Source organism: Zonotrichia leucophrys, chromosome 12, assembly GCF_028769735.1.
Source record: "Zonotrichia leucophrys gambelii isolate GWCS_2022_RI chromosome 12, RI_Zleu_2.0, whole genome shotgun sequence".
Taxonomy (NCBI): domain Eukaryota; kingdom Metazoa; phylum Chordata; class Aves; order Passeriformes; family Passerellidae; genus Zonotrichia; species Zonotrichia leucophrys.
In genome coordinates this window covers 16,448,277-17,586,119 of record NC_088182.1, presented here as the reverse complement: position 1 = coordinate 17,586,119, position 1,137,843 = coordinate 16,448,277, and the positions used below count along the sequence as shown (strand labels likewise).

Below are 1,137,843 nucleotides of genomic sequence, written 5' to 3'. Positions count from 1 at the left end.
GAGTGACATTCCCATGGCATTGGAGGTGGTTAATTTTCAAAAAGTGGTTGTAATCACCTGGACAGGGACTGGTTTGGAAAACACCATTTCTGTTCCTGAAAAGACCAATTTTGTGGCATTTTGTTTGTTCCTCAACTTCTTCAGGGAATCCCTCCCTGGTGAAAACAGCTGAATTTCAAATCTTGACATCCACTGTCCTCTGGTTCATCCACTGTCCTCTGGTCCAGGTGAGCATTCCAATGGCACTGGAGATGGTTAATCCTTAAAAAGTGGTTCTAATTACCTGAGTTTGAGCAAGCCCTGTGAGCCAGGCAAGAAAGGGGGCTCCAAAATTAAAAAAAAGCCCTAAAAGGCAGGAGACACAGAGTTCCTGTTGGCTCAGCGTGAGGGGATGCCATGGGAACACTTGAGCAGGGTTGGTGGAACACAGCTGGAGCATTTCCCTGCCTGAGAGCCCTGGGAGGGTGTGGGAGGCAGAACAAGGACACCCCCCAGGCCTGCAGGGAAAGGGAAATGTCCCTGCACCCAAAACTGGGGGGCTCCATGACAGGAGGCTCATTGCTGGCTCCCAGCTCAGTAACTGACAGCAAACTCCATTTCCTGCAGGAATAAAGGGTTTTTCCAACTGGCACCATGGAGGAACCACCCAGACACTCAGTATTTCCTCAAATGTCTCGCTGTTTGTAGTGGCACCTTCTGGGAGATGAATGAGGCACCTTTGCTCATTTCAGCCCAACCATTTCCATGTCAGAAATCAGAGCTGGCAGCACAAACACCCTCAGGGATGCCCAGCTCGGGCAGTGCCCTCTCCTGAGTGTGCTCTGGGTGCATTTCAGGCTGGAGTGGGTGTGAAAATCCCCTGTGCAGGCAAATGCATCCAGGGCTGCTGTGCCCTGCAGTGGTGGCACAGGTGCCAGCCCTGTGTGGCTGCCTGGGCCCCACAGCTGTGCCCAGTGACACTGAGTGCCCACAGTGAGCCCTGGGCTGCCAGCTGGGCTGAGGGCACCTCGGGAGCCTGGCAGTGGCACTGGGGTGGCACTCAGGAAACTGGCAGTGGCACTGGGGTGGCACTCAGTGGCCTGGCAGTGGCACTGGGGTGGCACTCAGTGGCACTGGGGTGGCACTCACTGGCCTGGCAGTGGCACTGGGGTGGCACTCAGTGGCCTGGCAGTGGCACTGGGGTGGCACTCACTGGCCTGGCAGTGGCACTGAGGTGGCACTCAGGGGCCTGGCAGTGGCACTGGGGTGGCACTCAGTGGCACTGGGGTGGCACTCAGTGGCCTGGCAGTGGCACTGCTCAGGCTCCCCGTCAATGGAGACTCCTCCAGTGTCCCAGCAGTGCCACCAGCTCCTGTTCTCAGTGTGCCACCCCCAGCAGCATTTCCAGTGCCACTCCCAGTGCCATTTGTGCTCTCCCCAGGGTGGCACCCTCAGCCTGGGCCCAGGGCTGCTCACACATCTTTAGATCCTTCCTGAAATTCAAATGCTCCTGATCCCTGTCCTCTGGCACAGCCCCGGCCCCAGGTGTGTTCCCTGGGCACACGGGGATTCCACAGCTGGAGTACAAGGTAGGATAAAGCACATTTATCCCTGAGCAGCTCTTGATAGAAGCTATATCCATTTAATAATTATATCCATTTAATTATATCCATTAATAATTGTTTTCACCTCTTTTGAAATGGGAGCATTCTGCCCCTCTCTGCAGCAGCTGCCTCAAGTGATTGCTTGGGTGTGAGACAGCCAAGATCATGTCAATGTGGATTTTTAGGCTGCAGTGGGACCAGTGGCCAGCAGGAGCCCATTCCCAGCACATTCCCAGCTCCTGAGCTGCCCCTTCCCGTGGTGGGCACTGTGCCCATCCCGGGAGCAGCACCAGAGAGGGAATTCTGCTTTGGGAAGGGTCAGGAGCCCAGTTCAGCCAGCAAGGGCAGGGTCAGGGGTCACAGCTGCTGATTGCTGTGGCACTGGGGCACCCCCAGCCAGGGCTGTCCCTCTGTGCTGGGAATGCTGGCATGGGATCACCTACACCTGGGTATTCCCCCTGGAATGCATTTGGAAAATGCAGAATTTCTGTTTCCACAGGCTCATTTCCCACCATGACAGAGCAGTTGCTGCCTCCCCTCACTGCAGGCACACGAGACCCTGTCAGTCTTTCCTGGCTCAGGTTTCACTGCTCGCTGCTGCGCTGCCCAGCCAAATTTCACATTTCATCTTGCTGAGCAGCAGCTTGCTGAAATGCCAGGGAGAGCATCTGGCTTCTCTCCATCACAGGGAGACACAGAGGCATCTGTCAACACCAAAGCCAAAATCTGCTTTTCTCCCAATGTTCACTCCCTTTGGGGGAATTCTCTGCACACAGAGCCCCTCCGAGAGCCTCTGCTCGCTGGGGAACCAAGGTTACCTTTTATAATGCAGGAAAACACAAAACTCATCTCCAGCTTCCTGAAAACAGCAAAATACTCTGGGCTGTGTTAATGACATCTGGCTTGTGTGTTAAAATATAAACAATGTGTTTCTATTTTATTATATATAATATATATTATATATATATATAAATTTTATATATTTTATATTTATATATATTATATATATAATATATATCTTATATATTTATATATTATATAATATATATAAATATATATTATATATATTTATTTAATATATATAATTATATATATTTATATTTTATAATTTATATAATTATTTAATATTTATAGTTAATAATATTATAGATTATTATATATATATATTTATATATATTATAATATATATTTCTTAAAATATAAATGTGCCACTGGGGTTAGAGTAGTTCTAGGGAGTTAAAAATACAGGATTTTTTTTCTTGCTTTCAGAGGAAAAAATTTTCTATTCTGTTCTATTCTATTCTATTATAATTTCCCTGCTCTCACTGCCACACTGCAATATTCATTTACCTGGTTTTTTAGGGGGGGAAATGGAGATGAAAATAGTGGGAAGAACTAACAATACTCACAGATCAAAGCAAGGGCTTTTCCTTTTCTTTTTCCTTTTCCCTTCCAAGGGATGAATTCTTGGGCTCCTGCTAAGAAAACCCTACAGAAAATCTCAGTTTATCAATTTCCCCAGAGGAAAATGTGGGTGACTTCAAACAGCCCCCCAGGGAACAAAGGCTTTTCTTTTTATTTCCCTGACATACCTGGGGTGAAGTTGATGCAATTTTTCAATTTTTACTGGCCCTGTCCTGTGTTCCATGCACAAACACACCTCAAATCAGAGCTGCTAAAAACAAACTCACCTTCTGCTGTGAAGCTTTTCACCTTAATTCCAGCGTTTTGGCACTTCTCTCTCCTTCCCTGTGGCTCTCATACCTCCCTCAGGAATTGGAAAATCAAGATTAAAAGAGGTCATTTATTAACCTGCAGGTCCCATGAACAAAGTAACAGCAATGACCAGCAGACCTGGTTGTTAAATGTGAGCAATATTCTCATTTTTTCCCCTAGAACTCAGCACATTAATACCCAGGTACATAAAAAAGAGAAAGCCCCAAGGATACATGAGGGAAGTGCCCAGAGGAAAACAATATCTGATATTTTCTGTGTTCTGATCAGGATGTGACAGGCTGAGAACAGGGCTCAGAATCAACCACAGGAAGGTAAAATGTGTGAAGGTGCTTTTAAAGCACTTCAGCTTTTAAAGGTGTTGCATAAATCGCTCTATTTCAGAGCACTTTGTTGTGTTCCCCTCGTCTGACAGCTAATTCAGCCTCCAGTCCCTGGTCTGGGCAAAGTAATGAATGGAATTAACTCAAACATGGAGTTTTCAGGTGGGAAAATGAAGGAAAAACTCAAAAACTGCAAAGCCACCATTGAAAACAATCCCAGGGTTTGTTTGAGAAGATTTCCACCAGATTTCCTCACAGCAGAAAATAATGCTTTGGTTGCTGCCAGGCTGACAAATGCAGGCTGTGAGTCAAGCTCTGACCTTTGAGGATGATGCAAAATCAGCAGTGGTAAATCAGATCCTGCCTTTGCTGACACGTCTGTACCTCTGAGTGGTGATTAATCCAGCAAATCAACAATTTCTGCCTGGAAAGGCAGGAAGGGGAGTGTGGGATTCTCCTCCTGCTCTGCCCTGTGGCAGCTGATGCAGCTCTGGTCCCAGCAATTCTCACAGGAAATGTGAATTACACTGGGGCAGGGGCTGAGGATCAAACCCAACGCAGATCCACCCGTCAGAGATCAGTACAGACAACGTGGAGGCAGCAAATATTCCCTTTTTAGAGGAAAATGTGGCTGCTTTTAGCACTGCCCCATGGCAGATCCATCTCCTCTCCATCCTGGGACACATCCCCAAACAAATCCCATGGATTTCCCGAAGTTAAATGCCCATTTTACCATTTTACCATTTTACCAGCACAGCTAAATCAGCTCACACATCACTCTGCACTTTGGAGACTTCTTTACACAATTCCCCAGCCATCCAAAAATTGGGGTTTTTGCCTTTTTAATGCCAAAGAACAGATCCAGAGCATTGCTTTTATATTATATTATATTACTTGCACAAATCTCCACTGATCCGTGGCTGCTTGTCCTGCACAGAACCAAGGACAACAAAGAGAAAAACATCAAAGTGCTGCAGAGCCTGAAAAGCTTTTTTACCATCAGATATTTGGGATATAACTCATGTGATCAATTCTAGAGGATATCTCACAACTGTTTTGTGCACTCCCAACACTCAGAAAATATTTCACTCCAATATTTCACTCCAATTTTTCACTCCAGTTTTTCACTCCTATTTCATTCCAATTTTTCAGGAGCAAAATGGAAATCAGGTTATTCTGAATGCTGACATTTGGAGTTAATTCTGTTCTTGAGGCATTTAGCTTCACATTTTCAAGCCTTTTTTGACACGGCCGCAAAACAGATGGGTTGTTTTGAAATGGAAGGAAAAAAAAAATAAAGAAAACAGATCCTTGGGAATTGGAGGAGCACAAAACAACAAAACCCCAGCTCTGGGAGAGCAGCGGCATTCTGAGAGTTGGGAAAGCTGCAATTTCCCCAGGCTGGGGCAAGGGGATGAACTGGAGCTCCCCAAACCAGGGACAATTCCCTCCAGAACTGCATTTATTGATTCAGCTCAAGCAAATCTGGCTGGAATTGCTCTGTAGGCACAAATTCAGAATATTCCTGTCCTTCCTGAGAGCACCAGAGGAGCTGGGTGACAAGAGAGAAATTAATTTCATTTTTGCTCAGAGGAGCTGAGAGCTACCTGGGACCCTCCAAAGCCTCAGCCACAGCTCCCATAGCTCTATAAAAGTCTGGAAACCCCAAAAGAAAAATAAAATTGATGCTGAGGCTCAGGAGAGCTGCCCAGAGACAAACCCTGGGCAGGCAAAGGGATGTGCCAGGGATGAACTGGAGCTCCCCAAACCAGGAACAACTCCCTCCAGAACTGCATTTATTGAGTCAGCTCAGGGCTGGGGACTCTGCTCGAGCAAATCTGGCTGGAATTGCTCTGTAGGCACAAATTCAGAATATTCCTGTCCTTTTAGAGAGCACGAGAGCTGGGTAACAAGAAAGAAATTTAATTTCAATTCTGCATAGAGGGGCTGAGAGCTGCCTGGGACCCTCCAAAGCCTCACAGCCACAGCTCCCATAGCTCTATAAAAGTCTGGAAACCCCAAAATAAAACAAAATAAAATGATGGTGAGGCTCAGGAGAGCTGCCCAGAGACAAACCCTGGGCAGGCAAAGGGATGTGCCAGGGATGAACTGGAGCTCCCCAAACCAGGGACAATTCCTGTGCTGGGAAAGCTCCAAACTGGGCTCCTTCCAGCTGCTCCTCCTGCCTCTCCTCCAGGTTCCTCCTCTCCTTCTGCCCCTCCACATCTCCCATGCAGAGCTGGAGCAAGGGAAGGAAGGAAATCATGGATGTGGAAGGACAAAGGAATTGCTGGAGCTTCACTGCAGCCGGGATTTGGGGCAGCGGGTGAGGCTTTCCCAGGATTTCTCAGCTCGTTTGCTCTTCTCTCACAATGGAAGTTTTGTACTTTTTAGTGAAAAGTTTAACTGGTGAAAAGCCAATGACAACATTGGGAAGGTTTGTAAAACACAAAAATATCAGTAACACCCCTGTAGGGCCCAACAAATTACAGGTCATGGCAACTTATTTACACTCTGTGCTGAGTTCACTCAGGAAGGGAACAAACCCCCTTTTTTCCTCTCCTCTGGTGTATATTTATAATATATGATCAGGACTAAGAAATGCTTGTTAATTAAGAATTATTATTTTTAAAAATTCAAACCCAATTCTTATTTGTTTCTGAATTCTGTTCCATGACCAAAGCCAAGGCACCAAATGGATCCAAAGCTTTGGTTCCTGGGGACAGGAATGGCAATGCCAGCCAGGCCTGGGGGGGCTCAGCCTCCATTCCTGCCCCCTTCACCCCAATTCCAGCTGAGTGTGGATCCCAATGCCCTGGGATCACCGGGACAGAGCCAAACTCCTGCACTGAGATGGGGAACAAACACCACGGGCCTCAAAACCAGAAACTCCCTTTAAAAAGAGCATGAAATGACATTTCCCTTTAAACAAGAGCATTAAATGACATTTCCCTTCCTGATGTTTGTGTTCCACGAGAACAGCAAAGCTCTTTGGGGGCTCCATTTCTGCTGATTTGTCCCACAGAGCCCAGAACACACCTGCAGGGAAAAACCAAACCCAAACAGAGAGCAGTGACAAGGTAAGAGCAGCTTTATTTATTGATTCCTCTTTCACGCACAGAACTTCTGAAAATACATGCTTGGGGTAAGATTGTCCTTACATTTGACATCAGACTTCTCTCAGAACTCTGAAACCCAGTTTAAAACATGATCAAAGAGCATCCAAAAATGAGGCCAATGAATTCCAGTAACTGCTGGAGCAGCTGTCCCAGTGCAGCTGCAGGGCAGTGACAGAGTGGGGGGGAGGCAGAGCTGCATCACCCCCACAATCTGCATTATTTATCCTTTCACCAAATGCCCCCATTATTTATCCTTTCACCAAATGCCTCCATTATTTATCCTTTCACCAAATGCCTCCATGGGCTTGGGCTTGCTGTGCCCAGCCCTCTGAAGCTGCTCAGACTCTCAGGATTTTCCTGCCTCTCACAGCCCAGGCAGCTCCGGACAGACAAAGAATCTCCTGTGGCAGAGGACAGAGGTGCTTTAAATAGCAGTGTTTTCACAAAACCCCAATAATTCATGACATTGCACTCCAAACTGTGACACCTTGGCTTAGAAAATGCCTGAATTCACCCACAACTAAAGGAAGAGAATAACTGAGAGCAGAGCTTTGGTCATGCTCTGAATCGTGCTGTGCTGCACGTCCCCATGTCCTGAGTGTCACCCCCTGTGACATTTCAGTCCCATTCTTCTCCAGCATCTGACATCAACAGGTATTTTGTTATTCTCTGCTCCCACAGGACTTTTAGGAATTGCTATCTTGACTCGTTATCTCACTGAATCTCTTAATGACATTTCCAAATACCATCCACAGGAAAAGGAATGAGCAGATCCCATCCTGGCTGGGAGTGAAACCAGGATCCTGGTTTTTCCCAGTTTTTCCCAGGGCAAAGCTGGGGCTGCTCCATCCCTGCCTTGAAAATCAGGGCTGAAAAACCCTGGCTTAAGTTTGTGTGTTGCTAAAGCCTGAGTTCATAGGGCAGAACTGACAGCTCAGCCCTCCCAGCTACTGCCCCAGGAAACATCACAAACAGGCCCTGAATGCATGCAAGAGACTTCCAACAGCAAATGTTGTAATTAGAGGAAAATTGCCTTTTTGTAGGCAGAGAGTGGCGATGGTATCACATTCACACCACCTGCATCTCAGTGTCCCCAGCTTGTGCCAAAAATGAGAAATCCCTGGGATGCAGCAATAGGATCAATCCTCTGGGTGGGACTTCAGTGAGAGCTTTATGTTAAAAGGAATTTATAAGGTAATTTTGAAAATAAAGGGAACTCAACAGCAACTTTAGGAAGGTAAGATGAATTTTAAAAAAATCTTAAAAAAGTAGAAAGAGATGCAGAAGAGATCCTTTTTAAAAAGAAATCTGGCCTAATGTGTCATCTGAAAAATAACTTTAATTCATAACAGTGCCAGTGGAAGAAAGCCCATGACCCGGAGCAGCCCCGACCCCACTTCCCTTTGAGTTTTGCTTTCAATGCCAGCACTGAGGCTCTGCTCTATAAGAAAATTCTTATATCATTTGCTACTCTGTTGTTCACAAGCAGAATGCATTGTGCATGAAGGGAATTAATAATTAATTTCTGCTGTGGGTGTTGTGGTTCATTGGGCAATTGAACCCATCTAAGCCAAGGTGTCACTTCCCAAGAATATTCCTGGGATTCACATTCTCTGAACGTGAGAGAAAGGAAAAACAATTCTTATCTCATTTGCTGCTCCTGTGCTGCTCACAAGAGGAATGCATTGTGCAATGTTGTTTACCTGAAGGGAATTAGACAGTAATAATTAGATTATTAGATTAGATTCTAATAATTGGATTCTGGTGTGAGTGTTTTGATTCAGTGGACAATTAAATCCGTGTGTGTGTGTCAGGACTGTCAGCTGGCTGTCACACAGTGCTGTGCAGTGCTTGGCAGATTCAGTGCAGGTGTAACTTAATGCAATATAGCATAGAATAATACAGAATAATGAAGTAATTAATTACCCTTCTGATAGGATGGAGTCAGATGGATCATTCCTCCCTGATATAGGGCAAAAATATCACCAATGCTCCTGCTGCAGTGACACTGACCGTGGCAGGGACACAGTGACAGTGACAGTGGCAGTGACACAGTGACACAGTGACACAGTGACAGTGACACAATGACAGTGACACAGTGACAGCGACAGTGACACAGTGACACAGTGACACAGTGACACAGTGACAGTGACAGTGACACAGTGGCACGGTGACAGTGACACAGTGACAGTGGCACAGTGACACAGTGACACAGTGGCAGTGACACAGTGACAGAGTGACAGTGACACAGTGACAGTGACACAGGCACAGTGACACAGTGACAGTGACAGTGACACAGTGGTACAGTGACACAGTGACAGTGACAGTGACAGTGACAGTGACACAATGGTGACACAGTGGCAGTGACACAATAACAGTGACACAGTGACACAGTGGCAGTGACAGTGACACAGTGACAATGACAGCGACACATTGACAGTGACAGTGGCAGTGACACAGTGACACAATGGTAGTGACGGTGGCACAGTGACACAGACACAGTGACATAGTGGCAGTGACACAGTGGCACAGTGGCACAGTGACAGTGGCACAGTGACACAGTGACAGTGGCACAGTGACACAGACACAGTGGCAGTGACACAGTGACACAGTGACACAGTGGCAGTGACAGTGACACAGTGACAGTGACAGTGACACAGTGACAGTGACACAGTGGCACAGTGACAGTGACACAGACACAGTGACACAGTGACAGTGACACAGTGACAGTGACACAGTGACAATGACAGCGACACATTGACAGTGACAGTGGCAGTGACACATGACATGACAGTGACACAGTGGACAGTGACACAGTGACAAAAGTGAGTGACGTGACAGGACACAGTGACAGTGACACAGTGACACAGCGACAGTGACACAGACACAGTGACAGTGACAGTGACAGTGACACAGTAACACAGACCCGGGGACAGTGCCAGGGACAGGGACAGTGACACAATGACAGTGACAGTGAAAAGTGACACAGTGGCAGTGACAGTGACATGACAGTGACAGTGGCCAGTGGACAGTGACATGACAGTGACACAGTGACACAGTGACAGAGGCAGTGACAGTGGCACAGTGACAGTGACAGTGACAACACGTGACACAGTGACTGACAGTGACAACAAGTGACACAGTGACAATGACAGAGTGACAGTGACAGTGACACAGTGACAGTGACACAGTGACAGTGACAGTGGCAGTGGCACAGAGCAGAGCTGGGCTGTTCCAGCGCAGGCAGGCAGGATCCCTGTGCAGGCAGCAGCAGCTCCGGGCGATGCTGGGCTGTCAGGGCATTCAAACGCGGCCTCAGTCACGGGCTCCTGAGGAAGGGGCAACACCTACGGAACTGCTGGAGAAAGGCAGCCCTGGGAGCACAACATGAAAATAAAAACACTCCCAGACAAAGGAAAAACCTCAAGGGAAATGGTGCCTGCTTCGGAGAATCCCTCCCTGCTAATGTGGGGGAAGTCTGGCACTGGGAATGGAGATGGATGGGAATGGAGGTGAACTGGGAATGGAGATGGACTGGGAATGGAGATGAACTGTACATTGCAGTACTTTATTCACTGAAAGAATAATAAAGTGCTGGAATGCTCTTCCCATGTAAGTGGTGGAATCACCATCTCTGGATGTGTTTAATAAAAGCCTGGACAGGGCATTTGGTGCTAGAGTTGATGTGTCAGGGCATAGGTCGGACTCAATGATCTTACAGGTCTCTTCCAACCTCACTGTTCTGTGATTCTGTGAACTGGGAATGAGATGGACTGGGAATGGAGATGGACTGGGAATGGAGATGGACTGGGAATGAGATGGACTGGGAATGAGATAGACTGGGAATGAGATGAACTGAGAATGGAGATGGACTGGGAATGGAGATGGCTGGAATGGAGATGGATCGAAATGGATAGATGGACTGGATGAATGGATGGGATGAGATGGACTGGGAATGAGATGGACTGGGAATGGAGATGAACTGGGAATGGAGATGGACTGGGAATGGAGATGGACTGGGAATGAGATGGACTGGGAATGGAGATGAAGGTGGGAGTCACTGAGAGCCCTCCTGCAGGCAGCCTGCAGCACTGGGATGTGGAAAGAGAAGGAAAAGGGAAAAAACAGAAAGAGGAAAGTTCAGAACCCATCAAAGCCCAGAGTTCAAATGGGGTTCCTTCCCTTCTTTTCCTCCTCCTCTCCTTCCCTGTGAGGAAGCAATCCCAGCAGCTCTGCTCCAGGCAGCTTTAGCCTGCACTGGATTCCTCTGGGAAGCAAAACCATTCCAGCAAGGAGCCTCCAGCCTGCATTCCACACGCCTTGAGCCTGCAGGATGCACCAGTGCAGCTCCTGAGGGATGAGTCCAGACCATCAGAGGACCATGAGGACCTTTAGACCAAAGAGAAATGAAGGCAGAACCCTCCAGCTGCCCAGTTTAATGTCTGTCCTGTCCTGGTTCCCCGGTGCAGAGCAGGATTTCACTGACAAACCCAGCAGTGAATCATCCTGCTGGGACCTTGCACACGTCCAGCTCCCCGTGCCAAGGCTGGAGTTCCACACGAGCCTGAGTTTCTGCATGCTCAGACTACTGAGGCAGCCAGCCACAGCCAAGGAATGCAGGAACAGAAAGGAACTGGAGGGAAATGACAAGGAATCATTTTTGAAAACTCTTTTTTGATTTGGAGCAGCACAGCTGCTCCTGTGCTTTCCTGTTAGCTCACTACAATATTTTGTTAAGAAGCAATTTGATTTTTTTTTACATTGAAAATGAAAGGCACGTGTGCATGTGACCTTCACTGCAGAGACAAAGCCCATTGTGCTCTCTATCAGTGTCCCACACAAACTTCCAGCAGGAGCAGGAGGAAACAGGCATTTAGGGAGAGGGATGGGAGGATTGGTGCTCCCTGCCAGCCAGGAAACACAGCCCAGGCTGGTTTTAGGAAAAAAAAAAAAAATTGTTCTTTTCTCCCAAAGCCCAAGGAGCAAGAGAGTCTGGCTTGATTCAGCAAAAAGAACCTGTGCTGGTTAAATTCTGACAAATATAACTGGTGGGTTCTGAAAATCTCTCCTAAATAATCCCAGTGCATTTGGGAAAGTGCTAAATTAAGTCACAACAGGCTGATAACGTAATTAGTGAGGCTGCAATTAGAGCTTTAACTTAAATACAGTTGGAGCATCCTGCAGCCTCATCCTGGGCTGGGAAACGAGGTGAGCCATGGAATAGCTGAAGGTGCCTAAAGCACTGCCACTGCAGCTTGGAGCTGCTCATTCCCCTGGGAGGAGCTGGAATAATCCCCAGGTGACTCATCCAGGGATTCCCTTCCAGCTGGACTGGTGCAAGGATGGGCATTGCTGGGTGGCAATGGAGGAAAAGGGGAGCAGGAGCCACAGCCTGGTTGTTGAGCCTTCAGCATGGCCACAAAACAGCAGTTCTGAGCCAGGGAAACTGAGAACAAAGCTCAGAGAGATTATTGACAAATTAGCAATAAAAGTAAAATGAGGGGGGAAAAAAAAGTCAATAAACTGTTAGTGTATTTTTACTTCCAAACCTGCCAAGTGCTGCGCAGGTAAGAAAATGAACTTTCCACAAATGATTGTGCTGGAAGCTGAAGAGGCAGCAGAGAGGGCAGCTCAGATGAATTTCAAACCTAAAGCATGGCCTGAATGAATTTCAAACCTAAAGCACATTTCTGGGCTCTGGAGAAGGCCAGGAGAGCTGGAAATGGGGCAGGGTTTCCATGGGTTGGGGATTTACACCCTGGCACGGTCCAAAGTCCTCCCAGTGTAGTGTTTGTGCCTTTCCAAACAGTTAATCCAGGTGCTCTGCCAGGGCAAAGGTGCACAACGGCCTCTGGAAAAGGAAAGTTTCATCCTGGCAGGATGTGCACGAGCACATCAGCTGCACTGAAAGTGAAATAAAAGAAAAAGCAGAAAAGGAATTGATGAAGCCAAATGGCAACAGGCTGGAGACATCTTCCAGACTCTGCTTCTGATGAAGCCAGCTAAAATTTCCCATGTTGCAAATTCTCCTTTAATGGCTCTCTTTGGAGTATAAGTGCTCACTTGTTTCTAAGGAAAGCCTTGCGTTGTTTTTTCAAGAAGAAATCCAAAATCTGGCAGTGAAGGCCCAGCGCTGAGCTGCTCCTGCTCTCTCCCTGTGTGTCGGGTTATCTCGGCTGTTTGAGGGGCCTGGAAAGGCCCGGGGTGGCCTTGGGGCAGCCGCGTATCGAAGAACGAGAAGAGGCTTCAGTTCTTCTTTCGGTTTTTATGTTTATTAATTGTTTATCTAAAAGATTTTCTTTCAGCCGAACAGAGCTCTGCTCAGCAGCCAGCCATGAGCACACTGTGCTGCCCTCCGGACAGTCACCTATCTTTATACCCAAAGTTACGTGTACAATATTTATCATTTTTCCCCAATACCATTTATTCTTATTGTCCGGTGCACTCTCAGTAATGACCAATCCAAAAGTGCCACCATCACCAAAGAAGATGGAGGAGAAGAAGAAGAAGAAGAAGGACAGGACACGCCCCAATTCCTCCATCTTACTTCTCTAAACCCCCCTGTACAGAAATCCTAAACCCTGTGTCTCACCCTCTAATTAACCAATCCCTTCACCATTCACCCCGGTGAAACCCTCCTGTCCTCATACAGGTGTCGTCTCCTGTGTAGGATCAAAGTCCAGCCACCAGGCACTTCTGGAACATTCCAGGACTCCCGAGCCCCCCAAGGGTGGTCTCGGTGGCTCGGCACCTCAGGACTCAGATCCTGAGATCCCACACCTGTGTGCACCCTGAATGCAGAGTCCCAGAGCAGCAATCGCGGCCCGGAGCACGTGGAGGGAGCAGACGGGCTGGGGCTGTGCCAGCCTGACATGGATTTCCTTCTGCAGGAATGTGACAATCCTTCCCATTCCCACCAGAACTGAGAGCTGGGACTCACTTGGAACTCGTCAAATTTGGTTCTTCTTTGAAGAGGAGTTGTATAAAAATAAACTCATGGGTTGTGTGAGTGTCCTTGGGCAGTGACCTCAGCCATCCCTGGCCTCGGTGAGAATCCTGCACAGCAAAGTCTGCTCCCAAAATCCATCTCAGGATCTCACTGCTCTTATGGTGGGGCTGGAAAAAAGGGAATAAACTCAAAGGGAAACTGGGAGCTGGGTGAGCTCTTTGTGGCCCAGCACAGCCCCAGAGCATGGAGAGCTGGAAGGGCTGCAGGACCCTTGGCCTTGGTGATCAAAGGGTCTTTTCCAACCTAATTCTTCTCTGGCTCCAGCACCCACCCCAGCCAGGCAAGGTAACAGAGATTTAGGAGGAACTGCTTCACTAAGAGGCAGAAACAAGTGTTAGCAAATGGTTCCACTGAAATAAACCCCATCTCAGTGAGTTTTCTAAATAAGAGCACAAGTGAAAAACTAAAATAAAGGGATTGTAGATGGCAGAGTCACTCCATTTTGCAAATACTTCTGTTGCATCCATTTAAGGTGAGCAGCCAGAATTCATACAAAGAAACAAGATTAGAGTCACATATTCTTAAAGGATTGGAAAGGGCCTTGAAGATGATCCAGTGCCATGGGCAGGGACATGCAGAAAGTGGGATGAGAGTATCCAAGATGACAAAATGGGAATTTCAGTTTAGCTCAGTGGGTTTCTCTGAGGACACAGGGAAGGGAAAACATTTTTCCAAGCTCAAACTCCATGGTTTTAAGGCCTGGAACAGCCACTGCAGTTTGTGCCAAACACCTTCTGCTGAGGCAGAATGTCCTTGGTTCTTGGGAATGGAGCTCCTGTGGGTCCTTCTCAACCACCCTGTCTGGGCCCCATGGATCTCAGTGGGATTTGCAAATATTTGGGCAAATATCCCAGAGCTGAAGGCTCCAGCCTCAGAGTGGCCACGGCTGTGGTGGCACCAGGACAGCCCCAGGGGTCCCTGAGGGAAATCCATCCCCCAGAATCTCACACTCCTCCCTCTGGTGGATGTGGCTCCCAAATCCTGCGCCCCAGGCAGCAGAACACACTGCAGGGGTGATGGAGAAGCAAAACCCCCCTGGCACAAGTGGGAAATCACAACAGGAGCTGCCATTCATTCCATCAGTCCCTTTAATGCTCAAGTACAAAAGTGCTGTCAGAGCTCTCCACTGACACCTAATTTAACACAATTAATGTCCCCAGACGAGGCACGGGGCTGTCACAGCTGCAGGCTGCCATAAAATGCCAGTAAATTCCTATTAGATAATGAAGGATGTGAGCAGGATCCTCTGAGGGCTCTCATTCCCTCTTCCCAACGGGTTTGGTCCACACCTGGGAAGCCCTGGCTGGGCTCTCCAGTGGAAGTTCAGGTTCTTCACTGTTTATTGTTTATATTTACTGTTTAAAGGAATCATAAACAACATTTTATTGACTGGCACCAATGGAGAGAATTCAGTATTTTTCTCCTCGCTGGTGCCATGGTGGAGCACAAACAACATCAAAATCCAGCTCTTCCAAGAGGAAAGGGAAAGTTTAGCTTGTCCCAGCAAACACCAAGCACTGGAGTGGGCTCTGTGCAGAAATCCTGCAGTCAGTGATCACGAGGCAGCAAATAAACGTGTTTATCTGCTGTTAGTATTTGAGTGTACATTCATTCATGCACTGGAATGGAGTCTCACTCAGTAAGTGCCCAGAAATTCAGTAAAAGCAGCGATTTACAACAGCCTGCTTTGGAGAATCCATCCCTGCTAATGTGGGGGAAGTCTGGCACTGGGAATGGAGAGAAAAGGAAAGGAAATTTCAGGAAATTTCAGGAAATTTCAGGAAAGGAAATTTCAGGAAAGGAAAGGAATTCAGGAAGAATTCAGGAAAGGGAAGGAAAGGGAAGGAAGGAAGTGGAAAGGAGGGAAAGGAAGGGAAGGAAGGAAGGAAAGGAAAGGGAAAGGAAGATTAGGAAGAATGGAAAGGGATTAGGAGAATTCAGGAAAGAAATTCAGGAAGGAAGGAAATTTCAGGAAGGAAAGGGAAAGGAAAGGAAATCAGGAAGGAATGGGAAGAAGGAAAGGGAAGGAGAAGGAAAGGAAAGGAAAGGAAAGGAAAGGAAAGGAAAGGAAAGGAAAGAAGGAAAGGAAAGGAAAGGAAAGGAAAGGAAAGGAAAGGAAAGGAAAGGAAAGGAAAGGAAAGGAAAGGAAAGGAAAGGAAAGGAAAGGAAAGGAAAGGAAAGGAAAGGAAAAAAAAAAAAGAAAAAAAAAGGAGAAAAAGAGAAAAGGAGAAAAGGAAAGAGAGAAGAAATGACACCAAAACCCACCAAACCCCAGAATTCGAATGTTACAAGACCACAGACACAGACACTTTTCTGCTTCTTTTCCAGTGAGGAAACAATCCCAGCAGCTCTGCTGGAACAAGAACAATTCTGGGCCACGAGGAGAACAAACCCAACATTTCAGTGAGCCACGGGCAGGTATTCCAAGGCAGAGTGAGGAGTTTCTGCCATCAGGACAGAGCCCAGGCAGTGGCAGAGGGAGGGAGGGAAGGACACCTGGCACTGCCCCTGAACCCTCCCTGAGTTCCAGCTCCCCAAACCATCATTAATGTTCACCAGGCCCAGAAAGATCTGCAGCTTTCAAGTCTCAGATAACCCCAAAGTGCAGAGCCATTCACACGCCACGCTCAGCAGCTCCCAAAGATAAAAAAAGCAGATTATTCCCTTTAAACTCTCCTGGCACCAGCCCGTGGCTCCAGCTGGTCTATGGCAGGCTAAAAACATGGCTGAAAAGCCATGCTTAAAAAAAAATGCTTTAAAATTGCACATTTCAGGGTTTCATCTCAGTATTCAGTGCCTGACCACCAAGAGATGATTTGCTCTGATTACCAGCTCAGATTTACCAAATATCTTGCATTCATATATATTTTTATATTTTTACTATTATATTTCACTTACCTAAAACAGACATTCCCCTAGGTGAGAAATCATGTAAATATAATGATTATGATAATAAATAAATAGAAATAATAGCTATTTTAGATAATAATGGCTATTTTAGACAATAATAACTATTTTAGACAATAATGGCTATTTTAGACACTTGGTGCAAACCTCAGCAGGTTTCAATAAATAATTTCTGATCAGAGGATGGGAGTTGCATGTTCTTGACCTGACTGATCTTGTTCTGACTGGGAAATTCTGGGAAATTCTCTACAAAATAAAAATCTTCACAGCTTATGTTAAGGAAGGAACTAAAATAATTGGATTGACCAACTAATTTTTATAATATATCTGGGAAATAGAGGCTGCTTGGCAGATAAAGTGATTTGTATTTTTTTCTAAGTGAGTTAACTCATAAACCCCACAATATAAAGCTACGAAAGGGATTTCAAATTTCCTTCTAAAACTTATTCCAAGTGCAGAACAATAGATTCACTTTCAATTTTGCAGTAAAATGTGCTTTGAGATTTCAACACTCCATTTTTCTCAGGCTGTTTTTTTAAACTCCAGGATTCTCAAACTCCTGGTTTTGCTTATGAAGCCACTTGAAAAAACTCAACCAACCAAAAAGGAGAAGAGAATTTCTGGTTTTGAACACCTGCAGGGCTCTGCATGAGCACACCCAAGAACAGCAAAGTCAGGGAACAAATTTCTCATTTCGCTGAAGCATTTGGCTGAATCAGTGACCCACCACCTCCTAAAGTGAATTTTTACCATAGAACAGAGATTTCTCTGAGCTTCAGGGGAGCCTAAGCATTATACAAATGCATTTTGGTCTTTCCTGGGCAAAAATCAGCCAAACCACTTTGTTCCCACAGCATGACAAGATGGGATCTTCACAGGGAATAGTAAAAACTCCATGGACACATCCAGAACAACTGCACCTGAAATTCGTGTTTGCAAATAATTCCTGTGGTGGAGGCAGCAGGTTCAGCTCCTTCCCCACTCCTCCCCACCTTTAAACATTGAATTTAACTCCCAAGAGCAGAAATCTTCACAAATTCCAACTGAAGTGGCCCAAATCTGAGAGAGATGAAACAAACCATTCAGAAATGCTGCTTGGACACGGCCGCTGAGAAGCAAAATAAAACCTGGCCCAAACAAACCACCCAAAGTTACTTAAGCAGCATTTTTTTTTTTAGATGTAAGCCATATTTAGAAGCTTTAAAAAAAAGCAAAAAAAAAAAAACCACAAAAAAAAAAAAGAGAGAGAGAGAGCAGGTTTAAACACACATTGCTGCAGTTATTTACACAATAAAAATGAAAATATGGTGAGCTCTGTCCACAAGAGAAGAGCTGCTGTTGCAGAGGAGTTATTCGTGGCAGGACGTGGGCTCTGTTTGTTTGCCTTGCCAGCAGCCAGGAGGGGTGAGCAATCATTAACTCCTCCGAGCACAGATAAAAGGCAGGGCTGCGCCCCCGAGCATCCTCCTCCTCCTCGGCGCCTGATCTCAAACTGTTTCATCATCGCTCATGTCCCAGATCTGCAACAACAACAAAATAAAAAAAAAGAATTTTAGCTTGTGCACTTGAAATGTGCTCTTAAAACACTCTGGAAAATTCACATTGCTGTTTAAAAGTAATAATAAATAGCATTTATGAACTGCTGCCTAGCACCAATGGAGCCTTACAGAAAATTCAGTATTTTTCTCTTAACAACCATACACCAACAAGTATTTGTCATCTTGGGGGTATTTTTAACACCTACTTTTCAGCATTTGTCACTTTGGTTATTTGGTATTTATTATCATTTACAGACAAGAAATCAATTTGGTTATTTTCTATTTATTGTCATTTACAGATAATAAATAAATGTGGCTATTTGCAAGTTTATTATCATTTATAGTGAGTTTTCTTTTTTTGGTAATCTTGGGTATTTTTAACTTCTACTTTTCAGCATTTGTCACTTTGGCTATTTGGTATTTATTACCATTTACAGGTAATAAATCAATGTGGCTATTTGTGATTTATTATCATTTACAGATAAATCAATGTGGCTGTTGCTATCTATTATCATTCAAAGTAAGGGTTTTTTTATAATCTTGGGGGCATTTTTAACATCTATTTCTCAGCATTTGTCACATTGGCTATTTGGTATTTATCATCATTTACAGATAATAAATCAATGTGGCTATTTGCTATTCATTGTCATTTATAGATAATAAATAAATAAATAAATTTGATATTTATTATCATTTATAGTAAGGTTTTTTTGTAACCTTGGGGGTATTTTTAACACCTACTTTTCAGCATTTGCCACTTTGGTTACTTGGTATTTATTATCATTTACAAAAAATAAATCAATTTGGTTATTTGCTATTTATTATTGCCATTTGCAGATAACAAATAAATTGGCTATTTGCTCTTTATTACCATTTAAAGATTATAAATCAATGTGGCTCTTTGCTGTTTATTATCATTTAAAGTAAGTTTTTTTTGTAATCTTTGGGGGTATTTTTAACACTTCCTTTTCAATGTTTGTCACTTTGGCTATTTGGTATTTATTATGACTTAGAGTTAATAAATCAATGTGGCTATTTGCTATTTATTATCATTTACAGATAATAAATCAATGTGGCTATTTGCAATTTATTATCATTTACAGAAAAGAAATCAATTTGGTTATTTGCTATTTATTGTCATTTACAGATAATAAATAAATCAATGTGGCTATTTGGCATTTATTATCATTTACAGTTTGGCATTGGCACACACTTCATGTGAATAATCACTTCTAATAAACAGCTTATTTTACTAAACACTGCAGAGAAATTCTAGACAGTGATGAAGAATTACTTGGTCATTTTCCACATAGATATTAGATCTCATAAACAGCATCTGAAAAACAAGAAGTTATGTGGAAATTTGTACCTTTTTACTGCTTAAAAAAGAATTAAACTACACCTTTTTTTCCCTGCTCTATAATATCATTGTACTTTTATTTTCTGACTTGCCCTTGGCCACTAAATGGTTCTAGAGTGGGGAAAAATGAACATTTCCCCAGAATATCCAGGTGCCCTGTGAACACACTGAGGTGCAGCGGTGGAAATTCCCAGCGGGGATTTGCAGAGCTCTCTGGGGGGAGAAAATATTCTCATTAAATCTTTCCTTGCTGCTCAACAGGGATGCTGCAAAAACACATTTTCTGATATTTATTCTGATATTTATTCTGATATTTATTCTGATATTTATTCTGATATTTCTCAGAGGTTCAGCTCATGGCAAAGCCCCTCTTTGCACCTGGCAGGGTTTAAGCTCAGGATTAACTTGGGCACTGAGCCTTGTGCTGGATTTAATCCCACCAACAGCGAGTTTATAAAGCTGCATCTGTGGCTGGGAGCATTTCAAACTTGCCCAAATGATCTGCAACACTTGTGGGGTGCTGCAGATGACACAGGACAAGTGGTTTGGAGCAGCAGCACAAAAATGCCATTTTTGCAGAGCCCCCAGAAATGCCCGAGCAAAGGAGCAGCAGCATTTCTGTGTCCCAGGGGAAATCAAACACGGCTCGTGTGCTGGCACGCCATGGCCAGCTGAGTTCATCTCTCATTTCACATCCTGGCCACTGAAATCCACCCAGCCCCTCTGGCAGCAGCGCTTTGGGCTGTAAATTCTTCAGGGCACAAAGCAGGGTTTGACACGCACCCAGTGCCGGGACAATGGGGCCCTGTTCTCACTGCAGTGGGCAGACAAATAAAAAATACAAATAACTCCTTTTCTGCACAGGCAACAATTGACCTATAGCTTTAATAAACCCTCAGAGGAAAAAAAAAAAAAATGGACTACTTCTGGAATTTAAAAATGTTCAGAAAAATCGCTTCCAATCCAGCTGGGGAAAGAAATAAAATCAAAGGAAAACTCTCATGGCAAGGTTTTGTCTGTTCCTAGAAGAGGCACAAAATGGTGGTGTAAATCCTTATGGAAAATGCTGAGGAACAGTTTGTTTACAAAAGGAAAAAAAAAGAGTTTTCATCCTGCCCTAGATGAGCAGCTCGGAGCCTGCCAAGGCAAACACAAATGTCCAGCTCGCCAGTCAGGGTCAAGGATGTGGAAAATAAATACAAAAAACCAAATCTTTAAATAGAGTTTAGGGTATGATTCAAGCAGAGAAAAGCAGAAATCCCAAGCTCAGACAGTCCCCTTAGCCCAGAGCCTGACAACAAAGCAGGACTGACAAGGAAACTCTCTCCTACACAAAGCTCAGCTCTCTGAACAAAAAGGAGGCTTTGAACAAAAAATATTCACAAAAACACTGAAAATGAGGTTCACAAACACTCAACCATCCTGGGTTGAGAAGGATGATTTTTAAATGCTTGAAAGTGATTTCCTTCCAGGAGAACAGAGAATTATATCCAGTTTACACTGCATGCAATCCCAGAACCATCAAACCATAGAATGCCTTGGGTTGAAAGGGATTTAAAACTGATTTTATTCCATGGGCAGGGACAACTTCCACTATCCCAAACTGCTCCCACCCAAATCCAACCTGGCCTTGGACACTTCCAAAATTCCAGCACAGCATTTTCTATGATTTAGAAACAAGCAGGGTTTTTAATGAAAAGAGAATGCGTTCAATTAAATTCATTTATATGTAACTGAATATTAATATATTTAATTAAGTAAATAGAAATAATATAAATAATATATGATATATGATGCAATATATAGTATATGTGACATAATATATATTATATATCATATATTATATATTATATATTATATATTATATATTATATATCATATATTATATATTATTTATATTATTTCTATTTTTATGAAAATTATTTATTCTTTAATGAAAAGAGAATGCATTCAATTAAATTCATTGATATTTAACTGAATATGAATACATTCAATTAAATAAATAGAAATAATATAAATAATATATGATATATGATATATGATATATGATGTAATATATAGTATATGTGACATAATATATATTATATATCATATATTATATATCATATATTATATACTATATATATTTATAATATATATTAATATATACAATAATATACTATATAAATAATGTTATATTATATTATATTATATTTAAAATATAATATAAAATATAAATATATAATATATTTAAATGTAAGTATAAATATATTTAATTAATTAAATAATATCAATTTAATTTATATTTAATATAAATTAAATATATCTAACAAATAGATACAGCGATATCTTTAAAAAGTACATGCAGAGGGAAGAGGAAAACCCAAAACAAAAGCGGAAAATTCAATGCAGAATTTAACAATTGCAAATTGACTTCAAGAAAACAAACTCCATAGGATTGTGCAAAGGAAATTGTGTGAAACACTGACAGCTGAATCATCACAGGCTCCTGACTAAGAGCAATAAATGTTCTCAAAAATGATGTGTAAACTTTAATAGGTGATGACTGTGCAAACTCTGGGGATGACTTCAAAAGAGTGAACCTTTTAAGAGAGGAAATAAAACACAGAAAGCCAAGAATGACTGTGTGAAATGACTGACAAAAGAGTCTGGTTTGGATTCGAATGATGTGAATTTGGATTTTTTCACATCTCCTCTGTCCTGCAGCACACCTGCTCTTATGTGTACTATCAAAAAATGGATAGTGCAGATATAAAGGCAAACATAATTCCAGCTCCAGAGCCACAATTCCCACTGATTTTCCACAGCTCCAAACTGCACTTTCAATAAATCCAATGGGATTGGGAGTCTTGCATGTCCTCCCTAGCACAGCAACACCTGCAAATTGAATTTCCACAGCAACAGCTCCAAAACTGGTGCTCACCCAGGCAGGCTTTGCATCTCCCAATTAAGTTCCTTTTAAGAGAGGAATAAAATACAGAAAGCCAAGAAAGACACTGTGTGAAATGACTGTCAAAAGAGTCTGGTTTCCAAACCAAGCTGTAAATTTGGATTTTTTCACGTCTCCTCTGTCCTGCAGCCCACCTGCTCTTCTGTGTACTATCAAAAAATGGATAGCACAGATATAAAGGCAAATCCAAACGCAGCTCCAGGCAAAGAGAGAAGTCAGGGGATCATGGAGGAGATCATGGAGGAGCTGCCAGCCCCACCCAGCCTGCACAAACTTGGGCACATGAGCTGAATTCACCTCCTCATTCCAACACCTGCTCTTCCATTCCAGCTTCTGAAATTTCATGTGCAAATTCTGGATGTTCAGGAGAAGGGAAGAATTCCCACACTTGTTTCCTTGCAAGACCAATGATTATTTTTGTCAATAATAGGAAGAATGAGGAAGGGGAAAGCCACAATTCCCACTGATTTTCCACAGCTCCAAGCTGCACTTTCAATAAATCCAATGGAATTGGAAGTCTTGCATGTCCTCCCTAGCACAGCAACACCTGCAAACTGAATTTCCTCAACAACATCTCCAGAACTGGTGCTCAACCACCCAGGCTTTGCATCTCCCAGTTAAGTTCCTTTTAAGAGAGGACTAAAATACAGAAAGCCGAGAAAGACATTGTGTGAAATGACTGTCAAAAGAGTCTGGTTTGGATTCGAATGATGTGAATTTGGATTTTTTCATGTCTCCTCTGTCCTGCAGCACACCTGCTCTTCTGTGTACTATCAAAGAATGGATAGTGCAGATATAAAGGCAAACATAATTCCAGCTCCAGAGCCACAATTCCCACTGATTTTCCACAGCTCCAGACTGCACTTTCCATAAATCCAATGGAATTGAGTCTTGCCTTTCCTCCCTAGCACGCAGCACCTGCAAACTGAATTTCCACAAGAACAGCTCCGAAACTGGTGCTCACCCAGGCAGGCTCTGCATCTCCCAATTAAGTTCCTTCTAAGAGAGAATAAAATACAGGAAGCCAAGAAAGACATGGTGATGAATACGAGTGTCAAAACTGTCTTGTTTCCAACCAAGCATGTAAATTTGGATTTTTTCACGTCTCCTCTGTCCTGCAGCCACTTGCTCTTTGTTACTATCAAAAAACGGATAGCACAGATAAAAGGCAAATCCAACGTCAAGCTCCAGGCAAAGAGAAGTCAGGAATCATGAGGAGATCATGAGGAGCTGCCAGCCACCCACCTGCACAAACTTGGGCACATGAGCTGATTCACCTCATTCCAACCTGCTCTTCCATCCAGTTCTGAAAATTTTGTGCAAAATTCTGGATGTTCAGGAGAAGGGAAGAATTTTTCCCACACTTGTTTCCTTGCAAGTCAACTATTATTTTTGTCATAATAGGAAGAATGAGGAAAGGGAAAAGCCACAATTCCCCACTGATTTTCCACAGCTCCAAACTGCACTTTCCATAAATCAATGGAATTGAGTCTTGCCTTTCCTCCCTAGCACAGCAACACCTGCAAACTGAATTTCCACAACAACAGCTCCGAAACTGGTGCTCAACCAGCCAGGCTTTGCATCTCCCATTAAAGTTCCTTCTAAGAGAGGAATAAAATACAGAAAGCCGAGAAAGACACTGTGTGAAATGGTGTCAAAAGAGTCTGGTTTGGATTTGAATGATGTGAATTTGGATTTTTTCATGTCTCCTCTGTCCTGCAGCCCACCTGCTCTTCTGTGTACTATCAAAAAATGGATAGTACAGATATAAAGGCAAATCCAAACGCAGCTCCAGGCAAAGAGAGAGGTCAGGGAATCATGGAGGAGATCATGGAGGAGCTGCCAGCCCCACCCAGCCTGCACAAACTTGGGCACATGAGCTGAGTTCACCTCATTCCAACACCTGCTCTTCCATTCCAGCTTCTGAAACTTCATGTGCAAATTCTGGATGCTCAGGAGAAGGGAAGAATTCCCACACTTGTTTCCTTGCAAGTCCAACTATTATTTTTGTCAATAATAGGAAGAATGAGGAAGGGGAAAGCCACAATTCCCACTGATTTTCCACAGCTCCAAGCTGCACTTTCCATAAATTCAATGGAATTGAGTCTTGCATGTCCTCCCTAGCACAGCAACACCTGCAAACTGAATTTCCACAACAACAGCTCCAGAACTGGTGCTCAACCACCCAGGCTTTGCATCTCCCAATTAAGTTCCTTTTAAGAGAGGAATAAAATACAGAAAGCCAAGAAAGACACTGTGTGAAATGACTGACAAAAGAGTCTGGTTTGGATTCGAATGATGTGAATTTGGATTTTTTCACGTCTCCTCTGTCCTGCAGCACACCTGCTCTTATGTGTACTATCAAAGAATGGATAGTGCAGATATAAAGGCAAACATAATTCCAGCTCCAGAGCCACAATTCCCACTGATTTTCCACAGCTCCAAACTGCACTTTCAATAAATCCAATGGAATTGGGAGTCATGCATGTCCTCCCTAGCACAGCAACACCTGCAAACTGAATTTCCACAGCAACAGCTCCAGAACTGGTGCTCAACCACCCAGGCTTTGCATCTCCCAATTAAGTTCCTTTTAAGAGAGGAATAAAATACAGAAAGCCAAGAAAGACATTGTGTGAAATGACTGACAAAAGAGTCTGGTTTGGATTCGAATGATGTGAATTTGGATTTTTTCATGTCTCCTCTGTCCTTCAGCACACCTGGGTGAGGCAAACCCAACGCAGCTCCACAGCCACAATTCCCACTGATTTTCCACAGCTCCAAACTGCACTTTCAATAAATCCAATGGAATTTGAAGCCTTGCATGTCCTCCCTAGCACAGCAACACCTGCAAACTGAATTTCCACAACAACAGCTCCAGAACTGGTGCTCAACCACCCAGGCTTTGCATCTCCCAATTAACATCTGTGATTCAACCAGATAATGATTGTTTATCTTCTGAATAAACTTGCAAGAATAGAAATGGACCTGGAGGGGATTCTGAGGAGTTTCTTGCCTCCAAAGTGCCAACCAAGCAAGCAAGCCCCACATGTGTTGTTTTCTACACACAAATGAGGTTAATTTACAGACACATGGAGCCAAACCTGCTGCTCAGGAGGACCTGGAGGAGATTTTTTTATGCAAAGCACAGGGTTTGCTGTGCTGTGAATGCTTCACATACGGTGGGGAGTAAGGAGTAAAATTCTAAAGGCTGAGAATGAAATGTGCCATCAATCAAAGAGCACAGCTGAGGCTTCACTGAGCAATCATCAAATCTCACTCTGTCATTTAGAAACAATCAGGGTTTTTAATGAATAGACAACACATTCAAGAAACGTTTTGCTACTTTATAGCAATAAAATGTGAGGTTTTTTATAACTATGAGGTAAATAATGTTCTAGCTCTGTGTTTTACCACACAGAGGACACATCAGGATCCTGGCAGCCTAAATCCCTTTGCAGTGAGGATCTGGCACGAGAGGGTCCTTGCTGGATGCATTCTGCAGCTGCAGGCAGCCAGAGAAACCATAAAATGGGAAAACAGCAAAGCCTGCCTGGGTGAGCAGCAGTTCTGGAGCTGTGGGTGTGCAAGTTCAGTTTGCAGGTACCAGGTGTTCTGTGCTGGGGAGGAAATGCACGACTCAGCTCCACTGGATTTATTGGAAGTGCAGTCTGGAAAATCAATCAATCCATCTGTGGGAATTGGGAGCTTTCCCCTCCTCATTCTTCCTATTATTTATTATTCCATATATTCCTGTTATTATTTATTTATTTATTTGTGTGCACATGTGGCTGAATGTGCTGAGGTGCCCTGGCCAGGCTGCACCTACCCCTGTACAGCTCCACTGCATTTATTGAAAGTGCAGTCTGGAAAATCAATCAATCAATCAATCTGTGGCAATTGGGGGCTTTCCCCTCCTCATTCTTCCTATTATTTATTATTCTAGATATTCCTGTCATTATTTATTTATTTATTTATTTATTTATTTATTTATTTATTTATTTCTGTGGACATGTGACTGGACTATTTTTTTATTTATTTATTTACTTATTTGTGTGGACATGTGGCTGAATCAATTAATTAATTAATGTGGACATGTGGTTGGATTGTTTATTTATTTATTTATTTATTTATTTATGTGGACATGTGGCTGATTTATTTATTTATTTATTTATTTATTTATTTATTTAATTTGTGTGCACATGTGGCTGGATGTGCTGAGGTGCCCTGGCCAGGCTGCACCACCCCCTGTGGGACTCAGTTCCACTGGAATTATTGAAAGTGCAGTCTGGAAAATCAATCAACCAATCAATCTGTGGCAATTGGGGGTTTTCCCCTCCTCATTCTTCCTATTATTTATTATTCTAGATATTCCTGTCATTATTTATTTATTTATTTATTTATTTCTGTGGACATGTGACTGGACTATTTTTTTATTTATTTATTTACTTATTTGTGTGGACATGTGGCTGAATCAATGAATTAATTAATGTCGACATGTGGTTGGATTGTTTATTCATTTATTTATTTATTTATGTGGACATGTGGCTGATTTATTTATTTATTTATTTATTTATTTATTTATTTAATTTGTGTGCACATGTGGCTGGATGTGCTGAGGTGCCCTGGCCAGGCTGCACCACCCCCTGTGGAACTCAGTTCCACTGGAATTATTGAAAGTGCAGTCTGGAAAATCAATCAATCAATCTGTGGCAATTGGGGGCTTTCCCCTCCTTATTCTTCCTATTATTTGTTATTCTAGATATTCCTGTTATTTATTATTTATTTATTTATCTATTTATTTGTGTGGACATGTGACTGGACTATTTATTTATTTATTTATTTACTTATTTGTGCGGACATGTGGCTGAATCAATTAATTAATTAATGTGGACGGATTATTTATTTATTTATTTGTTTATTTATGTGGACACGTGGCTGATTTATTTATTTATTTACTTATTTATTTTATTTGTGTGGACATGTGACTGGACTCTTTATTTATTTATTTATTTATTTATTTATTTACTTATTTGTGCAGACATGTGGCTGAATCAATTAATTAATTAATGTGGACGGATTATTTATTTATTTATTTGTTTATTTATGTGGACACGTGGCTGATTTATTTATTTATTTATTTATTTATTTTATTTGTGTGGACATGTGACTGGACTATTTATTTATTTATTTATTTACTTACTTATTTGTGTGGACATGTGGCTGAATCAATTAATTAATTAATGTGGACATGTGGCTGGATTATTTATTTATTTATTTATTTATTTATTTATTTGTTTATCTATGTGGACATGTGGCCGAATAGTTTATTTATTTATTTATTTATTTATTTATTTATTTATTTATTTGCTTATTTATTCATTTATTTATTTGTGTGGACACGTGGCTGATTTATTTATTTATTTATTTATTTGCTTATTTATTTATTTGTTTGTGTGGACATGTGGCCGAATTATTTATTTATTTTTTGTTTATGTGGACATGTGGCTGATTTATTTATTTATTTATTTATTTATTGATTTATTTATTCATTTATTTGATTTGTGTGGCTGGATGTGCTGACATGCCCTGGCCAGGCTGCACCACCCTCTGTGGGACCTCAGGAACAGCACCAAAACCCAAACTGCACCCTGAAATTTATTAAATCCCTGCAAGTCCCAGGCTGCAGCCCGTGCAGACACACTGAGGGGGTGATCACAAAGCTCAGCACCCTCCTCTCATCCCCCCTCTGCACAGGGACCCCTTCCCTCATCCTCCTCAAGCCCAGCACATTTTGAGTTTTCCACACTCAACAATTCCCTCCCACACCCCTTTTTCCCACAGGAAAGAAGCCCCAGGTGAAATCCCCAAAATCTCCCACTAAGGGGGGATTTTGCTTTGCTCAGCCTGCTCAGGGCACTCCTCGCTGCCCAAGGTCCAAGAAGAAACAATAACAATAAATAAATAATAAATTTAAAATAAAGAAATAAATCAATAAGAAATATCAGGAATATATAGAATAATAAATTATAGGAAGTGTTCAGGGCACTCCTAGCTGTCCAAGAATTATCAATAATAATAAAAATAATAATAATAATAATAATAATGGAAGGAAGTGAAGGAAGTGAAGGGAAGAAAGGAAGGAAGGAAGGAAGGAAGGAAGGAAGGAAGGAAGGAAGGAAGGAAGGAAGGAAGGAAGGAAGGAGAAGGAAGAAAAAGAAAGAAAAAGAAAGAAAGAAGAAAGAAAGAGAGAAAGAGAGAAAGAAAGAAGAGAAAGAAAGAAGAAGAAAAAAAGAAAGAAAGAAAGAAAGAAAGAAAGAAAGAAAGAAAGAAAGAAAGAGAAAAAAAAAAAGAAAGGAAGGAAGAAAGGAAGAAAGAAAGAAAGAAAGGAAAGAAAGGAAGGAAGAAAGGAAGGAAGAAAGAAAAAGAAAGGAAAGAAAGAAAGAAAGAAAGAAAGAAAGAAAGAGAGAAAGAAAGAAAGAGAGAAAGAGAGAAAGAGAGAAAGAAAGAAAGAAAGAAAGAAAGAAAGAAAGAAAGAAAGAAAGAAAGAAAGAAAGAAAGAAATAACAGGAAAATACTGAATAATGAGTAATAGGAAGAATGAGGAGGGGAAAGCCCCCAATTCCCACAGACTGATTGATTTTCCAGACTGCTCTTCCAATAAATCCAGTGGAGCTGAGTCGTGCATTTCCTCCCCAGCACAGAACACCTGGTACCTGCAAACTGAACTTGCACACCCACAGCTCCAGAACTGCTGCTCACCCAGGCAGGCTTTGCTGTTTTCCCATTTTATGGTTTCTCTGGCTGCCTGCAGCTGCAGAATGCATCCAGCAAGGATGCACTTCTGCTCCCACTGCAAGATCTCATCCTACCTCATACCCCCAAGTTTTTTGCCATAAAGACCTTCTAAGTTCCTCTAATTCAGCCATACCCAGAATCAGGCCACAATCTGGATATTTACCTACCACATATTTCATCCTGACACATCGATTCCAAACCTAAACACACAGAAATTAACCTAAAAATAAAAGGCTTATAAAACTGCATTTCTTTCTTCAAGCTCTTTATTTAAGCAGCAGGTGCAGAAAAGGGTGGATAATTTCTCCCTGCACACAGTGGCCCTATCCTGGTTGACAAACCCCTGGCCTCCCTTGTACCTCCACAAATTCTATTTTTCTGTCTCTGCTCCCCAGCCTTCCCTTCACTGTCTTGCAATAAAATCAAGTCCATCAACCTTGCACCTTTTTTTGGTGTTTTTCAGTGCTTGTTTTGCCCTTCCAGCCTTTCCTAAATTCTGTATTTTCAGCCCACAGCCCCAGCCTGCAAGGTGAGCGTGATGGGGATTCTCATTTCAATCTCAGCAAACAGAAACTCTTCTACAGGTTCCTCTTGTATAATTTTTTTAAATACATGTACAACACTTAAAAGCACAGAATTTAGGTTGGAAGGGACCTTAAAGCCTGAATATCTTGTAGAACTGGTACCTGAAGGGCTTTGAAAGCTGTTTTTAAGAGCAAAACAGAAAAAAGGCAATTAAACAGTACAGAAAAGATTTATTTACAAATAAACCTTTAGCTAGAAAGTATTTTTAATATCGCCAGTTCCAAGCAGTAGCACCAAGCACTGATTTATCCCTCCTGGGTTCAGAGCAGTTTTCCCAGGTATTCACAGAAAATGACATGAGAACATTCACAAAAAGGATTTTTTTGGTCACCACTAACAACTAACAAAACAATACAAAAAAAAAAAAAAAAGAAACAAACAAAAATGCACACGGGGGTTTTTCTGGTATAAAAGTGCCCCAGACAGATTTCCTTCCATTGTTCCTTTTTTATGAGGGAAGAAAAGTCCCAAAGCACAGCAGCAGCAAACACAAACCACATTTTCTCCTGTTTTTGGGCTGAAAATTGCATTTTTCAGGGCACAGCACTGCTGCAAAACCTCTAAGAGGAGACTTTTAAATTACTTTCTTTGATAAGAATATAAAATCTTATTTAATTTCTATTACCAAGCCTTTTCTTCAGGCTCTTAAAAACTGCAAACAAGAGGGAAAATAAATAAAAAAATAAATGAACACACCCCCCCAAACACGTTTGATGATGCCATTTTTCTGTTTTGGGTGGGATTTTTAATTTCATTTTGCTACCACCAACAGGCAGCTGTCCAAGGAGAAGGTGTGCTTGAAGGAAGCCACAATTAATGGAAATTTTGTCAAAAGGATGATTAAATCTGATAGAAAGCCTTTGACAGAAATGAAAATAAAATTGTAATGTTGAATAGTGTAGGTTTGAATTCTTCTATCACCTTCCCCCTTTGATGTGCCCAGGTTTGATATTAAAAATACAACTCTAAGCTTATATTTATCATATTTATAAGACCTGCACAAAAATTGATAGTACAGATATAAAGGCAAATTTCCTTTCAGGGCTTGTACAGGAAATGTGGATTGGATGCATAAATGGATCTCAGAATAATCTCAGAATCCATTTCTACACCTGAATTTCCATGCCTACATATGAATTTTCTGTATTTGTTTTGCTGTAAATCCAGAATTCGCCATGTCCCACTGCATCATTTTAACCCCCAGGTGATGCAGAACTGCTGTCAGAGGCCTCTAAATGAGCTTTCAGGCGATAAAAACCAAACATTTGGTAATTACTGATTAAAAACGAGCAGCAGATTAACTCCACAACTGACCTGCAGGAATGAAGGGTTCAGAAATAATGAGGAGATTATAAAAGCTGGGACTCAAGGGACACTCAGTGCTTTAAGAGGAACAGAATCCCTGAGCCCCAGCACTCCTCTGGAAATCATTTTTGCCCACCCTTCACCCAAAGCAGGGCCCAGAGCCTCAGGGCTCAGCTCCTGTCACAGAACCACCCCAAATTCCAGAATGTTCTGTCCAATTTGGAGTTTTAACCATTCTGAGATTTCCCAGACCCTCCAAGAACCCTGCTCCAGTGTTTTTATGTGGGATCTCAGCACCTCAGGACTGAGGTGTCACCGAGAGCACCCTTGGGGGGCTCGGGAGTCCTGGAATGTTCCAGAAGTGTCTGGTGGCTGGACTTTGATCCTACACAGGAGACGACACCTGTATGAGGACAGGAGGGTTTCACCGGGGTGAATGGTGAAGGGATTGGTTAATTAGAGGGTGAGACACAGGGTTTAGGATTTCTGTACAGGGGGGTTTAGAGAAGTAAGATGGAGGAATTGGGGCGTGTCCTGTCCTTCTTCTTCTTCTTCTTCTCCTCCATCTTCTGTGGTGATGGTGGCACTTTGGGATTGGTCATTACTAAAAGTGCACTGGGCAATAAGGGTGAAAGGTATTGGGGAAAAATGATAAATATTGTACACGTAACTTTGGGTATAAAGATAGGTGACCGCCCGGAGGGCAGCACAGTGTGCTCATGGCTGGCTGCTGAGCAGAGCTCTGTCGGGCCGAGAGAAAATCTTTTAGATAAACAATTAATAAACACCGAGACCGAGAAAAGAACTGAAGCCTCTTCTCGTCCTTTGATACGCGGCTGCCCCAAGGCCACCCCGGGCCTTTCCAGGCCATCCAAACAGCCAAAAACCGAACATTTTTACCTCCAAACATGAGATTAAACCATCTCTTGAAACAAGGATCATCCTGGTTAAATTAGCCCACAGCTACCAGAAATCCATAAATATTTATTTTATCATTATCATCCTCACCATCATCATCCTCACAATGCTTCCTCACAGCCCCTGACAGAGCAACACCCTCCTGGCCAGACCAATCTTCCCAACAGCTTAAAGATGCTGAAATCTGGAATTCTGTTCATCTCAGAGCAGCTAATTCTCATTTATTCCAGGAGTTTCATTGAATTGAGATTTTGGGTGGGAGAAGGAACTTGGATTGACATTTTCAAATCAGATCATGAGGTGACACTGCCCCTGAGAACTAAGCAAGAAACTCCAACTCCTTGGATTTTATTTTTTTTTTTTATTTTTAGGTTAATTTCTGTATGTTTGAGTTTGGAATTGATGCGTCAGGATGAAATATGTGATAGGTGAATATTCAGATTGTGGCCTGATTCTGGAATTCTGTTCACCTCAGAGCAGCCAATTCTCATTTATCTCAGGAATTGCCACTGGCTGGCCAGGCAGGGCACACTGGGGAGGAACCATCCTTCCACCTTCATGGAATTGGGATTTTGTGGGAGAAGGAATTTGGATTGACTTTTTAAATCAGATCATGAGGGGACACTGCCCCTAAAGACTGGGCAAAAAACTCCAACTCCTTGGATTTGATTTTTTTTTTATTTTTAGGTTAATTTCTGTATGTTCAAGTTGGGAATTGATGTGTCAGGATGAAATATGTGACAGGTAAATATTCAGATTATGCCCTGATTCTGGTTATAGCTGAATTAGAGGAAGTTAGAAGGTCTTTTTTAAAAAATTCTACAAGGGGAAAAAAAAATCACAGAAATGCTGGAGGGTTTAGTGACCAATTGGAGAGCACAGATCATTTTCAGATGAGCAGAGATTCTCATACCAATAAAAAAAGAATTATTGGAATTATTAAGGACACCTCACCCAGACTGAGACAAATTTCAGCGTTTCAAGTTTGATCAATCCCACTCTACCCCCTCAGCGAACACAAACAAAATATACATTATTCTAAATAATTCCAAACCCAACAACAAAATTGAAAGCTGAAAATTGAATTTTCAGCTCCATTCCCACTATCAGAAAAAAACATTTGGCAGGAAAAACGAGCACATGTCCCACATGCAGTTATGTCATCTTACATGAGAATTTTGTGCTCAGCTTTGGCATCACCCAACTCCCCCTCATGCACTGAGGAGCAGAAAACTTGAAATGCAATCAAAATATGAATCCATGAAAAGTTGGATTTACCCAGTGACCTCACTGATCTCATCATTGCCTCCATGGAGATCCATGTGTGTGTACACAACATTTCTATCTGGGGGAGGCAGAAGGAGGTAGGGAAAGCTCCCTCCTCTCTCCTCTTTTACAGCAGGAATGCTCTTCATACAGTTAGAAATAAAATAATTTCTGAAAATATGAATTGAGGGAATTAAATAACATAGGTTGCAGTGTTAAATGCTCAGAGGATACTGCATTATCAGATTTATTTCATGTTGTGTACTTCAGAAATTAGGGGAGATAAATCCATTTGTTTTAAAATCTGATGTGCCAGTTTCCCTCCTGATTATTCCTGTCACTATTCCCGTCAGCTTTATCAAAATAAATACTACCCAGAAAATTGCAAATTGCTGGGATAAAAGCTCAAAGAGGAAAAAACCCCAGTAATTAAAGGTAAGGTAATGATGTTCTAGAAATAGAACAGGCAGATCAGGTTTCTGGGTTGGTTTGGTGACAAAAGGACAGAAAAACCTGAAAAACAGAAGGTGCCTCAGCAGTGAGAGACTTCTGTAAGCACCTGCCCTGCTCTGGAAACATTTGCTAGGCCCTTGCAATAAATTATCAATAAATTATCAATAAAATAACAATAAATTAACAATAAAATAACAATGAATGAACTATAACAATAAATTATCAATAATTGATAATTTATTGTTCGTTTATTGTTAATTTATTTATAACAATAAATTATTTATTGTTCATTTATTGTTATTTATTGATAACAATCAATTATCAATAAATTATCAATAAAATAACAATAAATTAACAATAAAATAACAATGAATGAACTATAACAATAAATTATCAATAATTGATAATTTATTGCTCATTTATTGTTCGTTTATTGTTAATTTATTTATAACAATAAATTATTTATTGTTATTTATTGATAACAATAAATTATCAATAAATTATCAATAAATTAACAGTAAACAACAGAGGAAGCCTCAACTTCACTCAAAGCCTTATATACTGATTAAAAACCATATTTCCAACCCAGATTCTGCTGCAAACCTGGGTCCAAGTGTCAGATTTATTCCTGTGGCACTTCAATCCACACAGAAATGGAACAAACCAGAACTTTGGTGAGGCTGTCAGAGACTTTGGGCCTGGACGCTCTTGCAGGGATCTGGATTCTGCAAACCCTTTCAGAATTGCTTTTGATTTTCTGACCACAGAATTTCCACATCTGCTGCACTGACACATTGTGATCCCAGCTATCAAATCTTGCTTAATTTGAATTTTTCTCTGGAGCTGCTGTAACCAAGTGGGTGCCCACTTTCCCTGCTGCTGGTTTTCCATTCCCAGGAGCAGAGCGATGTTCTCCCAAGCTCCTGAAGGAGGGAGGCGGTCCCTCAGATGATGGGGACATGGCGGAACTCATGGGCACCAAAGGATGGACATTGGATGACCATGGGTGGTCATTGGTGGCTGTGGTCACCAAGGATGGACACAGATGACCACAGATGACCATGGATGACGAGATGACCATGAATGACCATGGAAGGATGAAGGATGGACATTGGATGACCACGGGTGGTCACTGGTGGCTGTGGTCACCAAGGATGGACACTGATGACCATGGATGACCATAGATGACCACAGATGACCACATCAGGATGAAGGATGGACATTGGATGACCATGGGTGGTCATTGGTGGCTGTGGTCACCAAGGATGGACACAGATGACCACAGATGACCATGAATGATGAGATGACCATGAATGACCATGGAAGGATGAAGGATGGACATTGGATGACCATGGGTGGTCACTGGTGGCCATGGACACCAAGGATAGACACAGATGACCACAGATGACCATGGATAACCAGAGATGACCATGGATGACCACATCAGGACAAAGGATGGACACTGGATGACCATGGGTGGTCACTGGTGGCTGTGGTCACCAAGGATGGACACTGATGACCATGGATGACCATAGATGACCACAGTTGGCCATGGATGACCACAGATGACCACGGAAGGATGATGGATGGGCATTGGATGACCATGGGTGGTCACTGGTGGCCATGGACACCAAGGATGGACACAGATGACCACAGATGACCATGGATGATGAGATGACCATGGATGACCATGGAAGGATGAAGGATGGACATTAGATGACCATGGGTGGTCACTGGTGGCCATGGACACCAAGGATAGACACTGATGACCACAGATGACCATGGATGACCACAGATGGCCATGGATGACCACAGATGACCATGGAAGGATGAAGGATGGACATTGGATGACCATGGGTGGTCACTGGTGGCTGTGGTCACCAAGGATGGACACAGATGACCATGGATGACGAGATGACCATGAATGACCATGGAAGGATGAAGGATGGACATTAGATGACCATGGGTGGTCATTGGTAGCTGCTGTCACCAAGGATGGACACTGATGACCACAGATGGCCATAGATGACCACAGATCACCACAGAAGGATGAAGGATGGACACTGGATGACCATGGGTGGTCACTGGTGGCCATGGACACCAAGGATAGACACTGATGACCACAGTTGGCCATGGATGACCACAGATGGTCATGGAAGGATGAAGGATGGGCATTGGATGACCATGGATGGTCACTGGTGGCTGTGGTCACCAAGGATGAATACAGATGACCATGGATGATCATAGATGACCATGGATGATCACAGATGACCATGGAAGGATGAAGGATGGACATTGGATGACCCTGGGTGGTCACTGGTGGCTGTGGTCACCAAGGATGGACACAGATGACCATGGATAACCAGAGATGACCATGGATGACCACATCAGGACAAAGGATGGACACTGGATGACCATGGGTGGTCATTGGTGGCTGTCGTCACCAAGGATGGACACTGATGACCACAGATGACCATAGATGACCACAGTTGGCCATGGATGACCACAGATGACCATGGAATGATAAAGGATGGACATTGGATGACCATGGGTGGTCACCCGGTGGCTGTGGACACCAAGGATGGACACAGATGACTATAGATGACCATAGATGACCATGGATGACCACAGATGACCACAGGATGACCACAGATGACCATGAATGACCATGGAAGGATGAAGGATGGGCATTGGATGACCATGGATGGTCACTGGTGGCTGTGGACACCAAGGATGGACACAGATGACTACAGATGACCATAGATGACCATGGATGACCACAGATGACCATGGATGACGAGATGACCATGAATGACCATGGAAGGATGAAGGATGGACATTGGATGACCATGGGTGGTCACTGGTGGCTGTGGTCACCAAGGATGGACACAGATGACCACAGATGACCATGGAGACTAGATGACCATGGATGACCATGGTGGTCACCCAGTGCCATGGTGACCATGAGGATGGAACATCAGATGACCAGTGGAGTGACCCAGGATGGCCATGATGACCACAGATGACCATGGAAGGATGAAGGATGGACATTGGATGACCATGGGTGGTCACCCGGTGGCTGTGGACACCAAGGATGGACACAGATGACTATCAGATGCCACGATGACCACAGATGACCACTGCAGCGAAAGAGCTTGGTGGAGTGTCCATGGCCCACCCAACCAGGTGTACTCTGAGCACTAGAACGTTCAGAGGACTGCCCTGGAGGTGCCCAGCTTGAACCACCCTGTATCCAGGTTTACCTGCCCAGCCAGGCTCAGCAGAATCCAGCTGCAGTTCTCCATGGATATCCCAGACCAGGAGCTCTGGGGCTGTCCCAACCTGTGATCCAGGTTACTGCCCAGCCAGGCTCAGCAAGCCCAGCTGCACCAGGAGCTCTGGGCTTCCCAGATGTGCCAGCCGTTTTCCAGTTTATCTGCCCAGCCAGGCTCAGCAGAGCCCAGCTGCAGCGCAGGAGCTCTGGGGCTGTCCCAGATGTGCTCCAGCCCTGTTATTCCAGGTTTATCTGCCCAGCCAGGCTCAGCAGAGCCCAGCTGCAGCGCAGGAGCTCTGGGTGGGGCTGTCCCAGATGTGTCCCAGCAGAGCTCCCAGCTGCTTGCAGGGCAAACAGGCTCAGAATTCCCTGCTCCCCCATCTGGGGTGGCTTTGATCTTCTGGCCTGCTCTGATTGCAGCTCCAGGAGTTTCTGGGATCACAGAGACCTCCTGAGTCCAGCTGGGAGGGACAGAGTGAAAAGCCACTGTAAAATCTGATTGCAGGCAGCAAACACAGTGAGAGTGGATTCACAATGGGAATACAGAACTGGGATGTTCAATGGATTGGCCATAAATTCATCCTAAAACAAACAACAGACCTCCTGTACTATGAGGACAAACTTCACTTCTTCATGGCACTAAAACTACATTACCCTAAATATCTCATTTTTGTCACTTCACCTCTCCTTCCCCTGCAAAGAAAGAGCTGGAATACTCTTATGAGGTTGTTCTGAATAATTTTGAACAATTCAGAGCTTGAATTCAAACAAAAAATAGTCCAACACTGCAGGGCCCTCATGGTTATCCCTCTGTAGCTGGGATTCCCAGCAGGATGCACAAGCCAGGGAATCCAGGATCCATCAGCACTCAGCAGGGACATAGCCCAGAGCACCCAGCCAGAACTGCCAATCCTGCTCCATTTGGTGCCAGGAGGAGCAGGCTCCAGCAGCTCTTGGAGCACAGAATATGCCAGCAGTGACACCTTCACAGGTGCCCAAAAAAATCATATACATATAAATAAAAAGTTAAATATTATAAAATAGCTATTATAGAAATGATATATTTTATAGTATTATCATTATGATATATTTATATTTTATAGTATAGAAATTATATATTTATACATCTATCTATCTGTATCTATCTATATACCTATACATATATTTATATATATATATATATCATTATAGATATACATATATATCTATAATGTATATAGATATATGTCTCCCTATCTCTGTATCTATATCTATATCTATATCTATATCTATATCTATATCTATCTATATCTATATCTATATCTATATCTATATCTATATCTATATCTATATCTATATATCTATATCTATATATCTATATATCTATATATCTATATATCTATATCTATATATCTATATCTATATATCTATATATCTATATCTATATCTATATCTATATCTATATCTATATCTATATCTATATCTATCTATCTATCTATCTATCTATCTATCTATCTATCTACTATCTAGCTATCTAGTCTATATAAAATTTACACCTATATATACTTCCCCCACCCTAAAACCAGGTTTATACTCTTTTATAAACATTTAAAACCCCATTATACTTCTGGAATCACAGAATCCCAGACTGGTTTGGGTTCAGAGGGACGTCAAAGCCCACCCGGTGCCACCCCTGCCATGGACAGGGACACTCCCGCTGTCCCAGGCTGCTCCAAGCCCTGTCCAGCCTGGCCTTGGGCGCTGCCAGGGATCCCAAGTTCAGCTCCAGAACCTCCTCATTCCCACCCTGATTCCACACCAAATCCCCACATCCCTTTTCCTGGCTCAGTGGAAGTTCCTTGCAAAATGCCAGTGCTGCATTCAGCCAAACCCCAACCCAAACAGCCCCATAAAGGACACGGAACACAGAGCAGAGATTTCCCACGAGCAGGATTCCACCCAAACCTCCTCACTGGGAGCTCAGAAAAGTCAATTTTGTATTTTCAGACCCCCTTCTGCATTAACCTATCAAGTGCTGCTACTTTAGCACAAAATTTATTTAAGAGCTGTTATGTGCCTCTGATATTTCTCTTCTGGTGTGATAAATAAAAGCACCATTTTTCCACTGAAGTTCTTTGTTCTCAGAATTGTATAAAATTTTTATATTGCAACTACAACCTGAGGTTTTGATTTCCTCCACACCTGGAATGGCTGCTTTTCCCCATTTCATTTTTTATTAAGGGTAGCAGGAGATATTTTCTAATGAGCTAAACCTGAATTAAAGACATTTTTCTCTGCCCCTCCGCACAACATTTAATACAGTTTAGTTGCATTGTGAAGATGAAGCAAAATTTGCCTTCATCTTTAAAGTTATGATCTGTTTCTTCCACAGATAAAAGTTTGTAGTGGCCAACATCTAGCACAGACAACCTTGATAAATCATTCCAGACACACACACAGAGAATAAACTTGTTTACTGGGGTGATTTTTACAAATCACAGCTCTATCAGTGCACTCTTTAAGATAAAGCAAGCTTTAAAAATCTTCCTGCTCACACATAATTCACCTAAAGGAATAACTTCCTTTTAAAAAGCAATTTCTTCCTTCTCTAAGACCAACTATCAATGCAACATTTATATATATATATATATATATATATATATGCATATATATATAAAAGAGTCTGCAGTGTTGGACCATTTTCTGTTTGAATTGAAAACTAATATATATATATATAAAGTTATTAAACAAGTTAAGCTGTGCTGCCATTATGATGTTAAAAAATTTCATCTTCCAGTGAGTTCAGCATCTTAACTGAATCTTTTTTTATTTTAAAGCTTGTTTCTTGTTGGCAGAGGGGGATTGCTATAGGAAAGAAGGGTGGCATTTGTTTTCCATGTGCTGCTCCAGCTGAAAAACCTACACAGCAAATTTAAATATTTACCAAATACTGTCTAATTATTTCAATAAATAAATAATCTAAATTTATTAGTGCAAACCCATGCTTTGTAATTCTTGTTTTGAAAGTCAAGGAGATGTTTTTTAGTTCATAAGGTTTCTGAAGGATGAAATGAAGCTGTCCTGGTGTGGTGCACTCATTTCCCACTGATCTGATCCTTAAACATTGCTCAGAGCGAGGTTGGTGATGTAAGGCTGGAGCTGCTCATGGAAATTTCTGTATCCCTTTGTGCAGCCCCAATAAAATTCCAAAACAACAACAAAAGTTCCACAACATTAACCAGCAACACAAAACCCACCCAGCCTTTAACAATCCTATCTCAGGTTTGCATCTGCACGCTCCATTTTCTGGGATGAAGAGCAGCCAGGATTTCAGACTGGCTCAGAAATCTCCTCCAATTACCAGAGACAAGGAGGGATGTGAGGGCACAAAGCCCTTCTCAAAATCCCTTTTATCATCATCATCATCACCACCCGTGTGTGTGTTCAGCTCTGGGTCCTCCAAACCCCATCCTCAGTGCCAGGCCAGCAGGTGATCCCCCCATCCAGCACGGAAAACCTCATTTTTGAGGATTTTCACTTCATTAACAACACCCATTTCACAATGAAACTATATCCCTGAGATACTCAATTATAAAATTATGTATTCTCATTTCTTTCCTACTCTCTTCCTATTAAAAACAACCTCAAAATTTTAGGCTGGAGAAAATGAGAACTTCACTGAAATTAAAGCAGAAATAACCAAGGCAAATAATAAAAACATCATAATTGCAAGGTATAATAATCCCTAAAACTAATACTAGATAAACCTTATTTCTGTCTGAGCTTTAATTAGTGATTTCCCTGCTCCTTCTCTTATTCATTGTGCAAAAGCTGCCCCTGGGGATGTCCCTGCAGAGCTCCAGGCTCACACTCAGGAGTCTCCACAATAAATAAAAACCTGAGCAGAGCTTCTCAGCGTTTTCCTGTGAGTCATGGTGACAGAAAGCTGCTGTGCCCACAAATCAACAGCACTGCATTTTCTGAATTTGTTCTCACAACAAGCAAGACCCGCTTCCAGGGAACCCAAAAATCCAGAGGCTGGCAGTGCAGAATGAGGTGTTGCTTGAAAAACTAAAAGTTCTGTGCACAAAGTGAAAAACTCCTCTCCCAGCTGGGAGCAAGCTGGAACCTGCGTGGGGCCCTGCAAACTCCTTAATTGTCGGGAGCAGACAAAGTCTGTTTAGTCATGTCTGCTCAGGGGGAAGGATCTGCACTGCCTCTCTCCACACAGGTCAAAGCTGCTTTTCCACCTGTGGGATCTCAGCACCTCAGGACTGAGGTGTCACCGAGAGCACCCTTGGGGGGCTCGGGAGTCCTGGAATGTTCCAGAAGTGTCTGGTGGCTGGACTTTGATCCTACACAGGAGACGACACCTGTATGAGGACAGGAGGGTTTCACCGGGGTGAATGGTGAAGGGATTGGTTAATTAGAGGGTGAGACACAGGGTTTAGGATTTCTGTACAGGGGGGTTTAGAGAAGTAAGATGGAGGAATTGGGGCGTGTCCTGTCCTTCTTCTTCTTCTTCTTCTCCTCCATCTTCTGTGGTGATGGTGGCACTTTGGGATTGGTCATTACTGAAAGTGCACTGGGCAATAAGGGTGAAAGGTATTGGGGAAAAATGATAAATATTGTACACGTAACTTTGGGTATAAAGATAGGTGACCGCCCGGAGGGCAGGAGTGTGCTCATGGCTGGCTGCTGAGCAGAGCTCTGTCGGGCCGAGAGAAAATCTTTTAGATAAACAATTAATAAACACCGAGACCGAGAAAAGAACTGAAGCCTCTTCTCGTCCTTTGATACGCGGCTGCCCCAAGGCCACCCCGGGCCTTTCCAGGCCCTTCAAACAGCCGAAAACCGGACATCCACCCTTTTATTTCCATCTCAGAGCCCCCTCAGCCAGGCTGTGCCCAGGAGCTGCCAACTGAGCAGGGAAAGGACAATCCCCACATGGCTGCAGGCATTTTGTGGAAGGAACAGCTCATGGCTTTGAAGATGAAGGCAAACTTTGCTTCATCTTCACAATTCTATGTTAAATGTTGTGCAGAGGGGCAGAGAAGGTTGTCTCTAATTCAGATTTAACTCATTAGAAAATATCTTCTGCTACCCATAATAAAAAATGAAATGGGGAAAAGCAGCCATGCCTGATGTGGAGGAAATCAAAACCTCAGGTTGTAGTTGCAATATGAAAATTCTATATAATTCTCAGAACAAAGAACTTCAGTGCAATAATGTTGCTTTTATTTATCACACCAGAAGAGAAATATCAGAGGTACATATGACCTTAAAGATGAAGGCAAAGTTTGCTTCATCTTCACAATTCTATGTTAAATGTTGTTCAGAAGGGCAGAGAAGGTTGTCTCTAATTCAGATTTAACTCATTAGAAAATATCTTCTGCTACCCATAATAAAAAATGAAATGGGGAAAAGCAGCCATGCCTGATGTGGAGGAAATCAAAACCTCAGGTTTTAGATGCACGATAAAAATCTTTACAATGCAACTAAATTATATTTATTCGCCTATGCCAGGTGGTGGTCACTACAAACTTTTATCTGTGGAAGAAACAGCTCATGACTTTAAAGATGAAGGCAAAGTTTGCTTCATCTTTAAACTGTATTAAATGTTGTGCAGAGGGGCAGAGAAGAATGTCCCTAATTCAGATTTAGCTCATTAGAAAATATCTTCTGCTACCCATAATAAAAAATGAAATGGGGGAAAGCAGCCATGCCTGATGTGGAGGAAATCAAAACCTCAGGTTTTAGTTGAAATATAAAAATATTTACAATGCAACCAAACTATATTTATTTGCCTGTGCCAGGTGTTGGTCACTACAAACTTTTATCTGTGGAAGAAATAGCTCATGACTTTAAAGATGAAGGCAAATTTCGCTTCATCTTTAAACTGTATTAAATGTTGTGCAGAGGGGCAGAGAAGAATGTCCCTAATTCAGATTTAGCTCATTTTAAGCTTTGCATGTGATAAAGACACAATTTATTTTACCAAATTCTTAATTAATATATAAAAATACATTTAATAAATGGTTTAAACTTCATCCCTTCTGAACAAAAGCTTTGCCTAGGCTTCATGTCTCATTAAAGAACTGAGCAGGATTTATTTTTCACATACAGAAAACCCTAAAAGATCAGGTTCAATAACAGAAATTATTTATCTCCATCAATGCCTCCAAGTTCTAATCTGGGCCAGTGATAACATCAGTGCCATTGCTTTGGAGACAATTGCTGTTTGCTTTATTTAGAGCAGCCAATCCAAAAGGGATTTATCTCCAGCCTAGAACTTTTCCCACACCAAGGAGAAAGGAAATTCCTGTGGAGCCCAAGTTCAGAGCTGGGCAGGCACATCCCAATATTTCAATATTTGGGGAAATCTGGTTTTTCAGTTCTGGCTCTGCTGCTAACAAAAGGAAGGAGTCAAACCCCAACAAATCACTCAAAAGGCAGCACAAATAACAAGTTATTAGAATTATAAAAGTTCATGCAAAGATGAAAAGTGCCATAAAAACTAATGGAAAATTGTGCAGTGAGTCAAGGGTTACTAAAAACAATGGGATAAGTGTTGCATTTCGATTTCTTCATGTTTGTAACAGAGCTCAAAGGACATCAGACCAGCAGGACAATGGGATAGAATTGTGCTCCTTGACTTATTCACAATTACACTAATAAAGGGAATTTTTGTTACTCTGAAAATATGGTGGTGTCACTTTGATTTACAATCCATAAAAAAGGGAAATCAGAAGCATCTCCAGAAAGGGCAGCACCTAAAGAGATGAAATCATGCAGCAGTGAGACTGAAGGATAAACATGTTTAGGCTGTCTGATTATTGCTGACAACTCTCTGAGAAAAATGAGTTCAAGGAGATTTATTGGAAGTGTTTCATAGAAACTGAGATGAAAGATTTATTGGCTGGGCCCTAAAATCACTGCAGAGTGGAAGCATCCTGCAGGGGAAGGAAGGTGTCAGGACACTGCCAGCACTGGGGAACAGAGCTCAAGAGGAGACTAAAATAAAATAAAATAAAATAAAGTAAAATAAAATAAAATAAAATAATTTTTGAGACAAGCTGAGAGTTTGGTCACAAGATGCACAGATCAAAACATGGAGGAGCCTGTGGTGACTGACAGCATAAAGGACAAAGGTGCTGGAATGAAAAAAATCCCTTGTGCAAAATCTGGACCAGCATCTTTGAGAAATACTGGGATATGTGGGAATATTAGGATTTTTGAAGTTTAAGAAGCAGATTAAACAAAATAAGTGAGTTTTAAATATTGGGATGTGTGGCGATATAATGACTTTTGAAGTTTAAGAATCAGATTGAACAAAATAAGTCAATCTTAAATATTGTGATATGTGGAAACATTATGATTTTTGAAGTATAAGAACTGGATTGAGCAAAATAACTGAGTTTTAAATATTGTGATATATGGGAATACTATAATTTTTGAAGTTTAAGAACTGGATTGAACAAAATAACCGAGTTTTAAATATCGGGATGTATGGGAATATAATGATTTTTGAAGTTTAAGAAACTAGATTAGACAAAATAAGTCAATCTGAAATATTGTGATATATGGGGAATATTATGATTTTTGAAGTTTAAGAACCAGATTGAACAAAATAAGTGAATCTCATTTGTTGTGATATGTGGGAATATTATGACTACTGAAGTTTAAGAATTGAAGTTTAAGATTAAGCAAGATGGATTAATTCTGCCAGCTCTAAAAAAGCAGATCACAATTGTTGTGTTCAAGGACTGGTGGCCACGAGCCTGCCCCACCCCGAGTGAGTTTTAAATACTGGGATATATGGGAGTATTATGATTTTTGAAGTTTAAAAGTCATACTGAACAAACTAAATGAATCTCAGATATTGTGATATGTGGGAATATTTTGATTACTGAAGTTTAAGAATTGAAGTTTAAGATTAAGCAAGATGGATTGATTCTGCCAGCTCCAACAAAGCAGATGGCAATTGTTGTGTTCAAGGACTGGTGGCCACGAGCCTGCCCCACCCCAATGCAGTAAGTGAGTTTTAAATACTGGGATATATGGGAGTATTATGATTTTTGAAGTTTAAGAACAAGATTGAACAAAATAAGTGAATCTCATTTGTTGTGATATGTGGGAATATTATGATTACTGAAGTTTAAGAACCAGACTGAATAAAATGAAGGAATCTTAAATACTGTGATATATGGGAATATAATGATTATTGAAGTTTAAGAACCAGACTAAGCAGGATGGGTTAATTCTGCCAGCTCTAACAAAGCAGATCACAACTGCTGTGTTCAAGGACTGGTGGCCACGAGCTCATCCCCACCCCAATGCAATAAGTGAGTTTTAAATATTGTGATATGTGGGAATATAATGATTTTTGAAGTTTAAGAACAAGATTGAACAAAATAAATGAATCTCATTTGTTGTGATATGTGGGAATATTATGATTACTGAAGTTTAAGAATTGAAGTTTAAGATTAAGCCAGATGGATTGATTCTGCCAGCTCCAGCAAAGCAGATGGCAATTGTTGTGTTCAAGGACTGGTGGCCACGAGCCTGCCCCACCCCGAGTGAGTTTTAAATACTGGGATATATGGGAATATAATGATTTTTGAAGTTAAAAATCAGATTGAACAAAATAAGTGAATCTCAAATATTGTGATATGTGGGAATATTATGATTACTGAAGTTTAAGAATTGAAGTTTAAGCCAGATGGATTGATTCTGCCAGCTCCAGCAAAGCAGATCACAATTGTTGTGTTCAAGGACTGGTGGCCACGAGCCTGCCCCACCCCGAGTGAGTTTTAAATACTGGGATATATGGGAATATAATGATTTTTGAAGTTTAAAAGTCATACTGAACAAACTAAATGAATCTCATTTGTTGTGATATGTGGGAATATTATGACTACTGAAGTTTAAGAATTGAAGTTTAAGCAAGATGGATTGATTCTGCCAGCTCCAACAAAGCAGATGGCAATTGTTGTGTTCAAGGACTGGTGGCCACGAGCCTGCCCCACCCCAGCGCGCTCAGCTGGGCAGCTTTTATCACTTGTGACTGATCAAACCCTGCTCCAGACTGCTGCTCCCAAAGGGCTGCACCATGGGAATTCCAGCCTCCTGCTGAACCTCGTCCTCCCAAACTGCTTTGTCTGTTTTGGCCCCGGGCTGTGTATCAGAAATGATAAAAGTGCTTCTCTCCAAAAGCTCCGGTGCCAGTGTCAACATGACAGAGCGCTCGTGGCGACGAGGGGAGAAGGAGGAGAGGGGCAGCAGGGAGCTCTGCGCTCATGCTGGGCAAGTAGCAACAGAATTTTCCCTCCCTCCCACCGTATTTTTAACCTTCTCCAAGTCGGCTCGACTGGAAGAGCTGTCCTGGCAGCAGCTGCAAATCAAACTCGTTGTAATTATTCTTACAACACAAAAAAAATGAAGGAACGTCCCTGGAAACGGTTCTGTGCCTTTGATATGTGCTCAGTGCTCCTTTAATCAGGGTTTGCCTCCTTCAGAGACGCTGGAAAGAAACAGCCGACCAAGAAATAAAGAGCATTTCTTGAAAGGAAGCCAAAATGCAATGGTTTATGCTGACCTACACACTGGGAGGTTTTTTTCCCCCTCAATGAGTGAACAGAAGTTCAGTTTCAGGAGGAGAATACCTTTTTGACAGCACATAAATTAGAATTTGGGACAGACAGACACACAACCCCAGCACGCTGTAGTGGCTTGTCACAGTGCTCAAAAATCACAGAATATTCTGAGTTGGAAGGGACCCACAGGAACGCCCAAATTATACCCAAATAAGACTTTTCAAATATAATAATAATTAAAATCATGACCAAGATAATAAATTTTCAAATATAATAATTAAAATTATGACCAAGATCATCAATTTTCAACTATAATAATTAAAATCATGACCAAGATCACAGAATCATAAAATGGCCTGGGTTGGATGCACACAAATGTTTCACCAAGAGCCAGAATAAAGAGTCTGAACAGTCACTTATTTAATGCTGAAGAAATATTCCTCTACCTAAGGAGAAATATTTATAATTGCAGACATTATAAGGACATAGAGGATGTGTTTGAGGAATTTGCAAAATTCAAAGGGAGCTCACAGCACTGCAAGGCCAATTTGAATTTTTAACTGTTTTGACTCACACTATTATTAATTTTTATGAGCAGAAAACACTCTAATAACAAACACAGTCAAAACATCCTGCAGACAAATGCAGGTAAGATTCAATTTAAAATAATACACTTTTAATTTACATGATGTGCACATCCCTGTGGAACATGGCAAAACTTTCCACAGAGCACAAAGCCCAAAACCAGACTGTGAATGCAAACCCAGCAAGTTACCCGGGTTATTCCCTTTAAAATTCAAACAGAATGCAGGATTCTTACCTTGGATTTTTTGTTTATGTACAGTAAGCTCCCACAGATTTTATTTATAAACTCTTGCTTGGAATTTTCAATTATTTTATTCTCTACTGCTTCTCCTTTTATGGCCATCTGTTTCTTCCCATATTCTGCCCCAAGGCACATCAGCTGTCTCCACAGCTGAATGAAATTCCCATCTCCGGCTCAAAGGAAAACTTTTTATTTTTTGTTTATTTGTTGAACTAGAAAGAAGCCACCCATCAAAAGGAGAAACCTTTACCCATGAGTTGGGTCTTGGGAAGCTGCACACATGCTCCCCACAAAAATCTGTATATTCTGACTTGGAAATGCAAGAAAATAAGCAGGTTATTCATTGTGGGAGACATAATTATTGTTACTAATGTTACAACTGCTCCTAAATGTTTTATAATAGAGTTAATTAGTGAAAATTTTCTCTTCAACCCATGATTCTCAAATGGATCATTTCTTCCATGTATTAACTGAGTAGTGAACAGCAATGTGCAGAAGGGAAAATAATGATCTCAATCAGTGCAACTTCAAAAAAGCAACCTGGTGCCTGGCTTGGCACAATGCAAGAAAATTCTGTTTAAATCAGAAAATTATAAATGGGCATAGCTGCCATCATTGACTCAGAAGAGAAAGTGAGACACAGGAGAGGAGATGTGGAGAATTTGGAAGGAGGATGTTAACAAAGAGCTATATTTAGGCTTTTTATCTAAAATTTTCCAGAAAATGTTTTACAGCCAAGAGTTTTACAGCCAAGATGAAAGAAAAGCTGCCTGGAATAGGAGAAGCATCCAGCTATGAACAGCAAAAGAGTTTCCATCAAACCATCCACAAATCCCCCCAGATTAACCTAAATCCACCAATTCCCACCAAAACAGTCCAAAGTCACCAATCCCCACCAGATCAGCCCAAATCCACCAACTCCCACCAGATCAACCCAAAGCCACCAATTCCTACCAAACCAGCCCAAAGTCACCAATCCCCACCAGATGAACCCAAAGCCACCAATTCCCACCAGAACAACCCAAATCCCAGATCAGCCCAAATCCATCAATCCCCACCAAATCAGCCCAAATCCACCAATCCCCACCAAATCAGCCCAAATCCACCAATCCCCACCAAACCAACTCAAAGCCACCAATCCCCACCAAACCAGCCCAAAATCCACCAACTCCCACCAGAGTTGAACCCAAAGCCACCAATTCCTACCAAACCAGCCCAAAGTCACCAATCCCCACCAGATGAACCCAAAGCCACCAATTCCCACCAGAACAACCCAAATCCCAGATCAGCCCAAATGCATCAATCCCCACCAAATCAGCCCAAATCCCCACCAAATCAGCCCAAAGCCACCAATCCCCACCAGAACAACCCAAATCCCAGATCAGCCCAAATCCATCAATCCCCACCAAATCAGCCCAAATCCACCAATCCCCACCAAATCAGCCCAAATCCCCACCAAAACAGCCCAAAGTCACCAATCCCCACCAAACCAGCCCAAAATCCACCAACTCCCACCAGATGAACCCAAAGCCACCAATTCCTACCAAACCAGCCCAAAGTCACCAATCCCCACCAGATGAACCCAAAGCCACCAATTCACACCAGAACAACCCAAATCCCCACCAGATCAGCCCAAATCCATCAATCCCCACCAAATAGCCCAAATCCACCAATCCCCACCAAATCAGCCCAAATCCCCACCAGATCAGCCCAAATCCACCAATCCCCACCAAACCAGCCCAAAGTCACCAATCCCCACCAAATCAGCCCAAATCCCCACCAGATCAGCCCAAAGTCACCAATCTCCACCAAACCAGCCCAAATCCACCAATCCCCACCAAATCAGCCCAAATCCCCACCAAACCAGCCCAAAGTCACCAATCCCCACCAGATCAACCCAAAGTCACCAATCCCCACCAAACCAGCCCAAATCCATCAATCCCCACCAGATCTCTGAGCTCACACTGCTCATTTTGCCCTGACCACTCCATCCCCTCCAGTCCCTGCTGATTCTGAGACCCCAAACCCTCCCTGGAGGGCCTGGAAAATGGGAGATGGAGTGGGAAGGTGACCTGGGAAGGAATAAACCCCAAAGAGAATCCAACAGCAGTCCCAAAAGGGAACGGGGATGGCTGAGGATGGAGCTGTGTGCTCAAACAGAACAAACGAGTGAGCTCAGCCACCCCAGGTTTTGCAGCTCTTTCTTGGCACGTAAATATTCTACACCAAGAGGTTGTTCTGTGTCGGATCTCAAGATCTCAGTCCTGAGGTGCTGAGCCACCGAGACCACCTTGGGGGGCTCGGGAGTCCTGGAATGTTGCCAGAAGTGTCTGGTGGCTGGACTTTGATCCTACACGGGAGACGACAAGGATGAGGGCTTCACCGGGGTGAATGGTGAAGGGATTGGTTAATTAGAGGGTGAGACACAGGGTTTAGGATTTCTGTACAGGGGGGTTTAGAGAAGTAAGATGGAGGAATTGGGGCGTGTCCTGTCCTTCTTCTTCTTCCTCTTCTCCTCCATCTTCTTTGGCCATGGTGGCACTTTTGGATTGGTTATTACTGAGAGTGCACCGAGTTATAAGAATAAATGGTATTGGGGAAAAATGATAAATATTGTACACGTAACAATGGGTATAAAGATAGGTGACCGCCCGGAGGGCAGCACAGTGTGCTCATGGCTGACTGCTGAGCAGAGCTCTGTTCAGCTGAAAGAAAATCTTTTAGATAAACAATTAAAAAACATAAAAACCGAAAGAAGAACTGAAACCTCTTCTCGTCCTTCGATACGCGGCTGCCCCAAGGCCACCCCGGGCCTTTCCAGGCCCCTCAAACAGCCGAGATAACCGGACAGTTCTGCTTTTCCAGCTACTCAGTGCCCCTGCTACAAGGCACTTCCTTCCCTACTACAAGGTGTTTCCTTCTCTAATACAAGATTATTTCCTTCCCTACTACAAGCTATTTCCCTCCGTAGTACATGGCGCTTCCTTCTCTACTACAAGGTTATTTCCCTCCCTACTACAAGGGATCTCCCTCCCTACTATAAGGTTATTTCCTTCCCTTCTAATAGAAGATATTTCCTTCCCTAATACAAGATTATTTCCTTCTCTACTAAAAGGTATTTTTCCTCTCTACTCCAAGGTTATTTCCTTCTCTAATACAAGGGATTACCCTCCGTACTACTTCCTTCTCTAATACAAGGTTATTCCCATCCTTACTACAAGGTTATTTCCCTCACTACTACAAGGCATTTCCTCCTCTAATACAAGGTATTTCCCTCTCTACTACAAGGGATTTCCCTCCTTACTCCAAAGCATTTCCCTCTCTACTACAAGGTTATTTCCTTCTCTAATACAAAGGTATTCCTTCCCTATTACAAGGCATTTCCTTCCTACTACAAGGTTATTTCCCTCCCTACAACAAAGTGATTTCCTTCCCTTACTACAAGGGATTTCCCTCCCTACTACAAGATTATTTCTCTCCCCACTACAAGGTATTTCCTTCTTGAATACAAGGCTATTTCCTTCCCTACTACAAGGGATTTCTCTCCCTACTACAATGCATTTTCTTCCCTACTACAAGGTTATTTCCCTCCTTACTTCAAGGCATTTCCTTCCCTACTACAAAGTTATTTCCTTCCCTACTTCAAGGCATTTCCTTCACTACTACAAAGTTATTTCCTTCCCTACTAAAAGGTATTTTCCCCTCCCTACTACAAGGCACTTCCCTCCCTACTACAAGGTTATTTCCTTCCCTACTACAAGTTTATTTCTCTCCCTATTACAAGCTATTTCCCTCCCTAGTACAAGGCATTTCCTTCTCTACTACAAGGTTATTTCCTTCCCTTCTAATAGAAGGTATTTCCTTCCCTACTACAAGGCATTTCCTCCCCTACTAAAAGGGATTTTTCCTCCCTACTACAAGGTTATTTCCTTCCCTAATACAAGGTATCCCCTTCCCTACTACAAGGTTATTTTCTTCTCTAATGGAAGGTATTTCCCTCCCTACTCCATGGTTATTTCCTCCCTACTCCAAGGTATTTCCTTCCCTGCCAGCCCTGCTGTGCTTACTCCTTGCCTGCAGCACATCCATTGTTCCCCGTCACCAACTCCAGCTGAAAAATCAGATTAACATGGATTGGAGCAAGCAGTCATGTGGACAATGGGATCACTGGAGGAGTTTCCTTGCTCAGTGCAAGCTGTTACATCCTGACTGCTCAACAACACATCTAGAGAGAGAAAACATCTCTAAAACCAGGCTCAAACCAGGCTAGGCCAGGCTGCACGTGCCTTCAGTGACTGGAACACTGAGGAATCACTCAGATCCTGATTCCTGCCTGTCAAACAAACCCTGCCCACAACTCCAACAATCACAATATTCCCACATATCACAATGTTTGAGATTCACTTCTTTTGTTTAATCTGGTTCTTAAACTTCAAAAATCCTAATATTCCCACATATCACACAGCTCCTCCTGCTCAGGAGATAAAAATCACTCTGTGTCTTTGGGGACTGAGATCTTCATTCTGCTCCCTTTGAAGTCAGCCAGAGTTTTGGCATTTATCTCCCTGATGAAGGATGGGATCCCAAAGTGTTTGTTCAGCCCTTCTGGAAGGATGCCAGCCTTATTAAATCCATTGAAATGCATTTTAAAGACATGGCCAATCCAAACATTTATTTGCAGCCTCCCAGACACATCCCAGTATCTGGCGTTTCTCTTGCAGCTGAAATGCAGGCTGCTGCTGCTTGGCAGAGGCACTGACATGCTCCCCCCGTTTCACGAGCCAAAATTCCTGTTCCTGCAAGCATTCAAAGCAGGAGCTTGCAAAGACTCAGCAGCACTGAAACGCTGCTCGTGTGTCCCATCTTCACTCACGGAATAGTGCCTTTGATAAATCTGGCCCAGCAAGATTTTAATCCTACTGCTGGAAGGAGTTCATGAACTCAGCAAGGTTTTCCCCTGGAGGAAGAATCCTCCTCAAGATAAGCTATGATATTTATTTTTCCAAAAATTGCTTCTGTTGCTCCAATGAAAAACAAGAAGGCATTAAAAAAAAATCTGAGGGTGTTCTTAGCAATACTTTCTAAGAGTCCTGAGAACTAATTAGGGTGGAAAATAATTTTTTCCATGGTGTGCTGGTTACCACCATCTTCATATTTTCACCACATATTAGAACAATTTGTTGTTTCCCAGGTTATTTTCGAATCACAGATGGAATTAAAAGCTCGTTCCAGGGGAAAGAGAAAAGGCAGCAATCATTTTCCACACCTGCACAATCTGATGCATTTGCAGAGTGCACAGGTGAAAAGATCAAATAAAAGCAAATCCTCAGCAGGTTTCTGAGGGGTCCTGCATGAACACATTTTGAAAAGACTGACCTCCAGCATTCCTTTTGTAATTTTGCTTTTTTCTCTCTGGATTATTAAGATGCATTGATTCTCCAGGATTGCTATTTCTGCAGTCTTTTGAAAGCTCCACGATTTCTATAAATATAATTTCCTCACCTTGCTGTCTCCATTACAGGCACAAAGTTCAGCACATTTATACTTAATTCATCTTTAAATCTTCCATTATGTCAAGAATTATTTGAGTTTTGCATAGAATTATAGAAAGAAATTAAGTTAGGGACACCTGGAGGTGATTTATTGTATGGGAAACTCATCCCATGGAAAAATCTCCCCTGGGATAATGTCACTGTCTTCACCTTTTTGCTTCCCCACCTCTTTTTCTGCTTAGAAAGACAGAAATGTTGGGTTCCAGGTGCAGTGCCTTAATTACAGGATTATTTAAAATTAATTTAAATTAGATAAAGGTGTGAAAGTGTGGAATGAAATCACTTTTAACCCAAACCCATTCCTCAGAATCCTGTACATTACCCTCAGAATGAAGACTCCTCTGCTTGCACTGGAAATTTAAAATCAAAACCTCACCACGCTCCTGGGGACAAAACTCAAAAGTTCTGCATTGTAAAATCCCAAATATTTATGACTAAAGACTAAAGAATAAATATTTATCACTCTGACAGCAGAGTGATTTTTGTTCAGCCTCACACAAATAAGCCAGTCCTGTAAATTTCCCTTTTTCTTTAAGTTTCACCTCAATCAGAAACCAGGTTTCAACACCAATTCAAGGACATGACTTCCCTCTGAACAATATCATACAAACCCTAGAGTAAAGGGAACAATGCACAGGTGCAAGCTTGCTTTTTTAACTATGAGAAAAAATTCAGTCAAACCAAACACTTTGGAGGTTGTTTTATTTAGTGAAGACTAACAAGTCCAAACAAGCTAAAGACACCTCTCAATTTAGGATTATTTTCCTCCTGGCAAAAAAAGGAAAAAAGATTATTTTTACAGTCAAATGCCATTTGACTTTTTTTCCTTTAAATATTAAAATATCCACCTCAATTATTGAAATCCCTCAAAAGACAGCTTGGACACAATAAAGAACCATTCCCTGACTGCTATATATTTTCTATTTAAGACAACTAAAACAAAGATAGCATGACAGCAGAAATACTTCCAAAATCCAGCAATTTTCAGAGAAACTTTTCCCTGTTAAATTTCAAACCACCACACACAACAGAAGCTTGAATTTCCATGTGCAAATATATTCTAATAGAATCAATTTTGGTCAGCATCTTACACAACCCAGAGCCACAGATGGATCTCGAGAAAATAAAGCCAAGAATTCCATCTCTATCCCACATCCCAAGGCCCACATGCCACAACTCCAGTTCTGAGTCACAGGTAGCTGGAAAATTGACTAAAAAGTCAAAATAGAGTAGAATAAGCCTGGGTCAGGTCCTGGCAGCTTAGAATTGCACCAGGACCCTCCAGCTATGTGGAGGAGGAGAGGAAGAGGAGAAGGGGGAGAAAAAGAAGGAAGAGGAGGAAGAGAAGGAAGAAAAACAAGAGAAGGAAGGAAGAAGAGAAGAAAGGAAAAAGAGAAGGAAGAAGAGGAAGGAGGAGGAGGAGAAGGAAGAGAAGAATGAGGAGAAGGAAGGAGGAGGAGAAGGGAGAAGAAGAGGGAAGAGAAGGAAGAGGAGGAGGAAGAGAAGGAAGAGACTGAAGAGAAGGAAGAGAAGGAAGGAAGAAGAGGAGGAGGAAGAAGAGAAGGAGAAGGAAGAGAAGGAGAAGGAAGAGAAGGAAGAGAAAGGAGGAGGAGGAGGAAGAAGAAGAGGGAAGAGGAGGAAGAGAAGGAGGGAGAGGAGGAGGAAGAAGAGGGAAGCATTTACTCCTTATCTGTTCCTCAGGGAACACAGGCAGATGGATCTGCAGGAAGTTTCCATCACTGGACTGAATTTGCTGTTCAGCCATGCACTGAGTTTATTTCACAGCCTGTGCCCTTGCTGGGTTGGTGTTGCCATTTTTTTTTTCCTGTGACTCTCCCTGGAAATGAGAGAGGGCTGCTGTGCCATTCACATTCTCTGAAAAATCCTTCCGCCCAGGATTTTCCCCTGGGAAGCTGAGAAGCCTCAGAAAAAGGAAAACAATTCTTCTCTCATTTGCTTCTCCTGTGCTGTGCTCTGTGGAATGTGTTTGGAGATTGTTTACCCACAGGTGATTGTTCCATTGGACTTTTGGTGTCAGTTATTTTGACTTATTGGCCAATCAAGGTCAAGCTGTGTCTAGACTCTGGGAAGAGTCATGAGTTTTATAATTGGTATGTTTTTAGCATTTTGTAAGTATTCTTTCTGTATTCTTTAGTATAGTTTAGTATAGTATTCTTTAATGTAATAGAGTATATAATATATAATATATCATAATATATAATATATATAAAATATATAATATGTATGATATATAATATATTATAATATATATTATATATTACATATAATAGACTATTATACATTGCATAAATTATAAAAATTATATATTATATAACATTATATATTATATAATTATATTATATATAACATTATATATAATATATAATTATGTATTATATATAATATATAATTATGTATTATATATAATATGTAATATATAAAATACATAATTATATAGTAGAATATAATATATTTAATATAATATAATATATTTAATATAATATAATATAATATAATATAATATAATATATTTAATATAATATAATATATTTAATATAATATATAATGTAATAAATTAATAAATTAACCTTCCAAGAACATGGAGTCAGATTCATCATTCCTCCCTTTACCAACAGGCTGCTGCAGTGTGAGGAGCTGGAAATGATCACCCAGACCCCTCCTCTGCTGCTCTCACCCAAATATTTGCTGAGTACCCCAAAAGCTGAACCCCCATGCAGAGGGTGAGCCAAGCTCCAGCTCTCTCAGCTTTGGGATATTTGCCTGACATTTCTACATTCACAGTTTTAGTCACTATTGAAATTGTGATATGAGGCTCCACAGACATGAAACTCCAGCAGTTTGGCTGCAGAATTAATAACAAAATCTCCTCTGGAATAACAGCAGCAGGAATGTCACTGGGAGCACAGCTCAGGAGCTGAGTGCACACAAAGGGCTCAGTCCAAATCTCCAATTACAGTTATTTTTATCCCATAAAAACCCCAAAATATCTGAAGATGAGTATTTTAATGCATGGGAATTTTAATACATTTGACTGTTGAATGGATAAAAATCTATTGCAGCCACTTCCAACAGAGTTTTTATACTTTGATTTTTCAATTCCTTTCCGTAGCAACCAAGCACAACCAAGATAAATAGCAAAGTGAATTTGTCACCTCCATTTTCACTGCTAGAGCGGCTTCTTTTCTCTCCTGTGCCAGATTTCCCTAAAGAAAAGCATTTATCAGTGAATTGAAGGAGAAGTTTGGAATATTGGGGTCCCAGTTGCTGAAAATACAATATTTTCTTTAATTTCTTCCTCCTTGGAGAGGGGAATGTGAGAAACCATGGGCACTCCAGGCAGGAGAACTGAGCTGCAGTGTGAGACAATGCAATTGGGAATCACATTTTGTCATACCTGCACTCTGGCTAAACCTGAATTTATTTCCCTGATTTTCCCTAGAGAAGTTCTGCAGAACAGCTGGGAAAAGTCTGCTAACACAGGCAAGAGCTCTCAAGACTTCATTAATTTCTGTCAAAACTCCATCATGCTAATTAGGAGCTAATTTATAACCTGAAGATATTGACTGGAATGGAGTTGACTTCAAGGAGTTCAAGATGCCTGTGTGTGAAAATCCTGATAGATATTGAGAAATCCCCCAGAGGCTTCAGTTCTAAATTAATCCTTCAAAAGGACACAACTGTACTGCAAGCACCACATCAAGAGTGCAGATGTTATCTCCCCTAATTCCCTTCCACAGAACAAATCAAACAGAGCTGCGTGTTGTAAAGTTCTCTGGAAATATGGAAATTGCTTGAAATTGTTCAAAGCACAGCCCTTGCAATGGGACAGGGCCTGCAAAGTGAGGAGATTAGAGAGAAATACCACTAAATATATTGAAATTATAATTTTCAGCATTTCATTGTTACTACAAATACCTATCTTAAATACAAACAGGATCTGCCTGTTATTATTTATATTATTTACATTATTTATTGCCCTTGCAATGGGACAGTGGCTGCAAAGTTAGAAAATTAGAGAGAAATACCATTGAAATATATTGAAATTATAAATTTTCAGCATTTCATTGCTACTACAAATACCTATCTTAAATACAAACAGGATCTGCCTGTTATTATTTATATTATTTACATTATTTATTGCCCTTGCAATGGGACAATGGCTGCAAAGTTACTGCACCTCATGACACTAGAGAGAAATACCATTAAATATATTGAAATTATAAATTTTCAGCATTTCATTGTTACTACAGATACCTGCCTTAAATACAAACAGGATCTGCCTGTTATTATTTATATTATTTACATTATTTATTGCCCTTGCAATGGGACAATGGCTGCAAAGTTACTGCACCTTATGACATTTAAGAGAAATATCACTAAATATATTAATATTATAATTTTTCAGCATTTCATCGTTACTACAGATACCTGCCTTAAATACAAACAGGATCTGCCTGTTATTATTTATATTATTTATATTATATTATTTATTGCTCTTGCAGTGGGACAGTGGCTGCAAAATCACTGCACCTCATGACATTTAAGAGAAATACCACTAAATATATTGAAATTATAATTTTTCAGCATTAGATTGTTACTATAGATACCTATACAATTACAAATAACAGGATCTGCCTGCACTTTGGAAAGAACTGCAGGAATTAATTAATTTAAGAGTTGGATTAATATCATTACAACTAAAAATTTAGATTTATATTATCACAAAAATTGCCTTTGCAATGGGATAATGGCTGCAAAGTTACTGCACCTCATGACACTAGAGAGAAATACCATTAAATATATTGAAATTATAATTTTTCAGCATTTTATTGTTACTACAGATACCTGCCTTAAATACAAACAGGATCTGCCTGTTATTATTTATATTATTTATATTATTTATATTATTTATATTATATTATTTATTGCTCTTGCAGTGGGACAGTGGCTGCAAAATCACTGCACCTCATGACATTTAAGAGAAATACCACTAAATATATTGAAATTATAATTTTTCAGCATTTCATTGTTATTATAAATATCTATCTTAAATACAAACAGGACCTGCCCATTATTTATATTATTTATGTTATTTTTTGCCCTTGCAATGGGACAGTGGCTGCAAAGTTAGGAAATTAGAGAGAAGTACCATTAAATATATTGAAATTATAATTTTTCAGCATTAGATTGTTACTATAGATACCTATACAATTACAAATAACAGGATCTGCCTGCACTTTGGAAAAAACTGCGGGAATAAATTAACTTTAGAGTTGGATTTATAGTATAACAACTAAAAATTCAGATTTGTATTATTACAACAATTGCCCTTGCAATGGGATAGTGGCTGCAAAGTTACTGCACCTTATGACATTAGAGAAATATCACTAAATATATTGATATTATAATTTTTCAGCATTTCATCGTTACTACAGATACCTACCTTAAATACAAACAGGATCTGCCTGTTATTATTTATATTATTTATATTATATTATTTATTGCTCTTGCAGTGGGACAGTGGCTGCAGATTACTGCACCTTAAGACATCAGAGAAATACCATTAAATATATTGAAATGATAATTTTTCAGCAGTTGATTGTTACTACAGATATCTATATAAATACAAATAACAGGATCTGCCTGCACTTTGGAAAGAATAAATTAATTTAAGAGTTGGATTTATATCATTACAACTAAAAACACTCTTAAGATACTTTAATCACATATATCTACTTGTCTGTTTTCACAAAAAGATTTAGGAAGTTGATTTAAATACCTAATCCTGCCAGATAACATGATAATTTCAGAGAAGGGAAAACCTAGAAAGCAAGCAAAACCTAGTTTCAAATTTAAAATAATATGTTTAAAAACATACTGAGAGTTATGATCACGGAAAGACCTTGCCCTAAACCCTGACTTTATTCTCAATAACCACAACAGGAAAGCCTGAATGAGCATTTCTGAGCGCCACAGCCCTCAGCAGCTCTTTGATTCTGATTTTTGAAATAAAACCCTTTCATAACAGAGCTCATGGTACAAATTTTGTGCAAAGAGCCTCCAAAATCTCCCAGTATTTGCTTAGGAGCGCCCTTAACGTTGCAGAGGAGGGCATATGTGGCCCGAAGTTTAGAGTCCGGCTCGCTGAGGGCGAAAGGCCGACGCCCCTCTGCAATTCCTGGCCAGCGCCCTTCGGCGTCTGAGGGCCTCGGGCTGTGCTGGCTGCGGGCTGGCTCACACTGCTGGTATAGGGGAGGAACGGAGCTGACCATTTCCCGGGGGTTAAACATCGGTTTATTGAAGGTGATGCCGCATCCAAACACCGGGAACCCGTCCGGGCAAAAGTTTTTACATAGGGGGTGAAACAGGATTATAAAGGAGGGGGGGTGGGTACAGGCGGAACCAATCGGGAAAGGTGAGGGGATGAACTTCACAGAACTGACACTCCATGGAGACCAATAATCAAAAGGTAAAGGAGGTGTCCTGGGACCCCAGCCAGCCACCATCTCCAGAGAGGAGAAGGTTCTCGAAACCTGGGAGGAGAAAGGGAGTGATTGACTGGACAGGGAGGAAACAACTTTCACTTATAAGGGAAACCAGGGGAGGAGCAATTACATATCGGCAACTATGAATAGCGGTTACTATGGCAACTTAGCTGACAGGCTAGCAGTGGCGGGAAAAACTGGGGGGACGAAACCATTTTACACATAATAGGGGAGAACAATACATAAATTGGGGGAATAACACAAGAAACTTAACAACACACTACCACATAACGTATTTGATCAACAGCAGGTTCCTATAAAAGCTACAAAAGCTATAAAACATTCTTTTATTTGCTCCAACTGCAGATTGCCATATCCATTTCAGAGCTTTAATTCACGGTGAGTTTTTGTTGTGCTGCTGTCAGAGTGGAACTGCCCATGTCCAATCGGGCCCAGCTGCATTTCCAGCCAAGCACAGAGAGCACAGCAATGCTGAAATAAAAACTGGAAAAAATGCCTTTCTTTGGCTGGATGATGGAAATAAATGGTAAAAGAATGCATCCCCCACTCACAATATGCACTTTCAATGGCATTGGTTTTCTGCTTGGAACTAGAACTATCACACAGCAAATAAAGATCAACATTTGGTTTTGTTTTGATTTTTTTTTTTTAAATTTTAAATTAGGTTTTGCTTGCTTTCTAGGTTTTCCCTCCTCCTTTGAAATGATCATGTTATCTGGAAGGATTAGGTATTTAAATCAACTTCATTAATCATAGTTATTCTGCGAAAGCAGACAGGTAGATATGTGATAAAAGTATCTAATATTTAAATATTTTAAATAATAAATATTTTTAGTTATTTAATTATTTAATTACTTTAAATTATTTTTCATTACTTATTTAATTATTTAATTATTTTAAAATATTTAAATATCGAATACTTAAATCAACTTCATTAATCATGGTTATTCTGTGAAAGCAGACAGGTAGATATGTGATTAAAATATCTAATATTTAAATATTTTCAATAATAAATATTTTTATTTATTAATTACTTAAAATTATTTTTATTACTTATTTAATTATTTAATTATTTAATTATTTCCAGATATTTAAATATCTAATATTTAAATCAACTTCATTAATCATAGTTATTCTGCGAAAGCATACAGGTAGATATGTGATTAAAATATCTAATATCCAAATATTTTAAAAATATTTTAAATATTAAATATTTTTAATTATTTAATTATCTAATTACTTTAAAATTATTTTCATTAATTACTTATTTAATTATTTAATTTTTTAAATATTGAAATATCTAATATTTAAATCAACATCATTCATCTTAGTTAGTCTGTGAAAGCAGACAGGTAGATATGTGATTAAAATATCTTCAGTGTATTTTTAGTTGTAATATAATAATAATATAAATCCAACTCTTAAGTGAAGGCCCACACAGGGATTAAATCCAGAAATCTGGTGGTTTTAGTACCAGGCTCTGATAAACTGAGCCGACAATAAAAAAATCACCTCAGAATATCTCTGGGGATCAGGGGACATTCCTGAATTGATTCAATATCACAGGAAAATATGTTATTAGCAGAAGAAAGAAATTGTTGCCTTTCAACTCTGTTTTCTCCTCATCCTCAGCAGCTCTCAGGAGATGCTAGCAGGTATAATATGCTATATTTAATATATATTTATTTTATACATTTTATATATTTTCATTTATTATATATTTATTATATATTTATTATATATATAATATATTTATTTATTTTATATTTTACATATATATATATGTGTTTGTGTGTGTATGCATATGTATATGTATATGTATATGTATATGTATATGTATATGTATATGTATATGTATATGTGTGTGTGTGTATATGTATATATATATGTGTGTGTATATATATATATATAAATTTTTTTTTCCTGATCGCTTGGGATAATTTTTCTCACCATTCTCAGGGAGAAGGGAGAATTTCTCTGGCAGGAATCATTTTTTCTCCTCAGCCATAAATTCTCTGTGGGCCAAGCACAAGTGCCCATTTCCCCTGGAGAATCCTGGAATAAAACCCTTCCTGCTCCCTTCCAGAAGAGAGACCTGACAAACATCTGGGCTCTGCAAATCACTTTGGGATGTTTGGATTTACAGCAAACTGCTCTCACACGCTGTGCTCCACCATCACATGATCCTGCCCTTTTCCAAGAAAAACCCAGGCAAACCCAAGCAAAAAGCTTCATTACCATCAAACTCTTTTTGCTTAAAACTTACATAATTACCCTGCAATCTCTTCTAAGATCTGATTTATTCTAGCTTTAATCACTCACTTCAATGAAAGGATTATTTCATAAAAATCTATCTTTTCACTTCAATGAAAAACACAGGTCTCTTTCTCTCTGCTGCGTGTATTTTGTTTACCCCTTGCCAAGATGTTATTTCACATATGTGAAAAGAAAGCTGGCCTGAGCACGTGTGAAATAAACTCTTGGCAAAGGCACTTTGCTGAGAAGATGAGACTCGCAAGAAAAGCCTTCTACTTTTTCCAAAATCAACAAAGGTATTAAATAAATAATAAAAAAAAAATCATAAAAAGGAAAAGAAAGGATTTTCCAGGTAACTCTGGATTTGCAAGCTATGAAGATTTCCCTCAGAAGACCTGAACATCCCAATTGTGTGCCCACCATTCTGAGGGAAATCTTCATAACTTGGAAATCCAGAGTTCCCATGCTGAGGAGAGGCAGAATTATAAACTCCTGGTTTTATTCCAGTCTGTGTTCCTCACTTGTTAACAAGACTGAAAACTCCTGATTAAATCATCAACAACTCTGATTAAAACTGGTTTTATTGATTAGAATTGTTGCTGTAAGAATTCTGATTAAAATTGTGGGACAAAGCACTTAAATTCTGCAGCTTCCCTTGGTTTTTGCTTAGTCCGCAACCCACATTATCACCTATTTTAGTCCATTAGAAATGTTTTAATTACTAATTTGAGAGCTCCAATTTGAGATGTTAAAAAGCAAATTTCTGCCCTCCTGAATGCAGAGTTCCAGCAGACCAACACTGAATTGCAGGACAGGAATTTGTTGCACACACAACGTTTGCATCTCTCGAGTTCTCAGCTGGAAAGGCAGAATTATAAACTCCTGGTTTTATTCCAGTCTGTGTTCCTCACTTGTTAACAAGATTTAAAACTCCTGATTAAATCACCAACAACTCTGATTAGAACTGGTTTTATTGATTAGAATTGTTGCTGTAGGAATTCTGATTAAAATTGTGGGACAAAGCACTTAAATTCTGCAGCTTTCCTTGACTTTTGCACCATCTTGCAAACCCACATTATCATCCATTTTAGTCCATTAGAAATGTTTTAATTACTAATTTGAGAGCTCCAATTTGAGATGTTAAAAACCAAATTTCTGCCCTCCTGAATGCAGAGTTCCTGCAGACCAACACTGAATTGCAGGACAGGAATTTGTTGCAGACACAACGTTTGCATCCCTCGAGTTCTCAGCTGGGACAGAAAATTGTTTCCAGCCAAACAGATGCTTGTACAATTGAAAATGAAATTATTTCATTGAGCAGCTTCATCTCACCACATGTGCACAAATTCAGCTCCCAGGAAAGTTTTGCAGGTGCAGATTTACCAGAAGGGATCTCAAAGATGGAATTTTAGGAGACACAAGTTCAGGAAAGAAATTATTTCAAAGCTGCTACGTAACTTCAATGTTATAAAGAAATATTTTCTAATATTTATTAAATGGTCATTTAATATGTATGGATATGGATACATAATATTAATATGGATAATCTAAGTATCTAATTAGTTTATCCCTAAAATACTGCTAAAATCAGATTAAATTACACCAGCTATGGCACACTTGCCCATAAGAGTTCAACTCTGCAGCTTGGACAAACTTACATTTATTTCTTTCAACTTCCCAACAGCCAAAATATAAAAGTAAATGGCACAAACACCCATGAAAAACTCCCTTTTAAAATAATATGAAGGCAAGCAATTTTCTCACAATTCTTAAAACTTTACAGGTGAAAAAACAGAGTGAGATTGAGCTCCCTGATAAAAAACCCACAAGAGGAGAACAAAACTCTGAAAGGATTTGAGGATCCCCAATTACTCTTTTTCTGCAAGAAATTCACGTTTCTTTCTAACCTCAAACAAAAAAAAAATATCAAAGATCTGAGGAGATTTATGACAAATCAAACTGCCCTTTTATCCCTGTCACAAACCACAGATTTTGGTTCAAACCCAGTTATTATGGAAAAAAAATATCGCACTTCCACAGCCCAGCACAAAACGCTGGCGGATTTAGAGCCCTTCAACGTCTTATTAGCAGAAATTGGTGCCTTTCAAGTCTGTGTTCTCCTCACTCTCAGGAGATGCTAGCAGGTACAAACATGTTTTTATTTTAATTACAGAACTGCATTAGTGCTGTAACTGATTCCCAGCCCCAGCAAATTCTAACCAAGTGCCCATTGTGCATAACAATCGTTTAATGGCCAACAAACCATCATAAAGAAAGCTTTAATGAAGAAAGCTGGAAAGCTGCCCGAATTTTATGGCAGCACACTCCAAAAGAAAGAGTTACAATCTGTATTTAAGATTAAGAGAGCCTTTTAATCCAGATGGCCAGAATTAAATAAGGCAGCGCAGGGAAATTTTCATCAAAAGCTAGAGCAACATGAAAGTCCCAAAATTCCCCCAGTAAACCACAACTAATTATTTCAAACAGAGGCTGCACGTTCGTTTTGTGTTGGGAAGAACTCAGAGGGAAATCCAATGTGAATGTGTTGCTTTCTCTGTGATAATTCACTTTGCTTTTCTATCAAAAAAGAAAGCAGCAAGAAATCTCTGCAGGCAGGACTGTTTGGACGGCTAAATATTAAAATTAAGAAAAATATTTAAAGTTAAAAGATTAATCAGATTTAATTAATGAAATTAAAATTAAAGTTCAATGTAATAAAAATTAGAGTTAAAAATTAAAAAATAAAATTCAAGGAGTTTGCAAAATAAATGACAAATTCTTTCAGATTTTCAGCTTTAAGATACAGCTGAGTACAACTGAAGCTGTTACAACTGAAATTTTAAAAGGTCCTTAATTTCAGCATTGTGTTGCTAATTAATAAATGACACCCAAGTTTGCTCCCCTCTGCTTTAATTCTCTTGGAAGTGATCAGCACTGCTCAGATGTTGCTTTTTCTGTGATAATTCACTTTACCCACTAGCTTTTCTACCATTAAATAAAGCAGCAAGAAATCTGTGCAGGCAGAACTGTTTGGACAGCTAAATAATAAAATTAAAAAAAAAATCTATTTAAAGTTAAAAGTTTAATTAAGTTATCCACTAGCTTTTCTACCATAAAAGAAAAAGCAAGAAATCTGTGCAGGCAATACTGCTGGGACAGTTAAATAATAAAATTTTCAAGGAATTCACAAAATAAATGACAAATTATTTCAGATTTCCAGCTTTAAGATACAGCTGAGTAAAACTGAAGCTGTTGGAACTGAAAATTGAAAAGGTCCTTAATTTCAGCATTGTGTTGTTAATTAATAAATGACACCAAAGTTTCACCCAAGTTTGCTCCCCTCTGCTTTAATTCTCTTGGAAGTGATCAGCACTGCTCAGATGTTGCTTTTTCTGTGATAATTCACTTTACCCACTAGCTTTTCTACCATTAAATAAAGCAGCAAGAAATCTGTGCAGGCAGAACTGTTTGGACAGCTAAATAATAAAATTAAAAAAAAATCTATTTAAAGTTAAAAGTTTAATTAAATTATCCACTAGCTTTTCTACCATAAAAGAAAAAGCAAGAAATCTGAGCAGGCAAAACTGCTGGGACAGTTAAATAATAAAATTTTCAAGGAATTCACAAAATAAATGACAAATTATTTCAGATTTCCAGCTTTAAGATACAGCTGAGTAAAATTGAAGCTGTTGGAACTGAAAATTGAAAAGGTCTTTAATTTCAGCATTGTGTTGTTAATTAATAAATGACACCAAAGTTTCACCCAAGTTTGCTCCCCTCTGCTTTAATTCTCTTGGAAGTGATCAGCACTGCTCAGAAGATGTTGCTGTCTCTGTGATAATTCACTTTCTCTGTGATAATTTACTTTACTAGCTTTTCTATCAAAAAAAAAAAGAAAGCAGCAAGAAATCTCTGTAGGCAGATTTTATTATTTTTTTATTTATCTAACTGTCGGGACAGTTAAATATTAAAATTTTCATGGAATTCACAAAATAAACGACGAATTATTTCCGATTTGCAGCTTTAGAACACAGCTGACTAAAACTGACTCTCTCCAGTTGCTATTAAAAAGTACAAATCCCAATTTTTAGTAGGGCAATAAAGCAGCAAGAGGCGCTGCTTTTCAATAACTCTCTTTTTGCTGCTGGGGGTTTTGCAGAACACACAGAACTTGATTGCTCAGCTCCTCTACAAGAAAAAACATTTGTCTTTTGCAAAGAGCTTTTTATTTATGTTGATGAAATAAAACCTCTGTGAAATTCATCAATTAATTAGAAATCACGCAGTCCTGCCAAGTTTGAACTTGCACAGACCCAGCTTGGTTTCACCTCCCAAAAGCACCCAGGACCAGCCCATTTTGGACACCTTGCTCTGATGCTCACATCCATTCCTTTCATCTGTTTGCTGAGCTCATAAATCACTTTATTTCAGTCAGAAATACTGATTCAGACAGGAAAATAAAGGGTTCTGCTGGGACTGGGTAAATCCAAGGGAATATTGTTATTCCACAGCATCCTGCTCCCTGCCTCAGCCCTGGAACACCAGAGCAGCCCTGGAAAATGGAGAAATAATCTGCTTTTTGCCACACTGACTTTCTGCTCTTGCAGAGTTGGAAGGAGACCAGGGCATCTTTGATTTGTGGGGTTTTTTTTCTGTTTCATGATTTTCTGACAGCAGCAAGCTTTGAAAGGCTGCCAGGCTGCCTCCAACGAGGAGGAGTGACAATCTGAGCACTGATGGCACTGCTGTCCACATTTATATTTTGTGCTATTGATGGAGCTTCAGTTCCCTCTGCTCCCAGACACACACAAAAGTACAAAAGCTGCCAGTTAATCTGCTTTTTTCTCTAAAACCAGCAACATTTCTACCTCGTGGATTACAGAAGTTGAGGAACACAAGTGACACACACAGAGGTTTGACAAAAAGGAAAATAAGACCCAAACATCTGAAACCCCTGGTTCATCCTGGCTGCACAACATCTTTAATTTTCTGAATGCTATCATTTTCCCTCTGAGCTCTCTCAGGGTGAACAAAATGTTATTGACATGACTCAAAATCAGAAAAAAATACTGCAGCAACTGAGTGGGAGCTGAATCCCAAACTGTGCAGCTCCTGCATTATCTGCAGACGGAGCAGTGAAAAGGAAATCCTGTCCAAAAGAAACAGTGATGGAATTGCTGCTCCCTGTGGGACAAGGAGGATTGTTCATCCCCCTTATCCCAATTTTTCCAACCAGGCTCTTGTGCAATGTCAGGGTTTGTGCTGCTGTGGACACAAACTGGGCGCTGGAAAATCAGAAGTGCCAAGGGTTCAGAAAATCAGAACTCACAAGGGTTTACACACAGGAAAAGGCAAATCCAGGGGAGCTGTGGATGTGGGCAGCGATTCAGCAAAAAGAGCCCTGAAAGGAGAAAAACCAAACAAAAGGAAATTCACACGTGACATTTATTAATGAGAGACACGGGAGGAAAATCTAATTGAGGAAAAAGAGATCAAAATTGCCAAAACAAGATGCAGAAAGAAGTTGAAAGCAGCTGGCTTGAACTATTCCAGCTCTTCCTGCAGGACTCCAATAAATCAGTGAAATATCAGAGTCAGGCCTGGGTCTGCACTTGGGAATTGGCTCCTGCTCCAAAGCTCTGCTCTCTGCTGTACAAGGGAATTCTTAGGATAACTCAGTTAAAAATTACAACATACCATACTGAAATAAACACTGCAGAACAAATAATTATAAAATAGCCATTAAAATGCCCCCCCAAATCAATGTATTGTTTATTTGTGGAATGCCTGCAATTGTTTTTTTAAGGGGGTCATAAAAATTCCTCGCTCGCCAGGAGTCCATTCATGAGGGCAATGAATTTCCAGAAAATCCAATTTTTTATATAGCTCAAGAGAAATATTTTTGGATACAAACTTTTTAAAAAATACTGCTTTTAAACGAACGGCTTTATTCCTTAAAATGAACAAAGACTCGTCTGCAACGTAAGCAATGAAAATAAAATGAAAAGAAAGGAAGACCACAAGTCTTGTAACCTAAACACAATACCCATTGTCTGGACTTCCCTATTTCCATGAAGAACATCTGATTTTCATTTGGGATTAGAACATTCTGCTAAAAATTACCAATGCACTGGGATAAAACTTAATTTAAAATTTCCAGATGAACAGCTTTTCAGCTAGGATCTGATGGCTGCTCCAGAAGTGAGAATTCCCATTGAAACTCTGGAACAATGATTAAAATCCAGTATTGAATCCTTGCTGCAATAAGTTTTGATGATCTCAGAGAGAACAGCAGAAAATAAAAACCCCACATAAAAACTCAGATCCACTGGCCAGGGAAAGCTTGGCTGGTGGCCTGATATGTTTGTAATTCCAAGAACTTCCAGTATTTTTCTGTGAAGAGTTACTCAATTGCCAGGGATAAAAATTCAGCTTTCAGCGTGCTGGAAGTTGATGGTGAGAACAAGGATGAGAAACTTCTCCCTGATTTTTACTTCTTTGCATTTTCTGCTCAATAAAAAGCTATGGAGAGACCTGAGCTGGACAAAAAATGGGAATAGAAGGGGCTCCTTCTCCTTTTGGTTTGTGTGAGGAGGTGAAAACGAATTTGGGAACTGTTGGTGATGTCAGCATGCTCTGACATGTTTTTATTTTTGCAATAAAAACACACAAAACCCACAGGGCCCACAGCAGCTTTGCTACAAAAGCTGGAACACAAGAGGTTCAGCCCAGCTTTCCCTTGTGCTCCACTCTTGCCATGGAATTGGGGTGAAATAACAGCAAAAATCCAGAAAAAATGAAAAATCCTGACAGGAAAAAGAGGGGCAGAAACAGATGGACTCGGTCTTGTCCGAATGAGGGCACACATCTCATTCTGACAGTGGAAATATAATTTTTTTTTTTTAAAAAAAGGTATCTGAGGCCATCAGTATCCTGTGGACAGCCTTAAATTTCCAAGAAATTACATAAATTTCAGGCATGAAGAAGATAGAGGGGAAAAAAGATTTTAAAAAGCTTTTTATTATATATAAACGTTAGAGTTTAAAGTGTAACTTTTGATATTTAATTGTCAAATGTGGAGGTAGCAGGCCTTGGCAAGAGCTGTGGATTGCAATAATTCCCCAGGCACTCGGGGGGCAATGGGCTGAAGGAATATTTCCCAAAAATGCCTCCTAAATGACACCTGATCCTCAACAGGCAGGAAAAACAGGTACTGGCAATTTCTCATTGCTCAACGGGGATGCAAATATGGGAAGGTGCGTGTTTGTACAAGAAGAATGGAAAATGAAGCAGAATATTAAACTGACTTTATGGGGAGCACAGAATAAATGCTGGGCAAGGCACTCACCTCTCACTATAAAAACAAAATAAAACGCAGAACTTGATCCTAACCCTAAATCCAGTCTTTGTACAGAAGAAATTTAAATATTTAAATGCAAACAAACAAAAAAAAAGTATAAAAATTAAGTATAAATCAGTTAACAGCACCACAGTATTACTGATGTGATTCATTTGTCCAGTAGCTGTTTAAAATGGAAGCATAAATTGAATAAATGCTGCATTACTCAACCAGAGTATTGTGAAAGAGCAGAAAGACTGAAGAAAAATTATGGCTTTTTTTTTTTAACATGACAAGGCTCAGGAGAAGTGCAAGAAAGGGCCAGTAATGACCAGCATTTTTTATAACATTCTGCTAAAAAAAACCAAGTCCATTATTGAAAACTGAATTGTTTAGAAGCATTCCCGTATCAGCTTACAAACAGCATTAGGACAAAAAGAAATAAAAAATAACCGGAAGCTGCAAGTGTTGATTCTGAGAGTTTAACCTTAAAATAAATCTGCAAATCTGGAAGATGAGAAGATTTTTTTAAATTTAAAATCCAACATGCAGAGGATGCAAAGGAGACACTCAAGGCCAATGCAAGCAGTGTGAACCAAACAGAAATGATGGAGCACAGAGGACATGGAGCAGAAGTGCTGGCATGTGGGAAATCCAAAAGAAGCAAAAGATGGGATTGCAGTGAGTGAATGAGACAGGAGAATTTCATCACTGAATTCACAGCAATGATACATTTGGGTGACTAAAGCAAAACTGAGAAAATGTTAAAAATAACAGGAAAAGAAGAAGGATTAAACCAAACTCTGTTGGACGGGGCTGGAGCTCTCCATAGTAAACTGGAGGAGCACAATAGGAGGATGGGAGGCTTTCAGTGCTTAACAGAAAACATTTGTGGCCCATGAATGAAATAGCTCCAGCTCCCAGCAACAATGACAAAACTGTCACAGCAAAAGGGAAACCAGGAAAGTACTTAAGAGCAAAAATAACACCAGTGGCTTGCACAGCAGTGACATCTGTGACCATGGCAATGTAAGCACAATAAAGAATGAGAGCTGTCTTCATTCAGCTTTAAAAATACCTTTGGTGGCAGACAGAGAGAAAAGTGAGCTGAGGGCTTGCAGGGCTGGAGAAATCCCGGCTGATCAACAGATTTTTTTCTAATTGCCATGAATTTATAATCTGGGCAAGAGATTATTTCCACTCTTCCCTTCTGCCCTCTAACTCTGTGACATCCAGAACGAACAGATTTTTGCATTTGAAGGTTTTGATTCTGTGATGCCCTTCATGGCATGGAGTGAGAAGTCCTAAATGAAAACATTCCAGTGCCACTTGGCGCAGGCAAGGCAGCATTTCAGAGCAGGGCAGCCTTTGACACAGCTGCCTCTGCAGGCTCTGAGGTACCTGCAAAGGGCAGAAACACAGCCCAACACAGCTGGGCTGGGCTCCTGCAGGACCAGCAGTGATCCCCTCAAGGACCAGAAATAATGATCCTGCAGAGCAGGAATGATGTGTGCAGGACCAGGGATGATCCCTGCAGAACAAGGAGTGATGTGTGCAGGACCAGGAATGATCCCTGCAGAGCAGGAATGATGTGTGCAGGACCAGGGATGATCCCTGCAGGACCAGGAACGATCTCTGCCGATTTATACTTAATTTTTATACCATTTTTTGTATGTATGTTAAAAAAAATGATCCCTGCAGGAGCAGGAATGATCTGTGCAGGATGAGAAATGATCCCTGCAGGACCAGGAATGGTGTGTGCAGGATCAGGAATGATCTCTGCAGGACCAGGAATGATCCCTCAGCACCAGGAATGATCATGCAGGACCAGGAATGATGTGTGAGGGACCAGCAATGATCCCTGCAGGACCAGGAATGATCTCAGGACCAGGAATGATCCCCTGAAGGACCAGGAATGATCCCTGCAGGACCAGGAATGATCCCTGCAGGACCAGGAATGATGTGTGCAGGGTTAGGAATGATCACTGCAGGATGAGGAATGATGTGTCCAGGATCAGGAATGATCCATGCAGGACCAGGAATGGTGTGTGCAGGATCAGAAATGATCTCTGCAGATCAGGAATGATCCCCTGAAAGACCAGGGATGATGTGTGAGGGACCAGGAATGATCCCTGCAGGACCAGGAATGATCCCTGCAGGATGAGAAATGATCCCTGCAGGACCAGAAATGATGTGTGGAGGATCAGGAAAGATCTCTGCAGATCAGGAACGATTCTCTGAAAGATGAGGAATGATCTCCTCAGGACCAGCAATGATCTCTGCAGGATGAGAAATGATCTCTGCAGGACCAGGGATGATCCCTGCAGGACCAGGAATGATGTGTGAGGGACCAGCAATGATCCCTGCAGGAGCAGGAATGATCTGTGCAGGATGAGAAATGATCCCTGCAGGACCACGAATGATGTGTGAAGGACCAGGAATGATCCCTGCAGGATGAGGAATGATCCCTCCAGGACCAGGAATGATCCCCTGGAAGACCAAGAATGATCTCTGCAGGACCAGGAATGATCTCTGCAGGACCAGGAATGATCCCTGCAGGATCAGGAATGATCTCGGCAGGATGAGGAATGATGTGTGAAGGACCAGGAATGATCTTTGCGGGGTTAGGAATGATCACTGCAGGATCAGGAATGATGTGTCCAGGATCAGGAATGATCCATGCAGGACCAGGAATGATCTCTGCAGGATCAGAAATGATCTCTGCAGATCAGGAATGATCCCCTGAAAGACCAGGGATGATGTGTGAGAGACCAGGAATGATCCCTGCAGGACCAGGAATGATCCCTGCAGACCAGGAATGATCTCTGCAGGATGAGAAATGATCCCTGCAGGACCAGGAATGATGTGTCCACGATCAGGAATGATCCCTGCAGACCAAGAATGATCCCTGCAGGACCAGGAATGATGTGTGAAGGACCAGGAATGATCTGTGCAGGATGAGAAATGATCCCTGCAGGACAGGAATGATGTGTGGAGGATCAGGAAAGATCCCTGCAGATCAGGAATAATCCTCTGAAAGATCAGGAATGATCTCCTCAGGACCAGCAATGATCTCTGCAGGATGAGAAATGATCTCTGCAGGACCAGGAATGATCCCTGCAGGACCAGGAATGATGTGTGAGGGACCAGCAATGATCCCCTGAAGGACCAGGGATGATCCCTGCAGAACCAGGAATGATCCCCTGAAGGACCAGGGATGATCCCTGCAGAACCAGGAATGATGTGTGCAGGACCAGGGATGATCCCTGCAGGATGAGAAATGGTCCTACAGGACCAGGAATGATCTCTGCAGGATGAGAAATGATCCCTGCAGGACCAGGAATGATGTGTGAAGGACCAGGAATGATCTGTGCAGGATGAGAAATGATCCCTGCAGGACCAGGAATGGTGTGTGGAGGATCAGAAATGATCTCTGCAGATCAGGAATGATCCCCTGAAAGACCAGGGATGATCTCCTCAGGACCAGCAATGATCTCTGCAGGATGAGAAATGATCTCTGCAGGACCAGGGATGATGTGTGAGGGACCAGCAATGATCCCTGCAGGAGCAGGAATGATCTGTGAAGGATGAGAAATGATCCCTTCAGGACCACGAATGATGTGTGAAGGACCAGGAATGATCTCTGCAGGATGAGGAATGATCTCCTCAGCACCAGGAATGATCATGCAGGACCAGGGATGATGTGTGAGGGACCAGCAATGATCCCTGCAGGACCAGGAATGATCCCCTGAAGGACCAGGAATGATCCCTGCAGAGCAGGAATGATGTGTACAGGACCAGGAATGATCCCTGCAGAGCAGGAATGATCTCAGGACCAGGAATGATCCCTGCAGGACCAGGAATGATCCCCTGAAGGACCAGGAATGATCCCTGCAGGACCAGGAACGATCTCTGCACGACCAGCAATGATCTCTGCAGGATGAGGAATGATGTGTGAAGGACCAGGAATGATCTCTGCGGGGTTAGGAATGATCGCTGCAGAATCAGGAATGATCCATGCAGGACCAGGAATGATCTCTGCAGGATCAGAAATGATCTCTGCAGATCAGGAATGATCCCTGAAAGACCAGGGATGATGTGTGAGGGACCAGGGATGATCCCTGCAGGATCAGCAATGATCCCTGCAGGACCAGGGATGATCCCTGTGCTTCCCCAGCTGTTTCCTGGGAATAGCAGTGCCCTGTGAGTCCCACATAGGTCACACCACACCACTCCTGCAAATCCCTCATTTGTTTTTTCCCTGGGCTCCTCTCTGTGCAAACCCCATAACCCCAAAGTGCTCCCAGAGCTCACCTAGATCCTCCAATTCCTCTGGAATGTGTCCAGCCTGTCACCCCAGCCAAGCACAAGGTGCACCTGGGCTCCTTTGTGCTCTCTGCCTGCTGGGCCTGCCCTGGGAGCTGCTCCACAGCCCCCAGAGACATTTCAAAAGGTACAAAAGACAACAGCTATGAAAAATTACAGGTTTTACTCTGCTGGGAAGTGATTTATTGATGCTGAGAGCTTAATTTAGTAATCAGACACTATCTGAAGAGAAAAAAAAACCACTCAGCCATGGAACAGTTAGATGAGAAAGCTATTCCAGCTTTTGATGTAGTTTTGTCCCAAATTCAAAGTTAAAAAGAGTGGGGAAGAAGTTATCCAATTTACTGAAATCCAATCTCACCCTGCATTTCACCCAGGGCTGTCCCTCAGTCAGATTTTTACATAACCAAATTCCCGAGTCACACTGCAGAGGGGAAGAGTCAAAGGCAGCTCCAGAACAATTCTGCCATTACATATTTGCTCTTTATAGTATTGCTTGTAAGGGATTAATGTTGTAAGACTTATTTCAAAACTGGAAAACCTTTCATCATTGATTATGGCTCATTCCTCATTAAGACTCACATTAAATTCCCACAGCACTAATTCTGCATCGTGCTATCAAGGGCAAATGATGACTGCTGAGCTCATTTGAAGAAAGCAATAAATAATTTGCAATTAATCATCTGTTAAAGCAATAATCCTTTTGAAACATCTCTGCACAGAAAGGAAAGGAATGGAATGCAGCTGTCTAGAAAGCATTTCTGGATCTCCCAGCACTGGGTTAGGGAAGCAATGTCAGAATGCTGCCAGTTTTATCCAGCTGAGATTAATGAAATGATGCAGTGGCTGTGAGATGCACTGAACTCCAAGCTCACACAGAAAAGAGCCCTTACAGCAGCCCTTGGAGCTGTTCTAATCTGCATTTCTCCTCTATTTACACCACCCATGACCAAATTTTGCAGGAAAAAAAGCCAATTCCTGTGACCGTGTTCACAGGGGTTTTCAGATGAGGATCTGACTCCATGTTTCAGGAGGCTGATTTATTATTTTATGATATATATTACATTAAAGCTATACTAAAAGAACAGAGGAAAGGATTTCATCAGAAGGCTGGCTAAGAATGGAATAGTAAAGAATGATAACAAAGGTTTGTGGCTCAGAGAGTCTGAGCCAGCTGACTGTGATTGGCCATTAATTAGAAACAACCCCATGAGCCCAATCCCAGATGCACCTGTTGCATTCCACAGCAGCAGGTAATCAATGTTTGCATTTTGTTCTTGAGGCCTCCCAGCTTCTCAAGAGGAAAAATCCTAAGGAAAGGATTTTTCATGAAAGTTGTCTGTGACAAATTCCCGTCCTTGGTTTCTAAAGGCACGATTCCCCACTCCCCCTTGCCTTGGCCACTGCTGTCACCCAGCCTTGCTCCCAGCCTGCAGCTCCCACTGCTCCCAGAATGTCTGATCCCACAGATCCAGCCCATGCCAGCAGCTCAGGCCATCTCCTCCCCCACAAACTCAGCAATTACAACTCATTTCAGAAATATGAACCTGATCACATCAACTCTGCTGCAGCTCACTGCACTCATTAAGCTTCATTTCTCCGGGTTTATTCCTTTCTGTACATTATCCAGTGATCTGGAGGCCTAAAGAATGCTCCCATAAAATTCATCAGAGGCTCAGTGTCAGTTCAAAGCTGTCAGACCTGCTGATTCATTTCAGCAGCATTTGCTGTGCTTCATTAATTCTAGATCTCAATGTTTTCAACCAAATAATGAAGTTATATATAACTCCAAGCAGCAGCAGCAGCACCAATAAATCCTTCAAGCCTTTGGCAACTCCTTTAATCCAAGGTAATCATGTTTCCTTGTATAACAAGTCTTGTGATGTCTGTAATAGCAGCTCACTATAGTAACAACAGCCTTCACGTTATAGCTCTCTGCATGCCTCCAGTATTAATCAGTTCCCAGATTTAAATATGAAATTAGAGAACTCTTGATACTCTTCCTGAAACAGATATGCTAATCAGAGCCCCCCCTTCCTCCCAAATTAAAAAAAAAAATTCCAATAAAGATCAGGCCTGTGGAGCTGTTGATGGTGGAGTCGAAGATCGCAGCTTGCTGGTTATTGCTGGGCTCTATTACCTCATCCCTCCCCATTGAAATAACAATCCCAAACAGCCAGGCTGCTCTATAGGCACTTTGCTCTGCCACAAGCTCTTTTTCTTGGCTTTTAAACAGAGGAATGAAAAAAAGATCTCACCAGAAGTGAAGACTGCAGACTTTCTGCTAAAACTGGGAATATCATTGGTCTTCGAACGCAGAGGACACAATGACCAGAACATTTATTTTTCAATTTAGAAATTTCTTAATGAAAACAATATTCTTCCATTTCATAAGTGAGCTTAAATCCTCACAATTTTCCAAATACACTGACTTTTTTCCTAGAATTGTCTTGAAAACTCCTGCAGCATCCTCCAGCAGCTATTACCTAAAGGGATGTTACCACTGACCAACCTGGCTGGAATTTAACCTCATTTAACAGAAACTTTGTGACCTTCATGCCTCAACCTTAATAAAATTATATTTGAATAAAATGATATTTAACTAAAATGATATTTAAAAGAAAACTTTGTGACCTTCATGCCTCAACTTAAATAAAATGATATTCAACTAAAATTATATTTAAAAGAAAACTTTGTGACCTTCATGCCTCAACCTAACTAAAATGATATTTAACTAAAATGATACTAAACAGAAAACTTTGTGACCTTCATGCCCCAGCTTAACTAAAATGCTATTTAACAGCATTACTTCCTTTTCCCCAATCTCCCACAACCATCTCTCATTTCTACCATATAAAAAGAAAAGTCACATTCAGCTCCTTGAACCTTATCAACATGTTTGGCTTTAATCAAGATTTTACTTTGTTGAGCAATTCAAACATAATCTGCAGGCATAGATCTACAAATTAAACCATATTAAATTGCATGCTAAATGCATTCAACAATTTGATCAGAATACTAAAATATAGATTAAATCCAGAAAGCAGAAATACCAAATGCAAAGAAGTTTCATTTAGAGGCTGGAAATAACATCTTATTTTGCATGTGCATCTTCTCTGCCTGTCACCCTTTTGAGATCTAGTAAAAATGAAAATCCTTAAATTCTAGTAAGAATTAAAACCCTCAGTTTTATGAGTGGAGGAGGAGTGTCCGGTTTTCGGCTGTTTGGAGGGCCTGGAAGGGCCCGGGGTGGCCTTGGGGCAGCCGCGTATCGAAGGACGAGAAGAGGCTTCAGTTCTTCTTTCTGTCTCGGTGTTTATTAATTGTTTATCTAAAAGATTTTCTTTCGGCCCGACAGAGCTCTGCTCAGCAGCCAGCCATGAGCACACTGTGCTGCCCTCCGGGCGGTCACCTATCTTTATACCCATTGTTACGTGTACAATATTTATCATTTTTCCCCAATACCTTTCACCCTTATTGCCCGGTGCACTTTCAGTAATGACCAATCCCAAAGTGCCACCATCACCACAGAAGATGGAGGAGAAGAAGAAGAAGAAGAAGGACAGGACACGCCCCAATTCCTCCATCTTACTTCTCTAAACCCCCCTGTACAGAAATCCTAAACCCTGTGTCTCACCCTCTAATTAACCAATCCCTTCACCATTCACCCCGGTGAAATCCTCCTGTCCTCATACAGGTGTCGTCTCCTGTGTAGGATCAAAGTGCAGCCACCAGACACTTCTGGAACATTCCAGGACTCCCGAGCCCCCCAAGGGTGGTCTCGGTGACACCTCAGTCCTGAAGTGCTGAGATCCCACAGAGGAGCTGCAATGAGTGTTTCCAGTACCTGAGTGCCTCCTGCGGAAAGGTGAGCACAGCAACGCCAGGCACAGCCCCAGCAGCGTTTCCACAGGCACCATGTGTGGCAAAGGCAGATGCAGAGATTAGCACACACAAATCACTCACCCAGGCAGGAAAAAACCCTCCTCCACTGTGGGATTTCAGCACCTCAGGACTGAGGTGTCACCGAGAGCACCCCTGGGGGGCTCGGGAGTCCTGGAATGTTCCAGAAGTGTCTGGTGGCTGGACTTTGATCCTACACAGGAGACGACACCTGTATGAGGACAGGAGGGTTTCACCGGGGTGAATGGTGAAGGGATTGGTTAATTAGAGGGTGAGACACAGGGTTTAGGATTTCTGTACAGGGGGGTTTAGAGAAGTAAGATGGAGGAATTGGGGCGTGTCCTGTCCTTCTTCTTCTTCTTCTTCTCCTCCATCTTCTGTGGTGATGGTGGCACTTTGGGATTGGTCATTACTGAAAGTGCACCGGACAATAAGAATAAAAAGGATTGGGGAAAAATGATAAATATTGTACACGTAACAATGGGTATAAAGATAGGTGACTGCCCGGAGGGCAGCACAGTGTGCTCATGGCTGGCTGCTGAGCAGAGCTCTGTCGGGCCGAGAGAAAATCTTTTAGATAAACAATTAATAAACACCGAGACCGAAAGAAGAACTGAAGCCTCTTCTCGTCCTTTGATACGCGGCTGCCCCAAGGCCACCCCGGGCCTTTCCAGGCCCTCCAAACAGCCGAAAACCGGACACTCCACTGCCAGCTAAGACAACTCGCACAAAATGCATGTTTTTACAAGGGCTATCCAAAGAAATAGCAGGAGTGGGGAGAATGACTCATGGGCCAGCAAGCTTCACTCGCTGCAGCTACTCACAAAGGGAATCAGGACTTAGATGATGATTTTTTAAAAAAAATAACCAAGGAGCATTAGCAAAAGCAGCTGCTGCACTGTAATATTTCTAAGCAGCTTTGTTATGCCTTCATGTTCTCTTCCAGTAGGAGTTTTCTCTCTCTGACTTGCATTGGTTGCTGGCAGTAAATATTAGACAAATAAACTTTTCAACAACATGAAGAGTTTTAAAACTGTATTTCTTAACATCTATCTATCCCCTTGACAGGGGGTAACTCCTGAAACTCATTGCATCCATTCCTCCACAGGCAATAAAATGATCCCTGCAGGGATTTTCTCATATCTAAGAAATTCTGATACCTTGGGCCAGGCACTCATGAAACCGAGGCTGGATTTTCATTCCAAAAGGGTAACGGGCAGAGAAGATGCAAATGCAAAATGAGATGTTATTTCCAAGCCCTAAAAGAAACTTCTTTGCATTTGGTATTTCTGCTTTCTGGACTTAATCTGTGTTTTAGTATTCTGATCAATTTTTTTTTAATAACCAAGGAGCATTAGCAAAAGCAGCTGCTGCACTGTAATATTTGTAAGCAGCTTTGTTATGCCTTCATGTTCTCTTGCAGTAGGAGTTTTCTGACTTGCATTGGCTTTGCTGTTGTTGGCTGTGGACATCAGACAAATAAACTTTTCAACAACATAAAGACTTTTAAAAGTGCATCTCTTAACCCCTTGAGAGGGGGTAACACCTGAAACTCATTGCATCTCTTCCTCCACAGGCAATGGGCTCATATCTAAGAAATTCTGATACCTTGGGCCAGGCACTCATGAAACCGAGGCTGGATTTTCATTCTCACCAGATCTGAAAAGGGTAATGTGCAGAGAAGATGCAAATGCAAAATAGGATGTTATTTCCAGCCCATAAAAGAAACTTCTTTGCATTTGGTATTTCTGCTTTCTGGATTTAATCTGTGTTTTAGTATTCAGATCAAATTGGTTATTTTTTTTAATAACCAAGGAGCATTAGCAAAAGCAGCTGCTGCACTGTAATATTTCTAAGCAGCTTTGTTATGCCTTCTTGTTCTCTTGCAGTCGGAGTTTTCTCTTTCTGACTTGCATTGGCTTTGCTGTTGTTGGCAGGCTGTCTCAGTAGACATCAGACAAATAAACTTTTCAACAACATAAAGACTTTTAAAACTGCATCTCTTAACCCCTATCCCCCTGAGAGGCTGGGAAGTGGTTGCTTAATTCTTTACAGGTTTGGTTGTGCCTCCCTTCTCTATTTCTGTGACTGACTTCCTTTAGTTCCCAAAAAATAAACAAGCTCTGAGCAGTTATCTCCACCTAAATCACACTTTGTACCTATTTCCTAACCATGGATTTTTTGGATTTGTTGACAAACCTATTGGATTTCACACTTGACTTGCAGGGGATTAAATTCATTGCCTGGTGGGCTTGAGTCACTACTTTACAATTACAGGAGTTTATTTTGTATAGAACAAACACTTCAACAGAACTCTCATTTTCAGATGACAAAGTATTGATGTGCTTGTACGCTTAGAGTTTTTAACCAAATTTTTATTATCTTATTATTAAAATATCTTATTATTAAATAGAATATTATTAAAATTATTTTATTATTTTTATCATCAAAATTTTATTTTATTATGATGTATTATTTATTTTTTTATTATTCTTATTATTATATATTTATATTATTTATACATAATTCTCTTATTAATTATCATTAATTATGTTATTTATTATGTATTTATTATTATTATTATTATTATTATTATTATTATTATTATTATTATTATTATTATTATTATTATTATTTCCATTTTCTCACAGCTTTCCTGTATATGAAAATAACAAAGTCAGTAACTCACAAGCAGCTTCTGCTTTGTGAAATATCACATGGAGGAAAAGCTTTGGTGTCCCAAACTCAACACTACAAAATGTAATAACTCAGCGCTAATTTAAAGCACATTATTTAATACCTAGAGTGGGGTTTTTAAAGGTTGAGAGACCAAGAAAACAGAAACTCATCCTAAAACTGTTTTTTTTAAATGTTATGATCTCCAAGCTTAAAAGTGAGACACTTTTCTCTTGGCTAATTTTTATTACATGTACAACTTTTCTGATGTCTCTTCATGAGGTCAGGCACAACTTTAATTTACAATTTACAAGATTTTACTTTCCAACTAATTTGACTTTAAATCAACTGAGAGAAGTCACTGCTAAGGAGGAATTATCACTGAAGAGATAAGAGAGAACCAATCCTTATCTTCTCAAACACAAAGTGGTTCATCTTGGAACCAAAGCTGGGTTTTAACTACAGAATTGGTCATTAATTTTTATCACTCTGAAGATATCAGGTGGATTCTCCAGGACTCCAGCCAATTCCATAAAAATAACTATTCTGCATGGCAGATTTCAGCTGGGAGCCAGGTTTTAATGTGTTCCAAAAAAGTGCTGGAAAAAGGAAACTTCAGGAGAACCTGAACTACAGTGAGGGAAAGGAAACACCAGGAAAATATTCAAATAGAAAGAGAGCTCAGGCCAGTAAGAGCCAGGTTAATATTCATTTTAAAGGCTCTCAAATCTGCCTGTTTTATAAATTAGTGTCAACCAAAACTCAGTAGCAACATGGATGCAAATCTTTAAACACTCACTCTGGTAAAATTATTTCATGGTTCACAAAGGAAGAAAACCTGAGCCAGGGTCAAAATTGAAGCTGAAAAGTTGCTCCCAAACAGTTTTCCATATGAGATTTCCACCTAGGAGCATGTCTTAAAATTGATGTTCTGTTCTTAAAATTTGTGGTGCTTAATTTCCTCTGTGACTTAACAGCTGCTGGCATTGAGGAGAGGCTGTGCTGAACCCACAGGATTTTCCAGCAGCTCTTCACATTTCAGTCAAATTCATTTATTACCATTTCCTATATTCCTATATATTTCCTATATTCCACCTATATTTACAGGAAAATTGGCCCCAAAGTTGAAAAGAAGCTGCTGCTGCTTGTGCAGAGGGGTTTTGGGGTGACAATCAGAGAAGTCCAGGAAGTGTTTCCAGAGGAATTCTGGATTTTTAGGAGCAGGCAAACACAATAAACAATGAAAATAATCTGCTGGACATTTCACAGGATGATCAGAGGACACTGATCCCTATATATATTGTTTCTTATATCCCACCTATATTTACAGGAAAATTGGCCCCAAAGCTGAAAAGAAGCTGCTGCTGCTTGTGCAGTTTTGGGGTGAGAATAGGATGACCAGATGATCCCTAATGAAGTGACTTAATTAACACTTGAGGGGGTGCTGAGGCAGCCCTGCCCCAAGACATCCACAGCAATTGGTGTTTATTGAGATCTGGCGCTGATTTGGCCAGCAGCAAAATTTCCTCTTCTTTAAAATTTGATTTGATTTGAACAAGCACTCATATACTCTTGGACTGAGATGCACATTGTAGAATTTACGGTCTAAATTAGAATTAAGTTCATCAGCGTGTTTGTGTTGTGTAATTTCTCATTCTTCACGTGAGAATAACAGAAAGCATCTTGAACAGCCTATTCATTCTTCTTTGTGACAAAGTAAATTGGAATGGAAGGGATTTAATCCCTGAATTTCATTACTTCTCCTTTACTGGAGATTTTTTTCTTCAAAGGAAGAAGAGTCAACAGAATTTGAAACTCTTTCTAGAAGAGAACTGCTCCCCCAAATATAGATTTTACAGCTTCAGTCAACAAAATTTTGGGGTGCTGTGCTCATCATTAGCTAAAATTTCTCTCAAATCTTCAATAAAGTACAATTTAACATCATTTACCATCAAAGCACAAATCAAAACATTATTTTGTACTCCTTGTTTAGGTGCTGATCTAACCAAGGCAGTGAAAATGAGGCATGAAAAAGAGCAGGGCACCTCAGAACTGGAATCTTATTAAAAAAGAAAAGCCCAAAAAGTCCAGAAATCCCCTCTGGGAGAGAAGAGCTGACATTGATCACATCACTGATCAATACTGATCACAAAGAGGAAAACCAGCCAGCAATTATTGTCTGCAATATTATTCCTGAAGAACAGAGTGCACATTAAAGCTGCTCTAGGTTTGTTCAGGTTCTTCATGTAAAGCAGAGAACTGGGATCCCATCACTTTTTATCACATAAAAAGTGATGAAATAGTAGATTTATTCCTATTATAGATTATTATAGATAATAGATTCATTCCTATTATAGATTATTATAGCCACAGATTATTATAGATAACAGATTTATTCCCAGCACTTTCCATTTTATAGTTACAGGAGATTGACTGTGACATTTTACATAGAGATTTAAGCTCTATCAATGTTTTGACACTAAGACAGCAATTCAGTTAAAAAATAATCCTTAATTGTAAATTAATTTGTGCCTGACCTCATGAAGAGGCATCAAAAAATAACCCCATGAAAAAAATATATAAACCAACAAAACCTGTTGCTAACCCAAATGCCATTATTCCATTTCTTTCTGTGGTTTTTTCCCCATATATTTGACATTTCCAACAAAAATGATAACTGGATACCAACCAACTGTCCTTCCCTCCAAAGAAATAAATGTCTGCACAAACCCTGCCTGCCCTGAAGGGACAAACTCACATTTATTCAGATATCCCCTGAAATTTGTGTATTTGTGCACATCACCCTCTGATGTCAGTCCCAGGAGGATAATTTGAATATAATTAACGATAATAATTGAAATTATCATTGAAGGTATCAGGGAAAGGAGCTCATGTTTGGGTAGCACACAGAGGCACCACTTTACAGGGACTTCTAAACCTTCCAAAAGCAGCAAAAGGCATCAGCAGGAAAAAAAATAAAATAATTAGCATTGTTCAAACAGCCAGGAAACATTACTTGATAAAAGAAGAAAAATGATGACACTAATTGACATCATGAGAAAACTCAAAAAGAAAAAAAAAAGAAAGAAAACAAATTAAACTCTTAATCTCTTAAGAAAGAAATTCCAGGGCAGGCCTGAATCTGTCAAAATTAATTTCTCCAGAAATGCACCAGATTAAAAACATGAAGGAAAATAAAAAAGCTCCCAGTCACAGAAAAGTCCCAAATATTAATTTTGGGCTACCCATCAGTAATGATTTCTTTAGGAAGTTTTCATAACACCAAATAAAATGACATTCTGAACAATTCTTGGCTAACAGAGCAAAACTGCCAAGTTACAGAATTTGCTGTTACAATATTGTTGTAGCTGGGTTTTTCTGTTTTGCTTGGGTTTTTTTTTTTTTGGCTTTTCACATGTTATTGTTTCAGCATCAAATACATTGCATAATATAATGCAGAATCAGAAACAAGCAGGATATTTTTAATAGAAAAGCACACTGGAAATTCAGAATTTTCTTCCAAATTAGGAAAAGCACAAAGTTCCCTTTTCACACCAGCTGCTTATTCTGCAGCTAAGCCTTGTTCCTCAAGAAATGACTGAAAAATGCTCAGGCACAAACCTCAGATAAGTCCAGAAATTATAAAATTGAGTTGTCTGTATTTTCTCTCAGTGTTTTATTAGCATTAATCCTTTTTTTTTTTCATTCATTAGGATTGTTTGGGATGCAGAAAAGGGATTTTGGAAATGCCAAAAAAGCCTCACTCACTGACTGCAAGAACTTGTCACAGAAACTACAGATCCCACACTTTTTGTGAGAGACAGAAACTTGAAATACAACATTACTGAAGTAAAATAACACAGACATGGAAATTCAACATTACTGCAGTAAAATAACACAGACATGGAAATTCAACATTACTGAAGTAAAATAACACAGACATAGTGACCTGCTGCCACCACACCTGACCTTTAAATTCACATTCTAATTTAGGAACTCTGCTACAAATTTGATTTTTTTTTTCCAAAGTTCTTTATGATCCTATTGGATTGCAGCTTCTACCTCTTCTTGTTTTTTATAATCAGAAAACCCGAGTGAAAATTTTATTTCTGGTGTGTGTTTTATAATCTTCTTTCATCCTGATGAAAGCAGGAAGTGCAGTAAAGCATCCAAGTCATTCAGGAATTGAGATGCAAAATAAGAAAAGTGTATTTATTTACACTTGTGTCTTATTGTAATGAGAATTACAGAGAATTGCAGAGAGCAGTGAGTTGAGCATATCAGCAAAGCTGGGAATTAGGAGGAGAAAACTTGGAATTCGAAATTTTATGAGAATGAGGAGGAGAAAACTTGGAATTCGAAATTTTATGTGAATTAGGATGAGAAAATCTTGAATTAGAAATTTTATGTGAATGAGGAGGAGAAAATCTTGAATTAGGAATTTTATGTGAATTAGGATGAGAAAACTTGAGATTGAATTAGAAATTTCAGAGGAAAAGCATATTTACATCTATACATTATCTACATCTATATTATATTAATTATATTATATTATCACATCATATCATATATTATACACAATTTGTATCAACTTTAAACCTATTTCAATGTATTAAAATTTCAAACATTTTTTAGAAATGTATTAAATGTTTAAGTTAATTAAGTTTTAAATGTATTAAAACTTCGAACATACTTAAATATGTTAAAATTATTTAAAAATATGTTAAGTATGTTCAATATGTTAAAATATTATGGTCAACAGCACAGCCCTGGAATAGGAATTAAGCAGTGCAAGTAAAAAAAGATTTTCACTAAATGAAAGGTCTCTCATATCTTACTGCAAATTGTGTTCCTTAAATGTCACAGAGAACATTTATGATTTAAGAAACAGGTGTTCTGTTGACTGAAAAAATCCTGAAATTTGTATCAACTTTAAACCTATTTCAATGTATTAAAATTTTAAACATATTTTTTAGAAATGTATTAAATGTTTAAGTTAATTAAGTTTTCAATGTATTAAAACTTTGAACATATTTAAATGTATTAAAATATTATGGTCAACAGCACAGCCCTGGAATAGGAATTAAACAGTGCAAGTAAAAAAAGATTTTCACTAAATGAAAGGTCTTTCATATCTTACTGCAAATTGAGTTCCTTTAATCTGGGTAAACACACTTGGTGCTAATAATGTGGGGAAATTCAGGCTATATATCCAAAAATGTTGTTGCATTTAACATTCATTCCTACAGAACACGCACAACTTATTCAGATTCTCTTTTAGGCAAACTCAAAATTAAAAAAAAAAATCCTCATTAAAGCACTTTTACACACGCATCATGAAAGCAGCAAAGCATTTAGGTGAACTAAAAATAAAAAATATTTTTAAAAAATTTGAAACATAAGAGCGGCACAACACTTTATCTGACCACACCAAAACGCTCTTGGCAAAATGTTCAATGAAATGCTCTGAGTAAATTCACATTTTAACAGAGAACCTTTTAAAAACGAGCACAAGATTGAGTGGTTCCCCTATCAGATGCAGTTTATTAGGGAAATATCAGGGATTTATACATGGAATTACAACCCAACTATGATGTTACTGGGTAAATAAGAGGTTGGATGACATCTAAATTTACAAGTCTATTTTCTTTATAGCTCTGGATAGGTTTTACCAGACAGGAGGAAAGGAAAATCTGCAGTTACCAGAAGCCATTTTATGGCCTCTAAACGCATCAATAACCCACAAAATCTCTCTGAGTGATGAAAAAAAGATAATTTCCCACCAGAAAAATGAAACATTCCCATCCCCAACCAGGCCATCCACACCTGGTGAAACCTCTCAGTGCTTTAGAATGTAATGAGAATATTTCAAATCAAAGGAGCACCAAACCTAAAATCCAGTGGCTCCATTTTAGGGAATAATCTGCCAAGAACAGCTCCAAAGCAGCCAGAAACAAAAAAAAAAATATCATTTTACAGACTCACAATCCCCAGCTGCAGCGTGAGAAAAAGGAGCTCAAAATACAAGAGAAAAGGAGCTCGAGGCAGGAGAGTAATTCTGCAGAAAAGATATTAAAGGACAGTAATTCTGCAGAAAAGATATTAAAGGAGAGTAATTCTGCAGAAAAGATATTAAAGGACAGTAATTCTGCAGAAAAGATATTAAAAGCACTCTCTTGTGCACTTAAAAAATTTAAGAATTGCCCCAGATGATGAACTGGGAGACTCGTGAAGGAGCACAAAACAACCAGAGCCAAAATGTAATATTTTTCAGTGGCAAAATGCAACAAAGAGCTGGTTTTTAACCCAAAGCAAGCAGGGGTGCTCCAGAATGCCCATAAATAATCTGCCTGCCAGCCCTTGCCATTCAGAAACGCAGATTCACCAAGAATATTCAACTGCTGAAAGAGATGGATTTCCCCAAAAATGCAGCAATCCTAGAGGGAAGAATCAAGCAAGCTCCCTGGTTTGATGGCAATTATATTAATTTGAAAGTATGAGCTATGCAAATACATTTTATGTCAGATTTTCCACCTCTGAGCAGTGATTTCACTGCATAAACTTCACTAAAATACCCCAGGATTTTTGAAAGGACACAAATTCTGGGTTTTGAGCAAAACTTTGAAATACAATAAGTTGCAGTAAGTCCCACCAGACTCTATATTTTGTAGAGAATATCTAAAACCTCATTAACAAACACCTAGTGTGAAGCTGCAAAAGGGATTTATGGATTAATACCTGCTAAATAATACATGACTAATTTTAATTGCTTTTACATTTAACATTAGCAACACTGAAATTCAGGCCTGGCAATCAGACTTTAATTATTCCTGCTGTTAATGAGTGGCATGTGTCAAAGGGTGCTTGTTTTCCCTTCTTGGATCCCTCTCATATATATATATATATAAAAAATATATATAGATAAAATATCTATATTTTATATAGATATAAAAATTATATAATATAGAACATATAGAACATATATAAAATCTATAAAAAATATATATTATATGTAATAAAATGTATATATATTATAATAATATAATACTATAAATATATATCATATTTATAGTATATAAAATATATATATGGGGGATATATATACATATATACACACATATATATATTATATATATAAAATATATAGTATAGAATATATATTTATATATAAAATATATATAAATATATAACACTCAGATAAAGTTATAGTTAATTTAAGAGAATGTCTAAATCATTGTGTCAATCATTCTGTAAATGAAATACCACTGCTGAATTCTATCATATGATCACATGATTAATTAACATCCAAATTTCATTTGCTTACCTCAGCAGCCTGTGTCTCCTGGTGTAATAAAGTCAGACCTGTCAAGTCTTCCAAGAAGGAATGTGAAGAATTAAAAACTTTGGCGAGGAAATTAAACCCTTCTCGTTCATACTGCTCCAGGACCTGCAAAGAAACAAACAGAGAACAATTTCAAATGCAATACCCATAATCTGATTCATCCTCATATTTGGCTCACAAAGAAAAAGCAGAATCTTTCTGAGCACTCAGAAAATGCCTGGATACTGCAAACAGGTAAAAATAACAGAGAATAAAACAATAATTTTTGCCAACTCAGTCTCTACAGTGAGGAAAGGTACCAAGAAGGAAGAGAAATGGTTTAGGTATTAATTATATTAAGTATTAATTAAATAAGGTTTAAGATTTCCTGCTTTAAATGCATTTTTTATGACATGATAGGGCAAGAAGGAAAACATAATATATAAAATATAAAACATAATTATATATAAAATATAATATATATACAAAATAAAATATAATATAATAAAATAAAATATAATATAATATAATATAATATAATATAATATAATATAATATAATATAATATAATATAATATTTCTAAGTATTATATTATTTATCTAAAATATTATTTTATACATTGTATTATTATCTATATATAATATATACTATATAGTTATATTATATTTATATTATTATATAATATATAGTATAGCATTTATATGTTATATAATATATTGTATAATAAGGTTTAAGATTTCCTGCTTTAAATACATTGTTTATGACAGATGATAGGGCAAGAAGAAGACATAAGATACATATATAATACAAAATATAAATATATATAAAAATAATATATATTCAAAATAAAACATAATTATATCTAATGTAATCTATATAATTATATTATCTAAATTATACTATATATAATATAATTTATATAATACACTATATAATTTATATATAGTGTATTTATATATTATATAATTTATATAATACACTATAACTATTATAATAAATGTAATATATAATATATATAGCATAATATATAGTATAATATATATAGTATAATATATATAGTATAATATAATATAGTATAGTTATATACTATATTATATTATACTATACTATACTAATATTATATATATATAGTATAGAATAATATAATATAGTACATAACTATACTATATACTATAACCTACTATACTATAAATAGTATATACTATATACTATAATATAGTATAGTATAACATAGTATAGTATAACATAGTATAACATAACACTAAATATTATATTCTTTATCTAAAATATTATTTTTATATATTGTATTATTATCTACATATATTTTTAGAATATATTTATAGTATTACATAACATATAATACAGCATTTATATGTTATATTGCATATATATTATATAATCAGGTTTAAAATTTCCTGCTTCAAACCCATTTTTTATGCCAGATGACAGGGCCAGAAGGAAAGCTTGGCTGCACAGCCATGAAAGGAGCATTTGAGCGCCACAAAACACAGCAAAAGCCTGTTTGAATATCAGGGCAAGGCAAGAACCATGCTGGGCCAGCCTGAAAAATTCCCTGAGAATTCCCCAAGCCCAACATCCCCCAGCCTCCAGAGATCCATGATTCTGAGGCTCTTTTATCTTTCTCTATTTCTCTGCTTTAATTTCCCCAGTTCAGTTTTTATTTGGGCAGTTTTACAAGCTCCTACCAGAACTGTGAGGTTTTAGTTGATATTCCTCTCAAGCCCTGAGCATCATAATTTATTTCAGCTCTAGGGAAGGAGTTGCCAGGCTGATTTCAAGGCAGGGAGATGCAGATTGAGGGAAGAGAAGATAAATATCAAACATGACCCCAATCCCACCCCTTTTGGGTCAGCAGGCAGGCAGAAAATGGAAGGAACTTATGCCTGAGCAACCTCAGGATCCATTGTTTCCTTATTTTTGTTCCAAGTTCTCATCACTTCATCCAAACAGAACTTTTCCTGCAGAACCTCAAGGAGCAGAGCAGGATTTATGTAGGGACCCCAAAACCACACATTTAAATAGAAATGAGCAGAATGTGTGACAGGGAAAGGATCCTCAGGATCAGCCTGGATCCATGTTCTCATAATTTTATCCAAACAGAACTTTTCCTGCAGAACCTCAAGGAGCAGAGCAGGATTGATGCAGGGACCCCAAAACTACATTTAAACAGAAATGAGCAGAATGTGTGATAGGGAAAGGACCACCAGGATCAGCCTGGATCCATGTTCTCATCATTTCATCCAAAATCGGACTTTTCCTGCAGAACCTCAAGGAGCAGAGCAGGATTGATGCAGGGACCCCAAAACCACACATTTCAATAGAAAGGAGCAGAATGTGTGAGGGAAATGATCCCCAGGATCACCAGGATCCAGAAAAGTCAGGATTTTCACAAAAATGGAAATACTCCCATCAGAATTCATCAAATCACAATTACTCTCACAAAAAATCACTCCTTCCTAGTTTAACAATTCCTAATGGTCTCAAACACCCAATTAATTGATAAAACTGTGGGAACTTGCCCAGCCCAACAACATTGTTCAGCAAAACACATCCCATGAGCTCTTACACTGGAATTCAGGCTCGTTAAAAACCATATTTATACTCAGCTGACAGGATTCTAAGCTTAATGATGAAAATAGACGGGGATCCTCACTCAGCTCTTCATGCAAAGCTATCAAATGCATAATTAGGTTTAAGAAAACACAAACAAACAACTGAAACACAACAATGAAGAGAAAGAGATATAAAAGGTGATTATCAAACATTTGGCACCTTCCTGACCACACTTATTCTTCTAAAATAAACAAAATTAGCAGTTCATGCTCTCTTCCTGAATCTACAGGAATTGTTCTTCATACTTTAAAGATTTCTTTTGCCATAGGTGTTTGGTGTGTGTATGCAATGACTGATTATTAAAATAATGAATTAAAAAAAAAAAAAGGATTTAAAAAAACAATATTGGGAGGATTTCTTTGTATTTTTCTTGGGTTTTTTATTCCTGAGATAAATGAAATAACACAAACATTCACAATGCAACACAGAGAACTGAACAGCAATTTTCTGGAGATGTGCCCTCTCAGCATTATCCACTAAATATGGTTGGGATTGCACTGTGGATTTACACATTCCATGAGAATTCTGGGGCTCAAAATCCCACTAAAATAACCCAAGTGCAGCAGTCTAGAGAATCTAGAGAAATTGTTCTTCATACTTGAAAGATTTCTTTTGCCAAAAGCGTTTGGTGTATGTATGCAATGACTCATAAATATAATACTGAATTAAAAAATTAAAAAAAATATTTAAAAAAACAATACTGGGAGGATTTCTTTGTATTTTTCTTGTTTTTTTTTTTTTATTCCTGAGATAAATGAAATAACACAAACATTCACAATGCAACACAGAGAACTGAACAGCAATTTTCTGGAGATGTGCCCTCTCAGCATTATCCACTAAATATGGTTGGGATTCCGCGGTGGATTTACACATTCCATGAGAATTCTGGGGCTCAAAATCCCACTAAAACAACCCAAGTGCAGCAGCCTCTTGCACAGATACCAATTTTTGAGCCTGGAGTGTGCTCACAGCCCTGCCTGTGGGAATGTTAACAAAATTTTTAAAAATTGATAAATCATTAAAGAAAAAGAAATTAAATTAAAATGTATATATAGTTACACAAATTAAAATTTACATTATATATGTAATATAGATAATATATATAATATAATCTATATTACATTTATAAATATTATATTATATTATATTATATTATATTATATTATATTATATTATATTATATTATATTATTTATATATTCTATTATTTTATGTAATATTATTTTTATATATAGTATTATTTATATATATTATATATAATGTATTGTTATATTATATTTCTATCATTATGGAAACTAATATATAATATATAATATATAATATATAATATATAATATATAATATATAATATATATAATATAATATAATATAACATATATAATATATACTATATTACCTAATACATAATATATTATATAATAATATAAAATAAATATAATATAATATAATATAATATAATATAATATAATATAATATAATATAATATAATATATAGTTTTATACTATATTTATATCATTACATTATACAATATTATATATTTATTTATTATTTACATATTAGATTTTAATATAATATTTAAAGATATTATAAGTTATATAGATATAAATGATTATATAAAACACTATAAAATATATTAAAATTAATACATATATTAATAAAATTAACAAAATATTAATAAGGCCACAGCTGCAGGAGTTGCAGGCACAACTAAAAAATTTTTTAGATTTTTTTGTAGTGCTACACATTAACATGACCAAATCTATTGCTATGGAAAGATTTAAACATTTCTCTCCCCTCTGTGTGGCAGAGACCTTCCATGGTGCCACCATGGCAATTTCAGGTTTGGGTAACAAATCTGACCATGCACACAGGATCTTAAAAACCTAAAGCACAACAATAAAGATCATTTTTTATTTCTAGCATTAACCACAGAAGTAAATACAAGAAAAGCTGTATTAAATAGTGTACTTGCTATTCTAATGACTTGCTTTTTACAAAGAGGCCAGCCTGCTGAATGGAAGTGTTTGTGAAGTAGTTTTAAATCCAGAATTCCAGGCACATGAGCCAACAAATGGCACATCAGGGAGGCAAAAAAGCACCTGTAGCAGCACATGGCAGCACCTGAGCAGGTACCACTGCAGAAAATATCCACTGTAATGAAATCCTTTTGATATAGGCAGTGAGATTTTCTGAAAAATCCCTTTGCCAGGATTTTTTCTGCTGAGAGGCCTCAGGAACAAAATGTAAACATTGATTATCTGCTGCTGTGGAATGCAACAGGTGCATCTGGGATTGGGCTCATGTGGTTGTTTTTAATTAATGGCCAATCACAGTCAGCTGGCTCGGACTCTCTGGGCAGTCACAAGATTTTATTATCATTTCTTTCCTTTCAAGCCTTCTGATGAAATCCTTTCTTCTATTCTTTTAGTATAGTTTTAATATAATATATATCATAAAATAATAAATCAGTCTTCTGAAACATGGAGTCAGATCCTCATCTCTTCCCTCATCATGTGAACACCACCACAACTGGGAGAACATTGTTACCCTCAGGAACTTTATTTCCCAAGTGAAATGATGGAAACTTTCCAGTGCCACAAAAGGAGCTCCACTGCCCATATTTAACCTTTCCTCCCCAAATTCAGGAGCAGCTTTTCTCTGATAAATGTTACAGGGCATAGATTCGTTCAGCAGCCACTGACCAGCCCTCAGGAAGGAAAAAGAATGAGGCAAAATAATCTCAGATTCTTATGCCAGCAGACCACACAGGGAGTAATCACACAGGAATAAAACCAGTCTGGACAACAAACAGAGACAAAATAATTCTAAAAAATCTTTCCAGATTCAATAAGTGACCAATTTATTGTTGCATGGAAAGGAAATTTTCTCCTATTTCATCATGCCCAGCAGAGCCCAAAGGCCCAAGGCTGGCATGAATTTGCTTTTACACTTCTGAACAATTCCCCATCTTGGTCCAGTGAGATCGTCCCAAGGAACAGCTCTGCAGGAGCAGAATACTTGAGAGATGCTATAATTTGTATTGTTGTTAAAATTTGTACTGTTCTTGATCTCAAACCAGTCACTGTCTGCCACAGCAGGTCACTTCTCAGAGCTTAGGAGAGCTGGAAATCACCAATACACTAAAGATTTCTGGGTAATTTACCCCCAAAACAAATTCCTGGATTATATACACTAAGTAAAATTACCCAGAAATCAGCCTTAGTGTAAAAAATCCAGGAACTTGTTTTGGGGGTAAGTTACCCAGAAATTTACCCCCAGAACAAGTCCCTGGATTTTTTACATTAAATAAAATTTCTGGGTAATTTATCCCCAGAACATGTCCCTGGATTATTTACATTAAATAAGATTTCTGGGTGATTTACCCCCAAAATCCCACCTGAACTTTTTCAGGAATAAACCCAGCCTTTCAGTGAGGTGTAATTATGCAGCAATTCATTTTTCCAGGCAGGAAAATAAAATATAGAAGCATAACAAAGAACCAGAAATTCATAATTCTTGCACCCAGCCTGGCAGGCTGGAGCAGGAAAGGATTTATTAAGGAACTCTTATTTTCTCCTCACCTGCAGAGGTCACTTCTCAGAGCTTAGGAGAGCTGGAAATCACCAATTATTTCTGGATTTCCTGCCTGCTGCAGACACTGCCAGGAGAAGCCACATTTCCACACCACCTCTCCTGACATGAAATCTCTCAGGCTGATGCCACAACCTTGATTTCAGCCTCCACTTCACAGAGCTCCAGAACTGCTTTTTTTTTTACACAATGGCATTTTAATAGAACAAATCAAGATATGTGGATGAACACCATCCCATCAGGACCAAATCCAAAGCTTTCTGAGTAAATGATACCCAGTAACTCATTTCATGAGCAATCTTTTCATTCTGGCCTGTTTACTGAAGTTAAAAAACCCCCAAATCTCATGGCAGAAGGAAAAAAAAATACAGGCTTGGAGTAAAAGGACTTTGCAATGAGAAACAGATGTGCAGCCTTGGTGTTATATTCTTTTTTACCAGCATTCTGCACAAAGTCCTCTCAATTGCTGGGTACATTCAGAGAGAGAATCTGGCTCCAGGATTGCTTTACAGCAGAAAAGTTAATATCTGCTGAGGCAAAAACACAAAACCCAAGCTCCAAACCCAAAGAAACTGGCTACTGATGCAAAACTGGCTCTTGTTTTATTTCTGTCACATCAATTTCAAACTTTTTTTTTCACCAGTGTTTACATTTGGTTTGGCTTTTCATTTTTTTTTTTTTTCCTTTTCAAAGTAGGTTGCATCTGCAGAGCTTGGAGCAGTGCTGTTTACTTTCCAGGAAAAATAAAACAAGGAATGAATGCTACCAGCTGGATTATTTACACTAAAGATTTCTGGGTAATTTACCCCCAAAACAAATTCCTGGATTATAGACACTAAGTAAAATTACCCAGAAATCTGCCTTAGTGTAAAAAATCCAGGAACTTGTTTTGGGGGTAAATTACTCAGAAACCTCCCAAAAACAATTTCTGGATTATTTACACTAAGGCAGATTTCTGGGTAATTTACCCCCAAAAACAAGTTCCTGGATTATTTACATTAAATAAGATTTCTGGGTAATTTATCCCCAAAACATGTCCCTGGATTATTTACATTAAATAAGATTTCTGGGTGATTTACCCCCAAAACAAGATCCTGGATTACTTACACTAAAAATTCCTGAGTAATTTACCCCCCAAATAAATTCCTGGATTATTTACACTAAAGTAATTTTTTGGGTAATTTAGCCCCCAAGATTTTTGGGTAATTTAGCCCCCAAAACCAAGTTCCTGGATTATTTATACTAAATAAGATTTCTGGGTAATTTCCCTCCAAAACCAAGTTCCTGGATTATTTAAACAAAATCAGATTTCTGGGTAATTGATTCCCCAAAACAAGTTCCTGGATTACTTGCACTAAAAATTCCTGGGTAATTTACCCCCCAAATAAGTTCCTGGATCATTTATACTAAATAAGATTTCTGGGTAATTTCCCTCCAAAACCCAGTTCCTGGATTATTTATACTAAGTCAGATTTCTGGGTAATTTACCCCCAAAACCAAGTTCCTGGATTATTTATACTAAATAAGATTTCTGGGTAATTTACCCCCCAAACCAGTTCCTGGATTATTTACATTAAATCAGATTTCTGGGTAATTTATCCCCAAAACAAGTCACTGGATTTTTTACACTAAATCAGATTTCTGGGTAATTTAGCCCCAAAACAAGTCCCTGGATTATTTACATTAAATAAGATTTCTGGGTGATTTACCCCCAAAACAAGATCCTGGATTACTTACACTAAAAATTCCTGAGTAATTTACCCCCCAAACAAATTCCTGGATTATTTACACTAAAGTAATTTTTTGGGTAATTTAGCCCCCAAGATTTTTGGGTAATTTAGCCCCCAAAACCAAGTTCCTGGATTATTTATTCTAAATAAGATTTCTGGGTAATTTATCCCCAAAAACAAGTTCCTGAATTATTTACACGAAATCAGATTTCTGGGTAATTGATTCCCCAAAACAAGATCCTGGATTACTTGCACTAAAAATTCCTGAGTAATTTACCCCCCAAATAAATTCCTGGATCATTTATACTAAATAAGATTTCTGGGTAATTTCCCTCCAAAACACATTCCTGGATTTTTTACACTAAGTCAGATTTCTGGGTAATTTACCTCCAAAACGCAGTTCCTGGATTATTTATACTAAATAAGATTTCTGGGTAATTTATCCCCAAAACATGTCCCTGGATTATTTACATTAAATAAGATTTCTGGGTAATTTCCCTCCAAAACACATTCCTGGATTATTTACAATAAATAAGATTTCTGGGTAATTTACCCCCAAAACAAGCTCCTGGATTTTTTACACTAAAGATTTCTGGGTGATTTACCCCCAAAACAAGATCCTGGATTACTTACACTAAAAATTCCTGAGTAATTTACCCCCCAAATAAATTCCTGGATCATTTATACTAAATAAGATTTCTGGGTAATTTCCCTCCAAAACACATTCCTGGATTATTTACAATAAATAAGATTTCTGGGTAATTTACCCCCAAAACCCAGTTCCTGGATTATTTATACTAAATAAGATTTCTGGGTAATTTATCCCCAAAACACGTTCCTGGATTTTTTTACACTGAGTCAGATTTCTGGGTAATTTCCCTCCAAAACCAAGTTTCTGGATTATTTATTCTAAACAAGATTTCTTGGTAATTTAGCCCCAAAACAAGTTCCTGGATTATTTACACGAAATCAGATTTCTGGGTAATTGATTCCCCAAAACAAGATCCTGGATTACTTGCACTAAAAATTCCTGGGTAATTTACCCCCCAAATAAATTCCTGGATCATTTATACTAAATAAGATTTCTGGGTAATTTCCCTCCAAAACACATTCCTGGATTTTTTATACTAAGTCAGATTTCTGGGTAATTTACCCCCAAAACCAAGTTCCTGGATTATTTATATTAAATAAGATTTCTGGGTAATTTATCCCCAAAACAAGTCACTGGATTTTTTACACTAAATCAGATTTTTGGGTGATTTATCCCCAAAACAAGATCCTGGATTACTTACACTAAAAATTCCTGAGTAATTTAGCCCCCAAGATTTTTGGGTAATTTAGCCCCCAAAACCAAGTTCCTGGATTATTTATACTAAATAAGATTTCTGGGTAATTTATCCCCAAAACAAGTCACTGGATTATTTACATTAAATAAGATTTCTCGCTAATTTACCTCCAAAACACGTTCCTGGATTTTTTACACTAAGTCAGATTTCTGGGTAATTTCCCTCCAAAACCAAGTTCCTGGATTATTTAAACTAAATAAGATTTCTGGGTCATTTACCCCCAAAACAAGTTCCTGGATTATTTACACCAAATCAGATTTCTGGGTAATTTATCCCCAAAACAAGTTCCTGGATTTAAACCCTTCCCTCCCTCAAAGGGGGCAGGTACTTCACTAAACATTTCAGAGTCCCAAAAAATCTCAATATTCAAGGCTCTGTTTAGAAATTGGATAGGTGTGGATGTATTTTTAAACACTGTTAACTCCCTGCTTATCACAGGCTATGCAGCAAGGATAGAAAATTACTGTTCACCTGCTGAAAACACATTTGGAAAAGAAGACAGATGTGAAAGTCTTGCCAGCTCCATTCTTCCAAATTCTATGTATCTGCTGTTAAAATAACAATTTAATGAAAGTTTTATGCTGTGAAGAATCCTCCTGAATAAGAAGAGAACAAGCTGAGCCACTGAGTTAATATTCAGAATTTTATCACACAACCCATAATTCTGGTTTCCTTAAAAAAAAAAAATCCTCATTCCCAGACTCTTGCCTTTTCACAAAGTTCTCATTTTTTATTTTATTGCCATCTGATCCTGAAAAGTCATCAAGGAAAGTCTAACAAGGTGATGCTGTAAGACAGCTATGAAAAAGAAAGCAATAAAACTGCACTTTTGTGAGGATCATGGAATGACTTTTCAGGCCCTTTCAGTTCATGGGTTTGGAACAGGAAACTTTGAGAGTTTTACATGAGAAAAAAGAGAATACTCCAAAAATTACCTCAAATGGAATTACCTAAAACTTGTGCATTCACTTATGATTAAGTCTGGGAACAAAGTTCTGCAGGAAGCTGTGCTCCAGGTGTGCACTGAACAAGGCCATGCTGGAAACACTGGAAATTCAGAAACCATGAGACAAAAATGGCATAATTTTATAATTTTGGGCTCAGGTCCAAATCGTGAAATCACCCTCTGCACACACACAGTTCTCTCCTTTCCTTCCCATCATCAGCATTAAAAATGAAAGCAAATCAGTATAAAAGCTTAACTAATCCAAGTACAACGTGCTGAGAAATCATTTAAGGAGGAGATTGTTGTTTTAATTCAGAGCATGAGAGGGGTGATACAAATGAGCTTTGCCTGTTGCTATTTCCTACCCTGATTTTGAACTGCAAAGGGCAGAAAATGGAGAATTAACTCACTGAAGAATCAGCTCTGAAAGGTCTCAACAGGGCTTTTTTTAGCTTGGGGTTTTTCAGTTTCTTCTGAATCATGAAAAGGAGGACAGCAGAGTTCTCAGAAATTTAGGAAATACCAGTTTAAGCATCTTGGCAACATTTAGTGCTTGGGAGACGCATGCCTTATTTTCTGGAATAATCTTGATGTCCTTCATCAAGCAGCCATTTTCTCTGATAAGAATATCTGACAGATAAAACTGCAGGATTTTGATTTAAGATTTTAAATCTTAAGATGTTAAGATTTAAGGTTTTTGATTTAAGAAAGTTGCTCTTTCCTTTCTTAAGTATTTCTCACAACTTATTTCAAATGCAGATTCCAGTCAGTCTAAGGAAGTTTCACTGCACACAAGCTGAAAGCATTCCCTGCCTGAAAACAGGAGTGTAGAGATGTGAAAAGAAGCAAAAGGACCTAGAGAAAAATGAACATATCTAATTTGGAGAGTGAGCAAGAGGCACAAAAGGGGTTTTTGGCAGCCAGCACCATCAGATCCTGGTCCTGAGCTCGTGGGTACATCCCTCAGTCCCCTCCCTGCTCACTCCATGTTTTCCACAGGATGGATGTTTCCAGCTTGGATATTTACAACTTCATTTATGCCCACTCTGCTGCCTGTGCAGCCTTTCAGCTCTGAGCTCATCAGCAGCTCCCTGTGGCACCGCTCACCCTCTGCAGAAACCCCCGATCCCTCCCTGCCCCATCCCAGGGAAGGACAGCTTGGGGATTTTGGGTCAGCCATGCACAGCAACAGGTGTTGTGGTGTGTTTTTAGCTTCCGGGTCCCTTCCTCAGGTCCCTTGAGACCCTGCCCCTTCCCCTGTCCCCGAGCTTAAAAGGTTAATCAGACCATGCGGCCTCCATTCTGTTGGCAGCAGTTGCCCCGGTTCAGACCTCTGTACCATGGAATAAACATCTGGATATAACCCTCCAGCAGAATCCTCTCCTTTAAATGAGCCTTGCTTGGTCGTATCCTATGCAAGCTGTTACAGCTCCAGAGCTCAGTCCCCAAGGGGACTGGGTGCCAGAAGCCAGCTCGCTCTCAGACCAAGGCCGCAGGTCAGCCCCTAGCAAGCAGGGAGATATTCAGCTCTTAGTGATCAGGCAGCTCTTGTGATTTCAGCTTTGCTTGCTAGGTAGCTTTTCCCTTGGCCTAAGGCTCCAGCAGACGGTAGAGAGAGGAGAAGCAGAAGACGCTGGCTGTTCCACGAGTATGGCCTTATTGGGGGGTCCGTGAAGGGTCTCAGCTCTTCTTCTTCCGAGTTAGTAGGGGTACAGTGTGCTACTTTTATACCCTTGGCCCGGATCCAATCCTGACCAATGGCAAAGGTGTTAGAGTGACCATAAGTGACCAATGGTAGGGTTTAACACAATATTGCCTTACATGGCTATAGGGATAAGGTACAAGGCGGATGTCCCTGGAGACAGGAAACTTCTTTGTCGCTGTGTCAGCATTCTATTCTCCAAGGGGCCCTGGCTAAACCTGAGGGGTTTACTACACTCCTTCTTCTCTTCACCATCGCCACAAGCTCTCTCTCCTGAGGTAAACGGAGTCCCTGACAAGCCTGGACTTGCTCAGTGCCCCGCTGCAATCTCCAGCAGCCAAGGTATCTCTGGGGTAAAGCGCCACAGTGCTGCCTTTGGCCCAGCAGCGAGGGTCACACTGACCCAGGCACCATCTAACTGATAATATTGGGATTTCTATTCCAATAAACAGGCACCTCACCCCCGGTTAGTGAAGGAGCCCAGAAGCTCTCTCTCCTGAGGTAAACGGAGTCCTGACAAGCCTGGACTTGCACCAGTGCCCTGCTGCACTCTCCAGCAGCCAAGGTATCTCTGGGGTAAAGCACCACAGTGCCGCCTTGGGCCCAGCAGCGAGGGTCACACTGACCCAGGCACCATCTAACTGGTTATACTGGGATACCTATTCCAATAAACAGGCACCTCACCCCCGGTTAGTGAAGGAGCAGCATCCACTGTCTGCAGAGAGCCCCTAACGCTGGCAGAGAAGCAAGGGCACTTCCCAACAAGTAAAGTAATGCAAAGAAATGATTGTTTCCTCATCAGAGTGGTGCTTTGGCTGCCTGCACAAAGTGTGCGAGGAGAGGCCCAGCTCTGCAGAAATGAGCGGGTGCTGCCCAGGAAAAGTCATTTATTGCACCCAGCAGCACCTGAAGGAGGCAGAGCTGTGCCAGGCACCCAGCCCTGGCACAACCTGCAGCTGCTCAGGGCTCCCCAAAGCCACAGCTCCAGCTGGAAAATCCACATTTTATGGATTACCTCAGAGCAGAGGGGTTTAGACTCTGGATGTGCTGCAATACCTGTGAAAACAGCACTGGAGTGTTGGAGATTTTTTCAGGGATGGCCTAGAAGGCAGCTGTGAGGAGCAGGTTCTCACAGCCTGTTTCTGTGAACAGCAGAGGTTCTCAGGTTATTTTTAACTACAGGTAAAAGTGACAAACATGAAGGCCTTGAGAGCCTTGCACATCAGAGTTCTCAGGCAGCTTTCTCATAACAAGTGGATGTTCTATCTTTGGCTGTTTTGGGAAAGCAAGAATAATTTTGAGAACCCAAATCTTGGTATTGGAAACATAAGGAGGGGTTGGTGTGTAATCTCTGGCCTATTGTGAGCTCAGATTTTGCAATATGCATGAACTTAATTAACACGGTTATAAAAAGTGACTGATTGATGAATAAACCGGAGTCGATGCTGACCAATGCAAGGTGGGTCGTCTCCCTCCAACTTCAATACTGGAGGAGCAGCACTTTCCTCAAAACCATATTTAATGCATTTCATACATTTCTATTTTACCATCTCTTAAAACTGAATTCCCTCCACTCTTCCAATTTCAAACAAAACAAAGAATTCTGCAAGGACAGATATATCAGCACTGTAAAAATGTGGAAAAATTAAAAAGAAATCAAACCTAGCTTAAGGTTTGATGTTAAACACTTGCAAACAAAGATCAGCTTTCCATAAAGCAAAGCTGATAGCTAAGCTGAAGAAAACAGACAGCAGGGTAGACAGACACCTGTCAAAGACTGCAGAAAAACATCTGAAAAACAAGTACAATAATTAAAATAGAAAAGATCACTAAAATGAGAAACAACTTACATAATTAAAAATATTGTGTCTCCATGAATATGCACTGAATCCTTGGAATAAGTGAATAACTTAGGAACAATAATAACAGAATAACTTTCTAAATAAACCAGGGAATAGAAAGCACTAGGCTATAAAAAAGCAAAAATCTTATGGAAGGAAAAAACAACCAGAAATTGCTCCTATTCAGCAAAATAAACAACAGATCATTTGATTCCAGGTGGAATCCTAGAGAATGAGGGTTGGAATTGATGGTGGGGTGAACACCATCATCATCAGCAGCATCATCCCAGCACCACACATTGAATATTCCTGATTTTTAATCCAGTTTTCAGTGTTATGCAAGTTGGCTTTTGCCGTTATTCAAGCCAAAGTATTTTGAGTTTTAACTGTCAGAAAAGGAATTGTGTAACAGCTTCACAGAGAGATGACAGCACAGATTATCTTTAATATAAATAATTTAAAATTATATTCTAGGCGCAGGTAGATATTGAATATGTCAATATTAAAAACTGGAGTGATGCTGTCTTTTTCCTCACTGATAGTCCTTTACTTTGTCCTAATTGTAGTAAGAATTTCATTGAATTGGAAGAAGAAATTCTGGGAAAAATCCCAAACGAGACAAATACAATTTCATTTAAATGTAACAGAAATACAGTCTGTCAGAAATTATTCTATTGCCTGAAACAATGGCAGGTTTCCTCTTTCCTTTAAACCCTACTATTCTGAAATGTAAATATAACAATGAGAAAATTAATTTTTATTCATTTCTAAGAGGAGTCCTACATGGAACTCCAGATGCTGAAAATGTGCCTGGCTGTATTAACAATTCATTCTTCAAATCTCAATAAAATCTATCCAATATTAATTTGTACAGAGACTTGTGAAATGCTCACACATATAAATTCAGGAAATAAGGAAAGTTACACGTGGACTCTGTTTCACTGACTTCACAGCACAGCTACAGATAAAACATTCTTTTCATTTTTGAAATGTTCCTTCCTGAAGGACAAACATTTCTCCCCATTTCCTTCATCAATTCTGTAAGCTCTGCAAGTGTTTTTTTCTTTTATTTTAGCACAGGAACCACCACGGCTTTTTCCCCTCATGACTTTTACATCCACACAATACTTGACTTGAGAACTGTCAAATGTAATGTAAAAATGTATAATATGGAAATGTGTGTAATATGGAAATGTGTGTAATATGGAAATGTGTGTAATACGGAAATGTAGAATATAAAAAAATATTTGAAGGAGTTTCATTGACAGATCATCCATTGCTATGGGAGAAAGCAAAGAGGAATGTCTTAGTGCAGTCAGGGTAAATCTGAAGGGCCTGGAATCGAAAAATCAAAATTATCTCAACTGAAAAGCATCAGTGAGTGAGGGAATCTTGCAGGTTGCTGTCATAAGTGATCACAACAATTTCAACTAAAAATGCAGGCCCAGCAGTGAGCAGAGGAGAACAATGAGAGCATTGTTGAGGCTCCACGATGACAGATTTCCAAACTGAAACACTCAAAAATAACTTACACAACCCCAACGCTCAGTAAATGTCACAGCAAAAGGGTCTCATGTATTCCTGAGTTGGTAAAAAGGGAAAACATCTGCAAGGGCAGGGGAATATCCTGAAAGCAGAAATTCTAAAAATGCCAACAAGGCCATCCCTGATCCCTTTGTGACATGCGGTGAAACTGAGAAACATCCAACAGGAACTCGGAGGGTAAAAAGGGGTAAAAAGGAAAAGCTCCAGCTTCCATAAAATGGAGGAGAAAGTTGGGAAAGAACTGGAAAATCAGCAGAGAACATTGAGCTGATTTTGGTACATTTCATAGTGGGGTTAGTTCCACGTGAGCATGACTGTAGTAGGGGAAGGAGAAATCTCTTTAAGGAGAACAAGGCAGATTTCCAGCACGTGGGTGTTAAATTTTAACTCTGGAAGAAATGTGAGCTAGGGGTAAAACCAGAGGGTTTCTACATCTTTATATCCAGGTTGCTTGGTGGCAATTATCTTTTGTGACATTAAACTCTCTGGGGTCTCCTCATTCATTCCATGATGCACAAGAAGGGGAGCAATAAAGGAAAATGTTCATTGCCCTCATTAAAATAGAAACACTTGCAGTTCTGCAATAAAATACTTTAAAATGCTTTTTTAAATTTTAAAATACATATTTCAACGTTCATGATTTAAGGCTTTAACCAGTTTTCTAACCAGATCTGTTTTCTAAGGAATTGCAACACTTCTCACCACAACATAATGAGCAAACAGCCTCATTTTACTCCCAACAGGGTAAACAGGTTAATTAGCCCAGTCAGTAATTAGCTAAATGTTCTCTCCTGTAAGTAAAGCAGTTGTTACAAATAAATATCTGTGGGAAATGGATTTGTAGAGTTTCAGGGCTTGATAGAAGGTGTACACAATATATGTTTGTATGTAAACTTTGAGATAAGAAATGCTGATTTAGAAATAAATAGGACAGATATTGGTGAGAGATAAATGGAGTTAGAAAAAAGTTTCAAAGGATGGCTTTGTAAATAAGATTAGATACTTTAGAGAAATGGAACCATGAAATATGCATTGTAGTAAGACTGATGAATAGTTTTAGATTATTAGTTTTAAGGCATCTATAATATGGTGTGGTAAAAAGCAGATAGCCAAGAAATGCTTGTAGTGTTTTGTAATTAAGAAATAGTTAACTTCTGATTGTGATGGTGTGAATTATAACATCTGTATTGTCTCACCCTTCTCATGAGACTGAAAATGGAATAAAGGATTTTAAAATGCCTCTCAGTTGCCCCATCTCTGGGTCAGAAAAAAGGATTGCCTGACAAAGATCCATCCAAAACACTGTCTGAAAAGTATCCATCCCAAATATTGCCTGACAAATATCCATTCTAAATATTGCCTGACAAATATCCATCCCAAATATTGCCTGACAAATATCCATCCTAAATATTGCCTGACAAATATCCATCCTAAATATTGCCTGACAAATATCCATCCCAAATATTGCCTGACAAATATCCATCCAAAAAATATCCATCCCAAATATTGCCTGACAAATATCCATCCTAAATATTGCCTGACAAATATCCATTCTAAATATTGCCTGAAAAATATCTATTCAAATGACAAATATCCATCCTAAATATTGCCTGACAAATATCCGTTCAAATATTATCTGAGAAACATCCATCCTAAATATTGCCTGACAAATATCCATCCAAATATTGCCTGACAAATATTAATTCAAAATATTGTCTGATAAATATCCATGTAAATACTGTGTGAAAAATATCCGTGCAAATATTACCTGAAAAATATCTATCCAAAATATTATCTGTCAAATATCCATCCTAAATATTGTCTGACAAATATCCATTCTAAATATTGCCTAAAAAATATGCACCCAAATATTATCTGAGAAATATCCATCCTATATATTGCCTGACAAATATCCATCCAAATATTGCCTGACAAATATCCATCCTAAATATTGCCTGACAAATATCCATCCAAATATTGCCTGACAAATATCCATCCTAAATATTGCCTGACAAATATCCATTCAAATGACAAATATCCATCCTAAATATTGCCTGACAAATATCCATCCTAAATATTGCCTGACAAATATCCATCCAAATGACAAATATCCATCCCAAATATTGCCTGACAAATATCCATCCCAAATATTGCCTGACAAATATTACCTGAAAAATATCTATCCAAAATATTGTCTGACAAATATCCATTCTAAATATTGCCTGACAAATATACATCCTGAATATTGCTTGACAAATATCCATCCAAAAAAATCCATCCTAAATATTGTCGGACAAATATCCATCCTAAATATTGCCTGACAAATATCCATTCTAAATATTGCCTGACAAATATCCATCAAAATACTATCTGAGAAATATCCATCCCAAATATTATCTGAGAAATATCCATCCTAAATATTCCCTGACAAATATACATCCTAAATATTGCCTGACAAATATCCATCCCAAATATTGCCTGACAAATATCCATTCTAAATATTGCCTGACAAATATCCATCCTAAATATTGCCTGACAAATATCCATCCTAAATATTGTCTGACAAATATCCATCCAAATATTGCCTGAAAAATATCCAAATTTTGCCTGAAAAATATCCATCCTAAACATTGCCTGAAAAATATCCATCCCAAAGAGCTCTGGAGTGTCCCTTGCTGGTGCCAGAACAAGTTTGGCTCCAGCAGAGCTCTCAGTGCCCTGAGCCCTGACAGGGATATTTGACATTCCAGCACAGCTCCTGCAGGACCAGAATAAGACAGAGGGGGAATCATACAAGGAAAAATTGGCCCAGAATAAAAATAGATTGGTTTCCTGCTGTGAGCATCCCAAAATTCCTGAAGAATTGCCTGCAGGAAGCTTCTCTGGCACGTGGCCTGGGCAGGACAGCTCTGAGGGAAAGTTGGCTGCTTGCATGTCTGGTCTCTGCAGCTTCTACAGCAGAGAAATGAAGGAATGAGTGAGTCCAAACGAAAATCACCCCAATCTCCAAACATGCAGATCAGCAGCGTCTCCTGAGTCCTCCTGGATGGCTTCAGGCTGTACTGGAATTCTTCTAAAATTCCTAATTCATTCATTTTGTGCTTTAAGAGTTACAGAGAGCTCAAGGAGGAGAATGCTGAGCAAAGAAAATGCAACGCCAGCAAATTCAATTCTATCTGTGCTGAAAGTCTGAACCTCCAGTCATTCTGACACGGAGCAGGATGAAATCCTAAATTACCTTATTACAAAACAAACCAACACAGAGACTACAATGAAATCATAATTGGATTTGTCATTTCAAAGCATCAGCATCAGATTTCCACATAATGCAGGGTGACATGTTCTTATGCTAATAAATAAAGTTAGCAAAGTAAACAAAGGCTGTGTTTCTACTGTAAGGAAATCTGTGAGCCAATGGAGCAACCTTTTCAGCACACAAGAAATTCAATCCCCAAACCACATGAAAAGTGATCTCTCTGGGAATAGCACAGCTGCTAAAATCCAAGGCACTTTTTATTAAATCATCAAGTCTGTTTATGTAAAACGAGGCTCTCTTAAAATGACCTCCAAGAGGAAATGATTTGCTAAGGAAAAATTGATCCCTGCATTGAATTTATCTGTGTGGATGTACACTTTTATTGTTTTTACATGGCAGTGTTTCCTGAATTGGAGATAAGGAGAAAATGAGAGGAAAAGTGAAACAAAAAAAGCTGCATTTAACAGTTTAAACTCTCCACCATCAAGGTTTCAGCTGCTGCTCTTCAACAGGGGAGATCCAACTGCTGTTATTTTTAGAAACACCCAACTTTAGTGCTTCAACTTTGGAAGAGAAAATGCACATTGAGAGTCCTTCAAAACTTGTCAGATGTACCCAGAGAGCCCAGAGGGGAAAAAAAAGGATCACTGGAGAAGAATTATTGTGCAAGTTCTCCAGAAATTGCCCCATTATTGTATGATTGTTCTTTGGAAGCAGGATGAGGACAGTGAAAGGAACAAAAAGAACTTTCTGCAAGCACTTCCTCAAGGTACAGGAGGGTGAAATAAACTCATGGCACTCCAAGCCCTTCAGACCATGAGGCAAAAACCCTCTGAGAATCTCCCTGCTGAGAGATCCCAGGGAAAACTTCTGGAAGTTGCACTCCACAGCCAGAAAAAGCTCGCCAGAGGGAAATTTGGAAAGCCACAGGAGAGGGAAACAATGCAAGAGCTGCCCCAGAGAGCCAAGAAACAGCTGGGAACTCTGAGGTGACTCAGGACTGGCAGCACCAGCAGCAAAATGAACAATCTGTTCAAGAAAGAAATGGTAAGAAGCAATTTTTTCCCCTCAATTGTTCATTATTTGTCTGTTTTGTATCACAAACTTGAAATTTCGACAGTTTTGCCTGTTTGGAAAGACAAGAAGATGCAGAAAGCTAAAGGGATATTTATTGAATTTCAGACATCAGAAAGCATTTCTTAAATAATACCAACCTCATTTCTTCCTACAAAGCTGAAAGATAATGACAGTATTTTTGTGATAAGGATTTTTGTGATTTTTTTTTCCCAGCAATGTCTTGGTCAGTCCCTGCTTGGATTCTTCAGCTGATGGCAGCATTTATGTGGGGATAAAAAGAGCAGCATGCTAAGAGGTGATGCCAAAGAAATTTAGAAAATAGCTAAAAAAAAAAAGACTATGAGGGAAAAAGAACTTTTACCTGAAGTGGGAACAGATTCCAAGAATCAAAGAAAATGTTAAAAAGTTCCCCAGAATTGACCTAGAAATATAAAAATAATAGAAAGCACAAACTCAGCCTTACCTTGGCTGAACAGGCTGTGCACTTATCAAATGCCAGGCTGACTGGAAGAACATTATCAAATCTGGATAAAAATCCTCGGATCTAGAAGATGAAAAAAAAAAAAATTACATTACTATTTTAAACATTTCCAAAATTCAGCATGAACTGGACATGTACATTGCAGAAAAATAACATCCACCATGTTCTAACAGTCCTTCCCAGTAAAACTTGTAGGGAATTTTCTTTTCTGTACAAATAATAGCACAATAAATGCAGCATCACTTCACCAGAAATAGAGGCACAGCACCATCTGCAGTTGGACTTTTCTGACTGCAAAGTTCCATGAAAAATAAAAAATCATGGTGTCACAGCTCAAACACATTTTTTCCCCATCTCTATAACCTAGAGTCTGAACATTCAACTGCTGTGCATTCCTCAGTTATGATGTTAATATGATATTGATAGGCAATTTTAAAATTCCAGATCACTATTTCTGCTAACAGAGGGAGCTCTGACAACACTTTGCAGCAGGCTTTGATCACTTCAGTTGTGAACTCTTTGGAGTATTAATCATACTTTTTATTCTGTTTATTTTAAACACTTTGCAGCAGTGTTTGATCACAACAGTTGGCAACTCTTTGGAGTATTGATCATCCTTTTTATTCTGTTTATTACAATGAAGAGATGTCACCAGGAACAGAACTTCAGTAACTCTGCAATATTAATAATAATACCTCAAATGTGAAATTTTGAAACAGAATTTTTGAAAAACTGTTAAGACATTTGAAAGTGGAGTTTGGGTTGAGTTGAAGAAAAAAGTTCTGTATGGTACCAAAACAGTGTGAAGACTTTGTGATAACAATAATAAATAAATAAAATCAGCCAATTCACGTAATTGGGAGTTGCCTGATTTGTTTTAAAACTCTGAAGAGATTCAAAAAGTGGACTTCAAGATGCTCATATTGGCAGCTGTGATGGAGAAAAGAAAATTCAGAAATTGCTTTATTCACTTAATTTCTGCTCCAAATTCTTGCTCCCAGCAAACTCCTGCTCAGTAGGTAGCAGGAATTTTGTGTCCATGAGCAGCACAAACCCAGTGCCAGGAACACCCTGCCTGGCCTGTGTGATGGGTTAATATTATTGATATTTATTTTTTAATAAACATGAAGAGTCAGTCCTTTGGGAAACAGAATCAGCATTTTTTTAAGGAGACAACACCAGTGATGATCAGCTCCCAGCCCTTCAACAAAAGGTTTTATCAGCAATGATTTACCTGGTGAGGAACAAGCCCAAGAGAAGTGGGTGGCTCATTCATTCTGTCATCACTGCTGCTGGCCACAGCATAACCACTGCCAAAAACACAACAGGGCAAATTAGAGCAAGACAGCACACTCAGAATTTCCAGGCAGCTTCCAGACATTTTGCTACAGCTTAGAATGAGTCAAGGAATCTGTGTGGAAAGTCTGTTTCACAGGAACCAAGACTCAGCGTGATAAATATATATAAAAATCAGTCTGAGACTCATCTGCAGCTCCTAAGTCACTTTTTCTCTCCCAGGTTTTAAAGAGAGGAAACAAGCCTCATGTTAAGGGTGCAGAATTTCAGAGTAATTTCTGTGTCCCACTCACTGAGTTTTAAATAATATTTACAACACAGGGCTTATCTTGAAACCCTTTGTGTGCCTGCCATAACTTACAACAGCTCCTCATCGCAGGGAAAGGGAAAAAAAAGGAAAAGGAAAAAAAAAAAAGGGGAAAAAAGGGGGAAAGAGGGAAAAAAGGGGATAAAAAGGGGGGAAAAAAGGGGGAAAAAAGGAGAGGAAAGGAAAGGGGAGAAAAGAAAGGGGGGGACAAGAAAGGAAAGGGGGGGAAAGGAAGGAAAGGGGGGGAAAAGAAGGAAAGGGGGGAAAAAGAAGGAAAGGGGGGAAAAAGAAGGAAAGGGGGGAAAAGAAAGGAAAGGGGGAAAAAGAAGGAAAGGGGGGAAAAAGAAGGAAAGGGGGGAAAAAGAAGGAAAGGGGGGAAAAAGAAGGAAAGGGGGAAAAAGAAGGAAAGGGGGAAAAAGAAGGAAAGGGGAAAAAGAAGGAAAGGGGAAAAAGAAGGAAAGGGGGGGAAAAAGAAAGGAAAGGGGGGGAAAAAAGAAGGAAACGGGGGGAAAAAAGAAGGAAAAGGGGGAAAAAAAGAAGGAAAGGGGGGAAAAAAAGAAGGAAAGGGGGGGAAAAGAAGGAAAGGGGGGGGAAAAGAAGGAAAGGGGGGGAAAAAGAAGGAAAGGGGGGGAAAAGAAGGAAAGGGGGGAAAAGAAGGAAAGGGGGGAAAAGGAAGGAAAGGGGAAAAAGAAGGAAAGGGGGAAAAGGGAAAGGCAAAGCAAATCCAAGATTTCTAATAGCAACATTTTCTTCTTTAGAAAGATTCCTAATACTTTTCTGAGGTTAAATTCAGAGAGAGAAGAAAAACTTAAGACTTGATGAAGCCGTTCCCTCCAACACTGCACACTGCATTCATTTACAGACACCACCCCTGCCAGAATTGTCCTTTTTGAGGTGCAACTCCCCCTCCTCACTACAGATTCTGTTGGATTGGTGTGATTTCCCAGAGAACAGCAAGGGCTCACCCTTCTGGATGCTGCAGCACCGACACCATGAGCTCCACTGCCAGGGCTCCAGCCACCATGGCCAGCCCAGGCCTGCTGACCGTGCACTGCTGGTCCAGAGTGCGATCCCTGGTGGACTAAAACACACACAGATCTCAAGGCAGGGCAGAATAACTCCAGAGGAACCAGCTGCCCTGGTTCCAAATAAAAATCTGCTATTTCTTTACCTCAGGTGCATCAACACGGCGCCGATCCCTTCAGGAAACACCATTAAAAATTCAAATAACAATTCAAATTGCAACAAAAGAGAGATATAATCACTGTCTGCATAAGGTTCTACTTACATAAACTGGTGCCACAACACCATTGCAAAAGTAGCAGATCCCTTTAGGAAATGCCATTAAAACCAAATACTAATTTGAGTTGCAACAAAAGAGAGATATACAATATATAGAGATATAACATATAATATATAGAGATATAACATATAATATATAGAGATATATTATATATTATATACTAATCGTTTGCATGAAGTTCTACTCGCAACCCCTGGTGCCATAACACCATTGCAGAAGTAGCAGATCCCTTATGGAAACGCCATTAAAAATTCAAATAAAAATTCAAGTTGCAAGAAAGGAGAGATATATAACATATAATACAGATATAAATACAGATAGATATATATATATATATAAAATGCATAACATACATAATATATCATATATAATATATTCTATATATTGTATAATATACCCTATATATGTGTTCTACTCACATCCCCTGGTGCCACAACACCATTGCAGAAGTAGCAGTTCCCTTTAGGAAATGCCATTAAAACCAGATAAAAATTCAAATTGCAACAATAGAGAGATATATAATAGAGAGATACAATATATAATAGAGAGATATATATAATATATAATATATAATATATAATATATAATATATAATATATAATATATAATATATAATATATAATATATAATATATAATATATAATATATAATATATAATATATAATCACCATTTGCATGAAGTTCTACTCGCAACCCCTGGTGCCACAACACCATTGCAGAAGTAGCAGTTCCCTTTAGGAAATGCCATTAAAACCAGATAAAAATTCAAATTGCAACAATAGAGAGATATATAATAGAGAGATATATAGTATATAATATATAATTAATATATGATACATATCATATATTATATATAATATATAATCACTGTTTGCATAAAGTTCTACTCACATCCCCTGGTGCCATAACACCATTGCAGAAGTAGCAGTTCCCTTTAGGAAATGCCATTAAAACCAAATATAAATTCAAATTGCAACAATAGAGAGATATATAATATCTCTATATAATATATATATATATACAATATATAATATATAACATATAATATAGAGATATAGAAAGTATAAAATATGAAAAAAATAAAATATAAAATGTAATATATAATCACCATTTGCATTAAGTTCTACTGACATCCCATGGTGCCATAACACCATTGCAGAAGTAGCAGATCCCTAAAGGAAATGCCATTAAAAATTCAAATAAAAATTCAAATTGCAACAAAAGAGAGATATATAATATATAATAGAGAGATAGATATATAATATATAATATATAATATATAATTATATAAAATATAAAATATAAAAAATAAAATATAAAATGTAATATATAATCACCATTTGCATAAAGTTCTATTGACATCCCATGGTGCCATAACACCATTGCAGAAGTAGCAGTTCCCTTTAGGAAATGCCATTAAAACCAAATATAAATTCAAATTGCAACAATAGAGAGATATATAATATATAATAGATATATATCTCTACTATATAATATATAGTATACATATTATATATTATATACTCTATATATTGTACAATATACCCTATATATAACATATATTATATATATTATAAAATATACTCTACATATATGTTCTACTCACATCCCCTGGTGCCACCACATCGTTGCAGAAGTAGCAGCCCAGTTTGTAGCCAGGGATATTTGAGAACAGCGAGGATCCCAGCAGGTCAGAAGGAGCAGAGGTGCTGCTGAAATGTGAATCACCAGCACATTCTTGCTGCTTTGGTTTCTTCAGGCCGTGTCTCATAACAACAAAAGTGTCAAATCCCAAGGCAGCATTGATGACCAACTGTGAACAATAAAGAGAGAACAACAGATTTTAAGCGAGCCAAAAAGGGAGGGGAAGAAAAAAGCAGCCTTGAGGTTTTTATTCACTATAAATGCCAAAAAACCCACAGGCTGGAGATGGATGAGCAACCCATTAACTGCATATTTACCACCTTAGCCATAAACAACAGAGCTTCTGAAAGGTGCAGAATTCCAGCTGTCAAGCCCTTGGAAAAAAACCAAAACCAAATTAAAAGTCTGTTTCAGAAAGTCACAAGGCCTTGTCCTTTTCTGTGCCTTTCAGGGCAATCTGATCTGAATGAATAACTCCCTCTAGCTGCTACACAAACTTGTGACAAAAAAGAAAAAAAGCAACAGCAGCTTCAAGCAATGAAATCCCATCTGTTATCCAAAGCAATTTCTGCTCAGTAAGGAAAGCAATTAATGATTACTTATGGGCTTCATCTGCATCTGCTCAGTCCCATGGGGAGCAGGAGCAGCTGGGCTGCACAATTCCTGTGTCCTCGTCTCCACTTTGTGGCAAGTGCACAGAGGAATCTGGAGCACAAATATCAACACAACAATGACTGCAGCCAGTCAAATATAAAGGAAGATGCACTGCTTCATCTGCACCTCCTGTTGGTGGAAATTCTGCTGCAGCTCCTCCTTGTTCTCCTTTCTTCCACCCAGGAATTGTTTAAAAGAACTCTGAGGGAAGCTCTCTCAAGGATTAGCCATTTTAATTAGCAAGCTTTGAGTCTCATCATCCTTCTCAGTATTTCCAATTAGTTCTGCATATTGTTTCAGCCTTGGAGTAGTTTGTTTTTCCTCAGTCCTGAAGTGGAACCCTGCTGCTGAATCTGTGCAATTAAAAGATTGCATCTTCTCACTGCATCTCTCTCCACTTTGTGCCAAGTGCACAGAGGAATCTGGAGCACAAATATCAACACAACAATGACTGCAGCCAGTGAAATATAAAGGAAGATGCACTGCTTCATCTGCACCTCCTGTTGGTAGAAATTCTGCTGCACCACTTCCTTGTCTTCTATTCTTCCAGCCAGGAATTATTTAATTTTAAAAGAAGAACTTTTAAGTTTAAAAGAAGAACTCTGAGGGAAGCTCTCTCAAGGATTAGCCATTTTAATTAGCAAGCTTTGAGTCTCATCATCATTCTCAGTATTTCTAATTATTTCTGCATATTGTTTCAGCCTTGGAGTAGTTTGTTTTTCTCAGTTCCTGAAGTGGAACCCTGCTGCTGAATCTGTGCAATTAAAAGATTGCATCTTCTCACTGCATCTACCTGTAAAACCTGAATATGGTGTTCCACTTCCAAAATATGAGTAAGAGCTGCTATTAGCAGAAATTACTAATATTGTTAAACAATTCCCACTGCAATCAACTGTTTCTTCTCAGTTTACAGGTAACTATTCCATTCTAACTGATTGAGCCTTAATTTAAAAAAAAAATCTGGTTTTGATAAAGAGACAATGGAAAAGTACAAGAGACAAATGGAAAAGTATCTTTTGGCATGGATTAACAAAAAGAAAAACGAAGCAAATTTTAACAAGTTCCAGTGCTCAGCAGGAGCAGAGATTTAATATCTGACATGAGGATTTAGCATTTGAGGGGTTGGTTGCTCTGAGGTGTTTGTTTTGGGCAAGGACTGCAGGAATGGCAAAGATCCCCAAGGCATTTGAATGATGGAGTGGGGAAAAAACCTCTTACTGCTCCCCATGGACCTGTGTGTGCATTTCACACAAATCATCTCTCACTACGCTCTTTATTTTGTTTTGGAGACCTTTGGGACAAAACTGTGCAGTTCTTGAGCTCTGCAGGTGCCACACAAAATCACATTTGGAGCAGAGCTCTCATTGGGTGTTTACAACATAAAATATTGAGCATTTGTTTGGACACCTGGAGATTTCCCTGCTGTGTTTTTTCAGTGACAGAGAATTTCATCTCCTCACATCTAAGTGATGTTATCAAATCAACCAACTGTGATGGAGACACACTGCACCACAGAGTAACAGAGAAATGTCACCAAAAGTTTCAAAATTTATCCTCAAAATTATACAACTGCTGCAAGAAAAATGTAGAAGGGCACTGCTGGCTAAGAAAACATGGGAGGGAAGTTTTGGAGATGATAAAACCATTCTATCCTGATTGAACCAGACAGGATTCATATAAAATATGCACACAAAACTCCACATATTGCTGGAAATTCCCAGCCATGCCATGGGGAAGAGTAGGCTGGCCCTGGCACTTCCCAGCTTCAAACTTTGAAATTTTGAAACTGAATTTTTGAAAACTGTTAACATAGTTGAAAGTAGAGTTTGGGTTGAGTTGAAGAAAAAAGTTTTGTATGGCACCAAAACAACACAAAGATTTTGTGGTAATAATAATAAAAAGTGATAATTAAAATCAGCCAGCTCCTATAATAATTGGGAATTGGCTGATTTGAAATGTTTTAAAACTCTCAAAGAGATTTAAAAAGTGGACTTCAAGATGCTCATACTGGCAGCTGTGATGGAGAACAGAAAGGTCAGAAATTGCTTTATTCACGTAATTTCTGCTCCAGATTCCTGCTCCTGCTCAGTATGCAGCAGGAATTTTGTGTCCATGAGCAGCACAAACCCAGTGCCAGGAACACCCTGCCTGGGCTGTGTGATGGGTTAATATTATTGATATTTATTTTTAAACACACATGGAGAGTCAGTCCTATGGGGAATGGAATCAGATTTTTGTTAAGGAGACAACAAGCTTTGCAAACTTGCTTTTTTTGTCATTTCTGTGCTGTTTTCAAACAACTAAAACAGAAAGAAAGACCACAGGTGCAAGAAAGGCCAGGAGCATTAAGGAGGAGCTGATGAATTATCAATTTACACACACTGACACCTGAGGCTGTGACTCAGTGAAGCCCTCACTGAATCTCTCCACTGGCAAAGGGAAGCTCATTTAAGCTATAAAGAAAGAAATCTATTGCTCAGGGCCAGAAATTTAAAATAAAGGAATTAAAATAAAATAAAAAATAATAATAATAAAATAAAACAATGAAACTATAAAATAAAATAAAATTGGATTTAAAATAAAGGGAGAATGAAAAGGAAGGAAATTAGTGGCTTGGTGGCACACTGTCCTCTTGCTGGCTGCAATGAGAACAGGAAAGGGGAAAGGGGACAAGGAGAAGGAAATTTCAAGGAGAGGAAACTTCAAGGAAAGGAAAGAAAAATTCAAGGAAAGGAAATGAAAGGAGATTTCAAGGAAAGAAAATTACCAGGAAAGGAAATGAAAGGAAGTGAATGGATTGGCAGCACACCTTCGTCTTGCTGGCTGCAATGAGAGCAGGAAAGGGAAAAGGGAAGGGAAAAAGGGAAAGGGGAAAGTAAGGGGAAAAAGGAAAGGGGGGGAAAGGAAATGAATGGATTGGCAGCACACCTGCAGTGGGAGCAGGCAGCCAGCAGCTCTCCCTGGTGTCCATCAGCAGGAACACCACATCTGGCCATTGATGGGGAAGGAAAGGGAAAAAAAAAGGAAAGAAAATGAAAGGAAAGGGAGAAAGGCAATGAATGGCTTGTGTCCCACCTTTCTCTTGCTGGCCGCGATGAGAGCCGGCAGCCAGCGGCTCTCCCTGGTGTCCATCAGCAGGAACACCACGTCGTGGCTCTCGATGAGCTCCTCCAGCTGGGCCACGTCCCTCTGAGCCTGGGCCATGGTCACCTCTGAGAAGTTCACGGGGTGGCCTGGCATGGGGATGCTCATGTTGTAACCCTCAGAGCTCTGGAGAGAGGCAGAGAGAAAACCAGCCGGTCAGAAGGTGACCTTGTGATTAAAGAGGTGCAAAATGCAGCAGGGTCAGAGGACAAGTCCAATCTCCATTGTCAGAATGAAGAACCTCTGGTACAGTGCTGGTGTTTCTCACTCTGGGTTTAGGCAGAACACCCTCAAAGTCTTAGCAAGCTTAGCAAATGACTACAACAACAGAGTGGAGCTGCTCCTGATCCCAGGGGTTCCAAACAGCACCCCAAAGCCAAGCAGCCACATTCACACATTATTGTGATCTGAGATTAAAACTTGTGTCCTGATTCTCTTCCCACACGATTTTAACAGGCTGCAGTTTGTATTTCTGCTGCCAAATCCTGCCTCAGTCACAGCCATGTGCAGCATCACACACACTGCTCCTCATTTTCAGCTCCTCAGGAGGAGAACAGCCTTGGATGATTTCCCTGTAATTCCCCAGCCATGCGGGAATCCGAGACACCAAAAAGCAATTCTGAGACTTGTCACTGCAGAGCTGCAGGATTTGTTCCTGTGGCAGAAACATTTCCCTCTTCCAGCCATTGGGCAGGACACACTGAGAGCAAACACTGAGCCAAAGAAGCATCTACACAATGCATGGACAATGCAAACCATTCATTCACTCCTTTGGAAATGTGGCAGCACAAGCTGCGGGAAGGGAAGGGAAGGGAAGGGAAGGGAAGGGAAGGGAAGGGAAGGGAAGGGAAGGGAAGGGAAGGGAAGGGAAGGGAAGGGAAGGGAAGGGAAGGGAAGGGAAGGGAAGGGAAGGGAAGGGAAGGGAAGGGAAGGGAAGGGAAGGGAAGGGAAGGGAAGGGAAGGGAAGGGAAGGGAAGGGAAGGGAAGGGAAGGGAAGGGAAGGGAAGGGAAGGGAAGGGAAGGGAAGGGAAGGGAAGGGAAGGGAAGGGAAGGGAAGGGAAGGGAAGGGAAGGGAAGGGAAGGGAAGGGAAGGGAAGGGAAGGGAAGGGGCCCTCATTTATGTCACAGAAGGACAAACCTTGCCAAAGCCTCCCTGCTTCACACTGCAGGAAAAATTAAGAACCAAAATGTAAAAACTGGAGGAACCAAGCATAAAATTCCATGGGAAGAGAGGAGAGGAAGGTTGGTGGGATGTGCTTTGGCACAGACCAATTAATGACCAGCACAACTCAGAAATCCAGGTGAGTCAAATGACCAGAAGGATGAAGACACATAAATAACATACAGAAATAACAGACAGAAAAAACAGACAGAAATCTCCCTGAGGATAAAAAGAACCAGGCCCACCTAGCAGCTTGGAGAAATGCCTGTGGGTAACAGCTGCATTAACCATACCAAAGGATCCAACTCTTTTTTCCCTCTGTAACCATCACCACAGACATCAGGAAATTTTTGGGCAGGCTTTAATTTCAGTGTCATTATCTCCTCCAAAATTCCTGGTAGGAATACAGAACTTAATCCATGTTGTGTATGAATAAAGTGTTCATGGATAACCCATCAAGCCTGTGCTGCTGAAATGCTGATTGATTAGATCAGCTCAATTCACACTGCTGGTGACTTAGGAAGGCAATTATTTGTTTAATAAATTAAATAAATAAGCAGGAATTGACTGCACCACAAAATGGTCAATGTGGTTTGTAAATACTAAAATCCTACCAGAATTCCAAAAAAAAAAGCTCAATCCAGGCATTGCAGCTGAAGGAATACAGACAAGCCTGGCAGCTCCAACAATTTTATTTGAATAACTGTCCCTCAGAACAAAGACAGCAGTCACCAGCCAAAGAGGCTGAGGTGCATTTGGCAGCCAAACAATGGCAAAAAGAGCTCAAAGAGCACATTGGCATTATTTTAAAGAGGAGTAAGTGTCTATACATATCCCCAAAGAAAGATCTTGCTCATTCCACAGAGTCCCAAAATCTCAGGAATCTAAGAAAAGTTTTAAAATGCCCCCAAATTATCCAAAATATTTAGTTAGCATCTCATAAAATATTAGAATGACATCTAGAAAAGGGGACTGTATGTTGTTCTCTTCGCTGGCAGTTAAAAACCAAGCTATAGCTTCTAATATAGAAAATCAATTTAGAGAAGATTGCAAATTTGGGGTTTGAAAAATAATAGGAAATCTCAAAAATACATTTATTTCTTCCCTCAGGACCTGCTCCCAGAGCAGACATTTAATATGTCTGACCTGGCATTACTCAAAGCTCCTTAGGACACCCTAGACAGGAAAAAATTTCACTTTAATATCAACAAGCTAAAAAATTACTTAATGATCCTTAATTATATTTCATTACTACAAATATTTACTGTCTCCCCTTTCTTCTAAAGTTCTTCTGAGCCTTCTGATGTTCACATTTTTGTAATGGACTTTCCATGTAAATAATGATTGGTTTGCACTCCTTTCTGGAGGAGGAGAGAATTGATGGACTGTTGGTTTGACCAGTGTGATTGGAGAGGTGGCAATTTCATCCTCCAATCCATAATCCCTTTTGGAATTCTATAAATATTGAAGTCCAGAAATAAACTAGTTTTATTTATTTATTATTATTTTATTTATTTCATTTATTTATTATTCATATTTATTATATTTATTATTTATTTATATATTTTATATTATATTTATTATTATATTTATTATTTATATTTATTTATTATAATTTTATTTATTTATTATTATTTGCCTTGGACATCTCAGCGTGTGAGTGCCCTTCATTTTGTGTCATATTGTGACAATTTACCTCAACAAAGTTACCAGGAACAGAAATTTGAAGTAAAATATTTTAGTAACCAACTGAAATATTTCAGTAATCAACTATAATATTTCAGTAACCAACTAAGATATTTCAGTAACCACCTATAATATTTCATAACACCTGCAAAGTGTTTTTAACGTTTAACTACTACAACTTGGAATAGCAATTTAAAGTCACTTTTTTTTTTTTTCATTTTTTTCCTTTCCCCCAGTGCTAGAACATGGAAATAATGATTTTACCACTCCTGGGAAGATTTTCTGCAGCCTTTCTGCTGCTGCCAGAGCCTTGGGCTTGCCCCCACTGAGGCAATCCTCGAACTCGTAGAGCGGCTGCCGCACGGGGTTGGAGTAGGAGATCTTTGCATTGTCCACAAACGTGATTTTCCTCACCCCCCAGCCCTGAAGGAGAACAAAAGTTGATAAAGATAATTACAACAGCCTTGGGAAATGTTTTTGTGTAATGTCATACACACAACGTTGAGTTTTGTTCACTTTTTTTAAGCTACAAAATTTTTTGTAGTTTTTTGAAGTGACTGAAATAAGGGAACAGAAAATTTGGTTGCTAAATATCTATATATAATAAATATATAAATTTTATATAAATATATATATAAATAATTTGGTTTTTAAATGCTAAATATAGCATTTAACAGACACCCCTCATACCCTACTGAATTAAGTGGAAAGGGTTGAACACCCCTGAAAGGAATCACCAGCACAGTTATTTCAAGTGCTTCACTGTGAATTTGCTCTTTGTATCTTGTTAATTTGTTCCAGAATTTCTTTTTTTAACATAAATTCAAAATATTCTGCCAAGGTTCCCTTACTTTCTCATGTCAGCAGCTATTGAGAGGCGCCCTTACTATTATAATTATATATATACATATATATTATAATAATATAATTAATATAATATAATACATATATATTATGTCAGCAGCAATTGAATTATTTATTTCCATTAGGTACAGATCTCTTCCCTGCAATTTATAATATTACTGATGTGCATTCTGTATATTCTGATGGAGACAATGCAATTTGGCTCTGATGCGTCATGGCCGCTGGACAAAAAAAAATAAATTAATTTAGATTTTATGAGAAGCAGGAGATTATTTGTGAGAGGAAGGATTCACCATCAAGGTCCTTGCCACGCTGCAGCCCAGGGTGCCAGCTCCCAGCAGCAGACACTTGGCAGCCACAATCTTCTCCAGATCCAGAGTAGGCACCAGCCTCCAGCACATCAACTTCAAATTCAGATCCACGGATGACTCTGCCAACCTGTGCCAGGGAATAAATAACAACTGCTGAACCCTCCTGTGCTTCTCCAGCAAAGGAATCACTGATATTTCAGCTGAATGAGGTAATTTTAACAACTTTTTTTAACAACAGAAAAAATTCAGCAGTATAACACATAGGTAATATGAAAAACAAACAAGAGCTTCTGAAAAAGTAACAATCTACAACTAAAATTTTAGTAATAAAATTCATGCAAATATGAAAATAAAAATGGTGTCTCAGCCAAGATTCTTGTTAAGCTAAGACAGATAATTTGTCCATAAATTTTTGGTTTTTTTTTAAAACTACCTGGTTTCCTGTATCCAGTTACACCGGCCCTTAACTTGAAATACTCCACTTGTGCCCTAAAGCACGTGGGCCCTTTGTGGAAGTTTGAGAAGGAAAAATGAAGCAGTATAACACATAGGTAATATGAAAAACAAACAGATAAGGGCTTCTGAAAAAGTAACAATCTAAAACTAAAATTTTAGTAGTAAAATTAATGCAAATATGAAAATAAAAATGGTGTCTCAGCCAAGATTCTTGTTAAGCTGAGTGCTAAGACAGATAATTTGTCCATAAATTTTTGGGTTTTTTTTTTAAACTACCTGGTTTCCTGTATCCAGTTACACCGGCCCTTAACTTGAAATACTCCATTTGTGCCCTGAAGCACGTGGGCCCTTTGTGGAACTTTGAGAAAGAAAATTCAGGAGTGTAACACATAGGTAATATGAAAAACAAACAGACAAGGGCTTCTGAAAAAGTAACAATCTACAACTAAAATTTTAGTAATAAAATGAATGCAAATATGAAATAAAAATGGTGTCTCAGCCAAGATTCTTGTTAAGCTGAGTGCTAAGACAGATAATTTGTCCATAAATTTTTGGGTTATTTTTAAAACTACCTGGTTTCCTGTATCCAGTTACACCTGCCCTTAACTTGAAATATTCCACTTGTGCCCTAAAGCACGTGGGCCCTTTGTGGAAGTTTGAGAAAGAAAAATGAAGCAGTATAACACATAGGTAATATGAAAAACAAACAGATAAGGGCTTCTGAAAAAGTAACAACCTACAACTAAAATTTTAGTAATAAAATTCATGCAAATATGAAATAAAAATGGTGTCTCAGCCAAGATTCTTGTTAAGCTGAGTGCTAAGACAGATAATTTGTCCATAAATTTTTGGGTTTTTTTTAAAACTACCTGGTTTCCTGTATCCAGTTACACTGGCCCTTAACTTGAAATACTCCACTTGGGCCCTTTGTGGAAGTTTGAGAAAGAAAATTCAGGAGTGTAACACATAGGTAATATGAAAAACAAACAGATAAGGGCTTCTGAAAAAGTAACAACCTACAACTAAAATTTTAGTAATAAAATGAATGCAAATATGAAATAAAAATGGTGTCTCAGCCAAGATTCCTGTTAAAGCCCTCACCAAGCCAGACCAGCACAGGTCTCAGATTCCTGCAAGTTTCATTCCCTCACACATCATAAATAAAATCATTTCAGCATCCAGAAAATGATTTGTCCAACAAGGATTTTAATGGCAATTGTCAAGGCTGGCATTTTACCAACACCTCTTTGGGAAGCACTTAGATAATTTAATCAAGTAAAGAAGGTCAAGAAACCTAAAGAATGAAGAACTCTGAGATGGATTTTATTGAATATCTGTGAAGTCTGAGAATTTCCACAAATACTTGACAAAAATGGCTTTGCTTGTTGGGCTGAACCTGAACCATCAGACCATCAGCCATTTTCCATGCAGACACTCTGGAACCTCATTCTTTTCAATCCATTGCCCAAACAGAATGATAAAAATTATTAAAATCACATTTCCTGACCTCCTTCCTGTCTCACTCTTACAAACCCCAAAGGATGAACTTTCCCCCATGCTCATTTTCATGAGCACCCTGCAGGTTATGGAATTCAATGAAATTCCACAGGCCTATAACAATCTGACCTACATTTCACTCAGTTTTAAATAAATGCCTTCAGAACTCTCAACTGGACCCCAAAATTGCCAAGATTTGTGCTGCAGGCAGTGCACTGCACACCCAGTTTTTGGGTATGAAGAGAAATTTTAAATATGTGCTCTGTGAAGGTCCTTACCTCCAAAAGAAAATCCAAACAATATCCAGTGGATGTTTTACTGCATATTCTTCCCTATTTCACATTTCAACTTGCTATGGATGAAAGTAAAGAAAAGGGTGGGAATTTAAAAGATAAAAACCAAACCTTTTTGGATCCATGCATTCACTGAGATTCACCATCCTTGGCCCCATGCTTCCCTTTTGGTTCTTCTCCCATCCAACAGCTTTTGGACAATCTGTTTGAAATATTCAAAACACAAAAAAAAGAAAATTAAAAACCCAAACAAAACAAAACAAAAAAAAAAGCAAGAATAAAGGAAAGAAAGAATAAAAACCTTAATATCCTAGGACAGAAAAAAAGAAATTTTTTTGGACTTAACCCTGTCGGAAAAACCCTTATTTTAAAGCTGCCAGTAAATTTCCTGTAGTTTAATTTGCTCTCAGGTGTCCCCTGTGCTGCTTTTGCCTGTTCAGCTTCAAACCCAGCACAGAGCTGGCATCATTCCCCCTCAGATCTTTATTGCCAAGCTCAGTAAATTCATAATTCAGTCAATTTTACTAATTTCAGTCATCATTTCATGGTCCCTAGACCCCATCTGTAAATTCAGTGGAGAATTATGTATCTTAATTATATAGAATGAAATAATTTGCAACAATGACATCTGAAGGATTCAGAACTTTTTGCCTGAGATAGAGAAATTTGGTGATGCTGTCCTGTACCTAGAAATTGAATATGAGATTATTTTTTAATATTTTAAGTTTACTACTTTAAAATACACCTGGATGTGTCACTATGGGATTAAAGGAACAGTTCCATTCTGGGGCAGATTTTTATAATTTTAGAAATTCTCCAGAAATTTTGATCCCATAAATTCACTATCATGTTTTTCCTACCTGAGGGACTGTGCACAAATTCAACAAGAAAAAATGAGACAAACTGGTGTTTTATTGCATTTTCTATGCCACCAGCAGGACTTTCCTTAGTTTTCAATTAAAAACACAATTACAGGAGGAACAAATTAAAGAGAGAGTATTCTCTCTTCTTTCTTTGTTGAAAAAGGAACTGTGGGATCTCAGCACCTCAGGACTGAGGTGTCACCGAGACCACCCTTGGGGGGCTCGGGAGTCCTGGAATGTTCCAGAAGTGTCTGGTGGCTGGACTTTGATCCTACACAGGAGACGACACCTGTATGAGGACAGGAGGGTTTCACCGGGGTGAATGGTGAAGGGATTGGTTAATTAGAGGGTGAGACACAGGGTTTAGGATTTCTGTACAGGGGGGTTTAGAGAAGTAAGATGGAGGAATTGGGGCGTGTCCTGTCCTTCTTCTTCTTCTCCTCCATCTTCTGTGGTGATGGTGGCACTTTGGGATTGGTCATTACTAAAAGTGCACCGGGCAATAAGGGTGAAAGGTATTGGGGAAAAATGATAAATATTGTACACGTAACTTTGGGTATAAAGATAGGTGACCGCCCGGAGGGAGTGACAGTGTGCTCATGGCTGGCTGCTGAGCAGAGCTCTGTCGGGCTGAAAGAAAATCTTTTAGATAAACAATTAATAAACACAGAGACCGAAAGAAGAACTGAAGCCTCTTCTCGTCCTTTGATACGCGGCTGCCCCAAGGCCACCCCGGGCCTTTCCAGGCCCTCCAAACAGCCGAAAACCGGACAAGGAACTACTTTAGAGACATTTAACAGAAATTCAAACAATTCAAAATCCATTTGAAACAACTTAGCATAAGTAACAATTTTTATCAGTAATTAATTTTGCTATGTCAGCAGTGATTAAGAAGGCAAAAAAAAAGGGGGGAAAAGTATTTTTAATGGCTTACCTGGGCCCAGGGGTGCCTGTGGCAGCTTGATTTCAAAGATGATGCTGTGGGTGATGTCTCTCACCCCTTGCATGGTTCTGTCTCTGAAGCACAGCACTTCCAGCCTCTGCAGAGCACTGCCCCTGCCAGCCAGAGAAAAGAGAAATAGAGACAGACATGCAACTTCTTGCATAGAAAAGAGAATTTTTTTAACAGCATTTCGCACAGGTTTAGTCCTTTGCAGGTTCTGAACGAGCCTTTTTGTCTTGGTGCTGACAGTGTTGTCGTTATTATGTACAGAAAGAGAAATAATTCCTGAAGTGTCAGAAAGTGACTGGTTTGGTGTGGCACAGCTCCAGAGCAATGCCACAGCAGCCTGTCCTTGCTTTCATCCAGCACTGACAAACTGCAGATTTAGAGGAATAAAAAGCAGAAAAGCACCAGAGCACACATCAGGGACTTTGCTGCAGCACCATGATCCTCTGAGTTCTCAATATATATAATTTTTCCTCCTCATGATTCAAACCCCCAAACAAAAACCAAGAATTTTAGTGCCTAAACCCTTCTCAACCCCAAGGCTGTGTAAATGTAACTCTCAAAACTATGGAAGTGCAAATTAATTACAGTTTTGTTACAGCAACCAGAATTCATTTGATAATTTGAATCCTTTTTTTCAAAACCCAGAGTGTAACTGTGTATTCTCTCCCCAACAAAAAAAATAAAAATCAAGGGGTACAAGGAGAAAACCTACTAATATTTGATTTTTAAAGTGTAATTCTGCTATTACTTGACACTAATTAATTATTTAAATTCACAGGGTATTTCAAATAAGATTTGACACAGCTGGAGGGTACTGGCAGGGTGTGAGGCTGGCATTTCCAGGTAAATGCTTCCATATTAGAATTACAGGAATTTGTGACTGACAGAAGGAAAAACCAGAATAATGCACAAAATCAGAATCACTCCAAGTGAATATCAAGGGAAAAAAAGAAAATCTCAGGTGGGTGATATGAGTGAAACACCATGGAGAAAATGATCTCATTTCATATCAAGCAATATTGATATTAGTGAAACACCATGGAGAAAATGATCTCATTTAATATCAACCAATAAATAATCTTGGTGGGAAAGAATAGAACAGGTACCATTTGTGGGCTGCCAGGATCAGGAAGTTTCTCAGTGGCCATCCTGGATACTGGGATAAATTACAAGGATCATAAACTCCAACTGTCACCTGCAAATGAAATTATTCAATTGAGAACTCCTCCATCCACAGTCAGGCAAAGGGTATTTGGCATTTTTATTTAAAACTTCTGGCCTACAGACACATTTTGCATATTTATAAATATTTAATCCATGGTCACACCAGGTTTTCCTCAAGTTTTTGCCACAGCTTTGAGATTTCTCCAGTTTGGCCTCTTCAGGGACACTGGATGTTCCCTGCAGTAAATGCATTTTTATTACTTTAAAAACACATTTAGGAGGGAAGGCCAGAACTGAGCCTTGCTCCCAACCCAAAATTCTGCTTATTTTGGGAGGATTAGAAAGTGAAAGGGCATAAACCAGCAAGAGAACAAATCAAAGGGAAAACAGCACAAAAATCACTTTACAGCCACCATCAGGACACAACCACCATGCCCAGCTCAGTGTTGAAGCCTCAAACCCTTCACAGATTAAACATTTAATTATATAAAATTATATAAAATTCTCATTACCTTTTCTCCTTGCTCTTGAAAGAAGCCATCCCACTTTTTCAGCAGGGATATCATGACAGAATTATCATGATATTTGATTAAAAAATAAGGCAGGGCTGTCACCCCCTCCTCCTGGCAGAGGTCATCGTAGGCTTTCTGCAGGGCTTGGATCTGAAAGTGCAAACACAACTGAACCAACACTTTTATCAATTCTGCACTCTAATATGAAAGAAACTAAAATTTGTTTAATTTTTTTCATAAAAAAATTTAAAAATTAACTTATTTTCTTATCTAAACATGCACTTTATTAACAATTTTGTAATTTTATTGAGTTGCCTTACTCAGGAGATCCCCCTTTATTTTTTTAAAATTTAAAATTCCAAACCTTTTACTATTCTTTTGAATAAGCATCACATTTACAGTATTCATACAAATTATATATATTTTTATAAAATATAAATCATTTCAATACTATTTTAGTATATAAATATACAAACACAATGAACAAATTTAAAATATATAATACGAAAGATAATTAAAATTTGTTAATTTTTTATAATAAAAATTTAAACATTAATATTTTATCTAAACTATATTTATATTTTTATTTTATTATTCATTCTTTATAATTTAATACTTTCAAACCATTGTTAATATTCATTTTTATATACAGCTTAACATATATATCTCAAACATTTTTATTTTTTATAAACATTATAAATATTTAAATATTTAATATATAAATATATAAAATATATATTAAAATATATAAAAATATATATAATATATATAAAATTATATAAAATATTTAAATATTTAAATATATAAATATATTTTCATATATTTTTATTCATTTTTATAATATTCATTTTCACATGTTAATATTCATTTTTATATACAGCTTAACATATATATCTCAAAAATAAATATAAAATAGATAGCTTAGCATAATCACCTCTTCAAGAACTGTTTGCCATGTCTGCACCTAAACTGAGATAATTTAAACAAACCATGGAACAAAAGGTAAATACAAAAACAAACATAGAAATAAAAAAGTGAAGTTTTTAAAATAAATTAGTCTCCAATTAATTCAGGATGTGGTGACAAAAATATTGAGTTTTAAAGCTCACAGGAGTTCTCAGTGAGCTTGAATTTTGCAGAATTCACAATCTTTAGGATTTTGAATACCTGATTTAGTGAGAACCTGTCCCCAAGACAGACAGGCTTCTGAGTGATCTCAATTCCATCAGGGAAGCACAGAGCAGGGTAGCAAAACCAGTAATAGAAATGATACTTCTTTAAATCCTAGGCGAAAAAAGAAAAAAGCAAAATTAGATAATAAAGAGACATATCAAAATAAATTATATAATACTAATTAAAATTAATGGTTTATTATTTTAACCATGGGAACCACAGGGATCTTTCTCTCACAATGATTTTAGAAAATCATAAAAATTCTACAAGACTTCCATTGTCTTTTTTAAGAGAATGGAAGTCTTGTAGAATTTAATTTAAGATTTAAACAATGTTTTAATTTAAGATTTAAACAATGTGTGTACAATCCTTCAGGCTTTGTTAGCTGGAGCATTTAGCAAAGTTTTCAATTAATTAAACATGAAACAGCTGCTCTACTTCTGCTGATATCTGTAAGGCCATCAGGTGATCTTATATATGTGTAGAAAATAATATAAAAATAAATTAATGCAGCATTATTATGAATAGAAAATATATTAATATTCCTAAAAAGAAACTACTTCACTACTTCCACTACAAGTAGGAGACACAAATTACAATAATAATTATTATTATTATTATTGTACTCACTGCAAATGTCAGCAGCAGGAACCTGTTCAGGAGCATTGGGTTCTCCAGGGCAGCCCCAGATTTGATGGATTCCCAGATCTGCCATGGATTGTGGGGACAAGGAGGAAGAAAAAGGGCAGAGAAACGCCAAGAGAAAATGAGAACAGCTGCAAAAATCTTTAATTCTTAAAGTTTGGAGATAAACATTCACTGACATTTTAAAACTGAATTTATTCATACAATTATCTGTGTTAAAAGGATTTTAAAGGTCAGACAACAGGGAATTACAAGGCCAGAGGAATGCAAAAAATTCCTAGTTTAGAGTGAAAATATGCACGAAAACTTTGTTACTCAAGGCAATTAATTAAAGGAATCAAGGCCAGGTCAAAGTAAAGCATCTTAAATTTGACTTTCACCTCTCCCCAGGCAGAGCAGAGAGACCAGCCCCTCTCACCCATCTTTTTCTTGCTTTTTCTCAGGTTTCTTGCTGCTGTGGAGCTTCCCCATCCCTCTGTCACACAGATAAATTGCAGTAATCTGAGGTTTAAACCAGGCACTGCTGGTTTTTGGGTATGAAGACAAATTTTAAATATGTGCTCTACAGAATTCAAGTCCCTGGCAGCTCCAAGAGCATTGCAGAGCTTAAAATGTGTGGAGTTCTCCATGTAGAATTAGTTATCATTAATTAAATTAAATCTTTTGTAGAGAACAGTAAAAAGCAAACACCAAACTTTTCCTTCCAGAATAAGCTAAATCCTGAGGCTACTCAGGACTGGAGTATCCCCAAATTTGGGGCAGAGTGTGAAGCACTTCAAGGGGTAGAATGGATTTGAAAACACTCTGTAATTTGATTTTACATCTCACCTCATTTGCTTCCTTGTCCAGAAGTGCTTTCTTATCACAGGATTTGAAAGTCTCAAAAGTGTTGGTGTTATACAACGTTCCAAAAGCAGGACAGCAACGTGCTGGTATTGAAGCATTCCTGAGGAAAAGAAGGAATATTTTAAATTCAGCCAGAAGGAGTTAATTTTTTGTGACTCAAAGCAGTCCCTCCACTGCTATAAAGTTCATTATTTATTTATTTATTCAGGAAAATTACCTTTTCTGACCTTAAAATGTACTAATACACAACAAAGATCATTGAAAATTGCTATAAAAAGGATGGTGACTGTGAGAACAAAAATCTTTGGTAAGAAGATTTTTTTACCAAAGAGAAATAAACTCCATTCATGTAGAGTTTATTCTCATGTAGAGTTATCTATTCTCATGTAGAATAATTGATTCTCATGTAGAGTTATTGATTCCCATGCAGAGTTACTTATTCTCATGTAGAATTATTTATTCTCATGCAGAATTATTGATTCTCATGTAGAATTATTTATTCTCACATAGAATTAACAATTCTCATGTAGAGTTATTTACTCTCATGTAGAATTATTTATTCTCATGCAGAATTATTTATTCTCATGCAGAATTATTGATTCTCATGTAGAATTATTTATTCTCATGCAGAATTATTGATTCTCATGTAGTTATTGGTTCTCATGCAGAATTACTTATTCTCATGCAGAATTATTGATTCTCATGTAGAATTATTTATTCTCATGCAGAATTATTGATTCTCATGTAGAATTATTGATCCTCATGTAGAGTTATTTATTCTCACATAGAGTTACCTATTCTCACATAGAGTTTCTCTAACTAATATATCAATTTTATGTCAGGAAAGTGTCTCCACACACAAACGAAGGCAAACCCCAGCCTGTACTTACATATCAAAGGCACTGAACTCCAGTGTCAAGCGAGCTGGCAAACCCAAAGGATCACCTGGACAAAAAAGCAGCAACAAAGCTCCTTTTAAACCAAAACATTGGGGTTACTTCTGTTTTTTCTTGATGTAAATTACAGTGAAACATACAATACTCCCAGCCACTCTTGGTAGTGTCTCAGAAACATCTGAAATGTGCCAGAGGAGCAGAATAGGCTGAGAGGAGAGGCAGGAATTGGCAGAGCTGGGTGGAATTGGCAGGGCCGGTGGGATTGGCAGAGCCAGTAGAACTGGCAGAGCCAGTGGAATTGGTAGGCTGGTGGATTGACAGAGTGGTGGAATTGGCAGAGCCCAGTAGAACTGGCAGAGCTGGGTGGAATTGGCAGGGCCTGGTGGAATTGGTAGGGCCTGGTGGAATTGGCAGGGACCAGTGGAATTGGCAGGGCCTGGTGGAATTGGCAGGGCTGGTGGAATTGGCAGAGCCGGGTGGAATTGGCAGGGCCTGGTGGAATTGGCAGGGCCTGGTGGAATTGGCAGGGCCTGGTGGAACTGGCAGGGCCTGGTGGAACTGGCAGAGCTCGGCAGTCGGTGGGTGCTCACCGTTGTAGTAGTAGCCCTTGATGAGCTTGGGGGTCTCGTCCAGCCGGTACTGGTTGAGTTTCCTCTGGGTCAGCTCGTGCCAGAAGCCCGCGTCCAGCGCGCTGCTGAACGGAGCGAACTGCAGCGGCACCGAACCGGCACGGCCCGGCCCGGCACGGCACGGGGCTGCTGCGGCCATGGCCCGGCGGGAACGCGGCCCTGTGAACAGAGACACAGCCTGGATGGGCACCGGGACACCGGCACCGGGACACCGGTACCGGGACACGGACACAGCGGGCACGGCCCAGCACGGCACGGGGCTGCTGCGGCCATGGCCCGGCGGGAACGCGGCCCTGAGGACAGAGACACTGAGGGGTGGGCACCGGGACACCGGCACCGGGACAGCCACATAGGAACGGGACCGAGCACGGACACGGCACAGCCACACGGGAACGGGACTGAACAGGGGCACGGACACGGCCGAGGGACACCGGCACCGGACACGGCACAGCCACACGGTACCCGGACCAGCACCGGCCCTGCACAGCGACATGGACGGACAGAGGTCCAACACGGGAACGGGACCGGACAGGGACACGGGAACGGGACTGGCACCGGCCCCGCACAGCGACACGGACTGACAGAGGACCTACACAGCACCGGCACCGGCACCGAACACGGACATGGCACCGAGACCGAACACGGACATGGCACCATCCCCGCACACTGACACGGCCCCGGCCCGGCACGGGGCAGCCCCCGCCCCGTGTACGCGTGACTGCAGCCCGGGGAGCCGGTGAGGCCCGGGCACACCGACCGCGGGCTGCAAGGGGCAGAGCGGGTACGGCGCCGGGGCTGTGACCCGGCAGTGGCAGTGCCGGGGGCTGTGGTGGTGCCGGTGCCGTGTGTGTTCTCTGGACCCGTGACAGTCCATCCCCGTTCCCCCTTACCGGCTGCGCCGCTCGCTCCGCACTTCCGGCATGCCCGGCCGGCGCACGGCGGTGATGTTACCGCGGCGGAGCGTGTGACGGGCGGGCGGCGCGGGGTGATGGCGTGAGAGACACGCTGGGCGGGCCGGTCCCGGTCCCCATCCTCATCCCCATCCTGATCCCGGTCCGATCCCCATCACCGTCCCCATCTCGATCCCGATCTCCATCCCCATCCCGATACCGGGAGGCTGCGGTGGTGCCCGCCCGCCCTCGGTAGCGTCCCCCGCCTCGGGGCAGTCCGGCTGCCCCGCGTCCCGCAGCGCTCGGAGCCGTCCGTGTGTCCGCTGCCGTCCGTGTGTCCGCTACCGTATGCTGCTCCTGCTTCCCCGGCACGCAGCAGAGCCCTCAGAAAATTTAATACTTTACTATAATTCCATTTTAGACGGTGGGAAAATGCCCAAAGGTGCTCCTGCACTGCTGTTTCCCCTCCTGTCCGCGGCATTTGCTGCCGGTGTGGAAGAGCTCGGTGGAATTCCCGGTTGGCCGCGGCATCCCGGGCTCGCTGCTGCCCCGCCAGGTGTCCCTGCCGTCCCACGGAGCGCTCCGGGAGCTGAAAACCAGCACATCTCAATCCCTGCACACTTTTGTCAGAGATACATAGTATAATACTGGCTTTTCGCAAGTGTTAAAATGGATTTTGTATGTGCGGTGTTAAAGTAACGTTGTTATAAAGATACAGTTTTTATTTCTGTTGTTAAATAAGCTCAGTGAAATAGCTGATGTAAGTGTGCTTAAAAAACCTGCTTGGATGGGATAACATCCAATGAACACCTGCACAGATCTGCCAACTGTCAGCACTCACCTTCTGAAGAAAATATGAACCATATTTTGGATCAAAATATGGACAGTTACGGACCAAAGCCCATAACTGGAGTGAAATAGGGGTCTCCTCCAGCCAGGTCTCACAAGCTCTTGGAGATCTGTTTCACACCCAAGATAGCTCAGCTGCCTCAGAAGGCATAAAATCAGCAGGATGGCTCCTGTGGTAGTGCTGGAAACAAAAAGTTTTGATAAAAGGCAAAATAACAAAACTCTTTACAGAGAAAAATCAGGTGCAAGAGGTTCTTGCCCCCGGTAAAACACCTCACAAAAGCCATTAGTTTCTTTGTTCTCTTCTTTTTCTAGTAAATTGCTCTTGGGACTTTTTGGCTCCAGTCCAATTGGCCATCCTTAAGTTGAGGGGAAGCCCCTCAGGTCCTATGCGATGCCTTTTTCACTAATTGAGGAAAGAAACTCCTGAGCATTTTTTCTTTTTGAGGAGACAAACGATAGTTTTGTCACTCCATCAAAGGGCACATTCCTATACTGGGTGTGATAAGAACGGACCTAAACCACAACCGAGGAGTGTGCATGCTCTAAAAAGGTGGAACCGAGGAGGAGCCATGCTAAACAGTTCTTGGAACATGTAAATTAGTTTGGTGGAAAGTTTATAAATAATTTTTTGTGAATATGTAACAGGCTGATGGAATGGAAATAGTAAATAAAGGGTGTTTCCGAAATAGCAGGTGTGCTCCTGACTGAGTGCCACGATGCACCCAGCCATAATAACCTTTGCTCCACGCTCCTATTGTCCTTTATTAAACTTTTTAAATTTTCACATGTGAAAAATGCGTATTTTATGATCGGCTTTTTGCAAATATTAAAATGAATATTATATGTGTTATGTTGGAGAGTTATGCTGTATTAATTTTCTTAAGTAGTGTGTTAAATACAGTTTCGGGTTATAACATAAGGTTAAAATAGAAACTATGCTATGTAGGATACTTTTTTTAAAGAGAGGAATGAGGTACTCCCACTGAGACAGCAGCCACAGAACACCTAAATCTTTCAGAGAAAGAGAATTTATTGCTCTCCTATCAGAAGAAACGAACTTCTTCCTGCCTCACTCAGTCCTGAAAATGCCATCCGGATTCAGAGGGAGAAGTTGGCACTGACCAGACAGAATCCTGTGTTGGAATGGAATTTATGCATCATGTATGAGATGTATGAATATGCAACAGGTTATTGTTTTTAAGGGTTAATCCTCTGTTAACATGTGTCCTTTTTCAGGCTTATTTTGCCCAGAAAAAGGTACCCGGATGTCTGTAACTCTTTGTTTCTATTGTCTCATATTGTCCTAATCCAAATTGTCCAAAATTTTTATTACTCTAATTATATTGCTATTTTTATAACCATTTAAAATTTTGGAAACAAATGATTGGCGTTTTTCACGCACAGGAGAGTGAACATGTTTTTCACAAGAAATCCCCAGACTCTCGTTGCGCTCTCTGAAGCTCTGTGTCCTCTGACCTTGGCTGTCAAATGGAAAACACTGAAAGCATTTTACGGGAAACCACTCCTGAAATATTCTCTTGAGCCTTGCCCCACCTTGGTGGGAGGTTTCTCCATTTCTTACCATAATTTGCTTTCCTCTGCTTCCCTCACATCCAGAGCCACTGGAACTGCCTGCTCAGTGAAACTCAAAAGTTTTCTTAGGTAATTGCTATTTAAAATATGCACTGTCCCATTTCCCTGTTTATTGTTATCTAATAGCTATAAAATTGGTTATCACAAATCCCCTGTCTTTGCTGTTAACACAGCTACACAAAGATCATGGGTAAAATGGCTTGAAATTAAAAAAAAAAAAAAAGTTCAGTTTTATTTTCCTGGGTTTAGCTGTTTGAATGTTCTTTATTTTTACCAAACATTTTTGTTGTTACAGTCACCACCATTTTTAGACCAATTTTTAATGATCTTGCTGAGGTTTTGTCATGTATTAGTACATTTTAAGGTCAGAAAAGGCAATTTTCATGAGCAACAGGACAGATTTCTTGATAACTCTCAGCAGCCCTTAGGTAAATGTGGTTTTCAGCACTAATAACTGTGGCTAACTTTTATTTCCTCAGGGATCATCTAAATTACCATCCATTCTGGCCAGAATTGCTGTTGCAAATCAGAATAGGAAAAAAAACAATTTAATGGCTGTGAACCTCAGTAATTGTTTGTGGAAGGCCAGGGATTAGAGAATGTGTTTCAAAAGGTTCTGTTCTCTGCTCCAAAAAGGTGCATTTCACTCCTTGTGCAGGTGTTCCTCCTGCAGTGAAAAAGTTGTCTGAATTCTGCAATGAATTTTGTTGGTTTTATGTTTTCTCTCTGCATTTTGCCTTATTTCTCCTAGATTTAAGATTCCTAATTGCAATTTTTCCTGTGTGCAACTTGAAACCAAAGTCAATTAATCTCTGAACCTTGCATGATGCACTGATACAGCCTGAATTTAGGTTTATTCCTTTAGCACATTTCCCCAATGTATTAAAATGCAGACATATTAGGGCTTCATTTAATATTGAATCCTTTAAATGCAATTAAGAAACTGTTCAGAATGTGGGAAATTCAGCAGCATAACAAAATGAATGAGAGGAATTTCTTTTTTCTTTGAAACATCAAAGCCAGCCCAGCTTTCAGTTGTGCTTCAACATCTTCTTGGTCTCTTTTCCAATACTGAGTTTTAATTATTGTGTTTTTCTCCTGAAATATTTGACAGCAAGATTTATGAAATACAATTAAATACAAAGGGTAGAAAAGGGAAACATATTTCATGTATAATCAGCTATATTCTGCAAGTCTAGGAACAGCAGCACACCCTTCTGGAACAGATGATGATACTATATTGAGCATGGAAACTCTTTTGGGACATAAAAAATCTACTTTTTTTTCCAGCAAAGGTAATGTACAGTTAATATAAGCATTATACCAAAGAGATACAGTAGGATACACACGAAAACTTGACATTTGATGAAAAGTTTGTGCTTTGGGGGAAGCTGTAAATAAATAGGGGAGTTTTTTTAAACAGATGCAAGTTCTTTCTTTGACTGTGCAAAGTACCTCCACTTGCAAATCTCACTTCACAAGCAATGTATTTCATGGAGTAAGTTGAAAGAAAAAAATGTTTTTGGCCAATGACAGAAATGTGATTTCTTCCTTTTCTGTAGCTGAATAATTTATAATCACTGAAGAGGTTTCTGTGAAGGAAGTGGTGGTATCAAGTGGTGAAAGGTTGACAACAGTGTAACAGTTCATGTACTGACCTTGAGGTTTTCAGATTCTTGACCTGAAGTTGCTCTTTAAATGTGTTAAAACTATTAAATGCACATTTCCCACTTTTAGAGATTACAGTTTGCCAAAGTCTTTCACTGTTAACGGGGAACCCATGCTTTGGAACCAGAACATTTTGTTTGGTCGAAATCCTGAGCTGCACTTGAGCTCCAAAACCCCAGACCAGCATCAATGAATGTGAAGGATCTTTTTAAAAGTCTTTTTGAAATTCTGGTTGCAGAGAGGGTAGAGGAACGGGTTCAAGGTGGAGTTGATGTAGCCCAGCCATATGGTGGCCCTGTGCAGCTCTGAGAGCTGCTTGTGGTCGTGGAAGGTTATCACCATGAAGAGCACGAAGTAGGGGATCCAGCAGAGCATGAAGGCTGCCATGATCACCCCCAGCTGCCTGGCTGCCTTCCTCTCCCTGTTCCCGTGCCACTGGATGCTCCTGGAGTGCCCATGCAGGGTGTGCCAGGTTTTCCTCAGGAATGCCATTCCCCTCGAGTCCCTGCGCTCCGTCCTCCCCTGAGGACAGCAGGCTCCTCTGGGGCTGGGCTCTGCCACCTCAGTGAAGGTGTGGTGGTCTGAGGCCCCGCTGGAGTCACTGTCCTGGCAGCCAGGCTGCTCCTCATTCCCAGGGTTTTCCGTGGCACACACCCTCCTCTTCCCCGCTTTATCCACGCCAGGCTCAGCCTTGGCTGTGCTGAGAGAGAAGCAGCTCCAGTTCAGGACTTTCCCATTACTCAGGGCCTTTGAAGCTCCGTCAGGATGGCTGAAACAAAGCTCTGCCTCCACTTTATGGGGCTCTGGAGAGTTTTTCTTTTCTGCACCAGGGGTGTTCCCACCTACGACTTGCTCCTGGAGGCAGATATTTTTCTCATCCTTCGTCTTGGTCTGAGGAGTGGTGGTTTTTTCCACAGAGGACCAGTAGGAGCCATTGCTGAGCTCTCTGTGCTGGCAGTGCTTTCGAACAGTGCTGAAGATTCTGCAGTAGAACCACAGCATCAGCAGTGAGGGCAGGTAGAAGTTAAAGATGGCCGCCAGCACTTTGAACCAGGTCACCTCGAAGAACTCCGTCTCACACTTGTTCCCCTGCACCTTCCTGCGCCCGTTGTTGGCAAAGACGTGCCAGCCCAGGATGGGGATGAGCCAGGTGAAGGAGAGCAGCCAGACGCCCAGGATGAGCAGCGAGGCCCTCATCTTGGTGCGGTACTTGAGGTACCGGAGCGGCTGCTGCACCGAGCGGTACCGGTCCATGCACAGGATGAAGAGGTTGAAAATGGAGGCCGTGCTGGCCACGTAATCCATGGAGAGCCAGAACAAGCAGGCTGCCAGCCCCAGGGGCCACCGGGAGCTCAGCAGGTCCACGATGTTGAGGGGCATGACGGCCGCCCCCACGATCAGGTCGGCGATGGAGAGGCTCACGATGTATAAATTGCCCACGGTCTGCAGCTTCTTCTCCGTCCTCACGGCACACAGCACCAGGATGTTCATGACAATGGTGATCAGGGAGATGCTGCCCAGGAACAGGCCTAGGAGGGCTCGGGGAGCGCTGCTGGAGGCCTCTGTTGTGTTGTTGGACATCTTTTTGGTGAGGGAGAAGCGGAGTGGGTGTCCAGGCCTTGGGCGTTCAGTCATGGTTTGCACTCCTGGCTGAAAACGTGTTGGGCTGCTTGGGGATTTTTATTTCCACAACTAGAGGAAAGGAAAAAAAACCAACTCAGTCACTGCAGTAATAAGATAATAAAGCTAATTTGTGCCTCAGCTTAGCACTGTCCCTTTTAGGGCTTTCCTAAAAAACAAATTTTTAAGACATTTTACATATTGAGTTTGCTGTGTCCCTAGGATGAGGTGAAAGATGAGGAATCTGACTCCATGTTCTCAGAAGGCCAATTTATTATTATATGTTATTTCTAATATATTAAAGAAATGCTATACTAAAACAATACTAAAGAATACAGAAAGGATACAGACAGAAGGCTACAAAGAATGATGATGAAAACTCATGACTCTTTCCAGAGTCTGACACAGCCAGACAGTGATTGGTCATTAAGTCAAAACAATTCACATTAAACCAATCTAACAATCACTTGTTTGATAAACAATCTCCAACCGCATTCCAAAGCAGCAAAATACAGGAGAAGCAATTGAGATAATAATTGTTTTTTTTTTCTCTGAAGATTCTCAGCTTCCCAGGAGAAGAAATCCTGGCAAAGGGATTTTTCAGAAAATATGACAGTGACATTTACATACAAGTGATTTGTGTTCTAGGAAACCCCACTAACCAATCCCAAACAGTTTTCATAGAGTTTCATCTCTTCTGATCCCTCAATCTGAAGAAGAAATTTAATTCCTCACAGTTTTAATTCATCATATCTCATTAAACAGCTGATTGTGAACTGTAACATAAGCTCCATACTGGCAAACCAATTAAAAATATGCTAGTAAAAAGCAATATTTACATATTCTGTACTAAATAATTTAAACAAGCCAGTGCTTATTTACAGCCTCCAACAATTTGGGAATCCAGCAGTTGGCAGTCAGTAGGCAGTCGTTCAAATTATAGGTAATGAGTAATCTCTTCCTACACAATTTAGGCTCGCACAGATTTCAAACATTTAAAGATGCCAGGCCTATTTGAGATCAAATGCAAAATATTAGGATTTTTCAGGATTAATAAGCATCTTCTGCTTACCAACTGCTAACTTCATGTATTGATCCACAGTGCAGGATTGATTAATGATATTTTACCTCTTGGAGCAAATGATAACTGACCAAATTCTGCCTCCTGTCCATTGATGAAAAATGTCTGTGAGGGTGACACACATTCTGTGCCATTTCATAGCTTCTCTGAGTTTATGTTCTGGTAAATCTCTCAAAGCAATAAGGAAGGAAATTGAGACTGTGCATATATTTGCTCAAGGCATTTACACAACTAGCACTGAGGTATGCATGGGATTTCTCACCCTCATAACTCCAAACATGTCCAGAGCAACACAATGCAACAGATTGTTCAATAATCAGCATTTCCTATTGAAACTCAGTGATGCAATACTTCATTTAACTTTATCCCTTTTATTCCAGTAATCAGTGTTTGAGCTCAAATGATTTGTGCTGCCTTATGAGAGGTCAAATTCCTTCTTGCCTGGGTTTTACTCACAGGTGGGTGCTGGGAGAGGAGATGTGTCCTGTGTGCCAGCAGCATCCATAGGCAGAGGAGACAGGAGTACCTGGGGAGTGCTGTGATCCTGGATCCTTCAGGCTCTGCCTGGACAATTCCTCTGAGGCAGCCGCTCACAGCTCACAGAGCATCTCCTGAGAATGAGGACAGAAATTATTCCATGGGTGTTGAGGACAGAAATTATTCCATGGATGCTGAGGAGAGAAATGACTCCTGGATGATGAGGGCAGAAATTATTCCATGGGTGTTGAGGGCAGAAACTGCTCCATGGATGCTGAGGAGAGAAATTATTCCATGGATCCTGAGGACAGAAATTATTCCATGGATGCTGAGGACAGAAATTATTCCATGGATGTTGAGGGCAGAAATTATTCCATGGATGCTGAGAACAGAAATTATTCCATGGATGCTGAGGACAGAAATTATTCCATGGATGTTTAGGGCAGAAACTGCTCCATGGATGCTGAGGAGAGAAATTATTCCATGGATGCTGAGGGCAGGAATAAGGATGTTGAGGATAGGAATGACTCCATGGATGCTGAGGACAGAAATTATTCCATGGATGTTGAGGGCAGAAATGATTCCATGGATGCTGAGGACAGAAATTATTCCATGGATGCTAAGGACCGAAATTATTCCATGGATGTTGAGGGCAGAAACTGCTCCATGGATGCTGAGGAGAGAAATGACTCCATGGATGCTGAGGACAGAAATTATTCCATGGATATTGAGGACAGAAATTATTCCATGGATGTTGAGGGCAGAAATGATTCCATGGATGCTGAGGAGAGAAATGACTCCATGGATGCTGAGGACAGAAATTATTCCATGGATATTGAGGACAGAAATTATTCCATGGATGTTGAGGACAGAAACTTCTCCATGGATATTGAGGACAGAAATTATTCCATGGATGTTGAGGGCAGAAATTATTCCATGGATGCTGAGGACAGGAATAAGGATGTTGAGGATAGGAATGACTCCATGGAAGCTGAGGACAGGAATGATTCCATGGAAATTAAACCAGCATGTCTGGAAAGTGGTTACATCCCAGTCTGTGTCTTTGTCTCCAGCTCTTCAGGTGTGTTTAAGTGCAGGGCACGGCCAAGGCAAGGAGCTGATGAAAGAAGCTGGAATGACTGATCTTCACCCCTATGTACTTCCATTTAAATTCATGGCAAAATAAAGGGAGAAAAGGCAACTTTAACTCAGTCTTCAGCTGGAAAAAATACCAGCAAAGAAATCTGCCTGGTTAGCCAGCTCTCCTTGGCTGTGTATGGAATAGCTGAACTGCCTTTGGGCCTGGGCTGGATGATCTCCGGAGATCCTTCCAGCCCTGACTGTGGGATCTCAGCACCTCAGGACTGAGGTGTCACCGAGAGCACCCTTGGGGGGCTCGGGAGTCCTGGAATGTTCCAGAAGTGTCTGGTGGCTGCACTTTGATCCTACACAGGAGACGACACCTGTATGAGGACAGGAGGGTTTCACCGGGGTGAATGGTGAAGGGATTGGTTAATTAGAGGGTGAGACACAGGGTTTAGGATTTCTGTACAGGGGGGTTTAGAGAAGTAAGATGGAGGAATTGGGGCGTGTCCTGTCCTTCTTCTTCTTCTTCTCCTCCATCTTCTGTGGTGATGGTGACACTTTGGGATTGGTCATTACTGAAAGTGCACCGGACAATAAGAATAAAAGGTATTGGGGAAAAATGATAAATATTGTACACGTAACCATGGGTATAAAGATAGGTGACTGTCCGGAGGGAGTGACAGTGTGCTCATGGCTGGCTGCTGAGCAGAGCTCTGTCGGGCCGAAAGAAAATCTTTTAGATAAACAATTAATAAACATAAAGACCGAAAGAAGAACTGAAGCCTCTTCTCGTCCTTCGATACGCGGCTGCCCCAAGGCCACCCCGGGCCTTTCCAGGCCCTTCAAACAGCCGAAAACCGGACACCTGACAATTCTGGGATTCTGTGAATAAACCAGCAGAATACAGTAAATGGTGTTCACTGCTTCCCAAACCTTCTCCTGGCACTGCTGAGGGCAGGATTGAGGAAGCAACGTGCAGAATTGATCAGGGGAGCTCCTGATCCAAAGCAGGTTAAGGTGCCCTTTCTTCAGGAGCTACTGATGTCATTCCTTATCTCTAACCCAGCAGAAGAAAGCAATAATAATGAATAAATGGGCTTTAATGTTTGCACAGTTTAATGACACTGAAACAAAGTTCACTCAGAACAGATTTAAAAACAAAAAAGCAGCCCTAAACCTTGGATTGCTTTGTGGAAACTCCAAACCCTGACCTCACCATGAAATGCCTCCTTAATTTTTGCTGTCTGCGAAGAGCTTTTCCTACAGGGAGGCTCAGCAATCATGATTTGTTATTGTATTGCATTTCCAAGGAGCAGGAATCTACTGGGAAATGCTAAGTGGATGCCTGGTGCCTCTTTGGGGCAGGTGCAATCTATTAAGCCCTGACTGAGTGGGAGAAAGTTTCTAGAAACTGGCAAGTCTCTTGCTGATAGATTTTTGAGAAATTAGAGCTGCAAAGAGCAAAATTCTTGTTCATCAGACTAAATTCAAGCAGAAATGAGATTTTGATTCAGACTAATTCAAGCAGAAGGTGAGATTTTGATTCAGATGGCCTTTACTCACTCTGTTGTACTTAAGAAACTTATTTTTATAGTGATTTTTTTCCCTCTAAATTATCCTTGAGCTGTTGAAAGTACAAACATGCTAGGAGTTTGATTAATTTCCCTCTCAAAAACTCATTTATTTCTCTGTAAGGGAACAGTCCCTATTCAATGCCTGCCAATATTCAAGGAATATTTTTTGATAAAAAGTAAGTGAAAAAACTTGGTAAAGCTGCCTGTTGTTCCCACTCAAATGACAATGTCTCAGTCCAGCCAGGACAGTTTGGAAGTGCAGCTTCAGTATCCTTCCAGCAGCATAAACAGCTACTTAATTAAACAATTTTCTACACACCACTGTGTTTACTTCATTTTTTCCCCTAAGTAAATTTATAGTGTTTAAGTTTCAGCCTTAACCTGAAGTTATCAGGAGATAAATACAGACTTTTTTTGACACTGGCTGGCATTTTTTAAACAACTCTCTTTAACACTTGGCTTATAGTCCATGAATATTAAAAAGAGTTAACAGAAGATGGCCACAATCCAAAGAATGTTTTGGCCTTCTAAATGTAAGCTCAGACTTCCATGAAAATCCTCTTTTAGCAGCTGAATTTTCTAGTAAAAATTATACTAAATGTCAGTTTTTCCATGACAAAACCCAGTCTTGTTCTTGTGATAGCATCTCCCAAATATGGGTTATTTTTACCGAGAGATTGGAGGAAAATGTCATCTTGACAAGAATCCCAAAGCTTCCAGATATGGCATTAATTTCTCTGCTAGTCTAAATATTACCAATATAAAAAAAATGGTCATCAATGTGATCTCTTAGCAAAACAGTATTTAAATATAATTTTCTTCAAGTACTGCTATGCTTATATTCTCTGCCCCATTGCTTGTGTGCAAAAAGGGAATTTGCTGTAGGTGCCAGACCTGTGAAATCACTGCTGTGATGGATGAAAACTCCTCTGTGCTGTGATGCAGGAAATAAACCCTTGAGCTGTAAAATCCCTTATAAACAAAGGGAATTTCCCAGCAATGTGGCTCCTTTAGGGCTGAGCAGCTGCAGCGGTGCCTTTCTGTTCTGGGTTCTCAATCTGTTATCCCAACGCAGTCTAACAGGACATTTTTCCTATAAAGATAGCAAAAAAAACTTGATTTTTTTTTGGACTCCAACCCCTGACAACTGTAAACCTTGGTGGGTTTAATCCCTGTGCATCAGAAATATAATTAACTTTTAGAAATGTAACTCACCCTGCCATTCAAACATTAAGGTCTGGTTCTTTCCAAGTGGCTTGGGAATCGCTACTCACAAAAGTAAAAAACAATATATGAGAGTAAGAGCTGGGAGTTTTTTCAGTGGTGAGATTGATCACTATGAAAACTCTTTGGGGATTTACTTAAATTCAGCTCAAGTGAGCTTTTTATGCTTTGGAACTGTATGAAAACCATCACAAGAATGCACAGATTTAGAAGTCCTAGTGGGTGTGAGGAGTCACTGTCTCCTTGTACTGGGAATAAAAGTAAAGCCTGTTACTGAAAGGTTTATTTTTATTTTAGGTCACTTTTTTTTCATCTTTAATTTAGAAGTTGTATTTTCACTCTCTCCCAAAACCTGGCGAATTTACTGTAGTAATTTGATGAGCTCCTTCATATTTTAGCAATAAATAATTGAAAATACAAAGTTTTTCCTTCATAGAAATACTCATCTGACTTTATATATATAATATATAAAAAGTAAAAAACATCCCTGATTTAGAGTGACCTACCTGAAACCTGTTTACACCTGTTTGGTTTTTTTAAATCTTTAATTTGAAATCTGTATTTTCAGTCTCTTCCAACATGTGGTGAACTTACTGTTCACCAGATCTGACTTAAACAAGCTTATTTTTTTCTTTTTTTTTTTTTTTTTTTTTTTTTTTTTTTCCCCTCAGCAGTTTTAATGTTTTTTGTTGGATTAAGCAGATGTCAAAGGGGAACAGAGTCTGAGAGAGCCTGGTGCCTTGCAAGTAAAAACTTTAAAAACATCTTTTCCAAGAATTCCCATTCCTCTCCATCATTCCTGTCCATAAAGGAAGGCTCTATCAAGAATGGGGTAAGGTTTAGGGCAGGCCATGTCCCTGCTGCAGGGTCACCCCTCTCAGGATGTGCTGCACTTGTGTTTGAGGAGAGATCTCGATGAAAATAATGCATTTAGGATTTCTCCTCTCAAGAGCACAATTGTTTTCAGAAGGGGCTGAGGGTTTCGGTTCTTTCTCATCCTCTTTCTTCAGCCAAGCCCCTGTTCTCCTTAAACCAGGAACCAACCCCTCCCTGCCTGTTTTTCCCTTCCCTCACCAGAAAGATGCTTGAAACAAGAGCAGAAATATTTTCTGTGCTGAAAGGAGCTCCCCTGAACCATATTAATTCAAGTGTGGCTGCTGAGTGCAATGGGGAATCTGGGCTTCATCTGCTTCCCTTCTGACAGGAGCACTGGATTTGTCTTTCCAAACAAGCTGTGGGTCTGCAGGTGGATAAAACCAGCACTGGGAGAGAAAAGAAACAATGGGAAGATTCCCTGATTGATGAATGGAAAAAAATATTTGCTTTTACAAACAAACTTTTAGGTTTGATGATAAATGAAATTAGACATTGAAAGATGAAAGAAACAACGAGGAAGAAAAACCCCTAAATGCCATAAGAATTAAAAATTGAAAGGGAAGGTTGTGCATTAGAGGGAAATATCTGGTGTTTTGGGAAGCCTGAACCACTCAGGTACCTCAGAAATGGGGAAAGAGAGAAGGGAAATGTGGCTGGGAAATTGGGATAAAAAGGAGGCTGCGTCCTTCAAAAATGTGAGAGACCCCAGGGGACGCTCCATGGCCTCTCCCTTTATTCAAATAACCCAAAAAGGGTATTCTGTCTCCTTTTTAGACACAAACCTCTGGTGTTTGTGGGTTAATTTTCCTAACGCTTCCCTTCCTTCCCATTTCCACCTGAGCATCCCCTCCGTGCCTGACCCGCAGCGACTCCTCTGTGCCCCGGGGCCCTTTGGGGCTGCTGGATCTTCAGCTGGGACAAATGTCCTCCGGGGGAAGCTGGCTGAGCTTCCTGCAGCCTATTGCTGCCCTTTTGGGGTTTTCCTCCGGCTTGGTTTGCCCTTAGGGAGCCCCTGTGCTCCACGCTCCCCTCCGCTGCTCGGGGCTGGGATGCGCAGGGTGAGGAGCAGCCAAAATCTGCGAGAGCTGATTTGTGCTGAGAGAGAGCTCTCAAAAGCGGGGAGAGTTTGCTGCTCCTGATTTGTGCTGAGGGAGGGTTCTTAAAAGGGGGAGAGTTCTCAAAAGTGGGGTGCAGACCTGGGATTTCACAGATCTGGCACCTATAGCAAATTTGCTTTCCTCCCCCGCTCCTCTCACTGTGCTCAGGGGGGACAAGCGAGCTCCGAGGAGCCTCCTGTGCTCCCCCAGCCTCCAATTCCTCCAGTTCCTCCAAGCTCTCCAATTCCTCCAGTTCCTCCAAGCTCTCCAATTCCTCCAGTCCCTCCAGTTGCTCCAATCCCTGCAATTCCTCCAGCTCCTGCAATTCCTCCAGCTCCTGCAATTCCTCCAGTCCCTCCAGTCCCTCCAATCTCTCCAATTCCCCCAATTCCCCCTGCTCCTGCAATTCCTCCAGCTCCTGCAATTCCTCCAGTCCCTCCAGTCCCTCCAATCTCTCCAGTCCCTCCAGTTCCTCCAATCCCTCCAGTTCCTCCAATCCCTCCAGTTCCCCCAATTCCCCCAGTTCCTCCAGCTCCTGCAATTCCTCCAGTCCCTCCAGTCCTTCCAATCCCTCCAGTTACTCAAATCCCTCCAGTTACTCCAATCCCTCCAGTTCCCCCCAATTCCCCCAGTTCCTCCAGCTCCTGCAATTCCTCCAGCTCCTGCAATCCCCCCAGTCCCTCCCGCTGCCCCTGTCCCGTCGCGGGTCACTCACCGAGGGCACAGGAGCCGGCAGCGGCTGTGGCAGCTCGGGCAGCGCGGCCGGGAGGAGCCGCCGCTCCCGCTGGGGCTGGGCTGGGCTGGGACGCGGGGGAGGCGGAGGATGCGATGGGAGGCGAGGCGATGGATGAGATGAGAAGCGATGGGATGTGGTGGGAGGCGGTGGAATACGGTGGGAGGCTATGGGATAAGGTGGGAGGCGATGGGATGCGGTGGGAAGTGGTAGGATGGGATGGGACGGGGTGCGAGGAGATGGGAAGGGGTGGGATGAAGTGGGAAGCGGTGGCAGGCAGTGAATGCGATGGGAAGCGGTGGGATCTGATAGGAAGCGATGAGAAGCGATAGGAAGCGGTGGGATCTGATGGGAAGTGATGGGAAGCGGCGGATGCGGTGGGATGCCCGGCTCCGTCCCGCCGCTGTGTCCCGGGACGCTGCCGAGGGATGCTCCGCGCTCCCGGGGGAAGATCCCGGCTCTGCCCGCGGCTCCGCTCTCCCTGCCCGCCGGAGAGCCCCGGCTGTGTCCGCAGAGCTGTCGGAATGAGAGCTGGCTGAGCTGTGAGCGCTCACCTGAGGTAACCCGAGAGTCTGCGGAGCATCCGGGAGCAGCCCAGCCCATCAGTCACGGCGCTGTCACCCCGCTCTGTCACCAGCACCACAGAATCACCTGGAGTTTCTTTTAGTGGAGCTGTCTTACACAACTACTTCAAGACCTAGAAAAATCCCAGATGTGTAACACGTTGTTGCATATTTAGCTAAATTGATGTTTTTGTGATTCACGCAGGTCCAGCGCATCTGCTCTGTGTTAAACGTGCACGCAGGGCTTGGGAGATTTTATTGCAATATTCATTCCTTTCTTTAAGATCATGCTTATTTCTCCCTCATTTTAAACAATGTTTAGAAATGTGTTGCACAAAACTCTCCGTGGGTTCAAAGGGGGAATTTTGTGCTGCAGGTCACGAAGAACTTGTGCAATGATGTTTTTGCAAACAGCTTTGTCGGGCACTTGGTAACTTCATTGTTTGAGGAGCTGGTGAAGAGGAATTGTAAACTTTGCACAATTGCTCTCCACCATGAGCAAACAGGAAAATGCAGGAAATCCCCATGCTCCTGCCCTCTGTCTAAGAGGATAATACCCATTGCCAAAAAGTGCAACTCTCAGCAAAGTGTTACATCCATTAACTCTTTTTTGGTGCTACTAAAGCAATCTTTTTGCTCTTGAGTTGTTCCCTGTCCCATTGCCGTTATGATAAACCCAATTTGGGTTTTGGGAGCCAGCTTGGGTGCTGTCTCCGGGTGCCAGAGCAGGGACCCGGCTCTGCTCAGAGAAACACAAGAGGCAGCAGGCAGGGACTGGTGCCCAGGAAGTTCCACCTGCACAGGAGGCGGCACCATGATATTTTCTGAAAAATCCCTTCACCAGGATTTCTTCTCCTGGGAAGCTGAGAGACCTCAGAAAAGAATGAAAACAATAATTATGTGATTGTTTGGGAATGTGGTCTGGAGATCCTTTACCAACAGGTGCAGCTTTGATTGGTTCCATGGGAATTGTTTTTAATTAATGACCAATCACAGCCAGCTGTGTTGGACTCTGAGGAGTCAGTCACAAGATTTCGTTATTCATTCTTGTTAAGCCTTCTGATGTATCCTTTCTATTTCTTTAGTTTTAGTATATACTAAAATATATATTATATTATATTATATTATATTATATTATATTATATTATATTATATTATATTATATTATATTATATTATATTATATTATATTATATTATATTATATTATATTATATTATATTATATTAATGTATATACACATTATACATTATATATTATATATTATATATTATATATTATATGTTATATATTATACACTATATATTATATATTATATGTATAATATAGATGATATGTGCAATAATATATATTATTATAATTATAATAACAATAATATAATATTATAATATACAAATTAATAATATTATAATATTAATAAAATGATATATAATATGATATTATTGTATTATAATATTATATTATATTATAGATATTATAATTACATATTAATATGTATAATTATATATAATTTTATACACGCATAATTATATATAAATATTATTATATTATATTATATTATATTATATTATATTATATTATATTATATTATATTATATTATATTAATTTTTATATAAAACTGATTTGCAGCTGCTCTGTGTGTTTTTATTCTCCTTTTGACCTCTCCCATGCAGACAATGCTTCCTGCAAGGCCCCCCAGAGATGTTGGGCTTCGCCCCCTGCTGAAGGGTTTTTGTGAGATGTTCCTGTCTCCCAGCAAATCTTTGTTCCAAACTAGATTTACCCTCCTTCGGAGTGCCGGGGGCTTTGTGCTGCTGAAGGTAGAACAGAAATTTGCATTTATATAGGAAAGACCAAAGTAAATCACAGAATGCCAGCATGGCTCAGGCTGGCAGTGACCACAGGGCTCGGGGGATGTGCCTCCGTTGTCTCCTGCCCAGAGCTCTGCATTTATTTTCAAATTGTGATTTATTACTGCCAGGCAAAGCTAAAAATTCGCCATAACATGAACAAGCTCGCAGAGGCTTGCAGATAGAAGTTTCACAAAACACTCTGACAAATTTAGCAGGCTGTTAAAAATTTATCACTTCTCAAGCTTCCTCTTCAAAACTTCCAACCCCGAATCCTGTGGCTGGAGGATTCCGAAGAAATCCTGTTTCAAACAAGCCCTGATGGAATTTCAAACAAAGCAAATGGATTATGGTCCGGGACACGGAGCCCTCTTGATTTACACTGCCATTAGTTTTTATTTGGGAAAACTGAGCAACAGGCTAATAATAGTGCAAGTGTTTGAGTGTTTGTCAGGGTTTTTTAGACTTTGTTTAAATGTTCATTGTGTCTGCATGCTCACTACTCTTGGTTTTAATTCTCCCTATTAAACTTCAGGGCACTGCAAGCAATTATTAGATTTTTGATTGAAGTTGCAGATTTGTCTTTATAATAAAAATAAAAAATTAAAAAAATACATAACAAATAACAAATAATACATAACAAATTCATCTGCCCTTGCAGATGAGTAAATCTTTGTGAATTCTTTTTGGTGCCCGTTATGCCAAAAGCAGTAATTAGTGATAGCTGAAATATGTGCTGGGGTTGTTTTTCTGTATTTTTTTCTATTGATTCTTTTGGATACAAGCAATCTTCTCTTGCCAGCCTGTATTTGAAATATCTGTAAGCTTTATGTCTTTAATGATCTCCATGATTTGCTGCTTCCAGGGCACATAAACCATTGAGGTATTGTGGATAATTTGCCAATTTGGGAGACTATTAATATCATTAAACTCATTTAACAGGTTTTTTTTTCTCATTGAAAAACTGCCTGTTGCATTGGCTTGATCCCCCTCTTTCTCTTTTTAAAATGACTTAAACATTTAGTTCACATATATACTATTTATATTACTATTATTTATGTTATATCTATTATTGATATTATTTATATTTTTATTTGTATTCCTATGTATATCAAGTTTTTTCCTCATTGAAAAACTGCGTATTGGATTGGCTTTATCCCCCTCTCTCTTTTTTGGTTGTCTCTCTTTTTAAAATAACTAAAACATTTAGTTCACATATGTACTATTTATATTCCTATAATTTCTATTTTTATATTTTTATATTTTTATATGTTTATATTTTTATTTTTTATTTTTATTTGTATTAATATTCATATTTGTGTGGTTATTCCTGACTGAGCCAAATAAATGTGAAGCTGTGCACCAATAGATTCTGGGAGTGGAAAATGAAGCCCATGTGTCTTAGTCTTAAATTGTATACATATATGTATATATGTATATATGTATATATGTATATATGTATATATGTATATATGTATATATACACATACATACATATATATATGTAATGTCTATATATGCATATGTGTATATATGTATATATGTGTGTATATATATATATGTGTGTGTGTATATTAATATAAGTCAATGAATAAAGGTATAATTGATATTATGGTGTCTTTGCTAATCTGTCTCCAATGATATTTTTTTGTTTGGTTTTTTTCCGACAGTCTGGTGAGTGTTTTGTTTGGATAGTGCTGAGTTTTGAGAAATGGAGCTCTGGGATGTATAAATAGTGCCAAACTATAAATTATAATTATAGTTTTATAAAATTAATATATATAATATATAATATATAATATATAATATATATATATATAATAATATATAAAACATTATATATAAATATATATATATATATAATTATAATGTATATTAATATTAATATATTATAATATTAAATTATAATTATAAAATAAAATTTTATCCCATATAAAATTGCCATTATAGTTTCAACATGCCAGGTAATCCTGTTTAAGTGTAAGTGAATGCCCTGCTGTCCATTTGGGCCATCAATTTTCCAGCCATAGGTCAAACACATTCCCATGGAAAAGGTGAATCAAAGTTCCTGAGAATATTACCAGTAATTACACCCTCAGAGATTTATGGTGTGGTAAAATTTCCTTAGAAATCTCAAAATAGTGTTCAGAAAGCACTTAAGAACTTGGCTTTTGGGACTGAAATTGCCTGGTTGCTGTCTTGCAGGATTTGTGAGAGGCCCTGCCCCAGACAAATGGAGATTTATTCTATTTTATAAACATGCTCAGTTTTTCTTTGCACTTACAGTGAGGGATTTATTCTGGCACGGGATAAAACGCTGCTGTCATTAAACTGCCCAGCAAAGATAAACCAGGGGAGATAAGAAACAGATTTCTACCCTTCAAAGGGCTCTGTTGTGCCACAGGGCCTGAATATACATTAACCATAAGCAGGGAAATAAAAACCAGAAAAACAAAAAAGGAGTTTTGCTGTTTGTGGTGGTGTTTGCAGGGGTCCCAGGATGAGGGAAGAGATGAGAATCTTGACTCCATGTTTCAGAAGGCTGGTTTGTTATTTTGTGATATATATTATATTAAAAGAAAATGATAGAATTAAAACTATACTAAAAGAGTAGAAGAAAGGATTTCATCAGAAGGCTTGCAAGGAATAGAAAGGAATGATAATAAAATCTTGTGACTGACCAGAGAGTCCGAGCCAGCTGACTGTGATTGGCCATTAATTAGAAACATCCACACGATTATGGTAGTGTATATATTTAATAAATCTCCCACATTTTAACCAAGGGAATAAGGCTAAAAAAGTATAATTACAAATGCCTTTAAAAATGCTATTCTAGGCATTCAGTTTAAGTATGAAGACTTTTTGGTGTGGGAAATCAATGCTTTCATCCTGAACTCGCTGTTTACATCTGTGGTTTAAACGCCCTTGCGTGGTTTGGGGGTGGCTGTGAGCCAGGGAACGCTGTCAGCCTAAAAATGATGATGATGGTCAGGATGGACAACATTTCATTGTCATTCACTTCTTTGGGGTCTTTCAACTCAGTCTGAGCTTTTCCACAGAGGGGTACAAAGGGTAGGGGGTGAATCTCTGGTGAAAATAAATTATCCTCCTTCCAGACCCTCCAACTTTCCTGTTGTGAACAGAACGTAATTCAAAAACTGAAAGGTCACATCCGTGATTAATCACAAATAAAGACATCAGATTCAATTTTCTAATGCAATCAAAGTCAATATTTCCTAGTGAAAATACTTCCATTTCTCCATGCATGGATGTTGATATGCAGAGTTTTCTCCAAAGGAGATGAGTTTCATTTTTTTTCAGACTGTGATGAGAGACAAGAAAAATCAGTTTCCAAAACATGGGAGCATTGTGGAAGCTCCTGAAAGGAAGAACTAAAAGAACCTTGATTTATTTCAGATCTGTGACTGTGCAATGGTTTTCTTTTTATAGTTTTTGTAAAGAATGGAAACACCTTGTGGGGGGAATTTTTTTGGGATTTCCTTGGTTTGTTTGTGCTTTCTAGTGTTAAATAGAAATAGATAGATAGATAGATGAGTGGGAGAAGTCTGTAGAGGCAAATTATTAAATATTATATATATTACCCATCATCACTTACTTGCAATCATAAATTCACACACATAATATTTGCTTCTTATCCCGTGAGCTGAGCTTAGGAAGAAACTTAAGTATGAAAAATAGGATGCCCTGAGGGAAAAAATAATGGGAGAATGACTACATTTATTTATGTAATGGGAATAAAACCATGCTCATATCCTCCTGACATCCATAAAGCCATGCAGAGGAATAGACACACAGCTCCACACAAAATATTTAAATATAACATTTATATAACATTTAAGTAAAATTTAAGAACATTTATATAAAGTTCAAATTTATATAACAGATTTCCCTGAAGCTGAGCTCAGGATTTGTGTGGAATCTTGCTTAGGATAGATAGATAGATAGATAGATAGATAGATAGATAGATAGATAGATAGATAGATAGATAGATTATTCTTATTAGAGCTTCTGCTAAGGACTGTTCCAGCATCTCAGCTTTTGAGCTTCTAAGGGTTAGCTCTGCTGGAGATTTCCAGAAAATCTGGACTTTGATTGGTGTTTTCCACTGTCTTTCTTTATTCTGATCCTGTTATTGCGGTAATTTCCAACATAAATGTTATTTACATTCCTGCCTCCACGCTGGAGCTGTTAAGGTGGGTAATGGCCCATGGATTCCAGACAATGCTGGCTGATTGTCTCTGTGGATGAGCACAAACTGGCCAGGGAGAGGATTCTGTTCCTTTCTAATTCCACTGTCTGCAGGAGAGGATCTGTTTTTAGCTGGAGCTGAAAGGTGAGCCTCCTTCCACACCAGGCACTGACGCAGAAATGCCTTTTAAAAACACAAACGTGCTTTTTTAGTGAACCACAGAGCTCTTTTTAGCCATTAAACAACCATAAACCACATGAAAGTGCCCATAACTCTGGTGCTTACACCTCTAAAACGTTAATTTAAATCTGTGTTTTATTGATACTAGAAAACATGAGGAGTTTTGTGTCCTGAAAAGCAGTTTGGGGGAATGTGCAATCTTGAGAAACTTTACTGTTCCTGGTCAAAAGTCCTAAATTTTAGATACTTGGAAAGTTATTCATTGTGTTTTGTGAAGGAAGAAGAAAGGTTTTCATGTTCAAGATAAGGAAAGCAAAATTATATTCAGCCCCTCTGTATTGAAGGAAGGTGGTGGAAATGAGAACATTCAATTGGTTTTTAGTGGCAGGGGGCCAGGGGCAAAAGGAAAGGAAATTATTTTAGATCCTGAAGAGGCTTGGAGGAGCTGAAACTTGAATTTGGCCTCAGCTGAATTCAGCAAAGAGAAACTGAGTTGTTTTCACAAATACTTTTGAGTTTTATGGATGAAAAGTTGCATCTTCTCCCTCCCTGCTTTTCTTTATTGAGAAGTTTTTGAAAAACTTTTCATCCTGAAAATTGCCTCGGGAAGTCCAACACATCCTGGAGGCGTGTGTGCATGTGGAGAATATATATGCTAGATATTTACGAGCTTAAATATTACTTCTGGGTGATATAGTCACAATTAATCATGTAGGGAATGACACAGACCTGCCAGGAGAGCTCTCTGATATATTTATTTTATTTATTTATTTGTTTATTTATTTCTATTTTAGTGCTTCAGACTCTTGTGGCATGGTTTCAGTAGGAAGGAACAGCGGCTGATTGCATTTCCTATGCAAGATTCCACACAAATCCTGAGCTCAGCTTCAGGGAAATCTGTTATATAAATTTGAACTTTATATAAATGTTCTTAATTTTTACTTAAATGTTATATAAATGTTATATTTAAATGTTTGTGTGGAGCTGTGTGTCTATTCCTCTGCATGGCTTTATGGATGTCAGGAGGATATGAGCATGGTTTTATTCCCATTACATAAATAAATGTAGTCATTCTCCCATTATTTTTTCCCTCAGGGCATCCTATTTTTCATACTTAAGTTTCTTCCTAAGCTCAGCTCACGGGATAAGAAGCAAATATTATGTGTGTGAATTTATGATTGCAAGTAAGTGATGATGGGTAATATATATAATATTTAATAATTTGCCTCTGCAGACTTCTCCCACTCATTTTTCACACACTCCATCATGACTCCTAATTGAATTTTCCCTTCTGCCCCATTTCCACATGAAAATATGGCAATATTTTGCAGATCTTAGGTTGAATCAAGTCTCATTTTACAAATACTAAAATACCCATCAATTTGCAAACAAATCCAATATTTGCTGTGTTACAAGGACAGGGATCTCCTGCTCTCTGCTCTGTCAGATAAAAGAACTGGCAGCACATAGAATTATTTATCAGAAAGGCAGATTTGAGCTGGATATCCTGGATTCTCTCAGGTTAGCAGACATGGCAGCAAGAAACTGCTGTGGGAATGTGGCACAAATCAGGTCCCTTAATGAACTTTGAGGCACTAATTGCTCTACATTTGTTGTCTGAGGGGTGAATCAGTTTCAAACTAGAAAATGTACTGAAATTGCCTCACTTCCAAGAATTGAAACCTTAGCTGGTTTTAATTTCTCTGAAAAGCAGAGAAATTAAATTTCTCTGAAAATATTGTTGTGAGTCTGAGTGCAGTTTTCTGTGGATGAGTGTTGTTGTGACAGGTTCTTAGTGCTGGGAATATATTTTTTTTTCTCATTAGGCATTTATTTTCCATAAACCAGGTCTTTAAGATGTGATCAGCTCAAATCAGGCTGTCTTTCTAATAAATGGTTCTATGTGCTGCCAGTTCTTTTATCTGACAGAGCAGAGAGCAGGAGATCCTTGTCCTTGTAACAGAGAAAATATTGGATTTGTTTGCAAATTAATGGGCATTTTAGTATTTGCAAAATAAGATTTGATTCAACATAAGATCTGCAAAAGTACCCAAATTTAACTGGGCTTAGCAAAACAACTTTAAATTAATTTTTATACTGGATATGATTCCAAAACTGTGCAAATATTTTGAGTGAGAAAGTGAAATCTGCCCACACTAAGAATTATGGTTAAGGCTAAGATGCCTTCCTAACCAAACCAACGACATTTCTGAGGAAAAATATTTTATACAACCTCTGACCAGGATGACTTGTGGGAAAGGTGCTGTAGCTGCAAAAGGAGTGATTAAAAGGGAGCACTGTGGATTATGTCAGATCTCTGGAGTTTCCTATGTGCGGGGTCTAAACTCTGAACCACTTAAACTCCGATTTCCCCCCTTTAAAATTCTTCTTTTCCCCTAATTATTACTTGGCTCTGAAGGAGCAATAGCAGGAAACCTGGCAGCCGGGATTAAATTAAAATATTTCTATTTTAATTTTCCATTAGGCTGTTTGTGACTGAGGAATAAATGTGTTTGTGCCATTTAATAGGGGGCTGCAGGTGGCACTCAGGGACGTGATTTAGTGCTGCACTTGGCATTTCTGGGTGTAATTGATGCTCTTAGAGGTCTTTTCCAACCTAAATTATTCTCTGAACACACATTTGCGCCTTAGAAATGCTTTAAGGGGAGAGGAAAATGACCCAAGGTGTCTGAAATGTTTCATTAATGCTTCTTGAGGGTGGTGATGGCACAAAAAGCATCTCAAGAACCTCGGTGCAGGTTGGCATCAGCTCCAGCAGCACTTTGGGGCACACAGAGCTGGCAAATACCTTTATTTTCAGCTTCCATTTCCTTCACAGAAAATGTATGAAGGAATACTGAGGGCAAAGCTGATAAAAATTCCAAAATCCCTTTTCAACAGGATTAAACTTCCAGTGAAAACCTGAGTCTCCGCTGTTCCAAGGGTTAAGATTATTGTGGAATTTTTGGAGGCAGAGATTGTTTTCCTCCTTGTTTTTGCAGCTCTTAGAAGGAATCTGAGTCACTTTAAGGCTTGGTTTTGGCAGCATTTTGCATTTTTCTGTTGCAAGTATTGTCTTTGGGGACAATCTCTTCCCATCAATGAAATTCTCCTTGTGGCTGCTCCTCATAAGCTTTTGTAAATGCTTATGAGGATAAATGCTAAAATATTTCCAGGTGATTTGTATCCAAACAATCTGAGCTCAGTTTTGGTGAATTTGACCAAAAGGACACCAAAAATCTGGTGCCAGCTTTCATTTAACATCCTTGCTGATTCTTAGAGAGTTCTTGAAATGGAGAAATGTAGAAAATGGATAGAAATTTTTTCACAGATCCTTGTGCTGCAGCCACAGAAATTCACTTTTCTACATGATGTAGGGTTCTTTCCAGTAAAATACATAAATTTAGTTCAGGATAATATGAGAATATAAGATAATAAGAATAATATAAGAATATAGGATGGCTATTCTTAATATATAAGAATATGGTAAATATATAGAATATGGTAATATAACAGAATATGGTAATATAATATAATATAATATAATATAATATAATATAATATAATATACACAATATTACATATAATATATAATATTAAATGCATATTATATATAATGTATAGTATATATTATGTCATATAATAATATTATACATAATATATCATATATATAATATATAATATATAATATATAATATAATATGATATAATATATATAATTTATTTTCTATTCTATTCTATTCTATTCTATTCTATTCTATTCTATTCTATTCTATTCACCATCTTCTTCCATATAATATATAAGAAGATGGTTAATATATAAGAATAATATAAGAATAGGATGGTTAATATAAGATAATAAGAATAATATAAGAATATAGAACATATATTTATTATATAATATAAGGTGGCATCCACGTGGCTTGACCACATGTGGGAATTGTTCTGCTCATGAATCAGGCTGATTTTCTCTGCTATGAGGAAGAGCAGCCAGGCCACCCAGGAGAATCTGTGATAAACACCTCAGATTGTAATTGTGAGGGGAAAAAATTACACTGAGAAATGTCTTACACTCTTGAAAAATGGAAAAAAAGCACCAGAAACTGTTGCAGTGTTTTGCTACTGTTTTGTGGAATTTATTGCCCTGCCCTGGATTTAAAAGCCTCCTTAAAAACCATGTTGCCCTGGGTATAAAACCTATGTAAAACTAAATATTTCTGAGTGATAAAAAGGGTCCTTAATGATTGCAGGATGGATGCAGGGAGACAGAAGGGCTTTCACTGGCGTATTAAGTGCTTTTCCAATCACTTTATCCATTTGTTTTCACATTCTACTGCATGTGCTGTTTATTATTTTGCTTCTACTAAAAAGTTGGTCTCATCCGTGCACTTATTCTTGCAGCCCTGGAGCTGGGAGGGGAGTTCAAGTGAAAACTCCTCTAGAGCAGCTTGGGCTGAGCTCAGAAAGGGATTGCTGGAACTCAGAATTCCTTCACTCCCCTTCCTTTGCCCCGGTCTGTGCATTTATCTGAGGTTATTTTGTTATTTCCCTGTTCGTACTACTTACATGTTGTCCTCACAGAAATTGGTTTTGAGGCAAAGTTCAGCAGACTTTTAATAGAGAAAAGCATTGTGAAAACAGAGTGCTCTGAAGTGGAAGAAATTAGGTTCAACCTAAGATTGGCCTAGAAACAAGTTTATTTTATATATATACACAAATATATATATAACATATTAATATATATAACATAAATATAAATAAGATATATAATATCAATACACAACATATAATAATAAATATAATATTCTTTTATATATGCACATATAAATATATATGAATAAATAGAAATAGAAACATAATAGACAAATATCTATGTATATCTATATATATTTAGATATATATATACTGAAACAAAGTAGAAAATGATCACAGGAGGAGAAAAACCCACTAAATAAACTTTGTCCACTACAAGTATGCACTTGAACTTTATCACATTTAATGTACACCACGGGGTATGGGGAGTTAAAGAAATTAAGATATATTAAGCCAATAGATATGAAATAGAAGTATAAGTTTAAATTTTAAATAAGTGCCAATGTAAGTTATATTTTTAAGTAAGCAGAAATCCATTTTAAGTGCCTTAAGAAGCTGTGTTAGCTATAAAGGCCCTAAGGCAGTCTAAAGTTCAGTAACTTAGCTCCAGACTTAACAAAAACATAATAACACAAGAAATAATAATAAATAATAAAACATAATAGCATAATAAAAACTTTGCTTACGTCTCTAGAACAGATAGCACTGTATGTGTAAATAAATAGAATTATTCATGTAAATAGATAAATTTATATATGTAAATTCTAGGTAAGAAAACAGCACATTTGTGTGAATAGATAATTATATGATCTGTAAGAATTAGATTATTTAAATATATAAATTTATAGAAATAATAAATATATAAAGAAATCTATATAGAAATATTAATTTTATTTATATTCCTTTCTACATATAGAAATAAACATATGTAGAAATAATAAATATATACATTTATAGAAATAATTGATTATTTATATAAATAATTAAATTTAATTTATTTATGTAATTAATTATATAATTTATATGATAAATTCAATCTATAAAAATCTAGATTAACTATTGAATCTATATTAATTTAATAATAATCTATTATACTTACATATATTAATTTAATTTATGTAATTAAATATATATTATTAGGTAAGAACTGTCCCTATTTTTATACTACTTTCACACATCAGAATTTAATTCAGATTGGTTTAGAAAATGTTTTAGAATGGTGCTTTTAGCTGATTGCTTGTTTTGTGCATAAAAATCACCCTGTACTAGAAGGATCTTTAGCTTTTAGCTAAAACAAAGCTTTTAGGTTTAGCTTTTAGCATGGATTTTAATACTTTTGCACAGATTTTAACACCTTGAACTCTTTTCCTTTGAGACTGATGTATTCATGCAATAAACAACCTTATAGCAACCAACAACTGCTTGTTTCTCCTTGGGGACCCCAGACCCAATTCCAGCCTGGACAGGGAGCAAAATCCAAAATTCCTCAGCTCTTCTGCCTCCATGTGAAGGCTGATCCCACGGATTGCTGCCTGCAGCTTTGTGTAAATATTTGTGTAAATGTTTTGCGTAAACGTTTGGTGTAAATATTTTGTGTTGTAAGGGGCTGTTTGGATTGAGGGGTTATATAAAGTTAGCAGCCCTGTGGCAGGGAGGAGCTGAAAATTTGTATTGCATTCCATTCCATGTATTCCATTGGAGATTTGCATTCTATTCCATGTTTTCCATTGGAGATTTCCATTCCATTCCACTCCATTCCATTCCATATATTCCATTGGAAATTTGCATTTCATTCCATGTATTCCATTGGATTTTTGCATTTCATTCCATGTATTCCATTGGAATTATGTATTCCATTCTATTCCATGTATTCCATTGGAAATTTGCATTCCGTTCCATGTATTCCATTGGAGATTTGCATTCTATTCCATGTTTTCCATGGGGGATTTGCATTCCATTCCATTCCATTCCATTCCATTCCATTCCATTCCATTCCATTCCATTCCACTCCACTCCATTCCATTCCATTCCATTCCATTCCATTCCATTCCATTCCATTCCATATATTCTATGGAAATTTGCATTTCATTCCATGTATTCCCTTGGATTTTTGCATTTCATTCCATGTATTCCATTGGAATTATGTATTCCATTCTATTCCATGTATTCCATTGGAAATTTGTATTCTTTTCAATTCCATGTATTCCATTAGAGATTTCTATTCCATTCCATGGATTCCATTGGAAATTTGTATTCCATTCCACGGATTCCATTGGAGATTTGCATTCCTTTCCATGTACTCCATTGAAAATTTATACCATTGAAAATTGTATTGCATTCCATTCCATGTATCCCATTGGAAATTTGCATTCCATTCCATGTATTCCATTGGAGATTTGCATTCCATTCCATGTTTTCCATTGGGGATTTCCATTCCATTCCATTCCATTCCATTCCATTCCATTCCATTCCATTCCATTCCATTCCACTCCACTCCATTCCATTCCATTCCATATATTCTATGGAAATTTGCATTTCATTCCATGTATTCCCTTGGATTTTTGCATTTCATTCCATGTATTCCATTGGAGATTTGCATTTCATTTCATATATTCCATTTGGAAATTTGTATTCCATTCCATTCCATTCCATTCCATTCCATTCCATTCCATTCCATTCCATTCCATTCCATTCCATTCCATTCCATGTATTCAATTGGAGATTTGCATTGCATTCCATGTATTATGTTGGAAATTTGCATTTCATTCCATTCCATTCCATGTATTCCATTGGAAATTTGTGTTTGATTGGAAATTTGTATTCCATTCCATTCCATTCCATTCCATTCCATTCCATTCCATTCCATTCCATTCCATTCCATTCCATTCCATTCCATTCCATTCCATTCCATGTATTCCATTGGAAATTTGTGTTTCACTGTAAACAACGGAATTCAAAGTAGAAGTCGTGCTCAGTAATGAAGGATGATCATAAAATCATAAAAATTGGAAAAGATCTCCAAGGCCACCAAGGCCCAGCTGTGCCCACCTTGTCCCCAGCCCAGAGCTCTGAGTGCCACATCCAGGAATTCCTTGGACACTCCAGGTTTGGGCGCTCCAAACTTCCCTGGGCACTTCCAGTTCCTGAGCTCCCTTTCCATGGGGAAACTCCTGCCTGAGGCTGTTCCCTCTCCCCCTGTCCCTGTCCCTGGCACTGGATCCCAAATCCCCCTGGCTGTCCCCTCCTGGCAGAGCCAGAAATTCCCCCTGACCCCCCTTTGCTCCATTCTGAGCCCCTTTTTCACCTCAAAATGTGAAAACTCAAGACCCATTGTCCATTTTGAATGTATCCCCTGGGGGGCTTTGTCTGCCCTAAATGTACCTGCAGGCCCTTCAATAAATAGAACTGTTTTTTATTCCCTTAATTCTGTCTGGCCTCTGGTTTTAGGCACCCCAAAAGGCATCACCTCAGCCTCTCATGGGTCTTAAATCATCATTTCATCATTCCCCTTTGCAGCTCTTGCTCTAAATCCAGAATATTTACAAACTAGGAGAGTTTTCCCTGAGTGTTGTCCTTGCTCTCCCCCAGTAAATTAGCAGGGATAAATCACCTCACTTTTCCAGCCACGGAGCTTTGGGCTCCCGCATTAATTAATAAATGACATTAATTTCCTTCCTGAGAGCCGTCCAGTCTCGTTTTCTTCCTGGGCACTGTGAATCAGAAAACAAAGGAGCTCTGGGTTTGCCCCAGGGAAATCATTGTGATCCTTTAACATGAGTGATCTAATTCTGCTGGGTCACAGCAAAGGTGGAAATGTGTTTCTGTGCATATATTTATGTAGCTAATTATGGAGTGCTCTCATTTATCCAGGAGTGCACTGGAAGAGGTTTGAGTGGTCACTAATTCCGTCAGGTGTTCATGAAGCACCATTATGGTTCAGCATTAAACTGCCCCACAGGGTGCTGCTGTCACTTCTTCTTTATAAACACATTATTTCCCAGGCAATACAAGAAATTATCATTATCATTATAATTGCAATTGTCAGATGTCATCACCAGCAAATACAGAGAATTTTTAATTATAATCCCTCAGGTGAACCTGCTACAATAGAAATAAATCAGGTATATAATTCTCTTTTAGCTGCTTTCTTGGAACTGAGGCAACATCTTTACAGGAACAGGAGGATTTTATAGGATTTTTTTCATCTTTATAGGATGATTTTTCCCTTTTTTCCATGAGAAGGAATTCTTCGGTAATGCTTTGCCCAAACTGAGATGATATAAAAATTTACAAGAGCAAATGACTTGTCTCAAAGGTTTACACAACAAATAAATAAAATATATCTGTGTGAGAGGATTTACGTCATGGAAATAAACAGGAAAAACAGAAATAAAGTTATAATCCTGTTCAGGACTGCATGGGAGCAGTTTTTGCTGCTGTTCCCACTTTTAATGGGAACCACACTCAGTGCAACACAAATCCTGTCCCAGGGTTACCTCAGGATCTCTAAAAATCCACAACTTCTCCAGAGATGGTGACCAGGGTTCACCTGAGTCCTTAAAATTGGTCATTTTTGGCTACTTTTGGATGCAAAGAAGGAGAATTCTGCTTTTTCAAAACTTAAAATGAACCTAATTTCTTTCTTTCTCCATTTGCCTTGTCATAATGATGATGATGAAGACATGAGAGGAAGAACAAATTCTGGGAAAACAAAACAGAGGGAGTGGAAAGAAAGCTACAGGAAGCATCAAGAAAAAGAAACAGAATAATGTATTATTATTGTTATTGTTATTATTATTAGTTTCTGTAACTACCAGCTTCAATGAGGCGACAAATCCAAAACAAAGAGTGGCTGAAGGGTTTGCTTTGAGTTCAGAAGAAGAAACAGCCCGGCTCTGTTTGGTTTTTAGAGCAAACAAACCAAAGTGTTGGTAGTGAAAGGAAATAATGGGCTGTCAGCAATATCAACAAACCCAGCAATGTGGTTTGCCCCTGCTGCTTGAGTCAAACAAAGGATATCTCTAAAAGCTGCAGAACTGGAAGGTGTTTAATGCTGTAACCTTGGAGCCTTGCAGTTGGAAATCTGTGTGTGGATGCCTTTATGCCTTTGCCTGGTTTTGTGGGGTCTGTTTGGGGCAGGCACTGATGCCTTGGGAAGGCTGAGCTAGAACAGAGGCTGGGCAGAGTTAGAGAATAAAGCAGGGATTTATTCAAAGGATCTCCTCCATGGATCCACCTTGGGCTGCACAAGAGCCCAGCCAGGGCTGCACCCAAATTGAACCAAAATGGGCACAAAATGAACCCAAGATGACCCAAAATGGCCCCAAAATGCACGACCAGTCATGGGGTCTCTCAGTTTGATCAGTTCTGCTCCATTTGCACCTTGCAGTTCATTGTCCCATCCCAGCTTTAGCCCCTGCAGTCCCACCCTGCTTGTTTTTCTCTCTCCAGCCCACGGGGTTTGTGCTCCTGGGCTGAGATTGGGATCATTTGTCCTTGGTGCCCAGCTGGAGCAGGAATTGTTTTGTCTCCCTGCTCTGTGCACAGAGCTCACCATGCCCTCATATGAACCCAGACCCACACACTAAAGCAGCACAGAATGTGGAAAATATAAAAGCCAAAACCTGAGACATCAGCCCATGTGGCTGCCCCGAATTATTTTTTCTCCCAAAATTTGTTCCTGTAATAAGCTGGTGATGAAAAACTCAGCATAGGAAGCGTCTGGGTTGAAGCAGCAAGCAGGTGAAAGAAAATCTAGCGTGGTGTTCAGGGACAGCAGGGATTTCATCCTGGAAGTGACAGACATTCACAGATTTTAGCCCATTTTCTCTAAGTTTGCACAGAAATTAAATGCTGGAGGAAATGGTCATCTTTGAGTGCTTTTGTCACCTCCAGCTCTAATCACTGTCGCAGACATCTTTTATGGAAAATCCTTTCTTTAGGATTTTTCCTCCTGAGAAGCCGAGAAGCTTCAAGAACAAGATGCAAACATTAATTATCTGCTGCTGTGGAATGCAACAAGTAGATCTTTGATTAACTTTTATTTGTTGTTTTTAATCAATAGCTAATCACAGCCCAGCTGGCTCAGACAGAGAGCCCAAGCCACAAGCCTTTGTTATAATTCTTTCTTATTCTATTCTTAGCCGGCCTTCTGATGAAATCCTTTCTTTTATTCTGTTAGTATAGTTTTAATATAATATATATCATAAAATAATAAATCAAGCCTTCTGAAACATGGAGTCAGATGTTCATCTCTTATGTAAACAATATATGTAAACAATATTCTCATCAATTTTTACAGGCTTCCAGAAAAACTGTGTGGCAGAAAATGCTTTGCTGACAGATCCACATCAGCCAGGCACAGGTTTTGTAGATAAAAAATGAAATGTTTGATGCTTGTGCAGAACAGAATGCTGAATTTATGGGGGGAAGGTGCAAAGGATGGGTTTGATTAAATACCTTACAAGTTAGAGCCTCATAATGAGGTTGTTAGAGGAAATCATAACTTCTAAATCCAGGCAGAAGCACTGCAGGTAGGGAGAGAAATTCTGGTTTTCACCATGTCCTGTCTTTTTCAAAGCAAAACCATGCTTTAAATACATCTGTACAAACACAAGTATTTACAGCATGGTTCTGAAGTGTTAAAAATACGTGTTAAAAATAAGTGTGTGAGGAAAAAGAGGGAGCTTTAAAAATCCTCCAGGATGAGGAATTCCGTCTTTGTTTGATGTTGTGGGGAAGTTAAGGGGGATAAAAGCCATAAATACATGGATATATTTTCTCCTTGCTGTGTTTGCTTCCCTAAGCTGCTGCACAAGGGGCGTTTTCCTGGTGTCCCCCACAGGAAGGGATAAATCATCACCTCCAAAACCCCTTCAGTACATGGAATAATGAGTGCAGGTTCTGCTGCTGTGGGTTTCTGCAAGGATGCTTCATCTGGAAGTGTTTACAGTTAAAAGAAATATTTTCATGGTGATACTCAGCAGGAATAATAAAGGAAAGCATGGATGATTATGTGGAAAATCACTCAGAACTAGAGTTAATTGCTAAAAGTGAAGGATTCTAGTTTCCTTCTGTTTTTTCCTAGGAAACATTCCCGGGAAAAATAGAATTGAGATCATAACCTTTGGTTAATGTTGCTGTCTTTTTCTTGTTGGATTGTGTTTTCCTGTGTTCCTGGGCACTGATAGTGAACATCTGCTGTTCTGAGGAAGCATCAGCACACTTCTGAAGGATTTCTTGAAGTGCTGAATAAAAAATTATTCTTCAGATGCTTTCAATATTGTGTATTATTTCAAATGACAGCAAGAGATTGTGAGATGAAAATTTCAGAATTCAGTTCTGTGAGGAAAGCTTTTCCAGGCTTCGAAAGACAATTCAGAAATTGATAAGAAATTCTGAAAGTTTGGAAAGCTCTGCAGGTTTCAGAAGTGTTCTGTGCAATTTTTCAGTGGTGAATTAACGTGGATGGGCAGAGGGTGAGGGAGATGAGGGATGGAGGATTTGATGTGTGCACACAGCAGGGCTGGGAATTCTGATTTGCTTCACATCCTGACACATAAATCCCTGCTGTGAACCCCTCCCAGACCCTGAAAAGGACAGGTAAATAACCCCAGAGCCTGCCAGTCCCTGCACCAAGGTGAAAGTTTGGCAAAAATCTAAAGTTCCTGTCACTTCAGCATTTCCTGAGAGCTGCAGGCTTTCCCTTCCTTTTTTGTCAGCTCTGCTCTTTGGCCTGGCTGCTGGGAGGAATTTCTGCCCCTCTGCAGTCACATTCTGCTGCGGCTTCCTCACCCCAAAACTCACTTTTCTCAGGGATTTTGTAATTGTTTCTCAAACAATGAGAGGAGCTGCTGCAATAGAAGTGATGTTCCTTAAAAATCAATGATGAACTCTTCAGATCCTCAAACCTAAAATGAAGTGATATTCCTTAAAAATCAATGATGAATTCTTCAGATCCTCAAACCTAAAATGAAGTGATATTCCTTAAAAATCAATGATGAATTCTTCAGATCCTCAAACCTAAAATGAAGGGCAAGCAGTGAGTGGGGGTGTATTTGGCCCTCATGAAAATGGAATCACGGTTTAAATCAGTGCCTTTATTTCTTCATTTCCTCTCTGTGCCTTTTCTATTTTGGATTTATTACCTTGCCATTTTCCTGGGTAATGCAGCCCTGGGATCAGGGTAAATTCCTGGGCTGTTCAGTGATTTTATAATTCCTTCTAAAACAATGAAACTGCTGCAATAGAAGTGATATTCCTTAGAAAACAATGATGAATTCTTCAGATCCTCAAACCTAAATTAAAAGACAAGCAGTAAGTGAGATTTGGGCACCTGGATTTTTCCAGACTTTGCAAAGATGGATGAAGAATTTTCTTCATGCTGCAGAGCTGAGAAAATAAATATCTCTTTCTCCTGAGGTGCATGAATATCTCAGCAATAAATATTGTAGAAAAGCTGATAAATATTGTTGAAATTAATAAATTTGGTTAATGAAGTTGCAGCTTTTAAATTCTTTGACCTGAGTGAAATAAACAGAAATTATGAAACTTTTGCTGAGGAGCATTGGAGGATAAACGAGGGGGGTAAGATTTAGAGTAAACCACGTGTTTGTTTGCTTAATTTCAAGTGTTCCTGATTTCATTAGAAGGAGCAATTTCCACAGGATGTCATTCCCTGGATTGTTGTGTTTATGGGGCTGGTGTGTGATTTCTGAGCTAAACCAAAGAGCAGCCTCTGCTGGCAAAAACCCCAGGTGAAAACAGCAACAAAAACTAATAAAAACCTACCCACCTTTCCAGAAAAAGGCACTTTTAAGCTGCATATACCAACTTGTGGGGCTGAAAGTGTGAATAAAACAAATAAAACGTGCAATTCTCTGTGAGATTTGATATTTCTTACACCACCACGGGGTCTGGGTTAAAGCTGCCCTGCAAATTCCCAAATTTCTGAGCAGCTTTTCCCCAGCTGCCCCATCCCAGGCACGTCCTGCACATCCTTTGGGAAACCCATGGATATCTCAAGATTTTGAGGCTGCAGCGAAAGAAATTCAGCGGCACCACTAAAGTGCAGTTTGAATATTTATTCCTTCCTCCTTCATTCCTTCCCTCCCTCCCTTTGCCCTCTCCCAAAGGAAAGTTATATTCTGAAATTTTTGGTGTATCTGTGTGAAATCTTTTGTTCCCTCGAGGTTCTGCACCCTGTGAGAGGTTTAGCAGCACAGCATCCACCTCTGCCAGCACTGGGCTGAGGAAAAACTTTCCATTTTGTGTAAATGTGTAAATTCACTTTCCACTCTGTTTGGCCCTTTAATGTCTATTTTTAATCTTGTTATTTGGAGGAAATCTTTGTGTATTTTGATAAATTGCTGTCAAGTAAGAGTTTCAAATGCTGATAATTCAGAATTTGTGCTGCAGGTGGAATTCCAGTTCAATTTCAACTCTTTTTTTCCCCTTGTATGTGTGTGTGAATTAAATAACCAGGCAAAATCCCACTGTGCTAAGATGTACAATGCATATTTTTTTCCTAAAATATTTTTCTTAATATAATAGTTTTTGTCCAAAAATAATAAATTCTTTTCCTAAAATAAATTTTCCCAAAATTATTTTTTTTCTTAAAAAATAAAAACAAACTGCCAAAATCCTTCTGCTTCAACTGACCACTTCCTCTCCTTTCTCTTGGCTGAAATGTTCCTTCTCAGGAAAACCAAGCACCACTTTCAGCAACAAAATGCCCCAGGAAATTTATTGGGATGTGGAAGGAATTGAATTCTTATCCCACTCAGAAAAATCAACACCTGCATCTGCTCAGATGGGAATAATGAATGGGAATTTGGAATATGGGAATAACGAATTATATGGGAGCAGTGGAGAACTTTGAGGAATGTGTAGTGAACAATTTCAAGGATTCTAAGGATTCCAAGCCACATTCAGATTGTTAAACGAGGAAAGAGGAGTGAAGCTTAAATTATTGGGCTGAAACAGTGAATTTTGCTGCTCCAGAAGCTTGTTCTGTAAAAACACAAGGCAAAATGAGGGATTTGATGCCTTTCCAGCCATGCTGGGAGCCCAGAACGTGTGTGATGTTCCTGAGAACCTCTGAGCACCTCTGAGGGTTCCTGAGCATCTCTGAGGGTGTTCCTGTTCCTGAGCACCTCTGAGGGTGTTCCTGAGCATTCGTGAGGGTGTTCCTGTTCCTGAGCAACCCTGAGGGTGTTCCTGAGCACCTCTGAGGGTGTTCCTGTTCCTGAGCAACCCTGAGGGTGTTCCTGAGCATTTGTGAGGGTGTTCCTGTTCCTGAGCAACCCTGAGGGTGTTCCTGTTCCTGAGCAACCCTGAGGATGTTCCTGAGAACCTCTGAGCACCTCTGAGGGTGTGGGCACCTCTGGGAGTGTTCCTGTTCTTGAGCACCCCTGAGGATGTTCCTGAGCACCCCTGAGAATGTTCCTGTTCCTGAGCACCTCTGACAATGATCCTGTTCCTGAGCACCTCTGAAGGTTCCTTGAGCCCTTCTGAGGGTGTTCCTGAGCATCTCTGAGGGCTCCTGAGCACCTCTGAGGGTGTTCCTGTTCTTGAGCACCCCTGAGGATGCTCCTGTTCCTGAGCACCTCTGAACACCTCTGAGGGTGTTCCTGAGCACCTCTGAAGATGCTCCTGTTCCTGAGCACCTGAGGGTGTTCCTGTTCCTAAGCACCTGTGTGGGTGTTCCTGAGGACTTCTGAGGGTTTCTGATCCCCTCTGAGGGTGTTCCTGTTCCTGAACACCTTTGAGGATCTTCCTGAGAACTTCTGAGGGTTCCTGAGCACCTCTCGGGGTGTTCCTGAGCACCTCCTGTGCTCCTGAGCGCTTCTGAGGGCACCTGAGCACCTCTGAGGGTGTTCCTGTTCCTGAGCACCTCTGAGGGTGTTCCTGTTCCTGAGCATTTCTGAGGGTGTTCCTGAGCATTCGTGAGGGTGTTCCTGTTCCTGAGCAACCCTGAGGGTGTTCCTGAGCATTTGTGAGGGTGTTCCTGTTCCTGAGCAACCCTGAGGATGTTCCTGAGCATTTGTGAGGGTGTTCCTGTTCCTGAGCACCTCTGAAGGTTCCTTGAGCCCTTCTGAGGGTGTTCCTGAGCACCTCTGAGGGTTCCTGAGCACCTGAGGGTGTTCCTGAGCATCTCTGAGGGCTCCTGAGCACCTCTGAGGGTATCCTGGGCACCTCTGGGAGTGCTCCTGTTCTTGAGCACCCCTGAGGGTGTTCCTGAGCACCCCTGACAATGTTCCTGTTCCTGAGCACCCCTGAAGGTTCCTTGAGCCCTTCTGAGGGTGTTCCTGAGCATCTCTGAGGGCTCCTGAGCACCTGAGGGTGTTCCTGAGCACCACTGAGGGTGTTCCTGTTCTTGAGCACCTCTGAACACCTCTGAGGGTGTTCCTGAGCAACTCTGAGCACCTCTGAGGACGTTCCTGAGCCAAAAAAGAGCAATTCACTCATCTTCCCTCGTTTAACAACACCTCTGAGGGTGTTCCTGAGCACCTGAGAATGCTCCTGATCACCTCCTGAGGGTGTCCCTGAGCACCCCTGAGGGTGTTCCTGTTCCTGAGCACCTCTGAGGGTTCCTGAGCACCTCTGAGAGTGTCCCTGAGCTCTTCTGAGGGTGTTCCTGTTCCTGAGCACCCCTGATCCCCTCTGAGGGTGTTCCTGAGCACCCCACACTGATCAGGGCCCTGGATGCACCTTCACTCCCTGTGATCTCTCCTTAACAACAGTAATGAGCATAATTAGAGCATTCTGCTGAAAGGTTAACGACTTGCAGGACTTGTGGGAATTTTAAAGCATGTGGATTTTTCATTTTTCCCCCCCAAGTTTCTAATTAGAAATCTCATCTCCTGAATTTTTTTTCCCTAGGATTATCCCACCAGGACATGACTTTGTATGTTAAGCAGAATGTATATCCTTGCTTAGCTTTTTTCCCCCTGTATTTTTTTTTAATTGTTTAATTTACAGCAGCCCTTTAATTATTGGCTGGTTAAATGCTCTGAGGGAAAAAGATGAGCTGGGCTTGTTTATGATTTGAGTAAATTGCAGAGTGGGCTGGGGAATAGTTGGATCCTGGAATCTGATGGAATCTGATGCAGGAGAAAGAAATGAAGGGCTCAGTTCATATTTCCAGCCCAGAGTGGAAGTTGGGACAGAATCTGAGCTGCCTCAAGTGCCAGGGTAGGATCAGAAAAGTCCCAGCTGAGCTTAAACGTCGAGGAAAATAAAAAAAAAATGCTTTTCAGATCTCAGCATTTGCTCTGATGAGCTTGTAGAGAGGAGCTTTTTTACCTACATAATCCTTCTGCTGTCTAATGTGAAATTAGAACTGAATGTGGCAGCAGGAAATAAAATTACCAACTTAATTTGCCTGTGTCGTTCTGAGGCCAGGTGGCACTGGAAAAAGAGATTTGTTAGTTGGCAGTGCCAGCACTGCTCCTCCTGCCACTGGATGGCAATGTTTGACTAAAAAATTAAATATTTGTGAGGAAATAAAACTGATTCCTTCTCTTCATGACACGTCTTCCTTTGGGACTGTGGCTTTCTGAAATCTGAAGAGGAGGAAAATATAATATTGCATTAAACTGCAGCTAAATTTCTTTGCTCTGTTTGTCATTATTAACAGGGCTTAGAAACCTCTTGGCTCTGAACTTCAGCGGGTTGGATGTTGAAGGAAACGTTGGATGCTGTACAAAATTCCCATTTTACGTAAGTGCAGCTGTCTGTGAACTCAGCACTGTGGAAAACACAAACCTCAGTGCCCCCTTTGCCATCCTGCCTCTTGCTAGAAAAGCAGGTTGATAATTAATTTCGCACATTAATTTTGCCACAATGAATATTTATGCTTCGAATGGCACAGGTGCTTTAAACACTGAAACACTCTCGTGTGTCAGGCCAGGTTCCAAGTGGTGTTTGTCAGACAGGATTAATTTGAGGGAAACAAATAAGGGTTAATAGAGCTGTTTATTCCTGCTTAAATGGGGAATGTTTAATTGATGGCAGAACTCAGAACAAGTTTAATTGGGTAGGTCAAAAGAAGTATTTAATTTAACACTGCATCTTCAGCAGGGAATAAAGAAAGAGCTTGGTAAAAAAGATTTAGGGGTCTCCTCTTTGGAAAGGCTTCTCCCACAAATTTGTTGGAGGCGTTTTTTGTTGTTTTTGCTTTTTAAAACTCTTCAGAGGAGTTCCACAGCTCTATTACATTTTGAGCAAACACCTAATTTCTTGGAGGTTTTGGACTTATTTAGTTGTATAAAAAGCATGTCAGAATTGTAAAAAAACCTCATTTTTTGTAGCTCTTCTCTGCCATCAGCCAGAGTTTATGTGGATTTCTGGGCTTTGGGCCAAGTCAGCAGTTGCTTGGGGACTCATTTTGTTTGATTTATTTGCAAATGGCCAGTGAGGAAGGAAAAAGCGGCTTGCAGTGGAGACAGAGTGAATTTCTGTGATTGTGTCTGGAGCAGGGCTTGTTTGCAGGATAAACTTGAGGAGTCTGGACATGAAGGAAGAGAGGAGTGTGGGGAGGCCGGGCACCCACCTGGCTGAGCAGATTGAGAGGAAATTCACAGTTACTTTAACAGGCCATTTTTCTCCTGAGAAGCCTCAGAGAGGAATGAAAACAATAATTATTGATTATTGCTGATTGCTGCTCCTGTGTTTGCTGCTTTGCAATGTGCCTTGGACATTGTTTGCCAACAGGTGAATGTTTGATTGGTTCCATGTGAATTGTTTTTAATTAATGACCAATCACAGCCAGCTGTGTTGGACTGTCTGAGTGAGTCATGAGTTTTTATTATTCATTCTTGTTAAGCCTTCTGATGTATCCTTTCTCTTTCTTTAGCATAGTTTTAGTATAGCATTAATATAATATAATATAATATAATATAATATAATATAATATAATATAATATAATATAATATAATATAATATAATATAATATAATATAATATAATATCAGCCTTCTGAGAAAATGGAGTCAGATTCTTATCTCTCACCTCGTCCTGGGGGACCTCACAAAAACCACATACAAGGTCTGTAAAACTGCATAAAAAGGAGTTATGTGAATAAAGAATGGGTTTTTCCACCATGAAGAAAATGGAGTCTGATTTGTTCCTATAAATTTCCTAAATTCCTAAATTTATTCCTATTCCTGATTTATTCCTGCCTGTGTGATTTGAGGTGCAACTTCCTGTGGAATATCCAGCAAAATCAGCCAGTTTGCCAGTCTGACTCCCTTTGAGGGACATGCATTATTTTGCCTACATATAAAAATTTACACTCTTCCCACAGAGAATCATATTTGATGAACTCACAGCTCCTTCAGAACTCTCCCTTTATACCAGGGGGCTTTCCCTTCCTTGCAATATTCTGCTCAAATGTAGAAGTGTCAGGGAGGTTTTGGACAGATAAATTATCTTTAAACTCCATTGGGGCTGCACATGATCCACTGTAAATGTGTCTGCTTCCATTGCCTCTCCTGCTGTTGAGACACGGAGCAGGGAACTGGAAAAAAAGCAAGGGCAAGTGTTAAAATTTTTATTTGCTATCAGCTATGACACCATGGAAACATTTGTGTTTGAAATCAGAGGTGTTGGGAGCACCAAAAGGACAGAAAAAGCTGGTGTAGCATGAAGGATAATGACACTGAATTTGTGGTTTGTGTTCTATTTAAGGAATATTTAAATGATTGACAGATATTATTCTTAGAAACTTTCTGGTATTCATCCACATACACCTGGATCCCTTGCAGCTCAAAGGCACTTGGTAAAACAGCACAGATTTATGGGGGTGTCCTGGTTTATTTGGTTTTATTGAATTTCCCTTTGCATTTCCATTTAAAGTTCCCTTGTATTCACACTGCAGAGAGAACCCTCTGAAGGGGTTTCAACAGGATGCTCCAAATCCCTGTAATTATGGAGCAAGGAAGAGAAGATTCTTCTAGAAGGTGTCTAATGGAGATAAGAGCAATGTTATCCTTTGCTTTCACTCTGATGTGCTGTTTTTTGTCCAGATCAAAGCATTCACAGGATTTTATTCTGTTTAGGTGCTGCTCCAGTGCTGTGAAGTGACATTTTTAAGGTCAGGTTGCCACAGCCTGCTTGGGTCCCCTCCTTGTGGTACAGGTGGCACAAAGATGATTTTTTCCCTTTTCTTTTTGTCTCTGTATCTAAGCTCTAACCACAATTTGGATTTGGGAAGCATGAGGTGTGGGAAGAGAGCATTAACAAATATATTTGTGGAGAAATAGAAGGATCAGACAGCTTTCCCCGTGCTGAACTGCTAATTCTATTTTCCCATTAATATCTATTTATTCTGTGATGATTTTGACAGGCTTTTCTGCCAGCTGCACGTTTTCCCAGAGGATTTAGGAACATCTGCCTTCCTGGCTTGAGCTTTCCAGTGCCCTGGCCTGGGGAGATGCAGTTTTTGGTAGCATTTGCTGTTTTTGGGGGTGCTGAAGGCACCAGGCTTCACTCTGAGCCAGAAAGGGACGCTCTGACCAGTCCATCCCATGCTCCAGGCTAATAGCACAGGTGTACGTCACTTTCCTAAAACATTTTAAGGCCATTTATCATTTAAAAAAATTATTTTGGTCAACTTCCACTTCCCAGCTTGGATTAATTAAAAAGAATTGGTGTTTAAGGGGAAAATGGATGCTTCTCTTTGGTTATGAAGTTTGGTGGCCTTTTTCAGGTTTTAATTTGTTGGTGGATATGTTCTGATAAGGGGCAGAATTTCCTCATTTGAATGCCGTTTCCAAAGAGAGAAAAAATCTGAAATATTTTGAAAGAAGCTTTCCTAAGAAAAAGCTCAATTTGCTTATTTTTTTTTGTCAAGAAAAGCAGACTGAAAAAATCCCCAAGCAGCAGCCTGAGCCCTTGGAATGGCATCACTGACCTGGGACATTTCTGTGGGTGGTGTCACTCGCCAGGATTTCCATCCCAGCTGCATCCTGAGCATTTTCTGACGTTAAAAATCATCTGAAACCGGTGATGTGTAAATACCAAAGGCAGGCTCTGTGACTGTGCACATGGAAAAACCTGAAGGGAGCATTCTGAGAGGATCTGAACCTTCCATGACCTGATACCTGTTGATTGCCAGCTTGGCTGAACTCTGAGTCTGCTCCCGAGCTTGATCGGTGGTGTAGGAACAAAATTTTAATTATTTATGTGTAAAATAAGAAATTTTAACTAATATTTTTAGTCCTGGTGTGAATGTAAGAATCTGTTACAAAAATACCCAGTGTTAAGTGTAATATGAACTTAATAAAAGTCTTTATAAAGTGAAACTGCAGCAATGTAAGAAAAGTTTTGCCACCCTCAAAATAAATTCTTTACCTCTAAAAGTGGTTGCAACTTATCCCAGTTTGGTTGTTCTTGATCAAACACTTTTGGCTGTGTTGTTCAGACCACACCAAGCAGTTTGATAGAAATAGATATATATATAAAAGATATAAATTATATTAATATATATTATATCATTATATTATTATATCATTATATTATTATAGGGCATTATTATAAGAATGCATTATTCATAATATAGTATATTAATTATATATAATAATGGTTATATGAATTACAATTAATTTTCCATTTTAATTATGTTAGGAATACATTAATAATATATAGTAATCATATATATAATTACATTATATATTACATGTTACATGTTACATATTACATATTACATATTACATATTACATATTATATATTATATATTATATATTATATATTATATATTATATATTATATATTATATATTATATATTATATATTGTATATTGTATATAGTATATTATATAATGTATATTGTATGTCGTATATTATATATGGTATATTGTATGTCGTATATTATATATGGTATATTATATATAGTATATTATATGTTATAATATATATTATAACATACCTATCATATTATATATATTGTAGATGGCATATAATATATATAATATAATACTAAATATACTACTAAAGATAATACTAAATATAAGCATTAAGCATTAAATATTAAATATTACAAGATAGAAATATAACAATATAGTAAATACAGATATATATGTAGAATAAATTATAAATAGTGATATAAATATATAAAATATTCAATTATTGTTATATATTCTGGGGAGGTGGGAAAGCTCCTGTTGGGAAGAGCTGCATGGAGCTCCCCAGAGCAGCAGGCACTGTGTGTGCCAGTGGGGCAGCCACAGGGGAGTGCAGCAGGGTAATTTTTGTATCCATCACTGTGTGTGCCAGTGGGGCAGCCACAGAGGAGTGCAGCAGGGTAATTTTTCTATCCATCACTGTGTGTGCCAGTGGGGCAGCCACAGGGGAGTGCAGCAGGGTAATTTTTGTATCCATCACTGTGTGTGCCAGTGGGGCAGCCACAGAGGAGTGCAGCAGGGTAATTTTTCTATCCATCACTGTCAGCTCGGAGTGTGTGGGGCTCTGGCAGCTGCAGGAACAGCTGTAGCCCAGGTCCATTGTCCCCGTGACCACCCCATGCATTTGCACAGCCTATTCATGGCACTCTCAGGGCTTGAAAGCTGGATGTAGGAATGAAAAATCTGAATATTCTAAATGCCACTGGCTCATTAGGCAGCGCTTCCCACAATAATATCTAATTTTTGAGAGTTCACTTGGCAAAAGAAAAGGCGTTTGCAATGGGACAAGTGTTTCACAGCTTTATAAATGCGAGCTGCGTTTTCCCAGTGATCACAAAGGGGGAGGAAAACTCTCCCCAGATGGATTTAATTGCTCCTTCTGCTCCCTGGGCTTGGTTTCTTCCCAGCTCCTGAGGGAAGACTCTGCCTTTATGGCAAAGACAATAATTCCTGGCGTGGAGATCCAGGTGCAGGTGGAGCAGGAGATTCCAGAGGAAGATGGGGAAGGTGGAGAATTTTCTGTTGTGTATTCACAGAATTCAAAGAATCACTGGGTTGGAAAAGACCTTCAAGATCATCGAGTCCAACCCAGCCCCAACAGCTCTGGCACCCAGTGCCACATCCAGGCTTTGTTAAACACACCCAGGGATGGGGACTCCATCCATTCCAAGCCATTCCAGAACTTTATCGCCTTTCTGTAAAAATCTTTTTTCCTGATATCCAACCTGTATTTCCCTTGGTGCAGCTCGAGGCTGTGTGCTCTGGTTGTGTCAGTGCTGCTGCAGAAAGAGCCCAGCCCCAGCTGAGCACAGGCTCCTTTCAGGAGCTGTGCAGCGTGACGAGGGCAGCCCTGAGCCTCCTTTTCTCCAGGCTCAGCACCCCCAGCTCCCTCAGGGCTTCCTCACAGGGTTTGTGTTCCCAGCCCCTCTCCAGCCTCGTTGTCCCCTCTGGATGTGCTCAGTGTCCCAAGGTCCTTCCCAAGCTGAGGGGCCAGGGCTGGGCACAGCACTCAGGGTGTGCCCTCAGCAGTGCCCAGTGCAGGGGCAGAACGACCTCCCTGCTCCTGCTGGGCCTCACCATTCCTGATCCAGGCCCGGAGCCATTGGCCTCCTTGGCCACCAGGGCACTCTGCTGGCTCATGGGCATTTCAACCAGCACCCCCAGGGCCCTTTGTGCCGCTGTCCAGCCACGCTGTCCCCACCTTGCAGCGTTGCTGGGGTTATTGCGGCCAAAACGCAGCACTCAGCACTTGGACTCATTAAACTTCATCCTGACCCCACAGACAGCAGGAAACGAGACCTCTGTTGTATTTGTCTTTCTGCGCTTCAGAGTTTAGGCTTCACTTTCCTCCTGAATGAATTTTTCTGTTTGCTACCTTGCAGATTTGAAAGTTTTCAGGCAAAGAGCTGGACTTGTCCAAGGTGGACAGTACACAGAATCCAGGCTGGTGGCTGTGTTGCAAATAGGATTTTTACTTAATTAAAAGAGAAAAAGAAGGTGTTGGAGACCTTTGAAAATCATGAACTTTTGAAGGAGAAGAAAGGATGATTTGAGTTCCTGGGTTAGGAGCTGTTCCAATCTAAATTTCATAATCTCAGGAGGCTGAGCCTTGCTTTGCCTCCTTGCTCTTGCTTCAGTCAAGATATTTAATATCTTTCAGCATTTTTTTTCTTCAGGTTAAGCACCTGCTAAACTTTCTGTAGGGTTTTATTTTGGTCCTGCATATCAAACAAAACTCTGTAGGCACTCCTCCCTTTCCAAAAGTCATCATTTTGATGCAGTATTTTGGCTGCAGAGTTCTCGTGGGTTTGATGAGTGTATTTTGCTTGGCAGTTGTAGGAGCCATATGGAGCCCTGCTGAAAGCTGAGACAAGCTCGAGACTTGGAGAGATATTGAAAAAAATAATTCAAAATTTGACACAGCTGCTATTTCTACTTGGAAATTGGAGGGAGTTTCTTACATGGCTCTGAACCTCAAATCTACATGGCAGTAGTGAAGAATTCATTGAAATTTTAATTTCAATATATGAGGAGCACTACATTTCCAGTTTCCCTGGTCAAAGGTTGTTTCAGTTCTTTCTGTGGCTCTCACTTCATTTATTATAACTTCATTTATTATAACTTCATGGCAATATTCAGTATTTTACTTCAAGCAATGACAGAATTAGTAATTGCTTTATATAATTATACAATGTGGAGAGTGTTGGTTAACAGTGCTTTCTACTTATTTATAGTAAATTTATTTCCTCTTCCTCTTCATTTTTTTTTCATTTTTTTAAAGTGTTTCTGGTTCAGAAAATAATGAGAAGCTGCTGAATCTCAAAGACTCTTTACTAACACGCAGCTCCTTTTGTGTTTATCTGTTCTACCCCTCCCTTCTCTGGAAATAAAATTCTCTGTTTCACAATAAAGTCCAGTCTGAGCTGAGAGCAAAACTCTGATGATGTTATAAGCATTAAAGAAATTTAAAAAGGAGGTGTTTGGATTTCAGAGACACAGAAAGAAAGTGGTGATGCTTTGGGATTTCCTGTCATTGATTGTTGGTTTCTCCTGCCCTCTCATTTTCTTTGGATCTTCCTGAAAATTGGGCAGACAGGAATGGTGTATCTGAATAATGTATGTAATCAAAATAAATGGAGAGAATTATGTGTTTGCAGCTACTGAAAGACACTAAAAATCCATTTTTATTTGGGTAAACTCACCCACATTTGTAGGATTTCACACCTCCCACCAGCAAGATTGCTTCTTTTGCATGTTGGTGCTGTTATTTTACACATATAAGAAAACAACAATTGCCATGTGTCCTCTAATGCTATGGATATTAAAATGCAGCAGAATATTTTTGGTCTTCTGTAGTGATCCAGTGTGTGGAATAATTACAGAGCATTCAGAGTTATGGGTTAGGACTTAATCTTCCAAATTTAGTCCTTCCTTTTGAGGAGATAAATGAAATATTGGACTTGTGACAGCAAGGAAGCAACTCTAGTAAAGCTCTGATAACTTCTGAAAATAAATAGATGTGTGTGTTATATGGAATAGAAGTGGAGTGTCTGTGATCCAGCTCAGCTGAGAGCCAAGGTGACCACAAGGATGGTGGATTCTGCCACTTCAGAGCGTGATTAATCCTCTGAAGGAAGGGGATATGGATATATCAGATATTAGAAAAAATTCTTGGAGGAACTCATAAAGAGGAGCTGCTTTTAACAGATGTTTGTGTTTTTCATGTTGGGACATATTGGGGTTTAAGAAGGAGGGAACTGTAACTGTTACCTGTGAAACACCTGTGAAAAGGAGGGAATAAATGGGAATATTCATGTGCACATGCCAGGGAATAATCCTGCTGATGGAGCAATGTCTCTGATGTGAGAATTCATGTATAAAAATGAGTTTTATTTTAAATAACACTCAAAATGGCTGGGCTGTAGGGAGCTGGTTCCTGATTTTCTCTCTGTTGGAACGCTTGTTTTCCCATTTATAAACAAAAGCAATGATGGTTGGCTCTCTTGTGGACAGCTTGAACATGACACCTGGAGAATTTAAGAGATAAACTCTTCCCCTTTACTTATTTTGTGTCATAAATTTATTTATTCTGCTCCCTGGAGTTCTTTTTCTCCCTTCTTCTTCATCACTAAATTCACACTATATATATGTATAAAATATATATAATATACATATATAAATATATATAATTTTTTTAATGGAAATTATGGAGCAAATTCCCAATGGTCTGCATTGTCTAACAACATAAACTTTTCTCCTCTTTTCCTATTTCACTGTAAGTTGTGGAACTGTTTTCATTCACATTCAGTATTTCAAAAGTGAGCATTTTGAGGGGCACCCTGATGAACCTGCATGTATTGACCAGGACATTTCAGTGATGTATTTTGGCACATTCCAAAGAATCTCTACACCCTTGAGCTGGAAATTTTGTGTTTCCTGAAAGCAGGATGGCCAAGGAAAGTGTCATCCTTCAGCTCCAGAGTAAGAATGAAAAGTTCATCTTGTCTTGCTCTGAATCCTTCCTGCTAAAGCCTCTGCTCTGAGTCTGAGTGTGCAGTAGAAAATTATCTTTATAAACAAAAGTACAATGCCAAATGTATGGTTTTTTCCCATTAAAACAGACGTTTCCCATCCCAAGGAGCTGAACCATCCCATAGTGGTGTGTCCTTGGTGTCTTCTAAAAGTGGTTTTTAGTCCAATATATTCTCTCTGCTCCTTTCAGTTTAATTTGACCCTGATCTTGAGGATAATAAAGATGATACATGTTAATTATGCACATCAAAAAGTAACGTGTCTTCCTTTAATTAGTCAAGTGATCAGAAGCAGAAATATAAAAATATTCAGTCTATGTTTACCAAGATGCTTTACTTAGAAAAAAGCCTAAAAAGCCCCCACAAGCTGATGGCTGAAAGACACCCAACACAAATTAATTTATTTTCATGAAATAATTTTACTTGTAAATCTGCTGCTATTGCTTCATTTTCAGATTTATTTCCTGGCTACTTATTTCTCCTTGATTAAAATATATCCTGATTAATGCTGAGCTGAAAGGCTTTGACTGTTCAAGAACTGACATTGCAATGAGTTTTTCAACTTGCAAAATCGCCTGGAGGAGATCTGCTCCTTCAGATTTGTGGTTTTTCCCCCCCATGGTAGCCTGATTAGAATATCCAGCACATCTTTCCTCATGCACAACCTCTCCTGCTCACTTAAAAAAATAAAATTAAAAAAAATTAGAATAATTATTCATCAAGGTGCACAAAATAGAAATATTTATGTGTCATGCAAGAGCATGGGAAATGCGAGTTCTGCTTTTCCCACTGCAGAATTCCGTGGCTCTGGCCCTGCCAAAATCCATGTCCCTCATTTTCCAAGCTGAGCTTTGCCTGGTGAAGCAGACAGCATCACCTGGAGTGCATCAGCTTGGAGCATGCCAGGGGATTAAAAACCCCAAAGCCTCTGGGTTTCAGAATTTACTGGCATATAAAATGCAAATCAGCAGGGAATTAATTTACAGAGGTGCCAAGGAGACAATACTAAGAAGAAGTGTGTGAGTAAATAAATAGAAAATCAATCTAGAGTTTCTTAAGGATCAATTGCACAATTTATTGGCCGCTGCATGGATTTAACTTGATGGATTTAATCTTTGCTACACTGGATGTCAGGCAGCTCCCAAACAGTGTGTGTGTTTCAAAGAATAAATGAGCAAATGATTTGTTTACCAGAAGATGTTTGGGAATGTTTCTCTTGGCAATCCTGCTGTGTTTTAAACCAATATATTCAAATATCTGCAGCCCCTTCCTGTTCTGGGGAAAGGTTTTTAATTGCCCTTGCTTGGTTTTCTCTTTAAGAAGAGTCATTATGGCCCTATCACTATCAGAGTATTAAAATAAAGGAGATTTACAACATTTCTAATTATTGAACTTTACTAGAGAATAAAGCAGCAGGAAATAATTTCCTAATAACTGGCTTTCCACAGTTCTTCATTAAGGCTTAATGAGGTGATCCTTTACCTGAAACCACTCAGTTTTGCTGTAGCTCAGAATAATCCTGAGTTTAAACTGAATTCCACCAGCAGTTCCTGCCTCCCCTGATCTTTTTAGGAGGCATTGGTTTGGGGATTATTTGGGGAAAGTTGTTATTTTGGGTAAAAAGACACAAATTTATGGAATTAATGGAGTCTGATAGAAAACAGATCAAAAAACTATCAGTGATGTTTAAAACTTGTTTGTCTGAACCAGGCTCTTGCCTTTCTTAAGGAAAATTCACTTTGCTCTGTTTTTGCTGTCACTGGCAGTGAATGCAGTCAAATTTCCACCATGGAAGGGAATTTTGGGCAGCTGGGTAAAGGTGAGGGGCTGGGAATGACTTTGGGCATCAAAAATTGACCCCTTAATTGCAAGAGCTGGAGTGAGCTCAATGCCTTCATTTGTCTTGTGCAAACTTCTGAGTTATACCTGGGATTGGGTTTTGGATTTTTTTTTTTTAATATTGGGGGTTTTTTGCATTTTGTGTGGTGTTTTTTTGCTTGTTTAGTTTTTAAAGGTGACTTCACTAACCTGGCTCATGAGTTCCCCAAGGAAATGTAAATTTGAGCAGCAGTCAAAACATATTCTGGGTGTCTCAGCCTGGAGAAGCAAATCTCTTCTCATTCCTTCCAGAAATGGGGGAAAGTTTGTTTGGCTGCAGAGTGCATGAGGGGAAGGTGAGAAAATAAAGAAAAAACAGGATTTTAATTACTATAAATGATATGATCTTGAGTTTTTTTACTCAGATGCTTCTTTTGCAAGTTAATCCCGAGAGTTGAGAACAAAAAGTGACCTCCTGCAGCCAAGAGTTGAAGGGATGTTTTCCCAGAGAGTGTCAGCAGTGAAATTTGCCTGTGATGTGGTCATTCGAGCTGTTTGGGAAACTTTTCACTAATTTATTCACAAAATTATCCATTTATAACCAAACTAAAAAATGCCTCATAGCAGGTGCAGAATTACCTGTAAAAATTGGAATCAAGCAAGAAGAGGCAGGAAATGGCTGGGATTATTTCACAAACTGGAATAAAATCCACTGTGTTGAGGCAGTCCTGTCTAGGGTGACATGCTGGGAGATTGGTGCCTAAGAATAATTAAGTGCCTGGTTTTAAAGAAAAATATTCTTACTGAAAGAAATAAGAAATATTTTTAAATACTTTTAAGAAAGGTAAGGGTTGTAAAATAAGGCCCTAATATTTTTATTTGTTGGATAGCAAAAGGTTAGGGACATGAGTAATGGATTAGGGTGACATTTCCATCTGCAGGGCATGCTGGTGCTGTGACTGTGCACTCAGAAGGGCTGGAAATGCTGATATTTTGGTTAAACCCATCCCCAGCAGGGTCACACTTTGTGAGGGAGCTCTGACTGATACCCCAATGTCAGCAAAGTTAACTTGCTTCGTTCCAGACATAAATAAAGCAGAACTCAGCGTTCCAACCAAGCTGTTTTCCTGGAAAATGAGCAAGTGCCTCTGGAGCCCTGGCACTGGAGTTGCTCTTTGCTGCTGCTTTTTGTGCCCCAATCCATGGGAGGGTTTGGACCTCAACCTTTCAGTGCTTTTCCTCTCCTCATCAGCACAGGAGCATCAGCCTTGAGGTTAATGCTGTTACTGCTCCTTCTTGCAGGAAAACATCTCTGAAAAAGCAGTTCATTCCCTCTTACTCCTTATTTTATTGAGGAATTATGGGGGACACCTTGCTTTGAGGCAGGTAGGGACAGACTGGACCTTGAGGGCTTCTCCTTCTCTCCTAGAAGGGGGCTCAGTGTCTGTTAAATTCATCCCCCTCAAATGAAATTCTCAAATGAACATTTCCATTTAGATCCGAGGAGGAACACAGAAAGATATGAACAAGGTAGATTTCAGTATAATTTACAAAACTGAGTAGTAGCTCTCTATTTCTATTTTTTTTTTTTTTTCTTTTTTTTTTTTTTTAATTTTAGGAGTAATCTATCTCTTGGCTCATCCATAATGTGAGAGACCAGGACTGAGCTCCTCCCTCTGTCTCAGGGTGTGCCAACCAGCATCTCCTCACCTTCCAAAGAGGCTTTTTGGCTCTTCTCTTTTGTGAAAACTCTTCCACTTGGCATGAACCACGCAGCTCCTGATCACAGAGAGCCTCAGGGACAGGACACTCTTTTGACAAGCTCTGGCTTCATTAGGGATTGAATTTTTTATCCTCTGGGTGCTGCAAAGTCCCTTTGCAGGGCTGTGGGTAGAAAGGTACTGATATTTCATTTTCCTCTCCCTTCCTTAAGCTTGGCTTTATGGATCTGTGTCAGTGAAGTGTCACTGGAGTCCTTTCCTCAAAGGCAAAGGTGACCCAGCAGCAGCCAAAGTGAATTGAGTGAATTTTGCCTCCATTTCAGCTGTTTTTTGGGGATGAATGCTTCACAAAGAGCATCTGATGATCTCTTGATAATCAAGTCTATTGGTGAATGGTGCTTGGCTGGAGAAATTGCTGCTGCCTGGTTGGAAAAGCATTGCCTTCAGTCTGGAGGGGACTAGAGCTAAAAGTGGCAGTTAAATAATAATTATGAAATGTTACCTTTCTGCATGATATCTGCCTGGCTTGCTTCCAGAAAAATGCAGTTCCTGTAGGTGCACTCACTGTGTACAGAGCCACCCTTTGGGGACCACTCATACAAAAAATGGGGCATGCAGACAGGAGAAGAGGCAGAAGGGTGAATGTTGGCCCAATAATAATTTTGAAGCATGTTCTGAGTTATTCTAGAACAGTTTATTAGTATTTAGTGTTGTCAGTAGTACCTGTAATTCATAGATATTTTGTATTTGTAGCTGCCAGCAGATTGAGAGGTCCCTGCTCCATAAGAGCTGGACAGCAAAAAAGCCTTTTTTAAAACAAAAAAGGATCTGATTTTCCACAGGTCTCAGCTCCCACATGTGCTGAGGGAGCAGAGATGCTGGAGTGCTGGGTACCAGTGTGTCCCAGTTTGCTTTTGTTTTTGGTTTGGCACACAAGGAGCCCCTGCTCTGACCTGCTCCCCAGCCCTCCACATCACCACCTCCAGCCCCATTCACTATTGCTTCCATCCCAAAATGCCTCAAAATAAACAGCAGCAACATCCTCCGTGCACTTTCTTTCACTGGCCTGTTAGGGTGGCTCAGAAAACCCCAAAAAACAGGCAAACTACCTTTAAAAATCCATACCAAACAGCTGGCACTGAACAAATCATGCGGGGATCTCTGCAGTGGTTTCCACTTTGCTCTTTTCCTTTGGGAAGACTTGCTGGGAAATTGCTGCACAGCTTCCATCCACAAAAACTTGGTTATTTTCCCAAATGTGGTATTTTCTCAGCCCATTTGTTTCCCTGAGTGCACACATCACTCCTGGCAGGGAAATGCTCTGAGGGATGGAGCAGCGCTGCCAGCCTGGCCCTGCCAAGGTGGGAAATGATTCCCCCCACGGAGCAATTTTCTCCAACAAATCTGAGCTTCTCACCAGGAACAAGCTTTTTCTGGAGACTGATTTTTACAGGGCATGTTTTCAAATGGGTTGGAATCACGATTTATTTACACAAAATTCACCCCTTGGCCTTCTCCAGATGAGGCCTTCAGGGCTGAGGCAGAAATTGCTGGTGGTCACAGGCCCTGATGCTGCTGTTTTGATTTAAATATGAAAAAAACCTCTGTATCCAAATGTGTCACACTTTTGAAGCTGCCTAACTAGTTTGGATCTTTATAAAGTCAAATATAAGTTTAAAACCTCAGATCCTCCCAAAATCCTTGGCCTTTTCCAGGTTAGGCCCTCAGAGCTGAGGCAGAGATTACTTTTGGTCACAGGGCCCTGATGCTGCTGTTGTTGTGATTTAAATATTAAATAAAACCCTCTGTATCCACATGTGTCACACTTTTGAAGATGCCTAACTATTTTTGATATTTTTAAAGCCAAATACAACTTTTAAAACCTCAGATCCTCCCAAAAAACCTTGGCCTTTTCCAGGTGAGGCCATCAGGTTGCTGTTGGCCACAGGGCCCTGATGCTGCTGTTGTGATTTAAATATGAAAAAAAACCAAACCGATATCCAAACGTGTCACATTTTTGAAGCTACCTAACTACTTTGGATCTTTTTAAAGTCAAATACAACTTTTAAACCGTCAGATCCTCCCAAAAAACAGTAGTTTTGGGGAAGAGTTGGTGTAGAGGAAAGCAATATACAAGCCAGAGAATGAACAGGAAAAAGACCTTCAGGAAGGATTAGCCTTGAAACTAATTTTTTCCTTCAGATACTTTCTTCTTAATTTTCATTTCCAATCAATAGTTATGAATAAAGTGTTCTTCCTCTTGCATGCTGCACTAAACCATCCACTGGATAATATATTTGTAGCCTGCTGCTTTGTCTCCTTTTTTGTTGATGGAGATCTATGTTTCTGTTGCTTGGATGAATCTTGCTCTCCTGTATACGTTCATTCTACATGTTTTATAGCCTGGGTGGGAAGTGTCCTTTGATCATCACAAACCTGTTTAACCCTATCTGGGCAGTGAACATTTGGCTCAGAGCTGCTCCTGTTCTAGAAGATTCTGCACTGGCCCCACAGTGTCACCCAGCACTCACTGTTTATTCTTTATTTCAGTTCTCAGACTCTACACAAGCAGACATTCAGCACATCTGTGCCATATATTAAAGCTGTTTAAATGTCTTGTGGTATCTTGAATAAAGCAATTACAAATCAGTCTGGGATTTACCTTTCTCAAATTTATTTTAGAACAAGCTTCTCCTAAAATGTGTTATCACATTGGCAGAGCACTGAGAGGCTCCTGCCCTTTGAAGGGTTAATGGGCTCTGCTTGGACATGGATAAAGTGAATAATTAGCAAGGCTATTTACACAGATCTAAGCACTGCACAAAAGATGACTTGAATTTTTAAATACTCAAATGTGGAGTGAGGGAGAAAAGACAAGAAAATGACAAATATTTCTGTCTTTATACTCGCTGGAACAACATGATCATAGAGCAAGAAAGAAGTTCTTTCTTATAAGAAAGAAGACTTTCTTATTTTTCCTTCTTATTAGTTATTATTTCTTTCTATTATAGATATAAGACTATATATAAAAGATGATATATATCTATATATCTATATATCTTATATTCTAAATATCTATATAGATATAAGATATATAGATATGATATATATTTATATATTGATATAATATATATTTATATAGATATAGATATATGTTTTTTCTATCTATCTGTCTATCTATCTATCTATCTGTCTATAAATACTATTTCATATTCTTATTTCTTTATTATAAGAAATAAGACTATTCCTGTCTTGCTTATGGGGCAGAGCTAATGAAAGCTGCATCTCCTCACCAGCAGCCCCAAAAGGAGAGTTCCTGAAGATGTAATTTCTAGGAGTTCATGTCAGAGTCTGAAGTTCTTGGAAGATTGTTTTCCCTTGCAGCAAAGCTTTTGGGAGTGATTCATTAGATCAAGGTATTTTTTGAGTCCATGGAGGCAGGTGCAGCTGAAGGCAAAGTCACTCTGGTGTGTATTTACAGGTGTCCTGTTCCAAATGTGCTCTGGGTTTGTGTTCATCCACGCTCACCTCTGGCACAGAAAAACCCCAGCCCTGACACTTTCCTGTGTGCAATTACACGTTGGAGATGCCAACAACTCAGAGGGCTCAGAATGCCGAGAGGATCAGCTCTGATTTAGCCCTGACACAACAGCCCCGTGATGGATGGCTCAAGGAGCAGCCAGAAAATGGCTTGTCCAGTGCTGTTAACGTGAGCCATCTCCTTGGTGCTCCTGCAGCCCCTGACAGCATGGAGGGTCTGAAACCCATCCTGGCTGGCCCTGCAGCAGTGTCCTGATTCAGGGCCTCTCTTTAGGTTTATTTGTGCACATTCTGAGCACACAGCAGCACTGCTGTGCAATGTGACACATCCCATTAGCCTGAGCCCTGCACGCAACGGGCAGGGCAGAGCTGCTGCAGTGATGGTAATAAACTGGGAAGGTGTAGGGCACGGATGGGAATTACACTCCAGGGAAATGTTCTCAGCTGAATCTTGCAACAGATAGGCTGTGCTGGGCTTCAGACAAAATTCAGAGCTGATGGTTTTGCTGCTGCCTTGGCTGGGAGGTGTAGAAGTGGTGCAGAATTGCCCAAGTCGGGAAAAGCATTTATCTTAAAGGCTTGACTTCAAGGTCTGGGGAAAAGGGCTGCAGGGGCTTAAATCAGCTTCATTTTAGCTGTGATTTGTGATTTCTGAATAAGACAGGATCCCTAATGATCTAAATATTGGCATGAGAAGCTAGTGCAAGGAAGGACGAAGGTGGTTTTGTTTGCATGAGTTTCAACTCTAATTTCTGTCATGCTCCCCCAATAAAATGTGCCAACATGGTGCCAAGAGGCACAACTGAAACCTCAGCAAGTTTTTTTTTTTGGTATTTGGTAGTACAGAGGAAAAATAATCCCAAATTAGGAGCTGTGCTGTAGACAACAAGGGGAACAAGATGCCTTATCAGCAGCTGTCCAGAGATAAGAGAGATGTGCATTTCTCCAGCTGAATCCCTGATGAGGCTGTGGCTGCCAGCCCTGTGCAAGGGCAGGGCACTGGCAGGAGCAGGTTCTGCTCCGTGACAGACAATGGGCAGGGGAACATCACTGCCACAATCAGCAAAGGGAGCAGAAAACCAGACCCTTGTCCCAAAGAAAAGAAAAAGCAGCACCTGTGATGATGCCTTGGGAAGGCTGAGCTAGAAAAGAGGCTGGGCAGAGTTAAAGCAGGGATTTATTCAAAGGATCTCCTCCATGGATCCACCTTGGGCTACACAAGAGCCCAGCCAGGGCTGCACCCAAGATGAACCAAAATGGCCCCAAAATGCACAACCAGTCATAGGGTCTGTCCCTGGGATCAGTTCTGCTCCATTTGCACCTTGCAGTTCATTGTCCCATTCCAGCTTTAGCCCCTGCAGTCCCACCCTGCTTGTTTTTCTCTCTCCAGCCCACGGGGTTTGTGCTCCTGGGCTGAGATTGGGATCATTTGTCCTTGGTGCCCAGCTGGAGCAGGAATTGTTTTGTCTCCCTGCTCTGAGGGAAACAAAGCTCACCATCCCCTCATATGGAGCCAGACCCACACACTAAAGCAGCACAGAACCTGAAAATATAAAAGCCAAAACCTGAGCCATCAGGAGGATGTGTTGTTTGCCATGTAGAGCATCCAAAACCTCTGGAATCACATTCCACCTGTTGCACTCAAATTCTTTCTTGGCATCCTGTGGGGTCTGTGTGGCATCTCCTTTCCTCTAATGAACTCTGTGGGTCTGGGTGAGGTGAAAAAAACACCTTGCTGGACCTGCAGATTTTCCAAACCTGCTGTTTGGATTTTCTTCCTCTCTAAAAAAACAATATAGAGGACAAAGTGATTTAGAAATTGGGGACCTTCTGTAGAACTGGTGAGATTTTGTTTTTTTCAATGGAATTAGTGGAGGTGGTTTAGTGTCTGAGGGACACAGGTCATGAACTGATGATATTAATTTTATTCATGTTCATGTTCAAGGTTTATTCACTGCTAACTACATTCTTTCTATGGTTTGGCAATGCAGAGGTGTTGTAGGACTCAGAAGAGCCCCATGGGACAGGAGCCTGGGTGCTCTGAGTTGTAGGGAAATATTTTGGCCACATCTCCCCTCTCAAGTGCTGGGGCTGCTGAAGCAGAACTCAGACCCCTGCAATCCTCACGTTTCAAGCCCAGCACTTCCCCCTGCAAAGCTGGGCTATTGCACTATGGCAGAAAAAACCCAGTTAACAGCAAATCTCTGTAAAAATCCCTCTACCCTGCCTCATTTCCCAAAATCTCCAACTGCTACAACAGAACAAGCCAGGGCTTTTGTAGGTTTAAACACCAGAGGCTCTCCTTTTACTGCTCCTTTAAGTAAAGGAGAGATGGGCAGGGCTCCTTTCTTCTGCTATAAAATGTCACAAGAGCTACAACAGTGTGAAGAGCAGGAAATCAAACATGCAACCTGGAAATAATTGGACCCCTCAATTATTTCAGCTATAAATTGAAATGGAGTGGCTGCAAGCTGCAGTTGGTTATTTTTAGATTGCTTTGATGGTTTGATGATTTAAAGTCCCATCACTGCCTCCAGTATTTATCCCAGCAATCTATTTTAAATTTGATCAGAGACTGTACAATCCTCCAGAGTTTGTTCTTGTGTTATTTAGGAGTTGGCTGGCGAGGCAGAGGCTGCCCACATTTCAGTGCTCAGCAGCAGTGTGTGCAGTGCATAGAGGAATTTTGGATAAATCCCTCCCTGATTCCTCACTTTCACCTGTTGCAGTATTGAGGGGACACCTGTGAGAGCAGGAAACCTTCAGGGATGGGAGAGTAAAAGCAGCAGGGCTGCTTTGGCTACAGGCAGAGTCTAAGGCTGGAAGAAGATGGAATGAATGGGGAAAGGTAGGGAAGGAAATTCCAGCTGAGCTTTGAACTCCTGAAGTCATAAAAAGGTGTGCCAGACCTCCATGGCAGGGTCAGGGTTCCTCTCTGTGATGTCCTGAGGAGGATAGCAGTGATGTATAAACCTTTATATTTAGATGAACACTACATAAAAAACACCTTAGCAGTTTCCAGCTCTCATTGTTAATGATTTGAGAATCAACCCTTAGATTCTTCTTTAAATTATAAAATTATAAAATTGTAACTTAGCAAGTTAAAGCAGAGGCCTTTTGCATGGTCCTTGCTTTTCTCTCCTGGGGGTAAGAGGCACACGGGGTTCTTTGTCCTGAGTGGATTATTAATTACAGATCCAGGCATTCACTGAAGCTCACTGTAAATAAATTCAGAATCACTTGGTTGGCTTTTCTCAAGTTCTCAGATTCTTAATTCATGCAGTATAACCTAAACACATTGTGGGGAGCTGAGTTTCAAGGCGATTTTATTTAATAAAAAATTATTATTATATTTTCATTAATAATTATTTTATTTATTTATTTAATAATAAGTTTATTATTTTATTTAAACTTAATTTTATAAAGGAGAAAACAGGGAAGCCTTGCTGCTGGTGGGAGCTCTGGGCTCCTGTTTGACCAAAGGACCAGGCTGTTGTGAATGGTGTTGATTATTGATGGGGAATCAGTGCACAAAACTTGCTTTTACACAAGCCAATGTGAAATAATTCTTCAATTCATTATTAATTTCATTATTATTCATTAGAGGAGTGATTATTAAATTTTCCTGTATGTGTATGAAACTCAGCAGGGCTGTAATAATGGTGAATTCCACCAACTGATTTCCTTTGGTTTGTTTTGTTGTTGGTTTTTTGTTGGGAGTTTGGAACTCCATGATCTTTGAGGTTCCTTCCAAACCATTCTGTGACTCCATGAAAATCCCATAAAATAATTTACTCCCACAGCTATTCTCCTAGAAATAACTATCAAGTTTATGACATTTTTCCTGTTGCAAGGCCATCACAGACAGCTTCCTTTTTTCCCAAAGCTGCCATCCTGAGGTCAGCCTTTCCAATCTGGCAGAGTCAAGCTAGCACTACCCCAAAATTGCCATTTTTGTCATTAATACCTGCTGAAGCTGTGTTCCAGCTGGGGCACAGCTGCTCCAGTATTTCCTTTATATCTTTCATGGCCACTAAACAGTTGACTTCTGCCACGTGCTTGTTTAGGGACAGATTTGTATTTGACAGCTTTGGAATAGCTGAAAAATACACAAGGGAAGATTTGTGCTGGGCCAGTGAGAAAATCCAGGAAATAAATATTTAAGGAAGCATTTATCAGATGAGTTTAATGCTGGATTTTTCATAGGCTGGAAAACTAGGAGAACATCCAAGACCAGAAGGGATTGTTTATGTTCCAAGTGTAAGTTCAGGTATGCTAATGTCTGTATGAGCAGCAGGATTTGTTAAAAAATTGTAGAAGAGCTTTTTTTTTTTTTTTTTTTTTTTTTGCTTTAAGCCTTTTGGCTGCAGAAGTTTAGGATTAGAGAGGGACAATGGTTCTGGCCTATTTTATAGTGTTCAGGGAGCCAAGAGTTGTCTTTTTGTTTAATTATGAGTGGAAGAATGTTGATGTGAAAAGGACAGATTTTCAGGTTTTAACACAATGAAAGATATTCAGAATCAAGTTGGGGATTGATTGGGAAAACCCAGAGGTGGAGAACATTTTCTCTTCATTTCCTCTTCTGTTCCTTGTTGTGTTCAATCTGTTCAGCAGCACCCAGGAATTTCTTTAGCCTAATGACAAGAACACTCTTCTTGGGTGGATGCCTCAAGCAGAATTTGTTTCCAGCCTCATCAAGTATTTTCCACACTCAAAGGTCTGCAATACAGGATGAAATGTGGCCTTCTGTTTCCTTTTTCACACTACATAAGAAGTTGATGTTGAATGAAATAAGTTCTTTCCAGTTAAAAGACAAAATTTAATGTAATTTATTTGTTTAATTGGAACATATATTTGATATGAAATATTCAAGCTTTTTTGTCTCATTAAGCAACTTAGTTTGGATTTTATATCTAAAAGGTTTTTCAGTTTTGCTGTTTAATGAAGAAAACAGACTATGACATCCTCGGGGAAGAAAAGAAAAACTGTTGGCACTCTGCAACTTAATATATTCATACAGAGAAAGGGTAAAAATATATAGAATTGAAAAGGGTAAAAATATATAGAATATGAAAAGGGTAAAAATACAGAATATGAAAAGGGTAAAAATATAGAATATGAGAGCTAAGTGTTGCATGAGAAAAGCAAAGAATGGCTAAGGGAAAGAATGTCTAAGGGAAAGAACAGCTCCTTGCCCACCCTGTCCCATCCCCTCCCAACGGGGCTCTGATATCTGCCCTGCAAACCCCATTGGGTTGTGGCCACCTCCCTTTCCATCTGTGAGGTCAGAATTTGACAATTTCAGCAGATTATTGCTCTAATTCCCAGGTACATTCTCAGGACACAAACGAGCTCCTTGCCCGCGGCGCTGTCAGAGCCAGCATGGAATGGAGCTGTGGGGTTTTGTTGGCAGCCAGATCAGATGGTCCCCGTGCAGATCTCTGGTGCTGGAATCACCATTTGGGTGACACCAGGGCAGTGCTGCTAAGCAGCAGGCAGATCTTGGATCCCACATTTGGTTCCTGTGGTTCCGAGTTTGGGATCTGTCCTGATGCGTTTGTGTTCCAGACCTGGGCACGGGGCTTTGTGCTGGTCTGGGTATTTCACATGCAGGAATTGTCCAGCTCATCAAGTCCAGCCCTTTGGACTTGAGCAAAGCTTTGTGGGCTGAGAGACCAGCACAGACTGTGGGGAAAAGAAACAAAACAAAACATTATTGAAAAAGAAAATGAAGAAATAAAGTGATATGAAAGAATAAAGAAACCCACTCTATCCTCCTTGGATAACATCCCAGCTGGTCCCACAGACACCTCTTTTAAAAACACATATTTATTTAAAGCTGCATAGTATTTGTCCTCCTCCACACAGAGCAGGCTAAAAATGTCCTTTAAATTGTGCCAGGCATAAGCGGAAAATGAGATTCATGACTGCATGCCCTACATTTTGCATTCAGCTTTGTTTGGAATTGTATATTCTCTCCATTATTAGTCCTTTCTGTTTAATTCCACATGAACATTAGGCAGTAGTTCATAAATGTTAATTAAACTTTACTATTCACCAGTGGGGAATTATTCTTGTTTGATAGGCAAGGAGCACAGAGTGGAAGGGGATGAGTATAACCTGTGTAGGTGGGGGACCAATAAACAGAATGCACTATTCCTGGTGATTTTTGGGGTTTGAATTAGCACTGCCAAGCCCAGGAGAAATCCAGGGATCTCTTCCCACAGTGTCTGAGGTCTGTGTGACCACGGTCACATAGAACTGACCTCTTCAGAACAGCCAGCTGAGGTCAAGCTGCCTTTCCCAGCTGAAGCCCCAAATTGCTAATTAATTTTGCCTGCCTTGATGTGCTAATTTCAAGCATGTAGAGCGAGGGTTGTCTAGCCCTGAAAAACACACAGGCAGCAAGTTTTTCTCCCCAGATATCAATCTAATAAGGCAGGAGGGGACCGTTAGCTCAGGGACAGGAATCAGCAGTGTGATCAGGGGTTTGTCATGTCCTCATCTCATCCAGGATTGGTGAGCAGCCATCCCTTACCCTCCAAAGCCCACCTGCCTCCTCCAGCTCAGCTCCTGCAGCCCCTCTTTTTACACCCTCAGGAGCAGTGCCAGTTGCATTTTTCATGTGTAAACACCTCCAAGTGCAGTTGTTTGGGAGAAGTGTCCATGTTGAATGCTGCAGGTTTGGATTTGCTCTTGCTCTGCCTTGAGGCAGATGTTCCCTGTTATAAAGGAGAATCTTTGCACAGCTGCACTCTGCAGGCATTTCTGGTGACAAGAAAGATTCCTCTCCAAGGGTAATTTGCTTTTTGATCCAACTTGGTGATGCCTCAGGTTTGGCTTTTATATTTTCAGGTTCTGTGCTGCTTTAGTGTGTGGGTCTGGGTTCCTATGAGGGCATGGAGAGCTCTGTGCTCAGAGCAGGGAGACAAAACAATTCCTGCTCCAGCTGGGCACCAAGGACAAATGATCCCAATCTCAGCCCAGGAGCACAAACCCCGTGGGCTGGAGAGAGAAAAACAAGCAGGGTGGGACTGCAGGGGCTAAAGCTGGGATGGGACAATGAACTGCAAGGTGCAAATGGAGCAGAACTGATCCCAGGGACAGACCCCGTGCCCGGCCGTGCATTTTGGGGCCATTTTGGGTCATCTTGGGTTCATTTTGTGCCCATTTTGGTTCATCTTGGGTGCAGCCCAAGAGTGGATCCATGGAGGAGATCCTTTTAATAAATCCTTGCTTTATTCTTGACCTCTGCCCAGCCTCTGTTCTAGCTCAGCCTTCCCAAGGCATCATTGGAGTTAAGAAAACTCATCCATGTGCTTTTTGCTCACAGTGGTTTCCTTCTCTTGACCCCACTGAGGCACTGAAGCAGTGCTGCTGCCTCACTCCACAGCTCATTCAGCTACAGATTATTAAAATTGGCTCTTTGGGTAACTCAGTTTCCCATTCTTTCCCAAGAAACTGCAGTCACACTTCTTCCTTATCAAAGCCAAGCAGGGTTCATCAGTCAGACAGAATGTAATGTTTGGTTCCCAGGTTACAACAACCCCTTCTGGGGTGGTGGTAAAATCTAATAGGGCAATATAACCCTCTTTTTTAGCCTTCTGAATATCCCTCTTTCTCAGAAGGTTTCTCATTGTTCCATTCCATCTTTGTTCCAAGCAGATGGTTCACTCCTTTCACATATTCTGCATTCTTATATTAATTCTAATTATTGTCTCTCTCCCTAAATGCCTCATGCTTTGTGTGCTGACAAGCACTCATTTGTGTTATCCCAGGAGTGATTTTAATTGTGTTTCTTCACAGCCAGTGTTAAGTTCTGTCTGTACAATTAATGGTATAAAAAATGTTGTACAGAGAATAAAGCTGTGTCTAGACTTGAAATCTTTGTGTGTAATTGCAAAAATACCTGAAAAATCACAGTACCTCTGCTGCCCAACTGTATCAGGATTTTGCTACAAAAATAAGAGCTAGATTAAAAAAAAATTATAAACCCTAAAGCCTTGGAGCTGATGGGTAGAGTTTCAGAAGGTCAGTGCTCAAGTGTTGATGGATTTTGTGAAATTCCGGCTTCTCACATCGTGTGCCTAATTAGGAGATTGGAGGCTTTTGGAAAATGAAGGCCACGGAGTTCAGTCTCCTCCAGAAGCAGCCAAAAGAGCTGAATGAGGATGCTGAGAAGGGACCTGCAGGCTTCAATTAACCAGCTCTGAGCAGCCACGTGTGTCTCGGAGGGCTGCACGAGGCACCGAGGTCAGGCTGGAGCACCAAGGGAGAAAAACTCTGCACCTCTGAAAGGGAGACTGCAGGAAATGCTCTCCAAGGGCTGGAAAATAATACAGGACTAAGAGAACGTGGCCAGAGAAAATGAGGGAATGATCTGCAGCAAGTGGAGGAGGAACAGGCTGACCCTGTGCTGGTATCTGGGTAATTGTTCACAATGCTGCCCTCAAATACATCTGGCTTTATTTCCCAACAGCAAAGGCAGCAAAGGGGTTAAAAAGAAAAGCTAATTTTCACAGGTTAAATAAAATCTTAATTTTCATAAGTATGCTCCACCATTTTCCAAGAAAGAGGTGAAACAGTGAATAAAAAAGTGATTTTCCACTCCTGCTGGAGTGCTGGACATGCAATCCTCAGTGGAACTGAAAGGAAAATTCAAGGCACCCAAAAGCCCTGGGAGCCTAAAGCTGTGGGTGCTGGTAATTTGTCCATGCAAAGCATTTGGACATCACCTTACTGGAGACATGAAAATATTGAAATGTGTGCTTTGATTTCGGAGCAAGAGCACAGAGAAATGTCAATGTCCAGTCAGCACTGGCATGGCTTGGTGGCACTGATCCTCAAACTCACTTTGTGTCCTTGCAGAGCAGCCAAATCCCAAATCCTTCTCCTGAGATTCCCTTGGAGGGTGAGAACCTCGAGGGTTTGTCTGCATATTCTGCTTTTTTTTGCTTATTTATGTGTTTTTATTTTATCTGAAGCTTAAAAGGTCTTCTTGAATTAATTCTGTGTTAAATTGAAAATAGTGTACTTAAAACAGGTTATGAGCAAGGCTTCCTCTAAAATATATATCCAACTAAGAATGGAAGGTGATTCATTTCCAGGTGAAAATAAATGATGACTTAATAATTTAATTGATTAAATTAAATTAAAATAAACAATAATTTAATTGTTAAATTCCTTCTATTGGGGAAGGGGAATTTAATCCAGTGAGGTAGCTGTAAAATAATCATTGCATGCTGCTCATTTGGTCTCACAAATCATTGGATAGCATTTAATTCTTTGGACACTTTTGGAAAGAAATCTAAAAATATCTGCTATAATATATAATATAAAAAATTGACTGGTGTTTTTTTTTTTTTTTTTGCTTAATGGGTAATTATGACCAGATGAAACTTTGTGGTCTCTTGCCATCTTAATTTGTGAAGAACAGGAATGTATGCCATGAAAAATGGCAAAATCAAAAATGGCAAAATCTGGGAGCTGGTGGCAGATAAAATTTTCTTCCCTTTGCTTGGGAAGAAAAGGGGCAGTGAGGTGAAACTGAGGGACCCAAACACCTTGGGGGTCAGTCCAGATTGTTTGTGGAGCATTTCCCCCCCTTTTTTTCCCTTTTATATCTATTTGAGAAGCAGAGGCAGAGCAGGAATGGCAGGAGGAGCCCTGCCTCGAGCTCAGCAGACATTCAGGAGCTCTGCCAATGCCTGCTGCTGTAAATCCCGGGATATTTTGAGGGGTGTGGAGCTTGTTTTCCATCAGGGATGGTGAGAAGCTGTCGCAGGTAACTCAGGTTTCAGGCTGGGAGGAACCACCAGGTGCGCTCCCTCACCTTTGGCACTATGGAGGTAAATAAATTCCACATTTTCGCGACTCACTCACCTGAGGAATTGATGGAAAGCAGATTTTTAACACAAGCTAAAACAATATCCAGTGACCAGCAATTCTATTTAATGCTGAAAAATCATAATTATAACTCACCTGTAACAGCACTTTACAAGGTAAAGCAGTACAGGAGGACAGTCAATTACCAGGACCAATTAAATCAGGAATAAAGCATGGAATTAGCTGAGTGTGGTCATTGAAATTCTGCACTGTAAGGGCAGGCTGAACTCTGCTGTTCCCTGACAGCAGCTCACTTGGATTTCCACCTTAATAAACCCAGAACTCACCAGAGATCCAGGCAGACACTGAAATGCCTTTGAAAGTAATTGCTGCAGGAAAATGTCCGATATTACAGGAAATAAATGTATTGTATATGCCAGGACTTGACAGAGTCCAAAGCTATCCAGGAAAGAGATGGAAATAGCCTGAGACACGTCGGGGATGATGTGGGATTTGGGAGAACATGTCTAAGGAGCTGATTGAAGGATTCTGTCTATTGAATAACCCCGATAGAAGAAAAACCCTTTGGGTTTGGAGGGCATGGCTGGGACTGGACAGCGGAAACTTCAGCCCTGGAGGAATTCCCAAAGGAATTAGCTTAAATGAGGAGATTTTAAAAAAAAATCTTTTTTCTGTCTTTCTAAGCATTTTTTAGAGGAGAAATTGTCTTTGCTGGTTCTTGAGGAACCATCTGGGGTTTAATTTTTGTTTGGAGATCTAAGAGAGGCCAGTGAATAACCCCAACGCTCATGGAGTAGCTGCACCACAAGCACTTCCACTTCTGCATTTTGGTAAAAAAATAAGGTGATTTTTTTTTTTTTTAAATTAGGAGTTAATTTTTTTGGCTGTTATGAGGTTCACCCTCAACTTTAAAATCTTATTTTGTTGCAGTCTTAAAGAGGGCTTTACATAAAATGAGCGTTTTTCTTTATCGTAGCTCCTGGGCTAAACCTGCACAAAAATGTGTTTTCTTCTCCCTAAAATCCTTGCTTCCCTTAAATCAACATTGATTAAACCACTTTATTGTGTCAGCTTTATGAGCTTTCTACAGAAGGAAATCACATATTACCAGTGTGATTTTGAGGAGTTGCTGTGTATAAACCAAACCCAATCATTATTTATTTAACTACTGGTGAGATTTGCACTTTGGTTTCCCAGCATCAAGGAAAACCTATTGACTGAGAACGACTTTGAGTTCTTTAAATTTACCTAAACTGCCAATTCTGGCAGCAGCTAATAATTCAAAGCTGCTGTAAATCAGTTATTTTAGGCTTTATTGATTTGTACCTGTAAGCAAGCACTCAGTTATTCGAGTTATTTCCTCAAACTGATTTCCAAGCTTTTCAATATATTCTGCTGGTTTGTTTTGTCAATTCAACCCCTTAAAAACTTGGAATGAATGTATCTATACCTACCTGGGAGCACACTTTAGTTTTATTAGTGTGCCTCTTTATTTGTGGAAAGGAAAAGAGAGATAAACTAATTCAAATATAATTTGGGAAATTTGTTTGACTGGTGACCAGAACAAAATGGGTCCAATTTTGTTTTCAACCACTTCATTAGAATTTCATCAGTGGTTTCCCACTTTCTCTTCTCAGTGTTCACACCACGAGGTGAGAACAGGATGACAAGCAAGAAGCTGTGTGCCAGAAAGGGAGGTCACTTGGGCAGGAGAATCAAACACGGGCTGCAAAACCCTAATCTGGGCATTAAGGGAATATTGGGTTAATGAGGTCATTAATGGCTTCGTTGTTCAGAGGAAATCTGGAGGAACAACAGTGCTGATGCTGCAATTCCCTTCCGAGGTTTCAATTCCCTTGCACAGTTTTAATTCCCTTGCACAGTTTTAATTCCCTTCCACAGTTGCAATTCCTTTGCAGAGTTGCAATTCCCTTGCACAGCTGCAATTCCCTTGTACACTTTCAATTCCTTTGCACAATTTCAATTCCTTTGCACAGTTTCAATTCCCTTGCACAGTTGCAATTCCCTTCCATGAATTAAATTCCCTTTCACAGTTTCATTTACTTGCACAGTTGCAATTCCTTTGCACAGTTTCAATTCCCTTGCACAGCTGCAATTCCCTTGCACACTTTCAATTCCTTCCAAGGTTTCAATTCCCTTGCACAGTTTCATTCCCTTGCACAATTTCAATTCCTTTGCACACTTTCAATTTCCTTGCACAGTTGCAGTTCCCTTCCATGATTTCAATTCCCTTTCACAGTTTCATTCCCTTGCACAGTTGCAATTCCGTTTGCATAGTTTCAGTTCCCTTGCACAGCTGCAATTCCCTTTGCACAGTTTCAATTCCCTTGCACAGTTTCAATTCCTTTGCATAGTTTCATTCCCTTGCACAGTTTCAATTCCCTTGCACAATTTCAATTTTCTTCCAAGGTTTCAATTCCTTTGCACAATTTCAATTCCTTTGCACAGTTTCAATTCCCTTGCACAGTTTCAATTCCCTTGCACAGTTTCAGTAACTTTGCAGTTTCAATTCCCTTGCACACTTTCAATTCCCTTGCACAGTTGCAATTCCCTTCCATGAATTCAATTCCTTTTCACAGTTTCATTCCCTTGCACAGTTGCAATTCCTTTGCATAGTTTCAGTTCCCTTGCACAGCTGCAATTCCCTTTGCACATTTTCAATTCCCTTGCACAGTTTCATTTCCCTTGCACAATTTCAATTTTCTTTCAAGGTTTCAATTCCTTTGCACAATTTCAATTCCTTTGCACAGTTTCAATTCCCTTGCACAGTTGCAATTCCCTTCCATGATTTCAATTCCCTTGCACAGTTTCACTAACTTTGCAGTTTCAATTCCCTTGCACAGCTGCAATTCCCTTGCACAGTTTCAGTTCCCTTGCACAATTTCAATTCCCTTTGCACAGTTTCAATTCCCTTGCACAGTTTCATTCCCTTGCACAATTTCAATTCCTTTGCACAGTTGCAATTCCCTTGCACAATTTCAATTCCCTTGCACAGTTGCAATTCCCTTCCATGATTTCAATTCCCTTGCACAGTTTCAATTCCCTTGCACAGTTGCAATTCCCTTGCACAGTTTCAATTCCCTTGCACAGTTTCAGTTCCCTTGCACAATTTCAATTCCCTTTGCACAGTTTCAGTTCCCTTGCACAGTTTCAATTCCCTTGCGCAGTTTCATTTCCCTTGCACAGTTTCAGTTCCCTTGCCCAGTTTCAGCCAGTGCTGCATGGTGTAAATAAGGATTCTCAGGGTTTAGGGGCTGCAGACACCCCGTGTTTAGGGCTGAGGGTGGCTCCAACAGGAATAGATGTCACTGGGGAAAGGCTGAGTGACCTCTCCAGGAGGATGAGAAGCAGTGCAAAGTGAGGTGCTGGCCCTGGGTACAAACTGTGACTATTCCAGTGGCTCTAAAAGGACCCAGCCTGCTTCCCCATAGCCCTGCTGCCAGGAAAAGGCAGCTGCTTGTGCCAGATCCCAAACATTTATATATTGATATAATGAAATGGATCAACCAAAGCTGTTCAGAGCAGTCTGGCCTGTGAGAGCACAATTCTCTGTGGCATCATCAGAGGAAAACTGCAGGACCCTGGTCAGTGTGTGCAGGGAGAAACCAGGGGTAGTAATGCCTGAACTCATATAGACATGTGGAGTGGATTTAATTATTAAAGTTATTACAGTTGTGGAAACCTCTCTGTGCTGAGAGGAAGGAGATGCAGTGCTGGATGTGCTACAGAGCTGATCCTTGCACTGGAGCTTTCCCAGCTGGGAAATCCTGCTGGGAGCTGCTCTGATCCGTGAGGAGATTCAAAATCCATCCCTGCAAGGGGAACTGAGCAGAGAGCCCTCTGGGGAAAGAAACTTTCTGGAAATTCCTGTCTGATGCTCCCTTTGCACCACGTCTCCAATGGCTTTTTCAGGATCTGACCTGAAGGATGAAAACCCTCTAAAAGTCTGAATTGTCTGCAGGGAGTTGTTTGGTAAGTTGCTTGGTACCCTCTGTAAAACAGTGACATAAATGCTGCCCTCCCTTCCCTAAACTGGGAAAAGCATAAAAGATGGAGCCCAATTTATTATTTCCACGTCATTAGTGCAGCCTGTGCTCTCTCAGCACCCACCTGTGGGCTTGCTTGGTGTAAATCTGTCAGCAGGACCTTCCCCTGCTCCCACAGCTTTAGGATCAGTGCAGGAAGGAGCTGGATGTCCTCTCTGGACACTGCCACTGCCCTCTCTCCTACCCCATCAGCTTTGGGAAGCAACTTAAAGAATGAAATAAAGCCCAAACATCTGACCTGGCACAACCCTGCAATGGAAATTTATCACCAGGGTGGCTTTTATTCAATAGCTCAGAAAGAAATCCACTGGTAAAATCAACTAAATTTTTTTATATTCTTCTTTTTTCCTTTGAGAGGAAGTGCCCAGCTAGCAGCCTGCCCCAGCCCTGCTGCCTTTGCAAGGCACACACAGCAGTGCCATGTAGCTCCAGGTGCTTTGCTGGGGTCACAGAAGAAGGACATGGATCTATTTGAAGATGAGAACTTAACACTTTCCCAGCTCCTCTGGAAGGATTAAACCAGCCCTTCACAGGGGCAGGCTGCAATTATATTTAATATGTGTTAATCATCAGTGAATATTATGCTCTGAGAGGTGAAGGCTACTCTCACACAGAGGAAATTTAGGAAAGTGAAGTGATTTATGAAGAAGAACGTTTGCATTAGCAGTTTGATGTTATAACTCAAGCAATCCATCAGATTTCACTTTGGTCCATTTATTTTGTACTTGCCTTGCCCAAGGCCTTGTTTCTCATTGCAATAAAAGGTCAACTCCCAGCACTGAGCTAAGCAAGAGCAGTGCAGAAGAGAGTTCAAAGACAAGGTAACATACAAACCAGAAGAATCCAGACAAGAGCTGATATTTAAAATGCATTTATTTGAAATAGAAATACATTTAAAAAATCAATACGTAGCAATAAATCTGCCTAAAGATTGCACTTGGTGCGTCATTCTGGGGACAGCAGCTGGTTTGGTGCACATCAGTGTCAGGCTCTGCCGGGTGCCACAGATTCTCCTGAAGTCTGAGAGGCTGCAAGAATCCTCTGTGAGCTCAAAAATCCTTCCTGAAATCTGAGAGGCTGCAGGAATCCTTTGGGAGCCCAAAAGTCCTTCCTTAAACCTGAGAGGCTGCAAGAATCCTCTGGGAGCCCAAAAATCCTTCCTGAAATTACAGAGGCTGCAGGAATCCTCTGTGAGCCCAAAAATCCTTCCTGAAATCTGAGAGGCTGCAGGAATCCTCTGTGTGCCCAAAAATCCTTCCTGAAGCCTGAGAGGCTGCAAGAATCTTCTGTGAGCCCAAAAAATCCTTCCTGAAACTACAGAGGCTGCAGGAATCCTCTCTGAACCCCAAAAGTCCTTTCTGAAACCTGAGAGGCTGCAAGAATCCTCTGGGAGCCCAAAAATCCTTCCTGAAATCTGAGAGGCTGCAAGAATCCTCTGTTAGCCCAAAAATCCATCCTTAAACCCAAGCTGGGGATTTCAGAGCCTTCCACCATGTCCTGTAGCCACAATCATGGCAATTTTCGGCACAGGAGCGCTGCCTGAAATGAAAGCAGTGACACTGGAAAAAGCAGAGTTTGTGTGCCTGGAGCATCATGCAGCAATCCCAGTTTCTGTAGTGAAGATGATGATCAGGGTTATTGTTGCTGCCAGGTAAGACTGAGCCTGGATGGAGGAAAAATTCAAATAAGGCAGAAGAGGAAGAGAATGTGGAGGAAGAGGAGGATGGGCAGAGGATGGAGCAGCTCTGCTGGGAGGAGAGGCTGGCACAGCTGGCATTGTTCACCTGCACAGGAGAAGCTTTGGGCTGACTCAGTTGTGGCTGTGTTTTATTTTTCCCTGCTGGTGCACTGTGAGGCCACCAGAACAGCTGTGGCTGAGTTTGTGGACACAGCCAAACATGAGCTGTGCCACATTTGCTTGATTTGCAAGGGATTTTGTGCCAAATTAAAGCAGAGCCTCAGTGCAGCAGCACGAGCTCATTTCCACCTGTTGGTGCAGCTGCCATCCAGCCAATAAATGTCCTTGCAGAGCAGCAGAGGCAGCTTTTGTTTGCTTTGTGGTTTTCTTTTTCCCTTGCAGAGGCTGGATGAGTGTCAGTGGCAGAACAAAGAGGTCAGGAGGAATGAATTTTGTCAGGTCTGGCTCTGCTGGAGCTGCCAGGCTGCTCCTCCTGCTTGCCGTGCCCAGCCCTTGCTGTCCCAGAGTGTCCCCTCAAAGTGGCACATGCCACTTCCTTCACGTCTGCTCGGGCTGGTGTGAAACTGCACAGCCCTTCTTGGCAGCCTTGAAGGGTTCAAACCAGGCCATATTTAAACACCAAAAATAAAAAAAACCACCCTAGCTCTGGATTTTATCTCCCTGGAGAATGGCTCTCCTCACTTCCATGGTGCCACTGTGGCTTTAGATTTGCTTTTTTAACTCTAAATGCATCTACTACTTGAACCTGACAGTGTGTGGTGCACATTTAACAACAGAAATCTTTGAATTAAGCTGCAAATTAATGCATAATGACACAGGAGTCCTTTATTTTGTGTTAGCCAATTCTTGGTTTCCAGTTGCTAAATATGAAATATCTATTTATCTAAATGTAAACCCCACAACTTCTTGGCTTTACTATTTAATCCATTATATATATTATATATAATCCATTATATATAATATATATATTATATATACACATAAAATCCTCATCTGAGAGAATTTTCTGCTGATCCATGAATGGGGATAAACTGAGGAAAAACTGGTGAGGAGCTCACAGGAGAACATGGAAAGTGTCAAAAGAAGCATTCATGGTATTTACTGACAAATGAAATAATTAACAATAAAAAGATTCTCGGTGGATATTTCTGTGCATAAAAGGGCGGGGTTGGATTTCTGTTCCACAGCTCTCTGATTTGCATATTAAGGCATAATTGCTGCTCATGATCAGTTGTGTTTTGTTAAATTTGGATGAATAACAGTACTAAAAAACTCCTGATTTCACCCACTTTTGAGCATTTCAAGTTGTTCAAGTTTGGAAAGCAGCATCCCACCAAGAGAACCCGACCTGTACAGAGAGGGTTTTAATTGACCAGCTGAACAACCCAGTAAATGAAAACACACAATATTTAGGCTGGGAATTCATTATCTCAATATTTTTCAGGTCAATACCAAACAAAACCATGCAGTATTTGAGACAAGAAGAGACTTTTATAAGTGGCAGTTATAGAAAACAGTTGGGCTCACCTTGGAAAATGCTCTGGGAATAGGGGATATTCTGTAATTTCAAATATTTATAGCAAAAGGCATTAAAGAAGGAAGAAAATACTGGAATAATCTCCTCTGGGTCCAATTCCTGGTGCCTGGGAGCTCCTGGTGTCCAGAACTCCCAATGGAGCTGAATTTGGATTAAATAGTGGAATATCCATGTTTTTAAAGACTGAACACATCCTGAGATAAATTTAATTAATGGGACGTGACCTTTTTATGGCCCCTTTGATATTACATTAATAACTGAAAAGAAATATTTAAAAAACCCCAATATTTTGAGTAAAACTGAACAGCACTGTCCCTCTGCCAGCTGGTGAGAGATCTGTGTGGGGAACAGATTTCTCAATCAAATTTGATTTGAGAGCACAGCTCAGACAGATAATAATTTCTTGTTCTGATAATATGGGTGCCAGTTTGGAGAAAACACTTTCACTCCCCCCAAATCTGCTTTTTTTGTGTGTGTATTTCTCAGTTCTCCCCACCTAACCCCACTCATCCTCTAATCTCCTTAAATTAGGTCTGAAGGTCTCATTTCTTCATCATTTGGAGGCTTTTAAAGAGCATTTTAACCAGGCTGCACAATGCACTGCACCCCTGTGGGGCTGGGAAAACAGATATTTTCCCCTGCAAACATCAATTTTAACCACAAGGTCCTCAGAACTCAATGCCCATTCCTCTTCTGGAGTGAGATTTATGTTCCCCTCTCACTGAGCGAGCAGGTGTGTTGCAGCAAGATAGAAAAATCATAAAGATAAAGAAAAAAAATAAAGACAAAAAAAAAAGAGAAAAATCACAAAGAAAGGCTTCAAAAAATCAAGCCTGCTGTCCTGGAATCGGTGGCTGGCCTTGTCAAAGCCAGAATTTTGCAATGTGAAAGCAATCCTGGTGGGAGCAGTTTGGCAAAATAACAATCTATTCCTGAGCGAAAAAAAAGTAATATATAAAAAATATTGCACCTGTATAAATTGTTTTCACACCATCAGATAGAAAAATGAAAATTATCTCTCGCAAACAATTGCCCCTGCATGTACACACTGTGATTTTGAGTGACCAATCAAAACAGAATAAAAACTTGTTAATAACCAATAAAATAATTGGCAAGAAAGCTCCTGTGGCACTTTCAGTTTGAAACCAGGTGGAAACACTAATTTTGCGTAGTGGTTTTGGTTTGTTAATCTGAGATTTTATTAATTTTGAGATTTTTTTAGTTAATGTATTAAAGAGTGTGGTGGGTTTGGTTTTTTGTTTATTACTTATGTGCTTAATTCTTGCTGTGAGATAGGATTAGGAGAAAGGTAAAGTAGGCTTAAAACTTTAAAAGGTATAAAGAAAAATTTATTAACAGTAACTAAAAGAAAGGGTAATAAGAATTAGAGTAAATTTTTGAGGTGTGTTAATTCTTTACTATTCAGAAGAGAAAAAAGTAGTTCTTAAGTTTCTTTCTTCTTTACCATGTGTTTTTCACAAGAACATGTTTGGTTTTCTAGTAGCTGGAAGCTTTACCACACTTTCTTAAATGTCTCTCATGTAAAACCACCACAACTACTAATAAATTGGAGTTCCACACAAGGTCTGTAAAACTGCATAAAAAGGAGTTATGTGAATAAAAAATGAGGTTTTCCACCATGAAGGAAATGGAGCCTGTGTGATTTATCCCCATCCAGGTGAGGCACAGCACAGTGCTGTGGTGAAGAAGAATAACCACCACAGAATGAAATGTTTCTCTGGGCCTGCAGGATGAGCCCACTGGGCACAGCTGAGAACAGAATATCTTCATTTTATATGGGCAGAATATCTTCATTTTATAGGGGCACAATATCTTCATTTTCTATGGGCAGAATATCTTCATTTTATATGGGCAGAATATCTTCATTTTATAGGGGCACAATATCTTCATTTTCTATGGGCAGAATATCTTCATTTTATATGGGAAGAATATCTTCATTTTATATGGCTGTGGGCAGAACACCCTTGTGATGATGTTCACAGGAGTCTCAGGACGAGGGAAGAGATGAGAATCTTGACTTCGTGTTTCAGAAGGCTGATTTATTATTTTATCATATATATTATATTAAAAGAAAATGATATATTAAAAGTATACTAAAAGAATAGAAGAAAGGATTTCATCAGAAGGCTAGCAAGGAATAGAATGGGATGGAATGATAACAAAGGCTTGTGACTTACCAGAGAGTCTGAGACAGCTGGAATGTGATTGGCCATTAATTAAAAACAACCACATGAGACCAATCACAGATGCACCTGCTGCATTCCACAGCAGCAGATAATCAATGTTTTTCTTTTCCTCTGAGGCCTCTCAGCTTCTCAGGAGAAAAAATCCTAACAAAAGGACTTTTCAGAAAATACATCTGTGACAACCTTCAGTCCCAAAGCAGCTCCCAGGTCCCTGCTGGTGCCTTTACAGAGGAGAGGGTTTGAACTGGGAGCCACTGCAAGGACACCCTGTCCTTCACAGCCTTTGGAGGCTCTTCCTTTAGAATTGGAGAGATTTGGCAATTGTAGGAAGGGTCAGAGTGTGGGTCAGGGTTTTGTCCTAAATCCACATCAGGGATTTTGTCTGTTCCTTGTGGTGTCACAGACACCCAGGCTGAAACCACATCCACTGCTCTGCCCTCTCCTGCTTTTTTCAGAGAGCCAAAAACCAATATTTCATTCAGCCATGACTGCCTCACTTTGAAATTCCAGAAGATTTAAAAATCTCGCCACTCCCTTAGAAAACTGAGCCTTGAATTAGATAAATTTATCTCAGGGTCTTTTTTCTGAAGATGCTTTGTTGGCTTCACTGAAATGAAATATTTGGTTATTTTGCATCCTTTTCTCTCTTTTTTTTTTTTTTTTGTTTTGGCAAAAACCTGCCATGGAGTTTGACTGTTTCGCAGATAGTCTGGATGGCAAACATGTATTATCTGATGGAAATAGCAGCCAAAGTCCATCTCCCAGCTGAACAACTGGAATAAAGGAGGTAAGCAAAGGACTCCATGTGTTTTACAGATGGTAAACTGAGGCTCAAATGCTCCAACTTGTTTCCAAACTGGGGTCTGAGAGCAGGAAAGGAAAAATGTTCTGCTGAAGGGATCAGCACTGGTGCGAAGCAAGGCACAGAAATGTTTTGCATTTTGTGGTACTTTTAAAGGAAGCTTGGCACTGTGGTGGTTTCCAGGAAATCCTGAGGGTGGGAGATAGATCTGGACCTAAAAATCTGGAACAAGTATTGCTAAAGGAAAGCAGAGCAGTGCAGCTGGTCTTTTTCTAAGCAAACATATCTCTACATAGGAAGTTGTAAACTTATTTTTTTTCCAAGTCTAGTCCTGTGAGATTCCCCTCGAATAATTGGATTACACAGGAATAGAGGAGCACATAAAGAGGTTAACTTTGAATTTGCTGAATAGCTTAAGTGAATTGTATTTTTTATTATTTCTCTAAGATGTTCATAGTCTGTGTGGGTGGATAACAGGAGAGAGAGAGGGAGAGTTCAGGCAGCACTACGGCCTTGCATTAGGAATAAATTGCAGCCTGGAGGAGTTCTGCTTTATGGTCAAATTTTAAAGCCTTTGATAATAAGGAGAGTAAAGAAAATGGATTTGCCACTGCTGCAGAACACACAAAGCTGTGTGTGTGTAACCCGGCCTAGACCAGCGCAGCACGTGCAGGGTTTGCTGCAGCAGCAGCAGGGAGGGATCTGCTCTGGGACCTCTCTCCTGGCTGGGGGTTCTTCTGAGCCCACCCTGGGTGTGCTCTGGTTAAAGGACACAGCTCCAACAGAACTAAAAATCCGCATGGTTGCTGTTCTGTTGTGGTGTGTTGCAATATCCTGTTTTACCTTCTCCTTTCCCCCTCGCCCCTCGCTGAGTGTGCCCTGTCAATCAGGCTAACATACCAGCAAGGCGTCGTGTGATAGGTGTCCCCAGTCCCTTGAGACCCTGCCCCTTCACCTGGTTGGTGACTCACCTGTCCCCTCCCCTTCCCCTGCCCTGAGCTTAAAATGTTAATGAGACCATGCGGCCTCATTCTGTTAGCAGCAGTGGCCCGGTGCAGACATCTCTGTACCCATGGAATAAACATCTGGATATAACCCTCTGGCAGAATCCACTCCTTCCTTCTCTCCACCATCGCCAGAAGCTCTCTCCTGAGGAGAACGGAGTCCTGTCTTGTGCCCCGCTGCACGCTGCCGCCAGCCAAGGTATCTCTGGGGTAAAACACCACAGTGCTGCCTTTGGCCCAGCAGCGAAGGTCAGAACTCGCCTAGGCACCATCTAACTGGTTATATTGAGATACATATTCCAATATATATATATATTTTTTTTTTTTTTTTTTTTTTTCTGCCAGAAGGTTGCCAGATGTTTATTCCATTGGTACAGAGATGTCTGCACCGGGCCACTGCTGCTAACAGAATGGAGGCCGCATGGTCTCATTAACATTTTAAGCTCAGGACAGGGGAAGGGGAGGGGACAGGTGAGCCACCAACCAGGTGAAGCGGCAGGGTCTCAAGGGACTAGGGACACCTATCACACGACGCCTTGCTGGTATGTTAGCCTGATTGACAGGGCACACTCAGCGAGGGGCGAGGGGGAAAGGAGAAGGTAAAACAGGATATTGCAACACACCACAACACTGTTCCTTTTAACCCAGGGGACAGGAGAGGGGTTGGGATCCCACCCACCAGGGAAGAGGGTGAAGTGTTAGGGGACAAATGACACCTGGATGGCCCAATGTCCCCGGGCTGAGAGGCATCTTTTCTGATGCCTCTTTTGAATCTGCCAATCTTTTGAATGTTGTGAACTCTGCCAATGACTCGATGCCCTTCTGGAATGCTGGATTGACAGCACTCAGCAGGGGCCAGGGAGGGGAAAGGAGAGGGGATTGGCACACCCGGGGAAAGAACCAGGATGGACAGGCTGTTACATCACACTGCAACAGAGCAGTTCTGCTCTATGGTCAAATTTTAAAGCCTTTGGTAAATAAGAAGAGTAAAGAAAATGGATTTGCCACTGCTGCAGAACACACAAAGCTGTGTGTGTGTAACCCGGCCTAGACCAGCGCAGCACGTGCAGGGTTTGCTGCAGCAGCAGCAGGGAGGGATCTGCTCTGGGACCTCTCTCCTGGCTGGGGGTTCTTCTGAGCCCACCCTGGGTGTGCTCTGGTTAAAGGACACAGCTCCAACAGAACTAACAATCCGCGTGGTTGCTGTTCCTTTTAACCCAGGGGAGAGGAGAGGGGTTGGGATCCCACCAACCAGGGAAGAGGGTGAAGTGCTAGGGGACAAAGGACACCTGGATGGCCCAATGTCCCCAGGGCTGAGAGGCATCTTTTGTGATGCCTCTTTTGAATCTGCCAATCTTTTGAATCTTGTGAACTCTGCCAATCACTCGATGCCCTTTCTGGAATGCTGGATTGACAGACAGCACTCAGCAGGGGCCAGGGAGGGGAAAGCAGAGGGGATTGGCACACCCGGGGAAAGAACCAGGATGGACAGGCTGTTACATCACACTGCAACAGAGCAGTTCTGCTCTATGGTCAAATTTTAAAGCCTTTGGTAAATAAGAAGAGTAAAGAAAATGGATTTGCCACTGCTGCAGAACACACAAAGCTGTGTGTGTGTAACCCGGCCTAGATCAGCGCGGCACGTGCAGGGTTTGCTGCAGCAGCAGCAGGGAGGGATCTGCTCTGGGACCTCTCTCTGGTTTGGAGGTTCTTCTGAGCCCACCCTGGGTGTGCTCTGCTTTCCTGAGGTCTGGGCTGCTCTGGAGAGGGCAGGGATGAGATTTAATGTGCTGTGAAAGGCACTGAGCACGCCAGAGAGGGGAGGCAGCGCAGCTAAAAGTTTACGCTCCCGACTTGTCAGTATAATTTTGCCCCTGCAGGATCTTCTTTTTTTTTTCCCTTTTTTTTGGGGGGATGCAGAGCATGTGAGGCCGGGATGTTGCTTGGCAACTGGAGGGGAGCAACCTGTGCAGGGGGAAGGGAAGGGAGAGGGAATAAATTATTGCCCTTACTGCTCCTTTTAGGACTGAGCCAGGAAATCTTTTGCTGAAGCTCTTCTGCATTTCTTTCCCCAAACAAATCGCTTCTTTCTCTCTAAGCAGGATGCACCCAGCTGATGAATTGTTGTGATAAAGAAGGTTGGGAATGTGGAAATCATAAAAATTTAGGGTTCCCAGAGTGAATAATAAAAAATGTGAATAAAAAAGAATGAATAAAATTATTCTACTCAGGTATTAGAGGAGATGGACCTGGTTAACAAATCCCATGTTAAGGGTCAGGGCTGGGGGTCTGGATTTCATGGAATTCTCTCCAGCAATCTCCTGGTTTGTGTCAGGTGCCATGAGGAGATGACACTTTAGAGTCACCCTGCCAGCCTCTGTGGGCACAGAGAAATTCTGGCTCACCCCTTTGGAATTTTAGGAGGAAAGCCAGGCAAAGTATCTGTTCCAGGCTCTTCATTAGCAGATAACTTCAACTGTGGAATCACGGCTGAGACCATCCAAACCACACTCGAAGCATAAAATTCCCTTACTGCAACTTTTCTTCTACAAGTGTCAGCAGAAATAGTAGATTTAAGTTGGCCTCTGATTGCACAGAACATCACTGGTCGCCTGCAAAACTCTGCAGAAACAGCTATAAAATGGATTTTAACCAGCAGTGAGCCCATGAAGCACAGCTGTTTGAAATTCAGGTCTTTTTTGGAATGCAGGAGCTGAAATTCAGGTGCTCTCCTGCAAGAGCTGAAACAGGAGGTGTGAGAGGAGGTGCCCAGAATGTTTATTTGCATGCAGGACACTTGGTGCTGGCAGCCTGGGAGGGAGCACTGAGCAGATTAACAATCAGCTCTGGCTGGGCAGGGAGCAGTGACCCAATGCTGAGCTCAAACCCTTCCCCAGCCCCTGGCACTTCTTCTTCCTCTGCCACTTCTTCTTTGCTTGCTAAGAAATGTCAGAATAAATATTTCCTTTTCTTTTCTAGTGAGTCTGGAATAGTCCTGCAATTGCAACGATGAGCTGCATGTAATTTTCATGGAGTCACAGGATGGTTTGGGTTGGAAAGGACCTCAAATTTCATCCAGTGCCACCCCTGCCATGGCAGGGACACCTTCCACTGTCCCAGGTGCTCCCAGCCCTGTCCAGCCTGGCCTTGGGCACTGCCAGGGATGCAGGGGCAGCCCCAGCTGCTCTGGGCACCTGTGCCAGGGCCTCAACACCCTCACAGGGAACAATTCCTGCCCATATCCCATCTAACCCCAATCTCTGTCAGTCTGGAGCTATTCCCAATTTCCTGGCACTCCATGCCCTTGTCCAAAGTCTCTCTTGTTTCTAGTTCAATTCTCTCTCAACAATATCTCTCCTATTCTATAACATTTCTAAACCAACATTTCTTTTCTCAAAGTTTACATACAAACACACACTATGTAAACCTTCTGTCAAATTTAATAAAATTTTCTACAACTCCATTTCCCACATCTCTCCATCTTCCCTGCAGCCCTTTCAGGCGATGGAAAGCCACAGTTCAGTGACCCCAAAGCTTCTCCTGTGCAGGTGAACAATGCCAGCTGTGCCAGCCTCTCCTCCCAGCAGAGCTGCTCCATCCTCTGCCCATCCTGGGGCCTCCTCTGGGCTCTCTCCAGCAGCTCCAGCTCCTTCCATGGCTGGAATTTGTCCTCACATGTGGAAAACCCTGTGCTGCCTTTTGTGAGAAGCTTGGAAGGGCTCTCAACAGAGAGGCCAGCACCTGTGTTTGGGTGGATCACCCCAAAAAAAGGGTAAAATCCACTCCAAAATGTGTCAAATGATATAATTTTGTACAGAGCTCCACATCCTGAGAAGATAACAGCTGGAGCTGCATGCATTGGATGTTTATTGTGGAGGAGGGAGGGATCTGGAATTCCAGCTCTGTAGACAATGTCTACAGAAGGGGAAGGAGGATCAGGATGATGTTGTGCTGCACTCTAAATTCAGGTTGTTCTGAGGCAGCCTGAGCTCTGCTTTGGTGCTGGAGGACTGGGCAGGAGAAGGGTGGGAGAAGAGGAGCTCCTTCCTCTCCAAAGCCTTCCCTCTCCAGGGAGAGCACCAGGCCAGCACCTCAGCAGCAGCCAATGCCAAAACGTTCCCCTCTCCTCACACAGCTTTTCCCTACAGACTCATTTTGGAACCAGGGAATTCTCACTGGTGGGAACCATTTGATTTGGGAATTGCCAAGGGGAAAACACAATGTTGAGTTCTCACCTGGAATTTTGGTGCAATTTAAGGATTTAGGAGGAGACCAAAGAGACGTTCAGGAAGTACCCAGACTTTGGGTAGGCCCTTTGGGTTCACAGCCTGCCTTGGAGCCCTGAGCTCAGGCAGGGTTGGAGTTTTGGGAAGCAAGGATTTGTGTGCAGAGTGGGATGCCTTGGAGTGACCCTCTGGAGCAGAGGCCAGGCAGGGTTCAGAGAATAAAGAGGGGATTTATGAAAGCCTGCAGCAGGCCCAGCTTGGGCAGCCACAGCCTCCAGAGGCTGCACCCAAGGTGGGCCATGGGCACGAGTTTGTCACACAATTATCAGTTTGGGCATTCACACATCAGGGGTTAATGCTCCAATTAGAGCTGCAGGTAATGAAGTCATTCACCCCCAGTTTGCTCCCCCCAAAACTCATTTTTGGTTGTACTTTTTGGGGCCTGAAGCACTGAGGTGTCCTTGAGTCCCAGGCCTAGCGAGGAATTGCTGTATATCTTATAATGTACACAGTTTATTAGTATGGCAGCACCTGTGTGTAATCAATAATTTTATCTGACCAAAATGTGAAGACACTTAACTAGCACTCTATGTGGAGTTTAGAGTTACAGTACAGGAATTGAAAAACACAAAAGCTAAAATCCTAACACATCAAACAGCACAAAGGCTGATTGTCCCCAGCTGCCACTCCTGGAGGGCTCTACCTGAGTGCTCCTCTTTGCCATGGGGGAGATTCCTGTTCCAACCCTGTCATCCCCGGCAGCAGCACCTGCAGAAGGGCACAGAGCCATTAACTCGGGGCCACCTAAAACCTGGGACTGACACCCAATTTCATTCACCTCTCATGTTGCAAACCTCGCTTGTTAAGATGTTTTTTTCTGCCAGATTTACATATAAACAATTCCAATTTAAACTCAACCAGTGTATTTTCAGAAATAACTCCAGTAAATCACTTTAATCTCCAGTGTGCTCTGTTAAATATAGTTGTTGTTAAAGTGTAAGCTGATATCATTAAGAGATTTAGCTGAGTGATGTCATACTCTGCTTTATCTAAACTGCCTTCTGCAGATGAAATAATTAAGCACCAAAATTTTTTCTCAGAGGGCATCCTGAATCCGAGACTATCCAGATATATCTCATTTTTCTGCAGGTTTTAGGATTCTTTGTCTGCAGTTAAATACTTTAACAGAGCGAGCCTCTCTGGTATTATTTTATTTGGTTTTTTTTTTCCTTTTCTTTTGACCTTGGTGTGTCCTCAATCTTTGCTGGATTGCTTGGAGGCTTGTCTCAGCCATGAACCTCGTGTGTGTGATGTCAGCTCCATGCCACAAGGCTTGGAAGGTGAAGAACACTTCGATTTTCCTCTGCAAGGCTTTCTGAAAAATATTCTTTCGTGAATAAAAACAAAAATGTTCTTTTAGTTGAATATTCTACTCAACAAAAATTTCTGTCGCCGGGTTTTGGATTTTGCTGAGATGTGAAAGGGGAAATCAGCAGCAAAATGGGAATGGGGGGAGAAAAGATTATAAGGAAATATTTGAAATTACTCTTCAAAGTATTTATGATTTACTTAGCAGAAGAGGTTATAAAACACAAAAGGCTTGAGATTAAAAATAACAAAAAAAAGAAAGATGAAAGGAGATGCAGTAAGAAGCTGCAAGTGTTCTTTGAGATTAAGTTGGCTGATCAAATAATAAGAGCTAAAAAAGTGTGATCTGCTCCATTCATAAACCTATCCTGGATTAATTAAATCTGCCATTTATTTATTTTAAATACATGTCACATTGCCATGTTAAAGTTTCTAACTAAAACAAAGGGGTTGCCAGGAAAAACAGAACAATTTGATTTAAAATCAAAGATATGAGCACAAGCTGAAGATCAGAAGGTTTTATAAACCCCACGTGTGGCTGCCTGATCCCAGCATCCTGGAATTTATCATCCCCCAGAGTTGGATGGGCAGGATCCAGCTTCTCCTGGAGCTCTCTGGGAACATTTTAGGAAATTTCACTTTAGTTTAGAAGGTTGTGCTATTCAGTGTTGGTCTCCATGGTCTCAACTATGCTGAACTTCTATGAAACAACCAAATTATTTTGTTTTCATCATCCAGACAAATTCTGGTGAGGAGGAAACCTGAATTTGTGCTGAACTCTGTGGAGTTGCCTCGTCATGAGCAAGCCCACAGATTGAGAGTGAGGCAGAATTCTGCTGTGGGGGCTTTGCAGAGCAGCAACCTGAGCAGAAATTAATTATTTTCCTCACTTTTGCTGCTCTGGATAAACCAGCACATCTTGCCTGATGTGGGGAAAGGGAAGAGTCCTTTCAAACAGGCCCTGGGACCTGAGCTGCAGGTGCCAGATGAAGCTTCGTGAAATTATTTCCCATGAATTTTATTTCACTGCCTGCACTTTGTCATGGGCAGATATTTCCAATCATAGGGAAATATTTGTGAAATAAATGGAAGTTAAGTGTAAAAACAATGGGATTTGGACAAAGTCTGAAGAGTCCCTTTCTGTGCCCTTGCATCAGGTCACCAGAAAATGAGATTTTCCACAGGAAATTTCTGCAAGTTACAGAGAATAATAGCACGAGTGAACCAGAGGAGTCTTAGACTTCCCTTGCTTGCTCTGTGTTTTATTAGGAATTTAAATTCTTCAGATTTTCACAGAGTTCATGAACATTTCAAAGCCATCTGTGCCTTGCTGTGTATGAATGTGAATTTCAAGCCAAGATTTATTACAGATAGAGAGAAACTAATGGGATTTATCACTTCAGCAGTTTCAGGGAGGTAGTGAAGCCATCGCCACTGCAAAAATGCTGTGGAACAGAGAAAATGGTGTTTTCTGTTTCCCTCTCTGCTCTCCACACAGATTGTGACTTTCATTTCATTCATCTGAGAAAAGCTGAAGCAAAAATCTGGTGGGAAATGCCTTTAAATCTCTCAGATCCCAAAGTCCAGAGATGATTCCAGGACCTACCTGAGCAGGTCCCTCAACTCCTGCTCTCAGCAATGCAGAAAGGGCTGGGGGAGCTGACTCAGAACTGACAGAGAAAATATAAAAATAAAATATCTGAATATCCCAGAAAATGTCTGATGGTCAAAGCACAATTCCCTGCTCCCCTGAAGAGCCTGGGGTGAGTGCAACTGCTTATAGCAAGGAGAAATCAGGAGAAAATGGAAATTCTTCACCTTTTGGACTTGTTTTCGGCTCCAGGACAGAACGGATGGAGGCTCGCACTCCAAGGAAGCTTTTGTGGGGTTTGGTTTGCATCCCCAGCTGCTTCCCAAGACCTCCAATTTGTCCCAGCTGCAAAGCTCATATGACAGGGTGATTATCTTGATTGGTAGGCAAAACAAGAAGGCTCTGAGACAGACTAATGAAGTCAATTGTGCTGCTGCAGGGGCCAGTCGAACACACTTTGTGGGAAACAGATTCACTCAGCTTCTGCAGAATATGTGAAAAAAAAAAATCTATATTTTCCTAAATTCTTACCCTCCAGATTAATTCTGAACTTTAATCCTGTTTAGAGCCATGATATTGAGAAGTATCAGGCACCTTTCATTTTTCATTAGGGAGGAATATTCTGGTCCTTTGCTCGCTGCATTTTGAGGAAAGGGATTTTCCAGGCAGTGGCGTGTTGGGGTGACCAAGCTTTGGTGTGAGCTGGGGAGGGGGTCCCAAACAGAATTCCCCAGAGTCTTAGGCTGCAGTGCTGGGGGTGTGGATTATATATAATTCTACTGCCGTTTATTATATATAATTCTATTGCCACCTGTTAAAACCAGGTGGGGCAGGTATCTTCTGTTCATTGGGCAGTTTTCCTTATCTCTCCCACAACCAATCCTCCCTCCAGGAGACCTCTTCTGTTAATGGGCCATTAATTATTAATTATCTTCTGTCCATGGCCAGTGAGTGTCCCTGCATGGCCAATAAAATTCCATCATGCCATGGGGAGATGCTCCACCCAGGGGGAGGAGCCAAGCATTCCTACCTGGATATAATCTGAGGTTTGGGACACCACAGCAGCCTTTTTCCAACTCCATTCCCAGAGGAGCAGCTTTCTTCTCCACTGCATTCCCAGAGGGAGCCCAATGATCTCATTCAGGGGTCATCAGCAGCCTAGATGGAGGTGATGATTTCTTCTGTTTTACTCTAGGATTAGTTTGTGGTCATTTTTCATATCTGCTAACATGCTTTTACATTTTAGTTTTCCTTCTTCCCTGATCTGCAGCTCCACAATTGATCTGAATTTACTATACCTGATACCTTTCACATATTTTAAATTTTTTGTTTTGTTTTGTCCCTCTCTAGGTCTGCATTTCTCACTATTGATGAGCTGTTTATTACCTTGGAGGTCTCTAGTATCCCAAATTTTACCATCCCACCTGTGTTCTCCTCCTCCTGTGGCTCCAGCTCTCACTGCTGCACCGGGCCTGTGTTTCTCTGCATTTTATTTTTGCACTATAGTAATTAAAAAACCCTTTTCACATAGAATTACTGCTGTGGCTATAAAACTGTGTTTGTAGCACAGCAAGATAACAAAACCAAACCAGATTATCCATAGATATCTGGTCATTCAGAGAAATTGCTGTCACAGCTGAACCAAATAGAACAAAGCTGTGGGCAGGTCAGGAGAAGTTCAGACTGAGCAGCCCCGAGGTTCTGCAAAGCCTGCATGAAACTGATGGCTTGTTACTAACACAGAAAATGCCAAAAAAATCCACTTCCTAAGGCCTCTTCTGCTGGTGAAGATCATGTTTTGCACAGAAAAACTTCCAGTGTGTTTTCCCAATTTCCTCTTGAATCAGGGTTTTTTGGACACACAGATTTGCCTGCACACATTCCTGATTTGTACAGATGTTTTTAGGGGTTTTTACCACTTGGCCAACATCCATCGGTGTAGGTTCTCCCACAAGGAATTCCAAACTCCTAAAAATGCCCAAACTGAAATCATTAGAGGCAAACCCTGCAAAAAATCTGCACAAGGGAAGAAAAATCTGCAGGTGGGAAGGTGGATGGAGAAAACATCCAAAGGAATCTTTAATTATTCACAAATCAACCCAAAGAACCCCAAACCGCAGTGCCTGGTCTCAAGGATAAGAGAATGAGTATATGTGTATATATATATATATATATTTATATATATATATAAATATATATATAATATATATTATATATATAAAAGACATATTTCAGTTTCATATTCCATCAGTTTCATATATATAATATATGAAAAATATACATATATACATATTTATAAGAACTTGTATATGTATATAGAAATTATATATTTTTTATGTACAAATATAATTTCTTATGTTCATAGTTTGTATATATAGGAATTTGTATCTATATGTACCCAAATCATATATATGAAATAAATATATAAATCATATATGTAAAATATATATAATATATATTTTTATTTATATATTTATATATACATATTTATAGGTATTTTTGTATATATATACAAATTATATATTTTGTATATATAAAATATAATTTGTTATAAATATAATTTGTATATATATAATTTGTATATATATACACAAATTAGATATATATGAAATAGATATATAAATTATATATGTAAAAAAATATATTTATTATATATATTTATATATATATCTATTTATAGGAATTTTCTCAGTGTTGTCACCAGCCAGGAGGATCCCAGAGCAGATTTTCCTCCTCCTCTCCTGATTTTCTTCTTCTCAAGAGGCTTTGGAAGAGCTGGTGCTCCCCTGTGTTTGGATTTTGCTGTCATCACCTGCCCACACAGCAGCTCCTCTGCATTTAGCACAGAAAACACCCTTTCCCTGAGAGGGGGAATTTCCCACTGGAATTCCTGCTCCCTGTTTAGCACAGGTCAAATTTTCCTGGATTTTTTTTTCCTAAATCCAGCCCTGCCTCCGTCTCTGCACTCTGTAGCTGCATTTTTCCTGTGGCCCCTTTCCTCTGATGTTTTCTATCACAGAAGGATGTGGTGCTCTGTTAGAAAGTTCTTGGAATTAAAAATACCCTTTTTTAATTAACTGTCTGCTAATTCTCCTCATTAGTAAGCAGAGAGGAAAATCAAAATCATTAAGGTTGCAAAAGAGCTCCAAGTACCTTCAAACCAACACTACCATGATGTAAAGTGCCACATATGCTTAATTTCTTTACATTTTCAGGAATGGTGACTCCACCACCTCCCAGGGCAGCCCATCCTAATAAATACCTGAAAAATTTCATTTTTTGGAAGTAATTTTTAACTTTGAAATGAGGATATGTGTGTCAAAAGCATGTTTATCTGTGATTCTTCAAGGGAAAATAAAGGTTCTTTTTAGCAGTGAATAAATCTTTAAAAAAGTATGTCATCTGCAATAATTTATTCAAAATATTTTTGTTGCAATTAATTTCTAAAGTGCTAGGAAATATTTGCATAAGGAAATCTTTGTAGTTTTGACTCCTTTAAAAACTAAAACCAGCCATTCATGATGTAATAATTAGTGAGAAGTACAAAGTGGTCTAATACCCATTCTTGTGCATCAAACTGGCTTTCATTTTTAATCAGAAACGCTGCCATTCTCAGCTCTGCAATAATTACAATTTCCATCGAGCTGCCCTGGGGGATGTGCTCAGCCCTGGGAGAAGGAAAACAGGTCACTCCTTTGTTCTTTATTTTAAAGGCCAGACCCAAACTTTTCCACCCGTGGTGGGAAAGGTGTTGAGAACCTCATCCCAAAAACACATCCGCGCTTCTCCCTGAGCTTTTGGCATTGCTGCTTTGCCTTCTGGGGCAAATGTGGGTCTGGAGAGCCTTAGGAAATAGAATCACTAAGATCTGTCTCATTAGGAAATGCTTGTTACTCTTAAATCAGCTCATTGCAACCCCTTAAGTCCAGCAGGTGCCTCCAGGTTAAAAATCAGCCCGGCAGATCCTAAAGCAGTTTTGTTTTGCATGTTGTGTGTAAAATGTTCTGGTTGCAGAGTCACGATTATTACTGAAATTAGGGGCCTGATGTTGGTGCTGATGCCTTTTCTGGGGCAATTTTCAGGCATTTTCCCAACAGCACAGGGGCAAAATGAAAAGAAAATCCTCCAGTTTTGATTAGAAATCTAGAAACCTAAAACCAGAGGCCAGCCAGAATTAAGGGAATAAAAAGCAGCTCTATTTATTGAAGGGCCTGCAGGTACATTTAGGGCAGGGGCTACACCCAAAAATGGACCATGGGTTTTTGTACTTTTAAAAGTTTGGTCCATTTGCACATTGGGGGTAAATCTGCCAATCCCAGATCCAGGTAATGAAGTCATTCACCCCAAGTTTGCTCCCCCCAAGTCCCTTTTGTTCCCATCTCTGGCCCTGAGGCAGTGAGGTGTCCTTGATTGCCAGGCCTGGAGAGGAATTGCTGTGTGTGCCCAAAATGGGAAAGCTGCAGCTGACACTGGGTGTGGGGTTTGGAGTTACACACTGAAGAACTGCAGGATTGCAAATAGATGGAAAATAGACAAGCTAAAATCCTAAAGCATCAGTGCCTTTTTGCTAAAGTCTGCTAGGCAGTTTGAGTGGGTAAATAGCTGCTTTTGCAGAAAAACCTGATGCTCCTTTAGAGTGATGGAAGGAAAAAAGAGCTAATTTGAGTCGTCATATCCACCAGTGGTGTCTCTGGAAAGGACATTCCCTTGAGTGTGGGCGGTGAGCAGTAATACTGAGCATTTGCCACATCCAGGGGGCATAAATCCTGTGGATTTCACAAGATTTCATGGAGGGTTCTGTGTGAAAATGTCTTCTTGTTTGAAACAGCAAGATTCAGAGTTCTGGGGAAGGTCCCTGTGAAAAGAAGAATGGGAAGCTGGATCTGATGGGGTTTATTTTTAAAAGATGCTGAGCAGTTTGTGTGCTGAGGCTTCTCTTTCTTTGTCCATTAGGATGAAGTTGGTGGGCCTGTCCTCGCTCAGCCTGGGATGTCCCCCTGCCATGGGAGTGTGTGCTCACTCAGAATTTGGATTTGTTATTCACAGATGGACAGAGCCTGGTGAAGGAACCTTTAGTCCTTCCTCCAAAGCCCAGGTAAAACCAAGCCCTGGTAAAACCAAGCCCTGGAAAGCCAAGCCCTGCTCGTGGTTTGTGCAGGGTTGAAGGAGGGAGAGCTTGGCTTAGCCAAGACCCCTGGGCTGCCCCAGTGTCAGTGGGAAATAAGGAAATAAAGAAATAAGGAAAGTAAATAATCCTTGAGCAGATAAAGCCAACGACAAGTTGTCAAAGTGGTGGTGAGGTTAAAACACAACTGGTTGAGCTCAGATTTTGGGTTAGGAACTGGATGGCACGGCCCAGAGAGTGGTGCTGTCCCTCAGGGCTCTGTGCTGGGGCCAGCTCTGCTCAATGGCTTTATTGATGACATGGATGAGGGGACTGAGTCCTTCATTGGTAAATCTGTAGAGGACACTGAGCTGGGAGCTTGTGTTGATCTATTGGAAGGAAGGAGGGCTCTGCAGAGAGACTGGTTGGATGGATGGGAAGAGTCCAGCGGCATGGAGTTTAATAAGTCCAAGTGCTGAGTTCTACATTTTGGCCACAAAAATCCCCTGCAACGCTGCAAGGTGGGGACAGCGTGGCTGGACAGTGCCCAGACACAAAGGGACCTGGGGGTGCTGGTTGAAATGCCCATGAGCCAGCAGAGTGCCCTGGTGGCCAAGGAGGCCAATGGCTCCTGGCCTGGATCAGGAATGGTGAGGCCAGCAGGAGCAGGGAGGTCGTTCTGCCCCTGCACTGGGCACTGCTGAGGGCACACCCTGAGTGCTGTGCCCAGCCCTGGCCCCTCAGCTTGGGAAGGACCTTGGCACACTGAGCACATCCAGAGGGGACAACGAGGCTGGAGAGGGGCTGGGAACACAAACCCTGTGAGGAAGCCCTGAGGGAGCTGGGGGTGCTGAGCCTGGAGAAAAGGAGGCTCAGAGGTGACCTTATTGCTCTCTACACCTTCCTGAAGGGAGGTTGCAGACAGGTGGGGTCGGTCTCTGACAGAACCAGAGGACACAGCCTCAAGCTACATCAGGGAAGGTATAGGTTGGATATTAGGAAAAAGGTCTTCACCTAAAGAATAATAAAGTACTGGAATGCTCTTCCCAGGGAGGTGGTAGAATCTCTGGATGTATTTAAAAAGACTGGAACATGGCACTTGGTGCTGCAGTATAGTTGAGGTGTTAGGGCATGGGTTGGACTCGATGACCTCAGAGGTCTCTTCCAACCTCATCATTCTGTGATTCTGTGAATTTGCCACCCTTTAAAACCCATCAGGACATTCCCAGGGCACTGTGAGGGCAGTGTCTGTCCAGGAGGTGTGAATTTGGTGAGTTTAATGGGGAATGTTGTCCACTCTGTCCGAGCTGCCCATCCCTGGGGTGCAGGAGAGGAACCACAGGCTGCTGGCCCCCCCAGCATATGGACCCACCAGGGACTGCAAGGGAGGTGAATTTCCCTCCTCTTTTCCCCCCCTGGCCTCCATCAGTCCCTAAAAGGATGTCCCTGGCTGGTTTGAAGGCTCAGGCAGTTGTGGCAGTTGTTCCTGCCCTGACAGAAAGCCGGGCTGCGCGAGCGCCGCGGGAACATCGTTCTGACAGCCCACTGAGCTTCACACTGCCAACCCTCCTGCTTAATGTACCATGGGCCCTGGCCTGCTCCCTGCCTCCCTGAGCTGCCTGCAGGCCCCGGGAGAGGCTGGCACACGTGCCCTGGCATGGATCCTGGCAGCTGGGATCACCCAGTGGGATGGGAACGGGAATGGGAATGGGAATGGGAATGGGAATGGGAACGGGATATTCCTGACCCCCCTCTTTTACCTGGTGAAATCTCTGCAGGAGTGAAGAAGGAAAAGTGGCCTTTGCAGGACTGGTAAAATGCTCAAAAAAGACACAATGAAAAGGTTGGAGTAGGGAGTGCTCCTTGGGAAAAATGGGGATTTCTGACTTGGACAGCGGTGCGGTGCCACGGACATCTTTTATGAAAAATCCTTTCCTTAGGATTTTTCCTCCTGAGAAGCTGGGAGGCCTCAGGAACAAAATGTAAACAATGATTATCTGCTGCTGTGGAATGCAACAGGTGCATCTGGGATTGGGCTCATGTGGTTGTTTCTAATTAATGGCCAATCACAGTCAGCTGTCTTGGACAGAGAGAGCCACAAACCTTTGTTATAATTTTTTATTATTCTGTTCTTAGCCAGCCTTCTGATGAAATCCTTTCTTCTATTCTTTTAGTATAGTTTCAATGTAATATATATAATAAAATAATAAATCAAGCCTTCTGAAACATGGAGTCAGATCCTCGTCTCTTCCCTTATCCTAAGACCCCTGTGAACAACATCATGGTGTGGTGGTGTTGTTCTCTTATTTGCATTTTTGGGCTGATGAAAGCTGCTAATGAAGCTGCTCCTACAGCAGTGACTGATCTTGGAGAATTTGGAACGAAACATTTCCTGAAAAGCCAGCAGTAAATAAAAATAACCTCTCATCCACGAGTCCCAGTTGCATAATCGTGGAGAATCAAGGTTCATGAGATAAAGAAAAATCAGAGCAGAATGTGGAAGTACAAAACAAGCCAGAAATCCCTGGAGAGGAGTGCGGCTTACAAAGGAAAAAGATGAGCCAAACCCACAACAGATCATTAAATATTGAACGGTAAGTAACACAGAGCATGTAAAGAACAAAGAAAAAAAACTTCTCTGAGCATTTTTGAGCAAGTTTTCTGTGAAAGTGAGATGCTTAAAAGTGACACGCACAATGTTCCTTGCTGATACTTGAATGGCTTTGGGTGATGGAGCTGAGCAAAATTCCCCTTCTCCACCAGCAAAAGGCAATGGGTTGGTTCCTTGATGTTCTCCAGACTTGTGTTATTGTGCCATTTGCTTTTAAGCTGGCATTTTATTATTTATTTGCAGACATCCAAATCTATGTATTTTTTCTCCTCAAAACCCCACAGCAGCCCCATAAAATAGTGTGTAAAGGGCACAAGTAATGAGAGCAAGTCCTGTGAGTGGCTGCAGGGGGACGGGTGCTGGAACTCATTTCCCTCAGCACCACGGCAGGAGAGAGGCACAAAGGTTTTTATCACTGTCCAGGGGCTATGTAAAATCATGAACAGGACAGGGCTGCTAGGAATGTGCCTTGAGCTGTTTTATTTTCCAGCATCAGCCTCATTCCATGGTGATGACAATGGGAAGATGCCACCAGCTCACATCCCAGGCAGCAGAACAAGAATTTAATGTTACAACTCACTTTAAAAGCTTTTTGACCAATCCCACAAAGCAAAAGCACACTGACAGTAGCTCTATCCAATCACCATAAGCACAGGTACCTTTGGTTAAACAATGCTTGCTTATTTCAAATACAATACCCACTTGTAAGCCTTAAAACACAACACACAGAGCTCCATTATTAAGCTTCAAACTTCCTAATATTTCACTAGATAAACTTTTCAGCATCTTAGAGAGTTATTCTAGACAAGCATTAATGCACAAACCATTGTTCTGTTTGTCTTTGCTTTTCTACTTTTTAAATAATTTTTCTGCTGACCAATCTCATGGCTGCTGCTTAGCTCTAATCACAGTTCTGCTGTCTCTGGGGCCTGCCTTTTGCAGCTTTCCCAAACCCTCTGATTTTGTGGATTCCCACAGTTTTTAATCCACACCCAAGTCTAAATTGGTAGGTTTGAAGCAGATCCTGACAGGCAAGTTCTGCCACGACACAGGGTTCTCAAAACAGGAGGAACCAGGCTGGGAAAGGTCACCCTGAGCCCCTCAGAGTGAGGCTGGATCTGGGGAAAATCAGCAGGAAAGGTCACGAGCTGCTGCTGTGTGACAGCTGGGAGGGAGCAGGTTAAAAAGCGCTGAGCTCTGTCACTTTTAGGCAGAGTTTGTTGCCTGCAGTGTGACTTGGTGTTTCTCCCCGGTGTTTTGATTAATTATTTTGGTCATTCATTCAGCGCAGAGTTTGCAGTGCAGCGCAGTGAACTGAAATGACCTAGAAATAATTCCCTAACACAACCTGACGCTCTGGCTCACATTCACAGGGAGATTTTTTATTTTACCTCTCACCAAAGCACTCCTCAGCCATCCCAGGGGAGCTGGTGCCATTCCTGCAGGACCAAACAGCTTTCCATCCACCAGGTGATGTTCAGTGGATGGAGAGTGTGCTGGGACAGAGATTTTGCCCGTGTAGCTTTGGAGGAGCCCTCTGGGACCTGCCCAGGGCAGCAGGAACTAAAGCTGGATTTTGGGAATCAGCCCTGGGTTTTGGGAATCAGCTCCTCAGGCACAGCCAGGGCTGGGGCAGTGTGTTTGTGGGGTCTGGTTGGGGTTTTAGCAGGGTCACTGCCCTGCAGGAGCTGTGGTTCCTTTTAGGAGCCTTTGCACCCACTGGGATGCGACGGCAGCTCTGTGTCTGCACAAGGTGTGGCCAGTGAATGACAGTGCCAGCGGGGCCTGGAAAACCTTTTCCTAGACTGAACCAGGCCTCCAAGGCTTCTTTTTGTATGTTAAACATTTTCAGACATTCCCAGGTTGCTTTAGAATAATTACAAGGAACAGGAAGTGCACAATGTAAGGGAATAAGGCAGTGACTGGTTCTGTTCCATTTATTCCCCTTCCAGCACTAAGTGGGTTTCCAGTTTGGTGAAATGCAGGGGAAACTCCAGACTCCCTCCAATTGAAAATGAACATTTTGGCTGTTTTCAACTCTCTGATACTTCGTTTGTAGCCACCTCTCAGCTGCTGATCCCCAAAGGCACAGCACAGGGAGCACAGGGATGCAACGGCAGCTCTGTGTCTGCACAAGGTGTGGCCAGTGAATGACAGTGCCAGCGGGGCATGGAAAACCTTTTCCTAGACTGAACCAGGCCTCCAAGGCTTCTTTTTGTATGTTAAACATTTTCAGACATTCCCAGGTTGCTTTAGAATAATTATAAGGAAAAGAAGTGTACAATGTAAGGGAATTAGGCAGTGACTCGTTCTTTTCCATCTATTCCCCTTCCAGCACTAAGTGGGTGAAATGCAGGGGAAGCTCCAGACTCCCTCCAATTGAACATGAACATTTTGGCTATTTTCTACCCTCTGATACTTTGTTTGCAGCCACCTCTCAGCTGCTGATCCCCAAAGGCACATCAAGCGACTCTTGCAGCCTGACTAAAGCACCACTGCTGGCAAAACACATTAATTTTTGTCCTGGTGACAATGCCTGATCCATCCTGTCCTTCTCTTAGGCACTGTTGGACACATTTAGCACCAGCATGTACTTATGACTCACAAATAACTCACAGGATTACTTCAGCCTGCTTGAGAGTCCAAAATAATCACTCCGGATTTGCCACTGAGCTGAATGTGAGACCGCTCGCAAACCTGGGGGGAAAAGTGATCAGATGTGAAGCTGCAAATTCATGGAGCTGTGGAATCACAGGATGGTTTGGGTTGGAAAGGACCTTAAAGATCATCCCATGGGCAGGGACACCTTCCACTGTCCAAGCCCCAGCCTGGCCTTGGACACTCCCAGGCATCCAAGGGCAGCCACAGCTTCCATGGGCACCTGTGCCAGGGCTGGAATTCCTTCCCAAAATCCCACCTAACCCTACCCTTTGCCAGTGTGAAGCCATTCCCTGTGTCCTGGCACTCCAGGCTCTTCTAAATAGGCGAAAAATTCTCTCTCACCAATCCATGCATTTAAAAATTAATGACAAATCCTGAATGACAGTGCCGGTGTAGTGTGTGGTCAGAAGGAGGAACAAACCACAATGATGCAACGCTGAAAGTTAATGGGATTTCTGTGAAAACAGAGGAAATTTGCCCATTCTCCATCAAGTGTGAGCAGGAAAGAGTGATGTGATTATTGACTGGCCCCAAACTGTAAAGGCAGGAATAAGAAGTGGAAATACTTGGACAAGATTCTTGAGATACCAAGCTCTGTGGAGGGATGAATATTTTGTTTCACTTTACCCCATTTGTTCTTTAATATTTTTTAAAATTTGTTTTATTTTTTGACTTCAGAGGAAGAAGAGAGGTAGTAATTTAAATTGCAGAAGAAAAATTGTATATGGGTAAATTCCGTCCTCCCTTCTTATTTTAATTTGGTTTATTTAAACACCCCCAGCAGGGGCAAGAAACTGGGAAAGGAGAGTGAGGGGGGGGTGGAAAGAGCCTTTGGGATGTAAAGGCTGGTGCCTTCCTTCCTGAGCAGTGAAAGTGGTAATTGTGGTGCTTTGGCAGAGGCAAACAGAGGCTGGCAGCTGCTGCAGCTCTGAGCTGATCCCTTCATGCGCTGGCAGGGAGGATTTGGTGTTGCTGTGTGTCTGTCCGTGGGTGTCTGTCCGTGCTGTGCAACATCCCCCTGGCTCCTCTTCCTGGGAGTGGAGCCAATCCATCCTGGGGGGAAAGGGATCAGGAAGTGGATGTCCAAGTGCTTTAGTGCAGCCCCTTTTTGCCGCTGCCTGCTGGGCAGTGCCCGCAGAGGGGTGCCGGCAGCAGGAGCTGCTGCCCTGTGCCATGGCATCACCCTGCCCTTGGCTTCCAGCCCCCGAGAACCAGCCAGCACTGGGGGCTGAGCAGTTCTAACAGTTAATTGCAATGCTGTCGTGGCCTGAGCAGGACAAAACAGAAATAATCAGGCTTAAAACAAACAAAAAACCCCCAAAAGCAACACAGTGTTATTTTAGAATAAAAGCACATGTAGCTGAACTAGTACTCCTGACGAGCAAGGACATGGATTTCTCCCAGGGCATCCTGCAGTCCTGGAGGGGAGAAGTGACCTTATTTGCATTTTTTCTTGTTGAATTGCTGTTGGGATTTCTGCAGCACGGCGAGAGCAAATTCCTCCAGGAGAGCATGGAAATATCACAGCGCTAACGCAATATCCTCCAAGTAGCTTCCTGCTCCTCAGCCCCTGCTGCCCCCCTGCCCTCCCACCACCCCCAGCCAGCAATGACAGCCCTCGGCCTCTTCCTTTCCCATTTCCTTCCCATTCCCCTCTGTATTCCCAAAATTGCTGCCTCCCCTTTTCCAGAACAGTCTGGGACCTCCCCTCCCCTCCCGGCCGCGCCCTCGCCGTGCGCTCCTCGCGAAGGCCAGCGCTCGGTGCTCGGAGGCTGTGGTTCCAGACGCCTCTCTGGGGAGCCTTTTCCACTCTAATCAGGCCCTCTAATTGCTCAGGCTCTTCCCCAGCATGGAGCCCTGCTCCAGTTTTGCAGGCAGATAATTAAATCCCGAGCCCAGGAGCGGCGGTGCGGCCGCGACGCAATTTCTTCTCCTCCGCGTCTTCTCCTCGTCTTCCCACCCCGCCAGGGCAGCTGGGGCAGGAGCTCGGAGCTTTTGGGGGCCATGGATCATCTGCCTGGGGAGTATCCAGCATTGGGATGGCTCCAAAACCAGGGAGGTGCTGCAGCTCCACAGCAGTGCACCCGAGGAACCGTCCGAAACATTCCAAAATCCGTTTTTTTTTCCTTTTCTTGGAGCTCGCTCTGCCATCTTCCCGCAGGAGAATGAAAGCAGCAGGATGCCAGGAAGGGCTATTAACTGTCACCTCTTAAGCTCCCTGTATAATGTATGCACATACTAATTACATTGTAGGAATAGCATGGATTAATTATACACACCACAAGTGGGATACAGCGTTTTGGTATTTAAAGGATATTTTTATATAAATGACACATTTGGAACTGGAAAATAGCACAGATTGGGTTTGTCCAATGAAAGACTGCAAAATTCTGGATTTAATGTATAATATAACCTTTATTCTTTTTCCTCTAAACTCTTGGAAACTTACATAACAATCGTGCTTTAATTATGACACCGTTTATAGACATTTAAAATGCATCTTAATTTATAAATATTTTACATTTGGTCCATAGAACAGGTTGCAATTTACTAAATAATACTGTACTCTTTTAAACAGGCTCTGTATATATTTTTGAATATGTATATATTACATATATATTTTTATATAGAGATAGATTTGCTTGGTGTTGGATATTTCCTTATTGCAAAAAGCATATATGATCATACAATAATCTTTCTTTTTCAGGGCAAGTACTACAAAAAAGATACAGCTATTCACAGTTTACACACAGTAGTTCTACAACACTAGTTTGTGCTATGTGATAACGTTTGTACAGCTTTTTGCTAAAGAGCAGGTCTGTCAAACATCTGTCATAATTGTTTACAATCAAACATTAAATACTGCATTTTTCTTAGAACAACATGGGACTCGGTTACATTAAACAATAAAGAGAAAGTCGGAGTTTTTACCCTTAGTCTAATGAAATTCACAAGTATGATGTATCACGTGTGATGTCTGTGTAGGATGTAGGGGTTCCTCTAAATCCCAAAGACTTACAGGACGTTTGCATCTCAGCTATGGCCGTTTAGGATGGAGCTTAGATCTCGTAGTATTTTACATTTGACCTAGGTATGAAACAGTTTAGAACCTACCCAACATACTCTGAGAGTTTAGGATGTAGTTTGAAATACGTGTGTATTATATATATATATTATTTCTACATAATGTGCTTGACATTCTGAGAATAATACCTTATTGCAAGAACATGTTTGTCACCTTCAGACGAGAACAACGAAAAACCCAACATTCACAGGTAACATGTTTTTTTTTGTTTTTTTGTTTTCCACGTAGTAGTTCTACATAAATTGTGCTATCTAACATCGTACGGTGCACAAAAAGAGTTTGCTGAAAAGCATGTTTTTCATTGCACAGTTCTGTCACAGTCATTTACAATCAAACATCACCCTCCCAAAAGAAAAAAAAAAAAAAACAAAATAAAAAGCCTCCGTGCCTGTCTTATCTTATAGCTGCCAAACGAGAAATGCCGAGCGGGGCTCCCGCTGCATTCCCCTCACAGGGAGAACTTCCAGGGGCTGGCCGGAGCCCAGAGTGGGATTGCAGGGGATCAAAGAGCTCTCCCTCGTGCCCTCAGCACCACCCAGCCCCTGGAGATGGAAATCCCACTGCTCTCAAGGTGCTGGCGTTTGGGGTGGGAGCTGGGGGAGTTCTCGGGCAGGTTCAATCAAGCCCTACGTTGGAACTCACTTTGATCTTGGTTTGGTTTCTATTTCGGTGGCAATGCAATAGTAGAGTGATAACAGCATGATAAAAGCTCAGGGAGTCTGAGCTTGAATGGCAAATACTTTGTATTTTACTCCTGGGAATCTCTAAGAGCTCTCGGCTATTGCTTTGCTAAAAAAGTTAAAAGTCGTATTTATGCCTCTAACATTGATTCTAACGCAGATACCTTCTTTTTATAAGAAGCAAGATATGTGCTTTTAAGGAAATTTATGACCTTGCTTGAAAGTCACCCTGAAAGGCTGAGCACAGCCAGCGTGTTTGGCCTGGGCTGCTCTGCCACAAACAACTCAATTTTTGCACTAGGAATGTTTATGAAGGCTGTGCCTGCTGTTAATTGAAGGAAGAGTCTCTTCCCCCCTCAAATGGCCTCAGCTGGAACAAATTTTAAGGGCAGACTTTTGCACTGGAAATCACTTGTTTACAAAATACTCCGTTCTCTTTTTGTACAAAACAACTCCAAACTTAATTTTACCCCTGCGAAGTCAGAAATAACAGTCTTGGGATTCAGCGGTAAGAAATAGTGATCAACTACTAAAAATCAGCAGCACAAAACTTCAAATAGTCGTGCTAAAAGGTAGATTAAAAAGGTCTTGGCACATCAATTTACAAATTCCAAGGTATGCAACTATCATTGTGAAAGGATAAAAACATTAACAGTCTGTGGATTGCTGGAGAACACAAAAACACTGTCAAACATCTGAGCTCGCGACGGCTGGATCGAACCCATGGCGATTCCCTCGGAGTGGAGATGACCTTGTTGCTTTTTTTTTTCCTCTTTTTTTTTTTTTAATATGTATTTTTTATTTATTTTTTTTTTTTGCCACTAGAGGTAGGTAATTATATTCTCAGATGTGAATTTGTGGTCATATTCAACCATATTTTTTGTTTTTCTGGAGGAGGAGCGGTACTCGGACGAGAGAGGAGTTTAGATGTAGGCTTCTTTGTTGGCAGAGTTGCTCTGTTGGGCCTGGTCTGGCCCGTTCTCAGGGTGGGTGATGTCTTCACTTGGCTGAATCATCACTTGGATGCGCTGTTCAAAGGACAACAGTAAATGTGAGGCGGCCAAAAAACTCTTTCTAACCTTACTCTTTTTTTTTTTATTTTTTTCCTAAATATTTACAGACAATTCTTTACAGCCACCTATCTTGCCAGGGACCAGCAGTGAGCCACTTCTACTAAACGGAATCCCAGCTCTGTCCTGAAGGTGACAGGAGGAGCTGGAAAACCCTGGGTGCCTACAAGGAGCTTTCCTGGGGAAAATAAATGAGGAGAGGCTCTGCTGTGATCCCAGGGTCCAGCACTGCAGTGGGCACCACAGTGATGGGCATCTCCCCAGGAGAACTGAGAGTTCCTCCAGGGATAAACCAGTGTTTTAGAGTGTTTTATTCCTATTCTGCCTTTCCTCGTCCTTTTGTCCTCTCTGTTCCTTCAGCTTCTCTGCCCAGCTCATGGCAGAGAATGTATCTCAAAGAAATCTCTCTTCTATCTCAAAAGAAATCCCAGTTTGGCTCCTCAGAGCCTCTCACTGGTGCAGGCTCTCCCCTCACTTAATAATAATAATAATTTATCAATGCTTTCAAAAATACGACCTCAATCCACAACAAGGCTGAGATGAGGAACTTTTACCATGGTCTCACACAACCCTCCACAAAGAGCAGCTGTATTTTAGGGCAACAGTTCTCCTTTTGCACCTAAAAGTTCCCATAAGACCAAGGGAGATCTATTCAAAATGTAGGAGCTAAGAACAGGCAGGGGGGGGAAACACAAAAAAAATCAAAACCCAGATTATTTTGTGCAGACTCCTTTAAAGCCTCACTGAGTCCTTCAATATTTGCTGAAGACAAATATTTGGATCAAGATCTGAGCATTTCATGAGGCATCACTCGTCAATTCTGCTTAAGATCATCCAGCCCTTTGCAAAGATGTCCCTGTCAGCTGATTTTAGAATATTCCAGAAGTTCTGACAAATTCCTTTTGGCAGTCTTTGGTTGCCACAATCACAGAGTGTTTCAGTTCTTGGGCTGGAGATCTGGCTGTGTGTACAGGAGGAGCTGGAGAGGGAAAACTGAGACTGAAAAAATGAGGTGTGGTGATTGTGGGGGGTTCCTGAATGGTGTGTGGGGCAATATTGGGGTCAATATTTCCCAGCCCTTTAGCAGCACATCTCTGAGGACCTCAGAACTGAGTGAAATAAAAACTGAGTGAAATAAAAACTGAGTGAAAAAAAGACTGTCTTCCATGAGAAGTGTTACGTTCTTTTCAAAAGGAGCAGTCAGGGAGGCTGAGAGCAACGAGGAAAAGCCCCTAATGTCCATTACAAAGTGACTGCTCACAGAAATCCCCTAAATAAAGGCTCAAGGGAGGTTTTCCCAAGGTGTTCCATGTCCTCCCTCCCGGCTGCAGCAGAGCAGGGCAGGTGGAACGCAGGAGCTGCAGCCTTGGGGGCCATCAGGGACATGCGGAGCAGGGTCACTGAGCAGACTCTGCAATCCCACAGTTTTGGAGCTCAGCCCCTGATTCTGATTCCAGCTCCCCAGAGCATCCCCTGCCACGATCCACGGCCGCGTGTCTGGCATTAATCAGGACAAATTTCCATAATTTGCCAACCTCTCCTCTGGTTTCTAGGTGTGAGGAGCGGGAATGCCAAGTGTCTGCAGCTGCCAGAGCAGAGATAAGGAGCCTGTGGAACGTGGGGAATTGTGCTCAGCAACAGATGGCTCAGACAGTCTCTTCTATTTGGCTGGCACTTTTATGTTTTGGGTTTTTTTTTTTTTTAGCTCAAAGCAAAATAACTGAGGGGGAAATAGATGACAGGAAAGAAGTGCCCAGCAATCTTTGATTGCACAGGTGCCAAGGTGTGGCAGTCATATTTTCTGAAAAATCCCTGAGAAGCTGAGAAGCCTCAGAGAAAAAAAAAAAATACAATTCTTATCTCATTTGCTTCTCCTGTGTTGTGCTCATATGTGGAATATGTGGCAGTCACCTTTTCTGAAAAATCCCTTGGCCCAGGATTTTTCTCCTGGGAAGCTGAGAAGCCTCAGAGTAGAAAGGGAAACAATTCCGATCTCATTTGCTTCTCCTGTGCTGTGCTCATGTGGAATGTGTTTGGAGATTGTTTACCCACAGGTGATTGTTCCATTGGTTTCATGTGAATTGTTTTGACTTAATGGCCAATCAGGGCCAAGCTGTGTCGAGGCACTGGAAGGAGTCAGGAGTTTTCATTATTATGTTTTTAGCATTCTGTAAGTGTCCTTTCTGTATTTTTAGTATATAATATAATATAATATAATATAATATAATATAATATAATATAATATAACATAATATAATATAATATAATATAATATAATATAATAATCTTTAAATAGTATCTTAATACATAAGATAGAATCTTATAAAGCATTATTAAAATTAATATAATACATTATAATTTAATATAAATATAATATCTTAAATTAGTATCTTAATATATAATATAGTATTTTAATAAAATATTAATAAAATCTTAATAAAATAATAAATTAGCCTTCTAAGAACATGGAGTCAGATTCGTGATTCCTCCCTTCACCTGGGCACCCCACAAACACCACACCAAGGGGGTTGGGACAGGCAGACGTACCTGTTTTAGGGATCCTTTCAGGGTGAGGAACATGTATGCCATGTAGCCAGGAATCAGCACCATAGAGGACAGGGCCATGAACCAGCCCACCCCCTGGCCCCATTTTGGGAACACGTAGCTGCCCATGGTCAGCGGGGTCATCTGCACAGCACTGAAGATGAACACTCCCTGCAAAAGCAGAAGGGAGGGTTTGGGGTCAGGTTCCCACAGTGTTCCGGCTTCAAGGGTTTTCCTGCAGCTTCCCAAGATGCTTTTTGCCAAAATGAATGTTTCACCTCAAAGCTGTGTTTTCACATATCAACCTGCCCCTCGGACAATCCAGGTGTGCTGCTGGGAGCAGTAAATTCCTGGGATAACCTGCACAGAGCCAGAGGGAAAGGGGCTGCTGGGGAAAATAGGGATCCTGGGAATAGCTGGAACCCAAAAGCAACCCAATAGGGATCCTGGGAATAGCTGGAACCCAAAAGCAACCCAGTAGGGATCCTGAGAATACCTGGAACCCAAAAGCAACTCAGCAAGGATCCTGGGAATAGCTGGAACCCAAAAGCAACCCAATAGGGATCCTGGGAATACCTGGAACACAAAAGCAACCCAGTAGGGATCCTGGGAATAGCTGGAACCCAGAAAACAACCCAGTAGGGATCCTGGGAATGCCTGGAACCCCAAAAGCAACGTGGGTGCTGCTGCTCAATGGCACCACGCACATGTCCCCATTGTGCCATTGAGCAGCAGCACCCATGCTGATTTTGGGCTGTTCTCCAACGATGCCCTGCAGACATAGAATTCCATGGGCTATTCCCAGGAAAATCTCCTGTGCTGACCTGTCTCAAATGGCTAAAGCAGCCAGGAAAACCTGCTGAAGTGAACCAGGAGACAGGGGGCTCGTTCTGATTTGCTCTGCAAATTCCCTGCAGATTCCCAGAGGCAGATTCTCATCCCTGCTCTGAGCTGGGCTGGGCAGCATATTCTGCTGAGGACTTGACAAATCTGGCCAGTCTGACAATCTTGGGCACCTTCCTCCTGTGCCACTAAAATAAAATGCATCTCTTACGCCTTCCTGAATGCTTGTTTTTCACAAAAATGAAATCTGCCTTGATCTGGGAAGGGAGGACTCGAGGAACCCTCAACATGAGCACATTTCTGTGTCTTTTTAGTGCTCCTCATTTGCTTTTCTCTGGTTAAATGCTGGTTTATACGTAATAGTTTGTTAGATTGCATCTGGGTTCAGTGTATGTGCAGTACATTTACATTTCTTTGCTTACTACTTCACAAAGTACTGAATGGGATTAGCTGGGTAAAGTTTAGGATCAGGAAAAAGCTGTTCTGTGGTTTCCAGTACAGAATCTTTGCAGAGATTGCCAGAAAACCCACAGCAATGTAGTATAAAATGATGAATATATTCCAGAGAATGCTATGAGGGAAGAACAAGAGTTTAGAACCTGCTCTGTCACCAGAAGGGCTCGTGGAGGAATTCAGTTTACAGAATGTTGGCATTTTTGTGTATGTGGAAAATTTAGGTTTTAGATTTCTAAATTCTATTTTAGAGCACCCACACACAAAAAAAAAAAAAAAGGTCAAAATTTGTTCCTTACAATTTTCTAAGTCTGCCATTTAACCTCTTGAGCATTTCCAGAGATCCAATAAAAATCTCAGCTTCTCTTTTTGGGGCAAAATCTTCCTGGAATGTTTTTTGGCTATTGCCTTCAATGACATTGCTCAAATCCTTAAAAAAGGAGTGAGGGCAGAACTGATATGAACCTCATTTACATCCTTTCAACCAGAAAATGAAAGTTTGTTCCTTACTGCCACAATGATAGGAGTGAAAAAGGACCAGCAGAGTTTCCACCAGATGCAGGGTCTGTATCCCACCATCTCTTGGATGTTGTCATAAAATCTATTAACACCTGGGTGAAGAAATAAGAAACAGCACAGAAACATGTCAGGTAATGGAGTTGATGGGAAGGTCAGTGGTTCTGAGAGATATAGCCATAAATTATGATTATATTTGGAAGCTCTACAAAGATCTCAACTTTTCCTCAAGGCAAAAAGTGTGCCAGCTCAAAAGCACCAAAAATCACCTGTTCTCACTCTTCCACATCATAATTTATTAAATAGTGACTAGCAAACTTATACCCATGCCAGATGAAGAAGTTTTACATGGGATGGTCAGATGCAAGAAACAGCCTTGATTGATTCCAACTCTAGATTAAATTAGGATGAGAAATTTAGGGTGTATTTTACAATTCTAACCACCCCAAACCCATCCCAGCATTGACCAGCTCTGTTGCAGTGCCCACCATGGATGGGCAGAGGTGGAGCTGAAATCAGAGGGCCCCTGATTAATTTCACATTTACTTTGAATTAATGTGAGCAACATCCTGCTGCTGCTGCTCTCCCAAAGCTGTGTCTGTCACCAATTCATGGCTCTGATTTCTTCATGGCCAGAGCCTGGAGCTGACAATTCCAAGCCCTGTGTGGACCATCCACTTAAGCCCCTTGTGGGGTCCCTTCCAGCTCAGGATATTCTGTGATTTCTGGGAGAGTTTTGATGTATTTTTTCCATTTGCTGGGTTCAGGTTGTGGATATTTAAGGTGATTATTCCCTAACTGACCAGGGAGCCTGGCTCACTGCAGGAACCTGGAGTGAGAGAATTTCTGGAAAAACGAAATATTACAAATCCCAAGAGTCCTGAGACAATATGTATCCAAAACCTCTGAAGATCCAGGCTTCCCAAGGGAGTTGGACAGGAACAGAGATGGAATATCACCCTTTTAATATTCCTGAAACTCTTCATGGCTCCCAGGCTGCTAGGCTGGGTGTTTAAAAGGCAGCAGCACCTTCCACAAGCCAACTTTGAATTATATCCACAGAAACCAAAGCCAGTTTCAGTTCCACCCCCAGCACGTGCACATCAACCACAGATCAGAGGATGAATTATCCTCAGGGTGTGTAAAGCCCAGGGAAAAACACAAACAGGCTGTTTACCATAGCACCAGGATATCGAGATGCACTCAAAGAATACAAGGAACAAGAGACTCATTCCACTGGCAGAGTAGTAGTCAAAAAGCTTAAACACATAGATTCCACCCTGAAATGGAAAAAAAAAGTATGAAAGATAGAGCAAGGCCTCCAGCTTCAAAATGTAACATACAAACTAGCAGCAGCGGGTAGGTTAGGGACCTATTAGTGTGAATTAAACAGGGTAAGTTTTTTTTACGGCTTGAGGTCCATCCTAAAAAAATTAAGATTGCTGCTGTCTAAACTGAAAAGTTTAATTTTGCTCTTTGCTCTTTATTTGGTAATTTAATTATAATTTAATAATTAATAATTTCCCTCAAAGAGTTTGCAAAGTCAACATCTCCAGCTGCCACTTTTTGGACTGTAGGAATGTGGGGATGTGCATTTTGCTGTCCCCTGAGCCCTGCAGGGAACACCCAGGTAAGGCCTTTTTGGGACTACCTAAAACCAGAGGCCAGCCAGAATTAAGGTAATAAAAGCAGTTCTGTTTATTGAAGGGCCTGCAGGTACATTTAGGGCAGATGAAACCCTCAGGGGCTACACCCAAAATAGACCACAGGTCAGGGGTTTTTATACTTTTATCAGTTTGGTCCATTTGCACATTGGGGGTTAATCTGCCAATTCCAGCTGCAGGTAATGAAGTCATTGAGCCCCAGTTTGCTCCCCCCAAGTCCCTTTTGTTCCCATCTCTGGCCCTGAGGCAGTGAGGTGTCCTTGATTGCCAGGCCTGGAGAGGAATTGCTGTGTGTGCCCCAAATGGGAAAGCTGCAGCTGCCACTGGGTGTGGGGTTTGGAGTTACACACTAAAGAAATGCAGGAGTACCAATAAATTAAATATATACAAGCTAAAATGCTAAGGCATCATTCCCACTGACACTCAGGAAGTTGCTGCTTGATTTGCAGTAAATATCAGCTACAAGGGGGATTTGTGCTGTGTTTTCTCCCCTCCCACACGTGTGATTTCTGTGTGAGGCAGTCCCAGCCAGCAGGAGCACACAGAGCTGGATAAAATCAGGCACTGCCCCTTCATGCAGCTCCTGAGAGGGGCTGCTCAGCCAACACCACTCTGAGTTTATGTGCGCAACACCGACAGGCAAGCTGCAGCTGACACTGGGTGTGGAGTTTGGAGTTTACATTAAAGAACAGCAGGAGTACAAGTATATAAAATATACAATAGCTAAATATATAAAAGCAAAACAACCCTAATATAAAAGAATTATATTAATATAAATCATAAATACAAATCAAAATATCAAAGCTAAAATCTGAAGTGCGTTCTACGCTTTAACTGCCCAAACCTTGCCGAGCAGCAATCCCTGACAATCCAGGGGCTGGCAGAGATTCCTGGCTGGGCTGGGGAAGGAGAATGGTGGAGCAGGGAGCAGTACCTGAGGGATGCATGACTTTATGTGAGCAACATCGACAGGCAAGCTGCAGCTGACACTGGGTGTGGAGTTTGGAGTTTACATTAAAGAGCGGCAGGAGTACAAGTATATAAAATATACAATAGCTAAATATATAAAAGCAAAACAATGCTAATAATCCTAATATAAAAGAAATGATATTAATATAAATCATAAATACAAATCAAAATATCAAAGCTAAAATCTGAAGTGCGTTCTATGCTTAAACTGCCCAACCCCATTGAGCGCCAATCCCTGACAATCCAGGGGAGCTGGCAGAGATTCCTGGCTGGGCTGGGGAAGGAGCAGGGTGGAGCAGGGAGCAGTACCTGAGGGATGCATGACTTTATGTGCGCAACACCGACAGGCAAGCTGCAGCTGACACTGGGTGTGGAGTTTGGAGTTTACACTAAGAACAGCAGGAGCATAAATAGATGGAAAATAGGAAAGCTAAATATATAAAAGCAAAACAACCCTAATATAAAAGAAATGATATTAATATAAATCATAAATACAAATAAAAATATCAGAGCTAAAATCTGAAGTGCGTTCTACGCTTCAACTGCCCAAACCTTGCCGAGCAGCAATCCCTGACAATCCAGGGGCTGGCAGAGATTCCTGGCTGGGCTGGGGAAGGAGAATGGTGGAGCAGGGAGCAGTACCTGAGGGATGCATGACTTTGAGTTTATGTGAGCAACACCGACAGGCAAGCTGCAGCTGACACTGGGTGTGGGGTTTGGAGTTTACATTAAAGAACAGCAGGAGTACAAGTATATAAAATATACAATAGCTAAATATATAAAAGCAAAACAATCCTAATATAAAAGAAATGATATTAATATAAATCATTAATACAAATAAAAATATCAAAGCTAAAATCTTAATGGCGTTCTACGCTTTAACTGCCCAACCCCATTGAGCGCCAATCCCTGACAATCCAAGGGGGGGTGGCAGAGATTCCTGGCTGGGCTGGGGAAGGAGAAGGGTGGAGCAGGGCAGAGGCAGCCCCGGGGAGCAGTACCTGAGTGATGTTGGACAGCCCTATCACGTAGGACACGATGGGAGCAGGGCAGAGGCAGCCCCAGGGAGCAGTACCTGAGTGATGTTGGACAGCCCTATCACGTAGGACACGATGCACACCACGGCGATGAAGAGCTCGCGGCGGTTGCGCAGCAGCTTGGGGAACTCGTCCACCAGGGCAGTGATGAACCCTTCCACGGTGCAGAACTGCAGGGAAAGGGACACAGAACACACTGCAGAGCCCGGCTGGACACAAAAATCACTGCAGAGCCCAGCGTGGAGTTTTGGGGAGCAGTTTGTGATTGGACCCTTGGCTGGCCTGAGGCTGCAGCCGTCCAGCGAGAAGGGAGAATTCGCTTGACTGCAGCGGAAGCTCTGCTGCTGAATATCCTTGGTTCTGTCCAAAGAGATCTGTGCAAAAAGATTTCCAGCTCGAAGAGCACTCAAAATTCTGAGCTATGAACTGTTGCTTTCGCTCTGTGAACAGAAACTGCTCTTTTTTTGTAATAAAGTTGATAAACCTTAAGTTGAGGGCTTTCGTCCCTCAATCCCACAAAATAAACTTGTTTATTTTGTAAATCACATAAAAAAGTTCTTTTTTATGTCATACAAGACAGCCAACACACAGAGATTATCTAACCAGATTGGTGCTTCACACAGAAGGTTAAAGATTCTCATATGGTTCTTATGTGTAATAAATCAAATATTCTCTGTATCCTCAGAAAACATTTTTTGTTGAGGCTGTGTCCTCCAAATGGCCACACTCCAGAATCCCTCTGTGTGTATATATTCAGATAAATGTTATCATTATGGTGGCTGAAATATGATCTGTGCAAGAAGATTTCCAGCTTGAGGAACACAAAATCCCAAGCTATGAACTGTTGCTTTTGCTCTGTGAACAGGAACTACTCTTTTTTTGTAATAAAGATGATGAACCTACAGTTGAGGGCTTTGGTGCCTCAATCCCACAAAATAAACTTCTTTTTTATGTGATTTACAAAATAAACTTCTTTTTTATGTCATACAAGACAGCCAACACACAGAGAATGTCAGATTGGTGCTTCACACAGAAGGTTAAAGATTCTCATATGATTCTCATATGTAATAAATCAAATATTCTCTGTATCCTCAGAAAACATTTTTTGTTGAGGCTGTGTCCTCCAAATGGCCACACTCCAGAATCCCTCTGTGTGTATATATTCAGATAAATGTTATCATTATGGTGGCTGAAATATGATCTGTGCAAAAAGATTTCCAGCTCGAAGAACACTCAAAATTCTGAGCTGTGAACTGTTGCTTTCACTCTGTGAACAGAAACTGCTCTTATTTGTAATAAAGATGATGAACATACAGTTGAGGGCTTTGGTGCCTCAATCCCACAAAATAAACTTCTTTTTTATGTGATTTACAAAATAAACTTCTTTTTTCTGTAATACAAGAAAGCCAACATACAGAGAATGTCTAGCCAGAGTAATGCTTCACACAGAAGGTTAAAGATTCTCATATGATTCTCATATGTAATAAATCAAATATTCTCTGTATTCCCAGAAAACATTTTTTGTTGAGGCTGTGTCCTCCAAATGACCACACTCCAGAATCTTTTTTGTGTATATATTCAGATAAATGTTATCATTATGGTGGCTGGAATATGAAAAGCAGAAGATGAGTAAAGTTTTATTAATTTTCAGCAGAGCAAGTAGAATTCAACCAATGGTTACAGCTCCTGTAAATTAGAGTGGATGAAATGTTTCAGTGACAGACAGAAAATGCAGAGAGCATGACAGCCTGTAGATACATATTCCTTTTAATAATATTAGACCACCTTCCTCAGCTGTTAGTTGCCTAGAGACAAATGCTTTCAAGAATATTTCTGACCCAATTTTTCACAGCAGTTTCCCCCCCAGAATGAGCAGTGGGTTTTAATGTCAAGCCTGAAGCTCACTGAAAAACAAAGGAATAAAAAGTGTAAATTTTCAACTTCCTTTCATCTCCTAGGATAAAATACCCTCCTTGGTCTTTTTGTGTTCACAGGCTGAAGGCAGCTTGGATTTGTGGAAAATGATGGATTTTCACTCCTGGGAGACTGGTCCAGTGCTAAGGCAGTAAATCCACATTCCTTTACGTGCTGGGAGGGCTGTGCTAGGCACTGGGAGCTGCTGCTTTTACAACTGGAGCTGATTGCAAATAAATTAACACATCTACCCAGACTGGGCTCCTGAAAATGATCCAAGAGTTCAGCAGCCAGGGGGGACTTCCCAAATCCTCCAAATATTCCTTGTGAAATAAGGCAGGGTGAAATAAGGCAGGGTGAAATAAGGCAGGGTGAAATAAGGCAGGGTGCTCTCCTGAGTGCTGCCACTGGGGCTCTTCTCTGTATTAAAATTAGCACTGATTAACAAAAGGTTTTGTTGGACAGAGTTATTTCTAAAGAGTTTTCTCTCATGCTCTGTGCTTTTTTATTTGTGTCACAGTCAACATTTCTAATGATTCCATGTGTTAATTATTTAATAGTTTGGTCTAGACAGAGAATATCTTGGGTTTGCAAACCCCAGGGTTTGAGCCTCCTCCTTCATTTCCAGTTTTTAGATCCCACCCTGAGCTTTGGTACAGCCTGAACCAATAAATTGGTGATCCTTTCCTTTGGGAAGTGATTTCAGAGCACATCAAAACTCAGAATATCCTCAGTAACCATCCCACTGCCCTCTGAATTAACTCCAGATCTTGAAATGAAATGTGTGCTGTGTCTTTTTGCTCCAGTGGTGAGTTCTGGATCTTTCAGAAATTCCTGTGGCATCCACATCTTGTAAAACATATCCCAGTGTCTCCTACACAGCTGAACATGCACAGGTACTCTTAACATTGTGATTTAACAGGGAATATTTCAGAGGTAAGCTCCTTTTTGCCTGCAGAATAAATTTTCTGCCCATTTTTCACGTGCTTCCAACAGTTCATGAAAGAGCAGAGGTGTTCAAGCATCATTTTTTTTACTCAGAGTTTCCTGAGTGCCTCCTATTCTTTATTTGATTATTCCAGGGACCATCCTGCCCCACTTCCAGCTGACACTCTGAGTTTAGAGTTATACGCTGAAAAACTGCAGGATTACAAATATGTGAAAAAATACAAAAGCTATAAGAATATATTAAAAAAATCCTGCTATAAAATAATCCTAATATAAAAGAAATAATCCTAATTTATTAAATAAATCCTAAATTATAAAAGAAATAATCTTTATATACACTGAAGAGCTGCAGGATTACAAATATATGCAAAACACAAAAGCTAAATATATGAAAAAATCATAATATAAAGCAATCCTAATATAAAAGAAATAATCCTAATTTATTAAATAGATTCCAAATCATAAAATAATGAATTCTAAACTATAAAATAAATAATCCTAAATTATTAAATAAATCCAAATTTATTAAATAAATCCTAAATTATAAAATAAATAATCTTTATATACACTGAAGAACTGCAGGATTACAAATGTATGAAAAATACAAAAGCTAAATATATAAAAATCCTAATATAAAATAATGCTAATATAAAAGAAATAATCCTAATTTATTAAATACATTCTAAATGATAAAATGATGATTTTGAAATTATAAAAGAAACAATCCTAAATTATTAAATAAATAATCCTAACTTATTAAAAGAATCCTAAATTATAAAATAAATAATCTTTATATACGCCGAAGAACTGCAGGATTACAAATTTATGAAAAAAACTCTAAATATATAAAAAAAACTACTATAAAATGATCCTAATATAAAAGAAATAATCCTAAATTATTAAATAAATAATCCTAACTTATTAAATAAATCCTAAATTATAAAATAAATAATCTTTATATACACTGAAGAACTGCAGGATTACAAATATATGAAAAAACCTCTAAATATATTAAAAAAACTACTATAAAATGATCCTAATATAAAAGAAATAATCCGAATTTATTAAATAAATTCTAAATTATAAAATAATGAATTCTAAATTATAAAAGAAATAATTCTAAATTATTAAACCAATCCTAATTTATAAAATAAATACTCCTAATAGAAATAAATAAAATACAAATAAAACATCAAACCCGGTTCCAGCCAGTGGCAGAAAATCTGTATTTTTATTGATTTGCACCCCAGTTTTACCTGACTGTCGATGCCCAGCATGAGCAGCATGGAGAAGAAGAGGATTGCCCAGAGAGGGGAGATGGGCAGCTGTGTCACTGCCTCTGGGTAAGCCAGAAACGCCAGTCCAGGGCCTGGGGACACACAGGAGACACAACAGCATCATCAGTGTCAGGGCTTGGGGTCCTCTCTCCTGCTGGGCTCTGGATGCAGCCCCTGAGCAGGGATTTCAGCAAGCACCGGGCTTTGAAAGTGAACCAGCCAAAACAAAAGAAAAAATAAAAATAAATACACCCCAAAGCCCCTCAAAGCCAACCAGCTGAACACTGGATGGGTTCAGCAGCTGCTCCTGCTTTGCACCATTCAGAAAAGAAACAGAGCTCAGCAGTGGAGAAGTCACTTCCCAGCATTCCCTTTTGCTGTTCCACTCCACTCCCTCCCTCTAAATACATATTTGAATAAACTCTGTCATTGCGGAAAACCAAACTTTTTAATTCTTCTTCTTGCTAATTGCAGATGGGGGGCAGAGTGTTAAACTCCTATTAAAAACCCCCTATTTTAAAACTCTATTTAAAAGGGTTTTTTTTGTTCTCATGGCATAGCTGGAGGTCAGGGTCAGAGAGAAAACCAGCAAGTTTAATAAATAAATGTATTAATACACAGAATATATTATAAATATAATAAGTTACAATAAATATATATTTATTATATAATATGTATTAATATGTAACAATTAATATAGTATTTAATACATTTATTATATAATAAGTATATATTTATGATATATTATCTATTTATATTTAACTATTAATCAATATGATATTTAATATATTTATTATATAATAAAATATATACATATAATAAATTATAAATTTATAAAAAACACAGAAATAAAGCTCATGTGTTTCACCTAAGGAGTGCCTCTGATTTTTCAGTTTCCATTAAAAGCCTGTCAGTGACAAGTGCTTGGTCCCAGCCCCCAAACCAGTGGAGCAAGGGTGCCATCAACACCTGGATTGTCAAAGTCTAATGAGGATTTGGAAGCAATTAATTGCTAACAAGAGCAGATATGACTGGAAAGCAGTTCAGAAAGCATTCCAAATAGCAGTGCTAAAAGCAAAATAAACTTCAGATAAATATGGTAATTTTACTCTGCTTGGAGTTCCATAGAAATGCAGCTATGCCTTTTAATAATATCATTTGTTTTATAAGGCTGTATAAAAGATGGCAAAACAACCTCTCATGGTGGTAAAATCTGGCACCAGCCTCTGAGCTTACTAGGAGAAATAAAAGCCTTAATTAAAGGTCAAATTTTTAAATATCCTTTGCAATTAGTGGCCATGGGCATCTTTCAGAGGTCTGTTATCAAATGTGCTTAATATGATGTAAAAACATTGTGCTGTTTGCAGGTGTAGGCTTTATATAACTCCTTCAGTATCAAAGAAATAAATCCAAAAAGCTTATTTCACACACCACTGCCTTTCCAGAGCAGCTTCTAATAACAGTGCCTGCCATCATCACTTTGCACCTAATCTCTTTGTATGTGTAATTTATTGAAGATTATTTTCAGCGCTTAAATTCTCTCCTCTTCTCACCAAGGAGAATATTCCAGCGGGTTGTGTTTGCTAATACAGTCATCCAGATTTTGTCCACCAGCGAGTTGCAGCCAAGCTTTGAGTTATGAGATCCCTCCCTGTGGCCAGAACTGCTAAGTGAGTATCTGGTGCACCAGCTGGGGCAGGGCAGCCATCTGCTCTGCTGCTTTTTGAGCTTTTTCAGCTGGAAGACACACAAGGAAAAACAGAATCCTCCCATGGACAGCTCCACAGCTCCCTGCCCCAAATAAAATGCCTTTCATGATACAGAGCCACAGGAAACAGGTGTAGGTGTGAACAGGGGAGAAATGGATCTGCCTCCAAGGGCTTAACCTCAAGAAATGGGAAAAGAAATGAAAACCCAGCTGGATTGGGAAATATTGGTTTAAAAACCACCCCATAATGACCAGAATCCCTCCTGCTCTGCCTGGAGTGGGTTGGGACAACACTTTTCCTTCTGGGAGACTGAGGGGACAGGGAGCTGAGGAGCTGCGGGCAGGGATTTTGAGCAGCTGCAGGAACAACCTACAAGCAAAAAAAAACCAAAAAACCCAAACCTTGATGCACAGCTTAGAGGAAAAGATTTCGGGTACCTGATGCTGCCACATCTGCAATTGGCCTCTTTGTGACATTGGCCATGAATCCCACAATGGAGAAGATGACAAAGCCAGCAAACATGCTCGTGCATGAGTTTATGCAGCACACTATGATGGAGTCCCTGAAACAAAGGGAAGGGGCTTAATTTAAGCAGCAGGGAAAGCAAATGTTCATCCCTTTTGGGTTGTTTATTTATCTATTTATTTTTGTCCTGTGGAAAGATCTCAATGATTTAGGATTTCACAGTTTAGGATTTCCCAGTCTGGGCTCCATTCCATGCTGGGGAAGTCTCTCCCCTTGGTGTAAAGGCAGTTACACATCTCACCCCCAGCCAGACAGAACAGTTAATATCCAACACTAAACTCTATTTCAATTATCTGTGCGCAGAGACAGAAGCCAGCTCCAGCTGAGACAGGCAAGTGGCACTGCAATATGTGCAGTCATCTGCTTACCTGTAAACATTATTGTGGAAAGGGTTGTAACTTCCAAGGGCAATCAGTGAACCAAGGCCCAAACCGTAGGAGAAGAAAATCTGTGTGGCAGCATCCAGCCAAACCTGGCAGGAAACAATTTTTTTAAAAAATCTGTTTCTGCTCTTGAGGAGCATCTCATATGGCAGAAAGGGGAGCAGTGAGGAGTGAAACTTTGGTTTACCAGCACAGAATATTTACCTCAGAGTCTGAAAGCTTGCTGAAGTTGGGAGTGATATAGAATAAAATGCCTTCCTTTGCTCCGGGCAGTGTTACACCGCGGAAGAACAAGATAAGCAGCATAACATAGGGATAAGTAGCAGAGAAATACACCACCTGATGTGAAGGAACAAGACAGGGTAAGTGTGCCAGGAAGAATGATCCAAGGTATTTGCTCCCTGAAAACACTCTAGCAGCCACTGAGGATGGCTCTTAAAATTGAGGCATTTTTCAGTGAAAAGGCCTGGGAAGTGCCTACAGCAAAATCCCCTAAACTCCAGCTCTAAAGGCAGGTGGCTGCTGCCTATTTTTCTGAAAAGAGAACAGTGTGGAACTAGGATGTTTTCACACTTTTTTTTGGGTATTTAACACAAGGAAGTCCCAAAAGCACAAGGATCATGGCACCAGGATCTTGCTTGTAACACATCTGGCAGCTCATTTTTCCCACTCTCCCCTCCTCTATATTACAGGCTCCTACTTTCTTGTCTTTTCAGAGGTCTTATAAGAAACCCTTTCTGAAGTCAGACTCAGCCCTCTTTTTGCCCTCTTTTTGTCCTCTTTTTGCCTGCTTTTTGGCCTCTTTGTGCTTTAGAGACAGGAGAAAGGAGATGATTTGCTCTGAGCTCAGCTCAGCCCTGTCCAACACACAGTTCAAGGTGGGTCACAGTTATAACCTCTTGTCAAAAACCAACAATCTGTTCCCTCAGTGTGAAGAAATCCCAGACCTCAGTTCTTCTAACCCAACACCAAACCCCATTGCTGGCTTTTCATTTCCCTGGGATTTTTTCCGACAGGGAAAGGCATCAACCATCAGCAGATGTTGCTGCCCTTTCATTCAGAAGGGTCTCTCAAGAATATAATTTCCTTTAATTGATTTGTAAATCCTAATTTCCACTCACAGCCAGGCAGACCCCAAGAAGCACAGGGTGAAATCCTGTGAGAGGACCTCAAATGTTTCTCACTCACATGAGGGAAGGTGGGAGCAGCTCTTCCCAGCACTTAATTACATATCCAGGTCCAGCAAGAATTTTGCATTTATTGCAACTGTTCTTCTGAATATTCCAGCTGGTTTGGATAGCAATAGAGTGGGGATGAAGTGGTTTGGTTCCAGCAAGAATTTTGCATTTATTGCACAGTTCTTGCTGGAACCAAACCACTTCATCCCGACTCTGGTGCTATCCAAACCAGCTGGAATATTCATCCCAGGAATGAGCAGGAATATTTTTGGGTGATTTTATACCTGGCCAAGGCAAGAGGTATAAGTGAAGCATCTAAGGCTGTGGTCTGACCTAGCTAGAGAGGAGCCAGCTCTTCCTAAAGCATGGGGCTGTATTAATCCAAGAAAACACAAATTAAATCCTTCACAGAGCTCTGACAGCCAAACTGCCCCCGGCGCCTCTTACCTCAAGAATTTTCAGAATATTTGAGCAAAATGGGCATTTTAAATTGAAAGCTATTAACAATACTTTTTAATCTTACCTTTCCAGTCCAGCCTACCCCCTTCCAGATACAAAAATACACCAGGATCCAGGCAATTGCCAGGGTGATTGCCAGGGGCCATCGGATTTGCCCGGGCTTTTCCAAGCCGTCGGTCATTTGGTGCATGTTGCGTCTGCAAGGAGCCAACACAACATTTGGCAAAGGGTTCGGGAGGTGAGACGGGAAGGACAGCAAGGTGCTCCTTGGGCATGCACGGGGAGGAGGGAGGGAAAGGCTGAGCTTACTCCCAGAACTCCACCACGGCACTTGTCATGTTGGTGGTGTTCGCTAGGGTGTAGTTGGAGAAGCAGCGGTCGGTGTTCCAGGGGTTCTCACAGTGTTTCCAAGGAAGGGTCTGCAGAGGGGAGAGCGCCAAAAACCTGGGGTCAAACACTTCCTAAGCCAGGATTACCTCAGGTGTCTCTTTCTTTGCTAGAACTGACAGCTGAGTGCAGAACTAAAGCAGCTGGAGCTCTGCAGACATTGATCTCCCCGGGGTGAAAGTTATTTCAATTCCTATCAGTTGTGGGAGGCAGGTGTGGAAATATTCCCTCTTTTCCTTAAAATTGCAGCCCAAATGCTCTGGATTCAATGCACTCACCATGACGGTATGTTGAAACAGCACAAAGGACCTCCTGGAGGTCCTGGTACCTCTTGTTGCACAAGAGATAAGAAAATCAGGATGGTTATTGATCAGAGAGTTTCATTTTCCCCTCAGGTCAGAGGATAATTGGAGAAAGATTAAATATCTATCTGTTATGTGCATGTTCTGCATGTGTCCATCCCATCTTTCAGAAGCTGTGAGGAGCAGAACCTGTTTCTCATGGTATCCATTAGAATGAGCCTCATTTAAATACCATTTATAATCTTTTTGATGGCAATTGTTGGGAAATCCTCTCACTGAACTGCTGTATCAGGGCACCGCATGTTTTATACACAAGGAGAAGAGGCTTCAAGGGAATTAGAAGTCAATATTCATTTAACACGGGCCACAAGAAACACTTCCAGACTCTGCCTGACCTTTCACATCAATACCAATTCTGAGGACAACAAAGCAGAAATGGTCATGTCACTCCCAGACAGTAATTAATGCAAATTTGGTCAAGGCAAAATCCTTTAAAGCCAAGAACAAGCAAGCATGAGCAAAATTTATAGAAGAGACAATTGAACAATGATGCATTAATTATATACAACTTATGTAAGAATGATTCCTCAGATGGCCAAACCCCACAAATCAGACAGGACTTACTCAGCTGATGAATCACCCTTGAGGGGGAAAAAAAGGCAGCTAAAAATAAAGTAAACAGGAAAGAAAACAAAGCAAAAATAACAACAATGAATGGAAGTTCAGAGCTAATCAAATCAGGGACCTTCCATTCCATGGGGGTTTCTTTAATAAACCCCTCCATCATGAAGCCACATTGCAATGATACCATTTCCCAAAGAACTCATGGTTGTGTGGCTGCTACTGAAGAAACAAAATAATTAGTTGTACACTAGAATTGTTCCTGGGGGAGTGACTGACCTGTAAGTTCATTTTTCTGCTCTAAATTTCTTGTGGAGAAAAAAAAATTAATAGGGATTTTTACAAAATAAGGTTTTATTTTTCAGTAAGAATGGATCATCCTACAGATTTCTGTGCGTGCTGTGTTAACCTCACACATCTACACTGAGGCAGATTAGTGGTGTATCCATATTTTACTTGGCTTTACATCCAAGAAACAATTCCCCATCCCCTCTGACACACACTTACAGTGGTAAAGGAATTATACAGGTAGTATATGGCCCAGGAAATAATCACAATGTAGTAAATATTTAGCCAAAAGGACAGGACTGCAGCAGCCAGCCCCACACCTGCAAGGAAAACAAAGAGAAATAAAACCAAGGGAACTTCCAAGTGAAGGGCAAACACATCACATGGGGCAGGCACCACTGGGAAATGTTGTAGGAGTGAGAATTTCAGCAGTGCCACTACACAGAGGTGATTATTTGGGTGATGGCTCAGCCATCCATGAGCTCACTGCCAGGATTCAGTGGTGCAGTCCCACCTGCTGAGAGTTCCTGGCATGTTTTACTCCCAGGAAAAGGAGCTAAACCAGCTCATTCTCAGGCAGAGCAGCCCCCAGGAGCTGGTGGCAGATGCACACACAGTGAGAATGTGCTCCAAGGCACTCAGGACACCATCACAGCGCCTGCTGGCAGCCAGACCAAAGACAGGCCAGGCTTCCACCACGAGGGTGTCTTCTGCTCCACGTGGACACCCCAGGGGTGTTCTCAACTATTCCATGACCCTGAGCTGGAGGAAGTGCTCACAATAATCAGGATAATTCAAAGCAAGGCTGTACCAACAGCAGCGACTCGAGCAAAGCCACTTCTCTGTGAGAGACAATTCCATCTCCCTGCGTTTTCCCAGCGCTAGATCTCCCAGAGCGAAATCCAATCTCAACAAACTCGCAGCTCCCCCTGTGCTAATTGTCAGTCCTACTGGGTGAGGCAATTTGTAACACCACGTGCAGCTCTGCTGGGCCAGAACTCAGCTCAGGAGCTCGGCAGTGTCAAAGGATTTGGGATTAGAAGGGTGAAAATCATCATTTGGGAGGTCTGTGGGTCTGTGCAGAATCGAGATTAAAACCCCTGGGGTTCTGCCAATCAAACCTCAAACTTAAAGCATGGAGTGAGTTTTTCTTAAGGAATTCAGTATGAAATTGCCAAAAGTGTCCGGCTTTTGAATTTCAGTTTAAAAACCAATTGATGCCAATCTCTGTGAGCTCAGAAAAATTTACCAAAGTTTACCAAATTGCTGTGAACACATCCAAACCTGCTCAGACAACTACTGCTGGATATGCTATTTTTTGCCAGTCTTCATGCATTTCTACAGAAAACCACAAGAGTTTTTGAAGCTCAAAAATAAGTTTGTTACAATTCTAATGCCTAAATCTTGCTATTTTTAATGGAGAATAAAAAATATAGCCCAGCATGTTTCAAAATCATCAGAAAATCAGTGTGTCCTCTCCAGAAAAATCATGGTTTAAATATAAATGAAAGGCACCAAGAAACATCCTTGCCCTGGCACTTTGGGAAACTTCTGCAATTTGGAACCAAATGAGAGAGAATTGGAATCCATACTGTACCTTTGAACATTGGAGCAAGCTTCCACACCCCAAGGCCTCCTATAGATGTGTACTGACCAAGGGAGCACTCCAAAAGGAACAGTGGCACTCCAGCAAAAATTAAAGTAAGGAAATAGGGAATCAGGAATGCACCTAAAAGGAAATTTTTAACAAGCCTGTTACAGTGGGGAAAAACACAAGTGAATTTCCAGTTTCCATCCCTGTTATATATGAAGAGAAACCCACAGGGTTTTTTTCCTCTCAGATATAACTTTTCAAAAATGTTAGTGGAAATCACACGTGCACTTCTGAACCAGCACCTCCAGAGGTGAAAATAAAGGGAAAACCAGGACTCCCTGTAGTTTAAATGTTTTCTGTGGAAGTAAAAAGCTGAAATCCAGAAGCCTGTGGGCTTTGCTGCCTTCACCTCTCATGGAGAGCACAAAGGCTTCAACCAGCCCTGGCTGCTTTCCAGCCTTTTATGGAGAGCTCAGAGTCAGCTACAAACCCCATGAAATCCTCTCAAAACTCAGCCCAAAAGAGAGGGATCTGCAGGGTGGGATGGAGGGCAACCCGCTTTAGTTCTGCTCTGATACTGTATGGTCTTTTAAGTGTCATTGACAGCTCGGAGTTAGGATAAACTTCAGGGCAGAGCTCAAAGCAGAGCTCCACACTCCAAAATGGCTCTGAACCTCCTGGAAAAGTGGAAAGCACTAAAACCCAAAAAATCAAACCAAAACAAAAAAAAAAAAACCAAGCCAAAACAACAACAATAAAATTCCCAAAACAAAACAAAAAGCAAACAATAAAAACAACAACAAAACAACAAAAAATCCTAGCTCCAAAACACCACGGCAAACAACCAAAACACCAAAAACCAAACCAAAACAACAAAAAAAAAAAACCCAAAACAAAACAAAAAACCCGAAAAAACTAAACCAAAGCAGCAACAAAACCCCAAAAAAACAAAATCCCCCAAAAAACCCCCAAACCCCCCACAACAAAGAAACAACCAAAAAACAAAAAAAATCTAACCAAACCAATGACAAAACCAAAAAATACAAAACAAAGTAAAAACAAAAAACCTCAAAAGACAGCACAGCAAGAAATCAAACAAAAAACCAAAACCCTAAACCAAAACACCACCAACAAAACCCAAAAGACCCAAACAAAATAAAAAACTCAAAAAACCCACCGAAAACACCCCAGCAAACAAACAAAAAGCCAAAACAACCAACCTCAACCTCACCAATAAACCAAACCAGCCAACCAAAAAAAAAAAAAACCAACCCAAAAAAATTCTCAAAAAAATCCTGCAACCCCACAGAAACCAATAAAAAAATCCCCAAACTAAACCAACTAAATGTATGAAAAATCTGTCCAAACCAGGTTTTGATTTGCTGCTGATTTGCTGGTGACTCCTACCCCACAAACCCGCCCAACGTACCTCCACCATTCTTGCCGCACAGGTAGGGAAATCTCCACACATTCCCTAAGCCAATGGCATAACCTACACAGGACATAAGAAAGTCAAATTTCCCTTTCCAAGTGTCTCGGTCTGGAAGGTCCGTCTTCTTCTTCTGCACTTTTACTACCAAGGTTTTGGGCTTGTCGTTGGTGATGGAGGCGTCGACCTCGGTGGAGATCTGTCCATCCGCCACTTTGGTGCCGTTGGTGGCCATGTCTCTGGGCTTGGCAGGCGAGGCTCTGGCGGCGGCGGGGCGGGAGATGTCAGCACCAGTCCACGTGGACAGCAGCTTTGCGGCTCGTGGCGATCCACCCGATGCACCAGGGAGCGACGGCGAGCGCAGGGCCGGCCCGCGGAGCCGCCGCGCGGAGCCTCAGCGCGCCCCGGAGCCACCTGCGCGACACCACGGGCACACTCAGACACACGGACACGGGGTGGTGGCGGGGCTGCCTCTGCTCTAGGGGATGGGGCTGCACCCAGCAATCCCTACAAAACAAGCCCTAGGATCCACTGGTTGGAGCTTTTTGTTGGGAATTTAGCTGCTAGAGAATGGAAAATTACAAAGCTGTGGCTAATTCCAAGTCCGGCACCTGCACAGATAGCAGTGTCCTTGGGGCCTAGCTGTGGTAGGATAACAAACAGTGAAAGAGACACGAGAAAAGAGAGATGGAACCCCTAAGGAATGAGGAAGAGTTCATGGCATAGTTTAACCAATAGATTGCTTGGCTTACAGAATATTCATAAGCTTATTATTTGCTGTATAAGTGTCTGATGCTCTCTTCAATAAACGGAATTTGCTTATCCCTCATATGGAGTGTCTGAGTCTCCCCTCACCCACAAATGGCTCATCCCCGCAAAGGCCCTTTTCTGCGACAGCTTTTCCCCATGGATCGCCCATGAGTTTACAGAAGAAAGAATTTAAAAGAAAACTAAGCCAAGTAATAGCAGTTGCCACCTTTAGTAATGGGAATACTGAATTTAGAATGTTCACAGCCAATCCAGAACAATCTCCAAGACCCATTTGTTATCTTTTTTGATAGATCTGTTTTATGATAGATCTTCTGTGAGTCTACAGAAAAAAGAATTTAGAAACAAACAAACCAAGGAATAGCGGCTGCCACCTTTAATAGAGGGAATACTGAATTTGGAATGTTCACTGTGGTGTTGCCAAAACTATCTCCAAGACCCGTTTACATATTCTTTCCCATTGATTGCTTATGAGTTTACAGAAAAAAAAAAATAACAAAAAAACAAACCAAGGAATAGCAGTTGCCACCTTTAATAGTGGGGTAATGCTGAACTTGGAATGTTCGTGGCTAATCCAAAACAATCTCCAAGACACATTTATTATATTTTTTTCCTATGGGTCACCGATGAGTCTACAGAGAAAAGGATTAAGAAAAAAAAAACCAAACCAAGGAATAGCAGTTGCCACCTTTAATAGTGGGAATACTGAATTTAGAACATTCATGGTTAATCCAAAATAATCTCCAAGACCCATTTATTATCTTTTTTCCTATGGATCACCTATGAATCTACAAAGAAAGGAATTTAAAAAAAGAACCAACCAAGGAATAGCAGTTGCCACCTTTAATAGTGGGTTAATAATGAATTTAGAACGTTCACTGTGGTGTTGCCATAACAATCTCCAAGACCCATTTGTTATATTTTTTCCTATGGATCATCCATGAGTGATCTACAGAAAAAAGAATTTACAATCTACAGAAAAAAGAATTTTAAAAAAAAATCCCAAGGAATAGCAGTTGCCATCTTTAATAGTAGGAATACTGAATTCAGAATGTTTACAACTAATCCAAAATAATCTCCAAGACCCATTTATTATATTCTTTCCTATGGATTGCCCATGAGTGATCTACAGAAAAAAAAATAAATTACAATCTACAGAAAAAACAATTAAAAATAAAAAACAACCAAAGGAATAGCAATTGCCACATTTAATAGTAGTTTAATACTGAATTTGGAATGTTCATGACTAATCCAAAATAACCTCCAAGACCCACAGATTGTATTTTGTCCCTATAGATCTTCTATGAGTCTCCAGAAAAAAGAATTTAAAAACAAACAAACCAAGGAATAGCAGTTGCTACCTTTAATGGTAGGTTAATACTGAATTTGGAATGCTCATGACTAAGCCAAAACAATCTCCAAGACCCATTTATTATATTTTTTCCTATAGATCGCCTATGAGTCTACAGGAAATAGAATTAAAAGAAAAACAAAAAACACCAAGGAATAGCAGTCACTGCCTTTAATAGTAGGTCAACAGTAAATTTTAAAAGTTCACTGTTAATCCAAAACAATCTCCAAGACCCACAGATTGTATTTTGTCCCTATAGATCTTCTGTGAGTCTACAGAAAAAAGAATTTAAAAAACCCAAACCCCAAGGAATAACAGTGGCCACCTCTAATAGTGGATTAATAGTGAATTTAGAACATTCACAATTAATCCAAAGTGATCTCTGAGACCCATTTATTATATTTTGTCCCTGTAGATCACTTACAAGTCTATAGAAAAAAGAATTAAAAAAAAATTAGGGAATAGCAGTTGCCATCTTTAATAGTGGATTAATAGTGAATTTAGAACGTTCACAATTAATCCAAAACAATCACTGAGACCCACTGATTATATTTCATCCCTATATATCTCTTGCAAGTCTACAGAAATAATTAAGAAAAGAAAAAAACAGATCAAGCATAGCTGCTGCCACCATTAATGGTGGATTTAGAGAGTTCACTATCAATACAAAACAATCTCCAACATCCACTTATTATACTTTGTCCCTATAAATCTCTTATGAGTTTACAGAAAAAATAAAAAAAAATAAATCAAGAAACAGCAGTTGCCACCCTTAATAGTGGATTAATAGTGTGTTTAGAACATTCAATATTAATCCAAAACAATCTCCAAAACCTACTGATTATAATTTTTCCTATAGATCTCCTAGCAGTCTACAGAAAGAATTAAAAAAAGTAATCAAGGAATAGCAGTTCCACCATTAATAGTGGATTTAGAGTGTTCACTATTAACCAAAACAATCTTCAAGACACACTTATTATATTTTTTTCTATAGATTTTTTATGAGTCTACAGAGAAAAGAATTTAAAAAAACCCAAACAAACAAGAAATAGCAGTTGCCACCTTTTATTTTGGATTAATAATGATTTTAGAACATTTACTATTAATCCAAAACAATCTCCAACACCTACTTCTTATACTTGTCCCTATTAATTTCTTATAGGTCTACAGAAAGAATTAAAAAAAAAAATTAAGAAGTATCACTTGCCACCTTTAATGGTAAATTAAACAGTAAATTTTAAAAGTTCACTATTAATCCAAAACAACCTCCAATGTGCACTGATTACATTTTGTCCCTATAGATCACTTACAGATCTACAGAAAAAATGTAATAATTTCAACTAATAGCTGTTGCCATCTTTAATAGTGGCTTAAAACTGAATTTAGAATGTTCACTATTAACCAAAGCAACAGCAAATAAGACCCACTTATTATAATTTTTCCTATAGATCTCTTACAAGTCTGCAAAATTAATTTAAAAACAATTTCAACTAATAGCAGTTGCCATCTTTAATAATGGGTTATTAGTGAATTTAGAAAGTTCAGTATTAATCCAAAACAATCTCCAAGACCACTTATAATCCTTTTTCCCTATAGATCTCTTATAAGTCTACACTAAAAAGAATTCAAGAAATACCAACCAAGTGATAGAAGTTGCCATGTTTAATAGTGAATTAATGCTAAATTTAGAATGTTGGCCATTAACCAAAATAATCTCTCTGAGTATATTTTGTCCCTAGAGATCTCTTAAGAATCTGCAGAAAGAATTATAAAAAGGTAAATCAAGAAACAGCAGTTGCCACCATTAACGGTGGATTTGTAGTGAAATTAGAAAGTTCTCTTATCTAAAACACCTTTCCCTGAAATGCTCCCAAAGGAATTAACCAACAAATCAGATAAAGCAATGGTACTTAATCCTGGGTAATGATGTCAGGTTTTACACGTGGTTATAATTAGCTGTTAATGTAAGACAAATGTTTGACAAAGCTGAAATTGTCAGCACAGTGAGATGGCAGCCTGCAATGGCCACTCCTCATTTCTGTTCCCAACCATTTTAACCTTTTAAAACACCATTGCTGTTGCTAGGTACACTTCCAAAATCTAAATAAAACAATAATCAAGGAAGCAAATATGGATTATGAAAAATTATCTGGGGTATTTTAATCAACTTTGAAGTGCTTGTGGCTCCTGCACGCTTCCACAGCTGGAAAAAACCAACTGAAATAAAGCTTTTCATGTCTTCTGTGACCCATCCACAACCAATTTATTGTCTGTTTTCTCTTGATAACTCCTTTTTGCCAGCCCAGTGCTCAAACCAGAGGTGCAGCACATGAAACACTGGCCAGCGTGAAGAAAATTGTGTTGGCAACACTGGGCACGAGCTCAGGCAGAGATCAACAACAATTTTATTTACACATTTTTGGAAGGGAGGATTGAGGTTCCAACTGAAAGTTATGGTAAAAGAAACATTAAAAAAAAAATGTAAAGGCTGTGTTTTTCTTTGAATTGTCATTTCTGATCACTGCATGACTATAAAGCCATGTGCAACCATTAAAAGAAGTTTTTGGTTGGAAGCTGTAGAAAATCAGCTGTAGGTGTGGTTGGGGTGAGGAGAGAAAAAGGACAGTGTTTGTGACCTTCCTTCCTGCCTGTTCCACTTCAGGGTGGGCCTCAGAGAGGGAAAATCCATCTCTGCCTGCATCCTCACAAGCCCTGTGTGCAGATATTTCCTTTTTAAACCCATTTTTCCACATCCCATACCTGTCCAGTGTCCTGGACCCAACCCCACCACTCCCAGCTGTGGTCAGCATTCCAGGAAAGGCATTTCTCGATGCAGGAGGAAATTGGGATCAGGGTGGGCCGCAGAGAGGGAAGATCCATCTCTGCCTGCATCCTCACAAGTCCTGTGTGCAGATATCTCCTTTTTAAACCAAATTTTCCACATCCCACACCTGTCCAGTGTCCTGGATCCAACCCCACCACTCTCAGCATTCCAGGAAAGGCATTTTCCGATGCAGGAGGAAATTGGGATCAGGATGGGATTCAGAGAGGGAAAATTCATCTCTGCCTGCATCCTCACAAGCCCTGTGTGCAGATATTTCCTTTTTAAACCCATTTTTCTACATCCCATACCTGTCCAGTGTCCTGGACCCAACCCTACCACTCCCAGCTGTGGTCAGCATTCCAGGAAAGGCATTTTCCGATGCAGGAGGAAATTGGGATCATGGTGGGATTCAGAGAGGGAAAATCCATCTCTGCCTGCATCCTCACAAACCCTGTGTGCAGATATCTCCCAGTTTTCCACATCCCACGCCTGTCCAGTGTCCTGGACCCAACCCCACCACTCCCAGCTGTGGTCAGCATTCCAGCAAAGGCATTTGCTGACACAGGAGGAAATTGGGATGATGGTGGTGGCAAAAGGGGGCTCCTCCTGGGAGAGCACCCCGAAACCGGGAGCTGCCCTGTCTCTGCAGGGCCATGCGTGGGTGGCTGCACAGCTGCAGGTGCAGCCCCAGATGTGCAGTTTGGCAGCTCCATCTGCTGCTCAACAGCCAGAACGGATCGTGGCTCCTTTCAGCCAACACAGCCTGGATGGAAAAAACCCCACCAGGGTGTCCTGGGACTTTACAAACAGCCCTGCACTAGATTAGATTTGTTTTGTTGCTGCAGTTTGTGTTTGGGTTGGGCTTTGCCATCAGCAGAGTTTCCAAGCACTGGGAGAGGCTGAATGTGTTGAGGATGAGTGGAAAAAACCCAAACCAACATAAAATCTCCCTCCAACATCTACAGCACATCTCTGGTTTGGTTCATCATGAGGAAGAAATTCCTGCTCCCAGGAATCTGGCCTGAGTCAGAATGGAGCAACAAAGACAGGAGGGACAGGGATTGGAGGGACAGGGATTGAGAGGGAAAGGGATTGCAGAAACAGGGATTGAGAGGGACAAGGATTGGAGGAACAGGGATTGAGGGGACAGGGATTGCAGAAACAGGGATTGAGAGGGACAGGGATTGATGGAACAGGGATTGAGAGGGACAGGGTGAGAGGAACAGGGATTGAGAGGACAGGGATTGGAGGGACAGGGATTGGAGGGACAGGGATTGAGAGGGACAGGGATTGAGAGGGACAGGGATTGCAGGAATAGGGATTGAGAGGGACAAGGATTGGAGGAACAGGGATTGAGAGGACAGGGATTGAGAGGGACAGGGATTGCAGGAACAGGGATTGCACAAGCAGGGATTGAAAAGAACAGGGATTGAGAGGAACAGGGTGAGAGGAACAGGGATTGAGAGGGACAGGGATTGCAGGAACAGGGATTGCACAAGCAGGGATTGAAAAGAACAGGGATTGAGAGGAACAGGGTGAGAGGAACAGGGATTGAGCCCCTCAGATCTCAGAACAGGTCCCACAGGTGAGTGCTGGGCATGGAGCCTGTCCTGCTGCCCCAGCCCTCCCAGGCTCTGCTGGGCTTTACAGCCTCTGCTGAGTGCACAGAGAAACTCATTCCAGTGCAGGACTCTGTGACAAAGACAAACCAGAGGGTTAGTTAGGAAATCTTCATGAATAAAGAAGGAACCTCCTGGAGGAAGGAGCCCAGACCTGTTTCAGCACTTCCCAAGGCAGCCCAGCACATTTGTGTCAAGGGTGATGTATGCCTGGCAGGCAGCCTGGGGCTTTTTATGTTAAAATACATTGAAAACAGTGCTTCAAAAAATCACCTGGGGATGTGCTGCACTTTATGCCACAACACAACCACTGCACACACCACAGGTATCCCAAACCTTGGCAACAGCAAACCCAGAGCTTCAGAAGAGGTTCCTTTTAGAGGATGCAGGTGGGGGTTGAGCAGTTTGCTGCCCCACCACAGCTGGTGCCATCCTTCCAGCTGTTACTGGCACTGGCTCATGCATGGACATTTGTGCATTTATGGGCACACAGCACGTCAGCTTCAAACAATGAACAAATACTCCAATTCCAGTTTGGAAATTAGAGGTTTTTCCAAACTATGAAAAGTAACTTTTCCCAAGCCTAAGAATTAATGGTAATAAATTACAACAGCAGAAGTGGAGTCTAACCTGCAATCCACGCTCTCCATACACTGCAGTGCTTTATGACTTACAGAAACCTGGAAGAACTGGCAGTGCAGCACAAAGACCCTGGGTACACGCTCTCTAATCACATTAGGCACTATCCCACAGCACTGGGATTTAAATTTCAAATTGCTCTGACATGGAATGGGACAGAAAGACACTTATGTAAGCTCCATGGGCGGGCTTGGGCAGAACTGCAGCTGTCAGGCAGCAGAGCAGGTACAGCACCCACTGCCTTTGTGGGGAAGAGATGGAGAAATCCCTTAAACAACTCTGCCTTTGCTGCCCCATCCCTTCGGGCCAGCCCTGAGTGTTGAAGATTCAATGCAAGATGTTTTCAATTCCCATCTGTATGGCAGATTACCTTTGTCAAGTGGGCAGTTTGCCTTATCTCTCTCTCTGAGTGACCACAATCACTCCTCCCTGGGCAGGGGACATTGCTGATAACAGCTATTGAATGTCACTGTGTGGCTGATAAGAACTACAGCATCCCACTGGGAGATGGGAGCCCAGAGGGAGGAGCCAAGCATTGCTGTCCAGATATAATCCAGGGGGAGGAGCCAAGCATTGCTGCCCAGATATAATCCAGAGGGAGGAGCCAAGCATTGCTGCCCAGATATAATCCAGAGGGAGGAGCCAAGCATTGCTGCCCAGATATAATCCAGAGGGAGGAGCCAAGCATTGCTGCCCAGATATAATCCAGGGGGAGGAGCCAAGCATTGCTACCCAGATATAACCCAGAGGGAGGAGCCAAGCATTGCTGCCCAGATATAACCCAGAGGGAGGAGCCAAGCATTGCTGCCCGGATATAACCCAGAGGGAGGAGCCAAGCATTGCTGCCCAGATATAATCCAGGGGAGGAGCCAAGCATTGCTGTCCGGATATAATCCAGGGGGAGGAGCCAAGCATTGCTGCCCGGATATAACCCAGAGGGAGGAGCCAGCATTGCTGCCCAGATATAACCCAGAGGGAGGAGCCAGCATTGCTGCCCAGATATAACCCAGAGGTTTGGAGACACCAGCACGGCTTCTCCACTGGATTCCCCAGAGGAACAGCAGCTGTCTCTCCTTCCACTGGATCTTCAGAGGAAGAATACATCCTTCTCTACAGATCCCCCTGCTCCAACAGAACCACCCCTGACACTGCAGGAGGGCTGAGCCACAATTCCAATGGGGCTGCTGCCAACACCCTGACCCACAGGGTGTCAGGTTGGGTTCTGACTCTGTCAGTGCTGTTCTAGTGCACTGCATTGTTCATTTTATCCTTTTATTTTTTTCCTTTCCCTATTAAAGAACTGTTATTTCCTGCTCCCGTATTTTTGCCTCAGAACCCCTTAATTTAAAATTTACAGCATTTTGGAGGGGTGGGGAGGGTTTACATTTTCCATTTCAGGGGAGGCTCCTGCCTTCCTTAGCAGACTCCTGGCTTTCCAAACCAAGACAGCTAGGAAGGGCACAGCAGCTTCCCACCACATTCCTCAGGGCACAAAGGAGCCTCCTTGACTTCAGTTACTAGGGCTGCTGAGCCAAGGGCTGCAAGGATCTGCAGCAGGATCCCAGCTGGGCAGGAATGGCCTGGGGCAGAGCCAAGCTCACATAGCAGCCCAGGGCATGGGCACTGCCAGGGAAACTGCCACAAAGGCAGGGCCACTGCACAAAGGCAGTTTTCTCTCTCCTGGGCTGCACAGAAGTGGATTGGAGGAGTTGAGCTCATGAAAGTGAACAGCAATATTGCTGTCATCTCTCACAGGTTCTCTTGCTTGTGGCAGCAAAAGGCAGGGAAATCTCTGTTTGTGCATGACCAAAACCAACAAAATCCCTACTTGTGCATGACCAAAACCAACAAAATCTCTATTTGAGCACAACCAAAACCAACAAAATCTCTATCTATTTTTGCATGACCAAAACCAACAAATTCTCTATTTGAGCACAACCAAAACCAACAAAATCTCTATCTATTTGTGCATGGCCAGCTGTGCAAACATTTCTGCTCAGGATGGGGCCAGGAAGGTAGGCAGTGGAAGGAAATGCATCAGATGCACTCTGCAGACTGTGGTGCCTAAAGTAGGATGTGAAAACTGATTTTTCACATGTCTATATGAATGTTAGCATTGAGAAAAGCAGAATTGTCCATTTTGGGTGCCTGAGACTTCTGAAGAGCACTGCTGGAAATCCCAGCTCACTGGTTTCAAACTCACCTGCAAAACATCACCTCACCAAACCCCAAAGAGTACAAATTTGTGAAATAACGAGAACTGCAGAGTTAAACCTGGGAAAACCGTCTCTCTTCTGGCACAGCTGTCTAATCCAGCTGTGCTGACAGAAAAGGCACCAGAACCTCAAAATCAGACCCCTGTGCACATCTGGGCCCCAAGCCCTGCAGAAAGGAGCCCAACAGGGCAGCTCAGGGCTTGGCTTGAGGGAGGGCTCAGTGCCACAGGCAAAAATGCTGCAGACTGGTGGCCAAATATTCATCAGGAGAAGGCACCACCATGGTTAAACAGCAGAGAAAGCTCTTCTCAATTAATTCTCCACTGATCCAAACCCCAACAGTTCCAAGGCATCTTTGCCCTTCTCCACCCAGGACACACTAAAGCAGGAAAGGCTCCAATCTGAGGCAGGTGTCACAGCCCAGAAAGGAGGTATTGGAACAACTTGGACAAGTTCTGCCATTCCAATATCTGCCATTCCAATTCTAACCTGTTCTACTGCCTGCTGCTCCTGCAAGCTCAGGTTCCAGGTTAATTCACTGTCTCATTTATTGTATGTGATCATGCAAGTCTACACCTAGTCCAAGCTGGATGGCAGAGAAAATATCCAGAAAATGTTTTCATTTAAATTTTGCATGGATGTGGAAAATCCACTCCCATCTGAGTCCAGTTTATTGCTGCAATCTGATTCTCCAAAAGCAGCACAGGAAGGACAAAGGGGAGGATGTGGCTGAGTTAAAGCCTGGCAGAGGGGAGCCCAGGTTCAGGTTTCAGACATTGCCACCTCCTCTGATCTTTGCAGCTGAGGAGGAGCTCAATGAGATCCCATCTCCCCAGGCTGATGGGCTGTGCTCCCTGCCCAGCCTGGTCCTGAATCCCCCAAAGAGCATCTTCACCTGGTCCCTAAATCCCCCAAAGAGCATCTTCACCTGGTCCCTAAATCCCCCAAAGAGCATCTTCACCTGGTCCCTGAATCCCCCAAAGAGCATCTTCACCTGGTCCTGAATCCCCCAAAGAGCATCTTCACCTGGTCCTGAATCCCCCAAAGAGCATCTCCAGCAGCAGCCAGAGGAGCCAAAGGGAGCCCCAGATGGGAGGAAGGGGCCACTTTGGGGGTCAGGGTGGAAGGCAGATCCAGCTGTGGGGCAGATCCAGCTGTGGGGCTGCCAGAGCCAGCTCTGAGGGGACAATTCCTGAGGCAATTCCTGCTGTGGCAGCCTCAGGCCAGAGGAGCCAGGCAGGAGGGAAGTTGAGACTTTGAGCTTTTCCAAAGAAGGAGCCACTGGAGTGGAGAACCACGGCTGGGGTCAAACAATGGGTGAGACAAAGCTGGGAAGGAGCAGCAGAAGATGCCAATGGATTTCCCTCTGTCCCTCTGTCCAAGACAGGAAGGTGTTGGGAGTTGACAGAACTGTCATGGAATCAGTGAGGCTGGAAAAGCCCTGGGAGATCCTCACACCCACCCCTGACCAACCCAGCCCTGCCAAGCCCACCGTGCACCTCTGTCCCCACATCTGCACATCCCTTAAATCCCTTCAGGGATGGTGGCTCAGACACTTTCCTGGGCAGCCTCTTCCAGTGCAGGACAACTTTTTAATTATGAAATTTTCCCAAATCTCCAATCTAAATCTGCCCTGGAGCAACTTGAGGCCATTTTCCTTCTCCTGTCCCTGTTCCTGGGTATGCAGAGCAGACCCCCCCCAGCTGTCCCCTCCTGTCAGGAGCTGTGCAGAGCCACCAGGTCCCCCTGAGCCTCCTTTTCTCCAGGCTCAGCCCCTTCCCAGCTCCCTCAGCCCCTTCCCAGCTCCATTCCCTGCTCTGGGCCCCCTCCAGCCCCTCCAGGTCCCTCTTGTGAGGGGCCCCAAAGTGACCCCAGGGTTTGGGGTGGTGTCCCCCCATTGCCCAGCTCAGGGGACAATCCCTGCCCTGCTCCTGTGGCCTCACCATTGCTGACCCAGCCCAGGTGCCCTTGGCCTCCTGCACATCTGGGCACAGCTGGGTTCATGTCCAGCCACTGTCCCCATCACCTCCAGGTCCCTCCCTGCCAGACAATTTCCCTTCAGGCTCTAAGACAGTCCATGAAAGCTCCTCTGCTTTCGCCCCTAAGGAAACAAATTTCCTCTCTAGCCACACAGCAGAGGCTGCATGTGAGGCAAAGAAAGAAAATAGTTTCCTAAAAATAGCCCCTCTTTGCCTCTCCTTAAATTTAGGGTAGCAGTCTTCCTACAGCACTTGTCTGGCTCTCATGGGATGCACAAATTGCCACAGGAATCCAAAGAAATCACAAGGATATTATATTTAACTGTGCCTTGGAAACAGGCCCACCACCCCCAGGAAGGAAAAGCTTTGTCTTCCAATCTTCAAATGCAAGGAGAAAATAAAGATAAAACCCAAAAGCCAGAAAACATCACCAGAACTGTCCAAATTTCTGTGGCGTGCAGAGATTCCTGAGGAGGCATCTGTGGAACTGAGAGCCCAAAGAACAGGTATTTACTTCCCAAGTCCAGTTCAGTGATGAGATTTATCATTTTCTGTAGCTCTCCTGGTACAAAATTCCCTCTTAATGTAAAGATACAAAGGTCTAACCTGCAGAGAGAGCTTGTCTCTTACACAGTGCTGCTAGCAAGGACACATCCTGGTTACATCCTTAAATAAATATTAATCACTTAATCCTCAAAAAAACCCAAAGTTTCATATTTCTAAAGAATTTACTAGCAAATGTGTAGTTGTGCAATTATAAACGATTCTGTAATCAGTCTGGGAAAAAACCCCACTGTAAAATTAAAGAAAAAAAAACACACTAAAATTAAAGAAAAAAGAAACAAAGGAGAAGTGCAAGATGCAAAATCATGGGAAGTGCTGGCCACATAGCCCATAGCAAGGTTATTTCTGAATGACAATGGATTTTGTCCTTTTGGTTAACATCAGGGTCAGGATGCAGCAAAACACACTTAAAGCACAAGTGCAAAATTATCTTGACAATCCTGGGAGTCTGCACGAGGCCAATTGCAAAATCTACAATATTTTCCAGCAAGCATGGAGTGATACGTAAGATTTGTTGCAAGATTTTTGTTTAAAATAGATGATAGATGCTGGAAGGAGAAGCTTTTTCCACTCCTCGTGGAATTAAATCAAAACTAACTGATAACCAGTCCCTCACAAAGATTTTACAGTGATCAACACCAATTCCTAATCCATGCCAGAAGTTCTAACAAGGCTGGGGGTGCTCACAAACTATTTTGAGAGTATTTCTCCTCAGCCCACATTAGCACCATCTGCTCCTACTACTTCATATTTACACACCACAACATTTTGGGCCCAACTTCAGAGAGATTTCGAGCAATTTACAACAGAACCAAATGGCTCTGGGGTACCTGCCTGCTTTGGTGATTCCCACCTTCTGGAATGGTGTTTCCTTTGCTGTTTGCACTGTTGTCTTTGTCACAATTTCTATTTTTAGCTTCTAGACTGATTAAATGTAATAAATAAATAGAAATAAATGTAATGAAAGTTAGTAAGTATAATGAAATAGAATAATCACCATCTACTGCAACCACAGATTCACTTCTAGCTCCCACACAGTACATAGGATGTGCTTTAGGAAAGCAGGGACAACATTCCCATATTTATCTGGACTCCTGGTTGTACTCCCATCCTTCTGGAGTTTAATGGAGCAGGGTGATAACACAAGTTACTACCGCATAAAATGGGTTTGCTTATTGTTCTTTACGTAGATTGGGTCATCCTTTAGCCCTAGCTGGTGTTAATTGTTGTTGTGCAGACCCCAAGGCCTTCCCTGAGAGCCCACAGGTAGAAAATGCAACACAGAGAGGCTCAAAAAGGGACAAAATGGGTGCCCAGAAAATGCAATATCTGGGGATCAGGGAGAGGCTCAAAAAGAGACAAAACTGGTGCCTAGAAAATGCAACACCTGGGGATGGAGAGCCTCAAAAAAAGGACACAAGTGGCGCCAGTCATCATTGGGGTCGATGCTCCAACAGGTTCCATTATCCCTCTGCTGACACCCAGGAAATCACCCAACATTGCTTGTCTATCCTGGCCACAGAAACAAAGCCGAATTTAGTGGGAAAATGGATTTACTGCCCTGTGCTGAACTGCAGAAATTAAAGATTCTCACCCATTAAAGATTCTCACCCACACCACAAGTACCACCAGTCACAAGATTTGCTTCCCTTCTCCCATCCCCTTGCCCGGGAGGAGATGAGGAGCCCACCCAGCCCTTTCTCCTGCTGCTCTGCCCCTCTTTTTTTGTCCTTTTTGGAGTTTGTGCTGGGGGGAGCTGCAGTGGGCAGGAGCTGGGCAGTGCTGACTTCCTGCCTTGGGGGCCTTGAGCTCCTGGGCCCAGGGAGCTGCACAAAGCCCGTCCTTGGAGACACACCAATGCAGGAAGCCAGCCCAGAAAAAGGGAGCAGCAAGTGCTCAGAAAGGCAAAGCAATTTGCCCAAGCAGGAGGCTGGAGCAGAATTTAGAGCAGAGTTTCTTTGCGTGCCAGTGCAATCCCTTAACCTTCAATAATAACGCGGCTACGCTCTCCTCACGGCCTCTTTTCATCTCCAGCATGTACAAATGGCTAAATATGAAAGACTTTTTGCCTCCTGGAAGCAAATAAAGGTAAATAAAAGCACATAAAAGCTCCAGCAAGGATCACAGTCTCTGGGGAAAAAAAATAAAAATCTCACTGTAACTAATTGGGGGTTGTGGTGTTTGTGAGGTCCCCAGGATGAAGTGAGAGATGAGAATCTGACTCCAAGTTCTCAGAAAGCTGATTTATTATAATACGATATTATATTATATTATATTATATTATATTATATTATATTATATTATATTATATAATATTATATCATATCATATCATATCATATTATATAATATTATATCATATTATATTATGTCATGTCATATCATATCATATTATTTATGTTATATTATTTATATGATACTAAAACCATACTAAAGAAAAAGGATACAGACAGAAGGCTTAACAACAATGATAATGAAAAACTCCTGACTGACTCAGAGAGTCCCACACAACTGATGGTGATTGGTTATTAACTAAAAACAGTTCACATATTTGGATAAACTATCTCCAGACCACATTCTAGAGCAACAAAACATGGAGAAGCTGAGGCTTCTCACCTTCCCAGGAGAAGAAATCCTGGCCGAGGGATTTTTCAGAAAATGTGACAGTGACAGGGGTGGTGTTTGTTATTTAATTTTTACCAGTCTCTAAGCTCTGTGCCATTTCTCCTCCCAAAGAAGAGAATGCCCTGGTGTGCCAGAGCCAAATTTGCTGGCAGGAGGGAAAAGTGTTGGAGAAGGTGGTGCTGCTGCCCTGCATCTGCTCTGCCAGTGCCTAAACCTGCCAGAGCCAGCCCTGGGCACTTTGCAGTGATGTTGGAACCCAGGACATTCCTCTGGCTGCCCTGGGTGATTCCAGACCCTGGCAGGGGGCTCAGAGACCTTGGCACGGAGTTAAAATCACCTGTGCCTTTGATTTTAGCCCATGGAAACAATTACCAACTTTCTGTGAGGATTTACAAGCCACAAGAGTTTGAGTAGAATGATAGCGAATTTGTCACAGGGTGAAAAAGTAGAATTTTGGGGATTTAGAATGGGGGTTCAAGAGGCAAGATGGAGGAATCTGGGCATGTCCTGTGCTCGTTCTTCTTCTTCTTCTTCTTCTTCTTCTTCTTGTTCTTCTTCTTCTTCTTCTTCTTCTTCTTCTTCTTCTTCTTCTTCTTCTTCTTCTTCTTCTTCTTCTTCTTCTCCTTTTCCTCCATCTTCTGGATTGGTTTAGAGCAGAGACAGACTGTCTGACATAGGTGATAGGTATTGGAAAATTATTGTAAATAAAGTACAATTAGTTCTTAGCATTAAATGTTAACACCACCCCAAGGGTGGTCAGTGTGCCACAGACTGAGCTGCTGGACAGATCTCAGCAGGTCAGAGAAAGAAAGGAATGGATAAGAGAAAATAAACCTTGAAAAGCAGAACTGACGAATCTTGACTTCTTCTTTGGTTGTGGGGCTGGGAAAAAAGAGATTTTCTGACACCTCAGGAGTCCACACAGGCACAGAACCCCAACAGCACCAGGGCTCAGCAGTGGCTTTGGAAGCCTGTGAGAACCAACACACTGCCCAAATTATCTGGAGGTGCCACATCCCCAAAGTAAAACATTTCCTTTGGTGAAAACATGATGTGAAAACAGGACATCCAACACTCCGCCTGCCTTCTGTATGAGCTGCTCGGGCCCCCAGGGTTTTGGCTGCCTGAATTTCTAATATTTAAAGGAAACACTGACTATTGATCAGCAGCCTGTGAATGGCTCCTGCTTTGTGTCAGTCCCACACCACACAGAGCCCAATGTTGATGGGGGGCAGCAGCCAAGGCAACACTGAATTGTTTCACCAAGATTCCAAGGCCAAAATCCACAGAATCTGACCCAAATCTGACTCAGATTTTCACCAAATGCTTGGTGTTCCTCAGCCTCTGATTTCTCACGTGGCTCCCAGTTTCCAACGAGGCCAAATTTAGACCAGATACTATCTTAAAATGGATCTCTAAATTGAAAAGGCTCATGATGCTTGAAAAGGGGCACCTTCACCATCGTGGGGGTGAGGTGGAGAGAGAGAAATAAAGTTTTAACAATGTTTAAAATTCTCCTCATTAGATTTAAAAATATTACCCAAGTTTCCCTTTCATGCTTAAGAATGAAGCCACAAGGAGAAGAAAAATAATTTCTGTAGAGCGATGCTGAAGAAAAATTAGAGCTTTGAAGATCACTTCAAACTCAAGTAGAGCTTCAAAATCATTGATAAAACCAACAGAATTTGGGCCACAAAAATACAACATTTTTGTTCTGGCTGTTATCCCTTGTGATTCTCCTGCCACCTCCAGTGAGCGCTTCGGATTTTGGGGATATTTGAGTTTCTCTTAAACTTGAAAACACTGCCTAAAAGTGCCAGGGCCGAGTTATTGTTCAGGGGATGACATCTTGGCACATCTGAGATCAGATTTTGTCTGTGTGACTGGGCAAGTCACTTTGGGTGACATCCAGAGGGGAAAGCTGTCTGCAGCTCCCAGAGCCACCCACCAGGCAGGATCCACAGAGCTCCAGCATCACAGTGAGGGCTGGGAATACATTCTGACAAACAGAGCTAAATTATTCCTCTTTTTTAGAGGCTGTGCTGTGCCACCTTTGTGCAAGTCGAGCTTCTTTCAGTGTCTATCATTTTGTTGGAATTTTTTTTTATTTTATTGGAATTTATTTTTATTTTATTTTTCCCCCCAACTCCCACAAAACTCCTTGTCCAATTTTAGCCCAGCTCAAGGCCTGCACTTCCCCAAGCCTGGAAGAAAAGAGGCAGCTCTGGCAGATGCTGTTTCCTGGTTTACAAAGCCTCTCAACTGGCAACAGCAGCTGCCAGCACTGCTCATCCAAAGGATTCTAATTTTGGGGCTTCCTCTACGTGTTTTAGCTCGTGGCTTCTTTGAAACAGCCCCTGTTTTCTGAATAAGAAAAGCCTTCACATTTGTGATTCTTACATGCAGTTATCATACAGAGCAAAGCAAACAAAAAAAGGCTGCAGGCACATGCACATGTTAATGCAGTTAAGACTCTTGGCAGGAGAAATTGCAAAAATCAGAGCATTTTGGAGGGGGTGCAGTGGAGAGAAGAAAAGCCCTGAATCTGAGGTTACCCTTTTCAGATATAGCTCCAAGCTAAAGCCACATTTTCTATCTGTTCTGTTTTCTTTGATCCTCAAACTTCAATCCAAACCTTCAGGTTTAAATGGGATTTCAGTCTGAACTAAAAGCAGTTTAAATGGAAACAAGAAATTCTTTTCCCCCTCCTCACCCCTCCTGTCAAATCAGGAATTCGAAGCTGCAATATTGAGGTGCTTTGCAAATCTATAAAACTTTCTGCCTTGAAGTGATAAGGACAAACAATCAGGGCGCTCACTCCGAGGGTAGGAGATAAATAGAATAATTTGGGTTTTTTTCAGTTGAAAAAAAAAATATAAAGGCAATAAAAGTAAAAGGCTGAATAGAAATTTGAGCATTTTGCAAGGGGTCAGGGGATGATGGAAAGCAGCCCTTGCTGGTGTGGGCTGATGGCTCAATGGCAGGACAATGCCAGCAGGGCAGGCTTCACGCCTGTCCAGGAGCATTTCCAGCCTCCCTGCAGACAAGCACTGGGCTCAGGGTCCGTTCCAAGCCCTTGGCATGGCTCTCAAGGGAGCACAAACGCCTTCGGGGGCATTCTGGAGCCCTGAATCCCGGCCCTAATGCCCGGAACAGCAACTCAGCAGCACCTCACATCAACTTCCTGGAACTAATTGGCCTTTGGGAGATGCAAACCTGAATTCTCACGTGGCAGGAAGGCTCTGCTGGGCTTTGGGGCTCCGCTTTGGCTCGGTCAGGTGGCGCTGAGGTCTGGCTGCAGCCCCTGCCCTCATTTCCCTGCAGCTCTCTGCAATGGCAAACCCTGGGTGAGGGGACTTGGGATCCCTTCCTGGAGGGCTCCTTTGCTCCAGAGCACTCAGGTATTTAATTTATTTATTTATTCATATTTTATTTATTTATTTATTTATTTTTACATAAATTTTATTTATTCTATATAATTTATTTATATTTCATATAAATCTTATTTATTTTTATTATATTTATATATTTTTATTTATTTTATATATTTATTTCTATTTTATTTCTAAGGTCAAAAGTGCACGGAAGTGGTTTTTACCTGACTGCACTGATAGTTTAAATAGGTTTATTTTGAATATATTGAAGTATCCTACTAAGATTTTCAGTGTGGAGGACATGCATTGAAGACCATCAGCAGAATTTTGGTTTGGTTTTACCTGTCTGGAGCTTTCTAACTGCAAAGAAGATTTGAAGCTTTGCTGCTTTGCTCAAAATAAATCTATTGAACAATCTCCTCAGGCATGCCTTGAGTATCCACTAACAACTCATTGCTTGGGAGATATATATTACAAATACCTGCTTCTCACAGCACGTCAGTAATTTCAAATTTAAGACCAAACATCCACTTTGCTGGCTGCAGTGTAAACACAGAGTAACAATTTCCTGCCTTGTGAAGGAATTGATTTGTGGGGTTGGTGGTTTTTATTTTTGTTTTTTGGGTTTTTTTGGGGGTATTTTTTGTGGGTTATTTATTTTATTTTATTTTATTTTATTTTATTTTATTTTATTTTATTTTATTTTATTTTATTTTATTTTATTTTAATTTCAGCAAGCTCACCAGCAGCCATCCACGCAGCAGCAGTGACATTGCTCAGAGCTGCCAACCATCTGAAGGGTCAGGGAAGCCACACAGCACCAAGTGCTGGCTCCTGCCAATAAACCCTGCTGCTCTTATCACACACACAGAGATAAGGCACCAGCAGGGCTTCCAGGAGAACTCCAGGCAGCAAAGGTTAATTCTGCAGCCTGAGAGCCACTGGCAGCATCTGGGATAATTTCCCCCTTGGTCTGTGCTGCAGAGGAAGGGCTTGGAGCTCTGGAGCTCCTCTGGATGCTGAGACCACACTGAATGAATTCCCTGGGATTTCAGGAGCCCAGAGCAGCAGGAGGAGGATGAGGAGAGAAGCAGATCCCAGCCAGAACAGGGCACCTGGGTGAGTTCAGGGCCAGGTGATCTCCTGAGCAGAGCAGAGCTTCCTGGGAGCCCTGCTGGTGTCATGGCAGGTCTTGTCCAAAGTGGTAAATCCTCATTTTTTAACCCACTGATCATCTCTGTTCTAAGGGGACAGCTGCTCATTCAAAGGTAGAAATTGAATTATTTACTCCCAGCCACTACCAAACATATTTTCCTTGATCTCTAGGGCATATTTTTCACTATGAAGCCTTAGGAGGCAAACACCTTCCTCAAGGAGGGAGTTATTTTCTCCCACACCATTTGTTTGAATAATAAACCACTTGAGCAAAAATATGACACATGGGAGTTATGATTTTTTTTTCCCCTGGAGGAGATTAGGTTAAACTTGCCTTTTTTCCAGAGGTACACAGTTCATCAGCAAGAAGTTCAAGGAGGAAAAATGTGTTTTCATATTGGGTAAGAGTGCACACAGTGCTTGCCTTGCTCTCAAAATGGATGAGTCTGCAGCAAGCTGCAGGACTGACAGCTTTATTTTCATCTGCCTGCCCTAATAGAACATAGCAGGAAACATTTTTCCAGATCCACACTTGAGGATTTGAACATTCCTGCTGAGACCACTTAAATCTCATTTGACTCTATAGGGAAAAAAAAAACCAAAACACTCATATATGCATTTAGTTACATCAGATAAAACCTTATTTGCTGCAGTTTGGTGCTTTTTTCCCTCCCCCATTTTTTGGGAACTGATTTTTTCTCCCCCTCAGACTTTCACAGCCTTCCAATTGCAAGGTTTGTGGCACTTGCCAAGGGTGAAGGAATCTAATTTGCTAATTCAATCATCATTTGCAAACTAATGGCTGTGTGAGCGTGGATAAAACCAACATTAAAATATCTGAAAGAGCAGCCATGGTGGGGAATGCATTCTCAGAGTAAACAAAACCACCTTGCAACTGAAGCATTTACAGCCTGAGCACATTTCTGCTTCAGGAGTTCAGTCTCTTCCTGGACAGCAGCTCCATTATTAATGAAATTAGCAGCAATAAAACCAGAAATCAAGCTTTTCCCACAGCTGGGCTTCACCAAGAACTCCAGCTGGACTGACTTTTGGGTTAAGGCAGCACAACAGGAACAGTAATAAACCCCCTACTTCTCAATCAGTGCTTCAGATTCACCCAAGAAATGACATTTCTCAGTGCTTCTCTTTAAAATTCCTCAAGCTCTCTAAATTCCAGCTCACAGTAAAGGACGTATGTATGAAAATAAACAAAAAACCCAGTGTGAGCCATCAGCAACATTCAGTTCTCCCTGTTGACATTGCTTTGGGCCAGATCTCTAGTGGATAATCAGCAAAAATTCAGTTTCCTGAAGCACACCTGGAAATTCTACCTTTACCCACCTGTAAAATCTGAGGTGGCAGAGAGGATCCTCACTGGGAAAAAGGAATGTACAAATCCCCCAGGGAGCACACCCCTGCCATTCAGGTGTTACAAATGACCCTTAATCTCCAAATTAGATTATTGTGCCAGAGTTTCTCCAGTGGAGAAGAGAGCCCTCAGGCCATCACAGATGCAATAATAAATTAATTTATTTGAGAAAACAGCCTGAAAACGGGGATTTTTTTTGGACAATCAGGAAAATGTGTCTTCTCAGCTGCCTTTGGATAATAGATGAGGCATGTTATTTATCAGCAGGCATCCAGTGATATTTAGGATGGATTAGCAGCTATTCCTTTGCTGCCATGCTGTAATACATGTTCTACTCCATGCTTTTCACTACATGGATTTCACTTTATCCCAGCCCAGGGGCTCCTTGGGATCATCCATGCATTCCACTTCCATCAGCACCTCAGGACTGCCCAATGTTTTCCAGGCAGGAGTGGATTTCCAGGTAAATCCTGTAGGAGATCTTAGAAAAACATGTATTTTCACCCTGGAACAAATTAGGGAGGCATTGATCTTGCATGACACCTGTGAGTTCTCTCAGCAGCAGCAATTCCTTCCTGCCAGGGTGTTAGAGCAGCTTTCAGAGGGCAAAAAATCAATGGAGGAACATTTGTCTGTTTTACAGCAAAGGCAGAAAAAAAGAAAGGTGAAATGGCCACTACCATCTAACAGGAGCTGATTGAGCTGGAATGGGAGCCTGGTCCAACATTCAAATATCTGAAACAGCAGCTCTGGTGGGGAATACATTCTCAGAGTAAACAAAACCACCTTGCAAGTGAAGCTTTTAGACCCGGAGCATATTTCTGCTTCAGGAATTCAGTCTCAGACTCCAGAGCACAAAGTTTTCCACATTTCCACAAATTTTACCCCACCCAAGAGGCTCTGGAGGTTCAGGTGGCTGCAATCACCTCCAAGGGCAGCCTCTTCCCACCCAGAGCTCCTGTGGAGGAGAACATCCAAGTTTCCAAAGGTCACCATGAACTTTGGTGTAGCTGACACAATTCCTGTCCTCCCCTCCCAAAATCAGAGTGCAATTTGCAGTATCCAAAGGATTCATCTCACCAGTCCCCACAATTTGGAATGAGCATCTCAGCAGCAATTGGGTATCCAGATCTCTGGGGAGATTTTAGCATGTGAACTCTGATTATCTGTGCCATAAACAACTTCCCTCTTTACCTGTGGGGTTGAGCAAAAGAGGGGCAGGCTGGAAATAAGCTAAAAATCAAAGCAGTGCATGGAAAAGCCTTGCAGAGAATAAAGCTGGAAGGACCTTGCTAATCCCCGCTCCAATACAGGTTTCAAATGTAAAGCAAAAAGAGCCTCCATTAATTGTCAACCACCATTTCTGCTTTTCTACATTTCCAATACAGGTTTCAAATGCAAAGCAAACAGAGCTTCCATTTATTACCAACCACAATTTCTGCTTTTCTACATTTTATTTTACATTTTTGATTGAAAATACTTCAGAGCAGACTGAAGGCAGGATGGTACCACTTGAAATTCTTTACAAAGAAAGCCCAGAGTGCTGGTGGGCAGAACCCAGATCTCACAGAATCAGCACCAAGCAGAGCATTCCAGCAGCCAGGCAGTTAAAAGGGCTCAGAAAATGCCAGCTCAGCTGCCACACACAGCCCTGTTGAACAAGCTCATCAAATTACCCACTGGAGCATTTCCAGGGACTTGCTGAGCTGGGGGATTTGCTTGGCTACACTGCCACAGGGAATTTCAGCCCCATTTGTGCACCCACAGCCTGTGGGATCTGTTGGCAGAGGGAATTTCAGCCCCATTTGTGCACCCACAGCCTGTGGGATCTGTTGGCCCAGGGAATTTCAGCCCCATTTTATTTCCACAGCCTCTGGGATCTGTGGGCCCAACGAATTTCAGCCCCATTTGTGGATCTGTTGCCACAGGGGATTTCAGCCCCATTTGTATTTCCACAGCCTGTGGGATCTGTGGGCCCAGAGAATTTCAGCCCCATTTGTATTTCCACAGCCTGTGGGATCTGTTGGTTCAGGAAATTTCAGCCCTACTCTTGGATCTGTGGGCCCAGGGAATTTCCCAACCCCATTTGGCCAGATTTTCACAGTTCCAGTCTAGAGATCTTTTTGCTCAGGGAATTTCAGCCCCATTTATGTGTCCACAGCGTGATCCTATCAGCCCTTTATTCACAGTGGGATTGTGTTGGCACCCGGGGATTTCAGCCCCATTTGTATTTCCAATCAGCCCATTTTTGGGAGATTGTGGGCCCAGGGCAATTTGGAGCTCAATTTGTATTTCACAGCCTGTGGGATTGTTGGCACAGCAGAATTTCCCACGTTACGGGCCAAATCGTATTTCCACAGCCTGTGGGATCTGTGGGCACAGGGAATTTGAGCTCAATTTGTATTTTCACAGCCTGTGGGATCTCTTGGCCCAGAGAATTTCAGCCCCATTTGTATTTCCACAGCCTGTGGGATCGGTGGGCCCAGGGAATTTCAGCCCCATTTGTATTTATACAACCTGTGGGATCTGCTCCCTCCATGGATATTTGCCAGTTCATCATCACAAGGCTGTGGTGTGAAATAATTCAGTGCTGGGATGGGGACACCTGGACAGCTGGAAAATGCCAGAGCAGTGCAGGGACATGCAAGGGAAGGGAACCTGCCCAACCTGCAGGGAGCAGGAGACACCAAGCTTTGCTCAGGGAGATGCTGCTGAGGACATCACTGCTCCTTCCTCACCTTTCCATTTCCAGCTGCCCTGCTGAGAAGTGGCTGCCACAGCAGAAAGGGCGAAGGAGAGGGGACTCTCTAAAATAACCACCCCTCTAATCTCAGGAGTGTGATTATGGACCACACTTCAGTCTAAAAAGTCCATCTTGTGCTCTCTTTCTCAGGCCTCAAGTATCTGAAATGTCTCTGAATTACCCTTCTTCTAAGGGCAGGCTGCTTTTCCAAGAAGCATTCCAATCAAGAAAGAGAGATATTAATATTTTTCTTTATTTTATATTAATATTTTTTCTTCATTTTTCTTCTCCCTTCTGGCCCTTTTGCCATGCAGAAATGGCACATTTTTGCATGCCAGGCTCTGACATGCTTACTGAACCAGCTCCCAGAGCACTGAAAATTAAGATGACCACCACACTGTATCACTGATCTCAGCTACAAAAATACAATGTTTGGGGGACTAAAGCTCCTCAAATCCTAAAAATTCCAGCCAGTTCTTACTCACAAACAGACCTGCTTGCTCTCTGTTGAAAATGTAGCTCCTGGGTTGGTTTGACTGTGCTTCACAAGCCTGACAAGCGTTCCACACATTTTGTCCCACTTCTTAAATGTCTCCATCCACTTGCTGGTGGGACCAACTTGTTTGGAAAGAATTGCCCAGACCCAGAATTGGGAATTCTTCTCTGCCACCTGATAAGGCAGCAGACTGGCAGCTCAAAACTGTTTTTGATTTCAGGATGAAACTAAACAAGTGAAAAAACAAGCGAAATTTCTTTTTCCAAATGGGCTTTATATTTAACCTTCAATTATATTAACTGTGCCATAAAAGTGGATGTACTACTGTAATTATACACTCAAAAATGCTGCTTAAAAGCTGAAATGATTGCACTGTTTCATTGCCTGGCTGCTTTAGAATATTTCCTTTTCCAAACATCTCCTACCCTCAGTCCCAGAGAAATGTTAAAGGTGACAGGATCTCTCTGAGCCCTGAATTTTCCTCAGAAATTTGCACTTTCAGGTTCTACAAAGCTAAGAGGAGCTTAATTGCCTGAAACTGCAATTCCAGCCACTGCAAATCATATACAGCTCTCCCATGAAAGCATTAAAGAGCTAAGACTTAATTAGCATCCCTGATTAAATAGCAATTCATACAGCCATTATATCTTCCAGTTATGCAGCGCAGAGCTCTGGAAAAGCAGAGAAGGGGAAAAAAAACAACAACCACACACACTCCTCATCTCAATGAAAAAATTCACCTCCACCCACTTTCTCCAAACTTCATCCTGGGGAATGTTCATTATTTACCATGCAAAGGGCACTGCCAGGCACAATTTGAATGCTCCCAGTTTCCATCAGCAAACTCCACCTGTGTGAGAGATCAGAGAGCCCCTGTGCCAGCCTGGCAAAGGCAGGGGCAAACATGAGAGCAGCTGAGGGAGAGCAGCATGAGGAGCCTCCCACAGGCTCTCACATTCCTTGGGAGGAAAGGGGCTCTCAGCACAGAAAACCCCACAGTGCTGATGGAAGTCTCCAGAACAGGCTTTGCTCAAACTCTGCTCTGTCACCACATTTCTCTTCACAGAGAAAAGCAAGGCACAACTTCCCAAGAAATTCCTGCGATTCACATCCTCTGAAAGCTCAGAGAAAGGAAAAACAATTCTTATCTCATTTACTGCTCCTGTATTGTTCACAAGTGGAATGAGTTGTGGAAGATTGTTTACCTGAAGAGAATTAATAATTCTGGTGTGAGTGTTGTGATTCATTGACCAATTGAATCCATCTAAGCCAAGGTGTCACTTCCCAAGAATATTCCTGGGATTCACATTCTCTGAACCTCAGAGAAAGGCAAAATGATTCTTATCTCATTTACTGCTTCTGTGTTGCTCACAAGTGGAATGCATGGTGGAAGATTGTTTACCTGAAGAGAATTGATAATTGAATTCTGGTGTGTTTTGATTCATGGACCAGTTTGATCCAGGTATGTGTGTAAGGACTGTGGGCTGACTGTCATGAGATTCTGTGCAGTGTGTGCAGAGTTGAGTACTTGTACAGATTCAGCTTAGATGTAATGTAATATAGTGTAAAATAATATAGTATAATAAAGTAATTAATTAGCCTTCTGATAAGATGGAGTCCTCCTCATCATTCCTCCTGGATGTTGGGAAAAAATATTTACTATACTGCCCCTCTTCTGCCCTGTTTGCACATCAGCATTTCAAACAGTGCAGGGAGAGAGGATCAGCTCCTTCCTGGGACAGCAGGGATGGCAATTCTTCACCCCCTTTGCTGTGATGGAAAAAGGGGAGCAGGAGCAGTACTGGGAGGCAGAGGCACATCCAGGGACACCCCCTCTGTGCTGGGATAGCACAGCCAGGGGTGGCTCTATGCTGGACTAAGAGCTCGTGTTTTGAGGTGGAGGAAGTCCCTTGGATTGGGAATTTCCAGGCCTGAATATATTTATTTCCCACTTAGTTCTGCCCAAAAGGTGCTGCCTTGTTCCTTGCTGGATTTGGGAAGATCTGCAGACAAAGAGGAGCAGCATCTCTTGCAGTTTTTACCAAGTGGATCATGCAGCACCAGCAATTCCTTCTCCCCTGGCTGTGCTCTCCAGGCTGGAAGGATCATTCCATTCTAGCCCCTTGTGAATCTCATTTTATGAAGCCAAGCAGGAAAAATGTACAAGAAGCAGTGATGGGACAACAGCAACAAAGAAGTAATGAAAGGCAGCAAAAGTAAATTTGCACCACATGTGCAATTGCCATCATAGAACAATATTTTACCAGGACAGGATTAACAACACTGCTCCTCTACTACTGCAGCCTCTCAGTTTTCACATCAGGAAATGATCACAAATCATGGATGATTTGTGGCTTTTAATGACAAGTCATAGGGTCAAGAACTGATTTGGGCTCCTACCACACTGCTCCAGGGGAGCACATTGAGATTTTGGTAGCTTATCTCTCAGACAAATGGAGAATTGCACTGCAGCAATATTCTTTCCCTCAGCCAAACTGGAAATCTTGGCTACAGGAAAGAAGTCTGTGATGAGGATAAATAAACTGTCACAAGACAAGACTCCAATAAATTAGCCAGACAGACAGAACAAAGACAGATGGGATATAAGAGGAGAGGGAGTTGCTGTATTTAGTGTCTGAAATGTCATTTGGATGCTGCTCACTGCTAATGTGCCTCCTGGGCCTTGCAGAGTCCTGCTCCATTGGCCTTCAGAGAGCCAGAGGTCAAATTTACATAGAATAATCTGAATACTTGCTCAGATTTGAACATTCCCTGCTTCCTGCTGCAAACATTCTCCAGCAACTTTCTGGAACAAATGTGCTCTCACAGAGCTGAGCAGTCCCTCAATGCACCCCACACTCCTTCTGGCATTCCCCATTTCTCCCTCTAGTCCCATCCCACCCTATTCCCTTTCCAGAGCTCTTGGAGCAGTGTATTTTTCCCCTCCTTTTTCCATCATTCCCAGATCTCACCCAGCTGTCTGATGCCAATCCCCAAGGCTCTGTTGGCCCCTGATGCTCCACAGCCCAGTTCACCCCTGGCTCTCGTCTCTGCAGCTCAGCCACTGGCTCCTGCTGAGGGAACAGCCAGGATTTCTGGATTTGCACAGCCCCAAAGAACTCAAGGCCATCACTGAACACACAAAACATCTCAGAGATGAGTGCGGAGCAGTTTCAGCTGTTTGCACTGTAATACATGACTGCTCAGTTGAGGAAAAGCTTGGAACAACATATGGTCCCAATTACCTCTGTCCTCCTGCAACCAATACTTCTCTTTTCCAGATACAATTTATCTGTGCTGCTTGGCAGCTCAGCTGGCTCCCCTTCTTCTCCTGAGGAACACAACCACATGCAGATGCTATTTATACACCCGGCAAATTATTTCTGCAGCCATATTTTCCCAATAAAACCAGCCTCGTGTCCCATCCAAAAGGTGAGAGTCACGATCTGTGACTGTGAAAGATGCCCTGGCACTTTCTGGAAAGTAAATCCACAGTCCTGGCACAGTGTCAGCTTTGTAATTGCATTCTGTGGACCTGTGGTAGCTCTTTCCTAACAAATAGCTGATGAATTCCACCCCAGAAGTGACTGGAAGTCAGCCCCAGGTTCCAGGAATCTGTTAAATCAAAGAAAAAACTTCATAATGAGCACCACAATTATAAGCCTCATTTATTTTCCTCATGGATCTGTCCTTACAGGTATTTTTTATGCTCTTTTTCAGCTCCCACAATCCCTTCACAATAGCTGGGCTCAATAGGACTCACAGGAGGAAATCTCTTCCTCACTTTGTGTTTGAAATGCTGGTCAGAACCCCAGGGGAATACAAATGGCACACAAAACCTCATTTCCCTCACTCCCCACAGCAGCAGCTTGGGAGGGTTCAGTTTCTTCCCATTTAAAACTTTCCAAGCCTTGGCTGAAGGGAGAGTCCCACATGGTGACAGTGCCAAATGCTGACAAACAGATCTGAACGGGAGCAAAATGTGTTTTGGAATAATGAATTCAGGTTTATTTCCCTTTGCACTGGTTTTATAAGGTGCATTGTTGTATTTAGGAGCAAAGGTAAAGCAAAAAAAATTGATTTGCAAAAAGCCAATTGGAAAACAGATTTTTTTAGGTAAGAAAAAGATCCCTCCACACATGAAAACTGCTACAGAAATCCCTACAAATGCCATATGTGTTTTTATCCAGTGTCTTAGGGTTCACTTAATTCATGCAATTTGAAAATGAGAACAACATGCTATCACTTAGAAAAACCAGAAACCCAAGCCCAGCACTATTATGAGGCACCATATTTATTGTACACCAATGGAACATCCTTGCTCAGCTTATCCACAAAAAGTCCCAAAAATGGGAATTTTGCAGCCCAGCTCTGCAAGCTCATGCAGAATTGAAAGAGGTGTTTGGAGCATCTCCCATTCTGCGTTTTGGAATAATGAATTCAGGTTTATTTCCCCTTGCACTGCTTTTATAAGGTGCATTGTTGTATTTAGGAGCAAAAGTAAAACAGAAAAAATTGATTTGCAAAAAGCCAATTGCAAAGCAGGTTTTTCTAGGTAAGAAAAAGATCCCTCCACACATGAAAACTGCTACAGAAATCCCCACAAATGCCAAATGTCTTCCTATCCAATGCCTTAAGGTTCACTTAATTCATACAATTTGAAAATGAGCACAACATGCTATCACTTAAAAAACCGCAGAAACCCAAGCCCAGCATTATTATGAGGCCCCACATTTATTGCACACCAAGGGAATGTCCTTGCTCAGCTTATCAGCATCCACAAAACTTCCCAAAGATGGGGATTTTGCAGCCCAGCTCTGCAAGCTCAGCCAGAATGTGCAAGAGAAGAGGAGTTTGGAGCATCTCCCGTTCTGTCACACCCCCCAGGCTGCACACTTGTCACAGTGCCATGTGCTGCCAGGTACCCAGCAGTTTGTTGCAAAGCAGAGAGCTGGATGCTCAGTAACCCTCCTGAACTAATTTTTCTCACTCTCTGGAAACAATTTTCTAGGCCATCTATCTGGGAATGTCACCTTCCTAATGGGAAGCAAAAACTGCTGCCTCCTCGAGCTCCTGGAGAACACAGCTGAGCTTTACTTTTCTTTTTATTAACAATCTACAGCAGTGATGGCACAGGAAAAAATGTATTTTATTCAAGACTTTAATCAACACTTGATGAGAATTACGTGCTTTCCCTCTTTAAATGTAGCTCTGTGGCTTTTGTTTTTTTCTTTCTTTATACTAAAATGGATAAGTTTTGCTTTAAACTGGTGAGATTGATGCATGAAATTAAGAAGTTTAACACAGCTGAATAGCAGGAGGAAAACTTTGAGCCATGCTTCCATGAGAAACCTGCCAGGGAGGAGATGGTTCCATTATTAGAAATGTCTTTTAATTTGCTTCACTACAAATGCTTCCATTAAAAAAAGGCAAAACATAAAAAAAGGTGTCCCCCAAAACATAAAAAGAGATGTTCCCAACTGGTTGAAGGTTTCACAGGAACTGGGTGAACCTCAGTGAGCACTGAACTTTTATGGGGCCAGTGACTGGGACCATTGAGAGAAATACTCAAAACACCATCTCACTTCAATGAATTTTTAAAATAAAACCGAAAAGATCATATTCAGCACCATCATTTCTGAAGAAAAATGCTGAGCCTAATGCAAGACCACCGAGCAGCACTGCCCTGCTTGTGCAGAGCTCCTGGAGGAGAAACACAGGAATGGGGAGCAGAGGAGAAAATTCCCTTCCACTCCCTCCACTGTCCCTGGCGCTTGGTTGGGAAGAGAAGGAAGAAGTAGGGAGCAGGCAGAATATTAGATATATTAGATATATTAGATATATTAGATATATTAGATATATTCCTTACCTGCCACAGAGAATCCCAAGGCAGCTCCTCATTCACAACCACCTCTCTGCCCCATCAACAGTGAGTCCCCAGAACTCTGCACTGACTCCTTTTCCAAATTATTTTTCTATACAGTTCCCCAGGGGCTCGTCCACCTCCCAAGCAGAGGCAGAGCTGTTTCCCCACAGCAGCACCGGGCTCTGGAAGGTTCCCTGCCCCTTTTGTCCAGGATTTCAAGCTGGGAACACTGTGCTCTCACAGAGCTGCCTCCTTTCCAAAGGAGCTGGAAGTGTTCCTCAGGCTCTGGTCCCAGGAGTGCATTCACCCCTCTGGGCTGGGAGCCTTCCCTCTCCCCTTGGGAGGTGTGAAAAATGTGTATTTTATGATTGGCTTTCTGCAAATATTCAAATGAATGCGATATGTGTTGTGTTAGAAAGTTATGCTGGTATTAATTTTCTTAAGTAGTGTGGTAAAAATAGTTTTAGGTTACAACATAATGTTAAAATAGGAACTATGCTATGTAAGATACTTTTATTCTAAAGAAAGGACTTGCAGTGAGATAGCAGCCACAGGACACTGAAATCTTTCAGAGAAAGAGAATTTATTGGTCCATTATCAGAAGAAACTCACTTCTTTCCTCCTCGCTCAGCTCTGAAGACGCCAGTTAGGATTAAGGGGAAGAAGCTGACACTGACCAGACAGAATCCTGTGTTTGAATGGAATTTATGCATCATGTATGAGATGTATGAATATGCAACAGGTTATTGTTTTTAAGGGTTAATCCTCTGTTAAGGTGGGTCATTTTGGGCTTATTTTGCCCAGAAAAAGGTACCGGGATGTCTGTAACTCTTTGTTTCTATTGTCTTCTATTGTCCTAATCCAAATTGTCCAAATGTTAATTTCTCTAATTATATTGCTATTTTTATAACCATTTTATTACTATTAAACATTTAAAATTTTAAAACCAAGTGATTTCACAGGAGGGAAGTTCCCAAATCCTGCTGCCATTGTTGGGGCCCTCAAAGGTCCGAGCCGAGGGGAAGCCCTGCAGCTCCTGCAGCCCAGGAGTGGGAGCTGGGGGAACAAAGGCTCCTTTTGGGAATGCAGCATTCACCTGGGCAAGGGAAGTGTTCAAAAGGCTGAGGACTGTCCCAAAATGTGAAAAACGCCAATCACTTGTTTTTGAAATTTAAAAAGTTTAAGAGTAATAAAATGGTTATAAAATTAGTAATATAATTAGAGTAATAATAATTTGGACAATTGGGATTTAGGACAATAAAAGACAATAAAAGCAAGGAATTATGGACAGTCCAGGTACCTTTTTCTGAGCAAAATAGCACGATAAAGGACACACGTTAACGGAGGATTAACCCTTAAAAACAATAACCTGTTGCATATTCATACACCTCATACATGATGCATAAATTCCATTCAAACACAGGATTCTGCCTGGGCAGCATCAGCGTCTTCCTCTGAATCCTGACACTGTCTTTAGGGCTGAGTGAGGCGGGAAGAAGTTAATTTCTTCTGATAATGGGGCAATAAATTCTCTTTCTCTGAAAGATTTAGGTGTCCTGTGGCTGCTATCTCACTGCAAGTCCTTTCTTTATAAAAAAAGTATCCCACATAGCATAGTTTCTATTCTAACATTATGTTATAACCTAAAACTATATTTAACACACTACTTAAGAGAATTAATACAGCATACCTTTCTAACATAACACATATTTATATTAATATTTGCAAAAAGCTAATCATAAAATATGCATTTTTCACACAAAACAAGTCCTGACCTAAATAATGGATGGGTTTTGTTTGCTGAGGCGTGAGCAAATACTACTCCTCTGCTTTAAGTGAGCAGGCCCAGCGCCAAAGCTATCAATGGAATTATATCTGCTTATGCTGCTGGGAAGTTCTGCTCTTTGCACAGCACTCACTGAGGTGTAAAATGAGGACTTAATGTTACTTGCTTGGACTCATTTCAAAAGCAATTGCTGCACCTGTTCATACCAAGGCACAAAGTTCTTTTATTTTTTTGCCAGAGCCCAACACTGCAAAACCTGGATTGAAATAATAACACTATCTTTTATATTAATCTGCGTTTCTTTATTCTTTACTAATAACCTCCTTTCCAAACTGCATTTTGCCCAAAGAAATCAAAATAAAAATCTGTTTCTGCCTATTAGACAATAAGCAATTCCTTGGCTCTGCAGAAGAACAGAAATCTTTCTGTATTGCACAATATTGAGTTGGAACAACACACCCCAGCTCCTCTGGAGCTCCATCTTCCAGGTATTAACCAGGCAAATGGGACTCCTCAAGAATAATGCACATTACAGTTAATTCCATACCCTCTGAGTGCAATAAAATAACAGAACAAGTCAGATTTCTCCACAGAAAAATCTCAGTTCTTATCTGCACGGCACAGACTGAGTGAAGAGTTCTCCCCTGTGAGTGAGTCTAAAGCAGCAATGGAGCTGCTCCAAATATCCTGCCAGACTGCAGGGATTGTGCACACGGGGGCCTTGGCTCTGCAAAGCTGTGAAGATCCTCAGCCTCCACTGGGAGCCCGTGTTGCTTTGAAGGAAAATGGAATTTCACCAAAGGGAGAGGATTTTAACCTAAACAAACAAACAGCACACCACGGTATAAAGTTATTACAGTGAGGAGAGAAGTCTTCATTGCCCTGTAGCTACAAACATTTGTGTGCCTGGAGGGGACAGAGAAAGCGAGGGATGTGCAGAATTTATTGATTTATTGCCATTTGTCTATGAGCCAGTGAGATAGCAGCCAAACAGCCAAACCCACAGGCTCCTGTGTGAGCCTGGTGACCTCCAGAGGCTCTTCCCAAATTTTCTGTGAGGTGCAACCTGCATTTGGGAGATGTTCATCACCTCTAAAGGTGGCCTAGAGATCCTGGGGTCATCCAGGCCCATGAAGGCAGCAGCTGTGGATGGAGATTTCCATCAGGGAAGGCAGAATAAATCCTCCTACCTTTTAAAATATATTTATTTATAGACCAAATAGGCTCCAAATACTGTTTCTTCCTGGTGTAAACATTGGCTGAAGTGCCTCCCACCAGCAGAGGCTGCACTCAGATATCTCCAATTTTGCAGTCCCATCATTTCCATCTTCAAACCACAGGGCCTTTATGTTTGGTTACCAAATCAAGTATCAAAGTCTCTCAATAATCCTGAAGGGATAACAACACTCAGGGCAGAGCTGGTACGTTGCTTAAGAGGGCAAAACCTTGTCACCCCTCAGCAGGGCCAATGGTATTTGAACATTTTTATAGTGTTCTGTTTCTTAAGGTTTGTTCAAGATAAGAGAACTCATGCAAAATTCACAGCAATTCACTGCCTGCCTCAATGAGGAATCTGAGGAAAGTTGGGTTCTCTTGAGCTGTGGAAGCACTGGTGGGTATCAAGTGGTAAAATTTAAATAGAGAGGAAAAAAACAACAGTGGGAGCTTTATTTTTTTAAAACACTATAAGGGCAATGGGAATATCACATAGCCAACATTTATATGTAATTCAGAATGTGTTGATCAAAGATCACCATTGGATTATATTAAAGAGCGGGGCTGAATGTTTCAGAAATACACACACGTGCATTTCAGTTGGATTGAGATGTGTGTCTTCCTTAGACTCCTCAGAAAAATTAAAAAACCCCATGCTGAGTGATTAATGCCTAGTTTGGGTCGGAAATACCAGATTTAATTATGTTTTGGTGTGATGGCTGGCTCAGACTAGGGAGGGAAAGATGCAGATGGGGGCAGGAGAGGGGTTACCGCTGCCAAACACATCCACAAATGGCAACACCATTTATAAGACCCATGGGACCAGAGCTGCAAGCCTTTTATTAGCCAAGAAATTCCCATTTCTGGGAGTGCCCCCCACACGACAGCACTGCACCTTGTGTAACCCAGCTCCTGTGCACAACCCCTGTGTGTGACTCTCCCAGCATCCCGTTTGTGTTATGCTGCACATCCCCCAGTGCTTTCAGCAGCTCTCTGCAGGGCTCATCACGGGAGATGGATGACAAGGTGTCAGCTCCCAGCTCCCCCTGAAGATCTCCCCTCCCTGGGAAGGTGCCAATCTGAGCTGCCACAAGCCAAGGCACGCTCGTGTTCTATCACATGTCAGGAGCCAGCAACAACAGCCTGGAGGGTGCCTTCCCCCCCTCCTCTCCTGTAAACAAAGGAACTCTTTATTGCTGGAGTATCAGAGCTGCAGGAAAGCTGTGAATCCTGACTGCTACACGGCACACAGAGCTCCTGCTCCTACAAACAAACCCTGCTGCTGCTGCTGCTGCTGGAGGCTTTTATCTGCAAGGCACCTCAGGCACCCTCACACACAATTCATTCTGGGTATTCCAGAGTGATTCCAGTGATGGGATTTCACTCTGCTTTTAAGGAAGATGCCACCATTACACAAACAAAATACAGAGCCTTGGTTTAAATTGGGTGGAGGCTATTTTAATTTCAGATGTATAATTTATTTAATTAAATTAATTAAATAAATTAAATTAAATTTAATAAATCTAATAAATTTAATTAAATTAATAAATAATATATTGATATATTAATATATAATATAATATAATATAATAATTATAATATAATATAATATAATATGATATATAATATAATATAATATAATATAATATAAAATGTAATATAATATAATATGATATATAATATAATATAATATAATATAATATAATATAATATAATATATAATATTATAATGTTATTATATATATATATATATAATGTTTATTATAATTTATTTATTACAAATTATTTAACAATAATTTAATTTCATAGCATTTAATTTAAATGCCCCAGAACTGGAAGCATTTTGTGGAAGCAGTGGTGACATTAAGTAGCTGGGACTGAATTAAAACTGCAAGGAGAATAAATGGAAGCAGCATTCTTTTGTGATTCCCATCCTCCAGAGAGAACAATGACCAATTCATCCTTCCTGGGGAAAAATAAGGACCCTCCCACACAAAAAGTCGCAGCAGCCCAGCTGCCACCCAGTCCACATTTTATGCTCCCCATCACCATCTAAAAGCACAGAACTGCATTGTCCACTGCTGGAAGGGTACCCAGGCCAGTGGAGCTGTGGCTTTCTGCAAAGACCTCATTTCTCTCTCTTCCAGCTGCCCAAATTCCACTCCAAGAGCTTCCTCTCATTTCCAGCGGTGTGCAAAGCCTCCATCTTGCAGGCTTTGTGTGCCACAAACATCCCAGCTCAGAACAGAGCTTAGAACAACCCCTGGCCATCAATTCATACACAAACACAGCAAATGCCTTTACAAAAATAATACACAGACAAAGCAGTGTGATCTTAACCAGGAAAGCCAAGGGGATGTGGCAGATCCACAGGCTGGCTTCCCACAGAAACCACCCCAGAAAATCATGGGTAACACAAGCCCAGCAGAATGGATGGCACCCATAGAAATGTCCTTCCAGCAGCCCTTCTCTGCAGGAGTGCATGAGTCCAGCCCTGATAACAGAAGGAGCTGCAGACAGACATTTCTTTTGCTTCCACACACAAGGCAGGCGGCCACACGAGCACAGTAATCTCTCCTGTCCCAGAGCTGCTTCTTAAACAACAATTCTCAGGGGTTTTTTCTCCTTGGCTGGTTTGTTTGGGGTTTTTCAGATGGCCAAAGCATTCTGCACAGTTTTTTTGGTTTTTTTTTGCTTGTTTATGCTCCTAATCCAGAAGCAAGCATTGAGCAGACTGAGGTGTCACAAGCTGAGGTTGATCTGTGCTGCTGTTCCAACTCTTGAGCTGCAAACTCTTCTCTTGGACCCAGCTCCCAAACCCTTCACATGCTGGGGAGGGATGGATTAAGTGCAGCAGAGCCTCCTGTTACCAAAAATTAGCAAATCAAGTGGAATAAAATGGTGCACGAGGGCCAAAAATGCCCAGGCTTTGGCTCCTTGGCCACTCTTCATCCCAAAGGATGCAGGAGGGAACTTCAAGAGCAAGCAGCAAATATTTCTGCACTGCTGCTGCCAAGAGCCTCCTGTGAGCAGCCAGAGCAGGCAGGGAGGGTGGCCTTGATGGTTCCCATCTGCTTCCCACAGAGGATAATCCTGAGCTCCCTCTTTGGGGCCATTCCTGGGCAGAGTTAATGATTTCTGTGTGTTCCTGTCCCCAAGGGAAGTGCCACTGACACATCTCTGGGCACTTACAGCAATTTTCCCCTCAGTCTGTACATCTTGGTCACCCTCAGGGAGAAACCTATCCAGAAATCTGCCCAGAAACCTGCCCACTTTTATTCTGCTTGCTTTACTACCTGTTTGTCCACACCAATGTGATTTTCAGATGGAGGAAGCAGCTAATTTTGACATGAACTCAATTAATCCTCACAGTCGGTTGTGGGGATTAAAATTAAGCTACACAAGCTTTGGAGGGAGTCAGAATACAAAGAATTTCAGTAAAAAAGCAGATTATTGCCCTGCCCCTCCATCTCACCTCTAACATCAGCACATCCATAAATGAAAATAATTCACCTGTGCCCACAGCACACCTGGATTTTAGCCACCAGGTACTCACATATTTACCTGCCATGCCTCAGGCACCTCTCAGCAATCCTTTTTTTAAGCTCTTGAAGCAAATCCCAACACAAGCAGCTCTGTTCTTGCAATGCAATTCTGTTGAGGTTTTTCTACAACTTCAAAAATAGTGGCCAAATGAAAATGTAGTGGTGTCATGACAGGCAAAACAATCTCTTGAGGGGTTTGCTCAGCAAGTGTGTGTTCCTTGAAATAAAACAGCTTTTGTGTTGCTCAGAAGACAAGGCAGCAAGTTCTTACATAAAGAACAAAAGGAACTAAATGGGGTTGCCTTTCTACCACTGTCAGTGCTGGCACAGATGTGAGCTGAACATAATAGTGTGCGTGGTTTTATTTAAAATAGACTTTAAAAAATTACCCAGAAAAATTTGGGACATATTTAAAGGCCCGTTTAAGCATTTTCCAGGTGCATATTTGTCTATTACTAAACCACTTTGTTAAGATGTACAGGCTCCTGTAAAATAAAAGACATTCTTGGAGCATTTTCATTTGAACCTTCCCCGAGATATTACCACCATCAGTTAGCCATTTATTTTTATGTAATCTGCATAAAGACAGGAGCAGGCTCTCGTGCTGCAGCTCAATTTTCCATATGAAAAGGTATAAAGCTGTAATAAATCCCAGCAGTCACAGCTCAGCTCCCTTCTGTGGGAGGAATCACACTGAGACAAATCCAAATGTTCCACGGCCTCTCCAAATTGCTTTCTGTGGATGTCCTTGAGCACCTCCACTTCTTTATTATTTCCATCAAGCCCAATTTCCACTGGGACTACCCCAGCAGTTGATCATCACTCTATAAACCTGTCAAGTGCCTTGGAGACCCCTGGCAACAGCTTTTGTCACTCCAGTGCCTCCTTGGAAACTCTTGTTGTGCAAAAGCAGAGCCATCCTCGTGCTCAGGGGAAATTGATATCCTCAGAGTGGCTGGATGCAAATGTGGGGAGGATCTTCCCCACAGCCCTGCCTGGGTTTGGGAAACACAGCCATCCATGAAGATGGAATCTTACCACGTCTCCATGCAAAGCTGCCTCCTCTGGAAGGCTGCTGGGAGCACTTCAAAGGGAATTCTGAGTGATCAACCACAGCCAGCCCCCTTTGGTGGAGTTTGGCATCCAGCAAAACCCTCCCTGTGCTCCTCAGGGGAGGGACCAGGATGCCAGGGCCAGATTCGCAAGCAGGGCAAACTCCTGTTGGTTTATTCAAGCCCTTTCCTGTTGTCTCCTTATCACAAAAGTTTCACACGTCCTTGGTGTTTCTCGTGGGCAGTTCCTCAGATCACTGACTCTTTCTCCCTCACAAAGCAGCCGCTGACCCCAATTCCCCTCTCACCCAGCCACCCCACTCTGTTATAGCATCTTCTTCTCATTGCTTACAGCTGTGGCCTGTTAAAGTCAGGTCTGTTCCTGATCTTTGATAATTGGCCCAGCTGTAGCTCCTTAGGGGTGAGATTACTTTCCACACTATCTTTATTTTCTTATATTCTATACCCCTACGCTTTCCAAGGTACACACTTGCCTCCCTTCCCTGCTGTTTTCCCCAGAAATATTCCTTCTTATTCCCCTCTCAACACCACAGCTGGTCATTGGGACAATTTTGTGCTCCAGCCAGCAAACAGAGCTTTTGTGGGTTTGGGGAAGAGGCAGAAGCCACATTTTTTCTCACATCTGCTCTCCTAAAACTTGGCCAACCACAAAGGAGTAATTTACTTTATAATCCCAATTTTAGTTCAGTGAACAGGGGGGGAATTACAGAATGCTGTGCACCACACCCCAGTGAGAGGAATAACAGATTTGTCTTTCCAAACCAGCTGTGGGTCTGCTGGTAGCTAAACAACACTGGGAGATAAAAGAAACAATGGGGAGGATTCCACTGATTGATGAATGGAAAAAGATATTTGCTTTTACAAATAAACTTTAGATTGCTGATAAATGGAATTAGACATTAAAAGGTGAAAGAAACAATGTGGAAGAAAACCACCTAAATTCTGTAAGAATTAACAATTAAAAGGGAGGGTTATACATTAGAGGGGAATCTCTATCAGGTGTTTTGGGAAGTCTGTGCCTCTCAAGTACCTCAGAAATGGGGAAAGAGGGAAGGGAAATGCAGCCAGGAAATTGGGATAAAAAGGAGGCTGCGTCCTCCAAAATTTGGAGAGACCCCAGGGGATGCCCCATGGCCTCTCCCTTTATTGGGATAAAGTCAAAGGACTCCTCTGTTTCTTTTTGGACATAAACCACTGGTGTTTGTGGGTTAATTTTCCTGACAGCAGCAATCAGCAGTGCCTCCCAGGGCAGAGGAGTTCAGCCAAGAGAGGTCACTGAGAGCTCAGGTGGGGTCAGGGGAGCATTGGGGTGGTTTTCCATGGAACAGCAGCACCAGATTCCCTGCCTTTCACGTGGCTTTGGGATTTATCCCCTCAAAGTCTACTTTTTCAGAAAAATGGCAGGTGAGGAGACATCATAGTATAAACACTGGTTTTATCAAATGTTGCACCATTTTGGTATGGGAAATTCCTGGGTGCAGAGCAGAGGCTGACAGACATCAACAACACAAGACCTCATAAAACCCCTTAAAACCTCATAAAACCCCACAAAACCCCACAGGCACAGTGCCAGGATGCTGCGTGTGGTTGTAGACATTTCTGCTTGCCCCCATAGTTAAAGCTGAGCTTTCTTTAAGGTGCTGCTTGCCCAGGACTAGCCCAAAAACAAACGAGTGACACTCAATGGCTGTGCCACTGCTGCAGGTTGGCTCAGAACGACATTGTCACCTCGTTATGGTGACAAACCACTCCCAGCTGGGTGCACAGCACGGGCCAGAGCAAAAGCTCCAGCTGACATTCAGTCTGTTCACTTGGAGATGAGCTGGAGAGCTCCATAACCTCAGAAATCATCTTAACCACTGCCAGGGGAGGGCAGGAGAGGGGGACAACGTGGGGTACACACATTTTCACACACACACAAAGGGTGCTGGGGTGTAGATTTGCGCATTTACAGGCAAAGGTGGCCAGAAATCCCAATCCTGCTGTGCACAGCAGCTGCACCTGGAGGGATGGGTCACAGGGCATGGGAGGTTTCACTCAGGCAGAAATCTTAAATATCTAAATATCTAATATCTAAAATCTTAAATATCTATGATATCTAAAGCCATGCCTAATGTCCAAGTTCATTAATTAGTTCACGTCCTAAATACAATCTAGATTTTGTTTCTAAAAAAGACTAAGATTCTCACCTTCAAAATCATTACATAAATTCAGAAAACATTAAAACATTACCAAAAAAAACCCCAAAAATTCCAACTAACAAAAAAAAAAAACCCAATGGCTTTAATTAAACATACCAAATTCCTCTAGTGTGTTTAGGTGCTCTAATATATAACTTTTGGTACATTACAGAGCAGATGTCCTGCTTATCAAAAGATGTGTTAAATAATATCTCAGTTTGTCCTGGCTGTACAAAAACCCCAGAAATCCAGAGGAGCTGATCCTCTACAATCAGGTTTTGGAATTTTTGGCAATAAAACTGGGAGCTCAGCTGGGATGTGGTGTCAGGATTTAAAGGCAAAACCAGCAGGAAAGGATAAACTGAATGGCTCTCTGAGCACCACATTGGACATGACCTGTGCTGAAGAACAAAGTCACACAAACCTGCAAATCGTGCCCACAGGGCACAACAGCCTAGAATTTCTAAATCTGTCCTCCCAGACACATTTCTGACAAATAACACCTCAGATATTTTTAAAGTTCACCATCTCTGCCTCAAGATAAGCATCTTATTAGAGCTGCCACAGAAATTCACATTTCCTAAAGGTCCAGTACTTTTAAGGCTGATCCAGACAACACCAGGAGGTCCAAAGAGCACAAGGCAGATATGAAAAAATTCAGATAATTTCCCAAAATCTGCTAAAGTCCATAATTACACAACATTTCCTCTAACAGGTGGCCAAGTGCCAGCAATCCTGCTGAAGGTAAGCAAGAGTTTGTGGCATCACCCTTCCTGGAGGGGAAAACATGAGAAGGACAGGAATTTAATTTGCATTACCTCATCTGCACAGTCCTCCCGAGCAACAGTGGCCCCAGCTGCCTCTTGCCAAGCAGAGAAAGCACTGGGGAAGTTTTGCTGGTTTTTGTTACTGAGGCGCTGGGCTAGAGGAGCAATAATTCAAGTTTCTTTGTCATTCCAGAAGCCAGAATCTCAGGCTGCAAAATTACAGCAGAACCAATCCTGCTTTGTTCTTTTTTATGCAAGAATCCCAAACTCACCTAAAAAACAGGACCAGGTGTGATCCTGCTCACAGAGAATTCCTCCAAGTTAAAAACTTCATGTTTTACCTTCCCCCAAGTTAAAACTTCCAAGTTTTACCTACCCCCAGATGAAAGCCTTCATGGTTTACTTTCTCCCAAGTTAAAACTTACATGTTTTACTTTCCCCCAAATGAAAATCTTCATGTCTTAGTTTGCCCCAAATGAAAACCTTCAAGTTTCACTTTCCCCCAAGTTAAAACTTTCATGTTTTACCTTGCCCCAAATGAAAAACTTTCATGTTTTCCCTTCCCCCAGATGAAAACCTTCATGTTTTACCTTGCCCCAAATGGAAACCTTCATGTTTTACTTTCCCCTAAGTTAAAACTTCCATGATTTACCTTCCCCCAAATGAAACCCTTCATTTTTTACCTTGCCCCAGCTTGGGGAAATGGCCAATACTGCCATAATAATAATAATAATAATAATAATAATAATTATAGTGATGATGTTTGGCTGCCAGTGAGTTGATGTTTCTTAATCCCCCAATTTTGCACAGCTCTGCCACTAAATTAGACTCCTCCTTGACAAGCTGGGACAAAAATGAACTTTTCAATGCCACCATGAATGGATACAGAGGGGAACTGTGACACTGTGCAGTGTCCAGGTGACCATCATCACAAGAAACATTACACAGGTGAAAGTTCAGCTTCAGGGGTGTTTTATTGTCACTTTAATTCAGTGCATTCCCCTGGAGCACCCCAGATCCAACTCTTCATTAACTCCAGCTCAACGCCCAGGAGCTCCACAAGGAAAGGCTGTGACCCTGATCATTCTCTCCAGGAATTCCTGCTCTTCCTTCCCCCATGCCTTGGAAAAAACAGCTCTGCCCAGAGGAGGAAGCTCTGCCTGGCCCCAGCCCAGCGGATGAGCTGCTCTGCCTCGCCAGGTGGAACACCCAGCAAAGCCCAGCGCTCCCAAGGAACGCAGGGGAGCTCAAATCAATATTCAGCACAGATCCCCGCACCACAGCACTGCCATTATCTTGTGTGGCACATGCACTGTTCCCATGGCAACCAGCATCCTTCATCCTGCTCCATTATTTGGGCGGTTTGAGGCTCTCACAATCTCTGGTGCCCAAGCCACGGCTCAGAGCTGCTTTGTGCTAATCAGCCTCAAGAAGAAAAGAAGAAAATGCAGCAAAGTCTGGTTTTTCTAATCTATCAGCAGCATGGAAAGCAAGAAGTGGCATGGGAAACAGAGCTCCAGCAGCTGAGGGGAAGGGACTCTTATGTAACCTCCTTCATTAGGCGAGACTAACGTGCTGCAAATCCACCCCAGCCTTTCATTGCCACACACTGAACAGCCTGCCCGGGCAGGATCTTCACCAGGAGCAGCTTTGTAATAGGTGTTAGGAAATCAAATCTCCCTGCACATCTATTGTAACATTAGCGCCTCTCTAATTGATATCACACAGGTCTTTATTTTGAAAAAGGGCTCAGCTTGTAAGCACCAGCAGCATGGTCCAGGAAAATAATTTGATTTTGACCTTTTTATGATGTCTGCTATTAGAGTTTTAAAGGGCTATTATCAAAATCTATAATCTTTATAGTATAATCTATATTTGCTTGATATAAACTGTCCCTAGATACCTTAAGCAAGCTCCATCAATAACACCATTTCAATTCATTTCTTTTTTATTTTTTTTGGGCATTTAAGCATTTCCACATCAAAGCATTACAGCAGCCTCATTATGCTCTGCACTGCTTAATACAAAGTTCCTCTTAGTCACCAACCAGGGAATTTCAGGCAGAAAATAAATAACCTCATTTATTAAAGAGACCCTTGAAAAATCATCCCTAAGTTGCCAGCCTGGGGTTTATCCCTGGGAAATACACATGGGTCAGTAGGAACACACACAAATGCTTTGAAGTTGGAGGATTTGAAGGCTCCTAAAAAGAGATGTTGAAATAAATAAATAAATGAGGCACTATGCCAGAAAATGTCCTTACAAGTGACAAAGGACCCTGACAGGCTGCTGAATTAAGCTGAGCTTAAATGTGCTCAGCACCTGTTGGGAGGAGCAGGGATTCTCTGAGTGTCCTGAGCAGCATCTCTGACAGCCACATTCCCTGTCAGGGCAGCTCTGGGGTCCTCTGGAGGTGAGCAGGGTCAAAGCCAAGGTCAGCCATGCCCACTGGGGATGGAGGGAAGCAGCTGGGCCCCTCTCAGCACCCCATCCCTCCCCAGAGCATCCAGGCAGCACCAAAGCCCCATTTCCTGGTGTCTCATGGGTTCAAACAGTGCAGGAACAAGGCTGGCTGAGGTGGGAGCCACCCTCCTTTCCTGCCCAGCCCCACAACAAGCATTCCAGCCCAGCAGAGGGCAGGAGGGCCCACGCAGGCCCTGCTGCCCCAGGCTGGAGAGCTGACATTGTGCTCCACACACAATTTCAAACACAAACAACAAACACTGAAAGGTTCTGCAGGAAAGAAGCCCCAAAAAACCCCTTTTACCACTGGCTTGAGAATGTGTCAAGCACTGAGGGGAAGAAAGAGCAACATGAAAGCTCTGAGCTGTTGCCAGGGGTTGTGTCATGTGGGAACCCAGAACATCCCTCTGGCTGTCCAGGACACCAGGACCCTGCCAGGGGGCTCAGAGACCCTGGCACAGAGCCCAAAACACCTGTGGGTTTGATTATGACCCATGGAGCAAATACCAACCTTATATGAAGATCAGCAAGTTTAGGTAGAATAATAGTGAAGTTATCATGGGGTGGAAAAGTAGATTTTTGGGGTTTTTGGTATGGGGGTTCAGGGGGCAAGATGGAGGAATCTGGGCATGTCCAGCCTTTCTCCTTCTTCTCCTTGGCCTCCATCTTCTGCTGTGATGGTGGCACTCACAGATTGGTTTAGAGTAGAAGCTCACTGTCTAACATAGGTGACGGGTATTGGGAAGTAATTGTAAACATTGTACACGTAGTTTTTAGTATAAAGACATAACCCTGCCCTGGGGCAGGCAGAGTGTCCTGCTGGATGGACCTCAGCAGGGCAGGAGAAAGAATTTTATAGATAAGAAACAATAAACAACCTTGAGACCGAGAAATGAAGAGCTCCGACTCATTCTTCAAGAGCTCGGGCTGGGAAAAGAGACTTTCTAACTTTTCTTGGGGTCACTCTGACAAGTCAAAGATCCCGACAGCGTCTGGGTGAAGGGCACAACCCCAGAGCCCGGTGCCCTGCTGGTGCCCCCAGCCCAGGCTCAGCCACTGCTCCCAGCCCTGTGCAGCTGGCTGACCCAGCTCAGGGCAGCAGAGGAAGCCCTGATCCCCATGCAGGGATGAGATTTCAGCGGTTTCACACTCCTGCTCCTCAGCCCCGGCACAGATTTGGAATTCTGCTCGTGTTCGACAGCCAGAGGAATCAATGGAATTTAATCCAGCCCATTTGTACCATTTAAGCCCACAGAGAAGCTTAACATATTTAATCATATAGCTTCCTTCCATTCAATAATTTGCCAGAGGAAAAGGCATGGAATTTTCCATCCACACTTTCCCTTTGGAACGTGCATCACAAGCATGTACAGCTCCATTTTTCCTGCTCGTGTGATGGAGAAACCCAGGAATGCTCAAACTTCTCTCCCTTTTTGTGTGCTCCAACCCAGGGGTGCCTGTTTCCTTCCAGGCTCTGTGTCACCCTCCTTTAAGTGGCCAGCAAGGGATGCTAAAACGGGAATAAAATAGGATTGGGAGGTGAAGGAAGCAGCACATGCAGCTGAGGAAGATGACATTGTGTTACCCTGAAGCCCATCTGCCAATTCAGAGAGGATCCAGCAGACAAGAGCAGCAGGATCCTTGAGGAATGATCTCTTTTTTCAGAGATGTTCAAACCCCTTTCAAATAATCCCAGTTAATTTTAATTTCGGAAGGTTAGATAGTCCTCAGAATTTTCTCTAATTGCATATTCCTCAGAATAGACTCCTCTGCTTGCTCTGTAATCAAATCATAATTAAAGCATCTGTGTCGTTTTATCCATCCCTTCCTGCTATTTGTAACATTTACAGAAGGCAACAAAGACGCAGAATGCAAAATTTCCAGCGCCGAGGCTGGGCAGCAGCAGTGCCATGGTGGGGATTTGTGCTGCTGTGAGTGCCTGAGCATCTCCTCAGGCTTTCCTTGGCCTTTCCAAACAGCCCAGGAGGAGAAGAGCACCAAACAGTGCCCCCCTTGTTGTGGCCACCACTGGAGGCCGTGTTTCATTCCTGGGATTTTTGTTTTTATCCAGCTGCCTCCTTCCATCTGGGCACACTGGCCTGGGGCAGGCAGAGGGGCTGGAATCAAGGGAGGTGTTACACAGCAATATCACCTTGGCAGAAATGAGGATTTTCTCTTTGGGCAGCTGTTAGATGAGTCTCCACTCACCCAGGAAGAAAATGAGTCTCCAGATGAGTCTCCACTGCTTTCCAGACAGGAAAAAATCCCAGACCAAAGCAGCCAACAGTAAAGTGGCTCCCTGGGCTTTATCAGAAAACTCACAGTAACTCATTTGTCATTGTCATATTTTCTGAAAAATCCCTTCACCGGGGTTTCTTCTCCTGAGAAGCTGAGAAGGCTCAGAGAAGAATGAAAACAAGAATTATCTCATTTGCTTCTCCTGTTTTGTTGCTTTGGAATGTGGTCTGGAGATTGTTTACCAACAGGTGAATGTTTGATTGGTTTCATTTGAATTGCTTTTACTTAATGACCAATCACCATCAGCTGTGTTGGACTCTCTGAGTCAGTCACGAGTTTTATTATCATTCTTGTTAAACCTTCTGTCTGTATCCTTCTCTTTCTTTAGTATAGTTTTAGCATGGCATAATATAATATAATATAATATAATATAATATAATATAATATAATATAATATAATATAATATAATATAATAATCAATAAATCAGCCTTCTGAGAACATGGAGTCAGATTCCTCATCTCTCACCTCATCCTGGGCACCTCAGAAACTCAGCACTAATTGGATTATTGGTGGCACCCTTTGCCTTCCAGAGCATCATAGAAGTCATATTTCACATTAGAAGTGTTTCCATAAGCTTTTCACCCACTGCTGTGGAGTGATGAACAAACCTCTCTGGGGAAAGAGTTTGCAGTTTGGGTTTTGTCTGCTTTATTTCAGAAAGACAGAAGGGAAAGAATCAGAATTCTTTGCACAAGCAGAGTTCAGGCTCAGACAGGGATAATTTCCTTAGGAATTTGTAGTTTGAATTAAAAGGAATGCATTGATTGGTAAATGAAAGCATCTATTTTTCAAAAGAAACTTTTTTCATGTATTTATGCACCACTAACATGGCTTTTTCTTCCATCCTAGATTTCAGTCTTGTTACACAATTTTGTAACGCTACAGAATGAACCTCAGCTGTGTAGGCATCACTTGATAAACTCCTGATTACAACTGGTATAAAAAGTACTGATTTCTCACTGAATGTTTTTCATTGCAGCATCATTCTAGTGAAACATTCAAATAATTGTCATTTTGCACAGAAAAGATTCAGTTTACACAAAGGTTACTCTAAGCACTTCAGACTGAAATCAGCACTGAGTTTGCTCTCAACATCACTTTCCTTCTGAAATATAACTTATAGATAAAGATCAAAACTGGAAAAAAATAAAAATTTTCCATCTTAACAATTCACTGCAGGAATAATTTTAAAATAACTTCTATTTTTGGACAACAAATCCTTTCAGAACCCACTTCGAATAGAAAAGAAATTTTGGAAAAATCGATACCTCAGTTTCCTTAACTTAAATCTTAAATAGAATTTTCATAGCTACTGGGTAATGTTAGATACAATATCTGGGGTGATTTTGTTCATTTCAGGGGGTGTTTTATGTCATTGGGATTGGTGCAGATTATTGGGATTGCTGCAGATCATTGGAATGGGATTGGTGCAGATCATTGGAATGGGATTAGTGCAGATAATTGGGATTGCTGCAGATCACTGGGATTAATAATTATTTTACTTCCTAGTTTATAAGGGACCAATCCTGTCCATGTTCTGTCACTTTTCTCCATCAATATCCAGCTGCAGATGAATTCACTTATCACACTGCACATCTCAAATATCCAGCTGCCAGCCTTGCCCTTATAAAAGGCCCACACAGGTGAAGCTGTTATTGATATTATTTTCCCCTTAAAGATCTACATTTGAAAAGCAGAAAGGTAAATCCAATAATCCAGCTGGTGCCTGGTTCCATCCTCATTCAGAGCTGAGGACGGGAGCAGAAGTTGGGGCTGAAACGCTGCCTCTCCTCGCCCTGACAGCCACAGGGCTGGAACCAGGGGGACAAAGCATCTCAGCCGGGTTCTGAAGCACATTGATCGTGGTTTAAAAACCTAAAGGCTGAATTTCTCATTGCTATTGGCACGAGCAGAGACTCAGCTGCCTGGTCTGAGCTCTGCAGGAGCTGAGCCCGTGTGTGAGAGTTCTGTCCCCCTCTGTCCCCGGCTCAGAGAGCTCAGGGACGCTGCAGCATCACCCCTGCCCTGCCAGCTCAGGGCAGGCTCTGCTTTACGTAACCAAATGTGGCAGCACATCCAAAGCACAACCATGCAAATGTCACAGCTGACCCTCCAACGTGCACTTGCAAGGCACAGATTTATCCCCAAGTCCAAACTCATTTCTCGTCTCCAACGTTCAAGGCAGGCATGAGTTAGAAGAGATCATGGTAAGTAGAAAATCCTAAGATAACTTGAAAAGAAATTGTCACCAAGGATTCTCTTCAGAGATAATATTGTTTTTCCAAATCACTTGTTCGTAGTTGAGTCATCCCAGAGAGAATCTAAAGCTTGTGGAAATTTGTCACTGCGTGTAGTACGAGGAGTGCAGAACTCTTGCAGATTATTTAGAAATTTCCCTTTTGCATCTGGAGCTTGGATTGCACTTACAGGGTGAATAGATTCCAACACACAGCCAAAAACATCTTCCCCCACCGCCCTCCCACTCGTTCCCCCTCCTCATGTGCAATTACTACTCTGTTAGACTTAACAGTGCCACCAACACTGCAGCTCTGGAGCAGCAATAAAATCAGCAATCAGTGCCTTCAGTAAATACATTAACACCAACTCATCCACGCCAACAAATCATTGTTTACTTCTGAAATATGTTTTAGCAGCCCACGGTATTCATCAATCAAGTGAGGCTGGGCTCTGAATGTTCTGAGAGAGGCTCAGATTTTCACTTTACCAACAGAACCACAAAACAAATGGAAATTGTTTTCCTTTCTCCCTTTCTCCAAGGAAGGTTTGCACACCTGAAATATAACTCTGCCCTGTCTGGAATCTGTCAAACTCGCTGTCTGTGGAGAAATTCATGATCACAAAGCTATGGAGGAGGAAAACACCTGAAATTCATGCAGACCATGCTCGTGTGGACACACACAATGCAAAACAGCTGTGACAACCAGCAGTCCCTGCTGATCATCAGCAAATGACACCATTTGTGCCTTTAACCTCAGAAGAAACCAAACCCATCAATTCTGCACACGTTCCACACACTCTAAAGATTTAAAACTCACTTACAAGGAGTTCCCTGCGATGGCAGTGTTGCTGTTAAAATCCTTCAAACTTACCAATTATGCTGCCTAATTAGAAAGAGAAATAAATTCTGAGCTGTCTTCAGAACCGTTCAGTACCATTCTTAACATGGCAATTCCTGACAGATTTCATGCATTTACCATTAGAATTGCAATTTATTTTGGCAGCTGAAGCAGCTCCTGTTTTCTCTGTGCCCCCTGCAGCACCTCCAGCGCTCCGACTCACACACATTACGTGACTTGATCCTCTTTGAAACCCGAGCCACTTTCACACCTGCACACAAATGTACTAAGTCCAGAGTTTTAAATCACTGCCCTCCACATCCAGAACTCCACATTTGAAACACAAGCTGCCAAGTTCCTCAGCTTTTGAAAGGACCAGGAGCAGCCACTGTCCCTTTAATGTTCCACCTCGTCTCCAAAAGAAACGTCTTTTTACTAGAGCTCAGTGTGATTCATTGGAATTTGCCAGGCAGGTCAGGAAATCCCCTGAAGCAGAGGAAGAATATTAAAGAGATGGGACATGTATATCAAATCTCATTACTGTTCTCTTCTGAGAATCAATCAGGTGAAAGGATGTGATGATGTCATTATGACATCATTGACTTTGGGATTAGCAATTCAGAGCTACTTAGCAACCAAAGCTGTCCAATACAGAAGTAAGAGATCCAGTGGAAGATGTTATCATCTGACCCACTTACTGCAAGATAAATATTTGTCAATCCTGGTTTCGAGACTTTGTCAGAGATGTGAAAACTTACGGACAGCCTTGTTTCAAGTGCTGAATATTTGAAATAAAACGTCCCCCCTGAACCTTTTCCATTTATATCCAAGCGTATTCTTTACCCCATAACAGCTCATACCCATGTTCCCTCTCAGTCATCTTCTTCCTCACCTTCCCATAAATCTAAACCCCAAAAATGCACAAAGAAAAACCTTCGGCTAAACAGATTATTGTTATTTTAAGAACTACAAGCTCTATCAGAAACTCAAACCTCGTATAGTCAAGGGAGACTAATATAATTGCATCAAAATGCAAGCTTGGAAAGCGTGCTTATTTCATTAAAGTAAGCTGAAAAGATCCAGTTGATGAGCTCCGGTATCCGTCAGAAATTCCAACCAAAATAAAAAGGAAAAAGCTTTGTGCATGAAAAAAGAATTGGTCACGCTACTTCTGTGGCTATTTCTGGGACCTGAAAGGGTTTGATGCCCGGAATCTATGGCTGACCTGATTTTCTTTAAAGTTCACTCGTCTCCGTTGAAAATACAGTTCTAAACGAGTTCTAAAGCAACCGAGCGAAGCTCTCCGATGCCCTGAAATTCAAACTAAAGCTTTAAACCCATTCCCAACAAGCCAGAAGCGGAGCGCTGGGCTGACACTTGGTGTTCCCGCAGCCACGGGCGAGCGGAGCACCGCGACGCGTTCGGGGAGCAAACGAAAGAAAATCAACCACTCCGCCTTCTGCAAAGAACTTTTATTATCGGGGCGAGGCCGCTCCAGCTCTCCACGGCTCCGAGAGCCCCGCGGTGCCGGGAGCGCCCGCGGAGCCCGCACGGAGCGCGCAGGGAGCGGCGGAGGCTCCGCGGAGCCCGGCACGGCTCGGGGAGCCCCGGAGAGCCGGCTCGGAGCCTCCCCGAGCTCCCACAGCCCGCAACAGGCGGCAGCTCCCGGCCATCGCCGCTCCCCGCGGGGCTCCGCCGCCCTGCGAGGAGATGCCGGCTCAGCCTCCATCCCCCGGGGGCTGCCGCGTCCCCCTCTGAGCCCCGGCAGCATCCCACAGCATCCTTTCATCCCTTAGCATCGCTGCATCCCGCAGCATCCCTTTATCCCTTAGCATCCCTGCATCCCGCAGCATCCCCGCATCCCGCAGCATCCCGGGCGCGTTTCCCCCGCGGGGCTCGGGCTCGGGGTCGTGCTGGAGCCCGCGGTGACAGCGCACAGCCTACCTGCCGAGGAGGAGGAGGAGCAGGAGCAGGAGGAGGAAGAGGAGCTGGAGGTGCCGCTGCCGCCGCCGCCGCCCGTCCCGAGCCACCGGCGCTGCCCTCCCCGAGCGATATTAATGTTCATTTAAAGCTCGGCGCCCGCCGCTCCGCCGCGCCCTCCCCGCTCGGGCTGGGGGCCGGGCCCGCACCGCCCCTGCCCGCCCCCGGACCGCCCCTCGGCACCCGCGGGTCCCCCCGGGGCTGACAGACCCCCCTCGGCATCGGCGGGTCCCCTCGGGGCTGCCAGACCCTCCTCGGGGCTGATGGATTCCCTTTGGGCCAGCAGATGCCTCTCGGGGCTGGCAGACCCCGCTCGGGACCGACAGGTCCCCTCAGGGCTGATGGATCACCCTCGGGGCTGTGGGGTCCCCTCGGGGCCAGCAGATACCCCTCAGGGCTGATGGTTTCCCCCCCGGGAGTGGCAAATGCTCCTCGGGGCTGATGGATGCCCTCGGGGCCAGGAGATGCCCTCAGGGCTGCTGAATCCTTTCTAGGCGGGTGGGTCCCCTCGGGGCTGATGGATGCCCCTCAGCACCAGCAGGTTCCCCCCCGGGAGTGGCAGATGCCCCTCAGGGCCTATGGATGCCCTTGGGGCCACCAGATGCCCCTCAGGGCTGCTGGATCCTTTTGGGACTGGCGGGTCTCCTCTGGGCTGCCAGACCCCCCTCAGCACTGATGGGTCCCCTTGGGGCTGATGGATTCCCCCTCGGCACCAGCAGGTGCCCTCCGGGCTGGCGGGTCCCCCCGGGAGTGGCAGATGCCCCTCAGAGACTATGGATGCCCTTGGGGCCTATGGATGTCCTAGGGGGCATCAGATGCCCCTCAGGGCTGCTGGATCCTTTCTGGGCCAGCGGGTTCCCTCAGGGCTGATGGATGCCCTTGGGGTCAGCAGATGCCCCTCATGGCTGCTGGATCATTTCTGGGCCAGTGGGTCCCCTCGGGGCTGATGGATGCCCCTCAGCAGGAGCAGGTCCCCCCCGGGAGTGGCAGATGCCCCTCAGGGCCTATGGATGCCCTTGGGGCCACCAGATGCCCCTCAGGGCTGCTGGATCCTTTTAGGACTGGCGGGTCTCCTCTGAGCTGCCAGACCCCCCTCAGCACCGATGGGTCCCTTGGGGCTGATGGATTCCCCCTCAGCACCAGCAGGTGCCCTCCGGGCTGGCGGGTCCCCCCGGGAGTGGCAGATGCCCCTCAGAGACTATGGATGCCCTTGGGGCCTATGGATGCCCTTGGGGGCATCAGATGCCCCTCAGGCCTGCGGGATCCTTTCTGGGCCAACAGGTCCCCTCAGGGCTGATGGATCCCCCTTGGTCCCGACAAGTCCCCTCAGGGCTGATGGATGCCCTTGGGGTCAGCAGATGCCCCTCATGGCTGCTGGATCATTTCTGGGCCAGTGGGTCCCCTCGGGGCTGATGGATCCCCCTCGGGAGTGGCAGATGTCCCTCAGGGCTGATGGATGCCCTTGGGGCCTATGGATGCCCTTGGGGGCAGCAGATGCCCCTCAGGGCTGATGGATCCTTTCTGGGCCAGCGAGTCCCCTCAGGGCTGATGGATCCCCCTCAGGGCTGATGGATCCCCTCCAGTCTGGCAGGGCCCCCAGGATTGGCAGATGCTCTGTGGGGCTGATGGATGCCCTTGGGGCCAGCAGATGCCCCTCAGGGCTGCTGGATCCTTTCAAGGCCGCGGGGCTGGTGTCAGGCTGAGCCCGTGTCGCAGGGCCTGGTGACACCTGTGACCAGCTCACCCCATTTTCCCCCATCCTCCCCCAGATGGTGCTGGGCAGCCCCAGTGCAGGGATGTGGTGCCCTCAGCTGGTTCCCCCAGCCCCATGAACCAAAGTTGACCAGAGAAGTTGAGAATGGCCAGGCTGGGCAGCTGCTGGAGGCTCAGAGCTCTCTGCCCAGGTCTGGGTCACCAGGGTGGGAATTATTTCAAACAGCAATGCCTGGAAGTGTGTTTTGAACCTGTGGAGGCACAGATGTGCTCCCGAGCCTCCTCAAAAATGTGGCCAGAATGGTCTGGTTGCTGGGGTCCTGCTCAGTTGGGTGAGACATAAACTGTAAGGAATTTAGAGATTTTAGAGGAGCTAAGATTTTAGTTAGAGATAAGCTTTATTGGAGTTAATCAAAATAAATGGGTAGGCCTTGATGAAGTTAAGAGTTAGTAGTTAACTAATAATTGATTGCTTGTCAGCACAATGTTTGGTTACCTGGGTTTATAATGAAGAATATAGAAACTGATAAATAGCTTTTAGGAACATAAGACAATTGTTTTTGGGAACATCAGACAATTGTGGCCTCCTCTGTTCTGAAACCAACTGAAGACAGGGAATGGGAGTTCTACCAAGGGTTCATTTGTCAGATTTGCATTAAAAAGGTAGAAAGGTCAGAATGAGGAAGACTTCATTTACTTCCTCATTTTGGGACCCCTCCACATGAAAGGCACCATTGACCCATTTCAAGGAACAAACTACGCATGCTTAATGGCTTTTGAACTAATTGAATGGGAAGTGGGGAATGGGATGTACCAAAATTATGAATATGCATTTGTATTTTGGGCATTCAATACTTGTATAGATAAAAGGACTCTGCAATCACCTGTAAATTGTGGTGTGTATTTGGGAGTTATCCCACAATAAACATTCACTTTCTAACTCTGAACTGTTAGAGAGTTTTTGGATATCGGTACTAGATCAATATTTATATTGGGATGGGATTATGAATATCTATTTGTATTTTGGGCATTCAATACTTGTACAGATAAAAGGACTCTGCAATCACCTGTAAATTGTGGTGTGTATTTGGGAGTTATCCCACAATAAACATACACTTTCTAACTCTAAACTGTTAGTTTTTGTCCATCATAGTTAGATATCGGTACTATATCAATATCCGTATTTTTAATAGATCATTGGTGCTCCCTCAGTAAGATCAGACAGGGCCAGGTGGGGTCACCTGAGCCAGCCAACCCAGGCACCCAGGGAAGGTGAAGAGCAGGGAGAGGAGACAGGGAGCTGAGCAGGAATGTCACAGGCAGGGACAGAGCCCAGGGCACTGACCCCAGGGAACACCTGCTGGAGAGTGTTCCATGATGGTTCCTCAAGCAACCATCCCAGTGATGAATTCAATCTTGTTTTGTCCTGTGCCTCACTGCGTGAGCACACAGCTTGGAAAGTCAGGTAACACTCACAATTTTGTGTTAAAATGCACCAAATCAATAACAAAACCAGGCACATGAACTGCACAGTCAAACACATGTTGAGTCCAGAGGGTCTGACCTCCTCCTTTCCATCCCAAATGGGGCTGAAAGGGTTTTTTTACTTTTATTTTCCCCACCAAAGCATCATGAACCCATCCCAGATGCTTATTTCCTCAATGTCCACATTGCTCAGTGTGAATTTAAGGATGATATGCGAACCAATGTTTAACTCGTGATAATCACACAGCAAATGAACTTAAACACTGATGTTTATTAAGACATAAAGATCAGGGCTTAAAAGGGGCTAATTAGCATTTCCAAACCCAGCTAATTGTGCAGAGGTTGCCAGATTACTCAAAATCTTCGATGACCTGCTTGCAAGTTTTAATGGAGAAAACATGTCAGCAGAGTTTAACTCTGTTGCCCATTAATTACAAAGAGTATTTATGCTGAGAATAATAATTGGATTGCCCTGTAATCCACCATAATAATCAGGAATTTTCTTTGCCCATGTGCCTTGGAAAGGTAATAGCTAATGATATTTGAGCTGATTTTTACAGCAGCAGTGAGTAACTCCTATCATTACTCCAGGGTTATAGATTTTGCTCCTGATTAGCACTTGATTAGTCCTTGTCTTCATCATGGTGCCATTGTCCTTGCATTTTGGTTCAGCATGGGTGCTGATTGACTCAGCTTTTTAAAAATACAGGATATATTCAGTTGTTCAGAGCAGCACAATTTGACTCCTCCTTTTCCTTTTCTCTCAGAGATGCCTTTTTCTGGGTTTGGACATGCCACCAGCTCTGGTGGCACTGCAGTGGGGCTGGCTGTCCTCTGCCTCTGGGACTGTTTACTGTGGATAGGTCAGAACCATCAAAACCACTGGAAAAGGTCAGAACCACTGGAAAAGGTCAAGACTGCCTGACCTGGCACTGCCAGCCATGGCTGGGACCACTTGTCACATTTTTGATGCTTGAGCCTAGATGTACTTCTACTGGAGAGCTCCAGTTTGGCAGAATAAATTGACATGGAGAGAATCAATTCTATGAAGGAATTGAGGGAATAAATGACACTAACAGCCACCAAGGTGCAGACCAAAACCCCCAAAACCCTAGTGCAGTGTGTCCCAAATTGTCCTGGACCTGCATTTCAGTAGATTTGAAGCTCATCTGAATTCAGTTCGGTCTGATCCATGAGACATTTGAAAATCTAAACTAATCCTGTTGTTGTGATGTTAGAGAATAACTCTCAGGAGAAGCTGAGGGAGCTGGGGTGGTTTAGACTGGAGAAAAGGAGGGTCAGGGGAGATCCTACAACTCTCTACAAGTTCCTGAATAAAGGGAGATGGAATTCAGTCTTTGTTCCCAAGTTACAAGGGAGAGGACAAGAGGACACAGCCCCAGGTTGTGCCAGGGGGAATTTGGAAAGAAGTCTGCGCTGTGGTTTGGAGGCAGTGCCATAATCTCCCTCTAAGCCTCCCCTGTGAGGAGAGCTGTGCCATGCTCCAGTGGGAAGATCTGTTTAAAGCTGGATGTCACAGTGCAGTTCAGTGACTTGAGAAAGATCTGCAGCTCTTCCATCCTCACTCAGGTGATGTCCCTACACAAATCCTGGCTGGCCGTGACCCCACTGACCTCAAACCTGAGGGTTTGCAACCCACAATGACCCACCAGCCGTGACAATTTAGCAAATTATCAACAAAAAAGTCTAATTGTTACTGCTTGAATCTGGTCCCTTATTCAGGGCATGATCTTTATCTGCTCTGTGTAAATTCCTGTCTGACCTCCAGACATCAAAAGCAGCAAAAAGCAAAACCAAGGAACAACCCACACTGACCACAGGGCTGTGTTTTCCTTTTGGCACAAAAAGCAGCTACCTTTTGGGATGAAAGATGACACTGTGGAATTGTTTAAGCAGTTGACAAATGGAATGATCAAAGCTCCAGTCTGTTTATGTGTCACCTAGAACAGCATCACAAGCACAGCACTGGAGCTGGGGGGTTCAGCAGCATGGAAACTGCTGCAAACACAGACAACAATAATCCTCACAGATTATTAATAATCCTGCCAGAACCAGGGCCGAGGTGTTTCATGCTTGTCAGTGCCACTGCTTCAGGTCTTATTTCAGGCCTGCAGGGAGCAGCTTCCACTTTACACCCATTTTTTAACTGAAATATGGATAAGGTTTCAGCCCTCAAACCCTCAATATTCCCTTGCAGTGCCTGGGTAACTTTTCCTGCCAAGACTGCCCAGGTGACACTGAATTCCTGCTCCTGTGGGCAGCCCTGCCCCAGTGGGACCTGAGGTGTTCTCACTGAGCTGGCAGCAGGATGCTCCAGACTTCTCCCTCTCTCCATAGCATCTGCGTGTCACAGACGTCTTTTTATGAAAAATCCTTTCCTTAGGATTTTTTCCTCCCGAGAAGCTGGGAGGCCTCAGGAACAAAATGTAAACAATGGTTATCTGCTGCTGTGGAATGCAACAGGTGCATCTGGGATTGGCCCATATTGGATGTTTCTAATCAATGGCCAATCACAGTCAGCTGGCTCAGACTCTCTGTCCAAGACAGACGCTTTTGTTATTCTGTTCCTTTTCTATTCTTAGCCAGCCTTCTGATGAAATCCTTTCTTCTGTTCTTTTAGTATAGTTTTAATATAATATATATCATAAAATAATAAATCAGCCTTCTGAAACATGGAGTCAGATCCTCGTCTCTTCCCTCATCCTCAGACCCCTGTGAACACGGGCACACCTGCAGCCAGCCCATGCCACCCCAAAATGTCCCTGAGGAGAGCCAGCACCCAGGCACACCCCACAGAGCCTGGCCTGCCTCCATCCAGCATTTTCCCTGAGATTTCTGAGTCACCAGCTTGCCCACACAGCAGGAGAAGCCTGGCACATTTATAAATAATCTGGGGGAAACTCCACACTTTTCTCCCTCCCAGGAGCTCCTTGCAGCAGGAGATCCTTTTGGATATTTTTAAGGAACTCTGCAGCACACAAAGGAATTTAAATCAGGATGTTCAGGGGACAAACAGGGTTCCACCTGTAGACACCAAGAGCAGCACAAGCCTGTGCTCACAGGGTCAGGCAGCAATGAAATCTCTCTGCTGCTTTGGGACAATTGGCTCTGATGTGGAAGTATTTCAGTATTATTTCAGTATTATTTCAGTATTGTTTCAGTATTTAAATATTTCAGTATTTCAGTATTCATTTCAGTATTTCAGTATTATTCAGTATCTCAGTATTCCAGTATTTCAGTATTATTTAGTATCTCAGCATTTCAGTATTAATTTCAGTATTTCAGTGTTTATTTCATTATTATTTCAGTATCTCATTTCAGTATTTCAGTATTAATTTTTTCAGTATTATTTCAGTATTATTTCAGTATTTCAATATTTCAGTATTTCAATATTTCAGTATTATTTCAGTATTTCAGCCGTTACACTTGAAATGCTGCTCCTTATCCCTCATGTGAAGGTTTTCACCATCACCTGACCTGTTAGGGCTGGGATTCAGCAAGGACTGGAGCTGTTGAGGTGGGGATGCAGAAAGGAGGAGATAACTGAAAGAAAATAAAGAAAGAGCTGAAAAGTTCAGGAAAGAACTGAGCTGTTTCTAGCCCTGGTTGCCCAAACTCCCCAGGCAGTGCTGTGGAGATCTCTGCACTGACATCTCCACCAGCAGCATCCTCTGTGTTTATTTTGGCTTTGGGAGCACCAAAGGCAGCCTCTGCAAGCTTGGGCAGTTTGAAGCCTGATCCAAATCACCCCAAACTCAGTGGGAGAAAGTTTCTTGTTGACTTTGACAATGGTTTTTGGAGCAGGTCCCTGGTGATGACTGAGCTGGAGCCCAGCCACGGTGACTCTGTTGGAGCTGTGATTTGGCCTTGACAGATGATGAGAAATAATCTAATGGTTATTACAGCACTTATTTCTGCATTTCTAAAGCATTAAAAGGCATTCATAAGGCTTTGTTGTATTTTTACATCTCAAAGAAAGAAAGTTGGCTTGGACTGTGTTTTAAAAAATAGCTTTACATCTGTCTTGGCTGCAGAGAGCAGTGATTGGGCTTGGACAACATCTGGAAGGGATATAAAACTTGCACACAAGGAGAGGCACTAAGTATAGCAGGGACAAAAGGCTTGAACCTCTCATCAGAGCGCTGAGCCAAGGGAGAGAAGGGACTAAAGAGGCCTTGTGTGGCTGAGGAAGTGGCAAAAGCCAGCTCCAGCAGGGACAATGCCTGCGAGAGCTGCTGCCAGCGCCAGCCTTTCCTGCTGGCCAAAAAAGTTTTCAAAATTTCCTCCTCCAACACACTCTCTGCTTCAAAGCAGCCCCTTGCATTCAATAAACTCATTCTGCAGTTTATTGATGTAGCCAGGAGATGATTTTCCAAACGCAGTTAACATTATTTTCATCCTGCAAAGCGTGTCAGATTAATTTGGGACAAGCTGTGTTTGTTTTATTTTATTCCCCTCCTGCTAGAACAGTGTGTTGGGCACTTTTTGGAAGCCAGGGGACCTTGCTGTGGCTGTCTAGGAAGGTGTCACACAGAGGTGGCCACAGCCACATGTCCCACAGCCCCAGTGCCACATGAATTCTGCGCAGAAAAAATCTTTAAAATACCAATAAAATTTGTTCACAGCAGGAAAATAGAAAATTTTCATGGACACAGCACAGGGAGAACACTCTCCTCAAAGTCATGGGAAAAGAGAACAGTTCCACATAGGGTTGATTATTTTTTACCTTTAAATCCCTTCTTAGGTTATCAGTGAACAGCACAAAGGGATCAGTGGGACTTCAGAGACAAAATATTTTTTTTGAACATCATTTGAAATACACAATTTCCTGATTGCAGGGTCCTTGTGCCAGGATTTGGGCTTGTGCAGGCCCTTCTTTATTATTTTCCCCAAAATCTTTCAGAAACAACTGTTTGAGACACTAAAAACTGGAGGAACCCAAAGGACTTTGTGCTCAATTCATTGATTATTGCCCTCTGAGGGTTCATTGGATCTCATCCCTGGGAAATGGGCTCAGGAATGCATTGAGTCAATGGAGAGAGTTCTTTAGTACCACTTAATTGAATCTCATCAGCATTTCCTCCTGGCTGTGCAACCGATAGCAAGCTGTGTTCAGGCAGTGTGATTTGCTGAGGAGAAACTTAAGCTTTGTATATACATAAAATAAAAATTTAAAATAAATGTAAATGATATAAATATAAATAATATAAAAATAAAATAAATATAGATATAGATATAAATATAAATAATATAGATTAGATATAGATATAGATATAGATATAGATATAGATAATATAGATATATAGATATAGATAGATAGATAGATAGATAGATAGATGCTATAGATATAGATATATAGATATAAATATAGATATTTTTGGTGTGAATGAGGTTTGTTTCCCTGGTGTGAATGAGTTTTGCTTTCTTGCTCATCCAGAGGGGAAACAGAGCACTAAAACCCTGGAAGGATGACTACAGAAGCACCAGATCCATCCTCCACCTGCTCTTGAACTGGTTTAAGGATGCAAGAAGCGACATTTTATTCCCTCTGTCAAGGAGCTTGAAAGCAAAGCTCCCCTCATTCCTGTAGCACTTCTCCAGGTCCAAGTTTGTGGTGACAAATCTGCCCCCAGGTTTCACACTTCAGGGGGCTGGATATCAGAAAAAGAAAAAAAGAAAAAGAAAAAGAAAAAGAAAAAGAAAAAAGAAAAAAGAAAAAAGAAAAAAGAAAAAGAAAAAAGAAAAAAAAAAAGAAAAAGAAAAGAAAAAGAAAAAGAAAAAGAAAAAGAAAAAGAAAAAGAAAAAGAAAAAGAAAAAGAAAAAGAAAAAGAAAGGAAAGGAAAGGAAAGGAAAGGAAAGGAAAGGAAAGGAAAGGAAAGGAAAGGAAAGGAAAGGAAAGGAAAGGAAAGGAAAGGAAAGGAAAGGAAAGGAAAGGAAAGGAAAGGAAAGGAAAGGAAAGGAAAGGAAAGGAAAGGAAAGGAAAGGAAAGGAAAGGAAAGGAAAGGAAAGGAAAGGAAAGGAAAGGAAAGGAAAGAGGAAAGGAAAAAGGAAAGGAAAAAGGAAATTGAGTTATTCTCTCAAAGCATCAATGCATTTTTGGGTTTTTTTTAAGATACAGTCAGGCAGATGATGCAAAGGATTATAAACTTTCAAATATAAGAGTTTCTGTTTCAAACTGGTTTGCTGGAAGGAAAGCAGTATCTCCAAGTACATATTTGAGCAGAAGTACTGATTTTCTGAGGCAAGGGGATTTGGGGGAGCTGTGTCAATAACAGAAATAGAAGGAACATTTCTGCCACCAGGCCAGAGGAAATCTCTGGAAAGTGCCAGATAACCGAACCAGGACAATAAATGGAGTCTCAGTGAGGTCTGTGTTCTTCAGCCAAACAAAACTTAGATCCTTCTCTACAAAGAATTGAGGTAATGTCATCCTCCCTTATCTCCTCATGAGCTCCCAAGTTAAAATAATCACTCACATCACAAATCTTTAAATGTTGGAAAAGGGAGTCCTCAAATCTGTGCCAATCTCTTTTTCCCCAGAACTCACATGAGCTGTGCTGTGTGAACTTGTTGATGTGCAGAGCTGAGTAACACTCAGAGCAATGCTAGACATCTAGAGGAATGCTAAAAGTGCTAAAAATACCCTCAGTTATCAACCAAACACTCCAGCATATCTGTTTGAAAAGAGATTAAAAACCATCAGAGCTTTAATTCAGGCTTTATGTTGGAATTACCAGGACAAACCCTTCCCCAGTGGAAGTTCTGCCATCACCTTCTGGTTACCCTCACCCACGTGTCAGCCTTAATGTCAGTTTGAAAATACAAATATTAAAATGACAATGATATTGTCATATTATTGAATATTAAATACAAATATTAAAATTGACAATGATTTTGTATGCAGAGCCATTTAATAGACTTATTGCCATTTTTGGAGCCTGCCAGCATTTTGTGTTTTCTGCTGGCACTGTGACTGTGTTTGCAATGTCTGCTCAGGATAGTCAGGCAAATTCATTAGTTCTAGCTCAGTAGTGCAATATTTCCAATATTTTGATGTTTCTTTTTATTACTCCTCCTCTAGGGTGGTTTTTCCTCCAGTAGAATTGAGGACAACTTTTAAAGTCACCTGCACGCCCTGGATTGCCAGCAACCCCCTGTTCCAATGGTGCTGTGCTCTAAAGTTTGGCAGTGTGAAAAATGCCAATTTTATGATTGGCTTTTTGCAAATATTCAAATGAATATTATATGTGTTATGTTAGAAAATTATGCTGTGTTAATTTTCTTAAGTAGTGTGTTAAATACAGTTTCAGGTTATAACATAATGTTAAAACAGAAACGATGATATGTAGGATACTTTTTTTAAAGAGAGGAATGAGGTACTCCCACTGAGACAGCAGCCACAGAACACCTAAATCTTTCAGAGAAAAAAAAATTTATTGCTCTCCTATCAGAAGAAATTAATTTCTTCCTGCCTTGAAGGCACTGTTAGGATTCAGAGGAAGAAGTTGACACTGAGCAGACAGAATCCTGTGTTTGAATGGAATTTATGCATCATGTATGAGGTGTATGAATATGCAACAGGTTATTGCTTTTAAGGGTTAATCCTCTGTTAACATGGGTCCTTTTTCAGGCTTATTTTGCCCAGAAGGAGATACCCAGACATCCATAACTCATTTTTTTATTGTCTCATATTATCCTAAATCCTAATTGTCCAAATTATCATTACTCTAATTATATTGCTATTTTTATAACCATTTTATTACTATTAAACTTTTAAAATTTCAAAAACAAGTGATTGGCGTTTTTCACAGGGAGCAAATCCGTTAAAATCCCCTCTGTGCCTTGGGCTTTGTGTCTGAATTGATTTGGCTTTTCCCCCAAGGCAATAAACACCAGAAAGCAACAGGAGCAGTTCCCTGGGAGCCTGTGGTACTGAAATGCAGCAGTGCCCTGAGAGGGGCTGTGCTTCAGAAAAAGCCAAACAGATCCTGGTGCTGGTTGGTAGAGATGGATAATGAGATGATTAGGTCTCACAAAAAAGATAACTATTGTGTGAATATTAAGAAAAGCTTTAATAGAAATAGACTCAAAATAGACCACGGGTCAGGGGTTTTTTATACTTTTATAAGTTTGGTCCATTTGCATATTGAGGGTTAATCTGCCAATCCCAGCTGCAGGTAATGAAGTCATTGAGCCCCAGTTTGCTCCCCCAAGTCCCTTTTGTTCCCATCTCTGGCCCTGAGGCAGTGAGGTGTCCTTGATTGCCAGGCCTGGAGAGGAATTGCTGTGTGTGCCCCAAATGGGAAAGCTGCAGCTGACACTGGGTGTGGGGTTTGGAGTGACACACTAAAGAGCTACAGGAGTGCAAATAAATTAAATATATACAAGCTAAAATGCTAAGGCATCATTCCCACTGACACTCAGGAAGTTGCTGCTTGATTTGCAGTAAATATCAGCTACAAGGGGGATTTGTGCTGTGTTTTCTCCCCTCCCACACGTGTGATTTCTGTGTGAGGCAGTCCCAGCCAGCAGGAGCACACAGAGCTGGATAAAATCAGGCACTGCCCCTTCATGCAGCTCCTGAGAGGGGCTGCTCAGCCAACACCACTCTGAGTTCGAGGTTTCTGTGAGCAACACTGACAAGGGAGGAAGTGAACTCCAGCAGCTGGAAATATATTTTGATTGCACTCTGATTAATTTCCTGGGGAGAGGGTGAGACGCTCTCGTTTTGCAGAAACGTGGCACAGTGGGTTTTGTCCTCCCCTGAAGTTTTCCAAGCTGTATCCTTGCAAAGACATTGACGTCCTCCACAATGGGTTTGCAGTTTCAGTTTATTTTGGGACCTAACTCTAACCCCAAAAATGGGATTTCTGTAGACATTTTATGACCATTGCAATGATCTCTTTTCTGCTGGCCATAAAGGGGAGCCCCCTTGAAAAAGCAGTTCTAAAATCAATTTTAGCTGGAAGAACAGGAAGGAGAGGGGAAAAGCAATTAAACAGCTACAAAAGAATTGATTTTCACTGGGAGAATAAACAACTATTATGTATTTCTCTGTTGAGTTGTGTTCTACTGATGATAGTGATTGTATGGTCCCGTTAGCACAGTGTCACTTATTTTGCTGTCTTAAAGTTATTAAAAAATAATTTCATGTGTCGCAAAACCCTCAAACAAACACCACATGTGCACACACTCAGGAATACATATCCCAGCAGGGGTTAATGCTAAAAGCACACTGACAGCCAGCACTGCTTTTCTATAGATGGTAAAAAATAAAAAAAAATCAATTTTTAAAAGTCTCTCCAATCCTTACCCTGTAATTTCCTGCTCTCCACGCACTCCAGCCCTGTGGCAGAGAGGGAAAAGCAGCAGCAGCAGTTTGGAAAAGAAAATTTTTTATTCCCCAGCACCATCTCATCACTGCCCCATCCTAACATGGGAAGACTGAGGTGTGGAAGGAGCAAGTGTGGCACAGGAATTGTCCCAGAGTGACACCAGGAGCTGTCCCAGGGCACTCCTGGCTGGATTTTGCAGCAGAAATGTTTGTGTCTGTGCCTGTGCAGGCTTCATGGAGCGTGAACAACGTGGCAGCCACAAACTGGCTGTGCACAACAAGGTGCAAGCCCTGCTAAAGGTTGTAAACCCGATTTAGCACTCTTCAAACACTTCCAAACCCTCCCATAAGTTTTTTTTGAGTATTTTCTCTGCCCTTTGTTGTCCATGCTGGATCCCCATAGAGTCAGCAACAACCTGAATCTTTAGGGTTGTAGAAACACAATTTGGTGTTTTTTAAATGACTTTAAAATTGTTAATACCAACAAAGGAGGGGTCACAGCTGTGAGCAGGAGCTGCTGTGGGTGAAGGGAGAAAGATGAAACAGGCCTGGCAAGAGCTGGCTGCTTTTATGGTGTTTGTAGAGAAATTCATGGCATTTCTTCATGGCTTCTTTGGTCTCTAAGACATTTCTTTCCCCATACACTCAGCTGATGGGATATCCCCATCAAATCTGTATTTTAAGTGTTTGAACTCCAACTCTGGCTGTGGTGGGTTGTGGGAATTGGAAAAACAGAAACTTCCACAGACTCTGAAGGGTTTGAGCTGCAGCCTTGGGAGAAGCTTGGATTGATGTAAAAATACAATATACAACAAGTCCCCACCAACTCCCTTAGCCTCAACCACTATCTTGCTATCTTGCTGCCCACTGTTTTTGCTGCCAATAATGAAGGGATGGAACTATTTTCAGGCTAAAAACGATTTATTGCTCAGACAAGCACCAGTCTCAGGGGCTGTGAGGTTTTAGAGGAGCAAGCACTGGGCCACAGCTCAAGGGCAGTCACAAGTTCTTTGTTCCAAGGCAATACAGAACTTTCTAACCCAATGACAGCTGCCACAGGGTTTATTTTGCTTTTCTAACCCATCACCTTTACTCACTTCTGCTGCACTGTGGATACTTTTGTCCAATGGCTTCTGTCTCACATGCACACAAATGCTTCTGTTATAAATCTGAACTCTCAGCTCACTCCACACAGCCCCAGCCCTACACTACAAACCCTTCACCATCTCAGCAGTACAGCTGCTCACTTACTTAAGGCATATTCTTACAACTACAGAACCATAAGTTTATGATTTTTCTGCTTAATATCTGTGTATTGTATTTTTACATCAATCCAAGCTTCTCCCAAGGCTGCAGCCCAAACCCTTCAGAGTCTGTGGAAGTTTCTGTTTTTCCAATTCCCACAACCCACCACAGCCAGAGTTGGAGTTCAAATGCTTAAAACACAGATTTGATGGGGATATCCCATCAACTGAGTGTGTGGGGAAAGAAATGTCTTCAAGACCAGAGAAGCCATGAAAAACTGCCATGAATTTCACCACAAACACCATAAAAGCAGCCAGCTCTTGCCAGGCCTGTTTCATCTTTCTCCCTTCACCCACAGCAGCTCCTGCTCACAGCTGTGACCCTTCCTCTGCTGTTATTAACAGTTTTAAAGTAATTTAAAAATCACCAAACCGTGTTCCTGCAACCCTAAAGATTCATGGACTGCACGCTGCAGGTCATGGGATCCAGCAGGGATGGTGTGGATGGTTTGGGTTACTCAGCAGGGATTTCAGAGCTTTGGGGGTGGAAATTCCAGAAATTTTCCAGATTCTCATTCCAGAACTCTTAGCAATGTACTGCCTCTCTGGATTTCTCCAGCTCCTGGCAATTCCACGGCATGGGACAGGCTGGGGATGCTCCATTTACTCAGCAGCTTCTCCACTTGCTTAAATCCCACTTGATGGAGCTCCCCCTAAAACTCTGTCCTTACTCCATTCTATAAACCAATTTCAATCCCTAATGGGCATTTATTCCAATTCTTGGCAGAGAAGAATCAATGGAGCAGTAGCTGTAATGCAAACTGAATTTATTGGTGAGATAGAAAAGCCAAGACTGCTGAAATTTGTGATTTCAGGTGTCTGTGCTCAGTAAATGGGAAAAGGATTTCTCTCTGGGAAATGCTGAGCACAGTGCTCTGGAAACCTGGAGATCCTCTCAAACTGAGCACCCAAAATCACCAAATTCTTTTGAAAAGGGGCTCCATGTCATTTTAGAAAGAGCCAAAAAGTTTTGCAGTCTTTGTTTTATGTCTTTTTGAATAAGGACCTCCCGAAAGTCCAGATGCAAAGTGCCTGTTAGGAATTATTCGAGGAAATCAGAGCACACCTTATTAAAATTTGTTTTTAGCAGGAAAATAGAAATGTTTTCACCACATTACAGAGATTGCCAGTGCAAAGATGATTTCTGCCTTACTCTGATAAGAACACTTAAAATAAAAGTCCTGTAGGTAAGAGATAAGTTGAAAAAACCCAAAGCTGATAACATTAATTAGCTATTCATGGAAAGAGAAAGGACACAGAACTCAAACACAAAAATATGTTTGAGATTCCAAACTGTTTTCAACTTTGTGTGAGCTGGCATAAAATCCTCATGAGACTGGATTGTTTGAAGACTGATAACTGAGATAAAAATGAACAATGTGATTCTGGGTTTGAAAGTCAAAAGAGTTTGGGATTGATCCTATCCCTCAGAGAGATAAACATGCTCTGTCTTACACTGTTATTATTTGTACCCTTACCAGTGGGCAGGAACACACAAAAGTCTTGGAAACCCAAAGCTGTAACTTCAAAAGATTTATGATTTCCTTGGGAGGATGAGGGAAGGGAATGGAGGCAGCACAGCTGTTTCTGCAAATGTCTTCTTGCTTCATATAAAGATTCAAAGTGAACACAAATTATATTTATATAATATATATCAACTACAGCTCCTGCTGTCCGGTGATGTTTGGAGCTCAGAATGATTTTTGGCTCCTTTCAAACCTTCTTTTGATGATATTTTAATTCTCTGCTGACTTTCCCCCATTCTCCTGCTTGTCTCTGCCTTCAGCAGCCATAAAAAATGGGCTGGCAAATGCATGAGCTTTCTGAGAAGGTTAAATGTTGTCAAGCACCTGCTCCTCTTGGTTAATGTCTGCAGCAGTTTATTCCCACCTCCTAAAAACGCTCTTCAGCGTGTGATGGATGATGTCTAACACCAGCTGTCCAGAAATCTCATCCCAGAACACAAGAAATATTATTCACCCTCTGCTAAAATGAAATAAATTACCCAGCTCCCCCTTTTCCTGAGGCTGACTGGGAGCCTGCTTTTTGTGGGAAGCAGCATCAGGAGGATTCTGTGGCAGTGCTGCTCTGGACAAGGATTTTTCCCAGCTCACTTCAGCGTCCCCTGGCCTCAGAGGTGGCAGCATCAGACAGGGAATGTCACTCCAGGTGTGAGTGGCTGCAGTGCCACTGCTGGGAAATCTCAGACTTCAAACTCAATGCTGGGATGAGTTTGCTGCTTTTAGCAAAGGTGAACAGCCTTGATTTTCCTCCTGGGCTTGGCCCCACTACAGTGTCATTAGGAGAAGAGTTTGTGGAGAAGGAAACCCTTCCCTACCTGCCAGCATCTTCTGTGGAAAATCTCAGCCAGGACAGAGGTGCTGGCAGCTTCTTAAACAACAAGTAGCAGCAAATCATCATCTTATTAGTGAGAGGTGCCAGTGAGGAGCTCTTTGATTTTGATGGTGTTTGTATCATGAACTGTGAGATCTGGAGGTGGATCTGAGGAAGGTGAGAGGCGCAGCTGCCCTGGAAACCTTGGCAAATACCAGCAGTCCTTGGTAGCCAGTCCTGCTCATGGTTCAGGCTGGTTTTGTGTGCTACACTACTCCCAGTGTCCAACAGGATCCAGGACAGCAAAAATCAAAGCACTTTTCAAATTTATTTCCATCCATAATTATTTTGTAGGAAGTATCCTAGGCTCACCCCAGATTAAAATGAAACTCCAAGTTTCATTAATGAAACTTTAATTTGATTCAAAGAAATAACCCAGTTTTAGCAGCAAAAGCTGCTGAATGCTCTTCCTTTAAGGAAAACTGTCCTGAGGTTGGGTCCATCCAAGATCTCTGTGTGTGCTAAGAAACAACAGCACTAAACCAGTGTCACCTGCAGTGCTGGTGCTCTGCTTCACCCCTTTTGCCATCCAATGGACTGGTTTCCTTTAAGTCAAGGAATTTGGAACTGGAGATATTCAGCAGTTAAAAATATTTCAGTTTCCCCTTTGGTGACCTCAGCAGCTGCACACACAAACGCATGTGTGATGGAAAAACAAATGTGAGAACGTGGTAGTTAAAAAAAAATATTGTTAAGGTTGAGATGGGGGGTTTTTTTGCCTTTTTTGTTTTTTCCCTGGATGTCAGGAGTTTGTAAATTCCTCTCCAGATCTCTCAGTACTTGGGGGCATGATACAAATAAGGTAAGGGATGTTTCATGTGCAGTAAATGGCTGGAAGAGCAGACTGCAAGAACAGTACAAGGAAAAAAACCCAAGAAATGCTAATTTGAGGGCTGTGAGCAAAACCACGGGAATATTTAAATTCAGCATCACTGTAGTAAGAAAATCCATGTGGACGAGGAGAGGCAGAATCACAAGACTTAACAATAAAGAGCAATTCTGGGGTCCTGCCAGGCCCTGGACACAGCAGCATTCATCAGCTTTCCAATGGAGATGTTCTGATGATGGAAAAATGTCCTAGGTTACAATATTAAGATGTATTCTATTCCCATCCTCCAGAGCTGCTGGAACCAGGAGGGGCTTTGCTTTTCCTTATCTCCTGATAGTGGGCCCATCAATGCCTTGGCATGACTCAGAGATAACTCCCTGCAGGAGCCATTTCTGTCTAATGGATATCACAGAATGATTTCAGCCCATTGTGAAATGCTCCACCCAGGGGGAGGAGCTAAGCATCCCCACCTGGATATAATCTGGGGACTGGGACAGAAATCCCTCCAGGAGCCATTTCCGTTTAATGGATATCACAGAATGATTTCAGCCCAAGCCATTTCTGTTTAATGGATGCACAGAATGATTTCAGCCCACTGTGAGATGCTCCACACAGCGGGGAGGAGCTGAGCATTCCCACCTGGATATAATCTGGGGTTTGGGACAGAGCAGACAGTCTTTCCACTGGATTTCCAGAAGAATGGCTGTCTTTTCCACTGGATCATCAGAGGAAGACTACACCCTTTCTACAGGATCCCTGCTCCAGCAGAACCACCCCTGACACTGCAGGAGGACTGCAGCCACATTTCCAATGGGACTGCCACCAACACCCTGACCCACAGGGTGTCAGGTTGGGTTCTGACTCTGTCAGTGGCTTTTCTTTTGTATTATTGCATGTATATAGAATTCACAGGGCATCCCCAATGAGGGGAGAGAAAATGATGCATCTGACTCCATCTTATCAGAAGGCTAATTAATTACTTTATTACACTATATTATTCTATACTAAATATATTAATATAATTATATGTATAATTATATTATGTAGCCATGATTTTTTCTGAAAAATCCTTTCCTTAGGATTTTTTTCTCCTGAGAAGCTGGGAGGCCTCAGGAACAAAATGTAAACAATGATTATCTGCTGTTGTGGAATGCAACAGGTGCATCTGTGATTGGTCTCATGTGGTTGTTTCTAATTAATGGCCAGTCACAGTCAGCTGGCTCAGACTCTCTGTCCGAGATATCATTTTTCTTTTTCTATTCTTAGCTAGCCTTCTGATAAAATCCTTTATTCTATTCTTTTAGTATAGTTTTAATATAATATATATCATAAAATAATAAATTAAGCCTTCTGAAACATGGAGTCAGATTCTCATCTCTTCCCTCAACCTGAGACCCCTGTGATCACTGTCACAATATTATAATAATTATATATATTAATATATTACATTTAAGTTGAATCTGCCAAGCACTCAATCCTGCACACAATTGCACAGAATCTTGTGACTGTCACCCAACAGTCCCAACACACACACTCCTGGCCCTGACAGGCCAAGGAAACAAAACCCCATCACTTTGGGTAAACAATCTCCACATTGCATTCTACTTTTGCACAAACACAGGCACAGCAAATGATAAGAATTGTTTTTCCTTTCTCTGAGGTTCAGAGAATGTGAAACCCAGAAATATTCTTGGGAAGAATTGCTCCTTGCTTTTCTCTGTGGAGCTACAGCATGTATTTTGGTTTTCTTTTCCTAATAAATTCTATTTCTGCCTTGGAGTCTCTCACTGGTTTTGTTTTCAAACCAGAAGAAATGGCCATGTGGTGCTCATGGTGCATCATGTCTCACATCAGCAGAACTGCTCTGGAAGCTGCCAGCATTCCTGGAGCTCAGGAGAAGTGCCCAGGAGCAGGGAAGTACTTGGATTTTCTGGAGGATGATGTTCTGATTGCTCTGAGTTTTGGGAGTGATGCTTCTTGTTCATTCCCCAGTCAGCATCTCCTGGGAAAACGCAGAGCAGTGAAATTAGATAACAAAAAACAGGCTCAAGAAATAAAATTTTTAATACTTCTTGCAGAACTGGTGAAGACACCCTGGTTTAGGTTTGGGGAGAAACATGAAATCATTTTCCACTGCAACAAATGCAAAATGCTGAAATCAAAATTGGAATTTTTCAGAGCTATCTTAAAAGGCTAGATACACATCTGCTATTCAAATTAATGGAATTTTTTAAAGCAGATTACGTAGCTTTGTGTCTCGGAAGCTTTTCACTAGATCCCACAGATAAGAAAGTTAGCAGTGCTTCATCCTTCTCTTTGAGTGTGCAATCAAGCATTTAATGGTCTGTCATTTCAGATTCATTGCAAACTACCATTTTTAATCTAACTGGTGAACTGCTCCTCAATAATATGGGCTGGATCCCTTTGAAAAAGGGGAATATTTGGGCTTTACTTCCAGCAAGGCAGCTTTGGGGATATTTGGCTTTCAGAAGGATACATTCCCTAAGTTCTTTTGGAGCTAATGATTTTGCTAAATGATTTTGTTAAGTGATTTGTTTCTCTCCAGTCTCAAGGGAGCAGAATGTGGGTTCTGTACATGCAGAAAGGTGTTGAGGCTCCAGACAGGCACTGAGGGTTCTAAGGGGGAATCTGAGACTTGTGAGATTCAGAATGAACAGCTGCAGGTGGGATAACACAGAGCAAGTCAAAACCCCACCTGCTCCAAGTGGGTGTTCATCCTCATTGGTCCTGATGTTTAAAAGAAAGAAAATTTGAGTGAATAGTTTCTCTCCCTGTTGTTCCTGAGGAAATAGGTGCAGTCTGGAGGCCTGTAATATAAGCTTTGGGATAAGAGGATTGCTTGTCTGTACATTACTGGGGCTGGAAATGCAGATCTAAGCCCTAAGTAATGAGATATTAGAAATCCTATTAGGAACCCTATGGTTAAACATTAACCAGGACTCCCATGGTACCACTGAACAGACAGCTGCTACAAATCCACCAAGGCAATTTTAGTGACAAAGCCATCTCCAAACTCACTGGCAACTGAAACAATCAGGAGCAAATTTGGGAGCTGAAACCACTGAACTCTGCAAAGAAAAACAGGTGGAGTTGCTCAGTGTGTCAGACACAGGGTGAGGGATGCTCACAGAGAGAGGAAAAGTGCTTTAAAGTACTTTAATGTTGTTTTGGGAATCTCTTTGCATGGCAGTCAGGGCTGCCCTTGAGCTGCATATCTCCCATTGCTGAACACGGTGCAGCCCAGCCCCACTTCTCCTTTGGAAAATGAGATTTTAGCTTTTGTATTTTCCATTTATTTGCACTCCTGTAGCTCTTTAGTGTGTAACTCCAAACCCCACACCCAGTGTCAGCTGCAGCTTTCCCATTTTGGGCACACACAGCAATTCCTCTCCAGGCCTGGCAATCAAGGACACCTCACTGCCTCAGGGCCAGAGATGGGAACAAAAGGGACTTGGGGGGAGCAAACTGGGGCTCAATGACTTCATTATCTGCAGCTGGAATTGGCAGATTAACCCCCAATATGCAAATGGACCAAATTTATAAAAGTATAAAAACCTGTGAGCCATGGTCCAATTTGGGGTGTAGGCCGTGAGGGGGTTTGTCGGCCCTAAATGTACCTTCCCTTAATTCTGCCTGGCCTCTGGTTTTAGGTAGCCCCAAAAAGGCATCAAAGGGAGCTCCCATCAGTGATTTTGGGAACCTCCTGGGCTGTTCCTGCCCTGCTGTGTGTCCCTCCAAGACGCCCTGGGCTGCAATCCCGCTCAAGGATCAGGTTTAGGGTGAGGCTGCTCCTGAGGAGTCTCCCTGGGCAGATGGCCTGGAGCAAACCCCACTGGATGTCACCTGTCCTGTGAGCTCACTCCTGACCCTTGGTGGTTCCTCAGCCATGCCCAGGTGAGCTCTGTGACACACAGGGGACACCCTGTCCTCGTGTCCCATCTGTCCTTCCCCCATCCCTCCATCCTGGAGAAACACAGAAAATACAGTTTTACTCTGGAATGCCTTGGAACGTGGACATGGTTTTCATTTTCTGCCCTCCTTCACATGAGAGAAAACTCTGCTGTTCGTGGCAGAATGGAAATGCTTTCCCAAAGCCCACAGCTCTCTCCAGACCCATCTCCTTTTCCAAATGTTTCCTCTTGTTGTCAGTATTGTCCTGTGGCTCTTCAGCAAAGTGTACACTCCTATTTTAGATGAATAAACCCAATAATCTGCAATTTCCTTAGGCTGTCACAGATAATGAATAACTTGCTGCCTACCTGAGGGTAATATTAAAATTATTTGATGCTGGAGGAGGTGACAGAAGGAGAGTTGATTTTGTCCCTGATGACTTTTTGGAATTTGGGTCTAGGCAGGGTTAAAATTTAACAGGATTGGATCTCTGGTGGGAAGAGTGTGCAAGGCTTTGATGTCTGAGATGGAGCATAAAAAAGGGTCAGGAAGAGCAAACAGATCTCAACAGAGATCCCTGCCCTGGCTGGGATCCCAGGAAAGCCAGGAAAAATAAACATAGATATTTTAAAGTATAGAGAGCAACCCAACAGAAACTGGGAAGTGCCCTAAATTTGGGGCTTTTTTAATGTTCAGTCACAAATGATGACCGAACAATAAATTGCCCCGAACCCAATATAAAACCCAACGGAAACTGGGAAGTGCCCTAAATTTGGGGTTTTTTTAATGTTCAGTCTCTGAGCATTCTCTGATCACAGCTGGGGACTGGATTGGGCTCATAGATATGGGACTCCAAATTCAGCTGGAGATGCAAGAATTGCCAGCTGATTCTTGTAACACCATTTTTCTCAGCCCTGCCTGTTATAGGACCTTAGGCTTTATGTGATGCCTCTGCTGGATCTGTTTTTATTCTTCTTTCTGACCCTTTTCCAACCTGTTTTGGTTGCTGCCAAATAAAAGTTGTTATCATCGGGTTTTGCCAATGCTTGTGTATTATTTTGGAACACTGATAATTTCTCCTAAATTGAATTGTTATTCAGAATATGAAAGTCGGTGCCTGCTGAAAAAGAGAGTTTGACGAAACCAGGTATCTTTTCTTGAGAGATGTTTAGATGAAAGGGGTTCTAACACTGTTGAAATGTAATTTTCTTACAGAAATATCCTATTCTTATTATTTATTGTAGCAGAAGAGGCCTCACCACATGAATGAGGTAAGGCATGCTGGGAGGCCTAGTATCTTTTATTAGGCCAGATGATGCATCTGGAAAGGATTCAAAGACTGTTTCTGTTTCAGGCCTAAAGCAGGAGCTGCATGCCCCAAGCCCTGTTGTTTACCAGTAATAACAGCTGGTACAATAAAAATTATTGCCATTTCCTCCTTCCTTACCTGCCTCGATTTTATATTTCACAGTTTTCAGTGTGCTCCTTTGAATTTTAATTATTTTTTGTTGGAATTGGAAGAGAAGAGGCTTTTTAAACAGCCAGATTCAGGATAAGATTTTAAAAATGAGAAGGCTTTGTTCCATTTAGAGGCAGAGCTGAAGTGTTGAAATCTCACTGTCCTTCAGAGAAGAGAATCCAAGTCCTGCTCTTTTCACCTCAATACCTGATTTCTCAGTGGGACAATTCCTAATATTGTCTTTTCTGCATCTTTACCAATAATTAGGTCTGTGCTGATGGGCCAGGCTTTAGGGAGCAGTCTTGGTGAGAAGAACTGAGTCCAACAGCAGGAAATGGGATAAGGCTCATTCTCCTGGAAGGGATGATCATAATGGAAAAAATCAAAAATCAAATCATCCTGGAAGGGATGATCCAGAAGGATCAGAGCCGTACCAGGACAGCAAGGTGCACACTCAGGTCCTGCAGGCTGTTTTCTCCCAAGGTTTTCTCTACCAGGTACCAATTTTGGTCAGAAGAACCCATCCATAACATTGCCCATGAGGAGCCAGCCTGGCCCTTGAGTGGAGAACATGAAGATGGAGGAGAAGTGGACACTCAGAATGGGGTTGGAAGAGACTTTCAAGACCACTGAGTCCAGCCCAGTCCCAACAGCTCAACTAAACCCTGGCACCCAGTGCCACATCCAGGCTTTGTTAAACACACCCAGGGATGCTGAATCCACCACCTCCCTGGGCAGCCATTCCAGAACTTTATCACCATTTCTGTAAAAAACTTTTTCCTGATATCCAACCTGTGTTTCTCTTGGTGCAGCTCGAGGCTGTGTGCTCAGTTCTGTCAGTGCTGCTGCAGAAAGAGCCCAGCCCCAGCTGAGCACAGGCTCCTTTCAGGAGCTGTGCAGCGTGACGAGGGCAGCCCTGAGCATCCTTTTCTCCAGGCTCAGCACCCCCAGCTCCCTCAGGGCTTCCTCTCAGGGTTTGTGTTCCCAGCCCCTCTCCAGCCTCGTTGTCCCCTCTGGATGTGCTCAGTGTGCCAAGGTCCTTCCCAAACTGAGGGGCCAGGGCTGGGCACAGCACTCCAGATGAGGCCTCTCAGGGCCTCTCAGGCTCTTTTCTCCCAAGGTGCCACCTTTGGTCACGTTTGGAGCCATCAGTAACATTGCCCATAAAAGCCAGCCTGACCCTTGGGTGGAGAGCACGAAGCTGGAGGAAAATTGCAGCAGCTTTAAGAAAAGCAGAGCTCTCAGGGCTGTTTGTTGAGCTCAGCAATGCCTCCCTCAGCTCTCCTCCCAGGCTGGGACACAGGGGTGCTGGGCTGGGAGCAGAGCAGGCTGCAGGGAAATCAGAGGATGCTTTTGCCCTGGCAGGGGGCTGTTTGTGCACTGCTGGGATGGGACAAGCCCTATTTGCTTGTGTAGTGAGCCGAGGGCCTGGCCGTGGGGAGAGCAGGCTCTGAGCAGCCCCAGCTGCCAGGGGACTTTGTTGTTCTTCCCATCCTGGGAGCTGCAGCATGGAGAGAGGCAGCCTAACCTTTTGTTCCAGCTGCATTTTTCACATTTCATGTTGGTTTGTGGTACGCTGAGCAAACTCCTGACATCTGGAGTCCCAGCAGTGCCTGGCCCCTGAGCACAGTTTCCATTACAAGGCAGACCCCCCTCTTTGCCTTTTTATTTGCACCATAACACAACAGCCTGGCTCTGCATCCCTCTGAGCAGTGGCTGGGACCCAGAAAACCACAGACTCCTCATGTTCCACCTGGTTCTCTGCTCCTCTCCTGTGTTCTGCCATTTGCAGATGGATTGCAGAAAACCACAGACTCCTCATGTTCCACCTGGTTCCTGCTCCTCTCCTGTGTTCTGCCACTTGCAGATGGATTGCAGAAAACCACAGACTCCTCATGTTCCACCTGGTTCTCTGCTCCTCTCCTGTGTTCTGCCATTTGCAGGATGGATTGACTGTTATCAGCTTTTTTCTGTCTATTCAAGAACTTAATTTAGAAATTACTGTAATCTATGTGGCTGGACAGGAAGCCTCAAGGAAGGGATTTCTATTTTGCCTCCAGTGGATTGGCTGTATCCCGTTCCTTAAGCTTGATCAAGCTAAATTTTGTCACCCTGCTCTGCCCAGACAGGGACACTGAGGAGTGAAGGAGACATGGCAAAGTGTACACCCCTGTTGGGGCTCTCTTTCTGATTCTTAAATCCATTTCTCATTTCCCAAGGACATCAGGTGACATTAAAGTTCTGGTTTGACAGGAATGGCAGAATTAGCATTTCCTTAAAGGAGTAAGGAAATGCTCCTGCAAATCTAATAATTGATTCTCCAGCAAATCTAATATTAAATTCTTCCTTGTTATGTCTTTAAACTGAGAGCAGAGCAGTTTTGTCAAGTGAGAAGATGTGAAATTTTGATTTGTGGGGTTGTGCTGTGTCTCTGCTGAAATGGTGTGAGGCAGACAAGGATTTGAGACTGAATTCTTGCCCATCAATCCCCCTGGAAGCACCAATTTTTTTTTGCCTTGGCACTGGCACAGAGTGGTGTCCATCCCTTGCACAGAGCATAAAATCAGATTTTAGTGATCACCCCCTCAGTGTGAACAGCAGGAGCTGCTTGTGGGACTGGGGAATCCACATGGGCTTTCCAACCCAGGAGGGAAAATATGGTGACTTCTCTAAAGAGAAAAAGAATGGCAAAACCCAAAACCCAATATAAAAGAAATGCAATTAAATATAATGTAACTTCTGGGTTTAGCTCATCCTCTACCAACAAAAATGAAACACAGGAAAGCTCAGAAGTTATTACCTATTCTGAAAATTTAGTTAAATGACATAAACAAATTTCCCCCCTAATTACAGTGCAGAAATGCATAGGCTGGGCAGTGAGATTCTCCTAGAGGCAGAGCAAGGCAGGGCACAGGAGCAAAGAGAAATGAGCTCTGAGCACACAGCCCTTGTAGCCAGCCAGGAGCCCTTCAAAACACAAACCACCACAAATGTTCCCCCACAAGTGCAGCTGATGAAATCTCACTGCTTCTTTCTCTTTCTCCTTTTTCTTTTTTCTCCCCTTACAGCTGCATTTTGTGAATAGTCCTGAATTCTGTTTTGTCACTTGCACTGTGCTGTCCCAGTCAGAATCACAGAATCATTTAGGGTGGAAAAGACTCTTTAAGATCCTCGTGTCCCAATATTAACCCAGCCCCGCCAAGTGCACCAAGCCCTGTCCCCAAGTGCCACATCTGCACATCTCTGAAACCCCTCCAGGGATGGTGACTCAAACACTGCCCTGGGCAGCCTCTGCCAGTGCATGACAACCTTTTCAGTGAAGAAATTTCTCCAAATATCCAATTTAAGTCTCTCCTGAGGCTTTATTTTCTTATTCCATGCCTTGTTCCTGTAGATCTGTAATCCCTGTTTTGCTCTTGCAACTCCAGAATATATTGTCAATTTTTTTCTCCTTAGGATCCAAATACAATATATATTTTTAAAAAGTTCAGAAAATCAGAAAAATTAAAACAGAGCAAAAGGGAAAATTTGAAATGTATGTGTTTTACACCTTACTAAAAATCAAATATATAAGATTGTATTTATATTCTTCTAACATATTGACTTGTGGATGTGTTAATCGGCTATATAAATGTTGACCTCAGGGTTTGGGGTGGTGCCTCCCTGTTGCCCAACACAGGGACTGCTATCAAATATCACTCCTGATAACTCTCAAAGAGAGAGATTTTCTCTCTTTGAACACACTGGGGTGGTTAAAAAAACCCCAAAACCTTTTCCTGTGTGCCAGGCAGCGCAGGGGTTACCTGGTGACTTCAATAGCCCATGGACTAGTGGAGAATTTTCTTTTTTAAACCCAGTGAGAATCAACTCAATGAAATATAAAAGTCCCCAGGAGATTGTCATCACAATGTCCCTCTGGTCCTGTAAATTTAATAGAATTTTCTGACCAGAGCATAATTCAGTCCAGCAGGATTCCCACATTTAAATGGTGGAATTAAAAGATGTGAAAAGATGTTCTGGCCTCAGTGTGTGACACACTACACTCTTCATGGCTATTCCATAAAAACCAAGGAGATTACAAAAATGCTCATGTGTTTTAACTAAATTTTCAAAATAGGTAATAACTTCTGAGCTTTTCTGTGTTTCCTTTTTGCTGGTAGAGGACTAGTTAAACCCAGAAGTTACATTATGGTTCATTGCATTTATTTTATATTGGGTTTTAGGCTTTTGCCATTCTTTTTCCTATCAGAAAAGTCACCATATTGCCCTTAGTGAAATTCAGGTGAGCAAAGAGCAGCTCATCATTCTTTGGCAGATAAAGAGCTCCTTTATCCCCATATGATGGGGGTTTACCTACAGAATTTCACTCCCAAATTGTAGGGAAATTAAACCCCAAATGCAGCTGAGAACACTTTTTGCCAACTGAGGGATGTTTTATATTCTCAGTCCATTTTTGTGCCCGTTGGTTATGAGCTGCTCCTATCACAGATGTACCCACTCAGTTGCGTGCAGAAACAGAAAAAACAAAATAAAACCAAAAACCATCAGGGCTGGAGGGTTATCCCCGATTTTACTAACTGAAACAACAACTGCAACCCCCAAATTTTCCCCTAATTGCATCATTATAATTAGTAATTATTCTGAAATTGCATCTCCCAGTGACTGGGTTTGGGATCTTGTCCGGGTGTGTGGGGTGATGAGTTACACACACATTTTTCCTGAAGTAATGACAGATGGCAAACAAATGAGGGATGAAGTAACCTGCTCCTCAACATGAGAGGAAATGTAGCATTTAAATTCCCATCTGGAATGCCTTTCCAGGCATTCTGCTGGGGCCTGGCTGTGGATTTGTGTCCCCAAGCCCACGGTGTCACTTTGGGTCCCTTGAGCTGCTCAGCTTGGGGGGCACAGAAGGCACCAAATTACAGCCCCTGCCAGGGGCTCATGGCCTGGGCCTTGGGCACATTGTCATTTTTATTTATTCTTCTCATTATTTTATATATTTTTTTATTGCAGAAAGCTGGAAAACAGCAGTTTTCCCAAAAGCAGCCCTGGTTCTGTTGCCACATTTGGATTTCGGGGCTCCCTGAGGTTCCGTGATTTGATGTTTCCTTCACCTTAAGGAATTTAGGTGCACAGTAAAATCATTTAAAGCCTGGTTGGATTTCTCACAAATCCCCATTTGGATTTTGGTGCTCTCTGGGATTCCATTATTTGCTGTTCCCTTTGCCATAAGGAATTTAGGCACATTAAAATAATTTAAAGCCTGATTAGATAAATCATTTAAATCCTGGTTAGACTTCTCACAAATCCATTATCCACGTGCTCCCTGGGATTCCATGATCTGTTGTTTCCTGCACTGTGAGGAATTTACGAGTACAGTATAATAATTTAAATCCTGGTTAGATTTATCACAAATCCATTATCCACATTCAAATTTTGGTGCTCCCTGGATTCCATGATCTTCTGTTCCCTTCATTAGGAGCACAATAAAATCATTTAAATCCTGGTTAGATTTCTCAAAAATCCACATTCAGACTTCAGTGCTCCCTGGAAGTCCATGGTTTGCTGTTCCTTTCGCTGAAAGGAATTCAGGTGCACATTCAAATAATTTAAATCCTAGTTAAATATATAATTTAAATCCTGGTTGGATTTCTCACAAATCCACATTTGGATTTTGGTGCTCCCTGGGATGCCATGATCTGCTGTTTCCTTCCCTGTGAGGAATTTAGGAGGAAAATCGCTAAATAGTTAAAATAGTTACTATAGTTAATATAAAATTATTAAAATTAATATAAAATTAATAAAATGGGTAATAGTTAATTTAAATCCTGGTTAGATTTCTCACAAACTCATTATCTTCTTTATTTACTGTGAGGGATGATTGCTTTTTATATTATATATATATATGGGTGAATATATATATATGTATATATATATGTATATATGTATATATGTATATATGTGTATATATATATATATATATATATATATATATATATTTGTCATATTTTGTGCAGAACACTAAAAATTACTGAATAATCCCCTCAGATAGATCTGTTAGGAACTCTGTGTCTAATTATTAAATTATAAACACATGAAGTTCTTCCAGGCTAATTCTTTTAAGCTTTTGAAATGGAGTTTCATAATTTAATATCTAAAATTTTACCTAGGTATCATGTGGCCAGTCAGCATTATATCTATAAATATGATATATTTATTGTATCTTAATGCAGGTTTTTATTATATCTATAAATATAATATATTTATTATATCTTAATGCAGGTTTTTTGGCACAAGCGCATGTTTATTTAGGTATTTCACATATTTTCATGAGAGGTTTTGTGATTTCCAGGCTCTCCTTGGTGTTCCTGCTGCAGTTACCTATGGGATTGTTTTCCCTGGAGTGAGCTGGCAAGGAAAGGTGAGGACACACCTCTGAGAGCTTTGGGATTGTCCCTAAAAAGAGACAATTTGCACTCTAATTAATCTCTAATTAATTCCAGGACTGGCAAAGAGTATCAGCTCCTCCTGGTTCTGCTGGCTGTTTGTCACCAGTTTAAGGCTGTCTAAAATTATCCTGTTTATATTTTTGTCTTGTTTCAGCTCCCCTTTCCCACACAGCCCTGCTGAGGGACACAGCTGTATTGTCTCAGTGAGGACACAATTCCCCAGGGCCAAATCTTTCCCACATTGCCTATCTTTAGCCCTCCCGTGCTTCATTTGAAGATGAATAAATAAACAGAATACACCACGAGCAGGGATCACTTTCTGGAGTCAGCTGGCTGGAAAACAACCTGCTGAACAATTCTTTTTGGGCAAAACCTGTCATTTTTCCCTGGAGCTCCTCTGAGGGCAGGCTCACAACCAGTTCCACACTGACTGAAGCACTCCAGCACTGGATAATTCCCTCCTGAGCTTTCTGAGCCCTTCTTTGCTCCCCTGAGGATTTTTATATCCATTCCAAGAGCATCATTTGTGAATATCAAAATTTCTGCCTTTAATCAGAAACTGTCCGAGGAATCATTGCTTAAAGGTGAACGTGGCTCTCCTTTTGGAGACAGTGAAAAAACAATTCACAAATTTCTTTAGACACTGAGTGTCCAGGGCTTGAATTCTTCTCTGGTCCCTAGGACCTGCTTTGCCAGCTCTCTCTCCCTGTTCAAAGGAGAATATTTTCCTCCTAAAAATGAACTGAATTTTGAAAACAGGACACTGATACTCAGTGATCACTGGGATGTTCATGTTCCTCATCAATATCCTTAATTTCTTTTCCATTCCCATCACAGGACATGGTGTGAATCTCTTTTAGTGGAGTGAAATTCTTTTTCTGTGTCTAAAAATTTGGGAGAACCTTCCAAACAACCTCTTGAAATGTATTTTACCCTTAAATGTGAGTAATGGTTCCTGTTGCTGTGCTGTGAGGAGCAGAGGCAATGCCAGCTCTGACACAGCACCACGTTCAGGCTTCCAGTGGGTCTCAGAAGGACCTACAAGTTAAAAAAGCATAGTTTTTATTGAAATCCCAAATTCATCCCTCCACAGGAATAAATCTCCTGTGAATTTAAATCAGATATTTGATGTTCATTCCTGTGTAGCTTTGAAGCTTCCTTTGCTATATAAGTGCAGAGCCTGCCAGCCAGTGTGACCCCCAAAATATGGAAATGAGGGAGCAGAGTTAACCCTTCACAGACAGGGGATGTTTCCATCCATTTTAGGCTTTTCCTGGCCCTAAAAGCTGTGCCTGACTGGGGTGGGCACACAGAAACAGGACAGGTTGGGCACTGAATCCAAAATTATCAGGGTGCTGCTGCCCAGGGGCAGGCACAGAGAGGAAAGCACAAATCCTCTTTTTAAAGCTGTGTAAGTCTAAGTAAGGACTGTGCCCAAAGATATTATTTCTGGTAGATTTTCAATCTCCTTGCTGTTATTTTCCTTGGTTGCCCTTTGCTTGCATTCTGGGGATGCTTTTTGCTGCCCCAGCTGACCTCCCCACCCGCTGGGATTTTATTGCTGTGCCATCCTTCTCTTTTGGCTTTTTTTCCAAGTTTTCCAGGTTTCAGTCTAGGATTTGTTCTTGTGTGGAAGCCAAATCATGTTTTTAACCATTATCACACTTGTTGCCTATGCAAATACACGAGTTTCATGGTGGGCAAATGAACTTCATTTTTCAGTCACACCTTCAAGTTACAGGTGTGCAAATGGTGAGAACCAGACACAAAACATGAACAGACCCTACACAGTGAGGGTAGGAGTGTGAGATGCCTGTTAACAATGTTAAAAAAAGTTAAAAAATGTGAAAAACCAGGTTTGAATCAGACAACAATGAGGATTAATCCAGCCTGAGGAACTGGTCAGTGTGGAGCAGACATTCAAGAGCTGGACCTTCCAACTCAAAATATTCTGTTATGTTAAAAACCCCACAAATGCCACACGAAACATATTCCATGTCCTCTTACTTTTATTTTTTTTCCCCAGCATGTAAAAGCAATAATTTTAAAATCAGCCATATATCAGCGTCTCAGCTCATTGTTTTTTTTAAGAACAGAAATGAATTCACCCTGGAAATTCCAAACTTTGAGATAATGAGGTAATGAATTGACAGGAAAATGGGCGAATGAACTTCATTTTTCAGTCACACCTTCAAGTTACAGGTGTGCAAATGGTGAGAACCAGACACAAATGGTGAGAACCAGACACAAAACCTGAGCAGACCTTACACAGTGAGGGCAGGAGTGTAAGGAAGAGATGTCAACAATGTTAAAATGTTTAAAAAAAACGTTAAAAAATGTGAAAAACCAGGTTTGAATCAGACAACAATGAGGATTAATCCAGCCTGAGGAATTGATCCTTGTGTGGAGCAGACACTTAAGAGCTGGACCTTCCAACTCAAAATATTCTGTTATGTTAAAAACCCCACAAATGCCACATGAAACATCTTCCATGTCCTCTTACTTTTATTTTTTTTCCCCAGCATGTAAAAGCAATAATTTTAAAATCAGCCATATCAGCATCTCAGCTCATTATTTTTTTTTAAGAACAGAAATGAATTCACCCTGGAAATTCCAAACTTTGAGATAATGAGGTAATGAATTGACAGGAAAATGGGCGAATGAGCTTCATTTTTCAGTCACACCTTCAAGTTACAGGTGTGCAAATGGTGAGAACCAGACACAAATGGTGAGAACCAGACACAAAACCTGAGCAGACCTTACACAGTGAGGGCAGGAGTGAAAGGACTCAAAGAGCTGCCTCTTAACAATGTTTTCATCAAACAACAACCAGGACTAGTCCAGCCTGAGGATTTGATCCTTGTATGGACCTGTTATTTAAATGTTGGACCTTCCAACTCAGAATAATCTGTGAATCCCTGTAATAGTAAAGAAAAAAAACCCAAACAAATAAACCACAAATGGCACATTGACAAGGTCTCTGGAGTCGAGATGACCACGAGGTGTTAAAAAGTCTCTTTTTTTCCAGCCCTGAGACTGAAGAAGAAGACACGATTCCTTGGCTCTGGTTCCCAAGGTTGTTTATTTGCTCTTATCTAATATATTGTCTTTCTGACCTGCTGAGATCTGTCTGGCAGGTCGGGTTGTGGCACAGTCCCTGCCCTTAGGGTGGTATTATCTGTTTATTCTAAGAACTATGTGTACTTAATTTTCAATAATTTTCCAATACCTATCACCTCTGTTAGACAGCCTGTCTCTTCTCTAAACCAATCCAAAAGTGCCACCACCACAGCAGAAGATGAAGGACAAGAAGAAGCAGGAGGAAGGACAGGACACACCCAGATTCCTCCATCTTGTCTCCTGAACCCCAATTCTAAAACCCTAAAATTCTACTTTTTCACCCTATGACAAATTAACCATCTTGTGGTTTTAAATCCTCAAAGTTGGTAACTTTTTCCATGGGCTAAAATCAAAGGCACGGGTGTTTGTCACTTGGTGCCAAGGTCTCTGAGCCCCCTGCCAGGGTCTCGAGTCCTCCAGGGCAGCCAGAGGAATGTTCTGGGTTCCGACAACACATTAAAGACCTTCCATGTCCTCTTTTTTCTTTTTTTTTTTCCTCCCAGCATGTAAAAGCAATAATTTTAAAATCAGCCATCTCAGCATCTCAGCTCATTATTTGTTTAAAACCAGAAACGCATTTGCCTTTCCTGCATGGGGGGCAAGGATAAGCAAAGTTTTCCTGGGAGCTCTTCTGACTGCAGGTAGGTTTCAGTCCTGCTGCATTTAAAATATAACATTTAAACATTACATTTAAAAAATTAAAATGAAGTTTAAAACCTATTTAAAATAAATAAATAAATAATAAAATAAATAATTAAATACAAAAATTAAAAGTAAATTTAAATATTAAAATAAATATCAAAAATATATAAAAGAAGCATAAAAATAAATATACTAGAAATATAAAAACAATTATAAAATAGATATTTAGATAAAGATTAAAATATATAAAATAATTATAAAATAAATACAAAAAATAAAAAATAAAATATATAAAAAAGAAATATAAAAATATATATAAAATAAATATTAAAATAATTATAAAATAAATATTAAAATATATAAAATAAGTATAAAATAAAAATAAAATAAATATAAAAATAAATAAATAAAAAGTAAAGCAAGAAAGTTAATAAAACTAAAATAAAATATTTTAAAATATTATTTTAATTGTAAATTTTAAATTTTTTTTTTAATTTTACATTTCAGAGATTACCCAGCCATTTCTTCAAAGGAGTTTGAGGCAAGGGCAGAATGTGACATGTTGGGGGGTGAATTATCATAGGTTTGGATGTTTTTAGTGAGAGTCACTGTGAGGAGCAGGGGTTGGCTGAGTGCACGTGGCATCCATGGAGGTCACCTGTGGGATCTCAGCACCTCAGGACTGAGGTGCCACCGAGACCACCCTTGGGGGGCTCGGGAGTCCTGGAATGTTCCAGAAGTGTCTGGTGGCTGGACTTTGATCCTACACAGGAGACGACACCTGTATGAGGACAGGAGGGTTTCACCGGGGTGAATGGTGAAGGGATTGGTTAATTAGAGGGTGAGACACAGGGTTTAGGATTTCTGTACAGGGGGGTTTAGAGAAGTAAGATGGAGGAATTGGGGCGTGTCCTGTCCTTCTTCTTCTTCTTCTTCTCCTCCATCTTCTGTGGTGATGGTGGCACTTTGGGATTGGTCATTACTAAAAGTGCACTGGGCAATAAGAATAAATGGTATTGGGGAAAAATGATAAATATTGTACACGTAACCATGGGTATAAAGATAGGTGACTGTCCGGAGGGCAGCACAGTGTGCTCATGGCTGGCTGCTGAGCAGAGCTCTGTCGGGCCGAGAGAAAATCTTTTAGATAAACAATTAATAAACACCGAGACCGAAAGAAGAACTGAAGCCTCTTCTCGTCCTTTGATACGCGGCTGCCCCAAGGCCACCCCGGGCCTTTCCAGGCCCTTCAAACAGCCAAAAACCGGACAGTCACCCAGCACCAAACCCTTTTCCTGGGTTAATTCCCCTCTGGAAGGCTGAACCCTGTTGATCCCCTTCCTTTTGTTTTATTCTCCTCCCGGACACAGCCGAGCCTTTTAACAGCACACTTTAGAAAAGACAAGACTTTAAAAAGCAGCAAAATGTGCCCAAATCTCCAAGGGGTTCATCAGGACCCAGGGGACAAAGCTCCAGGACAGACACACGGACACAGGGACTGTGGCACACACTGCCTGGCACCAGCTGAGCAAAGCAGGCACAGGGGAAGGGGAAAATCTCCTGTGAGCAGCAGAGCAGGGCACAGAGGTGTCCTGAGGCTGCTCCAGCCCACCCCTGCTCCCTCCTCTGTGTGCTGAGGAGAAAAATCCCCAGAATTTCATTCATTCTGTGCAACCCTCTCCTCTCTCCAGCACAGCTGGGGGGCACAATTAACAAAACCCCCTCCAAAGTAGGCCAGGCTGCAGGGAAATAAGCCAGGCTTTGCTTTCAGGCTCATCTAGCTGGGGTCTGGCTTAAGGACTTCAGGAAGAAAAACTTCTCTCATTTATTTTGCATTCTTCATCAGGGTTAAATAATTTTCTCCTTTTTTTTTTTTTTTAATCCTCCCCTCCCCTTCCCTGCCCCCAAATTGACTCATCCATCACTAGAATCAATATGAATGCAAAGATTTTTGGTGGATTTGTTGTCATGGAAACCACTTCTCCTCTCTGATATTCCCTTACAGGCTTTCCAGACCTTTTCCTCGCCTTTAAATTACCATTCTGCCCTACATTCTGAACACCCTGGCTTTTCATTCCACCTTGTGAGCTCCAGTTGGAAACAAACTGTGCACAAGCACAGCAAAACCAAGGGCAGGCAGGGAGAGGAACCATTCCCTGCTGGAAGAGTGGGAACCTGTCCGGTTTTCGGCTGTTTGAAGGGCCTGGAAAGGCCCGGGGTGGCCTTGGGGCAGCCGCGTATCAAAGGACGAGAAGAGGCTTCAGTTCTTCTTTCGGTCTTTATGTTTATTAATTGTTTATCTAAAAGATTTTCTTTCGGCCCGACAGAGCTCTGCTCAGCAGCCAGCCATGAGCACACTGTGCTGCCCTCCGGACAGTCACCTATCTTTATACCCATGGTTACGTGTACAATATTTATCATTTTTCCCCAATACCATTTATTCTTATTGCCCAGTGCACTTTTAGTAATGACCAATCCCAAAGTGCCACCATCACCACAGAAGATGGAGGAGAAGAAGAAGAAGAAGAAGGACAGGACACGCCCCAATTCCTCCATCTTACTTCTCTAAACCCCCCTGTACAGAAATCCTAAACCCTGTGTTCACCCTCTAATCAACCAATCCCTTCACCATTCACCCCGGTGAAACCCTCCTGTCCTCATACAGGTGTCGTCTCCTGTGTAGGATCAAAGTCCAGCCACCAGACACTTCTGGAACATTCCAGGACTCCCGAGCCCCCCAAGGGTGCTCTCGGTGACACCTCAGTCCTGAGGTGCTGAGATCCCACAGGAACCAAGGATGCTCCCAAAATGGCTGTGGAGCAAAGGGATGCTGCAGCCCCCTGCCCTCTGTGAGCCTGAATTTCTGCTTAAATTCTCCCTCTGGAGCTGCTTTGCTGCCCAGAGAAAGGCTCGTTTTGTGCTTAAGGCAGCAAGGCATGAAATGAGGCTCTGGTCCAGTTAGAATTACTCACATAAATGAAGTTTGCAGGGTTTAATCTTGGGAGTTGCTTCTCCTTTTTTTCCACTTGGCACAATTAGCCAGCCCAGGCACTTGGATTTTCTCCTGCCTTGATGCACAGTGATACCTGCACATCCTGTCAGATGTTGTGGGAGCTTGGGATGCTGCAGAAGGCACCAGGAGCAGGGATTTATTTGTATAAATATCAAATATCAGGGGGTTCAGGTATTTATTTGTATAAATATCAAATATCAGGGGGCCCAGCTTGTCATTCCTCCTGCATTCACAACCCACTGTCAAAATGCACATTCCATTAGGAAAAAAAACCCAAAACTCTTACGTTTTTAAAATCAATTTTTATGCTAATTTAGAAGTTGGAGGAAGTTTTCCTAGAAAGCCCAAGAAGTTTTGTGGGCACGTGGCTTCTATTTAAAGTGGGTGCAATCTGTGCTTTTAACGTGGATAAATATAAAAAACTCAGTAAGAAGCCACCATCCAAGCAAGGTAATTAAAAATGGAATGGAGAAACAGGACCCCAAAAATGTAAATTTTTTTACATTCCCAACTTATGGAGAGTTCAGGGACTGGCAGGAAATGTGACAGGAGTTGGGGAGGAAATTTGATTTTTAGTTTCCTTTTGCTCTGCCTTCCTCTCTAGAAAGTTGCTTTCACTCAGCATAATTTATTATTGGTTGCCATCCATTGATATCACCAATATTCTAATAAAAAGGATTTAAATTCTCCCAAAATTGTGTTCTCTAAAGGTGCTGTATGAAGCATTGTGAGTTTGAGGAGGTCCTGTCTGCTCACAGAGTCTGCAAGGAATTTCTGATTTCTTACCTGCCCTACTCAGCAAAGTCTGGATTAGTTCTAATTAGTTTTTTTTAATTATTATTATTTCTGGGCAGGTCATTTTTCTTCATTTTTTTGGGGTGGTTTTGGGGTTTTTTGAGCACCCATTACAAACCTAACTAAAGCTTCTAACAGAAACATTTTGAAAAGAAAAAAGTGGAAATGAAATTTCACAACATTGACAGAATTCAGTTCCTCTGGCCCCTGGAAGAAAAAATAATCTATTTTGCCCAGTTTAATGCCAAATTTACAAGCAACTTTAAACTGAGAAGTCTTTCCTATCAATAGCTCAGGAGTTAAAATCAGGAGTCTGACAGGTCTGCTCATCCTCTGAATTAATACTTTGGGAGAAAGAAACAAGATGCATTCAGCAAGTCTGCAAATTACAGATATTTCTATGCATAAAAATATGAGTTTTAAACATTATAAGTCAAGAATTCCTTTTTTATCTCCTTTTAAATTAATGAGAGCTTAAGTTGAAATTCTGCCTTTCTGTTGGAAGCATTACACTTTCCATGTCCACCTGTTGGGGATTTGGTTATTCTTGTTGAGTGCTTCTAAATTTATTTATTGTGTCAGGTCAGGTGCTGAAAGAAAAGGGGTTTGGTCCTTTTTCACTCTGTAGTGAATATAAAGAGTGAAGAAATCACCACGCTTGCACTTTTGCCTAACTGACCTGTGAAAGCATGGATCATCCTGAAAAGAAAAGAAATTTGGGGAAAAAAATCTCCTAGCAAGGAGGGGGAAAAAAAAAAAGATGGCAGCAAATGCAAAAAGATAATTCTCCAAATAGAAGACAAAGTCTGTTCCAGTTATTTTTGTAAGGGGTTGATTGCAATTTGCATCCTGCTCAACCAGCATCTGCCATCAGCAGTGCTCAGTAGTCTTTTCTCTCTCTTTTTTATTTTGGTTTTTTTTTTTGTATTTTGCCTGTGAATGTGGCTTGATGACATTTCCTTCCCAAATCCTTGCGCAGTGATCACTCCCCCTTCTCCTCAGACCTGAGCATCTCTTGCCCCAGGGTACAGGTGATTTGCAGCTTTTATTCCATTCCAGTTTGCAGCTTTTATCCCATTTCTGGCCCAGGGGGGTCCCGTGGAGCACTCAGGGTGGGCTGGCTGAATTTTATTGGAAAATTGGATTTCCCATCTGGGATTTGGGAGCTGTGGGATGCAGAGCAGTGTCTTGCACTTTCCTCTGGACCGAAAGAAAGACAAAAGATGGGGAGTGAGAGGGGAAAAGCAATCCCTGTGAATTCCTCCCTTTGCTTTTCCAGAGGTGCGCCTGGGGCAGGCAGAGAGCAAAGCAGAGCTGGAGGGAGCACAAAGCTGCCACAAACACCTCCAAACCCCCCTTGCTGATCCATGGGGGCTGCAGGGGTCCCCCCACAGCTCACAGGAGCCCAGGGGGATGGAATTTTGCATTTTCCATTCACTGGAGGCAGGCAGCATCCATCCCCCAGCGCCTCTCAGCAGGGCAAACAAGGACAGAAAAGCAGCAGCATTGATGTTCCTGTGCAAGCTTGGGTTTTTAACTCTTCTTGCTTTCACACTGAATAATTAGATCCAGATGTTGGTTTTGTTTGTCCCTTTTTGCCTTTGAGTCTCTCTCAGTGCATTTTGATGACTGACAGGGGGAAATTCATCTTTCAGCAGCCATTATTAACCAGGGGGAACCTGCAATTTCTTTCCCTCACAGCTTGGGGGTTCAACCTGCATCTCCTCTTGCTCAAAGGTCACAGAATTCTGGTTTAAAAGCACTGAGAACCCCCCCAGGTTTATCCTGAGGATGATATTCCTGGGAAATTGCTGGGAGAGAGGAAACCCACCCAGGCTGTGTGAGGCAGCAGGAGCTGGGTCAGTGAGAGAGGAGCAGCTTCCAGCCACTTCCAACACTGCTAAATTACAGAAAAAAGGGATGGATTTAGGGAAATGCTGCTCCCAAGTGAGTTAATGCTCACCAGACACCAGAAAAGGCAGTGAGCACAGCCCTGATAACCAGGGCATGGCACAGAACTAACCCCAACCTTTCCCAGCCAGCTGATAACCTCACTGCTTGTGTTTATTCTAGCTGAAAACGTGAAAAAACCTCACATCCTCCCCATTTAAATGCACTCTGCTGGTGGGCAAGAGCTGCTTTATTCAGAGCAGGGAGCAGGAGATAAAAAAGGGGGGCAATAATCAGTATTAGAAAAAATGAGTGGTGCTGTGACAGCAGGGATTTTGCTAACACAAGCAGCATAATATGTCAAAAAGAAAAAAAAAAAAAGAGAGCAGAATTCTGCCTGCAGTTCAGCTAACTGCAAGCATGTGCAGCTGTAAATTTGATTTAACTGTGGCAAGTAAACTGCTCAGCTTCAGGTAGCTGGGGTTTGGAATGCTAAACAGCACAGCAAAGATGTTATGGGCAGGAGGAACCAAGGGAACAGCAAAAGGAACCTAAAGAAAGGAACAGCACAAATTGCAGCTCAGTGGGAAGGGAAGGACTTTAAGGTGTGAATTTTCTGTTAGCACTGGTGGGACTCCTGCACCTTGTTCTGTACACACTGAACCAGCAGAGCTGAAGAAAGGAATAGTGTTTGTAATTGGGTTTTCCCCATAAAATTCAAACAGAAAATAAAATGAAGAAGACAAGGAGTAGAAAAAGGCAAAAAAAGATGTGTTCACACTTCCCTCATGGCACAGAAACAATATTTATCCAAAGGCCCAGAAGACAAAGGCCCAGGATTCCAAGCATAAGCACAGAAAATCCCAAATTGTCCCAAAGAGGCAGGCCTGAGCAGAAACAGCCCCCAAACACCTCGAGAAGCTGCTCCAAGAGCGGTTCTGGGAGAATTTATTTTCAACTGCATTTCAGTTCAATTATGCACCCAAAGTATCTCCCACTTGTCGATTTCTGTTTCAACTCAGCCGCCAAGGGGATTGGTAAAGAAATAATTGCAGCAGGGCCCTGAGCAATGCTTGGATCTGGCAGCACAGACATGGAGAGCAGAGCAATAATCACTGTGTGCAGTGAGCAGCTCTGCCACAGCTCTGGCCACAGGGATGCCCCAGGTGCTCACAGGTTTCTGATTCCAGCCCTGAATTACACATAGCCAGGGGTGGGATGTGCCCTGCATTCCATGGGGGGTTGATCCCTCTGTGATTCCATTTGTGATTCCCATTTCCACCCTCCCCAGCACATCTGATGGTTCCACTGGTGCCTTAGGATTTTAGCTTTCATGTTTTTCAATTCTTGTGTTGCATTAATGCATAACTTTAATACTCCATGTAGAATATTAGTTACTATCTTCAGGTTTTTTTCAGACACAATAATATTGTATTTGCAGGGATCCACATGGCAGGGAGGAATGATGAATCTGACTCCGTGTTCTCAGAAATCTAATTTATTATTTTATACTATGTTATATTAATGAATACTACACTAAACAATACAGAAAAGATATTTAATGCTAAAAGGTAACAATGAAAACTCGTGACTCTTTCCAGAGTCCTGACACAGCTTGGCCCTGATTGGCCAAAGAGTGAAAACAACTCCCAGCAGAATCCAATGGAACAATCACCTGTGGGTAAACAATCTCCAAACACATTCCACATGAGCACAACACAGGAGAAGCAAATGAGATAAAAATTGTTTTCCCTTTTCTCTGAGGCTTCTCAGCTTCCCAGGAGAAAAATCCTGGGCAAAGGGATTTTTCAGAGAATGTGAATGCCACACAACAATTCCTCTCTGGGCCTGGAACTCAAGGACAGGCCCCAAAAAAGTACAAACAAAAATGAGTTGTGGGGAGAAAACTGGGGGTGAATGACTGCATTCCCTGCAGCTGGAATTGGAGCATTAACCCCTGATGTGTGAATGCCCAAACTGATAATTGTGTGACAAACTCGTGCCCATGGCCCACCTTGGGTGCAGCCTCTGCACTCTGGGCCTGCTGCAGGCTTTCATAAATCCCCTCTTTATTCTCTGAACCCTGCCTGGCCTCTGCTCTGGGGGCCCCTCCAAGGTATCAGTTTCCTGTCCCATCTGGGGTGTCAAAAACACTGACAGCCTGTGGGACAGAGTAGAAATTTTCCAGAGCAGAAATCCATTTTGATTTAGGTGAAATGTACATCTTTAAGTCTGTAGTTTGAAAACATAGCTCGTAAAAAGCCTAGGCTCAGAGAAACTGCTTCAGTGAAGGACAGAGATAAGGGGGCAGAGACAGAGACTGCTGTGAGAGCTGGTCAACCTGACCCAGGAGTTCTTTCTGATGAAGAAGAATTAGTGGCAAATGTCACATGAAATCAGTGGAATGGATATGTATGACCGTGTTCACAGGGGTTTTTGGATTGGGGAAGAGATGAGGATCTGACTCCATGTTTCAGAAGGCTTGATTTATTATTTTATTATATATATTGCATTAAAACTATACTAAAATAATAGAAGAAAGGATTTCATCAGAAGGCTGGCTAAGAATAGAATAGCAAAGAATGGTAACAAAGGTTTGTGGCTCAACTCTCTGTCCAAGCCAGGTCAATGTGATTGGCCATTAATTACAAATATCTAGCATGGGCCAATCAAAGATCCACCTGTTGCATTCCAGAGCAGCAGATAATCAATGTTTACATTTTGTTCCTGAGGCTTCTCAGCTTCTCAGGAGGAAAAATCTTAAGAAAAGGATTTTCATAAAAGTTGTCTGTGACAAATATGTATGAACCTACTGTGAAACAGCATGTATATGTATTTATTTCAGAGGGAGATAAAAGGAGATCTGGAGTTCCCAGAGGCACACCTGTCATGTTAGGGGAGCAATTCCCACATGCATCCAGTGCTGCAGTAACCATACCGGCTTTACAACTTCCACAAATTGTGGAGTTTGTTTGCTTCTGCAAATCACCTGTCTGGGGTCACTTTGTGCCCATGGATGGCCCCAGGAGCAGGGGCTGAACCTCTTGGCACTTCCTCAGAATCCTGATTTCTGAGGGAATTACACTGAAATCCATGATCACTGCAGAGAGGGAAGGAGCCTGGGCTCCTCCACCTTCCTGGGGAGCCTCTCCCTGCACTGGGCTCAGCTGCTGGGAGTGAGCACGGGGTGAATGTGCCAGCCAGTGCCAGTCCCCATTAGATGTGACTTTAACTAGTGTTAGCAGCTTAATATGCTGCTGGTTAATGAGCCATTCAGGGAGATCCAGCTTTCTGCTTTGTTGGCTTGATGAATTAATCACCCTTCCTTAAAGCTCCCCGTTTGCTCAGGAGGCTGCAGGCTCCCAGGAGAGGCTCTGGGCATGGGGAGCCACTGGGGCCTCAAACTGCAGCCCAGCCATGGGTGGGGGCATGTGGGTGCTGATCCACACCAGCTCATCAAACACCAGAAAACAAATCTGCTCGCTGAACCAGCTCTCTTCAGTGAAAATTTTGGGAATTGCTCAATAAGCCTCTGTAAGCAGTTTCAAATTTGGTATAGGACTCTTCCAGGTGGCTCTTTTCCTTTATTTTCTCCTTCATTTATCTTTTATTAACTCCATCTGGTTTTTTTCCAATCTAACTTCCCCCCCTCCCCCCAGTGGAAACAAAATTCAAATACTCAAGTATTTCAAATATTTGTTTGTTCAGAGAAATCAAATGATGCAAAAGTATTGGGTGTGGCAGAGCCCAGAAATCCCACCCAGCTTAATGTGACCCTTGCACAGGCAAGGGAGGGAAAGTAGAAAACCCTACTCTTGGAGTCAGACTTTTGGAGAAGGATCCAATGAGCAAATTGAGGTCCTGAACAAACCCATGGAAACACAGAGCTACAAAGAGCAGGATTTTTTTGGATTAATTAGCCAAACCACCCAAAATCCCACAGCTTCTCTCTCAAAGGAAGCCACAACAATCCAATCCTTGGTTTCTGGGGAAGGGAATGGTCTCCAGGAGGATGTGGAGCATCCCAAATATCTCAGGCACCGTTTACCTGAGCAGACACAGGGCCTTGAAGCCACTCACACCAAGGCTGGTGAAGAAATCACTCATTCCAGCCCCATCACACATTAAATCAGGGGCTATTTCAGTTATTTAGAAAATAAACTGACAAATATGAATAGAATGCAGTTTTGGTAAGTTTTGTTTAAATCATTGAGAGCTTTTAATATTTTTTCCCTATGGCTGAGAGACAAATTCATTTATCAGGCAGAATTTTCCAGTCAGAAAACATGTGCATCTATACATGCAGATGCACACAGGCCTGCCCACATTTCCATGGATTTATCCATAGACATTCATGCAAAACACTTGCCAGAAGCATCAAAAATGGATTTGAGAATGCAAAATCCCCAGCATCCGCTACAATTCCCGAGTGTCTGCGAGCTCCAGAGGGGAATAAAGACACTCAGCAGCTGCAATGGGGGATGCAGCCCGCTGCCACCACTGCACAGAGCTCTGAGAAATGCTCCCATCTCACAGCTCCTGCTCAGAGGGGTGAGAAAATCAATTGCAGCCCTTTTGGGCTGGAGGCAAAGGGATAAGATGAGATGTGACTGACAGAGAGACAGCCTCCAGTAATGCTCAGCCAAGTGGAAAGGCAAGGGAACACAGGAATAGTAAAACCTCTCTCCGTTTTTTGTTTTAATTGGGAGGGGACTTAACAGGCAGTTTTGGTGCTGCAGGCAGCCCCTGGAAATGTTAGCTGTGCTCTGTTCTGCAGCAGCACATGCAGAACACACACACACAGGGCTCTGTGCCTCCAACACTGTGCCACGGGAAAAGGAGACTCTGATTTCCTGTGACATCGGGATGAAATGAGGTTGTCAAACCAAGTCAAAGTGAAGCGGTGGGGAAATATTCCTCTGCTCTCTGGTGCTGAGGTGGGGTTTTAAATCAGTGTCCTGTGCCTTTGCTTCTCACTGCATTTTACCTTGATTTTTGTGTTCTTTACAAACAGCAAAGCAATAAGGCACAAGTATGGTGTCTGATTTAGCTTCCTATTTTTCTTTTTGTCTTTTCCCAATTCTGTTTTGGGACAGGGAGGTGGGAAAGGCCAGGCTTTTCTTCTCAATCTGGACAGGAATCCAAGATATTGAATTCCAAATATTGAGCCCCAAGATAATGGCATTATCATCTCAAATGTTCAGCCTGGCTTCCTTCCCCACAGTTCCAATCTCCCATCCCATGGGTTTTTAAATCAGTGTCCTGTGCCTTTGCTTCTCACTGCATTTTGCCCTGATTGTGTTTCTTAATACAAATACAAACAGCAAAGTAATAAGGCACAAATATGGTGTCTGATTTAGCTTCCTATTTTTCTTTTTGTCTTTTCCCAATTCTGTTTTGGGACAGAAGAGTGGGAAAGGCCAGGCTTTTCTCCTCAATCTGGACAGGAATCCAGGATATTGAATTCCAAATATTGAGCCCCAAGATAATGGCATTATCATCTCAAATGTTCAGCCTGGCTTCCTTCCCCACAGCTCCAGTTCCCCCTCCCGTGGAACACCTTGAGACCAAACTCCTCTGGGTGCTGTAAGAGATTGCAGGGCTTAATGAACACTGAAATGTCTGCCTGAAATAACCCCATAATTATAAACTATTGCCACTGCAAGAGTCAAGTTGAGACATTTGAAAATTGTGTGGCATGGAATGGGCAATCCCATTTTTGGAAGATTTTTGTCCTTCTCTGGTCCTTCCAGCAGTTTGAAGAGACTGAGGGGAAGGAACAAGTGACAGAGACCTAGTGAGTGGTGGGAAATGTCAAGCTGAAGGAGAAAGAAGGAGAAAACAAATATTGACCTACCCTCCTAGGCAGCAGATGTGTCTTTTGGAGGTGTTGTAGCACAGGAATCCCACACACCCTGACCAAAGTAGGGTTAATTAATTAATTAATTAATTAATTAATTTATATTTGGGGTGGTCATTTAATTGTTTATTTATTTTATGTAATGCAGTTTTAGTTATTTGTTTATTTATTCTATTTGTTTATGATTTATTGGCTTGTTTAAATATTTATTTATTGGGAGTTGATCATGTTTATGGTGATTTCAGAGAGGAAATGCAACTTCTCCTTCCTGTCCCACGGCAGGGAAATTGTCTCCTCATAGCAGCTGGCTTTGTTGAGGGTTTGTGGTCCCTGGGGAATCTCCATTCCCATGGAGATGGGAGAGCCTCAGCAGCACAGGGAAGAATTAGGAAAGCTGGAACATGACAAATGGAAGATGGGGAGAGCTGGAAGCAGAGCCAGAACAGCTCAGGAGCAGGAGGGAGAGCTGGGAATGCAAATCCTGCTCGCTGTTCCAGTGGAGTTAGTGAAGGAAATGCTTCCTGAGTGGATTCCTACCCACATCTTCATGGGTGGAGATGAATTCCGTGTTCTGAGCATCCCATGGTGAGGCCATCTCACCAGCCATGCCCTCCAAACCAGAATGTCTGGTTGGCATCAGAGGTTTTCTGTGCTGTCTGTGCCCAGCAAGGCAGGACTGCAGAGCTCCTTTGTCCCCATGGTGTCCTTGCTTTGCCACAGGCTGCTCCTGCTCTGCTTCTGGAGGGACACTTGGCCCTGGACAGTCCTGGAAGGATGGGAACAGTTGGAAATGCCAGGGCAAGCTCTTGGTTAAGAGCCTGAAACACCAGGGCATGGAGAGGAAATCCAGCAAACATCTCCTGGGTCAATGCACAGACAGGAGGAGTAGAAATGTGGAAGGAAAGGTGTTCATTTAGATGTAGTAAGAAACCTAAAAGTGGCTTTTTCCCACCAATAATTATTCATGTCAGGTTCTGAGTGAGTCTCTGACCATCCCTGAACTGTCCCATGCTGGGCTGGGATGTCCTGGTGTGTTGTGACCTTACCTAGGGGGACTGCACAAGTGGAGCCGTGCAAACCTGAGCCCTTTCCAGTGTTTTATGCCTTTACAAACCTAAAAGTGTTTTTTTTTCCCCCAGTAATTATTAATGCCAGGCTCTAAGTGAGCCTCTGACCATCCCTGAGTTGTCACTGCCTGGTTTTGTGCTGGGCTGGGATGTCCTGGTGTGTTGTGACCTTACCTAGGGGGACTGCACAAGTGGAGCCATGCAAACCTGAGCCCTTTCCAGAGGTTTATGCCTTTACAAACCTAAAAGTGGCATTTTCCCCCCCAATAATTATTAATGTCAGGCTTTGAGTGAGTCTCTGACCATCCCTGAACTGTCCCATGCTGGGCTGGGATGTCCTGGTGTGTTGTGACCTTACCTAGGGGGGCTGCACAAGTGGAGCCATGCAAACCTAAATCCTTTCCAGAGGTTTGTCCTTCCAGCAAGGAGCAGAGAGCCGTTGTTGGGGTGCAGATTAATGAGATGTTAATGGAGCAGTGGGTGAATTCCAGTGTCACTGCAGCGGGGGCTGAGCTGAGCAGCTCACTCACAAAAGAGCTCTGAAAACGTGGAGTGCTCCGAGCTGCAGCAAAAGCTGAAGTACAAATTCTTGCTCAGTGATTTCAGCATCATTAAATAACCAGATTTTCTGATCCAGGCTGCCTGGGAAGAAGGGAGTGCTGCTCTCTGCTCTGCACTGCCAGGGTTTCACAGGCACAAAGACAAAGGTGGGGTGAACAAAGTGCAAGTGTGGCTTTGAAAGACAGAGTGGGGCAGCAGAATATATCAGAATATCCCCCTGCTTTTTATAAAGCAGCTAGCACTCCATTAAACGTGGAAAGAACTGAAAAGCAAAGCATTTGAGAGAGTCAGAGAGTTAAAAAACTGGAAAAAAACTACAGGACTCGACTGACAAGCTCAGTTCTTACAACTGCTGCGCTGCTTGGACATCAAACTGCATAAGTTCCATCAGCCCAGGAGAAAATGGGGTAATTCCATGGGCACTGTCACCTTGGCAGCCCCCGCAGAGCTGAAATGAGGAACACTCTGGGTACAGAAAGCAGGGGAAAATTTATTCCCTCAGATTTCTTGTGGGGGGACTTTGGTGATGGGGACGAGCTGCTCCTCACATCTGGGCCCTGCTGGCACCCTGGGGCTGCTGCTCCTTTATCTGCTTCAGCCTGGCTGTGCAGCACTGATATTCTCAGAGATTTAAAGTGCTCAAAACAACCTGGGCAGGCTCTGCCTTGGTTTCCTTTTCAGAGGTAGAGAGGTGTTCATGAGTTAAGTGACCTTCCCAGCCCAGAAAGAAACCAAAAACCAATTCCTGCAGCTTTTTAAAGCTTATTTTTAAGGGATATTATAATAAAATTATAGAATGTCTTGGGTTGAAAGGGACTTTGAAACCCATCCTGTTCCACCCCAGGACATCTACTGTCCCAGGTGCTCCCAGCCCTGCCCAGCCTGGCCTTGGGCACTGCCAGGGATGCAGGGGCAGCCACAGCTGCTCTGGGCACCCTGTGCCAGGGCCTGCCCACCCTCATGTAAAGTATTTTTCCCCAGTATCTGCTCTAAATCTGCCCAGTTATCCCATGAAATATCAGAGCTCTGCAGGAACCATGGAGCAGTAAGGAAGGGATGGATGTGGAGGATGAGGATGGAGAATGAGGCAGGGCTTGTGAGGAGAAGGGAACTGCTCTGAGCTCTGCTGGGAGGTGGTGGCACCACCTTTTGTCACATGGCACAAGCGACAAGGGACTCCTGTACCTGCAGCACCCCCAGTGCCACCAGTGCCTGCCTCCTGTGACAGGTGAGTGATGCCATGGGTGACTGTCACCATTAAAAGGCAAATATCCTGTATATATCTTAGGGGAAGTTTTATAGATTTATAGTTGTGTTTTACCCCCTTGTGTTGTTATTATGGGGTGGCCTGGGTTTGGGACATTTGGGAGGGTGGGATTGTCACTATGGCAGCACCTGAGCTCCAATCAGGATTTAAGGCAGTGATCTCCACCCCTGGACCGGGAAGAAGGAATCAATGGAGAGAACTTTGGGACAGCTGAAGGGTTTAAAGGTGTGAGAGAAATGAGGGATTTGTCTTTACAAACCAGCTGAGGGTCTGCTGGTAGATAAAATGGATGTAAGTGCAGTGAGAGCACACCGAGCTCCTCACCCTCTGCAGCTGCTGGGGCTTGCAAGGCATCTGTTGCAAACATCTTCTCATGAAAAGTCCTTTCCTTGAGATTTTCCCTCCTGAGAAGATGAGAAGCCTCAGGAACAAAACGTAAACATTGATTATCTGCTGCTGTGGAATGCAACAGGTGGATCCTTGATTGGCCCATCTTAGATGTTTGTGATTGATGGCCAATTGCAGCCCAGCTGGCTCAGAAAGGGAGCCCAAGACAGCTGTCTTTCTTATCATTCTTTCTTTTCTATTCTTAGCTTAGCTAGCCATCTGACGAAACCTTTCCTTCTATTCTTTTAGTATAGTTTCAATGTAATATATATCATAAAATAATAAATCAGCCTCCTGAAACATGGAGAGAGATCCTCGTCCCTTCCCTCATCCGAAAACCCCTGTGAACACGGTCACAGGCATCCAAGGAAAGGCTTTCCAGAGGTTTCACTTCTGGCATTTCCCTCCTCTAACACTGCTTCTCAAAGGAGGCCCCCACTTTCTGTCAATCACCAGGAGAAAATGGGCCCGGGAGTGTTGTGTGCAAAGCAGGCAGCTCATTTCCATGCAGAATCCATAAAATTGCAGATGGAATCCTTGCTGCTGCAGGAAGCTGGGTTCAGTGGTGTGTGTACATGCAGAAATATCTGTGGGCTGGGCAAAATCTGCACAGGGCTCAGCCTGACCCCTGGGATTTATCAAGGGCCCCTTTGTGAGCAGCGGCCTGGCTCAGACACAGAACACTGCACACCCCAAATATCCTCAGGTGTCACCCCAAAGATCCCTCCAGCCCTTGGGGTGTTTCATCCAGATGTACCAAACTGTACAGTTTTCAGGTATCTTGATTTTAGGTACCTTGAACTGAAGGCTTTCTGATCAAGGCCAGCTTTGGGTGAAATTCTGTGAATTCTCAGAATTCTGTGAATCCTCACTGCCCGTTTGTGGGTCCATAAGGAATGCTGCCCAGCCTGCTCAGCTTCCCACAGCACAAATGCCACTGGAGGGTTATGAATTGTGACTTCTCACCCCTTTATTTTGTCCCATTTGGCACTTTCCAGCCTTGTGGCAATTACTCAGCACCATCCAAAGCCTCTGAAGCCATCCTGGCTCTTCGAGGTGAACCTATTTTACTGATCACTGCTCTGAGAACCCTCCAGAGGGAGAAAACTCCTTAAACAAAACAAAATTCCCTGTAAAAAGGGCTTTGGGAACAACAGGAGGTGTCTCTGTGGAGAACAACAGGGCTGTTTTGGCTTTCCTGTAATTTTATTTTAATTTTATGTTGCGCCATGAGCCGTGGTGGGAATTAATCAGCACTGCTCCATGAGACAGAGAAAACAGCTCTGTCCAGCAACGAGAATGTGAATGAGCTTCTGCTCAGCTTCAGGCCTGGAAAATCTTCATTCTGCTTCCAAAGTGGCTCCTAAAATGTTGTGCCATGGTAAAGCCAAGCAGAAAACTCCCCTGATGCCGCGTGAGAGAAAGCATCCATAACACACAGAAATGCAGAGTGGGGATGCCTTCAGGCAGGCCACAGAAAATCTGGAGGTTTTTATGTTTTAGATACTTCTGTTTTCTTGGTGGTTTTTGTTTTCTTCGAAATGGATTCTCTGAAAATTCCTTAGGGTGAAATGAACAGAGCACTGCAGCACTCCTCCTGAACCTTCCTATTTTCCTAATATCTGATATCTATTTCCTAAAAATGCCAGGAAATAGAAATCCAATTCATTTAACCCCCAAATTTCTGTAGAAAATGCCAACGAATAGAAACCCAAGTCGTTTAGCACTCAATTCTCTGCAGAAAATGCCAGGAAATAGAAACCCTGAATATAAACCCTCAAATAGAAAACTCCCCAAGTCATTTAACCTCCAGTTTTCTGCAGAAAATGCCAACAAATAGAAACCTAAGTCATTTAGCGCCCAATTCTCTGCAGAAAATCCCAGGAAATAGAAATCACATTCATTTAACCCCCAATTCTCTGCAGAAAAGCGAAATAGACCCAGTATTACCCATCTTGCTGAAATACAAACAGGAACCCAAGTCATTTAGCACCCAATTCTCTGCAGCTCTACAAAACCTCCCTGAGAGAACAAGATGTTTCCTGGTGGTGGTTGAAGTTTTTTTTAAATTTCCTAATAGCCACAGATAAGGAAAATCAACTTGCTCAGTGTGCCTGTTCTTTTCTTTGAGCTCCACAGAAAGCCTCAGCCTTTTGTGGACACTCATTTGGGGGTAAAATACCCTTTTTAAAGCCATATAATCTGATTTAAATAGGTATTTTCTGTGTGTTCTCTGCAGAGCAGGTGTTTCACTGTTTATTTCCTGTCAGTCCTTCCAAACAGGTCTGCAACTCTCGTGGTCCTGCAGTGGCATCATTTCAAGATGAAATGAAGAGAATTAGGGAATTAAAGAGCTGGCAGTAGGTTGAGAGGGATACAAATGTCTTAGAGCACAGAAATAATCCACCAAGACCAAGTTAAGAATCTGCCTCACAGTTCAATGAGGCTTGACCAGGAAAATGTCATTTTTGATACTTTCAAAGTGATTTTGTGGATGGGAAACCTTGAATATTATTTCTTGTGGGAGCGTATTGGACAATAAAGTGGATACAAGGGAGAGAAGTTGAACTCGAGGGAGATTTGGCTACTAAATGTGATTTTGGTCCATTAATTTCTGGAAAATAATTAAAAATTAATGCAAATTCCTTTTCCCTCCTTTCTGAAGCTGTTTTTCCTGGCACTCAGGCTGTGATCCAGGGGATGAGCACTGACCACTCCATGGGCACAGCACTTGGTCCTGGAGGATTCACCCACTCAGCTCCAGGGGAAAAAATCCATTTTCCTCACTATTTCTAAATTAATCAGACAAAACTGATACCCTCAATCTGGACTGGGTGCCCCCTTACCTGGGTTTTTGTTCCTTTCCTTTCCTTTCCTTTCCTTTCCTTTCCTTTCCTTTCCTTTCCTTTCCTTTCCTTTCCTTTCCTTTCCTTTCCTTTCCTTTCCTTTCCTTTCCTTTCCTTTCCTTTCCTTTCCTTTCCTTTCCTTTCCTTTCCTTTCCTTTCCTTCCTTTCCTTCCCTTTCCCTTTCCTTTCCCTTCCCTTTTCCCTTTTCCCTTTTCCCTTCTTCCCTTTTCCCTTCCCTTTTCCCTTCTTCCCTTTTCCCTTTTCCCTTTTCCCTTTTCCCTTTCCCTTTTCCCTTTTCCCTTTTCCCTTTTCCCTTCTTCCCTTTCCCTTTCCCTTTCCCTTCCCTTCCTTCCCCTTTCCCCTTTCCCCTTTCCCCTTTCCCTTCCCTTTCCCCTTTCCCTTTCCCCTTTCCCTTCCCTTCCCTTCTTCCCTTCCCTTTCCCTTTTCCCTTTCTTTTCCCTTCTTCCCTTTCCCCTTTCCCTTCCCCTTTCCCTTTCCCTTTCCCTTTTCCCTTTTCCCTTTTTCCCTTTTCCCTTTTCCCTTTTCCCTTTTCCTCCTTCTTCTGGCTGTAGCAGCATCATTAAATCTGCTCCTTGCCTTGATCTTGATTTCTCCCCCAAATATTTGCCCTTGACCCTGATCATGCCAAGCTGTGGATATTCTGTTTTAACTATGAATTGGAACATTACAAACCCCCTCTAAATTCACCACTTTGCCTTCAATGGGAAGAGCATTAAATTAAATTGTGCTCACACTTGATGGAGTTTAAATTTAATTTTTTTTAAGTCTATCAGTGCTCCTCAGACAAGCCAAGTGTCACATTGAGGCAGCACTTGCATATTTATGAAATGATTTGTATTCAGAGGCATTGTCTGATGTTTTCTGGACAGTTTTCCACACTAATAAGTGTTTAACTCAAGAGGCTACACAGCTAACCTGAGGAACAAAAGCCTACCATTAATTTTTTTGCAAAAGACTTCTTGTAAGTCCAAAATAAATAAATAAATGAGGGCTGAGTGATTGCATTTCTTTGTTTTATTGAAGGTGTTGCTTGCACAGCACTGAAATACGCTCTTTACAAGAAAATAATTAGGGCTGTCCTGATTCCTCAGAGGCACATTTATTTCTTTCTGCTCCTTGCCTGTAGATCAAAGAGATATTGGACAGTTATTTTCAAGTAATAGCAGGCTTCAGTTCTAAGTTTGATTTATGCCAGCGTTTCTCATGCATTGAAAATGTGCACTTGGTGCTCCTCAGGCTAAATGAAATCTTGATTTTCAATTTATATATGTGTCAATCAATAAATATGTTTGATGGGAGCAGATAGACTCCCTCTCTTTTTATCTGTAGTAAATAGACTTTCCATCTTTTTTTGGGTGTTAAATACAAATAGAGAGCTCAGCTGGCACTGAAGTCTTTGCTCTCTCCTCTGTGGAATTTTTAGGAATTCAGGGTTTCCTTAAATTCCTTAAGAATTAAATTCCTTAATACAGGAACCCACCAGGTGCAGTGCTTGTGTTCCATGTTTACAGTTCCTGGGGGATTTTCTGAGAATGGGATGGAGGCAGAGCTGGGATGGAGGAACTCTGCTCTTATTCATTTCCCACTGTGGTGTCTCACTCAAAGCCACAATCTGAGCCCTAAAAATCAAAGTTCTCCATGTCTGAAATGTCTCAGTCAATCCCAAATCAATTCTTGATGCCCCAAAAATCTCAAAGTTCTCCAGTTAATTCCTGATAATGATCTCATGTCTGAAAGTCCATGAATCCACAATCTGAGCCCCAAAAATCAAAGTTCTCCATGTCTGAAATATCTCAGTCAAATCCAAATCAATTCCTTGATGCCCTCAAAACAAATCAAAGTTCTCCATGTCTGAAATGTCTCACTCAAATCCACAATCTGAGCCCCAAAAATCAAAGTTCACCCATGTCTGAAATGTCTCAGTCAAATCTGAGCCCCAAAAATCAAAGTTCTCCATGTCTGAAATGTCTCAGTTTAATCCACAATCTGAGCCCTAAAAATCAAAGTTCTCCATGTCTGAAGTGTGCCCAGCCTTCCTTTGAGCCTGGCACACAACCATAGATCCCTGACCAGTCAAAATACGTTTTATAGAGGTTTTTAAAGCATTTCTAGCTATAAATCTGGGCAGGAATGTGGGCACAGGCAGGCAAATCTTGTGTGAGGATGACAGCGAGCCCAGGAATGAACAAATGAGCAAAGCCTACACCTGTAGTAAATGGCTCCACAGCTCTGGAGTTGATATTTGTGAAGCCCAGAGCAGCACAATCAGTTAAATTCCTATTTTAAGTCCTGAGGGGTTATTGCTGCAGGAGCCTGCTCCTGTTTTTCTTTCAGCAGTGTTCCCACACTGACCATGGGCAGCTCCAGCCCTGTGTGCAGGAAAATCCAAGTTTTACTTTTTACTCACACCCAGCCAAGTGTGAGTCCAGCCCTGGACAGCAATTCCCTCCTTTGGATTGCAGGTAAGAACTCTGTAAAATTATTTACAGCTCCAGCTAAAAACCTGGCTAAACATGACCTCTGCAATTGCATGGTGTCTATTTTCTAAAAAACTCTTCAATTTTACATGGTAAGAACTCTGTAAAATTATTTACAGCTCCAGCTAAAAACCTGGGCCAAACGTGACTTCTGCAATTGCATGGTGTCTGTTTTGTAAAAAACTCTTCCAATTAACTCAGGGCAAACACAGAGCAAAATCAGGGCTTGTCTTTGCACCAATTCTCTCTTGAATGGCTCTTCATCCTCAGCTTTAGGCACAACATAACCACAGACCAAAAACTGCAAAGTAATGCATGGTTTTCCTTAGCGGTAATTGATTTGAGGGTTGAAATTATAGTTTCACAATTAATAGGCCTTAATTACATCCATTTTCCCTTAAAAACAGAGGGAAGAGGGGTGGAAAGGTGAAACATTCCCTATGGATTCCCGCCATGTGGGATCTCAGCACCTCAGGACTGAGGTGCCACCGAGAGCACCCTTGGGGGGCTCGGGAGTCCTGGAATGTTCCAGAAGTGTCTGGTGGCTGGACTTTGATCCTACACAGGAGACGACACCTGTATGAGGACAGGAGGGTTTCACCGGGGTGAATGGTGAAGGGATTGGTTAATTAGAGGGTGAGACACAGGGTTTAGGATTTCTGTACAGGGGGGTTTAGAGAAGTAAGATGGAGGAATTGGGCGGGCGTGTCCTGTCCTTTCTTCTTCTTCTTCCTCCATCTTCTGTGGTGATGGTGGCACTTTGGATTGGTCATTACTGAAAGTGCACCGGCAATAAAATAATGTATTGGGGAAAAATGATAAATATTGTACACGTAACTATGGGTATAAAGATAGGTGACTCGCCCGGAGGGAGGGAGTGTGCTCATGGCTGGCTGCTGAGCAGAGCTCTGTCGGGCCGAAAGAAAATCTTTTAGATAAACAATTAATAAACACAGAGACCGAAAGAAGAACTGAAGCCTCTTCTGGTCCTTTGATACGCGGCTGCCCCAAGGCCACCCCGGGCCTTTCCAGGCCCTCCAAACAGCTGAAAACCGGACACCGCCAGGGCAGGCGTGGCGGAGAGCATTGGATGTGCTGCTGTGCCATAAACAGAGCCCTGCAGGGATTTGTGCCATCCCAAACCTACCCAGGGGATTTCGGGATCACATTTCCAATAAACTGGAAGGGAATGACAAGAATGAACACTGGCAACCCAAATCATGCACCTCAACCAGAAAAAATGTCTCCACAAAAGGCACAGAATTGAATCAAACGCTCCGTGAGGAGTTTTTCTGTGCTCCCTGTCTCAGACAGTGCACTAAGATTAAAAAAAAAATAAATAAAATATATCATCTAGCAGTGTTTTACATTTACACAGAAGACTTCATTGCCCTGCCACAGCAATTTATTTCTCACGCATAATTCCTGTACAAATGGAGCTACAGAAAGACCATGGAAATATTGGTGAGGAAGTGAGAGCTCTGAGGGTTTTGGGTTTTCTTTCAAACCACGTTGCTGTTTCTCAAAGAAGAATGAATTTTGGTTCAGATCAATTAAGGTAATTAAAAAAGAACAAAAGAAAAAATAAAGTATTGCAGGAATCACTTTGGAAGCTAAATCTGAACAAAAACTCCTAAACCCTTGAGACCATATTTTAATTTTTGCTATTTTTATTTTTATGAGATTGCCATTATAGTGTACATTTTGTGGATGTGTACATGCTCAAGGGAGGTCAGAGGCAGCACAGGAAACACACATTTTTTCACTTTAAAACCTTTAAAATCTGCAAGCAGCAGCTGGGTAATGCCTAGGAAAAACCTTTTACTTCCTTAAATCCAAAGCAATAAGAAACAACCCATAAAAGTGGCCAAAGATGATAGCTTAGTAATTTCTTAGGGTTATTTTTAGGGTGTAAAATTGAGACATTTTACAGAAAAATTCCAGTAGAGAGTTTCATTTCATTTGCAGTCCTCCTGGGTCGTTGTCTAAGGAGAAACAATACATAGAGCTTAGCTCTTCTAATTATATATATATAATTAATATAATATAATATAATATAATATAATATAACATCATATTATATTACATAATATTACATCATATTTATATTTATATATAACATGACATATACTATACTAAAGAATAAAGGATACAGACAGAAGGCTACAAAAAATGATAATGAAAAATTGTGATTCCTTCCAGAGCCCTGACACAGCTGGCTGTGATTGGTCATTAAGTCAAAACAATTCACATGAAACCAATCAAACATTCACCTGTTGGTAAACAATGTTCAAACCACGTTCCAATGCAGCAAAACACAGGAGAGGCAAATCAGATAATTCTTGTTTTCCTTTTCTCTGAGGTTTCCCAGGAGAAGAAATCCCAGCAAAGGGAATTTTCAGAAAATGTGACAGTGACAGGACACAGCAGCAGCAGGAAAACTCCAGGGACCACCCCAGAGCAGCTGAACCAGCACAGCCCCTAAAAGGCCCTCAAAGTTTATAATCTCTTTTAAATTATTATTATTTAATACTATATAATTTCTTATTATTTAATTATTATATTATTTATATTTATTTAATTATTAAATATTTTTATTTTTAATATTATTTCCTTTATACTAATAAATACTTTACCTATTAAATAAACATTTTTTCCACTTTTCTCCAAAAAAAACTTTTCCCCAAACCAATAAAAAAACCACCCACCTAAATTTATTTTTCTAAAAGAAAATAAAATCTCCTTTCACCAACACCACACAGATAATTAACCTCCAGGCTAGCAGAGGGCCTATTTTTATTTGTTTTTCCCCACAAAAGCTGTTTGGAGCATAATTTAACACAACAAACATCCCAAGCTGCTGCATATCAACCCCTGAACAATCCATTTGGTGAATGCTGCCCCTTTTCTGAGGGCTGATGTAGAGCACAGAGTGAGAGCCTTCATCTGCTGTGCTTAAAAGCTTTTGGAGTGAGGATTAATTAGCACGTTGAGCACACACCTGGAGCTGCAGAAATCACAGAGGAATTTCTCTGTGCTGGTTCCCTCCCAGCTTTTCAAACCATGAATTCACTGAGAGTTCTACCAGGGCCTTCATCCCCACTGGCCAATAATTCCCAGTCCCTCTTTGGTTATTACCTAATAAAGGTGTTGGGAAGGATGAAAGTTTGACAAGAAAGTCTCACAGATATGTGTGCTTAGCAGAAAGATTTTTAAATGTAGAGTCTGATGAAGGAATAGAGGTGGAAGCAAGTTTTGATATGGGAGAAAAGAATTGCTGAGCCAGTCTCACTGGATAAGCAAGGAAGTAAAGGGTGTGTTAGTAAGAAGAGGTTTTTATGGCTCAAACCCACCTCAAACAAGAAGATGTTTTTACCAAGCAGAAAGACAGCACAGGCAAACAAGGCAGCAAAGCTGCAAGTAGAAAAAAGGTCTCAGAAATTTCCATTGCAAGAAAACTGAAAAACAACTTCTGACTTAAACTGTAATGTACTTTTAGTGATTGGAGAACAGTAGCATGAATATGGTAATTACAGTAGTTATGACAGGCTATAGATAAAAGTTAAGCTATAGATTGGTTCTGCTGTATGAAGATGCTCAGCAAAGAAAAGTGTCCAATGCACTGTAACCAAAACCAAAGGGTCTCCAGGCCTGGCTGCAGCTGGAGCTGACAGCTGTGGGCACAGCTCTGTCACCCACAACCCTGCACTGCTGTAACCTCTTGGATGGAAGAAATTGCATTTTGTATGCAATGAACTGCATTTTGGATGGAATAAACTGCATTTTGAATAAAATAAACTGCATTTTGGGTACAATAAACTGCATTTTGGAGAGCCCTGGGAGTCTCACCTCCCTCATTTCAGCTTTTAAAACAGAACTGTTGGGTTCCTGTTGCCAATTCCCAAACTTCTGTGACCCCTCTTGGGGGAGACCCTCCTGGAGTGGTTTTGTGTCAGGAAAGAGAGACACGCTGCATCTTTTTGGTCTTCAAGTTCTTGTTTATTGTTATCTTATCTAGAGTTTTGCACACTGTCCACACCAGGCTCAGCACGCTGGAAAAGCACCACAGAAATGGCCAACAAGCTCTTGTTCCAAGGTCTTTTAAGGCTAAACTATCCAATTAAGAACTGACACCTGGATTATTTTCTCTTTTAACCCAATAACTGATCCCACAGAGCTGCAATGTGGACTTTCCTGCCCAATTACAAAATGCCACCCAAACCCATGAAGAAGGAGGAAGAAGAAGCATGGAGAAGAAAGAAGAAACCCAGGATGACACCCTGTGCCCTCCATCTTGCTTCCATCCACAGCATACTAAAAATCCCAAAACTAAATTTCTCACCAAGTGATATAACTACACTACTCTCTATAATCTATTTCACACTTTTGTGGATTCTGGTTTATCTTGAAGTCTGGGAAACTTTCTCCATGAATGAGGGTCAAAGTCAGAGCTTCCCTGGGGGTCAGGGCACCCCAGAGCAGACAGAGAAATATTCCTGGTGCCCTGGGATTCCACCTCGTTTGGTGGCTGCTGCAATTTGCAGACAAAAAGGAAGAAAAATTTCAAAGAAAAAGTTTGTGCTGATGATCCCTAAACCAGAGCAATTCACAGCCCAGGAACTGCTCAGCTCCTGCTTGAAAGATGGATGGAAAACTGTCAGGAAGAGCAATTGCATTTGTTTATTCACACCTGGTACCCAGTCACGAGCTCAGAGAGCTTTTTCAGACCCAATATTTTGTCAGGATGGAGAAAAGTCCTCCTGGTTGTAGATTCATGTCCCCATAAACAACAACAGAAATAAAAAAACTGGGCTCAGAGGCAGCCCAGGCTCTAACAGGTGTTGTTAGAAGTTAATTGCATCACTTAGCAGGGAAAGTCTCTTTCATTTTACCTCAAAATAATATCTTTGACTTGCATACTGATTAGAAAGACTTTTTTTTCCACATTTGGATCTCACCAAACCTGGTTCTTAATTCTAAGCTTGGTGAAAGTAGCACCAAAAAAAATGACACCAATAGGAGTCAGATAGGTTTGGAGAAAAGTAAATTTTTCTGTCGATCTCTGGTCTTGACCATAATTTTGATTCTGTGGAATTAAAGCAGAATTGTGTAGCTTGACAAAAGGATGAGCCTGGATTCAGTAAACCTTGCCTCTCTCCCTCACATTTAATATTTTAGCCAGCTCAAGCTGTTGTACAATGAAGGGGAGAGGGTGCAGTTGTGTTTTCTGCACCAGAGGATTTTCTCCCCTATCCCCAAATTCTACTGCAAGATATACGGAGCCATAACTGCACTAGAAACCAGAAATACTCCTACTTTTGGAATTGACTTAATTTCCCTCCCACGCTGATGTGAGGAGGAATCACAAAGCTTGATCTGTGACTGAGGGCACATCCAGAGGTGACACAGCTGATGGCAAGTGACACTGCTGAGGACAGGAGCAGAGTGCCAGCCCACACATTTCTGTCCCTCTGCTTCACCTCAGAATTATTTCATAAAGCAAAACAAACTTTCAACGGCAGAAACAACATTAAGAAATGGAGTTTAAGAGCTTTGCTTCCTTTACAAAGGTCTTCCAAGCTACCACCTCCTCAAATAAAAAGTGCACCACGGATATTGATGTTTCATATTTATTTAGCATTGTGTTCTTTTTACCACTCTGGAAAACTTGAGATTGTGGGATGGAGACTCTTCAGATGGAGGAGAAGTCAAATCAGGGGTATCCACAGAGCACTGAGGAAGAAAAATATTTGAAATCACTCCCAGCACTTCCTTATCCACAGAAATGATTCCCATTTAATCTCTGAGCAGGAATAACAACAAAGAAGAGAGAGACTTCATTCCAGCTCTGAGTATGGACATGGAAAATGATTTTGCTACCAGAGAATGGGGTGGTGGAACAGAAAACCCTGTGGGGTTGTTGGTGTGCTGAAATGCACACAAGGCCCACTGTCCTTTCTCTCCAACTTTATTTTGCTGAATTTTTCCTCTGATATTTTGCTGAATTATCCCTCTGATATTTTGCTGCACTCCCCAAACCCTTTAAAAGCAGGAACATTTAAAAGCTGGGATATGCCAGACAAGAATAGAATCACGAGCAGCACTCAGCGAGGGTGGGCAGGAACAGAAAAATCCCATTGTCTAATTATCAAATCTATTCAGCAGCCTGGGGAAGGTGTCAGAACACTCAGGAAAATTCATCCCAACAGCGGTGCTGCAATCAGGTGTCGGGTTTTCGGCTGTTTGAGGGGCCTGGAAAGGCCCGGGGTGGCCTTGGGGCAGCCGCGTATCGAAGGACGAGAAGAGGCTTCAGTTCTTCTTTCGGTCTTTATGTTTATTAATTGTTTATCTAAAAGATTTTCTTCAGCCCGACAGAGCTCTGCTCAGCAGCCAGCCATGAGCACACTGTGCTGCCCTCGGGGCAGTCACGTATCTTTATACCCATTGTTACATGTACAATATTTATCATTTTTCCCCAATACCATTTATTCTTATTACCCGGTGCACTTTTAGTAATGACCAATCCCAAAGTGCCACCATCACCACAGAAGATGGAGGAGAAGAAGAAGAAGAAGAAGGACAGGACACGCCCCAATTCCTCCATCTTACTTCTCTAAACCCCCCTGTACAGAAATCCTAAACCCTGTGTCTCACCCTCTAATTAACCAATCCCTTCACCATTCACCCCGGTGAAACCCTCCTGTCCTCATACAGGTGTCGTCTCCTGTGTAGGATCAAAGTCCAGCCACCAGACACTTCTGGAACATTCCAGGACTCCCGAGCCCCCCAAGGGTGCTCTCGGTGACTCGGCATCTCAGGACTCAGATCCTGAGATCCCACATTCAGGGAGGTGCTCCAAGCACTGGGGAGAGACAACAGAATGGGAATCACAGCAAAGTCCATTTAGGGTGCCCAGTTCTGTCCCCAGATGTTTCTTCTCGGGATCTTTAGCTGCTCAGAGTGACTCTGAGATGTGTTAGAAAGTCTCTTTTCCCAGCCTGGTGGTCAAAGAAGGATTCAGAGCTCTCCATTTCTTGGTCTCAAGTTTGTTTATTGTATCTTATCTATAAAATTCTTTCTCCTGTCCAGCTGAGGTCTGATCAGCAGGACAGTCAGAGGCACTTCCCAATACCTGTCACCTGTGTCAGACAGTGAGCTTCTACCTTAAACCAATCCAAAAGTGCCAACATCACAGCAGAAGATGGAGGCCAAGAAGAAGAAGAAGGAGAAAGGCTGGACACGCCCAAATTCCTCCATCTTGTCCCCTGAACCCCCAATCTAAAAACCCCAAAAATCTATTTTTCCACTCTGTGATAAATTCACTATCGTTCTACTTTATCGATCTACTACTAATTTCTGAGGTGCACATTTTGGGAATTCATGATTTTGAAATTCAAATAGTGATGCTCTTTTGCTGGATCACGCATCAGACCCAACCTATTTTTTGGTAGGTTAGATTTTTTTTTTGTTCTATATCTAAATTTTAATTTAAACTACAGAATAGAAATTACCAAATTTATGTATTTTATTTAGAAATAGAAATAGAATTATAGATAAGAAATAGAAAATAGAATAGAAATAGAATTATAATAGAAATTACCGAATTTTTAAATTATTTTTAAAATAGATTTACCAAATTTTGAAAAGAATTTCATGCTTGTAAGTGCATCCATGATACTTAAAAAAAATATGTTAAAGCTAAATATAAGTCAAAGCCCCTTTTATAATTATGATCTCTTATTCAATGGGGTACAGAGTGGCTGCATGGAATGCATTAAATAATTTCTTTTTAATTACATGATATCCAGATACAGAAATCAGGAATACTCCTGGTATTTCTCAGATTCAGAACCTGAATTCAGACTCACACACAAGAAATGAAACGAGGCAGCCAGGAGAGAGCAGATAGTGACTCAAGAGAACATTCCTTGAATATTAACCACAATTTTGAATAAAGTCTTTACGGTCTTCCAAAATGTTGTTTGCTGTTCCCCAGAGCAAATATTTACAGAAATAACAGAAGGATTTGCTGGGAACAGCACAAAATATTCCCAGCGTGGCGCTGCAGGAGCAGCAGGAACTTCCTGAGAGCATTTTTGTGTGCACCTCCAGCTGAAGGCAGAGTGTTTACACTGCAAACAGCCTGGTGGAGCAGTGCAGAGCAAATTCATCTTCCCAGGGCAGTGCAGGAGGGGTTCTCAGCTGGGAATGGAAACAGCAAAAAAAAAAACCCAAAATTGCTAAATTTGGTGAGTGCAGGGCCTTTGAAATGGCTTTAAAAGCGGAATTATGTGGGCAGTATCACCAGAGAAAAGTGTCCTCAAACTTAAGATGTTAACACAAACTTTTTTGTGCTTGGATATTGGACACTTCAGAAAATTGATCATCTCAAGGCAATGCAGGAGGGATTCTCAGCTGGGCCTCCAACAAGCAAAAATGTCTTTATTTGTGTGTGTGCAGGAGAGCATCCTGTGCTGCACCAATGGATAATCCAGGGGTGTAAATCAGAGATGTCATGGAATACCCAAAAATGAAAAATGCAGAATTTCCATGTTCCTGACATCCATGGGAAAAAACCCCAATACAGAGCAGAAAATAAAAATTAATTCCTTCTGCATTGCCTTGAGGTGATAAATTTCTTCATCGATAATAGGGGAGGTGGGAATGGAAACAGCAAACAAAAAAAACCCCAAAATTACTAAATTTGGTAAGTGCAGGGCCTTTGAAATGGCTTTAAAAGCGGAATTATGTGGGCAGTATCACAAGAGAAAAGTGTCCTCAAACTTAAGATGCCTTTTTTGTGCTTGGATATTGGACACTTCAGAAAATTGATCATCTCAAGGCAATGCAGGAGGGATTCTCAGCTGGGCCTCCAACAAGCAAAAATGTCTTTATTTGTGTGTGTGCAGGAGAGCATCCTGTGCTGCACCAATGGATAATGCAGGGATGGAAATCAGAGATGTCATGGAATACCCCAAAAATGAAAAATGCAGAATTTCCATGTTCCTGACATCCATGGAAATGAGCCCCATTGAGCAGAAAACAACAATTCAGAGAGGACTCCAGTGCCAGACAGGAGAGCAGGAATTCTGCAGGGCTGCTGATGGTGGGGAAACCTCCCTGTGCAGTTTTATGGGTGAATTATTGCAATTTTTGGGTAAATTATTCCATTTTGGGGCTGCAGCCTCTGGGGTTCTTGCTGTGGCCAATGGGGATCGGCCTTAAAGCTTAAACTTCAAGAAAATCCAAGATATTGAAAATACTACATATTTTGGAACAAAGTTTATAACAAATCAATGATAAGTAATTATAAAACAATAAATTTATGATAAATGTCCAATAAATGTTCAATAAATGTACAATAAATTAATAATATTTTTAAAATAAAATGTCCTTTAATATGACAAGTGGCAAAGACCGTAGAGCCCATTGTGGTGATTTATTGCCCTGAATTTTTTTGTTTTGAGGACAATGATTCCTGAGGGTTTGACAGTTTCTAACTCCATCAGAAGCTGCAGGTGTTGCTGCTGCCATTATTCTGATTGGTTACCTTGGATTGCTTGGCAAAAAATACAGTTTTCATTCCAGCTTTTTTGGGTTTTCTTTCAGCCTTTTTGGCCCCATGTTGGCCAAGCTGCCTTGACAAACATCGTCATCTCTTTGATTTATGCTGATCTTAATTCATAAAAATCATTTTGAGAAATCATAATCCCTCCAGCTCCTTCCTTTCACTCCATTCCAACTCAAAGGAGCCAATTTCATTTTTATCTGACATTTTAATTCCTGTCTTAGCACCCAAACGATACCAAGCTGGTGGAATTGGACAATTTGATGCTGGCCTGTGCTTTTCTGATACCACAGAAAAACCCAAACCAAACATCCTGGGCTTAAAACCCCACATGTTATAAAAAATCTGAGAACAGCCCCATTTATTTCATTTTTTCGGTCACAGCTGTCTCACCCTTCCCTTCTTTTGCTGACTTACATAGAAAATGTTCCTGCAAATATTGTGATTTTTGTATTGGGGTTCCAAGGCACAAAATGCACAAATCCCCTGATTTTGGGTTTTTTCCCCACTTTCCATCCCAATGTAAAGTTGGTGCTGAGAAAACTCAGTAATTTTTGCTTCTCCTGCCTCAATTCACCTTTAATAGCTGCAAATCTTATTAATTACCAATAACTCACAGCAAGGGGCTGTGGCTACAGACAATTCAGCACCTCAATTTTCCATGGATATTATGAATAAAGTAAAAAAAAAATCACATTAGAAATCTCTTTCAGGTTGCAAAGTCAAGCACCAAACAAAGAGGAAGTGCTGGAATTAAACTTGCCTTCAAAACCTTAATTTGGCCCTTTTATGCACAAGTATTGTGATATAGACTTTAATTACATGAACACAGCCTATTTTTTCCACATCTAAATGCATAGATGTGCAAATTCTCAAGCAGTTGACTTGATTACAAGGATGCATAATATAAAAGTTCAATAGTCTATTGATATTTAGTCAGATTGCAGAAATTCCACATATTCATGGCAGCAGCTGACTATGTTGGGAGACTATGCCAAGAGCTGAACAAATGAAATCAGATTACTGCAAATGACAAGGAACAAATAGCCAGGAAAAAAAAAATAAAATAGCAGGGCCACAGGAAAAAAAACCAAAAAAAAACAAACCCAGCATGGTGAAGAGTAGACAACTGAATTAGGTTCAGCTGAAACAAAGCAAGGATTCTAAAGCAGCCCACAAATAATATTTAGTTTTTCCTCTGGTCCCAGGAAAACAGAGGGATCAGCACAGCACCACTTGATATTGGCGAAGTCCAGAGACCAAACCATGGAAATGGGGTCAAAGCTGAGCTTTGAAATACACACAAAATATTCGAGCCGACATCTTGGCCCGTAGGTCTTCTTCTGGCTGCAGAAAAAAAATAGAAAAAGGTTAATTTGAAGGTTAGAACTAACCTTGTTCTGGTTTTTTTTTTTTTCCCCCAGAGCCCAAAGCAGAGCTCATGGCCAAGATGTCACCTCGAATATCCTTTACTGTCTCAGCTGTGAGGTTTATATTAACCTTTTCTCCTAAATTTGGCAGCCAGGATGCTCTGAAGGTTTTGCTGCAGTGTGAAGAAGCTTGGCTTGATCTTCTTTGAATCAGTGGCCAAACGAGCTCAGGGCTGGGGATGTTGGTGGCAGCGCTGCCACCCTTTTGCACCTCCCAGAGCACAAACCAAGGCACAGCTGGGCTGGGACCTCTGCAAACGGCAGCCAAGGAGGGAAAAGCTTTATTATTCACAGGTTTATTTCTCTTTTTGGTGTCTGAGGGAAATGCTTGGAGATACAGGAGTGTTTTCGAGCTCTTTTCCTACATGCTCTGCATTCTTCTGTTTTGTAATACTTGCCTGGTCCTCCCTTGGTTTGCTGGAGAAAAGTTCAGGACCAGACCTCAACACTGGCCTGGTAAATTCCATATATTGCATATAATCTAGAGATACTCAGATAAGACTGGATATTCAATCCAATTTTCAGAAAAAACAAATTTTCCTTTTTTTTTGCCATTCTAATTCCTCAGCAGATTCTCTTCAGCCCCAGTCGCATCCCTTTCAATAAACAGGGACACTCAGAGCTAATTCCAACTTAAAAGCTACAAATTGCTCTGAACAACAGCTTTACCCACAGGTTTCCAGTCGTTTATTTAAGGTTCTTTCTGTGCTGGTATCTTTGGTGATGTGAGGGTAATGGCAAATTAAAAAGAAAAAATTTATTTTTCATTTCCACCCAGAACTTCCCCCATCCCACCTCATTCCCACCCTGATACCCAGAGCAGAGCATCCCATTGCAAAAGCCTGAACCTTTCCCTAGGCTGTTGTAATAAATTATTTTTGACTTACAGATGCGGTAATTGAGAGGTGTTTTAAAAATTTTTATTTTATTTTTTAGTTTTATCTGAAGAGTGAGTTAATACAGATGTTATAATTCCTATTCTTATTTATTAAACTCCAATATCTCTATAAAAACTAAACCAACTAGAAATCTCTATAAAAAGTCTCTATAAAAACCCTAAAACTGGCAGGAAACACTGAAATTATTGTGTGATACAACATAAAGATTAACATAAGAATACTAACTTTCAATAAACAACTAAGCTGGTTTTACAGGAAACATATATTCAGTAAAGTATTTTATATATTAAGCTATTATATTAATAGTCAGCTATTATATTAATATTCTATATATTAGGCTGTTATTTATATATTAAGCTATATATAAGCTATTCTTAATATTATGAAGTGGAGGCAAGGAAAAATAAAAGAATAATAGAAGAAATAGATTTTTTTTTTCTGTAAATCCATTACCCCCATTAGGCTTTTCCAGGGTATTTTACAGCACATCCCAGTGCCATCAGGACTGTTGGAGCAAGCAGTGCTCACCTTTTGTGCCAGGGGTGAAAATGCAAAATAAATACAAAATACGCAATAAAAAATACAAAATAATACAAAATAGAAAATTTAAAAAAAAATGCAAAATGCAAAATACAAAATAAATACAAATCCAGTGCAGCCTGCATGGGTGCATTGATGTAAGAGTGTCTCCCTGCCTCTTCTTGAAGCAAGATGTGGGAAATTCAGCTTTTAATTCAAATTACTGAGCCTTCTGCTAATTTTTCAGTTCCGTGAGGGAGTTAAGGAGAATTTTGCAGCTCCTTCTCAGGGCTCCCAGGCTGCAGTGCACAAATATAGTGCAGAGGGAGGAAGAGCTCCAGGGAGAAGCTGTCCGAGGCAGTGTCAGTGCCCTGCCACAGCAGAGCCAGGCACAGGGGATGCCCAGGGCATTGCTGCCTCCATGAGCTGCAAGGGGCTTGGATTTGGGGCAATTAAAGCCAGGAAGGAAAGGGATGAAGCTCAGGAAACAGGCAGAAAATCTTGGTACCTAACCACGCTCCTGTTTTGTGCAGAAGCATCTCCGGGCTGTGCTTGTGAAGCTCAGGTTTCTCTGGTTTGAAATGGGGGTTCTGGGGAGAGCAGCACAAATCCAGGCACAAATCCAGCATAAACAACGTGGAATGAAGAGAGAAAAACAAGCAGGATGGGACTTGATGGGCTAAAGGTGTAATTGGGAAATTAACTCCAATATGCAAATGGAGCAGAACTGATCAAAGCGAGACCCCATGAGCACTCGTGCATTTTGGGACCAAATGGATTCTGTCTTTGCAGGTGACAGAACAAGAGCAGGAGCCATCAGTTTGGCTGTGCTGGGGACAGGACACAGGGCTGGATCTGCCCCGTGAGCAGCCTGACAAGCACAGCCTTATTATTATTATTATCCTGATTTATTCCTTTCTGAAGCAAATGCAACGAGGACTTTGAGGCTGCAGGAGACGGGATGGCTGCAGGCTGCTGTGACAGAGCTTGGGGCTTGGTTCTGACATGTTCCCTGCAACTGAACCTTCCCTCCTCGCAGGGACATCCAGAGTTCCATGCTCTGACTCAGTCTGGAGCAATCCCACGCTCTCCTGGTGGCAGTCTCATTAGAGACCCCCAGGAGCAAGCTGGGCATGGAGCTGAGCCAGAGCCCCTGGCCAAGCCAGGCCAGGCTCAAAGAGAGAGCAGAGAGAGCACCAGGTGTTCCTGCTGCTCTCCTGAAAAAGGATTGGAGTCAGAAATCACCTTTAATCCATTCTGTGATGTTTGAGATGGGGCTCTGTGCCCTGCAGGGACTCTGGATCCATGGATTGCCAAGCAGGCAATGATGCCTCAGGTTTGGCTTTTATATTTTTCACATTCTGTGCTGCTTTAGTGTGTGGGTCTGGGTTCATATGAGGGGATGGAGAGCTCTGTGCACAGAGCAGGGAGACAAAACAATTCCTGCTCCAGCTGGGCACCAAGGACAAATGATCCAAATCTCAGCCCAGGAGCACAAACCCCGTGGGCTGGAGAGAGAAAAACAAGCAGGGTGGGACTGCAGGGGCTAAAGCTGGAATGGGACAATGAACTGCAAGGTGCAAATGGAGCAGAACTGATCCCAGGGAGAGACCCCGTGCCCGGCCGTGCATTTTGGGGCCATTTTGGGTCATCTTGGGTTCATTTTGGAACCATTTTGGTTCACCTTGGGTGCAGCCCTGGCTGGGCTCTTGTGCTGCCCAAGGTGCATCTATTGAGGAGATCCTTTTAATAAATCCCTGCTTTATTCTTTAACTCTGCCCAGCCTCTGTTCTAGGTCAGCCTTCTCAAGGCATCAGGAACAAAATGTTCCTTATTCCATAAGGGAAAGCTCTCTCTCTGCAGAGGAAGACATTGCAGCTCCTCTTCACTGGACCAATGATTTCAGGTCTCATTTCAAAGACCTGGAGTTAAAAGGATGAAGAATAAAATACCTGAAGTATTCCCAGGTGCTCTTTTTGTCGCCTATAACTCAAATCCTCTGTCCTGCCCGTGGCCTCACCGCTGGTGCCCAGAGGCTGGCACACAATCTTCTTCTCTATATTGCAGCAGGAATTTTATTACTCTTCCAAGACTTCCCAGAGCTAACTAGCTGAGAATGACACTTTTATGGGATTAACACTTGCAATAAAATGCAGCCCTGGCTCTAAAACTCAGTTAAGAGCACAGCATAAACGAGATGTGACAGTAGAAAAGATGAGATATTAAAAAGATGAAGAAAAGCTTCAACCTCAGCCTCCCATAGCTCCTTTAAACACTGAGGGCCATGTGATACTCAGTCTCCTGTCCCATAAAACACCAGCAGACCTCTTTGGCAGGGGATTTTTAGCACATCATCTCTGATTTCCATCCCAGTCCCGTCCTTTGAGGGCCTCAAAGCCACCATCAAGGGTTGCCTAGTGACAGCACTGAGCCTGGTGGGACCATCCTGCTGCCGATTCCTGCACTGAGAGTTTGGTTCCAAAGGATGCTTTGCAACAATAAAGGACACTAATAACCCTTTTTTTTTTCTTAATTAACGCTTTTGCTGGTGTGAAAGTCACTGCTTTCCAAAAAATCTAACTATTAGTCAGCTCTCTCAGGGAATTTGGGAGCAGCACATGGCACTGGGTCCAGCAAAAGAACCACAGGTTTCAAACAAACAGCATCTGGAGATCTCTAAATCCACCCAAAAGTCATCATTTGCCATGAATTATTGCTGGTGTGACTTCTGAGCCACAGGAAAAAAGCATTTCACGTTGAGGAGATGACTCCAGCACCACCTCAACTCACTGAATTTTTAATTTCTTCTATTCCACTCTTGCAATCAGTGTAAGGCCCAGGAGCTGTTTATTACATACAAATGGATTAGTTTAAATCCAGAGCAAAGGCAAAGGCAGCAGTGATTTGTGTCTTTAAGAAAACACAATAATACTCTTGGGCTAAGTGGTGAATTCCTGTTCCATCCTGCCCCAGCTCAAAGACAGAAATAAAAATCCTTCAATGATTGAGGACAGTACTTTATTCCCCTTTGTTTCTGCTGATCTGAACAGATAAGTCATAGCTGTCGCTACATTAAATATGTTTCTTCTATTATTATTAAAATTTGGGAAAAAATTGGACAACATTTGGGCAAGAAAATCCTGAGGCTTTTAAATCCCATGGCCAGCACAGTAAGAATCAATGAGACAGAGAATTTATAGACCTGTAAATAAATCAGCAAGGTGTGAAGTACATCCCAGAAATGGGTCTTAATTTGTGTTTGGGGAAAGTTTTAGGATATTCCTACTCCTTCATCTTCTGGTGGCTGCTCAGGTAAGAGGCACTTAAAGTTCAGGATTCTGGAGGATCCAGCCCAGACTGGCTTTGCAGCAGCAGCGATGGAATCATCCCAGGTTTGATGGGAAGCAGGATTCCACTAATCCCACGTGGGAATGGATTCATTCCCACTGAAAATTGTCAGTTCTCAGCTTCTTTTCTTCTTCTGTCCAGGTCAGGATTGAAGTGCTCAAGATGGTATTTGGTGTTCGAGCTCAGGTGTTTGTTAGTTTTTATCTCCATCACAGTCTCACAAACCCTGAGTTCTACAGCATTCTGCCAACTGTTGAATTCGCTGGCAATCCCAGCATGGCAAGAGATGAGGATCTGACTCCATGTTACAGAAGGCTGATTTATTATTTTATGATATATATTACATTAAAACTATACTGAAAGAATAGAAGAAAGGATTTCATCAGAAGGCTAGCAAGGAAAGAAATGGAATGATAATAAAATCTTGTGACTGCCCACAGCCTCGACACAGGTGGCTGTCATTGCTGAGTTATCAAGTAAAAACAATTCACATGTTTGCCCAAAACAATTCTCCAAATCACATTCCAAAGCAGCAAAACATGAAGCTGAAGCTTCTCAGCTTCTCAGGAGAAAAGATCCTAACAAAAGGATTTTTCATCAAATATGTCTGTGACAACTAACAAGCTACAAAATGGCTCACTCACTATCTATCTCTACAAGGCCTTTTAGGGATAAACTGTCCAATTAAGAAACGACACCTCAATTATTTTTACTTCTAACCCAATAACCAACCACCTATGCCTGCAGTGGGGACTTTTTTATCCAATTACACAAAACCACCCAAACCCATGGAGGAGAAGGTGAAGAAGAAGGTGAAGAAGGTGAAGAAGGTGAAGAAGGAGAAGGAGAAGGAGGAGGAGGAGGAGAAGGAGAAGGAGAAGGAGAAGGAGAAGGAGAAGGAGAAGGAGAAGGAGAAGGAGAAGGAGAAGGAGAAGGAGAAGGAGGAGGACCAGCCACTGCCCTAAAACCTCCATCTTGCTTTATATATATATTACTATATTCTAAACCCTTAAACTCTGAGTTTCCCACCCTGTGATATCTCACACTTCTGTTCAAACTCCACGCCCACAATCCCAGCTCTGTCACTCCATTCTGGAAGCTTCTCCACGGCCTCAGGTCAATGCAGTGTTCTCTTGTGGGTCTTTGCCTTTCTGCACAGAAAGTTTAAAGTTCTCATCAGCCAGGGTTCCGGCAGAAAATGCCTGTCCATCCATGCCCCCAAACCTGAATTTCAGCCATCAAGCTCTGCAGAGCTCTCCCCACAAAGATTTCTGCCTCCTCTCCTCAAATTCAACTTTTCCTCTCTGCCCCTGCTCTGGCTGCCAGGAAACTGCAATGAGACCTCAAGTGGCTTTGGGGAAGGCTTCAACCTTCATCCCAAAGAAATCAGCTGGCACCATTCCCTCTATTTTCATGGCAGAGGCAGCTCCCTTTAACAAGCGAATCCCAAACAGAGCGAGCGCTTTGACAATTATCATTTTGAACAAATATTTCCAGCTCCACGCAAAACACCGTGGCACAAAAAAAAGCAAACTTTCAATAAACAGAAAATAGATGATTGTTCTCAAATGACAGCTTTCATGCTGTTTATCCCAAAGGATCCTCAGAGCTTATGGAGTATGAAATAAATTTGCCACTGGTTAAAAATGTAAATTCTTTAAATACATAAAACCCTAATGAAAAGGCTTGTAACATTTCCCTTTTCCTGATTCCCACTTTTCTCTTTTTATCTTCCTAGAAGAAGACGTTGATTATAATTACAGTGGGAACTAAAATGTAGGCTTGATTTTGTGTTTAAAAAAAAATTTGGGAAGTAAAAGGAGCTCTTGGTGTGATTGGGTGTGTGCGTGTGCTTCCACACATGCATGTGTGGCTGAATAGTGTCATGGCATTAAAAAATACATAAAAGGCCTGATAAATTCCATATTTAAATGCACATAATTTATGGAGAGCGCACAGAAGGGAGGCTCTGCTGATGGAGATGAGAGAGAAAAGCTGCTCTGAGCTTCCAGCCCCTCTTTGGTGCTTGTTTGCAGAGTGCACAGGGTGCAGGAGGCAGGGCTGACACTGCTGTCCTTGGGCACAGTGGGGATGGAGGGATCAGATCCCTCTGCAAGAGCTCAGGTTTGGCTCTGGAGTTTGCAACCCAGATCCTCCTCCGCTTTTTTATCTCTTAGTGAGAAGAGCACAGACACAAGAACCCCCACAACAGCATTTTGTTTGTATTTTTAGTGAAATATCTCATAAATAATTTCTGCCTTTTTCCTAAAAAAATACAATTTTTTCAATCAAACAAACAAACAGGGTGAAAAAAATGTACCATCACCTCCCTTTAGTTGTGACAGAAGTACAAAAGGAGCTCTAATGCTCACGTGGGCTTGAGTTCAGATTCAAATTGTGCTTTATATAAAATTTAGGCATTCTTCACGTTTCACAAGTTCCTCGTGAGGGAACTTTGACTTACTGGGTTGTCTCAATTTGCTCTGAGCATGAAGCTCACGCTGACTCTGGGGCTAAATCAGGCAGCCCAATAAAGCTTAGTCAGGTCCCACCCCAGGGTCGTGGCAGGGGAAACCAAAGTGCTTGAAAATGCACACCCACAGCCACGTTTCTGTGCTAGATGGGGCATTTTCGGTTTGCATTTTGCATTTGAAAATGCACACCCACAGCCACGTTTCTGTGCTAGATGGGGCATTTTCACAGCACTCTGCAATGGTACCAAATTCATCCCATTTTCCACTGCATTAATGACAAAGGAGTTGGGAAAAGTTTAAAATAGTCTGAAGCAGACTAAAATATTGATTGCCCACTTCACATTTTTATGTGGGACTGGAGATGCTGAAAAGTTTTTTTGTTTTTTTCTCTAAGGGATTTATTTATGTGAAGAAGAAGAAGGAAAGAGAAACAGATATTCCCAGTCTCCTGCTGATACTGCTTCACAGATTGCAAACAGTGGGAAATTGTCATAGAAGATCTATTACAAAGATTATAGCAATTCCAGGGCTGTGATTTCCAAAGGCCTTCTTCCAGCTTTGACTCCTTTGAGACCTCAAAAGGATTCCAGAGTTTCCCCTGACTGGAAGTTTTCAACACCTTCCTTCCATGTCAATTTTCTTCTGTCAAAACGTGACAGTGCAGCTTTTCCCTCTGGGAGAAAAGAGATTTAATTCCTATAAATGCAGCACCTTTCATAGGTTGGCCCTTCTCTCCTTGGCCACATATTTCCAGAAGCCTTTCAGTAATTCATTGTCTCCAGCCCTCTGTTCCCTTCTCTCACACAAGCACAAAGATGCCTGAGGGCACGAGGAGAAATGAGTGTCAAAACCTCCCAAGATTCATTTCCTCAGGATGAAGATAAATGAGCTCTCAGATATTTTCAGCTGAACCCCTGGCTGGAGAATTTGGGAGGATGTGGCTCTCCAGCCTTGCCTCTGAGCTCTGCTGGGAGCAGTGCATGTGGAGTTTCTCAGGCTCCTTCTCTTCCCACATCTCATTGCTCTTGTGCCAAAAGAAAAGAACCACAACTCTATTTTTAGAGTAGGTTGTTCCAGCTAAATGCATCCATCATCCTCTGAAGTTATTGTACGTGGGTGAACCTTCTCTTTTCATCCCAAACCGGGCTAAATTTTACAAGTATGAGTTTCAATGCAGGCAGGGAGCAGCAGATCTGACTGTTCAGAGAGGGACCTGCACAGGCTGGACCCATGGGCTGAGCACCTTTGGGAGGCTCCTGCCCTTGGGTCTGCTGAAATCTGGGGGATGAGGAGCTGGGGGTGCTGGGGACAGTGGCTGGACATGAACCCAGCTGTGCCCAGGTGTGCAGGAGGCCAAGGGCACCTGGGCTGGGTCAGCAATGGTGAGGCCACAGGAGCAGGGCAGGGATTGTCCCCTGAGCTGGGCAATGGGGGGACACCACCCCAAACCCTGGGGTCACTTTGGGGCCCCTCACAAGAGGGACCTGGAGGGGCTGGAGGGGCCCAGGGCAGGGAATGGAGCTGGGAAGGGGCTGAGGGAGCTGGGAAGGGGCTGAGCCTGGAGAAAAGGAGGCTCAGGGGGGACCTGGTGGCTCTGCACAACTCCTGACATGTTGAAGTGAGGAGAATGTTGAAAGTGAAAGGAGAAGGAGAAGGAGAAGGAGAAGGAGAAGGAGAAGGAGAAGGAGAAGGAGAAGGAGAAGGAGAAGGAGGAGGTGTTCTCCTCTCTCAGGGATCAAGGGGCAGGACAAAAAAATGGCCTCAAGTTGCACCAGGTGAGGCTGAGGTTGGATATCAGGAAAAATTCCTTCACTGAAAGGGTGGTCAGACATTGGACGGAGCTGCCCAGGGCAGTGGTGGAATTGTGGAATCACAATCCCTGGAAATTTTCAGAAGACACCTGGATGTGGCACTTGTGGTGCTGGACCCATGACAGGACTCAGCCCTCAAGTCCTCCCCACCTTTTCCCCATTCCATGATTCCATCCCCCAGCACACCCTGGATCCTTCACCAGTCCCAAATTACCTGATTTGCCCTTCCAGTTTCTGTTGTGGATTGACAGCAAAGAAGCAAAGGGGACTTTGCACCCTGCTGCTGCTGCTGCTGCTTGGAAGTCTCTGCACGATGGATTTGTCCAAGTTATTTCTGTTAAAGGCAGCTATAAATAACCTGCATAATGCCTCAAGAGTGTTGCAGAATTATTGGGAGTTTTGCCTGATTAGAAGAAGTAAGAAATAAAAATCTCTGAGGAAGGAGCTGAGGATTTTACACAGCAATAAAGAACAGAAAGTGAAGGGCCATATATCTATTTGTGGGCTTAAAAATGAAGAATACACTCAAGTGTTTTGCTCAGCTGGAGGTAATTTGGGAAATAATATTGGTCCTTATTTAGCCAATACAAAAATGGCCACAAGATATCTTGTGTCACACCATGTGTGAGTTTCATCTGAACTTTTAACTGCTATAAAATTATTTATTCAGTGTTCTCACCAAAACCTTGTTTGGATTCCACTTTTCATGCCCATGATCCAGAAGCAATTTCTCAGGAGCTTTCTAGAGAATAAAGGCAGTTTTAAGGTGGAGAATAAACTGCCAAAGATTGGCCTTGGGCACTGCCAGGGATCCAGGAGCAGCCGCAGCTTCTCTGGGCAACTGTGCCAGGGCCTGCCCACCCTCACAGGGAAGAGTTTTATATTTAAAATATATTAATTTTATATTTAATATCTAAATATAAGTATAATTAATTTTATATTTAATATATATTAATATGTATTAATTATATATGTATATATGCCCTAATATTTAATCTAAACCCACTTGAAGCCATTTTGAAGCCATTCCCTCATCCCCTGTCACTATTTCCCCTGTAAATATTATAAAAATGACCTAAGGAAGGCTGTGTGTTTTTTCTGGAGCCATCATTTTCCTTGATTTGGTTGTCTCCATCCTTCCCAATGCTTTTTGACGGATTCATGGAAAGATGTGTTTGTCCATCTCCTCACTCTCAGGTGAGATTTCTTTGGAAATCCAGGTTGCAGGTGGGTCAAGGATGCTCTCATGGATCTTGGGCTACCATATTCACTGCTGATTTATTTGGTGAACAGGAATTTGGGGCTGGACTCGTGTCTCTGAAAACCTCCTGGAGTTTCTTTTTCCCAGCACAGAGTTAAAGCTCCTCACATCCCTCCTTTTTCACCTGAGTGATTTCAGCCTGTGATAACAGGATCAGAGGAATCTCTCTCCTTTTCGCAAAACCTCAGCCTTTAATTCTCTTTTGCTGCAAATTCACGGCGGTGGGAGAAGGTTTTACCACCTGGGCAGTGAGCAGCTGCTCTGCTAATCTAAACTATAAATTTATCTAAAATTATAAATTATCTGAATTAGAAATCTAAATGATGGATTTATCTATAAATAAAGGATAAATAAATATAAATAAATTATAAATAAATTATCTAAATTTTATTTTATTGGGTTTTGGGACGGTGGCTACCTACTGGAATAGCTTCCAAAGAGAGTTTTGCATTCCTGTGCCAGAAATCCAGGGATTTTCCTCAGCTGAAAAGCTTCCTGCTAAAAGCCAGGTTTCCATTACCTCTTGTAAATGGGGATTATTGGGAAGAGCTGACCTGGGGCCCTCTGTAGACACTGAGCTGGACCTGTGCCTTCAGTGGGTATTTGATGAGATTCAACCACCCAGGTGTGCTGCAGTGACACGGATTCCAGCTCAGGCACTGATGCAGGAAGATGCCCCATTATCATGGATAACGTGGTGGTTTTAATATGGCCAAAGATGTTACAATTTATAGTTCATCTGAGCCAACCAAGACCATGAAAGGTTATGATTTCTACATTTACTCAGTTTTCTGAGGCGACCATTGCTCAACCACAGCCTGGTGAACGTTTTTCTGTATAGATTTGAACAGTTTATCACCTATCAACACCGAAAGTTAGAATTCTCCTGTTTTGTCTGACTCAAGGGCAGAGCCCAGGAGCTGAGGGACAAAGGAGCACCAGGAACTTCAGAATTGCCCAGGAAATGCCTAGAGAGTGATGGCTCAAGTTTTGGTTTTTATATTTTTCACATTCTGTGCTGCTTTAGTGTGTGGATCTGGGTTTCACAATCAGGGGATGGTGAGCTCTGTGCACAGATCAGGGAGACAAAAGAATTCCTGCTCCAGCTGGGCACCAAGGACAAATGATCCAAATCTCAGCCCAGGAGCACAAACCCCGTGGGCTGGAGAGAGAAAAACAAGCAGGGTGGGACTGCAGGGGCTAAAGCTGGAATGGGACAATGAACTGCAAGGTGCAAATGGAGCAGAACTGATCACAGGGAGAGACCTCGTGACTGCTTGTGCATTTTGGGACCATTTTGGTCCATCTTGGGTGCAGCCCTGGCTGGGCTCTGTGGGATCTCAGGATCTGAGTCCTGGGATGCCGGGCCTCCGAGACCACCCTTGGGGGGCCCGGGAGTCCTGGAATGTTGCCAGAAGTGCCTGGTGGCTGGACTTTGACCCTACACGGGAGACGACACCTTTATGAAGATAAGAGGACCTCACCGGGGTGAATGGCGAAGAGATTAGCTAATTAGAGGGTGAGACACAGGGTTTAGGATTTCTGTACAGGGGGGTTTAGAGAAGTAAGATGGAGGAATTGGGGTGTGTCCTGTCCTCCTTCTTCTTCCTCTTCTCCTCCATCTTCTTTGGCCACGGTGGCACCTTTGGATTGGTTATTACTGAGAGTGCACCGAGTTATAAGAATAAATGGTATTGGGGAAAAATGATAAATATTGTACACGTAACAAAGGGTATAAAGATACGTGGCGGTCCGGAGGACGGCACAGTGTGCTCATGGCTGACTGCTGAGCAGATCTCTGTTCGGCTGAAAGAACATCTTTTAGATAAACAATTAATAAACATAAAAAGCGAAAGAAGAACTGAAGCCTCTTCTCGTCCTTCGATACACGGGCTGCCCCAAGGCCACCCCGGGCCTTTCCAGGCCCCTCAAACAGCCGAGATAACCGGACAGGCTCTTGTGCTGCCCAAGGTGGATCCACTGAGGAGATCCTTTGAATAAATCCCTGCTTTATTCTCTAATTCTGCCCAGCCTCTGTTCCAGGTCAGCCTTCTCAAGGTTCCCGAACAGTTTCTTATTCCATCAGGGAATGGATGCACAAGGCATCAAGAGAACAAACTTCACAAGCACCAGCATCCTCTGAAACCAAATATTAAGGAATACATAACATATTAATATTAGGATATTAAGGAATATAAAAAATATCTCATTTCCAGAGAAGAGAGGGTTTGGTTTCCTCACTGTGGAAGCCTTCAGAAAGGCTGCCCAAGGACACAGCCACACAATCCCAGTGCTCCCAGTCCCTCAGGAGCTCAGCATCTGTTACCAAGCAACTGGGGAGGCAATTTGGGAGCAGGCAGCACCCTCAGCACTCTCTCCTTGCAGACCTGTCCCAGCCCCAGCCTCTCAGTGCAAATAATCCTCTGCACAAAGGCCCGAGGTCGATGTAAGAAGATTATACATTTCCAGAAATAAAACTGCTTCAACACTGCTCTAATCTATAGTTAGGGGGTGTTCAGTGTATAATTTTCCTCACAACCACTGGATACTTAATGCACCAACTGATCAGGCCAGAGCTGTTTCTAGGTCAGAGACACAGTTTTGGGGAAAACTTTGCAGTGAATTCATCTCTTGGTCAGCAGTTGTTGTTCTTGCTGCCACAGCTCAGGCTGGGCTGCAGGAGGGCTTTGTCCTACTTGAGAAACTCCCAAAGATCTCAAAAATTATTTCTGAACACACATTATGTGGATCTCCATGTTAGATATTGATGAGTTCAAGAATTTGGATCCCAAAGATTTCAAAAGTTATTCCTGAACACACATGAGGTGGATCTCCTTGTTAGATATTGATGGATATAACCTAAGAATTTGGATCCCAAAGATCTCAGAACTTATTCCTGAGCACATGCTATGTGGATCTCCATGTTAGATATTGTTGGATTTAATTTAAGAATTTTGATCCCAAAGATCTCAGAAGTTATTTCTGAACACACACTATTTGGATCTCCATGTAGATGTTGATGGATTTAATTTAAGAATATGGATCCCAAAGATCACAAAAGTTATTTCTACACACATTATGTGGATCTCCATGTTAGATATTGATGGGCTTAATTTAAGAATTTGGATCCCAAAGATCTCAGAAGTTATTCCTGAACACACATTGTGTGGATCTCCTTGTTTTAGATATTGATGGATTTAGTTGAATAATTGGCTCACTCTGCCTCAATCATTAAAGATATTATTCGATTTACTGTGGGAAATGGCTGGTTTGTGGTGGGCAGAGGCCACAGGTTTTTATGGGAAGCAACTAGAATATTTACTATGAGAAGGGAAGAAACCCCTCAAGTACTGAAAGTGAAAACTTACTCAAGTATTGTCAGTGAAAATTGGATATAACAGCTGGAATTTAGGCACAAATAAAATGATATCAAAATCTGATGGCACTCTGGTCAAAACACTGGCTCAGACAAGTGAAAAACCAAAAGATTTTGGGTCATTAGACAAGTGACCTTTCACTGCTCAAACATCTTTCTACCTGTGCAAAATTTACATAATCTTCTGAAAGGAAACTGGCTAAGCATCTTTTGCTATCTCTTTACTATTAATTTAGTATTTTTCACTTTTTGTTGCCAATTTTCAATGGTTGGGTGTGCTCAGACATGCAGACATTTAACCAGGTCAGCGCTCAGGCAGTGAGAAGAGCCTGAAGGAACAATTGTCAGCAGAAAAAAATTCAAATTACAGGGTGGTGGGGGCTTCAGACAGCAAGCAGAAATCAGCTGAGCATCTCAATTTTACATCATGCAGTCAGTCAAGGTTTTGGAGGCTTTCACTTAAGAAGTGCTAGAAAAGGACAAGAAGTGGCTCCAATCTGTTTCCTCCTCTCCAAAGAAGCTGCTGTAATTGGAAGTGTTCAACAGGATCCCAACAACACCAAGTGCTTTTCCAAAACCAATATTTATGTTCTGCAAGGGCTCCCTGTGCTGCCAGCCTCTGGCTGATAAGAGCTGCAGGAAATCTTTATCTAAACCCACAGATAACTGGGCGCTTGTAATGCAGAAATGAAAATATCAGGCAGACAAAGCCTAATCTTGCCTGGCTTTGAGTTTAGACTGAAAACCCCTCTCATTTTCTGAGCTGTGTCTCCCATCAGGGACAGCACAATTCAATGTGAGCAAACCACATAAGAAAAAAGCCAGCCCAAACCTTCCACCTGTGCCTAAGCTTTGAGTGATGCTCAAAAAGATTTTAAAAGGATTATATACATTTTCATAGGGACCTAAAAATAAGATATCTCTGCTCCTAATGTTGGTAGTTTTCTGCTTTTCACAGGAAATGGGACATCCAAACACAACAGGGCTGTCTTGGGGTGGGGTGAGCTAACTCAGAAGTGTTCCAGAATTTTTCTTTTCATGAGGGTGCTGGAACACAAGATTGCCCAGGGGTTGCAGAGGCTTTGATTGTTGGGAACATCCCAGAGCAGGCTGGATGAGCTCTGGTGGAAGCTGTCCCTGCCCATGGCAGAAATGACCTTTAGAGCCCCCAGGATTCCTTGTTGCCTTGGTTTGGAAAGCCAGGAGTCTGCTAAGGAAGGCAGGAGCCTCTCCTGAAATGGAGAATGTAAACCCTCCCCACCCCTCCAAATTGCTATAAATTTTAAATTCAGGGGCTCTGAGGCAAAAATATGGGAGCAGGAAATAACAGTTCTTTAATAGGGAAAAGAAAAAAAAAACGATAAAATCAACAATGCAGTGCACTAGAACAACACTGACAGAGTCAGAACCCAACCTGACACCCTGTGGGTCAGGCTGTTGGTGGCAGTCCCATTGGAATTGTGGCTCAGCCCTCCTGCAGTGTCAGGGCTGGCTCTGTTGGAGCAGGGATCCTGTAGAGAAGGATGGATTCTCCCTCTGAAGATCCAGTGGAGAAGAGGCAGCTGCTGTTCCTCTGGGGAATCCATGGAGAAGCCGTTGCTGGTGTCTCAAAACCTCTGGATTATATCTGGGCAGCATGCTGGCTCCTCCCTCTGGGTTATATCTGGGTAGGCAATGCTGGCTCCTCCCTCTGGGTTATATCTGGGCAGCAATGCTGGCTCCTCCCTCTGGATTATATCTGGGCAGCAATGCTTGGCTCCTCCCTCTGGGTTATATCTGGGCAGCAATGCTTGGCTCCTCCCCCTGGGTTATATCTGGGCAGCAATGCTTGGTCCTCCTGGTTATATCTGGCAGCAATGCTTGGCTCCTCCCTCTGGATTATATCTGGGCAGCAATGCTTGGCTCCTCCCTCTGGGTTATATCCGGGCAGCAATGCTTGGCTCCTCCCCCTGGGTTATATCTGGGCAGCAATGCTTGGCTCCTCCCTCTGGGCTCCCATCTCCCAATGGGATGCTGTAGTTCTTATCAGCCATGCAGGGACATTCAATAGCTGTTATCAGCAATGTCCCCTGCCCAGGGAGGAGTGATTGTGGTCACTCAGAGAGAGAGATAAGGCAAACTGCCCACTTGGCAAAGGTAATCTGCCATACAGGTGGGAATGGAAAACATCCTGCAGTTTTTAACACTTGTGCACAGCAGGCTCTGGGGCTGTGGATCTGCCCCACATTATCTGACATTATAATGCAAATTTCTTGATGAAAAATCTCAATCTGCGTGAGTTTAAATAGGCACAAGAATAAAAAAGATCTTTTGACCACATCAGGTTGAGTGCAAAATTTGCAGCTCCAGGAGAGCTCTGACAAACCCTCCCCAGTCCACTGCAGATATAAAACTAAGCTTAGCCCAGAAGCACCATCTCCCCACTTTTTAGGAGCTCTGCTGAATTAAGCAGGAATATTCCCATGAAATCTCTTAAGCAGATTTTCCTAAAGTCACCAGAAACTTTTCACAGAAAGCCTTTTTCAGACCGCTCACCCTGCAAATTTCCTTTTTGGGTGTGTTGATCTGGACTTCTGGGGGTTATGAAAGTCCCCAGTTGCAGCAGGACAATCCTCACCTGGTGGGAACCTCACCCCAGTCCTGGTTTTGTTTGGAATCCCAGCTCAGGGGTGTTTTTATGAGCTGCAGAGCTGTTTAGGTGGAAACTGGGGGGATTTAAGGTTTGGTGTAACATTCACAGAGCAGATTTGAGGCCAAGTTTTAGACAAAAATTCTCATGTTCCTACAGCAGGTGCCATGAAGAACCACCCCACACCCTGTAAGGTTTTTGCATGGCAAGAATGCCAAAATAATGCAAGGATTGATCCTAAAAGGACTTCCAGCAAGGGCTTTCATTGCTGCTCCAGGAATGTAAATGATGTTTAGGGCCATGGAGCCAGCTGTGCTTGGTAAAACTTGCAGTAAAATGCACCAACAATCAGCCGCTGTAATCAAGCTCCTAATCAACCAAAATAGCTTGAAATGCACCACAGCTACCTGCTAGAAATCAGTTTTTATTTTATTTTTATTGCTGTTTTACTCAAAGCCTGGGGAGGTGCAGTAAAAGAAAGACAGAACCAGGCAGGGAGTTGCCAAAGCAAGGTCAGGTATAAATGTATTTATGGCTAATGAGGCCAACATTGCCTGGTGAATAAAACAAGACACATGAATAAACAATTGGTGTTAAAACAACCAATAATCCAATGCAAAAAAGGAAATAAAACCCATTCACTGTGTCACCATTGCTACACAAGGGCTTTTATTTCCCACCCCCACCTCCCCAGCAGTTAATCATTCATAAATAACTGATAAATTTAAGCATTAATAAATAATTAATAAATGAAAGAGTATCAGAGAACCCCAAAAAAGTATCAGTGGTGTTGGGCTCCTTTCAGAGGAGTTTGCAGCAGCCTTTCATCTCTGCAGGTTCAGTTTTGGGGCAGAAGGTGGAGGCACATCACGGCCCCAGTCCCATTTCCTCTCTAGCTCTGCAGAGCTGTGGGGCTGCCTCTGCTCTCTGCAGCCTTTTCTCCCCACAGACCTGGGTTTGGAGCTGAGCTCAGCACACCCAGCCCGGATAAAACAGTGGGAATGGGGTTCTGGCTGTGGCCACACCAACCACAGAGCTCTGTAAGGGGCACCTCATGGCCACGAGCTGGCACAGCCTCAAAAATAAGAAATAAACTCAGTGGGGATATTTTCAGAATTACAGGCACGTCCCCTCTTTGATGACAGCCCTTACATATGAACAGAAAGAGAGAGGATTTGTTGTTTGGTTTTTTTTTTCCTGGGAAGGAGCTCAGTGCATCTTGCATTTTGTATTAATGAGCCTTTGGAAACTTCCAAGGGCTGCATTTTCCTGCCCATTTACATGAACGATAAAGAGGCACACGGGGGAAATGAAGGCCCTTTCCTGACACTTGTTTAAAGGGCTGAGCTATTTATGTGTCACTGGGGAGGCATTCATTGATTTCCCAGAGATGAGCTGGGTAATGGAATTCAGAGATTCTCACTTGGAGTCACTGAGTCAACTGCAGGTCATTACTGCCTGAAAACAATCAGCCCCTTGCAGCAGGAGCTGGCTGACATCTCTGATCTCACCTCATCTTGTTTCTCCTCTCCCAGAAGAGCCCCAGATTACAATTCCTGGGATGGTCCCTCTGAGATTTCTACTGCCATCAGAATTCCAGAGGAACCTCCAGCAGGAAACCAATTCCTGTCACAGACATCTTTTATGAAAAATCTTTTCTTTAGGATTTTTCCTCCCGAGGAGCTGAGAGGCCTCAGGAACAAAATGTAAACAATGATTATCTGCTGCTGTGGAATGCAACAGGTGCATCTGGGATTGGTCTCATGTGGTTGTTTCTAATTAATGGCCAATCACAGTCAGCTGGCTCAGACTCTCTGTCTGAGACACAAGCTTTTGTTATCATTCTTTACTATTCTATTCTTAGCCAGCCTTTTGATGAAACCTTTCTTCTATTCTTTTGGTATAGTTTTAATATAATATATATCATAAAATAATAAATCAAACCTTCTGAAACATGGAGTCAGATCCTCATCTCTTCCCTCAACCAAAAACCCCTGTGAACATGGTCACAGTTTCGTGCTTGCCAAACCCCTCTAGAGCAGGGCTCGAGTTAAAAGACAAACTTGTGTGATTCAGTCATCTCATTATGTAATTAAAATTTTGCACAGTGCCCTGACATTCCATTCTGTTGTAATAGATGGGGAAATTATCCAGCTTGCCACAGAACTTACATTTTGAACAGCATTTACTGGATTTTCCAGCTATCTGTATCTGGTATTAAACATGTTTTAGGAGTAATTAGCGAGTCTATTTAGATTTTAAGCACTGTCTGCAGCCTCTGTGCAATTATTTCAGCACCTTTTCTCCCACTGGGAGTAAAAGGATGTGGAAGAGGGAGGGAGAACCAACTCCAGTGAAAGTGACCAGTGGTTTATAAAAGTTAATCAACGTGGGAAGGGCAGGAGAATCACAGCAAGTCTGCTCAGCACAGGTCAGGGTGTCACACCTGGATAATTTAAAATGTATTATCCAAGTTATTCCTGCAGTATTCCGTGAATGGAGAGGCTCCTCTGGTGCTTTTAATGCTTCTCCAGCGTCCCAAGCATCTGAAAGGGTCATTCTCTATCTCTTTTAGGAGCACCCACACTCAATTTATAATTTTTGGCTGATTTGTGGCTCAGGTTCTCTGTGCAGCAGCTCAACTCCATCACTTGCTGCTTGTCCTCAGGAAAGTCACTTCTCTGCAGACATTTTACACTTGAATGTTGCAATGGCACCATTCATGGTCCCTGAGCTAAATTAACTTCTGCCTTCTTGCCACTCTTTGAAAATGAAAAGTTGAGGACAGGGTTAGATTTTATTGACTTTTGATTTGATTTGAACACCCAACTTCCACACTGCTCAGAAACTCTCAAACTTTTAAGGAAATGGGACAGAAAAATAGTCAGAGCTGACATTTTCCTTCTTTCTACACCCCAGACAACCCCTGCAGCACTAGAAAGAAATCCTGAAACATCCAAGATGATACAAAAACCCAGAATGAAACCTGGGATGTTTTACCCTGATATAATATTTGAGTTATCCACGGGTTCTGCGTTGGAACTTCTGAATTATTTCATCCCTCTTTTGCTGAGGAGCCTGGATTTACAATGGAAATGTAAAGATTTGGATTGCCAAAGCACTTTGAGCTTTGTTACAGTGACATCCAGTGGCATTGAAATTTCCTTGCTGGTGGCAGCATAAAGCAGAGGAATCTCAATTTGAGCAGCAGCAGCTGTGCAAACATTTCTGTCAGGATCAGGGCAGTGACCAGCACAGGAGAAGCAAATGCATCAGTTGAACTCTCCAGATTAAAGAAGGACATGGAAACTGGTAATAGAATTATATAAATTACCTGCTGGTGTTGGGAAAAGCAGAACTCTCTGCTTGATTATGGAATTTATGGAATTTCTGAAGAGCAGGATCTGGGAATCCCAGTTTATTGAGTCCAAAGGCACCTTTAAAACATCACCTCAGCCGACCCCACTAATGCAATAACCACACGCTCTGCTGCTAAACCTGGGGAAACATTCTCTCTTCTCTCTTTTTAATCCAGCTGTGCTGACAGAAAAGGCACCAGAACCTCAGAACCAGATCCCTGTGCACATCTGGGCCCCAAACCCTGCAGAAAGGAACCCACCTCAACTCATTTTTAAATGGTCAAAACACCAACAGGGGGATGAAACACTTCTCCACCCAGGACAAGCACTAAAAGCAGGAAAGGCTCCAATCTGAGGCAGGTGTCACAGCCCAGAAAGGAGGTGTTGGAACAACTTGGACAAGGTTTGCCATTCCAATATCAATTCTAACCTGTTCTACTGCCTGCTGCTCCTGCAAGCTCAGGTTCCAGGTTAATTCACTGTTTCATTTATTGTATGTGATCATGCAAGTCTACACCTAGTCCAAGCTGGATGGCAGAGAAAATATCCAGAAAATGTTTTCATTTAAATTTTGCATGGATGTGGAGAATCTCCTCCCATCTGAGTCCAGTTCCTTGGTGCAATCTGATGCTCCAAAGAGCAGCACAAGGAGGAAGAAGGGGAGGATGTGGCTGAGTTAAAGCCTGGCAGAGGGGAGCCCAGGTTCAGGTTTCAGACACTGCCACCTCCTCTGATCTTTGCAGCTGAGGAGGAGCTCAATGAGATCCCATCTCCCCAGGCTGATGGGCTGTGCTCCCTGCCCAGCCTGGTCCTAAATCCCCCAAAGAGCATCTTCACCTGGTCCTGAATCCCCTAAAGAGCATCTTCACCTGGTCCTGAATCCCCCAAAGAGCATCTTCACCTGGTCCTGAATCCCCCAAAGAGCATCTTCACCTGGTCCTGAATCCCCCAAAGAGCATCTTCACCTGGTCCTGAATCCCCCAAAGAGCATCTTCACCTGGTCCTGAATCCTGCAAAGAGCATCTTCACCTGGTCCTAAATCCTGCAAAGAGCATCTCACCCGTCCAATCCCCCAAGAGCATTTCACTGGTCTGAATCCAAAGAGCATCTCACCTGGTCTGAATCCCAAGAGCATCTTATGGTCTAAATCCCAAAGGCATCTTCACTGGTCTAAATCCCAAGAGCTTCCTGGTCGATCCCCAGAGCATTTCAGAGCAGCCAGAGGAGCCAAGGAGCCCAGATGGGAGGAAGGCCACTTTGGTCAGGGTGGGAAGGCAGATCCTGCTGTGGGGCGATCCAGCTGTGGGGTGCAGAGCAGCTCGAGGGACATTCCCGAGGCAATTCCTGTGGCATGCTTCAGCAGAGGAGCCAGGCAGGAAGTTAGACTTTGGCTTTCCAAAGAAGGAGTCACAAGGAGTGGAGAACCAGAGCTGAGTCAAACGAGGGTGAGACAAAGCTGGAAAGGAGCAGCAGAAGAGACCAATGGATTTCTCTCTGTCCCCCTTCTTCCTTTCCCACACAGTTCTTGGCAAAACAGGGAGAAAAGTATAGAAAAGGTATTGAGGTATGGCAGAATTATCACAGAATCATTTAGGTTGGAAATGCCCCCTAAGACTGAGCCCAGCCACTGTTGGCACATCAACAGCAGAATTCAGGCTCAGCCTCCCTCAGTCTGCACAAGAAAATAAAATATTTCTGCTTTAACACTGTCCTCCAGCTGGTGCTTCAGACACCCTTTGTCCTGCAGGTTTAATGGTGCTGAAGGGCCAAAAGTACCACACAAACACAGCTTAGCCCATGCAAAATCTGCTTCAAAAGACAAAATTGCTGAAGCAATTTCCAACATTCTTCCGAAGCAAACGTTGCTCAGACAGACAAATCTGGTTCTGACATGCTCCCCAAAAATAGCCATGTCAGACTCAGAATTTACATCTACATAAAGAAGGTTAATGAACCAGGCAAATTGTACTGCACAGGAAACAAATGCCAAATATTGCTCTTAGCTTTTTCTTGTGAGTCAGTGGCTGCTCTGGGAATGGGGGCACTGAAATAAATAGTACCACAAAATCCTCAGTGCAGTTGGAACATTCCAAAATGCCATGGAGCTGTCAGTCTGCATGTCAGAATCGATGTGCAAGCTTGTCAGGAGAAAAGAAGAGGGAATTTGGGGCTTGAAATAGTCACCAGCTTCTAGGGTTTAGTTTAAAAGTTATATTAGTTTAAAAGTTGTAATATAAATATATATATACATATAAAACAGAAACCCATTAAGTAAAATATTGATATTTTAACATATAAATAATTTTAATATTTACATTATATTACATTTTATTATAATTTATATTATCAATTGGGTTTTATAGATGAATATTATTATAATATATAAATATATAAATACATTATATAAATATATAAACGATATATTATATAGAAATATTATATATTATTTAGATATTACATAAAATATATTATGTAATAAATATAACATAATATCCACAATACAACAAAATTAAGTAAACGTAATAAATCACACACAAAATAAAACCCTATAACAACTATCTATTAGTTTAGAAAGTTATATATTACCTTATAACAAAGAAACTTGTAACTACTCCTAACTTATAACCAATTATTTGCTGCTTTAAAATCTCACAACCTCTAATGTTTATCTAAATAATTAATCATTCCTAACCTAAAAATAATCCCATTCCTTCATTAGAACCAACAACATTAATATTATTAGTGGTATTAATGGAAGCAAGGTCACCTCAGGATTGTAAATCAGGCTCTTTGTTCGGAACTGTGCTGTAGGAATTTACTTTTCATACTTTTCATGTGAAATCGTAAGAGATACAAATTTATTCCTGTCTGAAAAAGAAATATTCCTGTCAGAGGTGACAAAACAAATCAGATTATTTGAGGATGTTCAGGGCTCCAATCCAAGACTAGACTTGGAAGCATTAACAAGATTTGGGAAAAGAAGGACTTTGAGAAAACAGAAGAATTTTCACTGCTATTGACAGAAAACCAGCAATGGATCTCACAATTGCAAGGGCAAACCCTGAGGGTCCAAGCTGGGATTTCAAAGAATTCCCAGAAACTCGAGCTGAATGGCCTCAAGAATGAGAAACCTCCCAGTTGAAGCCTCAGTGTGAATTATTCCTCATTCTCCCCCTTTCAGCCAAGTCTTGGCCCATCTCAGGTGGTTATTTCCTCTCACACAGCTCTGGTCACAAAGAACACATAGAGATAGGGAAGGCTTTGCTTAAAACGCAAGAAAAACACAATTAAATACAAATTTTTGTTCTATTTTCCTTTGCCTGCTATTTTTCACCTTCACCTCATCACCTCACACCTGGATACAAAACTGTGAATGTTAATTACACCTGCTGCTAATTAAATGGGACGTTTTCTTCAGCTGTTGATGCTGTGATTCCCAGATATTCAATGAGGAACCTCAGAACCCTGGCTGAGGATGGGCTGATAGTGGGGATATTTTATGTGTGCAGACTGGATGTTCTGAGATGTTCCTCAGAAATATTGGGCAGGGTTCAGACAGAGCAAGAAAAAAAGAAAAGTCAAATGTGAATTTGACTTTCCATTTTCATGTAACCTGACCTGAGCAACAAACCCAGACATAAAATTTATGGGAGTGGCTTTTCCCACAGGATGTCTTGTCATCATTTTCCCTCACACCACATGTTATTCCCCATAATTTAAACATCCATACCACTCTCAGTGGCAGCTTCAGCCTGAAGATTTATGGATATGTAAGAAAGAAGTTTCATTTTATCTTCTTGTAAGGACTCATTTCATTTTTTGCATCATGATTCAGATCCAAGGAAACCTCTCCTGACCTTCTGTCTTCCAGCTCTGGGGACAGACAGATTTTGTGTTGGCAGGTGCTGCCACCTAATGATAGGGAAACCAAGATTTTGGAAAGGAAAACCTCAGAATTGCGGAAGGAAGGAAGGAAGGAAGGAAGGAAGGAAGGAAGGAAGGAAGGAAGGAAGGAAGGAAGGAAGGAGCAGCTACAGAAGGGATTTGCACATTTTAACACCTGGTACAGGGAAGGGCAAGTCCATGTATGAAAAGTGAGGGTAGAGCTGGGTGTGAGGTGGGGATTGGATCCAAACCCAGGTTCAGACTGCTTCTAACCAAAAGGTGTCCCCACAGCACCACAGAAATGCTGTCCAAGGTTCTTTGAGGAGCACCTGCAGCCCGGGGTGATGTTACCCTGCCCCTGAGAGCGGCTCAGGAACCTTCCCCAGGGAGCTGCTGCCTCCTGCACGGCACAGGGCGCGCAGAACAAGCAGCTTCCTACCATTCCTGATCTGAAATGGGACTTTCAGCTGGGATTTTTGAGTCAGATTTCACTTACTATGTCCCTGATAAGGAGCATTAATCTGTTTTGGATAATTCCATGTGAATGCAGAGTGGTGGTTGCTGCAGGGAGCTGCTGCCTCCTGCAGCACAGGGCATGCAGAACAAGCAGCTTCCTACCATTCCTGATCTGAAATGGGACTTTCAGCTTGAATAAATCTGATTTTTGAGTCAGCTTTCACTCACTGTGTCCTTGATAAGGAGAATTAACCTGTCTTGGATAATTCCCTGTGAATGCAGAGTGGTGGCTGCTGCAGGATGCAGAATCCCAGTGTGCAGAGTTCCCTGAGTTTCAGGGCTCCTCAGACAACTCTATCAGCCCATGAAATACCCACATTTATATATATAATATCTATATCTATATTTAAATTTATATTAATATTGTTTATATCTATATCCATATCTATATATATTTATATTATTTATATTCCCATTTAATAACAAGCCCAGAGAAGCAGAACCACATTTCCTGCCCCCAGTGCTGCCTCTTCACTCCACCCTGCCTGCAGATTCCTCCCCAAAACAGAGCTGACAACACAGCTTCCCACAGATTGGACTATTTCACAAAAACCCCCCAAACTTTATAAAAACACAGGTAAATTGAACTCCTGCAGCTGAATAGATAAAAATTTATTTCATCTTTCTACAACAACTCAAAGGACACTTAGTAATAGGATATACAATAGGATTAGTCCAGACTATGTGTTACATTTCCCAAAAACACCAAACATGGCTTTGTCAGTATCTGCTGAAAAAAAACCCTTTAATTACAACGATTTTAAACCACTTTACTTGAATTAGCCAAATAATTAGGATTTTTTAATTAGCAGCAGCACTGTACTACACAGAGCAGGGTTACAATCCAACCTGCAGGGGCGGGGTGGATAAAACAGTTTGGATCACAAAAAGGCCTCTGAAAATACCAAGAAACACATGAAAAAAACAAAAAAACAAACCTACAGAAGTAACACTAGAAAGTGAGTTGAAAAATAAAGCTGCCACCCCTCCTTGCTGCATGCTCAAGGAAAGGAGAGACCACAGCTTCTTCCCAAAAATCCAACTTCTTCCTGCCTTCTCCCCCTATCACTTCACTCTCCTTCCCCACTCATGGGCATCATGTGCAGCCAAATTATTTTAATTAATCCAATTAGCTAATAGGCTCTAATAGGCTCCAACAGGAGCAGAGGCTGCAGTGGCAGCTGAAGATGTTGAAAATGAAGCTCAGGTGTACAGAAGGACAAAAATGGTGCCTACAGGAGATGGAAAGGAGGAATCTGTGCCCCAAGAACCCAAAAAGTTTCCTGTGAAGTCTCAGGAAAGAGCATGGAAAACATGCAGAGACTTATAATCATAACCTGGACTGGTTTGCTGGAAATAATATCTAAGAATAAAGAGGAAAAATGAAAAGCTGATTTAAGTGTCCCTTGCACCACATCATGCTTTCATCCCTGCAAACAGCACACAGAGATTCCCTGTTCCTGTTTTATCTCAATGGCCTATTCTGCTCTTATTGCTGCTTTTTCTGGTTTTCTGAGCTGAGTTTTAGGTTCCAAGGTCTTTAGCCTGTGATTTTTGCCTCCATTTCAACCCAGCCAAAAGAGCTGATTTCACTGGGAAAGGAAACCAAAGCCAGGCAAGGTGCTAAAGACCAGAAGAATTCCTGGGCAGGTTACAGTTGGAGTTTACACATTTATTCTTCAAAGGTGATGTGGGAGCAGGCTGGGAGAGACCTGGGTGTCTGCAGAGCAGGCAGAGCTCAGCTCCTGCTGCTCCACTGAGGGCTGTGAGCCCAGACACAGCCTGACCCCCTGGCACCAGCGAATAACCCACAGAAAGCCTGTTCTTGTCAGGAAAATTAATCCTCAAACACCAGAGGTTTGTGTCCAAAAAGGAGGCAGAGGAGGCCTAGAACTTTATTCAAATACAGGGAGAGGCCATGGGCATTTCCTAAGGGGTGTCTCAAATTGTTAGAGCATGCAGTCTCCTTTTTATCCCAATTTCCTGGCTGCATTTCCCTTTCTCTTTCCACATTGGCTGAGACATGTGACAGGCACAGACTTCCCAAATCATGTAAGACAGACCCCTTCTAATGTAAACCCCCTTTTTCTTTTCCTAAGGAATTTCTGCTTCCTCCCATTGCTTCTTTCACCTCTCAGCATCCAGCTTTGCCCACAGTTTGTTTGTACAGACAGATCTCTCTCATTCCTTTCATTGATCAGTGGAATCCTTCCCATTGTCTCTTTCACCTCTCAGTACCTAGTTTTATTTACCAGACCCCCAGTTTGTTTGTAGACAGATTTCTCTCATTCCTTTCATGGATCTGTAAAATCTTTCCCTTGTTTCTTCCACCTCTCAGTACCTAGTTTTATTTACCAGCAGACCCACAGTTTGTTGGTACAGACAGATCTCTCTCATTCCTTTAATTAATAAGTGGAATCCTTCCCTTGTTTCTTCCACCTCTCAGTACCCAGCTTTATTTACCAGACCCCCAGTTTGTTTGTAGACAGATTTCTCTCACTCCTTTCATGGATCTGTAGAATCCTTCCCATCGTTTCTTCTACCTCTCAGTACCTAATTTTATTTACCAGCAGACCCCTCTCATTCCTTTCATGGATCTGTGGAATCCTTCCCTTGTTCCTTTCACCTCTCAGTACCTAGTTTTATTTACCAGCAGACCCCCAGATTGTTTTTAAAGACAGACCCCTCTCATTCCTTTCATGGATCAGTGGAATCCTTCCCTTGTTTCTTCCACCTCTCAGTACCTGATTTTATTTACCAGACCCCCAGTTTGTTTCTCATTCCTTTAATTAATCAGTGGAATCCTCCCCATTGTTTCTTTCATCTCTCAGTACCCAGCTTTATTTACCAGACCCCCAGTTTCTTTGTACAGACAAATCTCTGTCATTCCTTTAATTAATCAGTGGAATCCTCCCCATTGTTTCTTTCATCTCTCAGTACCCAGCTTTATTTACCAGACCGCCATTTTCTTTGTACAGACAAATCTCTGTCATTCCTTTAATTAATCAGTGGAATCCTTCCCATTGTTTTTTTCCACCTCTCACCTCTCTTCCACCTACCCAGCTGTATTTACCAGATCCCCAGCTTGTTTTTAGAGCTGGATCTCCCTCATCCCTTCCCTTCTGAGCCCTGCTGAAGGCACGAGGGGCCATGGCTTGGCTGTGCCCCTGTCCCCTGCCCTGCCTGTGGCTGCCAGGGCTGTGACACCAGTGCTGAGCAGTCCCACGTCACTGCTGCTGCCAAACTTAGCCCTGGCCCTGGAGGTGTCTGCCCAAATAGCTGCTGTGTGCTCCTGTGAGCGTGGCACGCCTCAGCTGCAGACAGCTTCCAGCCCTGCGGCAGGAGGGCAGCGATGATTCATCCTGAGGAGCAGGGCAAGGAAGGGATGGTGTCAGCCCCGGCTCTCAGTGCTCCTCAGAAGATGTTTTACAGCAATACTGAAGGAAAAATGCTGTGCCTCCTCCAGAGTGGAATGAGGGGGGATTGAGGGGCTGGATTAACCAGCACACTCCAATATTTTGTCATTAACCACTGCTAGCAAGGAATTCTTGACTATCCTTAGGCTTCTCTTCTTGTTTAATTGGAATACCACAAGGATGGTATTCCCTAATTCAAAAATCCCTAATTCTCAAAGCCATGAAGCAAATATAAATATAAATAATGTAAATATAAAGCCATGGAACTCATCACAGTCCTCTCCATCCACTGATATCAGCTGATAGCAACACCTTGGGAGAAACAGGAGCCTGGCTGTTATTCTGGCACAGAGTAAAACAGCACAGAAGCACCAGGAGCGGCACAGTCAGAGAGGAGTGGAAAGGTTTTGTCAAAATCCATGTTTTCCTTTTTAGAGCCAGGCTTGGGTAGTCAAGATGCAAAAGAGCCTTTAAGGAAAGAATTTCATTTCCTGTGTTACAGGCTGCAGGATAAGAGGGTGCCTCAGGGGCAAGAGCAGAATTTTTCATGAGTGTGTTGTGTGTTAAAGTAAGAATTTCTCCCTGTGTGTGGGCCAGAGATATAAGAAAGGGTTATAGAAAAATTTGGGTTGGAAGGGGCCTTAAAAGTCACCCAGTGCCACCCGCTGCCATGGCAGGGACATCTTCAAATGTCCCAGAGGGCTCCAAGTCCCAATGTCCAGCCTGGCCTTGGGCACTGCCAGGGATCCAGGGGCAGCCACAGCTCATCTGGGCAATGCCAGAGCCTGCCCACCCTGCCAGGGAACAATTCCTAATTCCCAATATCCCATCCAGCCCTGCCCTCTGGCACTGGGAGCCATTCCCTGTGTCCTGTCCCTCCATGCCTTGTCCCCAGTCCCGCTCCAGCTCTCCTGGAGCCTCTTCAGGCCCTGGAGGGCTCTGAGCTCTCCCTGGAGCCTTCTCCTCTCCAGGTGAGCCCCCCCCAGCTCTCCCAGCCTGGCTCCAGAACAGAGAGGTCCAGCCCTCTCATCACTTTTGTGTCCTCTTTTTGACTTATTCCAACAGCTCCACATCCTTTGGATGCTGGAGGCCCCAGGGCTGAACACTCCAGGCACCCAGCAGAGCACAAAAGCATAAAATCAGAGTGCTGGCTGGGAGGTTCTTTCATTTCATTTCAGCAGCTGGAAGATGCAATTCCCTCCCTGGGGCATCTCCTCTGGCTGGGCAGGGAGCTCAGGGCACTGGGAGCACTCCCTGCATGGCTGTGACAGTGCCAGGGACACAAAGGGGCCCCACCAAACCAGCCATGGGTGAGAGGGAAAGGCCAGCAGCAGGGAAGTGGTGGCTGGTCTGCAATTTTATCAATATCTATATTTATATTTATATTTATAGTTAAATATTTATAATTTAATACTTATAATTATAATTTATATTTTATATATCATTTATATGTATATCTAGTTATATTTCTATATCATATTTTATATATTTGTATTTATGTAATTTATATTTTTATTATATTTATAATGTATAGTTTATATCATAATTTTTTAAAATTTTAAAAACACATTCTAATTTTTAACTTTATATTGTATGTTATAATTTATATGCGTAATCTTTCTATTTATATTTAATTTTGCTTTATATTTTTATCTATATTTATTTATATCTATATTTTATATAGATGTTTAAAAATAAATAGATATAGATATATTTATATAGCTAGATTCAATAATATAATATAATATAATATAATATAATATAATATAATATAATATAATATAATATAATATAATATAATATAATATAATATAATATAATATAATATAATATAACTATGACTGAGAGAAACTGAAGTTCCATCTATATCTATATTCATTTACATCTATATTTTATATAGATATTTAGATATATCTACATTAATATATATCTATTTATATATAGATATAACTATTATATATATTGATTCTATATTTAGATATTTATATATCTATATAAATATATATATATATCTTTAAATATAAATAGATATATCTATTTATATAAATATCTATATAAAATATGGATATGAATAAATATAGCTATAGGCCCCAGGGAACTTCAGTTTCTCTCAGTCACAGATTTGCTGCATGACCTCAAACAAGTTGCTAAACCTCCTTTTGTTTCTCAGTTCCCCAGTTCACATCAAGGGACATTTGTTTGCTCTGCCAGGGTACCTGGGGTTATTTAATTCATTAAGGGAGTGTCATGTCCTGTACATGGATATAAACTAAAATACACAGAATGGGGTTTGCCCATTTCCTTTAATTTTTGAGAACAAAGTCAGTAGATGAAATCTTGTACCCTTCAAAACCAAACAGAAACACAAATGTCTTTGTGTAAAATGTTACATAAACCCTAGTGGTTGTTCATTTTTATTGTATTATTTTTAATAATTCTGCAGATATTTCAGAAAAGGGCAGATAAAAAAGAGCTGGGTAAACACAGAGCTGGGTATTTTACATTTTCCCCTCATATAATTTCAAAAATCCCCCAACCACAATTAGGAAATTCACCCTCCCACTTCCTATCCCCACAAAAAGAAAAAAAAAAAAGTTTTTTTTTCTTTAAATCAGTAAAGTGTTAAACAAATCAGCAATTAGGAGCACACAGAGCACAGCAGTAAGAGCAGGGATGCTTTAGAGCACAGGTGAAATGTTCACAGCAGCACAGGGAGCAGCTCCTGGGCACAGCACAGCCTTCCTGCACTCACACAAAGCACAGGGGACCCTTTTTGTCCCACAGCAGCATTTATCCTGATCCCTGTAATGCTTTAGGGTTTTAGCTTTTGTATTTTTCAATTCCTGTGCTGCATTAGTGCATAATCTAAATTCCATACAGAGTAGTGTTTACTGTCCTCAGGTTTTGGTCAAGGACCAAAGCACTCACACAAAGCACAGGGAACCCTTTTTGTCCCACAGCAGCATTTATCCTGATCCCAGCCATGCTTTAGGGTTTTAGCTTTTGTATTTTTCAATTCCTGTGCTGCATTAATGCACGATCTAAACTCCATACACACTGCTGGTTACTGCCTTCTCATTTTGGTCAGACACAACAATTCCTCTGTAGGCCTGGGACTCAAGGACACCTCAGTGCCTCAGGCCCCCAAAAAGTACAACCAAAAGTGAGTTGGGGGGAGCAAAGTGGGGGTGAATGACTGCATTCCCTGCAGCTGGAATTGGAGCATTAACCCCTGATGTGTGAATGCCCAAACTGATAATTGTGTGACAAACTCGTGCCCATGGCCCACCTTGGCTGCAGCCTCTGGAGGCTGTGGCTGCCCAAGCTGGGCCTGCTGCAGGCTTTCATAAATCCCCTCTTTATTCTCTTAACATTGCCTGCCCTCTGCTCTGGGGGCCCCTCCAAGGCATCATTTCCTGTCCTATTTGGGGTTCCAAAAACACCAAGGCATCCCCTCAGCCTGTGTGGGGTCACTTTCTGCCCATGGATGGCCCCAGGAGCGGGGGCTGAACCTCTTGGCATTTCCTCAGAATCCTGATTGCCAAGGGAATGACACTGAAATCCAGACTGAGCATGACCTAAAGGTGTTGAGGAGCCTGAAATCCAGGCTGAGCACAACCTAAAGCTTCTCAGGAGTCTGAAATCCAGGTCAAACAAAACCTAAAGGTTTTCAGGAGTCTGAAATCCAGGCTGAGCACAACCTAAAGGTTCTCAGGAGTCCCAAATCCAGGCCCAGAACAACCTAAAGGTTCTCAGATTCTCTCAGGTTCTCATTTCTTGGCCTGAAATCCATGCCCAACACAACCTAAAGGTTCTCAGGAATCCCAAAATCAAGGCCCAGCACAACCTAAAGGTTCTCAGGTGTCTGAAGTCCAGGCTGAGCACAACCTAAATGTTCTCAGGAGTCTGAAATCCAGGTCAAACACAACCTAAACATTCTCAGGAGTCCCAAATCCAGGCCAAAGACAACTTAAAGGTTTTCAGGAGTCTGAAATCCAGGCTGAGCACAACCTAAAGGTTCTCAGGAGTCCCAAATCCAGGCCCAGAACAACCTAAAGGTTCTCAGATTCTCTCAGGTTCTCATTTCTTGGCCTGAAATCCATGCCCAGCACAACCTAAAGGTTCTCAGGTGTCTCAAGTCCAGGCTGAGCACAACCTAAATGTTCTCAGGAGTCTGAAATCCAGATCAAACACAACCTAAAGGTTCTCAGGAGTCCCAAATCCAGGCCAAAGACAACTTAAAGGTTCTCAAGAGTCCTGAAATCCAGGCCAAACACAACCTAAAGGTTCTCAGGAATTCCAAAATCAAGGCCAAACACAACCTAAAGGTTCTCAGGTTCTCTCAGGTTCTCATTTCTTGGCCTGAAATCCAGGCCCAGCACAACCTAAAGGTGTTCAGGAATCTGAAATCCAGGCTGAGGACAACCTAAAGGTTTTCAGGAGTCCTGAAATTCAGGCCCAGAACAACCTGAAGATTCTCAGGAGTCCTGAAATTCAGGCCAAACACAACCTAAAGGTTCTCAGGTTCTCTCAGGTTCTCATTTCTTGGCCTGAAATCCAGGCCCAGCACAACCTAAAGGTGCTCAGGAGCCTTAAATCCAGGCCAAACACAACATAAATGTTCTCAGGAGTGCTGAAATCAGGTCAAACACAACCCAAAGGTGCATCTCCCTTCACTGATCCGAAAATATCTTCACATTCTCCTTGGGAGTTACCATAACCCACCCCAGGACCCACGTGTGGCTTTGGGGCCTTGGTTCTGCAGCCTGGGTTGGTGGAGAGAAAGCCCAAATCACAAATATTGTTAGAAATAGTCCTGACTTGTTGGGACTTCCAAAAATGTGAATTCCTAGATTTTGGAGTGTCAATGTCAATTCAGTTTTTTCATTGTATATAAATCAATCTGTGGTTTCAATTCTGGAACATTTCTCTCCCAGTTTTCCCATGGGACTGAGTTTTGGCTCCCTCTGAGGGAGGCACAAAATGATGGTTCTGTGCCTTCCTAAATCCAGGTTTCTTCCAAATGTTCTGCCCCAAATACCTCACAATGGAGATATGAAAACAAGACTTCGAGGATTTGAAGTCCTCTGCTAGGTTTCCACCTTGCCGCACACAAAATAAACCTCTACAAAAATAAGATAAAGTAAAAATGAAATGGCTCTATTAGATTTAATGAAGTGACTCGAGACAAAGCAGTTCCATAAAAATGCTTTTTTTTAAGAAGTAACAGCAAGAGCTCAGAGAAGTGCTGACTGCAGGTACAGTTCTAGCCAATATTAAGATATATTTAGTGATTTCTAGGGAAATATTTCCTTGGGAGAAGGTCAGGAGCCATTTCTGTTGCTTACAACTCCAGGTGCTGTGTCTGAGCTCTGGTGGGTTGGAGTTGCAGAGAAGGCAGCAGGTTTTATGACATTTCTTCTGGGCTGTCTCTTGTCTTTGTCCCCAGATCCTGTACAGTGCAGGATGCTGTTCCTCCACAGGTTTCTCACACAACCATCAAATAACAAAAACAAGCCAAGAAAAAATTTGTTCAGAACAAATAACCATGTTTGGGGTATTATCAGGTAAAAAAACCACATCCTTAGACAAAGTTTAGGAGTTTTCATACTGGGGCGTCTGCACACCTCCTGGAACAACCATCCAGCAGCTGGATCCACGTACAAAACCACATTATTTAAAGCCAGGGAGTCACTCCAGAGCAAGGCCTGACTGACACACCCAGCACTGCTCCCTCTGTGCCACTGAGGGGTCACAGGAACCCTGTGTGAGTCCCCTCCTGCACCACACAGAAATGACCTCCTGGGGCTCCTCCATGCATTAAGGGCATCACCCCAACCTCCTGCTAAAGAAATCCCTGCTCTGACTTCAAACTCCATCCCAGCTGGGCAGAGGAAGCAGTGCTTGGTCTGAGGGACCTGGGAAGGACCTCGAAGAGGAATCAGAATTGCAAGGATCATCCAGCCCAGCTGCTGGCCCTGCACAGGACACCCCAAAGCCCACCCTGTGCCAGCAGAGGAGCTGGGTAGGGCTGCACTGTAGGATCCTGGATTCCTGTGGAGGGGAATGAGTTGTGCAGACAGAGAGAGCCCTAAAGCTGGTCCTAAACCTGTTCTTTTCCCCTCAGGACACCTCCAGCTCTGTGAAATAAATTGATCTGTTGGAGGAGCTCACACAGACACAGGTCACTCCAGGGAGTGGGAAGTGCTGGCCAAAATTCAGGAGCAGCCACTCACGGGGGAAAATGGAAAATGTTTGGGGACACATCCTGGCAGAGACCAGGAACTTACAGCAGCAAAATTCAGAGCCCTTCAGAACCAGCCTCTATCCAATCTTCAGGAAAACAGTGGCTCAGGATGGGCCCATTCCACATTTCCAGCCCTGCTGAAGCCAGTGGAGGGTGGAGGGAAGGAGATGGGAGCAGCTGAGGCGCTGTCAGCATCACCAAACTCGCCCTGAAAGGAGATTTCTTCCCAAGCAAACCACAGGACAGGCTGGTCCCCTTTATATACACACATGGACAGCTGAAATGGGCTGAAATGCTTACAGGTTAGAAGGTCTATACAACATCACACCTGCCACAAATCAAAGTAGAAAAGTTTTACAGCACATTATACAAGGTCCCTCTAAAAGTCTAAAAAAAAAACATTGACTGGAATCACCATATTACAAGAAGTCATCACTAACAGACCATATAATACTATTTCTTTTTCTTTTACAGAATCATTATGGATAGAGTAATTTAAAAAAATCACTTTTTAAACAAGTATACAATTTTCACTTTAAAATTAACTGGTTAATAAAATTCTGTGCAAAACAAGCCAGCCTCTATAATTAAGTGAATTTATTTATTTCTTTATACAAAAAAAATAAAACAAGAAAAAAAAAGTTCTTTCAGAAATGTGTCTCCTTTTCTGTGATGGTGGAAATGGTGCCATCTCCTTTCAGTTTGGCATCGCAGTCATTTATTGCTGCAATGTAGGCTCCTCCTCCAAGCTTTCCCCGCATTTTCAGGTCTGAGCTAGGTGTAATCAGCTTCCTGAATTTCTAGAAAATTGGAGAAATTGGAAATCATTATGTTTTCCTTGGTCACAGACACACCTCTCTTTAATAGATCCATTAGAAAAGGATTTTCTCCTGCTTTTCTCTTTTATTTCCCTCAGACCTGCAGGCTGCACAATTCTGGATAAATCCAGACCAAAGAAGGCAAAGCTCAAACCAAAGTGAATTTTTATGTTGATTTAATCATTCCCTTTCATGAAGGCTCTCAGCACTGTGTCTGTTCTACAGGTACATTTTGTTTCTCATTTTGTCATCCCTGATGTCCACTGGAAAAAGCAAATAAACCAGAGACAGCCAAGGTGTATTGAGCTGTGATAGAGCAAAATCTGCTTTCACTTTTCCAGCAATGACATCCACGGCAAGGTTGCTGCTCACAGCAGGAAGTTGGCTCCTCAAGAAGCTCCCAGCTGTGATTCAAAGAATCCTCTTGTCATCCTGGCAGGGAAAAGATAACGACCTGTCTGCAGTGCTGCAGCTCCAGCAAAGTCTGCTCACCGGCAGGGACAGGTGAATTGAGGAGATATTTAGTGTTTAGATTTGTGCAGACTTCCTTTTTTGACTCTCTGAGACAACTAAATCATGGACAATTCAGTTTTAGTTTATCTATCCAGTAAAGATTTCCTAGGCAGTCTCCAGGCTGTGTTTAAGCAGCTGAACAGAGTCTGCAATGTGGACAAAATGAGGCTTTTCTGCAATGTTGGAATCCCAAATGGCTGAAAAACATTTTTATTTTTGTTTCTCCCAGTATTGCTTCCTTCACTGCCTTTCTTTGGATAGAGCTCCCACTGAAACGATCAACTTCCAAACTTAAATTTGATAATAACCTCAGCCTAGACCTGAGCTAACCTGACACAAATGTCAGAAATTCAGTGAATCTCTTTAATTGCCTGAGTTTCTCACTTAGAGAATGAAATTAGGAAAACTGCCAGAAAACGGAAGTGGCAGCCTGCTCTGAGAAATCCTGGCAGCACAAATGAAACCAGGAAAAAGGAATGGTTGGTACAAACTGGAGGATGAGTGATAGGCGTCTCCAGGTTGCATTTAACCAGCTGAACAGAGTCTTTGCAATATGGACAAAATGAGGCTTTTCTGCAATGTTGGAATCCCAAATGGCTGAAAAACATTTTTATTTTTGTTTCTCCCAGTATTGCTTCCTTCACTGCCTTTCTTTGGATAGAGCTCCCACTGAAACGATCAACTTCCAAACTTAAATTTGATAATAACCTCAGCCTAGACCTGAGCTAACCTGACACCAAACGTAAGAAAATTCCAGTGAATCTCTTTAATTGCCTGAGTTTCTCACTTAGAGAAGTGAAATTAGGAAAACTGCCCAGAAAATGGGAATGTGGGCAGCCCTGCTCCTGGAGAAAATCCTGGCAGCACAAATGAAAACCATGGAAAAAGGGAATGGTTGGTACAAACCTGGAGGGATTGAGTGATAGGCAGTCTCCAGGTTGCATTTAACCAGCTGAACAGAGTCTTTGCAATATGGACAAAATGAGGCTTTTCTGCAATGTTAGAATCCCAAATAGCTGAAAAAGTTTTGTATTTTTGTTTTTTCCACTATTGCTTCCTTCACTGCCTTTCTTTGGAGCTTCCACAGAAACGAGCATCTTCCAAGCTTAAATTTGATAATAACCTCAGCCTAGACCTGAGCTAACCTGACACCAAACGTAAGAAATTCCACCAAATCTCTTTATTTGCCTGAGCTTCTCATTTAGAGAACTGAAATTAGGAAAACTCTGCAGAAAATGGGAATGTGGGCAGCCCAGGTCTTGGAGAAAATCCTGGCAATACAAACAAAAATCATGGAAAAAGGGAATGGCTGGTACAAACCTTGAGGGATCTGGGTGATGTTACAGACATTTTAAGCTACAAATTGTGCTGGGACAGAGCACCTTAAATTGGTTAGTTTACCACTGGCAGCAAAAAACCCAACAGGAGTTGAGAATAAAGCAGAGAAAGTTCAGAATTCTCTTTCCAGCAGCGGCTGAGAGCCCTAAGGCAGGGAACAGGGATGTGGCACTGCTGTTCTGATCAAAGGATGCAGGTGAGTGGTGGAACTCAGGACATCCCTCTGGCTGTCCTGAATGGCTCAAACCCCTGCCAGGGGGCTCAGAGACCCTGGCACAGAGCCCAAGACCCCTGTGCCTTTGATCCTGACCCATGGAAAAAATTACCAACCTTATATGAAGGATTACAAGCCACGAAAGTCTAAGTAGAATGATAGTTAGTTTTTCATGGGGTGAAAAATAGATTTTGGGGTTTTTAGAATGGGGGTTCAGGAGGCAAGATGGAAGAATCTGGGTGTGTCCAGTCTTCTTCTTCTTCTTCTTCTTGGCCTCCATCTATTGCTGTGATGTTGGCACTTTTGGATTGGTTTAAGGTAGAAACTCACTGTCTGACATAGGTGATAGGTATTGGGAAGTTATTGTAAATAATGTACACATAGTTTTTTAGTATAAAAAGACAACACCACCCTGAGGGTGGTCAATGTGCCTCTGTCTGACCTGCTGAACAGACGTCAGCAGCTCAGAGAAAGAATTTTATAGATAAGAAACAATCAAAAACCTTGAGAATGAGAAATGAAGAGCTCTGACTCCTTCTTTGACTGCCAGGCTGGGAAAAGAGACTTTCTAACACATCTCAGAGTCACTTTGACCAGCAGAACTCCCGAGAGGTGAGGAGTCCCCCCGCTTCCCAGCTCTTTTTGCAGCATCACTGCTCAGCAGCTCTCTCTCACCTCCATGAAGGTGCCCTCTGTCTTCCAGAGCTTGATGCAGATCCACAGCGGGATGCAGACCATGGAGGAGAGTGCCATCATCCAGCCGATGCCGTAGCCCCAGTCAGGGTAGATGTACACATTGTTGTACTTCAGGGGCTTGTATTTCACCAGGAAAAAGATGAAGATTCCCTGAAACAAGCAGGGATATGTTGTCAGAGGTATCTGGGCAAAGCCTGTGTGTGTAACAAGGATTTGGCTGAGTGTTTAGGCCAGGCCAGGCTCCCTGAGGAGGGAGAGCAGAGGGAAGCTCTTCACTCACAGCAAAAAACCCACCAGCAACATCCTCTTTTCTGTACAGCTTAAATAACACATCTCAGCGGCTCCTGCAGGAACGAGCAACCTTTCAAGTTTAATCCTATTTACCTTTTGATGACAATAAACCCAGCACTTTGATGGCAAACAGCACCTGGGCAGGAAAGATTAAGTTTTGCTACAGTGAACCAGCTGTGATTAAATAACATGAGCTGGGTTCTCTCCAACCTGTCAGGATGAAAAATGAAAGCCAAAATTTTTGAAGTTGCTTTAATCCACTGTGTGTATCTGCAGTTCCAATGCTTTCATCCTGCCAAAAACCCTAAAAAAATCTGTCTCCATTTCTAATCAAGCAGCTTGGACCATTTCAATGTATGAAATAGAGAAAAGCTACCATGTAATTTTCCCCAAAGTGGTGAAACGAGTGCACATGGTATGGAGGCCATTTCAGATTTGGTGCAAATGGGTCAGAAATTTTCCTAACTTTGCAAATGGGAGCCTGGATCTCGAGGTGCCCCAGCTGCTGTGGTTTGCAGCTGCCATCGCTGGAGTGTTGCACAGCTGGAAGGGGTTTTGGCATCTCAGCCTCAATTTTAAGGGCAATCAGCTCATGCTGGTTTTTTGTCTTTGTCCCTGTGACGCTGCCACAGCTCTGCAGAGCTGGCACCAGCTTCCTTCCCCTCCTTCATGCCCATGGGATGGGCTTTTGGCCTCTCCTGCTACTTTTAAAAGTAAAAAATGTCTTTTCTCCTTTGGAAAACATCCACTCTCCCCCAAAGAGAGAGGAGAAGAGAGGAGAAATCAGCAAAGGACCTAGCACAAGTCTGGAGGAGCTTGGGCTGTGTGCTGGCACACAAAGTGCACCAAGTACAGAGAAAAACATCTCTCTTGTTCTGGCAAATCTTCATTTAGGGCCCTGGCATTATTTGTGTTCCTTTGATTGTACATACTAAGGTTTTTCACTGAATATTTAACAATTTTACAGATATTTAACAATTTTACTGATCCTACAGGGTGTTTTTTATTTGCAATACATGCTATAAATCAACAGAGGCATTTCTCTCAAGTATTAGCAGCAGCAAAAATAGAAAAAAGATTTACAGAACCCCCTCTTTATATCTAAAACAAGTGTTTTGGACATTCTGTACTTACTGCACAAATACCTGGAGTTAGGACCATCCAGCACCACTTAATCAACGACACAGGTTTGTACCCAATCATGTCTTCAATGTTCTCATAAAAGCGATTGCTGCCTGCCCAAAACCAAAGGAAAAGCAGATGTAGAGTGCACATGGAAGGGGCTGTCCAGGTCAGGATTTAAAGCAGGGAAAGACAGACAGGGGAAGGCTGAAGCTGCTCCTCTTTCCCTGGAAAACTCCTCCCTCCCATCTGCACTAAGGGGTTGATCTACAATTCCTGCTGCTATAAAACTTTTATTTCATACAGATCATTGTATCATTTATCAGAGAGGGAGGTTTCATTAGTGTGGCACAAGCTGTCGCAAAAATATGAACATTTCATTTAGTCCTACTCTCCTTTTTCCTCCACACCTTGAGTTTTGCTTTCCTTCAAAGCAAGTATAAACCTAATATATTCTGCTTAGTTGGTTTATTCTCTTGTGGGATCAGGGTGTAAACAACCCCAGTCAAAGAATCGCTATTTTATATATAAATATAATTTATATATGTAAATATATTTAGGTGCTCATGTGTGAAGCCAGGGATAACTGGGCACGTGTGATCTGCAGTTCTGTGGTGCTTTACAAAGAGAAATTTTCCTGTGCATCTTTGTGGAGAAAAAGGCATTTATGATTCTTTTTGGGGGAATGGGAATGTGGAAGGTCCCATTCCCCAAGGGTACAAGATTGTCGCTTTGTTTTTATGCAAATAGAAAACTTTGATAAGAAAAATGGCAATTTTCATCACTCACCATACACCCAGCCTATGCAGACACACTCAAATATGGCCACAAAGAGCAGGCACATCCCACTGGCTGCATAGGAGTCAAAGAGCTGGAACACATACATCCCACCCTGGAAGAGAAAATGGGAAAGGGGAAAAAAAAATTGTGTTGGCACCAGTGGGAATATTTAATAACAAATCTCTTTTAATTACACTGTCAAGCTGTTGGCTCCCTGGCAAGCTTCCTATTCAAGTTGGTTCCTTCTTGAACAAAGAATTTTAATTTCTTGGTTTGTTTTTTCACTCTGCACTTCTTTAAGGATGGTAAATCTGGAGTGGAGAGAAGTAGATTTGATTTTTTTTTTCCAAAAATGCTCTCCCACCTCCCTGCTTTTACCTCTGTTTTTTTTTATCACATCAAGCTGTAGATATTCCCAGGTGATTCTGACCTCCAGATCCTGGTTCTGTGTCTGTGTTATTAATATGTAAAATAATTAATTAAAATGTGGGGAAAGAAGGTAAAATCTGTTGCTACAAAAATCCCTCTCTGATGGTGTAGGCACTAAAAATTGAGTAAAGTGACCTAAAAAGTGTGAATGCAGCTCACAGACTTGAAGCCACATGCGTGAAACAAGTCTTTATAATTTGTCACAAAGAAAAAGAAATAAGAATTATCCAATCAATAACATTAGGGTTCAAATAATTAAAGTTTTATGGATAATATTATGCTTTTTATGTAAGACATAATTAAAATTATATACATAATATTACACTTTTTATGTGAGACACAATCATTTATCGCATCTGTATTTAATATTGAAATAATGAGGAGCAGGAGTTCACAAGAGAGCATTTCAAAGGAAAGGAATTCCAAAGAAGGAAAGAGGGGCTTGAGATGAGCTCCTCAGTTGGGATGTAATGGTTTTTGGGGAGCTCATGTGATCCATTACATCTCAGACAACTTTCTGCAGATGGAAGATTTTTAGGATTTTTAGAATCCTAAAAATAGGAAAAAAAATGAAATTTCTACAGCAAAATCATCATGGTGAGGCTCAGCAAATACCTGAGCAAAATGCAAATTTAGAAATCAACCAACTAAGACAATACAAGGTAAGGAGAACAAAACCCCTGCATGGATATTCCTGCAGTTTGAACAACTTGCTTCCCTTGCGCTCCTCAGGTTTATATTTCTTTATATTTCTTTTCTTATATTTCTTAGTATATCTTAATATCTCTCAGTGCTCTGATCAGCATGTGCCCTGTGGAGGGGTTATTCCAAGATTTCCCATTTTGCATAGCAAAGATGATTTATGTCACTGAGAATAAGAATGACTTACAGGTAAATATAAAGTCAATAAGAATATAAAATTTCTGTTTAATGCATTATTTCACAGAGAGCATCATATCTCTTATCAGAGAGGGAGATTTAATTAGTGTAATTAAATATTAATGTTGCAAATTCCAGATTACTCCAAGTTGGAAGGGACACAAAATTTCTGCTCAGAGATTGGCAGCACTGATTGACATGGCTGATGATCTGGAAACCAAAGATGGTTTGATTTTCTCTTTTCACTTTATCTTTATTGTTCTTTCCATCCAAAATGTGGCTGTTCCTGCCCAGGACAAACAAGCAGAAGCCATGATCAGTGTGTCAGTCAGCTGCACTGATTGACATGGCCTGCTGATCTGGAAACCAAAGATGGTTTGATTTTTTCTTTTCACTTTACTTAATCTTCTTTATTGCTCTTTCCATCCAAAGTGTGGTTGTTCCTGCCCAGGGTGGGCAAGCAGGAACCACAATCAGTGTGTGTGGCTGGCTGGTGCAAAGCAGATGGAATTTCCTTGGCTGGGCTGTGTATTTCTGATTGAAACATCTCCTGAGCTCAGCTGATAAAACAAAGCTACTTTTCCAATTTCAGATGTTACACAGGAGCTGAGAGCAGTCTCTCAAGTATTTTGTGGCCACATTCCTGTCTGTGGCAAAGGTTCTTGTGCTTTATCTGTGGTGGTAAGAACCACAAGTTCTTTCTCTCTGAGCAGTGCAGGAAAAGCAGGGGAGAAAGTGGGGGAGAAGGCAATGGGGAGAAAGTGATGCATTCATTGATATCAGAAGGCTAATTAATTACTTTATTGTCACCATATTTTCTGAAAAATCCATTTTGCCAGGATTTTCTCCTGAGAAGGCCTCAGAGGAAAAGAAAATCAAAAATTATCTGCTGCTGTGGAATGCAACAGGTGCATCTGTGATTGGTCTGTGTTGGTTGTTTCTAATTAATGGCCAGTCACAGTCAGCTGGCTCAGACTCTCTGGTCAGTCACAAGATTTTATTATCATTCCTTGCTAGCCTTCTGATGAAATCCTTTCTTCTATTCTTTTAGTATAGTTTTAACACATCGTTTCTTTTAATACAATATATATCATAAAATAATAAATCAGCCTTCTGAAACATGGAGTCAGATCCTCATCTCTTCCCTCATCCTGGGACCCTGCGAACACCACCACACTTTATTGTATTATATTATATTATTCTAAATTATATTATACTGCATCTGAACTGAATCTGCACAAGCACCCAGCTCAGCTGCACAGAATATTGTGATTGTGAGCCAACAGTCCCAACACACACATTTGGCCCTGAAAGGCCAAGGAAATAAAACCCCATCTTTGGGTGAACAATCTCCACATTGCATTCTGCTTTGGCACAACACAGACACAGCAAACGAGATAAGAATTGTTTTGATCATTCTTTTCTCTGCTTCTCTCAGGTTCAGAGGGTGTGAACCCCTCAGAGCTCTCACCTCAGTTAGCATGATGAGGCCGAGGAAGTAGGAGACGACGGAGAGGCCGAGGATGAGCAGCTCCCTCCTGTAGCCCCTGCGGAACACCTTGGGGTACATGTCCACCACGGCTGTCACAATGCTTTCCACACACACAAACTGCAACAGACAACAGCAAAGATCCAGTCAAAACTGTCTCCTCTGCTGCTGCCGTGCATTTGCCACCTAACACTTTAAATATCCTCCTGTGTTTTCATCACACTGGGTGGGTGATCCCTGGGGATGCTCCATAAGCAGAAGCTCAAGCTGAGAGGAACATCTCCAAATGAAAAAGTCCAAAGTTATGGATTTCCACCAAATTCAAACAGTTGGATTCTCTAATATTATCCCAGACTGCATTTAACCTGTAGCAGGTGGACTAAATGAAAATTAAACCTTTCAAATGTGGCTTGAATGGGAATAAATATTGTACAAAGCCTTCATTGGAATCATGTCACTCCAGACACTTTTGCCAATTTTGCCATGAATCCTCCAACCTGCTAAAGGAGCAGCAGGGTTTGGGGGAAGTTCTCTCCATTTACCAGAAGAGAGAATTTCCCCAGAGCTGTTGAGTGCCCAAGCCAGGTACCTCTAACAAAATTCAGTGTCTTTAAACATCAAAAAAACAAAAGCCCTGAGCTTCTGAGTCAGGGCTCTGGAACAAGGTTTCTAAAACAGACTAATTCTAACCAAGTCAGATATCTATGAAAAGTCAAAAAATATTGTGCTCTTCTTAGACAATGGAAATGGAATCAGAACAACCTATTGGTTACTAGCAACATATTCCTAAAACTTATTCCCTCATAAAGAACTATTCCCATTAATCATCATATAGATATTAACACTCATTAAAATAGATGCTCTTTTAGTATCACCACCTGGAAATTTACAACATATATATATGTATATATATGTGTGTGTGTGTGTGTGTGAATTTACATCAGCTTTTAAACATATATGCCTGAAAAAACCAAACTCCCCAAAATAGACATTGGAATAGTCAAGAGCAGAATCCAGGAACTGCTCACTTAAAAAAAAAAAAAAAAAGTCTTTTAAGAACCTGTTAGATCATTAAAAAGAGCAGTTATTAAAACATTAAATTTAAGGATTGGAAATGTCACGCAGAACGAGCACTGCTGAGCTTTAGAATCATAAACTTTCTGCACCCAGTGATGCCAAGGGCTGAGCTGCATGCTAAAAATCTCAGGCACTTCACATTTTTCTTTGAGCAGCTTTTGTAATTTTTACAGTCACACAAGGACAACGACTTCTGTGCTGCCCCTTTGCTGCAGGATATGACTGCACATTCCTTGCTAGGGTATCTTGCAGTAAAAATACACCATAGAAAATTACATTATCCCTATCTGATATTCAGCTTCAAAATTCATTGCCAAGTGCTTGAAGAATGGGCTGGTATTTTACTGAAGCGTGAATTTTAATCAGCCCTGTTGAAGTTCAGACTGATTTCCATGTTAATAATGAGAGCTGGAGTCAGGCTGAGCCAGCCTTTGCAGTGAATTATGAAAGAATATCCAGAATCACAACGGGGATTTAAAATAGCAGAGAATCAAGTTAGGGTTCAGTCTTTCATCAGGCTGATGCTGTTTAGGGGTGATTTCCACCTGTTGGGGAGGTGGAAATAAAAAGCTAAAGCTCCTTGCAGTGGGGTTTGTTTCATACCTGACTGTCCAAGCCCAGGAAGATGAGCATCATGAAGAACAGAGCTGCCCACAGAGGAGACAGAGGCATCATGGTGACAGCTTTAGGGTAAGCAATGAATGCAAGCCCTGGTCCTGAAAAGGAGTAAAGAAATTAAAAGTTTATAGTTGTGTGGGAGTTTGAGATGGAGTTCAGCTCCTCCAGAGCAGCCTGAGCTGTGGGAGAACAGCATTGTGACACCAAAAGTGAGCAGGGCTCACTCGGCATCACTTTTCACACTATTTTATGTAGACACAGCCATTTTCTCACCTTTCCTCTTCCTGCTCCCTTCCCCATCCCCTGTGGAAGCTGAGAGTGTGGATGCCCAGCTGCTGCTCAGGGTCAGCCCACCACAACCTGATTCTTCGCAGAGTTTGTCAAGAGTCCCTCTAACAAAATTCAGTGTCTTTAAACATCAAAAAAACAAAAGCCCTGAGCTTCTGAGTCAGGGCTCTGGAACAAGGTTTCTAAAACAGACTAATTCTAACCAAGTCAGATGTCTATGAAAAGTCAAAAAATATTGTGCTCTTCTTAGGCAATGGAAATGGAATCACAGAACAACCTATCTGGTCACTAGCAACATATCCCTAAAAATTATTCCCTTTTAAAGAACTATTCCCATTAATCATCATATAGACAGTAACACTATCATTAAAATAGAAGCCCTGCTAGTATCCCCACCTGGAAATTTACAACATATATATATATATATATATATATATATATGTGTGTGTGTGTGAATTTACATCAGCTTTTAAACATATATGCCTGAAAAAACCAAACTCCGCAAAATAGACATTGGAATAGTCAAGAGCAAAATCCCAGGGCTGAACTCTTGACAAACTCTGCATCTCTCATAGTCTAAACAATTTCATCAGAAACGGCACAACCCTGGCCAAAGGATGCTCAGCTTCTCTTCAGACATCCCAAAGCTTTCTGTTCCCTTTTTTTTGTGTGGATGTGCAGCTCTACAAACATCCCTGAATAAATCATAGCTGTGCTCCTGTGATTGCCTTATATAACTTAGGAACATATCCTGGAGTCTTTCTTTTTTCTCCTATTTTTCTTCAGGTTGGTTCCCATCCTGCTCTGTGTTTTGGGGTGCAGCTGCTGCTGCTGCTGTGTGACATCGGCTACATATTTAGAAAAAACCTTCAAAATGGAACATTTTTGTAACTGATAACTTCTCAGATCTGCTAAGGCACCTTCTCGCCTTGCTCATGTTTTTCTGGTTTTATTTATCAGATGTTTTTTTATGAAGTCAGCCAGCTTTCAAAGCGGGGGCACAAAGGCCAGTAAAGGAGAACTCTGTGCTCCTGCTGCAGGAACTTCAGTGCAGAGCTGTCACACTCTGCTGCTTCTTCATTTAAAGCAGCATTTACAAGCTCCTATAATAAAGTGGAAACCAGTTGTATGGATTTTAGGAAAAGATAAATATTTTCCATCAGTGAAACCCTGCTTGTTTTGCAGTTTTCCTGGGATTAACTCCATGACAGTAATTTTTCATCCTCAACAGCTCAGCATTACATTGACTTGGTGTTATATTTTTTTAAGGGTTTTTTTGTTTGTTTTTGTTTTGGTTTGGGTTTTTTGGGGGGGTTTTGGAGGTTTTTTTGGGTTTTTTTTTTGGGGGCGTGCAGCCTCCTGCTCTTTTTCTCCTGCTTGGGGATGTTACAGCCACAAAGGTGTGGAGTAACTTCCATCGGATGCCCAGCTCCAATGGTGGTTGTGGATGGTTAATTTTTCATAAATCTGTGCCTGTGTGCCCTTCTGATTTCTCATTTTAACAGCTGCAGCTTCTTTTTTCTTTAATATCCTTTATAATATTTTTTTCCAGAAAGAATAAATATTTGTGGATTTCAGTCTGTCTCACTGAAAAAAGGTGGAATGCAGATGAGGATTAACACTCCCAGCTGAGTTTATCTCTGCTGAACAACATTCTGGATGCTCAGCTGGAGAAAGTTTGTGTAATTTGTGACTCCTTGAATTCATGATTTCGGTTCTATGCACAGCAACATTCATCTTTTTCACACACAAATGTGTGGCCACAAAAACAGTTCAGAACTCTTCCTGCAGCAGTTATTCCATTGAGTCATCTCATCCACAGACTGTGAACTCTGGCCTCAGCCTCTGGGCAATTTTGTCAACTCAGAAATCTGCTTTTGGAACTCACCTGATTCTGCAACTTCTGCAATGGGCACGCCTTGTTCATAAGCCATAAATCCAAGAACTGAAAAGATAGCAAAACCAGCAACAAAGCTTGTGCCACTGTTCAAGCAGCAGAGCATGATGCAGTCTCTGAAAATATAAATAAAAAACACTGCAGTTGATCTCCAGAGCTGGGGTTTCTTCCATCCACTCAGCCAGAGGACTGACAGAACCCTGGGCTGCAGGAATGGAAAGTTCATTAACAGTGTTGTTCATTAACAGTCAGGTCCCAACTCAGATTATTCCTGAGAGCAACCAGGAATTAGGAGGATTATCAGAATATCCTTGCTTGTGTTTTAACTGCTGGAGTTGACTTGTTGCAAGGCCCTTGCATTTTCCAAGTAAAATCTTTAAAAAACATGTAAAACTATGTCAAACATGTAATAATTGTTAAGGACAATTTCTCCATAATAATTATACTAATAGGTTCCAGAGGGATTGAACTCATCAATAAACTCTATAAAATGGTATTTTGCTGGAAAAACCAACTTGGGGATCACTCTATCTATCCTGTTAAAGAACATTGGAAAAATATATCCATGCAATATATCTGCAATAATTACATGATTTGTTGAAAATAATAAAAAATGAAAATATAATCATAATAAAAATAAAAATAAAAATAAAAATAAAAATAAAAATAAAAATAAAAATAAAAATAGGCAAACACATCCCACACTTCAAACCACGACAAGGACAAGGCCAAGGTGAAGGAGGATTTCTTTGCCCAGGCTGGAAACACCACCAATAATATACTAAGCAGATCCAAGGGAAGAATCTCTCCTCAGAATGGTAATTTGTGCAGGGGAAATATAAAATCCCTGTTCCAGTGCTTGCTCTTCAGCTCTCCTGTTAAGAGTGACAGATGATGGATGCTGACAGTCCCTCCTTGGGGACTGTTTGCAGAGGCAGCTGTGTGCTTGAGAGAGTAACAATCCAACCTGCATGTCTGGGGTAAATTATGGTTCTAACCCACTGAAACACAAGGCAAGCCTGGGGCTGCCTCCAGCCCATCCCTTAATCTGCTTTATCCCCATCCCACTGTGGCCCTGAAGCAAATTTTTGTGCAAGTTATCAGTGAGAAAAAAGGACCCTGTAAAATCCAGCAGATTCCTAATTCCCAGCTTCAATAATTCAGCAAAGGATCACATCGTTGTCACAGATTTGCTGCTGAGAATCGGAGACAAATCCTACTTCCAAGTCCTGGCAATTATTCCCTCCAAACCTCTCTGCTGATCTCCCTACTAAATATTTGTCTAAATTAGTATTTTTATCCTGCAACTTCTCATCCATTTTTGGAGCTCAGAATGAGGTGAGCAGTTCCAGCATCCTATTCCTTTACTGAAGAGCCCTGCAGTGGCTGCCAGATGTGCCCAAAGCTCTCCTGACTGCCCTGGGACTCACTGAGCCCCAGACACACACATTGCCCTGGCAGGGAGCACCTGCACCTCCCTGAGCTGCAAAGCCAAGCACCAGCTCAGCCTGGGGCCATGGGAGGCTTTGGCTCCCTCTCATCACCCCAGCTACACTTCATTTGAACTGTTATTTTGGCAAGGTTTTGTGTTCTCACAACAAATTCAGAGTAAAAATAATCTCTGTGGCACAACATCTACAAATGGCTAAAATGTGCCCAGCAAAGAAAAAGAATGAATATTCCCATTTGTACTGGAGACTCAGACATGGACAGGTGATGTTCACACTTGATTCATGCCTGGTCTCTCTCTCACACTGTTCATTTGCAGTGAAATACTTGCTGAAATACAATTCTAACCTTTACTTATTTGTTTTTCATATTAAATTCTCCCTGTACTTGTGCCCTGTGGCACAACATCTACAAATTGCTAAAATGTGCCCAGCAAAGAAAAAGAATGAATATTCCCATTTGTAATGGAGACACAGACATGGACAAGTGCAGTGATGTTTACACTTCCCTCATGCCTGGATTCTCTCTCACACTGTTCATTTGCAGTGAAATACTTGCTGAAAATACAATTCCAACCTTGATTTATTTGCTTTTCATATGAAATTCTCCCTGTAGCTGTGCCCAGCCAGGCCAGTTCTACACTTGGGACGTTTTAAAGCAAAGTAGCAATCCAAAATAAAGGACTGAGGAGCACAGAGGCCGTTGTGCTTAGCAGAGATACAAAAAACAAAAAAAAAAGAAAAATCAGCCCCTTCTTGAACTTCTGAGTGAATTTCAGCTTTTTTCTATTCTTAGCCAGCCTTCTGATGAAATCCTTTCTTCTGTTCTTTTAGTATAGTTTTAATATAATATATATAATAAAATAATAAATCAGCCTTCTGAAACAGGGAGTCAGATCCTCCATGTCTCTTCCCTCATCCTCAGAGCCCTGAGGGTCTGGATCCATTCATTGTGAAACCAATGAGTTTTAAACCACAAATGCTCAGGAACCAATGGAAGGGCAAAGTGAATTTTTTATGTGCACCCTTGGCAGGAGGGCATCAGAGCCTGACTGAAGCCCAGACTGATTTCAAGTGAAAGGAAAACTTCAAATTTTTATGAAAACTTCACATTCTTGCAAATTAAACTCCTGCCAATCACCTGAATAATTGAAGATGTGCATCACTTCTCCTCTCCCTGTCTGACAGGCAGGACACTTCTGAAAATTCATCCAGCCTTCCTTGAGGAACCTCTCTGAGCCCACAGAGCCCCTGGCATCCCTCCAGTGGCTTCCTTGCCTTTATGGGTTCCTCCAGACCCAATTGAGAATTCCCCATTTCTTTTTTCCTCCTAGGCTAGAAACTTGACAAAGGACAAATGTTCAGGTCTTAAAAGTTTTGTCCATGTGAGAAATCCCTCCTTTATCTCCTGCTCCACAGTGGGAACAGGGGAGCTGACCCTGGACTTGTACCTGGGAATGGATTTGGGATTCTGAGGTGGATAAAAATCAGAGGAAACATCAGCACACCTGTCTGTGATCCCTGTGGGGAAACACTGCCAGGGTTTCACCTCTCAGAGGATTCACTTGGGATCCACAATCTGGGATACCCTGGGAGGAATTTTTTTATGTTTTCCAATAAAGTTATGTAAAGATGATAAAAATTCATTTCCCATTCAAAGACATGAAGTGACTTTTGCAATTCATGTACCACATGAATGAATTAAATCAGGTTTAAATCTTTAGATTCTTAAAATTAAAATCTTTACATTCACAAGGCACATGTGCAGTTCAGACTTTCCCGATTCCTGCCATTATTCCAATTCCTGCCATTATTCCAACTCTTGCCGTTATTTTCTCCTGCCATTTTCCCTTAGGAAAGGGAAGTAAATGGAGTAATAAAAAGCAGAAAACAATGATGGTACAATCAGACTGTGAGAATTGTAGCAGAATAGCCCGCAGCTTGATTTTATTATTTTAAAGTGCTGATTAGAATAAAATATTGTCATTTTCACATCAGAGCTCTGTTATATTTTTCAATGAAAGATACATAAGGATGATAAAAATTCATTTCCCATTCAAAGACATGAAGTGACTTTTGCAATTCATTTACCACATTAACGAATTAAATCAGGTTTAAATCTTTAAATTCTTTAAATTAAAATCTTTAAATTCACCAGGCCCATGTGCAGTTCAGACCTTCCCAATTCCCACCTCCTGCCATTATTTTCTCCTGCAATTTTCCCTGAGGAAAGGGAAGTAAATGGAGTAATAAAGAGCAGAAAACAATGATGTTACAATCAGGTTGTGGGAATTGCAGGAGAAAAAAAAAACACCTGCTTGATTTTATTATTTTAAAGCGCTGGTAAGAATACACAATTATGGTTTTCACATCAGAGCTCTGTTTATGTCTTGCCCTGCCCAGCTTGGCCACGTTCTGCTCATCACTGCTGTCCTCCCCCTTCCCTCAGACTCATTAAAAATCACATGTCAGGACACATTAACATCTGTTTCCTAGCTGGGAAATTTGGGGAATGTTTTGTGAGGGGAATTGTGGAGCCTGGATGGAGTAAAAGGTGTTTGGCTGCAGCACCCTGCTCTGCAGCTTCAGAGCAGAGCCCCAGGGTCAGGGAGAAGGAAAGAAAATTCCATAAATCCAAAATCCTGCTTTTTGTAAAACAAAACAAAAAAACTCAGGAAAAGCATTCCTGCACTCCTTGAGGCACTGACTGTTTCTAGCTGGGATACAGCTGGAAAGAAATTTAAATAAAACTGAATAAGAGAGGAGAGGAGTGGTGTCTTTTCTAAAGCTTGTGCTAATTAGCAGCTCTGAAGGACTCACACCACTTTCTGCAGCAAAACATATTGTCTTGCTAAGACATGGAAAGAAGGAGCATTTCCTAAAACTGCCTCCTGAGGTCTCCAAGTCAAACTGTAATTAAGAATTTAAATAAATTTGAGGGTTTGGGGGTGGTTTGTTTAGGATTCTTTCACTTTTGGACTGTGTTATTTCCCTTACAGAAAAATGAAATTCTAATTCTCTGTCTGGAGATCTCAATGGAGTCACTACGACCAAACTGTCCTTGTAGGAATTTTAGTAGAACTAATTCAATAACTATGAATTTCAGCAGAAAAGACTAGTGCTCATATTGCTGCCCATGCCAGAGATGTGGAAGAGGGATTTTGTGCAAATCAATCCTTTGGCCATTGACTCAGGAGAGATGAGAACCTCCTGAAGCCATTGGCAATTCCCTCCTTGGGAATACAGAGATAAACCATGAAATGCCCCCCATTCCCTTTGGGTTGGGGACTGCAAACTTCCCAAAAAATGGGGAAAAATGGCAGTCAGAGCATGGACCAAACTGAGGTGATTTTTAATGATAATTTCTGGTAGTACTTTTCATAGAGCGGCTTAAGTAATGCACACACATTCAATGATATCCTGTATTTTCACAGGAAATTCCTATCTCTGTGTGTGCTGAGGGGCTGTGGAAGGCTCAGATTTGACCAAAAGGGATGAAAACACCACATTTTGGATCAGAGTTCCTCTGGAGCCATTCCAAGGAAAATTATAGATTTCTGTCCTACAAAACCACCTATGGGAATACAGAGATAAACCATGAAATGCCCCCCATTCCCTTTGGGTTGGGGACTGGAAATGTCCCAAAAAATGGGGAAAAGTGGCAGTCAGAGCACAGATCAAACATTTTTAATGACAACTTCTGGTAGTACTTTTCAAAGAGCTGCTTAAGTAATGCACACAGTGTGGTGGTTTGAGAGGGAGTTATTCAATGATACCTGCCTGAAATCCTGCATTTTTACATGAAATTCCTATCTCTGTGTGTGCTGAGGGGCTGTGGAAGGCTCAGATTTGACCAAAAGGGATGAAAACACCACATTTTAGAGCAGAGTTCCTCTGGAGCCTTTCCAAAAAAACATTATAGATCTCTGTCCTACTAAAAATCACCTGTGTGTACTTATGGGAATAGGAATAGAGAGCTAAGCCATGAAATGCCCCCCATTCCCTCTGGGCTGGGGACTGCAAACTTCCCAAAAAATGGGGAAAAGTGGCAGTCAGAGCATGGACCAAACTGAGGTGATTTTTAATGAGAATTTCCGGTAACAATTTTCAAAGAGCAGCTTAAGTAATGCACACACATTCAATGATACCTGCCTGAAATCCTGTATTTTACATGAAATTCCTATCTCTGTGTGTGCTGAGGGGCTGTGGAAGGCTCAGATTTGACCAAAAGGGATGAAAACACCACATTTTGGATCAGAGTTCCTCTGGAGCCATTCCAAGGAAAATTATAGATCTCTGTCCTACCAAACCACCTATGAGAATACAGAGCTAAGCCATGAAATGCCCCCCATTCCCTCTGGGTTGGGGACTGCAACCTTCCCAAAAAATGGGGAAAAGTGGCAGTCAGAGCATGGACCAAACTGAGGTGATTTTTAATGAGAATTTCCGGTAACAATTTTCAAAGAGCAGCTTAAGTAATGCACACAGATTCAATGATATCCTGTATTTTCACAGGAAATTTCTATCTCTGAGTGTGCTCAGGGGTTGTGGAAGGCTCAGATTTGACCAAAAGGGATGAAAACACCACATTTTGGATCAGAGTTCCTCTGGAGCCATTCCAAGGAACATTACAGATCTCTGTCCTACTAAAAATCACCTGTGTGTGCTTATGGGAATAGGAATAGAGAGCTAAGCCATGAAATGCCCCCCATTCCCTTTGGGTTGGGGACTGCAAACTTCCCAAAAAATGGGGAAAAGTGGCAGTTAGAGCATGGACCAAACTGAGGTGATTTTTAATGAGAATTTCTGGTAGTACTTTTCAAAGAGCAGCTTAAGTAATGCACACACATTCAATGATACCTGCCTGAAATCCTGTATTTTCACAGGAAATTCCTATCTCTGTGTGTGCTGAGGGGCTGTGGAAGGCTCAGATTTGACCAAAAGGGATGAAAACACCACATTTTGGATCAGAGTTCCACTGGAGCCATTCCAAGGAACATTACAGCTCTCTGTCCTACCAAACCACCTGTGTGTGTTTGCGGTTATCCACGGAAAAGGGGAAGGGAAGTGTTCCCAATGCCACCCCAGGAGCAGAGCTGCAGGCTGGAGGGTGTTGTTACCTGTAGCAGTTGTTGTTGTAGTTGTTGTAGCTCCCCAGCGCTGTCAGGCACCCCAAGCAGATGGCGTAGGAGAAGAAGATCTGTGTGCCAGCATCCACCCACACCTGGGGACAGAGAGCAGGGAGAGCCTCAGAAAGCAGCCAGAGAAATCCCCCTCCTGCCAAATATTGGCTGCAAACCTGCACACGGGGCTCTGCAGGGCTGGAAAAGCTTTTACAAATCATAAACTCCAAAAAAATATTGTGCTGAGAGGGAAATTCCCCTCCCCATCCCAGCTGGACTTTAGAGTCTCAACCTAAAGGGACACAGAATTCCTAGAGAAGAACCTCACCCATTACATTCATTAATTGCTTTTAGACAATTTTAGTAATTGCAGCCTAAACAGAATCACCTGCATTTATCTTACTCCTGTTGGAGAGTTATTTATTCAAATTTAAAAAGCAGTGTGAATAAATGCTCTAAAGACAAAATGTGCTATTCCTATAGCACACAAATATATAATATAGTGTGTATATAATATACAAAAATATATATAGTCATATATAATAAATATAATGTCATATATATTATATATACATAATGTAATATAATATATATATTGTATTATAATATATATTATATATATTATATATATTATATATATTATATATATAATATATATTATATATATTATATATTATATATATGTATATATGTATATATGTATATATTGTATTATATATATAATGTAATATAATGTCATATATAATAAATATATAACTATATATTATAATAATAAATAATAATATAGTATTATAATACAGATATTATATAAATATATTATCTGTATTATAATAAATATATTATAATACAGATAATATATTTATGTGCTATTCCTATATATATTCCTGTATTATATAATAATATCATACAGATAATACATAAATATATAATATTTATGTATTATCTGTATTTGTGAATTATATTATTATCATTAATATATATATATATTAATATATATATATATAATATGTATTAATTATAATAATATAATTCATAAATATAGATAATACATAAATTAAGCTGGGGAAAGAAGGGATAAATTATCCAAGGAAAGGATGTTTTCAGCAAAATTTAAAGGATCCAAGAGGCACAAAGTTACAGCTTTGGTCACTGTACAATCAGCAAACAAAAGTTCTGTAGAGCTTAATGAACCAGTAGCTCTGTAATGCCATTGTGGGAACATTTGTATCCTAAAGTGATGCAAACAATTTGAAATCAGAGAAAAGGAAGTGTGAGTTGCCACAGTGAGATTCTTCTCCTCAGAGCAACCTCAGAACATTAATGAACAGGTTCATTTTACTTTTAAAATATTGCAACAAAACCATTTATTTCACCTGACCAATGTGGGTGTGTTCCCACTGAAGGTACCCCTTGAAGTCCTGGATATGGAGATATGGAGAACCCAAACCCACAGAGCTGCCATCCAATAAAATCCTGTTTTCCTGGGATAAATGATCTCTTTAAGTCCTTTATCACATCAGAGCAACCAAAACACCAAACCCTGAGTGATGCTCAGAGGCAGGGGCTGTGCAGCCGCTCCCTGCTTGTGGTAGTGTGTTGTTAAGTTTCTTGTGTTATTCCCGCAATTTATGTATTGTTCTCCCCTATTATGTGTAAAATGGTTTAGTTCCCCCAGTTTTTCCCGCCACTGCTAGCCTGTCAGCTAAGTTGCCATAGTAACCGCTATTCATAGTTGCCGATGTGTAATTGCTCCTCCCCTGGTTTCCCTTATAAGTGAAAGTTGTTTCCTCCCTGTCCAGTCAATCACTCCCTTTCTCCTCCCAGGTTTCGAGAACCTTCTCCTCTCTGGAGATGGTGGCTGGCTGGGGTCCCAGGACACCTCCTTTACCTTTTGATTATTGGTCTCCATGGAGTGTCAGTTCTGTGAAGTTCATCCCCTCACCTTTCCGATTGGTTCCGCCTGTACCCACCCCCCTCCTTTATAATCCTGTTTTCACCCCCTATGAAAAAAACTTTTCCCTGGTTGGTTTCTGCGTGTTTAGATCCCGCAACACCTTCAATAAACCGATGTTTAACCCCCGGGAAATGGTCAGCTCCGTTCCTCCCCTATACCAGCGGTGTGAGCCAGTCCGCAGCCAGCACAGCCCGAGGCCCTCAGACGCCGAAGGGCGCTGGCCAGGAATTGCGGAGGGGCGTCGGCCTTTCGCCCTCAGCAGCCGGACTCTAAACTTCGGGCCACATATGCCCCCCTCTGCACCTGCTGAAGCTGGAGCCAGGGGAGAGGGAGCACAGGAATGATTCCAGTACCAATAACAGCCATCAAACCCTCCTAAGCACACCAAGGGGATGTGTTTGTTTTACAGCTGATCAAGTGAGACCTCGCTCTCTGGAGCTGTTGAGTGTTTCTGTTTGGAAATAACATTAAGATCACATTTGATTTACATCAGAGGCTTAAAGGGTTTCGTTGCTGTCACCCCGAATAAGACACAGCTGGTTACATCCCAGAGCTTCACCAGGAAAAGCTGCACACAGAGAGCCTTCTGACAGACAGGCTCTTTAACAGGACTGGAGCTCCCAAAAAGCTGTGACGAGTGTGGGTCAGCTGAAATGCTCCTTCTGCTGGGGCTCACACAAAAGCTGGGAAACTGGATCAGCACATGGATCCTTCCCTTTCCCTTTTCCCCTTCCCCTTCCCCTTCCCCTTTCCCTTTTCCCTTTCCCCTTTTCCCTTTCCCCTTTTCCCTTTTCCCTTCCCCTTTTCCCTTTTCCCTTTTCCTTTCCCTTTCCCTTCTCCCTCCCCTTTTCCCATTTATCTTTCCCTTCCCCTTCCCCTTTCTTTTCCTTTCCCCTTTTTCCTTTTTCCTTTTCCCTTTTCCCTTTCCCTTTTCCCTTTCCCTTTTCCTTTTCCTTTTCCTTTTCCCTTTCCCTTTCCCTTTCCCCTTTCCCTTTTCCCTTTCCCCTTTCCCCTTTCCCTTTTCCCTTTCCCTTTTCCCTTTCCCTTTCCCCTTTCCCCTTTCCCCTTTTCCCTTTCCCCTTTCCCTTTCCCTTTCCCTTTCCCTTTCCCTTTCCCTTTCCCTTTCCCTTTCCCTTTCCCTTTCCCTTTTCCCTGCCCACTTTCCCTTTCCACTTCCCCTTTCCCTTTTCCCTTTTTTTCCCTTTTCCATTTTACCTTCCCCTTTCCCCTTTTCCTTTTCCCTTTCCCTTCCCTTTTCCCTGGGAAACTGGGATCAGACTGAAGAGAGGTTTTGTTGCACTCTATGACATCAGTCTAGAAATTGCCTCAGAACTTAGAGCTGATGTTTAAATAGGAATGGAGAAGCAATTTTATTTGCTGAATGAAATAATACAGTTTGTATAGCTTCTTTGGGGTTGTATGCTCAGAGGACAAGTGACATTTAATTCTTTCAGGTTTCTAAAACGGCCAGAAGTGATCAGCAAAGTTACAAACAGGAACATCCATTTAGAAACCACAGGTAGATTTTCTGTGCCTGAAAAACCACAAGAGCCGGAGTAACCCTGGTGTAAACTGCCAGACGCACCAACACTTTCAAGCCCTGAAAATGGCATTTCAGATCAGCTCTCCATCCCCTTGCCCAGCAGCCAGGGACCAGCTGACACAGCCTCAGACAGCAGCGCTCAGTTCGTGGCAGGAGGATTTGGTGAGGTCTCAAATTGTTCATTAGTCTGATTGTCCATTAGTCTGATTGTTCATTATTCTGACTGTTCATTAGCCTGATTGTTCATTAGCCTGTGTCACCCCAGTTTGCTCATTCCCAAAAGACACCTCAGGGAAGTTGTTCTCATTCCAGCTTGGTGGGCTCCTGTAGACACCAATCCCAAATCCAGGTGCCCCCCACCCAGCTCACAGCCCCCAAACCATTGTGGGGTATTTCTGAGAGTGCTGAGGCTGCCTTAAACCAGGAGTTGTTCCTGTTTCCATGCAGAGCAATGACATTCCGAAGGGCAGGGACACAGAGGAGGACCTGGGGCACACCAAAGAGGACATTTGTCTGAAAGGTGGCACAGCTCCATGAGGAAAGGACCTGAGAACACCCTGTTGGCTCTTCATGAACTTTGAGCCTTGAAAACCCTTAGGTCAGTGATAATAAATTCAATTTAGCACTCACAAACTTGGGATTGGAACAGTTTTCTAGTTTCTATCAGCTCCTAACTTAAAAGATAGAAATAGACTTTTTTAGCTTTTTTCACCTCATATTAAAAGTTTCCATGCCAAAACAAGATTAAAATTAAAGCTCCAAAACTTTGATAACTAACCCTGATATTTGAAAAATCACAATTTCAAAGGTCAGAACCTTACAAAACAATAAACAGGAGCATTTTCTACTAAAAAATGGAAATTGCTGCTCTGCAACATGCAACTCTCAAGTCTGGCAACGCCCCCGTTTTAAGTCTGTGTGTGTAACCTCAATTTGGCCTTCTTGTGGCAGGTCTGGGGCACAATCTCCATTTCCATGGGTGTTTTGTGTGCCCAGGGAGATGAATGGAGCTGGCCCAACACAGGATGCTGCTGTGTGGAGGATGCCCTGCCTCCTCTGCAGCTCGTGCCATGAAAGCAGGGGAAGGAAAGGGAAGGGAAGGGAAGGGAAGGGAAGGGAAGGGAAGGGAAGGGAAGGGAAGGGAAGGGAAGGGAAGGGAAGGGAAGGGAAGGGAAGGGAAGGGAAGGGAAGGGAAGGGAAGGGAAGGGAAGGGAAGGGAAGGGAAGGGAAGGGAAGGAAGGGAAAGGAAGGGAAGGGAAAGGAGAGGAAGGGAAGGGAGAGGAGAAAGGGAAAGGGAAGGGAAGAGGGAGGGAGGGGGAAGGGAAGGGGAGGGAGAAGGGAGAAGGAGGGGAGGGAGGAAGGGAGGGGAGGGGAGGAAGGAAGGGAGGAGGAGGAGGAGGGGAGGAGGAGGGGAGGAAAGGAAGGAAAGGAAGGAAAGGGAAGGGAAGGAAGGAAAGGAAAGGAAGGAAAGGAAAGGAAGGAAGGGAAGGAAAGGGAAGGAAAGGAAGGAAGGGAAGGGAAGGGAAGGAAGGGAAGGGAAGGGAAGGGAAGGGAAGGGAAGGGAAGGGAAGGGAAGGGAAAGGAAAGGGGATGTGCTGTAGTGCAGACAACACAGCCCTGCTCTGGAGAATTGGCATCTTTTCATGTCCCTGCCATAAAGCTTCTATGGGATGGTATAAATCATCATAAATCCATAAATCACTTCAAGCAACCTTTTCTCACGTGCTGCTTGGCTTGGCTGTGCCCTAATGGGTGTCCAAAGCAAAGGAGAAAGTTACTGCTGCAGATAAAGTGAATTAAAGTCACTTCTTGAACAACTAAAAAACCCCACAGTTTAACAAACCAAACTGCAAATCCCCAGAAGAGTGACAGCCCCTCATTTTAGTCTCAATAAAAATGCATTTCTATCAGTAAGATGGGGTCATGCCACACACTGAAAATAAAATAAATGAGGTGTTGAAGCACATGGCCAGTGCAGAAATAATTCCCTTTGCAAGGCTGAGCCTTGAGTTTTTTCGTGATGATCAAGCCGTATGCAGTGAATTTAGAGGGCCAAGCAAGGGGTGAGAGGGATAAAACAAAATATTGCATAAGTGTCCTGAGCTGAGCTCAGTGCTGAGCAAAGCAGAGACCTCAGGGACAACCTGGGATGTGTTGGTGTTCATTATTTCCATCATGCATGGAAGAAAAAACAATTCCTTCAGGTGGAATAAAAAACAATTCATGGAATTGTTGTTTCTTTTGGAAAAAAAACATAAAATCATGGAATAAAAGCCACAATATCTCAAATTCCAAGGGTTTCTCCAACTTTGTACCTCCCCCTTTATTTTCTGTGCTTTATTTTGAACAAGCTACAGGGCAGCTGTTATGAAATCTCTGTGTGGATGCAGGAAGCATCTCCCAGGACACTCTGACTTTAACTCCATGACAAACAGCTGAATAACTCCATTTTTTCTTGTTGTGTAAAGAAAAATTTGTGTAAAATTATTCCATTTCTGGGGAACATGGTGAAATCAGGCAGCTATTTCCAGTCTGATCCTCCCAAAAGACAGGCACGGCTTTTTTTAAAAAAATAAAATATATTCTGTTGTCACCTGAGAAGGTTCATTTGACAGCCCAGGGGCTGATGTGCAGCTTCTCTTGTAGCACACACATCTCCCCTTCTCTTTTGGCAGCATTTTAAATTCCATCTCACAGGTTTCTGTGAAATTCCCTTTCCTAGATCCCTGGGACACTGCCCAGGTGACAATCTGGGGTTCCAGTGTCACTGACACCTGGTGCCCAGGTGTCAGTCTGGGGGAGCTGCCACATCCAAGGGTTCTCCATGTGAACAGGAACAACGGAACCCCAGGAGGGTTCTCAGAGTAAATAAAAATCAATATTTTGGTTTTCTCTCTGTCCCTCGCCTTTCCTACAGCCCACACAGCTTTGTTTGCTCCCTTGAGAATTCCTGTCAAAATAAAATGCAATAATTTCACATTGAAGCCCAAGCACTGGCTGGGATCTGCATAAATATCCACTTTTTTTTCCCCTCCCTCATTCTTAACAGTGAGGTTGAGCAGCAAAGCTGAAAGCATCCTTAATTCCAGAGTGGAAATGACAATCCCATCATGAAGCACTGCCTGAGAATATGGGAGAGCTGACAGACCAGTTAAAACCTGTGCTTGCTCTTTAAAACACGATGTTCCAAATGTTGACAGTCATTTATTTCCCATTTTGTTATCAGAGAACAAGCAATCACTCCAGCTTTTCTTTTAATTTAAATTATTCATTACTTTCTGATGAACCTCTGCAGTGTATGTATTTTAAAAAGCAGTTTGCCTTCAGTTTCAAATGAGATTTTTATAAATAAAGCCGTGGCTGTCGGGAGATAATAAATGAAATTTCAAGGTTAGGGCATAGAATGACTGCAGAATTTTATCACAAATGCCTGAATAAAACAACCTGTTGCCAGATGGGTTTAGGTGTGACAGGACTGCAGGAAACCAGCAAAATGTGAATGCTTGACCTTGAGGTGACACCTGCACTAAAAGAGTGACCCCAGCAGACATGGGCCAATTAGCAACAGCTTTAATTAAGAGCACTAACAAAATCTTTTGGAGAATCAAAGCATTTCAAAAGTACCTGCTAGACCTCTCCCTAACAAAGGCTTCCTTCCCCTCGTCTGGAATGAGGTGGGAGAGTATCACTGGCAGGTGGCTGTGTGCAAATCACAAACGGGATGGGGCTGCTGGAATGTGCCTTGAGCTGTTTGATTTTCCAGCATCAGCCTCATTCCATGGTGATGGCAATGGGAAGATGCCAGCAGCTCACATCCCAGGCAGCAGACAAAGAATTTAATGTTACAACTCACTTTATAAGTTTTTTGGCCAATCCCACAAAGCAAAAGCACACTGACAGCAGTTCTATCCAACCACTGTAAGCACAGGTACCTTTGGTTAAACAATGCTTGCTTATTTCAAATACAATACCCGCTTGTAAGCCTGAAAACACAATGCACAGAGCTCCATTATTAAGCTTCAACGTCCGTAATATCTCACTAGATAAAATTTTTCCTGTAGCTTAAGGAGTTATTCTAGACAAGCGCTAATACACAGACCATTGTTCTATTTGTCCTTGATTTTCTACAATTTAAATAATTTTTCTGCTGACCAATCTCATGGCTGCTGCTTAGCTCTAATCACAGTTCTGCTGTCTCTGAGCTGCCTTTTGCAGCTTTCCCAAACCCCTCTGATTTTATGGATTCCCACAATTCCCCCTCTCTGTTCACTTAAAAAGAAACTTTCATAACCGTGTCGTTTATACCTTGCATTTCATAGCCTTACTATAATATTTCTGCTTATTACCTGCTTAAAACATTTTCTTGCTTGCACTAAGCATTGCTATATTACAACACAGCAATTTAATGCTGTGGAAGTCCAGTCAGTTGAAAGGGCATAAATTACACCTGGCAATAGTTACAAGTCATTGTTCAAGAAAGTCTTGTCCAGGGTCTTAATTCAAAACCTTAATTCAAAATCAGTGGATCAGGATCTGCAACCGAGCTGTTTAAAAAATTAAAAACATACAAAGCTTTGTTCAGCCTCATCTGTGGTGTGACCTCTACTCCTCCTCTCTGTTGATCTAAAACGCCCCAAGCTCTGCTGGAAGAACTCAGAACAATTTCTGACATAAACTATAGGAGACCCCCAAAATAAATGCTAAAAACAAAAAAAAATAGGATAAAAAAGGTCAGTTTCTCATAGCTTTGGGAAGAAGGTAAAATCCCAATTCCACCCTGGGCTTCATCTGCAGCCTCCTGGGAAGTTCTTTTCCATCAGCGCATCATTGGAGCTGCTTTCAGTGCCCAGCTGACTGTGAAGCTGGGATTAAAAACCAGAGGGAATTGCTGTTTTCACCCACAGAAAACATGGGCTGCTCGTGCTGAGAACACCCCAAAAATTCAGGCTTGGAGAAACAGATCCCATTCTGACCTTGCTGAAGTTTCCCTCACAGTGAGCTTTAATATTTCCTATTTACAGCACTCCCTTTTCCAGCATTACATCCCAGGTCTCTCCAATAAAGGACAATTTTATCCCCAAGCTGAACTTTTGGTGACACCAGGGAACTAAGAGTCATTCTGCTGTAATGTGCAATGAAAAGAACCATTCCCTAAATTGCATTTCATTACACTCCTCTGCTACAAGCCCCATCTTTATGTAAATGTATAAATATATTTATGTATATATAAAAATATACTTCCAGGAATAATACTAAAATAGATAGCAGTGGAGGACTGAGCATTTTACCTCTGTTCTTATTCCAATAAAGTGATTTTTTTCCTCTGGCTTTTTCATCATAAAGAACATCCAACCACATCCCAGCCTCCTCTGTTGGGTCTGGTGTGGCAGAGGGAGCTGCACACATGGGGAGAGAGAAAACAGATCCACACCTGGCTGCTTCCTTTAATAATTTCCCTGTTCCTCAGGCTTAAAATATATATATTATATATATATTACATATATATAATATACCACAATTCACTGCCAGCAACACAAATCCCTGTGCAGAGGCAGGAAAATAAAACCAAGCAGTTTGCATTCACTCCCCAGTCACTCTCCTGCAATCAAGAGAAATTTTTTTCTTAAATAGCAGCGAACACAGAAATCAGCTGAGTGTCTGGGCTGTGCAGCTGCCAAAATTCAGAATGCAGAGGTCAAGGCTCTGTTCTCTTCACAAAACAACCCAAACACTCGGGGGATGCAGACATTCAAAGGGAATAAATCCATTCCTTGCATGCATCCTGCTGTTCCCTCACTAGCAGCACACTGATTTTGTCTCGTTCCTATCAATCCTGCAGGCAAAATCAAACAGGGAAGAATAAACTTTATTATCTTCATTTTCCCACATTGTCAACACAGTTGTTGTACCTGTATAGTTTACAATAGTTTAGTTTAGTTATAGTTTACTATATTTGACTCAAAAATAGTCAAATATGAAAATTTGACTATAAAATAGTCTTGGTATATGTTTAATTAAAAAGGCTACAAGTCTTCTGAACACTTGTTAATTTAAGAGACATTTTGTGTTTAAAATCAGACAAAAGAAGTTATTCCATAAAATGAAGCCAGTTAATCCTTGGGGTCTCAATGAAAACCTTTTTGCTGAGTATGAAAATGCAGAACCAGAATCTTGAAACACCCAGTCAGTAAAACAGACTGTTATAATATCATTTTAAAGCAGAATATTGCTTTAGCTACAGACACAGGTTAAAGCCCTGAGAATTTTAGGATGCTTTTCACAATAAACAACTCTGGATGTCACTGCCTCAACAAACACAATCTCCGATAAAACTTACTTCTGATATCTTTATTTTCCAATGGATACAGCCCTTTAAAAGTCAGCTTTCAACATCTTTTATCCTCTCTGCATTTATTGAACCTCTGCTGGGAGTGTGAATGTGGAAAAATGAGGATATAAATCAGACAAAAATGAGGATATAAAACAGACTGGTATAATATAATATTAAAGCAGAATATTACTTTAGCTACAGACACAGGTTAAAGCCCTGAGAATTTTCGGATGCTCTTCACCATAAACAACTCTGGATGTCACAGCCTGTACAAATAAAATCTCTGATAAAACTTACTTCTGATATATTTATTTTCCAATGGATAAAGCCCTTTAAAAGTCAGCTTTGAACATCTTTTATCCTCTCTGCATTTATTGAACCTCTGCTGGGAGTGTGAATGTGGAAAAACGAGGATATAAATCAGACAAAAATGAGGATATAAATCAGAGTATCCACTGCAGATGCGCCTGGGGCTGCGGGAAGTGGCAGCATTGTGACATCCATCCATGTAGGAGTGTTTGCTGTGATGTTGGCCAAGTGAAGCTCAGCTCCTCCAGGCTCCTCCAGATGGCAAGAACAGCACAAAAATATCCCTCAGTTATCTCCAAGCAGCCTCAGCTCCAAGGAGTTGTGGCTGAGGGCAAAACTGGAGAAAATAAAGGGAAAAAAACCCACTGGATCCATCCAAGCAGCCTGGCACCAGCCACGTTACCTAAAATAAATTAAACTCTTTAGCCCCTGCCCCCTGTCCCCAAATGCCTTCTTGGAAACAAAATAAAATAAATTAATTTATCTCTCCCAGCTCAGTGGGAAATGCCATTAAATGGGGAATTAAACCCAAACAAAATATGAGCTGTGCATTGTGGGGAAGCAGCAAACAGAAATGGAGAGTTTTGGATGCAGGAGTGAGTTTGTGGCTGAAGTTTACTACCCTGGGCTTTCTAAACAACACAGCTTCTGAAAGCAGAGCCTTCATTAGAGCAGGAAAACAGCACTTAAACGGCCAGGCAGAAAATGGCTGAATTAAGCCCTTTTTTCCCCTCTCTTTAATGGTGGTGATTCTCAAAAGATCCAAAGTAGGTTAGGGGAAGAATAAAACAGCTATGTTTCTAGTGTCTACCTGACAGCAGCTTTTGTAGGGGTGAATAATTACATGAAAATCACTTCCTTTCCACCCCTCTTTGGGGTTTCTGTGGGTTGCTAGGCGCTCCCTCTGCTACCTTCTGCTAATGTCACTTCCAGAGGGCTGAATGCAGCAAATTTCATTGGGAGAATGGAAACTCGGGAGAAGAAGGACCTAAATACTCGGAGGAGTTTTGTTTATTCATTGGTGCCTTTGGAGGCCAGCGCTATAGCTGGGATCACTTTCCAGGCATTGAAATGCTGATTTCCCAGGGGGTGTTGTCAGCCAAGAACCACCCAGTTAAAATGGGGCAGCGCCTTCCTCCCTGCTGCAGCCACACCGGTTGCATGTTCCTGTGGCAGCATCCAACTTGGAAAATCAACTTTCCAATTATCAAGCAATTCTTTTCCTTCCTCTCGCTGCTTTTCATGAGTAAAATATTCCTACACTCATTAATCTAAAATTTAAAATTTGGTTGTCTTGGTGTGAGGAGGAGGCACAAGGTGCAGTTGTGCTCCCCTGAGGAAATCACGAGGGTGTTCATCACTGAAGGGGTATCAGCTGAAAGTGATACAAATTCCATCATCAGAAGGCATGAAAAGACACATTATTATTATTAAAAATCTAATAATTTAGATTTAAGACATCTAATAATTTAGACTTAAGTTCTTCTAGAAACAATGGTGGACTTGGGACCTGATTGGCTTTTAGGAATCTTCTCTCACATTATTGGTGAAATATGAATAGTAGACTCTGGAGAACCATATCTGTAAAAAATGGTTACAGAAAGAGAGAGAATAATTGTCTGAATTCTTTCCTGAGTTTCTTACAGATTCTACACAGATTTTCCTGGCAGAACCATGTCCCTCTCTGTTCAGAGGATATGGAATTACTGCAGGTGTTCACAGAGGGCAGAAAATCCTGGCACAGGTGCCCAGAGCAGCTGTGGCTGCCCCTGGACCCCTGGAAGTGTCCAGGACCAGGTTGGATGGAGTTTTGGAGCAACTTGGGACAATGGAAAATGTCCTGCTATGACAGGGGGTGGCACTGGATGATCTGTAAGATCCTTTCCAACCCAAACCACTCTGTTATTGTGCCTAGCTTAAAAAAAAATAATAAATAAATTTAGAAAAAATTAATAAATTTATCCAAAGATGCCTCTCCAGTGCACAGTGCTGGCTGAGGGATGAGTGCCTGTGGGAAGGGCAGAACCAAACCCAGAGCAGGGTTCTGAGGGATCTGAAAGTGCCTTTGATTTCCACTTTCACCCTCCTGGGCCTGGGATTCTCTTTGATTCATTTTCATCCTCAAAGTTCCCTCACTCAGCCTGGCACAGGGAAATCCAGAGGTCTGAGTTCACCTCCCTGTCAGCATTTCCTGAGGGCAGGATTCATATCCCTTGAAATATCTATCAGCTTTCCATTAACTTAATTCTGGAGCATGTGGAAGGAGATACCTGGCAGCATAAAGTACACAGAATATCCCAGAGATATTATTCATATAAAATCATTTCTATCCTTATGACAACATTATTTTGGGGGGAAAAAGATATCTGGAACAATTTTGTGTCTGAGTGATGGGAAACAAAAATTGTCTTCAGTGGATTGGTAGCTTGACTTTGGGAAAACGGCAAGCTGGAAACATTTTTAGAAAGGTATTGATATTTAACCACAAAATCTCCTTTTAAAAGGTATCGATAAGAGGCCAAATATCATAAAACCCCAATATCTCTTGGGAGCAACACATTTTTCTTCACTTCTTCATTTTTCTTAAGTGCAAAGGTTCAGGGCAGGAGGGCACTTTGTATTATTGTTCTGGGGTGTTTTGGGTATGGAAACCATCCCACCCTGTGGGAAGGTGAAATCCCTGACTGCTGAGCATCCCCATGGTCCAGTTTGCTGGGGAGATCTTAAAATCATCAAAAGTTCTCCCTTCTACACTTTCACTCTATAAAGATCCAGGCATTTGGAAATAACAGAAATTTTATTCAAAATATCCAATTATTTTCATTCTGTGAAAAAAATTTCTTTTATGGAAATAATTTTTTTTTTTTCATTCTGTGTATGGTATGGAAAAAGCTCAAAGAATAAACATTGCCTTTCTTTTTCTTTTCATATTTCATATATTTCCATGTATATTTCATATCTTTTCAGCCCCAGAGACACCAGAATTTACCAGGTCTTTTAGGCAGCCTGTTAATGTCATTTCCTATAAATGATAAATAAAGATGCTCAATTTTTTTTAAAATATATGCAGGAAGTGCAGTCAACTAATTTTTAAAATGAGGGTGTTGATTAGAGTTCCACTTTACTGAAAAAACACCAACAAGTGCTCTCAGGATGAGAGATCTGGCAGCTCCCACACCCACCAGAATGCACTCACAGGGGTTTCAAAATATTTACTCTTAATTCAGCTCAGGCACTGATGGAGAGGTGACCCTGAGTAATTTCTGCACTGCTCTGAATCCAAATCAACACGGTTTTAAGGTGTTTTTTATTCAAATATACTATTTTATTTATTTATTTTATTAAATAAAATATTTATTAAAATATTTTATTTACCAGTAACAGTAAACAAACCCACCAGTAACTGGGGTGGGTTTGGCTTTTAGGTTTTCAGGGGGATGCAGGAGATTTAGCAAAGACAGTGAGGTTCCATTTCCCCTCACCAAGCTGATCAAAATATCCAATTTTTATTACAGATCTGCTCAATTGTAATATCCCATTGACAAAAACCTTTTTCCAATGGCGTTTTTATTAACTCCTCTTACTCTTTTTAGTTTTTTCCACCACCCTTGAAGCTTGAGGAACACTGAAGATGACAAACACAGCATCCAGCCCTGATATTTGAAATATTTGCAAAGGGAAAATGCTTTGGTCATGATCTTTTATTCACAGAATTGATATTTTGGTCATGATCATTTATTCACAGAATTGATATTTTGGTTATGATCATTATTCACAGAATTCATCTTCATTCAGAAACTAAGAGAAGGCTGTACTTGGGTTATATAACATCAGGTGAAATGTTATTTAATCTGACGTCTTTAAAAATAATAATTCTCAAGGATTCTTTTTAAGCCACCTGAAGAATGCTTATCTATAAACTGAACTAACAAAGGATCTAAAAACCCTGTTCAAAACAGAAGAAAATGCAGTTACAGAGGCTGAAGATTGCTTGATCTTATTTTCTTCTTTTTCTTGAAAGCAGCCAAAGCCTTGTATAAACACCAGACCCCAAAAGATCCTCCCAGAGTGGGTTCAGGTTCTGTGGGGAAAACAGAACTGCTGCCTGCAGAACAAAGCCCATGCACCACCACACAAGGTCACACATCAAAAACATTGGTTTTTCCCCAAAAACTCTGCAGTTCCCTCCTTCAGAGGAGCCTGTTTTCTCTGTTTCTGATATGAGGAATGAAAACCACTCCATTGGGGTTTTTTCTGCTCTTCAGGAATCCCCAGGGATTTTCAGGGAGCCCAGAAAATCCCAGAGCACTTCAAGTTCTGAAGGTTCTGCTCCAGCTCCATATTTCACCTATTTCCATAATTCACCACATGCAAATGTCTCTGTGTGAGGTAAACTTGCATTTAGCACTGTGCTAAATGTACATTTAGCACTTTATTTAAAAAAATAGAGGAAAGGGTGCTCAGAAAATAAAGAATGAAATGCTTGGAAATTTTGCATTTTTGCATTTTAAATAGGTGAAGGTTCTGCCATGTCAGGGCTCAAAATTCGAAGGAAATTTTCCCATCAATTTCCAGGAGCCTGGATTTTACCTTGCTGGGTTCTGCAGGATTAGAATTCATGAAAACAAGAAATGCAACTAAAAGAATGATTTATCAGCTTCTTTTGCTTGCAGAAATATTTTTAAGCTAAATTAAATATGTGAAGAGTTAATATATAAATATATCCTACTACTTCAATGTATCACTTGGCAAATGATGGGCTTGAGGATACAATATGCAGAGTAAAAATTAAAAAACCAAAAACTCATCCCTTACATTATAAAGACCTTAAAATTGAGCTGGGTTGGAGTAATCAAATGTATGCTATAAATACTCATCTAAATAAAAAACAGCCTCCAGGAATATATTTTAATTTTCAAGCAGTAAATCAAAGTTTGTCTCACCTAAGTTTAACTGTGTTCATCAAGCTTTGTTTTCCCCTCACAAATCCCTTAGAGGACAAAACTGCCAAAGCAGCCCTGAAGGTGGCAGTGGGGTATTAGGCCAGGTGGAGAAAATAGGGAAAAATAAACTTATCCAGAGACTGTCCCCTTGGATAAACTGTCCCAAAGGCAGAGAAGTTCCCTGCTAAGATCCTGCATGACCTTGGGTGTCCTGAGGTGTTAATTGTGACTTCAACAAACACAACTCCTGATAAAAAGAACTTTCTTCAACTGGACAGTTTTGTCAAGGGATAGCTGAGAGTGGGTTGGTTTGCATGCCAATAATACAGGTTTTTCCCTGGGTTGGATCCTGCAGTGAGCTCTGCTTAATTCCTGGGATGAGGGTGGGACAGGCACCAGCAATGCAGGGTGAGCCCAGCCCTGGTGGAGACAACTCCCCTAAAATGTGCCCTGGATGCCTTGGGAAGGCTGACCTGGAACAGAGGCTGGGCAGAGCTAAAGAATACAGCAGAGAGTTATTAAAATGATCTCTCCAATGGATCCACTGTGGGCAGCACAAGAGCCCAGCCAGGGCTGCACCCAAGGTGAGCAAAAATGGTCCCAAAATGAACCCAAGATGAACCAAAATGGCCCCAAAATGCACGGCCGGGCACGGGGTCTCTCAGTTTGATCAGTTCTGCTCCATTTGCACCTTGCAGTTCATTGTCCCATCCCAGCTTTAGCCCCTGCAGTCCCACCCTGCTTGTTTTTCTCTCTCCAGCCCACGGGGTTTGTGCTCCTGGGCTGAGATTGGGATCATTTGTCCTTGGTGCCCAGCTGGAGCAGGAATTGTTTTGTCTCCCTGCTCTGTGCACAGAGCTCACCGTGCCCTCATAGGAACCCAGACCCACACACTAAAGCAGCACAGAGTCTGAAAACAGAAAAGCAAAAACCTGAGGCATCACTCTTTATGGTTAAGCATTTTTTTTCTTGTTTGTTTGTTCTCACAAGTTCTACAGCAGCAGCTCCAGCACTAAAGGCTGTTTGGGGCAGTAAAAATTCCATTCCCACTTTCTCAGATCAGATCAATCCCTCCCTCAGTAGCTCCTCATAGGGAGCTGGGGTTGTTTAGCCTGGAGAAAAGGAGACTCAGAGGTGACCTTATCACTCTACAACTCCCTGAAATTTGGCTGCAGTCAGGGGGGCCTGGGCTCTTTCTTCAGACAGCAACTGAGAATGAGAAAACATAGTCTAAGGCTGCATCAAGAGAAATTTAGGTTGGATATTAGGAAACAGTTTTTCACAGAAAGAGTGATAAAGTTCTGGAATGGCTGCCCGGGGAGGTGGTGGAGTCCCCATCCCCGGGTGTGTTTAACAAAGCCTGGATGTGGCACTGGGTGCCAGGGTTTAGTTGAGGTGTTGGGGATGGGATGGAATTGAACCTGGTCATTCTGTGATTCTGTAATTCCTCCATGTTGGGGAAGATGTCATTGCTGCTGAGTTCTGTTTCTCCTGCCTGCAGTTTGTGCTCACACACCTCTGCTGTCAGAGCCTGCAGCCAGCAGGTGATGGTGAGGAAATCTCTGAAATCTCTGTCTCCTGCCTCTCTGGAAAGCAGAGGAACCCTTCCTAGAGCACAGGAGCCCTCCCCAGAGCACCAAGAGCAGCCCAAGCCTGAGGCAAACAGAGCTGGATTTGGCAGCGTGGCCCTGCCTGGAGGGCAAGAACAGATTTCCATTCTCAGCTAGGCTGGCACAGTGCCCTGGGTGGGCACCTCCAGGCTGGAGCCTGGCCCAGCTGCTGGAATGGTGCCACTGGCAGCTGCATTCTGAAAATGGAGAAACCAATGGGCTTTCTATAGCACTACCAGGGCAGAATTCACCTCGCTCTCTCTGCACAGCCTGCACCTTCTGTGCCTTCTATACTTGGAACTGGAACCGGCACAGAAGCTGCTGGTAAAGCTTAGAAACTGCAAACAAAAAAGATAAACTCTCCCCAAAGAGAGATTATTGTTCCTAAAGGGTTTTTTCTAAGTGGTCAGCAACCACGTGGTGGAAGGTGAAGGAAGCCTGGGTTTATATTCAAAATCACTTTGCAAAAATCTGTCACTAAAAGCTCTTTAGAAACTTGAGCAATTGTGGTTTAAGAAAGTCACTGCTGGAAAAATCTCAGGGGAGCAACCTCAGGGGAAGGTGCCAGGGGACTGGCTGACCGTGAGCCAGCAGTGGGCCCTGGAGCAGAGGCCAGCAGCCCCTGGGCTGAGGATGAGGATGAGGATGAGGAGGAGTTACCAGCACCCTGAGGGAGGTGGGTGATCCCTTTCCTCTGCCCAACACCACAAATTCAGTGCTGGGATCCCAGCCCATGAGGAACAGGGATTTCCTGCAGCCCAGTGATGTGGTGGAGGGGCTTCTGCATCTTGGAAAAGGTGAAAGGCTGAGAGAGCTGGGACTGCACAGCTCAGAGGAGAGAACTCGGGATCCTTGGGTATAAATAAATGTGTATAAATAAATACAGGGAATAAAGGACAGGCAATCAGAGCCTTCTCAGAAATGCTGACAGAAGGACAAGAGGCACAAACTGAAACACAACAAATCCCACTTAAATTTAAGAAAAACTTATGGAGACAGTAGTAAAACCCTGGAAGAGGGTGACCTGAGAGGACACCCTTGGAGAGCCCAGAACCTGACTGGAAGTGTGATGGAAATTCAGGCTCTCCGGTCCAGGGAATGATTGGTACCTGACTTTAAGGTTTTGGAATGTTGAATACTCATTTTATTAAAACTGTATTATATTAAATTATATTTATGTATACTATATTTATCAATACTATATTTATAAATATAGTATATATCTATAATGTAAATATATATACATTATATCTATGCATACTATATTATGTACTACATATCACATATCATATATCATATATCATATATTATATATTATATATTATATATTATATATTATATATTATACTATATATTATATGATATATCTTATATTATTATGAATACTAAAGAATACTTACTATTAACTATTGAAAAACTTGTGACTTTCTGTAGACTGACAGTCTACACAGCTTGGACTCAATAGGTTAATTAATAGAAACAATCTCTACTAGAAACTAATTAATAAATTCTTTCAGATAAACAATTTTCTAACACATTCTACACGTGCAAAACACTACGAGCAGCAAGTAGAGATAGAAATTGTTTTTTCTCTGTGCTTGTCCATGAAAAACTTGAGAGAGAGAATTTTGTCTCTCTCTGTTTAGAGGACATGAGAAAACCACAGACACGGACTTTGGTGGGGTTTAGGGTTGAACTCAATGGTTTTAAAGATCTTTTCCAACCCGAGTGATCCTGGGCTTGTTCTGCTTGAACCTGCTTTGGGGGGTTCTATTCAAGCAGGAATTTTCTGACTTGCTGCCATTTTGCTTCTCTTTAATTTACACTTTATTTTCCAGCAGGGTGGACTCCCCAGGACAGGGAGCCTCCCAATAAAAGCTGCACAGAAACCAGCCAGAACCCCAAGCTAAATCTGGACTCTTGTGTCTAACAGCTCACAATTGGCCCATCTGTAATTAATTGAATTAATTGATACTTTCAGCCTCCCACATCCTCCAGCAGGGAGTTCCACCATTTAGTCATTCATTGTGTGAAAAAGCACATTCTTTTGTATTTTTCTAAACCCACTACATCTCCATTTTTATAGACTTTTGCCAAAGCCAGGGCAGGGCTCCAGGAGGACCTCCTGAGTTCCTGGCTGAGGGCCACCCAAACAGGGAATGGTGCCTTGGCTGTGGAACCAGGAGGGCTGAGCTCCATTTCCAGGTTTGACAGTGTGTAAAAGCTAAAGTGTAAAAAAGTAAAAGTTTTTTTACTTTTTTTTCTTTTTTTTTTTGCCTTTTCACAGAAAAAAAGCACCAATGACTGTTGGGTGTATAGTGTCCTACACTGCTATTTAATGAGCATCACAAATAAATACAAATCTCTGAAGAGCCACTCCAAAGACTCAATTTTCTACAATACCACCAAAACCGTGGCCTGGCTTCCAGTTATTATCCCCTAAGTAACTCTATTATAATTTGATTTATTAAAAAGCCTAATTTATTGCCTAAAGACCAAAAGGAAAAAAGGGAAAATGTTTTTAATTTAACAGAAAAAAATCCCTCAAGCAAACCCAGTGTTTAATAAACCCATTAAAAAGACCAAGTGACAACTTCTGACCCACCATTGTGTCACACAAAGAAAATCTTAATTGAAAGCAGCATTGATTTCCTGCTGCCCACAGAACAGTCTAAATATTGCCCTTCATAAGCAGAATAAAAACTGAGTGCTTAGGCAGAATAAATACTAAAGACTCAATTAAAAGTTAATTATGTTTCCTAAAGTAACCTCAAAACAAACAAATGAAATCTGGGGCAACACATTGCTTCAGATACTGCTAGTGACAATATGGGTCAACAATCCAAAAGGACAGACAAGGAAATATTTAATTTTATTCTAATTTTATGCCATTTCAGTCACTCAAAGCTACTGATGTGGATAATCCTATGCTAACTCAGCAAAAATTGGCCCAGAAATCTATGAAAGTCCATAAAGCTAACTGAGAGCATTAACCACTTTATTGAAACATCCTTTTTCATTTGAGAGCCATCATTTTCTGTTTAGTAAGGTTTAACAGAATGGAAAGGATTGAAATCACTATCAAGGCATGGAAATAAAACTGGTTTTTCACCTTTGCTAGTGATACTAGCAAAACTAGCAGAAGTGAAACTAGTGTCACTTACTAGTTTCACTTTTGCAAGGGACTCTCATTAGTTATAAATACACAAAAATGTGTTCAGCCAGTGCAGAGGTCACTCACTGTCCTTTTTTGATTGTTGCCAGAATCCACTGCAGTGACCTCCTCTGAAATGTAGTTCACAAAACCCTATAAATTTACTTAGTGCAGCCTCAAACCTCCATAGTCACCAACACGGGGCATTCACATTCTCTGAACAGAGAGAGACATCATTCCCTCTCCCAGGATTTTTCCTGGAAAAGCACAGAGAGAAGAAGAGAAGACAATTCTTGTATATTTTCTCTGTGCCTGTCGTTTGGCACATGGGGAGTGTGTTATGGAGATCGTGATTTGATTATTGTTCACCAGTGAGGGTTGTTTTGTTTCCTTGGCCAATTGGGTCAAAGCTGTGTCCTGGCTGTCTCAGACATGGGTTTTTCTTTAGTATTCTTTAATAAAATATCTAGTATTTACTAATTACTAGATTTACTTAATTATTAGTAAATACTATTACTAATATTTAGTATGTAATTTAACATAGTGTAATATAGAATAGCTTAATAAAGCATTTGTTCAGCCTCCTGAATCATGGAGTCATAGCACATTATTTCCCTATAATTGGGGTCACCCTGAATAAATACAAACACACACTCTGCTCTTTTTTTTTTTTTTTGCCTCACCCTCAAATTCCACCAATGAAAGTACTGAGCAAGCAACAGTCATTGATTTTGTCATGATACAGAATTATATTATTATATATATTTTGCCATTATACAGAATTGTATTATATTATACATATTATCTAGGATTGTAGAATAACTAAATTAAGTTTAGATTCATCTCTCCCCAGCTCTTAGGGTGGGAATTCCACGAGTACAGCTACAGAGGGCGTGGGACCACAAGCCCCAGGCTGGAATTTGGGGTGGCATGAGGAGAAATCTCCGACTCTGTGGCGGAAGGAGCACGAGCCCAGCTCTGGCACTGCCAGGGCAGGGATGATAACTCAGGGTGGCCCAGCTGCCTCTGCCTCAGAGTTAATTGCTGCTGAATGGTGGCTGGAATTTGCTTGGAACCAAACCAAGGGCTTGGCACCCACCCAGGATTATGTGCCAAGAATCTCTGAGATTACTCCAACAAGCTCAGAGCAACAATTTGTCCGACCAACCTCTGATTTTAAAAACTAATTTCTTTTTGAAAGAGGCGTTTGGGATTTGTGGTTTCTCTCAGTTACAAGGCACTGAGAGTCCCCCTGACAATTTAAGGAGATACTGACATTACCCAGGCAGAAAAATCAGAATGAGGTCCCCAAGTAATTTTTATAAATAAATACAGGGAGGGATCAAAAAAGACAAAGCAATAAAGCAGATTTGGTTTTTAGACCTTCAGGCACAAGCTTGTGTTCTCTGCCCTGTGACAGATTTGTCTGGGTGAAGTTAATTAGGAAAACAAACAAAGCACTGCTGATGTCCTGGGCTTGTTGTAAAGGCTCATGTGAAGTGTTCAAAGAGTGGTTTAGGGGTGGTTTTACCCCAAAACCCTCCCTGGTGTGGTGTCTGTCCCTCAGAATCTCTCCCTGCATGTTCCCCCTGCATGGCAAGGACCTTTGGCTTCTCTCTGATCCCTCCATCCTACACAGAGTGGAAAAATTCAAAAATTCATGGGTTGGTTTATTTCTTTCCCTTTCTCACTTGCTGCCAGCTCGCTTAGCATTGCCTTCTTCAGCTCTATATTTTGGAAATATGCAATCATCTCTTACCTTTCCTTGCTTATACATGACCGTGGAAGGGAAGTAAAAATTTAAGCCAGACATAAAATTTAAAAAACAAACAAAACCCAAGCAAACAAACAAATAAAATAAACAAAACAAAACAACAAAACAGAAACAAAAAACCAAAAGAAACTCAAACAAAAAAAACCCAACAAACCACCTAAACTACTTAAAAACTGAACAACTTAACAATCTGCAGGTAAGTGGAGTTCTAGAAATACAAAAACACATTTACCAGCAATATACCTGTACTGAAAATCATTGTCTGCTGAAGTCAAAATGCACAAGAAAGTCAATTAAGTGTTATTTAATTTCTGCCTGGTTCACTCAAGCTGAGGCATCTCTGCTCTGGCTCTTGGGCATTCCAAGGGCTCCACAGGACCAGGGCAAAGAGGAATCTGTGGGATTGATGATTTCTAGAACCAAACCACACTTTTCCCTCCCCTGTTCCACACAATGACCCTCAACCACCTCACCCACTTTGTTGCCAAGATCAAATCACCCAACAGACAATTTAAATTTAAATTTGGAATCCCTCCTCCTCTGGCACATTTCCTGCCCCCATAACCAGTCACCCACTGAGGGCTGCTCCTCCCCAGTGGATTTTTTGGTGCTGCCATCATTCCCCAGCTCTGTTGTGCTCCCCTTCATGGCTGGATAAACAAATTCCCTGAGCCCCCCAGGCTGGGAAAGCACCAGGAGCTTTTTGTGAGCATCCCCCAGAGCGCCCATGTTGCTTCATTATTTTACACAGAGGGGATTTGGAGCATTCTAAAAGCCTGGGTTGTTTTTGGAGTGGCAGGAGCTGTGTACCCAAGTGGTGAATTTTAGTAAACAAGCCACTCAACATTCACTGGGGTTCTGCTGGGAGCCTGGGCCTCTTTCAAGAGAGCTGGGCAGTGGAAAACCTTGCATTTATGCCACAGAGCTGGCAGAACCATAAAGTAAAACTGAGATTAAGACCAAAAGAAAGTGCTAGGATAAAAAAAATGCCATTTAGAAACCATATTCAGGACCTTACTTCTTGACATTTGGCCTACTAAATGTACTGACATTGATCAAATGGTTAATTTTGCAGAAGAATGAACTTTCAATTTAATTTTATTTGCAAATTTTTAAGAAACATAAAAGCATTTGGCCAAAAACTGGAGGGTTATTTAAGAAGCCAAATGTTGTTGCTCCATTTTTTAAATTAAGCATTTGCTTTTTAATTCCTAAACAAGATTTTGTTTCAAAATGTAGTAACAAGTAAAAATAAAGGATTCAAATGTTTAAAAGTAAAAATACTTTTTAAAGCTCTGGTCGTTAGAAAAGTTTTCTGTTTATTCTGCTAAAATATCAGTGTGCAAACAGAACTTGAGTGCAGAATCACCAAGAACCAGATCCCATTTTATGGGATTCAGCTGCACTTTTTGATTTAAATGTTCTCTGAAATTGACCAAAAACTGGTGAAAAATCAGTGAACCTTTACCCAAACTGCAGCAATATCTGCAGATTTCCTGCCAAATTTGTAACACATTTTCTCAATGTATTTCATTCCCTCTCTGCTTGTGACACCCCAAAATTTTCTTCTCTTCTTATTTACAGACAATTTTACAACTATTGCAATTTTACAATTTTTCCTTAATTGCAGTTGCACTGTGGGGTTGGCCCTGGTGGGACAAAGCCCATTTTATTATTTTATTTATTTCTGTTCCCCAGTGGCCTCAGAAGCTGAATTCTGGGGAAAACTCAATTTATTGAGCCTCAGTGTTTAGAGCAGCTGCCTATAAAAATCCATATGGGAAAATCTGCTTGCATTTGGAAACTGAGATTGTGCACAAAGCCAAGGAAGGTTTTCCTTAAAACATCCACCATCTTTACAGGAATTCCTGCATCACAAAGTTTTCTGGGATTTAATGTTAACACATGACAATTTATCTCTTTAAAGACTTGTCTCAGAGGAGAGACCATGAAGTCACAAAATGCACCACAGCTAAGGAAGGTTTTGCTTAAAATATCCATGATCTTTATAGGAATTTCTGTGCCACAAAGTTTTCTGGGATTTAATGTTAGCACATGACAATTGATCTCTTTAAGGACTCTCAGAGGAGGGACCATGAAGTCACACAATGCACCACAGCCAAACGGGAAATGAGGAAAATGTTCATTTCCCATCCTGTCCTTTACCCTCACAGGCACTTTGGTGATACCCCATCAGTGTGAATATGTGGCTGTGGTGCCAAATTTATTTTTTACCTCCCACTGCAGAGTTGGTTCTCCCTTCTTCTTCTGCCTTACCAAGCAGAAGGGAGAAACAACTCTGCAATGGGAGGTGAAGAATCAATTTGGGACAACAATCCAACAAATAATTCAACAGTCTTCTCAGGACTTCTGCTGGTCACAGTGACTCTGAGAGGTGTAAGAAAGTGTCTTTTCTCAGGTTGGCCATTGAGGAAGGAGTCAGAAATCTTCATTTCTCAGTCTCAAGGTTGTTTATTGTTATCTTATCTATAAAATTCTTTTTTCCTGTTCCGCTGAGGTCAGCTGTTACTCCAGTTCTAGGGTGGAAATAAAAAGATTTTCAGAAATGCCAGGGGGATTAGAAAGCATTTTGTTGTACAGGTCTTGAAAGAATAATCTTTAGGAGCGCACAACTTTGTAAAGAGCAAATTCCAGATTTTCTGCAAGCAGCACATCATTCCACCAGTGCAATAATCTTATCTTTTCCTTTTTTCTCTCGTTCCTCTGGAATAATGGGATTAACAATGCTACTAGCAATTCTTAAAATAGCTCTGGATTTCCAGTGTCTCTATTTATATGGTATCATAAACCCACTTGCAGCACAGAAATAACATGGAATATTCATTTACTTCACTTCCTGACCCCCCATTGTGTGCAAGCTCCCTTGTTATTATTTCCTCATTAATATCCATCTGTCACTCAACATTTTATATTACCAATTCTGAATTCCATCTGAAATTTGTACTTTTACCAGCAGCTTTTCTCTGCTAGAAGACCGGACTTATAAAGTAGCTGACAGAGTGAAGTCACTGATATTATTTGTAATCCTTTAAATGTTTAAATTTATGCAAAAGAGACTCTAAGTTTCTCTTGTATTTCTTTTCAGGTTCCACCATGAAAGCAGAGGGAAATCTCTGCTGTCATGCCCATACTCTGAGTTAATGTGTGGATCCTGTCTCCCTCCAGTGGCAACTGCACCAGCCATAAATTCTGATATTAAATTGCAATTAAAGCCTCTCTGACACTCAGATGATGCCTCCCCACTGCCAGGCTTGCTAAGGGGCTGCAGGGACAGCTGAGGAGCTAACCCAGAAATCCCAGAGAAATCCCAAAATGAGCCCATTCTTCCAACAAGTCTCTCCCCACTGCCCAAACCTGCTCAGCTTGCTGCTGCTTGTGTAGCAACAGCAAGAAACACAGGTGTCCGGTTTTTGGCTGTTTGAAGGGCCTGGAAAGGCCCGGGGTGGCCTTGGGGCAGCCGCGTATCAAAGGACGAGAAGAGGCTTCAGTTCTTCTTTCGGTCTTTATGTTTATTAATTGTTTATCTAAAAGATTTTCTTTCAGCCCGACAGAGCTCTGCTCAGCAGCCAGCCATGAGCACACTGTGCTGCCCTCCGGGCAGTCACCTATCTTTATACCCATGGTTACGTGTACAATATTTATCATTTTTCCCCAATCCTTTTTATTCTTATTGTCCGGTGCACTTTCAGTAATGACCAATCCCAAAGTGCCACCATCACCACAGAAGATGGAGGAGAAGAAGAAGAAGGACAGGACACGCCCCAATTCCTCCATCTTACTTCTCTAAACCCCCCTGTACAGAAATCCTAAACCCTGTGTCTCACCCTCTAATTAACCAATCCCTTCACCATTCACCCCGGTGAAACCCTCCTGTCCTCATACAGGTGTCGTCTCCTGTGTAGGATCAAAGTCCAGCCACCAGACACTTCTGGAACATTCCAGGACTCCCGAGCCCCCCAAGGGTGCTCTCGGTGACACCTCAGTCCTGAGGTGCTGAGATCCCACACACAGGGAGAAACCATGGGGAGAAGGAGGCAAATCCTTGCTCAGGGCTTGAAACAACCCCCCAGAGCCTTAACTGGAGTTCAGAAAGCACATCTGGCACATAAAATGAGCAGTCACAACATGATGCTGGTGAGCAAACCAGAGTTGTCTGGGGAGCCATGAAAAGGTGACTTAAATGCACTGACACACCCCAAAATTTTTGTGTATAGAATTTAGACTGAGCCTTTCCCACATAACATTGAAATTTACCCAAACCTTTGCACTTAAATGCACAAAATACTCTTAAATGCACACAAAACTTTTGCACTTAAACATTTTCACAATGTAAAACCCAACGTGGTGAGCAAACAAACACTCCAGGGCAGCACAGGGAGTTATTTTCTGCCCCAGGAGAAGCCCCTGGGTGTCCCCATCCCATCCTTTTGGGATGTGTAGTTCCCAAGCAAATTCCTGCCAAAAAATGGGATGCAGCTGCCTTGGAGCAGGGAAAATGCAATGTGCTCCCAGGCTGGCTCTTAAACTGGGGAAATTAATTCCCTTGATTTAGGGGAAATGGGAAATCTACCCCAGGAGGGATTTCTGCTCCTGTTCAACACCTCTGCCCTTTCTCTGCATTTGGCCACTTAAATGCACAAAAAACTCTTGCACTTCAATGCACACAAAACTTTTGCACTTAAGCATCCCCAAAACATTTGCCCAATATAAAACCCAACGTGGTGAGCAAACAAACACCCCAAGGCAGCACAGGGAGTTATTTTCTGCCCCAGGAGAAGCCCCTGGGTGTCCCCATCCCATCCTTTTGGGATGTGTAGTTCCCAAGCAAATTCCTGCCAAAAAATGGGATGCAGCTGCCTTGGAGCAGGGAAAATGCAATGTGCTCCCAGGCTGGCTCTTAAATTGGGGAAATTCATTCCCTTGATTTGGGGAAAAAGGGGAATCCATCCCAAGAGGGATTTCTGCCCTTGTTCAACACCTCTGCCCTTTCTCTGCATTTGGGAGTTGTTCTCTCTCCTCTTTAAAGAAACATAATCCAAAATCAGCAGGACACATAAAATGAAATTATTCCTCACTGGGGAGGTTGTAAACTGTATTGTAGGAAAAATATCTTTAAGCATCACATTGGCCTGTATCCTTGAATTTAATTCTTTACAATTTCAAACCTCAGTAATTTGTAAGGTGCAAACAGCAGACCTGGAGAAGAATTAATTCTTTTCCCAGTTTAAATTTGAAAATTTGAAGTTTAAATTTGGGTAGGGCAAATTTAAACTTTACACAAAACAGCACCACAAGACTCTCATCTCCAGCAGCAAGGCTTTCTCCTTTCACTGAGAGAACACTTTGGAATTTAGATTATTGTTTGTTCAAAGGTCCAGGTAGAGGGGGAGTTGCAGTTATACAGATAATAAATTTGGCTGAGGATTTTCATCCTTGCAGCTTTTGTATGGATTTCTGACTTTCACTCTTGTTTTAATTCACTGTAAATCACACCTGGTTCAGACTGTGAATACCTGCTGAGGGAAACAATCCAGAGAATGGGAAGGAAGTGGGAGGAAAAAGAGGAAATTCCACCCCCTTAGCAGAACTGCATAAGTGTGAGGGGAGCTGGACATCCTCCTCCTCTCATTGCTACTATTTTTTCCCAGTTAATTTATTCTTTTTTTTTTTTTTTTTAATTGGTGCCCAAACTCTTATAAAAGCAAAAAATGCAGTAAATCACTGAAGGGTTTTCTCACTTATTGGTGACAAAATTCAGGTAAGATTCAGGATGTTTCACCTGTCTCTGAAGCATTTTTCCAAGCACTATCCTTAAAAACTCACCAACCAGTATTGAAGATATCCTATGGAGCAGTTTCTCCTTCCACTGCAAGTTTTTCCCTTAGGGAATCATGGAATTATTAAGGTTGGAAAAGACCTCTAAGGTTGTTATCTGTCGCATTTCAAAAAAAAAAAAGCATCCAAAAATTCTCCAGCAACTAGAGATAATATCTTATTATAATATCTTATCTTAATATTGCCAACATTTGAAAATTCCCAAGTTTCCATTGTTTAAGGTTTAAATGCTGGACAGGTCTGAAATCACTGCTCAGCAACCTGGATTTTCTGAGCCTGAAAGCACCCAAAAATGAAATCCAAATTTCTTTTACAACCTTTTCTTTTTTGGAAAAAGCAGAGACCTAAATTTATGTTTGAATGCAGCAGTTTGCTCCACTCTCAGAGGCAGAAAAGAGAATTTTCCTCTGCCTTGCAAAAAGGCTTCCCTGGCCTCGAGGTGGCGACAGGATTGTGGATTCCAGGGCTGCAAATCCTAAAATTGAGTCAATCTCCTCATTGCTTCATCCTAGAGCAACTCAGCCCCCCTAAATCTTGGAAATAAAAAGGGAAGAGAAATTCTCAAATGCTTTTGCAGTTTGGGTTTTCAGATCAGGATTTAAGGAAATATCACCTCCACACTGATCCAGTATTCCCAAATTTCTCTCATCTCTATGTATAATATAATCAGACTGATTGGAAAAAATTGTTTGCAGTTTTGCTGAGCAGCATCCTTTAAAAAGAATATTGTTATTTATTTGCTGAACCAGATTAATATCATGTTAAGGAGGGAAAAAAAACACCACAATAAACTCATGCTAATACAAAAATTAAAGAAATCTAATGAAAAATTACAATTTTAAGAGGAAAAATAAACAATGTGCATTTATTTTAGAGTGACTTTCTACCAGAAAAAAAAAGTGTTTTCTCTGAAAGAGATGTAATAAATGGTTGATTTCTCTACAACTACACATGAAAACAGCATAAATGCCACAGAGGAAAAATAATTTTTTGATCTAGAGGGCAATGTAAGGAAGAGAGGGATCTCAGCAGTATAAAATCTACCCAGAATAAGTGGGTTATCAGGTTAAGCTGATGCTCCTTGCTCTGCATTCATGTTTTGGCGCTCATTTTCAAGAAGGAAAATCCAGTTGGATTTCAAAATTCAAGCCAGCCAGCCAAGTCCCAATGCCAAGGGAATTGATGGGCAAAATCCTTCTGGAAGCATCTCCCAGTCGTCACCTGCCCATCCCGGCTGCCTAAAGTGAATTGTCCTGCCTGAGCTACCAAAGAATTGCAGAAATATTTCTGCCATCACAAATTTTATTGCCATTTTTTCCCTCCCCCACTGCAAATAAAAGACCTGAGAAACCTAAAATTAATTTTTTTACCTGTCATGGCTCTGATTTTTCTGTACCTGATTAAGTTGGCTTCATTCCTCAAGCTCAACATTCACATGAGAGTTTGTCAGATATGAGCTACAACCTGGATTCTTCCCACAGAGAAGTGGCAATTTCTCCAAGATTTTAGAAATTTAGAAATTTTGAAATTCTTGAAATTCTAGAAATCTTGGAGAAGTTTCCTTTGAAAGCTGTTCAGTGCAATTGTTGCTGTGTTAATAGATGTCCTCATGAATATGTTCATTAAAACAATTCACAAATTTAAAATTAAAAAAAGCAAAAAACAAAACAGCAACTTGGCCAATTTTTAACATACAAGCATACAATAAAGAAGACAGCTTTATTCTTATTTTCCTCCCCTTTTTAACAAGCCACTGTTACAGCAGGGGTTAAATTGATGTGATTTTCCATACAATTATCCATACTGGTACAGCCTGGCCCATCAATCTGCTACATCTGCCCCTCCCTAAACTTCTTCCAGGCACAAATGTTTGCAAAATCCTCTTACAAAGCCCCAAATGTTTATCCCAGGAGGGCTCAGCGAGCAGCACACACAATGACAATCACCCTAGATCTGTGCAGGGACAAGCAGAGCCATATTCTGAGTCAGGCTTGCACACAAACCCCAGAACAATCCCATTAACTTGCTTTTGTGTGAGTTATAACCCAGCACAGATCCCTCATTTCAGCTACAAGCAGCACCTGTATCTCCCAGATTAGGGCAGAGGGATCTGTTTCAAGCCAATTTGAGCATGAAGGCTGTTGAGACCTTTTTGTGGATGAAGGAAAACACTTTTGAGGTTTAAACAGAGTTCCAAACTGTTGCAGCTTCCACTGAGGCAACACAAAGTGATTGGAATGAGCTGTACACATGACAGAAAATGGCATTTTCAGAGTGAGGGGATTGGGTCTGCTGGAAAATAAAATATAAAAATGAAATGGAGACCAAAGGCCTTGGAAGCTGAGGGGAGCTGCAAAGATGAATGGCTGCTCACAAGGCTTTAACCCACCATGGAATGCAAATTGCACAAAGACAAAAGAGCCCAGAACTTCAGGCTGAAGTGAGCCTTGAAGAGAAAATTCATTTATTTAATCCCCAGCAGACATAGCTGGCTGTGGGGCTCAAATACCTCTCTTCTCATGCAGACCCTGCACCCTCCCTGAAATATTATTGAAACAAGCCTGCAACTAAAGAGGAAAACAAATCCTGGTGGTCAACATGATTTATGCTCTGGCATTAGGGAGTAAATCCAGTGAAATGAGCAAACATGGAAACTGGAAACACGAATCTCCAGGTAGTGTCAGTTGTGCTTCTTGGCAAAAAGCTCCAGAGCCAATTGGCAAGAGGTTTATGGAGTGGGGGAGGTTCTCCTGATAGCTGTGGGTTTGAACACTGAAATCTGCATTTTCATAAAATGGAGATGCATAATATAATATTTTATTTATATATATATATATATATGTATATACACACACATATTATAATACAGATATTATAATACGGATATTATAATCCACACCATCACAATCAGAAGTGCCTCTAAATCTATCTTGTTACCATTAAAAGTTGCACTAAAGCTGGACCAAAATCTCTTTTTTTGAAACAAAACTATTTGTACCAAATTCTAGTTTTACGTCTGAAGAACTGAGCTGCCTCTGTTTCTTGAGAAGGGACTAAAGATTGCACCCATTAGTCTGAAAGCTTTCTTCAGGTATTGAATTAAATATTCTCAGCAACCTATTTCAATTTTGGTGGAATGACAGGTTTTTCCAACACAAAAATAATTCTCTAAAACCAATGAATACTGCACATTTCAATTGCCTGCATTGGTGTTTGCCATCTCTGTTATGGCACATTTTTTCCCTACTAAAAAGTGTTTAAATCCAACCAAAGAACAAGAACTTGCCAGCGAAAATCTCCCTGAGCCTGAGGAAGATTTGTCTTCTTAAAGCACTCCCTAAAGGAATTCCAGCGCCAAACATGAGGGACAGACAGACACAGCCCATGGGTGAGGGACAGACAGACACAGCCCACGTGTCTCCAGCCCTCCGTGCTTCCCAGGCTGCTCCCACCAACCCATGGGCTTTGCAAATTGTCATGGCAACACGAATTTCTTTACAAATGGCACCAGGAGAGTAAATAAGCATATAAACCCTCCCTGGAGCTGGCAATCATGTCCCTTAAGCTGGCAATCATGTCCCTTAAGCTGGCAATTATGTCCTTTAAGCTGGCGTGCCCTCCCTCAATGACAAACACGAGCAAGGGTGTCAGTGGCACGTGGGAAATCCACAGGCAGGGCAAAATCCTGTTAGGAGCCTCTAGAAAAGCACTGGGCAAGGGAAGGAAGCAGATTTTAAAGAGCAGCACTGAGCCCTGCTCATAGAGAGATCTCAGCTCTGCCGGCACAGCTGGGATTGTTCACCTGCACAGGTTTTGGGGTGATGGAATTGTGGCCTTGCAGGGCCTGGAGAGGATGCAGGAAAGATGGAGAGGGAGTTTCTACAAGGGATGGAGGGACATGACCAGAGGAAATGGTTTCACATTGACAGAGGGCATGGATGGGATATTGGGAAGGGAGGTGAGCCCTGGCACAGGGTGTGCAGAGCAGCTGGGGCTGCCCCACCATTGGAAGTGTCCAAGGTCAGGTTGTGATGCCTCAAGTTTTGGCTTTTATATTTTCCACATTCTGTGCTGCTTTAGTGTGTGGGTCTGGGTTCACATGAGGGCATGGAGAGCTCTGTGCACAGAGCAGGGAGACAAAACAATTCCTGCTCCAGCTGGGCACCAAGGACAAATGATCCCAATCTCAGCCCAGGAGCACAAACCCCGTGGGCTGGAGAGAGAAAAACAAGCAGGGTGGGACTGCAGGGGCTAAAGCTGGGATGGGACAATGAACTGCAAGGTGCAAATGGAGCAGAACTGATCACAGGGAGAGACCCCGTGCCCGGCCGTGCATTTTGGGGCCATTTTGGTTCATCTTGGGTGCAGCCCTGGCTGGGCTCTTGTGCTGCCCAAGGTGCATCCATGGAGGAGATCCTTTGAATAAATCCCTGCTTTATTCTTTAGCTCTGCCCAGCCTCTGCTCTAGCTCAGCCTTCCCAAGGCCTCAGTTCAGGGGTTTTTTTCTGCAATGGGAAGAAAAACTGGAAAGGGGATCTGGATCCATTGACAGTGAAACCAATGACTTTTAAAACACAAATGCTCAGAAACCATGGAAAGGACAACATGAATTTTTTATGTGCAGCCTTGGCAGGAGAACATCAGGTGGACATTGGGGCTTGGAGCAGCCTGGGACAGTGGAAGGTGTCCCTGCCATGGTTTGGTTTTTTGGGTTTTTTTGGTTGTTTTTTTTTTTTTTCTTTTGGGTTTTTCTTTTGTTTGTCTGTTTGTTTGGGTTTTTAGGGTTTTTTCCTCCTCTAGAAATATTACTTGTTGAAAGCAAACATCACAGATATTTCAGATGCCCCAAAGAAATTACCTGAAGAAACCCCTCAATTGTCTTTTATTTTTTATTTAAAAAACAACATGCCTAAAGCAGAGATTTTTTAAAAATTATGCTGCCACATCTTCCGTAGGCAGATTAAAAAAATTCATTTTGACAAATATTCCCAAATTCCTTTCTGTCTGCTTCTCAGGATCCATTTAATAATGTAATAGCCCCAGGAGAAACACTGTGTAATGTCTTTTACAGTGCCAAAGCAGATCAGTAAATGCTGTCTGCAGCCTGTCAGGTTATACAGAGATTGTGTCACTTTCCCCCTTCAATATCACAGAAATGATGGACAATAACTGTTCTACTGTAATCCTCTCTCACTGGAATTTTTTTTTAAAAAGCACAAACTTAGCCATGATTTCCATGTTCTGCTCTACATTGGAAACAACAAACCAGGCAGATTTCCTAGTTTGAACACTTAATTCCTCCTCAGCTGCATATTCTGCTATAAAGACGGCAATCATCTGAATAATTTCTCTGTCAATTCTGCCTGAGATTTAGATTTGGAAGGAGCAAAGAGCCAAAAAATGGCAAAATCCCAGTAAAATTTGTTCCCACTGAACTGGTGGCAATGCTCTTGTCTCTCAATGGCAGAAGCACCAACTGCAACTGGCTCTGCAAATCCTCATTTATCAACCAAAGTACAAATTTAAAAACTGATCTGTGCCAACACACAGCATGGCTTTACAGCCCTATCCCCAGTTCCACAGCTCCAGTGAGGAGCTGGGTAACTTTCATTGATTGAGTTCTTTGCCACCTATTTTTATTTCCTTGTTCTAATCAATTAAACAATAAACACGTGGGATGGACACGGTCCTGCTCTGAGCCTTAAATCACATGGAAAGGATGGAGTGGCCAGCTAATGGTTTTCATTTATTTAGTTCTTTGCCAGCTATTTTTTCCTCTTTGTTTTAATCAAAAGTTGCATCTAACAGAGGGCAGTCAGCAGACACATCCATGTGATGGCACTGAAGGCCTTGCACATGTAATATTTGTAATATCTATAATATTTCTTTGATTTCCTTCCAATCCTTTTTTTTCTTGCAATCTGCAATATTTCCTTGCATTTCCTTCCTTCCCTGCCCTGCTGTGCAGCACATCCACTGCTTCCTGCACATCCCACCTGCCTGGAACGTTCTACCTGAGCAAACACTGGGATGTGCAGAGGCAAATTCCTATCCAGGTTGTGTTGTGAGCATTTTCTCTCTTATCTCCATCAAATAACAGCCAACATCATTAATTTCTGCAGCCAAGACAGGCCAGGGACAGGGGGTTGGATTAAGCTGTTTCCTGAGCCAGATATGTGGTAACTGAGAGGTGTTTTAAGAACTTTTATTCCATTTTCAGTCTCATGAGAAGGGTGAGGCAGATATTATAATATGGATATTATAATACAGTTAATATAATATGGATATTATAATTCACACCACCACAATCAGAAGTTAACTATTTCTTAATTACAACACACTGTAAGCATTTCTTGGCTATCAGCTTTTGCCACACCATGCTGTGAATGCCTTAAAGCCAATAATCTAAAATTACCCCTTGTGTGTCCTACCACAATGCATCTTTCACAGTTCTATTTCTCCAAAGTATCCAGTCTTTTTTGCAAGGCCATTCTTTGAAACTTTTTTCTAGTTCAATTTCTCTCTCAACAATGTCTGTCCTGTTCCATGGCATTTCTCAGTCAGCATTCCTTATCTCCAGGTTTGCACACGGACGCACCCATTGTGCGAGCCTATAAATTCATTCCCTACAAACTCATTTCCCAAAGGGATCTGCGCAATCCCCCAGCGGTCCCCTGAGTTCAGACTTCAAACCCAAGGGCTCCTGCAGTTTTCCCCGGGCACAAAGGCACACAGGGATGCAGCCACGTCCTACCTGTGGGTCGGAGAGCCGCGAGATGTCGGGGTAAAGGTAGAACTTGATGCCCTCGGAGGCGCCGGGAAGCGTCACCCCCCGGATCAGGAGGATCATCAGCATGATGTAGGGGAAGGTGGCTGTCACATACACAACCTGGGGAGGAAACAAACAGCAGAAAAGGACCTTGTGAATTTTGTGAGTCCTGTGAATTCTGTAAATTCTGTGAATTTTCTTCCAGCTGCAGCAAAACCAGCTTCTTGTCACACCCGCTGGAGGAAAAGTGCTTTGGGTGCCTTTGTGCAGGTGGTTTTGTGTCGGGGTCTCTAGCTGGTCAGAGTGACCCTGAGAAATGTTAAAAAGCTTTTTTTCCCAGCCCAGCGCTTGAAGAAAGAGTCAGAACTCTTCAGTTCTTGGTCTCAAGGTTGTTTATTGTTCCTTATCTATAAAATTCTTTTTCCAGTGCTGCCGACGTCCGTTCAGCAAGACAGAGGCACTCTGCCTGCCCCAGCCTGGTGTTATCTTTTTATACTAAAAATTACACATATAATATTTACAATTACTTTCCAATACCCATCACCCATGTTAGACAGTGAGCTTCTACTCTAAGCCAATGTAAAAGTGCCACCATCACAGCAGGAGATGGAGGCCAAGAAGAAGAAGGAGAAAGGCTGGACATGCCCAGATCGCTCCATCTTGCCCCCTGAACCCCCATTCTAAAAACCCCAAAATCTACTTTTCCACCTTGTGATAAATTCACTGTCATTCTACTTAGTTTGTCATGGCTTGCAGATCTCCATCTGAGGTTGGTCATTTGCTCCACGGGTCATAATCAAACCCACAGGGGCATTGTGGGCTCTGTGCCAGGGTCTCTGAGCCCCTCAGGGCAGCCAGAGGGATGTGCTGGCTCCTGACAGTTTTTGTCCCCCAACCATATTCCCTTCTAAACTCCTCAGGGTTTGTGGGAGATGTCAGCACTTTTAATAGAGATTAAGTTCTCTGCAAGTGTATTATTTCCAAACACATGATAACAAGTAATTAATTACATCTTTTATAATAACACAAGCAATGGATTATCAGTCACCCCAGAATTACTAAACTGATTTCCCTTCAGACCACTCTGCCTGCATGTCTGGGTTTCAGGAATAAGCATTTCATGAAGCCCAAAGGTTAAATTCTGCCCATATCTCCTTGGTATTTGATATAGAACCCTTATCTTACAAAGAAGCTTCAGGCAAAATGTCTGAGGTGCTGAACCCCAGCAATTTCTATTTTCATATACTTGGCCACATTTTTTCCCCCCTAAAAATTAGTTTGTTCTCTGCATGGGGAAGCAACTGGAAACCTGCAAGAAGTCACATTTTCCAAAGGAAAAATAGAGTAGAATTTGTTCTATTTCACAGTCCCAAACCTGAGAGTGGCACGTGGCTTCTCAAACTCAGAGAAGGAATAAAGAATTAATTCCATGGCACTAACAATAATTTCTTTATGTGACAAACACCTCTCTATAAATTTAACTCTCTCATTTCCACCTGTGTTACTCTTACACCTGCTTTGAACCAGTCAAAATTAGTTAAGCTACAAAAATGGAAAAAAATCATTTGGTGTAAAAAGACAACCTCAAAAAAAAAAAATGTTTTAAACTGAGGAGTCCAATATCTGCCTCCTATGGAAATGAGAGGGAGACATCAAAGAATGACCTGTGAAAGGATTCTCAGACTTATTGTTGTAATTAATGAAATGAAGTTGGATTTTCAGACTGTTTAACCCCAAATATTAAATGCTCTCCTGTGCCTCATCAGGTACTCTCAAAAATGGAGGAACTCTTCCTTCAGCAAGTGAGTGCACTGTGCTCAGAGAGAGCCATTAATTCCCATTTTCTCCCCCTCCCCAGGAGCTCCTGAGGTGAGGCAGGATGGGGAATTTAGGAATCAGTGCCGCTATTAGCATCATCATCACATCTGTGGGGCATTAAAAGTTTCCTGAATTGTTTTCTTTTCTTTCAACACATCGAACCTCTCTGAATATCAATGTGAACACAACTGTTTCTAATTACACCACATCCTGTTTTAATTGACTTTAATTGCTTGCTATGTTAATTTGCATCCCAATGCTCAAAATGCTTTTTTTAAACCCTTGTCAGAGCCATGCCAATGTTTAAGCAGTTGGAAACGAAATAAAAAATTTCTGGCAGGCAAGTTTCTGCACCAAGTTCTCCTCTCACAATGTGCTGGAAAGAAAAATTGACAATGATATTTAGACATACAAGTAGGTGGAAATGCACCCAACAACTCTGAACCACCCTTGGGTGCTTCACGGAAAGTACATTGGAACCAAAGATCCTGAAAATTGATATTTTATTGGCTGCCACGAGCTTTAAGTATCAAAGAATAGAAAATAAATTGAGTAGCAAGGACTGGAAATTTAAATACCAAAACCCTAAAGAGACTTAGATGTCACTCAAGGTTAATATAGAGATATTATATTAAGGTACCTATGAAATGATTTCATGAGTGAGGCACCACAAAGATTTTGAGAACTGAGCTGGGTTTCAGTTTTATCTTTTCATGCCTAAATATCTCAACAGCACAGACACGTGCCTGTGCTCCAGTTTGTCCCCTGGGAGTGCTGAACTTCTGGTCCTAAATGAAAAGGTGTTTTTGTGAACACTCCATGCTGCAAGGTGAGGGGATCTGGATTTTGAGGAAAAATAGAAGAAATTGAGGATAACCCTGCTGAGATTGAGGAAGATTTCCATGCAGTGAACTGAGCCCCAACCCATGGAGATCTCAAAGCCCCAAATCAGATTTCTTTAGCCAAAACTCCTGCAGGGCACAGCAGCCTGAAGCTGTGAACCTTCCTCCTTTGCTTGGCTTTTCCTGAGAACCCACAACCAGAATTCCTGAGCTAAATATCACTTGGAGGCCTGGAAAGTGATGGAATTCTCCCCTGCAAGCTGCAATGTTCAATGTTTGCACTATTAGGAACTATAAGGGTTTTATAAATGGGATAAAATTTATCTTGATGCTTCAGAAAATTACTGTTCCCTGAAACCCTCTATTGCTCCACTGAGCTGTAAACATGAGGAATATCAATGCAGGAATTGCCAGAGGTTTGCCAGAACTCACTATTTAGGTGTTTATGGAAAATCAGATCTGCCCCCGTGTCCTGCTCATCCTTATTTTTCAGAGTGTTTTAATCCTGGTGTAAATCAACTTTATTTATTTATTTATTTTAAACCATGAGCATGGAGAACCAGTGTGAAACCCCAAATGTGCCCACACTGCCCTGCACTCCTGTGTGGAGAAACTACTCAGGAACCAAAATTTCACCCAGCGAGGGAAGAAGGAAAAGAGTAATTTTTTATCCAGGGGAACAAATTGGCACAAATATATATATATATATATATATATATATATATATATATATATATATGTATGTGTGTATATATATATATATTTATGTATATATATATGTGTGTATATATATGTATGTATGTGTGTGTGTATATATATATACATATATATAAAAATAAAATTATTATTATATATAGAATATAATATATCCCTGCCTGGCAGCTCAGGGATATATTATATTTCTATATATAATTATAATTAGGGATATATCCTCAGGATGCTGCTGAGGAGCCACACCCAGGAACCACCAATTTGGGCAGGATTTCCATCAAAAGTTTTTAAATTGTCCCACAAGCCCCAGTCAAACCAGACTTGGCCTCACTGATATTTGCCAGTTTCACAATTTCTGATTTCCTAGATGGTACCAACCTACCTAGATGATAAACAAAATAAAAGACTTTATTTTTCAACTTCCATGGGATAGTGTGAAATATTCCATGCAGCATTGTTGGGAAAAAAGGCTTTTGTTCATCTGACTCTACACCATCTACAGAGCTACCACTGAAAAGGGAGATTTTCCACATTAATTGGATTTACAAGTAAAATGGCATGAAATGGTATAAAGGAATGACAGCTGATTCACAAGGTTTTTAAAAGGATGTCAAAAGGGAGAAAACATTGGAGGTCCACCTACATTTTAAAGGTAAAATTTCATATGCAGAGAAAGAAACACAAGGAAAAACCCAAGAGAGCAGCAGGTAAATGGATTTGTATAATGGAATGAGGGGAGGGGTTAGAATCAGCACAATGGCTGATTTTTCTATTTTCTGTGTGTATTTCATGGATTTATTCAGCATCATCTTCTGTTTGTCATCTTTGTTCATCCACAGAGGGAATCTTGCACCAGAATAATTCTGTAAAACCAACCTTAACCAGATTGCCTATGAACTGCAGAATTCCTTCTGAATTACCACTGAATCATGTGTGAGGGCAGGAATACATTCAAACCCCAACAGCTAAGAAAATTTCATGAGATTTGAGGTCTGAGAAAAAGGAAAAATCCATTGGGAATGAAAATTCAATGAGATGAGATACAAAGAGGGGCCAGGAGAGGACACTGGGTGAAGGGATGGGAGAACCTGAAGGAAACAGAAGTTTCCACATGAAATAATAACTGCAGGAAGGAATAATTCCAGCACCACATCACACTGAGGTCATTGCCTGGGACACAGAAAAATCCCAACCTGGCAGAGATGTGCAAGTCCAGATTTTTTTCCACACGGTGGTGAAGACAATAAATAAATAAATGAAAGTCTGAGCCCTGCTGGAATGGTTTCCTTCACAATTAAAGGAAAACTTCACTCCAAAATTCATTGAGTCAATTAAAAAAAATCCAAAAAACCAAATCAGAATGTTCTGCTCAATTTTGGTTTGGCATTCTTTTAACTGAATAGGCAGAAGGGAATTCTCTCTTGAATGAAAAATGTTTTAACAAGCCCATGTTGATATTTAGAAGCCTTAATCCCATGTTAAAAATGGGTGAAAAAAACCTTTTTTCCATATATTTTGCAGCACAAATGATTCTTTGCATTGGGCCTGACTTTATAGATTTTCAGCACTGCCCAAATTCCACTTCAAATATTCTGTTTTCACAAAACTGCCTGCCTGTGGTCCAAAGCTCCAAAAGAAAGAGAAGTTATGGTGGAAGGCTGAATCCAAAATGCTCTATTAGAAACCCAGGCATGCAGCTAAAATTGGGAAAACTATGAGACAGCACCCAGGGCAGACAATATCCATGCACAGCAGCAGCAGCAGCTCATTGTCCCAGCTGAATCGAGAGAACAATTCTCTTCCATGATCAGCTCCTGCTCCCCATAAATATTCCTAAAGCAGCAGCAAGTTTTATAAATATGTGCAATTTCCCAGCTCCTTCCAACAGCTGGGTTTGCTTCCAGCTTGCCCAGGAGCATTAAAATCAAGATCTTCCTTTTTTCTGCTAAAATTGCTCTTCAGGCTTGGTAGTTCTTTTGATGAGGTCGACAGATCTCCTTCTTAATAAGAAAAAATATCAGATATTGTTGTATTTGAGTAAAAATTCTCTTATTACCATTCATTTGTAAGACTACCAAGAACAGAATATGCAGACATATCAAAAAATCCCAGTCATGGAGACCAGGACACACAAAAGTACCCACAGAAAATGTAGTGAATTTTATCCCATTATTGGAATTATTTATGTGAGCACCTGTATTTAAACACCATAATAAATTGAATTGTAAAATAAATAAATAGCAATGGCAAATAAGTTTATTAATTATAAATTATTAAGAATAAATAAATAATGGCAAATTAAGATAACCAGATTAGTTCTTGATACATGCACAGCTTAATAATGATCTAATCTGTGACAAATAATGTGCCAACAGCTTCAAAAAAAAAGGGGGAGTGATCATAAATAATGGACTGGATCCTGAAAAAATGATTTTAAGTGACAGTTCCTTTTATTTCAAGGATTAATTCCAGCCAGAATAGGCTTGGTCAAGTTCATAGTATCAAATTCACAGTAAAATTTGCACACTGAACAAATCAGTTCAGATTGCGGTGCCTGCTCTGAAGTGGTTTAAAATGCTCACAAGTGAATCCACACGAAACAAGAATCAGCCTGAACTAAAAACTGAGCAACTGTTGGAAATGTTTCATTCATGTTATTACATTTTTGCTGCCATTAAATACCAGAAAGAAAAGCATTTATCTATTTAACAGATCAATATCTATAGTAAATACAACTCAGGAGCTCAGTGCCTCCTCCCAGTGCTTCCTCAGGCTCCAAAATTATATTTCCCACACTCAACATTAATCCTCCACTCACCAACTGTTCCTAGAAGAATTATGATGAAAAACTTGAAGGCTGCAACAGCCCTCAACACCAACAGTCCCACAAATGTTCTCTCCATGCGTTGGGAAGTGTTCCTCACGTTGAGAACGTGCTGTTGGCACAAAAATCCCAACGGTTGTAAACCCTGCCTGCCCAAAATAGCTCTGGGAGGCAGGGGAAGGCTGGGATTTCTCAAAGGCAGAAATCCTTGAGCACAAAGGAGCACTGCAATTTGGCAATTTCCCAGTGGAAATACAAAAGCAGAATCCCAATGCTAAAATCCTAAAATCCTGCTGTTATTGTCCCTAATATACCACGGATCTGGAATGCCTTTGTTGAAAGTTTTTTCTTTAAAAGCCGTGGGTGTTTTGGGGTTGAAGGGTTTTTTACCAAGAAACGACAATTGATTGAAGTTTATTATCTCCACCACTAATGGTGATGATAAACCAGTGCAATAACAGCACCCTATAAGTGCAATTTGATTTTTTTGCGTAACATTCAGGGGCAGAAAAAGGAAGAGCTGCCTTATGGTTGTGGGGAAGGGCTGGGCTGGCATTTCTCAAAGGCAGAAATCCTTGAGCATAAAGGAGCACTGCAATTTGGCAATTTCCCAGGGGAAATACAAAAGCAGAATCCCAATGCTAAAATCATGGTGTTATTGTCCCTAATACACCAAAGACCTGGAATGTCTTTGTTGAAAGTTTTTTTATTTAAAAGCAGTGGGTGTTTTGGGGTTGGAGGGGTTTTTACCCCCAAAAAAATCTTGATTGAAGTTTATTATTTTATCTCCACCATTAATGGTGCTGATAAACCAGTGCAATAGCAGCGTCCTCTAACTGTGATTTGATTTTTTGTTTAACATCTAAGGGCACAAAGAGGAAGAGCTGCCCTCTGGTTGTGGGGAAGGTCTGTGCTGGAATTTCTCAAAGGCAGAAAACCTTGAGCAAAAGGAGCACTGCAATTTGGCAATTTCCCAGTGGAAATACAAAAGCAGAATCCCAATGCTAAAATCATGGTGTTATTGTCCCTAATACACCAAAGACCTGGAATGCCTTTGTTGAAAGTTTTTTCTTTAAAAGCAGTAGGTGTTTTGGGGTTGGAGGGGTTTTTACCCCCAAGAAAATCTTGATTGAAGTTTATTATTTTATCTCCACCATTAATGGTGCTGATAAACCAGTGCAATAACAGCACCCTATAAGTGCAATTTGATTTTTTTGCGTTACATTCAGGGGCAGAAAAAGGAAGAGCTGCCCTATGGTTGTGGGGAAGGGCTGGGCTGGGATTTCTCAATGGCAGAAATCCTTGAGCAAAAGGAGCACTGCAATTTGGCAATTTCCCAGTGGAAATACAAAAGCAGAATCCCAATGCTAAAATCCTAAAATCCTGCTGTTATTGTCCCTAATATACCAAAGACCTGGAATGTCTTTGTTGAAAGTTTTTTCTTTAAAAGCAGTGGGTGTTTTGGGGTTGGAGGGGTTTTTACCCCCAAAAAAATCTTGATTGAAGTTTATTATTTTATCTCCACCATTAATGGTGCTGATAAACCAGTGCAATAGCAGCGTCCTCTAACTGTGATTTGATTTTTTGTTTAACATTTAAGGGCACAAAGAGGAAGAGCTGCCCTCTGGTTGTGGGGAAGGTCTGTGCTGGAATTTCTCAAAGGCAGAAATCCTTGAGCAAAAGGAGCACTGCAATTTGGCAATTTCCCAGGGGAAATACAAAAGCAGAATCCCAATGCTAAAATCCTAAAATCCTGCTGTTATTGTCCCTAATATACCACGGACCTGGAATGCCTTTGTTGAAAGTTTTTTCTTTAAAAGCAGTGGGTGTTTTGGGGTTGAAGGGTTTTTTACCAAGAAACGACAATTGATTGAAGTTTATTATCTCCACCACTAATGGTGATGATAAACCAGTGCAATAACAGCACCCTATAAGTGTAATTTGATTTTTTTGCGTAACATTCAGGGGCAGAAAAAGGAAGAGCTGCCCTATGGTTGTGGGGAAGGGCTGGGCTGGGATTTCTCAAAGGCAGAAATCCTTGAGCAAAAGGAGCACTGCAATCTGGCAATTTCCCAGTGGAAATACAAAAGCAGAATGCCAATGCTAAAATCATGGTGTTATTGTCCCTAATATACCACGGACCTGGAATGTCTTTTTTGAAAGTTTTTTCTTTAAAAGCAGTGGGTGTTTTGGGGTTGGAGGGGTTTTTACCCCCAAAAAAATCTTGATTGAAGTTTATTATTTTATCTCCACCATTAATGGTGCTGATAAACCAGTGCAATAGCAGCGTCCTCTAACTGTGATTTGATTTTTTGTTTAACATCTAAGGGCACAAAGAGGAAGAGCTGCCCTCTGGTTGTGAGGAAAGTCTGTGCTGGAATTTCTCAAAGAAATTCCAGAAAACCTTGAGCAAAACAAGCACTACCCTTTGGCAAGCAGACACAGTTCTCCCAGTGAAAATACAAAAGCAGATTTCCAGTGCTAAAATCCTGGTGTTATTGTCCCTAATATTCCAAAGACCTGGAATGTTGTTGGAGGGGTTTTTTTTTTAAGCTTTGGATGTTTTGGGGTTGGAGGGGTTTTTACACAGAAAAGACAATTGATTGAGTTTTATTATTTTAACTCTTGAATGAAGTTTATTATTTTAGCTCCACTATAAATGGTACTGATAAACCAGTGAAATAATGGCATCCTAGAGCTATAATGTGATTTTTTGTTTAACATTCAAGGGCACAAAGAAGAAAAGCTGCCCTCTGGTTGTGGGGAAGGGCTGTGCTGGGATTCTCAAGGAAAAGGAGCTCTACAATTTGGCAATCAGACACAGCTCTCCCAGTGGAAATACAAAAGATTTCCAATGCTAAAATTCTGGTGTTATTGTCCCTGGAACTTGGAAAAAAGCAGTGGATGTTTTGGGTTTTCTGGGTTTTTTACCCAGAAAAGAAAATTGATTGAAATTTATTATTTTAGCTCTTGACTGAAGTTTATTATTTTTTTCTCCACCATTAATGGTGCTGATAAACCAATGAAATAATGGCACCCTAGGGCTATAATGGGATTTTTTGTTTAACGTTCAAGGGTAGCAAGAGGAAGAGCTGCCCCCTGGTCTGGTTGTGGGCAGGGAGAGGAAGACTGAGGGGAGGAAGCAAATTTCAGCCTCTTGGCTGAGCTCATCACTGCAAGCCAAGTGTTTGTGTAGAGCTCCCATCAAGGAGGGAATTTGCAGAGCCACAAATACCTCAGAATTAAAGACTCCTATTTAATCAAGTAAAAGTCAACTTTAAGAATCAATCAGGAAGAATTTTAAATATAAATTAGGACTAATTAATCAACTGAGCGTTGGGGTTTTTTTTTTCTATTTTGTAAAGGTGTTTAAAATGTACAAGCTTTTCTAAAACAAAGCTGTTCCTTTCCAGAACTTTCTAGGATTTTCAGAGCTCTCAATGCCACCTAGTTTACCTTCACAGACAAACCTGACACTGTGAGTTACACATATACCCAGAAATTTGCATTTTGCTTCAAAAAAATGTGTAATATGGGATGACAATTCCTCATAGCACCCCCATTTCTATGAAAATAATTCAGAATTATCCCACAGCAGCCCCTGAATTTCCAGTTGTGCAATTGATTTTCCACAGGCAGAAACAGGGTCTCAATAAGGCATTAAATTAATTGGAATTTTCTTCCAGTTCTCACTCGTCAGGTCCTGACCCATCATGAAATTGTTTAACCTTCAGCTAAAATATTTAACCTTTAGCTAGAGATGCAGAGCAGGAGGTGAATTTTCCTGTCACTTCAAAATGTGTAAGATCTTAAATGTGCATTGGAATGGACTCAAAAATTTTGGCCAACTCCTTCTCCTGGTTCAGGGTTTGTTTGCCCTCTGACTCTTCTTGCAGAGCATGAAACTGGGTTTCCTCAAGGAGTGTTGTTGTCTCATGGAATTATTATGATTATATAATGGATTTTATGTAATAAATTTACATATATATATATATATATATATATATATATATATTCTAACTATATATATATATATATAATTATGTGTAATCTATATATAGGTATAAATATCATTATATATAATATATATAATATTTATAATTATATTATAGATAATTTATATATTAATTATTTAAAAATTATGTATTTTATAATATATATTTATACATAATTTAAATATAATTATATAATATATATTTAATATGTGTTGTATATTTATATATATTTTTATATATATTATATATTATTCTATTATATCATGGATTCCCTCCAATGATTCGTTTCAGTGAATCAACATTTTCCAATGAAATCAGGATTTACCAGAGCATCCCTTATCATCTCCAGCTTAGATTCCTGCTTGATTTTCCTCACCTGCCTTAAAAAAAACCCTCAAAATAAAACCAACAACACAAAAACACACTCCCAAATGAACATCAGCACTGAGGTAAAAAAAAAAAAAAAAAGCTGGATGAAGTCTGGGAAGTGGAATCAATGTTATGACCAAAGGATTACAGGGGTAAAAAGGTAAAACCGGTGGCCTCAAAAAGTGAAAAGTGCCAGCTGGAAAAGATCAATATGTCAGCCAGACTCTGTTGTCACCAAATAAATGCATAACATTTCAAATAATTGCAAATATTAAAAATACAGAACATTAATTCAACGGTAATAAGAATTTTCCCCTGAATTTTGCACCAAAACGAATCATATGGGAGACTTTGTTTGAAAATTATCCTATCAATCCTCCAAGCCCTCCAGCAGGTTTGGTAATGGCCATCTCTAAATCTAGCAGTCACTTCTGCACTTTTCTGGGCACCACAGCACTATTCAATGTGTTACACTATAAATAGTGCAAACTATTTATTTATTTGTGCAGTAAAATCTGGGGGAAAAAAAAGATTTCTGAACTGGCAGGCAGAGATATCCTACAGCATAGAAACTCTTTTTTGTCTTTGGATGGTTTTTGTGATCATGGTGTTGAAGGAAAAGGGTCAGACTTGCCCAGGGTGGGCAGTGGAGATTTCTGCTCTGGTTTCTGCCCTCTGGGACAGGAGCCAGGGAAGGGCTGGGCTGGGCTCAGGGTGGGAATCAGGGAAAGGTTCCACCCTGAGGGTGCTGGCACTGCCCAGGGAATGGTGACATTGCCAAGGCTCCCAGAGCTCCAGGGGAGTTTGGACAGCACTGCCAGGGGTGCCAGGGTGGGACAGCTGGGGAGGGTCAGGAGTGGGGCTGGATGATCCCTGTGGGTCTCTCCTAACTCAGGATATTCCCTGAATCCAGGGACTGTCCTGTCCCTTCCAACCAAACCACAAAACCCAAATCTGGCAGACCTTGATCTTTCCCTAGGTGATAAATTGTGACCGTGTTCACAGGGGCTCCAGGATGAGGGAAGGAACGAGGATCTGACTCCATGTTTCAGAAGGCTGACTTATTATTTTATGATATATATTATATTAAAACTGTACTAAAAGAATAGAAGCAAGAATTTCATCAGAAGGCTGGCTAAGAATAGAAAAAGAAGAAATGATAACAAAAGCTTGTGTGTCAGACTCTCTGTCCAAGCCAGCTGACTGTGATTGGCCATTAATTAGAAGCAACCACCTGAGACCAATCCCAGATGCACCTGTTGCATTCCACAGCAGCAGATAATCAATGTTTACATTTTGTTCCTGAGGCCTCCCAGCTTCTCAGGAGGAAAAACCCTAAGGAAAGGATTTTTCATAAAAGATGTCTGTGACAATAAATCTGTTAAACTGACGGGCCCTGTCTTGGAATTTTCTGTTTCTCTGTAATGATTATAGGCCATAGAAATTTAGTGTAATTCAGGTTGTGAATCATGAGAAGGGCATGTGAATGGCATAGAGAGCATTTCACTGCACAAATCAGGAGGAAAAGATCAGGACGGGCTGGATTTGGAGCATCTCCAAACACAAAAGCTCTGTAACCTCTCTGAGCACCTGTTCCAGCATGTGAGCATCCTCCGAGTGAAAAAGTGATTCTGGGATCCTATGGGAAGCCCAGGACTTTTGCAGGAGAATAAAGAGCTCCCATTTCTTTGGGGAAAGGTGTGTTTGTGTGCCCCCAGCAGGACAGGCCAGCTCCTGCCAGCCCCTGAGCAACACCAGCTCTTATCTCCATGGTGACAGCTGAGGGATGGATGCGCCACGAAGCATTTACAGCACTCCTTGTGCATTAAGTATCATAACAAAAGCACAATAAATGGCCTCAGCACCCAGCCTAACAAGCATCCTTATCATCCTGACCCTGATTCTCCACGTTTCCCTTCCCTGTGGCTGCTCCACACCCCTAAAGCAGTTATCACACCTTGATGAGGGGTTATTGCTCTCTAACTTCCCTCCCTCTCAATGTTGCCGCTAAATCACCCCAAGGCTGCCTTGTAGGACACCAATCTGACAGTGCTGCAATTAATTTGTGGCTTTGAGAAGAAAAGGGGGTGTGATGCATAGAGAAAATGAGCGGGATCACACAATAAAACCCTTGGGCTGAAGAGAGGGTGGGTGAGGAGGCTGTGACTGCCACAGATTGATTTTCTCCTGATTTTCTCTCTCAGGGAAAGGCTTTGATCTCTCAGCTCTCCCTTCACGCCCTCAGCTCTGCAGGCATCCTCTGGGGATGTAAAGGGGCTCTCCCTGGGGAGCACAGACCTCTCCTTGTGCTCGTCCTCACAGAAATAGCAGATTTGTCTTTCCAAACAAGCTGTGGGTCTGCAGGTGGATAAAACCAGCACTGGGAGAGAAAAGAAACAATGGGAAGGATTCCACTGATTGATGAATGCAAAAAGATATTTGCTTTTACAAATAAACTTTAGGTTGGCTGATAAATGAAATTAGACATTGAAAGATGAAAGAAATAATGAGGGAAAAAAACCCCTAAGAACTAAAAATTAAAAGGGAGGGTTGTACATCAGAGGGAAATCTTTGGTATCAGGTGTTTTGGGAAGTCTGAAGCTCTCAAGTACCTCAGAAATGGGGAAACAGAGAAGGGAAATGTGGCTGGGAAATTGGGATAAAAAGGATTGGGTTATACATTAGAGGGAAAGGGAGGGTTGTGCACTAGAGGGAAATATTTGGTATCAGGTGTTTTGGGAAGTCTGAAGCTCTCAAGTACCTCAGAAATGGGGAAAGAGAGAAGGGAAATGGGAAATTGGGATAAAGAGGGAGGCTGTGTCCTCCAAAAATTTGAGAGACCCCAGGGAATGCCCCATGGCCTCTCCCTTTATTCAAATAAAGTAAAAGGATTCCTCTGTCTCCTTTTTGGACATAAACCTCTGGTGTTTGTGGGTTAATTTTCCTAACAATCCCACACTTGGAGCACTGAGATTCCACCCTCAGCAAGGCACTCCAGGGACAAGGGACACACAACCCAAAGCACAAAAATCCTCCCTGACCTCAAGAACTGCAATTCTCCCAAACACATTTCACACCCACAGGAAAGAACCCAGAATTTTTTACTCTTTCTGCTTGTATTTGCCAGCAGATGAATATATTCTCTCATTTTAGGGCCACATGCCAGTGATTTTTGCCCAACTGGAAATGACAAGGCTCTGCTATGAGACAGGTCCTCAATAAACACAGAGTTACCCCATATCAGAAATATAAGCACTGTTCAAGCCTATTTTTTTTTTTAAATTGACTTAATTCAGAGTCTTATACTTTCCACAACACCACTATCTACTAATTGTCCAGAGTGTCTGCTTTCCATGACCCAATCCAGCTTGCACAGGATGTTTTGGGTTTCTTCCTTTCTTTTTTAGGAGTTTTTTTTGCAGCAGCAGGGTGAATAGCAGGTGCACAGCAGCCAGCTCCCTCCTGGGGATGTGTTTGAGTTTCCAGCCCAGCACCAGCAGCTGCCTGAAGCTGCCTTTGCTGAGGTAATTTATTTATTTATTTCATTAAGCTTTGCCATCCTTGGGAGTGAGTTTGGGTCTGGGCCACAGGAGCTGACACTGGGGTGGGATACAGGACTGCAGTTTGTAAATCTCACAAGAACGGCCTTGTAAACAAAACTTGTACCACAAAGACATCTTCAGACTGGAAATAAAGGCAGAAATGTGGGCTTGGCTGGCTGCAGAGTGCAGAGCCTGCCTTCCCACTGCCAGGAATTTGGGGTAATATAGCCTTGGTATACAGGGTATGGGAATGGAGAGCTAAAATTGCAGTTCAGGAGCCAGTCCTAAAGCTGGAGAGATCAGCAGGAGCTGAGGACAAAAAACTTGTGTGAAAATAGGGAGTTGTAACTATTCTGTTTCATGGAGAAGAAATATGAAATTGGAGCAGCATTAGGGAACTCAGAGCTATGAATGTTTGTGTATCCCTGCGTGCTCCTGCAGAAGAAAAGGGGCAAATAATATTCTAAATATACAAAGTAAGACTGAAGACATTGCAATTTCTGTGCAGAAATTCTGTGCACACATAAAGACTAGGACGTGGCAACCACAGAGTTTTGGGAAGGGCAACTTTGCAAACCCCTAAGTTGTAAATTCCAGCCAGCAGCAGTGTCCTGCACCTGGAGGAATAATATTTTAACCCTGACACATTCATCAACAATGATAATAAACTGGAAATGTTCTATTTTGGCTAGAAAATTTTGGGAAGAGGATGGGTAGGGAAGGGCAGGTTCTAATGCGGAGTTTTATGGAGAAGAAATATGAAATTGGAGCAGCATTAGGGAACTTAGAGCTACAAATGTTTGTGTATCCCTGCGTGCTCCTGCAGAAGAAAAGGGACAAATAGTATTCTAAATATACAAAGTAAGACTGAAGACATTGCAATTTCTGTGCAGAAATTCTGTGCACACATAGAGACCAGGACGTGGCAACCACAGAGTTTTGGGAAGGGCAGCTTTGGAAACCCCTCAGTTGTAAATCCCAGCCAGCAGCAGTGAAGGAATAATATTTTAACCCTGACTCATGCAACAATAATAATAATAAATTTGAAATGTTCTATTTTGGCTATAAATTTGGGGAGAAGGATGGGCAGGGAAGGGCAGCTTCTGAACCATGAAGAGATCATACTCTGAATAAATATATGTTAATAAGTATATATTAAGAAATCTATATTTATCTATTATTTATATATTTATTTAAATACATATAATAAATAGATACAATAAATATATATTAATAAATATATACTCTGAATAAATGAGAGCAACTGCCACATTGCTAAAGCCTCTCTGTTGGGTCAGTGTAATTTGGATAATGAGCTAAAAGTTCCTGGGAGCCTCAATGGCAGAAAGAAGCAGAATTTGTTACCTTTGGCCAATCAGGGCATTGTTCCTCCGGGGATTGCTGTGCTCATCTGTGCCCTGGGGCTTTCCCTTGAATTTTGCAGCAATTTTCCTGCATTGCCACAGCAAATATCCCAGCTGGCCTTCCACCCTCTGCTCCTCCCTGCCCCTTCTGCTTTCTCATATTTAAAGTTCACAGCCCTGGTGATTTCTGTGGCCCGAACCTCTCCCACCTGCCCGTGCCCTGAGCTGTCCCTCAGTGCCCTGAACACCTTTTACTCTCTTCAGCTGTGGACCAGGGCTTAGATCCACCCTAAATATTCATTAAAAAGTTTATTTCCGCACTAAGGTGCAGCTAGGAAGGACTGAAATCATAAAATCACGATTTTGATTGAAATTTCCTATTTATGAAACCTTTCTCAGTTGTCAAAGAGGTCAGAAAAACCAACGAGAAGCACAAAAATCAGGTTTTTTTTTAACAAACCCGAGATGTCCTTAAATGCTCAGAGCACAGGAGAGTGGAGAAAAAAAAAAATGAGTTTAGAAAGCTCAGGGAGAGGAGGAGGAGAGCAGGAACTCTGCATGCATCTCATGAATGTTCTACTTTCCCCCTTTGAATGCAGACATCAGCCTTGGCCACGGCCAAAGCCTCGCCATGAAGGGCCATTCTTTGCTGTCACTTCAGCCTCAAACAAAAGACACTTCAGGAGATACAATCCTTGCTGCCCAGTTCCTTTTCCTGGGCTCTTACAATGGGCCCTAGTTTCTACTTTTTTTTTCTTTTTATTTTTTTTTCCCTTCCACACATCTTTTTCTCTTTTTTTTTTTTTTTTTAATTTTTTTGTTTCTGTCCTTTTTGCTCCTTCTTTCTGCCTCATTGAATCCATTAAGGCCTTTAGATGGGCTGCTATTGAGAAATAAATTTTCTTTGGGGCTAGTGACTGAGTTTTAACTGCTGGCAAGCAAGGCTTAACTCCTGAGGGGAGGGAAAATGATGGGTAAAATATAGAAAAAAACATTTCTGAGTTTGGATACCTAGCAGTGCCTTGCTTCTCAAGGAAAAGGAATAACCCAATGCCAGGAATTTTCCCACTTCTCCTCAAGGAAAAGGAATAACCCAATGCCAGGAATTTTCCCACTTCTCCTCAAGGAAAAGGAATAACCTAATGCCAGGAATTTTCCCACTTCTCCTCAAGGAAAAGGAATAACCAAATCCCAGGAATTTTCCCACTTCTCCTCAAGGAAAAGGAATAACTCAATCCCAGGAATTTTCCCACTTCTCCTCAAGGAAAAGGAATAACCAAATCCCAGGAATTTTCCCACTTCTCCTCAAGGAAAAGGAATAACCTAATCCCAGGAATTTTCCCACTTCTCCTCAAGGAAAAGGAATAACAATCCCAGGAATTTTCCCACTTCTCCTCAAGGAAAAGGAATAACCCAATCCCAGGAATTTTCCCACTTCTCCTCAAGGAAAATGGAATAACTCAATCCCAGGAATTTTCCCACTTCTCTCATGCATTAATCTTGACACACTGAGCTCTCTTTCTGCTGGTATTTCTCAGCAGATTAATATATTCTTTTATTTTTATTTTAGTGAGTGATTTTTGCACACTGGAAATGACAAGGCCTCAAGAGAGGCTCTGCTATAGAAGAGGTCCTCAATTAACACAAAATTACCCCCAGTCAGAAATATTTTTTGTTCAGGCCTATTTTTTTTAAATTATTTTAATTTTTTTATTGGTTTCCATCACAGAATTGTTGGCCCAGCTACATAAGTGTAAACTGCAGAAACAGAAATCCAAATTTCACTTGATTTTCTTCCTCACTTTATATCCCAGAACCAGCAAAAGACATATTAGCTCCCCTTATTAGAGGTTTTTTCTGTTTTGTGACTCAAAATTCTGTGACTTTTTCTTTGCAGCCTTGCTGCAGATCTTTAGGCAGAATAGAGAGGCTCCAAGCTTTACAGAGAGGTGAGCAATTAAATCCAACCAGCTTTAAATTAAGCAATTAAATCCAACCAGCTTTAAATTTTTAAGTTTAAATTTTAAGCTTGCAAAAGATGTTTTTCTTTGGAGAAACCATTGAAACTTCTGCTTGGTATTTGAAATTCTTTGGTTTAGGCAGGAAAAAGATCACATTTGGAAAGAACAGATATAGGGCTGAGTTATTTGGTTCTCCTCATTAGAATTCATAATTTTTTTTATTATCAAAACATTATGAATAAAAATAATATTGGACATAATTGGGGGGAGCATTATGTTGTGATAGATTATTTCAAAGCCACCAAAGCCCAGTTCAAAGCAAGAGAGCTAAAATTCACCTCAGAACCAGGACAAAAAACCTTAAACCTCAAATTTCTGAGAGTGACAGAAATAATTCACAAAATATAAAGAAATATGAGCTGGAAGTGCGTGGAGGGGTGCAAAAATAATTTATTATGTCTGGAAAATAAAGTTTTTTGGGGATGTGCACCCATGAACCATCCCCTGCTCCCCTCCAGGTGAAGGAGGGAGCAGAACTATAAAACCAGAGCTAAAGGGGAATATTTGGAATTCAATAGTGAGAGATGACACCACACTCAGCCAGCAGGGCCTGGGAGCTCCAGTTTTACATTTTAAATTGTTCACAAAAATTCTGGGTATTTTCATCAACATCAAAATGAAAAATCAATTATAACCAAAAGTTAACTACAGTTGCAGCTTTATTTTATATATTTAATTTAGTAGTGCACAGTGTGGAGCCTAATTTGTTGGGATAAACTCCCAACAGGTCAGGGGTCTATTTTATATTGAATTATTCAGAACTGCAGCCTGGGACAGGTGCTCCTCAAAACTGTAGCCATGATATTTTCTGAAAAATCCCTTTGCCAGGAGTTTTTCTCCTGAGAAGATGAGAGGCATCAGAAATGAAATGTAAACAATGGTTATCTGCTGCTGTGGAATGCAACAGGTGCATCTGTGATTGGTCTCATGGGGTTATTTTTAATTAATGGCCAATCACAGTCAGCTGGCTTGAACTCTCTGAGAGTCCCAAGATTTTATTATCATTCCATTCTATTCCTTGCTAGCCTTCTGATGAATCCTTTTTTTTTCTTCTTTAGTATAGTTTTAATGTATCATTTTCTTTTAATATAGTATATGTAATGAAATAATAAATCAGCCTTCTGAAACATGGAGTCAGATCCTCATCTCTTCCCTCAGCCTGAGACCCCTGTGAACACCACACACAAAACCATCATAAAATAAAACAACAACCCAGAGGTCTCTACCTTTAGTTACACCTTGTTAAAATGTGAGTGTGAACTAAAAATTTTTAATATATTTCCTTGGCCACCTCAGTGATTCATTACAAATGGTCTAGTTTTCAGTGACTCTTTCCTGTCCATCACAGATTAACAATAATGTCAAACCCCTTTTCAGGAGATTTTTCTGTTGTTGTTCACAGGATTCTGTGTCAAGATGTCCCAGCAAACAGGCTGTACCAGTTCTCTTTCATCTCTGGGGTTTTGACAGATATAATTAATGTAGATTTCCAAAAATGTCCTGACACTTCAGTGGCCCTTCAGTGCCTCCAGCTCAGCAAACCAAAGTGATCCTTGGCACTAATTACCACGTGATCCATGGCACTAATTACCAAGTGATCCATGGCACTAATTACCAAGTGATCCATGGCACTAATTACCATGTGATCCATGGCACTAATTACCAAGTGATCCCTGGCACTAATTACCAAGTGATCCATGGCACTAATTACCATGTGATCCATGGCACTAATTACCATGTGATCCCTGGCACTAATTACCATGAAATCCATGGCACTAATTACCATGTGATCCGTGGCACTAATTACCATGTGATCCATGGCACTAATTACCACGGGATCCCTGGCACTAATTACCATGAAATCCATGGCACTAATTACCACGTGATCCATGGCACTAATTACCAAGTGATCCATGGCACTAATTACCACGTGATCCATGGCACTAATCACCAAAGGGACCTATGGCACTAATTACCATGTGATTCATGGCACTAATTACCACGTGATCCGTGGCACTAATTACCACGTGATCCCTGGCACTAATTACCACGTGATCCATGGCACTAATTACCAAGTGATCCTTGGCACTAATTACCACATGATCCTTGACACTAATTACCACATGATCCATGGCACTAATTACCACATGATCCATGGCACTAATTACCACGGGATCCATGGCACTAATTACCAAGTGATCCATGCAACTAATTACCACATGACCCATGGCACTAATTACCAATTGATCCATGGCACTAATTATCAAGGGACCTATGGCACTAATTACCATGTGACCTATGGCACTAATTACCACATGACCCGTGGCACTAATTACCACGTGATCCATGGCACTAATTACCAAGGGACCTATGGCACTAATTACCACATGATCCATGGCACTAATTACCAAGTGATCCATGGCACTAATTACCACGTGATCCCTGGCACTAATTACCACGGGATCCCTGGCACTAATTACCACGTGATCCCTGGCACTAATTACCATGTGATCCATGGCACTAATTACCAAGTGATCCATGCAACTATTACCACATGACCCATGGCACTAATTACCAACTGATCCATGGCACTAATTACCAAGTGATCCATGGCACTAATTACCAAGTGATCCATGGCACTAATTACCAAGTGATCCTTGGCACTAATTACCAAGGGACCTATGGCACTAATTACCACGGGATCCCTGGCACTAGTTACCATGTGATCCAGGGCACTAATTAACAAATGATCCATGCCACTAATTATGATCCATGCCACTATAACATGATCCCTGGCACTAATTACTAAGGGATCCCTGGCACTAATTACCACGTGAGGAGCAGTGCAGCACAGCAAAGATCAGCAGCTGTGCAGTCACAACATGAATTTCAGGGAATCACAGAATAATTAAGGCCGGAAAAGACCAACCCCAAACCCAGCTCTGCCAAAGCCACCACTGTCCCCAAGGGCCACATCCACGCGTCCTTGGAACCCTTCCAGGGATGGGGATTAAACCACTGCCCTGGGAGCCTCTGCCTGTGCCTCAGCACCTTTTCAGGGCAGAAATTTTTCCCAATATCCATCCCAAACCTGCTGGAACCCAAGGCCAGCTCCTCTCATCCTGTCCCTTGTTCCCTGGGGGCAGAGCCTGACCCCACCTAGCTGCACCTTCCTGCCAGATAATTTTAGAGAGCAATAAAGTCCTCCTTGAGCCTCTCTTTCTCCAGGCTGGACATTCCTTTTGTTCCTTTTGGAGGCATTTTTCCCAATATCCATCCCAAACCTGCTGGAACCCAAGGCCACCTCCTGTCCCTTGTTCCCTGGGGGCAGAGCCTGATCCCTCCTGCCAGACCATTTTAGAGCAATAAGATCCTCCCTGAATCCCTTTTCTCCAGGCTGGATATCCCCAGATCCCTCAGAAATTCAGCTTAAACCCCTCAGACTGCTCAGAGCTTTAAATACACTCAGCGCCTCTGTAGGACTCTGGTCCAAGTTTTGTGTGTAAAGCTTAAATTAAATGCTCAAAGCAGGAAATATCTGAGGGTTGGAATGGAATCTAACTGATTTTTCTAAATGGAACTTTTGGAGAAAATTACAGGTGAAGGCAATAAGCACAATCACAGGGAAAAGAGGAAAAAATCACAAGCAAAAGAGAAAAACAAGAAATTATCCCCTCATTTGCACATATCTTGCTTCTCGTGGTACCTACAGGAGCAAAGCTGTTCCTCTGAAAACATAAAAAGTTCTCTGCTTTGCTCTGGTGTTTGTAACTTTTCCAGTGGGGCTGTGTAGAAAGTGGAAGATTTAATGAATAATGAAGGGGACAAGGACAGTATCAGAGCCCTTTGTCCTTTTAGGTTTATATCCAACAGCCACAAATGCTGCCAGGTCATTTCTCAGGGTTTACAACAGCGAGCTGCAAACTGAGCAGCGTCCTTCTAGAGCTGCAGTGCATTCCCAGTGATAAATCAGGGGAGAAGAGCCCTGTGCAATCATGAATCTGTTATTTTTTCGACTCACAGGAGTATTTCATCATGAATCTTACTGTTTTTGACTCACAGGAGTATTTAATCCAGCATTTTAGCTCCTGTTTCTGCAAAAAGAGAAGCCACATCCCAGCTTTACTCGTGTGCCACAGCAAACCCTGCAGAGCTCTCTGGGCTGTGGGTGACAGATTCTGCAGGCTGGAAAGGGGTAAAAAGTGTCAGACAGAGCCCAAATATTATCAAAGGCTTGATGAGAGTCTGCAAGACATTTGCAAATTAAATTATGACCTGAAAAGCCAAGCAGATTCATTTTAGACCCTCTTGGCTCTGGGGCTACAACATCCCTGCTCCCAGCACCTCCCTTTGTATTCCAAATATAAAATATTGAGGGGCAGCTTAAATTCAGCACCTTCCAACATCAGCAGGAAGTGGAAATTCAGGGAACTTCGAGCACAAAGAGAAGGAAAGGATCAAAATATTCAGAAGTCAGAATCAGAATAATATCCAGTGATTATGGCGTGTAGAGGAGTTCCAGGAAATGTTGAAGAAAGGGTTCCTGTGAGATTTTTCTCTCTTGCAGCTGGTTCTGCACAATGAGAAGGATTTCTCATCACTTATTAACCAGTAACTAGCGTAGAAGTAAAAAATCACTGAGCAAGAACTGTTTGAGTTTAGCTCTGGCAAAAGAATATTTTGTAAAGAGTATCTTGTAAAAGATATAGAATATCTTTTGCAAAAGAATATCTTGTAAAAATATTTGCATTATTTTTACAAGAACCCGTTGAAAAAGACCCAAAATATATGAGAATTCAGTGTTCATACAATCAGTGTGATATTCTAATACTCAATAAAATCCAGAGGGAGAATATTCTTTCAACACTTCCCATCAGAAAATTCTGCCTCGGTGTTGAGTCATAGCGTGACAAAACATCATCCACCCTTTAATTAATGTGCTGTGGGTGGGGTAAAATGTTCTGGTATCAATAAATTTTAATTGATACAAAGACTGTGGGGGTTTTAATACTTTTGATTCAGCTTCTCCTCATCTACAGAACAAATCCTGAAACATCTCAATGCTGATTTGCTCTCATTCCCACTCAAGTGATCCAGGCAGGAAAGATAGATTGTTTTTAAACTTGAGTCTATTAATTGAGATTATTAATACAGAAATCTTTTAAAATCACTAATCGGAGACACTCAAACCAATGCTCTGTAGTGACACAGATGATACAAAAAATAGGCTTTGATTTGGGCTGGATAACAGAAATGTAACAAGGTAATAAAAAAGAAATAATTTTTAAACAAAATTAAATATTGTAATGAAGCAACATGTAGGGAATAATTGATTAATGGAGGGAAATTAAGGATTGGAAGAGGTTTTACAAAGACATGAGCAATCCCTTAAAAACCTTAAAGGTTTTTAAGATGCAGACAAACACCAAGACAACAGCTCCAAGTTCAGTGCTGAGCCTTCTTTGACCAAGAAGTTTCACCAGAGACTTTCCAAGGTCCCTCTTTTACACTTTTATACTTTTAAACTTTTACACTTTATAAAACTTTTATAACTCCAAGTTCCTGCCAGGGTTTCAGACCAGGGACATCAGCACAGGACTGGGATGTGTTGATGCACCCAAAAATTAACCAAGAGCAGGAAAGAAAACTTCCAATGCTCTCCTGTAACTTTGAGTCCAGCAGGCTCCTCCCTCCAAAAGGACACAGAGACCTGAGCTCAATGAAATGGTTTGTTTGCAAAAATTCTCATGAAAATAAAAAAATAGAAAGGAAAATATTAGGGGTACTACCTTCAGCAAGTAATTTAGGAAAAATGCATTGGCAGCTACTGGGGTTGCTCTTTCAAATTTTAAATTTAGTTAAATTACTAAATGGATAATCAAGATCAATAAAAGAGCAGGTTGCCTTCTTCCTGAAGATTTCATTAATGAAATGGGAAGATCAAAAAATTAGGGAGACTCAGCAGCTCTGTGTACAATACAGAAAAACTCAGAATTTTCATAACCACAAATCAAAAGAAATCAAAAAGCATTTTGGAAATCAAAAGAAACCAGAAATCAGAAGTATTTTGGAAAAATCAGATCCTGAACCAAACCTAATGATGAGAGACTGGAATGAGAATTTAAATATTAAAAAATTAACGTTCTTCAGTCTTCTAGATAGTTTTTACCTCATCTTTGGAAGCATTTGATCTCAGCTACTGACAGGTCTTCTCCATGAGGTGGAGATCAGGTATTAACAAGCAATTTGCAAAATACAAAATTATGGTAACTGCACTGGCATATTTTCCTCCTTCTGATTTTGAGTTTCTCATTGAAGGGTCCTGCATTTTGCATATTTTCAACATTTAAAATGTGAAAGCTGGCACACAAATACCTCCAGATCTAAGATTGGATAATTCAGGGCAAGAAATCTTGAATAATTAAGGACAAGGAGACCTGAAAGGGCACAAATCCATTTCACCTGAAAGCTGCCAGAATCACCTGGATTTATTTTGCTGTTTCACAGCTGTTGGAAGGGAAAATGGAAATGCTTGGTGAGAAAGTGATGAATTTCAAGAACAGTAATGGAAAAGTTTGGAACATCCTGTTAACAGTGTAATAGGCACTTCCTCTGGAGTTAAACTTGATGTTAGTCTTAATATATTTAATATCCTGAAATATTAAATATTCATGATCTGTGGTAGTGCTGGTTGGAGAGTGATGGAGTTATTTTATAACAGCTTTTAAGGCTTGGATTTTTTTTCCATCATGCATTAGAATGCAGAGTAAAAAAGAGGAGAAGGGTGAACCAACTTCCTGAATATTTCAGAAAGCACAAGTGTGTGAGAGGACACACCTTCTCCATCTCACCTCTGTTTCCCCTGTCCTCTTTCTCTCCACTCTCCTGTCCCACAGACACCTCCCTTTGAAAAGGTTTCAAAGGTGATAAAACTTTAAGAAGTTTTTTGCTTTGAATAAATGTATTTTTTCATTGAAATTATCCAATCCTATTAAAGCATGTCATAAATTTAACAGACTGTTACATTATTATCATAAAAACCCCCAGAAGTCAATTTTAAATGTTTCCTGGAAATGAGCATATAATAAATTCAATTTAGTGGGAAGGCTTATGGATGAGCTTAAATATGAATTTTAGAAATGGCATTAGATTTGAAATGGAAACTTCAGCTGAGAAATCTTCTACATCATTTATATTTCAAAGCATTTAATCCATTTACAGCATCCCCACCACCTGAGTGCTGCCTTTGTTTTTGAGCTGGGAATTTTGCTGCTCTGGGAAGGCATGGGAATGCCATGGCCCAGATTCCCAGAGATTAGGCTGGGAAAAGTGGAAGAATATTGAATAAACAGTGCATTAAAAAATTAAAAATAGTAAATTTACGCCCAGGGTGAAAAAACCTGCACTGCAGAAACAGAGCTGGGAAAAGGAATTATCAATATTATATCATATCGATTATCAATACGATATTGAATTATCAATATTAGCAAGAAGAAACATTTAATCCATTTATAGCATCCCCAATACCTGAGTGTTGCCTTTGTTTTTGAGCTGGGAATTTTGCTGCTTTGGGAAGGCAATGCCATGGCCCAGATTCCCAGAGATTAGGCTGGAAAAAGTGGCAGAATATTGAATAAACCGTGCATTAAAAAATTTAAAAAAGGTAAATTTACGCCCAGGGTGAAAAAACCTGCACTGCAGAAACAGAGCTGGGAAAAGGAATTATCAATATTATATCATATCGATTATCAATACGATATTGAATTATCAATATTAGCAAGAAGAAACATTTAATCCATTTATAGCATCCCCACCACCTGAGTGCTGCCTTTGTTTTTGAGCTGGGAATTTTGCTGCTCTGGGAAGGCAATGCCATGGCCCAGATTCCCAGAGATTAGGCTGGAAAAAGTGGCAGAATATTGAATAAACCGTGCATTAAAAAATTAAAAAAAAGGTAAATGCCCAGGGGAAAAACCTGCACTGCAGAAACAGAGTTGGAAAAAGGAATTATCAATATTATATCATATAAATTATCAATATGATATTGAATTATTAATATAGGACAGATCCCTCCTGAGAGCCAGGGACCCTGTGGAAAGGCAGGTTCATGGGTACCACTGAGAAATGTGGGAATTTACCAGTCCTGAGGAATTCCTCAGGATTCTGGAAACAGAGCAGCTGCTCATGGCAAACTGATTTAAATGGTGCAATTATATCATGATTCTGCCTCTTACAGAACCTTGGTCTAAGTGTTTTAAGCTTGAGACCTATAAAGCTGAATATTGGGTATGAATTCCCTTCTCTTTGCGCTTCTGCTGCAAGATTAGAAGTTATTTCTGCTTGTTGAAAAGTTTATTATCCCATTTCTCGTGCCCAAGACAGGCTGTTCTCTCCTAGGCTGACCTCATGAGGAGGTAGTTATCAAAATCACACTGAAATGAAATCAATTTATTCCACCTAGCTAAAGCTGAGGGTTTCGCTAAGCCATCAGAAAAAGGAAAAAGAAAAGGTCCGACAGGTTATCCACCTTCAAAGCACAAGATCTGGTTCTGGGGAAATGGTATAAACTGAAAGAATGGAAAAACAATAAAATCCAGGATGTAAACTCCAGAAATGTGAAATCAATCCTTTCTAAAGTAACTTCAGCCCCTTCTGAGCCCAGGGCTGCTGCCGTGCTGTGTCTGTGAGTGCTGCCCAGCCTCGCGTGCGGGCACACACCTGCAGCCACAGAGCTTTCCCTGCACCCCTGGGGCACATTAAACCATGCTAGAATACATTTCCATCCTCAGACATTCCTTCTGATGCAGAAAAAAAATCCAGTTTTGCTCAGTTTCATTTCTTCCCTTCAGCTGCAGCCCCTCAGTGTTGTAGTGTGTTGTTAAGTTTCTTGTGTTATTCCCCCAATTTATGTATTGTTCTCCCCTATTATGTGTAAAATGGTTTCGTTCCCCCAGTTTTTCCCGCCACTGCTAGCCTGTCAGCTAAGTTGCCATAGTAACCGCTATTCATAGTTGCCGATGTGTAATTGCTCCTCCCCTGGTTTCCCTTATAAGTGAAAGTTGTTCCTCCCTGTCCAGTCAATCACCCCTTTCCTCCTCCCAGGTTTCGAGAACCTTCTCCTCTCTGGAGATGGTGGCTGGCTGGGGTCCCAGGACACCTCCTTTACCTTTTGATTATTGGTCTCCATGGAGTGTCAGTTCTGTGAAGTTCATCCCCTCACCTTTCCCGATTGGTTCCGCCTGTACCCACCCCCCTCCTTTATAATCCTGTTTCACCCCCTATGAAAAACTTTTTCCCGGTTGGTTTCCCCGTGTTTGGATCCCGCAACACCTTCAATAAACCGATGTTTAACCCCCGGGAAATGGTCAGCTCCGTTCCTCCCCTATACCAGCGGTGTGAGCCAGTCCGCAGCCAGCACAGCCCGAGGCCCTCAGACGCCGAAGGGCGCTGGCCAGGAATTGCAGAGGGGCGTCGGCCTTTCGCCCTCAGCTAGCCGGACTCTAAACTTCGGGCCACATATGCCCCCCTCTGCACCTCAGAAAACTCCAAAGTGTTCATGCACCTCCCTGAGCCCACAGCACATGTGTGAGGACATTGATCTTGTCATTCCCTTGGGTCACTTTGGCTTCTCCAGATTCCTCTCTTTAGGATTTTTCCCCTGCCTCTAAACTGTTCATTCTCATCCTGATGCCTCAGGTTTGAGTTTTTATATTTTCACATTCTGTTCTGCTTTAGTGTGTGGGTCTGGGTTCCTATGAGGGCATGGAGAGCTCTGTGCACAGAGCAGGGAGACAAAACAATTCCTGCTCCAGCTGGGCACCAAGGACAAATGATCCCAATCTCAGCCCAGGAGCACAAACCCCGTGGGCTGGAGAGAGAAAAACAAGCAGGGTGGGACTGCAGGGGCTAAAGCTGGGATGGGACGATGAACTGCAAGGTGCAAATGGAGCAGAACTGATCAAACTGAGAGACCCAGTGCCCCTCGTGCATTTTGGGGCCATTTTGGTTCATCTTGGCTTCATTTTATGACAATTTTGGTCCACCTTGGGTTCATTTTGGGACCATTTTTGCTCATCTTGGGTGCAGCCCTGGCTGGGCTCTTGTGCTGCCCAAGGTGGATCCATTGAGGAGATCCTTTGGATAAATCCCTACTTTATCTCCATCCAGCCCCTGTTTTATGTCAGCCTTCCCAAGGCATCACTCCCTGCTCCTGGCAGCATTCTCAGCAGTGATTTTGTGATTTTCCTTGCACTGATCAAGGTGGGGCTGCAGGAATCTCTGTGTGTGTGTGTGTGTGTGGAAATTCTTCTTATGTGTGCGGAAATTTCTTGGGAAATGCAGCAGCAGCTTGAGTGGCACTGTTGGCAAACACACCCAGAATCAGCAACCGGGAGCAGCCAAAATGTTGGTAGCATCAAGGGTGTGTGCAGCTGACACAGCTGAAAAAATTCACTCTGGTGTTTTCTAAATTTCAAAATTCCATTACGTGTCAAATATTTCACTTATAAACAAGATCACTAAAACAGAAATAAAAACATCCTCAACCACAACCCAAACTACAGAAGAAACAATTGAAAATCAGGTATTTCAATGCAGCAGTTTTGTTCCTGGTTTCCTTTATTTCCAACATGAGAATCCATTGACTTTTTAAAATCTTCCTTCCGGATCTGTGGCTCTTTTCCTCTCTCAGTGTTGTTGATTATTCACAGATTCCACTCAGAGCTGTGGTTGACACCACTCCAGGGGCAGATTCTCCCTCACCCCATGGCTTCCTGTCCCTGCTCCCAGGATTGAGTGGAATTCACTCAAAAAGTCCTAAATATTTTTATTTTCCCCCATAACATCCCTGTCTTGGTCCCTCTCTGAGTGTTTCATTATTTCTGCTCTTGGTGTTCAATCTGTATTTTTAAATTCTCTTTTTATGTGCATCAAATCTCTCAGTGACTCTCTTGTGGGACTGAGAGTTTTGACTCCTGAAATTTGGGGCAAAATCCAAATTTTGCAGAATTTACACACAGAAATCAACACAACCTGGTTTCTTTCCAGTAAAGCTCATTGCCAGATTAACAAAAATAAAATGTATTTTAAAATTCACTTTTTATGTCAAATCTCTCAGTGACTCTCTTGTGGGACTGAGAGTTTTGACTCCTGAAATTTGGGGCAAAATCCAAATTTTGCAGAATTTCTGCACAGAAATCAACACAACCTGGTTTCTTTCCAGTAAAGCTCATTGCTAGATTAACAAAAATAAAATGTATTTTAAAATTCTCTTTTTATGTCAAATCTCTCAGTGACTCTCTTGTGGAACCGAGAGTTTTGACTCCTGAAATTTGGGTCAAAATCCAAATTTTGCAGAATATTTACACAGAAATCAACACTTTTTTTTTCAATAAATCTCATTGCTAAATTAGCAAAAATAAAACAAAACCACCCAAGAGAATTAGAGAAAAAGCAAATTGCGAAACCAAAAGGACCAAAAAACGCGAAGAACTCTTAATTACAATTAATTACGGTTCCTCACAGATGTGAAATTCTCCTCTTCTGGTGGAAATAAATATTTCAGGCTCACCTTTCCAGTGGATTTGGTGCCTTTCCAGATGCAGAAGTAGCAAATAGTCCAAGCAGCCAGGAGGCACAGGGCGAGCTCCCAGCGCAGATTCCCAATGTGCTCAATCCCATCGGAAATCGCCAGCACCCTCCGTCTTCCATGGGGAAAAAAGGGAAAAAAATTAGAATTTTTTATAATGTCACTCCATGGGAAACGCTGGGATAAAAGTCAATTAATTACAAAAAAAAAAAAAAATTTGAATATTGAGCTGAAATGGTGCTACGTGGGAAATATTGGGATAAAAGTCCGTAAGTTACAAAAAAATGAGAATATTGAGCTAAAACAGCACTACGTGGGAGATACTGGGATAAAAGCGAATTAATTACAAAAAAAAAAAAAAATTGAATATTGAGCTGAAATGGTGCTACGTGGGAAATACTGGGATAAAAGTCAATAAATTAAAAAAAAAAATGAGAATATTGAGCTAAAACAGCACTACGTGGGAGATACTGGGATAAAAGTGAATTAGTTACAAAATAAAAATTAGAATATTGAGCTGAAACAGCACTACATAGTAAATACTGGAATAAAAGTCAATTCATTACAAAAAAAAATTAGAATATTGAGCTAAAACGGTGCTACATGTGAAATGCTGGGATAAAAGCGAATTGATTACCAAAAAAATTATAAAATCGAGCTCAAACAGCATTGCATGGGAAATATTGGGATAAAAGTCAATTAATTAAAAAAAAATTTGAATACTGAGCTAAAATGGTGCTATGTGGGAAATATTGGGATAAAAGTCAATAAATTACAAAAAAAATGAGAATATTGAGCTAAAACAGCACTACGTGGGAGATACTGGGATAAAAGCGAATTAATTACAAAATAAAAATTAGAATATTGAGCTGAAACAGCACTACGTAGTAAATACTGGAATAAAAGTCAATTCATTACAAAAAAAATTAGAATATTGAGCTAAAACGGTGCTACATGTGAAATGCTGGGATAAAAGTGAATTGATTACCAAAAAAAATTATAAAATCGAGCTCAAACAGCATTGCATGGGAAATATTGGGATAAAAGTCAATTAATTAAAAAAAATTTGAATACTGAGCTAAAATGGCACTATGTGGGAAATATTGGGATAAAAGTCAATAAGTTACAAAAAAATGAGAATATTGAGCTAAAACAGCACTACGTGGGAGATACTGGGATAAAAGCGAATTAATTACAAAATAAAAATTAGAATATTGAGCTGAAACAGCACTACATAGTAAATACTGGAATAAAAGTCAATTCATTACAAAAAAAAAATTAGAATATTGAGCTAAAACGGTGCTACGTGTGAAATGCTGGATAAATGTGAATTCATTACAAAAAAAAGATGATAATAGCAAAGAAAAAAAGTATATGGAATACTGGGAAAAAACTGAATTAATTACAAAAAAAATTAGAATATTGAGCTAAAACGGTGCTATATGTGAAATGCTGGGATAAAAGTGAATTGATTACCAAAAAAAATTATAAAATCGAGCTCAAACAGCATTACATGGGAAATACTGGGATAAAAATAAATTAATCACAAAAAATATGATAATAGCAAGGAAAACAACATTGTATATGGAATACTGGAATAAAAGTCAATTAATTACAAAAAAAAATTACAAATTAGAATATTAAGTTGATTAGACTAGTAAGTTAAAATGGTACTACGTGGGAAATATTGGGATAAAACTGACTTAATTGCAAAAAACCCCATTATAATATTGAAGAAAATGGCATTACATATGAAAAACTGGGATACAATTGAATTAATTACAAAAAAAATAGAATATTGAGCTAAAACAGCACTATGTGTGAAATTACACACGACAAAGTAGGATAAAACTGAAATAATAACCAAAAAAATCTAATGTTGAGCTGGAACACCACTGCATGGGAAATACTGGGATAAAGCTGATTTCATTACAAAGAAAAGATGATAATAGTGAAGAAAACAGCATTGTATATGGAATACTCAGAAAAAACTGAATTAATTACAAAAAAAAAATAGAATATTGAGCTAAAACAGCACTACATAGGAAATACTGGGATAAAAATGAATTAATTACAAAAAAATTATAATATTGAGCTGAAATGGTGCTACATGTGAAATGCTGGGATAAATGTGAATTCATTACAAAAAAAAAGATGATAATAGCAAAGAAAAAAAGTATATGGAATACTGGGAAAAAACTGAATTAATTACAAAAAAAATTAGAATATTGAGCTAAAACAGCACTACATGTGAAATGCTGGGATAAAAGTCAATTAATTACAAAAAACAAAGATTATATTATTGAAGAAAACAGCATTGCATATGAAAAACCAGGATAAAATTGAATTACAAAATTTAGAATAAAACACACTATGTGTGAAATACTGGGCTAAAACAATTAATTACAAAGAAAAGATGATAATATTTGAAGAAAACCAGCATTACTTGTGAAACAATGGGTTAAAACTGAATTAATTTGATTAAAAGACTCCTCTTTACCCACTACTGAAAACACCTCATGCTACAGTAGAAAGAGACATAAAAGCAGAATATTCCAGGTATTTTGTATCTGGTTAGAAATAAACAAATGCTTCACTTTTCTGAGTTAGCGACAAAATTTTAATTTTAGAACAACTTTTCCTTAAAGTCAAAGAAAAATAAATTATTTTAATTATTTATTTTAATTATTTCTATATTTAATTATTTACCAATATATATGAGCTAAAAATAAAACACTTCCTAAATAAATGGTTTTTCAATTTGATTTCTTTTCTTGAAAAAAATTTCTAACATTGATTTTTACCTGTTCACCTTAAATTTCATTAATTTCCTTTCGTAATTGGAGCTATAACATTAAAATATTTCTTTTCAAAACCTCAACATTTTGAACCAACTTAAAGCAACAAAAGCACACATAAAGACGTTCACATAAAAGTTTTTTAACACTATCCTGAAATAAATCATCCTAGGAAGAGGTTTCCTTAAAATCTTTATTTCAAGTTAATAAATAATTAATTAATAAATTAATGCAGTTAAAGTTATAAGTTAATAAATAAATAAATATAAATTAAAAATTATTATGACCTCAGACTTGTATTCCTCTCCCTCCCCAATGTGACTGAAAACAAATTAATTGATTTTCACAGGTTTCAATTGATTATATAATTAATATCTACATAGATATACACATAATTTAATTACAATTTAGTAGAAAGGTTAAATATTAAGTTCAAACCAAGCAAACTATAGTTACATATAAAATAAATATAAAAGTATTCTTCCTTTTGTATTTGGTTCAGGTATTGTCTGATTCAACAAATTTAGGGATATAAAGTCTGATCCTGTAATTCCAGCTAATAAAATATGACAGTTAAAGGATATAGAATATTTATGTGAAAAATATAATGCTTATAGGAGATAGAAATATTTAAATGAAATAAAATGAAATTTTAAAAATGAAATAAAGGAGGAATCTGTGAAGGGAAATTCCTGGAGTGATGGAGTGGGAGGCTGGAGGTGCCAAGAGGGAAAATGGAAATATTGAAGCAGCAGCTGGGTGGGCTTCACACCTCCAGAGCTGCAGCTGCTGCTCCTAAAATATGAGTTTAAAATTCCCTTTTTAGCTGGGGAATGGCAGAATTAACAGGGTAAACAAAAATCACAATAAAAACCCAAAATCACAGAATTTATCTCCATATTTCCCAATTAATAAAGACAGATCTTCCCACTCAACAATAAAGGGGGCAGGAAGTCAACACAAACTTTTTGAGAATTATCTGCTTAAATTAAAATTGCTGCCACCTCATCCACATCTCCTCCCCATCCAGGAATTTGCTTTATTCTTCAAACGTTTATTCTTTAAATCTTTGTTATTAAAATCTTTATTATTCAAATCTCCACCAGCTTTTTTGGGGGAGATGTGACCCAGCACGGAGCACCCTCAGTTAGCCAAGACCTGCACAGTGCCTGAAGTTTTCTCATCAAAATGCACCCAAATGAGGAGAGGTGGCTTTTAATGAAGGGTTATTTTAATCAAGAAGAGGAAGGACATAATTGATACCTGCACACAACATCACTGAGACATAATTACACAGAGGGGTGATGAAATGCATGGTTAAAATTCAAATTCTTCTAAGCTCTTTGAGAGATGAAGGTGGAATTTTACCTAGGATGGAGTCCACCCTCCTTACAAATTCTCAGCAAATCCCAAATGAAGTCCTTGAATTCTTAGATCACCCAGAAGAGGAATTAATTGCAAGAGAACCAGGACAAAATTTGGCATAATACGATAAGAAAATGAATAAATAATATAGGGCAATAAATATTAAAAGGCCTTTTAAAGCAGTACATTTTTAAGATGAAGTCTGAGACAAAATATTTATGGTTGGGCCACAATAATAGTGAAATTTCATTTAGATATATTTTCACTGTGAACTAATAATGAAAAAAATTTCTTATGTTTTAATCAAACTGGGGTTTTTTATGGCTATTTGGATTTATTTATGTACATGTGAACATAAACATGAGCAAAGTTCCTTTTCCACAATGGATGTGCAAGGCACTCCAATTCCTCCACTGTTACTCCCTATCTGGAAAACTTCATAAATAAATGTTCTCTCTTTCTCGTGATTGAAATATTTCACTCACCAGAAGATGCCTTTGCCTTAAGAACATAAATTTTTCTTTTTTTCATAGTTTTTCTTAAGAACATAATTTTTAATAAAGGCTTGAGGTGAAGATTGTTAAAAGCCACCAATTCCTGGGAGCAGAACAAGCTCGGATTTTTCTGGATGCTCTGAAATCCCAAAGAGCAGAGACACCTCCTTCACCCACGCAGGACTCCTGGCCAGATACTTTTGTAAATTGTCACAATGGCAAATTAATGGGATAACCACAATTAATTATCCCCGCGGGTCCTATTGAGAACAGACACGTGGTGCCAATCAAGGGCAGCTGTCAGCCCCGTAATGAGGAGTTAATTACCCCAAAGTGCTGTCAAGGCTTTGGATTCCCTTTGTTCCCGCAGAACAAAGGGCTGGTGTTTCCCTCAGAAAGGGAGCAGCAGCAACTCCAGAAGTGATAATTAATCTGTAACATGAAATTTATGGAAATAATGGATCCAGAGAGGGGAAATCCCTCACAGCTCTCCCTACAGCCAGATCCAAATTCTGCTGCTGGAGCCATCTCAACAGCAGCAGGGGATGAAGTTTTGATAGGAGGGAGAAATCAGAATATGAAATTCTTCTCACAAAGCCTCAATTCAGTCATATCTGCCCCCATTCTTTTAGTATTCAACTGAAATAACAGGAAAAGGGGAAGCATTTTGAAAATAAATGGCTGCCCCCTGTGTCTGAGATGTGAGGTTGATATTCAGGGGTCAGATCAGAGCTCAGTGCAGCTTCTACCTAAAACCTGCCATAAATCACTGAAAACAACAACAAAACAAGGTTCTGTAGCTTCTTCCAGTCCTTCTTCCTCTTCTCTTACCTCCAAGAACCCTGCCCTGCTTTGTTCTCCTCAACTCTTCATGCACAGAGCACAGAAACAAGCAGTAAAATCAGCACTCAACGTCCTCCTCCCCTCTGGTTTGAAAATGCTTGAAAAGTTCTGTAGTGAATCTGCAGCTCAGCTGCTTTGCATCACACTCGGTGATGAAAACTTTCTTTTCACACTTGGGTGAAAAGAAAGAAATTATTTTATCCTGTGTATCAAGACTTGTTAAAGCTGAGCATCTTTAAAACCCTCGTAAATCAAATGAGAAATAACAGATATTTCATTGCAATGCCTTGACTTTTTCTCACTAGAATTCACTGCTGCCACTTCTTTATTTGAACTAATTATTATCAACAACATTCCTTGACAGATAAAAGCCCAAGAACCTGGAGACCTCAGCAGCTGGCAGTACAACTGCAGGTAAGCATCTGAATTACTCCAGAACATCAAATCCCTGCTTGGTTGAAGCAGAATTTGCTGGCAACAACTTCAGGCTGTGTGAAACTTCCCTGTGAGAAAGATTTCTCCTGCACTGAGGACACAAATCATTAATTACTGTTGGATCTCATTGAAAACAGAAAGTGATGAGAGTTTGAAAGTTTTTATTGTAGGTTTTGAGCTGTTTGAGGGGGGGTGTTGTTTTGTTGTGTAAAAATATTCAGCACTTCAGCCCCTTGAACCCACCCAGAGCCTGGGACAGAGGCCAAGGGATTGGTGGCACTTGAGGTTTTTGGGCAGAATATTGAGGGAAACACATCCCACTTCCATGGGGGAGTCTGGAATCAGAGGTTAACTCAAACCAGGGCAAGGTTTTTATTCAGCAGTAGCAAATATGAATTCTCCACAGCATATCTTGCTTGTAAGTAGAATATTAAACCCCAGCCAGAGTGGGTTTGGGGTGTCTCACACTGTGCTTGAAGGGTTCACTGCCTCTGATCACACACATTTAAATTGGCTAAATGTTAGTGAAGGTTCTTACATTTCATCCTCTAAATAACACAGAATTAAAGTGGCAAAAGTTCCAGGAATCTAATGAATAAAAGATAAATTTGGGGGGAATAATAGGGCACATCTCCAAAGAGGGGCTGTCAGAAATGCTGAGGTCTGGTCACAAGGGTCTGTGCAGTTGGGCTGAACAAATCATGACAAAATTACTACAGTGTAGATTAATTCTACTAGAGTAAAAAATATTGTAAGCCTGGCTTCAAACTCACTTGAATCTAAATATAAATGTGGGTTTAAAAGGAAATAAAAATGGATAGTCAGGAATTATCTAAATAGTTAAAACTAATAGAACTATATAAAAAAATTTCAGCATATTTTCAGTATGCATAACATCCAATAAAATATTAAAACAATAAAAAATAAAATAATAATTAATAATAAAATAATAAAATAATAAAACCAGGAAGAAATTGTGCCTTGTACAAGGACCTGGTGCTCCCCACACGCCAGGGACACCCCATTGCCAAGGGTTACCTCTGTTCCCTCACTTCACATCACTGCACGTGCAAAATTTACACACAATTTACCCAGATAAAATCCCACTGGGAGATGATTTCAACAAGTACCTACTGAAAATGGGACTCATTTGTTTCAGAAAGCACTAAAGCACATTTCCATTTGGTGCCTCAGTGCATGGGAGAGGAAGAAGAGCTCTTCTGTTGTTGGGATTGCTGGAGAGGGGAAGGTGATGAGATAAGTGAAAAGAAGCCTTTCCACCCAAATTTGAAAACAAACCTTCTGAAAGCTTACACACTATTTACTGGCTATGGGAACACTGGATTTTCCTGGGAAAGAGTGTCTCTAATAAAGTTGGAGGAGCTGGAACAGGCTCTTGAACTGAAAGAGGATTAACAGCTGCCAACGCAGCGTTGAAAGGAATGTCCTGAGGTGCTTCTTGAGTTATTTCATGATTTGGGAAGCTGAAGAACAGCTCCAATCTATTTGAGGAAGGTCCCTTCATGTTCCCACTTGCATTTGGAGCAGTTTCCAAGGCTTTAAAAAACCCAACAGCAAACAGCACCCAAAGAGAGGAGCCCCTTGAGGTGCCCTGTCCATGGAGGTGTGCCCAAGCAGAGCATCCTGAGGGCATGAAAACAACAAAATCATGCAGTGCCCCTGTACAGAACCCTTCATTTTATATTTTATATTATATACTTATATATTTTATATTTTTATATTTTATATATTTATTTTATATATTTTTTATATTTTATATTTTAGTGCATTTTCATCCCTGCAGTTGTCAAACCCCGCCCATATTTACCTTGTGAACCTCGTCACTGAGCTCCTTGTTCAAAAATCATAATACACCTGAGTGTGTGCAGATTTCTCACCAGTTTAGGGGAAAAGGATTGGGATCTTTTAGACACTCTTTATTCCTGTGTGAAAGTAAATTTAAGTTTCTATCTAAAGCTATTTCCTTAACTCACATCTTTCTTTCTCTCATTGCACTTTATGCAATTAATGTTCATTTATTTCTGTGAAAATTTATTGCTTTGAATAATTCATACCCAAATGCATTCAGGTATCCTGTGCAAATACAGAGTTTCTGACTGAAAAACTTGAGCAGGTATAACTGAACTCTGAAAATTCAATATTCCAATTCCAGGCACCAGAATCTCTGTGGGTCTTGAAGTGCCAGGAGCTTTCCCCTGCCAAAATACCTGTCAGGAAGGTGGAACATTTCCCTGTGCCTGTCTGATCTGAGCTAATTGCTGTCTAATTTAGAGAGGCAGATCCATGCATCCAGACTGCAGATGGAAAAGAAATAGCTGAGAAGGAACAAGTTGTTTTGCAAGAACCAGAGAACACAAGATATTAAAGATTTGAGATATTCTCCACTGCTTTATCTTCTTGGATGACAACTTTGGAAAACGATACTGATAAACTTAAAAAAAAAATCTATGCTGAATGCTAAATATAAAACTGTGAAACCAAAAGGCTGGCAGCTTACTTTGTGAAATTCTTGGATTTTTTTAAGTTAAGATAAACATGTTTTATCTAGATCAAGGTAAAAAAATATCCTTCAATAAAAGGAATCTAAAAAGGGTGGTTTTAATTCTTCAGTCAATTCATTACTGGATTTCATGTACTGGTTTGCAAGGTTTCTCTCCTCTGGTGTGGTTTGTTATTTTTTGACACTGAAAATGTGAATAATGGGGCAATCTTGTCCTAAAGAAAAGGTAGAGAACATTCTATGTCCTGGAAACATCAGAGCTGGGAAACATTTTTCAGCTTTAACACCTAAATCCTCTTCTGTACATTACAGGACTGTAAAAGATAACTGTCAGATTAGAGTCTTTTTGAGTTTCATTGCATAAACAAAAAGTAATAGAAGATCACATACCTCTGATGAGGGACTTGGGCAAAAATGTGTGGGAGAGCTCTCCCTTTTCCAGGATAACACATATTTGAGCAGCGATAACCTTTATGAGCTTTAACCCCAGAGTAGCACAGACTCATGGAATGGTTTGGGTTGGAAGGGACCTCAAAAATCACCAAGTTTCACCCCCTGCCATGCCAGGGACATTTTCCACCATCCCAGGTGCTCCCAGCCCTGTCCAGCCTGGCCTTGGGCACTGCCAGGGATGCAGGGGCAGCCACAGCTGCTCTGGGCACCTGTGCCAGGGCCTGCCCACCCTCACTGGGAACAATTCCTGCCCCATACCCCATCTAACCCTGATCTCTGTCAGTGTGGAGCTATTCCCAATTTCCTGGCACTCCATGCCCTTGTCCAAAGTCTCTCTTGTTTCTAGTTCAATTCTCTCTCAACAATATCTCTCCTATTCTATAACATTTCTAAATCAACATTTCTTTTCTCAAAGTTTACATACAAACACACACTATATAAACCTTCTATCAAATTTCAAAATTTTTCTACAACTCCATTTCCCCCATCTCTCCATGTTCCCTGCAGCCCCTCCAGGTGATGGAAAGCCACAGTTCAGTGACCCCAAAGCTTCTCCTGTGCAGGTGAACAATGCCAGCTGTGCCAGCCTCTCCTCCCAGCAGAGCTGCTCCATCCTCTGCCCATCCTGGAGCCTCCTCTGGGCTCCTCCAGCAGCTCCCAGGGCTGGACACAGCTCCTGTGTCGGGTTTTCTCGGCTGTTTGAAGGGCCTGGAAAGGCCCGGGGTGGCCTTGGGGCAGCCGCGTATCGAAGGACGAGAAGAGGCTTCAGTTCTTCTTTCGGTTTTTATGTTTATTAATTGTTTATCTAAAAGATTTTCTTTCGGCCCGACAGAGCTCTGCTCAGCAGCCAGCCATGAGCACACTGTCTCGCCCTCTGGACAGCCACCTATCTTTATACCCATAGTTACGTGTACAATATTTATCATTTTTCCCCAATACCTTTTATTCTTATTGCCCGGTGCACTTTTAGTAATGACAATCCAAAGGTGCCACCATGGCCAAAGAAGATGGAGGAGAAGAAGAAGAAGAAGAAGGACAGGACACGCCCCAATTCCTCCATCTTACTTCTCTAAACCCCCCTGTACAGAAATCCTAAACCCTGTGTCTCACCCTCTAATTAGCTAATCTTTTCGCCATTCACCCCGGTGAAGTCCTCTTATCTTCATAAAGGTGTCGTCTCCTGTGTAGGATCAAAGTCCAGCCACCAGGCACTTCTGGAACATTCCAGGACTCCCGAGCCCCCCAAGGGTGCTCTCGGTGGCCCGGCATCTCAGGACTCAAATCCTGAGATCCCACACTCCTGCACTACACAGAGCACACCCTGAATCACCAAGAATTCAGAATTCAGCAGGGCACCCCTCAGGCTGCACTAAATTGGTTCTGACCTTCCATCCACCCAAACCCTCCAATGTGGATGAGCAGAGACACCCTGGGCACTGCCTGACCCTGCTCTGTCTTGTGATGGTGACATGGGCAAGAGTGGCACAGTGACAGCATTAACACCCTACAGATGGCAATTATCTGAGAGATAATGCCTTAAAATGAAATTATTCCTTTCAGACTTTCTTTCCCCTCCTTCAGAGTCTGATATTTAGGAAATTAAACATGGGCTGGTTGTGCCAGGTGTTTTCCCAGGGCAGTGGTGTGGTAACCACTGAAACACCTCCAGAACAAGCTACAGCTGCAAAATTAAACAAATCCCGGTAGATTATTTTTAATCACATTTAGTCACTAAATGTGTTTAAAATCAAGGGAGAGTCTGGATGCCAAAGTCTCCCTGCAAGTAAACATGGGCTGGCACTTTGGCTTTTCTGGAATATCCAGAATAAGAGCTCCAGGCTCTGTGTAGTGTCCAAACCTCCCTTTGGAGGTTTACTGGAAATTCTAAAATAGGAAATATACCCACAGGTTTCTAAAAGAGCTGAAAAAGTCCTTGACAGATACTGCTGGACACCCACATGTACTCCCCAGCCATCAGTGCTCAAGGATTGGAAAGGAGGAGTTCAGCTTTTAGAAGATAATCCATGGGTTACAGATTGAGATAAACTTATTGGAAATTCCTTTAAGTGTAAGACTTCATTTCTGTAAATCCACTGAGTTCCACACTTGGCTTGTTTCTCAAAGCAGCAGACAGACAATTCCCTGCGGTCACATTAGCAAGAATCCCTCAGCTACAGCATTATTCTGAAATATTCACCTCTTCCAGCAGATCCAGTGTGAATTACACATAACAGAATGAATCCTTCCTGTCTGAGCCACATTTGCTGCTATCCAGCCAAGCTCCTTCTCCTTAAATTCCTGCCAGGGTTTAACATTGTTCCATTCATTACCCATTTCTACACACCTCCAATTTAAGAGTGAAATTTCCTCTGCAGAGATTTTGTAGCATTCACATTCTCTGATAAAATCCCTCCACCCAGCATTTTTCCCCTGGGAAGCTGAGAAGCCTCAGAGAAAAAAGGAAAACAATTCTTATCTCATTTGCTTCTCCTGTGTTGTGCTCTGTGGAATGTGTTTGGAGATTGTTTACCCACAGGTGATTGTTCCATTGGATTCTGCTGGGAGTTGTTTTCACTCTTTGGCCAATCAGGGCCAAGCTGTGTCAGGACTCTGCAGAGAGTCAGGAGTTTTCATTATTATCTTTTAGAATTCTGTAAATATCCTTTCTGTACTTTTAGTATAATTTAGTATTCCTTATTATATTAAAGTATCATAAAATAATAAATTAACCTTCTGAGAACATGGAGTCAGATTCCCCCCTTCATCAGGGCATTTCCCAGCAAATACAACAAATTTACTCTGAAATTTCTAGTACAGCATGCAAAATATGAAAAGAATGACACATTTCTTGTGTCCACCCCTGGCTCATTAAGGTCAGTATAGGTTGACTGTATAAATAATAATATAATGTATAATATAATGTATAAAATAATAATATAATGTATAATATAATATAAATTATATTATATACATGTATATAAATGTATATAATATAATGTATTATACATGTATATATGTATAATAATAATGCATAAATATGTTCATAGTATTTTTTTCTTTTTATAATTGTGTATCTGTGTACCTCTCACAGTGAGACAGTGAGGGGTAAACTCAGAACATCCCATTCCTGACCTATTTTCCTTACTCCTCTTTCACTGAAGTCATGGCAACTTAACCAACCCCAAGGGTTTAATCCTGTTAAATCACTTTTTGTGCTGCTCCACTCACCTCTGCTCTACAGTCTCTTTTCTCAATGTATCCAATGACTCCTCCAGGCATTTTTTTTTGTAATTTTCCCTCTTCTCCTCTCTGAAGAAGTCATCCAGCAACAAAAATCTCCTTTTTTATTCACCTTGAGTGGTGTAAATTAGCTCAGCACACAGCACCAGCTGTGAACTGAAAGCACCCAGAAGAAATCAAGTCAAGCTGATGCCTCTCAAAATTTGTGTGGAGCCTTTTAGAAAACCTGTGATGTTGCACTCAGCTTTTTACTATTAATTAAATGTTCATCAAATGAGAACTACTGAGCACAAAATATTGAGAGCTACTGCATGATTGTGTAAAACAGACCTTCACTGTGAGTTTTTGGCTACAAATTCATGTAACAAATGAATGGTGATAAGCTCTTATCTCTTCCTCACAGAACAGGCCAAAAGAAAACCATTACCTGACTGGCAAAAAAATTTTAAAAATTGAAAAAATTCCTCTGTCAACATATTTCTTATCTCACTGGCCTTAAACTCTAGTTACAAAAAAACCCCCTAAGATGTAAAAAAGAGCAGGGGCGCAAGGAATAAAAAACCACTTACAGCTCAAAAGGGAAAAAATAAAGCTGTAAATGGACAGGAATTATTTTGGGAGGTCTCAATGCTTTGTCCACATTTGCAGCTGCTGGGTCTTCATAAAATATCACTGCTGTAGCACTTACAAATTACACATTATTAATTAAATCCAGATTCATTCTACTGGATCAATTTTTCCTGTATGAACTAAAACCCATGGACATCAGCTATGGAATAATTAAAAAAGAGATTTCTGTTGAAGGGATTTGGGGGGATTTCAGTGATTTCCTTGGTGCCCAGAGGACAGCAGTGCCCATAGTGATGCTTCAAGGCCTGCACTGATTGGTGTCCTGGAGCCTTTCCAGGAATTCCAGGGCAAAATTTAATGACATTCCTCAGGAAATCCTCCTGACACAGCAAAGCAATTCTGCTGCCATATAAGAATATAGTGCAAAGCAGTGAAATAATAATAATAGCAATAATAATAATAATAATAATAATAATAATAATAATAATAATAATAATAATAATAATAATAATAATAATGTTCTGTTTTGTTTCTTCCAGCCTGTGCTCATTATAATTTTTGCACATTAAAACCACTTCATTTAATTTGATTTAAAATCCCAAGCAACCACCCTTTCTGTTAACATCCTGAACCTACAAAGCCATATTTAGGAAATACTCTTAAAAAGTGTCTAAACATTTGATTTTTCTCATGATGATATTTTTTCAAGAGCCAAGAGCAGACAGAGGCTTGATGAACTGCATGGAAATCTGTCCTTTACACAGTATCCATGCTGAGATAGCCAAAAACCAGAGGAATGTGATTCCTGTTAAATGATGTTTTCAGTTACCTGTGCATCTCTAAAAATCCCTCTCAGCAAAGCCCTTCCCATTCCCAGCTCCAAGGCAGGGAATAAATGTACTGGACACATTCCTGAACAGTTGGAAATAAAAGTCTCTTCTTTACTTGCATATTTAAGGGATTACAGAGGTATGAAAAATATGCCTTGGAAGAGCTCCATGGGATTTGTTGGCACTTCCAGTCTCGCACATCTCTTTCCTGTGGTCAACCAGTAAAGAAAATAATTCCTGGAGTGGACAACTTTGTCAAATATGGATGGGACTTTTCAGCTTTTTCTGTGGGGAGCTACTGGAGGGGACAAATTGGTTTCATCCAGAAAATGGCACCAGAAGTATCCTACTGTCAGTTTTCCAAAATTAAAAGTTTATCTAGACAGTTCCTAATTTTGGTTTTCCAGATTTAAGTTTCTGTAGACACTTCCTACTTTCACTTTTCTAGAATTAAGTTTGTGTACATTTCCTACTTTCAGTTTTCAAGAAGATTTTAAAGTTTGTGTAGATATTTGTAGGAGGGTGTACGTAATAAAGAAGAATGTACATAATAAAGAAGAAGTTTCTCAAATTTAGAAGTTTATCTAGACAGTTCCTAATTTCAGTTCTAGATACTTCCTACTTTGAGTTATCCAAATTTAAATGTTTGTGTAGACACCTCCTATTGTCAGTTTTCTAGAAGATTTAAGAGTTTGTGTAAATACTTCCTACTTTCACTTTTCCAAATTTTAAGTTTGCGCACACTTCCTACTTTAAGTTTTCTAGAAGATTTTAAAGTTTGTGTAGATATTTGTAGGAGGCTGTACATAATAAAGAAGAATGCACATAATAAAGAAATACCCTACTTTCAGTTTTCCTGATTTAGAAGTTTATCTAGACAGTTCCTGATTTCAGTTCTAGATACTTCCTACTTTCTACTTTGAGTTTTCCAAATTTAAATGTTTGTGTACACACTTCCTATTGTATAGAATGTTTTAAAGTTTGTGTAGACACTTCCTACTTTCAGTTTTCCAGTTTTTAAAAGTTTGTGTAGACATTTCCTACTTTTAGTTTTCTAGATTATATAAAAGTTTCTGTAGATATTTGTAGGAGGCTGTACATGATAACTCAGGAAAAAAGGGATGAACTGGTTTTATAATTGCATAAAACCAGATACAGCTGAAGGGAGGCCTTTCAATAGAAGACTTAATAAAAAACAATTTTAAATTTTTTAAAAATAAAAAATTAAATTTAATTAATTAAAATTTTTAAAATAATTAACAAAAATAATTTTAAAACTCCACACAAAAAAACCAGCAAACCAGCGTGTTATGAGAAACCAATGAACCCCTGGCAAAGGCAGAAGAAAAATTATTACTTTTCTTGGTTATTTTGGCTCGTGCTGCTCTTGGCTGGTTTGGCCAAGCCCATCATGGCACCACTGAGGTTTTGCTATTTTAAACCTCTCACTTTATATTGATTTCCCCCCTTCAAGCAAAATTTGCTTTTCTCATGTAATTCTTTCCCTACAACAGCAAAATTGCATATGTAGATGTAAAAGTCTAAACACACATTCCTATCTTAACCCCAGTAATGAAAATGCCCTTGTTGGTTGCAAATAAAACAGATTTACCATTTTTCACCAAAATTGGATATCTAAGCCACCAGCTTCTAAAGATCATAAATTTCAAGCACCTCACTCACTTTCTGTGCATGTTTACCTATGATTAGTAGCAATAACAGCATTTCTAGAGCTTTAACAATTGTGCAATTAAGGGATATTTTAAGTAGCTCATGTGTGACCTTTGCTACAAAAATTTAATTTCTGGTTTTGACACTACAGCAAGCCAAAACTTGACTGTGTATTAACACAAGAACCAACCAAATGCTACAAATTCCCAAAGCAATACAAAGTCAGGAGAATTTGCAAACTTGGTCATTTTTTCATCATCCACAGTGAAAGTGTTATGTACAACAGGAAGTGTAGAAATCAAAAACCATGGAAGTTCACCCATTTGGCTTAGGATCCAGCCCTCAATGCAGAAAAAACTGTTGGACAGGAAGTGTAAAAATCAAAAACTATGGAAGTTAGGACATCTGACTTAGGGTTCAGCCCTCATTACAGGAAAAAATGGCAGAATTTGGACAGGAAATGTAAAAATCAAAAATATAGAACTTCATCCACCAGGCTTAGTGTTCAGCCCTCAATACAAGAAAAACTGGCAGAATTTGGACAGGAAATGTAAAAATCAAAAACCATGAAAGGTCATCACCTGACTCAGGGTTCAGCCCCCAGTAAAGGAAAAACTGTTGGACAGGAAATGTAAAAATCAAAAACCATGGAAACTTTATCCACCTGGTTTAGGGTCCAGCCCTCAATACAGGAAAAATTGGCAGCATTTTGATACCCATCCCATTTGCTTTTTTCAGCTGAAGTCAGGCGAAGTCAGGCAAAATCAGTGGTCTTGAGGCAAACACAGATGGAGAGCTCACGGGGCTCCAAAGAAAAAAGGATTTTCACACAGCCCCTCATGAGCTGGGCAGCAAGGGGAGGGTCTGGCACTGCTTAATGCCCTACCAGACACCCACAAAGGGGCTGGTTCTGTTTCATGCCCTACCAGACACCCACAAAGGGGCTGGCTCTGTTTGATGCCCTACAAGACACCCACAAAGGGGCTGGTTCTGTTTAATGCCCTACCAGACACCCACAAAGGGGCTGGTTCTGTTTAATATCCTACAAGACACCCACAAAGGGGCTGGTTCTGTTTAAGGCCCTACCAGACACCCACAAAGGGGCTGGTTCTGTTTAAGGCCCTACCAGACACCCACAAAGGGGCTGGCTCTGTTTAAGGCCCTACAAGAGCCCCACAAAGGGGCTGGCTCTGTTTAAGGCCCTACAAGAGCCCCACAAAGTTGCTGGCTCTGTTTCATGCCCTACCAGACACCCACAAAGGGGCTGGTTCTGTTTAAGGCCCTACAAGAGCCCCACAAAGGGGCTGGTTCTGTTTCATGCCCTACAAGACACCCACGAAGGGGCTGGTTCTGTTTAAGGCCCTACAAGAGCCCCACAAAGGGTCTGGCTCTGTTTAAGGCCCCACCAGACACCCACAAAGGGGCTGGTTTTGTTTAAGGCCCTACCAGACACCCACAAAGGGGCTGGCTCTGTTTGATGTCCTACAAGACACCCACAAAGGGGCTGGTTCTGTTTAATGTCCTACCAGACACCCACAAAGGGGCTGGCTGTGTTTAAGGCCCTACAAGAGCCCCACAAAGGGGCTGGTTCTGTTTCATGCCCTACAAGACATCCACGAAGGGGCTGGTTCTATTTAATATCCTACGAGACACCCACAAAGGGGCTGGTTCTGTTTCATGCCCTACAAGAGCCCCACAAAGGGGCTGGTTCTGTTTAATATCCTACCAGACACCCACAAAGGGGCTGGTTCTGTTTAAGGCCCTACCAGACACCCACAAAGGGGCTGGCTCTATTTAATGCCCTACAAGACACCCACAAAGGGGCTGGTTCTGTTTAAGGCCCTACAAGACACCCACAAAGGGGTTGGTTCTGTTTAAGGCCCTACCAGACACCCACAAAGGGGCTGGTTCTGTTTAAGGCCCCACCAGACACCCACAAAGGGGCTGGTTTTGTTTAAGGCCCTACCAGACACCCACAAAGGGGCTGGCTCTGTTTGATGTCCTATCAGACACCCACAAAGGGGCTGGTTCTGTTTAATGTCCTACCACACACCCATAAAGTTGCTGGCTCTGTTTAATGCCCCACAAGACGCCCACAAAGGGGCTGGTTCTGTTTCATGCCCTACCAGACACCCACAAAGGGGCTGGCTCTGTTTGATGTCCTACAAGACACCCACAAAGGGGCTGGTTCTGTTTAATATCCTACCAGACACCCACAAAGGGGCTGGTTCTGTTTAATGCCCTACAAGACACCCACAAAGGGGCTGGCTCTGTTTCATGCCCTACAAGAGCCCCACAAAGGGGCTGGTTCTGTTTAAGGCCCTACCAGACACCCACAAAGGGGCTGGTTCTGTTTCATGCCCTACCAGACACCCACAAAGGGGCTGGTTCTGTTTAAGGCCCTACAAGACACCCACAAAGGGGCTGGTTCTGTTTAAGGCCCTACCAGACACCCACAAAGGGGCTGGTTCTGTTTAATGCCCTACCAGACACCCACAAAGGGGCTGGTTCTGTTTAATGTCCTACCAGACACCCACAAAGGGGCTGGTTCTGTTTAATATCCTACCAGACACCCACAAAGGGGCTGGCTCTGTTTGATGTCCTACAAGACACCCACAAAGGGGCTGGTTCTGTTTAAGGCCCTACCGGACACCCACAAAGGGACTGGTTCTGTTTAATGCCCTACAAGAGCCCCACAAAGGCAATGGCTCTATTTAATATCCTACGAGACACCCACAAAGGGGCTGGTTCTGTTTAATATTCTACAAGACACCCACAAATGGGCTGGTTCTGTTTAAGGCCCTACAAGAGCCCCACAAAGGGACTGGTTCTGTTTAATGCCCTACAAGAGCCCCACAAAGGCAATGGCTCTATTTAATATCCTACGAGACACCCACAAAGGGGCTGGTTCTGTTTCATGCCCTACAAGAGCCCCACAAAGGGGCTGGTTCTGTTTAATGTCCTACCAGACACCCACAAAGGGGCTGGTTCTGTTTAATGCCCTACAAGACACCCACAAAGGGGCTGGCTCTATTTAAGGCCCTACCAGACACCCACAAAGGGTCTGGTTCTGTTTCATGCCCTACCAGACACCCACAAAGGGGCTGGTTCTGTTTAACGCCCTACAAGAGCCCCAAAGGGCGGTTCTGTTTAAGGCCCTACCAGACACCCACAAAGGGGCTGGTTCTGTTTAAGGCCCTACCAGACACCCACAAAGGGGCTGGTTCTGTTTAATATCGTACAAGACCCCCACAAAGGGGCTGGTTTGGGGTGCTGTTGGATCCCCTGGACACTGAGCAGGCTCAGCTCACCCCTGACTTTTCAATGTGCTGGGGATTAACCACAATGTGACTCCTGCACTCGTTTGCAGCCTGAATGAAACAGGAAAAAACCTCTTTTTTGACTTTGCAAGGAAAGGGTTTGTGCCTTTTCCTTTTTTTCGCTGAGAACAGCCCCTTTTCTTTTAGGCCAGACAAAACCAATGTGTTTTTTTTCTCACTAGGCTTTACTTGGAAAGGCTGGGGATGTGTCACCCCCTCCAGAGAGTGACAGAGCTCCTTGAACAGAGCACCAAGTTGTTGCTACACAGCCAATAAAAACCCATTGAGGTGGAATCAGCCACAAAACCGTGGCTCCTCTGTCTGTCCAGCTCCTTCCCAGGCTCTGGAAAGCTCCAATTCCTGCCCTGGGGACAGACTGGAGCAGCAGCCAAAAGGGCACAGGGGCAAGGCTGCAGCCCCCACACCTGCCAGGCAATTTCCTCTCCTAGGAAAGCAGAAAAAGGATGGAGCAGAGCATCTCCCCTCTGCTTGTAAATACACCCACAGCCACGGTGGTTTGTCATATCCTGCTTTAATTTATCAGTAATTAGCAGCTAGCAGTATTAACTATTCTAATTTTGGATGCTAAAAAAATTCTATGTGCCACGCCTTGAAAGTGTGATTATTGCTTTTTCTTAGAAAATCCTTAAACTGTACAAGTGGGATGAGGGCAAGGCCATAGATGGGAGAAAACAGGTCAAGTCTCTGAATGCTGGCACAAGAATGAAGGGAAAAGTGGAAATTCAGGCTCTTGTCTGTGCTTTGGAACACAGCAGCAGTGGGTTTGAAGAATAAAAAGTGAATTTTTATCAGTTTAGCTGCTTCCCTGTACACACAGAATTTGGAACTTCTCAAGGCTGCAGCTTGCAAGGCCTTCTGGAGTAAGAAATCCTTTAATCCCCTAATTTTGATCAGTTGTCAGTGGTGCCTGCTCACTCAAATGAAGCCTTAAAACAGTGACAGAAACAGATATTTCTAAGCAGGAAAAAAAGAAAAGAGTGTCCAAACTGCCAAGTTTTGCTGCACCCCCAGCAGGATCAGCCCATTTCCACTGTGCAGCTACAGAAAAGTGGTTATCAATTACAGCCTCACAAAAATATTTAAGGTTTAATGGGGTTCTTTGGAGTGTGCCAGGAGGAAAACAGCACCTAGGACCCGCTGCAGGATTTCTCTCAGAATCCTTTTTTGGGTGGTTTGTTTTAACAAAGATTTTTAGAATTTTTAGATTTAAAAATTAAAAATTTTAAAATTTAAAAATATTCTAAACTTGGGCTTTCACCCTCTGTGTGAGGCAGCTATCAAAGCAGGGAGAGAAGATGAATTTTCAGAAGTCACAGTGTTCCTGCTAAGGGAGCAGCATCCCCTGGGCACACCTGAGGAAGGGAGATGGAAAAGGCACTGCCAGGTATCCTCTGCCACCTCTGCAGTCCCTGCCTGATTCCAGCCACAGCTTGAGCACCTGCCAAGGCTGCAGAAGCAGCAAAAGCCACCAATATTTCAGCAGAGAGGCTGGAGTTTGGGTTTGCAACCCTCAAACCAGCTGAGGATTTGGATCTACTTCCAGTCATGAGGAAATAAGGGCTGAGCCTTACAGCCCAGCAGCACCAGGTAAAAGGGAAAAAAATTCCTTTCCAAAGCCAGAAATAAAGATGGTTTGGCTCTGGTGTATTCATTTACACACTTTAGATCCAGTTGCTGGAACTTTGAGAATGTAAATCCTGTGTGAGCCAACAACCTGAGCCTGACCAGCATGAGGAGCTCACAGATTGGGAGCAGCACAGAGCACTGCAAAGCCACTGGGGAATTGCTGAGCCTCTCCTTGTTAGGATGGGTTTAGTTAAAACCATCAAAACCACCAGAAAAACTACCAAAACCAAACAAAAAATCCCCAAAAAAACACCAAAAAACTCCCCAAACCAAACGAAAAAAAACCCCAAAAAATAAAACAAACAAATAAAAAAAAAAAAACCTCAAAAAAAAAATCACAAAATAAAATATCCCACAAAACTCCATTTTTTCCCACCACAGCCCACCCTTCACACAATAAATCGGCTTTATGTGGCCACAACTCAAAGGAATTTCAATGGCAGCCTTGGCATTGCAGGGAGCACAAAGTGTGATGGTTCTGAATGGTTCTTCTGGAGCCTCCCCTTTCCCTACTCCAGCAAATCTCCTTTTTACTATTTGTTTCAACAAGCTTACAATGAGTTTATGGCTCCTGGCAGCAGAATTTACAAAATCATAAAGCAGCATCACGAGAACACCACCTCAAGCTGAGGGAAATAACATTGCTGATAACACTTATCTCCACACAAAGTAACTCTTCTAGTGATATTAACTGCTCTGTCATCTGCTCTTTATACAAAAAGACCCTGCTCTGCTTTTATGTTTGATATTTAAGACATAATTTAATTATAATCTTAATTCCAATAAGTTATTTCACAGCAAAATCAATCCTGATTTTTAATAAGTCTCATTCTTCCACTTTGAAACCAGTTTTTCATTTTTATTTTCAATTTTGAAGCCATGCAACACCATAACTACTTAAATTTCAAACAAGGCAAACACCTTCCTTAGCAGGAAGAGAGTTCATTTATTTCCTTATGCAAAGCTATGCAACTCCAGTTTTACTTGGACAGAGAAAGTAGAAAAGTTGAATATCTTAAGTTATTTTGGCCAGCAAACTGTTGGTGTTACAAAAAGTTTGTCTGTGACACAATAAAGAAAGACATCCCAAATAAATAACAGATTATTTAATTTATCTTTTTGTGTGTGTGTGTGTTTGTGATTTTAAAAGGTTTGGAATGTGTATTTTCAACTTTTTATTGACAAGATTGTAAAACCAGTTACAGAACAGGCCAAATGTGATTCTCCCTTCTAGTTTCATAATTTATTCCTGATTTAGCCAATAGCAGGTAGGGAAATATGCCCTGAAATAAGTGGGTTAAAACCTACTGTAACCTGATTGCAAGCAGAGCTACAGAATCTTGTTTAGCTTCATTTTCAGAGATCTCTGAGAAGGGACAACCTTAAAATGGATTTGTGCATGCTTCAAAATAACACTGACCCAGGAACTGAGGCACTCCAGAGATGAGCACTAACACAAAACCCACAAAACCACAGAAATATGAGAGTGTAAAACCACAGGAATATGAGAATATGAGTGTAAAACCATAGGAATATGAGAGTGTAAAACCACAGAAATATGAGAATATGAGTGTAAAACCATAGGAATATGAGAGTGTAAAACCATAGGAAATGAGAGTGTAAAACCATAGGAATATGAGAGTACAAAACTTACTCCATGCCCTCCATAGAATTGATCTAAACATTTCCTAATTCTCTGGATAACCAGAGTCACCATCAGTGGCAAAGTTAGGAATATCGTTGAAAAGTCATATAAATGCAGAGGGTAAATTGGTTAATACTTGAGAAAATATATTGTTCATTTATTCCACTGATGTTAAGTCTTAATTCTCATTATCCCAAAGAACCGTATGATATTTTTGCTAAAATAAAATAAAGTTGTAGCATTAAGTGATGCCACCTGAGAAACTCTTGTTTATTCTGAAATATTATCTGTGGGTAGTTATATCTTGATTTAAGATGTTAGATGTTCAGATTATTGAAAATTTTTAACAGAAAATAAAATTTCACTTTTACCCAGAGAGTGTATATGTCTCTCATGTTATTCAGGTTTATTTAGTTTGAGGGGGAGGTATTTTATTTTTAAATAAAACAGTATTATTTGCTGAAATAACTCATGAAATCTAAGTTTACTGATGTAGCAAGAAAAAGACATTCAGGCAGACAACAGCAAGTCCTAAGATTGAAGGAAATTATCTCAATGTAGAGTTTTCCCTTCAAGAAGTTTTAATTCCTGGTTCTTTAAAGGGTAGCTGTTGCTGTCCTGAACACAAAACAGCCTCAAAATAAAATCAATGGGTCCTCAAAAAATTGTAGTAACCCAGAATTGTGTAACTGGCTTTGAATTGTGAAATCACTCAGAATTCAAAGTATCACTGCATTTCTCTGATTGGCTTAGCACACACTACACCCTGCAAGGAACAAATGGGAGGCTGCGCTGCACTGATTAAATATTTATAGGCAGAAAAAATATGTCACCACAAAAGCAGCTCATCTTGTGCAAACATCTGATTTTCTTCCTTTAGTCTAGCAAGAAATCAGAGTCAGGGGGAGAGGAGAGAGTTAAACTCTGCTGTTATTCTAGCTGAATAACTAACACTTACACAGTCCTTTAAAAAATAATGAGATCCAGAAGCCAGAGTATTAGTTAGCTGAAACAAGGATGAGGATGTAGCTCTCCCACTCCTAAGGGAAGAAACATTTAGGGGGAGAAAAAAAGGGAAAAAAAAATAAAACAAGGAGGAAAAAAAAGGAATATTGTAAATCATCTTCTTTCTTTCACCTTTGCCTCCTCATTAGTATGAGTTGGAGGCTCTTTCCTCCAGCAGCAGGAGCCAAGCTCCCGAGCAAGTGGCACACTTTGTTCTGTGTCCTTTCAGGATATGGAATTCCTTTCCTTGTGTCCTCTTAAAAAAGAGTTAAAAACTCTCATTCTGACCGTGGCAGGATAAGAAAATTTCCAGCTGAACTCACTCCCTAAGTGCTGCAGGGTTACGAGGTCTAAATGGTCAAATCATTGCAAGGTAATGAAGAATCTGATCAAATATAAAGGCAGTGAATAGTCTGATCAAATATAAAAGTAGTGAATAGTCTGATCAAATATAAAAGCAGTGAACAGTCTGATCAAATATAAAGGTTTTTGTGCACTTACTCCCAGAATTCCATCACTGGAGAAGTGGCATTTTGTAAAGAGACTTGACTGCAGTTGCTCATGTTGAGTTTTTGAAATTCCACACAGTTTTCTAGAAAAGAACCACAAAAAAAGGGAGTTTTCTATGTTGGCATGCAAGTACAGTTATTATTAATGTCTCACTTTGTGCATCTTGGGAAGCCCCCACATTTTCTGGGTGGTTTAAAGGGTTTTTGGGGACACTAAGGGTCACAGTGGCTAATTCTGCAATACCAGGTTATGACAACTCAGACAAACATCCATCAGGACTCTGCTACAACACTTCCCAGAGGCACAGGGCCAAAAAATCACCTCAGGCAGAAAAAAGAAACATTGAGGCAATGGATTGGGAATTAAAATTACAACGTGCTCCTACTCCAGCTGCTGGTTCAGTGGTTTATGGCTACCAAGGGAACATGGCCAGCCACAAACTGCCACTTTTTCCTGATAAGGAAAGTGGGTATTTCCTCTGGCTTATCACTATCATCATTATTATTATTATTATTATCTTTAACACAAAGGCCAAAGCAGCTCAGCACTGAGGAGCATTTGAGCACTGATAACACTGGCCAAGCTCCTTGGCAGGGCTGCCAAAATTGATACCAAAGCCTTCCACATCCACTGGGCCCAAAATTACCTCCCTAAGATTTCAGGCAGATTTAGGTGTGCTCAAAGAACACCAAAAATGGCCAATTAGGGCAAACTATGAAAGACAACATGCTGGGTGCTTGATTTGAAACTGGATTGTACATAAGGGATGAACCAAAATTTCAGGAACAAGGACAGTGGGATGAGATCCTCCCCGTGGATGTTTGGGATCTAGAGACTCAAAGAGCAGAGAATGACAGATATTTATATAAATGAGAAGACAGATGCAGAGCCCTGCCCTGCAAACCCTCCTGAATACCTCATCCTGCATGCAGGAGGCTCCTTTACATGCACAGCAAGGATTATTTATGAGACTGCATTTCCAGAAGTAGCTTGATGAACATTATCCCTCAACATCTGGCATTTAAAAGAGCAATTCCAAAGATCCACATTTAACATTTTTCCCTCTCCATTCAAACTCCTCCTGACTTCATTAGAGTGAAAGAGCAAGATTGCAACCTGTCATCAGGTCATTCTCTGCTGCAGAATTCACTCAGTGTGCTCAGGGAGAATAGATATGATTGCAAATGAGAGTCTTGGGATTTAGCCAGAAGATCTTACAGAATTAACAAATCCATAGTCTTTTTCTGCTGACATTCTATTCTAGAGGAGTAAATGCTTTACAATGACCTAACCCAGAAAGGTCCAAGGCAGTTTCACTCCAGGTTTCCTTTTTTTTTGCTGTAGTGGGATGAGATTGGCCCATTTGCACAAGATTTTGCTACACCAATAGCTTTGTTCAGGACATTTCAATATAGTAATCAATCTTTTGGGAGGATTTTACCGTGGTAATCTCTGCTGAGGTCATACCTGTATTCCATTCGTGGCCACAGGAAGCCCAGGGAAGCTCTGTAGTAAAGCAGTTGAACAAATAGAAGATAGCCCATGCTAAAATGATGATGTAATATACATTTAGGTGTGCCTCTATAACTTGGGTAGCATAGCCAATGCCTGGAGGAGCAAAATAAAAAGTGAGATACAAAAGAAAACTGATTTTCAGGCTGTATTTAATTTAAAAGCAAAAGCTTACTCGTAAGTATATCTTAACTTCAATTTTGCTACAATTAATTTCATTTTACTTCAAATGGAATGCTTTCTTTTGCAGAAGAACACAGAACTGTTACCTTCAAAGAGAGGGCAAACTTTCCTCCAGCATGTGATGCCTCCTTCGCTTGTGAACTGTCCCAAGGCCGTCTCCAAGAAAAATACTGGGATTCCACAGCAGATGAAAAACACCACGTAGGGGATGAGGAAAGCACCTGGGGGTGAACATCGAGGGGGTGTTGGTTAGAATGAACAGGATTCCTCAGGAGCACAGGGAGGATTTTTCCATTAAAGGAAGGATCTTGAGCTGGGAGCCATCAGTGCAGTGCAGGAAGGGTTTACTCCTGCCCCAAATATCCAAAGTTAACCTGAAAACCAGGGCCATGGGCTAAAACAGAGCAGATCAAAGTTTTTCAGCCTAAAGTCGGTCTCTCAAACACAGAAAATACCCCAGCCACGCTCAGCTCAAAGTTCTGCTCTGCCCAGCACCACCCTCCTTGCTTTCCTCAGGGGTGAGGAAATGTTACAGATATTAAATCTGAGCAACCCATTTCATGTTAACCCATTTATATGATAAGAATTGAGAAAAGGGAATGAGGAAACAAACCTCAGAACCACTTACAAGGACAAGAAAGCCTTATCAGCCAGAAATATTGATGTGAAATTCTAGGAAAATAAAACTCCAGCACAGGTAGTGAACCACAGCAAACCCAACCACAGCACACCCACACCCTGCAACAGCTGCTGGGCTTCAGTCACTTTGATTAGAATGCTGGGAAAACTACATCAACCTGCTCTGATTTTCCTTCATCTCATCACCAGGAGTTCCTGCCCTCAGCCAGGAAATTTCCCTAGAGATGAGTCCCAGGTGCCTCTCAAGAAATCCGCGGGGATTCCACAAAAAATTGAGTATTTCCCTGGATAATTTACTGGCCAGTATCATCACACACACTCTCACAGCGAGTTGAACAATGCAGCTTGTGGAAATCCAAAGTACCAGCTTGTTTTTCCAACAGGAACATTAGAAAACATCAGGATGCCCAGCTTACAAAAAGATCATATTACAAGAAATACCTCATTCTAAACACACAAAGAAATTATTTTTCCTCAAAACCTGAACATCCACAGCCCAAACTTCCAGATGATTATTCCTACACTCCCTGTTATGGCTTGGAGAAAGTGCCAGAGAGGTCACACCTCACAAGTTCCAAACTACAGCCTCTAAATTTTTTCTGTAAAAAGCAATTTATTTCACAGCTAGCTCAGATATTTACCACTGTCTTCCCCCAGCACACACCAAGGAGTTGGATGCACCAGATTTAAGCACTAAAAACAAACTCTGGTCTAATTCCAGCAGGGGGTTACACAAGCTCACAGACTGAGCCTCCATTGACTAAAACTGGTCAATGGCAAATGTCCCATGGTGCCAGGACACGAGCAATTAAATCACACCCACTTATTCTATTCTTAAAGAGTACAGTGATGATTAAATATGATATTTAAGTAATTACTTTTTCATCAAATCACCCAAAACAATGATGGAAATTCTTTCTACCCCATGTTACAGCCTTTAAAATAATAGCAAGCTGGCACACACTCACAAATGGGCACCTAAAGCTGCAGGAACCAAAAAACTACACAGCAAATATATATTCCTGTCATTTCCTCTGCCAAAAGTTCTCTGGGAACACTTTGACCGTCAACAAGAAAGGCTTGTGCATATGATGTGCAGCATGTTAACATTCAGGATCTGGTAGCAGCACTCTCTAAAGAGCTGAACTCTTGTTGCCTAAGTTTGGCCAAAATACAGAGACATAAAGAAAGGAACTTCCAACAATAAACACAATTTGCACAGCAGGGTTTGTCTTGTAGGAACAGCACACAAAATGGGCTAAAAACCATGCCTGAGTTCAGATAAGGAGGGACAAGGAATAGAAATTTGGCACAGCAAACCAACCCATCGAGGAGCAGATCAGTGCTTATCAGCCCTCAACATCCTATTTTTCTTCCAGCCTCTGTGTTTACACTGCCACTGACTCAGGCCTTAAGTGGGAAGAATGTTGAACCCAGTCCACAGAATTCTAAACTGAGTTTGTAATTTACTTTCCTTTCTCCCCTGCTGCCCAAGCTGATGTGCTTATTCTCAGCTGTCATTTATCTTACACAGTTTACAGTTGGCTATAACCAATACGTGCCACATGTTATACTCTGGAGAAGTTGAGTCTGCTCTTTCCTCTCTCAAATAACATTCAGAAGTTGTATTTATTAGGGCTTGCTCTCTTCAGCCTGTAGTTTTACATCTTTCCTGCCTTGTAGGAATTGGAGAAGTACGAGGGGAAAAAAAAGAACATTGAGGTATAAAAAATTTCATGAGACAAAGAGAATTAATTTAGTCTTTGTGGCATTGTTAGGAAAAAAAATATTCATCCTCTCCAAAGTACACTGCTGTGACAAATGAAGTGCTGCCTTCTTTTCTGTGTCAGACAAACTTAGTTAAGTATGCCTGGGTGTGTATTCACATGCAGAAGACAGAGTGTACTACTATAACTGAATGCTGGCTTCTCCTGCATGAAAAAATGCTCCTGAAAAAAAGATGTCAATTTACTAACGTAACAGCAACTTGTAAAAATAAACCACACAGTGTTTGGAGAGAGGGGAAGGGAAACACGACGATTTTTCTCAGTTGTCAGATGTTAATGCTTCCCTGTCTGCACATGCACTGAAACCCTGAACACGTCTCTCTTACTAGTGCAATAAATCACAGCAAGGCACTCTTAACTGTTTAATTCCCGTGTTTAATTCCCATCTAAATCCACATGTGATGCCATCTTACCTCCTCCATTCTTGTAGCAAAGGTATGGGAATCTCCAGACGTTTCCCAGCCCAATAATCTCCCCTGCCACAGAAAGCACAAATTCAACCTTATTGTTCCAGTGCCCTCTTTCATGAACTTTCTTATCATTGCTGTGGACGAGGTTGGTACTTGAGGCTTCTGGGTCCAAAGCATCTTCCGGCTTGCCATTAATTATAGGAATAGTCTTTTCAGCTGTCATGACTTTTCAGCCTAGTGGAGAACAAAAGAGGAACACACAGGTGTGTTAGGACGTTTGCTGGCACTGATCTTCAACCTCTGAAATCCCCCAGGGTGGCACTGGCTTCTTGCTACCTCTGGAAATCTGTGGGTGAAAATGAGGGAGGCAACTCCACAAGGCTGGAAAAGTTGTAAAGCAGGGGGAAAAGGAGAAGAAAGGGGTGGGGGGAAGAGAGAATTTCTGTGCAAGGGAAGGAGTAATTCCAAGTGGTGACAGCTAACTTGCTAGCAGACAAGGAAACCTTTCAAAAATCCCTCCCCAGGCAAGGATCCCACCCTTGCTGACCTACCAGAGGCCGGGGCTGTGCCGCACCTCCCGGGCTCACACCTGAGGGCCGGGGTGGCTGTGGCCTGCCCGCGGGAGCTGCGGGATTACTCACCCAGGGCTGTGCCCGTGCCTGCCTGCGCGCCGGGGACGGGGGCCGGGCTGTGCTGGCGCTGCCTGCGGGCGATGCTGCGGCTCCGGCAGCGCGGGCAGGGCACAGCCAGGAGGGGAGGAGGCGTTCGGGATCCCCGCGAGCCGGGAAGCCTCGTCCTGCCCTGCCGCTGCTGGCGGCCCGGCGTGGGTTGGAGGATGCTCCCCGCGCTCTGGATGGAGCCGCAATTTGCAAATGCTCAGCCCTCCCCGGAGCGATGGTTTAACACCCGCCTCCCCCCTCCGCCCACCTCAGGCTGTCCCGCCAGCTCCCCCCTCCTTCTCTTCCTTCTCCTCCTCCTCCTCCGTCTCCTCCACCCAGCATCACCACCGAGCATCACCAGCGAGCAGAGAGCAGAGCATCCCCGGCTGCGCTCCCCGCCCGCGGCCAGGGCCGAGCCCGCCAGGTTGGGAGCCGCATCCCCATTCCCGGCAATCCCATCCCTGCTCCGCAGCCTCGGGCAGGGATGGGACCGCGGGCAGGGCCGAGCCTGGCAGGTTGGGAGCCGCGTTCTGCATGCCCATCCCCATCCCCATCCCCGGCAGCCCCGTTCCCGCTGTGCAGTCCTCGGCAGGGATGGTACCTGCGGGCCCGCCAGGTTGGCAGCCGCGTTGTGCATCCCCATCCCCGGCAGTCCCAGCCCTGCTGCACATCCCTCGGCAGGGATGGGATGGCGGACAGGGCAGGGCCGAGCCCGCCAGGTTGGCATCCCCATCCCCATCCCCGGCAGCCCCGTTCCCGCTGTGCAGTCCTCGGCAGGGATGGTACCTGCGGGCCCGCCAGGTTGGCAGCCGCGTTCTGCATCCCCATCCCCGGCGGCCGGCCCCGCTGGGCATCCCTCCGGCGGGGATGGGACCGTGGGCAGGGCCGAGCCCCGCAGGTTGGCAGCCACATCGCCATCCCCGGCAGTCCCATCCCTGCCCCGCATCCCTCGGGCAGGGATGGTACCCGCGGGCCCGGCGGTTTGGCAGCCGCGTTCCCGGTCCCATCCCCGGCAATGCCATCCTTGCCCCGCATCCCTCGGGCAGGGATGGCACCACAGACAGACCCAGCCCCGCACCTGCCTCGCTCGGGGGCTGGCACAGACCCCACAAGTTAAAAAAGGAGCCCGGCGGGAACAGATGACACAAACTTCAGCTGGAAAGGGCGGCGGGGAGAGCCGGGGGACAGACGGGATGAAAAAATAAACGGAGGGGGAACATTTGGGAAGTGTGGAAACAATGTGGGCGCTTTCGAGTGGCAGCAGGGAAATGCAGAAGCAAGGAGCCCATGTGGGCATTGCTGGCTGGGGCTTGACTTAAAATCCAAGCTGTAAAAGAGGCGAGAAGAGGGAAAAAATTATTACAAATGGTTTTGTTTCAGGTTGAATCAAATATTTGAAATTTATTTTTTCCCCATCTAACCCTCTCCTTTTTAAATTTTTTTGTAGGTCAGTCATTTTCACCCTAAGTCTCCAAAGCCAAATTAAATACCTCTTCTTTCTTCATCTCTGCAGCTTCTCCTTGGCAAATGGCAGCACCCAAGCCAGGTTCTTGCTTCAGAACTTCCTCAGCTCCACACTCTGCTGCAGTTATGATCAGCTTTCCTCTGCAGCTCCAGGGGATGCACTTTGGAACTCACAGCTCCTAAATCCAGGATTCTCTGCTGGAAATGTCCCAGGGACAGTCAGGTCTTGTTCCATGTGAATTCTCTCCCTCTCACCCTCCATCTCCAGGGGTTTTTCCCACTGCCTGGCCACCTGTTAGCAGTGCTCCTGGAAGACAATGGAAATACAGATTTTAAATTAACTTGAGCTGACTTTGTACCCTGCTTGTACATTACCCACTGGAGCTTCTGCTGTGGTTAAAGTTTGCAGGATTTTGCATTTCAGTGATGCCTGTCACAGGAGTGGGTGCTGGGGCCTCACCCTGTCAGCTCTCTGTCACGTCAATCCTTGCACCTAACAGGTGCAGGATGAGCCTCTCTCTTTTCTTCTTGATGCCAGCATGTAGAGTTCTACTCAAACCTATCTTGGGAAAGGAGATCTGCCAGTGGGAAAACTGAAAAAAATGTAAAATTCTTATATATATATTTTTTAAAGCATCCTTACCGCAGATAGTACCAGAGCAAGGTTTGATTTTGGGTTGTACATTTGTGTTTTTTGTTTTTAATGCAGCTGTTATTCATTAATTGAGGATGGAATAGATCCATTTTCCCCAAGCTGACTTTGCACAAACTAAACTCAACTTGGAGGGCTTTTTTTGTTGATTTATTTTTACCTCCTCCTTCATCTTGTTTTCAGCAGGGATCAAAACAGACCCTGTTTTCCTGTCTCCCAGCCAGGCCTAGCAAACTCAACAGGATACACTTAAACATCAAAGCTGACAGTGAATTCTCATTTTATTCCTGAGAGTAATTCTAAAAACAGAGGGAAGCTGAGGGACAGTAAACATTTGATGATTCAATATAGAGGAGAGACCAACCTTCACCAAACAGATTGATGATGCCAGATTGAAGGGCCTGCTGCACGAGACAGCCTGCAGGCAGATGCTGAAGGTGTTTATTTGCTGATTTGTTCAGTATTTTAAATGATTCATTCCTGCTGCCAAGTGTTTTATCCACTGCTGTATTCCTGCACCAATTCCCACCCCGTCTCCTCCCAGCTGAAGTGTTTATGGAAGTAATTGCTGGCTGCTAATCCTTGTGAGCACTTCCCAGTGTCTGCAACAAAAAATGACAAATTTTAGAGCAGGTTGAGAACTCTTTTTATTTAAATTCTGGTGGAGCTTTTGCTGTTGCAATGAGGGAAATTCCCTGGTGTCAGTTCATGCTCTCGCTGTGCCTCTGGTGCTCCTCATCAGGAATTCCTGCCTGCTCCTCTCAGCCTGTTGGGACACCCTGGCCATTAAAATGATGTGCCCCAAAAAGCAATTCAAGTTCTGCTTTATTCAGGTTTATCTCCACACTCCCAAGGAGCCCTTTACAACTCTGTGCAGAAAGTGCAGGGGTGGGGGTGGAAATCAGATGTTTCTGCTCACCAGAGAATGGTGCTGTGAAGTACCAAATGTTCCAAGGCTGCATTTATTTAGATTTATAAACTAAAATTAATCAAGAGAAGCCATTCATACCTAGAGTAACTTGGGAAAACAACCTCTGAGAAAAATCCACATGTCCACAGGATTCTGCCAGGCTGCCAAAATTAATGTCAGCTCATGTGATGTAGCTTTGGAAATTTAAAACTGGGGCTTGGCTCATTTCATTCCCCTTATTGTAACTTTGAATTTCTGTGTTGTTCCTGCAATAGAAAATCCTGTGACAATATAACTAGGGGGGGGGGAAAAAACAATCCTCTCCAGATTTAAAACCTTCAATTTAGATTTGCTATAAGCAAGATCTGCACAAGCCTTCAATAAAGATTTCATAAAGCTGGACTCTTTGTGGGAAATAGCTACACAAAAGCAAAGAAATACAATCAGAATTTCAGCAGTGATAACAATCTGACAATATTTTGGATCAAAAGCCTAAAATCACAAAGCCATTTGTGAACAAGACCAACACATTTAGCTGTTTTATTAGAGGCTGACTTCAATCAGAAATAGGCTGATTTGTGCCTAATCAGTTTTCTGTAAGGGGAAAAGAAATATTTCTTTGTTGCAGATAATTTTAAGTACAGCAACACCTGATTGTTTGGCTCCTTTTTAGAGAGGCTTAACCCCTATCATGGGAGGTATCTCTCCATCCAATTTATTGCCTCACAATGGGTGAGATGCTGACTTTGGGGCTGAGGAGAGCTGCAAAAATCACTTTTCCATCTATTGATGTTGCCCTTCCGTTGTCAATCTGAGATCTGTATTTTGTTACCTGTATTTTATCTTCCATCCCCTCCTTTGGACAGGAGTGGGTGAGAATATTCCAAATAGGAGATTTCTGCTGCTGATCCCCTGGAAAAAGTGGCACAAATTGGGGTTTCCTTGAGTTAATTCACCCATTCCCACTGTGCTGTAGGGACACACCCTTCTGCTAATGGGTAATGGTACCTTGAGTTTCTTAAACATGAATTTTATACACAACAGCACCTGGAGAGAACCTCCAATCCTGGGTTATCCACAGCTTCCAAGAGTTAGCTGTCACCCATCATTTCAGTGAACTGAAATCTATAAAATAGAAAATAAATGACAGCACTGAATGAGAAGACACTTTTGAAAGGTTTTAGTGGGACTTACAAGCGAGAAATAAAAGAATAATAAAAATAAAATAAATAAAAAGAAATGAAAAATAAATAAAAGAAATACCAAAGAGACCTGAGCAGAACTCGGTGCATAACACCACAACTGCCTGTAGACAATCATTTTTCCAGATTAAAGCTGAATTTGCAGTCCTCATTTGCAGATACAGATGTTATCAGCATGCCCAGCTCAGGTACTGGGAGCTGCCCCAGCCTGGAAAAGGAATGAACTGTGAGGGGAGTTTGTACTCAGCTTTCTGGATATATTTTCAACTCTATTAAAATATTTTCATATTTTTAATAATTATAATATATACATTATATAAATATTATACACATTATATAAATATTATATATTTATATAAAATATTTTAATATTTTTAATAATTAACATTATTAAAGGTACTCAGTGAACAATATCAGAATTTAATTCAGGTTACAGAAGCTCTCTGCAAGCTCATAAAATCTTTCATTTTATCCCAGACACTCTTTGTAAAGTAGGATAAGGGGTTGCTTTGTACACTGGATGCTCCAGTATGGGAAGATTGTTTGGAATTTCAAGGAATTGAATGACTCTCACACCTCTGGTAGGAAGAAGCATCTCCCCCCAGCCTTGCCCTTTGTTTCTACAAGCAGCCCACTGAGCCAGGCTTTGGGATAATCCTGGAATTTCACAAAACCAACTTGCCTTTGGGTTGAGTCCATAGCACAGTAATTAAAAAATGCAATTCCAGCTTGTAGATGATCATTCCATGCTATGAGGTGTCATGCTCAGCAGTGAAAAATAGGACCAAGAAGGAGGGAGGATGATAATTTGAGTGATGGCATTTTTATTCCCAAATATCCCATGGGATGAAGTGCTGCCCTCCTGGAAATGGGTGAACATCCAGCTGCTGATGGGAAATAGGGAATTCATTCTTTGTTTGGCTTTGCTTTACATGCTGATCTCAGCCCCTGGGCTTTCTCCTCCCATGAGTTTTCCCACTTTCCCCTCTCTGATTCTCTACCCTGCCAACACAGGCACCTGTGCAATATTCAGGTTCAGTGAGGGGTGGCAGCAATACTGCACACTCTGCCAAGTGTTGCTGTAAAATACATTAAAATCCAAAGCAAGTTACCATTAGAAACAGAATGATGGGTGTGAATGAGGGAGTGGTTTGGTTCTGTGGCAGACCTGAAATAGGAAAAAAGCTCCAAAATCAACCCAGAATGAAGATAATTCATTTTTCTCCCCGTGAAAAATAATAAGAATTATATATAACCCCCTAAAATTTCAACTCAATCACTCTTTACAATGAACTAGAGAGCAACAGCAATATATTGCTTCAAAATTTCAAAAGAGCTCCCATATTTTCAGAACATTTCCTTTATTGAAGTCTTTTTGGCTGAAGTTGCATGTCAGTAAAGCAAAGTAATTGCCTGGAAAATATTGATCAGCTCTTGTCAAACACCCCTGTGCTATTGAGGATTTCCATTTCAGCACTGTCAGCGTTCAGGCGCCGGATTTAACTGTGTGTGTTGAGTTCTCCAGAGCAGCCCCAGTGCAGCCCCACAGACACTGAGCCCTGCAAGGGCTCTGCCACATAAATTACATGTGACAACTCAAACCAACTCAGCAAACAATCCTGTCCTGAGCTGGCTGCTGGCACATTGCTAATTAACAATTAATTGCCTTCCACAAGACTCCTGCAGAGCACATGATGTGATACTGCAGATGTTTCAGCCAACTTGTGCTTCTCTGCAGTGTTGCAAAGTGCCCAAAGATTTCTTTTACTCTTTTTGCAATGGTATTTTTAATCAAATACATGTATTCCTTTTGTTATTTAAAATGTATTTTGGAGTATTTTAATGCTGAAATTCCTCTCAATAAAATATTTTCTTTACAGCTGTGAATCATCAGTTGTTGGTTGACACCTGTAGGTTTATAAATTGAGTCAAAATAGAACTTAGCTGGCAAACCAGGAAAATTAACCATTGTGAAACCCCACCTAATTATGCCCAGCAAAAGCAACATCTGTGCTTCGAGAGCCAAAAGAGAAAATACTCTCAAATTTTATTACATCCACTTACTAAAAATGCCTGGACTTCTTTTTATTTCCCAGCTAAAAGAAGAATATTTTATTTAGGCTAATCCACTGGGAAGACACAAAGATTATCCAGAATTTCATCTCTGCTGGACAATGATTTTTCCCAGTGACTGGTTAAAGGTGAACAAAGAAACTCAGTGAGAGAAGAACCCTCCAGTAAGGGGGCAAAAATCACATTCAGGTGCACAAAGAGCAGCAGGGAGATGCTGACTTGGCTGGCACAGCTTGCAGGAGCCTGACAAAGGCTGTGGTGGGAGGGCAGCAGGAGATGTGGGAATTGCTGCTGCACTGCTCTGGAAATGGATGAACAATTCAGGCACAGAGGATAGAACAGGCAGATGGCTGTCAGTGGGAAAAGCCTTCCTGGAAATTGTCAGATTTAGGTTCTTTTTTAGGTTCTTCTTCTTCTCCAGAGGGCGCTGGGCCTGCCCAGGCTCCCCAGGGAATGGTGACATTCCCAAGGCTTCCACATCCCAAGGGGAGTTTGGACAACATTGCCAGGGATGCCCAGGTGGGATGTGTTGGGATGTCTGGACTGGATAATCCTTGTGGGTCCCTTTCAACTTGGGATATTCTACAATTACTTTTAAATTTCAGGATATTTCTGACCATTCCTACTCCCTCTCATCTCAGTTCCTTTCCTACTCACAGGAAAACTGAAACAGATCCTCCAGGGTTTGACTATGCTGTAAAGAAAAGCTTAAAATGCATTTGTCTCCAATTCTTTTCCAAGTGTCTGGCACTGAGGAGAATCATCACCCTACCAGAAACACAGAGCCTAATCCATGGAAAACTCAATTCAGGAGAGGAGAAGGAATTTTGCTGGAAATCATTTCATGCATAAATTCTGCCTAATTTTGACTCCCTCAACACCCTGATATTTGTAGAGTGAATTATAGGTAATAAATCAGGAGACATCCCCTATTACCTGAGACGTGGAGCTCTGGCTTCACAACAGCAAGAAAAAGAAGTTGGCCTTGTTTCTTTTTGCAGTCTGTAATAAGGAAAGCAACAGTAGAAATGATCAGTTGAGATTCTGTGTTCCCACCACATTTTAATTTAGGCACAATATCTGGAATTCCCAGAATCTGGCACAATGGAATTCCCAAAGCAGAACTTAATTCTTAAACTCTTTCTCTAAAATTTACTTGCAATTTTTTCATAGGAAAAAATCCCTATGCTGAGGAAAGCTAGGCATCAATCTTTTTAAAAAAACCCAATTTTTTAGATGTTTAACTTTCTCTGAATATTGTTCTAGTCATCATTTCCTCATGATTAGAGGTGTGTAGTTAACTAAAACAGGAAGAACACAAAGATCTCCTTATTCAATGTCACTTTTATTTTTCCCACTGGGAAAGGAAGACTTTACTGGTGGAGTCAAGGCAAATAAGGCTCCTATAAAATGTCAGAGCATGAGTGACAGTGACACATCCCAAAATATCACATCTTTACCAGCTCTGGTATCACAACCATACAATTTTTGGGAGCATCGTTTTGTGCTTTGCAGTCAACTTCTCCACCTGCTCCTGAAATTAAATATTATTTAAGAGTAGAAAAACCGCACCCAGAAGAGGAAAATTTCCTCCATAATCACAACCTTTTAACTTCTTACAGGCTACAGGTCATGCTGCAAATAAGCACAATAAAATTTTCCACCAGTGCATCATTTACAAAACTTTTAGCATATTCAGCCTGAAATTAATTTCTAAAGATGCTTTGCAGATTTGGGGCTTAAAGGTAAAATTTTCAGGAGTTAAATTACTGAGGTGGCCTTTTCTGCTGAAGAGGGGCAGAATATGGCACTTGGTTCATTGTTTGCAGTTCAAAAGGGGTTTGTGCCCCTTGCACATTGATTGTTTTGATGATTAAATAGCTGAGACTGAGGAGATATGGCTTTATATCTGTAACTGCTTTTATCTCTCCAACAAGTGTGAGTTTCCTCAGTTCATTACTGACTTTCCACACAGAATAAAAAGCTGTAATCCACATAGCAATAGAAATAAAGGTTTTAAACCAGGCAAGGTTCCCTTCTGAGGTTTGTTTTTAAACCAAGCAGGGAGGGTGTGGAGCAGCCAGCTCTTAGTGCAATTAGTTTCAGGTCCTTGTTAGCAATGATAAGAAAGTATTACATTTCAGATGATAAGAAAGCATTACATTGCAGCTGCTTGTGTTACATGGATTTTTGATTCCAACTTGATTCCTATTTTAAGTCTCTTTAAGCTTATTAAGAGTTTCCCAGTTCAGCCCTGGGTTTTACAAGAGCCTTGAGCAAGGAGCAAAGTGTCTCTCTGCTTGGACACAGGGATGGTTCAGCTGCTTCCAGTGAAGGCAGAACTTACAGGTGAAAGAGCTGAGTTTGTACAGAGACAGCAGCTGCTCTGGAAACTTTCTCCTGCGCTGTTGTACACTCAGAAATAACAATTTGTGTTCATTTGCTGCATGGCCAATAAGTCTGCAACAGCCCACACTTGTTAAATGTGGGTTTAACAAGACAAATCGTTATCTACCAAACATTTCCATACTCTGCAATGTTTCTGCACCCTGGGGTTTGTGCACTGGCCTTTTGGCAGGGCTGTGGCTGTGTCACAGCACACTGACCCATGGAAGGCACCACCATCCATCAGCAGGAGGACACAGACTGAATTTGGTGTTGATTCATGAGGGGCAATCATGGAACCATGGAATATCCTGAGCTGGAGGGACCCTCAGGGATCAGAGAACATCCTGAGCTAGAGGGGACCCTCAGGGATGGATCAGGGAGCATCCTGAGTTCAAGGGACCCTCAGGGATCAGAGAACATCCTGAGCTGGAGGGACCCTCAGGGATCAGAGAACATCCTGAGCCCAAGGGACCCTCAGGGATCAGAGAACATCCTGAGCTCAAGGGACCCTCAGGGATCAGAGAACATCCTGAGCTCAGGGGACCCTCAGGGATCAGAGAACATCCTGAGCTGGAGGGACCCTCAGGGATCAGAGAACATCCTGAGCTCAGGGGACCCTCAGGGATGGATCAGGGAGCATCCTGAGTTCAAGGGACCCTCAGGGATCAGAGAACATCCTGAGCCCAAAGGACCCTCAGGGATCAGAGAACATCCTGAGCTGGAGGGACCCTCAGGGATCAGAGAACATCCTGAGCTGGAGGGGACCCTCAGGGATCAGAGAACATCCTGAGCTCAGGGGACCCTCAGGGGTCAGAGAACATCCTGAGCTGGAGGGACCCTCAGGGATCAGAGAACATCCTGAGCTGGAGGGACCCTCAGGGATCAGAGAACATCCTGAGCTGGAGGGACCCTCAGGGATGGATCAGGGAGCATTCTTAGCTGGAGGGGACCCTCAGGGACCACTGGGTCCCATCCCTGCACAGACCCCCAACAATCCCACCCTGGGCCTCCCTGGCAGCACTTTCCAAACTCTCCTGGAGCTCTGGCAGCCTTGGGAATGTCGCCATTCCCTGGGCAGTGCCCAGCACTTTCCTTTCCCTGATCTCCACCCTAAACCTGCCCTGGCACAGCTCCAACCCCTAAAACTCCCTGTTCACACTTTATACCCTTGTGCATACAGAATTTTCTAAGCACAGGCTCGCTCCGTGATTTCTTGAACTGTTTCAGTGCCTCTTTGCTAACAGCATCCTGAAGTCCTGAGTCCCCTTTTCTATTTGCAAATCAGAATCCTGGCCAGACACAGAAAACAACCCATCTATGAGTCCATTTGATTAAAACAAAATTTGGCTGCTGCCTAATGGCTTGCTCAGGAAGCATTTGGGTTGCATTAAAATGAAGAGGCCAAAGCAAGTTCCTGAGCTGCATTCCAAATCCAATGTTAAAGGTCAAAACACCAGAGTGAATGGCACCTAATCTGTGCAACAGCTTTCAGGAACTCTTTTTGCCACCTTCAACATTTACCACTCTATTCTTAGCTGAAGCAGATGTAAATTATGGTCTCCTATTAAAACAAATGAGATATTCAAGAAAACTTCTTTGAGGAAACTAGAATAGTTAAATGCAATAAACTTAAGACACAATTGAGTTCTATAAAAAAATCTTATTTTCCCATAAGTAATTTAATCTTAATGAAGATTGTTGTTTTACAAGATATTATTCTAACATAGATGTTGTCATAACCCTTTGTCAGGTGCACTAAAATCTCTGAAAATCTGCCCAAATTACCATTTCAGCTCTACAAACATCCTATTCCAATTCTAGGCTGAAAATAAATTCTCACTCCGCATCTACAACTATGAAGAATCTAAAATAATTCAGAGTGCTAAACATACATTGCAAAATTTGGGAAAAAAAAGAATATTTATTATGTTCCAATTCCTAATTTAGATTTTTTAGAAGAAGTAAATGCATCTTTCACCTATGTTTGTTTTTTAGGGTTACATTTTTTTAACAGTGTATGTTAGTTTTATAGGGTTACATTATAGTGTTTGTGTTATAGGGTTACATTTTAGTGTATGTTGCTTGCAGCTGGTTTCTTCACATCTTCCTCTTATGTTTGCAGGCTTTAAGATTATTTAAAAATGCCTTTTCCCAAATGATTCCTCATCAGTTGTTCCTGTGATATCAGGTCTGTAAACCCTTTACAGCAGGGCCTTACCCCAATGGAAGGATTTCCACACAATTACAGCAAATTAATGTTCTTGTTTTATTTAAGGATCTGGGGATGGACTGTTTAAAAAGCAGCTCCTGGTAAAATTCCCTTTCAATAACAACAATGGGCTTTCCTTTCTCATAATCCCTAAATTATGGAAAAATGAGTCCCTGCAAACTCCAGCCCAGTCCTGAATATGACACTGGAAACTAAACAGCAAAAGTAGGATATTTTAAAATATTCCTAAAACTTTGCAGAGTACTTCCATCCCTGTTATAGAAGTCAATCCTTACTTTCCTGGGATTTTCTACAGCAAGACATCAAAACCCTTCCACACCTAAAACTCTCCTGACAAATTAAGGCTCATTTTTCCTCTGCTTTGAATTAATTTTTCTCAAAGCTGTTGTGTTTTTTTCAAAGTAATAACTTCCATGATTTTTCAGTTCACTGTTTTGAACTAAATAGTTTGAATGGAATAGTCCAGCTGGACTGCCCTGTCAGCATTTTATCTTTATTTCTCTTAATGCTTGATAATGCCTCCCTAAAACAAATTTTATTATTGGTTTGTAAAGCAGAATTACCTAAATGTAATCAGATACAGCTTTTCCATTAACTGAAATATGTCCCTGGGCCATAAAGAGCTCTCTGTGGTTTTATAACATTAATTTATTATTTAACATATTTAATGTAAATTATTGTATTATTTAATGCATTGTTTAATATTTTAATATATTAATTAATGTTATTTAACATATTACTTAACATGATAATTACTTTGCTTATAAATATAATCCATAAGTATTTTATAGGCCATTTTAACTCTAGCATTATAATTTTGACATTATTGTTCAAGTTGCATTTTGCATTTAATGCCTTCACTCTAGATGACCTTAAAATATAATCACAAATAAAAAATATATTAACTTTTATTGATAATGAAATACATTAATTAAAATATATTATCCTGCATTAAAACATGCTGTATTAAAACATCCTACATTTAGACATGATTAATGACCTAAAGTTTTCTGCCCATGGCAGGGATGAGAAAAAGTAATTTCTAAGGTCCTTTCCAAGCCAAACCACTCTAGAATTCTCTGAAAATGGACCTCCCATTCTCACTGTCCTTTTTACTAGTATTGATTGATTTTCTAATTCATTTTCCAAATCAGGCTGTGTTTGCTTCACTCTGGATGAAACAGGTAATTCTATTTATATAGAATATTTCTAATTTTCTATATTGTCCCATGCTGCTTCTACGGGTGTTTCTAAAGATTGCAAAAAATGCCATAAACAGCAAAAATTCCTTGCTAAGGAATGGACTTCCTCCATTAATTTCTGCCATTAACTTGGGAGCACCGTGCCTAATTGCTGCAAGGAGGGATCCACAGAGCTGAACAAAATCTTGGCGCCTCAAACAGAAGCAGAGCCAGGCTTGCCTGTTTTCCTGAGCAGCTCTGAACTCTGCCCAGATGTGCTGTGATCCAATAAACTCCTGAGGGATCCCTGCAGACAGAACATTCTGTCACCAGTGCTTCACCCACTGCAGTGGCTGCAGCTGTTCTCACAGCACTGCTTGGATTCTGGCAGATAAACTGATTTAAAAACCTCACCTGGACAGAAATAGGTGATGGAAATGGAGATACAGAATTCTTCATTCATCAGGGATGATGTGCAGCAGTAGATTTGTGAGAGGGGCAGCAGCAAGGAGGAGAGAGAATTCCCTGAGAAATTTTTTTATCTGGGTGAATCATGAGAGCCTCAACATTACATCAAGGAGGAGAAAAAAAATCCCCCAAGAATTTTTTATCTGGGTGAGCAATGAGTGCCCCAATATTACATCAAGGAGGAGAAAAAAAAAAAGCACAAGAATTTTTTATCTGGGTGAACTATGAGTGCCCCAATATTACATCAAGGAGGAGAAAAAAAAAAACCCCAAGAATTTTTTATCTGGGTGAACAATGTGAGCCCCAATACTACATCAAGGAGGAGAGAGAATTCCCCAGAGGAATTTTTTATCTGGTGAACCATGAGAACCCCAACATTACATCAAGGAGGAGAAAAAAATCCCACTGAAATTTTTTATCTGGGTGAACTATGAGTGCCCCAAAATTACATCAAGGAGGAGAAAAAAAATCCCCAAGAATTTTTTATCTGGGTGAACAATGAGTGCCCCAATATTACATCAAGGAGGAGAAAAAAAATCCCCCAAGAATTTTTTATCTGGGTGAACAATGAGTGCCCCAATATTACATCAAGGAGGAGAGAGAATTCCCCCAGAAATTTTTTACCTGGGTGAACTATGAGAGCCCCAATATTACATCAAGAAGGAGAAAAAAAACCCCCAAGAATTTTTTATCTGGGTGAACTATGAGTGCCCCAAAATTACATCAAGGAGGAGAGAGAATTCCCCATAGGAATTTTTTATCTGATGAACCATGAGAACCCCAACATTACATCAAGGAGGAGAGAAAAAATTCCTGTGGGATTTTTATCTGGGCGAACTATGAGTGCCCCAATATTACATCAAGGAGGAGAGAAAAAATTCCTGTGGGATTTTTATCTGGGCAAACTATGAGTGCCCCAACATTACATCAAGGAGGAGAAAAAAAATCCCCAAGAATTTTTTATCTGGGTGAACAATGAGTGCCCCAATATTACATCAAGGAGGAGAGAGAATTCCCCCAGAAATTTTTTACCTGGGTGAACTATGAGAGCCCCAACATTACATCAAGAAGGAGAAAAAAAATCTCCCAAGAATTTTTTATCTGGGTGAGCAATGAGTGCCCCAATATTACATTGAGGAGAGAGAATTCCTGTAGGAATTTTTTTATCTGATGAACTATGAGTGCCCCAACATTACATCAAGGAGGAGAGAGAATTCCTGTAGGAATTTTTTATCTGGTGAACCATGAGAACCCCAACATTACATCAAGGAGGAGAAAAAAATCCCACTGAAATTTTTTATCTGGGTGAACTATGAGTGCCCCAAAATTACATCAAGGAGGAGAGAGAAATCTCCTGCTTGATTCCTCCCTGATTTTTTATCTGTGCGAACCATGAGTGCCCCAGTGTTACATCCCTGTTTTATTAAGCTTGGTTCAATCTCCCACTGACTCTAAGAACAGCTTAGAAATTTTTTTTGTATGACTACTCCCCCAAAGGGTTGAGATCTGTGATTTATAGCTGAATCTCCATGGCATGAGCTCTTTTTGAAGGAAAACCTGCTGTTGTCACCTTGTCCTGTGTTGGCAGAACAGAAAGGTACTGGGGTTTTTGAAGTGTGTGATCTGCAGCAGTGAATTTGAGCTCTCAGCCATAAAAGCTGCTCCTGTCCCTCTGAAACCTGCTTGCTGCAGCTCTGACAGGTATCCCAGACTGCTGGAAATGCACAAATTCCCCTGAACTCGCAGCTATTGAAGGAGAGACCTCTCCAAGGAGCAGCTTTCCTCCACCCCCTCCCACCCTCGAGTGGGCTCTCTGTTATTACAAAATGGGTTTCTCAGCAGGAGCTGCTCGACAACAAAATGAGCCCTTGGCTCAGCCACCCGATGTTGTCAGAGCTGAATTTCTGCCTGGAACAGGACTTGATATTCCTTAAAATCAGTTCATTAACTGTTTGACCTTTTCTACTTCCTAGCAAGATAAAAGTGTCAATGCAAAGCCAAAGCACAGCCCTGGACCACCTAGGATGCTGTGCCATGGTTTATAAGCAGGGAGGTGGGTGAGAGCAGAGCCCCGGCTGCCCAGAGAGGGCAGGGCTCCAGTGAAACTGCTAAAAGTCATTAACATTCTCCAGGACTGTGCTGGGAGCCTCAGTGCCTCGGAAATGGCCTGGCTGCTGAGGCAGGGCACAGGCAGTCCCTGTGCCCAAACATCCCCCCGTGCCACAGCGCCCAGCTGCCTCTGTGCTCAGCACTTCCACAGGTGAACAAAATCTGGAACACAGCAAGAATCCTGCTCGTGCTCCAATCATGCACATTTGGTTGCTGTTGTTAATCTCAGCAAGAGGTTATTGTGTTTGAGTTCCCTCCAGATGAAGGGAGGAATGATGAATCTGATTCCATGTTCTCAGAAGGCTAATCTATTATTTTATGATAATATGTTATATTAAAGAATACTAAACTATACTAAGGAATACAGTAAGGATACTTACAGACTGCTAAAAAGTAATGAAAATAATAATGCTAAAAATAATAATGAAAACTCCTGACTCTCTCCAGAGCCCTGACACAGCTTGGCCCTGATTGGCCAAAGAGTGAAAACAACTCCCAGCAGAATCCAATGGAACAATCACCTGTGGGTAAACAATCTCCAAACACATTCCACATGAGCACAACACAGGAGAAGCAAATGAGATAAGAATTGTTTCCCTTTTCTCTGAGGCTTCTCAGCTTCCCAGGAGAAAAATCCTGGGTGACGGGATTTTTCAGAGAATGTGAATGCTACAACAGGGTAAACTGAGCAACTGTAAATCTGGTGAGTTCATTAATTACAGTGCAATAATGTCAATAATTATGTTCATAACAACTTCATTCAGAGCATTTTCACATCCAATGACATCACTTACATATGAACAAAAAAGTGAAAAAATTATTTTTGCCCTGACTGCTTTCTTGGGTTATTTTCTTGGATTATTTTGGGAGCAACCAAATGACTGTGTGGCCTTGCTCTGTACAAATCCCATCTTTCCTCTGCCTGCTCATTAGCAATATTCCTTAAAATATCAGCAACTGCAGCCTCAGGCCTCCAAGGCCTAACCCATGCTTAGCTTCAAGCATTTAAGAATTCCAAATAGTAACATCTCTTAACAACCAAAATGCAAAATTCTGTTTTTGCACGATGATTACGCACAGACCAGTTCTGACCACCCACAGACAACAGATCCTCCTTTAGCCTCTGGAGCCACTCTGCTAAAACAAACAGAAAATGAGTTTTTACTGGTGGCAAACTGTGTCATTTTGATCTCATTTCAAGTTGAGGAAGAGATTATTTTCATCCTGTGCAAAGTCTGAATGATTAAACATTTACAGTTCCAGAAAGACTTCAGAATAACTTCTTCCAGCAGAACCAAAACAAAACCAGGTTTTGGATGAGTGTCAGTTCAATGACAATTGAGAGGACTGGAGTTAAAAATGACAATTGAAAGGATTCTGGAGTTAAAAATAGTTTGGATACAAATATTAGGGTTGTAATAGATGCTGATCTACCAGACTCTTGCAGCTGAAGTCATTGATCTATCTATGGCAAATTTGTGTTGTGCAAATACCATTGAGAAAAAAAGGAAACTTGTTTTTAAATCCACAATGCTATTGATTTCAAATGCTATTATACAGAGAGGAGTTAGGAACTGGGGTCTGGACTTTGCCTTGTAAAATGAATTTGTGAAAAGGCCATGTGGGTAAAGCTGGAGTCTCCTGAAGCACTTTCATCTCTAATGCCAGGGGAATTCTGCAGCACAGAACACCAACTGTGGAGTGCTACAATACCAATACAATGAAATATGAATACAATAAATTACCAATACAATAAAATATCAATACAATAAAATATCAATACAATAAAATATCAATACAATGAAATATGAATACAATAAAATATGAATACAATAAAATATCAATACAATAAATATCAATACAATAAAATATCAATACAATAAAATATCAATACAATGAAATATCAATACAATAAAATATCAATACAATAAAATATCAATACAATAAAATATCAATACAATAAAATATCAATACAATATCAGCCAACAAAATCATGAGATCCTGCCTGTGCTTACAAATAATTAGAGAGAGCCTAACTCCACTCCTGGATTTGGTATATAAAAATTGCAAAACCAACTTTAAACTAAATTCAAAGGAAGAACAGCCAGGAATTTGGCAGCACTGCCAGAGCTGTGAGTCTTGGTGGCATCCCTGGGTTTCATTGCAAAGGGAGGGGTCAGAGCAGGTGATCAAATCTGTTCCCCTGGATTAATTCAGTGATTTAAATCAGGTGTGATGGCCTGACCCCAGCTGGCAGATCTATATTGCTGTATTACTTTGATAAACTCCATTTGCATGCTAAAGAAATCATCTTTTTCTTCACAAACTCCTCTACTCTCAGAAAATGTATTTTTATTAACAGATTTAAACTGACTTCATGATATTGTGGTTTATGGCTAAAAAAATACAGCCATTCTGCCTCTAGAAGGCTGAAATATATTTTTTCCATCAGAAGAGGAAACAGGCAGAACAAAGTTACTTCTCAAGCAGAAAATTACAAAATAAAAAATGCCAAGCAAAGCCAAACTCCAAACATGATATGTATATCAAGCATTGCTCATAAATTCCACCTGATGGAAGGATAGGGATTCATATTCTCTACTAATTTTGTCTATTTATCTTTCAGCAGAAACATCTTGTTTTCATTTGCTCTGGAAAACAAAAAGGTTGGACTAAAAATATGTTAATTCTTATATTGAATTAATATAAGAATAAAATAAATTAGAATAAAAGCAGTCATAGCCAAGGCAAGTGAGTTCTGTTATTGCCCCACACACCACACTGAGCAGTCAGTGCTTTGGAGCCCCTTTTTCTTTGAAAAAGGATATTTCTGTTCTGTCATGCCCAGTAAAGGGGCAAACCCAGCAGTAACTCTCAATAAAAATAAAAAAAATATTGACAATTACAACGTGACAGAATCAGTTAGCTCGATCCTTCAGAAAATGGCAGCTTTGCCTGGCCAATTCAAGGAGAAAAAAAGGATTTTGTTTGCTCTAATCTTTGGAACATGTTCAGTGCTAATCCTGCTATGCTGAGCAGGACTTGGGGGATGTTTTCTCTCTAAATCCACACGTTTGCTGTTATAATCTCAGCCCTTTTATTGTATATTTGAGTAGCTTGCTGGGGTTTACAAGTAATTATTCCCTGGCCCAAACTCTATCAAGCTCAATTCTCCATAGCTCAATAAGGGACTATTTTTGGTCAATAAAAATAATTTTATCTGTTTATAATTTCATTGCATGGCCCCGTTTATCTCCTTACTTCCCAGTCAAGATGATTTGTGACCGTTGCAATTGGTTTAATTCTTTTGGTAATAGTCATCTGAGTTATCAAAACTTATTTTTCTGCAGCACAACCATTTGAAATCCACAGGAATCTAAGAATACATGCAGTTTTTTAATATGGAATATATTTTTAACATATATACTAAAAAATAACAATATGTGGATAAAATAGCCTAAAGAAGAAATGGAATTTGCTATTTTTTGCCTTTTCTAAACATGATTGAATGCAGCAATTGTTCAGTGAGGATTCACTGGATTTTGTGGCTTCTAGAACACAGATTTTCTACACATTTGGTGGAAAAATTACAGCAAAATAAACTGCTTAGAAAAGTTTAGCTGAGGTCTGTGAAAGGCAGTTAATTTTATGGTTTGGCTGATGAATACCTCATGAAAGATAAAGACCCTGAGTTTTCTATAACAGATTTCAGTCTAGATCTGCACACAAATTGCAGGAGAGATTTTTAATAATTCATCTGTAATTTCACATCCCTGCAGAAATATTTCTAAATGCTGTTGCTGTCCACAAAGAAAAATGTTATCACCACCCTCATAATGTTCTTTGCAGGTTATAATTTTCCTTGCAGCCAATAAATAAAGGCTGTAATAAGCAGTAGGTGATGGGAAGGCAAAGAGAGTTTTATTTGCATTTATTTATAGCATATTTAGACAGTGGTTAGAGCAAGTTAGGAAAGGATAACTTGGTAAGGCAGCACTATATCACAGATAAACATTTTGAAGGAGAAAGGATGTGGGAAATTGTGTTTAATTTTTAAAAAAACCATTGAATGTGGTGGCACTGCTGAGCTTTAAGGAGTTAAAACACTCCACTATTGATTGCTTTGGAAATCCATCATATTCCACTGCAGTAGCAGCAGAAAATCTGTGGGTGGAGGTGCAATATCAACTGTGATAAAAGAGAATAGCCACCACAAAAATCACAGGAGATTATAAACCAAAGCCTGGCCAAATGTTTGCACAATGGAGGAGCCTCATTTCACATCTCTGGAGCATCTATGTGTTGCTCTAAAATATTCAGCACGTTCAGATTTCACCTGCAGCTTTTGCTGTGAATCTCTAATCCTGACTTCAATCTGGGCTTGAGCAAGCAGCTTTCATGTTCTGGATTTTAATTGCCTCTAAAAAAAATGAAAATTTGTTTTACTTTTCCTGACTAGAAAGAGCTTCTTCCCTCTCTGTTTTTTCTCTGAAGCTGCTGGTGCTCATTTAGGAGACCACTGTTATTGTAACAACATACAATGTTTTTTAGATTTCATTAACAGGATTTTAGTCTGGATGTGAGCATTTTGTTTAATTATTTTCTAAGTTGTTCTCCTTGTGCCTTGTGGGAAATACTTTGCGGTAATAGATAGTGTGCTGATCAAGGTTCTCAGAATTTATCTGACATTTCTTTTCCAGTTTTCTCCTGCAAAAATATTTAGAAATTAGCTATCCCACTACACAGATATATTCATATTTTCCTTGTGGTTCAGTTGTGTCTTTGAGCACTAGCACTCCAAACCAAAAAGATTCTCCAAAAGTATAAGTAAAGGGTAAAGATCATTGTGGAACTAGAAATCAACACTTTTTAAATATAGACTCTGAAACCAAACGCTACATTTCATATTAATCTTCTCTGGAAGATCAAAGCAGTGTGAAGCCATTTGAAAAACAATTTAGGTGGACAGGGGAAAATTGGAAAGGAGAAAATTCACAACCAAAGTTACCCACATTGTGGAAAAACCCACACCTGGTGGCCATATGGGAAAGATACATGTATCTAGCACAAAAGAGATCTCTTCCAATATTCCTTGTGTAATAATCTAAAACTTAGCTCTTGATTTCCATGTTTTGAATGTGGAAAACATGAAAATCAAGAGCTGCAGCCTTACAAAATTTTTAAAAATTAGGACTCATCAGGGAAACACAGAAGTTTGTGAGAGGGCACATTCACTACGAGAAGTGAATGATTGCTTAGCCTTGGTACACATGACCAGACTGTAGAAACATTCAATCCCAGAAAAATCAATTAAGCTTTGTTATTTCTCCATAATTAAAAATAAAAGTGTGTGGAAACTTGTATTACCACAAAGAGAGTGTCTGGAAAACACAGAAAAAATTACTCAAAAACAAAAGGTTAGCATTGTTCATAACTTCCAGAATTTTTTTTTTCCAGTCTAGCCAACAGTTTGTTTTACAGCCATGAGACACATGAAGTAATCTATATTACATGCACTCATTTTTAATTAAAAAGTAATTGAGTCATGGAGTTCAAAAATATCTGTTAGAAACAGAAATACCTTGAAGGAAATGGTCGAAAGTTAAAAAAATTATTCCTTGTCAAGAAGTTAGAGCCATATTCATCTTTACATTTTTTTCTTCTCCATATCATTCTCCTTTCTCAAAAGGAGAAACGGAGCAGTGCAGTCTGCTACCGTGTTCTTGAGTCTTGGAAAAGGACTGCTAGCTACCTGCTGGGGTTATTTTTAGGAGCTGAATACATCACCAGAGTCTGTTGTGCATTCCCAGAGCCAGGCCCAGGTGTCACACGGAGACTGGATGCGTTCCTGAAGCCTCTGGGCAGGGATCCAAGGGTGACGGTGCAGATGAGGCTGACACGGAACAGGAGGGCTGCAGTGCTCCCTGAGAAACTGCTCCAGGCAGCCACAAAACACGCCAGAGGAAGGAGAATGTTGGAATGGCTTCCTTTGTGCTCATTCCTGTGCTTCTTACTGAGAAAGGAGGAATGGGAACACATTACTGAGTTTCATCTCTGGGATAAAAGCACAGAAGCTTAATGGGGCTGATTAGAGGAACAGAAGCTCACACACATTTTGTCCTCCGAGCAAGAGGAGCAGTGCTCATCCAGAGGGCAGCCAGCATCACTGAAAGGCATTAAAATAACTTTTAAAAATTAACTTGTGAGGCCTTGCACTCATGTCACAGTTCAGGCACTCACAATAGTGCCCAGAGAGCAAGTGTTGGTTCCTGAGAAGAGAACAACATCAAGGACAACAGAAACACCTTCAAGTGCTGCCACCAGGACACCAACTGTGCCACACTGTCCTGAGTGGGGAGGGATGCACAAGGATCATCCAGTCCAAGCCCTGCACAGACGCCCCAACAATCCCACCCAAGGGCTATCCAAGCTCTCCTGAAACTCTGGCAGCCTCAGGGTCATGCCCATTCCCTGGGGAGCCCCAGCACCCTCAGGGGTAGAACTTTTTGCTGATATCCCACCTGAACCTCTCCTGACACAATTCCAGGTCATCCCTCCTTGTTGTCTTATATATCAAGAGTTCTATTATCATTATAGTGCAAGGATTCCATATCACCAGAGTTTTGCATCTCCTTGATGGTTCTCACAGGCACCTCCTCTAAGCACTAACACTTCCTGGTCCTTGCAGTAACCATCTAACTCCAGCTCCTACCAATCCACTCTTTTATACCACTTGTTCTTATTGGCTACAGGTGTGGCCTGTTGACATCAGGCCTACTCCTAATCTTTAGTAATTGGTCCAGCTGCAGCTCATTTGGGGATAAGATCACATTCAATACCACCTTCATTCACCCATACTGTATCCCCCTACATCTCCTGGTCCTTCCCAGGAGGAAGCTGCAGATCCCTGAGGCCTCCCCTCGTCCCCACCAGATGAACAGCTGGAGTGCCCTCAGCCGCTCCTCACGCGGCTTCCCCTCACGGCCCTCCGCCATCTTTGTGTTCTTCCTTTGGACACTCTCTAGAATTCAATATTCTGTTTATATTTTGGCACCTAAAACTTCACACAGTACTCAAGGTGAGGCTGCCCCAATGAGACATGGAGGGTCAGAAAATTAACTTAGAGTAGAGCAGGACAATGCCCCCCCTGACCCAGTTGACCGTGCTGGGCCTTGTTGCCATGATATTTTCTGAAAAATCCCTTTGCCAGGATTTCTCTCATGAGAAGCTGAGAAGCCTCAGAGGAAAAAAAAGACAAAAATTAACTGCTGCTGTGGATTGTGACAGGTGCATCTTTGATTGGTCTCATGTGGTTGTTTTTAATTAATGGCCAATCACAGTCCAGCTGTCTCGGGCTGTCTCGGTCAGTCACAAGATTTTGTTATTCATTCCTTTCTATTCTTTACAAGCCTTCTGATGAATCCTTTCTTCTATTATTTAGTATAGTTTTAATATATCATTTTATTTTAATATAATATATATAATAAAATAATTAATATAATATAAATATAATAAAGAATTTAAGTTTTTATACAGTGAAATTTTTTGTGCATGATATAGGCTAAATTTTTCAGTCAGCCAGTACTAAAAACTGCATTTCCTATGAATGAACTGTGCAACAAAGCTTTCCAAACTCAAAAAGGCTGTAGCTCTATTACATTCTAGGACTTGCTCTTCCATTTGTTTTCAAGAAATTTATGAAAACATACTGGTTTAGCTTTCGTACCCCAGAGTTTGTTTGAATGCAGTAAATTGGTTTCAAACCACTGGGGCAGTGATTGACTCCTGTCAATCACACAAGCATAGACAGTGCTGGAGGATGACAGAGGAGCAGGTCTCCAGAGGGCCGGAGCTGAGATGGTGAGGATTAGCAGATTGAAGGGTTTTTTGCTGTTTTCCCGATTTTAGCATACAACCCCCCTGAAACAGATGAAATATTTGCCAAATACTTGGAAGCAAAGCAGAGAAACTAATGAGGCGTTAATGAGGCAGTTAAAGCAGGAAGGTAAATTGCAGACCCACAGACAAGGGCAGTGCTATCCAATTCCGAGAGTTACCAAAGAGTAACAGGCAAGATGTCCAACAAAAATTCCTTTCCTGACTGCCCTCCAGATTAGAGAGATCTACTCTGTGTGCTACAGAAATACTTCTCTGCTCACCTCTGGCTCCAGGTCACTTGCTCATCCAGCACAGTATTAAAAATAAATCAAACAAAAGTGAACAATCAAACCACTACATTTCCAAATCCCTGTGGTTTTTGTTAAGTGGCTATGATATTTAAATCTCAGTTAATGATCAGGAAGCCTTGCTGGACAGGGTTATCTAACAATTTATAACTCAAAAACAAAGGCCAAACCACTTGTGCAGAGGTCCTGTGCAAAATTGAATGATCAGAGTCTCTCAAATGCTAAAAATGTGGTGGAGAACAAAAGATCTCTCTCTCACAGAGAGATAGGCAGCCCTTGGCAGTCCTCACCATCATTTATGGCAGCAGTAGAATCCCAGCAACCAGGCTTAGAAAACCACGAGCTGAATTTAGTGAGAAGTTCCAGCATTATTTCAAACTGCTCTGAAAATGGAAGGGCTCATCTGCCTCATTTGCACATGCAGTGGAACCTCAGTGGGTCTTCCTAGAAAAGGCTGATTTTACCTGAACTTTAGAACCATAAAACACCCAGAGTAATCTCCACCCTCCCTGTGATGTTTGTCATAGGGCACCAGCCTAGGAGTTTCAGCATTTTCAGTTCTGGGGCAGGAGAGGGGAGGCCCATTGTTTATCTAGTCAGACCAGGATCCCTGTTTGGTTTGGATGAATTACATAATGACTATAATCACAATTTGGGGATGGTTCATAGACAAGAAAACACAGGCAGAAGCTTTTGTGCAGCAGTAAGTGCTGGTAATTAAGTATCACCCATTCTTCCTTTTATTTGGTGAAACTACACACAGAATATTAATTAAAATTCCCAAAGTTACCACCATGGAATTCAGTCCTCCCCCTTCAACCAAGGTGACCTAGTTTGACTCATCTCAGTTTTACTTTAATCTCCTCAGTGCAACCAAATCTATCCAGCAAATGGGGCAGGACATCTGTTCACTCAGGAACATGTATGAAACCCAAACTCATGCCAGGTGTGCACGTGCCAGGTGTCTTTTTGTAGCAGGGTTAGGAAGGGGTTGCCTTACACAACTCATAAAGGTTTTTACTGATGAAAATAAAGGTGCCTGAGGAGCTGCTTGACAAATGTGAACTGACAGGGGCTTTTGGGAAACATTGTTCAGGTAGTTGGTTTAAAGGACAGAAAGGGAAAGTTGGATTATGCTGAAAGTTTGCCTGGAAAATCCTCACCACAGGTCTCTGGGAATGAGAGGAGACTCCTCCTGTTGAGGCAATGCTTCCCCAGTCCCAAATCCCTGCCCCATTTCCTGGGAGTGGGCTTGGGAAGCAAAATTTTCCTTGTGCTCATTCTGCAGGTACAGGTATTTAACAGCCTAAATGAGAGATGTGGGACTCCAGGCAGCTCTCCAAAATGCAGTTTATTGTATCCAAATCAGTATCCCATCAATGCAGTTTGTTGTATACAAAATGCAGTTTCTTCCATCCAAGAGGTTACAGCAGCCCAGGGTTGTGGGTGACAGAGCTGTGCCCACAGCTGTCAGCTCCAGCTGCCGCCAGGCCTGGAGACCCTTTGGTTTTGGTTACAATGCATTGGACACTTTTCTTTGCTGAGCATCTTCATACAGCAGAACCAATCTGTACCTTAACTTTTATCTATAGCCTGTCATAACTACTATAATTACCATATTCATGTTACTGTTCTCCAATCACCTAAAGTACATTACAGTTTAAGTCAGAAGTTGTTTTTCCATTTTCTTGCAGTGGGAAATTCTGAGACCTTTTTTCTACTTGCAGCTTTGCTGCCTTGTTTGCCTGTGCTCTCTTTCTGCTTGGTAAAAACATCTTCTTGTTTGAGGTGGGTTATCTTTTGCTCTAAGTCATAAAAAACCCTTGTCACCAACACACCTTTACCTCCTTGGTTATCCAGTCAGACTGGCTCAGCGATTCTTTTCTCCCATATCAAAACTTGCTTCCATCTCTATTCCTTCATCAGACTCTACATTTAAAAATCTTTCTGCCAAGCACACATGTCTGTGAGACTTTCTTGTCACACTTTCATCCTTCCCAACAGGTATTTATTCGGGGTAAAGTTTTCTCTTGGCTCCTTGAGTTCCTCTCACCTCAGAGGGGCCCTGGCAACACTTCCCTGGGCACAGCTGGGTGGGAGCTGCTCCCTGGGGCTGTGTGAGCCTGAGAAAAAAGAAACACAGCCCCCAACCTCAGCTTTTATCTCCTCCTCACATGTGTTTTTAAGCACAGGTGTTGTGTTTTAAGGATAACAAGGAGCTGTCCCTGTGCTCCCACCCCACGGCCCCCTCTGTGCTCCATTTTCAGCTGTCTGATTGCAATTACACCAATTAACCTCAGGAAAAAGATGAAGGCTTGCTGGGGCTGGGCGATCATTTTTCTGAAGCCCCAGTGTAAAGGTGTGACTTTGGTAGTCTCTTATATTTGATGTATCCCTCTATGTTCTCACAATTTTAACAACTTTGCAGCAAAGTTTTGAGCTCTAGGACACACAAATGGATCATGGATGGAACAAGCCCTTTAAAAAAGCTTCTCAGTGCAAACTTTTTTTACTGTAGTCTTTATTAAATATAACTTGTGCATTAAATATATACATGAAACCCATTGCCATGAAGTATAAGCCCAATAAATATATAAATATAACCTCTGGCATAGCTGTATTGAGGCATTCCTGCACTCCTTTACCTTGAAGAATATGGAGGGGAGGTTTCCCAAACCCCTTCTGGCTCTGGCTGCTGTTCCTAGCTAGTTTTCCATAGAATTTCCAGGAGGTTGAGGGACAGAATATGAACAGCCCTGTTCCAGGAAAGCAGAAAATCCAGATTATCCAGGAAACACAGATAGAAATCTGGGAGGAACAGAGCAGTGGGGCTCATTCCTGATGGTGCCACTTGTTTCACCAGCTGAGAAAGGCAGAAATCTAAACTGGGAATAGAAAAGGGATAGTTACTCAATTTTTTACAACCAAAAACTGAAACTGTCTGCTGCTGAAGCTGTCAGTTTGTAGCAGGGGTGTGCAGTCAGCATGGGAAGCATATTTAACAGAAATCCATTGAGCTGAGAGCAAAACTGGTTTGCTTTCGGGGTCTTTTATTGTTTTGTTTGGGGTATTTTCCTTTTTGGTTTGGGATGCTTTTTTGGTTGTTTTTTTTTTTTTTTGTATTTTTATTTTAATTTTTTTTTTATTTTATTTTGGGTTTGGTTTTTTGTTTGGTTTTTTTGTTTGTTTGTTTATTTGTGTTTTTTGGTCGGCTTGGGTTTGAAGTTCCTAGAGGAGCACATCTGTACCAGCACAGGAGCAGGCTCCCTCTGGTGGCTCATTCCCATAAATGACATTTTTTCCCCAAAAAAAGCCGTTCCGTGCAGGAGCTGGCCGGGTGAGGTGGAACCTGTTTGGGAGCACGTAGGTTCAGGAAGCTCTAAGGTTTTTTGTAAAGCACTGAACAATTAATTCTTTTATAAGAAGTAAAGACTTGGGGGTTGTACAGGCTCTTTGTTGTTGCTATGCAGGCTGTGAAAGCGCAGAGGAATCTTCATTTTTAAAAAATAAAAGCCTTTTAAAACAAGTATATTAACTGTGAAACAGTGTAATTGTATTTAATTTTGCTTAAAACTGCTGATTATTAATTCCACCCCTGCTTTATTTGAAAAATTACATCCTTGTGATTTCTTCAAAGTTGATATTTGCTACTTTTTGGAGGTACAGGAATAGAATGAGGCTTAGAATAGAAGATCGAAAAACTTTAAAAAAACAAGCTTGTAAGAGCTGATATTGGACATGTACATGTGTTTTAGCTCAATAAGGTATCAAAATAATTAAATAAATAAATAAATAAATTTTAAAAACCCAAACCACGTCCCACTATAAAAAGAAAAACCCAAAGGCCCCGTGGTTGTATAATCAACATCACTGCACAGCTTCCAGCACTTGCACTCTGCTATTCAGCCTTGATCCCATGTGGTCCTACCCAAGATTTTGACTGAAGCAGTTAAAATTTCATAGGTGGCTAAATATAACCTGCCAGTCAGGAAATGCTGCATGGATGGAACCTTCCAGCAGGGCAGGAGCAGGTGTGGAGCTGGAACAGGTAACCCAAACACATCCAGAACATTTTACACCAGACTGGAGTTAACTCTTGTGGTGTTGTGAGGGTCCCCAGGATGAGGCGAGAGATGAAAATTTGACTCCATGTTCTCAGAAGGCTGATATATTATATTATATTATATTATATTATATTATATTATATTATATTATATTATATTATATTATATTATATTATATTATATTATATTACATTACATTACATTACATTATATTCGTTATAGAATGCTATACTAAAACTATACTAAAGAAAGAGAAAGGATACATCAGAAAGCTTAACAAGAAGAATGATTGATACAAACTTCTGACTGACTCAGAGTCCAACACAGCTTTCTGTGAGTGGTTATTAATTAAAAACAATTGAACATGGAACCAAACTTTCACCTGTTGGTAAACAATGCCCAAGCCGCATTCCAAAGCAGCAAACACAGGAGCAGCAATCAGCAATAATCAATAATTATTGTTTTTATTCTTCTCTGAGGCTTCTCAGCTTCCCAGGAGAAAATCCTGGGCAAAGAGGATTTTTCAGAAAATATCATGGTGACAAACTCTGGTAATGTCTGACAGCTCCTGAGGCTGCACCTGCAGTGAGCAGGAAATGGTTTCTGTTCACACCATCCCCATTTTGTGTTATTGATATAAATCTCATCCAGGAGAACTTTAAGAGTTCCTAATTCTGGCTGGAAATATTTTGGCTGCAGCAGAACAAACTCTGGGTTTGAATAGGCTTCAACAATTTTTGGTTGCTTCAAGTTTTCACCTCACCAAATATTTGGATTTGTCCCTGAGTCTCCACAGGGAATGATCCCTAGTGCTGAGGTAGCCCTTTGTGAAGCATAAACCCTTCTTCAGTTTAATATTTCACAGAATTAAAAACTGTTGGAAATTGCTCCAGGATTGTTCCTCTGCTTCTTGTCCCCTTTCCCTTAAAACCTGTCGGAATTGTCAGAATGGTACTAAAGAAAATTGTGCCTTTAAGAAATGTTCTTCTGTCAGTTTGTTTTATATTTTAGGCCAATCTCTCCAGAATCCTTACCTAACCTTTACAGTGCTGGAGAAAGGGGAGGGGGAAAAAAGGTTGCTAGGATACTTGCAAAAAGGCAAATTAGCTGCACTAGAAATAAAACAAAAGGATTAAAAATCTCTAACCTTTTGAGTTAAACACCCAGTTCCAGCCACTGCCAAAATTTCATGGTCCTTCTTTTTGAGACAAAGCAATGCAGAATGTCACAGAGCCCCAATTTCACAGGCATATGGGATTTTAAAGTATTGCCTCACTGCATTAAGGTTAAGATATGACAAACTCTATGGTAAGTTTCTCCTGCTGTTGGCAGAAAATTTAATAATTATTTATAAATTTATGTATTTCTATTTCTATCCATGTTTGGAAGTGGAACTTTGGAGTTTCAGACATTCCATAACACACTGAGCTCAGCTGGGCAAAGCTGAGTTCCTAAAACCAGGTAGAATGTAAGGCTTCAATGAAAGACTTTTGTACAGAGCTGTGGAGTTCTCATTTTGTATCACTTTAGTTCTACTGAACTTTTCTCCATTTATAGCTTTGGCAGCAAAAAATCCACAAGAAAAGTAAAGCTGAAGATGGAGATTCCTTCCCTTCACTAAAATATGCACCACTGATGGAAACACTGACAAGAAATCAACCCTTGCATATTTTGCTTCATCTTCAGCGTAGTAAAAAATTCTGCTTATTTCAAGGAAATCTCATTTTGCATATTCAAATGCACTGCAGCAGAGAGCTCCAACTGCCTGCATGAACCCTGAGGCAGAGCCAGCACTCGTGGAGAGCTGCTGGGATTATCAAAGCACATCCTTTCATCATTTCCAGGGCTCTCCATTCCACTGAGCTGAGCAGGTTCTGATCAGATCCAGGCAAAGGATGAAGCCATCATTGCTCTGCTCCCTCCAGAATTTGGGTGCAGCTGTGATTTGTAGGCCAGCAAGCACATCTGCTTTGATGGCTCTTTCTGCTTCCCTTTTTTGCCTGAATAAAACCCCTGTGTGCATGGGAGACCTCCAGGAACCCTCCAGAGCTGGGGCATGTTTGGTGTTTTGGTCCAGAGAGACTATACATGGTATTATTAAGAGGAAACACAAGGCAGAGCAGTGTTGGGCTTTAATAAATCAACATTCTGGATGAAATTGGAGCAGGATTTGCCCCTTGTTCATCCTCAGGTGGGAGGATGGCTGGCCTGGGTGCAGGATTGAGGGAGGGCAGTCCTGCCAGCTCTCTGCTCCGCAGATGCTCAGCTATAAAGGCACCTCTGCCTCTCCCACTGTGGCAGAAGGTATCAGAATTCCCTTTATCTGGACAGCCAGGGAGAACTCTAAAATCTTCCAGGGAGGAAGAAGCTGCCAGTTTCACAATCAATTCCCATGGCTCTGCCATTCCAATGTCTGATGCCAGCAAGGATTTGTTCTGCACCCCTCCTGATGGAAGTTTGGGGCTCCCTTATTTACAGGAGGAGTTGGAGATCATGCTATTGCTCTGGCTTCACTATTTCCTTTCTCTAGCTGAGGCAATACAAATATTTCAGACAAGAAAAATGTGTACCAGGAGCCTTCCCTTGAAGGAAATACATCCCTTGATGTATTTTCTTATTTTTCTCTTTGACCCTTTTAAGCCACGGAAATTTTTCCTCTTCTTCCTCTCACCCTCACAAGAATGAGTTTGCAGGTTTGGTGGTTTTAGTTGTTTTGTTGTTTTTTTTAAAATTAAAAACAAAAAAAAAAATTATAATCTTTGCATGCATAAATGGACCTGGAGTAGTGACAATCTGAGATGGCAAATTGGGAAGAATCCGAATGCAGCTGCATAAAGAGAGAAAACAGCAAATTGGAATGGAAACACATTTGGATAATTACAAACTTGCCAAATCAGGACATGTAAATCTCCTTTAGAGAAAAAAAAAAAGGCAAAAAATGTAACACTGTTGTGTTTCTGCAGTGCTTACTGAATTAAAAATGCAGAGGCTGTAATAGTACAAAGCTCAAGATTTACAAAGGAAAATGAGCTGTAGGAATTAAGAATCACTGAGGTGTAACAGGTCATTTTAAAAGAGCTCCAGAAGAGCAGAGATCGGGCATTCCATGGGCTCACTGCTCCCCAAGGAATGGGAAGCAAAGAGCAGCAGCAGCCAGAGCCCTGCCCAGAGCGGCCACAGGAGGCAAGAACAGCCCCAGAGATGGTCCCAGGCTCAGCCAGGAACCCAGGGATGCAGGCAAGCCATGGAATCCCAGAGTGAAAGATCCCAGAAAAAGCCATGGAATTCTAGAGTGAAAGATCCCAGAATAAGCCATGGAATCCTAGAGTGAAAGATCCCAGAATAAGCCATGGAATTCTAGAGTGAAAGATCCCAGAATAAGCCATGGAATCCTGGAGTGAAAGATCCCAGAATAAGCCACGGAACCCTAGAGTGAAAGGTTTACAAAGTAAGCCATGGAATCCTAGAGTGAAAGGATCCCAGAATAAGCCATGGAGTTCTAGACTCAAAGATCCCAGAATAAACCATGGAATCCTAGAGTGAAAGGATCCCAGATTTAACCATGGAATCCTAGACTGAAATGATCCCACAATAAGACATAGAGTTCTAGACTGAAAGATCCCAGAAAAAGCCATGGAATCCTAGAGTGAAAGGATCCCAGAATAAGCCATGGAATCCTAGAGTGAAAAATTCCAGAATAAACTATTGAATCCTAGAGTGAAAGGATCACAAATTAAACCATGGAATCCTAGAGTGAAAGATCCCAGAATAAACCATGTAATCCTAGACTCAAAAAAAAAACCAGAATAAACCATGGAATCCTAGATTGAAAGATCCCAGAATAAGCCATGGAATCCTAGAGTGAAATGATCTCAGTTTAAACCATGGAATCCTGGAGTAAAAGGATCCCAGAATAAGCCATGGAGTTCTAGACTCAAAGATCCCAGAATAAGCCATGAAATCCTGGATTGAAATAAACCAGAATAAACCACAGAATCCTAGAGTGAAAAAAACACCAGAATAAGCCGTGGAATTCTAGACTGAAAGAATCCCAAAATAAACCATGGAATCCTAGAGTGAAAGGATCCCAGATTTAACCAAGGAATCCTAGACTGAAAAGATCCCAGAAAAAGCCATGGAATCCTGGAGTGAAAGATCCCAGAATAAGCCATGGAAAGACTGAAAGGATCTCAGATTAAACCATGGAATCCGAGACTCAAAGATCCCAGATTAAACCATGGAATTCTAGAGTGAAAGGATCCCAGAATAAGCCATGGAGTCCTAGAGTGAAAGATCCCAGAATAAGCTGTGGAATCCTAGAGTGAAAAAAAAATAACAGAACAAGGCATGGAATTCTAGAGTGAAAGGATCCCAGAAAAAGCCATGGAATCCTAGAGTGAAAGATCCCAGATTAAACCATGGATTTCTAGACTGAAAGATCCCAGAAAAAGCCATGGAATCCTAGAGTGAAAGATCCCAGATTAAACCATGGATTTCTACACTGAAAGATCCCAGAAAAAGCCATGGAATCCTAGAGTTAAAGGATCCCAGAATAAGCCATGGAATCCTAGACTGAAAACAACTTAGAATAAACTGTGGAATTCTACACTGAAAGAATCCCAGAACAAGCCATGGAATCCTGGAATGAAAGAATCCCAGAAAAAGCCGTGGAACCCTAACCTCAAAGATTAAATATAATATATATTCTTTAAAGGATAAATAAACTTTTAATATGCCAGACTTTTATTTTTTGGGGGGGATGAGGGGATAAATATTAATGATTCAAGCCATCATAGTACTTGATTAAGCCTCTCAAATTGTTTGTTAGGTAGCTGGAGTACTCCTTCAGAATATCTGTTTCTATTTAAGAATCTTAAGATTCAAATGACTGGTGTCTCTCTTGTTCACTCAAAAAGATTAAACGATGAATTTGAATTAATTTGATTTTATTCAAGCATATAGGAACCTGCTGGAGGAAAGAAAAAAATTGTGAAAATATAGTAGGCATGCCCATAGATAAGCTCTTAGTAATAATTTGTGTTTGGGAGAAAAAAATTCAAAATTAGGCATGTCTTGGAGTAAAAAAAAAAAGCATTTATAGTGTGAATCTCTTCTGCAGCACTGAATTCCTGATATTACAGCTTTATTATGATTACAGTGAAATTCAAAAGTGAAATATGGTCTGGGAGGACCCAGCACTTCGGATTTCAGTGTAAATGAGAATATTGGGAACCTAACAGGAAGAATAAGTCGGGAACCTGATTGCTGGTTTTGTTGTATAGTTGGGTTTTTCCTGTTGAAATTCCTCCAATTTTAATCACCCTTTAAATCTTCTCAGGGTGATTAGTGAGGGCACTGATCCCTGAGGGAGGCTGCAGTCCCACATCTCCACAGGGATCGTCCCTCCCATCCATTATTCCTGTGCTACCCTTGATTTCCATGCTGTTAATTGTCTTAGTCCACATTTAAGTTTAATAGAAAATGACAAATTTCACTAATTTACACCGAAATTGCTTCTTGGAATTGCTTTTTACTTCCCAAAAATGTGCAGCACAGCCATTGAGCCTCACTTAACTCCCAAAGCACAGCCCAAGCGTTGTGAACACCTCGGTGAGCAAACTCTGACAGGTGAATAATGTGAGTACATCCTCCCACAGGAGAGGCGTTTTCAGGGTGTTGAAAGCTTCACACTCCAGTTCAAAAAGTAAAACTTGGGTTTCTCTGAGGAGCTGCTATTTTGTACAACCTGGGCAGAAATAATGCATTAAACCACTTCAAAACATGGGGCAGTGATCCCACAGCTCTGCACTATCAAGAGTTTTTATGCTGTAATCAGAATGGGGAGCAAAACAACTCCTTGGTGATATTTTCAGAGGTTTTGGTGGCTGAAATTCAGGTTTTATTGGCTGAAATGTTTTAAGAGAGGCTAATATAACATTTTTTGCTTTTTCCAGTCATGTGCTCACAGTCAAGAGTGATGGGGAAAGGGGGAATGCCTGCGGGGAGTTTAGAATTTATAGCACAATCTAAAAAAATACAGAATTCTCTGAGAGAGACAACTCTGGAATTCCTACTAAGCTGATACCTTCCTGGAGTGAAGGTATTTAGCCAGAACTCAGCTAAATTCTTAAATACAGCTTAAATATAGAAATAAATGTATTTCTATAACATCTGTAGGAACAGGGCTAGAATTAATACTGATCTGGTCTCAGTATTTCATGTTTCCAGCAGGAATTAATTACATTTTTATTGATTAATTAATTAGATTAATTAATTCCATTTTTATTCTCTTTATAAGTTGGTATTAGAACTTTGCAGAGTCTGAACAAAGTGTTTTCAGAGGTTTCTTCTTCAGGGATGGAAAGTTTCTTTTTGTTTCTTCGATGGCCAAACAGGAGTTTTCTGTCCTTTTCCCCCTGAAACAGGAGGGCTGCAAAATGCAAATGGCATCAGGCTGTCCCCTCAGTCCCTGCTCCATGCGGGCTGCACATCCTGTGCCCTTCCAGCAGGGATCAAGTCTGCACACTGAGGAGTCTGTTCAAGCCTCCCCTGGGCTTGTTGTGACCCCCAGCACCTGCCAAGCTTTGGTTCCCAATCCCTGCTCCCAATCCCTCTCCTGAATTCCCCTGGCAGGTTCATCACAGGACAAGCTGCTAAATTCCTCCTGTCTCGCTGGAATATTCTCATTATAACCACACCACAGTGCCAGGATAAACGCATTAATACCTCCACATCCCTCTTGTTTAGGAGCTGGAGCTATGCAAGCAAAATATAAAATAAATATTTCACGGGGGCAGTTAAGAGGCAGAGCGTGTAAGACATGAAACTTCCGTTGATTTCCTTCCAGAGACTTTTAAAAACATCCTTCTTCCTCTAACAACATATTTAACTTGTTCCTCCCCTCTGTGTTTGTTGGGGATTTTGCATAATGCAGTGTCACTAGAAACTTTCTGTCTAGCTGAATTAAGAACCACCAAAAGTCTCTCTAGAATGGAGTTCCTGAGTGAAACTGAAAGGACTAAAAGTGGCTGAATAACTTTTTTTTAATTAAAAAAAAAAAAAAAAAGAGGATATGGCCAGTTGCTTTGGAAAAAAGGCCATTCACTTGCCAGAGGACTTGGAGATCTTCAGACCACCCAGAAGGCAGGGACCCTGCCAAATCAAAACCCCAAGGACATCATGCAGAAAGGGCTGCACTTGGCTCCCAGACTATTGGGATTTTACTTTTTATACTTCGGTGCTTAGAGCCATAAAGGAGATCTGGCAGCTGAAACCTTGTATTTTATCATTAATAAGTCCCACCTGTCTGAAAAACGGGTAAGAGCAGAGGCAGAGATGAAGTGATCACTGGGAAAATCAGTTTTGCAGCTGAATGGGATAGGGAATGTCAGGAAGGCTGAGGTTTCCAGCTCCAGGATGCCCTATACAGCACCCAGTTACCTCCCAGCACTATTGGGATTTTACTTTTTATATTTCAGTGCTTAGAGGCATAAAGGAGATCTTGCAGCTGAAACTTTGTATTTTATCATTAATAGGTCCCACCTGTCTGAAAAAATGGGTAAGAGCAGAAGCAGAGATGAGGTGATCACTGGGAAAATCAGTTTTGCAGCATAATGGGATTGGGAATACCAGGAAGGCTGAGGTCTCCAGCTCCAGGATGCCCTACACACACCCAGTTGGCTCCCAGCACTATTGGGATTTTACTTTTTATACTTCAGTGCTTAGAGCCATAAAGGAGATCTGGCAGCTGAAACTTTGTATTTTATCATTAATAAGTCCCACCTGTCTGAAAAAATGGGTAAGAGCAGAGGCAGAGATGAGGTGATCACTGGGAAAATCAGTTTTGCAGCATAATGGGATTGGGAATACCAGGAAGGCTGAGGTTTCCTGCTCCAGGATGCCCTACACACACCCAGGGGAAGCTGCAGCAGGTGGAAAAAGAGGCCAAAAACCAGAAACTTTTGTACCAAACAGGGGCATCACTGGTGCCACTCAGTGAATTTCGGGAGCTGGCACATGATGTCACCCAGAACTGAGACTTCAGCTTGGGGTTTTGCACTTGTCATGCCTGAATTTCCAGCAAACCCATTACTCTGTCTCTAATTAAACTCAAATGATGAATATTTGTCAGGCTTTAGAGATATTTGTTGTGAAACCATCTGCACCTGTTAATAAATGGGGGAGCAGCACTGCCAGGAATGTAGCAGTGTAAATAATGATGGCAGTGGTTGATTCTGCTAAAATCAATATGAAATTGAGGAATCTTAGAGTGATGCCTTGTCAGGGCCATCTAAATCAGAGGCCAGACAGAATTAAGGGAATAAAAAGCAGTTTTGTTTATTGAAGGACCTTCAGGTACATTTTGGGCAGACAAAGCCCCCAAGGCCTACACCCAAAACGGACCATGGCTCAGGGGTTTTTGTACTTTTATCAGTTTGGTCCGTTTGCATATTGGGGGTTAATCTGCCAATTCCAGCTGCAGGTAATGAAGTCATTGAGCCCCAGTTTGCTCCCCCCAAGTCCCTTTTGTTCCCATCTCTGGCCCTGAGGCAGTGAGGTGTCCTTGATTGCCAGGCCTGGAGAGGAATTGCTGTGTGTGCCCAAAATGGGAAAGCTGCAGCTGCCACTGGGTGTGGGGTTTGGAGTTACACACTAAAGAACTGCAGGAGTGCAAATAAATGAAAAATAGAAAAGCTAAAGTACTAAGGCATCAAGAGCATAGCACACACTTGCACTTTAAGATGTGATAATTGGATAAAAATCTCTGTACTGTTTATAAATGAGCATTCTGTGCCCATGAGCTCATTTCCAAAGAGAACTGGGAGAGCATTTCTGAGTTTTCATGGCTGGGGGATGCAGCTTGCCCCGTGTGCGGTGACAGCAGGGCAGCACAGCCTGGCACTCCCAGCTGGGACTGTGTGGCAGCACCTGCTCAGCAGCACCAACCTGCCAAAAACCAGGCACAGGCCATGGCACGGGCCTGAACCCCCATTATTGCAGTTTGTGCTGGAATGAGAGCAGCGCCAGCCATGGGAACAGCACAAAAATGCAATTTTAGCCATTTGGAGGTGCTGGTGATAACTCAGATTTACACATTCTTTTATATACTTGGAAAATGTATGAAGTGGAGGTCATGGCAGGGAAATTCCCTGCTCTGAGGGAAGGCTGAGCCTCCACCATCTGCACAGCACCTCAGTCAACCGCGTCAGCAGCAACAAGGCATCCACCAGAAATCAATTATAATTCCTCCCAAAAATATTCCTGGAAGGTTTCCAAGAGTGAAAACATTCCTCCCTCAAGTTTGTTATTTGAATGCTCTATTTATATAGTGGAGTGTTAAAATAATTAAATTTTTTGGCCAGATTATGATAATCTCTTTTGACAACCTTAGTGGGTAGCACAGCCATACATTTTTTTCCTGGTAATTATTTGAGTTCTAGATCAGCTTTCAGAAAAAAAAAAAATCGAATTAAGATTATTATTTATTATTATCTATACCAATTCTATAATATTATTATCTATTCCAATTAAGAAATGCAGGTGTAAGAGAGGTAGAACTTCAGGAATCTGTCCCAGGTGAGGTAAAATGTGACTGGCAAGTTGTGCTTTTATTTGACTGCAGGGTTTTTGCAGCCCCAAATTTAGATTTTGATTAACAATAAGTTTATTTTCCTCAGGAGTAAGTTCCAGTATAATATTTCTGAACGCAGAGAAAACCTGACCACCCCCTAAAAACAAATGAGGAGGGAAAGATTAAACCTCTGTGTGAAGTAGATAGGAAATAATTTTTAAAAATATTTTAAAAAACATATTTTGGGGGAGGACTAATATTTTTTCAAGTAAATACATAATTTATTTCTACAATATATGATGACCTGACTTGTTAAGCTTATTTTTTGCTAGTCCTGATCCTAAGCTATTAACTCTAGTCTGAACATTCAGTAGAATAATCATTGAGTAAAATACAGAAATGTTTTCCCAATATTTTTGTAAGATATGTGATGAGGAAAAGGAAAGTTTTTAAAGATATTTAGATATCTTAAAGATATTTAAGGTATCTAAATATCTTAAAAAGATATTTATATCTAAATATTTTAAAAAGATATTTATAAATCGAGGCAGATTTGTACATTTTCAGAGAAGGTCCCGAGTGTGGGCCCTGTATTTCAGGAACTCTGCAGGACTTTGAGGTCACTGAGCAGTCCAGTAAATGGAAAAAACATTAATTTATTGTAAAATAATTCGTTTTTCTAAGGTGGACACACAGAGGTTTAAAAGGGGTTCCAAAAGTTCCTATACCATAGAAGGATTTGTGATTTTTGGTTGGGATAATACTTCTATAAAATAAAATTTCATCCTTAAAGAAATCTCTGTTACCTCATTGGGCACATGAGGCTTTCAGCTGGATAATACAAATATTTGGTGCTCTGTTCCTCTAGTACAGCCACAAAGTTAATTTTTGTCACAGAGCCATTGATTCTGCCTCTTGTGTCTGCTTTTCACAAGATCACAGAATAATCTGGCTTTTCCTTGTTTTTTCTTATTCTATTCCAAGATGCTTTACAAGGAAAAGCTGCTCTCTCCACTCTGAAAAGGCAATAAAACTTCTTTGGATATTCATTGTGAAACCCATCAGAAATTAGGGAAGAATTTCTTCACAGCATCAGGAGGTTGGAATCATTTAGAGAAAAAATCATATTGCAAAAATGACTTGCACCAAGCAGACTTTACTTTAAAATACATTAAATTGCCTTTATAAATGGAAATATTATTTCCAGTGTTGTTTAGTGCAAAAACAGGTGCTTTGGGTAGGACTGGGATAAAACAAGTCACTTAGCTCTATTTGCTGAATATTCATCTTGAAAGCTAGACTTAAAACGCCCAAATTGTTATTTGAAAACTGAAAACATTTGATTATTCAACTGGCTCAATTCTCTTAGGCTGAGACAAGGCTGGAATGAAGTGCAGAAATGTCTAAAACTCCCTGAGAGCAGGCAGTGACCCTTCCATTAACTCCATTGTTGTGCTTCTCATTCTCAGCAATCCCTTCCATTTCGCTTTGCTCTCTGTTTGATGTGCTGGAGATCACAGCCCTCCAACATGTGCAATTTCAGTTTCCAGTGCTGGTGACAAGTTCAAATTGAAAGCAGTTTTGTAAAATTACCAATGTCAGCGCAGACAGAACAGAACAATGTAATTAACGGCAGAGCAAGTCATTAAAAGGAGAGAGAAGAAATGAAGCTGCAAATCAGCTGCAAAGGCAGACCCTGAACTTTTGGCACCACCAATTGCTAATTCATTAGCAGCATTGTTGTTATCAGCCCCCTGAGATATTTGGCGACCTTTAAGTTTAGAAATGGAGCTTTGGGAGTTTGAGAAACTCAGGAAACCACTAAAAATGTCCCTTCTCTTTTTGCTTAATTGAAACAGAGTTCTGCAGATCAGGATTTCTATTTAAACACAGCAGCTGTGCCCTTCTGACAATCAATGCATAAATTCACAGAAGGCCACTACAAACTGCATGGAGAAAATCCATAAATATGATAGGGAAGTGTTTTGAGCCATCACAGGCAGAAATTTTTTTACCCAGAATCTATAATTGCTTCTAAAGTTATGGGTTTGTAATGCTAGAGCAGTAATTATTATTTTTTATCTTCTGGAAACGGACAGAAACCAAACAAAACAAAACCATTTGGTTCCTCGTAGGAAAAAAAAGAAAAAATTAAAAATATTGTGTTTGATCATAGATAGTTCATGCCAAGAAATGCTTTAAATAAGGGCACAAAGGGAATTATGGGCTCATTTCTCAGTATTTACAGAATTTGCCAAGGAGAGTTGCAAACTCCCCTACCTAGGGAGATAAAATCGTGCAAGAAGTCACAAATTCACAGAACTGCACTTTGTACAAACAGACACTGCTGCATTTAGGGCCAGAAATCACAAATTTCCCCTCCCAGGAGCGAGTGCAGCCAGAAATGCTGCAAGGACTTTGTGCATTTGCTGTGCCCAAGACAGAGATAAATGCTTATAAAATGGGAGAGAACTCCAGCAGAGAGTTTAGAGCTTCTCCACGAGCAGAAAAAATGGGAATTTCAGCACCCAGCAAAAAGAAAAGTGGGAATTCCAGCAATAGGAACCCGTGGTGCTGGAGTTGCAGCACCCACATTTATGATTATTATCTTTACTCCTCTCTCTGTCAGGAATTTCAGATTTTGTTTTGGGGTGGATTTGTACAGCCTGCTCTTTTTAGCTGAAATTTCTTAGGAATTTTAGGTCTGGAAAAAGTATTCGAATAAATCTTATTTTCTTGCAAAAATTCCCATTGCCTTTATTAGTTACTGGGAATAGAAAGAAAAACATTCAGAATTTCCCTCAGATACTTTAATTCTGGTGTATATTTCATTTATAAAACTGCTCTTTTTGCATCCAGCTGGAGAGCAAATATTTTAAGGCCCAAGGAAGTGCTAAATTATCAACAACAGGAATTTTCTGTCAAATAAAACAAAGCTTTTTCAGGAGTTCCTTCTAAATTTCTTTATTATAATCCAAGCAGATGAAATGGCAATTTTAAGAGTTAGAAAAAAGTAGCAACAACAGCAACACCACCATGAACTAAGGGCAAAGAAACCCTGATCTCAATCTTATGTTGTTTTTTATTTTTTTTAATGTACTTTTGTAACCTTTATAAAGACAAAAACATATCTTTATTTTTATATTATTTATAGTCCCTGTTTGGGCTATTTTTAAAAACCCATCCACCTCTAGTTGTTGAAAAACAAGTGTGATTCAAGAGAGCTCCAACAGAGGTCTTATTCTTCAGGGAAATCAGATTGAGCATGGGCCTGAATAAATCCAGGCTGCAGCCCCAGCAGCCTGTGGGTGTCTGTGAATGGCTCATTTTGTATTCCAGACACACTGTGAGCCACAAATGCCAACCACCAGAGCTGCACCGCACAGATCAGGCTCTTTCTCCATCTTAAAGCAGCCACTTCCTTTCTGAAAACACACTTCAAAATCCTCTGAGGACAGCGTGATTCATTTCAGGATTTTTTCCTCATCAATGTTGGGGTTTTCTTGTGATTTCATCTCAAATACTGTCCCAATGCAAGGTTGTAAACAAGGAAAAGCAGCAGCTCACGAGCAGAGCTGAAATGGAGGAGAAAAATTGAGTTTATCTGTTTTGGCAGATAAGAGCTCGCTGCTGTGATCTGTCATTTGGGTCATTTTCCCCTTCAGAGTGGGAACAGAAATTCATTTGGCTGAGATTTCCTTTGAAACTCTGGGTGTAGGAGGGCAGAGTTTTCGCACAGGACAAATGGGAATTATTTCACCCCATGTTGATCAAGATTCCAGGTGAGAAGGCTGCCCTAGAACAGAGGCTGGACAGAGCTACAGAATAAAGCAGGGATTTATTCAAAGGATCTCCTCCATGGATGCACCTTGGGCAGCACAAGAGCCCAGCCAGGGCTGCACCCAAGATGAACCAAAATGGCCCCAAAATGAGCCCAAGATGAACCAAAATGGTCCCAAAATGAACCCAAGATTGTGACGGTGTTCCCCGGGGTTTCAGATGAGGGAAGAGACGAGGATCTGACTCCGTGTTTCAGAAGGCTGATTTATTATTTTATGATATATATTACATTAAAACTATACTAAAAGAATAGAAGAAAGGATTTAATCAGAAGGCTGGCCAAGAATAGCACAGGAAAGAATGATAACAAAGGCTTCTGTCTCAGACTCTCTGTCCAAGCCAGCTGACTGTGATTGGCCATTAATTACAAACATCCAATATGGACCAATCACAGATTCACCTGTTGCATTCCACAGCAGCAGATAATCAATGTTTACATTTTGTTCCTGAGGCCTCTCAGCTCCTCAGGAGGAAAAATCCTAAGGAAAGGATTTTCCATAAAAGATGTTTGCAACACAAGATGACCCAAAATGGTCCCAAAATGCACGAGTGCTCCCGGGGTCTCTCCCTGTGATCAGTTCTGCTCCATTTGCACCTTGCAGTTCATTGTCCCATCCCAGCTTTAGCCCCTGCAGTCCCACCCTGCTTGTTTTTCTCTCTCCAGCCCACGGGGTTTGTGCTCCTGGGCTGAGATTGGGATCATTTGTCCTTGGTGCCCAGCTGGAGCAGGAATTGTTTTGTCTCCCTGCTCTGTGCACAGAGCTCTCCATGCCCTCACATGAACCCAGACCCACACACTAAAGCAGAACAGAGTCTGAAAATAAAATATAAAAGCTAAACCTGAGACCTCACCCTCTCTCTGCCCATCACCTGGACTCACACACCAGGCAAAGCTTTCCCAGCAGCAAACCTGGGCTGGGTTTCAGAACAAAAGGAGCAAAATCTGATTTATTCCTGCCCTGAGCATGCTCCTCCAGCTCTGGGCATCATGTGGCTCCTTGTTTCCAAGGAAACAACTCTGATGCTGAGCACATCCTCTCCTATCATCAACTGCAGGAGGGTTTGGGGATTTTTTTTTCCTTCCCCCTCTGAGAATTTTTTGAAGACATCAATCTGAAATAATTTGCCGCACTTGATTGGCGTTGATTTCTATTTACAAATATGTAATTCCTCCCACGAGTAGAGGAGATTATCCAAATATACACTGAAATGAACTGCAGGAAATACACGGCACAGGCAAATTAATTTAATTTTATTTGGGATGGGATTGCCACAGTTGACAAGGGAATGAAGATGTTACACAATTGTGATCCCTTGATGGGGCTTTTACTTTGATTCTTTGGAGGCATAATTTGAATTATGGCTGATTTGTCATTTAAAAAAAAAAAGAGATTGACAGAACAGTGATCATGTCTGGAGCACCTGGAAATAACTGAGGAAAACAAGGGGAAAATGGGGAAAAAATGGGAACAAATCTGAAAGTGTGGCACACCTGAGAGAAGTGGTGCTTCTGCCTATCAGTGGATTGGTAAAATAAAGAAAAAATGGATTTACAGATTTACAGGAGCTACAGAAAACCCTTCAGTACAATGATGAGGGACTCCTGAAGGATTCTCTTTCCCTTCTTGTTAGAGGCCTGGACTTTACCACCCACGACAGTTTTTATCAAAACTTGTTCAATATGACCGGAGAGTTGCAGTAGTTAGTTAGATTTCCAACTTGAATCCACATTCTAAGTTATGGCCTGCAAGTTTTCATTTCTTTGTTCTTTGTGTGAACAACACTAGCACAAAAAAATGACAATATTAAATCCCCCACAGAGTATCAAATTAAACTCTAATTAAAGTGAAGAAATCCAATGAAACAGAAATAGGAAGTGCAAATAACCCCTTATTAAATCTATAAATCCAAAATTATACAAATTCAGGTAATTTCTAATGTCTATTATTAGGAGTGTTTGTAAGAGGTATGCAGACATTAATTCTTTTTAATGAAAACAATACTCAGGAGATCACCAAAGCACCAAGAAAGGGGCCAAGCAGGCAGGAATTCTTCCAAAAACTGCAGAGATTTTATGAGGCTGAGCTGGTTCTGTTTGGACACAATGAAAATAACATCATTTCCTCTGCCATGTTAAAAATCAAGCAAAACACTGCAGAGTTTGAAGGGCTTTGTTGATACCTGCCAGGCCTAAAAGAGAATTTTGGAGGTTTTTTGAAGATGAAATTGGGCTGCAAGTGCTTTCTGCCTTATCTCCAGTGGGAAAATTGATAACATGGCCAATATGAACTGTCCCCTATCAACAACAGGGAAAAAGAGAATTAGATCTGTGCTTTAGGAAGGGACATTTAAGTGACAGGATTGAAGCAGGTAATTTAATCTAAACACACTTAATTTGTCAGGCTGAGTAAAAAGAATCAGCATTGAAAAAAGGCAATTTACTCAAATCCTTCTACCCTGAGCAAAGAATCCCTGTGCAAGGCCATTGCCTGCTTTACAGCCCTTGTGATAAGTTACAAAATCTTGCCCAGTAAAACCTCTTTTTTTTATTGTGTTCTATTCAAAAGCACAGAAATATTCACAGAAGGGAAAAAGCTCTGTGGAGGTTTCCAGACTAAATTATTACTCCAGCTTCCATCACCTGGTTTTACTGGAAGTTGGGAGCGAGGATCAAAAATAAGAGCCTTACCAAAAAAAAGGGCCTTCAGCAGGTAATTTAATCTAAGCACACTTAATTTGTGCTGAGTAAAGAAAATCAGCATTGAAAAAGGCAATTTACTCAAATCTTTGTATGCTGAGAAAAGAATCCTTGCACAAGGATTATTGCCTATTTACTGTCTTTGTGCTGAGTTAGAAAACCTTCCCCAGAAAAACCTCTGTTTATTGTGTTCTGTTCAAAAGCACAGAAATATTCACATATTCCTCAAAAGGAATAGATATCCTTTATATTCCCTTTGGAAAATATCTCTGTGCAAGTTTCCAGACAAAAATATTACTCCAGCTTCCATCAACTGGTTTTTCTGGAGGTTGGAAATAAAGCTCAAAAATAAGAACCTTTAGCAAAAAAAGAGCCTCCAGCAGGTAAATTAATCTAAACATACTTAATTTGTGCTGAGTAAAGAGAAAGGTAAATTTTTTAAATCTTTCTATCCTGAGAAAATGATCCTTGCACAAGGCCATTGCCTATTTACTGCCTCTGTGCTGAGTTAGAAAACCTTCCCCGGAAAAATCTCTGTTTATTTAAATCTCTGTGATTTTCTGTTCAAAAGCACAGAAATATTCACATATTCCTCAAAAGGAATTGATATCCTCTATATTCCTTTTGGAAAATAGCTCTGTGGAGGTTTCCAGACAAAAATATTACTCCAGCTTCAAGCAACTGGTTTTACTGGAAGTTGGAAGTGAGCCTCAAAAAAAGCGCTTTAGCAGTGAGGACTCCCTGAATTCAATTTAGCTGCAAAATATTTGGAATTTTCCTCATTAATGGAAATGAAAATTAAGAGCACTTTTTCCAAGTTGAAACTATCAAAGATTGATCAGACTCCAGATTTGAAAGCCAACAAGTGGAATTTTGGTGTTTTTTTACAGAAATTGAGGACATTTGAAGGCCAAACCCAAGGCCGTGGTGAGTCCCACACTCTGCATTGATGACTCTGTTAGAAACGGTAGAGTTGATGAGATTTTACTCTGAATTCTTTCCTATGCAATTCTCTATTAAAATAGAATTAAAAGGAGCAGAATTACTATTTACATTTATATCACACAAATAAAAATTGAATTGATGAAGTTTTTTAAGCAGCAGCATGAAAAGCAGAAATCTTCAAAGTTTGAAATTCTTTTCCAGCTTTATTTTCTGCTTACAAATTCAGAAATTGATACTTGCAAGTTAAAACCTCGACAGGGGTTTGGGGATAAATTGTTTCTACTCAAAATGTATTTTTTGGAGGGGGAAATTTGAACATTTCTTTATCTGTCCATGCACAGTGAATTATTAAAAAAAATATTTTCTTTAGAAGGTCTCATGCATGGATGTAAAAAGAAAACTTGAGAAATTAAAAGTCCCTTCCTCCTGGGACACACATTTTGTTTTGGCTTCCACTTTCTGACATCCAGCTGTACTTAAATTTAGAAGGAATAAAACACCATCCTGAGTATTGCAATCAAAGCTGTCCCTTATTAACCAACAAGCAAAGAACTGTTGCAAAAATCAACATTTTAAAACAGAGCATGTGATCTTAGAAGCTCTGATTGAATTTATTAAATACTGATTAGTTCCTTTTTCAGTACTGGAGACAACAATTAGTCCAGGTTTATAATATCATTGTTAGAAAATTAATTTTACTTTGGTTTTAAAAAAAACTGTTCTCCTGTTGAGTGTTATCCTGAGTGGGCCTTGATTTATAGAATAGAATAGTTAAACCTGGGTTAATTTTAAAGCACAGATTAGGGACAAAACTGGCAAGAAAACAGTGCTGCAAAGCAATTTTCCCTTTAAAAATCCACATTTTTTGGGCATTGGTCTTGCCTGAAAGCTGCTAATTCATTTTCTCTGTGTGTTCAATGCTATTTTCGTGAACATGAATGCATTAGAAAATAATTTACTTTTGGTCTCCCTTAAAATATTTACCTCTTTGTAAACATTTTAAACTTTTTTTAATGTATTTTCATGTATTCACTTTCATTTTAATGTATAATTCTACTTGTACCTTTCAAAGCTCAAAAAGCCCAACTCCTGATTTTGCAGACTTAAAAATGATCACTGTTTCAAGATTTTTGTATCATCTAAATCTAAATTTAATTTAATTTAATCTGTAGATCTAAATCTGGAAATGATCAGCTTCATTTGAAATGAAAGCTTTATGGGGAAAGTCCGGGAATATAAATCAATTTGTATCCCAAATAATTTTAGGAATGAATTAGAAGGGATTCAGACGAGAGGTTTTGCTTTGGGACCGCTTCTGAAGCATCACTGGAGTCATTTATTGGAGTCAAGCTGAAGGGCTGTGCTTTTTCTGAGCCCTATGTTATGCCTTCAAACCCTAAATTACATTTTTAAAGTTTGGGAAAACTCTGCTTTTGACAGGAAATCCCCAGGGATCACAAAGAGCAGACCTAGAATGTTCTCCAAGCTGTCAGGCAGACAGGAGAGCACAGAGCCCTGTGCTGATGGCAATTAGCACCAATAATCAGGTGCCCAAAATTCCAGCCACACCTGGGCAGCACGGCTGCCTTCAGAGGTGTTATAGGGTGAAATAGATTCACTTGGGAAGCTTGATAATTTATTTAGAAGCAGAAAGCTTTTCCCAGCCTATTCCCAGGCTGGGATTTGGTTGAGTGCCTCTCATTAGGCTGTGTGATGGTCTAGGGTGACACTTGGTGGCTAATCCGAGCACTGAAATATCAATTGCAAGTCAGCTCTTGGGAGAATTCAGGGAGAAACTGATCTCAGCTCCTGATTAAAATCCTGACAGGCACATGTGCAGCTTCTCAGGTTTTTGGAGAATGTAATGTGGAGTGGTGAGCATGTCTGAGCTGCTGCTCTCAACTTAAACCTGCCAGAAATCCCTGAAACAAGGGAATGATCTCACTGGAAGTGCCTTTAATAAGGAAAGAAGAGTTTGGCCATGGGATAGAAAAGGAAAAAACACTGATGGAATTTCTTTGTCAGTGTCCTCTTGATGCCTCATATTTTAGCTTTTATATTTTTCCACATTCTGTGCTGCTTTAGTGTGTGATCTGGGCTTCATATTATGGGATGGTGAGCTCTGTGCACAGAGCAGGGAGACAAAACAATTCCTGCTCCAGCTGGGCACCAAGGACAAATGATCCCAATCTCAGCCCAGGAGCACAAACCCCGTGGGCTGGAGAGAGAAAAACAAGCAGGGTGGGACTGCAGGGGCTAAAGCTGGAATGGGACAATGAACTGCAAGGTGCAAATGGAGCAGAACTGAAAAAAATGTGAGATTTTGTCAGCAAGGCCTCTTGCTTCCATCTTGGAGCCATCTGGGCAGAGCCATGGCTCAGCTCTGGTACTGCCAGGGTGTGGCCTTTGAAGGCACCTCAATATCCGCTTTATTCACTTTGAAGGCTCTTAAATATCCACTTTATTCCCCTTAACTCCATCCAGCCTCTGTTCCAGCTCCTCAAGGCATCATTTTGGTGACTCAGATGGGACAGTGAGGAATCTCGCAAACCCTTGGACCTGGCACTCCCAGAGAGGCCCAGCTGAGCTCCAGAGGCCCTTAAGGCATCACTGTTTATCTGCCATCAGCTGGGTTTTCCTGGGGGTGCTGGGGGCAAACAGCAGGGAATGCTCCCAGTCCTTCACCTTGACCTCTCTGCTGCTGGCCTGGAGCTCAGGTTGGTTTTGTGGCTCAGTTTGGTTTCCTGGCTCACTTTGGTTTCCAGGCTCAGTTTGTTTTCGTGGCTCACTTTGGTGTCCTGGCTCACTTTGGTTTCCAGGCTCAGTTTGTTTTCATGGCTCACTTTGGTGTCCTGGCTCACTTTGGTTTCCTGGTTCCACCCTCCCCTCCTCTTGCCCCATCCCTGCTCCTGGCTCACCCAGCCCCGTGGAGCTGCAGTTTATTGTGCAGATAACACCAAACCTCCCCGTTCCCATGGATTCTCCTTCATCCCTGCGGCTCATGGCTGGCCTCACACAGCTTTGGAGACAGCTGATTTCAGCTCATACATCTTGAGGGGAATGTAGCTCAGAATTGCACAGATTTCAGCACAGCTTCACCAGTTCTACCCTCAGCAATCCAAAGTCATCAATTTGTGAATTTATGCAAGCAAAAAACCCTTTGCAGGAGCCAGTGCTGGGTGCAGCCATAACTTTTAATACTGCAAATACACCAGTTCCTGTGGAAATTTTCCAGCATGCACCCAGCTGGGAAAAACAATCCCACTTTGACACTTTGTGCTAGTGAGGAGCTCAGCCTGACAGAAACCCCCACTCTGAATTGCACTTCCATGCTTTGAGAGCATCTTTTGCTGTCCTTCAGCTGCAGCTCCATTTGCAGGTGTAGGATTTAGGGTAAAAAAGAGTTTGAGGCTGCTGCAATGTGCAGGCCTCATCTATTGCAGCGATGAGTAAGGGCTTTCATCATTAGTTCAAGCATTTTTGGATAATCTGTACATAATTAGATTAGATTAGGTTAGATTAGATTAGATTAGGTGAGTACATTTGCAGGTAGTCACCTGTAGGATTTAGAGTAAAAAACAGTTTGAGGCTGTTACAATGTGCAGGCCTCATCTATTGCAGCAATGAGTAATGGATTTCAAAATTACTTCAAGCATTTTTGGATAATCTCTACATAATTAGATTAGATTAGATTAGATTAGATTAGATAAAATGAGTACATTTGCAGGTACTCACCTGTAGGATTTAGGTAGAAAAGAGTTTGAGGCTGTTGCAAGGTGCAGGCCTCATCTATTGCAGCAATGAGTAATGGATGTCATAATTAGTTCAATAATTTTGGGATAATCTCTACATAATTAGATCCTGCTCTTCTCTTAATTTAAACTCTGAGTGAGGCTGTTTTAGCAGTGTTTACACTGAAAATTCTCATCCCAGTTTGCAGCAGGGTTTCCCTCAGAGCTGAAGTGAGTCTGGCTGGATTCAGAGACCATCCTAAAGCAGATTTTCCCCTCAGCTGCTCTGCTCATACTGAAACCCACAGCAGGAACAAATCTCATTGTGCTTCTGGGAGAGGTCCTGCTTTGGTGTCCCTTCACAGTTCCAGCCTTTACCACATCCACTGGTGCAGTTTGGGCTCACAATTCCCAGTCTCATGTTTTAAATCCATCCATCCCTCCTGTAGAGCCCTGGAGGTTTTGCTGGGCAAGGCTCACCTGAGACATCTCAGATTTCAGCCCCTTCCTGAGCTACCCCTGGAATCTCCATCCCAAGAGATCACTTTGACAGCAGAAATGTCCTTTCCCAATTTCCTTGTTCAAATGGAATCTCTAGTTACTTCCCTAGACACTTTTCCTTGCATTTAGTACATAGTGAAAACCAACCTGGCAATTTTGACAAATTTTCCCTCACTTGAATTTTAGCACTAACCTGTTCATTTCCCTCAATTCCTTCATGGAGTGTATCACTGCTGAGACAGGAGTGGCCCAGTGGGTTTTCCACTGGCAGGGTGCTGCAGTGTCCCTCTGTTCCCTTGCCACAAAGGTTTCAGCAAACAGATAAGCCTGATTGCCTCCTCCAAGGTGTGAAATCACAGCAAAGCTGGTTTTATCTGCATAAATTGTGGCTAGATTTGAAAGTCTGCATTTAAAACTGTGATAAGAAAATACAATTAAAAGATCAGAAGGGATTTAATCTGTTTAAATGATTAGAAATTCATTCAGACCTGCTGGGAGGTGCTGCTCCCCTGCTTGAAAAGGGCTCAGAAGAGCTCCCAGTCTGAGTTCAGCCCTGCATTTATCAAATATGTGAAGAATTGAGTTCTTGTACCTGGGGCACAGAGCTCTGATTGTAAAACCCAATTTCCAGTTTGAATTCCTGCATACTCTGCAATCCCATAAAGAATTCTCCATTTTCAGTTCCCCAAACCCCTGGGTCCACCCTCCCTGTCAACCTCTGAATGTTCTTGTGTCCTTTGCCTGTGAGTTCAGCTGGGAAGTGACAGAATTCCCCCTCTGGAGTGGGGTTTGTGACAGAATTCCCCCTCTGGATTGGGGTTTGTGATGTGTGGGATGTTCATCTGTGCTTCCAGCAGATCCTGCACAACACTGGGAATTCCACACAGGAGCTGCTGGGTCTGGAACAACCTCCTCTTTCAGCTCAGTGGGAAAATAAAAATCATTGGATGAACTTTTTCATGTTTTCTGTCCTCAATCTGAATTATTTAATTCAGCCTTGTGAGGAAAAGTTTTAAGCATTATTTCTTATAGATTTAAAATTATATTACTCAGTCATTAGACTATCATCAACCTCTTCTGCAGCCACACTGAAGCCACAAGTGGAAAAGAAGAACCTCAAAAAAGAAACAAAATCAAATAATTTGGATCACCCTGTGCATTGGTATTGAGCATGGTTTGGGGTTTTTTAAAAAAACCCTCTTGAATAAGACCATAATCTACTGTCCTACTTTGATAAACCAAAATCAAAATTCCACCCACAGCAGTTAAAAAAAAAAAAAAAACAAAACCAAAAAACAAAAAACCCAACCCCAACAAAAAAAAAAAAGTAAAATGAAAAGAAAAGAAGGAAAACTGATCAGAAAGCAAAAGCAAGTCTTAGAAGCAGCTCTTCCTTTTGATCAGAATAACTTCACATGGAAGAGACTGCTTCAAAGCCCAGCAGTTTTCTGGGAATTATTGAAGCTTGAGGAGAGTGTTTCAAGTGATAATCTGCTCTTTTGGTGCTGTGGACTGCACAAAATGGCCCTAATGAGATTCAGTTCTAATGTCACAGGTCTTTCAGAGCTGCATTTTAATCTCTGCTGAGGGCATCCAGGATGGCTGAACGAACAGCATTGCTATTCCACAGAAATAGAAATTCCATTTGAAGATGAGCTTGAGATAATTTGTGCATTTCTGCTCCTCACAGGAGTGCTGCTGTGGGGGAAGGAGCAGGAATGGGATGTCAGGGTCCTCATTAACCCCTCACAGGGACACACAGGGGTGGCACTTTGGTGACAGAGCTGTGCAGTATGGGCAGGAGTGGTGGGGAATTGAGTGATGCCTTAGCATTGTAGCTTTTATTTAATATATATTTGTACCCCTGCAGTTCTTTAGTGTGTAACTCCAAACCCCACACCCAGTGGCAGCTGCAGCTTTCCCATTTTGGGCACACACAGCAATTCCTCTCCAGGCCTGGCAATCAAGGACACCTCACTGCCTCAGGGCCAGAGATGGGAACAAAAGGGACTTGGGGGGAGCAAACTGGGGCTCAATGACTTCATTACCTGCAGCTGGAATTGGCAGATTAATGTGCAAATGGACCAAACTTATAAAAGTATAAAAATCTGTGAGCCATTGTCCATTTTGGGTGTAGGCCGTGAGGGGTTTTGTCTGCCCTAAATGTACCTGCAGGCCCTTCAATAAATAGAACTGCTTTTTATTCCCTCAATTCTGGCTGGCCTCTGTTTTTAGGTAGGCCAAAAATTGATCAGGATCCCCACTGACTTCACACTTTTGCCGTCTGTTGTTATCACAAACACATTCTTCCAACCTGGTATGTCTCAGCTCCATTTGAAGGAGATTTTCTCCCAGTCTGGGCCACTGGCATGATGACAAAGGCCCTGTCCCCTCACTGGTGGCACGGCCAGGGGCTGCAGCATGAGGGGAGTCTGGGGAACCACCACAGAGCCTGCAGCACTCAGCCTGGGCAGGATTCAAACAAAAGCAGCTTCTGATGGTTAAAATCCCCTCACTGTGGCTCTGCCACAGAATGTTTCCCTCCTGTGGCTCTCAGACCCAAGCCCAGCCTCTCTGGGACGTCAGGAATTAGAGAAATCCAAATGCTGTGTGTGAAGGATGCTGCTTTAATTCAAATTCTGCCCTCCTGCCATCCCTCTGCAGCAAATGTTTCTCTGCTAAGATGTGCCATGGAGGGTGATGGCCATGGCACAGAGCTGACAGCTTTACAAGCTGTCTCTGTGGCACACTGCTCCTGTACAAGATCAGATTTTCCAATCCAGAGCCCCTGAGGGTTCCTCAGAGACTGGCGGGACAAGAACAGATCACCATCCTTTCTGACATGTGACACTGCTGTTTATTTTTTATTCAGTTTTCCATATCAAACAGCACATCTGTGTGCTCTGGCTGGAAACCAGCTGGTTTTCATTCAGAAACCTGGGCCTGGCATTTCTCTGGGGCTCAATCCAGAACATACAAACCTCGTGCCCACAATTTGTTGCATTTCTAAGGAATCATCTCAGCCTTTCATGCCACAAGAAGCACATAAAAATAGTTGTATACTTGCTTTCTTTTAATATTATAATCTAGGAACACATTGAAAAATCTAACACACAAATTACTCCAAGATATAATAAAACAAGGGACTATAATTAAAGAAGTATCACTGTAATGAGAAACCCACTATGAGGAGGTTCTAGAAAAACCAAAGCCCCCAAACCTCTCTTAAATCTAAACCAACACATTCATGTCCTTTCTCTGCATGAACAGATTTGAAAATATTTAACATCAATCCTAAATAAAGTACTGTTTGCATTGTCAGTGACAGATTAAGCACAAAAATGAGCAACAAGAGTCTGATGAGATCACGTTTTTTCAGTGAATTTTAAGGTATAGCAGCAGAATCTTTGAAATCTGATAATGATTTCCACTGTGGGTAATTCCTATCTGAATTCTGCCTCCCTGTTTAGTCAGAAATAAATCATTAAAGTTGATTTGTGCCTTGCTTATGCTTCAGAATTGTTTTTAATCACTGACCATGGCTTCCCATCAGTGGAGAGATATTAAAACACCAAAAAACTACAGAATTAAAGTGCAAACCCACAGTTCCTGTGCAGCCTTCCCTGGCCTGGTTTTCTGGTACACAACACCCATGGACAGTGATGGGAAATTAGGGATGGTAAAGAGGAAAACCTGGGGGAGCTCCTGAAATCAAAGATACCTGTGCTCTGCCAGCTGAAATGTGAAGCAAAGATTTACTGAGTTATCAAAAGCTGCAGAACAATGCATTTGGAAGACTGGAATTTTTCATGGTTTGTGGAAATTATTTCAATTCTAGGTCTCTAGTGCAGTTTCAAACCAGAAAAAACTGGTTAGAACCGATTAGAAGCAAAAACCAACTCCAATAACTGGAATAATATTCCAGAGAACTGAAATAATGTTTGAGGATCCAGACTGCCAGGTTGCAAACATCTCTCATTGCCCTCAAAGGTAATCATGATTTTGGGATGAGAGAAGAAAAGCAGGATTTCCTCACTGGGGCTTTGCTGTTCTATTCTGCCTCATAAAAACCAAAATTTTCCCAAAGTCTCTAATGGCAAAGAGCAGAATAAAGGCAAGAAAGAAAACTAAAAATAGCAAGGATGTGCCAGATTAAAACTCCCAGCAGGGTGGGTGGGGAATGCAGCACACAACCCTCACTATTCCCCCCAAACTCCATTAGCAACAGCCTGCAGGACACAACAGCTGAACAGAAGGGAAAGATTCCCCTGAGCTCCCCAAGAAATGAAACATTCCCTCCCTTCACCCCTGCTCAGCTCCTTCCTTTTCCTTGTCAGCACTGCAGGCTGAGCTCTGCAGGTTGTCCCAGAGCTTCCCTCACCTGCTGCAGCCTCTCTGACCTTTAATGTCTTTAATTTGGGTTTGCTGCTCCTTGGAGATGCAAATGAGACAGACCTGTCACAGTGAGCAGCAGAGGTGCTGCAGCTCTGAGCTCCAGCTTTAATTGCTTACATACATTGGAATTTCTAGAATTTCTGCCAAAAGATTCCCTTTTGGCACCTGCTGTTTCCTTTGCCTGCCCAAGATTTCAAACACTTCTTCTGCTTTTTGGCTTAGCCTGGAATTGAGCTTCAGCTGCTCAAACCTTGAAAACTTTTTAAATGGTGTCACCTTCTTTAAAGAATGGATTTTTTTTTTCTGTGTTGAAATTACTTGATCAATGTTTCAGTATTTGGACTTTTCTGCCATTCTGACACCATTTAGTTGCAGCCTCAGGAGAAATATCAGTATTTTTTAAAGCTGCCATTCTAAAAGGCAGGATTTCTTCTCTTTTCCTTTCCAATATTGCCTGCAAAGTCTTGACATCAAAAGTAGGCATTTTCTGAGCCCAGGACAATTCAATGACCAGTAATTATTTTTTTTTATACCAGCCATATTTTTCCTACTTTGACAGCATTTATAGGATGATATTCTGTGGAACTAATTTACAAGGAGAGATCATTGAGGATGTTTAAGTACCTGCCTGTTTTCCCTATTAAATCTCAGATTGCTGGGGAACCTAAAGAATGTGTTTTGATTGTTTATAAAATAAATCCATGATTTGTAAAATGTAACATGAACTCAAATTGTGACCACAGCTTTGAGCTTTGTCCCATTTCAGGATTCAATGACACAACCAAACCCTTCAGTGTGGTGAGACTGCAGAGGTTCTGCATTGATGAAGAAATTTAATTAATTCTTGACTATAGGTAGCAAAGCTTTCTTCTGGTGTGAGGTGGTTCAGGGCTGTCCCAGCCATTATTTTCAGTGTCTGCTCTTTGGAGGGATGGCAAATTTCCACCAGGCTCACCATTAGCATGAGGATGCTCTGATCATAGATCAGCCTCCAAATTTTCATGAACAAAACGTCCTGGCAGGAACACTGAGGAGACAAAAATGCTTTGGCATTATTGGGGAGTGCTTCTGTCCTGCTACATGAAAATGAAAAGAAAGGCAATTGGATCATCCCTGCAGCCTGCTCAGCCAAAGTGGGTTTTCTCTGGGTTTTCTCATCCAGAGAAAATACAATTTATATCCAGGAGTTGTGGGGTACAGGAGACTGTGGAGTTTAATACAAGGAAAGCAGTCAGAAGGAATATTTCACTATGGCCACTTTTATCACCTCAGGCTTACAGAAAGCAGCACAGAAAATGTAATAGAGAAACACTGAAACCTTCCAAATCCCTCCCAAGCACAGACAGCAGGATAATAAAACCAGCTGGAAGGGACTTTATTCCTTGCTAGTAGAATAAAACCTCAAAAAATTCCCTATGGCGCCAGGACCAGCTTCCCAAGGAGCAGCCAGAGCTCCTTCTCCCTTCCCAGGATGTGTGGTGGTTTTGGCACAGGTGAGCCCCTACCTGCAGGAATCCCTCCTCCCTGCAGATGTTTGCTCTGCTGGGGAGCTCTTTAATTCCCTTTTTTGTTTTTTTGTAGGTTGGTAGAACACACATTTTACCCTGAATGAATTATGGCTTCATTCCCTGAGCAGGCACCACTCCCCACCAAACCGTGCAGTGAGACCAGGCCTGGAACTGGAGAGAAAGCCACTGAAATGCCCAGAAATATCCCAAACAAACAAATAAGAGGAAAAGCAATCTGTCCCAGGGCAGGAACTGCAGTTCTCTCCCCATTTAGTGATTTTGGGGAGCAGCAGGGCTGCCACAGGCCCTGCAGCAGTGCTGGGCATTCAGCAGGTTCATTTGATTTGAAGGTTTCTGTTTGGTTCCCTTCCTTACCACAGAGCACCATTTATGTGCACAGTGACATCTCCTAGAACTCCTGGAATCTTTGACTTCTAGAAAATAATTCCATCCAATTATTTTATCAAATAAAAATTGTAATTAACTCTCCCTATGCGAAGAAGCATGAGAGAGCTTTCCCATTTGATGTGCTATGGTGAGAAAGTGTGAGTAACTCATTCCTGTGACTTATTATCCCATCATCCTCATTAAATTTTCTTCAATAATTTTAGATAATTATTTTAAATGCCTCTTTTGAAACTCGAAGCTGAAATAATTTTAGATAGCTCCCTGATGAAAGCACTAGGAGGCTTTATAAATGCATGTGTCACCTTCTCTGAGACATTCCAGAGCCACCTGGGGGTGTTCCTGTGTCACCTGCTCCAGGTGACCCTGCCTTGGTGGGGTGATCTCCAGAGGTGCCTTCCAGCCCTGGCTGCTCTGGGATTCTGGGATGAAGGGCAGATCAGCATTTAGATAAAGGGCAGATTAGCATGGATTGAGCAGGTGCCATAAATGCTCTGTGAAACTTTCAGAGAAAGCTGCATAACTTCTTTTCCTGATTTTCATAATCTTGTAAAAGCTGTTTGCTGTGCACCAACAACACTGATTTTACACCAGCTCAACTCCTAGAGATTCCCAAATGCCCACACACGAGGGGTAGAGGGAGGTACTTTGGAATTTGCTGGAAAATCTACCAAACCCATCAGAGGAAGGAGTGAAGTACATTCCCTTATTGGAATTTAACACTTCACTTATTACCAGGCAAACATGGGCTCCCAGATAGACAGAAAATCAGTTTGTTTGAGCATGTGGGAGAAAATGTTATTGTAAATATTTCCTTGGGTTTGTGTTTGTCAGCAGCCTGCCCTGTTTAATGAATGAGTTGTTTAATCATCCTTCTCTTCAGTTCCCATCAGGATAGATCACAATGTGCCTGTTAAAAGCTGCTTGTAAAAAGAAAAACAGAACCAAACACTTCCCTATTTTTCCCAACACCTCCTACAGCAGTGAGCTGGTGATCAAACCTGAGCATTCCCTACATGGATTTCATAAAATCAGAAATATGGATTTGAAGTTCATAGCCCAGGGTGATGCACACATGGACCTTATCTGGATCTGAGCCAGGAATGCATTATTATTATTATTATTATTATTATTATTATTATTATTATTATTATTATTATTATTATTATTATATTATGTTCCATTGTGCCAATGTCTCACACAGCTGCAGGAATACAACCACAAATGGCAAATACCCAGTGCTTACCTTCAGTGGTTCCTCAAAAGCCTCTCTAAAAGTGCTGGAATGCCAAGGGGAAGGGGGAAGAGCAGAGCCCTGGAGCTCCCCCCGTGCCCACATTGGCAGCCCCAGGGAGGAGCAGCTGCCCAGGTGGTGCCAGCCCTCCTGGTGCCATGGGGCAGCAGCAGACACCCTGGGTCACCTGCTCCCAGCTGCTCTGGGACTTCTTTGGGAAGGGCTTCAGGCAGGGAATTCCCTTGGGTTGGAACTCAGAGCCAGATCAAGCCAGTAACCAGCAATTATAGCTCCATTTCATTTCAGTAGATATATATATTTATATTATAGATGCACCTCCATTTTCTTCCTCCTTCTCTCTTCTATTATAATATAATTATAAATATTATAATATAATATTTATATTATAGATGCACCTGCATTTTCTTCCTCCTTCTCCCTCATTTCCCCCTTTTTCCTCTCCTTTCTCTGCTATTTTTGCACCATTTCCCTCTTCTTTATCAGTACAGCACCTCAGCAAATCACCACCTGCTTTTCTTACAGAGGTCACAATGTTTACCCTCAGGTCTTGGCATAAAACAGCTGGAAACTTCCAGCATGGCTATTTTGATTTAGAGTATCAGCCCTGGTCCTCCCTCATGGATGGATAGTTTCAAACTTGTGCCTTTCCGCAGCCTCAGTTTGCTGCACAGAGCAGGAATTCAGCGTTGTGGGGAATTTCATTCCTGCTTTTCCTCCCAGTTTGCACCTCCAGCTCACATCCATCCCATATTTCACAAACTCTCCTGCAAAGGTGAAGCTCCTGAAGCACATCTCTGGGGCTGCAGCATTCCCAGAGTGCCCAAATCACACTGAGCAACAGATCCAGAGCTTTTTCCTCCCAGCGCCTCCTCACAGGAGCTTCTCTGCAGAGATGGAGAGTCCTGCCCAAAGCGCTCACACTAACACTGCAAATAAACTTATGTGTGTAAGGGGGAGGGAAATGACTGACAGGGAATTAAAGTAAAAATATTTTCTGATTATTACCTACCCTGAGCTCCCAAAATCAAAGTAGAAATCAGTTTCATTCCAAAGTAGCTGTAAAGCTGCATTAGTCCAAGAAATCTGCTGTCTTAAATAATTGTTTTCTCTGGGGTTTTGTTGAATTCACTGTGCTGAGTACATTTTTATTTGTTGCTAACTTTCCTCACAGTGTAGCACTATTTCATTTTGGCCTCTATCAAGTATAACTTCTGACAGAGAATTGGTGAATAAATGCTTGAAATCTAGGTGAGAAGACAGGAAAATCTGTAATCTGAAGCATTTTACCTTTATAAATGATATTATCTGACAGCCACTCACCTCCTACCTGGCCTGCCTGGCTAACTCCTACAGCAACAATAGTTTATGAGCACAACTGCATCAATCTAAGCTGGAAAAAAAGAGAGAAGGAACTTTGGGCTCAGGGTCTGAGCACTGGAATGAGAATTCCCTCTTTCTCCCTAGATCTTCAGAGGCAGGATGAGTCCTGGACTGAATTCCCCAATTCTGATTCTCCTGGCTGAGAGTCCTGATGCACTCCCCAATTCTAAAAATTCAAAGTTCATTTTTCTCACTCTGACAGAGGCAGAAAAAGCTGGGAAAAAAACCAGGGTAAGTGCAGAGCTGTCATGAATGACAGGAAAAACATCAATGACAGCCTCAGAGAGCTGCTGTTCTCAGGGCCAGGATTAAGACTGCTGTTCCCTAAGCAAATTCACTTCGTGGTTTGGCTCTCCTGAGCACTCCCTGCAGCATTCCCACCTCCAGGCTGCCCAGCCCAGGCAGGAATGAGACCCTGGGGGCTGCTCAGCCCCTGGGCAAGGAGAGCACAGTGTGCCTGGGGAGCAGGGTCCTCTCTGCCAGTCCGGATTTGCCTCCATCCAAACATCCCAGCAGGAATCCAGAGCTGCACCTCGGGAGGTCAGGTGAGAATAAAGAAAGCTGTTACATTCAGACCATTATTGTTCATGCTGCTTTGTGAATTTATTTCTTTAAATTTTCCACTTGTGCTCCTGCCAAGAGAGATCTATTAGACAGAAAGCAGCAAGAGTAAATCTTTATCATTTTGTTTCAAACTATAAAATAATTTACATCACATATTTTACTTACTTTTGTCTTTTTTGTTTGTTTTTTTTTTGAAACCACAAACATTCCAGCATCACACTGTAGGAATAAGAATAACAATAGAAAGCATAACCTTTTGCATAGTATTAAATGAACAGACAGAGTAAGTTCTTTATTTACAATTATTGTCTAGATAAAAAAATTCATAAAAACAGATGAATGAACATATATTAATAACCCCTAGTGGGATGGATTGCCAATGTACCACTGTATTGTTGTCCACAAATCTCATGCTGCTAAGTACAGTACGTAGAGAGCGAGCATTTATATATTGCAGGGAATTTTAACAAACTGATCATTTTGGTTTTTGATCCATTGTTCCCATCACAGAGAGGTCAAGCAATAAAAGAAAGGAATTGTGATGCACGACTTGTAGTTGAAAGGTCATAGCTATTCTGCTTTAAAAAAAAAAAAAAGTCTATCATTTATCATATACATAAAGCACAGTCTCTGCTCACAAAAGCCCAAGTTTTCTATGCATCTCAGTTTATATATGTTTTACTATATATACACAGAATGCAGTGTTCATTTTCTTATAACAGTTTTCAAGTCTGCGAATGGTACCTTAGGGAGGGGTACTCCTACAGGAAAAAATTCCAAAATAATTAAAAAAAAAAAAAAAACCAAAAACGGAACCGAGAAAAAACATGAAGAGTGTTGGGAAACAAAAAGGCAAACAGTCAGTGTGTTAAGATGCTGAAAAGAAACTGTTCCAGTATTAATAGCTTCTGTAGATGTTCAAGTCCAAAGCTAGAGGCTTCCCTGTAAATACAGATACCACTTCTGTCTTCTGGCCCCAGGGAGCCCATGGGCGGTGGAGTCCCCATGACAGAGCACCTTCCTGCCTGGGCTGGGGCACAGCTGGGGCTGCTGCAGGTGCCCCCGCTGCCCCGGGCACCCTGCCTGCCCCTGGGGCTGCTGCAGGTGCCCCCGCTGCCCCGGGCACCCTGCCTGCCCCAGGGCCGGGCACCAGGCACAGCCAGCAGAGCTGCCAGCCCCGAGTCCCGCAGCTGGCAAGGGAAGCTGCTCAGAGCTTTACCTGGCTGAGGGTCCTGATGCACCCTGAAAACATCAGTCTGCAGTTTGGCCATGAGTCTAAGCTTGGTTTGGAGAGTTCTGGCTTGGTTAAAAGCTGCTGGGACTGCAGAGATGCACCACTGTTATGGAGCCAACCAGAAAAAAAACACCTTAACAACTCAACGGATCGAGATGGTTGGAGGGTGTTTTTGTTCCAACAACGCCTGGCATAATCGATTGTGGAATTCCAAATGTCTTTTTGCACTGTACAGTTATGGAAAAAATCATATGCTGAAAAGTCTCCAAGCAAACTTTATATTAAATACAAAAATTAGTTATGAAAAATCTGTGATCCACAAAGTGCTTAGCATTCAAGTGGTTGACATAGCAATTGTATAAGCTCATAATTTTTTACGTTTCTAGGGCTGTTACCATCTTGAAAAATGTTTTTCGCCTTCCATACTGCAGGTTTTCAAAGCAGCTTTCTTGGGAGAAAGCTGAAGGTAAAATAATGTTATTACTCTGTTACTGCAGGAACACAAGCTTGATTTAAAAAAAAATCACACAAAGCACATCTCAATACACAATTAATAAAGATTTGTTCAGTCCTAATAGTGCAGAAATTATATTTTTCTTTTAAAAAGAAATCAAAGCAACAACCTACAGTGATTTTCATCCAAAATGCCAACAGCCCATACTTTGCAAATAATAAGGAAATAAATGCCTAAAGTACTAATTGAAAAGGATTAACACAGTATATCACAAGATTTTAACATTTCTTTTATCTCCATATAGACAAACCAAATATAACTTATTTTCAATTATAAACTCATTTAATGTCTCTCTAAAAATAGTTTCCGAAGCCATTGCTGTATGTCTGAAGAATGAAATAGCCTCCATTATTGTATGTTGCACCAAAAGGAGTTCAAGCAGATCATCAGAGGGGAGGAAGGAAAAAAAAAAGGAGAGAACCTGATCATTTTGATTTTTATTTGAAACAAAGGAAGCCTGGTTTACCTCCCTGTATATAGGATCACAATGCTACATCCAATGTGTTATATTTTGGCTTCTTTTGTTATTTACTAGCAGTATCTACATTATTAACAAAAAAAAAAAAAAAAGACCAAAATAAAAACCCAAAAAGGAAATCAGGCAGAAATCAGAGCACGGTTGTAATAAAATATCCAGGGTGCGAGAGTACAGACATTTTCAATGAGCTGAGCTGAGCCATTTTTATACTACTTCGGCAGGAAGTGCTTTCTTAACCCTACAAATAGTTAAGGATATTATCTACAGGTTTGTAAACAAATTACATTCTTTTTTAGGACATAAATAAGTTAAAATAGTCAGAGCAATTTGAGCAGAAACAAGGCAACATGCCAACAAAGAAACTTTATATATATATAACTATATATATATAGATAGATATATACATATATATAATTAATTATCTATATACTTATATGTATATATCTCTATATATAGTCTCATAAATGTTTAAGTTCCTCTGTCCAACTGGTGCAAATCTACTGTGCAAGTTAAGCTTTGCAACTTCAAAAAAGTTATTTAAATTAATCTATACAATTGAGTCCATGCCACACAAGCATTTCAAAAACTCACAGACCAGTGAATTGGATAAATAGCCTCAGAAAGAAGTCCTCTGCAGTTCCTGCTTAAGGAGGAAAAAAACAACAAAAAAAAAGAACCAAAAAGGAAATAAAAACAAACAAAAAGAGAGAAAGAAGGGCCAGCAGTGTACAGTACATTCATGCAGGAGGATTTTTTTTTGTTTTTGTTTTTCTGAAAGGGAACGGGGGGTATGTAAATCAGCCATTCATTCTTTCCCCAAAACCATCGTGATCAACAATTCATTCACTTGTCTCAGAGTGAATAAGAGTTCAAACAGCTTTTCAGCCAGCAATGTTTTTAATATATATATTTATATATCTCGGTTGCTGTGGGGTTTCTTATTTTATTTTACTTTAACTCTTTAATATTTCTTTTTTTTTGTTTGTTTTCCTTTTTGCAGTGACCTTTTCAGCTAAAGTGATGTCTCCAGGCTATGTATTGGGCTTCCTGGACTAGAAGAGGTAGCTGATTTACTTGTATCAGTTGTAAGATTGATTCCACTGTCGATAGCACTGTTGTTCTTGTTCAGCGAGGACGGTGGACTCGAGTTTTTCTTGAGAGCAGGGTCTTCTTCTAGGTCTGTGTCATCAATGAGTGGGATGTGGGGCTGGGAATCTTCTATCCTAAATTCAGGATGAGTCATAAAGTTGTGAATAGAGGTTCTAGATTCTGGTTTTTCTAAACCTTCATAGAGAGAGCTACGGAATGCCTTCACGACGCGGATCTGGGGGGAGAAAAGGAAAGGGCTGTCAGAGGGCACCTCCCCAGGGCACAGCAGGGCAGAGAACACTTGGTGAAAAATGTAGCACATGGTTAGGGCAGTGCAGGCAGCTGGAGTCCAAAGTCTCTGGATGTTATATGCATAAACGAGTGGCTCAGTTATGTGCATTTTGAATGTCTGTACCAACTGCAATATTAAAATAAACCAAGGTTTAAAGCCATCAAAGAACTGATGGGGAGGAGTGGTTAAAGAAAGCCAAGGTCCACTCGTGTGGTACATCCCTAGTAAAAGACAAGCCATGTTAATTGTAATGCAAATGTCAAACCATGCATGTTGATAGATTTTTTTTTTTGTTTTTGCAGTGAGTAAGTAGAAAGGCTTTTTTTAAATTAAAAAGTCTCTTTTGTATTGTTGTTAAAAAAACCATTACACATAACATATCACACTTCACAAACAGAAAAGCACGGAACACGGACACGGTTGGATGGGTACGTATGAGACACACACAGGAGCCAAGTGTAAAAACTAGAATATCAATGTTTTAAAGCAAAATCTAAATGGATGCAGCCAAGAGCACAAAAAGCCAAGCAGACAAAATACTAAGCGCAATCATGCTACCACAGGGGGAAAAAAAAAAAATCACAGTTACCACATGAACAGAGATAACTTGCACACAACAACTACACTTGGAAGCCTGGATAATGTGAACATAGTATCGTTGAACCAACTTTTATTTGTCCTTCATGCAGATGTGAGGTAAACACTCGAGTATAGACCCACTGTTCTAGCCATTCAGCTTGTTAATAAATAGAAGAACATGTAATAAAATGATGGGTTGGTTGTTGGGTTGAATTGAGTCCCATTGTTAACAGCGAGCTGTTTGCATTTGGTGTCTCAGTCGTGCAGTTAAATGCTGAAAGCCACATGATTTATGCCATTTATGCAGTCTTTAAAGCAGGTCAGTGACCTGGGCCAGGGGCCACCTAATGCCAGAAAGCACCTGGCAGGAAGAACAGAGGTGAAAATCAACTCAAGACTCAGCCCAGCGATTCTCAGGGATGGTGCCCACCGTTTTCCCAGTAGGAAATGGGAGGAGCAGAGCGAGGAGTGGGAATGCTACATCCTCTGTGGGTGGGCAAAGGGAGGGATGCTCTCTAGTCCCAGGGACCTACCAGTTCTCAAAAGAAGTGAAGGGTTGTGCTGGGTTACTGCTGAAAAAAACAGAACTTTTTGGAAGGGGGTGGAGGGGCAGAGAGGAAAAAACAGAATGGCAAAACGTGATCTGTTGGCAAATGTTTCATGACTAAGTATGAGTTCTATCCCTCTACTTCCATGTAGTCCATGAGCAAACCTTGAGCATTTCTCAGGGGGGAGACTAAAACACAGGCAGAGGCAGAAAAGGTGCAAGCAGGTACTGTGAAAGCTTCTCCACACACGTTTGAAATGGTTTGGTGGTTGGCATGTGGATCTTTTTACATGTAAATATGCTGCACATTGTTGGTTGGCCTGATACACCACTGCTTTGGAAAGCTTTAATTCCTCTTTGCCTTGGCAGACTGCACTTCAGTAATGGCACAGGGCCACAGGGTCAGCTGTGGGTCCAGCTGATCCCATGCTTGGAGCTGGCCAAGCTGTACAGAATTTCAGCACGTTTGAGCAGGAGGCTGACTTGGTTTGGTTTTGGTGTTTTTCTCTTTGATCTCGGTTCTTTTCTATGCTCTCTAAATTTGGATATTTGTCATATTTTAAAATCTTAACAGCTGAAGTCCTGCCATGTTCAGATCATTGGGTCAGCCCAAATATTCTCCCTTCCCTCCACAGGTACATTTGGTAACAGCAGGGCACAGTACAAAAAGTAGTTCAGGTGACTGTTTATGCTCCAGGTAAGAGATTTGAGTGGCACAGGATGGCTCAGCCAGACCTTGGGGTGGGAGAACATGTTAGGTTGGCAGAGGTGCAAGAGGGATTGTCTTGGACCAAAAAAAATCAACAAATAAATTTCACCCTCTGCAGTCACACAGTGCACCTAAGAGAGCTCCTGGAATTAAAAACCAGGGGTTTGTGAGAGCTGAATCTGAGCCGTGTGAAGGCTCTGTAGATCAACAGAGTGGGGTAAGGGATTTCTCTGCATTGCTAAAGCCAGAAAAGGTGACAAATCCCTTCACTACCTGTACCCTTCTAATTTGTTATTTCAAGTGCAGAGTAATTAGTCTAAATGAGGAAAAAAATGGTATGCCTGTTGAGGCAGCCTTAAAACCACATTCCCATATTGCCCTAGTTTAAATCAGGAAGCTTTTTGTACCGTGGGTACTTTATAGTATGGGCTGATGAGGTGACATTTCTGCAAACCTCCCCGTTATTTCTGCTTTCTAAACACAAATACCAGTCACCTCTTCAGCCTCAGCTGGATGCTAGGGCTTATCAATTAACAAGGTAATTCTATTATCTTGGGAACAGCCACTCCTTATGGCACAGACTTCAGTTCTATTTGCCAGCTGGATCTTCATGGTGAAGGTAATTTTTTACTTAAATAAAAGGGTTTGATATTATCCTGAACAGATCCAGCAGAATCCAAAGAAAGGAAAGCTTTTCTTCATCACACAAACTGTATTTAAGTCTGCAAGATTTAGCAGGGCAGGAACTGATGTCAATTTGTGAGCTCCAGGTCCCACAGTTGGGAAAGCATCTGTATTGCTTTAATACCAACATTTGGCATCTCTTTTGGATTTAATTCCATAGTCAATCTAGGGAAAACTGCAGATTCCAGCTGTGTTTGACAAGCAGCCCTGCAAACATGCCAGCCATGACCTGGATTTGGGGCTCTGCAGTGACACTGAATTAATTAATTAATGAGCCATTGCAGGGGAGCAATAATGACTTTGAGCTGCTTGGTCTGAAGATAGAACATCAGCCTCTCACTTTGGGTGAAGGTGTGTGCCAAAATTTTTGGCCTGGAGTGTTTGGGTCTTGCAAGAACATTGAGATGTTTCTAGAATGGCTTCTGCTTGTTCACACTGGTTTGCACTGGAAATATTAGCTCAGAACTGATGTAGCTCTGCTGACACCTGAGGTAATTCACCTTCTGAAGGCAATGGGAATGGAAGGGCCAAACTGGGCGAGTCCCTCAAGCTGACAATAAATCAAATTAGATTTCTAAAGAGTTTTCTTCACAAGGGAGCTGTAGAAGCCCATAATTTCACTTAAAGTCTCTCTACAGAGATGTATATTAGCTTTCCATTGATTTTTCATTTTAGAAGAAACTCCCTCCTCAACTTAAAATCTTGCATACTGAGCTTGGCATCCAGAAGAAAACTTTTTTTTAATGTCACACATCATTCAGTGACAGAATATCTGCATTGCAATAAAATTCAAAATCTTCTTCAAAGCCTGTCCCCCAGTGGATCAAATTATTGCTTGCAGGGACAAAACTTAGTGGAAACAAAGGCAGAGGGTTTGTTGCATATAAAAGTGGCATTTTAGTTTCTCTACCATAGTACTACAATATTTAATCTACCTCAGTGACAGAAATTCTGCATTGCAATAAAATTCAAAATCTCCTTCAAAGCCTGTCCCCCAGTGGATCAAATTATTGCTTGCAGGGACAAAACTTAGTGGAAACAAAGGCAGAGGGTTTGTTGCATATAAAGGGGGCATTTTAATTTCTCTACCATAATACTACAATATTCCATCTATCTATCTATTATAGCTGATCCAACTCCCAGATTTAAAAATATTATTTACCCAGAGTTACATGGCCCAACAGCAACAAATTCATTTGTACATGCTTAAATTCAAGATTTGAGGTAATATCTGGTGTAAAAATGTTTGGGGGCTCTGCTGAAACAAAGCCCAGCCAGTTTTGGGGTTTTTTTGACGATAAAATAAAGCAGATGAACTTGGGATGTTGTTATGGCTGTAAAAGCATGGAAAAGCAGGGACATCCATGATGGATAGAACCTGGGAAGTGTTGGTTTAGTATGAACTATGTAGAGTTCATGTAATGGTGTTTCTTTATGAGACTGACAATGCCAAGGGAAGACAAACAGTGAGATACAGCTCCCTTTTCTCACAGTAATGGAGACAACAAAAAAAAATGAACTGCTTTTAACAAAAGACTGCGGGGACAACACTTCAGGACATTTTTGACATTGCTATAAGTTTCCACTTCTTTCTTCTCTGGAGCTGTAACAGAAAAAAACTCTTCAGCTTCATCCCACCTTGAAAGTCAGATTTATTATACTGCATCAGGCAAGAAAAAAATAAAAAACAAAACCAAAAAAGAAATAGAATTTTAGATACTACAATTTTTTTTCCCATCAGAAGAAAAAGGTGATATTCAGAATGTCAGTCCTAAGTACAACCATCTAGGCAAAATCTGCAAAGCCTGGTGAGCACCAAGAGCTGTGTTCTGGTTGGTAGTGTGTGGGCTTATACTCGAATGTTTACCTGGCTTCATCTAAGCCAAGTATCTGGAGTTTGGTTCACATTCATTTCAGGCTCAAGGTTAAAGACTCACAACCTCTTTTTATTTCACTCTCTCCTGCTGAACCCTTTTGTCCAATGTTCTCTAGCCCTCTGGGAAAACAAACACATTTAATATTCAGACAGTAGAGAGTAGGGCACTGCAACAGCAAATAAATTCAATACTGAAAGGTCAGTAAGGTGATTAGTATAAAATTGTAAACAAGAGGTCAATTTTGCAAAGAGATGCCAACTCTTAGGTGTAACTGAGACTATTCTAGGTCAAGACTAAACTGTACAAAGGTAAAGGAGATTGGTGAAGGACTACTGCATATGGAAAGCTTTGAAATAGAAAACATCTTCAGTATACTGGGATTTCTTTTTGAATCTTCTCAGTTTTAGGTGAGTAAAATCAGATTAGGCCTCCACAGGAGATGCTGCTTGAATTGGGGTCACCTGTAAATGTTGTGCCTCATATATTCTGGGGAATAGGATGTAGAAGTTGAGCAAATTCAAATATAAAGTTAAAAAAACATGTATAAAACTTAGAAATTCTAGTTTTCTGCTTTAACAAGTGAAACAGATGCATAACATTATCTGTGCTCTATTCCCACATAAAGATGCAGCAAATCCTGCAAGTGCTGCTCAAAATTCAAACCACAGGCAGCAAGGAAAGCAGAGCACCCACACAGGCCTGGTTCTCATTTCCAAAATTGCTGAATTCCACTGTATTTTAGAGCAAAAAGCAGAGCCCTGTGCAGGGCTTCCACTGCTCTGCAGCAGGATTGCTGCAAAATTATGGAGTTGAACATTTTTGTATCAGATTTAAATAACTCACACATGCCTCTAAAAGAACCTGTTTGTGCATTAGGATCTAACACTTCCTGCCATGGCACATCTACACTTGAGGGCTTGGGTTTATATTTAGGCTCTGAATCTGCTTAATTATCCTTCAGGGAGGAGATCCAGGAGTTGATTTTGACTTTTTTGCATATCCCAGGAGGGTTTTGTCAAACCTTGGTCACAGCCAGTGGGAAGTCCTAGGCTTTAGTATGGAACCCCAGTCTCTGGTTCAATGGTGCAGCTTTTAGAAACATAATTTTAGCTGTGGGTTTGATTGAAGTTCTGCTTGTTCCATTTCCTCCTGTGATGGTTAAACCTTCCTGTACAGAAATTGCCCACTGGGCTTGGTCTGTGATCTGAATGTAAATTGATACTGGAGCAAGCAGCAATCTTTGCCTCAACATTTATTAAAATAGATGATTTCGTTAAAAGAAATGAGTTCCCATTTTTCTTCATGAAAAAATTCCATCCAAACAAGTTTTAACTCTGAATTCTGAATTATTTTCCTTCACAGAAAATTAAATATGTGAGAAATATAAAAGCCCTTCATACACAAGAGCTGGCAAACAGTTAAATGGACTCTTTAGAATGCTCTCTTGGGAAATGGGCTGTGAGAGCCACTGGAGCTGAGCTTGCTGAGTGCCTCACGTGGTGTGACACCATTTGCAGATGCTCCTGGCCTCAGCAAAGCCCTGGGTGACACCTCCACCTTTGCCTCAACATTTATTAAAATAGATGATCTCTTTAAAAGAAATTGGTTCCCATTTCTTCTTCATGAAAAAATTCCATCCCAACAAGACTTTGCCTCAAGTTTTAACTCTGAATTCTGAATTATTTCCTGTCCACGACAGTTCCTGCCCTCGTGCCACCCCAGCAAATACTGAGTGTTCTACACAGGACACGTTCCTGGCACACATGAGAACCATTATTTGACTAAAAAGGAATGGGAAAGGTTCTTGCCCAGCAAGTGAAGCCCCAGTTCTGGAGGCTTTGGTCCTTCCAAGTGAGGCAGAGCACAAATCCAGCCTTAAGGGTGCTCTGCTCCTGCACCAAGACACTTCTTAAAAACCAACCAATCAACCAGACAGAAAAATAAGCCAGAAAAAACCTTCTGGGATTTGTATACAAATATCTCTGAGAGCATTTTGTGGTTGATTGGTGAGGTTTTAAGTGCTGGTATAAAATTTGGAGTCCTGACTCTGTTTTCTCCTGTCTCACCATACAGGTGGGTCATTGGAGGCCACTGCTGCTGGGGTTCATGTAGGAAAAAGTTTCAAGTGATTGCTTTAAATATTCACTCCTAAAACCTCTGACAAGATAATTCTGATCAGAACCAAGACAAAGGAATTCTGGGAGGTCTCTTTTGCTGGGGTTTGGTTTGGTTTGTTTGTTGTTTCCCCAATGCTTCCTAAACTTAAAAATTAGAATATTTTCTGAAAGAAAGGAGAGATTTGTTTCAGGGACCTGCAGTTCCTGACTGATTCCACTTGGGAAGAGTATGAGCTCCAAATGAGAATGAGGGGAAGAGCAAGTACTAAGAAATATTAAATGTGTGTCTGTCTTGGGAAATCTGCAACTATGTCCTTGTGCAAGGGTTATTACCTATTGCTACCATGAGCATCTGAAACCAGGAATACACAGAGTAGGATAAAGACTTGTTTACTTTGTGTACAGTTAGATATTCTCACCCTCTACCTAACTAAAAAATCTAGTGGTAAAGATTTTAATCACATACTCAGTTTTAAGCACAAGATAATTTTTGGTGTTACTAATTCTGAGCTTCAAAAGGAAAAAAAAAAAAAAAGATGTTTCACTTCCCCAAGGTTCTGGGTTTCTTCCCCCCAAATAAAACATAGAAAGAAATGTATAAAAAACATAAATCCACCAAGGTTGTACCTGAACCCACCCTTAACTCTGCAGTAGCACAGCTTTCAAATGATGGAAATTTGTGAGTGTAAATCTGTCTGAGAAGATCTGAGACCACCTTGCTTAGCATACCCATGTTTTCATTTTCAGCAGCTTAAAGGTCTGCATATTAAACAGGTGCACATATTTAGTGTGCATTTCAATGAAAATCATCATTTTATCAGAATAAACAAAATGCCATGTTTTAATTTGCAGGAATTTTTGCTCTTTTTAAAGCTGCAATGTCTTTCAAACAAGATAAGAGACTCACAGACCTCACTGTCATCCATCAATGGTGACATACAAAAATTTGTAATTTGTTATTACAAATAACACCCTGATGGCTCACTAGGGAAACTTTAATATTGTATTAAATATTCGCTTGTACAAACTGCTTTTAATTAAGGGATTCCACAGCTCTGAATGGGCCATATTTGTAAATTGCTGCTAATTACATGTAATAACTTGCTGACCTGTTTCACAAACCACTCTAGGGGTGGATGCATTCCACAGGCAGATTTCTCTTTAGCAAGCACTAAGCTTTGAATCAAACATGAATTTGCCCAAAAATACCAGAAAAACTTTCCATTAAAAAAAAAATCCAAAATTTTACTATAAACCTGCAGGAGACAGCTCACAGATTGGCAAGGTGACACAATGAACTTTATATTAAAAATTAGTAACAAAATTAGTAAAGAGTTTCATAAATGCTCTGTTAAATTAGACTGACATATCAATACAGCATCATGTGATTCCTATTTTTTTAATTAAGCATTTATTGATATCAGACCCTCTCCACTTTGGGCTCCCAAAATGCCACCTGAAATATCCCAATTGTTGCAACATCCTGAGCAAGTTTCAAGAACTAGACCCTGTTTCCTTCCTATACTCTCAAGGTTTTCCCTTGGTACTCCCCATAAGATATTTACATGTATTTTTAACAATCCTGAAGACTGGGAAAGGCTTCAAAATCAGAAGAACAACTTTCCCATTATTCCCTTCCACCCCATAGGAAGAAGAAAATGGGGTTTGAGCTGTTCTGGGGAAAGCAGCCAGTCCTGTGTGCCCACACACATTCTAAGCACAGAGATGGAGAGCATTTTGCAACTGGGATTTCCTCAAATAATGCCAATTCACAAAACCATCCCCCATTTCTATGAAATTTGTATTAGGAAAATTTTTCCAGGTTCTTGATTTTGAGCAACCCACTGTAAATACCCCATTTAAAAATAAAAACATTGGAGGTTTTACTTGATGGGGTTTTTCCACTGCCATTCATAAATTTGTGTCTTTGTATGAATAAATCAAAAGTGTCCCTAAGTGTTACAATTTCTGATTTAATACCAGCAGACATTCTGCTGTGGTAATAAAACACCAACAGTCCAGAATAAGCACTTTAAAATCCCAATCTCTAATTGCCCTCTGCCATTGAGATCCTTATCTCTGGGAAGTTTAACAAATCAATCAGTGGCTTTTATTTTAGTGAAGAAACGTGGCTGTAACCACGAGGAGCTCTGGACACCTGTTTTATTTCTCCAAATGAAAGGTGACAAAGGCTGGAGCAGATTCTGCTCTCTCCTATTAATTAACTTCAGCCCATAAACGAGTGAGGCCCTTGTTAAGACACAATAACACTCAATTCTTGCTTTGCTGCAGTGGGGAGTAGAGAGGGAAGATAAATTGTCTATTTAAATTTTATTAGATCTTTCCTCCCAAAGTGCTGGCTGCAGCATGTGAAGGGAACATTTAGCACAGCACGAGCTGCTCCCAGTTTCCTGCTCAAATGGAGAAATTCTATCCCAGGCAATCATTCCCTGGATGAAAAGCTGCTTTGGGATTTGGGGGTTTTGTGCCCTGCTCAGTGTGGGAATGAGGGAACCAGGGCTCAGGAATCTCCATGGCTTCACTTCCCCTGATCCTGGTCCTCATCCTCATCCTGCCCTGGAATAGTTGGGGTTGTTGGGGTGAAACTTCCCAAGACAAAAATAGGAAAATATAGAAAAATCTCCAAGAAGCAACTGCCAAAGTTGGAACCTAAATAGCTTCAGCAAAAATGAAATTTCCCCTTTAAATCCAACAAAACTTCTGCTCTGCTCTTGCATGAAAACACTTTAAAAACCAACCAACCAATCAACCAGACATGAAAAAAGCAAAAAATACCCTTCAGAGACGTGTCTGATGGACAAATACTTCTGAGACTATTTGTGATTGTTCGATAAGATTTTAATTGCTGCTATAAAAGTCATGTCTGAATGTTTGGTGTGCAGATACTGAGGGGGTTTGCACTCAAACAGGATGGAAAGGTCAAACTTCCTTTTTCCTGCAGGAGTTCTGGAATTTTCCCCCCTTTTCTTGTCTGCCTTTTCTCTGCCTTCCCTTTCTCTGTTGGCCGGACAGATAAGAGCAGTTTCTTCTCTGTTTGGCCAACTACTAAAACCTGCATAAGGAATATACCCAATTATCTTCTGAAGTGTGTGACAGGCATGTAAACTGAGTTCTACACATCTAAATATTCTTTTAATGCTGTAATAAAAGAGCTGTTCACAGTCCTGAATAAATAAAGATCTAGAAACAGAGTTAGCTCTTTCTGAGCAACTGGAATTTTTCTGTTACTGAAGCCCTTCCTTATCAGCTGCCTCAAAGATTTTTCATTCACTTCAAGACTTCTTCAGTAGATATTTTGCATCTTAAACCAAAATGTGTCAGGATATTAGGATTCAGAAACCTGTTTCTTCTAAAAAAATTAGTTACCTCACCAATCTTGTTGTTTCAATGCTGTCCTATAACTTGTCTAGGTCCCTCCTGCTTCAGTGCTTTCCTGCCACTGAATTTAGAGATAAAAAATCTACATCTAAATAAGACAGAGATAATAAATCTAAATAAGATAGAATAAATCTAAAGGTAAATAAGACAGAGAAAATAAATCTAAATCTAACTAGGATAGAGAGAAGAAAGCTAAAGCTAAATAAGACAGAGATAATATATTTAAAACAATATCTATATATTTACTATATCTAAACCTATATCTATATATCTAATATATCTAAAATATATCTAAGATAGAGAGAACAAACTTAAAGAAGTCTTTCATCTTTCATGCAAAGTTTAAGCCTGGCATCATAAACTAGATTTCCTCTTTCTTGTTCCTTCATTTCCATGTCTTTCCTGGACTAGTACAGGGAGTCTTCCTGGTGGAATGGTATCACAGACATTTTATGAAAAATCTTTTCTTTAGGATTTTTTTCCCTGAGAAGCTGAGAGACCTCAGGAACAAAATGTAAACAATGATTATCTGCTGCTGTGGAATGCAACAGGTGCATCTGGGATTGGGCTCATGTTGGTTGTTTCTAATTAATGGCCAATCACAGTCAGATGGCTCAGACAGAGAGTCTGAGACACAAACCTTTGTTACCATTCTTCCCTATTCTATTCTTAGCCAGCTTTCTGAGGAAAATCTTTCTTTTATTCTTTTAGTATAGTTTTAATATAATATATATGGTAAAATAATAAATCAGCCTTCTGAAACCTGGAGTCAGATCCTCGTCCCTTCCCTCATCCTCAGACCCCTGTGAGCACGGTCACAGAACACTCTGATACCTGAAAAGCTTCAGAATCATTAAAAGTCTGTATTTTAGAAACAGTAGAAACTAAAACCTGTCAGGGAGCCCACAAATAAAATTAAAATCTCCTCACAATAAAAAATAACCCTAAAATTCCTGTCCCTACTGTGAGTTAGCAAAGAGACGAAGAGAGAGCAACTCCTGGGGAGCATCTACTGTACACAAAGCAACCATGTCACGGGGTTTGGAGCTGGGTGAGGTGGGAGCAGAGCCTGGGGAGGGGCACAGGAGCTGAGTCTGAGGCGACTCTGGCTAAGTTGGCATCTCTGAGGGTCGGGTGCAGTAAGAATTCACACTCACGCCCAGCCGCAGCAGCAGAGGTGCTGGTAGGAGAGGAAAGAGCATTGGATAACGATACGTGACTAGGGCTAGAAATATTGGTTACATCCTGGGTCTGGCTTGTGACGGAGGACTGTCTCCTGAGAGCCCCCTGAAAGGAAGTGCCACTCTTGAAAGTATTGACTACTTCGATCTGTAACGGAGGAAAGAACGAGACAAGTTGCTTAAAGTATGGACACAGTTGCATAAGTGACAGGAATAATCATGAAAAACAACAAATCAACCGTGCGCGCGCTTCTACTCCAGCTGGGATCCAGGTGCCCCCTTTGCAGGGTGTTTAGAAAGGATTCAAATTTTCTGTCTGGATAAAATGAGGCAGCTCTGTAGGAGGCAGTGGAGCTGCATCACTTTAAACAAGTAGAAGATTTGAAATAACAGGGGTTTTTTTAAAGTTTAAACCGCTTTTTTTAGAAGTAAATAAAATCAGCTGGAAGACTTGATGTAACTAATCTCCACTCTTTTTTTTCCTACTGAGATTCAAATTATGCTGTTATGTCTCTCCAGGGGGAGAAAAATTCAGTCACTCAGTTGGAATTTGGGGGATGGGGTTGGGGATGACACTCAAGCAAAACAGAAAAACTTTAAAATTCAATATATGACTCTATTTTGTCTACAAACCCAGGGTTGTCAGTACACTAGTTTGATAAAATAATTCTTCCACTATTTTATCTGACTTTTTCTGTAATGAAAGTTTGTAAAAATTTAGCATTGTGATAAAGAACATTGGGATTTTGTAACTGGAGATTTAAAAGTATTAATATTTTATCTTTATACGGAGCACTTAAATGCACCTAGAAAATGATGTGGAACTGGATTGACTATTGCAGAAAAAACATGACAATTTTCCACTTATTTTTCTTATTTTCATATTCCTGCTGTATTCCCTGTTTGACAAACCCATTCTGAGCACATTTTCCTCCCACCACAGAGGAGGAGTTAAAAACAGAGCTGAGTATTTCAAGGCATCCTTTGGCACCAGTAAAAACCCATAAAAAGCAGGCTCTGGGTACAGAGGGAAAGCCAGGAGTAAATCCCACAAATCCCTGCACCCCAAAATGTCCTTTGTGTTGCATCAGTGCAACCACAACAGACAAAGCAGTGGAATATCCACGGGAGGAATTCAACCAACCACTTGTTTGAAGTAACCCACTGGTACCAGACCATGCCACCCACATTTCTGCAGATTCCCAGCCTAGAAAGAGGTAAATTGGTGGCATTTTTATCAATTTAAACAGCACACATCTTGGTGAAAACCTTCCTAAATTTTCCAAGTGGGAAGCACTAGAATGAATTTATGATTTTCTGCTGTGGTCAGAGTTATGAATAAACCAATTTGTATATTTAATAATACGGATGTTTTCCCTCCCTTAATCTTGTCTTTGGCAATCATCATTTATTTTCCTGTGTGTTTTTATGGGAATAATCAACCACAGCCAGCTGGAAAAGGGATGCCATGTTACTGCTGTGCAATTATCACAGTGAATTTTCCTCCACAAAGCCCAGGTTTGCTCTGTCTGAGCCCTGGTGCCATTTCTCTGTGCACACCCAGGGCTGGGCAGTGTTCAGCAGTCCCCACAAGGTTGGAGAGCTTTGGTTTTGGCAGCAGAATTACATGTCCAGTGCAAATCTCACAGGGAATCCGAGGTAAATCACAGCAAATAAAATGTGAGGTGAGTTTGCACGTGGGGCAGGGCACGAGGGGATCCTCAGCTCAGGCTCATGGAAACTCCACATGGCTCAAACCGCTGGTGACGTGGCACAGTAAATACTCACCTGGAATGCTCTACAAAAGTGGAATTAAATACAGATCTTGGCTCCTCAGGGTCTAACCCAGGTGACAGAGCACTCTTCAAGAGAGACCATTCAAAAAAGACTCTAAAGACTCTCACTGAGGGCATGAAATGAGTATTTCTGTGCTAAACCCTGAGATGGGCAAAAGCCTTCCTGACAAACTGAGAGCCTTTGGTACCAGAGTGAAAAGATGAGGGGAGATCTGTATTTAATGGTTTCTTCAGAGAAGAAGAATTACAGCCATGTAATTTGCTTTTCTCCTGAAGAAATGAACTCCAGCTGTTCATGGATATAATTCCTGGTGGGAGGATGACAACCTCCCCAGAATCCTAAAACTGAACATACAGGGCTGTGCTCTGCCTGAAGCCAAGGCAGAAGAGAAGAACTTGGCCCAAAAGTTTATCTTCTCCAAGCAGAAAATAACAAAGAAGAAAAGAGCTCATGGAAATAAATAGTGGATTTTGAATTAAGATGGAACCTTTTCATGACAAAGGAATGCATTTATTTAGAACAATTCAAGCTGCTAAAGAGGAGAAAGGAAATAAAAATTCATAAGTTTAAAAAATTTCCAACACAATATAAGATGCAATCATGTTTTGATTACAGGACTTCAGGTAGAGAAAAGTACTGTCCTACATTTGAAGTTTATCCATAAGGTTGATATTTTCCACAGATGTCTCATTTTTCTCTATGTTCTATACACTAGAAAATCCAATTTTTTAGGTGTCTACAGCAAATAAAAATATCAGTGATTAGCAATTAAAAAAAAAATCTGATAGTAGCAGAATAGTCCTGGCAGAACAGATACTTCTTCCTGATTTTTAACACAGAACAGATTTTCAGAAGCATTTCTGTTGTCATTTATGTGAGTAGGACACAGGTATCATTCCCCTAAACTCCAAGCAGGATATTAATTTAAAAATTTTTAAAAAAAGTAAAAAAAGTAAAAAATGAAAAGCCACCTTTCCGTAAGAAACACAACAGTTTCCATTCCACTAACATGGGGCTACCATGATGTTTTCTATATTAAAAGCTACATGGAAACCATAAAATGAGGTGCTGGCATTTTATCCAACTTCAGAACGTCTTGCCAGGAGGGACCTTCACTGCTGTAAGGTCTGAATTGGTTCAAAAGGAAAGTTTTCATGTTTTCTACATGAGAAATGAAGGGTGAAAAATGCAGTCCAGCACCTCTGTGTGGTTTTTAGCATCTGAAAAGGAACAATCTTTAAGCAGCAGTTACCCTGTCACCTGTATTTTTTTCAGGTTTTCCTTTTATTCTCAGAACATTCCAGGCAGTTGTTTCCCACCTGGGGCAAATAAAGCAAACTGAATTTCAGGAATGAATGAAGCAGAAGAGGAAAGAATCAGGCTGGGGGTGTAAAATTCTGACAAACATAAGAAGTTTTTGAATCTCCAGTTTAGAATGTTTCCATTCTCAGATGTGAGGGAATTGGAGAATCTTTCAATACACAATCAAAAGAGGTGAGATGAGTATTTTTTTCTGTTTTTTTACTCAGATTATGAAGTCTGGCCTCAAGGTGAACTTGGTGAACTTCCCAAAGGCTGTTAGACCTGCCAAGAAGGTGTGATCACTCTTGTCTTCCTTCAGAAGGAAGAATTTCTGAGGAAGGCAACAAAAACTTGGGAAAAATGCAGAAAACTGTTGGAAACTCCTCTCTGTATGCAATTTTAGATCCTCCTCAAACTTGCATCTCTAAGATAAACCATTTGTGAAGCTTCACCACTCAGTGGCCATCTGAGAGAACTTTCCAGGAAGGAAACTCTTCCATTCAGAGAAGGGGAGCACACATCCTTACAGAGATTCCCTATTGGATATTTATCAGAGATTCCTTATTGGATATTTATCAGACAACAAAAAATTTAAATGAACAAAAGGAGGCCAAAAAAGAGCATCAGAAGTTGATAGCCAGTCTCTGGCCTAGTTATGTGCATTTTTCATACATCTTTCTTTCAAAGATGCATGTCTTCACAGAAACAGAAAATTCCCATGGAAACTCCTCCTCTGGTGCCTTGGGTTTACCCTCTGTTGGAGAGAGGATGAAGATGAAAAATCTCTTTATCACTGCAAAATCTCTTGTCAGTTTGGATGGGTTTCAAAGGGAGCACTCCAAGGAAGAAGGGTTGGTTGTCTGAAAACAACACCCAGCCTGTTGTGGGTTCTTTGTTTCAGCAGTGAAGGCTTTGCTGGGAGCTGGGCCCACCTGTCCAAGAGTGACTGAAGAGAAAATAAGGACAAATAATCCAATTTACAGCACAAGTGTGGAAACTGGTGTCAGGATTGAATGACCAAGCTGGTCCTGAGCTTCCAGAGTTCCATCCTAGTCTGCCATCCTCAGGGATATAAAACCAGGGGATTATAATGAGGCTCTGCCTTCTTCCTCCACGTCTCCAGGAGTGCATCAGACAGCAGAGGATTCCTGCAAATCCTCCCAGGGATGCTAAAGACATCCCAATCTTTTCCTGGAGCTCTTCTTTTGCTGGCCTCCTGAGAAATGTGTTATAAGGGAATGAATCCACCTGGATGGGCCCCACACACAGCAAGGATCAAATCTGACCTTAGTCCATCACTCTCCACTGCACACCTGGGCACTGCTTTGGAATCTGTTGGCCCATTTTCTTTTTTTTTTTTTTAATCCCACAAATGTGAAATGGATGCAAAAAAATCAAAGTCATTGAGTAAATAAAATGAGAAGAAAAATCACAGAGGTCTCTTGGCAGAGATGAGGGAGACATCCTACTAGAGGTGCTTCTACAACTAAGAGCAGAAAGGAAACCAAGATGGATGTTAGCAAAGAGACATAATTAATGTTCATTTGGGTTTAAGTAGTGGAAAAGAATCATTTCTCTGTGAATTAAGTGGACAAAGAGATGCAGAACTAAAAGCTACCTCTCAGACTAGAAAGAGAACTGGAAGGATGTCATTTGCTTTGTGTTGCTCAAAGTTGTTTACACTCACCCCAACCAGAAAGACATCCTGACAGAAGTGCCAACAGGCAACACTCCTCCTACAGCCACCAGGGAGAAAAGAATGCACATTTAGAGGTCGTCTTTTCCTGAAGATCACCTGCACCTGGGCACTTTTTGTCACAACTGAAATTTGAATTTTCTCTAGTGATGAGCGCTCTTGACTCAATGGAGTCAAGACACACAAGCTCAGAGCTGAAGATCCATATTTAATCACTTACCACAGAACCCTGGGAATTCCCCCAGCTTTTAATCTCTCTACATTTTATGCTCTGCAGATGCAGCCAAGAGACCCCACTGCCCTGATTTGGCTTCTTTCCATCATTTTTTTTCTAAATTCATGGCTGCATCTTCCCCCTCCCAAAAAAAAGTATCAATTTGTAGATGTGAAAAAGCAGAAGGTGCTGTTTATCTCGGATGAAGACAAAAACCCCAAATCTTCTGAGACAAAAATGTTCTTTAGAAGATTCTTTCAAGAAAAAAAAGATCATTTTCTTAATTATTCACCTCTTTTTCTTGTCAGGCTCATGTAAAACACGCACATCTGATGTGGTGATAGCTGTTCTCTGCTGCAAGCTGCCAGAAATACTTGATCTTAGAAAGATCAAGCAGAGCACACCTGAGTGCAATGAAACACTTCACTGCAATGGAAAAGGCAAAATACTTCACATGATTTTCTTCAGCACTCCAGGACACATTTCACAGCTCCTTAACCTGCACTATATTTAGCACCAGGATTCACTGCAAAGGTCTGGTATATTAAAAAATGCCGTGGATTTTTGTGTTTGGCAAAAGCTGGGGAGAGATGTTTCTCAGGAATCGTTACACCTCAATATTTAATGGCTGCTTAATTCCTACTAAAATCCAGAACCACATTTTTCATTACCTAATGGGAAATAAAATCAATCCCTTTCAATCGTGATCGATGTGTGGCAGTGCCAGAACTGAACAGATTTATATTTTTAATCAAATTGTGCATCATACTTCAGACTCAATTTCAATTATTCTGTTAGTGCAGCAATGGCAGCAACAATGTATTTTTTTCTTTTTTTTTTGGAGCAAATCAAGCAATACATTTTAGAAAGCTTTCATAACATTCTGCGAGCTGACGTTGGCCAAGCAGCACAATTTCATGAGCTGTCATCACTCTGGGAGAAAAAGAACATCCAGTCACGGTATTCCCAAACCACAGATCCCTGGTTTTGCATTTTATCCCTTTATATCTTTGCAGTTTATCTCTTCTGCTGCACACACCCCCTTTGCTCAGTTCCCTTATTTTGTTTTTCATGTTTTTCCTTCGAGAGCAATTAACCAGTGCCATCCTCCACACAAAAACACTCCGTGGCTTTCCTTTTAATGTTATTTTGCCTTGATCCCACATTAATAATTTCTTTGGCTGTTTCTAGACCTTGTGGGCATTCATTTTTAGCATACCTGGGTTTGGATTCTGTTGAGCCCTCGGAACCAGAGGATCTGTCCACGTCGGAGCTCTCTCTCTGCATGATCTATTTCTTCAACATCTTCATTGAGCTCTTCCTCAGGGACCTCCTCCTTCTCAGTGAGCCTCCCTGCCTCCTTTAAAAACTTTAGCCTACTTGTTGGGATGGTTGCAATGACCTAAAATTATAAAAAAGTACTGAAAACATAAGCCTCATGCAAGAGCAACAGCATAACAATCTGTTAATTACAGAGTAATTAGAGTAATCATATTTTTGTAAGGTCTATAAAGGTGAGCTAAGCCTGCTCCTAACAGCACTTTGTACTTGGACAACTCCATTTTAGTCCCAAAAATATTTAATTTACTTTGTAAACGATTAGGATGACTTGCACCACTAAACCACAGTGTGGAGCAGGTTTCCCAAGGTTGGGAAAAGTCTTATCAATAAAAGAAATTGAAAACAAAACAAGATGGAAATATTTCAGTGTAAAAAAACTTAAGCAAATTGATAGCTCTGCAATTAGAGTCTGGGAATTTGTATGGTAATGGGAGGTGAAAATTCATTGCATCTCCTGCTGATAAATCTTCTCACCATCCCTTGGTTCATGGATTCAGCTTCCCTTTGTTCCAGCAGCTGGAATGCTTTTCTGGCATTTATCAAAACTGAGTTTTCTGAAAGGTGTGGGTCTGGTTGTTGGATTTCTCTCAGGGCTTTCTCTCACTCTGTCCTTACCACCAATAAATTCTGATTAACTTAACCCCTCTTCTCATTCTGCTTGCCCACCCAAGTGGTCCTTGGAAGTAACTAATGCAGGTGAATAATCTTTAAAAATTGCAGATACTGTAGCTGGACAATTATTTTAAATCCATTTCAGTGTTACCCTGTTGGGCAGTCATTTTCTCTTTGTTCTGATTCCTTGCATAAAACCAGGAGCAAATCATGGCAATTTAAACAAGACATTACCTGGAACACACTGAATGCTTAAATCAAATCTCCTGCAAAGCAAATTTTTAAACCCACTTAGCAAAACAACTGCTGCAATTTTCTTTTTTGTCTTCATTTCAGCAGCGAGCAACCACAACTGTGAAGCTCAGATGTATGAAAAATGAAGAGAGAACCAAGACAGCTGCCAGAAAATTGGTGAGGAGAACTTTGGAAAACTGGAATGGATGCAGTGAAGACACATGGAAATGTTCTGGATATTTTGAGGGTGAAAGCAAACCTCTGAGTTTGCTGAGGGTCTCCTTGAGCTTCACAATCCACAAGGCCAGTTTTGTTACAATGTTTTAAAGACAGATTGAAAAAAAAATATAACCAAACTAAACTCAATTTCTACACTACTATAAAACCTTTTTAAAGAGGGATTGAAAAACAAGATGCAAACCTGGAAAAGTAATGGTGTGGCATGAGCAAAGACAAACAGGAGAGAAAAAAAAAGGGGAAATGCTCATCAATTAAGTACTTACTGAAAGTCCTTCAGCCTCCCAGCTTTCAAACTACAATGCCAGCACTCTACAGAGAGAAACTACTGCAAACTCTGGGATCTGATGAAAGTGATGGTGATAAAGGATTTTTAAACCAATATTCATAAAAATAACTCGTCTGGGTCAGAACTGTGTGTGACAGAATGTTCCTCTCTTGCAGCACCTCAGCCAATGATGAGACTCTGCTTTAATTCTTTCCTTAAGGTGTTTACATGGCTTTTTATTATTCTTTTATTTTCTTTATCTGCCAACACCCACCCAGTTCAGGACACAGACTCAATAGATGCAGATTAAAGAGCTAAATAATATTCCCAGAAAAATGATCACAGTTTTAATAAGTGATCAATAATTCTGGGAATGGGATATGAAATACTTTAGAAAATCTTGGTTTTCAGAAGGGATGGGAGCTGCTAGAAAACTGTCCCTCAAATTGACTTGCTGAAAACTTCTCCTTTAATTCCTTTCACAAGTGCCTGCTTTGACACCCAAACTCTGAAATCTTGATTGCCTTTCATGGCTCACCAGAACAGCAGGTTCAGCACGTGAATTAAAAAAAAAATAAGAATAACAAATTTGTTTTGTGCTGAATGAGTCAGAGCAGCAGAGAAAAGGCTGAGACAGAAGAGAAGCATCGCTGCTAAAGGAAAAGAATTCTCTCTCACTGAAGAGCTCCCTGAAGAAAGGCCTTGCCACAGACTGTAAATCATGTAAATATGGACATAATTGATTGGTTTTAGCATCCTATTTTCTTTTCTTGTCACTAAATATTGACCACAAGACAGATATTTTTTTCCCTCTGTATTTGCTTTCTTCTCAGCAATAAAACTGTGGAGGTGTTCCAATAACAGATTTAATTTAATGCCTAAGGTCTCACAATAAACCTGGGAAACCTGGGGCAAGTAAAGTGAAAAAAAGATGCTGATATTAGTATTAGTTCTTGGTGGTTATGTAATAACCATGGATAACAACATTTAGAAGCCAAAAAATTTGATCAAAGGCTGTGGGAAATTTTCACAGCTGAATGAAGCAGTTTGTATTCTTGTCCCTCTCCCTGTTTGACTTCCCCTTTCTCCAAAAGTTGGTATATTTTCCAAGCAGTAGGAAAAAAAATTCCAATAAATCCTTCCTTGCTGAGATTATCAAACTGATTTTAGGTCTTCCTCCTGCGAGGCCTTAAGTCAAATCCTGACCTCAAGTAATAATTACAGCAGAATCATCAAATAGTGGTGGTTTTCAGCCACATATGCATTAAAAGCTGATTCTGAGCTTATTTCTAAGGAAAACTGAGGCCAAACTGCCAAAAAAAGTTGTTTGGTTTCTTTTTTTCCCAGAAGAGAACAAATAATCAGAATTGAAAGCAAGCATTTATTCACTATAATTCCAGTAGAACCACAGCAGAATTCAATTGCAGTGGGCAATTTCTTGACTCTTCATAGAGGCAAACTGTGGATCTACAAATCTCTTTACATCTTAGAGAAAAAAAATGTAACTTCACACTTCTCTTTACTGCACCAGGTGGCAACAACTTAAATATCATTAGTGCATTCAGAGGTGAAAAAATATTGTTATTATGGACTTTGCAACCTGTGTTTGTACATAAAGGAACAATGTAGAATGTTAACAGTACTGATTGTTCCTGTATTATCACTTCCAGAGTGTTAATCACAATTTGTTCAATATCATCTCATTGACGTTTGTTTCTTCATCAATACATAATTCCATATTAGCCATTGATGACAGAGGTTATGGCAGAAATTGAAAAGGAGATGTTAATTTAACTGCCATTTTCTACAACTATTAAAGGCAAAAAAAAATCTTTTTTTTTTTTTTTTTGCACTCACTCTTCCATCCTTCACACACAGAGTTAGGTGGATGGAGAATCACAGCAGAAATATTTTGAAGGTACTGGAATTTTTCCTATGACCATAGCCAGAATGACAATTTCAGCAAGGGAATGAGTTGCTTGACCTAGAACTGGAACTTCATTTCAGCTCCAAAACTTTGCCACATCCTACAGGAGGAATTCTGTTCCAGGAAAGGTCACAGTGCATTTGCCTTTGCTGCATTTTTTTTTTTTTTTTGTGACTAAAAGGCTGAAGTTGTGACTCAACATCCTTCACAAAAAAGCCTAACAGAAAATGGCCCTGGTGCCAGCACACCCTGCTAGAAAGGAAAGATTTGAAAATTAACAAAAACCTCCCAAAGGAACAGAGGGATAAATTATCCTCTCTAATAAATATCTCCTTGAAGCTCTCAGAAAGCACCTCAGGTTTCAGTGAGGGCTGCACTGAGAGAGCAAATCACAGGAATATCAGCAATATCACACCTTGGAATGTGCAGCTTCCTGAATGCTTACCTGACCCCACACCAGCTCTCCTAATCCAATAAATACACACCACATCCACTGGTCCAGCTGCAGGGGAGAACAGCTGAAGGGTTTTCCTCCAAACTGGACAATTACTATCTACAAAGAGAAGCACGAGGGAAAAGGGGTCAATTTGTCAGGGGGAAAAGGCAACAAAACAAAAACAAACACAGCCAGACAAAAAAAAAAAAAAAAAAACCAAAACAAACAAAAAAAAAAAAAAAAAAAAACCCCAAAAAACCAAAACAAAAAACCCCAAACAAACAAAAAAACTGCATAATTTTGGTCCCCAAAAATGCCCATCAAACCCCACAAACTTCTGCATCCCCAATTAAAAGTGAGAAAAAGAAATAGCAGTTCAGACTCAAGTTCCTCAGTCTCACATTGAACAGTGGTCAAATATGAATGGTCAGGAAAAAAGATAACAGGACAGTCCCCATGTGCTCTCCCAGCTCCTGATTTTTTTGATTTAATGACATTAATCCAGTTTATTTTGGAATGTCCATTGCAAGAGAGGCTTTTCCCTCTGAGTAACATTTTATTGTGTATTTACAGATGTGCATCAAGGAGAGACAGAGGGTACAGAAAATTTTAGATCTGTTGGAGGAAAGGGGTGGGAAAACCCCACTCCTTCAGCAGGATAGCAGCACACAGAGTCTGAGCAGACTGAGAAGGTTTTGCTAACTGAAAATCAGATATTATTGATATTTCTTGTTAATATTGTTGCTGCAAAATCAAGGACCTGAAATCACATCCAGAGATTTAAATTGTCCGAGTTTTACACTCCTGATTTTGAATTAGATGTTAAAGACCATCACTGTGAAGTTCTGCTCCTATCACTGCTGCCCTTCCTCCAATATTCAATTTATTGAGGAGCTTCCCTTTTAAATCCCTGTAGCCCAAGCTCAAACTGCTCTTTCCTCCTCCCAGGAGAAAGGTGCCAATGCTGAGCTGCCACTGCAGAGCTGAGCAATAACAACAAGATAAAAATAGATTTCCAAATTATAATGTAAAATTGTATCAAGCACAGGATGGAGGCCAGAAAAAGAATGGATGCAGGAGCACAAGGGGGAATTCTTACAGAAGAAAGATTTGGGGGGAAATGTGTATTACTGTGATGGGACAGCAAAGTCAGGAGGAACATGAGGAATGACAATCCAGGGGCATTCCCATCATTGCTGGGAATACTGAGCAGCATTGGGCAGTGGCATTGAACAGAAGAACAGTTCAGCATCCGCTGTTTGAAGGTAATTTGTCTTTTCAAGGAGTAATAAATAATTGTAAAAGGATTTGTTGGTATGGTATTAAACAATTTCTTCTTTAAAAAACAGTTGCAATATCAATGATGGCTGTTATTATTGTATGTACTAAGATTAATTTAAGAATTAACCCAGTTATAAGGATCAAAATTTCTGTTTTATTAGCATGGCTGCACAACATTTTCCATTACTAACACTTGTATTGATTGAGAAAATACACAAAACCAGGTGGTTTACTCTTCAATGGGCCTCCTGCAGCACTTAGATTTAAAATTAAAGAAAGAAAAAAAGAAAACACGGAGAAGAAAAGCCCAAACAACTTTGTGCTTGATTTTTTTGAGTGGATTTGTGATGATTTGGGATGAACAGCAGGTGATTCTTGCCCAGAGCTTTACCTGAATAGCAAAGGTGCCCAGGACAATAGTGCAAAAGATGGGGTTTCTGAAGATGCCGTCGAAGACGTTCCTCTCGCCGTGGATCTTGCGGGCGTTGATCTCGTTGAAGAGCTGCATCATGACAAAGGTGTTGAAGATGATGGTGTAGTGCTCAGAAGGAGGAGAGTGAAGAGGGGCGTTCCTCCCACTGTCGATCTTAAACATTTTCTCACCTAGGTGTAAGACAGAAAGAAAAGTTTCCTCTAGAATGAATCAAACCAATTTATATTCCATTAGTGTTCTTCTGCCTGTTGCCTTCTCTGCTCTGCTTTTCTAGATAAAACTTTTCTTGCCCCAATGAGCAAATCACATCTCAGCTGAGCAAGAAGCTGTTCAAATGCTGACTTTTATCTAACAATACCTAACTGCTATCTAACAACACCTACACAACCTTGGCAGTCCCACTCTTACTTTCTCTAGCAGGAATTACTCTAAGCACTCAATTCTTTCAAGTGTAACAAAATCTTAATGTCATTGCCAGAGTGTTTGAATTTTCTACAGTGGTTAGAAGCCACCCCTCTTCACCAGGTTTTACCCATTTACTAATCCAGTAATTTCTCCCAAGCATTGAAGGATATCAGTCACAAAATACACAGATTTTTAAGAGATTTGGGGTTGATCAGCAGCAGGCACTGCGGGTAATTTGGCTTTCACTCATAGATCTGACCAATCAAAAAGCAAGACACAACCCATGATGAGTAACTAAAAATGTGGTGAGCTTTGAAAAAATAAAGATTTTTTTTTTTTAATGCCACAGCCTGACAGGACCAGACAGGGAATTCTGCATTTCTGATTTCTCGAAGACATTTATGTTTTGTATGTTCAAATACAATGTATTTCTAAAAATAAAAAAGATAAAAACTTGATGGTACTGGTATCTGAAGAAACCTCCTTCTATTATTTGACCAAAATAGAAATAATTCTCATTAATTTGAAATTTAATTATGGAGGCACTGAGTTTTGCACATCATGTCACTGCAAAGCTGAGTGTTGTGGAGTTTAGAAAGGAAAAGATTATTTCCAAGGCTTATCAGAAAATTGTCTGGAATGTGTTCTTCAAAGCATGCAGGAGTTTTCCAAAGACACACAGGAGAAATTAGAATGGGGGGGAAGCCTGGTTTGCTTTTCATCTGGCTCAGTATAAAATATTTTAAACCATAAAATTCATCAAAAAGCCATTCTAACTCCCCATAAAGTTCACAGAAATTCTTGTTCCAAGATGCATATCACATGAATTACCAAGAGTTTCTTCACCTGTTTTAAAGAACCTGAAATTCCAATTATCTAATGCAGACATTCTCAAAATTCCCTGTAAATCTAACAATGTTTGAGACAACCTCTCTTCAGAAAGATGGCAATTCTTTTGGTTTAATTCCATTGTGAACAGATCATTGCCTCCTCTGAGCATCCCAAATAAGCTGCCAGATGGCCATAAAGTGGACAAAGCTTTCACAATGGAGCTCAAAAAACCTCCAAAAAAATTATAAATTTACATTTGCAGCTTTTCTGGAAGTCTGTGTATAAGAAAAAAAAAGCCTGAAAGACAACACACGTGATTTAACAGCGACTACAAAGTGACAAGAAGACAATACCCAGCTGAAAAAATCATCTGTCCTTTGAGAGGGTTCAGTTATTATTGTGGAGCAACAGAATCTATTATTAGCTCCTACTATTCCCTGCAGCAAGAAACATTTCTCCTCCTTCCCTGCCCTCTCCAAAATACAACCTATAAAAAGCATCCATTGCCAGCAAGGCCTGAAGAAGAATCCAGTAATCCAATAAATTAGACTTTTCGCCCCCTTTTAATATCCATTCCAGAAATTAAATGTCAAAGCACAGTATTATTTGTATCACTTAACACTGATTACTTACTTTCCATACCACTTAAGATCAACATTATTTCTGGACTGTGGACAACATTTTGCTCTTGGTAAAATGGATCTTGATTTTTATTGTGGTTTGTTTTGTGGGTTTTTTTAAATTTGTTTTTATGTTCCTACTCACCACGACAAGCCTCACAATGAAATTTCACTATAGAAGCAGCAGGGTGGACACTCCTATTACAGCATAACCTTCTAGGCTGTGTTTGGATATAGACTTTTGCCAAAGCCCAAACATGTATTTTATGAGGGGAAAAAAGCTCAATGAGGCCATTCCCAAGGTAACAATATATGGAAAGTGACTACAACATGACACCTGTGCTTCCCATCCCATCAACCAGGATTCACAGAACCACAGAGTGACTGGGTTGGAAGAGACCTTGGAGATAATTGAGTCCAACCCAGCCTCAACACCTCAACTAAACCATGGCACCCATGGAACAGGCCCTAATACCTCCAATAAACCATGGCACTCATGTAGCAGGCCCTAACACCTCCAATAAACCATGGCACATATGGAACAGGCCCTAGCACTTCAAATAAACCATGGCACGCATGGAACAGGCCCTAACACCTCAGCTAAACCATGGCACGCATGGAACAGGCCCTAACACCTCAATAAACCATGGCACCCATGGAACAGGCCCTAACACCTCAAATAAACCATGGCACCCATGGAACAGGCCCTAACACCTCAAATAAACCATGGCACCATGGAAGCATGCTTAACACTCTTAAACTATGGCACCATGGATCAGGCCTAACACCCCAAAACACCATGCACATGAGCAGGCTCTAACCTCAGCTAAACTATGCACCCATGGAAACAGGCCCTAACTCAAAAAACATGCACAGGAACATGCCAACACGCAATAAACCATGGACACATGAAAGGCCCTAATACCTACATAAACATGCACACATGGAACAGGCCCAACACTCCAATAACCATGGCACATGGAAGAGCCCTAACACCCAGCTAAACATGGCACACATGAACAGGCCTAACACTAAACCATGGCCCAGGAACAGGCTATACTTCCAAAAACATGGCGACCATGTAGCAGGCCTTAACACCTCAATAACATGCCACATGGACAGGCCCTAACACTAATAACCATGGCCACATGGACAGCGCCTAACACTCAAATAAAACATGGCACCCATGGAACAGGCCCTAACACCTCAAATAAACCATGGCACCCATGTAGCAGGCCCTAACACCTCAAATAAACCATGGCACACATGGAACAGGCCCTAACACCTCAAATAAACCATGGCACCCATGGAACAGGCCCTAACACCTCAAATAAACCATGGCACCCATGTAGCAGGCCCTAACACCTCAAATAAACCATGGCACACATGGAACAGGCCCTAACACCTCAAATAAACCATGGCACCCAGTGCCACATCCAGGCTTTTTTAAACACATCTAGTCATGGTGACTCCACCACCTCCCTGAGCAGGTCATTCCAGTACTTTATCACTCTTTCTGTGAAAAACTTTTTCCTGATATCCAAAAAAAGTGTAAGGATCATGAAAGCAATAAGCGCGCATAAATTCGTTACATTGAAAGCATTTTGACACTTCAGCCATCCAACCCAGCTGCTCGTGAGCTGAGCACCGAGTGTGGGCGAGCTCCTCACCGACAAAGAGCAGGGTGAAGATGAGGGTGAGCTGGTAGACGGCGTGGCCCAGGATGTTTTTCATCATGGTGCGGGAGATGAGCGGCTTGTTGCGGCCGTAGGGTTTGCGCAGCAGCAGCGCCTCGGTCGGCGGCTCCGTGGCCAGCGCCAGCGAGGCAAACGTGTCCATGATCAGGTTCACCCACAGCATCTGCACGGCCTTCAGGGGAGAGTCCTGAGGGGAAAAATCAAAAATGTTTGTATTTCCCAGGAAAAGCCTGGCTGGGGGTTCATTTTTCTCATGGGGCTCAGAAATCCCTGCACTGAGGAACATTCTTCCATTCCTTCTGCAGGACCAGGAGCACAATGACCCGAGCAGAAATCATCTCCCTGCAGGCATTTCATCAGCACCATTTGCAACTACAAAACTCGTACCAAGCATGACAGTAACTCCTTCTAACACCTATTGCAATGCTCTCTTTTCCTTCGTGCATCGTGCTTGAATTTTCAGCTGAAATTAGATATAACTAGAGAATCCAAGTTTTTCTCGTGGAAGAATCATTATATTATTGAAACAGATTAAAAAGCAACATTTCCTTTATACTAAAACCTACCTGTCTTTTTTTTTTTTCAGAGACAGCTTGAAATTATTAAAAATTTATGGAACAATTACGGTGACATCGTGATACATTACACTTAAATAAGAGCATTAAAAGTAGTGACATAATAAAAAAAAAAGCCTGATATTTTGATTTAAAAAAATCTGAAACTTATTAAACTATATCAAATGTGCAAAAGCAAGACAACCTATTCTTTTTTACTAAAAGGAAAGCCTATTTGGCACTATAGAAATGGAATGAAAAACCCCAAATACTGGTATTTGATGCAGGCTGTCGTTTTGGAAGCAGATTCCAGTCACTAGAAGGAGCTCTTTCCTCACACAATCCCATAAAGTCGGTGGTCATAATACAGAGGACTCTAGGTCATGTTTAAAAACCCCAAAATTAACTAAATAAAGCAAAATTACACAGATCTCAGGAGAATGCTGGACAATCCTTAATGAAGTTTTGATGTGTAACTCTCTGAGGCAGCTGTGAGGAGAGAGAAATGTTTCAAGGAGCCAGAGGAGGAAAAACAAAAAAAATTAAACTCCTGTGCCTTTAGACTGTATAAAACAGGCAGCATTAGCAAGGTCTGCTTCCTGTTCCAAACTGACCATTTTTATGAGGGAAAAAAGAATCACCAAAGTAATAAAGCATCAGCATGACAAATTTCATCATGAAATTGAGTTACTCTGCTGTGTGAAAGCTGGGAGAGGCAGCACTATTTTTATGTATTTCATTACCATGGTGCTGCAGCAATGAAACCAAAACAATGTAGAGGACAGGATACAAACAAGAGCAAAGCCAACAAAACTCCCTGAGAACTCTGCCCATTTCTTCAAAGGGTTAAATGTTCATTTTTAATGAAATACCATAAAAGAACATGCATTCAGTATCCCAAGGACTGATAGAAAACAAGAGTAAGTGCTTTGGTCTCTTGAGCATCTGGTTTAGATTCCAACTCTCCCTTGAGATAAAATATTATTTGCCCTTAAAAACACATTTTTAACACATTTACACAGATTTTGATGCATTTAATTTATTTAAAAAAATAAATTTGGGCTTATTCAAAGGGATGGAGAAAAGCAATCTCCTGTTTCTCAGTCTTACAGGTTGGGCTCATCACAGCAGAGAGGACAATTAGCATTAATAGATTCTTGATCTCTTGGTTATGGGTTGCATTAACTGAGCTTATCTGGAGAGCTCAGCTCACTCATTTGAAATGCAGTTGCAGAAACAGAAAATGTCTTTGTCTTTAGAGATGGCTAAAAAACTAAAGGTGATCAGGACAAACTTCATCCCAAATTGAGGCTTCATTCATTTTTATTAACACTAATGGCTCCAACAAAGAGAGCACTTGCAGTAAAAAGCAGTTTGTGGCTGGGGCTCACAGACCCTCGAAGGGACACAGGTAAAAAGGAAAACATCTTTTCTGATGAAGAATTTTCCTTATCATGTTTTTGCCTGTCTCATTAATAAGTTTGAGCAAGCTCCTCTGCTTTGATCTGTTACAAAAACTCAATTTCCACTTCACACACTGAATTCTCTGTCAATAAAACCAAATTTCCCCGTTAGATTTAATAGATGGAGTCAGAGATTCAGGTGTCTATCAGAGCCTGCCATATTCCCAGCAGAACAGGAAAAGCAGGGTATTTCAATCTCTAAATCACACAACTGTAATTGGCAGTCATCAGTTTTGGCAACAACATGTTCTCACCATTTCACACTGCCAATCACCTTGGGTGGCTGTGGTGCCCCTAATAATTATCTATTATTGGCAGTGCTACACTGCTCAGTGGAGTGTGAGAGCTCATTCCAGGCTGAAGCCAAAACATTAAATACACATTAGTCTGGGCAGGCAGTGGAATGAAATTTCCACTGTAACTCTATCTGATTTCTGATTAGTTGGTGGAAACTGAGGGAAATACATATCAGCTAAGGAGCTTAGGCTTCCACTGCAGATTTTAGTCACTTATGCAAGTGGGATGCAAATCAACCTTCTTTTCTTTGTGTTTTAGCCGCTAACTGACCGGCCAATAATTCTTCATTCCCTCTCTGAAAACTTTGGGGATGTGAACCACCCAAAATCACCACTTATTCATCAAATTCCTTTCACTTGACCTTGGAATAGGTTAGCCTTGGCCTAGAGGTAAAAGGAAAATGTCCCTTAAATCAAGTGATGTTACACTTCATCTTGGAAACACTTAAAAGTACAAATTGCCAAAGGCTGGAAATAAACTACAAATCTTTTGTGACATGCAGAGCCTCACAAATTTTAGAGCTTGTTACTTTTGATTTAGATGACAAGCTGCGAGGGAACAAAAAGGTATTTTCACCCTTACCTTTTTACTCCTGTTTGCCACAGAACACATGCAGGTATTCAGAAAAATGAGCATTTCTGGGAGTTACCTTTCTATACATTAATGCAAAAAAAGTCCCTGTGCAGCAAGATCACACTGTCTGCTAATTGTATGGAAGTGGCATCCTCAATTCCATCCCCATGCCTTGCCAAAACAAAGCTAAACAGCACAGACTTTGATTTTATATTACAGCTTTTTCAAGTTTGCCTGTGCTATTATTTTAGAATTTGCCAAGTACAGTTCTGCAGTAAAACATTATAACCACATAAATTACTCCCTTTTACATGTAAGTATAGATCATCCTCATTTTTTTGAACAAGATCTGTAAAAACAATCAGTGATTCATGCAGCAGTTCATTGCTACAGTGCCTTTTAATTAACATTTAATTTTCCAAACATAATGTCCTATGGAGTCACTGTTTTCAGCTCCTAATGTCTGCTAAAACACCAAGTCTCTCTCAAAGTGCAAGAATAATAATTTGAATGTAAAATGTTAAAACACAGCCTTTGTCTTCCCTTTTTTCAGTGCAAGCCTTTTGAAGAGTTACAATTGCCTCAACAGTTGGAGCCACAGACCGAACCTGGCACGGAGAGAAACCCTCTTGTTTCATGGCTCCAGTAAAAAAAAATGTTTCCATTTGACTGAGCTGCATTTTAAAATCTTCATTTTGTTCATAGCCAGATCACTGTGGACAGCTCCAAATGTAATGAGCTGATGTCCTCTGGGTGCTGTGTGGTTTTTGGGGACAGGGAGAGGCGTGAGCCCATCCAGGGCCCTACAGGACACCCAGAGATGTGGAGCAGTGACTCACTGCAAGCACAAAACTCACAAGAATCGTAGGCAGAGCTCCAAAGAACCACCCTCACTGCATCAATCAGGGGCTCTGCAAAACTGTTATTCAGAGAATGAAGTCAGAATATAAAAGTTTGTAGCTCATAAATCCGCTGGAAAAACAAACGATGGGTTTAAGCTGAGGCAGCGGCTGCAGAAGAGAAAGAACAATTCTGCACAAATTGGTCAAGACCACCACACCCTGACCACACTAAAAGTGGGCAGTGGGCACCACAGGGAAGGCAGCAAGAGGGAACTGAGTTAGATTAATTAAAAATAAGGTGAATGAGCCCAGCTCAGCTGCACTGAGCCACACAAACCTCTCTGGGAGTAAGCTGAGGTGTGAACTCCTCTGGGGTCTGTGCACACACACAGACAGAGCTAAACCCACCCCTGCACCCCAGACTGAGGCTCCTGAGTCACCTTCCCACCAGGGACTTCTCCAAGCTCTGCTTTCCTGGGTGACCCAGATCTCAGAGCCCCTTACATAATTACAGCCTCACAACACAGAAGTTCATTATTAGCTCAAAATTCAGATCTTGTGGCTTACAGATTGAGCTGCTGTAAACTGAAACAGGGCCCCGTGTAAGTGAGATCTCTTGGAGGGGTGGTTGTGGCAGCAGCTGTGCTAGGCTTGTCAGCAGGTGACACTGGATCTGTAATTCTTATGCTGCTCAGAATATGGTTGCTGTCACCTTAACATGACTTCATGCTGGGAACCACGGGAGACAAGAGAAACAACCATTTGCATTGGTCCTGTGCATAATGAATTCTTTGACAGCCCACTGTTTGTCCTGCATAAGCTTTATCTGGCACTGGAGCAGTACAGAGACATTTTGTACACATCACTATCCACTGGAACAGCAAACCAGAATGAAAGAGAAATCACAGATAAGGCAGATATTCTCTAACAGCAGCATCTTCTTGAAGCAGGCATTGGGTAGATGAAACATAAAATTATATTTGCTTAAAATTAACAGAATTGAACTAAACAGCAGTTCCCTGAAGTGGCATTGGCAAGGACCTTCATTTCATTAATCTACTTGAGGAAAAAAGCAGCAGATTATTAAAATGGCCACTAATGGTCCCAGGTTCTGCCTAATGTTTTTCTTAAGCCTCCCAAGGTGCCCTGGACCAAACAAATCATCTCCTGCGTGGGCAATGCACTCTCTGGGTGCCCCTTGGAGGGCTGGCTGCACTCCCACCACACTCACACAGCCATTAATTAATTCCTTAATGCAGAATTGCAGTGCTTTCACTTGGAGTTCTGCAGGGAGATGACCACATCCTCATATTCACATCTACATCAGAGCAAGTGCAGGATCAAGACTGAATAAAATTAAGCCCATTATGCTGCAAAGCACAAGCCAAGTATTAAAAAAAGATTATTCCACGCAAAGATTTTATTATCTTTGTACTTCCTTTAGGCACAAACCAAAAAGAGTAGGTGAGTGTGCTGGTCCCAAACTGCAGAACAGATTATTTGAGAGGTGGCATGAGGAAAAATAGAACAAATGTTATTACCTGCAGAGAATTTTTCTCATTCTAGATATGAAATGTCACCAAAAGAACAGCCTGTGTAATGTTCATTAACCTGAATCTTAATGATGGACTGAAATTATATTCTGTGTGTCAGAGAAAGACATACTGACCACCTAAATCAAAGGAAAACTCAGTCCAGTGAAGATTTTCTTTGTGTTCGTTTTGAAGGTCACAGGAAGTTGCGCTGCCTTTTGGAAAAGACAGATTTAAGCTCTGTTTGTTTGCTTGCTTTTTTGTTAAGGACTGAAACATTTCAGTCAAAATCTTTCATTCAGACCTGTGCACAGTTCTGCAGATTTGGATATACATGTGTGTAACTAGACTGTTGTAGCAGGATTTTTTTGGGAGAGTCCTGCACTTTGTGCTGGATCTATTTTCATAGCAACCAGAGGGTACAGCATGTTCCCAAGTGCAATTTTTAGCAAAGCTTTCAAGCCAAACAGAATGTCCTTTGGCTGGCTGGAGTCAAAGCCTAACACAATAATGTGCATTTGTGAGGCAAAATCCTTCTTGAATGAGGCAGAACCGGGAGCAGCTCGAGATTATTCACACTGAGTGTAAACAGTGGCAAAGGACAGACCTGCTGCCTTTCTGCTTCCGTTTCCACCTCAGCTTCCCCCACACCTTTCCTTTGGGTTTGCACCTTTACTGCCAAATCAAGGAATTGCACAAGAATCTGCAAAGCAACCCAGGAGTTCCAGGTGTCCACTAAAAGCTGTGAGCAGGGACAACAGGCCCAGGGATGGCCTCACAGACCTTGGGGGCAAGAGAAATGCACTGGGCCTGATACAAATCCTTCTAGAAGCCAAAGGAATGATTCAAAGGATGAAAAAAGCTCCAGAATTAGAAAGGGGGTTATGCTTGTACTGATCATGCACTTCACATCCACTTAACTTGATTTAAAATAGTCTTTGCACTGATCCAGCAATGTTTAACCTCCTCAGGGACAAAAAACTATTTGGTTAACAAATAGAATGAGTTTGCCTTTGTGCTTCCACAAAAGATTGAAGAATTGCTGAGCGTTGATCAAGAAATTTCACCTTAAACAGATGTTTCTAGTCAGACACTGATTGTCAATAAAATCAGTTCCAGCGATGGTGCTGCTGTCAGCACCTTGCTCTGGCTGGGTTTGTACCACGTGTAAAAACCTCCCAGAGTTTCAGTCCTCATTCCTGTGTTACCAGCCACAATCATTTCACAGCTGGGCATCCTCAATATGCTGGGAAGTATTTTCAAGGGGAAATTCATCCAACTTTGCTGCAACACCATGAGTTTTGTCCCTCAGCACAGGCTCAGCGGTGACAAGAAGGGACCTCCAAGGCCTCTGAATGTCAGCCAGGGCACAGGAGAAGTTTGACCTCATGGGTTTGTTAAGGTACCTGGGTTTCTGGTTGCAAGGATCAATTCCATGATTCCAATGTAAGTTTAGCCTGGAGCAGAGCTGATGACTTATTCATTGCTTTGCTCAGGTGTGCCTGGGCTGAAATGTACCTGCTGAAACAGGTATGGGCATCTGGGTGATGCACCATGAGGGAAGCATCAGCTTTCTCACAGCGCATCCCAATCCAGGGAGGCACTTTGTGACAGCACCTGTCTGCAGCATCTAAAATATACATTATTTTAGGGACTGACAGCACTAAAAACCACATTTTATATTTTTCTCATTAAAACAAAAACCTTACGCTCTATTGTATATATCCTGTTTACTCTCTAGAGAGAAAAAAGCATTTTTTTCCTTTTGCCCAAAAAATTATAATTTGAGAAAAAAAAATGTTTTCTTTGAGATATGCTTCTTGCAAATGACCTGGATATGTTGCATTTGCACCAGGATGGCAATGAAGGATTAATGGACTGCCAGAAAGAAAGGTCTAAGTCCAACTCCGTGTGTCATTTAATTGGTTTGTCATCTGCATCTGGAATTAAAAATAACTGCCTGAAAGCAACAAAATAATTTTATCAGTCAAAAAGATTGGGGTTACTTCAGTGGGTCAGCACTGCTCTCTTGAAAATAACCTCACTCCACAATGCATTAAAAAATATGTATTCGTTGGTGAGGTATTCTGAGAGGAAAACATTCACATAACCTGCTCCTTTCCCAACCCATGGTGTTTTCAGTTTGACCATCACAGGCTCAGGGACGACAACATTGAGGGAGGCACAAAAGCTCCTAAAAGTGAGTTCCTTTGGAAAAAAAGAGGGATTAATCCAGCCTGATGTCAGCAGCTCTTTAAGCCTTAGCAGCCTAATCCTTGGAATGCTCAGGAGAATTTCCAAAGGTTTTGATGCCACAACAATTTATTGTCTTTTCTTTTTATACCTTTTATGTATTCTCAGTGCCCTTAGCATGCATACTTGTAATTCCTCAAGTCTGATAACTTAGCATAGTCCTGATATTCTATTAAGCCAGAAAGCCAAACATCCTAAAGGTGTCACAGATAGAGGCCAGAAAGCCCTAAGCCCCCTTGAAAAACCAAGGTCTCCTCTCAAATACGTCCTGTAAACTAAGATTAAACTCATTCAGGGAAAAATACTTCAAGATAAAAAGATACCACACTATTTATTCAAACATCTCATCTCTTTGTTAGATATGCTAATTTGCGAGGTCTATAAAATTGCACACACGATCTATCGTGTGCACCCATTTCAGTGTCCCCCACAATGATGAGGTGTTACACCACAAAAATCCTTATTAAATACCAAGGTAAAAACCCTTTAACCCTTAACCACGCCTAGTTCTTCATTTTAGGACCAAGGAAAAGGCATCCTCATAGTACCTGTAATTCCTCCAGTCTGATAACTTAGCATAGTCCTGGTATTCTATTAGGCCAGAAACCCAAACATCCTAAAGGCCTCACAGATAGAGGCCAGAAAGCCCTACGCTATCTTGAGAAACCAAGGTCTCCTCTCAAATACATCCCGTAAACTAAGATTAAACTCATTCAGGGAAAAATACTTCAAGATAAAAAGATATCACACTATTCATTCAAACATCTCATTGGGGCATTTTTGTTATATATACAAGGTGTATCAAATCGCACACGTGCGTACGCATTTCAGCATGCTCCACCTTAGTGAAGTGTTACATCACAAAAATCCTTACTAAATACCAAGGTAAAACCCCTTTAACCCTTAACCATGCCTAGCTCTTCATTTTAGGACCAAGGAAAAGGCATCAAGTGCTGTGTGGCCAAGCAGGAATCAAATGCAAGGCCTCATCCACTGGGAGCACGGATCGCGGTGGGATTGCAGCGGGATCGCAGCAGGATTTCAGCAGAATTTCAGCAGGATCCCAGCAGGAATTGCTCACCTGGGTGATGCAGGCTCCAGTGAAGGCCACAATGACGGCCACGATGTTGACGGTGAGCTGGAACTGCAGGAACTTGGAGATGCTGTCGTAGACGTTGCGGCCCCACATGACGGCCTTGACGATGCTGCTGAAGTTGTCGTCCGTCAGGATGATGTCCGAGGCCTCCTTGGCCACGTCCGTGCCCGCGATGCCCTGGGGAGAGGGGTTGGGAATGAGATTCCCTGCTGGACAGCACAAATCTCCATAGTCAAAGCCCACAGTTTTTTATATTTCCTGGAATTTCGCTAATTCGGCCTGGTTTTGATGTGAGTTAGGCCACAGAAAAGGGAATTGACAGAGAGCAGAGGAATTCATATGGTGATGGCTCTGAGTGTTGTATCAGCTTAAAGACTGCTGATTATCTGAGGTATTTTTGTCATTGATGATGGTTTTTATTATCCATGAACAGAATTGGTAAAAAAATGAGAATTATGTGTCTTTATATATAGTCGGAGTACACATGGAAGATGCCTTTCCAATTATAGTGGATTTTACCACAGCAAAAGAGAACACCAGTGTTGTGAAGAAAAAGTTCATTTTTCTGTATGGGCACAGGATTCTGCATAAAGCCAATAATTAATTAGACAAAATCCTGAAGTATCAAAACAAGCAATGCCAGTGAATCCAAGTGAATTAAAGGATTCTGAGTCAATATAACTCGTTCCCACCAATATATTCCTTCACTGACAAGTAATAACTAAGCAACTTCACATTCAATGAATGGAAAAGCCCTTACAGCAAATTCATAATGGCACAAACATCAAGATTATACCATTGCAAAGCCAACATCAGCTTTTTTAAGTGCTGGTCCATCGTTGGTTCCATCCCCAGTCACAGCTACCACCTGCCTCTGTTCCACCTGTGTGCTGTCAATAATACCTGCAAAAAATGTATGTATGGGCGTGTGTTTACAGACATTTATGGGCAATAATTAGCAAGATAAAACATCCCTGTAAAAAAGCAGGGTCTGTATAATACAGATTGGATAACACCACACAGTTTTACAGAGATTAAAAAGGCAGATCTTTAAGGAAAATAATGATAAAAGCTTTGGCATCACCACCATCCACTACTAAACATCACCATTAGGATTTACATGGAAAGTTCTGATCTGCACCATCAACACATCAACAAAACCTGCTCAGGCTTCAAAGGCAATGAGAGCAGCTCATTATGTCCTTCTGGCAGATTCCTGCTATTTAAAGTTTTGTGTCACAGCCCAGCACTGATCAAACATCGATGGAAAGGATTTGCCAAAACCTTAAATTCATGTTTAGGGCTCTCCTAAACTGGGACCCAGCTGTAATATCAGCTTTACTAAGAGGCCTTCTTAACCTAGAGATAACAAAAGCCATTGATGAATTTTATGTAGCTGAAGAATTTTAGCAGCCATGTTCAATTTTGCCAAACAATTATTAAGGAAATACAAACTAATTCTTTAAATTGTGGAACCAAGCATTTTAATAAATAGATAGAGTAAAATAATTTTTACTTTCCTTTTGAGATTATTTGAGAGAAATAAAAACCACTTTTCACTTGGTGAATCAATTTTTTCACACAACAAGGCTGCAGGGAATTATTTTCCACTTATGCAGATAATGAAAGTCAGGAAAATAATGAAGAATTTTTCAGAGGCTACAGAAGCAGCCCAGATTTTTATAGGATGAAGATCATTCACGATTCATGCTTCTATTTCCATGTCAGGGTCCATTTGAGCACAAGTCCAGAACACAAGATTGTTGTGTAGGATACAAGAACACCTTTCCATATTGATAACTCAGGGGAGGAAAATCACAGAATTCCTTTTGCTAACACATTTTGCACAAAGTCATTACCTTCAAAAACAATTATCCAAACCTACCCAGTGTGAAAAGCTTTCACTCTGTTCTGAAAAAAAATCCCTTCCATATCAGATAACCAAGGAGAAATAGGAAATTGCAGATTACAGAGCAATAGCTGCCTCTTGGCAAGGTTCAGGCTTATCAGGCACCAGAAGATTGCAGTGCCCTGTGCAAGCAGTTAGTGCCCTGTATTTTTCAGAGTTATGAAAATGAGAAATAAAAAAGCCCTATTCACTTTCCACTGGTAGTATGATCTCAGAAAAATGGCAATTACTCTGATAAGATCTCACAATTAGAGCTTTAAGTTTGTTGGGGTGATTTGCCTTTGGTATTACTAAATAAACAGGAACATCATCTGTCACTACTGTTAAAAGCATTTACTTTGTCTTGTTATTAACACATCCTTTGATGTTAAATTAATAGTTTAAGCTTCTGAAAAAAAAAAAGTCATTAAAATCTCTGGCTCATTAAGGTATTAACTGCTCCAAAGAGGTCGATAGTATCTGCTCACAACTGGGCTCCAAGTGGGAGCACAACCCAAATCAAGTTGAAGAGGCTCAAACAAATGATCTCCTAATAGAGATAAATGGATATAAATAGTGACTGTGCTGATGACTGTGCCACCAACTGCCCTCCATCAGCCAACTCCTGGGTGCTGCCAACTCATTCAGAAGGTTTAGGAGACATTTTTATCCCAAAATCCAAACTGTGCAGCCAGGATGAGCCCAGAGCACAGAGCTGAATGCAGCCATGGAAAACCAGACGTGTAAAGGTCTCAGGTGCCATCAGCACCTGAGCCCCAGACCTTCCCCACAGTGCCCACAGGAAAGATGTGGAATTCTGGGGATGGATTTCAGTGCTACCCATGGAGGAGAGAAGGACTTTGCAAAACACCCATCTGTACATCAGACAAATTTCTAAAATGGAGCAGCCATGATTATTTGGGATTCAGAGGATTTATCACAGCTCTGCCAACACTCCCTGACTTCTGCCTGCTCTTTTTAATCTCTTCCTCCTCCCATTGCTGAATGTTTGCCTTCTTCCCAGCATGTGCCTCCCTCCAAACACATTAAGGTTTGTTTTTAATATTCTGTCAATGGCTGTGATAAGGTTTCACCTGAAGAATTCTCTTCAGTACTGAGAAATGTGCACAGATTAAATTCACAGTGTGAGGAGACCAAAGGGAAGAAGGATGCCCAGGAAGGGCTCTCCCTCTGAGCTGTGGGGATTAATCTCTGATGTGATCAGGGAAAAATGTGACTGAGGGCATGAGCTGACAGGCTGCCAGTAAAGAGAACATTCCCTGGCCTTTGCACTCACTCCAAGTGGCTGAAAAGAAGCTCCAGTAATAATCAATCATGTCTAACAACCAGGAAATTTTTTCCAACTATACAGCTTTACTCCAGCTGAATGCTTACATACAGGATTTTAATAAAAGCAGGTTTTCACAGGGAATTCTTCTACTCTCAGCAAAGCTTCCTGCCAAAACAGCCTTTGCTCTTTCTCTGGCCTCTTCCCTCTGTTGAGCTGTTTGGCCATGACTTTCTCCTGTCACAAAGAATTTCATTCAACAGCCCCAGGAGCACACCTCGAGCAGAACATGACAGTGTGCTCCACACAGGGATCCCGCTGATGTGGCAGGAATTTGGGCAGGAAATTTGGACAGGAATTTGTCCTGTGGCTTGCATAAGACACAAGTTTCTCAGAGCAAGCAGCTTGTGTCAGATGAGGGCAAAGATCAGATTTAAAACAATCATGCAGAGCTGTCAAGAAGGGCTCTAAATGCCTAAGCCTGCCGTAAAAAGCACAAAATACAAGATACAAAACTGAAATTTATCCTACATCTCCCACCTTCCTCCCATCTAACACTAAGCAAGCATTAAATCAAATCCACTCAGGATAATAACTCAGGGAATATCAAAGAACAATGTATCTTCTGCACCCATGGCTCAGCTCAGACCCATCACAGACAGGTTATCCGTTTGTCACAGGACAAGTGCTGCTCTATTTAACCAATCCTTGCTCATCACCCTCAGAGTTACATCAGTAAGAAACTCCTGGGAGAAAAAAAAAAAATCCTGTTTTAGAGATTTCTTTCTGTCTCAACTGCTTAAAACAGGCAGGAAAATTCAGCTGCAGCTGAGGATTTCAGAGCTGCAGCCCAGTTCAGGGTTAGAGAGGCAGGAAAGCTGATCCTCCCTCAGGATCACACAGATTTGTGTTTCTTTGACAAGCTAAACAGAGGTACAGCCATGTATTTTCATAAACACGTCCTCTTCAGGTTAGTTTTTAATATTTCCAGACTTCTGGAAGCTCCCTGTTAACGTAAGAATTTGCAAAGTCTGTCTGAAGGAGAAAGCTGAAATTTATTTCAGTTACATGCTTGGGTACCTGCCTGGATAGAAGTTTAAAGGTTTTTTATATAAAAATGTTCTATATGACATTACAGACTGCATTGGGAATTAACTGAAAATTCCTCCACAAAGTTCAGGATATCAATTAATACAATTTTCTTTATTTTGATTATTGTACCCATCTCACAGCTTTCCACATTAATGAGGTTATGAACATACTACCATGCCATGAAATTATAGTTCAAATATTTGAGTAATTAAGGCTAATTACTAAAAATCTTTTTTTCTTAAAGTTCCCTTTCTGTTTGATAACAAATTAGCCCTGCAAGAGAATAGCTGTTTTTAATATCACCAAAAAAAAAAATTCAGTCTAATTTAAATATTTTGGAAGGTACCACTTGTTTAATTGGTTAACTGAGTATTTCTTTGATCTTTTTTTCTGATGATATTTCCCATCAGTGTTAAGCAATTGTTTCCCACAGTGTTTTTAAAAGATAAACTGACAATTTTGAATTATTTCAGCAATAGCACTGTAACCTCACATTAGTATAAATTATATGTAATTTTACTTGTTATATTTGGAAATACAGTTAAAAAAATGAAACTTTTAATTTGACAAATAATGATATGAAATATGAAATTGTTAAAATATGAAAAGGTGTCTTAAAACCCTTAAATCCCAAATTCAGTGGGACTGAGATTTTGGTTTCACTGATGAGCTTTGTGATGATAAACCATTCTGATGGGTGTTTTTCCAATCTACCTCTACTTCAAAGCCATAAATGTTTGACTGCAAGTGTCTGCCCAGGCTGAAATGCTGAACCATGCCTTTCTCTGGTCCCTGAGCAGCACTGAAAACAAAAGTGAAAAATAAAAATGATCCTTTTGCTGGGTGGGATTGTGCTATGTTAAGGGGAAAAAAGATTCCCTCCAGCAGCTGTATGTCATTAAAAATTAAATATAAAAAAAGTTTATTTTCTGATGTGTGTTTTTAGCCTAGAGCAGATAGAATACATCAAAGGGGAGAAAATCCTCTCAATCCCTCAAGTGTCTGAGAAAAACATAACATTTTAATAAGTGGCCCAAAACTAGTGAACATTTAAATAGTTTCTTGTAACTTTTAATGGCCCTTGGAGTATTACCAGCCAAAAAATTCCATCATGATTTCCACAGACTCGTTCTTGAACTTTGTTAAGACACTTAATTGCTCTCTCGACCTTGTCACATCTTTGAAACATTAATTGTGGTACTTGCATGTGGCATTCAGTAGGAGTAAATATCTTTTGGGCTCTCCAAGTGCTTATGCTACAAACCATCAACAATTTGCTGTTCCTTTTCTCTCCAGCTCTCTATTGATTTCAATTTCCCTGGCAAAGGTTTCCTGCTCCTCTTGAGGGAAAATCCTGAATGATTCAGACGAGCACTCCTGAGGGACTTGGTTAATCCACTTAATGAAACACAAATTGTTGTGTTTCTGCAACAAATCAGCTGCTGGGATGAACAAGGGCTGTTCTCTGAGAACAGGGTTTGAGATCCACTGCTGAGGAGAGACTTAGCTGACCTTGGGCAGGTCTAACACTGACCCATGGAGATAAAAATGCTCTCCAAGCCTTTCCAATCCTGAACAAACCCCTGCTGGAAAACTATTTTGGAGCATATCTCCCCAAGAAATGAGTATTATTACATATAGGTACTGCCATACTAATAAATTATGTACATTATGAGATATAAAAGGGGGAGATTGAGATGATACATTCTGTCTCCAGCTGCCCCATCCAGCACCATGCCAGAATGATCCATTTCCACCTGGTCTCAAGCCCAAAGGACCCAACTGATCCAATCTTCTGGGACTTCTGCTCTAGAGTCTTTTAAGCATTTTTAAAAATTGCATGAAGCTCAAATGCCTTTGCAATCAGTCATGTATGGAATCACAGAAACAAAACCTAAAGGATTTCCTACCTAAATGTGGATTAATATTGGAGCAGTCAACAGCTGAAAACAGGTATGTGATCAGCTGGATCTTAGCCTGAACTTAGCTGCTCCAAGAATTGCTAAAAGGGGCTCTCCAGACTCTCCAGGGCCTTAGAAAAATATTCCAGCTCTTTCTTCATCAGGAAACAGCAACCTGCTGACAGGGTTTCTACCTGAGCATGGCCAAAAATGATGTTATTCCTGCCCAGAAACTGCCTGATTTCACCAGCCATGAAGTGTGAGCCTCCAAGGCAACTGAATAAGATGTCAAGTCCTCAAAAGAAAGAAGGAAACTGCAAACCAAACCATCTTTAATGGCAGCATTCCATCTGCAGACAGTGTGGGGAGAGAATGGAGTTTGTATGGTGCACTTCCTACAGGGCAGACTCTAAAAATACAGGAATCTAAAGGGAGCCAATGCAAATCACACAGATTAGCCTATAGGAAAAATGGAATTGGCTGAAAATCCCAATCTCCACTGGGCAGCTCCCAGTTCCACCATCCCAATAACTGCTGCTGTGACAGGAATAGGTTTTTTTCTCTTGGAATACCCTTTAGGATAATTCTGGGAGAAGAGATGCGCTGGAGTGACTGGATTCACTCTGAATGAGATTGCTCTTGCTTCCCTCATAAAGCAGTGCAGGCAAAGACAAAAAAAAAAATCTACGTCTCCTCTTGTTTATATCTTGTTTCCCAGCAATATTTTCTTTCTGCCCTCCAAATGCACATTTTCCCTCCCAGCTCGAGTCTCATTCCAATTAAAAGTCACAAGGCAAATATGAGATTGCCAGGCATCTTGTTGCTATTTCTATTATTCCTGCCAAGGAGTTTCCTATTATTTTCCATGTCAAGGCTGAGGTAGAACACAAACACAAGAGCCCAAGAAAACTTCCCTGTGTGGTGCAGTTAAAGATGATAACTCAGGTGGGTTTGTAACAGTGAAATCAAAGCAGATAATGTGCTTCAACACCTTTATCATTGATTTCCAGCCCCCCACAAACAGTTTGCACCCACCTTTCACCAAAGTGTGTTTGTCCGTGGGGGAAGAGCGAGCAAGCACCCGGAGCTTTGGCCAGATTTTGTCAATCCGCTCCTGCTCGATCTGCAGGGGGGGAACAGAAAAAAAGAACCCAAACAGTAAAACCTGTGATGAGCAGAGTTTATGTTATTGTGTCAGAAAATTCCCTTCATTGCTCAAACCTGCAGCTTTTCTCCAAAGCACAGAAAAATTCCAACAGCCATCCATGCTGCAAGTGAAGAGAAGGCCAGTACTAACAGGGCTCAGCTGCTGGCCAACACAGGTAAATTTTTCCACAATATTTAACCAGCCTTTCTTATCATCTTTATAGATAATTCCACTCAGAATTATCACTCTAGATAAAGGATACAGGAGTTTCTCAAAGCTGATCAAATCTGTTCACAAGTTTGTTGTTCTACTCTGCAGGAGAACCCAAAACCTTCATTTAGCACCAATAATGGTAAGATTTTCTCGTGTAGCAACAGGAACAAAGCCAAGCTTGTTGCATTTACTAACATTCCCAGAATTCCACCCATCCATGCAGGGAGCACATGACTGTGTCCACTCATTTAAGGTGGACTCAAGAGCCAGCATAGATTTTTCTTTTTTAGAATTATGTCTGAGCTCCATCTTTGATGAGGAGTTAAAAACCTTCCAAAGGATAGATCTTTTTATGCAAATCGTTGCTGTGAGTACATTACAGAAAGTGGAATAAATTAAAGAAATGAGAGGAGCTGGTTCTCAGTAGAGATTTCATTTTAGGAGCAAAATTGCTGTTGAATTCCTTCTCCTCCTTGCCATAAAGCTGCAAGGTTCCTTCTCCTCCTTGCCTTAAACTCCTGCCTTAATGGACTTCATTTTGATTTCTTGTGGAGTAGTGCAGTGGTTCTAAAAACTGCAGAATTAGGCCTGCACTAATCCTGGAAGAGTAAAGACTGGAATTTCAGCACTGTTTTGAATTACAAATATTTAGTGGGAGAAAAAAGTAGGAATTTTTCAGAGCAGTCTTTACTGTTATGAGGCTCATATCAGTGCAGGAGAATATTTTGGTGTTTTCACCAGGTTTTGTTTACCTCTCCCTTCTCATTTCGGATCCTCCTGTTGAACTCCTTGCCCTCGAGGCAGAGGAAGTCCTCTCCGGGGTGGATGATGCCACATTTGATGGCGATGGCACGCGCAGTGTTGATGTTGTCCCCGGTGACCATGCGCACGGTGATCCCGGCTCGCTGGCACTTCCGGATGGCTTCTGGCACCTGCAGAGACCCCTCAGGGTTTTACCTTTTGTAGTTTTCAAATCCTCTAACTCTAAACTCCACATAGAGTGCTAGTTAAGTGTCTTCACATTTTGGTCAGATAAAATTATTGATTACACACAGGTGCTGCCATACTAATAAACTGTGTACATTATAAGATATACAGCAATTCCTCTCTGGGCCTGGAACTCAAGGACACCTCAGTGCCTCAGGCCCCATAAAGAACAACCAAAAATGAGTTTTGGGGGGAGCAAACTGGGGGCAGGCCCCATAAAGAACAACCAAAAATGAGTTTTGGGGGGAGCAAACTGGGGGTGAATGACTTCATTACCTGCAGTTCTAATTGGAGCATTAACCCCTGATGTGTGAATGCCCAAACTGATAATTGTGTGACAAACTCGTGCCCATGGCCCACCTTGGGTGCAGCCTCTGGAGGCTGTGGCTGCCCAAGCTGGGCCTGCTGAAGGCTTTCATAAATCCCCTCTTTATTCTCTGAACCTTGCCTGGCCTCTGCTCTGGGGACAACTCCAAGGAATCACAGAAACAAGGCAAGGGCAAAGAAAACTCCTGGATCAGAGATAAAACACAAGGCAGGTGTTTCCTCCCAGAAAAATTTCAGGCTAAGGAATGCCTGAAGCAGGAAGAGGAATCAGATGTGTTTTATTGTAACTTGACTGTTCTGGAGTTGGGGTTACTCCACAAGCAAGGCAAATCTTGTATCAAGTAAAAAAAAATATCTTTTAGATCAGTTCCTTCAACTTTCTCCTGGCTTGAATAAAAATGAGTGCTCTGCAGCTTTTTTGACCTTTAGCAAGCTGAACATAACTACTCAACACGTGCAAATATGAATGGACAATACAAACTTTCTGTACAGAAAATGACTTTACTTCTGATCCAAACCTTCCTTTCAACAAGATTTTAAAAGTTATTGTGATGTAGCACTACTTAATTCATCCTCATCAACAGGTGGAATTCCTAAATACAGGAGTTCAAAATTAATATTTTACATATTTCAAAATCATTAAAGTGAAGCCTGATTTTACTAATGCCTTTTCATGCATGTGATAAACTTCTGCTTCCCAGGAAATATATCAGGGAGAGAGAAACATTCAGGGTATAACAGGGACTGTGAGATTAATGTAGGGGCTCCATTCTGACTTGGCATCATATACATCTTATTTTAAAAAAATAAAATCAGGAATTAAGAGAAAAAATTGATTCCTAATAATTAAATAAAGCTGTTTTAATACAGTACTTCAGTAAATGAAGGCTATAGAAAGGTTCCATGTTTTTAGCTCAGTTTCAGATGGGGAAAAAAATTATGTTCCCTTAAACTACATCCTAATTAATTATAATTTCTAAGTAAATATCACAAACCAATTAATTCAGTCTCATCACATTTTTGCATTATTTTGCATTATTCTTATGAAAGCATTATTTCTTCTAGAGAAAAACAGCAACATGATTTAAAGTGGGAGAATAAGGAATGTGTTTAACATGTCCAGAACAGCATGGATGTCACTCTTCAGCACAGCATCACTTCTCTAAATTTCATTTTTACCTACAAGAGTCCAGAGCACCCCAGGATTCATCACGAAGGCTGAAGCCCTTCACAGAGCTACAGTGAAGTGAACTGCCCTACTCAGAAGATGGCAATGCACAATTATTAAAAAATGTTTTTAAACCACACAACTATTTAGGAAAAGGTATCAAAATAGATATTACTGTCTATATTCAGTGCACAGCCTCCAGCACAGATATACATGTGTTGTGCAACTCAATGCCGGTTTGAGTGGATTCATCTCATCCATTAGTGCAGAAAATGCTGAGAAAAGGAAATACCATCTCAAACATTGCACTGCTAAATTTGTGCATTTCTAGATATTTTTATTTCCTGTGTAGCCACAAGCAGGGGACACCAGTGAGTGTTTGTTTTATAATATAATATATATTATATTATTATATATCTATTACAAATACTTTACACATACACCACTGAGTGTGTATGTGTAAATCATTTATGACAATCCTTGCTCTGAACCAGTGTGACAAACCTTGGGCTCTAAGGGATTTCCTGGGGCCAGGAAGGCACTGAAAACCCTAAACCCCTCCACCACACCACAGATAATGGTTCTCCCAACCTGGGAATCATTTCACACCATGTTTGTGAATATTTATTAAAGGCATTTTGTGGAGTTTCTGTTTTTCAAAATGCCTCCCTAAACCAACACCTGAGTGAGGACTAGAGCAGCATTTTCCCAGGATTCCCAGGAAAATCCCTCCACCCACAGGACATGCTGTTTGCAGGATTCTGTCAACACAGATCACAAAAATCAAGGGCAGAATTCAGCGACAGAGCTTTATCTTCCCATTTCCTCACCTCTATTGTGGGGAATATTTTCCCCACAAATTGTACACGCTGGAAAAATCATTTCCACCTGAAGCCTTTTAGTGATGTGAAATAGGTTTCTGTAGGGGAATGAATGATCAGGTCCAGTCTGTTCCTTAAGCAAATGACCCCTGATCTCCCCTGTTGCCACATTCATAATCCTGCCTAAATCCCATTTGTCAACTGGAAATGCTTTTGGTACCCACTTGGAGCTGTGGTGACCCTCATGCACAGGACAGGACAGATTTAGATGGAAATCTGGAAAACCATCCCAATGGAAGGAGAAAAATAAATTACAGTGCAAGCAGCAAAAAAAAAGGATATTCCCATGAAGGGTCAGTCCCATTGAGCAAGGTCAGGGGAGGACAGCCCCACTTGCAAACACATCTCAAACTCACATCTAACAGGAGAAATCATCCTGTTTCCCTCTCCTGTCATTTTCTGGACAGCTGGTGGGTGGTATCTGATTTAATAGTGTGTACAGTAATTACAGTTAAAATATTGTTCATATTTTTTTTATTGCTGTAAGGGAGAAAGAGTGTTGGCAGACTGAGTGGGCAGAGGAAGCAGATATTTTCCATCAGTTTTGCAGAGCTTAAGTACACATTTCACAATTTTTTTGGGGTTTATTTTCCCTCTGCAAAGCAAAATTTCCAATGCAAGCACGCATGCACCAAGTATCCAACGCAGGAATATCTTTCCCAATCAGGTGACAAATAAATAGGAGATATTTGGAAGGGATTTACGTTCATCTCCCAGAAATAACAGACTGGAGGCGTTTTCTGGCAGATCAGTGTGAGCCAGTTCAGGCTCATTAAAATCAAGCCAGAAAGAGTGTCAGGATCAACAGAGAATCTCTGCAGGAGAAGGGCATCACTCTGTTTGTTCTCTTCCTGTGTATTTATCAAAGAAAAATAAAAAACACACCCACAAAATATAAATATCAAGCAAGTAGTTCAGTGCTTGCTAAATCCAGCAGCTGCTGGTGTCTGAATTAACCTGGGAATATGGAAAAGCCACGGGTGTCCATGGTGGGCATTCCAGAGAAAACTCAATACTTGCTGGACATCAGTGATAAATAACTCATTCAAACTGGGATTTGTAGTGTACGGGGAGATGTGAGTGCCAGAAAGTTCCCTGAGTATCCCAAGAATATCCCTGGAAGCAGGAGAGAGGAAGGATTTCTCCAAAACACCTGGTGGGATCATTCCTGGATGCCGTGTCCCACAGGATCCACAGCACAACAGGGAAAAGGAGAATCCTGATTCTTCCCCAGAAAACACAGGAATGCAACTGAGGGGAAGGTAAAGGCTGCCAGGACTGGGACAATTTTATTAGAATTACCTGATTTATCACCTCCATCCAAATAAATCCTGACACTGGTGAATACTGAGAATACTGATAAAACAGCACTTTTAGTAAGAATTCTTATTTTTGTGTTCTTTTTATCCCCCTGCAGAAAGCACTTTGAAAATGCATAAGCTCCAGTGGGGAGTCAATTTAATGAGCAGATTTCATTCTGGCAAAATATTCCCTATGACTGCTCAACATCTTGCTATTTGCATCAGCAATGGGGATTTCACACATGCACATTACAATATTCCAACCAAGTCAGATATTCCAAACTTACAGAGTTTTCTGAACTTTATGTTTTTCTCCTGGCTCAGGGTTTATTGGTTCATTTATTTCCCCTAAAGTACTGCTTCTTATAATGTGCAGAGCAGTAATAATTTAAATATTGGTTTAAATATTTTCATGATGTTATTGCCACTCTGAAGCAGTCAAAAGAAACAAGGTGGAAAAAAAACCAAAAATCCAAGTCCCAAATGTCCAAAATTTGCTAAAATCCTGAAATTGCAAATATTTTATTGTGTGACTTGCACTAAAATAGAAATGTTTCTGCACGTTCTGGTGCTAACCTACAAGAAATTCAATACAATATTCAAGTGTTTGTTTAGAAATAAGATGTTTTCCTGCCTTCATCTCTTTGATTCTTTACATAGAAGTCAGATTTGCCTTCTATTTTTAGCAGAATTATTCACTTTTACCTCCAGCTCCCAAAAAATTATTCCCTGCAAGATAAGAGCAGCTCTCTTACAAAACACCCTGTAACAACCACATGAAAGGAGAGTTTGCAGCTATTTTCCATAATAACTGCAAATCCCACTGCTCCCCAATCCCTCAGTCTGTCACACCACACAGAACCTGACTTAAAGCTGTTTTCTAACGTGGATCATGATTTAATTTAGGAGGGGGAGAGGATTGATTCACAGTTCCAGTGGCCACTGACAAAATATTTCTGAAAATATCTATATTTTCTTCAAAATATTTTCTGTAAAATATCCGTCTATGTGAGCTGGAGCATTAAAGGAGCACTGCAGACAGAACTTCTAAAGGACATTTTCCAACATTTTGAAAGCCTTGCAATGTCAGCCGTGGGGACAGATGGATTAGCAGCAGGAGACCATCTGATGACAGATAAAGTGGATGCTGTTTATCTGCTCTTTGTGGAGATAAGGAGTTTATCATCCAGTTGTCACCTGCACAAGATTTACTTTTTATTTTAACCTTCATATTGAGGAGAAAAACCCAATAAAATCCATTCTGAGGCAAGGCACAGTCGTGCAGTTGGTGCTAGTGCCAAAGTTCTATCACCATTTTAAAACCCTAACATGGAATTAATAATTCTCCATTATTATCAAGCAGCAAAGGGATCAGAATTCTCTAACTCAATCCTTTGTATTTCTGTAGGAATGTAATTTACTAGTGTAGAAGCAGGGGTGTGCTTCCCATGTGCACACCTACTACTGATTTACTCAGGTGAGCTGAGTAAATTTTATATGTATTTGTACAAGCCATGTAAATGTGATATCCATGACAACTGCAGCCTTTCCTTCTTCAAATACAACATTAAAAACAAGTTTTACTGAGTAGTCACCAGGTACAATCTTAAGTAAAGTGACAACTATTACAATAAATGGCAAAAACTCCAGTTTCTCTGGAAACTGTCATTATAACATGGCAATTTTAATCACTGCACTTGTCTTCCCTTCTTTCAGAGTTGTACATCACTACACTGCTTAAAGGAAAATTCTTTAACATGTGGGAGCATTACAAAACCTCTGCTGATCATTTCAGTCTGGCACTGCAGAAAGCCCTGTATTCCTTTATTTAAATAGAGTTGAATTTTATCACCTTAATTATTTGGCTTTTTATCAAGTAAAACCCATTTCTAAAGCTGATTTTCAGCTTCTTTGAAAGAGCTAATTTAAAAAAGAGATAAAACCTGTAAGAAACCATTCAGGTTATGTCCAGTTTTACAAAAGATAAAAATTGGACGTACCTCTGGCCTTACTGGGTCTTCAATGCCAACGACACAGATGCAAGTCAGGTCGGATAAGATGTCGTTCTCGTTGTCCCAGTCAGGCTCAGGGCTGCTGGGGAAGTCTCTGAAGGCCACACAGATGGTTCTCAGCCCATCACAGGCCATGGGCTCAATCACCTTCTTCACCATCTCGTCCCTGTCGCGGGGCCTGAAGATGCGCGGTTCCCCGGCCGCGTTGAGGATCCTGGAACACCTGGTTTGGGCAGGGAAAAGAGAATAAAACCTGAGTGTGATGCCTTGGGATTTTAGTTTGTATGTTTTTCATCTATTTGTACTCCTGCAGTTCTTTAGTGTGTAACTCCAAACCCCACACCCAGTGGCAGCTGCAGCTTTCCCATTTTGGGCACACACAGCAATTCCTCTCCAGGCCTGGCAATCAAGGACACCTCACTGCCTCAGGGCCAGAGATGGGAACAAAAGGGACTTTTGGGGTCAATGACTTCATTACCTGCAGCTGGAACTGGAAGATGAACCCCCAACATGCAAATGGACCAAATTTATAAAAGTATAAAAACCCCTGACCCATGGTCCGTTTTTGGGTGTAGCCCCTGGGGGGCTTCATCTGCCCTAAATGTACCTGAAGGCCCTTCAATAAATATTCTTTTATTGATCTTTTAAGGGAATAAATATGCTTTTATTCCCTTAATTCTGTCTGGCCTCTCTTTTTAGGTAGCTCCAAAAAGGCATCAAGTGTGCATGACTTTGCATGACTTTGTGCATGACTGCCAAAGTATTTCCTGTATAAGCTCATTTCAGTCAATACTTTCCTCTTCTGATGTCAGGTTTTAAGTTTCTAATGTAAATTTCTAGAAGATTCACTACTGAAATATCAGAGAGAATTTGTAACTTACTGCACAGACACCAAGAGACCTTCATGCATTATTTTCTCAATAATCAATGAGCTGGCAGCTTAGTGTGAAATTGAAAAGTGCTTATTTTCCAAATGGGTTGAACAGAAAGAATCCATTTATAAATTACCAAATGCAGACCCAGTTCTTTGGTAAGAAAAACACTCCAATTTCCCAGAAACACTTAAAAAAAATTAAAAAAACAATAGTAGTGCCTCATGCTGCTAAGGTGTGTCACATTTCTGGTGCAGGCAGCAAACTCCAAACACCAGAAATTCCACATTTTAGTGTCAGGATGTTTTAAATTTTGGAAAAAAGGAGGCCAGGGATGCAGTGCACTCACTTCTTGAGAACAATCTCGGAGGCTCCCTTGCTGTACATGCGGAAGCTGCCGTCGGGCATTTTGATGACCGTGCTCATGGACTTTCTCACGGAGTTGAAGGTGTAAACCTTGTAGAGCTTCTCCTCGGGGATGAGGCTGCGCACGGGCTCGTAATCCTGCTTCAGATCCAGCACAAAGCCCAGCAGCCCACACTCCGTCTTGTTGCCCACCTGGCGAGGCAGCCCGCCCTCTTTTTCTGGTGGCTGGAGAGAGGAGAAATAAAATTGGAGATTATTTTCTCTCATTTCTCTCACAATTCTTAAGTTTAATATCTGAGCTGTGCAGCCATGAGTCTTCCAGTTTTTAAAATCAAGGTGAAAATTCCACGGAGCTCCAACAGACCTGAAGCATCTCCTCACAAGGAGAAACCTTTCTCTAGACAATATTTGCCACATTTGGTCTCTTGCACGTCTTTTTTCTTAAATTAGCCATTGGCAGCTTGTGATGGTTGGGCAATCCATTAAAAAGGAAGTAATTTGCCTTAGGTTGAAAACCAAGTAATTCTCACTTGTCGCAAACAGAGGATTTCCTTTTCTCTCTTGCTTAGAATTTGCTGATTTTCACAGCTTTAAAAGGGAGTTAAAGAAAGCTCTTTTTCTTTTTTTTTTCCTGCCAGGCATTTTTATATAAAAATAAATCTCCATCCAACCATAACAACAAATCTCAGTGAAAAAAAAATCTATGAAATAATAGTCCTGTATCTAAATGTACTTGTTTCTAGAATTACTTTAGTCTGCTGCTTCAGACAAATAAATTCTATGTATGTTACAGAAAATGGAGTAGGCTGAACACTGTGCAACTTCCACCAATTCTTAGTCCTTCTGGAGGAGAGAAGGAAGGACAAAGAAGACTTTAAATCCCCTTTCAAAACAGAAATAAACAGTTAATTTACAAACTTTCTTGGGAGTGTTGTACACCCCAAACAAAATATTCCTGTGCCAGGACTCCAGACTTCGTGTGGCCAATGTGTGAACTATAAACTAATGATAACTTACAGTTTCTTATGTTCAGTAGAATTTAAAAGTGTTCCTTAAGCCAGGGCTAAACTGCCCTTATGGGAATAAAAACAGGAAATCATCTCACAGCTTTAATTTGCACTGAAAACAGATTTTGATTTGGCTCAAGCCAAGACTCTAAGTCATCATTTTCAATGTGAGTTAAACATTTACCTCACATTTTGCAGAGTTAGGACTGCAGGACTGTATTCAGAATCCGTGTTTAATTTCACTTTAAAATCCAGTTTACTTCAGCAATGGGATTCCTAATAGATGGAACTTCCTACATTGCCCATCACTGGGATGAGGGCACACAAAAGGAATTATTAAAGCTGCAAATCAGCCACCCTACTGGATGTGAATTCATGCAACAAGTGTGGCCACCAAAAGGGAGCCTTTTAAATGAGCATTAATAATTAATTATCCCAGAAAACCACCAATTGCAGCTAGTTTAAAAAAAATGGAGGTCAGATAGATCACAGACTGGCTAAAACTGCAGTAAACAAATATTAATTTTTCCAAAAGAATAATTTCCCTACCACCAGGAAGACTGAGACCTGTTGATAGGTAGATTAATGTCATTTTTTTTCAGAGAGAAGCAGCTACAAAGAACAACACAGAATAACCCAAAACTCTCTGTCTGAAAGAGATTTATCCTTCCAGAAAGGATTGTAACATCTTTCTTTTATGTGAACCATCATTTTTACTGACTAATATGGGTCAGTCTGGTGCTGCTGTGACATTTTAACATCACTCCAGGGTCACTGTAAAACACTGACATTCAGCAAAAATGCCAGTGAGATACATTAATTTTATTACCTGCTATAACAACTTGTCCCGCTGTAACCTCATTATACTGTGATGTAACTTCCCTCTGGATTCTCAAATTCATTTAAGAATCCCTAATTCAAAATGGAAGTGCTGGTAGTGAGGTGTATCTGGAATTCAGTGGAGTCAAAAAATACCTTTTAAAATCCAGTTTTGTTTACTTAAATAAGTTTTGTGTTCCTGGCATTGCAGGCACAGAATTCCTGAAATCTGCCAGGAAGTTCAGGTTTCTCAAAGCAACAGAGGAACCAAATTCAGTGCCTGGGTAGTGATGGGTACCAGGGAAGATCCATTCCTCTGGGCACATTAAATCCAACTCCTCTCATTTTAGATCTAAATCCTCATTTATGCTTCTCTTTGCCACTGAACTCAATGAAAATTGTCATTGAACTAAATGTGAATGTGGTCAGGCCACTGGAACACTCCTGGAACCCAAAGAAAAACAAAGTTTTCCATCAAAGCCAGACAATTCTAGACAAGAATTAATTTATAGATATGATTTCATCATACCCTGATGCCAACGGAAATCAAGAAAATAAAAACCTGCTCACATTTCTCAAAACAAAAAACTAACAGAGTCCTTCCAAAATCACCTTTATTTTAACAAAAACTAGATCACACTCCCCTGTTCTTACCACAGCCTAAAAATAGATTCCTTTCAGGGAACATCTTTTGAATGCAAATACGTAAGCAAGGGGGAGAAAAAAAAATACCCATGAAAAGAAAAGGAACAGACACTTCAGAAGGGTTTCAAAATCTAACAAGTGGCCACCTCCCTGCAGAGCAGCTGCTGTCTCCATATTCTTTGTGCATTACATTAGGGGCAAGCATATGGTGCTGAGAGCTGGCACGGAGCACTTCCTTCCCTGCACTGTTCCAGCTCAAAATCTATATGCCAGGAGCAGCCTCCTTGCAGATTGTTCTTGACAATCCCTTTGCAGAAGCTGCTGCCTCTGAAACTTCCTGCTGGGCTGGAGCTAAATTTATTTCTCGCTGAATTCTGCGGTTCATGGCACCTGGAAAACAAGGACAGCCCGATGGGGTTACTCTGCAAGGGTTCACTGGGAGCAGCTTCAGTGACCCCTCAGAGCATGGAACTGATGCCTGAGCATTTTAAGTTGTCTATTTTCCATTTATTTGCACTCCTGCAGCTCTTTAGTGTGTAACTCCAAACCCCACACCCAGTGGCAGCTGCAGCTTTCCCATTTTGGGCACACACAGCAATTCCTCTCCAGGCCTGGCAATCAAGGACACCTCACTGCCTCAGGGCCAGAGATGGGAACAAAAGGGACTTGGGGGGAGCAAACTGGGGCTCAATGACTTCATTACCTGCAGCTGGGATTGGCAGATTAACCCCCAATATGCAAATGGACCAAACTTATAAAAGTACAAAAACCTGTGAGCCATGGTCCATTTTGGGTGTAGCCCCTGGGGGGCTTCATCTGCCCAAAATGTACCTGAAGGTCCCAGAACTGCTTTTTATTCCCTTAATTCTGTCTGGCCTCTGATTTAGGTAGCCCTGACACAGCATCACTCTAAGATTCCTCAATTTCATATTGATTTTAGCAGAATCAACCACTGCCATCATTATTTACACTGCTACATTCCTGGCAGTGCTGCTCCCCCATTTATTAACAGGTGCAGGTGGTTTCACAACAAATATCTCTAAAGCCTGACAAATATTCATCATTTGAGTTTAATTAGAGCCAAAGTAATGGCCTAGCTGGAAATTCAGGGATGACATGGCAAAACCCCAAGAAGAACCCCCAATATGCAAAATGGACCAAACTTATAAAAGTATAAAAACCAGTGAAACATGGTCCATTTTTGGGTGAAGCCCCTGAGGGTTTCATCAGCCCTAAATGTACCTGCAGGCCCTTCAATAAACAGAACTGCTTTTTATTCCCTTAATTCCGTCTGGCCTCTGGTTTTAGGTAGCCCACAAAGGCACCATAACCCTTGGAAGCGGGAAGAGGGAAAGGCTCTGAGCTGAGATTTACCACAGGGAGCTCCAGCACGGACCTTCTGCTCCCCACAGGTCACCTGCAATCTGTTCCATCACCTGCTTGCGAGGGACTGAGCCAGGATCCTCCCCCAGTCATTGTCCGGTTTTCGGCTGTTTGAAGGGCCTGGAAAGGCCCGGGGTGGCCTTGGGGCAGCCGCGTATCAAAGGACGAGAAGAGGCTTCAGTTCTTTTCTCGGTCTCTGTGTTTATTAATTGTTTATCTAAAAGATTTTCTCTCGGCCCGACAGAGCTCTGCTCAGCAGCCAGCCCTGAGCACACTCCCCTCCCCTCCGGGCAGTCACCCATCTTTATACCCATTGTTACGTGCACAATATTTATCATTTTTCCCCAATCCTTTTTATTCTTATTGTCCGGTGCACTTTTAGTAATGACCAATCCCAAAGTGCCACCATCACCACAGAAGATGGAGGAGAAGAAGAAGAAGAAGAAGGACAGGACACGCCCCAATTCCTCCATCTTACTTCTCTAAACCCCCCTGTACAGAAATCCTAAACCCTGTGTCTCACCCTCTAATTAACCAATCCCTTCACCATTCACCCCGGTGAAACCCTCCTGTCCTCATACAGGTGTCGTCTCCTGTGTAGGATCAAAGTCCAGCCACCAGACACTTCTGGAACATTCCAGGACTCCCGAGCCCCCCAAGGGTGCTCTCGGTGACACCTCAGTCCTGAGGTGCTGAGATCCCACAAGTCATGACCCTTGCAAAATTTTTTTTTCAAACATCTCTCCCAAGCCTTTGGATTATTTCCCCACGACATTTCGATTGCAAGCAGCTTCTCCCATGCAGAAGAACCCCCAGACAGATGTTTAAAACGCCCTGGTTACACCCAGCAGATCAAAATAGGTTTCTAGGTCAAACTACAGCTGCATTACCAAGGCTTAAAAATACCAATCCAAAGCCAGCATTGACCTGGTACTGAGTTTGGATTACAAAGGGAATTTTCAGAATTGTTGCACTGGGAAATAATTGACTAATAAAATGTTTTAAGAAGAAAGATAACATTCTGGGCATAATTTAAAGAGGTGATCCAACTTGTAAAATTAGATTAGGACATAATTCCCATTTTTGTCCTAACTCTTTGCTAAATCTCCCTTTTTTCTCTGCAAGAAGACCCAAGAAGTCCTTCTACATAAAAATGTCAGGATTTTCCATATTATCTGAAGCCTTAATTTGTTGTAGGAAACTCTCCTGTGTTCTACAGGTTGAACTACTCCTTTAGAATAACAATGACATTAAATATTCTAATTTTTTAACATTGAAAATGAGCTTTGCTAGAATAACATATCACTATTGAGTGTTCTACTTCAGCCCAGCATCCCAACAGGAAAACAGAGGAAAACAAAAACTTTTTAAAATTAAATTGCAAAAGATTTCCACTTCATACTCTAATTATTCAAACAAAAGACAAAATGGACCAGGATGCACAGGAATTTTTCTCTGTATAATTAAACATGTTATATGTAAAATTTAAAATAACCAACAAGGTTGAATGCTGTTCAAACCATGTGATATTTTTATTTTTGAATTCCTAATATTGCAAAAAGAACTGTGGTCCTATCAGAGAGATTCCCTTGCTATATAATTTTAATAATATTTTAATGTAAGACATCTAAAGCAAGATTAAAACATCCAAATTTACAACCAAATGTTCCAGCTTTTTGCAGATACAACTTCCTTCAACTGACTTCAAGCTAAAACAACAAAGGTTTTGCCTGTTTCTCTTAGAGAAAAGCTGCAAAATGAAAGAGGTGAGTCTTTTTTAGCCAAGGATTAAGAATTGAAAACTTTGCTTGACTAAATAAATTTTCCCATTACAAAATGGGAAACAGTTCCAGAAGCTCTGTTGGCAAGAGGAAGGCAGTGAAATACCAGCCCTCAGCTGGTTTGGAATTTGTGTTTAGGATTTCTCTGGGATTCTGGAGCCAGAGCAATGGTTTAACCCCAGCTGGAAACCACAAAAGGAGCCTCTTGCTCACCACTCCTTCCCCCTGAGATGATATGGGGAGGAAAATCAGAAATACATCAACCCCTGGAGTGGGATAAGAACAGATTCCCTGCAAACACCTGGCAGCAGCTGTGTGTCACAGACACATTTTATGAAAAATCCTTTCCTTAGGATTTTCCCTCCTGAGAATCTGAGACCTCAGGAACAAAATGTAAACATTGATTATCTGCTGCTGTGGAATGCAACAGGTGGATCCGTGATTGGTCTCATGGGGTTGTTTCTAATTAATGGCCAATCACAGTCAGCTGGCTCAGACTCTCTGTCTGAGACACAGATTTTGTTATAATTTCATTCCTTTTCTATTCTTAGCCAGCCTTCTGATGAAATCCTTTCTTCTATTCTTTGGTATAGTTTTAATGTAATATATATCATAAAATAATAAATCAGCCTTCTGAAACATGGAGTCAGATCCTCATCCCTTCCCTCTTTTTTAGACCCCTGTGATCACGGTCACAGCTGTGCACCCTTAAAATGCTGTGAATTTATTCCAAAAGGTCTCTATGTAGGAATAAAAATCAGCTTTTCCATCTGTGCAGGCTGGGATCCTTGCAACTTTGAGGGCACACCTGAAATAACATCATTGATCACAATTTGTCCTTGCACAGCTTGGAAGTTTCTGTGAGGTTTCCACGCTCATGGTGAGCAAGGTGCCTGATTTTACACAGAGCAGGATGGTTTGTGGTACCACACAGCTGCTTCCCAGCTCACAACCAGCACTACAAGGTACAGGGCTGCTGAAATTCAGTTGAAATAAAGTCAAAAGTCAGCTTGAATTGGGGTCAGCAGAAGGGATTGGAGAAGAGCAGTTATGAACTTGGGGCTGGTTGTGTAAGATCCCTGGACCTCCCCACTGTGCTGAGCTCCCTCACTGCATTTAAAGCCCAACACTTCAAACTTTGAAGCTTTGGTGGTTTTTTCCTGTTCTTTTGCACAGTGCTGAGTAGCTTCACATCAGTGTTGTCATTAACTTATGTTTATATTCACTTATATTTATATTCATTTATATTCATATTCACTTATATTTATGTTCACTTATATTCATGTTCACTTATATCACCTGTTCATCAGAAAGTAAATTGATCTCCTTTTAACCTTCAAAAGATTAAAAATATTTTTACACTGAGATGATATAGAGCTCTCCCTTCACTTCATTTCAATTCCCAAGACCTCGAGGTCCACAACCCTTAAGGAGAAGGAGCTTCTGAATCCCTGACTTTGACAAGTTTGCGCCATTTTTTGGGTCCAATGATCGCACATCCATAATTTCAAAGCCCTGTGTCTCATGCATTTGGAATTAGATCAAAACCAGACAACAAAAAATGTTTGGAAACCCTCTAGCAGATGCTTTACATGCCCTGGTACCTGAGATTGGATAGATTTTCCAAGTATTCTTGGATTTGTTACATGTGGTACATAATGGTGTTTCACAGTGCTAGCACAGGAGACAGAAAAATATTAAATGTTTTTAGCAGTGTTAATACAGCTTCTCTAAAATAAAATCATTATAGGCTTACAGGAACTGTGACTGTGAAGAGCTTCTGACAGAGAAAAGAAAACAAAAAAAGGACAACATTCACCTCTAACAGTGCCAGGAATTTTCAGAGAGAAAGAATCAAACAGAAGGTGATGGGAGAGGGAAAAGTGGTTTTTGCTAATTCCCACTGGATTGCCAGTTCTCTCCCTTTTCTCCTGAAATATTTCCTGCATGATTTAAACACTTAAACATCTCTGTAGCAGACAGGAGGACATGGAGCTGTTGTAATATGAGAAAGTTTGAACTCAAAATTGGAGGGAGGAAGAGGATCAAGAGAAAAAATTGGGTTTTAGTGATTGTATCAGTAATCCAGCACATCAGCAGCATTCCCAGGCATCAAACAGGACTGAACCAAAGCAGGATGCAGAGAGGTAAATTATAAATAATCACCTAAATAAATAAATAGCTAAAATTTCACCAGAGCTGCCCTTTATTGGTGTCCTGCATATTTCTAGTCTGAAAACAGAAAAAATGAGATTTAGAAGCTAATTCCTTCTGCTTCCCATCACCCACAAAGCCCCAAGATCCACAGCAGTTCCATCTCTTGGGAAAATGGCACCAAACAAATCACCTCAAGTTCTCACTATTTCCTTTAGGCACCAGCAGCCACCACCAAAACCTCCCAAAACCAAGGGAATTTATTCCAAACCCTGGCTGGCAGGGAAGGAATTGCCAGCTCATCCCACATCCAGACAAACTAAAATGAAAGCACAATGAAACATCCACAGGGGATGCAAAATCTGAAGACTGGAATCCAAAATGTAAACAAGATTATTTCATAATACCAAAGTTCTAAATTAAGAGGTTGCTCTAGTGTGAGAGTTTTGGTTTAGTATTTGATGTTTTTTGGGTAGAATGTATTAGTACTGAATGGTTATAATTGATTTCTAGTTTAATTTATTGTGGTAAAATAGTTAATATTATAGGTATTAATATATATATATATAGAGGTATAATTGAATATAGGTCTAATTATAATATTAATATTACAGGTATGTTGTATATTGGTGTAGATGTTATTATAATTTTTATGTGTTTTGCTTGAGTGATTGGAATTTAGTAGCACTTATGGGTGTTTTATAGGAATTGGAGGAGTTATATTGTGTTTGTAAAGTGAATATATGATTACTGTTATATTTGTGAAGGGAAGATTGTGATTATTTGGTTTTTTGTGGTGTAAAACTTATAGTATGGGGGAGAGATGAATTGTTTTAGTGGGGAATAAAAACAGAAGTGAGTTTTTGATGGGAACTATGGTGGCATGCTGTGAAAGATGCATTGTAGCAGGACCACGTGAGGAAAAAATAGAGGTGATTGGTATTAGAAATAATAGCAGCATTGTGTGGCAAAGCTAATAGGGAAAAACATTTCTAAGGGATTGTAACCAAGAAATGGGTTGGTTCTGATGGAATGACATTGGGTTTTACATCTCTTGTGTCTCACTCTTAATCAAGACTGATAATGGAATAAAATCTCTTAAAATGCCTCTCAGTTGCCCCACCTCTAGGAAAACCAACAGTAGTGGCTGGTGAGAATCCTGAATTCCCTCAGGTTTAATATCCCTCATGGTTATCAAACCCATTTCACTATCAGATCTGCCCAAACTGCCTAGGAAAAGGGTAGCAGGAATTTTTGTCTCGTTCTCTATCAGTCTAAGAACAGGTTCACGTGTGATGGAATTATCCAGGTACAACTGATGGTACAACTCCATCACACCATCAGCTGTCCCACAACAGCTGGAGGATATTCAAAGGCTTCCTGCCTCAGATTAGCTGGGATGCAGGGTAATTATTTCATTTTTGGGAGGATAATTTGAATGGTTTTCTGTGGGATCTCAGCACCTCAGGACTGAGGTGTCACCGAGAGCACCCTTGGGGGGCTCGGGAGTCCTGGAATGTTCCAGAAGTGTCTGGTGGCTGGACTTTGATCCTACACAGGAGACGACACCTGTATGAGGACAGGAGGGTTTCACCGGGGTGAATGGTGAAGGGATTGGTTAATTAGAGGGTGAGACACAGGGTTTAGGATTTCTGTACAGGGGGGTTTAGAGAAGTAAGATGGAGGAATTGGGGCGTGTCCTGTCCTTCTTCTTCTTCTTCTTCTCCTCCATCTTCTGTGGTGATGGTGGCACTTTGGGATTGGTCATTACTAAAAGTGCACCGGGCAATAAGAGTGAAAGGTATTGGGGAAAAATGATAAATATTGTACACGTAACAATGGGTATAAAGATAGGTGACCGCCCGGAGGGCAGGGAGTGTGCTCATGGCTGGCTGCTGAGCAGAGCTCTGTCGGGCTGAAAGAAAATCTTTTAGATAAACAATTAATAAACACCGAGACCGAGAAAAGAACTGAAGCCTCTTCTCGTCCTTTGAAACGCGGCTGCCCCAAGGCCACCCCGGGCCTTTCCAGGCCCTCCAAACAGCCGAAAACCGGACAGTTTTCCCTATTATCTGAAATGGTTTTCCCAAACCAAGGGAAGGTTTTGCACCACATCATTCTCCGGCTGCTGCTCGAGGTGGGGCCAAGTTTGGTCAGCTATAAATTGATATAAAAACGGTGCATTTTCAGCATCTTGCCTGCAACTCCAGCAAGGCAATGCTCCCCTGAGAGGGGGCCAGCTGGAATTATGCAATGGATCAGGGTGACATTTCCCAGCAGCAAGGCTGAGGGAGCAGCGCTGATGTGGCTCAGTGAATACGGACTCGAGCTCCTTTCAGCTCACAGAACAGGCACAGGGAAAAAAAGGATGCAGCCCATGAATTCCCCCACGAGTGGCTCTGCAAGAAGGGGAAATCAGGCATGAAGAACAGACTGAGAGGCTGGTGTGACAGTCCACACTCCCCCTCTCTTTGAATCTCACCTATTTTTACATTCATAGAGGTTTTTAATAAAAACCCCTCAATTTTAATAGCAAATAATTTAATTGTCCTTTTAATTTGAAGGACGTACCTGCCTTTGATTCACTTTAAAAAAAAAAGGCAAAAAAATACTTCCACAAACATGAAAATTGTCGATTCTTCTCACTGATTTAAGATGGATATGTCAGGTTTGTACACATTTTTTAAAAAATTAGGGAGTTGCTCAGGGCTGTGTCCAGTGGGATTCTGAATATCTGCAGAGAAGGAGACTCCACAATTCTGTGAGCAACCTGTGCCAATGTTTGACCACCCTCACCACTAATTCAAACAAAAATTACTATTTCTTTCAGTTTCACAACCAGATAAATAGAGGGATAGCTCTAGCAGAAGTAGTTAACAAAGCTTAATTTAACCACATGCATTGATGCAATTAATTTAATTTGGACCAGAGCAAGGTTTTCTGATTTCAAACTATAAATAAAACAACTGATAACTTTTAAAAATTAAGAATATCTATTCATAAGGTCCTGCACATGTAATTTAACAATACCTATTCCAAGGAACCAAACACTGACAGAGATTTTACATTTATACATCACAGTTGAGCTGTGACTCCATAACATAAAGATATGAATTATTCCTCTCCATCTCCTAATCCTTTCTGGTTCTCTCATTTGAACTTTTTCCTTTTGTAATAAATTGTCAAATTATTTTCAAGACAAAAATAATTAAAACAGAAGGCTGGAAGTCTTTTAATTTAAAAACCAAAACTAATTATGAAAAATCTCTCCATTCCAAATGACAATAATTCATGGCTGGGTTTAACCAGGGGTACATTAATGCACCACACCACAGTGCAAAGCAGGAACTCTGCCTTGTTATGACACTACTGATCAATCCTTAATTATGATTAGAATCCTCCAGCCTTGGTTTCCAGATGAGATTCAACTGAATTTTACTGGCACAGATTTTTCTCCACATTTCCCTCAGAGGAGTCTTGGCATATTTTCTGCACTATAAGATATTATTCATCTGTGTTATTTAGGGACCTTCCTATTGTTATTGATCAAACCCATTCCTACACTCCCTTAAATGTGCCATTTCATGACAATTTAGCTCTAAATTTGGAATATTCCCTATTCCCTTTCCAGACATGGCCACTAAAAACCTGCACTCCTGTCCTTTTGTGCAGCCCCAGGGAACTGGCAAGGGTTGGATTTATCCTGGCACCGTCCCAGCTTTAAGTGCAACAAGAACCGTTGACAAGTAACCTATATAATCAAAGTAATTAACCAAAGCAATTGTTATTAACTTACTTTAATCAACAACTAATTTAGTTTAAATATAGTCTTAGTAAAAGGATTCTGTTTGAGTTTGCTGTAAAGAAAGCCTCAGCACTTCTCCTGTCACCAATATCAGCAGAACTCAGACCACAGTGACAAAGGGACAATTTCTAAACCAAACTGTCAAAAATAAGAAGCAGATTAAGAGATTTTTCTAAATTTCTAATGAATTCTTCAATACCTTTGGCAAACACTCCCCAAATTGTCATGAGCAACAACCAAGCTGAGCATCTTTCATTTCAAAGGAGAAATTGCACTTAATGGCAGGGCTGTAATTAATGGCACCCAAGGGCTGCTACCTTGGGTTGGATCTGTTAAACTCAGGTTTTACTGCCTGTTGGACCTGGGCTGGCTCTGAGAGAGCTGCAGGCAGAGCAAACAGGACAGAAACCGCCTGGATCATGGAGGAAAACTCCAGTTCCAAGGCAATGTCCCCAGTTCCAAAAGCATATTTCCAAATTAGACCCGACACTGGGATTTACATGGGGTTGACCAACAGTAAAAGCCTTCAAGCAACTGCTTTCGGGCTGAAACCTCATCTTTTAGGTTTAAGGAAGCAGAGATACATTTTCTTCAGTCTAAGCAGCATCTGTACGTTTGGAAAATGTCCTTGGAGCCACTCTACTACACATTTAAATCATTTATCAACAGATTTTTCCCTCACATCTCAATCCTTTCTCCCACCAAGCCAATAGTAGTATTCAATGATTCTGACCACGTGTTCCTCAAATCTCATCACCTTTTATTAATTATTTTACTCTTTTAATCAAAATTAATCACATTTTTAAAACCACCTCCACTGGTAGCCCGAGTTTCTTCTCATGCCTGTTTTTGTCTGGCCATCATGCATGAATTTCAACTACAAAGTGTAAAATCTGTCACCTATTCTATGGTATCTACATATATCCACTCTCATTTCTATTTGTATTGACTCCTCTATGCTTCTTTTAGCTAATTAGGAGTGGGAAAACCAATCAACCAAACATCCCCTTGCACAAAAATCCACCATCTGAAAAATATGAACTGTGATAATAATCATAATGTGATAATAATCATAATGTACAAGAAATTAATCATGCATTAAATAACAGAAAATGCCTGACCTTTAAAGATGTGCATCAAAAACCTGAATTTCCATAAAAGAAAGAGAATTTACAGGAATCAAAAACCTGAATTTCCATAAAAGAAAGCGAATTTACAGGTGGCTGATCTGTCCATCCAGTTTTCACGTGCAGAAAACTTATCAATACTCTGGGGATTGTCTGTTTTTCTATTAAATAGAACCAGATGGGGAAATAAATTTCTAGAAAGACCAAACCAAAGCAAAGATTCATCTTAATCCTTGCTGCCTTTCTGGTGGCACCACAGCTACAAACAATTAGTACAGTGGAAGGAGCTAAATTTAGTGAGTGCAAAGCAAATGTAGCCACATGGAAAAGGAAGTTTTTTCACTTGATTGAAGCTCCTGATTATAGCCCATCATAATTACAGATCTCTGTTAATAGGACTCATTTCCAGAGTAAGGAGAAGGGTTCTTCAAGCACCCATCTCCAAAGGAGTCCAAAACCACCAAGAGTTGATACAAAATGTGCTCCTCTTTAGCAGCACGTATCAGCTGCCACTATTTTTAAATTGGTTTGGGTCCGTTCCATTTGGGGTTTGGGAGGCAAATGGATGAGCTCAAGTGGAGATAATCTGTCAGAGCCATGCTTGGCTAATATATTTTCTCAGAGGGATTTTTTTTTTGCATGATTGGTGGGATAATGTTTGGGATGCATTGTAAATTCAGTCCTCTGGCCAGGCCCTCTCCTTGTCAGGACACCAGGAGTGATGCCTTGGCTGGGCAGAGCAGCAGACGGAGGCTGCAGCCAATTTGTGCCTGATTATTCATTCAGGAGGAAACGGGACAGCAGTGATGGAGAGCTGGAACATCCTGTCCTTCTTTCAGAGAAAAAATTCTCCCAGAAAAAAATCTCATTTCTCACCTCTTCCAAATGCACAGCCCCTATCACACCAGCACTGAGCACTGCCAGCCTTTGGAGTGAGGGGAAATGGAATAAATGGAAATGACAGAAAAATAAAAGTGGCATAGAAAAAAAATCTGCAGTGGAGCTGTTTAGCATGCTCAAGGCTTTCCTTGGTGCTATGGCCAATGAGCCACATCCTCTGCCCAACTCTCATCCAGAATTTCCCAAGGAAAAGGCGTCCCAATGTCCCCACAAGGACTCACCAGGAGCCAGGCACACTCTGCTGCTCTGTGTGTTTGCACCTGCACAGGTAAGGCAGGCTCACAGGTTTATTCCATTTACCCCATTCCATTTCTTCCATCGATTAAGGCAGGCTCACATATTTATTCCATTTACCCCATTCCATTTCTTCCATCGATTAAGGCAGGCTCACATATTTATTCCATTTACCTCATTCCATTTCTTCCACTTATCCCATTCCATTTCTTCAATTTTTTAAGGTAGGCTCACAGATTTCTTCAATTTATCCCATTCCATTTATTGAAGGCAGGCTCACATTTTTTTATTCCCTCTATCTTAATTTTTTATAATTTTTAGAAGGTTCTTTTCCATGCAAGGTGTCTGCACAGCAGCTCTGTCACTTTTTCAGTGATGCTAAGGGACTAGATGGCTAAGTTAAAATAATCCTTATAAAATTTGAAAACCTCCTGTTTCCTCTGCAAGGCTCCAGCTGGGAAAAGGATTTTTTGGGACACACATCCTGCCTGCTCCCTGTCAGTCCCATGGCCCTGGGAATGTGGATCCATCACAGCCCCGTGCCTTTGGGAAGCCAGAGCCCCTCCTGGATCCCTGGGAACAATTCTCCAAGTTTCCACCCATCCTAGAGCTTTTGCTGTCCTAAAGGCAGAAATGCCCAGGATTTTTGGACACCTTCCCACACCCACAAATAACCCAGACATAAAATTGGTTGTATCCCAAAGGAGCCAAAAGCTTCACACACAAGAGAAAACTGCAAGCTTGACAGAAAAATGGGCTCTACCTGCAGGAGAAAGCAGGAACTGGAAATTGAAGCATTGATTTTACTGATCATACATTTAACACTGATTTTCTAAGTTATCTGGGACTCAAAACCAATATAATTTTGCTTCCATTAAAAGCAAATTAATAGATCTTGTGAAGTGCAAGGTCAGTCACAAAGCACATCAATGAAAGTCAATTTAGAGACTTGTTCAAGTCTGCAAATAACTCCTGCATTTATTGCTCTGAAATCAACACATTTCCTGTCAGACTTTATTCCTGATCCATTGCACTTCAGATCTTGTACCATTTGCAGTTTATGGTGATTGCTGAATTTTCCCCCCAGAGGAATAAACCACATTGGAGCTCTGAGAGTAAAAAAAATCATACTAAAACTGCATTGTATATAAACGATATATTTACACAACATAAATGTGAAAGGGAATTAATTCCCTATTTCATTAGGAGGTGATTCACCCGCCACATTGATTTCTAATCAGCCGGTTTGTGTACCTCATAAAAGCACCCCCATTTTCTGTGAAATTGGGATTAAATCATCACATTGGAAGGCATTATCTCCCTGTCCCTATGACTGAGAGCACAAAGAAAACTCACATTAAACCAAAATGTGCCTGAAGTAATTGGTTTACACCAACTCATGTGAAAACAAAAGCTCCCAGCAGGAAAACGTTCGCTGAGAATATTCCCTGAAAAGTGCTACCAGCACATCCATCAGCTCCGAGGCGTGATGGCTTCACCTCAGCAAGGTGAAAAGGAGCCCAACACACTCCAGTCATTCATTGTGCAGCATTTTTGTGGGAAAAAAAAAATAAAGAAAAAAAGGAGTCCTAAAATACTCAGCCAAAAAGCAATATTTATAAACCCCTATGAAAATACTGTGGAAACACTGATTTTTAAAGGCTGCACTTTTGGAGGTTATCCCCACACGTGAATTTTCTCATGCCAGGACAAGATTTGTGCAGAATAAGAATGTGACTATAAGATAAATAACATAAAAGAAAATTCTAGTTTGAAAAACATTTGTTGCATCATAGCTAGTTCAAAAATCTAATTTACTCATTTGCATACCAGCAAGAAAGGGGGGAAAAACCCCAAATGTATAAAATGATATTATAATAAATAAAGAGCTTCCAAGTGATTTTAGACTGCTTAAAAGCTTGCAGCGAATATTGATCCATCAGGAAGTGATGGAATCTGCAATGACCAAACTGCAGGCAAAGGAGGCCAGGATGAAGGTGTTTGTTACCATGGGCTCTGTCACTTGAGGAAATAAAGGTGATGAAATCTCATGCCCCAAATCCCCTCTTCTGCTCCCAAATCCTCCTCTTCTGTTCCCAAACCTGTCATCCCTGCTGCCAAATCCCCCTCTTCTTCCAAATCCCCTCTTCTGCTCCCAGACCCTCCTCTTCTGCCCCCAAATACCCTCTTTTTCTCACAAATGTCCTCTTCTGCTCCCAAATCCCCCTCTTCTTCTCCCAGATCCTCCTCTTCTGCTCCCAAAATCACCTCTTCTCCCAAATCCCCCATCCCTGCTCCCAAATCCCCCTCTTCTGCTCTCAAACCCCCTCTTCTGCTCCTAAATTCTCCTCTTCTGTTCCCAAATCCCCTCTTTTTCTCCCAAATCCTCTCTTCTGCTCCCAAATACCCCTGTTCTGCCCCAAATCCCCATCTCTGCTCCCAAATGTCACTCTTCTGCCCCCAAATCCGCTTTTTCTCCCAAAATCACCTCTTCTGCCCCCAAACCCCCCTCTTCTGCTCCCAAATTCTCCTCTCCTGCTCCCAAATTCTCTCTTTTTCTCCAAAATCCCCCTCTTCTGCCCCTAAATCTCCCTCTTCTCCCAAATCCCCTCTTCTCCCAAATCTCCCTCTTCTGCTCCCAAAATCACCTCCTCTTCTCCCAAATGCCCCTTTTCTGCTCCTAAATCCCCTCTTCTCCCAAATCCCCTCTTCTCCCAAATCTCCCTCTTCTGCTCCCAAAATCACCTCCTCTTCTCCCAAATGCCCCTTTTCTGCTCCTAAATCCCCTTTTCTTCCCCCAAATCCCCTCTTCTTTGGCAGCTGACCCCATCCCACCCCTCCCAACTCACAAGAAAAGGAGATTCCGTTCAAACCCAGCGTTTTTGGCAATCCAAACCCCTCCTGCCCCTGCCAGAAGGGTCAGGGGTGGATCAGGAGCTGTCCCGGCTTCCCACAGCCCAGCCCTGCCTAAACACAATGATTTCAATTATGAAGTCAGCTGCTAATTTAGGGAGAAAAGCTGGTTTTGTACCTCCCATCCCACTCAACTCCAATGGCAAGTGATGTGTGAAGATCATTACTTTGCTGCTAATTACCACCACAATTAACTGCATCATCTATTATCCCTAATAATTATTATTTACACAGTAAATAAGATGGACAATATAGGTTGAGGGGTTTTTTCCCCTGCTTAATTTATCCTCAGAAAATGCTTACCAAGGGCTTTAGAGAAAGTTTTCAATATGTTGGGGGGGATTTTTTTGGGTAATGATTGTCTTGCTTATATTTAGAAAGATTCTCTGGCCTGCATTGTCTGTTCCCATCCATAATTTATAACTGCTTACACAGTTGTGTAACACTGGGAACAAAATACAAAAAATAAGATTGAGATATAAATTTACCTAAAATAGGAATTGTTTTCCATAGGAAATGAAACCTCTTAAATAATATATAGACTTTTAATAATCAGTTTAATCAATTTTCAACCAAATCAACCAAATTTTTTCATTTTTAATGGCTCAAATGCACCATTTAGCTGGAATTAACAAAATATTGTATCTGTTATACAATCTGTTATATTGTATAACAGATACAATATTTTCTTATTGTATCTGCTAATACAATACAAAATATTGTATGAAGAGACAATATTTTAACTCTGTCACCTGAGCTCTTCAAAAAGAAAAATTTCACAAATTTCCAGCCCAAACTAATGTGCTGAAAGCAGCCAATAAATGACTTGCAGCACTATCCAGAAGCTGTTTGATTCTTGGGATGCCTTTCCTGATCTAAACCCACCCTGAAAATCACACAGGGTTTCAGAGGCAGGAAAAGAAGCACAACACATTCAAATCATTCACTGTACCAACATATTTTGTGAAAAAGAAAAAGAAAAAGAAAAAGGGAAAGGGAAAGGGAAAGGGAAAGGGAAAGGGAAAGGGAAAGGGAAAGGGAAAGGAAAAGGAAAAGGAAAAGGAAAAGGAAAAGGAAAAGGAAAAGGAAAAGGAAAAGGAAAAGGAAAAGGAAAAGGAAAAGGAAAAGGAAAAGGAAAAGGAAAAGGAAAAGGAAAAGGAAAAGGAAAAGGAAAGCTCAGACAACAAGAAGCAATATTTATAAATCCAAATGGAAACACTGTGGAGCATCTTGCAGGAAACCGTGATTTTTAAAGCCTTCACTTTTAGGAAGAGCTGGAGGTTATGCCCATAAGTAAATCTGATTTTCTGCTAAGCAGATTTTCCTCTGTGTTTCTCCTGATATCCTATATTTAGTAATTTATTGTACCCCTATGGCTGCAGGATCCCAACTACAAAACCTGTTTTTTTTATGAGTTGCCCCAAATTCCCTTGGTGTTTCTCAGACAGGGAATGAAACAAGGATCTTGAATTTCTGCACCAGTTCCTCCCAGTACATTTTCCTGAGCCATTTTCAGGAAGGAGAGGATTTTAGGACTCCAAATGCATTCCACAGCTCAGGAAGGTGATTCCAGCCTGTTTCTCCTCCCTCATCCAAAACCAGTGGCACCAATGTGCTGCTCCAATGTCATTACATGGGCTAAGATGAAAACATTAACATTTCTTACTGTTTACTGATTTCCTGTGAGGATAAAACCTTGGACAGACCTCTCCTTCCATAAAATACCTGTCAAATAGCACTTCTCCTCCTTACCAGCCTTAAACACAAATTATGAAATCGTGACAGAGTGTCTGAAGGGAGAATTTGCTTTTGAGCATTGCCTGAGCAAAGGAAGCAGAGCTAAACAAACATGCTGAAGGATGGTCACTGCTGAATTGTCACCAAAACTCCCTCAAGCCCTTCTCTACCAACACCAGCACTGCAGAGCTCCCTGTGGACAGAGCTTGGGAGTGTGGGCACACATGGTGCAGAAAAACAGGGAAAAGCTCCCTGTGAATAGAGGAGAACAATGTGGAGAACTCCTGCAAACTCTTCTGCTGCCAATTCACAATTTCCCTTTCCTTTCCTTTCCTTTCCTTTCCTTTCCTTTCCTTTCCTTTCCTTTCCTTTCCTTTCCTTTCCTTTCCTTTCCTTTCCTTTCCTTTCCTTTCCTTTCCTTTCCTTTCCTTTCCTTTCCTTTCCTTTCCTGAAATTTCCTTTCCTGAAATTTCCTTTCCTGAAATTTCCTTTCCTGAAATTTCCTTTCCTGAAATTTCCTTTCCTTTCCTTTCCTGAAATTTCCTTTCCTTTCCTTTCCTGAAATTTCCTTTCCTGAAATTTCCTTTCCTTCCTGAAATTTCCTTTCCTGAAATTTCTTTCCTGAAATTTCCTTTCCTTCTTTCCTGAAATTTCCTTTCCTTTCCTAATTCCTTTCCTTTCCTTTCCTGAATTTCCTTTCCTTTCCTTTCCTGAAATCCCTTCCCTTTCCTTTCCTTCTTTCCTTTCCTTTCTTTCCTTTCCTTTCCTTTCCTTTCCTTTCCTTTCCTTTCCTTTCCTTTCCTTTCCTTTCCTTTCCTTTCCTTTCCTTTCCTTTCCCTTCCTTCCTTCCTTTCCTTCTCCTTTCCTTCCTTCCCTTCCTTTCCTTTCCTTTCCTTCCTTCCCTTCCTCCTCTTCCCTCCCCTCCTTCCCTGAATTCCTTCCTCTCTCCTTTCCTCCCCTCTTTTCCCTTCCTTTCCATACCACTCTTCCCTTTTCCCCCTCAATTTACCCTCCCTACAACTCTGTTTTTCCTTTTCCCATCCTCTCTTCCGCCCCCACAGCTCTGGCCCAGGCAGCTCAGCCTGGACTTGACCCCCTGATAAATCAATGATTGATCTTTTCCAAACACTTCCAATCAACAGCTGGAGCTGCCACTTGTGCTTTGATGTCAGTGGCAGAAGGAAAAAACAGCATTTAGGCCATGCCACAGACTCTGTTCTCATTGAAATTATCATAAATTAAATTTTTCCTCAATCTATCTTTACTAATTTATTTTTTTCCACTTTTGTGGCCATTTCTGTCCTCATATTTTGTGTCTAGAGGGCTTTTTATTTATTTTGATTTATTTTTTTAAAGTTTTTTTAATTTATTTTTGATATTTATTTTAAGTATTTATCATTTTTAGCAGCAATGGGGGAACTGAGCTGGATGAAATAAGAGAAGGTTTGAACCTCCACATGCAGAAAAATAAATGGGAAAATCATCTGTTCTTTAGCACAAGAAACAAAGAGCTTGAGAACAGGTTTTAAGCAAACCCTGTGAGTAAAAATATCTTTGCAATTCCATATGACAGAATAACTCAAAAAGGCAGTTTGGAGGTCAAAAGCTGTTTCTTTATGGTTCTCCTTGGAATAAAAAAGGGAATTCCAGTGACACAGAACAGCAATTTCGTTTAGCAGAGAGCCCCTGGCAGACAGCTCTGCTGCTGCAGCCTCAGGGCACAGAAATTCCCTGATTTTCTCTTGATAGGTGTGACCTGTTGGGGCTTGAGCTTTTTTAAAAATGAAATTTAAAAAACCTTTCCTAAACACTCAGGGTCTCCATCTTCCTTTCTATTTGCAAAGCCAAACTGCAAATAAGTACAGAGACACATTAAAAAAAAAAATATATATACATATAAATATAAATAGATAAAGGCAAAGTCTATTCTGTGTCAGATAAGCCACAAGCAACCATTGTTTAAAAAGTGACATTTCAATCCTCCTTCCCATCATGAAAAACTTTACACAAAACGTGGGGAAATGTATGGAAAAATCCTTAAATATACCTGCTACATCTCAAGTTTTGAAATTATTGCTAGGAAACTTCCAAATGTCTATATTCCTAAAAAATGTTTAAAGTTGGTTTTTTTTTAGAAGACCTTACTATATTGAAATCATTGGAATTATGAAGAGTAAAAGGAAATGCCAGGAATTTTGTATTGCCTAAACTATATATATATATATACACACACACACACATATATATATATATACACATATATATATATACACATACATATATATATACATATACATATAATTATTATTGAGACTATTTTTATCTGATTAATTTTTTTTTTAAAATTTCAAATTATTGAAGTATTTGATGAATAAATTTCAGTCTTTGAATTAAAAAATGAATAAATAATCTCTATAAAGTCAAGATTATTCAAGTATTTAAGGAATAAAATTCAGTCTTTGAATAAAAAAAATAAATAAATGATCTTTATAAAGACAAGATTACTCAAGTATTTGATGAATAAAATTCAGTCTTTGAATAAAAAAATAAATCAATCTCAAAGAAAGAAGCATATTTTGCACTTTGCACACCTTCTCAAAGGCTGCTCCTGACAGGAACATTTTGTCTCCCAATAATCAGAGAGCTGTTCTTGCTTGGGATGCAAATATCTTCTCCCAAATAAAAAGAACTTTTTCCTGGCTACCACATCCATGTTCCCAATACCAGCAACAGATTTCCATCAATCCTAGCAAAGCAGCAAGATTGTGTTAAAATCTTATTTTTCCTCCTTTCAACATTTCACCTTTGTAGAATGTCATTGCTTCTTATGGCTTCTATATATTATGAGTGTCTGATATTTTTTCATCTACATGCTTTGCCTTTCAGCTGCAATAAAATTGTCTGTATTCTTTGTGTTTTATTTCATTTTTCCCTTCAGGTTTTATCCAACAACAGCCCTTTTGTCCCAAAAGCTTTCCCAGCTCACATTCATAAATTGATGAATATTTACTAACATATACACCAGCATGTTTTTATTTTATTTCCTCTGGGAAAAGGGAGTGAATATGGAATGGAGTGAATGTTTTGCACTTTCCTGTGACATCTCTTCCTTTGGTTCAAGGTTTGCCACCACATCCTGCCCCACTCTGTGCAAATGCACCAAATCACAGCCAGAACAGCACTAAAAATTCAAATATTCACCCAGCACAGGCAAAAGGAGCTTTTTATCCCTCACACCCATCAAGCAGCCAATGAAAAGTCAGTGTCAGATCCTCACAGTAACAGCTCCAGCTGGGACTTTTCCACTGGTGCTGAAAATCCCTCAGCTAAACCCTAATTGTGGTGTCTTCTTAATCAGGCACATCACACCCAGCCAGGAAATTAAAAGAAGAAATTCCTCTCTAATTAAAACTGGAATTATGAAAGCGAGAGCTGCACAGGAAAGTTGGAATCAGTGGGTTTGGTTCATCACTGCTCCTTGGCATCCAAGATCCATGTGCTCCTGCTCCAAGAGCAATCAAAGGATTCCCAAAATGCAAATTTTGCTCTCAGAGTCTTTGCAGTCCCCACCACAGCTCTCAGGCAGGAATGCACAGAGCCTGGTTTGATTTCCACATGGAAACAGGAATATTGAACACCAAGGTTTGCTGGAGAACAGCTCCACACAAACATGCTGAAGGATGGTCACTGCTGAATTGTCACCAAAACTCCCTCAAGCCCTTCTCTACCAACACCAGCACTGCAGAGCTCCCTGTGGACAGAGCTTGGGAGTGTGGAGCACACATGGTGCAGAAAAACAGGGAAAAGCGCCCTGTAAATAGAGGAGAACAATGTGGAGAACTCCTGCAAACTCTTCTGCTGCCAATTCACAATTTTCCTTTCTTTTTCCTTTCCTTTTCCTTTCCTTTTTCCTTTCCTTTCCTGAATTTCCTTTCTATTTCCTTTCCTGATTTCCTTTCCTTTTCCTGAATTTCCTTTCCTTTCTTTCCTTTTCCTTTCCTTTCTTTCCTTTCTTTCCTTTCCTTTCTTTTTCCTTTCCTTTCCTTTCCTTTTTTCTTCCTTTCCTTTCCTTTCCTTTCCTTTCCTTTCCTTTCCTTTCCTTTCCTTTCCTTTCCTTTCCTTTCCTTTCCTTTCTTTCCTTTCCTTTCCTTTCCTTTCCTTTTCCTTTCCTTTCCTTTCCTTTCCTTTCCTTTCCTTTCCTTTCCTTTCCTGAAATTTCCTTTCCTGAAATTTCCTTTCCTTTCCTGAAATTTCCTTTCCTGAAATTTCCTTTCCTGAAATTTCCTTTCCTGAAATTTCCTTTCCTGAAATTTCCTTTCCTTTCCTGAAATTTCCTTTCCTTTCCTGAAATTTCCTTTCCTTTCCTGAAATTTCCTTTCCTTTCCTGAAATTTCCTTTCCTGAAATTTCCTTTCCTTTCCTGAAATTTCCTTTCCTGAAATTTCCTTTCCTTTCCTTTCCTTTCCTTTCCTTTCCTGAATTTCCTTTCCTTTCCTTTCCTTTCCTTTCCTTTCCTTTCCTTTCCTTTCCTTTCCTTTCCTTTCCTTTCCTTTCCTTTCCTTTCCTTTCCTTTCCTTTCCTTTCCTTTCCTTTCCTTTCCTTTCCTTTCCTTTCCTTTCCTGAAATTTCCTTTCCTGAAATTTCCTTTCCTGAAATTTCCTTTCCTGAAATTTCCTTTCCTGAAATTTCCTTTCCTGAAATTTTCTTCCTTTCCTTTTCCTGAAATTTCCTTTCCTTTCCTGAAATTCCTTCCTTTCCTTTTCCTTTCCTTTCCTTTCCTTTCCTATTTCCTTCTTTCCTTTCCTTTCCTTTCCTTTCTTCCTTTCCTTTCCTTTCCTTTCCTTTCCTTTCCTTTCCTTTCCTTTCCTTTCCTTTCCTTTCCTTTCCTTTCCTTTTTCCTTTCCTTTCCTTTCCTTTCCCTTCCTTTCCCTTCCCTTCCCTCCCCTTTCCTCTCCTCCCCTTTCCTGAAATTTCCTTCTTTCCTTTTTCCTTTCCTTTCCCACCAACAGCAGAAAAGTTGCTCTGAAGCTAAAGGGATGCCAAATCAGCTCACCCAGCAACTTAATCTTGGAAAGCAGTAAAAAGAGCTATATTTAATGACGCTATTGTTCAGTTGGAATAAATTGTGTTTAATTTCTCAGGGAAATTCAAATCTTTTATGCCAAGCACTGATGTTATTCCCTTTTTATATTTTTATCAATGGTTCAGTTGCCCCTTAATCAAAAGACAATGCAAGAGGGAATATTTCTCATTCAGCAGAGCATCTTGACTAATTTTATGGTCCCATATGTGATCCTTGTGAACAGAAGTTCACACAAAGAGCAATTTACAGCGCACATGTAGCTGGAGAGCTAAAAATAGAATATGCAAAACTCACTCTTGGCGACAGAACCCTTCCAATGCCCTTTGGGTTTCAGCTGAAATTCACAATTTGATTAAACATGCTGCAAGAACGAGCGCACGAGCGTGCATTCTGTATGAGCAGGAAGGAAAAGAATTCTGTCTATTTATCCTGGAAACAACTCCCTCAGGTGCCTTTTACTGTATTTATTTGGGATGCAAAATGGGCTATGGAACAATATCCTGCATCTTAAAGGTCAGCTTGTTATAAACTGTGAATAAAATGAAATCCCCTGAGATTGGAGCTGTGTTCTCGTGGAGTCCATATTGCAAAGATTTAGCTCATAAGATCTAAAAGATCTCCATTAATTTTAAACAGATTTTTCAAGTAGTCACTGATCTGCATCCAGAGGATTTCACCCCTTTATCAGTTTAGAATCAGTCTCTGTGCAAAGCTAAAAAAGCACTGAATGCTGAAATATTGACTCTTTTTAATAGGCACAAAGAACTAATTCCAACAAGGAGCAATGAAGCCAAGTCAGAGAAAAAAAAAATTATATTGAGACCATTTTAGAGCCAGTATTGACCAAAAATGTTTCAGTAAACCACAATAAAATGACAGATTATTAAACATAATATTGCAGATGTGCAAGGTCTGATGATTTCCCACTTACTCTGGGATTCAGAGGGGTGAACTGGTGTGGAAGCTGAGCAGAAACACTTTGGTACTGGCTTTGATCTCAGAATGAGCAGCAAAATATAAAACTCTGTATAAGCCTCTGCCAGTCACACCTGACTGAAAAACCAACCCCTGCCTGCCCTGCTGCTCCCTGGGAATGAGGAAAATTCTGCTGACACTGGGAATGCTCTCCCAAAGCCTTCCCAAAGTCAAACCCCTTGCCTTGTCCTGATCCTGCCTCTTCAGGGTGTTTTATTCTCTTTCTCCAGGAGGAAGAACCTGAGCTGACTGAGGCTGTAAAAACATTTAAATAACCAAGGTGCATTTTCCTCTCCCCAGCAATCAAATATTACATTGATTTGTGAGAGCAGGAATTACCCAGCAAAAGCAAACTGTTCTTGCTGGTTTGGAAATGCACAAATAAAATTTAAGGAGCTGCTGCCATAAAATATCCACTATGAGTTATCACACAGGATTTGTTTTCTCTGATTGCATTTTAAGAGACCACTTTTAAAACAAACATCAAGTACACATCTGACTTTATTCTGCAGCTCAGCACAGACCTATAAAAAGGACAATACTTGTATTCATAAACTAGAAAGTAAAAAAATCTATTTGTACAGCAACAGTAACATTCAGCTTGACCTTTCAAAGAACAAATCTATTGGAATTGCAAAAAAATTCAGTCTCTTAATTAGTTCTGTACAAAAGAATCCAATGCCACAAGCAAACCAGATATTTTCCATTCTGGCCTCCTGTACAGAATGAATAAAATACTTCAGGATGTAACTCACCTGAAACCACAGTGAATAAAGGTCATTGACCTTACTGATTTAACCAATCCAATTTGTGCTCTTTGAGAATTAATTGAAAATTCTTAGACACACAAAAATCATTTTTCACATATGAAGACTCAGTGAAAACCAGATGTGTTACCAACACATTTGTGTTCCCAAATTTATCTGCACCAAAACTGAGCTACCCCAATCTAATGACAGCAGGAGGTTTTTTTAATTTCTCATGGTCTTGCATTCTTACATAAATCCCTGTCCTTGAAAAAAACAATAAAATATACAGTTTTTAGAGCACCTGTTCTCATTTTGAAGACCTCAACAGTATTTAATGCTTCATCATTTACAATAACACATTAGGGAATTAACACTTTAAAAAAATTATACCTCTTTCTGCTGATACCTGAGGTTTTAGCTTTTATATTTTTCAGATTCTGTGCTGCTTTCATTTGTGGATCTGGGTTAGAATCCTAGATGCTGAAAATTTTAAACTTTCTGTGCTGAAAGGCTCAGACACAAGAAAACACTACATTTAACCTGAAGCTGTAGGAAAGACTTCCAAAATTAATTAATAGCACTAAGATTACAAGTGTGTAGTTAGTTAAAAGTGTGTAATATCACAAAGTAGCAAACTTAAACCCTCCTTTTAGAATATAAAAATAAATATGAAGCAAGATAAAAGTTTTAGAGTAGAAGCAAGTTACTCTTCACTTACTTCCTTCTTCTTCATGAGTTTAAGTAGTATTTTATAATAAAACATAAAAGTCTGCATTGCAAGCTTCAAAAGATCAGTTATTAAGTTAAAAAAGAAAATAATCTAAGTGTCATTTCTTATTAGACTGTTTAGTCTTAAAAGACCTTGTAACAAAATATAGTTAAGTAATTAGTAAGGCATTTTGTGCCTTTCTAATAAAAAGCTACCAAACTCATAGCTGTAAGACTGTTTCACTGACTGTCTCAAGTGCCTTCAATCCCAACCTTAATAAAAATAGAAAATACAAACAAAAAATTCACAGGTCTGGGCTTTATATAAGAGAATAGTAAACTCTCTTCAAAGAGTAGGGAGACAAAACAATTCCTTCTCTAGCTGGGGACCAAGGACAAATGATCCAAATCTCAGCCCAAGAGCACAAACAGTGTGGGCTGGAGAGAGAAAAACAAGAAGGATGGGATTCCTAACCTAAAGCTGTAATTGGACAATTAATTTCAATATGCTAATAGACCAAAATTAATGAAAGTGAGAAAACCTGTGACCAGTTCACCATTTTGGGACCATTTTGGTTCATCTTGGGTGTAGTCCTGGCTGGGCTCTTGTGCTGCCATTGAGGAGATCCTTTTAATAAATCCCTAATTTATTCTTTAGCTCTGCCTGGCCTCTGTTTTAGCTCAGCCCTCACATGGCATCACTGCTAGGCCTCACTTAACAGCCCCAAAAAACCCAAGCACCTACTCACCAGAATTTTGGTAGTGTAAGCACTGTTGATAGCGATTGCATTGACCAGCAGCTCCATGGTTTTGGCAGGGATGGAGTCGGGGTCGGGGATCTCCTTGTAGTGGACGTCGCCCACGTAGGCCTGCACCACGGTCATGCGGTTGGTGGTCAGCGTGCCCGTCTTGTCCGAGCAGATGGCCGTGGCGTTGCCCATGGTCTCGCAGGCGTCCAGGTGCCGCACCAGGTTGTTGTCCCTCATCATTTTCTGAGGGGAAAACCCACCAAAAGCCAAGTAAGGAACCCTTCGATGTCAGCTTTGACAGGATTTTAGTCATAAAAAGCAATGCAGCCCACATGAGAACATTCCCTAAAGCAGAGCTTTGGTGAGGGCCGATAACCTCAAATCCAGGTTACAGACAGCAAAGATGTGCCTATCCCTGAGGTAACTTTGCCTTTCCCTGAGGTAATTTTGCCTTTCCCTGAGGTAATTTTGCCTTTGATAGCCTAAAAGAATTGCATCGTTTTCCTGCAGAAGGTTTGCACCCACCAAAACCCAAGTAAGAAACCCTTCAATGTCAACTTTGATAGGATTTTAGTCGTAAAAAGGAAAGCAGCCCACAGTTTGTCTTGCTGGTGAGAACGTCCCCTAAAGCAGAGCTTTGGTGAGGGCCAATTAACCCCAAATCCCAGTTATAGACAGCAAAGCTGTGCCTATCCCTGAAGTAACTTTGCCTTTCCCTGAGGTAATTTGCCTTTGATAACCTAAAAGAAATGCATCATTTTCCTGTAGTAGGTTTGAATTTTAAGGAATAGCTGAAACAGGTTGTTATCCGTCATCATTTTCTGAGGGGAAAACCCACCAAAAGCCAAGTAAGAAACCCTTTAATGCCAGCTTTTGAGGTTTTTAGCCATTAAAAGGAAATCAGCCCATGGTTAGTCCTGCTGGTGAGAACATGACGTCCCCTAAATCAGAGCTTTGGTGAGGGCCAATAACCTCAAATCCCAGTTACAGACAGCAAAGCTGTGCCTATCCCTGAGGTAACTTTGCCTTTGATAAACTTTTAAAAAGAGTTGCATAATTTTCTTGCAGTAGGTTTGCATTTTAAGGAATAGCTGGAACAGCAAAGATGAGCTAAAGGAACCAGAGATTTTAAACACTATTGTTATAGCAAATATTTTGGATTTTTTTCTTTACACTGCTTGGAATGCCAGGATATTATCTGGCAGCACACAGAAGCACCACACGTTTTGGGAGAAAAGCACAAGAGAAAGGAAGAGAAAAAGGATGGCAGAGGAAGGACATCAGGAAAATGAGAAAACATTTTCAAAGCAGCTGCATTCTTCATTAGCAAAACCCCATCTTTGAGACTTGCTCCTTTTTTAAATAATTGTGATATTTGGCTGCACAGATGCCAAGAGATTCCTTCCTAAACTTCCTAAGTTAATTTGTTTACATGCTAAATGGAAATCAACTTTACACCATCTTCATCTAAGATTCCCAGAATGTTTAAATCATCTAATTAAATTGCTCAAGTAATCCTGAAGTCCAGGATGTTAATCCTCTTTAATTTCCTAATAGAACCATTTACATTGACTTCAAAGAACTGCAACTGCATTTAAGAAAAGTACATGAAAGCTTCAGTGAAACTCTTAATTTCTTTGAGAAGCTCCAATTTCTCTGAGAAGTGTTCCTGAAGACTTCAAATCCTTGTCAAAACTTTCTATAGTTGCACAAGAAAATTTGAATACAAAATTATTCTATATCAAAAGACTGGACTATTTTCAGAGTACATTCTGCTCAATAAATTCCTGGTTCCTTGCAAATTAAGTAGGTATTTCTACTGCTTGATATTCCTGCACTGTGCAGTTTTAAGGAGATGTGCTGAAAGATGTATTGGCATTTTTGTTAGAAATACTTTCAATACAAGTGTTCTTTAAAGCAATTTCATGAACATTTTGAGCACATAATTTTCAGACCATTTTTCATCCCATCTGATAAAACCTGGGGACCAACTCAGTGGTGAGCTCAAGCAAACAGCACTTTTCTCCCTGGATTATTTTGAATGTCTCTTACCTTTACAGAATAAGCCAGAGAAATAGTGACAGCAAGTGGGAGTCCCTCAGGAACAGCAACCACGAGCACAGTAACACCAATAATGAAGAATTTAACAAAATACTGAACGTAGACAGGAGTGCACTCAGGCAACCACTGCTTCTTGTTGACCACAAAGGTGTCAATGGCAAAATACAGTACCAAGATGATGACAGTGATGGCAGACATCACCAGACCTGCGAGGAGAAATCACCAGTTACCATAAACCCAAACAGCACTGAGAACATGAGCAATTAGAAACTGGGATTTGATAGGAAATTATTTTTTCTTTCTTTGTGACATGTTTCACCAGTACCAATAACAATAAACCATACAATGAAGAAAAAACATTGCCATAATATATTTACAGTGCACAAGGAATTCTAAGAATTCGTTTTCAAGCACTTACTGCTGCCTTTACAACTTCCCAGGCAGTGCAGGAGTTCTGCTGTCACTTAAGTTAAGCTTATTCAATTTAGCACATTACTTTGCCTGGTACAACATTTATCTGTCCTTTTAACCCTCACCTTTTACAAATTACTTGTCTATCCATATTTAAACACCTTTCTTCTAAGTAAGTATATCTTTAGAGGCTTGAGCAAAGGAGCCTCCCATGTTGCTGTATAAAATACTGTAGAAAAGCCCTACAGATGAGGCTGGGTGAATATGAAGATGCAATAATGCAGAATTATCCACAGGACAGTTTTTCACTGGGTTTCTTTAAAATGTGACTAATGTACTGGTGTTTCCAAGGTGTCCCTTTTCAAGGGAACATCTGCAGAGTGTGTATTTTCATGAGAAGAGGTTCCAAAGAGACAGAGCCACCAATAAATATTTCACAGAAATCACAAATTGTCCCAAGCATTCCATCCACTCTCCCAACTGCTGGGATAGCACTCCTGCCCCACAATTTTGCCCCTGGGTTTGAGTACACAAATAAAATTTCCACTATAGCCTCAGCTTTGCCTTGCTCTGACAGCCCTGTTTGGCAGGTTTGTGTGAAGGAATTAAGCCTGCATTTTGGAATAAATTAATTTCTCCCTAATGAGATCACAGAGTAGAAGGAGAATGCTGTGAACTTCATGTCTTAACTGCAGTTTTTGAAAAATTGGTAAAGCTGAAGGATGCTAAGTTTGACAGGAAACAGATGAGTCAGGAAGATCACTCTGTGCCAGAGGATAAAGGAAAATATATTACAATATTGCACAGGAAATACTCCTGACAACACAAGACATCCCCATAGGCTGCTCAACACCAAAGAAAAACCAAATGAGGCAAGGATAATTAATGTAATTCCTGTTCCTTGCCACATTCTGGTCAGAAATCCCTACACAATTACTTCAAGAGGGATGTTCACGTGCCAGAGCAGAAGTCAAGGCAGTGCAGAAAGGCATTTAATCCAAGGAATTAATCATCAGGGGAAACAAAGGAGAGGAGCTGGAGGAATATGAACTGGGGCAAGGCATGAAATTGGATATCAGGGATGATAATCCTGGATTTGGTCACACTCTGCTCAGGCAAAGGGAATTGGCATCGAGGGGTTATGTGATCAACTCCTGTGATGAACTCACAGGGGGATGGGAAGGGGAAAATCCAGACTGGGGGAGAAGGCTGAGGGAGATGGAGCAGGAGTAAAGGGATCTGGGAGGGCCTCCACCAAGGAGCTGAGATCAAAATCCCTTTTAGAAGATCAAAATCTCTTTATTACCACGAGAAAAGCAAATTTAAGGAACTTTAGGCCCTTATGGAAGGTTTCCACTCTCTGCCCACATGTTGGAGAAGTGCTGCTTCCAACCCCAGGGGCCAGATGGTTCTGGATACAGGAGTCCAGAGATGTGTCATGCTTGGGGAGAAGGCAGGAATGTGGGTATTTGGGGAGAACAGAATGATTTCAGAATCCATGAGAGGGAAATACTGTGTGAGGGATATTTTGAGATGGTATTAGAGATTCTGAAACTGTGCACTCCCAAGTTCTGAGGGGAGAGGAAATTAAATACGTAATTACTGCACTTGGGAATATTAACTCTGAGAAAAGCTGCATTTCATTTTGATTCAAATATTCATTACAATCCAAGTTGCCCAAAGCTCCTTGACAGTCAAAGCTGATTTTTAGGAGAATAAAAGATCTCCAGCACCACATATTCTCCTTAGAACAGCTTTGTGATGACCCATTTCCAAATCTTGCAGTAAAAACAGGGCCTGTCCCTTTTCAGAACCATTTGCTCTGCAGCTCTGTGCCTCCTGTGCCCCAGAGGGGTTTGGTGTCACCCAGCCATACCTGCTTTGCCAATCTGCACTGCCAGCTTGGTCAGCTTTCCCTGCAGGACGGATTTTTCTTTCTTGTGCATGTTGGATTTCTTCTTGTCCTTGTCGTCTCCCTCTCCCCCTTCCGCGCTCTTCAGCGGCTGCATCTCCATGGCAGCAGCCCCGTCCTGCTGCTTGGCTGATAATGCAGAACAAAACTGTTACTCCAGAGCTTTATCCCTTCCTTTCCTCTGTGTTCATCCTCTCTGACCCAGCCGGCACCACAGGGGCTGCCTGGGACAGTCTGTGCCAGGGACACCCTCGGCTCCCTGGAGAGCCAGCGGGGCTCTGCAGGACACAGCTGTGCCAGCACATCCCTCAGGACACGTGGAGATTTGGGCTGGAAAGCACTGATGGGGTTTATCCCTCATTTGGACCCCCACCCATGATGCTCTGGGCCATACACATATATGCCACTGAATGTCTTGCAGGTGACTTGGCAGGTGACAGCACTGCAGCATTCCCTGCAACAGCCGAGCTCCACATTCCTCTGGATTTTTGGGTGCCTCTTAGAATGCAATGCACATTTCCAATGCAAATATTTTGAGGGCAATGTGGCTGCACAAGTGGCCCGTGTGTCACCTTTCCGGGTTGCAGTGGCACCTCAGTGACCAGGGGGCCACCCTCTGCCATCCACCCTTCCAGAAAATCCCTCAGTAATAAAGTTTCCTCAGCATTCCATGGTCAAGGTGCTCAGCCCTCGGGTCTGGTGGTGGTGGCATCACCATTCCCCCACAAAACCCACACACAGTTTCAGGGCTGATCCCTCCTTTCCTGACAGAATGCCAGCAGAAGGAAACTTTATTTTTACCTGTTTCTGAAAAGCAATGACATTGCAGTGGATATATGTGCATGTGTCTGGTTTGTACTGAGCACAATAAATAAAATAGGATGAGATGAAACAGCTTTGCTTTCGTGAAGAGATTGTACAAGACCGTGCTTGTTTGACCTGGAAATCTAATTTATCTACCTAGCCTGAATGCTTATTATTTAATAGCATTTTATTTGGTACCTTTGTACCATGAACCACTGAGTTTCTCTATCCAGTTTCTGAGCCATCACCTTTACAATGTTCAATATTATCTGAGAAGAGAAAATTGTCGTTTAATTTGGTATAACCCAAAGAGCTCTTGATAGCTGTGTCTTATAATAAAAAGGGAACCATAACTTTGCTTCAGAGAAAGCAAAATATTGATTCCAATTTCTTCCTGACATTGTATATTAAATAAGAAACACCTAGGACTCTCAATCTTCCTGTTGTTTGCCCTTATAAAAGGCTTTTACACTTCTAGATAACACCTTGGCTTTAAGGTTTCCTTTTTTTATTGCTTTGCCTTTCCCCTGCAAATGAAGAGATGTCCAGACAATGCCATCAGACACCAGAGATGATGAGACATAAAAAAACTGGGCTGGAAAATCACTAACAACACATAGGATACACGACTTGCACAGGAACAATTAATCCAAATGAGCTTTGTGAGATGAAAGCAACATCTATAAATGGTCCCTTTAAAACGCTCCTCTCCTAAACCTCTCAGCTTGTGGGAGTTACAATCTCTCGGGCTGGGGTTGGCTGTTTGGGGTTTTTTTGGACATTCTGAACAATTAGGGCCAGTTTCACACACAGGCACAGACCACAGGTTCTCACTGTACTTTGGGACAGGGTTGAACTACATGCTAACAATACAATCCACAACCTCCTGAAGAGCAAAGAAGATTACCTTTGTTCTGGTTGTTCTCCATATTCCCATCCTGCATCTTGCCTAAATGATGAAAAATTCCAACAGACAACAGACAGTAAACAACCTTCAGCCGAGACAGAACACGAAAATGGGGATTTATAAAAATGGGAGACAAAAAACCATGAGCACACCACGGGCACCATCCCCTGCCCTCACACCTGCACTCACAGAGGGGCCAAGGAACTCCAGCCAAGCTCAGGGCTGGAACACCTTAAATGCTGAATATCACCACGAATTTTTGAGGAATCTGCATCAATTCAGAGGGGGAAACTAATAAAGTGGATCTGGTGGGAAAAAGAATTGGAATAATATTCCTGAGCTGGTGTTTCAGAGGGCTGGGACTTAAAAATTCTGGCACACACCAGTATAGAGTTTGGCTTTCCTAATATATTCCAGAATTAAATTAATCATGTTACTAAATTGAAAAAAATAGAAACAATGGTGTTCATAATTCTAAATTAATAAATAAAAAATGTAAATCAGATAGGATTTTAAAATTATGTCTTCCTCACTTGGTTGTACTAATTAGCAAATTTCTTCTGGAAATACAAGTGCCAGGTGACCTAAATTCAGATTTATCCTGAACGTAGATTTACCATGTGCCTCTTTAATTTCCAGCTTGACATTTTATCCACCAACAGTTTTACCACAGCAAAGTCCTTATTCCTTTGTGCCTTTTTCAAGTGGAAATGTCATTTGAAAGTGCGCATGAGATAAAAATGGCAAAAATGTACAAATCAGATACAAAACTTTGGTATTCAGAATTACAGCTAAATATTTTCAAATGAATTAAAAATTTCTTGGTGGGATTTCTTACAAAACTCGCACAGTAATTATATAAATTTATGGAAAAGGTTACAACAAACATTATCTCAGAATGGATGACAATGTCTTTTGGTAGTTGTGTAAAATGCACAATAAAAAATGATGCTAAGGAAAATTCAGTTAAAATACCATTACAGGATTGTTGACACATTCTAATAAGAAATGTACCATCAGGATTTATTAAAAAATGTGCCAGCAGGTACATCTTGTTCTTCTGACTGCTATGTGGATTAATTTTCTCACTCTGCTGTGAATAAATCATAACAGAATGGAAAAGCTAAGATGCATCTCTTGCACGTTTCCTTTGCATTAAGTGGGAGAGCAAAAGTGACCAAATTAGTGTTATATTTGTCAAATATAGGCCCCAGTGCCACACTGGGAAATTCCAAAGCCCAGAAGCAGAGCCAGGGAAAGGCTTTCATGTCCTAAAATCATCTCAGAGCTCAGGTGAATTACTGCAATGAACCACTGGCCATGTCTGCATTTCTAATTCTATTCCTACCCTGGCAATAACAGGACTTTTAAAAATTCAGAATCCGCCTTCCAGAGCTTTACACTTTGCACAAGAGAGGAATCCACGAACCTGAGCAAACCAAGCTCCTTTCCACAGTGAAATTCCCTATAAACCTTGGCCTGGGGGCACAGTTGGACTCAGTACCTGCCTGGTGGCTGTTTTTCTTAGAAGGGCTTTTAATAAAGTTACTGGAAGACACAAAATATCTCTGGAGATTTGGATTTCTGGCTGGAGCATAAAGCCATCCCTAAGAACTGGAAGGCATTAATTTAGAGCAGGCAGTCTGCTCCATTTCCTGCTCTGGAGATCCTTTTTGCAGAGTGCAATTCCAAACCTCCGAGTGGCAAAAAAATGCAACAATATTCAACTTTCAAAATGAAAAAAATCACCAACAAAACCCAAATATGACTGTCCCAACTGGCAGGCACATCACAGAGATTTTTTTTCTTAATTAAAATATTTACTTTTAGGACATATTTGCTATTTGATAGCATAATTATCATCATAAATTACACCAACAATTGGCTGGCTACCTGAAAATAGCAGTACACAAAATAAACAATCATTAACAACATTTTAAACTCAGGTATTTTAAAAATACATTCTTAATATTCTTAATATGCTGCATTCAGGTTATTGAGTGGGGGAAGTCATCAGAGGTAGTTACAGTTCAGTTATTTAGACAGAACAACAAAGAGAAGTTAATTTGGGTAATCAAGATAAAGAAAAGGAAGCTGTAAACTATTTATATCCTCCTGTGCCAAATAATTTTAAGGCTGAACTTTGGTATAAAATATGAACAAGGAAATGAAGGCAGAAAGAAAGGTGATAGAATCACCACTGCTGAGAGATCCTTCCTCCTTCCAGGTACAAACACTCCCCCATCCTTCTCTCCTTGCTGCATCATTTAGAATTTTCAAAAGATGGAGTATTTATTAATATCTTGATAGCATCATGTGAAATAATTCTTTAAAAATACAATATTTTTTTACATAATTCTGAAAATATTTTCTCCTTTTCTGTTTGGAATGATAAATAAAATAAATGTTGTTTGGGCTGGAGAAATCCATCTGAGTTTTTTATCATTTTCCTAAGCAGGGATGAAAAATCAGAAAGTTTAGAATGGCATTTCTAAAATCTGCATTCTGAAGCTGATTTGAAAGTTCTGAATTTAAATATAAATATTTTTTCACATGCTTTTGCCTCACTACAATTCTTGTATTTTGGAAAGGACTCGTGGCACCTTTACTGACTAAATTCTTACTATAAAAGTCATGGAATTCACCAAACAAAATTCCCAAAAAAAGCCTCCCCTTTATCTGCTGCAGCCCTTGAGGAAGAGCCAATGACACAGAATAACAAAGTCCTATCACTATTTTGGAAATTATTTCCCTCATTTGGAAATTATTTCTAAATTGGAAGAAGTGCTTGGAATCAACCAAAGAAAATAATGGAATTATGTTCCAAGTGCTGAGAGGGAATCACTGTGTTAAACAGAAAGTTTTAAATAATCCTTCTATGCATTCAATAAATATCCTCACTTGCAATTCAAAAAATTATTAAAATATAAACAAAAATGTATTTAAAATAGAGAAATAATATTTAAAAAAGAGCTCAGACTGCAAATTGCTTTGCAAGAGCAGAAGTAGCTCAGTACCTGCACTGGGATTAGCTGTAGATGCGAAATATTCCAGCAGAGATTTCTCTGAGTCTGGTCAGTTATTTCTATACCTTTTCTATATTTTCTGAACACACATTTAAGTAGAAAATTCTCTAGCTCACAAATGCCAAAAAACCCCAACAACCCACCCTGGAAATCCTGATTTAGGAAGGTGGCAGTGCTCTACTGGAAGGAAATCAAATTTGGGGTAATTTGAGCTACTAGAAGGAAATCAAATTTGGGGTAAACAAGCTGTAAACAGTGATTGCTGCTTCCCTGATTTTCATTTTTCCAAGTTACCTTTACTAAATATAATACTTTGGAATGAGATTATTTTTTCCTGAATTACTACATTTCTGCAAAATTTTCTGCTCTGTTTATGGCCTTAACTTGCAACCTTTCAAAAACTTAATGTATTGTCTATAGTTCTGATAATGAGATCAGCAACAATTCTCTATTTTGATCTCAACTACTAAAACTCAACATTTATAAAAATTTATAAGAGTTCCTTTAGTACAGCACATAATACACAGGCTGGGTCACAAAGTAAATGATTTTATCACTACAGGGTCATAGGCTGACAATAAACTCTTTTGTGTCAATTGTTTATTGATAATAAAGAATGAAAATATTTTATCTGAAATGTAATTGGTTCATTTTTCAAGCAACAGCATTTCCTGAGCTTGCTACTTATTCAAGTATATAATTATTAATTCTTATTTTAAGATACTTTCTACACAAAGACTGTAGGTAAAATTCGTGTTTCCAGTCACACCTCAGGAATAATTTTCAGACTTTAAAAAATATTCATTTAAATATTTATATTTTTTAATTTATCTTTAAATGAATATAAAAATATTCATTTTCAAATGCAGCTATTGTGCATTTCATCCAGACCAAAGGAATATGCAGATGAATTTGGGGTCCTTGCTTTGTAACTTATCCTCTCTCCTTTCTCCCTTCCAAACCATATCTACATTTTCACAACTTCACTTCAGGACAGCAGTATTTCATATATATGCAGTATTTAATTTCAGTATAGCATTCATCAGCAGTGCTAAAATTGAGAAACTACTGAGAAATTACCAGAAATCTGGCATTGCCCATTTCCCAGATAATTCCAAAGCACTCAGACCTATGTTTGCCTGTGCTCTCTGAGCAGTTGAACTGAGGAAAGCTTCTCCTGCCCTTGTTGATCAAAGACCAGCAGAATTATTGACCTGCCCCATCTCAGAGGAACTAAAATCCAAAACATCCTTGACTGCACAAAAAAATTCACTCCACACTGCAAAGCCCTGAGCTTGTATCCCTCAGCTCCAGGATAAACACGGGCAGTAACTGTTGTTCCTGACTGGAGAGAGGATGATGGAAAATCACATCCCTAATTCCGACACTGATCTAATATCCCCTGGAACTCAATTTCCTCATTAAGCTCAGCATTAAGCCCAAACACAACAGGGATTGACCAGGCAGCCCCAGCTCTGAGCGGAGCCCAGGGCTCGTTCTGCACCTGCAGGGCACCAGCAAAGAGGGGCTGAACTCTGCTCCCATCCCTCCTGTGCAGCTGGCAGGGATTTTACACTCACCAAAGTGGAATTATCGCAGAACCATCACAGGATGGTTTGGGTTGGAACCTTAAAGCCCATCCATCATGTCCCAAGCCATGGCAGGGACACCTCCCACTGTCCCAGGGTGCTCCAAGCCCCAGTGTCCAAGCTGGCCTTGGGCATTCCAGGGATCCAGGGGCAGCCACAGCTGCTCTGTGTCAGGACCTCAGCACCCTCACAGCAATGGAGAATAAAACACAACTCATTCTCTGGTTCTTGCCCTCTAGGGAATCTGGAACCAGGGTGATGGAGGTCCCTGCCATGCAAGGAGATGTAGGGATTGTAAATCCTAGTTTTCCAGAATGGGTTTTAAATCTGGTTATATGTTTCTTTTCAATTATTTGAAAATAGGCTTAAAGATTTCCTGTGTCACTGTTTTAAATAAGATCCTACAGCAGTAAATCCTGTTCCTTGTTTAGCACTTGATATTGCTGTCAGGAACTCTCATTCCACACGTGAAATGCAACCTGCATGGAAAAAAACTTTTCACCAATGTGATGAAAAGTAGAATGACTTTACTCAGTATTTTTGGCTCTGCACAAGAAGGAAAGGTTGCTTGGCAAATAAAGGCTCATGCATCTGATTAGCAGCAAAATACAGCTGATGCCTACACTAATATTGACCCATTCAATCCAATTTAACGCTGGAATTTCACTGTTAGGAGAGCCACTGAAATATCTGCGTGCTAACAAGCAGGGTCAGGAATCTGTCCTGGGACACAGTCAAAACTGGCTGCAGGAATGGTTTGCTTTGGGTTTAGTTTGCATTAGCAGGCTCAGGAGAAAGTCACTGAGGGCTCACACAAATATCACAAAACTTTTGGTTCCTTCTGAAACAGATGCTGAAAACAGCAAAAGTTGTTCCTAACACGGTGTTGGATGAAATGGAGGCAGATCCCTGATCCCAGCCCTCTCTCAGAACTGTGTGAGGAATTAGGAGGGAAAAGGAGGAGAAGCAGAGAGAATCCCTTTCTCATGGTGCTCTTCTCCAGACCTATGCTGAATAATGAAACTTCATAATAAAACATCAGGTCAATCTGCCTGAAAGTTTTGAAACTGGCCTGACATAACTGCTTCTTTTAATTGCAAATAAATGGCAAATAAATCACGATTCCAAACTCTGCCTCTGCCAGGCTGAATTCTGGGGGGATGAAGCTGCAGCATCCCTGTGGCCCCTGTGCCAGGCTCCTGCAGAGCGTGTGGAGCAGGATCTCTCAGAGTGCAGGCACACAAACACAACATCTGTGCAGGTCAGCGAGGGGAGAGGGAATTTGACACAGTCAGGAGAGAAATCCATCAAATCAGACAAGCCGGGGGTTGTGACGTACCATTGACTAAGCTGGCATTTGCATTATCAGTGGCATTTGCACCTGCTGCACCATCTGTGGCTGGAGGAGGGTGGGAGGAGGGATGGGAAGAATCTACTGAGCAATAATGGATAAAAAAAAATAATAAATAAACAAAAAAGCACAACAATAAAACAGCAAATAATAAATAAATAATAACAGCAACGCAAACGAATGCACGTGACAGAGCGAAAAGCCTTCGTGGCTTTGTTTGCTCCCAAAATCAAAGAGTTTGAAATTAATTAACACAAATTTCCAAAGCAATGTGGCATTGGGAAGGTGTCACAAAGTAAGCTGAAAACTCAAATAATAATAACAACAATAATAAGAATAACAATAATAATAACAAAAGATAAATATGAAACACATTTAGCAAAGTTAGAGGAGCTGGTGAGAACTGGCTGTACATAGTCCTGTGTACATTGCTTTAGTCCTTTTATGTGTTATTTTTTTGTACTTTAATGTAATTTATGCATTTTTAAAGTGGTTGAAATGTTTCCTTTGGAGTTAATTTACACAGTGTTTGTGGAGCTTTAAAATTTGCATTTAAAAATGTATTGTATCTACATCTGTACATACTTCTACATAGAAGAGTGGTAAATATTTTATGTTTTAAATAATTTTGCCCATTATGATTTATCATCACTGGTGCATCCCCGTCCAACAGGGTTCAAACCATGTCCTGCCATCACCCAGGTAAAATGCACATTGATCTGAGTAGAAACATGGAATTTACTTATATTTTATGTGGGAAAGGCAAATATAGTCTTGAGGAGAATAAGGAGTTATTTTAAATCCAGATAACGGACATGAGATATTTCCTGGTTTGTGATGACATGAAAGAAGAATCAGAAAAGAAAACCTCTTCTTCTTTTCAGTCATTATCCACATACTAGAAAAAACTGGACAAGAAATCTTTCCTAACAGGAAACTGAAAAGCTTGAAGAAGGTTTTATCATTTTACTATGTTTTTATCGTGAAGTTCAATAAAATTAGTCTCTGCAAATAATAGCTAAAATTTATTTTGTTTTGTTTCTGGTGGTTAATTGCTCACAACAGAACCAAGTCCTCCCATGGATCCTGAGATTTCAAACTGCTCCAGTCCTTGCCCCACAGGGATTATTTCATGCTGTACTGGGCTGGTACTGCAGAAGAATGGGCTGATTTTATTTACAAATGGCAAATTGGGAGAAGAAAATAAACAGCTCCCAGGATTTAAAAACACACCCTGTGCTACTGCATGGAGGAAAATTTCAATTGCAAATTTGATTACTGTGGTGGCAACGACTTAAACTGTTTTGGTGACTCGTGCTCGCTCTTTATTCCGTTTGGATCCCCACCCCAACCAGCACAGCGTGAGCTGCTAACAGCAAATCAAGTATTCCACATGAAATACTTTGCAATTTACTTCTGGAGAACAGCTGATTATTCCAGCTGAACGGGAGGATTTGCAACACCAACAATGCCTGCTCACCAAAAGATTTGGCACCAGCAATCTTGTTGATTTGAAATCATTTTTTTTAATTTCAACTTGACTGATTCGAAGATGATTATTTCAATCAGCAGTTCCCCCCTGATTTGCATCATTGGATGGGGTAAATTCTTACTCTACCTGGAAGCTGCTGTTCCTCCTCCTGTTTCACACCTGCATGATGATTTTTAAAGTGTTAATGAACAATAAAAGCACACACCCACACAGACTGAAAGGGGCAGGGTTTCTGAGAACTGCAGGTTTATGTTCCAGAGGTTTTCATTTGAGCTGGTGCCTCCATCTGCAACCAGCTCTGCCCAGGCACGAGCACAAAGCTGCATCAGAAAATGTGAAGGAATTCTCTATATTATGGATTATTTCTATTTTAGGTGTTTATACAGAGCCATGTTCAATTAAATTCTGTGTATGCATCCAAATTCTAACACACCTCTGTAAGAATCTTTGGGTAAATCACAGCCACAATGTGGGGGAACCTCCCTGATTTCTCTTTTCCTGCCTTTCCAGGCTCTTCCCTGTGAAACCTGAAATAACCAGCAGTGTCCTGAGCAGAGCCTAAGGAGCCCAGCCCAGTTAAACCCAGCCCAGTGAGCTCTCAATCCCACAGGGGTGAAGCTGCTCCTCCTCTCCCCCAGATCTGAACGACAGCAAGAGCAAACTCCAAGGTGCTGCTCCAAACTGGTCTGGCATAAGAATTTTGCTTTGTGAAGATTCAGTCTTTTCTCCTCTTAATCCTCCTGGAGCCCCCCATGCCTGGCAGCTATTGTGCTTTTCTGTGCAGAAATGAAATGGTAAACATTTCATTTAGTAAAAAGGGATTTCCTCTGAGCAGCAAAGAGTCAAAGGCAGGCACTTGTTGAACATACTCAGAAATGGAAATTGTAGGTCCTGAAAACCATTTGAATTTGGCATTCCTATCTGCAGCTTCATATAAAATGATGGAAACAAAAAAAAAGTGGAATCATATTGCCTGAGAGATAGCAAATAACATGTTCAGTAAAGATTTAACTGCTTTTTTTAATTAATAGTGAACACCACTAGAAAGAACAGAAATGTCTGAAAAACCTGTATTAATTGGCCCTTAATCATGTCTGAAAGACAACTATTCTTAGGACAGACTTGGAATGAAATTGTGGAAGCAGAACAATTTACAAGACTGTACGAAGAAAAACTGGCAAGGACAGACATTAAATCACGTTTCTGCTTAGTGTGCAGCCCATAAATTAGCAAATGCTTATGACATCACACTGTAATAAGGTGAAAAGCCCAAAGAGGCTTCTTGATTTCATTAACTGATGCAGGACATGAAAGTAAAACTGTCTGCTAACATTTACTGCTACATTCTTGGCTTTTACTATTCTTAGCTCGACCTTTACACCTGAAGAAATTAAAATGCCTCTCAAGTCAGCCACTGACATTAAACAACCAGGCTAGCAAAGAGCCACAGCTTATCTTTATTTTAATCCTGAAGCTCCAAGACAGATGCTATTTCCATGGCCAAAGGGGTTTTTTTTCCTGGGGAAAAAATATTGAATTGATAGAAAAGCACAAAATCTTAGCACGCTGTAGGTGAGCATGGATTCATGTAGAGAAGCCACAGCAACTGGAGCATGCCCAGGTATCCCCTTGCAATTCAGTATGGACTGGGAGCCTGCAGTTTCACACTGGAAAAACATCTTGTTATCCAATGGATTTATTGGTTAACAGCTTCTGCTGTTTTTCTGTGTGACATGTGATGATAAAAATGTGTCATAAAAACAAAAAAAAGGCAGTTTGAAAAATCCCATGTATTTGTCAAGAGCGGAGGAGAGCTCTGGCTGCACAAAGCCCAGGAGCTTTCTCTGGAGCCTCCTGGTGATGGGAAATTTACCTTTCTTGTCTTTCTTCTCCTCCTCTTCTCCCCCAGCTCCCAGCAGAGTGAAGATGATGCCAGTCTGAGAATTCACCCCCACAGCAGTCACCAGCATCCGCCCAGAGCCTTCCATGACATGGGTGCCTGAAAAGAGGCAAGGCAGGTTACAGAGAGCTAAAAATAAATGTAAAAAATTATGCAAGGCCTTTCTGAAAGCATTGAGAGAGATTTGCTACACTTTATGAACCTATATTGAGGGGGATATTACCACATAACCAAAATAAACCCTGTTGTGCATTATTCTCAACCAAGAATTAATGCTTAAGCACAAACCTCAGGCTGCACATCCATCACCATCAGACTCTTTTTTTAAAAGAAAAATTGTCACCAACCAAGTTTATCTTCTGCAAGAAAACAGTTTCAGCAAAGCATCACAAATACACAAATTAGGTTAAGAAAACTACCCCAAAATAAATTCCATTCAAACCTAAAATCAGAAAATATCTTTAAAAGCCAGCAGAGATTTGGTTGGTTCAGTTGGAAAGGAAAAGCGCTGCAACCTCCCTCAGAAATTTATCAGAGCCTCCTTTAAGATGTGTCACTGTTTCCAAATACCTTTTAATTAAGAACTTGCTATTTGTATCCCTGTGTTTTGTTCTGAGGGAATCTTCTCCTGAACTGGATGACAAAGGTGGATAAAAATATCCTCCAAAAAGTGCCCTGGGCTCCCAGAGCAGCTTCGGCAGGCAAAGAGGCTGAGCCCTGCACACCTGGAGAGGGCAGAGCAGGCAGAGGGGATGGGATGGGGTGTGGGAGTCCCAGTTCTTGATTTTTCTGGGTCTGGGTTGAAGCACTTGAATGGTAGTTCATGTTCAGACTCAGGTGTTTATTATTTCTTATCAGTAAAGCAGTTTCACTGCTGTGAGTTCTGCACCTTTTCATTAGAAGGCACAAAATGGCCAACAAGCTCTTGTTACAAGGTCTTTTAAGAGTAAACTATCCAATTAAGAACTGACACCTGGATTATTTCCCCTTTTAACCCAATAACTGATCCCACAGAGCTGTAATGCAGAATTTTCTGCCCAATTACAAAATGCCACCCAAACCCATGAAGAAGGAGGAAGAAGAAACATGAAGAAGAAACCCAGGATGACACCCTGTGCCCTCCATCTTGCTTCCATCCACAGCATACTAAAAATCCCAAAACTAAATTTCTCACCAAGTGATATAACTACACTACTCTCTATAATCTATTTCACACTTTTGTGGATTCTGGTTTATCTTGAAGTCTGGGAAACTTTCTCCATGAATGAGGGTCAAAGTCAGAGCTTCCCTGGGGGTCAGGGCACCCCAGAGCAGACAGAGAAATATTCCTGGTGCCCTGGGATTCCACAGTGGGGCAGATCTTACCTGACAGCAGCATTGGATCTTTGTCCACGGATTTGCGGACCTGGTCGGACTCTCCAGTCAAGGAGCTCTCATCGATTTTCAGGTCATTGCCTTGAATAAATATCCCATCAGCAGGTAGAAGGTCACCTGTGGTCAGAACAGGGCAATGGAAAACCTCCATGAGATTGTTTTTATAATTACACTATGGGTTTTGTTATAAAATCACAATTAATTGCATGAAAAGGTGAAATGAAAGGAGAAGGGATGGAATTGCTCCTGATGGTGTCCACACGAGCCACAGTAATGCAGTCCAGCCAGGAAAGGCCTTTATTGCAAAGATGTTCTGCTCCATGCTATCCCAAATCCAAATTTATCACATTTACCTCACAATGGATATCTCCATCATAGGAGTTTGCCAGGGAAGTGCTCCTCACATCACCTGAAGGTTTCTCCATCAGACTTCATTAAGAGCAGCTAATTAATAGCAGAGCTGCCCTTTCCCCTTCCCCCTCAGGGAGCCTTTAGGTAAGTCCAGGAGAAACGGAGAGCTGATGGAAGGGGGATATTGCTGGAATTAACAGCTCCCTCCAGAGCACACAGAGCTCCTGCAGGAACCTCTCACTCCACTGGAGCACAGGGCTTTCCCTATGGCATGGAATTATCAGGCACCTCATTTGGGGGGTCAATCTCGATCTGAAGCAACACATGAGGTGATCACAGAGGCCCAATTCCCTTCTACACCACATTTAAAAACACCTCCTCTTGCCCCTAACTGGACAGAAATAAAAATAAATTAACCTGAATAACGTAATCCTCCATGACAGAGAAATACCTTTGTATGAACAAATACAGAAAACAGGAAGGACAAATGCAGAAAATTGGAAGAACAAATACAGAAAACTGGAAGGAACTGGAAATCTGACCAGTCCTTGCCAGTGAAAGAAGTTTACACCAATTGAATTGATTTCCTAGTGCAGCTTTACAGCAGGTTTTCATGTTCTCCTTTTGCCCTGAGAGCTCAGGTGTCACCTCAGCATGGCCAACACTGATTTTCTGTCCTATAACCCTGCCAGGAAAGTGTGTCCAGAAGGGCCAGCAGAGCAAGCCAAGGCTCCAAAGGCTCCGTGCACTCACCATATTTGACCTGTGCAATGTCCCCAACCACGATCTCCGCCACGGGGATCTGGATGACCTGTCCCCCTCGCACCACGGTGAACTTCTGCTCCTGCTCGATGCGGCTCTGCAGCCCCCGGAACTGCTTCTCCTTGCTCCAGTCGTTGAAGGCAGTGACCAGGACCACGCAGATGACAGACAGGAGGATGGCAGCACCCTCAATCCAGCCGGCTTCGGCCTCCCCCTCATCCTCAGCCCCTCCTGTTGCAGTACCACACCCTGCGGAGATGGTAAGGATCGGTTTAGGGAAGGTCGGGTGCACCACAAGAAATGAAATTTGCTGTGATGTGACAAGGTGAGGGGACGGAGCTGCTTTTGCAGGCACTGCCTGCTGATGAAACGTGGCAGAATGGAGGAAAAGGACAAATAAAGAGATCTGTGAAAAAGAGAAAGTAAATAAATCAACAGAAATCTTTGTCCTTTTAATTCTTCTTCTGAGCGACCCATCCTTGGTGAACCTGGACTAAACAAATGGATGGAGAAAGCACCAATTCTGTTTTGTGACAGAGGACTCAGAGCTTCACCTGAGCCACCAAAACCTGCAGGGTAAGAATAAGAATAATACTGGAGAAAAAGAATAATACTGAAGAATATGAATAATACTGAATAAGAATAATACTGAAAAATAATACTGAAGAATATGAATAATACTGACAAATAAGAATAATACTGAATAAGAATAATACTAAAGGTGACAGGAAGGACTAAAACAATGAATGACATTAAATAATGCAGAGCAATGGCAATAAATTCATATTAACACCCTGCCAGATTAAATTAAACAATTTTAACAAAAAATTTTTAAACAATTTTCAACACAATTTCTAAATGTTCTGAACTAAACACACTTAAAGGGAGCACTCCTTAAAAGAATACTGGGGTCAACTGAGGTTCTCAGCATTTCAATTTAATAATGGATGTATTAAGGAACACTGAGTAAAAACAATTCCCTGATATTAATTCATCAGTCTTCCCTACAGAGAAATGCACTGGGATGCTTCTAGAACTGCAAGTCCATTATTGCTGCCAAAAGCAAAACAGCATTAAGAGAACCACTCTGTTCTGAACTGTTAATTCTGAATTACTTTATATACATCTGCTAATTATTTATTTCAATTAAAATTTAAATGGATAATATTCACCAAAGGAAAGTGACATAGCTCTCCTTCTTACTGGGAGAAATACTGGGCGGCCAAGGGCACATTCCAGAGCCACAATCCAGAGAAATTCCAGCTGGTGGGAGAGAGGAGAACCCAGCCTGGCCAGCAGAGCCTCCTCTCCTGGGGGATCTGGGAAGAATTGTTCCCATTTTCATGAAGAATGAGACCAGGCAGGAATTTGACATCACTTCTCCACCTCACCCAGGTACCAGGGGGTTCAGCAACTTTGCTCCCACCCCTGACTGAAGTTTAATTTGGTTTATTCATCACCTCTCACTAGAAAGAATTAACAGCCAGGTTGATTTCTGTGTTCAAATTACAAACTGGAGCATCATAATCCATTAACCAGCTGAGTAATTACTCTTGCATGTGAACAATAACAAAACTACCAAAAGTCAAAGGAAGAAAGACGAGCCTGAACCGCCACTAAGAGAGGAAGAAAATGAAAATAAAGGGAGTTTTTAGCCAAGTTCTCTGTAGTTTACACTGAGTTTCTAAGGGCAAGGCAAAGGCTGCTCCCAAGGGCAGGGATGTCCTTCCACTGCTGGCCCACCCACACCTGCAGCACAAGAACCTCACCAAAACCACTTTTACAGAACTCAAGGAAGAAATTAAAAAACTTTTTTAAGTCCAGCACCTTCAGCTGCTCATTACCAGCCTCAAATGTAACTCAGAAACCAACCCTGCAACTTCCTCCTGCAGCACAATGGGGGTTTGGGAAGGAATTATGAATTTTGCTCTGTTTAAACTTAATCGTCTCAATTGGGCAGTGTTGGATTTTTAGATTCATTTTCCAAATCAGCAGATTCACTTTTGTCTTGATTGTTTTAAATTAGTGCAAGTAATTCTGTTTCAGCAGATATAACACCAGAATTCATTCTCCTTTTTTTCATTGGATATGACTTAGAATTAAATATGATGAATATTCTGGTTTTTTAACAGCAAACCTCCTCTTCAATTTCTCACAAAAGAAACATGGCCTGGTCTAGCCACAGTCAAACACTGATTTTATTTCCTTTTCAGATGGTTGAAATTTAACCCAGCTTGTACAAAATTTAAAAAAATCTGCTGCAGAGTAATATTTCCAAGACCCTTCAGTAAAAAAAAACCAAAACCAAACAAAACAAAAACCCTTGATTAAGAAAAATCAGATAAAAAATAAATATTTTCCTTGATTTGAGCAGTGAGGTTAATTTTGAGTTTGATCTCCACGTTGACATAAATGGTATCATGGAGCATGCAAATAATACAAAATATTATCATTAACATAAAAGGAATTACCTGTAGATACCTTGTAGATTAAGCACAACCAAACAAAAGAATTCATTTTTCAGCTGAAAATTTTGTTTTTATTCCAGCTGAAAAAAATTGTTTGTAACAATGGAAGAAAATCTGAAGGAAACAGATTGAACTTAGATCAAGTTCTTGGAAAGTGTCCCTAAATCTGACAAGCTTCCACACTGAATAAAAAATTATGTTTATGACTTAAAATCATGAGACAATCATCCACAACCCAATGAAAACAACAAAATTTTAAATGCATTTAATTTTCTTTTCTGTTCCTTTCAGCTGACAATGATAAATTCGGGTGGAGCAGAGGTGGTTGAAGGGAGGAGGGAATTTTAGGAGTGGAGGAATTAATGGCCAGACCTCATCAAAACCTGAAGTCTTTGAGAGGATGGAGGAAATTCTGAGTTGATTTTTGAGTTGTTAATTATTGAGATTCAAGGTGGCCTCTCTCAAACCCCAGGGTCCGGGTGAGAAGTCAATCAGACCACCAGAATTTCCCCAAATTTTGCTTTTGCAATTTACACTCCACAGAAAGGAGACAGAAGTGCTACATAAATTAATGCAAAATGTTATTTTTTAGGAATAAACTCCAGCAAAAAACTGCCTGCTTCTTAAAAGAGCAAAATTTGAGCAGATTTTTTTAAAAAAATATGAAAAGCAAGATTTTAAAATACAACCTCTGCCCTTTACAACATGACCCATCTGTCAGGAAACATTTACTTGAATTATGTGGAGTTCTTGCTTCCAAACTGTTTTGGAAGTGTTCCTTTTGATAGGGAAAAAAATAAATAAAGGAAACCTGCATCTCCATTGGTTTGAGTCTGTCTAATATTTTCTCATATACTTACAGAAAAATAATTGGGTTTTTAATATTTTTTTCCTGCTGTTATGGTTTTCTAAAAATTATAGAAAGACTTACATGGATTTACAGAAAGAAACTTTATGTATTTATAGAGGAAAAGGACACAAACATCTTAACTTTATATTTAGATTATCTGTTCCTATAGCAGTGTAAAGTGACCCAGCACTGACTTTACGGATAAGGAGAAAATATGAAATATTAATAAAATACATCATAATAATATACCTAAGTAGCAAAATTGAATTTAAAGCACCTAATATTTATTATAAATGTTCATATAAGCTTGAAAAATTCATGTTGAGGTGTAAGATTGTTGTTCTGCTTTCACACAGAGCACGTGGCTCTCAATGCTACCCAAAAATCTGAGCCTGAACTTTTATTGAAATGCACAGAGTGAAAAGCAGCACAAAAGAGTTGTTAGCATGCAGATGTGATTTGTGGCAGGGTTTCATTCCAAGACAGCAAATTGTGATGTTCTCATCTTAAATTCCCTTTAACAGAGGCCCTATCTGTCAGAAACCCCAAATGCAGAGAAGTAAAAAAGTTTAAAACAGGGAGCTCTTTTCTCCCACAATTCTGAAAGTGTGCCCTGGCCAAAGTCTGACCCTCACAGCACAGAAAATGTGCAGGGATTGAAACTGAGATGCTGAAAACATACAAGTCAAGGCTGTAAAGGGCTGAGACTCCTTTGGCACAAAAAAAAAAAAAAGCAGATGGAACCCTAAAATGGATCAATTTATCCCAAAAGGAGCACCCAGGTGAGCTGGAGCTCCCCAGGAGAGGGAGAACCTGGCAGCACAGCCTCAAAGGAGGCTCAGAAACACAAAAAGGGACCAAGGGCACTCTTGTGCCCATAAAATATCTGAAAGGACATTTCCAGAACCTTGTGGAAGGAGAACAGGACTTTAAAAAGCTTAAAAGTGGGCCAGAAATAGATCAGCAAAGCTGATGGAAAAGTGTTCTACAGAGGGGAGATGAAAGGAAGGAAAAATCCAAAGGAAAGGAAAGAATAGGGAAGAGAAAGAATGGAAGAGAAAGAATAGAAAAGGAAGAATAGGGAACCATCACAGGCAGGGAGCCCAGCTGAGGTGGCAGCAGCTGGATTTCCATCTCTGCAGGGATTGGAGAGCTCCAAACCTGCCCAGAATTTCCATTCTCAGCCCAGCTGACATGGCAGCAGCTGGATTTCCATCTCTGCAGGGATTGGAGAATTCCAAACCTGCCCAGAATTTCCATTCTCAGCCCAGCTGAGGTGGCAGCAGCTGGATTTCCATCTCTGCAGGGATTGGAGGGCTCCAAACCGTCCAGAATTTCCATTCTCAGCCCAGCTGAGGTGGCAGCAGCTGGATTTCAATCTCTGCAAGGATTGGAGGGCTCCAAACCTGCCCAGAATTTCCATTCTCAGCCCAGCTGAGGTGGCAGCAGCTGGATTTCCATCTCTGCAGGGATTGGAGGGCTCCAAACCAGCCAGGAGCCTGGAGGGTTGAGCAAACACCCAGATACTCACCTGGGCTGCACTTCATCTCAAGAAAATTCAAAACTGGCCTGAGAAACCTCCTGTGCATGAATAGAATTTAATTATATGGAAGGGTTTAGAAAGAAAAAAATCAAAAATAAAAAAAGGAAGAGAGGCATAGGTTATTAAAGGGAAAGTTAGAAAAAATTTGAATGTGCTCGTGGTGAAAAGGGGAAGAAGGAGAGGAGGAGGCACAAGAACAGGTTAAAGCACTTCAGGAACAGTGAGCAAGAGGGAGTATGAGGTAATATCTGGTGGCTGTTATTAATAATTTTAACTTAGTGAAAGCTAGCAAGCAAGAAAGGGAATGAATAGAAGTCCACAAAAAGCCAGACAGCATCACCTGACAGCTTGGCAGGCTCATGTCCTGTTGGATCTGGAGTGCTTTTACACCATTTCAATGCACATTTCTCCTGATATCACCCAAATCGGAGCAGATACAGGAGGAGGCACACGGGCTCAGTGCAGCTAAAAAGAAATATCTGCTTAAAATTTCCAACAGCTATCAGGAGATTCTTTAAGCTGCTTTGAATAACATAATGATTATAATTACAAACTATACAATCCTGAGCTGCAGCACAGTAATTTTTAAATCAGAAAAAGCACATTTTTAAAAATCTGGGAACATCTGTATTCCTAAATCCCAACCTACAGCACATACCTCTCAGCTACTCATTTCAACCTACACACTGCTATTTTTAAGCTGAGAATACCTTGTGGCATTTAAATTCCCTAGGAAAATCTCCTCACACCCCCAGAGGTAATTTTTTTAGTCAGTCAAACTGGTTTTGTCACCAGAAAGACAACAGCTCCCTGATAAAAACTTTTTATCGAATCTCTTTCTCTCTAAAGACATTTTTTCCCTCGCTGCAGCTCCAGCACTGATGTTATTAAAGCAAATTGAGCAGCTCAAAGTTACAGCTCTGTCATCAGCTCTGCTTCCCAACAGCACCACTGATGATTCTAACTTTCCAAATGTACTTAGCTGTGCAAGAAAAGGAGCAATAACCCAAAAATTACGTGATAAAACCCATAAATTCCCCTCCTTAACAAGGCTTTTCGAGCTGTAACAAACACTGCAGCGTTCATTCCTGCAGATTCCTCCTGGTGCCTTGTCTTTTGCTCCACAAGGAGTCCCAGGAGTGACTGGCACCACCATTCCTGCCCCAAATCCTCCTCGGCATGACGAGGCATCAGCAGATGTTGAATCACTCCCCACGAGGGCAGAGCAGCACAGGGACAGAAATCTCTGCAATTTCACCCATTTCTGCCTTTCCCTCACTCCCCCCAAGGGTTCAGGCAGCCTGACCAACATTTCCAAGTGAGAGGAATGGTGGATTTGTCTTTCCAAACAAGCTGGTGGATAAAACCAGCACTGGGAGAGGAAAGAAACAATGGGAAGGATTCCTTGATTGATGAATGGAAAAAGATATTTGCTTTTGCAAATAAACTGTAGGTTTGCTGATAAATGAAATTAGACATTGAAAGATGAAAGAAACAATGAGGAAGAAAAACCCCTAAATTTTGTAAGAATTAACAATGAAAAGGGAGGGTTGTGCATTAGAGGGAAATCTCTGGTATCAGGTGTTTTGGGAAGTCTGAAGCTCTCAAGTACCTCAGAAATGGGGAAACAGAGAAGGGAAATGTGGCTGGGAAATTGGGATAAAAAGGATTGGGTTATACATTAGAGAGAAGGGAAGGTTATACATTAGAGGGAAATCTCTGGTATCAGGTGTTCTGGGAAGTCTGAAGCTCTCAAGTACCTCAGAAATGGGGAAAGAGAGAAGGGAAAAGGAAGTTGGGAAATTGGGATAAAAAGGAGGCTGCATCCTCCAAAAATCAGAGAGACCCCAGGGGGTGCCCCATGGCCTCTCCCTTTATTCAAATAAAGTAAAAGGACTCCTCTGTCTCCTTTTGGACATAAACCTCTGGTGTTTGTGGGTTAATTTTCCTAACACAAGCAACCTGCAGGATCAGTGTTCTCCAAACCCACAGAAGGGATTTGTGAGGGTGACAAAATTACCCCACAAACATCAGCATTCAGGGGGTTTGTTCACTCACTAAAAGCCACTTTTAGACACGTCTTTGAAGCCAATATGAGAATTCCTGGCTTTGTGATCCACCAGTTTGTTATGTAAGGGCTCCAGGGGGGCAGGGAGGGGGAAGCAAAGAGCGGCTGTCCCTGTGGGTTTGTTATGTAACTGCCAGCTCCAGAGCTTCCTGTTAAATATTTACACTTTTTTGGCATCTATATGCAAGGAAACAAATCTGGGGGCCCTGTAAGCATAGATGGATATAGATATGGATTATATTGATTACAGATATAGATATAGATGTAGATATAGAGATAGATATAGATGATATAGATATAGATATAGATATAGATATAGATATAGATATAGATATAGATATAGATATAGATATAGATATAGATATAGATATAGATATAGATAGATGTAGATGACATAGATATAAAGATAGAGAAATAGAAATATATATAGATTATATAGATAAAGATATAGATTATATATATATAGATTATATAGATGATATAGATATGGATATAGATATAGATAAGATATAGATAAATATAGATGAGATAGATATAGATATAAATATAGAATTAGATAGATATAGATTATATAGATATAAAGATGTAGATATATAGATGTAGATATATACATACACAATAAAGATATAGAAATAGAAATAGATATAGATATATAGATGAAATACATATAGATATAGATATAGATATAGATATAGATATAGATATAGATATAGATATAGATATAGATACAGATATAGATATAAATACAAATATAAATAAAAATATATCTATAAAATATAAATATAAGAATATGATATAGTTAGAGTTATAGATATAGATGGGTATAGATACACATATATCTATTTATCTCTCTCTCTGCCTATGTATATATATATATATATGTATTTTCACACGTTCTTCAGCCTGATCACAAATTCATGAGCACAGGAATGTTCATTGAAATATTCCCTTCATTTCAGGAGAAAAATGGGGTGTGTCAAGCAGGATTCCTCTGCCTGGCATCTCCAAGGAAATTCATTTTGGAGAGATCAGGAAAAGGGATGGGTCCTCACTCCACTAAAAGACCAAGCAAATACTTCTACAGTGTTTATATTCAATTTTGTTTCCTTTTTTTGCCAGAAAAAAAAAAAAAAAAGAGAGAAATGCAAGGAAAAAAAAAAAAAAAAGGAATTTTCATCACGAGTCCTGTTCTAAGGGACTGCGAGAGACAAACCTTGATGCTGGGTTGTTGTAGCTTCACTTATATTGCTCCAAGCTAGGCATGTCAGGTAAATAAAACCTCATATTCTAAAGGTAAAACATGGGCTCCAAATGCAGGAATCAGACCTTGAAAAGTTGCTCTGTGTTTATTAACAAGGATTCAAGTGCAGTTATTCAACCACTTGACTTGCAAGGGCACGTCCTAGCCGAGTCCTATTTGCAGAATTAATATTTCTGGAGGATCTCTTCCTGGGAAATATGTGAGAAGAGTTTTTATGCTGTCCCAAAGTGCAAAATCTCATTGCCTCTTCCCCAGCAGAGAGCTGAGTCGTGCCTGGCACCCTGGCCATGTGTGATGAGCAAGATCCAAGAGTTTTGTCAGAGATCTGCACATCTCTCATGAAGGGAAGGCAGCTGGGGGACCTCAGAATTTGCAGCCCAACAGAGATTTGTACAAAGCAGACGTGGGTCACTTTGCACTAGGAAATAATTCTTTAATCTGCGGGTCCTACATGACAAAATACTGCACATTTTGCACTCTACAAGTCCTCAATGTCTTGTTACTGACACCAGCTTGAGACAAAACTTCCATCAGGAATTGGCTCCCAAAGCTGATCTGGTGTGGGGAACCCCACAGATGGCAATAAATAAAAACCAATCTAAAATAAATGAAAAAATAAATGAAAAATGAAAATAAATAAAACCCAATCTAAAATAAATGAAAATTTAAAAACTCCACATTGCAATACAAATATCAATTGACTCAAAAAACCCCAAGCAGTGCTGGATGAGCAGGATCTCCTTTGCTCTCTCATTCCAAAGGTGATGGGTTCAAAGTAGAGGAAAGACAAAGTCATAAAGAGAGACAGACTGGCTGGATATCCAGCCAGGAAAGCAGGAAATTAAGAATCAAGGATTTTATAATGGGAGGCTTCAGAAAAGACAATTTCTACTAATAAAATTTCATGCAATCTCAGTCTAGAAGCAGCTCCTTGTAAGCATTTTAGAATATGGCAAAAATCAAGATAGGTGTATTCTAAAATGACCAGTGGAAAATATCTTCATCAAAACCCCTAGAAAAGGGCAATTGCATTCACTTAAATTTCTGCAGTCCAGTAGGAATTTGCAGAAAAAGTGTTTTACAAGAATGTTTACCCCCATAATAATAAACAACTGTAAACAGCCTCACAGGCACTGCTAAACAAACAAAAAATACTTTATATTCAAAAAAGACAAAATAATTAAATTTAAAAATCATTCCTCTTTAAAACTCTGCAAGTAATAATTATTTGAGGGATTAATTGAGAGACTGTGAGCCAAAATTACAGGACAATATATTCCACAGTGCAAGGAAGGCTGTGCTGGGATAATTGCTACAGTGACCTTCTCCCAAAAAAAAGGAGCTCTTAGTATGAACTACTACTATTCCATAAAGAAATATACTTAATATTGTTTAACTCTCTCACTAGAAACAGTGAAAAAAAGAATAAATCAAATATAAAAATAAATTTGTCAGTAACAAGTGATTCTGACATTTCTCTTCATTTCAGCACAAATATTAATGTCCACAAGGAAAATTCTGGTGCAAGTTGAAGCTTTCTTTGTATTCATGCAGGATATATAAAAATAGAGCTACAAAATTCTCCACATTTAAGTCACTGTTCCAAGAATGCAGAACAGGTGCACATGGTCTTAACCTCAAATAGTTTTGCTCAGTTTAGAAAAAACCCTTTTTTTCTCAGGGTTTTTCATGGAAAAAAGCTGGACAGCTTCAGCTCAGAATAAAAATACATTGAGAAATCTGGTTCAGCAGCCAGCCTTGATATCCCCAGGAACTCTACCAGGAAAGTGTTTTAAATTCAGACTCCATCAAAAACCAATTTCCAGCAATGAAGAACACACAGCACAAACAAGGGATCCCCTTCAGATTAAGTTGTTTAAATGTCATAACTATGAAAAAAATATCAATGTAAAACACAAACTCTGTTTGAAAGATGTATGGAGTAAATTGAATTAGCAACATGGGGAACTGTGATCCCGGGGCTTTGGATGGAACACTAATAAATGTCAATGGTTAATTCAGACTAAAAGAAGGAGGGAAATAAATCCTTTTTTTTTTCATGATCACATGTTGCAAGACCACATTTAGAATAGGCTATTGTGCCAATGCAAACAAATCATTAGGAATAAAACCAATTAGAAATTAGAATTCCTGTTAGCTTGATATTAGCAGGGAAGTGGCTGTCCATATGCTGGCATTTACTCACTTGGAAAAGTTTAATTAAGTTTGATTTAGAATTCTAACCTTGCTATTAGAAAAAAAAATGGAAGAGGGAATGCTGCAGCTCCTGGGATAAAGTTGTCTTTTTGAAAATGAATAGATGAAGGAAAAAATATATATATAAAGTCAGGAAAATCTGCTAAGTTTGGAGCTGCAGCCATGTCAGAGATAAAGGGGCAGCTAGGTTCTAAAAACGGGAAGAATGTTCCCATTTCTCATGGAGCAATCCTTGGCTACTTCTGATACTTTAGGATTTTAGCTTTTTTATTTTTTATTTATTTGAACTGCAATCTTGCATTTCTTTAGTGTGTAACTCCAAACCCCACACCCAGTGTCAGCTGCAGCTTTCCCATTTTGGGCACACACAGCAATTCCTCTCCAGGCCTGGCAGTCAAGGACACCTCACTGCCTCAGGGCCAGAGATGGGAACAAAAGGGACTTGGGGGGAGCAAACTGGGGCTCAATGACTTCATTACCTGCAGCTGGAATTGGCAGATTAACCCCAATGTGCAAATGGACCAAACTTATAAAAATATAAAAACCTGTGAGCCATGGTCCATTTTGGGTGTAGGCCGTGAGGGGCTTTGTCTGCCCTAAATGTACCTGCAGGCCCTTCAATAAACAGAACTGCTTTTTATTCCTTCAATTCTGTCTGGCCTCTGTTTTTAGGTAGCCCAAAAAGGCATCACTTCCAGCACTTGTGAAATGCAGCTGCAGGCAGAGGAGGCTCTGAGCACTTCCTCAGCTCCCACTCCGATCACTGAGAGCCCCAGGAAACACAGAAACCCGGGCAAATAAAGAAATGTTTCCCAAAAAGCAGCTCTCATCGGGGCACTCAGCTTTAAATAGAGCCCTGCAGAACGTTTCACATTGACAGAGAGCAACAAATAGCTGAGAAATGCAGGAGCAGAAATGAGAGCTGTCTGTCCTGTGCCCATGCACAGAGCCTCTTCCCTTTCTGTCTGAAGCACGGGGATGAAAAGAGCAAACCACTGCAAAAAGGGTTTTGGGGTGGCATCTGCCTCAGTGATGGGCGCTTGTGCTGTTCCATCCCTCTCTGTGTTCTGATAGAAATGAAATGTGCTTGCTTCCAAAAATATTCTCCTTTTTGGGGGGTTTTCGATGCTTTAAAACAAGGCGTTCTAACAGGGAGGATTTAACAGAAATAATACCAAAAATCTACCTGCAAAAACAAAATTGAAAAAAGGTTGGCTTTGCCTGGAAATCTTGACAGATGTTTTGAAGCGATACACAGAATAAATAAACTTATCTGGGCTTTTTGTATCTCTTGGTCTTCTCTGGTATTGCTCTTTATGCAAGAAACTTCAAAAATTTGCATTTTCCTATGCCCTTGGTACTATGGCAGAGGTTTCTTAAGAAAAAAGGTTAACATTCAACACATAGTTCTACAGGCTAAACTTTAACTGCTTCATTCATATTGCTAACTTAAGTGAACTCCAAAATTCTCTATTTCAATTTCACTGGAGCTTCTAAAACCCCAAGAGGAGCAGGGGATGGAGTGGGGATGCCTGATCACACTCACACAAACATTTCTGTAGATGATTGCAGCTGCTTTGGTTGTGTTCTGTGCTAGCACAAGCCTTTTCCATTCACACACCCAGACGATTTAGAGAGAAATTGCCAGCTTTTTCCACCCTGCAGAGAGAGGTTACTGAGGAAAGGTGACTGATTTAACAGGTCCCCAAAGAGTAATTCAGAGTTTTCAGAGGTTCAGGGCTGGAAAGGCACTGATAAAGGGAATTTGCAATTGAGGAGTTTAAACAAAAAAAACCCTGCAATCCCAGAAAATTCCAGATTGCCCTTGGAGGCAGTTGTGGAGCACCTGGGCCTCTCCTGATGCTGTCCCTGCCTCGCTCAGGACAAGGAGAAAACCTGGCCAAAGGAGATGGGGAAGATTTGTAGAGCTGAGCCACAAAACCCCCTCATAACCTGCAGTGTTTATTCAGACATCATCAAAAACCATTTCTCATCTCCATTCCTTCGTGCTGGAAAGCTTTAGGAGGTGAGGAATGAGCTCAGTAAAAGATTAAAATTCTGTCAGAATGTCTGACAGCAGCAGGCATCAAAAAATCTCCCAATATTAGCATGGCCCTATAAAAGCACTTTACAGTGCAGGAAACAAGTCCTGAACTGTGGGTCTCAGTTTATTTTCACCCCAAAGGATGGGATGAAATCCCCCTTGAATTCACATCAAAACCACCTTCAGTGTGAACCCCACTGGGACAGACAGGAGATGGGATTTCTGAAATAAATTCTAAATTGAAATGTTCACCTGGATCTATCCAAAGCTGCAGGAAATTAGGATTCTATATTTTCTGCATATTAATTATCCACACTGAACTGAAACAAGAGAAGAGAAAAGGCAGAGCTTCTGCAAAAATTAAATCAAAATTACTTGTTTAAATGCTACTTTTCTAATAGGAGAGAGAGGCTTGTGTATTTATATATATCCATGAAAATATGCATATATGCAAAGTGTCTTCCTGTTCAAAAAGGTATTTCTGGTTTGTTTCTGTGCTTAAAGTTTTTTTTCCAGGTAATAATTTTTCATTCTAATTCAAGCCCACCAACAGGGAGGAACTGTTAGCACAGGCAGACTTTGGGATGTAGCACAGTTTGTCTCAACTCCAACTGTAAAATAATCCTAGAAGCAGATCCAGAAATACTTCATCTTTTAAAAGTCACATCATAAAGATTCTGCAAATTTGAATACTAATTGGTATCTTAAAGCTGCCAAATTAAAAATTATTTTTAAATCATGATGAGATAAGAAAACATTCCATATTCCTGTATTTTATATTGTTAATTTTATTCCATAAGCTATTAACTTTTGGCAATAAAGATGTTTTCAGAGCTTTTGGGTTCCCATTGATTTGAAGGAATTTTTATTTAATTTTTTTTAAAAACAGGTAAATATTTTTAAGGTAATATTTTAGCTCCCTTTGTCAGCTTCAGTTCAATATTTCCATTTTCTGTGCTACTGCCATGCTGCTCAAATTTCAGACCCCCAAAGAAAAAGATGGGGAAGTCTTCACAAACAGCTACTCCCCAGTATTTATAATCAGGCTGCCTTCAAGCACACAAAATACAGCTGGAAATAAAACACCACAAATTGGTCTTTACATCCTCGTAAAACACAAAACTCAGCGTTGAGTTTAAATTCTTACAAGATTTAACCAGGTAATTCTTACCCTGGTTACACACCAGGAATTGATGTCTGTGTGCAGGGACACTCAGATTATCCAGGGAATTCAGAGAATTTCCATCACTGGAATCTTTTAGAGATAACTCTGATAAATGTCTGTCAGGGAGGGTTGAAATATTGAAGTATTAAGTGTTTGTCAGGGATGGTTGAAGCTTTTGAGTGTGGGATGGATGAAATCCCCTCCAGCATCCCCTCAGGTGGGTTTGCTCATCATCTCCTGCCTCCCTGGCCTTAGGCTGGTGTGGCCAGGCTGGGATGGGCCAGGCCAGGCTGGAGAGCTCTCTGATTTACCCACCCAGCATTCCTCCTGGCATCATTCTCAATTTAGGGAACCTTGGGGAGCTCTGGGCAAGCCCAGCCTGTCTGCCCTGCTTTCCTGACCTTCCCGGGCTCAGGATCATTGCCAGGTGAGCCCTGCACCCCCTTGTTCAGCACCCTCAAACAGCCTCCAGGGGCTGGGGGCTCCCCAAACCCACAAAACCAGCCAGAACTTCACATTTACCCTCTCCCAGCACCACCCAGCTGGGAGGAAGCAGGGCAGCTGCTGTGGCCCTGGGGGTCTCTCCAAGAGCATCATCCCAAAGCCCAGGAAAGGCTCAGTCTGAGTCCGGCCTGGCCCCTCTCCGTGAGGAGACTCCACATGACCCCACAGCACAAAGAACTCTCACCCATTCACCCATGGAGGAGCCCCCAAGCTAAATCTGCCCCTTCTTTTGAGAATAACACCAAAGCAAAGATGTTTCAGAAATTCAGCAGCGTCTCCAGGGAATGACCACCCAAAGGGGCACAATCTCCTCCCCATGAGCTCAGCCTTGTACTGGTGACAATGAGGGTTGGGACACACAGCACACGCACACCCCAACCTGTCCTGCTCTCTGCTCGTGCCTACTTAGACCTGGCATTGAACTAATACTTAGAACAAGAATTAAAAAAGCAAATTCTTACAAGCACTAAATTTCCTCAGCCAAACAGACTGTGGTAACGTCTCTAGAAGCCATATGCTGCTTCACCTCATCCCTGCTTTGGGAGGAAGGAGGTTAAATGGGGGTTTTGGCAGAACAAGCTGTTTTTAAGAGGGCAAATACTTCTGTTTCTCCTGTTTTCCAGGCTGCCAACTGCTTCGTCCCCTTCCTGCTCACAGACTGGTGTAAAAAATCCTAGGGGAATCTTACAGTTTAATTTTTATGGTGAATGAGAAAAGAATTTTGAGTGTGTGCAGCAACACTCCTTAAAAGCTGGTTTGCTCACTCTGACAATCAACTCTGCTTTTGAGATTAATCTATGTTATATGAAAAAAATGCTATTTTCAAATAGCTCAGCTTTTCTTGAGAATGCTCCTCCCCGGACAGCACAATAAACCTGGATCAGTGTGATCTGTTTAGTAGCAAAGATGATGAAGGATTTCTTTTAGGACACATCAGCTTTTAAGGCTCTGTGGCCCTTATACCCCCTGATATCCACGATTTCCCATTGATTGCTCAGTGCCTGGAGAACATTATGTAACACTCTGTGCAGACTTACAGAATGAGACAAACACAGCAGAAGCTGGAAGATGTTCACCACTTGTTGTTTTCAGCATCTGCAGCAAAGTTTTGGGAATATTTTCAGTTCTTGCAGGAGCTTTGTACTGATCCAGGCTGTGAAATGGGGTGTAATTTAGGCTTCAAAGCACTGCAAAGTGTTAAAACAAATTAATTTTGTCTCATTTTCTTCATATTTTCTCCAATACTTTTTGTTTAATGGCGAGGACTTGAAGAGAGGACAGATTTACAGTGTCCCAAAAAATGTTACTGGGAGACATTGGTTAAAGTGCACACACACAAACTGTGGAGTCAGTTTCTCATCTTGATCTTGGCTTTATAACTGGGAGAGCTGGCAAAAGACTTACAGTTGTTTATTTCTGTGCGCTGCTATGATTTTAGGAGGGTTGCAAAACACCTTTAACATTGGCCCCACAAAATAGATTTTTGTGCTGCCTACGTTTGTGCATTTTTAATGCAATCTACATTATCACATGTAAAATGCTCTTTAAAAAAAAAATTAAGATGTAAAGCTGCCACAAAAGACTAGAGAATTAACTTTGGTTCAGCTGACTCATATCTGACATTTCTTAGTTTTTCACTCATTAATCAAATTGATTAACTGCATATTAATGAACCTCAGGGTGGCAGATTTTTAAAGACAGGGAGATGCACGCAATGTTTTCCTGTGGAAAATGTCCTGCAATCTTGGATGGGCCCTGCAAGACCCTCAGGATGAAAAGATCTGGCAAAGGATTTAAAAACTGAATGTGCTTCCTTTTGCCTTCAATAGCCCTCCTGAACTGATATGCTAAGGGAAATGGAGGCTGGGCTGAAAAGGTGAAGACAAGGTAAAAAACATTGATAAATGCTGCATTAAAACATTGAGTTTCAATCCAATTGTGCCTCACTAGGAAGCAAATGAACCGAATTCCTCAGAGGATGGCACCAGACCTTCATGTGGCTATTTATCTCAGGTTACTTTTAATTCAGTTTAATTAAATTTGCTTTGAGTTCCTCAGCAATCAGTGCTTCCCCTTTCTCAAACCAGCAGTTTATTCCCCTGGGCCATTTAATCCAGGGGGCACAGGAGAATTCCTTGTTCCGACCAACTCCAATGAGCCGCGCTCATTTCCACGCCCAAAACAACACAAACGCTTGGCAGTGACAACGCCAAACCCAACAGCCCCAAGGTGGCCGCCCTTGGCAGGAGCTGAAGGCTCTCCCCAGAGGCTTCCACAGCTCCCAGTGCCATTTCCCAGGGGCTTTCACAGCTCCCAGTGCCATTTCCCAGGGGCTTTCACAGCTCCCAGTGCCATTTCCCAGAGCAGATGGGGTGGCACAGCCCCTGCAGGGCCGATGCTGCCGGGCCTGGTGCATCCAAGGGCGGCCTCCTGAGACAAACACAGCAGAAGCTGGAAGATGTTCACCACTTGTTGGTTTCAGCATCTGCAGCAAAGTTTTGGGAATATTTTCAGTTCTTGCAGGGGCTTTGTACTGACACAGGCCATGAAATGGCGTTGTCATTTAGGCTTCAAAGCACTGCAAAGTATTAAAACAAATGAAATTTGGCTCACTTTCTTCTCAAAAGGCTTCATGTTTTCTGCAATATGTTTTGTTTAATGGAGAGGACTTGAAGAGAGGACAGATTTACAAGGTCCCAAAAAAATGTTATTGGGAGACATTGGTTGAAGTGCAGACACACAAATTGTGGAGTCAGTTTTTCGTCTTGATCTTGGCTTTATAATTGGGAGAGCTGCCCAACAGCCCCGAGGTGGCCGCCCTTGGCAGGAGCTGAAGGCTCTCCCCAGAGGCTTTCACAGCTCCCAGGGCCATTTCCCAGAGCAGATGAGGTGGCAGAGCCCCTGCAGGGCCGGTGCATCCAAGGGTGGCCTCCTGCCCGCCCACACCTGCGCGCGGCTGCGAGCCAAGCGCGGCTCCATTTCCAGCCCTCCCCACCAGGCATCTGCTGTGTTTATACAATCTAAGAACAAGATGATTTCATCACAGAGATGGAAAGGTTTCTAGAATCCCCAGAAAAAAAAAAATATAAATATCCACTAGACCCATTTCCTGAGACACGGCGCTTCTTGGAAAGGGAGTAGAAGGAGTTTTGTGATCTGGGGCAGTGAGTGTGAGAAAGAAAAATGTTGCTGGGAGAGTGGGAAGAAAATTGTTGAGAGTTGGATAAGGAAGGAGTGAGAAATTCCAAATATCACCTACCTGAAATTACTCAAATGAGTGCAGTTCTGCCACAACTATTGGCAAAGGAAGTGAAGGGATGAAAATCACAGATTAAAAACTGGGGCAAAAAGAGAAGAATTTTATCCAATCTCTGGTCAAGCAGTCCTGACACACATGGCAACACAGAAAGGGGATTCTCCCATCTGTTTCACCTCCCCTAAAACCCTGAAATTCTCTTTAGCAGCCCAAAGCAGGAAACCACAAAGTGACCCAAAGAAAGGTGAGAGCTGGAACCACAAAATGACACAGCACAATAACAACATTTTGAAGTGTTTTGAGGGAGCAATGGCTCAATTTCATCTTATCCCAATGGGTTGTAATTTGTTTTAGGAATACCCAGAGTGAGTTCTGGGGGACTGGGACAGACATCCCATCTTTAGAATGTACCTGAGCCTTGCATACACACTATTGCAGCTGTTCTGTTCCAGCAGAACTCCAAGGCAGGGAATTTGCATGGAGGAGAATTAGACTGTCCAAATTTATGAGAATTTTTTTAATGCACATCAGCACAAACTGCACAGAAATTCAAACTAGCTGGTGTTACATTCGACATTTTCACTCCTAACTAAGAAAAAGAAGCTTGCTGCCAACTGCTCTGTATTTTTCATATCTAGATATTCTCTTTTATAGGTATTCTTTCTAATATCAATAAAACTTTTCACTTTTTTCACTTTCTCCCAGAGATACCCAAATAACAGCTGATCAAATCTTCCTCACTGTGACTTATTTCCAGAGTTGCTAAAGAGATGAAATGCCAAAAGACACATCTTGGGCTGTGCTCCACAGGCAGGAACCTGGGAGAAGATGAGAACAGCACAGCAAAGACCTGGACAAGGGGAAGGGGAAGTTCTTTGTTTGGCTTTGGGTTTTTTCTCCCCCTCTGACTGATTTTAGGAGGGTTTTTTAATCTGAACGCCCCTTGGCTTCTGCAGGGAGAGCCTTTCCTGCTGCCTGGTGCCTCAGGCACTGCTGCCAGGTTGGCTCCTGCCCCTCCCTGGCTGTTTGTGTCCTGCTGTCCATCCCATCCGAGCAGGGATTTGACATTCCCACAACTGTTGTGCCACGAGTCTGAGCAAGTGCTGCCTCCACAGGGAGGCTCAGCACAGGATCAGGGTAAGGCAGCATCCTCACCTTCCCTCCAGATTCTGGAAGTCCTTTCTGGTTCAAATCTCCAGTTTGAGTCCCCACTGAGCAATGTGGCACATTAGAAACACGGTAAGAAAACCCCTGAGTGGTGAACCCCATGAAATAAAGTCTCTTTTGTTTATAAAATATGAAATCAAATCTCTTTTAGGTCATGGAAAGCCAGCAGGAACCCCAGCTCCAGCCCTGGGCAGCAGCAGCAGCAGCATAAAACCACCAACATCTCAAAGCAAGTGGCTTGGGAGGCCCAAATTTCAGGGGACCATGTCCTGTTCCTGTGTTTTTCCAACTTGTTGTATGAGTAAGGGGAAGGGTAACCCAGCCAAAGCCCTGCTGAGCAGCACTGAGCAATGTAACTGATCATTTCACTTTGTTTTCAATCCAGACCTTTGCCTTGGGAATTTTAACAGAAGCTGCCTGAACCAAAAAGACTTTTCCTTTTTTATTCCACCTTTAAGCTGCTAAAAGCTGTACACTGGAAAATAGATATCCTGCCTGGGGCTTCCTGCTAAACACTGGGATGTTAAAACATCTTACCTCAGGCTGCCTTCTCCCCCCTTTTGCAACCCACAGAAGGAAAGAGAGCTCAAGGAAGAAGAGTTAAAAGGTTTGTTACACTCCTGTAAACAGCAGATGATTGGCAGGGCTTGACATCAGCAGTTTTTGCAATAAGATCCACATGTAATGCAGGGCCTGGAGGTGGAAACAAGGACTCAGAAATTGCTGCTGAAGGTGTTTGCAGAAGGATCTGGGAATGTTTGGACCAAAGCTGCAGAATCCTGCTGGGGGACTGGGAAAAGCAGCCCCAGAAAGGGACAGAGCTGCAAATGCCACCAGGGCATTTCTGCCAGGAGGGGCTGCTCCAGCAGAGCTCTGAGGGGAAACAGCGGGGAAATACCAAAGCAAACCAGCCAAAAACAAAAAAAAACACCCTAAAAATCCACAAACAAACAAAAGAACAAAAACCCACCAAAAATAACAAACAACCAGGTAGAGGAGGAGATTCTAGCATTTCTACAGGCACAACAAGACAGAGATTTGGGAATGGCCAAGAGAAGCCATTTCCCATTCCCTTGCTGGATTTCTGAGTCCAAGCACTCTTTCCTAAAGGATGTTCTGTTTCCTCAAGCAATGTGATGGTTTCAGTCCATTGCTTGCTCTCTTTCTACTCATACACTGTCTTTAAAAACAGGGAAGAGCATTTCTTTACAAACTGCATAAAAATCATTTCACCATATACTGATATACAAACATTTCAGTTTTAGTCCTGGACTACCTCTAATCTACATTACAAAAAAAAAAATAATGTGAATTAATGATTTCACACTTTCATCAAATCCTCTGAGCTATCACAGACCTCCTGCTCTGCATGGCCAGGGAACACTGAAATCCACAAACCACAGAAGGGATTTTCCTGAGGAACAAAATATTCTTACCCTGCCCCTGTGTGATCCTCACTGCACTGGAGGCTACACCTGCACTGGGAATTCTCTCTCAAGATGCATTTGCTGAAATCCAGCCTCAGTTTTGCACTTTTTTGAAAGGGCAGCAAACGGATTTCGTGTGGCTCAGTAATGAGAGCAGTAATTGCCACGGGGCTGACAATGATTTATGCAGAAGTTCTCAACTGCTTCTCATGGCCTGTCAGATGGTGAAAGGGAATGCAAAGCACATCATCAAAACCACTCCTGAGAGCAACATTCCTGAAACCTGCACTCCTGCTAAGGAATATGAAAAGAAGGAACTGGGGTGGCTTCTGGAGAAGCAATAAAACTGCATTTTATCCAGAGATTCCTCTAGATCAGATTCCCTGATTGCACCAGAAATGGAAATTATGTTCTCCAAGACTCACCAGATCTGAAATGAAGATGTGAACACTCACATCCTTACACAGGGCTCCTGAGCACTCTAATATTTGTTGGAAGTGTGGATTTTATCCTGCTTTTCTCCTTCTAAAGCCTCAGGAGAAATATATTTTGCACTTCAACTGCAGTCAGCAGTTAAATGCTAATTCTGTTACAGCATCAAAAGCTACAAGTGGGTTTCAAGAGTCAAGAAAAGAGTTATACTATTTTTTAAATTAGATGAGTTCAACTTATTATACTAACCAGTAATGCCATTAGTAGATATAAATTCTGGATGTGGGAGAGGCAGATATAGATATATTAAATAAAGGCATATAAATGCTCAGTTTACAAGTGGTGTTTCCCTGACATTGTGTGCTAAAGTTTCTTGTTTCCATATTACAAGACTGTCACTTCTGGGGGTGACAACTTTTCAAGTTACTCCAAGCAAGAAGTTGATGAGCTCAGAATATTGGCAGTGGTGGTTGAATAAATTAGTGTGGAAAGAAAACTCCTCTTAGCTCGTTTTCAAAATGAAAATGCATTTCATTTGGAAAAACAAAAGAAAAAAATTAGAGTTTTAAAGAGGAGGCAAGATCAAGAATAGAGAACAACATGTGCCAGCTCTCCTTTCTAACACCTGGCTGTACTTTCAGAAGTAAATATAGTATTTTCAATGGGCAAAAAAAACAATAAGTTTTTTGGTTTTAAAAGTTGCCAATAAGTGCATATTTCAATGAAATTTTCATTCTGGGGAGAATGAGAAAAGGAAAATACTGAAGCCAAACCCATTAAAATCAATTTCAAGCGGGATTACTCCCCACTTCACCAAGGCAAAATCAAGCTTAAAATGTCCATTTTCCAGAGTTTGGGACTCTTCAAAAAGTCATCTACCAATCAATTAAAGGTACCCTTGGCAGCAATTTATGATATACTAATTTTAAAATTAAAGGGAATTATTTATACAACTGCCCAAAGAAAGATTTCAAAAAAAAAGTGTGGAAGACCTTAACAACGTGTTCCACAAATTGGATTACAAGATGTTCACTAATTTGATTTTTCTTCTTGTGTAAACCAGGGCAAAATCTTTTAGGAAAACAATTTAAAGCAGGGAAAGCAGTGACTATTGAATAGAATGCTGTGCTGTGGGAAAACACAAACACATTTTCCCAGGCTGTGCTGCTGAGCTTTCCAGCCTCCCTCACAATCTCAGCTGGCTCCTGTCTTCCCATGGGAAAAGAAACATTTTAAATGCAGGATGAAAATAAGAAGAATAACAATTTGAAAAAGAAAGGAACAAGCCTCCCCTTGCCTGATGACACAGCTCCCCTAAAACCTGGAGAAATTATGATTTCAAAATTCTTTTCCTGCAAGATAAAACAAAATAAAATAGGGCAATCTGCACATTTAGTCTAAGCTAAATCTTAATTTTGTCAAGAATCTCTCATGGTTTATAATGTCCCCAAGGTATCCCACCAGTTAGATGAGGTAATTCCAATAAATAACATTTTCTTCAGTCAAAAAAAAAAATAAAACAAATAAAGCAATGACTCCTTTATCTTTCCATGCCTAAATCGAGCACCTGCTGAATCAATAGCCAAGCTTTCAAAATGCAGTGAGGGAGCAATGAAAGGCTCCCAATGATTTCCAAAGGATGAAAGCAGCCCAGGCAGGAGGCAGGAGCTGTGCATGGCTACGTGCTGATTGTGCTGCTGAATGGCAAGGCAAGGAGGAAGGGGCTGCAAGGAAAAGCAGCCAAAGGAAACTGCAGCAAATGTGAAAAGCATTTCAGGGCTATATTTAGAGGAAGACATTCTTCCTACATTTGCCAAGCTGCTCACGTCATTTCACACAGCATGTTTGATCCAGCTTTAGAAGTCTGGGAGGGAGCAGGAGAGAGAGGGGGGAGGAAAAAAAAATCTGGATCAGCTGCCAGAAATGGAAATCTTGCATTTATGGAGAGGAACAAATATTTTAAGCATGTGAATTCATGAGTGCTTTCCAAAGAGGGTGGGGGGGAAATGGGAAAAAAGGAAGGGGGGCAGGCAGGGTGGTAAAACTTCCTGCAGCCAGAAAGGCTCTGCAGAATATGGGGAATATTTATCAGGAGCAGGACTTTGCTCCAATATTCCCTTTGGAGCCAGGCTCATGAGCCTGAGCTGCACCACTAAAAATACTGAAATGTGTGAATCTCACTGAGTTCAAGCCTTCATCTGGTGTAAACTGGAGATCTGTGCTCCTGCCATGGGATCCAGCAGTTACATAAGCAATTACATACTTCTCATCCATAATACGTGATAAACAACCACAAAGGATGAATCAAGCACCCTCCAAATGCAGGCTCGAAGGTGCAAACTGTATCAAAACCCCTCCAGTTTCACAAGAAAAGTTATGATTTTCCTTTAACTCACGTCATGAGGTTCAGGATTTGCATAAAGAAACGTCAAGATGAAAAGAAAAATATGTCAGGAGCAGATGTAATGGGATCAGGAACAAACCACGTGGAAGTTTCCTGTTAGTGACCTTCTGGAGGCTGGGGATGGAATTGATTTGAGATTTAGGACATGCTTTTCTTAAACTGAGATGACTTGTGTGAAAAGTTTTTACCTTCATTCCCTTCTCCAGGTGGCTGATAAAAGGAAAGCCCCAAAGATATGATGGCTGCAATTTCCAAGATTATAAGAGTCACGTCCTGCAACGCTTCCCAAACTAGCTGTATGAATGTTTTTGGCTTCTTTGGAGGTATAAAATTTTTTCCAAAAATAAGCTTTCTTTTTTCTAGGTCTGCAGCAGTTCCAGCTAATCCTGTAAAGAAAATACAATAAAATCAAATCAGTTCAAATTGCCATGAAATAGAAAATACATCCCTATAAATTACTTCTCAAAGAAAAATTCCAAGCTATGGCACCTATGTCATATAGACAAATGTAAATATTACACTTCAATTGTGCCTTCATGAGAGGATTTGTCCTGATATTCTGAACAGAATTCTCATGAGCTCCATTTAGTACTAATTCCTGCCAGGTTTCATCATTAAAAAGCCTTTGAATTAAAGGTTTGTATTAATAAGACCTATGTATATACAAATGTACAAGCAATGACTTCTGAAAATAGATCCTAAACACAAAGAAATTATTTTTGGGATGAAGCTGGAATAGCTGACGGAAGCTTTTGGTAATACCTGTAGCAGATCACACAAATCTTTGCTCTGAATTCAAAGGATAAATCAATAAAGCCTCTGTTGTGCTACTTCAAAGCAACCTCTGGCTGCAAATGGACTTCAGCACATCCCTGGAATGAGCAGCATCACGTTTTTGTCACAGGAAAAAGGCAAAGTGACAAGTTAAATATGCACAGAAGGGCAAAAGGAAACAACATGGCTCCATGTATTTTACATGATGCTTCAATTTAAGAGCATTTCAATTTAAGGACACAGGATAACAATGGGTAGTTGTGCTGAGCAATCCACTGGGGTGCTTTTTTTACCCTCCTTTTTAATTATATTAAAGGATGCACGTCTGGTGCCTTTCCAGAAAAGCAAAGCAAAACAAAACAAAACAAAAAAAAACCCAAAACCAAATAAAAACCCCAAAACTTGCAAGCATCAAGGTAAAATAACTGAGCCCAAATATCTCCCTGAGCAGCATAAAAAACTGCAAGAATTGTTCAATGTTTCTGTCAAACAATTCCTGATATCATTGGTTGGATTGGAAAAGACCTTTGGGATCATCAAGTCCAGCTGCTCCCCCAGCACTCCCAATCCCACATATACACATCCCTTAAATTCCCTGAGGACTGGAACATTGGAACAGCCTGTTCCAATGCTGCTCACCCCTTCCAATGGAGAAATGTTTCCTAATATTCAATTTACACCTCCCCTGGTGCACCTGGAGCAGTTTCCTCTTGTCTTACTTAGAGAAGAGACCAACCCAGCTAGAACATTTACAGAACTTTAGGTTTTGAACATGATCAGCAACATATTTATGGTTATTTAGGATTATTTATGGCTATTTAGGATTATTTATGGTTATTTGGGATTATTTATGGCTATATATGGCTATCCATTCTTACATGACACCAGGAAAACACCAAAGATGAGGAACAGAAGGTGGCTGTTAAGGAGGAAATCACCAAACCCATGCCATGAGGATTCCTGAGCTCAGAAGGTTCAGGGCAAATCCCTGCCTTCCCCAAAGCCTGTGGAATACCTCAGGGACGGGAAACCCTGCAAATATCCTCTCCAAGCAGTGAGGGAATGCCAAGAGTCCCCACTCTGTGCCTGGTTCCCCCAGTCCCTCTGGGGTGGTTCCTCCATTTCCTCAGGACGAAAGCGATGCTCCCCTGTCTGGATCTATCCCTGCCTCACTGCAGGCACATCCTGACTCACCTTTCCCTTCAGGTGTCTCCTTACAGCTGCTGGGAGCCTTCTGGCTCTTGGTTAACTCATCAAAGTTTCATTTCCCCCTCAGCTGCTGAGAAACACGAGCCCCTCCTGTGGATCAGGGTTATTATTACCTCACCCCGGTTAATTTGCAGGGCCTGTGCTCAGTGACATGGGACAGGTTCCAGCCACCAGCATCCAAACTCCTCTCAGAGCTCCCAAGGAAGCTCCCAAGGCTGGGAAAATCTTTTCCACTGTGCCACAAGAGGTGCTGCCTTTTTGTGAGCCCACAGAAATTTGGGCAAGGCAGGTGAGGGATGAGGCCCTCACAGGGCCCACCCCAGCACACACCAAACAGGGCACTCTGAGCAGCACCAGAGGGCTGCCAAAAGGAAGGATTTACTCTAAAAATCAGAGACTCGTGGGATCACTATGGTTGGAAAAGATCTCCAAGATCACTGAATACAACTTTGAAGCCAATGCTGTCAAGTCCACCACGTCCCCAGGCCCCACATCGGCATGTTTCTGAGTGCTTCCAGGGACGGTGACTCCACCACGCCCCTGGAGAGCCTCTTCCAGTGCTTGACAGCTCTTCCGTGGAGAAACTTTTCCTAATATTCAATCTAAACCTCCTCTGGAACACCTCAAGGCCATTTCCCCTTGTGGACCTTGTTCCCTGGAGCAGAGCCCAACACCCCCAGCTGTCCCCTCCTGTCAGGAGTTGTGCAGAGCCAGAAATCCCCCATGAGCCTCCTTTTCTCCAGCCTGAGCCCCTTTCCAGCTCTTCCTCATGGGGCTTCTACCAAAGGCATCCACAATTTGCATCACACCCCCTAAACCCAACCATGTGAGAGGGAAATTCCATGGGCACCATTGACAGGGATTTGGGGCATGAATTTTGATCTGATGCAGCTTCAGGGAGCAACACAAAACTCTGGAAGGAAAAACTCAAAGAAAGGAAGGAGCAGATATGTGAACAATGCCTTTTTCCACCACAGAACATTGGTGCTCAGTGGTGGGGCAGCTCCAGCATGGCAGGGGTGGCTGGGACAGCACAGGAAAAAGCTGCAGGGATTTCAATAATTCCAACCACAGCTACCAGGATGTGCTGGACTCCTGAGTTTGAAGTGATGCCCAGGAGGGCACCCAAAGTACAGCTCCTGACCTGGGTGTCTGATTTGTGTAAAATACACCTGAGGAGCCTCCAAAGCCAAGGAGAGACTGCAACCTCAAGAGCTGCTCTTCCTAGAAGATAAAATTTGTCCATTTGGACACCATAAGGCTGAAGAACAGACTGTCTAAAGCATCCATGGCCATCCTTATTTTCCTGACCATCGTCCACATAAAGCTGGAATTCAGATATCAGTCATTCAGACTCTTCCATTTCTGTTAATATTTTCCTTAAGTACCACAAACAAGGATAAATTATACAGATGATTTTATTCTTTTCTCTAAGTCCTGGTGAAATTACTCACCCACTCAGTCTCATCTAAAAACCAGAGTATATTCATCATTAATAATGAAATTTATTTCCTTGTAAATCATTTAGAAATCCTGGAAAATGACATCCAGTGTTCAGTTCAAACCAAAAGGTTTCCCTCCTCTTGTGACCCAGCCATCACTCAGAATCCTGCCCAGCAAAAATTTGTTTTAACTCCCACTGAATGCCAGAAATTAACAAACTCTTCTAATGAGGGAGAGAAAGGAGGAGAAGGAGGAGGAGAAGGAGGAGAAGGAGGAGAAGGAGGAAGAGAGAATGGAGAAGGAGGAAAGGTAGTAAGAGGGATAGGAGAAGAGAAAAGGAAAGAGGACAGAGAAGGAGACTAGGCAAAAGTGATGAAATTGATTCAAAGATGTGTGAGAAAAGTGCAGCAAGTGCATGAATGACAGATGTGGGAAGGCAGCAGGTGCTCTGCAAAACTCCCAAAAATCCTCAGAATGCACAGGAAGGTACAAGAGGGGTCCTCTTTATCTCTCCCAAGTCAGCTGCTCTGCTCAGAAAGGATATTTTGATTATTCCTGGGGGGTTCTGGGTTTGGCCAGGCCAGAGGTGGCTCGTGGTGCCCAGATGGCACACGTGAGGGCAAGAGCACAGGACATCTGCCCCCAGCACCACATGAGCCTGGGGATTCCTTTCCTCCTGCCCCAGGCATGTTGGGTTTTTATCATGTTAAACACACCCACTCCATCTCCTGAATATCATTGTTTTATTCCTCCCTGGAGCCCCGTGACAACAATGAAAGAGCCTTGCAGATGAAGGCAATTTAAAACATCATTTCTGTCTGAGGATATGAAACATCCAAGGACGTGGAGAGGAACCAATGGGGACTAAAAAACATGAATGGAAATAGGAGCTCAGCAGGACTTCAGATTTCACATATTCCCAGCACAAGCAGCAGCCTCCCATCTTGTGTTCAGGCACAGACTGGCTGGGTTTAGGTTCATTTCTCCACACAAGCATGAATATTTTATTTAAGTGCTTTTCTAGGTCAAAGCTGTGCAGTACAACTTTGCTTGACCTGGGTGTTTAGAACAGATGTGCAGATTCGGGTTAAATTTACATACAAATATTGCACACAGGTTCAGGAAACACTGTGAAAATTTACTGATGCTTCCAGCACTTGAGTAATTTCTTAAGGGTTCATTTTCCAAAAGTTTTCACCAAAATTTGTGGGAGAACGAAAGTGATTGCATAGAAAACTTTTCCTACAATGTCGTGCAGTATATTAAATTCATTTATGATTTAATCTGGCATTGTTGCCTTTTTGGAGGGAGAAAAAGAACGCAGAACTGGAGAAATGCCACTTAATGAATTTTCTCTGTTCCTTATCTACATCTGCCAGTTCCTGCACGTTGAATATAAAGCCATTTTTTCAATTAATGCCTGGAAAATTGTATTTCTCTGACAGTCATCTCCACTGCAACCAAATGGAGCATGACAAACACAGAATGATTCTGATGCTGCAAAAATAGCAAAAGCACAGCACATCTCACACAACAATGAAAAAAACCCACCATAAAACTTTTAAGAGAATGTTTGAAATTGGCTCAAATTAGGAGCTGAAGAATGAAGAATTTACATTTGCATTAATTGAACAAATAAAGCAGTCATTGCTTATTAAATTCCTTCTGAGCTTTTTCTGATGCAGCCAGAAAATAAAATAAAAAAATTCAAATAGCAAAACCTGTAAATAATGGTATTTTTAAAATGAAATGAGAGATTTGTTCAGCATGGAAGGGAAAGGCTTCCAGGGACATTGCGGAAATGAAGGGAGAGAGGAAAGGCAACTATTTTGATTAGAGATAATTAAAAATTAGGTATGACACACCTGAGTTCTTCCTTTGAGAACCCATAGTTTTATCTCTGAAGCCAAAATCCCCTTGGCCTCAAACTCTTTTCTCCCACAATGAGCACTCCCACCATCACAGAAATTGAAGAACACCTGAAGAATCCCCTGGACAGTTATTTCATTTTCCTAGCCTGGTTTCACCATTGCATGTATTTCCCATGGAGCTCCCTGCCATTCCTGCTGCCCCACAACAATTCAGGAAACCCTGCCCCAGGCCCACAGAGCTCTTGCAGACTCTCACATCTTCCTGATGAACATTAATTACAAATATCAGCTGGGGTAACAAGGACAATTCAAGTCCCTCACTAAATATTTTTAGTGGGATTTGACTCAGAGCTCTGCTCTGCTTTTCCCTCTCCAACAAGCAAGAAATAGCTTGGCTTTTTTCCTTCCATCTCCTCAGCAGCAACCTAAGCAGCTTCATCTCTGTACCAGTGACTGAAGGAGCTGGAAATGTCACATTTTCAATTCAAATGAAGAGTTTGGAACCAACAGATTCAGTTCCTGAGGTCTGCCTTAGGAAACAGCCCCAGCCCAACTGGGGAAGGCAGGGGGACACTCCCAGTAAACTGCTCTGGTTTGGATAAAGTGCTCAGGAAGGTCTGGTTTGTCCTTAAGGTATAAAGATGTCATCACTGTGATGTAATCCACCATCAGCCTCCCTTATTTCCCACTGGAAAGTGGGACTGGGGGAAAGAAAACATTTCATTCCCTCATTTTCTGTCTATCGCTTCCTAAAAGCCCCAAGACCATTCAGGAATTCTTCATGAATTTCTTTGTTTATCCAAGGAAAACAGGTCAGGAATTGTTCATGACCCTCATTTATCCAAGGAAAACAAACTCCTGGAAAACCACAAAGCCACAGCTTGCATTAAACTGACACAATAGGATTGGTTTCCAAGTAAAACCTATCTCAAAGATGGGAAATACAAAGGGGAAATATTCACCCCTGGAATGGGTGCCTCCCAGTTTTACCATGATTTTCCATGCAGTACATTGAAATTCTGGTCAGGTCATATTAAAATAAAGTCAATTGAGAGAATGCTGTCCATCAGTAGGAGAGAGTTTAATGAGAGCATCATCTAATTCCAGCAAGGTGAATTGGAATTTCACTGCTGAATAAACTTCAACAAATAATAATTTCCTTCTAATCTCAGGACTACAAAGCTGTCTCTAAGTGTAATGAATCTCATTACCCTTTTTCATTAATATCACTTGAATACTTTTTCTTTATAAAGGTTAAGAAATACATCCAAAAATTAAAAGCCTTTGGCATTACAGTTATCTAAGCACGTGTCCTGTAAGATTTGTGCTGCTGCTGGGACTATTCCTGTGGGCACAACCTTGCAGGACCCAGACCCCTCTTTAGAGCCTCATTCAGACAGCCAGCAAAGAGAAAAGAGGGCACAGAAACAGAAAATTAATTACCTCCCTCTCCACTTCCTCATTAACCATCCTCCCTCTTCGCATCTGACAGCAATGAGTGGCCCAGCCACCCTGTGGTGCCCTCTGAGCCCTGCCACCCCTCAGCACCCCAAATCCAACAACCAGACCCCAAAAACCTCCTAGAAACCTTCCCTCTGACAGGGTGCAATCCAAGCTATCACCTGAGTCACACAAAGTATGCAAATTCCTCTCTAATTCTGTGACCTTTCAAAAATAAAGGAACTGAAGAGTTTAACAATTAAATCAGTCTTACAGACTGATTGTCTAATGCAAATGTTAGGAACAGGTACAGAACAACTTGCACTTGTGCCATGAATTCCCATCCCTCAATCTGCAGAAATTCCAGAAAACTTTATCTCAATTGGATGAGGCAGGGAAAGGCTGAGGTTGCTGCCCCAGACAGGTTGGGGGCAGTTCAGGGCAGTGAATCCACATCATCTGGGATTGCTGATTTACATTTACACCAGGCAGGGCTTGTTACTGCCCAGGAGCACTGAATGCTCCATGACATCTCTAATTCCCCATCAGCCATTCAGGGTTTTATTTCTTCCATCATCTTTTAATTCCTTTTAAAAGTCGAATTGCCCTGAAATGAAGCCATTGAGCAGGAACAAACAGTTTACATAAGATGAGTAATAACAGCAGCACCAGAAATGGTTCTTGAGAGTGGCTGAAAACAGCCCCAAAAAAGCCACTCATGTGAAAGACATGCCATGATTTCATAATAATCTAATGACTGGACTTCTGTGCAGCACAGGAACATGAGCCAGAGCTGGGGCAACAGATGAGACATCAAATATTAAAGGCAAGACATGCACTGAAGCAGATGACTCATGGTTTTCAGGCCCAAACAGAGAGCAAGGAGCTTTCTGCAAAGGCTGATAAAGCATTCAGTGAGAGCTCAAGGTCCGGGATGAAGAAAGAGGAATCAGGATTTTTGGTTTTTTTTTTTTTAATGTTCTGCTGTCATTGAGAGTGTGGCTGCTGAGAGGGAAGAGAATTATCCCAGCAGAAACCATTCCTTCAGCTCTTACCCCACCTGGTCATCATGAAACCATCCACACATCTCTCACCTCGGTACCTCAGGAAACATTTTTCTTTTGCTTTATCATGATATAATATCAAGTACAATAATTCTACTAGATTCAGGGCAAGGATTGTAAGAAATACTAATAATCTAGAATAAATACTAGTAACCTAGAATTAATACCCATCATCCCAACTAAATAATAAAAAGCCAATAAAAATCCATTTTTGCAAGACATATTTAAATACCAGAGCAGTAACAGCACAGATCTTCACCCAGCACTAAGAGACAATGAAATTGAAGGTTATGGAAGGGTTTGGCAGCCAAACCAAACAATCCCAGTGCACTGGGACACCCCACAGGCACTGGATCCTACAGGTTTGTTCAGCACCACAGACCCTCAGCTTCTGCACAGTGTTGGGGCTTTTAGGAAGGGATAGAGAGAAAATGAGGGAATGTAAGGGTTTCTTTCCCCCACTTTCCAGGTACTCAAAGCCTTGAGAATGATTCTTCAAACATATTTTTTGGTTATTAAAACCAAGCCAGGATTTACCTCCCACAGAAGGCAACTTTAGGATTTAAAGTGGACCATACAAATGCCCTCTGCACATTTTGTATCATCCACAAAGCCCTGACTTCCTATCCAAACACAGATGTGGCACCAGTAAAATGATGCTGGCTGAGAGTATACAGGAAACAGAATCAGAAATGTGGAGAATTTTTGATACTATTTCCCAGTATCATTCACAGCACTGAATTATAGCTATATAATTATTCCAGATAACGTGAAATCTTTTTCTTGCTCTTGATATTTAAGTTAACTCAACATCCCTGGGTTGATTTAACTTAAATTGTTGTTCTTGTTGTTCTGTAGGTCAGGCTTGGAAAGCATTAACACATGAATCAGGTCATGGCAAGGAGCACCCATGGAAGTTTAACAGATCCAAGGTGATTGTCAAGAAAACAATCACAGAATGAATATCTCTGCCTGTCCCCCGTCCCACCTCCTTCAGAGCCTCCTTGTCACCATCACATGTTCTGGAAAAAAATCCCTTTGCCGAGATTCCTTCTCCTGGGAAGGTGAGAAGCCTCAGAGAAAAATGAAAACAATAATTATCTGATTTGCTTCTCCTGTTTTGCTGCTTTGGAATGTGGTTTGGAGATTATTTACCAACTGGTCATTGTTTGATTGGTTTTGTGTGAATTGTTTTGACTTAATGACCGATCATTGGTAATTTTTACTACTGACCAATCACCATCAGCTGTGTTGGACTCTGGAGAGTCACAGATTTTTCATTGGTATCTTGTTAAGCCTTATGTAAGTATCCTTTATGTAAGTATCCTTTCTCTATTCTTCAGTATAGTTTTAGAATAGTATCATTTAATATAATATAATATCATAAAATAATAAATCAGCCTTCTAAGAACATGGAGTCAGATTCATTTCCTTCCTGCCACAGAGGATCCCAAAAATACCACACCTCCTCACCTAGGAGGACATCAAAAGGGCCTCCATTCCCTGGGCAAATTGTAAAATATTGGGGTGTACATTTAATCCTGAGTGGAAAGTACCTGACATTACAGAACAAATTTCTCTCTTAATTTTAGAGATGCCTCTAGAAATCGGAACTATTTGACTCCAGGCAAATTTTGGCCCAAGAGCATTTCCTACTTTCCAAAAGAAACCTGGACTAAAAACAAATACCCAGGGGATGAAAAATGTCATCAACATATAGTTAAACTTTATTTGGAGCATCTTTTTGAGGCTGGCAGCCTGCACAGACAAGAATCTAAACATGCTATGTCCTATCAAGGTCCTACCTACAGTACAGCTGAGGGTTCCATAGAGAGCCTCATCTGCCCTCTCACACCAGAAGATGCTGTCAGGGTAATTTGGCCTAAATTGCTAAAGACTTCTCAGGATTTTGTGTGCCCACTCAGGGTGGCACTCCTGATAGCCAGAAAACAGCAAAGGAATAAAGGAATCAAAGACATGAGCCTGGGAAAGCATGGCCTGAGTGAGGGAGACATTCTGCAAGGCACATCAGACAGACTTTTAAATCCAGCACGAGGCTCTTATGCAGTATTCTGAGAATCTTTTTTCCAGGAAAGGGAAAGAATCTCTGCTCTTCCATTAAGAATCTTTCCTATTATTATTTGTCACTGCAATCACCACAGTTTCTGTGGCATCCGCAGTTCTGAGGGTCTGGAGCTCAATTTATTTGATGGAATCTATTGAAAAGGTTAAAAGTGACACAGCATAACAACAGATGCTCTGACAACAACAACAGTGAGGCCAGGCATGTGTAGGGTAGGTAGTTGATTCCTCACAGGGTGCTTTCATCTTTAACATAAAAACACAAAAATAAATTTATATTCTGATGGGACACATCTTGGTGAGGTCAGTAAGGAAGTTGAAATGAAATCTCAAAATCCACTTTGCCCAGGCTGCTTCCTTGGCATGGCTCTTTCCCAGCTGGCTTAGATAAAACAACAAATAAAGCAAACTGCATTTTCCTGAGGTGTTATCTCCACTTGGCAGCTCCTAATGTCCCTGTCAGTGTCACCCAGTGCTCCTGTGAGCAATGTCACCGTGTCACCCACACAGTGCTGGCCTCTCCAGCTCTGCAGGGCTGAGCATCCCTGCTGTGCACCCAGGGCGGCTAAAAACGAGTGGGAAGGCTGAAGGAAGCACAGTGCTGTGATCATGATGTCACCTGCCAGCAACACTCAGCACTGCTCTGACCCTGCAGTGACAGTGATTTCCCTCTGAACACACTGCCCAGCCTGGGAGGTGATTTGGGAGCATCCAAAGGGAGAAATCCCACAACCCAGGAGCACCTGGCAGCCCTGACAGCACTGCCACTGCTCCCTCTGTGACTCTGCACCCATCATTTCCCACCCAGCCCATCCTCTCCTGGCACCATGTGTGTGTCTGCTCCCAAATTCCATCCTGTGGCATGGTGGCACTAACCACTACTGAACTTCTCCAGGTTGTGTTCCAGGGCAAATCAAAGATTAAATTAAATTAAAAAGTCAGCCAAGGCCTCCATGGGTTTTTTATGGCCCCAGGAGGGGTCTGGATCCAGCAGCACCTTGGAGATGCTCAGGTCAAAGTGGGCTCAGCAAATTCAGGCTGAGGGATTCATTGTTCTCAGGTGAATTTATTTTTATTTATTTATTTATTCTAGGATAGCTGTTATTTATTCTGGGATAGCTGTTCCCCAGCACCCACCATGGATTAACTCCTGGGCAGTTCCTCTCTGCATTCAGAGGCCCCTCCCAGGATGAAGCCCAGCAATGAGTGAATGGGCTGAAGTCAAATGAAATGGATGGCACAACACAAACAGAAGGAATTGCTGGGCAAGGAAAAGCTTTCAAGCCATGAATGGATTAAATGATTTCCCACTGGAGACCTCCTTTCCTAAAAACCCGAACTTCCCAATGTACAATGAAGGTTAGTTAATTAATTAATAACTGTTAGGCTTATTTGGTAAGCATTAAGAAAATGCAACATTTGTTTGTCCAGTGAAGCTGTCCAAGGATGTATCTTAAGAGCAATTTGGTGCTTCTATATGATAAAATACAATGGTTTGATTTCTGCTGATGTGTCTCACACGAATTCATTAACGTTTGCAATGTGAGCACACTTCTGCCAGAGCTCTGATCAGAACTGCATCTTCAAATCCTCAACGTGCACTGGCCAAAGCACACACAGAATGTTCAGCTTCTCAAACCCCAGTGCCAAAAATTAAAATGGAGGCTTCTCACAGGAGACCTCCTTTCCACTAAAAACCTAAACTTCCCAATGTAAAATGAAGGTTAATTAATGACTGTTTGGGTTAATGGAGGGGCATTAAGAATTTTTGTTTACTTGGTGAAGCTGCCAAAGGATGTTTGTTGATGAGAACTTGGTGCTTCTACAACAACACAAAATAATCCTGTTTTCTGCTGATGTGTCTCACACAAATTTGTAAATATTTGCACACCCTTCAGATCACCCTCTGCCTTTCCTGTAGACTTAAATACAGACTTAGAGGAAGAAGAAGTGGAAGAGGCTGTAAAATTCCATCCAAGGATGCCGAGATGAGCTCTGCTCCAGCGACCAGCCCAAAACTGAGCACAGATGTACACTCCAAGCTGGGAGTCACTGGGCACTGATATTTCAGCGAGGCAAACAAGCTCCCTCTTGCCCCATTCTGCAGATTAAATGGAGAAAAGATACAAGCAGAGCCTCAGGACCTTCATGTCCTGTGGTAATGAGTTCATTCAGACACAAAAGGTGTTCAGGTGTCCCAGAGCAGGGGATTCACCAGGAGCAGCAGTGTTCTAGTTGGGAAGATGGCCCCACTGGAAACAATAGAATTTTATTATTCCAAAGAGCTCTCAGCCTCATTTAAAGCTAATACAAATACCAGGAAAACTGACAATGTTTTCTCCACTCCTGCTTTAATTTTGAGTGATGAGAAAACAGAAGCTGTGACCAAAGCAATCCCAATATGTACTCAGGGATAGAGCATTATTTTAATTCCTATACCCCCGTGCAGCAGAGCTCCACCAGGAGCACAACACCCACAGACATCTCCCAATTTAGCACACAAAAAAGCCCAGAAGAATAGATTGTCTCTTCCATGAAGCACAAATTGTCAATCACCTTGATTAGCCCTCCACACAATTAACAGAATCTGAATGCACTAATCACCACTGAACTTCTCCAGGTTGTGTTCCAGGGCAAATCAAAGATTAAATTAAATTACAAAGTCAGCCAAGGGCTCCATGGGTTTTTTATGGCCACCAAACTGGGCCCACCTCAAGTCCTCCTAGACCTAAGCCATGACAAAAACAAAATTGGGAAACACTTTTGGGATAGAAAAGATGGAGTTCCAGCAAACCAAAAAGCCCCTGAGAATCACTCAGCCACCATAGAATTCCATTTGGGGTGACAAAAGGGGTTGAAGTGTCTCTGTTCAAATCTCTTCACTTTTTTGGTCACAATATCTATGTGTTTGTGTTCTTCCCATTGTGAATGACTTTTCCCTCCATTTTAATTTTCTGCTCTGTGGTTTGAGAAGCTGAACATTCTGTGTGTGCTTTGGCCAGTGCACGTTGAGGATTTGAGGACGCAGTTCTGATCAGAGCTCTGGCAGAAGTGTGCTCACATTGCAAACGTTCATGAATTCGTGTGAGACACATCAGCAGAAATCAAACCATTGTATTTTATCATAGTAGAAGCACCAAATTGCTCTTAAGATACATCCTTGGACAGCTTCACTGGATAAATGTTGCATTTTCTTAATGCTTACCAAATAACCCCAACAGTTATTAATTAATAATTAACCTTCATTATACTTCTTCCACTTCTCTTCTTCCTCTAAGTCTGTATTTAAGTCTGCAGGAAAGGCAGAGGATGAGCAAATATTTACAAATTTGTGTGAGACACATCAGCAAAAAAACAAAGCATTATTTTGTGTTGTAGTAGAAGCACCAAGTTCTCATCAACAACCATCCGTGGACAGCTTCACTGAGTAAACAAATATTGCATTTTCTTAATGCCCACCAATTAACCCCAACAGTTGTTAGTTAATTAACTAACCTTCATTGTGCATTGGGAAGTTCAGGTTTTTAGTGGAAAGGAGGTCTCCAGTGAGAAGTCATTTAATCCATTCAAGGCCTGACAGCTTTTCCTTGCCCAGCAATTCCCTCTGTTTGTGTTGTGCCATCCATTTCATTTGACTTCAGCCCATTCACTCATTGCTGGGCTTCATCCTGGGGAGGGGCCTCTGAATGCAGAGAGGAACTGCCCAGAAGGAGTTAATCCATGGTGGGTGCTGGGGAACAGCTATCCCAGAATAAATACATAAATAAAAATAAATTCACCTGAGAACAGGTGGATCCCTCAGCCTGAGCATCTCCAAGGTGCTGCTGGATCCAGGCCCCTCCTCATCCCACAGGACGGAATTTGGGGGCAGATCCACACAATAATTTATGTTTTAACCAATATAATTTATTGTGTTGAAATAACGCAATAATTTATGTTGTTAAATTAGAAAGAAATTCCTGCAAGTAAAAAGAAACAAAAAAGACCAAGAAGCAAAAACTGATTAAAAAAAAAGGCAACTAAACCCAAAATTCTTATTATAGCAAAAGGGAGCAGAATTTTAAGCACTTAAGTACTTTTATCATGTAACACAGAGGCATAGATTTAGATAACAACCACTTAAGGAATTAATTACATTCTTTACACCAAAAGAGATGGAAAAATGAAGTTATCCCAGTTATGCTCACCCCAAGGAAAGGAACACTTAAAACATTTTCTGAACTTAGCACAGAATTGTTCACTTGTCTCATTAGTAACTTAATTGGAAATTCTATTTCTGATTTTCAGTAGGAGAGTAGATTTTGCTCTGCTCTGTTCCTTGACTTGTCAGGTTATTTTTTTCTTGTGCAGTTCCTGCCTCTCACAAAATGTTTTGGGGAAAGTCAGTCCAAATTCACAGTCCAAAATCTTATGCAAATTACTACGAGCCAACTGCTGTACAAATATTATGAAACAGAAGTCTCCCCAAGTCCTTTTCAATGGCTGCTGAACACAGCAGGATCAGACACTTTCTATTTTTATTGAAGCTCAGGTTTCCAAGTTGGTAGAATAAAAGGCATTGGAATAAGTCTTTCTGAAATAGCAAAAAAAAAAAAAAGATTCTGTGCCTAAGAAAAAATGCTTTGGGAAACTGGCAATCATCCTAAAACCCAAAATGTTCCAGAAACACAGCCTGTGATTCAAAGGCACTTTGTCATCTGTACAGTTTTGCTTATAGCTGCATTGCAGCATTCTCTTCAGGACTGCTCACTGCTCTTGGAGGATAAAATGACCCAAGTGCCTCCTCTGTTCCATCATTACTCATTAATGAAGGGCCTGGGCCTAGAGATTGGCATTGCAGGAGAGGAGGAAGCTTCATTAGCACATCCCTTCAGCACCACACACCAAACCAACACCAACCAGGAGGGAAGAAAATCAGGATTCCAGTGGCTGCCTCAGCAGCACTCAGAGGCTGTTAGCAGTGTTCGAATGGCATTGAAAATGCTGCTCTGCTCTGAAATCATCCTGGAGAAGGCAGGAAGTGCAGAGAACCAACAGGGCTGGGGATGAAGTCATTGCTTTCAGCAGACATCTTGAGCATGCATCTGTTTCCTCCAGGTTATGTAAATGATGAGCAGAGAGGAGCTGAATGCCGAAATACTCAGGGTGCTCCAAGGCTGATTTTGTGTGTCTTGCCTAATTCCAATATCCCTTTTGTTGAACAAATTTATGTTTTTCTCTGCCTCCCCATGCACCTTCAGTGCCCACTGCTCTTCCCAAAGACCACCTGAAGAGATCTTCCCTCCCTTCTTTTTCCATGTTCCTCAATTTCCCCTTCATTTTATCTCAGAGAATCTGATAAATAGCAGACAGCTCTTCCTCCTTCCCTCTGAGCTCCCACTGCTCACCCTTTCCTTCTTAATCCCTGCACTCTGTCCTCAGGCACAGCTCTGATTTAACCTTCAACACCTCTTTGGGAGGGTTTTTTGCTTCTTTTTCCCTTTAATCAAGAAGCAGGAACATAAAATAAGCAAAATTTTGGGAGATCAGCACGGAGCAATATCCATACCCTGTCTGCAAAAACAACCATGAGTACCACACACTCAGCAGGCTCATTTCTTCTTCAATGAAGAAGAAAAGTCCTCTCAAGGAAACAAAATATTCCTCACCTTGCAAGACTTTGAGAATCTTAGAAAAAAAAATCTTCTATTCATTTAATGATTAGGAAAACCGGCAGACAACAGAAAAATTCAGAAGTAATTACGTGAGCCTATTAATAGCAAGTGCCAATAAGTTTCCATTTCTGTGCCCCTCATTAGGAAAATGAACAATTTCTGGAATTGTGGAAACAGGCTTGCAGAACATAAAAAGACTGTAACAGCATTAATCTTTTAGCTTCCTGAGCTTTGTCTGCAGCACAGCCTTTATTTGCAATTAAGCTTAGTGCATATGAAGTTCACTGCCTGCCAGCCCTCAGTGCCTGATCCAGCCTTGGTGGGTAATTCAAGCTCCTTCTCACTGACCTACCAAACTCTGACCTGTTGGACCTGGCTGGTAAAAGTGAGAAGGGATTACAGTTTCATTCAGATGGTGATATCTGAGCAATTCATTCAACAAGGGGACCAATTATGTCTGATCCCCTCACCTTTCCCCCTGCTTCTGCACTGGACTGATTTGCCAGGAGAAGGTAATCCTGAGTCAGGGGGAATTTGATCACAGTGACCTGAGATGAAAAGTGCTGGATCTTGAAAATGATCTCAAATCCATCCAGTTTGTTCAGCTGTGATAGAGTGATGCTATGAAAGCAGAGGTTCTTTGCCTGGAGATAAATATCCTCCACACTCTTATTTATTTACATGCAGTGGGGATGATGCGCACGAGGCCATCATGTGCAAAATGATGGGGAAAAAAAAAACAGGGAATGTTTCACAGTGGTGCTGTGCCCTGACAGAACCAGGGAATGTTTCAGTGGTGCTCTGCTGTGTCAGAACATTAAATTACAAAACATGGCATCCTCTGCCACTGCTTGAAGGCAACAGGTGATTCATTAACTGATGCCAAACCATCAGTCCGGTCCACCTAAAACACTGATCTCTCATGAACACAAAATTAATTAATTAATAACGATGTTCTATAACCAAATCCAGCCACTAATGCCATCAGCATCAAACCAAAATCAACAGAGAGAAAAATCCTCCACAAATGATGCTTGGAAAGTTGTTGGGTGCCTCGGTTCCCTCACCAGAAAGGGCTTTGCTCTGCCCCTAACAGCACTGGGCACTTGATGCCTCTGATTTCCCCATGCACAGAGCTCACCAAACCTCCCCAGTTCAGCCATGGGAGGAAGGATGGCAAAGCCACAGGACCCTGGGGTGCAGCCACAGCCCCCCAAGCCCCAGCAGGGCCCTGTCCCTGCCCCACAGGCTGGCACCCAGAGCTGGCACCCAGCTCCACCACCCAGAAAAGCAATTATACCTGCTGCCAGCAGGGATTTCCAGCTGCAGTGAGGATGCAGATGCCTCCAGGACTAGAATACTTTATCAACACCTAATTTAGAGCCTGATCCACCCCTGAGGGCAGCAGCAGTTTTGCTGCAGAGGGTTCAGAGCCCAGGGATGCTGTCCAGCAGCAGCTCTGGCTCCAGAGGTGACCCTTTCCTCCCCAAAAGAGCCACCACACTCTGCACTCCCCAGGGCTGACACCACAGAAACCAGATGCAATTGCCCACTTGTAAATCCTATTGAAAATCTCCTTACACATTCAAAACAAAAGCAATGCCAGCCATTAAGCTCCATGCCTTTTTGGGCAGCTTTTTTCATCCATCCAAAGGCAATTTCCAGACAGAATTCCACTGTTAACAAAAATCCTTAAGGATTCCATGTCTCCCTTGGGAATTCCTTATAGTATTCCTTCAGAACATCTCTCTGGGCTCTGGCACTCTGCTCTGGCAGGGCCACACGCTGTCCCCCTGCCCCTGAATGCAGACTGCAGCTGCTGTGCTTTATGTAACCCTGCTTGCTGCAACACCACAGCACCCAAACACAGCATTTCCACACAGAACCACGTCCAAAGGTTTTCCTTCTGCTGATTTTGGGTGAGTAGCTCCCTTCCCAAGGCCTCAGCTCCTTCAAGCCATGTTCCTTAAGGCTGGAAAGCCCTGGATGCTGGCTTTATCAAGCTGCTGCCTCCGACACCCTTGGCTTGCCCTTGAAAAGGCTTTCTGCAGCCATGAGTCACTGCTACGGCACAAAACCCAGCCCAGCGCCAGGCAGCTCATCAGGGAGGGACATTGCCGTGAGAGAGGGACAGCAGGGACCTTGCTGGGGCAGGAGAGGGGACACTGAGCACCCAGATCTGTGCTCTTGTTGTTAAGAACAAGAAAAGAGGCATCACTGCTCAATTTCCCCGGCTCCAAAGGCACTTTCTGCGTTCACAGCTTCATTCAGGAAATAAAATGGCACAGCCAAGCTTGGGCCTTGCAAGCAGCCACTTAAAGGGGGGAAAAGTGCCCAGCAGGAAGGGTTTGAATCATAGAAGTATTGGAAGAAAACAAGAAATGGCAAAGGGGCAGGTAATGAAGCTGTTTGCAGCCAACTTTGATTTTCAAAGCCCACATCACTGGATGTTTGCCCTTCAGAACAAAACTCCTTTCATACTACATGTATTTCTGGAAACTTCCAGGTATAATTTTCCTAATGGCATAAAATAGAGCCCCAAGTGTTCTGGTGCTGCAACAGAGCGTGAGGATTTTTGTTAACAGCAGAATTCTGTCTGGAAATTGCCTTTGGATGGATGAAACAAGCTGCCCAAAAAGCTGCAATTCCAGGAAGGATAACACAGGATGTTTTCTGGAGCATATTTATTTACCTGAAAACCATGTGTGGTCATTAGGCTGCTTGTTTCCCAATAAATAGGAATAATCTGTGATCTGTGGGATATCAGCTGAGCTTTCCATATTCTCCCCCTCTCCTGTGCCCACTCAGTGCTTACAAATTGTGATGAGACATTACTGCACTCTCTGGCACAGTGGGGATTTGAATTCTGATTGAAGACCAGCAAAACACAAACATATGGAAAAATGAAGCCATTTACATCTCAACTTGGCATATCCCATGCTCTATACAACTAATTATGGATCTCTGAGCTCATTAATTTTCCCTGGAATTCCCATGCAGTGGTGGCAGCAAAGCCAAGAGTGAAATACCCCGTGGCCAGTCCCAAGGCAGCCAGGCAGGATTCCAGATGTATTTCCCAGCAGAGTCACACAACCAGCTGTGCTGACACTGGAGAGGGTGAAAACAGCCCCAACTTGGAGCATCCAAAGTGTTAAAAATAAAAAAAAAATAATTTAAAAATAAAAAAAAAAGCCAGCAGTGCTGTCCCAAATGGTGCATCCATGTAATGAAGGAGCAGGGCTGTAAAAATCCCCAAAACCCAAAGGATTTTTCCCCAGCAGTGCAGTGGCAGGCAGAGGCTCACATGTTAATGGCCTGTACAAAAGCCAGTGATGGTCAAAAGGTTGTGTTTATCCTCGTAGCAAGGATTGTTTATCCTCACAGCACACCCTGGGCTTTTACAGCTCCAATGTTTGCATAACATAATGCTCAAGCCATTAACAGCAGAATCCTTCTTGACCCTTACATGCCCAGGTATTGCCAGTGTTTGGCTTCTCATTAATCCCAGGAAGTTTTATTCCTGGAGAAAAGAGGAGAAGCTGATCCAGCATGGATTACACATGGCTTGTGCAATAAATGTCACACCGTGGATCAGGAGTGTTTGCTCTTGCTCAGCTCACACATATCTGTCACATAATCGTGCCTTTATGTAAACAGAGGCAGAGAGAATGTACACAAATAATATCCACAGATATAGGAACCATGTCAGGAATACCACAGGGAAGGGGAGAGCTGGGAATGTGAGCACTGATGAGAAACATGAAACACAGAGCTCTGGTGCAGGCTCAAAAGGTAAAACCCACATGAGTGCATTTAACTTCATTTTCTCAATATGATCTCTTTGCAACAAAGGACCAGACTGATGGAAACCCATCTGCAGAGAGTGGAGCTGCCCTGTGGGGCTCACACTGGTTGAAATCAGCTTTTCCTGAGCCCTGAGATTCCCTGGCTCCCTGTCAGCACAGGAATTTCATGGAGAAATCCAAGGCAGGCTATTCCAAATGAACAGGCACACGCAAGGAGTGGGGTTTTGAAAATTCTCCTTTCCAACATGCAACACAAAATTAGGGATGAGTAAAGACACTGTTTTCACGGCCATGCTGGATCCAGTGTCACTTCTGTTGTGGACAGAGAGGATTTCAGAAAATTAAATGTATTCCAACTTGCAGCCGCTTCTAAAATTACACACACTTGAAAGATCACATTAAAGGTCCTTTTTTTTAGATCTCCTCATGCCATAAATCTCCAGATCTGGAAAAAAACATCAGACCTCCAGGAATAAGTGCAAAAGAATTATCTCTTAACAGTGTCAGAAAATAAATAACCACTGACTTGTGGATCTGAAGCTGAGAAAACAACAGGCATGGAGAGAGGGATTTAAGCAATTGTGGGAGGATTTTAAATGTTGTAGGGGGCTTGTATTCATTTCAGTCTTGTTGTAAATCTTATTGCAGTGATAATGAAGATTTCTAATGACTCCAATGTTTCACTGATTGCTCTTGGGCACAGCTCACAATCACTTTTATGGCAAGAAACAAAATGTTGCAGAAGCAACATTATTTTTTCCCTTGAAAAAACCACAAATAACCTGGTCTGACAATAATTTTCTTTTATCATCAGCAAACTAACAAAATGCAGCAATCTCAAGCACTCTTGGCAGTTTGCAATATAGAAAAAACCACCAGAAAATACCAGGGGGACGCTTTAGATTTAGATTTCACACTCTCACACACAGAAGTCACAACCTGATCTCAGGCACAGGAAAGCAAACAGGCTCCTCTCACTGATGCTCCCCAATTGTTTGGGTTTTTACCCCCTCAGCTATTTTCAAATGTCCTGTTCCTGCCCGAAGGGACACAGGAAAGATGGAGAGGGAGTTTTTACAAGAGCCTGGAGTTACAGGACAGGGGGAATGGCTTCACACAGAGCGGGTTTAGATGGGAAATTGGGAAGGAATTCTCCCCTGTGAGGATGCTGAGGCCCTGGCACAGCACAGAGCAGCTGTGGCTGTCCCTGGATCCCTGGCAGTGCCCAAGGCCAGGCTGGACAGAGCTGGGAACAACCTGGGATAATGGAAAATGTCCCTACCCATGGATGGGGGTGGCACTGGACAGCTTTGAGCTCTCTCCCAACCCAAGCCATTCTGGAATGCCATAAACATCTTTCTTTTTAGTTAACTATTAAATCCTACTGTTTCAATTCTCAATTTCTAACAGAGCAATTCATCTTCAAATATGATCTTGAAGTTAACTTCAATTGAGCTTCAAGTATGGTCTGCTCTGCAGCCAGGAATTTTCAGTGCTGCTTCAATTACAGACTCCAATAAAAACAACTTTGGAAAACACAAGTTGCACTTACAAGTTCCCAAACTGTCCTGCATGACTAAGCTGATTTCTAAATAATGACCATTCACTCTTTTTTAAATAAAAGTAATTACAGGGTTGGATAAAAATATTTTTATAGGCAAGGCAAAAAGCTGCAACTGACAAGTAAATTATTCATCTATTCTAATTGCACTGCCTGCAAAAATTGGCTGAAAAAATTAAAATAATAAAATGGTTTCTAACAAAAAACCCTGAGAAGTACTTAAAAGTTAAAAGAGTTGTGGTGTCAAGTTCACTTCTGATCTTTTTTACCACTCAGTTTTGGTCCCAATGCCTGGGAAGATTTCTCTAAGATGTTGTAACTTCTCTCACATGGGCTTGTAAAAGTTGTAGTGCCAGGGAAAAAACGTCATTTCCTAGGATGTTACAAGATGAATATAACAGTAAAATCTTGTAGAGCCCAGAAAGGAGGGTGCTGGGTTCTGCAGCTGTGAGTCTGCACAGAGGCACAACCAACACTGCAATCCTGGGGCACAGAGAACAACTCACTCACTCCTGCCACTTAAATCCATGGGCAAGGGGCCTTAAAACCACAACCAATCAAAAATGACAATGAGAGCCACCTAATGTTTGGGGAGCTTCATTTGTTCCAGCTCATTTTTTCCAGCCAACAAAAAGGATTTGAGATATTTTTGTCAGAACTCCGACTGATATTGACTTTTCTTTGCCTTCCCAGCACTAACTGTGGCAATCGAACCTGGAAGAAAGGAAAGCCAAATTCTCTAGTGCTTGGACAGTGATAAATGTCAGAGAACTCTTTAAACTGGGGGTCAGATTTCCCAGAATATGTTACACCAAGTGTCACTGCCACAAAATCTCCCAGAAATCCAGGATGTATCAAAACAGCAAAAATGAAAGATTCCTGCACTGAATGATTTGGGTTCCTTGAGGCAGACAGGTGTGGTGAAAGGAAAAAGAAAGGAAATGTAAATGAAGGAATAAACCCACCTTATTTATAAAGGAAAATAAATACCCTCTAACAGGTTTAAGTTCCCATATAGATGTTAGTTATAGAAGGTGTTTTATCAGCCAATTTGAGTACAACTTTTCCATTAAAAACACAAGATTTAAGCAGCTGATTTAGACACTGATTTCCAAGCTAGGGACGAGCACCTGATCGTGGGAGGAAGATGTGCATGTGAAGAGGAACCAGTGGAGGTGCAAAGCCAGAGATCCCCCCAAAGATGCCCAGGGCACACAGGGAAGAGGGGACTGTGTTGGAGCAGAGGCAGATGCCCTTCACAGCCCCCAAAAAAGGGGAGAAAAACCCTGGCAGATCTCCTGGGGTTGAACCAGCATCCCTGGAGATGCCTGAGCTCCCTCCTCATTTCCAGCACGCCCTCCAGCACTTGCACTTTAAAGGCTTTTATCGTTATTAAGGATATTCCTGTATATTCATCCCCTTCATTCAACCCCCAGAGCTGATGGAAGGGTGGAAGATGATCCCTGAATGCAGAAGCAGGTAAGTTACACCTGCTTCCCAGAGTGACAGGAATACTCTCCAGAGCTGCTGCAGCCCCAGCAGAGCAGGCAGAGGCTGTTATTGACACATTGTCTTGGCTCAGGCGAGCTCCCTTTGATGTTTCATAATCCCAAGGGTGCTGAAAACTCAGTGAAAAACACATTCCTCCTCCTACAGATCTGTCTCATCCTCCAGGCACCTCCTCTGCACAGAAAATTGATCCCCAAGAGAAGGGAATGATGATGGATGGCTTTAAAAGGGTGGCAGGAGGAATGGCCAGAGCCAAGGACAGCAGAGTGTCCATGCTCTGGGTCACTGTGGTCACCCCTCTGGGACTGCTCAGCACTGATCTTGGTATTCTCCCAACCAATCATTTCAACTGCTCTGGTTATAATTAGTGACAAATAACTCACAAATGATGAGAGAGAGCTCATCACCAGCACTCCCTGCTCTCAGGACTGCCAGGAGAGGTAAATCACACAGCACATATGCACATAAACACAGACTTCCAAAGCCAAAACCCTCCCAGAACCAGACAGAAGTTCTCCAATGATGCAAACATGACCTTTCTGCACACATCTGTTTATATTCCTACAAACATAAACTGGGGAGAAAACCCCAAACTATTGTGAGGTATTACCTACAGCACTGACAGGGCAGTGTTTGCTCAATTGGAAATAACATACATTTATATGGGTGCATAAAATGCTTTGATACTGAAAGCCAGACTGGATTTCCATGTTAGAGGTGCTGCTGATGGGAAATGTGAAGAATGCCAAGATGTGGGCAAGTCTGAGAGCTCCATTCTGTTGGATTCCACACCTTGAGCTGAGATGGAGAAGCAGGGAAGTGGCTCCAACTGGGAGCCAAGTACCAACCCCCTTCAAACACCCCCACACCCGTTTGGAAAGGATGCAAAAGGATAGGAACAACTTAGGGTGAAAGTAATTCCTCAGCTGAACCTGATGCCTTGGTTTTCCACCCTCTGGAGATAGCAAAGCCTGTGGAAGTTAAAGCAGGTCACTGCTGGCGGAGAACGTCACCAGCTCCAACCTCAATAACCAACATCCTCAAGATTTATCTCATGGAAACCAGAGATTTCCAAGACTTCTCCTGCAGGGAGAGAGGCCAGCAGGGAACAAACTCTGAGCTGTGGTGGTGGGAGGCAGCAGACGGGCAGTGAGGGCTGGCAGTGTCTCCATGAGCCCACGGGGCCGGATAACGTTACCCTGCACCACGGGGATGGTAAACGGAGACACGGCTGGAACCTGAGCTCTGGAAATTTCTGCTGCTGCCTTGAATTGCCCAGGTTTTGCTGGAGAAGAAGACTTCAGCACAGCCATTTCCTGGGCCACCATTTCATAGGTGTTTGGTGCATCCACCCAAATTCCAGCAAAATCTGAGGAAGCTACACGTGAGTATTCAAAGGTTCGGGTGGTTTTCAAACGTGATTCGATGTTAAGGAATTTATGGAAGATGCAAGGATGGAGAGGACTGCCCTGCCAGCAGCACTCCTAGTGAAGGATTCAGTTTGCAGAAGAGATCTTGAGGAGAACTCGTGCAGTTTTAATTCCTTCCAGCGGAGGACAGTGGTTTACAACAGAAGGAATTGGCTGGCTGTGTTTCATCTGGAATTGTGTTTCCCATGGTGGCAGTGCAGGGAAATCACCTTGCCCAGGTTTTACGTGAGCTGAGAATGGAAAGCCCCAGCCTGGCCTCTACCCCTGTAGCTCCCAACTCCAAATTTTGCTTTAAAATTTCCCTGGAGCTTTAAAATTCCCCCTAGATCCAAATGATCCCTGCAAGAGTGAGCTGATGTCAAAACCACAACTCATCATCACATTCCTAAATAGGGACAACTGGAACCAGTACTCAGAATGCTGAAATATTTTAACAACTTTTCTAGAATTACTTGTAGGATTCATGATGTATCCATTTAACTGTACAATACAGTGATTTTCTGGCTGAGACTGCACCTCTTTAAAGGTTTGATTTCCACAAGGGAAAAAAATCTCTTATGTAATATTTAATATTTGAAATAAAATGCTGAGAAGGCATGTATTTTAATTATTTAGTTTCTGACACATACCCTGCCTTTAAAAATTCAGCGTCTGACTGCAGATCTGAAAGACTTTCCTATAAATAAGTTATCTTCTCTGAAGCTGTAACAAATTTTAAAAAGTATTGCAATGGTTCTTAGCTGATCAGAGGAAGCACAGGACTATTAAAATGTAAATACCCATATATTTGAATATTATTTTAAGGCAGAAAGCCCTTCCAGGTTGCTGGAATTCTGCAAAAAAGGCTCAGGGAGAGCAGCTTGAACAAAAGGAAATTAATTTCCCTGCTCCCAAGTACCTTCTGTCCAACAAGTAAAGCACAAGATTGAGGGAGTAGTTACAGTTTCTCTTATCTACAGCAGACCTGTTTCTGCAGCAAGTATCTTCTAAATGGAAAGCATTCTAAATTAATTAAACAAACCTCAAGAGACAGTAAACTAATTATTCTGGGCATACATAAGATGCTGTTGAGTTAATCTCTATGAACACAAGTGAGTTAAGTTTGTATTGACATATTGGGCCAAATTTATTGTCAGAGAAATTAACTTCAGGGGAGTTAAGCCAAGAGTGAATTTTTCCTCATTAAGGAGAAATAGGCCTATTGTCTGAAGTGTGAGGATTTAGAGCCTCTTGGGAAAATCATATTGCACTTGAGTTTTATAAGTGATGAACCCTTGCCCAGAGTTGTGCTTCAAAACGCACAGAATTCTGTTTAACCACCTCAGAGCTGGGCTGTCACATGGGACCCCTCTCGTGTGAGCCCCGACCTGAGCACTGAGGATGCAAAGTGTTCTGCTAAGCTGTGGAAATAATTATTCCTGCAGCTTCCCAGCAGCATTCAAACTGCTTGTACAAGCAGGAGACACAGCCCTCATACCTAAATTTAACACAAAGTTCATTTAGTTACCACAAAATGTCTTTGTTGTCTGCACTTAACCTAAGCGAGATATTTTTGAATGAACGACTCATAGAAATTTTCATCCACTGCAATTTTTTCCCTTTAAAAAAAAAATCATTCACCTAAATTTTATAATTACTGTGCTCTACACAGGGGCACATATTAATACTTAAATTATTTTGCACAGCAGAGCAGAGCTCAAGGAAGTAATTGCTAACACTAATTAAGAAATAGATATAGGAAGGACCCAAACTGGCACAAAAATCATGTCTTGGGATGAGCAGTCCAAACCCCACCTGCTCAGGAGATGGTCCCCAAACTCCTTCAGCTCTACAAGTTCACCCAAGGTGACCCCAGAGCCCTTCCCTGTGCTAATGGGACAAATCCCATCACAAATGGGATTCCCAGCATCCTGGGGTACTCTGTACCATCCTTGGTGCCCCTTAGCATCACCCTTCCTTCCACATCTCTTCTCCAATTAATGGCTTTCTTGGAGCTTTCCACCTCCACAATTCAGGGACACAACTCAGCCCTGCATACTAAAGGCAAAGCATGATTCTTGTTTAATTTATTCTCTTCTCTTTCCACCAACCCCTGGTTCACACAAGCGTCCCAAAGAGAAATCTATTTTCAGCATGGCCAAGAGAAACTCAAGAAGTGCCCGAGGGTGGAGTGAAGCAGGTTTTGGATCAGGCTGGAACCATTGGGAAACATTTGTGAGAACTGGCACAGCTCCACAGAACCGAGGGAACTCCCTCGACACGAGGCAGAGGCCTCAAAGTCCCCTGAATGTTTTCTGAAGTGATAACAGTTCACCTCTTCTCCTGGAGACATCTGTACTAAGTGCTATTAGTGCTGTCACCTCGACTTGGTTTTCAAGAGCCCTTCCCACAACGTGAGACAGAAAAACGAATCAGAATTCATCCTGAGCTGGGTCAGGAGGGCACACAGCAATTACCACCCTGCACCTCCCAGAACGAGCAGCAGAGAGGAGAGCTCGGGCAGGCAGGTTCATCCCACTGGCCCTGGGATCACAGCCTGGCACCTGCACCTCCTCTGGCCCCACACTTTGTGAGCTCCACTCAACAGCAGTGCAAACACCAAGTTTCAATCTTATTTAGGCTTTCTCACCGTTGTCTTGGCAAAGGCAGCCTGAGAGCGGCTTTAAATACCTCTGAAAAAAAAGCACGTTAAATTACATTAGGGAAACATCCAAAATTACTGGTTTTAAAATCAAAACCCCCAGTGCAGAGTATTATGGTAATGACTAAGAAAATTGCTATAAAAGCCAGGAGGTTGTTTTCTTAGCAATACCAAGAGGATCTTTCCCATTGTTCTGCCAAGACTCGCAGCAGTGCCAGAGATGCTCGGCTTTCCTGAGGTTCATCTCTGCACTACAGCTGCTGCTTCAGCCACTGAAGAGTGGCAGCCTCCTGGAGAGCTTTAATTAAATAAAAGGCAATTTTAGAGGGTGGGGGGGAGCATCACTGCTATTTGGATGTCAATTGACACAAAGCTATATTTGCTCTTTGATCATGTTTATAAATTGCATTCGAATCAAAAGCAAAATTATCCTTGAATGATTCCACTTAAATTATTTACCACCAGAGTTTGGGCTGAGGTGGTCACTAATTTAGGTTATTTTTCAGCACATTTCTTCCAGGAAAGAGTAAATCTCCAAACTTCAAGCATGGGATCCTTTTTTCTTGGATGAGTATCTGATGTGTTGGATGTATCCCTAGTGCTGTTCCCAACCAGGATGAAGCACAGCACCCATTTTCCAGGGATAACATGGAGGAGGAACTGGAAGATGGTGCCCATTTTCCAGGAATAACACAGAGGAGGAACTGGAAGGTGATGCCATTTTCCAGGGATAATATGGAGGAGGATGAGATGGAGAATGGTGCCCCTTTTCCAGAGATAACACAGAGGAGGAACTGGAAGATAGCGCCCATTTTCCAGGGATAACACTAAAGAGGAGGAACTAGAAGATGATGTCCATTTTCCAGGAATAACATGGAGGAGAAACTTAAAGAGGGTGCCCATTTTCCAGGGATGCCATAAGGAAGAACTGGATGACAGTGCCCATTTTCCAGGGATGACTTTCAGGAGGAACTGGAAGCTCCTGCTGCTCACGAGGAGGAACTGAGGCCTAAGGCAAGGGCAGCCCTCGCCCAAGAAGCAGCAGCAATCCAATCAGAGTTTATTAAGGGAAATGCTCCCAATTAGAACATTTCTAAGTGAGCACCAGGACCGAAACCTTTCCCCCTCTGTGATGTGTCAGAGCTCTAAGTGCCAGTTGACTGTACTAAATGACAGCTATCCAGGCTCATCCCTTGCAACAACTGGCATCTGCTCTGGAGTCGTTTGAGTTGGTTTGAATGGCACTAATTAGGAGTAGTTACACATAAATGACATCCCAAAGACTTGACACAATAAACATTGCTATCTAGTGCCATTCATTTGCTCTCCCCATTCAAGCACACACAGTATTTACGATAATTTCCATGTTCACTGCCACCTTTATCCCACAAATAAGGTCAGGAGACAGACAAACAACAAATATGGGAAGAACCACATGGAAGTTGAATGCATAATAAGTTATCAACTGCTCTTTAAAGCATGTGGGCCAAGGTTTTGGTTGCTCCTGGAAGGTGGATGAGAAGGCTGCCTCCTTGTTTACCTTGCAGAGAAGCCATTAGGATTCCTCACAAGCACCAGGCAGCTTTATAAACACTATCAGAATTCCTTATCTTCCTCTGCTCTGCAGGCAGAGAACAGCACTAGTGAAAAATAAAGATATTTCTATTGTCTCGTGGCTACAGACTGCTAGGAAAGAGGATGGAGCTCTGAGCTACCAACAAGAAACTTCTCAATTTTCCTTTTGCTGACCAAAAGTCCTCTGTTTCTGCCTCAAGAGAAGGCAGCAACCACCAAGTGATTTTCTTTGATTCCCACCCTACATTTTTAGCATCTCACTGCCTGTTTCAGCCTTACAGCTTTTCTTTATCCCCATGTCATTGCATGTGCCTTCAACACCTCATACAAACTCTCTCACAGCCATAGTGGCACAATGTTATTTTCAAGCACCTTTAAATAGTGCTGCTGATTAAATAACTCATCACTAATGTGATTTCAGGAATCCAGAGCATCTCCTAAGGTGTAACCTTTACCACTAATCGCAAATATAGAACAGAAAATTAAGTCAGGCTGACAGAATTAAATCAGGAGCTTTCAATGCAATGTCAAATTTCTGACAAACTGCATATTACCAAAGAACAAACTATTTACCAAGTGATCACGAATTTAAATTTTCTTAAGGATGTTTTTGGGCATCACATTTTGTGTACAGCCTTGAGGAAGATGGAAGGAGAATAATCCCAGTGGATCAAGAACAGAATGCTCATCAAAGACTACTGGGAGCCGTCAAATTCTGAATCCTTTCCACCACCTTTGAAAAACTGGAATGTGCAGCTTCATTTCCATTGTTTCAGCTCTCAGGCAATAAATGCAGATTCTTTTTTTTCCTAACTTCTGCCATTCCCAGCTTTACATGTGCACACACTTGCAACAACCTGACAGGAAGGCTTTGGAGTCTTCATTTGTTGGAGTCACAGCATAAAAGCCAAACTCCCTGTGCGCTGGGCACATCAGCACAGAACAAAGGAGGATGAATAGAGACTTGATTTTGTGTCCCTGCTCATATCACAGAGCACAGGAGGCTCAAACAAAACCTCCACAGATGAACCATTGCTCAGGCACTAATTAAATCTTTTCCAGAGCAGAGCCAGTTAACACACAACCTTCTTTTTACTTAACAGCCTGTTTAACTCTCCCTGTGGATGATCCAACTCCAGTTGAGATATTTGAGCACACACACATCTCCTGGAAATGCTCTAAATGACAAAAATGCTCAAAACCTTTCTTAGGTCTCCCAAGGTGAGACACATCCAGTGTGTCCAAGGCACTGCAGAGGGATGGGCTGTACCTGAGAGATTCCACAGGTCTGGGAAACATTCCCAAGGACAGATTTTCATGGTTTTGAAAATCTGTCATGGCTCTGTCCCACAAAGGCCATGCTGCCTTCAGCACAAAGACATGTGGGGGTGTTTGACAAAAGCCAGTGTCCCCCTGCCTTTCACCAGGTGAAAATGCTGCTCTCAACTATGTTTTGCTTGTGTCAGCTTTTTATAAAGGAGATTTTGAATCACTTTTCACTAAAACTGTGTAACCTCTATAGTATCAAACTTATATGAAATCTCAGAAGATTTTCCATGTAAAGATTGTCCTGTCGTGCACTATGAGATGAAGCCCACTTTTATAAACTCAGCACTACAAATACCTACCAGACCATATTGACATTTCCAAAACCAGACAGGTACCTGGGCTCCTGCCTCAACACTGGCGAATATGCTCAGAACTTCAGTATATTTTACCAAAGAAGAAGTCAAAGCAGGCTAAAAATTATGCAACATTCTTTTTCATTCAACTTGATGATTATATAATCAGATGCTTTTCAATATCCCAGCAGTACCTCCGTGCATGGTCCCTGAAAAAGACATTCTCAGTCCATTCCTGCCCACAGCAGCTGCCTATTCTTTCCTTCCATTAAAAGACCAGTCTAGAGAAAATGGATGTGTCTTTTCCCCTCAAGGTACTCTGTTTTGACAAAGCAGTGCCATTCCCCAGGCACAGCTCCCCAAGTCTATAATAATCATTATTTCGTTAAAGCAGCTGCTGGGCTGAGAAGTCATAACTAGGTTATTTCCTTTTTTAACTTGTTACCTTAAAAGTTCTCTCATCTAACCATCTAGAAAGTTATCACAAATTACATCTGAGATGTGTAAGAATATTCTTAATAGCAACATTATATTTTAGGAAATAGTGGGTCAGCTCAGAGTTTTATGTTTGTATTCACCAACCTGTTCCAAAGATGGAATTTTATTAAAGAAATTCTTTTATTCACTACATCACTTGTAGCAGCCTAACTGTTAGGAATGATATAAAGATAAATAAATTTTAAAATCTCTTGCTTTCATTAGAGATGGCCAAAGGATCAAGTGAATCAAGGAGCAGTTGCAACACACAATAGAATGGAAATGTTAAGGAAATAGAGCAAAGTGTCACCCAACAGGGTACAGGAGTTATGCACTTCTTTTTATCACTAGGAAATGTGTACGAGTTCCAGAAAAATCTTTGGAACTGCGAAATAGGAACTATTCAGAGGGTTCATTTGCACAGCAACCCCCTCATACCAACAGGTTATCCCAAAAAACCTGCTCCACACCTGCTCTGTGTGCAATCAGCACTTTACTCCCTGACAGAAGGTTGGGAGCCAGTTAAGAGCCAGAGCATTCTGTTCCACATTGATTATTCACCCACACAAATACAATAAGTGCTAAAGAATATCCAAATGCGAGTGTGAATGACCACATTTCACTCTAGCATGAATTTTTTAATTGCACTTCAAATTGTGGAGCTGCTGTTCTGAAAAGCAGAATAAAAGCACCACGCTTGAGGTTAAGCTGCAGACATCACCCCAAACTCTCCAGAGCAATTTCCATATGGATACACAATGTCCTGCACTGCTTTTCAGACCAGTCCATCCAGAACAGACACACACCCCCCTACAAAATGGTTGTTTTTCCAGCAATTGCACTTACTCTGATTAACCCCTAACACGCTGCCTTTCTTTGTGCTCTGCAAGAATCAAATCCTAAGCTAAAATTAAGTAGAAACTCAGAGCAAAGCACGCCTGTGATCAACCCCAACACTTCCAGGCACAAATATCTTTCTTACACTGCTGCCTAGCAGCACCTTCCTGGGGTTTGGCTTGGTTGGTTTTTTTGGGGGTTCCTTTTGTGTTTCAAGCAGGATCTGGGGGGTTAGATTGTTTAGAACCACCACACAAGTGTTTCCCAAGAGACCTTGGAGATAACTCCAGACTCCTGCACACACACAACACCTCCTTTCTATTCCTAAAAGCAGCTGGATTTCCTAGGCCAACCTTCCCTCACTGGCAGTCAGGCTCTGGAGCCCCCTGGACGTGTTCAGCTGTGAATTATGGCTGGAACACCCTCATCCTTCTGCATCCTGCACTCACAACAGGGAACGAGGCTCTGACCTTGCCACTGCACTGAATAAACTCTAAATATAGCCAGATTTCTAAGTATTCCAATGTTCCCTCACCAGTTAACTGTTAACTCATGACAACAGGCAAGTTTTGTCCCCAGGCATGCGTTTTTCCTTTGTTGTCCTCTTGTTCCAGGTTAGAATAAAACTGGTAAAGAGTCAAGATGACATTCAGGTTGTTTCTCCAGGCAGCTGCTTGATGGCTTCAGGGGGGAAAGGCAAAATGCACCCGGGACAAGAGATGCACCAACAGCTTGGATTTTGTGAGTCAGATCTTATTTATCACTCCCTGGGCCTGTGCTTTGGTTTTGTAACTCACCACTGAGGTGGCATTGGGATATTTGAACTCAAATATATGGATGTTTCTGTGGAAAGACCTGCAGAATAGATTTGGTCTCCTGTCCAAAAAATCCTAATTGAGAGAGATGGAAGGAGAGAGAGGGAGCAGCTGAGGAGCTGTCCTTAGCAGAGCCCTGCAGAGAAGCATCCAGGAGAGCTTTGCACATATTCAAGCCCACATTTCAGCAGACAAACGCAATCATTTCTCTCTCCCTCAGCCTCTGTGCATTTAGAAGAACCTCAGCTCTGCTTTAAGAAATTTCTAATATTTCCTCCTCTGTTGGAAAGCTTTAGAGACATTGAAATAAAATTTTTCTCTTCACCCCTCACCTGGAATGCTGTGAACACTGGAGGAGTCCTGTTTAAAGTAGTGGCCAGCCTTGGACATAACTGCTCTTTCCCTGTGTAACTATCAATTCTGTGGGGAGAAAATCCATCTCCTTCCCCATTTTGCAACATTTAATTGTCCTCAACAAACAGCTCTTCTTTGAGGCCCAGTTCTACCACATCTTCCCTTATGAGTATCCATAAAAGCTCCATTAGGAAACACCTCCTCAAGAAATGTCCAACCTTCTGGAGCCTCTGCCACTGCTGTTTTCTGCCATTTTCTTTCCATGCTCACCTGCGCTTCAGCTTCCTTTTGGGAGCTCTGATTTTCTTTTGCTCATTCAGCATTCAAAGCTAAACTCTCCTGTTACACTTAGGCCTGGATATGAAGTTGGTTTGGATGAAAACTTCAGTAGCAAACAGATAATTCCCTGTTTCCTTCATGCAGAGGCTCAGCTGGAGCCTTTGCTTCCCCTGTCAAATGCCTTGGAGCACTATTTATTTATTTATCAATATTTATCCAGGAGTGCTCCAGCACAGGACACCTGAGCTGCCTTCCCTGGCCTAGTTCAGGTATTTATAGCATGGCTGGGCAAGGCACTCTGAGGTGAATGTGCAGATATTTCAGATTCCTTGAGGACTCTCCCAGCCTGGGAAGGAGCCCCAGGTTTGTGCTGGATCAGGCACAAATCCCTCACAGTGCCCAAATGTGAAGAGCAGGACCTGACCCCAACACAGCCAGGCCCCAGACACTCACTATTTGTCCTAAAAGTGTCCTTTAACACCTGAGCAAAAACACTGAAAGGAATAAAAATTACCAAGTCCTAGAATATTGCAATTCCACAAAAAGAACTCCCTCAGGAAATGTTGTTCTGCCTGCTCTGTACAGATCCCTCAGAGTTTCCAGTTCCATGATTCAGGATTACAACTGGAATTCTCTATTATTTTAGCCCACATTTTAGTATCAGCATGGGGGCACTAAAAGTACCACATCAGAGGTTGCTTTAAAATGAGGATTTAAGGAGGGCTATAAATCAGAAGGTATAACAAGGAAATCTAATAAAGATAACATTGTTATGTCAAATGCAACATGGATTCTAATACACAAAGAGCAATTGTTTTTCCACATAAAAAGCTCTCAGCAAGATTTTTGCACACAGTGTGAAGCTAAGAATTACTAGAATAATAGCAAGTTGTTCTTGGAAATTAATTGAACAAATAATCTTTTTTATTATGAAGCCTACGAAAGATAAATACCCATGTACTGACACGGAGTCTTTAACTTTCTTCACCTTTTTACCACATTGTTGGCATTTGCTTTGCCTCTTGCCTATAAACAATGAGGATTTGGGGAATACATCACAGAATAAAAGCAGAATATTATTACAGGGTTCATCAGAATTGCATCTTACACATGTGTGCAGAATTAAACTTTAAAGCAAAATCAAGTGCCAGAACAGGAACTGCCATCTGATCCTGTCTTAATTTGTTGGTAACTGTGATGATGCTGAATATGTGATGGAAAAAAAATCACTTTTTCACATATCATGGCTAATAATAATTAATAATAATACATGAGGATTCTATTCCTCACTCCTTCCCAATGCTGCCAAGGGGGCTTCTTGAAAGTAATTCCATATTTTGCAGTAAAATGCAAACCTATGGTTCTCTTTTTTACTGAGCAACAGAAATGTTTGTGTGAAGGAAGGCAACGTTTATGTCTCATGTATGTCTCATGTCCTAACAGATAAATGGCTCCACTAGTTCAAGGGGAAATGTGGCATTTCTACTTTCCCTCCAAAACCACCCACGATCTGAGTTTAAGACACAAAGTTTTTCACATAAATTACTGCAAATGCTGATGTCCCCAAATCAAATATTAATGGAGGAATATAACTTGATTGAAAACCAGCAAAAAGCTCAAACAAAGCAGCTGTAGACAACCTCAAGAGGCACTAAAAACACTTTGCTGTTCCCATATGAGATCCCTGGGTCCAGAGCAATCCCTGTGGTACCACACACTGGATTCCCAGTTTCAGGCAGTAACCAGCTGCAATCTGTGGATATTCTGAAAAAACTTCACCAAAAACCAGTTTTGCCTTCCAGGAGATTCCTGCAGCTTTTCCTCAGGTGGGTTCAGGGGGAAGATGCCCAGGACATGCCCTGCCATCCAGCAATGACATTGATGTTCTGCACACCAAGGACACCTCGTGCCCAACCCAGCCTCCTAAATTATTAAAGGCACCATTTTCTTCAAGCAGCTTTTTCATCAGAAAATTCTGGGAACAGACACCTCAGCCCTCTCAGGTGCTCTTATCTATAATTCACCATCCCAGGTTCCAGCTCACAGAACATTTACAGGGCAAACCACAACTTGGCAACGTCTCTGTCTGTGCAAGAAAACTGACAGAAGCTGAGGGCACCACATCAGGGGCAATTTTGGCTGAGCAGAGAAAACTGGTACAGAGAAAAGCAAGACATTTAAACATGAAGATCTGAAATTCTCTTCATAAAAAATGTAATTTAAAATTCCAGCAACTAATCAGTTACTTGGAATAAAGAGGGAAGCAAAGCTGCTTGGAGTTTTGAAACAACAGATGAAAAACATCATTTCCAATATGATGTGAACAAAACAGTCAAAATACAAGATTTTTCTTCCAGGAAAGTCTCCTGGGAGTAATTTCCAATCACCACACTGCTGAGTTTGTCTGTTGTAACAGCTAGCATCTATGAAAGCTGGAAAACTTCAACATTTTCCAGCACTTTTCTTATTCCCTACAAAACCACAAAGTAAAAATGACAACATCTTGGAAAGCGATGCCATACACATCTTCTGGTCATGCAGATGTGTAATTTGACCATTTTTCCTTTGAAGTCTTTTCAGATAGAAAGCATCAAATCCCAGTCCTACACAGCTGGGGTGACTCTAAAAACCTATTCCTGGATGTGTAGTGGATTTTTCCAGACCCTCAGCACCACAACTGCCCCATCCCTGCTGAGCCCATGTGAGGAAAACCTCATCTCTGAATGGCAGAAAAGTCCCTTTTCTGTGTGGGACAAGCAGGAACAGCCATGCACTGATCCATGTCTGCTCCTCCCCAGCCAGGCCAGAGGTGCCCAAGCTGGGCTCACCCCAGTTTGGGAACTGGGATCCCCCCAAAGATCCGTGCTGCTCTGCAGCTGAAAGCACATCACTCACACGAGGCTGCTGTGGATTTTATAAATGAGTCTGGCTTCCATTTACAGGGCAATAAAGTGCACCTGGAAATTAAAACAGCCCCAGACAGCCAGAATTTGGTTATTCAGTGATGCAGGACACTGAATACCCCCTCAGGTACTCAAACCCTCCCTGTGCTGGGTCCTGCTCAGAGCAGGAGATTGCTGAGTTATTACAGCAGCCTGGAAATTCACTGCAGGAACCCATGGCTCAGGAGCTAAAGGGCCCTCAGATGTGATCTGATTCACAGCCCGCACCCAGAACTCCTCCTTACCACGGAAATCCATGTTTGCACCTGGTGCTTGATGCAGGTTTACATATTTTAAACCCCAGATGTCAGTTTAACTCTCTTACACTTTACAGCTGGTCCAGGACTTGTTTTGTGGTCTGTTATAAAATCTCTAACTCTTGCTCTAATTCCCTTCAGCTTTTTTTAATATTTTTTTTTCCAATTGCAGGATCACCTCCAATATTTCCATGACAGAAAAGCTCATTCAGAACCATGCTGAAGGAAGCTGCTGTGTGTCAGAGTGAAAAACACAACAGTGAAAAATATATTCCCTCCTGTGTAGAGCAGCTCAAGCTTCTGAAGTACAAGCACTTAAATTAGGAGCAAGTGCTACTTTATAAAATCAGGGCAATATTTCCAGCATTTGAAATGCACATTGCTGTCTCTCTTCTGGCAGAGACAATCCCTGCACTGTTCAAAACTAAGTTCATTATTAGAATTGAACCAGATAAGATTCAAAATTAAATCCATCTCTGCCTTTCTCTGTACACCTGAAATTTTGTAGGCAATTCCTTCAAATGTGGTATTCCCCAAATGAGGTTAGTTTTGTTAACACAGTTTTCTAAATAGCCCAAGTTCTTTAGAAAAGCTGTGGTTCATGTTTTTCTATGGAAGAAAATAGTTTGGGAATCCACTGTATCCTATGAACTATGTCCTGCCTTCCTTCTCCTTCTGCAAGCTTTGAAAAAAATCAAAATATTTATCCTCCAGGTTTTTAGTCAGTTGGAAATGGTAACATGGTTCATTGATTGATTGATTACCCATATTTTTACATATATTTTAATAAAGTCTCTTTTAAATTTTGGATCCCAGAAGTTCTTAAGTACTTCAATCATTTCCTTTTTCAAAAGTATTATTGCTACTGCAGATTCTGGGTGGATTTTTGCCAGAAAATGGGTGGAAAGAGATGAGTAACTGCAATCAAATTCCCTTTAAAGTGTTCCTTCTCAGAGCTAGATACTATAAAAAACATCATATATACAACATTAACAGCACTGTAAGTGTTTACAGAAGATATTCTGAGAGAAAGATTAAATTTTCACTCCATCTAAACATAAACACCTGGATTGAAGAAAAAAATATGCTTCTATTTTGGGACATCAGAAGTCAGACTGGAAGCAAGAGAGAATTTTCAAGGCTGTTTGGCAGCACATGAAATTGCAGGGAGTAGAACATGCAAAATTAAGTCAATGTGACACTGAGGAAGGGCTTTTCACCCCTGCCAGACATAATTTCTGATACAATTAAACCACACCTACCAATTTTCCTCTAAGCCTGCTGCCTTACCACTCCCATTTAGGCTTTATTTAGGCAAATAAATATTTGTTTAGAATTGTTTTATTTGAAAAAGTGAAATAAAGTTGTCAGCTTCTCCGGTGATGGCAAGATGTTGTTTATCAGTTGCTGCTTCAGATTTAGGGAAAGGTGAAATCTTTGAGTATTTCTGCAGACTGAAACCTCCATATTTCAAAAGGATTAGGGGGAAACTCCAAGCACACTTCCCAAAAGGAGGAGTATGAGCAGCACGTTACAGCTGGAAATCCAACAGATTTCCAGCTGAAAAGTAGATTCAAGTTAATGAATTCTTTGGTAAGTTCAAGCAATATAAACAGAGCTGTTCATAAAGGACCAGGCCTCCTTGGTTCCTTTATTTAACAATTAACCCTCCTGGAAGAGGGAACTCATCCCTAGGGAGCCACTGGCACCTTGGGCCCAGCCCTGTTGTACAGAGGAGGTAATTTGAATAAAAACTGGGCAATATGCTGCCAGTTTAGAGCTGGGATTACTGGGTTGAGGTCTGCTCACTCTTCAGGACCCTGCTGTCCCAAAGATGGCCATGCTTACAAACCCACAGGCACACCTGGATCTTTACCTGGCTGTACCTGGGAATGCAATTGTGCCTTAAACATTACACTAAAAAAACCCAAAATAAACACTAAACCCCCAAATCAACCCAAGCCCCAACAAGTTTTCCTCTATGAATTCCACCTGCAGCAGATAACACCACACAAGTGGTGGGGTTTATCTGCACAACCTGGGCTGCTTTTACCCCATAAACCACAGCCTAAAAGGAACCTAAAGTGGCACCAGGTGAATTTGGCCATTCCATTTCCTAAAATCTCCCAGTGCAGCACTGTCACAGACACATTTTATGAAAAATCCTTTTGCCAGGGTCTTTTCTCCTGAGAAGCTTCAGCTTCTCCATGTTTTGCTGCTTTGGAATGTGATCTGGAGAATTGTTTACCCAGCATGTGAAATTGTTTTTACTTGATGACCAACGACAGCCACCTGTGTCGAGGCTCTGAGCAGCCACAAGATTTTATTATCATTCAATTTCTTTCCTTGCTAGCCTTCTGATGAAATCCTTTCTTCTATTCTTTTAGTATTGTTTTAATAGATAATTCTCTTTTAATATAATACATATCATAAAATAACACATCAGCCTTTTGAAACATGAAGATTCTTATCCCTTCCCCTGTCCTGGGACCCCTGCAAACACCACCACACAGCACGAGCTGTACAACAGCATCTTTGCTAAGGTGGGTGCATTAATTAATGGGATGGGTGCGTTAATTAATTTTTCCTGCCAGCTCACCTTACTCTCCCACAATACTGAGCACAACGTCAGGTGCTCACCTCTGAAGAGACGCGGTCTTGCTCGTTAATTAGCGCCACTTGCCAGCTCCTGTTAATGAGCTGTTGGTTACTGAGTAAACCAGGGCTTGGCTGTCCATGAGGAAACTGTGTCCTGAGCCTCCCACTCCACTGCCATGCCCTTATCTGCTCCTGACTCTGCCACCACCTCCAGTAACCCTCCCTCAGCTCCTGCTGATTAGAAACGTGCCTGAACCCAGGGATTATCCTCACATTTCACTTTCACTTCCTAACACTTCCTTTGCTGCCTCCCCAGCCCTTATAACACTTCCAGGCTGTGGGGTTTTAAAACCCTTTTGGCTATTTTTAAATTGCTATTTTCTTTCTCTCTATCTGTTTTTGAGGATTAGGTGCAATCAGTCTTTTGTGGTGTGGGGAAAGCAGGAGCATCGCTGTAAACTTGGATTTGTAAAGATAGAATAGTAGAATGTCCCTGGCTTCCTTGGCTTTACGCACTCAACTCAGCACAATTAATTAAGGTTCTATAAATTGCCATGCCAGAGTTCCTCCCAGTTCTCAAACCAAAATTACCTTGAGCGCTTTTCAACAAGTCTTAAGTAAGGAACAGTTGAATTTAAATAAAGATAATTTAAACAGAAGAGTATCTGCTAATATTATACCTTATCACATTCAATCTTTTCCTATGAAAACCAATTATCATGATATGAAAGCATTTTAACAACTAATTTTTTTTATTTTAATTATTACATCTTGATTTCTTAGACTGGATAGATTATTGCAGTTGACCAAACAGTCAAAGCACCAAAATCCATTAATTTTAACAATATTATAAAAGTTTATCACTTAAAAAGGCTTTGTCATAAACCCTAAATGTTAAATTAATAATGTCTTTTCTAGAAAGTATTGAAAACTCTTGTGATATGCCCAAAAAGAAAAAACTTAATCTATCTTGCTTAAGGAAGAAATAGAAACTTCATCTTTGATGTGAATAAAATAAGGGTTAAGTCAGGGGACAGAATGACACAAAACCCAATTCTTGCAAATCTGGAAGCACAAACACAAGTAGCCAATCTTCCCTGTCATTTAAAATACTGAGTTTCAGCCAGTAACTTTTACATTTAATTATCTCACCCAGTGAAAACAGGCAGAAGTTTTCAAAATTAATTTCTTATATAAATACTTCTCTTGACAGCCTTTCCAGCAAAGAGCAACCTAAATTTTTTTCAAAGACTCAGAAACAAAATCTGATCTCATTTTAAATGGTATGAAAATCACTGTGTAATTTGGGTTTGGAGCGGGTTTGGGGTAGATTTGGTGGGGTTTTTTTGCTTTTAAAAGCCACAAGCCCAGTTTGAAGATCACTGCTGACCTTAAAATAGTTTCAACTGGAAACTGGTCCATCCATTTACAGAAGACCATCTAGTTCCTTGCTCAATGCACCTAGCTTGTAATTATCAACTGTATTTAATATCTCAAGTAGATTTATTTGAAGTCATCCTGAACTATTTGTCTTTAACAATCAGCGCTGAATCTGCTGCCAGGAATTAATGTAGCCACAATCTCCCAGTTGCACAAAGGGACATTTGAGTGATGCCACCATCCTGCAGAACAACCTCAGAGATAAGGGAGAGACAGCCCTCCCAAAAGGGCCAAGTTCAAACAGGAAAAGCAGGCCAGAGCAAATAAACGAGATGAATTCTGCCAAAAGGGCCAAGTTCAAACAGGAGAGATGCTCAGCATGACCTGATCAATACTTGAAAGCACAGGGTCACCTCCAAAGGCTTGGGATGGTTAGAGAAAGTGGAGCTACCTGAGGCCACAAGGGTGATTTCACAACCATTTCAAAATCAGAGATATTTAAGACCATCAGGAAGCAGGAAAATAAAAATAAAAAAAAACCCAAAGCACCAAACAAATAGAGATCATAAAGCAAATGAACAATAAAGGAAAAGTGTATCTGCAAAGAAATTGTAATCAATGGACAATGGAAGAAAGTAAATAAAATTGAAGCAAGAGTGGTTTGGTCTGAAATCACAGCAGAACAGAATTTCAATATTTGTTTTTTCATGTTGTCTATAAGCATAAATTCAGACATGGAAGAGTCCACAAGAGGGAACAGTACACTGAATTTTAAATGTGTAAAATGCAGATATTCATAGTAGGGCAGCTAGATTACTTAAATTTATCAGGGAAATATTTCTATCATTGCTGACCACTCACACTAGCACCTGCAATTGTTCAATACCATAAGAAAACATGGATAATTTGCAAGATTAATAAATACCTCCTAGGCATTACATAGCTTAATATTTTTTTGTTGTTCCTGTCAGCCACCAGCAGTCCTTGCAATCCACCAAAATTACAACATTCCTGGGCAGTCCCAAGCAGCTGTGTTATCAATTTTTAATAATGGAATGAACTTTTGCAAAATATTTCAAAATTAAAGCAGGCTTAAGCCTATTCCCCTCCTTCCACCCCAAAACTTTAAATGAAGCTGGCAAAAATTTCTCATAAAGATCCCATGGCAGCCTCCTACGACTGAATCTTTTAAGGAACATTTAAGCAAGACTGAAGAAGCCCCCCCAAATAAAATTCAGGACTTTCAAGCAACAATGCAAGTTAAGAGGCTGAAAATAAAGGTAAGAGAGGAGCAAAATCTCCATAAACCACCATGAAATGGTGATAAATAATGAGAAATGGTGATAATGAGAAATCCAGGGGATTCCAAACTGGGTCCCAGGTTTGAGGCACGGATTCCAAACCCCTCATGTAAAATGGAGTTTGCTGTTCCAACATGAGCGTGGCTGGACAGAAGAGATGCCAGAGGCTTGCAGGGAAGGATGGCAGCAATGCCCCCCTGCACCCAGAGCAGGGCTGGATGTCCCCAAGGCACATCTCCCACCCACACAGGAGGTGAGGTGTCCCTCAGCAGCTGCTGAGCGTGGGGACATTGGCAGGAGGGAGCAGAGGAGCAGACACAGAGCTCTCCCCACCCAGGGAACGCCGTGGGTTGTCACCCCACAGCCAGTCCCGCCCGATTGTTCTCCAGAATTTGAAGCTGTGAGCTGCAGAGACATTTCGTGTCAGCATCAATACTTTGGGAAAAGTGGGGCGGCAAAAAGAACTGCCAGCGCTTCATGGCAAAACATGCCACGCTGATAGCCTTGTTAAATAGGATTAACATCAGGAATTAAAAATAACATCTAGGTTTGGTGAAAAAAAAAGAAAAAAACTACTGATTTTACCTTAAGAGTCCTCATCTATTGCAAACTCTAAAAGTTATTTTCAAATCTTTTCAAACTCTGTAGATCTCTTACCATGCCCACTGTTCAGGGCTGAAGGCACAAAATCTGTTTCTTCAAAGCCATTTATTTAACCAACCCAACCATTTATTATCCAGCCCAAAGGTGAACCCAGCTCACTCTCAGCTTGCCCAGGATGGTATTTTGGAGCAGTGTGCACACACAATTTAACAAGCTGGGTGTATTTGTCCTCTGCTCACTTCAAAACAGTGACTAAGACAATTTGAGCTTCATGGCTTCTGCCATCTGATCTTTCTTATTGAAGGAAATTAGCTCAGCTGTGCTGTGGCATTGAACACAACCAAGCCAGCTCGTGGAAGGAAACACCACTGACCTGTGGCACTTTCTCAGCAGCTAAAACTGCTCCATTTCTGTGCTAACACAACCAATTGTGCACATCCCTCAGTGTGCACCGTGGGCTTGGGTGGAAAAGAGAGAAAAGAATGATCATTCCTTTAAAACTCACTTCTGAGGGTCTGGGATTTACCTCAGGGGTTGCAGCACATGAGGCTTCATGTTCATAAGCAAAGTAAAGCAGCAGGAGGTGTAACACAACCACTGAGACTTCCTTGGGAAAAAACCCAGCAACACTTTTTCCTTAGCTATCTGTAAATTTTAAAAATTCATTTGTAGAATCCTTCAACACCTGGAGCTTGGAATCATCTGATGGACAAGACAGCAAAATAAGCAGATTTATCATCCTAGGGCTGGCTACAACTCTCATGCAACAGTCTCAAGTAGCACTGAATTGTTGGAAATTATAAGACTCTAACTAATTAGTTGTTTTAATTAATTGCAAATAGTGCCCCCTTTTAGCCAGGATTAGTTACATTTCTTCACAGACTCTTGTTGGAGTAACCAAAGATACAGGGGAGATGAAGGCCTGGAAAGCTGGAGAAAAAGGTGATAAAAGGACTAAAGAATAGGGACCAAATTAGCATGAAGAGGAAAAGATCAATAACCAATAGAGGACAGAATATTAATAGAGAGAATCATGTCACTTGGAACCAATGAATATCGATTTCTTTGCTAAAAATGCATAAATAAGTGAAAAGGCTTTGTATCACCATTGGTGTGGAGGCTGGGACTTCGTCAGCCACTCACCTTTGGGCCAAGATTGAAGTAATGCCTTGCTAACACTAAAAAGACAGAGGGTTCTTTTTGCCCATTTTGGGAGGATTTTGGTCCCATCATGGACCTATTTAACAAGAAGGTTCTTTTTGCCCATTTTTGGAGGATTTTGGTCCCATCATGGCTCCTGTTGGATGCACCTGTACCACTGACAACCTGCTCCAGTGATCCCCCCAGATGATTGTGTCTGCAGTCTGGAAAGCAAATTGTTCTGAACACTCCATTGGGCACCAGGTCCAGAGCCAGGGGGGCAGGGTGAGCTCTGTCACACTGTCCCTGCAGTGCCCCACACACCCAAAAACTCACTGGCTTGAGAAAACAATGGAACAAAGGAGCAGCCCGGGGAGAGCTGCACAAAGCCAAGCAGGGGAGCACACCTGGATGCTTCCAGAATGTTCCAAGTTTGCACCATATTTCTGCAGCAAACAGCAGGGGGCTTCAGAGTATCTTGAGGTTTTTCTCTCAGTAAAATCTCAACAATTTGAGGAGTGAAAATCACAGGTTCGGACCTGGCCAGCATCTTCACTCTTATTATTCATTATCACAAACAAGGAAGGATTTTCTCCAGGGTTTCTGCAGGCTAAAAGTCACCTGTAACAGAGATTTTGGCTGCAGATGCCAAGCTGGATGACCTCTGCTGTCCACAGAAAACCATGCAACAGCCATGACCTCAATGGCAAAGCAGAATGTTGATGTAATGCAGCAATTCCTATTGCTGTAGGATTTTTAAATGAAAGTAAAACAAGTTCAGGGTGTAATTAAAAGGCAAGAAAAAGCAAACTAGAAAAGATAAAACAGAATGGCTCAGAAAAGAATGAGCATTCCTCTAAAACTGAGCTCCTGTGCCAGGGAAAGGGAGGGGAGCCAGCACATGATTGGAGTGAGGCAAACCCAAGGAAACCCCCGGTGCCACCCAAGCTTCCAAACTGAGGCAAACACTTGAGACTGCCAGGAAAAATGCACAAAATCCAAGTGGATTTGCTGTATTGTTTAGGGAAAGAATTAACTTTGGTGCCCAGACCAATGCTAAGATTATAACTGCATAGCTGCCCTGCAGTTCCACAGCATTCCCACATATTTTTTTTCCACATTGATGCTGCCAGAGTCCTGAACAAGCAGCACTCAGCTTGTAGCATCCAAGGAGCTGTGGCCTCAGTCATGGAGGCAAAGTGAAATCCTGCTGCAGTTCACTGGATGCTCCAAGAAAATTCTCCTCTTTTATTCTGTACCACCTTCTAGGGTAAGCTCACCTTTTACAAGAGGGCTATTGCCTCTTTTCCAGAGGAAAAGAATCACGACAGTTTCTGAACTACTCCATAAATTTGATCGGTTTTCCTTCCCAATACTCATTTTTTCAGACTTTTTGTACCTCAGAGGACTGTACCTACCCAAGCTGCCCTCACAGTGAAAGAGACTGTGGAAAGTGCTGGGGAGGAGAGATTGACACAAAATGCAAAAGGAATAATCAAAGGAGCAGCACAGCCTGTGGAAGCTCAGGTTTGTGAGTCTTAGCAGAACTGACTCAGCTCACAATCCGCACAGGAAAAGAGTATCTGCAGTCCCTGAAGAATTTCATTTGAAAGCAAAGAGGAAACAAGGGCTAGTAAATGCTATTGTTACAGAAATAGCAGCTCCATACACCCAGCTATTTCTATTACACAACTGAAATGCTCTGCATTTAATAGAATCCGTGGCTGCTTTGCCAAGTTCTGGACTGGCAATTAGGATGGGACATTGAAATGCATTGTTTTACCAGCTCCAAGCCAAGGACAAGGAATGGGATTTATAATGAGCATTCAGAAAGGGTTTCTTCCTTCTTTAAAAGTTAAAAAGGAAGTTACTATAGCCTGCTGAAAGCTGTGCCAGAGAATGTCATCTATTATCTGTGAAAACAGGTTCTTTATGCCTGAGGTAATCATCAGCTTTTCAGGATGTTGGGGAGGCTGCTTTCTCCTTACACCTTGCAGGATCTCAAGCACAGTTTCCAGAACACCTACACAGATGTGAAAAAAAAAAAAAAACTCCTGGAGCTAGAGGAGAAATAATTTCTAGAGATACTTCGAAGGCAAGTCAGAAACTATGAGTGTACCACATTAAAGGAAGTCAGCACTGAGGGAGTGCAGATATGTTTGTCTTGGAAGCACATTGAGCTGACTGCCAAAAATACATATTTGGCTTTATTTTCCATTCACCTTTATAAATAACAGGCATGTCAAACACCAACCTCTGACTTCTTGGAAAACAAATGGAAACAGTAAATTTGAACAGTCTAGATTTGAAGGGTGAGTAGTAATTGCAAAAGGGAGAGGAGGCAGGAAATCATTACTGCACCTAACACTGTTCTTACCCCAGGTCTGTTGATGTAAGTTATCTTCAAAAGAAAAATGACAATTTAATCATGCTAATTCTTCTTGCAGGGCTGCTGAGCTTACACTCAGTGAAGCCACTGCCTCATTTTATTAAAAAAAAAATATATATATAGCGCAATTCACTTTCATGAAAACACAGAAATGCAATGCTGAATAAAAGGAAAACAAAATTCAGCATTTCATTATTGTGAGGAATGGCATTTTCATCACCTGTCCAATCTACAGATGATCCTTACAAAGACTTTAGCAGCAGAATTTCCCAATTTCCATGGTTCAGCTGGAAGAAGCATCACTGCTAGCAGTGACACTTGGTAAAATGTCTGAGAACACCTAACAGAGATTCAGTTGTTTTTTCTCTACATTTTAAGGTGACACTTTAAAGGAAGCATGTTTTTTTGAACCCCTGTAAGTGCCAGCTGAGAAAATGAATTAAGAGCCATGCTCTTGCAGCAGGGCCAGTCCCACCAGGACAAAGCCACAGCACCGACAAAATCAGGCAAAAACCCTTCTCTGTCTCTGATACACTGCAAAGGCAAAGCCTAATTCCATCAAGGGCACACTGGCTCCATCGATTGGATTATTCATTTGGTGTAATGGACTTTGCTTTCTTCCTGCAGCCTGCTCAAAACAAGAACAAAATGAAGATAAATCAGCTCTCACTCAAGGCTGGCAGTCTATAGATATTTATGGATTTCTGAGCCCTGCAGTACAACAGGAGGGAGGCATTCCCCAAGGATGTTTTCCTCTGCAGTCCTGTCACCCTCCCAGCAGCTGCCCAGCACAGGGACACACCAAGGAAAGGCTGCAGCCACCCCTCCCCTTCAGGTCCATCACTGACCCAGCACAGGAGCCACTCTGACCCCACAGCCCAGAACAATCCCTGTTTGATCCTCCAAGCAAAGGCCTAATTGCCGCTTTCCAAGGGAGCGGCACCAACGCAATCCCAGTTGGCCACTGGGCCAGCTGACGTGGCCTCCATGGATCACAAAAATCATTTCCCCCCTCGTTACACTCTGTCCATTACGTTTCAAGCCTGGCCTCATCTTTTTCTCACACAATGAATGAACTGATTATGCCAACAAACTCAAGCCACTACTCCTACGAATGAGATTACAGGTTTATCAACTGCCCCATAAAATGGCAACACTTTCCGTTTCTTTTTAATTCAGCAAAAAGGGTTTGACTCATTGTATTGCATCACTGCATTCAGATCAAGGAGAAACTTGGGGCACAACACGTTATGGAGAACGTTGACCTGTGATAAGCTCTTTGCAAAGAAGGAAAGAATAACAGAAAGTTGCTGGCCAGGTTTTCCTTTGACTTACGACACATTGTAGTTGTAATTGAGGTAACTATACTGAACAAACACTAGTCCTGTGCAGAATGAGTACAAAAAAATTTCACATCCATTTATTACCCTGTTATTTAAATCTGAGGTACAAGAGCAAAATGTATGTCTGTGGTCAGTACACCCTGCCTGCATGCATTTAATGTCTTACAGGGAAAAGGGATTTCAGCTTGCATGAAAAGAGCCTCCTTTCTAAGCATCGCACCTGCTGAGGTAAGATAATCGTTGAGAGGAAGATGATGTCCTGAGTAATCACATAAATAAATCAGCACTGACCCCAGAAAATCTCTGATGCTGCCTAATAGAAAAAGCAGAAGACACTCACTCACTTTCTGCCCTTCCTGGCCTTACTTTAAAGCACTGCCTGTAACCCAGAGAAAATCTTTTTGCAAGCCATTTAGGATTCTCAAAGGGCCAGGTATCTCTCTTTTTTTTAAGCTTTATGGGGAAAATGCAATATGTCTCTAGTTCTCCACAAGTAACTGAACAAAGCCAAAGTAAATCAGCAAGTGGCACGACATGCAAGAACCCAGAAACAAAATGAGCAATGAAATTGGACTTATCACAGAGAAAAATCTGAGCCATTCATTTGAGATTTTTATGTTTGGGTAACCTTTGGAAGAATGTTTGCTGTTCCATTATACAAACAATGGAAATATTAGATAAGGAAAAGAAGCACCATTGCCAAGAAAAGTCCATGCACCCCTTCCAAATCACGAAACATGGAGATGTGATTTTATGGAAATATTACATGCTGCCTGCAGCAGGAGTGTCAGAGGTACAGAGCCATTCCTGCCAAGCCCAGTGGGCCCAGGGAGTGCAGCTCAGGAACCCCTGGGGCAGCACATCTGCATGGCACTGCCCCATGGACACATTGACACACAGGAGCCAAATTCAACCTCCCTGAGGCCAAGCCTTGCAGCTGGGCCAGGCCTGCTGAGCAGGACTGAGGCAGCCCCAAAGTGTGCCAAAGCAAAGCTGCCACGAGTTATTCACACACAGCCATCCCTGCTCCATCTGCTCCAGCCTTTCCCAGCCCGCCAGGCGCCCGTGGCAATGGTGCTCCTGGGACTGGGGACAGGCCCAGTGCTCCTCATAGAGATCCTACAAAGGGCCATCAACAGGAGCCAGAGCTTGTCCCTGTGCAGAGAAGGGACAGCAGGAGTCCCTGGGTGCCACAGGGGAGGCTGCAGAAGGGAAGCCCCTGTGCACACTCTGCGCTCTTCCCACAGCCAGGGACCCCTCTGGCTCCCACAGAGATAAAGGCAGAGAAACATGGAATTATTTGGGTGGGAAAGGACCTTTAAACCTTGTCCAGCCCAACCTCTTCAGAGAGCAGGGATATCTTCAGCTAGGTCAGGTTGCTCAGAGCTCCATCCAAGTTGGAGTTAAAAATGTCCAGGGGTCAGCATCGCCCATCTCTGTGGGCAGCCTGATCCAGTGTTTCACCACCCTCATTGTATGAAATTCCCTCCTTATATCCAATCTATATCAATCCTCCTTCAGTTTAAATCTATTACCCCCCCTCCTAGCACAACAGGTCCTGCTAAAACATTTTTCCCTTACTTTATTACAGGCCTCCTGCAAATACTGTGAGACTGCAATGGCCTCTCCCTGGGGTCTTTTCTTCCCAAGGGAGAACAAACCCAGCTGGGATACACATGAGGGGTTCTGAAACTGCAACTTCCAAGTGAAGGAGACACATGAGGGGTTCTGCAACTTCCAAATGAAGGAGCACCCAGGACCCCCTTCCTTCCTTGCCAGTCCCTCATGGACAAAGGCAACCCCTCATGGACAGAACGGGCCCCTCATGGACGGAGCAAGCCCCTTGGCCAAACACAGGTCCCTCAGAACCTGTTGGGGCACTTGGAGACAGCCAGTGTCCACTGATGGAACCACAGAAAAATGCCAAGTTATCCAAGCTCTCAGCAGCTCAACCACATCTGGCACTGCACGAACAGCCAGGTGAAATATGAGTTTAAAGTTCCTCCATGGGGTTTTTCCATGGGAGGTAGGAAAAGTCCTGGCAAGGCCTTGGCCCTGCCAGTGCTGAGGGGATTTTTCATGGCCAGGGCTGATTTCATTGTTCAAACCAAACCTTCCATGTGGGGAGACCATGTACAGATAAGGGCTGGATGGGGACTTGGAGCTTGGCTGCTGCCTGGGGGGTTGGCAAACGGGCCTGAGCTACAGGAGATGTTTTGATAGCACAAATAAGGATGAGGAATTAGGCAGTGTGGTGATCCGGAGAGAGGATGAGCAGGTCTGCTCCTACAGGGCTCTTAAGGTGCTGCTTTGAAGGTTTCCAAAGTATTTCAGCTCAACATCACAAAAAAATTCCTCAAATCCACTTTCAGACAGCTGGCAATGTTCCTTTTAAAGAGATTATAAAATCAATCAAATATTATCCATCCTCACCTTAAATGTAAAATAATGTAAGAAGATCTTGAATTTATGGATAATATTTAATGGTTTATACATGACCAAGTGTATTCTTTTAATAATGAAAATTGTGCTATCACCAATTTCTTTACATTCATGGTCTGTTTTGACAGTGTGTTAAAATAAAGCTCAGTCTCTAGCAATCATAGAATAATTATTCTATATTTCTATTTTAAACTTCTATTTGTCTGAATCAAGTATTTTTCATTCCTTTCCAATCTTCTTTCCAAATTCTTTGCATGTCTGTAGCTGATTGAACACAGTGGTGCACCTGACTGCAATTCAGTGTGAGCCAGCAAGAGCAGCTCCCAAACAGACTATTAAGTTATTAAAGGTGCATTTTCATAGAAGCAAGTGTGAGGAACCAAAACTAATGAGTATTAAAAGCAGCTGGTTAATTTTGTTGCATTCAATCTTTCTTCATCTTCTACCTCATCGTTAAAATTGTGAAAGGCTTTTTAGATTGCAATAATGAAAAATAAACACACCTCCCCAGTTGATTCTCAGTCTGTATCCCCACACCCATTTGAAAAGAGAGAACTTCTCTGGTAGCACAACTAAGGGCAGTTGTGATGATTAAAAAGTCAACTCCTACAGTAGAAATATTATCAGTTAACTGTTAATTGATATTGTGTCTTTCCATAAAATCTTTTCATGGTATCCTGAGACCATTTCTACAACAAAGTACCAACAGAAAGACTTCTTCTGTCCTGCTGTAACGTCATCACTAACATGTAACACCTCGTGGAGTGCCTGTTTGGGGGGTGGTTGCACAGATACCACCATGAAAATGTTCTTCCTTAATTTAAAAATTTAAAAAGCTTCACTCTACTGTGCTGGGGCACAGCCCCAAGGCTAGCAGAGCTCCAGGAGCATTTGGACAATGCTCTCAGGGATGCACAGGGTGGGATTGTTGGGGTGTCTGTGCAGGGCCAGGGGTTGGATCAATGATCCTTGTGGATCCCTTACCACTCAGGGTATTCATCGTCCTACACACAGTGAATTCTTCACTTTTTACATGCACTGGAAATGGCAGCATCCAAGTACTTTTAGCAAGAAATCAGGGAATTTAATTCACTGACATACTCCTATAAGAAGTAAACATTTTTATAAGAGAAAGTAGATGAAAATTTTGTTGTAAATTGGTGGGTACTATATAAAATTGTGGGTAAATATAGTTAAGTATTGGAGAGAGTGGATTCCAGTCTCATTTGGTATTCATCCAACTAACTCATCCCATTTTACCAGCTGTCCTTTATAAGGTATCACTGATGCTCCAGTGGGCCTCAGAGACTCCAATTGCATGGAAAATTCTACAACTGTCAGCACAGCTCTGCCCAAGGGGGGATTCAGCATTGTTTTGCAAAGTGACAGGGCTAGATACTGCCTATATGTGGTATTTCTGGGATAATGAAAGTGAAACTAATCTGAACATAAATATTTTTAAAGCAAATTCAAGTCGACACATATGTGTATTTTTTTCATATAAATTATTTCCATAGATTTTTGGGAGGTTCTTTTCATGAGCACTTAAATGGGAGCTTTTCATTATAATATAATCACTTTAGGGCAGGAAATCCCTCAGGCATAACTGAGAGCTGGGATCTCTACTGCATCTATAGCTAAAGGAGCAATCAAAGAAAATTTAAAGGAGAGACTGAAGTCTCGTAACCCATAATAATATTATTAATTCATTCAGCATGCAAATATTATTCTACTCAACATTTAGCAGACTTCCCCAGCTCCATGCTGAATTCAGACAGGGGTTCACTGGGAAATGAGCCTCACAGCAGAGGCAATGGCATCTGAGTTACAAATATGATGCCTTAACTTGAGAACTTCAAGGCCTTTAAAACAGTCTGAGAAAGCACTTGCAAGTGTGATTGATCCTGCCAATCCATAGGTGAGACATCAAATATTAACATGGGAAATGAATTGAGTCAGCTCTGAGCTCATTACTACTTCTTGCTTTCTAAATAAACCAGTAAATTCAGTTTAGGCGACATTCTACCAAATTATCATGTCCCTGCTGCCAGGAAACATTTTTTTCCTCTGCTCTGGTATCTGTTTCAACCCTTATCCCACAGTATTACAAGGACTTTATCCAGCTAAATTCTGGAAGATCTTACAAGGCAAAGAAGAACCAAGTTCTACAGTCAGGTCCTTTTACTGTTTCACAGTCACTCAGGACTCCTGCTCAGTCATTTGGTTTTTTCAGAGAAGTGCCCTGCAGTAATTCTTATTTTGTATTTCCAATAAAAGCCTGTGAGATGTGCAGCACACCAAAGTATGAACAACAAAGTTGTTCAGGGAACTGTGCTTCACCAAAAACGATGCCTGGTTGGAAAAGTGATTTTCAGGCACTGTAGCAAATTGTGGTTTTTCACAAAGGTATTCAATGAGGAATCCACAGTTTGCTGCAGATACGATAAAGCTAAGTATGTCTACAATTAATTTTCCAATCATATCTGCTTGATGTTAGGATTCCATTTCCATGTAAGAAATTTTTTTTTCCTCTAAGAATAGTCATGTCTCCAAGAATATCCTCTTCACTGAGCTTGGAATCAAGAAAAACAATGGCTTGGGACTTAGAACTAAATATAAGGTTATATTTGTCATAAGCCTTTTAAGTTTCTCTGTGATGGATAGTTTCTCTCCAGTGAAAGTTTCCAGAGTTTGACAAGATATATTTCAGAGAATTTTTCCAAACAAAACAATTAAAATAAGATGTAAGCTTTGTGTGACTGGGAATTCCTATTATGTGATCTACTTGAAAATTAAAACCCAGCAGAGCCTTCATGATTCCAAGGCTATGCTGATTGCCATTTGAAGCTGGAAAGGTTTTTCCCTAATGCACAAGTGATGAAGTGCACGTAATGCTTGGAGGAAAGTTACCTTATCTGCAGTATCAGATATAGATTACTGCTGGAGTCAGTGTGCCACGCTGCTGGATCCATACACTCTGTTCCAACATGAGGAATTGAGTTTCCCTGATGTCATAAATTGAACACATAATGCAATTAACATCTCCTTTGAAGTTCACATTGACCAAGTAACCACTAGAATGAGTTGGCATAACTTGACTGAAGTCACCGCCACGAGCTCTGCTCAGACAGAGACTTCAGCTCTGACTTTCTGCAAATGTGGAACTCTTGAGGTGAGACATTGATAGCTGCTCCTTTGGGACCCCTCAGCTGGGGTAATTTATGGTATCACACTACAATTGACATGTTTATGATCACACCAATAATCCCAGACTTTGAGGCATTTAAACACTGGAGGTAACTAAATTATTAATTTTAGAAAGAAGAGAATGGAACAGAGCCAAGACTTCTATCTTTGTGAAAAAGAAAAGAACTTGAAATGAACATCTTGGCTACTTTACAAGACTGCAGAAACATTATAGACTGAAAGACTGTGTAATTTCCAAAAGTGTTAATACTCCTTGGAGATGAAAATACAGTGACAAAAATAGAATTCTTAGAATAAAACAGAATTTTACTTGTACTTAAAGAGAAAGAAAATTGTATGAGGAGAGGGAAACATTGCACTATTGTCAATGCTTTATGGGGAGCTATTTGGTTTGAGCATTGAAAACCAGACTAATAAATGATCAAGTAGAAGTCTCTAAAAAGACTTAGGAAAATAGATACTGGAAGGTTATGATTGGTAGTATTAAACACAAGAAAGCATGGAGCTTAATGTAACACACAACAGAAGTGCAACTACTAAAAACATCGATACAATCCGAGATTGATGATTTCAGCAAAATTACCTATGATAATATAATAAGTGAAGATTAGTAACCTATATATAAATATTAAAAAATATATGGATCTACACAGTAACATAATGTGCGTCTCAAAAGTCATTTCACACTCTCAAGATTTCTAAATACCTAGAAGCTGTTTTGAAGCAACTATTTTGCACCTTCTTACCCCCAGGAGCAGAGAGATTCAAGACTCTTTGCAATGCCTAAAACATGTCCTGATTTTTTGTGTCATTTTAAGGAAGAGTTAATGCATTTAACTGTTACAACAAGAAGCACTCCTTTCACCCTCTATAGGTGGACTGGTTTACCTTCCTTTTTAGAGGACTCTTGTTTAGTTATTGTTGGAAATAATGGCAGCATCATGAGAATTCTGTTCAGATAGGAATCAAAACCTCTTTTTTCACTGTCTGGAGAGCATTTATACAGATTCCTTTAATTCAACTGAAATGGTAAGTGCTTACCTTCTGTTGGTGATGTCTTCAGATGTCTGCAGAGCCCCTCTGTTTCCCCATAAGTCTCTTTAATTTTTACTACTGCTTCTGTCCCTCGGAGTTCCATGAGGGAGCGCAGTTCCTGCAGTGTGCACCCAAACTCTCCTGCATGGTTGGCCTCATTTCTTTGGTTCTTGGAATAAAAATCGCTATTTGTCATGTCACCCATCGTGGCTGGTTTATATTGCTCCACTCGTTGTAGTTGGATACAATCTTAAAACTGTTTTAAAAACTGGAGGAGAGGAACCTCGAATTCCAAATCGGAGAAATTAAAAAGAATCCCGCGTGTGTCCGGCGAGCGACGTGGAGGATGCCCCTGGCGTGGAGGGTGTCCCTGACAGGCTGGAGGTCACAGAACGGCTGCTCTCAAGGCTGCAGACCAGCTCCACTCCATTCACCATTTCCCATTATGCTGCACCCAAGCTGTGGAATCTACATGGTCATTTCTTCCTCTGGACCTTTGGGAAGAAGCAGAAAGGACTCATTACAAGGGGGATGGTGTCAGACGGGTGGTGGCATCCCAGAGGAGCTGCGCAGCACCACGGTGGGGTGTCCTGGAGGTGCTGCTGGTGGGCAGCATCCACCCAAGACAACACCGGCTCTGCCTTAGATAAAGCTCTCCACGGCTCAAGCACCAATAGCAGCGCTGCTCGAGTCCAAAGAGCAGCCGCTAAATGAGATGAGTCATGAATATTAATTAGTGAGCGATTAGCCCGGCGTGCAGGATGCACCCCCAGTACGTGCTCCGCTCCATACAGCCACCCCGGGCTGTCCTCCGAGCACAACAAAGGCTCCCTGATAAGGCTCTGAGCTTAACAACGGGTTAAACCCTACCAATTTTCATTATGGGTTAAAACAAAACTGGTTTTTAGCACAAAAGCGGTGAAACTTGGGGGAAGACTATAGAGCCACCATCAGAAATGCAGAATATATTTAAATACATTACATCTTACAGCCTTGCCTTCTGTGCAAGCGAGCACAGCGTGGATGCAATGGGATGGCTGGGTTGGAAGAGGCAGAGCTCTGTATGAGGAGCCCTTTCCCCCGAGCCCAGTCACCACACACACACACAGAGGATGCTGCTGGGCTCTCCCTTTTTCCTTCTTTTTCCCTTTGTTTTATTCTCTTTTTTATGTGCAGTGTTGAACGAGTCCCATCTGGGAGACAGTTGATTACTTGCTAAAGCCAGCCTTTAAAACCTGTTTCCCCTTCCCATATTCTAATGAAGTTGGTTTAAATACTGCTGAAACCAGCTATTATATTTGGCACGCAGAGTTTTAACAGAGATTAAAGGTTTCTTTTTTGCCTCAAGCGGGTTAGTGCGAGTGCACTGTCTAATCTAGAGGTCTCAGAATCGTTTTCATAATAAAAAAGATCTTTCAAAGGGCACCCCAGCAGCCTAATAACTGACCAACCTGTCACAAGCAAAGGTCACACATTGAACTTTCTAGGCACAGCATTCCCCAGTGGAAATGATATATAAATGCCCAGATAAAGCACATCAAGAGGAGCCCAGTGCCTTTCAAGTCCCGGGTTTATATTTGTGCAATAATTTTAATCTCCCACCCAGCTACAGCTGACGTAACACGTAGGGTTTGCTATTTCCACTCTCTAAGGACGTTGCCGTTGCTCTGCAGTGACAAAGATCAGGCCTGTGTGAGCACTAATTTGGAGTTACCTTGCTCAATTAACAAAACTGAACCTCTACCAGCCCTCTCCTTTACAGCTGCAAACCTCAACATTCCTTTGATTTCTGTGGAGGAAAAAGTTAAACAAAAAAAACCAAAAAGGAAATTCAAGTTTCACTATGATATCACAGCCCAAAATTCAAATACCAGCCAACTGCTACACATTTCTTCCACCCATCCTATTTACTGATGTATCTTCTAGTGCTAAGAACTTCTGCCACCCTCAACTTCACGTATCGCTTTCCACATTCATGAGATGAGAATTTCAGCACAAAATGGTTTTTGTGCTGAAACAACAAAGAGAAATTTGAAGTAGCAATTAAAAAGGGTTTTTATTTGCCAAGCAGGAGATGGTGAACCACACTCTGCTCTCCATTGCTGCATCCTGGGCACTGCTCAGCCTCAACCCATCCCCAGGTACTCCCCTATACCCAGCAGGAAGAAAAGGCCTTACTCACACTCCTGCTTTGTCTCTTTGTAAACAGGATGGATCAGAATTCCGAACAGAAATAGCATCAGCCTGCAGCATTATTTGGGGAAAAAATTGCAGGCCAGAAATGTCACAGATGCCCAGTGAAACAGGCTTCATCCCAGGAGGCAGCACAGGGCTCCTCCTCCCCACCAGCAGCATCCCCGGCTCTGCCTGCTGCCAGCCACAGCAGAATGCAGATTGAGATCTGATTGTCAGAAAGGCTGCAGTGATGATAACAAATAGCTGAAATAACAGGCTGCTCTTTACTTCCAGTGGTTAAAAAAAAATAAATAAAATCTGTTCTTAAGTGCAGTTCAGGGCTTTGAAAGCTGGGCATCTCAAACAGCCATGATTTTAAGAGAAAAGAAGATGGAAAAAACATTGCTCTAATAAAAAAAAAAATCCTTTTAAACGTTGCTCCAAAATAACAACATTGTTCTTAAACTGTTCCATAACACCACAGAGAAAAGACAATTTTGAGTGTTTTCTGAAGAGAACCATCTACCAATTTCATTTCTGATGCAAAGGCTACTAAACACAGAATCGAATACATTTTCTCTGTGATCATTCTGTGGGATGTGTCCACTCCTCTCAATCAAAGCATCTCTTTAGGCTCCCTGTGCTATAAATTAATTTCTTTTCTTCCATTCTTAGAAATTCATTGTCATTTGTCAGCCACAGCGCTGACAAGACAGTGCTGCTGCTTTTCAGCATGACTCATTTGCCTGCTTAATTTTTAATTTCGCCTCCAATTAAATATTAACCAATAAACAACAAATATGAAGTTTACACTTCCTTCAGAGCTCCAAAACCAAATCTCTGGCAGTCTGTGCTGCTCATGACTCACCTAATGCTGTGCCACCAGGGAAACACCACCTCATGGTTCTGAGGGGCAGATGGAGAAACACAGCAGGCCCTGAGCGTGACTGACATTATTCCCTGCTCAGCAGCTCCCTAATCCCCTGGAACAGGATCCTCAGGCTCCATCCCATCCAAAATCTCTCCTAGCCAAAGCCCAGGCTCCTCACCAGGCTGGCAGGACTGACACACCACCACCTCACCCCTCCTAATGGTGAATATTGAATAGTGGTGAATGTTGAATATTTCTTCACCAAAAGCTGAGGAATAGAAAAGTTGTAGCTGGAACGTGGCAATATTCCCATCACGGGGCTTTGCATCTCCAAAACACATCCAGTTACCACAAATGAGGAAATTAGGAGTCTCATCCACAAGAAATCCCATTATTACACTGGGTTTGGGTGGGAGGTTTTGTGTTTGCTGGGGTTTTGGGGGGGTGGAGGTGAGGGAAGGGACTATTTTACAAAAATCCTCACAATATTGATATTTTCAAGATGTTCTACATATTGATGTTTTCAAGATGTTCTAAGTGAACTACCAAGAAATTCTGATTCAAGGAGGTGATATTGGCATATTTTTCAATCAAAATTATCTAATATCCTAATGACCTAATAAATAAAGTGAGCTGGATTTCATGATCTGGCTGCTGCTTTCACTGCTCTATCCATGGTGGGCTTCAGTGAGGTTTAATCCATAACCAAAACCTTCCTGGAACATAAAGAGGCACCGTCCCCAAGCCCTGAGAGCACAGGGTTTGCTTTCCACACCATCCTAGAACAAGGAACCTCCTCCAAATCCTCCAGATTTGATCTCATCATTCCCTGTGAGAAGAACTTCTAGGGAAAACGTCCCTACTCAGACATGTTCAACAAAAGAGAAATAAAAACTCCAGTAAATTAATTCCACACACAACAGTAGTTGGTTTTCCCAGACTAAAGCAGTCACTTTTAATGAAGGTTATTTGGCTTTACTTATTCTTCCCAATGCTTCTGAAAGTAGAAAACTGAGTAAAAGAAGTCCCAAAGTGCAGTTTGTAAACAACAGATTGCTGTGGAGCAGAGATAAAATCCCAGCCCACTTAGATACAACTCGGGTAATAAAAGACTTCACACACAAAACACCTGAGTAAAAAAAACCAAAAAAACAAAAAAACACCATCCTTATTTTCCTCATTTAAAAGTCAGAATATCAGTCTGTCCCTTGGTCTGAAATCTTGTCAAAGACAGATTTTTGTTGTACAAATGCAATATAAACTTGAGCTGGCTGTTTAGTTTGGTTTTTTTTCTTTTTTTTTCCAGAGTTGCTGTGTCTGGGGGAAGAGGCTTCCAGTCCTGTAGAGCCCAAGTCAAATATTTTTAATCTCCTAGCTGCTTAGAGGAAATGCATGCCAATTAAAACAGAAGCAATTTGGATGAGCTAACTGCAGGCCTGCTGGGAAAACTATTCTTTGATTTCCCTAATCAGGAAAAGTCTCATCTTGGAAGCTTGTAAATATTTTCACAGTGTGTTAGAATGTAGATATCATCCCCAAGTATTCTGACATCTGATTTCATTCAGGCTTCTACTGGCAGGAAAGTTAACAGCGACTTAATGAACCAGATTTCACCAGAGCAGAATCCCAAGGGTTGCATTTCACTGTCCTAAAGGCCTGGACAAATAATGGATTCACCATGAGTCAAAAAAAAAAAAAAAAAAGGATATATTTTTAATTTTACTGTTTTCTCTAAAATTCTGGCAAGCCTGATTTCAGAGTTTGCTGTGAGGAGCTGTTTGAATTCCAGGTGAAAGGGTGATTCCCTCTCACTCCTCGTGCAGCTGGAAGGTGGCACACACAGCTGCTGCTCCAGGAATTAAACTGAATTCAACTCAGGGAATTAGCAGTTCCCACCCCTCCATGGGGAGCATTTCTGCCCCACTTGGACTTTATTGGGCAGGAGATAAAATTCCAGCTGAGCCCTATAGACAAGTAAGGGATGAAATACACATTTTAGTGGGTGCACAATCAGATTCTTCTGTATTCACTGATCCTGCCACATTTTTCAATCAAAATTATCTAACATGCTAATGACCCAATAAATAAATAAAGTGAGCTGGATTTCATGCTCTGGGTGCTGCTTTCACTGCTCTATCCATGGTGGGCTTCAGTGGGTTTAATTCATAACCAAAACCTTAATAAAGCAGGACTGGAAGCGGATTTAAGAGAATTTTCCCTTGAATCTGAGCAAAATCATCTGAGAGATTTTGAGACCACAGTTCCTGGGAGCAGCAGAGGATGCAAACCTCACAGCTGACCTCTGCAAAGGGAAAAGAGTTGAGAAGGAAAGCCAAAACCTGCTCTGTGGAGGCCTGCAGATATGTGAAATAAATCAGGTGTGGCATCTTAGCATGGCAAATCCAAAATGCCCGTCCATTTGGGAACACAATCTTCATGGAGCAGAATGAGGAAAGGATTCTCTATCCAGCAGCCAAAAAAGCTGATTAAATGTACCCAGCACTGCCTAAACTCACACTCTCTTAAAAGAAAAAAAAATTTCAACCACACTGACTTTGAAGTTCAATTATCAGCAATGCACAAGATGCAGAAGGAGCTAAGGAAAAACACCATCTGAATAAAAGCTGGTTGGCACCTCACAAAGTGTGAAATTTTCGTTTAATGCCAGGAAGCCAAGAGCAGATAAAAAAAGAGAAACTGAACTTTGTCACTGAAGTGTTCTCTGAAAATATTCCTGACTTCATGCCTCCGTTTCCTCATGAATTTCAAGTTGATTTAAGTTAATCTCTCCATCTATAAGGAAGCTGTGGCTGCCCCTGGATTCCTGGAAGCGTCCAAGGCCAGGCTGGACAGGGCTTGGAGCAACCTGGGATAGTGGAAGGTGTTCCTGCCCATGGAAAGGTCTGGAATAAAATGGTCATGAGGGTCATTTCCAACCCAAACCAGTCTGTGATTCTGTGCTCTTTCATTCATGAGCACTCACAGATGAGACATTCATTCACTTGTTGTTTCCAGAGAGAAATATATTTCCCCTGATAATGGGATGACATTAAGACAATTAAGTTAAAGTAGTATTTTAAAAAATATTGCAAAATGAAAGCATTAAAAAAAAAGAAAAAAACACAGGCAACTGCCTGTTACAATCCCTTAACAGCTGTTCCAGCCTTTCAGCATGAACCTGAGCCTCCAGTCAGTACCAGTTTCATTATCAGTTAGGATAAATAAAAAGGATTCCATGCCTCCTGTATACCCTGTTGGATATTTGAAGGCAACAAAAGCCTTGTCACAAGAGAACTTTTTATTAAAGAGACACAAACTATCATTAATTTCAGCTCTAAAATAAGCATATTTACCTAGGACTTCTACCAAACAGAATCTTGCACAAATGGGCTGATTTCTCTCTTTTCCACGTTGTAATGAGGGGAATTGAAATGAGGGCTGTGAATTAAAGTCCCTGCAGCCCCTGCTGCAGTGCACAGCTATTCAGCTCCATCTGATCCCAAGCCTTTCCTCTGCTCCTCGTGGAAATGGCTCCAGCAAAGCCAAATGAACTCCTGACAGCAACAAAACTGCTTTAAGGGAATCAATTCAGGCCCATTAAATAACAAAATGACTCCATCAGTGACTTCTGGGGGACTGCAGCAGCTCCTGCAGATGAAATCCTTCCTCCCCTGGTGCCAGAGCCTCCCTCTCTGCCTGCAGAGGTGGGATCTGCCCTGAAAATGAGATTTTCCCACTAAAGGCTGCCCCAACCATCAGTTTTCAAAACTCTCTCTCATGCTCTGCTGGTGCTAACATGATTTTATGATGTTTTGCTTCCAGTGCTGAAATGAAAGGTTATTTTCCATCAGCCATTTATTCTTTTCAGGCTCCAGCTCCCCACTGCAAAAGGTTTGGGGTTTCTATAATTCACTGCCTTCCTACACGCCACATATTCCCACTCTTTGGGGTTGTGTTTCTGGCACTGAAAAGACCCATTCTGCACCTCTATAAACTTCAGAAAATTTTCATTCTACACGTTTTCATGTAGAATTGATTTTATGCAGCACAGTTGTTGCAAGGAGTGCCAACTTCCAAACTGTGTTATCAATTTAATCAAAAACACAGCTGGGAAAAAAAACTTAGGGATATTCAGACTTCAGAAAGCATTAAATAAAGCAGATGTGGGGAAAAAAATCTAAATTAAATGCTCTAAAAGCAGTAGGTGATCAGGTAAGGAGCATTTCCCAGCACAGATTCCTGCATCATTTCCAGAGTGGGGGGAAGCCTTTTTTGTAGCAGAAATACCCAAAAGATGTACTATAATGATGCTATATGACAGAGGGGTGTTGGGGAGCAGCTCCTCACCATCATCTCCAGGGAAAACACTGAAAATTTCTTCCTTGGGATGAGGTGCCTTTCTTTTCTCCCCCAAAATTATAGCTCTGTCCAGTCATTACTGTTTCAGACCCAGGGAACAAGGATAAAAAAATCCATAAAAGAGGAGCCCAAACTCACCGGGCTAAAATTCAGATCTTTACTTTGCTTCACTAAAAGCTAATTATTGGCACATGAACACTAAAAAGATGAGGCATTCTACATCTGTCCTTCATCTGTGGGTTTCACAGACTACCAGATTTCTCAAGTCTAGAATTTGAGTTACCATGTGACCTTTAGCTGATTATCAGCTCAGTGCACACAATTTCAGGGAGTTCCAGGAGTCTGTGTGTCTAAAATACCTAATTATAGCTCATTTAATCAGAAAATTCTCCAGAACATCTTAAAAGAAATAGATTTTCGAGCTCTTTCCAACCTAAAATTCCATTCTAACCTTTTCCTGCTCCATCCCACCTAAAATATTTTGGCTTTTGTTCAGTCTCTGAGTTTGGGTCCTAATTATTACTTTTTTTAGTCTATTACTAATTATTTCATTATAAAAAAATTAAATGGCCTCTCTAATCTTCATACCTTGAGACTAACCCAAATATTTAATACTTTGGTAGAAATTGCCATTTCTCCTGATTGGTCACATCCATCTTGACCTCTTTTCACATTTTTTCCTCAGATTTCCTAACAATATTTTACAGCACTTGCCATCCTAAAAATTGAGATTAATGAAGATAATCTCAGGTATATCTGAAGCACCTATCAGGCTTTTAATCAATAAACTGCAATTTCATTTCATGATTCCTCTGTGCTCCCAGCTCTACTTTGAGGGCTGCATCAACCCATGACTGGTTTGAGAGTTGTGAAATGGGACTTGAAATATTTCCAGTCCTGGACAGGATTTTGTCATAACAGTAAACTCAAAGACTTAAAGGAGGCCTGGACTTGATTACTTTTTAAATAAACTAGAGATAAATTGAAGCATTTTCCTGCCTTCTTAGGAGCACAAGGATGAGGAATTGCAGCAGAAGTGCACTCATTAATGTGAAATAGAATTTTGATGGATTGCTTTTACTAAAAAGTTGACAGGTATTATGTTTTCCATAAATATGGATCTATAGGATAACAGAGAGAATAAAAACCTGGGGAAATCCATAACTGGCCAGCTGTAGAGAAAATAATTTTGTTGTGTCATGATCTGAGCTCTGGAGGTTAAAGCACCTTTCCACTTTTAACATCCATGCTATTGTAGCATGATCAGTGTTGACACTCATATCCCTGAGAAAGAAACTCCAATTTCTACATAACAACCCAAGGGAGACCATTAAGGGAAAAGGGAAAAAAAAAAAAAAAAAAGGAAAAGAAAGAAAAAAAAAAAGGAAAAACAAACCCTGGCTTGTTCTGCTGTTCTCTCTGTCCTTCTGTCAGCATCCATCACATAAACCACCCAGCCATTAGCAGGGAAAGGACTGCCTGACTGCTGCTGTCTATAAAAGTCAAGAAAATCTAAGCAGATCTAACAGACCTTTAGCCAAAAGCCAGGAGAGCACAGAAATGGAATCAGATTGCTGTGTTTAACCAAAAATGCCATAATTTCAGAGTTATACATATAAAGTCTTCTATCTACGAGAGCCTTCAAGACTGACAGCAGAAAAATCCAATTTTCCAGGAGTTACTCTTGTTTTTCAGGTGTGTGATTGCTCAGCAGGTGAAATGCTGAGCATCAAGCAGATCATGAGAAACAGCTGGTCCAGAAGGAAAAAAAAGAATAAAAAAAAACAAAAAAGAAGAAGGATAAAACCACCCTCCCTAAACAAACTAAATCAACTCCAGTCTGAATTTGCAGACCTCTTTTCTGCCACCTTGGTTTCACTATCTGAGGAATTTTATCACAATCTTAATTAAATGAAGCCAAATACTGAAGCTTTTAGTGCAGCACCATTGGTTGTTGATGAGATCCAGAAAATGGAGCTTCCATGCAAAATAAGTGCAAGCAGAAAAATAAAAGAGGAAGAAAATAAAATATAAAAGCAAATAATTTGGTTGTTAAAAAAACCCCAACAATATAAAGGTATTTAGTTGCTGAACAGAAATATATATTTTACCTCTTTTATATATATATATGTGTGTGTGTCGAATTGGAAGAGGCACATTTTTCACTTGTACTATTCCCATAAAGGCTGAAAAAGCAAACTGCAGGCTATAATCTCCTTTTGTGAACATATATCTACATTTTCTTTTTGTTAACCGTGAAAAGAACTTTTGCATCTTTTTCTTACAAAAATAATTTTAAAAAATTCTTACATAAGGGTGAGCTATTTTATTCTTGGGATGGGATGCAGTTCTCTAAAATGAGAATAGAGAGACCAAATTATAACTAACAGGGACCATCTCAGAAAGATTTTTGCTGCCACCTGCACAATTGAAGGCAGGAATCATTTTAGTTAACCAAGGGCATAATCCCAGCCTGTCCTGCTGTGTGCCTGCACAATACAGAGCATTCCTAGCCCACCTCACCTATTTATCAGCATTAAAAAAGCAGCAGGTGAAAGTATAACAAATTTAAAATCAAGCTTTAATAGGTTATAAACTGCTAAAAATAAACTGCCAGTAGTTTACCACCAGCAGTACACAGAGCAGAGTTCAGCTCCTATAAAAGTTGGCATCTCTTCAAGTTCCTTCATGCCACTGAACTCTCAGACCATCATTATGCAAGGATCAGAAGTAAAGAAAAATAACTTTTTAGCTTTGCTCCATCTTATGCAAGATAAGTTATGGAGTAGAAGAAAAAAGCTTTTTCCCTTCAAAAGATGAATTTGCTTCAAGCATATTCTGTTATTTTTTGCTAAAAAAAAAAATCTAAAATTTTTTTTACTGTCACAGTTTTATAATTTTTTCTTATAAACCAACCCATCTTTGCTACTTAAGAGAGATCCAAACCTGGCCAGCTTTGAACTCCAGCTCCACATCCTCAGCCACGAGCTCGCAGGTAACAAAAAGCCAGAACAATGAATTGCAACTGAAGTGATGGTTTGGGCAGAATTCCTTTGCAGTTTTGCAGAGAGTGCAGGAGAGAGAACATCCAGCTCGTCTGTCCCTGGCTGAAATGAAAGCCAAGAGGCCCCAGCCCTCCCCAGCTGGCTGATTCCTCTCACCTGCCAGGAAAACCACAGGTGGTTCTGATTCCCTTTAATCAGGGGAGAAGAAAGGGAAGCACTGGGATAGGATGGAACCCAACAGCCCCCTTTGCATTTTTAACTGCTAAGAAAACCAAATATAAACATATTTTCTCCCCTGTGATTCAGAAGATCGTGCCCTGTGAGGCAAGAGGAGCAGGGCTGCTGGGGAGGTGAATCTGCACCACAAAAATCTGTGTGAAAGGAGGAGAGGGAAAAAAATCCATCCCTGCAGGACTCGGGTGTACAATGGGAACTGGCAGCCAAGGTCACTCCTGAGAAAGAGAGCAGCCAAAAAGGAGGTTTTAAATCTCAGTGGGCATTAGCTGAAAGACACACAGTGATGTTCTGCAGAGCTTTTAAATAGGACATGCACAAAGGATTCCAAGGAGATGGCTATCAGGCAGACCTATCAAAATACCTTTTTTTTTTTTTTGGCCCAGGTTATTGTCATCCACGGACAGTCACGAAATCATTCTGGACCAGAAATGAATAAGTGCAATTTGACAGGAATCACAGCCAGGCCCTGCATAAATACCTGACCAAAATGCCAGCAGCATCTGAGGGGGATGAGGAACATCTGAGAGCCCCCAAGCAGGAGGAAGGAGGGCGAGGGCCCTGCCCAGGAGCTGCCAGGGGCACTTGCAGAGGGCACTGGGCACTGTGGGCCTCCAGCTCCCCTCCCTGGCACCAGCTCACACCACCTGGCCCACGGGAAGGCACTCTGGGGACAGGCACATGCAGGCAGAGCTGGCACATTAATGCTAAAAACTGGCTCATTAAACCTAAACATCCAACAGGAAAAATAAAATAAAATAAAATAAAATAAAATAAAATAAAATAAAATAAAATAAAATAAAATAAAATAAAATAAGAGTTTGGGAAGACAAATTCCCAAAGCCAAGTGTTCTCTGCGTTCAGCTTGAGGGAAAGCATCAATTTTAGCAGAGGGAAAATAAAATAAAAAAAACCCCATTCTTCCCTCAAAAACGTACATGAGTACAGACATTACTCTCTTTCTGCTTCACAGAAGCAACATTTGGAAAACGACTTAACCTTTCTATTTTTATCTGGGTGCATTCAAATTACCAATAATGTACAACATGCTGTAACAAAACCACTGATGTAGGGTATAATTTTCCCTCAAGCACATTATCCTAGCTGGTGGCTCAGAAAAATAAGCTGATAAAACAGCAGCAGACATCAATTGATGGATAAAAAGCCATCACAGCTATGTAGAATGCTGCTGCCCAACCTTAAAATCATACAATTAGCCAAAAAATACAAGCTGTAGGACAGGACATACCAACAACCATGCATTAGCTACGGGGTCATCCCAAAAATCCTCCTACAAACACATTTTTAGGCAGACCAGCAGATTATCGCCTCATAATTTAGCTATTAACACACAGATTTATTTTAAAGCCATCATCATGCCTGGTACTTTTATTAAATATCTTCTTCCCTGTCAAGTTCAATCGGGATCTCATCCTAACCATGATGAGCTTCTAATTTTCTGTGCTATTAATAGCAACTTAAAAATAAAATGTTCTCTTTTGAAGCTATAAAGCTGTAACTTTCTTTAGGAGCTGCAAGGGGGAAGAGAGATTAATCTTCCTACTCTGCATCTCTTAAGCTACATTAGTTATCTGCATATATGGGAAAAAACCCAGGAGAACAGGGAAGAAACAGGAATTTTCTCTAAGAATCCCTTAATATAACTCCCTGTAAGGATTTCACATGGCTGCAGCACAGAAATGAAGAATTACCAATATATAAAAGGAATAAATACTTTAAATGCCAGGTAGGTTCTGAATCCTTCTCAGTGACCCTCATCAAGAGATAACAGATTAATGAATGACATAATTAGCTGCAGGATGCACAGAGTCCTGTCCAGCAAAGCCCTTCAGCAGCTTCTCAAATTTCAGCACAATTGGGGTCCTCATTAATTGCCCAGCTAATGAAGAAAGATGGGAAGCTGGAGATGCGGCTCGTGGCCCTCTCTGACCATCTGACACACGGATCAGATGCTTCCAGCTGCTCTTCCTCAGCTGCCTCCTCCCAGCAAGGGCAGAAGGGAAGGCACAGAGCTGCTCCAACCCTCTCTGGGTCTGTAGGAACAGAATTAAAGCAGAGGGTTGTGCAGTCCCTTTCAGCATCCTGCTGCAGTGCTGCTTGCACTCACAAGGAAGGTCAGCTCCAAGGCTTCCATCAGAACCACAGAGCTGCAGAAAAACCCAGAGAAGGCTCCAGGGAGAGCTCAGAGCCCTTCCAGTGCCTAAAGAGGCTCCAGGAGAGCTGGAGAGGATGGGGGACAAGGCATGGAGGGACAGGACAAAGGGGAAATGGCCTTAAGCTGGAGAAAGGCAGATTTGGATTGGATTTAGGAAGGAATTCTCCCCTGTGAGGGTGGGCAGGCCCTGGCACAGGTGCCCAGAGCAGCTGTGGCTGCCCCTGGATCCCTGGCAGTGCCCAAGGCCAGGCTGGACATTGTAGCTATGATATTTTCTGAAAAATCTTTTCTTTAAGATTTTTTTCTCTTGAGAAGCTGAGAAGCCTCAAGAACAAAATGTAAACAATGTTTATCTGTTGCTGTAGGATGCAACAGGTGCATCTGTGATTGGTCTCATGCAGTTGTTTCTAATTAATGGCCAATCACAGTCAGCTGGCTCAGACTCTGTCTGAGACACAAGCTTTTGTTATTAATTCTTCTTGTTTTTTCTATTCTTAGCCAGCATTCTGATGAAATCCTTTCTTCTATTCTTTTGGCATAGTTTTAGTATAATATATATAATAAAATAATAAATCAGCCCTCTGAAACATGGAGTCAGATCCTCGTCTCTTCCCTCATCCTCAGACCCCTGTGAACACCAGCAGAGGACACTGGGGCTTGGAGCACCCTGGGGCAGTGGAAGGTGTCCCTGCCATGGCAGGAGTGGAATGAGATGATCTTTAATGTCCCTTTCCACCCAAATCACTCTGGATTCGCTGATTCCATGACCTTGGGACACAGCCCAGGCCCTGGGCTGCTGTGGGATGTATTCTCTGTCAGTGCCTCCATGCTTGTGACCTCTCCTTTAGGAGATGGGCCCTGCCACAGCCATTGAGGCCTATCTTTATCTAAAGATTGGAACACTGAAGTGTGTTTTAATGAGGGATAAACTGAGACCATCTGGATGTCTCAGCTGCTACAGAGCATGATTGTTTGCTGATTTTAACCATGGCTCTTGCAGAGAACATAGACCTGTGTTGCACAAAGTGCACGAGCTCAGCTTGATTTCTCCTCGTAATCAAATGTGTTGATCTAAAATCTGTTTCCAGCAAATTACTTGTCTGTTTTGGGAACAGCTCCCTCCTCATCTCCTCAGCACGGTGATGGGGATAAGCAGAGACAATTGAGTTGAACAGGTATTTTTGTGAGGGGCTGACAGAATGAAATCTTCCATTTTGGAACACGACCGCCATTTACTCACAAACTACAAACCAGGTGCCAACTCAAATTAAAATCTGGAATTTTCGTTTCTTTTTTTAATTTTTTGTATTTTTTTCTTCAAGGTTTTTGGTTCATTGTTGTTAGGTTTGTTTGTTCATTTTTTCTTCTCTTTGCAGAGATTTGTTGCAAAAAACATTGGTGATTAATTGGTCCCATTTGAATGGTGGTGGCATGGAGACAATCTGCATTTCTTCATGCACATATTTCAATAGTTAAGTGTTCTGAGTACTGGATAACCATATTGCAATTAAGCTGCAATAGTTCATTTGTTGATCCTGCATATATCCTGCAAGGTAAATAATGAGTTGCTTTGGGAAAGTAAAGTAAGAAACTACTCAAAACCACCACAAAATTATTGGTGAGCAAAAAAACTGTGAAAATAATTCTGCAGATTAATTATTAGAATATTGTCTAGACAGCTGAGGTTTCTGTCAATTCTCAAATTAAACAGAACTAAGAGGGGATCAAATCCAAATTTCCCATGTTCCCACAGATTTTTTTCCATGTCAAAAGACTACAGGCACTGGAAACATCCAAATTCTAAAACCTTCAGCAAACTTCACAACTGCTTTTCAAGAAACCAGGCCTGGGTCTGCAAGTGGAGTCTGCAGTGACTTCCTCCCAAACACCTCAGCCAGCAAGCACCATTAACAATTCCAGATTAGAACATTCTGTTTCAATTAGTTTAAGTGCTGTTAATTATGCATTCACCAGGAATGACACCTGTGACTTCAAATTCCAAGCAGATCTGAAAATTAAAAAACTAAAAGCAACAACTGTTCTTGTAAGAAGAGCTACTCCAGGGATACTGAGATCAGAAGTAATTTAGCATATTTTAGCATGTTTTTTTCACCCTTTTTTAATCTAAATAAAGTTTCTGAAAAAGAAATTTTGATCTGTTGCTTTTACCTCCCGAAAAGTGATCCAACACAGAATGTTCTGGCTTTTGAATATAAGGTGATTATTTGAAAATGAAATCCTATCCTGTGTGTTCTTTTCTTATCAGAGTATCAATAGATGCCTAAAAGGGAATTTCTGGCTGAGGTATCTTGAGATGCTTGGGAGAAATACCCCCCAAAACACCAAGACAAGCTGACTGCTCCCATTTATTAGGCTCCATCTGGTACCAGGAGACATTGCTTTATTCATTTGTTGGGCTCAAAACCCTTTCAGGGACAACACATAAACACCTACAAAGACTTCAGTTGGTTACTGCTTTGATTCCCACTTCTAAACCCAAATGGTTTGGATCATTTCAATTCATGTCACCCATCCCAGATATGCTGGAAAGCCACATCCTTTCCTCTGACACCAGGCCCACAGATATTTCACACTGAAGGATTCCCAAAGAAATTAATTCTGGCATTAGAGATGTGGAGGCATCCAATGGACCAATAAAATTAAATCTCTCCCTCTACAGGTAGAAGTGATAATGAGGAATTACCAAATTCTCCAAAGGTCCAGGCTAGTGCTGAACATGCCTAAAACAACTAAAGTTCTTAACCACAATATTATTAACCTGAAATATTATTGGTCATATCCGTGTCTTGCTGTATTCAAGGTGTACCAAGTTTTAAAAAAAGTTTTAAACACCGGGATTTCCATGATTAATCTGTTTGAATCAAACCCTCTGCATTGACATAACACCTGAAATGTGCAAGTAAACAAAAGACAAAATCCAGCTGTTTCCAAGGTTTTCACACCCATCAACTCCTACATATTTCCTAGAGAAGCAAACTCACACCTCCTGCAACAGCTTTGGGTTTCTTTGTCATGTTTTGTGAACCCATCTGAAATAATTCAGACATCAGAGAATTGAAATTACCATGCCTCTAATAGCATTCAGCAATCTCCCAATCTGTTATAATCAGAAATCTTACAGAGAGAGCACCCCCACAACAATCTCCAGAATAAAAGGGAATTGTCAATCCTTACATGCTTAACTGCAACCCCCAAAAAATAAAAATACAAGCTTATCTCAGAAAATTAAGCAAAACTGATCAAAGCAGAGCCCACGTCTCTGATTTGCATGCACCTAACCCACATGCTATCACAAAATGCAGATCCAGCCCACTCCTGATGGCAGTGAGCAACTCTGCCAGGTTGGGGATTAAAAAAACAAGATCCCATCTCTTGCTTCAGCCCATCTCAATCTGGTGCTCCCCATGTAAATCAATGCAGGTTTTTTTAGCATTTTAAATCAAGACAACTTTTGTTCACATATGCTCCTGTGATTATTGTTTTGCCTTCTTTGAAAATGAACAGAAAACACTTCCTCAGATGTGTTCCTTAATCACCTTATGTTTATCTTGCTTTTTGTCACTTCTTGCAAGAACAAAACTTCCCAAGTTCTAACGCAGCCATTTTAAAAAAGACTTACATTCCCACTGTCAAAAATTATTTGTGGAAATAGAGGAGTGGAACAGACCCTTCCCATCCCTGTAACAGCAACTCCAGTGACCTTGAGGAAAACAGATAGGAAAAACACAGAGCTGCCATCTAAACCTCTTTAACTCTTCCTGGGAGCTGCAGTGTCCAGTGTCACCCTGAGACTGCAAAAAGCATGTACACCTCATTTGGAGGGGCTGAGGCCTTTTTGGAGCCCCCTAAAACCAGAGGCCAGACAGAATTAAGGGAATTTAAAAAGCAGTTCTATTTATTGAAGGGCCTGCAGGTACATTTTGGGCTACACCCAAAATGGATAATGGGTTTTTATACTTTTATAAGTTTGGTCCATTTGCATATTGGGGGTTAATCTGCCAATTCCAGCTGCAGGTAATGAAGTCATTGAGCCCCAGTTTGCTCCCCCCAAGTCCCTTTTGTTCCCATCTCTGGCCCTGAGGCAGTGAGGTGTCCTTGATTGCCAGGCCTGGAGAGGAATTGCTGTGTGTGCCCAAAATGGGAAAGCTGCAGCTGCCACTGGGTGTGGGGTTTGGAGTTACACACTAAAGAGCTACAGGAGTGCAAATAAATGGAGAAAATAGAAAAGCATAAAGGCTGAGGCACCATGGGAGCACTCCTGTGGCCCTGTGTGTGCCCAGGCTGTGCATTTCCACCCCAGTCAGGAGGCAGTGACACAGGCAAAGCTCTGTGTGTGTGTTTGCTCCTGTTCAGCTGCTGCTCTGCTTGACCTGATCTGCCACAGGCAGCAGAGTTTATTTGCTGAATCTGTTTACCCCACTGTCAGTCAAGATGTAGGATATGCTTAAACAGGGAGCAGTCAGATTAATATAATTGAGCTGCAGCTCAGAGCAGCCAGGGAGCCGTGCTGGAATGGCAAAGCACTTATTCCCTTCTGATTAAAACCTCCCCAGGGCTGCATCAGTGTAAAGACACCAAACCAGGGATGCACGGGGGAGCCAGAGATGGGAGCCTTTCCTTTTGGGAGCAGCTCACCAGCTGGAGAGGAAGGAACACGGATCACACAGAGATAAGTTGCCATTTTAATTGCAGAAGGAGCACTGGTGGATTTGTCATTCCTTGTGACAGAGTTTTCTCCCCAGAGTCACATTGTGAGCACAGCTCTGTTGCTATTGTGTTAGACATTTCATGCAGCAGGGTGACAGCCCAGCACACAGATCCAGAGAGCCTCATAAACAGCCTGTTCTCATTGACTCCAGGGAGAGATCCCTTTCTGCTCCTCCACAACAGATCTGCTTCTGCCCTCCCTGTCCAAACACAAGAAAAGGAGCAATCAGTGGCTGAAAAGGAGCTCAAGTCCTCAGCACCATCAGACCGACCAAAAACCACACATTTCTTTGTGCTGGCAGTGCTATTTCCAGCACAGGGCAAAACAGACAGGCAGCTTGCAGGTGGCATCCTCCTGCAGGGACCAACACTGCTGGCACAGATGGCACAGGAAGAAGGGAAATGCTGGTGCTAAATCCATTTGCTGAAGCCTTTAGGAGCCTTTGCACTTAAACTCTTCAGTACCTCAGCACAACAAATCCCAAAGTTGGAAGGACTTGTCCTGACTCACAAGTTGTCAGGGAAGTCACAGAGAGAGTGAGGTTTTCGTGGTGGCAGAGGGTTCCTCAAGGCCTGGCACCACAGCTGTGGCTGTGGCTGGGAGCAGAATGTCCCCAGAGAGAAATGCTGTGTGCAGCTGGAGCTGCACCACACCAGCATCCCACAGCTGGGAAACAATGACTTGGTGTCACCACTGACTCGGTGCCACCACTGACTTGATGCCACCACTGACTTGATGCCACCACTGACTCGGTGCCACCACCGACCTGGCGCAGTGATTTCAGTGACATTTGCCCTAGAAATGAGCCCTCCAACTCCACACAGGAGCCACCAGTGGCACAGCACACAGGAACTATTTCTGTATCAGTGCAGAGCTGATCTTTGCCTTTTCTCTAGCCTAGATTTTGATTTCCCCTAAGTGATCAGTGCTGGCCTAATTCTACTCCCATTTACATCAGTCGAAGCTTTACCATCAACTTCAAAGAAAATGGATTTAACCCAATATAGTTCATTTTGATAAATTCTCCTTTAAGAGAGAAGGACCTCTGCTTCTCCAGCAGAGGATAAGATGATGTATTTTTACACCAGGCTTCAGAGCCAGATGACTTTGCTGTGCCCTACATTCACATTTTGGGTTTGAGCAGCGCTGCAGCTCACAGCAGCTCGGCTCTGGCTGTGTCTCAGCTCCAGCCCAGGCAGGAGATTTCTCTGGGAGAAAACAGAGCAGAAGCCCCAGTGCAGGCTCACACTCAGCACACCCAGGGCAGGAACAATCAGAAGGCTCTGGAAAGCTTCCAGCCCCAGCAGGAGCACTCTGAGGCCAAAGGCTCAGACTGAATCCAGTCAGACACGAGAGCTGCACAGAGCCAGGGCTGCTCCCCACCATTGATCTGCCTCTAATGCACCCAGTGCCTGCTGATGGTGACATTGCAAACTCCACTCCTACCTCTTATCTCCAGCATCTTTTCATTTCCCATCCCTTCCTAAATAATTCACTCAGCATAACTGGTCTGTGTCTTATCCCCAGATTCTTATTTGAGTTGCATAAATTTGGATTTAGACATTTTGGATTGTAGCCTTGGAGCTGTGCCTCCCTCTTACAGGGACCTGACTGCAATTGTTAAAAATTCCCTCCCAGAATGAACCTTCCAAGACACTTTGTTTAACATTGCATTAACCAGCAACTTCTTATCAAGAAAACATCCCTTGTAAACAAGATTCTGTAACAAATTATCTGACACATTAGGCATAGGAAGTTTAGTCCAACTTAGGCAGCAGCAAATCCACTATCAGAATAAAATATTGAAAAGCAACACTACAGAAATCCTTCAAATAAGGCTCAAAATTCAAAATGAGAGCATTTAACTAGCAGGAACAGCAGTGGTTTAGGCTTTTCAGCTTTTACAGACTGTTGCAAAAGGTATCTTAGCAAACACCACAGTGGCAGGAAAAGGAGCAGCACTGAAGGACTTCAGGAGGAATTTCTTCACAGAAAGGGTGATTAGATATTGGAAGGGGCTGCCCAGGGAGGTGGTGGAGTCACCATCCCTAGAGATGTTTAAGGAAAGCCTGGATGTGGCTCTAGGTATCATGGTGTGGTTGACAGAATGGTGATCAGTGAGGGACTTGATGGTCTCAGAGGATTTTCCAACCTAAATGATCCTGGGATTCTGTGCCTTGTTAGAAAACATTTTATCAGAGCAAGAGCAACCCCAGCGCAGTTCATCACAGATACTTTGCAGGAAGGGAAGACACTGTTGTAAATGCAACTCAAATATTTCAGCCTTTATCCAGCTAGAATCCCCTTTAACAACTATATTCTATAATGGTTGCAAACCCTCTCTCTGCAGGACTATCTCACTCTGCCTTTGTACACAATGATTTCTTTTCATTCTTTCCCCCCTATACCCCAAGATGGGGGCAGAACCCTCCTGATTATCAGATCTTTTGGGGTGACACTGCAGCCACCCCAACCTGGGCTGGCTCATCTGCTTCTATCCTTCCTGATCTGCCTCTCTCTCCCTGATCATCTTCTGCCCTCCCTGATCTGCTTCTGCTCTCCCTGATCATCTTCTGCCCTCCCTGATCATCTTCTGCTCTCCCTGATCTGCCTCTGCCCTCCCTGCCCATCCTGTCCCCCAAGCCCTCTCAGGGATAAAGGGACACCTCTAAGGCCACAGAATGATGGTGACATTTTCCCCCAGGAATTTTCCTTTAAACCAGACATGGGGTAGAATTTTCCAATCAGTTTTCATCCCTGTAACCTCACTGAGCCCACCCTCCATTTCAGAAGTGACGCCTTGTGTTAATTGAGCATGTTTTATCATAACTCATTTTCCTCTTTACTCACATCTCCCCCTCAGACGCAGTCCTTTATCAAGATGATTATCAGATGCATTATTTACTATTTTATGGTGCAGGAAAAACTCACCCAAAGAAAGGTGACACTCACAGGAAAGGTGCTTTAACAAGAGACATTAATTAGCAACCACTGTAATAACACCCACAGCAACAAGTGTCAAACCTCCCTACATGGACTCAAGCAGTCAAGATTAAGTTAACATTTTTTCCTTATTACCCTGACTTTTTATATAATTTCACACCATAAATGGAAAAGTCATCTAGAAATTTGGGGCAGGTCATTTATCACTGTTGAAAGCAACTGCATAAAAATGTCTGAGATGGAAGAATTTCAGTAATGTTTTCTGAATTCCCAATGCAGAATAAGACTGTGCTGCTTTGACTCCTCCAGTTTCTGCACTTTGGTCTTACCTGTATGAATTCTACTTGCTGAGATCAATTAAAGCAGCAGATCACAAATCTATCATGGAAAGATGTAAAAGTCTCATGAAGAGCGGCCAGTAACAGCCCATAATAACAGCTAAACCCGAGCTGCCATTGCAAATCAGAGCTCCAGGACTGCCAGAGGACTCAGTGACTCCACAGGACAGCACCCACAGAGGTCCCATCGCACTAAAAGTCATCCATGACTCACAAAAGCACAGGCTCAGGCTTCCCTGCATTCCTGCTTGGAAAACCGACTTCAAATCAAAGAGCTCCCTTTTGGTTTGGGGGTTGGTTTTATTCCCAATGTTCCTAAGAAAACCATAGGATGATTTAGATTGGAAAGGAGCTTTGAAGGTCATCTAGCCCAACTCAGTGCCAACTTCAAATGTGGAACAGCTTGCTCAGGGTCATGCCCAGCTGAGCTTTGAGCCTCCCCAAGGATGGAGATTCCCACCCCTGTCTGGGCCACTGTTCCCATGTTGGAACACCCTCCTGGTGAGAAAGCTATTTATATTTGACCAGAATTCCCCTCACTGGAATTACAGCTTTCACCTCAAATCCTTTTGCTGTGCACCTCGGGGACGAGTCTGGATTTTCCTTCTTTTATGACCTCCACTGGGGTAAGTGAAGAAAGGAATAAAAGCACATCCAGCTCTTCTCCTGAGCCAGGAACACTGACACTGCCAAGGCTCTCCCTGTGTGCCACGTGCTCCCACCTTGGTGCCCTGCTCTGCCCTCCCCCAGTCACCACCAGTACCTCTCCTGTACTGGGCAGACTGGGCACGACTCTCCAGAAGCAATAGCACTGAGCAAGGAAGTTAAAAGGAATGGAGAGGGCAATTTTTGACAATTATTGAAGAGTTCAATGCCCAAATCTTGGCTCAGGTATCTCTGATAAAGCAGTTAATGTGCACCTGCCTGTGCTTTCCCTGAGCTCACAACACCTCCACTCACCCAGAGCTGCTGAGAGCAAAGAGTTGGGATGAAATTTGCCAAAGTCCCTGGGAAAAGAATTTTATTTTCAGAATCAAGAATAAGTCTTCACAACCAGCACTGGAGGAGGGGAAAAAAGTTTCCATACAGTGAAGGCCATCCATTTAATCAAAACATTAATCCTAGAGTGAATTTTCTGAACATATTTGAACCTCAAGGTCAAAAGTTGCAAATGCAGATTAAATACATTTCTTATATATAGGATTAGCCACACAAAAGAGATTGTTTTAAAACTTGTTTTCCTTCAATCCACAAAGTATCAGAATTAAGGGACTTGAAAAATCAGCAAAGGAGTTTGATACATTCATAAATCTCCATTCACAGCCCTATCAAGATAGCCTTGCTAAAAAGAATTAATTCTGATTATCGGGGGAAAAAATTGTTTGCCTGCTTTAACAAGTTACATAATTCCCAAAAATACTTAGAGCAATATTAAATGCTGCTCTATTGGAAGTTTTACATTGTAAAAAATAATGCAATGCCTAAAACTGAACAGGACCATTTAGAATCAGAGCAAGACAGTGGCAGATTATTAATCACTTCTGCCTTTGTTTCATAAACACAATTTGAAGAGTGAGGCTTTGGCAAAGGCATATACTGAGAAACAAAAGCAAATCAGAGCAGAATTCAGAAATTAACAACTCAACCAATTACCTAAAGGCCAAATCATATCCAGAGGGGCTTTGCTGGGGGAAAAGTGCACTGGGAGGTGGGCAGGGGTCCTGTACAGTGGTGGGAAAACAAAGGACTAAAATAATCAGCATTTCAGTGGGGCCACAGCATCAATAAAGACAGAACCTGTGCATGAAGGCTGTGGCAGTGATCTTTAACCAAAATCAAACCAGCACACACCCAGAAAGAGCAACAGGGAGGCAGGTGGCAGCACAGGTAACACGTGGTGGCACCTCCTGGTGTGGGAGAGGATTTGAATCGAGCTCTGAAACATCTTCCAGCATCCCCTGGGGCTCAGGGCAGCGGGGATGGAGCAGCCCCAGCAGCCTGAGATGAGCTCTGTGGAGAGGGGAGCTCTGCCCATGGCCCCAGTGGAGGCACTGCTGTGTCAGGAGAGGCAGGCAAGCAGGAAAACTGAGAAAGGAGGAGTCAGCAAAGTGGCTAAAGAGCAAGAGATGCATTTAAGGCTTTGCCAAATATCTGCAACCCGAGGGAGAAGGCAGGGAGGGAGTGGGATGGATAGAGGCCTTCACCCTGGGATTCAGGTGGAAGGAAAGCTGCCAGCACTGCTCTGCAGCACACATTTCTCATGGGTTAGAAACAAGCATCCCCATTCTGCTCCCCAGATGTATTATATTACATTATATAGCCATGCTCCCCAGGAACAGAGCACTCTGGTGTGCTGTGCACTGACACCTTGCTGGCCAAACCCAGCCTGGGTGCTCACAAGAAGTGAGGGCAGGCAAGCTCAGAGCAGGGCTCTTCCAAAGGCAAAGCCAACTTGGGCAACTTGAAGTCATCCCAAGTGTCAGAAATAAAGGCTGAACAGCTTTCTGAGGCACTCTGAAGCACACTTTCTGCTGGATGAATGTGGATTTTGCAACACTTGCAAATCCCATTAGCAGCAAGGAGAGCTGTAGGACTCGGTGCACACGATGCATTATCACTGAAGTGACCCCTATTTAATTACTGAAGAAAATGCAAACACTTCCCAGCTGATTTCTACACTGTTAAATAGCTTACAAATTGTTGCAGAGATGCTTTTCCTGGCATGCATCAGGTCCAACACTTGAGCAAAGTCATTCCTTCACCTCAGCTGAAACCCGGGCCCACAGTGATCAGCAACTGCTAAGAAATGACACTGCCCTTGATCCCCACAAAAACTGTGCTCATTCTTTAGAATTTCACATTTTCATTTTAAAAACCAAGCAATTACAGCTCCTTCATGTTCTATTTTATGGTTCCAGCAGTTTTCTTAACCTTGAGAAAATTTGGCACCGTTATTCTAATTATGAGAAGTGGGAGTACGTGAAATCTTTCCAGCAAAGGAGAATCTGAGCTGGCAGATGCATGAAATTCTATCCTGCAAAATGACAGAAGGGGAAGTAATGGGACACTAGACCTGTCACTTACCCAGGTAAGTGCTGTAAATAAAAAACTACATTCTTTTAAGCTCATTCAGCTCCTGATAAATTGACACCAAGTATGGATATTGTTACAAAATGCAGCTGCAGTAACTCGAATTGCTTATTTACAAAACCTGTTGTCACTATAACACAAAGACAAGCAGTGTGTGTGTGTGTTTGTGGAACATTTAAAGCCCCAAACCCCAGAAAGTAAAGTCTCCCATGTGTGTCCTGAAAAATGCATGCACTTTGCTACTGAGCTCACACGTTGGGTTACAGCCCCATGGGAGGACTGGGGATTTAAATACCCCATTGGGCCTTTTCCATCTCCATCACTGCCCCGGAACCCAACACGCACAAGTCCCAGATGCCATGAAGGCTTTGGAGCCATCACTCCCTAAAATTTGGAGAAAACTGAAGCACTTTATATTTTAACAATTTCCCATTAAAATCCTCTAGTTTATTAAGGTCTCCGTGCTAAAAATACTCAAAAACTTTCACTCCAATACAAGACCATTCCACAAGGTCTCCTCAAGCACAGGGAAGCTCAGTGAAATGCAGGAAGGGCCTCCCAGCCATTCCTGTTCCAGAGGGCAGAACTGAGCTCTCAGTGATCTCCTCCTCAGCAGAAACCTTCAGAGATCCATGCACTCAGTCACAGATGTCCTCACACACATTTCCAACCAGGCTTCCATCCCTGCTGCATCCCTCTCTGTGCTGGACTTGGCTAACCCCTTACATAATCCCAGGGCTTCCTTCTTTTAAAAAAGCACACATAAAACAGTCTGAGTTCAAGCACGGAGATAACAAAGTCGTCAAACAAATCTGAACGCTTCCAAAACCTACTTTTCTCTTTTGACAACTGCCTGAGAACAGAGAGTGCAGAGAGCTGTTCCTCCTTTAAATTTAGCTTCAGCCTCTGTGAAAATCCCTCCCAATGCTCCAGCATTTGCTGCCTGGTCTTTCCATTCAAGTAGAATGGGGCAACAAACCCAATTTTGCTGACCCATTCCCATGGCTGGGGGATTACAGAAGGGAAAAAGTGAACACGTGTCTGAACAGAAAACCCAATTTTTAATATTTTTTTTTTACATCTAAGGTTGGTGTGTGTCTGGGACAGCTGCTCTGTGTGCCAGGGCAGGAGCTGGGGCTGGTGCTGCCCTCGCAGCCACGTGAGCTCTGGAGCTGCTCAGATGTCTGCCTGACATGGGATTGCTCTGAAATTAGAACATTGCCCCATTTTCAATAAAGCCTCCAACATCCCAGGGTTGTCCCTGTTAGCAAGGGATGTCCTTGAAAACGAGGACAGCTGATGACCTTAAAGAAGGAGGGTAATTAGTCACAGCCCTGCAACCTTTTCTCCCAAAGAAACAGTGAAAAAAGTAAACTCCTATTAGAATATCATTAAATGCATTATTATGCAATACTGGTTACATAACCATGCTTTACCAACTCGGGGTATTTTCAGGCAGAATTCAGTTTCACAGAATTGCCCACACAGAAAGGTTTTTTTAAAGTATGAATTGTCTCTCTGGAGGGGATGGAAAAAGCTCAGGTAAACTGATGAATGGCAGATTGGCTGCCAATATTTCACATCCAACTTGAACCCTTAAAGTCTTTTTAAGAATCCTTTTTCAGCTAATTCCTCCCAGAGAAGTGATAAAATTCATAGAAGCATTTGCAACTCCAAATATATCACCCTATCCAGACATTCAGTACCATTTGAATTTCAGCTAAAAATTCACTGTGAATCCATGCAAAAATCAAGGATAAGCAAAATTAGACTACATTAAGCATGGCAGCTTGAAAAATGCTGCTGCATTTTATAAAAATTAATATTGTCATCTATTTTCCTCTATCCCTGCTTCCAATAACAAGCAGGAATAGTGATGCATTCTATGTTTTACTAAAATATTTCATCTAATTCTAATCATTTAGCAGCTTTAGTTAGTTCAGGAATGTTCTAACCTCCAAAGTAAACACCTGAATATTGTTCTTAGTGGTGCCTGAGCTCAAGTTAAATAAAATTCACAGCTATTACAAAGTCTAAAAGCAACAAAAGAATGAAACAGGAGTGCATGTGAAAATCTGACAAGGCAAAAGCTGGTGCTGAATGGATTTTTAAAAGATCAGGTTTAAAAAGACAAGATGTACATTTTCAACACAGAAATCTACATGAAATATAATCATTATTATTATTTAAAGTTCATCAGTAAGCTGCTTAATTTCTTGCCAAATATTTCCTTGCAATATCAGCCATTTACTGCTATCTATGAAAGTCATCCCAAAACACTGCATTTGTACTGGGCTACAGTGACAATTGTTAAAGAGAAAATAAACAGCTGATGAATATTTCAGGTACAGCATCATCTCTAGGCAATAAATCCAGCATAGTTACGTTTTTCTTTCACAAGGCTCCATTCTAATGAATCATTTCTACTCCCATCCTTCCCAAAAGCCAAATGCAGGGGACATTTTCGAAGCAATTACCATTTGCCTCCTGGCTGTGCAAACTAATAATGGACATTCTGCCTCTGTCACCAAGCCACATTTTGTGCCTCACGCCTTCCCACTCAGGGCACACACAGCTTGTGCGTGCCTGGAACCCAAAACCAGAACCCAAAACTGGGCTGATTATTCTGGGTCCAGGCAGCCCAGAATAACCCTGCTGGGCAGCAAAGCTCAGAGCTGCTGTGCCATCCTTCTGCCATACCTGGAACCCAAAAACAGACCCTAAAACCCTCCAGGCAGCCCAGAATAACCCTGCTGGGCAGCAAAACCTGGAGTTGCCATGCAGAGCATCCTTGTGCCATACCTGGAACCCAAAAGCAGAGCCCAAAACCATCCAGGCAGAACCAGAATAACCCTGCTGGGCAGCAAAGCTCAGAGCTGCCGTGCAGAGCATGCCTGTGCCATACCTGGAACCCAAAACTGAGCTGATTATTCTGGGCTGGTCCAGGCAGCCCAGAATAACCTTGCCATGCAGAGCATCCCTGTGCCATACCTGAAACCCAAAACCAGAACCCAAAACCAGAACACAAAACCCTCCAGCCAGCTCAGAATAACCCTGCTGGGCAACAAAGCTCAGAGCAGTTGTGCAGAGCATCCCTGTGCCGTACCTGAAACCCAAAACCAGAACCCAAAACCAGAACGCGAAAGCAGCGCCCAAAACCCTCCATGCAGCCAGAACAGCGCTGCAGGGCGGGCAGCAGAGCCCGGAGGAGCCGTGCAGAGCATCCCTGTGCCGTACCTGGAGCGCTGCAGCCCCGCAGGGCTGGCCGGGCAGGGATGAGCGGCGCAGGTGAGCCCCGCTCCCGGAGCAGCGCTGGCCATGCGATGAGAGAGGCGTTCCCCAGCTCAGCCCGGGGTGTGGCAGCAGGGACACACCTTTCCTGCTTCTCTCCACCCCCTGCAATGCCTGGATCGCTGTTTGCTTCCCAGCCGGCGGCACAGCGAACGGAGGCAGGAGCGGGGAGCGCTCCGGGGAGGAGGCACCGCCGGCGGGGCGATGCTTTGCTTTCCCTCCCTGCCCCATCCTGAACAGCAAAATTACAATCCCACGGCTTCCCCGGAACGCCGAGGGGCCCTGGCAGAGTTCAGCAGCTTGCAGGAAGGTGGATTCCTGTGAGCAGTCGGTTTCTGTGTCCCCAGTTCCCGAACGCAGCGTGCCCACCCCGGGGCTGGGAGCGCACCCCGGGACAGCTCCTCACACCCCAAACCATCGGGAAGGGCTAAAAAGAGCACCTGCAGCACTCCGAGCTTCAATAAGGACTGTTCAACACCACCCAGTCAGCTCCAGCCACCACCTTTTACCTTTTCAGTTATTTATTGAAGCGCTGAAATATAGACCCAGCAGCAAGGAAAGCCTTCACACCAACCCAGAGCGCCTGGCTCGTTATGGTATGGGAATATTTGGGGAAATGAGAGGGGGTGGATTCGAGCAGAGGATGAAACTGAATCCCAGCATCCCTCTCTGAGCCCTCAACCACTAAAACATCCCAGAAGAGGGGAGGCAGCAAAGCCAGGGCTGCAATTTTCTGCTTTTCTGCCCAGGGTTGGACACCAGGGGTAAGCCTGGCCTTCTGGTTTTGTACACCTTGCCCAAATTGAACTGCAAAAAAGTTTTCTTTTTTTCCATAATCAACACAAATATATTGAAGTACTATTCTCAGTTTCAGAGGAAATCAAGGAATAGAGGAAAGGAAAAGAAAGTTCCTACTACCTCCAAACTTTTTAAACGTCCACACAAAAATAAGTGGGATGAGTGGGACGATCCACATTAAAAAACAAACCAATATTTTTATGGAAGAGATATATACACACATCAAGTTCTTACTACTATTATTATTATTATTATTATTATTATTATTATTATTATTATTATTATTATCATCCTCAGGCACTTTCTCACAGGTAAACATTTTCTCCCATCAATAAAAGACAGAATTGTCATTAGAAAAAGAAAATAATGATAAAATATCCAAACGTAATAAACTTTAGTGCAGCTTTTTTAACTATTGTCTCGTTTTCTCAGGAAACATTATATTTTACATTATTATATTTACATTATTATATTTTAATGGTACAAATTAGGTTTATGACTGTCACACTATGGAAATGAACTTCTGATTCCTATACATTACAGAGTTTTGTATCTGTAAAGAGTAACATTTTCTCCTATAAAAGTATAAGGAATTTTAATAAAGTCTAGAAGGATTATACTGTGATATTTAAAAATAAACACTGTCAGACTTACCTGAGAAAATCAAATCCTGTTAGTTAATGCATTTTTGACTAGACAGAATTTTAAAATATTATTTCACATATCCTGACCCTCCAGGTGAAAAAACCAACAGTCCCAGGTCTTTAAATTTTGGGACTGTAAAAAGAGACTCCAAAAACCCTCAAGATTATTTCCCCCAACTATTAAAATAAGTGGTTAAAACCTAGGTAATTAAGAAATTTTAAAATATGCAGGAACAAAATAAGCAGTTAGAAAAGTACATTTGTGGCATGCAAATGTCTCAAGATAAAACCAAATTACACCTGAACAGGAAAGCAGCGTGTGCAACCTCACAAAATATTATTCTTAAGCGCCGAGAAGGAAGTGCTGTTGGTGAGAGGATGTGATAAAGTGAGTGGAAGTGATAAAGATCTATTAGTTATGTATTTTAAATAATTTTTATTCATATTCCAGGTCCAAATAAGAGTCTGAGAAAGCTCTGGAACTGCTCAGCTGCTGGATTTCCGATTGTTGCTAACCCCAGACTCTGGAGCCGCCCTTCCTTTGCTATGGCACAATGAAACACCTTCAGCTCACCTTTCCCTGGAGTCCTGCGGGTGTTTTACACCGATTTCTCCTGAAATAAACCCACATTTCCATCCCTGCAGCCCAACCTAGGTTCTGCCATCCCACCTGAGCCCCAGGGAGCTGCCAGGGCTCGGCACACTTTGTGCCCAGGGCAAGCAGTGCCCGGGCAGGGCTGGCACAGCTCCCAGAGCCCGGTGGCACCGTGACCTGCAGGAGCGCAGGGCACACCTGGCACGGCACAAATCCCACCTGGCCCTGCCTGGGATCACCAGTGCCTGCAGCTGGCAGGGAAAGGCACAAATTAAAAGATTTTTAATTTGTTGTGAAGGGAAAAATCATTTCAAAGCAGGCTCTGTGTATTTATACAAATAATCTTTTTCCCCCCTATTTTCCATATTTTTCCATGTTCGCCAGCAGCTGCTCCCCAGCCTGAGCTCGGCAGGCTAAATTAAAGAACTAAAGGAATTTATTTCCCTTACCTTTGTGATACTTTCCATTCTGAATAACTCTGAAGTTGTTTTATCTAAATTTACAGACGGGAAAAAATTAAAAAAAAAAAAGGTAATTGGGGTGGGGAGTGTTTAAAAATTACAGAAACCAAAGGGGAGAAGTTTGGTTCACAGCACAGGAAAAGGACATTCAAGATATTATTTTGGGAAAGTCACTTTTGCCACTGCTCTAAAATTTGCATGAAGCTCAGGATAACTGAATGTTATCTTCACATTATATTATATAATTGTCTTTTTTAGGCAGACATATACAAATTTTCCTGCACATAATTGTAACTTTCTGGCCTAGATGAATCTGCAAACAGATAAAATATTGCTTCTTAACCAGGTAGTTTTTAGGAAACCTCTAACAGTAAAACCACATTTTAATTTTTTTAAGAGTTATATGTAAGATAAGAGGCAAGAAATTTGTATCAAATCATTTTATCAAGGCATAGGCACCAGGCTAAAGGAGAGAGGGGAATTTCAAGGAATGAGAAAGGAGGACTGGAAATGATGGAATTTATGTGTGGGGATGAAGATCAAATTAGGTAAGAACACTGGGAAAAAATTAAATGGAAAATGGTAATAAAAAAACTAGATTAATTTAGTTAAATAATTTTAAACTTTACCTGCTTTTGCATAAATTCAGCAATGTCATTTCAAATTCAAGAATACAACAGCTCATTTAAAAGAAACTACTATTTTTAAACAAAAACTGTCTACCAAAAGCCTGAAATTAAAATAAAATTTAAAAAAAAAAGTGTGCCTGATCCAATCAATACAATCCTATCCATTACAGTTTCAGGGGTGACCTTTACATCAGATCTTTGCATCTTTGGAGCAACTCTGTGTAAGCAGAGCTGGAAAAGGTGTAAGAGATATGAATTCTGACAAAAGGTGGTGTAGACCTTTTACACCACGGGTGTAAAATCTATGAATTCTGACAAAAGGAGTAAGAATTCTGAATTCTGACCTAAGCTATGAGGTGGGGACCCCATAGCTCTGAACTCTGATCCCCCAATAACCCAGAGTCTGCTGGAGCCCAGCATTTCACCAGCTCCCCTGTTTGGAGGTCCCCAGGATGAGGGAAGAGACAAGAATCTGACTCTGTTTTCTTCAGAAGGCTGATATATTAATAATTATTATATTATATTATATTATATTATATTATATTATATTATATTATATTATATTACATTATATTATCATATCTGCTATAAATATATAGTATGTATACTATATATACTATACATAGTACAAATATTATACTATTACAAGTATATATTATTATTTATGTATTTATTTAATATTATATTATTAAATATATATTATTTATAGTAGAAATACATATACTATAAATATATATATTTATACTATAAATAGTACAAATATATACTATATATACTATAAAAATATATACTATATATACTATAAATAGTATAGTTATATATTATAAATAGTATAAAGCTATACTAAAGAAATAGAGACAATAATACATCAGAAGGCGAGAAGAGAAAATAATGAAAACTTGTGACAGACTCAGCGAGTCCAACACAGCTGGCTTTGATTGGTCATTAAGTTAAAACAATTCACATGGATGGACCTGTTGGTAAACAATTTTCAGACCACATTCCAAAGCAATCAGACAATTATTATTTACATTTCTTTTCTGATTTGCATTCTCAGCTTCTCAGGAGAAAAATCCTGGCAAAGGGATTTTTTATAAAATATCAAATTGACACTCCTGAGCAAAACCAACATGTGTGCAGCAAACTCGCCCTCACCTCTGTCCGATTTTCGGCTGTTTGGAGGGCCTGGAAAGGCCCGGGGTGGCCTTGAGGCAGCCGCGTTTCAAAGGACAAGAAGAGGCTTCAGTTCTTTTCTCGGTCTCGGTGTTTATTAATTGTTTATCTAAAAGATTTTCTCTCGGCCCGACAGAGCTCTGCTCAGCAGCCAGCCATGAGCACACTCTCTTCTCCTCTGGGCAGTTACTTATCTTTATACTCAAAGTTACGTGTACAATATTTATCATTTTTCCCCAATACCTTTCACCCTTATTGCCCAGTGCACTTTTAGTAATGACCAATCCCAAAGTGCCACCATCACCACAGAAGATGGAGGAGAAGAAGAAGAAGAAGAAGAAGGACAGGACACGCCCCAATTCTTCCATCTTACTTTTCTAAACCCCCCTGTACAGAAATTCTAAATTCTGTGTTTCACTTTTTAATTAAGTAATCTCTTTACTATTCACCCCGGTGAAATCCTCCTGTCCTCATACAGGTGTCGTCTCCTGTGTAGGATCAAAGTCCAGCCACCAGGCACTTCTGGCAACATTCCAGGACTCCCGAGCCCCCCAAGGGTGGTCTCGGTGACTCGGCACCTCAGTCCTGAAGTGCTGAGATCTCACACACCTCCAGCAGGGTAAAACCAGCCCCAGTGCAGAGATTTTTGTGCTGCTGCCGCAGTACCCAGCACATTTTTCAGACACACAGAGAGCAGCTGGGCACTAATATTTCATGCAGGTGTCACGTTACTCCCCGCACAGGGAAGTGAGGCAGCCCTGGCGTCTCCAGATTTCAGAGATAACTGCACAAACCCATCCCAAAGTGCTGACCGTCACTGCAATGCAACTCGTGTGCACATACAGATGTTAGAACTCCACTTTTTAATGCAGGTTGGGTATATTTCACATCATGGATGGTGACTCTAAGTCCCCACAGCAGGGTGTGGCACTGGATGAGCTTTAGGGTCCCCTCCAACCCAAACCATTCTGGGATGTGTTACAGGAACACAGGGCAGGGAGAGAAGATTGGGGGTTTTTTTTGCCATAAACTGAGGTGAAAAAGCAAAACAAAACAATTTTGCTCCACTAACTTCTATAGATTTGTCAGTGGAACCCAAAAATTGACCCAACACTCTCTTGTTACAATTTATCAATCTTTTTATCCATTCCTTTTGCTTGTCCAATGTCCATACCACTGTTTGGTTTGTGTCCCATCAAACATTCCCTCGAGCAATGTTATTAATCTAAATTCATCCAAATGCATCTGCCATGACCAACCCTTCTGCAATGTAAGAACAGAAATCTTGATTGAGAAGAAATTTTAAAAGTAGAGGTTTGCTACTTTCTAAGGCTCTGGAAAAATAATGTTATTTTTCAGAAGAACCAGTCTTTTAAAGCAATTAATCTGCTTTTTAAAGTAGGTAGAACAGCAGAAGCCCAAGCTGCAATACCCCTTTCAACCTCAGTAAAACTATCATTTAATCCCATGCTGTGTTGTATCTCCCACAGCAAGAGAACAGGATTTAAAGATTGCATTTGTGCACTTTTGGGCCTGTTCTCACAGTCCCAATCCATCCCCCACCACGCTTTTTCCATAATTATGACAATGAAAATATACAAACTATAATAAGCACGTCCCAAATGTTTGACCCAAACATAAACATGGCTTTAAAAATATCCTCATCCCATTTCACTGACTAATCCCAGATAACAAACCTTGCCCAGATAGAATTAAGTGGTTATTTCCCATCATTTTCCTGTCAGAGCTGCCATACCCCGATCCCAGCTGTAGATCCAGCACCACATGGAAACGTTGGACAAGGCTCTGAGGCACAGGGTGGGATTATTGGGATGTCCTGGGCTCAGTGATCCCTGTGGGTCCCTTCCAGCTCAGGATATTCCATATATCCATAAAAATATATTTTTTTTTCCATATATCCAAAAGGATATGTATATATTCCACATATCCATAAGGATATATATATATATATATATTCAATATATTCATAAGTATATGTATATATTCCATATATCTATAAGGAAATAGATATATATTCCATATATCCATAAGGACATGTACATATTCCATGTATCCATAAGGATTTTTTTTTTTCATATATCCAAAAAGATATGTATATATTCCACATATCCATTAGGGTGTGTATATATATATATATATTCCACATATTCATAAGTATATGTATATATTCCATATATCTATAAGGAAATATATATATATATTCCATATATCCATAAGGATATGTACATATTCCATGTATCCATAAGGATATAAATATATATATATATATTCCATATATCTGTAAGGATATGTACATATTCCATGTATCCATAAGGATATATATATATATTCAATATATCCATAAGGATTTCTACAGCAGGAAATGCAGAGTGAGGCTCCATAATCCAAACACGAGCAGGGCTGGCAAGGGCTGAGCACAGAAAAATCAGAATAATCAGAATGATCAGAGCCCCAGCAGACACCTGGCAGCCCCCATCCTGCATTTCCAGAGCAGCTGCAGCTCCTGGAAGCTCTCAGGCTCCTCTTGGAGCTCCCACAGGCACAGCAGCCACACAGCTCCCAAAGCCCAGGAGCTCTGGAACATGGACTGGCAAAAAATCCTCTCCCAAGAAACCTCAACAGCATCTCTGACTTGTCCAATTATCCAGATAAATCAATGTGGAAAAGATCCTGCATCCTTCAGCATCTGCTTTGGGGATGAAGGCCAGCTCTATTATATTATAGAAATCCTGCTCTTCTTAATAAAAAATTTTAAAAGCCCACAGAATTCACAGAATGACCAGGTTGGAAGAGACCTTCAAGATCATCGAGTCCAACCCATCCTCAACCCCTCAACTAAACCCTGGCACCCAGTGCCACATCCAGGCTTTGTTAAACACACCCAGGCATGGGGACTCCACCACCTCTCTGGGCAGCCATTCCAGAAGTTTATCATTATTTCTGTAAAAAGCTTTTTCCTGATATCCAGCCTGTATTTCCCTTGGTGCAGCTTGAGGCTGTGTGCTCTGGTTCTGTCAGTGCTGCCTGGAGAAAAACCCTGTCCCAGCTGAGCACAGGCTCCTTTCAGGAGTTATAGATTGATAAGGTCACCCCTGAGCATCCTTTTCTCCAGGCTGAGCACCCCCAGCTCCCTCACGGGTTCCTCAGGGGTTTTGTGTTCCCAGCCCCTCTCCAGCCTCGTAGCCCACACACATAGAATTAAAAAACTAAGGCAAATTTTTAATGAACCATTCAGCAAAAGAGAATTTTCAGCCAGTTCTAGCACTAGTGATCACAGCCCTCAGCACAGGTAATTTCTAAGAAGGTGTGTTCCCTGCAATGGTTTAAAATATTTATATTTGATTGCTCCTGGAGCCTAATGCTGCTCAGCCTTTAGCAAGGGCAGCACAGCCCCAGCTCTCCCCAGTCTCTGCAGGGAAGTTTCGCCCTCAGTCACCAGCTCAGGTAAAACCAACACCTGTGTCCCTGTGATGGACCTTTATCTTTTACAGATTGAGGGTGACTGCTGGTAAATGGATCTTTGTGCTTCTCTGAAAGTCACTAAAATCAATAAATAAAAGTTATCACAATAAAAATTTCTCTGTTTTTGTTCCTCAGAGCACCAAGAGCTGCAGAGATCCCGAAGATCCCTCTGCCTTCACAGAGTGCTTCCCTGAATTCCTGCAGAAGGAATAAAAGCATGACCCCCATCAGGGCAAAGCACTTTCTAAAATGAAATGGGACCTGCAGAATCTTCCTTTCAGACCCACAAAAACACAAACACACAAAGATTTTTCAGGAGATGATGCAGGAGCACAAAAGAGCAAACAATTTGCCCTCACCCAAAGCTCTTGGGCTATAAAAGCACACAGTGAAACAGGCATTTCTTCCTAAACTGAGGAATGTTTCACACAGACAAACAGCCATCCAGGCACTGCTTCATCCCTCTGCCACAACTGCTGAAATTGCAGAGCATTTCTCCAGAGCCACTTTGCCAACCATTCCTTGTAAACAAGAAGGGAGCTGAGAGCCAGGGAATGGACTGGGGGATGCAATTCTGCCCCAGTGACACATTAATGCAAATCAGGGGGAGGAGAGATGCATTTCTCATTCCCTGCCAGGGTCTTATCCGGCATCCAACCATTCAGCTGGAAGATGGGAGCCACTCAGCAGCTTGAAAATTGGAATTTTATTGGTCCAGAAGAGCAGAAAGTGTAAATATAAATATATAGAAACACAGAATTAAAGCATTACCTCCCTTAAGGATGGAACAGTGCAAAGAAAAGTCACTGCCCATTTCAGACTGACTCTGCCTGAAGATGAAAAACCTCTGTAAAACCCCCCCAGCCCCTGCTGGCAGCAATTCCCACCCAGCTGGGGCTCAGAAACAAGCAAGGCATGTAATAAGCTTTCAGTAGTGGCATTCTGAACAAATGAGTTCATTTTCACTTCACCAGGTGGAATTCAGAAATTCTCAAGACAGCCATTTGTTGTTGAGATTCAAGATTAATATGAAACCAATCATTCCATATTAAAAATTCAATATGTTAATAATAATAATGCCGTTTATTTTGCTTCTCTTTATCCCCCCAGATTAAATTTAATCCGTGTTTGTATTGGTTCCCTGAGCATCTGAGCAAAAAAAATAAAAAATCTAGAATTAGGAAATAAAATGCTGACCACTGTGATTTTAAAATAATCTTGAAAATCTCAAAATAATCTGTTTCCAGTAGAACGAGAAAAATGTTGATACTTAGAAAGCATTAAAACATTACAAAAATACAAGCTAGCAATCATCAAAAACTGCCTTCACTTTTCATGCAGCTTTTTATACTTTTGTGAAAATGATTTTTAAAACAGCTTAAGACATCACAAAATTGAAGTGCCACATTTAGCTTGGACAATGGAAAGTCATACTGAAAAGTAGAAGCTTCAATACTACCAAGAATGCTTAAACATAAAACATCTGTAAATATCTTAAACTTCATAAATAAAGTATTATGGGTGACTTTGATAAGGAAAACTTCTGCAAGTGTCAGTGAACTCTATTAATGGTTTTTTCTATTTAAACTTATGCACAAATAAAGGACATAAATTAGGAGAACGGTACAGAACAAGAAAATCTATTTCTAAATACATTTTTCTGTTAGAATCACAAGCTCAATATGAGAAGAAGTTCAGGCCAGTTCATCCAGGTCTGCGTCGCATCCAGAGGAAGTTCAAAACTCTCTTAGGATGGCCCCAAAGAACCCTCTGCACAATTCCAAGGATCAGGATGGATTTTGCTCCATTGAAAGAAAATTTTAGAAGAGAAAAACATTTAAAATGTGCTGAGACTTCCTCCTCCTTCCACCTAAACCAACCCACATCTCCAGAGTCACGGGAGCTTCTGGAGGATGGAAGCGCTGCAATCCCTCCTGCTCTTCCTCTTCCTCCTCCTCCTTCCACCTAACCTCAGCCACATCTCCAAAGCCACAGGGAGCAGGGGGCTTCTGGAGGATGGAGATGCTGCAATCCCTCCTCCTCCTCCTTTTCCTTCCACCTAACCCCAACCACATCTCCAGAGCCACAGGGAGCTTCTGGAGGATGGAGTGCTGCAGGGTGACAGCACCTCCATCCTCCAGCTCTTCACCTTCATCCTCCATCCTCTTCATCCTCCACCTCCATCTCCAGCACTTCCTGCTCTTCCTCCTCCTCCTCCTCCTTCCACCTAACCCCAGCCACATCTGGAAGCTTCTGGAAGATGGAGATGCTGCAATCCCTCCTCCTCGTCCTTCCACCTAACCAACCCCAGCCACAGCTCCAGAGCCATGGGGAAGCTTCTGGAGGATGGAGGTGCTGCAATCCCTCCTGCTCCTGGTCCTGCAGTGAGTCAGGATGAGCTGACAGATTCCCAGGTGTCACCTGGGGCCGTGTCCCTGCCGGGCAGTGACCCCAGGCCCACCGAGGAGCTGGGATCAGCTATTCCAAGCTCATTACAATATCAATGGCAAGCTCAAAGGAACTGCCGAGTCCCCCTAATCCCCCGTGCTCCAAACACACCTTCCAAAGGCTCGGGGTGTTTATCTCCATCCTGCTGCAGCCAGGCTGGCTGGCTTCTCCTCCTCCTCAGAGGAATCTCTGCACTTATTGCTCCGTTAACTCAGAACTGCTCAGCAGCACAGCACCTCTTCATTTCCCCTCCATTAATGGTCCCTGCAGTCCCCACATCAGAAGGAATTCCCAATAAACACTGCTGTAATCTGTTTACTACATCCTGATGATCCCGTTTAGGCTGTACTAAGCATCCCCAGCAGCTTAGACCTGCTTTATGTAATAGGGCTGGGCCAGCAGCTCTGCCAGCCCCAGAGCTGCTCCTCCTTCTTCAGTTTCGTTTCAAGAAATTGATTTAAAACTTCCTAAATGTAGGGATTCACCTCCCAGGTGTTCACCATTCTTGCAGGAATATAAACCGTGGATTTTATATCTATTTCTGTGATTTAAGCATAGCATTGAGCTTTGATGCTCCTCTCAAAGGGCCTGGCTAATATGAAAATGAAGGCACAATAATGGATCTTGTCTCTGGCTGGAAAAGCCATTCAGGCACAGTTGTTTGTTATTCCAGGGAAATTGTAGCCACAGACACTTCAAGGAATTGTAGCCACTGCTCAGAGAGGTGGATTTACTGAAGGAACAAGCAAATAGATTTACTGCACTTGTCTCTCACACAGCCTTTGGGTACTTGCAGCATCCACATGGGGCTCACTGAGGGGTGAAAAATCACCCTGACCTCTGCTCCCCCCTGCTCTGCTGGATCCATCTCTTAAGTTCAAGGTGTTTGGGGTTTTTTCCTGTGAGCAATACTGCTACACATCACAACAGCAGCTTGATTTTATTTTCAGTAGTCCAGGAAGCCCCACCTGGAGCTGGGCCTTCTCAATATAAAGGCCCAGCTTTTATATCGAGAAGCTGGGGCTTCTCAATATCAAAATTTGGTTTAAAAGAGAGGGACTTTTACCAAATCCTGTAGTAACAAGACAAGGGCAATGTTTCCAAACTGAACAAGGGAATGTTTTATTGAATATTGAGAAGAAATTCTCCCCTGTGAGGGTGTTGAGGCCCTGGCACAGGTGCCCAGAGCAGCTGTCCCTGGATCCCTGGCAGTGCCCAAGGCCAGGCTGGACAGGGCTGGGAGCACCTGGGACAGTGGAAGGGGTCCCTGCCCATGGCAAGGGGTAGAATAGGATGAACCTTAAGGTCCCTCCCAATCCAAACCATTCTATGATTCCATCTCCTGCATGAACTCCGCGATGACATTTCCACACAGAGAAGAGGAAAAGAAAAAGGAAAAGCTGAACAAAGCAACCAAATAAAATTAAAACGTATTTCGGAAAAAATTGAAGTTGAAATCATGGCTAAACCCAGAGTGTTACAGTTAGAAGCCAAAAGTAGTAAAGCCCAAGTGTTGAACCACTTCCTTAAACCTGGCATTATGCATCCACAGGTGCAGAAAAGTAACCACAGTACACAATAATGCCATGGCTGCTTCTCCTCCAAGGAAATCCTCACTTGGGAATCTTGAGAAATTGTTTAAGAAGAGAACAGAAATCCCTCAGGAAAAAACAGACCTGAAGACTGAAACCTGTCATCAACCCTCATAAATTACACCAGTCTTTGCTGAAATATTCCACCAATAAGCCTGCAAAGGCAACAGAGAGTGTTTAGGAGGGAAAGGTCAGTAATTTCAAATCCAATCACAGTGATCTGACAAACAATTCTGTTGCTGAATGCTTTAAAAATATTGGTCTCTAAACAGCTGAAATCCAGCAGCTTTGGATGGGCAGACAGGTCACAGCTTTATTTTTTCCACTATCTCTCCTGCTGCCACTTTGACCTTTGTTTGCAATCAGAAAAGGACAGAATTTAAACCCAGTCTGGTGGAAGTCCAATAAAATCTGATCTCTTTAGCTCCCCTCTCCACATAAAATCTGCAGGGAGTTCACTGTGTATTTTTAGTCTCTTTAATAAAATATCGGACAGCCAATCCTAAAAGTTTTTAAATGCTATTATTAATTCCATTACCACCAGCAATCTGGGCTGAAATTTGGAAGTAGCAAGGTCTGACTTGAGGGAGAAGCTCAGAAAAGAAGTTGGGAAGGGAATTTAGCGAGCTAGACAGAAAAATAACACATTGTCTTGTCTGGAGTTAGCTGCAAGCTTTCAAACACACACCACAAAATGGAACCATGGAGAAAGGGCACAAATGGAAGAACATTCCCAAGGGAATCAACAGGCAGGTGCAGCACCTCCATTCCCCACCCTGTGCTGACTTTAGCACAGCTGTTACACAAAACAGGACATCACAAAGAGCCTGTTTCCCTCCAGCCAGGCTTTGTTGGTTTTTCTAAAACCCCTAACTCCAAGTTTCTCCTCTGTGACATCACACACTTCTAATCAACTACACACCTGTAATCTCAGCGTTATCAATCCATTTTGGAAGCTTTTGCTACAGCCTCAGGTCAAATGCAGTGTTCTCTTGGGGTTCAGAGTCTGTCAGCACAGAAAGTCTGAAATTCTCAGCATCCAGAACTCCAACATCGTGTGAAAAAATGCATATTTTTTGATTGGCTTTTCACAAATATTAAAACTATTATGTGTGTTATGTTAGAAAGTTATGCTCTATTAATTTTTTTAAGTAGTGTGTTAAATATAGTTTTAGGTTATAACATAATGTTAAAATAGAGACTATGCTATGTAGGATACTTTTTTTAAAGAAAGGACTAGCAGCGAGATAGCAACCACAGGACACCTGAATCTTTCAGAGAAAAATAATTTATTGCCCATTATCAGAAGAAACTAAATTCTTCCTGCCTTGCTCAGCTCTGAAGACTCTGTTAGGATGAATAGGAAGAAGCTGACACTGCCCAGACAGAATCCTGTGTTTGAATGGAATTTATGCATCATGGATGAGGTGTATGAATATGCAACAGGTTATTGTTTTTAAGGGTTAATCGTCAGTTAACGGGGGTCCTTTTTCAGGCTTATTTTGCTCAGAAAAGGTACCCGGATGTCTGCAACTTTTTGTTTCTATTGTCTCATATTGTCCTAATCCAAATTGTCCCAATTTTTATTACTCTAATTATATTACAACTTTTATAACCATTTTATTACTATTAAACTTTTAAAATTCCAAAAACAAGTGATTGGAGTTTTTCACAATCGTTTCTCACACAAAGCTGGGAGGTTTTCAAAAACTCCTCCCCTGTGTTTCCCCCTCAGCTGCCCAAAGATCTGACTGGCAGGACCACAAAGATTCAGGATCAATCCAGGCCAAAAGCAAACCTCAGGAATCAGGACTTCGTTCTTAAACAAGGTCTCTAAAGAGAAAATTTGGTAAACCCTGAAGCAGAAGTGGGACCATTTGATGGCTTCACCACAGCTGCTGCAAGAGGCAGGAGCCCAGGGATGAGGCAGCAAGGTGGAGAAGCAGCAGCTGTGGCTGCAGTGCTGATCTCCACAGGAATCCCTTCATTCCATATGTTGGGAGTGGAATTTAGGTCCCTCAAGCCCATCCATCTCCTGCACCCCTTATGCTGCTGCCCATTCCTGCTCTGAACGACCTGAGGAGGAGTTTTTCTGTACATTCTACACGGCAGGATCACTGCTCAGAAGAGGCTGCAGGAGCTGGGCTGACAGGGTTTGCCCCTGTCCCTCCTGGCGAAAATTCCATTTTCCCTGGAACTGCTGCGCCTGCAGGTTGGACATCCTTGGTGGACACAGCAAGTTCCAGCATGCTGGCACAAGGATTTTGGGGCATTTTCCTGCTAAACAGAGCTGCAGCCTCCCATTTAGAGCATCAGGGAAGATGCTAAATGCACAGAAAATCAGTGTTCAGTTCAAACCTCCCTGCCCACGGCTGCCCTTCCCCTGACCTTACACTGAGCACAGCAGCAGCAGGCTGGTCCAAAGGCAGGATACCCATGGCAGCTTTTTTCATGAGCAGTTTTGTGAGGTAATCACACAGTTATCAGCCCCTAAAGGCCTATTTTCAGTGCTGTACTCAGCAAAGGTACTTTGAAAGGCAAATACCCCACAGCAGAAAGGTGTGTGAAGAGTATTGCAGTTCCATACCAATGCAGATGGTCCTGCAGATCATTTACCCCTCAAAACAATTCCCCCAAACTGGCACTGTTAACAGCCTTAATTACCAGCCCTATTATTCTTAAGGCTTTTCTTTCCCACTTGCAGACAGGATATTTTTCATCAAGTGACTTAAAACAGAGAGTTTATGCCTACAGGACTGGTCTTCCAGTTGGACCAATACTGAAGTTATAATTTACCACTCAAATCTGAGAAACACATCTCAAACCTTTAGGGCAGGCAGAGGAGAAGAGGACTACACCTCACTCACAGTTTATTGCTGGTGTATTTGCTATTTTAGGCAGAGAAAGCTGAGTACACGTTTCTGTCCTAGTCCAGCAGTGAACTCTCCACAGGTGCCCAGGAAAAGGATAAAATACTCCTGTGACTACACTGAGACTGAATTCAAACATTTCACCCTGGCAGCTGCACCCTGATTTCATAGCTCAGCTTCCCCCGAGTGAGAGATCCCTACAGGCAAAACCTTAAAAATGCTATTGTTGGCAGAAAATATCATTTAAGGATTGTATTAAATATTAAGTAAGGCTCTCTAAACACAAACTCTTTCCATTTTCCATGCTATTGTTTTACAAGCTCAGGGCTGAGCAGAACTGCACCATGGCCAGTGATCCAAACCCAGTCCATTCATTGGAGTGGCTCCCATTAGATGTCCCCTGTATACCAATAAATAGAGTAAATTCAGTACAAAACAGGAGGTTACAGGGGAATCTTGCAGTCAGTTATTTCTCTGCATGCTTAAGGTTAATGAAATCAAGCAGATATTTACAGAAATCATATCATTCAGGGGCTTTAGGAACTCATTACTCACAGTTGTAATCCATTTTCCTAATCCAGTGATTGGTATTGAGCAATAAAACATTTTGGTCATCTGCTGCAAAAATGTCTCAGAAGTGATTATTTTATTTGCTGGTACTATAACAACTGAAGTAATGCACAGTTAAATTAAATTATTTGGGGCCCAGCATAAGTAGCATCATTTGGGATGTTTCATTTTGAACCAGTGACCTCTGATGTCCATGATGGATCTGAAAGCACTGTATTTAACACTGCCAAGCACAGGCTGTCTGTAAGAACTCCAGGAGGTTTTCTGTGACACAGGGCTGACATTTCACTGTAGGAGATGTTGTATTTATTATCAACACACTGGCAAAATTCAGAATTATGCCCACAAAGCAAGTTTCCTTCTCCATCACTTGATCCAAAGGCCTTTCCCTTGCAGTCCAGCCTGCTCTCCCCAGGATAGGAGGAATTTCTAACTCTGCCCATCCCCACCTCCCCTGACAAATCCCAAATTCATCTTCATGTTACAACCAATTTCATGAAACAGAGAGAACTCAGAAGTTCTGGACAACTGTCCTGAATATCTGAATCCCTCTCTGGGTCTGATGAGAAGGAACACAAGCCATTAGCACGGGTACTGATGGAAAAGTCTCTCAGAGCTTCTTCCAAGCAATTTCAGAAGCTGCTTTGCTTGTAGAACATCTTGTTTAGCCACATGTTTATGTGAAATAACAGCTCTGTCAAACCAGCACACTGAGAATCAACCACAGATAAAAACACAAAAGAAACAGAACTGCTATTGAAATGTTCTGAATGCTCCTCTCATGAGTTGAAAGACAATAATGTGATTGGCAACAGAAAAACCCTGGATGGAGCTTCAGCAAGTTAATTTAAGCCAAACAGCTCCTTAACTTTGGTTTCAATGGACAAGACTGCTTAGCTGCAATTTGGAGCACTCTGTTATCTTGTTTAGATTTTCCAGACTGATTTACCCATCCTTAAAGAATATTTGTCTAATCAGCCTTTAACCCTTCAGTGAGAATATTCCTGATATGAGGTAATGAAAAATTATACAATAAAAAAAAATATAATACAATATCAGAACCCCAACCAAACCCTCTGCATCACCTGCTCCTTCCCCCCTCTCATGGCATTCAGAAGCACCAAGTGTTTTCAGCTCATGCTGAAACAGAATAAATAAAATTATTTTTAAAAAACAAAAACAAAACAACCCCAAAATCCCCATCACTGCTCATCAAGCCTAAACAAAGGAAGAAAATTGCTGAGCAGCAGCTGTCACCAAGTAGGAACTGAGAGAAGAAACCACCAAGACATTTTAAAGTCTCCTTCTTTAAGAAAATCCCTCTCGTCTCTCAAAGCTGATTTTTCAGCCATTTAAACTCCAAATAACTGCCTGACAATTTATCACTATATTTTCCTTGCCTGGGGGGGTCTGTCAAAGGTTTGCATCACAAAAATCTTTCCAAGCTGCCTCAAAAGCCCCCCCTGCCCAAGCAGAGCCTTGCTGCACCCAGAGGGAGACACAAAACCACACCTGGGCCTGGCGCTCCTCCCCAGGCCCTAAAATAACTTCTGAAGCCAATCTGGGACAAATTCTGCTGTTTACAACCTCATTCCTGTCTATTAAAAAAAAAAAATGGCATAACAATGGTGCCTGGTGGGTTCCCAGCACTTTGCTGAACAAGCTTTTGCTTAATAATTCATTCAGTTTTAGCTGGTTAATGTTTGAATCAGCTTCCAATAAAACACACCTCAAGGCTGGTCAGGTAATTCAGAAAGCATTCCTTAAAAAAACCCCAAAGCTTTTAGACCTATTCATAAATATAAATATGAATACACACACTGTCAAGAAATGTTTTGGGAATGTTAAGAGTGCAAAACTCCGCGCTCAAAGTTGGCCAAGCACCGTTATTCAATATTTTGTTATAAATTACCTGTGCCCAAACCATCATAAGGTGTTGGCTACACTTGTCCATGCTTCTCATTTCAAAAATATCTGCATAAATAAATATATAGTTCTTAAAAATATATTAAAATTAGCTTTATAGGATTCCCAGTTCTGTGTCCAACATACATTCTGGGTTTTCCCTTTTCTCTGTTGTCTACTGGCCATACAAAACTTGGATTAACTTGGATTTTGACAACTGTCCCGTATTTTAAAATTCAATTTCTAGTTAAATCTTCATAAGCATGAGAAAGAGCCTTTTTGAAAGGAAAATAAAGAGGAAAGTAAAACATGAGATGAAATGTGACACTGGAAGAATGTGTATTACCACTTTGCTTGAACTCCTAAATACTGAGTTACCTGAAGCAGAACATAAATAAAATCAAGATCAAAGAAAATAAAAATATTCACTTGCTACTTCTGTAATAAACTATATACTTAAAGGCTGTAGTCTGAATTTGCATGAAATGAAATGGAGAATGGTCCAAAAGTCCATTTTTATTTGCCTAGTTGGTTTTCCACAGGTTTTTTTCCATAGCTGAAATGCATGTGGTAGTGATATTTTTTTTGTCCAGAAAATATTGTTGAAAAGAAATAACTTTAAAGAGGTATCTGATAGCCAGCTCATGTATGTTTTTAAAAAAAAATAGCTTTTTTTTTTGTCTTTAGTAGAAATATAATATATATCCAAATATTCAGAAAAGGGTTAAAGCCAAGAGCAAACACATGAAAATACTTGGGTGGATTTCAAATTCTGTGTGGAGCTTTGAAAGATCTTTACATGCAGAGAAGTGATATCTCAAGATCATATCCAGATTATTTCTCACTGTTCGACTTCACCCAAAAAATAAAGTTTCAATCAACTGCTTTAAAGGGAAAAGTGAGCATAAGGAGTCCTTCAGCACCTGAAAAAATGTTCAAGAGAGCAGAAATTCCTAAGAATTCCCGGTCCATCTCCATTTATTCCCTGGGCAACAAACACTTCATTCCCGCTGGGAATGAGTCTGCTGGCTCTGTGTTTGATCCCATCTTTGCTGGGGGCTTGGCCCCACAAGACCCAGCCCCTTCCTATTCCCTGACACCCATTTACAGGCAGGATTTATTTCATGTGCAGGCTCTGCATGTCACACACAAACTCCTCAAAGCCAGCAGAGTATCAGGGATGCTAACAATATTCAATATCAATACTCAGTATCAGTATTCAATAACAATACTCAATAAAATATTCAATAACAATACTCAATAACAATGTTCAATAACAATATTGAGTAACAATATTCAATAACAACATTCAATACCAGTATTTAATGACAATATTCAAAAACAACCCTCAATAACAATATTCAAACAGGCCCAGCCACTCCAAACCAAGGCACTGCACAAATTTTTATCATTACCATGGAAAAGCTGCAAAGAAAGTCCATGAACAGTGGAGGACATGACAAAAGGTTTTTAGGAAACTCATGCAATGAACTCCAGCTCCGCTGGTTCTCTTTAGTTTACAAATAAACCTTAAAGTTATTTCCCTCTCTCTCCATCATCCAGTTTATCTAACAAGGATTTTTTTATAGATAACCTGCAAATCTGTCACTCAGAATTATCTTGCCTATTTTTGTACACATCTATGTCCAATGCCTCATCTAGTGTAGCTGCACTACAAAGATAACTGAGGTTAAATAAAAACAATTTAGGTTAAAACTCTGGAAAACAAATAGATTGAAAAAAACATGGCATAACAAACAGTTACTAAATGGTACATGAAAATAAAAGGGCGAAATGCTTTAGATAGACCTAATTAAAAATTCATATAAAATAAGCAATTCTAATAAATTCAGGTTTGGGAGTTCTTTCTTTAACCTCTGATTAATTTACTGGTCATGATCCTAATTACAATGTAGGGCACTGCCAAGTGCTGCCAATGATATCTATTCCTTTGTAGCACAAATGACTGCTCAAAAGCTGAGGTAAGATATCTCAGAATGAATGAAGCTTTTGGGGAGGCCACAGGGTTAATGGGATCACTTAAGAAAAATATTCTGACTCAGCTTATCATTAGGATTTCCACTTTTGCTCAGCTTTGGGAACATTTTCTCCAGAACAGGATAGAACTGTTTAGGTTGGAAAAGCCCTGGGAGAGCACTGAATCCAAGAGTTATCACCACCCAAACATGTCCCTGAGTGCCACATCTAGATGCTCTGTGAAAATGACCAGGAATGGTGACTCCACCATTTCCCTGGGCAGCTGTCCCAAGGCCTGACCACTCTTTTAGTGATTTTTTTTTCCAATTCCCCAGTCTAAACCTCCCCTGGCCCAGCCCAAGGCTGTTCCCTTTGTTCCTGTCCCTGTTCCTGGGTATGCACAGCCCGCCCCTGGCTGTCCCCTCCTGTCAGGAGCTGTGCAGAGCCACAGGGTCCCCCTGAGCCTCCTTTTCTCCAGGCTCAGCCCCTTCCCAGCTCCCTCAGCCCCTTCCCAGCTCCATTCCCTGCCCTGGGCCCCTCCAGCCCCTCCAGGTCCCTCTTGTGAGGGGCCCCAAAGTGACCCCAGGGTTTGGGGTGGTGTCCCCCCATTGCCCAGCTCAGGGGACAATCCCTGCCCTGCTCCTGTGGCCTCACCATTGCTGACCCAGCCCAGGTGCCCTTGGCCTCCTGCACATCTGGGCACCCCTGGGCACATCTGGGCTCATGTTCCCAGCACCCCCAGGGCCTCTCCCACCTTTCCAGCTCCTCATGCCCAGCCTGGAGCTGCAGGGATTGTTGTGACCCCAGGGCAGGACCCCACACTTGGCCTCGCTGTCCCTCACCCTGCTGTCCCCATTGCTCTGCAGAGCCCTCAGCATCCCCCTGGACAGCAAGCAAGGAAAATTGCACAAGGTCTACACTGAAAATTTCCCTCCAGAACAGCCTGCTGATGCCAGTGAGAGCACAAGAGGCACAGAGCTCCCAGCATGGCCACAATCCCAGCCTGACACTGATCCTGGCATTCCCTCCTGCTGCCTTTGACCCCCCTGATCCCAATAAAGGCATCAGGCAGCACCATCCTCACCCGTGGCTTTGTCAGAATTCCTGCAGGAACCTCACCAAGCCCCCAAAAAACACAGGTAAAAATATTCTTTGCACAACTCTGGCCAGCCGTTCTGCAGCATCATGCCAGGCCACTTCCCCTTGATTAGAAACATTTGCTCAAATGAGGTTATTTTGAGTTGCAAGTACATTACCTTGTGTCAGGGAATGATTCATGCATACAGATTTCAATAAAATAATTAACATTTTGTGCATAAGACAGTATTTAATGTTCTAGACCAAGATGTCAGTCTGAATCCTAGGCAGCACCACACTTTCCATGCCTGAATTATTCAAATATCAAATCCTTGTCATGCTGTAGAAAACAGCTGTTTGAGAAGAATCATTTTAAAATGATATTGAGAAGATATATTTAAATATATTTATATCATTTTTGAGAAGAATAATTTTTAAAATGATATTGAGAAGATATATTTAAATATATTTATATCATTTAAAAAATTATTCTTCTCAATATTATTTTTAAATTATATTGAGAAGAATCATTTTTAAATTATATAAATATATTTTATATGTAGAATGGTGACTAAATCACTAAAGGTCAGACTATATTTTGTCTATCAAAGAAATACAGGGATTTATCAGCCTTTTTTATTTGTAAGCAATGTTTAGAAGGTCTGAATGTGCAAAAATCTGTTCTTGCACCTAACAGTGGATGGATAGGATCTAATCATGTCCAGAACAACAGGTATGTTCATAAAGACTGGGATGCAGGACTTTGGTGGCAAGGGAACAATTGCAGCCCACAGGAGAAGAGTCAAAACATTGTTTTGACAATTTACATTAAATTGTGCTCTCACATTTCTTTCTCTGCCAGGAGAGGCACTACCAAAAATTACCAAACTTTTCATGCCAAAGTTTTGCTTTGCAAGAATTATCAAAATCCAGTAAGAGCTATTTGCAGAAAATCCTTCTCATTTAATGTTCTTTACACATTTCCTATTGCAGCTGGCCTCTCCCACTGGCCCCAGCCTGAGGAGAACACAATTTGTCACCAGCACATAACCTGGGGACAAGTACTTGATTATTTGTGATATTTCCAAGATGCAGGACTGTTGGAACATTTCACTTGCAAAATAGCTTTGTGCAGCTCTTGAACCATTCCTTGCTGCATTCTCCTAAAGAAATTATCCCTCCTCTTATCTCACCATCCCTGCAAACTCACTCAGGACATCCTGAAAAGGTGGAGCAGCACTGCTCAGGAACCTCCCTCTACCCAGGGCTGCACATTCCACCAGGGAAATGGAATTTCCTTGGATTTCAACAGGACCTGCCTGCACCTAGAACCAACAGGAGCATTTTTGTCATTTGCTGCATGACAAAATTCCCAGCCAGGAGTTTTTATTTGTGATGGAAGATGGAACAAACAGCAGCAGCCTAAATTTCCTCACCTCATTCCTGGATGCTTTGCTTTTTGAAGAGCAAACCCAGCCATTCCAGCATTCCCATTAATCTACAATCCCAAAGCTCTACTGGATTGCTGCTACACACAGCACATGCTTACATCAACCACTGGGAAAAGCTGTGTTCAACTATTCCCAGAAAAATCTAACTGTGGTAGGAAAAGTAGAATTTTTACCCAAATGAACCATTTTAATGATTTTTTTATGAAAATAAATCTTACCTGTAAGAGTTTTTTGGACCATTATGTAAAACTTCATAAATAAATGGCTCAATATTAAAACCAGAAAGAAGATGCAGATTTATTTCACTTCTCTTGTTTTGTCCCAAAGATCTACAATCTCAAAGATCTACTGGATTGCTGCTACACACAGCAAATGCTTACATCAACCACTGGGAAAAGCTGTGTTCAACTATTCCCAGAAAAATCTAACTGTGGTAGGAAAAGTAGAATTTTTTACCCAAACTATCCATTTTAATAAATAAATCCTAAAATAAATCTTAACTGAAAGATTTTTTTAATATAAAATTTCATAAATAAATGGCTCAATATTAAAACCAGAAAAATTATGCAGATTTATTTCACTTCTCTTGTTTTGTCCTATCTTCAAAATATTAGATGAAAATCAGGTTCTTGGAAACTTTACATCTGATTTACTTAGAAATGAAGTATTTTTGGAAAGCCCTGTTAAGAATTTTCAGCCCCTGAAGTCATTGGACAGGTCAGTTCTGCAAACTGCACGTAGTGATTGAATGAACATGCAGAATGAACTGCATTTAAGCAATTTCTGGAAAATGGCTTTTGATTGTGGTTTGTAGACAGAACACAGGGTGGACTGAAATTATATTTCAGCTTTGAAACATCCTATGAAACATTTAACAAGAATTCTTCAACCTTATCACCAATTTTTTTCTTTAAAAAAAGGCTCTTCTTGCCTAATTAGATGATTGATGAAGCGCATTTCTAATCTCACAGTGACATATTTGGGGGGATTGAAATTCTCCCAGTTCTAAGAATTAGTTCTGCAGTAAACCAGCCCTTCCATCAGGAATTCCAACTGGAATTTGCTCACAATCCAGACCAGCTGGGCAACTCTTGAAGCACCACAGTTTCTGCATCAATTATCCCTGGGGAAATATATAGATTTCTAATCATCTATTGCTTCCTTTTGAACGATGCAAAAGGGATTTATGGAAAGGATTTTTCAGGCACGCCATCAGCCAGAGAGCTTTAGAGACAAATATTGGGTTCTGCAAAACCATTTTTACACTACTTGGACACTCACAAATGCAATCCCTCCCTCCTGCCAACTCCCAGATTATTATGTAATATACCCAAGCTTTTACATTTATTCAGTATACACAACTGTGGTTCAATTTGGCACATTTTTGGTTTTTAAATATGAATAAGAATGCTTCAAAGAATAAAAATGGAGTTGGGAAATATTTATACAAGAAGCTGAGTATGGATTAAAATTGCTTGGCTTCAAAAGTAAAATTAGATGATGTTTAATTTAGTTTATTTATGAAGTTGTATTTGTTCAATTTAAATACGTAATCTCCTTTGAGAGAATTCAGCTTTGCAAAATGATAATCTGTTCCTATATTTCTATTAGTTGTGATTTATTCTGATTCATTCCTTTGTTCAAAAATGCTAATGAAAGCAGATGATGCCGAAGAAGATCCACAAGCAACAACCAATATATCCATCAGTCTGAAAAGCAGGGAGAGAGAGGCTGCTCCACACAGTCAGGCAAAAATCCCAGACAAAAGATTTCCAGGGAGTCACTGGCTGTGGAGAAACCCAAGCACAGGCTCAACCAGCACCACCTGAATTCTCAAACCTCATCTCAAAATGTCCTGCAAAGGCACACAGCAAATCCCCTCGCTCATCTGGGGAGCCATGGAAGAGAGATGAATGCTAAAATCAGCATTGTGATGGGGAGGCCCCAGGGAGGAAAAGAGTAGGATCTCCTCCCTCTTCCTCCCAGAACTAAAACCAGCTTCATGGAGCCCTTATGGCCATCTCCACAGATGTTTGGTGCTCTGTGATTTAATGGAGCATGTGGTTCATTCCCTGCTCTGTTCAGTCCTCTGCAGGAATGAACTCCACAGCTCCCAAGCAGAAATCTTTATCTCAAGTAATCACAAGCATTCCTGTATTTGTTTTCTTACTGCTGTGGTGGAACTTGGGGGCTGTAAAAAAGCAGAGTCATGGGAGAGAAAGTCAAATCCATAGAAAATTTTGAATTAAGTAAGGCCTCGAGCTTTGAGGCTCTGCGTTCACTACAGAACAAACACAAAAGCCAGACCAAGATGGAAATGTGCTGCTGCTCCTGAGGGTAACTCCTGAATAGAAATATCTGGCAGCTGGGAGGAAAGTTTCTGGAGAACCAGCTGTGAGGTCAAACAAGAATTACTGAGGAAGGGAGTGGATCTGGTGTGTGGGAGGCAGCACAAAATTGGTATTGTTTTCAAGTGAACCACTGCAAGATTAACTTTGAATGGAATTAAACTCCACAGCAAACCAAAGAGCAAGAAGGATTTGAGAGCCACTGCTCTCTGCCTGGGTGCTTTGCGAGGTGCATACGTGCACATGTGTACATCCACACAGACACTGATTTCTGCTCCATGGGCAGGGATTCATCCCTTCCCCAGGACTCTTCCCAAGCCTCCCTGTGAATGCGCCCTCCTCGAGGAGCCTTTGCCCTCTGCAGGGTCAGTGGGAGCCCTTCCAGCCCTGCCTGCCCTCCCTGATCTGCTGCCACTGCCACAGCCCCGGGTCATGCTCTGCCCAGAGGCAGCAGGGCCAGCTCTCTGATGGGATAAATCCAGCACAGAGGCTTTCCAGAGGATCCCAGAGCCTAATCCTCTCTGATTCCCAATGCCCACAACAGCACTGAGCTCACCAGCACTGTCTCCCACTATAAAGTGCCTTCTTTAAAAGGAATATGCTTGGATGTTTCTACTTAATTTAATATTTGTTCTTTCACAGCATCCTAATTCAGGTTTAATTTAAATATTGCAATTATTCTTCTCTCAGGGTTTGGCAATTAAAGCTCAGAAAGCACTGCTGCTTACCTGATTGATACTGAAAACTTTAACATGTCCTTTATCTGCAGCTTTCATCTGCTCCAGATAAGGTAAAGGAGGGGAACAAGATTTCCTTAGAAGGAAGCTGGACCCAATTAAGAAATTGTATGTTAGTTTTCTAACAAAAAAAAATACCCCAAAAATACTTTCCTAGCAATATTTTTCAAGATCCCCTCCTAATCCTAAAGCAGATATGTAAATGAGATTTGTATGTTAAGACCTCATGCACTCAATTTTAAGTCTTAAAAAGGTTCAAGAAAAAAAAAAACACTTCAGATGTCTCCCATTTTTCCTTTCATTCCTTTCCATCTTCAGTTCTGGTACCAGAATTATGTTTTCAGATTAAAACTTCCAAGTGTGTTTCTAAACTAGAAAAAGGAGGACAAGGGCAGGGACGAGGACGTTTAATTTATTATCTTTTCACATTAGAGTTACAGGGAACCTTAATGATATACCAAGCTATAAACCCTGTAGCTGGTGCTGTATTAATCATCTGTCTACATGAGAACTCAGATAAATATATAATCCTATTTCTGCATTGCAGATTTTATATGTGCCTTCCTCAGATTGCTGCTTCTTTTTTTTCATTATTTTGAAAACATTGCTGGAGGGGAGGATCCATCCCAAGGTAGGGAATGGCATCCTAGCTGTACTTGCTTCAGTTGAACAGCCATATTAAGATTTATAAGAAGATAACCAAAGCAATAGGCAGCAATTCAAGCTTTGCAGCAGAGAGTCCCTTTTTTTTTTTTTTTAACAGTCTGAGCACAGTTTGTCTCTCTCGACACATTCTCCCTTCTCCAAGGTCAAGTCTGTTGCCAGCCACAGGCAGCAGCTGGCCCACCCAGGCTTCCCCAGCTCGGGGAAGAGCCAGGTCCCACCTGCATATCCAAACCAGTTCATTTCAGACAGGTCCCTATCCATGTCATCTCTTGTTCCTGAAAAAAAATAATATTCTCCTTTTCTGTCTTCCCAAGAAGAAAAGATTTATTTCCATGCTTGACTTCAGCCCAGGCATGGAAATAAACTCAACCCCTCCACATTCTGTAATATTTAGGCATCACACAGGACAGACAGAGGTACCCAGTCCTATTTAAGATGAACCAAACAAGATTTAAAACCAAATAAACCAAAGATTCTGCAAACAGTGGTGCAAACTCACCCACACAGTGCCCTGGGGGTAACAGCTCCCCACAAACACTCAGGATAAAGCATCACCTCCAAACCTCTGTGCCCTGAAGGGGAATTCTTGGTGCTGCAGTGGAAATATAAGGGCAGTCCTTCCACATCCTTTTGGGCATCCCCTGAGCCTTTCCCCTCCATGGCAGGAGCTCTGTCCTGCCTGCTGCAGAGGGATGCAGGGTGGGCATGAGGGAGGCACCAAACGCTCAGGAAGAGCCATGGAAATTACCTGCAGAACCCAAAGCTTGTCCCCAAGAAAGCTGGGAGCTGTCCTGCATTGGGATTTGGGCATCTCATCCCTCCTGTAATCCTCCTGCTCCCACAGTTTGTTTTCCTGGCATTTTCAGCCATCTTATTCAGCACTGCTGATTTAGCAGTACCATTTTATCCTGCAGTTCTCTGCATAACAATCACCACGACAGCATCACAGAGACAACCAGTCCTACCATCATGCAAATGTCCTCCATGGGTACTGCAACAATTTGCATTGCATCTCAGGAGCTGTCTGCAATTCTTCTTGGAATTTCCCAGGTTAGCTCAACTGCTCATAAATAGGTATTGCTTCAAGCACTGGGGGGAAGGAGGATGACAATCTCATTGTGAAAAACACCATGAAATCATCATTTCATTGTAATTGCATTTCGCTGGTCCCTTAATATCAAACATCATTTGGAGGTATTTTTAGAACAACGTGCGAAATGTTCATTACAATGCAGGCCGAGGGAAGGGACATGGGAAGCCTGCAGTGCAAATTGAGCAGCTGTCCTCAGCCAGGACAACAGCTTCTTCTCCAGCTGACTTCCAGAGGACACAGATCAATGCTGCCTCCTGACAGTTGGGACTGCACTTTTCCCAAGGAGACTGGAAGGGTTTATCGGGAACGCTGTTCCCTTCTAATGACCTGTGTGACACGAGGTGTGCCACTGTGAAAGACAAGTCAGATTGGTGGCAGAGCATTTTATTGTGCTCCATCAGCACCCGGGGGGGGCCAAGGTTAGTGAGATGCTGAGCACAACCATTGCAATGAGTTCATCCTGCCCCAAGACAAACAGTGCACGTGCCAAAGAGCCACCACCCCTCTGGGAAGTGTCCCTCAAGGCCCACTGAGGCACAGCAGGCTGCTGAAAAAAGTGTGGATGGCAGGAGCTGGGCTTGGGAGGCTGAGGCAGCCAGAGGAATGGGGATGGAGGTCCCCTCATGTCAGAGCCCAGGACATCCCTCTGGCTGCCCTGGAGGGCTCAAGACCTTGGCATGGAGTCAAAACCACGTGTGCCTTTGATTTAGCCCATGGAAACAATTACCAACTTTATGTGAAAATTTACAAGCCACAAGAGTTTAAGCAGAATGATAGCTTGTCACAAGATAGAAAAGCAGAATTTTAGGTTTTTAGAATGGGGCTTCAGAAGCCAAGATGAAGGATTGAAGCAGACGCCTGATACCGACACTTCATAGACGTCGTATGATTATTCCTCTACATTCCTATCTACTGATGAGGATCTTACTCTTCTAGTATATTAATTACAATCGACTTCCAATCCTTAGAATCTGGTTAAAACCCAGAGAAGAGTAATAAACATAATCCTATTCACAATGGCCCTGTCACTGACCCTAAGCATCCCCCTAACTGCACAAGGCACTGGGTGTGCCTTGTCCTTCCTCTTTCTTCTTCTTGGCCTCCATCTTCTGGGTGGTGGTGGCATTTTTGGATTGATTTAGAGTAGAAACTCACTGTCTAACATAGGTGATAGGTATTGGAAAATTATTGTAAATAAAGTACACGTTCTTAATATAAAAAATTATAACACCACTTCTGGGGCAGGCAGTGTGCCACAGACCAACCTGCTGGACAGATCTCAGAGATCAGAGAAAGAATGGAATGGATAAGAAAAAATAAACAACCTTGAAAACCACAGCCAAAGAATCCTGACTCCTTCGTCAATCCCAGGGCTGGGAAAAAGAGATTTTTTTCTAAAGCCTTGGGGTCATCTTGACCACAGAGACTCTGAGACCTCCCACTCCAGTCCCAGGTGACAGATGGGTTCAGGGCAGAGTGCAGCAGACCCCAGGACCTGTGTGAGGCTGTGAAGGGGTTCCAGACTGTTCCACCCTTCTGCATGAACCTGCTCCTTGCTGGTTCCAGCCCCACTGTGCTGGCTGCAGGTTTTGAGGATACCTGGACTAAAAACAGTGGGGCATGGAATTAGTGCTGAGGGATGAGACAGCACCACCAAAGGCACTGAGCATGGCAGGCGTTCTGAGGTTTGGAAAACTGAGGGCCCCTTGAGCTCCAGATGGAAGACAAGGCTGAACAAAGAAGTGATCTCTGAGAAAACAAGGGTATCCAGGAGAAAAAAAAGTGGAGATTGGGCAGAAGACCAAGGGGAGTTTGGAAAGAAAAGTAAAGGGTGATCCTGGAATTCTGAGATGCATGGAGACAAATAACTAGGACAGCTTGTGTGTGAGATCAAGCAGGGTAAAAGCCCAAAACTTGTTGGATCTTGGACAAACTCCATCACCCAATCCCAGCATGGGCTGTCATTCCCTGCCTCACCTGGGACAGCTGGTGGGAATTGTCATATGAGGCTTTAGCTGGGGGATGAAGAAGGAGGGATCCCAAATCCCAAATCCTGTTTAAAATGCTGTGTCTCACCCTCAACTCCGGCCCAAAGTCTGCACAGATTTATGCTGTGGAACACAATCCAAACCAAAGCACCAAAGATAACTTATCAGACTAAGACAGCTCTTGTCTAAGTAAAAATCTCCTCAGATGGAGTGTGTGTATGAGGAGTGTCATTTTCCCCAAATGCCCAGCTAATTTCCAGAGGTCAGGAGCTGGAAGGTCAGTGAACTGGACAGGCCAGGACTACAGAAATAGCTCTTTGCCCAACATCCCACAGATAAGCATCTTCCCTATCCTGTTTCCTCATTCTGTGCGACAGATTTTTCAGCAAGATCCAAATCAGATTGGACTAAATCTCATTTTATTTTTAATTCATTTCATATGGTTTTATTTTTAACTCACTTTAATTGAAATGCAGCGAATGAAATTATCAATTGAAATTACTTCATCAGCTGTGAATCTTCATTCTTTAATATATAAAATAAGCTCTTAGTAAATCTGAATCACTGATTTTCCTGTTTCATCCTCAAACCCTGGGATGCTGATGCAATGCATTGGGCATCCAATATTGCAAATTCCACGCTCTCAACCATAAACGTATTCAGGATATTGACCAATTTTTTGGCATTTTTTAATAACACAGCACTTCAATTCTGGCCTAAATCTTGAAATTGCAGTTCCAGCTCTAATCCTCTCCTTCCAAGGGATTTCTTTTGATGCAATAGCCAAGTGTTTTATTAATGGCCTGGATGGAGGAACAGAGCACCCTGTGCAAGGGCACAGAGTGGGCAAAATGGGGAGGTGTGGCTGTGCCACCAGATGGATGAGCTGCCTCTCAGAGGCCAAGAGAGCAGAAGGCTCAGGGGGAACCTTATCAATGAACAGCTGATGGGACAAAGTGAGGAAGATGGAGCCAGACTCTTCTCAACGGTCTCGAAAAGGCCAGGAGAGCAAAGGTAGAAAATTCCATTTAAAGGTCAAAAAGCTGTGACGGTGGCCAAACACTGGCACAGAGAAGTTGGGAAGTCTCCATCCTTGGGGATCCTGAAACCCTGACTGGACATTGCCCTGCTATAGGAGACTCCACCTGGGGCAGGAGGGGTTGGGTTGGACCATCTCTACTTGCCAAGCTCAACTACTCTGTGCCTCTGAAATCAGCTTTCTGCAGCCATTTCACCTTCCCCGTGTGGGCAAAGGAGACAAAAGGTAAAAAATGCACAGACTCTTCCATTGGAATCCCAGTTTTACTGCTGGGCCTCTTCTAGCTTTTCCTATTAACTGTTTCTAGGATTCTCTGAGAGCCTGGTGCACAACCCTCAGATGCTTTAACTGTGCCATGAATATTTTAAAAACGAGGGAAAATAAGTTACCAGCAGGATGAACTTGTTCATACACAGCGTGGTAGAAAGGAAGTATTTTGTAACTTGGTTACCATTTCCCAACTCTGCCAACTCTGGTACCTAAGCAGGAATTCCACATCCCTTCTGAGGCCCCATGTTTCACCCATCTGCAGCGTTCAGAGGGAACACGTCCTGCCTTTCACAGAGCTGACGGCCTCTTAAATTTATTAAAATACGCCTCGTTCCCAACCCTTCTCTTATACATTGGTTCTTCAACTGCAAATCTCCAGGTTTACCACAAAAGCCAAGGTTATTTATCAAAAATACAACAGTAAAACCATGCTTTTTTAACCTAAAACTTGAACCAAAAAGCCTAGAGCTCTTAAAATTGTACTGTAGGGTTACATTTCCTACAAAAGGGCACCGAACTTCCCAATGAAGAACACAATAAAATGCTACTTATCCTCTCTGTTGTTTTACAGGTGAAATTCAAGCCTATACATTTACATAACCTCCTCAATGCCCTTTACTTATTTCTGTTGGCACACCAAAAACCATCCAGCGTGCGGAGCACAACCTACCTAGAGAGAAGGACTCTTCTCTTATGCAACTGCTCCACTAAGGCTCGGTTACCTCGGAGCACCGGGGAGGGAGGGCTGGATCCCGGCGAGCATCCGAGCATCCCTGCTGGGATCGCTCCAGGGCGATCGGGGCTGAGCCTGCAGGGGCTGCAGGGGCTGCGGAGGCTCGGGAGAGATCCCGGCACACGGAGGGAGCTCTGTCGGAGCGATGCCGGCACACACGGAGGGATGGAGCTCTATCGGAGCGATCCCGGCACACACGCACGGAGGGATGCTGCTCTGCCAGAGGGATGGAGCTCTGCCGGAGCGATCCCGGCACACACGCACGGAGGGATGCTGCTCTGCCAGAGGGATGGAGCTCTGCCGGAGCGATCCGGCACACACGCACAGAGGGATGCTGCTCTGCCAGAGGGATGGAGCTCTGCCGGAGCGATCCCGGCACACACGCACAGAGGGATGCTGCTGAGACTCCATTCAGAGCGGAGTCATCGCTCCCTGCCTGCCTCAGCACGGGAATGATCCCACAGAGGGGCTAGCTGGAGCTTTAGCATCATGTTTTAATAGCTACATCAAACAAAAACACCTCTCCAATCCTTAGCTGTTGGGTTTCTTTAACCCCCTTTTTAACCCCTTTTTCAACCTCTTTTTTTTAACCCCTTTTTAAGTTAATGAAAATTAACTTAATATTGCCAGTTGAAAAGGGGGTTAAAATCAATTAATCTAAAATTAATCAGAAATTTGTGGTTTTAATCATGGTGGGGGGAGAGGCTGACGTTTGATCAGATCATATATAATAATCTGAACGGAATTAATCAGAGCGGTACTTGCTAAATTTCACATCCTTCATTGTGTCTCCTTGAAAACAGAATGGAAAAAAAAAAAGCTGACAAAAGGCAGCTTGTTCTCCACAAGGTTTCCCAGTCAGGTTAATCAAATGAACCACTTTCTTCCCTTCAGAAGATGATTTTAGGTGCGAGCTGTAAAAGTATTTCCATTTCTCAAGGGAGGTGGGGTCCATTTGGAGAACCCCCACTGCTGGAGTCCTGCTGCAGTGCAATGGGCTCTCAGTGAGTGGGAGAGGGAGTTACAAGGTCAAGATGTCTACATTTATTCCAAAATGTTACAAGGAATTACTACCTACACAACCGGCATTTGACAATGTGAACTCCAGGATGAAAATGAAAAAAAAAATTTTTAAAAAGCAATAACACTTTTAACATTTTCATATGTTAGCAGGATGTAAGCTTGCAGTTGCTGTATTCAGACAGGAAGATTTATAAATATATATTGAGTAGGATTCAAAAAATGTTGCATCCCTAATCCAACAGCACTGGGAAAGATAAGCTGTACATTTTAAATGCTGGGGGAAGACGAAAGGGGAAAAGAAAATCTTTCCAAGCTGTTTCCTGGATACATGGTATGAAATTTAAAAGGAAAAAAGCACTCACAAAAGTGACTTCACGACAGCTCTTAGAAGAACAGTATGATACCTAGTTCATCATTACCATGTCTTCTGCAACCTGGAATCCTGCTGGGAAGCATGAAACTCTTCCAAGCTGTTCCAGTATACATGCATGCAACCTTTTTATATATGCAGAAAGCATGAGGGATATCACACCGGTTTGGTTTGCAGCAGAGAAGAAAATTGACCTTTTCCATGAAAATGAATGTATATTTAGCATTGATGCGGGCCAAAATCAATTCTCTATAAAAATGAAGACAGGCACACAAAAAGGATGGAAAGGGGGGCAGACAGAGAAAAATAAATAAATAAAAGGGGAAAACCTTCATGCTGCATTGCTCTACACAACTTAGCTACGAGCCTTATTTTATTGCCTTATTCACAAACTTGCTCATTTTACCAGCACTACAGGGAAAATGTGAACCACCTCTTCACAGGTAGCAATTTGGATTAAAATGAGAGGAGCACGAACAAAGTAGAAGCTGTCTGTGATCAAAGACCTGCTGGATACCTGAGTCAAACAGTTATTCCAGAGCAAGGTACAAGAGCCAGTCATGCATATGGATGACCTCTCACAAATTAAATGCTAATCAGGAATGCATCTCAGCAGTAAGAAAAAAACATGTGGACGATCTGTAATCCCTTCTCTAAGCAAATACTAACAAAACCCCCCCGTTACCAATTTCATACCTCAAACATCTAACACCAGCCTCAGATCCCAATAAAAGCGCAGTTTTCCAATGTTGGACGTGCCAGCTCTCCTCCAGCCACCCCAACTTGTGTCACATCCCTGCAATCCTTCCCCAGCCCCACAACAGAGAGCAACCAGGGGGTCAAAGCCCAGAAACCCTGAGGAGCAGGGATGTGAAAGGAACCTTCAGGTTTCCCCTGAAGGCAGAGCCATTCCCTTGGAGCCCCTCCAGCACTCACCTTGCAGAAGGAGCAGGAGCAGCGGGCTAAGCATCCGCTGGTGGCTGCCTGGGAGCCCCGGGGCTGCCCACAGCCATGGCCCCGGCAGCCCTGGGGATGCTCAGGGAAGTGCCCCGGCTGCGATAGGACGAGCCCGAAGTGGGGACTGGGGAGGCTGGGGCAGAGCCCGGCTGCCGGCGGAGCGCAGGAGCTGCCAGCGCCGCAGGCGCGGATCGAACGCACAGAATCTCCCTTTACATAATCGGAAATGACTCCCGGAATCTCAGGGCTTCTCTTAAAGCGTTGGGTGCCTCGCCAACAGCCAAAAAAGCTTTCTCCACGCAGCGTTCATGGTGGGTTTAAACCTGATTCTTCTTTTGATTAAGTAGATAAATAAATAAATAACTAATGGAAGTCTATCTGTCAGAAGTCTTAATTAATATACCATACACCTCAGGAAAGCCTTTCCCCATCTTCCCACAGGAAGCACCATGCATGGTAAGAAGGAATTGCAGAAAATTCCCACTTTCTTCCCCATTATTTTCTAGTCCATCTCAATACAAAGGCAACGCTTGGGGGTTTTAACCTGCATGCCCTTTACTCTCAAACAAACGCACTGGAAAACTATAAACAGCTCTATAAAGGAACCCAGCTGAAGATTACAGATTTTTCTAACATGAAATAGCTTTGCCTATCACAAGAGAACATAAAAGTTAGAAAAATACTACAGTCAAAGTGTACTGCTCACATTTTAGTGAAATGTGAGCATCTGAAAGAAAAAAAAAAAAAAAGGCACATCCGATTCTTACCAGCAATGATAAAAGCAAAATCCCATCCACGTGTTTTCCTCATCACTAAAGAACTGATTTAATCAAAATCAAGCCCATACGTTTCAAAAACAACAAGATCATGCTGAATTCTCAACCTACCGAAGCCCAGCAAACGCTTTCTGATGCAAGAGAGCCTTTTAGCTATGCAGTTTCTCTTTGACCTTACAGAATAATCTGCACGAGTCGCAGCATTACCTTTGCAGAGACTCCCAGGGCACGAACCAAAACCTAATGCATCACTCAGCCTCATTCCCCACACCATCTTCCCATCAGCTCGCGCCTTTCCCCGGCAGCAAAATGCCAAATAAACGAGCTCAGGAACGGAAAGGGGGGAAATATGTATATTTTTTTTATTATTATTATTATTATTATCATCACCACCACCACCATCACTATTGCTCCCGTGCTGTGGATGTCGCTACTTACTCGGCTAAGACATGCTCTCCCCAGCGCAGCGGCGGCAGCCTGCTGGCGGCTAGCGGGCGGAGGGCTCGGGGCTCGGCATGGGCGCGGGCAGGCGCGCAGCGGCCGCGGAGCCGCTCTGCAGACCGTACCACCGGCGCGGAGGGGAGGCAGCGCCCGCAGCAGCATCCCCGCACCGCGCCGCGCAGCGCCGCGGGGACACCGCCGCCGCGGCCGCACCGCCACCGCGGCCACGCGCGGAACCCACCGAAAAATATAGAATCATCATTTAGAAAATAAAAAAAAAATAATAATATGGACTGAACCACCATGTTTGTTGTTTGCGATTTTTTTTTTTTTTTTTAATGCTTCCCCCTGGGATAATGACAAAAACGGAAGATGGCAAGCGACCAGGAATATGCCACTTACTCAGAAACGGGAGAAACCTTCAAGGACAAGGGCTGTCAAGTCCTATCAGTGTCGCTGGAGGAGGAGAGGGGGGGATGGAGGGCTGTGGAGCGCATCCCCGGCGCCCCCCGAGCAGGCGCAGGATGCGGCGGGGCTGAGCCCGCAGTGCCCGGCGAGGCTCGGGCTGTGCCCGCCGATGACAGCCCGGCACGGCGGCGTGGCCGTGCTGCAAATTACTTCATAATCACCCTCTGCAAAGATCCGGCTCCTCGCTCGCCCTCCTCCTCCCCTGCTCTTTCTGTTTATGTAAGAACAATGGGGATTCTAAGGAAAATAGCAAAAAAAAAAAAAAAAAAAAGGCAGCCTTGCAGCGCTGTGGGGTTTGTGTTGTGTTTGTGTCCCTGCCATGCCTGCCAGAAATCCAAACCCGGACAGAAGGAACAGTGAAATATCCCCGTTTAATCTGATCTGGTCACATCAGCGTGTGCTGCAAAACCACACACACATGCCAGAGCAGCTCTCTGCCCTTCTCTTCCTCTTCCTCACAGCCCTGCACTTTGGGGAATAACTGCGTTTTATCTACAGCTTCTCACCGTCCATTCTGAGTTGTTATTATGTGTCTGCTATTTTGAATTATTAGCACATAGAGGATTCAGAAATTTAAAAGCCTTTTCCAATGGGGTACCGTGTTAAGGCAGTGCTAAACAAACCCAAACACCAAAAATAAGACAGAGACATCAGTCCTTTGAAAAGCAGAACATTTTCTGTGTAATAGTTTATTTTTTTCAAAGGAAACTGTGATCAGTACATGTACCATGTCCAAACTACAACTTCCAATTCCCTACCTCAAACCATTCAATCCTGAGAGTGACTGAATGCAAGAAAATACCTCTCTCTTTTTTTTTTCTTTTTTTTTCCCTTTTTTTTTTTTGTGAAGAATGTGTAAAACAGCACAGATAAAAGTTGGGATGTGTTCTGTAGCATCCTAGGACAGCTCATGCCTGTGCCTTGGCCAGGGTGGGCAGGAGCACCTCCCTGAGCAATAATAGGAGTAGCTGTGCTGATGCTCTGTCATCCTGCCTTACTCGCTGCTCAGAATATCAATTCAGCCAGTTAAACCAAAAGTCTGCACTGCACCAAAATGGAAGCTATTTAAAAAAAAAAAAAAAAAAAAAGTGCTGGGATCATTGATCAGGAGTTTTATCTATGCTGATCAATTTTTTCTTAACGAAGTAAAATGTAAATCAGGGCTAGGATCAATGCAGAATTTTCTCATGTGAGACTGCCTTTATCATTAGGAAGCTACAGGCAATTACATGCATGCCAGGACACCAGATGCAGTGACTTTGGGTTATATTAAGCAGAGAGACGTGTCCCCTTTTCAGAACAAGTTTTCAGTACAAACTGCAGCTGTGAGGACTTTGCAGTGCAGCTCAAACTGAATCCCAGCACTGAACAAAGCAGTGTTCCAGTTAAATGTCTTGTGCTTAGGTCCCAGACCCATAAATGTTGGTGACCTCTACTGCTCTGTCAGGAAAGCAGGAAGATACTGAGACATCTGCAATTATCTGGCTACTGACATTCCTTTTTTTTTTTAATAGAAATTTTGAAGATAATTTGAAAAGCAATAGAAGGTTGATCGACACAGCACCAAAATATATTAAAGAATATTCTTTTCTTACTCTGTCTTTCCTGAAGGAAGAGAGGAATGGCTTAAAGAAATTCAGCACAGCATAAAAAGCTTGTTCCACACATTTGGCTGTTGCCAGTTTGAGGAGGGCTGCTCCCAAAGACTTTGTGTCATACTACAGGAACTTCAGGCCACAGGCAGGACCATGAGGTCTATATCAGAAAAAACTCTAATTCTTATTTTTAATTAACAGAATAGGCAAGGGAGTAAGAGGAGGAGAAAAATTACCCAAAAAAAAAGGTGTTCAAAAGGGAAAGAAAACCTTAGTTTGAACATTTCATTATCTACCAAATCCAAGCAACTTTGCACATGGACATTCCCAGTGCTCACTCACCACAGGCCTCCAAAGCCCCAGAGCACGTGGGGAGATGGACAAGGCAGGAAGATTTGGGGAGGTTTGTCTGGAGCCTGCTCACAGGGCTGTGTTGGTGCTACCTCCACCACAACTCTGCCATCCTGCAGCCAAGGCCAAGCTTCAATGCTGATCTCCATCCTGGAGGATGCAAATCCTGGAGGGGCACCTGAGCTCCCCAGCCTTGGATCCATGCACACGCTGAAGTTTGCATCAAGGAGCTTGGAATAAAGAGTCAACCTCATGTTTGCCCCCATTTCAAGCTCCCAAGTGAAAACTCTTCAGAAATGGCCCAAAGCTGAGCCCCAGCAATGCTGAGACAGGGCCAGGAGTTCTCTGGTTCCAGGCTGACATCTGCTTGCTGCCCTCAAAGTTACAAACCACAATCCCAGGGAATACCTGCTACCCTCCAACCAGACCTAAAAACAACAATTCCACCCCCTGAAATGGGTCAGCCAGTAAACAGCACCTCTAGGAACACTCCGAGCTCAGATTTTAAAGGGTTGGGGGGTTTATTATTATTACTTTCTGGACACAATATGAAAATATTAACATTTTCCAGCCTGGCTTCCAGCACATGCAGCTCAAAATGGCTGCAACGTTGGCTGATGCTTTTTTGAGATATTTCATCATCAAATTTAATAGCAAGGCCCTGCAAAGCAAGACACCATCCCAAATGAGGGTTTGTCAGCACATCTTCATGCCTATTAAAGCATCCAGCAGCATGTTATTTAGCTCTGACAGAAAAACAATTTAACACCTTAACTTGGGGGCAAGGAGCGGAAATGGAGCAGAAAAATGGAATGGAAAATAGAAAGATGCTCTTTGGGAGTAAGTTTAAAAAACACAACAACCCTTACGGGGTATAGAAGGAATGAGACTTTAGCTGTTGAGCTTGAGCTGCAACTTGAAAAAATTGTTTCCCCAGTAAAACTTCAACTGACAATTTATATTCAGAGGCAAAAGAGCCTACCTAATCTCTTTGGAGAAAATTTTAATTCTGTATGTGCTGGTGATAGACATCACAAGTGCATTTCAAGGTCTTTATGAGATAATTAATGACAGGAAACACAGGAACATAATTTTAATTCCTCTTTCAGGATCTTGGGGACCAAGACCTCCTTTCCAGTGAGGTTGTCCAATCAGAGGAACAGCACTGGAAATCAGCAGCAGATTTCTAATATTTTCCTAATCACAACCCAGATACTTAAACTAGAACAGCAGACTGGCAGCCTCTCATATTTTTAAACCTCATTTGCTACGTTTTTTGAAAACAAGAATTAAATCTGTTTTCAGATTCGGTGTCTCTCCAGTTTGGGAACACAGAGCAGTAATATTTCTGCAAGGAAACAGCTTGTGCTCCCAAACTGTGCAAACATGTTGTTATCCTGGGAAGCAACACGACCTAATAAAAGGAGTGGAGGAGAGGGACCTCAGAACAGTCACATTCAAGGACTTGCCCTGCTGTTTCCTGACTGGGAGATGTTAGTAGGTCACTTGATCCCACTGTGCTTCAATTTCCCTAACTATAAAGTCAGTGTATTCCCGAGTTTAAATTACAGCTCTCTGGAGCTGGTTGCTTGGTTAACCCTTCCCTGCCCTTGGGGAAAGGTGTTGGGCACACCTGGCTGTGTTGGGGGAGGTTCTGGAGCTAATCCAGGCACAGGGTTTGGGTTGAGAGAGCTCCAGAACTCCCACCCAAGCCCAGCCATTCGCTGTGTGATTTAAACTTCAGAAGCTTGCTGTTGCCTTGAACTCTTTATTTTATCTGCCACATTTATTTTCCTGTACAAATTGCCACTTGCTCTGGCTGATAAATTATTGCAGCTCACTTCCTTGACCAGCAGCCCAACTTTCTCAATATCTGAAAGGAAAACTACCAGCCAGCCAGAACTGCAGTTCCCCCCTCACCTTCAATCTCCACCAGCTGATATCGACAAATATCCCCATTTTTCTTCTTTCACCATCCAAAAGCCATGCCCACAAAGAGCAGGTGCCTGCAAGGCTGGCCTGCCATTGCTGTCCCCTCCTTGACACAGGTTTAAAGCTCAGAAAACAACACCAGGCTCCCAGGATCACCCAAGCAGGAAGGGAAATCTTTAGGCTCTTGCAACAACAACAAAAAAAAACTCCAAAAAATCAAGGAAGAAGCAATAATTAGCCTGAGCTTCCCAGTAAATCTTAAGTAAACCTGGCTCACTGCCACAGCCTAAGCACAGAGAAACATCTTAGCAGCCTCCTCCAAAGGGATCTGCCCTGGCCAGAGTGAGGGCCTGCAACATCTGACACAGCTAAACCTGAACCCACTGCTCAAATCAGCTTCTCAACAGCCTAGGACAGGCCTAAGAGTACAAAACCTGTCTTATACCAGCACTCAACCCTCTTTCTGCTTACAGACAGAATCTGCCCTCTCACATGCACATTTGTCAACACTCAGAACAAATCTTAGACCAACCAATAGAGTGGCCTGGCATGAGCTTGGTGAGCCACCTTGTGAGGGTGCCACAGCTTCTGGGACTGTGGATAGGCAGCAAAGGAATCCCTCCTTCATTCTGTGGGCATTTAAACCCCATAAACTGCCAGTTCCCAAAACAGAACTTGTGCCAACTGCCTTCCAGCATTAATCTGTTTACTTAACATAATTCAGTGGTACTGGCAGGGAGATTCCAGCCCTTTGTGGTTTCCACCACAGGAATTCCCTTCCCTGGGTTCTGGAAGGGAATTTTACTCTCCCCCTGCAGTTTCCTATCACTGGTCCTGATGGAAATTAGAAATGTAATCCAAAGTCAATTAAACTCAAATTATAGGATTGTACAATTTTATAGGGGTCACACCAGCTCATATCAAACTGCAGATTTCAGACAGCCTGACTCTGAAGAATGTTTGGAAATAGGGGTGAAACTGCACAAGTAGATGGCTTACATGGACTCATCCCTCTATTGCATCAAAACTATTCTCCCAGAAAAAACAGAGTTTGGAATCAGAATTTTGGTTCAGTACCTTCTTCTGATATCACTGATGCTAAATACCACCACAATGTTCTAAAAGTTGTTTTTCCTTCTTATTTGCTAAATTTCTGTACAGGAAATTCTCTTCCATTTGGAAAGAATATCCTCAGCAGATGGGTTTGCAGGAGCACCCTTTGCCATGAAATTGGGCATGAGTGTGCTGTAGATGTGACCCTCAAGTACCCCCTTTACACAGCCAGGTCACACCATGACCCTGCACTGCACCTTGGAGAAGAAACCCACCATTGTTCTAATGAAACTGCTCAACCCTCCCAGCCATACCCCAGATTAGAGAGTAAGAAATAACAGCAGAGAATTCCATGACAAATATGGGCTGTTATTAATATTATTAAGGAAATGCATGCTCCTTTGAAAATTTAAAGCTTTCATTCTTCAATATATGGACTTTTCCTACATACCTGGATCTTCTGACAGGAAATCTCATTAACTGACACAGTAGCTCCCATTGTGGCATTTTTGTCAAATGGCTCAGAATGGGAGCCTGGACCAGCCTTATTTATTACTCTAATAAAGGCAAATTATTAACACAAAGGGAAAGAATGGTGGGACAAGGTTCAATCTCTCTCAACAACTTGAACAGGAGAACAGAATTTGAACAAACCATGAAAAAAAGGACTTTTGATATCTCAGCAAACAATCCAACTCCCATCCACATTTCCTAGCAATTAATCACCTGCAGGGATTGCCTCCTGTTGAGGAAAGGGTTTTCCCAATCTAATGAGATAAAAGGCTATGTTTAGCTTAGTGGGCAAAGCAATCTGACCCATTAAGCTTTGCTAAGCCCTGGGTATCTGTGCCCTGCTGATCATCCTGCCTGAGGAACGTGCACACACAGACAGCCCCAGGGGGCCAGAGACATTCCTGGGAATGCCAGGGCCACCCCAGAGCCACCTCCTCCAGAGACTGTCCCCACAGCCCAGAGCCCCATCCTGGGAAGCTCAGGGCCTCTCCAGAGCCACCTCCTCCAGAGGGTGCCCCCAGAGCCCCATCCTGGGAATCTCAGGGCCACCCCAGAGCCACCCCAGAGATACCTCCAAAGGGTGTCCCCACAGCCCAGGGCCCATCCTGGGAATCTCAGGGCCACCCCAAGGCCACTTCCAGAGGGTGTCCCCACAGCTCCATCCTGGGAATGTCAGGGCCACCTCCTCCATAGGCTGTCCCCAGAGGCCAGAGCCCATTCTGGGAATCTCAGGGCCACCCCAAAGCCACTTCCAGAGGCTGTCCCCACAGCCCAGAGCCTCATCCTGGGAGTCTTTGGGCCACTCCAAAGCCACCTCCTCCAAAGGGTGTCCCCACAGCCCCAAGCCCATCCTGGGAGTCTCAGGGTCACCCCAGAGCCACTTCCTCCGAGGGTGTCCCCACAGCCCAGGGCCTCATCCTGGAAATCTCAGGGCCACCCCAGAGCCACCTCCTCCAGAAGGTGTCCATCCCCACAGCCCATTCTGGGAATGTCAGGGCCACCTCTTTCAGAGGGTCTCCAGGCCCCATCCTGGGAATGTCACCCCAGAGCCATCTCCTCCAGAGGGTGTCCCCAGAGCCCAGCACCAGGGCCTCTCCTCACTGCAGGCCCCAAAGCCATGCAGATCTTGGTGCTCCTCTGGGTGGAAGGACGAGCTGGAGCTCACCCACCCTCCCATCACAGAAATCACTGAGAACCTCAGATGTCCTTCCCTGCGCCACAACCTCCAGCTTAGCAAAAGCTTTGTTTTCCCTTTGTGCTGCTGATGTCACCGGGGCTGGCAGTGCCACCCCAGTGTCTGTGGGAACCCAGCCTGGTCCCAGGGCCTTGGGAGGGTTCACTGGTGCTGGCTGGAACATTCTGGTACAGCCCAAAATGTTTCACACCAGTGCTGCCCCTTCCCTGCATGGCAGCGTTTGACAGAATGGCTCCACTCCAGCCAAAACAAACAAAAAATGTGTGAGCTTCAGTAAGTCAGTTCTTTCCATCCCACTGGAACAGCTGGGAAAAACTCTCACAAAAGCCAATGCAAGGCTTCAAGCAAGCATAGAGTCAAACCTGGTCTGAAATTATCACAATGGATGTTTGTAGCTTTTAGGTATAAATATTCTTTTGTAAAGACTCAGAATTTGTATTCACAACTACATCTAGATTTGAAATAAATGTTCAAATTCTTCAGCAAACAATGAGCTTTACAATAAGAAAGCTTCAAGAATTATTGCTATAGAAAACTTACTCAGAGGTGGAAGGTATAATTTGCCCAAAAATACTTATTCACATTATTCAATATCAAACTAAATACAAGACCCAAATATTATTGCAATAAATATACTTGGTATAGGAAATAAAAATACACTCTAAATGAAAATTAGGTGGGTGTCAGGCTTGGCTTCCAGACTGAGCCATGTCCTGAAGATCCATGAGCTGTTCCTTAACCCCAGATGCAGCACTATAAATCAATAGTCATGAAAATTTTGCCAAAATATCAGAACTTTTTGAAGCAACTGAGCTTAGGACTTGCCAAAACATTATTGTAGAGTACAAGAGTCTGTCCAGCACAGAATAGTGAATACGTGAACAAAAATGTTATTGGAGAAAAAAATCCCACCAATATTTAGTCTAGAATAATCAACCATCCAAACAAAATTGGCTCATTTTATGGTATTTCCCTTAGCTAATTAACCCTTCAAACTCTCCATTATTTTAAAATTATCCTTCTGCAACAACACAGATTCCTCACTGAGAGGAAAGATTCCATTCCTTCAGCAAGCGTTTAAAATAAAGGAAAAAACCCAAAGAAACAAAAACAAAAAACCACACCAAAACAACACAAAAGAACCCCCCACAAAACTCATTTAGTTTGGTCAGAAAGGAGTCAAGAAAGGATTTAGGGGCAAACAAGGCACAGTAATACCTCTCCTACCCCCCATAAAGGAGCCAGGAAATACAAGAACCAAATACCAAGCAGAAGGAACCAGAACCAGTCATTGTAGGCTTTGTAGAATCCCAGAATATCCTGGGAGGGACCCTCAAGGAGCACTGAACCCAACTCTTGGCCGTGGTTGGGTCACAGCCAGGTTTAACCTAGCAGAGAGCACAGCCTGGGAGGTTTGAATGATCTCCTAATTACATCCTGAGTGATTTATTGACTGCATTTTCACCTCCCTTTCTTCAGAGCCAGAAATGTTCTTTTCTGCACCAGCAACGATTCGTTTTAGGCGCTGAGAACAGGATGCAGCATTGTGCAGAGGAAATAGAAGTCTGGTTATTTATTTCACTGGGGGTCATTTGTCAGCTCCCATCCCAAGCCCAGCCAAATTCCCCTCCACAGGGAGCACCAGGAAGTGCTCCAGGACCAGCAGGCAAATTCCAGAGCCCAGAACTCAAGGTCTCATCCAGAACTCCTCCATCTGGATGACCAACATCATCATCATCTCCCTTTCCCAGGGCTAACTCACAGACATGATCTCTTAGCAAGGTTTTTGCTCCAAATAAATCTCTTGGATGTCTTAATGTCCAGTAATAAACCAGCAGATTATAGTGATAAAATCCCAACAGCCTCCTCCTGTCGGAGGCTGGCAGAAACCACCCCTCCTCCTCCTCACCTGACCAACCACACACATCCTGATCTCCATAAACAGAATTAATGGGTGAAAATAATTAAGGGGGGGAAAAAAGTAATTTACTGGTGAATAAATACAAAAGCCTTGCTGGGAGGTTGAGAAAATAAATCTGCGAAGCTCGCTTAAATCACTCCAAAAAAGGGAAGATAAGAGGGAGACTTTGAAGCACTTGTAAACCAGTAAAAAGCCAGGAGAGCATCTTTTTTTTCCTCCTCTTTAAAGTGTTACAAGGTGGTTTATGCATGGGCTGATAATTTAATACCATTAAGAATTCATCTGCCATTACAGCACAGTAATTTTGAAAGTCTCCAGCACCATCAGATAAGCACAAATTCTACTTTAATCCACATTTCTTCTTGGAATTCCCATATTTAGAATGATTCCTTAATTTCTTTATACAAATAGCCGTTTTTTCTCTAACACAGCACTGTCCTACAAAGATCAACTTCATAGCTCTGTTACATATCTTGGAGTTTTGCTCTCTAAATCAAACATTCCAGCTGTATATAAAAATACACAGCTTTTATTTTCAAAAGCCCAAGGAAAAAGATAATCAGTAATGCATATACTTGTGTACATATGTAATATATACAGGGAAATTCCTAACCTTGAAGGGAACCATATTTCTTGAACACTGATGTCAGTGCTCAAAGATGTTTCTTGACCTTGAGGATAAAAATAAATTGTGCAGCCCTGCATCGTGTCCTCGGCTTAGTTCACTAAAGACATCTAAATGTTCCGTGCTCACATACCATAAAACAGTTAAACACAGATATTCCATATTAATTATATTTAATACTCCTAACTTCGATTTGTGGAGAGGAAAATTGGGTTTCCCAGGAGCTGCTGCAGCTTCCAAACATCCTCTAATTCACCAGCAGCAGAGATGCTCACACTGTTATATTTAGATAAAGTAGTGATGAGAACCCTCAGCACATTATCTGCAAAATTAAATCCCACTGAGGTTTTTTTCCCTCTTGCCATTTCATTAATTCCAGCTCAGGAGCAACAATGGAAGATCATAATATGGGGAAGAGATAAAATAATAAAATATATAACGAAACATCATTCGGAATTCTACGTTTCCTGCTTTTAAAATAATGGGATTTTTGGTAATTTCTGTGACTGGGAGAGAAGACTCACAGAGAAGCTTCCTGAAGCTGCTGAGATGATGTCTGCTAGCACTGATCTTCAAGTAATTAATTCTCTACAGAAACATCTGAATGCCAAGCTCAACTATCCTTTACAAAAGCAATGGTTTCTCAAGGAAACATTTCAGAGAAGCTGTCAGCCTTTGATTTCCCATTTTACAGAAATCCTGCGCTCCCCCTTCAGGAATGATGCCCTGGTGCCCCCAGCACTGGCACAGCCCAGGTGCCACCCGAGGTGTCCCCTGCTGGTGCTGCCTGGGGACTGTGGAGCTGTGCCAGAGCTGCCCAGATGTTCCTCCCCAGGCTCCTGATCCCACCCAGGGCTCTCAGCAGGGCCAGGGACAGCACCCTCAGCTCCCAGAGGGAACTCACTCACTGGGAAGGAAACTGAGTGTGCATCCCCTGGCCTGGCTGGGAAAACACTCACAGGGACTGGACGCAGCCACAGCTCAACTGGTAATTAATACATTAATTAACAGAGGTACAGAGCACTCCGGGTGTCCAAAGAAGTTGGTCACAAGAGAATAAGGTATCAATTTGTTGTCACAAAGACCCTTTCACAGCTAAACAAGTTCATACAAAACCCCAAAACAGCAATCCCACGGCACATCTTTGGCCAACCCCTCACGGATGTCACCTGCAGTCCTGCCACTGACACCAGCAGAGCCCTCCCCAGAGCCCAGGAGAGTTTCATTCCAACAAAAAAAACCCTATAATTTGTTAGCAGGGGAGTTAAAAAGAACCATTTTCTTTGTCTATCCTCTAAAATAGTTGGGAAAGCATCTTTGGGATGCCTCTGCAGGATTACGAAAAAAAAACTGATGAAACAGAACTTTATTTTACATCATTTGCTTCCTCTCAGCCTAAACTAAGTTAAACATAATCACACAGAAATTAAGTCAATCACATTATTAAGAAAAGAAGAAGTTGATTTCTCTTAGAGGATAAAATTCTGGTGGGTGTAAAAGGAGGTACTTCTAAACCAGCTGAGGAAAGAAACCCAGTGAATGCCCTGGAAGCAAGGATGGCCAAGTTTTATGAAGGACCACCTAAAATCCTTCAATATTGTATTTAAGGAACCCACTGGAAAAGCATGAATTATACAAATCAAACATGACAGCATTTGAGAGTCTACACCAGGATATTTAATTTATACAAGTTTTGGATCCTGTGTTTCCTGGAAGGCAAAAACAATAATAAATGCTGAAATCACTGTCTGTAAAGAGCAAGATTACCTCACTTGTAAGAAAATCTGGCTTCTTTTCTCCTGGTTTATGAGAAAACCTAAACACATGGTTTATTTGGGCACCATGAATAGGGAAAGTGATTGCACTGGTGTTCCAGCAGTGAAAGACTCTGGGTGTGTTTGCAGAATCAGCACGAGAGCAGCAAGGCAGGGATTTCAATCTCTAGGAAGGGAATGTTTAACCACTACAAGGCAATAAACATTATTCTGGCACATTTTTCTATCCTTCACAGAACCAATCCAAGTAATTATTTTAAAACACCATTTCTGACTTGTGCATCCAATGAGAGCAACTAAAAATTTTGTTGTTGGACAGCAAAACCAGCATCCAGTTAAGCTAAAGTGATACAATTTTACAAAGATTTAGTGATAACCTTAAAGAACTCTGGAATTTTGGTTTTTTTTAAGAGCTTGAAACCTCAAGATTGAAAGCGACCTTAGAAATTTAATTTTCAAACCAATAGCCCATCTTTTATAAATATGGCACCCAATGAAATCAGGCATCAATTTTAGTTTATACTGAGCAAATGGGGTGATATTGAGCACTGCTGTGGAGATGCTTTAACAGTGAGATCCAGATCCTTTATCCCTTCCTCTTTCACTCCAAACTTCAGCTGTAAATAACTGATCCCACATTTACAGGCTCCAATGTGATCCCTGTGGAGATCTCTCTCAGATCTCCTACACATGCCTTACATAAAGCCTTGCCTCTCCATCACCACACAATCAGCTCAAGCCCCACCAGACTCCAGAGATGTATATTTAGCTGGAAGAGAATGAGAGCTAGCACAGCTTATGCTCAGTTATATCATCCTGGAAAATCCTGGAGTGAGGAGCTGAGCAATTTCCCTGTGCTGAGCTCCACGCTGCCCCAGTTCTGTGATCAGTTCTCAAGGCACACACTCAAAAACCAAATATGAGACACTCAAAAGCCAAATTTTAGACATTCAAAAGCCAAATCTGAGACCTCCCCAGGCTTCTCCTCCCCTCTGGTGGCAGTGCCTGGCACCAAGGTCTGGGCCAGCACCTCCAAATTCCCAGCCCAGCTCCACTCCTGCTGCTCCAAGATATTTTCCGAGAATGCCACCTGGATTATAGTGCTTCCTCTCACCCAACTGAGCCATTAACTGAGGCTCTCCTGAGCTCTCAGCTTGCAGAACAACTGGGAATTCCTCCAGGAGGAGGGGTTCCCTCTGCCCAGCAGCTGCAATGGGGGGACAGGCGCTGCTGGTTCTGCAGGGTCCCCACTTGGGTTCCACAGACACTCTGTGGCTGCAGCAAGCTCAGCCAAACCCACAAACAAGCTGTGATGACAGAAGAGATTTCAAATAGAGGGTGACCATGCTGCAAGAGGATTAGCTCAGGGCTAGGAAGATCCAGGCTTAATTTCAACATCCATCTCAAATTCTCCCCGTAACCTTGACCAAGTGATTTAATTTCACCGTGTCCGCTTCCTAAATATATCCAGGATAGATCACCTCCCAAATGGGCAGTGAGGACAAACAGAAGATTGCTAAATACTCTGATAAACTCTCAGTATTGAGGGCCTTCCACAGGCAGATAAAATCTACTGGGCAAACACAAAGTAAATATTAAGTAGCCAGATCGCTGGGGAATTTATTGCACTCTATTACATTGCAGCAGAAATTCAGAGGAGTAAATTCAATATTCCATGTTTTACTGAACATAACACAGAGCTGAGGAGGACTACAGACTTTTTCCTGGGAGTTCTTAAAAATCTTGAATACTTTCTCTTATTTTCATGGACTAAAGGTCCCCAAAAATGTTCAGAGGACCTTTCTCCCAGTTTTTAACCTACATACATTCTGGTCAAAACTCAGAACACTGATTTATCAAGCATAAAAGTCAATACAAGCCTGAGGTCTGAAGGAATCGCAGCCCCAGCTCTTCTGGCTGATTTCAGGAACCAGCTCCTGTTTTTCTGGCTTACTTTCCACACCTCATATTCTTTCCTCCTTGCATTAAAATTACACCTGTTAATTTAATTGTACTTCCAGATCTCTTCAGATATAAGACTGAATTCCTCCTTCCTCAGCCTTCAACTGGGATATCTTATAAAAAACCCAATCCAAACAACAAAAACCTGACAGTCTTCAGAACACATATATCATTTTTGTGTGAGGTGGATGTAAAACTTCTGTATTCACACCTGGAGCAGCTCCTCAAAGCCCCACATACAGAATAATTTAGATTGGAAAAGACCTTCTGAATGCCATAAACCCCTCCAGTATTTAGGGGTTTTTTGCTAATAGTGCTTCTTTCTGTCTTCTCTGAGCTCCTAGTAATGAGTACACTCTGAAGAGTTTGTTTTATCCATGTTGAAATGTTTGAAATCTGTTTGAAATCTGGTTGAAATCTGAAAAACAGCAGCAATGCTGCCAGCCCTGCTTTCTGCAGGAAGAACTTCCAAACTTCCTTTCCTTATCCTTGAACACTGATAGAGGGACTTCTCCCTCTGCAACTCCAGAACCTTTCCCTGTTTGCTCCACAAATCCCAAATCCCAAATCCCAGAGCAACTCCTGCATCCCTGCCCAAGGGCTCCCTGGCCTGGCTGGAGGAGCTGCCCATGACCAAGAACTGGTGGCCCCCCTGGACCAGCAGGTCCAGCAGGATAAAGGGGGAAAATCCTTTATCAGGATCCTACTGAGGAACAGCATCAAAGCAGACACAGCCATCAACTCACACTAGCACTGCCACAGCTGGAAAACCTCTTCTCCAAAAACATTAAATCCTCCAGAAAAAGTGAGTGGGGCAAATCCATTAAACATTCAGACATGGAAGCTCCATGGAAAAGGCTGAAATGCCATTGCCCAGACTGCTGCTGTCACTGTATTTCTCCACAGAATTTGAATTTGCAGGCTAAGGAACACAGCCTTTAATTTATTAGGATGAATTATCCAAACATAACATCTCACAATCCTGGCTGCAGGAGCCTGCTTAAAGCAGAAACAGACAAAAGCAGAGAATCTCAATCCCTGACAAAGAATTAAGGAATGCCAAAGTGTCCAAGAAGCAGCTGGACATGGAACTCAGGCCATGGTCTGGCTGACAAGGGGATGCTCAAGGTTTGGACTCCATGATCTTGGAGCTCTTTTCCAACCATAATGATCCTGTGATTCTAAACAGGAAGCAGAAACAAGGTGAAAGCTTTCAGAGCTGTGTCAGTGCAGACTCCAGCAGGAAGATCCAGGCTGAATACTTAGAAAAAATAAGAGATTGGAAAGAAAATGCTCCTCCTCCTCCTCCTGCTCCCTGCACTTTCCCAACGTGGCAGCATGTCCTATTTCCCAAAAGCACATTCTATTGTCTCTCTCTCACCTCTGTAAACAGAGTTGAAATCAAAGAACGCTGCTATTCTTCCTGTTCTACAAAAGCAGGCATTACTGTTACAGGTGTGTTCTGCTTGGAATGGTTTTATTCACTTTTTTCCATTTTCTTTCTCATTCTGGGTATCTTCACTGCAAGCACAGGTAGTGTCCAAGGGAATATCAACTGTGGATCAAGAAAATTGAATTTTTCCTCCTTTTTTTCTCTCATGCTTAAATTGCACTTGTCTCACGTCTACCTAAACCTCAGCCGTACCCAAAGCTCATCCCTACCCATTGTTTAGCCCTACCCAAAGCTGCCAGAGCTCCTGACGTCAGGTGGAATTAGGTCAGCACCAAGGCTCTGCTGAGGAGGAATCACATCCTGGATCTCATTTCTCTCCTTGAAGCACCAACCAAATCAGGGCATTATTTTCCAGCTTTCATCCTGGATGGCTGCCGTAATTTGGATTTTCTTCTCCTTAGCTGAGCAAGCGTGAGGGAGGAGGAGGAGGAGGAGGAGGAAAAGGTACTAATCTCTTTAGAAAGCAGCACTTGACACCCAGTGTGTAGGTGATAATGAGCACTTCTAGGGAGCTGACATAATACCCAGCATTTACAGGAGGGAAACTTTGCTGTGAGAAGAGCCAAGGTCCTCTGAAGAGATTAATTCATGATTTCTCTTCTCTCACACCGTAAAAAAAAAACCCAACACGATTAACTCTAAAGCAATTCTACAGTTGGTCAAACATGCACAACAAGAGGTGACAGTGGTATCACAGCTCTCTTGGATGCCTGGAAAAGAAGCTACAGTTCACCTTAATTAATACTCCAGAAAAAAAAGAAAATATCACCTATTAGAGGGAAGGGAAGGGAAGGGAAGGGAAGGGAAGGGAAGGGAAGGGGAAGGGAAGGGGAAGGGAAGGGGGAAGGGAAGGGAAGGGAAGGGAAGGGAAGGGAAGGGAAGGGGAAGGGAAGGGGAAGGGGAAGGGAAGGGGAAGGGAAGGGGAAGGGAAGGGAAGGGAAGGGAAGGGAAGGGAAGGGAAGGGAAGGGAAGGGAAGGGAAGGGAAGGGAAGGGAAGGGAAGGGAAGGGAAGGGAAGGGAAGGGAAGGGAAGAAAGAATAAAAAAGAAGAGAAGAAAAGAAAAAGAAAAGAATAGAAGAAGAAAAAGAATAGAATAAGAAAAGAAGAAAAGAGGAGAAGAGAAGAAGAGGAGAAGAGAAGCCCAACTAAATTAAGTGTAGCAAGTAGCAAATAAATAGGAAGCAAATTTAAAATTAATCACAAGGTGAACATTCCCCAGCTCCCCACACATCTCTCTCTGGTAATTAAGCTACAACTGTCCTTACAGAGGGAAAGAAAGATGCAATAGCTTTATTTACATATAAACAATTATTCAGCTGTAAAGAGAACTCACACACACAGGAGTTAATGGAGAAATCATCAACACAGCTATCGACTACACTTAGATCTCCTCTTCAGGTGCCAGGTAGCAATTACAGACCCCTTCACCTTGGGAATTCTTAAATATTCCCCTCTTTATCTGGACTAACCTGTGCCACTCCTATTTCAAATACACTAAAGACTGCCTCAGGTTGGGGTTTGGGGATATTAGCCTCTATCAAAGCATATTTGCACAAAGTGTGTCTGAGCCACAGAACAAAACTAAAAATTAACCAGGCACATGTAACTTTATAGAGCCTGCCATAAAATGCCACCAAAGGCCCGGAGATACTGCCTGAACCATGGCCTCTTTGGAAATCCACAAATGTTTGCTGGAGAATTGGACACGTCTCGCCACAGCAAATCTCAGTTTACCACTAAAAATCCCCATGCAAGGCTTGTTTTGAGGCAAAAATTTCCACCTACTCCTGCATATTTTCCTGTCCAAATACTGCTTTTGCCCCAGACACTGGCCTCCATTCCCTGCTCCAAGTTTTTATTGTACAATTGTGTTATTTGGAACATGGAGAATGAGGTTAAGTGTTAAATTATTACTTTATCTTTGTGAGATGAATTAGGGCTACACACAAAGGTGCCGAAGGTAATTATCTCATTGATGAGGCTCGGCCAGAATCTCAAAGTTAACCTCTGCACTGCTCTGCCCCTTGGAGCTCAGAGTTTGCTCCTTCTCTGCAGTCTCTGACCACACAGATTTCTCACCCAGAGGTGATAAATGAACCTCGTGGTCCAAATTAATGTTTCTGTGAGAGCCACACTGCTCCTGTATCCAGAACAATCTCACGATAGAACAACTGTGAATTTTTCTTTCTGCTGGAATACAGATTCTACAGGTTGTTTGCAATGCTCTTTGACAATGCAAACCATGCAATATTTCATTTTGGAAGGTGAGCATCTCTTGGAGACAGAACAGAGCACACCCAAGCAGATCCAGGAGCTGTGGCACATCCTCATCCTCCTCCTCTCCCTGCTCCCTGTGTGGGACCACTGGAGTTTGTTTTCACCTCAGAGACTTCGTTTCAGAGAGCTGGGTTTACAGAAATTTCATTTCTGTCTTCCTGAAGCTTGGCTTTTGCTTTGTTTCTGCTTTTGTTTCTGCTTTTGTTTCCCTCCCAAGCTAGCTCTCAGGGTTAACTGCAGGACAGTGATGCTCAAGGAGAAGGGAATGGGATTTCTGCTTTTGTCAACAAATATTCCTTCGTGGATCTTAATTTCAATTGCTACTCCCTCCATTGGGCCATTGTCACTGCCCAAGCAAAGTTTGCTGGGATTCCATCAGCTCCAGGAACAAGAAGATCCCAACTGGAAGCCAACTGGTGCAACAGCTCAAATGCAAATTTAAGTTCACAAAGACGCACAAGTTTTGATTTTGCTTTCTGCAATAATGACTCCTCTTAAAAAAAAAATAAAAATATTAGAAGAGGATGAGAGAAATTATGAAGAGCTAAAGCTTTTCCTTTTAATGCAAATGTAGCTGGAAGTGCATTAACCACAGAACATTCATTGGGCATTAATTCCAATGCCAGAATGACCTGTGATCCTATGGAATGCCTGCTGTGCCTGGGAAGGATGGAGCACACATTGAGGAGTTCAAACAGAACCAGCTCCATCCCGGTTTTTAAAGAATGAAACTCTTCTCTAGGTGCTTTTCCTTCAACTCCAGAGCTTTAGGTGTTGGATGGGCTGTGCCCACCATGGGCTCCTCGAAGCTCCAGCAGGACCTGGATCAGCTCCAGGGTGAGTGCAGGAGCAGAGCAGGGCAGGACTGGGCCCATGGAGGTGAAACCCAAAGGGCCAAACCCCAATTTTGCATCACCTGAAGCTGTGCTGCAACAACCATGTGTCCCAGCCCCACCAAACCTCGTAGAGGTCAATGATCTCTTCCACAAGAAGGCAATTGTGCCAAGGATGATGATTCCTCACTGACCACAAAGTGGCTCTGATTTCAAGCTGTTAAACTCAACTGAAGTGTCCCAGTGGAGAACATCTATTCTAGTGTGCATATTCACTGTGCAAAACCAAACATAAACCCCTTCTGCCCAGGGAACTCCACAGTGTGCACACAAAGAGAATTCTCTGTACCCCTCAGAAGTTACAGCTTCTTTTTGCAGTTACTTCTCACAGCTTTTCACTAATATTTCCCACAATAGCAAACAGAACATGCATGGGCACAGTCACAACTGCAAAGTTATTCCTTCATGTGCTCCCAGTTATTAATATGTTCTTCTCTGCATCTTATGGACCATGTTTTCACAACAACCATATGGATCAGTTAAAAACAAACAAACAAACCCAAAGGAAAACAGGTTGGCTGCAAACTCCAGGGTGGTTTTCATCAAGGCTGTGAAAATGTTTACAAATTTCCCTAAGTTCCAGTCTAAAAATCCCATTTTAAAATCTTCACATTGATCAGGGGCAGCAAAGCAGTTTCCCAGAAGCCATTTTGATTAAAATCAAAGCAGTGAAGCTGCCACAGAGATTCTGGGGAGGAGCCAGGAGGACTGAAGGTGTTGTGCCTGCTTTTCTAAGAGCAGCTGCTGAAGGTCCTTGTTGGAGTTCTGGATGCTGAGGATTTCAGACTTTCTGTGCTGACAGACCCTGACACACAAGAGAACACTGCATTGACCTGAGGCTGTGAAGAAGTTTCCAAAATTGAATGATAGCACTGGGATTGTGGGTGTGGAGTTGATTAGCAGTGAGTGATGTCACAGGGTGGGAAACATAGAATTTAAGGTTTTAGAATACAGTAACAGATATAGAGCACGATAGAAGTGCCTGTCCCAGTGGTGCCTGGAGAGCCCAGTCCCACTGCCCTGGAATGAGGCTCAATGCTCTGGGCAGCTCCTCCCCACAGGTGACATCAACAATTTGACATTTGGACCCCACAGACCCATTCACTGTGAGATTTGTGACACATTTTGTGTGGATCTTGCATCCAGGCACTGTAAGAATTCTGTGAATGCTGCTCCATTGTGCCACTGAACGGACCGGAGGCAAAGGATTTTCAGGTGGCAGGAGGGACTTAAGAGCAGAGATAAAAAAAGATGAGTTTTTAAAGCTTCTTCGTCTTCTTGGGGCGGACAGAGTTAAACTGCTTTAATGAATTAAAGAATATTGTATTTTGTACACACATATTGTGAAGGAGCAGCCTGCACAAATTCCCAGACACTGAAATTAATCTGTCATCTTGCAAGGTCACCGTCACCAGGGAGCAGCTCTGGCAAAATGATGGGTGATGGAAAGGCAGAGTGAGTAACTAAATCAATGACTCAATATTGCTCTCTAGGAAATGATATTTTGGGTTGGAGGATACTCTGCTCTGAGATCTCTCTTCAGCAGGGAACAAGGTCAGGAATAATATTGCACTAACCAGGAGCAAATAAACATGGGGATCTGGCATTGTAGATGGAAAAAATTCACTAAAAATGTTTTTCCTACATCACTCACTAATTATTACTCATAATTAAAGTTTATAAATATTTCCTCATACCACATCCCTCTGAGTCCAAATCTTTTCCAATAAGCATTTTCCATTCTAAAAATATTTTCTGTTTCACCACTCGGCCATCAGCTGTATCCTCCCCCTAATCCTTTCCAGGTATAAAATTAAAATCAAAATGAAAAATGCAATTTCTACAAAGCCCCAAGAGCCCTTCTGAAATGTGCTGTGCTGACAGGTGGATTGCCAAACCACATTAGGACATTTTTGACCTTTTGCACTTTCAAATCAGTTGCAGTAAAGATATCGGGCATTTTGCAATAGGAGCTCTCCACAAAGAGTTGCTTCTAGGAAAATTTCCTTCTATTTCAGAATATGAGTGACAGGACTACTTTGGAAAAAGGTAAAAAATCACAAAGATGAAATTTTAGTGATCTGTTAGAAGGAGCTGTTAAATCCTGGATGGCAGAGTTACTCCAGATATAGAAATGATATTACGGCGAATAATGTCTTGTCTATCAAAATTCACACAATCAGAGGACTCCAGCTCCAAACAATTTCCAGTCTAATGTACAGCACCACCTTATAAATTCATTTACCAAACAATCAGAGGTAGAAAATTAGCAGAATAATCCCAAGGAATGTACTTTTGGATGGAAAAGATCATTAAGGTCTCATGGCAGAGTCATTTTTTCTTCATTTTGAGTTGCTTTGGTTCCCTGTCCTCAATTTGAATGGGAATTAACAGGTGTGATGTTTAATGAAGTTCTATAAATACTGTGGATTGCATTGCCTTAGAGCTCCATGGGACTGGTATTGTAAAATTACTGGCAAGAATGCCTTGGCTTTATTAAAGCTTTATGAGGATAAAACCTTTCTTTTACAGCAATGCAGGATTTAGGTGGGAATAACTCATTTCTTGGTGGTAAAGCTGAGCACAAAGTTGCTCAGACCCTGCTTTCCACCCAGCAAACCTCAATCCCAAATTCTGAGGAATTCAAATTTCCTTTTGTCCAGGTAGGAATCCCCACCCAGAGCACAGGAGCACACCCAGAACGTGTCAGGCATTCTCAGAGTGTGGAGAAGACAAACTTCTCCACACCCCCCTTGTTCACCTCTCAATATTTTGTCAGAACACAGATTTCCCACACCAAACATGTCCCAAGTGGAAGGAGAGCTGTGAAAAGAACTGGAACATAAGAAGTACAAAAGGAAATACTTCTGACAGGATTTCTGCACAGACTCGGAATCCCATCTGCTCACAAAACCAGTGAATATTCATCACTGACTGGTCAAACTGGGCATGTGTAACATTGCAGGACTTTTGCCTGGGTTAAATTACAGCTCCAGTCTATAAACAAAGAAAAAAAACCACTTCCAGCCTATTTAAAAAAAATGGCAGCACCAAAAAACACTGCACAGAGATGAAACAAAACCCTTAAACTATATTATTCACAGCTCGCATGAAAAATATTATTAATATTGTATTTTTTATGCATTATTTCTTCCTGCATTGAGAAATATGGATTATTTCTCATTAATCCACAAGGAACCAAGCCCAGTGTAACAAAGTTTCATTAAATTCACTGCTCATTCAAAGCTGCAATAAACCTTTTTCAATACACTACTGCATTTTGATTGTATATGAGCAAAAGTGCATTTTGTTTCTGTGCTTCAGAAATAGTCATAAAAATACTGTCACAGTATTTCATTTGCTCACAATACTGAATTTCACAGGCTACAGAACAGACTGGCAGCCACTTCAAGCCAGGAGCCACTGCCATGAAAATGACACGACTGTTACTCAGTGCAAAAGTTTGAAATCTTTTTTTTTTAAATCCCACTTTATAAAACATCTGACTCCTCTCTTTGGGAAGAGACCTTCTCTGGTTATCTTTTAGAGCTCTAATGGCACAGCTGTGTTCTCCCTCCCTCCTCCATCCTTCCCAGCCAGTGGCAAACAACCCCAAACCCCTTTTGGGAGCAGATCCTTCTGCCTCGATGTGTGAGAGCACAAGCAGAGCCTCTCTCCTGCCTGGCTGCAGTTTTAATTTCACTGGAGCTGCTCTGGCTGATTTTCTCTGCAAACATCTGTGACTTGAAGCCAAGTGTGACTTTGGATACTGCCCACAGGATTTCCTCCATTTCCCACCATCCCTCATCCCTGGGATTCTGCCTTTTTTTTTCCCCCTGCTGTATTTTTAAAGCCTGTTCTTCCCAAAAAGATCCCAATGACAATCTCCTGCTCAAGTGTTATGGATTTTCATTTAAATTGCCAGGTGGAGGAGGGAGATCGACTCCCATTTTCCCATCCATTTCATGTGGAGCTGCATCCAAGATGATGTGAGTACCCCCAAAATAGCTGCTCAAAATGAATCATTCAAACCAGTTTCCAGCTCCTAACAGACAAGGACTGAGCCACCATCACAAAAACTTAAAATGTCGTATAATGAGAGAGTGCTTTGTGAACAAAACAGGCATTTTGTAAGCAAAGTGAAAAATAAAAATCTAAATTACATGCTTTTTAAATTTGTAGTATGAAAATTAGCTGTTTTACTCAAATTTGACCACAGAAATAACAAAAGTCTCGCCATGTACAAAACTGATGGAAAAATAAATAACACCATTACAAAGGTCAAGGCTTCCGCAGCAAAATCCAAGGATTCAAATGAGCCTCCAGATGGGAAACAACTGAAGCTTTTCACAGGTTTAAATCTTGCTGTACCTTGGGGCTGCTGCTGAGCTCCAGCAGTGCATGTATGAGCAGGCACACCAACCCCCTGCGTATTCACACACACTCAACTGCAAAAAAATCCAGTGCATTACAGCCCTTTCTGTATCCTCAATATTCAAAGTGTAATCATGATTTGGAGGGGTTTCTGTTTCTGCCATTTTTCTTTCAAATACAGATTACAATAACATTTTTTTTCAGGTTCTCCTTTTTTTAATTTTACTCTTTACCCATACATATCTTACCAAAATTAATTTAAACTCCATGAAGACAAGATAGAAATTCTCTGATCCTTAATAACCTAATTTTTGAGCTCTCGCTGTCTCCTCCTTTAGCCTTTGCAATCCCAATTTGCCATCCTTTAGTCTGAAACACTACAACAGTTGGGCTGGAGCTGTAATTTGATTGCCTCAGATTGGTTTTTTCCTTTTCCTTTCCTTGAAATTTCCTTTCCTTTCCATCAGAGGACCCTGCCATGGGCTGTTGAGCTGGAGCACTCACTCTTTGTTTGACAGGACCTCACTGGCTGCCCATTCATCAGATTTCCCAAAAATCATGACCTGCTCTGCTCTATTCACACAAAGCAACCCCACTACCCTGCAAAATCCACCAATCAAACTCTCTCCACAATTCCCTGAATCATCCCTACAAAGGATCCACTCTTAGTGGTTCCAAGCTCTAGTTCAGATGCCACTTCTGACCCAGAAAGTCTGAAACTGGATATGGAAAAAGAAGTTTCCTTGTTAAACTCTCGCCATAAAGAAAGAACCTGCTGCTAGTTCTCCTCAAACTATACATTGCTAATTTTCAAGAATGCTACTTTGATGGGATTTAGGAAAAATTTTGAAAGGCTTGTGAGGAAATGAGGATCCAGCAGCTCCCTGAGTCTCCCATGCTCCATGGCCATGTCATTCCCCCAGGAATCACAGTGAGGGGAGAAATGCCTGCAGGCCAAAATGAAGAGTTCAATTGCTATGGGCACTGGTTAAATTCCCATTTTGGTGCTGTTTCTCCAGCACCACTGACAGAGAGGTTCACAGGGGAGGACTGGGCACTCTGGGGACCTGTGGGATGATAGGGAAAGGCAAGATTCCTCAGCAGTGAGGTTTGGGGGAAAAAACCCCAAACCAACCAATGAAACAAAACCCCAAAGGAAACCACCAAAGAAACCCAAAGGCCATCAGCCAGAGCAGCCCAGAGGGTGGCAGAAGTACTTAGGAGAAGAATGACACCCATTTGGGTCATCCTTACAGCTCTTCCAGCCGTGCCAGGGTCACTTCATGGCCAGGCTTTAGGGTTCTCCAGTCTAACACAAATTCCTACAGACTAACACGGACTCATCTCCCTCCAAGCTGGAATTCACATCCAGCGGCTCAGTAAGGTTAGAAAGTGCAAAGATAAAAATGCCAATAAAGATTAGAGGGGATGATTCTTCTCCTTTTCCCTCAGCTCTCCCCCAGGGCAGAATCTGCTGGATCATTGCATCCCAGACAGAGCAGCAGCTTCACCGCCGGCGCCGCTGCAGCGCTCACCCAGCTGCTCCAGCAGAGCTCAGCACAAAGGAACAAAACCCTTCCTTCCCTCTCCTCCTACTGTGTTTAAGCCACACATCTGCACTTGCCAAGTTCTCCTTTTGATGCTGGAAATTTACATTTGCCTTCATACACACACATGCTCCTTTTATCACACTCTGATAAGCTCAGTTTTTATCCTCATCCCAGATGATGCTGGTGGAGAGAAGAAGCTACCTGCTACAGAGGAGAAGCTGGACAGCTGTTCCTGCAATAAAAACTGTGTTTTTTTAAACTGAATCCATAAAAACCCATATCATGGACAAAAACAACATCCATGTTGGCATTTATAAAGCCAGGAGCTCGTGTAATTTATGCTCTCTTCTTTTTGGGTCTGGGCAGAAGGATTCACAGCACATCATTCCCAGAAGATTTTACAGCAAGTGGCAAACCTCTGCTAAACATTGTCATTTATAAAGAGATGCTTGAAATTATAACAGATTCTAAAACAGAGATGTAAAGTTGCTGCAAATAAGATTAAGAAAATGTTCACCACATTCCAACTATAAAGTTATGATCTCTGCTAAATTCCAGCCCAGCTCAGGTAAGTCACTGATCCCAGACTAGGAATTTCCAGTGTTCTTTCACTTTAAGGAAAGGGGGGAAAAATCACAACCACAAATCCCAAATAAACCCTACAAAACCCAGCCTTCCACCACATTCTCTCACTCTGGATTTAGCATCAGCTCGGGTCAGTGCTGGCTCCAGAACTGGCACTAAACGATCTGGGCCAACAGAAGCTGGAAGCAGCAATTTTCATATTTATCAGAAAATCAAGTTTTGCAGGACAAGTGATGATGATGTGTAAAAGTTCCATAGCAGCTAATCAAAGACAAAACTTGAGGAAGCAGCAAAAAGCTCATAATGAAGAAATATATTCCACCACAGGTGGCAGGAAATTGTAGCTACTGATAACAAGTGCTAAGGGGCTCTGGCAAAGAAAGACAATCAGCATAAGCATGAAGGCAAAGTAGTGATAGCACCAATAAAAAAAAAGCCTCAGAGCACTCTCCAGAAATCTATGGTGAGAATCAAGAGACAAGTAATAAATTTGCATTTTCTGTAAGACCTTGCATTTAAACACATTCTTAAATACTTTGTGAGTTTCAGGAGCTGGCTGCAGACCATGTGTTGCTTGAGAGCATAAAAAGCAAAGCATCACTTCACTGAGCACTGAAGCACCAACATCTGCAGGGAGAGATTATGGGCAAATCTCAAACGAGATTCAGGAGCAAGCCGCTCAATCCATCCAAATGGTGCAAAGCATGGAGAAGCCAAAGAATTTAAGGTTTGGTTTATGTAAATCCTAATTTTATTCCATTAAGATTCCACTAAATTTTTTCGCTCTTGTGTTTCCACATTGTATTTTAATCTATGCCTGTGCTGTGGGGTATGAGAGGGACAAGAAAGGGACAAAGCAGGAGCCTGAAGTCAGGGCTAAGCCTGAAGCTGGCCAAGGTGTCCCATCCTGGAGCAGCCACAAACTCCTCTCCAGCTGCTTTTGAAGGAATTTCCAGCTCAGGGAAAGCCCTGCAGGAAGGGCAGTGGATCACAGAACCCTGCAAAAGCTGGGCAGAAGCAAATACCCATTCAGGATAGGTATTCATATCCCTGGCTCAGATCAATTCTCCAGGGGAAAAATGGATTGCAATGGGAAAAGATTGGCTCAGCAAACAGGGAATTCACCCACTGGGCTGCTGTGAGACAGCACAACTCCTGAATTCAAGGGAATTCCAGCAGCCACAAGCAAGAGGGGGCAAAACACAGAGATGGGCAGCATCTCTGAGCTCAATGCACATTCCAATAAGGACCAGGTGAGAAAAGGAACTTGTGTTTTGTCTGAAAGGAGCTCAGGCTGATTTACTGGCAGGGAAAACTGGAAAAGAGAGAAAAGAACACCAAAGTCAAGGAGAGACTTCCCAGGAAAGCAATAGAATCAGCTAAGGGGGGAAAAAAAATCCCTTATCCAGACTCTGTTGGATATATGCAGCTCAGTTTCTCCCTTAAAAAGGGAAATTGAACACTGAAATGCAAGAGAAAATGGAGGAATCAGCAAGGCAGGCTCAGGTGGGGTCATGTAAGGAAAAATTCACTTTTCCTTGGGATCAAAAGACTTAAACTATGCAAAAAGGAAATGCTTCTCTCTGCCTTTCAGGGGTGAACTTGTACAGTGTAAAATGCTCTGAGTGTCAGGGAAGGCTTGGCACACATCCTTTGAAATAGAGTGTGAATAAAGACAAATGTTAACACACTCCTTTGTGAGATTTGATTTCTACATATTAGCATTTGAATTGTACTCAGCCCTCTGTGTGTGCCACATTAAGAAAATTCCCATTTCTATGCTCTGCATTAGGAGAAACCAGCAGAAATGTGGGCTCCAGGAAGAGCCAGAAGCCAGTAAAAATCCACCTACAAACCCTGCACCATCAAAGAGCCTGCCAAGGAAAACCCTACAGCACAAACAGCTCACACCAAATTCCCTTTGTGGGCAGCAGCTCCTTATTGATCACAAGCAACTTATTGATATCGCCAAGGGTTGCTCCAAAGTCAGGAGGAATTTCTCCTTTGCAGCTGCTCCCTGGAGCACTTTGTCTTTCCTCAGAGAGGGAAATGTGTCCAAAAGCTCCTACAAGGAGCTCCCATTGTGCCTACAGAGGTGGCCAGTGCAGAAATCCTGAAAATGCCTTTTTTTTAAAAAGAAACACTCAGAACATACAATTAACAACTTCCTGACAATCCTCAAAGCAGCTCTTCTGGTGAGAGTGAAGCAAAGCCACTAAAAAAGCAGGAAAAATAAATATCGTCAACATGCAAAACTAATATATATATATATATATATATATATATATATATAAAATGAATACTATAAAAGTACTCTCATTACTATGAGCTCTTGTCTTTTAAGTTACATTCAACATTTCCAAAGATTTTTAATTTAGAAAGGTGTTTCAAAAGTAGTAACAAAGAAAAAAATAATAGTGACACAGTAAATAGTAAGAGAGTATGAAAATGTGATTTAAAAAATAAAGTCTTTCAATCATGTCCTAATGTGTAAGAAAATTCCATGGAAATTTTACTTGCTGGACATGGCAGGAATTATCCTGCCTGGCCCCCAGAGCCACACAGACTCAAACCAGGGCCAGGCTGTCATTTATAAACTGATATAAATCAAATATATTTCCTCCTGTCCCTCAGGCAGGCACCGAAGTCTCACCTGACTTTTCCCCCACAAAATTGCTCAATTCCTTGGAATCCTGGGGAGCACAACCACTCTGTTCCCTCTGCCAGAGAGGGAGAGGAAAAGCAGCCCCTGACACTGAGGCTCTTTGCCATTTTTAACACTCAGGTCACACCAAGACAGGTGAGAATTACTTAAATCCCAGGGTAACACTCATTAATTAGAAAATTAACTGACATTACGTAATAACTTCATGCTAATCTGTCCAAGAGATGATTGAACCAAACACATAATACAGAATTCAGCAGGAATATGTTCCATTTTTTCAGTTTTTTTTCTTTTAAATCCTAACTTTATTCCATTAAGATTCCATTAATTTTTTTTTGCTCTTGTGTTTCTACATTGTATTTTAATCTATTGCTCAGGAGTCTGATGGGATGTTTAGGCAATAAAACACATGGAGAGGTTTGCACAGCCATGCTGGGCAGCCTCAGAAGGTCAAAGTTCCAATCACCTTTAAAACAGGGATAAAAATCCATATTTTTCTAATGCACTTCAAGATCTACTGATGAGAACCCCATGCAAGAACTCCTGTCAGCTGTTACCCTCTCACTGAGTGTGGTTATGTTGGGATATTACCCTTCCTGACCTCTGAAAATAACATAAAATTGAAATGAAGCAGTAATTGTATGATTATAAATGTCACTAACATCAGACAGTAGGGAAAGACTAATTAAAGGAAGTTTGCTCTTCAAAGGAGGAAGAGTTCAGATTCATTCACAGATATCTATATATTTAATTTATTTGTGCACAGAGAAAATGAATGCACAGGTAGCTCTAGGGAAGAGCTCAGATTCATTCACAGATATTTATATATTTAATTCAGTTGTGTACAAAGATGAATGTGCAGGTTTTTGTAGGTACAGATCCGCTCTGCTTCTGCACAAGCCCTCTGAAGGAGCAAGATCACATTCACAAATGTCAGAAAAAGGAACAGGCTCTTCTTCCCCTTGAAATGCAGGGGATGGATGGATGGATGGATGGATGGATGGATGGATGGATGGATGGATGGATGGATGGATGGATGGATGGATGGATGGATGGATTCATGGATTCATGGATTCATGGATTCATGGATGGATGGATGGATGGATGGATTCATGGATGGATGGATTCATGGATGGATTCATGGATGGACAGAGGGATGGAGGAGTGATGGATGAGGATGGATGGAGGGACGGATGGATGGAATCCATGGATGAGGGATGGAGGGATGGATGGAAGGATGGATGGTGCTGTCTCTGACATCCCACCTGCAAACCAGGCTTTGCTGACATCTCTCGTGGTTTGGGATGAGCTGCTGGATAATTTGTGCTGGGAATTGCAGTGGAGGGAGCCCCATGCTCTGCTGTTTGCCTCCAGTGGAGGTGCAGAAGTGACAAAAGCTGTTTGCCAAAGGTTTCCTCACTACTGGAAAAGTCTCAGCGGCTTCCCAGTGCCCTGCAATTACAGGCCAGGAGGGGAAAGCAGGTGCAGCTACACAAGATAAAACCACTCCTTCAGCTTTCCATCCCCAGCTCCAGCTGGCATTTCAGTGCTGAGCAGCACAGAAATAACAGCACAGCCCAAAGCATCTCCTTAATAACTCCAATAAATCACAGGGATGACAAAACAAATCCAGGAAGGATTTCACATGGGAACGTCTTTAGGAGAGGACAACACCTGCAGCTGCCTTGGAGAAGAGCAAATCCTTGCGGGCTCCTGGGCTGAGCAGACACATTCCCAGAGCATTCCCAGAGCACTGGGACCTCCTGGCTCTTGTCTGCAGCTCCTGCCAAGGTCTGACCACAGCAGGTGCTCCGTGTTCATCAAACAGAAACCCCTTCCATGTGTGCAGCCTCAGCTCTGGCTGGGAGGGAAGTTAAACTGAACAATCCAGGGATTCGGCTCCTTTTACCCTGGAATGGGATGGGAGAGGCTGAAGGCTCTAGGAAGGTTTGTTTTGGGGGGGAGTTAAAATTTTTTATCTCCACAAGCTCGCTGAACTGTGTGGTTGTGCCTGGCATCTTGCCTTCCACAACAGGAATTGAAACTATTATACTGAGAAATAGAGAAAATTACAGTATTTCAAACTCTGCTTATTTCTCTGAAAAAAAAAAAAAGGACAAAAACCTTGGGAGGCTTTTCTTTTTTAATAGCTGAATGACTAAGAAAGTTCCTCTGTAGTAAGTCTGTCTTTGCTTTTCAGTCTTTAACAGACATTTAAATGTCTGACAAATAGATTATAGACTACTTGTTTTAAGAGTTTGGGGGGGAAATGAAGCTCAAATCTGTATTGCTTTGAAAGACAAGCACAATATTTGGTCTGCACAGCTTGTGGCACCTATTAAAACCTTCATTAAAGCACCAGTGACAAACTGCTGCTGTCAGGGAGAAGTGATGCTGAGCACTCTGCAATATTTGATGGCACAGTTGCCCACACAGTCATTATGACCATGTTTTCATTCTGCTCCATACTGAAAAAATATAGGCACCCATTAGAACATTTTGATAGAAGTTGGGTTCGTTTTAGCTAGAAGAGACCATCAAACATTTACATGGAGGTGAGAACTATAGGTACCCTCATCACCTGAGTGGAAATCCATCTGGAAATCAGCAGTGGAAAAAGAGCAAACCTTTGAGTAATTTCTCTCCACATTTACATTACATAATATTTTGAATGCATTAAATCTGTGCAAGTGCCACTTTGTATAATATACTTTTTCTATCAACTTCCTAACAGGTTTTTCAATATACAATATAGAAAAATTAATCTAAAATAAACTTGTGCAGTATTCTGCAGAGCAGCTACCCAGAACTTAGAGCTCTAATCTATGGAGAGCTTCCTTCGCTACCCACAGAAAACCAGCAAAGCCTTTTAATCTGAGTTATTCATTTCTTTGTGCTTCTATTGAGCTTTCAGTCTGTTCCACACACATCATAGGAGAGGGAGAGTTCTGTCAGCAGACACCCAAAGCAACAGGGTGTCTTGTTATCTCTCTGTTCTCCATGTTTACTTGCTGAAAAAAGAGTCTGATTCTCTCTTCCCTGATACCTTTCTAATAATCTCAATATTTTTGGAATATATTTATTGTTGTCATAAAGCAAATTTGCTCAGACATCTGCTTGCAATCATAAAAAATGAATACCAAGCTTATACTTCACTCTACAAAATTCTATTTCACAGTTATAGTTACTAATTTTTCTCTACTGGTTCTACTATTTCATAAGCCCAAAACTCACTTGCTGGTGAGTGCTATTTTCCCATTTTTTCTCTAATAGTTTGACCATTATACCTCATTTTCCCTCCTTGGTTAATGAACCTTCAGCAACAAGAAAGGTAACAAATGAAAATGCAGATTGTACAGGCACTTGCAAGTCACTAGAATCATTTGCTATTCAAGAGAAAATTCAGAATAAATACCAGCTTGTACAAAACAGTGGAATTTTTACACAATCAGTGGCAGTTGGGCAAAGCCATTTTAACAAGATTATGAAGTTCAGCCAACCCAGCCTGCCTGCCTTTCAGTGCAGTTATAACTAAAGAAAAGCTGGAGATAATGTGGTGCTGCCCCACACCTAATAGCACTGGCTGGATTCCTGCTCATCTAAGCAGAACATCCTGTAAATGTATGGCTTCAAAATTCAATAATTAAAACCCCCACCACCTGTTACAGAAATTAAAGTCTCATCACTGCTAAGGCAGAGTATTTTCACACAAGTGAAAAATGGTAAATTAGATCCACACCACACCAAACACGGTGACAAATGTATCAGCACTCCACCTGAATCTAATAATTTTATTAAGCTGAGCTTATAAAACATGGCTTATGATATAGATTTAAAAAAAAATAATTAATGCCATGCACTGTTACTGCTGGAACTTTCATTTCTGCATTCCAGACTATAACTGATACTTTACCTGAGAAATTCTAGTTTGAGTAAAATTGAGGGTTTGCTTGATGAAGAACAAATTTATAATTGTGGGGAAAAAACCTGTCTACATCAAGCACAGAGGAAGGATTATTTAGTCCAAATCTCCAGGATCTGGTGGCAGTGGGAGAATGCAGAACTCTGCCAGAGGAGGCAACTCCTCCTGCACCACTTCCATGCTGGGGTTCAGCATCTCCTCACACAGCCCACAGCAGAGCCCTCCAAACAGGTTTGTCACATTCCCTGATCCCAAATATCACATAGCACAACGTACAGAGACAGCAGATTGATCTTCCCAGCCAAAGGAATCTCTCCTTAAACAATCCAAAAATGTAAAACCATCACTATGTGGGAAAAATCTCTGGTAAAGTGAATAGAGCACGTCTGGTCCTTGCCTGGCATCACCAAGCCAAAATTCAAGATTTTACCAATCAAAATGAATTCCCCAAGAATGTTCCAGAATTTCTATGACGTTACAACAGTAAATTTTTAATTTGTTGGAGGAAAAGAAAAAGAAGCAACTTACAGTTGTCTTGTAAAAACAAGCAAGTGCCTCATGAACAGGGTTCTGAGTCACATAACCAGCTGGGTCTTCTCCTGTTGGCTAATCAATCTTGATTTCAAAACTGGAAGAAAGAAAGAAGATAATTAGACTTGACAAACCCCAGAGAATTAAGCAAATTAATAGAACAAACAAGGATTGATCTAAAGGATGCCCCACAGGAGAAACAGATCCAAGAGCAAACATCCAGTGTCATAAATAGTTAGGGACATCTTGCAGTAAAATCAAGTGATTAAAAAGTTCCAACTCTGTGACCAAAGATGTGAATTAAAAGCTTGAAAACACAGTCCCAATGATATCTGGTTTACCCATTTATCAGAGCTGCAGCACTCTGGCCTCTCATATTTGTAAATAAATGTGATTTTTAATGTTTTTGGAGGCTGAAAACTCCATGTGTGAGGGAAAGGCCAGCAGAGAGGGCAGGAGCAGAGGGGAGACATTCCCCTGCTTTTCCTTGCATGACATAAGAACTTGGGAGGGAATAATTGAGAGGTCTTAGGGTCATCACAGAGATGTCATGGTGAATAAGTGACACTGGCTGCTTTCATAAGGAGATTATGAAAGCCTCCCTGCTCAAGAGGGTGCAAGGAATTACAGGCAAGGAGAGGCCCTCCTTGGACAGGATGAGGAAACACATCCTTACACTGTAAGGACAGACAGAAATTAATCAAATTTTCATGTTTTGGTACTAAAAGGGATTGCTGTGCTCCAGCAGGATGCCATGTCTGACCCAAGCACAGAATTACATTGGGTTCCTCTGGTGTCAAACCTCAGCATCTGGCAGAGCTGGAGGGAACGCTCCTGGGAGAGCAAACATCCACTTCTGCCTTGTGAGCTCCAGCTAATGACCAATTCATCACACCCCTCAGTAAATCGTGTTTGGGTTCAGCTCGCAAAAACTGGATTGTTTAAGGCCCTTTGAACACCATGTGAAAACATCTTTCATTATAAATGAGGATTTCCCTGCAGACACCAGTAGGATCACATCTGCTTCAGCTTGGATTAGCATAAAGGAGTGACTGTCCCCATGCTCCTGCCATGGTGTCAGCTCTGCCAGGTTTGGCACGTCATGGGCTTAATTCAGCCTCCACCTTGTGCCCAAATGAACATTCCAACTATCCAAACACATTTCAGTTCCATATTGATGGCATTTGTTTGAGGCATAGCAACATCCTTTAAATATTCTCACTCTAATTTAGCTCAGTTCAGTTTGTGCAATTTACCTGGGACTTGCAGGACATGGACACCATTCCTTTATAAATCACATTTCAAATATATTGTGAAGGGTAATGCACAACAGAGTTCCAGGACCACAAAATATCCTCAGGCTTCCTCCCCCCTCATGGCTGTGGAAATCAGGGAGCTGATTTTGGGGCATGGAAAGATGGAGCAGCCCAGGGGAGAAGCACTGAGAGGTGAGAGTGCTTCTGAGAGGCTGGACATGCCCCAGCCGTGTCTGGGACCCCAAATCCCCTGCCCTGGGCTGAGCAGAGCAGGGGGGATTCTGCAGAGCTGCCCCAGCCCTGGGCCAGCACAGGAGGGACCTGGAGGAGCCCAGAGGAGGCTCCAGGATGGGCAGAGGATGGAGCAGCTCTGCTGGGAGGAGAGGCTGGCACAGCTGGCATTGTTCACCTGCACAGGAAAAGCTTTGAGGTCACTGAACTGTGGCCTTGCAGGGCCTGGAGGGGCTGCAGGGAAGATGGAGAGAGATGATTTACAAGTGACAGGAGATAGGGAAAAGCTTTACATTGTCAGACATTATGGTTAGATGGGACATTAGGGAAAAAATCCTTCCCAGTGAGGGTGCTGAGGCCCTCACACAGTTGCCCAGAGCAGCTGAGGCCCTCACACAGGGTGCCCAGAGAGCTGTGGCTGCCCCTGGATCCCTGGCAGTGCCCAAGGCCAGGCCGGGCAGGGCTGGGAGCACCCTGGGATGGTGGAAGGTGTCCCTGCCATGGCAGGGATGGAATGAGATGAGCTTTAAGGTCCCTCCCAAGCCAAGGCAGCCTCTGATGTGACTCTGTGCTATTGAATGCCAAGGGATGCACAGCCTTGCACTGCCCCACACAGTGGAGGAGGAACACACTGAACCTGCCTGTTACAAACAGGACCCTGTGTAGGACCCAGTCTGAAATCCCAGTCTCAAGACCCTGTCTACCAAAAAAAATATGACTTTTGGAACAGGTTTCTAACCTAATATTTATTATCAGGCTGTACCACCAGGTGGCAAGATTGCAAAATAAAGGAATTTTTTAAATTGTTCCTAAAACCCATTCAGTCAGGGCTGCTTCAAGGACCCCTGGCTGGGCCATGGTGATTGTTTTGGGCAAGTATTTAACATGTACCCACGTGGTCTGTAAAATAAATTATTTTAAGGTTTCTCTGTCACTCCTCATGTAGTCAACAGCCAAATGCAACAGGAGATTCCCAGCACATGACAAAGGAATTTGTGGCCACCAGCTGCACTCCTGTGAAGAACTTGGGTTTCCCACTCTTTTCATCCTCTTTCCGTGATAACCAGTTTAACCTTTTCAAAAGAGCCTAAATCCTGACATGACTGCAGGGAACCACATAATAAATGGGAATATGACTCAAAAAGATTAATAAAATTACTTTGCAAAGGGAGAGTAAGGACTTTACACAGAGTGTACTTACATTCATTTGGGTAATTTTTTTGCCATATATTTTCATTTATCTGGTTATATCCCAATTATCTATAAACCAAGACACAGTTCTAAGTTCTACACTAAAGGTGTGCCATGGACACATGAGCTCAGTTTAAAGGGCTGAAATTTATAGTATGTTATTTTAATTCAAAATTTAGGGAAAATATAAATCTCCAGTAACATCTTGGGAAACTCTCTCTCTAATTCCTTGCCCCTAGATCACAAAGGACACCATGTGAGCACCCAGTCCACATTATTTGATTTATTTATATCTATACACACAGAGATAGGCATATGGCTAAATAACAGGATATGAAATATTAGTAAAGCTAATACTGGTAACCACACCAAGCTGGTGAGAAACTCTACCTGACCCTGAGATATGCAACACAAAAGAAACAATGATTCCAGAAATAGTTTAGGGACTTTTTCCTTCCATTTGTAGCCTTGCACCTGCTCCATAACACACAGCTACACTTCACAGATGCTTAAAATATTGTCATTATCCCTGGAGCTAGAAGAAATTAGGTAGGTGTAAAATAATCAGAATGTCAAGCACATTAAATGTCAAGCATAAATAAGAACCAAAATTGGAATCTTTCAAAGATGCTGGTACTCCCACAGTTGGGCAAAAAGTGTTAACTTCAATAACTGCCACCATTTGGGACTTGTATTATTATACAAACCACAAAATTCTCTGCCTTAATGGCATCGGCCTAAAGATGATTTGGCATTGGAAAGTAGAAGTAAATGTTATCCAAAACATCAAGAAAACTTCCTGCCCCAAAATAGATTTTTATTTGAGACTCTTCAATTCAAACACTCCAGGGTATTGAAATTAAAAAGAGAAATAAAAAATCCAAAAGGCTTTGCAGGAGAAGGGAAGGATGAGTAATACACGAGCCTGTGTTACGTGAGATGGCACCAAAAATATAAACTGCAAAATAAACTGTCGAGTTATGTTCCCTCAACCAATAAAACAAAATAACTTCTTCAATCAACTTTTAGTTCCATAATCCAATCATCATGATAATTAAAATCAAGCACTCTTTCCCTAGTGAGTATATACTAACTAAATATTTTAATGTGAAGGTACCTAAAAACTAAATTAGATTGGAAATTCTTTCAAGAGAGATTTGCTTTCATCTAAGCTCACAGAATCCCAGCATAAAGTCCAGAAATCTAAACTGCAGTTAACTAAAATTTAAGCTTGAAAAAAAAATATTAAAACCCACAAAGCACATTATGCCATGCTTAGAGAGTAGCACCTCTTGTGAAATGTCCAAGGAAATCCACACAAGTGTTTTGGGGTTTTTGTCTGGAATCAACATCTCCTTTTCCTTCCACATTTCCTATTTAACTTTCTATATAAACCACATGACCAAAGCAGCTTTACAGGAGATTCAGAGCTTGGGAATGGGCTTTGCTTTGAGGGCTTCAGATGGGAAATTCCCTTGAAAAGAAAAAGACTGGATGTGGCACTTGGTGCCATGACCTAGTTGAGGTGTTAGAACATGGGTTGGACTCGATGATCTTAAAGGTCTCTTCCAACCTAGAAATTCTGTGACTCTGTGAAAAGTCTGGGGCCATGGAGAAGGCCATGGAGAAGGCCATGACCCCATCACAGAGATGTTCCCATGGCCAGAACACAAAATCCTGAGTATTTAGATGTTCACGTGGGAGAGATTCACACTCTTGGACAGAGGCAGGATGGAAACTTTTCTCATCCTTTCAGCCTTGGGGCAAGAGCTCTTCTCTTTCTGGGGAGAGCAGGAGCAGAATCCATGGACTGAAGAGGATCCAGAGGAGCAGGGCTGAGCTCAGCAGAGCATTTGGCCTCATCCAGAGGAATCTGCCAGCCCAGGGGAGCAAGGACATGGAGCTGATTTGCAGCAAGAGAGCATCAAGGTTGGAACCCCTCCACAGAACCTGAGGAGGGAAAACATCCCAGAACCCCAAACTTCCTGTAAAGCTCCAGAACACCCCACACACGCCATACCTCACCATCATGGGCTGGGCTGTGCTTCACATTTCTGGAGCCTGAGAGAAAACAAACTCACAAAGTTCTCCAATTTTACAATGAATTGATAGAATTAGGGCAAGACAGATTTAGTCCCCTGCTTTAAGGAATCAAGGCTCTCTGCACTGTTTGGGACTTGCTAACGTGCACTGCCAGGATTACCATCCCAGCTTAAGCCTCTGCTTCAAATCCCAAACTAACAAGAAAATACAGAGTATAAAGGTATTAATAACTGGAGTTTAAATTACATTAAAGGCTTTTCTGGCTTTCTTCATTGCCTTATTAAATAGTAAGAAAATAGAAAAAACAATCCAAAATTTTATAAGTAAAATGAGGCAGGGCCATATAGGTGAGCATTCTTCCTTGAGCTCTTCATGAAAATAACACTTTCTCTTCCTAGAGAGTACTGTGATCCAGCCACAGACTCAGGCAACTGAAGTATGTGTTCACATTTAAAAAAAATAATAAAATCAAATCCTCTTCATGTTCAAGATCACTCTCTAAAGCACTTACTCTATAAAAAGAAATCTGAGAGAGTACATACACCTGATTTATTTCAGGAGCCAAACAAAAATAACAAGAGTGCCACCTATCCTTCATTAGGAATAACAGAACTTCCTGTGGACTGACCTTGCTGCTAAAAACCCTGCACAACAAAACCTGACAGCTGAGAACATATAAAACTCTCCATCTGGGCAGAAACTTGAGGGAAAAAATGCAAAGGAGTGTTGCATGGAAAAGCAGGATTAAAAAGAAATACAGGAGGAGGAGGACTTGGGAAAAATAAACCTGTTAGGTATCAAAAGTATAAAATCCAAAAGATTAAACCCAGGAAAACTCAGGATGCTTTACAGCCTGAGGCCACATTTAGGGTTTCAGTAATGACTTTATGAAAATCAGTTTGTGTGTAACATGCAAGGAGCAAACTTGGTGTAGAAGAAGCTGCTGTACAGAGGCAGCAGCTGCCACTGAACAGGAGACAGGGAATATTTATCCAGTGCAGACAACTGGAGCAGCAGAGAGAGGTGGGAGGGTCATTATTTTCTCTTTTTTTAAGTTACAGCAGATATAAAAGTATTTTATACTATATTATATAATAATATATCCTATATATTGCTCATACAGATGAGCAATCTCAGCACCTATAACCAGGAAAATAAAATTAAATTATTGCACCTAGTGATAAACACATGAATATAGTTATTATATATAATAATTATTAATAAATATAAATGTACAAATGTATATGTCTATAAATATATATTTTCTCTACTGTTTTATATGTTTTGATATTTCATTTATTTATATTTATATAAATATATTATATAATATATATTTAAATAATAAATAATAAATAATATAGTATATTTTAATATATTTATAATATTTATAATAAATAGATTATATTATATATTTATTTTCAATTATATTATACAATATATATAGATAATAAATAATATATTCTATAATATACATTTAGATAAATATATTTTATTAATAAAAAAAGGAGAAAAGTTTTCCTTTCTGGTAAAGGGAAGGTCATGGCTCACAACCTGCTACATGTGATGAGGGAAAATCCATATATTTGCATCTATTAAAATCCAATAGATATTTGTAGGCTTTTCAAACTGTCACCCACAAAGGGAGTCACATGAAAACTAAGGCACTATGAGATAATACAGAAGGCCTTTGCTTTTCAGAAAAATCTGTGAAAATATCTGGGGAACCAGAGCTCATTTCTCCCTGCAGAGAGGGAAGGACATTGCACATTCTCCAGGGAATTCGACATGGAAAAGGGAAGAGCAGCAGAGCCAAGGGAAGGGGCAAAGTTCTTCCTGTGAAGTGAGGAGGGGCACCCGTGGAGAAGAGTGAAAAGGCCTTTCCAGCTGTGGGTGGACATTAAGGCAGGAGATGAATTTCAACATAAGTCCCCACAATACAATAAACACCTGAAAAAACAAATTTACTACTTTTACTGCTCAAATAGGGGAGCTCTGAGCTGATCCCCTCCCCACAGAAGTGAGGCTGGGATAAAATGTGACACGAAACTTGGCCTGACATGGGACAACAACCCTCCCATTTTCACACAACCGCACAGAGCAAAAAACAGTCAAATATTTGTCACCTCTTCTATGCAGACAGCCTGGAGAAGGCTCCAGGGAGAGCTCAGAGCCACTTCCAGGGACTAAAGAGGCCCAGGAGAGTTGGAGAGGGACTGGGGACAAGAGGGAAGGGTTTCAAACTGACAGAGGGCAAAGGTAAATTGGATATTGGGAAGGAATTCCTGGCTGTGAGGGTGGGCAGGCCCTGGCACAGGGTGCCCAGAGCAGCTGTAGCTGCCCTTGGATCCCTGGAAGTGTCCAAGGCCAGGCTGGACAGGGCTTGGAGCACCCTAGGATGGTGGAGTGACATGATCTTTAAGGTCCCTCCCGACCCCAACCATCCCTAATCCACCATCCGCTGCCTGTAGGTTGGCCAGAAACCTCTCGAGGGCGAAGAAATATTTTTAAAATCGAGTGGACAGCCAATGCTGACAGCTAAACAATCATCTGCACTAAATTTCCCAGGAAACTGAGGTGTGAGACACCAAGCTCCAGGAAGCATTGCTTGCCAAGCAGATCTTCCTCGGAGACATGATTTACAGGATAAACAAAATGCGGTGTCGTGTTGGAAAGTAATGGAGGTTACCTCAAACCTGTCAAAATTCACAACTTCAACCTCCCCTAAAGTATTGCAACTGCTTCACCGTAGGAAAAAGGTGGGAAGGAGTCCAAATGAGAGCTGCAACCTCTCCAAAGAGCACAATGTGAACTCAAATAAAAATCACTCCATCAAGCTCCCCAGCAGAAGCTCCACAGTGAGAAGCCCTTATGGATTGATTTACACATAAACCAGCAAATGATGGTTTATCTATGGAGGGAGCTTTGCTCCAGTGGTTTATATAATATCAGTCCCTAAGTATAATTACAGCTATATAATCAATCAAGGACTGCATGTTATTTTACTCTTGTACAGCTCTGTTTGGAATCACATCCAAGACATTTAAAATTGTACTCGAGTTACAGCTTAAAAAAATCTGCTGTATGGTCTCATCAGAGAAGTTTCAGAAGGATGCTATTAATAAGTATTTAGACAAATACAAAGAATGGCAAAAAAGCAGAAGTGTGAAAAATATTTCCCATTAACATGTGCATATGGTTTCACTCAAAACAAATTTTCTTGCAGGAAACATGTTTATATAACAATATTAAGTTGTTACATTACCAAACTGGCGGTAAGTTTATAATGGGGCCATTTTGATTTAGGCACCGTAAAAATTTCAGCTGGAAGGCAAAAATTTCGAATGGATATGGAAATAATGGAAGTAAAGTCCTGGAGGAAAACTATTTGAGAGAAAAATGATCAAGACAAAAGAAACAAAGTGTTGTTTCTGAGCTCTGATGCCAAAAGCCCAAGGAAAGAGGAGGGAGATTGGGATTCAGCCTCTACCTCACACAAAGATGTTTAAGACAGTTCCATTAATTGCTGCCAGAGCAGTTAATCTTAAATTCTTTCTGCAAACTTTCAGTTTTAAGTGGTTTTAAGAAGCTCATCAAGCAGCAGGGGCCACCTGTCCCCAGGCATTGTTTGAGCACCCAAGTCCTTGTCAGCCTCACCAAAGCATTATTTGAGTAGCCAGCTGCAACAGGATTTTTAAGCAATTTTTAATCTAGCTCCATGCTTGGATGAAATAAACAATTGTATAGAAGATTCTGTTGTAAATGTCAATTTTTTTTTCTTGGCATTGACTTGCTTTTGGGATCTGGATTAGCTTTCAGGCTCGGCAGGACCAAAGCAGAACTTATACGTGATAACACTAAAAACGTAATAATGCAGGAATTTCTGTGTGTGAGCATTAACAGGAGAGACTCACCCAGGGGAACAATCCAAACTCTGTGAGTTTAACACTTCTCATGCACCAAAGGAGAGACCAACACAGGTATGAGTGTCCCCATCCTGGGAAAGTTTGGAGTTACTTCTGATGGAGGAACAAAACTCCCCCAGCTGGGCTGGTCGGGTGGGGAGCCCCTGGCACAGGTTGAGGCTGCTCCATGATCCTGGAAGTGTCCAAGGCAGGTTGGACAGGGCTTGGAGCAGCCTGGGATGGTGGAAGCTGTCCCTACCCATGGATGAGGTGCCACTGGATGAGCTTTAATGTCCCTCCCAAGCCAGGGAAGCTCAGGGATTTTAAAGGCACGTCCCTGCTTGGACAGGTAAAGCCCAGAACCATGTGTACATGCTGGTGTTTACAGCCCTGCCCTGAGGGGCTAACCCAGCCTTGGAGCAGGGGAATTCTGCAGTTTATGGCAATTAAGGAAAGAGCAGGTGGGAAAATGAGGCAGTGGCTGTGTAGCAGGAATGTTCTTGGGGCTGGGGATTGGAGGAAGCACAATGGCACACCCACGCTGCTCAGGGCAGAGCGACACTCTCTTTGGGGATGCTGAGAAAAAGTCAAAGAGAGAAAACTCTCCAGGAGGAAAAGCTGATGCACAAACCCTCCCAGCAGGTGTTCAGTGCTGGGAGAAAGACAGGTGCTCTCAGCATTGTCTTCTACCAGGGGTAAATGAGACTGCAAGAGTATTTTTCATTATTTTCAGAGATTGAGAGGATAAATATGAAACCAGTGTGACAACTTGCTACTCTGGGAAACAAAAGGGGTACATTTGTCAGCAGCTGTATGTGTACATTATCATTTCAGCAGTGACACATTAAATATGGATTATTATGCTGGGAAGGAGCAGCACCATCCTGCAGCACCATCCATATTGAAGCCTTGCAGGAGGGCATCCGAGTAACTGCAGTAAAAACATCATAAGGAAAAATCCAAACCCATTATATTCAGTATTTATACTTGTTTATCACATTAAATATTTACTCTTTGCTCTCTGATTTGAAAATATCAGATGCAATGCTTGTTGCTTCTTATCTAGCAAATACATAAGGATAAAAATAGGTAAGATAAATCCCTCAATAGCATCCAGAGCAGCTAAAGAAAGAGGACAGACTCTCCATATATGAAAGAAGAAGCAGGCACAGAGTTTAAAACTCATCTCCCTCCAACTCCAGTCAAGTGAACTGAAAAGGCCACTCGGAGGAGGGAGTCCCACATGAGTTGATTTGCTCTGTGGATTGCTGTCACTGTCATATTTTCTGAAAAATCCCCTTGCCCAGGATTATTCTCCTGGGAAGCCGAGAAACCTCAGAGAAAAAGGAAAAACAATAATTATCTCATTTTGCTTCTCCTGTGTTTTGCTGATTTGGAATGTAATTTGGAGATTGTTTATCCAACAGGTGATTGATTGATTGGTTCCATGTGAATTGTTTTGACTTAATGACCAATCACAGCCAGCTGTGTCAGGGCTCTGGAAGGAGCCACAAGTTTTCATCATCATTCTTTGTAGCCTTCTGTCTGTATCCTTTCTCTATTCTTTAACATAGTTTTAGTATAGCATTCTTTTAATATAATACTATAAAATAATAAATTATAATATAATAAAATAATAAATTAGCCTTCTAAGAACATGGAGTCAGATTCATCAATTCCTCCTTCATCCTGGGGTCCCGGAAAATACCACGGATTGCAGGAAGGTTTGACACCATTTCCCTGGAAAAGCAGGGCACTCTCCCAGCCCTGAGCAGCAGCATCCTCCCAGAGAGCTGAGAGCTCACCCATTTTCAGAGAGTCAGCCCAGAGTCACCCTGGTTGTGGTGCTTTTCCAGCCTTTGTCACCGTGGGTGTCTAAAGCAGCGCATCCTGGACACTGCAGCACCAGCAGTGTGTGAATAACCGTGATGGATGAGTTTAAAAGGTTCTCTGCAAAGCTTCCTTGAGACCAAGGCAGTTTTCGTTGTCTCCTCCCTCTTTGCAGCCATTTCTGTGTGCTCTGCAACCCTTCTTTCCCTCACACAATTACCCAAAGCCACCAATAAAGCACCAACTGCTCAGTGAGCTGCTGCAGATTGCTAAATGATGGCTTGCACAGAGCTCATCAGCCTGACTTGGATATTGCAATCACCAATAATCATTTAGATATTTCATGCAAAATGCCATCCTATTCCTCTCTCAGAATTACCAACCTTCAAAATCTCCTTCCTAAGCCCATCTGAATTAGTCAGAAATAATGGGTTCATTGCTTTCCAATTAATTCAACCTGGCTTAGGAAAAAAACCCCAGATTTTATTTGCCTCTGAAACAGTGGCAGTTCCAGATTTCTTGTACTTGAAAGAGTCTCTGTACAAGTTATAATACCTGCCCAAATGTCTGTTCCTTTAAAATTAGCACCTAAAATTAAAAAAAAAACATTTTCCATATCCTGCAGGATTTCCTTATCTGCTTAACTCCTCAAGGGTTTGCTGTAAATGAGGTGAAGAAATCTAATAATGGGGCATATGAAAAAATAACCCTCCTGACCTTGTTCCAGGAGGAAAAGACATTTAAAAGGTACATGCAAGGTACAAAAAGGCACACTGGGAGCAGCAGTGGGAGGTGTGTCAGCTCCCCCAGGCAGGACACAGAGCTGTGCTCTACCTGCAGGGAGCAGACAGGAAGGTCCCCAAACCATCACGGTTAATTTATCCCATGGCACATGGAATATCCAGCTTGACACAGCAAAACCAGTGAGAACCAGGCTGTGGCTTTGCCCTGTCCCTTGCAGCCTGCTGGGAAGGAGCTGCAGCTCTGTCTGGGCACAGGAACTCCTGTGGTTATCAGCCCAGCTGATGGAGAGCAGGGGGAGTGTGACAGTGGTCACAGGGGTTTTCAGGTGAGGGAAGACATGAGAATGCTGACTCCATGTTCAGAAGGCTTGATTTATTATTTTATGATATACATTACACTAAAACTATACTAAAAAGAATAGAAGGAAAAGTTTCATCTCAGAAGGCTAGCTAAGCTAAGAATAGAAAGGAAAGAATGAAAACAAAGGTCTGTGGCTCGGACAGAGAGAGAGAGAGCCAGCTCTAAATCCTAAAGAAAAGATTTTTCCTAAAAGATGTCTGCAACAGTCACACACCAGGGGGTTATGGAGTCCCTCACAGGCAGCTCCAACAGCAGCTCCAGGATTTGCTCTTGAAGCAATTCTTGAAACAACCCCACTTTTTTACAGAGCAAATTTTGGCTGGAGTTGTCAGGCCTACGTTTCTCTGCAAAGGATATATAGCTGGGAAGGAAAGGCAGGAAGGTCATGAAGAAATTCTGCTCTGGTGAAGGTACCCAGACATCAAGCAGCCATTTGGGAAGAAGAGAAAACTGAAATTAAATTGAAATTTTTCCCTGTGAGGGTGGGAAGGCCTTGGCACAGGTTCCCAGAGAAGCTGTGGCTGCCCCTGGATCCCTGGAAGTGTCCAAGGCCAGGCTGGACATGGGGGTTTGGAGCACCTGGGACAATGGAAGGTGTCCCTGCCCCATTCTAGCATTCTATATACTCTATATATTGATTCTATAAACTCTCTTCCTGAGCAGGAACATCTCAATGCCAAGATTTGCCCTATGAAGGAAAATTCTGTTGAGGAGAAACCTTCTCTCATCACCATTTATTGTCCCTAACTCCATCCTGCTCTCAAAGCTTGGACCCAGAGAAGATGGATTTCACATAAGAGTGAAAGCTGGAATGGAAATAACCCTTTGTAAATGATGGATGTGCATTACACCCTGAAAATTCCTCTTGGAAAATGACAGACAGCTCCAGCTACAGTCTGAGGCATTGGATGGATTGTGTGAGTGCTGCCAAAGTGCAGAGAACTCAAAAGGTCAGGACAAAGACCTAGAAGGAAGACGAGGAGGCAATCGCATTACTCCTCAATTTTCAACAAAATTAGAATTTCTAAACTACATAGGATGTATTATTAATTTTCAACTTAAAGACCATGCAAATACTCAGGAAAACAGGTCTAGTGATAAAAATCACTTTGCTCTTCAGAGCATTAAAGCAACCAAACACTGGAGTCCTCATGCTCTGTCCTAACCGCAACATTGACCTGGAGAACAACCTGAGACATTCATCATTTTATTCACAAGATTGTCTTAAAATCACTGTTAAACTCACTTAATGCAAGGATTTTATTTTTTTCTGAGGTCCTAATTTTCCCTTATCAAGGTTCTAGAGAATGATTTAAAACAATTGTACAAATAGAAGAATAGCTTATTTAAAACCAGAACAAAATTGACAAAACATTCCCATCTAATTGAGAGTGGCAGGAATAACCATCATGGAAAGAAAGTAAGGCTTGGTTTGTTTATCAGTAAATAAAGCAACTCACCAAACATCTGAAAACACAAAAAATGCTTTGGGAATGCTACGGAAAAAATTATCTTAATTGAAAAATAATGGCTTGTCTGAATTTTATTTTCTTTGCATCTTTTAAAAGAAAATTCAGACAGCTCTGCTCTCACACTGAATCTGAATATAATTGCAGTGGATCAGGATGGTTCTCACAGCAGAGATGACATATCAGTGGCACGCAGAGCCTGATGTGGATCAGGATAAGGGGGAAGAGCAGAGCTCTCTCCTGCACAGCATTTTTCATGCACACTCTACATGCCCACAATCAAACAGCACAGTCACCTTGCTGAATAATGAATGGCAAAATGAAAAGAAAATTAAGGAGCAGCGAGCAAAGGAGAGGAGATTGAAGCTGACATTTGCAAGGAGAGGAAGTCACAGAGAGGTTCCCAGTGGCTGCTCCAGATGGCTGCAGCTATTTTGGCCAGACTACCTGGCCAGGACTGAGCTGAGCACAAGGGGATGGGAGGAAGGGAAGGAACAAAGGGACAAAAACAAGCACTGATAATGGGATTTGGAGCCCGCAGGCCACATAATTCTGGAGCTTGTGAAGAAGAGAAAGTTACAAAATAAAATAGTAACCATTTAGGGAAAGGAAACCAATTACCACTCAGGATTAGACAGAAATTTCTTTTGGCCACTGTATGGATTCATTATCTCTCCCGTGCCTGGCTTTCCATAAACATAATTAAATTGACTATTTCTTATGAGTAAATCTTACATGTGCTTTAGGCCACATAAAGCATCTTGCCATCTAATTGTATTTTTCATCTGCACTTTCCCCCATCGAACTCCCTTACAGAACTGGGAAAAAAGGAAAAGCTCTTCTGTATAGATTCATCTTTTTTTTTTTGTTTGTTTGTTTGCCTCAAGGTCCAATGCATATTCTAGCTGTCAAAAGTGATTTCCCTGCTCACTGAGCAAATATTCTCAACAAGGATTTTCTTTTTTATTTCCTACTATTAAACAATGATTTTACAGACACAGGTAATAGAAATGCAGGCAGGTCAGAGTGCATCAAAGATTTATCTCTGGGCAGGAAGTCAAGTTTCATTAAATATAAAAATGATGTTTATGTAAGTGGAACGCAGGGTTGCTGTGAGTTGGCTTTGGGACATAGGTGACAAAGTTGCAGCAAAATGATGAAAAACACAACAAAAGCCAGTAGGAACCTCACATGACCCCAAGCCTGTATGGTAGGTGAATATTCCATTTCCAAAAGACTGTTTTAAACAATATATCAAAATATATTTAAAGATCTGAAACTGGATGAAGTCTTAAGTCCTGATGCCTGATAAAACCGAATCTTTTGTACTGTCTAGCATTGGGCATAAGATAAGAAATAAACCACAACGAAAATACAAGTGAAGCGAGTGCAGAAGTGGTGTGAAGCAGGTTGGTGGCTGACAGCAAGCTGTGAGCAGTGTGCCAGAGCAGGTGAAGCCCAGGGCAGAGGCAGGGATTTGTCTCCAGAGTGCCCAACCCAGCCCAAGGCCTTTCCCCAGGGCTGTACTCAGGGGCCTGAGTGGAAATGGTGCCAGGGTTCTTCTCACAAACCTGCTGGAGCCCAGACACAGCCTGGCATTAAAAAAGGGTAAAGCCTTGGGTAGCTCCTGCCAGAGCAGCTGATGTCCTGCTAAGAGGTGTCCTGGTGAGCAGGCTGATGGTGGAACAGCGCTTACAGAGCTGAAAAACCCAGCACATCAGAGTTTTAAATTATCAAAGCAGATAACAAGGACCAGAGGATTATTGCAGAGGCGAAACTGAGCTGGAGGATATTCCTGTAAATGCAGCCAGGAGAAGCTCAGACACGTTTCCATTTAGGAATTCAAACACTCGTGGCTTTCAGTAGTCCTTGGGAACCCAATACTGGAAACTGGAGGTATTTAGGTCCAAATAAGCACTGATTACCACTTCAAAAAATCTCTGTATTTCTTATTCTGAGCACCAGGTATCAGCATCTGATGTAGCTGAACTCCATTACTTGTCACAGTGTGGGGTCCCCACTGCAAAACCCCCTAAACCTGATGTATTTTACAAATGCTAAATGTACATGGAAGTTAATCAAGAGAGAGGTCTTTACAAAACGTCTAAAGCTTCTTTAAAATCCTTGCAATGTCTGAACAGTTGTGAGTGAACTGCTAAACAGAATTAAAATTCAAGCAAGATCAGATACAGGAAGGATTATATTCCCTAAAAGGGTCGAACAGAAAACTCTGAAATATTTCAGGCAACTCTTTCCATGTTCAAAGCACCATGACAAAACAATAAACCAGAATATGGAAAGCAAACATCAGGACAGTTTAGAAAACTGGGGATGGAACATGAAGACAAACAACTTGTCAAGCAACAGATATCTCACCCACATGAACAAACCTCCAAACTCCATGATGTGATGCAATTTGGAAACATTTTTTTGGATGCCAAAAGATACCAATAAGTAGGAAATTGGGTGTTTGTTTGTTTAACGCCCAATGGATGTAAGAGAAATGCAGGCAATGCCATCCCATCACTAGGAAAATAATGGTCTAAATAAAGAATAAGGAAAGCACACACTAAACATGGATAATTCATGGCTGCTGCCAGTGTGTCAGAAACGTGAGTATAAAACCATGGCTTTCTGTTTCTTTAATTAATTAAAAATAATTAATCTATAAACAAAAGCCTGAGGGGTTTTTTGTTTGTTTTTTTTTTTCATTAAGCCATGTCTTGGGGTTAAACAATTTTAAATACAAAACAAAATCAAATCGGGTTTGTCAAAAGAATTATAAGATATTTGTGTTAAAAAACGAAAAATAACAAGGCTTCATTTTTTCATTATTATCAGAAAACATTAAGTGTAAACTACAGAAGAAGAAAAAGTTGCTCCCTCTGAGACAGAAGAATTATTAAGATTATTAATACATTTGTACAGAAAATAATCTTTTGCAATTAAAGGCCAATGCGTACCCTAGAGCCCATGGATAAGATAACAAAAGATCTGGAATAAGAAGAAGATATAGGAGAATACAGGACAAAGTCCAAGCTTTCAATGCAAAAACAAGTAAAATTCTGATTTGTAATATTGTCAAGATTTTCTGATTATTAAGGAAGCTCCAGAGCTTGCATGGCTCTTGCTGCTGAGGACTCACAGCTCTGCACTCTGCTGCAGCAGCAGCAAGAGGCCAAAGAAATTAAAGCAAGCTAAGTTAAAAGTTCGGGCATTCAGGAGTGCCAGTGATGAGAAGGCACTGAGAAGGGACCACGAATGGAGAATGGTTGCACAATAGAGAGCGGCAGAAATCAGGCAACCCTCTCTGTGAGTGGCTGAGCTAATGAAGCCTCGCTGGCTTCTCTGCTGTCTAATCGTATACAAGATGAAAATGGAGCTTTCTTCCCCAATTAGTGACATCTCAGGAGATCTCATTCCCCAGCAGCTCCTTGGTATTCAGCAGGGATCATCAGCCTTTTTCTTAGGGCTTTCTTTCCCCTCAGCCTGGTCACCTGCTCTCCCTGCTGGCAGGAGCTCCCTGTTCTCTGCCCCTACCTGCCAAACACTCACACTGGCACAAGGACTCAGGAATTACTGAACTGTGGGGGGAGAAAAAACAGGGATGAATGCAGAGACACACCGAGAGATTTGGTCTGAATATTTCCAAAGGGAGCTCTGCCAAATCTTGGCAGCTCCTCCTCGGTCACTTCAGCTCCTCAGGTTTGCATTTTCCCCTCTCCTACCCCCACTCCAAGTCAGGAGAAGGAATCTGACTTGGTTTTGGGAATGAATCACCTTCTCAACACTTCTCTTCATGAGCCTCTTTCCTCTTTGGAAACTCAGCAAGAAATCATACATATGCAACAGAAAACCCAACAAAGTCGATTTATTTTAAGCCCAGGAAAAGGGAATTAAAAGACAAACACTTTGCAGGAGTTAAAACCCAGACATTTGCTGGTTTATTAGCAATGAGGACAAAGAAGGCAAATGGTCACAATGAACCTGTCAAGCCTTCCCAGCACCTCCTCGTGGGGGAAGCTACCCTACTTTCCTGAGCAGTTTTCCTCAGACTCATCACTTTCTGCTAACAGATGGGAAGCTGAAGATAGAAAGAGGCATAGTTTATGCCTAGCACCAAGGGGAGGGAAAAAATTATCTCAGCAGGAGATTCTTTAAAAAAAAAAAAAAAAATCAGCAACTGTCCTTCTCTTCAGAAACCAGGGAAGGGGGAAGTGTTGAAGACAAAGGATCACAGACTTGCCCTGGTGCTGCCCATGTTCTGAATGCCAAGCCCAGCTCCTCCAGCCTCTTCTGACATCCTTGCTCCTTTTCCTAATCACCCATCAGGGCTCACATGAGAGCAGTAGGAGAAAAAAAGCTCCTTCAGAAGTCTAACATAAGGAGTTCTATGATCAAAAAGGCTTCCTCACACTCCATGAATTGGAAATACGTTTTTCTGTAAAACCCAGAACTTTTCAGCTCATCCTTAATCCTGAATTCCTATCTGGATTAATTTCTTCACCAAGCAGTCAGGATTTCCCTAACTCAGAGATGGCAAAACCCTCTGTAATGATCCAGCAGCAAGGCAAATCCTGGATTCACATTGAAATACTGTGCAGTGAAATGCTGGGATGTACACTAAAATAGATTCTCTGAGGCAGATGGGAGTTTATAATTTGCCATTGAGACCTACAGATTTCCTGAAATTGTGATGATACTGTAAAAATGTCACTGGTCTTAAGTCACTTAGCATTTTCTTCCTTTCCACCACTATGGAATTGTGAGAACATTCATCAGTAGTGGTATTAAAAAGGAAGAAAAAGCTCAAACACCATCCCCACAACAAATTAAGCTGAACTAAACCCCTTTAGATTATGATTTTTAATACTCAAGGTGGTGAAAGACCCTCTACTAATTCTGCAAGCTTACCTTGTGCTGGAAAGGACCAAGCACTAATTTTTAGCATCATTTGTCATAATTTCCTAGATGTCAGCACACACTCCACTTACATTTGCACGTGTTTGTGTGTGCATGTTTGCCTTTTGTGCGTCAAACATGCATGCACAAACACATGCATGTTTGTGGGAGAGGGAAATACATAAAAATGCATGCACTTTTTGGAGACCATGGCACCACAAGCATTAACACCACATTATCTACACACAACTTTAAATTCAGATTGGAACCCAAAGCAAGGAATTTGGGAGTGATTATTTCATTTTCCTGTCAGTGATTTGCCAACCAAATTGCGCAGGAAAGGGCTGCTTTGCTCCAGTGCTAACAACCATTGAGGAACACGAGTCTTGCCCAAAGCCTCAGCACCTCAGGGTAGAAAGAACAGCATTTGCACAATACTGATTTTAGATTTTTTTTTTTTAGATTTCTCCCCTGTGAGGGTGTTGAGGCCCTGGCACAGGTGCCCAGAGCAGCTGTGGCTGCCCCTGCATCCCTGGCAGTGCCCAAGGCCAGGCTGGACAGGGCTGGGAGCACCTGGGGCAGTGGAAGGGGTCCCTGCCCATGGTAGCATGTGGAATTAGATGATCTTTAAGGTCCTCCCAACCCAAACCATTCTGTGATTTCTCTTTAGTTCCAACTTCCAGAGCCAGCTGAGAGAATGCAGGGATTAAAAAAATTGTGTGTATAGTCCTTCAAGGGAAAACTTCCATTTCTGTCTTTCCTAAGAGAAAAGAGGTCACCAGAACCAGGGTGAGAACGTTCCAAGGAGGTTTGCCTTTGACAGGGCAGGCATGGAATTGCATGAGTGATTCTTACACAGGAGTGTGAAGATAATAATCAAGCTCTAAGGCTGAAATTCCCAGGAGGTCTATACACACTTATAAACCCTGAAATAAGGAAAGATAAAGGTTTGGTAAAAGTATCAATCCCTCTGTTATTTCTGAGCAGATCCCAGGTGCTTAATAGAAAAACAGAATACAAATATAGAGACACACACACACCCAGTTACACACAAAACCAGAAGTGAACCAGAATGGTTTATGAGAAACATCAAAATATCATCAACTAATTAAGTGCATCTTCTCCCTTTTGGGAAGACAACTGCAGCCTCTGTAGACTTGAGAAATCTACATGGATTTGGAGAAATATGGAAAATGGAAATTGAGCTGCCTCTTTAAATGCTGAGTGATTATAGGAGGGTATTTCTTTGGGGGTTTTTTGGGTCCATAATGTGACCATAGAAGAAACTGCAGCACAGCAAGTTCCCTACCATGGGCACCAAACACCATTTTACCTTGGAATGTCATTAGACCATCAATTAAGACAAGCACTGACTGAACAAATCAAAGAGAGCTATTTATCTACAAGCAGTGTAACAGATTAGGCTACCAATAATTACAGATATAAAATAATGCAGACTAGTCTACAATGTGGTTTTGTGAGTTTCTATTTTGTTGGGAGTTCAATTTTGTACCATTCTTATAGACTGTTCTGTAGTGTCATCATAAAGAAAATTTAAACCACTTTCTGTCATTTCCCTAAATCTTTCTGACTAGCCTGATACATGCCTTGATTTATAAAGTCAGTGGTTATTTACAGATTTGCCCTCCATCATTCTGAAATGAATTTTCCTTGAACGTTCGTTTCCTGGCTGAAATTTTCTAAGAGAAAGTAATACAGGGAGAACTTTCAAGGGTAACCTTGGCTATGAAATAAGTTAGGGAGCCTTTAGTCCAGAGGATCCTTGTGAGAAAAAAAAAAGTGAGAAAAGCCTGAAGTGGTTTCATTTGGCCAAAACAGGATGCTTGATATGCAGATGTTGTTTCATTTCTGATGAAATGAAAATTGAACTCTGTTAAGGTGGGAGTTGGAAGATAAAGTTAACCTAAGTTACCAACACAACCAACCCAAGATAATTTCACATAAAGCTTGAGGAAATTTTATCAAAACTATGAAAAGAAGATTTAAATATTGAAAACAAAAAAAAAACCTCTTGTTAGCTAGTCTGCCATACCTTATGTTCCAGTGCTTAGTTTATATGTTAGCAAAACAGAGGTAATTAGGTTGGCATTAAATTCCAGTACATAAAAGCTGCTGAAATTTTCATTTGCAGAAATGTTTAACCATCATTTTCTTCACACTTTGAAAGTGAATATAGACAGTCTGCCTAATGTCCTCTTATGTAACATGCACCAAATGCAACAGAAAGCAATATGGAATAAAGCATAGCTGGGCATTTTCAATTTTACTTGTATTTCATACATAACACATTTAACCTGACAAGAAGAAAGGTAATAAGAATAAAAGTCATCAATTTGAAATAGTGTTTTTTGGTTCTAATCCTTAAGCTATGAAAGAAAGTCTAAGTTTCCATGGAAAATGTTCTATTACTAAAAAACAGACAAATAATATTCAGATAATAAATCCTGAGCAATAGACTTTTAGCTGCTAGTAGGTGAAAAAATACTGCTGTCAAGTGACTAAAATAAGCATTCAATTCTCTAACAGTCTGAAATATAACAGATTTCACTACAATATCAACGTGCACTCAGGTACATGAAATACATGACACAAAGGACATCCACAACCACATTAGAAAGATTTTTAAATTTACAGTCCCAATAATAAACCTCCTTTTTCATGTGCTTGATAGAAAGGGCAGATATATGGAACTGCTGCTCCTCTGCAGCTTGGCACAAGCCAGTCCCAAGAGGGAGAAAAACCAGGATATTGGGAAGTGCTGTTTAGAGTTCTGGTGAGAGGCATTTTTGTCTGTAATGTAGTGACCCTGCATCACCAGAGGCACATGCAAATTCCTGACACCTCTGTTCCCTTAAATAAATGAGAATATTCAATATGGCTATACAATAAAAAGGCTTTTTCCACTACTGAACTTGTATGTCCAGTTATGGGGATTGTTGAACAAACCATAAAAATATCCAACAAGTTTGGCTGCTGCTCCTGCTCTCAATTTGCCTTTCTGTCAGGAAGGTGGGTGCCCATTTCACCCATTTCAGGACAGACTCAAGAGGAACCACAGCAAACTTCCACACCGGTATCCCTGTAGCAACACCATCCCCATTTGGATCTTCTTAAGTCAAAGCTTGTCATGAAAAATGGATATTCTTCAGGACATGATGCATAAACAGCCATTTTTTCACCATTTCTACTCTGGAGAAATACCTGCATTGTCCATAGCACTTTAATATATGTCTGCCTACTGCCTTAAAGATACTTTAATAGATTTACTAGCAGCTATCATACCTGGATTTGACTTATTTTAATTTCCAGCCTCAAAACCAAACTATAATAAAATAGCTGTTGGACCTGTCACAGCCTGAACATAGCAAGAACTAAATGCCATGTTTTCAGCTAGTCAGAAAATTCTCTTTAAATAGAGAGATGATGATCATACCAGAAGACATCATCAGCTTTCATAATTCAAAATTCCTTTGTGTTGGTTGCAGCACATTACATGGCAAAACAATGGGGGATAAGTATAAAAAATATATGTATATAAAAATATATATATGAGTTAGGTCTGGAATAGGGTAGCGAAGGAAAATTCAGGAAGACATAGAAGTAAAAGGAAGCCCTTTTAAGTTAATTTACTATTATTTTACACACTCCCCTCCCAGGTCATCCTGTCTGAAAAGTAAGGTGGCCTCAGGACCACACTTCCAAAGCTGTCACAGACTAAAGATAACTTGACAGCTGACAATTTACTGCCACTAATTTTAAAAATATCACATAGATCAGCTCCAAGAGGAGTACCATGACCCACTGTAAGGATGCAAAAGGAGGCATGAAAAAAAACCAACTCTAAATTCTCGCAAAATATATCTCAAAGTTCCTTTCTCTGTACAATAAAAAAGCTGCCAACTTGTTTCTTCTTAATCTTTTTTTCTTCTTACTTTTGTTTCTCCTTTTCTTTCTTGGCTTTGGATATTCAAGAATCACAAAGAAGAAAAGAAAAAATATTAAACCGCATATAAAAATAAAATTAAAAAACACATAATAATGATTTTGAAAATATAATTTTAAAGCAAACTTAACGATATTTACAATCACACTTGCAATATTCTTTTTCCATGCTGGATCTCCAAGCACTTGGATCCTAACACCACTATTGGTCCATGCAGTCATCTGCAGAGAGTATTTTGGAAAGAACATATATTTGATTCTGTCTGTTGCCTCAGGATGGAGAAGAGATGATGGCAGTGATAATTCTATTAGAAACACCAAACTTCCTTGTCGCCACATTTCTCTTCACAGAGAAAAGCAAGGCACAACTTCCCAAGAATATTTCTGGGTTTCACATTCTCTGAACCTCAGAGAAAGGAAAAACAATTCTTATCTCATTTGCTGTGCTTGTGTTTGTGCCAAAGTAGAATGCAACGTGGAGATTATTTACCCAAAGGGATGGGGTTTTGTTTCTTTGGTCCAGCAGGGCCAGGTGTGTGTGTTGGGACTGTTGGGTGATAGCCACAAGATTCTGTGCAGTTGAGTGCTTGGCAGATTCAGGTTAGATGTAATGTAATATATTATAGAATAATATGGTTTAATAAAGTAATCAATTAGCCTTCTGATACGATGGAGTCAGATGCATCATTCTCTCCCTCTTGTCGGAGGCAAAAATATCCTCTATACTTCCTCATGTGAAAACCTAATTTTTGTCTCTAAAATCTTGAAAACATCTAAAAAAAAGTTGAAGCATGCATTAAATGCTGTTGCTCATCTCAAGGCCTGCCATGTACAAGCTGCTTTGCCAGTCCCCCCTCAGGGAGAGGGAAATGCAGTTCAGGAGGTGCCAAAACAGCATTTTCTTGCACTCCTCAGAGTGGTGGCCAGCACATTTGGGCCAGCTCCCGTCCCCGGGTGACTGGCAAGGACCTGGCTGAGCTGTAATTACTGCTGGCAGCAGGAGCTGCCTGCTCCTCTCCACAGCTTTTGGAGAACCAATTCATTTCTTTCCTATGGTTCAGGCCATAAAAGTGAATTCCAAGTATCCCACCTCCTGTTTTATGTTCGCTGTCCGTGTGCATGGACAAAATCCTGACATCCCGTTAAGGATCTGAGTCACAAGGCACAGGAAGAGGCTTTAGAGGGACTGCTTCATCCCTGGGCTCTTCCTACAAGTCTTTATGGCAAAAGCAAGCTGCTAAAATGGTAATGGAAAAGGGAGGGATTTAACGTGGGACATAACCTAGGCAGTGCTATAACCACGCTGTAAAAATTTCAGCAGGAACCTTTCCTGTGCAGACATTTGGAGGAGCCTTTTTTGGGTTCAGATATTTGCTCCAGCTGAAATATCAGGCACATAAAACATCGAGACAATGCCACCACCAGAAGCATAATTAGAGATTTGGAGGAAGAGCTTCATCAGTTGTCCATTTAATTCTCTCTCCTGGCTCCAAGAGTGGAGATGTACCAAATGCTTTGGAGCAAAAACGCTCCAAATAAGAGGAATCAGAGCACTCTGCAATCTGGTAAAACCCTTCTCTGTGGAAAGGTTCCCTGAACTCCTCTCTAGCTCTTCTTATAGAATATAAACAAGTCAAACTTTAATTACTGTAAGCTTTCACATACTAATGGAATAGAAGGAGATTTAAAGAAATTTGGAAAGCAGCAATTTGCTTTGGAGTGATGTAATTTTACTTAATTGCTTCTAATTAAAATTATTCTACAAATGTAAAACAAAAATGTCTATTAATTCTCTGCATAAACTAAATTTAGGTATCAACTGAGTAGCTTATTCACAGTATTTACTATAATTACTGCAAGACTTTTGCAACTTTGATGATTTAAAAGTTTGGAGGCTTGATACCAAATAATGGTTTCTGCTGCATAAAGCAAAATAATCTTTCAAACTCCCAGTGCCTTTGTACTTTGACTGTGACTCACTAAATTTACATTGTGTGAAAGTACATGTAGGAGTAAAAGCACTTATGTATTATCAAGAAATATGACATTATAATCCCATGAAGTTACTACTTATAGAAAAAAATAAAACTGTTCCCATTCTCTTCCACACCTAGGTGTAAAGTGAATACCTTCCATTAATTTTACCTTGGATTAACTTTAGAAAGAAAAAGGACACTTAATATTTTTGCATGTATTTTAAACTTCACTTTTAACACAAAGTTTTAAAATCAGCCATGAAACATAAAAATTGGAAATATCTTTCCAAGAAATTTAACTCATCTGAAAATAATTATTGTATTTTAAACTATCCTGTGATTTGTATCAATCTGACAAAAAGTTGCGGCCAATGTTGAGGTGGAAAATTAAACAAAAAAATATGTGAGATCATGCTGCAAACTTTCATATTTTAGAAATAAAACAAATTAGGTCCAAAGACAGTATTTTTAAAATGTTTTTATCTTTTTTTATCTTCCTTATTGTCTCTCCACGTTTTTGCTGCCTAGATTTTCATTTGGTTCTTCAAACAGCCCAACAAAGCCAATGCACCAGCGTCAATGTGCCATTTTGAGGTGAAATTTGCTAACTTGAGTAAAACCAGGACTAAATGCTATTTTCTTCCTACAGATAAGCCATTTTCTTCTTCAAATTCTTTAATACTCCAAAGTCAGTGCATCACAAGAGAGCCATGCCTGACTTATTCCATGGGGAAATTGCACTATCACCCTATGGAGCTCACCCCACTAATACCTGAGCAGGGACCTCTAACAGCAAACAGAGAATCAGGAGGAAACAACCAAATTCAGAGCTCCTCTTGCTGTTGGGAGTCATGGAATGGTTTGGGTTGGAAGGGATCTAACAGCCATCCAGTGCCACCCCTGCCATGGCAGGGACACCTTCCACTGTCCCAGGGTGCTCCAAGCTCCATCCAGCCTGGCCTTGGGCACTGCCAGGGATCCAGGGGCAGCCACAGCTCTCTGGGCACCTGTGCCAGGGCCCCACAGGGAACAGTTTCATCCTGATATCCAACCTAAATCTCCCCTCTTTCAATCTGTACCCATTCCTCCCTGTGCTGTCACTCCAGTTCCTGACAAAGAGCCCCTCTCCGGTTCCCTGTAGCTCCTTCAGAAAGTGCCGGGAGGTGTCCACACGAGCTTCTCCTCTCCGGGCTGAGCAGCCCCAGCTCTCCCAGCCTGTCTCCTTAGGGGAGGTGCTCCACACCCTTATCAACACCCTGGACTCCCTCTAACATTTTTAATGTTGGAGGCACCATCTGAAGACACTTCCAGAACCTGGCAAACCATGGGGCATGGAAATCCAGACCCTGGCTTTGTTTTTAAACTTGGGGGAGAAGAAAACAGATTTCTCTCAGCCAACAATTTTGGCACTGTATTACCACTGCTTTCCTCCAAAAAAGAAAAATCAATTCCAAGAGCCTCCTAAGGAAGTCACAGGCTGCCACCTTTGGGCCCAGCTGTGTCACAGAAACATCTGTGCAGTGCAGGGTCAGCATTTCACCACTTCAGCAAGGTGGAATCTCTCCATCAGTGCATTTCCCTCTGCCTAATGAAGTTCAAGCCAAATCACCACCAAGGCCCAGAATGAGATTGCTGATGTCATGGCAAAGCAACAAGCAAAATAAAATGAAATTCTAGTGGCAGCAGCACCCAGGAAACAATTTCTCACAGTAATTTACTTCTCACATCACTGTGTGGCACTGACTACATCCCCTCACTGCATGGATGCCATGGGAAGCAGATGGTTACACATTTTTAACCCCAAGCTCCCCAAGTCTAATAACAGACTCTTAATTAAGAAAAAATCAGGGAAAATAGGCTTTAATAAACAAATGGGTTACATGAATACAAAATGCAGAGGGCATGTTTAAAAATTGGCAAAGACCAAAAGCAGGAACAATGAGTTAAATTACAAAAGCAGTTATTAAAATGTCTGGTTTGAATATCTGAAAACAAAAACCTTGAAAATGCACTGTTCCAGGGAAAATTCTGCAGTGGCAGGAAGAGATTCCCAGCGCAACTTGAAGTTTTTTCTTAAATTCAGCAATTCACTAACAAATCATCATTAAAGCCTTGTTCCCCAGGGCATCCTAAAAGCACTTTTGCAGCATTAGTAATAGGCCATTTAATTCCCCCACTTTATTTCTAATTTCTAATTAGGCTTTAATTCATCATATATCTTATCCTCTCATTGTGATAGCCTGTATTCTTAAGGAAATGGGAATTTATCTTTCTGAGCTAAAAGTTTTTACACTCAGGATTGCTGGATCATGGTGTTCCTTCTGCTTGTTTGCCATCTCCCTCAAACTATCCTAAAATAAATCTAAGTGTTTATTATTGAAATATCCTGCTTTCCCTTATCTGCTCATGCTGCTCAGCTGGCATTTTGGAAATGCAAGAATTGGTGACATTCCATGTATCACCACCTCAAACCACATCAAAAAGTCCTCTGTACCAGCAGCCTTGTCTTAAAATAACCTTGAAGAGCTTCACCGTGGAACACTGATTAAACATCTGGTCCCACTGCATGTCACCCAGACAAGGGGTGGTGCCAGGGGCTCCTCGTCCTGCTTGGATTTCTCCTACCTATGGATTGCTGCACTACTTGACTCTAAATTTTCTACAGGACAGCTTCTTTTATTGTCAATCTGAAAAAAAAAAAAAAAAAAAAACCCCACAAAAAACAAACAAATAAAAAAGCCACAAACCAAAAACCCATCCCCAAATCTTTTCCTTGTGACTCTCACTCCATTTTCTCCTGCCCCAGGTATAAGGTTATCAGCATGTTACATCTAACTCCAAACTATCTTTGTGATCTTAAGCAGAACAGAAGAACTGGAATGAGGGTAGAGCAAGGGGAGTAGAGCAGAACAAGGGGAGAATTGGGGTGAGCTTAGAGCAGAGCAGACCCGAATTCCTGCACCTGCAATGCAGCACATCCCAGCTCTGCCTCGGCGACTCCAGCAGCAGCAGCAATCTGCTCAGGGGAGAGGGATCAGCTGCACCTCAGGAATCACTCCTGCACCCACAAATTCTGACCCTGGGGAGACATTTCAGGACCCTGCCAAGTGCCTGTGCTGGGGACAGGAGTGAGACCCCAGGAAATGCTATTTCTCTGGGTTGTTGTCAGTGGGAGTTTGTAGCTGATGCCCAACAGATTTTCCTGTTGTGGTTCAGTTTAATTTGTTTGGTTCTAAATATCAGCAAAAGATGGAGTTGAGAGGAAAAGGAATTTTTAAAAAATGTGTTCCTGATGTACAGCAGAGCCTGGGTGGGGCTGCCAGGTGATCCCACACTCAGACACTCATCCGAGGCTGAAAAGCACTGCAGCACTGCAGGGTCTGCATTTCCTCCCAAACCCTCACAGCAACACCAGCACCCAAATCAATCCAGTTCCCTCTGCTGATCCTTTCTGAAGGAGCAGCATGCATAGATCATGCTGAGAGAGAGGCTGCTTTTCTTTAGCCTGCTGATCTCATTATAAGCAAATACGAGGGCAATCTAATTTTATCGGCCACAAAACAAAGAGCGTGTTTAAATTTTAACATCCAGCCAAAACCTCTTCTGCTTATAATTTGAGTTTAAACTTATACAGCATGTTCATTACCATAAACAATCTGCAAAATGGCCAGAAAACAAACTCCCCCCTTGTAATCTGCTGTCAGAAAACCACAAAGAAATAAACATTGGCATCTCAGCTTTGCTTTCACTTTGCTCTCAAGGCTTTGGAAAGACCAGCTGAGAAGTTTTCCTTCCAAATAAACTGAAAATTTTAAACAAACCAAAGAATGCTTCCAGATGTTTTTTTCTTTCAAGCATACCTTAATAAATGACCCTGAATAAAGAAAACTTCAAGGTAGATAAATAGTGTCTTGGAGGATAATGAATTAAGGAAGGGCTCTAAGTATTACAAAATTATACTCATGTTTCATCTCAATTGATTTTGTCCACCTAATCAGTAAAATCAACAACAACAATTTGACTTTCTTCTTTGTGAAAGGGAACAAAATACTATTTTAAAATATGAGATAATTTCAATTTAATAAATACTACATGTGCAGATAATGGGATTTCCATGAAAAATTCAAAGAGCATTGCTCTTCATCATTAAATTCAAGTTAATCAGCATATTCTTCTGCAGATTCAATTAAAAACCAATATTCTAAATTTATTACTCAGTTGTAAATATCAATTTGGTTTCCAAGCAAAACAATATGAATCTGCAGTAAACAGCTCAATCATTCTGGAAGTTGTCTAAACACCAACCCCAATAGCAACAGAGAAAATAAACAAGAGAAAAGCCACAACAGCAACTTCTCCAAAATCCAGAATACGTGGTACAACATATTGTACCTTAACAAACCAAGAGAACTGACAAAAAGTGGTGATAACCAACAGGAACAAAGACTGCTATTTGCTTATCAAACCTTACAAATTATTGTTTTAAACAGATGTTCAATTTGAATGCCATATGGGAGATGGGAAGGATCTGTCAAAGCACAATCCTGATGGAAATCTCCTAATCAAACCTGACAGAAAACCAAACCAACAGATCAACAGCCAGGAGCTGCAGATGCCTCATTTCCTTTGGAAACCCAACCTGAAAGGAAGGGCTCACTAGCAACAACCACCACATCCCTTCCAGAGCTGGTGGCAGCACCCACAAACCCCAGCATGGCAATATTTGATGGGAAAGCAATGAATCCAGAGAGCACAACCCCTGGAGAACCCAGGGGGATGGATCCAAGAGGAGCTTCTGCCTCTCCTCCCCGTGTGACTGCCTCAATTCCCTACAGGGGTGTCCTGCCTGCCCAGGAGAGGAGCCCCCACAGCTCCTGGAGGAGTGAGTGAAAAAAGGACAGAAGCACAAGGATGGGCACGGAATGAAGGCAGGCTGGGAAAACCTGGCCTGGTTAGGCCTGCCTTTTCAAACCCAAGCCCAGCAGCTGCTCTGAAACTCTGCCATGGAGAACAGGCAGCTTTGGCCAAGCTGGAGAGAGCAGCTGGGAAGCGAGAAGCAGGAGCTGAGGGAACCTGGAGAGCAGAGTGAGGGAATGTTGAGAAGCAGGATGGGGAAGTGAGAAAAGAGTGAGGGAATGTTGGAGAAAGCAGGAGCTGAGGGAACGTTGGAGAGAGCAGGAGCTGAGGGAACGCTGGAGAAAGCAGGAGCTGAGGGAACGCTGGAGAAAGCAGGAGCTGAGGGAATGCTGGAGAAAGCAGGAGCTGAGGGAACACTGGAGAGAGCAGGAGCTGAGGGAATGTTGGAGAAAGCAGGAGCTGAGGGAACGCTGGAGAAAGCAGGAGCTGAGGGAATGTTGGAGAAAGCAGGAGCTGAGGGAACGTTGGAGAAAGCAGGAGCTGAGGGAACATTGGAGAAAGCAGATGAGGGAACGTTGAAGAAATCAGGAGCTGAGGGAAAGCTCAGAAAGCAGGAGCAGAGGGAATGTTGGAGAACAGGGGAGGGAAACGGAGAATCCAACTAGGCCATTGGAGAGGCACTGAGCTCCACCAATCTCAGGAATGTCACTTCCAGGTCTGAAAGGTGCCCTAAGTAGTTGCAGACTCCACTTTAATGTTTCCCTCTCCTCTCCCATAAGTTCCTGTTCATTATTTTCATATTTTCTGTTTGGCATATAGAAACAGGATAATTCCAAGTTTGAACTAAATTTCTCCATGACTATAAAAATATATTTGATTAAACAGATGTCAGCAAAATTTTATGGAGTGAAAATTGAGTAACAGATGGTGAGGTCTGTGGAGTTCAAAGAGGCTGTATTTTATTAAATAGGAAATTTGACGAAAAGATTTATTTTGCTGGAAATATTGATGCAGTGTTTAGGCAAATGTAAAACCATTCTTACTTGATAGAAAACAGTAAGTTTGAAAAAAACTTAAAATAGATATATTCATACCATGAACCTCACTCTGACCATTAAAAGAGGGGATTTTATTCCAACTTCTTTTTACTGATTACAGCACATCAAGGTTCTCAAAGAAAAATAATGGAGAAGAAAAAAACCCAGCTACCAGACCAAAACCAACGATGACCTTGATTAAGCATCCTGAGCAAAATACATCCTTTGTTTGATACACAAATATTGTGAAAACAAATCTGGAAGTACAAGACCATGGGATAATAAACAGTTATACCAAACTTACATTATAAGCTTTAAACAAAATTGCAAATAATGGCTTATGTGCTGTGGGAAATGAGACAGAAGGATTATAACTCCTGAATGCCATTAATGTACCACCCCTATTCCAGCTTTACTGCTTGGAGTGGTAGAAGAACATTGCCACCGGTGGAACATAGACAGAGAGTCAATGAAATGAAAAGAACACCATAAATGTAATTATTATTGCATAAAATGATTTCTCTCCCTATTCCTATGGCTCTCAAGTATTTTCTTCAAGATGATATTTTAAACATTTTATTACATCATTGGGAAAAAAAAAAATTCAAAGGGCAAAAGTAGTTTCAAATTCATGACCAGGCTCCTTCTGCATCAAAGAGAAAGCTACAGTACCCTGTGGAATAGCAGTCAGGGAGCTGCCTCACATGTCCAGGGGGAAGAACTTCCAGAGCACTCAGCCACGCTGAGAGCTGCCTGTTGTCCAAAGCAGCCTTGTGCTGGATCACAGGCAGGAGACCCCTGTGATTCCCCCACAGCGAGGAATTCTGAGGAGGAGATAATTGGAGCTTTCTGAGCTGACAGAGCCTCTCCAACCTGCAAGAGGCACCAGCCCCTGTGGCCGGACGTGCACCGCACAGCCCAGCTCCATCAGAGAGCTCTGCTGCTCCCGTGGATCAGAGCTGCAAGTGCTGATGCCACCAGGAGTGAAACCATCACAAACACGTAACAGACATCTCTGAGCTCGTGTCTTCATTTCTCAGGGACATTCCCCATCAGGTGTTTGGCTGTGCTGTCAGGGCTGCTGATGTGTGCAGCCCCAGGGCTGTGGGAGCTGCTCCATGCTCACAGTGGGAAATGCTGCTGCTGCTTTTTCCCAGAGTGGGGCAGTGAACTGATCCCCCCTAGACTGTGAATGCACAGAGTTTACAGCACACCAGTATTTATGGTTTATTAACTCAGATAATGTCTTATTAGTGGGTTTGAACCTTAATACCAGCACCACCAGAAACATTTTCCCACAAAGACTGTATTTTAGGAGAGAAACAGTCAGATAATGTTTGACATACTGATAAAAGAACCAACTAATTCAAGCCTCCACAAAGCAAAATGCCCTCCTCGAGTTTGCACTTCAGGGTTTTGAACAAGAACAAGCTCTTGAGGAGCAATGCTTAGCTTTACAGCCCATCCATCCTTCCTCCCTCTCTATTGATGCATTTATCAGTCACATCCAGGTATCTGGGCTGCTCACAGGCTCCAAATAAACACATGAGATCCTTTCTGGGTTTATATCACTACCAGAGTAATTTAGATCACGTTTAGCACAGCCCTGCAGCCTTCCCAAGGAAGAACTGATTGGATTCAAGCATGTTGAAAGCACATATATGTTGTCTGAACTATCTTCACATGCTTTTAGACCTAGAAATCCTGTATTTAAATTAGCAGAAAAAGGAAACGTTGGAGGTGGGTGTTAATTACTCCTATTTACAGGCTTTTTAGCAGTTTCACATATTGGTTAAAACAGAAGCTGTATCTTATTTTCAGTGATTCAAAAATCAAGGCAAGAGACAGAAATTCATCAGAAAAATCAGAGACTACTTTTCCAGAGATAGAAAATGCAGCTTACACATCTCAGGCATCAGCCTTTAGATTTATCCTTTATCTTCCTAAGGCAAACATGATTATCAATCTATAAAAAAAAATCCTGAAATAGTCACCAAAAAAACTCCTCTTAAATCTTCAGCTGTTCAAGGATTCTGCAGTTTTCAAAAGAACTCTTAAGCACAAGACTTTTTGGGGTTTGAAGTATTCAGTGTTAAGGGCATGAAAAATATCACTCAAAATGTTTAAAAGGGATTTCAAAGCTTGACCCAAGTTGATAACCCTGGTTAAGATTTTCATTTCTGGATATTTAAGATAAAATGGCTGAGGACTTACAGAGAGTAGGAACCAGTTTTACAGCAGCATTTTAAATTGTGATAAGATTCCTAAATATAAATGCCCAAAGCTGATGTGCCAGAATGTTCATTGGGTATTTTTTAAATGAAGGCACAAGGAGTGATCTTAAACTTATATTTAACCTCTACATAAGAGGCAGTTGAGCATTTAGGGAGATCTGAAGGAAGGTCTTGTTCTCATCAGATCATCTTTCTTCAGCTTTGGAAAAAGAAGTGCTAATTTCCATTCTTCCCCATTTTCTGACGTGCTTTAGGACTCATTGTGGATGTGGGAAAAGAAATTATTTGACCTCATGAATAGAAGGAAAAGGGAAGTGGGAGGGTCATGTCTGGAGAGAGATCTCTGCCCTCTATTCCATGTCAGCGCTCTGGGGCCTCAGGGAAATTTCTCAGGGCCAAATCTGACAGGTACCAGAGAGGTTTATTGTGAAATGAATGAGGAAAAGTACTCTTGGGATAATCTTATGGAAACCTCTTTTTATTCCTGCAATGAAAGGCAGGAAAATTCCATCTAAAAATACCAAATAATTTACAAATGGAGTCAGAAGAACAAAAAAATAGTGTCAATATGCATAATGCTCCCCCAAGTGGGTAAACTCAATTAGAATAAAAACAACTTGTTAGAATCATCATTCTAAGGTGCTTTTAAGTACCTTTAAGATAATTGTTACCATACTGGAGCCAGAAGTTCCTGAGGAGCTGCCTATTGATCCCTTTCACTGACAAGTTACTGGTTAGATCAAATCTCATGCCCACTGTTGGTGCTTTTTTGTTGGTATTTTCACAGAGAATGCTGAACACTTTTTTAAAAATTATTTGGTCGACAGGAGGCTGCTCTGTGCCTTGGGAATGCCAATGGGTCCCTGAGTGGTGGCACCTTACACACAGGGGTGACAGGGACACAAGCACAGCCTCGCACTCGGTGTCTTTAATGCAAGCTGAAAGCAAAGTGCTCCAGCTGATAACCAAAAAATAGAAACCAAACAGTTAAGGCCTGTCTGATTAATTGCTCTACTTAGCTAATTTGATAAGCCCTCCATCAGTTTTCCATGCCTCCTTCATTGGCTTGATCTACTCTGCAAATTAATCTAATTATGAACACCTGCAATCCAAAGCCCATCTCTGCAGAAGTTCAACAGCTCCTATTTATACACAGTATTTCTCTAAAGGTCAGTTCTGAGCCCCATCCTGCCACAAGAAGCCAAGGAAAGGGCACAGCAAGGGGAATGTGCAGTAGAGGAACCACTCTGCCTCAGCAATGCTTTATTCCCTCTATATTCAGCAACATAAACTGCATTTTACAAGAAAAATCTGATAACAATTTACAGCAGACAAAAGATGACAAAGTCATCACAGTGCCCACATTGATCTGATCAGCCTCACACCAGGAGAGGAATGACAATGCCAGCTCCAATTCAGGGTACCATGGGATCCCCAAAGAAACCAGGGACTGCACAAGGAAAGTGCCAAGTTAACCTGATAAAACTATTTTGAAAAACTCAGCATCACATAGAGTGAATATATGTCAGATAATAAAAGATTAACTGTGTGTTTATGGTGTAGATTACCCTTGATTCCCTGAAAAGCCATTTCTATTTGCACCAGTTCTTCACACTCTGCCAATAGAATCCAATCACAAAACTTAGGCTGCAGTATTTCCAAAAGTATGGACTGGTAACTGATTTAAAACCAATTGTATTGATAGTTTTAATTGATGTCTCTGATTGCTACTTTAGCCTCATTCATTATTGTGAATATAAATTAGAAACAAAAGGAAGCCCCAAGCAGTTTTATCTGGCTATAAAGATTTCTTGCCACTGGATTTGCAATTCCTTTTCACAAATTATTTTGTGGGCAGAATTTTTAATACTCTGTTTTAATCATAATTTTCTCCCTCTCAACATCATTACAGAAAGATTGAACATCATAAATTTTTTTTTTATCAAAATCAGAAAAAGTTATAGTTCAATTCATGTGGGGGTTTGTGCTAGCCTTGATAAAATGTATTTTTAAAAGACAAACAATAACACTGTTAGACTTGCCTGACTCAAAAGCAATTTGCATTAGTAAAATTTAACTGTAAGCCCTTGAGATGCCAATAGTTTATTTTATTTGTTGTAAAAAATATTTTAGCCAAGCAATGCCAAGCTTGGGGCCTTCTGCAGTAACTGTGGCAAGGAAAATGAGGAAGTTGTGCTTCAGAGAACATCTGCAGGGCTTGCAGGGGATCCCTGCTAGATGGACCCCAAAATGAAGGACACTCCTAACCTACCTCATAATATTGGTCCAATATTTTAAACATAAAAATATGAGGAAGTTATTGATGGAGCTATTAACTGTCTCTCTGGGGCTCCCACATTAATTAAATTCAGAGTCAGTTCTGGATCCTCACAGCCTTTCCAAACCTCCAGCAAGCACCTGCAGAACTGCTCCAAATATCACCATGGACAGCAAAATGTGGGAGAAAAGTCATGAATTACATGGAAAAGCTGCTAGAATGTCAGAAAAATGTAGAAAACTACACCAAAAAGAAAAAAAAAAAAGAAAGGAAAATGTTGGCATTAAAAGCCCTGACAGATGTTAAGCTTTTGTTCTTGCATCATCTCCCTTTGCAGAGCACTGAGTAATTAAATGTGATGAGTTGCAATGTATTTGCAAGGGTTAGGCCACAGTGTGCACCAGCCAGGCTGCTTCTAAGTTTGTTATCAAAGCCTCAAGAATTCATCAAGGCTATCAGAACATAAATTATACTAAATTAAGAAAGAAGAGGCTGAGAAACTGAATGCCAAGACCAGAAAAACTAGATAACAGAGCACTGTGAAACACCTGGACTGTAACCAATCATTATTCTGAGAAACACAGGCAGAAAATGAGTAAAAAAGACAAAAGCAGTAATCAGAAAGTGTGTACTTAGTACTTAGAATCTATAAATATGTGCATAATGTAAACACTAAACAACTTCTACTTAATCACATTAGTCAGCTGTTCAAAACCCCTAAATTTCCCACACTAGTGATGCGCAAGGGCTTGTCCTTGCCACGATCCCAAAGCTGCCCAGAGCCCCTTAGCAGGGAAAGGATTCCCCTGGGAGCTGGGGATGGTTCCTGACACCCCAATGGATGCCACAGCACATGGATGGCTCCCAGAAACACCAGGACGTTCAGCTGAACGTGGCCATTGATTGCCTCAACATCTCCATGAGGCAGATCCCAATGGAAGACTCAACTGAGCTGAGCTGGGGAAGCGGATTAAAAATCCTAAAAATCCGTGTCCCTTAAAGCCTTGGCCACTCCTCTGCCATCCCTAATCCCATCAGCAAGGGGAAGCTGTTTATTAACTTCTGCTCTCAGAGGTGGAGGTCACCAAGCAGCTCAAACATCCTGAGGCATATGTAAGGGAGAATTTAGGAGGTAAAAAAAAATTAAATTGAGAAAAAAAGAACACTGGAGCCACATGAGGATCACTTACTTCCAGTTAAAAGCATGAGGCAAAAGAATCAATTTAAAAATATGTATCAGTAAACCCAGAAATACAGAAGGTGTTTGCTACTTAACCCCTCAAAAAAGACCAAAAAAAAAAGAAAGCAGAACACAGTAGGAAACCTTTTGATAAATGTGAGGCCTAATCCCAAAAGCTGGTTTATTTGCATGTCATTATAAAAGGGGGAATTTGCTAATATTTGGAGGAGAAGGGAAAGAGAAGGAACACGTGCTGCTGAGGAGCAGCACAGGGGCTTCTTTTGCCTATACAAAATGAGTTTATGAAATATATTTAACTGAGTTATTTTAAGAAGTGCCAAAAAGTTGGCAGCCACAGAGAATTCCTTAGCATAGCTAAAGAGCCTGAGGGTTTGGAACCAGGACAAAATGGGATTCACTGGACCCAGGCTGGGCCTGTTGTGTTGCTGTTTGCAGATCTCCTCGTGGAGAGGAAATCTGCAGGAATTCTGATTCCTGGCAGGAATTCTGATGTCACTGATTACTTCAAACTACAAAACTGGCCCCATCCTGCCTTATCTGCAATTTTGACCATGGCCACTGGAACTTTGAGGCCATTATCAGATCCTTCACAGGTTCTTAAAACTCATTTTGCACCGGATGCTGTAGAAAACTGGAGATTTGTCACTAATTCAGAAAAAAAACAAAGACTAAACTCATTCCCATGTGTTTATGATGATTTCCAATGACTGGTTGCTAAAATAACATGATACCCCTTTGATATAATAATCCCTGGAATGACAACATGGGCCACAGGACGGAGATCAGGCTCACCATGAACATAGCGCACCAGGCGAGGAGATCTTTGTGTCACAGCATGCAAGACCTGTTAAAAACAAAGAAAAAAACACGTTTATGTTTTGGAAACTTAAATTATAATGAATGTAAAATCAAAGAGAAAGGCAGTTCAATCATTGAAAAGCAGCTTCATTTAAATCCAAATGCATTTATTGCACAATTAATAAAATTAAGCTCATCTCTCTTGTGTTATTCCATAACAGAAAATTTAAAAGTGACTCTTAAAAATATCAAGTATAACACACCTTAAAAAAATAAACCTTCCAATAGAATTGAAGCATTTAATATTGCTTAATTCCAGAAAAATCCAACTAACAATGCACACAAAAGCCATCATGCTTGTTAGCACTTACAATTATTTTGTAGTAGCATTCAGGTCTACAAGTATTCAACAAAACTGATAACCTCAATTTTTGCTCAGAATCAAATATCTTGAGGGGAAAATGTTTACTAAATAAATACAAGCATGAATCAGGGCACATGAAAGTTTTCCTCCCTTCCTGTTGGAGATGAAAACAAACATCTCTTCCAAGAATTACATCAGGACAAACTCGCAGGTGCCACAAATCTAATGCCAGGACGAAATTTTCAACAAAGATTCTATTTCAAGCCCTTCTGGGGGTGATTTCACGTCAGCAGAGACAGAATCCTGTGTGCAGCACATTTGTCAAGACACAACTTGCCAAGCAATGAGTTCAGCAGAGCCCCTCGCGCTGCCTGGGGAATGTCTCCCTCCCAAAGCAGCAGATTGATGCAGGAACACAGCAGTGCCAGCCCTACAGAGCTCCAGGACACAGGGATTCAACAGCAATTTCTCTCCCAACCCTTCAAAGCACTTCAGAGCATCAGAGGGATGCACAAACAGAATGGACCTCGTGTTATTAAGGGCCAGAAAGGAATTCCCAGAGTCTCTGGGTTCCGCTGCGCAAATGCTCGGCCAGAAATTAAAAGGACAGCACGACTTATCTAGGAGCCAAAGCTGACTTAGGGAGGTGGCACATCATGAATTAAATTGAAATCTGGCCAAAACAAAACCAAACCAAGCCTAACCCACTTGACTGAAGTGCCATGTAAGCACTACAAGTGATAAAAATACCTCTCTGCCATCCCAGGCTGACAGAAGTGCTTGCAGGAGTTCCAAGCCAAACATCTTGTTCCACCACCTGGGCCACCAACATCTTTTTAGCACATTTATCCCAGAGATTCCCCATTGTGGGAACACATGAAAACAGCTAAAAACCAGAGCTCCCTCACTCTGCATTGCACACACAACGCTGGAGCTGAGCAAACAGCAAGTCCATCCTGTCCAGGAGCTGAGAATGCAATCCCTCTACTGGGTACCAGTCCCAAAAATCAGCAGGTGACTCCAGGAATCAAACAGCAAACAGGGAGACACAGCAGGGGGAAATATCCAAATGCCCAAAGGCTTTGGAGTACAGCAAGACAAAATATCTCTGCCAGAGGGGATGGAAATGGTACAAAGTTGATTAAATGAGTGAAAAGGGGACTCCCAGCAGGACTGGATGCAGGCAGGGATGGGAACACTTGGCTCTGTCCTGGCTAAATCCAGTTCCAACACTGACTCTTGGAGGCCTAAGCTGTAAAAACTGTGCCCAGCAGCACAGGTGTGTCCTTAAACCTCCTGCTCCCCTTTGCCTCAGCAGTAAAGTTGTCCCACTTCTGAGATTGATTTTGTGTATAAATTCAGAGGATAACATAAAAGTGCTCAAACACTGGGGTGATAAATTAAAATAAATGTCTCATTGGTATTCTCAATATATTTCTCTGACTCTGTAAAGACTCAACATTTTCAGCCTGGGAAGGATAACAAAACCAGAGTCCAGGAGTAATCAATGCTACTTTTAAAATGCATTTTTACTTTAATCAGGGATTACTTAAACCCCAGCCAGATCAATATTTATTTATTCTTTCATCTGGCTTTCCCAGAGTTTTAGAAAATTATAGTTGTCAAAGGTACTGCCTATTGCTGTAAAATTCCCTGTGAAGGAGTTTGATGTAAGAAAGCCAGTCACTCATGAAAAAAAATTAAAGTCATACAAAATTTATAGTTAAATAAAAACCTTTGTGCTTCATTCATTTCCCTAAATAGCTTAAACCCTTGCTGGAGCAGAAATTCAGTGTGCCTGCAAATCTGTCATTTGCTGCAGCTGCCTAAAAATATGAATAACCATAAAGAAATGGATAATCAAAGAATTTGCTAGAAAGAAAAAAATCTTAGTGATTTTTAAGACTGGTTTTGATGAGGGAAAGGTTTCACCTTCCCAAAGTGAAGATGGAATAATAACAAAAATATGTGACAAAACTATAACAAAATATCCAATATCCAGAAATCTGGAAGAGTCACACAGGTGGCGATGGTGCCATCACCTTCATCAACAAACCCATTTCCTATGAAAAGGAAAACAGATTCTCTTTGGCGTACAAGGGCATGGGGGAATCTTGATTAAGTATTAAAATAAACTTCTAAAAGGGGAGGGAAACAAAAGGATCATTTCTCTGTCTGTCAGTCAGCTCTGGGATGCTCAGCTGCTGCCAAACACCCTGAGAATTTTTATTTCCTTTAAAAACAAATTCACAGATACTTTTCTTTATATTTGGGGCTGCTGGACAGATACTTTTCTTTATATCTGGCTTACCAGGTAAGGCAGAGCAGTTCCAGCCTCTCCCAGCCCAGAGCTGCAGCCCTGCCAGGTGTTTCCACACAACCAGAACCCAAAGTGACACAAGAACAGAACTACAACAGCTCCAAGTACAATCTGGTGGTGACTGTTTGCTTCATTTTTAACTGCTGATGACCAAGGTCTAGCAAATATCATCTTTGAGAACCCACATGTCATCCTGCAGTCAAACATTTAAAGTCAATTCTGTGCTGCCGAAATGGGATCATTTCCCCAGGATTCTGTGGCAATTAGGAGCAGCAGCACTCAGTAGGGTTATTTTTAGCAAGTGCACCTCATTCACACATTTCACAGTGCTGCTCTGGGATCACTGATCTATATGCATGACTGCAGCGATAAAATCTGGCAACACTCTTTAATAACTGTTTAAACTGTTCTAGGCGTGTTTCGAGCAACGTACAATTACTCCAACACCTAAAAAGAGCTTTTCCACTTGCAGGATTTTCCACTACTCAGTATGTGCACCCTTGCAGTTCGATAGTTAAGATTTTCCATTATTTCCTTTATTTGATTTGCACCTTTTCAGCCAGTGGACAAAGAAGGTGTCCCTGCCCATGGAAGGGGGCTGGAAATGGATGGAACTTAAAGGTCCCTTCCAACCCAAACCATTCTGCTCACAAAAGATACCTAAGATGGGATTTGCAAAGGCCGGAATGAGAGATTCTTATCCTGATTCACAAATTGATGAGGGTACAGCTGGAAAACATGTGTCATTCATCAATGCAACATTTATATAAATATTGAGAATGATCACTGTAAGATCTGTATGATTTTGTTAAATTTTAGTGAGCATAATATATTTGGCATAACACTGAACAAAGCCAAAATTACAACTGTAGCTTGGTCAGTTTGCTGGGTTTTTCTATCTACAACAAATTCCAGAAACATGTTCATTGCATCACCACTGAATTTCTATTTTCTAAATGCTGCTGCTGTACAGTACCATTTCTTAAGATAAACAAAACAAATTGAATTTATTAAAATGAGCACGGATGGAGATTTTGAATCAAGCACAGCACTTTTGTTAATATAAAAGTTGGCAGAGCTTTGGGTGAAGCAGGGATAAATAAAAGTCAGCTGTGTTAGGGCATCTCCAGGGGGAAAAGTGTCCTGCTGGCCCTGCTTCCATCCTGTGCAGTGCAAGAGACCTCAAAGCCCTGCTCCACCTGGCCCTGGCTTCCCAGGACAAAGTTCACTCATGTTTGAAGATGGAATGAGTGTGGCATTAGCAAAAAGCCCATCATGAACTGCCCAGCTGCAATTCAAGCTGCTGGAGAAATGAAGCCACAAGGGTTGAAAGCCAGAGACAGGACAACAGGAGAGAAACCACAGTGAAACCTGGAAAATGCAATAAAAAAGATGCATGGAAGGAGGAGAAATAATTGTTTTTTAATTAAATGGTCATTTTGAGGGCTTGTATTCCCCTAAACCCCCTGCAATAGTGGCACACACCTGTGCCACACCTTCACTGCTCCCACCTTTCATAAGGGCAGCATTATTCCAAGGTCAGCGCCCAGTGTGAAATGCATCTCATTCTCCCCATAGCTCCCCAGGATCTCAGAATCTGTAATTACAGCACAACAAAACAAACCTGACAGCCACCGTGGCAGCTCTTTTTGTCAGACAGAAAGGCACAAAGCCTCTCAGGGGCTGTGCCACATCATCTGTCAGCTCTCATCAGGTGGAGAGCTGAAAATCAGCCAGGGATGGCTTCCCTTGCTCTACCAAAAGATGTTCTTCTGAAGGGTTCTTCTGACCCTCAACCAAGTCCTCACTGGAATGGGAGCTGAAAACGCTTCCCCACAGCACTCAGATTTTGGAACACTCAAGCCTTTTATCAAACCTACTGACATTAAAGTAAAAGTGACATCCCAGGCACCTTGAGTCACTCTCGGAGCTAGAAAAGGGTTGTAGGCACCAAACAGACAACACAGCTTTTCTGCTTGGTGACGGAAGTTCCGGATGATTATTTAAAACCATCCCATGAGTTCTGTTTGCACACTGAGGTGAGTGATGCCCTCCCTCACCAATGGCCTGGGCTGGTGGGAACGAGGGAACAGTAGAGCTGAAGATGAAAACGTCCTGTGCAATGTCCCAGCAGAGCCTCTGTCACACAGCAGTCCTGACTGACACACCCCAGTGTGCTGGGGACTTTCTCTGGGGAGCTTTGGGCAATGAAAGTGTTACTCTGATGCAGGAAAGAGGCAAAAAAATTTTAGGATTTGGTTTTGGCTTGGGGTTTTCCGTCGGGTGGGGTTTCCCCTCTTTTACTATTTCTTTACCTTGTCTTTCTTTTAGAGATGCAGGGTTTGCATGATAGAAAAAAATGTATTCATTACCTAAGAAACTTCAGTGACTTCAGTCCCCAAGCATTTCATACAATGACTATTCTGTATGTTAATTTAACAGAAAATACAAGAATGAACAACGCCATCAAAATCATACAATAGATCCAGACAAACTTGGTTCAAATTTCTTTAGGTACAATGTGATTTAGATGTTGATCTGCACTGTCTTTGGTGTGGTTAATGGCTTAAGATGTGCTGGTGCATCTATTTTATCCTAAGGCCATCTATTATAAATTTATAACAGTAAAAAAAGCAAAACACAACCATGTAAGGGTCTATCAGGCAATAAACATTTTGTTCCCTAGAGGTACTCAGCTTCAAAATAAATACTGAAAGAGGGATTTAAGATTTTAAGTGCTGGAATCAAAGCTATGTATTTCGAAGGACTCTGGGTGATGTCCAGCCTTCATTTGCCTGCACACTGCTCATATCCCAGGAGATGGGACTTTTGTTCTTCTGAAATTGTTTTGGTTATAAGAAAATGCAGTAGCTCAAAAGGCACAGTAATAGCTTTCCCTCAGTCATATTAGACATCTATTTTCTAAATATTCCCTTTATTTCTAACAAATGGGGCTGGATTTGTAGCAGAACTTGACTATCAAAGACTATGACACAATTATGACCCAGCTTATCTGCAAACTCCTTCACGGTTTGTATTTACCAGCTCTTCACAAACTGCAGTTATTGCCAATTCCTTTAATAATTTGGCTTTCTGATTCTAGGAGATTATCTGGGCCAGAAGAATCCTCAGATAATAAGTCTGTGATGTTACAGAGCTTTACAGCTGTATTCAATATGTGTGAATGTTTTCTCCCAGAGATCAGCTCAGGGATCCAATAACACTTTTGGACACTTTAAGGCTGTGCAATAAACACCCCATAAAACCTGATTCAAAACCAAATCATCTTATAAAATCTGAGAAAACATAAATCATGTTTGAAAAATAGGGGGGTATTAGGGAACAGCACATCTCTTCCTAGATCTGAGAGCAGGAGTCAGGAGCTGACACCACGCTGCTTTTCCAGCATCCCCAGCAGTGATCCCTCACTGCTGTCCCTGCAGAGCCCCAGGAAATGGGATTTGTGTGCCCTGCTTTAGGAACAGCAGGGCCTCCAAGGCAGAGGCTCCTCCTGGGGGCTGAGCAAACTCACAAAGCAAAGAACTTGATTTAGCCCAAAATACAAGTTGCTCACTTGCACCAGTGAATGACAGGCTTAGTGAGCAGAGGCACCAACAGGTTTTGCTTTTAGGCAGCATTTTGGAATGAAACTGGCTCTGGGAAGGAGGAGTCCATCATTCTCCCTCAGTGGCCTTAAACTCAGCAGCCAGGAACAGTTCCATTATCCCAGCCCTGTGCAGAAGCTGTTTCAACTCATTTATAACCCTTCAACATCTTCCCAAAGAGCAGAAGAATCACGCCAGAGCCCAAACACTCTTTCCACTGTAGCCATTATGAAATAGCAAATATTTCTCCCACCACTTGCCACTGGTACTGCTGAGCTTTAATTCCTCAACTTTCTAATGAACATGGCCCCATTCTCTCCCTAATATATGCAAATGCACTACAAGACTTTTCAAAGCACCGAACAAAACTTGATATCAATTTCTAATTAGAAATCTCTGCAGCAGCTCTGGAAATCTCAGCCTCCTCTCTGTGATTTTGTTTTAAAAAAAAATCCACATAAGTGGTCATAGAAATGTGTATTGTATGAATGTATTTTTTAATTTATTCATGAAGAAATATTTTTAAAGGCTGCTCGGTGACAGAGGATTTAACACAGTGTTATGCAATAACTAGTTCAACAGCTTCCCCCACCATGTACTTTTCTCTGCATGTAAATTTTTTTGAAGTTATTTCTAAGGCAATAACTCGATATCAAAAGTTTCATTTCAGAGTGTGACAGATGACAAATATCTTCTCCCTATTTAAGTGCTCCCCCCACAGCACTATTCTAGTCTGTGCAGAATATAAATGACCCACATTTAATAATGTGGCAAAATAAAAAAAAAAAAAAAGCCAAAAGCATTTCTCAAGGTTTTTCATTAAAATCTATGTTTAAGAGAGAATTAATGAGGGAGAAAGAAGTTACCCTCCCTGAATGATGCTGATCAAAGTACATTTCTTCAGATTTGCTGAGCAATACATCACTCATGTCCCCTCCCAAGGAAAAACCAAATTATGTATTGAAAATTTGGGTTAGCTACAGTTCACTGTAAACACATTTATGACACTGCAACAAAGGAATGCTGCTATGTGCACAGGAAGGAAAATTCCTGCAGCATTCTTCTTGTGAAAAGGACTGCACTGACTTTAACACCACAGTTCAGTGTGAGCTTAGGTGCTGAACTTGGCCACATCTCAAAAGCTTGCAGAGAAAGATGAATCAGCCTTAAATTAAGCCCAGAGTGTGCAGTGAGGCTGTGAACCTTCTCAGAAATGCAGAGAGAGAGGTTTCAGCTCACACAGCCATCCACTGTGCCAGCAGGGACTTGGGCTTCTGCTGCTGCTTGTGTTAAAAAACAACAGGAATTTTCCTTTTTGTGCTTCTTTCTGTTCCTTCACTCTCAGGTGATGCACACAGGAAAATAACTTCATTCAAGAGCAAATCTCCCTGAAGCACCAGAGACAGATGTGTGTTTGCTCTGAGCCAAGCCCAGCAAGAAAAGGGCTCTGGGTGTGCTCCCATCTCACTTTGCTGGGCAGCAGAGTGAACATCCTGCATTGGAAAGGGCACATCCACGGGCAAGGGCTGACCTGCAGCTCAGCTAAACACCTCTCACAGGAACAGAGCCATAAAAACACAGATTGCAGCAGTTTGCCAGATCCCTACCATGAGGGCCTCACTGGGAATTCAGAGAATGAGCAGCATTCCCAGCATTTCCCACAAAGCTTTAACACTTCTGCTTTTTATTTTATCCATATCCCTTCCTTCAGGGGTGGGTACAAGTGCATCCAAACATCCTGGATCTGACAGAGGGTTTAACACCTCCCTGGTCACACAGCTGTGCTTAAACTGCTTTTCTGACAAAGTTTTGTCTGCAAATCCATTCACTTTCCCTCTTGAGGCCTTCCAAAGCATCAGCAAAGTACAGTGACAGCACTGCCAGGCAAGGTGATTTATGCAAAGATGCTTTCCAACATCTTCCCAAACTAACTTCAAGGTAGTTGTCATGGCTGGATTGCCCATCACCTATAGTAAGCACACACATTAATTATTCATTACAAATTGTTATCAATTACACACGTTACAACTTGAACTCTTGCAAAGTATCGTGCCAGGATAGTCCAGTTAGTTCCACAAGTTAGAAAAAAAAAAGGTCAATTTAAATTTTCTCTGATTAAATAACATACTGAAATTATTTCCATGGCACATCCAGAAGTGGTTCAAGGTGAATTCTTTTGATCCAAAAGCAACCAGGACATTTTTTCAAATTCAGTAAATTCAATAAATTCAAATATAATGAGGTGGTAGTGAAAAAACTTCCAGGGGGTTGACAGGAGTCTCCATTCCTAAACTATTCCTTTGACCTTCAGTGGATGGACTTACGAAAAAACGCTTACAAGAGCTGTTTGGAAAAAACATGGTTTGTTCCTGGGATTTTAGGTTGTGTCAAACTATCTCCTGCAAGATTGTCCTAAAAGAATTCCTTGGAGCACAGCAGGGAATTTACAGAGCAGGTGATTAGAACCTAAGGCAGAGCAGGGCTCTTTCTGCACAGTGTGAAGGAGAAGTATTTAAAACTAAATATTTTAAACCATTCCTTAGCTCCTGAGCCTTCCCTGCACAGCTTTCCCCCACCCCATTGTCACAAAAGGCAGCACTGACAGCTCTGCAGGCTCCAGCAGGAGCCACCCACACACAGCTCCAGAGCAGCTCTGCCTGGCTCTCCTGGCCAGGCCCAGGCCCAGGCCCAAGTGACATCTCTGGTGGCACTGCCCCTGTCTCTTTGTGGTCAGGATGACCCCAAGATGTGCCAGAGAGTTTCTCTTCTCAGCTCAGCAGCTGAAGGAGGAGTCAGGATTCTTCTGGTTTGGTTTTCAAGGTTGTCTAATTTCTGTTATCTATAACATTCCTTTTTTGACCTGCTGAGGTCTGTTCAGGTCAGGCTGTGGCACAGTAACCACCCTCAGGGCGGTGGGTTTTTTTTAACACTAAAAACGACATGTAAACTATTTACAATAACTTCCCAATACCTATCACTTATGTTAGACTGTGTTTCTACTCTAAACTAATCTAAAAGTGCCACCATCACCTAGAAGATGGAGGCCAGGAAGAAGGAGACAGGAGGACAAGGCACACCCAGATTCTTCCACTTGGGCCTCTGAGTTCCTGTTCTAAAAACTCTAAAATTCTACTTTTCACCCTGTGACAAACTAACTATCATTCTATTTAAACTTTTGTGGCTTGTAATTCTTCATGTAAGGTTGGTAATTTTTTCTATGGGTCAAAATGAAAGGCACAGGGGTCTTGGGCTCTGTGCCAAGGTCTCTGAGCACCCTGGCAGGGGTTTGAGCCATCCAGGGCAGCTGGATGTCCTGAGTTCCAACGCCCCTGGAGCTGCCCCTGAGCCCAGGATGCAGGAGCAGGGCGGCTCCAGCTCCTTCCATCCCACTCCAGCTCCTCCCTGGCTGCCCCCAAAACACATCCTGCTCTCTGGAGGTGTTCCCAACGTGTCCCAGCAGCCAAAAGTAGGACAATTGTGCTGCTTCCCCTCCGCTGGGGGTTTGCTACATGTAAAAAATGTGTATTTTATGATTGGCTTTTCACAAATATTAAAATGATTATATGTGTCGAGTTAGAAAGTAATGCTGTAGTTATTTTTTTAAGTAGTGTGTTAAATATAGTTTTAGGTTATAACATAAGGTTAAAATAGAAACTATGCTATGAAAGATACTTTTTTTAAAGAGAGGACTTGCACCAGATAGCAGCCAGAGGACACTGAAATCTTTCAGAGAAAGAGGATTTATTGCTCCATTATCAGGAGAAATTAACTTCTTCCTGCCTTCCTCAGCCCTGACAACACCATTAGGATTAAGAGGAAGAAGCTGACACTGCCCAGACAGAATCCTGTGTTTGAATGGAATTTGTGCATCATGTATGAGATGTATGAATATGCAACAGGTTATTGTTTTTAAGGGTTAATCCTCTGTTAACGTGGGTCCTTTCTGGGCTCGTGCTGCCCAGAAAGAGGTACCTGGACTGTCCATAACTCTTTGTTTCTATTGTCTCATATTGTCCTAAATCCTAATTGTCTAAATTTTTATTACTCTAATTATATTGCTATTTTTATAACCATTTTATAACTATTAAACTTAAATTTTAAAAACACGTGATTGGTGTTTTTCACACTACACTGAAAAAGAGAGGAAGATGGAAAAAAACAACTTTATTCCTTAGTGTAGTAGCGCAAAAGATGATTACACTACCTTAGATTTTCCCAGAAATCACCTTATCTCAAGATACCCAACAGGCACCACTATTTTCACAGACATTAGGATATATTTCAGCTTAAATTTCTTCTGACAAGGGGGTTTCACATCTGTAAAATGTCTCAGTTTAAAAGAAAATTCCCTTATTATAGATTGGGGGAAAAACCACACACACACACAAAAAAACCCCCAAAACGACAAACAGAAAAGCTCAGAACTGCTCAATTTAAGAGAAAACCATAAGCACAAATTGCCATGGCAAAAAGCCACAAAATTTGTAATATTTTCAATCTTAGCAGACTTTCATAATCAGTCACCACTATTTTCACAACCATCAAAAGATATTTCAGCTTAAATTTCCTCTGACAAGGGTTTTTTTACCTCTGTAAAATGTCTTGGTTGTGAAAAAAGTTCCTTTATTATTAGAGACTCTTGATTTTATTGACTTTCTGTGCAGAGGAAACAAGACTAGAATTCCTTGCTATGGATTAGAGATTTTGATGTTTAGTGAATGCCTTTCTGTGCAGAGAAAACTCCAGTTTAGGGCACACAGCAGCATAAACCATTGTTCAAGATAATTTCCAACCACATGAACAAGTGCTTGAGGAAATACAGGCATAAAATGATCCTGTTTAAAATGTTCCAACTCTGTAATATATTTGTCTTCTTGTTCTGATAAAGTATGCATGTTGACAAGAGAAAAATGGAAGAGAGATCCAAGGGAATAAAACCCCTGCTATCAACTACAGCAAACGTAACATGATTTCTGTTGTACCAGAGATTAGAGATATTAAATGCAAATACATGCAAAAATGCTACTCATAAAGTGATTTGGAGGCCTTGAATAACCTTTTTTGGTAAAATGTGTCATTCACAGAATAAATGCAGATATATCACATTGGGAGATGTGATATAAAGAATTGTAAGTGACATATTACATTTTTGAGGGATTTTTGGCCCTCATTTGAGACCATCAGCATCTAGATGTCAGAGGCTTCACCATTCACAGAATCTCAGAAAGGCTTGCATAGAGTGCTCAGAGAAATTTATCAGTGATGATTAAATGATGAAAATGCTTTAAGATTACTGCAAATTCCACTTGATGGCAAATATTTAACTTTACACAACAAGCACCCACATACTAAATTAAAGAAGCTGCAAACCAAGATAAAACTTCATTATTAGTCTTCACAACATGGAGAAATGAGACAACAAATGCAAGCTGGCAAACCATCAGAACTATTTTTCAGCAACTGCAGGCAAAGATAGAAATGCATCAGGCTTGCAGCAAGTGAAATAAACTGGAATCAAGATTTGCCACCAAAACTCAGCCTGAACCCCTGCAGATGCTGCTTGTGTTGGTATGAGTGGGCATTACCTGTTATTTATAAGTAATGGCATCATTATTATCCCAGGTTTCCCCACATGGATCCCCCCAGACAACAATTTCCCCACTGCTGTCACCACTCCTGCAGTTAATGAGCCCTGGGAAAAGCCCCACTCCCTCCCAGGTACCTCTATTCCCTGCAATGTGCAGCACAAGCAAGGTTTGGTTTTGATTTACTGCCTGAACTGAAGATGACTCCTCAGACACCTGCAGCACTCCCAGAAAAGCCATTTCTGCAGCCTCTAACAGGGCTGCAAAGAGCCCCCAAAGAGCTGCTTTTCCAGGCAGTTGTGACACCACTGCGAGCTGTGGCTGAAAAGCAAGCACAGCCCTTCTTCCCTTCCACCAAAAATCATTTACTCCTCTCTAATTCTGCTCTCATTTCCATCTGGGAACTGGGAAATATCTCTGTGCATCATCCTTGGCTGGAGCAGTCTCACAAAATAAAAGAGCAGGATGCTGCTGGTGGGTTGTGATGGTGTTCACAGGGGTCCAAGGAGGAGGGGAGAGATGAGGATCTGACTCCATGTTTCAGAAGGCTGATTTATTATTTTATGATATATATTCTATTAAAACTATACTAAAAGAATAGAGGAAAGGATTTCCTCAGAAGGCTAGGCAAGAATAGAATAGAATGATAACAAAGGTTTGTGTCTGAGACTCTGTCTGAGCCAGCTCACTGTGATTGGCCATTAATTAGAAACAACCAACATGGGCCAATCACAGATGCACCTGTTTCAGTCCACAGCAGCAGATAATCATTGTTTACATTTTGTTCCTGAGGATTCTCAGCTTTTCAGGAGGAAAAATCCTAAAGAAAGGATTTTCCATAAAAGATGTCTGTGACAGTGGGTTCTGCTCCCACAGCCAGGCCAGAGCAGCACTCACCAGCCATGGCCTGTCCTCACAAAGGTCAGATAAGCAGAAGGAAGGAATCATACAAAGGGTTGGGTTGGAAAGGGCCTTAAAAACACCAAGTTCCAACAAGTCCCACACCCTGCCCTGGGCAGGGACACCTTCCACTGTCCCAGGCTGCTCCAAGCCCTGTCCAGCCCGGCCTTGGGCACCGCCAGGGATCCAGGGCACCCTGTGCCAGTCCCTGCCCACCCTCAGAGGGAAGAATTCCTGCCCAATATCCCATCCAACCCTGCCCTCTGGCAGTGGGAGCCATTCCCTGTGTCCTGTCCCTCCATCCCTTGTGAAAAACCTCTCTCCATCTTCCTTGTGGGCTCCTTCAGGCACTGGAAGAGCCCAATTGGTTCTCCTGGCAGCTTCTCTGTTTGGTTTGGGGTGCAACTTTAAAAAAGAAAAACCAAACCACCAACAGAAAAGCACAAGACTGCTCAAGTTGTTTAAGGGAAAACCATAAGTACAAATTGCCATGGCAAAAAGCAACAAAATTTGTAATATTTTCAATCTTAGCAGACTTTCATAATTACTTGTTCCCTTAGCAGTAAATCTCACTCCCAAACAGAACCTCCTATACTGTGTTAAGTGCCAAGGGCTCCAAAGAACATATTCCCCCAAATATTTCTCATGTGAATAGCACATTATATTTACTATTTGATACATTTATAGTGGCACACTAAATATACACTTATGGAACAGGCTGGATTTATTTCCAGCATATAAAAGGCCATAAAGTTTTCCATCCAAAGGAGACCAAGCTAATTGTAGCCCATTCAACCATTGGACTCCAAACATTTCTGTCAGACAGTTTGGTTATTTCCCACTGAGGAAACATGGCCCTTGTCTCCACATAAATCTCCAACCTGAATTTAAGGTGTAAAAGGGTTGACAAGGACCCAGGTATTCTGACACAGAGACATATTTCTTCACCAGTCCTATTCCCACAGGCCAAAGGTATATATCAAATTTCCCACCAGAGTCACACACAACAGAATGCCCCACATTTCCTTCAAATGCATCCTTCAAAGCAAGGATGCATTAACTTCATTTAAAATTTCTCCACTCCCATTTTAGGTACTTACATGTTTAGCCTAAGAGTGGACATTTTGTCTTGCTACACTCCGCTCTCACTGCTTGAGATTGAGCTTCACTCATAAATGGACAAAATGGCCAATTTTTGGATGAGTAGGGGAGGTGGTGATTGTTTGGGGGTTTTAAGTAACTCCATTTTCAACTGTCTCAAAATGACCATTTCAAATCAGTAACAAGCTTTACAGCAGGCTTGCTCTTCACCTTTTCATTTACTTGCTTTCATTCCCCTTAAACTAGCAAAATAAAAAGCTTTCAGGGATTTCCAGAGTGACCCATACTCATTGCTGCCAAATGGAAAATGTGGATTTTATTGTAGTATCCTATAAGCAGGATCCTGTTGCAGAGGAATACTCTGTATGGAGCAGACATTTTCCCTTGGAAGTGGAAAAAGGATTCCTCTTTTCTTTTTCCTTTTTATTTTAATGAAATCTGCTTCCTTACAGTCCACACACCTAATTTGTGTGATGTTGTAATGAAAGTTGCTTTTTCAGAGAGCGAGTTTATAATTAAAATAAACTGTTCTGGAGCATCTGAAGATGCTTTTTATCATTGGTTACAATATGTTGTGTTTTTAGAACCTATGTAAATATGATAGAACCAAACCCAGCCCCCAGGTTTTCACCCCCAGTGGAACACGGGGGACACAAAATTTCTTGCTCGAGTGGCAGCTCAGCTTCCTCAACACCTGAAATTTGTGACAGGAACTGTTCACTGAGAGTGTAGAAATGAACAGTCTGACTTTTCAGACATGGAGATTAGGGACAAGAAACCAACAGGACTCACAGCATGGTTGGAAAACCCTCCCAAGGTCATTGGATCCAGCTGTTAATGCAGCACTGCCACGTCCACCACCGAGCCGTGTCCCCAAGTGCCACATCCTCAGGGCTTGATGGAATGATGGATGATCCAGCCACAGCCCTGGGCAGCCTGTTCCAGTGCCTGGCTGCTCTTTCAGTGAAGAAATCTTCCCCAATATCCAACAGAAACCTGCCCTGGTGCAACCTGAGGCTGTTTCCTCTTGTTCTATCCCTTGTTATCAGGGAGCAGAGACCGATCCCACCTGGCTGTGAGCTCCTGGCAGGGAGCTGTGGAAGCAAACTGTCATTTATCTTGGGAAGACTTTAACACTGCACACACAAAGACAAAGCAGGGATTCTCAGAGCAGCAAACTGTTCTCCAAGCCAGTAATTTCTAATTCTACAGGACACAGATCAATACTCTTCAGCTTTACGAGCTGATTCGCTCGAGTTATTGTTCCTGCTGCACCTTTAGTGCACAGCAGAGAGGTTTAAATCAGAGCCAGGGAACAAAGGAGGGCTGATGTGCCCGTGGGGAGGTCTGGATGAGATGCAGGCTCTGCTCAGGAGCGCTCAGCACCACAATGGAGCAATCAGCAACACACAGCCCTGCCAGCAGCATCGCTGCCACAGCATCAGCGGGTGACTCACCTTGCCACCCACTGCTGCACAAGGGAGTTTGGGAGGCAGTGGAGAAGAAAAAGGAAAGAGGAGAGCACCTGAAATCTCAGAATTCCTTTTGGAATTCCAACATTTGCACGGATCACTGCCCTGCACACAGAGGAACTCACAAAGCATGGGTGGTTTGCACACAGCCCAAAGACAAAGGAGCAGCACAAGCTCCTGGGAAAAGTTGCTGAACAGGGAAAGGGAAACGGCAAAATTAAACATTATCTTAGATAATCTGGGCTGAATATTGTTAAAATAATCTTCATTCACTTCTTTCAGCTTTACAATCACTTGCCTTTATTTTTTTTTTCTGGTTTTTATTTCAATGGCAGCTTGCAAATCTCACAAAAGTGCAATAAAAATCATAGTGCTTCATGAACATAAACTGTTAAAAAAGCTACCATTTATTACTTCAGTGAAACAAGAAATGGAAACTCTAATGTATCCCATCTGTCTCAATGGTAATGAGCCCATGCAAAACTCATTGCAGGGTCAGAATCCAATATTTCCCTTTGGATCATTCAGTGCAAACAAAGTTCACGTCAGCTCTGGTTCCAACAGCAGAAAGAGGCAAAACGAGCTGCAGCTCCCAAGATTTTGTTATGCTGATCAGATATTTCTCAGGGTTTGAAGGCTCTTTGGTGCACAATCTGATTTCACACAGTCAGAATTTGCACTGGACCGTGTTTGCAGCTCTTGTTTCTCAGAATGCTGCTCCACCTGCCTGGAGAGGTGAGGCACATTTCTCCTGAGGAACACGGGCTCCACTCACTCTGCAGTGGGAACATTGGGGCACTCAGGACTGGGATTGACTTCAAAATTCCAAGTACATAGCTTGTGCAGAGCATTTTGCGTCTTTATAAAGCTTTTTTAAACCTGAATGTACATTTAAACACGTAGTTTACTAACACTAGTTGGAAGCTTTTTTGAAATAAAAGTAGCAATTTTTGAGTTGTGAAGATTTGATTGCCAAAGCTGAATGATCAGGGCACAGCAACTACCTGTGTGTTTATTTTAACACAACTGACAGAGATCCAAGCAGCTCCATTCAAACAAAACAAAAACAAAAAAAAAAAAGGAAGAAAGAAAACCAAGTAGACAATGTTCAACATCTTCCTTTAAAAAAATAACAAACAACGAAAGGCAGAAAAACCTTGACGTATTTTCCTACAGTACTTGACTATAAACTGATTTTGAAGCTCAGCTCCAACAGGCAGGTTTACAGAGCCTGAAAGCAAACTGAGTATTATTTGTTTTCCTTTGCAGTGCTGCAGAACCAGCAGCCAGAGCAGAGCTAAGCTTTGGCTCAGGTTTCTTTGATCCTGGAAAACCAAGTTCTGCCAAAACTGTGCAAACAGCCCTGCAGGCTTAAGGCTAACAAGCAAGGGAGGCTCATGCATATTCAGCAGAGCTGAAGGGTTCTGGTGCTGGGAGCCCAGAGCAAACCTCCACAGATGCTTTCATGGCCCACACCTCTTGCGATGCAGCCACCCACACTGGCCTTGCGTGATAAGCACCAGCATATCAATGTGTGATCAATTAATTTATGAGTATTTAATATGCTAGGGAAAGGTCAGCTCACTCCCTCACTGAGATTTAGAGACTTTTCAGCACTAGTGGCAGCTACAGGTACATCTGTGGTCCTGCAGCTCAAACACATTTTCAGCCCCTAGGCACAGGCATCCACCAAAGCTGCTCACAGAAGGATGATTTATCTTTTCACACTCGCTTCCCACTAATTTTGTTACTGACATACCAGTAATTACTGTTTCTAAATGCCTTCCCTACCTTCTTCAATTTTAATTATACTGTGTCAGCACCTAAAAATGTACAAACCATGCAGAAGACAAAAAAGATGCATTTCCTACAGGGGCTACAGAGCTTTCAAAAGAAGGAATACAAGAGCAAGGCCCCAGTAGGCAGAAGTCACCAGCTTTGCATAGGGAGTCCCAGGTAGGGATAAAAATAAACTTGAAGTTTTGAAGGGCTGAAATAGAGGGCAAAAAGAGAACTGCAAAAGATTTTTCCTGACTTTTACTTGCCATTCTTCTGAGACTCATTTCTTCCTAAGAAATGGCCAAAGAAAAGGTTTGCTTGTGACACCAAATAATACAAAACCAAGACTCCAGTCAGCTTTTAAAAGCTTGTTCTGTCCTGTCCCCTGCAGCACTTCTGTCATACCTGTATTACTCCCCAGGGCCCATTCCAATAACAGTACATCATCATTTACAAAAGAAGCAACTTTTCCCTGCAGACCACTTTCCTAAGGAAAAACACATCATTTAGGGATTTATCCCACATCCAGCTCCAACTCCAGCCACCCTCTCCACTGCTAAAGGAGCAGGAGACACATGCAGGCTCCTGTGATCTGCAATGGTTCATAAATCAATGCAGAACAATCTCCCTGTGAGGGGTTTCTGATGAGGGGGACATGAAATAATGCCTGAGAAGGATTCTGCTGGATCAATAATGATTTGTCTTTTAAAGTAAGCTGAGAGCCAGAGCCACGAGGAAGATGGAACGCCATGATTTAAGTTTCTCAGCTGTGGTTAAGTTCATGAAAAGCTTCTCAATCAGACTCTCACCTGCTTCCCACCTCCAGAAAACACTGTGACAAGCCAGGGGCTCTGACAGGGCCTTTTGGGAGCCTGTTTTCCCCCTGCCTGGTAAATAAGGTTGCCATCCAGTTCTCTGCTATTAAGAATTCATTCCTCTTCTTGTGTGAGAGGGAATCACCTAATTCATCACAGCTCAACCTTTCTCTCATAATAGCACCCACACTCAGGGCTTGTGTCTGCAATACCCTCAGCAAGTTAACCCTGCTCCTCCCAAGCCTCAGTCTCAAGGGAAAAGTCACTAAAGCTGTGAAAAGGAAAATGCTGGAGGTAGGATCCAAAAGGGAACTGAAATCCCACTGGGCAAGGCACAAAACCTGCGCCAGGTTTTACCTCCTTTCTTCATTCCCTCATTTCTGCTCCCCAACACCAGCCCAGGTCCTGGTTTAAGGACACAGACTCCCTATGGACACAAATCAGGGTACTTCAAGAGACAAGATCCACCAGGAAAACACACAAATGTCTGCACCTGAAGTCCCTTCTCACATCTTAGGAACTTCCTAGGAAGGGGTATTTCCTTTTCTAAAGCTTTGTAAAACCTTCCACACCCAAGGGAGCATTTCCCAGACTAATTTATCAGATAAAAGGAGCAAGGCCTCAACTACTGCCTTCAGCCCCTGCTATTGCAGCTCCCACAGCTTTGTCCAGTGCTTTGTTAACTTCCAGATAAATGACATTATTCTTACTGAAGCAAGGCTGGTACATGAAAGACAGTGCAGAGAACTCCTGCAATGATGTTTTTCACCCCATCCACCTGATGGAGGGTATAATCCAATATATATGTATTTCACAAATAAAAACCAAAACTGGTTCTTCTGCTTCCCTCTACTTTACATTCTTCCATGTCTCACTAAGGAGCTTTTTTTACCAAAGAGATCTCTGATGGGCATCTGCAGGTCACAAAACAACATTTATAGGCAAAGTGAAATTTACTGCTTTGCCCGCCAGTGACATTCAGTACTTGCACTGTTCATTATTTATTTATAAAAGATTCCTGAGGAAAGAGGGTAAATATTTTGGTCCAATGCCATTTAACATCTTTTTAAAATTCTTCTGGGATGGTAATTGTTGGCTGTGTTACTTACACACTAATTGAGGACACATCAATTACTTAAGAGATTATACCAAAAATATCTTGCTGGGAGACTTTCTGTCATCTAATGAAGAAAAAAAACTAATTTTTTTTAAGCACCATGATCACCTTTTAAAATAAAAAACAAGCCCCTGTCTCATTAGGAGTATATTATACAACAACAATTTCAAAATTAACTTCCAGTTTCCCACCTTAGGTCTTAAAACAAGGAAAATTTAAGTATTTCTCAAAGCCTGGAGATAATTCAGGAAATGTTTTAGACTACCATCATTTAGACTATCATCATTTTTGGGAAGGGTTTTAGCAGCTAAGACTTTAGTAAAGTATCAATTAAACTTTCCTCTATTGCATTTAAAAATATGCAGAACCCAGCTCCTGTTCTGACTTCACAAACATCCCAACAGGACAGCTCTAGAAATAAAGCTGTTGCTGCCTTAGAAAAAGTGAGTTTTTCCTGCAGGGCTTCAGCAGTGACACACAGGAAGTCAAAGGCTTTTGCTGGAGGGTTTTGCTCCACAACAAATCAAAGCAGGCCCCAGTTCTCATCTCCCCCAGGACCCTGCAAATGCAGCTCCATTAACATTCAACACACTTGAGCTCAGAAAAGGAGAATTTTGTATAAGTATTAATTATGCAAATTAAATAAGTATGCTTTTAAATATATCTAATGTATGGAAATGACCCACAGTTATATCTTCACTTGAATTACTGTCTAATAATAGAGAGCTGCTGTTGCTGCAGAGCACTGTGCTGCAGGTACAGCCTGTGGGGTGACATCTTCATTGTGGCCAACATTTTCAATGAAGGGAAAAGAGAAAGAAAGGGGAGAGGAGCAAGAACATTTTTCTTTGCTGGTTTGGCATCAAACCTGAGATAAATCGAGCTGAAATCTGTGTGTTATTGACCAACACTTGCACAAGTAGCTGTGATAAATGCAGATATAAATATTCTCTAGGCATCATCCTGGAGCATATTCCTGGGTTTAGGTGTCTGATTCATTCATTTGACCTGCAACTTCAACCCCACCAAGATCAATCTGCTGCAGCTCTGATGGCTCTCTGGCAAAATCCTACTGAGAAGGGGAGGAAAGAAAAGAGGAGAGAAGAAAAGGAGAAGGAAAGGAGAAGGAAAGGAGAAGGAAAGGAGAAGGAAAGGAGAAGGAAAGGAGAAGGAAAGGAGAAGGAAAGGAGGAGGAAAGGAGAAGGAAAGGAGAAGGCAAGGAGAAGGAAAGGAGAAGGAAAGGAGAAGGAAAGGAGAAGGAAAGGAGAAGGAAAGGAGAAGAAAAAGAGAAGGAAAGGAGAAGGAAAGGAGAAGGAAAGGAGAAGGAAAGGAGAAGGAAAGGAGAAGGAAAGGAGAAGGAAAGGAGAAGGAAAGGAGAAGGAAAGGAGAAGGAAAGGAGAAGGAAAGGAGAAGAAAAGGAGAAGAAAAGGAGAAGAAAAGGAGAAGAAAAGGAGAAGAAAAGGAGAAGAAAAGGAGAAGAAAAGGAGAAGAAAAGGAGAAGAAAAGGAGAAGAAAAGGAGAAGAAAAGGAGAAGAAAAGGAGAAGAAAAGGAGAAGAAAGGAAAGGGGCTGGTGCAATGGAGAAAGGAAAGAACTGGATAGTTGAACAGTTTCTATGACAGAAAAAGGAGATTCAGATCATAAACTTCTTATTCTGTTGATAATTCAGCTAAAGGCACTGGAAGTGGCTTTATTATCCAATTACTGGTATTTTCCTGTGTCCAACCAGACCTGGACAGAACAAAATTTATGATGAAAGAACACAACTGAACTCAAGAAATGTATGACTGAGGGGAAAATTCATGGTTTTGCCTTAAACCCTTTAATGGCACTGAAAGAATTTTAAAATTAAAACTAAAACAAACTACTTTTAGTGACTCAAACTAGAAACCCTTTCTAGAATACATAAATTGATTAACCCATCTTACTGCCATTGAAAAAAACATAATGGAACACAAAAAAATCTGGTTTAAAGTTTGTTTTTAAATTACTAATGAGATATCTCCTTGTATTTACCTCTAACTTTCAGGAATGGGTTGATTTTAAAACCAAAAATGCAGGCATACAGAGAGAAACATCTGCTTGGGATGATTTCATTAGTGTCACCCTGACTGGCTCTACAAAGCTGTGCCACAAGTGTCACGTTTTTGGCATTTCTTGCCACGCCAAGCTCACTTTTCAGCAGGATTGCATGAACATTTCCCTGCCTTGCTGACAAACTCTCTGCTACCAGGATGCCACACTTGGTGGGTGGAAAGCAAATTTTTTTTCCCTTTCACACTTTTCTGGTGATAAAGGCCAAAATGAAATTTTTGAAAATTCCCCTTCTGTTTTCTCCAGCACCATCATTCCTGAACTTCATGGTCCAATTATCCTGCCAGAATCCTTTCTCTTCCAAGTTTGGCAGCAAACTCCATGAGCAGCATCCCTCTCACTGCAGCTTCTGTCACACAGCTCCAAGGCCCAGGCAAGTTTGATCAGCCAAAACAATTTGACAGCAGGAGGAGATATCTCATTTGTTGGATGAAGATGTGCTGTGCTGAACATCACAAAGCTTAGATGATCTCCATCAAAAAGCACACTCTGGGGGAGAACAGTTTCTCATCCATGAATAAGAGGATAACTCATTGCTGTAACCTGTTTTGTGTTTTTCAAACAGTGCTTTCTGCTGGAAAAATGAGAGCTCTTTCTCAAACATTAATGTTTCTTCTCTTCCAAAAATCAGGGAAAACGTAGTGAAGAAAAAAAGCACCTTACTTTACTCAGGGGGCGAAAAAAGAGCCCAGAGCCTTAAAGCAGATCTGAATTCTTGTTGATTATAAATGTCACAATACCTTGGCTGTTACACAACTGCTTGGAAAATGAAATGGCAATGCTGTGGGATTACTCACATGGAACAACCAATCCCCTGCTCTCTGAGGGAAAATATTAAACTTAGTTGTAAGCTAAATAAAAATGTGTTCTGAGGCAACAGTGCACTGATATAACAGCAGGAGTGGAGAGACACTGTTGGAGGTATTTGTGTGGATTTCACTCTGGTTCAGAATTGCTTTTACATCAGTTGGGCTTCCAAATGTGCCCATGAAACATGAGACCTCTGTCACTCACATGGACCATAGGACAGCTCCTGAGAGAAGGAATGCCAGGAACTAAATGCCTTTGGCAAAGGGACCTCCTGAGCAGGACACACACAGCAAAGGGGCAGGGGGAGGTGAATTTACAGCCCTGCATCATTGTTCCAGCGCCTGGGAAAAGCCTTTGCTTTGTCTCTGACAGGGATTGCTGAATCACTGCAGCCCCACACAGAACAAAGCTGGTGTTCCCTGCCTGCTCCCAGCCAGGGGGTTTCAGGCTCACCTGAGCTAAATGAGTCCAGGCAGCTCTGGCTCCAACACCCCAGCACCTTCCAGCTGTGTGACACTTTGGGTAATCGACTTGCAAAGCAGAATGGAACAGCACAGCAACCTCAGCCAGATCTCTCAGTAGCCAAAAAATCAGCCACTAAACTGCTGTCAGCATACAGCAATAACCACCCCAGCTGTGCACAGGCACCGAGCTGCTGGGCTGGCCAAGAAATTTTCAGTTTGAATTTTGCCATGACGACAACCCCTGTATGGAGCAGCAAATGACAGGCAGGCCCTTCTGACCCTGCTAATTTTCTGGTTTCAATGAGGCAAGGTAAAAAGTTGGGCTATCACACACAACCCATCCTTCTTCCAAAAGAGCTGCAAGAGTCTGCACCAGCAGGAGCCAAGGCTGGAGCATGAGCCAGACCTGGGACAACCTGGAGAACCACCCAATTTCTGCACACAGCTTCAAATGTTCAGTGATGCCACAGAAAAAGTGGTGTAGGATAGCACAAAACTGCATTGGGAACAAAATTGGATTTTTTTGCTTTCATCCTTAAGTATCTGACAGAAGGCTTCTCAGAAGAACAGAGCTGCATCCACCCTCTTCAGTACCAGCAACAAATTCCAGCTTGAACTTCAGCTGAAGGTTATTTTGCCAGAAAAAGCAACAGGCTTGCCTTTATTTGGTTTGCTTTTGTTTGGTTTGGGGTTTAGGTCAATATGCTCTGCAAATAGTACAGCAAAGAAATTAAATAGTTCTAAAGGAAAAGGAAAGCTCTTTAAAAAGCCAACAGCATTCAATGCTCTGACTTTACCTCAAGGCTCCTTGAGATGTCTGTGAAATAACAGGGCACGAGGGCTGGGGCTGACAGATGGATCCACCTTGAAGTATTATTAAACTCCAAAGAGCTGCCTCAACAAAGACATTTTCTAAAGGAGTACGAGCATTCCGCTGATGTGGGCTATCAGATCATATAGAAAGTGTTACACACTTCAAAGGAAAGCCCTTCGTGTTTCCTCTTATTATAATAATAATAATTATTGCTTTTCTTATAAGACATTTGGAAGCTACAGATATCTGTGAAATTTCAAACCTGCCTGCTAATACAGAAGTGTTCTACACCAGAGAGGTAAAAGCAGTTCTAAGAGAGAGGTCCTGGAGAAAACACCTGTTTTATGAGAGCTCTTCAAAGATTTATCATCTCTGCTGGTTTTTTCCCTGGGTTAAAACCTCAGTGTTACATCTCCAGTACAGATGCATAACACATTTCAGTTTTAAAGGTGGAAATGAAAACTGATGGAAATTGATTTTAAACTGTTCTCAGGCTGACTTAACTGAAGTCACCAAGGCTTTTAAACAAGAGCAATGAAAAATATGAACCCAAACAAAAGCAACAAAAAGGCTGATTCACCAGGAAAGGTATTTCCTAATCAAGCACCACTGAATTATGTTCAGGACACTCACATTAATTCTTCCTCCACCAGACTCCATTCTTTTTCAAAATGCATAACCAAGCCTCATACTGAAGCACTTCCATGATCACTGTGAAGAAGCTGGTAAAGTCTAATTTGCCAGAATAAAACTGAAAAAAGAAATGTAACAAAACATTGAAAGAAGCAGTCACAAACAATTATAACTGCTGGAACGTGTAATAATGAGGGAAAGAAACAGGTTGACAACATGAGAGAATTTAGAGAAAGCAATTAAATCCTAAATATTAAACTCTCTTTACCTCTACATATCTTGGGATGCTTTGCAATTTCCGTTCAACAATATCAACAGTAACTACACTCAAGATAAAGGTTCATTATCTGAGTTCTACAGTCAGGCACCTGTATTTGGTACCTGCATTGTGACATGTTCCTGTTTCCATATGCAAAAACCTGAAAGAAACAAGGCTGTACAATATTTTCACATAAATGAACCTCTACACCTGGTAAAAATACTACTTCAAGTGATAAAACCCCCTTGGAACTCCTAATGCCTAAAGCACTGGAAAGTTTAGAAACTTTTAGGAAAAATTGTTCATATAACCATAAAAGTTTTCCCAAAACCTCTCAGCTTCTTGCTTTACTCAAAGCAGGTCACATTCACCCTTGTCTGTCTCTTTATTAACAAAAAATTCCAAATAAAAGCCACTAAAGGAGCACCTTCCAGCTGGGACTTTTCCAGTGACAACATCAAATATTCAGAGCAGAAACACTCACTTTGTTACATTGAGCCTGATGCAAAATCAGGTTAAAATAGCAGAAGGTGCTGGACACCCTGAGCAGGTGAGTGTTTAGAAAACTTACCCAAAATTTCCAGAAACACATCACTCCAGGATCAAAGGGTGTTTCTGCACAAATAGCAATGGGTTTAGGTTCTCTGAACAAAATTTCTGTGTGGTAAAATGTCATTGGCAAGGGACATAACTCCAGTCCATGTGATTCTGGCTTTAGAACCTTTTCATGGAGTTCAACCTTCAAATAATGAATTCTGAATAACTGGGAACAAGGCTACTTTTCTGCACTTCAGTCACACGCTCTGCAAGGAATAAGGTGAAATTATTGTGATTCAGGGCCAAGAATGGAGCTGTCACCTGCCCACTGCCTTGTGTCACTGCAAGTGGCCTCACAGGTCACTCCTGCTCCAGCCACCTAAGCAGAGCTCTGCATGTGACTGAATAATATGATTAGAGACAAAAAATTAACAGAACTCAGCTAAGTCAGCCCTGATAGCACAAGTGTTGTCACTCCCCCCCTTATTTATTGACAGAATTTGCAAAAGAAGGAACAAAAATTTTTTTACAAGAAACTCTGAAAAACAGAAGACTTATATTGCAAAACTTCCCAAAAGAGAGGAAATCAAAATAGCTTTTGAAATCTATGACAATCAAGGCTTGGTTTCTAAGAGTCACCAGGGGCTCCTGGACACTCGTGGTTTTCCAAAAGGATCAAGAAAGGCAGGGTGACAGCAGAGGAGGCTCAGGTTTGGGAGGTGCTGTTGGGAGCCAGGAGCCCTGTCCTGACACCTCCAGCCCAGACTGGGACCAGAGCAGGGCCATGGAGGTTCTGTGTGCCCCTGCCAAGCCAGGCTGGGCCAGCAGGAAACCAGCAGCTCCCAAAGGTCTCCTTCATTACCCTTCCAAAAGGATCCATCTCCACAAACACTTGGGACTCCAATGAATTGGAATTTTTCAGCCAAAAATGTTTTGTCACAAGTCCCCGCCATTCCTGCCACCAAACGAAAAACCATTAAAAGAATGAATTTGTTGTGCAATTCTAGCCAGCTGGATTCTTCCTCTGCAGCTATTGCAGAATTCTTACGTGACCTGGAGCCAACACAATTTTTCACTGATGCTCACAGATCAGGTGCTGTGCATTTTGTGTGCCCAAACTGAAGCTGCCAGGTGAACCTCCCAGCAAGGTGGGTGCTGGACCTAGAGCAGAGAAAGTTCTGTCAACACATAAAAACTTCTCAAAGGGCTGGCAGCATTGCAACTTAATGCTCTTGACAAGGTGACACTGTTGTGCATAGAAGCATTAGATTCTCTTTCTTGGCTACCTGGTGGTTAAAAGATGAAGAGAGGTGTGCTGTCACTGACCTGGTGACACCCCAGCACACAAGCCCTGCTTCCCTGGCTTTGATGCTGCACAACACCCACACAACAGAGCCACATCAAGCTACAATTAACCTAAGATGAAAACTACAAACTCAGATATCCTCCCCAGACCCTACTAGAGAAAGTGTTACTGCAAATTCCAATAATTATCCCTTGCTGCTGAAGCCATTTCAGAAACAAATTAATTTCTTTCACTAACACCATTGATTAGGTTTTTGCAGGAGGAATCAATGCAGGTATGGCTGTACCTGCATGGAAATAACTCAGCTACTCACTCACTCTCCAAAGACTGATTATTTGCCAGGAGGAGGAGGAGAAGAATGAGAAGGAGGAGGAGGAGAAGGGACGGAAGTCCTGTGCATTTTACACAAATCAAGCTTCACAGAAGCTGCTCCAAACTGATACTGAACATGGTCTCACCCCAGCCTCCTCTCATGTATCACCCAACCAGGAGCACAGGAAAACACACCAAGTAATTATTGGAAGAAAAACCTAATCCCCCTCCTCCCAAAATATTTATCTCAGTCTCTAACAGCTTTCCCATTAGGGAAGGGATGTCAAGTGGAATATAAACCATTATGACACGCCACAGTTTGGTGGAACAAGGATTTGAAAAGATTAGTCCTGATTCTGGCAAGCATGAAGTATGGGAGTAATTAGTTCTTCTCGGGGTAATTGGTGTCAGTGAGACCCCAGCTGGAGCCCTGTGTCCAGCTCTGGGGCTCCAAACAAAAGCAGGGCATGGAGCTCTGGGAGTGGGGCCATGGAAGAGCCACAGAGATGCTCAGAGAGGAGAAGGCTCCAGGGAGAGCTCAGAGCCCCTCCAGGGCCTGAAGGGGCTCCGGGAGAGCTGGAGAGGGACTGGGGACAGGGGATGGAGGGACAGGACACAGGGAATGGCTCCCACTGCCAGAGGGCAGGGCTAGATGGGATATTGGCAGGAATTCCTGGTATGAGGGTGGGCAGGCCCTGGCACAGGTGCCCAGAGCAGCTGTGGCTGCCCCTGGATCCCTGGCAGTGCCCAAGGCCAGGCTGGACAGGGCTGGGAGCACCTGGGACAGTTGAAGGTGTCCCTGCCATGGCAGGGGTGCAATGAAATGAAGGTTCCCTTTCAATCCAAACTATTCAAGGACTGCTAACCTCACCTGGAAGCTACAGCTGATGCACAAAACCGCAGCACATTTCAAAACAAAAAGATCCCTTCTCTCTTTGTAGGAGTTAAATGGATCTTGAAGCAAATATGATTTATTAAACCATTTAATATTTGGAGTAGCATTTATGCTTTCACCTTATACATAATATTGACATTCCAATAAGACAACTGAAAGCAACAACAAAACAGAAATATAACTGCATTTTCTTATCTGCACTAACACAGAAGAAAACAAATGTTGCCATCCCTGGCAGTCCATAATGTAATTTTTTAGTGTATTCCTTTGGTTTTAAATTAATAATGATGCTTCCTTTCAGGACAACCTGCCCATACAGAAAACAGGATTTTACAAAGATTTTCAGATACTGAGTCTATTTCCATTCTAATTTATGTACAGATACAGTAAAACAAACTTGCCCATAACAGTAATAATCAAAAATGCATCAGTGTGATGTCTGGGATCTCTAGGTGCCAAATCCAGCTGGGGACACTGGACAGAGCATTTGGCTCCTCCCTTGGAACAGGACAGTGCATTTGGATCTAACTGGAGTACTTTGGAGGTGTCTGAGACTAAAAGAACAGAACCAGTGGCTCAGGATTGTGCTGAAGAGCTCAATCCCTGCTCCAACCCCTGCTCACAAACCAGCAGCTCCTCCCTGATGCTCCATCACACAACTTCTGCAACAAAGGAGATCCTATCCTCAAAAAACCTCTCAAATTTTCCTTCTTCCCAAACTAAGGTGGTCTGAAACACCAAGGAAAACAGTTTTTAAAAAATGGAAATTTCTGTCAGAAACTCAAAGAAATCAATTTTTCATGAGCAGAAACCCACATTTTCTGTAACGAAACATCCTCTGGAGAATGTTTTGACTTTTGAGCAACAGCTGCAAGCAGGGAAGATGTGAGGGTTTCATTCTGGACTGCAGGATCTGGGGGGAGCACTGGGTGACATTAGCAACTGGAATTTACACAGATTCTATTGTGAGTGCTCATTCCCCACCAAGCTGGGCTCCCTGCTTCCTTCCTGGCCCTGCTTTCCAAAGCCAGCACTGCCATAAGGAAGAAATGAAGAAGGGGGTGGTGCTCAATCAGGATGTTTTTCCATGAAGGCAGTAACAATAGAGCTATTTTTACTTTTATTCATTTAATCAAATGTTGGTAATTAAGAGAAATAAATAATCAAAACCAACCACCTTCAGTGACATTTTAGATGAGTTAGGGACAGCCACTCTCCCTCTGCTCACTTCATCTCAATGGTAAAATTACAGATTCTGTCTCAGGAAGAGAACACTGTTTGGAATATTTCCTTTCAGCAACTCAGACTTTTAGACAATACAATAATAATTTTATTTAAGATTTTTTTTTTATTGGAAAGAAAAGATTATGGGCTAAAACACAGCAGAAATAGGGCTGTGAATACAGCTGGGCTGTGTTGTGCTGCTCATGGTGCTGTGTCCCCCCAGTGCTGCAGCGCCCCTGGCCCAGGGAATGACTCTGCCCTGCTCCATGAGATCTCCCAGTTTTTCAGTCATTGAGTGACTCATTTTGTCTTTGTAGACAAGAGTGATTCCCTATTTCTCAGAGTTATTGAGGCAAGATGTCACAATATTATGGGAGTCCCATAAATACTGGTGCAAACAGCACAAAATACAGCAGAGTGCAAACACATTTCCACCCCAGGGTCTCCCAAAGGATCCAGTTCTGTGCTGCAGAAATCCCTAAGGGATTAGTCTCAGTTTTCTGCAGAACACCACTGCAAGAAATTTTGTCTAATTTATTGAGGTACATGGTCCAGCTTCCTGAAAGGGATGGATTGTGCTGGAGACAAATTCACATCCATTGTGGACCAGGCCTAACCTCAATGAAATCCAGGCCTCCTTCTAAGTCCGAACCCAGATACAATTCTTTTGTTTTAAAAGCAATAATTAGACCCTCAACAAACATATTCTACTCATTTTTACATTGCCAGAAGTCAGAACCATTTGAATGCCTCCTACCCTCAGGTCTGCCTGAAGCCATTGCTTTTTGTGTGGGTTTTAAAACACAAGTGTCATCTTCATCTCCCCAGATCTACTGAATAACCATTCTTTTGGAAGTTTTTGAATTTTTCCAGAAGCTTGCCTTTATGCAAAAAGGGTGGTTATGAAAAGGTCATTTACCTAAATGAAGCAGTCAAATTATCAAAATTATCTGCACACCCATTTCATGTATGAGGGCTGGTGGCATGAACTGCTCCAAACCCTTCTAGGACCCAGTGCTGCCAAAAGAGTTGTGTCACATTTTTCACATTTCAGGTTGATTCTGAAGCCACTTCAAAAATTACAGTTCCATATTACATAATGGCCCCTTTTCGGGACTTTTGATGTTTATACCTACGATACAGAAAAAGAAAATAAAGCTCATTTTTTGGATCATCTTTTTAACGCCTTTGGCTTCGCACACTTTAAACGCTCAAAGTGCGGCGTGGAGGAAAAGCTCAGAGAATGTGCCAGGGCCAGGAATGCACAGGATTAACACAAGCACTGCTAAATCATGCCTGCCAATATGTTTCCAGGGGAAACAGCTCTGAACCAACTTGACTCAACCTTCAGCAGCTCTGTTGTAAAATGAGGTCCTCCAAAGACAAAGGACAAGCTTTAAAAGCAGCTGAGACAGTCACCTCTGAAAACAGCAACTCAGCGTTCAGAACTGACCTTCCTAGGCTTGTCTTATAAATCCTTTTGCCTCTGGATGCCAAAAATCTTTGGATTCAACACTTAAGGGTACCTGCTGTCAAGGAAGAAATACCAACAGCTTTATGAAGTGCAGTGTTAAAGGGAATTCTCTGAAAAGTCTCCTAAAGCTTCAGAGCAGCAAGTAAACAACCTTGTTTCACTGCTTGAAAATCCAAGGTGCAACCCCTGAATTTGAACATATTATGGTCACTAACTCCATAAGAAGATTATAAACAATTAGAATCCTTAAAATCTATTTCAACTAACTAGTATTTGTTTAGCTTGAGACAGAAAGGCAGCAGCACACCACATGCAAAGCATGATGTGCAGGGAGAGGAAATATCTTTAGTGAGAAGAAATTATACACTTTGGAATATAGGGTACAAGTATTTTTTCCTTTCAGCTGCTGATGAGACATGCAATTACAATATCAGTAGGGATTTTTTCCCCTCAGAGGGGAAAGCAATCAATGTTTTTCCAACCAGATCAAAGCAAGATTCATGATATTTCCAATGATAGCCTTCAACTTCCCCAACAAGAGACAGGGAAGAAAATATAATTTATGAAAAGAGAACTGAAGAGGTCAATTTGACACCATATTTCTGTGAACTGCACTCAGAGCACTCCCAGCCCAGCACACCCCCTAAAAAGGGTTAATAGCTGACAAATTTTAAGCCATCCAGTGCTGGTTTTATCCAGCAGTATTAATAACAAATACACAAAATATATATTACCCACAATGAACAGCGGTTTCTAATGTTCCTGCATTTCAAAAGAACAGGGAAGAAATTGTTTTGGACAATAATCTAAGCCTTCACAGTTAAATCTAAGATTTGTGGGAGAAGCATTAGCTACTGTACAAAACTGGAGAAGGCTAAAAACAAAAACCAGCATATGCCAATTAATCTTGCAGCATGACGACATAGTGCTAAAATCAGACCACTAAGACACAAGTGTAGGCAGAGAAATAATTTGTCTTCTGTGCAGAGGCTTTTTTTCCTTGGGGGAGGGAAAAAGGAGAAAGAGATGCAAGAGCCCAAATAGAAATTAAAAAAAAAAAATCTTCCCATGCCCTTTTTCATCCAAGGTTGGAAGTATCCCACAATCTTCAAAATAAGTAGAATCTGCTAACATGAGCTAAATTTAGTTGCATATGTTTTTCACAACATATGCAAGTACCACTTCCCCCCTTCCTCCTGGGGGCACACACTTTGCTAAGCTGTGCTGCACTCATTAATCCACACTCACTGCAAAACTCCTGAGGAATATTCCATCATAGGAACAGAGAATTCGTCTGTGATTAAGCCTTGAAGAACACTCCCAAATCAAGAAAGCACAACCTTTCTCCTCACTGTGCCCATGACTTTCCCACCCTGGTGGGAATCAGGTCAGAAATTCCCTGAGATTGCAGCTGTGGCTGAGACAGGGCACAGGCACAGCACAAACCCCTGTCCCTCTCTGCAGGATGAATTCTGCTGCAATTCCACCTCTCACTTGGCATGAACCATTTTCCTATTCCATCACTGAATAAAGACAATTAGTATTTCCTTCTGATATTTGCTTTCTGCCTTCCAAGGATAACAACAACATAATTATCATTCTCCCCTCTTTTCCAGGATGTTGTTCACCATCTTTTTTAAATATGAAACTTGAATTCTACCTGTAAAATATTTCAACTGCATTAATCAACATTACTGGAATTACAACAACACAAACTTCTATCTCTTTGACTTCTAGCTCTCCTTACCTCTTTGTGATTTCCTGCTCTTGTCCCCTGTGTTAATGAAACAAAGCAAAGTTTCACCTTCTGGAAACCCTTCAGTGCTGTGTCTCAGCACAGCTCCAACTGTCTCAGGGTTTCAGTGCAGCATCACCTTCCCCTGGAAATGCTGACACAACCAAAGGCAGGCAAGCACAATTCCTTCAAATAAACCCTTCCATGGACAGTGGGGGTTGAACTCGGTAACACCATCGTGAGCAAGAAATCAATCTAATCCAAAAGTGACTTTCAGAGCAACTCAAGAAAGTGATTTCACATTGTAGTCCCACTGCCATCATTGAAAAAATAACTATATTTTCTTTACACAATCATGGCTTTGCAAGATAATAATTTAAAAATACACAAATCAGCAGTAGCAGCAGCTATGCTTACCTTTGTCAAGTCCTGCAGGCTAAATTTGAGGGACTCTATAGTAAATACAGAGCAGAAAGGGTACTTCGTTAAGACTAATTTTAAGCAATACTCAACATAATACTCATCAGTGGCATCATACACTGAAATAACATTTGAGAAAATGAGACCATAACCCTCATTGGTGCTTCAAAATGTTGCTTATAAGCAAAAAATTTCTGCCCTAAAGTGAATAAAAAGATGCAAGCAGTAAGCAGTGAAAACACAGGCAGCACTGTAAGGCCTTCACGGCTGCCCAGCAGGAAGGGAACCCCTCCTGATCCAAGGATTCCACCCCAGAACTGCAAATCTGTGCTCAGGAAAGAACATCACTATCAGTACTTTATGCAAGGCCACTATTTAATGCTGTAGAGCAGAGCTGGAGCTGCTTTCCTATCATTGCCCAAGCTAGAGGAGTGCATTTGTTTTATTTGTAAATTCTGCAAATAGTAAAATAATTCTGCTGGGCCTCATCCACAGGTACAATACTCACAGCACAGCTTCCACAGCAAGGTTGGCACAAATCTCTGCCTGCCCCTTTAGGCCAGTCTGTGGTGTTTTTTCCTTGGATTCTTGATCTCAACTCACAGGCCAAGAGACCAGAAAAAGTAAAATAAAGTGTGAGGGAACACTCAAGCTTCCAGGCTTGACTCAATCTCTCAGCCTGTTGAGCAAAGCTGATAGAAGTTCACATTTTATCCACAAACCTTTCTCTTTCACACGTTCTCTGGAAGTGAAAAAATGTTATTAATGACTTCTGAGTGCTCCCAGTCAGACCAGGTTTCTCTGACCTCACAGAAGTGCCCTGTAGATTTACAGAATTATTCAGGCTGGGACAGACTGTTTCCATCTCCTGCAGAGAGCCAAGGAACGAGGTTAATGTGCAAAATGTACCTGGGAGTGTGGGGAAATGCAGAAAAAGCAACAATTTCTGCTGCCTCTGATGCTCCTACAGCACATTGACCTGAACAAAATCAACCACGTCTAAATACCAATTTCTAACTGAACTCTACAAATTCAGTAGAGTTCAATTCTCCAAATGCACAGTTTGGGGAACACCACCATGATCAAACCCTCCTCAGTTACCCAAAGTGAAAACCAGCTCCATTCCTGCCAGTAATGCACATTAAAACTTCCAGGTCTGAGCCAACAGCACCCTCTAAGCTCACTTGTAATTAAAAGTACATTTTCACCCCACATCCAACAAATCAGACTACTAAATTTGTGTCCTTTATGTTCTAGTAAGGAAAAAAAAAATGCCCAAGTAGGAAATTACAAGGAAACAATAAAAAGATGTAAAGAAAACAAGGATGCAAGGAAACAATAAAAAACATAAATAGAGCTGAAATTGAGTCCTCCACGTTTCAAGTCTTGAGGAAATATCACCTATATTGCAGCCTAAGCTGTTGGGTTTTTGTTTTGTTTTTTAATTCAGACAACTGCAAAATTTTTGTTTTGAATGGTACAGAGTCTGGCTTAAACATAACCTGTGTAACCTGAAAGTTGAGATTAATTTTTACTTAACATAACTGACAAATATATTGCAAAATCTCTAAAAAAATTTATTAAAATAGCCCTGTTGGGAAATTTTCTTTCAACTTTACATTTTATTTGTAGGCAAAATTTTATCTGCAGATAAGAAGGTACTTTTGCAATTTTAGGGGTTTTGGTGTCTGATGTTTATAGGTCTCAGACACTGGAACAGAAAAAGTATCAGGAAGTTTTTGAGGCAAATATTCACTTCTTTGTAAAAGAGATTTTGGGAATTGTGAGAAAAGAGGAGCATCTCCAAACAAAGAGAGTTTAAGAACAGCCATAAATAATTTGCTGTGAATAAAGGGAAAATAATCTATGCGTATATGCACACACAAAATATTTAAACCATACCTACACAAGCACCCACAAACAATGATAACCAAAGCTTCAGGAAAGAAAGTAAAAGCTTTGTCTCAGAAAGGATGAGGTGAAAAATAAAACTGCAATAGCCATTCACCTGCATATTTTATTAAACCATCCACAAAAACCCTTTTATTTTTCTATTTTAGTTAGGAAAGTCACACCAAAATTAATCCTGTATTCAATATTCCCAAAAAGATCAGAAAATTTTGAAAAGGAATACCCAGAATAGCTGTTTCTGTTATTATTAGTTTTAACCAAAACAGGGAGTCTTTATGTGATTTGCAGACCAATTAGGACAAGCTCAAATGAGAAATGTTATGGAACAGCAAATGCTTGAGAAGATTCATTTTCAATAATGCTGACCACACACATCCAGCCCTGGGCTTTTTTCAATACTAAATGTTTTCAATAATAATTACAGTTAAGAAATATTATCATCATTAACTAAGAGTAAATACAGCCCCCACACACATATCAGAAAGATTTGAACAGAATAGATAATTTCTATGGTTCTTACAGTAACATCCCAGCGAGGTGAAAACCAAAGGAATAATAAAATTTCAATGGCCTTTAGCTGAGCAGCAGATCCCTGATCTTTCATCACAGAGAAATGAAAGGTTGTGTAAAACAAGGAGATTCTGCCTTGCTCCAGAGGCACTTGGAAAACCTTCCGTCTTCCCTCAGAAAACACAGATGATAAAGAGCACTGGATATTATTTATATAAAATTACAGATAAACACTTAAAAACAGCTATAAATTTGCTTACTGAGTGGTCTGTCACTGCTTATCAATTATTTGTATTGCCCTCTTCCATCAGCACTCTTGGCAATTTATTTCTGACAATGCCTTTAGGAGGAATGGGACACTAACAGGAACAGGTGGTAACTTAGATGGTGAACCTACCCCAAAATGTAATTTAGCCTGAAAAATCCCGCACACACTTATTATTACTGGGGAAATGCCTCCTCCCAGAATTCACGAAAACATTTCTGCCTCACAGGACTGATGTACATCAAATATATGGAAAGGATTTATTCCTTTCTGATACTTGTTGATATTTTGTACATTTAAATAGCTCTGAAATTGCTGGCAGTTCCTACTTGTGGCCACAGCAAACCCAGAACACTGATTTTATTTTTAATTTTTCTTCATTTGGTTCATTGGTCGGAGTTTTTTTCCCCAAACTGTTACCCTCCACCCTTACCAGACACTAAATGCTGAATATTCCCTGAGCCTCCTCAGAAAACTGGAGGGAAAGCATTCCTTTGGAAAGCACTGAAAATTCCAAATGGGAAAAAAACCCTATAAATATAAAACAGTTCAAGATTGCTGCCTCAGAGAATTCCAAAGGACAAAGGCAATCCACTCACAAAAATGCATTTTTTCATTTATATTTTTAACAACTGCAAAGGCAAAGTAGCACATTTTATTTAGTGTTGAACTCTCGACTCTTAGCACTGAACCATGTAAAAAAAACATAAATAGAGCTGAAATTGAGTCCTCCACATTTCAAGCATTGGTCTTCTCACTGCTTGCCATTCTCCAGGGGTGAGGATCAAGCACAGCACTCGAGCATCCATTGTCTGCAGGGTTTGTACAAGAACCTGCTGGGAAATACTGCAGGTTTTACGAAAGCCTGGGGAGCCAAAGGCAGCTCTCAGGGTGCTGCTCCTTCTCAGGAATGCAGAGACACTGAGAGAACTACAATCAATCTGTGCCCATCCTCTTAACACCAAGGGCACATTTCCACAGAGCTCATGTGTTTTCTTCACGTTCCTAAGTTTGTCTTTAAGGTAATTTGCTGAGCACAAAATAAGAATTTTCTATTTGTTAACATTTTGCCAATCATCGCCTCTGTCACTGTCCCAAACCAAAATCCCCAGCAATAACTCCAAATATTGGGCATTTATTTCCAGGATTAACTCCAAATATTGGGCACTTGTTTCCAGGAATAACTCCAGATATTTTGCACTTGTTTGCTCTCTCCTCCTCCCTGTTCCTCTCTTTCTCCACGAGTCCCTTTCCTTCAGATGCAGCACGCGAGCAGGATTACGCTTAATTTAACAAGATCCCTGAAAACAGATTTTTCACTTTGTCCTAAAGCACAACATGCAAAGGCAAAAGGCCAAGTCACAGTCACATGAGAGATTTTAAATGTGAAAGTAGTAAACATAAGGGTAACTTGAAATAAATAGTTTACTTTGAGTCGTTAAGCTGTCTAATTAATTTTTGTTTGACATTATTAGTATATAGCAGCAAGCAGCCATTTAAGCAGCTGCTTAAACACAGATCATACAAATATATGAGTGTAGGCTAATGGAAAGAATGGCATATTTATTTAGATTAAACATTCCTGAATGATTTAAATTTTAAAAAATGCTCAGATCACAAGAACTGTGTGGCTTTCTGAAATATGCTGCAGAAAAACCTGGCTTGGCTGCTTTGCATGAGGGAGAGCAGCAAATGGAACGTGGTGAGTCCAAGCAAGATTGTGAATTTGTTATAAGCTGTTAACAGACCTCATTTGAAAAGACTTACATTAAAAATAATTCCTCAGCTTGCTCCTTTTTTTAAGTACATAACCTTTTTTTATTACTCAGACTAATTTTCATCACCGAAAGGCATTGCAGCTTGCTTTGATGCTGTGTAATGCTGCTCCTTTCTGTTAAGTGGTACATAATTATATTCCTCCCCTTCCCCCAGCAGAGATCATAAATTCGTTATCTCCTGACAGCTTCAAACAATTCAGCTTCAAAATATGCAGGTGAGGCAGATGGGTGAGGAGTCATGTGAAGCTGTTAAGCTCTCAGATGACAGAGGGGGTCTGAGTGTTATTTAGTGCTTAACTCCCAAGCTCTGAAGATCTGAGGAAAGTGTCAGAGCCACCTTTGGTTGCTCCAATATCTGGAGACAATCCACATAAATCTGAGGCAATATCAGCACTCAAGCCTCTGACCTTTCAGAGCAGCAGCAGTGTGAACAGACTCACAGAAACTTCACGTGGATCTGCTGTCTCATCATGTTGGCTCGTCTTGGGTTTTGAAAGTGAAATAACACAACTGTTGCATGCAACAGCACTCCTCAAATCTGCAGAGAACATTCTAGATCTGGGTAAAATCCAGAGCATGCCTGAGGCTTTCCCATTGTGCCCATACAGCGCCTGTACAGGCAGGATCAGGGTGCCCAGATCTGTGGGACCTGATTTATGCACCAGAACAAAAGACACAGAGGGGACAGAGGGCTCCCACTCCCTTCCTCCCCTCAAAGCCTACCCCAAAATGATGGCAGCCAAAGGGGCAATGCAGGATGTGCCAGGTGAGGTTTGCTTGTCACAGACACGTTTTCTGAAAAATTCTTTCCTTAGGATTTTTCCTCCTGAGAAGCTGAGAGGCCTCAGGAACAAAATGTGAACAATGATTATCTGCTGCTGTGGACTGAAACAGGTGCATCTGTGATTGGTGTCATGTGGTTGTTTCTAATCAATGGCCAATCACAGTCCTGCTGTCCAGACTGTCTCAAGGTCAGTCACAAGGCTTTGTTATCATTCTTTTCTATTCTTAGCCAGCCTTCTGATAAAATCCTTTCTCCTATTCTTTTAGTATAGTTTTAATATAATATATATCATAAAATAATAAATCAACCTTCTGAAACATGGAGTCAGATCCTCATCTCTTCCCTCATGCTAAGACTCCTGCAAACACGGTCACATTTGCTCACCTGGAACAGCCAGGCTGGGAGGACCCCGAGTCCTTCCCCAGGGTTTGGAGCTCCCTGGAGCTGTGTCCTGGTCCCTGCCCTGCCCAGATGTCCCAGTGCAGCTCCACTCTCACCTCACTGAAATTCACCCCACTGAAATCCCCCTTTCCTGGGGATGGCTTTTGCTGCTCTGCTTCTGGGAGCACAGGGAACAACTGATCCCCATCCTCTTTTCACAATCCTTTCTTTAAAGCACCCTGTTCCCAGCTGATGGCTTTCCAATTCTCTCAGGGTTTTCTTCCTTCCAGAGCACTTTCTCAAAAGATTTTATTTTTCCCTTATCTACCCTACTCATCACAACTTCCCCTTTGCTTTAACTTCCCTTTGACATTTTTTTAAGTGCTCAAATTAGAAGCTAAGTGGGTCTCCATGAGCTCTGAGGGTGAGCTCAGAGCTGGTGCACATTACAAAGGTAACCCCAAACATCCCAGATTAAAAAAATCTGTAAAATACAATCCTGTCATGTTCAAAGTCTGCTATAATCCTACACCTACTCTAACCCCAATTCCTTCCCACCTACTAAATTGTCTCTTATTTTAGATTTTTGCTTGTAATAGTAAATAATACATTTCCCTTTTTAATTTGTTCTTCAATGGTTTTAATTCCACACCTTTTTGTAAATATCAGTTTTAATTTCAAAATGCAAAATGTTTTAAATATGCATTTATCCTGAAAGCACTAAACTTTGCACATGTTTTTGTATTCTAGAGCCAACCTGTTAATAAAAAAATGACACGTAAGAATCAGGATCTGAAGATATTCTTGAGTGACCCATTCAAATATGAATGAATAACTGAGAACTCTGAATATTCTTCTAAACTGGCCTAATTGTTTCGCAGTCACTTCACCTAAATCAGATTTTTCTTCTGAAAATATCCAAACAGAAATGTCAAATGCCCTCCTGAAGCCACATTTGTGTGTCTCCCCTCTTTTGGTATCCCTTGCAGGGCCATACAGGACGGGGGTTGTCAGTAAAACCTGACCACTCTTTAATGAAATCTGTTAAAAATCTATTCTGAATCTTTCCAAATACCCAGTTAGGCCCTCTTTACCCTCCTACAAAGCAAAGTAATATTGCTTCCCACCCACCCACAGCATCCAGCTCTCTGGGAATGCTTCCTCCTAGCAAATCCTCTGTGTCAAAAGGCACTAAATCATACATTGCTTTCAAGAATTCCTTAAATAGCACAGAACGTGTTCTCACTGTGCCTGACCAAGTGGAATTCATCTAAATCACCCAAATATTTTCTAGCATGTTCCTACCTTCAGGCATGCAGTACTATTTTGAAATTGCATCAAGCATCTGATTCTAGATAATCTTTTTTGGATTGGGTCAGGAAATAGATATTCCCTGCTTCAGCTTTGTCCAAATCATCTGCTCCTTTCTTACACTCACCAGCAGAAAGAGACACCTCCTTCTCCATGGGCCTAAAAACAGCAATCACTCTGCTTCGACCAGACAGTGCCCATGGAAAAAATCCCAATTACCCTCTCCAGCCTTTTTAATTGGAGCACAGTTTTCTCAAGTTAATTAACAGCTTGTAGGGAACCAAAACTGTTGAACCTAATTTTGAAGCAGATCACTATAACTCAGAACAACACACACTGTCAGTTAAGTGCCTCTAATATGTTAATTTTGCCTTTTGGCTAACATTGTCTGCAGCTATTTACACTGCACTGCCTGAATGAGATTTCAGTTTCTCCTTTTGACAAGCTAATACACACAGAGTTTCTAGAAATATCTGATTTATTTTCTTGAGGATCTTACTATAATATCCCATCAGGTTCTAATGCAAATGGTCCCCAGCCACCTGTGTGAAAAAAACACCTTTTCTCAGGTATCTCTAAAAGTATCTTGAATTTATGAAGCCAAGACAGAAATTTCATGATTAACACAAGTTATTTATGGCCAACAGCAAGAGAGAATTTATTTTTCCTGAAATTCTTACAAGCTGAAAATTCAAGGACCTATGTATCAAAATTACTAAAGTTAATACCATCAAAGTTCAGGAAGGTTTGTAATTATTCAGAGTGATGGGTCAGAACAATTCGTAATCTGTTTTTACCTGCTCATATCACTACTCTATTGAAAAAAAAATACACAAAAGCACAGACAAAACCTTAAAATAATGCAGATGGTTATTACAGATTTTTCATACCACAGAATTTATTCTTTGCTCAGACAAACTGCCCAACAGACAGAAATTCCAGGCAAGAGCACCATTGCAACCCAGTTAATTCATTTAGAATGAGTGGAGCTCTCAGGGAGCTCCAGATGCAGGCTCTGAACTTTCCCAGCAGTGGCATGGAGTTGCAGCTATTTGAGCAATGTTTGGCACTTCAAACAATTTCTTATCAGAGATAAAAATCAGGGATGTCTCTTCCCTGCCTGCCTTTTGCATCTGAGTTCTGAATTTACAGCCTGGAGCCCTCTATCACTTGTACTTCAGTTAGAAATCATTTTTCATAAGTGCTACAGAATGGTTTTAAATCCTGACAATTTAACTTCATCTGAAGCCTCTCAGATCCTCCCCAGTGAAGGAAGGCTGGAGTCTCATCCTCAGCAAAACTGTTGCTGTGCATGGAGCTGGAAATTCATGTTTCCACAAAAAACAGACAATCCAGATCATTATTTTTAAATTATCAATCCAAGGCAAACTGCTCTAGCACTGGCAGTGCAGTGTCAGCTCCTCTCTCCTTTCCACTACAACATTAATTTGGTTCCAAAGGATTGGAGCTCAAGTGCCTCTTCCATGCTGCTCAATATTTAAAATACCAGGGTACACCCAGTTTTGAGAAGTTTATTAAAATAAATAGTATTTATTCTTTATGCCAACTTTGGTACCCTGTCTTTAGATGGTTTGAATATCCACTCAGATATTTTTTGCTGGCTTCTTTGCTAAGGAATGAAACTGAGCTCAGTAACTCTCTTCAGTTTATCTGCACTGAATATGCCACCTCACTGTAAAAACAGGCTCTTTAAAATGTGCAATTAAAAATAATAATTTTAAACCCCCCCCCTTGCCAGCACTTTTTTTCATTTGTTCCAGAACTCATTGCAACTTCTATGCACTCACAATGCATTCCCTGCACAGCAAAAAGTGATGTCCAACCTCAGCAGACTTTTTAAGAGGACAGCTTCAAATTTGAAATCAGACTAACACTTAGCATTTAGTCAGACAAGAAAATCTCTTTTCAAAAGCATTATAAATCTCTTAGAGCACTTTAGTCTGTGCAGCTGGATTTCTATGGAGAAAGAAAGTCATTATTTATTAGCAAGTTAGATTATAATATATATAATTTGAGTTACATTAAATTCCTCCCAATGTAAAATGGTTTTAAAAGACAGTATTTATCTAGAGTACATAAAGGAATAATCCATGGATTAATTCATGTTCTATGTGCCTTTTCTGGTCCCTTCTGGGTGGATATAGGAGCTGGTTTTAACCAATAACTGGCAGGAGCCTCACAGAGAAAAATCTATTTGCTTAAGCTCCATATTCTGGAATTTGGAGTTTAAAAATGCCATATATTGGTAAGGATGCTGCTGTGGAAGCCCTCAGGAGTTCTGGGTTTGTACCTCCTGGGGAGATTTGTGCAAGCACAGAGCGGTCAGTGATGTGCCGGTGTGGTGGCAGCTCAGGAGCTCCCCGTGTCCCCTGCACAGGTGACAGAGGGGTGTCCTGTGCCAGCACTGGATTGTATCCAGGGTCAGAAGTGAAACCCCAGTGGGAAAAGCCACAGTTCCACCCTGTGACACTGCAAAGGCTGAAAATAGAAACCCAAGGCATCATCAGGGAGAGGGATCAGCTCAGCGAGCCTGAGGACATGGGGCAGGCACAGTGAAATTGTGCTGCTCACAGCTTTGCTCCTTTCCATCAATCTTTATTTCCAGCTGCATGAAATCCCCAGAAGCACATAAAATATTTTAGGACTCTCTCTTCCAGACTGTCAGAAACAAGAGGAGAAAAGAGAAATGCCTCTAAACAGATTTTCAGGATAAAAACCATCAAATACATGATTGACTACAAACTATAATACTTTATGATCTTCCCCTACAGCTTCCCAGCAGGAGCTATGATAATGCTGCTTCCTTTTGAACTTCACTGGGTTGGAACCTCACAGTGAATGCAGCTGCAAGGGTTGGAAATACAAATCCATCCTCCCACCCCTGCATTACTCAATAACCTCAGTGGGGACAGAAATTCTTCCTCCTGGCCCTGAGGGTTGAGCAGCCACAACACCCCCAGGTTGTCTGCAAGGCTCTGTGTGTCTGATTATTAGTTTGGTGAGGAGTTTATAACTTACAGGATAAGACTCCTGAATCCTGAGATAAACTGCGAAAGGGAAACACTGAGCAAGCAGAAAATAGATCTTATGGTTTCAATGGGAGCCTCAACAAATGGTGTTCCTCTTGAACAGAAACCCACTGGAAATGAGGAAGCACATGAGAGAAATGGCTCAACACACAGAAACACGGGACAAAATCAATGATGAAGATCAAAATCAGTGAAGAATATCATTGAGAACACCCAGTCAGACCACAAAGCCTCACGGTCATCTTCGGTGAAGATCTGGAGGATTGTGATTGTCGTGATTCTTTTAATGTCTTACAATGAATAGAAAAACACTGAAAACATTGCTCTTACCAAATCTGAGCTGGAGCAGGAAAAAAAAGAAAGACAGGAGAGAGGTGGGGAAGGATCCTGGCCTGATGCTATGAGCAGCTTGTGCACAACCCTGCCAGGTGTAACCTTCACTTGAGTTTAACCCTGACACACTCAAAACACTTCTAACATTTCAGAAGTGCATTGAAATAAGCACAGACACAGAAAACTCAGTCAAAAGGCACCCTCAGCTACCTCAAAAATAATTAATAAACCTTCTAATGATTATTGCAAGTGATTTAAATGGACAACCAAAAGTAATAAACTGGCAGGTATAGAAGAGCCAGTGCTGTGTCAAACTGTGAATCATTAGATTTGTTTAGGTCAGAAAGTCCTTTAACACCTCCATCTAAGTTCTGTTGCTTTTCAAATACAAATACACAAGCATTGCAAGCCACAGTTTCCCTCATTTTATGCAAATAAAGAGATCAATGAAATGTGATACAGAAAACTTGAGAAAAATGGGCTCCCCTTTTAGTGCCTGAACAAAGGATTTGGTGCCCAAGGACAGGAATCCCAATATTTGCACCCTCAGTCATTTCATAGCTAGGCATCAGGGAGAGATCTGAAACTACAGTTCCCAAAAAAAGGGAACACTCAAAATCTAATTTTGCCATATCTAAGGACTTGAAAACCAAACCCTGCTCCCAAAAATCCAACCAGACATGTCCAGGAGAAACCAAGCTGGGCAGTCCAAGTTTCATTTAACAGCAAACTGACTTCACAGAGCACATTTCACTTCACCATAATGTGGCAAAACTCAAAGATAAATTTGGATATTGTTAGCAAAAAGACCATTAAAACCTGATGAAGAAAAAGCTAAAAATTCTTCTTTTCTTACAAAGCAAATGGGGTTTTTTTCCTCCTGAACTGGCCAGGTTCAGGCTGGACTACAGCTATCCTCAGGTGGAGCACGCAGAGAGCACAGACATCCCAGGGTATTTGGGATTAATTCCCAGTGCTCCTGCAGCTGCCAGCGGAGCCAAGTGAGTGACAGCAGATGATGAGCAGGGAGAGGGTGAGGCAGGAGCAGGGGAAGCCAGGGATCACATTACACACATCCTGACAGCATCAAAGCATCAGGTGCAAACCTACACAAACACAAATTGCACACACAGCCCGGCACCACTGCCAAGCACGAGGCAAGTAAATATTTGACAATTTGAAATGACAGCCTGTGAAACAGAAAAGTATCTGAACCAAATGCAGCAAAGCCCCTCTAATTTCATTGATAATGAAGGCAGGAAAAGCACTATTTAAATTACTGTAGGCAGAAATGGTTGCCACAATTTAAATCCTGTAACCCTAATCCTTGCAAAGAGGCTGGCAAAAAATTCTTGATTTTCCAGATAAAATATTTCTGGCCTTTTACCCTGAACTATTTCAGTTCAGCACCACCTAATTCCAAACATTTTCAAAGCCCACAGTCTGTCTGTCCCAGCATGCAGTGACTTGAGCTTGTGATGGGAAATGCAAGAGGGGGAAGGAGCACGAGGTGCCTTCACATTAATTCAGTGCTTGAAAATAATTGAGCCAAGCAGAACTCAAAGTACAGGAGTTTCCTCTGTTGTCTCTTGATTGTGGGGGTAAGACCAGCTATAACATCCACAATGATACCAGTGCTTGAGCTGAGGTTACTAAAACACACTTTTGGGAAGGGTAAGGAAGATTACAGGCACTTTTCTCACCATTTCTTAAGGGAATTTGTTAATGCACAAAAGATAAGACAGTGCTATGGAAATCTTAGCAAAACACAGCGCCAAGCATTAAAGTTCATTAAATGGTGGGAGATTTTTCAGAAGTTCAGGAAAAATTTCCTCTCAAAATATCTGATTTTGATGAACCACACAGAATTCCAGACATGTTTTCTTCAGCACCATCCCCATACCACTAAAATGGTAGGAAACTCTCACGTCACAAGCTGAATTTTACAGAATTATTGAACTAACACACATTAAAGGAATGGATCCCAAAGCACAGTCTGGATGAAAAGGCTCTTTTTTCCTCCAGTGTAATTGGAAATACAAGCAAAGACACAATCATGTGCTTGTCAGCACCTCTCCAGTCAGAGGCATCACTCCCCATTGCTCACAGAAGGGAATCACCAGCAGCACCTGTAACCCTGTCACTGCTCATTCCGTCAAATCCAAGGGAATTTTCCCCCAGCATCCCAGAAACAACAGGCTCCTTCTAAGAATTATGGAATAATGGCAAGCCACTGATGCTCTGTGGAATGAGAAATTATTTCCAAAAGACAATGGGGGAAAAAATGGGACAGAGAAAAGCATCAAGATCCTTCACATCATCCCCTGCTTCCTGTTTAGTATTCACCACACCAGGGTCCCCAAATGCCTGTCAGAAATATGTACATCAAATTAGAGCCTCCAATTAACACTTCATACCTAAGTGAAGCCAGCACAGAAAATGCATTTTCATCTGTGAAAGGAGGAAAACTTCCTTCCATATTGCTGAAGAGGAGGTTGCAGCATCCTCCATATCCAAAAAAAACCTCATCTGAATTGTAACACAGAATTAAAACATTCTGTGGAGAGGAATTTAAACCTCCTTTATTGAGTTTTAAATAAAATACCTGGGAAATATGCCAGGTCTTTAAAATATCTTACAATGTAAGAATGTGGGGCAAAACCAGACAGAAAAAAAAATTTAAAAATACTATTTTACAATCCTTTAAGAGAAGACTGGTGGAATTAAGTTTATCTGATGGAGCATGTTTTGCAGCTATTTGGTTTAGATGCTCTTAATTAATAAAAAAATATTTATGCAACTGATTCTTAAGCAGTCAAGGAAGATAAACTGAAGAATTCTCAGCAAGGCAAATTCTGCAGACTGGAGGTGGCCAATCAGATTTCAGGTGCAAGGCACAAACCCAGGGGAAAATCCAAATGTTCACAAAAGTCACATTCCTCTGTACTAAACGTTATTCTAAACCTTATTTCTCATTGAATCTGAAGCACTCCAAGAGTAGTTAGATTTAAAAAACAATTTAAAAATTCAAACAAAGCAGCGCAGGACACTGAATATCCCTAAAAGACAAAAAAGTTCTACCTGATTAAACCAAAGAGTATCAGGAGGATTTGGAAGAAGACATTGGATCTATTTCTGACTGCTTTACAATTAAAGGCTCAAATTGTACTTGAAAAATATTTTCAGATTGGAGGTATTTCAGCAATATTCTCCATGTACACCCACCCCAGTGAGCACTGAGCACTGCCCTCTGTACCACAGGCACAGTGTGAAACCACAGGTTCCCTTCCAGCTCCCACAGGAAATCAGGAGACAGCATTCAATACCAATTAAGACAATTAAACACCATCAGGGTCTTCATGTTAGTGAACTTACTCTGTGTTTTGAGAAATCAGGAGGGATGGCACAGGGCTGGATTTAATGCCATGTCTGTACAGTCCCTCCAGAGCAGCAAGACCCACTATTTACCAAAAATTCTAATTTTGCCCCCTCACTCATCAAACCTGGGAAGGAAATAATTTTTTTTAAAAAGAAAATAAATAAAAATGTTACCAGACCTTTATAGCTAGTAGGAAAATAAAATATATCTGGTTTGGGGGTTTGGGCTTATAAGTATCTTGTCTGTGAGGGAAAAAAGGATTCCTTCTGGTGTTTTTCTACCAGGTTGGTTTCTAAGTGACTGAGGTCACAACTTCTTACTCATTCTGGGATCAGCTTTTCAATTTTTGCCTTCAGCAAGCTCCCAAGAGCCCTGCTTGGTTTCCATGCCCTCAATCTCTCCCTTTAAAATGGAAATCAGCTTGGACACAGGCAGGACCATCCTAACATGCCAACAGAATCATTATTAAACACAAGATGCTGGCTGCTCACACAGGGATGCAGCTTTAGCTCTCATTTTCCAAGCTTTACGAGCTATAGTAGAGAAAGGGAATTATGGTTTAAATTTCAATTTAAAATTAAATTTTAGCAACCACCAGTGACAATTCTGTTCTACACCTCCATGTCTCCCAAGAGCACATCCTCAGCATCTGAGTAGGAGACTATTCTGCTAAAATGCCATCGAAAGCTCAAGCTCAGAATTAAAATAGGTGTAATAAACGGCTGCCCTCATGCCAGATAGCTCCTTATAACCACCATAAATCTGCCATTATTGTCATTTTACCCTGTGATGGAGAAGAAGCTGAGCCCTGTCACACCCAGCCCAAACACGGGTTTCTCCAGTGGCCACGGTTCATCAGTCCCCATCCCCTGCACACTCCAGGACACACAGCAACTCAGAAGGTTTCACTGAAATCCCTTCACACTCCAGGAGGTCAAATTAAAGTCAGTCATTTATACAAATCCTGCAGCAGGCAGGCAGAGAGTGGCTGCCTGTTAATTAAAATGAATGGCTGTGTGGGCAGGGGGAGCAGAGCTGAGCACAGGAGGCAGCACAATGTCCCCTCCACTGCCACCAAGGGACACAGCAGCAGGATTCCCCTCAAGGGAGGCAGGACAGCAAGAAAAGCAAGGTTCAGTCACACTCAGCCTTCAGGAAACACCAAAATCCCACCCAGCAGCACTGGGAGCTGCTCACCCTGGCCAGGCTGTGCACTGCAAGACTGAATTCATCTCAATTCCAGGACATTTTTCTCTGCAATGGCAATAAAAGCAGATTTTAGTAATTCCCAGTAGTTTGCATGGCAAGGTGTGAAAGCCACCACAGACCTGCAATATTTTTTTAAAGGATGCAGAATTAATGCAAATTTTTATGACTATGCAACCTGTGGTTAGGAGGTAAACCTCCAGCACACCTTGGCAAATCATCCTTGTGATCTTCCTTATGTCTGACCCCCATTCCATTCTAAATTCCATTTTGCTTCTCAGCCTTATTTCAGAAGCATGTGAGGAAAATCTCTTCATTTTCTTAGGGTGCAGTTGATCACTTCATTAAAGCTGCAGGGTTGGCACTGTCCTGTTTCTCAGGCATTTTAGCATCCCTAAAACTCAATGATGCAGAGTCAGTGAGAAGTGCTGCAGGACACCATCTGGGGCCAAGGAAATGCCCTACAGGTGCTTTTGCTCAAGCCAGACCTTCTTGGTAGCTTTGCCACCACTCCCAGGTGGGATGGAAAGTGGCAGTGCCATCACTGGTCACTGACCTTGTCTCTGGGAGTTCCATATTCCCATTTAGGGTTGAATATTCAGCTTTCTCTGGGGTTTGTGGAGGGTTAGCAGCTGCTGGCTCTTTGAAGTATCTACCACAGGAGAAGGGACAGAAATGGATGGTGTGTCATGAGGGAGAATCCAGCAACCCTTAACACTGAGCAAGAAACAGAGACTCTCACTGGGCAATTTCTGTTGGCCAAACTGATTTTATCACAGAACCATGGAATGGTTTTGGTTGGAAAAGACCTTAAAAATCAGCTTATTCCATCCTTAAAAATCAGCTTATTCCATCCCCTGCCATGGGCAGGGACCCCTTTCACTATCCCAGGGTGCTCCCAGCCCTGTTCAGCCTGGCCTTGGGCACTGCCAGGGATCCAGGGGCACTCACAGCTTCTCTGGGCACCCTCATTGGGAAGGATTTATTCCCAATATCCACTCTTAACCTATTCCCTGCCAGTGTGAAGCCAATCCCCCTGTCCTGTCACTCCAGACTCTTATAAAAAGTCCCTCTCTGTCTTTCTTGTTGGCTCCTTCAGGCCACAATTCAGTCACCCCTAAACATCTCTTCTCCAGGCTGAACAAACCCAATTATTGTCTTATTTTGAACTAAGCATTAAAAGCACCATTAAATTAAGTGAATAAAACAAGAAGAAATGCAAGCAATACAAATTCTTCTCCTCCTAACTCAGTGCAGCATACAGGCACTGCTTGCACACAGCCATCTGTCAAGCCTCAGAGTACAATCTTTGGGCTTAACATGGTCCATCCAAAGATAAGCTTAATTATGACAGAATAAATCAAGCATATCTGTTAAAGGGGGAAAAAATATATCAGAAAAAAAGTTATTTTTTCCTACTGAAAAAATAGCTCTGGATAGATATATCAACTGCACAGCCCTGCAACCTCCTCCACCTCAACTGCAGTGTTGGCAGCAGGCTAAAGGTTCTCAGCTAAAGCAGCAGATTCTGTCACTGCAAGGCTTGCTTTGATTTGGATCATGAAAAGGACTTTGATCCAATGGTCAGTGAAAGGGCAGCATTACCATATTACAACAGCTCCAGCCACATTTCTCCATCTCAACAGGAATAAACACAAATCTTGCCTCACATCTCAGACTCAGCCATGGCAAGTTATCATGTTCTGCATTCTTCACTTGCATCCACCAAGGGCTCAGGCATACCAGGAAGACTCAAGCTGTCAAAATGCTGGAGTAAAGGAACAGGTTTTTCTAAGGAAAATACCATAAGACATCTAAAAGCCTTAAAGAAAAATGCATCTTTGTTTATTTCTTCCATATTTCAAACAATAAAACAAAGTAACCAACCATAATCCTCTCTATGTAATGCTTGACCTTGATGAATAATTCCCATTTTAGAAATAAAGAGGGGAAAAAAAAGTGAAAAGATTGCCTGATCACCTAATAATTGTCTCTGTAAATCCCTACCAGTGTGGCAGCATGATCCCAGCAATGTTCATTAATGTCAAACACAGGTCTGGGAGCACAAGTGCAGGGTAAGGAAGAATTAAATCCATTTAGTTGTGCTGTGCATATTCGGGTGAATGTTTTTAAAGAAGCTAAACAGTGCAGAGGTCAGTCAGAAATAAACAGAACATTAAGTAAATAACCTCTTAAAATAATAAGATAGATGAATTTATTTAAAATAAAGTTTAAAATAGATGGCTTTTCTGACTACTGCACTTGCTTTCCCTGGCAAAGGAAATGGGAATAATTAATGGATTTGGCTGCTTCTCCCCAGGGACAAAGATAATCAGTCTGTGGGGGAAGGCCTTTATCTAGCACAGAGATAGTGCAGGAGCAGCAGGAGGAAGAGGGGGGAGAGGTGTTGGAGATCTTTTCCTGGCACACCTTCAGAGCTGTTATCAGCCCTTGCTGCTCAAACTAACTCGGCTCCAGGTATCTGAAATGCTGAAACGCTGCCAACAGGAATATTCTTTCTTTTATGAACCAGAATGAAAGGGGGGTGTCCCTATTGTTATTACAACAAGCAAAACCTCAGAATTAATCCAGGAGCACTAAACAGACTCCTTGTTCCTTTCTGGCAAATGCAGCTCTTGAAAGCAAGGACCTTGCTCATTTTTTTGCTCATGTATTACTGGAAGGAGTTCCTGCCTGTGGCAGGGGGTTGGAACCAGATGATCTTTTCTGGTCCCTTCCAAACCAAACCAAACCCCTCCACAATTCTGTGCAGTTACAGTAGGAGTGCAATCATTGCCTGACAACACAAACTGCAGGTTCATCAGAATTAAATGGGTTTGGGTTTCAGTTATTTATTTTACAATAGCTCGGTTCATTATCTACTCCACAGCTGAGTAGTTCTTGAAACACAAACCTCTTTTTCAGTGCACAAGAGATGCAAGTTAATTCATCCCTGCAGGCAGGGAGCAGTGTGACTGAGAGCTCCAACCTGCCCACCTCTTCTAGAGCCCCAAAATCTGCACAAACCTCTAGGAAGGATCATTTCAGAAACCTCATTCTCAACAATTTTCCCAATGGTTTGACATTGTCTTCAATTTCAAGATTGACATTGTCTTCATTTTCTGGAACAAACTAACAGTGACTATTTTTTTTTTCCCCAAAAAATCTTCATGATTTAGGATTAAATAAAATAATTGTATCAGCCCAAAATGAGCTCAAAACTCACCCTTGATGTTTGTGATAATCTGGAAGAAAAAGAGGAACATGAAAGAAGGTGGTGGGGTTTTTAATACATTCTTAGATAATCACATGGCATTGCTCAAAATAGCATGAGTTGAAAACCTCTGAGAACACACAGGAACTCACAGCTTTCCCAAAGTCATTTTAAGAAAAAATTCAAATACCTTGAAAGGAATCAGATTCTCCAGGAATGCAGAGACCTCCTTCCTTGGAGGAGGATAGAACTGAGCTTGTTAAAAACCACTGTACAAGTGGCCTGGAACCCAACCAGGAGAGCTACAAGTGGCTGAACAAACACCACCATAAGGAGCCTAGATTTTCACAGGAAGTTAAACACTGCTGATCTCCTTTCCAAATTACCATCTAGCTTTCCCTTGTGAGCTGGGGGGGAGTAGAGTGTGACAGTATTTCATCTATCACCAGAAATAATCTGGATTCCCACTGTCAATCACATGGTGCTGATTAACTCAAATTATTTCAAATCAGCACAAACAAATGAAAAGCTCCTAAAAAAAAAAAATCTAGTCCTACTGGTTTGTCAGAAATATGGGGACTTAGACTAATGTGGAAAAGAAAACAGACACATGATCTGCCTGATGTAAACAAGAGTTTACCCAGGAAAGGTCAGGTCCTCACCTCACACAATTATGTGAACCAGCAATGGCTGAAAGCTCCATAAAATTTGGAAAGAAAACAAAATGGGAAGAGGGGTTGTTCTCTGGTGCTCAGTCTGTATCACATAAATTCTGCAGGAAAACAAGCAGAAAGCAAACGGAAGTGCTCAGCAACACTTTCTTAATCAATCCAAAATACAAAATCTATCCTTGTCATCTCCCTTATCTCTGACCCCCATTCCATACTAAACATTTTGCTTCTCAGCCTTATGTCAGAGGCATGTGAGGAAAATCTCTTCATTTTCTTAAGGAGCAGTTGATCACTTCATTAAACCTATTGTCTCCAACTCTTTCAGGAGCAGATAAATTATTTAGCACCAGGCAGCTAAAAATCAAAGTTAGGTTAACATTTATTCTTGTAGTACATCATAACTACGGGCTCAAATCTCTCTGTTCTTCCAGTGAATGTTTCAGCAATTAAATTCCAAATTACACCTACTTTTCTTCCTTTTTAGAAGTAATTAGAACAAGAGGAAAATATTCCAAGTAAAAATTTCAAATCTAGATCTCGACATAAATAAATTGGTTCATTCGGGGTTAGAGAGAAAATTGATTTCTGACCTACATAAGGATGAGTTCTGGACAGGAATGTCAAACCACCCTGATAAAATTCCTGCTGTCAGCAGAGTGATTACACCAAGCAGTGTGCAATAGTGAATATGATTTATATTCCCCAAGCACACCAGGGTTTTATGTCCCATCTCTGGTCCTTCTTCCCCTTTCCCACATGGAATTCTCTCAGTGACAGCACTGCTGGGGCACAGCTGCAGAGACTCCAGCTGCCCACGGGGACAAGGGGAAAATAAAGTTGCAGGGTTGAAATGAAGAGGCTGGGTTAAAATAATGTGGCTGGGTTAAAATAAAGCAGCTTGTACAGGTGGGAACACCCTGGGCACTGCAGCCTGGCCCAGTGACACACCAGCACCCCAAAGCCAAGGAAGCACCACGTGTCCATCAGAGCAGCTGCTGCTCCAGAGCACCAACCAGACATTGTTCACTGAATAAACATGAAGGTGCATTGCATGAAATCTGGAAAAATGTTATTATTACACCCCCAGCACCATTTTACCTTCTGGGCTGAAAGCAGCCTAAAGAAAGTCATTGGAAACCATTCCCTTCCCAGGACTGAAATTATCTGGATTTAATGGGCAGCTCAGTCATCATTAAGTGCTTTATGAAACTTGGAAGGGCAGGGACAAAGTTCAGCTCAAACAACCATTCATCTCCTCCTAAGCTGGGTAAATATTCCATTGAACCAGCTGTGCTCAGGTCCCACTTGCTGCACTCCCTGAAACACCCACAGGAGCTGCATGATCCCAGATCCCATCCTCGTTTTCCATAGCCAGGAAACGCAGACACATCCAAAACAGGAGCAGGAGAGGGCACAGAACCCTGGAGTTCAGTGGCTGCAGGAGATCCCTGGGCAGGAGAAGTGCAGAGGGCAGCAGGCACATCCCAACACATCCCCTGGGCTTTGGGGGCAAGATTTAACGTATATACCATAACAAAGTCAACCCTCTCAGCACACTAAACAACTCGTGGAGCTCTCCCCTGGCAAAAATTCCACATCAAACTAAAAATTGTTTGATACATTTCAGTTGTAAAGAAACCCCCCCCCCCCCCCAAAAAAAAATCAGTATTTGATATTGGATTTAGAGCACTTAAATTACACAGGAAAATTAATGGCAAAATGCAAAGTCATTTTCAGAGTAACAAAATCATTACCACTCCCCACTTGAATTTTTATTTTTTTTCTCTGTCTTCCTGGCATCTCAGGCTTTTCAACAGACATTTCATGTCACATTTTAAACAATATACTTAGGCTGACATTTAGTTTTGTGAAAACTGAAATAATTAATTGTTGGCTATTGGAAATAAACTCTGCTGGAATTTATTACCACATTTGGAAATAACTGTGTATGGCCTTTGGTTGATGTCCAGCAGATATTCTAGAACCATCAACCCCTCTTTGAATCACCAATGCTTTTCCGCTGTCTCATTTCTCATCCTGATACTACAGAAAATAAAGCAAATAAAGAAATCACTCCCCATCACTAATCTCCAGTTTTATTTCACTAAAACACTCCTAGTTTGGATCAAATAAATTACTTTGAGAAGTCTTAAAATGTTCTCCTTTTTTCCCCTTTACATTTCCAATATTCTGAGTCTGTTAAGTGAAATCACACTGTGGCCTTCAGCCATTCCCACATGAACATCAACCCATGGGAAGAAGCAAACTCAGCCACACTTAGGGATACTCCACCTTTCCAAGAGAATTGGAGATCAGCCATTAATGGAACAGGTGTCACCAGCACAAATATTAACTGCCATTTACTGAGACATCACAAATTATTTGTGCAGCTTGCCAGAGAGCTCCTGTGATCTACCACAAAACCCCCAAAGATTGAACATCAGCAGATTGGGGGCAAAAAATACACAAAATACAAATGAGCACAAAATACTCATAAACATTAGAGCCAAACAGTTTGGCTCTAATCCAGCAAAGCATTTAATTATATGAGACAATCTATCGCTAAGCATGACTTCAGCACTTCCATAAATATCTATTTTTAGTGCCTACTTTTTAATTTCCAGGAATAATTAAGCAGTTGACTTCAAAATAAAAAAAAATTTACAAATCTGATATTATTATCATAATTATTTCTTCCAAACACAGGTTCAGGAATTGCAAAGCTTTGGGATCCACAGGCAGGTTTTGAGTGGTGGTTTGATTTAGGGGTTTTTGTGGTTACTTTTCCTCCCCACAAAATAATTCCCAATTCCACACAGCCAGTAAGACACATCTCTCAAGTCATATTAAAAAAAGCCAAATCTATTTCAGTACAAGTTTATTCAGAGTGTCAGTGGCTACAGGTACTTATTTGGAAAGCTCTCCTACTGCATTAAATTTCCTGGGAAAATTACCATGTTAAGGCTGAGAAAAGCTCAGCAGAGCAGCCCACCTCTCTCTATATATACATCTCTCCATGGCCCATCAGAAATGAAGACAACTTCCAAGTCAGGATGCAGAAGCCTGTGCTATATGCAGCTCTTCCTTGCTGCCTGCTGCATGCAAATGCTCTGGCTATTCTCTATTAATATTTCCAATTACCATATGACCTATTATTCTGACAGCTCAGCAAAAGGCTGAAGGACCAACAACAGCAAAAAAAACCTCACAAAACAAAGGGGGGGGAAAAATAAAAACAAAACAATGATTCCTGTACTGTTAGCAAAGGCTTTCTCTTGGTATTTCATTGTTTCTTCTACTCTACATATAAACAATTCCAGGGTTCTGCTCTGCTGAAGCTTCCACCAATCATTGTTACAGCACTGCTTAAATAACAGTTCTGCCTCTATAACAGAGCAGAAGTATCATTATTTTATATGAAAGCCCTATCATAAGAAAGATAAAAACCTCTAAGGTTTTCTATTAGGTGTAACTCCAAATAAAACAGATTTTTATCTATTTATTTGTGTCCATCTATATAAAGGCACATTCCCATGACAAGGTTTCGGAATGTTTCTTTCCAAAGCCACACCTGGAGGAGCCTGGCACACACCAGGCCATGAACACACAGAATTCACAGCCAGGAATGTTCCAGAAAGCCAGTACCCATTCTCTTGGTGCTTTAGCCCCAGATCTATTTTGGTTTGAGGTTTTTTTTAACATCTTTCACAGACAATGTTTCAGACACCATCTTGCTTCATAATGAAGACCTGAATTGCAGACAAAGCAAAAGCAGCAAAGCAGAACAAACAGCTTTGATTATCTTCTTCAAATATTGTTATGTTGGCATAAAAGTGTTTGGCTCTCACAATGCCTTTTTTTATTGTTTGAAACATGAATGGGTTCGGAGGAGCAGCAGCACAATGAGGACGATTCAGGACCTGTTTCACAGAGACACAAATGCATTGTCAGAGCAAACATTGATTTCTGCATTCACCAGAGCAGAGGTCGAGCAGGAGCCCTCACTGCAGACACCTCCCCAGCCCACAGCAGCCACCACCATTATTCCTCCAGCAAGAAATCAGCTCAAAATAAAAAACCAACAAAAAAAACCCAAAAAAACTTGCCTCTATATATACACACACAAAATGATGTTGTCTCCTGAATATTTATTCTGTCAGCACACACAGTTTAAAACAACAATCCCATAAAACAGCAGGCATTTGCTTTTCTGGCTGAGACGGATCCAACAAAAGCAGGAAAAAGAACTTCTCAATTTAAAAAATACTGCACAATTGGTACCATTAAATTTGTTTATTAGAAGTCTTTGAGGGATTAACAGGGAGGGAAGTACCAGGCCAAAATTCACAAGAACATTATAGACGTGTCAATTAATTTTGCATTCTGCTGCCACTCATTTATTCAACAATGCAAGAGGAAAAACTAGTCTTTGACTAGGGCATTACATCTAAATAACAACAAAAAAAAAATCCATTTTAAAGGTGTTTTCTCTCTTGATTGACCAGCTTTCCTTTATATGGTGTGTGCCAGTTTAATCCTACCAGTTTGCCTCAACAGCTTTCTAAAATAATTCTGCTCCTTGCTCAAGAAGAGCTCAGTGAGTATCACACGTTCCCCGCAGTGCCCTTGAAATAGAGCCTTGCTATTCCATCTGAGCAGGAAACCCAGAATATCAAAGATCCTAAACTGCAAGGGAAAAGCAAACACTTGGGTTTGCACCACTCTGATCCAAGGGAAAAGGGAGAGCTTTGAACAGCATCAAAGGGATCCTGATGATCTCTTGCCACTCACAATCTTTGGGCAACCGAAGTGAGCACATTTTAAACAATGTTTGGTGTGTTAATGCTCATTCCAGAAATGGGCAGGTGACAATTATGTGACCCTGGAGGACTGAGAGATAGACCCAGAGCCCAGGGAAGACGTGGAAGTGGAAATTGCAGACAGAGCTTTTCCAACCATTCACCTGCAGTGCTTCTCCCCTGCTCTACAACCAGAATGTTGCTTCCTAAAATAAAAACAAAACCCCCAGCATAACAAACCTTCCCCATGTCCATCTGCCATTCTTACACTTGAGGCCAGAGAGGAGTTCAAATACAACATTCAGTAAAACACAGCTAAACCTGCACTAATCCAAAGTGTCTCTCTTTAATTCTCCTTCAAGGATTTATCTGTGCTCACTGAGGAAAAATAAAGAAGCATCCATGCAGCACAATTATCTTAAATATCAGTTACCATCCCCAAAATGTACTACTACTGAAACTTGACATTTCCAGGAAGGAAACTGCTTAACTAAAATTGTTCAGCTGAAATATATACACTGTCAATACAACAAGTTCTCTGCTCTGGGAAGATGCCAATTCAATTCAATCATACACTGCTCCACTGCTGCAGGAGAGTCAATATTTTCCTAGGGGAACAGGAAATAAATAAGCTGAAAGCTCATCTTTAAAGTGTTGCTGGAATTCCTGTATCTCGTTCCCTGACTATGAGCTCTGTCCCATCTCACCAGTCCTGACTCCACTCCACTGTTGGAAATCCCATTTGTTAGAGACATCTGACAGAGCATTATTCACCCACATTCATTTTTTAACTTCCACTGTGCTTTGCAAAAAGAGTAAGTAGATTTTGACAAGGGATGAGATGGCACATCTATTGATCCAACACACAGGTCCACTCCTCTTTTCCATTCATAAGAAATCTTCTCTATTCTCAATTTTTTTTTTTTTTACAAGTGAGCTTTACAAAGAAAGATTTTAAACAATTGCCTTGTCATACTTCATGCACACTTGCAGAGATTTTCTATACATGACATTCCTTTCTACAAGGGATTTTGAAGAAATGGGGGTTTTTGCTACATAAAATAGTAAAAGCTGGTGACTCAAACTCCAAGACATGAGGTCAGAAAATAAAATATTTTGTACTCCAATAGTGATTACTGGGAGTTGGTCAAAACAAAATGCTGATGTTACAGCCAGAAATAGCAAAACTCTAAACAAGAAAGGTGATCCAGCTTCTCCAGTGACAGAACCCTCCACGTGTAAAGCAGCTGGAAATTTACTGCCTGCTGGTTTGGAACCTGAGGAGTTCCCACCACAGCTGACTTTGGCATTTTCATCCCATTGACAACACTGTGGCTAAACAGTTACCAAACACAAAAATACAGGCACACAGAGTGGCCCTCCCAAAAGTGTCTGTGCCAAAACAGCTTTTTAACAACACACACAAAAGACTTAAAACTTGGCAGGGGAACATAAGGAAAAGGTGAACATTTCTATTCAAATGTCCAAAACCCCAAGAATATTCATTATTCCATGATAGAAAGAGAAGCAATAAAGAAGTGGAAATTAGTTAAACAATGCACAGGCTGCAGCCAATTACCTCTCCAAAATGAGTTAGCAGCATCTATTATATTTTATGTTAATAAGCATTTTCTTCCAGCAGTTCCTAACTCCACTCAATGTCAAAGCTTTCCCAGCATCTCAAACAAGCACCACAAGAAAAATATGCACATTACTACGAGTATTTCTTTGCTCATTCTCAAAAGAACATGGCCAGGTGCAGTCTGTGAAGCAATTCAACATGCTGAGCCCTTCCCTTAAATTCTCATTTCCCACTGCCTACCTCAGCCTGAATTGTCCACAGAAAAATCATCCCACAGTTCTAGCAGCCTTTCATAGCAGGTATTACCATCTTAAAAACTCTTGTGGGGAAGAAAAAAAAAACCAAAATAACAAAAAATAAAGAAAGAATAAAATATTTACAAAGGTATCCTTTCACTGCTGTGAATTTTTAATCACTGAATAATAATGCAGGTCTTAAAAAGCATTGCCTGACAAATGATCGCTGCCCACTACAGAGCCTCTCAAGTGTCACATCTGTTAAAATTTCATGGAGGCAGAAGTTTTAATGATAGCTGAAAAATATCTAATTTTGAACACCAAGATTAAATGGAAAAAGAAAAAGAAAAACATTATGAAGAAATTTGGAAAAAATAACAATTTGGAAAACAGGGTGGATAAAATCCAAAGCCTCAATAAGTGGGTATTACAAAAGTGAGTATTACAAAAGAATGGATGGAAATGTCCATTGGTGACCTACAACTCCAGCACCAGAGCTGCCATCCTGCAGCACAGCAGCAGAACTCCATGCAGAGCCTGCTGGCACCAGCTCCTGCTGCAGAACCAGCTGGAGCTCTGTCTGTCCACAGGGACAGACTTTCCTCACAGACATTTGTTTGTCTCAGCCATTCCTGGCACTAAGAATGAAATCAAGGACTTTGTGATGGATGGTCACAGGCTGGGAGAGCTGGGGGGGGCTCACCTGGAGAGGAGAAGGCTCCAGGGAGAGCTCAGAGCCTCTCCAGGGCCTGAAGGGCTCCAGGAGAGCTGGAGCGGGACTGGGGACAAGGATGGAGGGACAGGACACAGGGAATGGCTCCCACTGCCAGAGGGCAGGGATGGATGGGATATTGGGAAGGAATTCATGGTAGGAAGGTGCTGAGGCCCTGGCACAGGGTGCCCAGAGCAGCTGTGGCTGTCCCTGGATCCCTGGCAGTGCCCAAGGCCAGGCTGGACAGGGCTGGGAGCACCTGGGACAGTTGAAGGTGTCCCTGCCATGGCAGGGGTGCAATGAGATGAAGATTCCCTTTCAATCCAAACTATTCAAGGACTGCTAACCTCACCTGGGCCTGAAGGGGCTCCAGGAGAGCTGCAGAGGGACTGGGGACAAGGCCTGGAGGGACAGGACACAGGGAATGGCTCCCAGTGCCAGAGGCAGGGCTGGGTGGGAGATTGGGCAGGAATTGTTCCCTGTGAGGGTGGGCAGGGCCTGGCACAGGTGCCCAGAGAATCCCTGGCAGTGCCCAAGGCCAGGCTGGACATTGGGGCCTGGAGCAGTCTGGGACAGTGGGAAATGTCTCTGCCCAGGGCAGGGGTGGCTTGGGATGGGGTTTAAGGTCCCTTCCAGCCAGATCAACCCTGTGACACTGAGGCCAAGCAGGACCTGGACAGAGTAGCCTCATTGTGCACGTCCTGCTGAGGACAGACACAGCTCAGTGTCCCCACTCCTGTGACCACATCCCAATGTCACTAAATAATGCCACAGCTCTCCCCACTCCCTTCCCCAGTGCATGGCTTGGAGCGCTTTCTTCCATTAAACTCGTCTCAGAGCGCCAGCGTTTAATCCCATTTTATAGATACAACCCTTTACAAGGAAGGTGCTCCCACATGCAGCACAGTTTTTTATTTTCCTCTCCAAATTAACTGTCTTTCATGGCTTCATAACCTCTCCTGATAGAACAACAGCCTAAGCAAATGACTCCTCACCCCAACATAACAAAATTAATTCTCTAGCCCAAGGCAAAGGAAATGTTAGAAAACAAATGGCTAAAAAAAGCAACTTAACTGCCAAAATCAGCTTCTCTTATGAGGTTTTAATAACTACTAGCTTTTCCAAATGAGCATATTTGTAAAACATGAGAACCAACTTGAAAATCAGAAAAATAAAGTGAAAAAAAAAAAAACTTTTTATTAATGGGAAAATCTCCTCAGAAAAAACAATAAATCAAAAAATTGTGACACAACACCGCTTACAGAGTTTGCATAAATCCTATATAACTTCCTATTAAACAGGATGTGTATTTTTATGAGAAAATTGTGGTTTGGAATTAAACTTTGAATAATTTTCTTCTGGAGAAAATGTAACAATGAAAGGAAAAAGAAAACAAAACCATAAACATTGTAGGAAAGAGCACTACTTCCAGAATTAGTTGTTACCTTTGCTGAAAATGGTTATCACAGAAAATACTATTAAGAACTAACCAAAATAATCAAAAGCAAGCCTAATGAGATGTCTATCAAATACCTCTGACCTGATAGGGAATTTTAAAAAAACAACATGACAGCCATAAAACAAACTCAAGCCAATCTCAGAATAACCAAGCCAAATAATGGTTACAAAAATAAATCTTTAAATGCTCTTAAAAATTTCAAGTCATTAACAATATGCTCCATCATTCCAGCAAAACAGTAAACTGCTGCTTGGGAAATGTTCTGCATTCTAAATTAAGTCTGCAGATCCCAGGGATTATTTTATTTTGTGTTTGCCTCTGAGGTCATGTACAGTTTTGCTGTGAGTTATTTTCCTCTAGAACCTATAAAGCTGAAGCACCTCAAACTTTCTGACCTTGAAATACAAACATTTGCAATCAAACACAGAAAACCTTATTAAAGTGGGCAGCAGAAACCATGGAATTAAATTGTAGAAATGTATCTAAAACATAGAAACGACAATAAATACAGATTTCTAAATTCTTTCCTTTTGTGCTTTACCTGCACACAGGAATCATAACGTGTCTATGCCAGCAAATTGAACTTTTCCTTTGCCGTGCTTTATATCCACTCACTACTCCCAGGTTTGCTCTTTTCTGCTTGTTTCTCTTTTTACAGCCCTTCCTGCCTTTTTAGAGAGAAAACTTTTCATCTCTCCCGATTCCTCCTGCATTATTGTGTGGGGACTCCCAGTGCCAGGAGCACTGCCAGCCACCCACAGACCCTACCCTTGTCAGCAGGATGAGCTCTGACCTCAGATTGAGGTGCATTCCACATTTTCACACCCACTGGTGTGAGAACCATCTCCTCCAACCCCCTGGGACAAGAGAGGACGTGCCCCTTTCCTCTGGCTTTGGGCACAAGCTTCAAGGTGCTCAGGAAAACAGGAGAGAAAATGTGATTTGTCACACAGTTTCCATCAGCAGAGCAGTTCTAGCTTAAGTCCAAGTAAAGGATTGTTACTGGGAAACATAAGAACAAAAAAAAAAAAAGCTTTTGAAATACTATTGGACTCATTCAGGGTGGGAAAAATGTTTAATAAAGAAAATTGTTACAATTATTCCTTCAAATGTGGAGTTGAAAATATATCTGGTGACCACCTAGCAGCACAAAATCCGTGGAGAGAAGCGCATTTAAAAAGAATTTCCTCTCTGAAACTTCAGCAGGTGGAGCTCACAAGAAATGGCAAAGCCCAGGAGGGGAGGGAATGAATGTCCCTTTTCCACCTGTTCTTAGCCCTTAGCTGGGGCCAACCCATCACAGCAGGGCAGGATGTCAAGGACCCTGTGGTCACTTCATCTGCCCCAGCCCATGGTACCACCATCTCCATCATTAACAGAGGTCAATTTTAATGACATGGCCCAGCCTGGAAGGCACCAAGAACGTGAATAAAGCCCAGGTATGATTTACTTTGCTTACAAAAATAACAGTTCAGCTAGCACAAACCCCATTCTCAAACTGCAACAGAATATTCTGTACTAGTTTGGAACTCTTCTCCCAAGTGCAAGTGCCACTCCTGTTCCCTTCCAGCAGGATTCAGGTCTTGTTTACCTTAACCCATACCAATGACTCTTACTTGGAGGATTTAAAACTTTTTCCTTTAAAATCCTCAGCTCAAAGCTTTCAGAGAACCCCAGAGCAGTCAGGGCTGGAAGGGATCTCTGGAGAGGATCTAGCCCAGCCCTCCTGCCAAGGCAGGGTCACCTAGAGCAGCTTTCAAGCGAGGCCACCGGCCTTTGCAAACTGTCCAATCTCCCCACTTGGTTGCCTTATTTACCTTTTTACAGCAATAAAAAATAGAGCCAAGTCCTTTGCTCAAGGGGATCACAGCATCAGTAATACTGCTGCAGTTAGCATTCTCCAATTTTAAATTTTCATTAAAGAATTCATATTACTCATGAGCCTATGCAATATTCTAATCATGCTGTATTATTGCCTTTTTCCATTAAAGAGTCAGTAAATTCAGAGTACAAAATCTTTTCATTCTCCTGACAGCTAGCAGGGACAGAAATACATCTCCTGCAGATCTGTCTTGTAGGTTTTTATCTACAGACCTACACCATAAGTATAAATCATTTCTGAGCAAGTCCAGGAAGCTCTTTTTTCCAGTATCTTGCTGGAAATCAGAATCTAACCTTTTCCCTGAAAATTCATCAAGGGTGGATGACATAAAGCATATGTCATCATTTTACCTGCATTTAACCTTGTCCAAATGTAACTGTGGCCAGCTTAGCAGAGTGGCCAGCCATGAACACACAGGCCACAGTTCAGATTTTTTGCTGATAAATGGGAATTGCAAACTTTATGTATAAAGCACGCAGCCAAACTTGGAAGTTGAATGCAAAATGGTTGCATGCATCTTCATTTCTGACTTTGCAAGTCTTAACCTTCCTCATATTTACCATCAATTTTTCCAAAGAGCAAACAACCAAAAGCAAACCACTTTGTTGTGTCAGCACAGCCTCAGTTGGAGGGTTAAGATTTAATTCACAGAAAGACAATGGATGGGTGATAACAGAAAAAAAAAAGTTTAATTATTTGTTTGTTTGTCTTAATTTTTAAAAAGCATCCTTGAAAACTGCTCAGAGAAAGAATCAGCCTCCAGAAATAATAATCTTGTTTTATTTATAGTCAGGGTCGTGGGAAATCTGTCCTGAAACATAAAAAAATACAGCCTCCCAGATTAGTTTGGGTATGGGAATTCAAAGAATGAACGGCTATGGGAAAGTTTAAATTCTCATCAAATACACCTGAGTGTCCCTGTTCAGAATGGTTTGTACTTTCTGCCACTCATTAAGCAGAGAGCACAAAGGCAATTGTAATTGCTGGAACACCCAGGACTAATTATTGGTAACCCAGAGTTTACCAAAAGCAGGAGCATCTCTCATGTCTACAGACTAGAGTCTGTGATCGTGGGTAATCACTGCATGATTAGGATATTGTTTGAATGATTATATTTGACAAGGAAAAAATCTATAAAAACACTTTATTAGACTAATAAAAGCAATCACTAAACTTTAGTTAAATACCCCATATATCAAAGTCTGCTGTGCATACTAGTGAATTAATTATATCTAGTAACACTTCTTATCCTTAAAAAATAAAACACTGATGGCAAGAGGATGCCTTCTTTCTGCGCTTATTGCTCTCTTTGGTGCTTGCATGGCAAAATTCATCCTCTGTTCCTTGTGCTCCACAGTTTAAAACATTGTTTGTTCTGAGCACTGCAACAACAAAGTACAACAGGACAAACAAACCCCACAGAATAGAACCTGAGCCCAGGACAGCCTCTGACCCTGAGGAAATGATCCTGGCTGAGCTCAGGCTGTGCCCAGGCATTCACCCTGCTGCTCTGCCCATGCCAGACCTGCAGGGACAACTCTGTGTTGTCACCCCAGCCACAGCTTGTCACTCCAGACAGACCCCACAGAAATGCCGCCAGACCGGAGCCATCTACACCTCAGAACTTGGGATTATCCTCAAAGAAACAGCACCTTACTAAAGACTCATTTCTAAATTTCCCTGTGATCAATGTGTGCTTTGTGGGTCGATCCTTTAAGGAAATCACTCAGGATTTGAATCTCGGCAGTAAATCCACAGAGTGCCACATTGCCCAAGGCATCCCAGCCACAGGCTCACCTCTCCTGGAGGCAGCTTTGTGCCAGTCCCTGCACAGTCTGCCAGGCCAGAGCCCCAAACAGAAAACATTCATTTAAAACAGCACAGGTTATGGTATTTGTGGAGTGCTCCGATGAAGGAAGGAATGATGAATATGACTCTATGTTCTCAGAAGGCTAATTTATTATTTTATGATACTATGTTATATTAAAGAATACTATATTAAACTATATTAAAGAATACAGCAAGGATACTTACAGAATGCTAAAAGATAATAATGAAAACTCCTGACTCTCTCCAGAGTCCTGACACAGCTTGGCCCTAATTGGCCAAAGAGTGAAAACAACTCCCAGCAGAATCCAATGGAACAATCACCTGTGGGTAAACAATCCCCAAACACATTCCACAGAGCACAACACAGGAAAGGCAAATAAGAATTGTTTTCCTTTTCTCTGAGGCTTCTCAGCTTCCCAGGAGAAAAATCCTGGGTGAAGGGATTTTCCAGAAAATGAATGTGACAAGAGGTGACATCAGCACCTGCTCTGCTGGCGCCTCATGTCCCACACCACGAGAAGGGCAGTAAGGAACCCTTTGCATTTCTGCCAAGCAGAATCACTCTGTTCTCTGCAGCACCTTCAATCACTCACTCTGTTCTTGCTGCTGCAGGAGCTGAGCAGCCCTGGGGGACAATGCCAACCCTGGGTGACAATGCCAAGCTCTGTCCCAGGCACCCGCTGCCCTGAGTGCCTCAGGAAGGAATAGGAATCCCCCTGGAGCTCACTGCCATCAGACTGGATTTTTTTCTCTCTCCAGAAACGCTGCAATTATCTTTGTCAACACTGCAGGCAGGTGAAGTGTGGGTGCCAGGTGCCTGCCAGCTGGAATGCAGCCTGGAATGCAGCACCCATGGTCCCAGCTGCTCTGCACCTCGTCCATCACACCCTCAGAGACACTGGGCTGGCCCCCAAAAGTCAATAAATCTTCTGGTAAAGTCCATTCATTAACCAGTGTGAGACTGCAGCAGGACACACAGGCTCAGATTCCCACAGACACACACAAACACCTGCCTGCAGCTCTGACTTCCTTCATTATTATGGTTTCTATTTACCCTTTCTAGCCCATTTCTGTTCCCATTTCCTTACCTTTTATAATAAAATATAAAATAATATATAAAATATAAAGTCTAAAAAAAATATAAAATCTAAAAAAAAAATAAAAAATCTAAAAAAATCTAAAAAATTAAAAATCTAAAAAAATAAAAAATCTAAAAAAAGTAAAAAATAAAAAATCTAAAAAATAAAAAATCTAAAAAATAAAAAATCTAAAAAATAAAAAATCTAAAAAAATATAACATTTATTTTATATATAAAATATAGAATATATTTAATATATAAAAATATAAAATATATAAATATATAAAAATATACACAATATTTGCTTACTTTTTATAATATAATAAAGTATACCTTTTATAATAAAATGATAATGCTTTGATTTGATTGAGTGTATATCACTACTCTGTTTATATATATGCTGTTTACCTGTAGCTTATCAAATCCAGATATATCATAGGCACATTCAATTCAACAATGCTCTCTAGAAAATGCTGTTATTATGACAAAACTTCCATTTTTATTTGCCACTACCTAAACTCACTATTATTTTATTGTGCCTGCAGTTACCCAGATTCAGGGAGCACTGGTGTTTTTCACTGAATTGGTTGTTTGGGGTTTTCTGTTGTTGTTGTTGGGGTTTTTTGGGGCTTTTTTGGTTGGTTTGCTTGGTTGGTTTTGGTTGGGGTTTTTTGTTTGATTTAGGGGGGGGGGGTTTGGTGTTGAGGAGGGTTGACTTTGTTTTAATTTTTTGCTTGTTTTGTTTTTAATGATGAATTTCCTTAAAAGAAAAGAAAAGCTATTTAAAGCACACAGATAAACTCCATTTCCCTGAACAAAACCAAAACCCCACCAGGGGAAATCTCCTCTGTGGACAGAGCAGGGAATGTTCCATGCAGTTCTCTGCTCCTTTCTCCCCATCACCAGATTTCCCAGGGTACTTTCTGCTTCCCTCCCTGCACACAGAGCCTCACCAAATTAAGTAATTTCAGGATCTATATTAGAAGAAAATAAGAACATTGCATCTCAACTGAGAAATGAATGAACAGTGGAGTTGGTTCCATACATGCTCACTGGCATTCTGGCCAGGACCAGAACATTCCAGACTTTGTCTGTAATGCTCTCCAGGAGAACCCAAACCCACCTGAGAAAAGTTCTGATCACTTCATTGAGGAGAAGTGTCCACATTAATCAATTAAACATTTCCTAAGCACACAGAGCTGAAGGGCTCACACACTTTGTTACTTCAATATTCAGGCTGACAGATAGCAGAGATCATCCCAGCTCCTGATACTCCATCAGTCCCACAGGAGACTGACACCAAACTGAACATTCATTTTCATCAGCTGCTCCTATTTACAGCATGATAAATTCACACAAACTGCTCCTCCTAACAATACCTATCCGGTCCTATCAACAAGGGAGCCAGAGTAGCAAATGTTGTGATGTGAGCACTAATTAATTTCCTCTTTGTCACTCCCACCATGCAGTGAGCTGAGTTCCTGATTTCCATCACCATTTTCCCATACACCTTCATCATTTCTGCCCTTCACACTGCTGGAATGCCACACAAGGCAGAGGATTTCTCTGGTTCTTGCAGCTGGTTCAGGACAGCTCACTGAGCAAAACCTCTTATCCCCTCCTGCTCTGTGCTGCTCACACCCCAGGGGACTGCACGGAGCCCATGGATTTTCTGCCATCAGCAAAGTCTGGCCTCCTCCTGCTGACACACAGAAAGCTTCCTCAGCTCTGCAATGGGCTGGAAAGCACCTGCAGAAGTACCTGTGTTACAAAACAAGGCAAGCAGAAACACAACTGAGGTGAATGCAAAGCCCCTCTCAGTCCAGACAAGCCTTCAGGCTCAAAAGCAGGAGGAGCAGACCCATTTCTTCTTGGATGAAATGAATGGGAAGGAGATACAGAGGTGCCCTGCAGCAAAGCCCCCTGTCAGCTTACACTGGTAGGCTGAATTTTGGACATTAAAGCCTTATTATTTATTAATATTATATGGGCATTATGTCTTTAAAGCATAACATTTTGTGAAAGGCGGATCATGTAAAGTACATTCATTAACCGGTGTGAGACTCTGCAGCAGCACTCAGGGACACACGGGCTCAGATTCTCACAGACACACACAGACACCTGCCTGCATCTCTGATTTCCTTCATTATTAGGGTTTCTATCTACCCTTTCTATCCCATTTCTGTTCCCATTTCCAGAACTGGAAATTCAGATGCCCTGGGACAATGAGCACAGCCATGTCCAGCCTGACCCTCCTTCCTAAAGGTTTGTCCTATGTATGCACAGAAAGCCTTTAGAAGAACACACTTCTTCTTGCTTAAAGTATTCTAAAAATATTACTTCCTAATGAGGATCTCATTTGCATGACAAATTCTCTGTGCAGTGTCAGAAACATCTTGAAATTAAGATGTCATGCTTACAGGAATTATTCTGCACGCAGATGAGTTCTCACCAAACTTTGCTTCTGACAAGTTAATTTCATTTTCCTCATCATGTGCTTTGACAGCAAGATAAGGGAATCAAAGCCTTTCCCCAGTGAGAATCCTTTGCTCCTACATTAATTGGAACCAAGGAATATCATCCACTTGAATTCATCCCTACTTTTCTGGCCAAATATTTAAAATCAATCATTTACTAAGTTAACAGTACATATATCACCCATGCTTTCCACTGCAATTCTTGCAGGAGGAAATGCAACCATTAAAGAGAAATATTAATAAAACAAGTAAAGGTTTTTCCTGTCACCCTGATTTTTTAAGATTTTCTAAGCCTTCTGATGTTTACATTCTTGTAATGAACTTTCTCACACACTTTATGTAAATAACTTATTGGTTTGCATTATTTTATGGAAGAGGAGAAATTTGATGGACTGTTGGTTTGTCCAGTGTCATTGGAGAGGTGGCACTGTCACCCTCCAATCCACTGTCACTTTTGGAAATCTATAAATGTTGGAGTCAGAAAAATAAAGGTCCCTTTTTTACCTTGGAAAGAGCAGCGATTCTGTGTCGTGTTGTTTTGTGTCCTACAGTGACATTTCCTACCTCTACACAATAGATTTAAATTAAAAGAGAACATAAGAGCCTCAAGCCTTTAAAATTGGGGATAAATAAGATTAACCTCTCATTTTAAAACAAAATATTAAAAAAAAAACTTTAAAAAAAATCCTGAAGCCAATATTCTCTGCAGCACACAAAGAAACCCATGCACATGCACTGAGAGACAGAGCTAGACACAAATCCTCTGCCTGGAGAGAAAGCAAACTCAGGAGCTGCTTCCAAGCCCTCCAGGAACATCCAGCAGGGAAAGCTCTGCCCTGGCTCAGGGAGCAGAAAGCAGCACAACCCCAGCCACAGCCTGCAAAACTGCTTTAAAAGTGTTCACATCACACTTTGTGCTTTCCTGTAGAGCTCCCTGGCATGGGAGAAGGAATCCTGCAGGATTCCAGCATCCCCTGGCAGGAGATTTCAGTCACATCCCCCCTGGAAAAGCTTCACCGGATCCTCACACCCTGTGACCAAAGCTTGATGGAGCAAATAAAAGACATTTCCTCCTCTACCTGGAGTCTGAGAGTATGTGAGAGCTCTGCACCACAAAGATCAGACCCTGTACGCTTCTTTTCTCTCCTCAGCCTGGAAACTTTGGGAATTAATGGTGAAGTCATGAAGGAAACCTTAAATAGACTCTGTTTTCCACCATCACCAGGCTCACTTTCTCAGATTTTATCTGCTTCAGTTTCCCACTCAAATCTTATATTAGATTTTTTTTTTCCTCTTTTTTCTCCACCTCCAAGCTTTTCCATTTTCTTACATAATACTGAATAAATATTTTATAGCCAAAGAGGATTTCTACCTGTTATGTAACTCACATTTTTGGAGGCAGCTTCCCATCTCATTTTTACTGATAGAGCCTTTGGTGGAACCAGGAGCTGTACTGATGCAAACAGAATGTGCCTAAACTTAAACAAACAGCTCTGTTTCTGCCACATTAAAAATGCTAAATGGGGTGAAATCTCATTTCATCGACATGCAGAGGGGGGTGACAACATTGAGGAAAATATTACCATATGTACATAAACATCAACAAAACTATTAATTGTCACATAATGAGGCAGCAATTTAAGCATGCTGAGCAGATGCATCACAGCTAAACTGGAAGGAACAGTCACATTTTAATTCTGAACCAGGCTGGGATCCATGGCTGGGTTTTGGATGTCCAGTCACAGATGCTTCCCACAGCCAGAGAAATTTTTGAACAATCCCCTCTAAAAACTGCTCTGAGCAGAGCTCTCAAAAACCTTGGATAAACTTTGCAGATCTTGGACAACAATATCTGTCCAAAAGTTAAAACTCTTTCTTTAGCTCTGGCCCCAACATTAAAAGAAAAAAAAAAGAAAGTAATTCCACCTTTTTCTGGCCACCCACCTGTTTGTTTACACCATGATGCTGGATAGAGCAGGAAGGTGCCTCAATTATCAAAAATGTCTGTGCCCATCAATAGACAATCAGATCACCTGCAGAGGATGGCAGCAATTCTGTGTAGCAGAGTGTTACACACCCTCTGTTACTCATTTCACATTCAAGAGCCTGATGTTTCCAGCCAGGCCAGCAGTGGGTACAGAAACAGAGCAAGCTGAGAGCAAATCCATCCTCTTCTCCCTCACCATAAGAACACACTCACTGTTTCAGCCCAATAGGATGCTTCATTTCAGAACTACAGTTTTATGATGAATAATGGTTATTTCAGATTTGAAAAATTTTAAATTAGTTGTGGCTGGTTTACAGCCATTTTAGTTAGGAATTAATAATGCAGTGATGGACCCTGATTGATAACATTTGGGGAAAAATTAAATTTCAAAGATTGGCTTTAAGTTTGATAACAAGAACAATATTACAAGAACACAGGTGTTACACTGCCATCAACTCTGCTCAGGACGTGGCCTGAATGTGGAATTTTTTTAAGAAATGCAAAGAAGACTCTATATAAAGCTATTAAGTTGTAATTGGATTTAATATGATCAGCTGCTTTCACTTGTAGTTTTATGGTAGAAAATAGATTATAGAGAAGAAACGTTCTGCATTTACTCAGTCACTTGAATCACTTCAAGGAGACCATGAAACAATCAGAAAGGCCCCAATTCTTCCTTCCATATGGCATTAAATAAATGGCAATGCTGGGCAGATCAAATATGGGGTTTCAACACAACACTGGGACAGAACTCTGGGGCTTGCATTCTACAAAAGGAGGCAGAATCTCTTTGCTCAGCACTAAAGGCTTTATAAGACACCAGGAAAAGCAGGTGTCTGGGAACCTGGGATGTTACCACCACAAAACACTGTAAAGGTGGTACCAGAAAGATTTATGAACAGAGCAGGAGGGACCTTGAAACATCTCCTTTAATTCTGGATTCCTCAGAAATGTTCCCTTCCTCCGGGCACCCAAACCCCGGCCTTGGGGTCACAGCTTGGCCACCCGAGCTCGGGGATCGCTTGGGCTGAGGGGGGAACCCCGAAACACAGAGGGTCAGAGACTGCAGCCAGTGGGAAAGGGGGAGAGGGGAATGGGAAACGGAGAGAGGGGAAACAGAGTGGGAAAACGGGAGTGGGAAACGGAGAGAGAGAGAGAATGGAGCAGGGAACAGAGAGAGGGCAAACAGAGCAAGAAAACGGGAATGGGAAACGGGGAGAGAGAGAACAGAGAGGGAAACGGGAGTGGAAAACTGAGAGGGAGAACGGAGTGGGGAATGGAGAGAGAGGGAGAGAACAGAGTGGGAAACAGCGAGAGAGAGAACGGAGTGGGGAAACGGGAGTGGGAAACGGGGAGACGGAGAGAGAATGAAGCGGCAAACAGAGAGAGAGAGAGAACGGAGTGGGAAATGGAGAGAGAGAGAGAGAGAGAGAGAGAGAGAGAACGGAGCGGGGAACGGAGCGGGAAACGCAGGGAGCGGAATGGGAAACGGAGAGATAACGGAGCGGGAATCGCAGAGAATGCGGCTGTGCGCGGGTGATGACGCCGGCACTGGAACGGCCCCGCAGCCCCGGGCGGATGCAGAGGCGCCCGCGGTACCCGGAGGATGGGGCAGCACCCAAAGGAGCCGGGACGGGGGTCGGGACCGGGACAGTCCCGGGGCTGCTCTGCCCGCCCGGCGCCCCCTGGCGGCCGCGGGCGGTGCAGCCCCAGCGAACCCCGCAGGCTCCGGAGCATCCCCGGGAGGGGACGGAAAGGAGCTCATCCATCCACCCATCCATCCATGGGCTCCCCCCGCACCGCCCCGAACCCAGCGGCGCCCCAGGAGCAGCAGAGCTGGGATTTGCCCCGCTGTCGGTAACTCAGACACTGTCTGTGCTCCAGCGCAGTGAGCAGTAAAGCCACAGCTGCTGCAGCCCTTAGAGGAGCAGCATCCAATAAACGCTGCGAGCCCCAGCAGCATTTAAAACAGAAAAATACATCTCCACAGCAAATAGTACAGGGGACAGGCTGCTGACAGAGCCTGGATGTCTTATCTTCATTTATCCTGAGCAGATCGCATTATCAGCTGCTGAATGAATTCTACAAGAGAGGGAGGTTTAACATCCAGTCTTTTGTCCTGGATCTTAAAACCTCCTTTTTAACAATAATAGCTGAAAAGACATATTCCTTCTGTCTTAAATAGATGTCAACTCAATAGCTGAAGTTTGAATACAGTTTTCAATAAAAGGTAATTCAGAGCTGAAGATAAGGCAAAGGATGAGGGAAGTGTTCAGTGCCTCCCTTGCGAGTGCCCTATCACAACACAAGGACTTGCTTGAGAAAAATGCCATTAAATGGAGAAAGGGGAGTGAGACATTTATTGGCACTCACACACACAGATATACATAAGGAGGCTGCTTGGCTGAAGAAATAGAGTTTAGCAGCTCAGAAAACCTGGTCATCAAGCTCAGGGACAAAACCTGTTCCTAACCTGTTTCTTTAACCTGAGGTTAAAGGAATGACAAACATGCACCAACAACCAAAAGTGTGATCGATCACCCAGTGCACACAAACTCAGTGGTCATTGACCACTGATGGCGAGCACAGAGACACCAAGACTGGAGTATCATTAAATCATTACCAGGGATTTGGAGCATCTGTTTGGATAAGACATGCAGTTTCTTGAAGCCTCAAATAAAAGTAAAAAAAAAAAATAGAAAGCAGTCCAAGTTTCTGTATTAGTTTCTCACTGCAGAAAGAGGATGTCTCTAGTCTCTGAGCAAACACCAGCAGGGAAACAAACCAGACAGTGTTGATGGACTGAGCCAAAGTCAGCACTGGGTGGGGTGGCACCAGTCTCTCACTCGGGATGGGTTTTTTTTTCTTGTAAAGGAAGAATTTTTCAAATAACTTTGAGCATCTCTAAACAACAATTTGTAATCAAGTGTCGAGACTGCCTGTGCTGCAGCACAAATCAGAGCTGCAGAGTTCAGCACAGATCTGATAATCTCAGCTGGCTCCTGGTGCCACAGCCTTTGCATCCTACGTCAGCACGAGCAGAGCGAGCTTACGCTGGTCCAGACACACATCCAGGGATTTCTGGGTGCTGGCTGGGGCAGGACAGGCTAAAGCCATGGAGCAGAGCCAGCCCAGCACTCCAGGCAGCAGCGCCAGCCCCAGGGGTGACAGCTGGGCACAGGCTCTGCCTAAGAAGGGCAATGTCCAGGGGATCTGACAGCCTCAAATACAAAAACAAGTTTGGTGGCATAGCTCTGTGCATGTGAGTGTAAAAAACCTCTGTGGTGCGTGCCTTGATAGCAGCTGGTTCTGCTTTCTCACACCACAGGTGACTCTCCTGTACCAACAATTGCACAGAAATAGAAATCAACCTCCCAGCTCAGCAAAGATGGGCTTTGATTACTTATAAACAGTCACTGGTGCTTCAAGACAAATTTCACCTCTTCAAACACATTTTGGTTCATGCACAGAGAGCCAGGCAGCAATGGTTGATAAAATAACTGATGTACAAGTATAACAATAAAACCCCATTAACTCTTCACAGAAAGAGCTAAATATCATTTATATCCTAAGGAGTGTTTGGTGTAAGCTCCTGTCCACTCTGTACCTTTTGTATCATCATAAAAACACTGGAAAAGCAGCAAATTCAGTGCTTTGAATTAGAATTTCCCACATTAGGAGGAACACTGGGGGGAAGCCTCAAATTTCACAAAGTTGGCACATTATCACTACTGAGCAAAATGCAACAAAGATTCTGACTGGACACGTGGATAAGGCTGGCACCAAAGAACTGGAAGCTCATACAAATTATACTTTGGTCCTTTTTAAGTGCCACTTTTTGGGGTTTTATTCTAAGAGAAGACAAACTGCACTATAAATAAAAATGTTTGGTCCAAAATAGAAATTTAAAAAACAGATTATAGCTAAAAATCAAGAAGAAGCATTTAAAGATCTTCCAAAGCTACAGAAATGAGGTTTTTAGTCTTTCTTGCTCTAGTCTGCTTCTATGAGGAAAAAAAAATATTCTCAGCATGAAGTGTTTCACAGACTATATTCCTGAGAGTTAAATTTTGCTCTGGTTTTCGGGTTTTTTGTTGGTTTTTGGGTTTTTTTAAGGCCAGCTCTATGCTCTATTTAGTTTTGCCTTCCCACTCACACACAACACTTTAAAATTTACAAGTTCCAGTGATACCAACTGCTTTCATAAAATTCAATCCTCCTCCTGACAGATTTTGCTGCTCTTGAACCTCCAGCCATCGCAGTTACCATAAATCCTCTGCTCTCAGGTTTCTCACACGTCCAGCAGAGTGCACAGAAAAGGTCATTTTGAGTGTTTTGGGAGCACAACAAAACCAGGAGGTGCTGCCAGCCCGGCAGGGGAAGCTTTGCCCACGAGATTTCAGATTCCAGGACTCACTGGGACCTCTCAGACCCAGCAGCTCCTGCAGCCAGAAACGCCCAGAAAAGGCTGCTGGAACTGGCCCTCAGATGTTTGGGCAGAGAATTCAATTCTTGACAAGGTTTGGAGGGTATTGTATGGGAAGCTGAGGTGTTAAAGTGAGATATTTGTGATGTTCACGTCTCAGTGTGAGAGCAGTGCAAGCCCCAATATTTTCCAACCCAATATTCCCACAGCCAGAGTAGAGGAGGTCTGTAGGGCAGCACCTGAAATCCCACACATGGGGAAAAGGGACAGGAGAGGAACAGAAAGGAGTCAAGACAGAAAAAGGCTTTGCTTTCTACTTTCGTGTTCCTGAAGCATTCATTCTGCTCTCCAGAAATTACACCAACAGGCAGCTTGGAGTTGTCCTTGTGAAATGTGGGCTAACTTTAGGACAACAGGACAGGCTATAAACTCAAATGAAATTATGCCCATTTACATCAAACGTGAAATAAAATGTGCTATTTCAGGGTTTTCAAGCAAATATTTGGTTAAATTGATTTACAATGATGCAGTAAAAGACAGCATAAAATAACAACCCATCACTTTGGTCATCTACAGTATCCATTTAAATTATTTCACACAAATAAAAGTGCTTGAAAATACCTGCAGCAGTCTTTGCTTAGAGGGGTTTGAGACATCCATAACCATGCAAAGTAAAAAATATTTACTTTTTTCAGACAAGGCTCCTGCATTATGTATGGCCAGCAGAAATACCTTTGCCTGAAATCAATTGAAACCATCCATCTGGAGCAAACAAGAAAATTAAGCACTCAAGAAAAACTTTACAGCTTACCACCCTCAACCCAGGGAGCATAAACCTTATTTTACACAATAATTCTCAAGTATTAATGTTGTCCAGTAGCATTCTATAAGAGCAACTAATCTCCTTAACTGAAATCCACTGAGTGGAAACATATTGAATATACTGTGGGAACAGCCTGAAATTACAACCTAAGCTGCCCGGGAAAACAATGGCAGCCCCATAAAACATCCTGGGAGCAGAGAGCCAGACAGGAACAGCAGGGACTGGGCCAAAATGAGAATTTAAAAAGTGAGTTTCAGGAATTTTAACACATCCTGGTCATCTCCCATCCCTTGGGAAATGGAAGATGGCATCTTCTGCACATCCTGCTTGCATCTTCTACAGCTTGCACCCAAGCAGCTCCAAGTTTTGCCAATTCTTTTGAAATGGCCACCAAAATTGGCTGCAAATTGTGCAGGCTGTGAATGCCTCTGCTGGAGCTCAGCGCAAGGGCTGTTCTGCCCCTGCTGGGTGCCAAAGCCTTTTCTCTCCACTGGGAGCATCACAAACAGGGGCAAGGGAACCAGTGGGAGAGGGAAAAGCAGCCTGGGTGAAATTCTGAGCCAAATCAACTCAGCTCTGATTGATTTAAATCACTAATGAGTGAAAGCAACAGGCCTGCTTTCCTGTTCTAGATCACTCAGTGAAATAAAGTCTTTTACCACCTAGATGTGAAGAATTTTGGAGTGTTTTGATTTTTCATGGCAGTTCCTTGCCTCAGAAGCCAGATATGAGCACTGGCAGCAAGTGCTTGCTCGTGTGTCAGTGAATAAACACATGGCCTGCCCAACACTGCCTCCATGGCTTTGCCCTGGTGTTTCAAAAGTTATTTTTCCATTTTCTGAGCAATTACCCCTCTGATAGACCCCAGCAGCTCAGCAGGCTGGTTTCTGCTCACCATGATGACTCAAATTCCTGTTCTAGGGATTAAAGGCAAACCCTCCCCAGGCACAGGCACTCTCTGCTTTGGTGCCCTGGCTGACACCTGTGTGGGGCTGGAAATGCTGCTGCTCTCTGCCCGTGCCCTGTTTGCTCTCTCAACATCCCAGGGAGCGTTTCCAGAGGAGCACATGGCACTGCATGGCTGCTCTACCTGCAGCTCCCTCCCCTCTGCCCACATTGCTGGCCAGGTTTCACCTTCAATCTGCTGCACAGAAAACCTGTTCATTTGCAGCGTCTTAATTACTGCTCCTTTTCTTTAGCATCCTCAGTTTTCAAACAATAGGGTCAGCTGAGAGCACAGCATGGCCCATGAGAGACAAATTAAACCTCATTTGGCTCTGCCCTCCCTCCAGAGCACTGAGGGCTCTCAGGTCTGAGCCCTCAAACACCCCAGCCTGTGTCTCCCTCCAGTTCAGCATCACTTCTCCACTACAAAATAAAGAACATTTCAACTGGGACTTCTAGCTGTCATCCTTATAAAACATACTGCATTCCTATTTGTTCTTTGTAGGAAGAGTAAGGAAAGCTTCAGTATTTGTAGGGTTTGAAAAAGTTTCCCATTGATTGTGTGAAATCCATCTGAATGGATGTGATTAAACTCACAGCTGATGGCACTGAGGTCAGCACTGTGGGATCAATGCAAATAAACCTTTCCTGCCTCCAGAAATCAGTCATATCTACCCAAAGAGAAAAATGTTCAAGGCAGAGCCACCAAGTGATTTATAGCTGGTGGCATTACTTCATTTAAATAAAACACTCATTTAGCATCCCAGCAGTGATTCTTTCAAGCTGAACTTACTTTTCTGTAAGAATTATTAACCAGAGAAAACTTCTTCCCCCTTTAACCATACTGCCTCAATCCACTTTTTTATTTGTATTTCGTTTCTGGTGAAAAAAAAAAAAATTCTCCTATAGACTAAAATTGTAGAAAAATAGACATTTTCCTATAGAAAAAATATTGTATCAGCAAAATAGCAGCTATCACGTAATGATAGGAGAAGAACTCAAGAGGAACATTAACTTTCACTGTCTCAGAGTAGATTTCAGAAGACATCACCTTCCATCTGCTATGGTGTTGCCTTAGCACCAGAGACAAGGCAAAACAACAGATTATTCAGATTATGAATGACTAGAAAACAATAAGAAGCTGTGCAAAGAGTTTCACAGAGTTTAGGAGAGTGTGGTACAATGCAATAGGAAAAAAAACCACATTCACATTGCCATCAGAGTATTTCTTTCACATTAAAAAAGTTTCTAAGTTGAATTCTTGGTAGTGCAAGTGAAAAGTGAATTTGGGGCAGGAAAAGGCCCTCAGGGAGTGTTTTTTGTAATGTGGACTTTTGTCACATTGGAAGTGGCCCAAAAGGCCAGGTACAAGCTGTAAGGCATGGTTATGGCTCGTGTCCCTGCTTGGATGCCAGGCTCTGAGGGAAGAATTCAGTGCTGGCATCACCATTTTCCATCCAGGAGTTAAAACAGAATTTTCCTTATGGGACTGAGAGTCCTGCATTTTCTCCTGTTTCTTCTGAGCCCAATCTGAGACAAGTTTGACCAGAATGTTCTTTGGTCACTCCCAGTGTGAGCCAGGATCACAAACACAGCAGGACAGCTCAGCTCTCTCAATTACAGAGACAGGACACTGAGGAGCAGGTGAGTGTGCCCTGCAGAACATTTTCAGCCACAGCATCTGGAAGGCCTCAGAGTGCTGCCATCCGTTCATTTCTTGTCAGAAAGGTTCTGAGGAGGGGAGGGAATCAGCACACAACTCTACACAGGTTGTGCTGGGGAGAATCCAAGTGCAGAGAAGGGAACAGAACGCCTGTTGTGGCACCTGTACCACTGACCCCAAATCCACCCGAGCTCTGACCCTGTGCAAAACCTGAGTGCCTTCAACAGCTGCCACAGGGCTCAGCACTCAGGCAGCACTGGGAGAATTACCCTTCTGAAAAAACCTTTTCATGAGAAATTTGCCACTTGAACTCCCTCAGACTTCTGCCATACCTGACTGCATCATCTAGACCAGCTCCAACAGGACTGGCAACCCACACTGAGCAATCTGAGGTGCAGCATTACCCCAGGAAACAGAATGTGGGGGCTTTATGCCTCCTTGGAATAAGCTGAAGCAGTAAACTTTATGCCAGGCAAGCCCCAGGTTTATAAAAACTCCATAAGCCTGTTAACACAAACCACTCCTGAGCGCAAAGGCACAGAGCACTCCTTTGGAGAATGGAGCAGCTGAGCCCCAGAAATGCTCTGTATCCTCCATTCCTTCTTGTGCTCAGCCCAGCAAACACTGAGCACTCTGCAGGTGCTGCTGGCCATGGATCCAGCCCTCCACACACTCCTGGATGGGGACAATTATTCAAAGAGTCTGCAAGGAAATGACAGAAGGGGCTGTGCAGCTCCCGTATACAAACAAATCAATCTCATTCTCTCCAGCCACTCTCCCCAGGATCAGACTTTTTAAACTCCTCTTCACTATGGCAGCTCCTCATTTTCCCTGTGCTTTGTCACTCCCTGATGGAGCTGCAGCAGTGGCACATGCTGCACCTGGTGTTAGAGCCCACAAATCAGCACACATCCCCCTAAACAAGAAAAGAACAACTCACTGTTCAAAGAAAACACACGTGCAGCCAAATTAGGAGAGTATTTTCCATATTCCCACTCCAGCTCTCTGGCAATAATTGTATTTCACGTTCTGCAAGAACCTAAGGAAATTGAGCTCCTTATCTATAAAAACTACTGTACTTCTTTTCTCCAAGATTTGTCTCCAACAACAACCAAACGTCACATGAGTGAAAGTCTGAATGATATTGCACTCATGTGATTCTGTTTCTATGCAGGCTAAACCTCTCTTTTCTGTTTTGCATGACTCCACAAGCTTTTTTGAGATTTAAGAACTAATCCTATTTCACCAAAACATTTTTTTTTTCCTCAGATCCAGTTCTCTCCTCTCTCCTTTATTGGCAGTGAAATTTTGGATTCTTTTCAGTTTTCAGGCAGAGGAATATGAGGAAATGCATTTACATTTTTCAAGAACTTTTGCAGAATAAGTAAAGGACATTGGTTAAAGCTCTTATGAGAATTTTAGGTCTTTAAACCTGTCTCCGTAGGTGTGTTTTGGAGATGAGGCACTTCCAGCAGGGTGGCACATTAGAGGAGGGTTATTTCCAATACTCATGGAAAAGAAGTGTATCAGCATTTACTAGAGCAAGCACTCACTGCCCACCACACACTCATGCCAGGGATTTTTTCTGACAGCTTCCCCTGTTTGACTGTGGGGTTTGGGAAGATTACACAACTCCTCTACACTTCCCTCACAATCCTGTTGCTCCACTCTCTGTAATTGCCTTCCAACACAGAGGCAATGGCAGCAGCATTTTGCCATGGCATTTTCTGGGTTATCTGATAGAACCAGCAGTCATTCCTCCTCATTGTGAGGCCGAGAGGTGTCTGGGAAAGATTTCCTGAAGTAAATTCTAATTCAGTCTTCTAGAAAAGTAATTTTCCCTTTGCCTTTCTTGTGATAGTTCAAATATGACAAAATAAAAATGGTTTTTCTTTTGGATCTCGGTGTAAAACATACCTGCAGAGTCTGCAGGTACCAGCAAAACTCTGGTCTCATTTCTCCCATGTATCACTGGGAGGCAAAGTTAATTGGAAGGCTGGGTAAAAAAACCCTGATAGACAATATTGATCACCTGCAGGAGTTAGTCAGGGGGCTCCAAGGGGTGTGGAGAATTCCCAGCAGAACTTTCTCTATATAATTCAAACTATTTCTCCTTTCTTTCATATTTGGAGACCTTGAGCAGATCCAAGGATGAATCATTCTTAGAGTTGCAGCTACATTACAAGACTGTGGCAATCAGTGATGCCATTTCAGTGATTTACACAGGCAATTCTTCCCCAGAAGGAACAGCGAGAGGAAAAGTGCTGTGATGAGCTCATTGCACAGCAGAAGATTTTAATGAAAGGAAAAGAACGAGAAGCCCAGGCTGAGCCAGGAATATGCCCAGATGAATATGCAAATGAGAAACTTGTGGGCAGACATTTTCTCTTGATTTTTTGACAAATCGTATCTGGCCTGTGAAAAGCCTGCTCAAGAGCAATGTTAGGCAGGGCTGTGGGAGAGCCTGGAGATCAAAGCAGGAAGATTTTGCATTTAAAACCAGGAATGATGATTAAAATTAACAGATGAGCATTAACATAGAAGTCTCCAGAGCAAATGACAGAAATGCCACCAAGCACTGTGGTCACTGAAGCTCTGTACATGCACCTCTTCTCATCCTCTACCACCTGAAATTTAATTCCAGCCACTTTTCATTAAGTATTTCTTCCAAAATTATGCCATTTTAATCCAAGTCTGCAACAGCAGAATTCCTAACTGCTGTAAAGCAAACAAACAAAGCTTTTAGACTATTTATCAGATAAAAGCACATATGTTGCCTTTCCTATACACATCATAAATAGCACATACAGCTACTGCAATAACCAGCTGGTGGGAAATGTCCTGCATGAAGAAATAGCTGCACTCATTTCAGTTGAAAGGCCCTGCCACAGAGCACAGGTCTGCTCTAATCTGAATTATGGATGTGTGCTTTTCTTGATGAACCTAAAAATAATACACTCTTTAGACTTTTAATCCATTTAGAGAATTAGAATATGAACAAACAGATACAGACATCTTCGATTTTTCCTCCTTTCACTACTTAGGGCAGGGGCTGTCCATATCACTTAGCAAGCAGCCTGCTGGAAGCAAATGGGCTGAGCTTTCTTGAGAAGTCCAGCTGCAGCCGACTGAAAACCTCAGCAAAGAGAGAGTCACTCCCCAAATGGCATCCACTTAGCACAGGAACCTTTTGCATAAGTCAGGGGGATCGGTGATAACACAGCCAGCAGGAAAAAACAGGGTTGGCATGGGGAGAGCAGGAGCAGGGGAGAGAGGTCATGACTAGAACCAATTTCCCCTTTAAGTTGTATTTGAGCAAGAGGCTAAGCTGGAAAAAATGTGAGAGCAAAAGTTGCAGAATGTAAAAGATCTCATTCTGAAATCCAAGCAAAATGCTTCTTTTTTGACAATTTAATATTTCATGTTAAAATCTTCTGCAGTGTTAAGTTTTCATTTCAAAATTCACCTAAATTCAAGGAAACTAGGAAAACACTTAGTTTTAATTGAGCTGGTAAATATTTTAGGCTGAAAAGCAAATCCTTATGCAGTGTTTTGCCAACAATCCTGTAACTCTCGTTTCAGTTCAATTCTGGTTTTGTTTCTTTCAAAATTTTTGTTTCAATCGCTACGAATATGAAAGCAGACAGAATTTACCAGCTTTATCTGAGGGATAACTCACAGGGATTTCAGTCCAGTGTGGAATGCAAGTCTGCTCCTCATAGCTGGGTAAAATCATCCACTGACATCCTGCAGGGGCCCATAGAGAGCACAGGAGCATGGGCAGTAGCTGGGACCTGTGCTGGCAGGAAAAACCCAACAGGACAAACCAAATTCCAGGACAAACCAAATTCCAGGACTCAGGAGCATTCACCTTCTCAAACCCAAGGCTTCAGCAGGGATAACTAAGGCAAAGGACTTCCATTATTAAGAACAGCCATGCTTAAATAGTTATAGTAGTGAAAGGGCAAAATATAAAGGTTCCAGTCTCTGAGCTCTTAGTGGGGAATCCAGAGAAAAAAAGGGCCAAGGAAACAGCTAAAGAAGGGACAAGAGAATAACCAACACTGCTGTAGGTTTGCATGGTGTAGAAAGTTCTGAGCTCTTCTCTCACAGCCTCCTCCTTCCCCGACAATTAGCATTTGTACTTTGATTCCTTTGTGCCTAGTCTGGAATGCTGAAGAGAATTAATATTTCAGCAAGGCTAAAAGGTTGTAGAGCCTGCAGTCTCCTGCTTACCCAGAGAGCAGGAATTCCACAAAGAGCCCCCAGGCCAGCAGGGGAAGGGCCCCTCCAAGGATGAGAAAGCAGCTCAGTCATTACTCATTTTTATTGCAGTGGTACTCATGCACCACAGAAATATTATTTTTGTCTCAGTAGTCTCTTGCTCAGCCTACAGGATGCCCATTAGTGATCACTTTCTAATCTTATTTTTAGTTCTCTGCTTTAAACATCTATTTACTGGTAAACTGGCCAAGGTCCCTTAACCCACTGGATGGGCCAAACACTGCATTTCATAAGAGATTATTATATTTAGTCTTTCTGTTAATAGCCTTGAAACAAAAATGTGAAAACCCAAAACAGATAAGAAAACCAGAAATCTAGATACACAGACTTTTTATATGTCCACATGCAAACAATAAATATGCACAATATTTCTATAGTGTCTAGGCAAGATAACATTTTTAATCATGGTGCTGTATATATAAATGCCAAACATTTAGCAGGATGCAAGGGAGACACACAAATCAATCTCATACAAAACAAAATATTTAAATGCCAAGAAAGTGTAATGTATTGCTAATTTCCAGAGTCACTTCCACTATGTTTCTGTGCTCAGATATGAAATGACATCTTCCAGAAAAACACTTAGCCTACTGCCCCCAAAACAAACCAAAAGAAGAAAACATTCCTTTTGTGCCCCAGGGCACAGAAAACAGGAAGATTATTTGCTCTGGGTAGTAATTAGAGGATACTGAGGACAGCATGTGTGTGTTTATGTGCATGTACACATCCACCACTTACCCTGAGTGGTAATTAAATGATTTTGTGTTTCTGTGCACACACACTTATCTTGGCCAAATCAAAGAGCTCTGAAAACCAGATCAAACAGACAGGAAAAATCAGCTAAGAGCAAGACCAAATGCAGCAGGTTCTAGGCTTTCCTAAATCTGTCATGGTTGAGAAGTTTGCAATTAATACTTGGTAACTCTTCAAACAGCACAGTCCTGCCTTGGCAACTGTAATTCATAAGGCCTTTGGGTCATTTGAACACTTCCATAGAGGTTTATCCCCTCTGCTCATGCAAGCCATAATTCTTCTCATTCACATCATTTCCTTGAAAATTTGGCATTTCTAAATTTGTCCTCGATGCCGTGAAACATTTTGAATTATTGCCGTGGGGTTAACAACGGGACTGGAGCAGCACTAAACCAAAGTAAGGTTACAAACTTTGCTAAAAGGCACTGACAGATTTACAGCAACCCCTAAAGCTTTGCTGTGCTGGGACTGGTTGCACTTCTGAGCCAGTTACTCCTACCCAGAAAATCAATTTGAGAGTCAACGCACACCATGAGTGACTCCATGGAGAATTCTTGTGTCTGTCTTCAAACCCATTTATTTATACAGCAATTAAACATCTCTATAATTACATTTTATAAATGTTTATAGCTCATCTTGCAAAACAGCTACATAAAGAGGAACTATACTGAAAAGTAAAGGTACTTAATGCACTCTAAACAGCAGAAATAGAAAGGAAAGTTTATTTTTTTGCAAGAACTGTTAAGGAGGGAGAAACAGGCTGTCCATCTGTACAGACCCAGATCAGGTCACCATTAGAGATAAGATGTATGAAAATTCTGGTTATATATTCAATAGCTTGGAATTGCATTCAGCCCTAATTGCCACATTCCCACCCTACTGCTGTTGAATATCTGCTTTCTTCTCTGCTTCTTTGTGGGAACTACAGAAGATCTCATCATCAGGAGGGTGGGCAAAAGGAGAACAATACACTGAAGTTCCCTGAAAACCATTTGTAACTAAGATGTGATTTTGACACACACTACTAATGTCTCTGCCTGACAATATCATTGTTCTTGGTAACAGTGCTTATTTTCAGGTAAGTATTTTGTACATTGTGTCCTTTATGTACTAATTATTTGTCAAAGACAACATTTATTCATATTACTTTTGATTTCTCTAATGCAATAACATGGCAGTAGATTGTTAATTTATGCTGCAGGCCTTCTGATGACTTTATAAACTACCAGATTAGAAAAACACTTCTGCTGATGAAAAGCACTGATTTATCAGAAACACCAAAGCACATGAAGAACAGTGAGGAGACATCAAGCATGCCCACCCAGTTCAAAGGCACTCAGCAATGTGCCTTTATCTGCATTTTGCCTGCAGTCCCCAGAGCACTGAAGAAATGGAAAAACCATACCTGGAGTAAATCTGGACACACAGGAGGGAAACTGCAATGCACACATTTCAGCTCTGTTTGTCATTCTCCCCACAAAGGTCTCTGAAGCAGTTGCCCATCTTCAGTTACACAGGAAAAAGAAAACCCAGCCCAGAAATAGCTGCAGACAAACCTCTGCCACTCCCCTCTGCTTCTGTGAGGGATTTTTGTGGAGTTTTAGGCATGATGGCCAGAGAAGGCTTTGCCTCATCAGCTGCCTCTTCCTCTCCTCAGAATTCACTCATGTCAACAGTTCAATAAAGACATTTTCAAAAGGTTCTCACATCTATGACCTTATTTTCTTTTCATCCAGTTCTTGGAGTAATTGGGCTATCTTCTATCTGAGTTGAGATTTAAAAAAAAAAAAAACAACAAAGAACATTTTCCACCCATCTTACATCACCAACTTTCTCTTGGTCAGGGCATCTCCCTCACTTGCCCTGGCCTGGCTGCCTCAGGTAAATACTCAGCTCCTGTTCAATCCCAGCTTTCTAAATCCCAATTTTTTTCCCAGTTTCCAGTGCTGCAGGTCAGGGGCAGTGAAGCTGGATGCTGAGGGATACTCATCCCTCACCTGGGAGGAACTGCAGGCTCGAGGATTTCCCTGCACACTCCTCTGAAGGAGCACAATTCATTTTTTATTCCTTCATCCACCTCACCCATCAGAGCTGAAACTTCTCCCAGTGCAAAAACCCCCATGCACTGATCCTCTGCAGGGATCCTTGTGGTGTTTTTGTGGCACAAACACACACAGAAATCATCCAGGCCGTGCTGGAAAACCAGCTCAGCTGGGATCTGCCACCCTCCAGGCTGCCCAGAACATAGTCCCTATAGTATCTATCTAATTTATACCCTTATTGCTCCCTAAAAAGCATTTTGCATATAGAAAATGTTATTTTTAAAAGGTGAATCCTCTGAAAGTTAAAGAGTTACTGTTTGGAGGATTTATTCCAGCACCAGTTTCTGCTCGCCATAATCCCACTGAAATTCCCTGTAACACAGCTGATAAGAATGGTTTATTCATGGGGCTTCAATGCTAAGTTTGAGATTATCTAACAGAACTTGGGATTTAATTTCTATAGAAAGGAGCTCTCTTTTTTCCTTTTTAAATACAGGAAAATTCTGAATGCTCCTACTTGATTTCTGTAATCTGCTCTAGTACAACAGCACCACAGAGCACACCAAGGATTCAGCTCCAGGTGCAGATTCTTCATTTTCAGCTACTTTTGTCAAGTTTATTATTTGACACAGATTCTGTGTCTGCAAACCTGCTGGCAACTGGGTACTCCACCTTCCTGCACTTCCTGCCCCAGTGAGTTTAAATGCTATTTTTCACTCTCAATTGAACACTAAAAGGGCAATGATACACCCTAGGAATTTCATGCATCTGTATTAATGCTGACTACTGTAGCAGAGAACTGGCTTCCAAAGCAGCCCCAGAATTATCTTGTAAAGACATTATTACCAAGAAATTAAAAAAAAATCCTAATCTGGTCATTCCTTATAAAAATGAGGAAGAAGGGGGAAAAAATTATGGTTTGTTTCTTTTTAAGTCAACATCTGAGGCATTTCAAAACATTTTTCTACACAATTACAAAGGATTTTTTAAAAGGAAAGTTAAATTTAAAAAAATAAAAATACATTTTTGCAGTATTATCTGATTCCAGGAACTACAACTTACAGGAAAACATCACATATGATGGAGATGATGCAGAGAAAATCTTGTGCCAGAAACAGAAAATTAATCAATTTAGTAATCTGTGTGTGTCATCAGGGCCAAATACTCATCTATAAAAAGCATCTCTTTGGTGCCTCGTTGGCTCCAGAGCCCCAGCACCATCCCCACTGAAGCTGGTGTCTCCTAAGATCACATCTCCAGCCTGCCTTCCTATTTACAGCTGGACAGGGTTTCACAAATATTTATAGATAGGAAGTGCTCCACAGAACTTCCTTGTAATTCCTGCTTCAACACACACAAAAACTTATTTGCCCTCAGAAAGCCAAGACATTATTATGCATATTAAAAAGCATCTTAGAAAATATATATTTAACATATAATGTATTTAAATATAAGTTGTGACCTTATTTATATGAATAGTTGTAGGAGATCATTATAACAAATGTTATTTATACGAATAGCTATTTAAATATATGAATGTTTTATATGAATAGTTATTTATAACAAATGTTATTTGCATGGGCATGCTACATGTTATTTGCATGGGCATGTTATTTAACAATAACAGTGTTGTGTTATTTCTATGAATCCAGCAAAGATTTCCACAGCTGGACTAATCTGTGAAGAACTTCAATTCCTACCATCCCTGCTGGTGCTAAAAGAGCATCTTGGATAACAGAACAGAAAAAAAAAATATATTAAAGAGAGAGAAAAAAAAACCAATTTGAAAATACACTGGGTTTCTCAGACCAAAGCTACTTTGAGCACTGTCACTGCACCTTCAACATCTACAAAGCTGCTGGGTGAGGATGGGAAAAGTGAGTACAAACAGCTGCCATCAATCCTAAACCCCAAAGCATGGCACAGGCACACAGGAGCTGGAATGTGAGTGTGGCCAGAGGAAACCTGCCTTCCACACCCAGGAGGAATTGGGAATGAGCACATAAACTGCTCAGAGCTGACAGATCCATTTCCCTCTCTCAGAGCTCTTTGCCTGCTGTTGCCATGCTCAGCCCTGGGTGTGCATTTCCAGATTCCCTTGTAGGTTGTCTGGGACAGAAGGGAGAATCCAGAGCCCTGGGTTTGGGGCAGGGGGAGCACTCAGAGCCAAGCCCCAGCTCAGCACTGCCCTGCAAGCTGATCACTGAACCCACCCCTAATCTGCTGCACAATGCAATTGCATTTCAATTTCCCCAGGAGCTGGAGGAAGGCAGAGAGGAGGATGGATCCAGGTGATGAAGCCCTGCTTAGGTTAAAGTCAGCTGAAAGCTTTCTGCAGAAAAAAATGCACATAAGGCACTGCAAAGGAATTCATGACTGATCATGTTTCCCCGGTGCTTTTTCCTTTATTAAATATTTTTGTTAATTGAATAGGAATGACCATTTTGTTCAGCTTTGTTCACAATACTCCCTAACACATAAAAAATTCTGTCTTTGAAAAATGGGGGTTTTTTTCCTTAAAAGGAACAGAAGGCAATTGCATTTCTTGGATAATTTTTCTTGATAAAAATTATGAACTTTTTTTTCATTGAAAATTAGTAATGGTACTTTATATATAGCTTAAAATATTTTCCTTTCTCCTGGAGGCAAGACTTGAAGGCCTCTGGCACCACCATTGACCAAACAATGAAAGAATTTATTTGCCATGAAGCTTTAACAAAACAGCTCCAGAACATTTAATTAAAAATGCTGCAGTTCTTTTCAGCAAAGAGGAAGCCTGACAGAGTTCTGCTTTGCAGAACTCCTTTGCTTCATTGCATGCACATTTCAACATCAGACCATCAAACACTTCATCAGTTTATTTCCATTCTAATCTGTCATTTCCCTGGCAATATCCTACTGGAAGTTACTCTCTCTGCATATTTCACCAAGATCAGCTCATTAGTTTCTTGTCCACCAACCTGCTTAATTACATCCCATAGTGAAACTGCATTAATTTTAACAGAAGTTGTGTGTCATTCTGCAGCCTGATTTGGGTGTTTTGATCCCGTTTCTAACAGACATTTTGATCCCTGGTACAGAGAGTGCCACTCACACAGCTTGAAGCTCACAGGGATAAAGCCCATTTTGTGTAACTCAAAGTGCCGAGGGCAGCCCATGGAGCCAGAGCCCATCCTGGCACTGATGGGATTTGTACCAGCCCAAAATGGCCCTTCCTCAACCTGCCCTAATCAAACAGAATGCAAAGCAACAAGGGACTTTCACTCAAATATTTACAGAGGGGTGTTTTTAATTATAGAATTGAAAAATTTTCAACTATTACACTGGGGAGATTTACATGAGCTTATTATGACTTTATAGACTTGATCTGGTTTAAATTATGAAAGCCTTTTATAACTTCCTACATAAGGATCCAGATTAGAATTTCTTTAATCAGCTCAAACATATAACATTTGAATTAACCATTCTTACAGTGTGCTTTTCCTGGTGGAGATTTAGGGCACCCCCACAAAACAGGTACACAGATTTGCTCAACAGAGAAACAAAGCAAACAAAGCCCCAGCACTGTGACTGACAATTAGCACCAGGTATGACTTGGGCTCTACAGACTTCTTTTTAAACAGCCACAATTCTTCAAACAATATTTTTGAAAGTGGTCTTCCAGGTCCATTTGACAGATATGTGTATATATATCCACTAAATCATCATGGTAGCTCTATTTCATCAAAACATTTTTTAGTCAAACTTTTGCTTTATCAAAAGTCCAACCACTCATTAGTTCAACCAGATTTCCACGGGAAAGAAAATTTTTAAAGAATTATCCCAGCTGTGAAGGTGAAAGATAACCAATATTCTGAAATGCATTTGGGGAATCTTGGGCTGATTAACTTGGAGTGATCTGAGATGTGAAAGCTGCACTGTCAGTCAGAGCAGGGACTCAGGGCAGGTTTTTTCTCAAAAGCCAATCTACCTCAGAATCCCTGATGAGGGACTGACACACTGAAGTTCCCATCTCAGTGGAAATCTAAGTTTTACAACCTTCTTATTCCTACAAATGAAAAAGAAAAATTGTCTGTTTCGTTGTAAATGTCCATGCTGTAAAAAAACAGGATATATTGTATTTTCATTATTTTCACCTGATTGAGATACAGTTTTTAATTCTCACTTTTTGATGGATCCAGCCAGCCACAACAACCACTGTGGAATTTATGTGGAGCCTTTCCAGAGATAAGATGACTAAAAATAGCTGTCAATAGTCAGTATCTCTGTAGAATAGTGGGCTATACTGAAATGGTAAACTGAATTTCCTTATAAGAAAAGAGATGGTATGTTTTGAGAAATTAGGCCTTTGTAAGAGATCTTGTGACGGTAACTTTAAAACTCAGATCCAATGGTTTTTAGATGTACCTGAAGACTCCTTGTGAGTGTTAACTGGGATATCTGGATGGAGAAACCCAATTCTGAACTCCTGAGTGCAGCTGCCTCTGATGTCAGGAGGAAAATCCTCACTGCATCAGTTGTGCAAAGAAAATGGAAATTCACTTCAGTGGTCCTACTATCACAAAAGCAGCAGTAATCACTAACTCTGATCAACTGGCGAACAACACAAGAACACAAATGTTGGAATATCAGAACACAACTGCTCTGCAACACTTTCATTCTCCAAGTTAATTGGACAGTGTACAGCGTCAGAAATTCCCTATAAAACACTGCCCCACAAAGCACATCAGGGGTGTGGAGGAAAGCATCCTTCTCTGGGGTCAGAAACGCCCCATAAAAAGCCACCCTTCTCTGGGTCTGTGTGTCCCCACAGCCCCCAGTCCCACCCAGCACTCAGGCCTGATGTCCACTGCTCGATTCCAGCAGAACTCAAGTGCACATGGAAGTGCTTTGTTGAACGAGGAGGGATTTAGGCATGTGCTTAAGTACTTCACTGAGCTGGGACCAGGCTGCTATTTATAGCCAGCTTTTTGTTCCGGTTTTATTGTTCCACACTTAAAGCCATCCTATGGCTTTTCCTGCTCTATGCCCTCCCCTCACACAACAAACCTTTTAGGGCTGCAATCTCCTTCCAGAAGTCACAGGTTTCAAATCAGAATGGGTATTATAAACTCCTCCACAATTACATATTTTTTTTTCCATCATATTCACACAGAAAAATGCAAAAAAAAAAAGAAAAAGTTAGGCTGAATGGTGGCAAAGTCATGAAGCCAGAAGTTGTATGGAATAACAGGATGAAAAATCCCATCCCACCCCAGCACTGAAGCACCCACAGAGGAACCAAACACTGATGTGTGCACCCCGAAATGTTCATTCCAACTCCCCCCAGTGTCCTTTGCTGTGCAAGCCTCTCTTCCACAGAGAAATTCCAGCAGAGTCAGGTCTGAGGCAGGATTTCACTGAGCTTGAGAAGCCGTCAGTGCTGAGCAGCCCTTGCTGCTGCAGACTGCGAGCAGCACTGAGTGAAAACACTGAAACACTTCCCAATGACTCCAGTGCAACACCAGCACCTCTGTGCTTTCACTTGGAAAAAAAAAAATCTCTCCACTGCAGAGGCATCTGGACCTATCAGCTCATCTTTCAGTGTTAATGAACGTGTTTACACCAATCCTCGTTTTGATTAATTAATGTCTTTTCACAGATACTGATATAATAACGAAAAATCCACATCTCCTCAGAAATCTCACAATATTCCATCTGCTTTTTTAAAAACACTATATATATAGTGGTTTTATATATATATAATTTTGTATATATGTATATATATATATATATGTTGTTGTTTTACAGATCTTATGTTCCCCATAAAAACGCACACAGGTTCTCTGTATTTGCACACAGATTAGCCAAAGCTGTGCTCCTGGGATCCCTGAAATCCCGGCTGGAGAAAAGCGGCGGGGTCAGCCGGCAGCCCTGGGTTAGAGCAGCCGGGAACGGAAGGTGAGGGATGGAAATGGATAACAGGGAAAGGATCCGTGCCGATTGTGTGGAGAACGGAGGGACAGAGGAGAGGCAGGCGGGGAGGGATGGAGAAGGAGCGGTGCGAGCCAGCGGCGGCTGCGGCTGTGCCGGGGAGGGGCTGCGGGAATGGGATGAGATGGATGGGGGAATGGGATGTGGGAATGCGGGGAGATGGGACGGGATAGGGGAAATGCGGGGAATGAGGGAATGGGACGAGATGGGATGGGGGGAAGTGGGAATGCAGGGAGATGGGATTGGGGCTGCAAGGATGGGACGGGAAGGGATGGATGCAGGAAGAGGAGGGGGATGCAGGAGGGCAGGGATTACAGGGCTGTGGGATGCAGAACTTGTGCTGCACAGCCAGAACAGCCACTTCCCAAGGAAATCCACTGCCAAACTCTGCCTGTGGAAATCTTCCACCGAGAAACTCACTCTGCCTGATTCCTCCCGAGCTCAGGGGGACAGGATCTTACACATCCCTGAAAATATTGGCATGAGAACAGCATTAAAGAAGGCTCCAGCATCCATTTCTCCTGTAATTCGTGACTTTCAGTGCTGACTGCCAAGATGCATTGAAAGGGGCAAAATCATCCCTCAAAAGCACATTATTTCATCAGAGTGCCCAATAACCCAAAGCCACTAAAATCACAGCGAGAAGCTTTTCACCATTTTCAGGAGGTACTGAGTCCAACTGCAATAACCTCCCGCTGAATTATTAATGGTAACTTGTAAGCCATTATCATGGAAAGATCTCTATTAGTCACCAATTTACAGCGTTATTTTCAAAAACATCCAACTTAGGGATGCACAAATCCCATTGACAAGCCAACAAGACTTAAAATTCCATTTGGCTTCCATTTCTCCTCTTTTTAAAAATCCTGCCCTTAATGTATTAAGCCTTCCCACTGCATTATCAATAACTTATTTGACAATCAGGCCATAAATGTTACTTGACAAGAACACAGCCCTTGGTGCTAAGTCTAGAAATTCTCTCCCTAGGGCTGGATGAAATTTTAGCTACGAGGAATTTGGTTCTAGGCAGGTTCTCCTACTTGAAATGCAAAGGTTCTCAGAAAGGTGTCCTCAAGAACAGCAGCAAAAAACCCGATATTTTGATGTACAGAATAGACTTGGTTGTGTATGTGTAGAACACATTACACTTCACTTATACATAAGTAAATTGCTTTAATGCTCTTATTGAATAACACTACAAATATCTTGCACATACAACCAGAGCTTTGTGCTTACAGCAGCATTTTCTATCCAAAATTCCCAGCAGCTTTACAAGCAGTGATTAATTAACCCTTGAAGCAGGCAGGTTATGTGCACTCTGTAACAGCTGAATGGTAAATCTGAAATAACATCCCACAAGGGCAAGTAAAGAGTATGGAGGCACAAAATGTCCCCTAACAAAGCAGGTAACACACACAGTTTGTTCTCCCATCCCATGCCACAGCCCTCAAAAATTGCATTTTTTCAGTCTTTCGTTGAGGAGGAAACCCAGGATATCACCAAGCTGGAGCTGTGCTAACAGGATAAAGGGATGAGCATGGAAGCACTGCTAAGACTGCAGCTGTATTTTATTCTGATTTAAGGGAAAGCATGGGCTGGGATCTTAAGGGCAGCAATACATTTCAAGTGAGCATCATCACAAGCCAAGAGAACTGACCAGTGACACACTGAAAGGAAGAACAAGAAAGAAGTGGAATTCAGGGCAGCAACTTCAGCAAACTCAGTCAAATGATTTGTGACATCTCTTAAAGGGAGGATCAAGGAATTCAGGAAAACTGACAATGACCAATGAAAAGTGTATAAAATCGTGCAGGGGGAATATAGGAAACACTGGGAGAGGCTGTTACACCCAGAATCTTCAAAGGCTTTGTCTAGCAGAAGAGATTGTACCAAAGGTGAAACAAGAACATTTAACAAAGAACAAGGATTAGAATGGCACAAACTGCTCAGTTCTGATCCAGATGAGCCAACACACAAAAGGATCAACAGCTAATGAGGGACATAAAAAGGCAATAGGAAAAGGATCTATAAATACAACAGAAATAAGTGGGAGAAAAGGATAAGCAGAGGCTCTAGTATTTAATGGGAAAGGAGAGAAAATAACAGATGGCAAAGAGAAAGCTGAGGCATTCAGTACTTCCTTCATATTCTTTTATGTTTCCATCTAAAGGATAATGAAAAGCAAAAATGTTTCTAAAATGATTTTCACGGGGAAGACAGGATCAGAGGCCTGAAGAAAAGAAAGAATAGGCTAAAAAGTATCAAAAGCAGCCAGACACACTCAGTCTGCTAGAGAATGATGAAGTTCACCCCAGAGTACTTAAGGAATTACCCAAAGCCGTCCCCAAACATTAGCTATTATATTCAATAATGCACAGGGGGAGGGCAGAGCTCCCAAAGGACAGTGCAGAGGCAAAAACTCCAAGTGTGCAGCTCCAAAAGGAGAAGCCAGGCTAAACTGAAGAAACTGCAAACCCAACCAGCTCCCTTTTACACCACAGAGGACACTGCAAAAGTTAAATCACCATGGAGGTACCTCAAGGATTAAGTGCCTGAAAATAATCAGAACATCAAAGCAATGACATTTCCTTTTTGATAAGGTAACTGGGCTACTACAGAGGGAAACCCCAGTATCAGACTGGCTGCAGTGAGGCTTTCTGCAACTGGCCAACATGGTATTTTCATGGGGTGGAAGGACTGATAGGAAATTGCAGTTTAGTGGGTACAGTTTCTTAAAAAAAAAATAAAAAACCACCCAAATTAAAAATTATTACTAAAGCTCACTGCCAGTGGAATTCATCTCACAACTCACTGCATACATTAAAAAATGCTAGGAGAGAAAAATGTTTGTGAAGGAAACAGGTAGGGCTCATATCACCTCCAACCACAAGAAAACAAGATCAAAATTGAAACTAAAAGCATTGAAGGACTTGTTGAAAAGTGAAGTGCAAGCAGAACAAGTGCAAATCTTAACATCAAGAAAAACACTAAATAGAGATCAGCTGAGTGCTGTTGGAAAGTTTCTAAAAGCCACAGGTGACTATAAGTAAAAAACAATATAATGGTGTTTTTAAATAATGCCATATTTCATGCCAGGATGTCTAACAGGGCTGCCACTCACACAGTAACCTTTCCATTCTTCTCCACTGTCCAGAAACTTGCAGAACATGAGTGGAAAAAAAAAATCACAAGAAAATTCACAGTAAATGCAACTCTGTCTTGTCATCCTATTTAGCTGGGGAGCAATAAATGTCAGCGGTGCCAAGGGGAAATATGAGGGGAGAGCGCTGGGTGACACAAAAAGCAGTGTAATGGTGTATCTTTGCAGGGAACACACCCATTAACACCAATCTTCACAGCCCATAATGGCATTTCCCTGTTCCTGCTGCTCTCCAATCCTTTAGCACTTGACACAGAACCACCAGGGCTGCTGTATAGAACACATTAATTTTTCAGAGTATTTAACCTTTCTAGAAGAATCATTCTACATCTTCCAGATTGATTCTTGTGACATTTTCAAGCTTAACTAAAAAATGGGCCTAGTTCTTGTCAGGGCTTTTGGACACCTCCTGTAATTAAGAAAAACCCAATGATGTGGAATAGATATCTTCCAGGTAGAATTTTAACATTTTGTCTTCATGTAATTATTTTCTACTGTTCATAGGCTAAAACTCAAGCCAGCCTTCTATTTTTACTTCACATAAACTGATTTAAGGCTTGTAAAATACTTCACACATGAGAAAAATGCTGGTGAGCATGAAGATTTTGTAGACTAAAGTAAAGCATTAACACTGCATTTGAACCTAAGGCCACAAATTCAATGCAGTTGTAAATACACTTAATAATGCCATCAATTAGTTTTAAATAATGAAATTTCTTCTCAAAACTTCCATTGTGCTTTTCCTGTAACTGCAGGCCAGCACCTAAAAATGCACATATCCATTTTCTCAGATGGCAAAGAACGTAATTCTTAATTTTTCTGCTAATTACTTTAAGCTTCAGCAATTGCAAAAAAAAAAAAACTGATGATAGCATATCTTGATTATCATAAATCTCCTCATTCATACTTCTGCTCAAAAATATTCTGAAATACCCATTGGGATAATTTCTAGGAACCCATCATCAACCTATTGGGAGTTTCCAGTATGGGTTACAGAGAACATTCCCTGAAAACACAATTCCTATGATTTCAATCCTCTTAAACAGTATTAACCTCTTTAAATAACAACAGCAGTACAAAAAACTCTAAAATATTAACAAATTACCTGAGTCACAAAACATGGAATGCTGGATCATCTAAAATATGGCCCTGTTCTGTCTGCTGTGCTGAATGCAATCACACCTTCCAGGATGGAAGATTTCCCATCAGTGGGAATTACTGCCCCTAATGAAGAATGGCTGTTCAATAAGCAGGACAGAATCCACAGGATCAGCAAATCAAGTCAAGGTGACTCTTTCTGCACAGGAAAGCTATCCAGGGGTTTGGGATCTCCTGCTCACCATGAGATAACAAAAGGAATGTGCTGGGCATGAGGATCACTGATAAAGCATCAGGAGAAATCCTGTTCATCAGGAAACTCCTGAATCCTGAAGGATTCCATGAGGAGATGCAGCTGGAGTGGGCAGCAGCTGCTGCAGTGTCTTGGAGCAATCTTCATCCCTGATGGATGATTTTAGAGGAGGTACAATTTTCATAAGTTCAATACAAGCTATGTGAGCCTTTTTAATAAATAAGTCAGGCTAAAGGCAATTCCCCAAACACTGTGGAATTAATGATTTATCAATCTTAGAAATAGAAACTCTGAACAGAGACAGCTGCATTATTCTGGCTTCACAACACACACAAGGTTTTCAAAACTTGAAATGTGCATCCAAGGTCACTCTGCTGGAGGGTGAGGGGGAAATGTGATTCAGCCTTGCAGCTCCAAACCCCGTCCCTTCAACAATTAGCATCACTCCTTGATGAACATGCAAGCCCCTGTGCCAGTTTCTGCGTTTACACAATCCCACAGCAGAAAAATGAAATCAGGCAGGTCTGGCTCTGAAAACCCTCCCTGCTGAGACTTTTTAAAGGCATTCCACCAGCCAGGGAATAAACTCACTGTGCAAACAGAGGTCCCTGTATTATGGCAACGGGGCAGCCCCACACACAGCCCCACTGCTGCTGCTCCCTCATGGCACCCCAACCTTGCCTTCCCAAGCTTTGGCACCCCAAACAGGGCAGCCTCAGGAGCTGAGCAGCTCTGGGGGTGTGAATGGGAGCAGGAGGGATGGAGGGACTGCAAAACCCAGCAGTGCAAGCCTTTGGGTCAGGGGAGAGAAAGGCTGGGAGGAGATAAATGAGCATCCACAGGAGAATTGCACTGAGGGCACTGACCTGAGCAGGCTCTTCAGAAACGCCTTTTCTGCACAGCTAAAGGTGTTCAGTGAACTCTCCAAACACACCTCCTATTGCACTAATTAAAGCTGTAGCAACCTCTGCCTCCCAGAAATATTTAAAGCTTTTTTGGTTTACATTCCAGTGTGTGGAGGGCGCCCTGCAGCACACCAGTTGTTTTATTTATATGTTACAAAATAGTCAAGAATTCTGAGCATAACTTCCAAAAGAGGTGAAAACACAACCTTTTACATGATGACCCTTGGATACAAGCCCATGCTGCTGGATCTGGGGCCATCAGCAATATGGGAGTCACACATCCCTTAGGAAATGCTGCCTCAGATAACATAGATGTGAAAAATTGGTCACACCCATAAAATGGAAGTCTGAAATATTTCACTATTAAATAAGTCCACTTATAAACATTTTTTTCAGAGTAGGCTTTAGCAACAAATAAGCCATTCTGATTTAACCAAAAATTTTGTAGCATGAGTATACTGAGACCAAGCTGGATCTTAGCAATTGTGACACTCATTGCTGTCACCTCTGTCATCCTGTTACACACAAATCTTTCTTGTTCATTCTCACTTTTCCTTTCTCAAATATCTTATATTTTTCTTTTCAGATAATTAAAACTACTTGTCCTCTTGCATTTGCCACTTCTATTCATAAAATTTTTATTTAACTTACTTTTTACAAACTTTTTCTTTCCAAGGACAGCTTAAGTTCCACTCTGAACTTTGCAAATTGCAACCATTTACTGCACAGTGTACATTAAATGTAAAACTGTTTGGAAACAGAATTCTCATGTCTGACACACACATTCCAAGGATAAGCATCACCAGAAGTTTGAACTTTGTTCAGATATTTGTTTTAAAAGATTTCAGCAGCCACACAATTTTGTTTAAATGTAAGCATTCACTCTGTTCCCAATTATCTCCTTTGCTATCATCGGCCATCAGACTGCCACTAAAACAGTCACTTATCTCTTGTACAATTACTCTGCTTTTTCCTTTGGTCAATGCAGATGACTTTTCCCCAGCTGCAGTCCTGAACCTATCCTTAAGTTACAATCCAAGTTTTAGAGGGTTTTGAGTATCAAAATTTCCTTTTCAACCTCATGTGCTCCCCTTTAAACTGCCTGCAATAACCAGAATACACAGGTTTTGTTGATGCAGATAAACTCCAAGCACTTACAGGGTTATCAATATTCAGACAAACAGCCCAACTTCCCAGTCACATCTCAAAGTTTCTGTGGTGAATGACCTGAGGTGCTTATTGTTGGATAACCAAGGATGAGGAGCCAGACAAATGCACCAGGTTTGACTCAGGCAGCAAACACTGACATGGGACACAGTGGAGACTCACAGCCCTCTGAAACAGTGACAAAGGCCAGGAGAGGAACCCTGAGGCATCTCCAGTAACACCCAACACCTCTTTGGGGAAACCAAACCAACCCCAACCCACTGGCTATGATAGCTCTCCATTCAGCCTCCTCCCTGCACTCCTCCAGACCAAACCCATGGAGGTCACAGCACCACAGGGCACCATATAAATATCCCCATTATCTCCCTATGGAGCTTGGCAAAAACATTAAAAGTGTACTTAGGAAATAGACAATTGAGAGGTTAAAAGATATGGTTGGGATAATGTTGCAGCAGAGATGGCCACAAAACACAGAGTATCCCCACACAAACTCTGAAAGCTTCAACCCCATACACTGTAACAGCTCACCACTTCAGAAGGCTTCAGGGGTCTGCCCACACACAGTAACATCATTCCACTTCAGAAGGCTGCAGGTAACTGCCCTGCTTGTTCTTAGCCCAGCCTTTTATCCCCTCGTGTTAATGCATTGCACCTGTGTGCCCTCTGCTCCCTTTGGTGGTTGGGCAGTGCCCCTGGCTCGTTACCTTCAATGCTGCTCACCTGCTGCTCACAGCTGTGCCCATTGGGGATGAGGATGGGGCACAGCCACAGCTGCAGCCCATTAGGGGGTGAGGATGGGGCACAGCCCCACTCCCAATCACCCCAAACTGTGTGCCCACAGGACAGAGAGACGTGCCAGACTTTTGGATCAATAGCACACCCAACAGCCTGGATAATCAAGGGGTTGTGGTCCTGGATTTACAGCGTGTGGGCAAAGGACAGTGCTGCTGATGGTATCAAATAGGAATTCAAGGTAACAGAATATCCTGCATTCATTCCACAAAGTGTCAGAGTGACTGTGTTAATATTGACACTAAACTGAGCATTTAATCCATATTATTTTGCTTTAGGAAGAGCTTGCAGCAATGCTCACTTTGAAAACGGAGCTTAACGTCAGACCATGAAGTCACTGCAGAGAATGCTGAGCTGCTTTCTTAGCGAGATACCACAGACAAACCACTTCTCCACAGAAAAGTCATGAAAATGCTGAATGCTGCTTGAGTCAGCACATGAAAATCAGTCCCATGTAGGTGAGGGGACAGGGACAAAGTGCTGCTGAGAACATGACAGTGTGTGTGTGCAGAGCCACTCAAAGGGCTGCTTACGTAACCAGGGCTCACAACATCTACAGCCACACACAGAATTCCTTAAAAGATTCCCTTTTACTCCTGGGGAGTTGAGTTACAGCACTATCAACTTTCACACCGGTTAAAAACTTACATTTTAGCTTATTTTGGGAGCAGTTAAGCCCTACTCTACATTGCTTTCAGCTTGCCTATCTTCCCAGCACCTTATCTTGGTACCCATGCTTCTCAAATAGCACTTTACTACAAAATACGCTTTAATTAAAGAGAAAGTAAAGAAAGTATTAGCACAGAATCGGGTTGGTGTAACGTGATAAAACTGCAGAGTAAGATGGAAAAAAAAACCCACCAGCGAAAAGAGTCAGCAAGAAATACACAGAAAGAAATAAACTTTGGGACAGTTTAATTCAGCAAACGAGAGGTTTTCTCCGCCTACAGTACAGGAGGCCTTTCAAAGGTACAGAACGGAGGCAGTGCCCCTCATTTCACGTTTCCAGTACAGTCTCCACACCAGGATTTCAGCAGAGGAGCCCGTTCTGTCGGGTGGCGGTAGGAAAGCACGTCCTGACGGCATCCATGCCCAGGTGGAGGCTGCCGGGGCTGCAGCGGCCACCCCAGCCCGCATCCCGGGCACCTGGGCGGGCAAAGTTCCCTCCCGCCGCCTTCTCCTCGGGCTTTCCGCCGCTCCAGACGCTCCGCTGGAGTACTGCGAGGCTTTGGAAACTACTGCTTGTGAAACATTTAAATCCCCCCGTGGAAAAGAAGAAGAAAAACCCAAAAAGCCCCAGCGCGGCCGCAGCGGAGCTCAGCGGCACGGCAGGAGCTGGGCGCTCCCCGGAGGGTTTCTCCTTCCATCACCCCGCCGGGGAGCGGGGCTGCGGGCAAACACCTCATTGTGACTCTCTCCAATTCATATTTCTGTGAGGAGCGGCGGGGGCAGCGCGGGGCTCCACGGCCGCCTCCCAGCCCCCGGCCGGGGCACAGCGCGGCCACCGCCGCCTCCCGACCCGCTCCCATTCCCGTCCCTGAGAGCCCTCCGGGCTCGGGCCGGACGGAGAGCAGAGGCTTCCCGCAGCCGCTGCCCGACCCGCCCGCCCCGCGGAGCCGCCTCCATCCCCGCCCGAGCGCATCCTGCGGCCGCATCCCGGTACCCCGGCCCCGCTGTGCCGGGATGGGCTCGGACCCGGCCCCGCTCCCGCCCCGCCGCCCCCTCAAGGTCACCGCGGCTCGGGGCAGCCCCGGGGGCGCCGCTGCCGCTCCTACCTGGGCCGGCGAGCGGAGCGGAGCCGCCGGGAGCGCGGGGCCGGCGCTGTCCCCTCACCGGCGGCAGCGCCCGGGGACTCGGGCCGCGCACGGCGCCTCCTCCTGCGCCGGGGCCGCTGCGCTGCGCCGGGAGGCGGCGGCTCCGTCACACTTAGCGGGGAAGCCCCGGGGGGGGCGGGCGGGCAGCGCCGCTCTCCCCACCCCGCGAGGTGCCGGAGCCGAGCCGAGCCTCCCCCGGCGGGGCTGGGGCTCCCCTCAGCGGGGAGAGGCTGCGCCGCGCCCCGCTCCGCTCCGCAGGGCTCCTCAGAGCTCCGCAGGGCTCCCTCAGGGCTCCTTAGAGCTCCCTCAGAGCTCCCTCAGAGCTCCCTCAGGTGCGCGGCCGCTCCGCGGGCTCGGGGGATGCGCGCAGGTGAGCGCGGCTCTGGGGCGCCCCGCGTCTGTTCAGCACCGAACCTTTGACACCAGCACCTTCCTCTCGCTTTTCTTTTTGCTCAACACGCCGCGGTTTTCTGACAGAATTCTGTAAAAATCTCAAGGGGAAAGCCTGGCGCGGATTCTGAGAGATGGAGAGTGCCGCCCTGGGACGCAGCACCTGGGGAAGTACAAAAAATGGAATTGTGATGTACGGGTGATGTGCATTGCACAGACTGAACATCAGCACTCCAGATTTAGAAAATTAGTAATAAAACCCCACCCCGTGACTTAGATTTGAAGATACTAGTTCTGTTTGCAAAGAGGATGGCATCTTTGAAATGCTGCCAGAGGAGTTAATGCCGGGTATTTAACCAACACGTTCTGGTTTTACACATGGGCTTAAGTTAGATTTCATAACAGTTCTCTTGTGCCACATAATCTTTTCACCTTGAGAGTTAAAACCAGTTACCAAATGTCCCCAGAGCTGAACGGAGACAGAGGGGATTTGAAGAGCAGAAATGTGTATTTGGTAGGTGGGGTGGGGGTTGCGTGGTGTGAGGGATGCACACACATCACACAGCACCTGCAGACTGCTACAGCGAACAACACCAGCATTTTACTTGGAAAACTGGAAGTATTCCACCACTTTCTATTGGTGAATAGCAGCACTGCCCAGCCCTGGTTGTTTGACAGATGATACACTGTTAATTATATTCTGATTACTATCTTGGCTTCTTCCTTAACACCATTTAAATTCCAGTTTTAACCTTATCTCAGCAAGGACTAAAGGGAAAAGTAGGACAGGCAACATGAAAGTACAAATCCCTCCACATCTTTTAAAACTCTCTCTAACTTATTGAAAGCCAGGAGAAGATGTTACAGTATATTTGCAGAGCTTTCAGACAGGCTTGTTAACAAAATCCAGACTTGTAGGTCTCACCAAGTTCAGTTCCCAGCTTTGGAAGAAAATCAGAAACCTGTAAGTATTCTGCAAATATCTAGATTGGTTTTCTCATCTGATCTTAAACCACATGCCTACTGTCAAGTGAGAGTGAACAAGGGAGCTTTCCCCTGCTACATTTCCCTGGGTCATGAGGAAGATCAAACCAACTGAGAAAAACTAATCAAGCAGCAGTTTTTTGTTTTGACAATGCTTAGAAAGATGGCAGAGAAAGCCTGAATGAAAAGTTTACAAAAATAATCATGCAAACATTAGGTAAATGCAGTGCTATTTTCAGCTCGTGCTTATTAATCATTTAAAGCAGATGATTGGAGTGCCATTTGAAAAGCATTAGATGTGCGTCCTTACTAGCTGCCTGCAAATGCATTTCACTGGCAATTCTGTGCTGCACAAAAACATGACATCCCCCAGACACTTTTCACAGAAATCCTGAATTCCACACCCAGCTCCACCTGTTAAACCCCCAGGCTCCCAGAGCAGAGCTCAGGGTTGAAATCTCCCACAGAAGGACAGACTCCATCATGTGATTCTCACATCAGAGCATCCTCAGCAGGTCAGCTACTGCAGCTGGAATTAATAACACCAGCAGCACAAACAAATGATTGCTTTCCTTGCTTGCTCTCCATCTTGAGATGTTCAGCCCCCACAACTGGTTCTGTCAATCGTGGTGAAATAGCAGAAGTGTCTGGCTGTTTATCACTTCTGATAAGCAATGAATGACAGAGCAGATTCCTTCATTTTAACGTCTCCTGCCTATGGAAATCTCTCCCCATGCAGACAGTGAAGTAGAATTTTGTACATTTCTGCCAGCTTTAGAAGCTGTCCCTATGTGTTTTATAAACATGACAGGGGTCTCAGCACATGTTTTCTGTTACTACAGCATTTCTAAGAACTCAACCTCTTGCAGACAGGTTTTAAAAACACTTAAAGTGTGATGTTAACAGTAACAACATCAACTAATGACTAAATGTAACACTTCTTATTATATTTTAGAGATTAGGACTGTTTGTGTTGTGCTTTTCCCTAAATTCCTTGCACCTCCTCTCACCTAAGGTGATGCTTAGAGATTCCTTTAAATTCTTCTCATTTTCCTGGTTAAGTGGGGAATGTGTGCATAGTGGGGGGCATCTCCTTCACCAAAAGAACATAAAGGAGCAGAGATCATGCAATCACTAAACTCTGGCACTGTGCTTGCCTCAAGTTTGAATAACCTAACAGTGACTTCTCTTTCTCATACAGCTCTTCTCCGGTTTTAGCATCACATCGTTTTCAAAACCTGCAGCTTAATTTCCACAACAACAAAACAGGAGAGGATTTTCAAGGAAATTCCAGAAAGGAAGTGACAATGGGTGCCAGTTGAGCTTGGATTTTGGCTCTATTACATTAGAATGGAGCAGCGATTGGTATTTCAACCTCCTTTGGGAAATTTCTACAACTAGGTGTGTGTGTGAAAGGACACAACTGTGATGTCTGGATACCACATATAAACAGAACATCTTCCATCCCATGAGCCCTCCTGCACTCACCGTTTATCTTTGAACTGCTGCTGGTGCCAAGAGGCAGCACTGAGAATGAAAGAACTCTGAATCTGCCAAAAACAGCCATTTGCGCTTCAAGAGAGCAAAGGGCAGCCCTGAAAGCTGTGCTCACTCTTCAGGCACAGAGGTGCTGCCTCCAGGAGTGGTGACCCAGCCCTGAGTGAAACACGAGCAGCAGGGAGGACATCTGGGGAGCCCACACTGCACTCCCAGCGACCAAACTGGGGCTTTTCCAACAAATTGGGACATTTCATTTGCAGAATGTTCAGGCCCAGCCATGGCTTCTGTTGAGGAAAAACTCCCATGGTATCAAATGCCACCAAAGCGTGGCAGGAGTCCAGCATCTGATAGAGTAGAAAACGAATCCCTGTGAATCGCCAGTGAGATCTCCTGCAGTAATTTCACACCCTCACACCAGCCTGCCAGTGAAAAGCCAAGCAGCCCTAAATATCTGCTGGCTTTAAGAGCCAAAGTAATGCCAGACAAAGGCTGTGGCAGTGAAACACTCTGTGATACTGCCATGATGTCTTGTAGCAACCAGCGTGAGGAAACTGATTTTTGCATTTAACGTTTCAACAGAAGATAACAAAAACCTGCCCTCTGCTTTGTTTGGAAAAAATACAGCTTGACCAGAGGATTATTAGGTATACTGGGATATTCTGGATCCATCCTTTTGCTGTTCTAATTCAGTATCAAAGCAGAAAGGGTGCAAGTGCAAAGGGCACATTTTGTTTGCACTCACATGAAATGACCTTGCTGTGGCCCAGCTCCAGCCCCACAAAAAGCAGAGACATTTCCACTTCCACCTGATGCTCAGCAATTCCTCAGGTCACACACAGAGCTCCAAGGCTGCTGGTGCTGCTGACCCTGGCCACAAATAAAACTGACTAAAAGTTACCAATGGATTTCTCTATCAGTGCTGACAAATATCAAACCAAATCTGGGGCTTCCCTGGCAGAAGCAATTCTCAAGCCTTTATTTGTTAAACATGACCTAAAGTTGATGATCTTGCAACCAAAAGCAGGAACAGCATTAAAGGCCATTTTCTCCCTCATTTACAACTCAATGGATGGAGGTGTCCACAACATCTTTATTCTAAAAAAAAAAAAAAAAAAAAAAAATTTAAATTAAATTAAATCCCTGACCATTCCACCTGAAGCCATCACAACAAAAGAATCAGAAAAATATGGTGGATAATGACAACATGGTATTATAATTATATGTTTTCTGAAAGGGCCACAAGTTAGTTTTGCCAGATGCATAATCTGACTTGGTTTGTCATAATCTGCTAATTATATGTATATAAAAGGGGGCAGGATAACATTTTTGACCCCTGCACTCCTTAGCAGTCACACAGTTCTTTTATATACACAGGGTAAATTGTGCAAAAGAGCTTTTTGCAATATCCAAATCTTTCTGCCACACACCTGGACAATCCTCTTAAGTGATGCAACAAGACTGCTGTAAAAAAATCCCGAATTTTATATACCACCCATCCCACAGATTATTGTGTGAGATCAGCTGGTAACAGTAAAAGCTTTAGTAAGGATGACATTGCTTTGAGAACAACTTAGATATTTTGTTTTATTTCTTTATTAACATTGGCAAAAGTAAAAGCTTTAGTAAGGATGACATTGCTTTGAGAACAACTTAGATATTTTGTTTTATTTCTTTATTAACATTGAAGTACACGAGGAAAAATGCTCAAGTGGACCCAGTGTTGGATTAAAAACTGAAAACACTCTGAGAGGCAAAAGATGGTGAATTACCAAATGTTAAGTCACAGCACTGTTATTTTACAGTTAAGAACAGAAAAGACAACTTCAAATTGCATAATAATCACAAATAATCTCAAACATGTTCCTCTCTTTTTGATTTTTCTATCAAAAAAATTTTTTTTACTTTATTTTCCAAGAAAAATCCAGATAGACTGAAATAGGCACCAGTTTGCAAAATTAGTGCAAGTACCAAAGATCCTGGAAGTGGCAGAGCATTAAATCCTTGGACATGGGGTGTAGGGCATTTCAGAAGCAAGAGTAAAATCAAATTTAAAAAAAAAAGCAGTGAAAACAAAGCAGCAGCTAAAGGTCAGTGCTGGAAAACCAGCTGAGTATTGGCAAATTTGTCTCAACATTCCTGTAAATTTACAAGTCAGTCCTTGCTTTCTACAGCAGCTTCCCAAGGGGAAGCAGAATAATTGATTTAAATACTTTTCGTCACCAATGGTTGCAGCAGAAGTTCCCAGAAAAAATACTATGCAAAATTACCTAAAATATTTATCAATAACATAAAACTCATGTTGCAAATAAAGTGAATTTAGCAAGGCAAACCAACCTAGATGTGGTCTCAGATTAATTTCATAAATCCCAAATTTCACTTGTTGCTGTTTGGGTTAGAATAATTCACTGGCTTGGAGAATAACAACATTTTACAGCATCTCCTTTGGACTGAAGGCTGTAAATTACAATCCTGCTCTTTTTTAGGAAGCCCCCTTACCTTTCATACTTCAAGTCTTAATTAACCCCAGCACCAGGGCAAGGCAGATCTGCCAGCATGCATTTTTAGTGATTGCTTCAAGCCACAGATGCCAGGAAAAACCATCAGGAAGCCCTTGGATGCACCCAGGAGAGCCATGGCACTGCAGAAGGAAGTTAACAATGCTGTTAGGCTGCTCTGCCATTTATCACCAGTGAAATCTGCTTTTTCACTTCTCCTGCTCCTGGCCAAACCTCCTGCTAATGAACCCAGGGCTTATTTCTCACTGCAGTTTATAAAAAATCACCTTGGATCTCCTCACAGCCAATGCAAGCCAGCCCTGAGGTGAGATGAACAGGTCAGACTCAGGTACAAAACATCCCCAAATTAACCCCACAACCACCCAGCACTCCTAAATGAATCCCAGAATTACCCAAACCCTGGTGGGCTGAGCTGTCCCAGGGGCTGGTGAGGTTTAACTCACCTTAAACAGCAGCACAGAGACCCTGCATGGCTCAGCAGGGACAGATCTGCATTTGTGTGGGCTCACCTGCAGCCTTCAGCTCTGAAAAGAGTGGGATACATTTATATTTATATTTTTATGTTTATATTTATGCTTATATTTATACTATTTGTATTTGTATTGTTTATATTTATGTGTGCTCACAGACCTAAAACAATGAAAACAGAAATAAGCACACCCAGCTGGCAATTCCAGATCTCCTTCAGTCTCCCCACTTCCACCTCTCCATTATCTGCAGAGAGAATTTAAGGTGCCTACACACTTAAATTATGCACTTAAGGATTAATTAAGAATTAACCTCTGATATTGTTTTATAATTAAATCCATATATCTGTCTAATGATCCTGGGCATAAATTATAGTGATGAGTGCAAACAGCAGAAAGGCAGAAGTGTGCATGTGGATTACATTACAGATGGAGGAATTACAAACCTTCCCTTATTTTTCATTCAACCTTCTGAATTATAGCATTTCAGCAACATATTGATTTGTATTGATCTAGAACTTTTAGACAAAAAACTACTCCCAGTTAAAAACTACTTGCTTTTTTTTTTCTCAGCCAATAAATTCTGATTCTTTTTTATTCCTGTAAATATTAAAATTGTCATTTAAAGCTTTAAACCTGAACTTTGTCAACAACAATATACTGACAAAGTGCATCCCAACCACAGTTTTTCTCTCAGTATAACTTTCTACACAACTTTTAATTAACCATGGATAAACACTGGGATAAATTTTATTTTAAAATGCTTTTCTGGTGTGGTCTGAATTTCTGCAGAGTTATTGATCTTGAAAATCCTCCCTTATCTTTAGCGTTTCCCATTGACAGTTGGATCAAAATTACCTTGGGAATAGTGTTTGACACAGAATGCCGGTGCATTGTACAAAAATATCCCCAAGCCCCTGAAGTTTTAAGATTTAATTACCTCTTAGAAATGGTTTAAACTTTTTGCTATATGTAAGTGAAATCCCAGGACAAACAAGTTCTTGGGAGAAGTGTTACTCTCTTACAATGGGATTATATATGTGTATATATATATGTATGTATATGTATATGTATAGGTATATGTATATGTATGTATATGTATAAATTTATATGTGTGTAAATGTATGTATTTATATTTATATTTATATTTATATTTATATTTATATTTATATTTATGTTTATATTTATGTTTATTGTAGATAATAGCTATTTAATAGATCATACAATATATAATGTATATTCATGTAGTATAATAATATATAATGTAGAATATATATTAGTATCTAATATTTATTTATTTGTTTGTTTATTTATTTTTTATATATATAGGAATGGTTCAGGCTTCAGTGCAAATGGTCTTGTCCTGCTGGGCTGCTCTCACTCCCAGGCTGATGCACACCCTGTCCTCACTCACAAACACCTCCTAATGAGGCAAACATCACTTTTATGTATCACATTACCTTTTAAAACTCTCTACCAAAATAAACAATTTTTGATTGAGTAGGGGAATTTAAAATGAAAGAAATAAACCTGATGTCCCGTCTCTCCTGAATGTGGAAGCACAAATGTTCCTGCTCACAGGCAGTGTCCCAGTTATGCTCAGTATTCCTGGAGCTCAGCAGAGGACTGAGCTGGAAAATAAAAGCTGGGACAACCCTTGAAAAGCTCCTGGTGGGTGGGCTGCCCATGAGCACTGACCAGAACAGCTCTGGGGTGACTGCTCACACTGAAAACTCCCTGGCTCTCTCAGAAATCCCTTCAGAAATCCTCCCCTTGGCCGCTCCATCCTTTGTTTTTGCCTGGGATAAGCACCATTGCTTTCCCCCAGCAGCTCTGGTTTCTCCAGCCTTTTTCCTTTCTGAGCTCTTTGCACAGAGGGAGGTCCCAAAGATGGACTGTGCTGTTCCCACAGGAAGGAGGCAGCCAGGCCTTGCTCCTGGAAATTAGGTTATCTCTGTTTCCTCTTTCAGTCCTCTCCTGTCTCTGGTTTATTTCTTGGTTAAACCAATGCTCATTAGTTGTGTCTGCATTTAGTCTCCAACAATTGGCAAAATTGAAAATACACGTTTGAGTCAGCGTTAGGGGAGCTTCAGTAGGGAAAATCCAGGAATTTCTGCGCTGAGGCAAATGTTCAAGGTTTAGATGAGGCAGCAAATCAACTCACAGAGGGCAGAGCAGCACCTGCCCAGAGGTTACACTCGTCCTGCAATCTGCCTTTATGCACAGAGGACAGGCTTAAGGGTATATTCAGTTATTCCAGATCAAAGAAAGCAAACCAAGGCATGAAGATAGAATATTTTTTAAAAGGTTGCTTTATTTCACAGGAGTAAACCTACATCAGGAAACAACCATGTGCCATAGCCCAGGAAAATAATCTAAAAATAAACCAAACCAAAACAAACAAGACACAAAAACAAAATAAAACACAAAAACCCCACCAAAACCAAAATTAAAAAAAAAAAAAAAAAAAAACCACCACAAAACCAGGAAATCTTCATCTACTCCTTAGAAATTCTCTCAGACTACATACACACGTTACTTACTTTTAATGGTCTGCACTGACATATATTAATCAGAGTCTCTGCTAAAGCAGTAATTATTGCAGTTCTAAGGGGGTGTTGAGGTAGATGTACTCAGTACAGATTAATATTCCTTTAATTATGTAACTTACTGGGATCTGTGAGCTGGCAGGGCTGGTGGCTCCTCAGTGCCTGGCATTCATGACAAAGCTTCACCAGGCTCTCATCTTTTCCCCCCTCTCCTGTTCATTTATCATAGGGTTAGATAAAAACAGCAGGGAAATGAATTATTCATGGTTTTTAGCACACTGAGGAGTTAATAAAAAGTTACATACAACTCACATGTGTGATTGCACAAAGCACTGATGTGACCTTGCTAAGCTGGAACAGGCACTCCAAGATTAGCCTGGCATGGATTTCAAGTGTATGAAAAACACAAAATTGCTTCTTAAAGCACTAGTACAGACTGTTTCATGCCTAAATCCTCGTTATGAGCAGTGTATTTATAGGACATGACTCAAGTTTGAAGTGTGCAAAGACAAGTAATCTCTCCTTGCTCATGGCAAAGTGGGGCTCCTGTGTTCAGATGCTCAGCCAACAAAAAATCCTGGTCTGCACAGGGAAGGGCAAAGACAAACAAAGGTTCCCAGATACCAATTTTTGTCATTATGACTCTGAAATATTGCAGCATTTTATAGCTGAGCAAAGGGCAGGGACAGGACAGAAGGAGGTACAAAAGGGGAAGGAAAACCCCAACCCTCTGACCCTTTTCAGGTTGATGGTTTGCACACAAACCTGAGGCTTCTCCAGCTCACTTTGCCTTTCCACCATTGGTTACATCTCATTTTAACAGGGCAAAGCAAAAAGCAAGTGAATAGAGATACCAAGGACAGAATAAAAGCCCATCCCAGCACCACACAGAGAATGTTTTATTCATTCTTCATTCCCTGTCCTTGTGTAGCAATGGAGAATGTGACAGTGCATGATCTGACACACCATGAACCAACCCAACACCATGGTAAGAGTTGTTTCTCTTCATCCATTTGTGAAAGAGGCAATAGTTTAAGGAGTTTAAAAAAATCACATTCTCCTCTAGCAATACCTGAAAAAAAGTTAAATAAAATATTAAAAAGTATAAACGAATAAAGAAAATAAATATATTATATGAATATTTAATATTCAATATAGAATAATTAATATAAAATAATATAAAATTTAATAAAATTTAAAAATTTAATCTAATATATTTAATATAAAATATTTGATGAAATATTTAAAAGTTACTTCAGTAACTGAGTTCTGCTAAGAACTCCTGGACAATGGTTCACCCTCAGCTGACAGAAGCAGGTCATGTTTAAGTTTTCCTTACAAATTGATGCAAACAATGAAAAGATGAAGGATGTTAGATGGTTTTCTCCCAAAGTGGTGAATACAGGTAAGCGGTGGGAAGTGATTTTTAATACCATTCTTATACTGGGGAAAACAGACTATGGAACAGAAAACCATTCATGACACTCACACAAGGGCACGTGTACCAGTAACCACAGCTCTCAAGTCCTTCACCTTTAATCCTTATTTTAAAATATTTTTAATTTGTGGAACTATTCATTTTCCTTGACTTAATGTCTCCTCACCTGTACAGTCTCTTTGTTTGTACACATTACTGTGTTGTGTTGCATTATTACAGAGCTCCTGATTTCCAAAGGATAAACTCCTGGTTAACTTATGTAGGTCTGACCAACAGTTATAAAAAATTATTCCTCCAAATGCACTTTTTTGTATCATGCTCTCTATTTTTGTCATGTCTGAATTAATATAACACATTGCAGCTTTTCCATGCTTTTACTGCTGGGGAATAATACATTTTTTCGAAGTCATTATTCCATGCAAGAAAAGGCTTTAAACTGGCAATACTTTAGGCATGTTATTACAAAGGTGTATAAAACCTGTTTGATATTATTGCCCAATATAAATTACTTTGGCCTCTTGCAACTCTTAATACCTTAAAAAAAGGAGGTTAAGGAGACAACCTTACAAGGAAGAGACTCCATACACTCTGTGTTTTGTGTCCTTATCTTCCCTTTCTCTTTATTATATACACTTGCATGAAAATCTCTCACTTTGCCACCACTTCACTCCTTTTCCCTTCCCTCTGCTATTGTGATGGAAATTATTCAAGAATTAACCTGCTGCCACTGACTCCTGGGTCAGTTTCTCTGTTGCTGTTTTTACATCATCTAACAAAGATTAATTTGGATCCAGGCTCTGAATGGCAGCTCTGGGAGGACCCAGCAGCCAGAGCCTGCACTCTGCTACTGAGCTAAGGAAAAACAGGACAAGTCTCACAGGCTTCAAGCTCTTGTGTTCACTTCTAAAAATGCAAACCTACAAAATAATCAGTGTATTTAAAAAGAAATCCTGGGTTTGGATTTTTTCCCCCCTCAATGAGTTCACTGTTTATGCATGATGTAATTAATGAGTTTATCAACTTTTTTCCCTGCACATCACAAAAGAAATCTGAGAGTGGGAATTGCCTTGAGACAGACCAAGAGCCTGGTCTTCAAGGAGACACTTCAATGTTTAAAAATCTAAATACACATTATTGAACTCTCAGCTGCAGCAGGCCTTTCTGGCAAACAGCAAAGTAGAATAAGTACCAGCCTTAAGAAGTTCAAGTGTGTCCCTGATGGTGGGGAGAAAAAAACCCAAGGTGTTAAGGCTGGACCCTGGCAGCAGTGACAACGTTTGTGCCTCTCTGTGTCAGCACAGACAAGTCCTGCCTGGCAAATGAAGCTTTGAGTGGGAATCCCTGGAGTCCACACACAAGAAATTGGAATGGAAAAGCAGGAATGAAAATCCAGTGTGCCAGAAGCAGCTCAAAGAACATTCCCAGGTGCAGCCAGAGAAACAGGGAGCAGGGAAACAATGCTGTGGGATGCTCAGGGCTGTGCTGTGCAGCCCCAGGTTAGCACATCCATCACACCTACCCAAGACAGGCCTGTGCATCCACCAAGAGAGCAGCTGAAAGCACTTTCACACAATAATCCAAGTCAAACTAAATATTTGAGAATTTTGTGCAGCTCTGTTTTCTGAGACTGCTCTTGCTCTTCCCAGGTTGTGTCTTGTGTGTGATGGTACCGACAGCAAAATGGGATTTGGAAACAGACCATTAAGTCTCTATTTGCAGTATCTCTTTGTAGGTTTTTCCATTTTTAAAATGATGGATGTTCCTGGTTCTTTGCTGTTTTCCTCAGGGGAAGGAAGGCATCTCTTTGGAATACGTACAGCCTGAAATAGCCAGTGTTTTTGGCTAATATACACAAGTGCTAAAAGCTGATGCCTTAGCATTTTAGCTTGTCTATTTTTCATATATTTGTACTCCTGCAGTTCTTTAGTGTGTAACTCCAAACCCCACACCCAGTGGCAGCTGCAGCTTTCCCATTTTGGGCACACACAGCAATTCCTCTCCAGGCCTGGCAATCAAGGACACCTCACTGCCTCAGGGCCAGAGATGGGAACAAAAGGGACTTGGGGGGAGCAAACTGGGGCTCAATGACTTCATTACCTGCAGCTGGGATTGGCAGATTTACCCTCAATATGCAAGTGGACCAAACTTATAAAAGTATAAAAACCTGTGAAACATTGTCCATTTTGGGTGTAGCCCCTGGGGGGCTTTGTCTGCCCTAAATACACCTGAAGATCCTTCAATAAACAGAACTGCTTTTTATTCCCTTAATTTTGGCTGGCCTCTGGTTTTAGGCATCAGCGCCAAAGCTCAGGTTTGCAGGCAGTGGCTCAGCCATGGAGGGGAGGAGGTTCAAGGCATTCTGTAGAACTGAGATTCAGAACTCTGCATTGTAAAATTCAGGCAGTGGAGCAGCAAAGAGAGGTGAGAAAAGAATCCAAGTGCTGCCCATCAATAGAGCTGGAGCAAGTCAATAGGGATGTGCTGGTACCATGGCACCAGTGCTTACAGCCATGGCTGTGGCACACACACTACACAGCTGCTTTGGGACTTTCTTCCTCAAAGAGATACTCAATTACTCCTTAATTTAATTTTAGGTGGTGGAAATAGAAACACCTGTGGCTGTTTACCAGCTCATCTCCTCTGTTAGTATTGAACTGTGAGTTTATGTCCCTAAGATGAGGGCAAAGCAGCAGGGAAAGACATTTTTTACAAAGACCATTAAAAAGGGGGAACCTGGGACACTTTTCTAATTAATTTGCAGAATTAAGATCAGGAGTAGCTCCTGCCAAGTCCACAAACTAACAGGATCATCCAGGGATTTGCAGCATAAGGTGAATGCTTCAGTTTGGGTTTGTCCCCTCCACTGCCCTTTGGGGCAAGCAGTCATCACACACAGAAATAAATATAACCTGTGTTGTTCTGGGGTTTTAATCCCCTTTCTGTGCTTTATTTCTGTCACTTTGACTCCTCTTACAGAGCTGGTCTAAGTTACATGGTGTTTAACACCAAGTGAATGGCAGAATCTTGAAGGTACCCAAATATTGCCAGCAAAATCCATTTTTGCATCTGGCTTGTACATCCAGTAGGGTGATGAGGATGCCACAGGGTGCCACAGAGGAGTTCAGATATAAATGTGATCAACACATTATTGAAAATACCCAAACAAAACCACATTTTAGAACTTATAACCAGTTTCTTTCCTTGTACTCACTAATTTTTATGGGTGAGCTAATTTCAGGCTGAAATTTGTCAGGATTTTTTTTTTTTTTTTTTGCAAATCCATAGTTTCCTTAAGTGACAAAATAAATTTTAAAAGTGAGTCAGAAAAACCCTGTCACTTTCTCAGGCCACCCATCCTAGGATTAATTCTTAGGCAGCTTCCCCTCATATGTGCCCTAAATTCCCATCCCATTTCACTGCAAGCCTCTTGAAAACTTGTTCATTACTATTCTCTTTGCAATTAGTATTTATTTACTGGAAGACTCCTCCCATCTCACCCTCAGACTTCCCTGCTGCAGAACAAAGATGCCAACTCTTGCAATCCTTCCCAAGCCATCTTTGCCAGACCTTATTCCTGATTCTCCTCACGGGCCTCCCTCCAAATTGTCAACATCCTCCTCATGGCAGGGCTCCCAAACTTGGACACAGGGCTGCAGGAGGAGCCTTATCAGCAACTGAGTGGAAAGATTACTTCACCATCTCGCAGACAATCCTGTTTATGCAGCACAGCACTTGCTTTTTTTGGTACTTGTGTTCTTTGGCAAGAAGATGGAATTACTGGTCCTTGTTTAATTACTAATCCGTGGCAGCTCCCTTTGCTGTAAAGCTCTTGCTTTCCAAGAGCCTGAGCTTGGCTTTTGGCTCATTCAGCTGACACAGTGAGCAACTTCTCTTTTTCATCTTACAAACACTGCCTTCAGGAATATTCAGGATCCTTCATCCTTGTTTAGATTGTATCACCAGCAAGATTTGCAGTCTAAGATCTCAATTTTTCCACGTTGCCTCATCTCCTCCCACTTCCCTGCCTGGCACACACAGCCAGAAGCAATGCAGTCCCGAAGATCCCATGATTTTGGGGGTTGCCAGCACATTAATCACAGAACACAAGTCCTAGGTCTGTATTTTGATAGTCTGCACCTCTGCAAAGCTGCTGCCTTGCAAACAGAAGGATGTTTGTCCCTTCAGGCAGAGCACAAAGGATATCCCATGGCAGCACCCCCTGCACAGCTGTCCAGCTGTCACACCTGATCAAACACAGCAAATATTAACTGCCAGGCTACATTTTGCTTGTCTGTGAGGTTTCAGCTGTTTTCACTGGTTTGAACACTAAAGACAACTAGAACAAATTGCAGAATTAGGCCAGTGTTTACAGAACTCCCAAGAAAGTCATAAAAATTAAATATCTTTAGGAACAGTTTTAATTCCATCTACAAGGAACTTCAGAAATCTTCTGAGGAGCTTTGTGACCCCCTAATTAGAACTTTGTACAGACACAGACTGGAAATTAACTGAAATATCCAGACATACCGAAATAGGAACCTTTTTCCCCCCTCAATTACATAAAAGCTATAATTATATTTGTTACATAAACACTTTAACTGGGGAAAACATTAGATAATTGATGACAGTCCCTCCCTCCAACCCCAGCTGCCCACCACTCACAGCACAGCAAGAGCAAAATTAACTCAGCAAAGTTGTGTTCCCCCTGCAAAGCTGCTCCTGTGTGTGGATGGTGCTGTGGAAAAAAGATGTGAAAGGAAATTATCTGAGGCTCTTTTGCAGGCCACTTTTTGTAATGCAGCTGCAGACAGTGTATTTTCAAGCTGTTTAATCAGTGTTAAGAGTCCAGCTTGTAAGAAATCACATAAAGAGCAAGAAATTATTTAACAGACTGAATAATTGCTCTGTGCTTAACCAGTAATGATGAGGACACTGAACTCTGCTGCTGGCAGAAATCAGAAAGATTCTGAGCTGCAAAAGGGCTGAAAGGTTGATCAGCTGCCACTCAACTCATTGCAGGATGAGGAGAAATCTGTTTATTTTTTCTCTCTTTAAAGCCCTTCTTCTCTCTGAGCAGGAAGTTACCTGCAGAAGGACACCTACAGTCACCTGGGCAGGGCAGAAATGCAGCTCTGAGTGCTGCATCCACCCTGGGCAGGGCAGAAATGCAGCTCTGAGTGCTGTACCCACCCTGGGCAGGGCAGAAATGCAGCTCTGGCTGTTGTACCCACCCTGGGCAGGGCAGAAATGCAGCTGTGAGTGCTGCACCCACCCTGGGCAGGGCAGAAATGCAGCTCTGAGTGCTGCACACACCCTGGGGAGGAGAGGAGGTGACTCTGGGCTGGAGCAGCCTGGCCCACACTCAGTGATGGCTCCTGAGGAGTGACAGGGACTGCACTGACACGAGCAGTGCTGCTGCTCTCCTGTCACAGAATTTGCTGGTTCAGCTCAGCCAAGCCTGAGGATTTCCTGATTTCAGTGCCAGGCCCTGCCCTTGCCACGGATGCCAACAGAATCCCAGCCTGGTGGAACTGGGGCAGAACAAACCCCTTGGAGCTCAAAGCAGCTCCCAGAGATTCAGTGGGCAGGGACACAACTCTGTGCACGTGTTTTTGGGGATGCTCCCATTTTGCAGAGCTCCAGCACTGTGAATTTTGCATGCAACAATGGATCTGGGTTGTGTCAGTACCTCCCGCTCCCCAGCAGCCCAGCTCCTGCAGGATGCACACGTTCCAGGCAGGAGGAGAGCTGGAATGCCACCAGGTGAGAGGCAGCAACACCAGGACTCAAGGCTCCAAACTCCTCCAGGGACAGCAAATGCTGTGACACAGCTCTGGAGTGCCCTGCTCATGGTTTCTCTACGCAGCAGTGGTCTGGGACCTCATTTGTGTAACAAGCTATTTAAGAGGGAAGCTAATTGAGGTACATAAATCCTGAAGAATATCACATCAAGCCAAGAGACTATTATTAGCCCAACCTAGATAATGTTATAGAAGTGCATTAAGAAACCTCAATAAAAAAATTACTAGGAAACATTCCCCCCCTTCAAGATCCCAAGAGATAAATTCTCTCATGCAATGATTAGATATTATCCAGAAGAATAAAAAAGGAACACTAAAAATGGATGTGGAGAAGGAAGGTAGAGACAGCACAAGATCACCCAAATGGGTCACAGCCTGTTCCTAACGTTCATGGCTGTGCAGGTAAGAGATCACAGCCATCTAACAGTGGCACCTGACAGGAAACCCTAACTCTACCTCCAATTTTTTTTTTTTGTAATTATAAGCTACTTATGTTGATGTAAAGTTAATGGACCCAGAAGCATTTCCAGCAGTGTCCTCTGATCAGCTCTGGTCTTGTTCTTCCATTACATGACCTAAGTATATTGAATTTTCCCTTCTGCTAGTTTCTACTGATCCTACCAGACAGAAAGAGCATCCATGGGCATTTCCAACCTTGTGATGTGAGCAGGCTGGAGCACACCTGGGTTTCTGTCCTCACAACCCATGAGGACTGTGCTGATGTGGAGAGAAAGCAGAGCCAGTTAAAAAAACAAACAAAACCAACCACACATATACCAAAAAAAAAAAAAGGAGAAAAAGGAAAAGTGACATGGTCAAGAGTGTACAGTGAAGGAAGGAGAGTGAGATGAAACAGGAGGACAAAATGCTAAATCCCAAATAAGTCTCTAAAAATGCAAGTGTTGTGACCTTAGACTGGGTCATTAAGAATGAGGTTAGGTTGCAATCATTTACCATCTCCCTTTATTCTCCATCAATAATAAAGCAAAGTTCCTTTAGGAACAGCAATCTTGCTTTCACAGATGAAACCTGGACATTTTTGATGTGACAAAGAAACCTCACAAACCAATACAAATTGGATTTCCATGTCACTGTGTCACTAAAAACCAGCTGACTTCCAGGTAAAAGTAGAGGGCAATGTCCAGTATTCATTAACCTGAACAGGAACCTGAACAGGCCAGTGATTCAGGAGGCAGAGCCATTTTTAATACTGATAAAATAATTTTCTGTAAGCTGAGTGCCAGGAAGTTGGTTCACTTCAAAGAGTCTTTACAATTTTGGTCCAGTCCACCAGTGCAGGAGTTACACAGAACAGCTATTTATAGTTATTCCAACTAACAGAGTTATCATGAACCAGCTTTGGGTTTTGCTCCTAGTGATGATGAAACTCAGAGAGCAATGGAAAAAGGTGCTCAGAAGCCTCTGCCCTGCCAGGCTGCTGCTCCCAGCACAGCCAGGGCTCACTCTGCCTGCCCCAGGGAGGTGCAGAACCCCCAGGTGTGCTCAAAGCTCCAGCTGAGCCAGGCACAAACACCCCAGCACTGCCAAAGGGGGGCTCTGCCTTCCCCTTCCTGCCAGCAGGTACAGGAGTGAACACTGAAACACTGGCAAGCTACAGAAACTAAAACCCCGACTGTTTTCAGTCTGAAACTGCTTCTGCATCAAAACAAGCCCCCAAACCTGTCAGCAGCACAATGCAAACAGCCACTGGTGCTCAGCACTGTCACATCTCAGGTGGCTCTGGCTGCTCCTGATCCATAGGGAGCTCTAAAATGTATCTTCTTCAGAAATCCTGAGGAAGCAAAATACTCTGAAGTCAGGGAAGCAAGAGTCAGGAGATGAAGCAAATTTATTGTTCCAAGTGTTGAAATTAGGGGGTATTTGAAATCAACAGCCACACACTTGATGAAAACCCAGCGAGTATGAATGAACAAATCCAGAAAACCCTTAAATAAGTTACAAAGCTGTCGTGGGAGGGTGGGAATATATCAGAGAGCCTTGTAGGTAAGCCATGGTTTAGAAAAGATGCCCTCTGCACAAAGGACAGGCAGAGAACAGCATCACTGAGGTACAAGTCCCATTTCTCTCAGGCAAATTACTGCATAGATATCTAAGGTTTCTGAACAGCTTTTACAGCATATTAAGATAACAAAATGAAAATACATTGTATTTGAAACCAAAGAGCAGCATATTAGACATGCACTGGTAGAAAACATCCTGTGGGCCACTAGAGATGTTAAAAGTACCATACACAACTTGGATGTTCATCTAAAAGCATAATAACTTCCTTTGACTTCATTTTTTGTGGAAAAAAGTCTACATGGTCATGAATCTGGAATTCTCAACATTCAGCTGTGGTGGGTATGACATGAACATAGAGGGTCTTCATGTTCAGATTCTTCATAGAAACATCTTTTGTGATCTCTGAAAGAAAGAAAGAAGAGAGAAACAACAGAGTTAGTGCTCTTTCTTACCATGAGAGCTATGAACTTTTTTAAAAAAATTTGCTTTATTCAGACATTTTTGCCGTGGGACTGGGACAGAAACTGCTCAGCTCAAAATTTCTTCCTCTCAAAGCCCAGGGCATGAAAGGAAGGGTCACCACATGTCACCAGTGTCCCTGCAAGAGCAGGAGAGCCTGTTTTATGTTCCAAAGTAGAAATTTTTGAAAGTCTACATCAGCCCACAGCTCTCACCTTCACATCCTGACAGAGCAGCACCTAGTTCACAAAACTCCAACACCGTGATATGAAGTGAATACAAGCAGTCCCTCATAAACTGTCTATATGTAAAGTAATGATTGTACCAGTACCTGCTGAAGAACTACTGCTGAAATCTTGTTGAGTATGCCTGAAGACTTTCTGACCATACAGGACAATTCCCTAAGTCTCCTCACAGCTGCATGCCCAGAGTTTGGAACAGGGACAGCATAAAGTCCCAACAAACCTCTGAAGGACAGAGCACACTTCCACAGGCTGACTCAGGGGTTGTAATTACTCACGAAACACAAACACAGAGTAATCCCACTTGTGTCTAGGGAAAGTCACCTGCAAACTTGCAGGAGCTGGAAATCTTTCACCATTACCTTGTGAAATGTGATTTTTTTCCCAAGCAGCCTGGTGCTTGCTGACTTTGCTAACAGCAGCCATCAGCTGCCCCACTGAGAGCAGAGTGTTGGGAATACTGGGAGCTACAGCCTTGGAACAAAAGGCACCCCAGTATCAAACACCCTGAGGCCTCTGCACCGAGAAAGCTCAGAGAGATAAGAAACTTGGCAGGTGTAAGCAGAGAACACTGGTGAAACCCAGATTAACAAGGACTGGGGTCACAGTGTCACTCTCACCCCGGAACCCTGCAGACAACCCCAGCAAACACAAGATATTATAAAGGTCTGGCACCAGTCTTAGCACAAAGGACATGTTAATAACACCCAGACTGGCTGGGGGTTTTCAGGAGGAGCCCTTCTGCAGTGTCCTGCCCCATCCTGCCTTGAAAAATGTTTCATTTTTAGCCTAAACACACAGAAGCTGCACTGGCTTTAAAAGCCATCTGTCAATGAGAGAACTGAGAAGTCCTCATGGATCACAGTGGTTTTCAGGAGTTCTCTTCCATTGTAATATTACCCTTTAAGCAGCTGAATATCCATCCAGAGCTATAATCCAATACAGCAATCAGGGCTTAAATCCCTCACTAACCTTCCTTCCCAGGAACATGTTCCACCGGGATGTGAAAGAGTCTGGTCTGCAGAAGCAGCCAAACCAATTGTGAACTTGGCTCTCCAAGTCTCTAATTACATATTTATTTATAAGATCCTGAAAAATGAGGAACTTACATGAACCTATTTCCCACAGTACTTATCACAACAATTAGTTTTAAGAACTGGAAATTTGATTTATCAACAGAGTGTAGGGACACCTTCCCTTCTGTGCCAATGGCTCCAGGGAAGGGCTGCAGGGAGCACCTGAAGTGTCCCCACCATCCCCAGTGTGGAACCATCAGGTACCTGCAATCTCTGTCTCTCCAGCTCAGGAATAAGCAACACTCATCACTTGAACATTTCTTCTTGGAATGTTTTCCAACATTACAAAGGAGGAGTGAAAAGCACGTTTGTTTCTGAAAAGCTGCTGAGTTTCTGTGCAATAGACAGCAGATGCCCAACTGCCTGGACCGACAACATTTATAAAAATAACTCTTCAAAACCAATAACTCATTTTCCACCAAGTGATTGTTTTTCCTTTTTATTGAACAGGCACAAACCTTCCAATTCCTGGGTTATTTTCATCAAACACTTCAAACTGTTAACAGCAAATACATTTTTATTTTTAGAATAAAGCACAGAAAACCTACTCAAGAGACTGAACTTTGTTGTTCTGAAGGTAAGACCTTGAACAGATTGATCAGAAGATGAATGGGAGATTACAAAGCTGCAACAATATAGATAAACATTAATTGACCTAATGTTTTCTAGAGGCATCAAAGTGTTTTCTATGCAGCCCTCATTTGTCATACAAAGAGATGTGAAGATAAAACACAGCTATGCCAGTGTTTAAACTGTAAAAATGTTATTCAAGGAGCTGAATGCTGAGAATTAAATCTGAGATAGCAGAAGTGTGGCTATAAGGCATTAGCTGCACAAATAAACCTCTGGGACCAAGCTCTGTGTTCTGAGTTTTAAAAGAGACCAAGTCTGTTGTTTTGGCCTTGGAGGAGTTATCAAATCTGATCTTTCACATCACTGTGAATTGTCACTTCATACACTTTAACTGAAGTTTAAAGAGTTCTAGAGAATCCATGCTACAAATGTTACAGTGATTTAACCCATTTCCCTTTCAGGTGAAGGCATTTTAAAAATCCTCACTTCAACTGAGCCTTAAAAGCTGTTTTGCCAGTCTGTACATTTTGCTGTCCTGTCAGCTCCTTGCCTCTTTCAAAGCTCTGCACTTTCCTACAGTGGTTATTTCAGTGTCTGAACAGAATCATCTGGTGCTGAACCAAAGAGGAACTGTGCCTAACATCCCTTGTTCCTGAGTGCCTGAATCCCCAGGTGGGCAAGGCTGCACACAAAAATACCTTTCAGTTTATGCAAACCAAGTGTGGTTCATCTTCTTGGTTTTTACCCCTTGTGCTGAAACACTCCAGGCTCCAGTTCTCTGTTAACACCACTCAGCACATTATTTTTGGCATTTGCTTAAACTATCACTAGAAAGTTTCATCATCATCTGAGATCCATTTGAATTACAAAAATGGCTTTTGAATAAATACACTTAAGGTCATATGAAGTAAAAATTAAAAAAAAAAAAACAACAAAAAAACAACAAGAAAAAAACCCTCCCTACCACTCCTTGCTCAGATTTCAATGTATCCCACCTGAATCCTCTTGGGCAGCTGAGTGACCCCAGCTCTGCACCAGAGCTGCCCCCTCCTGCCCTCCCCACTGACAGCACCTCCTGAGGAACAGCACCTCAGCCACCCTGAAAGGGGCAGTTTGAGCAGGATGTCCAACTTCTGGACAGGTAATGAGTGATAAGCCAATAAATGTCATGGATCCCTCCCAAACAGCCTGTAAACACATCACTGTGACACACTGCAGACAGAAACCTCAGCATCATTCCACTCAGAGAGCTGAAATCTCCAAGAATCCCTGTTTGGAGTTGTTTGGGTTTTTACCATGTAGCTTGCAATCCATTCTCTCTGTCAAATCAAGTCCTAAGTCACTCTGGTCCAATTTTTCAGCACCACAGATGGCTCAAGCTTCAGTCACACCTTCCTCATGAATCAGAGATTTTTGTTTCCCATCTGTCAGTGGGTTTGGGGGACTCTTTAGCATTTCAGACCTTCCTGCTTCCCAGGTATCCCAAATGGCTGTGCCCTACCTCACTGCTCTAACAGAGATCCAACACCTTTTCCACCCACTCCAATCCTCCAAGACAATGCAGCAATATGAATGCTAAAAGTATGAACAGATGCTTAAAATATTCCTGCTGCAGACTCAGTTCCAGGAGGAGATTCCCTGTTCATCTCTCAGCAGGGCACTGCTGACTGACCTTTACTGCAGGAGGAAAAAGCTTTCACAACACCTTGTCTTGGCCATTTCATGAGGGGAATGCCTTACAGCTTAGAGCTTCTACATCTGGATGTTTGCTTAAAGGATTTTGTTATGCTAATATTGAATTACTGGGCAAAATGACAAACCAGTGTGTGAACAGTGTGGATTTAGTAATTAAACTGGATCTCAGGTTACATGAGCTGCTTCTCAACAATAAATTCCAAGGATCCTCAGATGAGCAAACCAAAAGTTTGTGCTTACCATGAGTTAGTGCTTCATCCAGGAACAGCTTTAGCCTCCTGCTTCTGAGCCCAAAAACTTTTGCTGTCTCATGCAGAAGAGCTTTGTAGGTTAATCCATTCTGACCAACAGGGTTTTCCATTAGGAGAGTTCCCACTGTTCCTTTCTGGCATTCTGGACAAGATAAAACAGCTGAGTCACTATTGGTGAGAAATGAAATTACTTCATTTATCTGGGTAAATTGAAATTTAGGATTTCTTCTTCCATTTCACCTCTATTTCTTCATGGTACTGAGAGATAAATTAGCAATACCAACCTACAGATATTCTCTAAGTTCATGAATTATAGAGCCAGAAATGTAAGTGATGACTGACAGCTTGACCAACAGAAGAAAACTTCTTTACACAGGTCAACAGGATGACACAGGGTCTGGGAAACATGAAATATTTCAACATAGAAACCACTACATGCAGAAGCTCACCAAGCATGTACTGATGACCAAATCCCTTGTAAAAAAACCACATTTTTGGCTCCTGCAAGCTCTCAGTAGTGTCAGAAAGGGCTCATACCAGGGCACAGGGTAAGAGCAAGTTACTGAAACAACTCAGCTGCTCCCACATGAGCCTTCAGAGTGCCAGAATAGCAGGTGGGAAACAGAATTACACACACATATATATTTATACTCCAGACCAGATGAATAATACAATTCACTTGGCTTTCAAATAGCACTAAGAAATGTTTCACAGGCTGTTTCCAGTGTCCTGGTAAAGAAACTTGGTCTGTTTTACACTCAGCCTTTTACAATAAACTGCACAGGTGAGCTGATGGTCAGAAACAGGGAAACAATGCCCAGGGGCTCATGTTTAACTGCTGCCCCTTATCTCAAACTGGCTCTCCTTTTGCTCTCAGGAGAAGAGGGAAGATTGTTTTTATCAGAAAGTACACACTAGGGAAAAAAACCAACCAAAATCCCCACGTAGCAATGAAAAGCTGCAGCTGAGCAGCAGAAGCTGCTGTGAGGAGCAGCCCAGCAGCCCCCATACCTTGTGGCTGGGCATTGATGAGCTGCAGGTTGATGTACTGGCAGAGCAGGGCACTGGGGGAGCTGGGCAGGCCAGGGGCTGAGCCTGCTGTCACGTGCAGAGTCCTCCCACTGAGCCCCAGCAGGTCCGTGTGCTTCAGCAGCTCTGCAACACAAAGGGACAGCAGTCAGCCAGCCCAGGAGCTTCTCACCCCTGCCCCACTGACTGACTCCTCTTGCACCATCCTGTCCTCCACAAAGAGCTTCTCTGCTGGAAAATGGGATTTGTGAAGGAATATTTGGGTTTCATAATAACACAAAGAGGGTGCTTGGTTTGCTGTGGAAATTAGCTCCTATATAACATTTCTTATTTTTATTGCTAAGTCACTGTATGCATAAGCTAGCTAACTTCAAACAAGCAAGAAATTATTCACCCAAGCCAACCATTCAGCAGCCATTATGGGCTACTTGTATGAAAACTGAGTGCAAGTCTACAAGTTTCCCAAACAAGAAGCTTAAAAGAGTTTTCAGCAGTTTAGAGGGAAAAAAAAGTCACAGAAAACTTTTTTACCATCTGACTTGAGCCCAGCTTCTTCCTTTTGAATTTTATTTTTTTTAATATAGAAAGAGACAAATTTTATTTTCTATTTTCTATTCCTATCTCATGATATGAAAAGCTGTGATCTTTGCTTGCACCAGACTTCCCTGGCCAAAGCAGCACAGGGAATGTGTTACTATGCAACATCAGGCTATTTATTAATAATAAATACTAAATATAGGCAATTATTATAATATTAATAATAAATTAACTAATATACTAATAATAAATTAAATACTGATATTAAATATATTAAACTCCAGCAAAAACAAACAAAAAAATTTCAAGTCATGGCTCGTGAATAAGCCCCCTACAGGAGCATCTGTATGGCCAAAGCATCACTGGGAATGTGTCACTATGCAACATCAGGATATGAATTTTACCTTTTTCTAATGTAGAAAAAGACAAATTTTATTTTTTATTTTCTATTCCTATCTCATTATATGAAAAGCTGTAATCTTTGCTTGCACCCAGACTTCCCTGGCCAAAGCAGGACTGGGAATGTGTTACTATGCAACATCAGGATACTTATTAAATATATTAAATAAATAATAATATTTAACAAATATTAAATATATTAAATTAATATAATATTTAAAATGAATGAATTAATTAATATATTAATAATAAAATGTATATTGGTATTAAATATATTAAACTCCAGAAAAAAACAATAAATTCAAGTCATGGCTGATGAATAAAGCCCCCTAGAGGAGTATCTGTGGGCAATGATCCAGCACATGACTCCAGGCAGGCAGGTGGAGAGAAGGGGGAAGGCCAGACCCAAACCAGCAGCCCCATCTCCAAGAACATCAGAAGCAATCCCTGGAAGATCTGGGAGGAGAAGCTGATGAGGTTTCTGTGACCAAAATGAATCCTGCAGCACTGCCTGAGCCTGGAGGTCAGAGCCACTGATGGGCATGGTATTAAAATACACAGGAATAACAACACTCTGTGCTGCAAAGAGCTCCAGAAATCAAATCATCAAACCCAGGGAGAGCTGATGCATTTAATTTCTTGTCAGAACTGTGTGTTCCTGCACATATGGAACAGGCACACCTGTCAGCTCCAGCCAACAGGTTTTCATTCCACAGCAGCCTTATCCACATGTCAGGGAGCCTAAACTGTGCAAAGCTCATTTTCTGTAGTTCACCTGAAAATCTCAAGGGAAATAATTTATAAATGTATACTTTTTGTAGGTTTATATACTTATAAATTAAAAAAACCCTAAACCGACCACCCAGCTCCCAACAAAAGCCCCTAACCCCACAAAAACATGAACAGCAATCACAAGTTCTCAAAATTCTGCCAAGTGCCACAGAACAGAGTGAGATGCACTGGGAGTGTTTACAAGATTGCTCAAGGAGGCAAAAAGACCTCAGGCTGCATCTAAGATTCTAAAATGTGTATTTTAAATATCAACTTTTATGTATTTGTATATAAATATATACAAATTTAAATTTAACAGTTTAAAGAAAAAAGAAACCAAAAGTCAAGCACTGCTCAGGCCTGTCTCAATAGGAAGGGGATTTGCTTCTGGTTTTATTTTCAGGAAAGCAAGAAAACAACTGAATTAATAAGTGGAGAGGAATTCCCAAGGTTCCATCCAAAGGAAGGGAGCCAGGGGCAGGTTTTTCCCAAACCAGCACCATCTCAGGCCACAGAAGAGAGAGCACAGGGGGTGACAGAGTGGGAACCCTTGGCCCCAGTAACTCCCAGTTTGCCATTCCCCAGCTGGCAGCACCCCTGGGGATCCGTGCAGGGCAGGGAGGCAGAGCTGCAGTGATGGGGGTTTGCCCAATTAACAAATGAGCATTTGGCATTCCAGGAACACTGACATTTCCCAGGGAAGAGCTCAGGCTGTCAGAGGAGTCTGTTCACAGAGCCCTCTCACAAGAGCAAGAAAAGATGGATCATTTCTTCCTGGATATCAACAGACTTAAAGGCAAGCAGGTATTACAAGTGCTCATCAAAATCACTTTAAAAGTCACTTCTCCCTGCAGTGGGGTTTAAGTGCTAATGCTCTGCCCTAAAGTACCTTACAGCCTCACAGCCTTTTAAAAATTGAAGATTAAAAAAATCAGCCATCTGAAAATCATAAAGATGAAATAAGGCATGGATCAAAAGCTTGTAGGGGATTTTTACCCCACCTTCTTTGCCCCTCTCTTTTTTTTTAAGCCCTACATGATCTACAGATGCATTTCTTCCCATAAACACATTGAAAGTGTTTTAAATAAATCTTTTTCATTAAGGGCTACTTGCATGAAAGCTGAGTGCAAGTCTACAAGCCTCCCAAACAAGAAGCTTAGAGAGTTTTCAGCAGTTTAGAGGAAAAAAAGTCACAGGCAACTTTTTTTACCATCTGACTTGAGCCCAGCTTCTTCCCTTTGAATTTTATTTTTTTTAATGTAGAAAGAGACAAATTCTATTTTCTGAAGGTCAGTACAAGTCCCAGAGCTTTGTTTAGAGGGTGCAGTTCCTCAAAATACCTTGACACGCTATTGGGGAGGAAATGTTCATCCCATTATTCCAATGCTGCACTGAAAAGCAGGGACAGGACCCATCTGAGAAGAACTGCCTGATCCTGTGCCACAGCACAACCCTAAGGAAACCCTCATTACAATTACAGAACAAAATCATAAATTACTGCAAGTACAGTGGACAGCCCTAGAAACCACAGGGAGGGATGAGGAGCCAGAAATATGGTTTTGCTGGGTCCCAATTTTATTAACACACATGGGAACTATTCAGAAATTACTTGTCTGGAGTGCAGAACCTTTCTGTGCAATTCCTCTGGGACACAGCAGCTGATTCCAAGCCCTGGAGTCACCATGAGACCTCACCTGGGGTTACCCACACCAGAGCAGATGGGTTGTATCCAAAGCAAACACTGGCATTCTGCTCTGTCCTCTGACACCTTTCAGGATGTTTTCCTGGCACATGCCTTGAGCTGGGACTGCCCAGGGAGCCACATCTGCTGACCAATGCTTGTTTGAGATGTGACACACTGCCACAAAAGCCAATTTGATGATCTGATCTTTCCAAGGGAATTTCCATATGGTGAATAAATGGGCAGGGAAAATACCCTGCTCTGCCCAGACCACTGACACTGAAAGGTGAAAATCAGCATGGCAAGATCTAAGTCCCAAAATTATTCCTAAGGAGCAAAAGTGACAAGGAAAGAAGGGAAAAGAAAGAAGGGAAAAGAAAGAAGGAGAAGGAGAAAGAAGGGAAAAGAAAGAAGGAGAAGGAGAAAGAAGGGAAAAGAAAGAAGGAGAAAGAAGGAGAAAGAAGGAGAAAGAAGGAGAAAGAAGGAGAAAGAAGGAGAAAGAAGGAGAAAGAAGGAGAAAGAAGGAGAAAGAAGGAGAAAGAAGGAGAAAGAAGGAGAAAGAAGGAGAAAGAAGGAGAAAGAAGGAGAAAGAAGGAGAAAGAAGGAGAAAGAAGGAGAAAGAAGGAGAAAGAAGGAGAAAGAAGGAGAAAGAAGGAGAAAGAAGGAGAAAGAAGGAGAAAGAAGGAGAAAGAAGGAGAAAGAAGGAGAAAGAAGGAGAAAGAAGGAGAAAGAAGGCGAAAAGAAGGAGAAAGAAAGGAGAAAGAAGGAGAAAGAAGGAGAAAGAAGGAGAAAGAAGGAGAAAGAAGGAAAAGAAGGAAAAGAAGGAAAAGAAGGAAAAAGAAGGAAAAAGAAGGAAAAAGAAGGAAAAAGAAGGAAAAAGAAGGAAAAAGAAGGAAAAAGAAGGAAAAAGAAGGAAAAAAAAAAAGAAGGAAAAAGAAAAGAAGGAAAAAGAAAAGAAGGAAAAAGAAAAGAAGGAAAAAGAAAAGAAGGAGGAAAGAAGGGAAAGGGCCTTTGTTACTATAGCAGAGGAAGAGGGAAGCCTTCAACTTTCTCCACCACTTCCCTTTGGGATTTCAGCATTAATGGATTTGTGCTGCATATTTTTGTCCTATAAATGGCAGAAAAACCCCAAATATGGAGTCAAACTACTTCTAAACTTAATGAGATGGGAGTTTCCCAACTTTTCTGGGCCTTTTGAAGGTCATCTCTTACTATCTGTGGTGACAACGAACAATACAGGTACAGACCCCCTCTGCAGGCACAGAGCACACTGTTATTCCTCCTACTTGGAAAAGGATTTCAAGGAAAACCATTTCCTTCTCCAAAACACAACTGGAACCTGAGGAAGATACTGAAGGATTTCCCCTAAATCCCCTCTGACTGAAAGCAAAGATTAATCCTTTTGTATGACAGGACTGTTCAGCTGAGCTGAGCACAACCTGAAAGATTTATCACAGGGAGTTAATGGATGACACCAGATGGGAAACCCCAAAATCCTCCTAGAAATGTTCTCAGGAGAGGACAAGAAGGAAACTAAGGACTGAGATGGCAGCAGTGACACACAGACTATTTCTTTATGGATGTCACTGCTGGACATGAACTGGTGACCCTGGGGGCACCTCAAATCAGCCAACTTAAGTATGTTCCCTCAGATGTGCCTCAGTAACATTCCCATTTAAAAAAACACTAATAAAAGGTTTTGTAGCCATCCAATTATCATTTTTATAGTTTTCTGGGTTTTTTTTTTTTTTACATCCTTCTGCCTTAAAGTTCAAGCTGCAAAAAATATTCAATAGGTTTTTCTAAAAAAAGAAGAAATGCAGAGCTCCTCAAGGTTCTCTAGGGTGGAAAGGCAACATTTTTCTTCTACAGATCACAGTTTGCATTCTGCTTAAGTTCTCACCCTGCCTACTGAGGCATTAAGGAAAGCATGGAAAGGCTGATGGCAGCTCGCCATGGAGATCCAGCATAGCCTGGGCCCAGTGCAAACACTGAAATAAATCACATTTTGTCCTGATGAGAACTGCAATGGAAGCAAGATAACAGATGAGCACCATTTAGCAGCAGCTTTTGGAAACATGTTGATGCGACTATAAACACAGTCTCATAAGCTAAGGACTATAAAATGGAATATTTCCTTACCCATTTTCTTGTCAATTTGATATAGCTAGATAGATAGATATAAATTACACAGTAAATAATTATACAGTAAATGACTCCTAGCTGGTGCTAGAAAGACTTTCAATTTTCCTTGTCATACTCCATTTACCTGTGTTTCCATTAAAAACTGTCAGTTTGGAATTTTTAAGACCAAAAATGCAGGAGACAGCATCTACAAGTCCAGTGAAGTTCAAGGTATTATCTCCTTTTGGATTTTCCAGCAGCAACACACCATCTAAAACCAAAATTAAGAAATTAAAAAGCAGTTTGGAAGCAATATCCAAGTTCTAATGATGCTAATTACTTCCAGTGAGTTTCTAAGTCAATTTAAAACTGGCAACACTGCATCTTTCCAGACTTTTTTTTAGTGGGAAAGGGGAAAGAAAACAGAGAAACAAACTGATGTGTACTTCAGATTTATGGTGTAGAAGTTCTATTTGCTTTTATTAACAAGGCAGTCCCATTTATGTGTTACTAAGGTACAACCCAGCTTATAATTTAATATTATAGGTATTATATTGGTTAAAAGCTGAGACTGTGCCCTCTGAGATGGTCACCAGCTTTCCCAGCTGGATTCCTTCTCACTCAGGGAGCAGCTCTGTGACCATGTCCAACAAGGAACAATTATTTCCATGCATGAACTGGCAGTACATGCAAGAAAAAACCTCCCCAAGTGCATTTAGCTTTCTCCTTTCTTAATATCTAATTCACCCTTGTAACAACATCACTGCACCCATGTCCACTGCCCAAGACACAGTCAGGCCATTATCTCGTTTTAAGTATTCTTTTCATCTCTGTGCTTCATATCTGAGCTTTCCAATGTCCTCCACATCCAGGCCTCACCTCCTGCACAGTGCTACAGCAGGGATTACAAATCCTCAAGCACAGCCCAAACCCAGAGAGTGCAGTCCCTCCAAAGACACCGACACACAAACTCTCCCTGCAGCAGGAGTGACAGCTCCTGTGCACCCAGGAGAGTTTCCCTCAGAAGGAATCATGGACAGCTGTGGTTTTGCTTTGAATAAACTTATTTTCAAGAATTATTTCACCTGCACCACCTTTCAAATGAATTCAGGCTCCAGCCTTCACCACTCCATTTCCAAACTCTCCCTCCCAGCAGCCCTGCCAAAGCAAGCTGGGGGTGTTCATTCCTACCTTGCTCTGTCCCATTGACACACACTTTGAGGTTGACATAGGCACAGGCTGGGCCAGCAGGCTGGCACACCCCCCCTCTGACCAGGGTGATTTCCAGCTCTGATCCCTTCAGCTGGGGAAAGACAGAGATTGGCATTATTTCAATACTGCTTATTAAACAAACACAGCAAAATGTTTTCCTTCAATAAACAACACTAAGATCTTGCTTTTATACTAAATGTGATTTATCACAAAGCAGGGATTTTTCCTACATCTGCCTTCATGACATTGCTTCAGACATCAATCTGCCTGTACCAGATGTCAGAAAAGCAGGGAACAAACAGCCTGGTTTTCACAGGTGATGAGCAGTGATGACACCCTCCCAAAATACAATCCCAAAGCAAATCTGCCTGAGAAGAAAACTCTTCCAGAGAAATTCAGAGCACTGACCAGGGCCCTGCTCTCAGACACTGCCTGGAGAAGCCCCCACTCTCCCTGGGGGAGCACTGAGAACCCCCTGGGTCACAGTGGCCTCTGTCCCACCAGCCTTTGAGCGTCTCCCCAGGAGGCACCAGTGACCCTGTCAGACCTGAATCCAACATGGATCTTCCAAAACAGATCCAGAAATCACCCATATCAACAATTGGTACTAAAAGACCATTTAAGCCATTTTGTTTTGTAAATTTAGAGATGGTCTTTGGCAAGAGACACAGTCCAAAGGGTGACAGACAAATTTGGAAGTGTCGTTCTTTACTCTAGTCCTATTACAAAGTAGGGAAAAACACTTATGCAGCAACAAATGCCATTCTGTGTTTATCCATTCTACCAACAACTCTAAATTCATTTTTCAAGTACCTGCTTTTCTGCCCCAATAGTTTCTGAGAAACTGCTTTGGTTTTTTTGTTGTTGTGGCTTGGAGCAAGTCTTTGGGAAAGGAGCTCAGAATTAAAGCCTTGTATCAAAAATTGATCCAGGATAATTTCCCAGAAGTAATGACTTGAATGTAATCACAATAAATGTAAAAAGAACAGAATGCATTTCATTTTTGTTCCAGTCCTCACATATATTTAACAGCAAGCAGACTCCTATTACTACTCTGAGTAAATTCTAGAAATTTGGTGCAATGATCCTGCCACAGCTGACTTAACTAACACACTCCCATGAAGGATTTCTCAGGAAGGGCTTTCTCATGTCACTGCTCTGGATGTGACAAAGGAGCTGCAGCAGAGCAGAGTCAAGCACCTGCCCTAAGCAATCCATCTCTGCAGGCCCAGAACACCAACTCCCAAGGAGCACTTGACAGTGGCACTGCAATCTCAGGCATCTGTTTCTCTCTGCAACATCCACTCTGCAGTCTGAGTGTGTGACAAACAGTTCAGAGGCACAGCAAAGGCTGCAGCAAGCACAGAGCTCATCCACAAGGAGTTCTCTGGAGTATGTCCCTGTCCATGGTAGGGCTGGAACTACATCATCTTCAAGGTCCCTCCCAAACCCAACCCATTCTGTGATCCTATAACTGAGACTCCTTAAAATAAATAATAATGAACAAGTGCATTGCTTCTGTTCTTCTGTGCCTCCATGTCCCACACACAGACTGCTCCCCCTAGGACTGGCAGCATTGTGCAGGATCCTAGGGTGCCTTGGTTGGAAGGTGCTTTACCTTGGTGCCCATCTCATTTCACTCTTCCTGCCATGGCAGGGACAACTCCCACCATTCCAGGGTGCTCCAAGCCCCATCCAGCCTGGCCTTGGGCACTGCCAGGGATCCAGGGGCAGCCACAGCTGCTCTGGGAACCTGTGTCAGGACCTCCTCACCTTCCCAGGGAACAATCCCTTCCCAAAATCCCATCCAGCCCTGCCCTCTGGCAGTGGGAGCCATTCTCTGTGTCCTGTCCCTCCATCCCCTGTCCCCCATCCTCTCCAGCTCTCCTGGAGCCCCTTCAGGCACTGGAAGGGCTCTGAGCTCTCCCTGGAGCCTTCTCGTCTCCAGAGAGGACATCAAGCCCAATTCCCTGCTCATGGTTTTGTCTGAAACCCTCTCCCTGCCAAGGTTTCAAGGTGGCAGGAGGCCCTTTCAGCTGGATGCCCACAATGAGACAACTGCATTTCTCTGAACTGAGCTCTCAACACCCCACAGCACTGGCTGCCAGAGCAGTGCTAGTTAGTGAAGATTTCCGTAGATTTTCTCTGTCTGAAATTCAACACTTGTGCAAATGCATGGCCTGACCCACAAACCTCTCCCAGGGTCACACACTAGCTCATCATCTCCACAACAGAGAGGAGTGCCTGGTTTTTGCTGACATCCAGATGACAGCCATCAGTTCTAGCCATAAAAACCAGGTCAGGTGCCTGCTGGCAGGGGAGGATTTCATCTCTACACACAGAGCAGTATTTACGACTAAACCAATACACTCATCTTTCCACAGTGGTTTTCTTCACTAAAATATACTAAATTAGATTTAGGTAAGAGTAAACTAAGTGTGGGGGGAACCATACTTGCACAGGCATTAAAGTTTTCATGGAAAGCAACAGTGACCAGCACTAAAGCTCAGGTTCAGGGGATTTGAGGCAGGCAATCACACAGGTGATTCCCAGCACTGTACTTCCAGCTTTTACATTCCAATTCAGATTTGATGTTGTCCATCAGATATATCAAATAAGTACCTAGAAGAAACTTTAAGATTTTCAGTGATTTCTCAACCCCAGTATTTACTTAGTGTTTTCCCCCTGTCTGTCACTAGATGAAACTGATAGTTTTGAAAAAAGCCAAACAGGGCTTTGTTTCAAACCTGTACAACTTCAGAAGTGCCATTAATAACTATAAAACATTTCCTTTACACACACTATTAAGATGGATGAAATGTGCCCTTTCCTTTCAGCTATTCCCTGCCTTCCCAGCCATCCTGTAAATCAAATCTCAAGTCTGATGGATCCTACACTCTTGTGTGAATTAATCTTTGTGGTCCAGCAGGACATTTATATTGAAGAATAGCTCATTCACAGTTCTGCTAGGAATGTCTTTTGAATAGAGTGAGTTTCAGGAAAACCATGGCAAAACTATCATCAAGTATGTCAGAAGCAGCAATCAAAGAAAACAGCAGAAATTGCTGCTGATTTGAAATATGAAACTACACTTTTACAACAGACAACTTCAGCAACACAGGGCAGAGGAAAAAACATCCTTAAATATTAAACAAGTTGGTCTTAAGCCAAATTCAGCCTCAAAGGAGTAGTTCTAGTACAAAAGTCTATTAATCTAAGAAAATCAGAGCAACAACATTTTGGCTGTTCAAACAACACACTAATCCAAGTACAAATAACTGTGTATTAAGTTCAGACAAACAACTGCCTCAGTTATTTACTCTGGTATCCAAGCAGCTTGATTTTCAAAATCACCACGCATACAGAACCCAACTCCTTTCTTTTATAAACCAAGAAAGACTAATACAAAAAGTTATAAATAGAAAACAATATCTGCTCTATCCCACAAACAAATATTGACACCATTATTTTTTAACTGGAGCAGCTTGTTGGGTTAAAAGCAAATAAGATGAACTATGCAAGCAGTGCTTTTCCTCCTTACTTGTGTTGTTTCCTGGATGAGAACTTCCCTTGAGGTAGGCACCGGGTAAGGCTTCAGGTCTGCCTTTATTGTGGCAAAAATGAACTCAGCGTGCTGCTGGATGACAGTATCCAGGTATTCCCCCTCTGGCAGGGCCCTGTAGTACACTGTGATCTCATCTGTGGGCACCAGGTTCCTCTGCAGGACACACAGACACCATTACTGACAGCAAAACCACACACCAAGACAGCAATACTTGTCAAGTTAAAAAAAAAAATTATTTATCAAGCAGTTGTTAAAAGCTTCCACAAAAGACTTAGAAGAAAACAATCCTTCTACAAAAACACCAAGAATCTTAAAACATGGGAGTTTAGGCAAGATTAAGTATATTAATATTCATTATAGTGAAAATAAATTATGGTTTTATGTCATTACAGAACTGAATTTAAATCCAGTAACACAAGGGAGAGTTTTCATGGCCACAATCCTTCCTGGTTATATTTTATACAGAAATAAATCCTCAAGTTTTATATATGTAAAAAAACATTAAAATATATAAATCTACATAGGTGTAGACATAATATTTTTAAAAATACTACATAGGTGTGAAAACGTGAATATTTATACATATATGTGTGTGTATACATATATATATATGTAAAATCTACACAGATTTTTTTCAAATATACATAACGTAAAGAATATCTATTTTGGTAAAATTTGTAATTTTTAAGTCTTATGCTGAAGAAAGATCCTTTCCAACCCAGACTTTTCTATGAGTCTATGATTTATGCAGCCTTAACTGCACTGAACTTTTCCAAAATAACACGTTCCATGAAAATTTTCTCTACACATCCTTTAGAGCTCTTGCAAGGGAATCCAATCAGAAAGCCATACATGAGGAGTAAATGATACAGGGCTCCATGTTTAATTAAAAATGCAGTCTGAGCATATTGCCCAGACTGCTGGAAAGGGAATGGCAGTGCCTTGTCCCACCCCACTGAGTGCTCACCTTCTTGCGAAGCTTCTGGATGCGGTTGATCACCTCCCGTGCCACCCCTTCATCCACCATGGACTGGTCTGGGGTCACATCCAGCAGCACCAAAACCTGAGCAAAGGCACAAAACATTGATGAACAGGTGACAAACTGGACACAAGGTGGAAGTAACACTGTCAGGAGCTCAGGATGCCTTTAGAGAGCTCCTAAAATAGAAAATACGATGGTGGAGAGAATGTCGAACAGCTCCAGGATTCACACACCCCTGGAATGTGCTGTGCTACCTGAACTAACAAACCCAAGCCAGCTTTTACCTCACCATTTTCCTACTGCTTCCTGAGGAACTCTTCCCTCAATCAAAAAAAGAGAGAGAGGAAATAACCAATAACATACCTGAGCATCGGAGTGTGCCTCAAACTGGGCAGATCCCTCTGTCATCTGATACATGAGACGCAGATCCTCCCCATGGAGCTCGTGTCCTTCCACAACAATGCTGCCTGCAGGGTTGGCAGATGGAGAGCAGCTCTTACCATCCAAGTAAAACCCCCAGTTTTAAATTCAGAGAGCTTTAACCAAGCATCAGCCTTCAAACATGTGCAATGTATATATTTGCAATGCAGTCAAACAGCAGTTAAGCACTAGTAAGCAGCAGTGAATTATCCCACATTTCCATTTTTCACAGAAGCACTTCTCCAGGCAGCACAGCTCACTGAAACACAGGCACTTCAGCAACTGTTTGTGTGGAACCATCTGAATGGAATAAAACTTAAAAATAACCTGTATACCCCACCAACTCCAAACTTCCATTTAAGCAGTTTGCTAAACAGATATAGCTGCAAAATTCACACCCACTTGTAACTCTGGAATCAAAGGAATGCTTTTGGAATAAAAGATGCTGCACAAGAACTCAGTTCCAATCTGTCTCACAGAAAGCTTGTTCTCTGCTTCATCTGGGCTTTACAGAAGCACTTAAAATCAGAGAACATCCTGAGCTGGAAGGGACCCAGAGGGATGACTGGATCCAAATCCTTCACAGACACCCCAAAATCCCTGTGCATCTCTGGCAGCTCTGTCCAAACTCTGCTGGACCTCTGGCAGCCTCAGGGCTGTAACCATTCCCTGAGGAATCTGCACATTGCTCGACACCCTTTGGGGAAAAACATTTTTCCTATCATCAACCCTAAACCTTCTCTGACAGGAAGGAACAGTTTAACAGAAGAACAGTTTAAAATCAGTGTCCACAACCATTTCTAAACTTTTTTTGCCCCAAAAAAAATGAAATAATAAACACAAATTTCCTCCTCATAAGAGCTGAAGAGGGATAACAAGAGGGAAGTAGGCCTTAAGCTCCCTTAAGCCAATGGCATCCTGGTCTGTATCAGGAATGGTGTGGCCAGCAGGAGCAGGGAGGTCGTTCTGCCCCTGTGTTTGGCACTGGTGAGGCCTCACCACAAGTGCTGTGTCCAGTTCTGGCCCCTCAGTTTGGGAAGGACCTTGGGGCACTGAGCACATCCAGAGGGGACAACGAGGCTGGAGAGGGGCTGGGAACACAAACCCTGTGAGGAACCCCTGAGGGAGCTGGGGGTGTTTAGCCTGGTGAAGAGGAGGCTTAGAGGAGACTTTATTGTTCTCTATACCTTCCTGAAGGGAGGTTGCTGACAGGTGGGGTTAGTCTCTGACAGAACCAGAGGACACAATCTCAAGCTGCGTCAGGGAAGGTATAGGTTGGATATTAAGAAAAAGTTTTTCACCAAAAGAATAACAAAGTACTGGAATGCTCTTTCCAGGGAGGTGGTAGAATCACCTTCTCTGGATGTGTTTAAAAAAAGACTGGACATGACACTTGGTGCTACACTAACATTGAGGTGTTAGGGATAGGTTGGACTCGATGATCTTAGAGGTCTCTTCCAACCTCACTATTCTGCAAGCCCACAGAAGGACACCTCTGCCCCACTACAGACCTGTCTCCTGGAACCTCTCCAGCTGCTCGCTGCTGAGCTCCTTGATGGCCGCCATGACGGGCTTGAAGGCGCCCTTGAGGCGGCGGCCCAGCACAGTGTGCTCGGGCTCGGCCCTCAGCCGCACGCCGTACCGGGCCTTGTCTGCAGAGAGCGTCAGCGCCCGCACGTTCAGCTCCTGCAGGGACACACAGCACACGGCTCAGCTCCAGGTGTCAATGGGAGAGGTTTGTACGGGGTTGTCTCCATGGACAACTCTGAGCCCACCTTCAGCAGCAGAGCCCATCCCCACCCTCAGCCTCCACCTCCAGGGTGTTTTGTTATTAACAGGCAGCTCCCACCTCAAATCAGCCCCTTTAACTTTTTTTATGTCCTGCCTCCACCTAAGCTTCTACCCAGCCTTCGCCCTAAGCAGCCTAGGCCTAGCCTTCCACCAAACCCACCTCATCTCAGCCCTACTATGTTTAGAAACTCAGCAGCCCTCTTGATTTTCCCCTCACAACTGCCCAAGAGCTGAAGCCATTCCCTCTGTGTGCAGTGGCCTGGCAGAGCTCAGGAGAGGAAATTCTGCTGGAACAGAATTTGTGTCCTTTCAGAATGCACAGAGCCAGGAAATCATTACCAACCATTTTATGGTTGAGGTTGTACAAAATGGCCTCATTTTGTCTCCTCCTTACCTGTTCATTGCAGCTCCTCACTGCACAGAAAACCACTCTGCTCAGAAAAGCTCCTGCAGCCAAAACAGCCTTATAAAATCTGCATGGACTTTAGGAGGGGCCCCAGACACTGCAGGAAGGTGTGTGCCCATTTTTCTGAGCTGCCCGTGCAGATTTTGTTCCCATATCTGAAGGGAACATGGTGGTGCTGTGGGAAGTTTTACACAACTGATTGAGAGGACAACATGGTTTTCACACGAGGAAAGACCAAGGCTGGAACTCTTTGGAGAGAATATGGCTGGGGTTGGAAAACACAAGGCACAGACCTGCACAAACATTTCACTGCAATCCAGCAGGTCCTGCCTGCCAGGCTGCCCAGTACTTGGAGCATTTGGTGTTTAATGTTCACTGGATGGTGGTGAGAGCTCCCATCACCATCCTACAGCATCCCCAGGTGCACTTGGCAAACAAGCAAGGCATTCAGGAAGCAGAAGTAAATGGCAGCATCAGCATGACAGGACTAGCAAGTAGCCAAACATTTGGATTGAGAAATAATGTTTAAATACAACCTCTGAGCTGCAGCCTAATTCCCTAGGAAGTCCTACTGACATGAGGAGCCAAGAACACAACTGAATCTAATTTTATTTAATACATCTTTTAGGAAATCTAATGAAAATTATGCACTTCAGAAATTCAGTTTCAATGGGGTGCTGCTGGAAATGAGCCCACGAGTTGTAAATGACAACCTCGTGGGGGAAAAGAAATAATAATCCAAAAAATAGCACAAATTGAAAAATGACTTTGGGCCTGATTAGATAAATCAGAGAAGCCAACTCCATCAGGACAAGTTTTCTGTACTAATTAGATTAGGAAATTATTCTTTCCACATATTATCCATTTAAAAACCCAGAATGAGTCTTAGAAAAACAGGCAAATCTGTATCTTAGGTCTGTTTACATCAGTCTCAGAGCTTTGACTTAAAATAATTCTTAATTTTATCTTCCTAATTACTCAAAATTAGCTCCTTAACACATCTTTCAAGTCTCATGGGGACATAGTGAGGCAACCAGCCCTTCCCATGACCAGCTGAAGAGCTGAACACGGAATGCCTGAACATACAAGAGCCTTCAGCTGGTGCCATGTGCCCCAGCTATGGCCAGTCCTCAGAACAGAGACAGAAATGTCAGAAATGCTGTGTTTCAGCTGGGCTCTCTATGCAGGCAGCCTAAAAAGGAAAATAAGTACTCATTATGTAATAGTGTAAGAAATGAAAAACTGCTGGGCCCCCCAGCCACAGCTCCTGTCAGATAATTCAGCCCTGTCACAGGCTCAGTCCCTGGGTTTGATGGAGAAGTCAATTTTCTGTTTTACAGCAGCTCTACACAGGGCTGGGGGTTGGAGGGAATGCAAAGGCTGGATGGAAACAAGATTCTGACTGTGCACAGAGTCAAATTTACACAGAGAAAACCTTTCCCTGGAAGCCGCTGGGAAGAAAAGTCCTGACCCAGGCTTGTAAAAGGCCCCAAATAGAAATGAATAAAATGCAACTGTGTCCAGTTGCTAAAAGCCTTCTGGGTTTATTTCATTTCATCAGCTTGGCTATTTTTGCATGACAACTCTACAATCTGGCAAGTTCTAATATTAAAATCCATTTATTTAAATGACTTGCTGTGTTCTGAAGATGAGAGAGGAGCACTGCAGATCAAAGACTACAGCTCTTTCTGCAAAAGCAATGAATGAAATTTCTGAAGAATTGACAAGTATATTTTCCCCACTCTTTTGTCAGCAGCTACACGAAATTAAATGGTGTAATTCTCCTTACCCATTACCTCTGGCATCTGCAAATTTACTCCTGGCAATCACTGAAGGTTCTAAAGCTCTGAATAGGCAGGAGGTTGATGAACAAAGCTGCAAATGCAGCCCAAGCAATGCTGCCCAGCCTGCCTGTAATCACTGACCTCTTTAGCTCTGCACCATCCAATAAACAACAGGATTGATTGCCATGCAGTACAATAAAACACACACTAAGCTCCAGCAGCAGCTTGTTGAATTTTAAGACACATAATAAAACCAGGACAATAGACAGCACTTTGTGTTTGTGCTTCCACAAAGGCATCTGAGTTTGTTTTAACTCATCTCTCCAGAAGAGACACTTTTGTCTGCAGGAGCAAAGGGATGCTAATCAAAACATACTTATGTACAATCCAATTATGTAATAATTTAAAAATTGTTAGCTTCTTTTGTTACCTTTCATTAGCTGTAGAAGCTGACAAAAAATTCTAGCAACCACTCTTTTGGAAGTAATTTGAGGAAGCAAACCTCATGTCCCTTAAAACTGGATTCTCTAGAATTTAAAATCCATTTTCAGATCCAAAAAATGGGACAGACATTAGCCTAGATTTCACAGAATTCTGCTGTTGAAGAGACTCAGATATTGAAATTATTATAATTAATAATAACAGCAATTCTGAAGCAAGGGATCATAACTGCCAAGTCTAAGAGCAATAATCAATAAGTTAACATGACAGAAAAGCTTTACAGTGCCCCTTGCAAATCAATTACTATTTTTTAATTTAAAATTCCTCTAGTGAGTAATTCTTAGGCATTTAACTCCCACAGTAACTAAAAGCAAGCTGCACACAGCACTGATGTAGAGGTCCAGTGCACTGAGCTGTGACTTCCTGAGGCAGTGCTCATTCCCTCAGCAGAACTTTTAGAGATTTTTACAGATGTGTATTTAGGCTTGGGGAAAGCTCATGTTGCTGGAATTGTATGTAACACAAGTTTCAGAGTCCCTCATCTCCTGAATTCCCTGACTGACGTGGCTGCCCTCACCAAGCCAAGTGAGGTGAGCTGATCCTCTTTGGGAAGATGCACATTTTTGTTCTCTTTGTCAAGGTAAAGCAGCTGCCCTTGACATGGCAACCTCAACCACAACAGGATGGCATATTTTAAGCACATGAGCAGATGTGCTGTTACAGTGAAGGGAAGAAAGGATCCTTAAGCTGCCAAGAACAGGCACAGGATAATGAAAAGGCACAGAAATGGCCACACCATTTGCACAAGAGAAAACCCCCTCAGGTCCTGTAGTGCCAGTGCTCAGTGGGAACAGAAGAAGAATTTTGTGTCACTGATCCTTGAGGATGGATTTCGTGGCTTTAGAGAATGCAAACAGGTCAGATTCCAGCAGCCTCTCAGTGCAGTGGGGTCAGTTTGTAGGATTAACTATTTCTCAACACTGAACCGCCTTTGGCACATGACCCACTGCCAATCCTTTCATTACAGCTCTCCTGGAAATTCATTTCACCTGGGAGTTGTTAATATGATCAACAGGGAGGTTGTTCAGGGAACCAACAGACACAATCCCCTTAAACATGATGTTCTTACCTCGAGTACATACTTCTCTAAAGACCTGATGTTCTCCAGAGCCTCTGGATCCTGGTGGATAACTACCACTTCTTTCAAAGGGTACTGGGGGGAAAAAAACCAAAAAAACCAAAACAGAAATTTAACTATTCAGTTTCCCCAGGTTCATCCCAAAGTTACAAAGCTGTTACACCTTCCCAAGGTATGACAGGAGATGTGAGGAGCTCTAACCTTGACTGGGATGGTTTTTCTGTCTCTGATCACTCGTCCCAGCTCAATCACAGACTGCAAACAAGAAACGGCACTTTCAATTTTTTTGTCGATGAGATCCTCCCTAGATTAGAAAGGAAACATTATAATTGCTGCATTTTCATCACATCTCTTTGAGCAGATGGAAAACATTTTACCCCTTTCTCTGACATTTCCGGCAACAGACTCAATTATGCCCTGGTTGGGGCAATTTGAAAAAGGAACAAACATGCTTTTCCTCTGTCTTTGTGGAGAAGATGAGGAGGAAATAACTTGCTGAAAACAAATAGCAGAGCTATTTTTAAATCTTTTGTTAGCACCTCTCACAAGGTGCAGAGGATTGAGTCATACAACCTGTTCTAGTAATAGCCAATAAAAAATACAATTTACATTAATAATCTCATAAGAAGATGCAGAAAGATATAAAGAGGGTACTTATAGCCACAATGAATTCCCTGTAACAACAACAAACTGGATCTTAATTTATCCTCTTTACCAGAAACTGCAGGTATTTGAGCTTGATGTTTTAGAATTTGAACATCTTTCTGGGCTCAATAATTTTAACACCCTTCCATGTTGAGGCTAGGCAGTGTTGGGTGTTTTTTTGCCTTTTGGGGTTTTTTTTGAGGGTGGGGTGGAGAGAGGATTGGGCTTGAATTTTCTGGCTTTTTTTCCTTTTTTTTTTTGAGACAATTGACATTTACATCTTGTTTCAAATGTACAAGCAGTAAAATGCTCTGAAAATGTGTTTCTCCTGATTTGTTGAGTAGATGCACTAATTGGGCAGCTCCTTTAAAACCACTCAGGTATCAAAGCAAGAGCAGAGGTATTGGTTATAAAGACAGATATGAATAAAATTAAATGAACACAGATACTTGCTGTAATCTAAGGAGCAGAAGTACTGGGATGAAAACCACAACCCCAGTAAGGACTGGCCAGAAAAACAGAGCTGCTGAAGCAAAACTTACAAGTGAAATATGCCCATTGCAGCATTAAGGCTTTGAGTTGGTTCTACCTCTTTTGAAGCTTTAGTTCTTCCAAAATCCCTGAGGATGATCCTCCAACAACTTGGAAATGTGGAAATTACAAGATGGAATATTTTGTCCCAGAAAGCTTCATACAGGATTATGTGACACTATTTCAATATCACTGAACAAGATTGCAGAGCCACAACACGAGAGTATTTTTCAAAGACTGAATGCAAATCCACAAAATTTAATGCAATCCATCTGCTCAGACACTGAGCAACCAAGCAGGACCTCAGTGGGGTTTAACACAGGTGTTGAGTCAAGCTCAGTTGTGAATGTGGCCAAGCCCAAGTCCTTCAGCTTTATCTGCACTCCCCATACTGGTAAAGTGGTATTTTCTGTAACTGCATCCCAAAATCTCTCTTCCTATTAATTGACAATATTGTCCTTGTGCTGTATCAGAAAACTTTCAAAGTAAAGGCAGTGATGTGCCTTGCAACTTCAGGTGAAGCTCCAACAATACTCTGGATTTGAAAAGGATTTTTCAAACTGATACACAGGGGATCCAATAAATTCCACAAACTAGTAACAGACAGAAACCCAAACAAAACGCAATACAGAGAAAAGTGGTGCAAGCCTCAAACACATCCCACATTTGCACACTGCAGCAGCAAGTCAGCACTAACTGCAGTGAAGAGTGACTAAGCCACTTTTAAATGCTCGTGCTACACCCATGCCTGAGCTGAGTCCCTGCAAACAGCTCCCCATCCTTCCCTGACTCCCTTGCACAGGAGCCCAAACCAATCCTGGCAGCTCCCTGATGAGGGTGGCATTCCTTGATTACACATTCTTCACAGCACTTGCCCAGGGAACAGAAAATCAGCACCATCATGATGCCAATCTCCAGCTCCCTGTTGCAGTAACTCTCACTATTAAAGCTCTCACAAAGACCATCCACCCTCCTCAAAGCATGCAGCAGCCATAAAAAGACTCACCATTAGAGAAGGCTTAAATTTTTAAACTGTCAAGTATCAAGGTCAGGTCCCCTGTCCTTGAGGGTTTTCATACTGAGCTGCAATGCTGAAGGGAAGATTTTTTTCTCCTATTTTCAGACATCCAGAGCAGACAGTGCTGCAGGAACTAAATCCACTGCAATAACAGTGATCTCTCTGATCCTTCAGGGCCTTTCACAGTGAGGCACTACAGCTCTGAGCCAACACACAGTTTGAGGAGTTAAAAAGGATATATCTGCCCACCATAAGAAAATATTATGAATTGGGAACATGCATTCCTCCTAATTGCTTTCCTTCCTATCTCCAGTCCTTTAAGCTAACACAAATCTACTGCCTAAATATGGAGGGAAAATTCTCAGCTAAAATTGAGGGTGGAGTGTGAAGAGCACTGCAAGGAAAATGTTCTCCTACAGCAAAGAGATTAAAATTGATCAGATCTTAATCAAAATATAAACATTCTGTGCTCATAGAAAAGAACATGTTCACTAGCATCCTAAAGTTTTTTCAGAGAAAAAGGAATATTTACGTTATTAAAGTAGTTGGGTTTCTTGTTATGCAGTTTTAAACACAAAAGTGAGGGAGCACTGTTCTGTGAAATCAAAATTTAAAAAAAACCAACCAACAACAAACCCACAAACCCCAAAAATGAACAAAAATCCCCCAACAAACAACCAAATCCCAATTTTGCCACCTAGGAGCTGCCTCTTACCTGACTTGGGGGAGCATGAGGTAGTGAATGCTCTCAGTGTTCTTCTCCTGGACCGAGGCTGGATCAATGAGGGTTTTCAGATTCTGGTACATCAGCTCAGTGATAAATGGAGTATATGGTGCCTGTAATGTTGCATTCAATCACCAGCTTGCCTTTATTGCTTGGACATTATGAATCAGTCATACCATGAATTACATAAGGGCAGTTCAGCAAAAACAATGCTTGCACAGTGTCTGCAACTGGGATGTTATTCAAAATGCAGACTGAAATAAACAATGGAATTCAGACTACCTATTTACCTCCTGCCTGATATTTAAATGTTATTTTTGGGGATCAGGGAAGAAATTATGATGAGTCCTTATCAATAAGGTGATACAGGCCTTTTTACTACCATGGGACAGGTAAAGAAAAGGGTAAGATGGAAAATGAACTGTCCTATAAAGATGCTTTTGTATTAACTGCTTTAAAGTGTTATTGAGGGTGGGGCATAATTCCCTTACCATGAGTCTGCACATGGAGAATAAGACACTAAACAAAGTTTCCAAGGCCATAATGCAGTCCTCAGTCCCATTCTCGCCCTAAATGAAGAATTCACCAAGAAAAATAGACATTTTAGGATCAGGACATGCACTTCAATAGGCTTCTAAAGTTTCCTGTCTTACTACAATACACTTGTTTTCCAAACTGTATTAACTTAGGTCCATTCCACTGAGCAAGTCTGTCACAGACATATTTTATGAAAAATCCCTTTGCCAGGATCTTTTCTCCTGAGAAGCTGAGAGGCCTCAGAAACAAAATGTAAACAATGATTATCTGCTGCTGTGGAATGCAACAGGTGCATCTGTGATTGGTGTCATGCTGTTGTTTTTAATTCATGGCCAATCACAGTCAGCTGGCTCAGACTCTCTGGTCAGTCACATGATTTTATTATCATTCCATTCCTTGCAAGCCTTCTGATGAAATCCTTTCTCTATTCTTTTAGTATAGTTTTAACAGATCATTTTCTTTTAATATAATATATATAATAAGATAATAAATCAGCCTTCTGAAACATGGAGTCAGATCCTCATCTCTTCCCTCATCCTGGGAGCCCTGCAAACACCACCACACAAGTGCAACACAATTATTGGGCATTTTGGTGGTTTTTCCCACAAAGCACGGAGGAGAGAGAACAGTTAATTTTGGTGCCACTCTCAGGCACGAAGTGACAGCATTTCAAGCCAAGATCTTGTGTGAGCTGCCACGAAAGGCATTGCCAGGGGCTGCCAGGACTCTGCAGCAGGGCAGGAGTGCAGCACTGATCCCTACCTTGAGCCTCCTGCGGTTCATTCTGACGTACCAGTTGGTCAGAACATCCACAAACTTCACCAGCCGGGGCACCACCGTGTACAGCCTGTAAGCTGCAAGGGAAAACGGGTCCTGCAGGTCAAATAAGCTCCTCACTTAGTAACCACATCATCCTCTACAGTCCTGGGGTTAAACACAGCAGAAAGCTCCAAATATTGATCATTTTACAGCTGTATTTTGAATATGCACAGCACTGTTCTCATGCTCAAGACAAACACTTTCCCCCCTCCCAAACTGCTTCCCTAATCCCACACAAACAGACATTATGGGAGCCTTATGCTTTTATCTGACTGGTAAAGAGGATAGTGGATAAGAGACTATTAATGGCAGGGGATTGGGCAAATCCTCCCTTTGCACATGCTGCAAACACAGCCAAGGCACTGCGAGTTGAACAGAAATTATTGCAGAACCAGAAAATAAAATTTTCTTAATTACTGCCAACGCTTCCTCCTTTTGCTCAGCAGATTTAAAATGAGACACCTACTTCAACCAAGTCTCCCTGAATTAATTACAGCTTTTCACTATTATTTAAGTAACAGGGTAAGCTAAAATGTGAAGTAGCAGCAAGGCTGATGAGGTAAGAGATAAACAGAGCTGTATTTTCAAGTTCTGTGTAACAGAAATCATGGAAATCTGCCAGCACCAAGGTGATCCCCAACATCACTATGCAACAGGGAAACAAATTTCAGCTGTTCCTGAGAAAACTGGGGGATAAGGAGGACAGACCTCACACAGGACTCAATTTTCTAAGCAAAAACTTCTATTTAACTTCCCTAAAAGCCAAGAGCTTCTGGAGTTCCATTCTGAGGCAGTTTCATTAATCAAGCAGCTACTGAGTAAAATGGATCTTGGCTTTAAAAGCTCCAGCACACTTTTCACTGTGTTTTGTAGAGCAGAAGTGTTTTTAAAGGCAAAGAATGGGGATTTAAACCTAAAAAGGAAATGCCCAGAAGATTCACACCATGGTGGGGAAGACATTATTTATGGGCGAATTTGTATTTCTAAAAAATCCTAACCTTTCCCCTAGCTATGCAATATTTAGTTAGGAGGACTGTTATAAACAAAATTTTAAACAATCAAAAATCCCACCCTTCAGGGACAGTGTATCTTTAACAACAAATACAGTATTAGCCTGGAAAATGCATTTCTGTTCTCAACAGCTGTGACCAAATTGTGAATCTACTTTTTTGTGAGTCAGGAAAAAGCCATGGACTTACACGGAGACACTACAGACTTCTTTTCATTTCAGTCATCAGGAGAAAAGATGCTTTACTAAAATAAGTGCTTGTATTGGGCACTTTAGTAGAAAATAAAAGCTTAATCAAGCTTATTGATTTTTAATATAGAATTTTAACACCCCTGAAACACATCAGGTTTCAACACAACGTAACTTGTGCCATTTTCCAGGAACATTGGGAATGGGGCTGGGTCTCCTCTCCTCCAGCTGCACACACTCCTGGGAGGCAAAGCCCTCCCCAGGCAGGACCAGCAGAGCTTTTCCCCCTCCCTGGAGTTTCTCCAGGCTCTCCCAAGCACCCAGAGCTGGAGGGGGCACAGGCTGAGCCCCTTCCCTGCCCCTCAGCCCCTGCAGGGGAGTCAATCCCACACTGACCCCACACTGCCACCAAAACTGGGACAGAACTACCAGAAGTTGGATTTAATGGAAATATTTTTCCAGAGGCAGGAGCTGGGTGTAAAATTCACCTCCACTCTAAGAGACACTGGATGAAATGGAAGAAGCAGAGCTCAGCTGCAGCATTTCCCTGGTCACTGGGGTCTCCTCAGCACTGCCACGTTCAAACCTGTGTGTTCTTACACCCCATGACCTCCAGCTACAGGAATTTATATTTTTATTTATCTCATTTATTGAGCATTTGATAGTATCAGTCACCATTGTAATCTTTCCTTGTCTCTCCCTAACATTCTTCCTACTTGAAGTGATACAAAGTAGAAAATATTTAAAAAAAAAAAAAATAGGTTTGCAAAAGAGATTAGAGTATCATGTCACAGTACACAAATTCACTTCATCTCATTAAGATCTGCCTGACTGAATCCAGAGTTTATGCAGAAAAATAAATTGAAAAATTCTGTTTATTAATCCCTTCCACATGAGACTGCCACTCATTTGCTGAGCACAGGATGTTATCTTCATCTAACACAAGACAACGGGATTTCCTACCAACACTACTGCCTTGGAAGTCTTGGCATTGTCATTTTACAGCAGAAACTCTTTGCTCCTCTTGAAAGGATCTTATTTTATAAAGATGGTCACTGACACATCTCTTTTTCTCAGCTTCATCTTCCTCTCAGAAATCCAGAGCAGTTTCTACCCCCATAGTCACCTTCCTACAAATATTTCTGTTTAAACCATGGACTGATCCAAGATCCCAGGTTCACAAACTCACAAATGAATTTTCTGCTGTCCCTCAGAGTTATTTTCCTCTTCACAAGCAGCACATAAACTTGCATAGGCTCTGCTTATTTCTGCTTGGCAACACTTGAAGCTCAACACAAACCACCAACAAATTTCAAGGACAACAACTTGAAGAAGCCACATTTCCATCAATGAGAGCCAGCTTTTATCATATTGCTAGGTTGGGTAGCTTGAGGATTCCTTCCTCCTTTAATGAAATGTTCTTAGATGAGCTCAGTGAATTCTGCAGGTACCAAATGAGCTGGTTCCCTGTCACAGCCAGATAAACTGCTCTGCTCCTGGTGACAGTGACCATGACACCAGTCAGGGGGGGAACGAGAGATGAGGGCAGTGCAGGACTGTCCTGTGTCCTGCTGAACTCACATCTGCCAATCAGAAATTTCCTTATTGCCTGTTATCCCACTTAACACCTTCCTTCCCAAGCCCAAGGCTGCTAAAAATTCTTCTGGGGGCAACTGAAGATCACAGGTATTGAGGGAGTTATTTGTTTATTCATGAACAGGAGTGACAATGGCCAAAGCCACCTTCTTTCCAATAACTGCCCTTCCAGTGCCCTCAAATGCACCAAAACCTCTTCAAATCCCATCTGCAGGTTTCTCAACTACTTCAGGGGGTTCTTGCAGCATCTCCTCTTTGCAATTAAGTGTCCCAATGGACTGTGAGCATCAAGAGGTATGGGATGATGAAAAAAACATCATAAGGGAAAAAAAAAAACCTGGACAGTATCTTCTTACAGCTATCCTAATGCCATCCACTCTGCTGCACACACTCCCACAGCAGGATTCCAAAGAAACCCTCTCCATGGAACCATACCAAGGAAAAATTTATTGCCAGTGCTCATGTACCCATGAAAATTATTTTGTTCAGCTGACTTGTGCACTGCCCATTTTATCCCTTTTTTTTACAGCTTCTCCAAATTCTATTTGGCTTCCTTTTCACTGCTGTCTTTCAGTGACTATTATAAAATTATTAATTGCTCCAAGCACTGCAGACGTTGTTACAGCAACAAGCTCCATCCCTGAGCTCACAGGATTAGCTGTGACAAAAAAAGCCTCATCACTTTTTGAAATCTCATGAACAAGCATAGCAAAATCTGACTTAACACCCATGAAAGAAGCATTCCATGGATTATTGCAGCTGGTTAAAGATTTCCTTCCTTTTATCAAAGTCTCTCACAGAATTTGGGAATCTCTGTATGGAAAGACAAGTTCTGCAAACCAACATGAAACACCCCCAGACCCCCTGAGCAAAAATGCATACCTGCCATTTCAGCTTTGAAGAACTGGATGAGGGACTGGGTGAAAGAAAGAATCCATTTATCCATGATGTTACTGCTCTCCTTCACTGTGTTCTCATTGTAAAGGAATTCTCTTCCCTCATCCTATCATCAAAACACAAAGCAGATTTCCAAGTCATCAGGGTATATAATCAAACCTCTGTATCCAATTACCTGTCAGCTAGCACTATTTTGGCATCTTCCCTGGGTCCCACTGGTTTCCCAGCAGCAAACATTAAATTCCAGACACAGCTATGTAAGAGAAGGAGCTGTGCAAAACCTGTCTCTCACTGCTGCCTCTCCAGCACCTCTAACTGCAAAGGAGGCTGGTGATTTGGGCATGTAAAATCAGATAAAAAGCAGCACCAATCCTTTCCCAGGCTCCAGACACAGGCCAGGATCCTGGAATTGACACAGATCCTTCATCCAGGAGGCTCTGAGGCATTTCTAAGGAATTCACTGTGCAGATGCATTCTGTTGGGAGAGCAGGCCTAGAAACAAGACCATGACTTTTTTAAGAACATGGGACAATCTCAACACACTGAAACACAGATGAATGAAACAACCTGAAAAAACAGGTGGAATTTTTAGCATCCAACATGCACACAGGGCATTTCTGCTGCTTTCCAGAGCACTGATGTTTGCAGCCATCTGAGAAATGGCATCACTTTGCTGGTTCTGCAGGGCCTTGCAAACAAGACCATGTCTGACTCCTTCCCACATTCTTACAACAGGTTGGAAACATGTTTTAGTTTTTTTTTTAAATTTACAAACAATATTTAATAGCTGGTTTTAAAAGCCTTCAGACTTTCCCTTCCCTCAGAGTCCAGATGAAAAAATCTGTCTGGATTATTAAACCCAGATACTACAGATCCACTTTCACAGTACAAAGAAGAAGATTCATAGGAAAGAAATGCAGAAGAGGAACAATCCCAGTGTGAGGTCAGCAGTCATTAACCAACTACAATTAAAGGGGGAATCACAGTAAGCATTAAATCATTATTATACCTGATCCAGGACACTGGGATTTTACTTGCACTCTTGCAGGAAGCAGAACACAATGAAGTTGCTTAAACCTAATGAAATCTAATTTAAGCATTATCACATCCAATAGCACATTCTTTTGCCTAATATGGTGCATAGGAAGGATTTCACTATTTAGAAAGAGAAAATCTTGAAAATACTGAATTACCAAACCTATCTCCCCAAGCACCTGGATTTTCCACTGGGGTTTTCCATCCCCAGTTGAGCTGACACTGCAAGACTTAATGGGATCACAGCAAAAAGCTATAAAGGTCACTTTAGACAACTCAAAGGTGACACAGGATAAACAAATGTATTTTGGGGGTAACATCTAAGTTTGTCTGTTGAATGCTGTCTATGGATCCTGAAAATAACACTTGTTGAATAATAGGATCTGGAGTTAGCAAACTTTCTTCCCCAAAGAGGTTGCTAAAACAGATAAATCCAATAGTTTAAGTCAGCTGTTTACTGTACTGATTTGTGAATGGAGCTGCCTTTATTGATTCAAATGGCAGCTCTCCAGTGCCCAGGCTAACACAGCAAGTGCAAGGTTTGGACTCTTCATTCAGTTCCCACTCTCCCATAGAAGTCTGCACTAAACCTGCTGTCTTTAATTTCAGCTAAAAGATTAAAATTGGTTTCAATAGAAACTGTACAACATACACATCAAATCTTCAATTTTAATGAAAAATTACTATAAGAAAGAAATTTTAATCTTGCTTTCACACTCAAAGTGTAGAAACTCCTGTCACTCATCCAGCATTTTTAGCAGACTTCAAATGTAATCTACAAGTCTAAAGCATTATTGCTTTTGTGATTTGCCTTTCTTTCCATTCCATTTCTGAATCTTTTTTCTAAGTTGCATTTAAATATAACTTTTAAAAAAATTACTGTCATGTTACAGAAGACAATCTCCTTGCTGTGGCTAATGTATTCAGGACTGAGTATTCCCAAGTTAAGCATTTTAATGCAGATTCATAATTAAAGTTCCTGTAAATGAGTTAGCTCAAGAACCTGTCACAGCAGCCACTACTGCAAATAACTTTGCTGGCTGATTTGTGCTCAGTGTGTGTGGTGCTGAGCACTGCTCTCAGTGCAGAGGAACCTGCAGCCCAAGTGACAGATCCTGCTGGACAGGGAACAGCAAGGAAAAAGCAGCAGCACTAAGGCAGGATCAGTGGGAACTGCTGCCTCCAGCTGCTCTGGAAACACCACCAGGAAAACCCAGCCAGGTTCAGCAGGGACATCTCAGAAGGATGCCCTGAAGCACACGTGGCTTTAACTGGTGTTCCCAGGGGTGAGGAGCAGCAGGTAATTGCTCAGTGTGTCCTGACCCCACAAACACCAGGTCTGGAACTCCAATTTCACAAGTCTGAATGCAGCAGCAGCATCCCACAGATGTGAAATAAAAGGGACTCAACAGCACTGTAATCTGAGAAATGAGAGCTGTCATGTCTTGGCAGTCCCTCACCTTCCTCTCCTCCTTTCTATTTAATAAGCTTGGTCAAGAAGAGAAAGATGCAGGTGGTTACAACTTTATAAAGCATGGTACAAACAGCAAATAACAGATTAGGAGCAAGTATAATAAACAGCGTGATCTAACTCAGACCAAGGAGTAAAGATGAGATGACCTCCAGAGCCCAGACCTCCCTCCCAGTGTGAATTTCCCTGCCATGGAGATTCCCTGAGCCCTGAAGGAGCAGAGCCCAGGAATTTCCCTGCCATGGAGATTCCCAGAGCCCTGAAGGAGCAGGGCCCAGGAATTTCCCTGCCATGGAGATTCCCTGAGCTCTGAAGGAGCAGAGCCCAGGAATTTCCCTGCCATGGAGATTCCCTGAGCCCTGAAGGAGCAGAGCCCAGGAATTTCCCTGCCATGGTGATTCCCTGAGCCCTGAAGGAGCAGGGCCCAGGAATTTCCCTGCCATGGTGTGGAGAGCCTGGTTCAAGCATGCCTTAAAGAAAGATAGAAGCCTGCTGTAAAGCAGCCTTTCCCAGGCTTGATCCTGTAAATAATTAAGGTTCTCAGCCACCTTTTATATAAACAACAAGATTCTCAGACCGCTCTGTCCTTGGCTACTACTGGGAACAGACAGCCAGTCTGGGAATAGATATGAAGGTTTTGAGAACTTTTCATATTATGGTGGGAACACTGATCTTGGTTTCAGTAAACTCACTTCAGGTATTGTAAACAAAAGGAGGAGCTGAAGTTTTCTCTACAGCCTATCAGGAGCTCAGATTTTGCAATATGCATGAAGTGAATTAACACTGTTATAAAAAGTGCCTGATTGATGAATAAATCGGAGTCAGATGCTAAATCAACAAAGGTGGTCGCTCCCTCACTTCAACACCATGGAGATTCCCTGAGCCCTGAAGGAGCAGAGCCCAGGAATTTCCCTGCCATGGAGATTCCCTGAGCCCTGAAGGAGCAGAGCCCAGGAATTTCCCTGCCATGGAGATTCCCTGAGCCCTGAAGGAGCAGAGCCCAGGGATTTCCCTGCCATGGAGATTGCCAGAGCCCCCTGCCCTGAGCCCTGCCCTGTACCTTGTGCTGCAGGACCTGCACGTTCTGCACCAGGAAGCGATAGGCGTTGTACCAGGGCAGGAACACATCCTTCAGGATATCCCTCACCCCCTCCTCCTTAAACCTCAGATTTTCTGCCCTTACCACGGGAGAATTGATCAGGTACAACCTGCAAAATAAGAGCACAACAGTTCAAAGCTTAAAACTGCACATACTGATAGGGTTTCACAGGAAAAACACCAAAGATGGGTGTACTGTAGGCACGTAACAAACTGAACATAAAACCATTTACTTGTAACTGCTGCAGGAGTTTTTCTGCTGCACACAGAATTTGAATTGAAATTTTCTTTTTCACTCTCTGTGTTAACACACGCTCAGGTGCCATCACAGTGTAAAACAAGCAGAGGTTGTGGGGTTCATCTTTAGGATTGTTGGGATAATATTTTGAATTCCTTAACCACTAGTATCTTTCTATTCAATCCTGTTCACCTCCTCAATTATGAAAAGCTTTGGCAGAACTAAGGAGCAAAACAAACCAGGCAAACCCAAGGAAAAGAGGAGAAATTAACATTTTCAAAAGAGACAGCCCCAAAAGGGAACAAGGGCTGTACCTCCTGCATTACAAATCTTGTATCCAAAGGCAGCTCTGAGAGACCAAAACAGAGGATCCAGGTGACACCAACTACTGATACAAGGGACAGAAATGTTCCTCAGCTTCTTTGCTGCCTCTCAGTTAAAAAAAAAAAATAAAACCCACCTTCTTCCCCAAATAAACATTCTGTTTCCAGAAATAAACTGGAATCTATCAAGTGAACTCAAAAAGAAACCAAGCCTTACTCAGGTGTCAGAAAAACTTGAATCCAAACTTGATTTAGACACACTTCATTTAATTTTCCAAATATGAAAACCAAACCAAACATTTTTTCGTTTTAAAGATTATGGCATTTTTCAATCCAAATTTATTAACCCATTTTCTCACATTTTTAAACTTTTAAAATCATGATTCTAAACTAATATAACTTTACAGGCACTTCCTTTAAGAGGCTTTAAAATCTTAATGGGGTTTGACACAGCACATTCAAGAATACCAGACCATAAATTCTTCAGGAGAGAGGGATTCTTGCATTAAAACTAATAGATAAAAATAGAGCTGCCAGAATAAACAGACAGTAATGCAGCACAGAAATGGGCTTTTTCAGTACTGGATTAAAAAAAATATAAAAATACTAAAAAATAAAAACCAACAACATTTTTTACATTTTTTAACACAGATTCATAGAATGGTTTGGGTGGGAACAGACCCCAAAGATCATCCAAGTGAATTCATACCTGAATTCAAATTATAAATTTACAGAAGTACAGAACAATTAATGGCAATGAATAGTAAGTCCTTAAATGAAACTGGAATTTAGGTCTGTCCTTCAACCACACCTTCCTTCAACCACAATTATTTATGTGCTACAGTTTGGTGGTGTTGTAGGTTTGTTTTTGGGGGGGGGTTTGTTTGTTTTAATAAAGCAGCCCTACCCTGCCTTACAATATGTAAATGTTAAAAAAAGAGCAATTTCCTCAATTACTCCAATTCAAAGATGCATTTATTGTATGGACAGAGAAACAAAGCCCACAAGAAAAGCAGAGTTGCACAGTTTAGTTACAGCCATTCAGTTACCCACTGGGCAGAAATAAAACCTTCCTCAGATCAAGCCAGTGTCACTGAGTTTGCTGACAATGCATGAGAAAAAAGTGAATTATCTCCTCTTCACCCCTCAAACCAGCAGCTTGTTGCATCATTGCTCCTGCATTTGAAGACCAGGTTGAGAGGAGGATGCAACTGCTCCCCTCTAACAGCAATCCTCACCCAGCACAGAGGAAAGCAAAGCCTGGAAATACCAGGACCAGCAAATTCCTTCTGACTCAGCTCAGCTTGGACAGGTCACCAGCCCAGGTCTCAGCAATGTTAAAATGTAACTGGTTTGTCCTTTCTAAAAGATTTCACTCAGGATTCAAATTTCATGAAGCCTCAAGTTGAGTTGTTAAATTTACTGTGCTGTTATTTCTGCTGTTTGCTCAATTCCATATTCATTTCACCAACTTATATCTATATTTTCCACTGATCTATTTATCAAGCTACTGCTGAGAATACTTCAAAGCTGGAGTTAGAATATACATATATATTTGTGTACTGCAAAAGCTAAAGTAACTCTGCAGGGAAACAGTGCCAAGGAAAAAACCTCAGTTGTAGCTTTTGCTATAAACAGAGAACATCAAGCACCTCAGAAAAGGCAGAGAACTGAATTGCAGAGCTCCTTCCAGAAATGAGCCCAGGCTGCAATGCTTTTTTACTCTCTGTGTGGGTGTAGGTATAAATAAATGTGACATTAAAGAATGAGTACACTGGCAGAAAAATGAATTAGCTTCTTAGAAATTTCAAAAAAAACCCATGAATAATGGAAGTGTAACTTCTGGTGTTTGAGATTTTTTTGGTTTGTTTATAAAAAAGGCAGGGTTGGTTTTTTTTTTCAACAGAAACATCACCTGTGATTTAAAAATCTCCAGTATGAGTAACTCCAACCCTTCTCACTCTTATTATTGCAGCTACCAGCTCAGTGCTACCCTGCTACCACACCTTGTTGATTTGTAAAGAGCAACCTTGATTAAATGGAAGAATTCCACTCAACTCTTCATTGTAAACATGCTAAAGCTTGAAACAATTAGAACTTCACATTGATTCTGTTAAATTATCTAGAAGCAACAACCACCTTCCCCAAACAAACACTCAGCTCCCATTCAGCCCATCAGCTCTGTGTGTAGCTGTAAAACACAATGTGTGAGAGCTGAAGGGTTTCTTGTATACACAAGAATTACAGGGCTCCAGAGAACTGCCCAAGTGGTGCATTCCTGCAGTTATTAAAATGTCTTTTATGTAGCTTTACCTCAAGGTACCACCTGATGCATGCAGTCAGTGCACCAAGTGACTCTGGAATCACTTCATGTGCTCCTGTAATTTTAATGAACCACTTGAACTGTGTTTAATCTCTGTTTGACCTGGACAATTTATCCACACACATTAGGCTGCTCCACTTCTGCTCTTGTGGTGCCACTGCTGTTAGGTGCAAATAATGTACTTAGATCCACAAACACAAAGCACTTTCTAGAAAATGTATAGGGCAAACAGGAAACAAATGTTTTGTTTTGCATCATGCATAGACCCTCCTCTAAGCAATGATTTAACAGTGATCTTGTTGTGCTGTTATCAAATATTTTACTCCCATTTTCACTGGCTCAGCTCAGACTATCAGTGCTGGAAGAAGCAGATCCCCTGGGCTTTAGGAGGGAGACTGCACTGCATCCATTGCCACTTCTTTGCAGTCATCCACTCCTGCAGCTACTTCTGTCACAGTGGTCTAGAAGCTTCTAAAATGAACTTTTTTTCTGCTGCTGTCAAACCACCCCAGCAGCCTCTTGGTGTGGATCTGCCATGAGCAGGGAGCCAAGAAATCCCACAGAACACCCAGCAGAGAAACCCCACCTGAGTGCATCAGCTCCATAACTGTTCACAATGTGCATCGGATCAGGGTAGTTCTTCTTCCTTTTGCTCATCTTCTGGCCATCACTAGAAAATATCAGAATGTAGGCATCAATTCTCAGAACTCTTGTAACACTTTTAATATTTATTTTAATGGATAAATAAAAAAGGCCCTTGAAATCCAGCTCAATTTTTCTGGCCTAGTACATTCCTGGTGGCACAGACATAATTCTATGTATCTATATATTAGCACATCCTTTCTGTAGGACTTGTTGAACCTACAAAAACAACTGAAAAAACCAAAGCCCACCCAGGAGGCTCCCAAGTTACAAATCTAAGCAGGAAATCTGTCCTTCCTACCCAAGCTGAGGAAAGATGCACTTGTTTTGATACAATCCCTCCAGCCCACTGATTTTTTTTAAATTTTCATTGGAAAATAAAGGGAAACAAATATAATTAACTTTAAATTACATCTAAAACTACATTTACCATCCCCTTTACTCCGCATAACAGGTACAATTTCTTTCCTATTCTTGTTATTCATTTTCTCTCTCCAGGCAGGACTGGCCCTGCTGGGAAGAGCCCAGTGCAGCAGATGCTGGGATGTGTGAGCCTCTCACTCTCAGATGCCTCTTATCTCCTACAGCACAGATATCACCCTGGCAAGTCTTAACAGCTCCAAAGCCCATTTCACATTCCATTTACAATTTGCAGGTCTTATCTGAAACATTCTCTGACTAAAAAGCTGCTCAGGAAGGAGTTGATTGACACCAACCTGGCAAGGACAAGGCCGTTCACAATGACATTCTTGAAAGGAGGCCTCCCAAAAAGAGCAGTGGACAGCACCAGCAAAGTGTAGAACCTGAAACAAGAGACAACACAAATGGGACTTTATAAATACACCAAGCTAAAGCCTGCATGTCTTCATTATAAAATAAATGTGTCATTATGCTGCTTTCCTCTGGCAAAGGTAAAATTTAAGTCTGGGGAACACTTATGTGGCAAAGAGTCAGAAGAGGAGCCATGGAAAGTAGATTTTCCTATTTGAAGCATATCATGCTGTTTGCTCAGCTGGGATCTACTAGTCCAGGAAGGCAGAAAAATTTTAATAGGAAGCAATAGGAAGATCATGAGGAAGAAAACTGCAGCAATTTCCCTCTTTAGCAGAAAAAAGGGAATTCTGCCCCTGAACAAGTTTCCTATTTGCTCACTGCAAACCTGTGATCAGTCAGAATCAAACAGAGCACTCAGCACCAGCACACTTGTGTGTGTTTGTGTGTTAATTGTGTGTTCTTCAACCTGGAACAATGGAACACAGTATAAAAACAAGTTACCAAAAATGAGAGAAGCCTCCTTCCAATGCTGCCAAAGGTTTGACTGGAAGGAGGTTGTGGCTGCCTGCTTTAACCAGCCATCACTAGGAAATAAGAGAATGTTCCCCCAACCAAGGGCAGCAGTGGTCCCTCCCCATTCTATTGGATGTGTTTACAATCACTCTATAAACTTGGACACTCTGGAAATCAGTGCTGGAGCAAGCACAGGCACCTATTGTTCACAGGCTGATATATGATTATATCTGGGAAATTAAGTGGAAGTGCAGGATGATGTGATAATTTCCCACTCAGGAGCCAGAGCCTTCACCAAAGGAGGGCTGTGTGAGCTGCTGGAACTGCACTGTTGGTAATTACTTTAAAGAAAGTAACTGGAGGGTGGGCCACAGCTTTCCTGGTTCAAAACAGGCATCACACTGACAACTGCTTAGCAACCTTCAAAGAGAAGGTGATTATAAAAAAGCTATAATAAGGCACAGGAGGTTATGTCTCAGAACTATGTATTTGCATGAAGATTTAGGGGAGAAACACTTCATGGGAGGGAAAAAAATCCATCTGTATGTTCCAAAGTTGTTTTTATCAAAAAGCAGCCTATAATTGCAAAAGCATTATTCTGACACTTGAGGGTCCTCTGCAGAGGTTGCTGTGTGCATTTATTAAGTGACTTCCATGACAACTCTGATGTTTATCTCATCCAGACCCCTAACTCTCAAAATCACCTCAACTCAGGCTGCAGGATACAAATTCTCTTTATTAAACTGCAGTTTAATTTCATGAATTTTAAACAATACTCCTCCATCTGCACACAAACATGTGCATTCAAAGTCCCTGTATTGATTTTTTTAAAAAAAACCCAAAACACAAATATCTGACTATTTACTCAGGTGACTGACACCTCAAGCCTACAGGGCTGAAAGTTCATTACAAACACAGCAGTTTTTCCTCTGTACTTACTAAAAAGTTCCTCACTGACAAACTCCCAGCACTTTCTGCAAACTGGTCACAAATTCTCCTATTAGAGCACCAAAATTTGCAGGTAAAAAACATAAAGCAGAACCAACTAGGAGAGATTTCAATGTTCTTTAGGAATTGCTAATTCCCTGTATTAGGAAAGTTGTACAGGCAGACTGTGGGCACTGAAAAAAATGCATCCAAGGATACATCACAAATTTTATGTTCAAATTGTCAAACCCAAAGAGCCTCAGCATGAGGTGCCTTAGCTGATGACAGCTACAAGACTGTCTCTGAAAACCTGTGATCCACATATTCTGATGGAACTCTTCAGATTCCTCCTGAGGTTGTGCTTTTACAATTCACCTCATTCACTCTGAATATTTTAAAACAGTGTCTTTCTGCACCTTATTTTTGAAATATGTTGTCCACAGACACACTTGTTTCCTGAAAACTTTCTCAATTTCTCTGCTGCTTCACCTTCCATTCACCAAATCTCAGATTGTTCCTAGGTATGTCCTTGCAGATAAATACCTGCCACTCAACCAACAGTAAAAAAGCCATAACAGGGACAGGATTTCACTCTTTGCTCTTTCCACCAAGGAGAAAACAGGGAGGGAATCTTTTCTCCATTTTTTTCTTGAACATCTGTGGATAAATTCATGACCCTGTGGTTCATGCCAAACCCTCCAGCTTTGAATTCCCTATGGGCCACCACATTCTGACCACAACCATAAATCTTTGCTACATTTCCCTGTACAGAGGCAGAGCCTTTCCTACCACTCTGCCCGGACTGCCAGTCTTGCAACCCAACTACTCTGAGATTTTGTCCTGTGGCTTTAACAAATATAATTCATGTGGTTCTCTATCCGTGCAGAAAGTCATCAAAAATATCACTTTCCTGGACAATCACCTCCTTCACATTAATTTTCCCCTTGTCTCCCTTGATTTTTTTCTCCTCTTCTGTGGAGTGAACCAGAAGCCACCAGACCTGCACCTCCTGACCTTTCCCCACCTCCCAGTCCTCACTTCACAGCAGCTGCAGATTCTGACCTGACACAAAACCAATCTCCATTCTCAATCTTCACACTTCTAACAGGATGTGCCAAATACAAATCACATCCTGTGCTCCCAGCACTTCAGAACTCACCCCTGCTCCTTGTTCTTAGACCTCACATCTTAATTCCTCCTGCCTCTCACAAATCACAAGTGCTCCACTACAAATCCCCCAACACTTGCTGCTGGCAAAGCCCCAGCTCATTAACAAGCTGGGAGAGGTGGGAGCAGCAGGAATTGAGGAGGGTGCTTTGATTTCCCACCACAAACAGGTGAAACACACCTGGCTCTGGTTCCAGGAACTCTTACACTGATGTTAAGAACAAAAAGCCCCAGACTGAAAAGGGAAAGCCTCCTCTTGCACCCTGACTATGACACACAAGTCTGAGGGCTCACACCAATTATCTTCATCTTGAGTTCCTCCATTAAAAAAGAAATTATTTCTAATTTTTCCAGATGAAAAGAATAAAGAGAGAAAACTAACTTTTTAATTCTCCTTTTGCTACCCAACAGTATTTGATTGTTTACTGAGGTATTAGCTAATTTTTTGCATCACAATAAAGGGGTTGATAAATGAAGACATTTCACTACAGTCATGAAATTTAGTTGTATTTGGCACCCTGCCTGCTTTGGTTGCTTGGTTTGTTGGGGGGTAGAGGAGTGGGCAAAGGGAAGTGCCAACTGTATTGCAGAGGAATTTATTTAGCTCTAATACCTCAAGTTACTGGATGGAAAAGTTCTGCTTGGACAGAGTCAAATTCACTAGTCCAGAAAATACAAAAATTCATCTTCATCTGTCAATTTTCACAGTCAACCTCAAACTTCAGACATGGACTAAACACTTTGCAATGCTAGAATTAAAGCTGTATGCAGGCACACAAGTATGTATGAGAACATTAACCACAGAAAATCAGACAAAATTTTTCATGGATGATTGAAAAGGATTTATCCAGAGTGAAAGAAGCAGATGTAGTTTACAGCTGAAAGCTTTGACTTTTTTGTAAACTATAAAATCTTAACAACATAAGGTTTGATTTAGTTTTTTTCTGCACTCATATAAAGCCAAAACTCAATCTTAGGGTAAAAGTTATCAGGCTATACATTGGCTTGAAATCCTCAACACACTGACTTCCATTTCAAATTACTCAAGTGCAGTTCTGTCTCTAATAGATAACTCAAGTTCTGTGATCATTCAGCTGCTGAGATTTTTCCTTACTAGGCCTAAGATGTGCCCTATTACCTACTGATGTCTTCCATAACAGCTGGGAAGTTTTCTTGCAAATATTGTATTTCTACAACAACTTTTTCATCACCAAGTTTTAGACCACCTTGTGGTTTAGTTTAAAAAATTAATTATACACTTACCTGTACAGAAACAGTCAAGTTATTTGAACAGCATTACCCAAAGATATGAAAGTATTGAAGCCATGACAGTTTAAGTAGAATGATAGTGGATTTATCACGGGGTGAAAATTAGATTTTTGGAGTTTTTAGAATGAGGGTTCAGGGGGCAAGATGGCAGAATCTGGCTGTGTCAAGTCCTTCTTCTTCCTGGCCTCCATCTTCTGCTGTGATGTTGGCACTTTTAGATTGGTTTAGAGTAGAAGCTCACTGTCTAAATAGGTGATAGGTATTGGGAAGTTATTGTAAATATTGTACATGCAGTTTTCAGTATGAAAAGATAACACCACCCCGGGGGTGGCAGAGTGCCTCTGACTGTCTTGTTGAGTGGGGACAGGAGAAAGAATTTTATAGATAAGGAAAATAAACAACCTTGAGACCGAGAAATGACGAGCTCTGACTCCTTCTTCAAGCGCTGGGCTGGGAAAAGAGACTTTCTAACACATCTCAGGGTCACTGTGACCAGCTAGAGCGCCGAGCCCCCCGAGCTAACAAAGCAGGAATTACCATCCCCGTGTCTGGTCGATGCCCTCGGCGATGAAGTCGGCGGGGAAGGCGTCCTCGAGCTCCCTCCTGCTCTCGAAGGGGTAGTGCACCTGCGCGTAGGGCATGCTGCCGCTCTCGAACCAGCAGTCAAACACCTCGGGCACGCGGCGCAGCGCGCCCTTCCCGCGCCGCGACGGGATGTGCAGCCCGTCAATGCTGCAAACCAGACACAACCCACCTTGAAAAACCCCCTTTAAAGTTCAAATGGTTTATTCAACCTTAACACAAATACAACAGAAACACTCAGTCATCTTTGTTTCAGGTGTGCTATGTGTTTCTGAGTTGCCACTGCTACCATGTCACGGATGTATTTTATGAAAAATCCTTTTGTTAGGATTTGTTTCTCCTGAGAAGCTGAAAGGCCTCAGAAATTAAATATAAACAATAATTATTAGCTGCTGTGGAATGCAACATGTGCATATGTGATTGGTCTCATGCGTTGTTTTTAATTCATGGCCAATCACAGTCCAACTGTCTCACACTCTCTGGTCAGTCACAAGATTTTATTATCATCCCTTTCCATTCCTTGCTAGCCTTCTGATGAAATCCTTTCTTCTATTCCTTAGTATAGTTTTAATATATCATTTTCTTTTAATATATCATTTTCTTTTCATATATCATTTTCTTTTAATATATCATTTTCTTTCAATATAATATATATCATAAAATAATAAATCCATCTTCTGAAACATGGAGTCAAGATTCTCATCTCTTCCCATGTCGGGGTTGCCTGCAAATTCAACACTACCAGAAAGAAGATCTGAATTAAATAATATTTTCCCTCAGACATATTCTTTCCTATGTCTATTGAACAGAAGTGATCTAACATTTAATTTAAAGTGAATCAGTAAAGGAAAATAGCTCTTGGTCACATGAACAAACCCTCTGAAGAATAAAATGTGCAATGATGTCCCAACCTGACTTGATTTCCCTGACCCCAGAGAAGTGCATTTGGTGTCTCATTTCACCAGACTTTAATTTCATGCAGATTTAGTGTTATAGATGTATATTAAGATGATTTGCTCTCACAATTCAAAGATAACTATTGTGTGAATATTAAGCAAAGCTTTAGTGATGCACAGTTATGCTGTTGTAGTTCAGATGCCCTCTGTTCTCCCCATGGTTCCCTTTCCCCCCTGTATTATGACCATCAGACAGTGTTCCCTTTAACAGTCTCTGTAATTTTTTGTATTAATAGTGTTCAACAAGTGTTTTTCAACAGAAAAAAAGAACCTGACATTTATGTGTTAATCACAAGGCCTGTTACAACTTTTTTATTCCCTAAATCTGTTCCCCAGGGTTTGAGCAAAAACAACCCAAGGTTTTTTTGTGTCTGATTATCTATTTCTAATACCCAGTGGAGTCCCTGTGACTCACCTTTCTCGATGCAGATCTGTCACTTTGACTCCAGTCAGCTCCTCCAGTTCTGCCATTGAACCAACACAAACCACCTGCAGGAGAAATTACAGAAATTTAGCCAGTTATTTGTACACAGCAGGTTTGGTTTTTTGTTGTTTTGGGTTTTTTTTTTGTTTTTTTTTTTAATATCAGACAGGAGACTTGCACTATCTCCTGTAGCAGTTAACAGAGCTGGAAAAAAAAAAATACAAATTCTGTACAAGGGTCTCCTTCTTCAAATGACGTTAAAGACCACTGCCCTGATTTAATACAATTCATGTCACAGGAACTGGAGACTTGGAAGCAGCAGCATCTTGGCAGGTTATCAAAAATTGTGGGGGGCTTCTCCAAACCAAACACAACCAAAAACCTCTGAAAATTCAATGGCAGACTTTTACACAAACAGGAGTTTCAGACCCCAGGTTCCTCCCCTAAAGTAAGCAGCTCACTATCCATAAGGGCTCCATTCCAGGCAGACAAAACTGTACATGTTAAAGGCTTTTTATTTAAAGTGAAGAAAGCATCACAGCTACCAAAGGGGTTGCTAAGAAAGACTTTTCTTGGTTTTGTTGCACCAACATGCTATTAAGAAAAATGCTGATTTCCCACACCAGATTTGCAATGACATCATGAAAAAATTATTCTAAAAAACTGTACGAGAAAGCAGAAAAGCAAAGCTTTCTTTGCTTTAGGTTTTATTCAAATGGAGCCCTCCCAGACCCTGTGGCCTCTCTCATCTGGCAGGACTCACGAGCCACAAGCTGCAGCACAGGCCTGGATTCTGGAGATGCTGTCCCACATGCCATCCTTCCCATTTAGAATTGCAACAGAAAAACCCCAGGGTCTGACAGATCTGACAGGGAAGGAGTTAAATGTGGCACCATAAAGAAGCTGTAAATAGGCCAGACGTTTTTCACATGAAATAACTTTGGAAGTTGCTCTTAAGATACAAAAAATCAGAGCACTGCTCAATTCCTTGAGCAAGTCTTAAACATATGCATATGTATACACATGGAAATTGTGACTAACTGAAAGGTTTTGGTGTATTTCATTCCAAAAAATTCTCATGAATTACAGAAAAGACAGAAGCTCAGTCTGATTTGGGTTTTAAGACATGATTTTCCCAGTCTGATTCAAGTGCTGATCTGCATTACTAATCACCATTTGCTATTGTTAAAGTACTTTGGAAATGTGATGTTTTCATTCTTATCTTTTTTTTCCTGTAGGCAATGAGGCAGGACAATGATTCCACTAGCCAGGTACAAGAGGCTGCAGAATGCACACAAACTACACCAGGGGATTGATTCCAGGTGAAAATACATCTTCATCAACAAACTATTTTAAACCCAGATCTGTTCTTCATTCATGTGGCCCCATAAGTAAACACAGAGGCTCAAGTGAGCAGCAGCAGGTGCTTAGTTCAGCACTGCTGGAGGAAGAAAAGGTATTAATAGAGAAATGGCTAAAAAAATGCCCTTGGATACAACTTCACCTTCACTAACCTTTGTATTTGAAAATACTTTCACACTAAGCTCTGGGAGAAAAGCTGCTCATTATTTGGTGCTTTTTGAACAAGTTCTTCAATGCCAAAGCAAAATTCTGAATATTGATGCACAACTGCACCCAGAAATCACTCATGGAAGAAATGAAAAATCCACCAGCCCCCAGAGTAACACAGATCTCCCCCACTGAGTCAGAGTGCCTCTGTCCAAGGCAGAAGGAAGGAGCTCCTGTGTCCCAAGGGGAGCTCATTAGACACTGAAAGGCAAGAGGAGAAAGCAGCAAAGAGATGCTAATCAAATTAGGCCCACCCCCTCGTTTCTGCAAGGAGCACACACAGGCTGATGCTCCCCAATTAAATTCCTCAATTAGATGGGTCCTGCTCTGGATCCATCCCTTCAGGAGCCATGAGCAGCCTGGGCCCTCTGCTCTGCCCACCAGGCATTTGCTCCTCCTCCATTTTATGGTTCACAGCAGCTACAGAAGCACCATCCAACAGCACATGGGACCTGACATGAACCCACAGGTCAAGGTTAACCCCTGCCAACAAAATGAACATCAGATCCAGGATTATCCATGTCCACAGGAGCACAGATCCATCCAGCAGCAGTCATGGATCTCAGCCTTCCTGTGGCACAGCCCTGCAGTCCCTGCTGGATAAAAATGTTTGTTTTTGTGGGTTTGCCATTTCAGCTGTGCCCAGGACCACAGCTGGAGGAAGGAGTGCCCACAGAAAGGCAGAAGCCTGCAGGGTATGGCGGAGAGATCTCCAGAAAGCATCTCATGAATATTCAACAGGGGAAGGAATGGCTGCTACAGAGGGCCAGAAGTGGCCCAGAAATGCAGCAGGAGAGGTTCCCTCACCCTCAGGAGAGCAGAGAGCCCTCTCCTTGTGCCGGGCCAGACTGAGGGCACCCAGCCCGGGGCAAGGTTACCATGGCTGACAAGCCAGGAAATAATCAGGGAACCTCCACAACATCACTAAATACTGAACACTATCATTTGTATGCAAGGCCTATCAAGTGAGCCCATATCTGCTTTACCAACTTGGGTGTTATATTAAAAAATTTTATTATCTAATCCAAATGAGATGTTTTCCTCCACTGAGGAAATGGTTGGAATTTGAAAGCTTAAAATGATAAACTGTCTGCAAAAATGTGGCAATAAACACAAGCTTCAGAATTTAACTTCCATTATGTGTCTCTACCTGATAATTATGCTAAAAGAAAACTAAAATAAAACTGTGCAAAACCAGTTATTGATCTGTAATAAAATTCACTTTAATACCAATTAATTCACCTTACTGTATATTAAATAAGGAATTGTTATTACTTCTCCAGGATTTAATATGCAAAGCATAATTGCATGCAACAAAGTGTTCTTCTGAGAGCAAGACATGAAGAGGCTGCTGTGCAATCCCACACCAGGCTGCAGCAGCACTGGAGTCAGGGAATTCTGAGGGAATATCATTACTGAGAGAGCAGATGTCACCCAGGCTCTAAGTTCCACATCAGTTCCAGCCCTATTTGTTTTTCAAGCCATATCTCACACACACAAAAGAGAGAATATTAAAAAAAAAAAAAACCTTAACTTGAAATTTAGCTCTGTTCAGAAGCTGTACTCAGCTATTAAAGCACAATATTCAGGCTCTGGAGCAAACAGAAATGTGTAACATCTATGGATAGAAATAATAGACCTGTTGGTATTTCCATCATTATTCAGAACACTGAGCCCTGAGGAATATTTGCAGCTCGTTTCAAAGGAAAGGTCAATCTTCCAAGTTAGACATCATTTTGTTATTAAAAACTAACAAATCAAACCTAGAAAAGCAAAAAAAACAGTACACACAGGAATACAGATATGGGGAGACTGGACAGAAAATGAAATATTATTAGAGGCAAGGAGTGGAAGTAATGAAACCTTTACACAATCTTTTTCAGCTGCAGAATGAAACACTCAGCCACAACACAGAAAGCCTTTTTATTACCTAAAAGAAATTGTTATATCAAACAAGGGACTGAGCAATGTTGGATGAATGTGAAAAAAAGCGTGTATAAATTGTCAGTCCTCAAAGTAAACTGGAACTGTTATATGAGAGGCAGAAGCACTGGGTTTGTCAGTAATTTACAAGCACACTCACAGCACAAGCAGAATCCAAATGCCAAGGCTTTCTTAGATACTTAAATCCTAATTGCAGGAGTATCTCCCTGCCTACCAAGATTCCCAGTGAAGAGGAAATAAAAAATGTTTTATGGTGCACATCTAAGCAATGGCAAGTTGAAGATCATAAAATACTTCTCTAGCAGATGTTTTCCTACTCGAGGTCTTTCAGGTCTAAAATGAAGAGTAAAACTTTTTCAAATCAAGAGAGAGAAAACTAAAGGCTTGGGATGCTGCCATCAGTATTTACCTTCCCTGCACACCCTGATACTGATTTCCATTTTGTACTTCTTGCATGAGAGAGGCTTTTCATGTGTGTCTAGTGGAACTAACCCAATGCAAAAAAAAAAAATCAACAAAAACCCACACAAAAAAAACCAAACCCACTCTACCTTCAGAAAGAATTTTAAAACCATCAAAATGGTGTTAAGTGTTCACTTGTGCCCTCTGCATTTTGCTACCAATGCAGGGTACCTTACAACTTGACAAAGCTCATTTCCAGCACTACCATTATACATTTTCATCATTCCACTAGATTAATATTTTTACAGTCTGCCACATTCACATTTGTGGCACTACAAATATGTATCTTTGCTGTTCTGCTGTGGTGGACTGGCTTTTATGCCTTCAGCAACTCATTTGGCTTGAACTAACCAACCACCAGAATATCAAAAGCAGACTTAAAGGAGTTCCAAAAAAAAAAAACAATTCTCCTCCTTGCCATTTTCTCACTGCATTTATTATTTCCTTTAGATTTGCCATCACTGCAAATTCTTCTGGGAAAGACAGATTAATTTTAATGTAAAAACCAAGAAAAACTGCTTGCAGTTCTCAAGCAAAAGCAGGGAATACCTGTACAGGCACACCAAGGCACCCATAAATATGCACAGATCTATCACCTATTACACACACACAAATGGGTTATACAGGTTTACTGTTCAAACATGTAAACAGCACTTCAGGCTGCAGTTGTCAAAGACAGAGCAAAAGAAACAAACAACAAGCACAGGCAGGGGTTCTGCCAGCTGGAAGCTTTCATGCTGCTCACTCACCTCCTCCAAATCCTCGCTGACCCACAGGGGGATGGGGGTGCCCCAGTAGCGGTTCCGAGAGATGGCCCAGTCGCGAGCGTCCTTCAGCCAGTTCCCAAAGCGCTTCTCCCGCACAAAATCTGGAACCCTGGGCCAAAAAACCAACAGTGTTCATGTAGCACTAGTGCCACTTCAGAGAAAGCTGGTAAGAATTGGTTCTATTTGATTTTATCCACCAAGAAGTTCATTTCAGCATTGATTGACTTGGAGCACGTTCATGTTACAGCTCTGGTTGCTGCAAGGCCTGTGGAGGTGCTCCAAAAAACACAACATTTGCCTTCTGATCTCAGGTGAGCTGCAGAAGTGACAAACACCAGGTTCATTTTACCATAAAGCAACTCAGGAAAACATGGCAACATCAAATAGATTCATTAGGGATGAAAACACAGCCAAAGTGCTCAGGACAGTCCAACACTGGAGGGTTATGGCTAAGGGTGATCACAACACTACTGCTTAAATTACATACAGGAAAAGATTTTGAGGTTGAATGAAATTCCTATGATTAAAAAGCCTGGAGCAATAGCATCAAAAGGCACCTTGGATTATGTGTGGGCATCCAGGTACATGAACATTAATCAGGCTGATAGATCATACAAAAAATCCTTTCCACGCTATTTATCATCTCACTTTGAATTACCCAATTAAGAAACAAAACACGCCCCCCAACCACAGAACCCTATCAAGGCTTGCTAAAACCTCATTTTGAGCACTAATGGGCACTGAGGGATGGTAAAGACAAATTATCATTGTATGAAAGTGTCTTGGAGCTCAAAGGTTAAGGCCAGAACCCAATGTTCCAGGTTGTGCTAAGTGGCCTGGTGCCTTGATCAGAATCATTTTCTCCCACAATATAAAAAAACAATTAACTATTTACCCAATGATTATATACAGATGAAGGAAAGCAATGGGTTTTACAGTCAACAATATGCTCCCCTTGTGCCTAAAGGTGCATTTCAAAAGACCAAACTGAAATTAAACTCACAGAAAGAGCAACCTTAAGACAGTGTCAGACGCACAGAAGCTGTGAATGAGCAGCTCACAACAATAAAGCAGCTCTGGAACCGAGATTTTAGCAACCCATGGCAGGTTTTGCTGGGTTTGTTTTCCCAGTCTAACTAGAAAGGCCCTTCCCAAAGTCTGAGCTGGATTAGGAGAGCCACAGTTCCCAAAGGGGGAGCAGCCAAGCTACAAAGCACACAGGGTCTCTTCCACCTTTTCTTTCTGAAGCTCTTGGTCCTCTTGTCAAGTATTTCTTTTTAAAGAAGATTTTTAATCACAGATCAGTCCCAAGAGTAACAAAGATGAAAGGCTCCTTTAGAGGACAAATTGAAAGAATGCATTCATATGACACATTGAGGTAGGATTTGGCCCATAGCAGGAGATTTATGAAATAAGTGTGAACAAAAACAAAAAAAGCGCAAACTATTGATGAAAATAAAAGCCACTCTCTTTTAAAAGTTTTACCCATGATGAAGCCATGTGGAGATCTAAAGGGTTCTTGATGGCAGTGTTGTCTCAAGTGGACAAAAAGTACCCTTAAAAGCATCACTAAATATCAGCCTGAGGTTCCACAGCTTCCCTTGCTATTTCTGGAGTTACTTTCAGCCCAGAGTTGTCTCCTGTAACGCTTCTCGAACAAAAATCTAATATAAAACAATTTTAAACAAACTCAGTGAGTCATGTTTCACATGACATGTGCAGCCCTGCTTTGAAATGTAGAATGTATACAGGCTTTCCCAATTTGGTTCAGCGTGGGACTCATTACTGTTAACTCTCTGTGCTGACCTTAGGAGACCCTCTCTCCAAACACAAGTGGAAACTGTACAAAGTTCATTAGCATTTGCCCAACGTTCCACTAATGTGGAAAACTTCTCTTTACATCACTCCTAAACTAGTTTCCATTTTTCAGAAGTTGTTAGACACTGATTAGCTGAAATTATTAGTCCCATTTAACATAGCTAGAGGCTGAGACAATCCCCCAATGACATTAAAATGCTAAGAGTTTCAACTCTGCCTCCTCAAAACACGCCTGAAAAATTAATTTTATCCCCAAAGTGGACATTAACCACAAAAATGTATGTGGTGTGATCTCTCTCTCTGAGCTATGAAAGCATATAATTTACCTCTTCTGGTAAAATTGTCTGACCCTGCTGCCAGTTTTCAGTGGAACATGAAACACAACCCACTTCATCTCCTACCAACCAATTTTGGAACAATGATCTGTGGCTCTTCAGAGGAACAAGGCAGGAATAACAGTGGCACAGACATCAAGTCAAACAGAAAGAGCCTGTACCTAACCCATTCTGAGCCCATCACTCAAAGGAAGTGTTACTTAGAGCAGCTGGGTTTGCCTGTGCAGAGATGCTGCCCATGGGTGCTGCCCAGGGCAGGCACAGCCTCCAGCTGGGATCAGGCTGGAAAAGGGATCTGCAGCAGGAACAGCCATGCCAGGCACAGCCCTTCCAGTCTGGAGCCCATTTCTTTTACTTATTCTCACTAGATTTAGCTCCAGAGAGCTCAGCTTAACACATACCTACATATCACAGGGGAAAACATAAAATCAGAGGCACCTTCTACTTAAATATTTCCCTAATACTTAAATATTAAATATTAGGCTGGAAAAAAGAGTATTCTCAATGATGTTGTTATAAACACCTGATCTTTATTTAAACCAATTCCAGGTTAGTGTTCTTATAGAGTTTTTCAGTTTCTTTTCATCCTACTCTTAGATATTTTCTTGGTATATTTCTCCTGTTAAATTTTCATAAAGATACCATCCTGCCAGAGGCATGTATTAGTTGAGGAAACATTTTTTACTCTTCCACCTACACAAGGCAGCTGGAAGAGAAATGAAAAGCCCTCTCCCATATGGCAATGCACACATTTTTCATGTTTAACCCCACATCCATCACAACCCCCTTCAGGCTGACACACAAAGCTCAGGTTCCTGCTGGTGACCCCTGAGTTTGGCTGTGCCCAGTTGTGCCTGCTCAGAGCCCTGGATGGCACTGGACACCTTCACACCCCAGAGAGGATCAAACCCCAGCACCCAACTGCTCCATGAGGCTGCAAGTGAAAAATCAAAGCAGCCCCATCTCTCCCAAAGCCATGGTGCTGCAGCTCCTCAAACTAAGCTGTGAGAAATGGGTTTTTTGGGTTGGGTTTTTTTTTTTTTTATTTCCCAACTGGCCTACAATTTGTTTGACCTTCAAATTTCTCTACAAAATGACACAGATAGGATTTCATACTTCTTTCTCTGACATTTAGCAAGGTTGAGGAGACTGCTGCCTCAGCAGGTCAGGGAGCTCTTGATTCATGGCTGTGGAACAGTGTGGGACAATTGCAATTTCTCCTCTTGGCACCCAGGACAGGGCACTAAATAAACTTCAGCATGCAGACACTGCAGCAGTTGGAAAGTTCAGGGAACTGAACTCCACAACACAAAGGAATAAATATTGTTTTGCCAAATCATACATGCAAAAGATTCTGAATCAAAGTACATCAGTTCCAACCTGTTTGAATGCTCATGTCTATCTTACTTTCCCACCATCAAAACTCTATCATATAAGTTAGAGATAATGAAAATTATTCATGTGCTGCAGATTTCCGTGTCCATTTTTGGCTGTTTGTTCCTATTTTTGAAGCAGATGTGGGGTTTTGCTTAATTCATGCATTGCTAAGTCCTCTGCACAGTCAACTCCCACATCCTTTCTTGGTAGCTACTCATTTTCTTCGTGTCTAAAATAAAAATTCCATTTGACAAGCCAGAAAAACCCATGAAGAGCAAAGCAACACCCAGCCTTTTAACAGCATTTATTAACTTATTACAACAGGAACCATCTTCTTTACCTTCTCAGTCTATGCACCTAAGTGACACAAGCAATGTGGGCATGGATTTGAAAACAGCAAATATTGACCAAGCTCAATCCCAGAGCAGAACTGAGTCTGCTGCCAGTGAGCTACCACAGGCTGAGCCAGTGGGCTCTCAGCACCAATAAAAACTCAAAGAACAGCATCAATTAAATAAAGAAATTTGCTTTCTGACTCTTGTCTCCAGAAGAAAAATGTACAGGATGCAAATAAAAAAAACATTCTAAATTATCATATCATCCAGAAGGAAACTTATTAAAAGGATGAAGACATCTGCTCCTTTACTGTAGATATATTCTGAGGTGTATTTCTTGTGCTCATAACACAACTGCAAATACTGAACTGAGCTCCTTATTCCATCTGAGAGCTCAGGTGTGCTCTGAGCTGCCTCACCGTGCCCCAGTCACAGGATGCAGGAACTGCCTGAAAGCAGCACCATCCCTCTGTTCTGTAAACACCAACAGCACTGCCAAAATAAAACACTGCCCCTGCACAAGCCTCGTGTTTTAGCATCAGCTCAACATGAAAAGCTGTTTCAGATATTACATCAAGATAGGCTAATCCTTTCTCACTCTTCATTGTCATGATATTCCCTGCAAAACCACAGCACCTTTATGTATTGGGTAAGATTTACTTCATAATTGCTAATTAAAGGAGTTAAGACTGTAAAGTTGATAAACAAAATACTACCTTAAGCAGTGGGAATTAGGGGACCTAATACCAGATTAAGAACTCTAATGCAGCTTTGGTTCTGAGAGGATGGTCCCAGATCTGTCCTTCCTTTGGCAAGCTGGTAACTTTTTAAGTGCCACCAGAAATCAGGAATCAGTTTTAAGTCTGGAAAAGAGAAAGTTACTCTTGCAGAAGATAGCTGAGTTGTATCAGCAAACTCAAAGGTGATGAAGTAGTTATTCTATGTCATCTAACTAAATATGTACAGATTTATTTAAATTCCTAGCATACCAACAGGGGGGTTTTATTTTAGGTGTAGAATTTGGCTTTCTTTTTAAACATTAACCAACCCTTAGAAGACAAAGGCTTAAATTCCATTATGTTAATTTACTCTAATAACAAGCCTCCTTCAACATGCCCTCAAATTGATTTTTAATGGTTTTTAATTCAAAGAGATAAAATAAGCAACTATTCATGGCCTTTTGACACTTTAATTAGCACCAATCTATATCATGGACCTAATTAAACATGGGGGGAGGGAGGAAAGGTCAGTGAGTGCCAGGCAGAATTTCCACTGCAGCAGCTCCGCTCCTCAGCCCGGGAGCGCTGCAGTGGTGCAAGCCCACAAACCCTGCTCATGGTGCAGCTCACAGGGGCTGGCTGAGCTGTGCTTTCCATCATTTTCATCTCCCAACGTTTCTCTTGGCTGCTCTCTCCTGGTTGCCATGGCAACCCCCACGTTTGGTGTGCCTGCAATGCTGCTGCAGCCCCGCCAGCGGCACCGCTCCGGCCGCAGCCGTGACCTCCAAGGCTGGCACACACACACACCCTGACACCCTGCTGCACCTCCCTGCCACAGCCAGGCCCCTGCTCACCCTGATCAACTCCTTATCTTATCAACAACCCTGCAGCCACAAGCCACGGAGTTTCCTTGGGAATGTTCTAACATTTGCTGGCACAAAGTATTTTGTAGGGCATCAGCACCCAGGATCCATCTCAATGCACATCTATCAATGCATTTGCATTCCTGTGACAGGGGCACACATTCTACACACTGCTCATGTCACAGATTTATCAGATGCTCAAGAAAATTGTGCTGGAGTTGCTTAGTGAACTGGCATCTGGGGGGTTTATTTCAGCAGCTTTTCCTTGTGCCCCTTCAGTGGGGCTGGAGGTGCCTCTGCATCCATGGCATCAGCAGCAAGCCCTGCACCAGAGCCTCAGAGAGCAAACAGCAAAACTGAGGCACAGCAGAACAGCAGCCATCAAAACCCAGTGAACAAGCCTCCAAATTCACTTCTAATCCTCAGCCATGTCTGCTAACAGACAGTAATAAAACCTTCTCTAAATTAGACAAACACAAGGCTAACCCTGCAGCAATTTTTTCCACCTCCTGCTGTAGGCAATGGCAGTAATTTGGATTTTTCCTCGGGAAATGTTGCCATCTAGTGACTCCACGTTGCTGTACACATCACAATTGCTACTAGAGGGAGGATCTCATCTGTAGTCACGATTCCCCAGTAAGAAAAGTGTGACTGATGACTCAAAAAGAAGAGTTACAACTGCATGGTGATACTAAAGAAAATGAAAAAATCTACACACACCATAGATTTAAAACTGTTCAGATGAAATGTATTAATATTAACAAACTAAGAAAGAAAATGTCCTGAGACTTTCTATAACACAAAAATACGCAGCAAAAGAAGGAAAAAGGACTCACTGATTTTCTTCCATTGTTCTATAATCACGTTATGACTTAAAATCCTGTTGCCCTGCTACAGACTCAGATTCCTCACGTGAGCAAAAATGACAAGTTCAGTAAAATAAACATTTGCTTTCTATTGTGGCTCCACAGCCCATGCCCTGCACAGCCTCGGGGTTTGTGACACAAACAGGCACCATTCCTGATCACATCTCACCTTTCCACAGCTGGGACACAGTTTTGTGGTCAAAGATTAAAATGACAAGGGTGAAAGCTTCTCCAGGGTTTGATGTGCTTGATGGCACCTGGGCTGGAGCTGCAGGGAGTGAGTGCAAAACTCTCATTTTAATTTCACTACAGAAATGTGCTGTGGGTGGCATTTCCAGCAAGAACTAACAGCTTAAGTGATGGAAGTCAGGAAAATAATACCTTCAACCATACATCAAGCTCTCTATTACAGCACCTGAGTTCTTCAGTGGTGAGAAGATGCCAGAACAAAAGGTTTGGCTGCTTTGAAGTCCCTGACTGTCTCCCATCACTGCTTTCCTTCCACTGATGCTCATTTTTCCACTCCTGCAAGTGCTGCACATCTTATGCAAACAATGTCAGAACTGCACAATGTCTTTAACATCAGAAACTTGGCAACAGCTACAGGTCAATGTTTCAGGAGTTACTGAAGGAGAACTTTAAGTGAGGGGGGGTTTAAAAGAAAGAAAAAAAGAGTTCAAAGCTAAAATTTAAACAGAATCTTTTCTATCAGTCTGCAAGAATGGAAATAAAACATCCACTGCCAGAAGGATGAGCTACAACAGTTTGGAATTCTCATTAGAAGTTGTACTGTGATTTATTGCTCACAGTAACTTATAAATTTTCAATTTACACCAACTTTGAACACTGATGACAGGAATTAGTCCTATATTGTAATTATAATCTAACATGGCCTGGTTTAGTCTGTGGGTACATAAAAAATGCTCTTTCAACAAACCATTTGAGAAAATGATGGCGACAACAATTCAGGCTGAAATCCAGACAGCACCTTGGTGCTGCATCCAGCTCTCCTTATCAAGAGAATAGAAAGCCAAGATCTGACAAAGTCTGGATTTTACAGCAGCCAAATCTGCCCCTCTTCATCTCAAATACAGCAGCACTGGGTGCCTGAATGCCAAACAGAAGAGAATCTTTTTAATTTGGATTTTCTTTAAATAAGATCTCAGTTACACAGTAAAGAACATTCAGTAAGGGAACTTCAATTAAAGGCTGAAGCACAGCCCCCTAAATACTGTTCCAATTGTGCATTTTCATCAACATCCAGCACAAGTTAATTCCCAGTCTGACTGAAATAAGGATGCAACAGAGCAGAGAGGGTTTCTTGGCTTCTGGTTTTACAAAAATGCTGGCACATTACTCATGCAGCCATTATTGGAAGTGATAGTTAAATTCATTTTGAAAAATGAAAATAGACTTACTGGTTTTAATAAATTTTGAATGACTGTGGCCTTGTAAGTTGGGTAATTCACTAAAAAACTAATTAGAAATGCAATCAGGTTGCAAAGTTTGTCCAAGTATGTTTAATCTATTTCATCAGAAAGGATATCTATCAAGAGGGCAGCTATTCTTAAGGGACAATATACCTATCAGTCATTTGGAGGAATAAAAAAAGCAATGCAGTCAAACCCATTTTGTAAAGGTTAATATAGTCTGAAAAGCATTTATCCCAAATTTTCTCATTTTCAGGACATGCTGAAGCCCCAGAGAGTCCAAAAATAAATTTTTAAAAAGCTACATATTATTCCTGTGACACTTTCAGAGATCAAGTCTCTTCAAAAGCAGAAAAAGTAGGTTTGGGGAAGGAAGGAGTTCCCAAAATTTAAATAAATGAATACTGCAGAAGGCCAGCAGTCTCAATGCCAACTTCAGAAGCTACAAGCCCAAACAAAACTGGCATCAATGGAGAACACACAAAGAAAACCTCAAAAACACTCTCTTATTCTCTATAAAAACTGGATTTTTAAAGCAAACTTCAAGATTACCTAGTATTCAAATTACTATGAATTCACATATTGGAAATACATATTATTTATTAATAATTCTGTGATCATACATCTCTGCTTGTAGCTACATTCCCAACAAAAAGCTTCCCAAAATCCCTAAGACTACATGGTTTTAAGAGGAGTCCTGAGGAACCAGTTTTATGTTCAATTATGGAATTGTGCTCAGACTCAGGAACTGCCTAAAGGACAAATGGTTCCTGTAATTCCAAGCATTTTGGAAATTGCCAAGTGATGGCATTGCCTGCTCTTCTCACCCAACCTCTGCAGGAGCAGCTCCAACATTTGCTTCCACTGATATCCCCCCTATCAGCACTTACAAAAACACCACTGAGCCCCAAATATGTGCATGAGGCTCAAACTGAGCAGTAATTCTCACTAATTAATGTCTCCTGGATGAATGGAGGTCACTCAGCAGCTCCTTCCTGAAGCTCTGCCTCTGGAAAAGCAAAACCCATCCATTCAAGCCCTTTTGAACAGGATCATTACATTTTTTCTTCTGTTCATGTGAAAATTAAGTATGCAGGTCTACTGTCATCCCAACAGTGAAAGCATCTTGAGGAAGCTAATTAAAGCTAAGAACAAACACTTTCACCCCCTCTCCAGCTTATTTTTGCCCCAAAGGAGGATCACAGTATGTTCTGCTGTGGAAAACAGAAAACAGCACTCCCTAATCTCTAAACTCTCCTGACACAGGCAGACTGGGCTTGTGCTGCAGCATTTCTGGGCAGGCTCCATTCTGGATCACTGACTTTTCCCTCACATCCCAGGATTTACACTGCCTGCACCACGTCAGCACTTATGCAAAAGCTGCTCATGGAGAATTTAATTGCCAGCTACTGTCCATGAAAAAAAGGCAGCACAAGCTGTAATTGCTCACTGAAGGTTGAGTCACCTTTCCAAGAGGCAAATGAGGTGGGAGAGGGGTGGAATCCCAGCTCTCCCTGCAGCCCTCAGAAGGAAAGACTGAATGAGGTTGGAATCTCCAAGTTTTCCTCACTCACTGGGAGGTCTCAGCCTCCCAGGCACAAGTGATGGATGGCAGGAAGGGAAATAAAATTGCAGCTCATGAAAGTGCAGAAGATAAGGTCCTTTTGTTACTGACACACCACAAACCCAGGACTGACTCCCTACAAGGCCACCAGCACCAACAGTCCCCTTTTACTGTAATTTATGTTGTTATCTAAAGCTCATCTGCTGTTTTCTACACAAATCTCACACAAGTATTTATCACACTCCCTATATACATGTCAAGATTTCATTTTTGCCATTAATAGAATTTTTTTCTTTAAACCTGTGTAACTGAGTTTACCTACAACAATTAAGGCAGCTGGGTTGAGCTTTTTGTGGCTGTTTAGGGGGAGAGTGGGTGTGGATTTTTTCTTCAAATGCACCTATGATGAAGTAATCAACCTTATCTGTAATAACTAGATGAAAAAACACACAACTTGTCTAAAAATTGGTTTAATTTGGAACAATATATACACAGCACTAAGCTGCCTCTATTACTGCCTCAGGTGGAGCCTTTTGGGAAGCACATCTCTGCTTCTGCAGGATGATTCTCCTCTGCAGTTTCTCTCATGCTGCATTGTTTAGGTTTGCATACCATGATTGGAGGGCACTTTTAATGACCCTGTAGTGTATTTCCCTGTAAATGACTAGGAAATATTCAATATCTATTCAGTTGATAGAATTGAGATAAAACACTGTTTAGAACCGGTCCCAGCAGCACTGGCTGAAAAGCAGTGGAAATATGAAGCAGAGTGAGCATGGGAACAGGGGAATGGCTTTGGAGAGCTCCAGCACACACAACCCCGAGCTCCAGGGAAAGGAATAAATCAGATTTCTGCAGGACACATTACCAGTAGCACTGGGCATTGTTCTCCAGCAGCTTCTCCACCATGTGCTCCACCCTGACAAACCAGCTGGGCACAGCTTTGTAGATCAGCGGGGTATCTGACCTGTGCAGGGAAGGGAATAAAAGAAACAAACACAATCTTAAATGCTACATTATTTATAAAGTGCTCTTTAATATTTATTTTTGCACATGACAGTCTCCTTTTCACAGAGTGCTGCTGAAATATTATCACAGTTAAAGGTTGGGGTTTGTTTGGTTTGTTAAATTACATAAACTGTTACACTTATGTGAGCTACTTTTCTGAAATCCAGTCCTGAAAAAATATTTTACAGCCCTCAAACCCAGTAATTCAAGGAATTTGTATAGCAAGAGCAATCATGAGAATGTTCAAACGATACTTGAATTTGAAATTTGTGCTCCTACATAGTACAACATGATGAACTTCAGTAACTATTAAAATGAGTCATGTTTCAGTCTTCCACATGAGCTCATTCTGCATCACTTTTTATGTGTACATGAGCCTGAAAAGCCAGGGAACATTATGCTGTGCTTTTACTACTTGCATTTAAAATAATAATCACAAATCATAAAGAAGTAACAACACCTAGGGTTAACCAGAAAAAAAGTTCTATTCCAGGAGGAGAGGGAAAGCAAGAAATCCAGATAAGCATATAAAAGAAGTTTCAAATATATCTTAACATATTCCTTACTTCAATAAGCAATAAAAGAAAATTCTTATGGGAGGAGAGCAGTTTCACAACTTGGGATTGCTTAGAAATGGAAACACAATTGGCCAGAGCACAGATGGAGCAATTTCCTAAATTGCTTGGGAAAATCAGTATCTCCAAGCATCTGACTGCAGTGTCCCAGCCCAGGCTCTGATTTATCAGTTCCACAATAACTGCTTAAGGTCTCGAATAACTGTTCAGGCAGCACATCCTTCTGAAGGCTCCTGGGATCCAACGGGGGCACAGGTCACTGCCAGGGCTCAGACATTTCTAACCCTTCCCATCCACCCCATTATTCCATTTTGAGGAGGGAGAAGAGCCCTAGGGGATAGGATCTGTGGGTACAGAGGAGAAAACAACACCGAGACAAGGAGCTCACTCTCCTTTAGCATCAATCCACCCCACAAAATGTTTCTGAAAAATATTACTTTTGTTTGAGTCACTTTGGTTCAGAACTTGGCAATACACAAAAATTCACCTGAGAAACTCCTGTTATCTCCCATGTGCAGTGAGCACTACAAACAGCCAAAGTTTAATTCATTTTACTTATACCCACAGCAAGAACACATTTGAAATCCACCAACTACTGCAGGTTATGGTGTAAATTCAAACTGCTACTGTGCCAGCACTTGCTAAAGGTGCACCTGCCTGACCCACAAAAGAAAGAAAACCCACAGCAAAGGTTGTTCAGACCTTAAAAGCTGAACTCACAGTGCACAAAGCCCAACAATAAAAAACACATTGTTTCTTTTAACACTATACTTCAAAGGACTTTCCATTTTAACTATAGCTGTAGGATTCCATGTGCTTAGGTGTTAAAGTACCCATAACCTTAAAGGAAGTGGTGAAAGCTCAAAGTAATAATAATGTAGTTGTGTCCTAGCTATTAAATGCAAACCTCCTGATGGTTTGCTACGAATTTAATTTAATTTAAAAAATGGGAACAGTTGAGTTCACTGCTCACACAGTAAAAAAGCAAGCATTCCCCAAGCCACAAGGTGTTTTGATTTCACTGATCATCATTCTTCAGCATATCTTGTTTCAGACGTGCTGAAGAATGATGATCACAAGATCTTGAGTAAGTGCAAACAAGGAGAATAAAAAATTGATATTAAAAATTTATATTTAAAATTTCTCACATGATCTTCACATGTTGGAAAAGGAAGGTTGGGACAATGGTGAGGAGAGCAGCAGGTGGGGCTGGCTGGGAGATCTGTACCAAAGGCCCAGCAGGGGAACATTTCCCACCCAACACCAAGGTTATAACAACTGATAACCTCTCCAAGCACCCCCGGGGCTCTGCTCCTCCTACATGAAGGCAACAATAAAGGGGAGAGGACAAAGTTTCCCTGAGTATTTTTCTTCTGGCTGTACTACCAAGCAGTGCCTCAGCAGGAGACTGCAGAGAACAAAACAGTAAAATCTGCCCAAGCAGTGACACCTCCCATGTTTATGCCCCTCATGACTGGTGAGGAGGTTGAGGAATCCAGATCCAACTGGATTTTACTGTAGAATCAAATGAGAAATACTCATTGCTATCAAATGAGAAATACTCACTGCTGGGTTTTGTTTTCCATCAACACAAGGACCTTAAATCAAAGTCTGATGCTCACAAAGTTCCTGCCTTACTATTCCTCTCTGTCCCAACTGAACAAAGTCTTGTTCCCCTTACAGACAGATCCTATAGAAACACATCAGAAGAATCAAATCACATTAATTGTGATCCTGTTCAGTTGTCTTGTAATTTAGGAATGAAATGATCAATAATTGAGCCTGTGCTATCAAGATGCTTCTTGGCTTTGCCTTACTCGTTTGGAAAAGTCAAAGCTCCACATCTGCCAGTGGAGGAGCTTCCCAACACTGTTCCCAAAGGAATGGCAGGCAGGAGCTGTGAGGGACACCCAAGATCTCAAGACTCCCAAGATCTCCAGTTCTGACCAATGTCTTCCATTTTCACCAGCTCTAATACAGACAAATTCTAACTGAAAACTATCTACTCTGTCCTTACCAAGCTGTTGTGTTTTTCATACTTTAAAGTTTAGTTGACAGAAAGTTACTAAACAGAGAAGGATCCTGATTTCATGATATGTAAAAAGAAAAGGCAAATTTCTCAACATCCCAAGGATTCAACAACCGCTTGGTTTCAGGGAAAAGCAGGAGTACATTAAGAAGAGTCTGATTGCAAAGTTTTCTTCCATTAATCAATATAACTTATAACTATGCTCAAAGTTAAGAACTACTCTTCTACTTTTAGCATATTCCAATTATGGTTTGATTTGTGATGGCAGTGAAATGAGCTTTTCAAGTAGAATCCATTGTTCGGTTCTTCCCACCGGATAATTTGCTGCTAGGTGCTGCCTGCAACTTATCATCCATCAACAAAAATGTCAACAGAGTGGCAGGATTAAGGATCTTCTACAGAATCAGCACTTCTGCATCCCTGCTTTTGCCTCAGAAGGCCATGACTGGATATTTGAGTTGCTGCACAAGAAAAACACAAGCCTTGCTTGATTTTGGGCCTGCCATTTTTCAAAAGCTGTCCCAAATCATCAAGGACGTACCACTTGAAGAGCAATTTCCCTTCTTCCTCCAGGCAGCTGCTAGAAACAAACCAATCCTGCTGCTCAAGAGCAAGCAAAGGTTATTTTTGTTATAAATTAAAGATAAATGTACCCTGCTAGAACACTTCACCTGGCAGAGTCAGAGCCAGACAGAGAGATGAGCTTTTATCACAGCTATTTCAGTTCAGGTGCTGTATACATCAGATAAGACTTAAAATCTTCAAGCCATTTCAGATAATTAAATTAGATATTTTAATTTAAGTCTGTCTTTGCTCATAATAAGAATTTAATACTCTACTAAAAGGTTACTGAAGGTTCTTTTAATTTGATATTGTTTGGTGATTTTTTACAACAGCAACCATGGAAATTTCAAACCAGGGAGGACACTAATAAAAACAAGCTTCATTTCTAGATTAAATCTGTCTAGCCCTGTATTCCTCAGAACCAAAACTTGTTTGTTCACTGACACTGAAGGCCCATGGAGAATTCCACATGGAGACTTCCCCCAGAGACCTCCACCTAGGGAGATGCTTCCACATTTTAAGCAACTGGGCTTCTTTCAAAGAAATAAGTCATCTTACAAGATTCAAAAGAGCTACATTTTAGCCATTTTATTCAAAACATACAAAGCTTTAACACAAACATCCAAAGACCTTCTGTGATATGCTTATTTGGATACAATTCAAAGGGTATCAGAAAAAATCCCTTCCCATCACTCAGCTGCTTAAAAAATAACCTTTTTTACAAGAGGTGGTTAGTTAGGAGCTCTACACCAAGAAATGAGCAACACAAACTACATTTAAAACCATAAATAGAAGCTAAATTCCAGCACTACACCTAAATTCATCACTTTTATGGCAAAAAAAAGAAACATTTCTTGATGACTAAACCAAAACTGGAGCTCTCCTGAATTAATAATCTCGGTTTGTGTTACTTTTAGTTTTGGCAGGAAAATTAAGTCAAAGAGGGGAAAATATGGGAGAAAGCTGAAGGATTTGTGTGTTGGGAAGCTGAGCTGCAGGCAGGGGCAGGGGTGAGCTTACCTCCAGCAGAAGGGGTAGCTGTGCTGGAAGGTGCTGCTGTGGATGAGCCGGCCCTTCTCCTTCAGCCATTTGATGATGTGCTTATCTGCATCCTGAAACACACATTGGCCTTGGGATGCACATTGCTCCAAGCTACCACAGGGTTTGTCTCAGATATTCAAATTAATTTATAAAAAATCTATGCATAACCCAGCATTTACACACATACACACAAAATTGTTATCAAGTTTATAATTTCCTGCAGGGGCACTGTAAAACACTAAATTTGCAGAGTTATTTGCTCTCCAAACCCTGTTTATTTACAGTGTCTTCAATGTGTCTCTGCTATATGGATAAATTAAAATTGATAAATTAAAGCATCAGTCTTTTAATACCCTTAACTCTCTTTCCACATACACACAACTGTGTATAAAATTCAGATTTTCTGAAGCACCAATACAAGCCAGAAACTACATTATTTAATATCCTAATGACTAAGTCTTCTAATTTTGTGGCAGGAAATCACACAGTGCTTTTTACCTAATATTTAAACTTCCTGATACCACATTCTTCTAAAGTGACTGAATTTCACCATTTGAAGCATATTTCACAGTAACTCCCTAACTAACTGGGATTTCATGCTAAGCTGGAAGTGAAAGCTGTATATTGGTAATTTAAGACAATCTAGTGAACATACAAGTGTCAATATGACACTAAGGAAAAAAAAATACAAATATCCACGAGTGGAAAATTCAGTATCATAAGATAATTTTCCAAGAGCCTTGCATTCAGATTTTTACCAGCAAGAAGCTAAACATGGAGCCTCCAGTGTCCTCTTATTTGCCTTAATGCATAAAGCAGGAAGGAAAGATAGCTGATTGAATCCTCAACTTAATTGGAAAAGACTGTAAAATCTTGCATTGCATTTGTTTACAGAACTTGCTTTGCTATCAAACTGGAGCAGCAGGGCTAAAAGCAATTTGTTTTCTCAGGACATGGAATTTAAGAGGCACTCCCTGCTAGGGATTTGTATCTGCAGCAATGTGGAGTTCCTGGGGGTTCCTTTTCCAGGGATTCTCCTGCATCTGCTGCAAGTAAATTCCCACTGCAGCACAGCCCACAAGTGGGGAAATGACTCAATTTCTCCCTTTTAGGGGGTCACATTACATTAACTGCCTGGGAGAAACTCAGTGATGGCACCTGGAAATCCAGAGTCATCCAGAGGTGAGGGAGGCCCTGCAGGCGTGCCTGGAGACTCTGGACACGACATTTGTGTCAGGAGAAGCTCAGAGTGAGTGAGAGCTGCAAACAGGATCCTCCTCTACCCTCTCACCAAAACATTACTTGCATTTCAACTTTTTTCTCAGCTGCTGAATAAACAAATTAAACAAATGTTAAAACAAATTTTAATTTATCCAGATACCAGTCACACATTGAAAACAAGCCCACCGAGGGAAAAAAAATAAAGCTTCTACCATATATAAAAGGTATCTTGAATAAAGTATTTCAGGCCCACTGACCTTCACATACTGCCCAGCAAAGTCAGTCACTTCTGCTGTGAAGCAGCCTGATGCATCCACAGGACACACAGGCACAGAGTCCTTCTGAATGATATTAAAATCCATGCAGACTCTGTAATCATCCTGCAAAAGAGACAAGCAGCAAGCTGTAAGAATACAAAATACTGGCTATGAGATCCATCCCTTGAAACAGAAATGAAATATTCAACAGAAAATGTGATGACTGGGCAAGAATAGCAAAATACTCAGGCTTCACTAATCCCTAGTGCTTATGAAAAAGTCCTTTTTTACAGGATTGTAGTTTTATTCATGCAGAAAATTATGATTTCTTCAGACTGTGCCCTAGTACAGGGGTTATGTGGATGTGTTTCTGTGCACATCAGTGCATATACACACACGTATTTTATGTGTCTGAGCACACACACACCCATGGAGAGAACAGCTTCAGGCAACCCTTGCATGGCAAAGGAATCCATCACTCCATCCTGAGCATGGATCTGCCCAGCTCTCAGGGGCCTCTTCAGAAAGCAGGTTGTTTTAATCAATCTAATTCTGGCATTTCACATAAGCAATCCCATTTTCTGAATGTCTTAACAAGCCAAAGCCCTTAAACCTGTATTTCTCAATCAGTTTTGGCCCATAGGCAATGCTACTGACCAAGAACCACACATGGACAACATCATAGTTTTTTTTCCTGGCCAGTCTCCGTTTAAATTTTTAATTTCCTGTAGCAGTAAGGGAAAAAAAAAAAAAAAACCAAGAGTTGCTTCAGACTTTCCAGAACATGACTGAACAATAATGGTATCGGAGAAAAGATTAAAACAAAATCAGTAGGGGGATAGAAAAGTTTAGATTTTACCTTCCAGGCTGAAGCGACAGTAAATCTGTATCTGACCCAGGACACAGAGCAGCTGTTTCACAGGAGCTGCACCTCCAGCACCCTCTGAGGCTGCCCAAGGACAGGGTGTAAATGCACATTTCACATGCAGGGCTCCACAGCTCCCTGAGCTCTCCTTCCCTGGCCCTGACCAACCCAGGGGCGCCAGGGCAGGGCTGCCATGTCCTTTGTGGCCTCACCCAGCCCCTCCAGCTCTCCCCACTGCCCCTGAGGCTCCCATTCTCCTAAGCCAGACCTGCTGTGTTTTACAAGGATGCAATCCATCCACAGATGGGGAAGTTGGCTGCTTCATGGACCAAAGCCTTACACACAGAATCCCTGCAGCCCCAGCACTCCCAGCCCTGTTGTCCTAGGGTGATGTTAGGATGCTTGTATCCCCATTCCTCCGTTCTGTTTATGCTGGATATCATGTTCTGTGCCTTCAAGACTGGCTCTGAAGAGTGAAAAAGTTTTGTTTTGCTTTCTTATCAGCCACTCCCCCACAGGTGGCAGGACATACAGACAGGGCAGTACATGGTGCTGCTTTTGCTTTTTGCTTGGCTTTTCACTTTGCTCTCACTCTTGCTTCTGCTCATTAGCTAGTTTAGCTAAACAGCCCAAATTTCTTCCTGGACTGTTTCTCCTTTCCTTTTTTGGGCCAACTTGAACCTGCTCCACTCTGGGACCTGCCAACACCTTGGCAGAGTTTGCACCTTGTGGCTGCAGCAGCTGCCCCAGCACAGGAGGGACTGATAACAGAGCGACCACCTTCAAGGGAGACTTTCTGAATTTCAGTGTGGTGTCATCCTGTATTGTTCATTTTGTGTGCTGGGGGTGCTGTGCCTGTTAAATAAACAGGTTCTTTCCACTTCTCTCTGAGGAATCCTTCCCAAACCAGTTGGGTTTGCTGTCTGGAAAGGCCCCCTTTGGAAATTCTCTCCCAAATTTGCCCTAAACCAGGACACCTGCCCAGCAGCTGCAGAAAGCATCCCATAATTATTGCCCCTGCCCTTGTCACCCAGAAGAGCCTGTCCAAGAGTGAGGACAGCTTCTGGCACACAACACTACTGCTGACATAAAAGCCAAGATCAACATCAGGTTTTTCCAGGATAGGAGTTACAGTGGTCACTCCTGTACCTCAAAATCCCTCAAAAGATAACACATTGAAGTTGTAATATACAAAATTAATAAGTACAGCTCATTTGTGAGAAATCAAAAGCTTTTTATGTGAAATTTTAACAAAATAACAGGAACACGAAGTCAAATGTTCACCTTCAGCACCTCTTAGCAAAAACAAACATCACTTTTGCCAAAAGTGTCAGGTACGAAAATAAAGTGCATCAGTAACAGATCTGTGAAAGTTGTGTGTCACAGCCTGAGCAGGCACGAGCAGTATTGCAAATTAAAAATTTGTATGCAAATTCAAGTGTTACTAAAGCTTTTAAGTTGACTGCAGGTACATCTGCATATGATGAAATACCTGAGCAGCTGAACTTCAGTGTCATGTTAATGTGGAGGTACAATGAGTTTACAGCATTTTTAATACACGTTTGTCTTGTTCTGTGAGCTTTAATTTTGATGTCTTTTGAACTGAAATAACAGAGGGCTCTGATATGGTGTGGCAGCTTGCATTTGGCAAAGGCATCACACAAGACAATGAAACTACACCTGGAACTAAATGGAAGTGAATTTTTACTTTTCTATTTTTTTGGAGAAGGTTACATTGCTGAGCTATCAGCAATACAGAACATACATCAGTAAGTGGGATTTCAAATAAATAAGTAAATAAAACCCTGTCTTTCCAATTTTATTTATCAAAGGGACTTACTTATATTGATGAGAAGGATCAGAGACAAAACTCAAGGCTTGCTGTGAAGGACTGTGCTTTATTTCCTCACCTCTGACCATCCTGGTGCAGTTATTCCTTTTCTATTCACCTTCACCTCAACAGGAAGGTGCAGAGGAGCCAATTAAGCAGGAACAGAACCCTGCCTGCTACCATGAACCATCTCCTCTCCTTCAGCTAAGCCTGTCTAAAGGCCAACAAGCAATACCAGCAGGATTCTGCACAGAGCCTGCTGTGGAATAATGAAATCCTGAGCTTACACCAGCACCTCTGGGAGCTTTTCTGAACAGAAATAATCCAGGGGCTATCAAAACTGAATTACATGCACCCCAAAAAGAAGGCAGCAGCTTTAAGTGCGACACACACTGTGCACTTTCCTTGTGAAGGCAGCACAGCCCATTGACTCAGGCACCAAAATTATCAAACCTCTCCTTAGCTATGACTGCAAGGTTTTGTTGGTGATCTCTGTGCACTTTTTCACCACACTGTTTTATATTTTTTTTTTCTTTGTGAAGCATTTAACTGTTACTGTCAGGTTTTTTTCATAAAAAAAATGTTTTACAAGTAATTGCTGATTTCCCAGAGGGGAGAGAAAGAAAAATATTTTTTCCTCTGTGTTTACAAAACTCAGTGGGCTTATTAAAAAAATCAAATAAAAGAGGGCAGATAACCCTTGCTCTAAGAGGCCAATCAAGCTTTCCAACAAGCTGTTTCCAATAAATTTAACTGGACTGTGCAAATACACAAACCACTCTTAGGGATTGTGTGATTCTTTCCTGTGCAGGGAAAGCTTCTTCCAGAGCTCCTTCCCCTCCTTCCCTCCATCTCCCACCCTCTGGAACACCCAGGATTCAGCTCCTGGGTGGGACAGGATTTACCCTCCTGAGGACACTGACCAGCCACCACCATTTCCTTCATTAACTGCTAACACAACCCACTCTAATTTGCTTTATTCAGAGCTATATTAAGCTGGAACATCTTTTCATATCAACCATCATCCTGACAAGGGAAACACCACCACAATGGATGTTCCCTTCAGCAAAATGCAGGGCAAAAAGGATGGAAGAGGATGGGCTATTTCACATGAATACAAAGAGGCCTGTTGCTAATGCCAAGTTTCTCTGGAAATTATGACAGAGCTCGTGGTCCAGGGATTGCTAATTGCTAGGCACTGCAAGTTTTTTGAGGGCATCTTTGGATAATGGCTGAAGACAGGACACTCTACAGAAAGGACAATGAGCCTAAAACAGTGCATTTAATTCAAGTGTCTAAAAACTGAAATTATTAAATCCATGACAAATTATTCCTCTTAGCCTTAAAAAAGAACCGACTGAGAGAAGGAACAATAAAGACAGAAACAAAAAAAAAGAATGGAGTGCAACAAAATCCTTTCACACCAAGGGATAAAGTCTCAGGACAAAAGCAGTGAAAGCATTTTCTCATTCTCTAAAAGCCCAGTGAGTAATGAAATTGAAACACTGAGCAGAACTGCTGTTCCCAACCAAAATCAACACTTAGCAAAGCCAGTTTTCACTACCAGTGCCACAGACCAGCCCTTCCCAAAGCTCCAGCTGCAGACTGAGAAAAGCTGAGCTCAGTGACACCCAAAAGATCCAGTGGTGAGTTCAGCTCACACAACACAACACAAACTCCAGAGGGAGACACAAAAATCTCCATCTAGCACAGGCACTAATGGAAGAGCTCATGAGAATGGAAAGCTACATGACATTCTTACACTTTTTAGCAGCAAATGAGAAGATTGTTGAACATCACTCACCCTGAGAGAGTCCCCAGGAGCTGGAAAACCCAGCAATGTGTGCTGGCCAAAATTCCCATCACAGATACACCACAGTGTACTTGATACTTACAGCACCAAAATAGGGAGCCTGATGGACAACCCCTGTGCCTTCCTCCTCCTTCACATAACCATCCACCACCACAGTAAAAGCACCATTTTCTTTGCACTGTAACACAAAAATAGTATTTTCTATATTATTTACTATATATTTACTCATTGAATATATTATTTATTATAAATATAATTCATATATATATAATATATAATATTATATATACATATATACACAATACATATTATATATACAATATATTATACATTATATATTATATCTTGTATCTTGTATATTATATCTTGTATCTTGTATATTATATCTTGTATCTTGTATATTATATCTTGTATCTTGTATATTATATCTTGTATCTTGTATATTATATCTTGTATCTTGTATATTATATCTTGTATCTTGTATATTATATCTTGTATCTTGTATATTATATATTGTATCTTGTATATTATATATTGTATCTTGTATATTATATATTGTATCTTGTATATTATATATTGTATCTTGTATATTATATATTGTATCTTGTATATTATATATTGTATCTTGTATATTATATATTGTATCTTGTATATTATATATTGTATCTTGTATATTATATATTGTATCTTGTATATTATATATTGTATCTTGTATATTGTATTTATTCATTTTTAATATTTTTATTTTTCTATTTTGATATTTATTAACACACATACAGCAAAACAGAGCTGTTCAGAACGTGGCAGAGCCAAGAGCCACACAAAAGAGGAAAGAATGACATCAAAAATCAGTGACACAGTAAAATGTGACATCCCTGCCATGACTTAATGGCTTCCCATAGCCCAGACACGTGTGTACTTCATTTAAAGAGTGTCAAGTGTGATTAAATCTCACACCTCTCCAGAAGGCCTCCAAGTCAATTACTCTTCAAGCCACAGCTCTTCACACAGTTCTGTGCTTAACAGACTTCAAATCAATATACTCTGAATGTGGAGACAACCAAGAAAGGTACAAAAATTTCCCTGCATTTCTGTATGTCCCCTATGCCTCTGAATTAAATAAAAAGTTTGATTTTATAGTCACACATTTTCCTTATTTCCTCCAGAGAATAAGAGCATGGTAAATACCAACTAAAAACAGAAGAGAAAATCCAGAAAAAATCTGCTAAGAAAAGATATGACAATTTTCAGTGTGTAAATATACAGATAATGAAAAATAAAGGGTTTATTATTCCTTAAAACAAAAATAGTAAAAAAAAAAACTGCAGTCACAGCTGAACCAAATATGTTACAAAATATTAGGTTTGGCTTGTTCTGAAGGGAGCTATTTTGAGATAAGATCTCCATTCTAAATAAAAAATTGTAGATGCCCCCATCTGCTCCTTACAAGTACAGCAGGACTCACAAAATTCATCCATTCCAACCCTCAGATGCACAGTCCAATATTCCACATTCAGCTGTGTTTGACTTTCCTCTAGAAAGATCAGAGATTGCTCCCTGCAGAGGTTTTCCCACCTTTGCTGACTCCTGCACATCTTTAGGAGCAGGAAATGTCTCAAATGGCCAAATCCCTCACAGGAGTTCCCAGCTGCCTGGCCAGCAGTGCTGCACCTCTTAATCAGATTTTAATCATCTTTTAATCAGATTTTTTTAAAAAATTAGAAAAATTCTCTAGGAACACTCCTGTTTCTAGATATTCTTTTATCATCCATGATGCCAGACCTAATGCAGCTGAAAAGCTGCATCCAGATAAATCTGATACATCAGTAGGGTTGTAGCAAAGGATTTTAAATCTTCAGTGGGAAATATGACCTGTCTGTGGTTGTTATCCAAGTCATTCCCTTGTGAAGACAAAGCTGGGCTTAGGAGGAAGACAACACTCACCAGATGAGAAAATTAAAGAATATTGGTTAATATGTACTTGTTAATATGTATTGAAGTTTCTCTTCAATGTGAAATTAAACTTCTATTTATCAACCAGTGTTTACTCTGAGTATATTTAAAACTTAAAGGAAAAAATTAGAGAAATAATCAACACTGTTTTTCAAACTTTCACTATTTAATACAATCTGGAGTTTGTTATTAGAACCCAAGATCTTTTTATAATATGAACAAGGAATACTCAGAATGGGTTTTATTTTTGTCTTTATACCCTGTATCAAACACCAAAGCGGTTCATCTTACCTGAATAAAATATTCAAAGAGTGGTTTGTATTTCTTGCCTTTAAGAACAATACCAGGAAACCTGAGGAGAAAGATTTACAAGAACATAAATTAACAACTTGAAAACTGTTTTTTTTTCTATTTGTTTCTTCACCTCCCTGACAGAATTTTGATTTCAGAAGATGAAAAGAATTTCCTTAAGTTTACTTCCCACCTCTGTGGTAACCTGGAGAAAAACCAATGTCTTTTATGCATCTCTGCCACCAGTCAGCAACTTGTACCTGATAGATTTCAATTAATCAGTGTAAATTAATAAAGGAATTAAGCATTAATGACAAGCTCCTTATGGTAAAGCTGGTATGGTAAATACTCAGCTCAGCACACACAACATATCCTCTAGGAATAGGGGAGATGTCTATTTTAAGCCTCAGCTTTGCAGATGGTTTATATGTTTTTATATTACACACAGCCTTAGGAATGTTTGAGGTGCTTAATCAGGATCAGATGAGAGAGAAGCATCCCAGTGCTCAGCCACACAGATACAGAATGTGAAGCACCAGAATTGGCTTAAAAAAAAAAAATGAAGTAGTTATATTCTTATTTAACACAAGTCAGAGAAAGGTAGAGGTTGTGGATCACATTCCTGATTTTCATTGTGGGATCTGAAATACTTTGTTTATCAAAGTTCTGGACTTCAGGTTGAAAAGTTATACAATGGTGCCTTCTTGTGACCTAAGCTATAGCAGCAAGATTTGTTTAAAATCACTTCAGCAATCCTTCACTCTCAGGAAATCAGAAATCTCTGGTTTGGATTCTTTAGAATCCAAAAAGAGACAACCAGGGAAATCAGTGTGAAGAAATTAAATGTTTAATATGCCAAAGGACTGAAGTCTTACACAAGGGGAGGGAAATGCTCAACAATCACATCCCACCTCTGCTAAATAACACAGGAATCCACTGAATGGCCAAAATTGGGTTTATACACCCAGACCCACTCATGAGTGCAAAGCAGCCAGTTCAGGGGACTTCACACACTGAACATTTTCATCAGACCATTCCCTGACCTCAGCCTGATCCTGCTATAGATTTTGTTCCACCAATTTCTCCCTCAAGGGCCTGACTGCTTGAGAAATTAAAACTGAGCTAAAGGAAGAAAAAAGAGCAGAAGTGGTGAATTTCATTTCCACGAATTTAGATACTTGTAGATCTAAATCTTTCACAGAACCATTCAACTACCAGCTACCTTTTAATTGTCTCACATTTGGGAAAATTAATTTTTACATAACAGAAAAACTGGAGCATGACCAAAACCAGAAAAGAAATCAGCTTGAGAAGAGACCATAGCACTAAAACAAAAAGAATTAAAATATACTGCTCTGCAAAGGGATTTGCCAGCAGCCTTATAGATGGGCAGAGGTTAAAAAAAATTTTAAAATAATCAGAGATTGGAGAGGGTGAGTGGTGGTGTTAGAAATGCCATTAGTCAGGGACATAAATACAACACCTGAAATGTGCATGATTGCCTTAAAGAGCAGAATCTTCCAATTTCTGATGCAGACACCACATCAAAAGAAGGCCAAAATGTTCTGTGCACTCCTGATACAGAATGACTGCAGTCACACTGAAGTTAAATTTGTAATGTTGCATTAAAAGAAGAATTTGGAAATAAAAGACAACAGACCAACAAATTTAATATATGAGCTAGCTTGCTTCTTTTTTAAGCCTAAAGCAAATGTATTTAAAAATACTTAAAAACATAAAATGGTTTTGATAGAAGTTTTTAGACACTGAAGAGGTTTCAAAAGACCAAAAAGGAACAGAATATCTGTATTTGCCAAGAGAACTGAAGCACTGATGGACCTAAAAACCACTGAGACAGATCTAACAACCTGATTCAACTTCAAGTGATGGACAGTCTTTAGTAAGAGAAGTGCTAAAGAATATAAAATGTGGATTTGTCAAGAACAAGCCACACAAAGCCAAAATTTTTGGGGCAGAATTGCCAGCTTAGATAGCAAGCAAGCAGATCAAATTTAGGTCTCAACGTCAGTGAGAGCTTTGACACTTTATCATCCCAACACACACAAACATGGATCTGGAGGATACCCCAGCACCTGAAGAGAAAGTTGTGGTTAATTCAGTATCAGCCCAACAGAAAATGCCCAGTGGGGCCTGGCAGGACCAGCCTGGCACTGTTCATGATTCCACTGATGACTCAGAGGGGAGGGAAGAACTCCAGAGATCACAAGTTCAGCCAAGCCTGAAGAATGAGAGCGCTGAACATCATCCTAGAAACTGAACAGCAGCTTACATTGGTACAGACCAAGGGACAGATTAAGAGCATTCTCAGAGAGGGGGGAAGGGCAGAAATCAATGCAGAAATCTAAAATTATTCAACTGTCACAGTATGAACCATCAGAACAGGAAACATCTTAAACATTCCAGCTCTGCATTTCCCTGATTTAATGATTACATGTAACTGCTTAGCTGAAATATCCTCTACTTTTTCAATTTACAGCTTGATAAAAAGACTAAAATAGAAATAACTGATGCCAGTGAAGAAGAGTGTTATTCTCAAAACCATTTCTAGTCTTTATTTTTTTATTGTGGTTATGTGGGGTTTTATAGGGTTTCCTGGTTTGTTTGTTTGAATAAAGTGAACAAACAAATATTTGTTGTATTTGACCTCTTCAACAGGCTGCTGGTTTATACAAAATGTTTAAGAGAAGCCAAGGCAGACATTTTGTCTAAAGAGCTACAGAATTTAATACCTGCACCCCCTGCCCAGCCTGACTTCTCAAATAATTCCTCTTTTTCCACCTAATCAAGATGAGTAAGCACCCTGCAGAAAGCAATGGCTGCCACTAATTAGAGAAGTAATATTTATTTGCTAAAACCAATGGGGTTGCTTTGCCCATTCCCCTTTAAATCTTTACATCATGTGTAAAAAAGGAAGAAGGCACCTGGACCACACCTCCAGCATTTTCTCAAACTTTTACCTTTATCTAAACACAAAGGAGAAGGGTGGACTATGGAACCTTTATTCCCCACTACAATACAGGGACCCAATGAAACTTTTTTTCTATTTGTAGCTTCACATACAAGACCAGTTTGTTTCAGCAAATTTCAATTCCTTTTATAGATTTTTGCAATATAAACACAGATGCAGGGAAATCCATCTTCTTAACAACATTTAGAAAAACACTGGAAGCTAGCAAGTATAATAATTTATGTACTTGCCTGTCAAGTATCTGATATTCACTGTCAGATTTGTACAGTGCCACCAGCCTGGACTCCATCAAAATGTAAATCTTCCCTGTGGCTTTATCTAGAATATAAAATAAAACAGGAGTTTCACAAATCTGTTTAATCCCCTCATTTGCACCATCATGAAACCTTTCAATGTATGCAAGATATTGGAACAATAAAACTGCCCAAATAATCCTTTACTACTTTCCAGCTACTTTTTCTCCACTCAGCCAGTTAGGGAACACTTTCCAAAGGCTAAGTTTAAACAGAAACCACAAGATAAAACCCAGGCCACTGATTTTCAGTGTGTTTGGTTGTTGCAGAATCAGAAATCCTTGTCTAATATTGCTGAGTCAAACAAAAAGCAATTGAGAAGTTTCAGTAAATTATAACTGAAACAGAGGGAAATGATTGGAAGATGGACAATGAGTACATAAAATCAATATTATTAAGTTGTGAGGTAATGATTGCACTTCATGCAGCCTTCCTGAGATTTGCTATTTTAATTACATGCTTGGATTTCTTTTTAAAATAAATATATACCAACAAAGGAAGTTAACATCAAAAATGAGTGAAAGGTTATGAATAAAACTCATTTTCTATCCCAAAACATCCTGATTTCCTAACTTCACAAATTTTATTCAGGTTGCTAACTGAGGGTCCCTGTCCCACAGCACTGGGACATCCAAACCCATCTCAGGGCCTCAGGCAAGTGAGGATATTATTTCTGAAAATACCAAGTATTCTTTTTAAGATGAGCAAATTTATGGTAAAACTTTTGAAAACTGAAACATACTTAGTTCTCTTCAAAGAAAGAAAACCCAAACAGGTGGAGTTCACTGCAAAGGACTGCACAACCTCATGTTTAACACACAACAGATTCATGTGGTTATGTTGAAACTGGAAATTCCTACTCACTATTTTACTTTATTAAAAAGAAGAGGAGAGGCATTTGTAGATGAAGGTATAATTAAAGACTACAAACATACACAACATTTTTTATTATTCTTTACTTCATCTATCAGTATTTTGTAAGGAAGAGTCAATTCATGTTAAATAAGAGCAGAGCAGCTGGAAATCATCAGCCACATCCAAAGTGAATCTCACCCTTCACACTATCACTGGTTCAACCCCAGAAAGTTCTGTACATTTCACATAAACCAGACTAAAATACAAAACACAAATCCATGTCCACAGGCCCTGAAGGAAGAGGAGTTCTGTTCCACACTTGCCTTTCAGTTTTACATATTGCAGTTCTGGGTTAACACACAGGGCCAGGTTGCTGGGCAAGGTCCAGGGAGTTGTGGTCCAGGCAACAAGAGCAACACTTGGATCTTCCTCCAGAGGGAAGCTGACGGTCACTGAGGGATCCTGAACATCCTGAAACACAATTTAACATGCCATGCTCATCTGGGATGGAAAAGGTGAAGTGGGAACATTAAAAGTCAGGATAGAGCAATCACTGAGCTCCTCATGACACCAGTGCAGCCTGCCAGGCCAACCAGGCCACAGGGTTAAAATCCCCCCTTAGCAGGGAGATTTGGGGGATTTGCTGCCAAAACACCAAAGAAAGGCAAGTGCAGTTCCTATAGGCACCTCTTATAACCCCATTTTCAAAGTTTAGAACCAATCTCAAGGGTCAGGAAAATGAGCAGTTTCTCAGATACTGAGAAATACTTAGATACTGCTAAATAAAGCCTTTTCCACATTTTCCTCTGCAGTCAGGGATTAGGAAGAACAGCCATCACATCAAATGATTCATCTCTAATTAAGAAGTTGTTAACAAGGGGGAAAAAACATTTGGGGTACTTAAATAAGAGTATGTCAATATTTAAGAGTAAAAAACCTTTATACAGGGAGGAAGGCCCTCTTCAGGGAAGAAGACCTTTGTCAGCTACCCTGTAAAACTTCACCTTCAATGAGTCTTAAAAAATCCCCTGAAAAGAAATTTTTCTTTCAGCCAACTACAACCCTATTCAGTCACTTCACATTTCACATATGATGAAAAGCTGCTTGTAAAAACAAGTCTAAGCCTGCAAATGTGAAGCTTTCCTTCTGAAATCTCTGAAATTCCACGTGCCAGCTCAGAGGGTGCCACGCACAGCGACCCTCAGCCCTGAATTGGTGCTGTGGCCAGGGCTCTGCTCTCCAGCCAGCACCATGGAACACTCACTGGCATCATGGGACAGGCAGCTATTTCTGTCTGAGCTGAGGGCTGCTCCAGAGGGAATTTGCTGTGAACATCTGGTGCAGTCAACAGTAAAACATAAATATTACATAAGCCATGGCCCAGGCAGAGATGGAGCCCTCGGTTCTGGTGAGGCAGCACTGCAGGCTCCTCACTGAGCTCACCAAGGAGATAAAAACAACTGGGAAAGTATAAAAATACCCTCCAGGCTGGCAGGTAATGTGTTGTGTAGGGTTTTAGCTGTTAGAATTTCACCTGCAGACACCATTTCCTCAGCTAAATGCAGTACCAGCTGCTGGCATTGGTAACTCAGGTGTGCCATGGACACCCAGCTCTGGTTCTGAAGGTGCTTCTTGTGCCCCTGATCTGTGTCCCAGCTCTCAGAGGATCAATAAACAGCAGCCAAAGCTGCTTTCCACTGAGAGAAAGGCAACAGCTGCCTCACACCCAGGAATGACTGTGCTCACCAACAATAAATCCTGTCAGCTCACAGAGCCACAACTTCCAAACACCATTTCTGGCAGATGAGAAAGGGAATTTGTGCATGGAGTGGCAGAGCAGCAGCCCACACACACACCTCTGGTTCTACAGTAAAAAACAGCACCTAAATATTTCATTAAGACTCAAGAAAAGAGCTTCAAGCTTGATGGAAAAAGAGAACATAGATACACATACAAACTTTCAAAAAGTCTTTTTCCTAAAGAAATCTCATTTATCTGAGCCTGTGTGAAATGGCAGCCAATAAGGGCAAGAAAAGTAATTATTTCAGTTGTCAGACAGTCACAAATATCAAGATCTCTTTGCAAATCTCTCTTTCATAAATCACAAACCATTTTTTCTTCAGTATAAATACCCCTCAGCAACACTGAAAGCTCTGCTATCTCTCTGGTATCTGTGGGCTGCATTGTACTCCAAGTCTATTTAAACATTTGCTTTAAAACCACTATTTTTGGCCAGAAAACTGGCCTTTTTTAGGCAAGATATAGAGACCAGATGTACAATCTGTGCTAGCTCTCTGCTCTCACAATGCAAGTGGAAGATTTACAATGTGAGGATGTGGAGGCTGGGTCAGGATTGGAGGGGATACAAAATCTCCATCTACAAACTAATGTGGAATCTGGAAAATTGGGACACAAGTTCTGCCCTCACATACATGAACATGAGTTTGTTGTGAAAAGCTGCATTTGCTTCATCTTGTCACTCATTTTTAAAAGAACATTTTATAAACCACAGGAAATCCTGCATTATATTGGGTAGAACATTTTCTGGTGTTTCCCAATGTAATTAATGATTTTTAGAGGAATCATTATCCTACAGCTACAGAGTCTTTGACATTCCTTACAAATCTCCTCACAGAAGATTCAAACCCTGCCAAAGACCCTCTTCTTCTCAGATGTGCACAGACAGGGACAATGCAGCTCTCCTCTGAAAATGCAGCATGAAAATCCACCACTGCAATAAAGCCCTGAGAGCACAGAGAGGGAGGAGTTTACCACAAAAAAGTGGGTACTTTAAATATCTGTAAGTAGTAACCAAGGAGAAAGTCTAAGATCAAGTGATCCAATCAAATACATCAAAATATGACTAAAATTAACCAATTTACCTAGATTTTACCACCAATTTGAAGTGTAATGACATGTTTAGGTACCACCAAGGGAAAAGTACTAAAGCTTTACAGAAGAAAATAGAGAAATCTGATGGCAGCTTACCTTGTAGTTCTGATGGGACTCAAAGTTGGACAGGGGGGTGTTGCATGCAGTAGAAAAAGGCATGACCTTCACCCCTCTATACACCAGGCCTTTGTCATAGAGCTGCTTGAAAACCCACCTGGAAGCACACAAGGAACAAGGAATGACTTGGTGTTTCACTTTTAGTAAATAAACTGTAACATTTATTTTACAATTTCTGCTCTAGCTGGAGTTTCTTTCTGAATGACACTTTAAAAAAAAAACCACCATAAACTAAAGACAATATTTGCAAGTCAAAAGGCAGAGATATAATTGATTACAACTGCATTTCTGGCAGATTTTGGCTTTGGCTGGTACCAGCAGCTTGGTATTCCATGCAGTGGTGCACAGCACAGATTAACCAGCAATATGGATTTGTGTTCCATCTAAATCCCTTCTCAGATTTCCTACATACAAAGATCACCTGGAATTTGAACAAGGCTGAAATCAGTCATAATTAGAGAAGAGCTGTAGTGACATGGCTGCTCACCTCTCACATGATCTTAATTTTCTGCAGCAGCAGCAACCAGAGCTACAGCAGAGACACAGACACAAATCAGAGTCACCTGCAACCCAGCCCAAGTAAATCCTGCTCATCTGAGAGCATTTCCACAGTTAACCATGAACTCAGGGCTGCAATTTCATGTTCTACTTTGAACTCAGATCCTCACCAAGACATCAGTCTCACACCAAGGTCTAACTCTGCGTAGGAAACCATCAGTTCAGCCTGGAGCATAGCTGGAGCCTTATGTTTTCTTGAAATAATCAAGCCAGCAACATTAATATTGCAAGTGACAAATTGAGTCAGTGCTCAAGGTGAATGGAAGCTGGCAGAGAAACTCTTCACACAACTCAAGGTGTCCATGTGATGGAGAAACCCTGAATGCTCCAGGGTTTCCTCAAGGATCATCAGCATTTATCAGCTTCTCCCACCCTGCTGACTTGCACACTCAGTGGCACAGCCTGCAGGCTGTAAGGCAGGAGAGGCCAAGCCTTAAATAATCCTGCCAGCTTCAACTCACAAATCAGAGCTGCTGCAGAGCCTCCTCGTTTGGAATTTCACAGCAAAACTGTTAAACTCTGCTGACTTTAAAAGCTCCTTTATTCAAACTATGTTTTCAAACCATCCTGATCCCTTTTCTGGGTCCTTTTGCAGATAAATAGCTCATTGCTAAGCAACCAACCCAGTCCTGGCAAGCAGCACTTCTTTCTGCAGGCTGTCATTTTGTGCTTGAGAATCTGGACCTGTGTTTCAGTCAGTGTCTTGTCTTCTATGCTTGAAATTATCATCTTCAACAAAAACCACAAGTGGACTATTGCACTGATTTTATCTGTGGCCCAAAATAAGAATATCAGGAGACATGCCCTGGCTTGCTGACATGAAGTCCTGTGATGCTTTAATCAGAATAATTATTACACTGCAGATTAGGCAGCTGGAGAAAATAGAGAATGTCACACAGAAAAGATGTGCAGTCCAATCAGATTCATCCATGGGCCTCCAGTAGAAGTCAAAAACTCTGCTATGAGTGGTCATTAACATCAGAAAAATTAGATAATCCAAAGTCTGAGATGGAAAAAGCCTCTGAGACCTTCAGCAACATCAAGTTCTGCCACAGAGGAGCCAAAGCCAGGAGTCTCTCAGAGCTGTGCACTCCTACAAAGGTGCTTACCTTACACACAGCCCCAAAGAAACCTTGTTCAAACAAGAAATGTCACCAACAGCAAGATGTGGCTGCCTGACCCCCAACCCAAATCTGAAACACAGCACTGAGTGACTATTTTACAGTGGAGATTTTAAATTTATCAACTTAGACTTGTATAAATCTAGATCAGTCTTTTATAAAAATGATCCCTGAATATAGTTTCACCAGCTTTCAGCATATAAATTTGAGTTGGCTAACTGCACAAGTTTTTGTGGGAGTTAAAGTAACTTTAAATGTATGCTTACCCCCTCAGAGCATAATTAATGCAGCCTGTGACAAGTGACAGCATTCCTACTGAAGGTGTTCTATTTGCCTTTCAAAAACAGTAACTGAAACACCTATAGAAAAAGGCTCCACTTGCCTTTCTATAGAACACTGCCTACTAACAGCACACAAAAACTACCCAGAGAAACACTGAATATTTAATTCAGCTGTAAATATAACTGGAAACTCAGGGAGCTGCTCAGGAAAGGTGAGCACTGGTGGAGCTGCCAAGCTCCCAATGCGGGCCAGCATCTCCCTCCTGTGGCAATCCCATCCCACTGCACAGCCTGGGCTCCAGCTGTGCACTCAGAGCAGGGCTGGGCTCTGAGGGAATCCCTGTCCTGAGCACAGCCCTGTGCTAGATCCACCATCCCTGTCCTGAGATCCACCATCCCTGTCCTGAGCTCCACCATCCCTGCCCTGAGCTCCACCATCCCTGCCCTGAGCACAGCCCTGTGCTAGATCCACCATCCCTGTCCTGAGATCCATCCCTGTCCTAGATCCACCATCCCTGTCCTAGATCCACCATCCCTGTCCTGAGATCCATCCCTGTCCTGAGCTCCACCATCCCTGTCCTGAGATCCACCATCCCTGTCCTGAGCACAGCCCTGTCCTAGATCCACCATCCCTGTTTTTCTGAGCTCCACCATCCCTGTTTTTCTGAGCTCCACCATCCCTGCCCTGAGCTCCACCAGCCCTGCCCTGAGCTCCACCAGCCCTGTCCTGAGCTCCACCATCCCTGCCCTGAGCTCCACCATCCCTGCCCTGAGCTCCACCAGCCCTGTTTTTCTGAGCTCCACCAGCCCTGCCCTGAGCTCCATCCCTGCCTGTGCCCGTGTTCACAGGGGTCACAGGATGAGGGAAGAGATGAGGATCTGACTCCATATTTCAGAAGGCTGATTTATTATTTTATGATATATATTATATTAAAACTATACTAAAAGAATAGAAGAAAGGATTTCTTCAGAAGGCTGGCTAAGAATAGAAAAAGAAGAATGATAACAAAAGCTTTTGTCTCGGACAGAGAGTCTGAGCCAGCTGTGATTGGCCATTAATTAGAAACAACCCCATGAGACCAATCCCAGATGCACCTGTTGCATTCCACAGCAGCAGATAATCATTGTTTGCATTTTGTTTCTGAGGCACCTCAGCTTCTCAGGAGAAAAAATCCTAACAAAAGGATTTTTCAGAAAGTATCATGGCTACACCTGCCCTGAGCCCCATCCCTGCCCTGAGCTCCTCCATCCCTCCTGCCCTCTTTGGAGTTTGTCACAACCTCACACAGCCATTCCAGCAGAATAAACAAAATTATAGTTGAGTCAAAACTGCTGTTTGATACCATAGCCCTCATTACCACTACACAAGGTCTTTTGTTATCTTAAAAAGCACCTAAAATGGTTTCCTTAACAAAAAAGCTGCAGGTGTGTGACCAGCAGAGCTGGCTCCCAAAGAGCTCCCTGCAGCAGAGCCCACCTGCCACAGATGAGATGGTCCTGACAGTAAGAGTCACTGACAGGTAGAGACCATGTTTTGATTAAAATCATCACAATATTTTAGACAATTACCTCACAAAACATGGTTTAACCCTTATGTTTGAAAAATGTTGACACTTTGCAACAAAGGGGCCTCAGGTTTGTAAGCCAAAATTAAACATGCAGTGCCTTCTGAAAAAAAAATAATAATCTAAGGAAACCACAGAGCTCCTTTCTAGTGACAAACAAACCATTTACTCACTCAAATCTTGTTCCTCTAATTCTGCTGTATTTCTCCTCACACATAAATAAATTTAGTTGCATCCTCTTGGCTGTGGGAGCAGCACTCAGACCTTTACTGAAGAAAAATGCAGTTTGGGAAAAGGTGAAATTCAAGATGCATATTTCAGCTTCTTGTTCAGAGAGAATCTGGTCCCTAAAGGTGCAGGGAGTGTTGAACTTCCAAAGTGATAAGAGTTTGTTGTTCCTGAAGTGTCATGGGGGTCAAGCCCAGTCAATAACAAAGCCTTGCTCTCCTCAGAATTTCCAAAAATCCTGAACCTTCCTGCAGAATTTGTTCATCCAAGTCACACACACAGCACACAAACAGCACATGGATACAACCAAACTCCTGCAAATGAAAGTTTTGCTTCTAAAAAATACTGAATCAGTCAATGCAGCACTGCAAACAGCCCTGGCACCCCACACCCAGCATCTCTCATCCCCAAAAGCAAACTGCACTTCCCAAACACCTCCATCCAGCTCACATCAAAGAGAAGGTTTGATCTTGGAGCTTCCCAAACCCTTCATGCCCTTCCTGTGAGGGATCAAGGGGCTCTGTCTGCAATGATCAGTATCTGAGGGTTTTCTAAGGGTTTGAGAACTCCAATCTTTCCAGAAAACTCCCTCATAACTGAGATTTACTTTCAAACACATATAAAGTGCTTTCCCCTCTTTTTTCCTCTGTAAACAGTAGCCATTAGGACAGCAGGATCCTGAGGTCTATGATTTCAACATATCCATGGTAATTTAGGTAAATGGACAAAATTATTGCTGTGTGACCTCACATCAGTTCACACCAAGATAAAAGGACAATTTTATAACCTCTGTAGACCTACCAAACAAATCCAGGCACAAACACCACACTATGTAAGAAGCCCTGTCATTTTAAATTCAGCAAACACTGCATCCTAACAGCACCATGGGAAGCAGAAATCCTGAAGAAAAGGTTTTCCTACAACTCATGGACAACACTTGAAAAACAAGAGGAAATTAAAATGAAAGCAACATGCAAAAACAGATGCTTAGGGACAAAAAAAAAGGTACTCAAAAAACACTGGATGTGAATCAGAAAAAGCCTAAGTGGAACATGAATTCCAATAACAAACACAACCTATCTTTAGAATAGCAGCTTGGAAAGACAGCTCCTGAAGAAAGGCAGGAAAAGTATTTCTTTGTTCCAGGGCCTAGGAATTGTTGAGTACAGAAGTTGTTAAATTCTGTGTTAAACTAGCACTGAAAGCTTGAAAATCCTGGCATACAGAGATTATCCTGTTCCAGGTCTACCCTCCAAGCTGTAACCTTCAGAGCTGTGTGTTTGTTGAGAGATTCTGGATCAATCCAGAAATGCAAAATACCTGCATAACAGTAAATCTGAAGATCTAAAACTGATGCTAGACTTATCCCAAAGGTCAGGACTGCAGTTTTCCTCCTCCAAAATACAGGTAAGGAGATACAACAAGACTGGAATGGTGAGAAGGTAACAACAAGGGGACTAGAGAACTTAATGCATAAAAGAAACACAAGAATGAGGGAAAAAATACAAGTAGCTCATGGAAAAGTGGGCAAACCACACTTCTTCTCGCCAGTATCTCTCCAGAGAATCATTAGTCATGGAATACATTGAATACAATAGGGATTTCTATTTCTGGAAATCTATCGGGAGAATTTCTATTCAGAGACCTGTTGCTCTGAGATCATTGTGGTTTAGTGCTGGGTGCTGGGCCTGCCCCAGGGTGTGAGCCCAGCTCCTCCCACAGCTCTGTCTCCAAGGGCTGTCTCTGCCAGCTCAGCCCGCAGTTGCTCGTTTGGGCACTAGATGGTGACAGAAATCTGCTCGAGCCACCTTTCAGAGGAGCAGGAGGAGAGGAAAAGCCCTGACATCACCTGGAAATGCAGAACATCCCCTCATCCCACCTGGGCTGCTTCCCAGGGGTGAACCCACACCCAGCACTGAGAACCATCATTTACAGTGATTCCAACTCCCAAAGGTTTCTTTCAGACCACCTCTGTGAGAAGTTTAAGCTCCCAAACTCCTCTCCATTTCCCTGGATGTGCCTTGTGGCTGTACAAGAAAAAGGCAAGAAGATATTCCATGTTTGTGCCATGCCAGGTCAAAACATCACTCACTGCACTGTTCCAGTGAAGGGCACTTCTAAACTGAGATCCAGCTGGCTGCAGGACAAATTGTACATAACCTTTAAGTTCTAATTCTATTTAAGTTATTCAATATATGCAGAGCTGACTGGATCTTAACATGCAAAACCAGTGCAGTATCACCTCTCACTGACACCAACTTTCAATCCTCCCCTAAAAAATTCTGCCAGGATACCACAATTCTACCAATGAATGTTTTGTTGTAAGTCAAAATTTAGCAGGCAAAAATTTAGTCAGTCATCATATGACAGCATCAAAATGCCAACAAAGCAGTCATTTCCACCAGACCAATTATAAAGATAAAAAAGAAATGCTCTCCAGCATTCTGAGCTCACTAATATTGTTTTGTTGAGATACTGTACAACAGATGTATTTGGTGTCTGAGTCCTAAATACTCCCAAATCTAAAGGATTTGGATCAAATCAGCCACCACTGAAAACAACATTTATTACCAGTACTAGATTTTCTCCCTGAACTCAACAGAAACAAGGAAGAAAACACCACATGTCACATAGAAATTCCAGTTGAGGCCACTCCAGAGCTGCAGGAAAAGCTACAGACCAGAAAAAAACAACCTCAACAGACTGGTTTAGCTGATTATATAACTAAAGACAAACTCCTCACCATATTTTAACCACAAAACCTACAGCTGCCATGCCCACTCCCATTTTCATAACCAGGTTATTTTTTCTGGACCTAAAATCAGCATTGTACTCCCACAGACAGAACAACAGCAAGGTCAAACCACTGGACAGGCCAATATGGTCTCCAGGGCAGCCAATGCAGAAATTAAGCTGCACTTTCTATTTTGTACATAGCTGGACAGTAAATTTAAAACTTTAAGGGATTTCAAAAGGAGATGAGAAAAAATTGAATCAATTGTGAAAGAAGCATTCTAGAACCTACAGCTCAAATTAACACTCCTGAGGGACATGCAAAGTAACTTCAGTAACACCTTGTGGGTCTGATGATTGCCTGGCTAACCATTGAATTTATTTAATTTTTAGGAAATTGGGCATTACCCTGCCAAAAGCACCACTCTAAGTGCAGTGACAGAGCTCTCTTTAAGCATCATCTCCTTCAGCCCTGAGACAGTCCTAGGAGTCTTACCAAAAAAACCTCCAATTTTTAAAAACAGAAAATGTTTCATTACAGGATTTAACAGAAACTTAACAGTATCAGGAAGCAAAAAAAGTACAAAATTAAGAGGCTGTCTGCCTACATGCTTCCTGAAACCTCACTGAGTTTTCAGAGGAAATATAATTTCGAGTTTGTATCAAAGCAGGCATTAGAGGAGGTGATCTCTGTAACACAGGTCAAAGACCAGAAATTCAAAAGAAGAGGTGGTGGGATAAAAAAACCACCAAAAAAAGGCTTGGGCTGCTGAGAGAGACCCTGCAACTAGCTCAAGGCAGGTTTGGTTTTTCAGCTGCCCGTTAAACAGGATTTGAGGTGCCACTAAGTATTTTTGTAATTTACAAAATGAAGGTTTCTTGTCAGTTTTGGCTTTATAATTATGCAGGGTTTCTTCAGCTGAGCGAGTTAAACATCTGCTGCCTTCCCACCATCCCTCCACTGCTCACTGAAATCTCACTGGCACTTCAGTCTCTGCAGGGGCTTCAGGGACATCTAAGAGCTCTGTCAATCCAGGGGCAGAACTTTATGAAACTACACAATTAAAGCTGATTAATAAAGCTAATATTACCAACTATTCAATACTTTATTATGCACATCATTTGCTTTTCAATGGATGTTGAATTCACCTTGTGATTCTATCACCCAAAGGTCTCACAGCTGCCATTCCTTCACAGTGTTAAACCAACCTGCTCATCCTTAACCTGGAAGGTTTTCTTGTCTTCTGAAATCCCAACAGAACCTGAACACAGTGCCAAAACACCCAAATTTTATTAAGCTCTGCACCAGGAGTCCAAGGCAGTTGTCAAACTGTGCTGCCAAGAAAAAGATAACAGCAGATTCACAGCCTCTAAAATCAGGCTTGAAGGAGAGGTTTGGAGCTAAACTGAGTTTGGACAGTTTGCCATTTACAGCTGACAGTGTGAAGAACATCAAGAATGCAGAGCTAGAATGTAATTTCCTAAACCAGCCAAGGACCATATTAATAGATCTTCAGAAGTGCTTTGAAGCTGGCATGGAGCAGTAAGATTTCAGTGTTGGTGCACTTTATTTTGCAAAGCCCAGCTATCCTCGAGAAGGAAAAAATGGGACAATTCATTCCATCACTTGAACATCAAGAGATTTCACATCACTTTAATTCCTCTGCCTGATGTTTTATCTGCATTTGGCATTTTCTGAGCAGTTCCAGTGACACATTACTGAAGAATGGAGGGAGAGGACCCACCTTTCATGGATCAGCATCAACTCCAGTTTATTCATCAATCCATCACTTTTTATAACCATATTAATTAAGTTCATGCATATTGCAAACCCGAGCTCACAATAGGCCAGAGATTACACACCAACTCCTCCTTATGTTTCCAATACCAAGATTTGGGTTCTCAAAATTATTCCTGCTTTCCCAAAACAGCCAAAGACAGAACATCCACCTGTTATGAGAAAGCTGCCTGAGAACTCTGATATGCAAGGTTCTCAAGGCCTTCATGTTTGTCACTTTTACTTGTAATTAAAAACAACCTGAGAACCTCTGCTGTTTACAGAAACAGGCTGTGAGAACCTGTCCCCCACAGCTGCCTTCCAAGCCATTTCTGAAAAAATCTCCAACAACACATGGACCAATACATGTTTGCAATGAGTGAAGCCTTTCTCACATTTCAAATCCCCAAAGCAGTGAGTGCTCACTTACCACACAGACTCCATGAACTCGGGGTAAAGAGTTTTATAGTCATTTTCAAAGTCAATCCAGCGTCCTAATCTGGTAACACTGAACTGTTAAGACACAAAAACAGATTGAAAGGCATCTTAATAATGCATCAGCAAGATACATTACAAATATTTATTCTGTAAAATAAAAATCAGCTGGGTTTTAAGTGCAGTGTTGTCCCATCTCAATGAAATATATCTACAAGGTATTTTAGCCTGATAATAGTTCCAAACAGTGTATTCATACAGGCAGAAATAAGGAAGGAATGAAACCATGAGATGGTTATTTAGAACCAAGGTCACACATCAGGCAAATGTCAACACAGCAAGAACAGTAGATCATTGGATCATTCATCAGATAGAAATGGTGGATCACTCAAGGTTCAGCCAAGGTTCAAATGCCTGAAAATTGCTCTTCATGACAGTGGTCACACTTCTATTTTTAAGACTAGTTGTTGCAGAGACAGTGAAAACCCAGAAGTGTCTCAGCTTTCAGCTCCATGCAAACATGATGTAACTTGAAGACAAAGCAATGCTGAGAGAAATTGATACATGACAAGTTCTCAAACCCTTCCAGGGCCAGCTGCCTCCTGTGCCTGCCCAGAGCCCCAGCAGTGCCAGGTGCCAGCCCTGGCTCAGGACAGGCCATGGTCACACTCAGACACTGCTGAGGAATGAGCCAGCTGTGGGATTCACTGGGACAAGTGGGATTTCACAGCCACCCAAACCCCCAGCTCCAGAGAGCCAAGGCAGGGACAGCTGTCCTGACCCTGTTAACAGAGCCCACACTGAATGTCAGACCAGCCAAGGGAACACAAAACATTCACTCCCTCACCTCTGCATTTTCATACCACACCTGAGCTCTGACATGGATCAGTTTCCATGCTGGCCTTTAAGCCACTCTGACATTCCACTAATAAGATCCACAGCCTAGGACTGATAGCACAAGGATTCACTGAGTTGGAGCAGCATGTCTGGTCAGCATTGTGAGACCTCACACAGCCAAGGAACCTTTTCTATTTTTCTATGTTTTCATAAGGCTCAAATATTTGCTAACCACTCCAGGCAGAAAACAAACATTATCTAACAGGAATGTTGGTAATTCCTCTCCCAGCACTATCCCAAAATATTTGAGTTTAAACAAATTTCATTATTTTATTTAATATCTAAATACACACACGCACAAGTTTAGAACAAAACAAAATACAAAATCCAATCGCCACCCAAAAGATCAAATGCTTGCACTAACCAGCACTGCAAAAACACCAGCTGCTGAAGCACAGCAAGTTAAAAGGTATGGAAAAGGAACCACAAATGTTCCAGGTGTGGCTGGGATAGAGTTAACTTTCTTCTTCATAGCTGTCCAGTGCTGTGTTCTGGATTTAGGATGGGAATCATGTTGTTAACCCACTGCTGGCTTAGGTGCTGCTGAGCTGTGCTTGCCCTAAGCAAGGAGTTCTCAGTTTCCCAGGCTGTGCCAGCCAGGAGCTGCACAAGGAGCTGGGTGGGAGAAGAGCCAGGACACAGAAAAGCCAGGACAGCTGATCCCAGCTGGCCAAAGGGACATTCCATAGCACAGGACATCGAGCCCAGCAGAGAACTGGGGAGACTTGGCCAGGAGCTGTGAATCCCTGGGCTGGCCATCACCTGGTTTTCCTGGCTTTCATTCCTCCCTCTGTCCTCTTTTACTATTATTATCATTATCATTAGCATCACTATAATATTTTATTTTGTTTCAAATTAACTGTTCTTATCTCCACTCTTTGGTACTTGGCTGCCAGCTGGGGTTAAACCACCACAACAAACCAGAATGAATCTTGCTGTTTTTATTTCTAAAAGCAATAAAGAATTATCAATGATGGGTTTGAAATACAACATTTCAGAGTGTAATTTGAAAAAAACAAACTGTCTGCTTTTCATCCAGCCACAGTTACTCTACCCAAGGCACCTCTGGTGTCTTCATGCTCCCAAGGGCCAGAGGCAAGTGATACTCAAGTAAGAAACTCCTATTTCCATGAAAAGAAATATAGCAGGACTAGAAACATGCAGAGGAGTGGGATGTAGTAGAAGAGCCTTTGCAGGAGGAAAAAATTAAAATAATTAGAACTGTTCTGCCTAGGGAAAAAAATTATGGTTAAGATACAGCTTTATTGAAAATCTTTTTAGAGAACTACCATTCTTCAAACTCACAGACATCAACACTCTCCCTGTATTCCTGGGATGAAAAGCTGACACCAATATTCTCTGGGAAGACTGAGGTTTTACCCACACCTCTGGTGACAGAACCAGATGTGAGAATTTCTGTTCTTCCAAAAATACAAGCTGCTGCCCTGCAGTCTGGCAGTGAAAAGACTGTGGGGAAGGAGGAGCAGAAAAGCAGTGAGGTTAATGGTAATTTTCTTTAATGGCTCCATTAGAAAACCAGACAGATCTTTCAATTTCCTATACAAAAGAAGACACAAAGAGACAATGCTCAACATATCTGTTATTTGTTCAGTGTAGCTCATCAGACACTTTGAGCTCCAGGTAACCTGCCAGTAACCTTCTCCTGACAGCACAGCAGTTTCTGTTCCAAGCCACAAAGGAGCTTTTTTTGTTCTCTTTCAGGATCACAGGGGAGAAACACAGGAGCTTAAAGGCATGAGATTTATGCACACAATCAGAGAAAATGATGAAGTTCCCCCCACCTGAAACACTCCTGCACAAACACATTTAGAAATGCTCAGCAGAACGTGGACTGAGCCTGCACTCACCTCCCACTCCTTGGCATATCTCATGACAATCCCTCTGCACTCTTTGTTGTAAGCTTCAATGCCCATCTTTGCCACATCCTCTGGCCCTTTAATGCCCAAAGTCTTGTCAATCTCATATTCCTGGAACATGGAAAACAACCAAACAAAACAGCCTGTTAGCAAAAGCCTTCAGGAGTCCCCTGGATACTTTGTGTGTCCTGTGCATTCTAATGAGGCTCAGGGGCCTCCTTGAACCTTCTGGGATTTCATGGGAGCTGCACCTGAGCTAGGCAGGGATTTCACAGGCTCACTCTGGTGTGACTGTTTCTTTAGTTTCCTTAGAAAAATAAACAAAACACCACTTTCTGAAATATGAGCCAAATAAATCCAGGTTCATAGCAATGACCAGAAGGAAGCTCCTGAACTCACCACACACAAAAGCCAGAGAAACACACTGGACAAGGAACTTCCATTTCTCTTTTAGCAACAATGTCAGGCATAAAAGCAACAGAAATATGAGTGATAAGCAGGGAACAACAGGGAAAGAGGAACCTACAGAAGTATCTGCAGTAAATTCATGACACATACCACAGGCAAGCCATGGCAATCCCAGCCAAACCTCCTCTCAACATGGAAACCACTCTGATGAGCAAATCTGGTCACAATGTCTTTGATGGTTCCTGCAAGAATGTGCCCATAGTGGGGCAGCCCCGTGGCAAACGGGGGGCCGTCGTAGAAGTTGAACCTACAACACAAAACATTCCTCATAAAAACCACAAAAACTCAGCAGCAGGTCAGTGACAGGTGACTCCATGCTTGCACTACTTGTGTTTCACTTGGAAAATGTCCATTCCTTCCTCCTCCATCATCAGGTGCTGGCAGTGGCACTGCAGGGAACATTCCAGCCTGTTCAGTTTTACCAGGATTCCAGTGGGAAGAGCTCCTTGCTTCCCTCCCCATTTCTCTTACCAACCCACCAGGCAGGAAATTACAGGTTTATTACAAGGGTTTGAACACTGCTGATCTTCACCAAGGGATAGCAGCAAGAGCCAGGCCTGCTGCTGGCCAAGGGAGCAGCTGCTGTTTACAGAACCAAGGAAAAACAAAGAGTAACCACAGCCAAGCCAGCCCTGCACTGCCACACAATTGCTGCAGCTTTTAACAATTCTTACCTAGGTCTGTTCTTTGATTGCTTCAGGCATTCCTTGAAACAATTTAGATTTTTCCAGAGTGTCAAGATCTTCTCTTCCTCATTTGGAAAGTTTATGTTTTCTGGAACTTGTTGAACCATTCTTTCCCAACAAGAATCAATAAGAGAAAAAGATACATTGAACAGAAGTGAGAAAAAAATAACTCCACAAATACAACTTTTATCTTTCAAACCCACATCACCAATCCAAAGAGCCTGATTCACTGCAGGCATGGAAGCAAGCACTCCATTCTAAAAAAAAACGAATTTTGACTGACTCACACCGAAGTTTTGGAACAGGAAAAGGATTCTCCATTCATTCAACTATGATTGTTCCCTATTTTATCATGTTTTCATTTCTGTTTCCCAGAGCAAACAGTCAAAGGGTAAATTATGTTTTGGTTACAGGGTATTTTTCTTCAGGAAAAGCCTCTGAGTTCAAACTGACCCTTCAGCACCAGCTTGTATCAGAGAGTTTCACTTTCAACTACTGAAGAAGGAGCAACTTTTCCTTGTTCATCTATTCACAAACTGTTTAGATGTTTAAAAGAGCATTTTCCATCAGGCTGTGCCAGCAATCTCAGATGCCCCTAAAAGCAGCCAGACTGCAGAGAGCACAGCTGAAAAACTGCAAAGATGAACATGAGGACAAGTTTTATAAGTACATTAAAACCAAGCCCCAACAGGCCACTTCTGTACAAGCAACACAGGGAAGAGGAATTCTCAACATTATTAAGAACACACAGCAGTTGCCTGGTTCCAGAGCTGCCATGAGATACAAAGGGGTCAGATGTCAATAAAATGCCACAGCAAGAACTAAACAAAGCTCTGTTTTAAGGCAGCAGCTCCCTAAGAGGAGAAAATTGGTTATGAAGGTTGTAACAGATGATGCTAAAGGATAAAAGGGTTCTTCCACCTCTCACTTCAGTGCTGCTGCTCCTGAGCACACTTACACCAGAAGTAGCTACTACAGCTTTGAGCTTCACTCAGCATTAGAGAACTACGAGTAACAGCACAAGGCCTGAGTTTTGGCATTTAAATACTAACCATAAAGCAGCAACAAAGGCAAATGCATGAAGACAATTCTTCCAGTTACAGCTGGAGCTCCAAAACATTGCCTTAAACAGAACCCAGAACACTGCAAAAACTGCCAGCTCAAGGCTTGAACCCCTATGAAAAAATGTGCTACAGACCAACTCCACCACTTTTGTATTCATGACAAATCATTCTCTCCACTAACAAACCCAAATTATCCTTTATCACATTATTACAATTGAGAATCCTTCACAACCTGGTGCACAGGCAACACAGCATTTGGAGGGGAAATCAGAGGCTGACAAGGAACACGTGGACATGGCCTGGATGTATTTTGAAAGGTAAGCACCAGCCTGAGCACAGTGAGTTACTCTACACAACCTGTAGGAGTTTTCACCATTCTGAACCTCAAAGCACTGATTAGGCTGTGACTTGATCACAGAGACAATGGAACTGATAAAATAATTCAGCCTTAAAGCTTTGATCTCCCACAAGCCAGCTGACCTGAGGTTTAAGGACCTGCATGTTCTACTCAGCTCCACGTCACATTCTCTGATAAAATCCCTTTGCCCAGGATTTTTCTCCTGGGAAGCTGAGAAACCTCAGAGGGAAGGGAAACACTTCTTATCTCATTTGCTTCTCCTGTGTTGTGCTCTGTGGAATGTGTTTGGAGATTGTTTACCCACAGGTGATTGTTCCATTGGATTCTGCTGGGAGTTGTTTTCACTCTTTGGCCAATCAGGGCCAAGCTGTGTCAGGGCTCTGGGGAGAGTCACAAGTTTTCATTATTATCTTTTAGCATTCTGTAAGTATCCTTTCTGTATTTTTTAGTGTAGTTTAGTATTCTTTAATATAATATAGTAACATAAAATAATAAATGAGCCTTCTGAGAACATGGGAGTCAGATTCATCATTCCTTCCTTTGTCTGGGGGAGCTCAAACACAAACTCAGCTCCGGGACCTGCATGTCCTGCTGAGCCCCAGCTCAGTATAAATCAGTGTAACTCCCAAATCAGTGTAGCTACAAAGTGTCTGGAGCCTGGCCAGCTGCCAGGGCTGAGGAAGCAGCAGAGGCAGGCAGGTTTGGGCTGTGCCTGGGGCAGGGCTGAGGAGGCTGCTCAGGGCTCACAGGCTCCCTGCGTTGCCCCAGGGTCACTGTGGGCCCATTCTCCAACTGAAGCACTGCACGGGCCCAGCAGTGTCCAGCAACCACAGGGCACCAACCACCCACACCCTCAGCAACAGCAGCCCTTCAGTGCATCAGAAGCACTGCTGGCAATTAATGTGCAACCATCACTACCCGTTATATTTTCCAAGTTACAAACCAGAATTTCGTGGAGATTTAGACTTTTAAACAGAATTTTAAACAGACTGACTTCAAAAGCAAAAAGCACATTGAAAATCTTGCCATGGCTCAACCTCAGCTGAGAAAAAAAGCCAAAGTACAACAATCATTCTCTAGACAGAGGTATGAATATCTGTACAGAACAGAAAGAAGCTGATTATAAGCAATCTAGTTATTTTCAATCACAAAATAATGGAGAATAACTTCATTACTTTGAACACAGTCTGAGCAAAAACATCACAAACCATATTAAAAAATTATACAAACACATCTAATAAAACCCCACTTTCAGACAACACTTCACATTTACAGAGATCAGTAAACACATGAAGGGTTCTCTGTGCATTTGCTGCTGATAAGAAGTGTAAAAGACAAAGCACCATTAACTAACTTCTTATTAAGCACACTCACTTTTCTAGAGGATAACAACATTCACTAGCAAAGATGTCAAAGTTTGGAGATTGTGTTAGAGCAGTCAGAGACTTAAGCTGGGCTTCTTATCTACAAGAAAAAAAAACATGCATTAAAACCATAAAAGCAAATTCCCATGTACTTTTTCTAAATATTAATTTTTTAAGAAACAATAAAAATTCAGTTAAAACACTACTATGAATAAAGTGAACCCATATTTGAGAAATATAGTTGTACTTCCCATACATCAGATATGTGATTAAAACAAAGTGGATTTCATTATATTAATCATTTTGTTGCCTGAGAAATGGTAAATATAAAAACACAGGATGAACTAAAGGTGAACAAAAGGTTTCTGATTTCCAGGGGTTTATGATCAGTCTCTTACTCTTGTTCCAGTCACCTTCTCCCACAAACTATTCTGTAAAAGAGACCAAAGCTCCCTCCAAAGACAAGGAGCTTCCTTTCTCCACTTACAGCTGCTTTCTCCAAAGTTAAAAAATGCTCCATTTTCCATATTTTCCACATCTAGCCCCCCCTTTCTGCCTTTTCAGGTCCTGATCTGGGGTAACATCAATCTAAACCATTCACCTGATCATCAAAATTCTCCATTTCAAGAAGGGGTGCAAACAGCAAAGTTTAAAACAAAAGGAAGGAAGGATGGGAACAGAATGCTGAACTACAGAACAAACATTGCTTATGAAAACCTTGTCTCTTATACAGGGAATAAAACTGCAACACCAGCCCAGCTGTCCCCCTGCAAGGATTTCCTTTAACACTGAAAGGCCAATTAAAACATTGCTAAAGCAATAAGCACACTCATCAATTAATGCTGTCCTTAGATACAAACATTTCACTCTATGCAAGAGCCCAGTTTCACACTGTATCTTGTGCTGGCTTAGGAAATGTTTGTTGTCATCATGCTACCTTGATTAAAAATGTAACATCATTGTGAAAAAAAGAAATCTAGGTTATCTTGAAATAACTTTGAACTACATCTTTTTAATAAAAACTCAGAAACCAGCGTCAGCTGAGTTACTGAACACTGCTTTCATGTGACAAATTAATTCTATTACCTGACAGCTGCTTTCTAAAGGTGTCACCACCAAACCGAATTAAAGTCTCAGAAAGGGTGTGGAAGCCAAGGTTTGCTGGAGATATCAAAATCACTGCAGCTGCAGCAATAAAAAGGGTGCATTCATCAACTCCCCAGTTAAAAGGATATTGAAGGGAATGCTTAAGACACACTATACGTTGTAAGGGACTATAAGTTCTTTGTACAAATAACTAATGAAATCAAGACTTGCTAAGCATGAGGCCCTGCAATACAAATAACTCATGAACCCAAGCTTTGCTAAGCATGAAGCCCTGCAATACAAATAACTCATGAACCCAAGACTTGCTAAGCATCAAGCCCAGCAATAATGCATCAGGCTACCCTTTAATAAGCACCTCCTATAAGTAATCCCTAAATTGCCGAAAAAGCAATAAATCCGCACAGCACCCAGGCAGTAAATCACGCACATGAACGGGACGCTGTACACACAGAACACACGAGCTAACAACGCCCAAGGCCGCAGGGAGCCGCCAGCCCGGCCGGAGCCGCTCCCGCCGTGACAGCACCGGCACTGCCGGCCCGGGAGCCGCCGCTCTCCCGGGACACCCTGAAGGAGCCGCTCCCCGGCACGGCGCTGGAGCAGCCCTGCCCTGCCGTGTCGTGTCGGAGCCGCCCGCCCGGAGCTCAGCCCGGCCGTGCCGTGAGGGGCCGAGGCTGCGGCCGGGCCCCCCCGCTCACCTCCGTCCCGCCATGATGCAATCGCGCCCGGCGCAGCATGGCCGGAAGCGCAGCCAGCGCCACGGCCAATCAGCGCGCGGCTCTCTGCGGCCGCACAAAGAAGCTTTGTAAGGCGGCCGCCCATTGGGTGCGAGCTCTCCCTGGGCGGTGCGTCACGGCGGCGCGAGGCAGCTCGGGAAAATCCTGATTGGGCGGGACGGGGAGGGGGCGGAGCCTGGGGAAGAGGTCGGGCGGGGCAGGGGCGGGGCCGGCAGTTCCTCTCACGGCACGGGGGTGAAAGGAGCTCGGTCCGTGGTGGGGCAGGCGAGCCCAAACCCGGGCAGGAGTTGTGCTGGGCGTCCTGAGGACCCCGCCCGGCTCTGACCCACCGAGAGCAGGACGCTGGGCTTCCCCCAGTAACTAGATACCAAGAGTCTCTACCGAACCCCTCTGGGGAGCTCGACCTTACCTCCGTTAAATATCTCAAAATATCAATTCTTAAGGCTGTAGCTACAACAGAAGTCCCTCCTTTGCTGCTAAACAAATTTAAAAAAAAAATTGTAGATGGGTTCTCCCTTAAGAAACCTTAAGGGTTTGAAAAAATATTATTGCTGGCTGGCAACCACTGAGAAATTACAAAACATTTCATGATACATTAAAAAACATTTCCTCCGCTTTTCCAGTGCTGAAATCAGCTGTGAAAAGGCTCTGGAAAGGGAAAAATAGAAGTGAGGCAGGAAGGTGAGGGAAGGGGATTTCCCAGCCTGCACGCCTGAACCCTGCCCAGAACAGAGCCTGGGGAACGAAGGCCAGGTCAATAATGGCACAAATAGTTCAGCTGTAATGATTTCAAATTGCTCTAAAAATTTATTTACTTATAGAGATGTAGGTACTAATAAACGTTTCAATAAAAGCTTTAGGTTTTGATTTGCAGGACTGGGTACAGGATGAATGCACTGGTATGTGCAGGGCAGTGTCAGTGTGTGGATTAGAGATAATCCAGATGTGAAGGGAGGCACATTTAACTGGAATTCTCTCCTGCACAAAGTAGCACAAGGCTGCTTTCTACACACAATTTCCTACATCCCTCTAGAACAGCTAAAAGAAATGCAGACTCAATCTGCACCAAAATGAGAGAAACAGAAGAGAAAATGGGAACTGAGGCCAGACTGAGCTGGGCTGACCAGCCAGACAGGAGAGACTGGCTGCATGTGGTTGCCAGGGCAGAGTCCCCTGTACAAACACAGAGCTCTGGCATGTTCTGTATCCAGGAGAGAAGTTTGGAGTGGCAGAAGTTTATTCAAGCCACACTGCTGCCTAATACATCTGTGAAAAAGCCTGTGACAACTGGGGATGTGGATTCTACCCCATGATGTGGCATTTCTTTATAAACATCCTCAGAGGCTGCACATTTTAGACAGCTGCTGCTTGCTCCAGTGCCAAGCCCTTCCATTTTGGCCTTTACTTTGTAAAACACACAGGTGATAACACCAGCTGAGTTTAAATGGAACACCATATAATTCCTGAATGGAATTTGAAACAAACACTGCTTAGAAATACACACTGTAATGCAGTGAAACAGACAAACGTGGGCAATTTGGTTTGGGCAAGGTTGATTCCATGTTTAGCCCAAATCCAGACTTTTACCTTGTCTCCCTCAGTTTATTTGGTACTTCTTTGTCCTTCACTGTTAAATTGTAATAAAATGTTACCCGCATGGGAGTTGCTGCCCTTGTTCATGCACAGCTTTTACTTGGGAGCCTTTGGGCAACACTGAGCTTGTTTTCCATGAACAGATTGGGAGGGAGTGGGGAGGGGGGGAACGGGGATGTCACTGTCAGATTAGTTACGTACAGGGCAGAAAAACGCCACCCAAAACAGATTGGAAAATCAGGGGAAATTTGTGGTAGAGGGACCAAGGCCCAGCACAAGTAACTGGGACATTCCCCAAATTACAAGAATGAATGTCTCGGCTCTTGTTTTTCACTCTAGACTGATGAAAAAGCACCGATTCAGCCGGAGAGGTTAAAGGGAAGAAAAAAGAAAAAAAAAAAAAATGAAGCCTCAGGAGGGGACCTCCCTGGCGTGAAGCGGCTGAGGGGGAAGGCGCGGGCACCATTTTGTGGGACCCGCGGGAAGGTCACCGCTGCCCGGCGGTGGCGCCGGCCGCAGCCTGGAGCTGCAGAGGAAGAGCGGCCGCGGGCACTGGCACTGAGGGCCGCAGCTTCTCTAGCGCCCGGTGCCGGCCTCAGGCTGCCCCCCTTCTCCCTCCCCGCTGCTCCCGCGGCCATTTCACCGCCACCCCCCCACCCCACCCCAGCGCCCCTCACGGGCGGCATACGCTGTTTGCGTAGCGATTTGCGTGGCGCCGCTGCAAGGGCCGGGCGCCGTACGCGGTTTGCGTAGCGCTGCTGCAAGAGACGGGCGGCCAACGGTGCTTGCGCGGCGAACTGAGCGTAAACGGCCTTCGTGAATAAGAGATGAACAAAATTCGCCCGCAGCTCTGGGCCAAGCCAAAGCGCGCCCAAGGGGGAAGAGATCCCGGGATAACCCGGGATAACCCGGGATAACACGGGAGATACGAGCGTGCGGGCTGCGGTGCAACGGAGCCCCCGCACTCTCCGGGCGCGGAGGGCCAAGTTTGGCGGGGACAGGCCAGCTGAGGAGCGGCTGTGCCGCCCCGGCTCCCCCCGCGGCGCGGCGGCAGTTGGACTGCGCCGGAGGTGATAACTAGGGGCTGCGCGGGAGCGCGTCGGCAGTGGGCGCGGGGCGGCGGGCGGTGCGCGCGCTCCCTGTGCTGTCCCTGAGCCTCGGCGCCTTCCCCTCCCCTCCCCTCGCTCGCTTCGCTCCCGGGCCCTGCCCCGGCCCGCCGTGCCCGGCGCAGCGCTGACAGCCCGGCAGCGCCCGGCCGGGGAGTAGGCGAGACCATCTCCGAAGAGGCGGCTTGGAACCCGTCAAGCTGCCCCGCAGCCCGCAGCCGTTCAGCCAGGCTATGCGCTGCCAACGGGCTCCGCTCAAGAAAAAAACAGAGCGGATCGTGAAAAGGTAGAGGCGCCCGCAGAGGCCCCCGCAGGGCTCTTGGGAAGCGGCCGCTCAGCCCGGAGAGAAGCTGAGGACGCGCCGGAGAGGCGACGGCGCAGGAGCAGCGCGGCGGGGGCGTCCCGGCGGCTCGGAGCATGTGAGAGGCCGGGGGGCCGCGATGCTGCGACGCGCGGAGTTCATCGTGTGCCCGCCCTGGGAGCCCGCCCGCGGCGAGGGGGTGCCGGGGGGCGCCTCCCCGACGCCGCTGAAGGGCTGCGAGCCCCGGCGGGGCGGCAGCCGCTCCCGTTGGCCGCCCGGGCGGCGCGGCAGGGTCCCCGGCGGGGCGCGGAAGCTGCTGGGCAGCCGCACGCACAGCCACTTCCAGCACTACCAGCACCAGCAGCTGCAGCAGCAGCACTGCCGCGCCTTCCGCCGCTGCCACCGCCCGGCGCGGCCGCGGGTGCTGCTCTCCCTGCGGCCCGTCAATGTGCTGGGCAGGCGGGCGCCGGGCATGCGGGCGCCCCGCAACACCAACCAGTTCCTGATGCGGGAGAAGTACCAGCTCATGCACCTGCGCTCGGACTCGGTGGGCACGGAGAGCGGCGGGTCGGACTGCGAGATGGACCCGCTGGACATGGACTCGTACCTGGGGGTGCTGGAGAACGCCCGCGGCGCGCTGATGGAGTGCGCGGGGGAGCCCGGAGCCTCCGCCCGCTCCCCGCCCGCCCGGGCCGGGGCCGATGCGGCCGCGGGCTCCCCGCAGGAGGAGAGCCAGCAGTACTTCCCCTCGGAGGACGATGTGATCGAGAGCGAGCTCTTCATGGAGAGGGACTTCGACGAGTTCTGCAGCAGGATCGCCTGAGCCCCGGGCCGGGGGGGAACAGAGCCCCGCTGGCTTGGAGCCTTTCCGCCTCGGAGGGGGGGAGAGGTTTATTTATTTCTCAGCCATTCCTTTGCGTTTTTGTCAGGGGGGTCGGCTAATTTTACAAATGGGCGCGTGTAAACAGGGGGGAGCCCCCCTTGTAAATAAAGTGAACTTTTCTGAAGGCGACATCAAAGCGGATCGCGCTTTTTGGGTTTTGGGGGGGAGCGGGGACAGCCTGAGCCGCCGTTGGGGGCAGTGCAGAGACCGGGAGGGAGGGACGGGGCACGGGGGCGGTGACGGCCAAAGTCACGGCGGAAAAGTTTCACGCCTCCCTGGCACTCGCCCCGATTGTGGTTTACGACGGCAAAGTCGTTTAATTACCGCGGAGGGCGGCCCAGGAAGCGGCCCTTGACACACGGACACGGGGGGAGCGGCAGGACAGAGAGACAACAGCTCGAAACTCGGCAGCCCTGCCCGGCCCGGCCCGGTGCGGGCACAGCGGGAAGGGAAACACCAAAGCCACTGACCGGCCCTGCAGGTCTTTATTGACCCTCCCTCGCTGGGGGCACTTTGGCCGGAGCTTCCATGGCTGCCCGTGCTCCTGACAGCAGGTTTCTTTCTATTTTACCAACTACAGACATTTCACCAACAAATGTCTGGAAAGAGATTTAAAGGGCCACCAGCTGAAACAAGTGAGCCAGAGGCAGTCAGGGTTAAGTTTAAGTACCGTGCAGGGAGCAGATCTGATCAAAATTAAACTGACCAGTTCCCTGAGAAGGGAAAGAGGAGGCATCAGTTCCACTAGAAACGGTTAAAAATTACAGCAGGTAGCTGGAACATTCCTGGGAGTTGTTGCCAGAGGAGGAGAGAGGGACATTGTTTTTACAGGTCTGAAACAGGAGATGCGGGGCCATCCTTTCTCATGGTGCCTCCCTCGGCTCCCTGTCAGGACCTTGTGCTTTCCCCCGCTGCAGACACGCTGAAATCAGTGTGCCAGGAGGACAAACGGGAGATGAATTTGCAGATAAAAGTGTCCTTGCCCATGGCAGGGGGTTGGAACTGGATGATCTTTAGGGACCCTTCCAACCCAAACCATTCTGGGCTTCTGTGGGATGTTTCTTGCAATTACAGAGACAGGAGTTAACTGTTATCCTTCCAAAAGAAACTATTTTAAGACAAAATATTCAAAAATCGCAGTACCTCAGTTGTAATCCCATGGAAAGAAATGTCCAAAGACACAATTTTCTTCATTCTTCTTAAGAAACAAAGCTGCTGAACACATTAAGACCAACATCATTTGGAATTCGCCAAGTGGTCTATACACACAAACTTCAGTTTGTTTGATGCAGGGTTGCATTACAACTATGATTATTCTGGGAATTTCACTCCATGGGAACTTACAGGAGAGGCACAGGGGGAAATAAACCTAAGTTTGCATCAGTTTGGTCATCAGCAAGTTTGTATTTTATTAATGAATCCAGATCTGCACTAACATGTTAAATTAATGGCTTGGATGCATGTTTCCTTTTTTTTTTTTCCTGACTCGTGATTTGAACAAGTATGACAAAAACTCCCTTAGGAACACTTACTTGGAGCTTGGCCTTCATGCTGCTGCTGAATTTGCATCATAATATGGATGTGTTTGGACACAAGCAAAGCAAAGCAGCAGTGTAAATTAATAAAAGAGCACAGGGCCATAATTACAGGTCACACAGAGCCTGACAGAATTACAGAGGTTTTCCACTGGGGAAGGTTCTCTCCAGCAGACAGACTTGCCATGAATGATCCATTCCTGTTAAAGCACCAGCCCTGCTCCCCTCCCAGAGGGAATTCTCTTACAGACCTTTCCCTGGTGTGTTACTTGTGTTACTCAGATCTGGCTTAATTGTCTTTTTTTTTTTTCCCCTGTTTCCTTCCCTTCTCACTTGAATTAGGAATTTCCTGAGTGTTTGGAAAGTGTCTGCCTTGCAATAGCTGTTGACACAACACCTTCCTACTAGATTTGAAAATACTTAACAAGGCTGAACTTCAAAATACAACCAAGTTCCTCAACATCAAGGCTGGGAAAAGAAACCAAAAGCTGTTGCTCCAGAAGATCACCCATCAACCCAGTGGCCAACAAACTTGCTCAACTCAAACCTTACAAAAACAAGTTTTATAAATTCCTAGGTTTTCCCTTTATATAGACACACATCTCATACAAATGAGCTTTACACATTTAAGCAAATGGGATGACCAGAACCTTATATATCAAGTCTTCACATTGGTGATTTTTCATCCAGCTGGAAGTCACTTATAAATAAATACAAACGACTGGGAAGTCCAAGGCAAACAGAAGAAAAATTAAGGCCTTTGTTACGACACAAAGGATTCTGTTGTAACCTGTGTAAGGGGTTTTTATGGCACAGTCTGGGACTTAGGATTTTGTAAACCTTCCTGGAGAAAAGAAGGGTTTGGTAATGTTCTGAAGGAGGCAGCAGCATTTATTATTCATTATTGCTATTTCAGCACACTGTGAGCAGGTGCATTAGCAGTTGGTGGGGCTGTTTGAAGCCTCCAGCATGGCAGAAATGCTGATTTTTGCTGAGGAACAGTGATGCTACACAGCTCTGAAAGGTTTTCAGCCACATTCCTGGAAGAAAAGTAACCATGAGTGGAAGAAAATGATCAGCCTGTCACCCCTCATTTCCAATTGTGCATTTGTCATGGATCTGAGGATGTTCAATTCAACATGGGGTGACAAAAATAATTTTTTGAACTGTTTGCTGTAAAAGCAGTGACCATTTTGCTGTTATATGTTCCAAGTACATTCAAATGTCTCTGGTTAATTTTTCTTCACTCTTGTATTCTTTTCAAGGCAAAAACTGATGGCTAATAAAATTTCACAGTAGGTGTAAATTATTTTAGCTGGATGAGGACAGCCTTTTTCACCATGCAGGAAAAAAAAAAAAGAAAAACTTCAATCAAACTGGGTGCAGCTCACCACCCCTCCTGGCTGTAGAGCTGCTACATCAGCCAGCCACAACAGGCCATTTTTAGTTTGGAAACAAGAAAAATAAAGTATCACATGAAGAGAAGCTTCTATCTCCTCTTCAACAAACACTTTTGCATTTCATATTATCTTTAATGTTAATGATCCCTCTATCCTGAAATTTCATAGTGAAGAAAGATCAAGTATTTTATGCAATTCAGAATAAGGAAAGGAGTTCAGGATAAAATTTTGATTTATGTGCCACTCCTCCCCGTGTTTCTTCAGGAAAAGAAACCCAAATTGTAACAGCAACAGATTGAAATTGAAATAAATAAACACCCTGTGTAGCTGTTATTCCCAGCCAGTTAAAGGTCTTTTCCAGATGATTAATCCTTTATTTAATAGCAACAATTTAATCAAAAGTTGATTGGAAATAATGAAAATTCCAAGCTCCAGAATAACTCCTTTCAATACAACCAGCAACTTCTGCCAAGGAAAAAAAGAGCCCGAGCACTTCTTCAGGGTGAGGAGACTGAAGGAGGGAAGTGCTACCGGAGCTCTGTCCCACCAACATCCCCAGAGCCCACCCAGCTGGACACTGAGCCACTGAGCTTTGCTTCACTGTGTCCAAGCCCCAGAACATCAAGGAGTTGTGGATTTCCTTCCATCAAGGAAATGTGCTCACTTTGCTGTTTCCAGGGCTCTTGCAAGGGTTAAGTCAGGGGTAAGAAATGTGTCAGACCCTCATCTGTGATGGTGTTCGCAGGGTCCCAGGATGAGGGAAGAGAGGAAAATGTTGACTCCATGTTTCAGAAGGCTTGATTTATTATTTTATGATATATATTATATTAAAACTATACTAAAAGAAGAAAGGATTTAATCAGAAGGCTGGCTAAGAGTAGAAAAAGAGTGATAACAAAGGCTTGTGACTGACTGAGACAGTCTGGACAGCAGGACTGTGATTGGCCATTAATTAGAAACGACCACATGAGACCAATCACAGATGCACCTGTTGCATTCCATGGCAGCAGATAATCATTGTTTGCATTTTGTTCCTGAGGCCTTTTCTCAGGAGAAAAAACCCTAAGGAAAGGATTTTCATAAAACATGTCTGTGACACTGACCAGTGAGTCAGGGCAGCAGTGCTGCTGCTGCCGCCAGGAGCAGGGCACAGCGGAGTTTCCTCCTGGCTGCTACCACAGACACTTGTCCAGGCCAGCATTTCCCAGTTATGGTGCTCCACTCCTTTTCCCTCCACAAATGAACTCTGTCATGCAGTTGCTGTCCTTGCCAGCCCCAAAGCAGGAATGCTGCAGGCACAGTGTGCTGCTCCAGCCCCAGGCCAGCTCCCCGCCTCGGGCCATCTGCAGCCAGGTGTGCCCCACAGAGAACATCCTCTGCCTCCCGTGTTTGCACAGCTTGCTGCCACAGGATCCTCAGCACGGCTCTGCATGGAGCAGGGCTGTGAGCTGAGCTCGTTCAGCAGGTCAGTGAAAGGTTCTGCTGTTCCCCTGCCAGCGCAGTGAACCCATCCCTGTCACCCCGCAGTGCCCGCCCTTGCCCCTGGAATCTGTCAGGGCCGCAGGGAGATGGATGAGCCCTCCCCAGCTATGTGGCACCTACTTGAAGTCTCACTGTGTTTACTGCAGGTCAAATGCCCAGCAGTCTTTCTGCACAGCAAAACCAACCAAACCATGCTCCCCATCAGCTGTGTCCTCAGCACATTTCTGTTTCCTGTGACACCTCACTCCCTCAAAGCAAGGAGACTTTGAGATCCTTTGGGAACAAGCTCCTCCATGTGAAAAAATGCGTATTTTATGATTGGCTTTTGGCAAATATTAAAGTGAATATTATATGTGTTGTCTTAGAAAATAATGCTGAATTAATTCTCTTAAGTAGTGTGGTAAATATAGTTTTAGGTTATAAAAATGTTAAAATAGAAACTATGCTATGTAGGATATTTTTTTAAAGAAAGGACTTGCAGTGAGATAACAGCCACAGGACACCTGAATCTTTCAGAGAAAAAGAATTTATTGCTCCCTCATCAGAAGAAACAAACTTCTTCCTGCCTCGAGGGCACTGTTAGGATTAAAAGGAAGAAGCTGACACTGACCAGACAGAATCCTGTGTATGAATATGCAACAGGCTGTTGTTTTTAAGGGTTAATCCTCTGTTAACGTGTGTCCTTTTTCGGGCTTATTTTGCTCAGAAAAGGTACCCGGTATCCGTAACTCTTAATTTCTATTGTCTCATATTGTCCAATTCAGATTGTCCAAATTATCATTTCTCTAATTGTATTACTATTTTTATAACCATTTTATTACTATTAAACTTTTGAAATTAAAAAAATAAAACAAAAAACAACAAACAAGTGATTGGCGTTTTTTACACCAAGTTCACCCTGGATTTCCCCACACACTGACTCCACCAGGCTTGTGCAATGCCTCCAGAGCTCTTGTATTAGATCTGCTGAACAGCCAGTCTTTATCTCATCTCACCGAGGGTTTTATAACCTCTCCTGCATTCCAGGCTGTCTCTTCTCTGACCTGAAGGTTTCTGCAATAATCATCTCTTTCTCACACTGGTCAGCCCTGGGATCCACACAGAATTGTTGCATCTCCTCTTGCAGCCTCTCTCATCAGTTTCTCTCAGAGTCACCGACGCTATCTAAGCATTCATTATCTACAAATGCAATCTTTGTGGTTTGGCTTGTAAAAGTACAGGTGACTTGTACCTGAAAATGTCTTGCTCCTAGGAAGGTCATCTTTTATAACTGAGATCACTTCGTTCCAACCAAAAATTACTTGGTTGGTAAATTAGTTTTACCTGCCTAGTTTTAACTGATCTATGGATCAATTGCAATAAATAAATGTTCCCTTTTTTTTTTAACTGTCTCCAAAAAATGCAACTAAATGCAATTGTAAATAGAGAGACTTTTTGTTCAGTATTGGGAAGGAAGGAATATTTCAAGTATTGCATGCTTTCTAGGTGGAAAACTTCTTGTGGTTAACTGAATGTAGGTGCTCAGTTGGATTTACCATCTTCTGTGTAACAGCATAAAAATGGATCCAGCAGTTTGTAAACAAGCAAAAAGTACTTGCTTCCAAATGGGAAAAAATACAGGAAGGAAAATAAGATTACAACTCTCAGGTACTCCTTATCAATACCCAATGTAGACAGAAACCCATTTATAAAGATTTGAGAAGGCAGAGGGGGAATGGGGAAGGGAAGGCAACGCTTCCCTGTCACACTACAGTCCTGGAGTCACATCACCCCAGGCTCAGCTGTGGAAGAAATGCAGTGCTGAGCAGAGTTCCAGCTAAAACCCACCCCTGGAAACAGCAGCCTCTGAGGGCAGCTTTCCAGCAGGCTCGTGCCTGGTTGTTGACTGAATTATTTTCAATGTTTTTATCACAAATGTTTCTGCATCACCAGTTCATCCCTCTCTGAAAACTGATGGAGAGGAGGAGCTTTAACTGAGAGGAAAATCTGGGGCTTTCTTTTGTGGGTTCTTTGATGCACAGGTTGGGCTCATACTGCATTCTTTAATGCAGCACCAGGCTGTGTATTTCCCTGTACAGAAAAATGACTGATGTGTCCTGCCTTTGAGATCTCTACACTTGGCTCCATAAATTATTATAAGGGACAGATGAAAAGACAGCAGCATGAACCCTAAGAGACAAAGCTAGGAAAGAAAAATAATCAATAATACATATTTCAAAACATCTGCACAAGTGTTATTATCCTGTAGCTTGTGGTAAAGTACTTCCAGTGTTCAGCTTTAGAGCACACACAGGAAGGTGCCATCCCTTCTGAAACCTGCTTTTTCCATGGATTATTCCATTATTTAGTCCTGATCCATCTACACCAGCACTCAGCACCAGAGCAGCTGCATGAGCACAGGGACACCACACACAGGAGTAAAGAAACATTCAGAGTGGGTCTCACAAATACCAAGGAAATGTTGGATTAAAAGAGATTCTTTTATACTGCTGATATTAGTTTTCCTGCATCCCTATTTCATTGACACATTATGAGAAAAGACAAATCATACTTCCAGAACTGCTTCAATCCATTTTGCAGATAAGAAAAGCCCAGTTGCACATTTCAGACCATCAAGAAATTCTCTCTGTGCAGAAGAGAACACATTTTTCTCCCTTCTGTAACCAATTACTACAAAATCCAGCAAGTATCAGATATCTACCTAAGAACATCTACATGAGAGAGCAGGGTAAAGCTACCAGAACATCAGACAGCCTCACACAGAGGTTTGATGTTTCCCATTTTTGTTCAGAAGAGGAGAAGTGAGTCAGGCACACTTGAGTCTGGTTTGCCTTTGGATCTCAGACATGTACTATTTAATTATCATTAAAGTCATGCAAGCATGAAAGAATCCATAAGCATGCATGGATTATTTCTTTGCTAACACTTGCATGAGGAAAGTTGGTCCTAAAAGGCTTGGAACAGTAAAGCCAGATAATTTATTCTACCTTTGCCATTCACACAATGCAAGTGTTGCTGTGTTCTGATCCCTTTATAGGCCAGAATTCAGCATATCAATCAAAATCCTATTAATTACAAAAAAAAAAAAAAAAATCTGAGTTGGACACTAACAAAATAAGAAGACTTCCTTTTAGTACTGATTTTACTCATTGATTATTGGGGGGTACACTTGATTATTGATTATTTTGGGGTGCACGTGAAGAGGAAGCTTAGAAGTAAATTACCCCATTTTCAGGGCTCTCTTGAGGGATAACTGCCCAAATGTGTGCCATTGTAGGGGTACAAATCCAGCCTTAGAAAGCTGAAGCAAGCCTTCTCATAGTGATCAGAAGGGATTCCTCACATCTCTGATTTCTGGAAATCTCTTGTGTTCACATTACTCCATTTGCTTTAGCATCCTCCTGCTCCAGCCTTCTCCTTCCCCTTCTGTTCCTAAAGTCCCCATTTCTCCCCTTTCCTTCAGATCTCTCCTTGTCTTGTCCTCCTTACAGTTGCTACACACTAAACCCTTCTCTCAGTGGGACTGTAAGAGAGGGTGATCATCGGAGCAAGAAACAGCTTCCCCTTCGCACTGTTTGGGTGTGAGGACCAAAACCAATCACAAGGCAGCCAAGTTTAAGCTAGAAACACATCGCTGGTGAGAGCAGGGCTCCTTCCAGCTGCTGTCTGCACACATCTGCTGCCTACCATTTGTCCCCTCACATCCCCCAAGGTGCACATTGTTATGCTAAATGTTCCCATTCCTTTATGGATCTGCCATCACAAACGTGGCTCATCCCTGATGCAATCTGTCCCACCTCTCTTCCTGGGCTCTGTGTGTACACTGCTTTCTCTGAATTAGTCTAAATTTAAGCCTCCACTCTGTTCTGCTGTTTTGGGATTTAACCCACCTGATATTTCATAGAGGAAACACAAAAAAACACTTGACAACTACCAAAACCATGGAACTATTCTAAAGCTGCTTCAGTATCCCCCATTTTCCCTCAGTTCCTTGGGCCACAGAAGCTTCAGCAGTGCTGCAGCACAACCCTGTGCAAGGCAGGGCTGCCCTGGTGCCAGGGCAGCCTCACTGGAGCTGGTTCAGCTCTGCCAGAGCCCGGCAGAGCAGCAGGAGCTGTGTCTGCACTTGCCAGGACAGAGCCCTGTGCTCCTGCAGCTCTGCAGAGCCCTCTGGAATCCTCTGGGGTTTGGGATGGCTCTGACAGGAGGTGAGACCTTGTCCCTGTGTCTGTCGGCCACAGCCTGTGGAACAAACTCCACTGCAGAGCTCTGCTTGGTCAAAGAATATACAACCAACTTCTGCTAGACTATTGTTTTTTCTCATCTTAGAAATAAATCCATATTTCATTACATTCCCAAGCCCTCAGGTTCTACTTCAACATATTTTGTATTGTCCTACATTAAAAAAATATAAAAACTAACAAAGAGCTTAATTGTGCAATAGTATAGCAAGAAAGGAAAAAAGTTAGAAAAAAACTTCTGCTAGACTTTCTTTTTCTCTTTTTAGAAATAAATCCATACTTTCATTACATTCCCAAGCCCTCATGTTCTACTTCAACATATCTTGTATTGCTCTCACATTCAGGAAATACAAGAACTAACAAAAATAAGAGCTGAATTGTGCAGTAGTATAGCAGAAAAGGAAAAAAATTAGAGGTTTACATTTAAGCACTTTCAGCTTTTCTGAGAAACTTTTTTAAACCAAAATCCTTGTACAAATGAGTTTCTTCCTTGATTATGATTCCTCTGAATATTATATGTGTTGTGTTAGAAAGTAATGCTTTAAAATTAATGCATTAATTTTCTTAGGTAGTGTGTTAAATATAGTTTTGGGTTATAAAAAAATGTTAAAATAGAAACGATGCTATGCAGGATATTTTTTTTAAAGAAAGGACTCGCAGGGAGATAGCAGCCACCGGACACCTGAATCTTTCAGAGAAAAAGAATTTATTGCTCCGTTATCAGAAGAAACGAACTTCTTCCCGCCTCGAAGGCGCTGTCAGGATTCAGAGGAAGAAGTTGACACTGAGCAGACAGAATCCTGTGTTTGAATGGAATTTATGCATCATGTATGAGGTGTATGAATATGCAACAGGTTACTGCTTTTAAGGGTTAATCATCTGTTAACGTGTGTGTCCTTTTTCGCGCTCAGAAAAAGGTACCCAGACTGTCTGTAACTCTTTGTCTCTATTGTCTCATATTGTCCTATTCCAAATTGTCCAAATTATTTTTACTCTAATTGTATTACTATTTTATAACCATTTTATTACTATTAAACTTTTAAAAATTTAAAAACAAGTGATTGGCATTTTTCACAAGCACAACCTCTCATTTTAGAAGGTGGCTTGCATGGGACCTGCCCACACTCCTGAGAGCTGCTTTCTGTGTGCTGGGCTGGTGTTCCCTGAGCCCTGGATGTTGTTTTGGAGTTTTAGACACTGAAGGGAGATGGCACAGACCGAGCTGAGGATGGGAAGGGGGATCTGTCCCTTCTCTCTCCTTGCCCTCCTTGCTGAGCACATCCTCCAGCCCTGCTGGGAAAAGGGGGAAAATATCCACAGTGCCTTAACTTATGTTAAAATACGGCTTTAAAATCTAGCTAAGCACGAGCAAGAAACAGTTAAGCTCACAGAGAAAAAAAAAAAAAAAAAAAAAAAAAAAAAAAAAAAAAAAAAAAAAAAAAAGTTGGCTTCTGATCAGAAGGAGGAGCTTGGCTTTCAGTGATTTTGAATGAGAAGTAAATCCAGGCTATGGTGAGGCTTCCTGCCCGAGCCTGGCTGCCTCAGGGTGCCCTCAGCAGCCCCAGGGTGGCTCCTGGCACCTCTCTTTAATGTCCAGCACCCCTCTTTAGTATCCAGCACCCCTCTTTAACAGCCAGCACCCCTCTTTAGTATCCAGCACCCTTCATTTCCATGGCCAGCGGACACAGCAAGTCCCCCCAGCAATCCTCACTGCCCCAGGCCTGAGAGGAACATTTTCAAGCCATTAAGGCTTTGATCACTAATTTATTTGAGTTGTGTAAATTGTGAGGGGATTGTCTGTGCTGTAAGAGGGGCCGGGGAGCCTGCACAGATATAGTTTTGGGTTATAAAAAAAATAACCACCGTGCCAAAGCTCCCAGGATGGCATTCTGTGGGACACAGAGGGAGCACACGTTTTGGAAGAGTCCAACAGGTGCCAAAGGGCCTCTGCAGAGGGACCATTGCAGATTTGTGGAACCACTGAGGCTGGAAAACACCTCTGAGGTCAGGTTGAGCCATTTAAGCCCTGCAGACGTGTCCCCAGTGGAGCTCAGCTGCAGATGTGGGGTCAGGAGCCTTGATATGGGGCAGGGCAGCACCAGGGGTAGCAAAGGCTGCTCTGGCTGCTCCAGGGGAACTGAGATCCATGGGGATTCCTGTCTCACACACAGAATGCAGCAGAGCTCAGTGCCATACCCCGTTTCATCTCCTGCCTCGCTGCCTGTGCCCTCACACCGCTGTGACCAGATCTGTTAATGTTTGAGGGTGTTTTTTCTAGAAATAACTCCTGTTGCTGCTGAGCAGTGTTACCCTTTGAACTCCTGCCCTCACCCTCTCCTCCCTCAGTAACTCTGTGTTTTTCACTCTCACATCTTCATTCCCTTTTCCCTTTTTTGATTTTTCAGTCATTAGCCCCTGCACTGGGTCGATCTTTTGGTTTTGGTTTATTTTTCATTTTTTTTTCCCCTACTGTGATTTTGTGAGGACAGGAAAGCCAATGCATGAGAGGTTTACAATACAAATGGCTAAACAACCTGAACCTGATTTTTTGCCTCTGATTTAGTGGTGAAAAAGGGAAGGCAGGACAGACTCAGTAGGGCCAGAAGGAGGATGCTCATCTGCTGAGATACAACAGAGGAAAGTCACACTTACTGAGACCTGAGCTCTTTAACCTTCCTGAGGTACTGAGAAATGCTCCCCAGCACTAACTTTCTATTGCCTGTTTATTTCTCACATTGTGGCCATTATTTTGACTGCCCCATTATTCAATAATCCACAGTTCCTCTCCTTGCATTAGCCTGGATTCTGCTTTGAAAAAATACTTTTGGATATCAGAAAAAAATGGCGTGGGAAAAAAGGGTTAAAATTTAGGCAGAGCAAATGTTTAAAAGCTTCAGGAAGCATTTCCTTTCTAGTGAAAGAAAAAAAAAGACACAAAAAAAAGAAGAGATTTCTGCTTGTTTCTCTGGCTTAAGGTTTATTTTCTACTTCTCCCAGTTTTCCAGGATTCCAATAGCTCTAGAGGGTTCAGTAATAGAGTTTTGTACAGGTCTGTCTTAGGTGCACAGAAAGTCCATTTTGACCTTCCAGTACCTGCAAGGACCCCACAAGAAAGATGGAAAGAAACTTTTTCCAGGGGCCTGGAGAGACAGAGCAAGGGGGAATGGTTTCAGGCTGACAGAAGGTCAGGGTGAGGGTGGGCAGGCCCTGGCACAGGTTCCCGGAGCAGCTGTGGCTGCCCCTGCATCCCTGGCAGTGCCCAAGGCCAGGCTGGGCAGGGCTGGGAGCACCCTGGGATGGTGGAAGGTGTCCCTGCCATGGCAGGGGGTGGGAATGAGCTGGTACTTTTATGGCATTTTTACAGGCGCCAGAGCTGCTGCACAGCTGTCCCTGACGCAGGTGAGGGCGTTCCTGCAGGGAAGGGCTGCACGTGTGGCACTCCTGCTCCAGGGTGGGCACTGCCAGCTCCTGCCAGAGGCACCAGCCTGCTGCTCCTGCCCCACACAGCTCCTCTGCTCCCCCTCCTGCAAATTCACTTCTGTGCACGTGATCTGTTCAAATACCTCTGCACTCAACAATTATAAAAAGTTCAATTTTAACTCAAACCTGTAAGAATAATTCAAAAGTAACAATGAATTAACCTGATCAAGTTTGCAAGCATATATTTTCCCTCATTTTTCAAGGTTTGTTGTAATTATCCATCAGGAATCAGACAGAACAAGAGGACACAGTCTCAAGCTGTGCCAAGGGAGATACAGGCTAGAATTAAGGAGGAAGTATTTTACAGAAAGAGTGGTCAAATACTGGAATCATCTACCCAGGGAAGTGGTAGAGTCACCATCCCTCGAAGAGTTTAAAAAAAGACTGGATGTGGCACTTGGTGCCATGATCTAGTCAAGGTGTTAGAACATGGGTTGGACTCGATGATCTTAAAGGTCTCTTCCAACCTAGAAATTCTGTGATTCTGTGAATGAATGTGCTCCAGAGAGTTTAAAAATATTGGAAATTCAGGGCTGCAGGACAAAAGGGTTGTGCTCAGAAAGCAGCAGAAGAAAGATTTTGTCATTAATGCTACAAGTGATTAGGTAACAAGTGGCATCAAATTCAGTGTATTGTAAAAAATCAGAATCCCATATTCCAGGTGTTCTGGACATGACAGCAAAGTATGGAGTATTCAGAGACTGAGAGTCAGTTGTTTCCATCTGTGCACCTGTGTTCAAACATTGGGTCTGCAGTAAAAGTCATAAAAATCTCCCCTGAGTGTCTCTGTCTTCACTAAGGAGGAGATGTGCATGTCTGAGCATAGCCCCAGGAATCCAGAATTAATGAATATTTTATAGTCACATTCTAAGGACACGCACATAAATAAGAGGCTGGCCTAACTGATATTCATTCAGAGCTGCTGCCATAATAGGAAACCAAGTTAATGAAAACCATCAGCAACTACAGCTAACAGGAGAAGGGGAACAGATAAATACGAAATGTACACAACTGTTACTGCAGACTTTCACTGGGACAAAGAGAAGCACTACTTTTCCAGCCTAAAACATTCTGATGTGGATTAATTTACCCATCACTAAAAATCAAATTAATTTGCTCAGCTGTTAGTAGTTTGATCAAAATGTTAACAGAACCCTGTTAACAGATCAATTCAAGAGGGCCCTGTAGCTCCCTGGTAGAGAAACAAAAGCCAGAATTCCAGCTTGGTTAGAAACTGGAGTTTTGTGAGACAATTTATATTACCAGTGTTGCCTCAGATGGTATTTGTGACCCTTAAACATCTCCCTTAACCTACTCAGGCCCCAGCTGGAAGGAATGGAGGAGGTTATTTCTGAGGAAGTGACACTTGTTCCAACCTGGGATCTCTGAATGATATTTGTGAAAGGCTTTTTTTTTTTAATAGGTTTGGATTAAAGCTATTCTCACTTTTTAGTCCATTCCAATGCACCTATGAAACAAGTTTGAAAAATGCACTCAGAATTACAGTGCAGTAATTTGTGACAGCTAAAAAAGATTCTCAGGTGACAAAATAAGGAGGAAATAGGGAAAACACAAGTTCCCTGCTGGAGGACTATTTCTAAGATATTTTCCCTCACTGATCATGGCACAGACCTTGCCACTGCAGAGCAGGAACCTGCCTCCTAGAACAGCCACTATAAATATGACATCACATTAATTAACCTTTCTTTAATTCCTCTGCATGAGTGACATTACAGTGGAAAGTCTAAGATAATGTGCTCATTAACTTTTCCATTCTTTGAAGCAGTAAACTGAAACGCTCAAGCAGAAGTACTTGAAACAAGCTCTACTTATCTCATTTTTTCCTGGATTATCTGCTCAGCATAAGAGACAGCTTGTTTCTCATGCATGAAGCAGCAATTCCATAGCAAATACCAACCTGAAACGTTCTCTCCTGTACCTGTTCCACCCTGAAGTGGCTCATTCTCTCACAGGGGGCTTTTGAGCAGACAGAGGAGCTGCAGCCATGACAAAGTGACAATAATGAGACCAGACACTTTAAAACCTTGATATTGTTTCTGCCTCGTACCCAAGCTGACACCCCACTGAGATCCTTCCACATTTGCCTCCCTTTGTGGTGCTGCAAAAGGCACAGCTCATCAGAAACAGCAACATTAATGAGATTTCTATTGGGATTGCAATACATTTTTCTATTGGGACCATTTGGACACTACTATTTGCCTAATTATTCCTCTCCTAATTAATTCTGCTGGCAGTTGCAGATCTTCAGTTACATAAATACTCTCCTGTGTTTGTTCAATTAAGTGGAAAGATTCCTGTAACCTAATATGTTAACATTAGGATAAAACAGCTGCATAACCTCCACCCAATACAGAAAATCCTGGAGTTCTCTAAAGGAAAATCCTCTCAAAGCTCCTTAGACCTCTTAATTTTTTCCCCTCTAGTTTCTCATGATTTTCAAAAGTATATTCCAAATATTTTTTTCCATTCTTAAGAGCTGGTAAAAGATATTAGACTACCAGTGAATAAAAAATTGTATTTCTTTGGAGAGCTACATGGCAAAGAGTTTTACTACAATTTTACTTCACAAATGATAACACTTAAATCTTTACAGGCTTAAGGAGTAAAAGTTCAGCACTTTGCTACATTATCCATCACCCACACACAGAGCTGGGATGACAACAAAAGGTCCTGGTGTATCTTGTTTTCCTGGCTTCCATTCCAGTGGGGATGGAGAGGGGATTCTGTCCCCAACTGGGGACTCATTCACCCAATTCTTTGGAGGAGCCACTGTCGTTCCTGTCTCAGCAAATGGGGCCAAAATCCACTAAAACCCACAGGAAAAAAAAGACATTTTCCCAGCAGGAAAATTAATTTAATTGTGCAAAAGGACAAACTCTCTGCAAGTGCCACATGGCCCGTGTCAGTGTTCCCTGACTGTTCCACTCCTGTGCTGACAAGCCACTTCCCATGCCAAGTTTTCCTACCAAGACCCATCCCACCTCCAACTTCAAGCTACTTCAGACTGGCACCTTTTCAAACAATCACAAATAATGCAGAAGAACATCCTCAATAATTCCACGTCAGTGTTTCTGTGCTCTGCAGTGTGCGCACAGAGTTTGCTTTGCTTTATGGCCAGTGATTTACATTGAAAATTGCTTTTCAGGGCATGAAGGACATGCCAGCAGGTAAACACTCAGCACTACAGGCAGAATCAGCTTTAAGGAAATGACAATCTCAAATTTAGAGATGTGTTTAGCACAGCCAGAGTTACACAGAGTGTGTCAGGAGGCAGAATTAGCTTTTAGTAAATGACAATCTCAGATTTAGGGATGTGTTTAGGACAGCCAGAGTTGCACAGAGTGTGTCAGGGGGCCAGCTGGTGGCTGCAATTCAGTTATAACCATGGATTTGGTATCTAAATGTTCTTATCAGGAAAGTCTGCCAGTTCAGCAAGGTGAAAGTGGAACAAGTGTTTTAACTCCAGTGGATTTTGACAGTTCTCATGATTATGCACTTCTAAAACAAACACCTCAGGGCACATGACAGGCTGCTCACAATGTCTGCATTGGCTCTCCCTTATCACAGACTTATTTAAGTTTCCAGTTGGAAGCCATCAGCTTGGAGAGAGCTGGTTTGGGGGTATTTTAATGAGCTGCTGACTTGGAACCCAATTCTAATACTCAGAAGGAGCAACAGCTGGTAAGTACCAGCCTTCAAGGCTACATGACACACATTGCTTTTTCAGATTATAAACAGGATTATTGAGTGTTACAAAACAGAATTAGACTTTTCATTTTCTAGGACTGTAAAATTATTTCGGTGTGGATTAGCTCTTGGTTTTTCAAACATTATAACCTTATCAATTCTATTCAATGCAAGAACTCCCAGCTGTGTCACTAAAGACAGCAATTTAATAAAAAATCATGTCAATTAACCAAAGAGCCTCACAAGATAAAGCTGACACTGACTTCTTTTCAAAAGACATATCCCAGTTAATACCAAACTCCTGGTTAATTGCTCAGCAATGAAGTGCCTCCCATGACTTGGCATTCCTGCTTATTTGGAGTTGTACAAAGAGAACTGCTCCACAGTAGGTTTGGCATGGATTTGACATTAGCAAATAATATATGTTAAATATTAAATAGGGATGCAGCAAATAAAAAAAAAAAAAAAAAAAGAAAGCCTTGGATTTTTATCTCAATAGTTCTGAAGCAGGAGAAAATTGTGATAGGAGAAGGATCAGGATCCTTACAACCAGATGGCAGTGAAAACATGGTGGTGGTTCAGATGGCTCAGAATGTCCTTTGGTCTGTCTTCACCACAAAGATGCAACCTTGGTTCCTAAATCCAGGTGTAGACACTTCCTTCCCCCACACCTAATCTAATCCCTCATATTCAGGACACCAAGAGAGCTTCTCTGCAGAGTTCCTTTCCACACCTTTTAACTTCTGCAACCACATTTTTCCCTCCAGTTCCTCATGTTTGGAACACAGCAGGTTTCCAGTGCAGTGCACAGCACAGGCTGGTGCCCTACATGCCAACCTCAGCCTTCCCCCAGAACACAAACCCTCTCTTGAACCTCTTCCCTTCACCCACATCAGCGCACAATCCTCCAAACACATTTCAGCAGGAATGACAAAACTCAAACTCAGCTGGAAATTTTAAATTAGAAGGCTTATGGCAAACACCTGTACACTGTATTAAAATCTGCATCTTTCCTGGCAGCCTCATCTATCTGCCTGAGATAGTCTGACTGGTGTACATCTAAATAAAATGAGCTCAACTTGGATTTGATCTCAACTATTACTTAACTTTTAAGTAACACAGAACCACAGAAGGGTCTGCGTTGGGAAGGACCTTAAATACCATCCAGTGCCACCCCCTGCCATGGGCAGGGAGCCCTTCCACTATCCCAGGTTGCTCCAAGCCCTGCCCAGCCTGGCCTTGAACACTCCAGGGATGGAGTGTGCCCACTCCCAGCTTCTCTGGGCACCCTGTGCCAGGGCCTCACCACCCTCACAGGAAAGATTTTTTTTTCTAATATCTAATCTAAAACTCCTCTCTCTCAGTTTGAAGCCATTTCCCCCGTCCTGTAACTCCAGGCTCCTGTAAAATATCTCTCCCCATCTTCCTTGTGGGCTCCCTTCAGGTCCTGGAAGGCCACAGTTCAGTCACCCTGAAGCTTCTCTCCTCCAGGCTAAAGTATACTGATTTTGTTTAAGAGTGGAAGGGCTGAGGGAGGTGGATATAAGAAGACATTGGTGTGTTTTTCTAATTATATCAGCTGATTTTCTTTTTCTAAAGACGTATCTCTAATTTTAGAAAATGTTGTCTCCCCAGCACATGCACTGGACATGCAGTCATGAATAAATAAGTACCTGGGCTTGCTTCATTCACTACTGAGGCAGAAGAGGCAAGGATCTTCCCTTGTGCTGTAAAACCTCAACCTGAAAACTGCAATTCAGTACAGTTCTTCTTCCTTAAAGGAAAAAGAAGAAAAATCATTCAACTGATGACCAGGAAAGAGACCAGCAATTTGTGCTGGGATAAAACCAGGAGGAAACACTCAGATATATCCTGAATTGAAGCTCCTGCTGTCCAAATCATCAAAATGAAAACATGCATGTTCCCAGAAGGGCAGTTCTTCTCCAGCCCCAAAATATGTCCTGTCCTACCCCATCTCCTCTAAAGAACAGAGGACAATCAGTGGTTAAAACAAGCATGGGTAGGAATGTAGTAGCACTGCTATAAAACAAGCTTTAGCATGCTCTGCTGATAAATCTGCTGTAATACAAGATGTAAGAATAGCCCTTGTCCTAAAAACACTGGAACAAGTAGATCTAAATCTTGTACAGAGTGAAGCTGAATTAGAAAACAACATTATCCACGTGAACTTGCCACCTCCTCTGGCCCAGGCCCTGCCAGCTGCACCTCAGAGGCAGCAGAAGAGCCCTGTCTCATCCCTCAGACTCACCAGGTTAGCTCAGATCCCCAGTTTAAGTCACAAAGCTGCTCTGGCTCACTGTGCCCACAGCAGGACACTCACATCATCCCTCGGGATGCCAGCTGTCCCCAGTGGGGACAGGATTAGGGGAAGCTGCAAGTCAGGGGGAAACAAACATCCAATTCCAGCTCTATGTACCAAATGAACATTTCCATAGCAACCACTGACTCCATCAGCCCAATTTTCAGCGTTGGATTTGTATTTATTAAAGAAAAAAAGCATAAAATGTTAATTTGAGGCTGTTACAAAAGGGAAATGCTCAGCCTGTTGCTGGAAACTGCTGGGCCATAAATTAGGAACTACAGTAGATTAAAGTGTTTGTATTTGTGCATTTCTTTGGGGCTCTACATTCATTCACTTGTGTGGATGTGATCTGTTCAAATACCTCTGTACTCAACAATTTTAAAAAGTTGAATTTTAACTAAAAACTGTAAGAATAATTCAAAAGTAACAATGAATTAACCTGATAGAGTTTGCAAGCATATATTCTCCCTCATTTTTCAAGGTTTGTTGTAATTATCCATCAGGAATGAATGTGCTCCACAGAGTTTAAAAATATTGGGGGTTGGACTTGATGACTTCCAGAGGTCCCTTCCAACCATCTTGTCTAGAGCTAAAGGAGAGAACTGACTGGTTTGTACTTTGTCCAGCTATTTGTTAATTAAAATACATACTAATAACAACATACTAATCAAACTTCCATTGTCCCATACTTCAGTAATCACCATTAAAACAGGTCTCTTGCACTTTAAATTTTAAAACACCTCAAAGTCATAGAATTTCTGGCAACGCAAGTATTACCAAACTTTACATTCCTAGAACTACAGAAGATGACATGAGAGCAAAGCAAACTCTACAGATCAGATTCCATGCCCAGACAATCAGATGAAGGCAGGGAATCAAACTATCACAGCATCAACAAGTCTTCAGCAGTTAGGTGTTTGGTTTTGCAATCTTCCCTTTTATCAGCAGCACAAAAGTCAGCATTTCAACAGCTGCTGTATTTTCCTGTCTGAAATCTGGCTCCAGAAAGGATTGCAGGGCAATGATGGCTGTTTGCTGGGCTCCAGAACAACTGGTATTCCACAGAGTCCTTGGAAGCCTCTGGAGTAAGTGGGTAATGAGCACATCCCTGAAGGCTGTCTGGGACGTTTTAAAGCTTTTTCACATGCTGCAGGAGAGAAGTTGGACTGTGAAATGGACTAGGACTGTGTTTGTGGCTGTCACTGTAAGAGGTGATATTGTAAATATTCTCTGTAAATATTCTGTGTGTGTTCTGAGTGTCAATGCCTCTTACATGCCAGCAGTCATAAGGTTCAGAGGATCAACATCTAGTCCATTTATTTGTGAAATAAGCAGCTGGAACAACCCCTTGATTCTGATTGCTTCTCCAATAAGAAGGCTGGCAACCTGCTCATGCAAAAGATCTGCTCATTTTCAGTATTGGCACATTTCTGGGGCAATCACTGGAGCTGTTATTTGTGGCTTGTCACCCTGGTCTGGGATGGCAGGATGAGCAGTGAATTGATTCAGGCTCCTGTTTATAAAATAAACTCTTACCAAAACTTAAATGGGGGGGGGCTGATATGAAATAGTTACAGTACTTGTGATAAATGAACAAAATTACAAAACTGACACTATCTTCTAAGGGGTCAAGGCTGGCACCTCTGCTTTTCATACAGGACAATTTTCACTTTCTGATCTGGTAATAATTTTTAAAGAAATAACCAGCAGAAGAATAAGATAGAAATCAAGGACTTCAGATTGCAGAGGATGGGTCAGATAATCCTACTAATTGCCAGGGGTCTGTTGTGCCCCTGTTGTCACCAAGCCAGGTCACCTTAACCTCAGCACAGCATGACAGCTGTTATAAATGAGAAGCTTGACTAGGCCAATATTCCAGCAATCAATTTATTAATTAATATGGTAAAGTATGAGCAATACAGAGCTGGGTACAGTGTGGGAAGTTTTCCCTCCAACTGCACACCCATAGTTGAGGCTTACAGGTATTTATAGGGGTACTCATCAGCTTTCTCAGCAGTTTCTATTCCCAATTTTACATCACAATTCTATACACTATTGTGATTTAGTTTTTCTCAGGATGTATCCCAAAAGGAGTATCCCAGGTGGTGAGGTCCAGTTTCTGAAAGAAGGAAGGAGTATCCCATCTGGTGAGGTCCAGATTCCAGATGTGGGTCCACCTTTGATTGCAAGGACTATAAATCTCATAACAGTGATGCCCAGCTTCCCTTGGGCAAAACTATTAATCCTGGAGTTGATGTTCATTTTCCTTTCTCAAGCTGCTTTTCACTGTTTTGTTAAGGCGTGAGATAAGCATGTTTCCTTTTTATAAATTCTAAAGCTATAGTTTCAAAGATCCTTACTACAAGCAATATTCTAAAATTATACTTCAAAACGTTATTATTGCAAAACTCTTTAAGGCTTAGCTACAAGCAGAAAGTTCCTGTCCAACAGGAACATCCTTAAAGCTTTAATTCAAATGCTTCTAAATCAATTTAAGACTTATAAAGGTTAATTGTGAACAAAGGATAGGTTCAAAGGTCTTCTTCCATGCTTTACTTTCCTCAGTTATTCTTAGAATTCATCTTTATAACTGTCCCATGGTCGGTTTCCACATGTATTACAATCACAAATACACACATTGCCTGTATGTACCTGACACAAAACACAGCTTGGTATTTCACACAGCTCTCTTTTTTCCCCTTAACAGCAGAGATTAGGAAGAAGTTAAAAAAAAAAAGTAAAAAGAGAAACCAAGAAGGGCAGTTGGGCACAAAAGTCCACTGACAGCCTGCAGGAGCCTGACACCTCAGTTTTATTTGTTATTCTTAAAATGTACTCCTGCTGCCAAGGCTGCAGAGTTGATGTGCTCTGTTTACAGCAGGAGAAGCCAGAGCCCGGGACGAGCGCAGCCCTGCCAGGCCTGGAGGTGAAGGCACTGCTTTGTTCCAGGGGCATTCCATGCCCGAATCCTCAGCGAAGGAAGAGAATCACCAATGGCAACAGCTGAATAAACACGGAGCACATTTCAATGGGCAGCTGAGGTGCCCAGGGGAGACAGACATTCACCACCCTCACACTCATCCTCGGGACACTTTTGTGTCCACATTTGACAGTTCTTCCCTTGAATGTTGTTTGGTTTGTTATAACTCAGAAGCTTAAAATAACAGTGCCCAGTGTAGTTATTAAACCCCAAAACAGCCCTCTAACAATTGCTTAATTTATTTCCCACTGTCATGTCCCAAGACTTTTATCTTAGTTCAGAACAAAAGAATTCCAGCGTCCTGCCCATGTTAGACAGAGAGAGATTTTGAAAGGATATAAGGACAAGCATTATTTGTTGGGAGGTTATTTATGAAGAACAGGAAGTTCAGGGGAGATGGAAAGAAGTCAAATTGCTTTCCAAGAACAGAAAGAAAAGCTTTTTAAAACCAGTATACTTTGCCACTTTATCTTTGCTTCTGTCCCAAGACAAAAGATTTTCATTTGTGACTTTACCACAATTAGTTTTGTATCTAGAAAATAAAATATCATTGTTCCCTAAAATGATAAAGCTGCAAAATCTAAAATAAAAATAAAAAACCAAAAAAAACCAAAAAAACACAAAGCTAAAGTATTTGTCAATTCAACTGCAATATAGATAAAATGCTCCTGGCAGTTTCTGCCAGGGTGCAGTGGCTTCCAAACCAGCATGGCTTGCTTGAAAGAGTCCTGTGCAGATTCATCACAGCAGAGAAGTTTAGCAGGACCTGAGCAAATACAGAGATCATCCTTTCAGAAATCAGATACAGGAAACAATTCCTTCAAAGCTCTCTGCTACGGTTTCAGTTTATTATCTACCAGAAGAAAAAAAGTAAAACAGATCTTTAAAACAGACTATCAGACCAATAGTGGAGTTTTCAAGAATGAGTAATTTTCTCTACTCTATGGGACTGAAGCAGATCCCACCATTGAAGGGAGCCTTGGAGCACAAATACAGAATGGGCAATTCCACCCTGTCAGGAAGAGGAGCTGCTCTTTCCACTCTCTGTGGTCATACAGTTTGTCTTTTCCAGACTGAGAAGTTGGAAATTTGTTGTTAAATTACACTTCTAACAAATTTAGGAGCTCTAGATATTGCTTCAATAAAAACTATTTTTATTACATCTCCTTTCCTATATAAAAATTATTGTCTTTAAAATTAAGTTTAAAGCACTACTGCAATATAAAAGAAACGTTTTTTAAAAAATACTTCATCCCCCAGAATTCAAATAAGGTTATATAAACAGACATGCATTTGTTACCATACAGAATCTAAGAAGCCTTTTGTCTCAGTTATTGTCTAATTTTTTTTTTTTGGTGTAAAATGCTGACACATTTGGTAGGTGCCAACAGGTTGAGTAATCCAACTCTTTTCACTACCCACCATTCCCTTCACACCATGAAGACTGCTTTTTGTCAAAATAAATGAGGCTATTCCATATGACAACACATTTTCCCCCACTAACTCCAACAGCTGTAACCTGAAAACAGAAAAAAAAGTTAACTGCCAACTTAACCTCAAAACTTTTTATTCATTTAGAATTTAAAACAGTGACTGCACCACTTGTTTTTATACTCTTCTCTCCCTCGTGTTCTTGTCAGTACAAAACACATACAATGCATACTTAGAACCTGGTATGTTCCCAGTTAAATCAAAGAACATGGCAGCATCCAAGCATCCACAATTACCTGCACTGAGACATAAATGGATCATCATTTATCAGTCACTTTGCTTATGCAAAGGTATTGAAGAGGAGTGTGTGCAGAAGGTGTCTAGGAGATAAAAATCTATGTGGATCTAAGGCAGAAAACATGCTTTTAAGCTAAAAAAAAATCAAACCTCACAGCTGCCTTTGGGAAACAACAGCACGTCAAATTCAGCTTTGTTTTCGCTTAGATCATCTCTCTTGGAAAGGCTGTAGATGTTGGGGGGGTTTTCTTCAAATTTAAGCTTTTTCTAAAACTGGGCTAGGAAAAAACTGAGACTGCACATGTGCATCTTTGAGAAGAAATTCCTAGAGGAAACAACTTCATGTGAGAAGCCTGTGAAGAAGATGTTGAAATCAATGGCTTCCCTTTGTGCTGTGCCCTTTCCCCCCACCATGACTGCACTTCATTTACCTCTATTGACAGCACAGAGGAGAGCCAAGATAAGAGAAGGAATTTAAAAGGCTGTGATGGTTTCTATGCCATTACTTCAAGTGCCACATGCAAACCCAAGCTAACAGCCCTCTCTACACACAGGGGAACTAAAATAAGATCTTACACCCTGCATGTCAGGTAGGAGTGAACATATTTGTGAAAATTACTGTAGAGCAGGTACTGCATCACGAGTGGCAAAAATTCCTTCCCGGGGAGATTCCAGCAGGGAGAACGTTGCAGACACTTGAATTTGGTTTTTAGGTACTGTGCAGTTCGTTGGCATCTGACCCAAGCTCCCACAGACAAATACTTCGGAATATCTAAGCATGGGATTGAGTGCTCTGGCTTGCTAAAGAACTCAGTGTTCAGTGGCTTGCAGTGGGGGGTGTTCTTAGGGTGCACTCAGAAATAAACCAAAATTAGGCCCATTATGGCTTTGGGGGTTAGTGTTTCTTGGTGTTTGTTTTGTTCTTTCGGGGGTGGCTTTTTAAAGATGTGTAGAGAAGTTCTAGTGGTAAGCACTTTACATTATTAGACCACACTAGTTGTCTTACCACTGAGCACAATGAAAAATTTATTATTTTTATCTGGAATTATTGGTGATTCAAGATGTGACAACACAAATATCGTAGCCTTACAAAAACAATGTGGGTTTTTTTCACATTCAGGTGAAACAAACCCCCACAAATATTCTATTTATAGAAATGAATGATAAGTTCAACATTTGCACACTTGTTTTTAAAAAATCAAAGGGGCAAAGGACTAACTTTCAACTGATACTCCCCGTTCTAAAAAGAAAAAAGTTACCAAAGGACAAAGTTAACGCTGACCATTAAACAAAGTAAAGGTTCCACCTTTCTTCAGATAAGCACTGGGAACACCACACATCATCAATCTCTCAGTGAGCTTATTCTTTGGGAAGGAGACTCCTCGTTCCCCAAGGGTGCCATGGCCTGTTGTGTGCCCATAGGTCAGTGTCCTCACCTGCCTCCCTGCCTGCCTGGCAGCTGAGCAACAGGGCTTCTGGCTTTGGGTAAGGCAATGTTTGAAATACAGATGCAAACAACTCTGCAGGATATGAAACACCATAAAGCTAAGTTCAGGAACTTGTCAGACACAGCAGGTCAAGTTACTGAGCAGCACAAAGGGTTCTGAGTTTAAGAACCTGGCTTGAAAGAGACACCACGTGTGTCTTACCTGGAACTCAGCTGCTGGTACTGGACATTGGACTCTGTCACCAAAGCAGAGCCTGCCTGCCACCGCACTGTCAAATGAACTTGAGAGTTGGGCTGGAGATGGAAGGAGGGGTGAACAATTAACCATTTGCTTAGCAAATGAATTTAAACAATTTTTTTGCCTTTTCCTCTGTTCCAAAACACAAAGTAATAGAGAGGAGATTCAGAGATCCCTTTCTTCCATGGTGGTATTATCCAGCTGTTTTAGATATCTGGAAGGTGGGGCCAGAGTTCAGGTCCTCAGTTTTTGTGAATTACATTCACTGCTCAACCTCTTTCCAATTCCTTGGGGTGCCAGGCTGCCTGGCAGGATGCTCACTCCAGCCCAGCATCCTCACTGACACCAGCATTAGCCACTTCTGATGGTGCAGCCACAGCTCAGCACCATTGGATGCAGCTGTCCAGCTCTCCTGTCCCCCTCTACTCCAGCCTCACTAATCAAAATGGATGTTGGCAAACTGCAGTAAATGCCAATGAAATTTCTTCAGTGTGTCCTAAGTCCTCTTGAAAACTGTGTACATGGAAATTCAGACTTTTCACTGAGCTGCACTGCACAGCTGACACTGCAGCACAGCTTTTGAGAAAGGCAAAGGAAAACAAAATACAGAACCTTCTCCTGGCATAAACAGGTCACAGCTAAATGATTGAACAGAAAATGTTTGGTTTAACCAAGTTCGACTGCACAAACCAGAGCGGAAGCTTCAGGACATCACCTTATGTGGTGGGGAGGGAAGAGCATATTAAAAATAAAAGCAGAGGAAGTGCCACAAATGCTTCCAGTGCGCCGAGCATCTCTGCAATTGGCCGGGAGAGCTGCTGCTGCACAAACTGCCTGCTCCTGCCCACAGAGTAAGCCCTGCTCCCTGTTACAGCAGGCTGCAGCACAGCATGGCAAGCTGTCCCCAGCTGCTATCCCTGATGGCCATCCCCGCTCAAGCTAACAACAGTAACAGGTTTGCCCAAGATCCTAAAAATCCCTCAAATTGAGCTGTGCGTGGGTGGAAAATTGTAGTCCACAAACGTTTCATGCTAAGCCCAGCAAACTTGTCTCCTGTAACTTCTGGTTTCCAAAGCAACAGAACATGGTTCAAATCCCTGCTGGGGTATTGTCCGATAAAAATCCCTTTCAAGTGCGTCATCACTGTAAGAAGGAAAGCAGGGAAACAAAGGTGAGGCAATTTCAAAAGGTATTAAACTGAAGGCAGAAAGTAAATTAAACCCCCTCCTCAAAGAAAACAAGCCTTGATTTTACAACTAAAATACCTTTACAGGGGATTATTTTCGATTTTTAAATAAGAAAAGTTTTCCTTTTTGTGGGACCTGTGTATTAAAATCAACACAGATAAAACTGTACCTGAGTGTCTAAAAGTCTCACCTGTCCCAGGAGTAACTCTTTGTATTGGAATTCAAAGGTGTGCCATAGCTTGGGTAAAAAGTGCTGCAATAATACCTGCTGCTTTAAGATATGAAATGGAAAAGCTAACATCCTACCTCTTCAGCTCCTACTCTAATGCAAAGCAATGTTGAATTTGGAACAAACCCCAGAAACTTAATAAAATTACCAACTTTAATGTCCTGACGACTGATATGCTGGAGCAAGCCCTGAAGGGCCCATGGGATTCAGTAATACACTTTGATCATATAAAGGGGTAGCAAAGTGAATGATCCCAAATAGCAGGCCAAGCTCCTGAGAAAATTCCCAACATATAATTAAAAAGACTGAATTAATAAGGATGTTGAATTAATTCAGGTCCATCAATAAAACAACTCTAACAGCTTTAGGTATCATCTTCAAAACCAGCATATGGAAGTGTTCAGCAGAAAGTCAGACTTAAATAGCCAGCACTAGAACATGATTTATTTGTGGTGAATAGGAAATGTATTCTGCAATTACAAAAATTAACTGGCCAAAATGTCACAAGTCCCTTATCACAGGAATCACACATGGAAATTACAGGATGTGCCTTTTTTGGGAATTGCAACAATACACAAGATGTATATAATAAATAAGAGCACGTACAAACAGGTTGCCAATAAAACTGAATTCTGTAGTTCTGGTTTGAAGAGTATTCTCACTCCTCAGTCACATCACAAAGTTTTATTCCTACAAAAAGGCACAGTAAAATGGCTATAGCAGCCAGGCTCGGGCCAGATTTGACTGCTTCAAGTTTTAGAAGCCTCTTGGGAAGCCGGGACACTTGCTCAGTTTGTAAACCCACTCCAAACTCTGTTTCTATTTGGGTACTGTTGTACTCAGTCCAGCTGGATTAAAGCTAAGCAGAGAAATGCCTTCTGAACATAGCAAAGCCATAGCCTCAGGCTCCCTGGACCTGTAGGGAGCATGTCCTCACTCCCTAGCTGAACAAGCTATTTTTAGATTACAAAAAATGGATATCAACAGACCTGCTGTAATCAAACACTGGTGAAAAACAGCACCTGTCTTCAGCAAAGAGATGGCTCGTGATGGCTCCCACAAATGTTCCTAAAATGCTGTGCTGCCCTAATCAGTTTTCCAAAGGTTCTTCATGCATCAAGGTCTTGGGATGTGCACATGTCAGAGTGACATCAGGTGAAGAAGGAGAAGAAAACACTGTTACATAACAGAGAGCTGGCTTTTGAATCTGGACGCAACTGGTCTCTCGTTTGGCATCTTTCTATTGTCACCATCTTTCACACCCACCAGCTTAGACTCCAAGGTCTGGAAGCACACGGTGCCAGCATGACACACAGCACAGTGCAACACTCAACACAGTGGCGGTGTGGCACACGCCATCAGTGTGACACTGTGCGGCACTAGTGTCACACGCAAAACACTGCCAGTGTGACAGAGCTGGGACACAGAGCGGGGTGGGGGTCTCTGTGTGCAGCTGACACATGCCAGCTGAGGTGCAGAAAACAACAGTTGTCTGTGCAAACAAGTCACTTCTTTATCCTGCGTGCACACAGACCTTGGACACGCACAGTTGGATGAAAGGAAGGGGCATGCTTTCCCCCAAAATGGTGTGGGCACGGTGCAGATGTGTAGGATGGCCTGCCTGGAATGCTGAGCTTGGGCACAGAAAGTCAAAGCTCAATAAGCACAGCTCTGTCGAAAAATGCCATGAAACGGCAGAACGAGTGGGGCGATATTAAACGCTGTGTTCAATTTGGCTGCACCAGCTCCCTCCATCCAGCTTGGTCTGTGCAACACAAACCGCCTCACGTGGGAGGTGGCACCGCCCTGAGGAAAACTGGCCATGGAGCGGGGCTGGGGCTGTGACACCTCAGGGAAACCGGCCATGGAGCGGGGCTGGGGCTGTGACACCTCAGGGAAACCGGCCATGGAGCACCTCGGGTTTGAAGTAATTCAGGAAACCCGGCCATGGAGCGGGACTGGGGCTGTGACACCTCAGGGGAACCGGCCATGGAGCGGGGCTGGGGCTGTGACACCTCAGGGACACCGGCCATGGAGCGGGGCTGGGGCTGTGACACCTCAGGGAAACCGGCCATGGAGCGGGGCTGGGGCTGTGACACCTCAGGGAACTCACCATGGCAGCCACCTCTCGAGGTTTTGAAGTACTTGTTTCTTGGTTTAATGCCCTTCCAAGATCAGTCTAGCATCTTTGCATATGAGCAGAACATACAAGGGTATTTAAAATTGAGTCTGATCCAATCATCAAAGACAATGGATGTTTCCTCTAAACTTACCTTTTCATGATTGTCAAACAATATGGAACTTTTCTTATGTCTGACTTGAAATATCCAGAATGCAAAATTCATTCTCAAGACAAGAAAAAAGAAAACAATGAAAATAGGATATAGGCAATCTTCAAAAGGCACAGAGAAGAAAATAAAAATTACAAAACCTTAGAAAAATTAGGTTTTCTTCTTCATCTTCTCAGTATATGCTGTTTGAACATTTGTTGTCTTACTTGTCCCTCGCAAAACAAGGCATGTTACAGATTTATTGTCTCAGTGCTGTATTTCCCCAATTGCTGACTTGCCATTTAAGCTCTGCTTTGCTGGAAATATACAACAAGGGACTCTCTATGGAAGAGAGTTGCACAAGCCTCTGGATTCCTGACCGTTCACCTCTGCCAATGCTCACAGTATTCTCCTAACACACGTGAGCTTCCTGTCTTTCAGAGAGAGAAAGATTCAGCTGAAGTCAAGAAACAGGGCAGGGCAGATGGAAACCTTCCCTTGGGATGCTTTTGGGAAGGCCTGCAAGGACCCTGCCTTCCCTTGGAACAGAGGTGGTCACCATGCATGGTGTTGCCTGACTTGCCCTAGGTGCCCCTCGATTGCAGAAGGACTTTTGCCCACTTCATCACTTGTCTGTCCCTCCAGTTCCAGGGCCTCAATCCTGCTCTGTAAGGCACTAAACCTGTTAGCCAGCTGTGAGTTTTCAGAATAAGGCACTGACCGTGGCTCTAACTATTTTTTTTAGTCAAGTTTACAATATATTTTGAGAAGAAGAAAGAGCAGAGAAGCTGTGAAAAATGCATATTCCATGATTGGCTTTTCGCAAATATTAAAATTATTGCTATATGTACTATGTTGGAGAGTTATGTTGTATTAATCCTTTTTTGTAGTGCTATCCTAAGCTTTTAAAGTAGTGTGGTGAATATAGTTGTAGGCTACAGAAACTCTGTGCTGTAAGATACATTTTCTAAATAGCTCAAGGAGAGATAACAGTAACAAGACACCAAAACTCTGAGAAAAGAAATATTGCCTCCTTCTCGGGAAGAATCAGACTTTGAGGGACCAAGACAATTGATTTACAAGATGAAGGAGGGGTTGACAAGAACAAGAAAACACCCATTGTTTGAAAACAATTTTGGCATCATGTATGAGATATATGAATATGCAACAGGCTATTACTTTGAAGGGTTAATCCTGTGTTAGCAAAGTGTCTTCTGAGGCAGAGCAGAGCACGAAGACATCTGTAATTCTTTGCTTTCTTTATTGTCCTTTATTGTCCTACCTCTAATTGTCCAAATTATTTTTTCTCTAATTTTTATTCTTATTTTTATAACTAATTTATTACTATTAAACTTTTAAAATTTTAGAACAAGTGAAATTCTCCATCGTTTGTGTCCACTATCAGTGGGCATCCTTCTTCCCAAGCTTTGTCAACTTCCCTCTGGGTTTGAGATCAGTGAAACGTGCCCAGCCTTGAGTCTTGGAAGACAATTCTAGCAACAAGTACTTTGCTTTTCTAACACCTGGCCATCACTTCGAGCTTGTAGGCTGCTATGTGTGTCCAGGTTAAACGTCTCTTCCTGTTGATCAGGCTTGGAAGTGTGTAAAGCCCAGGCCCGACAGGACATGTTTTCTTCAGGAAATGGGACGTAGGGCCCAGTTTGCAACGGGTGCAGGCCCGCGCCTTCCAGAGCGCCAGAAGGTTGGCGGCGCCATTGCAGGGCTCAGGGCGCCGCCCTGTGGGCGAGAGCCGCCATGACAGCGCGAACGGCGCGCAGCTGGGCCGGAGGGCGGGAAGGGGCGGGCGGGTGTGAGGGGAGGGGCGGTTCGTGCCCAGAGCCGAGCCCGCGCTGTTCCTGGGCGCATTCCCGGCTCGGTGTTGGGAGCGTGCAGGTGCTGCTCGGGCTCTGGGAGAAGCGTGCGGCCGCAGCGGGTCCCAGCCCGCCAGAGCAGCTGCTGGCCGGGCTGGAGTCCTGCAGAGCGTGCGACTAGAGCTGCCCTGCGCAGAGAGCCCATGCAGCCGTGCTACTAGAGCCGCCTGGCAGAGCCGGGCGTGACACAGGAGCCCTGCAGAGCTGAGCCTGCCCTGGAGCCGCCAGGCTGGCAGTGCCGACAGCTGAGGGAAGCCCGGCCATGTGCCAGAGGCGGGCTGGCAGTGCGACAGCTGAGGGAAGCCTGCCCTGGCAGAGGCGGGCTGGCAGTGCCGACAGCTGAGGGAAGCCCTGCCATGGCAGAGCCGGGCTGGCAGTGCCGACAGCTGAGGGAAGCCCTGCCATGGCAGCGCCGGGCTGGCAGTGCCGACAGCTGAGGGAAGCCCTGCCATGGCAGAGCCGGGCTGGCAGTGCCGACAGCTGAGGGGAGCCCGGCCATGGCAGAGCCGGGCTGGCAGTTCCGACACCTGAGGCAGTTCCGCTCCTGCCCCGGGGCCGCCCGAAGGAGCGATCTCTGGGACCTGCCGGCAGACCGGCACTGCTTGGCCCTCTTCAGTAGATCGACAGAGTTGCACCACAGATAGCAAAATATTAAAACATCTGATTTAAAACACCGGAGGGAAACCATAGAATTGAAAAGAAAATGAAGGTGTACCAAAATACTCAGGGCATGAATGGGAAAACTGAAAAGAAACAGAATCTAATTATTTATATAATCTCAACTCTATCAAGAGAAACATGAGGGTGAAAAAACCTTCTAAAAGTTTTGACAATAGAATGGTTCAGCTGTGTAGTTTTGCTAGTACATTAAAGACTTAAAAAGCAGTCAGGTATTCCTTTGTCCACTGCTATGAATTTATTCACGGGATTTGTTACAGTTGTCCCTCAAATACCCCTCATAAAGAGAGTTGAGTGCTTAGATTCCATGGAAGCCATCAGTTAGTAAATGTAGTGTTGTGGTTTTTAGTAGTTCTGTAGTAAGTAGTTAGTAAAAGAAGTCATCGTTTTGCCAATGGATGCTGATCCCTGATGCGTTCGTGCTGGTTCCATGGAAAGGCGAATTTTTAGGAATGGGCTGTTGGAAAACTGGTGTTTTCTGCTGGTAGTAGGTACAAACACATTGCTTTTTGTGGTAGAGACTGAAGCAACTTTAGATGCCTGCTCCTTCTTCTCCACCTATGTTTAAAGGAGATCCATGCAGGTTAAAACATGAACCAAACCTCGAGGCTCTGGGCCTGTGCTGCAGCCTCACCTGCCTCTCCCCACAACCAGCAGAGGAACAGCCAGAGGACACTGCAGTGTTCCTCAGTGCAATGATGGGAGCAGAAGGCAGGGAGGAACAGGGCTCACATAGACAGAGAGGATCAGCACCTCAAAGCGACCACATCATTCAAGGGACAGGGACTCAGGACAGACAGCTGCCCTGTGGGACAGCAAGCAGGAGGGCCCTGGTGCCAGGGAGCCAGGTGAGGGCAAAGCAGCCCTGTGACAGCCTGGCCCAGGGGCTCTTCTGGCAGCAGGCAGCGTGGGGATCAGCGCAGAGGCAGGAGGAGGCAGGAGCTGCTCGGCCATGCCGGGGTTGGGAGCCTCCTTCCTGCCCAAGTGGGGCCCAGCTGGGCCAGGGGGCAGCTCCTGGGACAGCCGTGCCCACAATGGCCCCTGCTCTGCAAGGCCTCCAGCCCTGCCCATCAGCCAGGCAGGGACAGAGCAGCCTTAGGGCCGATGCTGCTGCAGGCTCAGAGCCCCGCAGAGCTGCTCGTGCCCGGTGCCGTTGGCTCTGTCCCCTGCAGCCTGCATGCTGTGTTGTCATGCCGAGGCTGACCCGGACATGTGTGGTGACAAACTGCACAAGGGTGGGCTCTGTGCCCACGTGTTCTGCATGATGAGTGGCTCCGGGCGCTCCCTCCACCTTTGCAATGGGCAGCTCCTGCCGCCCTCTCCTCATCAGCTCATCTCCTTGCCTGCAGCTCTTCGCTACTCTACCTTTCGGCAAGAGAACCACCACGATGGACTCATGGAGTTTCTCCCACGAGATCTCCTAATTGAGGTGCGTTGAGAACATGACAACTGAGGCTCTGGCCTGCGAGGTTGCTGCAGTCATGCTTCCCAACAGCAGGAAAGAGAGAAGCCGTCCTCAAGCAAGTGGGAGCAAAGGCTGGCCCAGCAGCTCTAGACAAAGGACGCCCTCAAAAGAGCCCCTCTCAAGCAGGTCGGACGACGTGGCCCTGGAGACCGCAAGCGGTGAGGGCCTGTCCTGCCAAACCCATGAGGCCAACCCCTCTGACACCTAGACCAGGAGTCTTGCACCTGGCAGCGGACAACAGGCAGGGACAGAGCGCTCGGCATGCGGGCTGGGCCATTCTTCCTGCAATTCAGGAGGGCGCTGGTGCCAGGCAGCCAGGGAGGCAAATGAGCCTCTGAAGCCTCCAGCCTGGCAGCAGGCAGCGGGACAGAGCAGGCTGGGGCAGATGCAGCTGCACGGCCAGTGCCCAGGCTGGGAGCCTGCTTCTGCCCTGGGCCATTGGCCATGGGGCCAGCCTGGACAGCCGTGCACAATGCCCTGCTCTGCAAGGCCTCCGGCTGCCTCCCGGCGGCAGCAGGCTCCTGAAGGGCAAGCTCGTGCTGCCTGCCCGCAGCCCAGGGCACCTCGAGCGGCCCCTAGCCCGGTGTCCTCACGCCCGGGACCAGTAAGCCCAGCTGGGGCTGTGACAGCTCTGCTGCTCTGGGCCCAGCCCTCGGGCAAAGCACCTGCCTGTCCCTGGGCTGGGGGCAGTGCCCAGGCTGGGCTTGGCAGAGCCCATCCGCTCCTGGAGGGCTGGGGGCACTGCTCTGGCCTGGCCTGGCCCGGCCCTGGGGTCCCTTGGCATTCCTGCTTGCCCTTGCATCCACCAGGGATGGGCTGCAGCTCAATGGCCCGACCTGGCCGCACACTCAGGCCTGGAGCCTTCCTGTGGCTCCCCAGGGCACGAGCGCCTCAGCCCCAGCTCCCAAACACGGCCTAACAGCCTTTGCTGATATTGATCCCTGTTAGACCTTTGAAAGCATTTTCAAGGTAACCTTGTTTGGCAACACTTTCAAGGAACAAACGTGACTCGCTTCTAATCAGTAAAAAGTTTATTGGTTTTCTTGCACTTCCTATAGGGTATCCTAATGCTTCCTTTGGCGTTCCAGAAAATAATGAAAATCTAACAAATTCTTCAGAGAAGTTCCTGAATCCACTATGAAGAGAAGTCTCTACATTCACTATCCTTACATACACTTTAAGTAGCTGCTCCTGTAACACACAAAGATGTAGTGGTTTACCTGACTGGACCACACAACATGATGTTATACACACCGCTACACTACAAAACTTCTCTTCCCTCTTCATTACAAATTCAAAGCTTTTCTCGAGGTCCTGACTTAATTTTGCATGCACATTCATACCTGCAATCCCTCCCCATGCTCAGCTTTCACCTAGACTTACCAGGGAACAGATGTTCCATACTCACCTCAAGCAATAATCTACGTCTGTCTTCCTAACCCTCTTTTTCTTCACTGACTTCTACTAATCTACAAAATAACTGTGGATCCTCTGCACAAAAGAAACATCCAATTAATAGCCTTAAACACTTGTGATTGCGCTGCTGCTTCTAACAATCTTGACCACCACAGCACTAAAATCAGAAATCAATTCTTCACATCCTTCCTGTTCTCCTGCCCCCACCACACCTTGGCTCCAGCAGAAATGTTCCCTACTGCAGCCTGCTGTGCTAAGAACAATCAAAGGCAGCAGCACTTTTCCTCACCATGCTGCAATCTGAATTGCACTGAAATTGCTGCTGTTGCATTAGAAGCTCAGCACCAGCACGCCACATCTTCCCCCAGAACTGAGGCCTGCTGAGGCCTGAGCTCTCCATTTCAACACACCCTGGCTGGCTGGAAGATTGCAGGCCGGGAACTGTGTGAACACAGCAGTGCATTTCAGCAGAGTTATGGAATCAATCTCATGGAAGGCACATCCTTTAAGCTTAAGACTCTATTCTACAAAATCTAACCAGCAATTGTTTTGGTGGCCTGTGCAGGTTTTGGGGACTGTGCATGTTTCCTTTGGATGTTGTTTTCTTTGTTTCTAAATACAAAATTCACTGGATTCAGAAGAGAAAGCCCCAGATTCATTAGGACAAAGAACCACAGGGACATATGTGGCTGACAAGAACACTCAACATTCCTAATGGTAACACCAGAAAGAGAGGAAAAAGATAAAGATGATTTAAATACCTGAAAGGATCCAAAATGTCTACGTAACCTGTCAAGTGACTAAGTTTTTGGTAAACTCTAAAATTCCAGATTCCTATTCGGTAATTGTCTGAAAGAAAAGAAAGCCAGAAGTTTTGGCCTTTGTTTTGCCAGGACTTTCTCACGGGATTCTGCCACAACTTGGATCACAAGTGAGGGTGGCAAATTTTGACTAGAAAACTTTGATAGCTAGGCAGCATTTTTTCCTCCTCACTGAATTACAGGAAGGGTTTGAAAGGAAAAAAAATATAAAAGAGGGTAAAGAAATTCTGTCATACCTCTTAGGCGTTCATCATCTTTGGAGAAGAAAAAAAACTCTAGCACTTTCTGTGCGGGGTAAAGAAAGAAACCTAGAAAAGGACAAAGGGATTTGAGCATCCTAAATTGTACTATCAAATTCCATGAACACAAGTTAATCCTGTAGTGCTTCAGAGAAATGGCGTACATTGAAAAGCTTTATTCCCTAGGAACCGAATGGAGCTTTTATTTTACAAAACCCTCTTTTAAAGAGAAAACTGACTGTGTCTTGGGCTTTTGGCCAAACTCAGTTTGGAGTTGGTCAAACCAAAATGACCCAGTTAATTTCTTGTGCTCTACTCTTTCTTTCCATATTCACATTCACATCCAATGGGCTGCTGGGAGTTTTGACTCTGTGCAGCACAACGGTTTTCCAGATGACTTTCATTGCTCAGAGGTGTGCAATGTCATTTCCCATTCCCTGAGTGCTGCTATTAATATTCCCACAGCATCCAACTACTACAGCCAAGTAGACAACAAAGAGAAATGCAACTTGCACTTCTTGGTCCTGTTCGATTTCTGTCATCTCAGGCTCATCGTCACCCTCAGAACTGCTGTCCTGGAAACGTGGATCCTCTTGCCATGTGGCTTTTACCGGCTTTATTGTCCCAAGCGCGTGAGGCTCTGCAATGACAGCACCAATAGAGAAAAAAAGCCAAAACCAGATTATTCCTCTACTCGTCAGGAAAAATTCCTCCTTTCACGTGAAATACTTACAGTGGAGAAGAGAGATTTAGGAAGGACAGAATCTGACCCTGCCAGACTTTCTAAGCTACATCTCGGCTCCAGTATTTTCCACTTTGTTCCAGGGATCCCTTATGTATTCTTAAACATTTCTCATTGCATTCAGAAGACACTGAATACCTTCTCAGTTCAGCACAAGTCTGGGGGCTCGTTGCTTTGTGCTGTTGCGTTGGGTTTTTTAATATTTGGGATAACTTCACGGGGTTTCTTTTCTCTCCTACATGACTGGGACTCGAGTTAATGTTGTTTCATCTTCATTTCAGACGGCCTCATTTTATCTAAGGTTAGGACACCCCAATGATCATGTGTCATTCCATTTCCTTTTTCTAAAGGTCCAAGAGTAGAATTCAGTAACAAACAGAATGTTCATGGATCTTGGGGCCAGCTCTCGGACTTTGCTCCTCCCTCTACATTAACGCACATTTCCTTAAAAGCCTTGTGAGGTCCTATGAAACTTGATATGACTGGTGTGTCACCTTTTTCCCTGTTTGAGGAATTCAGGGCATGAGAACAAGCTTTTTCACCCCTCAGCAAAAACCCCAATGCCTTCTCAAAGCATGCCTTTCAGAATTCCTGAGATGCAAGCATGAGGCACCTCTCAATAATCTACCACAGCCCTGGCAAGCAGAACTGAAGATCAAAATGCTTCTGCCTAATTACTGACTTCTGTTGCTGAAAATGCCCTGCATCCTGACCTTCTTTACACCATATTGCCCTACAGTGCCTGCCAGGAGCTCTTCCTTAGCAATGGCACTGTTAGAAGGGTTCTGCTGTTACCTTCTTTGATGCCCAACTCCTCTGTGCCTCCAAAGAAGGAAAACTTGAAAGAACTCGTCTCCTGAGCTGCGTCGTCCTCAGGCAAAGGTCCCAAATGGTCATCTGGGGCAGAGTCCTGTGCATCCTCTTTGTCCCACAGTATTTTCTCCAACTATTCTGGTTCGTTCTTTGAAGGTCTTTCAAAGAACAAACCAGAATAGACGGAGGAAATACCATCTATTCCGGTTTGTTCTTTGAAAGGCCTCTTTCAAATCCGCAGCAATGCTGTAGAAGTTGTCTTCAGACACTTGAGGCAGTGTCTCACTCTCTTTCTTCTTTTTTTGGCTTTACTGAAATGAGATTGTTCAAGGTTAGCAACACAGCACACGTCCTTTTCAGACACAGCTTCCCTAAGAGCCACCTTGCTCTCAATGTCTCCCTAAGCATATCCAAGCCCATTAAGGAGTGGTTCATTATCAAGGGTAAGCAGTGGGGAAACATCTGAGTTTGGAGTGTAAAGGCAGGAACAAGAGTCCTTTTTAATTAGCCACATCCTTAAGTGACTTTTCACTGAATACACCGTTACACAGAAATCAAGGTATTTAGCCCAGACTTCTTCCTGCCAGTAGAAACATCAAGAGCTAATAGGGTTTGCTCACAGAGCTGCACATCTCAGGGTCCCTGCACTGACCGTTCTCACCTTCACTTCCGGCAAGGAACACACGGCCTAGAAAGAAAAGATGACAGCGCTACGCGCTGCTGTTGGAGGTCCCAGTTGAGGTCCGACGTCGCTGGTGGGAGCGGCTGCTCCTGCGGGATGTCCCCGACCACGTCCCCCTACGCCTGGGCCTCTCAGCACTCGCTGCTGTCCTCCTGCTCCTGTCCTGGCGACTCCTGGACCGCAGAGTCTGAGTCGAGGCCCGGCGCTGCTGGCGGGAGCGGCTGCGTCTGGGAGGCGTCCCCGATGATGTGTCCCTTCGCCTGGGCCTCTCAGCCCTTGGCCTTGTCCTGCTGCTGCTGCCACGGCGACTCCTGGAGCGGACAGGTGGACTCTGGGCCCAGCCTTGCTGGCGGGAGCGCCTGCGTCTGGGGGATGGCCCTGGCCATGTGTCCCTTCGCCTGGGCCTCTCAGAGCTTGGCCCTGTCCCACTGCTCCTGTCACAGACACTCCTGGAGCGGACAGGTGGACTCTGGGCCCAGCCTTGCTGGCGGGAGCGCCTGCGTCTGGAGGATGGCCCTGGCCATGTGTCCCTTCGCCTGGGCCGCTCAGTCCTTGGCCCTGTCCCTCTGTTCCTGTCATGGCAACTCCTGGAGCGGACAGGTGGACTCTGGGCCCAGCCTTGCTGGTGGGAGCACCTGCGTCTGGGGGATGTCCGTGACGGTGTCTCCCTTTGCTTGGGCCTCTCAGCCCTTGGCCCTGTCCCACTGCTCCCGTCACGGCGGCTCCTGGACCGGACAGGTGGACTCTGGGCACGACTTTGCCGGCGAGAGCAGCTTTGCCTGCGGCCGGGCCCAGCACGTCTGGAATGGACCCTGTCCTCAGGGTCAGGGGACGTGCTGCGTGTTGCCCTTGATCTGCTGCTGCTGCTGGTGTCCAGTGAGGAAGATGGCAGCGCCTGCTGCCATGCTGCGTGGTGGGGCCTGCTGTGGCTGCCCGTCTCTGGAGATGGAGACGGGGAAACCACCACCAACGGCACAGGGCTGTGGGAGCTGGGGCTGATGGCCTCAGATTCTGACCGGCCATGAGCAGATTGTAGTCCTGACTGTCTGGCTGGCCTGGGGCCATTGAGCTCTGTCTCATCCCTGGAGGCTGTAAGGGCAAGCAGGAATGTCAAAGATCGCCCAGGCCCCGGCCAGGCCAGGCCAGAGCAGTGCCTCCAGCCCTCCAGCAGTGGATGCTGCGCTCTGCCAAGCCCGGCCTGGGCACTGCTCCCAGCCAGGGACACCGGGGACTTTGACTCATACATGTTCCGAGCCCAGCACAGCTGTCACACTCCCAACTCTGTGTGCTGTTCGTCAGGCCAGAGCAGCGCCTGTGGGTGCCCTCAGCAGCACAGGAGGAGCACAGGAGCAATTGCCAGGGCCTGGGGAGGCAAACAAGCTCATAGCACTGAGAACAAAGTGTACCAGCACGTGGTTGTCTGGCCAAGCGCTTCTGGTTCTTCCCGCTTACAGCCCTTGCCGAGATACAGGTTCCCTGCAGAGCCCCAGGTGCAGCTTCCCAACTTACCCCTGTTCCTCTGCCTCCTCCCTGCCTCCAGGGTAAAGGCAATCCCTGGCGTTGCACTGCCCGTGCCTCACTCCTAGATCTGCGAAGGCATCGTTGTCCTCCCATGCTGGGTCTCTGATGGAGAAAGGAAGAGATGATGAATTTCTGCTGCTCTCCCTCACGGAGGTCCAGGGTGTCCCAGCTGTTTCTCCAGCGCTTTTCCAAGTTGGGGGTGAAGCTGAAGCCCAGACTCATGGGACAGGGCAGGGCCAGGGCTCCTGGGGCAGGGCCTGGCACAGCACAGCACTTGCACCCTCCTGCCTGCTAGGTCAGGCAGAAGGACACCAACCTGAAGGGGACTTGGATCCCCAAGATGAGCATTTCAACAGGGAATTCCCCACTGTCTCTGCACAGAGGGCACTGGAAATACAAAGCACCAGCGCGCAAGGCCTGTCCCTGCAGGGCAAACACAGGCAGGGTGAGCGAGGCCCTGCTGCTGCTGCTGAGCACCTGCTGTGCCCCGGCACTGAGGGGAGGGCTCCTACCTGGATGCAGTCCCTGTGGAACCAGGCCCTTTTGCAAGCTGGGCACACCAGGGTTGTGAAGGTCATTCTGTCCTCCACAGGCTCCAGGCAGATGAGGCAAACGGTGTCCGGCTCAGGAGTCGCCTCCACCTCCTGCTCTGGACGGTGCTCAGAGCAGAAGGACCTGGAGGAAAATGGATGGGGAAAGTGAGAAATGCCGGATCATTCCCCAGGGGTGGCCATAAAGAGAGATGAGGTACCTGAACGGAATAAAGTATACATTGACACAGCCGCCCTCCTTGGCGCAGGGCAGGTGGAACCATCTGTCACACTCCGGCACGCAGCACATGATGGTTGCCCCGCTCTGGCCGCAGACGCAGCAGCGCTGGAAAGAGCCAAGCAGCCGCATCAGCAGCAGCAGCAGCAGCCTCGAGGCCTCCCCGGGCAGCCGCAGGGCTCCGGGCAGGGCGCAGGACGTGGCCGCTGCCGGCTCCCAGCCCACAGAGCCGCCTGCTGGAGGAGGGAGGCTCCTGTGCCAGGGCCTCTGTTCCAGAGCTCCTGGAGCCAGACTTTGTCCCGGCTGCTGGGCCGGCCTTTCTTTCCTGCTGTCTGGGCTAAGCTCTGGCAAACCTCGCCAGGCACAAATCTCCCTGCTCACCTTCTGTGCCGCCCGCCGCACTGCAATCAGGACATCTCGAGGGAGAAAGCCCATCAGTCCAACGTGGCGGTTCTGATCCCGAAAGAGTAGAGTTGCGAAGAGCTGCAGGCAAGGGGAGGAGCTGATGAGGAGAGGGCGGCAGGAGCTGCCCATTGCAATGGTGGACGGAGCGCTCAGAGCCACTCACCATGCAGAACCTGTGGGCACAGAGCCCACCCTTGTGCACTTTGGCACCGCACATGTCCGGGTCAGCCTCGGCACGGCGACACAGCATGCAGGCTGCAGGGGACAGAGCCAATGGCACTGGGCATGAGCAGCTCTGTGGGGCTCTGAGCCTGCAGCAGCATCGGCCCCAAGGCTGCTCTGTCCCTGCCTGGCTGATGGGCAGGGCTGGAGGCCTTGCAGAGCAGGGGCCATTGTGGGCACGGCTGTCCCAGGAGCTGCCCCCTGGCCCAGCTGGGCCCCACTTGGGCAGGAAGGAGGCTCCCACCCCGGCATCCTGAGCACTCCTCCCCCTGCCTCTACGCTGATCCCCTCGCTGCCTGCTGCTACAAGAGCCCCTGGGCCAGGCTGTCACAGGGCTGCTTTGCCCTCACCTGGCTCCTTGGCTCCAGGGCCCTCCTGCTTGCTGTCAGACATGGCGGCTGTCTGTCCTGCGCCTCTGTCCTTGAGGGACGTTGTCGCTTCGAGGTGCAGGTACTCTCTGTCTGTGGGAGAAAGAAGAGGGGGGGGAGTTTGCAGAACAGGCCCAGAGCCACGAGGCTCTGCTCCCTGCTCAGGCCTGCGTGAGCCCTGCTCCCGTCCGCTTTCTCCTCCCGTCGTCGCGTTGAGGAACACCGCAGAGTCCTGGCTGCTCCTCCGCTGATTCTGGGAAGGGAGAGGCAGGTGAGGCTGCAGCACAGGCCCAGAGCCCCGAGGTGTGGGGCCCCTCTGGTCCCTGGGCAGCCACGTCCCCGCCCTACCTTCTCCTCCCGTTGTCAGGTCGCACTGACACTCGGCCAGAGCCCAGCGTCCCCTTTTGTGGCCTTGGTGGCACAGGTCACAATGGCCACTCTGACATCAGAGCCGTGTACCCAAAATCGGGGCAGGTGTGGCCTCAGGTCCCTGGCAACCACTTGTGGCGGCCCCCTCGGGCACCGAGCTTCTGAGATGGCTCCGAGCGTTTGCTCAGGGTGGAAGCAGGGCCGGGACTCCTGCAGCAAGTGCAGGGTCAAATGCCAGGCCCTGGGGCAGCCATCCAGGGTGGCACTGTAGGCAGGGAGGTGCTGTTCAGGCACTGCCACGCCAGGGCTCCGGCCCCGGCCAAGGGAAATCTCTGCTCCTGCCCCTGGCAGGCGGTGGCCCAGAGAGCCGGTGCGGATTCAGCTGCACTGCAGGGATTCAAACCCTGCTCTAGGTGAACTGATGTTTTCCTCAAGACCTGTCTGCAGAAAACTAAGATGAACCTGATTTGATGCTGCTGCTGATCACCATTGGGTACAGGTGATAAACCTGGACACCACCACAGATGCCTCCAGACCTCAGTTATCTGTCATCCTATGAACTAACAACTTTCACATTTCATATAAATGGAAAAATTAGTATTCAGCTTCTGAGAATCGTCATCTTTTATACGGACTCAGTCGAAAGACACAAAATGCACTGAGAATTTTCTGTGAACATTTGACAGGAGAGATTGCAACTGTCCTCCACTCAAGTCAAATACAGGAGGATGCTTTTCCTACATTACATTAACTTTGCCAGTTTGGTCCATACTTTCCTACTAGAAAATACATTGGAAAAACTCAGCAAGAAAAGCACAAACAATTCTTGTCAATTTTTCTCTTTCGTCTCTTTGCAAACATGCTCCTGGAAATCCAGATCCATGACTTCTAGAACAATCAGTGGCATCTCTGGGAAGCAGGGCAGGGGCTGACAGGCAGGGACACCCTGCACCTGCCTGATGCTGGGGCAGCGGGAGTTTGTCCATTTTCCTGTCTCCATGAGAGAGCCACCTTGGCTGGGAAAGGATCCCTTCACGGCTCTAGGAGGGAGGCACAGCCAGTGCAATGCCAGGGAGTGCCTTTACCCTGGAGGCAGGGAGGAGGCAGAGGGGGAAGTTGGGAAGCTGCACCCGGGGCTCTGCAGGGCTCCCGGCCAGGGCTCCAAGCACAAGGAGCCAGAAGAGCTTGGCCGGACAATCCCGAGCTCTGGACACCCTGTCCTCAGCACCGCGAACCCGTTTGCTTCTCCAGGCCCTGGGCACTGCTCCCGTGCTGCTCATGCAAGTTACACACAGACACAGAGCTACCTGCTCTGTCTCAACCCTCTTCAGCACTGGACAGCACAACACAGTAACATGTTCTCTTCAGTACATGGTCTAATTATTAATAGTCCTGCAAAGACTCACATTCAAAGCATACACACACAAAAACCCAAACCCTGGTACAGGCCTTGCATCAACACAAAATGCTTGCTGCTCTTCAGAAACACAGGGCAGCACTTTTGGCCAATGCTTTGTCCTATAAGATCTTTCAAAGGATTGCAAAAGTGACTTTGTGTGGCAACTTCTTCAAGGAACACACAGGAGAGGCTTCTGAGTTTTTAAAGATTTATTGGTTTGCTTTCACTTTCCTTTTGGCATCCTTACACTTCACCCGGCATTCCAGAAATACATGAAAATCCAAAATAATATCAGGGGAAGTTTCTGAATTCTTTCATGTTTCTCTCAAAGATTTTCTTGACATACACACAAGCAACTGGTCCTATAACATACAGAGAAGCAGTGGTTTCCCTTACTGGACATTACAAGACAAGGTTATAGATTCCACTTTACTAAAACACTTCTGTTGCCTGGTAATTACAAAGCCTGAAGCTCTTCTAGAGGCTTTTCCCAGTGCAATTTCATTAGGTTCCTCTCTGCTCAACCCTCGAGCCTGTCCAGGTCTCGCTGAAGGGCAGCAGAGCCTTGTGGTGCCTCAGGCCCTGCTCCCAGTTCTGTCCCATCAGCAAACGCTGAGGGAGCGCTCCTTCCCTTCTGCCGGGTCCCTGGGGAATAAGGCAAACAAGGCTGGGCCCAGCACGGCCCCTGAGCTCACAGCTACCTGAGTTTGGAGCTCCCCTGTCCACTTCTCTGCCCCACTGTCCCTGAGCTGCCTCAGGGGCCTGTTATGGGAGGCAGGGACAAAGCCTTGCTGAAGTCCCAGCTGACAACAGCCACTGCTCTCCCCTCACAAGCCCAGCCAGTCACTGCAGCACAGGTGGCTATGGATTGGTCAAGCATGGTTTCCATTCCTGTTATTCCACAGGCTTAGAGATGGCATCCAAGAGGAGCTGTTCTGTCACCTTTCTGGGGGTGGAGCTGAGGGTTTTGGGCCTGCAGTTTCCTGGCTCCTTCTTGGTGCCATTTTGCAAGACTGCAGTGATGTTGGCTTTCCTCCACTGCTCATGCCTCTCTCCGGGGCTGTCTCCTTCCCTGACCTGCTGGCAGAGCACCCTGTGCCAGAGGCAGGAGCAGAGATTTCTCTTGGCCCCAAAAAGGAATGCTGGGCTCAGGCCGAGTGTCAGTGCAATCTGACAACGGGGCGAGAAGGCGGGAAGGAGCAGAGCTCACACAGGGCTGAGCAGGGAGTAGAGCCCTCGTGGCTCTGGGCCTGCTCTGCAAGCTCCCTGGCCTCTACTTTCTCCACAGAGAGAGAGGAACAGCACCTCGAAGTGACCAGAAAACCCGGCCATGGAGCGGGGCTGGGGCTGTCAGCCCTCAGGGAAACCGGCCATGGAGCGGGGCTGGGGCCGTGACACCTCAGGGAAACCGGCCATGGAGCGGGCCGGGGCCGTGTCACCTCAGGGACACCGGCCATGGAGAGAGGCCAAGGCCCTGTCACTTCAGGGACACCGGCCATGGAGCGGGGCTGGGGCTGTGACACCTCAGGGAAACCGGCCATGGAGCGGGGCTGGGGCTGTGACACTTAAGGGAACTCACCATGGCAGCCACCTCCCGAGGTTTTGAAGTAATTGTTTCTTGGTTTAATGCCCTTCCAAGATCAATCTAGCATCTTTGCATATGAGCAGGACATACAAGGGTATTTAAAATTGAGTCTGATCCAATCATCAAAGACAATGGATGTTTCCTCTAAACTTACCTTTTCATGATTGTCAAACAATATGGAACTTTTCTTATGTCTGACTTGAAATATCCAGAATGCAAAATTCATTCTCAAGACAGGAAAAAAGAAAACAATGAAAATAGGATATAGGCAATCTTCAAAAGGCACAGAGAAGAAAATAAACATTAGAAAACCTTAGAAAAATTAGGTTTTCTTCTTCATCTTCTCAGTACATGCTGTTTGAACATTTGTTGTCTTATTGTCCCTCGCAAAACAAGGCATGTTATTGCTTTATTGTCTCAGTGCTGTATTTCCCCAATCGCTGACTTGCCACTTAAGCTCTGCTTTGTTGGAAATATACAACAAGGGACTCTCTATGGAAGAGAGTTGCACAAGCCTCTGGATTCCTGACCGTTCACCTCTGCCAATGCTCACAGTATTCTCCTAACACACGTGAGCTTCCTGTCTTTCAGAGAGAGAAAGATTCAGCTGAAGTCAAGCAAACAGGGCAGGGCAGATGGAAACCTTCCCTTGAGATGCTTTTGGGAAGGCCTGCAAGGACCCTGCCTTCCCTTGGAACAGAGGTGGTCACCATGCATGGTGTTGCCTGACTTGCCCTAGGTGCCCCTCGATTGCAGAAGGACTTTTGCCCACTTCATCACTTGTCTGTCCCTCCAGTTCCAGGGCCTCAATCCTGCTCTGTAAGGCACTAAACCTGTTAGTCAGCTGTGAGTTTTCAGAATAAGGCACTGACCGTGGCTCTAACTAGTTTTTTTAGTCAGGTTTACAATATATTTTGAGAAGAAGAAGGAGCAGAGAAGGTGTGAAAAATGCATATTATATGATTGGCTTTTCGCAAATATTAAAATTAATGCTATATGTGTTATGTTGGAAAGTTATGTTGTATTAATCCTTTTTTGTAGTGCTATCCTCAGCTTTTAAAGTAGTGTGGTGAATATAGTTTTAGGCTACAGAAACTCTGTGCTGTAAGATACATTTTCTAAATAGCTCAAGGAGAGATAACAGTAACAAGACACCAAAACTCTGAGAAAAGAAATATTGCCTCCTTCTCGGGAAGAACCAGACTTTGAGGGACAAAGACGATTGATTGACAAGATGAAGGAGGGGTTGACAAGAACAAGAAAACACCCATTGTTTGATAACAATTTTGGCATCATGTATTAGATATATAAATGTGCAACAGGCTATTACTTTGAAGGGTTAATCCTGTGTTAGCAAAGTGTCTTCTGAGGCAGAGCAGAGCACCCAGACATCTGTAATTCTTTGCTTTCTTTATTGTCCTTTATTGTCCTACCTCTAATTGTCCAAATTATTTTTTCTCTAATTTTTATTCTTATTTTTATAACTAATTTGTTACTATTAAACTTTTAAAATTTAAGAACAAGTCAAATTCTCCATCGTTTGTGTCCACTATCAGTGGGCATCCTTCTTCCCAAGCTTTGTCAATTTCCCTCTGGGTTTGAGATCAGTGAAACGTGCCCAGCCTTGAGTCTTGGAAGACAATTCTAGCAACAAGTACTTTGCTTTTCTAACACCTGGCCATCACTTCGAGCTTGCAGGCTGCTATGTGTGTCACAGGTTAAACGTCTCTTCCTGTTGATCAGGCTTGGAAGGGTGTAAGCCCAGGCCCGCAGACTGTTTTCTTCAGGCAATGGGAGTTAGGGCCCAGTTGCAACGCGCCACGCCCGCGCCTTCCAGAGCGCCAGAAGGTTGGCGGCGCCATTGCAGGGCTCAGGGCGCCGCTTGTGGGCGAGAGCCGCCATGACAGCGCGGGCGGCGCGCGGCGGGGCGGAGGGCGGAAGGGCGGGCGGGTGTGAGGGGCGGGGCGGTGGTCCCAGCCGCGGCTGCCTGGGCGAGGCTCGGTAGCGTGCAGCTGCGTGCCAGAAGCGTGCGCCAGCGGGCCCAGCCCGCAGAGGCCTGCGGCGAGCTGCACATGCCAGAGCTCCTGGAGAAGCCGCTGGCACTGCCAGAGCCGCAGAGCGGGCTGGCCAGCAGCTCTGAGGAGAAGCCCTGCAATGTAGAGCCGGGCTGGCAGTGCGACACTGAGGGAGCCCGCCATGGCAGAGCCGGGCTGGCATGCCGACAGCTGAGGGAAGCCCTGCCATGGCAGAGCCGGGCTGGCAGTGCCGACAGCTGAGGGAAGCCCTGCCATGGCAGAGCCGGGCTGGCAGTGCCGACAGCTGAGGGGAGCCCTGCCATGGCAGAGCCGGGCTGGCAGTGCCGACAGCTGAGGGGAGCCCGGCCATGGCAGAGCCGGGCTGGCAGTTCCGACAGCTGAGGGAAGCCCTGCCATGACAGAGCCGGGCTGGCAGTGCCGACAGCTGAGGGAAGCCCGGCCATGGCAGAGCCGGGCTGGCAGTTCCGACACCTGAGGGAAGCCCGGCCATGACAGAGCCGGGCTGGCAGTGCCGACAGCTGAGGGAAGCCATGCCATGGCAGAGCCGGGCTGGCAGTTCCGACAGCTGAGGGAAGCCCGGCCATGGCAGCGCCGGGTCCGCTCCTGCCCCGGGGCCGCCCGAAGGAGCGATCTCTGGGACCTGCCGGCAGACAGGCTCTGCTTGGCCCTCTTCAGTAAATCGACAGAGTTGCACCACAGATAGCAAAATATTAAAACATCTGATTTAAAACACCGGAGGGAAACCATAGAATTGAAAAGAAAATGAAGCTGTACCAAAATACTCAGGGCATGAATGGGAAAACTGAAAAGAAACAGAATCTAATTATTTATATAATCTCAAGTCTATCAAGAGAAACATGAGGGTGAAAAAACCTTCTAAAAGTTTTGACAATAGAATGGTTCAGCTGTGTAGTTTTGCTAGTACATTAAAGACTTAAAAAGCAGTCAGGTATTCCTTTGTCCAGTGCTATGAATTTATTCACAGGATTTGTTACAGTTGTCCCTCAAATACCCCTCATAAAGAGAGTTGAGTGCTTAGATTCCTTAGAAGCCATCAGTTAGTAAATGTAGTGTTGTGGTTTTTAGTAGTTCTGTAGTAAGTAGTTAGTAAAAGAAGTCATCGTTTTGCCAATGGATGCTGATCCCTGATGCGTTCGTGCTGGTTCCATGGAAAGGCGAATTTTTAGGAATGGGCTGTTGGAAAACTGTTGTTTTCTGCTGGTAGTAGGTACAAACACATTTCTTTTTGAGGTAGAGACTGAAGCAATTTTAGATGCCTGCTCCTTCTTCTCCGCCTATGTTTAAAGGAGATCCATGCAGGTTAAAACATGAACCAAACCTCGAGGCTCTGGGCCTGTGCTGCAGCCTCACCTGCCTCTCCCCACAATCAGCAGAGGAACAGCCAGAGGACACTGCAGTGTTCCTCAGCACAATGATGGGAGCAGAAGGCAGGCAGGAGCAGGGCTCACATAGACAGAGAGGATCAGCACCTCAAAGCGACCACATCATTCAAGGGACAGGGACTCGGGACAGACAGCTGCCCTGTGAGACAGCAAGCAGGAGGGCCCCGGTGCCAGGGAGCCAGGTGAGGGCAAAGCAGCCCTGTGACAGCCTGGCCCAGGGGCTCTTGTGGCAGCAGGCAGCGTGGGGATCAGAGCAGAGGCAGGGGGAGGCAGGAGCTGCTCGGCCATGCCGGGGCTGGGAGCCGCCTTCCTGCCCAAGTGGGGCCAAGCTGGGCCAGGGGGCAGCTCCTGGGACAGCCGTGCCCACAATGGCCCCTGCTCTGCAAGGCCTCCAGCCCTGCCCATCAGCCAGGCAGGGCCAGAGCAGCCTTGGGGCCGATGCTGCTGCAGGCTCAGAGCCCCACAGAGCTGCTCATGCCCGGTGCCATTGGCTCTGTCCCCTGCAGCCTGCATGCTGTGTCGCCGTGCCGAGGCTGACCCGGACATGTGCGGTGACAAAGTGCACAAGGGTGGGCTCTGTGCCCACAGGTTCTGCATGGTGAGTGGCTCCAGGTGCTCCCTCCACCATTGCAATGGGCAGCTCCTGCCGCCCTCTCCTCATCAGCTCCTCCCCTTGCCTGCAGCTCTTCGCCACTCTCCCATTTCGGCAAGAGAACTGCCACGTTGGACTGATGGAGTTTCTCCCTCGAGATGTGCTAATTGAGGTGCAGTGGGAGGCACAGAAGGTGAGGAGGTAGATCTGTGCCTCATGAGGTTTGCCAGAGCTTAGCCCAGACAGCAGGAAAGAAAGGCCGGCCCAGCAGCCGGGACAAAGTCTGGCTCCCAGCAACTCTGGAACAGAGGCCCTGGCACAGGAGCCTCCCTCCTCCAGCAGGCGGCTCTGTGGGCTGGGAGCCGGCAGCGGCTCTGGGCCTGTCCTGCAAACTCCCCTCCCTCCCTTCTTTCTCCCCTAGACCGAGAGTACCTGCACCTCGAAGCGACAACGTGCCTCGAGGACAGAGACGCAGGACAGAGAGCTGCCATGTCTAACAGAATTCAGGAGGGCGCTGGTGCCAGGGAGCCAGGTGAGGGCAAAGCAGCCCTCTGACAGCCTGGCCCAGGGGCTCTTGTGGCAGCAGGCAGCGTGGGGATCAGAGCAGAGGCAGAGGGAGGCAGGAGCTGCTCGGCCATGCCGGGGCTGGGAGCCTCCTTCCTGCCCAAGTGGGGCCCAGCTGGGCCAGGGGGCAGCTCCTGGGACAGCCGTGCCCACAATGGCCCCTGCTCTGCAAGGCCTCCAGCCCTGCCCATCAGCCAGGCAGGGACAGAGCAGCCTTGGGGCCGATGCTGCTGCAGGCTCAGAGCCCCACAGAGCTGCTCGTGCCCGGTGCCATTGGCTCTGTCCCCTGCAGCCTGCATGCTGTGTCGCCGTGCCGAGGCTGAGCCCTGTGCCTCCCCAGGCTCTGGCAACTGCTCCTGTGCTGCTCCAGCACTGCCCAGGGCACCCACGGGCCCTGCCCGGGCCTCACGCAGGCCAGAACCAGCTGGGGCTGTGACAGCTGTGCCGCTCTGGGCCCAGCCCTCGGGCAAAGCACCCGCCTGTCCCTGGGCTGGGGGCAGTGCCCAGGCTGGGCTTGGCAGAGCCCATCCGCTCCTGGAGGGCTGGGGACACTGCTCTGGCCTGGCCTGGCCCGGCCCTGGGGTCCCTTGGCATTCCTGCTTGCCCTTGCATCCACCAGGGATGGGCTGCAGCTCAATGGCCCCGGCCTGGCCGCACACTCAGGCCTGGAGCCTTCCCGTGGCTCCCCAGGGCACCAGAGCCTCAGCCCCAGCTCCCAAACACGGCCTAACAGCCTTTGCTGATATTGATCCCTGTCAGAACTTTGAAAGCATTTTCACAGTAACCTTGTTTGGCAACACTTTCAAGGAACAAACATGACTCACTTCTAATCAGTAAAAACTTTATTGGTCTGCTTGCACTTCCTATAGGGTATCCTAATGCTTCCTTTGGCGTTCCAGAAAATAATGAAAATCTAACAAATTCTTCAGAGAAGTTCCTGAATCCACTATGAGGAGAAGTCTCTACATTCACTATCCTTACATACACTTTAAGTAGCTGCTCCTGTAACACACAAAGATGTAATGGTGTACCTGACTGGACCACACAACATGATGTTATACACACCGCTACACTACAAAACTTCTCTTCCCACTTCATTACAAATTTGAAGCTCTTCTTGAGGTCCTGACTTAATTTTGCATGCACATTCATACCTGCAATCCCTCCCCATGCTCTGCTTTCACCTAGACTTACCAGGGAACAGATGTTCCATACTCACCTCAGGCAACAATCTACGTCTGTCTTCCCAACCCTCTTTATCTTCACTGGCTTCTACTAATCTACAAAATAACTGTGGATCCTCTGCACAAAAGAAACATCCAATTAAAAGCCTTAAACACTTGTGATTGCGCTGCTGCTTCTAACAATCTTGACCACCACAGCACTAAAATCAGAAATCAATTCTTCACATCCTTCCTGTTCTCCTGCCCGCACCACACCTTGGCTCCAGCAGAAATGTTCCCTACTGCAGCCTGCTGTGCTAAGAACAATCAAAGGCAGCAGCACTTTTCCTCACCATGCTGCAATCTGAATTGCACTGAAATTGCTGCTGTTGCATTAGAAGCTCAGCACCAGCACGCCACCTCTTCCCCCAGAACTGAGGCCTGCTGAGGCCTGAGCTCTCCATTTCAACACACCCTGTCAATCAGGCTGCCTGGAAGATTGCAGGCCGGGAACTGTGTGAACACAGCAGTGCATTTCAGCAGAGTTATGGAATCAATCTCATGGAAGGCACATCCTTTAAGCTTAAGATTCTATTCTACAAAATCTAACCAGCAATTGTTTTGGTGGCCTGTGCAGGTTTTGGGGACTGTGCATGTTTCCTTTGGATGTTGTTTTCTTTGTTTCTAAATACAATATTCACTGGATTCAGAAGAGAAAGCCCCAGATTCATTAGGACAAAGAACCACAGGGACATATGTGGCTGACAAGAACACTCAACATTCCTAATGGTAACACCAGAAAGAGAGGAAAAAGACAAAGATGATTTAAATACCTGAAAGGATCCAAAATGTCTACGTAACCTGTCAAGTGACTATGTTTTTGGTAAACTCTAAAATTCCAGATTCCTATACGGTAATTGTCTGAAAGAAAAGAAAGCCAGAAGTTTTGGCCTTTGTTTTGCCAGGACTTTCTCACGGGATTCTGCCACAACTTGGATCACAAGTGAGGGTGGCAAATTTTGACTAGAAAACTTTGATAGCTAGGCAGCATTTTTTCCTCCTCACTGAATTACAGGAAGGGTTTAAAAGGAAAAAAAATATAAAAGAGGGTAAAGAAATTCTGTCATACCTCTTAGGCGTTCATCATCTTTGGAGAAGAAGAAAAAAAAACTCTAGCACTTTCTGTGCGGGGTAAAGAAAGAAACCTAGAAAAGGACAAAGGGATTTGAGCATCCTAAATTATACTATCAAATTCCATGAACACAAGTTAATCCTGTAGTGCTTCAGAGAAATGGCGTACATTGAAAAGCTTTATTCCCTAGGAACCGAATAGAGCTTTTTATTTTACAAAACCCTCTTTTAAAGAGAAAACTGACTGTGTCTTGGGCTTTTGGCCAAACTCAGTTTGGAGTTGGTCAAACCAAAATGACCCAGTTAATTTCTTGTGCTCTACTCTTTCTTTCCATATTCACATTCACATCCAATGGGCTGCTGGGAGTTTTGACTCTGTGCAGCACCAACGGTTTTCCAAGATGACTTTCATTGCTCAGAGGTGTGCAATGTCACTTTCCCATTCCCTGAGTGCTGCTATTAATATTCCCACAGCATCCAACTACTACAGCCAAGTAGACAACAAAGAGAAATGCAACTTGCACTTCTTGGTCCTGTTCGATTTCTGTCATCTCAGGCTCATCGTCACCCTCAGAACTGCTGTCCTGGAAACGTGGATCCTCTTGCCATGTGGCTTTTACCGGCTTTATTGTCCCAAGCGCGTGAGGCTCTGCAATGACAGCACCAATAGAGAAAAAAAGCCAAAACCAGATTATTCCTCTACTCGTCAGGAAAAATTCCTCCTTTCACGTGAAATACTTACAGTGGAGAAGAGAGATTTAGGAAGGACAGAATCTGACCCTGCCAGACTTTCTAAGCTACATCTTGGCTCCAGTATTTTCCACTTTGTTCCAGGGATCCCTTATGTATTCTTAAACATTTCTCATTGCATTCAGAAGACACTGAATACCTTCTCAGTTCAGCACAAGTCTGGGGGGCTCGTTGCTTTGTGCTGTTGCGTTGGGTTTTTTAATATTTGGGATAACTTCACGGGGTTTCTTTTCTCTCCTACATGACTGGGACTCGAGTTAATGTTGTTTCATCTTCATTTCAGATGGCCTCATTTTATCTAAGGTTAGGACACCCCAATGGTCATGTGTCATTCCATTTCCTTTTTCTAAAGGTCCAAGAGTAGAATTCAGTAACAAACAGAATGTTCATGGATCTTGGGGCCAGCTCTCGGACTTTGCTCCTCCCTCTACATTAACGCACATTTCCTTAAAAGCCTTGTGAGGTCCTATGAAACTTGATATGACTGGTGTGTCACCTTTTTCCCTGTTTGAGGAATTCAGGGCATGAGAACAAGCTTTTTCACCCTCAGCAAAAACCCCAATGCCTTCTCAAAGCATGCCTTTCAGAATTCCTGAGATGCAAGCATGAGGCACCTCTCAATAATCTACCACAACCCTGGCAAGCAGAACTGAAGATCAAAATGCTTCTGCCTAATT

General features: G+C 41.9%; 7 protein-coding genes, 1 long non-coding RNA gene and 1 other non-coding gene across 20 annotated transcripts in view; all 9 read right to left on the bottom strand.

Moving 5' to 3' along the window:
• Nucleotides 1-17,282: 17,282 nt before the first annotated feature.
• ATG7 (autophagy related 7) lies at nt 17,283-130,826 on the bottom strand. 3 transcript variants are annotated; one of them, XM_064724215.1, is made up of 19 exons: nt 130,758-130,826; nt 129,829-130,026; nt 129,233-129,287; nt 128,325-128,442; nt 127,482-127,559; nt 126,846-126,962; nt 125,679-125,828; nt 125,109-125,197; nt 123,985-124,106; nt 122,299-122,389; nt 119,924-120,068; nt 119,031-119,189; nt 115,850-116,044; nt 112,083-112,289; nt 110,139-110,254; nt 108,805-108,880; nt 107,553-107,633; nt 87,424-87,546; nt 17,283-18,195 (listed from the first exon to the last, which is right to left on the bottom strand). In XM_064724215.1, exons 2-19 carry the CDS (start codon nt 130,004-130,006, stop codon nt 18,163-18,165), a joined length of 2,133 nt encoding a protein of 710 aa, XP_064580285.1. In that variant the 5' UTR covers nt 130,007-130,026; nt 130,758-130,826; the 3' UTR covers nt 17,283-18,162. The 3 variants fall into 3 exon arrangements, with proteins under 3 accessions (XP_064580285.1, XP_064580287.1, XP_064580286.1); XM_064724217.1 differs by lacking the exons at nt 17,283-18,195; nt 87,424-87,546 and adding an exon at nt 90,989-91,032; XM_064724216.1 differs by lacking the exons at nt 17,283-18,195; nt 87,424-87,546 and adding an exon at nt 97,671-97,769.
• A 2,620-nt stretch (nt 130,827-133,446) lies between these two features.
• Nucleotides 133,447-144,890, bottom strand: HRH1 (histamine receptor H1). 3 transcript variants are annotated; one of them, XM_064723924.1, is made up of 4 exons: nt 144,621-144,890; nt 141,603-141,801; nt 138,028-138,182; nt 133,447-136,562 (listed from the first exon to the last, which is right to left on the bottom strand). In XM_064723924.1, the coding sequence occupies exon 4, from the start codon at nt 136,503-136,505 to the stop codon at nt 135,057-135,059; it is 1,449 nt and encodes a 482-aa protein (XP_064579994.1). In that variant the 5' UTR covers nt 136,506-136,562; nt 138,028-138,182; nt 141,603-141,801; nt 144,621-144,890; the 3' UTR covers nt 133,447-135,056. The 3 variants fall into 3 exon arrangements, with proteins under 3 accessions (XP_064579994.1, XP_064579995.1, XP_064579996.1); XM_064723925.1 differs by lacking the exon at nt 144,621-144,890 and adding an exon at nt 143,007-143,130; XM_064723926.1 differs by lacking the exon at nt 141,603-141,801.
• Nucleotides 144,891-227,796: 82,906 nt separating this feature from the next.
• SLC6A1 (solute carrier family 6 member 1) lies at nt 227,797-299,223 on the bottom strand. Of its 2 annotated transcripts, none has more exons than XM_064724450.1 (15): nt 299,085-299,223; nt 249,148-249,561; nt 247,722-247,853; nt 246,344-246,444; nt 244,836-244,945; nt 244,591-244,723; nt 243,094-243,228; nt 242,875-242,978; nt 242,419-242,543; nt 240,252-240,364; nt 236,172-236,303; nt 233,641-233,743; nt 232,458-232,558; nt 230,655-230,822; nt 227,797-228,065 (listed from the first exon to the last, which is right to left on the bottom strand). In XM_064724450.1, exons 2-15 carry the CDS (start codon nt 249,380-249,382, stop codon nt 227,961-227,963), a joined length of 1,797 nt encoding a protein of 598 aa, XP_064580520.1. In that variant the 5' UTR covers nt 249,383-249,561; nt 299,085-299,223; the 3' UTR covers nt 227,797-227,960. The 2 variants fall into 2 exon arrangements, with proteins under 2 accessions (XP_064580520.1, XP_064580521.1); XM_064724451.1 differs by lacking the exon at nt 299,085-299,223 and adding an exon at nt 278,738-278,951.
• A 93,521-nt stretch (nt 299,224-392,744) lies between these two features.
• On the bottom strand, nt 392,745-507,789 carry SLC6A11 (solute carrier family 6 member 11). Its single transcript, XM_064724415.1, has 16 exons — nt 507,563-507,789; nt 506,925-507,155; nt 504,172-504,306; nt 503,858-503,998; nt 502,382-502,472; nt 479,026-479,158; nt 449,956-450,090; nt 415,725-415,828; nt 409,148-409,272; nt 406,957-407,069; nt 405,259-405,396; nt 402,489-402,591; nt 401,712-401,812; nt 400,266-400,436; nt 395,116-397,507; nt 392,745-394,389 (listed from the first exon to the last, which is right to left on the bottom strand). Exons 2-15 carry the CDS (start codon nt 507,142-507,144, stop codon nt 397,355-397,357), a joined length of 1,863 nt encoding a protein of 620 aa, XP_064580485.1. The 5' UTR covers nt 507,145-507,155; nt 507,563-507,789; the 3' UTR covers nt 392,745-394,389; nt 395,116-397,354.
• A 19,886-nt stretch (nt 507,790-527,675) lies between these two features.
• On the bottom strand, nt 527,676-528,954 carry LOC135453205 (uncharacterized). The gene is made up of 2 exons (XR_010441789.1): nt 528,779-528,954; nt 527,676-528,270 (listed from the first exon to the last, which is right to left on the bottom strand). It is a non-coding gene; the product is annotated as an uncharacterized LOC135453205 (long non-coding RNA).
• Nucleotides 528,955-565,314: 36,360 nt separating this feature from the next.
• Nucleotides 565,315-968,283, bottom strand: ATP2B2 (ATPase plasma membrane Ca2+ transporting 2). Of its 5 annotated transcripts, XM_064723730.1 has the most exons (26): nt 968,145-968,283; nt 869,210-869,261; nt 832,941-833,040; nt 739,985-740,472; nt 687,087-687,284; nt 664,084-664,341; nt 662,971-663,096; nt 661,579-661,704; nt 658,202-658,294; nt 652,248-652,289; nt 650,501-650,665; nt 648,205-648,419; nt 646,153-646,395; nt 619,368-619,609; nt 618,135-618,369; nt 612,223-612,402; nt 611,146-611,233; nt 604,738-604,844; nt 603,927-604,118; nt 595,305-595,518; nt 591,737-591,948; nt 590,074-590,181; nt 586,229-586,411; nt 579,977-580,148; nt 573,367-573,422; nt 568,716-568,850 (listed from the first exon to the last, which is right to left on the bottom strand). In XM_064723730.1, the coding sequence occupies exons 4-25, from the start codon at nt 740,181-740,183 to the stop codon at nt 573,415-573,417; spliced, it is 3,606 nt and encodes a 1,201-aa protein (XP_064579800.1). In that variant the 5' UTR covers nt 740,184-740,472; nt 832,941-833,040; nt 869,210-869,261; nt 968,145-968,283; the 3' UTR covers nt 568,716-568,850; nt 573,367-573,414. The 5 variants fall into 5 exon arrangements, with proteins under 5 accessions (XP_064579796.1, XP_064579797.1, XP_064579801.1 ...); XM_064723729.1 differs by lacking the exon at nt 573,367-573,422 and having other exon boundaries at nt 568,688-568,850; XM_064723726.1 differs by lacking the exons at nt 573,367-573,422; nt 579,977-580,148 and having other exon boundaries at nt 565,315-568,850.
• A 17,376-nt stretch (nt 968,284-985,659) lies between these two features.
• Nucleotides 985,660-1,082,068, bottom strand: IARS1 (isoleucyl-tRNA synthetase 1). Of its 3 annotated transcripts, XM_064723822.1 has the most exons (35): nt 1,081,994-1,082,068; nt 1,080,199-1,080,288; nt 1,077,391-1,077,510; nt 1,076,807-1,076,963; nt 1,076,240-1,076,359; nt 1,073,470-1,073,552; nt 1,064,756-1,064,873; nt 1,062,091-1,062,238; nt 1,060,850-1,060,937; nt 1,057,631-1,057,691; nt 1,055,469-1,055,564; nt 1,050,878-1,051,000; nt 1,049,379-1,049,470; nt 1,045,051-1,045,149; nt 1,034,858-1,034,984; nt 1,030,125-1,030,198; nt 1,028,709-1,028,903; nt 1,024,238-1,024,324; nt 1,023,466-1,023,549; nt 1,019,958-1,020,105; nt 1,016,377-1,016,497; nt 1,012,644-1,012,735; nt 1,011,836-1,011,913; nt 1,011,336-1,011,457; nt 1,008,628-1,008,730; nt 1,008,418-1,008,501; nt 1,004,378-1,004,552; nt 1,002,810-1,002,913; nt 1,002,432-1,002,527; nt 1,001,441-1,001,617; nt 997,879-997,990; nt 996,833-996,958; nt 991,158-991,301; nt 990,136-990,288; nt 985,660-986,252 (listed from the first exon to the last, which is right to left on the bottom strand). In XM_064723822.1, exons 3-35 carry the CDS (start codon nt 1,077,507-1,077,509, stop codon nt 986,170-986,172), a joined length of 3,789 nt encoding a protein of 1,262 aa, XP_064579892.1. In that variant the 5' UTR covers nt 1,077,510; nt 1,080,199-1,080,288; nt 1,081,994-1,082,068; the 3' UTR covers nt 985,660-986,169. The 3 variants fall into 3 exon arrangements, with proteins under 3 accessions (XP_064579892.1, XP_064579890.1, XP_064579891.1); XM_064723820.1 differs by lacking the exon at nt 985,660-986,252 and having other exon boundaries at nt 989,984-990,288; XM_064723821.1 differs by lacking the exons at nt 985,660-986,252; nt 1,081,994-1,082,068 and adding an exon at nt 1,081,723-1,081,860 and having other exon boundaries at nt 989,984-990,288.
• LOC135453466 (small nucleolar RNA SNORA84) lies at nt 1,079,529-1,079,660 on the bottom strand. Its single transcript, XR_010441864.1, has one exon. It is a non-coding gene; the product is annotated as a small nucleolar RNA SNORA84 (small nucleolar RNA).
• A 54,689-nt stretch (nt 1,082,069-1,136,757) lies between the features above and the next one.
• The window catches only part of NOL8 (nucleolar protein 8), a 24,637-nt gene continuing 23,551 nt past the window's right edge, over nt 1,136,758-1,137,843 (bottom strand). Inside the window, exon 14 of the mRNA XM_064723923.1 lies at nt 1,136,758-1,137,065. Within this exon, the coding sequence (XP_064579993.1) occupies nt 1,136,848-1,137,065 (218 nt within the window). The 3' untranslated portion in view covers nt 1,136,758-1,136,847. The remainder of the gene's footprint in view (nt 1,137,066-1,137,843) is intronic.

What these genes read in the sequence shown, in the direction of transcription:
- HRH1 (XM_064723924.1), bottom strand. Translation starts at nt 136,505, where the DNA reads ATGACTGAACGCCCAAGGCCTGGACACCCACTCCGCTTCTCCCTCACC.
- SLC6A11 (XM_064724415.1), bottom strand. Translation starts at nt 507,144, where the DNA reads ATGACAGCTGAAAAGACTATTCCTATAATTAATGGCAAGCCGGAAGAT. An exon ending in TTGCTACAAGAATGGAGGAG is followed by an intron (nt 504,307 to 506,924) that starts GTAAGATGGCAT and finishes GTTCACCCCCAG; the next exon opens with GTGCTTTCCTCATCCCCTAC. An exon ending in TCCTGGGCTTGGACAGTCAG is followed by an intron (nt 405,397 to 406,956) that starts GTATGAAACAAA and finishes TGTCTGTTGCAG; the next exon opens with TTTGTGTGTGTGGAAAGCAT.
- ATP2B2 (XM_064723726.1), bottom strand. Translation starts at nt 740,183, where the DNA reads ATGGGTGACATGACAAATAGCGATTTTTATTCCAAGAACCAAAGAAAT. An exon ending in CTCTGGCTTATTCTGTAAAG is followed by an intron (nt 646,396 to 648,204) that starts GTAAGAGACATT and finishes TTTTCCCCTCAG; the next exon opens with AAAATGATGAGGGACAACAA. An exon ending in CTTACACTACCAAAATTCTG is followed by an intron (nt 619,610 to 646,152) that starts GTGAGTAGGTGC and finishes TCCTCTCTCCAG; the next exon opens with CCACCAGAAAAAGAGGGCGG.
- SLC6A1 (XM_064724450.1), bottom strand. Translation starts at nt 249,382, where the DNA reads ATGGCCACCAACGGCACCAAAGTGGCGGATGGACAGATCTCCACCGAG. An exon ending in GCCGTGGTGGAGTTCTGGGA is followed by an intron (nt 244,724 to 244,835) that starts GTAAGCTCAGCC and finishes GGCTCCTTGCAG; the next exon opens with ACGCAACATGCACCAAATGA. An exon ending in TTCCACAATAATGTTTACAG is followed by an intron (nt 242,544 to 242,874) that starts GTAAGCAGATGA and finishes CCTTTGTTTCAG; the next exon opens with GGACTCCATCATAGTGTGCT.
- IARS1 (XM_064723820.1), bottom strand. Translation starts at nt 1,077,509, where the DNA reads ATGGTTCAACAAGTTCCAGAAAACATAAACTTTCCAAATGAGGAAGAG. An exon ending in TGAACCGCAGGAGGCTCAAG is followed by an intron (nt 1,011,914 to 1,012,643) that starts GTAGGGATCAGT and finishes TTCTTCATTTAG; the next exon opens with GGCGAGAATGGGACTGAGGA. An exon ending in TAGAGAAGTATGTACTCGAG is followed by an intron (nt 1,004,553 to 1,008,417) that starts GTAAGAACATCA and finishes GTGTCCCTGCAG; the next exon opens with GAGCTGAACGTGCGGGCGCT.
- ATG7 (XM_064724215.1), bottom strand. Translation starts at nt 130,006, where the DNA reads ATGGCCGCAGCAGCCCCGTGCCGTGCCGGGCCGGGCCGTGCCGGTTCG. An exon ending in TCCTGCTGCTGACATTTGCA is followed by an intron (nt 126,963 to 127,481) that starts GTGAGTACAATA and finishes TTTTTCGCCTAG; the next exon opens with GATTTAAAGAAGTATCATTT. An exon ending in ATCCTGGCAGCCCACAAATG is followed by an intron (nt 124,107 to 125,108) that starts GTACCTGTTCTA and finishes TCTGGCTGGCAG; the next exon opens with GGGCAGTGCTCTGCAGAGGC.